Here is a 1,100,292-nt window from a genome sequence, read left to right as displayed (position 1 = left end):
GGCAGGCATAAGCAGCACCACTGATTCTTAAAAGATTCTACCCCCTTCCACCGCAGCAAAGCATTCCACCCCAAGGCCAGCCCAACCATTACAGCCCTCAGGCCCAAACATCCCCAATCTCCCACAGCGAGGCGGGGTCTGATGGAACCCCGCCCCGCAGCCGCTCCTCGGCACGCTGCACGGAGTCCCGGCTGCACACACGCGGCAGCTGCAAGCGTGGACAAGAAGGGTAACCGGGGGAAGGGTGATTGACCCGGCTCTTCTTTTTCTCTCCCCATGAAAAAGAAATCTCACGAGCAGCACGCAAGCATCGCTGCAGTTTCTTACAGTACACGCGAGAGCTGACCCGGAAAAGGAAACGCCTCTCTGCTCTGCGGCCTGTCCTGCAGGCGCATGTGCCCGCACAGCGCCCTGGTTGGTGGTGGGGACTCGGGGTAGGATTGCGCATGCGCCCCGCTACGGCCGTGTTCAGCAGGTGTTCCGAGTGCGCATGTGCGGGTGGTGATGGGCTGTTGTGGGATGTGGCTGGGCGCGGTGGTTGCGCAGCTGCGTGTGGATCTTGTCTGTTCTGTGTCTGCGGAATAATTTGAGATTAGGGTCAGGACCTGTAATTTTCGGAGCTTTGTGTGCATTGTTGTCTGCGTTTATACTGCTTTGAATATTTTCCAGCACTGCTCAGCTTAGAATTTCCGAGTGGTGACGGGAGCTGCTGGCGTGCTGTGTGCTCACAGTAACGGTGAATTAAAGAAGTTTTGTTCTCCGCAACGCTTTTAACCAATTGTCGAGTGTTGCGGTGTCTTCTTCCATTTTCCTTTTCTAGGGGTATGCTTGGTGATTAGTACAACAGTGTAAGTAAGTCACAATGGCAGAACCACATGACTGATATGGGTTAGAAGGGACCTTAGAGATACCTGGTCCCAGCCCCTTGCCGTGGGCAGGTTTGCTACCCATCAGATCAGGCTGCAGGCTGGCCAGGGCTCCATCCAGCCTGACCCCGAACCTGTAGGGATAGAGTATCTCTGGGCAATCTGTTCCAGTGCCACACTACCCTCTGAATAAATTTCCACCTAATAGTTCATTTAGACTTGTTCTTCCATTTTAAAGATACCGGTCCTGTCCGTTCACCATGCTCCTTGATAAAGAATCTCTCCAGAACTTTCTTGTTAGTCCCCTTTAGGTACTGGAAGGCCGCTGTAAGCTATCCTGGAGCCTTCTCTATGCTGAATAGCCCCATCTCTATTAGCCTGTCTTTGTAGAAGAGGTGCTTCAGCCCTCTGATCATCCTTGTGGCCCTCCTTTGAATTTGCTCCAATGGTTATTTGCTGTTACCCCAAAAAGTGAACACTTAAAAGATATTTCCAGAAAGCTAATGTTCCTAAAAAGCCAAAGATAATCACCTAGGTGTGAGAAAATGGAAACATTCAAGGAGTTCCAAAAGTAATTCCTTGCTCAGTGCAAAGAATGGATGTAATTTAAAATAGCTATACATTAGACACAGCTTTTGCCATCAGTATCATGTTCTGCTTAGATCATGGAATCAGTTAGCTTGGAAAAGACCTTCTGTATCAAGTCCAACCATCAACCTGAGCTACCCAGCTGCATCACTAAACTGTGTCCCTCAGTGTCATCCCTGTATGTTTCTTAAATGTCTTGAAGGATGGAGAAGCCACCACATTGCCTTGGGCAGCTCATTCCGACATTTGATCACCCTATCTTTTAAAAACGTTCTTTCTAAGTTCAATCTAAACCTTCCTTTGTGCAACTAAAGCCATTTCCTTATGTTCTATCACATACCACCTGGGAAATGAGACCAACATCTTTCTCTCTGCATCCACCTTTCAGACAAAGAGAGATGAGTTCTACCCTCAGACTTCTCCTCTCCAGACTAAATCTCAGTTTCCTCAGCAGCTTATCTGTCTTGTTTTCTAATTCCTTCTCCATTGTAGTGTATTGTAATGTTGTCCTGTATAGAATAAAGTAGAAGAAGGTAAGTACACTGTAACCACATAAATATATTTTATGAATGTGGGCTCAATCTTGTATTGAGATCAGAATTTATCACAGTTGAAACTTGTGCATGTCAGATAAAAAAAAATGTTGTGAACACCTGTGGAGCCAACAAAAATGAAAAAAGAAAATGGATTTAATTTTGGAGTCATTAAAATTTATGGAGAATCGCAATTAGTGTCAGTAACAAAAGGAGCTGGATTAGAAGTTATTGTTTACATACAGTGGAATATTAGAATAAAATGTCATTGGTCATAGTCATAACTGAAACACTGGCATTTTGAATTTTTGAGCTATAAAGTATTTGTCTTTTCATTTTGAAGGAATTTGCAGTTATCGTAATTGAAAAAATAAAATACATGCTCCACCTGTTGGTAGGAATGTGGGATTTCAAATCTCATTTGTTACTTCACCCAAGAAGTAGAAGAAAATAATAATACTGATGATTTTTCTACTTAAAATGTGAAGAAATTTGAAGAAATGAGGACCAGAAGAACAACTGTGAAAATAGCATGTAATTAATCTGTTTTATGATCATTGAATAATCCAGGCGGTTTTATCTCTAAAGCAAAAAATTGCCTGTCTAATAATTTTTCTCAGTACATGAAAATTTTTTATGTCAGAATGTTTTTTTTAATAATGCTTTTCATACTTGTTTGTCACCTAGGCTGAGCACTTTCATCTTGCAAATTCAGGTCTAACTAATCTTTCTATTGGAAAATAGTTCTATCATTGCTTAAGTAAAGGCTCTTTACTCATTATATGCATGTACAGAATTTTCTGGATATTTTGTGTGGCCACAACTCTTACTATAATAATAACAAGACGTAATAGTTTTATATTTAAGTAATTTATAGGAATATAACAATCTATGTCAATTGTAATTACAGGAAAAAAAAAAAAAAAATAGTAGGAAGGGTAGAAAAGTCATTCCTTGCCTTGGAGACATAGATCCACAGTTCCACCTTCCACAGTTTTGCACAGATGCCAGGGAAAGGTAAACCAGGCATCTGAAGAAACTCGCATTCAGGTTGTGAGATCAGTTGTGTGAAAACACTCTTGGGGGATCACTTGGAATTGTTTATCTGAACTGTGGCTTCAATTCAGGTTCATTTGCCAGCATTACAAGCATTGGAACCAACGTTGCAGCCATGATACAAAACACTGTACTGCTGAAAAGTCTTCACTGTAATTGAGAATTTCACTGGCAATTTCAGTTTTTGGGTTTATAGACTTGCTGTGTTTCTTTATAAGTACTGTGACTTATGTACTGGTTCTGTGTTCAAGTTGTTACAACTTAAATAATCCTTCCTCTGTAAAAGGAAGCACGATATCAGTGGCTTAAAATGATTGTTCTTTGGGGATTATTATTACCAGTTATACATTATGGCATCTTGTTCTAGAAAACTGGCTTCACACCGTACTCCCATAATTGCCACACTCTATTAGAATTCTTAGACAGAAACACCTATTTGGCAATTATCTTTCATCAGCTTGAGGTAAATAGAATAACAAATTATGAACGGCAATTATGAGAATTGAACAATGTTACAAAAATGTAACACGCAGAAGTTAGAGACAGAAAATCTTTTAGTTTTCCTTCCCATTCTATGGAAAAACAAACAAGCAAACAAACAAACAAAAAAAAACACCTGGATTTCGATACTACAAGACCTCTATTCTTCAACTAGTTTTCATAGTACAGTGTTTCCTACTGTTAAAATGAAATGTTTATTATTTCTATTGCACCACCTCATAAGGATCGTAAATAGACTTCAGGAGCCCATTGCACCAGGCACTGTACAAACAACATGATGACTGCCTTCCCTCTGAAGAAGCAGATGAAATGCTGAAGAAAGTAAATCACAAATGGTGAAAGGTTTTGGTGAGATAACTGAAGAGAGAGATACATTTTCGTACATAGTTATGGTAATTTTAGAAGCCACTGGCTGAAAAAAAAAAAAAACGTTCAAAAATGCCATGGAACACCTTCTGTATTAACTGTGAAGAAGATCCATAAAATGGTCTCTTGCTCTTTCTTGCTCTTTGATTGTGAAGGCAATGCCATTTAGAGTAACTTTTCTTGAACTAAATAGTTCTGTTAGATGCAATGGTTATGAAGTACAACAGAATTACTACATCCATTCTTTGCTCTAGCAAAGCAATCCAGTTATGAGTAAAATCTTCCTCCTTGTGTACCACTGAGGAATCATCAAGCCACAGTATGATCAAGAACAGTATTTTCTCTGTTACCACTTCAGTAATGTTGTGTGGAAAAAACTAAACACTGAAGGAACAAAGAATTCCCATTAGCAAAAAATCTGGCAGAAAATGCTATCCAGCCTGCTGAGTCCTTTTCTAACATAACTCAGGAAATAGAAAAATTCATGGCTTTCATCATTGCCACAGCAGATGTCTAAAAAACATTATGTTTACTTTAAAACATTTGGATTTCTTTTGATGCTTATTCTTCTGATGTGCCATTTCATTTCTGAGCCCCTTAATCTGGTTGTGTCACACTGTCGACTGCTAGCTATATCCCTTCATGTTAAAAAAGTTTATTTTTACTATACAGTTTTGATTTCCACATGCTTATACCATTCTAGACTCTAGGACGAGCAGAAATCAGTTAATGCAAAGCTTGTGGTACCATTTTAGGAATGCCAGGAGTTACAGTGAGCACTGAGACAATTTTCACCTATGTGACAGCCTCTGGGGAACTGGGAATTTTCACACTGCAAGGTGGGCCTGAAGACATAAGAACAGACTCAGCACTGTAAACCACACCCACTTAAATAGAACTCTCTGACAGAGAATTTTCAAATTTCATGTTTCTTTTTTAAGCAGTAAGTCACACAAGTTAAAGAAAAATGATGGAGAGTAATGGCTTCCTCACTACTAGCAGTAGCTCCCCCAAGGAATTTCATTAAAAGTATAGCATACCACATCAACAAAATTTTTTAAACTCTGAGGATTGTGAAAAATGAATAAAAAATTACACGGTCCTCTGAGAAGCATATGAAATTTGTAGTAGCACACACTTGTTAAAGTTAACAGTGTTCATGGCCACTCTGTATAATGATCTATTGTATTGTCTTATTACATGCAGCCATGGGCTGGGAGCAGCACAGAACCTGTGTGTTCCCCACAGGGGCAGATCACAAAACAAGCATGTCCCTGGGTTTTTCTTTCCAGTTGTAGTGTTTCTTTGAAGTGTCTGCCAGGCAGTTTCTGTATGTAAACTTACCTCATATGGCAGGCATCACTGTACAATTTGTGGGAGTTGGATAAGGTCCTCTTTTTTCTGCACTCACTTCAAGCGAGTCAGCCTCTGCCTGATCCCTGATAAGTATTAACCTGTCTACGTGTGTCATACCCGTGGTTGGTTATTTATGCTCTAAGAAAAAGTGATATTCAGAGAAAATACAGAAGAGAGATGTTTTAGCTTCAGTTCTCTGCCTTTTTTCTTTCAGATAGGTGGGAGAGGAAGTAGTGCTCTGCGAGTTTGAGCAGGGAAGCATTTCTGTCTTCAAAATGCTGGAAAGGCATTTATAAAATGCAGAGAGAAATTTCAGGGTATGAGAATTTGGACCAAACACTCTGGCCACTGGGTGCCACTCTTGTTTCACGATGAGCGAGCTACAATCTACCAATGAACGAAAAGTTTCCTGACTGCTGTACATCCTCATGTCAAGTCAGGCTGCTGGAATATGAGCACCGTATATTCTGCATAGCAGAAATAAAAAGCAGAAGTTAAATGATACAGGATTACAGTAAACAAGAAAGGAAGATTTAGCTAGCAAAACCCAAGCTACAAAACCTGGAGGTTCAGGTTTGCTAAATACACCACAGGAAAGAGTAGGTTGTTAATCACAGTGGCTCTGCTCTTTGGAAGCTCCTAAGTAGGTTAGGTCAGAATTCATATTTTGCTAAGAAAACGGTAAGAAGACTGATTGTTACATCAGCTTTTTTTTCCTGATGAACAAATACAGTATTTTCCAGTAATGTACAATGTGTACAATAGAACATAGCACCTCTGTTTGAACCTTAACTTGCTTATATCCTTTAGGTGTTGTAGCTACCACACTGCATTCTGATCACAACCATTACCGTAGTGATGGGTAGTGAAAAGTAAAGCTAACTGGAATGACTTTCTGTAAAGAAAAGGAAAGCGCTATGCTGAAATTAAGAGTTAAACACAAGAAATTTCTCTCCTAATCAACAGTGTGAGTCTTCTCAAAATATATTGTGCTCAGACTTTACCTATGGTAAATTACTACATTTTTGTTAAAGCCATGGTGACAGGGTTGATTTTCACCAGGTGAGAATACTTTATTATTTTATGTCTTGTTGGTTTGATTTGGCTTTAATATATTCTAATACATTTTAAAATATAGCAGTGATTTGCTCACTTCTAGATACATTCTGTCATGCTGTAATTGGGAAATGGAGGAATGTGTGGTAAACTGATTTCTTTCTTCACTTCAGTAACTTATTTGAAGTTAATTTGGAGCCACAAATCCATTCAGACTGCTAATGAATGTGTCTATTCAGCCTTGTGTATTAAGTAGACATTATTCAATGTTGTATTCAAAGCTTAGAACGGATTTTTTTTATATTGTAGTTACACTCACCTGACCCTAGAAGGACTGGCATGTCAGAAATTGCACTGGCACAGCAGAAGATATGACCTCTGTCTGGAAAACCTTGCCTTGTACATATAGTATTGAAAATACTAGTAGTGTATAAGTAGTGAAAATACAGACACTGACAAATGAAGAGAGTGAGGAGGCACTGAGTTAGTAATGGTCAGTGTGGCAAGCTGCGGTCTCAGAAAGGCAGCATTTTTCTTATAGCATCACAGAAGAAGGATCTGAAGGGCATGATCTTTGTGGATGTTTACAGGAGGCAGAAAGGAGAAAGCAAGGTGCTTCTTTGAAACATAGGCTGTTCTCAAGAAACAGATGACCCCTCAGCATTAAATAGGTTTTTGGGAAGCAGACTTAGAAAGCTTTGTAAAGGGCTGAGTGAATGTGAGAATGCATGGCATATGTTGCAATATAAGAGGAGTGGCAGGGGAAGATATAAGGAGAAGAGGCATCTAGTCAAAGTGAGAGGTAGACGATGAAGTGCATGTGATTTTTGATAATTTTGACAAGTGGAGCAAGGAAGGGTGAAGGCCAGAAATCAATACAAAGGAGATATTACTATCTAGAACAATTAGGACTTTTCAAAGATGCTTAAATTGACTATTTTCTGTAACTATTTCTTGATTGTCTTTGAAACCACTTTCCTTCACACTGAGAGTATTTCAGATAACATTTTCACTTCTGATCCTTGTTTGTTTGTTTTAACATTTCCTGGTGCTACCATACATATAGAATATAATGGTAAAGGGGAAAAATCCATAGATGACTGAAACTTGCTAAATTCCAAACATGTAATACAGCAGCATCTTTACAGAATTACAGAACTGTGAAAAAGAGCTCTTTAGATAACTTAGTTCAACCCTTCTGCTTAAACAGATCCAACTAGAGCAGGTTGCTTGGGACTACGTCGAATCAGTTTTTAAATGTATCTGCTGATGAAAGCTCTTTGGCCACATGTCAGGGTCCACAGCTGCATCTCATAAACTTATATTGGGCTTGTTATTCAGGTCTGGGAGTTTGGAGTTGTCTGCTACCCATGTCCCTCCCATTGTAGTTCTAGAAAGTTTCCAACAACTTTGGAGATGCAACTAAAGGCAAACAACATGAGGGAACCATAGACATAAGATTTCTGACTTCTTAGCTGTGAAATAAATTAAGGACCTCTCTTTTCCACTAAGGTGCTTACCTCTCCTCATTCTCTTTTCATATCAACTGTGACTCCTGGGTTCAATGTGGACACAAAAAGCTAGATACAGCTCAAAGCAAGATCCAGTTTAGGAGTTCAGGAGGAGTTGGCAAACTTAAGAGTTTAAGATCTTAGAATTTTGGCTCTTTTGGTTATCTAAAGCCCAAGTCAAAATTCCAAGAATTGTTCTGTATGTTATTTCATTTCCTCAGGGCTAGAGATATTTCTGGAAGCAAGTTTTTTTTTTTTTAATATGTTGCCAGATAGAAGCTAATACAAACTCATTGCTTCATCAGAGAAACATGCTTGTGGATGAGCTGCACAAATTCCTGAGCTGCAGTGATACTGTCCTGAATATGAGCCTGAAAAGAATATTTCCTGCTTAAACTGTTATTAGTAGGCTTCTTCACTACACTGCTACAGTCATGGATGGCAGTGCTATGCCCTGTGCCATTCACCGTGTCAATCACGCAGAGAGCATATATGCTCGTGGCATTTATGTTCGTCATAAATCACTTTGAATCATCATCATTACACTTCCTCTGCCCCTCCTTTGCTTAAGGCCCTTGGCTTTTTGTCAGCTCCAGTGATGTGAAAGGTTTCATACTTTTGACATGGGTTAATATTGAAAATACTGATCTATATATGTCACATATTTGTGTCACCTAGATGCCTGTACTGAAACTCAATGTGATTTAGTCTCCTAACTCAATTCCTTATGAAATGCTACCTTTGGTGATCTCCTGTATTTGATAAAAAATGCAGTTATAAACATAATTTTGAGTTAGTTGATAACCCAGGTGAGCAAATGTTATGCTTTTAAGCAGCTGTAGAGAAATTAGCAGATGTGGTTTTATAGCCATATACATCTGATCATTGTCTCCCAGCATAAACACACACTGAAACCTCATTCTTGTCTAGTACAAACAAGGGCAAATAGAGGTGCATATAAGCTGGAAGACCATGAAAGCATGGTCATGGAGAATGTCCTACATTAAAGTTGTTTTGCAAATATTCCAGATCTATGTCCTTTCTAAGAATGATCTCTGCTATTTCCCATTCCCAAGATACAGAGATCTGTTTGATCTACATTTGGCTTTTATTTTCTCATTTTTCCAGATGTCTGTGTTGTTAAAAAAAATATGCACAGTTCATGCTGCCATCTTCACTGTCATGCTTTATTAGGAAATTTAACTTCTTTACTGAAGCACTATGTAAAAGTGAGCTGACAAAAGTGTTTTTCTAGAGCTTCCAAACAGATCTCTGCAAGGAGTAACTGTGCAGATAATTAAAGAATGCTTTTTGTAGAAAGCGTTTTCCAAGTCATTCTGTATTTAAATACCTTAGGTCAGCTTTGTTTTTTAGGAGATTTGAATTGTTCTTCCCTTCCAAAGAACAATTTAATCATGTGCTCAATCCTTTTAAAGTGACTAGGTGGAATTTTAAGTGTCAGAATACTGAAAAAGTAATTCAGCTATGGAGCTGGTATCATTCTGTTGGTTTGAGTTCAACCCTACATGAGAACATTAATTAGCTTCAGTTCATGAAGCAAGCTCTCAATGAATGGATTTCTTGATTGACATTGTCCTTTAAAGTGATTTTCATTCCTTTTTTTTTAACAGTGTCCCAGTACTTTGTGGAATTGAACTTATCTAGTAAGTTATTAGCCCTTTCTCCTCAAATTAGACACAGAATTTTGAAAATTCTTAGATCTCTTTCCTCAGACAAGCTTTGGATTTTTGTACAGTAGTTAACACCAGTCAGAAAAAAAAAATAGGATAAAAGCAGCATAATAAAATGCCTTCTGTTTCTCCTATCACAATTGCAAATGTTCATAAATGTTTTCTGATTACTTCTGCGGGAGGTGAAGTGTACTAAATCCTTCCTCCCCTAGCATTAGTTTAATAGAAAATATTAGTGAATGGAATGAGAAGGAATGGATTTACTCTTGTAAATAGTATTATTGCAGACGCAGCTTTAATGTACCTTTAAGCAGGGCAATAACCAAATACCATTATCTTGGATTACTATAGAGCCAATAATGCAGAGGTGATAAAGAGTCAGGATGAAGACTTCATATCTGGTTCTGCTAGAATTTATTTTAAGCTATTAATGGAGGATAGACATAAGAAATAAACAGATCCACCTTTGCAATCAGAAAATTCTCCAAGTACGAGCAAGGTTGCTGATATCAGAAAGCAAATAAATGCAGTGTAGCCTCAAATGGTCATAAAGGGGATAAGTGCATCCCAGGAAACTGAAGCAGAATGTTATTTATTTGCCTGGCTTTATTCTTTGTTACTATATATTCTTCACATGAAATATTTAAAGAGGAGGTTTAAAATTTTCTGATCTATCCTACTTTAAAATTAAGTCTTAGCTTTCCTGGCTGCCCATTTCTCTGCTGTGCTGCATAGTATTGAGCTGAACCCTGTTACTGTTTGAGGTAACAAACGTTTTCCTGTGTTCTTTACTTAAAGTAGGATTGGACTAGAGTCCAGCATCAAAATCTGTGCTTGGATATTTGGATACTTTCTCTTAATTGAAAACCTCAAATCTTGTTTCTTTTCTGATACTGTTTTTTATATATTTTTTAAACCTCCTCCCATCTGATCACAGAGGGCCTACTTCTCATGTAAATTCTTTATATCTTACATTCAATTCTAAGAGTGAGTAAGCATGTATCATGCAAGTCGTGGGAATCAAAATATTTGCCTTTGAAGTCGTGGTGCTTAATAACAATGTTAATGATTGCCATTAGTAAGAAAATTATTCAATTCTGTTTCATGTTCATTCAGAAAGCTTACTCTCTGATATTTTTAAGGACCATGTCAAATACACTTAATATAGTTTATAACAGGAAGATCAAACAATAATCTTGGTCCTGAAAGGCTGCAATTTACTCATTGTTCTGCCATTCTTTTGAGACCTTGAGGCAAACTGCTTAGCATTTCTATGTCTCAGTTCCTCATCTAAAAACTGAAGTTCCGAATTTGTGAACTGACAAGGATATTGTGAAAAACTATATGTTTTGAACACCAAATGAATGACCGCACCTTTTTCCATTGAAGCGTAAATAGCAGCAGCCAGTAATTTTCACCTGGCTACTCAACTGCAGCAATAACTTCCACTGAACTGAGCCTGTCTGGTAACTGGGTAGTATGGATCTACCCAGGTTGCCCTCAGTCTTGATTGGATGACAGCAAGTTTTACTAATTCCTGCAGCAGTGGCTGTCCAGTAAATACTTTTCTCTGTTAAAAGCAACTGCCTGTTTTCTGTATTGAATTGTTTGTTGTGCTTTAATCTGTGAGATTGAAGAGCTTGCTGGTGCCTAGATTTTCTCCACATGAAGGTGCTTGTACATTATTATAGAGTCATCTCTTAATCTAAATTTTCATATGCTAAGCTGATGGAGCCCTTTAATTGCGGCGTTCTCTGAAGTCCTTGAGTATGTTTGTTTCTCTACCCTAATTTATTAAAATTCTAAGGTGTATGACAGAACAGTTTGTAGTATACCGCTATTAGCCTCATCCTTCCTGTTTATATAGGAACAATTATCTCTTTTTGGTGCAGCATTTTACTGAATGAATGAGACAAGATATTTGCCTACTAAAGTCTCAATTTCAGTCACTAATTTACAAGGTTCAGCACTATATTTTAAGCTTGGCATGCTTTCCATATTGAGATGTACAGTTTCGCAGTTGGGTGTGTATGGACACAGTTTCAGTGACTGTTCAGTGGCATAGGTCATGTGCTATACTTTAGTGGTGTTCATACAATTTTGGTGATATGGTGATATAAGAGTTAAGATTATACATACATTGTATCTTGGTTGAAATTGTTTGTCAAATTAAATAATATTTGCTGAGGAAGAGAATGGCTGGAAAGAGGACCAGAAGACAGAGAGACATGAATGTAGCACAAGGTATTATGGGAAATACAAATATTAAAATTTAGATTGGTCTTACCTGGCTCCCCTGAAAAGGGGACAACCAATTTCGTGCCTCTACTTAAAGATATGATCTATCTGGGGAGCAAAGCCAAGGAGATTCCTAGTTCCTTCATTAAGTCTGTGAGAAGAGTCCCTCTTATTTAGGTAGCATTTCTGGTGAAAGCATTTGGAGTCTCACTTGAGAAAAGCTTTCAACTTCTAGACCAAGCCTCGATCATGTGCCAGCTCCCCTGTAACAAAGAATCCACCTTGTATGCCTTTAATTAAGCATAAGCACTTTGCTAGAGTTGTAACATTAATGTCTGGATATAAAAGCATCCTTCCCCACAGAGATGTCTTCCTACTTAACACTCTTCAATATTGATGGTTATCTATACCTCTAGTATTAGGACAGTCAGCGTGTAGTAAAGCACTAGCTATTTTGCTATAAACAAATCTGGCCATCTGAAGGGAATTCTTTTTTTTTTCTTCTTTTTTTCCTGTAAAGTTTAGCATTTCAATAATTATAATATATAATTCTGCACTGAGATTGACTATCTGAGCCAAATTTTGCTGTCCTCTTTCTGGCAAAACTCCAGGTAATTTCATTGACTAGACTCCAAAGGTCTGGTTCTGCAGAATGCCAAGCAGCTACAGTTTCTTTTGGTTTCACTAAAAGCTCTTGCAAATCAGTACCTCCCAGCATCAGGCTATTTTTAAAATGTTTCAGGCTCCTTTATGAATGCACAGTGTTATAGAAGAATGACGTACTTGCTGTAATATGCCTTAGGTGGCCAGCATTTGTGATTGTGCTTAATGTTTTGTATTAGAGATACATATTTGTAATGACAACCACAGCTTCCATTAAATAATAAAATAGGTGATGTATATTCCTGTCAGATAAATTGTACTCAGGCATGTTTATGTTACCAAAAGTCCAGTTCACTCAAATCTTGCTATTCTCCACATGGTTTCTATTTAAAGTAACTTCTGTGTTGACCAGTATCACAGCATACATTTGTTTGTTTCATCCTCAGACCTTTGATATTACATTCAAAGTTGTCCAGCTGTGCCTCTTAACTGTATTCCTCTTGCTTGCATGGTAAGGAATAGAAAAAAGAGTGATTTTATATGGCTAACTCGTCATTGATATGCTTTTTGCATAGCCCTGTGAATTTTCTTAGCAGCACACAAACTCAGAAAATTGCATGACTGTTTTATTAATATTACTGTGCAGATGATAGGCATTCCTCAATCTAAACATTTTTATCTAAATATAATGACATTATATAGTAATGTACAAATAATGAGTGTTCAGTTTTGCAGGTTGATCAAGTTCCTGTGACCAGTATAATTGATTATAATTGGTGCTATGAGACCACCAAAACTCAGGCCTTTTGCTGAAGTGCATCAATGAAATCTTATCCATGTGCCTTAAGGTGAATATGATTGTAAATTATCTTTCATATTCAGAATTACTGTACCAGAGAAACAGTCTACACAAAAATGAAGGCAGTCCAGTAGTTTAATGGAATAGAATAGAATAAGATAGATTGGCCTTCCAGACCCACCCTTCAACTTGATGTTAGTCTTCTATGCGTGCTCATCAAAGGGAACCATATTTAATCCTCTAGGACAGTAAAAGTGTTGTTTGAAGTAAGTTTGAGGCACATGTGTAAGGACTGGCAGGCTCAGGGCTTTTATCCTCAGTGAATAAAAATGTCTTACCACGTTAGAAATCATTATTGTTTAGAAATAATAGTTGCAACTACTTGAAGCAGCTGGCCTTTGAAATATGCTAGTTTGAGTGCTTCATTATACTGTAAAACTTTTGTTTGTTTCTATGTATTCTGAAAGGTTATTAATATATATCTTTTAATGAGCCTAAGCTTTTTAGTCCTTTCTTGCTTTTGATAGGAGAAAAAGTGTGTTTCCATGTCAACTGACACATTTGTTCACTTATATTAAAACCGTTGTGTGAATGAAATTTATTTCACTGTATGAGATGATTTGTTGAAGGTCAAGAAGACTAATGTTAAACAGACTCATTTGGCTATGTTTTTAAAATGCAGATAATCAGTTCACCCTCATTTGAACATGTTCAAATGCAAGAACTGTGTAAGTAGGCATTCCTGGAAAATGTTTCTGTTCATGACTGCAGCTTAAATGCAATGGACATTCAGTTTTATTCCATAGACAATGAAGTACAGAATTTCTCAGACAATTAAATGATCAGACATAAGGAGATGGAGTTACTGCTACAGAACGGATAACCTGACTTGTAGGAGAATGCCTAGCTAAGCACTCAGGAGATTTAGGCTATAGGCTATCCAGTCCCTGGTACAGCCCTCAACCTTGTAAGTGCTCTTGTTTCTGAAGACCAAGGCAGATTCATGCCTGGCATTGGAATGCTTGAGAAGTGTCAGGAGAGGAGACAGCAGATTGGGGACAGTTAATTTCTACTGCACACAGTCACAGACCTCCAGAGCCACCTCCTGCTATGCTGCTTAGATCACCACGAATTTGCATTTTTTGAATGCATGCTTTATTTATCCTTTTCATATTCATAGGTCAAGCTGGGTTGAAGCAGTGTCACATTTTTCTTTTCCTTTTCATTGTTCCTGAATAAAATGCAATTGATTTCCCCCCCCCCCCCTTAGAAAAAAAGAAAAGAAAAACAACCAGCAATTGACCAAAAAAGACAACAAAGCCACCATGTCACTTAGTTTATTACTCCTCCAGAGTGGCTGAGCTACCTTTAAGGCAGATCTTGTAGAATTTCCTGCTAATCAGGAATATTCAAACATTTGAAATTTGCATTTTTGTTGCAGTTAACATTTCCTCTTAGCCCTTTTATTATATCCAAAAGCAGGAAAGAAGCACATCTTTGTAATGATATGATATATGTCCCATATGATGGACATAGTGTGGAAAGTGGTAGCTCCTGTTTTATCTTCCATTGTAAACTAAGGCACAAACTTGCTTAATTTCGACTACATGTATAACCTGGGGGAAGGAAGAAAGGAGGGAAACCCAAAACATGTAAAATCATATATTTCAACTTAGACTTCCTAATAAATAAGCATAAATTATCATAACACAACTCTTACTATTGTAATACCATTATTTCTACTGTGAGAGCCAAAGTAATTAATCTACGTATTTATGATCCTTGTCTATGATTAGTTTTCTGTCACAGGATGTGATAAACGTGTGCTGTTATGACTATGTTTTATTTACTAATATTGTCCTAAGAAGTGCTGAACACTTCCTGCTGAAGAAGCTGAACAGAGAAATCCATGAAGATATCTTTCATTTTCCATGACAGTGAATGATGTTTCCATATATAAACATAATAATAGAGTCATTACACATGCACTCACATTATCATCACTGCTGTGCGTTCAGTGCTATTCAAAACAAGGCAGGAAGCCAAATTTTCCTAGTTTCCATTTTGATTTAAATTGTATTTGTAATAAAGAGATTTTCACTCAATCTAAATGCAGTATCATCCTGGTTCAACAAATCTCCCCATTTCTTTTTTTTTATTATTACTATTTTTCTTTTATTCTAGGTCACTCGGTCCTGATACAAGTGAAATTTTCCTCTGGTGGTGATAACAGCAGTACTACTCAATGAACTATAACAAGGGCTCTAAATGCATCTCCTGTAGCATGCCACAGTGATTTGCAAAAGTGAGAATAAATCAAAGCAGTGAAGAGATGCCATGTTGAGCCAGAAGCTAAATGTTGCATCTTGTTGCATGAGGCTAGGGGTAGAACAGATCCTGTTTTTCTGGCAGCACAATATCTTTGTGCTTGTTACCTCCAATCCAACCCCATTAAAACAATCATTCAGAATCTGCAGGAAATTGTCACCTCTTTCTTTCATGCAATGGCAGCTGGTATTGGTGCCTACACACATTTCTCATTTCCTTCAAGATTTTCAACACACACAAAAAAAGAAACTTAATTTATATTAAAAAATGTGTCAGCTTACCCTGAGGCTCAGCATGGGCACCAGGGAAAAAAATGAAAGATAAATGCCTCTAGGTGAACTGGCAGAGGCTCTAATTCTCCACTCACTTTACTGCTACACAGTATGCATCGCATTAATCATTTCACATAGGCAGGCATTTAAGAAAACTTCAGCAATTTAAAATAAAGATGCCTTACCCTAAACTTAATAATAATAAGACTGTATCAAGCTCAGTTCACACATACTGTATATCCTAATGGAAGAGATGTAGAATAATACTGTAATTCTCTGTGACACAATTTTTATTGTTGTTTCTTTTGCCTATACAGCCATGTCCCCTCTTGTGGGCATTTCCCGTGTGTGTATGTGTACATATATAATGTTGTCATTTGTCTTATTCAACTGCTGACATACATAGGATGTTTTCTACCTTCCACTTTTCTTGTGTGGCTGGAGAAATGCATTACATGATCCTTGTGAACTCCATTATGCCTCATTCCAACTTGAGTATAGATTTCTCTAACTTCTGTGCTGGGGGAGTGAGGTAAGGAAATACATTTCTTGTTTTTCTAGCTTACGTAATTCATTAATTTTTTAATATTGTCTCCTCCCTAGTTCTAAAATAATTTGGTGCTCTACATGCTTAACTGTGCTGAATTGTAGAGCCATAGAATTACCAAGGTTGAAAAAGACTTCCAAGATCATCCAGAACAACTGTTTACCTGTCACAAATACTTCCCCACTAAACCACGTCCCTTAGTACCACATCTACACATTTCTTGGACACCTCCAGGGATCGTGTCTCCACCATCTCCCTAGGCAGCCTGTGAGGAGAGTTTTGAAATGGGAACAGCAGGTGAGAGCAGCTGACCAATAGCCAAGTGAGGAATCGCAGACAACAAGCAAAGTGTGTGAGACAGTGTTAACAGGTACAAAACATGGCAGAAGCAAACCTATCCCAAATGTATGCACGTGAACAAGTGACTTCTGACAGGATAGCATGACAAAAGAAGTTCTCATCCCTTTCTGTAAAACCCATGTGGCAAGATACCCCTCTGAAGTGCTGCCTACTAGCTCTCATGGTATAGGAAGGACACAGGAAGAATTAGGGGCTTCCATGTTGTTGAATGGCTATGATCTCCCTGGGAGCATAGTATGATAGTACATATGACTGTATAGCTGCAATGGATGGCTGCAGGCTTTTTGGGAAAGACAGGCTGTTGTGGTGAGGTGGGCAGTTGCCCTTTATGAGTGAGAATGGCAGGAATACATGTAGCCCTGCATAGGGGTAGATGGGTGGATGAGAAGCCAGCTGTGAGCTGATCAAGATTAGTAGGTAAAAGTGTTTAAAGGTCAATTAAGACAGGCACTCTGCAGGACTTCACACTTATGAACCAGGAATGACACACACACAAAAAAGAAAACACCACAAAAACAAAGTGCACAAGAAGTGAAAGAAAGGACACATGACCCAGGACCGCATGACCTCCAGAGATCCCTTTCCATGCCAGCAAATCTGTGATACCCGTGATTCTATAACTTTCTGCAGTCCATTCTTCAGTGCTCATGAAGCAGCGTAGCATTTAAAGGACGCACAAAACTTTTTCCCACAGTTCCAGTTACCTCTCTCAGGACATGCATTTGCTGAGTGCCAAAATTTCTACAGTCTCCTTAACCTTCAGAAAATATTAGCTTATGGTATGCTCTGCCAGTACCTCTGCAGAAACAGCATGCTTAAATGTTGCCTGCTTTGGTAGGTCAAAAGGAATTCATTGAAAAGTGTATATTTAAACAGTATTGCTATGACACAAAAGGTGATGTGGATGTGTGCGCAGTTGGAGGCTAGAAGTGCAAGATCAGAACACCAGGAAGGAAAATGCTTTGAATGGCTGGGCATGATTTAAACAGCAGGAATGATAGTATTGCCTGCAGTAGTAGTTTGATCACACATAACAGTGAGGTGCAGTTCTTCATTTCCTTTTCTCTCTTGCCTTTTTCTTCAAAGTTTAGTGATTTGTATGTGTTTTCAAACAGATGTGGCTGGATTCACTGCATCACTAACTGAGCAATTAGAAATTGGTCCTTCAGTTCTTTGAAGGAAATGCTAAGGATTGGATTCAATTCTTTAGTTGGCATAGGATGGTATTTTTCCACTAAAGTCAGTGTTGCTGCTTCAGTTTACAGCTTGAATGCCACGGAATGGATAGAGTACAGGAGAATGTGAAGAAAAAAGTATAACTTGGTAATATCTATTAGAGAGTTGAGAAGTACAGTCTAGAAACTTTCTTCGTTGTAGTGAAATTGAACTCCTCTTGGATCAACTGTTGAATATGAGTTGCACATCTTTTGAAGGGTCTTAGAGAGATTCTTGGGTCCGCAGAAGAATACTCCAATGCTATTGCTGTAATCACAGTAACAACAACAAAAAAAAACATAAAAGCAGTAAAATGGATAAATTGCAACTTTTGACAGCCTCGAGCTTTGTATCAGTTGAAATAAAGCTTTTGAATTGATTTTTTTAAGAAATACACTTGAAAAAAAATTGTATTAATATCACAAAGTACTATAGTATAATTATTGTAACACTGCAGTGTTTATTATGTCATATTGATTTATTTATTTGGATAGTTGCATTGGAGGTCACAAATTATTTTAAATCATGGTTCTTTGGTTTTGATTGTCATACTCTTTTGATTGAGAAAAGCAAACATCTGTTTGGGCTGGAAATTTAGAATGCTTTTTCTCCATACGCATTAATACTCTCTTTCCCTAAAAATGCATAAATCGCTCAGCTATTTCTGAGTCATTGTTTTGCTGTTGTTGCATGTTTCTTTGGTTGGGTGTTTCTCTTTTGTTTCTTTATAGTTTTTATTTATTCACTTATTTATTTTAATGCTTTACTGTCTGTGGACAATTTTTTAAGTGGCAGATTTAAACAAAAATTGTAAACAGTTCTCATAAAACAACAAGAACTTGACAACAAATGTTTTGTCGGTAAGTGCACAAGCATGTTAGAAAGAACTGGAAACATGATTCCTTGCTGGAGAGTGCTTTAAAGAACTGGCTTATAAGTATACAGCACATATTATTTTGAAACATATATATGTGGACACAGATATGCACACATGCTGTGCTACTGGGGGAAGCTGAATCTACTTAGACACAATGTAAGTGGTAAGTGAATGTGATTTTCAAAAGGTTTTTGCTCCCTTAAAGGAGTGGCTGTAGATCTGATTTTGGAGCCGTAGCCGTAGTCCTCAAAAGTAGTGCCCATATAGCTCTGGTTCTCGACTACATTAGGTTCAACTTGCAGTGGTATACTCCCATTAATATGCAAAAGACTCTGTTGCACAATGGGAAACTTGGTGGACTTAGATGTAGGAACTCAAAATATAGTTTGTTCATACAAGCTAATTGTTCTATTACACAGTATAAATTCTTGAGCCTCCTGTAAGTCAGAGCAAGGAAAGGTAGGATATTTTTTGTGATTCAGTGTACACAAGGAGTGCAGTGTTTTCTTTAAGAGGTCAAAATTGACAAATAATGCATACATCTATGTTCAGAAGCAAATACAGATTTTTCTGCCACTTAGCACTGGCTTTCTAAGGAAATATCACAAGATCCAGTGTGGAAAGTTAATACCTATCTCCTTCCCCGAGCATCAGAAAAACAGACTTTTCTCAGCTGTACTTAAAAAAGTAACAAAATGATTATGTTTCAACTATAACTTTAAAAGCTCTGTTTTTACAGCAGAACCTGTATAAAAGGTCTTTCAAAAATCATGTTTTCTACCCTTGGCCTCTTTCTATTTTTAATCTTTCCTTATTTCCTGATTGTATTTATTTTGACCTCTATCAAATAGTTTTTCTATTACTGTTATTTTTGCAATTTTATGGTATTCTTGTAGCTTACTGTATTCTCTTTGATCTCCTCCCTTTCAGCTTTTTCTTGAGTCTTTTTCATCTTTAAAAAAAAGTTTTCTTTCTTCTTTTTCTTTTTGTATCTCTGTCTCTCAAGTGCAAGCCTTTATTTTGCTTTAGCAGGTAAATGTTTGGAAATCATAAAGAGTCCCAAGGATTCTGGAATCTTCTACCACCGAACACAAAATATTTCAAATTCTTGCTTCAAAGGCTTTCAGGAACAAAGAAGCTTTTCTCAGGCCACTAGTGAATCCACCAAGTTCAAATGAACTGTCTTTGCCAGCAGAGATGAACTAATAACAGAACAGCATAGTCTTGCAAGAGTAGCCAAATATGTTCAGTGAACAAACATATCCTTGACATCATAAGAAAAAAATCACAGTTTATCTCTTTAATAACCATCTTCAAGGGAAATTAATGCTACTTTGTCCTTTGTGCAGAACAGTAATTGGATTGTGTGTTTCAATTATATCTGGACAAAGGCCAGGATATTGAAATACTTCTAAATATTAGATTTTCTTGTCCAAAAATTAGATTTTATTGGCATTCTCTTTCCGAGATTTCTTCATTAAAAGCTTCATTAAGCATAAATCTTCTTTCCACACAGCAAAAAAACTAAATTATTTTAAAAGGGTCATTTAGAAAGGTTTGCCCTCCCCTCCTCCCACTGTTTATGCTGAGAGACGAGTTACCTAACAAGGTTAGAAGCCAACCTGCCTTACCTAGGATGGTTTTCAGCTAGCTGCTTGAACTCATTGTCCCAGTTTGGCCTTCCATAGAAGGTCTTCTGCCTCAAACCGGTAATTACATCCACCTTCTCATCATAATGCAGGCCTATGTGAGTAGCCTAAAGACAAATTTGCAATGTAATAATTTTAAAATCAATAACGTGTACTCAAAGTAATAGGAGAAAGCAATAACACTGCTTCTCAGTGAAAGACAGGAGTATTAATAAAGAAAAGTATAATTATCAAAAGACAGTGAGGAAAGGAGATAGTAGTGCAGAAATACAAAAAAAGTCAAAAACTGCCTGTGACCTCAAAGGAATTCATCTTCTTGCGACTAAATGTTTGATATGAGTAGGGATCAAATACCTGGTTTTAGTACCTGGGCCTAATTTGATCTGAGAAGAAGCCACTGAAAAACAGTGCTCTCCCTCCACAGTCCTGAGGTGCTCCAGGAGCAGGAACAGCACCAGTGTAGGTGGGTAAGCAGCACAGCTCTAAGATTTCTCCTGAATCACATAAGGAACAGCACGGGGTAATAAGGCAGTGCTGACAGGACAAAAGGGTGTGAAGGGAAGGAGGTAACGTGACGGAGCACATGAGTGAAGAGACTCAGCCGTCTCAGCAAGAATAGTTGTCTGCCTAATTGACTTTTGGTCTGATATTTGCTCAAGGGGGAGGCAAAATGTTGACAGCTGGAAGGTGAGGGCAGGTTTGTGCTTTATTAAGATCATGAATAGCTTCTTTCAGAACTTGTTTTAGGTAATACCCTGTGATATTGCTGATCTAATAAACAGACTATTATGACTGCTATATACTTTACAATAAGAGATTTTTCTGAATTTTGTGTACATACCTCATTCCTTGACAGGAACCCTAATTTTTAATATCTACTACACAATCCTTACATTCAGTGGAGACAGCAAGAAATAAAATAGTAGAGTAAAGAGATACCTGTGAGAGTTTTTGACAGATGCCTAACTTTGATCACAGTGTGATCTGAGTTTGGTTTGAAAAAAAAAGAATCAGAGAGAAATAATCAATTCATTTAGGTCTAGGTAAGGACTAAATAAGCTGAATTAAAGCTACCTACTCTAAAGATTAAGTGCCACTAGGTAAGATGATCCAGTGAAATTATAGGATGGTGAATTTAAGGACAATCAGAGAAAATATCTTCTCAAACAGTATTAATTGGTCAATGGTTTTTTTTTGCAAAAAATGTTTTGAATGCAACAGTGTTCAAAATTATGCTGGATGCATACACAAAAAACATAAAATATAATATAGTAAAAATAATAAAATTATCTGATGCTTTATAGTTCAGTGCAAAAAAATGCTAGAATCTGTTTAAAGAAAGTTCCAAAGACACATGGAAAAAATGGCCTTTCGCAAGATTCCAGAGGCTCTCTGCACTTTTGTTTGTTTGGAACACCTGCTAGCCAGGGCTACACAAGACAACATACTGTACTGGAAGGATCACCAGCTTGTTTTCTCTGTTCCTGTTTTTCTAAATGTGAGAGGGAAACAACCTGGTGTCTTTATATTTACAGTTCTTTGTCTCTCTGCTTCATCCATCATTCATTCAGCTGTTCCTGTTCCTTATGTCACCATACTGGAAGAGCAAGGTACATTAACTCAGACTCATAAGAGTTTCATTATTACCTGACTTTCGTCCCAGCCAGTAAGAAATATGTGATAACTTAGGAAATCATTTTTCCCATTTTCAATCATTTTTGTTTCCAAAAGGAACAGAAGATCAGCAAACCACTCAAATGTGGATGGGTCTCGGCAAATCCAGTAAAAATAAACCTGTGAGATAAAAATAAAGAGATTTAGTAAGAAGAAAACTTTCAATGAAACTTCCTAATGATTAGCACGAGTTATTAAACACATTATGTACAACTCTCCACTATGAATTTAAACATAATAACACATTTTTTCAGAGATGTAGACGTTCTATCATTTACAAAATTTTATTTTCATCTTCAAGATTGAGCATTCATGTGTTAGCAAAGATAGGCAGTGTACAAGTTTCCTATTTTCCCCTGCCAGTATTTCTTAATTTAACATAGAATACCTAGTCCTGCATTTCTTGTAAATAACTTTATTATCCTTTGGAACTTTATATTGATTTTCAGTTATAATATAAGGGGAATTTCAATTTCATTCAGCACTGAAGCAAGGAATTCTTGTTTCTCAAGATGCCACAGGTTAACAGTAGATGTAGTCAAAAGGTATTAGTTACGTAATTCAAGTCAAAAACTGTACAAAAAAGCCGAGAGAACATACCTAGTTGCTTTTTTAAAGAATGTCTGGTTTAAATTGGAGCTCATAACTTCTAGAAAAAACATTAAACTGTAATTTTAAAGTTGCCAAGGAGGTCTAATGAACTACTGTCCCAGGATGTAGTTTTGTATTGGTTAAAGACCTATGAAAAATTCAAATAGTTTTTCTCATCCACACTTCTCTAGCTTCATCTTCCACGTGGTGGATATTTTTTTAATGTTGTATGTTGGAGTGGAGAATCTATTATTAAAGCTTTGCTCCCCAGCCAGAAATTAGAAGCTAGAATCAAGTTGTCCTATAATCTTCTCTTTGGCAAACCAAACATTCCTGGAATCTGTTACTAAGAGGCTAGTTTTTCCATTTCTTAGTAATTTCTGTGGCTTTTTTTTCTATATATTCCTTCATTGCACTAACAGTCACAAACAAACCAGAGTGTTTCTTATTTATTGGGAACCTGGTAAAGGGAAATGTTTGCATGGAAAATCATATCTTTCAAACCAGATGGTCAGTTGCCATTCATATGAGTATGAGTCTTTCTATTTCAAGAATCCTTGCCATGTCATCTTCAGGTGGATCAGATAAGACTCCCCTAAACCCATATTCTGCTCAGTACTTACATTCAAGTGGTCCAGGGACATTTATGACCTCTCCAGAAAATGTGTAATCTATTGTGGTCAATTATCTTAACTGCATATAAAGTATCTTTTAATTAATTAACAATGTATGGTGTCTGGAGTCTGCTAGGCACTATTGTGATGCTCAGATGCACCACAATTATAAGAAAAATTTGATTATCATTCTTATTACTCAGGTTCTATAGCTTTTGCTATGCAATCCATCATTCTTTTTATTTGATCAGAGGGTACCAGACATCCAAACATCCAGTATCCTAAGCACAGATGCACACAGGGAAAAACATCTGGAAGCAATGTGAGTTCTCCAATTCAAGAGTCTTCTGCATATATCTCCAAGGTTATTATGTCCTTCTAACAAATCTGAGGTCCAATCTTTTGAAAAAACATGGTTTGCATATACTGAGTGGAGAATTTGTGAAGCCTAACTTGAAGACCTAAAAGTTCTTCCCTGTCACGTACACTTCCATTATGTGCTTAAGGACAACAAAGCTAATGTAAATTTTCTCTTTGGGGAAATGAATGCTTCTCCATCTGGAGGCTAAGCAGCATGACTGAATGTAAGATGTTGTTTGCATCTTTATGTTATCATGGAAAAAGGAAAAGGCAAAAACAACGTGGAAAATTGCTAAACAAGGATATGTAGCATAGAGAAATTTGGGAAGAAGGATCAGTGTTGGAAAAAGCTCTTGTTTCTCTGTCTGTTTCTTTGCTAAGGACACAATGATTGACTACTGTCAGTCATCTTGTCAGCTCATAGAAAATGAGCCTCTGTGGGCAATGTAATTTTGAGTGTAATTATTTAAGTAGTGCCTCTAAAGGGATACTTCACAAGCATGAGGAAAGCTTAAAAATACACAGTTCTAGGTGATAAAGGAATGACATGGAGGTCAGCTATAAAACTATAATGAAGAGATGATTGACACTATTTTTATTATAACCATGATTTTTATATTGTTGCAAAATCCTTTAACTTCCTTCAACTCTTCTCTATTTGTGCTCACCAGGCTTCTCTGCCTTTTATTATAGTTCAGTATAAAAGGTAATCTTTAAGGTCTGTCCTCAATCATTCTGGGGAACTGTGAAAATTTGGAAATTGTAGCCCATTTCCATAGGACCAATGAAACAAAGATTCATATTAAATGCTTCAGAAGTGCAAAAATTGGAAAAGAAACCAGAAAGTTATAAGGATATTTCCCAAACTTTCTATAAACCAAATTGCCAGACTTTTGGTAAGATGCTGGAAGAAAAATGTGGTAAAACTATGCTTCACTGGAGATTTGGTGAGAGAGCATAACAGTGATTTGAGATGTTTCTTAGATCTGAATATGCTATATGAGTCCATCTGTCGTTTCTGTAGGAAATATAAACAAAGTACAAACCTAGGAGGAAAAGATACAGCATTCACGGTTAAGCAGGATACCTACAGTCCAGAAATAGGATTGTCTACAGAACTTTAGTATGAATCATCTTGGTTGTTTGCTTTTTCCCATTCTATTTCAATGTTTTACTTAAAAAATTGCTTTGCAGGGGGATTGCTCCTGATTTGCAATGGCATAGGTTAAGATGAAAAAGCAAGCCTGCTGACTTCATAGCATTTCATTTTTGTAATCAACAACAGCGTTATTTAAATTAGCAGAAATACATAATTTGTAGCCTTAACATTTATTTAGTTTTTTATATTCAAATCCTAAAGTCCCTGCTTGTTGGACATCCCTAGCACCTTGAAAATGATGCCACTGAGTGCTGTCAGTCTGTATCACACTGTGGCTGTAGATTTGTAGTGAGAAACATTTTCCCCCAACCTCTACTTGATCGTCTTATTTCTGAAGTATTTTTAGCAGTTCATTCTAAATAAATAAGTATTTAGTACTTGTGTATGGAAAGGAGGCATGTGCTCCTAAAGGAATAATTAATTGTGTTCAGGGTAGCAACTGGGAGCACGTAGGCAGAGCTGAGCACCAAGCACATTCAGGGAAGGGGAAAGAAAAGCTAGCTGATGAGCTGAGGTAGCATGGTCCTGAAAATGGAGAACTATTTTCTAACATAGATTATGGAGCTTGAAGGAGTGATTTTAGCTGATTACAAACCTAACTATCACCGTAGCAGCCAGTTCGACTGAACTAGGTCAAGCTGCCTCTAGCAAAGTCCCCTTGAGAAAGAATATCACTTTCTGAAGCAGCAGAAATTCCTTAAATTCATCACTGGTGCAGTTCTGCTGAAGCTGTATCCATTGCACTGCCTCTAAGGTTTTCATGTTAGCAGTAGAGAGCATTAGCTAATGAAGAAAGATTGTCATTCTAAGAAGTATTTTTGACCATGATTATAATCTTAGAAAGAAAAGAGAGTGAATTAGGCTGGCCTATGGATAAAAGGTCTTCTCTTATCTTAGATCAATAAGGACTTCTAGTATAATAAGCTAAAATAAATGCTGTTTATGAAGGAGTCTTCCTTTCTTTACACTGAGTACCTATGGCAAAGCACGGCATATAACATGTATAATTAAGATACAATAAACACGCAATAAAATTCATCCTCATTAAAATTGTAGAATAAAGCTAGCATCAGTGCATTTCTACAATTAAACAATTATTCTGAATCTAGTATTTTTTTATTGTATGCCCAATAATATTAACTGACTGTGCATTTATTTAGAACACTTAAAAATCTGCTTCAGATTTATGTTTCATTAGTCTCTACCCACCCTACCTGCATCAACTACATTCATCAGCTTGATGGCTTACCCAAGTAAACTGTCTTAAATTTTCCAAGTGCTCTTTTCACAAATTGAGTTAGATGCAGTATTGCTATTAATCAGATCTGTAATGCAGGCGCTTGAATTGTTGCTTATTTCTACAGTACTTTACTCCCTTGCAATATGTACATATTTATAATTTATTTTCCCCTATTCTGAATTTTGTACAGCAGACAAGAGCTCTCATACTTCTTTCCTGTAAGGTGGAAGAATATATTTTGTAAATCATTTTCTACATTGCCGAAAGTCATTAGTAATTACTTGCTGATGATCATCTGTCTGTTTCCCTGTGCTCTGAAGATGGAAGGAAGCTGTGACTCTGAACAAAGCCATCTTTTCACAAGTGAGGTGTAAAAGGTGATGAGGTCAGGGCCACCCAGAGAGGCACCCTCATCTCTAGCTCTTGTTGCTGTCCCTTAGACGTAAGACACTCAACAGCAAAACCCTCCTGCACTTGCAGCTGGACACCTCCCTGCAAAACCTCTCCTGCTCCTAAATATGCCATGCTGCTCATGGGCTGTAGCAAACCAAAAAAGTTCAGAAATCTCGCTCAGCCATGTGAATTCATCCAGAGGGCCATTACAGCTAAAGCACAGCAGTGACAGCAGAGGCACATACAACATGGCATAGGATTTGGAGTTACAGTGGCAGCTTGTGGCCTTTCACATAAATATAGGAAAAGGCTCAAATTCATACTCCTAAATTTGAAGCAAGAAACTTAAACTGCTTAAAGATATCTCAGGTTGCTTTTAACAGCTAAGATAGACCAGCTTTTCAGGCCTTTAATCCAAAATGTTTTGCTGAGAAACTGATGATCCGGGGTGGACCTCAAAGTGGAAGGTTACCTCAGACAGGGATGGTTGGTCTAAAGAAAATGGAAGAGATTAAGTAGTTGGACAGTTGTTGAACTCACTGCCAAAATATGCCGTGGTTGCCAAAGATCTACATGGGTTTAAAAAGCAACTAGGCGAGGTCATGGAAGAAAAATCTATTAAGGATTATTAAACAGAACAAGGCAGCTCTTGTATCAAGACATTACTGAACTTGCTCAAAGGCAGTGTGCATTAAAGAAGTATCGCTATATGATTTTTCTGTCTGATGTCTCTCATGATTTTTCTCTTGGTGCTCATAAACAGACAATATTGAATAAAGGATATGGGGCTAGGTAGGCCTTTGGTGAGACTCTTTGTAATGTCTTTATTTTCAGTAAAATAGGAAGTGCACATTTGCTAATAATCGCATCTGATGAATCAGTACAATTTTATTGATTTCAACAGCAATTGGTACAAAAAACCATATCAGTAATATGAAGAACAGATCATTTTGTGCATAACTAAAGGCAGAAGAAACTTTCTAGCAGCAGTTCCCTTCTTAATCACTAAAAAAAAGATAGAGAAATGAAGGCTCTAAGGCTATTTAATTGGGAAGAATCAATTAGATAAATGTGCACTCCTTTCAGTTTGCTGTTTTTGTTGATGTTTTTTTTTTAATTATACAGCTACAGACGTTATAGAAGCTATGAGCATTTATAACACAACTGTATGTAGGCAACACTAAGAAATATTAGTTCAATAAGCGTAATGATAACTGTACTCAAATCAAAACTAAGTTGTTAAAAAAAAAACCAAAACACAAACTTTTATTTATTTCCTTAATAGACATTTCTATGGTACTCGGCAGAAAGAGAGCACTGAATGCTTTGTGGAAGATTAAATTATTTGTAATTATACCACAAGTGGAAGATTTTAACCAATGGGGAAAAAAATGTTGAGCAACCATGAGATTAATTGCTCTCACTAAGATGACCACTAAATTTTTTAAGGAATGCTGTGAACTTCCCCAGTACCTTTCATCTAGGCTTTCAAAATACTTTACAAACACTAATGTAGCTAAGCCTCATAACACCTCTGAAAAATAAGCATCACTATTCCCACCACACCAATAAGGAAACCAAGATATAGATAAAGGATATACAGAAATCATTATACTTTTGCATTTCACATGAATTCAAGAAAACCAAACTCTATAGCAGAAAGCTCTGGAAGAATGCACCATGCTTTTGCCTTGTAGGCACACTTGCCCAAGGTTCTCTCACAGCTATATATCCTGAGGTATACTATACACTCAGTGTGTAGTTAAATTCACATCTTTTCCCCTTAAAATAACAACAGCGATGATAATAATAATGTTTTTACATGCATGCATATACAATATATATAATACACATATATGACACACATATGTTCATAGACAGAACTCCTTCCAGTAGAAGTGATCATTCTGATACAATGCAAACATTCGCAAGTAGACTTCTTTTTACATCTAGCTCGTATTTTCATTTTTATTTCCCTCATTTCCCTTCTTTCTCAGTGTTTTTTTCTGCCTCAAAGATCCCCCCGGCAATCTGAACCTGTCCTCATCTCCTCAGTTACTGAAATCCCAGATGCTTTCATAGTGGCAGCTTGTCATTAAGAAGCCAATTTTAACACTTTTTTATTTAAAAAGATCAGCCCCTTGGTCCTGCAATCAGCTCCATATGTACTGACCCTCTCGGATATCTGTCCTTAAATGTGTGATGCTGAGCAATTTCTGATTCAGCTTTAATGTTGGAAAACCAACTAAAGGAAGCTGAAAGAAAAGTCAGCAAGATATCAGTAGCCATGATGGATAGAGAAGAACATGCTTAAAGCTTATTTTTTTTTCCTCTGTTATCTTCTTATCCCTCACCCTGCCTCACTGAGTATCTCTCCTTCACCTGTCCTCTCTCAGTAGTGCCTCATCCATCCTTAGCAGAAGGTGTATAACAGGTGAGTACATCAAGAGTATGTTAGCTTCATTGGTGCCATCCATTCCTTACAGCCTCCAATATATTCTTTTCAAGAAAATAATTAAAGTTGTTTGCAAGCAGAAACATACATCTTGATATATGCATCTCATTCAGATCTCAAATACCTTTTTTCATTCCTTCTGCAGGGTGAGAAAAGCAGCTGATGGGTGCTGAAAGCAGCATTTTTGTCAAGACTGGCATCCCAAGGGCCTGCATGAGACCTGCACCTGGGCATAGAGCGGGCATTGCCTTCAGTGCTCTCTGAGATGACCTCACAGGATTCATTTTGTAGGAGAGGGGACAGTTTGTCTTTGAGCTCTGTTTATGTGTCTACCTATGGGAGTTACTATGTATTTGTCTCCAAGTACAATTACGATTCTTCAGCTTTTACTAAAACCAGTGCTTGGGCTGCCTTATTCCTCAGGAAATAACAGGGAAATTGGGAAAACCTACCACAGAACAGTTCCTGAGGCAGCTGGAGAGTGAATGAGTGCATCTGATGGCAAGATAAAGCACTCAAGTGAGTCTCCAACTCTGAATTGCCTCTGCAACCTGGAAAATAGATTTATTTGTGGAACTCTTTAATAGAGTGATAAACTTTCCCACTTACCTTCTGCAGCACCAATACTGTGTGAGGATTGCAGCACTTGTACCAAATGGATTTTAAAATAGAGGCAAATGGTGTGACTCCTATCCCGGCTGCAATGCACACACTCACTCTGTAGCGAAAAACATCTGTGGTTGCAGATCCATATGGTCCATCCACAACCAATCTACAGCAACGAAACAGTCAAGAATCAGCAACATATAAAGCAGTAGAAAGGTTAAAAATTTGTTGGGCTACATGTTTTGAAAACAGAACTTCTGTTAAAATAAAAGAACTCTATGACTAAGCTGGCGCATGAATAATCCGTGCAAACACATTTAATTTTCATTGGGTGTCACTTAATAGCAAAGCAACTGTTTTTCTCTGAAACAAGAGAACAAGAGCACCCATGTGGGTCTGGGGCCTGGCCATCTATTTAAGCATGCAATTGCAATTTTCTGGCTTTCTGAAATGTGATTAGTCATATAATTGCATGTCCAAATTTAGCTGTGGAATTTGCATATTTAATTACAAATCACTGAAAAGCATCCTGTTTTAGAGCTTTATTTTCTGCATTGTATATATCAAAGTAAAGACAAACTGATTATATTAATTATTTTGAAAACTTCTCCATGTGTATTAAAGTAATAAAAGAGACAGTAAGAAAAAGGTAGGCATATGCAAGGAAACTAGTACTTTCTCAGCTCTTTCAGAACAATCAGTATTTCAGAAATACATTTTTGGCAGTAATACTGTACTTAGTATCTGACACAGAGGAGAAATTGTAAAGGAAAACATTTGTTTATATTGCTAGCCTTTATAATCAATATTACTGATGCTAAAGCATTCATTTTGAACAACATTGGAGATGAAAAAGATCATTAAATAATCAGATTAATTCCATTACCAACGTGGAATATAAATACATGCTGTGTTTTGAAGTGCTCTGTCCAGTCTATCTTTAGATAGTATAAGTGCTTCAGAAGATTGTTTTGGAATCCAACAGCAAGTGCAGGAAAAAAAGTATTTTTCTCCTTTCAGATTTCTGTTGTTTTATGCTTTTCCTTTTTTGCACCAATCATCTTAAAAGTCCAATTTTGATAGTATGAAAAAATATCCAGACATAGAAACAATTAAGTGTTTTATCAGGAAAGGAAAGCAAAATCACTAAACAATGATATAAACAAATATATGGACACAATGGATCTGAAAACCAATTGTTGCTTTCCCAAAGTGTACCTGAAATCCTAGCAAACATTTTCTCTTTCATTTGTATTTGCCAAATGGCTCATTTGAATTTCTGCAAGTGTGATGTAGCAAATGAAACAACAACTCAGAAATAACTTTTGAACATCTGGTCTCAGACAAAAACAAAATAAACTATTTTTAGAATATATCCTTAGCAAAATTATTGTCCAGCCCTGTGCTTTTTGTGCACTCAGAATTAAGAGCATACATGTAAAGAGTCTAAGAACTACTTTAAAATAAATGTTCTACATAGATCAGTGTGGTCTTTGTAGCAATTCACATTGTTAGTTGACTGAGAAGAAATAGATCTTGGAGGAATTTCAAGAGATTATTTAATCTCTCTGCATGCTATAAAACAAGATCAACTACATTTAATTAATTCCTTACAAATATTTGTCTAGTCCATCTGTTCATAAATCATCAGATGACAGAGATCCCATCATTGGTTTGGATGCATTTGTGTGCCCCAGCTATAGAAATTAGCCTAATGCAAAGACTCAGAGAAAGCAAGGAAAGAGAAACAAAGCTATACAACCCAGTCATTTGATCTAGAAAGGGTGCAGGAATGTAGGAAGGTAATTAAATAGTGACAAAAAAAAAAAACAACACTGCATTTTCATATGCCAAAAGAGGATTCAAAAATAGAGATATAGACTATTCCTAGATATGCTTTGGATTACCTGTCTATTTAAAATAGATGTATATTTTATTTTGATCTTCCTTTATTAATTACAATTTGCATATTTTATTTTTAGAACCTTACCTTATCATTTAGTTGCTATATAACTTCCATCTTTTGCTTGGTTTCTGCTAAATTAAATTTAATTTAATTCTGCTAAGTTATTTTTTAATTATAGCCACCAGTTTGTTGTTTATCTTTAGATACTCAAAGCTGTGAAAAAGATTTGTTTTTTCATTATTGCTAGCTTAACTATTGAAAGATTCTTTTATTATGTTGCAAGAAAGCAATTCAATGATGGCATTAGGCAAGCTAACAAAATTACAGAAAGGAGTCTTTATGTATAACATTGCTGTTTATTTCAGTTTTGCATTATGGCCAGCAACATTTGATGATGTTTTCCTCTTTCTCTCTCTTTACACTGGATGTCAGTCACTGTGGGTCATTTCTGCTCCTGTTCTACTGAAACAGCAAAATTCTCTTTCCAGCTGCCTTTTACAAAGGCACAGCTTTTATTTCTAATTCATATTAACTGACATAAAGCAAGAACTACGCATTTTCTTCTCTGTCTCCGCAGTCTGGTATGCCTCTGTAGCTTGATGGTGTTCATAAGCTTTTTAGAGGAATGTTCTTTAGCATCCAAGTACCACTAAATTACATAAAATAGTTTTACCTTTTGCTATTTGGTTTCACTAGAACCACCTCATCAAAAGCAATTTTCTGAAGTAGAAATAACTCCTTCAGTGTTAAGTCCTAAGCATTCCACTGTAATAGAAATGGTCCTGTACTGGACTGTTTCCTGTGCTGAAAATCCCCTCTATGACCACAAATTTCTAAATGGTTTGAATCCATCTGGTTTAGAGCCAGATACTTAGCAGATGTAAGTCTGAATGGCTGTATTAACTTCAGCTGAGCCCTGCTGACTTTCAACAATGAAAGATCAACATTTTGCTTGGATTAAGATGCCACAAGATAGAACTTGAGTGCTGATAACCTTTATATATTAGGACAGAGACTGAGTTGAGGGAGACTGATGAAAAGAAGCAAGGCTCATTTCTGTAGCCACAAATTATTTGAGTAACCTGAAGGGACAAATTGAACATTTGGGTGGTACATGATTGGTGCTGCCAGAAAGGAAACATTCAGAAAAATAGCTAGCAAGTAGCTTTTAGTGTTGTTTTAATTCAGTTTGCAATTCAGTTTAATTCAGTTTGCAATGTCTATAGATACAGATGGCAGAGATGTAAATAATAGCAATATATATGTGCATACATATATATAGACTTGGACTTGGATTATTCATTGGGCTTTCATGATTGCCACTGACCTAAGTTCATGACTGATTTTATTTGTAGGGGTTTTGTTTTCATATTAGCATAATAGCGTATTTCTGAACCTCGGACTATGATCTATGATCTGTGCCACAAAGAACAAACACAGAATTAATTAAAATGTTAACATTTATTTTTAAATGTAAAATTAACTCTTTAAAATGTATTGTTTGATATTCAAACCTTGGTAACATCCACAACTCCTTGAAAGTTTTTTCCTCTGCTCCAAAAGCCTTGAAGAGGGCTGCAGTCCAGTCCCCAGCTACCCTGATGTGAACACTGAAGAAGTCTTCCTCAGGAGCTGAGGTGAGGGTGAAGGGGTGCCACTCCAATGGTGAGATCGATGAGCACTGCAGAAAGATATACTGACCCGCTTCCATTTTAAAGCCATGCTTCTTCATGTGAAGCTCTAGGACTCCAGAGGAATGTGTCACCACCTGAAGAATAGTAAAAAAGTTTTACTTAATTTTCTGTGAGAAGAATAACCATTTTCATTGAACTACAGATGACTTATTAATCATCTGTACTTGAGCTCAAGTTAATTAAAATTGGAATGCACAGTCATGTTTAAGTATCTATAGATAACTGTCTAAATTTTATACTGTAGTGCTGTTGCTGTCCAATAATTTGAGAGTGTATACATTGTATAATACCTGGCAGCTCTCATTATGAGTCATAAGATGCAGAGTAAAGTCTTTAGCAGATCAATGTTTTGTTAACTTTTTCCTAACATGGAAGCTTTTGCAAAAGCCTTTGCAGGGATCTCCTGGAAAGAGTCTAGCAGAAGGCCATGAAAATAATAAATGGCCTGGAGCACCCTTCTTATGAGGAAAGGCTGAGCATCCTCGGTCTGTTCAGCCTTGAGAAAAGAAGACTAAGAGGTGATCTTATTAATGTTTATAAATATCTTAAGTGTGGGAGTCAAGGGGACATAGTTGACCTCTTTTCAGCAGTCTGTGGGGACAGGACAAGGGGATGGCCATAAAATTGAGCATAGGAAGTTCTGTACTGATATGTGAAGGAACTTCTTCACAGTGAGGGTGACAGAGAACTGGAACTATTGATTTGGCAAGAAGAAACAGGGTTGGTGGAGTTCAATCCTAGCATACTTTTATTAAGATGTAATCTCAGTTTAGCAGTTAGTTTTGTGTCGCGCATGGCATACTGAGATGCAAAGATCACAGTCACCCTGTGAAATCAGCAGCATGATTTATCCTGCATGCTTTTCCCTCACACAAGATAAGCCTCCTTCTGATCACTGGCTTGATACACATGGACTTTGCTGCTCCAATTTACTCTGCTGTGAATTAAACAGATCCTTAGCACACAAAGATGTTTGCAACTGGGACAAATTGGCACAGTTGTGCTGGTATCAATGACATTTTGACTATTTGTGCTGCCTGATAATAAAGCCCTTAATCTCCTTGGAAGCCTTCTGATTTGACAGTAAAAACCATATCCTGATGAAGTTGAGGGCCTCTATGCCATTTACTCCAGTGTAAGTTGCATTTAAGTTCTGCGGAAAGAAATGGTGTCTGTGCAGAAGTGCGTGATGGTGGAGCTTTGTGAGTCTGGTAGTTCATTAATCAAATTTGGTCCCATATGGAATAGTCTTATGGACTTGCTATTGGAATAAATGCAAAACTAAAATCAATACCTGGCTGAAACCATAGTAATGATGGAAGAACAGTTGAGTCTGGAGGTGAAAAATAAGATCATAATGTGGAGTAGATGTCTATAAAAGGGAAAAAGTAACACAGTGGAATCACTTTTCTTTTCACACAAACGTGCAACTGTGCTACATACCTTAGTAATGACTACCTCCTGTTGAAATCTCCAGAATCTAACAATTCTTTCACAGATATACAGCACCACAGGACTCACAACCCATTTCCAAGCCTGTAGAAAGTTTAATATTAAAAAACAATATTTTTTTCAACTTCAATAAAATTATGTTGTGTTCACTGTTTAAATCTGAAGTTAGCCTAAAATGTAAGTATTTGCTTTCTCTTCTGTGATTTTTCTTTTTTTTCATTTGCCTTTCTCACAGGAGTATTTCAGTTGCTACCGTAGCAATTCTAATGTTCTCATGGAATGGACATATGGGACTCTGTCACAGACACAGTCCAAAAGCATTGCTAATATCCATCTGTATTCCAGCCAAGAAGAGTCTTTTAATATCCATTCCTACTACGAAGCAAAAGGATTAATCTGTTTAGGAGTTAAATATAAACATAATTGGACCTAAAGACATATAGATGCATATAATATCACCCATCATAGGCTTACTCTTTTTTTCTCTTCAAAATCTAAAATAATCCAGATGGATCAGATCATATATGGGTACATCATATTGTCAGCTGTGTGTTTTTTGCAACTACATGCGAAGACATTAAATATCAAATATTCAATTAGAGAAATGGGATGTAATTCCATTTAATCCATTAGCTAGCTCTTACTTAAGGTGTTGCAGAGGATCGTTCTACTTTTTGTTGTGGACCACCAATGCAAAGTCCTTGGCTATTCAGGCTATTCAAGAATATTAGCATAGTACAGGTATGTGCTATGACAATAGCTTAGATAATTAGATGTAATGGAATCTTTGGAATAATAAATAAACGAAGTACATGTTTTTTATGTGTTTTGTTTTTCCCTCATGTTTTTTTTTTTTCCCCTAGGAGATACAGCTTTATTGCAGTTCAGTTACTCATACAATGCATTTTAGCCATCTGAGGACTCTTCAATGATATGACTATCAAGAGTAACTTTACTTATTGAAACATTGACTTTTCCCCATAAGCTGAGTAACAGGGAATATAAAGTATCTTTTATGAGAAGCAAGCTGTAAAATTATGTGGCTTTCTTAGGAAGTGATAAGAAAATGGAGCAGCAATTTCCCAAGTTTAAATTTTGAAAATTAAATTTTAAAAAATGATTTAATAGTAGGAAGAAACTAGTATAAGCCAGGAGATTCTGAGCTAAAGCAGAAACTCAACGCATCGGTTGCCCCTAAATACTACAGGTGTCTCTGCACAGTGGTTAATCTCAAATGTCTTGAATATATTAGCATACATCAAGGCACAATAATGATGAAACCTGTTTTTCCTTCCTTCCATTTGTGTTACCTGTAAATAAAAGCATGTGACAGGAATGTTAATGCTGCAGTCTCTCTAATGTGACAGCTAAGCTAAGATTTCAAATGTGACCCTTCTTCTCTGCAACAGAGCTTTCAATCCAAAATATCTCATGGCTGGTTTGAGACAATGAGGCATCTACCAGGAGGGCTGTGCCGCTAGACAATGCAGACTCCTGGCCATTTAATCAGAGCATCTGTATTCCTGCCCAGGTGGTGTTTCCTCCTCTGATGAGAATGAACTAAGCACGGTGATTGTATGGTAGACACTGTGAGGACAGAAGTTCAGATACACTGGGTGTAAAAGAAATGTTTAAAACACCCTCAGTAGGAGGAGATGGGCAGAGACATGTAGCCAGGAAGCAGGCGTAGATGGCTGAGGGGGGGGCTCATCTGCCTCAGCATACCTGAGGCCAGGGGAGTGTGTGCTCCAGTACCGCGCTGCACAATCCCAGCTGCACGTGCACAAGGCTGTCCCTTTGTCCCAGTTCTAAATCCCTGCCTTGCTGGTGCTGCCACATCTTCTGAGCCTCTGAATGGATTTTTGCCCATTGAGGCTTGCGGGCTGACACCATTGCACAGCACTCATCCAGCAAAGCCCAGTTCTAACAGACAATTGATGTACCATGCGGTATCATCACAATTCATTTGAAGTAATGTGACTTTGCAAGCACAGCCTTGGGTATGCAGGAAAGTGTGGCAAAGTAGGTTTAAGATAGAGAAATGGAAGTTCTCTCCAGTTAGCTTTATGATAATGAATGTCAAGACATGCAGTTGGAAGCAAGTTTGTGTCTGTATTCACAGTGTGAAGCCACCTATTGATTTTTATGGCGACACTGTAGCTGAAATTTTTAGAGAGGCATTCATTTTCTCATTAATATTCAGTTTGAGTAGTGGCTAACAATAGTTTAGTTTAAGAAAAATCTATGTCAGCCATTAACAGAGCTGCAAGATACTGAATGCTAATTTTTTCTCCTTTACATTAAGATTTCCTTTCATACGCTTTCTCTTTCTGGAAGAAACAACAAAAACTTGCATATGAGCAAGCTAAATCTTGAACTGTAAATGTTAAATGATCTTGTTTAGATGCTAGACATCTGACACACTGTACAAATCTGCTACTTAATTACCCCCTGTGGATTTGCAATCTTGTTGCAGTGAAACCACCCTTCTGTGGGACATTTTTCCTGCCTTTCATAATTTATTGTTTCAAATTCTCTCCGTTTTACCTAACTTAAGACATCAAGGCTGGATGATAGGAGGTATGTGCCCCAAAGCAAGGACATAATCTTATCTTCAGTTTAGTCTCCCTTGGTAATTAAGCTATTAATATTAAAGCACTATTAGTTAAAATAATAATAATAATTTGCATCTCTATCTCTCCTGTTTCACTGCATTTTCTGTATCTCTACTCCTAAAAGATTTTTACCTAGAGACCATATTTGTGCAATGAGATGAGCACATCAAGGCTATTGCTGATGCTAAATAAAAACAAAATGTAATAAAAAAATACAAACCTACCACTGCCAACAAAACACAAAACCCACAAAAAAAAAAAAAGGAAAAAAAGCAACAAAACTCAACTAACCAACCAAAACACAAATAGAGGCCAATTTGAAATAAAAAGGAGTGCTGACTTACTAAAGAATCTTCCAGAAGTATTAATTATTATTACTAACACCAAACTTTTACAAATATCTCTCCATCTGTACCTGTCTGTACAGATTATGTAGGAGGTAGGGATCACTGTCTTTTCAGTGCACGAGGGGAGGTCACAGAACACAAATGGGCAATTACTCTCAAAACATGACACTGAGTGCCAGTCACTAGCATCATACACTGCAGCCCCCTCATTCCTTATGACAGACACATGGCCTCTCACAGAAGGATATTAAGCTAAAAGCAGAAGACAAACAATACTCTTACCACAGGTTTGTTACCAGAAAACTGCGGCAAAGGGCACTGAGTGGTTTTCTCCCATTCCAAGTAGTGTTCTTTACAGTAAGTGATGTTGTGAAGCAGCAGACTGTGAGGTGTCTGAGCCCGGACTAGCTGACTTAAAACAAAAATATTTGTCAACACACCTCTTCGTAATGTCTCTGGACATGTGTATGTTTCATACTAGTACTTGGATGCAGACATGGAGACAACTGACAATCAAAAACAGGTCATTTCAAGACTATTGTACTCTCTTCATGTTTCCTTTATGTTTGCCATGACTTTTCAACCAAGTGCAAGAAATTTGTTATAATATTGGTATACACCAGTGCAAATGAAGAGCACAAATGAAGCTGTTTCAAAGAAAATGTACGTTCTATTTTCTGTGTCAAAATCAGAATGATTTCCAAATTCTTTGGAGCAGACACACTGACCTCCTCTATATATGACCATCTGGTACTGTTTAGAAAAACAATAAAATTTAATGGAGACAGACCTTCTCTTTCCTTTGCTGCTTTCTAAATGCATTTTTAAAAGCTGCAAATAAAGTTGGAGGACCGCAATTAGATGTGTGCTTTCTAAACATATTAAATTGTAAGTTCTTTACTTCTGAGATTGCTAAGGATGTGATTTTTCCAAACATATCAGTCTCAACTGCTCAGTTTTAATGTGTTTCAGCTGGTGTTTACTGTGGGTAGAGAAGTAAGATTTTTATGAGAAACGCTGTTTGTTTCACATGGTTTCTCTAAATTTTCCCTTCCATTCTCACTTTGACTCCACAACATAAGCCTGTCCTGCCTATTTGTCTTACAAGAGACAAGTGCTGCCTTCTTTTATGTGACAGTATCACCAGCTGCCACCAGTTTAGACAGAAGACAGAAAAGAAGGCTTGAGAGAACTGTTGCTTTTGTGCAGTCACCTGAGAAGGAGGAAGCACACAAAACCAATGACTTCCGAAGGGTTCTTCAAAGGTTGCTTGAAATTGGATCCTTACAGATTTAAAGGGGAGAATTAAGGAATGCTTTTTAATTAGACCAGGATAGAGTTTACAGCATTTATTTGAAGCTGTGCCTCTGAATCTTGGGACTAATCAATTGGGCCAATTCCAGGAGCCCTTCGAGGTTAAACTAAATGTAGCAGATCTCAAATAACAAGAAAGGAGGTGAGGAAAGTAACAGCACAAAGCATGGTGCCAGCCTGTTACCTGTCTCGTGATAACTCCATGCTCCCTGAAGGAATGGGTGTGAACACATTGCAGTGGGCTAAGAAGTTCCCACGTGTCAAAGAACAAGGGTCTGTACGTACTTCAGAGGCAGTCAACACTATGTGAATGTTTTATAAAACAGATGTAAAAAAGATATTGTGACATGTGAAAAGTATTAGTATAGCTTCAGGCCATATATACACCAGGTAGTTGGCAGGAAAAGAGCAAAGCACGTTTTGTTGAGAGCCTAACCCTCTGTGCACATTTGGGAGTTACCAAAGACTTAGGACTAGATCTACGTTGGTCTCATGAACACAGAGACAAAACTGTTGGTATTGTTTCATCTTCAATCACTCTACGTTGTACAGTCTAATGTTGTGCAATAATATGAATCAAAACATAGGGAGAAGGACTGCAAGATTTGCCTCAAAACTACACACCTTATCTGAATAAAAATGAGCATGTATATGGACTACTAGAGGTTCACAGTAACACTATTGAAGAGGGAAGATAAAGGAAAATTAGGGGAAGTGCAGAAATGCAGAAAGCTTAGCAAGCTTGTACAAGCTCTCTTGAAAAAATGCCTTACAAGAGCTATGAAGTTAAGGAGTATTCCTATTAATTGGAGCCAATAGAAAGTTGATCTGTAACACCCCCAGTTCTCAGAGATGGAAGTTCCTTCAGTCTGAATGTGTTGATTCTGCAAATCACATGACAGGGAAATAGCCAAAGAGTGTTTGAAAGAAAAACACAGAAAACACAGAAAAGTCCTTGGAGAAGTGGTGTGTACTAATCTCAGAAGGTTTTCATTTTGCATCCTGTCTCCAAGCAAAGATCTCAACAGTTTGTTATTAGAAAGTCACAGAGTGAAAGATTTGGATTGTGTTCATCTCAGACTTTTACACATATCTCATGTAGTTCATGCAGGTACTTACCCTGTACCATGGATTATTAAACCAATAAAGAAAACCACAAAGAGGTGGTGGGTATACCAGAACACCTCATAGCACAGCCTTCTGATGAGCTCTGTGGATGAAGTCACGATCAGAACAAAAGCCACAGTTATCATAACTCCTGTTACTCCAGCTATGGTGGTCAGTACCTCTCCTGTTATGTTCTAGAGTAAACATACATTATTACTATTACTAATATTGTTGTTCGTAGTAGCATTTTTACTTTGTTAATAATGTCACTGTTCTTACTATTATATATTATATCAAATTTTATGTTACATATTCAGAATAGGAACAAATTCAGAACAAGACTTTCAGGCAAGGCAAACCTCAATTTCATTTCAGAAAAGCATGGAAAATCATCCACCTGTTCTATTTCTGATTGGGCTTATCCCATACAGATTTATAAATGCTCACTGCCACTTATTTGTTTGAGGAATTGAAAGGAGGGAAATCAGGCAGTCCCAGTAGTACTTTTACCTGTTTATCTTATGCAAAAGCATCTCAGAAGAAAAAAGGAAACAGATGAGAAAGAAGATTAAGCTTAGAAATGTAATAACCAAAACAACTCTACCAATTGTGTTATTCATGGGAGGATGATAAAGTGAGGTGCTAAGTCACTTGGAATGTGTGGGTCTGTTTTGTGCTTATTTTACTTCAAAGATTTTCGCAGTCTTTTAGTGGTGTATAAAAATGGCATACTCTCATCTAAATAGCATATCTAATTCGCATGTTCTTTACATTTACCTGTACATCACAGGATAATATGTAGTATCTGAAATATATGTTTATATTCACATCTTTACATTAATATTCTGGGCCAAAGCATGTTCCTTCTTATTCGTGACTCACAGACATCAGCGAAGGTCTGTTACATCTGTCTAAACCCACTAAAATAAACTGAAGTGAGAATGAAGACATATTTTGAACACAACAGTCAGATGCTGATCTCATTTGTAAAGTGAATCATGAAGAACAGCAGTAAGAATTTCACATGCAAGATGAGACTGAAGCTAAATATGGCAGCAGAGTATAAATAAAGCCTCTGCTTGGCCTGCAAAGTATATATCTCTTTTTCTAGGGCTGGTGTTCAGGAAGGAGGAAACTGAATATGCCTGCTGGATCATGAGTTGATTCTACAGCTACTAGTACAGTAGAAGTAAAATCCACATGGTATTTGTGAATTCAACTCATCTGATATTGAAATGCTAGAGGTGATAAAATTCCACAATGTCATTTTTACTGTCACTTTTTACAGTAAAATCATCCTTTCAAATATTCACACTCGACTGCACACAGCACATTTTCAAATTGGTGCCTGTGAAGAGTGTGCTCAGACCCTTCTACATATTAACAGGATTGATCTAGGTGATATTTTGAACACTTCCACTACACTGTCTATTTGAATGTTGAGATGAAACAAGGAAAAACATCAAAAACTCTTAGTACATTTCTACTCCAGGGTTACAATGGAATTGGAAAGGAAATCTGAGCTGTTGCACTCAGAATTTTCCTCTCTGAAGTTAGAAGCAATCTTCACTTTGCTTTCCTTCATAATTTATTAATTCTGAGTGTAGCTACTGAAATACAAGTGGGAGATAAATATAAATATTAGAGGTTAGAGTATAATCGAGGCTATAAATTAGCAAGTAATTGTGGGGCATATTACTGTGAGAAATCTGGATAAAATCTCTGAAAATGCTAGCTTTCTTTTTCAAGGATATTTAGGATCTTAATGTTAATTAGAAGCCTACCTCTCAATTATATCACTCTGAGAAGGCTTAGCAGAGAAAAAAAATACGTACTGGAAGGCAGTGGGTTGCCATTCAGTACTGTGAGTTCTGCTCTGTTCTGGAGAAACATTTCACATGCATGTGGTGAGTGTAGGCACCAGCTATTCAGAGGTGACACAGCTTAGTCCTTCCTCACTGTTCTGCTCTGGCTACTTTGTCAATGCTAACATCAAAGCTTCTGTACTCATAATTTTGAGACCATTAATTTGCTTGTTTTTCTTGAAACTTGATAACTGTTTATTTGTTTGTTTAGAAAGATGCAAAAGTCACATTTAAGCTGGAGAAGAACAGAGAAAAAAAAAAGGGACAAAATGCCTTATAATTGAAAAGTACTATGAAAGACTACTGTTGATTGTCCAGCCATCATCTCACTTAGTTTCTGATTGAAAGGGCCCACTCCATGGTCTTTAAGAAGCATTCACCACAAGCTGGGTGTGTGGGAATTTCCTCAAATGTAGAAACATTACATGTGCGAGTCTTACTAGGGGCTTGTGTAGCCTGAGAATACACAACAGTATACAAGACTATACACAAAAAGTAATATAGTGTCTGATGAATAGTGTAAGGGATAAAGCTGAGAAACTTTTGTGTGTTTTACATGCATGCATTGCAGAATTGATGTGTTTTTCTGTATCTTGTGAGTATTGCAAAGCAGATCTCTAGCAATGCTGTTACAAGGTACCCAAGTAAGTAAGAGGGATGTGCAGTATCATTATTTCCCCAAGGAAAACCGAGTCATTCATTTGCAGGACAGAGTTATGCATAGTCCTGCACACACTATGCCAGGCTTCCCCATACACTGCAGCCCCTAGATAGCAAGCCTCTGGGTGCTGTTGGACGTGTCTTCCTTGGGCAGTCCCACTCTGTAACAGGGCAGAAGCAATCTTCAAACTGGAAAGATATCCCATGGGGAGAGACAAATAGCAAAGTGGAAGCAATGTCGTGTGTTACTGCTGTTCAATTGTTGTTTCTTGCTAGAAAGAAGTTGTGTTTGCTCCATATATTTACAGTTTATTTTAGTTTTTAAAATTCCTTGCAGGTTTATCTCACTGTCTACAATTTATGAGTTCCCTTAGCCTTCCCCCTACTTGTCTCCTGGCAAACTAATTAAAATACAATAGGCGTTTCTTTGAGCTAAATAACCTGAAAATGCAGTTCTGACTAAGTGTTTTCAGCTGAAATTGAGGTTAACCTCTGGCAGCACCTTATTGCTTTGCTTAAAAGGCTTTGAAATATAGTTTTCGTGACAGTAGGATCCACAGAGGAAAACTTTTTACATGAAGAAAACCAGAAAGTGACAGCTTACTGTTTCGTAGGTCCTGATTGGGTTCAAGTAGCTTTCATTTGGCCTCTTGCCAAGGCCAGAAAGCTTATTCCGCAGCCCCCCTGCTTCCTTTGACTGGCTGTTGTGATACCGCTCTATATTGATCAAGTGGGCAACAATGTGGATGGCTGCATGAGAGAAGAGAGGCACAAGACTATAGACATGTTCGTATGTATCCTCAGTGACAGAAGCAGTTCTGTTAAGCACGCACTGCTTGACTATTTGAAAAGCTTGGGCATAAATTGAGAGCTTTGAATAGAGTAAACTGACAGCAAAAGGAAAATTTTATCTGAACAACTGGTTCAAACTGGAGACAACAGCTGCAGGGTTGCACGTTTAGAATTGAGTGTCCTGCAGGCTTCAGTGTTATCCCAGGCAACCACTTGAGAAATGAGATAAAGCTGTTTACCGTGGGATTTAAAGTGTTAAAAGAAAATTTATAAAAATCCACTTTCGTTTGTGGTTGTTGTTTTCTTTTTTTTTTTTTTCCTTTTTTTTTTTTTTTCATGAATATTCTAATATATGCCAAGGTCTAATATTGCTACATAGGACACTATCTTGTCCATTTTAGGCATAGATTTGCACTGGAGAGATTTAAGAGACGCTTTCAAAATCCTCCCCTGTCCACAACTGGGTATAGCATCACAATATGCTGGTGGAGCTTGGGCATCACACAGGAATTCTGATTTTAAGGAAAAGGTCTGAATCACAGGGTTAGCTCTGATTTGTCCTCAGCAGCATTCATTACTTCTATTTCTAGCATGATTCCCAAAGGGATAGGAAGTGACTAGTCTAAAAAAATGCATAAGCGAACTTCCTCATAATCCTTTTTCTAAGCGGAAAGTTGATCAAAGAGGGAACAAAACCCTTGTTTTATGACAGATTAACACAGATAAAATCGTAATCAAACTAGGAGCACATTTTCACAGTTTTCGGTAGGACAGATTTTAAAATCCATTATGGAAAAGGTGCAATTAATGCGAAACATTAAATACTGAAGGATGAAAACCAACAATGAAAAACAATTAGATGTTTACAAAAGCACTATTACCATACACTATTTCAAGATTTTGTAATTACTGTTTTTGTAATTGTAATTGTAATTGTATATTGTAATTATTAATTGTTGTCCTTTAGATCCATAATAAGCTCTCTTATTGCCTGTGTGGTTCCTAAACAACATGTGGAGAGGGCTGTGGTCATGGGAGTACAAGTCAAGGAAGAATGCAGAACATGAAAGTACTTAAAAGTAGCCTGTGCAAAAAAAGTGAAAGATCGCACTCTGTCCTCCAACGGCAGCTTAGCCCATCTGTCCAGGCTGGAGAGAGGTTATTTCCACTCAGTTCTGATATGATCCTTCTAGAGCAGCAGATGCACTTTTGTTGACTGTCAAGTTACACTTCACACAAAGCACAATGTTAGCTTTAGGGACTCTTCCCACCATTTCTTTTTGCCTGCTCTATCTCATTGCCCCATGCTTAGGCACTCAGTGGGTGAGTCATTTTTGAATGAAAGGCATTTTTTTAAATACTTATTATATGTAACTTAAAGTAGGAACTTAAACCAAAGCATCTGTCCTGGTCACTAGGCTGAATGGTTATTCTCTGGTGAACCATTTCCTGATGAAACCTTTAATTACAATAATCAGTTGTTTATTGGCATGGACATTTGAAGTGAATAAACTGAGCACGCACAGTACAGAATTTTTTTACACAATTTTTTCTGAATTTTTGGACCAATGAATAATAAATTTATGCAAATCAGAATAGCTTAATCAGGATGGAGATTGAATTCAAATGTGTTTAAAGTGCTTTATAACCCATCTCTGTCCAGAGAAGCTGTGGATATCCCATCTCCAGAGGTAGTCAAGGCCAGTTTGGATGGGGCTCTGGGTAGCCTGATATAATGAGTGGCAAACCTGCCCATGACAGGAGATTGGAACTGGATGGGCTTTAAGGTGTCGTCCAGTCCAAACCGTTCTGTCATTCTCTAACTCTGACATGGTATAAATATTCACCACATCTTCAGGATCAAATGTATTTTATGCAGTTGGAATCCTTAGCTTTATTTTACCAACACAGTTCCCTGAAACGCATAAACTGTAAGTTTTGGACTACACTCGCTCATTTAGAGTAGCAACACTGACTAGATTTGGAGATTTCAATCTGTATTCATAGCATAACTTACTTTATTTCACCTTTGAAATATATAGATTTGTAAAAAATGGATATGGCACACTGTGAAATTTTCATACAAAATGAAGACATTTCTGTTGTTTGGAATGCTATGAAATCTTGCACTTTCCTCAAAGTGTGGGATTGCACATGGTTTGTACAAATTCTAGTTGTGTCAGCAGTGACAGGAAACTGAGTGCTACCTGCTACATGCTGAGTGCTGAAAGTGAGATGAGATGGTAGTTTCTTCCATATTCCTTGGCAAAGTATTTGCGACCCTGAGCAAAAAAATAATTGTATTGGTTGAACAGACTTCATTTCACAAGAAAACCTCTAGCCTAAGATTTACCGAAGGCAATCATATTGCCAGATTTCCCTGGAAGAAGGAATCTGTTTTCTTCAACTTAACCCAGTGAGGTTTTTTTTTCTGTAAGCTATTAAAATACATTCTTTCGTCCAACTGTATATTGTTCTGCTTTACTGTAAATGTTATTGTCAATGGAAACAGCATCCCACAATCTTCTTTGGAAATCTTTCCTTCTGGGTAATATTCTCTCCAGCTTTCATCTAGCAGATGGAAGGTATTACAAGAGTGGAAGACTCCTAGAATGAACAGGATAGGTCTTGCTTTCAAGCTATTCTGTGGTAACTATTAACATATACAATATAATGATACATTGAAAAATATTAACATTCAAGCCAACGTACTGAATATGTCTGTTTACCCCAATATTCCATGATCTTAAATTTTGCCTTGAGTGTCATTAGCGTAATACTTCTGATGTTGTTTTTCTGTGCTGCCAGGAAAAAATGATGCAGTCTAAAACTGAATTATAGCTGGATGGTAAGAGTAATGCAAAGATCTAATTCCATTTTCAATGTGGTTCATTTTTTCAATAATTGTAGCGGACTAAAAAGTCTGGCACTGGATATGCTCCCATTAGCTAAAATATTTTACATTCCTAAAGTACATTTTCTGAAGGTTCTTTGCATCTACAGTGCATAGAATTTACCAAGTAATTTCAAAATTTATGTACAAATTGCTGAAATCTGCATTTACAGTTGCTGAAGTGGTCTTTTGTTTTGTTTTGTTTTTCCCCTGCACTGCTTAGATAAGGTAAGTGTGAGAGCAAAGTTTCAGGTATTCAGTATTGAATCTTCAGTTCAATATTTTCCTCATTCTACATGACTAAATATAAAATACAAAATAAATCATGCAATCACTTAAAGAGTTTTCTTTTTATACCTGAGCATGAAGACTGAAGGATTTCAACTATTGTTTTTAACAACATCTGGAACCTCTGAAGCACTTAATATGCATTAATTTGTATTTGACCCTGAGATGTTTAATGTGGTCCACCTCTGAGATCAAATAAAAGGTTTTATTGGAAGGAGTGGAGGAGGAAAAGAGCTGCTATCAGAGCAGGGTGTTTACTGTACATATTCTTAAAAACAAAGAGATGTAATTAAATTATCTTGAAAGTCTGGTCAATTTAGCTCATCTTATTCAGCCAATTGTGCCATCAGTGAAGCATGCACAACTCTCATTGAACCAAACAACAATTGGATGTGTTTATCTGAGAACAAGATTTCTCTCTCTTTTTCTGCATGCCTGTACAGGATAATAATCAAATTGAAGCTTGCAGCTAGCAGTCAAGCATTTTGGTTAACCAGCATATCATGGTAAAATTAAAGGGTCAAATCTAGACCATTCAGCTCATGGTGAGGAGAGCAGCTTTATGGGAACTTAAGCTGAGAACAGATGAGTCTGCCCCTGACCAAACCTGTATTCTTTTGCACCCCACTGCCTTATGTCTGGTTACATAGATCCCTCAGTTCAGCTCTGTGCTTTCTCTGTGGATTAAAAATGCACAGGTTATGTGAAAATTACAAGAGTGAGAAACAAACCGTGAGATTTAAAAAAAAAAAAAAATTCCTGAAAACTCAATATTATGCAAAGAAGTTACTCAGATCACCAACAGCCTTCACCTACAAACACTGTTCAAATACTTTGAAAGTGGAAAGTTTTCTTGATTTTTTTTTTTTTTTTCAGTTATAGATTTTTCAGTGCTTGTCACAAGGCAAACAAACCTGGCACCTCCATATTTCTGTCTGCATTTTGTGTATTTTTAAAGAAAATCACACTATTGGAATTTCTAAGGAGCAGAAAGCACCATTCCAAGCAGACTAATTACAAAGAAACCCACTGTCCTTCTCCTACTATCCCTTAACTTCTTAAGTTTTATTCACATCATAATTCAACCACTGTTGCAGGAGTGGATCTGTATAACTTTTCTGCAAGAATCAAAACAATACAACAAATAAGTTGTTCTTCAAAACATGCACTGTATGCCAAAGTAAAAAAGTACCACCAGCACTGCCCACTTTATAATAGGTACAAACGTACTTTTTTATGACAGTAAAGGCAGTGTAGTAAGAAAATGGAATTGTAGAAAATGTTATTTTCTATCTCTTGTAGATATCTTTAGGCACCAGCTCTCAACTGCAAAGCCTCTTTAGAAATTAGAAAATACAAAATGATTTGCACTGATCAGACTGGGAGTGCGTGAAACAGTGGTTTTATTCCAGCAGAATTACAGATCCATAAGGAAGATTTATTAGTGGGTGAATAACTCCCAGACAGCTCTTATCACAGACAGGCATGCAGAATGCAGGAAAACAAACTAAGCAGAATTCCCTTTACTGAATTTTCAATGATGCCCTTGATTATAGATAGCATTGTTTACCCTCTCTTCTCTCTCCAACTTCCCTCTTCCACTAGTCTCTAATTATATCCCTTTACGACCTGACCAATTAAAGCCTGCTCTTGGATTTGTATTAGAGTTGATGAAAAATTAAAGACACAGATGTACTTTTTCCAAGGCCACGCGCACCTCAGCTGAGCAGGCTGACTGCAAGAAGTCAGACAATACTAGTGTCACACTGACTATTTTTAGCATGCTATTAAATAAATATGCTGGAATAACACCACCTGGCAAGCTGAGATGAATGCATGTTACTTTAATAATAAAAGAGTCTACAATTTTATATTGTGAGGATAAGATTACTGATCTGATCTGCAAATTGGTTTAACTTCTTGCTGCCACATTTAGGCTATTGATCATGCAGGGGAGAACATTCACTTAAATAACAATTACTAAATTGCAATAGTCTAATAAGAGTTGACTATGCTTCTGTGTAACAAAAGGAAATAGTACTTGGATAAATGTGTCACTTGATAGAAAAATGGCATCTATTTACACATCATTTTAACAGTCAGGCTTTTTAAAAAGGGACTCAATATATCTGTGGGCACTTATTTTTTAATCTGAAAAGAGAGAATATTAGTTTTATTCACTGTATGTGCTATAGATTGATCTATTCTATTCTATTCTATTCTATTCTATTCTATTCTATTCTATTCTATTATTTGCATTTGAAATTTAATTCTAGACAATCGTGTTTCTGGCCGTTCTTTACCCAAGACTGACTACACAATGATGTACCATTTTCCCAAAATCTATATTTTCTTTTCATTTTTCTGTTAGGGAAGTGCTGTTTTTTGTTGGCTTAAATTGCCAAACAAGCAAAAAAAAAAGCCCCAACCCCATATTTTCTCCCTAGAAAGTTATAGAATTAAACAGCGATGCTTTCTGTCATTACATATCAGGTCTATGTGTTTGTCTTCTTGGAAATACTGAGGCCATAAAGCAATCACTTTTCTAATAGAATTGTTCTTCCCAAATTGTCCATCTTAATGCAGCAGGAAACATTTCATATGAATGTAAAACCAAAAAACATAAAAGCTTTTTGCAGTTTTGCTTTCTTTTTGTAGCATTAGAAATTATACACCAAGTAGAAGCTGGTTAGTTTACATTCCTGGGTTGATTTGTTAATTACAGAAGCAATGTTCCGTTCTATAGGAATCTGCTATATGCTGAAACTGAACTCTGATAAATGAATGAATATGACAGATAAGTAAATCATCATAATATACTATAGGATGCACATTTTCATCTGCCCGCCTTCTGCTCTGAATTCTTTAATGCTAATACAAGGAACAAATTTTACTTGTTGGTTCCTGACAGTGATCCTAACTCCATATGTTTGTCCTCAATATATGGGGACACTGACTGCCCATACACACAAAGGAAAGCAGCTCCTACACACAGACTGCAAAGTATTTTGGGACTGAGATCCACCCTCACAGCCAGCCTAGGGGAAATACTTTTACCCTACAATGTATTTTGCTTATAAATAACCCTGATTACCTCCTGCATCTCCATCACTTTTTGTAAGAGAACAATGCCACCTTTCCCAGATACCTCCCCATCTCTATGCACTTATGTCTTTCGTATCACCTTTTATTCCTCCTTCTCTGTACACTGCTCTTCCCTACGCTATCCCTGTTCCCCATGTGTCTTCTAAATTCCCCAAGCTCCATTCTTCCCCCAGATCCTTTAACCATCTGGGGAACAGGAGAGTGTTGTCTTTGTCCCAGCCTGGCAAATTATCAGTATTCGAAGGGATCAACAGAAAACTTGAGATCTCAAGATGCAGGTTTACCCTGTACCTGTATTCCACTTTTTAAAAATATGTAGGAATTTAATGATTTTGAGATAGCTACTTGCTTCAAAGTCAGATGAAATTTATTACCTGACTGAAAATTTATTGAAGAAGATTTAACAGTGGACAGATGAACAGTGTAGCTCATAAGTATCATTTCCTTAGGAAATCAGTCTATAACGCTATTTCATCTCTCCAGACATCTGCTCTAACGGGTACAATGAAAGTTATTGAAACCAAATCAGCTAACGGGCAACCATTAGTTATTATCCAAGTTGAAAGGATTACAAATGGTTAATGAAATGAGACTTCCTGACTTATTTAAAGATGCAGTTATCAAATGCTAGTACTAAAATAGCACATGTCAGAGCTGATGACATTATGCAGAATCACTGTGAAATTCAAAATAGTTCAAAGGCAAAGAACAACAACAACAACAAAAAAGCTTACTTGCATTTACAGCTATTCCATAGGCAACCACCTTGTGAAATGTGATGTTTTTGTCAAGCTGCCTCCTTGGTGCTCCTCCACAGCACTTGGTAAAAAAGCAAAAGTTGTTTTATATCATTCGTATTACTACTTGCAACTTCCATTTTGGAAAGGAGGTTAGAGGAATTCAGTATATCTAAAAATGAAGTTCTGGTTCCAACTTAACTTTGGGGCTCAAGTAAGTGTTTTTGGTTTAACAACACTCTAAGATTTCTTAAAACAACTCAGCTTATGAAGGGGCTCAAATTCAGGTTGGGCAAAACTGCTTTCCTCTATGACACTTGAGGAGCTTATCTGAGCTGACAACTGATTTGCTGGAATAAGAGCACAAGAGATGGCTGTGTTTACAATCAGACTGGGCCATTGCTGCTTGCAAGCTCGGCCAACAGTCTCTGCAGGAACCTCAGAAGCACCTGCAGGCCCATGTCAGCCCCTGAAATATGTGCTGGCTGGTTGGATTGCTTGCTTGTCCTGACACAGTGCCGTGCCAAAGATCCTGGCGTGTAACCATGTTGCTTCCCAAGTAATAAACTTTTCAAAAATCTGGAGCACTGCAGGGTGCCATGATGGGCCTCTGATGGGCACTGATTCGTCTTGTTCTGGCCATGCTGGAACCAGAACCCTGCCTAGTGCAGAATATTGTTTAGAAAATCGAAATATTGATAAACTGTGAGAAGAGTAGCGCTTCTCCAAGTTCTTACTCAGTATTTAAATGGGCATGCAAATATTTTATATAAATTCACAAACTAGTTCAGAAATTCAGGACTTTTTTTTTTTTTTTTAATTCTCAGATCCATTGGACTCAAATAGTCAAAAAACATTGATGATTACTGGCCTGAAGACTAGATGAAATGTTACAGTGCTTTAAAGGACAAAAAAAACCCGCCACCAGAACTGAAAATAAGAATCATCTGACAATAAAATAAATTAATGCTGTGATTTATAAATTCCAGTTGTTCTCAGAGTTGTGAAATCATCAGTGATAATCCAAACAAATGATACTGGAATTCTAATAGTTCTTATTCTCATAACTCACTGCAAGCTGAAGCTATAGCTAGTAGAGATAAAGCCGTAAGTACTTCCTATGTGTGATGCCAAGGTTAATGTAAATGCCTCTGAGCAGACAACCCCTCAAAAACAGAGAACACATGCTTACAAGAAGGGAAGAACTAAATGGTCTCCACTCAGACAAAAGGGCTTAGGCATGTTCCTTATTATACTTGTGACATGTTTATATGTACATTTCCTCTCACTTATTTTCTCTTTACAGCCACGTAGGATACTCATGATATTTGAATATTCTCTTCATTTGGCTGAGTTGCATTCTTACAACCCCTTTTTGTCGCTCCTCACTTTTCACTTCATGACACTGTGCTATGTGGCTGCCAAAATCAGTGTTGCATTGAGTGTTGCGTTAAACAAGTAATTTGTTTCTCCTCAGTCATAAGTACTGACAATTTAAATGGTAATAGCTAGGCAATAGTCTACAGAGTTCTCTATCAAAACCTAAGGTTCCTTGGAAAATGTTTGATATGGACAATGTTGTGGAACTACAGAAATGAAAAGGAGAGGATAATATGGCTATTTGAGAGATGGTACTTACAGTGCTTGCTCCTCTTAAGAATGAAATAAGATTTCTACTGACTGGTAACAGGATTAGCATGCAGTTAAAATTAAGGCACGTTGCAGAAGCTCTCGCCCAAGCCAAGGTTGACTGTGCATATAACAGTATAAAGAAATTAGATCACAAGTTTGGAACAGAAGATTAAAAAAAAAAAGGAAGACAACACTACAGTAACACAATACTTTTATATGAGAAAATTACTGCTAAGCATAAAAAAAATATATAACATAAAAAGATGTGAATAAAATCAGATTACACATTCATTCTTCTTGTGGAGCCTTTTAACAATCAAATTCATACTTACTCCCAGCATAATCCGTGTATAAATGTAAGCATCTTCATCTTCATACCAGCAGAAGGTATCAATAAACAGATATAAATTCAAGCCCAGCCACACCAACTACAAAGCAGATAGGCTGCAGATCAGTGAAACTAAGAATATTTTTTAATGCGTATAAAGCTAGGTATGGTTATAGTTTTGAAAAGTATCTGAGAAATACTTCAAAATAAGCATGCAATGCATCTCTTGATCACAGATGATAGAAATCACAAATGCCTGCTGGAATGAGGCTATCTGTTAGCAAATGCAGGATTATAGCCCTATCCCCACGTCCCCAACAGAGGATACAGATGACATTTACAGTGTGGTGGTAAACTTGATCTTAAACACAAGGCTTAGCCTGGTGTCTAAAAAGGCAATAAAACTTAAAATTAAAGAATTCCAGAAACAGAGTGAGTTAGACACTGAGGAAATTCCTTTCTCTACTCTTCATACCCATCTGACCAAAACCTCTGAAAATGATACGTAATATAATTTGAATTACAATGCCAATCCTCTCTTCCCTTTATCTGAGGTCTAATGTATACAGACTTAGAAATAATTAAAAATAAAACAGTAAGACTTTAAATTGTTTTTAAGACTAGTTGTAAAAAGGTTGCTGAATATTTTATAGCAAGCTTTACATTTAGCTCGGGAGTATTACTCTAAGCAAACCATAAAATGCCTTTAACAAGCTTGAAATATTTATATATATCCAATTAGGATTTTAGCTCTAAATATACTCACTAATAATAGGACTGAGAGTTTTTCATTCAAAATCCAGCATGCCATTCTGAGTGTCTCTTCTATGCTAGCAGCAGCTAAGTCTTGCCTTCCAGTGTAACCTGAGTTCTCTGTCCATTCCTCAGGCTTTTCTAGTAACTCCTTTTGTCTTTAGATGTTAATAAGCACGTAGTGGGAGCAGGAGCCCTCCAGGAATTTTCTAATTAAAATCTTCCTGACAGGAACAGATCACCCAAGTGACATGTCTCATGACCTGTGTAAATAAAATGCTGGTCATTGTCCAGTACTTCCTCTCCACAAAATTATTGTTCAGTAAATGAGAGATGCTGTCATTACATTGCTCTCTTTTTTTTACTGGCATTTATTTGTTGGTGGTGTTGGGTTTTTTTTTCGGTATTAAGTGATGGGATTTTTTGTTTGTTTCTTTGCTTTTCTTTCACTTTTCTGTTTGAGCAGTATATAATGATTCTTCATTATACATCTATTAATTTTTTAGCAAAAGTGAGCATCCCTTATTTGTATATAAGAGAGAAGAATTGCTAAAAAGCCTTTTGGAATTGTAAGAGTCGCTCAGTCAGGACTCACAAATGTCAAAATAAAGTGTGACTCTATAACATTCTTCTAAATTTCTTGCAACTGATAATGTGGAAATGCATGACTGTTTTTCATTCAGGTGACTGAGGGGATAAAATAAGCAGTTAATGTTCTGCTTAGAGAGTTTGGTGCAACTGTGCATATAGCATTCTTTCTCTCACTACTAGGAGGAGAGAGGGAACAAGTAATTTCCTTCTGGTCTTCCCTATCAAGCTTCACAAACAACAGCTGCATCCATCCATTTTCAGTGAGGTGGGAATGTCTGTTTCAGAGGTCTTAGCACAGAAGGGTTAGGGAGAAGCCAGGTCTGTTTCCTGCACACACAGCTAGAGCAGCCTTCCTCTTGGCTCTCGTTTGCTCCTGACCCTGCTCCCACTTTTTGTCTGCAAAGTGATGGCTTTGGCTACTCTTAAGGTACTCAGGAAATAAAATGCTCTTCCAAATGCAAAACACAAACACTTTCCAGGGTTAAAGCTTATGATGTTTTCCAGGATTTGTTTTTATTTACAAAACCAGATGTTCCTATTCATCCAAGTTTGTCTAGAGGATGTTCAACATCCTTCTCCTCAGAGGTTTGCTCCAGTGAGGATTTAGTGAGCCACCTGCAAATGCGAGTCAGCAGGACTCAGTACCTCTCAGCAAGATCAAAACCTTTTGACAGGTTTATCAGAGAATGAGGTTGGTCTATCCAGGACTCTTTTTGTAAGTGGTTATTTGAATGTCCAGCACCATAATTATAATCAATGTGAAGAACACATTTTCTGATTTTCCTTTACTAATAGAGAAGAATAATTCATTTCCTTTCCTGCACATGTCAAGAGGGAAATCCCTTTCCTTTGGTACATCATGTAACTGACAGTAGTTGATCCTCTTGGGGAAAGGAAGCCGATGCTGCTCAGGCAGGCTGCTCTTAGATGTGATCAGCAGCTTCTGAAGAAAGGTCCTGAACAGGTCTTAGCTCCTATCTTGCCCTGCCATGATGGACGCTCTGCATTTTCCCGCAGATCCATTTGTACCGGCACAGGCTGCCCAGAGAAGATGTGGATACCCATTCCTGGATGCACTCAAGGTCAGGTTGGAAGGGGCACTGAGTAGCCTGAGCTAGTGGGGAGCAGCCCTGTCCATGGTAGTGGCTTGGGACAGGGTGGTCTTTGAGGTCCCTTCCAACCTAAGCCATTCTGTCATACTGTGACTCTTTGATAACTGTGCAAACTCTGCCTGTGGTGATCTTCATCCTCCCCAGTAAAACCCATTCCATCCGGCCTTCCTGACTTGGCACCAAAGACTTTTAGTTACAAAACAGCTTAACATTTCATTTTTTAAAGGTCAGTTGTTATTAATCTCAGCTTCTTTTTATTCCAGTACTAATGGCCATTAACAAAGAGTTACTGTAGAAACATGATTATGAATATTCTGAATGCAAATATTTACAAGAGATTTGTTTTGAGCACTATTTTTCTTAGATGGCACAATCCAGAATTATTTATTAACAAACTTTATGACAAGCCATGTGCAATGTTCGGTTACTGTCTATTACATGACTTGATAGAGGTTATTCCCAAAACCACCTTATTTATAGTAGCTCTGATAATGCAGGAGCTATAAAGATAGCAATTATTGCTGTATTTTTCAGAGGGCAAAGGAAAAAAAAAATAAGGAAGAGGGGAAGAGTACACAGAAGATGAGGAGAAATACTGGTAAGGTCAGATGCCAATTTTAACTACTTTAAACGAAAGGGAGGGAGAAAGCCCACTATCAGGATTAGCTGCACTTCAAAGGGAAATGCTACACTGCGATGCTCTGCTTTGAAGTACAGCCGATCCAGACAGCAATTTTCTAAAATGAGTCAAAACTGGCATCTGAAATAGATTTTTTTTTTTCTGAGTACAGCAGATTCATATGCTGGTTTAGGCTCCAAAATTTGTCTAGATCAGCAGCTGTACTTCAAAGCAGCACATCTCAGTACAGCATTAGACTTTGAAGTGCTTGTGGTCCAGATGCCAGTGCTCTTAAAGGAGCCGATGAATCAACTGCACTTTGTTTTTTGTCTGCTGAAACAGCTATGCTTTTTCTCATATACTATGATAATGTGTGTGGTCTTCTGTATGGTATCTATCAATAAAAGCATAATGCTAACACAAAAGCTCTTTATTGCTACATTTTCTAAAAAGGAACAGATCATCACCATTTTATTATACTGATCTGCAGTGATCTCAGTCAATTTCTACTGCAAACTATTCAGACAAGACTCAAGGAAGGATATTTTGCTGAACCATGTTTCTTTTTTTTTTTTTTCCATTGTACTATTGTTATCGTGAGATGAAACTGTCCTAAAAAGACAAGGATGAAATGTTTTTGTTCTGGCAGATGAGGAAAAAGCAGTGTTGGGCATGCTGAGTTTCCATGCAAGAGGCAGGCATGTCTGTCATTAATCTGAAAGGTCAGTTTTTGCATGGAAAGAGGTTTATGAGGTGCTGAATTCCTTCATGTAAGTAACTCAGCTTTAATGCTCATGTTTCTATCAATTACTGCTACAGATCTCTATTGCAGCTAGTTCTGTTTGACAGCTATCTCTGTCTGAGGTTGTTAGCAATTTTGTGAAGTACTTTGAACATTGCTTGCCCTTTACAAAACAAATTAATTATTAACGTGATACTATGTGTACCTATATGTATTTTATTTTGCTTGGCTATCCTAATTTTACTATTAGCTATGCATGCCTTGTTTCTCAAATCAAAACCATTTCAATTGACTCTGAACTCTGCCCTATGCCATTCATAGTTTTTCTGTGTGCCTGAATTTACTTCTGTAACCTCAATTAATTCAGTAAACTTCACTATTCTACATCAAGAAGTGGATGCAGGTGAACAAGTAACCCAGAAGTTCAGGATACTTCAGTTTTTCAGGCTGTCTGAAAGCCATTCTTATGCTGGCTGTATCAGAATGTACACTTTGTATTAGACTATATCAAATGGAGGAGTTATCTAATTTTTACATTATTTTTATAAAAATATTCCTTATGATGTCTAAGAAATTAGAGGGATATTTGTCTGGAATGGATGAAAGATTCACACAATCTAATTGATGAACTGTTCAGTTTTTGTGGAGAGAGAAAAGCTGCTGATGCTAAATACAGTGGAGCTTTTTTCCTTTTTTCTTTTTTCTTTTGAAGACAGTTTTGATGAACACAGGCCAAGGTTCAGCTTTGGTTCTTCTTCAACACCCTAATTCCAGTTTTATAAAGAAACTTATTGAATATCTATAAACAGTGGCTGAGTAGCTGGTAGCAGAAAAAAAGCTAAGTCATTTTTAGAGATTTTCTTATAGTTTTTTTAAGTGCCTCATTAATGTTAATGGATTTTTATTTAACGAACTGTACTCACATTACAGATGAGGGAACTGTTTTGCAGTCTGAGAACATTCAAGAAATCTCTAAAGCTCTAAAAGACTGAAGTAATATTATTTTCATCAGTGTCAAAGATTCAAAAATCATCAGGTTGTTCTAAAACTCATGAAATTAAAAAAAAAAGTGTGAGGACTTTGGGGACAGTATTGACTGAATATGAAAACTTCAAGGGCATCTGGCCGCTTATTTACAGCATTTTTCAGTAACCACATGCTCATTTTTAACCTATATGAATCCTATTAAAAATATTGGCTGCGTAAGTAGACTTGAACAAAAACTATTGTGCAATTATCAAAATGCTTGTGATACAGGTGCCAGAATTAGCAATAATATAGCAGGTATTGACTACTGGTTGCCTCTGTACTCTGCTTGTGATCAATTGCTGGGGTGAGGGCCCCAGTTCTTTCTCAATTTCCTGAACTTGCTTTTGTGGACAAAAACTATATGCAAGCACTGTATCTATAATTGTAGTGAAGAATGAAGAAGATGGAGAGACGGACTTCTGTGTCTGTGTAGAAAACAGGAATTAAGCTTCAGAAGTCCTTCGAAAGTATAAACCTCTTTTCACAGAATCACAGAATCACAGAATTGTAGGGGTTGGAAGGGACCTCCAGAGATCATCGAGTCCAACCCCCCTGCCAAAGCAGGTTCCCTACACCAGGTCACACAAGGAGGCATCCAGGCAGGATTTTTGTTGCTATGTCTAACTCCTCTTGAACTCCACAGACCAGTGGAATCAAACACACACACGGGTTAGATTCCTCTCCCTATGTCTGCAGTGGTGTTAAGGCTACCTCAGTTATAAACAGTTCAAGGGCTGGGAACTGCAGCTGATGCTATCTATACCTAACACAGTCAAGCAAAGGAAACGAAGCATCAGCCAAACATATGCGGTCTGTGAAAAAATCAAAGATCTTGTTGGAGACTGAAAGGGAGATAGATTGCCACTGATCACTGTGGGATCTGCTATTTTTCTGCCTGAAACAGGACTCCTTACCCCATTGCACACACTCCTTCTCAGAATCTATCTGCAAGCTGGTAGGAAGGGTTTATCAATGAGAAAGTGTTTCAGAGGTTCAGCTTGGGAGATAATCAGCTCACAGCATAGCAGCATTAATACTTGAGACCAAATCTTTTCTCTCACAAAAGACTCCTTTATTACCATGCTCACATGGTAATCAAAATATATTCAAGGAGCAATTTCAGATGTTCAAAAGCTATTTGTTTCAATAAGTGCCAAAATCTCCCTGCTTTTGATGATGCATCTCCAGAAGCAGAGCAGCATACCTTCCTAATTACATGCACAAAGTGCTGGTTTTCCCACACGAGATGTTTTTCAGCTAAATAAAGCAAAACAAACCCCCCAAAGCAGCAGAAATCTTGTAAAAACAAACAAAACAACAGTAAAATCAACCACGAGATGTGTGCACAAGTTATCCAGATGGATTTGTCTTTTACTGGTTTAGTAGATAGCAGGCTGTGCGACACAAATTAAGGTGAAGCAAGACTTGGGAAGAACAAGAAGCAGGAGAAACAAGGGGATGCCAGTACAGTCCATGTTTTGTCAGACCTGAAAAATCCCACCATAGAAGATATATTTTTCATACGGCTCTGTTCTCAATAGAACACATGTTGGCTCTGCATCCTCCAGCATCCTGTTCTTCATCTCCTGTACCAGGCACAGCTACTAAGTTGGTTGATTTGCAGTTTGTGATAATTTTGCAGGAACATACAGCATTTTCTCTTACAAAAGCAGTCTCTGCCAGGCTGGGGATAATCCAAGGTAGGAACAAGGTCTCTGCTGTGGCATGTGGATAGACAGAGGGGGAAGATGGTTGTCCTCCCAAACACACACACATTTCCCTCTTGAGTGACCACATGTGCAGCATATTCTACTCCATGTGATGGTGACTGGAGGGAGAGTGGGACAGAAAATAATGTGATATCATCAGAGCATGACACGAGGGTGTTTCTCCCATGATTAAAAAGCAGAATAGAGACATTTATGCTCACCGCAGCTCAGGTTAGCTGTAAGGAGATTATAGAATGATAGAATCGTTTGCATTGGATGGGACCTTTAAGATCATCTAGTTCCAATCCCCCTGCTTTGGCTAGGACACCTCCCTCTAGACCAGGTTACTCGAAGCCCCATCCCTCCCAGCTTCTTGCCATTCTTCATTCATGAAAAATGCTTCTTCATGCTCTGCACTGCTGACCAGAATGCTTAGGCTGCAGCACACAGTCACTTCTCATGCATGTATTTTCCTCTCACATGCCTCATATCACCACAGCAATAATGCTAACCCTAATTTATACCTTTCTTCTACATCCAAATTCGCATTCCAGCTAAAATGGCAAAATATACATATATTCTTGCTTCTAACAGGCAAAAGTGAAGAGATTTGTCTGTCAAAGGTGATTATGAGAAGTCAGCATGGGGAAACTGTGGTTAACTATCCTGATAGCATTCTGTGATAGCAAGTTTGGTGCCTAGCAGGTGGAGAAAAACAAACTGACAAGAATCTGAGAAGTTCAAAAAGGGGAAATGTCAAGTTCTGTATCTAGGAAGTAACAACTTCATGCATCAGGACGATCTGGGGGCCAGCAGACTTACACAGATGGTCCTTCCTCTGCTCAGCCTCGATGAGGTCATTTCTGGAGTGATGGGTCCAGTGCTGCACTGCCCAGTAAAAGAAAAATACGGATTTATTGGACAAAGTCCAGCCATGAGCCACAAAGATGTTCTAGAAACTGAAGAATCATTAATGAGGGAACAGTCTGGGAGAGGTAGGACTGTTCAGCCTGGAGAAGAATGTGTTCAGGAGTGTGTTATATATGTGTAAAATATATGAGAAGGGAGGATGCAGATAAGATGAAGCCAGGCTATTCTCAGTGGTACCCAAACAAGACAAGAGGCAATGGGGACAAATGAAACACAGAAGGTCCCCTCTGAACATCAGGAGACACTTCTTTACCTTGTGGGTGACTAAGCACTGTCACAGGCTGGCCAGAAAGTTTCCATCCTTGAAGATACACAAGACACAGCCCTGAGCAGCCTGCTGTAGGTGACCCAGCTCTGCATAGTGGGGGTGAACTGGACAGTCTCAGAGGGGCCATGCCACCTCATCCATTTTGTGGTCACTGTGATCTCTTAGTGTACCAGAACAAAGTGACTGGAGTATTCTGAAGTTTCTTATCCTAAACCATAAGCCCACTTACTTTAACTAAATTAATTTTTCTTTAGTTAAAATTTTCATGAAGTAGCTGTTAGATTAGTCTGATTTTATTTTTGACTCTTACTCAGAACTTTGTGATCCATTAGCAGTCAGTTTTTATTAGGATGAAATGTTTTCAAGTGCAGGATTGAATATTTTCAGTGAAATTTTCAGCTTTTGATTTGGCAGTCAGAGTCTTTCAATGGATACACAGAACGCACTGATAAGGAGGAAACCTAGATCCTTGAGTGACTTCATATACCCTTAAAATGAGTACCAATTACATTAATAAAGACTCTCATTAAATTAATATAAAGACTTCCTTATAGGTATGTTTTAAGGCTGTTTGCCATAAATCATAATTTTTCAAGAAAAAAAAATGAAACAAAAAACAAACAAAAAAACCCACAACACATCAGCATGCAAATTTCTCATTTGCATAGCGTTAAAATTTCCAGAGTTGATAATCTGTATTCTATCTGAATGATTTTAAGACTGTGAATGACTTCTCATTTGGGCTTTATATTCCTTTCCAAATTAATTCTGAGTCTAGTATTAAATCCTATTCCATATTAAATTAAAAATAAAATACAGTTTGCCCAACACAGGAACATTAAAAGGCCATTCATATGTACTCCTTGGTGTCAGCTGTCATGCACTCTTGCAGAAGGAATAGGAATACAGTTCCAGATGGCTATTCACTACTTCTCAGGAGAACAGAGGTCAAGGGCTAAGAGTTCACATAGCATACAGTATTTTCTAGCCTGTTCAAAGTGGAAGTTGTATTTTAAAGTAATTTCAGGACATCATTTTTAACACTGCAGTATAGCGATATATAAAATAGGCTGTAAGTATTCTGGACTCATTTCTCAGCCACTAAAATGTTATTTGCTTCCATTACCTTAAATTCAAATAAGCCAGTGGCACTGTCTATAAAGTATCTCTCTGTTGTGAGAGCAAGACATGAAATGGCATAGGTACTGAAGAAAATAAAGAATGAATACACCGAGGAGAAGAAACAACATATAAGGTTGAAGAAACAAAGTGTGAAGGTTATGCAGACCTTTAAAAAATATTTTCATGGTCTAAGCAATAATATACTTATGTGCAAGATTCCAAGCAATGCCTGATTCTAGCTATTTCTTCTTTCAACATTTTCTCCTCATATCTATATCACCACCATCAAATTCCATTCTTTTTCTAAAAGCTCTGAAATTTTTAGCAACTTCAGACTTCTCCAACATCTCATGGCAACAGTGTGCACAAAGGCAAAAAGTCATTCACTTTTACAGTCAGTGATCATTGTGTGCATGCTGTTCTCCTACCATGGTTCTTTCTCAGAAATGCAGTGCAAGCAGCATGAGCAGTTCCCCTTTGCTCCAGCCAGGCAATGACCACCAATGTACTTTCTGACCTACCACCATTCTGCCACCCCATCCCCACAAACACAGACCAGCTTTGCCTTTTTTCTACGCTATTACCCCACTACACTGGGAAGTCAGCTCCTACATCACTTCTCTCCAATCTTGTATGAGCACTGTGTGTGTTTTCAACATTTGAGTTGCCTGCAGTTTCTGTGGAGCTGTAAATTCTCCTCATTCTCAGTGTGAACGCAAAGGTAACTGCAAGGATGGGGTGATTAAAGTCTGTAATGTATGCCTGTTTATATTGTAGTTACAGCTTAATCTAATGAATTCAATTTTATTAAAGGTTTTCCCAATATAATGTTTTAAAACAGAAGAGATTAAAGTAAGTTTATATTCAAATATTGCTCATTTCAGTTCTCGTAAAAATTCTGAGAACAGACTATGAATTGAGAATAGAGAAATTAAAAGACACTTAAAGGACTATCAGTTAAATGCTATTAATTTAAAAGTGGAATAACTTTTTTTTTTTTTTAAGATATAAAACCTTGAGGGAAACCTGTTTACAAGTTGTGCCAATTTTTAAATTGTTTTGACAGAAATTCAGTTACAATTCTGTTTCCTTTGCGTCATAACTCAATTGATATGTGGGAAATAATGTATTTTTCATACAAAAAAAACATGGTCAATTTTTTTGGTAGCTCTTGTCATATGTAAAGTATTGTATAAACATTTCCTTTTAGTTTTTACATCAGACTGTGAATAACAAAGATACAGTATCACTAAAAGAAAAATCAGAATGGGAAGATGGCATCACTTGCCAAAGGAGACACGGCGATTACTCGTAAGACATGATTAAAACTGAGAATTTTCAGACACCTGTCTCATAAGCAGTTCACAATAAATTTGCTATTGTTTCTACAATGTAAAATAAGCATTGTTAATTGTTATTCTTGTGGAGAAAACTATGATGTTTGTTTACTGTGATTTGATAGACCACTTGTAAGTGGCAGTGAGAAACTGAAAGAAACATGAGAACAAACTTATTGCATAATTCATTATGTGTCTTCTAATACCTCTGTCCCCACCACCCATCAGCTCTTATTGATAATTGCTAAATGGGAAACTGCTGCCATACTTTGTGGTAAGACCTGCTCCAGCATCACTGACATCATGGCTGGTGCTGTTCTGGCACTGGGCTGGTTTGCCCTGCAGCCTTGGTCTTGGCAAACAAAATAGACTGTATGCCAAGCTATGTAGTTAACAATAAAGTTCTATGTTCAGAGTGGAGGTTTGTTTTCTGAAAAGCAGTGACTTCAGAAAGGTTCACGGTTTTGAGCAGAAATTTGATTCATTCTGAATTCCTATTACCATGAGTTGGCAGAGTGGGACATTGGCTGTATTGCTATGGCTGGAAGTAGGAATATAGCATGCTTTATAGCCTTGTTATAACCAATTTAAGAAAATGTATCCGGAGACTGTAGTCAAATGATGTGCAAAAATTGGGAATGATAAAGAAAATGGCCACAGAGATCAAGAATGAAAATAACGCCGTCCTTTGACAAACCTTTGTGTGCAGTCAGTCTCTAAATATTTTTTATCCCTTGCACCAGAGCAGTGCTCAAGAGTCTCAGTTTACAAATAAATAAACAATATGTTGTGGTGATAGCCCTGAAAACATAAATCAATTTTAAACTGATCTAGTGATGCTTCCCAGACCTTAAAGGCATCATGGGATGATTGCTGAGGAACATGAAGTGTTCTACACATATTAATGAACTGCTAATTCAAACCTAAAAATGACAGCTTGTGGCATATTTGATACTGAAGCAGCCCAGGCAGTATGAAATAAGTGCAATATCAGATACACTATATAAATTATGCTGCACACAACAGTATACATTTTTGTATTTCATCAAATGAAATAATCCTTAAATATTTACTGCCATAAAATTTCCTCTGCAGCATCACAAAATGTAAGGAGCTTGACTCAGATCATGCTTCTAAGGCAGATAAATCCGGGCTGCAGTGAGTGAACGAATTTTCCATCAAAGCTGCCCTAACTTTAGCAACATCATAAAGAGTGACAAGCTGCAGAATGAGCCTGTCAGAGGACGGCTGTATTTATTAAAACATGTAATTTATCCCTGAATTTAGATGCGCACAAAACTGGTGTAGTTTGAATGCAGTGGGGCAGAAGTGCCTGTAAGAGAAAAACCGTGATGAGGGTGGCTAATTAAAGTTCTAAGAGAACAGATTTTGACTTACACTATCCCGTAATTTGCTTTTCCTTTAATGACTCCCCTCTGTCTCCTATACATGTAAATTACACTTTCTGAACATCCACTGAATGTCAATTTTTCTGGTTTTTTTTGGTTATTTCCATTCTCTTTCATCCATTTTCTTATCCTCAAAGCCATTGGAAAATTTGTTGATCTTCATTTTTCTGTTACATAATACTGTTTGACCCAAATCATATTGATAAAAAATCTGATATTAAATCAGGTAGTAGCAGTTTCTATTTGTATTTTGTACTTAAAACATGTTAAAATATGTATTATATATTTAAAATTCTTGATTTTAATTTTGAAAAGAAAATTAATCAAGGCCTAAATAAAACAAATGAGACAGCTTAACTCTCCTGAGCGCTTTTTCTTTTTTATATTTTTATCACTGTTTCCTCATCCAAATTTGAAAAGAAAACAATTCATAATCTTATTTTTTAACTGTATAGTGAAGTTTGGCAAATGGGACATCTCTCTACAACTGTGCATGCACCTGCGGTAAGCTGCCTAGTAAATATCCCATAGTTGTTACTGTGTGTTTGCTTATGAGTTTACAAAAACTTTATTTTTCCTTATTATGTGAAGAGAAGGAGTGAGAATTCAAGATAAAATGTTATCTGCAAATAGGGTTAATCACTTTCTTCTTGAAAATGAAGTACCCTTTGAATTTCTTCTTAGAATATTCTTGTTTTGAAAGATTCTGTAACTTTCCAAGTATCTCATACATTTGATGTGAACAATTTTAGATAAACACTTCTAGCTAAATACATGCTGAAAAAATATAAAATGAAGGGATTTTATTATTGCTAGAGAAGGACTGAGGGTGACGTATTTTGTACCTTATCTATCCTTCACCTAATGGCCTGTGAGTCTGCCCTCATCCTGACCTGTCAGTGGTTGGCTGGGATAATGATTCAAGGAACTTATTAAGATGGTTTAAAAGCTAAGGCTTTTTCACTTTTTAATGTATTTTTTTCTTTATCACTTCTGCTCTTTGGAAAAAAATTATTGCCTTAGATTCAAATGGCCTTTCAAATTGTCTTTGAACAAAAGAGTATGCATCCAATAGTCTTAAAGTTACTGTGCAAATGAATACCCAAATCTTTGTATCTACTACAAACTGGGAGTGCTCGATCATGTCTTAGGTATAGCTGGGTACATTGTATTGGCTTCCTGCAATGGAAAAAAAACAAACAGCAGTGCTTTTGCATCTGATCTGCAGAAAGGTCCATCAAAAGGACTGAAAAACAGGACTAAGTGCAGTAGAAATAGAAATAGAAATTGAAAAATTGTCTCTGGCTGGAAGGAGAAGGAGGTTGTAGAAAAACAGTAGAAGAACAAGTCATTCAAGAGGAGTTTGACCTTTTTTTTTGTGGATTAAGCTACAAGTATTTTCAAAGGCAAAGCAGATAAACCAGGATCTTTTTGTATCCTTAGCCATAAATGCTAAACTGAGAAGGCTAGAACAGCCTGAACAACACTGTTTTCTGGAAGTCTGTTTTTGGGTGACTTAGCACCTTCATTTTTCTGAGTAAGTATGCAAGCAAATCTGATGTATTATGGCAGTCTATGGTACATTTGTATCTACCTCTAACTTCATTTCCCTATTCACTACACATTTACCGTATGCCTTCCAGAGAGTCGAAGTAGAAACCAGACAACTCTGAGGTTTGACAGTAATAATCGGAAAGGACAAATCTGTATTGCAGTGAAAGAGCGATAAAGAACAGTGAGGTGATAAGAACAAGATTGGAAGGCAAAGTGTCTCTGGAGAGGAAACTCGATGGAAGAACCTAGCGAGTACAAAGGCATCCTGTGGGTGAGCCTGAAGCAGTGCTTGGGCTCTCTTGAAGCTCTTGATGTTTTCAGTTTTGGGGTGATGTTGCAGCTGCTCTTACTGACAGTAACCTGCTAACTAGATGACAAGGAGTGCTCAGCAAAGGCTCTCATGGAGGCATTTTCAGTGTCAATGCTGAAAGAGTTCATGTGTTTAATTAATGTGAACTACTTCCAGAGCTGACAGCGTATGTATCCTTAAATACTTATTTTCTATGCCTTTCATAAGTGCACTGTGAAAAGTTTGCCATACTTTTTTTTTCCTGATTAGGGATGGCATTTGTAACTTACTTTTTAAAGCTACCATCTTCTCACGGGAAATTCCGAGAACATTTTGCGTAGATATAATTCTGTTTCTAGTGCCTATATGTTTTTTTATCGCTTTTCCCTATTGATTACTAGATATATTTGCACTGAAATACACACATAGGAACCTAGCTGTGACTGCTGCTTTTTCCTGACTTGAAATCAAAATCCCTGTGGAAAAAAATGTACTCCTAAGCAATAGAAATTTTCATATGAGTATTTTTTTAAATAAAAACATCCAGAGAAAGAAAAACCTGAAAATATTGCTTTTGGAATAGACTTTTCACTAATGGCTTCCATAAGTTCTTAATACAATAAACATGCTTTTAAAGCTCTCTCCTAATTTGGTTGCAACCGATGCAGTTTCATCAGTACTGTTGTGGTCTGTTCTGGAAGTCTTGCTCTACTTGCCAAGATGCTCATGAAATTAAATTTTTCTACTACATTTAAAGCTGATCAAAAGAATTATTTCAAAAAACTGCCCATGCTGTGTGCATAAATGGAGCTATGTTTCATGAGTATTTCCCATGATATATCTTTAGTACTCTCCTGTAACCCATAAAAGAATGCCATTAAATTGATGTACAATCATTTTCTTGTTTGAGTGTCCTAGATTTTTAGTTGTTTTGCACTTGTTTCTTTAATAATCACTAGGAAACTCCTAACTATCCAAGGATTATCAGATCTTTTTGCCTTATCCTTCTCACCAGGTTTTTTTGTTTGTTGTTTTTCTTACCCTAAACTGCAACATTCTTTTTCATGGTCCTGTGTACAAAAGGAGGGGAAAAAATCTCCATCCTGAAGGCAACTAAGGCTCTAAAAAGAGGGTCAGACAATTTATTATTTCATTTGCCTTTCATTTGCCTCTCATTTTACACATGCAGAGATGAATTTAAGAAGCTGTTCCTCCTCCTCTACTCAAGCTTTTGTATGATCTCTCTGTCAGTCCATCCTCAGGGCTGTCTCCCAGGCACAATTAGAGGACAAAATGCAAACGTTGCCTTCTGACAGTGTGCATGATGGGGGAATTAGCACTGGGTCGGTGCAAGATCTCCAGTGAACTTCTATTGATTAGAAATGAAAGCTGAATCACTGTAACACTCAGTAAATATCACTGACACTGAGACTACTGAGTTCTAATCTCAGCAGATACCTCAGGTGTATTGGAAAAAAGCAAGAGGAGTGATAATTACAGTTAAGCCCACTTTGAATTTATTTCTAGAAATATGAAGTAAGAGCTATTGGAAATCATCTAGCTGCTAATGTCAGGTGACATCTTAAACTGATAATCAGAGTGATATTGATAGGGAATATCAGTATTTTTTTCTAAGCTATTTACACAAAGATTCAGCCCACCCACCAATATGCAGCTAATGAAATTAATCTATGTCAGCCTCTTGAACTGCTAAAAATGGCCGTTGCACATCCACTTTTCACCCTAAATTCTATGATGGCCCATGGACTCTTCTGTGTGTGCCTCAGCTGTTAACAGCAACTGAGGATGAAACTGTCACCTTGCAAAGAGCCTCCTGTCAACCAGAAAATGGAAAAGTATCTAAGTTTTCTTCCAATCAGTATTCTGATGCAACTGCTCTAAAGCCATCTTAAGACAATTAAATGAAATTTTCTACTCCAGGACAATATTCTGGCATACCTAACACTTGAGAAAGCTTCTGGAACTCTTCTTTCCAACGAATTCTAACAGGAACATTGATTATTTTAGTTCTGCTTACTATCAAGTAATCCAGACCGCTTTAACATGATTATTCATTCTACCTGAATCAAAGTGTACTTACGTTTTTCAATTGGATATAGTGATAAGGAAATCTTAATTTCATGATTCTCTCTAAGAATACAATATGTTATCTTTGTCCATTCAGGTGAGTAATAATAGGCATTTCTGTATCTTATTCTTTAGATTATGGCCAATTGTCACTATTTATAGATAATATGTACTCATTTTATTCAGAACAGAATTTCCACATTTTATGTTTGGTAGCTTAGTAAACTCATTAGCAATTTCACCAATTCATCCAAGATTTTACGAGCTGCAAGTAGAATATGTAGTTCTCAATGTTAGGCAAATATGAGATAACCTTGATGTGCATCTTGTGCTCCACTGCCTCTAAAAACATAAAACCTACAGTACTGAAATTTTTCAAAGGTTCTTACAAAATTTATTTTCTATCGCACACAGACATCCACAACAGTTGCACAAGGAAGATGTCCAGAAGAGATCTTTTCAGTAAAAGTTTTGTTCATAGCTTGCAAGTCTATTCTACACAAGCCACAGGGCTCATTTTGCCAGAATTTAATCTCCTAAAGTGATTTTTAATCACTGTAAGCACTAATCTAAATTCAGAAGTTGAGATATACAAAGATACTTTTCTCTATTCATGAAAGAAATACATTAATCCTTTGATGGTTGGTATCAGATGGGAAAGAACAAGCATATGATTTCTGCCACTAAATGTAATTTGGAGAATTTTTTGTCCAATGATATCATCTAGTTTTGTAGTCGTAGAAGGATCTCTCATTCTCGTACATTATGATTATGAGCACATAATAAAATATTCATTCTCTGATTGTATAACAATATGCAAGATTCAAAATGAAATTGGAAGTACACACTACTGATGTTGATTTCTGGTACCATCTGAGTGCTAATATAGAGAAGTATAAGTCCACTAAACATAATAAAAAGCAAAATTATGAAAGCAATTTAGATTGTGTTTGTTAATCAATACAGCATAGATCCGATAGAATCAGAATTATCCACTTTTCATCTTGTAGGCAAAAAATGATATAATTTCTGAATTATGAGGGAAAAGCAAAAACAAAAACAAAGTAGCGATAAAAACTGCCAGATCAAACTTAAAATTCTTACACAGTTTAGCATCCTGTCACATCACTTTATCTAGTTTGGGTGCTGAATTATTAAGAAGTGATTTCATTAAGATAGCTTTAAACTTGGGACTTTTCAAATTACTTTTTCATTTGCATTTTAACTACATTGTGAAGTGGTTAGGGAGAGATCTGTTGTTAAAGGTGGGCCAACTGCTGGAATTAAATTATTAGGTTAAAACTGCAAATCTGTGTACAAGACCAGTTCCCCAAGAGATCAGAAATAGCTGCCAGTCAATAAAATTTTCCTTAGGATTAAAGAGCAGCTGAGGCTGGAATGGATCTCTGAAGGTTTTCTGGTGCAACCTTCTTGCTCATGCAGGGCCACCTACAGCAAGCCACCCAGGTATTTCTTTCTATTTAGTTTTAATACCAAGAGTTTTTATGAGGTATCTCATATTTGAAAGAGAAAGGGTTTTACTCTAATCTGGAATTAAGAAGTTATTTCTGTCAGCATAAATGATCATAAACAAGTCTCATAAACTTTCAGTTGTTTAATTGTGTAGGTGGGCCTTCAAGACTCACTCTGCGTTGACATGTTGTATTGCATCGTGGTCACTGACTTATATCCCATCAGTAAGCCAGCTTATTGGTTCTGCTAATTACTAAGTATAAACATAGAATTCAGAAATGCGCTCCTACAGTGTTATGACTGAAATTCTGGAAACTTTATCCTTGACTTAAGAAGAGCATAGTTATTGTCTGGTGACTTTCAACTTGCTGTGAAGGCTTTTCTACTTTAAGAAGAAATAGAATTACATGAAGCGATGAAGAACTGGCATATAGAACATCAAATATGTCACTATCCATTATAAAAAAATAACAGTAAAGTAAAGGCAAAATATAAGACACGACGTTCTATGCCTCTTAATTGCCGAATCGTTAATACTTTCAAGGACATGGGTAGTCTTAGTAAGATTAAAAGCTACTTGACAACATTTCTTGAAATGAGGTAGTTAAGTGCACTCTGTTTCACAGTTCAAGTGCACTCTGTTTCACAGAATAAATCTGGTGAATAAGGCTATGCCTATCATTGTCTTTTCATACTATGTGCAAGATGCTATGTTTTGTCTCTGGCATTTCCGATATTCCAAAATGTAATATATCTTTAGATTAGATGATGTTGTTCTGAGATAAAAGAAAATATTAGGTTAGAAAGCCCTCTCAAACAAAACATCTATCTAGCTATAATATTTCCTTTCAACTTCCCTTAATGCAACATGGAGACTTATTTGAACCACTATTGAATTTATTGCTTGGTATTTGTGCATTTTGTATGCTTTCTGTTTGTTTGTTTGTTTTTACCTCATCTTAGTATTATAGTGAAGTTAATCTGTACAAACATCTAACTGATGTTAATCAGGATAGCATTCAGATACTTAGTTTGAAATTAGTTCTTCATATGTTATTTGACTAAATGTACAGGCCTCCTATCTTGTCAGTTTACATGAACTGAGCAGTAGTAAGTCAAATTTATCCAAGCACACATTTTCCTCCTAGAATGCAATTTTTTTTCTAGTAATAACAGAAGTACTTTGAGTGTTCAACATATACACTGTTTTGTCTAGAGAAATAGTCAAGTTGTGCACTGCTTGAGAAAGGCTCCAAAAGCAGATTGTTTTGCCTGAAAATTTGAGGGTGCTAAAAAGATTCAGGGATTCAGGATTCCATTTTTGTGAAAGAAAAAGAGAAGAGAGGAAAAGAGAGGAAGTTTAAGTCTGACGTTAACAGAACAGTATTCACCAATTTGAGATGGAAAAGTTTTCAGGCTGGAGCTTTGCTGTAAAACCAGTGTTCCACTGACCTCAGTCCTCGGGTATGATGCCACGATATCGCCGAGATCTGTAAATAAATGTTTTATGTGGAACCCTCCAAGATCTTTTCCCTCATGAAAGTAAATCCATTGAAAACAAAAGCCACATACCAGCAGAAGATACAAAACTTTTGCTTTTCATGAGCCACACCTCTTTTATCTGTTCACTTATGGGAGTACACCTCCTTTACCCGTTCACTTATGTGAGTAATATCAGTACATTTCAGAAATTAGCAGCAGACTCTAGGTTGTCCTCAAGACATTGTTAGTAAAGAGTACAAACTTTCAGTACTTTGCAGGTAGTCTCATTGACTTGTAAAACTCAGGATGTATTAAGCACCTCTTTGCCTTGCTTGGGCTTCCTCTGAATTGCATCTCATAGTTGATGAAGGAAACATATGCCTGTTACAGCTTGTCCAGAGAAGGAGAAATCACTTGTTGGGGAATGCACACTGCTACTAACTCAGAATTTGATATTCATTATAATAAGCTGCCCCTAAGAGTAAATCTAAGTGAGGTGGAATTAAGTGCTTGATTTTACTCATAATGTGTCTGCCATAAACTTTAAGTCTATTTGTTTAAAGGGCAACTTATTGCAAAAGTACGCCTATGGCTTGTATCACATGCTTCAAATTAAATATAAGATCAACGTCAAATAAAATGAGAAAGGATTTTGAATTTCCATATCATTAATATCTAGGAAAAGAGACAACTGTGGTATATGCAGTTTAACTTCTGTGGTAAAGAGCTCTTCTGTGAATAATCTTGAGACATCTTGCTGCCTGAAAAAAATATCTGACTTTAGGGCTCTATATTTATACATGCAGTACTTTAGAAATAAACATTTTAACTCTCAAGTGTCTTCAGAACAAAAGATCAAGAGGATAGGCTCTATGTAGAGGGTTTCAGAAGACAGAAGATATTTCATCTGCTTTTCCCACTTCAGAAGTGGGTCTTCTGAAACATCAGGTTATGACTGAGAAATGTGCAGAGTTTTGCAGAAAGCTCTATTACAGCTTTTACTTTTTTTCAAGTAGTTCCAGGCAGTAATTTCAATAGGTGAGCGGGCATTAAAAAATCCTTAGTACCTGCAAGTTGAGTCATAGTCTTTACCTCCTCTGCCTCTAACTTTATTCCCCTTAGGGAACATATATATGAACCACCCCATATCAGAACAGATTCACTATTTCTACTAATAGCTAAGCAAGAGTTGACACTTTTGTCTCCTTCTAAACCACTCTCCACTCAAAAAAAAAAAAAAAAGTATATGGACTGGAAGCATATCTCACACTGATGATCTACAGCTATTGCACTATTTAAATCACTCGTCTTGGCTTCTACGAGGTGGCTTCTGCCTCAGTAACTGTCAGTCTACATCCCATGGATTTGTGAACAACTACAATCACAGACTCTTGTAAATAACAACTTATGTACTTAAACTGGAGGTAAAATGCACCTTTAAAACTTTTGCTGATTTTAAAAAATCCCATAAATTTCTTTAGAGGCTGAAAGGTGTGTTTTTTCTTTGCTAGTATTTAATGTCAGTAAGAACAAATTACATATAATGCCTTACCAAGTAATCCAATCTGTAAAAACATTATAAATTCCACTGGCAAAATTTCATATTCACAGAACAGATTTCAGACCATATGTCTGTTGGTGATGCAACTGAGAATTCATCCCTAGCTCTCAGATAAGATAAGTTTAAAATTACTGTGTTAAATGGCTTCATACGTTAGGCATTTCCATAACAACATTGTCATGCTATCATTTCAGATTTGTCATAAGTCAAATCCATGTACTGACCATGCATTCACAGCAAGGCTGTGTTCAAAGCAAACTGTAAAATTTGTAAGCTGGAATCCTCCGTGTCTGTAAATTTTCTGCATGGAAAGATGTGAGAGAAAAGAGGGAGAGAAAAAAAAAACAACAATTCTATCAAAGCTCTTGGTGCTTCTAAATAAGGATTGCACAGAGAAGTGGACAGAGGGATGTTTCTGTCCTTAAGAAACACTTGAACTCAGTGAAGACCCATAGTATATTTATCTCTGTTTCATTGTTTCACTGGGGAAAATAATTTCAGTACTTAAGTAACGTAATAATAGGTTATATTAGCAAATAGTGAATTACTAAGCCAGTCTACTGTTGATAAGCAGAACAAAGTCTTTTTATGGGCAGAAAGTCTACACTGGGTCACTACTTTAGTGTCTTTAAGGAAAGAAATGCTCTTGAGAAACCTTTGAAATAATGAAATGTGTATTTTGCAGTGGGGAGTTGTTCAGATTTCACTGAAAGCTAGTGCTAAATGCTTTAATGTTGCTTTATTGGTGAAGAGGATGTGCATCTTTCCCATAGTTTCTATATTCTTTGTGTTTCATGGAAGATGAAGTATGGTAGTAAAGTCTTCTGCTCCTAAGTAGTCTCATCTGTTTAGATTTTCAGAGCTCCCACATTTGTCCAGTTATTACTTCCTATCTCTGCTTTTAAAAGAAGAAATTTTCCTTGAGACTTGGGAGATGATCCTATGCTTTGAACCAAGTTTTCTGCACCTGTCTGCAGAGACTGTGCATGATTAGGGCTTGCTCTATGCAAATGTTGGCCAGTCTGGATGAGGCTTTAAACCTTAATTTTCCTGGCAGCTGGAAGAAATCTTATTCTGCTGGCTAGCAGCCTGATTTTGTTCCTTTTAAAGCTGCTAGTGATGTTGCTGTCAGTTTCATTTAATGCAGATCATATACTAGAATTTAAATCGTTACCCATCATCTTGTGGCACTTAATTCTTTATATTCTTTTATGCAGTACATTGTAAAATGTTTAATGTGAAAACAAATTCCTCTGTTGGTCCAATGAAAAAGTGAAGGGATTCATCTTTCTGGTTCTCAGTGTCTGTCTATAATCTTATTTGTCTAACATTTGCTTGAGTTTTTTAATAATAAACATATGTATTCAGAATATAAGAAAAACTAGCTATCTTCAGCTTGCTATCAAAGGTAAAAGATTACTTATATGTTTTTCCTGTTAATTATTAGCAATTCAGAGTCACTTTACTAGCATGCATTTTAACTTAAATAGTACAGTTATTACTGGGTAAGTGTGCTCAAAATAACCACATTTTAAAACTAGTAATTTCTTTGCACTTAATAACTGCTTTGCTTGATTGCTGAAAAGGAGCTAAAAGTAAAATGTTCTAAGCTCTATTTATAGATACATATTCATAATTTTTTTATTTATTCTCTAAATATTTTTCCCAGTAGTTTTTGAAATATGGCATTTCGTCTTGGTGTTCAGCTTGGCATGCTGTTCTGGTGCTGATCAAGAGGAAAAGACATCTGGTACCTCAGAGTAAGGCAGTTCCATGCAAGTAGCTGCAGTACACAGTAAAGTGTAAAAACATTTGTTACATCTATTGGTGAGCTGATTATGACTGGACTTTTGGCCTATCTAGAATGTATGCACAGGTCTATTGGTTATTTCATTTTAGAGTTATCATGACATCTCCACACAGAACACGCTGGAGGTGGTAGAATATAATTTCTGTGCTTTGTATAAAAATAGATTGATTACTCCGATTTTTTTTTTCTTTTTAGCTGAGAATTTCTTTCAGAACAAAACACTGGTAAAATGTGGTTCTACTGACTTGTAAAATGACTTTACTGACTCTTGATGGGCTGCTCATTAAGAAACCACGTTAATTCCCTGTTCTGGGAATATTAATTTTAAGAAAGAAAGGCTGAGACATCAACAACTTCATGTCTTCTGCATAAACTAAAAACCTCCTTGTGACACCTTGTGACAAGGAGATGTACAATGTATCTAGATTTAGTTCTGCAGAAAAGCTCCAGTGTTAACTTCCTGCAGTGACACTCCTCCGCTGTCCAATTTGGACAAGGGATGCCCTTCTTTCAGGGTTCCTTCTCCATTGCTTTTCCAAGAGATTTTACACTCAGTACTCACATTTTTAGTTGCATTACACACTAATAGTCTCTTTCTCATAAGGAATGGAGACTTTTGTCACATGAGGACAAAAGAAAAACATGAACCCTCTCTAATCACGTCTTCAAAGCTATTTATGCCACTGAAGATACTTGGATTCAACAGAGGTTCAGGAGCTTGAAGATCTGCAGATCACATAATACCTGGATGTGCTTGAACTACAAATTTCTATATGTATTCCAGCATTTGTAGAGACATAACTGAATATAAGTAAAAACTTCTGTGGCTTTAAAGGCAAATGGTATGAGAGTTTCCTGGCTCCACCTTATTTAAAGAAAGACATTGCTGTGTGTTTCAACACACCTCCAGGATATATAGTGGGTTAATTTCTGATGTCAGTACTCCGGTAGCTCTTCATTTGATTGAATTTAATAGACACAAGAATTTAAGCAGGATATTTCAATCTTTTCTTTTCTCAAATTTAAATTAAACACATTTAGTAAAAATATACATTTATATATCATGATTCATTTCCAAATCATTGAGGTCAAACAGTAAGAGAATTTTTGCAGGTAAACTGGGTGGCAAGTCAATATGTAGACGAATTTAGCAATCAAGAACAACTGGAAAGTCTACCAAAAAACAAACACTGTCTAAGAATAGTTTCAGTGCTTGAATAAACATGTTCTGTCCTGCAGGTGCTCATCCAAAGGTTGGCAGACATACAGTTCAGTACCAGAGGAAGTCTGGGAAGGAAAAAAAATATCAAGATCTCCACCCACCCACCAAACACTGAATGGTTTTTACTACGTAACTAGCTCAGACTAAAAGCTGTTTGATGCAGAGAACATTCTCAGGGCTTGGGACAAGAACAATGGGTCCCCCTTGCCATTTTGGAGCAGTTTGTTTTCTCTAAGTAAAAGATATTTGCTTTTAGCAATATTTCATTGAAAGCATTACATAGCTAGCAGAGATCCCGAAGTCTTACTTTCCTACATTTATATCTGCAATATTTACCTATGCCATTTTTGCATGTTGTATCACATTACTCACATTCAAGATAGATGCAGACATTGTAGATTTGCATTCTCTGACATGGTTAAGAAGCGGTCGGTTCCAGAGTGGAGCAGGTGGGATGCAAATATCCATTTCCTGCTGTGCCTACAGTCCTGAAACAAACATTGCTTCATTCAGCAGCATAGCTTACTCCTGGAAACGTCCATTGCAGTGGCCTTCAAAAGCATTCCTTGCAGTCATTGGCTACAGCTGGCTGCTTTTTGTAAAAGCAGAGCAAGCAGCTGGGAAACTACCAGAAACAGCTTCACAAAGCCCAATTTCTGATCCGTAAATTAAATGCACTTAATATGACCTAGTCCCCTCAGGTATAAATTGCAAATTATTTTCAGAATCTCTGGTCCATTTTCAGCCATCCCCAGAAAATGAAAAGCTTTTTGTCTACACAGAGGCAACCTTGAGCTGTGAAAGTGTCCTGAATACAAATTTCATCAGAAATATAACATCAAGGATCTTCATTCATCTTAGAAGATATGACTTATGAAGCTTAATTTGAACTCCCTGTAAACCAAGAAAAAAAAAAAAAAGGAAAAAAGGTTAAATTGTTGTATGATTAGTGCAACAATAGAAAACCTGAGCTGCTCTTGTTAATGTTTTTATAGCAGGGAAACAACTTATTCTGTGGAAATAATAACATATAACAAATAGATGAACCGTTTCTTCACTTGAAATCTTTCATGAACTGCTTCCAAATAAACTCGCTGTGCTTTTACATTAAAATCCATATTCTAACATGTGCTAAATCTTTTTTTATTCTGCAGCAATACTGAAAGCTCAACATTCAAGATGAAACTGGTAATCCTGGTAAATCCACATTAACCAAGATCACATTAACTAAGATTAGCAATAGACAACGTGCAGTTATTGTGTCTGCAGAGTACTACCTTTGTATTCTTTTCCACATTTCAAAGACCTTTCACTCTTTTCTATTTACTTAAATAGTGAATTTAGATAGGATTACAATCATAAGACAATGAGAAGTAGTTAGAGATATAAAATAAGTCTTAAATAAGTGAAATAGACAACACTATTCTAAAATGAGTTTTAAATTCTGGTATTGAACTCTGTAAGAGCCAGGATAATTTGGGTGGAACAAAAATACTGGCAGATCACTTTCTTTGGGTATTAAGAATTGCAAATTACAATTTGTACATTATATTCTTCCAGAATAATTGAAAAATCAGAATTGTTGTCATACGTGTTTTTATAATTTTCTTCCATGATGAATTTTGTGCTTTTTGAGGTACTAAGAAAGAAAATTTATTCAGCATTCAAAAAAAAAACCCCAATGTTACTCTTGTTCAAAAACATCTGTTTTTCATATTTGTGAACAATATCCGTGTGCATTTCTATACATTCTGGCTTGCAGAATAAAATAGAGATGACACTGTGAAATAACATTAAGCTTCGGGAAGTACAAGAGTTTCTTGGAGAAAAATTAATTCTTATCAAAACAGGTATTTCTGTTTTATAATTTCTCAACATGTAGTATTTTATTATAATGTCTATGACTTTAGAACTCATTTAAGCCTCAGTAACAGTTGATGAAAATTTTTGCTGTCACTAATCTTTTTATTCAAGTGAAAATTACAAATTAGCTAACATTTTGAAGATTCTGTAACACACTCCTGACTAAAATGGGATGGTAGTGAGTCAGAGAATTCAAATCTATGTTTCTATGCATTTTAAAATCATTCAGTTTACCAATTACTCAAACACCTTTCTCTTACATCTCATGTATAAGAAGTTTTACAACTGAAACAGTGCTTTCTGCTTGGCTTTCAGACACAGGCTCTGCAAATACTTTGTAAAGAAACATAAAAGAAATCACTTTAAAAAAAGTTGGTTGAAGAATATCCACGATGGCTTAACTACACAAGGGACTACTTAGTTTGCAGTGGGGTGTTTTTAAATCTGGAATTAGAATTTGTTTATGTAGAGGGGGGCTGTCTGACAACAAAAAGTCTTGTACAGAAAAATATTGTCAAGACAGATGAAACACTCAAGCATGCTTGTGTTTTGAACGCTGTAAGTTTCCATTGTTTCATAACTGAGACATTAAACCAGCATTGGATGAGCTTAAATAACAACAATCTTTCAATTTCCTCATTGTTTTGCACTCCTTTGTAAGAGCTGAGTTTGTTTTGTGCTAAAAGCAACTCTTGCTAGCTTACTGTTCCTCAGAACTCTTATATATTTCAGTATTAGTGAAATAAGAAAGCATTTATCACCAGTAGAAAAATACTTGAGCATCTCCTAACTTTGATGTAGTTTTCTTGCATATAACTCATACTTCATGCAGAAAATGGTGCTAAGGGAAAGATATTTCCGAAAACACTGTGTATTCAAAAATTAGCAAATACAGCTTTGGTCATGTGGTTGTATTCAAATCCTTTTTTATCTGCATTGTAATAGCCATCACATATGCAGCCTGTGACAGAACTACAGGTACATCCATCTTTCCTCGGCTTTCATCCTGTGTTGAAACAGAAGGTGCTTTTTTGCCTACTGTAAAACATTCTTCCTTTAATCACAGTACATTCTGCACATTTAATGAGTTAGGGATATGTTATCATGCCATTAAAGGCTGTATCATGATATGTAATAAATGGGAGCTGATTTAAGACTGTGTCACCTTTGATGCATTTGAATTTGCAACTGTAATTTTCTTCCTTTTGTATGTTATTTGCAGTCATTATGAAAACAAATTCTATTATATGCAACTGTACTGAAGCCCATAGACCACTATCCAATTTACTCAGGCCATCTATATTCATGGATCTTCAGGGTCTTAGGAATTTCATAGGTATTTCAGTTTACTAAATTACTATTAGCTGTTACTAATAGCTTCTTGCAGGTATCACCCAAAAAATCCAGTCTGTTACTTGAATAGTATCTCCATCCTGAATTTCAACTCTGTACTCAGAAGCACATACATTTTATTGCTCATAAAGTAAATAATAGTTATGAAGTCTTTAGTGTTAACTGACTATTGAAAGGCCACAGACAGAGGGTAGTCATCAATGGTTCTACATCCAGGTGGAGGCTGGTAATGAGCGGCATCCCCCAGGGTCTGTCTTGGGACCAGTACTCTTCAATGACATCAATGTCGGAATCGAGTGCACCCTCAGCAAGTTTGCTGACAACATCAAACTGAGTGGTGCAGTTGACGCGGTGAAGGAAGGGATGCCATTCAGAGGGACCTCGACAAGCTAGAAAGGTGGCCCCAAGTGAACCTGATGAGGTTCAACACAGCAAAGTGCAAGGTTTTGCACTTGGACCGGAGGAATCCCAGGCATCCATACAGACTGGAAGGAGCAGTCCTTGAGAGCAGCCCTGTGGAGAAGGACCTGGGGGTCTTAATGGATGAAAGAATTAACATGAGCCAGCAGTGTGCCCTTGCGGCTCAGAAGGCAAATGATATCCTGGGCTCCATCGGAAGAGGGGTGGCCAGCAGGGATAGGGAGGTGATTGTCCCTCTCTACTCTGCTCTTGTGAGGCCCCATCTGGAATACTGCGTCCAGATCTGGAGCCCCCAGTACAAGAAAGACAGAGAGCTGTTGGAGAGGGTCCAGAGGAGAGCCACAAAGATGATCAGGGGACTGGAGCACCTCCCCTATGAAGACAGGCTGAGGGAGCTGGGCTTGTTCAGCCTGGAGAAAAGAAGGCTGCGGGGTGACCTCATTGCAGCCTTTCAGTACCTAAAGGGAGCCTACAAACAGGAGGGGATTCAGCTCTTTGAAAGGGTTGATAACTGCAGGACAAGGGGAAATGGTATTAAACTTAGGGAGGGAAGATTTAGGTTGGATGTCAGGGGGAAATTCTTTACAGAGAGAGTGGTGAGGTGCTGGAACAGGCTGCCCAGGGAGGTTGTGGATGCCCCGTCCCTGGAGGTATTCAAGGCCAGATTGGATGGGGCCCTGGGCAGCCTGGTCTAGTATTAAATGGGGAGGTTGGTGGCCCTGCATGTGGTAGGGGGGTTGGAGATTCATCATCCTTGAGGTGCCTTCCAACCTAGCCATTCTGTGATTCTCTGGTTCTGTGATATTCTTATTATTAATCTTTATTCACCTTATTGCCTTCCCTCCTACTGCCTAGGAGGCAGTAGCTCATAAATGAAAACAACGAAAAGGAAGGGAAATGACATTTGTGTAGCAGGTCAAAGTGATTCCATGCTGTTTGCATGTGAATCATGATTTCTCTCTTCCACTGTCAAAATAAATACTTGCACAACTTAAAGAACTTCCCAGACAACTGAAAAGCAGCTCAGAGTATAAGAAGGGAGAATACTCTCTTAGAGCGTGGCAAAAAGTTATAATTAAGAATAATGGATTATTCAGATGCCAAACAGCTGAACAGAATATTTGACATAGAGGAACGAAGAAAACTATAGGTAAAATATAAAAGGTAGAAATTGACCTCTCAAAACCTTGCTTTCCTTACATCTAACTAGTACATTTTATATTTCTCAGGAATGGAAGCCAGTTACTAAAGCAATATCATCATTGTACTTTTACCACTTTCATTATCTTTTAAACCACTCTTTTGTTCTACAGTATTGTTTTTGTCTCTGTACTGATAAAGGATGCACTAAATATATTAACCATTTTGTATTTTATCCTATCTTCCACTATCAGACTTGCACTTATATTGTTTCTAGTAATATCCATCTTCCACCTTGTCTGTAGTATAGATTTGAGCCCCATACTTAATTGTTTTATATCTTCATTTCTGAGTCCATGCAGTCAAAAATGAATGCTTGTGCACAGTTAACCTTTTGATCAGGCTATCAAAGACACATTGACAGTCATTACTTTTTAGCACTGAACTGCTTATCAAAAATGGGCAGTCATTTTAGGTACAAGCTTAAGGTGAATTCTCCAGTCATAGAACTTTCATTCCTGTATTTGTGGTAAATGACTTTATCTCACAAATACATGTCTCCTCCTTAGAGCTGGCTTCATGATATTTCCCTCCCATACACTGACAGGCACAGCTGTAGCCCATCTGTCTCCAGAAATAGCTCTGCAAACACAACCAAGGCTTACACCTATAGCTGTATCCACTGTCTCTATTGCCTGAAGCACATCAGTGATCACTGGTACCTATCCTCCAGGTTTGCAGGAGGGGTGCATCCTGGGGGAAACACCTGTGTCCCCTCATCCTCCTGCTCATGGGCACAGAGATCAAGTGGATGCTCAGAAAGAGCTGCTTCATCTTTAAAATCTCCAGGATTAATTGTCTGGTGAGTTTTAGGACACAATAAACTGAGATGATCCTTTGAAGTTTTTTTTTTTTTTTTTTTTGGTATTGTACTGGAAAGCAGTTTCTCTGGAATAGGCAGAAAGAGTCTGGAAAAAATCTTTTTTAAACAGAGAAGCATTATTCTGAAGTTAAATTTATCACTGAGAATGTTGTCATCACTTTATGGATGACTTTGAAAATCTCTCTCAGTGTTTTGCACCACGGCACTTTAAGAAATAGTTTTAAGCAAGGCTAATTAACTTCAAAGAAGGAAGGAGTAAAAAGGGTTCTCTTTCTTATTTATTTTTAAGCTAAGTGCTGTCTTAAATTAAATGAATCATGAAAAATTAATATTGTTACAGTGCCACCCCTGTAATTTGATCACTGTTTAATTTGATTTTTTGTTTTATTTAATCAGAGCCACAGGAACCTGCTCATTTGTATTGTAAATTACACAACTTCTGCCCTTTATTTCATATACAGTTGATCACTTTTGTCAGGTAAGATTGGATTATCTAATCATTGGCCTTACGAAATTGCCGTTTAATCAATAGGGAAGGTCAAAATTTCTAAATGTGATCCAGAAACAAAGTATCTAAGGAAATGGGAGGCTGGTGAAATCCAACTAAACTTTTATATGTTTGAAACATTATTATTGACTATTGGGTCATTATTACTGTAACATATGGCTGCTTTTATCTTCTCTTGCCACTTACAATTTGAGAGCCGGCCCTATAGCTCTGGTTATTGATCATAGCTACTGATGACTTGATGGAGTTAGCTTTTTTGCTCATCAGTGTCTTTGAATGTTGTTTGAGTCAAGAGATAATGATTTTCACACTGTCCTGCAAATACGCAGTTAGCTGATAGACAACTGAATATGTCACTTTGAATACAAAGTTAATTTCTTACTGTTTAAAAAACATATCCACACATGTTATTTGATAGTCTGCAGATAGAGACGAACTGGCAGAACATGTTTCATCCTTACTGTCCCATCAGCTGTCATATAAGTCATGCAATAAATCAGCGCTCTGTGCTCTATCTTTTGAGTTGTGGATTTCTTAGGATGGTGCTTTTGCTCCTTTCTACTCTGCAGATATGTTCAACTTCTATTCTGTCACACTGTTACTGCTGTCAGGTTGCACTGTCGTTCATGACCACATTAATGACTTCCTCTAGCTGCTACCACACATCAGCCGCTTGGCCACATATTTAAAATATATGATGTGATGGCTAGTTTGAATAGCTTCTGCTCTGTGCTTCTCTCAATATGATGACATTTATTTTACACCCTTTTCATCAACACAAATGCAAATATATTCCCAGCTAAGTAAGTCTTGGTAGGCCATTCTTTGTGCTATTCTTAAGTCTCAAGCTATTCACTTAAATAGTTTCCTTATTTTACACTTTTTTTTAAGAAAAAATAATGTTCATTAATATCACATTGACACAGAGAGTTGAATAGATGGTTGCAAGCTTAATTACTGTAACAAACACATCTGGAAACAGGAAAGGCTACTGCTGATTTTCTATGCAGAGAATTTTGCTGGCTTATGATGACAGAGCAGGAAGATCACTGGCAACCTGTAGGAACTGTGTTGGTTGGTGAAGAGTTTCTTAGTGGCACAGACCATATTCAGCAGGTGAATGATTAGGAATAGATACTGATAGTGTTCTTTTGATAGATATTGTAGGAGATACAGGGTAAAGAATTTCTTGAATATTTGCACTTGAATGATAACAGAAGTTCCTCATGCATCCTACAACTTTCTGAGGATGTATTTAGGAAAGGAACTGAAAAGGATCGTAGAGACAATGCTGAGTTTTACATGTGCAGTTCTTGCTGAGATTTCAAATGCCTTATTTGGAATTTTCTATGTAAACTGATATTCTGAAAGCAGAACATTAAATGAGAGAGAGAAACAGGATTACCCTGTGGTAAAGAGAGATGACAACAGGCCGCTGATAAGAGTGCACAGCAACAACTGGTGTATCATGGCAAGTACGTGCTCTTTTTTGTGACTATCCTTCTGACAACTCCATGTTAGAATCTCCAAAGTGCTTAAGTACACAAATGATTGCCTGCTGATCTTAAATACAATCAGACATCTTCTGTGATCATTCTGAAGCAAATTCACTCATGAAGCAATAGTGCCTTTTTGACCCTAAATAAACTAACATTTCCTGTTTTTCTAGTCATTTTTAATTCATCCAGCTTTCCTAGTATGAATTTTGTTTTATTTATTTCTGTAGGACTGTCTTCAGAATACGTGCCTGGACAAAAATGAACAAAATAATCTGTTTTAAAAACGCTCTTATTTAAAAATATGCAACATTACTAAGATCACCTTTCAAAATCTATGTCTCATTTTTACTTCAGTGACAATTTTACTGGATTCTGATCAGCAGGACTATAAGACTAAAAATAAACAAAATAAATAAAAATATACAATTAAATTCTCCCAGTCTTTGAGTAACACAAACAGAGTGGGGCAAAAAGAGAGAGGGAAACAAAAAGAAAAAAAAATTAGGTATGTATCTTGCAGCAAAGTTTAAGAGATGAAACAACAGGTCAAGATCAACTTGCAAACCTCTCAAGAATAACAAGACAGTGAACTTGACGTTCCATGATATTTGACATACAGCAAATCACTATTTACATTTTATCCCAAAACATTTACCTGAGCAAAGGTCATGGTGTTAAATTTGGAGACATTTACAGCAATTGCCAAATGTTTGCTATCTACATGAATGTCATGCTTCTTAGTCAAAAGAAGGTTGAAGCGCTAAATGTCAATTATTTTAAGTTGTTCGATGGCAGCACAGATTGCCAAGCAATATAAAAAAGAGGTTTAATAAATATTATATACACTGTTAACCATTACTCTTGCCTAGCAGAGGTCAGAGTTTCACACAGAGAGGACTTATGACAAGCAACAGTGCAGGACATTGAAACTCAATTATTGCTGCCCTGTATTAAGGCATTACGATTAAGTTGTGGAAATAGTATACTGTTTCTTCTGCTGCTGCTGTCAAACTTGGGAAAGATCAGAGATAATGATTAAATTACTTTAAGAAAGCATGCCATTATGCTTCTCCTTGCAATATTTTGTCCTTTTTAGGAAAAGCAGTGGTAGGGCTAGTCTTTCTTTACAAGAAATCTAGAAGTTCAAACAGCTTGTTCTCGTGAACTGTAAGCAAATTTGTTTTCCTGGAACCTCAGGTTCTTGCAGCTAACTTAAAAGTTAAGCCTAAAGTTACAAAAGTTCATAGCATCATAACTTTGTATCTATTAAGTAAATCAGCTATGCACATATAACAACTTATACATTTACCTATGACAGAACAGTGTCAAAACTCATCACTCAGAAGGGAGCATTTAGCCAAGTTAGTACTGGAAACTCCTTGAAAAGAATTGCAGAATCATTAGGGTGCACACTAAGTAATGGGGACTTCCACTTTAGAGTCTGATTGCTGTACACAGGGTAAAGGTGAGAAAATTTGATTTATGTGCTGCAGAAGGCTGAAGGCCTAGGTGTTTCGTGGTGGAGTTAAGAAAAGCTTGTTCCAGAAAGACCAAGAAAAGTATTTAAAATATATATTTGGAAAAATATGGGACCCTTTATTTAAAAAGTCGTGTGGTGAATGCTAATGTAACTGTTGAAGTAGTAGGTTTGGTATTCATGTCTTTTAGCCATGTTTCTTCACTTTTTCCTCTATCTCAGCAGAATTTGGTTTCTAATGGATGTGAGAACCATAAACTACTTAAAGACATTTCAGACGAACTGACTTCAATCATTCAAGCATTCTTGCTGGACCTTACACAAATAATAATGTTTCTCTATGCATATCTGAACTTTCAGCTGCCAAAACTATCTCTTAAATGCATGCATGTTGCTGGTCTGAATAAAAACTGCAGGTGTGAAATGATGACTTCTCAGTTTTAGCATTCTCTTGCTTTATATAAATGTATGAACTGTATTTCTGTAGATAATTTTTAGTTCATCAGTTTTCTTTTGAGCATCCAAAACTTCTTTTCTTCAAAACTGTACAATGGTTGTTCCTTCAAATCCTCGGTCTAATTATTGCGTCTTACCTTTCATACAGTTTCACTAGAAATTTAATCCAGTCATAAATAACTGAGCAGAATGCTGAGCACCAGTGCTCTGAGATTAATTAGCAATTTTCTGTAAGATACAATTGACAGTGCCAAGGGCAAAAGATTTCTTACTGCTCACTGCAAAATTTCTGACCTTCTTTCTGCATTATTGAAGACACCCTAGATCCACAATCACGAGTGCTCCCATTTTTAGTGTCCCTGAAAACAGTACTTCTCCTCTGCTAAAACAGAATAACCATCAGAAAATAGTCTTGACTTCTTCACTGTCACTGCAGGTAAAGATGTCACTGTGATCTTAGCAGTAAAGCTAAACAAATTCAGGGTAGCAATGTTTACACAAAAATTTATATTCTTTTATCATTGAATAATTGAGCAGGTATCAAATAGCAATGTTTCAATTATTCATTAAGTTTCTTCACCTACTAGAGAGATTGCTGTAGGCAGATAAGTGTCACTTGCATTAAACTGTGAACATCTTCATGGGGTTTGCTAATCAGATCTTCAGTTCTTAGACCACAGAGAATCTTTATTCATGTATGGAAACACAATAAGATTACTCAGTAGAGGCCACAGTACAGTTCTGATATTTCTGAAAATGTAAGTCAAGATGCTCCATTCAGTCTTAAATCTACTGTCTTTTTTATATTCATGAACACATGCTATTGTTTCTGAAGCATGTATTTCTTGAGTGGGATTCATTTCTGTGTGAAGGTTTTGGTTTTAGCAGTTTTATTAAGGTTAGTAAGAGAAGAATGGACTTCAGATTGGCTAAGACGTTATTTTTAAAGACAATTTAAAATCTATGGGATAAACAAGCACTATAAGATAAAATAGAATAAAGACGACACACATAAAGGCCACCTTCTCTTATTAATCAGTTTTATGATGTGTTAATTTGTTAGGTAGGACTGGAGTGTGTTTGGACAAAATCAAGAAAAATACTGCTTTGACAGTGACAAAATATGAAGTATACCTTTGAATCTAATATGTCTGATAGAGAAGCATGGTGTTCAACAAAGTTAATACTATGATTTTAATGATATCATGTTAAATATGCAAAATGAAGCTGAGCCTTACCAAGGCAACTTGGTAACACAGTTTGTTACGGAGTCATGCACAAGATATGTATTTAACTAATGAGTACAGAATTTAGCTGATTTGAAGGTAAAATTAATAGTTCATTGGAAGTATTTCCAAAATCAGCATGTTAATTCCTGAACTCCACCCATATTTTTCTAAAGAAATTTAAACGACATGCAAAGTGTAGAAAAGGCATTTTAAAAAGAAAAATGTTAGTTAACAGTATTTGACATTAAAATCAAAATAAGAGTATTGAGTTAGTCAGATGTTATTCACAATATTGACAGCAGGAACAAGATGTTTTTTATGTATCAGTACTATAAAAAAATATTAAAACTTCAGTAAATTATTAAATATGCTACTGTGTTGATCTAATTTTGAGGAGATCCTCTAAACTTCTTTTATAGACAATAAACAGAAACACTTTTAATATATGACTGTTCTTGGGCAGACATCCAAATTTGGTCAAATGAAATGATATTTAACAGTACTCACTATAAAGAGTGTGGAGGATGATGAGCTAATGATGCTGAAAACTCATAAACGCGGTGACACAAGTTTGCCTTCAGTTTAAAGATTCAGTAGTAAGTGGAAAATAACTGTTCCATATTTATTATTTCCCCTGTACTCTTGCAGTTAAACAAAAGATGCTGCTGTATAAGTAAGGAAGCTTCTGCACTGAGTAAGGAAGCTTCTTTTCTGTGTGCCCTCAAGGAAAGAGGGAAAATGCTGTACCTATGAATGTGTGTAGATACCTAGACACCACCTTGCATTCTTCTGAAGCATCATACTAGTGATGTTTCTAGGAATTCTACAACCATTTCATCAGAAATTCATAAATAAAATAAATAAAAAATTAAAAAATAAAATAAATAAAATAAATTCCAGGAGAATCTTCACATAAATCAAAGAAGCCAAAACACTCTTTGAAAAATAATGTTACTTCCTCTTGCTTAATGTTTAAACAAAAAGCCTGTTTGTACTATTTCTATTATCTTTTATATATGTTTTCTTCTTTCTTTTCACTCCTTCATGTATAGAATGATGTGTTAAAGAAGAAAATTTTTAATTCATAGTTGTTAAAAAAACGATACGCCTTATGTTACTCCTTTTCAAGAGCACAGAAGCAGGATGAAGGGGAAAGAGCCATTCTCTGGAAGGTATTCATGTGTTGTGTTGTGTTTTGGCATGTTTGCTATTTCCTGTTTTGTTGGGTTTTTGTTTTGTTTTGAATTTTAAATAGCTGTCATACTTTGATCTTCCCTTTTCCAAGCATAGAAAGTATTGAAATGATATCCCATTGCAATAATTCTATCTAATCTGTTAATGTTGGACTGAAAATCTACAGTGATAACTATATTTGCTCTGAAAATATACTTTATGAAACTGAGAATAGGGATGTTCAAACTATGACAAGGCTGGACCTTCATTACAGCAACAAGCAAGTCCCACATTCTAATATTCAACATCTCTGTAATAATCTTTTCCATGGCCTTCCAAGTGATGTCTTCTAACGATGAAGATTTTCCTGTTGATAGCAGTTATTTTGTCTCACATTCCATGATATGTTTAGAAATAGATAAATAAGACCAAACCCACATACACTTCTGAATTGTATCAGCTGTACAAATCTGTCAGTAGGCTTTCTAGAAGTATCATTATTTTGAGTTACAATGTTACTTTTGCATAATACACCCCGACAGGGTTTTTCTTAGAGGGTGTTCGCACTTCAAAAATCTTCTCTCCAAGAGATGTCTAATGCTGCCTCCTACTCTCCGATGAAAGTGATGTTAATGATAAGATATGAACATGTGGCATAAAAGTTTGTCTTTTCTCTCAGATGTCACTTAATGGCATTACCTGAAAGATAGATTTTGTGGAGTTTTATTCTGGTTTTCTTTCAAATTCAAGCAATTAGGAATTTTCAAATATCTGTATTACAATAGTAATTTTATATATTTATTTTCAGTTTTGTTCAATTAAAGACAAACCTATCTGTCCACTTGTCTTTGAAATCACTCTTTTTTGTTTCCAAGTCTTCCAACCATTCTCATGATTAGCACATTCTCTAGGTGGGTTCCTGATTTATCACACACAAATTCAATTTCATAGAGGGATTTACTCAGAAAACAGTGGGCTCAGCTATCTCAAATAGCCTGTGAGGATTTCTTTCTCATCTGTAACAATCTGCAAATATCAGGCCAGAAAAGAGAGATATTAGAAATGAAAACCCAGAAGGGCTTCAGATCAGCCTTCTGCCAAAGATTTGGAAAATAACAGTTTCATTAGCATTTGCCTTTTTGTTCTTGATGATTCAATTCAAACTCCATGGGCAGTAAGTTATTTCCATTGCTATTCTGATATTATGTTTAAATTACCCACGTGAAAGGAGGAACACTCAAGACAGGGCAAATGAGACAGGTCTTTCATTTATAAGACTACTCAAAATTAATCTTCAGTCTCAGCCATGCAGTGCCGTATGTGTACAGGCACACATTCATGCAAAGTAGTAACATCCAGAAGTCATTTCCTGTGCATCTGTTAAGGTATGATGCTTCAATTATCTAACTTGCCTGTGCTTAATAGAACAATTACAACATTTCATTCAGTAGAAGGGGAATCTTCATGAAGTTGAATTTGTATATGCATGCTTGAGGATTCCAGTGAAAATCTTATTAGTAATCTGAAAGATTTAATATCTCAATTTTATAAATTTTCAAACACAGAAACATATACTGTAATTTGTGTTAAAGACTGATTCTGAAGGTCTATCTATTCTCCTATAGTAAGACTTAACTCTCTTCAAGTAAAATATGTCAAACTTCCTTTTAAATGCAAAGTATGGTCTGTTGGTTTTGTTAAGATACTGTTTAGGGCTTTGTGGTTTCCATGAAAGTTTGACTGTTTGAACTCCACTTAAATCCACTGGTAAACACTGGTATAACAACCTTTCTGTTTTGTGTTAATACGTAAATCTGAGTCATCCTCCAAAGCAGATAAAATATGTCTTGGAAACTGGTCTCCAAATGTAAACCTGAAATCCTAATATTATGAGGAGTAGACAAATGTCACAACAAAACCAATGCTGTTTTTGTTTATCTAATAGTTACATACTCTATGTACTCTTTGGAAAATTGTTTTAGAGAAAGAAGTGACAGAGAAGGCTGAATTACCTTTTAAGTCCCTAGATTTGAATCGTATTTGTCATGTTTTTTTCTGTGTCAACATGTAATTCCCATTGTTACTAATTAAGATGCATACTTCATAGTGCATTTCATGCAGGTCTCTTAAAAACACTACATTACTCCCTTCTACAAGAGCTGTACAACAAGCTGCTGTTAATCAATTGTTATTTCTTGGGCCATGGTATTTAAGTAAAGTTTGCACAAGTATCCTTCTAAGATGGAGTTTTTAGTTAGATAATCAGTGAAATTCAAATGCAAGCAATTAATATATCTTACAGTTAAGCTCATAGCACCAAGGTAGTATATTTCACCCCCGTAAGCTAAATTGCTGGAAAAGATGATAAGTATTCCATTCCAAATAAAGCAATCAATCAATATTTCTTTTCTGTTTATTCTCCAATCTTTAGAACTGATGGTTATGCTAGCTAGATGGATTTACTTAGAAGAGTGAAAGACATTCAGAAAGACCATCCAATTTCTTGATTTATTTCCTATTGATGCATAAAATAAGCTTGTCTGTGAAATAGCCATGTTGAAATTGCTGTTCTCATGCATTTTTCATTGTTATTATTCAGCAAGACTGACTTTTGAGGGTCAGATTAAAATTCATTCATCTAAAGCTGCACTGGTGACAGTAGATAGCCTTAAATTAGCTCTTCTAGTTAATATCTGTATCACTATTTGTAAAACCATTAGTACTGAGAATATTCTGATTACACAATGCATGTTTTAACAGAAATTCTTTTAACCTTCTGTGCAATGAAAACTTAGAAAGTGCTGCTTGATATTCTTGACATTTCATTCAGCCTATTCCAGTACAACATTGTGGTCTTCATAAAGTCTTTTATTGCTTGTGATGAGAGGTCACTGCTTATTAGATAATCACATCCCTTCTCTGCAATACTGGGCATACACATTTAATACAATTATAATGCTTAACACTTATATAGTGCTTTTCTTTCAATTGCTTTACAGACATTATGTAATTAAATTCTCAGCATTCTTGGGAAATAAGCTAACTCCTTATTACAAACATAGTTATTGGGCCAGAGGCAATTTTCAAATATAGTCTTCAATTTTTAAGCTGGAAATTGGAGCTGAACATGTCTTAAGATCGGGCTGTGTGGCACCAAAATTACCAGTTGTTTTGAAGGCTGTGGTATAAAATGTGCTACTTTAGGTCACTGAACTAGCTGGGTTGAGAAATAAGACTGAAAATCCATTGTTGATTCTTCAGACTTAGAGTGAGATGCTGAAATCTTTCTTTCATGTAGATGGAGTCTGCAACTGTACTGAGGTAAACTTCTGGCTGCCTTTGACTGAATGTACAAGGACCTGCACTGAAAAGCACATCCATCGCTCCTTGTCTTTAGATGGCAAGAGAAGTTTTCTGATAAATAATCTTAGTATAATATCATGCTTGAACTATAAGTCAACTTATTCAGAACCTCACTGAATCTTTTACCTCACAGGTGCACAAAGGAAGGCAGAAGGAGAGGAAACTGATGGGCTGTATCTTGAGCAAGGCTGCTCTGTAAAAAGCAAGAGGAAGCAGTGGGTCTCAGAAAGCCTCATCTCTACCCTCAATCTCTGTACATCAGCACCATCAGTTGTGGCAGAAGCAGGTCAAGGAGGAGGCGTTGCTTTTCTGCAAGTATGAGCATGGGTGCCATGAACTGGATTGAAACATTGCATGTGCCATATTGATCCTACTGGCTGCCAGATGAGCTGCAAGTTATCCTTTCATCTTTCTCACCCTATTCCCCTTTCCAATGTCTCTCCCTTGTTTTTCCATCTTTTTCTCATGTCAGCCATCATTTCTCAATACATGCTAACTTCATTTACACTCTTGTTCCCAACCCTCTACTCAACAATCAGCTCAACACCTACCTCTCTCTAAGCTTTTGTTGCCCTTTGTTCTTCCCTTACTTCTTTGGAGACCTTCATCAGAGATCTTTTTCATAATGCTAACACTGGTCATACTTAGGTAACTAATGCCATTCTTGTAATCAGTTGTCATCTTCATTCTCCTTGACTTCTCCTTGGATTTTAGCACTTAGTTACTGCCTTGAAATATGACTTTCCCTTCGTTTTCAGTGTTCAGGCCTCTGCTGTCTCATCTCCTACCTCTCAATATTTATTTAGGACTTTATTCACAAAACTGTGATTAAATGTATTTCTGTTCAGTGCAACAATGAACTGTATGCTCATATGCTTAAATAATGGATAGAGTAATGATGCCTTTCTGAACCCAGGCAGCCCTGGTTTGGAGGTTTCTCTTTAGCATTCTTACCTTCGGGATCAATATTCCACCACTCTCTACAATACCTCTCAGTATTTCATCTTTTAAGATATCTCTGTCTCCGCTCCTATCCTGTTTCCTTCTACTCATTGCAAGTGTCAGAAATAGATTTACTCATACATCACTGTGAGTTCCTATTGTTAGTCTGATTTTCTAATGGCCAAAATTGAATGAAGTCTTCCTTCGTATGATCCCATTTTGTCCTCTTTGTTTTTGTCTGTGAAGAGCGTTTTCATTTTCCTAAGTCACACTATAGGTGCATTCTCAATCTGAAGATATTACGCACTGTACTTGAGGTTGTAAATAAAACAGACATGATTCTGTCCACCAGTGTTGACCATTGCAAGAATGCATATTATGTTCTAGTGTTTCTGTATCTTATTGCTGGTTTCTTCGCAGAACTGTATCGTAGGTATGTTTTAGGCAAAAAAAGCAAGCACATGTATTACCTCGCCTAAGACTGTATACTCAAAACTGAAACATGTCATTAAATAAACTGACATGTAACACTCTTGCTGAGGAATGTGAAGTAGTTCTGGTTGCAGAGTAAAGAGTCTGTTTTTACAGTCATTTTTGCTCTGATGTTTCATTTTTTATTTTTATTTTGTGTTTTAATTTGCATCTATAGATTTATTAATCATGGTGGTTGAAGAGTGAATTGGAGGTAATGGAATAGGGAGGAAACTAAATGTCAGAAACACTGATCAATTTCAAATTCTGCTGAAAGCTGGTAGCTGTTCTGCTCAGGAGGCTTTAGATCATGACTCAGAGAGTGAGGCAAGTACTTTGGGACAGAAATTCTTATAACCAGCTGAGCCAGTACGTTGGCAGGAATTGTAAAGGACATGGATGTAAACTGCCAGAAGCATTGGAATTGTGTACTGGAAGGAGTGGAAGAGCTAAAGGACATGGTGCAGGGTACCAGGACAAGCTCTGGGCACCTGAAAATACATTATATGCCATCACAGAAGATCTACCAGGTATTTCCCGGCTTTACATTTTGCAAGGCAGCCAGTTTGTGTCTATCCAACATAAAGAGTGAGGTGCAGATACGTTTGGCAGGACCACCTGGGTTGCAAAGTCTATCTACATGACAAAGCATAGTGCCAAGCAGACTAGCTTGTAGTAGCTCAGATGTAGTCCACAGTGGGCAAATTGTGACCCTTGAGTTCACTGTGTCTCACAATGAGACAACCGTTGTGTCTCTGCATTCACTGTGCCACTATGACTTCCTTTGGCTTGGGAAAGGTGATGGACAGAAGTGATTGAATGGCTTCCAAAATGTGACTCACTGTGTGGTGGTGTCAAAGCCACCGCTAAATATTTAGGCGTATCACTGGAGATCCATAGAAACCTCTCAGGAGAGAAATTTTAATCATTTTTATTTAGCATAAACCTAACTGCACTTTATATAAGAGAACATAATCTAAGCGTTAATAAAAAATGTAAGCACCATTGCCATCTTGTGGCTTAAAGTCGCTTCAACAGACTTTTACAGATCCCTCTGATGTTCTGTAAACATAACGCATTTTCAATTAAATAGGCAAATCAAAGTGGCACAACACAGAAACAATGTCCAGACCTGCACATCAGAATCAATTACAGGAGCAGAGAAACAATCCTGTTTGTCTGGAAGAACTAATCACATGGCCAGCTGTTGAGGGCTGAGCATACACAGATCATTATTGAATGAAATAGCAGTAGATGTATTTTGCTCCACAGAAATAAAACCACGTTCTGTAAGAATAAAACTTCTGGAAGACTCTCCTTCCTTACTCATGTATAAAGTATGAGTTTTCTGCTGCTTAAATCAAATACGACTTAGACTGCAATAGGAAAAAAATGTATTTTTTAATAATAAAAAAATATTTTTATGTTACATATTAGTGAAATAAACACAGAGCGGTATAGGTACACATATGTCTGTGGTAATTTTTTGTTTGTTTGTTTCTTGTTTTTTTTTTTTTCACTTTTATAGCTGCCTCTGCTGCTGCTAGAAATAGGATGCAGTATTAAATGCTCCCCTAGATCAGATCAGCAGTCCACGTGTGTTACACATGAAATTCATTGGGAACTTAATCTTGAAAGATTATTTTGCAAATAATTTAGTTTTTGTAAATCATCTAGCTAAATAATTTGTAGCAAATCATGTCAAAGCATCAGATTTCATTTTCTTTTTCTGTATCCAGCGACCAACAGCTAATGAATAGAATCAGGCAGGAAAATGTTTTTGTGCCATTGAATTGTGATTTTTTTCAAGATTTCTTCTGCTTCTCTATGCTTGTCAAACACCAAAATCACAAATGTTTTCTTCAGGCTACTAGGGGGGAGGCATAGTCAGTATTTGTGGTACTTCCTCAAGATGCTGACAGACAAGAAGATCCTCAATTGCTTTTCTCATACTTCCTTAGTCAATAAAACATTGTTCCTTGTTACATTGTTCTCTCAATGGGATTTTTATCTCAATCTGCTCTTGACCAGGAAGTCCAGCCACAAAAGCTTCTGCCAGCAAGGCATTCTCTGTTTGTTCCCATGCAAATTTTGGCATGGTTTGGGTTTTTCACTGATTGTTTTTTTAATATCTTTTTTTTACTATTATTATTTAGGAAAGCTTCTCACTCTTCACAGAAATGTTATCACAACATGTGGACAATATAAATCTGATACAAAAAACTGATGACCAATGACCAAAAAGATCAGCATGAGGCCTTTTGATTGATCTGCTTAGTAATTTCATTTCTGCACTCTTTTAGTTTGGGAAAACATTAAGGTCCTGGTCCAGAATTAATTTAAATTTATTCACATTCTGAACTCTCTCATTGTATGCCAGGAAGAACTTTATTGAGGAAAAATTTCTTTACAGAAAGGGCTGTTAAACATTGGAATAGGTTTCCCAGGGAGGTGGTTGGGTCACCATCCCTGAATGTGTTTAAAAACAGTTTGGATGTGGTGCTCAGGGACATGATTTAGTGGACAGTTGTTAGACTTAGGGCAGTATGGTTAGGCTGCAGTTGGACTTGATGACCTTTAAGTTCTTTTCCAACATGAGCAATTCCATGATTGTTCTATGATTGATTGATTTTATATGTACATAAATCCTATATTTCTGTGTGTGTTTTTTTAGAACCTATTGAAGCCCAAAACTTTTAGATCATGCTCATTTAAGTAACAAGTACGGTGAATCTACCTTACTCTTGTGAGATGAACACTATAGGTATAAAGGGAAGTAATAGCATCTAAGAAGTGTAATTTGAACCAATAAAATTGTGTCTAATACTACAGCACCTACTGTCCCTTTTGTGACACATAAACATGAGGTATAAAGATGTCAGACCTTTGATAAGGGGCCATTCAAACCAGCTGCTAGGAAATGTCAAGGACACTGCCCTCCTGGCAAACAGCAGCTGCTGCCTCCATGTCAGGCTCATTGCTGTCATTCTTGTTATTTTGGCTAGAGAAAAGCAAAAATAACTTAGTTGATGGAGTGTACACTTTTTTTGAAGTTCCAGGTCCTGTTGTGGTACATCTGTGTCTCATACAGAGGAGAAAAAAAAAAAAAAAAAAAAAGAATGCCATTTTGAGTAGAGCAGCTTTCATTGGAAAATTTGGTAGTGATCATTTCATAGCATGTGTGAAGGCAGTGGTCAGAATGTTAAAAGTTAGATTTTATAAATTAATATAGGAAAGGACATAAACCATTGGAGAATTTCTAGAGCCAGGCAAACATAGATAGCAGGTTTGGAGAATGTTATTTTTTTCTTCATTTATCTGTTAGCTCCTTAGCAGACCATCTTTATCTAAGCAAGTATGCAGTTTTGTAAAAGGTGCATTTTCTAGAATTTTACCAATCTCCATTGTGACATTTCAAATATTTTAACCTGTCTCAGATCACATAAACTGCATGTACAGTTTTCCCATGTACACAGGAGAAAATTTACCAAAATTCATAATGAAATTATGAATATGAAACTTCAGTGCATTTTTCTTGACATTCGAATCCATATTGCTAACAGATATTACACATATGAATCCAAAAGTGGGTGAAAAAAGTTGCACCTTATGGACTTGGCTGCTACACCGAAAACATAAGATCTAGACTATAGCCTACAGTACGTTTTTTTGGTCCAATTTTGCAAGTAGCACATAGCTATAACATCTCATGAGCAGATCAGAGTGCAATTCACAGCCAGGCTTACACTTCAGTTGTCTCTAATCGATTTTTTTGGAAGAGGTGGTAGGGAAGAAGGGAAACCATTGAGTCATCATTCCTGAAGGTATTTAAAAGATGTGTACATGTGGTACTTAGAAATATGATTTAATGGTAGAGTCAGCAGTTGTAGGTTAACAGCTGGTCTTGATGACTTAGAGATCTTTTCCAACCTAAATGATTCTATGATTTTACAACTGCATGAATAGCAGCCCTGTCCCTGGTCACTTTAGTGGTGCTCTGAACCTTTGGAGAGCCCAGGGACAAGACAGCATAGCTAGTAATAAGTTGCTTGGTGCAAGTTGAAAGGTGCTGGTTTATTTCTAAGGTATGCTGCCAGGACTGGTAAGTTTTCAGATTTCTCCCATTGCTATACTGCATTCATTCAGAGATTTATTAACTATGATACATGTTGCCATAAATCTAACCCTGGGAATCTGATTCCAGGTTTGCACCCTGTGCGTATTTAACAAGCAATTACCACATGTCTTCAGATAATGTTGCTAGGAAAAAAAAGCCTTCTTTGAGAATTGTGCTTTTTTTTTTTTTTTGCCTGAAGTGCTGCCCAGTTTGCTAAGGGAAGATCCGTAAAAGACACAGAGTTATGTAAACAAATTTATAATATGTACACATCTATTCAGCAACTTAATAATTCAGAATGTATTTCCCTTTAATGTTCTTTTTTTTCTTCAGAACTACTGTCATGCTCTGCATTTATTGGTTTAAATTCAATTCTGTTGCTCATCCAGTTCCAGAAAGAGTGCTTTTGATTGTTTCCTTGAGAAAATAGCTACTTAACTTGGTGTATTCAAGACAATAAGGATTTTGATCCCATTTTACAGCAACTAATAGTCCATATTATTGAATATAAAATATAGAGAATATGAAATTTCCTCTATTAACATGCAGGTGAGAGAAAGAGAAACATGGTTGGTTGTTCACAATTTAATTTGTATCATTTATCTACAGAAAAAAAAAAAAAAAGAACCTACAACAAAGCAGCAACCCAAGTCCACCTTTTAATGATAAGAAGCCACTGATTCACCGCTGGTATATGTGGAAAAAAGTGGCTTCAGTTTTAAAAGCAAGTTGAGTGGGCCATTTTAGCTACTGGCAATTCAGCACACATGAAATATGTTAATTGATTTTTTAAATTATTTTTATTTTTTTTAGTTCAGTAGGTGCTATCTTGCACTGGTGGAACAAAATTCAAACTGAAACTGTAATGACATTTTAATCTTTTTGCCAATTACAACACTACTGGAGAATAAGGATGTATTTCTTGTTGTTTTAGCTTAAAAATAATGGGATAATTTAAAAATGAAACTGTTCTATCTATTAAATACTGATTCCCATAGCTGTAACACTGGCCTTGTAATTTGTTACTGTCTTGAGGACTTCAAGTAACTGTGTACCTAATGCTCATGAGAATTACAGTAGCATGCACTTTTGTAGGAAAGTGGCTAAATATTGAATTATTAAAAATCTAATTGAATCTGGTCTGTACAGGGGTAAAGATTTGTAAGAATATGTGCATTAGTTACTTTAGAAAAAGGGATTTACATGCATTAAAATCGAAATAAATCATCTAGTGATATCTGAATCAGATTAGAAAGGTGTCAGGACTTTGCTTCAGATGACACATTCAGGTCCAGTTAATAAATGCTACTATTCATGCTAATATAACAGGAGTTCTTCCAAACTGTAGAGAAAAATATCTCAATAACAACGCTGACAGAATTTACAACTTCCATTGTGCATTTTAGAAACCACAGAATTTATTTCTCTAAAGATAACAGATTTTTCATCAGGTTCCTGGAAAGGTGCCATTTTGGAGTCCACATGCCTTTTCTTCCTTCTTTATATCAGAAAAATAATTAAATATTTCTCTTCCCTCCCCCATTCTACTCAAGATAGTTCACAATTTTGTTGAGTTAAATACGGTCACTTCTGTGCCAATTTGAAAAAAAATCCAGTTTTGACATAACCAGTATTATTATTTCTTTTTTTTTTTTTTTCTTTTTGGTCTCATCTGGGCCTGCCATAAAATTTGGAAATGTGTGAACTTGTCTTTCCAATTAAAAATTTTTTTCTTTTCCTAATTGAGACATCAATGTGAGTATGGCTACCACTTAAAGAGTGAGCAGGTCCATCAGTAGCTTCTTTATAGTTTTCTGAACCAGATGGTGGCAAATACTCTCACTTCACTCAGTCTTCAAGAACGAACCTGTTTCATAAGCCTTGGGATGCATTTTTCAGTGAATAGAAGATGATTTAGTGGGGGATTTTTAGAGTTAGGGCAGTGTGGTTAGGTCATGGTTAAACGCTGTAAGGATGTGGATGATCTGTAAGGTCTTTTCCAACCTGAGTGATTCTATGATTCTTTGATTCTGTGTTCATAACATGATCGAAAAGAGGTGAAAATACCTGACTGAATAGAAGAGCTATTTTTTAATATTTCCAGACTTTCCTCACCAGAAAGCAATACAAATGGGTACCTGGACAGATACAATTCTTAGAACAAACTCCCTCTCACATGTGCGTTATTTCTTATTTCACTGGGTTAAAGCAGACTTTCACTAGCAGTTTAAAGGGAGCTGCTATTGCTTCATAAGAATACCTGCTACTAGCATCTCCAAAACTACAAAAATAAAAGTGGACCATTTTTAAAATGGGACAGTTATTAGGAGTAGAAATGCATGGAGAACTCTATTCCTGAAAGCAAGGAAGATGTCCAGCAGTATTCAGAAATTGTATTTTCTCAGACTTTCATGCACTCAAAATTTCTTACATTACAAAGATTAGGTCTAAATGAAACTGTCTTCCTGTTTGTTTTTCCAGGTACACAAGGCACTGCAGGATGCTGAATACATACAAATCTATACAAATTACCAAAAATCTTGAGTAATCTGAAAGATTTAGAAATTGCCACAAAATTCCTCTTCTGTAAACAGTCTGGGATTAAAAATGATACAAACAAAGCCTACCACCTCACTTAGAAAAAAAGTCCATTCATAGCCAATGAAAAATTTATTTTATTGAAATGATTCAGCTACTGTTGCAGAATAGAAAATGAATTAATTAGATAATTTACAGATGTAGACCTTCTGAAAGTTTGTTACAAAGAAGTCTCCTTCTTCATTAATGTGTGCAAGAAATTAAATCTCAGAATAGATGAAGAACTTCTAGAAATAGTTGATACAAATGTTTTTAATTTGAAATTCAAGAATCAACTAGTATTTTTTTATAAATAGTTTTTGCCTTAAAATCCATATTGATTTACTGCTGTGACCATTTACTTGCAGCGCGCGTTAAGAATTCTGAAAGCAAATATATAATATTCCTAGGCAGATTTGTAATGGAACAGGAAATGGCCTTCTTGGCCAAGCTTTGGATGAAGTATATCACTGTGGTAGGCTTGTGACAGCAAAGTTAAATTCCTAGTCAGAATATAAAAGAAAAAAAAAAAGAAAGAAAGAGAAATATAATTTACAGGACTCATTTTCATGATGCTTTTCTCTTTGAATGAGTAATCTGTGAGATTTCAAAATCAACTTCCTTGCTATCAACTTGCTATTAGAAGGTTATGTTTAACAGCGTTTGCATGTCTTGCTCACCCACAACTCTTGCTAAAGTATATGAATACAATGGTATCAGGTCTTCATCTGACCAGAGGTCTCAAAGAATTACTCATTAACATTTTTAGACCCATTTTGATCCCATTCTGCTTAAAATGTTAACCTCTGGTAATTTCTCTTAGTTAAAGATATAAATTAGGATATTGGCAGTGGTTTATTCTGCCCACAGAAAGATGCTTTGCACCTTTTATTCAATAAAAATAATATATTTAGCCATAAAACAAATAACTTTTATTTGGTTCTGATAAAAAAAAAAATCTATCAGAAAGATAGATTTAAGTGTTTCAACTTCATTGCTATCTCTGTGTTGGTTCACTTGAAGAATGAACACTGATTTCATCACCATTGGGGATATAAGCTTGAATACTTGAGTAAGAGCTAAGCCAAAACACTTTAATAGCCATATGAAGCTGTTTAACAATGCTTATTAGAAAGACTTATTTTTGTCTCTTTATCTAAGTAGCTCTAGTGAGGAAGAAATACATCATGGCTTGGCAAGTATGTCGCATATGATTTTAGGGAAATAAGTTACTCTCACTGTGCTGAACCCATGAGAAAATGTTGCAGCCATTCCCAAGAGACTGCCAATAAGCCATTAAGCTATGTTATACTATCATTCATTCTATGTATGATACTGAATTTATTTCTCTCTAAATACATTTCAAAGGCAGAAAATGTAGCTCACAGCTTTGTGTTTCTTAAAGACATTGGCTTGTTTCTTTTTTTGATACAATTCTGTTATAAGATCTTAGGGCAGTCATTTAGAATGTGTGGTTTGATTTTCCATCTATAACAGGTCCTGAGTGTCAAGAGTGATGAAAGACATTTACATTTATATGTTTATAAATCAGGCAGGGGCATTTTTATCCTTTTTATCAACTTGTGATTATAAGATTATGTTTAATACTGTTTGCATGTCTTGCTCAGCCACCTTATCTTGTAAACCTTAGCTTGGCCCTTAAACTAGCACTGGAGTTATATACTTAAAAACTTAAAATGTCAACATGCTCTTCTCCTCCTTCTACTCCTTTAGATGCTCTGTATAATGGCCAATCTTCATACTAACAAAGTAGCAAGAAAAATAAGAAATATTTCTTTCTTTTTTGTCCAGTTGCTTATAAACTGAAACACTCAGGAAAACTTTTTTGTCAAAGGGATAAAAAATTGTAACTGATATATTGAAAATGCTTCTAAACCTGTTCTATTCATGAGAGTGGCTTAAATCAAACTCCAGTATTATCAGACCTTGAAAAAAAGAAACTGGTGCATCTCACCAGTATCCTCTTTCTTCTGACAAAAATGTCTTATTTCCAAATCAACAAGACTGGAATGCAACAAAAGGGGGAACATTTTTATTGCAGTTTGGCTTTTATAGAAGTGAGAGCAGTTACTTGCACAAAGGAACAGAAGAAATTAAAAAAGAGATGAGTAATAAGGCAGGGTGCAGGATGCAGCATATGTGTAGTTTTCTTTGTTTTTATAATGGTAATTGAATATTAATATCAGTTTTATATTTGTCTATTGTTGTGAAATACTTGCAATGGAAGAAAGAACTGCATTGCCTGTTACGTGGATATCACAGAAGCATACATTTATTAGCATGTAGGAATTGTAGGGGTTGTTTACTAAGATACATTTTGATTGTTTTTAATTATGTTATCCAGATTAATAAGTAGCTTACCACTCGTACTTTTAAACTAATAGATTTAATAAGGGTTGTATATTAAGCATTGCCACTCTGATCTTAATGCAATTTTTCTATATACACTTCTCAAATTTTCAGTTCAGAGTTTGTCAAGAGAAACTTTGATAACATTTCTTCTGAATCTGCTTCTGAAATACAGTAGTGTGAAAAAGAGGGGGCAGCAGATTAATTAGTGTGTAAGTGAGCCAGTTAATTAATATTACAATTAAATCTGCCTGAGGTATGCTTGTAGCATTCTTGGCAGTTCTCAAGTAATAAAAAAAGTGTTTGCTCTCTCCCTTCTTGTCAAAGTACCACTGAAAATGCGGCTTGTCTGAAACAATGCTCATGTGAAGTTCATCAGAACGAGGCAGACGAGTGAGTTACCTTAATGTCAGGATTGTTTTGTGTCCTGCGATAGGGCTATTCTTCTACTGTTCACAGAACTCAAGTAGAATAGAAAATTTGTAATTATACACAATATGCTGCCAAGAGATCAACTTTGTTGCTTTTGGCAATCACTAATGATTTTTTATTTTGCAAGAGCAGCATAATATTTTATTTCTGCCCCCATTTTTCATAAAAAGTTAATTTGCATACATTTCTGCAAGAGTGAACCATGTTACTATGGGAAAAAAAGCTCTGAGAGTGTTCTGAAAGAGAGAGAATTTACCATAAATGAAAAAAAAAAAAAAAAAGAAGAAAAATGAAATATGAAAATAAAGGTTAAGTACAATCATATAATACATTTTAAATTCAAGCCTTTATACTGAAAAAAAGAATTGTCTTTCCTCTGATAATAAACAAGAGTCCTATTTTGAGTGCCTGGTCATCATAAAAGTGTCTGGGGGCTAAACGCAAACAGTGAGCTCAACTCATTACTGCGCTGAGTGCATTTCTCCTTTTGCCTGGTGATGTCCCCAGTGCAGTCCCCAGGCTCCCTGTCCAGCACAGCCTGGCCTGTAGATTTACTGAGATCAGACAAGCAATGCAGCAGCAAATACTGAAAAGAAATAGCTTGGAAAAACAGCTTTGGAAGATTCCTCCCCTCCAAATCTAGCTCTGGGCTGGAGTCAGCTGCCTTCCTTGCCCTGAAGCTTGTCACCTCAGTCAGACACATTTGCTACCACACAAGCCCTGTGATGCAGCAGCAAGGCATCCTCATGCCATACTGACAGCATTACAGCAGACAGCAGAGATCCACCACCACACCCTACATCTCCTGGCAGGGTTAGAACTGTGATTTCATTTCTGGGCATTCAGAAGGATAGAGCCTGGGCTTGGTTTGCTTTTAGTCTGAAGGTGGATGCAGTGAGTTGCAGTAAAAATCCCTGAAGAAAGAAAGGGAGAGATCAGCCTGGCAGCCTGAGGAAAGTTACAGCATTTCACGTAAGTGGCACTGGTTTTTAAAAAGCAGATGAAAATACCCACTTCATTGGAGAAATGGGGCAAAAAGGAAGTATATCCTGGCAGCTATAATGCTACCATACCATGACTGCTCCTACATCCATGTGGCATTCATTGCTTGGCATAAGGGGTGAGGGATCTGTGAAATCTGCTTCATCCTTAGACATGCACCAGTGGCAGGAAGTAGCTTGGCCAGGGATTTATGGCTGAAGAGCCTGAGCCCCTGATATCCAAGCAGGAAAAAGATCCTGCTCATAAAATGTATTTCCAAATTTGCCCTTCTTTCTTGTATTCCTTATAAAGCTTTGTAAAAAGAAAATGCATTACTGCAGGTATTAAACTATTGCATACTATAATTGTGATTACTTGTGATGTTTTTGTCAGAGCTGATCCTTGTACTCCAGACAAACTAATAAAATATACATAGGAACAATTGGGTAGAGCCTGCACTTTGCTTTTTGCACTAATCTCCCTTCCACTGCATCTAGCTGGCTGCTGCTGTTGCCAGAATCATGCATAGGTCACAGGAGAACAAGAGGCACATGCACAGGAAGAGATTATAAAGACCAAAACACAAATATTTAAAGGGAATTTCAAAAGCAAATAAAAAGAAAGAATTTTTTATTTTCTTCACTTTCATCATTTAGAACAAAATTTTAATTGCTTTTTTTACAGTTTAAATGAGACTGGAAGACCCACAGAGCCCATTGTTTAATTCTGTGAAGGGAATCACTTCTCTCTTGAGTGGCAAGCCAAGCAGTGAAATACGATGCCCATTATTTCAGCAAACATTTCCACCCCAAACTCCCCTTTTATTGGCATCCCAGGGTGTGAAAGAGCCTGCCAGCAGGAGGAGCAGTCCTGCAGAAAGTGCTCCTTCCCACATTCCCTCCCCCGCTCCCCAGCTGGGCATTGGTGTGCAGGAGCAGGCCGCGCAGCCCCCCAGCCCGTATGGCACAGCCACCCCACTGCAAACATGGGAAGGATGCACGAGGCTCCTGTTCCATTGCCCGTTCTGCCACACTCTTTTTTAATCTGAAATCATTGTTGTCTGCACTCATAAATCTGATTTTCAGATTATTTTTTTTCTAGTTCAATACAAACAAAATGGATTTATCCTTTTCCTTAGCTATCAGACTAAGCAGAAACTGTCCTTCTGAAAACTGAATTATTACTGCTTCTATTCTGTTCATTATGTTTCATGTATTCCCACTACTTGGTTATTGTTGTTTGCACTTTAACACTGTCTAAAAAGGAGATGGTCGATTTATGGCAAATAAAAGGTGTAAATGACTGAATCAAGGCTGTCATTGATTTCACTGAAAGCAAAATCAAAAGCTGAATCAAACTGAACAACTTTGAACTTAATCTTACAGACTATTCAGATTAAATCTTCACTGAAAACACTGGGGAACTTGGCATAAACCTATCATTATCAGAAACCCAGATTTCCATTGCAAAAAAGCATTGCAAGACTGCTACTGGCAATTAAATCTGCTCTTCACCTGAGAAGAGTTCATACAAATTGTTTAAACAAACCTTTTAAGAACACTTCATTTTAAATATATATTTGGAGGGATAGGAACAGTGAAGATGAGTTTTTCTGCTATTTTATTGTGCTATATCAACTAAATAGTACAATTAAATTTTGTGCAAAATATAATTCACAACTAAGCATTTTGTGAGTCAGTGTAGCCATGTTCGATTTTCATATCCAGCAGCTCATGAGACAAGACATTAATGATTAACTTAATGTATCTGGTAAACTATAAACCGGATCTTTTCTTCATCTATGTTCCATAGGAGGTTTTTTGTATATTCAGGGTACTTTTTGTTACTTATTCATTTGTGTCTTTGAAAGAGTAATTACATTACAAATTTATGAGATGGCTATTAATCTTATTTGATTTAGGTAAGGCGAAAACTGCTATTCCATTGAATATAGGTTTTACTTAGGCAGTATTTTGCAAAGAAAAACAACAAAAAACAAATACTACAAATCAATCCAAATATCAGTCCTATATTTCAAACCATACACTATTGCAACTACCTACAGAAATACAAACACACTGTTAGTGTATGCACACTAATGAGAAGCATTTTTGCAAGAAATACACTTTGCATATGACATTTAAAGCAGTTGATTAAGGGAAAGAGATAATTAAAAGTTGATAGAAGTGTTGGATTTCAATTTATGCACTTTCTGTATTTTGTAATTGCATTAGTGTCATACAAATATATTCCACCATTTCAGAAAGTGTTAGGATTGGCTCACTGGATTACTTGCAATGAAAATATTTTAAACTATCTCTTGTAGCATATTTCTTAATATGTGCTGGTAGTTTTGTTTGTTAGTGTAGTGCACTTAGCAGCATAGAGTTTGAACATGACTAAAGGGTATCTATGAAAAAGACATGGTCAGGTGTGTCCTGGTGCAGTGAATGCTAATATGCCTTCAGTAGAAGCATGCTATGCTTTTATTTCTGACTGTACGCTGAATTATTTACACCTTCAAGGCAGCTGATTGAACTGCAGCATCAGTCAATTAGCAAATCAAAAATTTATATGATTCCAATTTAGCATGGAGTCCTTCTTCCTTTTTTTTTTCTTTTTAGATTTTCACCCTGACAGTGACAAATTACTCCTCTGCTGGCTGAGATTGGAAATTAAAAGCATTTAGAGTTGCTCATGCATTTATGCTAATGAGAAGTTCTGATATGATTTGCATGCAAAAGAGGACAATCTGAAAGCTCATCAGTTTTTCATGCTTCTGCATTTTGATGTAGTAGGATTTTTTCTGTTTTCTGCAGAGCAGAAAATTTTTTCTTGAGGAAACAATACTCTATGTGAACAAAAAGAGTTTTTCTTTCAAGTGAGAAAGTTCCTTTTTTTTTTTCCCTTTCCCCTCCAGATTCTTGTCAAATCGTTTGCTTTGCTGTTTCAGAACTGCAGCCCACATTCATTAGCATTTTAGATGTTTATCAAAGGAACGATCCAGTATCTGCCATGCAAGATTATAGCTCAAGCTTCATTTTAAATTCAGCAGGAAAAAAAGACCCGAGGACAGATGAGAAGAGGGACGTGCACTCTGACAATCTTCTTCACAGATACAGCCGAATTAATCCTATTTAGAGCAAAATTTGATTAATCACCAGAGGTGGCAGATTTAAGTTTAGTGAAATAGTTAACTCTGACAAATTTTGGGGACCTCTTTGGCACAGCCTTTCTGGAATGCAAATAAAGAAGCGAGACATTAAAAATGAGAGAGCAGATAACTTTAAAATGGATTTTAAAAAAAGAAGAATGAAGAAGTCTTCTGCTTAGTGAGGAGATTGCTGCTACTTTTAGGCATTTAAATTTGTTCACCAACTTACAGCAATAAAAGACAAGGTGGCGAAGAAAGGTCTAGATGTAACTGCATTTAATTTGCTTTTGTAGTATATGATTTTCTATGATTCTAAGATTTTCAGTGCAGGTAGCACAGTTAGAATAATTTGCTAAACAAAGAAAAGAACTCTTTTCTCTTTGAACTGCTTTTCTTGATAAGGTTGATAGGGTTACAGCTGTGTATGTTTGAATTTTTTGTGAATATACATTTTTTGTTTTGAAGATGATCTTTATGACAATAGTGATTTGAAAGACCCTAAGCATGGTTCTGCATTTATAGAAAGTTCTGGTGCTATAATACTTGCTGAATATTAGCATAATCCAGTAATTCTTTCAGACCCCAAAACCTACTGTTTAGAATTTGAATGTTAACTATTCCTCCTATCTTATCGTTCAGCTGTTCACTGGAACAGTGCAGTTCCAATGCACTCTTTGTTTAATAAAGCAAAGAAAAAATGTGACTTTTTTTACATCTGAGTTACAGTTAAGAAATTAAATTCAGTTTGTAACATATTCAGACCATCCTCAAGAATACATTTTACATCTTGGATCATTTTTCCCCCTCAGGTACATGCAGCAGCACTGAAAATTTGCAGGATTTCAACAGCGTAACAGGAAATTTCACCCATTCATTTCACTGGCAATGCTGCAAGATACTTCACAACCAGCACCTCTTGTGCTCAAATACCACTAACAACAGGTGTGTGTATATTATGTTTTAGTAGCATCTCCTGTCTTAAGACATTATTCTTTCGGTATGTACATTACAAAAAAAATCCACTCTTTCTATAGCTACAGCAGCTCCCCTTTCTCATTGTGTTTTCTCTTTTTTTCCTTTTGCTGAGTTGATCCCTGGTTCATGCAGTAGATGTCTGACTTCATCTCTTGATGAGACAGAGAAGAGTGTTGTAGAAGAATCAGAAAAAGGAAGCAGAATGAAGAGTCATGAAGGGAGCCAACAAGAGAAAGGACCATACAAGATCATAACTCACCTCTGGCTGTCCTCTTTGGCACAGTAGAAGTTATGGTTCAGTGTTAGAAAAAGGAGCTACCTAAAATCTCCTTGATCTTTGATGATGAGTTTGCCTGCTACTGTTAAATCAGTTAAATGGCTACTTGTCCTTGCATTAGAACAGCATATTGGTATCAACATTCAGTCCTGCTTCTTTCAGTAGCCAGCTAGACGGCTCTCTCAAGTTGTGCCTCTGAGGGTGTGTGGTCAAGATCTCTCATTGGAATTTCTTCCTTCAAGTCAGGCACTTTGCAGCTGCAGCTACCGATATTAACTCACTGAGGTTTTGAACTTTTCTAACAGTAGACCTGCCTCACCATGGACTGAAGTGTGGCTTTCTCCTCCTTCATCTGTTTATAGAAGTGACAAGCCTTTGGCATGATTAAGTCTCAACAGTGACTGTCTTTCACTTTCCTTCCACATCTGTAGGAAGCCCTTGGGGTATCTGAATGTTTCTCTCTTACATTAAGTGCACATACATGGCACAGAGGCAAAATCAGCAGGGAACTAAAAATATCTCCACTTGCCAATATCTTGAGAGGGAACCTTGAAAACTCCAGAAAACTCCATGAATGTAATGTAAATCTTCAATGAAGTTCTTCCTCCATAAATTTCACCATAGTCTTCATTTACCACAGGTTAAAAGAAAGAGCCAGGAGAATGATGTTTTTTTCCTTTCCTTCTCTCACAAGTAAACATCATTTGCCAGGCTGATGTTACTTTTTTCTGAATGTCTCTTGCATTGCACACTTGATTGTGTATCTCTCTGCTATCCTTCCTGAAAATCTCTTTTTTGATAACATAAGAAAATACTAAAATAAGCACATGATTTTCCTGACTTGACAACTAATGCATGGAGAATTGTCTCCAGAGTCTTGTCTAATTTCTGCTGAAGTGCCTTTTTTCTGCACATAGAATGAGATCTCCTGAATCAAAAAGATAATTTTCATGTTCCTAGAATTTATATGCCCATGATTTTCTTTTGTCCTTGCAAAGATAGACTTCCTTTTCATTCTGAATGCATTTCTCTTCAGTAAGAGGACTTTCAAACAAGATCTTCCATTTGAAGACAATCTCAAGATGTAGTTGCTCTCATAGTGAGAGTGCTTTCTCATTTTCAATGACCATGTTAAGGAGGATATTTTCCCTTGAGATTTCTCTTCTAAATTGCTGCTTTTTGTTCTGATTGAATATCTGAAATCTGTGAAACCAAAGATTACAATAAACAAAAGTAATCACGTTGGAATAATACAGATACTACCTCAGTCTCTCAACATAGTAGTTAGTTTCTTGTAAATGGTAAGAAACATTCAAACTTTCTCACTCATTGTTCATACTACTTGAGCTCTGTCTCTCTCATTTTATTGGCAAAAGATCATTTTCACGGGCTCCTTATGGCTTATTTTGGGAGCTAGTCAATACTTCTTCATCCTTCAACAGATACCTTGTAAAATACATTTTTGTTCTTCAAGGAAAACAGGGAATCAAAAAGTATAGTAAGAGAATTCAGAAGCCTCTGATCTAGAGGTTTCATTCATTTTGCATTATTTTGGAAGTAATCTTCTATCTTTCTCCTGATCCCATCTTTATCAGTACAGGCTCTAACTTGCCAGGCAGATGAGTTCAGCTGGGATATCTGCTGAGCCCTGAAGTTGATTCTCTTCAGGATTTGTACATTTATATGCTGGTAGATAGCCTGCATTGAAGCTAGTTTGGTGATCTAACATATCTGTTCCCAAATGCAGCAAATGAACAAAATGAACAATAATTATCTTTTCTACAGATAGTGTCTCAACAGTCAAAATGGTTGTCTGGTGCTATGATTTCACTCATCTTCCTGTGTTCAGAAGGGAAATGAGCATATTTTGCTATAAATTTACCTATTTGCAGTACCAGAAAGATTGCTTTGCAATTTCCCTTCTGATGGACGGTTTCTTATCAACTACCATTTTCGTTCTGTGGACTACTTCAGGCCAGTTATTGCAGAATTTCTTGTGTACCAGATTTTTTTTTTAATTAGTCTACTTCTGTAATGGCCTTAACTGGCAAATTGTTTGCTTTCTTCCACAGTGTTGCAAGTTCCTATTGTCTTCATAGCAGGCACTAGAGTAGAGTACGACAAAAGGAATTACTGGGAATAATTTTCCATTCTTCATTTTACATCTTAAAGCCAATGTAGACAAAGTCATGAATAGTTATAGGAAGTACTTCAGAAGTGTTGCATTATATTGCCATGTTCTCTGTGTGAAACTCCCCTTGAAGTCAATAAGAGTTGTGTATGCTATTCAGTGGCATAATCAGGCAATAAATTATGAGAGCTCTGCAAACACCAAACATAACAAGCCAGAAACAAACAGCATTAAGAAGTGACAAAAATACCCACTGTTATTCTGGTAAAGGATTAAAAGTTAATAGTTTCGAAAGCGATAAAATTCATATGTCTGGTAGGATTTGGTAATCTCTAGCAAATGGGTTAGAGGTAGAAGTTCACCTTAATATACCACCATCACTTGCTGAGTTTCCAGCTTCATCCTCCAATATAATAAAACTTAAATGCAGATAAGATGAGATACTGGGCTGAGAGACTTGCATGCTCTGGTGTTGCAGCCTCTTCTGTTCCAGGTCTTTTAATAGGTGGCATTGCTGGGGCTCAAATGTCATTGTCAGATGTGTCTAAAAGTGATTAAACATAACATTTTAAGTCAGTAGTAAAATTACATGCTTGAAATCTCCTACCAGAAACTTTGCTTCAGGAAAACTTGACTACAAAAAATGCCCTTGCAAATATACTTTTTTTTCACAGCATATTTAAAATAAAATATTGAAAAAGAATTTTCCAAGATGACCACTTTTAAATTGGCAGTCCAAGATGTAATTTACTTAAAAATTCAAAGATCCTGATGCTTCCAGCAGGAGTTCAGAAATGTGAGCCTCATGTTGACTAAACACGACATTCTGAAATTGCTCTTTCTGAACTTAAAAGCCAATTAAGAATAAAGAAAGGATCCCAGAAGTCTGAGATTGCTGTAGGCGCTAGAGCTGAGTCTAACTTACAAGTAACAAAATCTCAGAACATAGCCCTGCATCTCCTCTGAGTATGTGTAATCACAAGATGAATGTGTACTCAGTTGCTCTAGCTGTTGTCAGAAGCCAGCAGTTTATCACAGTGCAGTGGGAAAAGTGGCTGTGGCTGTAATGGTTCTTCCACCTTCCCATTCAGGGGATGCACTCCTGTAGGCTCTTGAACAGAAAATGTTTCTCACTCTTCTATCAAAGTGTTCTTTGCTGCTTGCAGAGTAATTCTGAATCCTAGGCTATGAGAAGGGATGTAGTGTTCTAGGCTGCTCTGCTTTCAAAGTAGTGGCAAACTGACCAAAAATCAATTGGGCTGATGTAGCCTCTTCTGACACTTACTATTTCCTTTTTTTTTTTTTTTTTTTTTAAACCTTGGATTACCTGAGGCTACATTTCCAAGTTGTTTTATTAGAACAAAGACTCATGCCCCATTTCTGCTCAATTTTCCCTATTGTAAAAAAAAAAAAAAAGAAGAAGAAGAAAAAAATATCATTGCAGAACAGATTTCCCAAGATCCTCCAAACCTTCTCCAATGGCAGCAGCTGAACAAGTGTGCTACATTCCCTTGACAGACTTAAAGATGGCAGACAAGTTGTTTCACCACTAGTTCCTCCTATAGCTCAGACAGTGAAGTTTTTTTTGTAGGTTTGGATAGCACATGGATAGGAAAAGCGCTCAACAAAAACAGGGAAGGAAATGGGATGTTACCACAGGCTGATGAGTTGATTGTCTTTCTTCCTGCCAGGCTTTAATTCTTCCCTTCCTCCAGAGAATCAAGTGCAATAAGATCAGGAGGAGGTTACTTTGTTAAGTGGAGAGCAGGGGAGAGACTAATGGGATCTCAGAGGAGGGTGACCACCATACAGAGGTTGTAGAAGTCTTTCTACACAACTGAAATTCCTCTCTTTCCCTCACTCCCAGGCCTCATTGTTGGAAGACTGCACCAGAGCCCTCTGACTGCAGGAGCTGTGTTACTATCTTAATATTTTGGTTTCCCCTTAATAATGTAATTTTGTAATAATGTAATGTAAGCAGGTGATAGGTATTTTTAATTTCTGGCAAAATCAAGGTCTCTTATGTAGAGAAAGCACCGCAACAAATACTGCTTTCTGATCTTTTATTTTTTGCATGCAGAAAGAGACACAGAAGTGTGTGTGTTCTTAATTGATATAAAGAAGGTAGAGGGAGAGGAGAGATATATTGTATAGCTTCCACAAAGTATTTCATAGGTCTCTATTTTTTTTCCACAATCCAATGGTGCAGTCAGCAAGGAAAGTCTGTTACTGCATTAGCAATTACACAAGCACTCTTCTTCACTCTACAGTTCCAAAAAGACAGCGTACGTTTCTCATGTCTGAAGAAAATTATTGTGGACATTTAGTCAGCAATAGACTAAGACTTCTAAGCACGTTATACATCTACTTGAATTACTTCTATGTGTGCCAAGATAAATAGGGCTTACCTTTATATTTCTGTTTACCATTTACTGGTTTATACTGTCACAGTAGTTGTTTTTATGCGGACAAGAACATGGGGTATTTTTTCCTGTTCTGCATGTCTGTGCATAGCTGGTCACAGCTCTAATGCTTATTCTTCACAGGCACTCCTGAGCAGGCTGAAAGGCCTGAATTGTAACTAGAACTGGGTATGTGTGTGACTTTTTATAATCCTATATCCAGGATAGTTGTATTCAGCCTTTAAGGATAGATGCTCTGTGCCCAAGTTAGCCAGAAATAAGAACTGTATTTTGTGAAAAACTCCAAGCTTTCAATACCTGTTTTGTTTCATTTTTAGATAAAAATGAGATGTTTAAAAATGTCTTAAAAAAAAACATTAAAACCCATATATATGTACATACCATATACACATATTCTCAGACAAACAAGGTAGTCTCTCATGGAAATTTTGAAGAAAGTTTCCCATAAGTCCTTCTATACAGTGTCTTGTATTTACTTAATGTGGTTTAGATTTTATGCTTGCTCAACCATTTTCTAAATCTTAGTGTAGAATAATCTTTTCAAGGCATGGTCAGATCATAATTTGTCATTTGTTTTCTAAACTCCAACCAGGCCCTCTTGTTTATTTATTCATTTTAATTTAATGAGTCATTTTGTGCATGTTCTTGATCTACATGAGACACAAATCTGAATCTAGCTTATTGTCCCCAGTCAAGAGATAAAGCTAATCATTTTTTATATTCCCTTCTTTACTTTGTGTAACTGTATAGTTGAATACTAGATGTTGGTTGGTTTGTAATGATCATTTAATGAGTAAATAGAATACCTTTGAGAGAGAGGTGCTCCATCTATATTTTCTGACATAACTGACAGCTAGACCGATATCTTTTCCTCCTATATTCTTTTGTTACAGCAGTACTAATCATGCCACACAGAAACACATTAGTCATTATATGTAATTATGTGCAATATGTTTACATTACAATATTTTATATTGGAGAGGCATAGGCTTCATAATATTTTTACTCCCAGTACCTCCCTGCTACAGATTATTTCAGTTTATACATATTTATAAATTATCTTTAAAAGTAAAATAGCACATTAATTGTAATAAAATGCTGATTTGGAAATAGAAGCAACTGGAGAAATGATCTAGATGATTACATAACTTCTGACAGAGGGGCAGCATATTTTTGGTGCATGCGAATATTTATTTTGGCTATTTTAAAGTGCAAAGGGCAACCACAACTTATTAGGAAGTACTGCAATTTTTTATGTGATTAAAACAGGTCTGAACAATCCTTGATCTTTCAGAAACCTTTTAAAAGACTTATTCCTCTGTGAACTTGTTACTAATTCTGATAGCAATGTGTTTTCACCCCCTCTCATCACTACCCCCCTTTTCTTCCACTTCCTCCCCTTTTCTCCAACCCAATTAGCAGATTAGCCAGCAGGCTGTGAAGCCTGAAGAAGTAGAAATTAAATCAACTTTTATCACACTCCAAAATAACTGGAGTTATCCAGGAGCACAGCCATATCTCAGAGAGTCCCTTGCTTAAGGACTACAAAGGGTGGGTAAGGAAATCAAAAGTGTCACCAAAAAATCCTTTCAGCTTATGGAACTATCCTCTCTAAAATACTGCCCTGATGAGGCCCTGAAGGTGTGGTTAGGTGACATACTGTGAGACCAACTGATCCCTAGCAAGAGTGTGATAGGGCAGAACGAGCCAGATGAGAGGCAGAAGATAGCCACAAGTAAGCACAGCTCCTACCTGCTTGACCATCAACAGAAGGAGAAGGATATCTGTGGTGTTGTTTACGTTTGTTTATGTATGTATTTATTTATTTTTAAATTGTGTGGTTACAAATGCTTGTATGGTAACAATGCTGATCAGGAGATGCAGGTGATAGATTTTAGCAGGGTGAAGCAAACTCATTATAAGGGCAATAAAGGTATGCTCAGACCAGAAGGATTTTTTTCGATGTTTGTATGTTACCACACATTAATTACCAATTACTTAATGGCACATTATGATAAATATTTTATCTGCATGTGAAATCATCTGCTGATTTTATTTCTGTGCAATACAGGCAACTTGGAGGCAACATGGGAAGGTGAAAGACCTATATCTCCCGAGTGAGATCTTGGTAGCTGTTTCAGATCTTATTTTTAATAAAGTAGATTAAATGATTATTGAAAGGGTAGTGAAATGGTGGTCTGGACTGATATGTGCTATATGAGCTACTCTTGCAAGAAACGAATAGCTCCTAAGGTTGCTATGCACTGTGAAATTTATCTTTGGTTTTGGCTAAAAAAATCAAAAATAGATTGTCAAATGTATTTGCAGACAGGGAATTATGCTAATGTTTCTGCATGTACAATACCTGAAAATGTTGTTCTTTCTCATTTCCTCTGGTTGTTAGCTCTGCAGCTTAAAATAAATAAGTATATAAGTAAATTGTAGCACAAATGCTTCACTAATGAATTTTATTACTAATCCAATAATTCTGAAAAAGAACATTTAGTGTGAGTATCTTAGCAAGGTAATTGAGGTTTGAGGTTTCTTTTTCCTTATCCTCATGAAATTAGAGGGAAAGAGAAGATTCAAGAGTTAAAAAGATATTCCATGAACAGGAAAGAGAAGCTGAATCGTGAAAAGGAAAGACAACCAAAAAACATTTCAGATGAGCAGAAAAGTACAGGAGACATTTAACAATAATTTTCATAGTAGGTAAGAGAGAATTTTAAAATGCAGTTATTCATATTTATAGTTCACTACACATTTTTCTGTTTTGGTTTTGCATGAATTTTCTTTAAAATTATTGTACATATTTTGACTACATGTTTTCCAAGTAAGTTTGAAGAGCATGTGGGAAAATTCTGCTAAGTAACAACATCCTGCAAATTTTCTTGCGGTCCAAGTTACAACACAGAGAAGGTCAAGTTAAACACATATAGAAACATGGAATAATTTGCCATAAATAGTAATAATGAAATGTAATCCCATTCCAGCTATGGGGAATATGCCAGTTCCCAGACCTTGGTGGCTTATTTTTATGCTTAAGGGGAAAGTCCATTTTTACAAATCTACCCAGCTACATAATCTGACATCTTGTAGTTCTTCTGCTTCAGATAGCCTGCTGTGGCAAATTATTTCATGTCAGACAGAGAAACTTTATTTTTAAACATATTTATAAGTTATAAAAATTAACTTTTAATGGGACACTGATGTTAATCGTCTCTAAATTTATAAACAGTTCTGTTGTACAAAGAAAATATAAAGGAAAAGGAGTACAGGGGATGATTGAATTTGTACCATTCTTCTGCTATATTCCACTTGTTCTTTTCATTTCCTTACACAATTATTTAGTAGCAGCCTCTGGTAAAATCTTACACCTAAAGCGCTGTCATAAAATATTCAGAAGTTACTATGTTTTAATACTGCTGAGTAAGTACTTTGTTTTTATTCTCTGGTGATTATAGCATGAGCCATATTCCTCTACAACAGGCTAAACAACAGTACAAAAATACAGACTTTATACTTAAAGTTTGAGAACAACATGCACGCACAGTTCTGAGGGCATGTAAATCTTGAAAGGCCTTAGTGTCAGCAGGTACTCTGGCAGGTTGAAGTCTCCAGGGAATGGCCCACTGTGAAGCAGGGAGAGAGGAGAAATGCAGAGCTCTGGCACTTTATAGCAAAAAGTACTGTACATGTCTTTTTGGCAGAGAGCTGCTCTTGTTGATTACTCTCCCAGAATCTTCGCCCTGGCAGACTTCAGCTGTGCTTTCAGTCCGTTCCATGTGCTTATGACACAGCTTAGGCAGAAGGATGACACACTTAATATTTGTATAGGCACATTTAAACGCTAATTCTTGGGAGCTCTCTATCTCTCCCCTGCAAATGGGCAGCCAGGTAGGAACTGCCTGCTAATTTTCAGAAGTGCACAGTTCCCAGAGAGTTGTTTCTCTTTCTTTACTTGCCTCTTCCTAGAGGCAGTTTCCAGACTCTTCTTTTATTTATGATGGCAAATACTTTTCTGACCATAAACAAAGAATTCCTCGTTATACACCAAATACTAGCCAGAGTTTTTGCAGCACATTGCATCAATCAGACATTTAGGACTCCTACCTCCACGTTCAGAGTATTGAAAACACAAAATTTTGCATGCCTCTTGAGTACAGTGCTTGAGCTCATATGATGGTAGACTGAGATCTGATTTGATTAAAAAGTCTTGTATGGAAAGAAATACAGGGGTTTATTTCAGGCTCTTAGTGGCACATGAATTTGTATGTGGGAAATATTCCATCTTTCAGCACAAATCTTGAAAACAGACTGCTTCTAACCCATACTCTACTGTTATCTCTTCTGCATGGGAACAGGGAAATTTCCCAAATGTTTTGGGCAGAGAGGCCTGCTCTGAACTGCCATGGGAGAACTGAGGCTTGCAGATATGATTCAGACTGTAGACACTAGGAAGGAGAAGTATAACAAAGCTTATTGTGAGAAAAAGGAAGCATGTGGTCCACACTTCTCTAGCTACTTCTATACATGCCAGTTCTGAGATGTTAACAGGGGCTTTGAGAAGTAAGTGATTACATGACCTCTTTCACCCAGCTCCCTTTCAGTTCTCATGGCTGATATTGAGCTTCTGAGGCTTTACAGCTGCTATTGTTTCCAGAAAATTTTAAATGACAATTAAACATTAGGGATGGAGAGATAAACGAAATACTTCAGGGTTTGCTGTGTTCCTTAAGAGTATTGATTAAGTCTAGACCAGCTTTAAGCAGAACAATTTTTCTGGAAGGCTTAATAAGGCGTAAGTCAGTTTAATACTGACTGACTTATGGAGATATGCCAAAATCTGTAAAGTTCCTCCATTCCTGAGATCCTAGGAAAGAAGGAAAGAAGCTATGTACTGAGGAGCAATCAGGTCTAGGAAAAGACATTCTGCCAACTATTTAGTGTTTTGTTCTTCTATTACTCTGACATGAAGGGAACAGTCATCTGCAGTCCTATCTTCTATGTCTCATTGTGCTGACTGCAGTACCTGCCAGCAATATATGGGCCTTTCATTTCCAGCAGATGCTGGACACAAACATCCTTTGGATCCTAACCTACCACAATAAGTAAAAACCTAAACATTAACATCAGCGAAGTTAAAGCAGAATAGCTTCTGAAGGAAGCTATGATATTCAGATGTGCTGACACCTTGAAATAGTTATGAAAGAGCACATCAACTCATTAACCAGCTGCATCCTGATTGCTATTATCTGTGGTTATTATTATGCTTTTTCAGTGAGAAAAGATTTTACAGTGGCAAAGACACCTTTCCCAAATCATATTTTGATTGCATGTCATTAGAAACTTAGGTAATCACAGTTATTTGAATGAAACTGTATATTTTTCAATACATTTTGTTTTCATCCTCACCTCCCAGCCCATCATTCTGCAGACTTCTGGAGCACAAATTCTACAATGTTTTTTTCATAGCCCTTTAAGGCTTTCTGCTTTATCTCATCAGCACCTTTCAGAGAAGTGCATAAAGGTGTTGTAACTGTAGTGTTTTGGCACTGTAAGTTAAATATTAAAAAAAAGGAAGAAATGAGTTATCAAGCAATACAATCTTTCTTTTACTTGGATTTTAAAATATTATTAAAAAGGAACAGCTTTTCACATGACATAAACCAAGAGCTTTACTTTCGGAAGCAAATTATAAAATAAAATATCTGTCAATACTGTAAATACGAAGTGATCTTTGTTTTGAATGGAGTTTTTACAAGAACAGTGTAAATAATTAAATTTGCATTTTATGTCTACTATGAAGAAACATCTTCTTAAGTGGCAGTACAATTTGCAGATTTTTTTTTTTTTTCATTCTTTCAGTCTTATAATTGCCTCAGGAATTGGTGCTCTCAGTTTTCATCCTGATGTACCACTATTGACTGTAAAGGAGTTACTCTAGAATTACAGAAGCATAAATAAAATGAATGATGCTCCTTCGACTCTGACCTTGTTGCTCAAGGAAAGGAGAGGAAAATGGAAACTCTCTCAGCCCTGGAAAGGCAATGTTTACATGCTGTGTGTCTACTCAAACCTTGGAAAGAGTGATGCTTTTGTATATACAACACACTGATGGCCAAAGCAGCCAGCAAGGAGGCAAGCAGCTTAACCACTACGTTTTGATAATTCTGCTTCTCCTTGCAGGGAACTCCACACAGGTTGCTTGAAGGAGCTCAGTGGGAACCACTTTCCCTTTGCGTTCCTGCAGGCATTACAAAGCAGCAGGATCCAGGTCTGCTCCTCGCCTGGCCTGCTCCAGGGCCCATTGCACCCTGCTGAGCTCAGCAGCCTGCCTGCTACCAGCCAAGCCTCTGTCCCTCAGCCATAGCAAGGTTATGGTGCGAGCTGTCACCCAGCAACCTTTGCCCATCATCAGAGAGAAAATCCAGCTCCATTTGCAAGCCAGAGCCTCTCAGGTGGGATTTATATCTCTGCAGAGGCAGCAACTCCTGGCTGCTTGTCTCTGCTGAGTTCAGCAGGAACCTAGCACCTCTGGCCAAAACAGATCGCAGCTGCTTCCACCTTCTGGCAAGTACTCTGCTATACAGAAGAAAGCACTGGTATTTAACTGAAGAAAAAATAAACAAACAAATAAATAATAATTTTTTTTCTCAAATAAACACAATTTAAAAATTAATTATGTTTCACTTACCTTTTGCAAATGAGGCTCTCAAATGCAAAAACAGAATAAAATATTTCCACAATGGAAGACAGCTGGCATGTCTGAGATCACATTTATGTGACTGGCAGAATTAGATCTGTTAAATCTCATCTTCTGAAGTTAAAGAAGCCATCCTCCTTATGGAGGTATGTATTCAATATTTAATGACCACTAAGGCATCTTTCATAGAATCATAGAATCCTCAGAGTTCGAAGGGACCTTTAAAGGTCGTCCCTTGCAATGAACAGGGATACCACAGCTACATCAGGTTGCCCAGAGCCTGATCCAACCTTGCCTTGAAAGTCTCCAGGGATGGGGCATCTTTGTTGAATGCGAATTTTAAAAATGTGTCATGGAATGGAATGTGTCAAAATGAAATGTTAGTACTTAGAAGAAAGTAAATGAAGAAAATTCTGTTCAAGTACGGAAGATCCTTATTACTGATAACTCCTTTAACTCCTGAAATTCATTTTTATAGTGTGTGTAAAAACTTGTGCATAGACATTTGTGTGTGATTGTAAGCAAGGCATGTGCCATAAAGGGATTCACTTAGTTTTATTGTACAAATTTTGACTCATTAGCTCAGATCTTATTTTCCAGTTTCTTTAAGATCTGAAATCTATGAAAGAAACATCAACAGTAGTTTAGGAGACAGTTTTCATAACAACGGAAGATTCAGGGATGATTCTCAGAAAATCCTGCTGTACAGTTCTGTGCCTATCCTAGCATCACATGGCCAAGTAAATATAATTGAGCTTTTTCATCATTCCAGAGTCCTTATTGTGCCTTCCGATAACTGCATCTGCATGTGTATCTTTTACACATAAAATATTTGAGATTGGTAGTTTAACTGTGCTAAATACTATTGAATAAAATAACTGTTTAACATGATCTTACACATCAGTCAAAACCAGGATGGGTGGCTTTCTGTGGGTATCTAGCTATTGCTTTTCAACTTAACTTGTTGCTTTCAACTAGTAAAAATAATGATCAGACTGGTGATACTGTATTTTAAAATATTTTAAGGTATCACAGAATCACAGAATCACAGAATTGTAGGGGTTGGAAGGGACCTCCAGAGATCATCGAGTCCAACCCCCCTGCCAAAGCAGGTTCCCTACAGCAGGTCGCACAGGTAGGCATCCAGGCAGGTCTTGAACATCTCCAGAGAAGGAGACTCCACCACCTCCCTGGGCAGCCTGTTCCAGTGCTCCGTCACCTCACTGTAAAGAAGTTCTTGCGCATGTTTGTGCGGAACTTCCTATGCTGCAGTTTCCGGCCGTTTCCCCTTGTCCTGTCTCCACTCACCACTGAAAAGAGTCCGGCCTCGCCATTCTGCCCCCCACACCTTAGATATTTATAGACCTGGATCAGGTCCCCTCTCAGTCTTCTTTTCTCAAGGCTGAACAGACCCAGTTCACTCAGCCTTTCCTCATAGGAGAGATGCTCCAGGCCCTTCACCATCTTCGTGGCCCTCCGCTGGACTCTTTCCAAGAGTATCCTTGTATATTAAATAGTAGATGAAAAGATTCTCCAGGGACACACAAAATGTTTTTGTAGACATATACATGAGATTGTGTTTATTCATTTTGTGGAAAGCTCTGATCTGAATTACTACCCTATGATGTTCAGCAATAGAGAAATTAGAAAAGGTAAAAATTAAATAGATAATTTCAGAAGAATTCTTAATGAGCACATGCTCGCAAAGTACACCGGATTAGTATAAGATAATGTGTCTTCTTAGAAAACTGGAGGCAATTTATGAAATCTAAGATAATGCAACAGCAAATACAAACCACAGATTTAACTGAAGGTAAAACAATACTGAGAATTGCCTCTTGGCATCACAGAGAAATAGATCATAAATATACTGGACAAAAAGATTTGAGACAGGTTCCAGACAAATGTGTGGCAACCATAGTTATAACAGAAGACTGCCTGATGCTTCAGAAATTGTGCATAAACTAAGTTTAAAATGTTCACATATAGATGAAGCAGGACTTCTTCCTCAAGCTATTCTTGGCGATGAAGTGGGCTTTCTAAAATACAGCCAGTATATTCATAGAGGGCTTCATACAGACTGGTGTAAGGGAGCCCTTCTGTTAATTCCTCAGCAAGGATGTCCACTTGAAGGGGCAGATAGTTTAGCAGTTTGTTTTGTGTTAGATCTGCCACCATCAGTAGCACCAATGAGCAAAAGCCATTCAACACCTACTTTTTTGGTTCTCTGCTCGAGAGTGATGAGATAGAGCTCTGGTTTAAGAATAAGGCCAATTTAACAGCTTGAGAGGATTACTGTGCATTTTCACAGGAAGGTGAAAGGTTGGGGCCTTCCTTGCTGATTGAACTTTGTGATACTTTCTGCAAATAGTTTTTCATGAACATGTTATTTCAAAATTGATTAGTTTTTCTTAAATCACTCTATATCCTTCTTCTAAGCTCAATTTTTCAAACACATTGTCTAGAATTTGCTACCCTGCTCTTAATTATCCATCAGCCAGCTTTCCCCTTATTAATTAATGCTCAAGTTTTAGCAGCAGCTTGAACCGGGTCACTGTTCACATGTTGATGCACAGATGCAAAGGGGTTTGTGAGTGACAGGATGAAAATTAGGCACCATCTTGGCATGGAGTTTCAGAAAGATGTTAAGAAACCTCTCTGCATTTCATATTGGAATCTATTCCACATCTCTGAGTACTGTATATACTGTACAAATGCTTCATTTTAAGTCTGCCAACATTGCTGCTCCAATTTGTCAATCCTGGAATTCTTTTTAGTAAGTGCTACAAATGTACGACTCATCATTGTTATTATGTTCCATTAGAACATTTGCTGGTTTTGAGTTCTGTCAGATATGTATGATAGCATTTGATCAATCACTGCTGAAATGATTCACTACAAACAACATCCAATTTCTTGAAGTGCTTTCTACTGGTATTGATAAGTATCAGGAGTTTAAATGCAGTGCTGCCTCTATGCACTCAGTCATATTGCTTGTTGCAAACATTTGGAACGAGATTGGTATAAACTACTTAATTAATCATTTTGGATTGTAATTTTTCCTGTCACTCAGGGATTCGCCAGTTTAATTTCACAATGATATTTTGTTAGAAAAGGCATGGTATCCTCTGTTGCATGGTTGATTTGGTGACTTGTTTCCTACACGACAGTGCTTCAACTGTATCAAACCTCAATTTGTATTTGAGGCTTGCATTTCCTTCACTTGTACGGTATGTTCTGCACTTGAGTTGTAGCAACAGGCAGGATATGGCTTCGTAAATATGCATACAAACTCTCTTGTGCAAGTCATTGATCCATAAAGTGTCCTGTAGAGCAAAATCTGAAAAACAGAATGCTTCACCTTGTAAATATAGCTCCTCATAGATTATCTCTGGTAAGTACTGAGGAAGGGAAAGAAGCAAAAAATTAAAAACAAAAAGAAGAGGTGAAGATAGAACTTTGGGAAAACTCTGAGATATTTTTGCATTCCGCATTTTGTTAGAGCTGTAAGTGCTTCAGCTGAAAGATAACAGGATTTCTTAATGATTTCTATAAATCACACTATCTTCTTTATCATAAAAAATTAATTGAGTATCAGTTAGAGCCTTCTAAGGTCTATATAAAGATGAAGTCAATAAAGAATTATATTCTACAATATATTCTGAAGGCACTACTTTTGCCATGTTCTACTTGCAGTTACACAGTAATACATTTTTTGTCACTTCCCTGTTACTGTGGAGTGTTATCTTATTTTCAGCTGATCATTTATATTCATTTACCCTCACAGTGGACAGGAAAAGACCTTAGACTTAAGATTTTTATTAATCCATTGCATTACTAAATCACCTAGGAAATCCAGTGGAGGACAAATTTGATTTGATTGAGGCCCTGCTCAAGCACAGATCCAAAAGACTTACAATCTGAATTTAAGGGAGAATTGGAGCCAAGACACAAAAAGATTAAGCAAGGGAATTATTTTTGTTTTCTTTAACAGAAAAGGAAAAACCAATCAAGGGATGAATAAGAATTCCTTTTGGCAACTCTCTGGGAGACAGATTTTAGAGAGGTAGCAGAGCAACCATGACAGGTTCAAGAGATCAAGGAAAATGATATTTTAAGAGGATGATCAGCTGTCCTGTGAATACCTCAGCTCATAAAGAATAGAGACAGGCTGAAGAAAAAATAAAATATAGAGGCTAAAATTTCACCATTTTGAGTTAGTTTGTTAATTCAGTATTCTGTGAGGCATTGCTTAAGATTGCAAAAGGATAACATGATACCAGACACATCCAACAGTCTCAGATTTTTCCTTAATATTGATTATGAAAGCATTTTGTAACTGCTTGTTTTAAATTCCAATTACTTTATTTGGGCAGCTGAAAATCCAGCACAATGAAAAGTAAATAGATATTTATAAAACAGTAAATAGCCTTCTATCTTTTCCTTACCTACAAAAAAAATTAAAAAATAAAAAAAAATCAAAACTTTAGAGAGTTCTCTCTGACATCTCTCTGCAGTCATATATTACTTTTTCTGTCATTAGTTCTTCCTGCCACTCATTGTAATGTGTAACAAGGCTCCCATTAGCAATGCCACTTCTTCCACCATTCTCCTCTCTGAAAACAAAACTAAGTGATTTTCTGCATTACACACACACACACACACACACAAAAAAAACTACCCTACTTCTGTATTAAGGATCTTAAAGTGACTTATAAATAAATGTGCCAAATGTCTGTGGTGAAATTCAGATCAGAAACCAGAACTCCTCTTCTAAAAATCCTTTTTTTTCTTTTTTTTTCTTTTCTTCCCCAGGTTACAGCTTTTACCTCATAAGCTTTCTTTGCAACTCTAACAAAGAAGAGCTCACAATACTTTTCAAGTCCTGTCCAGCAAAGAATATGAAATAGAAATGCAGGGTGCAAAGGAAATGTCTCCAAAGAAGCAATAAAACATCTTATACAGCTACTTTAGACCACTAAAATGTACCACAGGCTTCTCCAAACAGTTCTAGCAGACTTTAAAGTTACTACTTCCTGCAATTCAGCTTTGAGAAATTTCCCTTCAGCAATCAAATTGTACCTCCTTTCTGGCACAAGTAGTGATAATTTACACTTCCATGCCTTGATATAATTTAGTCATGCTGTGCTCTCATCCAAATTGTGGCTTGTTGAAACAGGACAGAAAACTAGGAGTTCTTGCAAACTGGTACACTGTTTCAAGACAGTCTGGAGTCCTCCAGCCTTGGTTTCCCCTTTCCTCAAGCCTCTTGCTGGCTACAGTTATTAACAAGTGATATGTTTAAAACAGGGACGGTCACCTAGCAACACAGCTAACTAGAGTCCCGTTCAGTTGGTATTTCATTGTTTTTCAGCTGAATCCTGGGTTTTCTTGCAGTTTTTGCATCTTTTGGTTTTATCATTCTTTGTGTCATCTATTACTCCTTTCCATTTTTACCCAGTCATTTCCTCTTAGCTTCCAGTCTGCTGCCCAACAGCCTGCTGCTCGTTCCTTCACCATTTGGGGAAGGCAGTGGTACAACAATAAATCAGAAAGTCTGTTGCAATCAGCAAGGTTAGGAATAGAAGTAGCCGTGGAAATTGGAGCAGTTGGGCCCTTGGCCACTGAGGAAGATGATCAACTACATCCCTAACCTTCTTCTTCACTCAAGACAATGTACAGTCCTTCCCAGTGATATGGACTATAGCCAAGAGTTTATTGATATTTTGAAAAGGGAGGGGTGGAAAAAAAAGAAACAGCATTTTTCCGGATTTTAACTCAGGACAATCCTGACTGTGTGCAGGCCTGATCTAATCCAAGATGATGGGACATTCCCTGGGACCTTCTGTCAGCCAGAGATATCCAACTGTCAGATTTGATTTGGGGCACTTTCACTCAGCATGTACTCTTCTCTCTTTCTTGCTTTAGCTTTTTCTCTGTGTTAAGTAAGACAGACAGTGTTGTTTCAAATCCACAGAGGCAAATGCACTTTCCATCTGCTTATCATTATGGTGAAGAAAAGAGGAGCTAAATTAGAGGCAACAAGTGCAATAGTAAGCAGCAAAACAATGGGAAAGGTGTAGTGAAGAGTCAGTCATTTTCAGGTAAATGGAGCAGTATCATCAACTCTGTATAAAGTCCAAAGTTTATGGAACATCACGATCTATATCTCTGAAAAATCAATATTTACATCTAACGTACCCTTTTCCCATGTCTGGCGTAGCCTGTCAGCTCTGTAAAACTTTGATGTAGCAACTCATATTAGTTTCTGAAAGTGCTCTTAATATGCAGCTAACTGAGATATTGGACCTGCCTGCTTACCCATTTAGCAGTTGCAAGAAAACCTCACAATATGGAAAACACCTTACAGTTGCAAAAAGACACTCATGCCATTCTGTGACAATATAACACACAGAAATCTTCCTCTAAAATGTGAAAAATCATATGCTTCACTGTTACAAGGGCTTCAAAACTTTCAAGCACAGATGAAAGTGCAAAAAAAAAAAAAAAAAAAAATCACTCTTTGAGCTGGGTGAAGGAATGATCAAAGTTCTCTGCATATAGAAATGTTTCTGTCATAACCTCAATCTCAGACTGAAAAGATCTGAAGGTAACAATCAGGTATATCTACACATAGATTTACATGGTATGTTCCATACAAATGCACAACCTTCAAAGAACATTGAGAAACAAGACAGAGCATTTAAGAATCAGAAAATGTCAATACAGTTGAATTATTATTGTAAATCAACAGAAGATATAGCTTCTATTAAATAATTCATGCAATAATGAAATTAGTTGAAGGAGGAAAATTGTCTCCGGTAGCTTATTAAATAGACTGCAATCAAGTAATCTTATCTTGCCAAAATGTGATCACAATTTAAAATTCAGCCAAAGGTAATATCTAGAAGATGCCAACTGATTACCACTAGGTTAATAACTGTTACTCTTTTTCATACTGTTTTGAAGATCAGCCATAGAAGAGTAGGAGTACAACTGTGCATGAAAGATTTCAGTTGGAAGAAGCTTTGGATACAATCTTCCAGAAGGAACCAACACCTTGTAAGGATAAAATTAGAGATGAGACGTTAATTTTTGAAATCCAAATCTGTTGCTAAAATGTGAATAAACAAAATGATCTGCCAATTTTATGACCCAAATGAAAGCAAACAAAAAAAATAAGAAAAAAAGAGGAAAAAAGAATTTGAAAAGTGAAGGTGAAATACAACTAATAATTAATTAGCTGATTGACAGTTTCTGAATATGCCATATATTTAAGCTACTGCCTCACTGAAAATGTGCTTTATAAAAAATAAAGACCAGTTTGCAATTAAAAAATGTATGTTTACTTCTTTGTTCTCACAGATCCATGTTTAAAAGCATTGGTTTTTCAATGTAATTAAGTATTTTGCAGGAAAAAAAGAAGTCTCAGGTAGAAAACGGATGCTTCTATGCACAGTGCTTGACTTGGATTAATATTCATTGAGTTTTAACACTTATACAACCTTCACAGAATCACAGAATCACAGAATTGTAGGGGTTGGAAGGGACCTCCAGAGATCATCGAGTCCAACCCCCTGCCAAAGCAGGTTCCCTACAGCAGGTCGCACAGGTAGGCATCCAGGCAGGTCTTGAACATCTCCAGAGGAGGAGACTCCACCACCTCCCTGGGCAGCCTGTTCCAGTGCTCCGTCACCTCACTGTAAAGAAGTTCTTGCGCACATTTGTGCGGAACTTCCTATGCTGCAGAACAACCTTGGTTGTTCATGCAGCATTAAGCTGGACTACTGACATTTCAAAGGATTTGCCAGGTTTTTATAAAGTGACTAGAAGTTAAAGGAAGCTGGATATTTCCCAATTGAAACCTGATCAAAATATATTCTCTTCTACCCCACTTGCATTTTCAAACTATAATAATCTTCTTTAAACAATATAATTCTTGTAGTGACCACCTGTCTTTAGCAGTCAGGAAACAGGGAGCAGACCATCTCTATTTCAAGAAAGACAAACCTAGGAAGAATGAACTGTATTTGACTGAATCCTAATATTAGCCAGGTTATCTTAGAAAAGATATTGGCAATTAGCAACCTGTAAGATACAAATAGAAGAGGGTCATTTATTCATATTTTGGATAAAGGAATGTATCCATTTTTTGGGTCTGAGCCACATACAAATATGAGTCATATTTAACTAATAATTTTTAGCAAAAGAAAACAAGAAACCACATTCCAGTGTCAGAACAGTTCATCCTGACATTTCTTAAATTTTAAAACCTTTGGATTCAAGGGCTAAGAAACTGATGTGTATTTTGGTGCCAAGAAGGAAGCCAAAAAGATGTTTTCTTTTCACTCCCATTAAACAAAAGCACACATTGCTACAGGAACATGGCTACCTCAACTCTCTCAGAGTGCTTTTGTCCAGAAATTTTAAAGCTATCCTTTTACTGTCTTTCTGATTATTTCACAAGATTCACACAGTAGGGAACATTTGGACCTATCTGCAGTGAGGATGATCTTAGCACTGATTTAATGAATCTCACCCCTGAGGGCTCGGTTGTCCAAGCTCAAAGTAATAATCCCTTCCATCTCACAGATAGCATTTACTTAAACTATTTGGTGCTACAAAATTTTAATTTTTCTAACAGGTAGCAAAAGCCACCTAATAATTATGAAATATTTTATTTGATCTGATAACACGTTTATTTTTCTTCAGTTTGCTTAAATTTGTTAAAAATTAAAAGTTTTTTGAAGGACTGTCAAAGAATTGTTATAATTCTAATTGTAAGTGACTTGCACTGAAGCTTTAAACCTCTTCAGTACTCAGTGAAGCATAAGTTTTTTGCATTGTGTTGTCTTTCCCCTAAAAAGAAAGATTCAGGTCTGTGTGGGAACAAGAATTTGGCTTTCTCTATTGTCTGCTGGTGAAACAATGCAGTACCAGGCTGATACATCAATTTCCAGCTGGCCAAAAGAGCTTTCTTCCAACATCTATGGATGCGCACTGTTTATGAATATGTGAAATATGCTAAAGCTTGTACTCAAGTGTTTAATTTTGGTTTGCTATTATTAAGTAGAACAAATAACTTTTGGCAGTCTTCTTAAAGCTGCAGTGAGACCAGTAGACTAAACAAAAAACCAGAGAAATACAGATGAGTAAAAGTCTAGAAAAGTGTGGATACAAGCAAGATTCATTTATTCATTAAATATTCCACCTTACTGTACAACATTTCTATTGCTGGAGAACTGCTCTCATATTGATGTAGTTGATAAAATGCTGTCTTAAATTCAAGCATTTATTTTTAAAACAGATTCTGTGATTTCAAATTTCTATTTAAAGAAGAATTGCTTTCTGGGGACTTCTTCTACCTGAGAAAGTTAAATGCATATCATTACATTCTTTACATTTAATGTAAGGGTAATTTATTTTTATTGATAAAACATATTTCTTCAGCCACAACTGTTACTTGTTAAATCAGTGTTTCTCAAACAAATTTAGAAGTTTTATTAATCAAGAATAACATTCTCTATTGAGTTCACTCCTGCTTTTATGCACAATTAATGAACACAATTTCTTCAGTGATAAAATAAATGTTTATTATCTTCAAATGCAAGGAAGAGAATGGGCCTAACCTGTCAGACCCTTTACAAGAAAACAACTCACAACTTGTATTCTTTACCATCCAAAGTGAAAATGTCTTTGCAATATATTTTACCATGGTAGCTAATGGCATTAAAATATCCTGCAAGTTATGCAGAACAGAAATGCTAGCTGCCTGCTTTAAAAAACTATTGCCTGAAATTAGTTGAAGTATATTTTAGGCAACCTCTTGTGCATTTCAAAATATTAAAAAATCATTGTTTATTCCCAGTTACTTCAGACTGAACGGTCTGAAAATCAACTACATTTAGAGTTCATTAATTCAAATAGTGGAGTGTTAACTCAATTATATTTGCCTGATTAAGATAATTGTAAATTGAGTCTTCTAAAATTATTTCTCTCTGTTGTAATTTGAGCTGAGTTTGACTAAAATAAGATCTTATTGTGAAAAAATGGTTGCCTTACTTATCTTGTATTTTAGCTTCAGACTTCCATTTTTCTTTTTAGCAAACTGATGCCAAAACCCATTTGTTTCCCAACACACTCTTATCTATCTTATCTTATTATTATTCATTCTCCACATTCATTTTCATAAGCTATTTTCTGTTTTTTTCATGCCTGATTTATATTTTAGATATTGCTACAACTCCGCAAAAACAAGAGCCTGGGAAGCCACTGTTCACTGAGGTAGTACATGCTATGAACATCCTCAGGAAAAAGCCTGGTACAGCTCTACCTTCCCTTTTCCATTGCAGATTAAAAGGAATTATTTGGAAGAATCTTACACCTTCACATAACAAAGCTGATGTGATTCTTTTCAGTTTCACACTTGTATGAAGCAGTGGAAGTGGAACAAACAATATCCTCGCTCCCCAAGCAGCATCACCATGAAAAGGGCCACTGAGCTAGCCCTAAGCAATGTGTTGTCCAGGTCTTCCTTAGAAATGCAGTGCCAGATATCTGTGCTAGTGCTTTCAAGTTTCTTCTTTGCTGAGAGAGGTCCTTATGCAAATAGTTCTATTTATTTGTCTTTTTTTCTTTTAAATGCCTAGTCAGGTCAATCACAGTATTTTGATACTTACGCCATCCATCCAAGCTTAACATCGAGCGGTTCTGTAGGAAGAGGAATATAGAAAGGTTTTCAGAATGCTCTTCAGCCTCTCGGAGGAGTTTCGTGGTAGGCTGAGTTGATTGCAATTTTTTCCTTGTCTAATCATGTTTCTTTATGCCTGAAGTACTTCTAACAGAGAAGATTATGTTTAAGCTAGAGTACATGGAAAAATGCTTGGAAAGCCCCACAGAAACATAAAAGAAGATTGTTCAACGAGCAAGAGGGGAGGGCATGAAAAAGCTTTGTAGAGACATGAATTCCTGACCAAATGAGTCTACGCATCTGGTATGTCTGGAATGCTTAATATCCAATACATTGGGCAACTGCTGCTTGGGGAAACATCTGAAACCATAACTATATTACAATAAGCGATCTTTGTACCGATTCTAGTAGAATGGTGTGTATTGAAAATAGGGTTCAGTGGATGTGTACTTATATACCTAACATTGTTACAGTGAGTGCGTTTAGAAGATATTCTTGGAAGTTCTTACATTTATTCAAAAGAGCAGAGATTTCATGCTGTCCGTATCCAACGTTGAGAGTATTTTCTTTAGATTTATGGGGAACTTCAGCATTATTGTTTTATCATATTCAATGTCTACACAGTAGAAATGCATTCAGCTACTCGATATTATGTAAAATACATTGTTGGCTCATATGCTCTTGCTCTTTTTAAGCATCAATAATACAGGCATGCACTACAGGTTTAATATGGGTGCTTTAATAATAGGTTTAAATCTGAGACAGGAATGCTCAAATTAGTACTTAAATCCATGGAGTGGACATTTACACATATAAATGTCCATGTAAGTAGTAACCAAATGTGCAATTTGAATGTCCTATTAAGGTGCCCATATTTGAAAAGATGACTTCTTGGCATTTTTGGCAAAATCCAGCAACAATGCAGGATTTTAATTCAACAGTACTGTGAAGACTTTGATTGTTTGCTTGTAAATAAATAAATAAATACATACATACATACATACATAAATGTGGATTTTGTTCTACATTTACTTTCAACATTTGACATGGTCTTGCAATTACTGAGACAGCACCTTAACGTTGTTACCTAACATCTAATACCTAACAAAAGCATCTCATGAAAAAAAATGTTCTAATATCTCAGGGTATATATGGAAGTTTTCCATATTTCACTGTGAAGAATTACAAAATGCAGTATCACAGAGTGATGCAAGTTCAGTACCCACTGAAGCAAAGGAGTTAAATAAGCTTTCTGTTTTATGGACCCTTAAATTGTAAGTGATGTTCTGCATTGCACATTACGAGTACAGCAATGAAACAATGTATGTAACATTTTTCTAATTCTCTACAGAATCTGAGCAGGAACCTGAAAGCCTAGTAACCTCAAAGGAATGAGAGCATCTGACACACAACCATAGTCAGGGTAGATACATTAAGATTATCCATCTCTTTGGAATATTTACAGAAACGACCACAAAAGTAACATGAGCCATTTTAAAAAGGTCTCCCAATTTTATTATTTCATAAGGAAATAAAATATTTTTTGGCCATGAAGTCTAATGCATTTCCTCTTTCTTAAAAAAAGTAAAATGATTCAAAATAAAATAATCCTAAACCAATGAAGAAAGCATAAGGAAAAGAGTCTGCCAGTTCATAATGGAAAGTATTTTGTTGCTTTTATTTTATTTATAAAAGCAGCACAGCAGTACCTGTTCTACGATGAACCATGTCAAGGTTTAGCACGATTTCAACAACTTCAAAAGCAAGCTTGAGCCAACAAGCCTTTTCAGGGATTAACACTTCTAACACAAACCACTCATTTGTCACTGAAAGCTCTTGTTTTAAGCTTGTATTTCATTCCTGACTTAAGTACTTAAGTATTTGAGAGGTTTGTACAGCGTTTGTCTACTGTTTGACTTTCAAAACTTCCTGTCTTATCTCAGTTTCACTTGTTCTCATCCCAGTGAAGACTGTGAGCCATACTGTGAGCCATGCCAATTTTGCTTTCTTCAGCATTTGTAAAGTTTTAACTAGATTTACAATAGGATGCAAACTAATATAAAAATTGTAATAAAGGGAATACTGACATAGGCGTGAATGTTTTCTGGAGTCAGACTGATAGTCAAGTTTCAGTGTGCTAAAGAACAGTGTTTCTATGTCACCTGCACTGCAGTCTGTTGGTGTTAATTTTTTTTAAGTCTCATTCAAACAAATTACAAGTCATCTTTTTTGTTATAATGCTAAACAGGTAAAATAATAAAATCAACAGGAAAATTAAAACTTAGTTTTCTGGACCTTTGTTGCTCTGGTCATAAATCTGGATACGCCATCCAATGCTTAAACAGATTTTTTCTATATTAGTAATGAAGTAACATTAATAAATGAGAAACAACTCAGGAAAATGCTGGATTTTTTTTCTGAAGTTGGCAGAAGTTTGCTTTCAAGACCTATTTTCATCTCTCTTATTTAATTTTATTTATAGGATGATACAAATCATTGTTACAAATCTCCATTATTTATTTTGTATGTTTACTTTTAACTCTTGAATTAGATCAAGAAGAACTTTATTTCAGCAGGATCACATGACATTTCCTAGGAAGCTCCAACAGATTCCATCCCAGAGTGTGGACACTTCGTTTCAGTGCACTACATTTCATTTTGAGACAGTTGCGTGCTTTCAGGTACAATAAAGATGCAATTTAAAATACTTGCTGAGCAACAACCAGTGAGTAACAGCTCTGCTATGTAAAGCAGAATAATGTACTGCAGAAAGAGACAGTGAAACTGGTGAACATTTGACCTGAAGAAAAGCACAAGTCCTGTTTCAGGTCACTGCAAAATGTCCTCAAATCCTTCACAGGATCCTCTTTCCAGTCAAATTAATAGGGGCATAAATAATCTTGAATGACTTCAGTTAATTACAGTTATGATGAATATGCTCCATTATGAAGACAGAATTAGTAAATGAAAATTCTTCTTCCTAAAACCCACCTTTCCTGTAAAAAGATAATTGAATACTTTTTCACAAATACTGTTGAACAGCAGACAGCCACAACCATTTCCAGAGATAAATGCATTTTTGTTTTCTGGATTTCAGCTACACAGGAACTGCTGTTGGGTACAGGTATCTTTATTTGTATGTATGCATGTGTGTATATTTTGACCTGTAAGATCAGAATAAACATCTGCAGACTTTTGTCTTTAACCCCTTTTGTGTAAACTCTTCAGAAACAAACTGGCCAAGTACATCTTCTGTTTAAGTTTGACCTCTATCTATATTCAAAATGTTTCCTATGCAGGTCAATAGTTCTTCCTACTGGACTGTCTGGAATTTTGTCAAAAAATCTTGCAGTATGTAAAGCAATTTTCACTCGATGGAATCCCATATTCTACTTTTCTTGTATAATATGGAATCTTCTGCTGTGGGAATGCTAGAGGTGACCAAATAACTTTTCTCTCTGATACTTCTCCTATGCATAGCATCGTAACTATGGTAATTCCTAAATTCTACATCATAACTAATTTGATTAATTCACTTAAATTTTCACTGCACAGTGCCATTTAAGAAATACATTTGCAGATACTTACATTATTTAGCCAAACATACTTCACGTAAGTTTTATTCTCCAATGTACATAATCTTAATTGTAGTGACACTACTTTGTGTCTTTTCGTAACTTGACATATAACTAACACATAACTAACTAGTTGGCACATAATCCTTTTCTGCTATCTGATAACTTACAGATAAAATCATTTATTCTTATTGTGATCAGAGGTGAGCAAATAAGCTTTTTTCATTTACTTCCAATTACATACTTTTAGAAATGCACTCAGTCATAGTCAAACTATTCTGTTTTCCTGTGCACTGAGAGATTTCTGAGCTACTTCTGAACACTGGGAAAGTATTTTAAAACAATTCTTGCACAATATTGACAGAGACTCTGATGTAGCAGGAATACATGAATAAGCTACAGGTAAATTCTGTGAATAGCATGCAGTTTAAACAGATGATTTTGTCTTCACAAAATAAAGACTCAAATATCTATATTAAATTCATAAAATTTAATATTCCCATAGGTATATTTAAAACTTATGTGGATCAGTGAAAGTTCAGCATCCATCCTCTGTGGCCTCAAACTTATAAATGATGTACTGTCAGATATAGGGAATGCACTCTCACAGTAAGCTGAGTGCAACATATTGAAGTACCACAAGAACAAAATCACATAGGTGTCCATCAATTGCATCTAGTCCTTGCTTCAGACTCACTGAAATCTTCAAAATGAAACTCAGGAATATCTACATGAGTAACTGTGAACTGTCACAAGAAATACAGCAGTAAGAAGAAAACTGAGCATTCCTTAGCATGTTAAAGCCCAGTATAGAATTGGACAAAATCATTTGATAATTCAAAGACAATTTAACTGTAGTCCCATATCTATCATTTACAAGCTCTAATTTTCCTTCTTATTGTCATGCCCTTTCCTGTACATTCACAACAGAGAAGAAATTCACTACAGCATGTCACAACTGAGAAGAAAAAATTAAGAAAAGCAACATTTAAGAAATAGAAGCTGTTTCTAACATTTTGGAAATTTTTACTTATGTGCAAAATAATTCAGTATTTATTACATTTTCTGTACCATAATGTTGGATTAGCTGCATTGAATATCATAAAGAACCAGAAAATTATCTTCTCCTTAAACTAAAGCTACAACTTGCACCTCCTTCTGTGGCCCATACATCCTTTTCCCTCCTTGCTGTCCATTCCTTTTTCCCTCCTCTACTTCACCATCTGCAAAAATTGAGAATAGGAGAAAAATACATTTTTCAGGGCAGAAGATTATAAGCTGGATTCCCAATGCTTACAGCAGTATCTGCAAAACTATCTTTGTTTCCTTAATGTTTACCTCCTGAAATAATCTGTAATTTTTCCCCTAAAAGATATATTTTTTCCCCATTGCTCCAAATACAGCTATAGTTTGAATACTTTCTATGAATATGACTCTTACACTTGTAAAGTCTTTGCAGGCATATATTAAATGGCTGCTAGTAAAAAATAAAAAAATTAACTTTTGTTTCTGTATTCCTTAAAATGTAGCAATGGATGGAAATGGGGAAATAGAGCAGAAAAGCAGGCTAGAATACACAGGCTAGAAGCACAGAGCAGAGTAATTGGGTAAAGTGCCATGGGAAACAAAAAAGAAACTCTAACTTGTGTAAAAGGAAGCAAAGCATAAGGATGGTGAGAATAAGTTAAGAAACAAAAAATTGGGAGCAAGAGTTGAAAACTGGAATGTAGGAGGATGAGAGAGGAATACAATGCCAACTCATAGATCTGTTGAGGAGAGTAGCTGATGGGTGGAATGAATTTTATTTTTTGGTGGGTTGTTTTGTCTGGGTTTTTTTTTTGACTGTCGTTCAACTTTTAAGCCAATTTAAGACCATGTTAATGTTGCTGGGAAAGGAGATTTAGAAAGGCCAAGTAACATCAAAGAGCAAGACTAACACTTGTTTTATACACAAAGCTAATGGTAAAGAAAATTGGGAAGTACAAGATATTTAGATGTAACAATACAGTAAAATCAATATTAAGATTAAGTAATTTTTGTATGAAACACAGGCTGAAGAATCAATTTTGGAACTTTAAACTTCAAAATAATTAAATATTGCCATTGAATGGAAGAATACTCCCAACCAAACAAGGAGGTGTGAAATACCTTCTTGCTCTATATAAAAAGATACAGTATTGCAATAACTGAGAAATACTATATTAACTAACATTAAGAAGACAACATCATCTCTAGAAACATTACAGAAACGAGTAAATAGGTGCTTAGAGAGTGTTCTGTGAAATATCTGCAGGAGAAAGATAAACCAAATTGCCCAAAATGGGAAAAAAAAACACCTATATACTTTATTAACTAACTGTAGACAAATTGTGAAATACAGTACTATACATGCAGAAACACACTGAACTAAAAGACATACAGAACCTAATCCTGCCTGAATTTATGCTGAAGTGGTGCTTCAGCTGAAAGGAGTTCTTGTAAATTCACTCAGTGGTAAGCAAAAGAAAAAAAATTCCCATAGAATATATATTATTTAATCTTAGAGAAACAATAAAAATTGTTTTGGAATCTAAAAATACCTGCTAAGCATACAATAGATTTCACTTTTGAAATATTAAATTTTAATGGTCTCCCTATGAATCTTCCTCTGACAGCTATATAAACATTTGTGGAGATGCTGAACAAATTCCAAACAGCACTTGTTTTTCTTAAGCAAAAGTTACTACTGTAGACCAAGTATAGTCATGGAGACTGCTTTGTGTATTCTTAACAATAAATAACAAAGTGTTGTATTTTGCAAATATGGAAGTGCAAATGAAAGAGATAATAAGTCATATTCTTTTAGTAATATTAACTTAGGAAAGAAGTCATACATTGAAAAGGGACAAATTGTGACTATTCTATATGCTGGTTTTGAACTCTGGGTGCTCTTCTATCAGGACAGAAACCTGCAGTGGGAAAAATAATGGTGATTTGGAGGCTGCATTGTCATTCTTGATTTTTATTGAGAGCTCTGTGCTATGTGATAGCTTTTCTAGATCTCAGCTTCTGAATTTAAGAGATTATGTTAAAATTTTTCTTTCTCTCTTTTTTCTTAAACAAATGCCTTATCTTCATTGATAGGCAAAATGCCTTAAGCTCAAATCATTACATACAAAAATAGGCTAATACAAAGAAATACAAATACATTGTTCTCAAGTATTTGGGGGGAAATGATAAAGAGTCCTGACTGATTTCTCTCGACATTACCTTTTATTTCCCTCAGCAGGACATAAAACTCTTAGTAGGATGACTTCTTACAGATAATAATTGGACTCAAACCATAAGAAACACTTTCAGGGAGGTGAAGTTGCACTAGTTTCTGTAACACACTATTTCTCATTAAACATAGGTCTTGCTGCTTGCACTCCTTGGCAAAACTGTGCAGTGTTACAGCCTATTTTTAGACAGTCTGATGTATTCTCTAGTTATATGGTTTACTACTTACTGTGTTTTGTGGGCCTAACATGGAGAAAAGCTTATAAAAGAACAAGTAGAAAAAGACCTAGCTCACGACACAGTGCCTAGTTAGGCATAATTTTAGACAAGTATATTTGACCTTCAAAAAAGGCAAAATTCTGCTTTAGGTGCACTTTCCATACCCCTATCTCCAAATTACTGTGATGAGAAATTTTGTGTTACAATTCAGTTCACATTACACCAAAGGATAGCAGAGACTGCAAAGGTAGCAACATTTATTTAAATACATGCTAGATTTAACACAATTCAAAAAATTCAACTGTATTTGAAAAGACTTTTTTAAGTCTTTTTTTTTTTTTTTTTTTTTCCTGAAGTTACGAGACCTCTTCAGAACAGAAAGAAGCAGCAGTGATCTGGACAAAAGGAAAAAGATTTTCCAAAGAGAGAAGCGTTATCAGTACATTATGAGAGAAAATAGATTTTTCAGGAGCTAAAGGAAGAAACAAAACAAAGAAAGGTTTTTTAATGAAGAGAGCTGTGAATGGAATGCAGGAAATACCTAAATTAAAATGCATCAAATCTAGAATTACTTTACACAAGCTTCCCAACGTTGATGCCCACTAAAGAACTGAGCTGTTTTAGGAGCACTCAAAAGCGTATTTCTTATACTGAGAGCAGTATAATCCAAGGGAATAAAACAGCTTTCAGAAAGAAATATTTCCTTTATTGTATAAGTTCCAAGTTTATTTATTACCAGAACTATTTCCTTTCAGTCATGGTAACACAATGCATCCAGGTTTCTCAGAGAACATGCTTCACGTTACAGCTTAGGAGTAAAGGACTATTTGTTAACCAGATCCTGGAAAATATGTTGAAGGTTAGCAATGTATGCAAAATTCCAGTCTGAATTTCTTCAGTAGGGAGGGAGAAAGAAGATGAAATGGAAACCGTTGGGTCCATCTTGGTCATAGAACTTGGTCAGAACTCCTGCTCTGGGGGCAAACAAATGCACAAGTCCTTATTTATCTGCCTCCCTTGCTGGAGCTTCTCCCTGTAAAGCAGGTCAGCAGCCAGTGTGCCATCACTGCGACACTGCTGTATATCACAGTATAGAAGTCACCAGGAGCATGGAAGACCAAGGCTCAGGTTTCTGTTATTTGCAGGTTAAGTGGCATAAAAATGGCCACCACCCCTGTAGCAGAGAGAGACTCCTCCTGAGGAAAGTCAGTATCCAATAGCCATGGCATAAGAGAAACATGCAGAACGAAAAGACTGAGTCTCCTGCCTGAATCAGGAAAAGTGTTATGCTAAGCTCCTTGTCTATGGCACTGTTGACTAGCTTCCTGACTTTTGTCATTATTCCTATTCTAAGCCTGCAAAATCTTTCTCTGAAAGGTAGGATAAAAGAGAAAGTTTCCGCTGAAAGTTTTAGGTTTGATGAATCATTTTCTATGATGAAAAGCCATTTGTCACAAAATTCCTGACAAGTTCTTCTGGAGATACTATTGTCTAGCATATCTGTCAGACAGCCCTTCTAATTAAGCTATTTTTATACAAGATTCTGGGTATAGTTTGTGAATCACAAAGCTTATGACTCTAGTTCCTTATCGCTAGAGGGAAATTCACCCAGAGGAAAATTATAATGCTGTGCTTAACAGCCCAAAATTATTATATAAAGCGTCTACTCTTCCATTTTGGAACAGCCTCTCCTGCTATCCTAGCCGCCTTTCAATTTCCTCAAAACACAGCACAAAAAAGAGAGGTATTTGTATGAATAGAGGCATTTGATCAAAGCTTTTCATGTGTTGATGGGCCTAGTATTTTACAACATGGTTAGACATATTCATGTCAAATTTTGGTAAAAGAAAAGGTAAAATAAAATGTAAGGAATCCGATATTGGTTTCAAGTGCACACAACAGACTAAAACCGTGTCAAACCATAAAGTCAGTACTGCCCGGGGAGTGGGAAGACTTCTACACCATTTCTGCTCCATTAACAAAACTTAATTGGGTAATAAAATAGGTTAAATGGTTTTAGTCAAAACTGAAATGCAATTCTGTTAGAAAAGCCATCTAAAACACAAGCAGTAATTTATAAAAAATGCACTGACAGCAGCAACATCCATGCATTCTTAGAGACTCTTGGATTTCATCGTACTATAAAGCAAAAATTTCCACCATCAAAGTAGAAGAAAAACCTTGGATGAATCTAATGGTACACTCCAGCTCTGGCACACATGAACAGGATCAAGGGCTGCTTTGCCACAATACCACCCTCTCCACATTTTATTCTTACTCCAACACTTTTTCTGCTCTCAAAGTAGTTGCCAACAATAACTTCATGTCATTACAATTTTTGCCATTAGCATTACTGCCTTTCCCTTCTCAACTCATTTCCAGGGTCATCATCTGTCACCGCTAAGGTCACCCATCTATTTTCTCACATTTTATGAAATCACCACTCTTCATCACTCTGTTTTTTTTTTTCTCTGTTGTTTCTTCTGTTTTAAAAGATAACATGCTTCTGAAAACTAAATAGTTAAAACTCACTTAAACAGACTTCTGGATGTATGTCTGTACTGGTTTTTCACTAAATATTGTTGAGATTATTTATCTATGTAGCCATATTGGTACCAGGAACGTAGTCAACAGCACAGCAGAAGCAGGTGTATCGTAACAAGAAGTCATTTTATATGTTGTATCTGAAGTCAGCTCAAGAATCAATAAAAATCAAGGAAATCACTTGACTAGTACTCATTCTTTTCTCTTTTTACTAACTCTTTCAGATGCTATTCTGCAGGACAGTACCATTTAAAGCTAATATTGTGAGGTGCCAAAATTGTCAGGCAGAAAATCATTCCTTGAAGATACTTAATCAACATGTAGCTTCTACCACATCCATTACTTTCTCTTCCACACAGATCTACCAGGTCAGAGAGAAGTGATGAGAGCAAACTGTTAAAAAAGGAACACATAACATCTGACAACCTACAATGTGCAGTGAACTTAATGTTCACCCAATAAGAAGAGAAAAATGTCTATATATTTTCTTGAAATCGTTAGCAAGAAAAGAATGATACTATGATTATTAGTTTCCATTTACAGTGCATGAAATCTATAAAACCTGAACTTTTAAACAGAAAATCAAGCGTGGCAGCCTGAAGTTACAAACCGAGCAGACCTTCCAGTGTTCAGCACTTCCTCCAGTGAAAAGGCTAACAGAGTGTATTGAGGATACCATTGAGGACTCTAATCAAGCACTCTGGATCCTGCTGTGGTGTTTGTACCTGTAAAAATAATGTCATTTCTACTCTATAGTTGAAAGGGAAAAAAAGCATATTTGTTGAAAACTATTTGTGAATAAAAGCTGTCCTAGGCGGTCTGCTTTGGTAATATACACAATATATTAAATTATATCAGTATAGCTTTTCTTTAATACGGTATCAGATATTTGTGATGAGAACAGCAGGTATTGTTCCACGGTGCATCAAAACTTATACTGAATTTTAAGGGTTTGCTGTCACTGTAAGGAAGGACATATTTTCTGCCACACTTGCTATTGGTATGCAATCAATGAAACTGTAATAAGAATACAGCAAATACTGTAAAATGTTAGGAATGGAAGAAGCACTTCAGACTAGAGCTGGAGTTTAAAACTCCTTAAAGCTAGAACTAAATCCTCAATGTTCAGAATAATTTTTAAAGTCAAAAGTAAATCTTAGCTCTAGGTCACTTTCAGAATACTGACTTCTCCCATGTACAGGCTCCTTTAGAGCTGAGTCCATATGTAGGAAATAACACTAATAACATCACCATCCACTTACCTTTTTGATACTATACAAATTTCACTTCTAAACACCTTTTAAAGAAACATGATTTTACACTTCACATTTAATAACTTAAGTATAACTTAAGTATCAGATTGCAATTTCTACTTTCAGATTTTACCTTTAAAATTAACAACCTTATTTTGAAACAAAATATAAGACTAATGCAATCAGGCATTATTTCAAGGCTCTGAAATTCTCTTGCAAATGCAGTTTTTTCACAATTTCAGGCATTCTTCCATAAATATTTCTTAATTATCTTTTGCCTCCATTTCACTCACCTGAAATGAAAAACAAACAAACAAACGACAAAATAAAAACATAGACAAAAATGTGGCTGCTTTCAGATGACACTATCATGAAATTCAGGGTCTCTGTGCTTTTAGAGAATCATTAGAGGAGAAAAAACTTAAAGGTTATTTTGAGCCTCTTTTTTTTCTTTGTACAGAACTGATGTACCTAATCAATGCCACTGTAGTACTACCTGGAGAATTTTGACTGCTTAGACAGGGTTTTTTGTTTCTTTTTTTCAGATTTGGTGCTCACTCCTCAGTGAATCTCAGGGAAAGGGTGAGATGTAGATTCTCACAGATTGTAGATAGTATATACTTGTACCTGCAACTGTAAAATCAGAGTTTTGGATAAACACGTGTAAAGCTTACTTCACAGGTTTCCCTAATGTATGGTCTGATGTAAATTCTGGCTGCTACAGAATACAAACCAATCAAGTTCTTTCTTTAATACAATCATCACAATTTAATACCATACAGGGCACTATACTTTTTCCACATCATCTTTCTTCCTGAAGCATTTTGCTTCTTTCAACTTAGTAGTGCTGGATCTTTTTAGCTGTAATTTTCTAATTTGTTTATGTACTCCTTCACTCTGTACTGCATATCTTCTGCAGTAAAGCTCTTTAAGCAACACTTTGTAGGCTTGCATCCCACAGCTGATGCCACTTAGCCTCTTGCAAATTAATGTGGATGTCTCCTTTGCTCTGGAGACTGAACATTTTCACCTTCACAATACACTCAGGTTTCAATGGCCTGGGGCTTAGGAACCTGAGCTACATTCTTAACTAGGAAATTCCACTTTAAATTGCAACACGCTATAATCATACCAGTGGAGTAAAATTTCAGGTATTCTAGAAAATTCCACCTTGTCACTCTTTGAAAGGGCAAGGATTTCAAGAATTAGCACATTTCTCTCATCTTCTCTTTGTATGAAGCTAAGTACAGATTCCAGTTCAAACAACAAAATTCAAACAAATAAAATTCAGGTGTGGGTTGTGCATGTTTTCTGTTATATAAATTATATGCATAGTAATGCAGTATTTTCACACACTCCTTTTGTGTTACTGAATGCTTACTAAAATTAAAATCGTGCCAAAAATGACAAAAGCAGGGATTTCAATGGCAGAAGTGAGTCTTCGCCTTCTTCTTGAGCTACTGTGAAGAAAAGCACAGCCTCTCACCCATCACATTTTCAACATCTTAGATTGTGCCGTTTGATGTTACAGTATTCTAAGCAATGTTTTAATCTTTCTATCCCTGTGAATTTTATCTTACAGACAATCTTTGGAAAACATTTTTTGGTGAAAAGATTACACATTTAATGCTTTGAGATGCAAGAACAAGATGATCAGACACCATGATTGTCTGTTTGCTACCCTGAGGTGCTTTATGACCTTCTTGCAAAAAAATGTGTATTTATCATTAACTTAAGGTCAGATACTGACCCCTTCAGCTACAAGTGTTGCTGTGAACACAGCTCACATCAGTGCAGTACAAATTACTGAAATCTGTCTCCAGAGGATTCGTAAGTGGTATTATTCCTTTGAATGCCTGGCTGCCAGTTACCAGGGGGAAATTCATAAAAGAGTTAAAAAACATGAGGTTAATTGAAATTACAATCTAACTTAAAAAAAGATGAATCTTGAATCTCTGTCTGACATACATTTAACAATGGAAATATTATTTATTCTGATGTAGAAGGCAAAAAGTAATCTGTAGTAAATCATTGTGGTTACATTCCTGTTTTTCACCTCCTTTTCTGCCCTCGTTTTCCTTCAACACCTTCATCGCATTTTGGAAATAATTCCTGCAAAGTTTTCTAACATGTTTCTTTTTTCAACTTCTTTAAGAGTAGACCATTGTCCCCTGAGGAAGACTTTTGTTCTGATCTGTTCTTTCAGTTCCATGGATCAAGATCCATGACAGCTAATAGACAGTGATATAAAATGTCAATGATTGTAAGTTTGTGAGGAGGACGTTTACCTCTTGAAGCGTAGGAATCGGTATTAGTGTGAATTCTGCCACCAGCTTCACTTATGAAATAAAATCCCATTTCCTCAGGGAGCTGCATGTCCAAGACAGCACATTTCCCTTTACAGTGCTCACTCCTGGATGTTGGCTCCCAGAATGATTCCTGTAAATCACAGGCAATACAAGCTGCTTGCCATCAGGATGGCTGCAAATCACGTGAGTTTGCTTTCTTCTTTCTATTGTTAAATTACAATAGATGACAAGAGAAAAAAAAAATATATCAAATCCTTAGCATTGTTTCCATATGGTCAGCCGCTGCAAATAGCACTGAGATTGAAAAAAAAAAAAAAAAGAAAAAAAAAAGAGAGGAAAGGGAAGGGAAGGGAAGGGAAGGGAAGGGAAGGGAAGGGAAGGGAAGGGAAGGGAAGGGAAGGGAAGGGAAGGGAAGGGAAGGGAAGGGAAGGGAAGGGAAGGGAAGGGAAGGGAAGGGAAGGGAAGGGAAGGGAAGGGAAGGGAAGGGAAGGGAAGGGAAGGGAAGGGAAGGGAAAGACTCCATGAAATCTTTCTTTTAACATACCATCCAAGCAATCAAAACATTGAAAACATGTTTCAGGAACAGAAGTAACAGGTGCTCACTGGAGGCAGCAGGTTTTCACAGGCCCTTGGGTATCAGGCTAACAGGCATCTCTCATCCATACAGTGGAACAAGTGATCTGCTACATCACTACAAATCTTGATTCTCTGTAATTAAATTTAACTCACGCATGCTGCCATGTAATATTTTAACATAAACTAAAGTTAGTGTTTTATATTATGGTTCTTTCTGCAACATAATGAAACTTAACTAAAAACTTAATTCATTGCTTACACATCTTGCAAGACAAGCTGGAAGAAGATGTAATCATAATTGGGAGATGTATTTAGTTGGAGAACAGCAAAAAAGATGTGTTGTAGATAATATATGATTGAGGTGGACCCTGCAATGTTAAAAACAAGGATAGCAGAAACATCAGTAATGTATAGATGCATTCTAGACAGAACCTTTGAATAGCGTGTCTCTTGAATTTTGGATGGGAAGGAAGCTACAAATTCAGGTCAAAGAAAACTATACTGATGTGCTCTAAACTATCTTTACATTTTTTAAAGTACCTTAGTTCATACAAGAGGAGTGGCTTAATGGAGATTAACACTGATTGGTAGAACTAGCTTCCCTTTTAATTACAACATTGCTTTTTTCTCCTCTGCTCCATACTGTGTTGTCAATTCTCTGTTCACCCTTTTATGTCATCCTTTCTATCTCTCACTATATATTCATCCTGACTTGTTTCCTGCTCAAAAACCTACATCTTTGTTTCCATTTTTTATTCCATTTATCTTTCTGATGGTTGACATGATAGAAATTGACAAGACTGACAGTGGAATTCACCTTAATATTATAAAAAAAAATCAACTGAAAATTATGCTCTCAGAATATTTTAATCACAATATTTAAAAAAATATTTTACTCTGAAGGCATAAAATTTAAGGCTGTGAAAGTTCATGTGTTTGGTATTAAATTACCTTTACAATTAGTACCATAAACAGTCAAGAATGTATCACAAACATGAATAATTGGTTTACGTTGCAAATAATCTCTCTCTTCATCACAAACAGATAGGCCAGCTGACTTCAATTTCTCATGTGGGATGGCTTCTCTGTTTTGCTATTGGTTTTCATCTTCCAGTCAGAGTCAACCAGCTCTGGTTCTGTAACGTTCTGTGCCTTCATCTGTACACTAAGGCACACAATATCTTACCTGTATTTGTATGACTGACCTACCATCCTGTGGTCTCAAAACAAAATTTTCTGATGTCTGAAAACAAAAACATTGGAAATATTTTATATTCAGCAGTATTTCTGAATGAAGGGGAAGTATAAAATTTATGCCATTTTAAGATATATAAGACTGGTTTATTTAGCTTATAGCTTTTGAGTCTGGGCTTATGAAGTTGTGCCAGGTTCGGATCAAAGAATGATACTGAGTTGGATAAAAGGATTCTGGGAGAGAACATAACTGGATGGCTATGGAACAAGAACTATGGGCTGCATGACAGTATTAAGAGAAATGCTTTTGTGGCTACAGTTATTTGTCTTGTTTTGTAGGGAGTTGACCTTGCCAGTTCATCTTGTTTTGTATGCAGCTGAGCTCATTTGCAGGCAGATGTTCCACTTGGACACTGTATCATGCACTGACTATGCAGGTACAACATGCAAGTGGAAAAAATTCTGCAGGCCCTGGGAGAGAGTAAAAGCAGGAGGGAAGCTGTGGTGGATTAGAGAGGAAATGTGCACGTAGAAGCAGGGGACGCCCTGCTAACATTACCTGTTGAATCCACTGCTGGCATGTTTGTCCCCCACCTGCTAGACATTTTGTCTGTCTCCCAAGAGTCAGTAAACAATATTGCACTTGCTTAGAGAGTTTCTGCCTGCTGCTTACAAGGGCAAGTGTATGCCTGTGTTGCGCGCGTGTGTGTGCGTGTGTGTGTGTGCACACCAAATAAAACTTATAACTCTCTGAGCTGCCTTGAGCACATACTTGATTGTCTCTGCTCCTGAGATATCCCATCTCTTGGATCCAAAAGTACCTTGAAACAGAAGCCTTCAAAAGTGAGCTCTTCAACGTGTTTTCCTCTGTCGGGAATGTCAGGAAACGTGAAATTTGTGAGAACATTTTGGTAATACCAATATGGACATATCAAGTTGCCAAGGCTATTTTAGTAGTTTGCAGGAAAAGAAATGCTGAACGGAAAGATCTCAGTCCAAGAAAAATATTTGTAAGACGTAGAAAATGTATTTATTTTTTACTTTTGCACCTCCTGACTGCTCAAGGATCAGTTGTGAAAACAAGCAAAATTGAAAACGTAAGCTGTAAGTTGCTGTGAGAGGGCTTTGCTGGGCTTTGAAATCACAAAATTATGAGTCATCTTTTCTAAAAGGATGCATTCCTGAGACCATAGTTACAAGAACAGTGTGGATTTAAAAAAAAAAAAAAAAGAAAAAAAAAAAAAAGAGCCCTCTAATAGGATACATACTGTCAGAAATACAAATGCATCATTAGTCTCTATCAAATCCCATTGAATCTGTTGGTAAACAAGGTTATGGCTACCTCTTCTGAGGAATGAAATCTGGCTTTGTGCTAAAGGTCTGTAATAGTTGTTGCCATAAAGCCATTGTGTGTTACACTCATCTTACCTAAATGTGATTGATATGTCTAAATGTGATATTTTGTGGCAGATCTCAATATTCTGCAAGAAAAACTATAATTAGATCAAAAAAGAGAGTTATTGAAAATGCTTAAATGTATTTGTCTATGAAAAAGAATAAGAAAAATGTAGATTTGTTCTTTTTTAATTAGAAGTGGCCTGTTTAATTAATGTGCTCTAGATTTTCTAATATTCATGATTTTTCAAGCATCTGATATTTTCAGTATTGTCTCTGGTTCCTGAGAAATTTTTGTATAGGCACAACAGACTTACATCACTTGAAAAGAAAAATTACCATCAAGTCAGTAAAAAAGATTTTAGATTTCTGGCTCCTGGGCATTATCCAACACGCAACTGTGAATGTAACTATCTAGTCAGAATAATTTGATGACAATGGCTGCTTTTATCATTATTCTTCTCACAAAGATCTGACCTGTAACTCAATTCGCAAAATCCTATCTTTAATCAGTAGGATTTAAATGTTAAGAGAGGTTGCAAACAATGGATATGTGCTATAATCCTTCAGCAAAGTAGAGGGGGTTAGGTAGAACCATTTTAGTCATGCCCAAGGTCTGTGATTTGTGAGTTTACGTAAAACCTTTTAAGAATATTTGAATATAGCCATGTTCTGTTGTTTCCTTTTATTGTTGTTGTTTTCCAGTTAAATTGCTAACAAACTTGCTGAATCTCAAATTGCTCCCATTTTCACAGGAACCATGCCAGGATATTACAGACAAAATGGCTAAATTGGTTCTGGAGGGGACCATAAGCTGTTTAAAATAAGATTACATTTATTTTTTAAACATCTTGTTTGTATGTATGTATGCATGACTTAGAGTGTTGGTATGCTGTAATTTAACTGTATGATTTTATGCCTGCTGAACTTCAGGATGCTCACAAAATTTAGGTGCCTGTTTCTCTTTTCCTCTGATGAATGAAATTTCTATCAGTACTGTCTTAGCCCCTTTTTGCCTGACTTGTGCTTTTGTGCTAGCCATTTTCAATCATGGCCTGCTATCTTATTCTTTCCTGTTAGATTCTCCTATTTGCATGCATCTTTATACCCTTTCTTGCAACACTCAATCTCTTAATCTCCACATTATGCCACTATTTCTCTTCCCCTAATAATTTTCTGTATAATACTTGTTAGAATACTCTTAACCTTTATCCTTTTTGTATCAGCATCTCCACAAACTGCTGTAATGCACATTCAAAAATTGCAAAGGAAAGCATAATTCCCAGAGAACAGAGGGCAGGTATCTGTGAGAATCCAGGAAGGATTGGATAACAGCCACCCTGCTGTGGCACTGGTTTATCTCTAGAAAGAACTTGCTGGTGAAGATTCATTTGTTTTTTTAAATCATTGTGCATGTTTGAGGGAAAGCAGAATCAATCCTCCTGCCTTTGTAGCCATAAAGACAGGCAAGATTGGGTAACACCTCTTAAAGCACAAACACAATAGCACCTGCCAGAATTATACTGCACCACATCTGTGTTTAACTTGGAAGCAGCATTTATCTACAGATATTTTCGGACAGATAAGACATGGAACAGGAAACAGTGAAATCAGAGAAGATAACTGGTAATCTTGTGCTTCCTGTCTAGCATTACAATGTTGAAAATATTGTGGTTACAGACAGCAAAACAGCAAGGTAGCAAATAGCCCCTCTCTTTGAAATTCTTCTTAGCTTTCTGATCTTGACAAACAAATGGAAGGTATACTCTATTTGATCTTTACAATGAAATTGGGAGAAAAATACATTTCTCAAACAATTGGAAAATTCCTTTACTTGTGGTGATAGATAATCAGTTATTTGACTTGCATTCAGATTTTTCCTTCAACAATTATGTCTTTTAAATATATAATTAATCAGTTTGTAAACAGATGTCTCAACTGAAGATCACACTCGCTGAATTCATATTCTTGCTTTGATACACAGTTAAAACAAGGACCCTTATATATGTTGTACTGATTCCAAATGCATGCATTTATTTTTGAAGTATTTTATTTTAGAATTAAGAATTGTAAATTCGTTACCCTGAGTAATTAAAGACTGAGTAAATAAAGACAGTGTGCTACATAAGTTTATGTGAATCGGCTTACCTGTCACAAGGAATTAATTCTGCCAGGCTATAGCAAACAAACCTATAATCGTTGATAAATAAGAAAACACAAATAAATTAAAGCAAAACAAAAACAACCATAAAACTCCATTTAACTGCATACAGTCTCTGTTCACTGATTCACTCTATATTGACACTTACTTTCTAATGAAAATACTGAATTCAGCTACAGTTCAATCATACATTTTCTTGATGAAATATTTTTCAGTAGGAAATTCTCTCATCATTGAAATTCAGGAGGAGCCACTCATGAGGCTGTAATGAAAGTAGGATTTTCCCCCTTAGTAAAGTCTGGCTTTTTTTTTTTTTTTTTTTTTTTTTTTTTTTTAAGGTAAGTAGAATAATCAAAGCACTGAGCATCTGAAGTATCAATCCAACAAAATTCCCATGATAACTTCAGTAGTTCTTTTGTATCAGAACTTCCAGAGATGTAAGTGGTCATTTGTTCAGTATCTTAATGCTATCAGTTGAATTCATATCAAAGTTCAACAGGAAAAAATGTAGGCATCACTTTCAGCTACTGGTCATTAGAAAATCCCACTGGGTTTGAAGATAGTGTTAAACTAGATCTCAGAGTATCCATTAAAATATGTGTTATCCCCATCTACGAATGAGTAACATGAAGCAGAGGCATTGCTAGAGATGAGTTCCAGCTCTGCCAGGACTGTCTCTGTGATGGAACCAAAATCCAGAGGTCTTTATCATGTCCTTTATCCTTATGGTCACATTTCAAGCTTATTGAAGGAAATCAAAGTTGTGTCTGAATGAAACAGTCAACAAGTCTACCATTCTTCCTTACTAGAATGCTGAAGAAATGTGTTAAGATGAAGAGCATTAAATAAAACAGCAAAATGAGGTAGTTGTTGTTTTTCCCTGAGACAACTCCACATCTATGTGTTTTCTTTAGTTCCTGATCTGGGGCACACCTCAAAAGATGAAGAGATGCAGAAATGTCTGGGAAGACTGTGAGTGATGAGGCTAGTTAGGGTCAGTAGTTACTGGATGACCCACGAAGCATACACATAATATTCTCCCAACACATGATTGCCACAGATTATAATTCTTTTGTGTCTCAGCAAAAAAATGTACATCTACGTAAGGTGATCTCATACTCAAAAAACAGGTTTTTTTCCCCTGACTCAAGGATATTTTGAAAACTATGCCAGTATCCAGAAGAAATAGAAAATTATTTTGAATTGGGCGCATAACAAAATGCCTAGATTTCTGTTTACCAATACATTACCAATTTACATTCTAAATCCCAGTTTTCTTAGGAAAGATGTTTCTTAATCACAGCTATCACTAGCTATTCTACTTCCTCTCATGGTTTCTACATTGCCCAATCACAGTTTTTCATGAATGTATTGATATCTGTAGTAATGAATGTGTCCCAAAGCACTTGCTATCTCTCACATGTGTCAGAAAACCCAAGCCTCCTTCACTTAGTCCTCATCTATACATATAAATATCAACAAATACCTACAGGGGAAATCAATTAATAGAACAGTATCTGGAGAGTAAAGGATATTTATTAAACCTAAATTGCATACCAATTCCCAGTTTTTTTAATCAAAACTAGTAATATTATAATAACAGTAAGACTTGAGTGTAAGCCCCCTAACTCACCAGCTGGCAGAGTATGAAGAGGCTCAGTCCTACTCACTTAACTCACTTTCTCAGTACTGTTATTATAGTCTTATTTCAGCCTCATTTTCATATCATCTTCCCATCCAGGTTCCACGTAACCTATGAACCAAGTCAGCATTTCACAGTCTGGCTGTAAATCAAGACCTTCATATCCCATCTGCGTGCACCTTACAGCATTAACAAGACTAAATCTTGTTACTTTCAGAAGTCACTTGAGAAGCATCATACACCATGATGTCAGTAGATTCTTTGATCTCTGACTGAGAAGTCAATAACTCTGTCGCTACTTCTCCACCACCCCAGGAGGCAGCTCAGAGGGAGCAGCAGATGCATACTTAGACAGTTGTTTGGACATAAATCTGGGGAAAAGATTTCTCAGCCTCCCCGTGGCCAGTATGTCATGTTTGCATCGGCTCTATCCTTCTGGCCATCTCTCAGGCACTCATTTTTATTTTCTCTATACTGGTGTATTGCTGCAGATAGGCATTTCAGGAAGCATTTTAAATTAGATCAAAGTGGAGCACACTATGAAACTGCATATGTACACTATGTATATGAAGTGTGCTCCTCCCTCAGCTAAGAGAGTAAGCTAACTTTGGCCTCCTCAACAAATTCCAAGCTAGGGAAAAACTGTGCCTCACATTCCCTTCCTCTCTCAGAAATATTTCTTTGCTTATTGGTGCTTTAAATCTTCTCTGACAGACCATGTATCACACCAAGAACAAAAATATCCAAATGATTGTATTAAGACTTAGATGTTCATGCTCAGCTCTCCAACTATTTTATGAATCAAGAAAAAAAGCAGGAATTGTCAGAGTCATTTATTAAGACTGGAAAACAAAAACCATTTGACCATTTTTCATTCAGTGACCATTTTTTTAGGCTGATTTTTTGTTCTTGTTTGTCCAGCATATATGTGTTCTTACCTAGTATCTTTCTTTTTGCTGTGTGTAATCCTATATTTTACACACTTTCTGCTGATCGCCATTCACATAGCTTACTCAATAGCAATCTTCCTACATACCATAAAGGATTTCCAGTTTTCTTACTGCAATTGCCTTACTGTTCATTGCTCAGTTTTGGGTCATGATTTGTTCAAAGAATAGCAGATCTTTACCCGTTGACAGTATAGCAAATCCTTTATTCTCAAATTACTCAGCAGGTGTGGTCTTCCTAACATTTTCCATCTGGTGCTCCACAACACACTGGATAGATGTGAGAAGCATCTTCATTTCTAATATGGTCTCTTAGTCCAGTTTTTGTATATTTGATAGCAAACAACTTGTAATTTCCCTAAGCTTCTCAGTGAACTTCAAAATGAAAAAAACTCAGGCATACTTTATATAACACTGAATCTTGTAGGTCTGATCAGTATTTGCAACAGAACTTTATAGGCAACTGATCCCAAAACCTTTAAAGGGTCTAAGAAAAATTGTGAAACATCACTGGAATGATAACTCCATGCGTAACTTATCAACAGAAAGTGAGAAAATCAGGAATGCTTGTGTGAACTAAAATCAGTTTTTCACAGCTCAAACAGTCCACAAACTTTCCTCTTCAATATTTTAAGAACTTATCACCCCTTCAGCAAAATAAAAGCTCAAAATGGAAGAAATTGAATTGCTTCTCTTTTTATTTTCATATTTTTGCACCTATGTGCTCTGCCAAAACATTTTTGCATTAAGGGGTATAATCCTGAACTCTCTCACATTCTGCCCACCTCCTAACTCTGCTTACGTTTCCATCTTGTCTTCTTCCTACAGTCAACACAGCAGATCAAGAGAGCAATTCCTTTATCCAGAACTGTCTAAAAATACACCTTTATTTCACCAGGTTTTACTACAATATTAGTTTACGTGAGTGTGTGCACTACATGTATGTGTACAAGTTCTGCATATAAGTGTATGTAGACATGTATGTGGCAATGCACGTGCTTTGTGCGCACTCTTTCCTTCCCTATGAAACTGCCAGCACATTCACAGCACAGTTCAGTGATTCAGAAATATGTTAGCGTTGACCTCCTTCTGATATAACAAGTCAACCACTATTCTTCCTTGTTTTGGTTGTTTTGTCTCCCTCTCACAGTGCCTCTGAACTAAAGCAGGAACATCTAGAAAGATAACAAAAATGAGTGGATAGCACCACTACCTAAAAGTCATCCCTTAACTCACAGGGAGCTACTAAAAAACTCTGCCAACAAGGTATGCTTTTGTTCGTCTATTTTTATCATTTTCATTATAAGCATTGTAACGGGACAGCTGATAACTATTTCTTCACCAACGGAGTGAGAGCTGCAGTTCTCAGCCTGTTTCCAGGCACATAGTAGGATCCACCCAGGCTGACCCTTCTAATCATGGGGCTGACAGAGGAACTAGGGCAGAGGTGGAAAGAGAGGAGACAGACAGCATGATTCCTGAGCCATGTATTCAGAACCAAACTGGGGAGAGATTCAGAAAGTCAGAGGAGGCAGAAGTTGTCATGGCCCTACCCCTGGATGGTAACAGGAAATATGCCAAAATGGAAAGATTTAGACCTGTACACATTGCATTTCTTAAAGTGTCGAAGGATAACCTGTTAATCTTAATAAACTAGTCTGTGACTGTCATTCTGCATTAAGTTTTGACCTCTCTAATTTGTTTGCCCCTCACTGCCTTTCTCCAGCTGTTTGCTGTATGTTGTTGGGATTTAGCTGAAGCTGTGGGATCCTTGAGTCAGAATCCTGTCTGCTGATCATTGCCTTGCAGAAAACAATAAATGGCAGGATAGCAATACTCAACTGACCAGGCTCTTTGGGCAATAGAGGGCAACAAGGTCAGTTTCAGCAACATTAAGTGACTGTTATTAATTTCATTTTAAAACAAATGGCACAGGATAGTGACAAGGGATATGAACACATTAAGAAAAGCAAAAATGAAATTAAAATGAGGTTTACAAAATAATGGCATGTGATGCAATTAGGTCAAGATTGACTTACTCAGGGTTTTTTTCTGTTGCATTTTTCCTCCATTTTTTTTTCTGTCACATTTTTCTTTCATTTATTTTAAGAGTAAATCTTTATTCAGTGAAAAAAAAAAAAGAAAAAAAAAAAAAGAGAGAGAGAGAGAGGGAGAAAGAATTGTAAACATGTACACATAACTTGGTCTATTTCGGTATCTGACAGACAAGTTTTCCTGTTATAATGAAGGCTGTTTGGTGCTTTCCAGTCTCAAATAGAATGCAAAAGCACCTTTTACTTCTGAGCAGCACAGGATAACCTATCTGGTTGTACAGACCCTAATTTCTATCTAATACTCTGTCCTTATTACTCCATGGGGCAGCTCTGAATTGTTCCTCAGCTTCTGACAGATCTCATTTACAAAAAATACATTGCTGGGAATTATGGGAGTTTTCTTATTATGCCAGACAACTTGTTTCACTGTAAATGATTTCCTGAATGTTCCTTCAGGAACATGTTTTCAGTGCTAAAGGCTATGAAAGAATTTACAGGATTTGGATTCGTCCTGATCCGTATTTAGTTGACCCATCTCAGCAGGGAAGTCTAGGCCTCAAAGCTGATGGGTAAAAATGTGACAAGGAATATTTTCCTGGAGACTATGGAACAAGAGAAGCCAAGAACTGCAGACAGAGCCAGATTCAAGGATTATGTCTTGGGGAGCCATCTAAGAGGTCCCAGTTCTTGCCATCAGAATCACAGACTGAAAGACCCAGCCTCCAAATGTATCATATTCTGCCTACAGTAGCTCTGCAATCCCCTTTCAAAACCAGCAGGATTCAGGGCATCCAAAATGAACTCTTGTATCCTGTGGCACATAACAGTTATGATGTACCTCTTTATTGCATCCTAAGTTCCCTATAAAAAAAGTATTGATTGAAGAAAAACCTCATAAGGATCAATGGCTTATGTTCCAGCTGTGCCTTATGTTACAATAACAGCTCTTTCAAGAGTCAGTGCTGAGAGAGTGCAAAGTAATACCAGTAATTTCCCCCTACTTGAACTATTTCATCCAATCTCAAATTCTTCCCCATTCTCACCATTTGCACATTGACTGTTGGGTAGAAATATCTATTGTGGTGCCAAAGGATAGCATAAATAGAAGGGGGATGCAGCAGTGCTGAATGCAGAATAAGAAAAAGAAATCTGCTCCAAAGAACATATGCTCCAGGACAAAGTGCCAGGCCATGCTGAAAGAGGCACTGCCCTCTGTCTCCAGGATGCTCAAATCTGAAGTGCAGCAGCTGGTAGTTACAGCACTGCTCACCTCACTCACCATTTCAAGATGGGTGTTGCAGGGTGGCATGTGCTAAGGTGGCACTGGGAATCAAGATCACCCGTGCTATGAGCATGATATGCTCGGGAAAAGAACATCTCTGTTATACCTCTGTGGATGTTTTAATAATAGCAGCAACTTCCTCCATTGTGTGAGAATGCAGAGCTAGTAATGAGTTGTTTGCAGAAGGATTTAATTTGTATGTCTTCACTATTAAACATTATCCGTATGAAAGACACTCTGTCTTTTCTACCGAGGGAACAAGAGAACTTTTTTTCTGCTCAACCAGAAAGTCTTCACTTCAAAATGTGTTTCTGTTGCCAAACACCTATCCCAGCCTCTGTCCCTGCTCATTCCCTTTCAAACACTTGTCCTTATCCATGTAGGTTTTCTTCTCCATGCCCATTCCTTTTCAGACCAGCTTTCATTCCCCCAGACATCCTCTCCCACCTCTGCCTGCTCTCTACAGCCTGCTGGAAGCAAACCCAGTGTGAGTGTTCTCTTAGAATCATAGAATCTTTAAGGTTGGAGAGATCGCTAATATTATCCAGTCCAACCACTAATCTATCCCCACCACATCCACTAACCACGTCCCTCAGTATCACATCCACACATTTCTTAAACACCTCCAGGAATAGTGACTCCATCACCTCCCTAGGCAGCTTGTTCCAGTGCCACACCATGTTCTCATCTGCTATGCAATAGGGGCCCTACATTGACATAGCTCCCACCAGCATTTCCTGTGAGCTAGATCTATTTCTGATGATCACACCAAACCTCTTCTTTACCATACCCTTTCCACCTCATTTGGGCCTAGAGACTCACACAAGATAACCAGGCACAAAAGGGTTAAAGAAATCCTTGCTATGCCTTGTTTAGCAAGCCCAAAGCTTTAAAGAAAGGTACCACCTTTAAAGAAAGGTACCACCTTTTAGATCAGGGTAATGGGAGGACTTTTCTCTGCTGTATCCGTTGGTGAAGATGATTGTGACTCTGACACTGAAAGCATTCACACAAAAGACAATTTGAGCACGTTTTCAAAATGTGTCAAGGATTTATAGATTTGCTAAGATAACTTCAAACTGGGGAAAAGGACTATTTTAATGTAAAGCCATTGCTACCTAGTAAGAAAACTCTTTTGTATTCATATAAAGTATTTATTAGGTGTGAGGTTTTATAAATTGTTTAGTCCTGCAGCCTTTAAAAAGAAAAATCAAAACCAAAACAAGTTACTTTGAATGCATTACCAAGCATCCTGTGGAATATTTCACATAAAAGGAAACAGAAGATGTATAAATGTAAACAGGCTAATTGTATGCAGATATAAATTATGCATGTTGGTCTTATGAAAAAGCGTCCCTGATTTGCAGGGGTCTTACTCAGCAGCTTTGTGTCTTGTCTAAGGGGATATTTAGTATGGCTGTGATGTGCAGAATTTAAAACAAAACTTTGAATTCTGCAGAAGAAAAATATAGCCCAACTGCGATAAGACTGCACTGTTGGGAGCAGGAGGGTTTCATTTTATTTTATTTTATTCTATTTTATTTTATTTTATTGACTGTTCTGCTCATTAGCCCTGTTAACGTATGGGTATGTCTGCCCACAGATACCATGCCAAGTAAAAGATTGTGTTAAGACTTAACGTTTGCAAAGGGATTAGAGTTATTTTGATGTTTCTTAACAGGGATATGTAAAATATTCTCAAAGTCACAAACCTTTTCACGGTTGAAGCATTTCTGATTAGTCCCAGACACAAGCTGCCTGGCCTGCAAAGGTGCCGAGCAGCTGTGATTTCCACCAGCTGCCCTGGGGACTGCATGGGGCCAGAACCTCTGAGGAGCCAGGCAAATGGGGACAAATTCTAGAGTAGCTGAAATGGTTGCTACCCAGGCACAGCTGTCTCCCTATACATAATACCCCCAGCAAGTCCTGCAGTCCAAATAATGCAAATAATGCAAGTCCTTTTCTCCAGATAATAGCAGAAGCATATTCAAATCCAACTTGTATATTCATGCTGAGGGCTTCTTTATAGTGGGGACAGGATTATTGATAACCACCTGTGGAAACAAGTCTGTGGAAACACAAAGTAAGTCCCTTGAGGTGGAACCAAAGATCTAATTGCACTGAAGTCAGAGTGGCATGATAAACTTCAACACTGATTTCTGAACTGGCACATGTAATCAAAAGGCCTGGATCTGTGACATTCAGTGAATCGTTCAAGTCAGAGGTGATACTCCCCAAGGAGTTGGGCTTGTTTAGCTTGGAGAAGAGAATCTTGGAGAGACCTCACTGTGACTTTCTAGTACTTAAAGAGAGATTATAAACAAGAGAGGGAGCTACTTTTACGTGATCTGATAGTGATAGGGCAATGGGGAATGGCTGTAATCTAAAAGAGCTGAAATGTAGGTTAGGTATTGGGAAGAAATCCTTTGCTTAGGGGAGTGGTGAAGCACTGGCACAGGCTGCCCAGAGAACCTGTGGATGCCCCACGTTGGAGGCATACAAGGCTAGTTGGGATCCTATGCAGCCTGGGGGGGTAGGTGGCAGCCCTGCCCATGGCAGAGGGGCTAGAGCTTGATGATCTTCGGAGTCCCAATCAGAGCCATTCTATGGTTCTATTATGCTGTATAACTGGAGAACCGTAACTGTGGAGGGAGAAAACAGGATTGCCCCATTCAATTGGCCAGTCCAGCTTGGGATATATCTATTAAATACAACTGATAAATGTTCTTCACTGTTAAGTGATAGTACAAAGCATCAAAACAAGGTATAAACACAGGTAAAGGAATTCTTTCTTCGGGAAAAAATGTTATAAAATGAAATGTACTTTTCATTACCACTTCTGACAAAATACATGCAAAGAGAATGGTACAGTAAGAAAGTACCAGCAGCTTCTGACTGTGTGTGTTAGCACACAGGTCCATTAAGAGGAGCTACTGTATCTACGTATTCCAGCCATGCAGACATACGATGTTGCCATTTCAGAAAGCTGAGTGGAAAAAAAGAGAAAGAGTGAGCTATTTCTGACTTGTTGTCTGTTGCTGCTTCTGCTACATTGTGCGATGGGGCAAGAGCTTGCATATTCACCTGCCATGATAAATTACATCAATTTGAATCCCTGAAGACGGAGCTACTGGTGCAGACATCCACTAAACACTACCAGTTGCTTTATGACACTACAGACATTAGACAGAAGAAGGCATGCTGCACAACTGAAACATAACCCTCTACCCTGGGACAGGCTGGACACAAATGTGAAAATGGGATATTTCTTTCCTTCATTGTAAATGCATTCTCATCCTGTTGCCTCCTTCATAAAGAATCTGCACTGCATTAGCTCAAATTAGAATAAGTCTTAAAGACAGCCACTGCCATCTCTGACCCCAGCAACTTATCTGTCTCCAGCAATGGCCAGTACCAGCTGCTCTCAAAGAAAATGAAAAAGCCTACAGCCAGCAACTATTCAATAACAGGCCCTGAGGGGAAGTTTCTTCCTAAGCCTCATTAAATGTTGGCTTCATTCTCAAATTCCTTCAAAACTTCTCAGATTCTTTTCTGGCCTCCTCATCTGGTGTCTACATTGTGGACTGGGCTTTACAGCAAGGGTTTTTCTTGGCTGGCCCCACATCTTCCAGTGCCTGCTCTCATGGATGGGTCTGGCATAGAGCAGAGGCTGTGCTCTTGGCTTGCTCTGAGTAACTGCTGGGAAGAGTCACCACAGCACAGATCCTTGCTCTGCTGCTTAAACACAAGAAAAAGATGGTTTCCTTATCTGTTTCCCCTTGGCTGCTGCCACCATCTCTCTCTTTTTCTTTGAGATAAGATCTGTGGGTTTTTTTCTTTTCTTTTATTGGAGAGCATTTATATTCAAAGCCCTCCTTGAAACCTACCTAAAGCAATTTGTTGTGTAGCAGATAGAGTGAGCGCATGTCAGCAAGTATCAGTTTACTTTACCTTTTAAAGCAGAGTGGACCTGGGTATTCAGGAGACAGAAATGGCACACACATGTAGCACGGACCATAAATTGTTAGCGAATTAAGGCCCTAAGGGTTGTTTAAATATTGCAGTAATCATCTTGTCAGGCCAAGTCTCACATTCTGCTAAGATTAATGCGACATTCATCAGGAATGGCACAATAGAAGGTTATTTAATTTGGATCACACTGGATTGAAACACTGGCAGGAGGACAGAAATGATCCAAGTTGGAAACATTCCGCAGAGAGTGAGCCAGTCAACAGCAAGAAAAGAGCAAAGGAGCGTGTGTTTATTGGACACAGATACATGAATTACAATATATATACGTGCATAAACTTACAGGTGCACAGGGAGGTGGAAATTTCAGTAGCATTCAGAATTGGTCCGACCTTCTTTAAGTATCAGAGTTTTTGGGATTCAGCTTCAGAGTTGGATGGAGTGGGAATGCTGGAGAGTACTTTCAAAACACCTAATATCTTCTCCCCATTTTTTGCCTCCCACTCTCTCATTATAGCAAAGAAAAACAACCCCAAACCTTTATGTATCACCTGGAGTGAAGATTGGCTATTAGGTGTAATACTCTCAGCACGGAAGTGCTCTCTTGATAGCACTTTTTTAATCACTGAACATTTAAGTAGTGCAAGAAATGTATCTCCCCTTTTGGCAACTTCACACATAAATCCTCTTTACAGCTTTCTCAGCTATTACAGAGTTTTTTCATATTGCTGTAGTCTTTTCATATGTTCAAAACAATAACAGATCTGGTAACATTAATGCCCTTCAACCCCAGGAAAACAAACAAACAAACAAAAAAAACACTGCTGTTTCTTACCGAATCAGTTACTTAGCCTATTAAACTTGCTGAACGGAACATACGAATAAAATGAGGGTTTATCTTACTGGTTATTCAGCCACTGCACACTGGTGTGGGTAAGCATGTGACTGAAACATTCATCACTGCTCAGGAGATGTCTGCGCCCTGCTCTCCCTTTTTGCTTTACCATAACCAGAGAATGCAGTACACTCTCTGCCCCCCATGAAGAAGCTGGAGTTCTTGAAGAAGGCAAGAACTAAAACAAGTGTAAAATATTAATTGTGCAGCACTGGGCACATTTACAAAGGGTTTCATATTCCCTAACAGCTATCTGCTGTATTTGTAAGCTAGCAAACAGCGAAGATAATTCGGGGCTTTGAATACCAGCGCTGAGTATAATCAATGTGAATCAGACGCACATTACCAAACAGAAGACATTTTATCTATGTATTATGTCAGATGATGAATCAGATTTCTGTAAACTGAAACGCTGGAATACAAAACCACTTGCAAATTCAACTCCAGCCCCACCAGTATTTTATTATATTACATATCAGACAGAGATACAATGGAGCAAGCTATCGTGCTGAAAGACCTATGCAGCTTTCAGGACATCTATGAAGCCACTTTTATATGGCACATTACTGCCAGTTCATCTATACCCAGCTGAGTAAATCGGTTGGCAGAGAGGGGCAGATTACCACTAATGGCTCTATTATGGAAAGAAGCTGCAACCATTAGCTATTTTACATATGGACAAAAGAGAATTTAATTGATGGCCCATCGCCCAGCAGACAGAGAGAAATGATGATTTTCACCTTAATGCCAGACATTAAAAATTCACAGAGCTGTGGAAGAAAGAAACGTTCATCCAGTCTGGCTGTGCTTGTGAGGCATTTTCAGTATAACTTGAGCAGAGAAAAGCAGCACAAGTGGAGGTCTTCTGCTTTGAGAAAGCTGGAGTCCTCTGGGGAAAAAAAAAATAAAAAATCAGAAGTTGCAGTTTTAAGATGTTAAAAAGCCAAGACTGTGACCCTCTTATTTTCCTTAGCTACAATTTTATTTTTCCCAGATAGTATCCAAGCATTCAGCAAAACATATTTTGTTTGTGTTTCTATCTGCAAATGAGGGGGAAAAGGAGTGTTTTTTTTTTGGTTGGTTGGTTGTTTTTTTGAGACATAAGATATCACAGTAGCAATACCATTTATTATCACTATTTAAGTATAAATGTGTATATGCATATATACATATCCAAGTATGTGTATTTAAGTATAAATAACATATACTTATTTAAGTATTAATCATGCGTTCATGTATTTATATGTAAAGATTATTTCACTTAACATAGATGAGAAGCTTGTGCGTATATTTATTTGTCTTCAGTCTTTCAGTTACATAATTCTGCATTTTCAGTGAAGAAACCATTGCACTGCTCTGTTATGTCCACTACTTGCATTATGATCACAGGGCCAGATTTGTCTTCCTTCAGCTGAGAACACAGAAACTGTTTGTCCTCTCTCCTTCTTAAGGACCTCCCCAAATTTTGCTGTCTTCAAAATACCTGCAGCTTTCATTTTATGACCTATGAAATGTTAAGGCATGAAGTTAAAGAGAGCTTCAAACAGGAGATCACAAAAGACACTTGCCCTGGGGATGTCCTGGAGTTTGGCACTAGTGCTTCCATACTTCCTGCCTCTCATTGCTCCAAAAGGGGACTTTCCTATAGAGAAACAGACTGCCTTATCTACCTTACCTAATTTCTAAAACCTTCAAAGATTGTCTTCTCACCCTGAAAGTGCTGCAGGTTATTTAATAAAAAATGTGATTATTGTGGAAATATGGTAGTAACTAAGGACTACAGTGGCATAGCAAACTAAATACTTTGCTCGGCAGAATATCCAAATGGTAAACAGAGCTGCTGTGTTGGAGAAAGGGACAAATATACAAGTCATGTGTACAGCAAGAGGAACATTTTACATCCCCAATTGACATAACAAGGTAACATTAATCTGTCATGTCTGTAGTTTATATTTTATATGAGCAGAGAGGGAACTGTAAGAATATATGAGGCTTGTCTCTTTTATGCTCAAATAGCTAGAGTCAGGCTGAAAATCTCCAACCAGGTTGGTCTGCATGCAAAAACCAACTTGTCAGGCCAAAACAAAGAGCAGATGGCTTCTGAAATTGGAGATGCAAGAAAAGAAATAAGATCTGAAGTGATGATAGAAGACAACTTACTGATGTAAAAATTGGACAAAAATAAGGAGGGGAAATTGTGTGTGTGTGCAATACTGGATATAATATTGGATGGACTTTTTGACTCATGTAGAGCATGCATGTAATTAGGCATCGAAATATCCTTGGAAGAGAAGATACGGGGTAAGCAGAGGGATAGCAAGCAATTCAAAGCAATTTCAGAAAGCCTAGTTCATGGACACTGCAAAAAAGGGAGGGGAAGTGCAGAGAAGGAGAAAAGAAAGCTAACAGCAAACTCTTCCAATTGGTTCCCTGTTTTTTTTCCAGTGTTTTGGCACAGCAGGTTGTTCTCATCTGCACTGTTTTGAACCACAACACTCACTCCAAAAGCAGGTAACCATGACTATCAGACCACTTTGTACCCGCCAAATTCCCAGCTCCTCCAAGGACATGGAATAACCTCTAGCACTGCTTAGGCAATGGTGGTGATCCTGAATCAATCTGCAGTAAATACGGCACTTGGAGCAATGTCACTTGAGGGGGATTCAGTGCTTTCCAAACTCCGTTCCTAATATGTTTGCAAACTAATCCTCTGCAGAGAGTTTACGGGATGTTAGTGCCAGTTAGTGCCAGAGGCAGAAATTAAAGTTTTCTTACTTCCTTATAGTTCATCTCGTTCTTTGCCAATAAAAGAGGATTTAGATCCAGATTTTTGATTGAAAAATTGTGTTTATTCCTTTCAGGTGGACAGATACTGCTCACCTTGTTAGCCGCAGTAGAGAATGAGATCATGGGCAACATTAACAATTTCTTTTGTCTGAACTAATCTCTCCATTCAAATTCATGTGCACTTTCACACACATAACAGGTGGGAAGATATTTGCAGGGCAGGATCAAACATCTAGCCGTCATCTCAATTTTCTGGTAAAGAGGGTCACACCTACATTGAGTCCAGCAAAAATGAGGTACAAATGGAAGGAGGGAATTTGTTCCTCTCTAAAGAACCAAAGAAAAGGAAAAGTGAATCTGTGTATTCATTTTAAAAACACTGAGGTCTCTAGAGATTTTTTTTCCAGCATCAGAAACAGGAAGGCTGGAGAGAACAGCCAGCAGTAACAAGGAGCAGTAAATATGTGGCCTTCTCCTTCTACTCTTCCTTTCTTTTCATAAATGAGAAATCTGATCAAAGGCTCTTGCAGAAATGCTAATGAAGCCTCATTTTGTTATTTCAGTTGAATCCAACACCCAGGGGAGGGATAGATGGGCAAGAAGAGTAAATCTGTACTTGCAAGATAATGTAGGAAGTGGAGCTTGCTGTGAGAGCAGCACCAGGAAAGCATCCGCCGCGAGTCAATACACCATGACTTTTTTCAGACACTCAAATTTTAAGTTTCAAAATTTTTCTTTTGCACATTTTCTCAAGGCATTATTTCTTTAGGAGCTAAATATGAACCATATACTTATGCGTTATTTGTGCAGGGCTCTGTGAAAGATCAGTCAAGGAATGCCTACAATAAGTGAACATTTGTTCCCTATGCAAGATGCTGACCACCCCTAAAATAATTGTAAGGATCAGGAAACTGAAATAGTATAAAGTCACCCTTGTCAAAGGGAGAATATTCTCATGAAACTTAGTAACTATTATGCTATATTCCTACTGTCAGCAAGACAGATACAGATTCACTTGTGTGATTTAACATTTTTATCCTTGGCCTTGGATATTGCAGTAAAGAAGCTTGGAAATCACTCATGTTCTTCATAGAAACGCTAATGGACAAGGATTTCCATTACAGTTCCCAAGGCAGCGGTACTCCAAATATGCAGAAATTACTCCTAATTTTTTATATGTTTGAGAATATGCTCATAAAAAGGCCTCCTGAGCTGGATGAGACAGTATAGATACAGAACAGGAGGTGTTAACATCAGGATTTCTGCATTCACAGGAAAATAAGAAACGTTCCAGGGTATGTGAAATTACAGTGATTAAAATACTCTGTTTTCTCGTTTATTTGTTTTTGGTGTTTTTTTTTTTCCCTAATAAAGGTAGAATTAAAGAAATTGAATTAACTATTTCTGTCTTGATATCAAGTTTACTCACATTGAACTGAAAAATATTAGTGCATTCTAATATGCAGTTTACAGATGACTTATGCAACCACTGCTTGACATGAAACTGTAGCCTTTCTCCTTCTCCCACATTTTAGCTTGAATTTTACTAATATCAGTTGATTAAATCTATCTGAGTAAAATAAATCAGTTGTTTACTCCCTCCTACAGAAAATGCATTCATATGATATTTTGTCCAAAATCAAATTTTTTTCACCCTGACTTTTAAGTGTTACAACAGCTGCAATGAAAAGTACTTAAAATTATATTAGCATGAAGATCGTTTAAGTCAATATTGGTTTTAGATTAAAATTTCATGTGTGCCCAGCACTGAATTATACAAGATCACATAATGTTTCAAAGTGTACATTACAGGTTTCTCAAAAGTAGATAGAGATATCCAGTGATTAAAGGCTTTTTTTTCAAGTCTCCTACAGGTTTAGTAAATCATGAAAAAAGAAGCATTTTGAAAATATATTGTATGATTAATCAAAGAACGCAATATGACAAGAAGCAAAATATATCCTTTTTATTTTATTCTGTTTTATTTGGGTCACGTGCAGATATACTAATACCAATTATATGAGTTTTTGAATGGGAAGCTTCATACTCTACAGCGTCAGCCAAACTCTAGTGATGAAGTCAGAATGAAATTTCCATACCAGTAGATCACTTCACATGTTTCAGATATGTTTTCCTTTCCTTCAGAAAGCTGCCATGTGCTGGACAGACCAAGGCCAAGCCAAGTGCCTCAGAGTGGAACTGGAACAGTCAAGCTCAGTTTCACTTCAGAAATAATGCAGAAGACTAATTTCTTAATTTCTTAATCTCTTAATTTCTAATTTCTTAAAGACTAAAAAAAAAAATAAAAAATAAAATGAAATAAAATAAAACAAAGGCAAAATTCAAGGAGTTCTGTTTAGGAAAACCTGAGTTCAAAGGGAATAAGACCCCCTTTAACAATCTTCACTTCTAGACCTTCCTATGGACATGCCTGAGAGGCAAGAGCTGGAAGTAAATATAAGCTATCAACATTATTTTTAACCACTGTTCAGCTGAGCTGTGAGCGCAGGAATATGTGGCTCCTTATTCCACAGTATCTCCTGACACTGCAGGTACCTTTCAAGGCTCCAGGTAACACCTGACAGAGCATATTTATCCCCTACATTCTGACAGCTGATAGTAACAGCTCTTCAATTGCTACTTGCAGACAGGGACACCCCAGTTTGCCTGCATCTTAAAAAGTGAAAGTCTTTGTCTGCAACACTGCCTTATGTGAACCCCTTAACTCTTGGGAAATTAAAAAGCACAGCACTCTGTCAGGTCTGTTGAATTAATTTGTTAAAAACAAACATCATTACAACATGAGAAAGACAAGAGAACATTGTTGGTCAGCACCCCTAACACAAGTCTGATGTTCTTGTTAGCTCCTAGGACCTGCAGTGAAAAAGTTCTCATTTACGGGTCTCCAGAGCTGGGCTTTTCTGGTTATTCTTGAAAATAAAAGAATGTTTTTACTGTCATGGTTTCTAAACCCACGCAACTCTCCAGTGATCAGAGTTTCACTGTGGTGTACTTTGACTTAGCTACTCTGTGTCTGTGTCAGTATCAAACAAGGCACTCTTAAACATCTTTGACGCTGCTTCCTTTTACACAAAGAAGAGATATTGGAAGAATCTACTTCCCTACATGTATGTAGGTCACTGCAAAAGTAATGCCTTCCTATTTATTTCCGTGGAGACAACAACAGACACAAAGAGCACAATAGTGCTGTTTGACAGAGCAAATCCTCAGCTACAAAACATTGTTTTTCAACAGAGTTACTACCATTAGCTCTGCATTTTTGCCACCAATGAAGAAGAGCCTGCATGCTGTGCTCATAAGCATCTGCATGGCCACCCAGAACTTGCCTTGTCTTCAGCGTGTTGAAACACACCACTCACATCCTCACTGTGCTCACATCCACTGTTTAGTCTCCATAAACGTTCAGCAAGCATCCATGAATGTCAATGGGCTCCATTTCTTCTGCATGAAGGAAATTAATTACACACCTCTATTTCATACACTTGCAATTTTTTCTCAGATTAGTTTTTTTTTTCTTTCCCCTAGTATAAAAAAGATTCATCAGTTTACTAGTGTTTTATGTAGATCATGCGCAACGTTTTAAAACCAACTCTTTGAGGTTTACTCACACCTAACTGGACCTAATGTCAAGGTTCCTAATCTACTGCTAATATGTAGAGGTTTACCTGCTTGCCCATTTTTCACGGTGAAAAGCATCCAAAACAAAACAAGAAGTTAGAGACAAAGCATCCTTTGTACTGTCTCCTAGTACCCAAAGAACGCCGGACTACTTAGGCAAATTGATTGCAACTCAACTGCTGATAAAAAAAAAATTACAGAACATGTGCTTGCATGAACGGTGTTTCAGGGTTTGGAGTATGAATTGGACACATATTAATTACATATAAACAGTTGTGGTGTGTTTTCATCGCACTGATACTACAGCTATAAAGAGTAATTCTCTTTACAGTTGCAAGTTGTCCATAGGCAAAGGAAAGAGAAAAGAGAAATCAATCAATTTGGCAAACATTTCAATTCCATTGAATATAGACCAGCATTGCAAGATGAACATGGCACCACACTAATCAGTTTTAAAGTCTCTGACTACTGTTTAAAATATAAAGTAGAACAAGAAAATCTAATACACCTCTCCACTAGATTCTTAAACTGAGAGAAAGTAAAACATCTCCCCCCATATTTAGCTATAAAAGTTGAGTCTCCCTTGTCTTCCATGCTTTTATTTTCCTGAGAAATCAACAGCAGCTGTGCACACAGGGCCAGGGAATTTGCCTTACTGATTTTATGGATCATCTTTTCCTTACAGATGAAAAGATACTTACACTTCCATGCAAGTAGTGTCTTTTTAAACTGTCATAGATGCTTGATTAATCCTTATTCAGTGAAAAAACCTTCATGCTCTCCTCCTCATTTCTGTGGATGCTGGCTTTCTGCTTCAGCTCCTCTTTTATTAACCCTGATCTTACCATGCAAATTATGCAAGTTTTTGCACTTCTGGAACTTTAAAATTACATTCTATATTTGCGTTCTGTGAGAAAGCTTTCATGCATGATTGAGCCTGTTTACATTTTCCCTATCTGACTTGAATGGTTCCAATGTTATAGGTGTCTCTGACTCAGCTGAACGAGATAGCTTGTCTCCGCACAATTAAGGCTTTCAAGGTAGCCAGAAGTACAAAGAGAACAAAAAGGAAAACAAAGCTCCAAAGAATAGATTTCTACATAAACAATTGAATTAAACTTCTTTCAAAGGTGCCATGCAAATGAAAAACAACAACAACAAAAAAATATAAAAGAACCGTATTTGTATTTTTTATTACATAGAGGTCTCTGAATATTTGCTATTTTTTATGATTATTATTCCACTCAATTGGGTTTTGGCATTTATTTTTTATTTTGAGGATTTACAGTTGAAATTCCCATTTCTTCTAATAGTTGTTTTTTTCTTCCTAAGGAGACTTAGAATAGGAGAACTGATTTTTGTTACGGCAGCAAAAAATTGAAAATATAATGAAAACTGTTTGATTGAAGCATTCAAACCTGTCTAAATATACTGTGTAAAATATTAAATTTTTTTGAAGCTAAAGGAAAATAAAGTATATTTTCCATGTATTATCGACATCTACAGAGAAATTTCACTAATGTACACAAAATATTTGAAAAGCTGTTTAGACACAACTGCAGAAATATTTATACAAAATGTATTTTAATTATAAACAGTGAGGCACTGAATGTTTCTCAGGTTAACCAACATCACATGAGACAAGCCAAAACATTTTCTGTCCACACTGATGAAATGGCAAAAGAATTTTGTTTCTCCTTCTTAAATCAAACACACTGATTCAACAGTTTTACCTAAAAACCCTTGTGAGAAAACATGCCTTTGTTTAAGATTTAAAATCCACAGAGCTTTTAAGGGCAAATAAAGATTGTGCCAGATGCTGTACAAATCACAAGTGCATGGTGCAGCACTGATTTTTGCTCAGTTATACCTCAGTACAAATAAATAATATGTGGAGATGAAGCCTCCAATGAGTTCCTTAGCAAAACCAGGAAATGCCTGATGTTATATTCCTGATGTTTCTAAGTACACTGCTTAACAAAATAAACTCAGACTCAAAAGTTGAAAGTTTTCTAGCCTTTCTTCCACATCATGAAGAAGGAGAAAGGGCAAAATTCCAGTTTTCCATCTCACTGTTAGTCACCTTTAACTCTATTTCATTTAATTAAGAATGACAGATGCTCTACATCTGGAGAAAGTAAGATCTGATTTACTAGCCAAGTTATACTAGTGGAAACTTTAGACTGTAGGTTTGAAGTTACAGAAAGCTTGAAGTAGATATTTTAGCCAGTTGAGCTGCTGAAAAAAATTAAAGGAAGAGATACCTAAAGGAACACATGAGAAGTAGCCTTGCTTTCATTTCAATGGTATATTTCTATTTTTCATAGCAGTATGCAGCCAGCCAGTCTGATCATTCCGGCCCTGTGTTATATATTGAGCAAAACATAATTAATTCATTAACTGACATTTTGCCATTGCTCACTTGATACTACTCACCAAAATAACAAAAAAAAACCCTCACATATTCCAAGAGAGTAAATGAAATAAAGAAGAAGAATACTGACAAAAAGTGGAGTTGTTGCTTCTTAGATGTAATACTGGGAAATGCTGTAGTAAGTTGGATACCCTGATATCTTATGCAGTTGTGTGGCCTTCAGACCACCCCTGTAGCTTTCTCTTCCTTGCACTTAGGAGGCAGCTCACCACTACCTACCCTCACATAGGCTTCCAATCCACCAATTCAACAGCAAGCACAGAAACTGTGGGAATGAGATACACCTGTACTCCTCTCAACATTATGACCACAACATTCTTTATAAATTGAGATGAATATGATTAGCCCAGAGGAAACTAAAACATCTTTACACTTTTGGAACAGATCTTGCTGCAAAATTAAGACAAACATAATTGGCATAAATTTGCTTGTCATTGTATTAAAGCCATGGATTTTAACAGACATCCTTATGGATCTGAGTTTTTACTCTTTCTGATATTAAAAAACTGTTCTTCATAAACATGAAAATTGTGGGGTAATATGTCTTATTTGACAGGCATAGAGACTTCATCTGGTTTATTGTCTATTCTATTTTGGACTTCCAATCATATATACATGGTTATGACACTGTATTTTGTAAGATCTGTAAAAACCTGTCGAACCAATGCCAGAAAGGACCAGCATTTGTCATCCTAACATAGACGTATGTAGTTGCAGTACTGATGCCAATCAGGTTTGGGATTGTATCAACAAACATCAGAATAAGACACATCTGTTACAGACTGTTTTTTGTTGCTTTACTGGTTCCCAGGTACCACATTGCCAGCTATGTTTATGTGATTCTCCTACTTAGGAAAGGCTGCTCCTTTGGTGTAATTATGTGTCATCTGTTTTACATCCTCACAAAGTGTTCCATTAGTTAGAATTCATTCTGTCTTATAGTTGTATCAATTTCTGATTCACGTGTCTCTATATTATATTCCTTTCCAACATTTTTGAGTTGGGTTTAGGCATCAGAACAGTGCTTGTTCTAGGTCATCTTATTGTACGATTTACTTTTTTCTATTGACAAAGCTCAAATCAGATAAACATTTAAGCAGAAATATTGTAGCCATGCTTTTTTTGTTCATTAAAATCATGAAGGAAGGAAAGTTTTGCCTTTCTTCTCTTCAGCTTAGCTTTCAAAAAGCACACATTTCAGCACACTGAAATAATTCAGAATTTCTTTATTCTCCTTAATGACACCCCATTAAAGTATGTTATCTGCAAATGTGTTCATGTCACTGTTGGTTTGTGTGGATGCACAGTAAAATAGTTTTCTTCAGACAGTGGTGATTTACTGACTGTATCCACTCTGCTTACAGGTCTTGGTTACACAGGACAGAACCCAAATGTGGGTCATCAAACCAATCAGGACTGTGCCCATGCAAAGAGCTAACAGAAGAGACCCCAACACTCAGGCAGATTTTATTTAAAAAAACAGATGAATTCAAAAACTTTCAACTGAAATTTTTCAGCAAACAGAGATCATTTGCCCTTTAAAACAAAGTGTATGATATAAATGGAACATCTCCATTCCCACAATATCTCCACTCCCACAATGAGGGTATTTCTTTTTTTTTTAAATAAGATCATTTGTAAGAGAATCTTGCCCAGTCATTTATAAATAGTCACCTTTGTAAACTAAGAAATAACCTTGTTTAAAAAACTACCAACATTGTTGTTCTGTTGTCACCCACTGGTAATTGAAAATGTGTTTCTGTCAGTTCCCCCTAAGAAGAATGCAATTCTTTCTAAGATCTTGATCTTAAATTGGCAAAAAAAGTCAGTGATAAAGCAGCTAGAAGTTGCAACTTGTTCTTTGCACTGGTGATATTGCTACTGCCCTTTCTTATAATCTAAGACATTATTCTTACTGGCTCCTGGAAGGCAGCAATGTAGTCCTGTTTTTTCATTATTTTCTTCCCCTGAATTTGTACTGAACACTGCTTTGTACAGAAATGAGAGGACTTGCATTACAATAAATGAGAACTATAATAACCTGAAATCAAATGAGGCCAAATCTTGAAGTCTTAACTTTTAGTTTAGCCATTACTCATATAAATTCAAAAAGGTTTTTACCTAAGCAGATTTTACCAGGAATTAAGTAAATCCTTGTGATTAAGGCTTTACAGTTAGAGTAACCCCTGTCCCTCAGATTCTGCTCTACAGAGTTAATTTGATGTTTCTTCATCTGGTCTTGTGCAATTAAAAATGTGCAATTAAAAAGGTATATTGACCACATTGTTTGACTGATCTACTGATGTGAGGAAGTAAACAAGCTTGCAAAATTAGAACTGGAGATGGGTTATTCTGGTGCTGAGAAACACTGCTTTTTATCTATTGGACTTGAGATGTCTCATGCCTAATGAGTCAGAGGAAAGGTGGCATTGTAGATGTGGCCATAAGAAGCCTATAAGTTTATTTTGAACCACTATTGATCAGCTGAGCTAACAGGAAAGAAGGCAGTTTATTCCCAGAACAACCCCATAGATCCCAAACAGCTATATAGCAACTTCTAGAAATAACCATTTCTCCTTCTTGAGTAAATATGGGCACTTTCTTCCAGGCACATTCCTCTTGAGCTGCTATGTCTAACAGGAAACCACATAGTTCAGTTCAACAGAAGAGAAGGGAAGCCTACTGCAGGACTACGCCAAATTGCTTCAGTTAGAGAAGCAGAGATTTGTCACTATATCAGTCCTGGATAATTTGTGTTATGCTGTACATTAGCCAGTTCTTGGCTAATATTTCCATTATTTCAGTTCTTTTTTGTTTCTTTCTGACAGTTACCTCTTCCTTTGTATCATCCTACTCCTCTTCAGTCCTCACACACATTATTTTTTTTTTTTAGGATCCTTCAATCTTTACTAAAAGTTTTTCTTGACTAAAGAAGGTTAGAGAACCACTCCCAAAGCACTTCAACTCCTTTGGAAAGTTTAACACTCAAAAAATGTGTGATATCAGCTGATTTGGAACTTTGGTTTGCTATCTATCTGCAAAGAGCATCACTCAGGCAATAAAAGTTTCTTCATATCTCTACCAGTATATCTCACTTATGTGAAAAGGCTGACTCTGGGTCATGGGGGTAATGCAATTCATTCACTATCACCCATTTCACCCTGGTCAACTCTCTGCTGGGAGAGTAAAAGGGCTAACTACAATCCGAAGAAAGATTTTTGATGTGGACACAGGTCTTTTATGCTCTAGACTAGGACCAATGGTTCATATCCATTAGGCCAGCAAAAGAAAGCAATCAGATGGCAATGATTTTCAATCACTGCTGGTTCAGGGTTAGATTCAAACAAGTGACCTGGAGGTGAAATGTTCCACATCCTATTACTGATCCTCTAAATTATTCTTCCCCCACAGATGAGACTTGACACACATAAAAGAGTAGCTTGTGAAAAACTGCAATAAAAAATGGAGACGGCAGTTCATAATAGATGTGGATTTTGTTTAGCCCTTTATTCCTAGGCAGTATTACTATGATACAGTGATAGAATTATTGATCGTATATTGTAACTCATAATCAAGCAACCACACATAGCACCCAGTTTATGAACTAACTCAACTGCTTTACAATGTATATTTCTTTACATAAAAAGGATACTAGGAAGTCTATATTTTAGAACTATTTAGAAACAAAGAATGCCCAATGAAACCTGATTCCTCAGAGGAGAATTTATTCAGAAGTTTCTCTTCTGTCTTTATTATCTTCCTCCAATAACTTACCAATAGCTAGAAGGATTTTTCAGAAAATTCACTTCTGGGGTATGACTAAATTTGAAGGAGAGAAGAAATGTTTTATCACATGGAGGATTTTGTAGGAGTAAAAGAAATGAAGAAAAAAAATGGAATTTCAAAATAAAATCTGTTACATTAAAATTTGAAAATAAAATCTGATCAGATATTTTAGGGGACTGGATTTAGTAAAGAGATAGGAATAAACTTCACTTAAACTGTTTCCCTTGCTCACTAGAGTCATTTTCCTCATTAGAGAGAAATATAAACATTAAATTGAGAGCTGAGGAAGAATAAACACTTCAGGAGAATTGCATTGTTCTCCCTCTTCCATTCCTCTTTGCCTTTCTGATGCATGCAGGAGCTCCCTTGGTGGCTCACACCCTCCAACCCAGCAGCCCCAACTCACACTCATGGACACATACACCAAGGGTACCACCAGCACAGGGCAATGACAGACTGCTCTTGTTTCAAACAAGAGTCCAACAGCTTTGTGTTTCTCCAAGGTTAAAATAGTTTGAATCTCCAGGGGACTGAGTGGAGTATCTTTTTGCAGATTTAAATGTTTTATGCTTGCCTAACAGCCAAACATGAACTTTTTAAGTGCAGATTTTTTTTCTTTTTTTTCTTTTTATTTCTTTTATCCCAGGGAGTGGGTAATCACAAGGCCAAGAAGGGAAGATCTGGCAAAGGGCATTTTCTCTACAGTTCCCATCTGTCAAATACCTTGGTGAAGCAAAGAGATGGCATACAACAGGGCTAAAGGAGCAAAAGTACTCTGCTCTAAAAATACATGACTGTGAGCAATGCAAAACAGTGTAGTCAGGGAAGTGAGAGCAAGAAACACCTTCGAGGATCAATCAAGTGCTTGTCTTTTTGCTATCACTTGAACCGTGGTGCCACTCTTACAGGACTTCAGACAATTGTTTGCAGAAGCACTTAGAAAATCCTGCAGCTCTGTTCTAGAAGGATATTTTACCATACTCCATGTAAGAAAATCTGGCTAAACCTAGCATTAAACAGACCCTTCTGTAGATCAATGTAGGATTTCTAGTGTGTGGAAAACCAGATGGGCTGTCAGAATTTAGATACAGACTAACTTCAAAGTGTATTGGGACCCTAAGTCAGAGGGAGCAGACTCCTTCACAGTATTAACCATCCCATAGGCAGATATCCTACAAATTTTTTCACTAACACAGATCTGGGATGGGGTAAAACTCTCTTTCTCTGGAGAAAGAACATGCACAGATAACTTGGAATAGAAATCAATTTTTAGATAGCTCCCTTCGGAATAGACAAAATCAACCAGTAGTATCTTTCATATAACTGGTATCCTACTAAAATTAATTCTACAGAAATAAAATTAAAAAGCAGAGAAGAATTTTATGAGAAGGGTTTATAAGTAGATGAGCATTTAGCAAGACAGACAAAAAATTCTCTTCCAGGCTGAAGATTACCCAAGGTAGAAGGTTTGCATTCAACAGCCAAGAGATTGTATTCTGAAGGAGAAATGCAGAATTTTAGAAGTTATATTAATAGTAGAAAATATGTCAGGAAGAAAAAAAAACAACCAACCAACTAAAGAAACAAAAAAACAGAAATCCACCAACAAAAATAAAACCCTACCACTTCAGGTTGGATGTTAGGAAATACTTCTATGAAAGAGTGGTCAGGTGTTGGAATGGGCTGCCCAGGGAGGTGGTGAGTCACAGACCCTGTAGGTATTAAAAAAACATTTATACATTGTACTGAGGGACATGGGTTAGTGGGAAATACTGGTGGTAGGTGGATGGTTGGACTGGATGGTCTTAGAGGCTTTTTCCAACCTTGGTAATTGTGTGAATCTTCAATTCTATTGTAACTGTGTTATTTACAGTATCTTCATTTAAGAACCAGTTTCTGAGTGAGGGGAAAATGTTAACAGAATGTAGAGATGGAGCGTTACTGTGGACAGGAAATACTTTATCCTATATGGCTGGGTTCTCCAGCACACTAAGTGAGGGAGTGGGGATTTTTTAAGCCCAACTTGCAAATATTCAACTTCTTGGACAGGTTCACAGGAAGGGTTGCCATCTATCATCTCTAAGCTGAGCTAAAGGCTAATGTAAACAGAACTGTATTTGTTGCTCATGCGCTGCCACTAGCAGTGCTTCTCCTACTAGTACAGGGTATTTGGTGTTATTCAGCATCATGATTTATGAAGAACAATATGAGAATAATTAAAGGAAAGGGAAAGAGTGGAAGAAAAACACTATTTAATGTACCAGTTACTCAGTGTCTAAAAGGCAGCTATATTGCACCATTACTTTTAACTGGCCTAGGTATTCAGAGTAGGGCTGAGGGGACCTTATCACTCTCCACAACTCCCCAAGAAGGGTTTGTAGCAAGGTGGATGTTGGCCTCTTTTCCCACATAACAGCAATAGAACAAGAGGCTTTAAGTTGCTCCAAGGGAGGTTCAAGTTGAATATTAGGAAAAATTTCTTCTCAGAAAGAGTGGCAATGCATTGGAACAGACTGCTCAGGGAGGTAGTGGTGGAATTACCGTCTCTGGAGCTGTTTAAGAAAATACAGATGTAGCACTGAGAGACATCGTTTGTGGGCATGGTGGAGATGGGTTAATGGTTGACTAGATGAACTTAGAGATCTTTTCCAACTTCAACAATTCTGTCATTCTGCAATCTGTAAATGGTCATTTACTCAGCATGGGAATGTTTACATGGCAGAAACAGGCTATGTCTTGGAGTGATGGTATGAAGAAAGAAGGATCTGAGAATGAGCTGCAGGAAAGCAGACTGAAATTGAGAAAAAAATAAGCATTTGCAACCCAGAGACTGTCAGCCAGCTACAGGGCACCATTGCCCCGAGGCAGCCCTAAGCTTGAAAAATCCTTGTTTCCTGCAGACACAAACATTACTCCATGCTACAAGCAGGAAGGAAAATACACTAGCAGATATCCATCTGCTATATGTAGGGCTCATGACATGATTTAGCTGCTGCAGTCCTGTGTCCCTGCCGAGGCCTTGCAGTATTGGCTGGGGGGGATTTTACGAATAACTGTTGAATAGCTCCACCTTTTCCCTCAGTACTGAAGAATCTAATAGAGATCTTGACAATTCCACGTGTATTTAGAGTGATTTATGGAGGGGGGAAGGAGTCAAGTTTGACAACTTACAAACTTCATTCAGTTAGAAGATTAAACTGATTAAACCATGTGCAATTACACCAGTGCTATGGCTGAGTCTGGCTGAGTGAATATCACAGAATCACAGAATTGTAGGGGTTGGAAGGGACCTCTAGAGATCATTGAGACCAACTCCCCTGCCAAAGCAGGTTTCCTACACCAGGTCGCACAGGTAGGCGTCCAGGCGAGACGTATGTGATACTCTTGTTCATAGTCAGTCAGATGCAGAACAGCCTATTCAAATTCCCATGAGGAACTTGCTCAAGAAATACTTCTAAAGAAGGGAAAATCTCTAAATACACGAAATCAAACTCAGTTTCCTCCTTGAGGTGTGGTTACCTGGATGGCACTGTCCAGTTTTGTTGGCCTTGGACACTGTCATACCATTTCTTCCAGTGCCTACAAATGAATGGATGAAATATGCAGAAACAGGGAAATTAAAAAGTATATTAAAGATGTTGTAAGTCATATACTTGCCATTGACAGCTTTAATTTCTGTCTGTGAATTTTGTGATCTTGTTCACCATCGGCAACATAAAGATGTGTGAAGAGGGGACAAAGGTATGTTTATTTTCAACTGGTGTACTATAGCTGAATTAATATAAGTCAACACCAAAAATCATCATTAGACCATCAAATCATATGCAAGTATTACATGAAATGAGTAAGAAGGAGCACAGACAAGCATTGTGTGATCCTGCATGGGGATATACTCCATTAGCTCCTTTGTTTGTCCATGGGAACTGGTTGGGCCGCTGGAATACAAGCAGTGCAAGCAACTGACGGGCATTTTTTAAGGCCCGCAGCTGAGATATAATACAAGATCCTGTATTTGCTGCAATTCTGGCTCACAGAACTAGCACAGTATTTGCCAAGATCATGCCCAGAACTTAACAGATTAGAAGTTCCTAAGTACAACCTCCCCTCTTTCTCTGCCATGCTCCTCGCTGTGAAAAGAAAAATATTGGATGGTTTTGAGAGGCTCCCCAGATTGACGTCTGCTGTTCGATACTCACCTAATGAGCTGCTTAACAACTGTTACCAAAATTAATGAGTCAAGTCACAGTTGTAATTACCATATTGCAGATCCCAGTATTGTATTAGATTACCATGGACTTCTATTTAGGAATATTTACACCATGACAACTGTTTAAAATGTGCACCAATGTTTCAGCAGATTGCATTGCCTCATAGTCCATATTTATTAGGCTAGGCAGGAGTTACAGGAGTCTTATCATGAATTCTTTGGTTCCAGCTCATGGGGATCGATGAAGAGTCAATCTAAATGTAAGGATATCCAAGTATTGAAAAATGAACAAGCCTTAAAAAAGTCTTAATCATGGATGTAAGCAGTGTCACCAGAGGAATGAGAATCTAGTGATGGAAATAGTAATCCGGAGCCAAAAGCAGATGCTTCACTATCAACATGCACTGTCGTAACTGCATAAATGATTCTGATTTGAACCTAAGAGAAAAGTAAAACGTTCAGAATACAGTGCTCCAGCATATTTGGATAACCAAACATAGATTCTTTATTTAGAGCCATGTTTCTTTCCTGTGTAGAAAGAAATAAGAAGTAGAATTATACACAACAGTTTCCTGCATTGTCTTCAAAATCTTGTAATTCTGCCTTCCACTTATTCCAGTCTCTCTGGTAATGAACAAATCTTCTCTGCCTCATGAAATCAGATGAAGTGGAAACAGTCGGGTTTTCTGCTTTTGAGCTCAGCTCCTTTTTGTTTATTTGAAGCTAATTATGCTTCAGTAGACAGTGATATACATATATCTATACACAAATATTCTTGTACATATTCATATGCATACACATATATATAAAGGAAAAGCACCTGAACAAGCTGTTGGAGAGCTGCTGCTTTTCTCATTGCAAGACACTGTATCAGGAGGCAATGACTGGTGCGTCTCCTCCACTTGATCTCTTTCACTTGCCTTCCCACAGCCCCAGCACTTCAATACACTTGTAGAATAGGGCTTTTCTGTGCTCTACCCCTGCTCCCAAACAGGTCATGGGCAAAGTACCCAAACTAGGGTGTGCATACTTTAGCCATCAGAAGATTGAGTGTTTGGAGCATTTATGTTTGAATTTTGAAATGGCACTTTCAGAACAGTTTGCCTCACTACCCCCATTTCCCTCTCCAAAGACAGCCTGTAAGTACAGACAAATGAGGCAAGTCAATAACATCCACCCGGACAGGATATATTGAGCCAATTCAAGGGTAGGTGGATAGCAGCTGTGGTCCTGCCTGTGAAATACTATAGTTGTTGCCACTGTGCAGTGAGTCATCAAGTCCCTTTTATTTACACTTTCATGTAAGTGCTGGTGAGCACTGATTTATGCACTGAAAACTGGGTAGAGGGTTAGGGCATGTTAAAGAAGGAATCACATATGCAGACCAGCAACCTATTTTCAGTTCATCCAGGAGGATTTTAAGCTACTCAAACCTGAAACAGAATGACCTTTTATTACTTCTGAATTGAGGACAGATTCTCCCTTTAAAGGTTCAATTATATTGCTGGCTTGTTTGCTTTTTATGATTTCAGAAGATGTCATGGTAACTTGGGCAACGAATCCTAGCTTAGGCTGTTTCATGTGCTGAATTTCAAGCTCTGAACTGTACATTGCAATTTTAATCAATCTGGTGTCTGCAAAATTACTACATTGTACTTAGCCTTGAACAGCATTTATAGCAGACAAGTTATAAGGACCAATATTTGACAACATGGTTCAAATTAATGCCTGGTTTCACCCATTGGAGAAAATTGAGTTATTCTGGGAAATATTTGATTCCTGGCCTTTTTGGAGATCTTGATAGATTAATAGTATGTGAAGTTAAGCTATAAAGAACTGCTATTCTGTCAAATTGATTCTATCAAGGATTCTTAATGGGGATATAATCTCTGATTTTTCTAGGAGAAATTTAATTATTTGGGGACCTATATGGAGCCTTTTATTCCTTTTCTCTTTAGCTTCAATGTTTTCATTGTCAAACATTTTAATAAACTATCGACCTGCTCAGGAAATATGTATCTGGGTGCTAAAGATCTTTCTCAGTGCAATTAGAAGTCCTGAAACAGATGTTTGAAGTGAAGCCACAGTGCTGTGCCAGCTTTTGTGACAGGATCAATGCTTACCTCTTTGTATGTGCTTCAGAAATGTAGGAAAGCGTGAGTAAACATTTGAAACTATGGCGTCCTAGGTAATAAGCTTTACCTAACCGAGGAGCTTTCAGGACACCAGTTAACATATGGTACCTTTGACCTGTGGCTCAGAGATTTATTTCAAAATATTGTTTAGTAGATACTTCAGAAGGAAGGAAGGGAGGAAAGAAAGAAGGGAAAGGGGAAAGGGAATGAAGAAGGTGAGGGAGGAGAGAAAGGAAGAAGGGAGGAAGCAGATAAGCAAGCAACCAGAGGTGCACATAACCCACAAGTTAATGTGTGTTTTAATACATTTGCACTAGATTCTCCATGATCGCAATACATAAGATGGGACTTCTATAATTTTCATATTAGCATATTAATCTATTGAGTGAATCGAAGAAAACTGCTGTTTCCTTATGTGACAGCAATTGCACACTGAGTTTTAAGTAGCAGATGCTCCAAAATAAATTGTCTGTTCAGACTTTACAAGACTGCCTCTCTTTCTCTAGTTTAGAGAATGTTAAAAGAAAAAAAAAACAAAAACAAAAACAACACAATTTTTTCTTATTTAGGGAGAAGAGGTTAACAATTATCTGACCAGTCATTCTGTGTCAGTGAGCACAAGCAAATCTGGCATGTGAATCCTTATCCTTAATTTTATTTTTAGGCACCTAATTTGTTTTCCCATTTGATGATATCTTCAGCTAAAATTGTAGGCTGCTGATCTCTTTCTTGTTTTTTTCTCCTGCAGTGAATGTAATTGGACACTCTTAACCATGGCACAACTGTTCTAAATGACACAGAAAGTAAACGAAGGCTGCTAGATTAAAGAGAAGTCTCTCAATAGATTTGTGATTAACTTGTAACTATAATAAGAAATTACATGAAAATAGAAATGAGTAGGAAAGGTTAACCAGCTAAGACAGGAAATTATTTCAACAGCAGGGGGAAAAAGAAAGAAAGGAAAGATAGTCTCTTTACAGATACACTTCTGACATCAGCTGTTTCTCAAGAGCAATAGACTACTGCTAAACAGAAGAGGCCTGTAGGGCTAAAAGATACAGTTCAGATTAGAGATCAGGATTTGAGACCTTGTTCTCATCACTAGCTTTCTGCGTAGCTCTGAGCAAACCCAATGCTTTAGTTTCTCTTCCTTTCTCATTAAGAGTTTCATCAGCCTGATAGTTACAAATCTAACTGGACAACAGATAAAATTTTCCATTCTCACACATTTCAGCCACGTGCCCACTTTACCATTAATTGTTCAGGATGGCAAAATGAGCCAAAGATGAAGTCTATGTACAGCTGTTATGAGCAGAAGGCTATATGTGACTCTTTTAATTAAAAGTAAAGTCAACCAGATGCCCACAGATAGTTCAGAGTAATTCAGTTTTTCAGTAGGGAGATCCCATGTGAAAAGGAAGGAGAGATAAGTGAAACAAATAATTCTTTGAGTAGCAGAATTAATCAACTACATCTCCTTCTTGGATAGATTGTCTGCTCTTCTAATAAAAGTCAGACTATTGTTCTGGTGAATGCACTAAGAAATCTTCTATCAATTTTCACAAACTCCTAAAAATAAATAAATTCCTTCAATCTCTATTTATTTTTTGAATTTGCTTGAGACTAGCCAATGGATTCAAAATTTATCAGGAAATGATCTTGTTTGAAAAAACCACGCAGACACAGGGTTTGTGCACAAGGCTTATTTTCCTGAGAATTCAGGTTTTATAAAACAACAATAACAAACAAACAAACAAATAAACAAACAAGAAGCCCACTCATTTCCCTTAACTTAGGTTGCACCATTTGTAGCATACATTCCCAGATGAGCCAATAAGAACAATACATGAGCAGCTCCTGCTCCACATAGCCAACAGCTCCAAATAGAAAAACAATTTCTATTAAGGCATTGGACATCTCTCTTTTATCGCAAGTGCCCCATATAGGTCAAATTTATACCCACTGTAACTCTTCTAAAGGAAGAGGAATTGTTTCAGAGATGACTTGGCCCTGTAAGCCATCTCATGTGCTCACCTCAGTTTAGGTCAGCTATTTTCTTTACCCTGAGTGGTTCTGGTTTCTTAAATCTTATCAGAATGTTCTCTTCTAGCAGCTTAATTATTATTTTCCTTTCTTGTACTGTTCTCTCATTAGAACATTGGCAGATTAGTGTTCTCCCTTCCTTGGCTGAATATAGTGTAGCCAGTAATATGAATTACAAAATATAGTCACTGCCCCACAAGTTTATGTGTTCTATTTCAGACAGTTATATGAAGGCAGATGGCTAATTTTTACCCCTTGCAGCCCCTGTGAACTCTAGGAGGTCACAAAGGGATAACAAAGAAGAACTTGGCCTGCACTATTTTATAATTTACTTTAGCGAGTACAATAATGTTGGGCTGCAGCCTGCAGGGGTGTTGCTATTACACTCTATTCTCTGTGCTTAAAATTAAAAATATATAAATATTTTAAGAGAGCATATGATCTTATCTAAAAAAAATGAAAAAATGAAGTGAAAGTAAATGAGACACGGTTACTGCCTGTGCAGTCACTTTCTATATACTTCAGTTTTACATCCTGCCAAGGAGATCAATATGAGCATCACTTTGTTTAAGAAAAAATGGATTTCAATTATTTGTATTAGAGCAAATTAGACACCAGATTTCCCTCATGCATTGCAGAGAAGAAGGACCATAATGTAAAGGTCAGATCAAGGTGGGAGACAAATGTTTCATAAATCCCTCCAGTTAGCAGTAGGGGTTTTCTTACTGTTCTACCTACTAATCTTTACCTTGTAATCACCACTTCATCTAATGCCTGCATGAGGTCCTTCTTATGAAAAATCACAAATCTTTTGCCAAAAAAGCTCTTGCAGTGCACCAGAGTATTATCAAAGTGGGTGTCTCTGAGGTTCAGCTCAGACAAGAGGTCCAATATGAAACACATGTGAAGACTGAACTCATCATATAACAGACCCTATAGTCAGACTGGAATCAACACAATCATCTCTCTACATGTCAAGGAAGGTACAATATAAGTTCTGAACATTTCAGTCTATTGGTCAGGCTGTGAGGACCCATCACTCTCACCAGTGCTTCAGCAGGGCTGAGAAGTGAGAAGGACATTTTGCTCAATGTTGACAATATTTTTCCTAATGCAGTCCAGAATAGCATTGGCCTCTTTACCACAAGGACACATATCTGTCTGATAGTCAGGTAGTTGTTCACCAGATCCCTCAGGTTGTCCTCTGCAGAGTTGCTCTCTAGCCAATCAACTCCCAGCCTGTGCTGGTGCATGAGGTTATTCTGCCCAAAAGCAGGACTTTGCAATTCCCTTTATTAAACTTCATGAGTTTCTTCTGTGCTCATTTCTCCAAACTCTTAAGATCACTCTGAATGGCAACAAAGTCATTTACTCTATCAATCACTCTTCTCAGTTTGATATCATCAACAAGCTTGTTGAAGTGCACCCATATTATTAATAAAGATATGAAATAGTAAGCCCAGTATTAACCCCTGGGATGTACCACCAATGACTTGCTTCCTTCAGCAAGTCTTGGGCTATCACTACAGCCAGAAATGTCACTGCTACATGCAGGAAATGTATTTAGAAAAACAAACAAAACAAGCTTCTGAAGTATCTGAATCTGCCGTCTAGACCTCAAGAATGCATCCTGAAGTTGCATCCTGTAGTTGTTCTATAAACCAGACCCCGGGTGAATGGAAGATCAGGAGAAAGCTAATAATCAGGATGTTATGACAGTGCAGCATGGACATCAGTCTAAAACAAAAGTAGATGTGAAGCCCAAATTTTGCTTTAACAAGTGGAACCATTCCTTACTCCGGCATGTTCATGCAGGAGAGAAAACAACTTTTGAATCATCACCAAGCTTCTGGAGTTTTTTGCAGCCCCTCAGTCATCTTCAGGCATCTTTCTGTCTGTAGCCTGAAAGCCCGAAGCCTCCTCAAATGTTGCTCCTCAGAGACGCTTGCCTGGCTGTTGGCAAGCACATCTCTGCATTGATAATGAGAAGAATTCCTTCTGTACAAGGCAATGCACTCTCGTCTGATCCTATTTCCGATCGTGCATCCATTCAATCATATCCTGCTTTGAACTTTTGCCCTCTTTAACTCTCTACGCAGGATTACAAACCATAGACATAAAAATACATAGATATACTTACATTTATCTACCGCAGCCAGAGCTGCCTCAGGGATTCTGATCTAATGGCTCCTGCTCTGTGGATAAAGTTGTTTATAAATATGGATGTAACTGGGCATACCAGTGGGAAGCAACTACACATTATCCCCAGGTGTCTCGCCAGGAGATCCAATTCATTTAGTAAAGCATCCTTCTAAATGCATACACACACACACAACTGCTGTTTAGATGGGCACAAAACACAGATCTTTATCACTGATATGAACAAAAAAGTTAGAATGGTGTAACAGCCATAGATTCTCATCCATTTCATTTGTGCTGCTACATTCCTCCCATAGGAATATAAACAAACACAAAGAGAGAACTGTTTACTCCCCGCAGATTATTCCTAGTGGAATGAGAGAACTCAGCCTTTGAAGAAGGCTGCCTGGACTGAATTTCTTCTGCCGTATGCTGTAGAATCTGGTATAGTGGAACACCTTGGGATTTCAGCCAGGTGAACCACCGAGTCTAGCAAATAGAAACTACAGGACAGTGCAAGAGCAGTGTTTCTTACATAGATGTCTTTTTCTTTCAGAGACTGCAGTTAGCATTTTCTGCTAATGGCACAGCATTCCTGGATGTGTGTCAGGAAAAGAATTGCTTCTTTGCTCTAAACCCATTAGACAGTGGGCAGAATTCATGTTGGCTGCTTCCGAGGGCGGTCTGGTCAGGTTTCAGGCAGCAGGAACAGCGACTGTTGCAAAATGCACACCTTAGCCTATAACTCTTTACAGACTATTGTAGGACACTTTGCTGGTGCACTAAAGAACTTTGAGTATGCCTTCAGTTCCTCATTGTGCATTCTGCTGAGTAGTTTAAAAGTGATTTAAAAAAATAACACTATAAAAACTGTTTCTTCAAAGATAACCAGTGGATAAGAAATCAGCTAGTGACATGACCTTTCAAATGATCTAAATAACCGATCAAGAGCAGAGAGGAATAACCTTTAAAAATCATTAGATTTTGTAAGCATATGTACAGATAATTAACTTTAAATTATGTAGCCAAGGAATAAAGAAGATTGTAGATTTCAAAGTCAGAACAATTGCAATTACAGAGGTAAGAAAATGTTGCTTAGAGAAGGCAGGCATCTTCTATTGATTTTCAGGTAAGCCTGTCAGAGCCAGGCCAGCATGCACTATTCCTTGTAACAATAGGAAACTGAAAACCACCAAGAATGGTATTCTGCTTTTCTCACTACGTTCTGAAAATGCTCCTCCTCTGAGCTTCTGAATCACTAGCTTTATTGCTATTTATATATAGCAGGTCCCAAGATGATGGAAGGTAGTTTGCAGGCACTGGAAGTCAAGTCCCAATCATCTTAGCGTTTTATTTGCATTTATAAAGGGCAATGTTAAAATGCTCCTAGAGACAAAGAGGAAAATTGATGAGAAGTCATTTTATTTTCCTTTGCAAAGGGCAGTAGGCACATACAGACACAAGGGAAAGGAGGCAAACTAAAAAGATTTCTCAAATAAAATGAGAGTGCTGACATTGTATGTGAGGGGAAGGGGGTGGGAATAATCACATCTTTTATGCAAAACACTGGTACATGGACAAACCACTGCGTTTCTTTTCAGTAGGGGAATACGTAAGAAAGACAGTTAAAGATGATAAGGAGAAAAAGGGCATGAAAAAGGGCTGGGTGGAGAAGTTTAATGAAGATAAAACCTACAGATCATGGAGATGACTAATGAGCAGCAGTAGGAAAAACTGGAGCCCAAAATGACCTTTAACAACAAAGAAGCAAACTGCAAAGTATTTTTCTTAGTTTTGCTTATAGGCTGACACCATGGAAATGTTTCCATTCCTGGTTCAGCTGAGAAGACCTCTACCCAGCCAATGTAAAAATTTAGTAACTCCACTGTCTCACCTGTCTTGCAGAGTGAGAAGGATGAAGACTCCATATGAGATTTCAGGTCCTTCTACGCTACTAAAAAGCAGTTAAACACTTAACATAAAAGAAAAGAAAGGCAGAGGAATTCCTCAATTACCTCCTCTCACTTGCCCTGGTATTAAAATTATTTTTTAGACTGTGTGCCCAAAATCATTTTGTGGGGCTATAGGGAGGTAATCTTCACCTGTGAGTACAAATTAGTGTTAGTACAAAGAGAACAACCCCTTAAAGATTTGCTGTACCCCAAGGACTTGGTTAGCTGTGGCAATTTGTTCCATTATTACTAGTTTCTGTATCATCATAATGTGCTGATGGATGTGCCTTAAAGATTAAAATCTGCTGTTACATCAGTGTAAAGCCAACAGAAGGCAGATACAAAGATTTAGTCTCAGTATCTTGTCTTCAAAAATGCTTCTGCATTTAAAAAATTTCTTTCAGTATATCACTATCTCTTTACATTATTTATATTTACATGGAGAGGTTAACCTGCTCTGAAATTTCAGAAAAGTTCTTAAAAAAAAACATGTGGGTACATGGCAAGCTTTTCAGTTTACTTAAAACCCGAGTACAATGCCTGAAACCTAGCACACCTTGTTAGATAGGACAGGAATTGAATGCAAAGCCATGGCTTTCCAAAGCATCCTGTCTGGATGGTATCAGGCCTGAGTTAAGATCTAGTCTCCCCTGAATGTCAGCTCTGAAAGCAAAAGCTTATTGCACTGCTGTACCTGTCCTTCTGCTTACTTTGCCTAACCCTGTGTATGATACAGAAACAGACTCCTAGAAGCTGTCTAGTGCTGGTTTGATTTGTCTCCAGTCTTTCTCCCCAGAAGCAGGCAGGGACAGTAAACTTGGCACTCTCTCTGAACCCAAGGCAGGGAGAGGATATCTGCCAAATGGTAATATCCTATAGCACCTTTGTCCACACTCTATAATATTGTTGTGAACATTATTATTATTTTTTTTAAAAGAAGACATTTTAAAAAAATCTTCATTGCTTTTAAAAGATCATTAGGAAGGCTTGTCTGTATTTACCATGAATATTAGAGGGAGGGGAAATGAGGGTGCTTATCACCTGGAGACATTCACTGTACAAAAAGATAGAAATTTCAGGTGAAAATTTTTAAGGTTTGATTCCCTGCCAAGCAGAGTTTGAGCTTATTTTCTCAAAGTGCTGCCCAAGCTAACAACCCAATTGCTAGAATATGAACTGGAAACAAAAGCAGAGCCTTTAAGATGAGACCAAACAGGGTGGTGAGGAGGTAGTTCTCTTTGAAAGGCGAATAAAAAAAGAAGCAGCCAGAACCTATACAAAGAGCTGTTTCCCAAGAAATTGGCCTCGAGGTCACATATGAAAGTTATACCTTAGTTCAGTAAGCAAGAAGCTATTTAAAAATAAACCAAGAGGAGGATGATAAGCACTTCTGATTGATTGTGGTTCTTCTTAGACTTCTGATTTCATGTTTGGATTTCATCAGCATTTCTGAAGATGGAAAAACAACAGTAATAAATTAATGCTGCCATGCTTATTTTCAGATGCTGTGATGTTGCATGAATGTTCCCTACTTGACTAACATTTCAGGTAAAACCTAAGCTGCAATTCCAAAGTACCATGGAATTAACTCATTTGTAATAAATTTTTGGTGTTGATATCTATTGACATTCACTCTCCTGAGTCCTTCTACATAACATATTCTTTTTATTCACTTATTGCGTAAAGAGCTCATCAGAATGTGCTCAGATCTATTTCTAGATAGACTCTCTAAGACTGTGATAATGAAAAAAAGATGGTCAGCTGGTTTACCAGTACAATGTTAGCTATTACTTGCAAATAACAAAAACATCATTCAGGCATGTATATTTACCATATTTGTATTTCTTTTCAGAAGGAAAAAATACATTTGTATTCCTTTACCTCTCAGGATTCTTGTTAAACAAAGAAATACAGCTTCAAGCTGAGCTCCTCAGTCTTATATAAGTCACTTCTGAGAATTAGAACTGAGGTACCAAGCTGAAGTACCATTAAACACATTTAGCCTGCTATGAAGATAAAGTGCAACTCAGGAAGAAAGGATTGATAACAAGAATAGCTTTTCCTCAAAAGGTTGTTCTGCAATACAGAAGCACAGCTGAAATAAACATAATAACAAATACAGGAACATTCAACTCAGAAAACAGAGAAAGGAACAACTCAGTGCCAACACTGGATAATCAGGTGATACTCACTGGCAACTCTGAAATTTGTATAGAAGATCTTCTCAAAATAACCATAATCTAAAAATTATAAAATAATTGCTAGGAAGATAAAAAATAGGTATATAGTAAGCTCCCTGACTCTCACTGAGCAATACTCATGGTGGAATTCATCCCTGTAAAACTGATATTACTGATTCTGTCATTACAGTTCTTTAGCACATACAAGTCTGACTAGGGCCTTATTTTAGCAAGTATTAGGTGCTAAAAAAAATCTTTCTTGAAGAATACATAATTTGAAGACAACATGAATATCAAAGTTTTGTTTTTCCACAGAAAGAATATCCAAAATGGTAATATTTCTGTCTCGATTGAGATAGATGGATAATGTTGCATTGCCTCCTACGCTACTGACCTTAACCAGGCCAGGACCAAATAACTGCACATACACACCAATATGATGAACAGCAAAATGGCCTTTATTACACGTGAACTCTAGCTTATATAACCTATGTGCTTCGTCTACGCCCCTAAGGGCATGTGCCACACATCAATCATAGAGCAGGGAGAGGGCCTATCGCGTCACATCCCGTGGGGAGGTCTTGCAGTCGCCTACAACAGGTTAAAATCTATTGCCCAATACATTTTATGCCCCCACTTTTTGTTCAGTCTGAAAGTACTTATCTGAAATCAAGTATTTATGTATTGGCCGAACACTTCATATGTAAAAAGTCCCAGCATTATGTTAGTAGTAATGGTTTCAAAAATCAAACCAGAACAACAGCGACAAAAAAAATCATCATGCCCTGTGGAAGAGGCTGAGAAAAACAAATTTTAAGCGTATTTTTGACTTTTACTTTCAGCCTTCTTTGCAATTCTTATATTTATCTACCTTTTCTTGTTCCATTCCTAATTGCAAGAAATGGCTCAAAAATTAGTGCAGATTAGTGTCTGAAAGGTTGTATTGTACACATGACTGCCAATAAAGAAATCTAGGCTTTGAGGGAAAGGGTGCAAGAGTGTAACACATATGTTCTATTTATATTTCTAAGAAAGGTAAGAAACAAATGTTGTTTGAACTTGCCTGCAGAGCCTTTATGTTGATGACACAGGAGTCTCCTATGTAATTTCAAGACTGCCCCAGTCCCTTTATCTCCATGGACTATATCCTAGTGAACCTTATGGTGATTTTTGCCATTTCTTATATTTGTAGACGAGCCCTTTCTTCAATCAAAGATGATGAAGTGAAATGAAATTATGAAAGGCAGAAAACATAAAGCCCAAAGTGTGACCTAGGAATCTTAATTTTCCTCAATCATTGCTGTAACGGAATGCAAGTCTGCAGCAGCAGGGGTGAAATTATAGTACAAATTACCATGCTATGCCAGATAAATTATTCTCTGCAGCATGGTTATTAAGTGATAGATAAATAACTAACACTGTAGGACTGATTGACAAAATATAAGTGACCTGGAGCTAAGCAGGGCATCATGGAAATAACATTGCAGAACCACTAATATTTTAACACTGAAATGAGATTTACCAAAGCATAAAAGTCTCAAAATAGCACACAACTGAAATAGGTACAAGTTAAGCAGGTATTAAAAACTCTTCAGCTGAGCACATGGAACTGTAGAATAGAATCGCAGAATCACCAAGGTTGGAAAAGACCTCTAAGGTCACCCAGTCTAACAGTCCACCTATCTCCAATATTTCCCACTAAACCACGTTCCTTAGTACAACTAAATGTTTCTTGGGCACCTCCAGGGATGGTGCAGGTGACCACATCCCTGTGCAGCCTGTTTCAGTGTCTGACAACTCTCTCGGATAAGTATTTCCTAACATCCAACCTGAATCTTCCCTGACACAGCTCGAGGCCGTTCCCTCTAGACCTATCACTAGTTACACAGGAGAAGAGGCTGACCCCCATCTCACCACAGCAGCTGTAGAGAGTGATAAGCTCTCCCCTGAGCCTCCCCTTTTCCAGACTAAAGAATCCCACTTCCCACGGCTGCTCCTCATAAGACTTGTGCTCCAGGCCCAGCACCAGCTTTGTTGCCCTTCTCTGAACATGCTCCAGGGTCTCAATGTCTTGCTTGTAGTAAAGAGCTCTAAACTGAACACAGAACTTGACGTGCAGCCTCACTAGGGCTGAGTATAGAGGGAAGATCACTTCCCCGCTCCTGCTGGTAACACTATTTCTGATACAAGCCAGGATGCCAATGGACTGCTGGCTTGTGTTCAGCTGACTGCTGACCAATATCCCAGGTGTTTCCTCTACACCATCTTCCAGCCACTCTGCCCCAAGCCTGTAGCACTGCCTGGGGTTTTGTGACCAAAGTACAAGACCCGGCACTTGGTCTTGTTGAACTTCATCCCATTTGCCTCAGCCCAGTGATCCAGCCTGTCCAAATCCCTCTGAAAGGCTTTCTGACCCCCAGGCAGATCAACACTTTCTGTCAGCTTGGTGTCATCTGCAAATTTACTGAGGGTACACTCAATACCCTTATACAGGTCATCAATAAAGATATTGAACAGGAAAGGCTCCAATACCAACGACTGGGGAGCACCAATTGTGACTGATCGCCAGCTGGATTAAACTCCATTCTTCATGACATGTCCCAGATGAACATTTCTTACATGCAGAATTAAGTACTGGTATATTTTCTCTGTCACTGGAGGATACAAAACTAAGCTTTAGATTCTGGCTAAAGGGAGAGACTGAGAGAGAACCTTTCCCTTCAAATAGACATCAATAGATGGTTACCTACTTTAAAACAATTTCAAAGGGAATATGGGAAGTGGGCTCTGAGGTTATTTGATGGCATAGTGTCCTAGATGCTTAGAAGCAGAGCTAATAGAGAGATGGTTCAGACCATTGTCAGAACGAACCCAAGAAATCACAAACTACATGGATTCTCTGGAGAATTCTCTCCATTATTTCAACAGCTGGGACCTGCTAGAGTTGGAATATTTCTGTATAAAACAGCAACTTGTTTCTTACTCTTTGTGATTTCTGAGATTCACTCCGTGTTTTCTGCCAGAACTTATGACCTGTTTATGCAGTGAATTATGCTCACCTTGAAAGAAGATGGTTCTTCTCAGGTCGTGCCTTGGAAAGAAAATTCCTATACAAGTGAACATAAGAACCCCGTCTCAGGATTTTAGAAAAATAAAGGAAGCAGGGCCAATATGGAGGATAAGAATATCAGCTTTTTAGATATACACCTGATATTGGGTAAAGAAAACTGATTGGGAAATAGTCAACATCCACCAGGTTTCAAAGGGAAAGTCACTGAGCACAATCCTGGAAATGTATTACATAAGAAAAAAAAGTCATGAAATAAAGTGGTGGAAAGTACGAATTTTCTTAACCAAGCTTTTAATATTTTTTCTGCTTGGCTAGAATTTTTTTTTTCTGAAACCTTTGTGTTAGATCCTTCAATTACCACATGCTGCAGAACATGCAAGGTGTTATCTGAGTTGCTGCAAAGCTGGAATATGGGAAAACAGAGAGAATCAACACAGCTTTCAGGCCAATGGGATTTGAATAGAGGCCTCTGGCCTAATGAATTCATGCTACACATAGGATCTGATACCCAGATACATGTTCCATGTAGCATTCTGAGGAAAAGTGGCTAGTGCGTAGCTGCAATAGGTGAAGAAATAAGCCATTATTTTGATACTGCTCTTTATTTCAGTGAAACGCCTACTGTCTGAAGATCTCAAAACACTTCAGAAAAAAACACTAGCATGATGCTTAGAAGGACACAGAAATATCCTTCGCCTCTTTGTATGTCACTACTCACTGTACAAAAGATAGAGGGGAGGCTGAACAAGGCTAAATAGTAATTGCTAAAGTCTTATGGATATTTAAATTTAAGTCAGTCAAATTAAGTACCCCTGTAATTTAAAATAGAATTATGAGAAAAAAGATGTTGCCGCTGTAGAGTCTGGGTATCTCAGTAGAGAAGGATCCTGTTTGGTGCCCCACTCACAGTCACAGTCTTTACGTTTCATAAACACAGAGAAAGAAAATAGAGAAATGGCAAAAGAAAAATACAGCTAACTAAAGAGACCAACTCATGAAATACTGTGAATGCTCTGGATATAGACAGGTAATCAGAGCAATCAGTAAGGATCAGGCCAGATTCAGATACATCAGTAGGAAGTTGGCCTGTGGGTAGAGGCAGCCTCAAAAAGGAAGCAGCATAGCTAACTTACTGTCTCCTTAACACAGAACAAAATGCTGGCAGGTGACAGTAAATACAAAGAGATTGAAGAAGATTGCTCTCTAGAGAAAGGCCCTTGTCAGAACTTTTAGAACACAGGAAAAAGAAAGGCAGATTTTTGTTTTCTTGTTTTCAAGTCAATTTTGAAACTGAGCGTAGCTCTGTTGGGAAGAGAATTGTTCCCTGGGGGAAATCGTAGAGTTCAAACAGAATGAAGAACAGGGGGGGAAATCAATATTTTTTCTCTAGAGAACTGTCTCAGTAGTTGGTGCTCCTTAAAAATTAAGGCAGAAGTTAACTAAACAAAAATTAAAACAATAAAGGAACCTCCAAGTTCTTAAATATTGCAAAAAAAAAACCTCAGAAAACAAGGCCCAGTCATTTGAAAATGAGGTGTGTTTTGGACTAAATTTGCTGCCAAAAATTTCATGACAAATCTGGAGAAGATATTGGAATAGGAGATCCTTGAGGGGATACTCGTTTTTTCCTTACATCTTCCCTCATCATCTATCAGTTCGCTTATTTGGTCTCTGAATATTTCCCATGCCAATAGAAAAAAATACTGCAAACTCATGTCATCAGCTGATATCTTGATATTTGCTTGTTGTGCCTAGTGTAACAGCTGATTTAAGGCTAGATAGCATTTCCTGACCTTGAGAATGGAAGATGCTTTCATACTAACCAGTGAGACTATGATACCAAAAACCCAGCCAGATATTAAAACTCAACCATTTAATACTTTCCCTTCAGACCTCCTTCAGAAGCTGCATTTTCCTGCATCAGTCTAGGTGGTATTCTCCTGTCCCTATAGAACACCACAAAAAATAGAGCTTATAGCTTTGCCCTTAATTGGTAGTGGCATGTTGAGAAATGGTGATGGTTCTGTAAAGCCTTGCATGCATAAGAAGATCATTGCTGTCTTTAATGTTCAGGTCTCCTGAAAAGGCAGGCATTCGATCTTGATTCTCCCCCTCCTCCATTGTTCATCTCCCCCTCCCCAAATAAAATCTTCTCAAGAAAAAAATCTGCTGGGAGCAGGTGGTTTTAAGCAAAGCAAATTATGTTTTCTGCTTCAGTGGGCTGTCTGCTGCCCTGCAGTATGGGAGAAATCCCAGATCATGAGTGCCAACACCAGTGAGCTTTCACCAAACAGGGATATTTCTGAGGAAGAGCAAGTTGCTAGTAGTACCAAGATGAAAGCTTAGTAAGCTCACTTGAATTTGATGAGATATATTGCCCCCTCAACCATCGCCATGTTGGCTTAGCTGCTGTTCCAGGCAGATAGCTCCAAAATCTCATTGAAACGGTTTCTGCCATGACAGTTATTCATAGTTACTTTTTTTTTTTTTTTTTTACACCAAAGGAAGAAATGAAACTGGACTAAGAAAATGGTATTACTCTTCAAGCTTCCCTCAATTTGTTTTGCAACAAATCTGTGTAGACAATTCACCAGATCAATTTATACAGGCAGTCATTGAAAGGAACTGCAAGCAGACTGCCAGAGTTGCTCTAATGGAAATGCTACTTCTGAAGTGCCTGCTGAACTGTATTCATCTTCAGTGATTTATACATCCTTCATGGTACACAGGCTTTGTCTGAGCTGCCATACAGACTCAGCATAGCCACAGTATCCCATTTGTATATCACAGGACAGCACCCATACCAAGTGGAAACTGTACACAGCAGCTGAGTCTCTTGGGAAAGTACTGATCCCCTTTTCTCTCCCATGCAGCATCAGCTCTTGGTTACCTCAGTGATGAGGAGGAGAGCTGCATGACAGACCTTCTAATACTATTCTCACAGACATGTTCCCTGCAGATTCAACCTCGGAAAGACCCAGAAGCATAGCCATGGCTATCCCATTGCTGATGCCATGATGCACTAATAATAATGGCAGGAGGGAAAGGCAAGGCAAAATTTGAAATGGTTGTTCTACTCTGGGACAGAGGATTATACTACATGACCAGAAGATTTACACACTGACAGTTTCTGCATAACAAAATGATTTATGATGTTGGAGCCACAGATATTTCTATTATCTCACTCCTTTTGGTGTCTATTGCAAACTGGCTCAAGACTAATCCTCACACCAGTTTCTAAGGGTAGATCCTGTGTCCAAATGCACAGAGACCAGGAGGACTGGAGACAGCCAGTGCCCAGGCCCCAGCCTGGAAATAGGTCATCTTCATCCCCTGAGGAAACAGGTACACCCTGTGCAATCCAATTGAATGCCTCACAACTCCAGGGCTTGACATCTGTGTTCCGGCTTCTTTCCCCAAATTCTGCTTGGTTTAGAAGGTGTGCTGTTGGGGAGGAGGGAAAGGAGCCATAAGAAACAAATGACTAACTGCAAGGAGCAGCAATTGGACTCAGCATGTTCTGCTAATACACACCTGATAAAAAGCATTTTTTTTCTCCTCACTGCAAGCAACCAGTTTTATTAACATTGAACGATAATTTAGAATGACTGTGGGGGGAAAAATGTTTAAAATAATAAAAAGAAACCCTGCAGGTGAGCAAGATTGATTTTAATAAAAGCAACAGAAGAAATATATCTCTGGGACATTTTCTCCCCCCTCTTCTTTGCAGGGTGAGATGTGCTGAGTCTGGCATTGTCAGTCTTACCAGCAGGAGGCCAGTGACAGTTTGAACAGTGTGGCTGACAGGACAAGAGTCAAATCTCACAGAGAAGTAGTGCAGTGTAGAATAGCCAGTACTACAGATTATGTATGGGAGAAAAGTATCAAGACACAGCAAAAATAAACCCCAAAACAGCAACAACCCACAAAAAAAAATCACAATGACAACTCAAAAAAAAAAAAAAAAAAAAAAAAAAAAAAAAAAAAGGAGAAGAACAAAACTCCATCATATTCAGGTCAAACTGAATTAGAATGGCAAAGAAAACGATCACTAGAAATAGATACGTATTACATCTGACACTCTAACAGTCCTTGAAAGGAGCAGGTAGATTTGCAAAGGGCATGTATTCTTGCAAAAATGAAAGACTTAGTGTCTTAAGACTAGACGTGGATGGAAATTATTGGATGCAGTCCAAAGTAATGTCTTCTTGGCATTGCTTTCTGCAGTGGCCGCTGATATCCTGCTCAGTGTTTAACTGTCCAAGTCTTGTCAGGTAACAGCAATGTCACTCCCACAATAATTACTCACTCAAGTAACAGCTACATGGATGTGTAGCACATGAGGCTTTCACAGTATGTGACAGTTATGCTGGTATGGTGAAAAATCAGCATTTGTGCTTATAAATTTGAAGTTGTTTCTCTGCAACATGTTGTGCTAAGCTTTTTTTTCCCTCCACTTTTCTTCAGAAGCCATCTCCTCATGCTACTCACACTTCAGGATGGCAGGATGGCAGTGAGCAGCCTGCTGAGTTATGAAGTCCTCTTATTCAGAGAAATTCTTGCTGGAGTTTTTATCAGTGTTCTGCAGCAGTTCATTTTATCTGGCACACTACTTGTCAGGAAAAGAGAGCTTGAAGGCTTTCTCAACTGCATCTTACAGCTTTTGCCTACCCTCTTAGGTTTTAAAGATCTTTTGGACTCTTGAACACTCTGCACCAATGAGGTGCTTTATCACAATCCCTATCATATAAGAACAAACCTGGGAAGCTTCATTTCTCAAAAGAGAGAAAGTGGGAAAAGGATTCTTTGATATCGCTTCCTGTGAACATCCTATTTTTGACAAATAAACAAGAAGTGTCAGCATGGATTCCCATTCCAGGAAGCAGCTACATTTTGTCTATTCCATCTGTTAGGCTGGCCGTTGGGATAATGGGACCTCAAGGCAGAGCTGGATAAAAAGTGTTCAGTGTTAATTTACACACTGCAAAAAGAAAGGAAAGGAAAGGAGAGAAAAACAGGAGAGAGTGACAGACAGAGACTGAGAAGAAGCAACAACAGATTTGGGACAGAAGATGGACATAAGTCCTATTTGCAAATGTTGATCACATTTGGTGATTAATCTCAGCCAAGAAAAATGAAGCAGGGTTTTTTTGGTAGCATTTCAAAACAAATCTGAATTTCTGTTCTCAAATATGATTTTTCTTTGGAAAAAAAATAGAGCTAAATAAAAAGGCAGTGAGAAAGGTCTAGACTCAAATAACAAATGGAAGCACTTGGAGTCAAGATGAATGCAATGTTCCAGTTCAACATCTCCTCCCTCCTTGCACCCCCATTACTTTAAATGTCACAGATACAATGTTCTGTTTTATTTTAAAACACATTTCTCCTGTTCAATTGTACAAATAAATAAATAATAAACAGAGCTGTTATTCACTAAGCTGCAAAACACTGCTTAAGGGAGCTACAGCTGTGTCTGACAGAATTGTTTCAAATGTACACCAAATATCATGGCTTAGTGCTCTAATCCAGGAGTGAACTTAACCAGGGAAGAGAGATGAAGAAAAGTGGGAGAGGTTGAGGGGAGAAAGATTACCCATCCTGGTCTTGCCTTGCATGAGTGGCTGCCCAAGCCAGGTAATCTACTGACCTGCAGCAGATCATGTTCAGAAAGACAACTTTGTGAACTCCCACATACCTCACATGTAAGATTTCAGTATTGTGAGCTGTGTGGTGAGAGCAGTTTCAGCACTGCTATTTTATAGTTTTCCCTCTCAGCAGTAACTTTGAATTTATCAGAACAGGCTGTTCTACATATATGGCTGACACTGCAATTTATTGTATCCCACATATTATATTCAAGCATATGCCCCTTTGTGAAATGCTGTTTTACTCGTTCAGCATTCATGCGTGGATGATTTCTTGTGCCTAAAGTATTTAATCTAATGGGCACTTTTAGTATACACAACTACAGGCACTAAGATTAAGGATTTAAAATACTAGACCAATATATTATATAAATGAAAATCTCTTTGGCACCCACAGATATAATATAGTATTTAGGCTTTCTGACCTTGAGTACAATTTCCATACACTCATAAAAAATTGATAGCGCTTCTCATTACCCATTCCCCTCTTCTCAGCCCTCCCGTTCTCCTCTCCCACATCACAGCCGCCACCTCCAATTCCTCCATTCTGCATATCAGTCTTATGGTCACTTCCAGAGGTCTCTAGGGGCAGCTCTTCCAGGCTCTGTGAGGAAGCTGCTGAGTTCTGTAATCCTCAGGAGTGTATCAGGGTGCACACAATTTCACTCTCTGTCAAGAAATCACCATGCGCTTATTCCCAAACATGAGATGCAAAGACAGCTTTCCACAGCTACATGTGTCTTTAAGTTGTGTGCAGCACAGCACTGGGTTTCCCAGAAACATGCTTCTGTGACACACAGTCAAGCAACAGCTCAGGTTCTAGTCATTCAGTGGTAGAGGCATCAACACAACAGTTAATTTCTAGTATCTTGGGGATTTCATTATTTGTATTTTAAAAAAAGGCTTATCCATTCTATGATTGAATTAATAAGAAAAAAATCTTTAATGGCAAATAATGTGTATCTAATTATTAATGTACAATAGAATCTAGCTTTTATATTGCAATTTATATTGCAATTACCTTCTTTGTGATATAAAGCAGAACAATACAGAGGAAGAGCTTCTTTATTAATGCCTAATAGCATGGTAATTTAAAATATTCTAGTTTCTTTAATAAGGTGCTGTATGAAATGTTACCTAATTTGACAAGATTAATTATACAATTAATTTGAGACTGCTCTCAATTAAATTAGTAAAAATTCTTAGGAATACAGGAACCTAACATGAAGTGAGATACTTATTAAACAGGATATTAATTAGACAGAGATGAAATAATGCATGCTTTGTTAATATACAGGGCATTGAGGAGTTAGTAAAGATGTATTATTTCATTACTTTAATAAAATAAAGGTAGTCCAGGCACAAAACAATCTCAGAGAATCTTTCAGAATGTTGTGTAATAGAATTCAGCGTTAATTTTGCTACAAGGACTGAAGGGCCTGATTCTTACTTCATACCAGGTTTGTTTCAAGTCATTTGACTCAGTAGAACTGCCCCAGTGTTACTGAAGTGAAATTTCACATACAATGCTAATGGAACAGTGGGAATGGGAAATGGAGTCCTGCAGTAGGAAATATTCTCCAGCTACATTTGTGTAAAAACATTAAAAAACAAAACACAGCATAGCTTGTAAATTCATAAAATGAGGTGGATTGAAGTTCAGGATTCTCTTAGGGAACAAAGCAAATGTCAGTGTAACAACTCTAGACTGCAAGGAGCAGACTTAGTGACCTACTTGGAAGCATCTTATGATATACAGTCCTGGAGAAAAGACTGACCCAGAAGAGTTGGTTGGTTTTCAAGGACTGCATTCTCCAGGATCAAGAATGATGACAAAGAAAGGAAAGCTGGTATGAAGCCAGCTTGGATGAACTAAACTTCAGTGTGAAAAAGGAAATGTACATGAGGTGAAAAAGGGGGTCACGCTACCCAGGAGAAACACTGAGGCACTGTTCAAGTGTGACAAGATGAGTTTAAGAATGTCAAAACCCACTTAGTATTGAATAGGACATGAAGCGCAAGAAGAAGAACTGCTATAGGTAAGACAAAAAGGCTAAATAAAATGTACAATAGCTGCTGAATGGGAATGGAGTTGCTGATAAAGGCCACACTATGCTTTCTGAACTTCAGTTTTTACTGGTAAGACCAACATTCAGTGTCTCAGGTAGACAGGAAGACAGTCTCTAGCAAGAAAAGCTTACTCTTTGTGGGTGAAGATCAGACTAGGGAACACTTTAACAAACATAACACAAAACAAACAAAATCCTACACAGGTCTGTAGGATCTGAAGGGTTTCATCCACAGTTGCTGAGGGAGTGTGCCATTGTAATAGTGCAGCCACCCATAACTGTCTTTGAAAGACCATAGTGTGGTGGTTTCCATTTAAAGTTAGGGACAACAGTGCATGTTATTCCAAAAGGTGGACCACTTTTCATCTCTTTCTTCTGAGATGTCACACACAGCACATCTCAGACTTAAGGTTTCATGAATTTTTTCAGTCAGAAATTCTTTTCTGATCATCCAACTCCATAGCAGAGATGTGTAAGCCTAGTTCATCATGTCATCTGTAAAGCAAAGATCTCACACTAGCTGATGATTCTTCCCATTATCATACCAATTTTGAGACAAAGTTCTTTTTATTGTATGAATAGTTGTGGTAAAATATTCTCCTCAAATGAATTTTTCTTTTTAACTCAGATAGTGATAAGTTCCCCTCAAAGACAGCCTACTTCATTTTTTATTGTGAAAGTAAATTTTAACTTTGTCAGTATCTGTGAATTTTACAAACAAATCTGCTCTCAGTCATGTTCATAGAAATTTAGATTAAACAGGTCCCTCAATCTGTTCTGTTAATCATAACAAAGATCTTGTGAGACAGATCTGCTAAAGATTTCTTCCTTTTAGGAAAACTAACTTCACATGGCTTATTTGAGGTCAGAAAAGTCTGTATCTTTACTTGAATTCTGTCCTTCTGAATGCTAGCCTTTCACCCATCACAAGAGAGTTGCTCCTCTGTTAACCTCCAGACCACATTTCCATTGTGTTTAGATCTTAAGAACAATAAAGTTTCTGGCAAAATAATTTCGTAGCACTCCATAATGAGAGCGATAATGGAAATTTTTACCCATCAAGAGTGGAATTGCTCTCAGATAGCTTCAAACTTCCATAACTTGGACATCAGCATCCAAGTTAGTCACTTTGGGATCCCTTTGTAGCCAGTGGAGAAAAGCAAACTCAGCTGGATGTGAATCACCTGACTTACTTTAGATATCTGTTTTAAGAGCTCACGTTGTACAATTGTCTCTATCTGTGTAGAAAGAAATCCTAGCATGACTAGTTCTGATGAATTTCTTCCAAAGTATCTCAGATAAAGTTTGTTAGTTCATTTCATGTGAGAAACAGAATACACAATATTGCTGATATGATCAGTGAGAACAAAACCTCTAGTTGTAAATGTCAAATATTTGGATGTTATCCACAGAGTGAGCTTTAATCAGATATTTTTCAAATAAATTGTGAGGGCAAATGAAATCAACACTCGCATTTGAAGAACAGGGAAAATCTTAATTATAAGGTGGCTTTCTTCTCTGAACTCCTATTTCTCTCTATTTCAAGCCCAGTCAGACAACACAAGTTTAGGTATTCAAATCCACCTAAAACAGTATTAATTTGGACTAATACTATTATAAGTACCACACATATATTTGTACCTACTATTGTCACAAACTGTTCTCTGCTATGAAAAGATAGTCATCATTGCTTTGAAGATATTTTATAGAATTGCTGTTTATGTGCTGAATGGTTTAAGTTTATGAATACACTTCTGCTAAACTACAAAATTAGACATAATGTAAAAACCCAAATTAGGGGGTTTTGAATTTCTCAGGGTTCCAGGTTTACTTTGACTTTCTCATTTGTGGCAACATGAGCTTAAAGTGCCCTTTCTAAAGCTTTTTAACAAGCAGAAATACACAAAGTTTTGTGAGAGGCAGGTTTTGTCTTAGGAGACAAAACCAGTCCCTTCTACTGTCCAAATGGCGTCCTTATGACACATAAGATTTGTTTGGACTATTGTATTTCAATATTAAAAACAATGAGATTTTATTTTTGAAAATGAGAATTGTTCCAAAGCAGTTTTGTTGCTACATGATTTGCTGGTAGTGATTTGATGGATTGTCCATCACTACAGCTATAGCCTTTCTAATATGACACCCAAAAAATACAGAGAAGATATGGGGATGGCACCCATTTCTTTACATGCCAGATATTCCTATTCCTATTAGTGTCTGTTGGGAGCCCAGATATAAATGTCAGTCAAGCACAATGCTCTTAAGAAGTGTCTTCAAAACTGTAAAAGGTATTTTGCAAAGTTCCATCTCTTTGATCTGACTGCATGAAACCTTGAGTAAATGATTGAAGAGAGCGTGGCTAGAGGCAAGCATTCAAACCAATTGTTCTTCTGTGTCAGAACAAGGGCAGAAGGGATGACACATCCGAAGGATCCATTTTTAAATGGAATAGTTCACATTTAAACAATAGAGAGTAAGAATCCACGTTTTTCTAGCTTCATAAAGCAGTAATACCTGTACAAGCCAATCCAACAGAGAACCACTAAAGTGTAAGCAAAGAAATGATGCATTTATTACACTCCACAACTTCTCCGTGACTTGAGCTCTTCCATCACTTGGATCCTATTCTGTAGGCCAAAGACTTTGCATGAAAACATTTTTATTGTATTTTGACTTGAAATGTCAAATCAATGGCTGTCACAAATCTGCTACATACCAATGAAAGCTGCAGCCTCTGCTTATTCCTCTCTTGTGTGAAAGACTTAACTAGACCTCTCTGTTCACTAGACTAGACTAGAAGATGTGGGGAGAAGCAGAACACTGGTGTGTCCAGACCCACATCAGCAAAGCAACACATTGATGTGACATATTTTTCCTACATTTCTACAAGTGATCACTAATCCTAAATTTGCCCCAAACAACTGTGATTTCAGAGAAATGAGTGAAAGTAGCTAGACAGTGTCTCTGACTACAGAATTTAAGGAGGATAGCAGATATCACAGTAGAACATATCTTCTTCCTCTGACATGTAGTTAATGAAGTGCAGGCCAAAGCATGCTGCTTTATAAATATCCTGGGCTACTTTATTTCAAAACAGAGATTTCCACTGCCGGGAAAATTTCCACTTGGGAATGTGTTGCGAGGCAGCCCAGCACTACATGCCCCTCAATTTGAAGCATGTGCTGGTCTCCAAAGGCAGCACTTTAGGGCTATCTGTCAAAGCAGAATCATCCCATTCAACATATAGTCTTAAGGTGGTCTCATGGCTTTTACAAAGTTACATTCAAGCTAAGACTTTCCTTTAATGAAGCTTGATCATCAAGGTTATCAAGTCAGGTAGTCAATAGCACTGAACACTTTTATCAGCTCTTCTTGATAATTAGAAATTATTCTCCATTATTCAGTATGCTAATTTTTATGCTCCTACAACGAGTTTAATCAATTGAGTGGATTTTATTATTTTCTAGTCTAAACATCATAGACTCATCATATAAAGTATCCAATAACACAAAATTATTCTAGATAGTTAAACTGATGTTAAACCAATCAGAAATTTTATTTGAATTTATTGGGCTTCCTGCATTATTTAGCCAGCGCAATGAGAACAACAGAAACAAAATAGACCCAGGAGGTGAAGTGCAAACTGAGTAAAGAATGAGGCTCTGGAACTGGTGTATAGAAGAAATGAAAAAAAAAGATGTGATTAGCTTTCATCAGGGAGAAGGCAGGAAGGGTCCGAAGGATCTGCGCTGTACATTCTGTTGAACTAGAACAGCACAGGCACATTCACCCTGTGGCATGAAAAACACTTCTGTGTATGAGATTGGTTTATCCGCATCCATATCAACGATCCTTCTGGTTTTTGTCTCGCAGTTTCAGAAATAGAGGTACCTTAACTATGTCCAAAGGCAGACACTTGAATTCAGGCTGAAAATGTTGTCCAACTTCCACCTAATCCCAGAGATGTCTAAGCTTTATCAACATCTATTTTTGCTTTTGAAATTCTCCAAGCTTTCCAGAAGACAGCCCTCTTCTTTCCTGTTCACTCTCCTCCTCCTGCAGATGTCCTAATGGACCCTTTTGCCTTCTGTGGTTCAGCCTCAGCACTACGCAGTCATTTGCTCGATCCTTCCCTTCCTAATGGGAAGGGGGAGAATCTAGAAAACAAAAAAAAAAGAGTAGAACTAGTACTTTGATATAAAACTATTTACTAATAAAAAAGGAAAAAAAAGGAAAAGGATAATTTGTATGATTCTCTCTCTCTACATTTATATGAATTTACATAACAAGTGATACACAAACAATTGTTTACCACTTCCAACTGATGCCCAGCTAGCTCCCTTTCAAAACTCCTTTCATTTGATGTTATATGGTATGGGATATCCCTTTGGCCAGTTTAAGTCAGCTGCCCTAATTCTGTTCCCTCCCTGATCCTTTTGTCCTTTGCTGCAAATAGCTTTGGCTCTGTACAACACCACTTAGCAGCAACTATAAACACTGATGTGTTACCAACATTATTTTTTCTCCTGGAACCAAAACATAGCCTCATACCAGACACTTTGAAGCAAACATCCCCACCGAAAATAAAACATTGCCTCAAAATATCCATCAAAAAAAAAAAACACCTTTATTTCAGCTGGCTGATACCTACCTGAACATTTTTTACATTTTCTTACAGATGTGGTAACCCACATCTTTAAGCTATCTGTGCTTAGTATGACTGGCACAAAGCACCTGGGCAGATTCTCATTGGAACCATGCATGCAAGCAGATGATGAGTGTTATTATGAACCACAGATGAGAGCATTTTTCACAACCCTGGCCATCCTCTGAAACCCTTGCACCATGATAAAAAAAATATCATGTTAAATTCCCTCCAGAGATTTATTATCCTCCTGTCAAAAGCCAAATCAGTTTTATGCAATGGAAAAGAAAAGAAAAGAAAAAAGAAAACAAACAAAAAACCCTCTGTACAAGAAAACAAACAAACAAACAAACAAACCATATTTGTTTAAATAGCAGCCAGAGATGTGTAATACTTCACCTTTTCCTTTTCACCTGCATTACAAGTAGGAACCATTTTGGCATAAGTAGATACGGCTTTAAAAAAAGAAACTCCTACACAGGAAAAGACTCTGGGAAAGCATGGCCTTTAATTTAAACTGAGGCTACATTTAGCTGCTGTATGTGTAATTTAAGACTGCATTTGCTTTTAAGTGAGTTGCAACATGTTCTTTTAAATGGGCAATGGATCAGGCAATGGACACCTTCGCTGCTGAGATGTGGCTCTAAATAAAGCTGAAAGAACTGCCCTCTGGGGTCAGAACAGAGGTTTGTTTAACTTAGCAGCCTGTCTTCAGTACACATCAGAAACAGCCACCAGGTAAAAGAATCTAAAAGCCACAGCAGAAAGGACTGAATGCTTCTCTCCTCTGAAGATTGTACTAACTTCTGGCAATCAGCATCTTAAATGTCCTGCTGAAATTAACCAACAAAATCAACTCTGACACTTAGATTTTGTGTCTGGGAATCTTTTCCAAAGTTGTTCTCTCTTACAACAATCATCAAGGAGCAGATTAACTCCTCCAGCCTCATCACTGACTTACAGAAGGGGCAAGTGAAAGAAAAATGGCACTGTCTAACATTCCAGAAAGGCTGTCCAATACAGAAGTAGATGCAAAGTGTTAAAAGCAGGCCAGATAAATCTAAATGTTGAATAATAATAAAAGAAAATACCCATAACTCACAAGAAATACCTATAAAATATATTGCAAATATTCTGCTTACCTGTTAATTATTTGATTCTTTGCATATTCTTAGTTTGGTAGAATTTTTTTCCAATTAATGCATTTGACCAGCTTATTTCTTGCTACTTTGAATGCATGCAAGCATGCTTGTATCGTTAGAGCTTTCATCGTTATTCTATTTGAAAATGGACTGAAGTTATTGAAGAACTCTTTTTGAGGTATTGGCAAAACAGTAAACACAAATGGTTCCAGATTTGCTAAGAAATTCCTGTCTAAAGCTGTTTCAGTTTGCCTTCTCTACTAGCAAAATGTAAACAGCACTGTAAGAATCAATCCTGCACACCCTTGTCACACATCTGACTGAACAATCCGTGTTGGCCACAGTTCCTCAAGAGGAGTTTCTTCACTCTCTGTACAGACACACATAATGCAGCCAGCCAAAGTCTCCCTGTGCAGACACTAACGTACCATATCATCACCATTATTTTTATTTACTTTCAGAACACCAAGTTTAACACAACAAAGCAGACATGGTCCTGCCCCAAGGAGTTTCTACACTGTCAGATCTACCAATTCCAGTGCCACAAAGCAGTTTAAAACTCTATGCCACCCTTGAATTTTCTGTTTCTATTTCTGAAGTTGACAAGTTCATGCAGAAATGCCTCTGCCAATGTGAGACGATATTATGTTATAGCTGTCTGTTGCCCTTTTTTTTCTGGCACAGGCTGGTTAAGTGTTTCTCATCCAATTCAGTGTGGAAGACAGCTGTAAATCTACCCTGGGAAGCTGGCCAGACATAGGTAGTGAAGGTAAGAGATAGGCCAATTTTATAGGTCTATCTTAGCTCACATGGTTTCCACAGTGTGAAAAAAAACAATTGACATTCAACTGGATGAAGACATGAGCTACTCTTTCTAAAACCAGTGCACTGTAATTGCCAGCAAATGGATTCCACACAGGCTTAAAAAATAAACTCTTCAGAAATCAAGTTGATTTTTAGAAGAGAACTAGGGAGTGTATTACAAACTAGAAGAAGCTAGCAAGCTGGAGCAGATATCTACTCAGTGTCAGCTAGAAGACAGAGATATACTGCTACATCCCCTCCACATGGTGGGTGTCCAGAGGAGCAGAGCTAGCCATGAGGACAAGACCCAAACTCCAAGAAAGCCTTGTATTCTCCCCCTCTGTCTTTGATATGCAACCCAGGAACTCAGAGATAATCCACTGCATTGCTCTGGGAAAACATGCATTGGCAATGCCAGGAAAGGGAAGCATGCGTCAAGGAATAAAGAAAATTTGGTACTGTTCTCTATAAATCTGCATCTTCCAACAGGGAATCTAGCTGCAGACAGTGTGCAGGTAAGGGACCAGGCAGGCTGCAAAGCACACATCACAAAATCAATGTACTGCATTGTGCATAAGCTTCACCACCTAGCAGGTGAACATGACTACCTTCAAAGTAAGTAAATAAAGAAATAAATTAAAGATATAAAGAACAGTGGGCCTTCTTTGGCTATAGTTTGGCAATAGAAAATGTAAATTAGCACCTAGTTTCAATGTTTAGAAAGCAAATGTCAAGCAATGCAAGGTCTACATTTTTGTTAATAAAAGGCTGCTATACATCAGCTCATTCTTCCTCTCCTACCGTAGGTTTTACTTCTTAGGCGCCATTTAGTTGCCATGAATAAGATTTAGATAAGAGAGGAACTCTCTACATGAAGTTAGTGAATATAGAGTAGGGTGTGCATCATAAGTTGTCAGTAAGATTTCATGAAAGTCTTGCAGATCCCCCTTGCGGATCAGGCTCATCAGCTTTGCTATCCATATTTACAGGTTGTTGCTAAGTTTTCCCAAGCTGTGGGATGCTGTTTATGCAGAGGTATGATGGATAGACATTTTGTGCTATAATGAAGTTTTGGTTAATGCAGTAGGATGGGCAAAGCACAAAAGGTACACTCTTGATGATAGATTCTCCTCTCACTGGTCAAATTCATGATGGATATCAAACCAAGTGAAGTATTATGAAGAATAATGACATTCCTACTAGGGATGATAGCAGTGGAGATATTTTTTTCCTAATAATAAAGATAAAATCCTGTAAAATCCTGTTGATATCGCTGGAATGCTGGATACCAGCTCTTCCTTCCCTAATGCAGAATGATGTAACCATCATTTTCTTATGATTATGGCAATCTAACCTAATGTGTATTGAGAAGGGAGACTGGCTGCAAAAATTCAGAAAACTGGCCGTATGCTCTGGCACTGACTGAAAAAATTCCATTCTGCTATGACGGCACTTTGTCCTTTGTATAGTTACAGACACTTGTTTAGTCTGGTTTTAGCCTGCTTACAGTGGTTTGCATTACCAACAAAATATGAACACACCTGTTCTGCTCACCATCTTCACACACTACTGGGAACTGGAGCATCATTAATGTCCTCATTTCTGAAAAAGAGAAAAAATAGTTTGAATGCAGGAAAATGAATTACATAATTCTTAGCTCTTCATCCCATGTTTATGCTTGTAGGCCATAACATAATTTTGTTTTTACATACAATGGTGATCTTTCTTTTTTTCTGGTTATTCATGATTTGGAGAACGCTGGTTTAGGCAGTCAATAGCAATTACACTTGGTGAAAAGAACATACAATACAAATTAGAGCAATATAGATTTTTCTCCCTGTTACTTTAATGTTTAGTTACCCTGTTAGATTTAAACTGAGTACATAATGTTTAATAAATTGCTTTCACTAAAACCCATTAACTGACACTTAGAAATAGCATTTTAATCCAAAGGAGTGCAGCAAAACATTACTGCAATTAATAGGTGTGTTGGAGCAGTGAAAAATCCACTCAAACAAAGTATATTCATGGTGGCAGGTTGTTTATATCTGTTGCTTAAAAGCATCTTGAAAACTGATGGCAAGCTCCAACAAATGCCATGGAGTTACTCACATTTACATTCAATGAGTAGTTAGTCCTATGATACAAAACTAAATGTCACGGCCTAGGACAAAGAAGAGTTTGAGGGCAAAGACTGTAGAACATTATGCTAGCCAGCAAAGGGCAGAAGAAGCTGGGCCATGGCTTGTGCCCCCAGTTAATCCTACCCTTCCTCTCCCTCTTTGTTTCCATACATCTTTCTGGTAAGGAAGTCTCATCTTCCATTAGCTTGTTTCTTCCCTCTGTCTCCATTGGGCAATAGCAGAAGGGACAACACTGTATGTGCTCTATTGAGGTTGGGCACTTGAGGCACGACTTTTTGAAGCAGGTTAGTCCTAGAAAGCAGGCTTATCCAAGAGGACATTCCCCAAACCAGTACTTGAGCTAACTTTCAGAGTGGACAGGAGAGATTCTCAAAAACTCTGGTAGGAGAGATCAGAGCAACTCCAGTGTCTCCATATACTGTGATTTCCATGAGAAGTTCAGAGTCAAGTCAGCCTTCTATCTAAGTTGCCTGCTAACTTTTCTCTGTCGGGCAATAAAATTCCTTTCCCCTAGTTTATAATGAAGCATCTCCATATCCACATGCATGTGCTTCCTTGGCTACAGCTGAGGAAATTCTTTTTTAAAACAGTAACAGAGATTTTCTAATTGTCATTTCTATATATAGTACATGCAATGCCAATGACTAGAATTTGAGAAAACTTTTCTGCTGAGAGGATTTGTTAAAATAATAGCTGAACACCTCTTGCCAAGAAACATGGATAAATATATTTTATATTTAAAACACAATTATCAGGTTTAATACTATCAATCTTTACCTGAAATTTAAACTCAGTAGTTTAGCAGAATCACATTTTATGTATAGAATTATTTATGGCACTGGTAAAGACATTTTATCAATGTAAAGATTAAACCATCATTACATCTTTCTTGATAAAATTCCTTATGAATGTTCTGGAAGTAATAACAAAATATTAAACAGTCTCATTGCAATAAGGTGGAAGAAGAAAGATAATACAGTACATTTCAATGCACAAAAAGATCTTGACCTTTTTTCCTTTGAAATGGGGTCAGACATAAAATGGTTCTTGTCAGGCTATTTTGTGAAGCTTTGGTGGTACTGTAAGCATTCTGATGTCTGATGGACACTCTGTTTGTGCAGGTGATTGTATGAGTGTTTGCGTTAATGAAAAAGTAGTGATTTTCCCAAAAGCAGTGATGAACAGCTTTGTGATTTTCTGATGGAGAACATGCTTCCATGTGTTCAGATTGAAAAGCTCAACAGTTATGAGCAGATCGGTATATACTTATATCTGGCCACCCTGACATCAATTGAAGGATTTTATATTAGCTATGCTTGGACAGTTTTTATGAACTGCTTTTAAAGGATGGTGAAGATACTTACCCAGAACAATGTTTCTTTTACCTCCAGGAGGCAGCCCGCCTCTACTGAAAGTTTATCCTTCCTCTAAAAATAAAGTTTCATCTCATGAGTAATTTCACATTTGTACCACTAGCCATTTAATTTAAGGCATGTAACTTTATATAGTAACTAATCTCCGTGTGGCCTGGCAGAGTTGGTTGATTGTCACAGATAATTGGTTGATTTGGACGGTATTCAAGCTAGTGGCCTTCTGTATCCAAGACAATCTCTTTTCAGAATATACTGTGCACTCTTTCAAAAGTAGCATGGAAAGACCATCATCATTAGCAATTTTGCTGAAGAGCAATATTTAATAACTGACTAACAGCCCATTACCTGAATTGCCTACCTCTGTCATTTCAGTGCAGCTAAAACAGGAATTCCCTCTCCGTCTTTCAGAACAAAAAGGTTTGCAGTCAACTATTTGTGTAAATCTGGGGACATGTAGTTATTCATGAATTGTCTACTTTCCGAAGAAAGAAAATGTTTAGTTAGTGTCAATAAGTTTCTAGTATAAACAAATATTCTCCCTGGCTACATCTGTACTAGATTGAACTCCTTTTAATCCAGACAGACCTAAATGGCATGTGCTTATCCAGCTTCCGACATTCAAGACATACACACTATCTGTGGGCAAATACTATATTTGATGACTTGCCTTTATTTCTGCTCATGCATTTCTCCAGAACAGATAATGTAATACTTGATCCCTGTCCAAAAGAGTGTTCAAATAATCTTTTTATTCTGGTATTGAATGGCAGCTCACCCAGCAGAGTACAGCCCATAATTAAGGTTCCTAGGCACAGTTGCATGCGCTACTAATAACAACGGCAGTAACCCCATTATTCTTGTACTTATTTGTAAATGTCTGAAATGTTCTGGAGCATAGGAAGTTCTGCACAAATGTGCACAAAAACTTCTTTACAGTGAGGGTGACGGAGCACTGGAACAGGCTGCCCAGGGAGGTGGTGGAGTCTCCTTCTCTGGAGATGTTCAAGACCTGCCTGGATGCCTACCTGTGCGACCTGCTGTAGGGAACCTGCTTTGGCAGGGGGGTTGGACTCGATGATCTCTGGAGGTCCCTTCCAACCCCTACAATTCTGTGATTCTGTGATTCTGTGAAAATAACTCCTGATCTCTAGAGGGTTTGCCAACACTTTAGATAAGTTTGCAGCTTTATCCAGTGTAAAAGCTACAAGGACGTTCTTGTAGAGTAAGGGGATAAAAATTACTGTGGCAGTTTTGGTATTAAGAATGCAGTTTTATAGCACTGGAACATATCTCGAGCCACTATAAATCCATAAACCTCCAATGAACTATTTTATATTATACCAGATGAAGGCCCAGCCTAGAGCCATTTAGTTAAATTTTACACAGGTCTGCAAGAAAATTTTACTGAGGTCTCCAATTTTTATTGATATCGGCTGGGTAATTTTGTTGAGATCTGTTAAAAGGAATGGTGAGTAAATGCCAGTTCTGCCAGGTCCTTTATGTTGAATCTATAGCTGCAAAGTGAGAGGTTACATGTCACAGAATCGCTAGCAGACCCACAGAGAGGTCCATATTATATTCTCACTCAAAAAATGCAGAAGAACCTACATATCTTAAAGTTTGGAGAGTACCATGCAAAATCTGTCTCCAAGCTGCAACCTGTCACTGAGGCCAGTAATCAGAGAGATAAGGAGGGAAAGCCTGTCAGCGTTGAGCTCACCAATTGCTGTTTGAATTCCCTCCAAGGCACTAACTGTTTCATATTTTCAGATTTTTTAGTACTGAATGATCATCAATCCTCCTCTCCTAACCAGTACAGACTGTAACTTTTAGGCGCAGAGTTTAGAAGTTTTGGTAAATGCAGTTGTCTGAGTGTTATTTTAGAATCACATTTATCAGTTATAGAAATATGCATCTTGCATGCCCCACCTTTGCTAGACCTGTCATTGATCTAGGAGTCAACAGTCCATCATTTGATATTTTCCATGTATACAGATCACTGATTTCAGACAACAGCTTCAGCTTGTTCAATGTGCTCATGCTTTATACAAAAGTGATATCAAAAACATAGAGTCAAAATGCTCAGCTAAAAAGGTTCCTTAAGAATGTAGCATAATCAGTGCAGATTTCTACAGGCCCAAAGGCATTATCTGACATTCAGCCAAATTACAGCTAACTATTAGACCGCTCCTCGGTTTACTGGGCTCATTTCAAACCAAGTTAAACATGGAGTGACTGACAACAATACAAGTCCCACAGTATCAGTGCAACTGCTCTCATGCTGCATTAGGGAGAAACAGACACAGCTCCTGCTGGCATCACTGCATCCACTTGCAGCTTTGAGGAAGGTCAGGAAGGAGGAGATTGAAGTGGCAGTAGAGGTAGTATAGGCCAAGGGAATTCTTAATGGCACTGGAGTGATCTTATGACATTTCCATTTGCTATACGGGATTTTGATAATTCAGTGATGTCAATATGATTCAAAATTGAATAATAATTTCAATTTTCTCATTCTTTTTCAGTGTTGTGGGTTAACCTGAGAAAACAGCAACTGTAGATCATCTTGACCATCCAGCATTCTGCAAAAACATTTACCATTTTACTTTGCAAAAAGGAAAAGGAAAAACCTCAGAGAATGTAATGCTTGGTCAAATCAGATAGGAAAGGGGAAGTTCTGTTATAAAGCACATATAGTTTTGTAATTTTAAAGCTTTTTTTTTTTTTTCCCACTGACCTTTGCTTATAAGGTTTTGTCTGTCAGTCATATATCAGGAATAAAAAAAATACAAAATAGGTGAAAACGTAAGCAAAATCTGTTGATAGATTTTAAATCTTTCAGTTGGTGCTCAAGTAGGGCTTCACTCTAGTTCTCTAGTGTCTTACACAACTGTACTAGCCACAGGAAATATAACGTTATTTTCCTGAAATGTTTGAATGTTTAACAATTTAATAGTTTCAACTGCTAATCAAACATAGCTTCAACTCTTACCATTAACAGTAGTATCCTTCTGATATTCACATGAAATGTGAAAAAAAAAAATAATCAGATTCGGGTTTTTGTTCAGAAGGCTGGGAGCAAACAGACAGATCAACTGGAAGTGGATGGGAAGTGAAAAGAAAAAACATAAATTTGTGTAACCTGGCTAAAATGTCAGAAAAAAGACACCCTGGATGTGAGAAGAACTCTGCATCTTACTCTTGTCCTGGTGATGCTTCCTCCACAGCTTCCATTATTTTTTATTCTTTTTTAAAACATTTTCTGTCCTGCTGTAAGCTACACTTGTTAGCCTTTAGTGAAAGAGCTTATCTCTGGATCATAAACATAGAATACCAGAGTTCTTAAAATACCACAAGGTTCTTAAAATACCACATCCCTTTTCAATCAGAAAGATGCAGAACGAGTTTCTACACTGTTTTCAATAGATGGCACCATGTAGAGTCTGAAAGCTCATGAAAAATGGCAATTCTCATTCATTCTGAAAATCAAAACAGTATCTTGAACCAAAGCCTTTGTGGAAGCAAGGACGATTTAACCAGGAGGGTGTTAAAATCCGTCCAGACATATAAGGGTTAACATATCCTGCCAGCACAATGGTAATGGCATCTGAATGTGTATCTGGGATTAAGCTGTGAGCTGGCAGTGCAAGAAGCCCAATTTTATTCTGTGATCTAACTCTTTTTCATGCCACCTCCCAAAATTTCTTGTGGGCTCAAAATGCACACATAATTGCAGAGCCCAAATTTCTTTTTCATCTTTCCAGACAGTGAATTCCTGCTTACTTTCTTCTCCTTTTGTCACCACCCTTGTGGTCTTTTCTTCTGAGCACTTCTCTCATTAGTTTGCACACAAAAATGTTTATATTGATCCACTTTGTAAGAACAAACATCCATCCCTCAGCTGTATCCAGTTTGAGACCTTCTCCTTGTGGAGGGTTCTAGTAGCCACTTTTCAGGGACATCTGAAAGAAACTGGCAACAGATTAGTACACATGAGAAAGTGATGTGGCTGTGAAGTTGAAAGTTCATCAGCCACCTGCCACTACAAGTGTTAGAACACGTGTCCCTCTGCTTTCTCCGCTCTGACAAAAACTAACATGGGGCAGAGTGCCACTCCCCACTCAGCTTTATTACCCTCCGATGTGCCATGAAAACAAATGTTTGTCTTTTAAGCAGCAAGAAAAAATTAAGCATGGGAGAAAGTTCATTTATCTATAAAATGGTTTTAGAACAAGCAGGCAGATAAAGTTGGTCGAAACTCGGAGATTTTTAAAGTATCAGAAATTCTGCCTTTTGGAAGTTCATTTTTACTCCAAATTCAAATGGAAGAATGATTTTCCTTCTGTCATAAAATTAACAGTAAAAGAAAAATCACAATTTCAGTTAAATCACAAAAATTGTGTTTTTTTTTAAATTAAAATAATGGGTTACGATTTTTATTCTTTCAGTTCCACCTTACAGAAACATAAGAGAAAACTGTACAATAGCACTGCCTGGTGCTATTGTAAATGATACACTGAATGAAATTAGATAAATTTCACAAACCAGTAAAATTGTTTGTCCTCAGAAGGTCAGCATCTGATACTAAACCTTAGTTGCTCTTTAATATAAAAAGCAATCATAACTGACATTTTTCACACAGAAAATCTGGATTCTAGAGAAACAGCATGTTCAAGCTAGAAAACAAGTTATTGGATTCTTTTTTTCTTTTTTTAGCAATTTTTAACACACACAAGAGTATTTTAATGTTGGGGTTAAAACCAGCAGGAATGACTCCAAGCCCCAACGAATCAATGGGCAGAGAGGTACTGATCACCTGGTGACCGTGCTGTTACCAATGGTAACCCTGTTGGAAACCAGGTCATTCCAGTGATTAAACTCATTTACAATACTTCGAACAGGAGAGTTGTTCCGAAAGGATCACAGCAATATTGACTAAAAAGTCAATGAGATGCTGTGGAAATTAACGTTGCACACTTGATACACTTAGAAATGCCATTAGCTGGAAACTCAGCTAATCCTACATGTATGGAGACAGTGTGAGTTAGGAGAAAAGGCACTATTCAAGGTTGGGTGAGCACCTCCTGCCACCACTGTATCTGAGGTGATGCACAGAAGCTCAGAGCCATGAGCCCCAGTTCTGCGATTTCTGTGAATGGAACAAACTGCACAGCCAGAATACTCAGTGTTTAAAAATAAATTATTGCTCTCAGGTTTACTCAGCAATATTTTTTCTCATCTCTGACTTCCTGATATCTTTCGTAGGAGATGCGTACCTGGATAGCAGCCCCATTATAACAAACCTAAGAACCCATCCTCAGTTCTTTTTTTCCTTTTATTCTTTTTTTTCCATTCTTTTTTTTATTATTATTCCTTTTTTCTTTTTTAATTGAAAGATAAAGAAATTTTTAAAAAGTTATTTCATAGCTGTATAATGTCTTTCAGGGGAGTTTATGACAGATATCAGATGTGTGGGATCTGGTTTATCTGCAGATCAGAAAAAAGCTATAACCAAGTAATACAATAACAATTCATTCACCATCAGAAGAAAGACTCTCAAGACAAAGAAAAATCATTTCACTCATTTTAAACATGGCTCAGTGATGGAGGCAAAACAAAAGAAGCAGGGCTTACCATGAATACCTCAGATCTAGCTGCCACTGTATGAAGGATGCTGCTTTCATGCACTGACTGTGCGTGCATATCAAATGATTTTTCTTTAGCACTGTAATATAGGGAGTCTGGGCCAAGGTGGATCCCTGTCATTTTATTTATAGATCAGTTGTCAATATTTTGTCTTTGGAACAACTCCTCTCACCTTGTGCTTTTTCCAGCCTTCTCTCTTTCATCTATAGCACAATTATTCGTGTGTCAGGGCAGTCAACAGGCTGAGCTACTGTGATTTTTTTCTGAGACTCTCTTTTCTCTCAGTTCCTGACATTCCTAGCATGAATAGGTGCACTAAGATAATTACACTAATCCATCTAGCAAAACACCCAACTTATACATTTGAAGCTAATTAGACAAACTTCAAAATGGGTCATTTTTCAGCCCCTCAGCCTCCCCCTGCTTATGAGCATTACCCCTGAGGGGACTCTTTCTCAATCAGGTAGACATTTCTGGGAATGAGATCTAATGAATCCCTTTACCTCCTGAACTGAAAACCTCTTTTGATTGAAACTTTTAGCAACTGTGGGACAAATTCAAGCATGGCAGAAGCAGAAGCTCTCCCAAGGTAGCAGTGCTGCTTCTTGCTCCATAAATTAGGTTTGACCCAGTGTATTGACAGAAGGCCAAACGTATTGCGGTATCCTTTCATCTCTGGTAAAGAAAGTCAAGGTAAGACTATAAGAATCACTTTCATTACTGATATTAGGGCTACAGGCAAATAAGATATTTGAAATAAAGTGTAAAATGCCTTGCCAGAAATGGGTCTACTCTCTCTATTCTGAAAATGGATTGAATTGCAGGAGTATAAGGGCCTTTTTTCCCCCAGATTTTTCAAAATGTTTCATCCCAATGTAGTAAAACACTTTGTGCTCTTTCAAAACAAAATAGTATTTTGCATTTTTAAAAGGTATGAAAAAATTACTATATATGTATATACATATATATACCTTTCCTTTTTTAATTAAGGGGATTGAGCACAGGATTGTTTTGATTTATTGCCAATGGGACTTGCATTCCCATAAACACTTGCCAAGTGCCCATAAGAAACAATTCTGACCTGTCCAGAGCATGCTGCTCAACTAAGAGAGAGGCAACAAGAGGCAGCAGGGAAGCAGAAACACTGAGTTTAAGCGGGTTGAAAGAAATCAAACAGCTACTCAATTTGGGATTCAGTCAAAATATTTAAGTGACTCAGAGTCATGCTTCTCTTTCTACATCAGCAAAATTACATGATAAATGAATACCGCAGTAGACTTTCAGCCTTCTTGATATATAAAAAAGTGCCTGAGTACACTGCCTTTTTGGACATCATTGGAAAAGTGAAAAAGATTTTTTGCAGGGACAGCAGAAAGGATGAAACACGCAGAAGTGTGAAGCACTGCTCATAATAAATAGAACTGGTGGAACAGAGTCTGTGCTAGTTTTTGTGACCTCTGTCAATTAAAATACAATGAGAACATACTCTATGAATTTTGATTTTTTTTAATGCCAGTGTAGAGAAAAAATTTCCAGAGTGCTAAATATGATTCTAATCAGCAATAGTCTTATTTTCTTAGATAAGATCTGAATGGCAATAGATCTGATCCAAGCAATCCTCAGCTAGATCAGATTTGATTTTTTTTCTTTCATACTTGCCTACACCTTCAAAGCAGAAGTGAGGAGATTCTGCCTCTGAACTGCACCACACTATGCTCTGATGTGCAGCACTGCAACACAGCAAGGATGCTGAGCAGGCTTACTGGAGCCAGGCCTGCTGCTGTTGAAGGGACCACGGGAAAGGATTTACCACAAAGCTGGGTGCTTGAGGCAAAAATCGTCAAACTGGGAGAATTAACACACATCTTTTCTTTTCTCTTTCTTTATAAGAAAAGGGTAACACATGCCAGCTGTGAAGTTCAATTACTCCCTGAGACAAGAACACAGGAGAGCTTCCCATCTTCCTGTCTTGATTCCCACCCAACCCCTATCTCTTTTTCTTTTCTGCTACTGTAATTTTAGAGGTGATAAAAAATGAAAATGGTTTTCCCATTGTAGCACAAGGTCTTTTCTTCTATTGCCTGCCACAAGTATAATACCTTGTTATTTTCTGATCTTTTTGCTTCCACAATGAAGTCTGATGGAGCTCCTTAATGATAACAAACCATCACTGCAGTAATATTGATACCTGTTGTAATCACTGGCATTCTGGCTTTTCAATTTTCACTATTTGCCTTGGATCAAGTAGCTCTGTGCTAATGCAATAGAAGGTCACCAGATGAAGGGGCTGATAACAGAGAGGGACTGTTCTACTTAACATGCATGGGGGAATATGCTTTTCAGTCGTCCTCAAGCTAATCTTTCAAGTTGTCCTTTTTTGACTTTCTCAGTTTAATCAGTTTAATCTCATCTTCCCTCTTTTCTGATTACAAGGATTTTCTGTAGAAACCTTGTCTCCACAATAAGGACCATGTGGCAATTTATTCTTATATTGATTTCAACATCTCTTCCTCTACCAGGGCTCTGACACAAGGGGGGAGGGTGGAAGTCAGAGGGGAAGGAAAGGGTCCCTTTAATGTCTTCTCCTGAGTAAATGCGGCTACTGTTGTTATAAAGGAATCTGAATACTCCTTTAATATACTTGAAGTCAGAAATGGCAGCCAGATGGGAAATACTCCGCTGTGATTAAAAGCTAATGGAGACAGTAAGAAATAAAAAAAAAGTAGAATTGATTAAATATGGAGCATTGGTGATCAAATGGTTCAGGCTGTTTTCCAGGGCACTTTTTCATGGCTGTTATCACAATTGCTTACGCAGAAGGACAGACCATTTCTTGCCCCACAGGAAACCAGATGCAAGGTCCAGGGACTTACGCAGAGAAGCCAGTCTACACAGGTGGGCATGCATACATTTGCATATGCAGTTACGCATGCAGATGTGACTGCACAGGCAAGCACCAAACCTCTCCTCTGTTTTTGTAAATCTCTCCTGAATAGCAGAAATTCCTGTAAGAATTGATTTTTCCAGATAGAAAGGATGAGGACTGCTTAGCTCTGGATTGATATTTTGCCTGCTTATATCTATGATGGATAGAAAGAAGAAAGAAAAGCATTAGGCAAGCTGTTTTCCCACTGGTCCTTTCAGAAAGAATGTTCATGCAGACATGAAGAGTAGCCAATAGTCAGTCCTACTCCATGAGTAGGAGGAGGGCCTTACCAAAAAATCAAGTAAGAAGTCAGAGACAATTCTAACCTTGCTGTTGCACCAAGTAAATAAGACTGGAATTGTCCCAGCCTCCCACCCATTTGGTTGCTTCACTTTTAGACAGTACCTGTACATCACATGTTCACAGCCTTTCTTTTCACGGGCATCTGAAATGTTCATCAGTAGTCTCCACCTCCCCCAGACACACGCTTCTCAGCCTGTGAGTAACAAAACACCAGTGAGATGAGATCTGATGGAGTTAACTGGTGTAGCTGTAGAGCCGTGTAAGCTTGCTCTATTTTTCCTAGATGTAATGAACAATTTTACTTTCTTTTCGGGGTTCCTGCAGATAACGATATACTATAGCCAGTGGAGATGAACATCTGTTTTAAGAACTGTGAACTTACAGAGACCATTTCTCTATCTGATCTTCTTTTCTTGTTCTTCACTGTGCTCTAGTCATTTCTCTGTTATTTAAATAGATGTGAAACCGCTAAGCCACTAGGTCGAAGTAACAGTTAAACAACAACTGAAATTAAAAAAAAAGAAGGGAGGAGGCTCTCTTCTTTTTTTTTCTCAGATGATTCTTGGTAGAAATTCCTACTTTTGAGTGAGCTTTCTTTTCCTTTCACAGTGAGAAGACTTGGATTCATGAGGGTATATTTACTTAATGGAAATATGGTAAAGTTATGCCTAGAGAACAATATATCCTTTAATCTACTCATGCTAATTTGGTAAGTATAGTATGGAGCTGGCACTTCAAATGCAGGCTGTAAATGTATTTGAATTGGTTGCTGTTTAATTTATGCAACTGGCATACACAAGCATGAACCATTAAAAAAAAAAAAAGAGAAAGAAAATAATTTATTATGAGTCATCTCTTCCTTTTTAATATTGCAAGTGACAGTTACAGGCCACAAAAAATGCAACAAAACTAAGCATAAAGCTACTGTCATCAAAGTCTGCATATGAAGGACATGGTAGAGCAGGCAGTCACCATTACAGCACTGAGCTTGCCTTGCTTCCTCCTTTTCAGTTTAGCAGAGAAGAGGGAAGCCTCTGACCCAGCTGGTACCCTGTCTGTACTAGTGCCTCTATTCTCTTATTGGAGGATGAGCAGCAGACACAGCAGGGCAGCCCTGCACCCATAGCTTTCCTAGGAATGGCAGCAAGGAGCAAGGATGGAGAGCACAGAGTCTGACTAAGCGAAGTCAGACACAAGGAAGGAGTGTTGAAGGAGACACTAGTCTATAAAGAGGGTTATGTACCAGGTTTGCTTTCCAGAAGGGTGGAGGGCAAGTAACACATTTTTGTTTCATTACTTGTATTCAACTATAAAAAAATACTGGAAGAATTGAGATGTCTTTGCAGGAAGTAACAAATTACCCTTCATAAAGCAGAGCTTAACTTCCCTACAGGCAAGAGAAAAGGGAAGAAGCCTGCTTGAATACAAGTTGTCTGGCAACACAGTAGAGTCATGTATGACTACACTACCGCCTGTATAAAACAGCTTCCCACAAGACAGTAAACTACTTTGCTAAAAAGTAAAGTCCCACACTGTTAACATGACAGTCATGAAGGCAAAGTGAAATGCTAATCTTCTTTCTCTTGTGCCCTACCCTACTCTCACAACTTCCACAATCACTACAAAAGCCTGCAAACATAAACGTTAGCTTTAGCCTTCCAGAAACCTCTTAACTAGTTTTTCCCTGTAAATATGACAGATTCATTCTTGAGTCTCCTGGTTGAATTATTTTTCTCAACCCAGTGCTATCCATTGTGTGGATGCTGCAGTCACAGTCCATGAATTGAATAGTATTTGTTACAGTTCATATAAATAATCTTATCACATGAATATAACATAAATTTCCCCAGTTGAAAATACAGCTCATGAGACAAAATCCTTGCAAAATAGCATCTCCCTAAGAAAAGGTTTCAGCAGTGTGGAAAGAAAATAGCAAACAAGCAAATGGAAAATGACACAGCCCTACAATTCCTTGTGCTTGCATTTTCCTGTTGGATGGAAGAAGGCTGTAGCAATCTTTGCTTATTTATATCCACAGCCCATCTGGTCTGTCTCTTACCTGGAAAAGTGTCTCTGTGTCTATGAACCAAAGAGCCATTTTTTTATGCACCTGAATCTTGGCCAAGAGGGAGGGGAGGGTGAATGAAACACAGGATGTACCTCTCCATCCACAGGACACTGATGTACAGATGATACTTGGGAGGAGGGGAGAGGAGGAAAAAAAGCTGGAGCACAAATGACCCATGTCTTTTTTTTTTTTTTTTTTTCAGATTGTAATTGTCACATCCTCAACTATCTGGCAGATGTCCTCTCTATTCGAGCACTAAGATTTGGACCTACAAATTTTCCTAATCAAGTCTGTGTCTTTTCTTGAGGTCTCCCCCTCTACTAAGCTGAAGAAGTTAGGAGAAGGTATCCATGCATCTACAGCAGCCAGGAACCAGAAGATCCTGACAGGACAGCAGTGCCAGCAGCACCAGGAGAAGCAATATAAGGGCTGTGTATCAGTACAAGAGTTTGAGAAGGGAAGAGATCAGGGAACTTTTAAGTTGCTGAGCACAAACTTGTTCTTTCCAGAAAACTGGATTACAAATAATCCTGTCTGTAAGTTACTAGGCAAAAAAACCCGTAACAACAACAAAAAAATAGCTGACCTCAGTTCATCATTCCCTTTTGGGAAGAAAAAGAATTTGGAACAATTCTAAGACATGCATTTCTATTCACAAAAAGTCCTGATGTAACATCTGCAGCAAGATACAATCTGGATTTTCAAGTGAAATCAGCTTTGTAGGTCAGCTGGTGCACTCACAGTACTGTAAAATCAGGGTGATACCATGTAACACAAAGCCATATTTTTCTTTAGTTGCCCTGATTGCATTGTGCTGTTTAAAGATCATCATGCAAATGCAGAAAGGGGAAGAACTTGCATGGTAATGGAAAATCTCTCTGTTCCAGTAATGTATTTATTGAGGGTTTTCCAATTAGTTTTATTTATTAAAAAAAAAAAAAAAGAAAGAAAAAGAAAAAAGAAAAAAAGAAAAAAGAATTATGAGTACAAAGAAATTACAGAGAAAAGGCATTTGTGATTGAATTAGTGAATCCAGAACAAAATTATTAATAGATGTATATTATTAAAGTAGAGTAATAATTTTGTCTGAATGATTAGCTAGAGTTTCAAAGCTTAGCAAAATTATTTTTATTAGCATAAGAAGTCAGCAGCTTAAGTCAATTGTACTCTTGGCATAATTTTAAAATAATCTTGTTTACTTACCTCCCCCAAAAAAGAAAGGAAAAATTTCACCCAAGGCCCATTTTCCTGTATTCAATAAAAGTGAAACCATTAGCAAAGACTATTATTTTCATTCAGGAATTCCCAGATCTGCCAATTGAGAAAGCTTAATGTCCTACCTTTGTTGGTGGGCTGCTCCCTCTCTGCAGCATATGGACAACACTTCTTGCAAGATTTCTGCTCTGTCACTAGCAGGCCTCAGTGAAAAACCCTTGTGTTTTTATCAGCATGTTGTTCACGTCATTGTCCTAGCTGTGATACAGCAGGGCTCATCATGGCATCAAAGGAACTCCATAAATACTGAAGAAGTCAGTGGGGAATGTGTGTGCAGTCTGGGGAAGATAGAGGACCAGGTACCAAGACATTTTATCTGGAGAAGGATACAAGACTATGAAGAGCAAAGCTAATTCATTGCAGGTTTTGCTTGGGTACTCTCAAGCTCTTTTCTCCATGACAGAAATGTTTCAAGTTCTGCTTGTTCCATAGTTAGCCTTGACATGAAGCCAAGTATTTAATCTAGGACCTGGGAATCTCCCCATATTCATAGCAGATTTACTACTTCACACATTAAAACGTCCAGTCAGCTGGTGCCGTCCCTCTCTTTTTCAAGGATCCTTTTCCTTATAACTTGCATAGATTCTAATAAAATGGATAGGACATAAGATTTTATAGGCTCTTTCTCCTACTCTGCTCCTTCCTATTCATTTATTTTTTCTTTCTTTTTCCTGAAATAAGATTACCATATAATATTCCTTCTAATGCAGCACAGCAGTTGGGTATGACCTTTTATTCTGATTTGTCATTTCATTCCCATATTAACTGTGTTGTGGAGACCTGTCAATTCCATTTATTGGACATCTTTAAAATCTGTGCTTCATTAGTGACTGAGGCAAGTAAAACTCTGGTGCATGTCTTGGTTCTTTCTCAGCCTGAATATTTAAATGTGTTTCTTGCTGGTCTTCATGCATTTATTCTATCTAAATTGCAATCTGTGCAGTCATTTGCCTGGCCTGATTCCTTTTTTTTTTTTTTTTTTTGTGCTTCACATTCTCTTATGAAACTCTGTTAGCTGGGTCACCATTTTTTCTTTTTCTTTCATATTCCATTAAATATTTTGACACAGGCTCTGCTTTATTTAAAAACCATCTTCTCATATGGTCTTGGAAGGAGCCTAGTTTATGAGAGCAGAGATGGTCTGACACCACAAGACCTTTGTTTGTATTGTATTTTGTTACAGAAGAACCAGAGTTTTGATGATTACATGAAAAATGCATCAATGGTGATGAAACAGAAGTTCAGTACGATTAACTTCATTCTAGTGTCAATATTCCTTTTACAACTTTTTGTGTATTGCAGCTTATAATCCTTGTAAAATTAAAACAATGAACAGTAAGAACTAGATTAATTCTAAAACTCTTCAGGATTCACCTGCCATTTCAGGTCTTTCTCTTGTGTCTATAAAACCTAGCTTTTCTCGACTCAGACTTTCCAACCTATGATCAAGCTCCAAATTAAAAACGTTATTAAATTAACACAGACTGAGTTGGAGGTAATGCACTCCTTGTTGCTTCAGCTTTTTCTAATAACTTTTTCAGTGATTTACCACACAGCTGTGGCATCTTTTTTGGGAATGAGAGGGTATGAAAGCCCATGCTGAGCATATAATGTTACAGAACTTGTAAGAAAAATCAGACAAATGACATGACTTATTCCAGCATTAGTCTTGAAATCACAGTGGATAAAGCAATGCTTTCTAGTCAAGACCTTGGTTTCATCTGAGTTCTGTCAATTCAGTTTAATACCTCTATATGTGACAGCCTTCTATTTGCTAATTCTAAAAGCAGTGCTTTTCTTCCACAATTCCCTTATTTTCTCTTTCTCTCTATTTTAAAATATTTGTGCTGCTGAGTCCTCACTGTCAGGAAAAAAAAAAAGACCTCGTGTTCTTTCTGTTCACTAAATTCTTATTTTTTTTATTTGCTTATGAGTGATGTATAGTTCATCCTTATAACTTCCAGCAGGTTCATCCATTTATAGATCTTATACATTACAATGCAAATTAATATAAACTGCAGAAGTCAGACACAACATACATGTATTTCTTCCTTTTCCTCTACTCATTCTAAGGATGGACATCTCACATAAAAAGACAGCTCTTGACTCTTGAAATAATCTGATGCTTTTCCACAGTGAAGCTGATCCACTCCAGTGATGACTCTAGGCCCCTTCCTTCTCACTTTTTTACCCCTATGAAATAAACCAATTTAGGGTTTGTCACTTTTCATGCTGTCATGATAGTTATTCAAAGATTTCATCCAAGAACAGATATCCAGAATTTGGAGAGCTAAGCCCACGTGCACAATCTATCCCTCATGACAAGGTATAACCTGACAATCCATGGAAATGTAGCTTAAGTTTTCAGATGTGCCCAGAGGTCACAGTCATTTTGCATCTGGTACTACCAAGTACCTGAAGAACATTGTAGAATATGTACTGGGAGATCCTATTGCTGGCACAAATCTAGTGTATCTTGATTTCCTGCTCCATTCTTTTTACAAAGACATTCTTTTTGAGAGATATATTAAACTATATCTCCCCATTACAACAGCAGTACTCTTCCATCACCTTTACTTATGTCAGATGTAGCATGTGGCTCAAGCTTACCTCCATTTACCTGATGCATTACCATCGTTTTGAAGGGCAGATGTTCTCACATCCCATGCTTCAACGGGCTCTGCTCTCTTCTATTGCTTTACAGAGACGTGGTTCCAATGAGCAATATCACTTTTGTGTCACACCCTGACAGATCTGCACACCATATCACCATGCGCACAGATGCATTCCTTAAACTGCTGCTATTTGTCACCATTTCTGTTCCAAAACATCCACTGTACATTGGTTTTACTGCTCTGCTTGGGATTGCTATTGCAATATTCGAAGTATTTATCTGTTTTTTGTCTGAGGAAAATGCTCATCATGTACTGCTATCTCAAGAACAGCAATTCCAGTTCATAAGCTTTCAAACTTGTTTTCATTCTGTAATGGAGTGAAAGCCTATCCATTGGAAGGCTTCACAAGCTGATATTTTGGCAAAAGAATAAAGCAACCCTGAGATTTTGACTTGAAAAATGGCAGATTTTGACACCCTTGAGAAAAGAAGTCCTGGCCCTCAGAAGTGCTCTTCTGTGCACCTTCCTTCAAGTTGATACCCCTCTGTGAAGCACTTCTGGGAGAAAAATAAAAAAATATCTAGCCAGCTTTTCTCACACACTTAATGCTGAAGGTCCATAACCTAGCCCTTCACAATGCCCTTCAAAATGTGCTTGCTATCTTGGGTGTCTTTCAGTCTCCTTGTTTGCTCTCAGCCATGATAACTGATCAAGCAGGCAATAGCAGAAGGCAAGGAAGCATCATAAATGTTTAAGAAACCTGATAAAACTTTCAAGGCAGCTCCTGCCTCCCCAACCAGAGGAAAGGATTAGGCCCCAGGTGTGGTTGCTGTGGTTACGCTGCACCACCCTATAGCACTGTAGTTGCAAGGAGTCAACATCACATGCCTCAGTGGTCTCAGCATTTACAGGTGCAGAGAGTATTACCTTAAGTAATTCTCACTTTGTCTTGTGGAAGGATTCTCTGAGGGTGTGTATGGCTTGAGGGCTGGCCTTTCACTTCATGCTGCCAGAGCAACCCTTTTTTCTCAGACCTCTAACGTTTACACCTTTATTTCTGAAACAGCAAGGGAGGAAGGCTTTAAATAATGCATTTCCACACAAATGTCAGGGATGGATGAACTCATTTGAACCAAAGAGCAGTTGGAAAAGTGGTATTCAAACAGCACACCTGAAGTCAGCTGTGAAATCACTCTTCACTACAAAGCATCACCAAAGAGCAGGAGAGGTGCCTAAAGAAGGGAACCACCACCACTACCACCGCCACCACCACTACTCAATGATTGTGCTATAGCTCCAATGCCACGTCTCCTGGCAGAGGGCGAAGGGTAACAGCTTTATTTTCCTCTCCCCTTCCTGAAAAGGAAGAAAAAAATTGTAGTTTGTTTAAAAGTAACTAGGGCACAGCAACCCTTTAACCAATTATTGCCAAGCAATTCATGAGTTATACTGAATGTATTTTACTGAATTAGAAAAGAAAGGGATTAGGACAGAAAGCTGAGAAGAGTTATCAATTTTGCAATAGAAGTATGAGATATGTATATGTCAGCTGTAAGGACCTGAAGAAGACTATCCACAATAGTTTTCAGTATTTATGAGTATAATCATAGATGGAGAAGAAAGATGAGAGGTTAGTGAAGTTAGTGTTATACCCTGCTTATAGGTGGGAAGCTAAAAGACCTTCTCACATAACCAAATGGAGAGAAACAAGATCACTTGTGATACATGCTCCGAGGCTAGACCCTGGAGCTTAAATTTTTATAAGTCCTTGGGACTTCATAACCTGTTCAAACATCACAGAAGACAATTAAATGAGCAAACACAGGTTTTTGTTGCTCTCAGTGGGAATTCTTGGCGCTAACCATTATGAAATGATAGCCTTAATATGCTGATTTCAGAGGATTTACACTCTGCAGGAGTTTTGTCCTCTGACTGTGTCAACTATAACAATAGCGGATGGAAAACTGAATGAGTTGTAATTGGTTTTATCAACTGGACAGCAGCAACAGATGGATGAAAAGAAATCACAGATGATCTTCATCAAAAGTGTCATGCTCTACAGCACTCTCAGACTATACGGACTTCTCTGGTACCATATGTGATTTTCCAGACCCACAGGGCAATGCACTCACAGTGTGCTCAAATGTTTGAGGTTGATCTCATACATATATTTAAGTCCGACTAAAAAAATTCAATTGCCTTTCAGAATCTGATTGGATATACTAAAGTGTCTGCAACTTACTTATTGCAGTACCAACAAAACCCAACAAATCTGTTTCTCTTCTCTGAACAATTAATCTGTTGCTACACTGAAGGTTACTACCATAGAGGGAAAATTCTGACTTTTCTACATAGTGAGATGTCTCTATCATTTTCAGAAGAACACCCAGCCAATATGATCAAATGACCTTCTGTTGAGGTTGAGATTATTAACACTCTGTTGAAGTTTATATTCTGCTTTGATTAAAGCGATTAAATTAACATCATTATATCAGAAGGTATTTTATATCTTCCCCACTTCAAAATCCAACTCATCTTTGTAGTACTGTAGATGATAATTATTCAGATATTCTGGCAAAAACCCTAGGCCTTGGTCTTGTGAATCTTTAAAAGTTAAAAAGTCCAGTTTCATATTTCTAGCAGTTGGTTTCTGCTTCTGCCCATTGTACACTTTTCGTAGGTGAGTAACACAACTTGCTTATGTATGTCTTTAAAAAAAGCAATGTTTAAGAGCTTTATTAGAAATAACAGAATTCATTTTTAAAGATGTGATAGTAAGGCAGAAAAATTGTCATTAGTATCTGAAAAACACTCAGAAAATGTTTATTGTCAATTCTGTAGGTAAAATAATGAGACTGTTTGGGTTTTTTTGTTTTACATTTGTTACGCTTGCCACATTTAAAGCTATGTTTAATAATTTTTAAACAGAGTATATTTCATGTTTTCTTCAAAGCCAAAAATATACATTACATAGATGATGCTTTTATGATCATTGCTACCATTTGAAAAGCAATAGTTTCCCACTTCTATTTTTTTTTTTTTTTTTTGAAGCAACAATTTCCTCTTAATTCTGTTACAACTACTTTCCATGAAGTTTGTCCCAGCTAATAATAACCAAGAACTTGGCTAAGCTTTGCAATCATTTAAAAATTTGGAGTCTCTTCCTCTCATAACATACTCTTTAAATCAGTGTTGTCCTATTTTCACTATGACTACATATCAAGAGAATGATTAGAAACCTGGGAATTTCACCATTCTTACCACAGATTTCTCAACACAATTTTAACAGAAAAATGCTCATTTTGCACTATTGTTTCACAGCAGTTTTTCAGACAGGATACAAGACATAATCAGAACTGAAAACCAGTGTATTATAGAAAATTAATGGTGTTACATTCCAACTGGCATTAGTCAGAATCCATCCTTTTCCTTTATTTAAAATTATTTTTAGAAAGAGTGAAAAATATTCCATTTCTTGTGTTACAAGCGTAAGAAAAATATTGGTGTAGCAGAACTTTGGGGAATGCCAAGCTTGTCACATGACCACAAAACATGAGCAGGTCTCAGCTAATCTCTTCCACATCCAAAGAAAAGTTTTATCTTTAATTGAAACACATGATAGAATGGAAAAGAAAGGCTGAATGTTAACATGAGCTTTTGATGGGAAAGAGAATTAAAATATGCACGCGTTCACACTGAAATGTTACATTCTCTTGTTTTTTTCCACCTGAGAAAAAACTGAAAAGGCAGGTCTTCTTGGTGCACTCTTCTTTTCTTAAGGGAAATCACTGGCAGCCATGAGGAGCATATAGAAGCTGTTCTTGCTCAATGTAGTAGAGATCAGGACTGATTCACTGGCTTTCAGAATCGGCAATGAGTTTTTGAAAGCTGTCAGTGCTGGGGAAGGCCTATGGAAACATTTCACAAGTACATTTTCAGGTCCAAGGTAAGAAATTAATTTTAATAAAGTCGAGTAAAAAAGACTTAAATAGGACTCCAGAAATGCATATGACTTCAGCAGTCCTCTGCCCAAGGGTGTATTTCTCTCTATAAGTAGTACCCTGTCACCAGGCTCATTTTTAATTACACAAACCAAGGGCAAAACTAAATCTGCTTTCTACTATCATTTTGATGTGATATTCCCTATATCTAGGAAATTAAGGTCCCTGCTATTCCCATTCATTCTCTCTTGGGCATTAAAAGGCAAGTGTCATTGTCAACGACAAGAGGTATTCTATACCAGAAGGGGGAAAAAAGGTGACTTTTTACCCCCAGCAAAGGATTTAAATCCTCTACACATCTTCAGGAACTCTCAAAGGCAAAAGCAACCACATGTGCCATCACAATGAAAAGGCATTAACCCCAGGACACACCAGACACCAATTGCCAAATGCCTTTCTATTAATTAGTGCAGTTCTTAGTTCAGTTTCTTACTACCTTTCTGGAGTGTAAAACCTGCAAAGCCACAGCACAGTTTGAATTTGCTGCTGCAGCTGCAATACTCAAGTCTGCCATGAACTTTCTGCCTCCTAGCTCAGAGAGCACGCATCTGCTGTCACACTACCGCAGCTCTCTGAAATGACCAGATATAATTGGGTTCAGGGGAGTTCAAAGCTGTGCTCCAGCTTCCTCATATCAAAGTTCATTGATTCAGTGGCAGCTGAAGCACATTGAAATGCTGAAAGGGTGTGAAGGAAGTTATGTGCAGAGTACATTCACAGAATCGCAGAATCATTAAGGCTGGAAAAGACAACTAAGACCGTCTAGTCCAACTATCTCTATGCTATTTAGTAGTTCTACATTTCAGATCAGTCCTGTTAGGTATCAGGATACAGAACACAACTGGCTCCTTGTTGAGCTTTCAGGAGTTGAATGTGGTCCCCTGGAGAAGACTATATCTAGTCCTCTAATTGCTGCAAAACATAGCTCATTTTTGCTAATTTTCTTTGCTTACTTCACGACTTGATACTTCTGAGACTCATTTACTTTTTTTTTTTTTTTTTTTTTTTTTTTTTTAAATGTCAAGTCTCTCTCCTGAGATTGTTCATTCATTATATTTATTTTCTTGGACATGATTTAACAAACCATCCCTGAAGAATTTGCAGCTATTAACTTTGTTGAACAGTAACTCAAGTGAGAGTTAAAGGCAAATGGTCTAAAAGAATGTAATGGTCCAAAGCACCTCCAGGGTATTCATCTGCCCCAAAACTCATTTCAATGATTCATTCCCACAAAGACTTAAAAAAAAAAAAAAAAAAAAAAAAAAAAAAAAGAGGAAATGTAAAGAAAGTGCTGTTGTTGTTGGTACGAGACTATAAATAGTAAATAAGCATAGCATGCTTAGGGTTCTTTTGTTTAGTTAGTTATTATACTCAAATCTTCACTTTTGTTTCTAGATGACCATTATGCATTGTCCATGCTTACCTCAAATTCACTCCTGTAAGCTCTAAGCCAGTAAGAGAGTATTTGCTCAGCTATAAGTCATAACACAACCATTTGGCTCACATTGCTCTCAATAGCAACTCTTAGCCAGTAGAGATCTGGACGGGTGTTTACTAGTGACCTTATTGTGGGAGGATGACTTACTAGCACTAATAAAAATGAGGCAACTGTATGTGGCAGCATAGCTGAATCACCCTGTATGGTCTTCAGAGATGGATATGAAGAATATATTTTACATAGGTTGCTCAAAAAGTAATGTCTTCTATTTATTTCCATGGAAACTACTACAGATACAAAGAGCACAATAAGACGATTTGAGAGAGCAGACTTTCAGCTGAAAGCTGAAATAACTCCACAGGTTACAGAGACAGACATTTTGTGTGATCGTCTATGATAGGACTTCTGGTTCTCAAATTGATTAGTCCAGAGTTCATTGCTGCATGTTTAATAGTTCAGTGTGGACCTATCTTTTTCCTACCTTTCTTTCAGAAAAAAAAGATTTTGTTGTTGTTGTTGTTTTTGTTGTTGTTTTTTAACATTTGATAAGAATGAAGATAACTCTTCTATCACTTGTAGCTTGTGGGAATTTCATGTGCTTTTTTGTGAGTCAAAAGCACCTTTCCTTAGTTATACATTTCTTCTAGGATATTTGTAAGGCTCCCTAAAGAAATCTTTTTGTATCAGGCATGCAACAAGAAACACAGGGCTAAAACCCACTGAAATCTGATGGAGCATCTTCATTAATACCTATTAGTTTTGAATCAGGTCACCTGCCAAGAGCTATTAGGGCTGCCCCATACCAATACAGATAGGCTATCTTTATAGGTTTTTCTGCAGTAAATTCATTTAAAAAAGGAATAATAATCTATCCTCAGTCAGCCTGAAACAATTTGTGAGCAGTATAGCTGGAAAGAAATTGGAATTCTGACCAAGTAAAGCACTAGGAGACTGGCATTGCCATCTTAGCAGAGGTCCAAGTTCATGTCCAAGTCCTTCCCTCTTACATACAGTGTTAAGAAAGTTATTCACTGCAGGTCTCCTAGGAGAATGTGCTAACCAACCAGAAGTGCAATGAAGATAATTTAGACCTACTTGGTAAAAAAGGAGTGAAAACATTTTGTGTCAAAGGAAATATTTCTTCTGGTTCAAAATTATCTCTTCCTTTTTTAGATTTATTTTATTTTGATGAAGTTAAAGAATTCTTAAAGAGGAATGTAAAATATATATATATTTCTATTATTTGCTCAGTAGCCCAGCCAAAAAAAAAATCTATTATTCCCACTGTGCTACTTCTAACCTTTCTATTTCATTCAAAGTAGGTTTACACAATTTGCTTTCTAAAGAGCCATGGCATCAGGATCTGCAGAACAGCCAGGGTCAAAATTTTACTATTTTTGAATACACCTACAATACACACAGATTTGCATAATAGGCCCTAATGCCTTCTTCAGAATCATTATGGTCTATTGAGTAAATAATGTGTCTATTGAAAATGGTTGAAATACCCATTTAGCTGATAGACGCTATTGACTCCTAATAAGAAGCTATTAGAGTTGAATAAATATTATGCATTTTAAAACTTGTCTAAATATATTCAATTTCCACATATTTTCATATTTACACAATGGACTGTAAAGAACATGTTGTATCTGCCCACAGACAGCTCCTTTTTTGCAGGGTTTTTCATAACCTTGTGGTGTGGGAGTAGGTTATATTTGGGTGGTTGTTTTGTTTTTGATGAGGTTGGCATGGGGGAACAAACTAAAACAAGAGAGAAAATTAAACTAAATGAGTTAGTACTTAAATAAAACTAAGCTTTATGTTTCCAAAGAGTTAACGTGGGATTCAGATATGCTCTCTTGGACTTATATGAGGGATAGCACAACACATTCTTTACAGTCAATTGTTTAAATATGTAAATACATGGAAGAAGAATGAGGGTAGTTAGGCAATGTGCAAAATGCATATTTGTATTTATTCAGCCTTAAATGTTTCCTTGAGAGCTGATAGACTCTCTCAAACTAAAGCATACTTGGATAATTATCCATATATAATTTTTTTTGCTAATCCATAGCAATTTTGAAGCAACGGTAATTAACTGTGTCTGTTCAGCATCAAGATTTCAACTCCAGATGTATCTTAGACGACTTTCTTGTTTCTCATCTCATAGATTCAGATCTTGGATCTTGGATCCCAAGTGCAAGCACTCTGTTTGCTGCTACAGGGACATAAAAGCAGCCATGACATAGTTGGAACTGAAGCATCTCCTATATAGGCTGAGTTCACAAGAAATCAAGCCAGGGAAGTGGCTGCTGCTGTTCTGTTTCTCACAGCAGACAGATTATCTGCTCGTAAAGAGCGAGTGCCTCCCTCTACACCCTCCTTAAGGCCTGAGCAAGTACAGGCAGTGATAGAAGAGGTCACCTTCACACACTTTCATGCCAGCTGATTCCATGTTCACCAGCAATCATGTATTCTATTTTTGCCATGCTCAAATGGTTCATGTACTTACATATATTGTGGGTTTTCATCAGCTTCTAGAAGATCATCAGAAAAATTTACCAGCAGTTTGCAGCAGAGGTCAGAGGAGGAGGCAGGTATTCACAGGAGATTTTCAGCACCCATACATGCCATTCAGGAGTCAGACAACAGCACATAAAGGGCTGTGCACAAAACTGTGGAGCTTGTTTCCACATGTCAAGCTCAGCCACTAGCAGGCCTGACCACATAGTCATTGCCTGTGTCTGCTCTCCTCCACCTCCTCAGAAGATCAGTTCTCCAAAAGGTTGCCTCAGCTGTATATAGCTGTGACAGTGTCATGCAAATTGTTTTCTCAGTTTATTTAATTTGATGTTGGCAAGAATAGAGGGTTAATGGCCTTGGCACAAACACATCTTGCTGCTATTTTCCAGTCGGTTCCCTGAATGTCTGAACACTATAATGTTTTCCTTGGTCTGAAAATGGCAAGGAAACAAAGAAAGGTCTAATTCAGGCATTAGTCCTATCCAATTGTGAGCTCTGTGTTTCACAACTTAGTCATTCTGCTCATATGGCTGTAAACACAGTCAATAGGAGAACGCTTTCTCCTTTTCCCCTTCCCTCCAGCCTCCTCATCGTGGTAGCTCCTCAGAGAAGACCAAAGCATCTACAGGAAACAGGGATCTTTCAAAGCACTACATTGTCAACAAATCATGATGCAGAGATTTTTACGTATTCACATCCCATATTTTTAGATAATTCTCCTCTCTGTGCTTGAGGGGTTCTGAACTACCAGTGACAATTACTCTGATAGACTAGAAGTCTCTACAGATGCCCGTTCAGCACTGGGGGTGCAACATGGTCCCACATCTCACCTTCACCTCTACATGACTTGTCTTGCTGCTTGTCAGCCATTTGTCCCCTAGCTGCCAGAAAGGCAGAGAAAAGAACTGCATCCCATGTCCTGCCAGAGGTAGTTGTCTTTTCTCAAGGGTTATGTTCAAATGTGTCACAAACAGGACAACAAATTCCCTCCCTTCTGATATCTCTGACAGGTGAGAAGGAGAATTTAAAGGATTTGAGAAAAAAATGTCAAGCTGGGAGGTATAATAGCTAATTCATTTATCACCTTTATTTATTCTTTATTTATTTATCAATTCAAAACAACATATATGTTTTCAGTGGTTTGCAGAAGTCCTCTTAACTTTGCCTTTCATCATCCCTGAATAAACTTCAAGGCACTATCTGATCACTTTTTCTGAGAGCTTATGATTTGACTAAAAGGCAATGACGTTTTTAGTTCAAGGTTCAATTCATTTCCTCCCTTTCCTCTCTATCCCACAAAAAAAAGTTGAAGTGGAAATCTTTCTATACCTCTGTCTCTCAAGCAGCATTTGCAAGAGTAGGAGCTTTGGAAAGCGTAGAAGCCAAATAATGCTAATGGGGCAAATGCAATGTAATCGCTTATGTGTGCTGGTTATATCCTGAAACAAATTGTTTCTTAATGCTGAGGTCAGACAAGGTTTAATTAGGAGAAATACAATTGGTATAAAATTTTGCAGCAGGCTGCTTGTTTGGTATCATGCCAACTCAACATCAAGCCTTTCCAAATGGAAATTTTCATTAGAAGCCATTGGCAGCCTGGTTAGGCTGAGTTTCAACTTTTTCAAGTCTCCTGGTAACATGAACCTGAAACTCAGCATATCTGCTTCCTAATAACAGGTTGTCCCTATTGCAACTGTTCTCACAGACACACTCAGCTTCTACATATGTAGTAACATGTGTGCTCAAGATCTACAGTGCCTCCATTCTTCTGACATGAAGATGTTGAAATCTTCATACAGATAGGTGTAAACTTCATCTTGAAGAGCACAAGCAAATGAAATTCTGTATTTTTTTCATACCATATAGAGAAAAATCTTTGAACCTCAGAAGAGGAAGGAAATTTCTAAGCTTTTTTTGTTGAGTTATGACCCTTCTTTGTTCTGTTTATATGACTCTTTGCAACATTCTCTAGTTGTTTTTTTTATTGATGCTTAAAGCACTGATACTGCTCTTTATATTGATTATCACAATAGTGCTCATGTTGCTGAGGTTAAGGCTATATCAGCATTTCTTTTATAAGCCCTGCTGATCAAGAGAAAAATGTTTAAACTGACTAAGAAAGCTTGCCCTAGGATAGAATGTTTCTTTCCTTTCCTTAATTTTGTGAGTTAAGCTGATGTTCATAAAACTAAGGGATGGGTATTCTAACTTGCAGTGTTGAAGGCTTCTTCCACTCCTTAGCATTCCTCAATCTCAGCTTGTGCCTTTTCTTACATGAAGAACATCCTCACATGGAGAACACTGATGAATGGCATACAAATGAAGTAACCTGTTGCATGCCACAGCCTGGCAGGTTTAAAATATAGCTACCAGAGATGCTTAATACAGAAAGTGCTGTCAGCAAAAGGCAAGAGCAGTGGAGGATTTGTGAGTACTTCAAGAGCTGGCTGGGATATCAGATGAGTTGGCATAGCAGAAAGGAGGACTTGTGAGCCAAACTGCCACTGGAAATAAGACAAGTCAGGTTATAGGAGGAACAAACTGCTGGGAAGAAAATGGCAGAGACCCAAGGAGGTAGTCATGGTATTGCAATTTGCCAAGGTAAACAGGAACCTTTTCATTTCAGCTCCTCTGCCTTGGTTCAAATCATACCTGAATCAGCATTTACAGAGCCACCTCCTCCCTGAAGGTGACTTATTCTCTTCCTTCTGTTCCCACGTACTCAGTCCCCTATTTTGTCTCTCTGTTCTTCTCCCACTGGCTTTTGGTGCGTGTTGTGCATCCTTTCCTTTCTACTGCCTAGCTGCAGGCCAGAGGAAGTGCACTGCTACCTGTGTACTCCTTCTGCCCTGCACCAATCCTTCTGCATTTGGCTGTTGGATGAATCCTTATTCCCGGTCTGTTGTTTCTGGCTCTCTACTGTTTACTTGCACAGCTCATAACATAAGTGATAACTACCTCTATTCTCTGTGGATAAGTGTGTGCTGGGAGATACGAAAACAGAAAACCAGACATGTTGCTGTTCCTTATCTCTGTCCACATGCTCTAGCTAAGGTTCTGTCTTTACAACAGAAGAAAAAAATGGCTATTCAAGTTTGGCAAGAATATAAACGCAAAAATCTGCTGCGCACACATGATCTTCCACACAACCTTGAAATATCTGTGCTGTGAAATTACCAAAATCTCTGGATAGTGATTTGGAGATTTAAAAAGATTGTATGGGTTTTATGGAGGAAAACAATTTTTGATGTAAAATAATGGATTCTTCCAAGCTACAGGTAGCTCTCAATAGTTGTTAGTAGCTGCTTTTTGACAACTGTTCTCCCTTTATAGTTAAAATTTTGGGGTTGAAAGGAGAGGAAAATCCCTTGCTTTGTATGAAAAAGACTCTCAGCGTTACTCAGTGGTGCCAGCTACTTGTATTGCCTGTGTTGATGGTTCATGCTGTTTCGTTCATCTGATCCTGAAGCAGTTTACAAAGGAAGCAACAAAGCAAAAAGATGATTTGTTTGTAGCTTTTCCTCCAATTAATGCAGACAAGGGACTGTGTTTGCCATCCCTATCAAATTCTGACAGAGTCCAGACTTCTACATCACACATTTAATCTCCTTCCAGTCTGGATTCAGTTTTAAAATAAAGATCAGTAAATGTATGTGGAGAAATCAGAAAAGAATTTTAGTATGACTAAGTGATATTTGAATAATGATTCAAATGAACTCTGCAAAATTCCTCATTATGACTGTTTTTTCTTCTGTAGCACAAGTATAGGTCATGCTTCAAGGTACCGGCTGGCTATGTTACTTTCCACACTATGGCACTGATGTCTGATATGGAAATGGATCTTGCATTTTCAGATATCTGTCTTCTGGGGACGCAAAGAGAGATCAAAAATGAGATGCTCGTGGTGCTCCATACTTAGGCTGCTCTGAGCTGCCCCATGACCCTGGGAAAACCACTGCACATCTCAACTCTAAGATTACCTTCATGACTGTCCTGATAGCCCATCTGACTCCCCAGTCCTGCAGAGTCCATTCCCCTTTAGCTCTTCTGGTATTCACTACCTACTGGTTTTCCCTTGGCACAACACATGGCACAACAGATAGCACTTTTTCCTTCACCAAAGAAAAGAATAGACAACAAGGTGGAATAGATGAGCACATTGATTACCTTTGTTTGAAGTTCTGTTATTTTGCAGTTTAGAGATTCTTGCTCTTATTAAACACATTTTTGTACACGTCTGACCATAAATCTATGTCATTGGCTCTGGTTCTGGCACCAAAGCAAAGGATCAAGTTGTGAGGTGTAAATATAGTTTCTGCCTTGTGACCATCTCTTCTCCAGCTTTTTCCTGAATTATCCTGTAGGCATCTTAGTAACAGATATGATGGCCCTTTCTTCAGCTCGCTTAAAAAAAACAGCAACAGCAACAAGAAAATACACTGTCATTTTAGAAACAAAGAAACAAAACTAATGAGCTGAAGGTATTGTCAAACAAAACTAATGAGCTGAAGGTGTTGTCGTGGAAGTGTTACTTACAAGCGTGGAAGGGGTAGCTGCCCTTCACTGAGCTGTGCTGAACAGCCAGAGCACAAAGCAGCACTCCCTGGCACGTACAGCCAGGGCCACGGGCTCTCTGAACGCTGTTTGTACAGATGATGAGTCCCCCGCCGAAGCAGGTGATCAGCAGACCAGGGTCACAGATATTAACAAACTCAAAGACACACTGCTGGATGATCACTTGTACTGGCCATTGCCATGCAGAAGGCACATTGCAGGGAGACCTGGCAGAGCCATGGAGCACTGTCTCTTTCCATTTGCATGCAGTACAGGAAAGCAGGAGTGCTTGTCTCCTGCTTAAAGCCAGCTACTGCTGCTTCACTGGGAGCTTTGGCCTCTTCAGTGGGAAACCCAGGAGACAAGCTGTCAAAACAGAAGTCTCTTGTTCAAACTAGTGAGCTTAGGAAGTGAAGGTAGTAAAGAAAATAATATAAAAAAATTTAAAAGACTCAGATCAGTCAAACCAAAGGGAGTTGTTGTTTCTTGGTTTTCTTTTTTTCTTTTTTTCTTTTTTTTTCCTTTCTTTCTTTCTTATGTTATTTATTTTTGCAGTTGGTAGGATGCAGAAGTAAGAAGTGTGAAGTTCACTCAAGGCCTTGAAGATAAATTCATAATTCAGTCTTGTAAACAGACAAACAAATAAAAGTTGACTTGCATGGTGGGGGATTTATATTTTCTCACTGTATTTTCCCTTCTCTGTACAAACCTTCCTGGAAATCTCTGTGGTAATTCTCAGTAACTGCTGTGATGCCTACTGTGCAGGGCAGAGCTGATCAACTGCAAGGAATCCTTCTATTTTTCATCTTTTTTTTTTATTATTATTTTAATCGTGTCAAATTCCTTCTCCCTAGTAATCCCCCTTACTCCCTCAGGAGCTGAGAGAAGATTTAATTGTTAAATTTGCATAGTAACTCAGCAAACAAACTCTCCCGTTTCGTGTAGACCTTTAGCCATTGCAAGCTTCATTTCAGCTATAAATCAGTTCTCCGTGCTTAGCCATACTGGCATTTCATCCTCAGGAGGCCAGTGCAGAGAAATGATTGAGGGACAGTTCTTGCGGGAGGCTTTTGATTTTAGGGCTGTTCTTTCATAGTGTAGCTTATTGGAAAATTATGTTGAGAATATGACTTCGTGGGTGGATTGTATTTGCCCTTTTTCCACAAATATCCATGTGATAAAATGATCCTGCCATAAAGGGCTTCTCACTGGTAGGCCCTTTTTAAATGTAGTAATTATGAATAAGATAAATAACTGAAAACTTATTTAGTGCAATAAAAACACTTTCACTGTTGCTGTTGGCCTGAACAGAAAAGTGTAGTTACTCCAAATTCCCAAAAGTAGTCCACATTCTAACATCCAGAGACTTTTAAAAACATGACATGGAGTAAACAATGACAGAATAGACAACAAACTACCTTACATTACTCTCATAATTGGATTATTAGCCTTGGCTGTCCAGAGGTGTGGTGACACAATTCAGTTTGAGTAGTGCAGCTTTAGTATTTAAGATATTGATGTTAAAACTGTCTACAGTTCCCTCTACCCTGCTCTCCCAAATCTCTGTTTCTTATGACAAACTGGCTTGACAAGCTACAATCTCATTAATTAAAAGGAAACTTCACAGACAGCAGGGAAAACTGTTATACCAGAGAGGCAGCAGCCTGACTGAAGGTGTGGGGAGCTCCAGCCTTTGATGGTGGCAAACTAAACAATTACAAGTGTCATTTATTGATGACATTAGAATCTGTGCAAGGTTTTTAAGACTCAACAAGATGAACCCCTGAGCAGCCTGGTCCATGCTCATTGCAATCTCCATTTGGCTTTAGGGTGGCAGGAATAACATACAAACAGTTCATTCACCGATGCTCTGTTTCAGAAGGGCGTTTTAAAGAATGCATTTCACTTAGGAGGAAGCCCCCAGTGTTTCTTATTAAGATCTCATTCTTGAGTTTTGCAAGATGGCAGCCAAGCAGAGAAGTCTCTGGGCAACATGCACAGATCCACTTGCTTGGAAATATGTGCACAGAAATTCATAAAAGTTACATAGCCTCTTCCATTAGTTCTGCTTACACAACCAAGATAATCATGATAAGATCTGTTTGCATTACTCTGCTCCACCTAGACTGGGAATCTGTCTTGAAGCACTGATCAGGTCTATTCTCCATCTTTAATTCAATCAAAACTTAAAATAAACAACAGGTAAATGCCTCTATAAGGGATCTGTGCCTATCACTACTGAAGAGAGTCGTAATTAAGTATATCCCACAGAAGATGCTTTCTGACTTCCGTTTTGAAAAGATGAATAACATTTACATAAATTGTTTGCAGCAAATAATGTATCACAGGGATGGAGTCCCCTCTTGCTCTTAGTATTATATACCACTAAATATCCAAATGAATTAATTATTATTATGGAATGAGATACAAACCTCATGGATCACTTCTAGAACATGCTTTGTGTGCATTAAATCCAACTGACATAAAAGCTATGATAGGTACAAGTGACTCGTGTGGCATTGTTCACTTTCAGTCCCAAGGTTGCTGAACAATTTTTGCCAAGAACATTTGAACATTTCAAGCTGTTTCAGAAAAATGTGTGCTTGTGATTCTGAAACTTATGCTCCACAAACATGAGTGTCTTTAACTTGGGTTAAAGGAAAGGTTGCAGAAATAAGTTTGCATAATGGAAAACAACTACTGCTTAATATCCATAAAATGTTCTAGGGAAATTCTTTTGAAGGGAGGACATTAGGCTCAAATGTTCCTCAACTCTTCACACCAAAATCTAGGATCTGATGTTGCTACTTGTGATGTAGTTTTTTGTATCTGATTCACGTTTAATCTCATTCCCCTAAAATTAGCATCTCCAGGTAGCCCTGTTATACTGAAATGATGTTGGGTAGTCACAGTGATTTACCTGGTATCTCTCCTAAAGATAGCTATGTTTTCAGAGGCATTATTGAAATTCAACTGCACTCGTAACATAAAAATAACTCCTGATACCTATATATCAGGGTAGTTGTGGGAATCCTGGGAGAGTCTTGTAGAGTTTTGGACTGTGACAACTATCCCAGCATTACTTCAGTCTTACCTCTATATATCCATATGTGTTGCTGTTGTTGGGATAGGGGATTGAGTTCTGTATTGGCTTCCTCCTAGAACTCCCCACAATATCTCATGCTACCTCAGTTTTCTCAGTGTCAACTGTCTGCATTGAATTCATCATACTGAACCAGGTAGCTACATTTATGCATTAAACAGCCGTCAAGAGAGATGTGAGGCCCCATTTAGCCTTGGATATATTGATATTATCTGTAAGGTAAGTCATTCCCCAAGAGCTGAGAAAACAAATAGGGAATTTAACTGCTGATTGATTGGTTTTCTCAGATTCTTGCTCCCACAGAAAGGAAAATGGGAAGTTTTCCTTGGGATACAAGTCTACATGAGCTTAACAAGGCTGTTGTAAATGAGAGTAATCTGCCAGCATTTTTTTCCCGGTAGAGAACTGTTCTTAGGACTGTGAGGAAATATGACCTTGACTTCTTTGGATGCATGAGCAAGTATTTGCATGCACCATAACTTAAGAATAGATGAAAACTTCCAAGTGATACAATGCAAAAATATCACATATTTTTTTTTAATCACATAAAAGCCACTTAAGTTATCAGCCATGCTTTCCCCACATATAGTTTCATAGCATATAGTCTCATAGATCTTGAAAGGACGCACTGGTGTTCTCTGGGTGATAATCAGCGATGAGATTCCAGAGCAGCATGAAGAAATCTGAGAGCTATAAGAACCTTCAGCTAAAATTCCTTTATACAGATAATTTTGCTTCCACTGGTCTTTTGAACTCCAAAAGAAGCATAAGCCTTGACTCAGGCAACACAAAGTGTTTGCTCTGGCACCCAAGCCAGCAGATGTGACTACTTGGCATTCTTTCCTGAGGCTTGAACTTCGTAGTATGTCTATGCCAAATGTATCCACATTATGCAAGAGTAATGGAAATTTGCCAGGCAGAGCAATGCTATGTTTTCTCAGATAAATATTGCTCAGTTTAATTTTGAGGCACTGACTGATAAAAGCCTTAGTGATTACCTTGTTTGCCTGTATACATTCCATGAGATCCAGCACTTTTGCTGGCAAAGAAAATATAAGAAAAACATGAGGGCGTGAGTGCATCAGGGAGAGAAAAATAGGACAAGCAAGCCTCCTGATGAAAGGTGACGCACACACCTGAGAAGTAGGGTTTACTTTATCTTCAGAGCACTAGTTGGCTGCACAGGAGGACCACTAAGAGTACAGTTTGCCATCTGACATGATTCAAGCAACTTGAGTTGCATGATCACACTGTTCATAACAGTTTTTTTTTTTCTTTTTTCTATTCCCTGTCATGGTCCACATGAGAAAATGCTGGTAATGAAAGTCATTTGACTTTGGCAGCACCTGGAAGGTGAGATAGAAGTGTAGAAGCTTGTGCACACATATCTACAGAGTATAGGGAAGTGGAAAATGAAACATATTTTGGACAAAAAGTGCATAGGATTAGCCAGCTGAAAGACATGCATTAAAATGAAAAATAATCTTGATTGTCTGCCCTTGCTTTGTGCTTACTATAGTTGCCTACAGCTTTTGTATTAGGGAAGACTATTGATTTCACATTTGCATAGTTTACATAGCAATACGCTCCCAGTTCTGGCTGTGGTCTCTAATCATCTCAAGTCCTAAAAACAGTAAGTATGGTTTGTTATCTTCAATAGCTGAAGGCACTTACCATAACCTGATTCAACTGTATTCAACACTCTTGTGACATTCACACACAGGGCAGCTCAAGTCAAGCAGTGTGTGCAGAGAAACATGCAGAGAACTGGGACAGACCTGAAGTTGAATAAGGCTGTAAATATCTCACAGAGCCTGACTAAAGTGTAAAAAAGCCCCAAAACACCTTGATAAAATGTCTGGATCATATGATGTCTTCTGTTGCTGGATCCTTCATTCTGCAGGGTGGGAATTTTACTGAAATAAGAGAACGTCCTAAAGCAGTAGCAGGGAAATGCTTCTATATGGTTAAAGTAATTGATTATTTCACCAAACAGCCAGAAGTAAGCATTACTTCCCCCAGGTTGCATCCACTACAGTAATCGAGTCCTTGTTAACAACTTTCAGCCATGAAGGAAATCTAAGAGAAACACTCTTCTAACCCTGGACTTCAAATTGAGGAGAACTGAGGGAGAACTGTGGTGGAGTTCAGGGCTCCTTGTACTCATTATTCAGGGGCCAATGGGAAAGGGAACAATTTTTATGGCATTTTGAAAGGCTGTTTACAAACTGTTGGCCTAAAAGAAAAATGTTGGAAAACTTTCACTGTCAATATCTTACACAACCACTGGTCTGACATGCAACAAGCCAGATGTATCCTGCAGCAATACTCATGCGGAAGGAGCATGAAAGACAAGTTAGGTGCTAATGTTCTCCAAAATCCCATATGAGCAAGTTATTGCACAGTTATGGCTGGCTGAATAACAGTGAATAACTTACTAAATCAAAATGTTCTTTTTTTTTTTTCTTTTTTTTTTTTTCTGCACAGGCATTGTCATGAGCTTCCCAGTTATTCAGTTGAAATTATTTTCTCAGTTTTTCTTTGTCCACAGCAATTCACTGCGAGATTAGACAAAATTATGTTGAAATTCAGAATATCAGACAAAGATCAGATATTTTTTTCCTTTATTAGATAATGAGACATTTTGAATTGAGTTTCTGCTTCAATACTTAGGCTTTTGAAACAGAAAATGGCCTTGTGAAAACACTGCTTATTATTTACTTAAATGTTACTATTTCAACAGCTAGTAGTAAATTAATTCAATAGACTATTTTGTGAAAGTCAGCAGAAAGAAAAACAACAACACCAAAAACATGAATAATCAAAGAATTTAAATCATTTAAACACAGAATTATCTGAAGTCTAAGTAAGTCTAAGTCCATGCAGTTCCATGCAGCAAACTGTACAAGATATACTTTCAAATGCAAGCTAAAAGAGAGTGGTTTATGATAAAAGGTAAAACAACTTCTTTCACACAAATTAATGAAACTGGAATTTTGAACTCAGAACAACTTCAGTTACCTAATTCATTTTAGGATGTGAAACACAGTGGCCCAGCTACACATGTAAATCAGCAGTAGTGAAATACAGGATGCCATACACCTTGACTCCGCTCATCAGGAAGAAAAGATCAGTGCTCCCAGTTCTCCAGATAGACCAAGTTGTTTGTTTATTCTCTCTAAATGTTCCCTAGAAAAACTTGTGCCAAGCTATTAAGTACAGTGCCGGCATGTAACAATAGCAAAAAAATCTTACGTGTGATAAAAGAATATTGAAAACACATGTTCTGTATTGCTCAATGGTGCACTTGGTCCATTACAATGTATTTTAAGGCATTATTTTGGTTAAATACAATCTCTACTTGACACTTACAATTCAAGAGAATTAAGGTATTTTGTGTACCACTTGTTACTCTCTCTGCCAAAGGGGAGAATGAATTCCACAGAAATGAAATTACAGAGATAAAAGTTACCCAGGGTGATGGGAATATGGAGTTAGGCAACATTTAAGTTTCATTTTGCTAATGGATTACAATACTTCTCTTTCGTTAGAAGCTAATGGATAAAGTAGAAACGTAGAGGGCTTGCTTTTTTAGTGTAGATGCATTGTAAGTTATTCTCACTGAGTGTCAAAATGAGCCCAAGTGGCAGATTATGTATTTGCTTACCTACATTTAACACTGGCATCTCTCCATTCACTCACACTAGGGTAAATAAACTGAGGCTCAGGCTCTGGCTCTGTATTCACTCTTGTTTGATCTCACTCTAGGTCAGCGATGCCAAACCACTAGCACTGGCAAATGGAAATCTGGGCTGGCATCACTGACAGTGAACAAACAACACTTTCCAAACACTTTCCAGACACCAAACAGCACCCTCCCTGCTCACGGAGCTCAGAAAGGCTTTCTGCTCTGAACTCCACTGTTGCCTCCTGTGTTGGTCCAAAGAGCCAACTTGACATTTCTCTTCTGCTGTCTCCAACAAAGAAATCCACTGTGTTTATCCTAAACAGCAACACATAAGTGATTAACTGCTGATCCAACTAATCCAGCAGTGTGAACAGCTCAGTAATACACAAGCAGACACAGGCCGAGCAAAATTTTCAACAACCCTGTTTCAAACCACTGAGCTACTACTGGATTTATTTATTTATTGTTTGTAGGACACTACAAGAAAAAAGCAGAAAACTACCCACAAAAGGCAGATGGGAGAAATAGAAAGAGAGAACTGAAGGTCTCTCACAAAAGTGAACTCAGCGTTTCAATTAATGAACCGCCTGCTAATAGGGGTTCCTGGACATTGGTAGCACCAGTGCCTGGTTCACCTGGACCGTAGGGTTCGAGGGTCGTGTCATCTCCCAAAGGGGAGAGCCCCAGCTCGATGCCTTGCAGGGGCTGTGCTCTTACTGCATGCAGCCTCAGCCAACCTCACGCCAGTCGCTGCCTTTTAGATAGCATCACCCCCCACATCCTCCACCCCAAACGTCCTCAAAAGAGGCAACGGGACCACTGCTCCTACAGGGACAGAGAATGCAAGGACTGCCTTGACTCCCGACCAGATTACGAGCACCCGCGCCAACCCTGTAGCCGCAGCGCTGCCCCCACACCCGCACCGCCCCATGGCCCGCAGTGACCGCCGCCCTCCACCAGAGGGCGTCACGACCCCGCGTTCGGGCGGCGCTTCTTTTCCTCCACCGCCCCAGGTCGGGAGCTCCCGGGGCCTCACCCCGGCCACCCCGCGAAGCCCACGCTGCTGTCCCGGGTCGCCGAGTACACAGCGGAGACAGATGTTGATCTCGGAAGCGTGTCCTTCTGTGCATTGACGCTGTTCGTAGGGTTGATGTGAAGCCCACGTTTTGGGGCCGCGTGTGTCTGCATTACGTGTGCCTCTCCGTGCGCACACATCCAAGCCAAGCCTTCTCCTACCCCAGTCCCTCACCGCCAGCAGCTCATCGTGGTTCAGCTTCTTGCTGCATTCTCCCCAGTGCTGACCCAGCTTCTTGCTGCTTTCTGCCCAGTCTCTATCAGAAGGCAGTGGTCCTCAGTATCCGTTCCTCCTGTGGCTCAGGGAGATGTTCTCAGCTGAATATGTCTCCCTGATTGAGTGCTTGTAGGAGGAAGACTGGTCACCGGGAAGTGACCTCCAGAGGAAACTCAGAAGAACTGCGTAGCTTTCCTCCAGACTACAGCCCACCCTCTGCTTTTTGTGCAGCACTGTCTCCTTTCATTTTTTGTAAGTGGAACTGACTGGTATGGTGGGGCACTGCTGAAAAACAAAATGAACAACAACAACAAAAAAAAGCAGTCATAAACGTGGATAATCTGAGCTGACTCCTTCAAAGTTCACACCCCACGAAGCTGCAGAGCAAAGCCAAGCGGATGGGAGAGGGATGTTTCATAAGAATCAACTGCCTGTTACAGAACAAGAGCAGGGAAAAGTGATCCCCTCAAGACAGATATCACTGCCAGACCATATTGGTAAGATGGCAAGTTACAAATACAACTGAAGCCAGAGAATTTGCCAAAGGAAAAGAAAAATGACAGAAAACAGATGCAAAACAAAAAGATGCCAGAATAAAATGTGTCCTAGGCCAGAGCTGGAACACACCACAATCCCTCACCATTCAGGATGATTTAAATGGATGGAAAAGGGATTAAGGTCTAATCCAGCAGTTGCTCTGTTTGAAATAATCTCATAGGAGTCCTTCAGGATACATATATTGAGAAAGAAGGAGAAAGAAGGAAAGAAAGAAAACAGTTGAAGGACTGGGCCCTAAATATAATCTGAGGAGACTTGAAATAGATCCTTGAGCTACACTGTTTTTTAAATACTGATTATCTGATCTAAACCCTCCTGGATATTTCAGACAGAAAAGTGGGCATTGCTAATATGAAGTTCTTTCTAAAATACCGGACCCCAAACCTAGTTTTTGGCTGTAGCAGAGGCAGTAGCCATTTTGTTCACACTCACTGAGATCCTCTTCAGCACTGCAGATCTTTCCCTGGCTGTAATCTTGCTTTCAAATGCCACTGAGTTTCTGGGACAGTCTCAACTATGAGGAGACTGTCCCACTGGGTCTTGGGTTTCCTGAGAGCCTGAGTGATTAAAGAGATTCTTCTTCCTTTTGAACTCAAACATTTTCCAGAGCTGCCTTCTCCCCGAGAAACACTATCAATCTGAGGCAGGGCTCTGAAATATCTACACCAGTACTGCCAAAACAGCCTTACATATTTCCGAGCAGTTATGCAGCCTTTAGTAAATCACCTAAGCATGAGCAAACTGTGCTTCAGGAAGAGAAAAAAAATATATAATCAGAATGCTGGGGATGAGTTGTGCCTTGCAAAGTTTAAGTAGACACACTGGAAAGGAAGGCAAAGTAAAGTACTAGTCCCAGCTTCTAATATGCAAGATCAGCATCTTGTATCTGTACATGTTGGTCCCCTTTATGTGGAAGGTGGTGCATCCATGGCAGGAGCCATCACTCAAAAATGGAGCTCTAGAAATTGCAGCCAAATGCTGCAGTCCAAGAACTATGTACTTATTTCAGCAATACTGACTATAAACAGTGTAGGGTTTGTAGTTCTCCAGCAGCCTTCAGCCTCCCTGGAGGGTTCAGATGTTCCTTGCAAAACAGAAAGCACTCTAAAGGATATTGTAATATTAAAAAATCATCTACCAACACAGATCTTAGAGAGCTGTGCTTGTCCTGCATCTTTTCCTGAGTAAGACCATTACAGTGGTGCATCATGTAGAAAGCACACTAGGCCACAAACTCAAAGAAGAAAGGAGTTTTTTGAGGAGTTGGGGTTCAGATTAAAGGATTTACCAGTTTGCAGAGAAGTGGAGGGAGCAACTGCATAAGTTCACGTGATAATAAGGAAAAATTACAACATGGGAATGTCTGGGAATATGAGTTCTCCTTTCCCATTTCAGAAGCAAATCAACAACGATGTGATTCTGCCTCTGTGGAGGAAAAGAAAGAGATGAACCGTGAATGGCACAACATTTTGGCACAGGTGAGATGAGTGAAAAATTCCAATGGCAACCAGAACTAAATACTTACCTTTGAGTTGCCTGTGCTGGGCACATGTGAGTTACTCACCAGCAATATGAAGGAGATACTGGCAGCTTGTGATGCAGACAGCTGGGAAACAGAAGTGAGGACATGGGCAATGCCTGCCACTTGGCAGGAAACAAGGGTCACAGCTGGGATATCAAACCTACAGCGGTAGCAAACATGGATTTGCGCTTCAGTGCTGTTTTGAGCATAACACACATCTACCTTCAAACATCACTGTCTGTATTCTCATTTTTCCAGGAAAATATTGGCAATTGTATTACCCTACCAATATCAACTGTGCATTTGTGTCTGTTTCTGTACAGCCTGTGCACTGGAAATGTGTTTTGGCTTCAGTTCAAAACTACTTCAGTGCCCCCAAAGAGATCTTCATTGTTATAAAGGCTTGCTGAGATTATTTCCAGTTTATACACAACTGTTTCTAAACCGTGGGACCTATGCTTTTGGTTGTCTATTGGGGAAGAGTGGCAAAGATTAAAGAAATGCATGCCTTTGGCTGCATACTTTAGAATAAAACAGCCATGGTTTTCAGGAACCTCTTTTAAGGTGTAGTAAATCCAACTTTCTAAATGCCCAAGGCTGTGTTTATCTAAAAGTATCTTGGGGGAGATTGCTATGTCTATTAATCTGTTTTCCTATTTCCTTACCTCAGGGCTTAAAGGCTACATAAACCAACCAGCTAGAAGACTGGTAGGAAAAGTCTCCACAGACAAGCATCTCCCTCTGCTTTCTGTGCTTAAGTAACACACTCCAGGTACAGGGAAATCATTAAAGGCTGTTATAAAGCAGGAGCAATAGATGAGGGTGACATGATAGCGGCAAACCAGCATGATTTCTGTCTTAGAAGAAACTGTGTCTCAGACCAGTTAGAGGTCTTTGAAAGAGTTAACAAAACAGCAGATAAAGGGCAACCAATGGCTATATTTTATTTAGGCTTTCAAAAGGCTTTTGATAAAGTTCCTGAGAAGAGGCTATAAAGGAAACTTAATAACCACAAGGTGAGAGGTAAAGTCCTGCATGGATAGTGGGAGAAAAAAGCCTATGGTTGTGAGAGTGGAAACAAAGAGTAGGAACAAATGCTCCATCTCAGCATGGAAAGGGTAGGGTGCACTGGGGATTAAAAATAAGATCTGTACTTGGGACATTTATTAAGGATTTGAAGACCACGGTGAAGAGCAAAGGTGACAAAGTTTGTGTCACATAAAATTAGGTAGGTGAGTCAAATGGATAGGGATGAGAAGCTGCAGAGATTGACAGAATGAAGAAAACAGAGAATGAATGGCATTAAACGAAGGCAAAAGAAAAAATAGTATGTATAGAACACTGCAAACTCCACATGCATGTGACAGGGATTTGAATTACTTTTAAGCATCTCAAAACACATCAGTAGATACAGCTCAAGGCAAGCATCTGCTGACTGTGCAGAGGTGGTTTAAAAAAAAAAAAAAAAGGCAGACATCAGACTTTGTGAGAAAGAGTTTAATAAACAATAAAGAAAATACTATAATCCTGTGGCATCATTTTGCAGACAGCATGATCTATCCTTACCTTGGACATTACATTCAGTCCCAGCCCCTCTTGTCACAAAGGAGGAACAAGGAAATGGGCTGGTGAAGGACTCATTGAGACTGGGTTGCCTCAGGTTCTACTCCTCACACTCAGGTTCACAGGAGGCTCAAAAAATGCAGCCTCCAGCGGGAGTATTTTCTGAGGTGAGGGTAGTCAGCACAGCTCTCCTTCATGTGGATTCAGCTGTTATTTGAAAGGTATGAGCTCACATCATAGTGTTTCCTGTCAGCTGGCCCAGAACAGTTGCCTGGTTTGATTAAACTTTGGGGAAGTTGGCATATTTGAGACATCTTTGCTTCCAGACAGGTTAGAAATAGCCAACTAGTTCAAAGGTCATTGGCCACAGTGAAGGAAGTAAGACTAACGTACGCACCTGTAGAGACAGTATTTACTAAGCCTAGGTGAATAAAAGCAATACTAAAAGTTCATTAAAAACAGCCAGAAAAGAGTGAAGTAGATGATGGCAGAAATACAATAGACTTGGCTATATTGTTACAATATATATCAGATAAATTTAATAAATATCCCTCTAGATATATTGTACCAAGAAGCCAGGTGGTTCTTTGTCTTTCCAGTTACACTATAAAAGCATTGGCACACATTTAAACTAGAGTTATGAAATACATTTTATAGAACTGTAATTGGGTTTGTTGGGCTTTGACATCTATCTTTACTAAAAATTGACACTTAAAATCAATATTTATTTGAGTCTGACAGTTATCACAAGTTAAAGTTTTTGCTCAGTCTTTCAGTCATTTTTAACAGTAGGCAGAACTGTGCTCTGCATCTGAGAAGGTAGGATTCACAGACAGGAAGCATCCAAAATCAAGGCATACTGAGGGAAAATGTGCATTACTAGGACAAAATGTATATTACTAACCTCTGGGACTCGGTGCTGAGAAGAATTATGGTAAAGGAAGATTTTAAATGTCGTTTACTATGTTAAAACATAAAATGATAAGCTACATCAAACCTCTTATGGAACAGATAATGTCCATGTTGGTAGGTATAACATAATAACCGATACAAAGAGAACAGGAGGAAGACTCAGTGTTGATCACTAAGGAATGAGTTTCGTCTCAATTATTTTCAGCTATCTAAAAGCTAGGTATCAAAAGCCTCTTCAGTGAACCAGAAACAGATGTGTGCATACAAGGTGCTGTCCTCCTTCAGCATTCACAATATTATCCAGTCTATCAGTCTGCTGTGTCAGAGACTAACTGTTCTTGTGATGGGTAGACTCCACAGTCTCTCTGGGCAGCTTGCTCCAGTGCTCTGTCACTCTCAAAGTAAAGTTCTTTCTCATGTCCACATGAAACTTTCTGTGTTTGTTTTTTGCCCCTTGCCCCTAGTCCTGTCACTACACACCACTGAGAAAAGCCTGGTCTCATCCACTTGACACCCATCCTTTAGATATTTACAAGAGATCCCCTCTCAGACTTCTCCATGCTGAACAGTCTCAGGCTTTTCCTCATAAGGAAGAAGCTCCAGGCTCTCTCTTTGTGGTCCTTACAATCTTCTCTAAAAAAGGGTACCTTAAATGAAGTACTTGTACTGGTCTGGCTGAGATGGAATTAACTTTCTCCATACTAGACTGTATGAGGCTGTTTTTTTGGATCTGTGACTTAAGTTTTGAAACCACACCAGTGTTTTGGTTACTGTTGAGCAGTGCTTGCACAATGTGAAATCTTTTACTTTCTCTCACTTTATCCTGTCTCCCTGCAGGGAATAGGCTGGAGGTGGACAGGAGACTGGGACAAAACACAGTTGGGACAGCTGATCTGAATTCTCCAAAGGGACATTTTATGCCATATAACATCATGCTCAGCAATGACACATGAAGTAGAGGAAGAAGGAGATAGGGAACTTCCAAGGTAGATAGTGTTCAGAGATTGGATGAGTATTGTTCTACTTGTGAGAGATGGTGACTGATTATGTATGGATTTTTTATTACTCTTTATTTCCATTAAATGAGTTTTCTTACCTTTGTTCTTCATATTTTGTGCCCCATCCTGCTGTCAGGGCAGGGATGAGTGAGTGACTGTGTGTGTACTTGCCTGCTGGAGCAATTGCACAATAGCAGTTATTCTATGTTCATAAATGAAACAAATACACATATGAAAAGAGAACCAAGTCAAATTTAAGTCTCATAAAGTGGGAGTAAAGCAACACCAGAATGTTAACGTTTGAGTAAATCATACAGAAATGAGTGACATTGATTGGAGATTCCTGCAGAGCGCCTCAGTAATATTTTGCTGATTCTCATGACCTCTGTCATGATAGGCTTTGCCTATCCATTCCACATGCAAAGAGGAGATTCCTGTCCAAAGTTATATCTATGAAGCAGTATCTAATGTGCTCCTGAGCAATCCATCTGAGTGCTACGCCTGTGGCAATATCACAGGAAATGCCAATGCACAGCACAGAAAATGTCAGCTTCCTACGAGACAAGCAAAGAAACACTATTTCTTTATGCTATAATGTGATGCTTCATGCAGTTTCCTTGAAGATAGGTATTTCTAGGTTTATGTTTGGCTAACTGAAGTTTTTGAAGCTGGAGGATATGCTAACCTGCTCCACAGGACCGTGGCAGTAGTGGGATCATTGTAGCGAGGGACGCTAGTGTCTCAGCTTTGATTTGCTGTGTGGCCACAAGTAAGTCATCCCACATCTCTTTATTTTCTGTTCCTTTCCTTCATATTTCTGAATTATTAATTTGGATATGCACCTTCAGACAGAGTCTGTCTCAGCTTTTTTAGACACACTGGCAGAGATGGATGATCCCTTGAATAGCAGTGACTGCTTGCAGAGACACATCCTGACAATGCAGTGCAGTGTGCTATGGTGCCTGGACCTCTGAGAGCTGTTGGCTTCCCCATGGTCCTCTCCATCACTGGAAGAATCTGACATGGTATGCAGTTGAGTCCCATGGCAAACCACTGAGGCTGGTATCCACAAATGCTGCTAGTTTTGCTTTCTTCCACAGATTACCCAGAACCTTAATATAACCTTAGCTTTGTTACTGAGGCATTTTCCACAAGCCACCTAAATCTCAGGGGAGGCAAACTGGCCACTGTCAGCCAATAGAGGAGCTCTCAGCCTCTTCAGGTGGATCACATAATTGTTACTAATCTCTAATGGAGGTGACTATCACAGGAGCAATTTCCATTTCTGAAGTGAAAGGTTCTGCAAAATCAGGAGAGAAACAGGGAGGAGGGCCTCTGAACTAGCAAGCAGCTCTTAGCAAAGTGCCTTCAACAAATGTGAAAAAAAACTTCTGTTGATTTCAGGCCTAAAGCCCAAAGAGAGCAGGGATGAGGAAGAGGATTCCAGGCCATGGGAGCAGCCAAGCAGAGCAATGTGTCCCTGGCACAGGCAGAGTGGAGGACATGCGTTCCTCAGGGATTACACATAGCTGCTGGAAGTGAAGCCTGAAAACCAACAGAATGGAAGCTCGGAAACCAAACCCTGGGCTGGAGTTGGTCATTTACCTTATTTGAAATAAAAACAGCTTAAGCTGGAGCTAGCCGGAAATTCAACTGACTTGAAGCTGCGAGCAAAATTAGCATAACACTCTGCAGGTTGGAACATGGGGGAAGCAGAGTGAGGGACTGAGCCTTGATAGCTGCCAGAGGAACGCAACTGCTGCTGCTTCTGCACTCCTATTCAAAATTATCCCTTGGAGCCAAAATCATTTCGAGACCAGGCTAGAAGACCATAATAGTGCCTGTTGGCCTTAACAGCAACAAGCAAAAAAAAAAAAAAAAAAAAAAAAAGACTGCAGCAGCAGAATTATCATTAAAAGGAATAAGAGTATGACCAGCCCCCTAGATGGGTAGAGTATGGTAAGTACTAATGACAGACTGAAACATCTCGGCCAGGAGTCTGTCAATGTAAATCAATGCAGCAATGCTTCTGTGAAGCTAGGCCAGTTTATTCCATTAAGAACCCTAATCTGGAATGCAAGTATGTATAGCCTATGTGTGTAAAGTGCACTGTGCTGGGGGGAATGGGGGATGAGAGAGCCACAGAATGCCATATCATGTTGAAAGATCCAGGATGTCTCTCATGACTTAGATTGGGTATCAGAAGCCATCTAATCATAGCGGTAGCCAGACAGGCTAACTCAGCCATGCGAGCTAATGTATCCTGTTGCTGCTTTTAGACTAATTCCAGTCCCCAAGCTAATTCTTGCAAAGCTAGCTTGTAGAGTTAGCCTATATAATTCAGCACTACATTCCATTGGCAAACCCTTAAGGAGTTTGACTGTGTATGTGTGCAAGCGAGAGAGTACAGTTCAGTAATGCTGTATTCACAGGGTTATGTCTGGTGCAGGTTTTTGCCCATATACTCCTGATGAAAGATCCATTTTTTCTCCTAATGTTCACAAACTAGCCCATGTTGTCACTAAGTCACTTAATTAGAAAGACATAGTGATTAATGTAACCACCTATAATATGACACAACAGATTCTATTTCTGAGTATTTTCCCTGCACTTACACTGGCAGCAATAATGGCAGCAATAGCAATAACCTCTCTTTTCTGTTTAAAACAAGCTCTTTCTCAAGCATCAAGATTTTCCATCAGTGTGCAGATGCAATTCATTGTTACTGCATGAAGAGTAAAATCATGTTGTGTCTGAACAACATAAGGCTCTTACAATAAGGTAATATTTTTCCTAAGCCTGAAGTGACTTTCCTAGACAATGAATACCACAGAATACTTACAGAAATGATCCATTTAAAAAGGACTCTGAATGTGTATTTTCATAAAGAACATGCAGAGCGGTCACTGTGTCAATGGTGTACCATCTCCCCACCATTTTACTGATTTGGTTTACATTTTGATACTATCCCTATATCTCAAGATCTCTGCAGCAGATTCCAGCAGACTGGAATGAGTGATCAGCAAGTTCTCCAGTATCTGCAGCAAAACATAAACATGAATGAGCCTAGAGATGCTTAGAAGACCAAGAAAGTATTAATAACACTTTCTCGGTGTTTTTAATGAACTTGTTTGGAGCAGTGAGAGTGTAGAAACTGTTTCCCACTTGAGAAATAAACACACATCCATGTTGGGTCAGCTGAGGAGAGCAGTAACAGCAAACACACATTTCCTAAGTGAAGCATTCTGTGCGAATATCTTCTGGCTTTAAAACGCAGGCCCCAGCTGAAATTTTGAAATGAGTTATCTTCTATATGTCCAGGATTCTACACACATAAAAAGAGGAAAAAACACACAGAGGGCTTTTTAAAAAATGTTTTTCCAGGGAGAAATACTGTTGGAAACATAAAAGTTTTTCCAGGCTTGCCCTGGGCACTCCTTGAAAAACACCATATAGACAATATGCAGTGAAACCTCTGACTGTCTCCAGGAGGTATTCATCCTGCCTCCCCTTGGCACGCGGGGTTTCCTGTCCAGCCTCACTGGATTTATTGCCTCATTGTGGTAGGAAAAAAAGCAAGGCTAGGGACAGGCCTTATATGGGCATGGAACAACCAAGAATAACTATAACAGAAAAAGAAAATAAAAGCAGGTATAATTACAAGTCAATTAAATATAAATCACTGCAGGGATAAGGGGAAAGGAACAGCATGCAGAAATCTCCAAGATATACAGGTGTTCTCCAATTTTCTCCCTCTGTCTGTGCATTAACAGGGCTGAGAAGCAACGTCTGTATGGGCATTGTGAATAATCTTCACATATACTGGGTGGGATTTCCAGCCACTGACAAGCATAAGGGAGATTAATGATGAAACAGCAGCATTAAAGAAAGCAATGACAGGAGGCTGAGATCTTTTGGCCGGGTTGGTTTGTGCTTCCATTACTGCCTGGTAACACATAACTCTTTATGAGGGCATAAAATTGCTCTTTACAAATGTTTTTCTCTTTCAAAGGTCAGCAAAACCACAGTGAAAGTTAAAGAGGAGTGCATAGCTCTAATGGGACTGCTGAAAGCAGGCAGACGCCTTGAGAGAAGGAGGCTTAATCTGACATCTCATAAGGGATGACCATGACCCTGCTCCTCCATCTGCAGGGTCGTGGTCACCGCCACAGATTGCTAGCACTTGTGGCAGCCAGGAGGGCACCTGGTGGCTGCTGCTTTTACCATGGTGCAGATTTAGCAACCTCACTCATGGACTGTAAAACAGCACAAACCCTTCTTTATTCAGATCAGAGTACAGGCCAAAAAACAAGAAGGTAAAGTCGCATCAGATCTGGCCAAGATAGTCTAGTCCCGTTTGCATTGGAAAATGGCCTTAGCTCATAGAAGAGAGCCACAAGCCCAAAGAGTGATTTTTTCAGAGAATTATTCCAGTTCTGAATCAAAGGCACAGTGCTCAGTCTCAGACGGTTCACACCAAATCAACCAGTCAGTTAAAAAGTCCCTGAATTGTTAGTCAGTCTGTGCTTCATTACTTGATTCTCATACATTTCCAGTGATTCTATCCCCAACTCCAAGAGGTGACAATACCATTGAGAATCTGCTGATTCAAATCCCTCCCTCCCCACCATAAAGCCAGTGGGAAGAGGGAAAAAAGAAACACAACTCTACATTCTATTTTTCCCCCTTCAAATAAACCCTAAATTGCTTCTTTCATGCACTCGAGGTTTCGAGCAGGGTAGGAAGCTCTGATATAAAATGGGGTTACAATTTTGTTAAAGACAAGCTCTGCAGCAAGCCTGTGAACTCCAATAAATTTGTAACTCTCTTCCCAGTCAGAAAGAGAACAATAGCCTCTCCTATTTAATTGTGGATTGCAGCGAGTGGTTTCATGCTCAAACCCTCTTGTAATGTAGTCCTCTCCTTTTAATCATCAAAGGTGATCTCTGCCAAAGCAGCTGACAGTTGCATTTGATCAAGTGTAATAGGAACAGTCAGATCTTCCAGGATCCTTGTAGTTACCCATTTTCCATGTGTAATTCCAGTCTATTTCATACAACTTTAATATGACAACTGTATTACAAAATTAGAGGGAGGATTTGGGGTGAGATGACTCACTGCTTTTTTTGTTATAGAATCCAATCTCGAGACAAAAGCCATTTTCTACCTCCAGCCCTGCTGCTGACCCCCTGCATGACCTTGAACAACCTTTGATGTCTAGATCCCTACTTCCACTTTGCCTTTCCTATTTAGACTGTGAACTGAGGAAAGCAGAGACTGCCTGTTGTTGGGTCTCTGTAACAGCTAGCACAGAGGAACATTCACGCAGAGTTGGTGTCTCTGGCCATTAACACCAGCACATCTGTATTAATAAGTATGTAAATATTTATATTTATCAAAGTTCATTTGACACAAACATGATCCATAGCATTTTAGATTTGAGGACAACTCCTTCAGGTGTGAAGGATACCAGTTTTAAAAGCCATCCTCCACCCTTCAAAACAATTGAACTTCAAATAGGTGTGCCAGGAGAACTTCTGGACTTTGCCCTGCAAGTTTTGCAGTTTGGTTTATGCTGGCTCTGACAAAGCTTAGCAAAATATCTATTGTGTGCCAGCTGCTAGCTAGACCCACCAAGAATGCCCAGTGGTGGCCACCACTTGGGTGTAGATCACATCCGCTATGCAAAGCATCCATCCTTCATTTTATTATGCCGCGGGTCAGAAGGAGCATCAAATCACTTGCACTCGTGTCAGATGTCAGCATTTGGGAAGGCGGTTGGTGGTGGGGAGGGGAGGGCGGAAGACAGTAAAAATGAAAATGGTTCGGTTAATTAATTGCAAGCACTGCTTGAAGGACCGGCACGTATATTTAATCAGTTGCCTAGTAACAAACGGTGTATGATGTGAATGCTATCAGCCCGCGGCGTGAGCAAAGGATGGTCCCTTTCTGTTTTTATCAGCTGCCAGCATGCATTCTCTGGGCGTTGCATGCCCTTGTGTTCAGAAAGGCTGCTTTGCCACCTCACAAAAGCCACATGGTGGCAAGAAGTACCCCCCATTCTGGCTCTGCCATTTCTGCTCCTCCTGTAGACATCTCAGAGGGAAGACTGTCTCTTCTTACAGGGAGTGACCTTTTCAATGGTGAATCAAATGACAAGAAAAATTATCCAGATCTCCCCTCCCCTCCACCCACCCTTTTTTCTTTATGAAGTTATCTACTCACTGGGAATAGAGCACAGGCATTGCTGCTGTTCACGTTCTGTTACTGACACCAATGTCACCATTAACGGTATATATCCTCCATAAAAACCTGTGTAGGGAAAACCAGAGATTCGTTGGCACTGGGGCAGAGGCAGAATTAATAAGATAACAGGGTTTTGTGGTAGGTCTTTTTGTGTGTTTTATTCTCTTTTTTTTTTTTTTTTCTTTTTTTTTTTTTTTTTTTCAGTGACCTTAAAGAAAGAAGTACAATGGATGGATAGATGCTGGATTGCAGCACATAAAACCAGCCCAAGACAAACTGTACAGATCTGTCTCCTGTAGGTGAAAAAATAACTCATGACATGACAGGCAACTGAACGTTGAGTACTCCTCTGGTGCTAGTTTTAGGAAGGAATTTGACAACAAGAATTTGCTTGTAGTTTTCCACCACCCGTATGCCGTTATGTTAGCTGGGCCTGATAATGCAAGGACACAGAAATCACTCACACCACCTATCCATACTCTGAAAGAGAAATATAAAGAGAACATCCATAAAATAAAAGCTCCCATTTATGTTTTAACATGCCATGACAATGTTTGTGTGCCCTTATCAGGGCTTCCCTCTTCTCCCTCCCCCCTCTCAATTTGTAAATCCCGCTGGATAAAAGACTACGTCTTCCGTAAAGAATTCCCACCAGAAATCTTTATAAATCCTCCATCAGTGAAATACTCTGCTGTCATGCTGAGCAGAAGCTAATCTAATTAAGACGGAATCTGCTAAATTTAATAGCCTGCTATGAATTTTTACGGACATCTGGTAACTGGAAGGTTGGAATGACTCTGACACATCAAATACACATTGTCCAAATGACCAGTATTGGGCCGATTATTTTCCCTTTTTCGGTCACTTGTAGCCAATTCAGGATGCAATCACCCCCTTAGGATATGCCTGTGTGACTCAATCTCAAATTAATGGAAAGCAGAACTGAGCCCTTTCCTCTAATGTTGTTTTTTCCTGATTAATGAAGGATCAGGATATACATGCATTATATTTCATTGCTTACTAATACTGTTGTAAAGGACCAATGAAAAACACTTTCTGACTTTCTGCAGTATGTTTGGTCACCCCTTCCCTCCTCTTACAGGTGGGACGTGACAACCGTAAGTGATACAGCATGAGTTGGGGCATCTCTTGACATATTTGTCTTCAGTAGGTGCAGGAGATGAACCCAGACTGGCAGCTTTCCTTAGTCAAAATCCTACATTGTGTCCTCTGCCTATGCACAGTGGGGCCCAGAGAAGTTCGGCTGTTTTAGACACTTCCCCTCTACCCAACAGTGAGCAGTTAGCAGGATAAGGCACAGGATGAAGGTTAGGACTGCAGGCTTTTTTATCCCTCAGTTTTCCCTCAGTGTTAAAAACAGTTGAAAACTTCTAGTGCTCTCCAAGAAATGGTAAACTGAAACATTAGGAGGCTGTTTGTATTCTATGAGCCATTAATTTGGGAAGGGACATGTTTTCAGATGCACGTCCTCCCCAACTCAGCTAACCACAGCCTGAAAACATCATGTTGATGAGGTCCTGGTGCTTTTGTGGCTCACTAACTTCTCTAAAAGAAAGCACACTAAGGCAGATTCCACTGGTGTTCTGCTCTCCTAGGCGGCACTCTGAGATGGTAGTAATAAAACCACAAATACATACACATGCATCCACACATACATAGTTTACACTCATAGTTGTGTCATTTTCAGACAGGGCAGAAAGCATGCAAGGCACAATGCCAAACTTTTCAAAGTAGACAGTTTACAGTTTAAAACACGTATTTCCTTATTAGCTGTCTTGATAAACAAACCGTTTTCCTCAAACTCTCCTCAACTATCATACCCCACACTCATAATAAAGAACTAATGTAAATTCAGCAACAGTATAATCTGATGAGTTGGCACAACAAAATTTGATCTCCTTACCATCAACCAGTATTAAATCTGAGTAGTGCAACTTTTAAACATGCCAAAGTGCCAGGAAGTTACATTTCTAGCTTCTGGAATCCTCAGACGCTGGCTTCATTAAAAGGGAACAAACACATCTGGGGCCAAGTGCATAATACTGGGCTCCTTGTAAACAAAACGCCTCAGCAAAGTAACATGAATGCTGCTGTAGCTAAGTTGGAACATTTGTTCTCTGAGAAGGAAATCCAATGGAAAAGTTTGGGTTTACAGCTGATACATGCACAGTCTTGTGCACAGGAGAGCCTGTTTGACAGTTAGCACAAATTAATGTTGTACCAATGGCAACATGTTGACTTACTTCAGGCTGGGCTTTTGCAGTTAGGTCCTGAAACTGCTTTTCTTGGAGCAGTGATGATCCTCCTCAGTCACAGGTAGCAAACCCTGTGTCCCCAGACAGCCAGATGGTACTCTGCTGCACTCTGTGAGGAAAGGAGCACAATAATGCTATTCCCATCCCAAAGATTATGAGAGTGGCCACCTTTTTTCAGCCATCGCTAGACCCTCATTCCTCAATGGTATAAGAGCTGGGGAATCTTGCACTCACTGCAAGCCTCCCTTCTTCCCACTGCATTTCACAGCTTCCTTCCAAGTGCGTACCTCTGCTCTCACAGGGGAGTAGCCTCACCCCCCACTTAAAACATTACATACATTCTTGGTAAGACACATACTTGACCTGCTATGGATTAATTACCTGAACAGAAACAGATACAGTCTGCAGAAGGATGTCTGTGACTTTGTTACAGAGTGACACTGAATCAATTGTGTGGACCAGACTAATACCGGTTATTCTTTTCAGGGAAAATGTGAAATTAACCTATAATAATGTAATGTGATTCTAGAAATGAGATCTACATCTTGTCTATAATAGCTTTTTATTATCAATATCCATGTTTGTTGTTATTCTCCATTTGGAAAGAAATGAGAATGTATGAAGGGCAGTAAAGTTGCACAAACGTTCATTTCATCGATGATAAGTAAAATGGAATTTTGAGTAACATACATGATCAAAATATTAGCTACAAAGTGTTTGAAGTTATTATGTTTCAAGTTAACTTATACACATTCTAAAAACATCTTAAACGACCAGAAAAACACATAATCTTAGAAGTGAAGAAGTCATGTTTGTGGCATGTAGTTTATTCTTTATCATAAAATTTGTAACAGAAGATTTCTCCTTTGTCAATACAACCTATACAGTAGCAGATTTTTGTTGCCTTTTAAAAAGTCAAAATTAAATTTATATTTGCAGACCTTTTATGAGGTACTTTTGTTCACCTTTAAGAGAAAAAAGCAGTGTCATAGTGCTCTTGGATTTTAAACCCTTCCAAAACCTTTATCTAGTGATCAATTTTCTGAGAACCTGAAATTTCTTCTGTAGTTATACACTTCAATCTTTTTCTGCTCAGGGGCCATCCAGGAGCTGTTCTTACCAGCCACAATCAGCCAAGCTTCTCATGCCTGAATCTCACCAGCACAAGCCCTTCCTCCACACTCAGGAAAAGCTCAGAATAATCTGTTATAAAAACATACACAGCATTTATATGTGTCCTCTGCAAGAAAGACAAGATCATGCCATGGTGTTCACTGGCAAAGTTCTATTGACTACAAAAATATAAACTAATTAGCATTGCTCATTTAATTACACAGTGGCCAACTCCTTTAATAAGTATGACTAGAAAAGCTAACCTCTAGACATGATGCTTTCAAAAACTGCATCTGGGTGTACTAAAACTTTAAATAGCACTTCTCACTGAGGATGATTAAAGCAGCCTAGAATATAAACTATCTTGGCTATAGCTGTTAATCTAGATTATGCCTGTGCAGGCATGTCCAGGATACCAATTTGCTGCTGTAGCACTAGCAATAAAGTGATTTTCTTTGACCTGAGAGCTGCAGCTCATGCAGGCATTTATTCTGACAACATATAACTGGGACACTTTTGCCCAGTATCTCCATAAGGTTGCACCTTCCAGCCTCCCAGTGGCTTAGAAAAGTATAGTGAGCAAAGGAAGGGCTAAAATTCTTCATGGGGGAGCTCTGCCTTCTGCTAACAACAAGGGAGCCTTTTCTCTCCAATGCATAGGAGTTCACTTCATGACAAAAAACAATTGTGTCAAAATTCTAACCCTACCCCATCTATGGGTAAGGAAAAATACAAAGTTTGTCAAGAGGCATGACACAGCAAGAGATAGAGCTCAAAAATCAACATGTTCTCCTACTTTTTTTCAGATGCTTTAACCAGAATTCCCTCCAGATCATGAATTCATCATGCAGACCCAGGAAGCCACAGATCAGCAGCCCTTTCCATCCACCCAGCTGCTCACATGGATTATGAAAGGAAGCATCCATCCCTTCCTCATGCAAGTGCCTAGGGGAAAATGGGAACTTGGGAAGAGCAAAAGACAAGATGGGAAAGCCCCAGATATCCAAAGCTCCTTCCCTTCCTCACCTTCCTGCCACCAGGTCTTTCTGTTATCTGAAGTGACACCTCATTCCATGTGCAGAGGCTGTTGCCCATGTTCATTCTCCTTTCTGATTTTTCTGTGTTTGAACCCTGCTCTGGGTTAGCTCTGTTCTCAGATGTTCAGACCTTCATTCTCATCTGGAAATTAGATGAAGGAAAATTTAAGCTGAGGTGAGTACATTGTTTCAGTAGTCAGGCATCGCACTATATTAGCTCAGCTAATGAAGGCAAATTTCAAGGATCATCTTTTACAGTGGACTTGCTCTTAAGACAGCAGGCTGGAACAGCCTGCCTTATCAGCTTGATTCTGGAAATCCTGAAGTTGCCACTGTGGTGCCAGGGTGACGAGCAACCTGTAGGCACTGTTAGAGGAATGGTGTCACTGAGAGACAGGTCTAAGCTCAGAAATAATCATGAATCCTCATTAAGAAATGTACAATACAGACAGTCCAGTGTGAAATGCTCCAGCCAGCATTAACACTTGCACACCGATTAGGGCAGTAGTGTACATTAAACACTCACTTTCATATCCATAGGAGCTTGCAGATGTGTTGGCTCAAGTGTCCTTGAACGGAGTCAAAATGATTTGAAGCTCCTCTGTTTTGAAGAACAGTTGCAGCAAAGCAGAGCTTAAAGCCCAAGCCCTCCTAAACTATTCAGGGCTTATATCCAGCAATGGCAGAGCCACGTGACTCACAGCGGGGACTTAGGGTTTTACTCTGCTTGCACAAGAAGGAAGGTGGTGGAGCCAGCACTTGATATACATGCCAGATACAGCAATATAACTAACTCACCATGAACAATTCAAATTTTAAAAAACAACTGAAGACCTAAAGATATGGTAGATCTTACTGCAAAGGTGCTAAGCAGTGTGGTCAACACGGCTTAAAGACTTTGGATCTGCTTTGTTACAGGTGGAATTCCCCAGTTCAGTATTGAGCATGTATTTGTGGCCCACAATAAAAAAAAAAAAGAAAGCCTTCCATCACATCAGTAAGGACAATACCAGAATGATGGAAAGAGAATGAGGTCAGGACTTCTCAATACATGTGGTCACAGCCATGGAGGGGAGATAAAGGGCAATTGCAAACAGCTAAATTCAAAGAAGAAAGGAGATATTGCTCCCTAGTGCAAAACAGTCCAAAACTAGGTCAGGAAGAGCCACCCTCAGCCCAATATCGATCCTGTCCCCTAATCTAGACGAACCTCTGAGTGTTTCCTTTCAAGTTATCTGCTTCACTCCCTCAGGACTCAGGGTATGGTTTTATAGCTGCTGTTTTCTACATCAGATATAAAATGCAAATGCATGGGAAGGCACAATGAAGTTTGAAACTGGCCCAGAAGGAGGCTAGAAAAATGGAGAATTCCATGTCCCTGCCTGATGAAAGGGAAGGAATCAGTAATGCTAAATGTGTAAATTCAGGAGATAAACACTCTATTAAACAAGCGTATCCATTCTGAGCCCCTAAGCTAGCAGAGGGTGGAAGCACATGCAAAATCAGAAACGTTTGAGTAGTCCTGTTTATTTCAATGGAATTACTCCCATGCTTAAAGTTATGCACGTGTCTAAGTGCTCTGCTGTATTTCAGTCTTAAAGACCAATTACTTTTTCATGTCTTGTGATTTGTCCATAATTTTAGCATCCAAGGAAATTTTGAGGTTAAGAATTAATTTTTTTATTGTTATTGCAAAGGAATAGATGGATTACTCATTGCATGAAATAACTGCAATGACATTTTTGTTCCTAATACATGCTGAAACTTTGAGTTTACTCTTCTTGGTTAACATAAATACTCCTTTCTATTCATAAGGTAAACAAGTAATTTCACCATGAATAACTTTGTTTGGATTACATTTAAATACTTCTACCAATAACTGATAATTAAACCACCATAGCAGTTCTTACAAGCCCTTAGGAAACGGGATCCACATTCTTGTCATACAGGCTGTTTAGGTTACCACACTACTGCTGTCTACATTTCAAATGTGCATAATTTTTATCCAAAGCCTTGCCAGCCCTTTATATATATGATCATTTACTGATCCACACCAAAGCAATGAAACTTTGGCAGTTATAAGTTCTTCTTCTGCATGGTGTGCAGGACTTACCGTTCTTTCACAGGTATATTTGTTGAGCTGTGCTGAAACAATTAAATGTTAAATTAGCTGAGATTTTGGAGCAGAGAATATACAAGATTTAATGACTCAGACATATGTATTTATAAAGCATTTATATCCTGGGTTGAAGGAACCCAGAAAGCTGACAAGAGGAATCCATCAGTTTGCTATGGCCTGAACAGAGGTCTCGAAGATCAATATGACAAGAAAACTGGAAATGTATAATGGACTGCTGTAAACTAAAGCAGTGAAAACACTAAAGAAGTGTTTTCTAGCTGCTGTACTTGAAAACTCCTTAACACACTGAGCATAAAGAGCCAAACCTCCTTTCCTCTTTGGAGGTTGCTCTCCAGGATTTACTCTGACACTTTGTGAACAGACTGCATGAAAGAGATGTCTTGTCTTGTTCCACTGGTTATCATTCTTGCTTTCCCACCCCCTACCCCCCAGCCCCTGAATGATTTCAGCAAAGACCGTAAGCTTATGACAGAGTGAATTTCTGATCTTATCCAATCATCTGGGCTGTTTGCAAAACTTCAGTAGGTGGCAGCGTTTTGTTGATAAATGTTTTGTTATCCAAGTGATCTCATTTAGTGCAACTGTTGCAATATTAATAAACTGAACTTATGATTGCATTTGCCAGGCCTGAAAATATTGCCATCCTATCTGGCATTTGCTCTTATCTGAACTGACAACAACATCCATTGTACTTATAAAAAGGGAAAGTCTCTGTGTTTATATGTGTTAGGGGCAGAGGGGAAAGGGAAAATGAGGGGAGAAGCAAAGACAGATTAAGATTAAAACAATGATGTTGCTGGATGTGTAATTTGTTATTGTAAAAGATGAGCTTGCTGGCAGTTCTGTTAAATTGTCACTGTTGGGGAGCGGATGCCTCAAAAGAATGGTTAATGAGTTATTCCCTCACCTCTGGCTCACCAGTTCGAATCAAGCCAACACTGACGTAATCTGGAAGTTGTTGCCACTTGATAATTGTTTGGTAATCTGAATTCAATTGTTACTAGATAGATAAACGTAATAGAAAAAATGAATAATCCCATTACATCTGATATTTAAGAAGCCCATATTTTAAGAGACATCGAGGCTCAGTAAAAGGAAGACTTTAGTAGAGATGAAGAGGGTAAGTGCCTCTTAACTGTCAAGTTAGAAAAAAAAAAAATTGAACTTAAATTATTAAAATAGACCCTACATATGTGTACATTTATATACATATATGTGATTAGTGGGACTTTGTATAAATAGATAACTTTTTTTCTATTTAGATTTCCATTCAACATAACTTCAGTATTACTTCTTACAGAAAATTCATTTTCAGTACAAACTCCAAAGCACTATTCCAAATGTAAAGAACAACTTGTACTGAAGAGGACTAGCTTCATAATCACTTAACGTGAAGTTTCTTGAGATTTAGAAAGAAAAATGAAAATCTGTGACTCGGTTGTACTCCCACAAAAAATAAAATAAAATAAAATAAAATAAAATAAAATAAAATAAAATAAAATAAAATAAAATAAAATAAAATAAAATAAAATAAAATAAAAATCAAAGTCATTGGTTTTATTGCATACCCTTCAGCTTAGAACTCATTTAAATACACCAGGCTTTGGGCTAACTCCCAGAACCATTGAGATCTATAACAAAAGAAGAGAAAGAAATTGGATCAGGCCTCTGAAGAATTCATTTGGACTAACATAAATCCTCTAGAAATTACATATGATAAATAGAGCAAAGGCTCTGAAGGAGGCCTTGTGAACATTTTTGCATATATGGACATAATTTTTATTATTCAGGAAATTCCCTAAAATTGAGCAATCAAGAAGAGGAAGACAGAATCAATGTTGCCAAATATCAAGGTGATTTAGACCTTGCAAAGGAAGTTGCATAGAGATTAAAAGGTCTTTCAGCCATATGAATGAAAGAGAATTGGAAAGAAAAAAAGAGACATCTATGCTGTGATATTGACACTGAGATCAAACACCATTTAGGTATGGCTCAAAGCCTAAATAAATACCTGTTCTCATCTTTCAATACAGATTCTAGTGTTGATTCTAGGGGCAAAAGTTCAAATGACAAATTTGGGCAAAGACGTCAGAATAAAATTATGCATAAAATGTAGAAGGAACACTCTGATGGCATTAACAGCAGATGGTTGTGATGGCTTTGCTTCCCACCATGGGCAGTGTCCAAGAAGTCTTGATTTGTCTCATCCCAAATTGTATCCGTCAGACACATCCTACAACCAGGACACAAGTGGCACTCAAAAGTTTACCAAGGCTTTAAATTCTTATGCCAGCTTTGAAGTGATAGTGAATGGCAGTATGTTTATAAAATGAAAATGTAATTTGGGCAACTGAAAGACTGCAGGGATGTTAACATTTGTGTTCAATAGATGCTAAGTGACCAGTCTGAAATCAAACAGACTCATCTTTTGCACCTGCAAGGGAAGGGAAATGCCAGACTGACTCTAGGAGGTGGGATGGTCACCCAGGTGAAAAAGTGAAGATGTTTCCAACTGAATTGTTGGACCTTGATGTCAATGAATACAGATACAAAACAGTGGCTTACAGGGGAGTCAGGATTTCACACTAGATGTTTCACTGCAAGAGGATGAGTTTGTTACTTTCAAAAGGCTCCTGAGAAAGGATGCCATTGTGAACTTGTGTTTATACCAGTCCAGATTAACCCTAAGAAAAGCAGAGCTTTCCAAGAGACAACTGACAGCACCTAATCGAAGGAGAGTTGGAACCATGCCTAAGATGTAGGCACAATCTCTTATGGCTGCTTCTTATTCTGCCTCAGATAGCTGTGGCAGTGCCAGCCTCCATCAACCACTCATTACACTTCTCAACGTCAATCTCTGTGATTTCACTTATGCTCCCTGTCACGGTCACAAAACTACATTCTTCCCTCTCGTCGAATCTGACCTTAAAAACACTTCCCTTCAAATGAAGACTGGCAGCCCTCTGGCACCGCCACTTGAAGGCTCATGCCCATTGTCCCTATGCACAGGACATTCATATTGCACAATTTTAGGCATCTGAGTTTAAGTCACCATATTAGCAATTTGATTTATCCATTTAACCTTCAAAGAGAGGCAGGATATTTTGAGGGACAATTACAATGCCTCTGAACTGCCTCTGTAAGAGATGGACTGAAGGTCTGTCAGTGAAACTGTGCTCATCACATTGGCACACAAATTTTTTCCCTAATGTGAAAGACAATCAATGCCTCTCCCCTCCCCCCCAAAACCTCATCTGACAATATTTCCTGGTTATCTTTTCAAATTAAAGTTCTTTAGTAAAGGTAAGATATTTTAATCTTGTTTTCTAGCATTTGGTCCTACTGGACCCTCACCACCATGTTAAGAGGTGAGGAGGTGTGTGCCAGATTCCATCCTACCTCACTCACACTTTGTCCTGAGCATGTACCCTCTCACCTGGCACTAGAGGATGTAAGGACACCACCACCAATAACTGAGTTGTTTTGTCACTCAGCCTGTCCTGGACTGTCAGAATTGTGACATCACAAAGGACAGTAATCTAAAATAGAAGTAGACTTTTTAACTGATGGAAAAAAACACATTTTGTGGCCAGGTTAATATGTTCCAGCATTTTGCTTCTGTGGAATTCTTGGTCTATGGAGAAAGATTTTGTAGCTGCAGCAAGTGTAAAGGAAAACATACAGGGCAAAACTATAACCTGTGATAAGAGGACACTATAGCTGCTGAGTTTGAATAAATGATGGAATGCAAAGAAACTACAGACATGTCAGAATAAAGTCAGGAAAGCAAAAAGATGCAGAAATGAAGGTCAGGTTAAATGAATTGATAGAGATTATGTAAGTATACACGGTATTCAAAGGAATACAAATCCAGAGAAATTCCTAAAGACATCAAGCAGACTAGTGATAGAAAAGGAGCAGCCATGTTTGTAATGACATAAAGCACAGTGACAGATTAGAATTCCCAGTCTTCAAGGTACTTAGGTCTGAGGTTCTTCCTGCTGAATTGTTTTTGCTCAAATGCTTTGTTTCTATGAAAAGGAGACACCTACAGAAGATGATCAATCAAAGCTGAAGTGGAGAAGGTAGATTGTAAAACGCCAAGCTAGTTCAACAGATCCTTGTTGCAAAGACAAATTCTAGTGGTTTTGAAAAGAGATATCTACTTCATAAAGGTGTTTGGATGGCCATTGATATTTATTTGATTCCATTATTTGGAGAGTTAATATTCAGCATGAGTATTTTGAGACTGAAATCCTTTCTATCCACACCACGAAGGTCATTTGTAAGTACGTTGTGTGTGAATACAGATATTAGTGTGAACACAGGCTTTAGAGAATAACACAGGACCTAAATGGGAAAATAATGTTCTGAATGAGAAAGGACAGGGTATCCACAGGTTGTATCCAAAGTATATGCAGACTTGTTCAAGGTAGAGGAAGATGAACCACTTGCTCTTCTTCAGAACAAAGGTAAGGTACCTCTAGCCTTCTGTGATTGAATGGTTTTGCTGATGACACTGATGAATCCAGTGGTGAATCCAGTGATAAATTGTCACTGGATGAGGAAGACTAATGCTTACATCACATGTAACTCCAGCTCATGCAGTCTGAGCAGAGGGCAGTGCATTGGCCACCCATGTTTCCTAAGATCTTCCTGAGAGTTTTGGAGATTACCCACTGGCTTGTTTGCACAAGGGAAAAAAAAAATGTTGCCTATGCTTTATTTCTTCTGCTTCTGTAACTGTAAGAAGAGCCTAGGACAGTTAAAGCTAAGATAGTTTCTAGCTAGCCTATTCAGTATACAAAGGCAGCCACTTGGAAGAAGCTAGCACAGTCTTTTGAAATAGAGGGTTAGACCTCAGCTACAGTAGCATAAAATCAGATTAGCTTCACAGAAGCTTCAGCTATCACTATGTTGCAGAGGTTGTGCAGTTCTGAATCTGGCCCCTGATGCTGTAAGTACCAAAGGTAAGTTCTGTCTCTGTATCATAGTGTATGAATACTGAAAAGATTTTACAAAGCTTCAAAATAACAGAAGGGTAAAGAGTGCTGTGTAGATAAGCAGAAAAAATAAGAGTTTGCCACTTATTCTGCATTCTGAAATGTCTAATCCAGGTCATGAAAGACCACACTAAAACTCACACGCATGTTAAGTATTCAGTGCCCTAAGGTGTGTGTCAACAATACATAAGTGCTTACTGACTAATCTCTTGAAAAGGAATGGAGGTTCAGGAGAGCTGTGTGGCTCAGAGACAGAAATGCAAATGCAGATCGACCCCATAATGAAAAACCTTCTTATTAAACTGTGTTTTATCTTAGAGCAGTCCTTCTTTTCAGAACACATCCAAGCAGAGATAAAGGCATCTTACCATACTCATTAAACTGTGCATGGTTTGATGCAATCAGACGCAGATCATTTGCATAAGGATCAGTTTAATCTAGTTCTTCCTGTCTCACACCTATTGTTAATCATGCCCAGACTCCCTCCCCCCTTCCTAATACTCATTCCCCCTCCTCCTCCATTCCTTTGATTCAAGTAGATAAATGAATAGGCATAAGGACATCAACATCTTTCTGAGTGATCATCTGCCTTGTGTGCTCAGAATGTCCCATGTTTTCCTGATTATGTCCTGGTTGGCATCCCATATGCTCTTAATAGTCTCTGCCTTTGCTGATGTAGGAAAACTGAGGGTGGCAGAGGAAGAATATTGACTGAGACTGTGAAGACAAGCTTAAGTTTATCTCCACATACAAAGTAAGCAAGATTTGTATTTTTCACTTATTCAGCATAATTAGAAAATAACCCTCTGAGTTGCATGTTATGCTGGACACAGTGATTCCTCTCAGGAGCTGAATATTATTTCTGTATTTAATCAGCAGTGGTGATAGCTGCTTTTACATACATATCTAAAATGATAGTGTAACCTGGTTGAGCAAGGAGATATTTTTACATATTAGGGGCAATACTTTTGGGGTCTCTTTCTGCAGCAAGAATACTATGTCCTTTGCAAAGTGAAGCTTAGGCTCCCAGGAGAAACTTCCTTTCAGTACCATCGTTTCTTCCGTGGCTTAAATCCAACAGAGACATAAGCACAGTTGGATCCAGCATGCACCCAACCAATATCAGGCAGAGTGAGCCTTCTGTAGAAATTTCCCCCAGTCTGGAAGGGCGTTTGCAGCAGACAGAAAGTTACTGTAAACAGTGCAAGGCTGAGGGTGTAGGTGGAGACCACCCAGGTTCAGCATTCTCCCCACTAGCTGGGTGTGTTTTGTGATTAAGATTACTTTGACCTCAGCAGTATATCCCTAATGGTTCATTCTGTGGTAAAGGTGAAAGCATGGACCAGTAGGTACAGGATGGCTGTGGACAGCTAATGGAGATGAGTATACATATCCCAGGCATTAATATTCAGATTCATTTCTGCTGATTATATTTCAGTTTAGAACAATGCATTCTTTGTATCAGAAGTCTGTTCATTGTACCTTGCGAGCACAGTCACAGCTCATGGGGCAGAGAAGGCCAGGTCTGCTGGATCTTCATAGGAGTTAGCTTGGTGAGCTCTGAGTTTATTGCACATCCTCAGACACCGCTGTAATTCCAGACAATATGAGAAACAAGACTTAATCTCTGATAGCTTTTTCCACAGGACATGGAAAACTTTGTCCCTCCTCTTCATTGGCTCTGCCTGCTTTGCTGGGAACAGGAAGGAATTAAAATTTGCGCTAAAAATATTAACTGAACAATTTTAAATCTCTAGGGGGGAAAAGAAAAGGTTATATACAATTTTATTTTCCAGGAAGAACAAAGGGACTGGCCAGCAGGATTTTAGATAAATTCAATGTTGTTCCCCTAGTAAAAATGTGTGCTTGAAATGACAACAGACTAAGGTTTTTTCCTTGGTTTACATACAAGAAAGGTTCTTTTTACAGAATTTGGAGATTTCAGCTAGCTGAATCCAGTGATTCAATTGCAGCAAGAATGGCTATGGTTCCATTAAGCCCCTTTCTGCTGCTAAAGTGGCAGTTTTAGATCCCTTGTCATGACATAATTGAAGACAACACTGTAAGGCATGCATTGAAAGAGGGTGATCTAAGAGTCAATAGCCTTCCGAACTGTATTTTCTGATTTGGAGTAATGGGAAGGGAAGGGAAGGGAAGGGAAGGGAAGGGAAGGGAAGGGAAGGGAAGGGAAGGGAAGGGAAGGGAAGGGAAGGGAAGGGAAGGGAAGGGAAGGGAAGGGAAGGGAAGGGAAGGGAAGGGAAGGGAAGGGAAGGGAAGGGAAGGGAAGGGAAGGGAAGGGAAGGGAAGGGAAGGGAAGGGAAGGGAAGGGAAGGGAAGGGAAGGGAAGGGAAGGGAAGGGAAGGGAAGGGAAGGGACAAAATTTTCCATCCTCTAGTATGGTATTAGTGAAGCAGTATCACTAGTCCTATCTCTGTCCCTGGAGATAACCCTGAAAGAACTATCCTCTTTTGAGGCAGGTTCTGAACAGAAAAGAAGCACATAAGAGTGCCAGTGAGATTCACAGGTATTTTCTTATAAGAGCAAGACTAAGATTGAAGTACTTTCAGCTTGCCTCAGATTTTTTGGAAGTATATGACCATGGGTGCAGGTTCTTTTGTGTCTCATTCTCTTGTAGTCTGTCACAAACCTGCTCTCTTGTACCTGAGCCCTGTTCGTCTACTTCCCATGCAGCTGAAGTTCCATACATCTTCATTAAACAGTGGCTATTTCTCCATCTCACTTGATACCAGGGCAGTAGCAATGGGCATAGCAATGTAATTGCTCTTTGTGCTTGGTCCCTGTGTGCTGGACTAGGCAAACTTGGAGGTTCTGAGATACAGCCTGCTCAGAGCAAATGGCATTGCTGGCAAACATTGCACACTGTGAATAAAGCAAAGTAGTTTAGTCATATTGAACCATATTTTTACAAGAATATAAAAAGAAAACACCTCTGGAACCCCTTTATATTCCAGCAAATTCATAACTTTTTTTTTCAGAAAGCAGAGGAGCATAGAAAAAGAATAGCAGAGAAAAAGCACAGACTAAAGGAGAGTAAGTGATTGGAGTTGGAGCTGGGAAAAGTGAAGCAATATTAACATCATCTCTATATCTAACAACTGTCATCTGCACATGAATACTAGCCATCAGCATGTAGTACTCTCAATCACCTTTGCTTTTGTGCATGTTAAATTCATCTTTCATACGTGCAAGGAGAGAAAAAGAAAGCATAAGGATTCAGGCTGCAAATTAGCAAGGATTACATAAGAAACTGTTGTGTTATTCTTGTTTGTGGTAGTTTTTTTTTTTCCTACCACAGGCTTTGTGTTCTTAGAAAGTCTGAGAATTCATTCTTCCTAATGAACTTCATGCTAGAACTAAAATATGGCAAGTTGCTTTTGTTTTTTTCCTGTTAGGGAAGTACCATGAGATCACAGCATTGAGACATGCTGTGATATGAGGTTTACAGTATTAGAAGACTCCATCACTTCCAAAAAACTGCTAAGCCCAGTTTCTTCTCCCACTGAAAACTTACAAGCAAATTCAAACAAATTTTTTTTTACAGCCTATGGAAGCTCAGGGAAACTTTTAACTTAGAACAACTGTAGTATCAGGTGGAGCTGAACTGAAAAAGATTTCTTTCAGTGTTCTCTGTCATATATCAATTAACTAAGGGAGTCTGAATCTCATTACTCAATGGGCAGCTTTTCTAATCATTCCCTAAATACATGTTAAATTATCTCCCGATACTAATCATCCTTCCCACTCCTACCCTTTTACTCACCATGATTTGCACTTAACATAAGTCCCACATAACACCCACTATTCAAGGACAGTTATCTATTTGGCCTGTTTTAATTCTAAGGTCAGGGACGTTACATGAAATCCTTCACAAATTGTACCACTGAAGAAGCAGCTGAGTTCCTCTTTTAAACCAGATTTTATAAACTCCAGTCATCCTAGTAAATGTGCACTACTTCCATTCTAGGTTAATCTTCCTGAAAAGCAACTGGAATTTATTAGATATCCCATACCTCTTATTTAAAAGGAAAACCATTATGATGTCTTTAGTGAGGAAGATTAGCCCATCCTGTCTAGGAGCAGACATCACTTTTCAAGTCAGTTAAATAAAGAGCCATGGTGTTTGCATGTAAGTCTCAACTGTAACATTTTTTCTTTGTTTCTGCCAGTGTCTTCATGTGCAGAGCTCCTGAAGGAAACAGGAGAGTGGCCACAGCACATAAGCAAAATCTTGTAAACTTCCAAGTGTCTTCTTGTCCCAAAGCTATAAAATGAATGTGCATATGCATGTGCATAAATGTGCTGGGAATAAATAAATGAAGCACTCTGGACTGTGCAGGGTACATTTCACTGGCCATTGATTTCTACTGTGTGTATCTGAAATTACAGGGAATGAACGGTTTGTCCTAAGAGTGTCCACACTTTCTTCTCAGGATCTTTGAAGAATACGTTTGTGTTTGAAAGTCATAGACAAAGATCTGTGCCCTTGTGCAACTTGATGATTCCGCTTGCAAACAGATATTTTTGCAGATTACATCTGTAAGTGTACTATGCTGTAGGCATGTAACATAATGGGGAAAAAGAAAAAAAAGCAAAACACTTTTTATAGAAACAAAATTAATAACATACTCCCACCATCCACTAACTTCGCTATACAATCATTAACAAAGTGGTTTGAAATCTGAAGGAATTATTTCAAATGATGAGAGTCATGAAGACATTTTGTTTAACGCAGACAGAAAATACCGCACAGCTTGTTATGAGTTTTTTCCAACCATGGAAACAGTATCTTGCTGCAGTTTTTTCATCAGAAACACACAAATGCTCTCCAGTCATGGAGCACCTAGCAAATGATATATTTAAAGAGCGTTCTGCCTCCACTATAAGCAAAGTCTTATTGCTTTTTTTTTTCCCTATTCCATGCTTTTCTTCTACAAGCTAACTAGTAAGTACAATATCAAATCAGGAGCTATCTGCATGTCTGGACTGGAATTTGTGTGTAGAAGTTGTAAGTAGCTACTGAAAAGATGTGTTCTAATGAGTTTTGTGGGCAGTTTTTTGCAGTTGTACAACTAGCATAAGCTAACTTAGGTCAGACAAGGTCAACTGTTGGGGAAAAAGCTTTTAAGGTAAACCTGTCTGATACGGAAAGCAATACTGACAATTCTAGATGTGATAGATGTTTATTGAATTGGTATTGATAAATCAAGTGAGCCAGGGCAATCTGAAAGATCATCATACTGCTAGAAGATCCAGTAGTTAGCTTTGGAATACAAAGGGTTTCTTGACTGCTTGTGGTAATAAAAAAAGTCCTGAGCATGTAGAAGGCAGTGATGATTTAACGTGAGCAGTCACATTCTTCCTGCCCAGTGATCCTAGCAGTGCTGCACAGCTCATCACCACTTGTGAGTCACTACCTCCATTCAAGTTCATCTGCTTTTCCAGGAAAGGTCTCTCTCCTGGGTATATCCCGAAATTGCTGTGTGGCAATGCAGAGCACTATGAGAACAGTTGCAGTGCTATACTGCATTTCCAGGCACGCCCCAGCAATGGATAGCGTGGTCTATGCATGTTCCTGTCAGTCTGACAATGCTCGATCATAATTCAGACAGGGATGGGTTGGAAAACACAAAATGGGCTACAGTATGAGAAATTCATTTGCCCTTTTATATTGAAAGTCCAATAAAATATGTATTTTAAATTATAAAACCACCCCATCATATACACCGATTCACTCTCTCTACTTTTTCCTGCTGCTATTTGCTTTAGTTTAAACCATGAAAATCTGAAATCACATTCTTGTTTACTGCCTTATTCTTCTCCATCCAAATCCCCTCCTCACTCTTCTTTCTAAGCTGCTTGAAAACCTTCAGTTACCCAACCCTGGAGGTGAACCTACTCAGAGAACTTCAAGGTTATGAAACGCGAAAGCTTGGCTTTTATTTGTTTCACAGTCAGAGAAAGGAGCGCCCAGGATGAAAACCTCTGTTGTGCTGCTGTTAACACATAAAGGCAGCTTTAATTGAATGTTAAAAGCAAGGGTATTTCTGCATAATTAGGGAAAACAAAATCCTTCATAATAATGTTGAACAAATGAAAGCGTTGTTTATATCAAAATAGTTGAAAAGTAAAAAAAATAATAATAATTTAAAAAATAATAATAATAAAAGGTAACCAGTGGCCAAAGCAGATAAACAATATTCAGGGTCCTACTGCCACATCTGCTAGAAAAGCAAAACCAGTGGTGAAAATTAAGTACTCACTGCAGAGAGGGAGAAGCATTTGAAGTTATCAAAGAGAGAAGTTTTGATGTCAAAAAGAAAGAAGATTTTTGGTTTAAAGGACGGTTAGAGATTTTACTTTGGAATGATCTGAATTTTGAAAAGTCACCCAAAAGATGTCAAGAACAAACCAGGGAGTTCAAGAGCTAATAGTAGGGGGAAAAAAATGAAAGAAAAAGGAATAATTGGTGGAATCTGAGCAATAGGTAGGAATGTTTTAGAGAACTGAACTCAGAGATCTGAGATCTTTGTCTTGAGATGCTGGTTAAGAGATTAGGACTTCCACTTTTCTTTGTCTTGTAAGTGTTTACTCAGACATTGCAAAAGAAATTGAAATAAAAACCCCAGTTTTCTCTTTGCCTGGGTGGTACCTGAAAAACAATACATATTTATGTGTGCACAGTTGTCAACATGTTACACAGCATTTGTTAGCGCTATCCATATTCAGTGATATGGATGCACAATTATAAAGCACAGGGGCTTGCATCTCTCTTGAAGACATACAATAGGAAGTCATCTGACATACTGGCATAGCTATTGCACCCAAGTGCATTTTTTATGCAGCCCTTTTTTCCAGAAATTTGTCCTTGTGCTCCAATAGTGACAACAATTAGATGTGCTGAGATGTGCCAGAAATCATACCCTGTTAAAACACGCACAAACTGGAGATGGAGTCAGAGCCATCGGTCCCAGTTCCCACAGTGCACCTCTTGTAAGCTGACCTTGACTCCTGGGGCACTTAGCCCTCTGAGGGCTGCAAAACGCAGCTCCAATGCCCACAGGCAATCTTGTTGCAAACTTATTACTGGTAATTGCCACTTTCCACCCCAAACTCCCCCAGCGCTGCTCCCCAGGCATGGGCTGCCTTTGCTTCGCTGAGCAAGCTGCTGGCAGCATAGAGCGCTCACTGGGAGCACAGCCCTCCTTGGGAGGCTGCTGCTATGTCCCCCACAACACATGCATTAAATGGTAATGACCCACGAGGGGCAGATGTGAAAACTGCTGTGCTCAGATCTCGGTGCAGACCCCCAACAGCTCCCAGGTAGCAGGTTTGGATCAGGGTGTAATAAAAACAAATGTGCAAAGCACTACTGCAGTGTAACTTGTGACAGGGGAGATGCTAAAATGGCTGCCAGTAACAGCAGGGGACTGTGCTGGATCCAGAATGGATTAAAACGTTTGTGGTAGCCACAGAAAGCAACCAAACAGACTTCCAGAGGATGCAAAAGGGCTGTGTATCTGTGTGTGCGTGTTACAACATATGTGTCTGTTCATTTTTAGTGAAATCATGTACTTCCATCATTTCCTTGCTGGCTTGATTTTGGGAGGATTTCCTGATAATTTGTGCCAAATGAAACTTCCCTTAGTTATCTCCCTGCTGCATCTTCTGATAACTTGCCCTGTTTTCTAGCTCCAGTCATCGCTGATGAAACTAGATTAAGATTCCAAAATTACACTGCAGTGAATCAAAACTAGAGAAAATAGCAAGCAAGAATTGAATATTGTCCCTGTGCTGCACTTCAAACAAGATGAATCCAAATCACTGAGGAAGCAGAGCTTTCAAAATTGTTCTTAAAGTAAGTGGGAGATGCCATTTTCCCCACACGTAATGGTTTCAGTCAGACTGGAAAGTGGAAGTCTCAGTCTATTTTGAGACAGTCTGTTTTCCTTATATTCCCAACCAGCTGGAAGAGGTAAGATTTGCAAAGCACATGAAAGTCTTTTTGCGTGACTGCCAGCCCAGAGAGACCTGGATGAAGAACCACACTTGGTATGTTGTATGGGAAATACAGGAAAGTGCTATGGAGGTGAAGAAAAGAGATCAGACTTCACCTCGTTAATTCTAACCAGATTTGGGTTGTGTTTATGTCTAGCAAGGAAATGAAGTTCCTTGCATTGCTGATTCAGAAAACACATTACTAAAAAACTCTGCTCACATGGTCCTACACAGTGCCTTCTAGAGATGCATTAGTGAGATCTAGGGGAATTAGTTCAATCACCAGAAGCAATATGCCCACCTGAGGAAGACTCTCAGAGTAGCTAACCTTTCTGGCAAATAAAGTATTTCTCCTGTGCACCTAATATACCTAAGATACCTAAGACATCCCAGAATCATTCCCTTTGAGGTACAATGCAGTCTAAATCTTACTGTTATGAACTGCTGTGAGGAAACCACTGTTCCTATTTGTGTTCTTATGCAAGAAGATTCTAGGAACATGTGGGAGTTAGGAAAGCTTTACTTCTTCTGGAAAGCCATGGCATAATTTTGCCTATAGGTTGCTGCTTTCACTCTCCTGGTATGGGTCCAATCTGATGTGATCACCAAACTGTTGTATTCAGACAATTCAGAGCTTAAGGTTTCTGAACTGGTATTAACACCCATTGTCAGTTCTATTTTTGGATTCTCTCCATGCAGCTATTATTGGCTTAAGGATTTAGATTAAGCATTTTAAAATACCTCAGGGAACTGGTGGAGAGAGGTTAGCAAAAAAAATCTACTGCTGAAGGGGATGTGAATCACAGAGTCACAAAATAGTGGGGGTTGAAAGGGATCTCTGGAGATGATCAAGTTTTACCCCCCTGCTAAATCAGGTACTCTATACTAGATTGCACAGAAAGGCATCCAGGCAGGTTTTGAATATCTCCAGAGAAGAAGACTCCACAGCCTCTCTAGGCAGCTTGTTCCAATGCTCTGCCACCCACAGAGTAAAGAAATTCTTTCTCATGTTCAGGTGAAACTTGCTATGTTCCAGTTTATGCCACTGCCCTTTGTCCCATTGCTAGGAACTGCCAAAAAAAGGCCGGCCCAATACACTTGACGCCTGTCTTTAAATATTTATAAGCATTGATAAGATGTCCCCTTAGTCTTCTCTAGGCTGAACTGTTCCAGGTCTCTGAGCCTTTCCTTGTTAGTGTGATGCTCCAGGCCACTAATCATCTTTGTGGCCCTCCACTAGACTGTCTCCAGTATTTCCCTGTTTTTCTTGAACTGAGGAGCCCAGAACTGGACGCAGTATTCCAGATGTCCCTTCACCAGGGCAGAGAGTAGAGGGGAAGAATCACTTCCGTCAACCTGCTGGCCTTGCTCTTTTTAGTGCACTCCAGGATGCTATTGGACTTCTTTGCCACAAGGGCACACTGCTGGCTCATGGCCAACCTGTGGTCCACCAGGACCTGCTGGTCCGTCTCCGCAGAGCTCCTCTCCAACAGGTCAGTCCCTAATCTGTACTGATGCATGTGGTTATTCCTTCCCAGATTTTGCTCTTTCCCTTGTAAAAACTCCTCATGTTCTTCTCTGTCCAACTCTCCAATCTGTCCAGATCCTGTAAAATGGCAGCACAGCCTTCTGGTTTGTCAGCCACTACTCTCAGCTTTGTATCATCAGCAAACTAGCTGAGGGTTCCCTCTATCACTTCATCCAGGTCACTGATAAAGATGTTAAACAAGACCAGACCTAGTACTGATCACTTGGGAACACTGCTAGCTACAGGCTTCCAACTGGACTCTGCATCACAGATCACAACACTCTGAGCTCTGTCAGTCAGCCAGTTCTCAGTCCACCTCACCATCCATTCACCTATTCCACTCTTCCTAAGCTTACCTACAGGGATGTTATGGAAGACAGAGTCAAAAGCCTTGCTGAAGCCAAGGTAAAATTCCACTGTTCTTTCCACATGTACCTAGTCAGTCACAACGCTACAGTAGGCTACCAGATTGATCTGTATTTCTTCTGGCTTTCCAACAGACTGCACAAATGTCTTGCAACAGTAAATAACCATAATCACCTGACGTCTTTCAAGGGAAGCTTAGCTGGCCCTGTCTAGATGATCTCTTGAAATTCCATAGTGGTAATCAGTATCCAAAGCTCACTGTGTTTGTACATATATGAGCATAACTCAGCAGTTTAGTCACAGCATCAGTGAATAAATTTCTTTGGAAGAACAGCAGCTTTCTTGGGCCAAGCTAATTCACACAGTCTGGTGCCTAAGCAGTGATGAGCTGGTTGCCTCTGACAATATAAAAAGATCATCATGCCTACTTGGAGGGGCTATGAGGCATTCTTGCCTGTTTATGGCAAGCCACCTATCCTGAGGGCACAGAGGTGAGAATGAGGAAATAGCACAGTCATGGTCTCTGGGAGGATTATTCCATTTTTCCTTCAGTACCCCAGACAGTTTTGGCAAAAAGGGAATACCAGAATACCTGTCAGGTATTCTGAAAGGTTTAAAAATTGACTTTATCATTCTGATGAAAGTCACTGCTGTGCAGTTGTACGATATGAGGAAGATGTGGGGAAAGTCTGCCTGTCCAGGCTGTCTTTGGGATGTGGGTAAGTTTAGAGTAACAGTGATATCTAACAACTAAAGTCTTAAACTCCATTTTCTCTAAATTTTGTTCTCCTATCAGGAAATAAATCCCTCTTAGATTGGGGGTAGAAGTGAAAAATGGCAGGTCACTGTCTTCATTGCTGTGCCTGAGATACAAATTCACTCAGTTACTTCACAGTTGTGAGTGACACAGAGGGCATCACAGACCAGAGCCCAGCTCAGAAGTAAGAGAATCATATAAAACTTGGTGAGAGAGACAATAGGTATGATCATACTACTGACACGCTCAGGGAAGATAAAGGGACAGAAGTTCAGTGGCAAGCAGTTCCTCTACTTTGGTCACAATACTGATTAGGTCTTTTTATAGCTCCTTCCATATGTAACTGCACTATTACACTTAACGTTGATCACCATTTTCATCACACCATTTTAATTCTATTATTTTTAGCGAAGGAAAGCATTTTTGCCATCATTATGTTATGTCCAGCACAGTTAACAAGACCCTTAGGCCACAGCAATTCTTCTTTCTGTTTTGTGGGGCATCTAGCTCAGCTTTTGGCAGACAGAAAGAGTAATGCTTTTCCATATGGCCAAGCCTTTCCTGCCACCTGTACTCCAGGAACACATTTGTCTGACACAGTGTCCTGGTGAGATTTCAATAAAAACACAAGCACGTCACACAGTTAAACCCACAGTGCCCAGGTGTGGTTTGGCTCACTAACATCCAGCTGTTTCCAAACAATTCCTATGCATTCAGAGCCATTCTGGACTTTCTAACGGAGATCTTTATAAAAGCAAGTTAAAAATGCATAGGATAATATTTTGTATCAATTCCATCTTCTCCAGATTAACTACTAGGAATGAATAAGGTACTTGGAAATACTCGATTACAGCTTCCTACTGAATAATAACAGGAACACTGCTCACTACAGATGTTTTATGTGTATTTCTTTCATTGGGTGATTTTGATATATTTCAAGAAAAGAAGAGGTAACAAAGTCTTGATTCAGATTTGAGTCTTCCTTCACTTAGAAATTACTCACAATTGGGATTCTGGTCTATACTTATCTCAAGGCTTTTCAACTATAAAATGTACTTAGATCAGTTGCACACCTTAGCAATTGTTAATCATTAATTTCTTCTTTTCCAGTTCATTCCATTGTATTGAGACAATTCCTACTGTGGTATATTTATAATAACTTCACAAGTGAAAAAATGCCCATGAACAAGCTCACAGCTTGTTCCAAAGATGAGAGCAAAGGGGGACAGTCAGTAAGGTAGCAGGGTAGTCGCATGGGATGGTTGGAACGAGATAGTTGGAAAGACAACTTTATACAGGAACAGTTCTTTGTAGTCACATTAGGAAATGAAATTGTATTTGTTTTAAAGGACTTGTGAAGAACATTATGACAGACATGCAGTAAGGAAAGGAGTGAGTTTTAGGACCGAAGAGACGTCAAAAGGACAAGGAAAATGAAGAACAGTAGTGCCATTGGTGACCGTATATGTATGGTCCCCTTTCTACATGACAGCACATCCTGTTGGACCATGGCACTTCAGAAGATTAAAATGCCAAGGAATTTTAGAGATTTTCCACAATGTAGCTTCCAGTGGATTGAAAACTAATGTTACATTTGCAAACTCATTACAGTGCGGTTTAGCAGTATGAAACACTATTACAGACAAAAGTGACAGTTGGTGAAGTGTAACAGCTGCTCAGATTTTCAGCTTGAAGATCCATGATTAACTCTTCTTCATTAAGGTTTGGTGAGTTGTGTATTTTTATTACTGTATTTCTTGCATCTTTTCAAATCCAGCAAGTGGGGTGAAAAATATGTGAGTTTGAAGAATGCAGTATGTTTCCACAAAATTCTCCTCTGGGTTTTCACTACTTAAATTTTTGTCATGTTCTGCTTCATCAAAAGCAGTGGGACAGTGACCATTAATCAGTACATTCTAGTCAAACCTTGTCAATGCTGGATTGCAATTCAGAATTTAGTGATAAGGAACTCCTGTAAAATCCCTTAAAACCTTCTTTTTTTATTCAGATTAAAAACTAAAGAGGAATCAACTCAATCAAATAGACCAAATGATGGACAATTCTCATGCCTGTTTTGCCCGACATGTAGATAAGGGGAGGAACATCTGCAGGAATTTGGATTTCTTTATTCCATTTGTTTGGTTTTGATAATCCACATATTTTCCTCCTTTGACTTGGTGTAGAAGTTATCTCAGAAAATCTCTTATGAAAGGGAAATCTCAGAAAATCTCTCACTCAAAATATTCTGTATTCTTCTAAGATCACAGTGCAGAGAGCTTAATCACACAAAAATTCTGAACCTCTAAATTCCTCCTTACTTCTTATATGAAAGAAATTGCTTCTCTTCTACTCAGTTAGACACTCAACATTTGTTATTCCCAGTACTTTCAAGCTTTTATTGTCATTCTTGTCTGTCTGACATAGTACACATATTTACTCCAGCTTGGTAGCATATCTGTTGGGTTGAGAAAGGTCTGACAGTACCTCCGTTTTTCCTAATTGAGCTTAAGAAACCCAGCACACCATGCACTCTTCAGCGCAGAGGATTTTCACTACTTCCAAGATCTATCCTCACCAATCTCAAACAGCATCTGCAATTGGTATGTATAAATCTATCATGGAAAGCTGCATGTTGGAACAATTTGTGTCTCTGTGTGCCTCATGTTTAAGTGAAAGTATGTGACAATCACAGCAGCACACTGTCCAGAAGTCATAAACAGTTAACAAAATGCAACATGATTGTTGGTAGGCCTGCTGGTAGGGGTCATTCAGCCTAAGCTGAATTTATAAAACAGGGTAAATAAGGGATGAGAAAGGGAAAAGGCAACTGGCATTTGAAACCCTGTAAGAACCTGATTGGAATAGTCATTGACTGCCTCTCAGTTTTGCATTTCCATTTCTTTCTGCCTGATTGGGCCCAATGGGGCTACTATCTATCTGCCTTTCTTGAAGACTAAGAAAGGTTTAAATAGAATCATAGAATGGTCTGGGTTGAAAAGGACCACAATGATCATCTAGTTTCAATCTCCCTGCTATATGCAGGGTCACCAACTACTAGGCCAGGCTGCCCAGAGCCACATCCATCCTGGCCTTGAATGCCTCCAGGGATGAAGCATTCAGAACCTTCTTGGGCAACCTGTTCCAGTATATCACCACCCTCTGTGCAAAAAACTTCTTCCTAGTATCTAACCTAAACCTCCTTTGTCACTGTTTAGAACCATTCCCTCTTGTCCTATCATTATCCACCCTTGTAAACATCCATACCCATTGGGTACACCAATGATTTACTCAGAAGACCCCAAGAACAGGAGATTTCTAGGCTGTTACAGTTAGACTTCCATGCCAGAGGCAGCTTCTACCTTCTACAGAAGAGATAAAAAGGGATTCACAGGTAAAGTGTAGCTCTTTTCCAATAGGGAGTCCTGGGACACATATTCATGTGACTGACAAATTGTGGCACAGCCACAGAGGTGTGAAGTCACCCATCCAGTCCACACCAAGATATAGATATAGAAAATAGGGCCCATCTTTCTACACTGGGCAAAAAGTGCATTTGATGCGTCTCTGACCTCTGCCAAAGAAAGGAGCAAATGGAGTGTTTTATGCAAGGGGGAGGGAGATGTTTGTGCTCAGGCAGCAATTATACCCTGAAATCCAGAGCTTGACGGTTGCTGCTCCAGGGCAGCCGACTCTGCTTCCTGCAGCTGGCTGCTTAATACTGCAAAGGTGATGAAACCTGAAGGGAGCCACTGAACAGGTGGTAATTATGACTGACACAATGACGGCTTGTGCAGACATGCAACTGTGGAACAAAACACAGCAGTTAGCTAACAAGAGATTGGTATAAGGTTTTTCACTGGCACTATGTCTCCTGTCTGACACTTCTGAAATTGGAGGAAAAAAAGCATTGTAAGCTTCAGCATTCAGATGTATAATAGGCCAGACGAGCTCAGGGTGGAACACCAACATCTGTCCCCTTCAGAATGATTATAGCAGGTTCTGTTTCCATGTTGATTTCTGAAAAACTTCTTTTCTTACTTGCAGCTTTTCCTTCATAAATATCTCTTCTAGGTTGCCTTCCTGTGATGCAGTTGACTACACTAAACCTCCATCTCTCTCCAGCACACAATTTTCTGAACAGATTCACAAAACCATGGGGAATCCTGTGTGTTCCCAGACCCGTGATATTAAATGATTTGCTTTCCCTTCCTTTATCTTGGAGGACAAGAAAGGCTTTCTTGGGTGATTATGCTTTTAATCAGAGGGCTTAGGAAAGAACACTGGGACATCCTGTTCAGTCAATGCATCTTTGGAAGTTCTTCAAGCATAAATGGACAAAATATATGGTTTTCCTGCCTGGTGAAAATATCTGAAATAAGCTAGAAATCTTCTAGGTTTCTATAATAATAATAGTAGCTAGGAAACAGGAGAAAAAGGAATCAAAATCATCACTAACTGTACAGGCACTGATCTTTAGTCCTTCTTTCTTTTTGAAGTGTAACATGGAACTATTCTAGCAGAAGACTGGCACCTATAAAACAGGAGAATGAAAGTGAGATCTGAGGTAGGACTTAGGAAGAGTGGTACCTGAAGAAAATGAGAGCTCTAACAGCACCCTGCTGAAGAAGGCAGGAGAAATGACTTCTGTCATCCTAGTGTGAAAAAGAGAAAAGCATTTCTACTCTTTTTTTTTGGCAGAAATATTGCACAACAGAAATTTTGTCAAAGCTGATCCAATTCTATACAAGGTGTCCATTTCAATTCATTGATATATTTTAATGAGAAACATTTTTATCAGAAATTTTCCCACCACTTGCTGATGCTGCCAACAGTGCTTTTGTTTTCCATGGAAAGAAACTCCATGGATACTTTTCCCCAATTCCTCTGCTAGAATTACTTAACTTATACATGTTACAGATCTTTGCAATTTTTTTCACAAACTAGAAAATCTTCGATTTGCACAGCAGCCAACTGTAGAGCTCAGTGACCATACTTTTTAACCCCTTCATAAGGGGTTATGGACCAAAGTCCATATCAGTCCATATCAGTTATCAGGACCAAAGTGAGAATGATAAAACTTTTTAAAAGGTGGAGGACAAAAACTTAATTTTTATCCAACTAGAGACTACTGTTCTGTGGTTAGTGCTTTTGTGATTTCATTCAGAAAATGCACATATGTTCTGGATCTAGGATTAATAATTTAGTGAGATATTGTTTCAGAGAAATAAAGTAATCTAATTCATATTTTTTCAATTATTTCACTGTGTTGAAAGAATATGATTCATCCATCTTTGGTTCTGAGGCCAGAGAGTGGCCAGCGGAAAGCACTTACTTATAGACATATAGAGCTGTGTTTGCAACCCTCTGCGGTACATACAAGCATTGGTTACTTGTCCTTTATTTCTTCTGCTGTGTAAGACATTGAACTCTGAGAATTAACTAAAAGCAGATTTTCCTTGTCTGAATTTTAATAGAGACAAAACAGCAATTGTGCCTTTAGGGCTGCTTTCTAAATTCTATTTTAGATTCAGTTCTTACCTAGGTATTGTTTAAATGCATTAGGCTGTCACTCCATCCAGTCTAGCATCCTGTCCTGGGAAGTGGCCAAGGCTTCCAAAAGGAGTTTTAGGTAACTATCAGAGAAAGGGTAGTAGGAAATGACAGGTTTATGATCAGGAACAGTAAGGGACACGCTGCTGAAGTTACTTTTTGTTACTCAGAGATCTCCTTACATCACTTGGAGCAGGCAATATAATAGCAGGTGCATATAATGTGAAGTCTTGACATGCAGGCCACTGGAAATGCAATGCCATGACAGAGACTGCACAGTACGTCCATAGAATATTATCATAAATGCAATGTAAACCTATGCATATGAAAGGACAACAAAATCTGCTCTGACAATCTTAGAGGGACCAAAAAGGGTCAACATGGAACACCTTGCAAAACACAGTGATAGGCATTTCATGCGCTGACAGATATCATAGATTGGACATAGATGTGAGAAGCTTCACGAGCTTGGCTCTCAGTCACAGTGGCACTATTTTTCCAAGTGAGAAGGACAGCAGGCACAGCTCTTCACAGAAGCTGAGCAGACGACATTACATGTAGTGCACCGTTAATAATAAAGACTGATTCTGCTCTTTTTTTTATTACATCGGATGAATTCAAGTTCTTCATTGTAATCATGGGGGCTTGAATTTTTCTTCTCCTCTTTTTTAGTAAATATAAGTCATCATTGTTACATAATCCTATAATTCCAGAGTAGGGGGTTTATAGTGCATGCATACAGTGCATATATAATGTATCAGAGCTCATAGATTAATCACTAGAAGTTAGTGATAGCTGAACGTGGGCAGGGAATCCTAACAGGTCCCCAAGAGAGTGTCTAAGGGGATACTTTGGCAGAAAACTGTGCTGACTTCCTGCAAAAGAGTGCAGTGTAGTTAATTCTAACCACATATTATGCCTAATTAACTCATTATGCAAATATGTACATAATAAGTCACTACTATCCAAGGGCCCCAAAATCCAACAGCACATTCTGAAATGTCACATCCTAAACCTATAATACAGAGTGAGAGAAAGGAAATAAAAGAGTCAGGAGAATGGAAAAAATACAACTGAACATCTCAAATAAAAGGCTTTACTGTTGGAAAGAAAAACAGCAGGGTCCTTTCAAAACACAACCACTTACCTTTTTAAAGAAAGTAAACATGTAGTCTGTTCTGACTCTGCAACTCTGATGTTCTGTCTCTTTTTCCCACACCTACTCATCACCTTTCATTTCTCTCCACTACCCCTCTCTTTCAATGTTTTCATTATTTTTTCCCCTTTCTCTCTGGGCCAGCTGAAGTACCAAAGACCTTGAAAGAAGGATAACAGGTATGTTGACTGAAGACAGATCAGGGAGCTGCAGAAGGCAGAAGTGGGCAGCTAGCACAGAGAGTAGAATCAGACTGGGAATGGGTAAGTCTTATTTGGGGTTTTCACCAGGCAACAACTCATGAAAAAATAATAATAACAAAAGATGCTGAGTTTTGCTTCATTTGTCCTAGCAAGAAAAATGCTAGAGCACTAAAAGATTTGATTGCAATAATGTTAGATAATCAGTTTAGTGAATAGACTGGAAAACCAAATCCAGCAAACACAGATTGTTTTCCTCAGCATACATACAAGCACATCCCCCACTCACCCTTGACAAAGAGACTCTCACCTTTTTTGCAAGAGCCTGGACTACCTGCTAGCAACATACAACCTTTCTGCTTCTCTTCCTCTTTCTTTGTGCAGTGAGAACCAGGGGAATCAGCTCAGGTGTGTCATGCCCACATACTCTCCAGTGGACAAGTAACTCTGCCGCTAGCTTTCTTCTTCTTCCACTGGATATGGTGAACGCCCCAAGTTCTTCAGCATGCAGGCCACACAACTTTGGCATTGCTCAGTAGGATGGTTTTCTGTGCAATAATTCCAGTTACCTTATATATTTTGCACCTAACTTCTCAAGCCTATTATTTATGTTGACTATCCTACTTACTCTGCAGTCTTACCAGAATAATGGAGATAATGTTTTATGTTTCCAATGAAGCTTGTCTGGCATCATATACCACCCAGACCACATTTTGAATTGTATTTCCATTGGAGATGATACGATCACACTTTTGACCTACTTATAGATACAGGCCCAAGTCTTATCTGCCAGATCCATCTGCGATTCCCGCTCCTGTTTCTCTGTATATTTATGTTCATGTGCTCCCTCTGCATTCCTCGGAGCACAATAAATCCTGCCCGCCAACCCCTTCGTCACCTCTGCCTCAAAAAGGATTGCTTCAAGGTCAAGCAGTTCCCTTGTAATGTTCAGTTTAACCTGATTTGTGGAGGCAAAGCTTTGAAATTTTTAAAATAAGACTAAGGCAAAGTAAAGCTTGCAAATGAAACTCTGACGGTAAGCTGGAGTATTTCCCTCTCCAAAGAGTTCGAGCAGAGGGCACTGTGCCATCTGAAGCCATAAGAGCCAGAATTGTGTTATTTATTGCTCTAAACATAAGATGTGCCTCAAGTAGAAAAGAAAACAAATGCAGACAACAGAAGCGATCAAACCTCCATCCATGTAAATCAGCAGGAGGGTTGGAGGGACAAACTCTCCCAGTCTGTCCGCAAATTCACACCAGTGAACACAGGTGGAAGTCCAGGCAGACTTAGAATCCTTCACTGAAAAAGTTTAATGTACAAATGTAGGGTGAAAACCTTAAAAGTATAAAGATGCTAATAATAATTACAAGATATAAAAATATTCAATAATATTTTGCCAATATTTACCTTCATTTGACTGCCATATAAGCTTTGTTCCACTGCTGAAGTGCTGGCAATTGTTTTGAGGCAGCATCAATGAAAATCCCTGACCAAATATTTATGTGAAGATTGAAGATGTGGACAGAAAACACAAATGCTAACATGCAGGTGCCCCTCACACGCTGACCTTGTGTACTCTCATTGGTAAGAGTGGGTGGTTTGGGCTTAAAACAAAAGTATGGTAAACATACTGAAGCAATGTAGCTGCTTTGTAGCCCCTATCATAAACAACTAATAATATGTGATGCTGTGGCATAGGTCAGTACAAGTTCAGAAGCATTGGAGATGTTAAAAAAATAGTGTATTATAAAAATTATTACAAAGTCTAAATATTCTTTCACCAGGTCCTCCCCATTCATGAAAATAGGTTAAAAGTCATGTTTTCTTGGGAAAAAAAAATGAAATAATACTTTTTATATTCTTTGATTTACACTCTTTTGGATCCTTTAGAGAATCACATTTTCAGCTTTCTTCTCTACAATGAAAAACATTTTTATCATTTTAGCCAATCTATAAAACAAACATATTTCCAAAGATCATGAGAAAGAGCATAAGAGCAGATCAGGACTAAGCTGAAAAGACCCCTCAGAAAAGTTGTCTTTCCAGCAAGTTCCATTTAACATTAGCTAAATGGATTAAAGATTGTCAGTCAGCTGAAGATCTAGGAACAGATGCCCATACTGTATATATATTTTTTTTATTTTAATGAATAGTTCCAGTGATAAATAACAGATTTCCCTATTTATAGAAAACTGGTGCTACAGGAATATCAGATTGTGCTATTACACCCCCACACGCATACCAGCCTTCTATATGGAAATTTGATAATTACAAGAATTGTTGCTTTTAGAGATTTGGAAACAACAAAAAGAAATGGATTTCTGTTGTTGGTAAAAAGAAAAAAAAAAAAAAAAGAAGAAGAAGAAAAAAAACCTACCAATCTACTTGATATTTTTTAATTAATCTGGAACGTGAGGATATTTGTTTAACCAGAGGCAGAATTAAAAGATTAAGGAGAGATCGTGGGAAAAAAAAAAAAAAAAAAAGAAAAGAAAAGAAAAAAAAACACACTTGAAGGCTGCACTAAATTTATTTTTTTTTTACTTTGGTGCTTTTAATTTCTACTTTCTAAGGAAAAGAAAAAAAGACACCAGAAAGTTTTCAGGGGTAAAAAAGACACCAACTAAATATCTCTGTAATTTTCAGATTTTCAGGTTTGTTAGCCTTCCTCACGTAGTTCACAAAATGCGCCACGGTATTTACCAATACGATAAAAAAGCACCTGAAAACTCACAGCTCGCTGTGTTAGGAAAGCTGCCCCAAAGAACTGGTATTGAAATATCATGTAAAATTCATGCGCTAAGAAAAATTCCATTCAGACTGGGTCACAGAGCCTCATGCTGTATTTGTAAAATTCTCAAACATGATATGAGAGCATTATTGCCTTCAGGCTTGTTATTTCATCCCCTGGACACACACAGAAGCATATCATCCTTTCATAGGATTGATCAGCAAATATCCTCCAGAGCAGTTAGATAAGAAGGCATTCCCTTCTGCTGGCTGTAGGTTTTTGCTGTGTTGCATTTATTACTGTGGTGTGAAAATCTCCCGCTGAGTGCAATACCTTTAAACACGTCTTTGGGTTTTTTGTTGTTGTTAGGCACTTTGCCAGGCGGTGTGGTGTGCTATTTACCTTGGAAAAGAATTGTTGCAGCATAATTTATTTTGGTCTGGGCAGAAATTAGCTATGGAAGAAGTTCTGAGACCCGCTTTCTCATTAACAGCAGGTCTTCCATCTGCTTAATTAGGAGTGCAAATATTTGGAAATCTGAAATCCTGCAGCAATGTCTCAGATAACATTTCTTTGTTGCGAGATCTGAAAAGTGATCGCTGATAATTGTTGATTGTGCTCTGTGTGACTGTAATTACGGGACATTGATCTGATGTTCAGACACCACTGCCATGAGCTTAATAGAAGAATCTAAGGAGACCAGATACAATTAGACCAATAATTGCTGAGAAGAGCTACTTTAAAGGGGCAGAAGGAAATCACAAATTCACAAACAAATGTGAATGACTGAAAGGAAGGGGAAAAAAAGCTGAATATTTTATCCAGCAAAGTCTATTCAGCCGTTTAAGTCGCTGATCAAATAACAAATGCTTACCTTATTTTGCGATCAAAACCCTAACTATACAACTGTAATTCCTTGCCCGCCTGTAAAAACAAAGAGAACTCGGCAAACCTGCTCTGAACCAAGCAGGTAAATCACCAAGCTCTCAGTCTGGGCAGCCGTCCAAGAGCCGAAAGGATTGTCCCTAATACCAAGGGACGCTCTGATCTGCGGGCAAGGAGGTGAGAAAGCAAGAGGCGAATGTGAGAAGGGAGAGCTCATTTCCACAGGAATGTCTGCTTGGCAGTGGATAAAGTATTTTCACATTAGTATTTAGCACACCAGCCACACAGCTGTAAAAGAGTAGAAATCTGAGAAGGAGGTGAGATAAAAGGGGAATATTGCTTCTTAAGTGGGCTGTGAACTTTCTTGCTCTAATTGATCTCTTACCATCCTACGCAAAGGAAAGCAACTGGCACGTTCTGCAGACAGATCGTTAATAGCGTGTATGCGGGAGAAGCTTTCTACCTCTCGCTGCAATTGCTGAAAATTGGATTCGCCCCTGGGCCGGCATGGGCACAACTGTTCTTGTTGTAAAGGGAAGGGGACTCAGACGCCAATGGCACGGTGACAAAATAGCCACCTGGCACGTGGGCTAGCCACATGGCTGAAGCCTCCGCCAACAGCCTCTTCTCCTTGTACTGCACCAGAAGGGAAGGAACGACTTCAGCTCAGTTGACAGGGAGGGAAAACTTTTTATTCAAATGCTTTCTCCACGATCATCGAGCCAGCACGTTCCTTAACTTCTACATCTAGCTCAATCCAGCTTCTGGTCCCCAAGGTCTCAGAAAACTTTTCCCCAAATTTATCTTCGATAACAGTGAAATAAGGGGAGGCTGAGGAAGAGCAGAGCAACTGGGGGTGGGGCGGCTGTGCCTGGGAAGGCAAGCCCTTGGGAAAGCAGAGGCTGGGTAAAGTTGGGGTTACATTTCTTGCAGAACAGATGAAATGGCTGGAAAAATAAACAAGCTTTAAGGTAGGAGGCTTTTGGGGTCAATCTCTTGAAATGTTAAAAGAGGGGTTTTTTTCTTCCTCGGTTGGCAAAACATTAAGAAACAACATGGTCAGGAATTTGGATGTGGTGCCAAAAATGCTGATTTAGCTCCTTTCTGGTAAGCTGCCCCATTGGAGAAGGACCCAAACCTGTGTAGCGCATGATGGAGGCAGACCAGATCCAAGGAAGGAGGCATCCCTCCAGCAGCTCAGCAGAGCACGCTCAGTGGAACCTTTTAGTCAAATGAAAAGCATGCCAACTTTCTACAGTTTGAATTCACAAACAACTTAAAAGAATTGTTCAGTAAATAATTTCACATAACAAGCAAATTTGAGAAAACAGCAATCTGTTTTAGAATAATTTGTGAAGAGATAAGAGGAAAAGTTTGTTGAATAAATTATCCATTTTAAATTATTCTCCCACCTGCACTTCCAACTATCTTGCTTCAGTTTCTGCTGTTACTTTCTCCCTGTTCCAAAGTACAAGGAATATTCAACTTTCATGTGCTCAGCAGTAGGCTGAACATAAAACTGTATAAATAATACAAACTCAGCTCACATTTTGCTCAGTGGCTTTTTACTTTTTCTTCCAATGTTTTTCTACTTTGTGTCTTTTTTCTTGTCAGGTTGAAATTCATGACCTCTGTCTCAGCACATGTGGCGCATTGCAAGGAGAAGAATGATAACAAAGAGGAAAAATTAAAGATACTCCAACACTGACATTAGGCAGCATTTTTCACTTTTTTTAAGTGAATTTTAAGTGGATTTTAAGTGATTTACAAAGGAAGATGTGTTTTTCATTGTATCCAGTTTCACAGACAAAGAATCTAAGGCACTGTATTTATGTTTGTATATATATATAATAAAATCTTCTACTCACTTCAAAAGAATCACAGAATCACGGAATCATTAAGGTTGAAAAAGAGCTCTAAGATCACCCAGTCCAACCACTAGTCCACCCCCTCCATGCCTACTGACCACGTATCTCAGTTCCACATCCACATGGTTCTTGAACACCTCCAGAGGTGGTGACTCTACCACCTCCCTGGGCAGCCTGTGCCAATGCACTGCCGCTTTTTCTGAGAAAAATTTTTTCCTAAGATCCAACTCAAACATGCCCTGGCACAAATTGAGGCCATTACTTCTCATCATATCAAAAAGGAACCAAGTTTTGCTCACAGCAGCCAGTGTGAGAGAAGGCAGAACTCTGTCATGCCACAGAATTCTGGGCAGAGTAGCCAGGCTTGCTCTGCGCTGGAAGCACAAGAGCCACGTTAACCTGCTACTAAACCTGCGCTCATTAGAAGCATTGCAATTAGCTTGACACAGCAACAGACACCATCGTAGCTATATTGTTTCCAGGACCCAATTAGCATCTCTGCAAGGGGCAACACTAGATGATGTAGACAACGCAGCCTGTTCTGAGACGGACAGATACTGCCTGCTGAGGTCCATGGCCAGGTGTGCCCAAGATAGGCCACATCAATCCTAAACCTTCCAGCATTTGCTCTTGCATTAGAGACCCTGGATTATGACATTTTCCCTGCCCCAAAGGCAGGATACAGCAGATACATGAGCACTTTCCTTTGAACTCAAACAATAATCATATTCTCTACAAATATACCCACAAGGCAATGTGCTTGCTGCAGACTGGTTTACACTCTTCACTTCAGTCCCTTAATTTATCCCAAGTGTACCTTAGGAATCTGCAGTGATACAGAGGCATGTCAGCTGAAGCCAGAACAGATATTCAGTCTGAAGAAGAGAAGGCTCAGGGGAGACCTTATCACTCTCTAGCTCTCCACAATCCCCTGAAAAGAGGATGTGGGGAGGTGAAGTTGGCCTCTTCTCTCAGATAACAGCGATAGGAAAAGAGGTGATGGCCTTAAGTTGCTCCAGGGGAGGTTCAGGTTGGATATTAGGAAACATTTCTTCTTCAAAAGACTGGTAATGCATTGGAACAGGCTGCCCAAGGAGGTGGTAGAGTCACTGTCCTTGGAGGTGTTCAAGAAAAATGTAGATATGGCACTGAGGGATATGGCTTAGTTGCACGATGGGGATGGGTTGGTGGTTGGGCTGAATGATCTATGAAGACTTTTCCAACCTTAATGATTCTATGATTCTACATAAAATCCCTTTCTCCTGCCACCTTTTCATTATGCAATGAAATAATGGGTTTCTAGGTGAGCCTGAGAGAAAGGATTCTGCAAGGTGTACCTGGGTGAGTAATACCAATCAGCTGTCTCATTAGAAGTGTCTCTGTTGCACCAACACTAGCTGAAAATCCAAGTTTGGGGTGAAATCATGGGAGTTGATTGAAGTATCATCCAGAGAAGGGTTTGGGTCTTTGTTGTTATAGATTACCTGCTTTTCTCTCTTGCCTTCTGTGTGGGGACCCTGTAAAAACAGTTCTCATGAACTATATTAGTGGGAGCTTTCACAAGACAACACTGTAGTCACTCTGACCTCTTAGGTGGTTGTATTAAAATTGTGTGGAAATGGTGATTCACCAGCTTTCAAATCTGTAAAGCTGGCTTTTGTTTCAGGGCAGACACTCCATGCAGATCCCAGGGACCTCACTGTAGCCACTTTTTAGAAGTGAAATTGACCAGGGCAGTCATGGAATCTTATTTTCTGTGTTTTTGTTGTTGTTTTGGATAGTTTGTCTTCTATTGTTTCCCCAGTTGATATGCAGACAAATATGTGAATTGGCTTTTGATTCTCCAAGCTACTGATCTCTGGAACAAACCAGAACGGGTTGGCAAGAACAACCCAGAGCACACTGGACAGGTCTGGTTCTGTTGCATCCCAGAGGACAGTGGGAATTTTGGCATCAGTTTTCCCCACGGTCTGTTTTCTTCAGTTCGGAAGTACCATTGCCCCTTCCTATCTGTGTAGCGTAGTCCAATGCAAGACCAGCTGCTGAACTGCCTGGGAGTTGCAGATTTTCCCCACCTCTCTTCATTAACTCTACATTTGGACCTCCAAGGCAGACTTGTGATCTGGATGGCTGTTGTCAAAGTGCCTACATATGTAATCTTTAAATGCAAATACAACTATCAGAATCTTAGATATCTTTCCTTGGAATTGAATTGAAGCTAGCAGTTAAAAGAGAGTTCAGGGATCAGTAGGTGTTCCAGCCTTGCCATTGCTCATATTCAATCACTGAAATCAGTGGGGAAATGCACACGTGGAGCTAGCTAGACACATCTGCAAGTGTTGGCTGGATCCAGCCACTCTAGGGCCGAGAGATCATCTCAATTTTCTCATAGTGAGTGTGGAATCTTACATTCCACTTCTGAGAGAGCAGCAAAAGGGAAAGAAATTTTCAAGTAATGAGATTTAAAACGCACTTCTCTCTCATTTTCTGTCTAAAAATTACAAGTGAACTTGCAGCAACATTGTTTTGTCAATTTGGCTTCTTAACGTGTGTTTTTACTATTTACAAAAGCCTTTTCAGTTCACCTTTTAGAAATCTTCTCTTGATTCCATTTCCTTTTCTAATTACAAACCCATTTCCTTAGTAAGCCCTTGAAAAATCTTCCCCTATGCCTCTAATCATCTCTCCAGTTATAATCTTCAAAATTGTGTTCCATCCAGTTTTCAATTTGGCAATGCCCAAAGACAGATCTCCATGTGGTTAACAACCTTTTATTTGCTGCCAGTTAGGGCTGAGGTTTTGCTTCTTCTCTTTTTGGGCTTTACTGATTTCCTTGTTGCTATTTAATACATCCTTCTTCAGTATACTTTCACTATGCAGGTGTTCACTTCATCTTGGACTCTTGGATTTTCTTTATTTTTCTTTATTTTTTTCTTTCTTTTTCTTTTTTTAAACTTGGTGAAGTGTTATCCATTGCAGAGTTCTATAATCCAGCCATTTCTCTCCATTTCCTCCATATTTTTTCAAGGCCTAATATGAGATGCGAAGAAAATTTTATTTCGACCTTGATCTATGTGAAAGAAAATAGTTTTCAAGACTAAAATTCCCTACGAAAATTAGGATAACAGCATTGAAGTTAACTAAACTATGCTGATTTAGGTAGTCACAGTCTTCTGGTCCCTGTTAGTGTCAAACGGATACACTGCTGCAGTTAAAGAGAAAGTTCCTGTCCAGTCACCTCAGTTTGTGCTGGGCCTATTATTACACCACTGTTCCTATTGGTAGACCTTTCTTCAAATACAAGAGCAGAACCAGAAGCCTGAGGCAGATCCCTGCATTCCCCATGGCAGCATGTACCTTCCAGGTAGGTGTGACGCGCTGGCATTGTGACAAGCAAGTCCTTACCTAGAGCTTGTCTGGAGCTTTAGGAAGAAATGTTGGACCATAATGGAACTAGGGAGGGGCAGAACTTTTTCCAAATACCTAGGAGCAGTATTTCTTCCTTTCTTCTAAACCACTAAATTGCAATTTAAGTAATGATTCTTTGCCCAGCCAGTTTCCAAGCACAGGGAGCATAAGCAAGTTATGTCAGATTCAGAGAAATAAAAAAAATGAAACAACAAACAGAAAATTAATTGTTTTCTTTTTCTGATCACTTGGAAGAAAAAGTAAAGATATTTTTTTACACTTATTTTCCCTGGAAAGGCAGGCACTGCCATGCCAGCTTTCTAAGAGCCACTCACAGAAGCCAGAGCTGAGTGCAGCTCTTCCCTAAATGCCTCTAACATCTGTAGAGAAGTTTAGCTCTCTGGCTGCCAGCCATGAAGCAATGGCTCTGTCCAAAGCTGTTCTGTGGCACTGCTGAGGTCCAGCAATCCAAATGCTCTTGATGCTGTCACGTAATGCTCATGCCTATACAGGTGCCTAAAGCCCCATTGGCAATTTCTGAACAGTCTTGTCCCAGGGGAGAAAAGGCATTATCACACATTTGGTATTTTATATGTATAGATACGTTTGGTAACTATAGAACTGTGTGATCAAGTAAGTGACTGAAGTAGAGGGCAAATTCATAGCAATTTTCTCTCCTTGAGTATCTTCTCATGGGAGAGTACTTTTCAAGAGGCTGTGTTCATTTTCCTGCAACTGTGGAGAACAAAGGAAACCAGAATGATCTTTACAGTACCCCCACCTCCTTCACAGCATTAGTTGGCATGCAAAGTGCTGCACTGTGGACAAGAGAAAGACACAATGACTCCAACAGACAGCTCCTGATTTTCTTCTTCAAAATTACCCTTTAGAATCTGTAAGATACACTTAAGTGGGCAGGAGGTTGCTAAATACAGCCTTCTGAGATATTTTTTCAACAGTAAGGGTACAGGTGTTCTTCTGCTCTTTTCCGTCAGTGGATTATGCTTTTTGAATTTTCACAAGTTGGCTGAAATATTTCATTCTTGAATTGTAGGTGTAAGATATAATGTTTGTGTGCCACATCCAAAAGGAAAGAGATGACTTTTTCCTGACTGGAGATGTATGCTGCCCTGTTATCATGGCAGTATATCCCTTTATATTCTACTTGGGCTCACAGATTACCCATTTTAACACTGCAAATTTTACAGTGAGAATCGCTTTTCAGTGATCCCAGTATTGGAGTGAGAAATATGAGCATTTTTGTGTGTGAGGAATAGAAGTGCCCACTCCCATCTTCTGGAAAAATGTATGCAAAGTATTTATGATAAGGAGATCCACTTCAGTCAATGGAAGAAACTGAGAAGTCTGACAGAAAGAAGTGGAAATTAACCCATATCTTGCAATAAAACAGACCTAAAACTTGCCCTGAAATTTGCATTTTTTTGGGATTTGTCTACATTGTTTTTAATCATTATCAGTAAATATCACCTTGAATGTCGTGCTTCCATTTAATTCTACAAAATTCAAAATAGAATAGCAAATTAAGGAAAAAAAATAAGTACACATACACATACATGTATGTATAAATGAATATATACACATACACACATGCTCTAAATTCCTCATACAGAAGGTTCCATGCAAACAGCCTGGAAGTTCTGTGGAATTGCTGAATATATCACTGCTGTATCGTCTCCATATGAAAAGTTCACTGAAATCCTACAAGTGTCTCATAATAACTTCACTTATTTTTCCTTTCTCTGATCAGAAATTAAAAAATAACCACAAGGCATATAAAAAATAAAAATAAAAAAGTGTGCAATACCTATGTGACAAGCTGTGACCATTCTTATTTGCCATAATTTATAGAAAAAACAATATTACTAAAAAATTCTTTTCTTGTTTGGTAGCTCTGATATAGAGTGCTTTTTTATATTATCAATCAGGAGCGAGTCAGGAAGGTGCCTCCTCTGTCTTCTTACATCTCTGTAAATCAGAAGCCATGCCTCTCAAATTGGGAGGTTACAACTTGCCTGACGAAAGAGCAAAACCCATAGATTTGAAGGAAAAACACCAACGACTGCACACACTTTATGGCTAAAAGAGGCTTTTGAAGACACAGAAAATTCTTTGCTTTCTCCCACCCACAAAATGCAGACAGTTTCTGGGTTTATTTTCCCCCATTATTTTACCTAAGCTGTCATTTCTGTTAACTGTTCATTGCGAAAGTTAAGTTGTCTCTAGAGATCCACCCAGACTGCTGCCTTCTACAAGTTTCCCAGAGATAAAAAGAAAGCTATGGCACAGATTACTAATGTCTTCCCACCTCACAACAGTTTCTGCAAAGCACAAAGGGCCACTGGAGTTCCTTTTTCTTATGTCCTTGCCATTTCTCAAGGACCTGGAGCTTAGCTTCTCTGGATTTCAGCTCAGCACAGATTGACATATAAGTCCCCAATATTTCCCTCAAAATTTCCCTCAGAACTGCACTTTCTTGAAGTCTATTTTAATTTCTTTGTTCCGTCCCCTCCTTCTTCTCTCAGAATGCCAATCCACTTGTTCAAGTCTGTTTGCTCCAGATTTCCTGTTTTCAAGTCAGCTGAAGTCCCAAAAAGTTCTTTACTTTCTGCCATGAAGAAGATCAGTGTCATTTGGACACCATTATGCCTGGTGAAATACTGAAATAGACATTACAGGTGTTGGTTCTTCCTCCTATTAGAAACCTCGTTGCATATCAACATACATTATTGTGTCTGCACAGTGTGTGCACATCCACCTGGGTCAGAACTTTCCAAGTGATGAATCTTTTCAAACTGTACTCAAATGAGTTTGTCTCTGCCTCTTTCTCTTTCAAGCTCCCAGGAAGACAACAACTGCTACTCCCTTTCAGTTGATGCTTTCTGGTTTGTGGGTTCCTTGGAAGCTACACCTTTCTACCCATTTTTGAAATTTGACATCTGTGTTTTATCTCCTTGGGATGATCCAGTGCCTCCTCTTGTTCAGCAAATCTATGCTGTCTCAGTAATAACCTCATTAGAGAGAGAGGAAAAACTCATCATGGCAGCTGTCTTTTGGGCCATTACATATTTTGCTATTATGTGCAGCCTAGTTTTCCTGGATTGCAAAGATTTCATTCCTGTAATTTGTTAATACAACACAACACATTCTCTATTTAATTCTTTTTCACAGCAGTTAGACATCCCTCACTTTAACGTCACTAACTACACTTAGACAGCAGCAATCTAAGTTTGCTGCTGAACATTTTTTAGCATTCAGAGCGCTGCTCTGTAATTAAACAATTCCAAAATGGGATATTAGTGGAAATCACCAGATTGTTTAAGTGATAGTCCCACAAGGCTGTGGATATCCCTAAGAAATGTGTTTAAAATTATTTTTAAGAAATATTTCAGTGCCTAGTAATCAAATTTTGGTTCTTTGCCTGTCATAAACATGGTTTGTGTACTATGGCAGACAAATATTATCTTTATATGTGAGATCACACATTCAACAGTTGATTCCTGCAGCAATGTTATTTCTGGATACCACAGAATCACAGAATCACAGAATGGCCAGGGTTGGAAGGAATCTCGAGGGTCATGAATCTGTTTTGTGTTTTTTTTTCCCAACATTTCTGAAATTAACTTTTTGCTTTGGCTATTTTGTCTGCACTGCATTTGCAAATAGAGTTTAATATATTTTCCATTTTCTTCATGTACAGATATCATGCGTGCATTCTGCTTTCAAGCATCTGATTCAAAGTTTTGGGAATTAGCTGAGAATGCTCAGAAAATATACACCCTATATTCTATAAAAGCACTTTTTCAGTACAGTTTCAGTAAGCTCTGTCCAGTTACTCAGACACATAGCTTGTTTCACCTTCTGCAATGTTTTATCTAGTATTTTAGCTTTCTGAAGTGAGAAGTCTAAACAATTACATCCTGTCTGAGAAGATAAACAGTTCTTAATTTCTGCATGCACATCAGACTCCGTATCTGTACTGCCTCGGTTCCATTGAAAACTCTGGACAGAATGTCTGCTCTGTGTAAGTCTTTTCCAGATTTGCATTTGAGCTGTAAATCAGACCAGACCTTACAATCTAGGAGATCTCCCTGCAAAACTCTTTTTAGCAATTGCCACCAATGGCTTGAGGTTCCTGCTTGCACTGGTCTTCCATTCTTTTTTTGCATGCATACACTGAAGACAGGGCATCCAACTCTTTTTCTGCATGCTGACATGCTGTTTCAGTGAGGTATCCAGAAGCATATGTCATGGGTCTCCAGTGATCACCATTCCTTGTTAAAACTGTTGCCCCAAGGCCTTGCTTAGAAGCATCAACTGCCAGCTTTGTTTTGTGCTTATTATCATACGCTCTGAGGACAGGTTCCTTCTTTATCAACTATTTGAGATTCAGAAAGTCCCTGTTGTGATTACCAGTCCATGCCCATCATGCATTTTTATACACTAAAGACCTTCAGATAGCAGTTTAAATGGTTTAGAAGTGTTTGAACATAAACTCGCCAACAAAGCATGCCACTTCTCTAAGTTTCTGTGTGCCCTCTTTATGTATGTATGGGGATGCATTAGTAACCAGACTTGTTTGCATCCTCTGCTTTTTTTCTTTTTCCGAGATTTGTTATTTCTGTAACCTTGAACTCATATTCTTGTCTTTTGCATTTCCACCCCTTGATTTGTGTCCCTCCTAAGAACTTACCGAATCTCTCAATGCAACATTTTTTCTATTATTTTATCCTCATCTTCTCTTCATAGTTTCCTGTCACTTATTGTATGTTTGTGGAAAATACTTCAGATAAAAAATACGCTTTCCAAATCATGTGGTAAACTGAAGCATTCTAAACAGTGCATTAGAATTGCACAGATGTGAACCCTTTCTTCTTAGAAAACACTGTCAGAACACAGTTCAGGCATCCAAGGGTCCCAAAAATCATTCCCTGGCCAGGGATTTTTTTCCCCATTTTACATGCTTTGCTAGCTGCTCAGACTGCCAGCCACAGGAAAGTACTCATCTTTGTCTTTTGTAATTATTATGGAATAAGCCAATTTTGGAAGCTCTCTGGTAGTTTCCATTGTGTCTAACTTAGCCAAAATAACTCTTCCAAGTTTTCATTTCAGCTCCAGAGAGAGATTTCTAGGAACATCTATGATGGGACAACTGTTTCAGTCATTCTTACTTTATGCTTTTGTTGGCTTTCTCTACCATTAAAAACATCTGGAAAACTCTCCAAGCTTACAAACTGCTGTCCTTCCAACAGTCAGTAGAACTGAGTTGTTTGCAGCGCTCAAGCAGGTACTCCGTTTGTGACAGCACTTATAAAGTGTATCTGCTAAAGCTGTAGTTTACGTCAAGTCCACAGTGCAAAGGAACTGCTTAGCACTTAGTTTATGAGGTTTTGGTCTCCCTAATTTAAAAGTAGTAAGAAGTCAATAACTGATCAAGATGATTATCCCACATAAGGAGCTGGCTCTCTCTTGTACAAATCATTGAAAGTGATTATTTCTCATTTTCATTCTCATTATTTAGGCATAGGTTATCCTTTACAAAAATACTCTGTTCTAAAGAAATGCTCTGTTTTACACAAGAAAAACAAACAAACAAACAAACAAACAAAAACCCAACAGCATATACAATCAAGTTTTCTTTCACATCATTCCTGTTTATTTGTATGTCTTCTCGCAAAGTCACATCATCAGAATTTTATTGAGTATTTTTCTGTGTTTTCATTTTTCTCCACATCTGCTCTTACCTAGGGACTCATGGTTTGCAAAAACATTTTGTTCATTTTCATATTCTGAAGTGTAGTGGTGTTCTTTTTAGCTTTTAGGTAAAATACGAACAATTTGTCTATCTTCATATTTAGAGCTTCTAGTTTGAGGCCTCTAATTACTGACTGCAGTCTTGTCTCAAAACAAAGATAAGGCAGGCCTCCAAAACACAATTTCCAACTCAATCTCAGCTGCTGTGAATACTTCAGAAGTATCACTCTTTCTACATACAGCTGATCTCCCAGAAGTCTTGTGCTTCTTGGGATCAATCTTCTTCAGCTGGTTCCTCCTATTCCTAGATCAATCATGGATTATTAAAGAAATCTCAGCACTCTCAGTTTGCTGTCTTAAACACATGGCAACCTTTTGCCTTTGCACCTTTCTCTTCTGCCTGCCATCACCACAGATATGTCTTTGGGCTGCTATTTGTGTGTTGTGCTTATGAGAGCTTATGCTGTTTCAGAGCTCTTACATCCATCTTAACCTTTTGATACCTGGTCTCCTTTTTCTTCTCCCCCTTCTTTTCAGTCTCTTTCTCCTCTTCATATCTCTTGTGCCAAATTTTAATCTGAGATGGTGAATAACAAGGACTTACACAGCTCTTAGTATGGTAGGCAAGCAAACACTATATGTAAGGACTTGACAAGGAAGAAAAACTAGCTCTGTATCTTTCTTTGGCTTCTAAACTAACAATAAATGTGACATTTCATCCTGACACGCAGAAGCAGCTTCAAGGTTTGCTTTTTTAACAAAATAGTTGCCTAGAAATTATTTTATACTACCCTGAATTTCTGAGAAGACACAGCTATTTGTAGTAATTTTTATCTTCTGCTTCTTCATTTGCATGTGAGTGTTGTCCCATTAGTGAATACAGGGGAGGCAGTGTTTCTGGAGATGAAGAGGCAGAGTTTTGCCAGTTTATTTCAAGCCCACGATATTCACATGCATAATAGTTTGAGGAAAATTAATTTTAAGATTGAGATAGATCATGAGGTTTGTAATTGTAATATAACTCCAGAACTATTTGTTGATTTAAGGAGCAACTCTATTAATAATTGAATGAATTGTGCTCTTTTTCAGGGTTACAACCTTTTTTGATTGCTCCTCTATAGAGAAACATAACCTTATTGATTTGGAATTTGTAAAACACCTCTGTAACTGTACTATGACTCATGAGGGACCATGAAATCACTCTGTGACCTTCCAAGCCTCTTGCAAGTTCAAGGAACAATCATTTCTAGTAGCCAGTATTTCAAAATAGGGTAAGAATTTTAAAGTACTAACGTGCAACATCTGGAATGAAAGGCTGTGGGTGAAAATAGAGATTCAAAAGGCTTTGGATGCTAGAAAGCTAAAGAGAAAATCTGTCAGCTTATGTTGCTGAATGATGAATTATTCTTATGCCTGTGCCTGTCATTCCCTTCTGGTTTTTCTTCCGCCCTGTTACTTTACATGCTACGCGTTCATTTTATTTTGCACTTGAAGTGTATGTTACAGGGCAGTAAACAATAAACTGCAAGTGCATATATTTTCTTTTTTATTTTGAGACTTAGCTGGTCAAGAATTTTGGGACAAAAATCATTTCCTGTATAGAATGAGGCTTCGTCAGAAAATGTTTTTTCATGGTCAAACATAACAATTACTTTTCATTTTTCAGTGGCAAAATCTGAGAGGAAAGTAAGTGAAGTTTCAATCCATTTCTTGTTTTGCTTCAGCTTGAAATTTGGACCACATTTGTTTACTTTAAAAAGTTCATGAAAAAAATAATCTGATAACATATTTAAACCATCCGTACCTAAATAGCAAAAGGTTTAGTGAGGAGTGCAGTGGCAGTGTTTAGCTCCACTCAGACTACTCTCACTGAGTGGTGGTTTTAATCTAGAATCCATGAAATAGGATAGATGGGTGCTGCATGCCCAGGAGAAGGCACTGGTTGTTAGAAGTAGGCAGACAGAAATCCTCAAATAGACAAAATCCCTCTAACAGCAGTATAGCTGTAAGCCATGCTCATGGCTCAGAGCTGCTACAGGTGCTCCCTGGCACCCAGGCCAGCTCTCCAGGAAGTTCTGCTGGCTTTGTGGGACTACAGAAGGCCTGCTGAATGCATCAGTTTGTACAAGTCAGCTAAACTGTTATACTTAATGCAGAGAAAACAATCAAGATTTTGAAACTTGGACTGTAACTCTGTTAACAGCATACATTCATCCCTGCTTCTTCAAGGTAAAGCTGGAGTCCAAGTGTCCCTGCTTTTACTCTTTCTAATGACAAATTTACCTGTGCAAAGTGATAGTATACTTCCTCTGGCCAGAGATGCTTTCTTCCTTCCCCCCATCTTGCTAGAATACACATGCCACACCAGCCACAGTTCATCCCATGGCATTTCATTCTCGAGTGTCTGGAGAGCAATTAGATGGTTCTTTTACTACTAGACACATATTTACAATTCCCATTTGGTCATTTTCTGCTCCTCTCCCTCTATGAGGCATAGCTCTCATCCACATTAGCATGAGCCACACTCCAATGCTAATTAAAGAGAGCATTAACCAGTGTCTATATTTGACAGTGCTAATCACATCCATCATGTACACATGTGACAGTACTATCAGTATTGGGAATCAGACACTCTCTTTAGTATACCTTTTACATCTTTTTAGAAAAAAAAGATTCTTTTCACTGACAGCTTCCAGCTCTGATACTATACTCTCAGATCCTTGAAAAGGAGTTATCACTTCTATTCCAACTTTTATTACCCACAATTTTGGCTATTAATAAGACATATTGTATTTCTAATTATACTTTAGAAACTATGCTGCAACACAATGAAGTCATTGCTTTACTTGTTCTATTACTTACTAGTCCTTTAAGCAACTTATCTTTTTTAATACAAAACACCAGCAGTTACCAGATATGTTGGGGCCACTGACAAGTCTCAATGAAAATACAAATGCCCATTCACTGAGGAAACAGAACATGATTCAGGCTGAGAATCAAGGCCTTGTCTAGTGGCTTTATAAATTATTTTTTTTTTATAAATTGTAAACAAATTTTTATAAATAGAAAGATTTTATTTAGACAAGATAATTCCAAAAGAAAAATACCAAAAATAAGGAGTAGGGGAAGAAATAAAGACTCTTGAACACTTCAGAAACACAACACTGAGTCCTCCGTGGCATGATCAGGATTCCCAGACTGTCAAAAACACTAGTAAGATATCTTAAATAACTGTAGGAGAAAGAAGTGATGCTCTTATGTAGTCCATAGTCTATGGCAGTTCAGAGCATATAGGCCTAAACAATCATGATGTCTCTTTTTAGCTATCTGCCAACCTTCCCGTGAGAAACACGAAAGGAAGTGCCTGATTTTAGCAAAATTTGAATATATATATATATATAATATTATATTTATATTATATTATATTTATATATTTATATATAAATTATATTACATATATATATATATATTTATATATTTATATTATTTATTGTGTATGTATATAACATTCTTACAACTTTGGGGAAATTTTAAAGCCGAAAAGATAAAAGAGGTCATAGAGCTTGTCCATTATTTGTCTTCTATGGCAATAAGTTTGTCCAACTTCACCTTCCAGCAGAGATCCATCCCCACACACCCTGCTGCAGTCCAGTCACTGGAGATGCATTGAGGGCCCAAAGCATTGTTTGCAGCAACAGTAGCAGAAGGGACATGAGAAGGACAGCTAGAGCTGTTGCAAAAACGGAGGAAGCATGAGTAGTTAGGCACAAATCCACAAGGGTCCCCTTCTTTATTAGCACCACAATCACGGAACCAATTGTTCTAACGTGATAAGGAAAAGAGGTGAGATAGGTGGTTACATGTTCCCAAATGATGGCTCAGGGAGAGCTCCCTTATCAAGAAAATGCCCAGAAGAACATAATTAGATTAATTCAGCCTGACTTACGGGCAAATCATAAGCCTTTGCTGGCTGGAACCAAGAATGTCTACTTCCCTGCTACAGGCAGAAAATCAAACAGAAATGCAAAAATCCATGAAGGAATGAAGAAGAGCATTCATGCCAAGGAAACAGTAATATGCTGGCCAGAGGTGAATGAGGAATACAGGAAAGCTCTGGAGCTTTAGCACCCTTCAACCCCACAGTGCATTAATGCTCTCTGAAGGTCTGGTACTCAGTACCCACTAGATAGCTTTCCCTTCAGGGCTTGACTTTGTGTAGGAACAAAAAACACTTTGAAAATCTGTACTCAAGGGATGATCATTTCCATTTTCTTCCAGCCCCAAGGTTGAAGCCTACCTAGTTGCTGGGGAAATCAGCAGATACAGTGCTCCAGAGAGCACTTCCCCTTTGGTATGGGCTGGCACAATCAGTAACACTATCAGAAAACTACTGCCAGAAGTGAATGCAGTGCTCCAGGATGCCACATTGGACAACTGTGATTCAGCTATGGGAATATTTAATATACTACTGCCCTATGGCTCCTGCCCTCAGTGATCTGCCTCTCTCTTAGACTTCCATTACAGGTGAAGCTCCTATGCTCACAGAACAGTACCTCGGGTAGAGCGGCATAGATGGCAGCAGGTTTGTCTTTTCACTAAACACTCCATTGTAATGCGCAGGAGTTCGGTTGTTGCTACTGGAGCAGCTGAACCATCCCTGCAAGAGGGAGAAGGTAGACATATGGAAATGAAAACAGCTGTGGTATCCTGAGGTTAACTATTTCTTGCATCTATTTTAAACCAGACTCTTGCAAGTTACACTGTTATTTCCCAGACATCTGGTCAACTTCTCCTCTTTTTAAATCATCTCTGAATTTTGCCTCCAGCACAGAGGTCTGAGTTTCCATTAGGCAGTAGTTGCCATCCCAGGCCGGCCAAGCATCTGTAGGCAAAGTCTACTGTATTTACTTAGAGTGCAGTATTCTCTCCAGAAAGGAAACTGCATAGAAGAAGACACAACTTAAAGACTCAGCAAAGATATTTCCTTCCATCTTGACTCATCAGCTGACATATTCCATATGCTGTTTTGGTTATTATTAATTTAACTAACAATAGAAAATGTAGTTAATGAATTATGATCCTGTGACAACAAATTAGCTAGACTAGTATGTATAAAGGTCTCTCTTTAAACTTTAATTAGTTTAACAGTGATGTGCCTGCTGCCTGTTTTTTCATTTCAAGAAAACATGTAGCAGCTTAGAAGCAGGATGTTTTGTATTTAACATGAAAAGCGTCTCTCAGGCCAAGCTTATTTAAAGCAATTTTCTAATATTGACCTAGATTCAGTGGAGTTCAATCCAGGATGGAGTTACCCTGACGTATATAAAATGAATATTAAACAGCCTACCAACATCTATTTGTAACAGCACAGATAAATGTAAAGAATGGAGGGAAAGGAGAAAGGAGATGAAGAGAGGTGACTTACTTGTAGAGTCCTTTCTCCTGAAAACTCCCCTCTCTGTGTCATGCCCAAAGCTAGGGCAGGTGATAGATTGCACCACTACAACACTGGCTTGCATGTAGCACTCCTGGGGCTGAACACTTTGCTGCTTACAAGGGTCTGACTGCAGAAGACGCTACTCATCGTGCATCATGCAACAGCGTACCAGCTGGTCCCCCTCCCCTCTCTTTCTTGATTTCAAGATTCCCCACATGTCCTCCATCTTCTCTTTCAGCACAGCAGCTGTGTGTAGCTCCCCATCCCTTCAGCGCATGTACAGTTTACCCCCATAGCAGATTTCCTCCCTCAAGGCCAGAAGTTTCAGTAACTCAGTTTTACCCATGGTCTAAGAACCTTGTTTTCCTGAAAACCACAAGCTGGCCCTTCAGTGCTACCCGTAACCTAAAAGCTGGTGCATTAAATATTGTTTTATATTACCACATGATATTTGTTGGAATGGACCAGTGAAGTCCACGGAGTCAAAATCCTGCCCCCCCCCCCCCCCCCCCCCCCGAAAGCAGGACTGTTGTCACTAATTTGAAGCAAGGCTTTGAAAGGTTTCTGCAAGATGCAGACAAGAAGAAGATGGTGCAGTATCTGTCAGAAGAACAGCCCATATTCTCTCTCCTTCGCAGCTATTGCTCATGCTTCATGTCACCTCTTCACAAAGACGGAACTTCTTTTACACTGTAAATTATCTTAAACAATTTTTGTTTACTTTACGTTCTTTGATTATGGCCCAACGTTTCAGTCATCAAAGCTTTTATTTTATTAATCTTCTAGCACTGCAAAAAAGAACCAGCTGCTGTTTAATTAACCACACACCAAATCAATAATTTTCTTGCCACCATTTTAAAAGTCTCACACATTTTTCAGGTCTTAAAGGGTGTGATTGAACTGACTGAAATAGATGGATGGTACTGTTTCAGATGTACAGTGTTTGGCAATCAGCTTTTTCATCTACTTCTCTTTTCTCCTCACACAGAACATCAAAAGCTTGAGCAGCTTCTTTGCTCACCAGGCAACAGCATTTTGGATGCCCAGTCACAGGAAGATATCTATATTGCCCCTCATTCATCTGTATGGTAAAGGCCATTTATTTAGGACTTTTTTAATTTGTGTCATGTTGCTAGCTCCATTTTCAGCACCTCCACACCAGGACCAGGACTGCCATTGCTGCCAGCTCACACCACAGCAGAGCATGAGCCATGCCTTGGCATCCTTAAGATGGGCAGTGGCACATGTGCTACTTTTGGACATATGCTGTCTGCTCCACACACCAGAATTGATCAACACATGGTGTTGTGCACAAAGCATGGTTTGTGGGAAGTGAGGTATCACTTGTCCTGAGGGAAGAATGGGGAGCAATAGCATACGAGGTAGAGAAGTCTTGAAGCAGGAGCTGACCAATGGCCACAGCAGCGACTACAAGAGACATCATAAGTGGCAGCAATGGGACAACCTGCAGTACCTCAGTTCAGCCAGTGCAGCAAGTCTAATGCAAGTTCTCCCAGCCAAGAGGGACCCAGCATCCCAAAGGACAGTAATCAAGGGAAAGAATACAGAGGGAGTAGACAAGTTGAAATAAAAGGTGATTTTGCTGCATGACACCTTAGAAGGAGGACAGCCACCTCAGAATGATGTATGGGTGGATTTATTTCTGAATTTTCAAGCCATTTTAGGTGTGTCGTGGCTCACTGCCTGCCCCTCATTCCATTTTTTTTTCCCAGAGAAAGAAGAGGAAATGCAGGCAACTATTGTCTACAAGGCATCTAATGTAATTGTGGCCCCAGTGAATCTCAGCCAGAATCTCTAGATAAATTTCCGAAGTCTTAAGACCTGGCAACACAAGAATATTACATCAGGATGTTTTATAGATGCTCAGTGGCCCCTAAAAGCATGCAGAAGTGTGGTTTTGTTTGGCTTAGGTGGCTGGGAGTTTATACGAAGGCTGGGAGCTCAGTTTAAATGCTAATTGACTCAGAAACAAGATTGAGTAAAATAAAAGAATCAACTAGCATCAGCTAAGCTAGATCAGTTTAGAAATGAGGTCTTTTGTTAATCAAACAGAGTTTGTACTGGGGTAGGCCAGGCCTCACTCCAAAAGCAGCATCAGATTAAACCTCCTGCTAGAAAAACACTCATTAAAAAGCAGTTTTCATTGAAAAAGATCCCACATGTCGCTAGCAGTCATTGTTAGGTAGTGAAACAGTGACAGATATTTTTGAAGACTATTATGGAGAAATAAATATTTATTTAGCTGTCTAAAGTAATTAATCCCTGCTGTTTGCTTTTTATGTAAGCACATACAAGGCAAGACTGTCTTTGTACTTGAATTTTAGGAGACAAGTCTGCATAGAGGCTCCCAGGGTTTTTGAAGGCAATAACAAATTCATTCCTAATACTTTCTGTGCGACTCAAGAATACCAGCCACTGAGCAATAATAGACTTTTCCTATCCTCATTCACTTGCAACAGAAAGGAGATATGAAGGGGAAAGAACAGAGAGGAGAAAGGTGAGAAACTAGAGACTGCAAGGGATGTGGAAGGCTGCAAGAAGCTGACACACTGCTGGCGTGGGACATGCTGAAGGAAATCACTTTCACAGAGTATCAGCTTGAGAATCAGAAGAAAAAAAAAAAGAAAAAAGAATGAAAGGGGATTAAGCTGTAAAAGCACAAGAAAAAGAATCAATAACCATCTTGGATGTATTTTCTGGGAATCTGGCAAGGATAGCACAAAGATGTTACTTAGCGAATATGTTGGCATCCCTCCCATTTACAACTTAGACAGCCAGAGTGCAATTAGCACATTTGGTGAAACAATAATTAAACAATACCAAACAGGCAGTCCATAGACTGGTTAAAGCATATGTCAAAAATAGAGATATAGACCCTAGCTCAGTTCTCCTGTGAGAGCCTCTCTGCCCTAAGAAGCATTTGAATGAGGTACACATGCAGTGTAGCATATGAGCTACAGATGATAACTACATATGAGCTTGATAACATGCAGATTGTTTTTGCTTTTTAAATTTTAGCAGGTAAATGTCATTGCTACATGTTTAAAATCAGAAGCAATTTTTAAAAAAGTAGCTCAAGTGCTAAGTTTCATATTTCTTTTTCCCCAGAAGTATTTTATTCCAGAGTAAAATGACAGATGCAATTAGATAATGTTGAGCAGATTACAGTTTGAAAATGTTATGCTGTGTTACATATTCACGAGTGAACAATAGCAAGAAAGGAAGAAAAAAAAAAAAAAGAAGAGACAGTTATCTTCTCTTAGTTCCTATTTTAAAAGTTGGACTAAGATATGTGTCTTTTCTAGGTAGGCAAATATTATGGGTTTCTATGAATTCAGTTGTGGTATGGTATTTTTTTTTCTTATCTCTTGTCAGTTGTATGAGAAATCTTTTCTGACAATTTAGCTTTAAAAATTATTCTGACATAACTGGAAAAAAATATTGGAAATGACCAAGATCTGGATTCATAGCAACATGACAGTTCATGTTGCTCAGAATTATGAGCTTGTTTTCCATTGAAACCAAACAGCATTTGTAAACCTACACATTTTGTTGACCTATATCTCAACTCACCTACTAAACCATGAAGTCATAAGTCTGTGGACAAGGTACTCATCAATGAAAATACAGTGTGGGTTAGGAAATATTATTCATGAAGCCAAGGCCTCCTGGAGATTCCATTTCTCATAATATTTAAGCACAAAAGCTGGTCTTTATGTCTGGTATACATTTCATCTAACTTGTATGCTTAAAAGTTAGTTATCTAATGGATGCAACTTCCCAGGGTGCTTTGTTTTGCCCACGTTAGACCACCTGGTAAGATGACATGTTGTATTTGGAGGAGAAAAACACCATTTAATTTGTCTCCACTGACTATAAAAAGAAAAACTTATTCAATCTGAGTAGATTCACTTTGAGATACATAAGTAAGATGTGATAAGTCTAATTCTGTGGGAAGAACACAGAGAAAGCACATAATGCCTTCTCTCCTCATTTTGTACCCACACAAGAAACAGGCACAATCAGACTCCTTGTTTGAAAATTATTTTAACCAGAAGTGTGGTTTTACTTGATTTTATCCACAGAAGGCTACATGATCATACAACGATAAAGTTTCTTCCCCATCTTTTGTTAAGGAAAGCATGGACTATCACCAAGGTCAAATTTTGCTGGCTTCCAATATGATTAAGCAAAAAAAGGAATGCTTTACGTTCACCATTTCCAGGAAATTTATGTATTTTCCTTCTCAAAGTATCCACTGTGCCATCACATTGTGACAGAACTGCCTTGGCAAAAAAAATGAGAGGGAGACTGCATTGATGGCACTCGAGGGCAGAGTCGAGGATAAGTTTCTCTTGGAAGAATTCAAATCGAATCAGTCACAACTCTGGATGGTATCTTTGCCGCATAACTTTGTTTACCTTTATCAGGGCAGGTGAACCACTCTGCTCTGGACCAGGCCAGGTAGCACAGGGAGGGAATTTCTCCCCCCTTGTTCCATGTGGCCACCATGGAGAGAGAACAGGAAAGAGAAGACTGACCAAGGGGAAGGGTTTATTGCATTCAGTGCGTGGATTCTGACCAGATTCTGTTGGAAAAAAATATCCTTCACCAATGCCTCCCTCTCAGGAAGCAACTGGCTATCTGGTGATATGGGAGGGTAGTCGACAAATAGTGATTCATTGTGAAATGCTTTGACAGAAGTGGAATACCTGTAATTTCTACCAAAATATGATACTCGTTTGCACTATTCTACCTCAACAAGGCCTCTGTTGTGGATGACATTTTCATGGACTGACAGCCAAGTGCTGATATCTGCCCACATCCCTGCCCCACAAGTTCTGTCTGTGTATATATACTCTACCAGTGCTCATTCTCTGTTCTCGTCTATCATTTTCCCTTGAAAGATGAGTATTCATAACCTTACCATGCCATTGCTCCTTTTGCCACATTTTGCCAAGCTCCCTTTGCTTTTATCTCTGCCCTCTGGCAGCTTAGATCTTCGCATCAAGTTCCCCAGGCTCCGAGTCCAACCTTAGACAGATGGCAGAAATCTACTCCTTACTTCTCAGCATGGGCTACAGCCTGGGTCATCACAGAGCACTGGCGGCTTGCAAGGGCTGAAGAAAGGGCTATATCCCAAAATTTCATATTAGTTAGGATATCTTGTTGCCCCTATGACTGACAAAAATGATAGATGTTTTAAACATTTCATTATGGAGAAGTTCTCTGGTTATATATTAGGCCTTGCAAGGCAGCAGAATCCAAGGTCTGCAGCCCTACTAACAATGCACAACTGTAAGCAAGGGCATGAAACTCTCTTGCCCAGGAAACAAATAGAAGGGGCTTCACTAATTAAATATGATATACCTTCTTTGCACAGATCTAAAGCAAATCTCTTTACCTAAGCACTCAAAAACCAAGCCTCTGAGTCATTGGCCAAGCACATGAATACATTTCAACATTTTCCCTTTCTCTAGGTTCACTGTTTCACTGCTTGAATAACATGCATTATAAGCAGCCAGTTCCCCTCACTTGCTGACATCCCATTTTCTTTTGCCTGTAAACCCATGTTATTTTCATCAGCTGACCAATCAGTCATACTGCCACCTGATGCGATATAACAGCCACTCCAACCTGTCGCATTCTCTGGAGTCACTGAATGTTGCTTTCAGGTTAGTAAACAGATGTTATCAATACCTCATAACAGGCAGAGAGTGTGCAATCCATCTCATTTAGAAGAAAGAAGGATTTAAATAGATTTTTCAGAAATTGTAAGGAATACTGTGAATATGCTCAATATTGAATTCTCTTCAGTGTGGGAACTGAGTAGTTTGAAATGTCTGAAGAAAAATTACCTGCTATAGTTACAGTGGATTTTATTCCTTATTTAACAGAATTTGACTTTAAAATGACAACCAAGAAGAATTTCATCTTCATCCACAGATTTTAAATAATCACTTTATAAGCTCCATTGCACTTGGCATCTATAGTCTTCAAGGAAAAAATTCCAGTTCTGTTTCGGTCTTTATGACAGACCTGTGAAAAATCTCTTTTTCCTTTTTAAATTTTGGTGTCCCCATCTGCAAAATGCCTACTACATTCATTCTTTATTGTTTATTTTCATCCTTTAATTAATTTGATCAAAATCCTCTAAATAAGTAAAATTGTTTTGGAATAGCACAGCCTTTATTTTGATCTCTTTCAGCAGGCAATACTTGAAAATGGTATAGAAGGTTTCATTTAATAACAAAAGACAAAAATTCTAAAAGGGAGAGACAGGAGGAACCTACTGGAAGACTGGAGCAATAATAAAAGATGACTGCAACCCAAAGTTGCATTACTTAGAGATTATTACTGATATTGCAAGAACTACCATATGCTTTGCAAGCTGTGATAGTCACCCTCATAAGTCACATGGATGAAATGATCAACTGTTTTTTGCATTCAAAGTGATAGGAACTAACTTGATCCCAGTGAGAAAAGCTATCGTGTACCAGTCAGCAGAGGAGCATCATAAGACTCAATTACTGCAGGGGGCAGGTGACCTGCTTTGGTGTAGTCTGCACCCTCATCCGAAGGTCTGCATGCAGTAAGTGTAACATTTCTGTATTAATGTATTAAAGAAGGAGCCAAGTGAGTGCAGGTGTTGTTTCATTATTTCATGCAGTCATGCTTCTGTATATCGTGTCACACACTCAACACCATTAATGCCAGTGCTGGACTGTCATGCTCTCAGCACAGAAATGATGACCCTGGTCAGAGTGGCAGATAGGACTAGAGTAAATTGTGCAGGCTTTCCCAGTGACATTTAGGTTAGAGATTCAATGCTTGTACAAAAGTCTTGTATTCTTGTTGCCCGATAAAATTTCTGTGCTGCATCCTTTGCAACCTGTATAATTTTAGGGACTGGGTGGCAGGACTTTTTCCAAGATGGGATATTTAATAGCATCACAGTGATCCTTCCTCTGCAATGGCACTTCAGGAGGCACTAGAGTGCATCAAGCCTCAGCACACCTGACTGCACCCTCACCAGACCTTGAAGCATGGATCGAAGGGTATGCTTCAGAAATCTCCTACTGACCTCATTTTGGATTCAGACCTGACAGGATTTTAATCCCCCTGCAATCATGATGACTGTGTATTCAGCAGAAGTAATACCCACTCATTATAGGTAGACATTCAGCTTCACAGACCATAACAGCATCGATCTTTTCACTTCATGTGTAGAAAGTCTGTGCTGGAGAATCTCTGCATGGATGGTAAAACCTTATGCTTACCGTCACTCCCAGGGAATCATGAGACAAATACTATTTGCTGTGGGATTCTAATATTTTTTGCCCTTGTCCAGCATCTTGGCTCTAAAAGGAGGAATTATTTTGGGATGGACTTGGGGAGAGGAGATAAAAAGTGGAGATGTGCAGAACTCTATAGTATGACCCCAGAATTATTTCACATGTAGCATGTATGGAGTTGTTGGATTGGGTCCAGAGGAGGGCCACAAAGATGGGCTAGAGCACCTGCCTTATAAGGATAGGCAGAGTGAGCTGGGGCTCTTTTGCCTGGAGAATGCTCCAAGGAGACCTTATAGCAACCTTCCAGTATATGAAGGGAACATACAGGAAAGCTGAGGAGGGACTTTTTACAAGGGCAAGTAGCAAAAGGACAAGGGAAAACAGCTTTAAACCAGAAAAGGGTAGATTTAGACTAGATACTAGGAAGAAATTATTTTCTGTGAGGGTAGAGAAACTCTGGAACAGGTTGCCCAGCAAGGTTGTAGATGCCCCCTGCCTGGAAGCATTCAAGGCCAGACTGGATGGGCCTTTGCAAGTTGGAACTAGATGACCTTAAAGGTCCCTTCCAACCCAAACCATTCTATGATTCTATGAAACTTGCTGCTGACAGCAGATGAAGTGTTGGGCTTCACTCATTCCTCATTCACTAGACCTTGTCATAGGTGAATGTGGGGGAAGCTCAGATAGATTCCGCATTCTGTCTTCATCTCAAAGCTCAGAACCTCGGGTAACAGGATGCTTCTTCACTAAACGTGATTTCACACATGCAAGAGGAATGGGCTGGCTACCTTCAAAACAACATATCGTATCTATTTCAGGAACGTAAAGTGAAGGAGACTCTATTTAACAGTGCGACACATACCGATGTGTCTTCTATTTACTCCTTTTTTTTTTTTTCTTTCATTTTATTTACTCCTACATGATGTCATTGAAAATAACAAGAGATTAACAAAACATTTCACTTTTCACTGTTGCTTATTAATCATTAAATAAGAGAGCTGGCACTTCATGTATATAGACCTACTTATCAACTGTAGCCTTAAATGGGATTACATCAATACTGTAGAAGTAGAGAAATACTTATTTAATTCCCCTCACTTTAGTCAGGGAAAGCAGCATTGATAGTTTTGTCCTGTTTCTTTTAGGTTTTCCTACACATTTCCTATGCACCAACGCTGTTTTGCAGCACAGGAAAGGAGTAGCATCTGAAGTATTTCCACTTAAGCTTTCTTCTTTTTATTAAATCACAGAAACTTTCACTGATTATAGAGGGTTTTTTTCTAAGTGTTTTGTTTACTTTTAAATGTAATGTGAATCTAGGGGCAAAGAGGACCTGACAGAGTCCCTTTAGATCACCTACATTTTCAAAAAAGCAACTAGAGAACTGAGACAAAAAGTAGGCCAACATTTTTCTTAAGGTATAACTGTTCTTTTTTATCGAGTTTGATCCAGTGCAAAAGTTTTCATTTTAATGTGACCTGCAAAGCAAAAATGAAAGCAAGGTAAGCAAAAACTTCTGCACCAAAGATCTCCAAGCGGTGGAATGCAAGAAAATCCAGTATGGAAACCACTATAATATTTTAGTGCATGGGCTTCTGAAGGAGATTCCCAGCATAAAACCCCCCCAGGTCATTGCAGAGAGCCCAGATTTCATCATATATTAACTCCAGATTGACTGTCTCAGTTGAAATGAGCATTTGTGGAGTCACTAACTGAATTGAATGTCCACAGTGTTATATGCTGGGATTTCTTCGGTGAATCATGCACAAAAGAAAATTCCATCAAGGAAAAGAGATTCAAGGTTCTTTAAAAATCATCTGTTCTGAATGGCTTTTCTGTTTAGTCTAACATTTGACCTGGAGAACCATGGGAGATCATGGGCTGTATGTTAAAGGTCTGTAAGGGACAAGTTAGTAAAACAAGATGACTGCCATTCAGTACCCAAAGTCTGCATCTTGACCAGAAAATGTATAAGGGTTTTTCAGGAGAAAAAAAAAAGGTAATAAAAGCCCTGGCCCAATATTCCTGATGGAATATTGGCAGCAGTCAACAGCACTGAAGCTGGAGCAGAGATTTTTATCAGTATCAGTGTAGAACAACTTCTTCAGTTCCTGTGGAAATATATATTATATATATATATATATACATACATATATATATGTATATATATATAAAGCAGAGTTGATAGCTTTAGGTAACAGAAGATAAATGTGTAGATATTGACAGGTACTGACTGTTCCAAAGAAGGTAAGGGAACTGGTAAAAAGCTAAAAGAAAAGAATCTACTCATGTATGTTTTTGAGGCAGTGTTTCACAACATTTGAGGCAATACCAGCAAAGTTAGGTAATGCAGATTTAGCTATTTGATTGTTGAATAGGTAAATGAACTCTGTTATGCCTTCCAGGGCTTAAGAGGGGAACACAGTCACATGTAATGTAGAGTAGGGGACTAACATGTCTTTGGGAGCATTAAAGGAAGGGTTTATATGAAGAGCAATCCCTCCCTTTCCCCATTGAAACTTGGCTCTCCCATCCTCCATCCCAAAATCATAAATGTGTAATGCTACCTCCACTAAGCATGCTTGTAGTATTCCCCTTCGTGTCATTTGCTGACACTTACTCAAAACAGGGACCTTGACAAAACAGACTACATTGAGAGAAAAAACAGTAGTGTCATTGTGATGCTAATAAAGGATGCTATAGTTAGGAGCTATGCGTGCACCTCTTTTGATTTATCCATCATACCTTGGTATATTTCTCATTTGTAGAAGGGAATAAATGGCCTTTCTTTTTTCAAATTATCTTGATAATGCCAAAAAAGAAGAATCAGATACATGTTCAAATGTTTCAGGCTATCTACAGTTAAAAGAAAGCTGAATTAAACTAAGAAAAAGTGCAGGTTTCTTTGTTTCTCTCTGTCCTTGAATCATTCTTTTAAAACACCATCTCATTATAGTCAAAGGTCCTAATTTCAAGAACGTCGGACTCCATGGGGGTTTCATCTTCTTTTTGCTATTCACTTCATGAATGGTCTGGACCTTCTTTTTGATCAGTCAGGGACTTTTGGGAATGAACCATAAGATAAAGGTGGAAATATATTTTCTTCCTGCGCTCTAGTTAGAGTCAAAGCTGTCATAGCATATAAGAGGCAATTCCCGGAACAAACTGCCTCCATATCCATAGGGAATACACGTATGTGATTAACCCAACTGGCCACTGGGTGTGACCATTGCACCACACAAAAGCATCTGAGACTTTTTCAAAGATAAGTCTGGAAATACAGGAGATTTAAAAAAAAAAAAAAAAAAAAAATCAACAACAACAACAAACCCACAACCTTTTGAGGTATGAATTGACTACTGTAATTCCAAACAACTTTCTGTGCAGTGTTCATGTTTTCTGCATAATGTGGAAGTCCTCTCAAAAACAGTGCATAAATAATTTAAAATCTTAGTGTTAAAAAAAAAAAAAAAAAAAAAAAAGGTGAAAAATCACATTATCAGAGCCCCTTTTCCCTTCTCCAAAGGACAAGTAAGTCTCTTAAAACTGCAGGTGTTTGGTTCTCTGTTTGTTGAAGCCACATTAATGGAGTAAGTACATTCATAGGCAGAATGGCTTAACTAGGCAATATCCTAATACTAGCTCCTAGCTAACTATCTTGCAGTCCTATCTATTAAAAGAAGAGTAAAAATAAAGTATATAACAAATTATTTCAGGACACACTGATAAGTATTTTTCTTCTGATCTGTTTTATCATTTGCTTTTTTTTTTTTTTAATTATAGGAAAAGGACTTTGTCCAGAGTTACCCAGCCAGATTTGTGGCATTATTTAGCTCATATCGCCACACTTCTAAATGCTTCCCAATTTTAGGTTTTTTTTAATAACACTTCAAACAGTAAGAAGTTCCCAAATTTATCTTTTAAATCACATTTATTCCCTTATATTCTCAGTACAGTTACATACATACACACCAATTTGCAAGATCTGTTTTCCTGACCATTCAGGTTGCATAGCGAAACGTTTGCATATTCCCTTGAGTCAGGCTGAAGTTCAGTAGTATCAGACCCTGATCAAAGAGTCAGTGGTAGAATAATGCCACCTTGATCTCCAAAAAACCTGTCAGTCCTGAGATTGCTCAAACTTACATCGGTTACAACTAAATTCAACAGGCGATAAATGATTAAAAAAATCACCAAAAGCATCCCTGTACTTCTTTCATCTTTGGGTTCATACCCAGTGCCCTGGTCAGTGGGCATCAACCACTTGGATATTACATGATCGGTTTTTCCAAAATATGAGTTTTCCTATGCAAGAGAGATCTGAACGTATACCTGTGGAAAATTTAATTGCATTCAAAGCAAGGGCCTGAATTCAGACCTGTCTTTCAAATGGAACAGAAGTGCATGGCATATCACTACCTTCTAGAGATGTCTGAAAATCTGTGTGTGTTGTTTATAAAGGGAGAGATATCTAGCAAAGGAAGATAGCTACAATTTCAAGAGTTTTCTCCATACATTTATTTCTGATTATTTGAAGGTATACTACAGTAAAAAATAAAGCACAACCAAAATATGTATCAAAATATATCAAAAATATAATAATAATTAATAATAATAATAAAATATCTCAGTATTTAAAAGCTCATGCTGGAAACATACTATATTTCTCAGACTCACTGTATTTTCACAACAAATGGGACATCTGGTATCTTCCTGAATTTGTGATGTGCTGCCAATGTTTTAACAAGGGGCATTTGGCAAATACCACTTTTCCTATACGTTTGTGATAAACCTTACACTGCATTTCTGTAAGTTAAAGGCTATGGAAACCATTCATTTGTTTCTCCATTTAAACAAAAATGTTTTCTCATAACCCCAGGGGAGGAAGGAGCAATTCCACTTGACAAATAAACAGAGTATTTGTGCTAAAAAGCCACGCTTCCTACCCAAAAGCAAAATTCACTGTCTATATAGCTAGCATAGTGTACAGTGCAACCCAGGTGCAATCTGAATGTAAAAAAAAAAAAAAAAGTGGTCTTCAGAAAATTCTCATCCTTAGTGAAATATATTGCATTTGAAAAGGAGAGAAAGCATTCTCTTCTGGTGTCTTTATGATTTCCAGGGAAAACTTTATAAGACAGTAAGATTTAGTGAAAGTCAGAAGGGAGAGCAAACAACCTTAGAAGTACAGAAAACACCTTCCCACCCTACAGTTTGCCTGCAAAGGGTTTCTGACATCCTCACAGCTGTTTCCTCAAGCACCTTCTTACTGAAGAGCCTGCATTTGTACCCATGTGTGTGCGCCAAATATATCCCAGACTTTTCTTCTTCATGGAAAACAAGCCACGGCAGCTCCCTTTGTCAACCTGTAACGCTTCATGTACAGGGCTGTCTCAGGGTGGAGAACAGCTGCTTTATCTCTGGTAGCACTGCACCTACACAAGGGCATCCCCGTGGGGGCAGGCAGCTGCCTAGCAGCAGGTTTCTGTCTGCACTGATTGCAGCTTCACAACAGAGGGATACAGCAAATGGGAAATACCCACCTTCATGTATCTGTCTGGCAGAAGAATCTAGAACCTAGAGTGGCTCCTTAGGCACATTCTGTTCTCTGGTGACTTCGCCGTCCTTCCCCTGACCATGCCATGCCTAGGTTCTTTAGGAGTAGGGTGCAAAAGGCTATTCTCTTCATCCAGGGGCTAGTTTAGCAGTTTTCAAGGAAATTACATGCTTGAATCTTGCTAAATAAAGTTTGTACCTTTTGCATATGACTACTCATTTGATAGCTTATAATTAAAAATTGTACAATTGGATTTTAACTGAAAGTAAGAGGATGTGTGTCTCACCACCAGTCCTCAGGAGGTGTTCAGAATCTTGATTTCCTTCACCTGTAAGTTTCAATCATTTCGGCTTAACTCATATGATATGAGGGTCAAGAGCTTGGAAAACAGATGCAAAAAATTGTGCTCGGTGTATTTTCTCCACTTGGAGTTTCCATGGTACAATAAGTAACAGGCATTTGGTAGAATTAATGTGTTAGTGATAAAGCAATACCCCAGATACACAAAGATACTATAGCTGCACCTATCAGGCACAAAATCAGGCTGTATACAAAAATATCCTCTACCAGACAACTATTTTTATGAATTGTGCAGTATGTCTGGTGCACAAGCCATTCTATTAGTGCATGAGCCATTTGACTACCTTTGATAAAGTTACTAAATATATGCCCAGAAAGAAAAGAAACAGAAAAAGGAAAAAGTGAATGAGAAAAAAATAAAACACTGCACACATGCTGGCCTTCCCTTCTTTTGTATCTGTCCCAGCTTGAATTGAGTCATTTTATTCCCTTCCAGCAGGATCTGATGGTTTTGAATGTTTTAAAGGCGAGGGATGTAAGAGAGAACAATAATTCCAAAACAAATCTTACAAAGAATTTTGCACCTCTGAACAATTACTCCTAATAAAGATTGAATTCCTGCTAGGTAGAAGCTATTTGTTACATGGCCTAAATCTTGGGAGATAAACTTTCATGTCACTAGTCTTGAATCCTTGGGAGACATCTTTCAAATACAGAAGTTTCATATTTCATGATGGAAATTTTTAAATATTCCCAGCTGCACTGCTCTGTCAGGCCCTTGGAGCAAGAATCTGTAACTCCAGGCAGGAGTAATGGCTATGGAAAATTCCACACCTCAGTTCTACTTCTTATTAGTATCTGTTTTTACCCATGAATTAACATTTCAATGCTTGAGAAGATATTGTCTCATTCATAAGAGCTTGGAGATGCTTAAGCAAGTGCAGATATGTTAGCTGTGTGGCTGGATAAGAGCACAAACCATTATAGTTAATTTCTGTACAGAAAGGGAATGAGTTACCAAATGTGAGTCTAAATAGCACATAAAAATCTTTCAGCCCTTTGCTATTAGAAAGAAAAAGAGAGACAAACAATAGGCTAATGAATTCACAGATCTGGAGTCAAATTTTCTACTAGTAGAACTCCCATACAATTCTTTAAAGTTCTGTCATTAGAGAATTTCATATTGATGGAAAAGTTTTGTTCAACAGACAGAATTTATTCCTATTTCAGTCATTTGCAAGTACATAACTGCAATCAGTTGGAGTGGGATCAAGTCCAAGTGTAAGTGGAGGGAAACAAAATTCTGCTATTATTCTCTATAATCATGGCTGGATATTTCAGTTCCTGGTTTTCTTGATGTCATGGGAGGTGGGAGAGTGGGAGCTTGATGGGAAATGTTCGTTGGATTTTCATCAGTCAGAATGGGAAAGAGCATGTCTTGCTGAGGTTGTGTCCCGGCATCCAGCAAGTTGAATGTTACAGCATTTTAGGAGAACTGTCTCTTGTGAAACACTGCAGAGCACTTCGGGGAAAACAGCAAGTGAATTATATTTGCAGTTGAGTTCCCTTATTCTTTGTTGCCTTCATTTGTTTTGAAAGGAAGAAGCAGAGCATTCATCAATATCTGAGGACTGCTAACAGTCCTCACATTCCCACTTGACAAAGCATTTAGACATTCAATTGCTCCAGTTTTGCAACTGCTGCTATTGTCAGCTGGCTGATTAGCTGTTTGGTTTTCTTTTAATACACATTTCATCCCATAAGTACCACTGCATGGTATAATTTCAAAGATTTGTGTTCCTTTAAAGCATTGTTATAATCTTGTTTTTTTCTGTTCATTTGTTATATTTTTGTAAATTTGCTTTGCCTATATTTCATGTCTCTGAGCCTCTTCTGTTACCTGTCTCAGATGGGATGACAAGAAATGAAGTACAGCTGAAAATATGCCACTGATGTGTACAATGGTTTTACATTTTCGGTGTTACTCTAATGTTTTATCTGTATTTTCAGCTATCAAATCACACTTAGCAGATGTTTCACTGGGCTGTCTACAATGATTCCCTGCTCTTTTTTCTGTGTGATGATTGTGAATTAAGCACTGTCTGGGAGCATTTGAGTGTGCACTATCTGGTATTTATCAACTCTGAAATTCAGCTGTTTCTCTTCTCATTATCTGTGTATTTGTAAGGTTTAATACAAACAGACATTAATGTTTGCGGCATCTCTCAATTTGATCACCTCACCGTTGTTTCATGTCAATTGTTTCAATCATGTTTCTGAAAAATGAAAAAGGCTTGGTATTTTTGTATGTAATTGCTCTTTTTGTTCTTTTATCCTTTAGGTTTTTGTTTTTGTTTTTTTTCTTTCCTCTTTACCTTCCATTCACCTTTGCTCTTTTATGCTTAAAAATGCTTTACCAAATGTTTCATAGCTCTCCTGGAGAAGACCCAAGGAAAAGAAGACTTAGGATCTCGGAATGGGTAACACAGTCTCTCAGCTGTTTGTAAAGCATTTGAATTCAGTGTGTATAAAAGAACCTCTACATTTTTCAATGATTTAAATATGCTTACCCTTTCAGCTTATAAGTCTGCAGTATTTGTGATTTTGCAGCAATGCTACGAGCTCAGAAGGCGCTGAGTACTTTGAACCCGATCCAAAAAAATTAATCATATGCTTAAATTTACATAAAATAATGTCCAGTTAGATTCCAATCCCTACTTATTTGCAATTGAAAAAATGATTGAAGACTTACAGCAGTCTTCCCTCTTGTTTGGATTTAAAAGTGTGTTATTTAATTGTGATAAAAGAAGTTATATGCTACATTTATGACTTAATTTTGTAATCAATTACCTGTGAGAAACATTCACAGAAATGACTTAATTTTGTTTTCTATAATTATGCAAATTTGAGAGCTTAAAAATCACCTGTTCTTGAGCTATTGCAGTAACATTTGGTTATATAGACCTTTGCAGTAAGTGAATAAAATACAAGCATAAACATGCCTCAATTTAACTGAAAATTCCTCAAGTATTTTAGTAAAAATTATTGAAGCAAATGAATTTCTGTCCTGTTGAAAATAAGAATTCTCCATAAACATGCAGAACATAACTTAAATCCTTGGTCTTAAGAGGTGGAAAAACCTGCATTGACCCTTCTGTATCACTGAACCTTGTTCCTACAAAATAGTTTTTCAAGCATCCCTTCTTTCAGTAAAACAAAGGATAGTTGCATAATTTCAGCCATAACTGTGCCCTGATTTCTGTGTCAGTAGACAAAATAAATTTACCAAACTGGATAAAAATGAATATTCTCCTCAACAATATTTTAAAAAATTACAACATATTCATTTTCAGATCTTTTTTTTTTATATGATTCATTTAACAGTAGTTTAGTGCAGGCATCTCCTGAGGTGGAGACTGAGAGCTAAAAACCTAAGACACGTTTCCTTCTGCCTTTGCTATTATCTTCTGCTTTTCTTGTTACAAGCTGTTCAAGACATATTTTGTTGATCCAATCACACACTTGGGTAAAAGAAACTGGATTCATAGGAAGCTGGAAACTCAGATATTTTCTCTGATGATACCTGAGCAGTCCAGAAAGCACTAAGTACTCCAAGCACTTAGAGGCAGTTTGGCATTGAAGAGACACTTTCTCTAGGCAAACACCTGCATATCCTGATTACAATGCTATTCTATTGATGTGTGCTCTAATATAAATCTCCAATACTAGACAGTAATAAATGGACTAAATTCTTAAACAAGAAAAATTTTTTATTTGCTTGTTTTGAAGAAAATACGGGGATTTATCAAAGTAGAGCAAAAGAAAGGAAAAATGTAAATTTTAAGATAACATGAGGAAGCTCAGATACTATAAACTCTGAAAGAATTACATTGTTTTCTAAGATTCACCAGCCTTTCACGGGCATCATGTTTCATAAAACTCATTACTTCACCATGCACTTTTAAATGCATTAGGCAAACTGTCACTTCTGTTTAAAATCCACGTGTCTACATGAATCTTCTGATCCTTCCCAATACGAGTAACAGGCTAAAGATGTCACATGAATTGCTACATGCAGGGAAACAACGTGGTTGAGTAAGGACTACTGGTTAAACTGAAGCATAAGAAGGAAATGTGAAGACAGCAGAAGCAGGAACATGCCTGGGAAGAATACAGGAACACCACCTGAATGTATAGGGATAGGATCAGGAAAGCCAATGCACAGATGGAACTGAACTTGACGAGGGATGCAAAGAATAAAAAAGGATTCTATTAGCCAGAAAAGCAAAGTAATGAGAGTGTATACCTTCTGATAAACAAGATGGGAGAACTAAGTTTGCAGGTGATACCAAACCAAGTGGTGCAGTTGACATTATAAACGAATGGATTCCATCCAAAGGGACTTGGAAAGTCTTGAAAAGTGGGCACATATGCACCTCATGAAGTTCTACAAGGCCAAGGGCAAGGTGCATGGCAATACCAAACAGTGCCGACTGGTGGATGAATGGATGTAAAGTAGCCCTGTTGAGAAGGACTTATGGGCACTGATGGATTAAAAATTGGATGTTAGTTGGCTATGCATACTTGCAGCCCAGAAAGAAAAGTATATCCCAGGCTGTATCAAGAGAGACTTGGCCAGCAGGGCAAGCAAGGTGATTCTCCCCCCTCTACTCTGCTCTTGTGAGACCCCACCAGGATTCTAGTAAACTCAACACAAGACAGACGTGGACCTGTGAAAGTGAGTCCAGAGAATGACCACAAACATGATCAGAGCACTGGAGAACTTCCTCTATGAAGGCTGATGGAGCTTAGATTGTATCCTGGATAAGAGAAGGAAGCCCTTCAATCCTGAAAGGGAGCTTATGAAAAATACTGGGAGAGACTTTTACAAGAACGTGTAGTACTAGAGTAAGGGGTAATGGTTTTAAACTAAAAGAAGGTAGAATAGGATTAAAGGAATTCTTTCCTCTTAAGTGGTGAGGCACTGGCACAGGCTGCCCAGAGAAGCTGTGAAGACCCAATCTCTGGAAGTGTTCAAGGTCACATTAAATGGAGATTTGGGCCACCTGATCTAACAGATGGCAGCCCTGCCCACAGTAGAGGGTTTGGACTAGTTGATCTTTAAAGGCTCCTTTCAATCCATTCTATTCCATGATTCTATGATATTTCTATGATTCTAGAAATGTTTTCAATGAAGGACGAATATAGAAGATATTGCACATGTTTAATAAACTTCTCTGTAGATGAGATTCCTAAAGTACTGATGGTACTGAGTTCTGGTGTCTTGCTTTGTCAAAGAAGGCTGGAAAGGACTAACACAGAAAAGAACTGTGTAAAAAACAAAGTGATGTCCTCAATGTTTGTTTGAGGTTTCCTGGTTTTGTTTTTGTTGCTTTTTTTTTTTTTCCTGTAAAAAAATAAAGTTTGTTTTAGTCTTCTTATTGTGATCAATGCAATGAAATATCACAAAAATATAAGACTGGAGGGATATAATGGCTGAAAACAATGTTCACTCTAGTAAACTTGCTAACTTCCATGCAATGATTTGTATTTACATTATCACTAATTCCAAAGAAACTTAGGGGCTTAGTTGCCCCCAGTAGGACAGAGTCCAAACAACCTAGGCTTTATCTCAAAGTGTACACATCAAACCACATGGCACTCAATTCATTTACAGCTCCTTGCATTTCTTGTTCAAATGCCATTGTATTTTATCCAAATGAAAATAGGGTTCAATTTATAATAATAATGATGATCATTCATGCAACATTTTTCAAGTAAGGATGGCAGATCACAAGATAAACTTAGAAATATTTATATAGAGATTGCTTTGCCAGTATGTAAGCCCACCAAAATGAAATGTGATAGTTTTCAAACAACAGCTGGACAAATATTATCCAACTTACACATTATCTTAATTAATTTTTACCTTTCTTCTCAAATCATTTCTTAGAGTAATTTTTTGTAGTAGTAGTAATCAAACAGCTGTATAGCTCTGCAAATACTGCTCATGGAATAAATCATTTGATGGATAATGACAATTTTCAAAGAAACATTTACTTGGCAAATATTTTTTTCTGATAATTGAGGAGCTCTGTTTTAAAAATCATGCAATAACATTGTGCAGCCATTCTAGACAGGCATAAAAAGTACCTTTAAGTAAAATTATAGGAAGAATTTTACACAGCAGGAAGTAATTAACCAAATGGAAATATGGCCATAATAGTGAGATTAACACTTTTAACTTGTAAAAAGTGGTCCACGTTCTTTAATTGTTAGATATGCTCTAAGATCTTGCCTCATATATCATCAAAAGAATCTTTAACCGGGTCTATCTGTACTTCTAAAGAAATTCACTCTTTTGAAAAAGGCTTGGCTTACACAAGACTTTAGCTGAACAAATCCCATTAACAGCCACGAGAGTCACTTGGCTAAATCCCCCATGCCCAGAACGAAAACAACAGTGTATAAGTGATGTGCAAGTCTGTATTCCTCTGAAAAAGTAATGATGAGAAACAGAAGGGAAACATCATCTTCTGTCACAGATGCAGGATCATCTTTAAAGTACCACACACACTCCTGGAGAGAAAGGAAGGAAGGAGACAAAAAAAAAATGGTAGGAAGGGGAAGGAGAGTAGGTAGAGTAGGTAGGTAGGAGAGAGTGAGAAGATGGAAGAAAACAGGAGAAAAGAAGGAAGATGGATATGCATGAGAAGTGAAATTATAACAAAACAGCTGTCATCACCAACTCCTTGTACCATATATACCCGCATTTTGTGTCCCAAAGGAATTCTCTGGGCTGCCTGGTCTCATCTGTTTCTTTTGAAGTTCTTTCTGGAGTTGTCTCTTATCTAAGGAGTTCACGCATTCCTATTGAAATGCTTGAAAATGGAGCAAGGTGTGAAGAGGAATAGAAGATTAAGCAAGGCTGCAGAAAATACCCATTTATTCATCTTTCAAAGGCAGTAGAAAGGGAGTCGAGCACATCTTTATTCTTCTGTGAGAGGATGCTATTGTTCATCTTGTTCTAATTATGAAATTTGAACTTAAAAGGAAGAAAAAGAACACTCTTCTGACAGTGCACTGTACATATTTTCTGGAAATAATTCTTACAGAGATATATGTCAACCCTGTGTATTCAAGAATGACCCAACAGTCACAAAGCAACATACAGAAGCATTTGATACAATCTACAGAGCTGCAATTCTTGATCTATTTGTGTTCCAGACAGGTTAGAAAACTGTATGGCAGAAGAAGAAAACACAGCTAATCTTTCGTGACTGCTAGACACTGCTGCATAAATGTAATTGCAGAACCAGAAACTCCATGAAAAGAATGCCATGCCATTTACCACAATTCAAAATGAATCCAATTATTCCTTAATCACACTAAAGGGCATGTTCTTCAAGCACAAATAAAAAGAAAATTGTAGGAATTGGGTCTCCAGTAAAAATCCATGCAATTTGTAGAGTAAATCTTTTCTAAAAAAAAAACCAAACATATATATATGTCAAGAAAATACCGTAATTATTTCCACTCCCACAGGTCATAGGTCTACTAGGATTGTCACTTTTTCCCTTCCTCTTCATCCAACAACAGCAACAGAAAGAAAAACACAGAAAAGTTTCCAGAAAATGTATTTGTATTAGCATGAGGAGTGAAGGATAGGGAAAGATCATCTTGATGTAAATTTGAGTTCATTGCTTTCCAAAAGACTCTTAGATTCATACATAAGTGGCACTTTCATCTCTATGTAAAGTGCTTCAGACAAGGTACAAAGAGGCTAAGGACATTAGTTCATAGTACGTCTCTCTTCTGTCTAGTAATCAAGCATGACACTGACAGTTCTGAAAATATTTCTTGTACGTGTGTGGAAGAAACAACACCTGTAGTTCTTAATAAGACATGAAATTAAGTTTTCATTAGCAATTGCACACCCAACAACAATTTAGGACAATGTGCTCAGGTATTTCCGAAGTTTCTACAGACTTTAGAGAGGCAGGGATTTTTTCTTCCTCTTTCTTCTTTCCTAAAACAGACTGAGCTAAGGATTATAACACCAGCTGGGCTACATCTTGAGGATACAGATATCATTTGCAACTGAATGAAAATGAGTTTCTTATTTCTGTTGCCCGATTCCCATCAGATTCTTAATCATGTACTCTTGTGAAGACTTGGCTTGTTTCAGCACTGGGCTGAAACACTGTTTACTCCTTTACTCTCAGCTAGTATGTCTTATACGCAAAGTGTGAGTCACACACAGCTGAATCCTACCTCACAGTGAGGCTGTGTACCTTGCACTTGACAGCACTGCACCTTCTTTTCCACAATGATCCAGTGTGCATCCACGGGGAAGGATACAATTCTTTCTCTTGATTTCACACTGTCAAAAGAGCCATGGAGGACAAATCTTCTCTATTCATTCTTCATCTGAAGAATGGCAACATTTACTGCCTTCCGTTGCCTGTGCTTTCATTAGAGAAACAGTGGATAGTGAACATATCAGGTTTTTTTCTAATTCTGTTTGCATCTGAACATTCTCCTTCAAAACATTTGAATTGTAAGGAATGAGATTGTTCTATTTGCCTTAATTTAAAGTCAGTTCATCCTCTGCTGGATACATGTATTCTACGTACCCATCTTCCGTAATCATTGTCTTCAATCCCATTAAATCTTGATGATGGAATTGAGTGCACCCTCAGCAAGTTTGCTAATGACACCACGCCAAGTGGTGCAGTTGACAGGGTAGAAGGAAGGGATGCCATTCAGATGGATCTCGACAGGCTTGAAAGGTGGGCTTGGGTGAACCTGATGAGGTTCAACAGAGCAAAGTGCAGAGTTTTGCACTTGGGCCGGAGGAATCCAGGCATCCATACAGACTGGAAGGAGCGGTCCTTGAGAGCAGCCCTGTGGAGAAGGACCTGGGGGTCTTAATGGATGAAAGAATTAACATGAGCCAGCAGTGTGCCCTTGCGGCTCAGAAGGCAAATGATATCCTGGGCTCCATCGGAAGAGGGGTGGCCAGCAGGGATAGGGAGGTGATTGTCCCTCTCTACTCTGCTCTTGTGAGGCCCCATCTGGAATACTGCGTCCAGATCTGGAGCCCCCAGTACAAGAAAGACAGAGAGCTGTTGGAGAGGGTCCAGAGGAGAGCCACGAAGATGGGTCTGGAGCAACTCCTCTATAAAGACAGGCTGAGGGAGCTGGGCTTGTTCAGCCTGGAGAAAAGAAGGCTGCGGGGTGACCTCATTGCAGCCTTTCAGTACCTAAAGGGAGCCTACAAACAGGAGGGGAATCAACTCTTTGAAAGGGTTGACAACTGCAGGACAAGGGGAAATGGTTATAAGTTGAGGGAGGGGAGATTTAGGTTGGATGTCAGGGCGAAATTCTTCACAGAGAGAGTGGTGAGGTGCTGAAACAGGCTGCCCAGAGAGGTTGTGGATGCCCCGTCCCTGGAGGTGTTCAAGACCAGATTGGATGGGGCCCTGGGCAGCCTGGTCTAGTACTGAATGTGAAGGTTGGTGGCCCTGCATGTAGCAGGGGGGATGGAGATTCATGATCCTTGAGGTCCCTTCCAACCCTGGCCATTCTGTGATTATGTGATTCTGTGATCTGGACTTTGCCAGTCAACTTCCAGGAGAACAATTCGTGCTTCCACAGAATAAGTTGACTCAAGTTAACTTAGTTTTCAGATTTGAGAGAGTCTATTATAAAAGCTTTAGACTAAAGGTGCTTGGTAGCACTGGAGTCACTCTGCAGTAGGAACAGTTTATATTTTTTTTTTTAAATGAACTATATCACTGTAAATCTAAGACTGATGTTCTGAATTCATTTAGGAGAATCCAAACATGGAAGACTTCATCTACGTGTAAGTAGACAATGGTGCAACATAACTGACTTCTTTCTGTGATATGTGGGTGAAAAATCTTGTGTTTCTATTATTGTGTAACTGTTCTCTACCCGTATTTGTCTGTGCAAGAGTGTAATCCTCTTCACAGTTGATAATTTAGTTTTAAAAGTTACTTTCCCCTGCACAGAACATGTTGTCATTTCCGGGCCCGTTTAGAAAGGCCTTCAGGTCTGTTACAGCTATCAACTAAGACAGATTTAGCAACAGTAAAACCCACCTTAGCCAGTTTCCTAAGTATTTGGTCCATCTCAGGTCACTTACAATACTTACAAAAGGTACACTATTAATCCTGTCCTATTAGAACAATCACAAGCTGCTGATATTTGGATGAGCTTCTACCTGTTAATAACAGCTCTTTGTATTCTTACAGGTATGATCCACCCCAGTGGAGAAAGATGAGAAATCACTGCAATCCTTTCTGAAGTTCAAGTTCCATTTTACCCTAGAGTAGAAGTTTTGATAAGAAGATCACTTCCTGATATCACTCATCTGTAATAAGCATTAGTGGACTTTCAGTTACTTTCCTGCCCAGGCAGCATAGCTGATCTAATACCAAAATCTCCTATCTTAAAATGGAGCTTTTCTATTTACTTTCTGGATCACTCTTCTTTAAGATTCTCATATGAGTTAATAAGAAACAACTTAATGAGTTCTGTAATACCAATGTAAACCCCTGATTCTGTAGGAATCATACCAAGTATAATTATAAGTAATTATTATCCCACACACAGACTGAATTCAGAATGAAGTCCTTCAACACAAAATTTGATTGGAAACAATTTAAAAACATGAGGTATATTTAATTATCTATATTATGATAGTGCCTAGGGGCCTTAACTGAGATAGGGATCTTGTGATGTACTTTGTAGAAATGCACGGTAAGAGAGTTGCCTCATTTTGCAGCCTACCTGAGCAAGGTGGCAGCAAATGTGAAGGGAAACAGATTAAATGACTTGCCGCTTTTCAGTACCTCTGTGATATGAGGTCTCTTGATTTCTCTTTCATCTGCTCCTTTTGGCCTTCATTGCCTTTCTACTGCGAGAAGGGACAGACTGTCAGGATGGATGGGTCCCCAAGCCTCTATATATGACTAGGTCACTGATTAATATGTCACATGAATAATGTGTATACACTTACAGTTTTGAAATGTATGTTTACAATCTTAGAAATATTTGGTCAGGCTATAGAGGAATTCAACAATTATTTTAAATGTCTAGCCAAATATCTTAAAAGGTAGAGGCTAATCAGGGTGTAATTAAACTGAAGGGAGCATAATGAAAATCACACACAAATACAGAACTTGACATAAACGTGGAAAATGAACATTTTCAAATTTCACCCCACATTTCCTACCAAAGCAAAAATCTCTAGCCAGCTGAACCTTTCTGTTCTCAAACACATGATAAATCCTGAATTCTAACAGCAAGTTTGTCCCCAAATGATATAAATAAAGCAATACAGCATTTACTGGCCCACACATCAGCTGGACCAGATGGCATCTCTATACATTTTTAAACAATACAACATAATATTGTATTAACACATGCTTGCATAAGTGTGTGTAGAGATACAAGACAGTAACAATACTTGACACTAATCCTGAGGAAGTCAGCATGGAAAATAGCTTGCCTATTTGAGGCTAGCAAAAGCCCTCAATAGCAATAGCAAAATACTGCCATTTATTTGTGATAAAAGTGTTCTCTTTTCCTGACATTTTCTCATTGACTTGCTAAGTACTGCTTACCAGTGCACCACCAACATCAATATTAAGGAGTTGTTAAATATTCTACATTATTTATAGTCAGAAAATATGAATAGCTTCACAGTCTTGAATCCACTAAGCTCTGTAGAGTCTGCACAAAGTATTTACATTCCCCTTCAGAAGTGTTAAGGCTTCAGTTTGGAGGCTGAACACAACTAAAACTGTTGCCTCTAACCCTTTACCTCCCCACCTCTGATATGCCAGAGGGACATGTCCAACAGTTCTCCCTGTCATGATGTTGTCTTTGGAAAAACCTGCACAGACCCCTCTCCTGTGGCCACTCTCTTGTGGTTCTTACCTTGGGTAATATTTTCAGACACTTCCTTCCTCTTCTGCAGGACAAACTAACAGGTGTCTGCCTTGCATCAAGGGCATGCAGGTGTCCCTTCAGCATGCTGTATTTTGGAAAAAATTAAGGAAGCAAACCAAGGGAGGGAAGTAGGAAACTACACCATTTCCTTGCCTTTCTAAAGCAAGTAGAAAATAATCAGCTTTCATCCACTATAACAGCCCAGTCAAACCAACTATAGAAAGCATTTTTTTCCTAATGTATGTCAGTATCCAGACAAACTCATAAAACTCTGTTTTTTCTAATGAAGATTTCTGATATGTCAAACAGCTGCAGGCTCAAGATATCTTGCAAGAAAATCAAATCCCGTAAATTTCAAACAGAAAAGAATATATATAAGAACTCCTCCACGAACTGTCTTGACTTCCTTCTGAGAGCTTGCCCTCTCTTACCCTTGTTATCCACTACTCTACCCTGACACTGAAGCATAGGACTTGCAAAACTTGTTTAGTGGCCATAATCCAGTTGTATAACCAAGTTCTTAAACATTTTTGAGTATCTAAAAAGAACATAAATATGCTAAAAACTGGAAATGTCAAAAGCTTTTCCGTTTTCCAGATTTAAGTGTCTTGCTGTGCCATTTGACTTTCCTTCACGACATGTTTCTGGAGAAGGGGAATACCACTCATACCCACACTAAAAAAAAAAAAGATGGGAAAATAAACAAAATTCATTTTTCAAGACCTCCAAAAACTGTAGTTCTTAGTTCAAGATTTTGTTTGTTTGCTTGCTTAAATTATAAGAAAATCAGAGTGAAATGTGATGAGTTACAGGTTATTTCTTTTTTTCTTTTTTTTTCCAAAATCCCCTCGTTGAAGAGAAATTCTCTTTGTCAGCCAGTCCTGTCTGCCAACTAGGTGTGTCATCAATTCAATGGCAAATTTGTGACAGACCATCTTGTTGAAATTTTGGCAGCACATTTCTACATGTGAGAGTTCGCAGAACACCAGTGTTTTCTAGGCTCATTGCCAAATGCAGGCTTGGAAGGATGTATGTATATACTGTACTCAGCAGCCTTCAAAGGATTAACCTGAATTGTTTTGAGTTTGAGACATCATTAGGTTATATTAAATTACAAAATATGTAAAAATAAGAGCCTGCACTTGCTTGAACGAGCAACTCTGCCATTTTTTACCTTTGTGACTTTATGATGACGTTTGCTTTTCTCTGCTCTTCTATTTAACAGTTCTTCCAGGAGCTGCTTTTCTTTTTTCTTGCACTTGATTTTCAGCTCCACTGTTTTGCATTTTTTTTGACTGCATAAAAGGTGGGTACACCATTTACAGACATTGCGAATGGGATTTTTTTCCCAAACATTATTTATTTGGGGTTTTCCCAAGATTATTTTTAAGGTATTTTCATTTGCTTCTTTTTTAACCCAATCCATTTACTCTCACCCTTGGATGTGATATCAAGCCTTTTCCTCCTCTCCCATCCATTTTTATCCTCTCCATTTTTTGCCTCCATTTCCCCATTTATATTGTAACCACCTATCTTTAACACCAGCTTCTTAGAGCAACATATTACTTTTACTTACAGGAAATTGAAATAAAACTAAAAATAAATTGTTTTGAATATTTAATTTTTCTTGAGAAGGAGCTGAACCTACGTAACTATTCTGAAATGTTTTTGAGCTCAAAGCAATGCCAAGCTAGAATGGTTTCTCTTGTCACTAAATCTAAACTGAAACCAAAGGATGCACTGGTTTCATGTCCTGCCTACAATGCTTGCCTACCTTCACTCCCTACTCTCACATACCACCGCTGCTATTTTTCGCTGTTCTATGATCCCTCATCTCACATCCGTTGCTGCTCTCTCCCCTCACCCTTAGTCACTGTTTCTCCAGAGTTAATCTCTATCTTACCTTCTACATCTCTACAATTCAGTCCCTTCAGATCACGGCTTTCACATAGACAAGGATGTCTCTGTGTATAACTTGCTATTCTCACCAACAGCCTCTTCTACTTCAGTCTGCACTCTCTTTTTCCATTTCTAGCTGTTTATCTTTTTCCAATCTTCCTCCCTTGAACAGGTCCACCAATGAGTTAATATTGTGCCTCTCCCTCTGTGTTTCCATTTGCTACTTCAGTTTTCATTCTTCATCCAAGATAACCCAGGCTCTTGCTATCATCTGTGGGTCTCTTTCCACATCATCTACCAGTAGCTCAGAAATGTACACTGTCATCCACTTTTTCTAGGACTTTAAATTCCTTTTCAGCCAATAGGGAAAACTGCCAGTTGTGATAGCGTCTCTGAGCTCTTTTTCTCTTTCTTTCATCTGGACAGGACATTAACTCTGTATTGTATAACTATGAGGCAATCATCTTCTCTGCTTTCCATTCTCAGTAAAAAACAGAGAAGCTTCATGATCTGAATCAGTTATGTCAGAAGAAACACTGGGCTGCTCAGGTGGCATCTGCTGTCTGTGCACCCAACAGACCCCTATGACCTCTGTTCTGTCACCTGTAGGTCATACAACATCCCGCTTTGCCTTGCTTTCCTTTCATATGCTTTCCCTTTTCCTTCCTTTTCTTGCAGTATTCCCAAAGAGCCCTCATGCATAGCCTTTTCTTCACTTATTTATTTAAGGTTATTTATTTTGCCTTTTAGAAGAAGGTCCTTCACGGATTATCCTCCACTCTCTTACTCTGCACAAAGAGTAAGTCTCTTACAAGACTCCCACACATGACAGTCTCCCTTTGGCCATTTGCATGGTTCTTGGACTGAATTTTTAAATTGATTCATTGCTTTCCACTATCCCAGATGCTCAGGAGCCACTCTCTATAAATAACTACAAAACAGTTTGTTACCTTTCTTTAAAATTCTCTTGAAAGCCCTCCTTTTCTGTGATGCCTACAAAAGATTTGACAACATTTAGACTTCTGGTATGCTGAGGTCACTGCCTATGATGCTGACTAATATTTTCTGTGTTTCCTGGTGTTCTTCCATCTGTCTATCCCCATCTGTTGTTTCTTTGCTTATCCTTGTAAGCTGCTCAGAGGAGGGACTGCTTTGCTGCTCCCTGATTGTGCAGCTGCTGCAGGCCAGGGTCCCCAGCCAAGGTTCATGCCTGTAGGTGCTTTGCTCCCACCACAATAACCCAGCCTGTGCCTTGCTGAGAATCTTCCTACCTGCTGTATTGAGAGGGTTTTGGTCAGCCTGCTGTCAAGCCAACTGCTGGCTCAGGCAATCTATTACCTCTGTGCCTTATGTTCAAGCACTGCTTATAGTCACCAGTGGAAGTTATTTCAATGACCTCACTTAGTCAATATCACAAAACACTGAACTATTTGGCAGAATAAGATTCCCTCTGTGGGATAGCTTCCCTACAGCATATATCTGTCTCAAGGCCAGCTTTGCTAGCCCATCCATTTAATTCACTCAGAAAATTACAGTGAGAAGATAGGACATAAAGTGACCCATTTGCCCGTTGCACTAATCTAAGCCTTTTTATTTGCTGCAGTATAAGTAGGGACCAGTGAAGAAAGATGATTTAGCATAAAAACCTGCACAGCATGCCAATATGAATACTATGAATAGATCAGTGTTAGACACGCAGGACAGGTCATGATAGTGTAATGGCTGTCAGAGAGAAGGTTGCAAACGCCTTTGCTGAACTAAATGAATTCTCTCCAGGTTTCTCTATGGACAGTTAAAGACACAAAGTGGAATTCTAGCAATAAATACTGGAGTGGGTTGTGCTGGATGATGGCAGGGATGCAATTGAGAAGAGCACTACGATTGCAGATGGAAGGCTAGAACAGAACAGGGACAGAAGAACACAGCTGGTGTCTTTTCTTCATGAGATGGCAAAGGCTGACAGTATTTGACATCCTAAATTGAATTACCAGAAATCTAAACATGAGCATATTGTATTAGATTTCTAGATTCTATTGTCTTCAATGAAGGGGAAAAAGTGATTTAATTTTTTTAGACTACTGGATTCTAGAAATCCCAGATTCCCAGAGATGTGATGATCAGTAAGCTGGATGAAATAATGTCCCAGGTTACAAGAAAACTGTGCAAATACCAGTTAACGAGCAAACATTTGTTGTGGTGAAAAGGGGCTGTAGTCTCACCTGAGTTTAGCAGCACTCAGGAGCTTTCACAAGTGCACTCCCTGTCACACAGTACAGTGGCAAAAATACAGCTGTACAGCACTCCATCCTGTTCTGACTGAGGCTGCATGCATCCTGGGACACTTACAATATTTTTTATTACCACCTCATATGGTAGAATGTTTAATTTGCAGCTCAGAACACATAATCTCTTCAACCTTATGATTCTGAGCATTATTCCATTCTTACTTGAATCCTCCTTATCAGTTAACTGAGGCTCATACAGGTAAAAAATTACAAGAAAGAGAAAACGGAATGTCTAACTGAACTCCTTTCTCTGAGTTTCTTGCTGCATGTCACCAAATTCCAAATAACAGGATTGTCAGGACCCTTGAGAGAACAAGTCCTCTTATTCAGTTCAGCTTGTATCTAACTTTCTTCCCTAAACCTCCCCATTACATCTAGGATAACAGAAAAATAGTTTCTTGTTATCAAGGTTAGGGCTTTCTCCATTTTTACAGAGTGTAGAGTATAATATCAGACCACAGAAATATACCTATCACAGTAGATTCTGTAGGTAATTGTGCTTTCCAAGTACTTCCTTTCCATCAGAAGGAAATACATGCTTTGATTTCATGATGATTTTTCTCCTACATTAACTAATGCATTTTCTCAGGTATATACTACACTTTTATCTCCTGAACATGTTTAGACATCCCTACATTCAAGTTAGCTAGCATACAAAAGTTTTCCAAATTTAGAACCATTTGGAAATGTAATTAATGCTGTTAGTGCTTACCACTAAACAGAGAAGATAGATGTTGAATAAGACATAGATTTGGTAGAACCTATACTCCTCAGTTAACCAGTACATAGTTCATAAATACTTGAAAGCTATTGTTCAAGATTTTCCAAGTAGTGAGAGGCTTTAAAACATTCTTATTCTTAAGCTTCTTACTACATAATTTTTACAAGAGCTCCTAGCCCATCTATCAAGCTTCTTCTAAGCGTTTCAGGTTAGATGTCCCAAAATGGGGATATCAAAAAACTGTGATCATTACTATGTTTTTAGGAGTTTATTTTATCTTCAAATTAAATTAATATATCTTTATGTCTTATTATTTAGTCTTCACCCAAACCTTCATCTACAAGGCAACGATTCTGTCCATTTAGGAATTATGTCCCAGTGTTTCTAAGTCTTTCAGGAAGGAACCATTCAGGAGCTAAGAACAGGTGCAAACAAATTCAAGAGTGGAAAATAAAATGTTCAGCTGAAATCTAGGTATTTCACACAGTTGACAAAAATAAGAGCATGTATTGAGAGGAAAGCTAGTTCATTGGTAGCCTAGAAGCTGCAGGACACAGGCAAGTTGATTTGATGTATTGCAGAAGCATGGTCATGATCAGGACACAAAATTGAATTCCTGATCATTACATAGTTGTTTTTTGGTTTTTCATGTCTGTTCATTTTACTTACTTTACATTATCTTACAATGTAGATATTTTTTGAACATTATGAAGGCTGATTGCTAACATGTACGGTTTCTGAGGAAAGAGCCTCCACACTGTGGAGAGCAATTCATCCAAACTCAGCCTGAGACCTGCTGTGGGCACAAGAACCTCTAGGGTCCTGAGGACCACAGTCCCAGCAATTTCCTTCTTAGCTTTTCAATTTTCTGTTCCTATACATCTTCTGGCTCTTTCTGATGGTCAGCAGAACATGAACTCTTCAAACCAATGAAATGGCAACAATAGTTTCGAGTCTTGAATATGTCCTCATACGCCATAGCCCTTTCAGTAAATGTGTAGTGAACTAAACTGAATCCAATTAGATACAATTTTATCTTGTTTTGTATCTTTCAGTGGAATATAGGGATGGGGAGGAGGTGGACTTTTTGGTTTCTTCTTTTTTGTCCATTAAATCCATGAATACTGTTTTGAAAGATGTTGCATTTTGAAGAAACAAATGAATAATCAACAGCAAAATTGATGTGAGGTATGCGCTTGCACAGCTCAGAGAAAACTTATGAAAACAGATGCCTCAGCTCCTCTTCCAGGTTTGCCAAGCTGGTTGGTGACCTAAGCATCAGTTCTTCTAGTACCTTCTGTCATTAAGCACAGGGAGATTCAAGTGCTCTTACAATTAGCTGGAAAAGAAAGCAAGAAGCACACTGTTCAGACACTGACCAACAAGCAAAACACATGCTCCCTGGAAGCCTCCATCCTCCACTTTCTGCAGAGCTATTCCAAGAAGAGCAATGTCAGAGTCATTCCTCTCAGATCCAGAGTCCAAACTATATCAAATTAAGCAACGTTATTGTGGGAAGCATATTCCAACTACATTTGGAAAAGCTGGTGAGTAGCAAAAACCTCCCAGAAAGTCTTCAGAGAATTCTGGCTCAATGAGAGGGTCAAAAAACAAAACCTTGTATAACAGTTCGCCATTTGTTCTGCACTTCAAAATTCTGCCTTAGCACAGAGAGGGGAGTGACACAAAGAAATGAGAGTTTGAACTCACAGCCTCAGAGTACACCAGCATTTTTTTCTTGCTTGATTGTGTACTAAAACTGCCTGTAAAGTCAATAACTTCCTATGGCTTCACAGCAAAGCAGAAAGATTAAAAAAGAGCCATGGTCCTTTGAAGATGCAGAAGGCAGTAAGTGAGCAGGCTGAATCCTCTTTGGATTTGAAAGTCTATGTGGTGCTAACAGTTCTGCTTTAAGGTGTCAAAATTGCCTTAAATCTTTACCTTTGTTATATCCTGCTGTTACAGATGTATAATAGAATAGGTCTGACTATTCCAAACCATTTAGACAGCATCATTTTTCTTTTGACTTCTTCAAAAAATATAGCTGGTTAGCACTATTTTTGTTTGTTTGTTTAATGTGCAAGCAATTTAATTACTTCAATAAGAAGAATATGGCAATGTAAAGTAAAGGAGGTAACCACTGTGTGGATTTTACTGTGTTTGGTGATAATTCACAAAGTTTCAAACCAAGCAAAACACTGAGGCCCCTGTTTCTTTGTGACTCTATGAACTTGCCATTAAACTCAGTGCAAAGTCAGGAGCCCAGAAAAGGGCTTAAGAACAGAAATGTTTTCGTGCTCTGTTTTTGGAAAACCAGACTAGTGTATTTTAAAGGAAAGAGCAGGAAGCATCAAGTGGTTTAAGAAGCCCTTCCTTAATACCTCCATGCTGAGAAGAGCACTGCCTACTCCTGGACCAGAGACCAGCCAAGTCAGGCAAGTTGATCTCTAGACTTGGCTTTCGAAAATGTGGAAGGCAGTAAGTGAGTAGGCTGAATCCTCCTTGGATTTGAAATTCTGTTCCATCAGATAGGCTTTTGTCTCCTTGAGTTTCATTTTTGGAGGGACAGCATTACCACCTTTCTTTCCCTCATCAATTTTTTCTAAAAGTTTTCCACAGAACTGATGAGAGAGCTTTTGAACTACAGTGATATAGTAGTAATAAGAATGATTGCTATACAGTCACTCATTACATTCAAAAAGCACAAGGTCCCTGTCAGTAAGGCAGTTTCCTCCCATCACCGACATCGTTTCAGCTGGTTCTATGAATTTTCCAGCTTCGTGCTATGGAATCATGAAGAGCTATTATGGGACTGCATAGGCACGTTCTTGGCATCAGGTCTCTTCCTTAATAAATCCCCTCTGTCTTGTTGGGATTGTTGTCTTAGTTTGAGGTATAGCTCGAGTGTTATCCCTGAGCAGACTCCCATAAGTTTCTATCAGAGATTAAACTGTGCTTTAAGCTCCAGGCAGCTAACTTAATGGAGGGCAGGGGATGGTAGATTGAAGCTCAAGTGTAGCTGACCTAGCTCATAAAGCAGTAAAGACTCAGCTATCCCTTCCTGCTAATACAAACTCCTGTGCTGATAGCACACAACCGGAGTGGATGGCATACAAAGCAGAGGCAGGCTTGAACTGAGGTGCAGGGATGTCTTGGCTTGGAATGCTGGCAGGGTCCCTGTACCTGGCTGACCTTCCCCACTGAATTTCCGAAGCAGCTGAGTCGCATGGGAGCCAGCTACTGAGCTATCCACACATTAAGGTAGTGCATTTTCTGGAGTAAATCATCACCAACATCAGCTTGTCTTAAAATTTGGAGTAATAAATTATTTAAATTAAGTCATTCTCATTCCGCAGTCTGAGTTTTGTGCTAAACTGTCACAAAATGGTAGAGCTTCAGTGGGGATACTCACTGAAGTCGAACGTATGACAGAACTTGAAATGTTTTGCATGGCAACAGAATGTAACAGCTCTCATATAAATCTAACTATGCAACATTTACAATATAAATTCTTCTTTGTAACTTTTTATGGATTTCTTAAAGAAATGAGATGCAAAACTCACTCTGTCTTCAGCCTCCTGTCTCTTGTCAGTGTGTTTCCTTCCACCAGTAACTTTTAAAAATACTGAGTAACTTCGAAAAAATCCGAAGATTGCATAAATGTCTTAGGGACTTGGCAGGCAAGTTGAGAAAGATCTTCTTGAAGTCCTAACCAAGAAAGGGACGGAAATAGGAGTTCAACTTTTTAATAGAAATCAGCAGATCCAAGTGAAAAACAAAAATCATTAGGAATTTGAACTTCATAACTTCCACTTTTTATGGAATTATTTGCAAAAATGACAACACACTCTGGAATATGGGAGGAAAGATGAACAAGAGTTAAGCATCTTGTTAAGCACATGAAGTCTGACAAAGCTGGGGGCAAGATGTGGTAACTTCATGAAAGTGTCTAATGCATTCAGATAACAGCACAGGTGAGAAATCATCATCTCTGTAGTTCATGGTAAGTACAAACTCTTAACTGCAATCAGAGTGAACTCTCACTACTTTGTGAAGCTGTCAGTCTAAACAGAGAAACACCAAAGTGCAGGAGAGGAGTCCACAGTAACAGCTGATGCTAGCATTAAAATTCAAAATTGAAAGGTTCATAATGACAGGAAACTTCATGGTCAGGTCTAAAATCACTCATTCCTTGAGACATTCCCCCTTCACCCCAAAAATCTCAGCCATAAAAAAAAATTGTTTTGGCTCCTGAACTGAGAGGAAAATCAAGATAAGCAGTCAAATGCCACAAATAGATGTGGTACAGAACCTGGAGAGCACAGACAGTGACAGCTACAGCTTTGTAGTGCACAGTGCCACTTCCCTTCAGCTCTGTGTCTGACTCCTGAAATGTAGAACTGAGCACCCCAGCCCTGAGCAACCCTGAGCATTCACTTTGTTCTGCAGCACTGCTTCCATCCTAAAAGCCAGCAAAATCATGCACACAATTTTCTCACCCACTCCCACACCTCACCAGATGTATTCTTGTTAAGAAGTTATGTCTGAATTGCACTCCAGGCATTTCCATGCTACTGTTGTTTTGCCTGTCTGAACTTAACTTTCTTAGCATCCCCTAGTCTTTATCAGCTCAGGAAAATAACCTACAAAGGTTTCAGGACCCCTTGGCACTAGTTGCATTTCTAGTTTGTGACTGTGGAAAAAATATTGATGTGAGTTCCTTGAAACCCTTTCCCTAAGAGGTGTCAATAATTACCATCTTGGCATACAGAAAAGAGACTTTGGCAGGTTGCCCAGTAACATCAAACAGATCAGGAACAGCCACAAGAGCTCAGTTTTCTGTAACGTTACCTGACAAGACTGTAAGAAATCACGTAACTGATTTATAGGAAGTTGAAGAAATGAAATATTCCTTGCTTAATTTTGATCAGTGGTATAAGACCTATTCTTTTGATATGGCGTTACAAGAATCCAAACATAAACTGCAAGTACTTTCACTATCTATTTAACTGTTATTTCAGTGATGAAAGTACTTTTTTCCAATGCCTTGTGTTCACAAAGATGCCCTGAACAGAGCATTCCTGGTTTAACACTACAGTTCTACGAGCTATAAGTTAAAATGAAGCTACAAAAAAAAGAGCAAAAAAAAAAAAAAAACCAACCTCTCCAAACTCAGAGACTTTCCCTGATTTTTTTTCTTATTTTGAGTTTCACAAAAACCCTAAAAGCATAATTTTCTAAACTTTTTTTAAACTTTTTAAATTTTTTTCCCAGAAATGTGAGTTATCAGAATGAAAAGTGGTTTTAACTCACAGAAACCTTTTGGTTTTGAATCAAAATCTAATATACGTCTATATCTAATATACAATCTATAATATACGTCAGTGAACACTGTTTGGCCCAAAGTGTCTTTGAAATGCGTAGGAACTTGAGTTAACCTGACTTGGTTTGAAGGGCTGAACAGATGAATGTTCAGCACACCTCGGTTCTTATCTGTGTATCCACTGGGGCCTGAACTGCATCCTTTTTAAAAGTTCTATAAACATCACTGTATTTCCTATTCAAAAGAAATCAGTTGATCCCATTTACTTCAGCACCCATTTGGAGTTATTAAAAAATCCTATGCTGAATCAATCCATGCTCAAATCAAACAACTAAATGTATCCCATAAAATATCTCTCATTCATCAGTGTAAGAATGGTTCTTCCTTTAAAATTTGCCTTTGATAACATTTCTAAGATCATAATGTAAAATTATTCAAAACTCCATTACATCTTTGCAGTTTGACCAACATGCTAGGTGGGAGACCATATAAAATGCCAGAAACAAAATACAAATAGGAGATGAAAAGGAGAAGCTGATGTTCACGAGTAGAGACCCCCTCTAACACTTGTGTAGCACTGAAATACCAAATGAGAAAATTGTGGCCACAACCTACTGGTCAACTGCAAGGAGATTTTTCCACCTTAGTATATTTCTATCAGCAGCTAGAGCAACTGACAAAAAACTAAATCCTTTTTTTTTTTTTTTTTACTGACCTGTACTGTTTTCAACTCTACTGAGTACATTATTTATGGCACTTCTTAATGAATGTTTTAATAATTCTGCACCAGAGCTCAAGATTCATTCAAACTCTACAAGCACACAAAAATTCCTGTTGTTAGCGCTTAATCAGTCCTAAAATAGACATTAAAATCCTACAGCTCAACTAGAGAAACCAGCAAGAAAGCAAAGAATTGCAAAAGGATGCTGTGAGAAAAAGCAACCAAAGCTGCAAACTGCTCTGTGACTCTCTGTGATGCACCCTCCCAAGGCCATTATCAAGTGATTTCTATTCTTTGCCCAGTTTAAATATCCTCCCATACGTATGATTCAGGAAACACACAAAAGCCAAATATGTAAATGCACAATCTCAAAATAAAGGACTACCAGGAAGTAAGAAATCCTCAGTTGGCACAAATTACTATTGCTTGACTGAAGTCACTTTACAGTAGTGGATGAGCCAACTTGATATTTCTACTCCAGCAGTCAAGTGATTCTGGAATCCCACAGCACTCTTTTCTATTTCTACTCTCTCTGTTGCTATCGCATGTTCTCCAAACCTTCCATAAAAAGCTATGCTATTGTAACACACTTCTTGATAAAAATAGCTTAATGAAAGTATCTTAATAAAAAAGCACCTGGGATATGGATATTCTCGTTGTCACCAATTACACCAGTCTGGGATGATAGGGTGGATATGCACATTACATTCTGAATGTCACTCTTATAAGACCACCATGAATGCTGTGCTGCACTGTTCACACAGTCATAAGGTAAACCGCTGACAGTGAATCCCAAAAATCAGAACAGAAGATGCAAGATAAAAATCTGTTTATATTAGCAAACTAGGGATCACACACAGGACATTATGAGAAAACTGGTTTCTATCTAGCAGAGAGAGATTTGAACTTGAATTTATTTGTGTTACAAAAGAGCTACAGAGATCTAAGGGAAGTATCACAGCATTTACCATAACTACCAACATTACCAAACAATTCTTGTCTTTAAAATGTTGTACTCTTCTCTTTAAATTGTTTTTATATTGTTAATATCTTGTTCCTCCCTTTCCTTATTTTCTCCTTCAGCTTTTTCAAGAAAGACTCCTCTCCAGCCAACAGGGAAAAATGTGGCTGTGATTAGATATTTTCCCCTAAAGCGGTCAGCACAGTTGATACTTCATATCAGTATTACTCAGCAGGAAGCTAAATTCTAAAAGCTTTCTGGTCAGAAGTAGGTCTCACAGCCTTCAATCTTTGGCATTTCCCAGTATGTCTGAGTCAAATTGTACAACATGAACACGCACACTAACAGAGATGTGCCAAATGCCAGATTAAGAATCAGAGACAAAGGAAATGTATATGGATGAAGCCTCTGCATTTCTCCAGCTGCTATCCAGAAATTGAACAAGACTTGCAATGCGTGGTACAGAAAATGCTCATCCTTTCTGAGCTGTGGTTCCTCATGTGGTTCCTAGAGACTCTTGTTTTCAGGCTCTGCAGTCACAGAGATTATTTCTGTCTTAAAAATACATTTCTAGTTATGTCAAGGACTAAAAGGGATCTCAGAACTTGCAGAAAAAACAACCTGTCTGATTCCTGACATGAAAGTATTATCTCTCAGGGTAAAGAAATTTTTCTGAACATACTCATTCCCCATTTCTGTCACTCTGTTGAGGGTACCTGCAATAAAGGAAATGTAAGTGGCCTGTTCATAAACCCAGAAGCATCCTTTAAGAATTACCACTGATAATGCTCATTCAAATTAAAACCTGCTAATTAACTGGGGATTTGACGGTGGAAGTGGGGGCACTCAGACCATGTCAGTCCAAACAGAGAAGCAACAAAACAAGAACAGTCCAAGAGGCAGACTGGCCATCAAATCCTTGCCTACCAAAAAGTAAGCTCCAGCAAGGCTCCCTGGACCAATTTCCTCCCAGAAGTCTTATTTTATGTAGCTAACATGAGTGGTTCCTTACTGTTACAAGTAGATTTTTTTTAGATTTTTTTTTTTTCCCAGATTCCTTTTTTTTTTTTTAATATCTTCATTTATACCAACTTCAGGTCATCTCCATTCATCCAGTGCTAACTCCATTTAAGTCCATCACCTTAAAAAAAAAAGGATTTTAACATAAGAAATATTCATAGTGTCATTTTATGACCCACCAAGTGCTTATTCAGATAAAGCACTGATTTCAAAATCACAGCAAGTAACTAAGACATAATTAAACTGTTATCCCTGCAGATTTTTATATAAACAGATGTTTCCTAGACTCCTCTAGAGGGATGTTTTAGTTTCATTTTATGTGAGAGCATGAAGAATACTTTCTAACAGGTACTATACAGGAGAGATAATAAACAATTAAGAGGACAAACAACATTTGTGCTAAGATTTTTACAGTAAAGATTTTATTTTGCATAAAAACTTAAAAATTTTCAAGCATTGATTTGCTTTCTCTCTTGATACCTTACAAACCCTCAAATACAGAACACTTGCAGACAAGGTCAGTGGTGATCTCTGCAAGTCCAAGCAACACTGAAAGCAATACAAACAGGATTTTGAAGCATTAACAAAATGCTAGTGTCCAGCAGAAACTAACCATGCTCAGAGCACGCTTAGCCAGCCCTCAACCCTGACAAACTGCAGTAAGCTCACTTGTATGAATACATGACAGCTCAGAACTCAAATTCAGTGCTTGAGCCCTCGCACTGAAGGAATTATGTGTGAGAATACAAGGACAGTGTTCTGGCAGTGCATATTCTGCTTCTGTAGCAGATAAAAAGAACCAGGACTGGACTCTCAAGCAGTACAATCCCTTGATCAAGGTCTTTCATGTGAAAGGCATACATATACCTGCATGCTGCAGTTTTGCTCCCCATGAACATGAAGCTAACTTATTTGCAAGAAGCATAAGGCCTTTTTCTCCTTAAGCTCAGGACCACCCTGGACAGTTGGCTAATGGCTTACAATCAGCACAGTTTAATTCCATCCACTCAAATGATGGTCAGATTTATGCATGTACATTCTAGCTTAGCTACTTTCAAAAGACTATTGAGAAGTCTCCTCAAGGACTGTCTGCAGAGGTGGAGCACAAATAAAAAAATGAGGTCAACCCAAAGTCATCACCTGCCATGCAGACTGCTGAACACCCAGTGAGATGTAAGGCTTGGATGAAAACCAGTACAATTGATGTCAGGGTCCAAGCTCTATCCTTTACAGTATTTCCAGGCAGAGTCTGCCACTAAGAAGTAAATCAAATCCAAACCAGCTTGCGTTTATTCTCTTTCTTCCTAAAATTTTATGTACTGTTGCATCTCATCCCTTCCCTCTTTCTCTACACAACCTGTCCTATTGTTCTTCTTTGTCAAGTTATCTAATTAGTTGGGGACCAGATCAACAGAATACTCATGATAGCAGGCTAAGCAAATCACTCAGAAATAAGTGTTTACTGGATCAAGCCCTTAGCCTGTCAGCTCCTCAGAGCAGAGACTGTGCTTTATTGTTCACATGCAGAGTAGTCTGTACACCAAATGTGTTATATACATAATTCATTTAAAAATAATAATGGTACACTAAGAATGAAAAACATGCCAGCAGGAAAGTTCACTGGCTGCGCTACCATCAGTAACTCAGAACTGCTCTCACACAATTCAGTCCTGAAAAATCAAAAGGATGATATTTTGCTTAAGGCAAGGAACCAAGAGCCAGAATTGCTGCAGTACCATCCCAGCCCTGCCACAGAAAATAAATAAATAAATAAATAAAAATCATCAGGACAAATCTTCAGAACTTTCTGTGCCCTATCTTCCTTCAAAATAAAAATAAATAAATAAACAACAAAACAACAACCATAAAGTAAGTGTTCTTGTACTTCATATACTCACAGGTAAACCAGGGCTTGGACAGTATCTTGAATAGCACTGTATACTGAATTTAAATAATTGCACCATAGCATATTTTTTCAGTGTAAAACACTGACACCATATCAGCTGTATTATTTATGGATGATCTCTAAAAATGTATGATATAACATGCAATTATAGAAAACAGGTACTTCTGCACACCAGCACACACGTGTGTAAGTGCCTTATGAGAGACATATTTAGAAAAGGTTTTATGAGAAAGTATAAACTCATGGCATTGGCCTGGCTGCTGCACTACTTAATCCTGCCTTGACCCTCCAGCAACTAAATATTCCTGACTGACACAATCTCCAGGCTCTCCTCTTACACTGAGTTCTACCTAAGAGAATTAACACTTTGGCATGACAGAGTTTCTGGGGGAGGGGCTGTACCTTCCTCTTGCTATTGTCCCAGTGTCTTTTTTTTTTTCATACTTTGCCATCTACAATAGCCTGGCTATTCTTCTTTCATATTTAAAAACCTTTATGCAAATCAGACTGGTAGCACAGCAACCTAAAGTTCTTGCATTAATGCAGAGTATTATTCACATATAAAAATTCCATTTAAATCCCATTAAGGTTATGACATAAATCCAAACAAACCAGAAAATGTACAGTTAAGGTGCAAGAGTGACATATGTCTTCCAATCTCTTAGCAGGAGCAGAATAAAAAAACTATTAGAGCGTCACCGGCTGGGGCAAGGCAGAGAAGTAATATGTTACATTTCTGCCTATTACCAGTTCATTCCAGAATATCTGAGAGTGTTTTGTTTTATTTTTCCTTAATGCCTGTGTCTCAGTGTGAGTGGTCCTGAAAAACAGTATTTATCTGTAAATACTTCCTAACAGTACCCATGCTGAGGGACAAGAAAGGCAGCCTCCTGAAAAACAGCTGTAAGCTAGGAAAATCAGATTAGCATTTTATATCTTTCTAGAGGTGCTCCTAGTGGATGGTCAATAGCGAAAACAAATGCGACAGTGCTTTGCTGGTGTCCCAGTTAGCAGCACTGCTGTAACAGTCTGAAGGCACCTACCTGTGCTCTCACATATTCCTCCCTCTGAATTCTTGACACTTCATAGTAATGCAGTACATAGCAAAGCCTTAAAAAAGAGGCTGTAAAAAGCTAGAGGTATGTTCCTGGAGCATTACTGAATGTTTTGGGTTGATTTTTTGGTTTGTTTTTTTTGGGGGGGAGGGGGGTGGGGGGAGAAGGGAGGAAGGGTGAAGACCACACTGCCTGTTGGGTAACCCATTACTACAGCTAGTGAGAATATAGAGTACAATGGCATTCCTAGGCCCCTATAACAAGTGTTGCAGATTACTTTATAAGCAGGTGGATATCACTAGCTATTATGTATAAATAAAATGTGACCATATTGCTTTGTAATAAGGAAAAGGGGGAGGGGTTGATCTGGTTTTTACTTACATTATTTGAGCTGTACATTCTATAGTTATCTGTGGAATTTCACGGAGAGTAAGACCCAGAGTATAAGTTTCTGTGTATGTTTGTCATATAGGCAACGACTGCATAGTACGCTGTTACTGGAAAGCATGAATTTTATTATTTTTTCTGTGGAGCTGAATGAAACTTGATTGCAGTTCTCTTTTTCTTTGGTAATGAGTACAGAAACAAGCTGGTTCAGGCAGTGAAGCTGTCGTCTTGATTAGAATCCCAAGTTTGATTTGAACTAGCCATTTGTAAGATAGACATACATATGCACAAACATACACACAAAGCTATGAAAGCAGTTCCATCTGTTTTTTGGTAAGGATGGGTCATAATCAACAAGAGTGCAGATATTTCTTGTTCTGCATTTGTGACCTGACATGTCTTCCTTTTTGCTGTCATTAAACACTGCTGTCCTAAACTTAGCTGGTATCAACAAAGGATTTGGTAGAGAGAGGAATGACAGTTTAGAGGGAGGTTGTTGTTTTTTTTAATTCATTTTTTTCATTCTGCGTTGAAGAATTTATTTTTCCCTTCCTCTGTTCTAAGTAAACATAGTACAAATTATACTTTGAATAAAACACATCACAGACTTCCATGGAAACTGCAATCTGCATGAGGAAAGAACGGAAAGTGGTCAAGGTGATAAGAATACCTTCTGTAGCTCCATGACAAGATACAAGCAGAACCCTAGCAAGTGCAGAAGAAGCCAACATGACAATACAAAGCTAAGTGAAATCACAGTGTTTGAGAGAGGGAGGGAGGAAAGGGATTGGACATATGTGCCCAAAGCCATTCTTTCCTGCCAATTATCAAATCCTTGACAAGTTACAAACATTCAGGATCTCTTTTGGGTGGACCTTCAGGGAAAGTTGAGAGAACAGATTAAAGTGAGGATGTCTTGTTTTCTCTTGGACACCCTGCACATATGACTACTTAATGTGTTGAATTAGACAAACATCTGCTCTGCATGTGAAACATGACAGGTGCCCGCAGGTATATACTATGCTGATGTTTACTGGAGACACTCTTGGCTTATATCTTCACAGGGCTGTTTCAAGTTGAAACTGCTGCAAAAGTCTGGAATGTGATGAAAAATAGTTTATATGGCAGATTCTGAAAAACATGGAGATGAATACATAGCTACCAACTCTTTGATCAGGTATATTTTTAAGAATCCTTTCTTGAAAAACTTTTTTTTTTTTTTTTGTCCTTATTCTTACTCTCCTAAACATGCAAATACTCAAGGACTCTCTCTCTCCTTCTTCTATTTCTAAATGTTTATGTCTTCCTACCCAGAGACTTGTCCAGAGTGCTGACACTACAGTTTGGTCTTCCACTCAGAAACCCTGGCAACACTTCTCTTCTACTCCATCACAGATCAGCTGCTGCAGTCACTTGTCTTGCTCCATGATCCACATCTTCCATCACACATTTCCCTTTTCCTCATCAACTTTCAGATTTTATTCCACTACTGTCACTTCCCTGCTGCTCATTCTAGGTGAACTTTCAGTTCTCAAAGCAAATCATTCCATAAGTTTCCAGCTCTTCCTTCTATACCCATTTCTCTGCTCCTTACCTCTACACAAATATCCTCCTTTCTTTTGATAACTTTTAATGAAAACATAGTGATGACTGCACTATGCTAGTTTGTACCTTTCTTCTGAAATAGTATCTGTAAATGTTTAAAGATCTGTATTTATGTTACAGATGTAAGAACCAGCATCCCTTATTTTTTTATCCAATTTTTTCATCCATGTTGCTCAAATTCAAGAAATAAAATGATGAGGGCAGTATATTCATGATCTCTCCATGTACAAATATATTGCTTTCAAAGGTTTGCATCCATGTCACGTGATCAAGCTTTCCACTCTGTCAGATCTCCTAATTGAAATGTTCATGCTTCCTTCCAAATATGAATCAGCTGAAAGAAACTAGGTTGCTTAAATATCAGGGGTCAGGAGCAGAGATATTTATAACTTTGCTCATTTTTATTTAAATGGACCAGTAGCTCTTACCCAATGAGCTCAGACAGAACATGTAACAAAGTATGAAGGAGCATGAAGCCCTTCAAGAAGAGGATGTTGCATGCACAGCCTAAGGTTTCATTCCTATGCAATTCTCTACATGAATGAATGGTTCTACTGACTTTTTCTTAATGTTGAAGTGCAGGAATAATTTTTTTTAACCAGCAAAAAGACTAAGTTGTTTGATCAGGGCCACAGATCAGTATGACAGAGACTACTATAATATTCTAGTAAGCCAGTCAGATTGAAAGCTTAAATTCTGGAAATAGGAGTCACCTTTTATCATATATTTGAACTGTGCTCAGCAACTGAACTCAATCCTTGCTGAGGTTTCTGAGTACTGGTTTAATACAGACAGTAAATGTCAAGTAGACCAATGTGCATGGGGCTTTACATAGCCTTTTTACTCTTAGGATCATAAAAACTTAAAACCTTCAACAGAATAAGGTAGGTCTTCTTTTAAATGCCTCAAGCTACTTTCCTGGATTCTTTAAAATAAAAACATACTCTACTTAAGAATGGTTTCCCATATGGAAATTTTCCTTTGGGGTTGTTCTGTTCCCTTTATAACTGCTGGTGACAGCATAGCATTTGAGGCATAAGGAGGAAGTTATGCCGAATAGCTATTAAGAGAGGAAATAAAACAAGAGTGGGCAGAAGATGAAGAAAATATCATGAGTAAGCTTAAAAAGTATATTAAATCTCTTCATCTGCATTGACCTTAGAATGGTACTAATCATGAGGATTAGCATGTTTCCTGTGCATAACAATAGGTTGTGCCGGCTGCTGGAGAGAGATGGTCTGGTATACCCACTCAGATACTGAAGTGCAGCCTACAGATTGCTTATACACGTAGTCATGAAACAAATGCTGGCATCTTAACATGCACTGCAAAAATCTACCAGGAGGGCAGAAGAAAGAGGCATTATCCTATATCTAAAAATGTACCCAAAAGCTAAAATATATATTCTCAGTAAGTTATAAGAGCAGCTTCAATTCTGCCATATCAGATTGTCTTCAAAAAGAGCATCAGTTGACATTATTAGTTTCCAGATCAGCACTTCCAATCTTCTCTACCATTTACTCACGGATAGAAGAGTTTTGTGGAAAATTTGTATGGAGTTAGTTCCCTCCAATCTACTTTCTCCACTGAGTATCTTGGTGATGGATTGATTGAATGACAAAGGGTCACGTAACTACACATACTTTGCCTGACAACAAACCTTCATAAATAGGTGGGAAAACCTTGTGTAGCCTTATCCAGTTGCCATCTATCCAAATATAACTTCAGTTCTAAGGGACCACGACTCTGTTTTGTTTGCTGAAACTTAACACCAAATATATCAGAAAAAGTCTCAGTAAATGAAATTCAGCACACATTCTCCTGCTCTGATATTCTTTTAAGTAACACTGCCTCAGGATACATTAGTTTCATTATCTCTGTATCTATAATAAGATCCTACTGTATGACAGCCAAAGATTGCCATTTATCCTTCTCACACTGACATGTTTCATTTTGGTTGGTGGAAAGGATACGTTATGTGAACTACAGCCCTGTAATTCCTACTCGGCATTGTATCATGGACATGACATTTGGCCCTGAATCCTTCCCATGAGAGAAAGGATGTTGTACTGACTCAGAATAAATATTACTGGCTCCTTCAGCAAATGTAAAGTTTCAGTTTCAGCTGAAATGATCTACACAAACTTTCTTGTGGAAAAAAGAAAAAAAAAAACTATTTGGAAGTAGACAGTATTTTTTTTTCATTTGAGGAGCATGTTTAATACAGAAACATTGTGTTGGAAAATTCCCAGTAAGCGTTTCTTAGTTGTCAGACATATTTTGCAATAGGAACAAATTATTAAGTAGCAGCTTATTGCTGTGCACTATTTCTAGCTTGGCTGAAATCCTAATGTTTACAATTAACACAGAAAAATCTAGACTGAATTTCCCCATCCTTGATTTCCATAATGGTTAGGAAAAGCACTAAACATGGAACAGCAGAGAACCTACTCTGGACATGTGAGTTAACATTACAGCACTTACAGACACTTCCTAGCTCATGTGTGATGACCTAAAAATTGCATCTCTGTTTCCTCAGCCAAGGGACTTTGGCATAATATCTGCCAGTTGACTCAGCTTGACAGAACTGATCAAAAAATGATTTCTTTTCCCTTGGGGGAGATGTAAGATAGTTGGCCATGCTTCTCATTGTGGAAATGAGGAAACCTTCTTTTATAAGCTTATTTCTAAAGTTTTAGTACCAAAACATCTTGTGATGCCATAGCTGACATAAAATACAGCAAACAAAATGTTAAAATCTGGGCTGTACAAGATTAGGATTATTCTACCTAAAAACCAGCGTATGATCATTTCTATTGATGAGATTAATAACCCAGTCACAAATTGTATTACCCTAAAGAAGATACCCAAAACAGTCAAAATAATCTGTCCCTAAAGATGCGTATTTATCTCTACTGAGTATAAAGGGATCCTGCGGTGGTGACTGTAATCACTAAATTCTTGCCACATAAATGTTTAAAACTAGATGAAAAGAAACTTACCTTGATGTCTTAGTCAGGTCAGCTAACCAGAATTGCAAATATCACTTTAACTCCCATATAGGATGACTTCACACAACTCTGCTCTCTTTCCACCACTATTTGAGTGTCTGCAGAAGTTACCTTTTGGCAAGGCAAAAAAGAGCCTCTTTACAGCTCTAGATGATTCCATCTTTTCTTCACAATTCATCACGAGGTAACATAAAGTATCATGTCATGTTTGCTTTACCATACACCAAATCGTTAAAAAACACAGCTGTGCCAGTACTTCATTATACTATTCCTCAGGAGCAGAGTTAGTGCTATCTCATATAGAAAACCTTCTTTATGTGCTACTGCCAATCACAAAATGGATGAGGTAGGAGCCATGATCATTTAACATTCAGGCTATTTCAACTTAAAGATTTATGCTTCATATCAGCTTAACATATCATTGTAATGCATTAGGTAAGAAGCTATATAATAACAAACACTTTGTTCCAGCTATCTTGATTAAAATTTGTTTGATCATATTGATTACATTCCTAGTAAAAACCGTCAGCATTATTCTGTGCAACATGTTGCAGCAGAATACCTGTTACAGTTACCTGTGCAATGGAAACTACAGGGGGAAAAATTAGATGATTTGCATTTTTCACATGTAGTTTCTTAAATTTTTGATTGATGTTTATATGTATTTCCCGTAGATTATTGTACCTCACAACCCTTAAATAAATGTAACAAATTGATTTACTTTTCCTCACTTTTTGAAACGTAGGAAAGTAAAGTGTGCAAGCCAGAACAAGAACTTACTCAACAATGTGACAGAAGTTTGTGGCTGAGCCTGGCTGCTTTGTACTTAGCTTCTGCCACATCTTAGGAAAATCCTAGCTGGTATGTGATGATTTCAGAGAATCAGAGTCACTGAGCTGGGAAGGGACCTCTGGAGATCACTTAGATCAACACCTCTGCCCAAAGCAGGATCAAAGCAGGGATCTAACAGACCAGAGATCAGGGCCAGCTGTTCTGCTCCTGAGATGCTGGAAGCAGCATCCACCCCTCAGAAGGCTGACAGCCCCATGCCCTCTTTTTTATGGCCACCATGAATAAAATTCATGCCACTTTCTCTATGGCCCCCACTGAGGTCACTAGCTATAAGCTGAGCACTGGCCATATACTGGCACTGAGGCTATGTTGCCAATCTCCCAGCCTCACAGCTATCCCTTTTCTTATATAAGCTCTGTATTTTATACATATGTATATAGTTATATATAATGCAAAAGACCATTTTGTAGCTAAATGCAGCTCCAGTACTTCTTGTTCTCTAGAACCTCACTGCTTTCTTGTTCCAGTCACCCTCAGCTCCTGTCACCCCCAGTCTCCCAGTCCTCAACCTGTGCATCCCCTCACTATTGCCAGTTTCATCCAGCCAGTAGAAAACATGACAGCTCTATTTGTCCAGCAAGAATGAACTCTGCTTTTCCTGGACAAGAAGATTTTTCCCATCTTGCTCTTGTTTCCAGATATAGTCAATATTTACATAATATATTAAGTATGTGGGGAAACCTCAAAGGATTTGGTTCATTGGTTTTTGGATAAGCACCTGAAAAACTTGGCTGTTTGTGCAAACCTAATCCAAACAATCTGATTCTTGAGTTAATGGGCTGGAAATCTTCTGAGAACAGGTTGTCTCACAGTACAAGATTTCTTGTAATTTTAGCTTCTGCTGTTGGAAAGGGTGTACAATGAAAATAACCTCTTGTACTGTTTGGACACTTCCTTTCAAGGACTCAGGATAAGCAAGGAAGAAAGTTACCCAAACTTTTCCTGCAATTAAAAAAGATTAGTCAGCTTATAAGCATAAGTAAGCTTATATTTCAGGTGAGAACATAGGAGATTGTGCCATCCCAGCCAATTCAGCTGTTCTCTTAAGGCAGTGTTCACACACTTTATTGATATGCATCAGGTATTGGTAAAATAATACACTACATGCTCAGACTGACTGGCTAATAGGAATCTGTCAAACTAGGAATGCTCTAACAGTCACATAATAATAACACAGCACTACTGAAGGTAATCAATTATATACTTGCCACCATTCCTCATGTATTCTATATGGATCATGGAGTTATGGTTATTGGTTGCAGTGTGTATTAGCAGGTCCCAGGGTCAGCAGAACAGAGTTAAATGATGTAAGGGAGTAAGAAAATGATGATCTATGTTCAAAAACAGCACTAGCCTTGATACCTATTTACCTCATGGAGTATGTTTATATACTGAGTATGAATAATCAGGTTCCCTGAAAAAGGAGAGAAAATTGACAGTGCCAGGGGCAAAACGGTGCTTTCCATTTATCAAGAATTTGGGATTGAAAGGTTATTTATTTTTGGAGGTGCTGCATGTTGGGAGGTATCACTCAGAGATGGCAAAGTTTCTCTCACCAATCTATAAGGCTCTGTACACAGTAGGATATTTATTTTTCTTGCCAAAGTTCAGCTGAGACCATCATGTGAAAAGAAAGTATTCCAGTGCCTGCTGTGTGCCACTCTCCGATAACAACTGAACCTAAGACCAAAGGCCACAGAAATCCTAGCCTATTGTTATTGCCACTGCTCCTACTTGACAAAAAGGAGTGATTTCTTTTCATTTAAGCAGTGTGGTATTTGTGCTTTAGTTTGAAGTATCCACTTACATTTTATTCATGAATCCTTTCAGCTTCATTCCATCTTCACTCTTCAGTGTATTGCATATCTACAGATTCAGTAGACCTCAAAGATAATGCTGATATATCATAACTTATACTCAAGGGAAGCATGAAGGTGGAATAAATAGTGGCTCTGTACTATCACAGACTGTTCCCAGATTCACCAGCAAAGTGGGATCAAGATAGGGAAAAATAAAAAAATAAAAAAATAATTACACTAAATTCTATCTCTAAGAATTCCCAATTACATAAATCAGTGATATTTTACCCTCTATATGGATTTATAGATTATTTAGGATTCACTGATATAGCTGTCAGCCATACACTGTCAGCAAGTTCTATACCTCGTTTTCAGCAGAAACAGACAATCAAACAAACAAACAAATAAAAACAAGGAGAGTGTTACTTTTATATCTGAGATGAAATCATATTGTATTTTCAAAGTAGATGTCACCTCAAGAAAAATTATGCTCAGGCAGGAGTTTTCATGTAAATAATTTTCTGCTGGGCAATCTAAGAGTTTGGGGATTTTTTTAAAGTATCTGTATAAACTCAAAGATTTTTAAGAGAAGGTGTAACGGTGAATGAGAAGACAGGAAAGTAGAAGCAGCCTAGAGCCCAAGACCCTCAGGCTGAATGCTTGCTTAATCCAGAACTCTTTTGCTCATTTACCTCTTTAGGTAATAACGTTACCTCTCCAGTGCACCTCTCCTGGCTCCTGCCCAGCGTATACATTATGTCTGCTTATGCCTCTGGAAACTATTAACAAAGCCAGGTGAGGTTATTTGGACTGAGAAATAGCATCCATTCTCTTATTAAGCATACTGTTTGTTGCTTCTTTACTACAGAGTGTTCTTTTAACCCCTTCTCTTTCTGCATAACACTGAACATAGAACTGTACAAAATGTTGACCTGGCTTGTTTGTGCCCTCCTCCTGAAAGCAATGAGGTTGCTTCACTGTAATTGAACAAAATTTGAACAATAACCCTGGCTTTCTCCTGAAAATGAACAATAGTGCATGAAAGGTAATATAGTCCTGTTTTGCTGAGTGTAGTGCTCTGAAAGGTCACACTGGGATAGAGATTGTGAATTGTTTGGAAAATAGCCAATTTGATTACAATGGGCAATTCTGAGCTTACTCTTTGCTTGTGTCTATCCTGCCTGAAGTGGCACATTTATAATAACAGAAGAACCATGGAAGAGATCACAAGCCCGATTTCTATTCTGTTGAAAATCAGAAAGGGGTCTTAAATATCAAAACCAAGATATGACCTATTCAACATTGTCTGTAATACAGTTATGTGAACACAAATGAAGAAGCATTAAATTAATACTAAGATATACCTACTAAACAGTAAAAATAAACAGTCATTTGAGGGAGAAAATAATATGAAAAGCTACTATCAAGTATCAAAGGATCATTTTCATTTTTACAAATTAAAAAAAAAAAAATCAGAACAGAATCTCAAGCATTTTCTCTCACTATCCAAGTACAAGTTATGTCACTGCCCTGGAATTTGCTGTGCACTTTGCTGTTAACTGAGGTGATTGCCACCAGTGGCTAATGTGACTGATTCAGATTCACACAGTGCCCAAGGTAATTCACATGTGCTCCTTGTCTGGCAAGAAATGTTAACACCCCAAAATTGCAGTTTTTCATGGATACAACCAGTCTCATATGCAGAATAGAAATCCATATATTTCTCATAGCAGTGCTATTTTTTTTGTCTATATAATTCTCTGATGTGAAGCATTGTTGTGAAGGCCATTACAGAGAAATGGGTTTTCCGATATGCTGTCTGTTCTAGACATATTTCAAGATATTTTTTTAATATATTTATCTAGGGTTTGCAGTCATCTAGTAAGTCTAACACACATCCACCTAGGGTATAAATGATCAGCAGGTCTGATGTCTTTCAGAAAAATGGTACTACAGGCTCTTGCAAAAGGGTTGCTTACAAATTGAAGTTCCCATGACATTTCTTGCATATTTATAAGTATCTGATTAATGAATAACCATAGATAGTGGACAGCAATGGGAACAGCAATGGAGTTGCAAATGACCTGAGTAATTTTAGAGAAGGCCACATCAACCTGTTTGTAAATTCCCTTGTTTCATTTTGTCATACAGGCAAGATAAACTGAAATCAGTCATTCTCTCTAGCGACCTGGTGTGATGACAGCATAATTCACTAATGAAGTATTAGCACATCATTCTCTGATGGAAATCAACTGTGCTGTTTCTAGCTAAAAATAGGGTTTAAAGTACAGTCTTAATAAAGAAGCTTCTACTATCTCTAGAAGCTTCTTTAGGTTTCTGCTTCCTGATGAGTTTTATTGAAGTTTTGGAGATGGTTGTGAACCAGATGTCCAGTACTAGCAGAAACAGTAAAAGTCTCTTTACTCAACCTGGTAAAGTGTCAAGGAGTAACTAGAGACTCCACATTTGTTGACACAATCTGTTCTTCCAGAGCATTTTTTTTCTTTCTGTGTTCCTGAACTGTACAGGGACTCTCATCCAAATGCTGGATCTTGGTGAAGAATGATCATCGCTCTGGGTTTCTGGAATCCATACATCTTTTCTTAGTTTCATTCTTTTCTGCTATGGGTGTCTGTGATGCTTTTAATGAAATACTCTTCTGTCTTAATTTCCAAAGAATAATATGAAGAATTCACACCCAATATTAAGGATTAATGGTCTTGTTTTCAGTTTTTAGGTCATTGAGTACACCTTTCAAAATCATCTATTTTGAGATGGTCTGAAATATCTGGTTTAATAAAAGGCTTAAGGTTAAAAGGTTTGAGAAAGATTTCTCATGTGAGGCGTTTTAAAGCCATCATAAATAGACAGTCTCAAATGGAAAGCAGACTGGACTGTAATTTTTTTTCAGACATTTTCAACTACAATTGAGAGATTTAATGTATATTTCCAGCATCTTTGCTGTTCACTGCTGCTTCTAACCGAAAGTCAAAAATCACGACAGTGTTCTTGGCAAAGGAGCTAAGGGGAAACAAAGACCAAACAAATTATATACTTTTATTCAGGTTACCAAGTTTCTCTCCGACAGAAGAAAATGCAAAGAAATTTGCTTATTTGTAAGCTTTCTGAGGGAGTTATCAAGACATTATTAGAAAGCAGGGTTTAGGCAGCGCACACAAAAAGATCTGATATTCCTATTACTTTCCCAGCCTCAAAAAATGAAATTTCATAGATTCATGGAATAATATAGATTGGAAAGAACCTCTTTTTGCAAAATGAAACAGACAAAAAGTGGGGTTTGTTCAATTGAAATGTATCCTATGACCTAGTTTCTTTTTTTTTTTTTTTCCAGTACAAATTAGATTAAATTCTGAAAGAAAAATTTAGTTCTGACTGAAAAAAAAAATTAATTTTGTAAATAGCAAAGTAGATATTTCTTATTGAAAATGTGATTTATTAACAATTAATTCACTGAAATAAAACAGCTCATTTCCTGAAACTCTTTTAACAAATCAGAATTTTTCATTGAAGTGTATGATGAAAAATTCTTAACTGTACAGGAGAGTCTCTCTCTGTAGATAAGCTGTATCACCTAAAATTTCTGTTTCTGCTTACGTAGTTTCTATGTTTTCTTTTCACCTGTATTGGAGGTCATGGATTTTTTCTTGAATTCTTTTGAAATACTTTAGAGCAATCTAAACACATCAAGAGAGTAGTACTTCCCACAAATCACCTTTTTGAAACACTGCAAAAAGTAGTGGCATTCTTCTAATTGCAGAAGTGGCAACTTACGCTAAGAATGTGTGAACTGATGCTGCACTTGTGCAGACAAAATAAAGCAGCCCGAATCACCCTGCACCCATCAACTAAACTAAAACTACTAGCCCTGCAGAACTGCTCCTGTATAAATGTCAAGTGGTGTCACAGTTCATCTCTTCTCTCACTCAATCACAGTACATAGCATTTCTAATGCAGAAAATACTGTATTTTCTATTTAAAATTAAAAAAAAAAAAAAAAAAAAAAGGAGGGCAGGAGAACAGACTCAGCTTCTTTAACTCCTTCTTTGTAAGTAACCTTGAATGAGAAGTGTACAGCTTACACCTGTGCATCTCATAAAGAATATATGTCATTTTACTAAATAAGTATCATAAATCTCAATAGTAGGGTCAATTCTGCCCCTGCCCCCTCACAGTAGCTGATCTGTCAAGTTAAATCATAGATTTTTTGATATGAGTGTCAATGTAGATCTGACATTAAAAAAAATAAGCCGTGGTTGGGAAGAAAAGCAGTGAAAAATACAGTAAAAAAATTAACTCCTTATGCTCTCAATTCCCTAAAATCTAGAGAGGACAGTGTACAGTTTATGCTCAGAGGATATTTTAATTCAAGTACTTTTAATACATGGGCAGTTTTCCATGAACCCATCATCTCTTTCTTTTTTTCTGCATTCCTAAACTACATGTCTTCTTTCATTCATTTTTTGCTCTTGCAAAAACTTTGTGCCTCCAGTTTCCACGTTCTTTCTTTATCTATGCCTATTACCATGGGGGACTGCATTCACACTCTCTCCTGAAGTTTTTTTGTGTGGCAGGCCTGCTCACAGCAGGGGATTGGAAGCAGGTGATCTCTAAGGTCCCTTCCAACACAAAACGTTCTATGATTCTGTGATTCTCTAAATTGAACAAGCTTAAAATACATTGTTCCCAGAGGGCTCTAAAGACTCAAACATCTGCTAAAACAGAGAAAGCCAGTTGAATTAATAAGAGTCAAACTAATATTTTACTGGATCAAGAGTTTTCCTCGTAGAATATTTTTCCACAAACTCAATGTCAAAATTTTTAATAAGAATAAATATACAAGGTTCAAGAGGCATGGGATTTTTAAGAAAGAGAGAAGAGCAAGGCTTCCTTCCCAAAAGAGGCACCAGTCCAGTATTAGGGAAGTCCTGCCTGTGCAAATAACACAGCTCACAGCACTGCTCCAACAGCTCAGGACTCCTACAGGCACAATACCTCAAGTGGAAGAGGCTGAAATGCAGAAAAACGAGCAGGAGGGCCTAGCTCCTTGGGCACTTCCCAGTGCCTCTTAGCAGCACATTGTCTTGTGTTTGCTGGTGCTTGGCTTCTTCTTCCCTCTAGGTTTTATACAGCCTCATCCACACTGCCTAAGTGTGCAGATCCTCACCTGTGCCATCCTGCAGACCTTGTCTGGGCATACTGTGGGAGCTGATGCAGGTTGCAACAGGGCTTACGATTTGACTGTTTGGATGACCATGCACCAATATCCCAGCTCAGGTCCTAGCCTTTTTTTCTCAGCCTTTGGGGCTGAAGCCCTTGTTCCAGTCCAAGCAACCTAGGTAGATCACCCTAAACAGGATGACTCTGATCTCCCTTGTGTGCATTTATGTTGTCCTTTGCAGGCAGGTCCCGCTCCCCCTCTGCATTACTGCATGTTGATGCCGACTTGGCACTGCCTGGTCATGCATGACCAGTGGCCTTGAAGGGGGGCAGGGGAGGATCTGAATGCTGTTTCCAAAGACTGTGTATATCTGCAGCATCTCTGATTTCTGTTTTGAAAGATTCTGACTTCATTCCAGTACAGAAGAAAGTGCGGGAAAGTACACAACCTTGAAAAATTTGGATAAATATTTTCCTGATCATAATCACTCTGAAACTTCTTATGCAGTTAAATTCCAGTCTGACTTCCTTCAAAGTCAGCACTTGCTCACTGACAGCAACCAGTGAAGACCACTACACTGCAGAACTGTTTCAAGCAGCAGTCCTACATCCATAAATGATATATAAAATGCTACTAGCTTGACAATTAAGAGGTATTGCTGTACTCAGTTCATATCTTCCTGCTCAGAAAGGTGACAAAAGTTGTGTACATATAAAATGTACTCGAATAGAACTAAAACCAAGATTCTCATTTATTTCAGCCTGAAAAAATCAAGCCTGGAACACTGCTTTTCCCCAAAAAACCTTGAGTTCACAGCTCTCACAGTGAAACCTCTATACCATGAGCTCCAGTTCAGCTCTGCAGGAGGGGTTTGTTTTATCCATCAGTCTGCAAATAAACTGGGATGTGATAGGCAGTGCAACAGAGTCCTGCAGCAGGGGAACATGGAAAGGAAAGGACACAAAGGTCGTGAAGAGTCACACGTTAGCCCTCCTTAACATATTCCTTTAGATACACAGCAAATGTTATTCTGTTCTTAAGATTGCATGTTAGTTTCTGTACAAATAATGCAGAGTTACAAGAGGAAATGCTTTAGCTTTACAGTAGATACCAGGATTTCAACAGACATTGGGTTTTCCAGCCAGCGTTGAGGGTTTGAGAGTCTGCAAATACTGACTTTGAGAAGATCCTGCAGGTCTCACAGTGCTGCTCACCTCTCTGCAGACTCCTCCAATTCTGCAAGGTGCTTTAGGGGAAACAGACGTTCATACCGTGCTCATATCCAATGTATTAATTAGAACTAAGTAACTGGACAAAAATGCAATATGTGTATAGACATACACAAATAAAATAAGAGTGGAAGAGACAAATTCATCTAATGACCAGGTTGATCAAATTACTTCACATAAACCAACAATTCCTTACAAGCTCTGTGTAATAATTTAGGGAGGCTGCAGTCTTGTTTTGCTCTTAGACCAGAAAATAACAGGGCTTTTATCAGCTCTCGCTGCCAAGTGACATATTTAAGTTTCCAGCCAAATAGCTGGTACAGGGAGTGTCAATCTCTCTCAGGCTGAAACTAGTGTTATGACTGTGGCTCTGCTGCCAGTTCCAAGAGTTTGTGCAGATTATTGGTTATCTAACGGTACCCAACCTTTCACTGCTTTTTCCCCTGCAGCTCCCAACAATGGATTACAGTGGATTACATTGGAGATATTTCAATATTTCAACATGACACAGCTACGTACATTTAATATTTGGAAGATAAATTCAATGAAATATCATGATTTATCATGATTCAGCTGTAGCTAGTTATTTCAAAAATCATTCTTTACTCGCTGTGCTATAATACACTCTGGGGATTCTTGCTCCATATGTACACCAGCAGCTTGCATCAAAGAATGCAAGAGCACTGAAGTAGAGGTGATCCTTAATGGATAAATATGGGAAAATAAAGAGGTGCAAAAATAGAGACATAAAATTTGTGAAGAGGGTTAAGCCTATAACATGCTGAAAAAAGTCTACAAACTTCTTCACTCAAAGAATTGCATTTTGGGCTCTTACTTCTTGCTTGCAGGAACACCTGCCTTGTGAGAGAAATGAACTGTGAGATATTTGCTTGTATCTGGGTTCTTTGCTGTTGGCATGTTTTCAAATTAGTAGCACTTTGTTATTATGAAAATCTCTCCCTTGCTGACACTGGGATCTCAACCACCATGCAGGATGAAATTTCTGTGAGTGTACATCACACAGAACACTGAACATAATCATTCATTAGGCAGTAAAATTGAGTGCTATTCTCTCTATTCTCCCAAGAACTGTATTTTAGTTCCCTCAAACTCCCTAATAGCTTAAAGATGAGTTTATATGATAGAATTAGTGATATCTCATTTAACAAGACAGTTGTAGACTCTTGGCAAATCAAAACGGATTAAGGTATTTGAACCCATGTCCAAAATGTTCACATCAATGTCTTTGGGCTCTTGGTGGGCAGCTTTTACCCCTTCAGACTGGCAGAGGCCATAGTACGTGCCATTCATCATTTCAAGGCAGAAGAATTAGGCTTTGACTAATTGGAACATTTGCCTGTTATTTAAATGAAATTTCTTTGCAGTTTCATCAGCTGTGTGGAATCCAGAAAGGCATCAGACTATCCCATCAATTTAGTTAAAAAAGAATAAATGAATAAATAGGCTGACAATTTTCTCCCCTGGGACTCAGACTGTCACTACATTGTTCCTCTATTATTAATTACCTATGTAAAAAAAATTCACTGTATGGCAGTATATATTCTGTGTTGTGAACAACAGGATTAGGTTCCTTTCTGTTTGTCTTCTTGTGTGCATTTAAATCATTTGGCATCAGCAAGTGATGCCCAATAGCGTGTTCACTCTGAAGGAAAAGGAGGAAGTCAACTCATAAACATAAAAGGGTTACAGCCTACTTTTTTGGATGTGCACAATAATGGGGTTAGTTCTTTTATATTTGGTATGAAAGACTAATTTACAACTGCAGCTCTGCTTGTGAGGTTTGAATTTAGGGTGTCTTGCAAGCAGTTAGTGTGTAGGACTGAGATGCAATATGCTAGCAGATGTCACTGACAGGTCAAGGAGTCCTTCGGATACTGGAAGTCCACTAAGCCCTTAATGAAAAGAGGCAGAACAGAAGCCAAACACATTTCTTTGAATTGGAGCTTTTTACAAGTGTTTGCCTTGCATACAAAATTCTTGACACAATTTAGTAGAGAAAAAAGTTAAGAATCTGTTTATACTCAGTAAAGCAATACCTTGTAGATTTATTTCACTTAACTCATGGGAGAGTGAAGGAAGCAAATGAGAGGTGGAGGCAGTCAGAAGTTTCCTCTTATTAAACTTCAGACTTTCATCTACCTCCCTTCCAAGTGCCAGAGAGACAGGTATATTCATTTCCACATTGCACCAGCAGGTCTATCCCCAATAAATATTTTTCTTGTATGCCATCTGAATAATTTTTTTAGTCTCATTCAAATAGTGACACATTTCATTTGTGTCTTACAGACTTTGCCATATGCCTTTTATCTCCACTGCTGCAGTATTATTAATCCTTTAAAACTTGTAAAAACTGTGTCAAAGCAGAAATACAGTCTTCTCAGTCCTACATCCCAAAGGGGTCTCACAATTTCAGAACCAGTGCTGTGTAATTTCAAAGCTACTTCACTGATTCTTCCAGGAAACAATTCCTTCAGAGCTGAAATTTTCACAAGGTTTCAGACATCCAGTCTTTCCGAAAATGCTACCAATAATCCAAGAGAAACACTTTGAGTATTCTCATGAGGATGAGATAGGTTATTTTTTCTTATGGCCCTCTCCTGTATTCTGTAGAAGAATGGTGCTGTCTTTAAAGCACTCTTCAGACAAAGATGTGGCTTTGGGAGATATAGCAGTAAAAATTTGTGTTCCCATTGGGCTTTCTGTATAGTACAGAGTACTTTTCAGCATCTTGTATATTATCTGCTCCCTGCACAAAGGAATTCTAAACTAAATTCCTTGCAGAAACTCCCCCTATATAATGCAAAATTTTAATTTGTGCCTTCTTCTTTTTCAAGATGACACAAATTCAGATTGTCTGGTGTCAATAGTTCTTCCTATTCCCCCAAGAACTTCACAGAGCAAAATGATCTCACCTCACAGTCTTCTCTTTCACAGAGTGCAGCCCTAATTTCTTTGGTTTATCTGGTACAACCAGTATCTCCAAATCCCTCTATTATTCTGCTTGCTCTTGATGCATCTTTACCCATCTCTATAATAATTCCTTATAATCAGGTGATCAGAAAGGAGGATGATGGTACAAATAAGGTCTCTGCAGTTCTAAAGGAGGGTAATTTCTTAATACTTAAATCCACTATTTACTTACAATTTGCAAAGGTTTCTGTAAATTTCTGTGTGCGTATGCACCAATTTTAATCCTTCTGCCTCAAATTTGTTCTCACTGTTATCCATGAAATACATTTTCCTGAACTGCATTTTTGTACAGTATGATCTTTCAGAATCTGGTCCTCTGTTTTGTCCAGCTCCTCATTACTCTATCTAGGTCATTCATCTTCCCATATACACATGTAGCTTCTTTACTTTGGCAGCGATCCCTTTTTCTGCATTATCTGCAAATATTTTTGCTCTACAGCATTTTTATGGCCTCAGACTAATAGTATGAATAAGAGGAACAAATCTAGACTCAGTTCTCATCTTTGCAATTCTCTGCTCCTCCCTTCAGCTTACACCCAAAATATTACCATCTCTATGCTGAAGCCATTTCTTAATTCAGTCAGATCTGTCACCCCTTAACCATACTGCCAATACCATACAAGCCTTTTATGTGTTTGTTGCTGCCACAAAAGCATCATGAAACCTGTGTAACTTACATCCCCAGCTTCCTCTTGCCAGGTCTTTGTGCCTATGTCTAAAAATAAAAACATCATATTATTAAGACAGGATCATCTCTCTGTTAATCCATGTGCATCCCAAATGACAAAATAATATCTCAGTAAGCACCCGTTTGTCCTCTTTCTGATGAGTTTTAATAGCATTCTCCACCAGTGCTGGTCATATTGCTGTCTGCTTCAGTCTGCCACCTCTGACACTGCAAAGCAATGGCTCAGCACTAAGAGATCTGTGGTACGTGAATACCTCTTCTCAAAACAACACAGCATGATGATTTCAGAAATACTGAGAACAGTGGTTTGACACTAAGAGATTCAGAGTACATGCTACATGAATACCAGTTCTCAAAATGGCACAGCAGGAAGATGTCAGAAACACTTAGCTCCTCCTGCTCATTGAGAATGTACAGTATATACTCTCTTGACTGAGTAAGTCAGCCAGGAAGAACTTCATTCAAAGGAATTCCCAATTTTGGACAGATTCTTTCGCACATGCATACCACAGCAACTTCCAGCCTGGTATGTATAAATCTCTTATTTTAAAACCCAATCACAAACCATTTTAGGAATCATTTTCTTCTTCATGCCAGGACCATGATCTCAACATGCTTGTTACACAAGAAGACATCAAAATAGTGAGAAATGTGAACAAAAATCCCTCCAATTTTCATTCTGAAGAAGAACTGAGGTGACAAACAAAAGCTCTGGCAGTACTCTCCCGGGTTTGTGAAAGTGCTCATCCACCACTTCAGCAACTTTTTCCAGTCCTGGGCAAAGCAGTTTGTCAAGAGCTGCCACAGGGAGAGTAGAACCACCAGTGGTCTCTACTGGTGCATTCCTGCCCCAAGCAAACAGGACAGTTTTTCAAATCTCAGGACGGGTTTGGCTGCCGTCTGCATACACGAGGCATCATGAGTCACTCTCTGTTGTGGTGTAGATCTTTTAGGGCAGTAGGTTTGTCAGCTGAGTAAGTTCAGCCTGCTAACTTAGCCCCTCAGGAAGAGATTTTGGAGCCATCTGTAAAGCACAAAAAGGGCTGGATTTGTTGGAAGAAGCATTAGTGATGGGGATTTTCTACTCTCATTCAAATTATCTACATTTTCTTTGCATGGTCAATATTTTCCTTCAGCGATGAGAACTGGTCCTCCAATCTGCTGAAAAATGTATGTGGTTTGCAGTAGTTTACAGTCAACATCCTTTAAGCATGCCTCTTGTTCAGCCCAATACAGCCTTGATTGGCCCACTCTAGCTATGTCTCTGCTCTTTTTTTACTGTACTAATCTCCAGGAGACAAAAGAAAAAAAAAAAAAAAGAAAAAAAAAAGACGAAAATATAGATCAGGGTAACAAATCCCCAGGCTAAATACATTCAGGATGAGCCACTGCACAACATGGTCTGATTAAAAGTCCCCTAAGAATACTGTGTGAAGTGACTAATTCAGAGAGCTTTGCAATGTTTACAAGGCCAGGGTCCCATATCTGAAACGTATTGCTACTTTTATCTATTACAAGCTTTTTTGGCTCTGACTATTCCTCTCGCTATGTAAGTTTTATATTTTCCTAGCACTAATAGTGGCAATGTCTGCACAGCTGCATTTAAAGTTGTATCAAAGACATCCAATAATGAGAGCACACTTACAGGGAATTTCAAAGTCATCTGTAAAATATAATTTGGGGATGAAACTCAGCAAGAAAATCTCATCCCAGAAGCAAATTCTTTTGTAACATTAAGGGGACTGGGGGCAGGAGGGGAGAGAAGAGAGAAAATTACTGCAAAGGTGAACAAAAAAGTGCTTTGCGGGGAAGTGAAGAGACTACCTTCAAAGAGCTTGGAATCCCAAATATTGAAGAGAATATGTGTGTAGACTTAAATGTGACAGACATATTTCTCTTTGAAAGTCAGTTCCTGCTTAAGTTCACGTTGAGTGTCAAGTGTTTGCCCTTCAAATGATGCCAAATTCTTATTTTAGAAGGCCTACTCTTTACCCCAAGCACTGATTTTTTCTCGATTAGTTAATTGTGTGCAAGCTCCCAAATATTAAATAAATCTGTAAGCGGGCTGAGAATTATATCTTGGATTTCTCACTTCCCACCTTTTTTGAGTGCCCCCGTTCAAGGCTGGAATATCTGATTTATTGAGAATTTCTGATCAAGAAATTCATGTTAGATCAGTGTGGACAATTAAGAACATTGACTCTCTTACTACTGTCTGTTCTAAGGCATTGGGAGAGAAAAAAGAAAAAAAAAAGGGCATTGCAGCTTTCCTGAATACCTTCTGATTTTTCGAAGCAAGACTGATGACACAGTACTCAAGTGCACCCAAATATAACCTTTAGAAAACTATGGCAATTATACTGATCTTCTAGGTCTCTTCCATTACTTTTAAGACATGGTTTGTCTGAGAGAAACAAACCAAAAAGCATTAGCCAGAATAACAATAAACAACAATAAAAATGTTTTGCATGCACAGGAGCACCTAGCAAAGCTGCACCAGAGCACAGATGAGCAGGAAGCTACTGAGGACTTTCACATTTTCTGTGATGGACTGACTGGAAACAGTTAGCAGCAATGCTGGATCAGCCAAGAAGAACAGCAGATGGCTACATGGTGTTGGCCAAAAAGTCAACAAGAACACACAGAGCAGCCTGTGGAGGCAGGTCTTCAACAGAAGGTGCTCTGCCAGCAGAGGCATGGGCAGCAATGATTTCTTCACCTTTGTTCACTGGAAGTTCTAGGCATCTTATTACAGATGTTCCGCATACAAAGGCAAAACAGGGCAAAACAGGCTTTCCTGATGAGGATCTTTTACACCCATTCCTAAACAAAACAAAACAAAACAAAAACAATTGGGTGGATTTTCCATCCATATTTGCAAATGGAGACTAAATTGCTGGATAGGAGCATCCAAGCCAGCTTGGTACTCACATGCCCTTTGTAATTTAGAGTCAGTGCAAGATAGCATCACTGTGAGGGACAGCAGCACCTATGACTCCTGGTGGTGAGCACTCTGTGAGCCACTGACTCAGGCAGAAGGCAGGCCCTGCCCCATCCCTGCAGAGCTGCACTCCCCAGCAGCTGCCAAAACGCTTTCCGCATGCAGGGAATTAAGTTTCACAGATGCCTGTGAGTTCAGTATTGCATCTATTCTGAGAAATTGATTATATCCAGTCTGAAGAAAGCAAAGCAAAAAACATGCCAGGAGATCTGCCCAAGGTCACATTGCTAATCTATTGGAGAGCCTGAAATGGAGGCGAGATAGAGCTGCTGGCTCTTTCTCCTTTGATTAATCACCAAACTGACATGTCCTCTCTTACGCCCTCTTCTAAATCCAAGTTAATTAAACCAGCTTTGGGTGTGAACATTATTAAATCAGTTGAAACCTGGCTAATATCAGATTAACTTGCACCTGCAGATGTTGAGCCACCAGTTCAACTGCCACAACCTGTTTTTAAAACAAAAATATATGAATCCCCACCATGGTCCCACCAGCCAGGCTGGTTTGGTGTAGAATCACACCTCCATAGACTAACACTTCAGTGGTGCTAGGAAAAGCTGTGTGTGGCAGACAGGAGGGGAACAGAACAACAGATAAGTCAGCCTATGCCTTATGACAGAGTACTAATACAAGAAGATGTAACTGGCAGCTTCTAAATTTTTAGTTGAAAGAGTTATCTCTGCAAAATATATAATATTGCAGCTGTAATTATTAGGAATTGGGATTATCTATTTAAATAGTTGAGTAGCCTTGGGAAGTAAGCTGTAGAGAGAGATGCAGCGTCTCTAATTAAACCCGCTGACCTAGTTGGTAAAAACAGACAAACTATGGCTCTCATAAGCCCTTCTTCAGGTCTGAAATGAAAGCCATGGATTTCAAGCTAAGAGCAGGCTGGGAACAATTGCTCTGAGTGTTCAGCCTTCCACAAAGCTATTCAGCAGTCATGCTTTGCATGTGATACTGAGTGTGTAAGTACAGTTATCTGATTCTTGCAGTTCCTCTGTGTTTCTTTCGTTTTACATTCCATAAAGCACACATACACACACACACTCAAAAAAAAAATAAAAATAAAAATAAAAAAAAAAGTGCAACAAAGCCCCTTCTTATTTGTCTTCCAATGCTGACATGTCATGGTAGCTGCTCAGTCTTGACCATCACCACTTAAACCTATTAGATCAATGTTTCTTGGCTATGCAGCTGTGTCTTGTGGGCTAATTAGTGAGGAAGCAGTGACTGCTTTAAAGAGAGGCTTCTGCAAGGAATCCGGTAGTGAAAGGAGACTGGCTCATATAGAAGCACTTGAAAGGAAATACCAGATGCCAATTGCTTTGGTCTAGAGGCTCTATTTTCCTGACAGTGGGCAAAACACAGGAGTGAAGCCAAGTGGAGAGTTGCATCAATACTGAGCTTCATTCTTTTCTCACTCTTGTACTCTGAAAATCCTTGTGGGTAGAAATTAGGTTCCCATCAGAGATAGATATTGCCAGAATTAGCAGCAAAAAAAAAGTCTGGTCTTGCCATCAGAGGTTCATTAGCATACAAAATGTCTCTATAAGAAAGAATTGTGTCAATCGCTGATGCTGTGCTCCATTGTCTTCAGTGCTGCTGAGCTCAGGCAGAACAGTTCACCCACCCTTACTCTGAGATAATTCACACTCCGATCACTGCAATGTTATGGAGGGAGGGAATGGAGAGCGAGAGGTTGTGTAGGAAGAAAGTGCTAAAACTTTATTCAAATTATACTTTACAAGCATGAAAAACAACTAGATGGAAGCAGAAATCAAGATAAATAGGGGGAGGAGAATGGTTAATTATACTTGCACTTTGCAGGGACTGTGTTAGCTTCAGATAGGCTCCCTCAGTGTGGGATAGATAATTCCCAACAATATCACCACAGTCCTCTCAGAAAGATAATGCTGAAAAGGGAAACCAATTTTAAGGAAAACAATGTTATTTTAAAAGACACTGATTTCACTGTATGGTCATTTTGAAGTGGGCAAATTAACAATTAAAAAGGCTCTCATGTACCATAATCTCTGATTGTTCTATTTTAATAGCTATCTCAGTACAGAAGATTCTCTTCAGTAGCTAGAGATCTAATTTCTGTTAATTTTGTGCAACTCTAGCAGAGACACTGACATTCATTTGCAATGTGCCCCACACCCCCTCCCCTGCCACTGCTTCTTCTAGGAATATATCTCTTGAAAGCACACTGATTATCAGCAGATTTTCTCCGCTAACTACAAGCTTTTGCAGTCCAAACCAAAACTGCTGATGGGTTAGGAAGTGGCCAAGAGAATGCATAACAAATGTCACACTAGGAAACTAACCCTCTTTTCCCAACTCACTCCATACTGTTTCACCATATGGAAGTACTGCAAAAGGTGAAAATGCTCACTCCAGGCTGCACCCTGACTTCAGAGCTCAGGCGGAGAAGTCTCAAGTACCTCACTCCCCAGTGCAACACTATCCAAAGGGTTGTGCTGTCCATAACACATACATTTTAATAGAAATCCTTCAATTGTTTGTATTCTGCTTAGCTTAACAGGGTCTGGGAGAAGAAGAAAGTCTTTTACATGTGTTTGCTGCTTCAGTAGACTTCTACAAGTCCTGACCAAAGTGGTCACAAACGACATCTGTTGTGGAATGAGTAATGGAATATGTCTTACCATAAGTGGAAGTTGTTACATTAACATTAAAACATCTTTCTTTTCTAATGCTGATAATGATTAACACATACTTTCTGCCAGGGAAGAGCATGAGAATATTACAGCAGCAGAGAGACTCCAAGAACAAGCCCATTTTGTAGCAAAAGCAAGCCCATTTGAAAAGATACGTGTTTCTTAAGAGTTAAAAAGGAAAATAAAAGTATCATAAAATAAATACAGAAATCTACACTTACATATACGCAGAGTACAGACTCTTCATATATGTCTGCTTGACCATTAGTGACAGATCTGATACAGTGTTTGGAAACCAGTGGGAACAGACAAGGTTACATTCTGTTACATTCTGTTACATTCTGTTCAGAAATGGCGTCTTTATCTCTGCACTGTGCTAAATACATCTATCAGTAAAGGGTTAAAAGAATAACAGAACTGTATGGCTTGCCAGGCTGGTTGCAGCTAACCCATATACACAATTTCAGGGGCCTACCCTTGCTTCCCACTTTGAAACCTGACCTCACTGCTCTGGCTTCTGTTATGCAGAATGCTAATTATCCTGCAGAAATGATACTGCAGGGCTCTGTGCTGTGACTTGGGGGGATGGGTTTCAGTGCTTTAGGCATTGTTAGAGCAAGTCAAAGTTTTATGTAAAACTTTTTAGCATGAAAAATTACTCTGTCCCCGGAAATAAATTATTTCTTGTACATTTTTCATTTTACAATCTTTTGGATTTGTCAAGTAAAACGATTTTTCACTTTTCCAGCATTTGGGCTTCTCTGTTCCCCCTTGAATCCATTGAAGTAAGGAAAACAGACTGATAAAACTGACAAGAAAAAATTCTTAATAGGTGTTGAGATAAATAATTAATGAATGTCCAAAACCTTAAAAAAAGAAAAAAAAAAAAAAAAAAAAAAAAAAGAGTTTAAATTCCCTTTGTATTAAACTTTAGAAAACTGACATATTTTTTAATATATTTGTAATGCACATGATCTCTCTTTCGGCAACTCTGATCATAGCATGTATTCTCCAGAATAGAAAAGCAAGAAAAGCATTAAGCCAGAGTTTCACGACAGTACCTGTAACTGAGGACAGAGTGCAATGTGTGTGTCTCTTAGCAATTTGATTGAGGGAATTATTTTTCTCCACTTTGAACAAAAGGATGAAGTCCATATGTCAACTGAAAGTGCATAATAAACCTTTGCACAGTTAAGGAAAACAAATTCATATATTATTTTCTTGTTTAATTTCCATCTCATAGTTTGTGCCAGAGGATTAGGAACAGCAGGAAAATAACTACATAAACATATAAAATGTAGCTAAGGTTCTCAAAGTACAGAAGTCAATCAGAATAATCAGTCTTCTTCTGCAAGTGAAGCTGTTAAAGCACAGAGGAAGAAAAGCAGTGCACTACTCAGTCATTTTCCCTAGCTCTTCAGGTATGACAAGAAGTTATGTCTTCTGGAAACAGTTTCCACTGCAAATAGCCTTTCCAAACTCGAAAGTTACCAGAAGAGAAATATGATTGGGAATTTCAGCCAGAACAAAAATAATCAACAACCTAACACTGTTCCAGTCTCAGGTAACACTTTGTTCGCACTTGAGGTACATAATATTTGGCTACCAAAATTTCAGCACTGGTCTATGATCCAAAATTATTTTCCAGGGTGTGTTAAGGTGAGTTTGGCATGTCAATTCATATCTTGCAGTTTCAGTTCCACATAAAAATCTGGGAATAATAATTCCCTTGTTAGTGAGAAATACTTTACAATCTCCTCAGACTGAATCCAGATGAGAGCCAGGTAATACTAGCATTACCTGGCAGACTACATTTCTGTGTCTGCAAGTTCAAGAGCAAGCATTGAAGTCAATAAATTGTGTGGCCCTGCAACTCTGCCTAGAGGGAAATAACCCCAAAGAAATGTCTTTTGGCAAGCTGAGAGTAGGGTTGAGCACATCCTAATTCATTATATTCTATTTCATCAACTTCAAGTATCTAAGACCATTCCTGATAACTAGTCTATTTATGTGGTCTTCTGATACCTCAGTTCCCAGTGTATCAGAATCATCTGCTTGCAAGTGACATATACCATTACCCTCAATAGAAAAAGGCAGATTTTTGAGTCAGATCATATGAAGGATTTAAAGCACTTTTTCCACCTCATTCAGAAATCCAGATATAAAAGCCGTCTCTCCAAGATAACTTGGCTTTGTGATTTGCCCTGAAGGGCTACAGTAGGTCCAGAAATCAATGACTAGATTGAACCGCATCATAAACTTGCTGTAGGCTTTTTTCACTTGGGACTGCTATATTGATGATAATTTCAAATTATTATGTGCTTCAGACATTCATGTGTGAGAGAATGCAATAATGAGATAACTGTTTATTAAAAAAAAAAAAAAACAAGGAGCAGATTTCAGCATTATAGGATATGTCGCAGGGTTTTCTCTTTGCAGTTGAGTAACACTGCAAGCCAAGCAAAGCTGCAAACCTTACAGCTGTATTGTATACGTATGCATCAAGCAAATGGCACTGCTGGGAATGATTGCAGCAATGTGAGCAATCCCCCCTTGCGTGGGGAAGCAGGTGACTTTGTGTCATTCAGAAGAGAGGAGAAAAATGGAAGAGAGTAAAGAGCAGAGCTAGAGAGATGGGCTTCACCTTCCTCTTGTCCTTCCACCTCTCAAATCAAGCACGGATTTTCCCCCTCCCCATTTGTGGGGGACTACAGAATAGCAGTACTTCAGGGATAGCCTGTGAAAAGCTTTGGCCTCCTTGGAAAAACAAGCACAATATGATTAAATGAGCCAGAAGGGTTGAAGTGTCTGTATCACCTGCCTAACCTTGCTTTTGGATTGTCTCCTACACTCACCTGTCAGTGGAAAATCACCCTTGCTGCTGCAGAAAAGAAATTTCACTCTATTTTGTGATGTGTACAACTTATAGCACTGTGATCTTTCCTCAGACATTAATGTAAACTCTCCTGAACAATATTGCTATGTAGGATCTATACAATATGGTGGTGGAAGCACATGTATGTCTATGAAGTCTGATAGGAAGATATATTTGTTTTTATATCTATGGGATCTATGAGGCAATTTGAGAGGCATTTGTTTCTGCCCCTTGCTACCACCAAGTTCCTAAACACATACAAAGTAAAAGCTGAGCAGAATTCCAGTAGGGCTAGCAGCCCACGCAAGGAATAGATTTGTAAAGAATATAATATCAGATTTTACTTCAAATTTTCCATTCATTTCTATTTATAAGAAAATACACTGTCACTTTTAGATCATGTTCAAAGGTTTTGGAGTTTGTAAGTGACAGAGAGAATGAAAAGGTACTGATATCTGGCAAACCTTTCCTCCCCTTAAACTGATTCTGTGGCCAAAAGCTGCATCCAGCCACTTCTCAATTCAACATCACACACTAACCTGACAAATACATGGTGCTCACAGCAGTCATTTTGTGCTCAATTTTATTTCCTTGTGGTTGCTGGTTAACTATATTCAAAAAACACTACCCCTGCTAACTCACAATAAGTAGCAAAGCAAATTCTCCCTGTTATATCTTGTTTTACAGGCAAACGCCTTCATCTTCACACAAAATAGCCACTCACAAGACACTTTGATCCCCAGCATGCACTCCCAACATGTGCTGAATAATGTCAATTCTTTTTCCCACAAACAAATCCTAACAAGTGCCACTGCACTATCTTCTCTCACTTCTGGCAGCAGTCAGTCCAGGCAGAAGCTGAGAGTTATTTCATTTCACACGCAGCTCCCAGAGATTGCCACCGTCTGCTTTAGGTGGTTAAACGATCCCTGCCTTGGGTCTGAAAATTCCCGTCTTATCCTGCAGCTTCTGACACTGAATAATTTCAGCTTTCTGCTATGCTGCCTTTGTGGACTGTGATGGACTACCTTAGCTGTATACAAGTGGAAGAGGGAAGAGTTTGATCCACTGCAGTTTCCTTTAGGAGGGCTCAGTGGACCTTCTGTGCTCCTGTTGCAATGCCCAAGCCCCCATCCCATAAACTGCTCTGACAGCATGAGGGAGCACATGGTGAATGGGAATGATGAACATACCCAATTTTGGGGAAAAAAAAAAAAAAAAGCAAGGAACAAGGTACAACATATTTTTAACTTAGAGCAGTTTTCTCACCTATTTCTGTCTATGGCCTTAAAGCTTCATTCAGCCCACAGAGAAACTCATACAGAACAGAAAAAAAAAATATGACTTCATGAGATTCATAGTACTGATTTGTCCTTACTCTCCCAAGAGTCATGCATAGATGTGGCCTTGGTCACCTCCTTGGATTCATCCCCACCAAACCATTACGTAGGACAGAGTGAGTAGCAGGCACACATCTGGTGGCTTTCTTGCTGCAGGGCAGTGGTAAACTGCCCTCAGGACATGCCACTCAAAGAGTGTCCAGCACAGAGGAGATGTGAGTAATTCACCATCCTTGAATCAGCCTGTATCTCAACACTAATATTATTATACCTGTCTATTAATTAACTGATATTTCTTAATTTCTGATATATCCACAAACCAGCACTGATGACAAGTGGTTATCATACACAAGAGCAAGGAGTGGTACATACATAGTATCTCTAATGTCATTTTCCACGAAGTGCAAGAATGGATAGTAAACAATCTGTTCAAAAATTATTATTCTCCATGTGAAGAAACTTCATTTGTCCAAAACTAAGTTATTGCAGTAATCCTTAAGCTTTTCAGACCAGACTGTCATTCAAAATATGCTTTGCTTTTTTTTTTTTTTTTTTTTTTTTTTTTTTGCTACAGACAGGTGACAGCATTTGTGTGATGATGGTTTTATACCAGATGTGTTTGCTTGCAGTACTTTTCAACAGATGCAAGGGATAGTTAGAGGCATCAGCTTCACTCCAGTTGAACTGCTGAAATTAGGACTGGCTTCTCTACAGGAATGTAGGGGGTGTAAATATCCAGAGGCAACAGGTATTTATTTCTATGCCTGCAGGTAAAAGCAAGTAGTAATAGTAATTACAAAGCAATACATTTCTAATTGCAATAGATCACACCCTCGAAGGCTAGACTTTCAGATTAGTTTCTCAGTCCTTCAGCATACTAAGCAGTTCATCTAGCAAGATACTGTATGCTTTCAACAGCATTAAGGAAAGAATACCTGGTCAAATCTTTGCAAATTAGATGGGGAGATATTCCCCTGTACATACACATGCATACACACACCAAGTCCTGAATTCCAATAAAACTATCAAAGACTGTAAAAGAAAATGAGCTTAGAACTCCCACGTTCAAACCAAGTACACAAGTTCTCTTGGAACTGATGAAAGAAAAAGGTGTTATTTGCACAGAACATTGTTCACTGTGAGGCACTGATCACAGTAGGTATTGATCACTGTACGTTTATTTCACAACCAAGATCAGACGTGACAGATCTGGCCTCCTGACACCATGGTACAAAACAAGCAGTCACCACAGCAGCGTTGCAGAAGCCAGTCACCATCAGCAGGTTCAAGTGAGTGTACTTCACTTACAGCTGCATGGGAACAAGAGCCCAAGAAACTGCTGCCATCCAGAGAGGTCAGATGAGACTTGCTAAATGAAGGTGACACACAATCTCCATTTACATTCAGAAAAAGAAAAAAAGAAAAGAAATTAAAAAAAAAATATACAAGAGACTTGGAGCTATAACTAATAATAGTTATTAAATTGTACTAGCTACTTCGGTGTTTTCATAAGGTTTACAATATTAGTAGGCCTTTTTTGAAATCCCCAAAGGAAAGACTCTTTGAGAAGCTGCTTACTTCTTCAGTTTTATCCTACAGCAGTACGCCTTATTCACCTTACCTAGACTCTCATGGAGGATATCATTTAAGACTTTCATTGAAGTACCTTTCTGCATTGGAAACTGAAATTCTCCTTCTTGAGAGTTTCCATTGTCCCAGTTTGCCCTTCATAACACTGTTTTTTTAACCAGCTTAGCTGAGATACTTTTATTCCCTTTTATTTTTTCTTGTACATCTTCTATCATTTTTCCTAAATAATCTATAGTCTAGAAAAATTGGTTCTTGTAGCAACATTGGATCATGGTAGAAATGATCCAAACCTAGACCCAGAGTACCACACTCTCTTCTTTTGTAAATTGAGCTCTCTTCTTAGATTATAGCTCACATAACCCTAATGTACTGGGCTTTTTTGGGGAGAATGGATAGTGACTCATAGCAGTCTTAGGCAGTCAGGAAACAGCTTGGTTTACAGGCCTGTTGGAGAACAGAGACATCAACTGATCTGCACCTCCCAAGAAGCAATGTCAGATTTTAGGGGGAAGAAAGAGGCAGAGATGTATCAGAGTCTAAAGGATCTTTGTACTCCTGGCTGCTGCCCTTGCCCTCTCCTGCCTGTCCTACATGCTCTACCCTCATGCTGACATCCATACCTGTCATTGTTACAGCCCCCTTCTGGCTCCTCCAGCACTAAAGAGAGGTTGAGCAGTATACAACAGCTCTGCAAAACATGTCAGTGTGCACATGTCCACAGTGTATACACGTAACTGCCTGACATGCCAAATCTTCCCACCTTTGATGCCACCTCCTGTTGCATGAGTCCAGGCAAAAAAAAACCCATGTCCCAGCACAGAAGAGCAAGCAATGTTAATCTGTCATCTTCAGTTATGGGTACATATTTCCCCAAACAGACCAAAATGTCTCCACCAAAAATGTTTCCATATCCAAGCATATGCTTCTTCAAGAAACCATTGGAATTTCCTTAGAAAGCACGTATACATTGCAAAAATAAATAAATAAAGGGATACTAACAAAAAATAGAGTTTTTCATTCAGACCTACTCAATTTGTTGATGGATTTCAGGAACCAGACTACTGCTTTGGACAAATTCTTACAGACTACATGTGCAAGGACTCTGTTTACCCTCCAGAATCAAAGAGTGGCAGTGAAACACCACACCTACCACACTGATTTGCTCTGGCACCGGCCCTAAATGTGCCCTCCAGCAATGTTGCAGGCAGCTGTAGCTTCTAGACAACCTAAAGGGTCTAGACCTGTGATGGGGAAACACATCCTCTTCACCTCACAAGAGCCATCCAGAGAGATGAAGAAGGAAATATTGGAGAAAACAGAATAATGGGCTGACCCAGGCAAACAGCTGATGCATCGAAGTTGTTTCTACACCCCTTGGGTAGCCCTCTTCCTTCTTAGGATCCCCACAGCAAGTGGCAGCAATCCCCAGCATGAGCAGCATCTATCACTGCCATAGGGCAGGCACCTCCTGTTTTTCCACCTCCTTCTCCTGGACAGTGACCATTACTCTTTTCTTACACACCATGGCAATTCTCACTTGCTATATTAAACCCAAGAGGGCCTATCGAATGCAAAAGAAGCCAAATACAAATTATAGCTCAGAAATTTATATTAAAAAAGGAGAATTAAAAAAATGATGAAGCATACAAACAAAAACAGCTATAAAAGCTCTGGAATTAAAACAGTGTCCTTTCCCAAGCTCACAGCTCACACTGAGATCGAGGTGCATGCAACATTTCATGCAAATCAGATGTAATTTACTGTGTGATTTGTTTCTTCAATAAAAAAGTGAGAATATGGGAAGAATAATTTTCCTGCATTTTAGCTACACGTTTCTCCATAAATAGAACAACTATTATAATGACTTCTTGCATGTGCTGGCAGAGTGATTGCCTCTGTGCAAAACACAGGAGATCATTTCTGTATTATGTCCTGTATTATTAGGATGTTTCACCAAGTTCAGTCATCCACATATGTGTTTATGTACAGATATATATATGCACATACACACATGTATGATGCTAATGCAAAGTACTATATACATCTCTGTATATAATATAAAATGTATGCTATGCAACCCATATATGTGTTTGTAAGTGTGGACATGCACACATCTGTGTGCATGTTTATATCAACCACCCATGACCTGGATGAAGACATTGTGTGCACCCTCAGCAAGTTTGCAGGTGACACCAAGTTGGCAGGAAATGTTGATCTGCTTGGGGCTAGGAAGGCCCTGCAGAGGGATTCAGACAGACTAGATAGCTGGGCTGAGGCCAGTGGGATGAATTTCAACACGACCAAGTGCCGGGTCCTGCACTTTGGCCACAAAGCCCCAGGCAACGCTACAGGCTTCGGGCAGAGTGGCCGGAAGACTGTGTAGAGCAAACAGACCTGGGGGTGTTGATCAGCGCTTGGCTGAACATGAGCCAGCAGTGCACTCAGGTATCATGCCAACGGTATCCTGGCTTGTATCAGAAATAGTGCTGCCAGCAGAAGCAGGGAAGTGATTGTCCCTCTGTACACAGTTCTGGTGAGACTGCGCTTTGAGTACTGTGTTCAGTTTTGGGCCTCTCACTACAAGAAAGACCATCCCTGGAGGTGTTCAAGAAATGTTTAGATGTAGTATGACTATGACTGTACAATTTAATTACAAAAAATAATAATCATTAAATTGCGGGTTGGGATAGGACAATTGCTGAGAATAAGCATTTTAATGAATATTTTATGGAAGAAAAATTTATCTATAATGTTGGGGAAACATGTATAAAAACGGACAAGGTGCTAGGTTATGAAGCACAGAAGATACTTATTCCATCTGTAAATTGTACCTGTAAGTTTAGACATGCACACACATATACAATGTATGTGTGGTATGAAATTTTAGAACAAGCGTACCTGGAATGTGAAAGTAAAAAAAAAAGAAGAGGTAAATAAATTACAGTGAACTTCTGGTATTATTACATATTGACGTATTTTATCACAAATAACTCCACAGCACTTACCAAGAAAATCCAGACTGTGTGTGAGGTATAGGAGGGGGGAAGTTATTCAGGTAAAGTAGAGCAGCTATTTTCCCAACTGAATAGTAATGGAAGAATAATAAATTCTTGATTGCATTTTCTTGCTTTTTGACATTGTGTTTTAGATTTGTCATTTGTATATATTAATACATAATCAGCTTTGCAATAAATTCTGTTTGGAAAACCATTTCTTGATGGTCTTGATAGATTTGTATATAGAAATACAAAGGTAGATATCAATATGAGATGCTTATTCAAGATGTAAAATGAAGAACTTAACCAAAAATACTGTTTATTTTTAAGTTTAGCAAAAAATATTTTTTAAAGGGATTTGATAATAAGCAGGGGATATAAAACATGTATTTCATTAAAATTCACAACTACCATTTGCTGTGAAACCACTATTTCTATTTATTAAAAAAGACTGTGCTCAGGCAGTGCAGAAATATTGATAATTATATTTTTCATCAAGGAGTGGGAAAATAAAGGAGTGTTGTACTAGATGTGGAAAAAGGGAATCTCCAGTTGTATGAATGAAAGACCCTGTTTATGTCCCTCTCGGTTCCTATGGTAAGACTACTTTAATGGTCATTTCCCCATCTTTTACCCTCCCCTCTCTAGTAATGGGACCTCCCAGACAGAGACATAAGAGCTGCCTTGGATCTTTCCAGCTGCCTCCATACCGGCTGCACACCACATCTGCTGCCAAAACCTGACCCACCCTACTCACAGGCATGACACACAACAAAACAGCACTTGTCTTCTTTCAGTGATGAGCATTACTTTTCTACTCTTTCATCCATTTTAGCTTCAACAAGTGCTGCAAAAATGCCCCCCTTCCCCAAGGGTGTGCATGAAGGCTAAAACTAGAAACACTTGCAGAAATCTGGTCTTCGCCACAACCCCACAGAATCACACTCCTTGAGTGGGCTCCTGAGAAAACCCATCCAAACAAGTTCAAGGCTTCAAGTCAAGGCATAAAAAGTTGCTGTCTGTAGGAAGACTGAATGAGTAGATTCAAATAGACACAAAACTTTTAGATGACTAAAAACTGAATCTCATCCCAAGGACAAGAGGTAATGGCTTTAAGTTCTGCCAGGCAAGGTTCAGGTTGGATCTTAGGAAAAATTTCTTCTCAGAAGGAGTGGTGATGCATTGGCACAGGCTGCCCAGGGAGGCGGTGGAGGTCCACTGTCCCTGGAGGTGTTCAAGAAACGTGTAGATGTGGCACTGAGGGACATGGTTTACTGGGGATGGTACAGACAGGTCAGTGGTTGGACTAGATAATCTTACCGGTCTTTTCCAACCTTGATGATTCTAAGTGCCCTATCTCATTAGAGAAGGGAGATCTTGTAATCTTCCAGGAGGTCCACAAATCCTTGTCACTTCAGGAGCTCACAATTGCGAGGAAGTGATGCAAGAATGGGAAACCTGTCTGGCATGCCTCTGCTCCAAGTAGTTCAGCACTCCTCTTTCCTGCCTTTTTACACCCCGAGGCCATCTTGAGTTCAAGAGCAGGTGAGTGGATATCACTTTGTTTTGTTTCTGGAGCAAAACCCCAGAGTGTAAGGCACCTCCCACTTATAGCATTTCTCTGCCAACCATGAGGATGAGAAATATCAGTCATAGTTGGGCAAGCCAGCCACAGCCAGGAGCTGAGTCAACTTTTCTCCTGTTCACAGCTCTTGCAAACAGACAAAGATTTTCTTTGTTATTTGAATTATTTCAGTAAATCATTCTATATACACAGTGGCTGTACTAATATACTGTTGCATGGGAGTTTCAGCTCCTGTAATAGTGTGTAATGCAGACTGTATTTTCAAAGCTTGATTGGAGAAGTATGACTGAATTGAATTAACCTTGGAAAGGGCCAAGCCAAAATTTGCTGCCTGCCAATAATCGGCAGTGTGAGCTGAAAATTCACCCCTTTCCTGGAGCATTTATGCCAGCAAATTGGTTTTCAGGTGTATTGCTGGTTTTCAAATGCTTTGGTAATGAGGAACATATTAAACATTTGACTGATTTATAGGAAATGCACTCAGAACAGGTGCTGCTACCTCGTCTAAGCTTATTTGCTAACTGAATATGAATAACAATGTTTTATACCAAACTTGAACAGACCTTGGTGTATGTGACAGGATACCTTAGTCCATGAAGAAATTTCTAGGTCTCAGGTTTAAGTCTTTGTTTTCTGGAAAGAAAAAATATCAATTTGGAGGCTCCAGTAGCTTGTAGACATTTTTATGATAGCTACAATGCAAGAGTGTATTCAGAGGAAATTTTTCAGCACTCCTGGAGAAGTAGTAAACAACTTCTTTACTGCCTGATAATGCAAAGATACTTACTTTCATCAAAATAAATCTTGAACAGGTTCCAGTACTCCTCTGAAATGAGAGGTTCAGGGACTGGGACAGGAAGACCTTGGAAGAGAATGATACTTTATTGATTTACTTGGGTAACTATTTTCTTGGCAGTACTTAGCATGGGTGCAAAATACCTATTATGTGCTGACTGTAATTTTTTATTGCACTCATTTAAAATGATGGAGTGGTTATTCCATGGTTGGTAGGGCTTTGTATGTTTTGTTAGACATAAGCTCTGCTTCCAAAGGCTGTAGAAGCCCAGTAAGCATTCAGCCACAGATTTTCTGCTGCCTTTCAGACTGTTTGGGGTTTTGTCTCAGCACACCTGAAAATGCACACCATCCCCACTTGTGTCCTCATGATAAGATGTTCCCGTTCCACTCATTATATCTCTGCAATAGGTAGCAATAATATATCTCGTATATAATATCAACTACAGAACATATTCCTTCATTTTTCTTCCCAAAGTGGATACAGATCCCATTTACTCTCCTTATGAATCACAATTCTGAAGACATTTGGGAAGCAGCCTATTTATAGCAACCACCAAAAAGCACTCTCCACCTTCTGTTTTCTAAAGGAATTATCCAAAAGTAAACACTGGTATGAATGCGAGCCAAAAAAAAAAAAAAAAAAAAAAAAAAAGTCTTGAAAGTCATCAATTCCAATCCTGTGGAAAAGCTGTCAAAGCTTATTTAAAAACTAATCTCTGTTCCAAATGCTGGTGTAACTGTCATTAACCAAAGGAGTGAATGCATGTAGACAAATCTGAGACAGGCATCCCTCTCTAGGTTGTCCACTTGCCTCCCCATGCTTGGAAAGGAACAAAGTCATCAAGGGAATAAATTTTTAATCTGTAGTTGATTTAACAACCCAACTCATATTCACGATAAACTGACTACCTCCTATAAGCCCTTACAATTCACACAAAAGAAGCATCCTGTGACAGAATCATGCCACTGTCACCTCCTGCAGACCATACTACAGGAACAGGAGGTAAGCAACAGGTGCTTTTTTAGCCCCTTGAGTTGTGAAATCTTCCTCCATCTGCATCAGAAGGATGATGCTGTGTAGGGATAGGAAACAAATCACAAAGGAGACAAATATTCCTGCCTAATAATAAAGGGCCCATCACCCCCACTTCTGGTATGTATCTGAAGTTCAGATTCAACATGTAAAGCTTAAAAACACCCCCCCTTAGCACCAGCTGACAATGTATAATTGTTCATCATCATAAAGACACCGTCCTTGTTCCCTCCCCAGCAGTAACAGCTATCCCTAGCTGGCATCAGTTGTTCAGGTTTGGAGCTTTCCTGTCGCATCTGACCATGTTCAGCTAAACATCAGTCTGGACTGGGATCATTTTTCTCTCCCTCTCTTTCTGGCTTTGTCCTGAAATTCCACTATGAAAAAGAGAAATCTTCTGAACAAGCCTGATGCATCTCTACTTAAGAAGTTCTTGAAAAGGTTATGGATTGACTCTAACCATTTGTCATTGTTGGCTGTATGAGCAAATACATTTCTCTGTTTTCTTTCTTGAAAACAGAAGAAAATAAGCTGAATAAAAAACAACAACAACAACAACAGCAGCAACACATGGTTAAACATTTGGATGGAAAACAGAGTAAGATTTTGCCATGCAGTTTGCCCTATACCTGACCAAAGTCCACTTATGGTGAGATCAGTGAAAATACAAGCACCTATTATTGGGTCAAGTGAGATGTTACTCAGAATGTGTTTTACATTGCAAATGTTATACAGAAATATAAAACATTTGATTAACTGATTCTGGCAGCCTGGCACACTACAAAAGAAAAATTAACATATATCCTACAATCCTCAGCAATTACAGTGTACTTAATCTGGATTTTTTATAATGTAACTGTAAGAAACAATTTGAGAATTGAATCATTAGCAATAAGAAGACAGAATTACTGGCAAGCCAAGGGAAAGAGGATTAGATGGTAGATATTACCACTACCCATGCAAATACAAGTAGTATCTCCTTGAAATTACAGCTGGTGACACTAAGTTGGAGACATTGCTGTGGATAAACGTAAGTACTAATGCATAGAGAAATTTTTCTATATAATAATTTCATATTTCTGTTAAACTATGCCTGTCTGCTTACTGAAAGTGCCCAATTTTGAGACAGAGTGAGCTGCCCCGTAAGATGGCCTCAATTAAGCTTCTCCAGTACTGTTGCTCTGTGGAAATTTAGGATGCATTCTGTGCTGTTGCATTCACCTACAACACTGTGACACTGCCATATAATAGCCAGACATACACAAAGCACAAGTTTGGGGCTTAATCATCCTCTCCTCCTGCTCATCTGAGGCTATCCAAAACCTTGTCCTTCTGCTCATTTGTGAGGGTAGAAGGACAATCAAACCCCCACCACTCTTTGAGGGTGACAGGATGTTTTGTGATGCTTCCAGACTCTTCCATCCCTCCTGCAGAGATGATGTGTCGTCATGTAATTAAGGAGTTAATACTAACCACAGGGTTGATTACAGCAATTATTACAAACACAATGTCTAATGAAGGCAAAAGTATGGTAAAATAATTAGACAGAATTATGACATCCACATTTAAATCATTTTTCACATATCTTACAAGAAAGAAAAATTCATCCTGAAATGGAGCAAGTTTAAACATCATCTTTATTCCCCAATGGGAGCTGTTTGAGGAAGGGATGAATGTGTTCAGGAGTCCCAGAAGGGGAGACAACCTAAAGCACCCAGGTGGTTTGATTTGCCTATCCATGGGCTTTTCATTTTGCAGATATTTCCCATTCCAGGCTAGCAGCTACTGTGCTCTCACAACTGATCTGGAAATCTCTTAGGAGTCAGAAAGGCAACGTGGAAAAGTTCCCCTGCTCCTTCATTCTCGCTGTTATTTCACACCATTCCTCAAAACAGCATCACTCAGAATGTCTCTTTGGGCTCCCTTGTAAAATGAGCATGACCCAGAGCATCAAAGAGCAGTCCCATCTTCCACTACTCGAAGAATTCCTCCTTCTCTTTTGCTTCCCTAAGCATATCCATCTGGCCCAAGTCAATTTTAATTTACAAACAGCAGTGTCATTTTAGAAGTTTGTAACACACACTTGCACATAAAATATTGGCTGCAATGGGAAAGGGGAGTTTCAGTATGGTACATTTGTCACAGTGCTGAAAATTCCAGCTATATCGATTTGTTCAATTCATTTTACAGTGCTATTTTCATTAGCTAATCCTGAGGAGGTTGCTGCACTGCATCTATTAAGTACACACACACACACACACACATACATTCAGAGCAGGAGAGGACAAATTTCATTAAAGTGCACCACAGATGGGAAGGTATCCAAGTCACTTACAATCCATTATATTAGCTCAGCCGAAGGTTTTCCTACAGTTCACACAGTTCATGGTTAAAGTTTTTCTTTTGATGATCTGAATCACATACTCAAGTATATGCTTCACGGTCACTGCCTGCTAGCTGGGAAACATTTGTGCTTGAACTTGGGCATGAAAATTATTTTGACAAAATACACACTAAGAAACTTGGCCCTCTCTGTTTCATGTCAATATGAAAGTGCTTCTATGTGGCCTCTTGCTTCATTTCCCTGTTACAACTCAGTGGGAAACTACAGGGTTAATAATGAAACCTGTGTATGAATGGATACTCTTTCATATAACCCGGAGCCGTTTCTTCTACATAAAGGCACTGATGATGCCTTAATAGAATGGCAAAGGTTTTGTCATCCCCAGGAACATGTACAAGCACACAGTACATCGTAGGAAGGAAAATAACCTCCTGTAAAAACAAAATTGCTTGGTACATACCATGCACTCCAAGATGCCTTCCAGGCTCCAGAGCCCATTACTGGGGTGTGTACTCAGTGCTGTGTATTATCAAAAGCCACATGACAGCTTGCAAAGAGTCTGTTCTACAGCAGCAGAACTGAACTGTGAGCAGCCACCTTCAGCATCTAAGGCCTCCCTGGTCAGCAGCAGCCTCACTGCCTCCTGCTCCTGCGATCCTATTTGCCTGCTGAGCCCAGACAACAAGGTACAGCCAATGCACCTCTCTAGTGCTCCCACCTGCTAACGTTCACTGGGGAAGCAAGCACTTGGTGCAGGCGGAATCTGAAATTGCAGCAATATACATAAGCAGATGGCAGCCACCCTCCCTTGCAAAGTGAATTTCAGCCAGCAGTCAGGACTACCAGTGCCTGAATAGTGTAATGATAGCATCCAGAGGAATACCTGCCATGTCACTAGATGTTCTATACAATAAAGTTTGTCTCTCTGAAGTCCCATGAGCACCACAGGAGGGCACCCCACAGAATGGATGTCAGTCACTCAGTGCTCCACACAAATATTTTTCTTTTTTGACACCCTCAGTGTCATTTCCTGGTTCCTTCTGCATGGGCCCTTCTCCAGAAGAGGCTCCCAGTGTAAGCACAGCAGGAAAGCAGTGTTGGAACCCCAAGGAACCCCAAGCTACTCCCAGATTTGTAGGTGAGGGATTCCACCTCACCATTACATATCTCATATGGGGAAACCGCTCATGCCATTCTGCCTAGATACACGCTGCCCTCCAAATCCATGTGCTGAGAGGGACTGGCAGCAGTAGGTGCCACCAGGTGTCCTGCTTGAGGACAGGAGCAGGGAGGGAGAGCAGGATGGGAGAGCCTTCGAGCAAGCATGTTCCTACCAAAATTTAAGTGCTTCTCTTTCAAAATGACCTCAGGTGGGCAAGAAAGGTACGACCACTAACCCATGGGATTTCCAAATGGTGCTCAGGCACAAGAAACAAAGAAACACCTGTATCTGTTTACAGGATCTGTATTGTAGTGAATGGGGACAGTGCACATAGTTGTCACTGTAAAACAGCAGTATTTGCTAGCAGCTCACAGACAGTAGTTTTTGAGATTTATGTTTACCCTACATGCAGAAAAAGGAAAAAAAAAAAAGCACAGTAGACTCATAACACACTAGAAAATGCAGACTTTTTTACTCATTCAGTATTTTGAAAGACTCTTCATTCTTATAAATCAGCATTCTCCTAGGGCAGTTTTGAAACCATTCACAGTTATCTGAGGTTGGAGCCTTAGAAAATTGCTACAGGGCAGAGAAGGAACGAAGATGCATCAGCTCCCTAACAGCCTGGCTTCTGAATTACATCACTGCTCCATAAATATATTCATTTTATTCATGTTCATTCCTGAAAGAATTTACTGCACCGAGGATGTCATCTTGACTATGCATCTTAGAATTGATCATTTCCCCAATTAAGCTGTTCGGGCCTCAGACTTAAAGAGCTGTCACAGCTGCTGCAAGCTGATTTATCTCCTGATGACGGGCAGAGCTCCTGACCAAAAATTATTAATGACAGAGCTTCTTTTTTTGAAATAACCTTAACCTGAGCATATATCTTTTTAGTCACATTAATATCTGAACACATACCCCCAGTTCCTAGCCAGGTGTAAAATGGATGTAAAATCCTAAACCTTAGTCTTTTAATGCATGGCCTTTCAAATGAAGAATAAGAGATTAATCCAGCCCCGTTCTGTGCTAGGCTGAGCAACAACTGCTGCTGTTTGATGAGAAGCAAGGGCTCCAAAAGAGCTTTGCTTGCCTTACAGGCAGGCAGCTCCTGTCCAGTAGCGCCCTGCAGCTCCTCTTTGCAAAACTTGATTTCTACAGCTTGGTCAAGGGGAAGGACTTCACACAACAGAAGAAGGCATAGAGATGAAATGCAGAAAATGTCCATTAATCAGTTTGTGCCAGTTATTTCTTTTCAAGTGTCATTTGTGACTTAACACCACTCCCACTGCAGTCAGTGAGGAGCTCTACCATCAACATTAATGAGACAAGAGCAGGCTGCCCAAGGAAGCTGTAGAGTCCCCATCCCTCGAGGTATTTAAGAGATGTGTGAATATGGCACTAAGGGACATGGTTGAGTGATGGGACTTGGTAGATCAGGTTGAGGGTTGGAGTTGATGATCTTTGAAGGTTTTTTCCAGCCAGAGATTCTGTGATTCTAAGGAGCAGGCCCTTCAGCAGCATGGCTTTGTCATCATTGCTACAGCAACTGGGGTCCATTGCACTGCCCTTGCCAAGGACTTTATTACATTTAATTGCTAAGCAAATTTTAGTACTGAAGGGGCATCACTTATCAGAGTTGTTGTATATGCAAAAACAGGTTGGGACTATACAAAGCCTTAAATGGTTTGTTCCTGACCTGGTTGAGATGTTCTGTCAAAGCACAAAAGAATACAAACTCAAATCCATTTTCTTTTCATTTGAATGGCCCTAAAATCATTTGCATCACCAAAATCCCCCTCACAAATGCCAGTGAGTGTGAAATAATTCATACATTCAGCTGAGCAGTTCTACTCTGTTCCAGATATATGTCAAATCTTCCATTTAAACTTTTTTTAATTAGTTTAAAAATTTACCCAAATGTTTAAAAGTTTCAAACAGCTAAGTGTATTTCTTACTATTCAGTCCTCTTATTATTCATTTTCAAAAGGCCCTCTGACACCTATCAAGTCTGATAGACTGAGCAGTGATTTCTCTCAGGCGAGTGTAAATCTTATACCACTTCCCACATGATATTACTTTCCACATGTCTGATGGCTCTGGAAACAAGTAATCAAATTAATAGGACTATTTAACTTTCATTCATATCTTAGCTGCCACCATAAATTTCAGCCGTCAGAAGATGGTAAAATGTTAGTTTTGCTTTATTTGGAGGAGATATTCATTTTCACAACTTTTGCCTTATTAAATCCAGCAGTTTTTTTTCTTGGTTAAGACTGTATGATTCACATTGAAAGCAATTTCAAAAACCACTCCAAACCTTCACTATTTACATTTGGTTTTGTGAACAGGTCATATTCCTACCATTAAAAGTTTATGATTATTTAATAGGAAGATTGTAAATATGTTCTTCCTGGATTTGAAAACTTCAGTGGTTAAAAAGTACAGCTGGAACGATCTGCAACAATACAGTTCTGCAGCTGTTCCTCTGAGCTCCTTCTCAGCAATACTGGGACCACACCAGAACAGTCCACTCCTTCCACTCCTTATTTTGCTGGCTTCTGATTGCCTGTTGCATCAGGTTCATTGTGAGATTATTTACCAGCAAAACAATAGTCCCAGCCTATGATTACTAAAGAGATCGTGTGACTTTTCAGGAGTAAGTGTTGCTGTCTTCTTTTCTGCTGTGACTTAACGGAAACTGCAACAGGGCAGAGAAGGAACTGCTGATCCAGGGCTGAAAAACAGGGTATGATCATCCAGTGCAAAAGTTACTGTGAGATTTCATTCTTCAGCCAAGGGAGCCTGCGTGTGTGCCCTGAGTTAATCTCAATTGCAGACTAATTTAAACAACTGAGAATCTGTGTCCCTACTGTTCCCTGCTGCTCATTCCAGTTGAAGGGCAGATTTTCAATCTACCTTTCACAAGTAGCAGCCTTTTGAATATTTAATTAAAACATTGTGCAAGGAACTTCCCCTTCAGCCTCCATCCACACATATACCATGAGCAAAAAAGAAGGATTTGGTGGTTGCTATCAACATTGCTTCTCACAGCTTTGTGGACAGCAGTTGAGCACCATGGTGGTGTGCGCGATACACACAGTAGAATCTTGAATTCTATCAAAATTTGAAAGAATCAAAAACAAAATAGAATCTCACCAATTTTAGGTAAGTGCCATGAAAGACATAAAGTCAGTTTTGGTTGCAGTGAGGACCCTGCACAGTGACTAAATCAGGAAATGCTACTCAGAGCTGCAAACTGTTAAAGACATTCTGCATTCACTCATAATAAACTGTTTGCAGAGAAGATTATCAGTCTTGTGACATGATAGTTTGGCATTTGCAACTTAAAATTACATTGGACATTTTACAGCTTTATGATATTGCAAATTCAGGCTTGGTTGGCTATCCATTATTATCTTACTTCTTTCAGAATTACTGCTTCCCAGGTTTCTTCTTCCTCTTGAAGATGTGTTTCAGATTATTTTCTCACAGATTTATTATCCTGCAGTTTTCTGGGATGAATCTCTGTTTCTATAAAAACCCCTGCCTAGCTTTATAATCTTTTTAGGTCTCTTTTTATTATCTCATTTTCTCTCTAGTCCTCCTAATTCAATATCCTCTGAATTTTGTAATCACACTCTTCGCACTTTTTTCTTAGACCATTAATGATGATATTTAATGCAACCACACTTTACACCACTCCTAAAGTACAGCATGAGCATAATAATGTCAAGCTTTTAGAAAGCACAATCTATCCACAACTCACAAAGCATTTCATACATCAGGTAAATGTTTTTCCCCCATATTAAAACAGAAGATGCATATGGTGCAGACTGGCTTCCTCTTCCTGTGCAATATCCATAGTCAAGGGAGAGAGATATACAGACTTCTCCAAACTGTGTTTTGGAGTGGCTAAATGAGCTTCCCACTTTGAACGGCCCTTTCTGGGACCCCAGCTCCTCTGGCAGGAGATAAGAAGGGTGCCAAATAGCTCTGGGGAGGCACCCTTGACAAAAAAAGAGCTGGGAGCTTGGTTGACCCCTTTTTAAGAGGAGTGTATTGCAAGAGTCTTTCCAGCTTAAAGCCTGGGCAATTTTCTATGTTGAGAGACTTATGAATGGATGAGAAGGAATTAATTCTCCAGCAAGTTTTGATTAATTCTTGGTATTTTTCCCACGTGGAAGATATGACATGCCATGAATGAAGACTGGATAGTTAGGAGGAAAAAGGCACCAACCAGGGGCTGCTTAGCCTTCCCAGGGAAGTACTACCACACACCCATCAGGATCAGAACATCAAAAGCCAATTTTGAGGAAGAGAGGTAAAAATCAAATAAGAAATGAATGTACGTAGATCACAGTTGCTGGGCTTGTCTCCCACATACCCATTATCTTCTTACTTGACCATCTATTTTATCGCCCAGAGACTAAATTCCATCTATTGAGTTCTATGAAATTTACAGGCCAGTGCAACTGGATGCCTTCAGCCCACTCACAAATCTGGATGATGCTATAGCACTGGAGAATTGTCTGGCAGCAACCACGTGAATGTGAGCTGCAACCCCCTAGCTGCTATTCAGTCCAGCTGGATATATGGAAAGACCCATCTGTCTCTGCCTTCTAACCAAGTGCTTTTGCATACCCCACTGCTATGCTTTCCAGGCACAGGAGCACAGCTGCCTGTCTCTCCTCATGAAACTTCTGTTGGCTGGGACAAAGGGCTGTGCAGTCCCATCCTGCTCTGTCCTTCAAGTTTGTTTTCTATCTCAGAACATATGTCACCATTTCAAAAAAATATTTCATTTTGAGTAACCTTGTTTTCAGAGGTGCCGTGTGCTTGCAGCTCCCACTAAAACTTCAGCCTAGCTAACAGCTCCCAAAAGCACACTGAGGGGCAACTGGAGCTGAAGAAAGGAAAAATAAGAAAACCTTTCTTAAAAGCCACAGCCTGAAAGTACCTTTTAATGCTGTTTCACTCGTAGTTTTGGGGACACCGTCTCAGACAGAAAAACAAAAATACATGGAAAGATGCATGATTTGTATCAAAAGTATCCTTTGCTGTCCAATGCCTATTTGATATCTTCTTCACATAAGATGGAAAATAGTAGGACTATATTTTTGACTGCTTTCTGGTTTACAGAATAAAAATAAAACATAATAAAAATTCAACAATTGCTATTATTTTCTGGTGCTATTCCACAGTTTGGACATATCCTTTGGATTTATATTGATCTTTTGTTGGCTGCATGGTGTTATGGGCATTCTGGTTAGCAGCAGTTATACATTACAGGCAGTTTTCAAAAATGGAAGAAGGCGTGCCTCACTTTTTTGGTGAAACTTCACTCCAAATAACTACATTCTGAATGCCTAAAGTCTCAAAGATTTTATTTGGGTAAAATATTAGCTTCTTACCATAATACTACAATGTAATGGTTCTTCGCATCGTTAAACAGCTGTCATTATTCATATGAAAGTTATTTCTATGATGCTGATTGATGAAATGTATTATTCCTCATACCCCCCTCATCACATTTATGGAGTCAGTGTCCACACTACTGATACCAAAACCATTTACTCCATTTAACATGGACCAGACCTTCAGTCCCCTATAAAGAAGTCATTCTAATATCCCAAGCCTACAAGCAGCTGCAAACATGCATGAACTCCTGTGCATTCAGCAGAACACATTAGTACTAGCTGAAAAAGTTTTAATTCTCCACAATATTTTAATTAGGTAAAAGTCTGTAGGAACAAAGCTGACCAGAAACCTCTTGCAGGAGAGCATGGGCAGTATATACTCCTTTCCTTCTACAAAATCTAGGCAACCAGCCTAGGCAAGAGCGTAACATGGGACTAGAGGATTATCCGTCACCATTCAAATGCAATTCTCTGATAATGGTAATAGTATTCCAGTGTTAGAAGTGATAGACTTATATAATTAGCTGCAAGTGCTATTTCTGTGTGTGTAAAATCTTTTAATTGTTTCCTTTTTAATTATTTTAAATTACCTAATAACTCTTTGGCAAAGAAGGATGTATGGGAGGGAGGTAGAACGAGCCCACCATCGTTATGAAAGCTCTTTAAGAGCTCCATTATGTACTGTGAGCATCTGACTCTTTGTAGCATGAGTCACCCACAAAGTCTTGAGCCATCAAGTAATTAAGGTTCCTTAATACAGAGTGGGAGGGGAGGAAGTAATATCATTTGTCGTTATGATCACATTCCTACAAGTATATATCATAACTGTTTTATAAATGGATTATTAGCAAATCTGATTACAGCACTAATTATTTCTCCCAGCATTTCCCTTCCCCATGTGCTACAGAGTCATTTGCTCCCCAGTAGTACTATACTTCTCTTCCGCCTATTTTCTTCCCTCTTTGCTATCTCACATACATACACAAACAATTATGTAAACTCATCCAGGACAGGAACAACTGAACAATAGTTGTTATCAAACTTGAAAGTGAAAAACATTTCTGGTTGTCTTTCTGAATGGATGGCAGCGTGGCAACTTAGGTAAAATATGGTGATCATAACCCAGTTCTGAGCTGAACTGTGAAAAAAGAATTCACAACATAATGCCATCTCCACGTGAGCTAGCAATCTCACAAGAAAGGACAAGAATTTACAGGCCTGAAAAGAAAATCACATTTCTCACCTTTACTGGAAAAAGCAGGTCTGTTAGGTAAGACACATTAGGTAACTTTTTTCCTTTCTAACAAAGTTTGAGACAACAAAAGATGTACTATTCCAACAAAAACTCAAGGGCAAGACAAAGTTAAGCGAGAGTTGATGGAATGGGCAGCAAGAAGAAAGGAGAAAAGCGGAGGGACAGGATTTCAAATAAACTGAAGGAAAACAGGGAGAATCACAGGTCAAATTTACCATAAGCAGACAATGAAATCTGTTACAATTTTCAAGAGCACCCACAGGATTTAGCAGCCCTGAGGAAGTGTAATCATTGTGCCTGTTGTAACTTCACAAAGGAACAGAGATTGAGATGCTCCTGTTCTATATGCATAGGCTGTTTTGGAAACATCCTTTAAAATTCATTAAAATCAGCAAGCCAAAGCCTGAAATGGTATACAACATGAAAGCTAAGGCCAAACAGCTCTCCTTCCCAACAATGTAAAACAGAATGTTTCTCACAGATTTGAAAAAAAAAAAAAAAAAAAATTAAGGAAAGGTTTTGGGCTAAGAAATAATATGTTGAAAGGTCAAAGTTCTATTCTTCCAGTTTTTCTTTTGTCATTTCCAAAAGGAAAAACCATCAATAATGTGGCATAGTCTTTGCACAAATTTCCTTTGTCAGCTAGTAAGGTAGGACTGTATCACTCCAAGCATTTGGTAGGGAAGAATTGAGAGTATTGCCAGATTAAGCAATACTGAAGAATTTGCAAGGAACTCTTCCTGTTTAATCTCAACTCTGCATCTAACCCTCCTTCAGGATACGCATGACAAATCCGTAAGATGAATCTGTCACCTGACTGACATCTCCCATCCTCACTGAATACTGGTTTGGATCTCCCTCCTCTTGGCTCTCTTCTGTTCTGTCCCCATCTCAACTACATAAAGGACACACCAAGGCGATATATTCATAAACAGAGTTTCTGCATTCATTTCAAGATACAGTGATATACTGGGGGGAAAGAAAAAAAAACAAAGAAAAAAAAAAGAGAGAGAAAGCGTGACACCAAAGCAAACACCAATGTACAAGAACTTCCAGGATTCCTGGTTTAAATTTAATTATTTTTTTTTTTGTGAGAACTATTGGTGATAGGATTGGTGATAGGATGGTTGGACTGGATGATCTTGAAGGTCTTTTTCAACCTTGGTGATTCTGCGATTCATCCACATGTTCCTGCAGTTGGTCAAAGTTCTCCAGTGTCTACTTCTGCCACTAACATTGCAAGCGAGATGAATGAAAGCCCAAACCAGCCTGACACACTTAGCCCAGACAGCAGGAAAGACCTGCAGATCCCACCAGGCCAGAATTTCTACAGCGTTTGGCCCAGCATCTCCTAGGATCGACATGAGAGGCAGGCAGGAGGGCACTCAGCAGGGCTCAGTATCAGGACATTTGTCTTCACAAACTTCGTGTATGTGTTTTTGAGGAGGTTAGTTTCTGCCTAGATGAGTGATTCCCAAGTGTCAGTAGCCCACATTTACCTTTGAGGGAGAATGAGAGTAAAAACATAATTGCCATTCCTGTTCTTCCATCCCAGTTAACCTGAAGGTCTTTGCTGAATTTCTGTTAGCTGAAAAGCATGCATTTTCTACAAGCACTTCCCACAACAGTGACTCTATCTCTGTAGACCAGGCTTGATTCTCCTTAAATATTGCTATGGTGCTATTCTAATCAGTAATTACACACCAAGCAGAGTCATTAACCCCATCTAAAATGAGCCCCCTCTTGCTGGTACTGAAACAATAGCATATGCCATTGTATGGACAAATGTTTCAACTCTACTCTCTCTAAGGTGCTACTTCACAATGTTAAACCTATAAAACTCAATAATACTCTAGCCTGGGAGAAAATTCTGAGAAAACTCTGGAGAAGTCAATTTATTTGAAAGTTAACCAGACATATTTCAATCTCAATTGGACATCTTGAAACACAACATAAATTTTTATATAGGTTATTTGATTCTCACACCTCATAAATTAAATAGAATGATCTCTGATATATCTAATGCCTGGTGGTAAAAACTGTGGAAGGATGGATTTCTGGTACATTTGCTTCCAGTGCCCTGCAGTTAGGTCCTGCTGGGCATCAGTTAAGGTTAACAGGAAATGAGGGGTAGTGACAGGAGACAGTTTCAAGATCTGAGTAATTTGCAAAGGAAAGTCAGCTTGCTGAGTCCACTTCACTGGCTGTTCTGCATGTGATACAGGTATCAGGGAGGTAGGTGCTGTTGCTCAATATCGCTCCAAATTGTAGAAAACTAGAGCATTGCTGAACAAGTCAAAAGCAAATATTCCAGCAAAAAAAAACTACCATAACAAAGCTAGATGAGAAATTATTTTGGTTAATTTATCCCATCTGAAGTTGATCAAAACTGTTCATCTATTTGCCATGTTAGTGAACCAACAACAAAGTTTGATTTCTAAGCTACAGATAGGATGAAAAAAAAAAATCAGTGAAATTGTATCTTGCAAATATCTTGACTGAATATAGAGTAGTATAGTCATCAAAATCTTCTTATGAGTTTTTATGTCTTTGACTAACACAGAAACAAAGGAATATAATGTTATGAATTTGACCCATATTAACTACCTACAAAATCCAGCTAGTCAAGAAGATAAATAATGACACTACGTCCATGGACACAACCTGCACGTGACAGTGCAAACCCATTGTTTGTGTCTCTAAATGTACACATGAGACCTACTTTTAGGAAAACTCAAGATGAACACCACTTTTTGTACTTCCACAAATAATACTCACATGTTCCCATGTTGTTCAAATGAAACAACTTTTCTTTATCATGTAATTTGACTGCAAAAATAGGCATTAATAAGGAGATGAATTTAACTCTGAAGCAGAAATTTATGACCCTGAACTATTTTAAGTGTATAATAGTAGTGATATCTGTTATAAAATAGTAGGGATATCATGGAGGATATAATGCTATAATTAGAACTGGCATATATCTCATACATAATAATAAAGTTCATACCTGTCATCAGAGATTGTTAAGTCATTAACAATTGCACAGCTAGAACACTGTCACGATTGGTAACACCAGAGAGCTGTTTTTTTATTTTATGTCTAGGAGGTCCCCTCCAGTTTTGTATTTCTTTCTTGCCTAATTTGTTTGACAAAAACTAGCCCTTTTGACAGAGATGTGTATCATCACTAGGCTTCAGAGTGAACACTGCAGTGCAGCACAGCAATGCAAAGGAGGAAAAAGGAGGAAGGAATTCATTTTTCCCAGAGCCATCATTCCCCAAAAGGAAAGGGAGTTATTATTCGTTCCAATTATCTTGCTTTCAAGGGCTGGCTTTGTAGACAGGTGGGTGAGCAGCATTTTAAAGTAAGCATGTTTTCAAGCTCCTTGTGCCATATGGCCCACAAAGAAGTAAAACTCCAGCCTGTGAGCAGGGTGCTCAAGACCTCTGCTCTAGGCAGCTGTGTGCCGTTCTGAACTCGCAGTATGTTTATAGGAAATGTGTTAATTTTTGTGCATTCTAATTTGATTAAGTTCCTTCTCTTGGCAACTGGTTATTATAAGTGCCTTTCTGATCAGCAGGGGACTAATACGACATGGGAGCTACAGCCCAGGCAATGGAAAACATTATAGGCACAGTGGAGGACATATTTGCAAAGGATATCTCCTGCACCTGGACTCCATTTATTAAGTTTGTAGAAAGGACAGCTCCTGCTAAGCAGCCAGACACTCTGACCTTGTTTGAACCTGCCTGCAGAGTGGGATCTGTAGCAGGCAGGAGCGAAGGAGGGGCACTGAGCACGCTGTTGCTCCGCAGAGACTCACTGCAATATATAAGGAGTTTATGTTCACAAAGTGTTTTACTTTTAAAGCCTGTATTCTTTCATCTAGTCACAGGCTGTAACTTTGCTATTGAACTATATTGCTGTGTCTAGTCTGGGTGTGTGTATGCTGGTGTCAATCATTTCCTTTTGTACCCTTCACTGGCTGCAGCTCGCAGTGCGGCAGGTGGCTCTTGCTCTCACTCTGTTGATGCTGCTTGTTTTTATTACATCATTTTTCCCCCTCCTCAAGTTTTATAACCTATCAACATCTAAAGTCTGTAATAAACAGTCAAAAGAAAAAAGAGCACATGAAGTTAAATATAGTTTGGATTCAGTGCCAAGCCTATCTTCAGCAAAGTTCTACTTTTTCCACTATGACATGAAATTGAACTTATCCCATCATTTAGTCCTCACTTCAAATTTAGAGATGTTAGCATTCCACATAAGCCTTAACAATCATGCTTGGCTCTCAGATACTGCAGAGATAAGTGTCCTGCAAATAGCTAGGCTGAATTGATATACTCTTCCCTAATAGTAATAATAATAATAAAAAAACCCTTAAAAAAAACAAATTACCTAACCAAAGAGCATTATCTTTCCAAATAACAAATTACTAAAACAAACAAACAAACAAACAAAACACCTCACACTAAAATTCCCTTCCCCACGTAACTGAGATGTCTATGAGATGTCTACTACTTAAAACTGCTCCTCTCAGTCTGAAAACAGCATAGGACTAACAAGTGAGCTTAATTTGTTGTCTGTTGGATGTCTTTATTTAAAACCAGACATACCCTTAAGGACTTCAGATTCATCTTAGTGGCTTGAGATTTTACCTAGTGCATTAACATTCTGGTGCAGCACAGTGTGACTCCTCAGAAGGTTACTGCTGGGGCTAAAGCTCATGCAGGTAAAGCTTCTCCTAATACTGGGGCTCAGCTCTGGGACTACAGGACAGAGATCAACCCAGGACAGAGGAGAAGAGAGGAGCTGCCATCCTTCACAGCCTCAGCATTGCAGAGGGAGCCAGAAGGTACTGGTGATGATGGTGGGGGTGTTTGCATGATTTGTCCATTAGAGGGATGGGGACAAGGAACAGCCCACTAATTTTACACTCCACAAAATTGGCAGGTTGCCATCCCAGGCTCTTTGTTACCACTGATCTGGGCAAGATTTGAATAGGTTAAATGGAAGTGAAATGCTGTGTCCTATAATTAGTCCAAAGAGGCTCACAGATCCTAATTACATTTAGTTTAGTCATTAAGTATTAACCTGTAAAATTTGTACACAGTTCTCCCTTTGTCTGTAAAAGAAAAAGGAAAAGGAAAAATTAACACATCATTCAGACTTACAAAGGTAAAAGATAACACTAGGTTTATTTATAAAAGGCTTGTGGCAGCTTAAACACATCATTAAGAGTCTAAGTAGCTGAACACTCAGGCTGTTCATGGTCTAAACAGAGAGATGTGGTGGGGAAAAAGCCCTGAGACAGGGCAGTGGCTGGCGCCCTGGCAGAGCATCGGGTCTGGGACAGCCCCATACAGACCTCCTCACCAGAGCCACCGATGTGCAGCTGGATTACCCTTACCAGGGCAAAGACAGAGCTGTGGACAAAGGGCAGAAAAATAGAGAAGGGCATCTATCAGAAGCCTGGGAGTGCATGGTTAGCAAGTGAGTTGCTGAACAAGCGTAAAAGAGGCAGGAGGATATGCTGAAGTAGAAAGAGAAGATTGGAGATCCCACACGTGGTGTGTGCTTTCCCATGTTTGTACTGCTACAGAAGTTCAGTTAGTAAAACCAGCCTCAAAAAATCCACTGATATTCCAGTAAGTTAAAACAATGGCAAGAGATACCCTTGTACATACACTTTGACATTTGTTTGTTATGACAATGTTTGCTAGCAGACATAGGGCAGTTTGTTTGGAGTGGGATATTTGTCATTCTGCTCACTACTGCTGCTGGAAAGAAGGAGGTGAGGGGAAAGACTGTCCTATGAAGCAATGAAACTGCTTATGACCAGTTCTTTGCAAGACCAGGCAAAGTGTTGTTAGGAATACTAACAGTCATATACAGAAAGAAAAAGCTTGATTGACTCAAGCAGCTGGTGATGAGGTTCTCTGTCTATTGAACACTCCTTCTAAGGAAGCAGCCTTCATCCAGGACGTGTTATCCCTTCAGAGGCTAGCTCTTAAATGAGTTCAAGGAAGGGGTGGACTCAGGGTCCACTCCTGGTCATCTGAGAAGCGCAGGTAAATTGCTTGCATCTGTGCTTCCTGGGCTAGCCACTACCCTTTCACTAGGTGCTCAATCATCATCAGTTCAGGCTATGATGTAACACTTCCCCTACAAATGTGGTCACAGTCTGGCTTTTCATTTGTACTACTTCCAAGTAAGCAAGGCCAAGTCTGGCCGGCTCTTTATATTTATTTTGCCCAGAACATCATTTGATAAAATTAAAAAATAACCCAAGTCTTGCTTACAAAATTCAGTTTGTGTTCTTGAACTGTATTTCAGCAACCAAAAGATAAAAAGATATGCCAAACTACTGCATATTTCACAAAGAAAAAAAACTTGTCAGAACAGCCCAACAGAACTATTCACACAATAGATGATCTGCTCATTTGAAGGCATTCACTTAGTGAAAGAAAGTACATCTGATTTTACTGGACTTTCTAGATATTTAAATAGATTAAAATGTTGCTCTGTTGCAACACAGAAATTGCTTTTCTGAGCTCCAACAATTATTAGCATAAGTAAGAAAGGGCTATTGTTACTTGGTTAAGGGGAATTACGAATAGAATTTCAAAAATATGGAAATAATTTTTCCCAAGCGAACTTGAAAGAAAATGAAAAAATGTTCTTGTAAAATGAAATATTAGCAATCCTTGTTCTCTGAAAATATGCAAACAAGAAAAAGCCTTCCATTTCTTGCTAAAAACAATTTTTGAGGGGGGAAATAACAGCAAAAAGTCAATACTCACTACTTCTTAACTTGGAATCATTCATTCATTGATTTCTTCCTGATACTCTGTGATTACTCTGGCTGAACATTACAAATACTTACCATATCTGTGTGCAGAAAATATACTTCAAAATAGTAGTGGTTTTCACTCATAAACACTATTTCTTCCTAAAGTTATAGGAAACACCTCATCTTAGCTTCATTGTGCTTCTTTGATTTCTAGTACTTCTCCTAAGAGGTGTGCTCTGATATCACGACAAGAAAACAAAAGCACCTTTTAAAAACTTCCCCCCCACCCTACAAATAAAGCTATTAGCATGTTATATTGGTGTTCCCCCAGATTGGTGCATCTTAGAGATGTGATAGGATAAGATGGAATGACAGTGATAGAGTCAGTGATGGAAAGAAAAATCTTTCACACAAGTTGCAATAACATTGTTAACACTGCAAATGATTTCTTCCTTCTTTGAAAATAACTGCCAAATTATAATAAATAATTCTGAGTGTCCTGAACAATGTAGAGATGACTGCATGTAAAAGACAGAATGCTCATTTATACTGCATGTGAAGTACAGAACTACCACCAAAGTTCAGAGGCCAGTTCTATAGCACAAACATACATCATCAAGAAACCCATCATAGCAACCAATTAATTTTAATGTTTTATTTATGCCCACAAAAATCTTCACAAATCTAAACAACTCACAAAGCCACTTGTGAATAAATTGTAAGAAAAAGAAAAGTTCATCAAACAAAGCCCGGCCTGGCAACTAGTTCGGGCAGTTCTAGCAAGGTCAGACTGAGGTCCATCCTAGGACAGCACACCAATCCCTTTACAGCACCAGTGATTCTTACGCAGTCCCTTGTCTTACCCTCCAATAGTTTCCTACCTACTTCTGTATCAATTTTCCCTGAAAGAAGGGAATGGTTTTCTTCTGACTTCATCCTCATGATCTATTTTTTTCTTTAAGCCTAGACAGAGGTTCTTACATCATGTTTGTTCACACTGGCTTTGAACCAGTTTTACTTATTAGACTGGTATTTGTTTAGTTTTGGGTAACTGAAATAATAACTTTCTGAAATTTATCTTTCTTTGATGTCATTTTCCTTGTTAATGAGGGGCATCTTACCCCTCAGTTACTATGACACTGGACAGATTTTAAAAACTGTTGAGCATTTAAATGATCTGTAATTATCTACAGGAGGCTCTGCTGAAATCTGAAGGAAAGTTCAGAATTAATTTTCCTTTTTCTTGAGCTGTTCCTTGTATCGCAGTAAATGCACAGGACAAGGACAATCTGAACATTTGTTTCAAAAGAACTCAAAAACATTAAAAAAAAAAAAACTTGGGGGAAAATAAAGAAGTGAAACAAAGACAGAAAGGACAATAATTTCTGGCAAGTCCTCAGATGTGTTTTGTCCCTACTCTAGCCCTAGGTTCAGAAGGTGAACTTAAAATTCTGCACAAAACTCAGTGCCAATACTCAGAAGTAATCATCCAAGTCAATGTGTATTTCTGTACTGTTACAGTCTGGCAGTGTAGAAAAGATTTCAAACCTGCAGGTCAAACAGGTGTTAGCCAGAGTTCTTCTCAACATATGTCTGCACAGTTTTAGAAAAAAAAAAAAACAAAACCCAGCTCTGAAAAAAAAAAAAAAAAAAAAAAAGACAATAGATAATAGATAAGAGTTAGAAAAAAAATAGCATTTGCAAATCTAGAAGACAGGCTAAGTTTGTATTTATCATCTTGGCAAACAGGCATGTTATTGATTAATAATAGCTTTAAATGAAAGGACTGGCTAATATGAGAATTAGCAAATTAGCAAAGTCCCAATAAAAGCAGAGAAACTGATCACATTGCCCTTCAAATCAGGTATAGCTGTGGGTGTTCACTCTAAGGACTCATGGCAGAGGACAGCACTGAAATGTGAATTCACCTTTCTAGTATAAAACAGTAAGTTTCAGGTGCTGCCTCATTAATACCAGTCCACATATTTTCTTCAGCTATTGTGGGTTCAGCCCAGAGGGCACTAAGAGAAGAGACCAAGCTCTAGCAGAGCACTTCTCTTTCTGTCAAGGAGGAGGGAAGACTCCCAAGCCCAGAGGCAGCGGAGTGCCTCCACTACACCAGCAAGCCACATGTACAGGCCATCACCTGGCATGGGGTGCCACATACACAGTGCTCAGCTCCAGGTTAAGAAGCCTAAATTTGGGTAGGCTGTGTCTGGCTCTGGCTGTCCTGAAGGATTCAAGATACCCATGCAGGGCTGGTATAGGGTCCGGTGTGCAGACAGCCTGTAGTACTACTCACCTGTAGGGCAAGTATGCCTTGCCCATTTGCGGCTGTGACTGGAAAACACCAACCACTTCCAGAGCTAAAATAAGCTATAGACAATTAAGTGAGTCTGAGATGCATTTCAGAAGCTATTGAGTAGAAAGCTATGCTACTAAAAAATTTAAAGAGCTGACTTAATTCCCCTAAGGCAACAATTTCAGCTTTGAAATAATATAACTTTTTAGTCAATAGGTTCCAAAATACACCTCAAAGTTGCTTAATTAATCAGTTATGGCTGAATTTAGCTTGAAAAGGGGGCTAAGGGGATAGTTATTGAACATCTACAATAGGCATAACTATGCAGAAGTGATGCTATGATGTTGCCATGGGAGGGCCTCCGGCTAGTTTGTGTGTTAATTCTCTGAGGGTGCCTGTAAAGAGCTAGATATTCTCAGGCAACAAAGAAAAACTCAGGTTATATTTGCACCTAGGTACTTAATAAAAGCATTATGTTGTATCTCCTAAAAATCTCGATTCCAAAAAGCTGTCAAATGCTACATACCAAATTCTCATGCAGTGTAAACTGTAGCTCCTTAACTTGCCATGCGGATTTCCCAATTTACATCACTTGAAAGACCTGGCCAAGTGCCAATACAGTTAGAAAAGCAGATCCTTTTCTTCCTTGGTTTCATTTTCATCATTTTCATGTCTTTGCACTTCCCTTGCTCAGTTATAGACCAGAAGCAAAGTGCTCAGAATTAAAATGTGCACTTGATCTATATTCTCCGCAGCAAAGTAGCGGAAATTTTGTGAACTAGCCAGTCTTTTGAGATTTTCAACCTATTCTGGCAAATTCTTGAGGTTTGGATAATAAAATTATGAGACAATTCCCACAGGTATATTTTTCACCTTTTTAATATCTTTTATATGCTGCAGTACTTTCATGTGATGTTTCCCACAGCTCTGCTCTGATGAAACGTAGCAAATTCATTGAGTAACAGTCTTCTTACAATAGCCAGCACTGGCACAGAACACATCTGCTGATGATGAATCTGAGATCGTCTTTCATTTAGTACAGCACAGTGCAGAAACAAGGTGTCATTCTTGGACTCTGTGATCTAAAATTTTGAAAGCCAACACCTTGCCTGCAGGATATAACTCCACTGTGGTCTGTCTTGCAAATAAACCTTGAAAATCCCCAGACCCCTTTCACCAGATATTTACATCAGTACACAATGGGAACAGCTCAGATGTATCCCCTGATTCCAGATGTGGACTCAGGAGAAGGCTGCATCTGAAAAGCCTGATGTTTCCAAAAAAGCTCAATGACTGGTACAAATTCATCTGTCCCTTTCAGAAGTGATAGACTATCATAAATAAAGAAGACACAGATTTATTTCTCAAAACACCTACACACCTCTTCTCCTGGCAGGCTGTGCTCTGCGAGGTGCCCCGTTCAGGAGGCAGTCTGCTAGCAGGCATTGGTGTAGGCTACGAACAAGGACATGGGGTACAAGTTTGCACTGTTTTAAAACTAGACAGAAACATGAGAAAAGATGTAGCTGGCAAGCTGAAAAGTGAAAAACTATAGTTCTTTCCATTCTTCCGTGGCCTTTCAAAGCAGCTCTTTCTACCCCAGGCACCCTTGGAAAATAAAAGAAAAAGGAAGTAAAGTTTAGTTTTTATCCTCTAAAGAAAGCTGGGAGATTTCTGATCTCACATATCCTCTCCTCTTTTTTGCATGAGCAAACCTTGATACATCAGCCTCCACAGCTACCAGAGAAGGAACAGGACAAGTAAGGCAAGACAGTGTAAGTCATTCCTGGAGGTCATGCAGTGAGGTTGCCTAGTGTAGAGACAATAGAGGAACCACAGAAGTCTTAGAGACATTTAAAGGAATGGCATGTTTCTGAGAATCAGGACAGTGAAGAAGCAATTGCACTTTAAAGAAAACCTATGTACTGGTAAGTGAGCTAAAAATCAAAAGAAGGTCAATCCAGATATGCTAGATTTTCTGCACCTGCTCATAACTCATATATCCAAATGTGTGTAATGCCACATTACAATGCACCTGACCAATCCATATTCGATTTTTCATGTGCAAATTCTCGTTTCTTCTTTCTCAAAGCGTTGTTACACAGTTAAGCAAAAACATTTTCCAACCTCTAGTGTGCAACTTTTTGCATTAAATTATACTGCCATCAATTATTAAATGAAGATTGTCATTAAATATTACAGTGAAGAATATTATCAATATTGTATCTGTCACAGATGAAAAACTTACATATATGGATGAATGTAACCTGTTCATTGGTTTATGAACCCAGAGTTCCCTCGATAGTACTGCTGATGACACAACACCCTCAAATGTTGGATTTTGTATACGATACATCTGAAAGATGAGCAAAAACAGATGTAGCCAGACAGCTCACTTTGGTTATATAGATGAGGAAGCTTTACAGAGCAAGTTCATTTAGCTAAGGCTGGCAATAATTTATGCTGAATAAATTGCCTCTATGTCTGTTTCAGACAGCAGCAACATAGAAAAATGTGAACTTTTTTGTTACATCAACTCGTTTTGAGCCAAATTATACTGCTTTTTAAGTACCCACTACTGCAAACATAGAAGACACGTGGATTTAGATATTAGCACCTTCTAAATCTTGGCTCAATAAAAGCTGTTTAGCAGTTAAACATGGAAGCTGTTATCAGCTTCACAGAAGAGTAATCCTTCCAAATTTTGGAAATGGGAGTTCTGATCTGATGTATACTTCAGTCTTATTAAGAAACTATATTTGCTAGGCCACAATTCAATCAACTCCAGCTCCAACACTATCACAATCCATACATGATTGCGGAAGCCATAAAATAGGAACTTTGCATGAGTTCTTCAGCTGTAAGTGGAGAAAAGTATCCCTTCCAGGCCATATTCTTAACTCCAGGAAAATACAGATAAAAGAGAATACCTAATCACACTGCATTACCTTGGAAATATAGTTAAAAAGAAAGATGTTAGACTTCATCCTATGAAGTATCTTTCTTTTTTTTTTCCCAGTAATGTCATCAAAAACTGTAATAGACACTGTTGCATTTATTGATTCTGTATTTTTCTCTGTCCACTAGATTTTAAAATGGAAATAGTAAGACTGAAAAAAAAAAAACCAAAACAAACAAACAAAAAAAAACCTAAATGGACATAGTTTAAATCTGATTTGAGATACTTTTTCCTAGGGTATTAAATTTGTAAGTTTTAAATATATCTTATTTTCAATCTTTTTCTTGCCTCTTGAAAATAATGTCAGTTCAATTTCTCCCTCTATTACTGCTATCAGTCCAAAACTCACTTCTCTGTTTTTTCACATTGTCATCGCTATAGACACAATGCTTTCTTAGTCTGACTGTCTAGAACAGCCTGTTTCTCTGCTTTCAAACTTATGTCTCTTGAAATCTCATTTGCACAAATATCTCTGCTGTTAATTTTTCTTAGCTTAACTCTACCACTGCTGCTTATTTTCAATTTGAGCTTAACACAGTCTTAATGAAGTCAATGAGAAGTCTTCCCTTTGACTTGAACTGGAGCATGTAAATCCACGTCAAAAACTTGGGGAATCATTTGCGCCTTCAAACACACTGAGTTAATGAGTGAAAGTCAGTAACTTCACAGCTGAGATGCCAGCTTAGAGATTTCTTGTCCTCAGCAAGTCATCATTTTAGGGTCCCAGTCTTCATCACCATTAGGCAACATACTAGTTTATCACTGCTATAAAAAGGCAGAGTGAGTAAAATTATTTTAGATATACCTAAGCAGCTGTCTGCAAATCTAAGGCACTTTAGTAACAGAGTGCTAATAAGAGCGTTTTTCATGCAATCAATAATTTATTAACAGTTGGCTGCCAGTCTCACACTTGTTCTACTAATTTGCTCCAATCCATGCACATTTTGTGGATCAGGGCCAGGACTGAAAAAAAAAAAAAAAAAAAAAAAAAAGAAAATCAGCAACAACAAAAACACAACGCACCAATGCTCATCTCTCTTGTATCCTCTCCTCTGTCCACTCTGACTGATCAAGCTCTTCTCTTTGCTGAGAACCAGTGCTCACAGTGTGGCTAAGAAAATGATTCAGTCCTGAAAGTCACCATGTGATTAAATGAAACAAAGGGCTGACCTCTCCAGCAGCGGCAGCAGCAACACCATCCACTCTTGAAATGTCTAAAAGGCAAATGCATTAGTATGTTCAGCCACCATGCTTGCTAATGACTAGACATTTTCGAACATATGGGATCATTATTCCAGCATATCATCAGTGAACTTTCCAGAAAAGCTAATTAAAGGGCCCTTTAAATGCTTACCACAAAGTTGGGTTTTATCATAGCTCCTCACTTGCATTTGAAGAATTAGCAGTTTTCATCTCCCCTGCTCTCACCACCTTTCTGTTCCCAGTGATCACTAAAGATGAGCAAAGCTAATTAAACAGATCTTTAATTTTTTCATCATAACTTACTTTTGCTTTTATTTCCTACATATAAAGATCTCATTTCCCACTGACACAAAAAGGATTTAGAATGCACTGTGGTCAGTAGAAGATGGCTCATCTTCTAAGATACCTTCTTTCCTATATGTCCCTTTTATAACTGCTTCTATTCTTTAATGGTTATGGCAAATGACATTAAAAGGTAATTTATAGATCACAGGAAATAAAGGCCAATCCAATATCTCCTAACAAGGGGTAAATTCTCCGGGCAACTTTTCATGCAGATCAGAATAACTTGCTAAGAAATGCATGGAAGACCAAAAACTCCTGCAAGACTGAACACGGAGGCAAACTTCTTCACTTCTTTGGGAAGCAATTTTGCTTTTAGGGATGTATCTTCTCAAGTAAAAAAGAAAGAGCTAGCAAACATGAGGCAGGTGAAAAACTATTATCTCCTTCACAAATCTGGTACAACTCAGAAGAGAAAAAAAAAAAAACCTCAGGATTTAAAACATGAATGAATGTTCAATGAATGAATAGCCAGTGCTGTGATATCCAAGTCCATAGAAAATCTTACAATGCAACCCTGGGCTATTGAAATAAATGAACCCATCGATGGTAACTTGTGTCTTCACTGTTGGGTGTATAATGCCTGATAACTTCAACAGAAGCACATACATGGTTCTCCAGATTATTGGATGCACAGAAAGACATAGGGATGGGCTACACAGTAAAGCAAGTGCACCTTCCTGAAGATGCTCTCAGGGGAAACGACTACCAGGGTATGTGATAAATAAAAATTCTTCTTTGGAAGTCAAAAAGCCAGCTGCATTATTCTGAAAGTTCTGTAAGCATGTTTTGATGGGCATTTTATATGCCACTGAGCACTTTCTGTAACGTGCACGACTTCACATGGCTATTCAGTGTCATATAGCAAACCCCAAATTAAGATCTGAACTTCATTGTACAAAGAAGAGATTTTAAGCATTGGATTTCCCACAGCGTCAATGCCAACTATTATTTGTAAAAGACTTATTAGTTGGGGCACATGAAGAAAAAAGAAAAAAGACAAAACAATGGCTGAATCAGAGGGCAAAGGGTCTCAGTGGAATCTTCCTTCCTCAAAGGGTTGCTGGACAAGCCCAGTGCAAGCTCTGCGGTAGAAAGCATTTGGATATAGCACAGGTACCAGTATGTGACTGGAGAAGTCATGAGGGTAGCAAACAATATGTTGGGTTTTTTTTATTTTATTTTGTCTTATCATCTTCCCCTCCCCCATCTAAAACACAGAAAGAAATAGCATCCACAGGTCCTTTAGCCCAGCTCAGCCCTTCAGATCACTCCTCATGCTGCAGTTAGAAGGACCACCTCCATGTCCCTGGCATCATGCATAGGCCCACCTGGCCATTCACACCAAAAAAATGCCTCTAATGATGATGTACATGGTTAAGTACATTAATACCTGCATCCTGTGACACAAACCACACAGTGACACAGTACATGGAGCTGGGGAGGGAGAGCAGCTCAGGCAGAGCAACACGCAGTGTCACCTCAAACTGGAACCAGCACCACCTGTGGGGCTGTGCTAATGAGCGAGCACTGCTGTGAAGCAGCTTCTCAACAGCGGAGAAAGAGAAAACAACAGGAACACTGCCTCTCAGGGTGCTGAGCAGTGTATGTAATGCTCGTCCTCATCCTTCAGCTATCAGGAGAGAGATGGCTCAGATGTATTGCAGCTGGATCATCATCATCAGGTTTTAAAGTGGTAATAGCTTTGAATGGGTATCTTGAAAAATAAATAACCATTAAAATATAAAAATCTAAACATTTGAGGAAATAAAACAATGACAACCCAGCTGGTCATTTAACCAGTACAATCTCTCTAGATTTTGACTTTTTATAAAAGCACTATAAAAGTCTGGGACCTCAATCCTCCTGACAATACGTATTTAAAGCCAGAGGAGAAGCACTCTTTTCTGTAGTAACACAATTTCTACGAGCAGTCCTATGCACATGATGAAATGTTTGTGGAATTGGAGACTAAACTTGTTAAAAAGAATCTGAAATGACAGCACACGTGCACCAGAAGATTCCATACGTATTGCAACCCATGGAATAAACATCCCTGTGTGGAGCTGCAATGCAGAAAGCTGTGCCTGGCAGATGGCAAGGAGATGGAACGCAGCTCCCCCCACCCCCTGAATGCACCGCCTGCTGAAACAACAGCTCCTGTGTCCTCTTTGCTTCCACTTCCAGCAAGCACCATCGCCAGAGAGAAATGTCAGCGTCCTCCCCCTCAGAAAAAGTCCTAGCTGCAGGTCAGAAGATGTTCTGGAAGGAAGTCAGGATGAGTTTTGTGCTGGCAGAAAGCAAACGCAAGGGAGCAAAAGCCCTTCCTCCTTTGCCTGATTTGTGTCCTTTTCCTACCTCAGTCCCATCTGCTTTGGCTTGCTCTGTCTCCTTCTCCCACCAGGCTCATGGCAGAAAAAGTGCAGAAGGTCTTCAGGTGAGATGGCGCTGCTGTGTGCCTGCCCAGTGCCCTTCAGGTCCCTGCAATGTAAGCCATGTATACGCGTGTGGCACTAGAGATGTACAGCAGGTCAAAATATTCTGTTGTCCCTAAGTATCAAAGTACTACCTATTTGTAATGGGTCATCTAATGAATAAACCAGAGCAACACTGTAGAGTGTCCTTACAGATATCATGACAGAAAAAGGCATATAGAAAAATACAGAATTTCTCAACTCCACATCTGGATAAACGGAATAAATTCACAGACTCAGCAGTCAGAAAAGACATAATCAAGTAAAATTATTTTCTTTGTGGATTGTTATACATTTCTCTGACCTGTCAAACATCAAATACCTGCTGTTTTCTGAAAAGTAATAAGTGTGGATCCCGATAGGGAGGGATATTAAAACCTCTATTACTTTACAACGATTTGTGTATAATATGACTTTGCCTCCCAGACCAGAGGATTTCTTTCCCCAGGAAATGGAAGCATGGTGTTTTGTAATTACCCAGCCCATATCAACATTGGTTTGGGTAGCTCAATGTTTTTGTAGCTTTCAGAGCAGACTTTATCCAAACTCAAAGTTTCTTCAACTTCCTTGACCAAATGTTGCCTAAAGTACATACCCAGCTGTACCTCTTCACCAAGGCAGTGAGACTTCTGGCATGCAGCTGCTCCACCTCTCTGTGTCACTCAGCCCAGAGGACACAGGAACGAAGCAGCCCCAAGCAGTCAGGCAGCACACACACTGCCCTCCAAACCACAGCAAGCAAAGACTTGAGTAAATTTTACACAAAGGAATTGCAGTAACAAAGTCTGAAAGGTAAACAAACATAAGGAGAAATAAATGAAATAAATACTGGCAAATAGCCTGATAGCTCAGCTCACAGGTCAGGTGAGTAACAGCGTGCCCTCATGGAGTTAGCCCTATGCACGATCCACACGAAGCTTCTCACGTCACTGAGCACACACTAGCCAATTAAATATTCATTTGAAAATTTAATGACGGCTTAAAGTATTGGAGCTAATCCAACTCACTCCACCTGAGGACCGTGCTCACTAACTGCCTGGAAAAGCGGAGACAATTTCAAATAACAGGAAACACTGGTCCATCACTTGATTGTGAGCGCTGGGGAGAACGCAATGTCTGCAACCTCACAGAGACCAGGACATCTTTCTTTAGTTGCTTTTTTATCTGAAAGCTCAAGATTGAGACGCTCACATTTCAGTGCTTATAGGAGCACTGCCACAGGCATGCCTCAGGGCTCAGCTGAGATCCTCAAGGAGAGGCACTTGGTTCCTTTTGGGATGCTCAGCAATAGGAGGGCTCCAATAGGGGCTGCTCTCTGTGGAGGGCTCAGGTCCCAGAGCATTCCTGTCAGGCCACTTCAACCTCCAGACTGTGAGGAGTGTCATTACCCCTTCACATGCATCATACCATACACTTGCCTGCCAGGGTCTACTCCGAAAAGCAGCTTAAAAACAGAAATATCATTGTGCTCTCAGGAGTAGGTTTGGTGAAAGAGATATTAAAACAGTAGCAGTAAAGAATGAAATCCACACTGTTAATGTTGTGAGTTTTCCTGGCAAAATTATCAAGCAGTCACAAGAACTTGTGAACCGTGAGCCCTCCTACCCCTTTGGGATTGCATACGAGGAAGAAATTGAGAAGGTGAGAAAAGCCTTGAGGAGTTCTACAATGTGAGAGGCTAGATGTTGTAATCAGGATGCTGTTTTTTAAAATCTATCTAGTAAACTAAAAATACGAGCACATGAACTTACAGAAAAATACTTGGCTCAACTTAAATTCTACTTATTTTGAAAAGAAAAATTCTTTCTCCTAAGTAACCTTAACACTTACAAAAAATATTGTATTTTGCATAGATATTTTTACATCATGGCAGGACAGAAAAGAGATACAGACTCTCACTAGGATTTATATGCTGCTTGGAGCCCAGTATGTTCTGGGCTGGCAGATAGGGCACACACTGTAAGAAACAGGGCAATTAGGATTACATTAATTAGATGTGAAGACTTGGTTATAATGAATTCAGTGACTCCTGGTCATAATTTCACCAAAAGGGCCTTAAATTATCACAATTACCATGAACGATGAGATCTCTCCTCTTTCTGGCTAGCCATCATTTCTGTCATCCTTATTCCTCTTACAAGCAAAACTAAAAATCTTTTTCATAATTTTTCCTGAGTCTTCCAGCAAGGATCTCAAGCAGCTAAGGACAGAAATTGCATTCAAAGAGCATTAGCACTGCCATCACTGCCCACTGATGCTCTGGAAACTGCCATGGAGAAACAAAGGTATGTGAAAACAGGGGTCTTGATGTCCCATGCCTCCCAAGAACTGTGCAATTACTCTGTGTATGCATATCTGTATGTTCATATACTGATTTAGATAACACCTAGTCCAGCAAGTACGTTGGTGGGATGTTTTGATCACCAGCAATTCCAATATCTGTTCACAGTCCACCATGCCCCTAAATCCACATCATGAGAGAGAATGGACAATCAGAAAGGAAAATACGTATCAAAGACCTTGCTCTACCTCAGACCCTACTGTGGCTAAATAAAGCTGCTCTCTATATGTGGAAGTGTGAGAGTCAGGGAGTTACATATGAGAAGCAGATATTGGCAGGAACAGAGCTATTCCATAAGGTTGCTGATGGAGGCTTTCAATTGTTCACTTTTTGGGTGTAGTTTTCTTTTGTTGTTGGTTTTTTGTTGTGTTTTTTTTTCCCCCCCATTAAAGTGAGTTCCAAGGAGTTCATTCAAAGGAAAAAAACGAGGAACAGTGATTCTCAAAATTGAGTACACAGTGAACACATACATATTTTCAAAAGCACAAGTGAAAGACTGAATGCAATCAAGTAGAGGTGGAGGCGCTGCTTTGATGAACCATGGCACTGATTGAGTTCTCAGTTTAACATCACTTCCATAAGGATTTCATGGAGAAATTACGCTCACAAGTACATCCAAAACAAATATCTCATTCATCTGCCCATCTTCTGATCAATTCCCCTTCTTTCAAGTGAGGCCTTTTTTTTTTTTCTTGATTTGTTCAATAGAGAATGACCTACATAGCCAACAGTAAAATCAAATGGAGATTAAACTTATTGTTAATGATGCAAAGGCCAAATTATTATTTAACTTTTAAATGTGAACAATACTTGGTTCCAAATCTCATTTAATCTTCATGGATATCAATTATGTTTTGTCATTTCTAGACTTGTGAAAATTTCATTCCTCCAAATGAGTTCAATAACTAACCCTCTTAAAAAGAAAAACACCAAATCTATTCAGATTTTTTCAGTATAGATTATGAAAACATTAGTTCAATGGGATTTATATGGCCTATTTGACGTTCTATTCTCTTTAGTTGGATTTGAGATATTATTCAAAGCTGGGGCTCTTTCCAAATGCTAAAATATTTGTCCCTTAAATAAATCACCACATATGTGAAAAGATCAGACATGGGTACATCTTTTATATAGTAGCTGTTCATTTACAACACTCTTAGTTATGCATTATATTATCATTTTCCACAGCATGCAGTTCATTGCTGTGGATGACACTGCAATGTTACAATGCAAAGACACCCCTAGGAAAAAAATACAAATGTTTATCACCAAGTACTCAGGTATGAGAAGAGTGAATCCATCAAAATAAGGAAATAGCAGAGAAGAATGAATGGATCCAAGTCTTGGAGAGACAGCTTGTCTCTTGAAGAAGGCACTCCATGAGAGCTCCTTACCATCCAGGCCCCATTTGCAAGGTACAAGGAGGATCAGATTGTTTTAGATGACTGTGTTCCCACCTAACAGCTGGCACAGTGCCTCAACGTGGTGGTAGGCAAGAATCATAAAATCACCAAGGTTGGGAAAGACCTCCAAGATCATCCAGTCCAACTGCTCACCTATCACCACCATTTCCCCACTAAACCAAATACGAATACATATGGGGTGAGGTTTACACTCTGCCCAGACTGATGCTGCCTCTCACTCTCTCTGTCCTTACAAGGGCAGAAAGCCTGTAGCCCTACCAGACCCAGGGCCAGTCCCTGCCAGCACTGCTGTGCCTGAATTACTCATTGAACACTGCACAATCACACCAGCTTCTGCAGCCTCCATCCTCACTTGTTCCTGGTTCTGGATTTGCCTCCCAGCCTTTGGCTGGGATTGACTCCCCAGCACAGCTGTGGAGCTGAATTCCCATCCCTGACACACAGCCTGTTTTTAGGACTGCACCATGGCCCCAGCTGGTGCAGTGGGGTGATGACTGCTTTTTTCCATCCACAGCTTCAACGAGCAGCCCCGAGCAAATAGCCTGTGCAGCAGCTGTGCAGCCTGAACCCTTCTCAGGGGATAGGTTTTAATTTCCCTAGTCCCTCTTCATTCCAGCCTCTTGGGTTTTATTTGGGTGGAGTTTTATTTCAGCCTAAATGTCTAAATTTGTTGCCTGAGACATAGGTGCAACCTGAGCCCCTTCCTGTATTATGTATTTGGTCTGCTGACCACAAACACAATAGATTTCGCGGTCTTAAGGGCCACCTGTTGAAAGTGTCTAAATTTGCTCCCCCTGTGTGCAGTGCCTCCCACCTGCCTTCCAGCCTGTGACTCTCCCAGCCACTCACCCAGTGTGCTGGCCTGCAATCATCGCCGCGCTGAACCAATTCAGCATCTTGAAAAGCTAATTAACTTCATAAAAAATTCATATAGGCATGCAAATACTGTGGCCCAGATAAATAATTAACTAAACTCTTCCACACCAGCACTAGCGTGCTCCAAGGCTGCCCTCTCTTGCCAGGCCTGATCAACAATTATGCAAGGCACGTGATGTGGACTGCATTTGATGATTCTCTTCAAGGTGTAAACCTACACGGCAGCTTAATAAACAACATACATTGCACAGTCAACATTGATTTACACATCTTCTGAAGAGATGATGCATGAAATGATCAGAAAAGTCAATAATGCAGGCAAAATGTATGGGCTCGAGATAAGTAACAGAAAACAAAATCAATGCCTTCCAGCTATTACCATCACGAAGTAGAGTTCATAATAGATAACATTAAGTTTGAACAAGTTGCATCATTCCAATACCTGCAATCAGCTGTCACTTCTGACAATAATTGCCAAAATGGTATTCATATACATACATGTTAGCTCTAGCTCTGATGTTAAATGCATTTAGAGGAGCAATCAGAGGAAACAATCTGACGAGCCAGATTTTTTTTCTATTCTGACATTTAAAAAAAAAAAAGAAGACTGTAGAGCCTGTTGATCATGACCTGCATTACCACATACACACAAATAGGGCACTGAAGAAAGCCCATTTTTTTCCTGCAGACATACTGAAAGAAGTGGCAGAGAAGGATCTGAGGCAGTTGATGTCATTGGCCTACTAGCCCAGAGGGATGAAATTCAGCAGAACAAGGCAGCTGCACTATCAGAGCACCTGAACAACAATGACTTAGTCACACAATGTGGGCAGTGATACACCTTGGCTTTGTGTCCAGAGCTCTACGTGGCACCTATCATATGACTCCACAGCAAGGATTCGGATAGCCCCAGGATGCAATCAATGAGAAGGCAACATAAGAGAGCTCTGGCCACTGAGGGCTTGTCAGCACAGGGAAGCTATTGTGAAACATGTGAGGGTGTGAGTGTGGAGCACAATGTGGAAGCTGATAGTCTGAGATAGAGCAAATTCACATAAGGACGTTTGAGTGGATGATACAATTTCTATATGGAGAGCTGGAGTTTAACATCTATATCACAATAGCCTTCAAACCTCCTTTTGAAAGTCTTTTTCATGGTATTACAGCAATGGTGCACGTAACTCATGCTGCTAAGCAAAATCAGGAGGAGTTGCCTCTGGAGCACAGGAGAGGCTGCCAAGCACTGCTTGGGCTGTTTGCAGAGCAGCCACCCTGTATGTTGCACAAAGTCTGGCAGTGGCAAACACAGCTCCTTCCCTCCAGCCAGCAGGATGAATATGGCTTTGGCTGTTCATGATCTGGCTTTGGCCAATTGATAACTATTCAATGGCTGTGAAAAATACATTGGTGCTATCAATCCAGCTTCTAACAGAGCCCAAAAAACACAGAAAAATACAACAGACGGAAGTGATGGTGCCCCTTTTGTGAACAGCAAGGCATGGAGATAGAGGTGCGTTCCTCCTTCCTGCAAGGCAGAGCAAAGGTAGTGCCTCACCAGGAGGTGGTGGTGTGGGAATTAAATCACCACACCGCATCCATGCTCCTTCCCCTAGCCCGGGGAAACACCCTGAGCTGCAGAGTCGCAGCTGGATGGCCATCCCAACAAAGCCATTTTCTAATGGCTTGGATCTGACCCGCAGATGAAAAGATGGTTTCAGCTGAGCTCTGCTTTGATTTTCAGGGACCCATTCATCTCCCAGAACTAAAATTCAAGATCATAAAGCACAAACCCACACAAGCCAAAACCAATCAGTACTTCCCCAAATCCCTGCAAAGCCGAACCATTCAGAGCTGCCCTGCTTTGCCAATAATAGTAACAAGTAACACTATGCTCAGACTGTAATTTTTCATATCCAGTGTGCTGTTGTCATATGATTTACTGTGCTAGCACTGAGAGCCATTGCCCAAGCCCCCTGTCTGCACTCCTCCTGATTTACTTAAATCTTTCTACTTTTATCAGCCACAGGGAATGGGGACACTTACATGTAACAACTGACAATTTGAACAGAAAATACAGAGAAAAGCTGTGTAAAGCAAGTGGCTGAGATTATAGCTGTTGACTTCTAATATTATTTGACAGATGAGACTGCTGCAATTATCCTCTGCTCATGGGTTCCATTACTGGAACAAGAAGCGCACAAAATAAGGGCAATTTCCCAAACAATATATAGGGCCACTTAACTTTGTCAAGAGCCATTTCTGCAAGTGAAGTCCTCCCTGGTTAAAGATACAACGATAATGTGCTGGCAACTTCATATGAGCATTTAGTGCATTCCACGTTAACTGCCTTTTCAGTTGCTCTTTTCCTGCTCTGTTTGAACCAAATAGGATATTATTTCTAAAGGTATTTGTTTAAAGAATAACATTGTGCTTACTGCTGTTCCCCCTCTCAGGAGCCTTTCTTTCTCTCTCAAGGCATTTCAGAGAGTTTGTGGCACAAGAGATCAGTCTCAGTTTCTGCCCAGTTCTGTAATCCCCCACATCATCCCCACCCCATGACCCATCTCCACCCACTGGCAGGAAAGGCACCAGCCCCATAGCAAACTTTTTGCTTCTTCCTCCTTGTCCTCCATTTTTCTTTGCTTGCTGTATTCCAGAGAGTTTCTCCAAGTCCCCCCTGTCCCCATCCTTCTGCCACCTTCCTCTCCTGGCCACTTTGTGATAGAGAAAGTCCCCACAGTACTGGCAGACAGAAGCAGCCAGAAGGCCAAGCTGTTCTTCAGCTGCAAAGAAGATACTTTAGTCATGGAAAAAGCAATTCTCTCATAAAGGCCATTTTGTATGCCCAAAAGCAAACAAGTAATATCCAGCAGATGTATGTCAGCACGTAAATGGTTCTCAGAAAACAGGTGCAGATTCAGATTTCCTTAAAGTAATACAAAGCAAAGGCAATTGTCCTATAAAGACATTCTGTGCCAAATTCAGCCACTATATCCAGTCACGGGAGCATGAAAGAAGGAACATCAGTCCTGCTTGAAGTTCACACCTCAACACAAACTTAGCAACACAATCACTAGTGACACCTCTATAATATATTTTTAAGGTTGCCCCATTATTTTGACTTAAGGAGCTATTTATAGATCAGAAGGAGCTTACTTCTCCAGGAGGAAAAAAAAAAAAGAAAGAAAAAAAGCAATGAAAACAATGAATTTTCCAAAAGCAAATGTGAAAAGAAAAGAAAAAAAAAAAAAAAAAAGAAAACAGAAAAAAAAAAACAAGGAATAACCTGTGGCCTAGGGAGCAGTTCTTAATTCTTCCCTCCAATGTGACATGCATAGAACTAGAGTGTAGAAGAGAATTTTTTTCAGTACCATTCACCAACCTCTCATCAGCACTGCAACACCTTCTCTCAAATGTGGCTGAAACCTGCTGCTGCAGACCCAAGCATGAGAAGCCCCATAGGAGATCACTCACAAATGCAGGTGCTTTGGGTTCAGCTCAAGTTTCTGCTTGAGCTCAGCTGGTGCTGATTCCCCACCTTGGAAGACATTGATTGTTTAAGGGAGGGGTTTTTTGTCCCCTTCAATGGAACTCTGAAAGCTCTCATCCAGGAAACAGATATGGCTTTTTTTTTTTTTTTTTGTCTGTAGTATTTCTGAACACTTGGTTTCGTCACTACCCTGTTGCACTGTGTTTTCTAGTTTAGCAGAGAGCTGGCAACATGAAGAAGGACAAATCTTGATCACAAACAGTAGTGTGAAGTTTCTCTCCATATCTAGCAGCATAACATCATAGGGAAGAGAGATGGTGAGGGAAAAAACGCAACCACCTTCTAAGCCAGCAATAGGGAAAGAGTCAGATCCACCTTTCCCAAAACAAAATCCCCCTTTTTTTTTTTGCCAGGATGCTCTGACTGAAAACATCTTTGAAGTTGTGTATGCAAAATGCCTTCACATGTCTGGAATAGGGACACAGTAATTTCTGACACGTGTCGATGAAGTGAATAAGATTTATATCTATATCAAAGGACAGAAAATGAATGCCCAAAGTCAACACAAGAGAGAAAAGATGAGATCATTCAAATGTCAAAGTTATAGACCGTAATATCCTCCAGATTACACCCTTTTCCTATTGTTAGAATTACTAATTCATGGTATTCCTTACTTAGCACAGCTAGGTGCTCATCAGGATGCAGAGACCTATATATATCTGTTCTGTTATTTCTGAGATTTTCATCCTTGATTTTCCTCCCTTCACCACAGCAATATATTTTTCCAAGAGATGAGGTGGCTTTTTCCTGGAAAGCGACCTTTGCTGGAGGGCAGGCAGATGGTGGCAGCCATGCACAAGCCCAGTTCTCCTCCTTGACCATGTGTCATTCAAAATTCTTGAAGATCTCTGTGCTGGAGATCCCAAGTCTCCTTCTGAATCTAGGGCACTGGTAACACGAAGCCCTGCTGAAGGCACCTGTGTGTGACGTGGGCCTGCCAAGGACCCTGCCTCATCCCGGGGACACAGCCGTAGCTGAGTCTTTCTATGTAACTGCAAAAATTTGGGCATCAGGGTTTTTTTGTTTGTGTTTTGTTGTTTGTTTTTTTTTTAAATTATTATCATTATTATTATTTCTTGTTCTGAAATCTTGTGGTTTTTTTAATCAAGGATCTCCTGACAAAGGCAATTCCAGTACTGCAAAACCTACCCTCTGCTCTTCCATAGGCAGTGATTAGATGTCTTTTTGCTTTTTCTCTTCAAAAAAAGGAAAAAGAAAAAAAATCAAAAAAGAAAAGGGACATGATTTAAAACTAAAATAGAACCAAGCGTATTGTACAAAGGATTATTTCAAGTAATTCTCCTTGAAACTGTAACAAAGGAATGTTTCCTGGGGATTAAATGGACTGTCAGGTAATCAGAAAAGTTGTTTTAGGTTTTCCTCAGGAAGAAAAGAAGCATTTTGGATGGATTTTGTTTCTGGTGCTTTGTGACACTTTACAGCTTATTCCCTCATGTCACACCAGTTTATTTCATTATTCATAAACATGCTGAATGCCAAAATGATCTGAGAAGCTATGGGGCTCTTACACGCTCAGCCAATAAGCCCTTTTTCTCCCCTTCCTATTGCAAATGCAAGGACCCAGCTCTCCTGCTATTCTTCCATGGGGATTTTTTTTAACCATTGCTCATCCTTCCACCTCTCTTTATTATGGGGGTCAATTCCTGATATATTACACAATATGCAGGACTCTAAGATTGCTTTGGAGCAGATAGCACATTTGAGAGGGAATTAATTTGTCCTCAGAGTCAAAGTGCAGGGACCCAGCATTCAATGAACCCTTGTGAGTGCCCTTGTGTGCAGTCTGGGTGCAGTCTTTATTGCTGTACCAGGTACCTGGGGGCTGACACTAAAACCTGTTCTCATCACCAGTTCAAGGAGCCCCCCCAGCCAATGTCTGGGCCTGCTTTCCTCTCTTCAGCTTTGCTTGTTGCTACAGGGGACAGGCTGCCCTTCAGCACCAAACTATTTCCAACCTAGGGGCTCCTCATCAACCTGACTCATCATGCTCCAGGTGCCATAAAATGAAGAGAAGTTGGTGGCTTCTCTGTGGCACCGAGGGCATCTGGTCCCTGTCACTGCATTGGCCAGCAGCTCCAACATCCTTCTGGACTATTCTCTGCTATGAGTGCCTAAGCAGCAAATGGCACCCACACCCATCTGCACCTAAGCAGCCAGTTTCTCCTGCAGCAGACAATCCTTGCTGCTGAAGATGTGTGGGAGATTGGTGTTTAAATAACACTATGACTGTGTAGAATGGAGGGAAGGATGGCTTCAGGTACCATGCTGCCTGGTACAACAAATCTCATTTTGTGGTGCCAGCCCAGGAACCCTATTGTTGGTCTCCATGCTACAAACCACCTCCACCTCCTGCAGGCTCACAAGATGAAGCTCTCCACAATGCACATTTTGCTGGGCCTGCTTCAATCTGGAACGGTCATACCTTCTGATGTGTCTTAATTTTATTTCTAAGAAATGGAAAGATTTGACTCTGCTAATGGCCCTGGAAAACGATTTCTTCTTTTTTTTTCTTTTACTATTTTAATCTTAGAAAAGGGTTTTCTTTTCCATGAACTGCTTCTTTCTAAAAGAATTTTGTTTCCAATTATTCAGACACCTGCTGCTGTCCTAGCAGCCTTGCTGACAGCAGCTAACCCTCTCGGGCTAAGAAGCCGAAGGAAACAAAGCACAGAACAATGTTGTACAGGAAAAACAGTACACACACCAGAAAGCGAGAGAGCACAGCAGCAACTGTGTTATTAGTCTGACATCACAAGGGCCCGCTTGTTTGTTTGCTTTCTGCTTTTACATCCTGATGCTCTCTCTTGTGGTGCCACATGTTAAATTTTTCTTGATTAAGTTGAGACTTTTATTATGCAGTGCCCCCAGCAGAATTACAGAGGGGAAGGAGAAAACCCAACCACATATGGCAAAGGCAGTGACACAGATACTGAATTCCTCCAGCTTGCAATGACAGGCAGTACAAATAAAACTCTTTTGTACCTGCTCTAAGACATAGCATGTGCCTGCCCATCTCAGCAAATATACCTTGGAAAAAATGGAAAGCTGGATCAGAGATGCACAGAGAAGGAAATTTTAGCACTGTCAATGCAAGTTTCTTCAGACAAGATGTGTGAGTTCCAAAGCTGTGAGATGATGATTGTGTGTAGGAAAAATAATAATAATTTTTGATTGTTATAAATTATTATTTTTATGACAGCACCTCATAGACCTCTCCAAGTCTGTACTTTTAAAAACAATAGTGGTCATCCAGGCTCCCCTTCGTTCACTGAATGGAATTGACCCTTCTGGCCAGAGCACAGGACTACATTTTTCAGGCCCATTTCCCTCCTCACAATGAAGGCCACATTTTGGCCAGGTCAGAACAACCTCTTGACAGCATCAAATCCATGATGGCAGGATTTTCTTACTCAGAAATAGCCTTCAAGCAGACCTGTAAACTCTGTTCAAGTTTGCTTTATGTTGCTGGAGTAGCACAAAACAGCTCTAGCATCTGGCCTCAGGGGTTCAATCAGTTCTGTATGAATACTCATATAATGCAGTTATCATCTGCAAAGCTCATAGCTAAGCGCCTTGCTACCAAGTCTCATGGCTTTGATTTAAGGAGCTCCCAGTAATCTGGGACACTACAATTAACATATTTAATAGAGCGACTAATGGGAAAGAAAGAAGGGGGAAAAATCTGTATACTACAGCTTATGCTGATGCTAGGGTAGGAAAGGAACAAAACCTAGAAGTTTCAAACAACAAAAAAGACATGTAAACTTGCTAGTTTTTCCCTTTATTGTTCACAGTGCAAGAGGAAAAAAAAAAAAAACCACAAAAATAATTCACAGCTATTAGACTCATTAATCCATATTTTCAAAGTTAACAAAAGAGATTTAAACATTCACAAGCCTACTCATCAAAAGGCAGGTGATCCACACTGTCTGGACACCAAAGTCTTCCAAAATGGCTCATGTGGTAGCACACAAATGTTGCATGTTTTTACATCCCTCTATTCCCTACCCACAGAAGACCACAAACTCTTCAGATGGCTTATTGATAGAGCTTAGCAACAACTAAGGATTTGATAAAAGTATGTGTGGTTATTCCATGTAAGAATATAATAATGAAATGGATCCAGTTTATAAACAGAACATAAAGAAAAGTAGAAGCAATCCCTTAGTTATGAACAAACAACTTTATTGTAATAATAATAAATCAAACACAGCTCTTCTGGTCAGTCAGGCATGTATGCACTGATTTCACTGGGAAAGCACAGCCAGCTTCAGGTGGCTTGGAGAAGCAGCCAACAGTTCATCTGATCAATGGCCAGATAATAACAACTTATTGCATACCATAATGCTGACTTACAGCATTTACAGTGCTGTAACAATCACCAGAAAAAAGCTGTAGCAAGACAGCCTTATGACTAAGTACATATTTATCTCTTAGAGTGTCTTTTACATGGTTGTTCAATTATCTCCAAAGCAAGTATTCTAAACCTAAGAAATAGTTTCAAATGATATACAAATCTGTACCTAGATAACCTTGATTCTAATTGAGTTTGCTGTATACTGTATAGTACATAACACATTAATTGCCTATGGTTATTACATCCAGTAAACATAAAACAATGATAAAGCCACTGCAGTAATTTTGGTACCAGATTAGATAAAATGACTCTTTGGGTAAGGTGTCCCAGCAATTTAATCTCATGGGTTTGGTTCATCCCTTTCTGGAGAATGAAAAGCAAGCTGTCCTTAGAGAAGAGGTTAAGCTATGTTCAAATGACAAAGGGAAGCAGTGGTCATTTTTGCTTAAAGCACTTTGGAGTTTTATTCCTTCTAGAAACAATAGAAGAGAGAAGTGATGTTGAGAGATGGCAAGCCTTTAAGGAATTTCCTGCAGTAGAACATGATTTTTCAGTGTTGGCAAGAAACGACATTTGGCAAAGAATTACACAAAATGGAAGGTGATCATATTTCTTTAGCAATGTAATCTACAGAGTTTTTTCCATCAACATAGATCCAATTTTTGGTGCTTATAGAATCTGTTCATAATCAAACTAGTTAATGGATTTATTTGTAAATTCAGACAATAACCTAATTGAACAGTAAGAGTAGCATTCATCTGAGCTCACTTTAGCTAAGAGCTAAGCACTTGGGTCAGCTGAGCATCTGGACTCCTTCACAAAGGATAGAAAGAGCAACTCAGCAGTCAGAAGCTGATTTATTCACATGGCATAGGATACTCACTCTAAAGTTGTGCCTGGTGCCCGTATGCACATTTGGTTTTTAGACAAGTTAGATGAATCCCATCCCAATTAATTAAGTGTGGATGATAATGTTTCGAATCCTTTGGTAGCAGCATTGGTTGAGTTTTCTCCCCTGCCCTCACAATTCACCCTCATTCCTGCCATTTCCTGTCCCCAGGAAGAGCTGATTATTCCTTTCATTCGCACTAGCTTATCTAAGCCAGAGCTATAAAATGATTTGGTCCTGAAGAAACATTGTTTTCCTATTGCCCATCTATTTTCCTATGCACTTCTTGCTGTATTTTTTGCTATTTTTTTTTTTAGATAGCTCATTTTCACCACTCCTGGACACACCATGCATGGGAGCAGAGGCAGCAGCCCCCTGCATAGAGCAGGGACAAGTGGCAGACAGGGTTAGGATCCCCTGTTGAAGGATCCATAACATGAAGCTGCATCCTCATTCTTAAGAGGACACTGCACTGTTGTGTTCATTTACACAGCAAAAAGCTGCATGCCCTACCCAGCACTGCTGGATTAGATCTACAGAATCCTTTTCAGGATAAGGTGCCTCAGTCCTCTGAGCCCCTGCACTATTCCTGTCCTTCCACTGCTCTTCAATCTTTTACAAGTCGTATTATCACTGGGCCAGAGCCACAGACTTTCCTCCATGCTCCAAGTCCCCTTTCTGATTGAGAGCAGCAGCCCTGGCAGCAGCATGTGGTCTTGTCAGATATTACAGAAGGTCTCATCCCAAAACTGTAGAAAAAAGAGCAAAATACCTCCTTGATACCTCACTGGTAACTTCAATAGGCTGATTCCAGGGATGAACTGAGTACAAAGGAAGAGGAAAAAATTAAGCAAAGTAGCAACTATATAAATAATTTCTGTACATATACTTAGATATACACATAAACATACGATGAGATTTTACAACTTAATTTGTTTTTGAATGGCACTGGCCTAGTTCACTGTGGTTGCTATAGTATGAACGTCTCCTGAACAGTAACTGTGCACAGAGAAAATTATGTTCCTTCATGCATCAACATTTTTGAGTTAAGATTCCTCTTTATTCCTAAGACTGTTGATTAGACTCCTTTCAAACTTAGTATCCACTGCCTGTGTATTATATGAATAGTGTTCAGCACAGGGCATTGCTGAATATCTGTCACAAACAACCTAGGAATAAAAGATCAGCATTTCAGTTTATTTTTCCTGCATTTTGTTAAAAAACACAGTAGGAATTTTTGAAGAAACCTAATGCATAAATACATATTTTGTCTGATTCAATAACATATACAATTCAAATAACACTGAATTATGAAACCAAGGGGCTGCTGTTTTTCACCAACACTGTAAATAGGAGTAATTTATTTCTTTACCTTGACATTATCCAGAGGGCCAAATCAGACAATGTGATGTAACAGCACTGAGCTTCCTGTCCCACCTTCCACACAGCAAGCACCCAGACATAACTGACCCAACAGGCACAAAATGCTGTTTCTTTAATCTTAACACCACACCTCTTCTGAGCAGTGAGGACAAGAACAGATTGGTATTAGTGATCTCAGCCCTTCTCAGACGGTTGGAAGCCTGGATATCTGAGCTGATGTGCCTAATTAGATACAGCAGTGATTCAGCCGTCAGCTGCGGGTCTGTGGTTTTGCTTCCAGTGTGCATCAGCGTGCTTCGCATCATCCTGTGACTGAGGTGTTTATTCTTCATCACAATTGCTGTTATCTGTCAGAAGTGATACCAGACTGGTTTCCAAAGAAAAGCGTTCCTTCATTTATTTATTTGGAAGTACTTTCATCGGTGGGCACAAGGTATCTTGGACTGAATGTTATTCTGGTGGAAGGTAATAGTCTGTAAATCTCAATGTATTCCAGCCCTGGAAATTTTTGCCCAGCTTTCCAGAAGTGTCACAGTGGAGTGTTTATGCATGTCACTCGGCTGCCATGCCCACTCACTCTGCTCAGTGACAGAAAAAGCTCCGTTGCAGCAGTTGCAGACTTGTGAATGCTTACCTGCCAGGAATTGGATGAGATCTTTTTTTTTTGTTAGGTGAAATGACTTTCTGTAGCTAGCAGCATGAACTAGAGATGAACTGCTACTCTAGAGAGGAAAGTTTCTGTATGTCATTAACCTTGTCACCCTCTGTTGACACAGCAGAGAATGTAAGCAAAAAAAGGTCTCCCGACACGAGAAAAAACTCAATGCACAGTGTTTTCTCAGGCTTTATTGTTAGTAGATTACAACAGCAAGAATATCCTTTCTCCATCAAGTTTCAAAAGTTTGAAAGTGATTATGTTTCTAGGTTTGAAATTACAACAGTCCATAGCTAAGAATCTAGGAGCGAGACCTTCAGATGGGGAGAAAAAGCACAGCTCTGCTGAAGCCTGAGAATAGCACCTATTTCTGTCAGCTGAAGATATTGCTCTCAATATCAAAGCATATTATCACTACTGCTTACCTGCCAATTGCTACATTTAGTAATCTGTTTTCCATTGCAGTAGTAAATCCTTACGAGGAGATAGAAAATGCAACCCTTTACTGTTGATGTTTTCAACTCCAATAGGAAATGTATATGGCCCAGAACTCAGCTCTTTGTGAATAAAAAGACTTTTAATTCATCTTTAAGGAAACAATTAGAGATCATCCAAAGCATATAAATTAACCAGATTTTCCTTTCCCTCTAGCAAAGCTATTACATATCTCTTTTCTTTTTCTTCCAGGTTGGCTTCTATTTTCTCTCAGGTGCAACTGCAGTTTCCTGAGGCAATGAACTGATAAAGAATCAGCAACATCTGGAGTTATCAGCACTTCTGCCAAATAAAATGAACACATCTGAAGAGGGCAGTTTCTCGGAATGAAAGGAGATGTGATGACTAATAAGGAAATGCAATTTACCAAAAATACCTCATTTAATCTTTTCTTAAATGTATCAGCCTTGCAAGTCTCCTCTATCCCCCAAAAGTCTACTCAGATTATGCAGAAACAAAATTTGTTGAGAAAATTCTTGTTTATCAGTTTAGTTAGCTATTGGGAGGTGAATGCATGTTTACAGATTGCTTGCTAGCATCTGATAAACTGTAGATTCCCCATCTGAGTTAACAGCCCTCACTTTATTTTCATCAACAGAAAGAAACAGGTAAGGTAGGAGTCATTTCACTCCTAAACAAACACTAAATAGCTCAGCTGAACTGCTAAGCATTTCCTTAAAAGCAGTAGTTTCTCTCCTTTAACTCAAAAGCATAGGTTAGCAGGGGACCATCATCTATGTACTAGAGAAGTTATTTCTTTCCCTAAAACAACTTTTCTTTGAGGTCCTTAATGAAGAGGTGCTGTGACCATTAGCATTTACTAATATGTCAGGTATATTCAGCTTAACTTTCTCGTCCCTATTTCCAAGACCTTAGTCTTATTATTCTTTCCCGCACTGTTTCTTTTTGTCCCCACTAAAATCCCACTCTCTAGGATTCCCTCCAAAAAATCATTCCTATTTGGTTGGCTACATTGCTCCTGACTTCATGTGCTCACAGCTCTAGCAAACACAGTTACCGGAACCATTCAAGTGCACACCTTTCTTAAATAGAAATTAAAGGATTTTATCATTTACAGGTTGTCCTGTCCTAACTTTCATAATAATCTCAGTGAATATGGACTAGGCTCATCCCCCCTAACCATGAGCACTTGGACGAGAGACCTACATTAGGTTTGTAGACACGCAAGTCACTGAGAAAACAGGTCCCTTCACCAGGGCTTTCATACCTTTCAGTTTTAATTTCCCATGAAAATATCCGTTTAGTTCACTAGCTACATAAAAGAAAGCCTAAGTGGCAGTATATCTTATTTTGGGATATCCATTATGCATCAAAGGATAGACAGAGTGAAGCTGAGCTTGTATCTTTTCCTTCCATATGAATACATCTTAAAATTATCTGAATACTTGGAAATAATAAATACAGACAATGATAGAGGCATGTAATTTTTATTTCCTTCAGGGCAATTTATCTTCTCTGAGGCCTACTCTGAGGCATTAAGTTTGATTATTCTTCAGCCTCTATTGATGTTAAGGAGAGTGCAGCATTTGACAACATCAGGCCTGTTGCCAGTACTGATGAACCTCCCAATTTCAATGCAAAGAAGGAAAATAGATATGTATATATGATAAGGGGTTTGAAAAGAAAAATAAAACTGGGCTTTATTCAATTAATAAAAGCCTCCACTATCACACTTCTATTAATACAGAAGTCAAGAGATGTTGCAAATCTGGATATTTGCACTGAAGTGCTACTTTCTTAGTTGCTGTTGTTTCTCCTCAAAAGTAATGAAACCATGGCACTTTCCTCTCCTGTCCTTTCCTAATAGAAGAAGGGGACAGCCCAGCATGAAAACATGAGCAGTGCCAGGAGTTTCCTCTCTCCTGGTCTCCCGTCATCCTGGCTGCAGGATGACGGATGCCAAGACCAAGGCAGGTTATCCCTCAAGGCAGAAGGGATTCATAGCAAGATAGCTGGTCTTTAGATGGCTTCCACAGGGAGTAAGCTTGACACCACCTGCTTAGGAGAATAACACAAAGCAACATCAGTAGTCAAGCCATCTTGGAGCAAATTTCTAATTGGAAGACAAACCATTAACTGTTTTCCTCTTCATATTTTTGTCAGTTGAGGGATACATGAGGAAATCACGTGAGCCATTTTGTGTGATTTGCATAAACATAGAGAAGCATGTGGCTAGAGTCTTACAGTCTTCTCGTATCATTAGAATTTTCTGTTTAACTTCAGCATTTTGCTAGGCTCATGGAACAAGTGAGAGGCCTGTCCTGTCACTAATTTGAGGTCTGCCTGTTCCCTGTGACTGCAAACAAATCTGTAGCTTACTGGATAAAGTGTCACTTTTGTATTTCAAAAATAGTCAGCACAAATCCAATTAAAGATGTTTCTTTTCTTTCAAATATTATATTGTTCTGAGTGTTTCTGTGTAAGCAGGCAACCCTGGATTACATTTCTCTCCAGGGGATCCTAAATGTTTATTCAAATCACAGTAGGCAGCATTACAACACTTCCAACTTTTGCCACATGCACTTTGTCTCAACTTGAACTTGGTCAGAAATCTGTCAGACCACAAACTGTAAAAAATAAAAATAAAAAAAAAAATGAAAGGAAACTGTCTTATTTTTGTTCCTTTTGAGGACATAATTCTATTAACAGTTCTGTATGTCTCATCAATTTAATTACAGATTAATTAATTCTTAGCAATTTTCTAAAGCCCAGCAAAATATCATCTGACCCAAAATATTTCACAGCAGGGAAAAAAGCCAAGTTAGATAAAGAGAAAATCCGTTCTTTGGAAAAAATGGTGTTTAGAAGAACAGGCAAGAGAGGAAAAAGATCAGCTCTCTCTTTTCCTCAGCAAACACATCTCTGCATGTCTCACTCAGTAGTTTTCACTTTACATTTCTGTACATCATGTCCCAGACTGATTTTAGCCACAAACTGGTAACAGATATTACATCCATGGATCTGCCATTTGGGGCTTTTCCCTGCTATAAGACATCAGCATCAAAACAGTCAGATATAGCCATATCCACAGCTTGAAATGCCATATCTAGCTGGATGGTGCTTTGCCATCAGTTTCATGCCACAGTCATGGACTCCTTTCTGAACAGGCACAGAATGCCTGACGCAACTTGAAGCTGCAGCTGAGACAATTTAGTTTGGTTCCAAGGCTGATGGAAGTTGATCAGAAATAGAGAGGTCTACATTAGAAAGAAACCAAACAAGCAAGCTTTGGCAAAGTGTACATTTGTTGTTGCCCAAGACAACAATAGAGTTTGCACCCTTTTCTGTGAAATCATGTGTTGCTTCTAACAGGCAGGTTGGGACTGCCATCTGCTTACGTTTATATTTTTATAGGGTCTTTTATCACAAGGCTCCAAAACGCTTTACACACTAACACCTTGATTCTCTGTTGCAACAGGAGGCAGGTTTAAATTAAAATAATGTGCTGCTTGTAATCTAGGAATTGAGCTCTTTCATCTCTTGAGTGGAGTTGTTCTAAAGAAGGTACAATAAACCAGAGCCTCAGTATGAAAAATAAATTCCTGACAGAGGGGAAAACAGATAGACTTATAAAAAAGAAGCTACATTTTGTGCGCAGAGCAGAAAATGTTCACAATGTAAAAGAGAAGCGCATCGGTGTCTTTGGTCGTTGATGTGCAGTGGCAGCTCTCTTTTATGAAGAAAAAGAAGCACAGCACTAGCAAGCACCCAGTGCCTTGTACAGCAGGCAATGACTGAGTATCAAAGGGAAGTCCGAAGGAAGAGGTTTCCACACAGCAAGCAGCTGTCCTGTGTCAGTGAGGGGGAGCCAGGCAGGATGACAGGCCAGGAGATGCACAAGATGTGACAAGTCCCTCCTGTGCTCCTGAATGCAGGAAGCGGGCATGCAAGGGACAGAAGTTCATCTCTCAGAGCACTTCCACAGGGTGAATGCACTAATTAGTCACACGGCACAGGCCCATGCACTCTGCCACAGATACTTTTGTATTGAATCTGCTGATTTCCGGACGTGGCTGTGCCAACCAGGGACAGCATGGTGTTCTCTTGGGCACAGGTACCATACGGTCTTCAAAATACACAGCCACAAACATGCTAAGCCCTAGGAAGTGTAAGAAGGTGATTTGCACCCTAGACTACCAATTTGGCTTCCCAGATCAAAGCATCTGGTCAAGAGGAAAGGCTAAGAAGCTAAAAAAGGAGTGGGAATAAGAGATGAGAAGGCAAGGAGCGAAGGATAGGGAAAGGCAGGGAGATCACTGGAAAAATAGTATCAAGGAGAAAAAAAAAAGCAAAAGGTACAACAGAGGAAACCCAGTTCATTACCAACACCTCTCCCCAATTTAAGTTAAATATTTCCCTTGTCCTCCCTGGCCCTCGCTCCTGCTCCCTGCAGGCCTCCTGCTCCAGTGCCTCAATGTCTTTCTTGCAGTGAGGGGCCCAAAACTGGACACAATACTCGAGGTGCGGCCTCACCAGAGCTGAGTACAGGGGACAATCACCTCTCTGCTCCTGCTGGCAACAAAGTTCCTGGTGCAATCCAGGATGCCATTGTCCTTCTTGGCCACCCGCGCACACTGCTGGCTCATGTTCAGCCGAGCATCAGTCAATACTCCCAGGTCCATTTCCTCTACGCAGTCCTCCAGCCACTCTGCCCCAAGCCTGTAGTGTCGCCTGGGGTTGTTGTGGCCAAAGTACAGGACCCGGCATTTGGCCTTGTTGAAACTCATCCCATTGGCTTCAGCCCAGCTCTCCAGCCTGTCCAGATCCCTCTGCAGGGCCTCGCTACCCCCAGGCAGATCCACACTTCCAGCCAACTTGGTGTCATCTGCAAACTTACTGAGGGTACACTCAATGCCCTCATCCAGGTCATCAATAAAGATATAGGACAGGCCCCAGCATTGACCTCTGGGGAACACCACTTGTGACAAGTTGCCAGCTGGATTTAGCTCTATTCACTACCACTATCTGGGTCTGTCCTTCCAGCCAGTTCTTTATCCAGCCAAGAGTGTACCTGTCCCAGCCATGGGCTGCCAGCTTCTGCAGGAAAATACTGCGGGAGACAGTGTCAAAGGCCTTGCTGAAGTCTGGGTAGACCACATCAACAGCCTTTCCCTTGTGTACCAGACGGGTCACTAGATCATAGAAGGAGATCAGGTTGGTCAAGCAGGACCTGTCCTTAGTGAACCCATGCTGGCTAGACCTGATCCCCTGGTTATCCCATACATGCCACGTGATCTCCCTCAAGACAATCTGCTCCAAAACCTTCCCTGGCACCGAGGTCAGGCTAACAGGCCTGCAGTTCCCCAGATTCTCCTTACAACCCTTCTTGTAGATGGGAGTCACGCTGGAAAGCCTCCAGTCTTCTGGGACCTCACCAGTCAACAAGGAGCATTGATAGATAATGGCAAGTGACTCGGCTATCACCTCCACAAGTTCCCTCAGCACTGTTGGGTGAATCCCATCTGGCCCCAAACAAAATGGCTTGTTTCAGGGCAAATGACACAATTGTACTAACTGGCACGATTTGTTTGTTTGCTTTGTCCCAGCAGGGGAGAAGGAGGAAAGGAATGTATATTTGATCCAATCCAAAACCCTTTTTTTGTTTTGTTTTTGTTATTTCTGATAAAATAATAATTTTTTAAAAATCTTTAAATCAATGACTTAAAATGTCCTACACAAAAGAAGTTGAAGAGGGAAAGAAAGAAGCAAGACCCTGTTTATCTCTCAAGACTCATCTGACCCTCTAACATCCTCTCCATGAGCCAGGAAACCCCATGTTCAGAAGGAAATTAGAACTGCCTCACATTTGGGAGACAAGCAGACTGCTTCCCTTGTCTCCTCCCTTTGCACCCAGGTGCCAGTACTCACTGACCCCATTCCCCAGGACGCGGAGCTGTGCTGCCTGCTGGGGACTGCCCTATGCCACTCTGCTATCTCACCCTTTCTGCTGCCAACACTATGCCTAGGTGGGTACATCTCAGGCCACCAGAGTGTGCTCGAAGTGGATAGCCAGCCAAGTGTGTACTAATTAAACTTAAAAGTTCTATTTATTGCCAAACACAGGGGGATTACGCACACAACAAGCGGCAGAAAGTACTCCAAAATGTTCTCACCCCTTTAATTACTGTGCTATAGTTAGCCTGGCATACTGGTGTATAATCAACACGGCTGCACGTACTGTTTACAGCAAGCACTCAGGAGAAGCAAACTTCTGACTTGACAGCCTCTCCAAGCAGCTGCAATGTTTGGACGTGCAGGAGGATTCCAGAAGGCACTGAAGTGCCCTTTTATTCACTCCCTCCTGGAAGCCATTGGCCCCAAGGGCCCACTACCAGTCCATGTGCCCCCAGCAGCGCTTCCAGCCCCTCACATCAAAGCCCTTGTAGAGTCCAACATGAACTGAAATGAGAAAGCCTGCCCTCCTGCAAGTTAATTATCATTACTCCACATTTTGCTGCTGGCAGATTTTAAAGCTGGTCACCTTACGAGCTAGAATTTATTTCACACTCTGGTATTCGGTGTGCTCGCAGTGTGTTTCACAAGCAAGCTGAGTGGCAAAGCAGAGAAGCCAGGAATCTGTCCCACCAAAAGGCTGACCCTGAGTCAGTGAGTCTGTTCGTGGGACCACTCCCTTGAATTCAGCAAGATCCATGCTAGATCCAGTGGTGTGATGATACTTGGTTCCTCTTAGAGCTATCCTTCACCAAAGGTGAATCCTCCTTATTAAAAATGAAGATGTAAAAAATCAGCAAAATACTGTAAAAATTTAATTGCTGGGTTTGAAATGGCCCTGCTCTCACTCACATATACAACACACACAGTTAATAACCCTGACCTCCATGCTCCTTGGTTCCCTGACGTCCCAGCAGTGCATGGCAAGCAGCAGCACGTTGCAATCCCCTGCTACACAACCTGGCTGCCTTCAGCACAGGCAGCTCATTTTCCTTTCCCAAATCCTCAAACCCACAATTAATTTCCAGGTGTTTTCATTAAAATAGCATGAAGAAGATGAGACATATTCACCCATCAACAAGTGAGCAAAAAGAAATCCTTTAATTCTCTTTCATTTTCATAATTGATCACAACCTAAACAACGTGCATTTTCCACAAGATCCTGGGCCTCAGTTTCTTGAGTCCTACCTCTTCACATGTAGACAGATTTCCTGATCTGGACTGACCAAACTATACAGCAAAGTGAGGGTAAATGAAATGGTAAGCATGGGAAATATTTTGGTAAGTCACACCACAGCACCACAAAGACTCTCACATCTACTGCCTTTGTTGCGAGTAGCATGAGGCATCTGATATGTTCAGTATCTCCCCATTCATACACCTAGCAGCTCTTGTATTTTAACTATCGCTAAAAAAGGCTGACCCTGTCTTCCAGGACCTCAGAGTCTCCCTCAGAAGGCCTAACAAGCAGCTCTTCTGCCACGCAGACTGCAGTGGTGGCACAAATAACACCAGCTTCATGCTGTGGGTTTATTTCTAAGCAAGATTATGTCTCTGCCTGGCTACAAACATCACTTGAGGAATCATCTGCAATAGAACTGACAGAGTAAATTGTATTTTGGCCACTGTTTCAAATCAACAAAACCGCCTCCAAATACTCTGGTGCTCAAACAGAGATCAGAATATCTGAGAACTTCAAGGAATTCAAGAAACAGGGATTTAGCAGCTTTCCCAGCCGACAGCAAAAACAGAACAATGTCCAAGTCTTCTGAAGTAAAGCTACTCAAAAGTTTTGTTACCAAAAAATACGAATTCATTCCTAGGTTGCTTTCCCAAACCTAGTTCCACCTCAGCTCTCCAGAAACCTCACTCCACTTTTGGAGATGAGCCTGGGGACTTGGGACATGAGTTCAGCTCTCAGGGTTTCCTCTCATACAACACTGTCCTGGAGCTCTTAGCCTCAGACAGTTCACTGATGAGTTATATCTCACATTTCTCTGTGTCCCACTGAGCAGTGGTAGAGCCAATGGAGCTGCCAGGAATTTTTTTTCTCCTTCTTTTGGTTTACTTGCCTTAATACACATTCCAGGAAAAATCAATAGCATTTTCTTCCAACCAGACTCCCACTTTTTAGCCAGCTTTATATTCTGTGCCTATATTGATATTCTCTGGGCCAAGAGTCAAAATTTGTAAGCCTCCAAATTAGTTTGAGACTTATTAAAAATACCCTGAAAGGAATAGCTGACAGATCAGCAAACCGAACAACTCCAAGTTATACCCGTGTTCTTGCATATGCGTGCATGTGCATGTACCTCTTCACAAACTGACAGCAAATGTTCCCTGTCATAGGACCAACGTTGCGTAAGTGGTATTAGCATGCAGAATTACTTTGCATCTGCATCTGGCACAGCCTTTACTGGACAGATGACTCATATTTATTTTGCTCTTAATTGCTGAGTCCTTTGAAGCAAATTCTTAATTCCATGGGTAAAATATTAATTTATTTGTATATGGCAGCATACCTTCTGCCAGGTGTTCCTGTGAACCAGGTGACAGTCCATCCTGCTTTAAATCCTGACTGTGTTTCATATGTTTGCTAAGAGTGTATCGAAGACACTTTGAGACACATGAAAAAAAGGCCACTTGCCTTTTCCCTAGAGACCTGCAAACACAATTGCTGCCCAAAGAGTTGCTGTGTGTGTGAATGTTAATGTACAAAATGAACCCACTTGTCTCAGGGTTGTCTGCAATAATGGTGGCGGTAATGGTGGATGTTATCAGCCTCAGGGTGTGAAGATTCAGATAGTCCCAGAAGACCTTCTTTAGACATTTAGAAAGAGGTTTTGCTCCCTTGGCACTAAACATGGCCAACATGGTAAAGACACAGTATGGCTTGTGCAAGCCTTCTCCTAGAGCCACAACTTGCAGGCCCCCTCAGCCATTCTGTCCATTGCTGTGGACTGCAGAATTCCTCAGGCACATGAACATGGTCTTTAGGTTCACAGTCTTCCTGCTTCCTCAGAAATCCCTGCTCCTTCTGACCTCTGGTTCCTTGACACATTCTCCACCTTTTGCTTCATCTTTTGCATTGCTGCATCACCTAAGGCAGAGCACTGCTCCATGTAGAATCCCCAGCTCCTGGGTGTACTGCCTGTCCCTGCTCTCAATTACAGAGGTGTCAACAACTGTGCAGGACTACAAGTGAGTCACATGGCACCCAATGGTGACCCAGCAGTTCCTGTAAAATTGGCAGGCACGCTGCAATCCAAATGAATAAAAGGTCTTGTATAAGCACAACAGAGAGTAAGGTTGTCACCGATCTGCAGGTAAAATAGCAGAAGTGCAGCTCACCTTGTTTCTTAAGACTGAGGGTTGGTTTGAGATACCAATAAGTTGTTGTTTCATACCCGCCTTCACCCCTAAGACCAGTGCTCCCTGATATTTAAAGAAGTGCTTCCTTCAGCTCGGCTACAATCCAGGGTGGTTTTTATATTTTTTTTTGCTGGATTCAGACAAGCTGTGGGTGTCTGGGTGGGTGGGTTGAGTGACATATTAGCGAGGAAACTTCCTCCCCTTTCAGAGCTTCTTGGAGAAGTCAGAAAGGCATCATTTGAAAAAAAGTGACAGGCAGATCATGTTGGACTATTGCTGATGAAAAAAGGGTTTAAATCCATCAAGAATCCTGAATTTGGAACTGCACTGCTACAGAGAATGGAGTGAAATGAACTTCATAATAGATGAATATTATAAATAATATAAATATATAAATATTATCTCTTTTAATTTCAGATTTGCTCCTAGAAAAGCCTTTTAAATGCACACTCCCTCCTTTCAGCTCCTGGCATCCAATCAAACTAGAAAACTAACAACAAGGAGCAGAGGATGTCTGTCCTTAGTCTCCATTTAGAAGTGAAAGATTCCCCCTTTCCTCCCACCCCCATCCCGTGACTCTGAAGGTCTTCCAATTATCTCCTTTACCTGCTGCATTAAAACATAAAGCATATGAGTTGCCAGAGATACAGAGTCTGAGGACGAGCCACTGTGGCAAAGCCATGACATTAGAACAGATGGAAAACTTCTCGGGAACAAAATGTGCACAAAAAAATGGGTTCTGGCTTTGAAGTGTATATTCACGTTGGTTGCTTTCATGTCTTTTGAAAAGCCCTAGCTCAAATCTGACCTACTTAGGCAACATTCTTATTTATGTCTCCGACTAAGGAGCTGTATATTTAGCAAATGAGAGGAAATCATCCCCCTGTCATGTTTATAGATTGGAGCAAACTTTGCTGTTTAATTCTTCAACAGATTTGTCTCCATAAAAGTGGATGTAATTTAAACACTGTTAAAAAAATCAATAAGTTCCAGAAACTTAGGATAAATGGAATCATAATTTCAAATATATAGAGAGAGATATTATATATGTATAGACATACATACAGAGAAAGGAAGAGAGAACATTTATTCAGTAGACTGCAGTTAAACCATATTTATTTAACTGGTTCAAGAGTAATGGATAAGGCTGAGCAAAGGTGGAGAGTGAATTGCAAGGTTTTGCCATTTTAATTGATGCTAAATGCTAAGTATTCTGTAAGATACTGAGGAACAAAGGAAATCTTAACTCTTCGTAAATTGGGAAGGTTTACCTGGACTAAAATGAAAATACATTAAAATGAAATGAATAAAAATGAAATTAAAAGATGCTTAAGTTGAAGAAATTGAAGCTGAAAGGCACCTCAGGAGGTCATCCAGTCCATCTCCATCTCCAAAAAGGCAAGATGAATTAGATCCATGTTATCCTGGACTGATGTCCATCTAACCTCCATTTGGTAAGCTTCCAAGCAGCCTATTTCTGCATTTTGCCATTATCTCTAGTAGAAGGATCTTGCTGGCATCTAAGCTATGTCTCTTTCACTTCAATAAAAGACCAATATCCCTTGTCCCAGTAGACAAAGATGACAGATTTCTTTCTTCTTTCCATTTGTCCTTCAAAACTTATCATGTTCCTTCCCTTCTCTTGAGGCAACCTCAGTTTGTTCTCTCTTCTCTCAAGGATCATCTTTCTAGTTGATTGCATCAAGTGATCCTATTCAATCATATTTCATGTGTAACCCATTTCATGTGAAACCTATTCTAAGATGATCCACCCAGAGACCCAGGTACTTCTCTCCAGTACGGATGCTTAGAATGCTTTCCTGTTCTTGCACTGATGGTGTTGAGTATTCCTACCTCAATAGAGAGCTTTGCATTTGTCCTCACTATCTCACATTGGTCTGTTCAGGACACTCTTCTGATTTGTCCAGATTCTTTCTAATTCTGAATCCATTCTCCTCCCTGCCTGCAGCTCATCCTAGCTCACAAACCAAGCAAGAAACCTCTGTCCCACCACCCTGGCTGTTAAAAAAATATGACACTAACCCAACACAGAACCCAAAGAACCCCACTCAAAATCCCCTTTCAGTTTCATGGTTAATCATTGGCAATCACTGCTCTTTGACCACAGCTTGCCGCCCAGTCCTGCACTGTAGTAAAATGACAGATTCTTCTTGTCGTTCTCTCCAGGTTGCTTATGACAACGTCTCGTAAAACAGAATCAAAAGCCTCATTAAAATCAGGACATGTGATATACAGTGTCTTTTTTCTACTCAAAAGGTTTGTCGCCTTGTCACAGAAGGAAGAGACTGGTGCCAGCTGTTCCACTCAAAACCTTGTAACATTTTCAAGGTGCTTGCAGATCAATCCTACGGGCAGGTAGTTGACTTATTACGAATCTCTAGATTTGGCTTTTTCTCCTTGTTATGGATAGATATTACCTCTGCCCCTTCTCCATGTCCCAGAACCTGACTGTCCTCCATGACTTCTGGGGATAAATACTGAACACCCTGGGATTGTTTTCAGCCAGTTCTCTGAGCATCTTGGCCGGAATTTCATAAGGCCCAATAAATTAAAAAACTCTTAGTCTATCTCAATATTCTCTATTCTCTATTGTAGCCTAAAATATTATATATATTCAGTGGCTGTTAAGCCTCCAATCGTATTTGAGTTTTTCAATGAATGTTGATTCAGAAGATGCATTCAGATAAGGCTTCTTACTCTGGGGGGATAATCTAGTCTTTCACAACCTTTTCATGCTAAAGATTGCAGTTCTCAGGTTGCATCACTTCTCAGCTACTCAAAGAATCTCTTAATCTCCCAAATGGAAAGGAGAACTTGGCATCTTAGAAAATCAAGCCTCCAACTGAGGTTGCTTTGACAGAAATGGGGTACTTCAAAAGAATTGTGATTCGTCCTGACCAAAGCTGAGCTGAAAACACCAGAAGAGTACTTATCTTGCAGCCAGACTTAGAAGGTCTGCAGTGTGCAGAAATGGAAGCACATCCTCAAAACCTTGCTAAATTCTGTTCACATCTTCAGTGAGATATACAAGTATTTCTCTGGCATCCAACAACTTGGCTCACCTCAAACTGTGCTTAATTTTCCCACCTTATCCTCTAAGTCATAACATTATATTTAGATTTGTCTCCTTAATATGTGTTTAGAGAACAGCTACAAATCCAAAGATAATATTTAAGAAAACAAACAAACAAACAAAAAAAGTCAAACAGTGTTATCTTAAAATTGTGTCAGTTCCCTTGAAGTTAATGAATGAATAATATTCCTTAGAGCTGTTTTTATGCCTTCTGATATCTTAAATGATGCTGAAGCAGAAAGAGAGAAGTAACTGAAATCCAGATATCTTCGTTTCTGCTCCATTAGGAAAAGGAAAAATCAATTTGCCCAAACATAAAAGAAGAAAATCAATAGGAAAAGAAATTTTGTTTTCAGCTGAAGAGTAAGAATATATTACAAACAATGGTGGGTGAAAATTATTCATTGATTTGTATAACACCTTTTACAAGCCCAAAAAGCACTCCAAAGAATTATAGATTATTTAAATCTAAGGATCACTTACCAACAAAATGCACCTATCTCTGGGGTGGAGTGCAGCTGCTATGAAACTCCACTGGCAAACACTATGCAACAGTTTTAGAGCTTGAATGCTTTATCTGAAGATATGTCAAGGGAAGTTGAAAATACAGAATGGAATTAACCTGGCTGGAATATGGCCATGGTGCAACTATATTGATTTCAGTTTAAACTTAAACTCATAGAAGAGAGCTACATCAGCCCATTTAACAGGGTTTGGCTCACAAGGTTCCTAAAATGCTCTTTGTCAGAAGCTGGGATAATGCGCCAGAGTATGAGTCATTTTGTGTTTGCCCTATTCCTTCTGTTCTTTCCCAGCTCGTCAGAAACACGATGACTGTGAGCGAGATGAACCTTTGGTCTGACCCAGCACAGCTGCTCATAAGTCCTGAGCTGATGTGCTGGGCTGTGAGGTGCAGCAGCTCTGAATCTGGCACACCCTTGCATGTGTTGACTTGGTGGCAGGGCAGAAGCCTCTGGCAGAAGGGCAGGTGGAGCAGCCGACAAGGCAGTCTTTTGTATTCTCCAGCATGAATCATCATGCTCATCCGGAGGCACGTGTTAAGCACACATTAAGTTGTTGCAGGATATGGGCCACGTTTAGAGCACTGTCATTAGTAGTAAGGGCTTGCACTGCATAAAATTACACAAAGTACCTTTTGTACCTCAAGATGTACTTAGCAAGCAAACTCCTAGGAGCAGGGAATGTACAATCTTCTGTTTCTCTAAAGCACCTTATTCAATTACGGCAATATAAAAATGATTTATAACAATCTATTAAAAATACAACTCAAATGACTTATCACTCCGGGGGTCCTGGGAATATACTGTAGGATTTGCCATTTAATTGTAAATCAAATCTAGTGGCCAGTATCTCATGTTCTAGAGGAAGATGAGAACTAACGATATACCTCACTGATTGCATGCGCAGCATGCCCTGGTTGATATGATCTTGGGTGATAACCCAAGATAAGACTCAAGGGAAGAGGAAACAGAGAAAAAGTGGTAGACAGTTCTGCTCCTTACAGTCTGCAGTCTGAGGGAGCTGGACTGACATACTAAGGGAGCTGGGCTTGTTCAGCCTGGAGAAAAGAAGGCTGCAGGGTGACCTCATTGCAGCCTTTCAATACCTAAAGGGAGCCTACAAACAGGAGGGGAATCAACTCTTTGAAAGGGTAGATAGCTGCAAGACAAGAAGAAATGGTTATAAGTTGAGGGAGGGGAGATTTAGGTTGGATGTCAGGGCGAAACTCTTTACAGAGAGAGTGGTGAGGTGCTGGAACAGGCTGCCTAGAGAGGTTGTGGATGCCCCATCCCTGGAGGTGTTCAAGGCCAGATTGGATGGGGCCCTGGGCAGCCTGGTCTAGTATTGAATGTGGAGGTTGGTGGCTCTGCATGTGGCAGGGGGTTGCAGATTCGTGATCCTTGAGGTCCCTTCCAACCCTGGCCATTCTGTGATTCTATGATTCTGTGATTCTGCAGTCCAATCTGTTCTTCCACTGATCCATGTCCACTGCTCCAGAGGCTGCTGCAGAGCAATTGGGCAGGCACACCAATAACATTCACAGTCACTGCCATTATGTCTCTCTCAGCTTTCTGTGGGAAGGTTTATTGGGAAGATCAATGTTCAAAACAGCAGCAAAACAGAAAAAGCAGATTGACTAAAGTGCCACAAAATGGCCTGGAAAGAGATTCACGGAGCACCCTGCACATGTAGCCCAGAGCAGATCATTCAGAGCCATCGGGGACAGCTGAGCCTTTGCAAAGGGCAGAACATCTCATCCAGTTCAACAACCTAAATCACAGATAGTCCCTGTACTGAGAAAGACCAAGAAAAAATAATAAGAAAATCTCCAGCTAAGCAATCAAATTAGAAATCTAGCCTCTCTCTTATTATTATCAGAACAGTGAAGAGCAGGTATAGAAGTCTTTGTCTAGAATTCAAAAAGATGTTCATGTATGAGGATCATACGAGAACTAATGCCTTATTTATTTCCATGAAAACTACAAGAAATACAAAGAGCACAGTAACACTATTTGGTAGACCAAAGACTTGGCTACAAAACACTGTTTTTCAACAGTCACCACCACTAGCCAATTCACGTTGATGAGCTGATGGAGATGCTCATTTTGTGATGTGGCAGTTGTGCATGGCTATCTGGAACGTGGCTTGTCTTTCATGTCACTGCCGCCACTGCTAAAGCACACCACTAACAACCTGCAGTGTTTGGTCTCCACCAACGTTCAGTGTCAGTGAATGCCAACAGGTGCCATTCTTCCCTCATGGAGAAATTCAGTAATACACCTTTTCTCCACATGCACCTCCATGTCAGGCGCCATTTTGTCAAACTGCACCTCTGCTGCCATGTCACACAGCAACAAAATGTAAGGGAATATTGGTGGGTAGGTTCAACCTCTACTGCAATACATACCATCAACATCTGCCTCTGATACTGTGGGCCAAGAGAATAAAATAGGATGAATTACTTTCAGAGCAGCTTGTGTACATCAGCTACATGCTCCATATCTGATATAGATACTCCTAGTTCTTAGCACCATAAAGCATAAACCCAGTTTGCACCCTGGGTCTGCCTGTTGTTGATAAAGCTGTATTCATAGGAACACCCAGTCCAGGACCAGACTGAGAAATAATTCTCTCTCTACTTCTGACAATCATATCTACCAGTTCTCATAACCTGATACTGCATCTTCGAAACAATCTCAGAGCAGAGGAGAAGAGTTTTCTCCTCTCTACAAGGTCACTGGGGGGCTATAACAGCAGGCAGAAATTTACAGTGCACTGCTAATCGGAGGTCCCCTCAAAAGCTAAGACTAGCCAAGAACATAATATCTAAGAAAAAAAGTGTTAATTGAAACACAATATTTACTGGAAGATATAGATACTTCCACACATGGAAAATGGTGGAGGCTTGTAGGAATATTAAATTCCTCTTTGTTTTCACATTTTCATTCTGTCGGTCCTCAGCTTCACCTCTTGTTTCTGTCTTCCTTCCGCTTTGTCCGCACAGCCTAGATCCTCCCTCACTTTTTGAGAACTCTTCCAATCTTCCCTTCATAAGGAAAATTCAAAGATAAAGACCACTACAGCATAAAATAAATTTTTTCCTCTGCAGTGATACTGGCAAAACATTGCTTCTTATGGGTCTCCCAGCCCAGTTCCCTAGGGAACTTAGCACAACACCACTGACAGCTGATGTTCTCTCCACGATTTGATTTCCCCATAAGAGTCCTGTGCAGATCCTCTGGCATCTTATACTGCTTTGCACTTCCTGCATGCTCTTACCTAAATAGCAGCCTTTTCTTATGAGAACTTTCTCTTGAGATCACATGCCCTCTAGCTACATTTGGCTAGAGTTGGCCAACCAGTTCAAAAGTCGCTGAGAGGACAGCTATTCACCTCGACTCACCCACACTCAGAGCAACACACAATCCTCATTTTCTAGGGAAATGAGGCTAAAAAACAAACAGTGAAACCAGGATCTTTCAGTCTCTCACTCTCTATGAATCTAACATTCATCTATGCAACAACCTCCTTCTGACAAGAATTGCCTTTATCTGTATTCTGTAAAGCTTTGAGCATATTGCCAGGACTTTAGTAATAAAATATCATAGGGAACTATATATTTGAATACTATTATGAAGAAAATATGTGCATGTTCACACAGACATTTTCAAAACTATTGAATATGTTATTTAAAGTTGTATTTGTGCAAAAGTTTGTAGGTCAAACATAGGGCAAATCTTTTATTTTATGCTCAAAACGTACAACCTTACTGAACTGACAGAAAGTATATAAACTCTTTTAATTTTGGATGCTAAAAGGTGCAAGTTCTAACCAGTGTTTGGATGGGTGATTTCCCCAGGGAACCCCAGGTGTCCTGGGCACAAGCCAAGCAGTTATTGCTGAACACTGGGGCTGAGGTTCACCTCATCTAACCTTAGCCATCTGTCTCCCTGTGGAGACTCGGGCACTTCTAGAGGGTGATACCTGGAGGATGAAATGAATCACCTTGCCCGAGTCTCACACCCTGACTACAGAGGTGGCCCAGACTACTCAGATAACCATGTAATTTTTGAATAACTGCAATTAGGTGAGATGAATGCCAAACGTGGTGAATGTTAGCCCACAAAAACCAAGTGAGTGGGAAGACTTCACATGATGGCTGGATGGGAATAAGAAAGAGCAAACCATGAACTCAAAATTCTCAGCTCCTGTGTAGAAGCAAGAACTGGCTTATCACACTTGGAAATTTCTGCAATTCCATGAAGGGCTCTTTGTAATAACCAAATATGCATTGCTAAAGCAGTCATGGTTAGTTTAAAATATACTTGATGGCAGTGAAAGTTAGAAGTACTTTCCCTTCTTTCCCTATAGCATTCATTCAGTTGCTGACAAAAAGGTGATTATAGCAAAAAAAAAAAAAAAAAGTAAAAAAAAAAGACAAAAGAGTAATTCTTACTTCAGTGCTGATTTGAATAACTCACTTAGACACAACAAAAATTAGAATAAAGACCTACAGAAGAAAATAGATAGATAGATAGATAGATAGATAGATAGACAGATTAAAAAACAATTTAAAAAATCCACACAACTTGAGATGGACACTACAGGTGAAGATTTTAATTGCCTTACCTCCCTCATGTTTCAGGCACAAAGGATAGCACACATGACACACTGGGCAGTCACACTGGGCAGTAGGTAAAGAATTTCTCCTCATACTTTCATTTCTGCAGGTGGATTTGTTGGGTTTGAGCAATTCTATTGGCTTCAAAGTTCTGCTTCCCATTAGTGCTATCGACCATGAGACATTGTTAGGGTTTTTTTGTGTGCTTTTTTTTTTTTTTTTTTTTTACTTTCACTGGCTGAAACACAGCTTATCCCCATGTCCATTAAATATACATTTGAACAGCATTTCCACCTGCACTTTGTCACCTTGGGTTCTCCAGGGGTATACCTCCACTTGGCTCTGAGCTCAAGGGCGCCCTTGATATCAGCCTGAGAGTGCCAACAGGCATGCTAATGCCCATTTGAAACAGCTTTTCCTTTGCCTCAGATGTTCCCATGCACTCAATGAATAAAAAGTCTCTGCTTTGCTCCGTCTGCAGTGTTGTAGGACAACCTCACCTCATTCTGTCAGTGAGCTACAGTTGCTTTCAGGCACCTCCTAGACTTTGCTTCCCTTCCTGGAGTTCCACCCTCCTCTTACTTTTAGATCCAAGCTAGCAAGAGGCCATGCTTGTATTGATCTAATCTTACCTTTTTGTAGATGCTTACCCCACAGCTGTCAAGCCTGTATTCCTTTTCAAAATGTCTATGCTCCCTGGAAAATTAGAAACATCCCATAGTTATGACTTGCTCCTGAACAACAAAGAATATAAATTGCAAAGAGGGAACAAAAAGCTGAATTTTCTGGAAAAGAAACCTTGGCATTAAAGACAATTTGTTTCTCTGCTGTCAATAAGAGGTGCCTATATGGGTCACTGTAGAGGTTTTTTACTGGGAATAAGTTAAAATCAGCAACTACCATCTTGTCCTGTGGGTGAAGCATGCTATCTCAAATACGTAATACAAGCCAAACTAGGTGTCATTTTTTTAACTTTCTTTTTTTATGAATCACTTCCAAGTCTCGGGGGAAGGACATCACGACAGACAGTTTCTCAACAAAGAACTGACATGAGAACAAAAGCTATTCCTGAAGAGCTCCCAAAATAAAAGTGAGACAGATGAGTGAGAAAAAGTTGCATGGGTTTTTCTTCAAACAGGAACATGGTCAGAAAAGAGACATCGGAAAATGTAGATTCATTAAAACTGAAATGTCTTACAAAACTGTCAGTTTTGCGGAAATATGTTTGGGAAAAAAAATACAAGAAAGCTTCGGCACTGTGAGTATGTCAGGTTTGGACACCTTTAGAGCTAACAGTGTCAGTGTTTCCTCTTAAAATGACTTCTCATTATATGTATGCATTATATTTCACATTCTAATACACATTTGATATCAGCACCAGCACAGCTGAGTCAGAGTGAATCCTTCCTAAATTTTCTGTCAGAAGGAATCTGAAAATTTGCAAGTTTCATTCCCAGTTGAATCTGAAGTAAATTTTAAAAGCCTGGAAATCCTTTGCAAAATGGAATTTCCATTCTTTGCCCAACGCTTATTTAAACCCCAGTCCTCTGTTAACAGTGAAGTCAAGCTTTGGGAAATGCATCCTCCCAAAAAACTGTTCCTTCATCTTCCCTTTTAAATGGCATCTGGTAAGAACTACATTGCTGGAGATCTAGGCAAAAGCTGCTAGGTAAATGTCCTGAAAAACCACAAACAGTTAAGTACTTGACCATATTCTGCACCCTGGGTAATAGCTTTCCTTATAATTATTTCTGCTGTTGTCATTAGCTCCAGCACTCTCACTATTTATTACCATAGGTATTTTGAGACTCATAAAAATGTGATCTTACTCAAGGCTCAAGCAACACATGAAATAAATCAGCAGCACTGAGCATTGGCTGACACTGGATGAAACCTGGCTGGGAACAGCTGGAATGCTCTCTTGACTAAATATTTACAAAAGCCATGATTATATCACTGAGTGACACCGTGTGAATATAACAATTTATCAATCACCATGTTTAACTCAAATCCCTACAGGAGGGGATGGCATTCTCACTTAACAGTAAGTATCTACTGTATGCTAATTAAGTGAGTTATTTTTCAGCTAAGGTTACTTCAGGGATATGTGGGCTTTTTAATCACCCATTTCCTAAGAGCTGCTACACCTTCCAGAGGTGTAGAAAACACAGAGTTCAGCTCTGCTGTCACTTTCTCAAGCATCCATCCCATAACACCACTGGAGTTATTTGGAGTTATTTGAAGAAAGGGCAAGTACAAACCAATGCACAGTATTTATTTTGTTTTCCAAGTTTCCCTTCATGTTCACTTGCCCCTGCACAGTGCCCACAGGTGGCAATTACCACAGCAGCCACTCCTTAGTCCTTCCCACTGCCACATGTTGTTCTTCCTTCCCGATGCAGCCAATTTGGTTTTCTGCCCTTGCACGTTCTTTCCCAAGTAGCTGACAGTGCTCACAGCACTGGTTGGGAGCAATGCATCCAAGATGAAATGCCCATGTCCCTTAGGAAAGACTTCTTGAATTTCCTCACCCCACGCTCATCAGGTTGGGCACAGCTGGGTGTGCAAGTGTCCTGAAATGCCTCAGATTCCTATCATCATCAGAGCCTATACAGCAGCAAGATCAACCTCACTTCTTGCATCCAGACAAGTGTAATGAACTGCTGTCCTGCTGACAGTGAATTTAGTATTGTTTTCATTTGAGGCAGTTAGTTCTGACCAGTAACTCTAAACCTGCAGCTCCCCAGAAGGTCAGTGGCTGCTACATGTATGCATACTGCTGCCAGGAGAGAAGGCAGGGACCTGAGGAAGTGAGCTTTGCCAAACTGTGGCATTACCATGAATACAAGAATTGGCTTTGTAGAGATCAAAGCAGCAAGCAGACCTGATCAAAGCATCAGGAGGAGAACACTTCTTGATGATAAAGCAAGCACATCTTACCAAAAGGAGATTCACTTTGTGAGCACCACAAAGCTCTATAGGACATGAGCATTTTATAAAACCTTCCACCTTCTGCTTCATGTCAGATTAACTTGCTTGCACCAGCAACAGTACAAACAGTTCAGATACCCTTCTGTCTCCTTCAGATTACAGGCATTAGCACAATGCAAGAGAGAACACCAATCTCCAATCCACCAGCCCCACAGCACACTTTAAAAAGTCTTCCTTCAAAATGCCATACAGGTGTGTGGATAGCGCTGCAGGTTTGTGTGGATCCAGGCTACCATTCAAAATGAACCAATGGCATCTGTGGCTCCCCTCCAGAACTACTTTTAAACTTCATCTTTCTTTCCAGGGACCATTATTTTAAAAGAAGAAAGAGGTTGGGGTGATGAAATCTGCAGTTCCTTGAGAACTTGAATAAAAGTTTGGTTCATATGTATCTTGGAGGAAGATTTTTTTTTCTCGTTTTTTACATGTTGAAAGTCTGCATAATTGCATTTTAGCCTCTGGAGCCTATCTGCCACCAAAAAGGAAATTTCACATTCTTCTTGCTACCTACAGAGAGGTTTATAAATCAGCAAGCACGTAGACATGGAAGCCAGGACTTGGTTGCCCTTCCTGGAGCCCTTAATGGCTCAGACATTCACAGCAAGTGCTCTTTTCAGAAACACAGGGAAGGGGGGAGAAGTTATGATAAATTTAGTTTTCTTTTGAAGTTAATAACCTCCAACAAAGGCTTTTGGTAAAACACAGACACCTTAACATTTTTTTCCCTTTCAAACATTTTTTTCCTCTATTTTTCCCTCAGATGGTAAAATCTGAGGAAACCTGTCTCTTCAGAAGTAACTGCTTTGTGCGAATGACATCAGCAGACCATGAGGTTACCACTGGTAAGTCGGCACCCTGAGGGGGATGAAATGAAATCTCTTATCAGCCTACTTGCTCCTCTTCTTTACTACATTTTGTGCCTTTTGTAATATGCAAAGCAAAGGAAATGTTTTGCTCTCCTTTTTTTTTTTTTTTTTTTTTTTTTCCTCCCTCCACAATTTTTTCCTAGGGAAAAAAAAAGACCATACATTTGACTGGTTTCTCCAAAGTCTCAGCTGCTGCTTCAGGGCTGTTTGGTCCCTCATTTGGAGGTGAATGATTCAGAAAATGCAGTTCAACTCCCCCCCCTCTCTTTCTCCCTCACCCCAGACCTTATCTCACCCACCTTCAGACAGCTTGAAAACTCAAGGACACTTCACCCGATCCCTTCCCAGGGGAAGAGGTCCTCCATAACTGCGGCTAATGTTACCTGTAACAAACTCCTTCCACCACAGAAAAGGCACTGATGTCTTGGCTTCAAAGCTGTGGTAGATAAAAGTTCTTAGCAGTTTCACAGCATGGATATCCTGTTGAAATTTGTTTCCTTCTGGCCTCTCTGAAGTTTAAAAAAAAAAAAAAAATTCAGAGGCAGAAACTGATGGTGTGGAAGGGAGAGGATGTGGAGGAGACAGTGGGTAAACATAAGGAAAAATGGCCTAAAGGACGAGGAGATTCTCTTTCCAGCATATGGGTTATCCAACAGGTGGAGTCAGTTTGGCTACTACTTGCAAAAATAGGGGAAAACTCCAAGGGAAGGCAGCAAGAGAGATGGTTTGTTGCAGGACAGTATCTGAAATGATGAACCTACTGTGACTCAGTTTGCCATGAAGTTGTCTCGCAGCTTACCTGCCATCAATCCTTAGGTGTGAAGATGGGAGAGACTTTCTACATAATGCTCGTAGTGCCTCATGCATTCAGCAAGCATATATTTTTCTGCTAAAAAGCAAACAGGAAGAGCTAAACATTAATAAACATGAGAGTTCCTGGGGAGAAAAAAAACAAAAAACAAAAAACCAACAAGCAAAAGCCTTCATTGTAGATTGACTGTCCTAATGTTGTGCTCCTGTACCTTGCACTCATTCCCTGCACTGTCACCATTAGCACAGTGCCACCGACTGTAAGTACACACAGTGACACATAGGGACATGCGATGACAGCTGTACAGGGCTGCAGATGCAGCATGTCCTCCAGGTACTCATCTTCAGTCATGGACCACTTGCCCACCCAAAGGGTGAAATGTGCATGGCCCAGATGAAGCCAGGGAAGAGACGGACAAAGCTGGATGTGTGGTTGGCATCCTTCATCCAGACACACATTTACTTAGTCAGCTCTTATCATCAGCCATTGGGACCCATGTCACTATTGTCATTGTGTCACCATTGTCATTGCATCACCAGGAGATTACGGAGAGATTACGAGAGTTTGTGATCTAGAGGTGGAAGGGTGTGGCAAAAAGCAGAGTCGGGACCCTGAACTTCAAAAGAACAAAATTCAGTCTTTTCAAAGATGAGATCTTCTGGGAAACTATTTTTAGGGACATAGGGATAGAACAGAGCTGGCATCTCTTTAAGGACACCTTTCTGAGAGCACGTGAGCTCTCCATCCTCCAGTAGAGGAAAACAAGCAGAGGAGGCAGGAAACCAGCATGGCTGAACAAAGATCTGCTGAGTAAACTTATGGATAAGAAGGATATGTACAGGCAGCAGAAGCAGGGATGTGTGGCTTGGGAAGAATACAGGGATGCTGTCTTTACACGCAGATATGGGATCAGGAAACCGAAGGTGCAGATGGAACTGCAGTTGGTGAGACATATAAAAAACAAGAAAGGATCCTATAGGTGTATTTGTCAACAGAATCAGGCAAAGGAGAGTGTACCCTCTCTGATAAATGAGAAGGGAGAACTGGCTTCAGCAGAGGAACTCAGCAAGTTCTTTGCCTCAGTCTCCATTGGTAGCCAGGCTTTTTGTGTTTCTTACAACCCTGAACCTCACATCTCTGAAACTCCAGGTGGGGGCTGGGAAGCAAAATCGTTCCCACTTTAAGAGCAAAGTCCAAGACTATCTCTTGAGACTGAATGTGTATAATCTATGGGGCCCAGTGACATAGATCACAGTGATCGTGAAGTAGATCCTCCTGGAACACATGAGAAATAAGCAGGTGATCTAAGGCAGCCTGCACAGCTTCACCAAGGGCAGATCATGCCTGACCATTCTGGAGGCCTACTGCAATGAAGTGATGGCATCAATGGTTCAAGGAAGAGCAACTGATGTTGTCTGCCTGTTGCAAATGCCCTATCTCTGGAGGCATTCAAGGCCAGGTTGGGTGGGGGCCTGGGTGGCTTCGTCTGGTTGTTGGGAATCCTGCTTGTGGCAGAGGGGTTGGAACTAGATGATCTTTGAGGTCCCTTCCAACTCAAGCCATTCTATGATCCTATGATCCTTCCCAAGGTAAGCTTACAAATAAACATGTTAAATCACTGCAGGATCCTGAGTCTGGACTACAGCAGGGCAGACAGGATGTCATCGCAAGGACTGCACATTTACTACCACATACGGTTCCTCAGCCGGTGAGGAAATGTGTGGAAGCACAGAGCACACTAGTTGGAGGTGGAAATGAGAACTTCCAAAAACCTGCAAGGGAAAATTAAAGGTTAAGGAAAGGAAACACACACACACAGATCTCTCCTGCTTTTACAAACAGCTTTTATAAATGATGTAAAAAATGTGTATTTTCCTTACTTTAGTAAAATAATAAGAACAATGGACATTTCCTTTTGAAGAAGCTGTTTCTGAGTCACTACACCTACCTGACACTCATCAACATTTGCAAAGCAGAAGACACGTGTGTCTCCACATATGCTCCAAGAACACATTGCAGTTTGCCACAGGGTGAGAAGCAGAAAGCCAGGCCTGGTTCTGGAGCTGTGGATCAGTGAAGGACAAGGTGTCAGCCACCTTGCAGGCATGACAAGGGAAATATAGGGGATTGAGGCTAATGGAGAAATTCAACAGATCACAGTGGATGACAGAAAAGCATGAGGGATGAGACAGTGAAGACACTGATTTTTTTTAAAGGCTGGCACATCTTAAGCAGAACAATTTTGGTCAAGTGCTTATCATAGTCTCTGCAGAAACCTTCACTGTTGCCATTTATTAATTTTAATGGGATGGTATGTGCAGCTCCCAGTCAGAGTCAAGGATCCTCTGACACATGTGCAAGAGGATGGGGCCCCACCATGCACAGCATATATAAGCAGGAAGATAAATAGCACACTAAGACTAGAGCAGGGAGATAAAGCTACCTACATGAGTTTTGGAGCCTTTGAGAGTCCCATTTTTTTTTCTGCATGAAATTCTTCTATTAAAAAAAAACCTGCCATCATTCTAAAACAAACAAACAAACAAACAAACAAAACATCATATTTGAAATTTACTAAGCAGAAAAAATATAAAACCTATAATGGTCATTAAAAAAAAGTAACATTATACCAAGTTCATCTTCAATTGCACTCTGAAAAATCTAGATTTTGATTAAGACATACATTCTGATTAATCTGGGTAATTCCATGTATATACACATGTACATATATATCTCCCATTTTAAAAAATATAAATAGGCATCTCCACCTGTCTCTCCATTTTGCTGTAACTGTGCCATATTTATGTCTCCCAAGAAATAACTGACAGAGAGAAAATTCCTCCAACTAGTAGCCTGCCTTGAAATTTGTAAAGACACCCACAGACGCAACAGGGTTGAAAACAGCATCCCAAAGACACTGAGGAAAGAGATGTAGGACCTGTTCCTGAAATCTGGAGTGCACAACAGTCACAAGCACAGACTGACAGCCTGCCACTGTCAGGTTTTACCATTTCTGATGGCAAAATGAAGAAGAACACGAAGAGGTAGGATTGATCTCCCCTGGTATAACTCCCTGGAAGTCCAGGCAGCGAGCAGAGAGCTCTAGTCATCTAGACTCCCTTTATACTCAGCAGATAGAGAGTGATCCCTCCACAGAGAGATTCATCCCTTCCAAAGATGGATGCCCAAGGCAGACAGGATGAATCGCCCTCTGAAGGGGTTTCTCTTTCTCTTTCCACAGAGTCCTCCCATAACTACAGAAGGGCCTCAGACCTTGAGGTTCAATTCAGTGCCTGTTAGAGGGGAGATGAGATGAATCCCTCCTGAAGTGACACTTTCAGTTCCAGTGTTATCCATGCAGCATTTAAAGATGACCCAGCTCAGTCCTCTATTCCATGTGCTGTGTCTTCCTGCTTGCTCCAGGCAAGGAATGGGTTAGTTTGTACTGATGGCAAATGCAGTGCTTCTGTTGAAAATCATGCCAAAACTGCATACCATTTTTGCAAAATTAATTATTGAGCTTTTTATTCTGGCTGCTGTATCACCAAGAAGTCATATTCTGCTCCAAAATACCTCTCTGCTGTTTAAACCTACAAGAGAACTTCCTAGATTTAATTCTGAACTTGTGCCCACCCTGGTGAGGTCGAAGTGTAGTTTCACCATTTATTACTATATATCAAACACTGGCAGTTCCTTGTGGTAAGAAATAACATCATTCCCATTTTTCTCCTGTCCTTCACTGTAAGTCTGTCACACATTAGGAAATGCTGACAAGGGAGCCAGGGTTACTGTATTGCTTTTCAGAGGTACAAGCTGCCACAAATGCATTACATAAAGCAACTTAATTTTACAAGTGCAAGTCATGTTCTTTGATATTTTTCACTTTAAGGACAGTCTGGTTTCCTCAATCCAGTAAAGTCATTTTTTAAATCTTTGTGAATGCCACAGGATTAAAAGATGAATTCAGATATTTAAAGGCAGGCAGTGGTGGTGAGCGCAGTGTCAGAAAGCTGGCTCTGTGGTGAGCCCTCCAGTGAGCTGCTCTGTGGCCTTGAACAAATTCACACTTCACCTTTCTGCGCTTCCGTTCACTTGTCAATATTTTTGCTTGCTTAAATATGTGGTTTCTGGGGCAACTCCTCTGCAATTCCTTGTGAAGTGTCTTTCAATATGGGACTGCAGTACCAAGCAGGGCGACATCATTGTAAAATAATTAACAGCTGAAAAAAAATTGGGAAGTGGAGGGATTTGACAGAAATTTTCTGCAATTTTTTTAAACCAGTGATGTTATCGGGGCCTTCAGGTCTCTAGACTCTGGACGTGTTGCAGTTTGTTTGAGGAATAAGTGCCTGTCTTAGAACATAATGGAGGGAGATTAAGCCATTTTTATGGCCAGCTGCTCTTCAGCTTGGATTGCCTGTTTAATATCTGTAGAGCAGGCAATTTTAATAAACAAAGAAGAGATAGGAAGAAAGTGTCAACCTATGTTTGGGAATGGAGTTATTGAGAACAGAAGTGTAAATGTGTCAAGGAAATCCCCAGTGATCCAAGAGGGAATGCAAGGAGCTTTACAAGCAGCAGAAACAAGCGCAATACTGGTACAGGGGTCTTAGGTATGGAGAAAAAATTTCATTTCTCAAACTACAGATCAAACCAAATTAAATCAAGTCTACATTTTCTGTGGCAACTTTCCGACTGGGCTCCCAAGGCACTTTACACAGAAGGTGTATGTTTATAAATGTAGCAGGCCAAAAAAGCCACATGCCCAGCAGCACCAGTAGACAGCACAAGCCAAGCAATTCTTGTGCCACAGAGCCTCACCTCAGCCATACTCAGCAGAACCAGAAAGGAAGGGTCCCACACAGCTCCTCCTCTGCTGAGGAACACTCCTGACATGGAGAGCTCATGGCCACAGACAGCAAGCACGTGCTGTTCTCAACGCACTGAACTTGCACATCTCTATGGAGAAGAAAGCACCAGCCACCTTTGTCATGAAAAGGTCGTGTGGCTCTTGCTCTAAAATCTCCCTCTTGAATGAAAGCATGGGTAGTCACAGCCTAGTCTCTGCTAGAGAATCACAGATATAACAAGTAGCTGAGGTGCGAAAGCCCCTCAGGAGATCATCCAGCACAAGCCACCTGTCCAGAACCAAGTCACACACAGCAGGCTGCCCAGGGCTGCAACCCATCCAGTTCTGAGCATCTCCAAGGACTTCACACCTTCCTTGGCCAACTGCTTCAATGTTTTTCCACCACAGCCTTCTCTTCTCCAGACTGAGCAGCCCCAGTTTTCTTAACCTTTCCTCTTACCAAGGAAAGGTCCACCAGTCTCTCAACATGTGTTGCCCTTCTCTGCACTCACTGCAGCATGCCCACACCTCTCTTGTTCTGGGGAGGCCATAACTGGATGTAGTATTCCAGATGTGTCTCAGTAGAGCTAAATAAAGGGGGAAGATCATCTCCCTTGACTTGCTGGCAGCGCTCTTCATAATGCTGCCCAGGAGGTCATAAGCTTCCTTTGCTGCAAAGATACACTGCTGGCTCAGGCTACTAGGAAAGGCTGTAGGAACGCAGCCCCAGCTATCAACTGGAATCAACACTCCCATGTCAAGGCAGGAGAGAAAGAAGTGAAAGAAATGGAACAAATTGAATCCAAAGTCAGGTAAGAAAAAGCCTATTGTGGAACATCAAGGTAGCCCTCTCATTTGGAGGCCATTTGGAAGAAAGACAGTCTTTGTATCAAAATAAGGTGTAAAAACTACAAAAACTGTAAGAACCATTCACCAGCGACTCTAGGCAGGCTTAACTTTCTAAGGTAAATTTCATCTCTGCTAATCCTATTGGTTAATATTGAAATCAAATACAATACAGTATTTGATATGACAGTCTCCTGCTTATGAAGTCAGCCAAAGCAATTCTTTATTTGTACATGATTTAATTACATTTTCATTCCAGATCTCCCATTTTCTGTATTGTGGGCAAAAGTGTATGAACACTGTATGACAGCAGGAGTGAGAGATACTATAAAATTTTCAGTAATGCTGCAGTGTTAAGAAATAAGGAAGAGAAGTATCGCTGTTTTAAAAACAAGCCTTCAAGATGATTGGTAAAGTGAATAATCAGCATGATCCCATTATTAAAGAAACAGATTGACACTTCTGTTGCCCATATCATTTTTAAGATAGCCAGAGCATTTGTCCATAAGATACTGCGCCTTGTTTACAGGCTTGATCTAACTTGAAGAGAAAACAGTCAAAAAGAGCACAACAGAAGGTCACCTCAGTTACAGGCAGCATGCAACTATAACACTGTGAGACTTAATCTCTGTTTCCAGGAGGTGGCAAGTGGATGTGAAAGTATCTCCACACAAGGTTCGCCAACCTGCATGTCTTCTCCCAGATTAATAAGGTGCACTGGAAATTGCAAATATGCTCTGCATAATCTGTATGGAAAAGATTCATAATAGATAAAAACAACTGAGCAAATGGTTGATTCAGTGCATCAGTGACCATTATTTATGGCCACTGGCATTAAGGCATTAAGACCTCTCAGTGTCTAACACTTGCTTATTAGCTGATAGTTACATGCAACATCCAACCAAAATAGTATTTTAAGCCTCTTGTAAATAGGAGCATATAATGTAGAATAACTTCACTCTTTGTCACAGCAATTATAGCTATCAAGTGAAACAGTAAAGCTGAGAGCTTGATGGAACGGCTGCAAGAAAGTGGTGATAAGGAGAAACCCCCAGCTGTTTTGCATGCAGGGAAAAGGTTTTGTTAAGACCTGGGATAAAGAATAGATTCCCACACCCAGTCACCTATATCCTCAAATGTTCACATCAAGAGTTGCTACTCAACGATATTATTTATTTATTTATTTATTAAAAAGGAAGTCTGAACTTGTTTTATTACACATATGTTATTCATTTGTCTCCCACATCAGAAACTGCTAAGGAAAGGAAAACACTGCATCCTTATATATTCAAATAATACCACAGAATGAGCAATGGGAAATATCTTTTCAGCGCAGCAGATTTTGTCTTGTTCCTAGCTGAACTGATGATTTGCTGGTGCTTACTGTCTTAGTTACCCACCAGTAGGCTGGATATAAGAATAGCACTTCTTAATTCAGAGTTTATGTTTTCACAGTAAGTTGAGACCAACATAAAGTGCTTTACAAACATATTGATTCCCCCCCCATTTCCTCCAGTTTGCACAAAGTCTAGAACATCATATAGTACATAACATGCTTCTTGAACATGTTAACTTCTTTTCTGTAGGAAAAGGACATTCAAAAAACAAAGCCAAGTCAAGCATGGCTACCTGCCTAAAAAGACTGGGGATGAAAAGCCAATCTTCAGTTGTTCAATTCAGTTATTTTAGCATTTAACATTTCAGTCGTGGCATCCTTTGATTTTCTGGTCATTGCTCTATATTGGTTAGATAGCATGGCAGAATTAAGTTCTTTGCATTTTTAAATTTTAAAGAGAGCATTGTATCTCATTTTCCTTCAGGATCACAAGAGATGTTTGTCTTTAGTCTATTTAACAAGAAGGTAAATTCCTAATATAAATTTATCCTTGAACTTTTTTTTAATGCCAGAGCTTAAAATTATTTGAATTCAATGCTCAACTGTGCAAAGCTTTCAGTGTTAATGTTTCACCAGTGCTAAAGGCATTTCTTTAAATGCTGAAATTCAGAATACAAGGAACCAGAAAAACAGACAACTGTTTTCTCTGGATTAGCCATTTTGGTGATGCACACAAAGGCTGTGAAAAGTTCAGAATCAAATTTGGGAAATTGTTATTTTGTCTGAGGAGAAGAATTATAGAAAAACTGATTGAGACATAAATATGGAACAATTCCAATTAACAATGTAGTTGAAAGATGTGAATAACAGATCTCTATGTGGAAAGTGGTTTTCTTCCAAAGAAGAAAACTTCTGGTCTTGTATTTTTTCACTGTCAGTTCAGTAGTTCTTGCCATCTTGAACATTTTACTTTACTTTTCCAAAGCTGTAATTTTAGCCTTCCATGGAGGCAATACCAATAAACTCTTTTCGTGTATGTGAGCATTTCAACTGAAAATATATTAGCAAATGTATGCTAAACATAGGCAAGCAGCAAAACCCTCTACTACAACCACATACATGCATAACTATTCCAATACAAAAAGTGAAAGAAATACTGATTTTACACAATAAGTTGAGCAGCTCATGCAAGTTCAAGCTCATTAATACTTGTGAGGCATTCTTGCACCATACTGGGAGGCAGGACTGTAGCAAAGGGAGAAGTAATTACTTCAGCTACTGAGAGAAGTGACTCTCCAACAGCATGAGGGGGTTGTGCTGCTGGAGCACACCAATGACTTCATTTACATATTTGCAGGAGCCCATGCTCTTAGGAGGCTTCACAGCTCTTGGTACCCAAACTGGCCAGAGAAACAATACAAATATTCTAGATAAAGATATATAAAGTCTCACATATGTAGACAACAAGATCAGCAAGCCCAGTATTTGTGTTTCATGAGTAAACCACTGTAAATAATACGATGTCCACTATGTAAATTATCTCAGCCTCATTCTCCATGCAAGCATTCTGCCAGATGAAAGTCAGTCAGAGGAACTGGATTTTCCCATAGATGTTTCGATCTTATAGCAAGGAATGATTGGTCCCATCTTTCTCTTTCCCTGTTTCTCACACCCCAGGACAGCTCTGCTTTTTACTGTAATGTTGGCAGAGGGTGTGAGTAGTTCTAGTAATTCAATCATCAAGCTTTAAGACTGCTTCCCAAGACTAAATGGAAGCCAAATCTCAAAGCTGCATGCATCCTGTGGCCCACTGGGATCTAAATGCAACTAATTTCTGCTGGCTGAACTGTAATAATGAACGTTGTGAGTGCTCAGTGATAAAAGTGGGGAGGCCTTATTTAAGGCAATGGAAGTTATACCATGTGCAAAATCCTATTCCCCAGGCTGAGGTGGAAATGCTGTTGTTGAATGTTGCAAGGATAAGACAGAAAAAGAGTATAATTTATGCATTCTAATTGAAATCAAGGAAGCATTTCCTGCTAATGCTGTCATGCCTGCTTTGCAAAGCTAACCCTAATGACCAACAATTGTACTTTTTAATACTATTTCCAAAGCAAGTGATGACTAGGGAATAGTCCCATTGGAACACACACTACACATGCCTCCCTCCTACATTTCTTCATGTACAATTTACAGAAGATTGCTTTGCAAGACTGCGGATGCACAACTTACGCGCTCTGGAAGAGCAAAGCATTTACTAATACAATCTCTGGCAGAAAAATCCACCTCAGAGCTGTTCCAAGCCACTATAACTTTATTTTAATCACCTCATGAACACTCTTTTCTTTTCACTGTTAGGGATGGACAGGCAGGTTTAGAAAAAAATAAGAACCAATTCAAATGCACCATCCACAAATGTGGATGAAGTTTTTGCAGTAAATAAATAAATAAACACTGTATGTCCTTTTAGTTTAAACAGGAGGGAGAGAAGAGAGAATTATTTCTTTGTATTTCTGAACCAACAAAAATTCACAAAAAGAAATGCCCTAGGAGGACCATGTTGCCAAGACTATTGGATCAAAGTTTACTAGCCCTTTAGCTCAAGGCTGAAGATGCTCAAGTTTCATGCTTGCTTTTGGGGGTAATCACATGAAACACCAAAAAAATCATTATTTGCTGAAGAGATAAGAATTCTTACAAGTACTAGATGGGGTAGCTTTAAGAAACAAGATTATTCAGCTATAACCAGAACAAACACAAATCATACAGATGAGAGAAAAAAAATCATGCAGAAGAGCCTGAATCTTCCCACTCACCTTTCTAATTCTTCCAGGATACAAATAACAAGATGTTTTATCTACCAGGTGATGCTGGCCTCACTTTCCAGTGCTCAGACAAGCTCTCCTTTATAGTTCTAGGGACAATCTAAGGAGATTCGTTTAGGCACAAGGACTGTCATTGCTAAGAGTCGGGTCCTTGCAGTTCTTTCTTATCACTTTGACTAAGCCCTTACTTGTTTCTACAGCATAGCTACTAAAAGCAAGAATATTAGCAAATGATGTAGCAAATCAGTGATTAAAAGACACTGGCCATTAAAAAGGGGAAGTATCCTGGGTTTGGGTACTAATAAGAGGGTATTAACACTATAATTACTGTCACATTAGATCACACTAATGCCACATCCATATCTTTACCAGCCAACTCTTGGAAATCTTTTTTGTTAATGATGTTTTCATGACGCTTTTTTCTCTTGTGATTCTCCTGACTATGAGCCTGGCTAGTCAGGCTTTCCCCTTGCTCAGAGATCTCACGGGAAAAGTGTGTTGGTTCCCAGCAACGTGAAAGAACTGAACATCAAAAAAATACTAAATCTTCCCTAGTTCTTAACTGCTGAAAAACACACAGCGTATGGATTCATCCATGCTGGTGTTGACATATCACAGAAAGCAATTGAACAGCTAAATTAGGTTTTATGTAGCTGTGTCTGCCAAGACTAAAATCTATCCCACCACCAGTCACTAAGGGTCTTTCCAGAGTAAAATCCTTTTTGGATCTTAAACTAGACTGCCTTTCATTTTATTCAGTCTGGTAGATCTTCCTTGTTCCTGAATGTAAAGATACAGGATCAATAATTTCATCAGAGCAATAATTTCTACTCTGTGTCAGATAGGAATTGTTGACAGATGATGCTCCATCTGTCACAGTATTTTACAGTAACAAGCCAAAACATGACAAAAAAAAAAAATACTGCAAACCATATCGTTAGGGACCATCGCAACAAAGCATTTTGTTGTTTTGGTAACTGAAACTTATTAAAATGAAAAGGCCCCTGTTCAAAGCTGAGATCTTGGGATAGGTTATTAGCACCTTTCCCAAAGAGCTTAAAATCTTCTTCCACATACAAATTTAAGGCTCTATTTAAAGTAGATTTACACGGACGTGTGCAGACATGCCTGCTCTTCTCACGCTTGGAATGGAGCAGGGCAACTAGATCCCTTACAGAAGCCGTGCCACCATTCTCACATGGTACCAAGACACAGCTAACACTCTAAGTCTGTATTCCTCATCTGCTGGATCAATGCTTAAGTGGAGTAGTCATGTAAAGGTCTCTGTCTACTTACTCCAGCATATGCAAGGCCACATGTTCAATAGGGTAAGTCAACAACTAAGGGATGGCAGATGGTGGGGAATCAGAGTAAACTTTGGGAAGGCCAGAGATGTATAGTCACTGCTGGAACGTATTCACACTTGGTGACAAGAAGAGCAGACAATTCCAACCTTGTTCCATTACGGATGTGTTCAGCATCTGATTCTTCCCCAAGTGTGCACCCTTTAAAGTGAATGTCTCCTTCCAACCTTAAAGTGTGTCCCATCCTTTAATTTCACCCTTATGCAAATTTTTAATACCCATGTGCTTCCCCTTCCCCCTTCTGTCTGAGAACCTCAGAAAGGTTCAAGTCAGGGAAGCTGAATAATCCTGCACTCGAAACACCATTCACAGTCCAGGTCAGCTTTCTTATCATGAGCTCACTGCCAGTGTTGTTTCCCACTGAAATACATGGATGTGTATACAAATAAAACAAAGTGCCTGATCCTATTCAGCATACTGGAACATAATGCACAAATCAATGATCATTTTGAATTTAAATCTTCATGCAAGTCACACAGATGCAAACCTTTCAGCTCTACACCATTCAGTCCCAGATGCAGCTCTCAGTTAAAACAAACAAACAAACAAACAAATAAATAGGAAAAAAAAAAAAAGAAGAAGAAGAAAAAGAAGAAGCAGAGTAAGATGGGGAAAAAATAACTGCAGAGAAAATTAATTAAAAAATGACACCAAACTTGATTTATTTTCTGTAGTTGCCAGTATATTCTGGGCTTAATTCTTCATGTATCACAGCTGTTTTCCTCTTTACCACCAAGCCTAGTCTGCATGGCACAGATTCCTCAATGTTTTCTCTGTGTTTGCTGGGTGAGCAAAGACTTTTCATTTCACACATCATTTACAGCTTGCTGCTGTGATTTCAGAAAGTCAGTGGGCTTTTACCAAGCTAACAAGTGAGATAAACATTTTGTATGTCTGCTAATTCTAAACGTTCTGCAGATTTTATGAAGTCAGTACCCTAAGCAGTCATGGAAATTCAGTGGTTTCATTTTGATTTGCACCACATGGCAAACAACTTTGTCCAGAAGTCAGTAAATAAATCAGGAAGAAAGGGAGGGAAATAAAGAACAGACTCTTCAATGTCATATACTATTCCAATAACGGAAATCTAATTTTTCTCAAATTTCAGTGCATTTTGTATTCCTCAGCGTATTTATTCATTAGGTCCTGACTTGAACCAATGGAGGAAAGGTAGAAATTTCTTTCTCTCTTTGCTACCCATGAGCCAGATCTAGAGATCTCCTACTGATACAAGGTAATGACTGTTCACTCAAGGACCGATGCTGGATAATGCATCCAGCCACCCAGTGTGCCTAAACTGAGCTTATATTTTCAAGGTCACTAGACAGTGAAACTAGGTGTCTAATAGTTACATATAGTTCTCCATCTCATGCACGCCAAATTCAATGGTAAAAAGTACTGTTTGTTTTAAAGATGCAGAATTGAGCGTGCAAATAAAGGTAAAATATGGATGCAAGTTAGGTGTGGGTCTTAGGTTTGTCTGTTTATATCCAAGACTTCAGAAAGGGTGGTTCTCTCTGAAGAAAGAGAAACAAGGAGAAGAAAAGCAAAACAAAACAGTAAAAGTGTGAATTTTCTAGAAAGATTTTTTCATGTGAGAAGATCCAAGTCCATTCTTCATATCACTAGTAGCGCCTTCCTACACACAATGAGCTTTGGCACTGCAAAAAATTCTGTTTAGATTCTTAAAATGTCACCATTAAACCTCCTCATCAAAACTACTATACAAAAAAATTACATCTTATTAATGAGCAAGAGAAGAAAGGGAAGGGGGAAACATTTCACACCCTAGGCCAGCGATAGGAAAGCAAGGGGCCTGATTCTGCTGCTTTCATTTAACTTAATCTGGCAGCATAAACAGGCAGGATCACAGCTAGAAGAACTGGCGATAAAATGGCTATTCAAAATTAATCACTCTAGAAGAATAAGGACTCAAAACAGGATGAGGAAAAAATGGATGTATGCCTTCTATCTGGCATCGCAGTCCGGAGAGACTGGGAAGTGATGACTGTCTCACGTTCCCTGTTTCACACAGCAATATGTTGTACAGAGGATGGAACCAGTCACATATGTTCTGGGCCTGGCTAGGATGCGTCTGCTTTTTACCAGTATGAAAAGAATGTTTCTCCACATTAATAATGACTTAAGGAAATACATAATTACATCTTCCAAAGCAAACAACAGAAAGCCAGTCAAGAACATGCAACCTTCTGAGCTAAAGTTAGGCTTAAGGCAAAACCTCAAGGAACTAAATCTCCCCCCTATAAACTAGCCTCACATCCCCTTTGCCCTAACAGTGCACAGAGAAGTAGCTCAATCGCTGAAGGGAAAGTCCTCCATCTATCTCCCCAGGAAGCTAAAGCTCTAAATTAGGAAAATATTGTGTGTGCTCAAATGTAAGCATGTGCTAAAAGGTCTTCCTGAAAGAAGCTCTAGTTCCTTAACCAATTTACTCCACTATCATCAATCCTGACTAGCTAAAATCTGAACAATCAGCATTTTAGTTGTATTATGTTAGAGCTAATTTTTAACTTTGTATTTTGAAGGATGTCTACTGCTCTATCTAAAACATTCAAGCCTTTTTCTTTTCGAGAGAGATGTAGCAGATCAGGCAGAAATGCACAAGGGCCCCTGAATATTTTGCTGCATATTTTGGTTACAATCAATTATTTCATAAATTTAAAAAAATGTAAAGCAGGACATTTCAAACAGGAAACAAAAATAAGTAGCACTGTTTTTGAGATAAATAATCATATTGTGGAACACTAAGCCCAGTTAGCTTTTCTATATTCCAAAATACTGTTTTATACATGCCATTTTGTATTCTTTTTGGTGTGTCTTTTAATAGGACACAACATTTAGGAATTGAACTATCAGACCTCTGCAAGGCTGTTATCTCAGGAAAAGAAGGACTCATTGCATGTGCTTGAGAAAAACAACAAAACAGTAAAGTGAAAAATGCCTCCAGTGCCAGAGATATTTTCAAGATATCATTGAACAATGTTAGCAAAATTAACACTTGTAAGAAAGCAGAAAAAGAGAGAGAAGCAGGGCAGAGGCAAATGCTAATTGGTGAGTTTTTCAAATTCCTTTTCAGAGATACAGAGCAGTTTCTGAGTAGAGCTCCCCTGGGATTCTGTAGCCATCGTCCTGACTCACCAGGTGACCCTTTGCATTCAAAGCCAAGGCATTCTCGTATTTAACTTCACAGAGCATGTGGAGATTTGCCATTGCAAAATACTGTGTAAGGAGAAGGAATTCCAAAATCTGTAATTAGTTACATGCATGGGTAAGGCATAAAGCAGGAGCAGACATTTTTACCACCAATTTTTTTTTTTTTTTAATCTGTTTAAAATTTAAGAGTACAATTGTAAGATGCCTGAGCCTTGTTTCCATTACAGCCTGGAACCAGCAGGAAGCCCTAACAGTGAATTTCTGCTTTCAACTTCTGTCTGTGTATACTACAATCCCCATACTTCAGTTGTTCTGAACATCAATATATTATTTTTTAAATGGCACTTATACTTTCTCTGGTATTCACAGCTCACACCTCCTTACACCACTGGGAGGCAAATAACTATGATGCCCATTAAAAGGAGGTGCACAAAGCAAAGAAATATGGCTTGCCTGTATTCCCAAAATGGTGGCATAGGCAGAAATGGTTTCCAAATCTCTGAAACTTCCACGCAGAGTAGTTGTGCAATGCAACCTGAAAAAGATCCGTGTTTTATGTTGTCATTTTTGTTTGTTTGTTTGTTTTAAAGTAATTGTAGGTAAATTTGGGGTTTGCAGCTGTTAATAGTAGATAAGAAATAAATTATGTAGGCCTTCATTTGCACTGTGCAGCTGCAGTTCAGATCAGTGGGAGCATTTGGATACCTCAAGGACATACTGATGCAAAACATTGCACCTACAAAACAGAAGCTGTTACTGGGCCTCTGTAACAGCTGGGCACTCCTGAAAATGCTACCCATAACAATATGCATGCTGATGTAATTCCTATCTGACCATTTTTTGTTTTTTTTTTTTTTTAAAGAAGGTACCTCATATTTCACTATAAACGCACCTGATAATTTTCCTTCCTTTCCTGTTCTTCTCAATGGTGGTAAGTGAGTAATTACTGGTGAGTAATTTCCAAGAGTTTATAGTGGGATAGAGAAAGAAAAATGTTAACATTAAAGAGCAGAAGAAAAATGAACCTTATTTTTAATATGAATGTAGCCGTACTGTTGAGTCTTTGTTTTAGTAGAAAAGGTATTTTAAAACTTGCCTCCAAAAACACTCTGCCTTCTTCCCCATGGTCATCTCTACCTCCCTTACGTCCTCCCAGCTACACTGAAGTTATGCGTATTAGAACAAAGGTACCACTTATTTCTGGATTTAAAATTAATATGGTCTCTCTCTTACATATTAATTGCCAGGAACAGGATCAGATAGAAATATCGAGGTGAAGCCTAGATGTAATGGTGCTAACAATAAATATTCCTCAACTCTTTTGGCCCCAGACATAAGATTAAATTTTCCTATAACTCTTGGCCAAATATCTCAGTCAAACCTACAGCGTTCTCATAGGCTGATAGTATAAGCAGGCCTCTTTTTTTACTTTCTACTCTTTTTCACCAGTCATTACACTTTGGGAATCTAAAATGGCCTTCGTTCCTGCCAGCGATGTTCTCTCTCCTTTCATCCAGATTAAGGATTCATGCACCTCCTTTACTGAAATGTGACTTTTATATCCAGTATAATCTTGTGACATTTGTGCACACTTGCTGTAAAGCAGGAGAGACATTATCCGATGTCTCAGTTCAATTACTGGTGTCATTTGTAATGAACTATTCTGGTTTAATTGCAAAATTTGTCTTTGTTGCACTACGGACAAAATAAAACACAATAGAACATTAATTTCAAAAGCAAAACTAATGTTCACAGAAATAATAAATATTACAAAACACAGAGTATGTTTTCAATTTGCACCATTCAATGAGGTGGTTCTCTGGGGAAGACAGACTCAAAAACATGGAGCACATAGGGTTTGATGAATGAATGCACAAGTTCTTGCATTCATGAAAGAACGGCGCACTTCAGAACTGCAATACAGCAAGTAGCTCCACATTACAGGAAAATGTTCTAGAGAGATCATTAGATGTTCAGCCTTGGACAGATCAATGTTTGAATCAAGTGATTTAGCAAAATCAAAAGTGGTGTCTGTCTCGGAGATTGTACTATTTACATCTAAGGTAGCATTGTGGAGAGGCTAAAACTGCTTCACTGTGATTGAGGAGCATTCATTTTTCACCTTGAAGTGAAAAAGGTATCATTCATGTATTTTTTTTCTAAATTCAATTGCCGCATTTGGGGACTAAATTTAGTGTGACTTCAGCCTGATTTTTTCAGCTTTAGTCCATGCAAGTCTCCCACATCTTCAACAGTCGCTATACAATAGTAAAGTTTGGCTTCTGCAGAAAAGGGTTAAGCACATGGTGCTAGCAGCAGATCCCATATTGACCCATGTTGCTGATGCATTTGGTGGATAGTCTGGACAATATTTTACTTTCAATGCACACACATGCTCATTTTCCAGTTCTCTCCAAATAACAAAACATTAAGATTAAGGAGGGCCCTAAACTAAGCAGTCAGAAAGGCTTTTGAAAACACTGCCTTAACTCTTCAGTGCACCTTTTGTTAGGAAAACGGCCGTAATCCTTACACCATATTATCTAATTTTACCTAATGCCTCTATCTACAATATCCTGCAAGACTCAGCGATGACAGGACCTATAAAACTGCATTGTTACCCATTTTTCCTACTAATGGAGCTCCACTTCTTGAGTTTGTTTCCCGTCAGGAACCCTGCTGTACAGTGTCATGTATAATGCATTTCTATAGCATACTGCTGAGCAGCTTGCTTCCACTGGCTCAGCCTCGCACTGGAAGGAACAACTTGCCAGAAACTGCTAAGACCCTTCATACAAACAACCAGAAATTAAGGCTCTGCAGGGGGGCACATAGTTGCTTTACAGCAAGGAAATAAGAAGGAAGGCGATGGCTGCCCATCTTTTATCTTAGTTTAGTCAGGCATCCTCACAGCAGCTTTTATACATTTCCTATTCTTTCATTTCTATCCAGTAAAAGGGCTTCCAAGGCTGAGGTACAAGGTCCTTGACGCTCATTTTCACATCCTGTTACCCTCGTATCACAGAATTTTAGCAGCACCACTGAACGTCTTATTTCACCATCACCAGTAGTGGTGTTTCCCTCACATGCTTAATCAGCTATGGTTAAGTGTCATGCCAGTTTAATTTCTCATGTGCTATTCAGAACTCTCCTCTGGTGTCAGGGGGATGAACTAACTACTCACTTGTGTCTCCAATGTGTGTAAATTAGCATTTACATGATATAATTCCCCATCTGCACACACATTAAAGAGATACGTATTTCAAAGCAGCTCTTTCAGGACATATATTGATTCACACCACACAAAGTCATCTCCTCTCAGGGCAGGAGGATTTGATTTACACATTACCCCTCAGTGCACAAGGAGAGGTCAAACTGCCATGAGCTATAACCCTGCCTGAAGTCTCCACGGATCTGGAGGAATGGTGCTGGCCTCTTCCTCCAAGCTCCGCACCCTCAGCCTGCTGCAAGGGAGGAGTGCAGTCAAGGTCATAGCAACACTGTCAGGGCAACATGCATCCTTGTCATTGCTTTAAGGGAAACATCTCTCTGCTCCTCTGACTACAGAGCCTACCCCTTCCTGTAGGACAAGGAGTACCCTGAACTTCACTCTTCCAACACAACAACACAAGTGCTGCGTAGGTCACTCATCACATGTCCCTCTCTGTGCTGAGGTTTAATAGTCCTCTCCTGACATCTTCTTTAATAAGCAGCCTGACAGGTAAAGCAGCTTCCAGTCGTTTTACTGCCACGAGCTGGGTAAAAGCTAGTGGAAGATGATGGGTGTAACACTTCATCCTTTCATTCAGAATAAATTCAGAGAAGCCATTAAGGTTCTTTATGACGCCAGATGTTTGAAACAATAATGATCTCCACCCCAAACATAACTACATGCCATCTCCCAAAACAAAGACACATGTGGACAGAGAGGTTTCACAGGCAATTATCCTGTGAGGGATTGTGCGTGACAGAAACAGCAAGACTAGAAAAGCTGAGGAGGAAGACAAAAAAAGACCAAATAGCAACTCTGACAAAATAGGAAAGAAGCAGCATCTGGATGAGCGCTGGCTAGGGCAGAGAGACCCGACCTCATGTGTAAAGAGATTACTTCCTGCCTGATTCCCCACGGGTTCAAGGGAGCAGTTCCTTCTGTGTTCTTTGTTGTAATACAAGATTTCATCAAGACCGCCCGATCTCATTGATCTCTTATCCTAACACAGAAGCACAGCAGTACTCTCAACTTTGGCTAACTTCTCCCATCAGATATACATACTGGTCCAAGCTACAGCACTTCAGTATCTGGGCTCACGCACCATCCACTGAGTAAATTAAAAATCAGATTCTGAGTAGAGGCATTTTGTGGCTTGAATTTCTTTTTCAGGTGCTACACAAACAGTGTACATTTCCACCATCTCTCCTGCTCTATGCATACAGTTCAGACCCAAAACACCCAGCTCTAAGGGCACTGAAGCCCAAAATTGTTTAGTGTTTGTTGATCCCAGTTAACTTGCAGTCACAGTAAATTTTTTTTTTGTCCACAAAAAAACAGAACACACCTTACGGCTGCTCATGTTTAATGACCTTATTCCCTATCGAGTAATAAGCAAAGGACTAGCATTTATTTAACAGATATTCCTAATGGTCAAATAGAAGATTTTAAGGAAAAAAAAGTGGAGGAGAGGAGAAAGTGGGACAGCCGTTTCACAAGTATATGCCGTATACTCCACATAAATGAGTTTATTTCATTGGCAGTATACTTCTAGTCACTGGATGGATCTCTTGCTATTCAAAGCCATCAGATCAGTGATTTTATTCTTCCTCTTCTTACTCCTCACAAGAATGCTATCTCAGGACAGTACTGCTTTGAACCATCTAGACAAGTAACAAGGAGGAGAGTACATCCTCTTGAGCAAACCATGCACCACAACTCTTGACCCTTCCCTTCATCACTGAGAGCAGCCAGTTTACAAAATTCCTATTTTGGATACCCCAGAGCACTATGTCTTTCCCAGCCTCCTTCCCATGTTAGCTATTACATGCCTCTCTGCACGTCCTCAGTCATCTCCAGATCACTCTTAGGAAAAGAAAGAAGACTTCACTCTCCTCCATTCACCATGCGAGTAGCATTTTCGATCTCTGACTTCAACCAAGAATAAACCTACAAACTTTCATTTCTTTCTTCATACCTTAATTTCTAAAATCTCCCCATTCCAAGCACTGTACCCTCCTACACACTGCAGTTGTGTGCGTGAATCTCCTCACTCTACTTACTGGCTCCCTTCCCTGGCTTCCCCAGCTGCAGCCTGTTAGAAGGAAGTGAAAGGTTTTGTCTCCAATTGATTTTAATTCTTTCCCTCACGCTGCCCCTGCAGGCACTGGTTTGCCAGCCCAGCTGTGGCACTGTGCTAAATCCATTCTCCCTCACGCACAGCATTCCCTCAACAAGCTGTGACTGATCAGGGAGGGACAAGTACACACGTATATTCATATTCATTTCTTTGCACGCTTGGATGTTTTCTTACAGTATGACACCTATCAGAAGAAAACATTTGCTTTGTTTTTCAAGGCAATAGTTTCCTCTGCAGCACTGGAAATGCAAACACCGCAGCATTTGGCCTACTAAGGAGAGCCAGACAGGGGCTGCAAACTGAAAGTGAAATGAGAAAGGGGAGCTTACGTGTCCGAGCAAACAGAAATACAAAAAGATTAGGGAAACAAAAAGCAATGTTAAAGGGATAGCTGATAGATAGGGCTTTTTTTGCTACAAAGCCCTAACATGTTTTTTTTTTGAAAGAGCCAAGTGGGAGGAAGAAATGTAAAACCTTCCTTCCAACCAACAACTTTGTAGAAAAGTCATGAAAAGGCAGGGTGAACTTGTTTAGGACAGGCCTGTTAGCTTTCTTCCCAATGGAAAATGCTCCCCAAACCTTCTCACATACCAAGTAATGTACCAAGTCACCTACTGACTGGGAAGACCACATGGCTAGACCACGACTGACAAAACATCTAACGTGCCTTGTGGCCCACAAAATCAGCCCCAGTCACTCGCTGTTTATTCTTGTAGCCTCTCATCTGTCTGGCACCAGGTGTTGTGAACTGGAAATCCTTTCATCTGCTGACAGCTGCCTGCCAGCATCAGGAGGCAGCTTACATGCTTTGCACCACTTCAGGAGGGAGTAAGATACAGGGGACACAGCACAAAATACTTGATACATTACATTTTACAGTAATAACTGAAATTATAACAGCTAGGTCTTCTCCTAGCTAGATTTCAGTAACAGTGAAACTGTACTGAGATCAGAAAAGTAAGTAAGCCTGGGATAAACACACTCACCACTTCCAATTAAAAAAAAAAAAAAAAAAAAAAAAAAAAAGTGTTGATTATAGGAGCATTTCCCATCACCAAAAGAAACAGAGACTAATGCAGGGAGAGGACTGTATTCCTGACTTCTGCTATGTCCCACAAGGAGTGTAAGTAGAGCCCTGGAGGACTTGCCCATCAGGGACTAACCTGCGAGAGAGCAAGGACCAGAAGAGGTGCTCAGGAAGGTTCTCTTGGAAGCCTGGACTGGGAAGAATGAAGAGCAGGACAAAGCTTGCACAACAAAATTATGTGAGAGCAGTAGGACGATGCCATTAAAAACTGCGGATGCATGGATGCCCAGAACCACCCACATATCCTGAAACCTGATGCATAGAGCAAAAGTAACTAAGAGGCCAGTTGATCTTGAAGAGGGGAGGTCAGAAAAGTGAATGTAATACCACAGTATTTGTTTTTCCAAACACAGATTAGATTTGTGGAGTAATGCTGAACACATTTTGTAAAACCTCAGCAATCAGATGGCATAAATGTAATGAAACCCTGTGCTCTGGAAATGATAAATAACCCTGTGCAACTGGTAATGATAGAAAAAATGCTGGTATGACAATCAGACCAGTCCAAGACCAGGTATTTAGGATGCAAACCATGGGCATGGTTTTAGAATGGCTCTTACACTCATCACACCTAACTTCACATGTGCTAAATGTTCTTATTTATTGTGGAAACGAGGGGAGAGCATAGGACTTCATGTTGTTCAGTGTGTGACATAACAGGTTACACGCATTTTTCAGCACAAACTGTGATGTCTCCAAATAAAAACAATCAAGTGAATAATTGTGCTACTTCATCTATTGATATTCTCCTAGAAAGGGGATCCTATCGAAGGATCCTGCTGGACACCGCAAGATCACCATTATGAATGTGATGTAGCTTTTCCAGCAATTCACCCAAAAACTCTCAAGGAACATTAAGAACTTGAAAAAAGGAAACAGATTGTAAAGTTTTGCTATCTATGTGCCAACTGTGGTTGTCTTGCTGCACTTCTTAGATCTTATTATTTGAGAAGACACTCTGTGGAAGGGACAGCAGAAATAACAACTTGCAAATCTTGCTGAAATATATTTAGATCACAAATGCTGACATTTTACTGAAACTAAACTTCACCAGCAGAGGGAATGTAAAAGAATAGAGGGCTGACCCCTTCTGTCTTAGATGATAAATATTAAATCTACTTGAACTCTAGTAATTTGCATAAGTTGAAGCAACAAACAGAAAAGGGCTGGCTGAAACTAAAAGAATGGAAACATTCCTTGGTGCTCTGGGAGCCCTTTCTCATCCAAATGTGGTTTGTCGTCCTTGACTGCATTTTCCAGCTTCCCAAAGATGAAATATTGAAGCAATTCAGCATTTCGCTGCTTTTGCAGACAACCATGGGAAGTAGGCAGTGAAATTACAAGAGCAGAGATGCTTTATTCTATTATGCTTATGTTCTACCATCATTTGCTCCAATTTTCAAGAATGGCATTTGTAGTAAAAAGGAAAGCTCACTCCAGCATTTAAAACCAATTAGAAGTAAACAGAGGACCATCTGGGGGGAAATACACAATCTTTGCCTGAGGAGCAATTGCCAGCCTTATCCGTGAATGGCAAAGACTGATAGGTGACCCCTCAAATAAATGACCACCAACCCTTCATCTACCAGGATCACTAATGACTTCCTGAATACAAATTAATTCTATTGCATGACATTGAAGTTTCTGTTTACCACTGCCCGAGAATGAAAAGAGAAGGCGTGTATTATTAATGTATTATTAATATCTATGAAGAAACTCTTCTATGAAGAACCACACAGCAAGATCATAATTATTAAAGTGAAGGACTCAGTGAGATGTAGAGCAGTTGTCATTCCCACAGCAGTAATTTACCACAGGGCACTTCAAAGGGTCAGCGTGTCCCTCAGGATTGGTCTCAAAACTGGGACACGTAACATCCTGACATTTGCTGCTGAATGGTTCCCAGGCAATGAGAGCATGGGGATGTATGTTAGGGAGGATCAGCTTGGTATTCTCCAGCCATGCACTGGAAGGACTGGTAGAGCAGTTGGTGGCTTGCAGAGTAAATGAAGGAGTGAGTGTTTATCCCATCCCTATCTGAACTCTTTGTTATCATTCTACACAGTGTGCCATTCAGCTCCTGCCTGCTGCAGTCACCAAGCTTATTTATGACACGGCACACAGCCCCTGCAGAAAGAGAGGCACTCTGGTCCTTATACAGTGTTTCATAAAACACTGCCATGCGCTGCATTAGCATGCAAAATGAATGAGGTGGGAGCCCTCCTCCAGCACCTCCCCAAAATATTATGCGACAATCTAATTAAATTTAATTGTAATTATACAAGCCAGGAAAGAAAATTAAGACTGGGTAGGCAAGCTCAAATTTGTCATTTCCTCAGCTTTTCGGTGTTTTCAATTCAATAGAATTGTCGTGCTGGGTTTTTAATAGAATTTCTTGCATTTTTAGAAATCAAATTAAATGATGAACTTAGACACCGATCAGCTTCTGCTGGGCCAGCACACTAGTCCAGCACAAAAGCTTGTGCAAACCGTTGGGCAGATCCACTGCTTCCTTTGACTCTGACTTTCCTAATGCAACTGCCTAATGCAGGAGCTTGCCCTTCTTCCCAGTTATCTTACAGATAGAGACTTCCTAAGCTACAAATGCAAGCTTGGTACCAGCATACCTAGATATGTATGTATCTAGAAAACACCCTGTGACCATTAGCTAATAGCAATAAACCATACCAGAACAGCAAAGAAATACCTCAAAGAGCAGTCCAACTCACATCCACTATATGGATCACTAATCTATGAGAACTGTTAAAATTACATAGGCCGTGTCATTTTTAAAGAAATCTGTGTTCTTGTACCTATGTCAGCTTTCCAATTAAAAAATTGCTTCTGGGCTTGATATCAAACACTCAAAACTGTAGCCAGAAACATAAGCAACTCAAAATAACCCCCTTATAATGGAAACTCTTGTACATCCTTTGTACCGCTATGCTTGGAGTACTCTGCCAATAAGATGCCTAAAAAGAGGGAGAGAAAATCAGGATGTGAGTGAAGGGAACAGGAATTAGACCGAAAAGGAACGAAAGGGAATCCCACAGAGAGCCAGCAGAAAAGCTCCAGACATTCTGGCGGTTCTAACAGTTAGTTCCGGGTGGCAAAATAGACACTCAAGCAAGGGGGATTTTTGATGAAAAAGTACCGGGGACTTCAGGGCATGGGCCTTAGGAGACCTGCAGTAACTGAATTTCTGCTGCATTGTCTGCTACAGCATATGATTAGTTTCCTGTACTGCAGTGCATTGTAAAGCACTTTATAAAGCAATGAATTACACATGAAGTGGAATAACCACATGCAAGCAAATACGACAACCATTATGCTCTCAGCAACATCCCCCACACAGCCACGAACATTTGCATTAGTGCCAATTAATCTGAGGTGGTACAAACGCAGTGAGGCATAGGATTTGTTCTTTGGTGTGAAGGAGGAAGGGAGAGGAGAAAAATATCCTTTTGTCTTCAGAGAGGAAACATCTGTAGGAGTTTTCAAGGGCTTCAGTGACTTTGTTTAGCTTCGAGCGGGGGAGCGTGCTATTGAGTGCTTTGATCTCACCAGCAGGTGACACTGCAGCAAGTGGGAGCAGCTATAAAAAGTTTGAAGTGTTCCAGGGACAAGTCGCACAACCGGAGCGCAAAGGTTTTACACGTGTGATTCACGGTTGCTGGTTGCCGAGAAGTGGGGACGTGCAGCACGGGCTGCTCTTTGGGTTTTAGCATCTCACTGTGTACCAGCGTCTTACTTTTCCCCTCAATGCCCACCACCATCACCTTCAAACACAGTGTTGAAGTGCAGAATTGGGAAGTTCGTTGCGTCTTTTAACCTCGCTGCACATGGAAACACATATGGTTAAAGCAACACTAGGGAAAACTGTTTAAACAGCCCTACCTCTTGCTGAAGTCAGCAGGAAAGCCATATCCTTTCACGTCAGTGCATAATTTCAAGAGGAGCCTACCAAGCACAATATGGGGGGGGGCCGTGCTTTTCCAGCCCCACATTCTGACCAGACTTTCTGCACAAGAAAATGGTGGCATTTATGAAACATGAGTTCTGCTATGAGGTTGTGTTTTTTTTTAACTGTGATTAATGCAGAGGAAAGTAGACTAAATATTGAGAATTAATAATGGATTTACTACTCCATCAGGACTGCAGGTATCAGGAGGACTGACCCAAAGTAACCTTGCACACAGGGACCTGTGCCACAGGGGACTGGGGAAGATCAACCTATTTCTATGTGAAGCTTCAGTTCCACTAAAGAAAAACCTCCTACAGCTGAACAGCCTATACACAAAAATGCCCAGGCACTATCTTAGCAGGCAAGACTTGCTCTGAAGATCCTGGTGAGGGTCTATGGCTACTGCATAATGCCAAAGCAGAGTGAAGAGCTCTGATCTTTTCAGTAACACCCCAGTGCAAAGGGGATACAGGCAGAGGTGCCAAGGTTTGTTCAGCTCCCTGTTTGATACACTGATTTTGTAAGTGGGCTAATGAACTAATTTACCACTTTCTATCTAATTTGCATGAAGCCTCTGGTTGAATTTCCAGTCAGGACATCCTGCTCCAAACAGCAGCAAGGAGTAGGGAATAAGTCTGTGCTTCTGAGCATAGAAGACACAGATCCTTCTACAAGAGTCTAAAAACTATTTGTAAGGGATGATGGGAGGCTGCAGGGCACTGGCAGGCATAGGTGGGTGCACACGTAGGGTTTAATGGTGTAAGAATAAGTAACAGGTTGTGCTGTCAGACTTGCATGGGTACTCTATGCCAGCATGAATGGTACAGCGAAAGTGGGTAGCTGGGTACTGGTACATGGAACTGTGCAGCCAAAGTGAGAACTTATTGCTTTCCTGAAGCTTATGTCGATGAAACAGGTCAGCCCAGGACAGAGGTATCACAGCCAGGGCACTGGGCAAGAAGCACAGTCACAGGCAGTCCCATGCAGGGTGAGAACTCCAAATGGCTCCACAGAGGACTGAGAGAATTCAAGGCTCAAAAATTGTTTCTAAAGTGCTTCTACTTAAGCCAGTATACTGAGCAATCTGAATAGCCCTTCCACAAGACTTTACATGCATCTTTGGAATTATTTTTTTTTTACTATTATCTGATCTAGAGTGCTGTAGAGCATCAAAAGGAATCTCTCTTGGGAAAGTCAGCAGCAGTTTTAAATCTAATCACTTAAAAAGAATACATTTGCAGCACTATACCTCCTCCTGTGTCCACTGCAAGTGCCTATGGTTTTACATTCACGCCTTCCCATCTATGTAAAGAGTCATACAGACAGGACAGGATGAAGAAACTCAAAACTGCTTTTGCAATGAAAGAAAACACTTAGCATAAACCAGTTGAGTACCCTTGCTTTTTCATTGATTTCTTTGACTGGGAGCCCTTGGAGACATCACATTTATGATTACCATAGGTAAAAAGCCACACTTTGCCTAAAGTGTGACACTTCTATTGAAGGTGTTCCCCCATTGACTATGAGATACAATGATGTACTGCAGAGTGCTCAGCGCCCACGGTGAAGGCCTGCTTTGCAGTGTCTCCTGCACACTGCAGTAGGCAGGTGGGTTTATATGTGCCTGAAATACTTTGTCTACTTTAAATTATCAGAATTACAAAACTGCAGCGTTGATTGATTACCTTTCAACATTCAGAAAGAGAAAGAAAGGGGCAAACAGAAAAATGGCCAGGCAGCTTTTCTCTTCATCATTCTCACTTCCAACATGAAAGGCTCACTGGCAAAATTTGCTCCTAAATTGCATTTTTTTGGAACAACACTCTCTAGTCGCATAAACAACACTTTATTTTTCCAAGTGTCGTTATTTAGTTTCTTCACATTTGAATTTTTATGTCACTTCTCTTCCTCTCTGTAGTTTTTGCTTTTTTAAACAGTGCGAACACATTCTGTAATTATTGCTGACAGCCCGATGTTTAATGGTGTCGAGTGTCTTTTATGGCACAGTCAGACATTCGCTTGGGAGACAGCTGCCTCTACTTACAGAGTGGCTGCCCCATAACCATTTCTCACTGCCCCCACAGCTCAGATGTGGCAACCAGCCCTCCCCTCCCTACCTGCTCGCAGCTGAAGCAAGCCCGCTTTCCTCCACACTGCAACAGCCAGGGAGAGCCCACGGCTTCAGTTACTGCACCCAGCAGAGGGGAGCAGCACCAAATAGCTGATCAAGCAGTAACTTGCTAAACCGCTGCAGCTGTTTCTCAAGGAAACATCTGACTGTGCCCTGAGAGGCAGCGCCGAGCACGCGGAGCTGGAACGGAAGAGATTCCCAAGGCTGCGAGATGTTGTGGGAACAGTCCCACATTCCTCCCCTGCCTCAGCTGAAAGCCAACCGCTGTGCTGCGACCGCTGCTTTTCATGCTCACCACCTCGGTCTCCAAGCTTCCTCATGGCATTCAATTCATTTTTTTTTCATTTTCTTTCCCAGTAAGTGCCAGAAGTAGCACCGTGCCCTCAAAGGGCAGCTAAACGTTTCCAGCCGCTTTTATCCACCGTTCCCCAGGAACACATTGGGTATGGCACAGGTCCCAGCTGTTCTCACAGAAGACCGGCCCGGGCAGGCACCGCCTGATAGCCTGGGTGTGCCCGAGTACCTGGCACAGCAGCCAGGCGTTGGCTGGACCGCTGCCAGTCCCACGTAATGTGAAGTAACACAAAGCCCATCCATCACCACGTGCTGCCTACCAGGAGAACCTACATGACGAAAACTTGCCTGACCTGATAACGCAGCATTATCCCCAATAATTGCAGGAGTTAACACAAGCCCTGGTTACCCACCAAGGAAGGGGAGGGGGAAGGCAACTGCAACCATCTGTGTTTGTTTGCCTGCATGTTCCCATAAAAATGTTCTCAGCGTACAGCCGGCTCATAAGCTGCAATCTTCAAAGGCCATCAGGAAACTGTTCTGTGGGGCAGCACAGTGCCACTCTGAGCGCTGTCAAACTGTGCTGTGGATGCCGCCAAATTGTTTTGAATATCTTGAACTACAGACATGTGAACGGCAGAAAAACTAAGTCTATTCCTTTGCTGAACAGAAAAACCTAATCCCTTGCCACAGTCCTTTATACTGCAAGGCAACTAATACATTTCTGTGTTATCTGCTCTCTGCTCTGCACTTCAGTGAGGTTAGTTTAGAGCAATTAGCAACTTTCCTGCACTGTCTGAAAGAGCAGGCACTTCCTAGCCCTCTTTCAGTTTACTTATCAGAATTATTTTTAAAATTAATTCTTTCATTGTACCAGAACAGTAGAATGTGGGCCGAATACTTTGGCCATTTTTAACTCTCTATGGTTTTATACAATTGATACAGTATCCTAAGAAATGAAAGCACACGTAATGACAGTATCCTATGCAAATGCTGTTTAGGATTTTCCATATCAGTCAAAAGTCAAAACGACCCCTGCAAGCATCTTACCCAACCTCACCTGCCATGCAGTGCAGGCCACAGATCTCAACCTACATCTATTTCTGCTCCATTAGGAATGGCTGATAAAGAGCAAGCCTTGATCTAAGCACTAATAGCTTAGGCAACACTGCAGCCACTGTCCTTCCTTAATACTAGAAAAGCATTTCTTACACCTGGGAACTACATTCTCCATCCTGGAAATGGTTTATGCAAGATTGTCCTTCCTGTGTGTGATATAGCAGATAGATACAGCTTAGCAACACATCTGCCACCTCCCTCCACCTTCTCTAGACACCTATCTCCAATTGGATCTGGGAAGGATCAAATCCAAAAATATCATAATAGTTTTCTTTGACTCAACACTGATGTAAGTTTCATGGTAAAGACAATATTCATCTTTTCAAAAATTGCTCCTAAAAGACTGAAGTGTAAAATTTTGTCAATCTCTTCTTTGAATGATCCCACAAAGCCAGGTGGTAGAGATGGTACTTTGTTTCTAAATCTGCAAGATTTTTCCATTCAGTTCTTCCTAAGTGTCATGTAAGTTTGCTACTGCTATAACCAAACTACACAGCTCTCTCCCCTCCCAAAGTAGAAAATAAATACTTTCATTTAATAAAATCACCAGAGGAGATGCTGGGAAATCCTCTCGAAAGATAGTAAAATACCCTAAATAGCACATACATTTAAAACTGATTTGTTGTGAAAATTAACATTTGGAAATAAGATCATTTTAGAAACAGAAACCAGCAAGTAGAACTCTGCATGTGAAGTGCTGAGTGCAGGGACCTGCTTTCTGCTGCAACAATTCTGCGGACAGCAAGTGGTGTATATTAGTATAATTCTCAGCTGTGCCTAGGCATTTAGGGACATTATCACAACAAAAATCACCAGCACCACCACAGACTTTTCTAAAAGCCACAGGTTTCACAAAGAAAAAACTAAAAAGTTCCGTGTGTATTCAGTTTATTCAGCAGAACAGCTGATAACTGATCCTGCAGTCCTTACTCAAGAAAGAATCTAATTCCTAAGGGGCATTCAAGTGAGCTCCATTAGCTCAAATGCTCTCCACAAAATAACCAGTAGCCCCAGAAGACCGGAGGGAGATAAAAAACGTTCCTTCCTAAACCTGGCTGCTAAATGGAGTCAGCTGAACATTTTCAAATGGAATTTCTACTAGGGCTTAAAATTAAAGGTATTTCTGTCTGAGTAGGGTAGCAAAGTCAGATCTTTAACAAGGCAAAGAGGCATCGCCAGTTTAAAAGTAGTATTATTAACTTTGTCTGAAGACTTCAGTATTGTTCAAGCAGTGTTTCAGCAGTGTGGGACTGCATTTTCAGAAACTGTGTTTTGCTGACCTCAGTGTCTGGTCCAGGAACTATATACCACACTAGAAGTAAGTTACAGACATTTCCTACTGTGTTATAGACTGTATATTTCTGCAGCGTACAGAAAGATGATAGCAACAGTGTTGCAGGGCATTTGGTTCATTAGTATGGTAGGCAAGCAGATAAAAGGAGGCTAGAGTTCAAGTATTAGGATGTGGTTAAAGCAGCATGCTTCCCACTTTACTGAGTTCCCAGTCCTGGAATTTTCAGCCGTGCAGCAGACTGCTAAATTCCATTGGCACTAGCTGAATGGGCGAAGAGCAGTCTTTTCCAAAGAGTTGTGGGATTTTGTCACACAGCTGATCTTCAGAGACCAAATGAACAATTTCTTTTTTTTTCACAGTGCATCATCTTCAAAGAGCAAAGCAGTAGTGATGTAGGCCAGAGATGGGAAAAATTCTTCAGACCTTACAAGAATGTTAAGAGCAGTTCACAGAGAGCAAAATTAATGCCACTAGAGACAGCCAAAGTTCACCTATGAGCAATTCTCTGATGGGTGATTGCTTCTTCCATTTTGCTTTTACAAGCTTTAAGGTGCATAGGTAAAAGAAGATCACAAAGTGACTGAGATTTTTTTTAAGTGTGGACAAAGAAGGCAATTTTAAATCTTTTCTGGGGTGTGTATAATTACAAGTGCATTTCAAATGCTGTTAATATGCCTAGGTGCTCAGGGAAAGCAATCTTATATGAAAGATAACCTTTTAATAGATCACTTCATTACCACAGCACTCAGCTTCTCCACTATATTCAGGGCTGAGTTAGTGTCCCATGTTTTCTAGGGGTTTATAACTTAGCTGTAAAAAAATTAATTAATTAATTAATTAATAATTAAAAAAACATTTTAGTTGAATATTTATGCCAGCTCATAAAATTTCTATACTAATTGGCAGGAACACAAAAATGGTTGATCTTTTACATTTATGAATACCTGCTGGCTGAGGAATTAAAGAAGCTTTTTTTTTTACTTTTATTCTTTCTTTTTTGGCAGTTACCTAATTTCACAACCACTTCCTTGTAAGAAATATATTTGGCAAATGATTAGCATATATTGATTAGTTATTACACAGGAGAAATGTTATTGCAGAGATGTTTTTTAAAACTTCATCAAAGCCTGCATTAGACATCAGATTGCAAAAGCTCCAGAGGAACCATTAATAAAAGCTTTTTAAAAAAATTAAGTGAATTTAGTACTTATGAAAGCACGAGATCAGTGGAGCTGGCCAGGGTCAGGGATGAACAGGCTCCCTACAAATCTTTGCCAATACATTACACGGACTAAGACTTTCTTACTATTTTAGCCACGAATCCCCTTTGAGGAGGCACTACTCTGTGCCACAAACACAAGGCACATTCGTGACACAGGAGAAACAGTTTCTAGAATTACATCCCTGATCTGGGAACCAACCCTGCTTACCTTAACTGTGCAGTAGTCCTGCCTAATGCCAGCAGGCTAACTCATGTGAGAAAGATTTGGCTCCATCCTGTCAGCTATGACTTCAGCTATAGCTTGAAGCCAGCTTCTCAGGATACCTTGGCAAGCATGCTCACAGTACATCAAGTGGATTTTCAGTGGTGCAGCTAAAATTCTTGATAATTCAGTTCTGCAGAAACATCCTGCTCACCTCTCTCCAGGAGCAGTCTGTTTAAAATCAGTTGTGCTGTTGGCGCAGGTAGAGTAAGCAGGATTTCCGTCTCAAATCCCCTGCTTTTTCATGGCACAGCCAGTCTTCCATACTATGCAAGAGAAATAAAATTCTCAGGACTTTCATTGGAGCTCTTTAAAGCTCCTTGGAGTTTTACTTCCTCTTTTCTATTTGCTTTGTGCATCAGGTATTTTAAGAAGTAAGTCCCTGCTCGTGATCTCCATGTTTGCACTTGTGTTTTGAAGAAGATAGTGAAGACCACCAAAGTACTACCATTTCAACACTTTCTCCTGAATATACACATGCTTCCCTTAGGATAATACCCCAGGTTTCGATATAAGCAGCATTACTATCTGCCTACACTTATGTAAATTAAGGACAGTCTTCTGCTTAACAGCAATAGTGTAGAATGGGTGAGATCTTGATGCTTCTGTTGCACACACATGCCCTGTGCATGGTCTATTTCATTTTTTTCCCCTCTTATAATGCTGATACTGATGTTCCTCTACTTTTCAGAGCTGTTACCATAACTGATGCTGTAAAACACTATTTTGTGATGCTCAGATATAACTATGGATATTGAGTGAGTGCATATGCACATTACGTAAACTTTTTTTTATAGCACCTATTCAGCCAGGAAGGAAGAAAGCAGGTATAGCCCTTGGGGCTTGTCTTTTCTGTTCATTGCAAGTGTCCAAAAGAAGCAGTGCTGAGCAGTTTCTTCGCTTCTTTGCCTCAAGTGTCAAAGCACAGACCTACCACACAGGAGGTCACACCAGAAATTTGAATATGGAACATGAGCAACATTGTGAAGTTTTCATATGAGTGGTGTAATATGTTAAACGGTACTCCAACGATCCATTACACTCCGCCAGTACAAATTCACTTTTTACACAAAGGCTTGGCATGATTAATGAACTGTTATGGTCTATTGATTAAATATTACCTGTTACAGAATTGCTTAAATACATATTTACAAGATAAACTGGAACAGCTCACAGTCATTACAATCTTTGTGGTAATTAATAAGAATGTTATGTAAATACACATTTAAGTGATTTATATAATATGGGCTCCAAATAAGCTGTTATAATCTATCTTGCTGTAATGAAGTAGGTCCTTTACAGCAGGTAGGTATCTGACCTCTACTGGAGTATGAAAGACCTGCTTGTAAGTCTCACTGCTCTGTTGTGGCTTCAAAAGAAACCTATGCCTGAAAAAGTTCCTCAAAGAGCAAAAAAAGGGAACATGATGTGGTGGAAGTAGTAAAATAGGTCCTATTAAGCCCTGTAGTCAGCTTGTCTAGTAAATGAATGAACAATGCATTGATTACTGATCTTCATCAGCAAAAGACCCAGGAAGACTTTATGAAAGATCACAGTCACAGACAAAGCAGTGCAATGGCAGAGGCCACTCCTCCCTTACGTGCAGGGAACCTCATCTACCTGAAAGCACAGTGGTCACTCTGCAGCACAAAGATGCAAGACTGAACTTTGCTTAGATCTTCTAAGGAATATGAGGAACATTGCAATGGACTGGATCTGGGCACTGGTCTGGACCTGAGAGAAGCAAGTTGCAATCCTGATGCTCACAAAGCCAAAGTGTGGGATATCTCACACATTACTTCTCATGAATAGTAATGGAGAAACCATGTTTTGTGCAGAACTAAATATGGGGATTTTCAGTCATCTGCTAAAAAAGAAATTTGAGCAAAGTGTTAGACATCACAGAGTAGATGCTGGAGTTCATTTTTAGCTATAGCACTTGCCTTCAGCAATCCCTATAGTTCATTATCACTCTCCAGATTTTCGGTTTGCCAGCATAATATTAAGTGACTTTTACTAATACTGGAGCGTTTACTTCAGTTTGGTTTTGGGGCAGCCAAACTTACAAGACAACTAAACCAGGCTTTCAGTTACCTTCTTGGGTTCTTAAGACAGTCTTTTCTGCGTTTTGTTCAAGGAAAGAATAAAGTAGTTGTCTATTTTAAGAATTCACCTCATTGCTTTTCATGCTGTCACTTTCAAAGTGTTGTCCCACACACAACTCAAACAAAGAAGTCAAGTTTTCTCTGACCTCACAGAGTGCAAAGGCCTGATTCAGCTGTTATTTACCTTGAAGATGCCTTCTTTCAAATGTTTTTTGACTTACCAGGCAGTGACTGGAACAAAATCGTGAACATTATTTCCTAATGGAAATTGGACTTGGAGGATCATTAGACACTCTACACAGCTATAGGATTCAGAGGCATAGGAAATTAAGCATAAGCATGTTTCAGCATAACAGAACCATCCCCCTCACCTCACGCAATTCAGCTGCATGGTAACGTGGAAGAAGCCACTCAGAAAGCCCACACATCTTTGGGCGTGTAGTGGAACCCTGGAGCCATTCCTACTTAACAAGAACAAAGGAAAGGCAAGTGGACATATGACCACAAGAACATGTCAGGCACTGCCCACGATGGGCTGCAGGTGCTGGTGCAACGAAGCAGCCTGTTCATGTCCCAGGGCAGCAGATGCAGTTCCTGGAAAGCTCTGATGGAGATGAGGGTTGTCCTCCGCTTCTACACTCAGCTGAGCTAACCCTGGTGGGGGCAGGTTTGAGCCCTCAGCCAGTAGGCAGGCACTAATGAAATCCATTAAACTGTCAACATTTAGGGAACACTCTTTTACAAAACCACTTAAACATACCATGCAATAGACAGCTGAATTAGGCCTGTCTGCCTTTGTGGAGTCAGAAAGAGCCATGTTGCTCTTCAGGGGATTGGAAACTACTTTGCTGAGCAGAGCCCTGATTTTTTCATTTTATTTTTAGCAATTATTCAAATGTACATCTTTGCTTCCTTTGTGGTATAAATAAATAAATAAATAAATAAATAAATAAATAAATTCTTCTATCAAAGACAACCAGCATCTCCAAAAAAAAAGAAAAACTGAACTCACTGCTACCAAATGGAATTTGAAAAGGTGGCTTGAAAGGGTGGAAGGATACCAGCAAACTGAGTGAAGACATGCATGCCACTGAAGCTAAGCAACAGTCTTTTAGGATGCACTGAAAGAGGTCAGAGACTGTTGCACGTAAAAGCCATCAACGTACAAGCTGGTGTGCCAGAGAAGCAAGCTTAGAAAAAAAAACAAAAAAACAGAGGATTCTAAGGCTCCAGGCTAGTGGCAGCTGCTGTGTGTGTACATGTCAGACTGACAGAAATGACAAACCAAGTCATAGGAGAAGAGCAGAGCAGCCTGAATCACCTCACAGGATGGCCCTGCGGGGTGCACAGCAGTGTGTGACCAGCATGGGCTGCAAAAGGAGCAGTCCCGCTGTCTTCCTTGCTGCAGGTGAGGGACTGACACTCGACCAAGAGGTCACTTTCAGAGGGAGGTTGCTGTGGTGTGGAAAATGAGTTGGAGCATAAAGGACAAAAGGTGAAGGAATACTCATCTTCTTTCCAGCTTCTGCCCAGCAAGGTCTGGATTGAGGAGATCCAATTTCTAAATGTGTTAAGGGAAGTTGGTTTCACGAAAGCTGTCTGTCTTGTGATCCATCTTGTTCTGGAAAAGACAAGGCGTTTTTAAAGAGTACCTGAAAATTCCAGGAAAATATGCTGTATTTAGGTAGATCTTTTCATCTTGTGTTTCTGTCACTTCACATTTACATAAACCTATATATCAAATGTGGGGTTTTTTTTCCTGTATGGTTAATGTGATTGCTGTTCGTTCCTTTACCTAAAGCCACTGTCTCCCACCCTCCCCAAATTAGATTAGTGGAACTTCACTTTCCTGGAAAGTTTTGGATTTAGTTTTGGAGTTTTGGACACCAATGGTGTCCTCATCCCCAAATAAATCTATGGCCTGACTAAGGATGAGGAGGAACACTTGGTTATCTGCTGTGAAGTTTTCTGTAGATTGATCAGTTATACTGTTCTACATACGTGTGCACTAACCATCAGATACTGGCTTTAGGCTCTCATTCTCTTTGTACAGAAGAATAACAGACACCAACTAGCTACAGCTGATGGCCCAAAAGAAAGTCAGACTTTATTTTCATGCATGGACTCAAAAAGCCTTTAGTCTTTCAAATCATAACTTCACACCAACGTCACTCTTGTCTGCACAGCAATGAGCAGTAATGTCACAAGACATGCGTTAAAACTGCAGAAATAAAATGAATAGTTGAAGCAAGTAAACATTGCAAAAAAAAAAAAACCACCCAATTTTCATACAAATTTCCCTAGTTATAGTAAATGAATGAAGGGGGAAAGTAGAAAAATAAATGATACATCTTCACAATTGGTTCTCAATAGAATCTTTTTCAAAGCTCACGAAGAGGCATCACCAGCTCTTTAGCGTTTGCTTTCCCACTAATTTATATCCTGTCAATTTACAAGCTATTTCAAACACCACCTCTATTGAATAAAAATGCAAAGCACAATGGAAAACTTATGGAAATAAAGTTGGCAAAATATCTTTGTAGGACATTCCAGAAGGAGTCAGGAATGAATGAATTACTGAATGAATTTTATAGTAGTTTTGCTACTACAGCAGTGTAGCTGGGATATAACCTATCTGAAATAGAAGGCCTGACATTCACTTACCATATAAATATCCATAGAAGTAGACTTCAACACAGTAAAACAGTCCCAAATAGATTCACTGGTGGGAAGCCACAGGCATCCCAGGCCTTTAAGAAAATCTGTTACAATGGCAATATGAATTATTATTAAACAGTAACATTATAAACAAAATACTTTTCACTCAGATAAAGAAATTAATTAAAAGTATGGATCATTATTCTCTGGATATGAGTGGAAGATTAAAGTCTAGATTTTGAAAAGCATCTACTAATTTAAAATGTCTTAGGCAAGTTAACGTGTAAAGCTAAAATGACCTAACTGGTCACGAGCCTTCTTGGAGTACAATAGAGAAAGAAGGAAAATTGGATTTTCTCCATGATGGATGAGCCTAGGAAAGCCCCATGGGAATTATTGCCTTGTGTTTTTCAAAAGATTTGCTTTTTGATTTCATGATGGTGGACAAAGGAACGCTATTCAAAGAACCTGCTTTCGTTCTCCAGCTGGTTAAGCTGTCCACAAGACTACAGTGCCCCATTATTTGTGTCCCCAAACCGATTCTTGTGCTGGATTGAAGTCAGACCCAGCTGACTTCAGTCAGCAGCCATTTAAGCCAAAGAATCCCTTCTACAAATACATCATGGCCACACATGATGTTCTGGAGATATAAAATTGACAAGGAAACAATACTTTTATGTTATAGAGGTCAAAGGAACACCAAAAGTACATGAATGGGGGCATTATAGACCATTTTAAGCATTAATAAAAAGAAAGAAAACAACCTTCCTGGATACTGTAGCAACTGATCAGTCATTAATAGAAATGGTTACTAGTAATTTACTAACCCTTTAGTAACTTTCTATATGTGAAGTCCTAAAATAATCTGTAACCATTATGCAGCCTTAAATTTCAAAAAATGAACAGCAAAAAATTCTGTTCTCAGCTCCATATTTAATAAGCAAAAGGTCTTGTTTTCCAGATTGCTGAGTAGTCTGTAATTCACTTCACTTCACTGGGAGCTGTTGTAGACTCAGCATTTTCCAAAGCAGGCTAATTATTTAGTTGTCCAAACATGATAGAAGAAAACTTACTCACAGCTAACTACAAAAAAGTAACCATCTTGCACAAAAGCAGCCAATTTCTGATTTTTCACAGGACAAGGGGGGGGGGGGGGGCAATAGGTATGTTTTCAAGGCAATAGGATGTTATTAAGACATACAAGTTGGGATGGCAAATTAATTAGCAAGAGTTACTGAGCTCTGCATTGCCGCCACCAGACTACTCCCTGTACCTGAGCTAACTGCTTTAAAGCCACTTCAGGTCTCTTCCTATTCTGTAGCTACCTGCCAGTTCAGCATACTCAGTAAGAAAGCACTAGCACTGCTGAAAAGGCTGTCATCTCAAAGGGAACAGAAACAAGACCATTTTACTCCATCTCATTTCAATTGGCGTTACACAAGGGTGTACATGACTTAACTTTTTTAAGACCTCAGGGCACAGTCTCAGTTTGCTTAATCCGTCATATCTGTAAGCTGCCTTTTTCCTTCACAGGCAAAAAAAACTTCATTTGTAACCTCTATCATGAGTTTGCATGCCACTGATATCAGGAGGAAGAATTTGGGAAGAACACATTTCTGAGGGAGAATTTTCATAGAAAAATTCATGACAGTCATGAAAAAGCATAAGAATGCAAGACTTAGTGCCCTTCAGGTTACTCATGAGACAGATTCTTAAAAGAGCTCAAATCTCAGATACTAAAATAAGAGGTGGGTTTCTATTGATACTCAGCATGTGGCACCCATTTGAAAAAATCCTAATTTAATTCATTGCATAAATTAGAGTCCAGCTCTTTTGGAGAGACAATACCTACCAACCAAGACATTCAACAAGTTAACTGCATTACAAGATTTTCCAGAAATCTGCTTTCCTTCCCTTGCGCCACCATTACTTCTGGCTTTAATGACAGACAGGTCATCAACTAAAATTCCTCAGAAGAACCAAAGGACTTCTACCAAAATGGAAATTCCACAATAAATAAAGGTAGAAGACATCCCAAGAAGTATATGGATCATCTATCACACTCTACTGAAAATCGAAAGCAGAACAGAAAAAAAACCAACCAGCCAGGATATACTGAGTGGATGAGGGAGACCCACTCCTCATTTAGGGGCAAGGGGGAGGAGTTCAGTCTGAGGGAAATAAACGATCATCTTGCTTTACCTTACATCCAAAATATCTGCTGCTTAGGAAAATTACAATTCTACCTAAAGCACACATAGAGTCAGTTTTAAATCACCCTTTACAAGGGGAAGCCCATCTTTTACAGTCTTAAAGAAAACAAATTACAGCAAAGTTCTGGAAGCTTTTCACAGACATAGGTATTTTATTTCCTCATTTAGTGTCCACTTTAGCAGTGAGAGGGCTGCTTTAAGTGAGAAACAGTACATTTCCAAAGACAACTTCTGTGATAACCAGTTTCCTTTCAATGTGTGAGACATTGCAGAGCACTTTGTTACTTAGAGCTACTGGTCTCTACCATGCTATCTCACAAAAGGAGTGCACAGAACAGAGCAGCTCAGATGACTGATATTTTAGATACCTGTCAATGTGGAGTATGGTTGATTGAGACTGCTCAGGAGTATGGACAGCTGGCACACAGTGTATCAGACTTTGAACATAGATGCCCAGAAGTGAGCATCACACAAGGCAAGTTCCACCTGCATCTACCTACATTTTCACCTGTAAATGCATAAACCCTGACATTACCACTGACTCAGAGCCATCCTCCATTACTGTCAAGACCAACTCACATTCAACCATTACCTACAGAGTAGACATACATTCTTCTACAGCCATTGGTTCCCAAGTAAACATTAATTTATTTGGCATTCTACTTGACTTTCTTTAACTTTTTTTTTTTTTTTTTTTATCAAAGTGAACTGTGATAGTTTTACCACAGTTTAAGCTAATGGTTAACCAGACAGATGAAATCTCATAAAAGTTTGTTGTTAGACTGGCTCAGTAAGACATGAGCAAGTTCAGTGAAAGCACTGAGCCTTGAAGAAGACAAAGAAATGCCTTACTGCCTAATTCTGACTATAGAGAGCCTTCCTTCCATGCTTTCCTGCCACTAAATCCATGCTTGCTTTGTAAAGTTGACAAACGATGACTGAGTATTAATAGAAAATCTCAGGAACCACTTCATGTGTGTCCAAAGTCATAAAGTAAATCTAATTCCTCATATAGGACAAAACAGCAGCAAGTCCTGTATTCAGACCTAGACAGCTAGACTAGCTAGATGCACTAAACAAACAAGCATTTAGCTAGGCTCAGTGTAATTATGCCTTTAACTGCTTTCCCATTTGTTAAACTATTTGAAGATCTCATTATTCTTTTTTTTTTCCCTTTTTGAGAGGGAACTCCTTCAAGGAGGTTTGAAGTCTGATTCCTTCAGCTTTAATGCTTTCATGCCAGTGTAAAATGGGAATGTGTAAGTAGTACATCAGACTTAAGATGCTTGAGGGTTTCTGAAAAACTGGGCTGAAGATTGCTATTAAATGACTGGACTAGGATTTCCATGATAAGCCTATGACTAGCATGTCATTTGCAGTATAAATCCAATATTGCATTTTATACACAATCCACACACACACACAAAAAAAAATAAATAAATGAATTTGAAGAAGTCCTCTGGAATCTGACCCACAATTAAAACTGTAGCTAGATGTACAAAGCTTGAACCCCAATGCATTAAAAAGAAATTTCAGATACATTTCTGAGTACTTGAGTTGGTCAGTTAAATTGACAAGGGAGGAGAAACAAAGAAGCTTCAAAGGCAGATTTGTTCTGTAGCCCTGAATAAAAGAGGATAAAGCTCAATTCATCCTCAGCTATAGCCTCAGTTTGAATAAGTGAGAAAGATGCCACATGGGAAAACAGGATATCACCTGATTCCATTCCAGCTCCACTGCTCTAACTGAATATAGATCCCAAGGTGGTCCACTCTTTGCCCACATTCACTTTGAATTACTTAACGGAAAAGTATTTTAACAGATGCTTAGAGAATTAGGTTGGACCTTGGAAATTCATACCTTAGCACATGGAAATCATTCTTCAAGACAAGTCAGATTCTAACCCTGGATAAGTCACTTGGTCAATAAATCCAAGCTTCCCATCCACAAAATTGGGAAAAGAGAATAATTTTTTTCCACAGATGTGTACTGCTTTAGTTTCAAGCACTCTGAGGCAGAAACCATTCTTCTGCACCATCTTGGCAAAGTGGTGGATGTTCCAGCTACTACCGCACAAATGATCACAGATATGAGTTTGAAAGAACTCACTTATGTTTGTGATTAAGAGTTACCTGAATAGATAACTTGAGGGGAATGCCCTTATGTCCCTAACTATCAATTTGGAAAACCAAGTTTATATGATCCCACCTGTTCAAAACCAAACTTACTACTTTTGATAATCTGAGTTTTTTGTATCCTCACTGCCCTCTGCAGGGTTCCAAATATATTTTGGAATGTTTTTTACTCTGTTTGACTTTGTCTTTTTTTTCTTAATGTACTTCACCAGTTTCCCAATCACCATGTTGATCCTACACAACTGTTCACAACAAACTGTGGTGTCAAAACAGCTGTTGGGGTCTACTTGTTGGATTGAAGTAGCCCTTGGGCTTTGGCTGAGCAAAACATGCATGAGACCCTGAGAGTGCTATCAAATAGGAACCTTGGAATGAAGGCTTTTACAAGTTGCCTGCCCTTGCTCAAGTCCTATGTCTCTGTAAGTACACATAATTGGAAATATGGAGGCTGCCACCTTCTTCCCTCAGGCAATCACCTGTACAATCAGAAGGAACATTGCCTTTACTGTTAGAGTGCTGACACCCACCATATAACTCCAGAGGGAAAAAAAGAGAGAGAGAGAGAGAGAAGGAAAAAAATCCTACTCACAAACAGCACTAAAGCTTTAAGTTATGACCTCAGAATCTGAGATCTGCTAAGCCATTTAATCCAAAACGTCTTTGCCTTAAAAAAACAAACAAACAAAAAAAACACTGTACATTATATATTACACAAACATAAGCAAAATATTTCTTGTAAGTTCTCAAGAAAGGATTCCCTTTTACAGTACTTCAGCATGGTTGCTTTTGTAAAAGCTATGATGCAACCTGAATTAAATAAATAAATAAATAAATAAATAAATAAATAAAAGAATGGCATTTCATTAGTTCAAAAAAATACATAAGCAGTTGTTAGCAAGAGAAAAAAACGTTTGCATTCTTGACCTTTACAGAGGTAAGGCAAAAAACAACTATTTTTTTATATTAATAGCGTTCTGTGCCCGTCCCTTGTATATTTTCTTTTAAACTTGCCATTTTGCTGTTGCAGCTGGGCTTGTCAGTTTTCAGCACTAATGGGTTGTGATATGGTGTCAGGGGAAGTCAACAATCAATGTTGGAAAAAAGGGCTATCACTGCTGACACAGCCAAGCAAGGAAACACAATGGCCTTAGTTTGGAGAGAAACAGAAGAAAAATCCTGAGTTGTATCTTGCTTTGAAGATTAGTAGAGACTTAAGCCCTTACTGACCAAGCTATCACTTTCACCCCTTCCTGCCTCACCCTATCCTCCCATTGGCCTCTAACAATATTGCACATCTCACCCACAAGACAGGCTTTCAGTTTAATGGGGAAAAAATAAAAAGAAAAAAAAAGCATTTTATAACAAACATTTTAGAGGACCATAGTTCACATTTATGTTTATAGTTATTATAGCCATTATCTCTTACGAAGATGAAAAAAGACTGTGTTGAACAGTGAATGTTGTGTTGAACAGAGTGTTGAACAGTCTACAGTCTACAGAGCAGCACAGCAGAAAAAAGATTTGTTTTGGATACCTTTTCTACCACGTTGGCATGAATTAGAACAGGGCTGAGCCCTCAGCTCCAGCTGAACTTGATGCAAGCAATGGACACTCAGCAGCTGTTACATCAGAAAGTATTATGAAAGATAAACAGTGTGCAAAGGCATTCAATGACTAAGAATCCTAGAGTCCTAGAAAGACAAGGAGAGAGTATGATTATTTTTGTTTCCAGATGAGGAAACTCTGATGAGTATCATCTTTAAGATCACACCAGGGTCCTATACCCAGACAAGAGCAGAAATGAGCAGTCATCACCATAAATACATTACTGGGCTTCATAGCTTCCTTCCCTAAAAACTGTACCTATGCAGTATCATTACTGATCTTTTTATAACAGTAGATATAAAGGTCAGCCACAGATTCTCCTCTTCTTTTAGTGAAAGAGACAGAGATTGATTTCATAAAACTCAACACTTTCAGAGTAGTAAAAATCTACCTGAATCTTCCCTCTTCTGGGCTTAGAAATTAGATTCTCAAAGTTATCTATGTGCGCCTAGGACCACTGATATCTCCAGAACACCTCTACTGAATACAGTGTCTTTTTCTAACAAGTCACAGCCCTAAATGTTGGCTCATGTTTACTTTTCCATTAACTCAATACGCAATTCTGTGTCACACCCTACCCTCATCAACAACCAGTTGCACAGCGAGGTTTCTTCAGCAATGAGGATACTGTATAGTCATGGCAATAAAAGTAAAGAGAAGGGAAAGAGTGCCTGAGGTCAGAAATGGAAGGAACATAGCAGCAGTGAGAAACCTGGGTTGATAGTGGAAGGAATCAGAAAAAATCTCTTTAGATACTGGGGCTTTTAGGGTGACTTGTCCCTAAATGCCTCCTGGATGACATTTTTCTCTGCAGCATTATTTGCTCCATCACTCATCAGAAAGAAAAGACTAAAAGTAGAGCTCGGAAAAGGAACAAGAAGAAAAGCATTTTCCACAGTTTCTTCTCTTTTTGGTCTCTTCCACTGTCCTCCACATCTCTTGCTATCAAAATCAGCTAACCATAAATGTTTTGGTTTTGTTTTGGTTTTTTTTTTGCAGGCTATCACTATGTGCTAAATTTATAATGGTACTACTAACTCACGTAACCCTAAGAACATCCTTATCACTGCACAATTTTGAACACTAGACCTTAAATAACAGCAGGAAGCTGCTTTTCAAAATATTGTAAGCAACAGTACTTTTGGTCAGCTGCTCTGCTGAAATACAGAGCAGCACCTGAGAATCAGACTATCACAAGAGACCCTGCATGATATGGTAAACGTGGAAAACACCTCTGATTTAGTTTTGAAGTTTCTTCTCTTATACTGACAGAGCCTCTCTCCCCACTCCAGCAGGCCGAAAGGTTGTGCTGCTCCAAGGAGAGGGGAACAGAAAATGACTTTGGAGGTAGGTTCAAGAACACTCTCTGTACTACTTGATTTTTAATGATATAAATACAGAAAATAAACATTCATTGAGTTTATCTACATGGTTGTCTCGTCAAAAACAAGGAAAGAAGACATGGCCAATCTCCAACGTTCAAAGTTGGCTGAGGTCTGCAGAGTAAAGAGAAGGACATCATCATAAAACAAAGTGATTAATAAATAATCACTGAAAATATAGGAAATAAAGAGTGGTGTTTGCAAACATGAGCATGAGAGAAGCAACAAAGCCTCATTAGTCAGGACACAAAGGAAAGAAAAAATATGACAACTCTGAAGTATATAATAAAAAAATAAAGATGAAGACTAGAGATCATTTTGCATTCCAGGTTTCTTGGCCAAAAGCAGTCATTTCTCTCTTCATGCTGTTGTTTAATTAATTATTGCTATTACAGAATGAAAGAGCATTGCTCACATCTGTGCTATGAAGAGAAAGGAGGAAAGGTTATGGAGCTAAATCCTATAAAGAACCATAAAAACTGAAATGACTCTCTTACAAAAATCTAGTTGAAATTGACTTGACGTTGAGTCCTATGACCTGGGTGGAAAAGGTTGCTGAATGACTGTAAGCAGCAGGTAATGATGGGAGGTGATGTATTGAGCTGGGTTGCTGTAGGAGTATGTTTTCAGTTCGCTCTTATTTAATATCTCAATTAATGATGTGGAAAAGGAGGTAAATAGCACATTAATGAAATTCACAAATAACAATAAACCAGGAGGCTCGCAAACGTCAGAGAGGACAGCAATAATATAAATGGAAACTAACAAGATTAGATATGTAGGCAGGCAATAAAATGAGATTTCAACTTGGAAAAACATAGACTAATACACTGAGGAAAAATAAAGAGAAACATGGATAGTTCGTGAGAAGGCAAAACCTGGAAAGCATCTGGACAGAGAGATACGTAAGGGTGATAGCAAAGAACAAACTGAATATGAGTTCACAAGAATATGTATCAGTTCAAAAGACCAATGCAATTTTAGCCTGCGTACGCAGGGGAGTAATGTAAGAACAATAAAATGATTGTCTACAAATATGGGAAGACTTCTGTTGAATAAGGCATCCACTTCTACACATCTCCACAAAGGAAGGATGCCAGCATACTGTACAGGACTTCAGAGAAGAGCAGGAAGACTGACTAGACGAGGAAAGGGGATTGATTTATTAATCTAGGTGACAAGGGCAAAGTGACAAATACCTAGAAATACATAAAAGATGAAGAGAGAGAATGGAGAGAAATTTCTTCAGTTAGTAACACATGCAGTGGTACAGCTCAAGTAATGGGATGAACTAAGGAAAATTTGGACAAAGTACTCAGTAGTTTCCCAAAAGCTGTGTGATTCACCTAGAAGAAAATTTTCAAAAGGAAACATGAGGATTGCTGTCAAATACAGTATTTAAAACCTGAGAGAGTAAAGCATCCCAAAGCAAAATGCAGCAAACTATTGTGCACTTGCAGGAAGTTGAGCTACCTCACCTAAGGAGCCATTTCCATGCTTTAATTCTTTGATTCTATGTTTATGCTGATTCACAGCTCTATTGCTGAATTTGCTCTATTAATGGGTTTGTAAATACACTAATATTATTCAAATGAATGCATTTCACATGCTTCAGTCCTAGTCCAAATTTTTATTGTATAGTAAAAGACAACTGACTGCATGAACTGACTACTTCAAGTATTCAGAGACAACTAGATGTATGGCCTGCTATCATACAAAAAAATACAGCATTTTCTGCAGACATGGTTCTTTAGTGACATGATTCTTTTGTGTAAATGTATTTTGCTTAAGAAAAACATGATTATATTATCTATTTGCTTATTTATGCCTATTACCTTTTCTTTTTCACATTTTCTATACTTTAACATCTTTATTCACTTACTTGTAATACACTGGAACTTGCCTTGTTACAGCAGAGGTGCATTCACAGTGAAAAAGGAAGCCTTTAACGCTGTGGTGCATTGTGTTATGTCAGGATCATGGTGTTAAAAGTAACAGGGAGGAAAAAAAAGGTTGAAACTGGTATACCAGCTAAGAAATGCACAGGTATAATTTTCCTTTCAAAGAAAAATGTGATTTTATCAATATGGTGCTCTGTGTGAGTGTCTATTTCTGCATACATACTTTACCAACTGCCCCATTTTTATGCCATCCAGGTAAGACGCCTTTCATGAAAGTCTACCTCACTCCTTACAAAAAACTGCTCCCATATTCTTCCAAGGGGAACAAAGAAGTGAAAGGTTTTTCAAAGTTCTCCTGTCCTTCTCACTTCTCCTGGGGGTGGTTGAAAAGCTGAGGAAGGAGGAAAGCTTATTTGAGAAGAAAGCTCCCGATTTTTTACTGTAATAAAAGGTGGCAATCTTATCATGTATAGATGCTCAAATGATGTATAGACAAAGGATGTTTGCAGTGAGGATTGCCATAGGCAAAACAGCAGATCTAATCAAAAGCTCTACACGCATGGATGTAGCCAGCCTCTGGGAAAGGAAAGCACTTGCAGCACAGAATCTGGAATTGCTGTTCTGTCTCTCTGTGGCTTCCTCGCCAGAGCACAGGAGAAACTAGGAGCCTTAGTATTTTGGTCAGAATGCACCCAAACACCACAATAACTCTGCTACTGTGTCACATCACAGAAAGCTATTAATGTAATTGTGGTTTTACTACCTTTTTTTTTCTCTTTTTTTTAATGGAAGCACATGCTGGTAGCTACCTCGTGCCAATAAAGTCTGTGGAATGAGGTAGTGTTTGTATGAGGAGTGCTGTAAAAACAGCTCTATTGTACAAAATAAATTACAGACCAAACAAATATGTAAAAAAATATAATTAACCTTTAGAACACTGGCATTTTCAAAACTGTTAGACAAATGAACGTATGTACGTCCTCAGGCTCTCAGAGATTACCGGAAATCAGGACACAAACGAATACTAAAAGTCAAGCACTCACAGCTAAAGCTATTGTAGAGTTCCTCCTGCACCCCGCTATGAGTAATGCGCTCACCTAAGTGTCCCAGAATAGTCAGAGGTGTTACACAACCTGTGCACTACATAATCTGAGAACAATGGCTGAGAACCACAAAGCAAAGCTGAGTGTCTTAAGGTACTGTGGCAGACACACCTCGGAATTTTTTTCTGTTAATTTTTGTTAATTTCCCCAGGGGAGGAAGGTGTTTTTATCTAACTGCACAGCATGTTACCATGTACTCTTTTCTGGAACTGTCAGGGAACACCATTTATAAGTCATTGCAAGGTTGGGTTTTTTTGCTTTGCGTTTGCCTTGTTTGTTGTTGTTTTTTTGGGGGGGGAGTTTCATTTTGTTTCATATGCCTCTACCTCATGTCCTTACTTGTCTGTTTAGACTGTAAGTTCATCAGATGGCAGGAACTACACAGTGCCACAGCTAGCACGGTGCCAAGCACAGAGGGATACAATTTTTACTGGGCTGTGTGAACTGCAATGAAGCAACAAGTAAACAATAATAACAACTTACCACATTTCACTGTTGCAGAGTCCCATAGAAACCTCAGGCCAGAAACTGCAATGGGATAAGCTGGCAGGAAGAAGCCTGCTCTGCACCCCTCTGCCTGACAAGTGACAGTGTGTCATTGCAGACACCACTCTTCTCCTGCCAGTGCCCTCATTCTGAACACGTAACATAAAATGCATCCACAAGCACAGGTAGCAGAAGAAGCCCCCACCAGCTCCCTCAGCTCACCACAGCTGTAACTCCAGCCTGGAGCAAGGCAGGCAACAGGGTGTTTGATAACCGATGCTGCTGTCCAAGCCAGTCACATGAGCTGAAAGTGTCTCTCTGCACGCAACTTGGATAGCTGGCGAGTCTCAGAAAGACACATTTTCCTTTTGGCCTCCCCTCTTCACTTCTGGGTTTGCCATTCATATTTAAGGGTGCAGAAAAAGGGAGCAGGGGGAACTAAGAAAAGAGAGGCAGCCTGCAGAAGTCTAAGGAAACCAACAGGAAAGGAGGATACATTGTCAGAAAATGTAAAACCTGAGGAAACGTGCTTGGCTGCAGCATAAAAACAGATTTGGAAGGGATGACAGGCTGACTACCATTCAGCGTCACGTTGTCAGAGGAAGGGAAGAGACATTAGGCAGGGGGCTGGGAGGGAGCAACCAGCTGCCCCATATGGTCAGCTCTTGGTAGGCAATTTGATTTTCATTTTCTCCACTGATTGTGCACATCCCTATGGTATCTGAATGGAAAAACAATGGTGGAGATAATAGAGCAGGATTGCCCAGGGCATTCTGAAGGGCTTGAGAGCCATTCATTCATAGATCAAATCTAGGCCAGCATGGAAGCAGGTAATCTGCTGACTGTTTGCTGGCTTATATAAAGTGTTCCAGGGATATTTCACAAGTATCCAACATAAAAAATTGAATAATTCACAACTTTCTCAGCATTCTCAGCAGATAGCTCTGCCTCCATGGCCTCTGATGATTCCACAGCCTCTTAGTACTAATGACTTAGCTCTACAAATACATTTAAGCATACAAGTCCATGCAGGCTCCAGGTGTAATTGTGGTTTATCCCAAAAAATGGTTCGAGGCAGTGAAGAATAAGGTAAGGTGTGGGAAAGATCCCATGATTGTAGCTGCTCTGAGAATAAAAGAAGTCCTTCATTCTCTTCAGCTGTTAATCTGGTACCTTCCGTGAGCACAGACATAGAAGAATTAATTTAGATACTCAACCTTTCATTGTCTTCCATGTGTTTGCAGGATAATAAGTGACAATGGCAGCTTACTATATCCCATATTCTGTTGCAATATGTCTTTATTTATTTATTAGATTATTTATTTATTATTGTTGTCATCATCATTTTAAAATAAATGAATTACATTTAATAGTGGAAAAAAGCATCATGCTATTATGAAATAGTCATCCTCAACTTGTCATGTTATCTAACAATGCCTTTCCACCAGTTTTACCCAAAGGCCACCAAACTAAAGGTTAACAAATAGAGGTCTGAACATGTAAGTAAAAATCCGAACAACAACAAAAAAAATCTAGCCACTAAAGCTGTGTTGGTGAACATTTTTGGTGTCTCCTGCCAGATGCAAAAGAAAAGATGTTATAAAACCTCACTGGCATCACCCAAGAATCTATCAGTGCCAAACATGGCCCTCATGCCTATGGTTCCACATCATTTATCTAGAGAAAAAGTCTTCTTAGAATGACCAGATTTCGCAGTGGGGTTACAAGCATTTGCCTTTTGGAACTCTCCAAGATATGCCATTATGTTCATATAAGCATTAGGTAAAAACTACAAAGACAGAAAAAGTGTTTCCCATGTCTTATTCACAGTGGAAATCCTCACTGGTATTGTAGCTCACTGAGGGATTTCTGAACAACACCTGGTGAGACAACATGGATGAGGAGTGGCCTTAAAGATCCATGCTGACCATTTTTCTTCCAGCTCTGTAGCTGGCACCCTGGTTCCTGCCCTGATATAGGTCTGGTAGATATTCCTGCACTGCAGTTAACTGCAACAGTTCTGAATTATGCTGGAAAAGGCTTTCACAGCAGTGGGAGAGCCATGCAAGATGGTGACAATGGGAGAAACAGCAACTGAACATGATGTTTGAAGGAACAGAAGGAAGGGTTCTCGGAATAGTGCTCAGATCCTCAGTGGTCACTTGCTGATGCTTGGGGGAACAGGCTGCCCAGGGAGGTTGTGGAGTTACCGTCCCTGGAGGTGTTCAAGAACCATGTCAATGTGGCACTGAGGGACGTGGTTAAAGGGCATGGCGGGGATGGGCTGATGATTGGACTAGATGATCTTGCAGGTCTTTTCCAATCCTAATGAATCTGCCATTCTGTGATTTCCCGTTTGGATAAAACACGACCTTGCACTTGCAAAGCCCTCCTTCTACAAGGTCAGGCAGCATCCCCTCTCGCCAGCACGGCTCTCCCTGCAGGGTGGCAGCTGTGCTCCCTCCCTGTCGGTGCGTGTGTGCAGGAGCACGAGGCTGGAAGAGAGGCCAGCTCTTGTTAACGTGCAGGGCGGGCGATTCAAGTCTTTGTGTAGGAAGTTGACTCACCTCCTGAACAAAAAAATGTTCTTCAACACAATTGTAATTCCCTCTTTTTCACACAGAGTCAGGCAATGTATACAGAACCCTCCAGCTCGGTATTTCCTAAATAGTGGAAACGTGCTTGGAAAGTTTAGCTGCAAGAACCCGAGACTGCAACAAAACAGAGGGTTTGCCCTTTCGCTCCGGGTATCACGGATCCCTGCGGCTCAGCAGCGGGGAGGAAAAGGGGGGGAAAGAGAGAAAAGCAAGTTAGCTCTGGGGAGGGGGGGCCGCGTGTTTGGGTTTTATTTAATAACGCCCCAGTAAGCAGCCGGGCACGGAACGCAGCGCGCTGCGCGTCCCCGCGCCCTTCGGAGCCGAGTGTTCCGCACATGCACGCGCCGCAGCTGGAAGCGTTGCATAAACTCCGCGTGTGCTGAGCGCCTCGCTGGAACAAACACGCGGGCGATTGGGAAAGCTGCTTGACAGCTCGTCCTCTCCCGCTCCTGCCGGCGGGCTTGGGCCGTTTATTTATTTTTAAGGAAAAAACAAAACAAAAACAAAAAAACAAAAAACCCAAAACGCCCAAACCCGACACATAGCATTTTTAAATCACCGCCCCTTTCCTGCCAGGACCCTGTGACCCTCCATCGATTGCCATTAAAATGCTTTTCTTTCCCTTTGCCCCCTCTGCCGATCGGGTTTCAGAGCAGGCAGGATGTGCGCCAACCTTCCGGCACCAATGACTCACCCGGATCAAAGGGCCCGCGCCTTCCTTACGGCACAGCGCGGCCCGGGCAGGATCCTCAGCGCAACATCCCCCCGTACACGGCCATTAGCGTGGGGAAGAGGAATCCTTATTAGTTTTTATTTCTTTTTTTTTTTCAAATGTTCACGCTTTTTAATTTCGAGGGGGGGAGCGGTGGGAGGGAAGGAGAACAAAAGAGGGATCTTTTTACCCGGGGATGACGTCAGGTTGATGTTACCCACAACTATTCACGCACCACGGCTGCAGGCAGCCCAACCCCCCCAGCTGCTCCGCGTACCGCGCAGCGCCGCGCACGCCGGGGCCGAGCAGGGAGCGCTGCCGGCTGCGAGTCACCTCGCCCGGGGCCCGCGGAGGGAGGGGGCACAATGGGGAGAAGGCGGCGTCCCAAGAGAGCCGCTCGTTCCCCCGCCCGCCAGAGGACGCGGCAGGAAAACGCTCCCCTAGTCTCCTCAGTCCCCACCGGGGCCGCGCGTCCTCTTGCGAGGGGCGGGGCGGCGACCGTTGGGCCCCCGCCCCCGCGCCTCTGAGCGCCGCTTCCCGCGACCGCTCCGGCCTGCGGCGGCGAGAGAGCCGCTCCGCCAGGGGAGCGGACGGGCTGCGCGCAAATCCCGGCCTGGAGCCGACTGGTGCGCGGAGCGCCGCGCCCCCGCGCCAGCCTGCAACTTCCCCGAGTCGCCGCGCGGTCTGGCTGAGGGTCCCGCGGCTGCCCCGCTCCAGGCGGTAGCGTGGAGGTGCGGGCAGGCGGCGTGGCGGCCGCCCTGCGTCGAGCGCCTCACCCGTCTGCAAAGTCGCCCGGTTAGAAGAGCTTTATAGGTACAGAACTAAGTTGTAGTGATTCTACATGTAGTGATTCTGGAGTATGGCAAGCTGAAGGGATCCACAAGGATCACCAAATCCAACCCTTGGCTCCACACAGGACCACCCAGAATCCAAACCCGAAATCTTAGAACGCTATCCACATGCTCCTTGAACTCCGGTACTTGGGGCTATGACCGCTACCCTGGGCAGAGTGTTCGATACCCACCGCCCTCTGGTGAAGAATTCCCTAACCCCAAACGTGACTTTCCCCTGACACAGGTACAGGGCGGTCTAGATGAAGACAGTTGGTGTTTGTTCTGCACCAGGAGTCCAGCTGCCCCTCAGAACCCTGGGGCTTCAGGTGAGCAGAGTGCCTGGCTACCCCCTAACCCTCCCTCAGGCATTGTGGAAACCACTGCTGTCCGGGCTTACTTCACTGTCAAACCTCGAGCCTCGAGCTCCTCCCTGAAAATGTATGCAGACCTTCTACATGCCATTAAACTCGCCTGAGCCTGCCGAGGCATGGGTCCTGCTCAAGCGAGCTGGTAGGTTTGACAGAGCTAGGGGCCTGTCTGTATTTTGCTTGCGTGATTTCACATGAGCCAGCCAGAAGCTGTCCATCTGGTGGTCACCAGTATAGCTTGCCATTACCTTTCCTGGGATTTCAATGAAACATGAAAGATGTTTTACTGAGAGCCATATTCTCTGCAATATGTATCTTCTCTTACATATTAAATTTAATCCACTAATTGACAAGTACACATCTTGTTTGGAGTCCTGCCCATTTCTGACATTGAGCATGTGGCTTATTTTGAACAAGGTGTAGCTGTGCTTTAGGCCAGTGTGCAGTTTTTATTCATTTAATAGCTGAACCTTTTGTAACACAATATTCTCAGTTCTTGAGATTTTATTGCAATGCTGATTTTACCTGGTAGGAATTCTGTAACACTCCCATTCCACAAGTCAGGTAAGAATTTTGGTTTTTGTCTGAGAGGTAAAAAAATCTGTTTCTGGTCCGCTTACTTGCAGCAAAAACTTACAGTGTGTCCTGTAGTGGCTCCGGAATCATAAGGAAAAGAACATAAATGTATTACTACAGTCATCAGTGGTATTATTTTCTTTTAGCTCTCTTAATACTTCTGTCCCTATAGTTCTGTCTTTATAACTAAGCAATACTTAATATAAGATGGGGGTAAATAGACTTATGCAGCTCCTTGTTTGTCTCCATGGTTGTCTCCAGTATATTTTCAGGTGAGACAAATAAGGATTATTGCTTATTACACTTACAACTGTGACACATACGGAGTCACGGTGTTTTTCTCCACAAAATCAGGGCGTGTTTCTGTTCTTCCATTGTCTTGAGGGAGTGCAGTTCTGGTAGCTGAGTATAAGGTTGTATCTGAATGATTACATTTCTTTAAAAATAAGTCATTTATGAATTTTACAGGTTAGTATTTCAGCAGAAGGCTGAGAGAGAAGGCTGTTGTATTAGGAGAGGTGCCTTTTTCTCTGACTGTAGTTTGCAGTAGTTTTTCAGTTTGCTGTGGGTGAGCTCTTTAGCAGTTTTTCAGCCCCTCTTTTTCTCAGACGCTTCCATACAGAATCTGTAAGTGGTTTGTACTGGTTGACTTGGTCGTATTTTAGTTCTCCACCATCAGCAGATAGGCTGTTATATCTCACCATCAGCAGATAGGCTGTTACATCTTTCCATAGCTATTAAGCAAATCTTCCTGTGTTTTTTTTTATCAAGAGAACATTTGCCTGTCCCTTAATCATTTTGACTCCTCACCTTGTCACAGCCAGGCTGACATTCCCCACCTACCCACACACCCATACACATACTGTTCATCTTTGAGAAAATACTTGTCATGCAGTTTGAGAGGAGTGGCTGTTCTTTATCAAGGGTCTGCACAGCCGCCATCACAGCCCAGAGCACTATTCTATTGAGTGCCTGAGCTTCTCTGCAGTTCTGTTCCCATTTCCCACTTCTCTATGCCCCCTTGTTCGGCTGCCTGCAACATGCACCTCACACAGGCTCCAAGTTTTATGGCAGAACTGGAGGAAAGGGTAAGTTCACTCCATTGCTGCCATAGTAACACTTTCCATAGATGCAGCCTACAATCCTTGCAAGTCTTCCAATTTTCCATGGCAGCCTTGTTTTTCAGAGGCTTCGTCTAACCCAGGAATAAGCACATTGCAAAATACGTAAATTGCTATTCAGTAAAATATGCCCTTATCATGTACAAAAACGGCTGTGCTTTCAATGAGCAGAAGGCTACATGTAAGTGCTGTGAAGTTCATTTAAGAGCTGAACAAAAGGAAGAGGTGGAGAGGGTTCATTTAGTTTCTGCTTAAAGAAGGCTCTGTCCTATTATATCAGCCAAAATACTTATAAAGCAAAAATCTCGTTTGAGTTCTCATGTACTGTTAAAGCAGAACAGAAAAAATTATCCTTTGGTCTTTCTGCTGCCTGTTTCCTGAAGATATATGATTCCTCTGAGGCCCCATACTTGGACACCTGTGAAAGTAGGGAGTATGAAAGAAAACATTTTGGTTTGCTGACCCACTGTACCAAGACAAATTATCAAATTTAGTGAGATCTTGAATTTTGAGAATGTTCAGGTGTTACTTGTCTTTGTTTGCTTTAATAGAGCTTACTAAGTCATACATTCATATGAGAAATGTCAAGAGTTTGAAATAAGGCACACAGAAGGGGGGGACTAAAACATCATGAGCCAAAAATGGTTTTATGGAAGAGGAAGATGGAGAAGGAAAAAGAAATTCTCATGGAGCCATATACGCTATACTATCAAAGTCAATAGAGCATCTCCTGTTGCCTGAAGCGGCGCCGGATTTAGGCACTGACACTGCTGTCAATCTGTAGCCTCAGACAGTACTGCATTCAGCAGTAGTGTGTGCTTTATAATGCCGATGTAGATATTCAGTTCCCAGATTCAATTTCATGACCCTTATTTCTGTTCTGATTTTCCTTCAAGTTGAGCAATGCAAAGAGAGTAGATAGTTCCTCCTTTCTCTAATCTGCATCACACTTGGCTTGTGCGGAAGCCACAGCTTTGTTCCACGGGTACAGCTGAAGTTTATCTGTCTTTTAACCAAAGTTGCTTCCACTGGAACATTTCTTAATGGAAGCACTTCTATCACAGTTAAGTTGGTAACAAGTTATTTGACAGCTTAAATTTTGAGCTAAGCATAGTAGGAACATTTTCAACATACTTTATCTTACCTGTTTCTAGCCCTTCAGCATGAGAGATTTCTTTTTCTCTCGCTCAGACCTTCTAGATCAGTGGTTTGCTCAAGAGCAGGAGGCATCACTCCAGCTGGAGAATCCAGTGCCATTGCAGTCAACTTAACTGGGAGTTGTTCTGCATCCTCACACCACTTGTATGTGGGATGTCTAATGAAACTGGGTGCTACTGTAAATGATAAAGGAGCTTTGTTTTTTAGTGTCCAGATTCAACTCATTCATCAAATGTGATGCATTTTATTATCCTCATCAGCTCGTGCTTTTCCTGAGGAGAAAAAAATGCCAAATCTCATTTTATAGAAGTCAGAATTCCTTCTAAATAGCAGTTCTTATATTATCCAGTGCTGTGAAAGATTTTCACTATACATTTATGCGCTGAGGAACACATCGGCCACACCAGTATATTTTTCAGTAGCATCTTTTTGTCTGAGATTTAAAAGGATCCACCTGTAAGTCCTGGACTGACAGACATGCTCCTGAAGGAGGTATTACTCTCTCAAGTTATCCCCAAGAGCTGTATCCAACCACAGCATACTGTAGATGGTACATTTTCTTGTGCATTGCAGCTTTGCCAGTATTTGAATACAAGCCATAATTCAGCGGGAGCATAAATAACTTCCATTCAGAGAGATAGATGCTGTGGTAGCAGGCCAAATTGTAAGCCTTGTCAGTGCTTGCATTTTCACTTTATCAGCCATGCAGCATAATATGATGCTCCTTATTTAAATCTTCCATGCAGATGTCATACTGGGTTAATTGACAAGGCACTGGATTCGATCGTATGTATAACAGTGTAGCATCCATTGATTCTTGGGATAGCATGGATGTGGATGTACTGATCAGGGGGTTGTGATTTTCAGCAGTAAGAGATTAAAGAGTCTGTGGGTCAAAATGTAAATTCAAGCTCTGAGGGGTAAGAGTTAGTTTACATGCCAGCTTAGATTGATACAACAATTCTTTGCAGGAATGAAGCACAACTGGCTGTAAAACACTTGTCCTTTTACCTGAATTGTTTTAGAATAGCACATTTTTATGCTGAGTGAGCAGCATGCTGTTAAGGATCTGCACCAATGTAAACACAGAGAATGGCAGCTTTGTGTTGGTCGTTGTCATGCAGTATTTCACACTTGTTGAAATCATTTCGTGTTCAACCAGGTTGCTTTGGCTTTCTCAGTCTATTAGCAAAGACTAAGAGAAGGGCAGCACCAAGAAGGAGATGAAACTCCCAGCTCTCCAGATACCATCTCAGGGATGGCAGTCCTGTTGAACCAGAATTGTATATCAGTGTTTCGTAATTTCAGCTAATTAATGCAAATTCATTTGCTGTTTCACTTTTTTTCTCTGAAGTTCATAGTTATGTTGCTGAACTTTTATATGAACTTTTGCCTCACTCAGTCAGAGTAAGCAAGGAAAGAAAAGAGAAAAACCGAGGGAAGTTTTTATAAAAGAGAACATGGGGAAAGACTATAATGAGATGAGAATTAGGAAGGAGAAATAGGAGACGTCAAGAGCAAATGATTAAGGAAGAAAGGGAACAGTATATCACAGGCTACACAAGATCAAAACGAGGCAAATATAACCAGTATAAAGTAGAATAGGGAAAATTAATACAGAAGATGGAAAAAATAAGAAACGCTTTTCATTTCTCGCTGGAATATTTTAGGTTCATCTGCAGCAATCATACTTGCTGCAATTCCCTGTGTTTGGCTCATACCTCAGAATTGCACCTCTACATAATGACTTTCCCCCTTTCGTTTTGGCACCTGGCTTGTTCTCATATAGGACCAAGCCTCTTGAGGTCACTGAGGAGAATTGCTTTCTAATAAAGCTCCTCCATACCAGAGTTCAAAAGCTCTCCCGCATTATAGTGCACAATGAAAACTGACACCATCAAATGGCTTTACTTACCCTCTATTTTTTTTATGTTACACACTTTTTTAGCATCTCCATATCTGACTTTCTGCTGAATATTGAACATATGGCGTGAAAAAGTAAGCTATAACCAAACATATGTGTATATAAACCAAATATACAGCAAAGAGTTTTGTAAGATTTTGTTGTTGTTGTTGTTGGTTGTTTTTTTTCTAATTGTGTGAGAATAAGCAGATGTGAGAGCTCCCTCTATTATGAACATTTATATGAGCTGTGTGGTCAGAGGTGCTTAGCAGTGAATTTGGCTCAGGGCAAGGGAACAACAGCAGCAATGCGAGGGGTGATTTACTCCTGTTAACACTTTTCAGAATTGGCAATAAAATCAGTTCAGTGCTCTTAAGACGGGAAGGGCTGTATTTTAAGCAAAATATGGAAGATATGTTACCAATCTGAAATGCAAGTGAGTGAAAAACTGTTTATTATTAATACTTTTAAAATTCCATATTATATTTCCAGCAAGTGAATGGTAATGAAAAGGCTGCTCCCTGTTCCTAGAAACGATTACATTTCTTTGCCCTTCTGGTTTGGCTGCTTTTAGGCTATTGCGTATGTAAAACAGAACATCTCCTAAACCGTCATTTACTAAACAGAATCTCTGGATTCCGATCTCATGCTACACAAGGAGGTAAATTGTATTCTGTGTAAGCTTTAAATGTGAACATAATGGAAGGAGGATGTGCACCAAGACAAAGTCACACCTCCAGAAATAACAGAATTGGGAAGTTTGAGATCGCTTAAATTTGAATTTTCATAGGTGAAATGTAGAATTCCAACATCAAAAAAATCAACTTTCATTAGCCCCACAGGTATATATTTTTGCTATCTGAATGTTGCTCTTCTTTCTTAGTAAACCCATGTGCCAGAGTTTGTTGAACAAGAAGGACAGCTCAGCCCTGAAATGCAGGCAGTGATGAAGTCATGACCACATCCAGCTGTGCTATCAGTAAGATAGGTTGGGTCAGATGCATGACTGTAACTCTGACATATGAGCACGTAGGGTGTGTAGGATAAGCCTTAAGGAGGCTTACAGGAACATAGGTAAATCTGTGCTCTCGTGAGAGTTGTATCTTTGGGCTGTAGACTGACTCCATGCAAAAAGCATGCTTTATTAGGTGGTGATAGTCAACTGTTGATGTATCACAAAGTACGCACAAGCCATAGCATTTGTATACTGCATATTATTTATGGACAGAAGCAGTCTTCTATGATAGCCAGTAGCTTAGAGGAGTAACCAGTTTAGGCACAGGAAATACACCAAAATTTGTAAGTGCAGTTCTTGCTCCTGTGGGCACAGATACTTCATCTTTTCAGTTATATTAGAGCTGCTGAGAATAGCTACAGTTGTTGCAGTACAGGAATGACTGCAAGGAGTCACTGCAGTGAAGTTTGACCCTTGGTGATGCATTAGAGGTAGAAATGCAAGACCAAGCAAGAGAAAATCCACGGACAGTAGTAGCATGTGAGGATGGGTACAACATTAAACTCTTGGACAAGGTTATTTGAATTATGGTAGATTATTCCAAATGAAGGGAAGAAGGGGAAGTTTGCTTTACATCCTGTGCTCTGGGAGTCAGTAAAGGTCCCAACTCATTCCAACCTAATACATACAGGGTCCTCACTGGGAGGAGAATCACTGTGTGTTTGCCCAGCTGCAAGATGTGTAGAGCTCTGCCTGCTAATTGAGGGTGCAGGGACAGCAATAACTTGCTCCAGAGAACTTGTAATAGCATCCCTCTGTTCACAAGTCGCGATGGCTGTAGCACGTACTCTGAGGCTACACTCCTGGCACTGCTTGATGGCCATGTGGAAAGCTGTAGCATGCAAGCTCTGAATGTCATAGCAGAGAACTTCCTCCTTCAAGAAGTTGTTTCTTTTCTGAAATTCACCATGGGGATGCGCGTGAAAAAGCCAGGAGGACTGGGTAGGAGCAAAGGAGTAACTTTTCTCAGAAATTATGAGGTAATTGTCTTTTCTCTCTGGAACCAGACATGGAAGTCCCTAGCAGACAGAAAGCCTTGGTGTGAAAGAGTAATTCTTACAGGGGAAAAAAAAATCAGCTGAAAAAAATGGAACCAGTAAAAGATGCTTCTTCTGAGGAACTCTGTGCAAATGTGCTTAGCTGCTAAGCACTCGGAAACCAACCACACACTTGTCCAAATCCTGTTGTGAGAGGGACAGCAGGCTGCCCAGCCTGTCTGTGGAAGAGGTTGGAAGGGGTGGAGCTGGGGTTTTCCCGTGAGTGATTTGCAAAATCCGAAGGGAGCCCTATTTATATGCTGGGGGCTAGATGCCCAGTTAGGTAGAATTTAGATAGAATGCAGTGTTTTGTGCGGTGCCATGTCACACGGAATATATCCTTCCTAGAGATCTGCGCCTGGTACCTGCATTGTTTTCCTCATTCATCATACACCAGGCCTGCATTAGTGACAGCACCATAGGAAATGTATTCTTCATGCTAAATTGCATATATCTACCTGTCAGAAGCCCACATGTTGCCCCAATAAAGGCCAAGGCTTAACTGCCTCTCAGTAGTCTGGTGCAGAATCACATATTACACAACTACCTTCTGTGTTCAAATGAGCCAATACCTCAGATAGTAGCTGTTGCAAACCAGGATGGCAGCTGTCTGTGAATATAATCACTACTGAAGACATACTGCCAGGGCTCCCGTGTCCTGCTTGCACAGCTAGGGGCAGAGCACTCAAATATTTCTAAAGCTAGATATGCAAATGCATCTGGAATGAAGCCTTTTACAGTTCTGCTCTCATTAACCTGATTTGCATATGTAAATGACCTCTTGCCACATGATAATGAGGTCTGCTCATGCAGAGATGTTCAGCATATAAGGAGAAGGTTTTCAGTGACAATCACAGCATTTAGGCCAAAGCAGCTGGAACAGGGACAGGACCAAGAAAAAGGTAAAGGCAGGCTTCAGGGATAATAAGGTAGAGAAGTAGGAAGAGAAGAAAATCAAACGTTGCAGATGTCTCCTCTAAATGCCAAAAGCATCGGCAGTTCTAGTGCCTTGGCTTTTATTGGAGCCATTTCATAGAGGTGCCTGGGAAATGAGAGCAGCTGGAGGACGTTGACAATTAGGCAGTGACCTGTGGCATGGAGCTACCCAGAAGATTGCTGTTTGGCTGTCCTGGGCCAGCCTGTGGTCTAGCATTTACTGCATGGTTTAAGGATGCAATCACTTCCAGCTACTCCTGAGAGCACCAGCACAGAGAATGGAGAGCTGGGCACGTGGTGGTGGGTCATTCCTTATTATGATAACACTGCTCAGATTCTCACCATAACTGTGCCTCACTTGATGCATTTGGTAGCAAGACGAAACTTCTCCTCAGTTACTCTCCATAAATACTCTGCCACTTTTAGAGAAGTGACTGTTCGTCTCCCGAGTGCCTTTTTATTTGCCATGTTTAAGCCTTGGTTCCTAGTTCTGTTACAGGATACAGCTGTTGACAATTGCTGACTTAAAGCTTTCCAAAACCAATCTGACTACACACGGTGCTCACCCAGCTCAGAAAAAAAGTACTGATCAGTTCCACCTGCTCACCCAATTTGTCAGGTAGGAATACAGCTGTAGTTTCAAAGGAGAAATGGCTGTGGAGACCAGGTCTCCTGAAAGTCCGCTGGAAGCCCATAGGGTTGATGGTCAGTATCTGCTGTTGCCTAAAACAAAAACTGTGGGCTACTTCAGGATTTGCTTGTGTAACAGCTTTCATATGTCTGGTCAATCAACTGACAGTTCTTGATATTTGTACTATGGAAAGTGGATGTGGTTGGTTCCTTTTTGTCACTGGAAAATAAGAAAAAATAGTAGCTGGGATCAAATGAACAGTGACCTGTTCATAGTTGGGAAGTAACCAAACTGAGGTTAAAACAAGTCTAGCGTGGATGCTCATCACAGTCAGTAAACAAGAAGCTGTGTTCCCACCTTGGTAAACAAGCTGAAATTAACATTAAGTTAAAATAAGAGTGATCGTAAGGCAACTAGGATATTAAATTAATTTAGGAAGTGAATTCAAGTTTGTAGAGGAAAGTAGTTCATTTCACAGCTACTTCTGGTTCTCTCCTACTATTGTCAAAAGGAAGATAATGTGTTTGAGAGGCAGAGAAACCTGACATTTCATTACTTGTCCACTGTTGGCAGAACATATGCAGTATGAGTACAAGTAATGGTTAACTTAAAAGCACTAAAAGCTGATTGTCAAACATGCCCCATACTTTCTGCGTATCAGTAGGCAGTTCCTGGAGTGGTCACTGGCCCAAGCCCAACTCATCTGTGTTCCACCAGTCACAGAGCAATAATTATAAAGGGAATAGATGGTGTAATCTCTCCCCATCGTGTCCACCAGCTTAAACATGAGGCAAAATCCTTCTGTGTTCACAAAGTCAGTATTGTATTTCCCAGTCAATAACACCATCCAGACTCATGTATGTCCATTCCTAAAAAGCCTCCAGGTCTGGTTGCTAATTTTCTAATGTTACATCCCAAAGCCCTCTCAACATTGTTCAGATTTTAACAAAAGCAACAGTATTGCCTATCTATGCTAATATTAATTTGCTTGGTGATTGCGAGGAGAGATTAATGTTCAGAATGACCTACAAATGAGAAGTGTCTGAACAGCATAGTCTGGACCTGGTGGCTTATTCGTATAAATAAATCAGAAGGATCTGGCAGAGCACACAGGGTCCTTTGAGTGTTTCTATATAGCCTGTCTGAGAAGCAAGCCCTTAACCACACACTCAAACAACCTCTGGGAGCACTCAGTCAATTTGGGCAACTAACAACCTGTCCTAAAACTGAGCCTTCAAGCATTTGCCATTCAAAAAAGGCTGCCAGCCAACTATGCCAGGAGTTCATGGAAATTCTTACTTACAAGGTGGCATCTTTAGAACACTTTTTCTTTATTTCAGTTATTTAGCAGTCAAAGTGTTTTTGTTTTTGGTTTTTTTTTCCTTGCTTGTAGGGACTTTAATCAGACAAGTTTTATGGGGCTATTTCAAGAGAAGGCATTTAATTAATTCCAGACCTTCCTCCTGCTCTGCTTTTGTTCATCTACATACCTGTCTGTAACAACTGAGGTAAAAATCCTACGAGACTTCTAAGAAGCTTGGTTCATCTTTCATTAGATCAAGGCAGAACTGAACCATATTCTCACATTGCTAGACATTTTCTGAACTAGGCTTTTCCCAGTCTCACTGGGGTATGCATGTGAGCTGAAAGCTTCAGAACGCATTAAGATTTCATGAGGGCCTAATTCTGTTCTCTCATACACTTCCTTGAATCTCCAGTGCTCAGTGCCTCTGTTTCATCATCACTTCAGTGAGAATGCTTCTCAGAAGGGCTACAAGAAGCCAAGCTCCATTGAATGGACCATCCAAAAATTGATGTTCTAGACGTGAAGTTTGTGATTTTTATCTTCAACAGACAAAAGGTTAGTGTCATGACTTCACTCCTATTAGATAAGTGTTTTGGACACAGGAAAGACATTTTGGCTTATACTAAAAACTTCTCATCCAAATGTGCACTTCTCTCTGTTTTAGGGAAAAAAAAAAAAAACAAAAAACAAAAAACTGAAGAAAGCATTTGAGGGATCTTACTTTGTATTAAATAGTCAATGTCTCTTCATGATTTTGGCAGGACTAGGTTTCATCTGGTACTTCTGTCCGAGCTCATGCAAGAAGGCACAGAATTCTTACCTTCTTCATCTGTCCTATGTTAGAATACAATTGCAAACTTCATACCAGCTCAGAACAGGACCTGAGCATCTTGCAGCCCAGGGCTCATCTTGGATTTGTGTTCAACATGTTACTGGAAGAGCACACAAGACAAAATATACGTATATATGTCATAGAATCGGTGCCCTGCCCCCACAAAGAGCTGTAGGCACCTCAGTTTCTCCTTTTCTTGTCAGAAGCAAACAACAGTTTCATCACCAGAGAAATAAATGCTGTGGTTTTAAGTAAAATAGCTGATGAGAAACCAAGTAGATGGAAGAAATCTTAATTAAGTAATTAAACAAATAAGGGTAGATGATTGCATGATGCAAGACGATGAACAGAACAGAAAAAGTAGGTCAGGAATTTCTGTTGTCCCTATATCATGACTAAAGAAAAAATGACGTGCAGTGAAGCTCACAGGTGAGGAATTCAAAGCTAATGAGGAAATGGTGTCAGATAACCGGTAATTAGCTTGTAAAGACTTTCACTCCTGGACACCCCCAATGCCAAGAATTTATCAAGTTTAGCATCAAGACTAAACTATCCAGAATTTTCATATGTAGAGATAATAACAAAGAGAATTAAACTTTGATTCTGGCTTTAATCCAGTTTTAACTATGAAGGTGAACTTCTTTAGCTTTTTCATCCTCCTTCAAGCTATTTGGTAACAGCCTGAGACAGGTCATTGAATCAGATAGATAGGGTCCACTGTGGTGATTCTTGTACTCTTACACTCCCAGAAAAATTTTCTTTATATTCATTTTGGGGTGCAGGACAGCATTCTATCCTAGAGACATTTGCAGTCCAGGTTTGCTCTAAGGGCTACAGCCCCTTGTAAATGAACAAAGCAATAAATAGAGTTTCTCAGCAGCCATAGGAGATACCCAGCTGGAGTAGGATTTGCCCACTATAACAAATATCAGTTATCAGATTTTCAGAGGCATCCTTATTACCTGTCGTGGAAAATGGGCCATCTGTCTGTTGATCTCTAAGCCCCTGGGATCCTCCTCATGTCACCAGGAGCTCAAAGATCTGAGATCTCATTATTGCTGCTGTTCCATCAGAGTAGATTTGCTGCAAATGCACATTTTTTCTACACGTTACATATTATTCCAGACATTCAAAACCAACTCTCTCAAGCTGGCCCAAGTGTATTATGATGCATTTAAATCTGATGTAAATCATAAATTTACCAAGGACAAGCTGCTTTATATTTTCAATAAACTTTTGGTTCACGTTCTTCAAGTGTGCTTTACAGCTTTACACACCTTCATCAAAACCAGATGATTTGATTCTTTTCCATATTCACAGTACAGTTAGGTTTTCCTGCATGTTTACAGCAGCTATTAAAACAGATGAAAGTCACCACGGCCTTCAGAAGGATCAAGGTAATCACATCCACCAGTAAAACACATTAATTTTCAGCCCCTTCTAGCAAGATACACAATAAGAGAATTGTCAAGAATCAAAACCATTGGATACGGTTGTATAACCCAGAGTGTGGGGATGGAGGGCTCTAACAGCTTGGTGGCATTTTTTGTGACAGAGGTGATGACAGAGACTGACTTCTTGTCACAGTAGAACGAGAGCTACCTGGTGAAACTGACAGTACCAATGGCAGTTCAACTGGCTGTTAAATCCAGATATTATTTTTCTGTTCCTAAATAAATACATTTTCTTTTCTCCTTCCAGGCTTTGCAGCTCTGGGATTTACTCACATGCATCCTACCTGACATGAGATGCTGAAATGCAGTCACACAGTAAAGGAATCTTCATTCAGCATTAATATGAAAGGGTATATCTCAACCAAAACCAATGCAGTCTGCTTACGGCAAACCAGGTTTGGATTTTACTTGAAGATTTTGAAAACATCAGCATCTATCAAAGAAGGTACAGATCTCAGATTCTCTGTTGTAAGAACACAGTGTTGTTATGTACTGAAAATATAAACTCCCAAGTGATGGAGATTACAGTCTGGAGTCTACCAATGCTTTTAAGCCTCTTCCAGCAAGAAATAAAAGAAGGCAATTGTCAAGAATCCAAACTACTGGATACGATTATATCACCTGGAGCATAGAGACGTGAAGTTTTGATGATCTCATCACCTATTGGTATCCATTTGGAGTTATTCGCAGTAATACCTCACCATGACAACTTCCTTTGTTGGCAGAAATGAAAGTTTGGAGGAAATTTCATTTGAATATTAATTATTTCTTAAACAAATTCACTTAAGAATAAGAGATCTTGCTCATACTGAACGGAACCATTTGTAGTGCCTGTAGCTCTGGTGAAAACTGAGACATTTAAGCTCTGTCTCTACTGAGAAGAGTGCTTCACATGACATGCCTTAAAGTCCTGTGTGTGCTAGCATCCAGACCAAAGACCTAGCTGAAGCATTCAGGCATGTGTTCCTTGGAAACACAAGCATCAAAGCGACAGGAAGAGGAAGCACCTGGTTCTTACCCTGATATGGAGTCAGGATACGGTTGTAGTGCGCACCTGGCCCCAGCAAGAGGTATGCCACTTTTGGTATAGCTACTGTTAGAAACCTGGCAGTCTTTTTGATGGTAGAAATCATAGTCCTGTACCCCATCTCCTCATCCCCTTTTCTGGAATATGACTGTATCCTCTCCTCTGCACTAGCGCTTCCAGTCATCTGACTGCTAACTCAATTGCTCAGGTCACTACATTCTATTTTTCCTTCTGGGTAAGCTCTCTGCCACTTTTGTGAGCTGGATGACTTGCTGACAGCAAAGATGAGCACAGCAGGGGCAACAGAGAGAGAGGACAGAGCAGGGAGCAGGAGGAAAGATGAATGGAGCAGGATTTTCCCTGTTGGCAGCTGCAAACTGCACATCAGCTCAGCCAAAATATGAAACCTCACTCTCCTGCAGCTTATCGTCTGGGCATGCCCAGTAGATGTGCTTCCTAGTTTTACTTACAACTACATACCTTTAGTCTTTTCACCTTATGTACTTTTATAGAATGTTGTAACACAGTCACTTTATTTAAATCTAAAGGTGTTTCCCCTTCCTGAGCATGGTAGAGGCTTTGGAAAAACTTGTTCACAGAAGGGGAGGAAGAAATATAAAAGAGCAAGAGAAGACATTGGCCCATAAAGAACCAAATTAAAGACGGTCTCCTTTTCCAACATTTTGGAAAAATCAGGTTTACTTAATAAAAAAAAATTTAAAAAAAAAAAAAAGGGTTTAAACAGCCCCTAAGCATCCATTAACCTAAGTAATCAACACTTCCACAGCAGGTCCCCGGAGGTCTTGCTGACCTTGGCAGCATTACAGGAGGGGGAGGGCACATTTTTTTTCGCACACCTCACTGTTCTTCTGCAGTTTCTCTAGTATGAGGGAAACTGAACAGGTCTTTCATTAACAGAAGACAAGCATGTCTTTCCCTGGTCCTTTTTTCTTTTTTTTTTTTTTAAGTAAAGGTAATTTCTTGGGTTTTGTAATGCTTTCCAACGGAAAGAGTCCCAAATAACTTTGCAAGATATTTACAGGAATCTTATCACCCACCAGTGAAATACGGCTAGCTCTTCAGGTGAGTGTTAGTACTGTCTTCTGCAGCTTTACAGTGGTGTTACAATAAAATTAAGGACAGAAAGAGAGAATCTTATAGCTATTTGAAGCTGCTGTGGATTTACAATAGCTGAGTTATACAAAGTGATCTACCCCAGAAATTTGATAGAACACTGCAGAAAATGCTCCAAGCTGACATCAGGAACCTGCTGAATTTGAAGAAACAGGAGAAAGGGTAGCTACCATCAAGGAATCTCTGTTACATATTCCCATGAGTTGGTTTCTTTCCCTAGTTATCACCAGTTTGGGGACTTTTAACTCTTTTTTCCTTTTAAATCTTGCACTTCCATGTTGACCACTTTAAAAATTCAAAGCTCAAATTCTCCTTTGTTTTAATTGGAATTAAACTTCTGGTTTTAAAGAATCAAAACTCTTTACATAATCTCAAAGACAGTATCAAACATTTTAATAACATCATTTTACATATGGGTAGCTTGTCCTAAGTATACACTAATTCAAGAAGATTGTCACTGGTTGTGCAGCTGTTTCATAGAAGGTAGATGTGAGTTCCTAATTCACTAGCATGTAGTTGAAAAAGTTGACTTTTAGTTTCTTTCATGCTGTTTCCTGCCATTACTCAAGTTGCTCAGGAAATATCTGTTACTCAAGTAACACTGTGGATGAAAATGATGGAATTTCTCCAACTGTGTTGCCTAAAATAAATGGTAGTTCAACCGTGGGCACCCGAGCCATAGCATATGACAGTCTTTTTTTTATTTTGTCTTTGATGCTTTCAATAAGCTTTACCAATTCAGTAGGACCCAATGTGATCAACACGGGGTTGTTCTCTAAGTTGTTGTCTATGTTGGCCAGTTCTTGAGATACTTATTGTACCATACTATACCAACATGTCGATCTTGTTCAGTAGAAGACAGTGCTGAAAAAAGTTTGAAGAAAGACAACTCAAATTAAGCTACATCTCAGTAAATACATAAGCACTGTTAAAACACAACGGCCAACAGGGAACCGAACAGAAGCACAAGACTGCAGAAAGACTGCAGGAGTTTCAAGAGAGACTTGCTAGAACAGCAGTCATTGGGGCTCTTCAACCTGACACAAGCAGCCACAGGCTCTTCTAGAGATGTTAGTTTAGCGTGCAGTGTGTCTTGTGATTAAACGAAAGTATTCATTGCTGACCATGAAGCCATGTTTTTTATGTCCAGCAATGTTATAGAGCGGCTCAAACACTGCCTATGTCATCTAGTTTTGCTCTCCACTGTGACTTCTCTTCCAAACTCCTTGACCATGCAGTTTCCAAACTCCTCAACCATGGAGTCCATTACAGTTTGTGTAAGAAGTTTGCCAAAGATTTGTTTTATTTGTATAGTTAAATTTAACTTTGTCAGTGTTATGTGATATCCTAAGTAAAATCCAGCCTGCTCTAGAAAAGTAATCTGCGCTTTCTTAGAGTTTATGGCAGTAAACTGGCAAGGGAGAGGTCAATACAGCACAGTGACCATCTTCTATAACTCTAAGGTGAATTTGTGCCTTTCTGTATCCTCCTGAATGCATCTTTGAAGACAAGAGTTCTGTAAAATACTAGTAAAGTCTTTGCTTTAGGCATCACCAATGTCATGCATATAAACAGCGATCTGTACCTCTTGCTTCACACAAGGCTTAAAAAAGATGGAGCCTCAGTTGTGAGCTGCAGTACTGATCAGCAGAAGACTTCTCTCCAGAACTCCTATTTGCATTCCTAGGCCATGCAGGATTCATTCATGCTTCCAGTAAAACTTAGGACCATGCATAGCCCCAGTTTCAGAAAATAGTTGCTTAACTCTATCTCTGTCACAGAACAGAAAACAATTAGTGTGGATCAGTGATATGGAAAAGCTCCACTAGTTACTTTGAAGTTTTCTTAGATACTTTGCAGAACAAGAAATATACATGCACCTCAAAAAAAACTTTGAATTGAAAGACTTCACTAAAACATCCTATTTCAGCTGCTTTCTTTTGATGTGGGCAGAAAAATACAAACAGCCATGCACATACAGGGGAAGGAAGAGACAACACTACAATTTGGGGGGGTTCAATTCACAATTTTATCATACAGTAATGCAATTTTGTAGACTTTGATTCCTTACCAGTGTTACAATGTGTTCGTTGCAAGACCATCTTTCTAGTTTCATGGCATGCTTCAGGTGGAGTTTTGTAAGTGTAAAAGGGGAGAATGTATTTTTCTCTTGTTCACATGTAAGTGCAAAATCAGCTTTTCTCTCAAGCACCACAGATAATCATGAACAGCTCAAAATCTCATAACTACACATGGGTTGTACAGTTCAAGAAAAGCTAAAGTGAGGGAGAGATAAATGAGTGAGAGAGAAATGTTTTATGTTGCTTGTTTTTTATTTCATTGCTAGAAACTGCTGTCTCTTTACATTTGCTTCTCCTGGAAAAGAGGTTGCACTCAGTGGCTAAATCTGTCCTCTCAAGGGAGCACACATTACTACTGCAGCAGCAGAGGTGGAGGCAGCCCAGTCTCAGAGTAAGTCTCAGCCAGTAATCACTGGCCCTTTTCTTAATGATAAGAATGCAGTTCCAATGTATTCTTGGTTTACTGCTATCCCATAACAAGAGAAAGGGAAAAAAATAAGTGAAGTTACAAGAACTGAATGACAAACTATGATTTAGCATATAAAGCCAAGATTGAAATTAACTACCTGCTAAAAGATTTGCTCAGATCTATGCAGCAGTGCTCATGCTAACTTCTTGCACTGTTTTTAACCTTCTTTGCTCTGCTTTAGTACTGATTCCAGGCCTGTAGCTCTGCAGTTTCCATAGTATTTCAGAATATAGCATTAGAATTTGGAGACAGCACACTTTTTTTGCTAGTACAGAAACTTCCATTTGCCTCAGTACTTTAATTTTGATGTACTGTTTTTTTCTATTCACCTTTCCTACCATGATAGTTGTTTGACATAGAGGAGAAGCAGGACACCGAGTAAGTAATTTATAGATGGCTTTGGATCCTTCCAGCTCCCTTTATTATACACAGCAATATATTTAATTAGTTCATCATAAGAGGCCTTAGTACAGCCTTCATTATTGTTTGTCAGCTGTCCACATGTGGAAGAGAACCTTCATGGGTCTTCCAGGGTCTATCAGCCCACAGGCCACAACCTGTTATTTAGAGGCCTATGTGTATGAAATGGTTCTCCTCTCTCTCTTCCCTGGAAACTAGAATGTAAAGGCATTTGTGTTTTCCCCAGAACTTCCTTCAAATGAGTATTTCCCAATTGAGAAAAGCCCCAAAAGCATTATAGACAGAGCTACATTATATCCATGGAGCTCAACTGCAGAGACAAAGAAAGGAATACAGTTCTGAAAAGTACAGAATCTGAGCAGCTGCCCCAAAATGAAAAAGAAAATTTTAAGGTGACTTGCAGAGACAGATTCTACTGAAAGCATCCAAATAATTTAATTTAGCTACAAATGCTGTGGCAATTAATCAGAATATGACGTAAATAAGAGACTAGCCTTTGTCCAGTCATGAATAAATATTGTCATTAGTTTAGTGTCAGATGTGTGCCGAGGGACACATAATACACCTGAACATCGCCCCAGATTTGGAGACAAAATTCTAATAAGGTTTTGAAACTTTGGTTCAGATGTTTATGTGGATTACTTTCATTTACAAGTCTTTCAGCCTTGTTTTGTTTTGTGCAGGAGTGATCAAAAATGCCTTGCAATTGGCTATTCTCATCGTGTTTTAGTAGTTGAGCTCCCATTATTAGGTAGAACTGGAGAGTGACTAAAATAATAATACAAAATCTGGATTAAACAAAAATACCTCTGAGGACAGTGGGTAGAATAGGTGGGCAGGTCTAACAAATACCGATTGTTAGAACTCAGTATGCTGTCTCTTCCTCTATCTATTTTCATCACTCTCTTGCAATGAGCCTAGCTAGCTGTAACAGTAGTTGGGCAGCACATCCCACAAGTATAGAAGTCATTGCTATTTAACATGTATGTTTTCCAGGAGTTGGGACAGGATTTGTATGGGTAAAGTGCAATCTATATCACACACTCCAGCTAATGACCTAAAGGACTGTGCTCTCAGAGCAGAAGAAGGGAAAATTAATCTTCACTACAGTTGTTCCATTTCTCAAACTTCTTTTCAGCAAAGATACAAATTGTGCCAAATATCTATCAGTTTTATGATGACAAGACCATCAAACTTGTTTCATTAAACACCCTCCCCCCCTCTTACAACTGTCTAAACAAGATTTTTCCATTTAGTACCCTATCAATCCAGAGTTATGATTATTCAGGAACTGAGGGGATCTCTTGTATTTAAATATTAATGTTTGTGTAGTTATTAAAGTATTTGATGATTTGTCCAGGGGCACTGTAAAATTAAATATAGCATGTCATTTATGGTAATACAGAAGAGAATAATAAAAAATCTTTTTCATTCTGGTTTTGTGTCTGGCTCTGCATGTTACTTTTACTGCTTATTTGGTGTCTTAGGGTATTGTGTGTTTTTAAACCCCTTTTAAGTGTAGGATTTCAGAGCATGTTGTTAGGAGCGTATAAAAGATTATCTCCCAAGTTATGACTTTGTGTTGTCGTGTGTGAGCTGCTGTCTGACAGTTATACTGCTACAGGGGAAGACAGTTTTCCAAAAAATACTTACCATGTATTGTGTGTAGCAGTACAGTAAGCCCAGAAATATTTTGAGAAATACTTTGGTCCATGTCGTATTTGCTTTCAGAGATCACTTCAGCTTGCCAGAACAGAAATGTGTGTATGTAACTAGGTTTTTCAAGCTATGTATATGTAAAGAACGTGTTTTAGGCACTCTGCTGTGACTGCCTCATGCTATAAAGAACAAAAAAAAAGGGCAAGAGGGAGAGAGAAGAGCCACTTACTTGACTGGCATTTGTATGTGCACAGGTGTGTAGCGTCTTCATGGGGACATTTTTTTGAGGTGAGATAATGGAAAAAAAAAAAACCTATCTATGTTTGGCCCATTCTGCTGGGAAACATCTTTTAGCCCATTTAAAAACAATAGTAGATAAAAATGACTCTCCTAAGGTCACCCAGAGACAGAGCCAGGAATAGAAAGCAGGTCAGATAAATCCAAGTCAAAGCACTTTCTGTGAGACCAGAGCGGTATTTCCTGCTGAAAAAAATAAAATCTTGAACGACTGCTTTTGCCACACAACAGAGGGGTGTTGATTGAGGTGTCCTTCAGCTTTTTCATACAGGTCGGCGCAAAAAGATTCTGTGGCTAATGATGGGCAGCTGTCACAGGATGCACCTCTTCCTGGTAAAAATGTGTAGCAAACTGTAATACATTCATAAAAATATGCCTGGCAAACAGAATGAATATAATTACAGCAGAAGCACTTGCTATATTTAAGCCTGATATATTATTTTCATTCTAAGCCTATTTTTAAAGCCAATCATAACTTTGAGTGTATATTTATCTGTATGTGTGTAAGGTGGTACAATTATGGTACACCAGCTTTGTTTATAAATTGCATGCAAGCGAAAGTCAGGACATTCACTTAGTGTTTTTGATATACCTATAATTCATCTATCTTTTTAATATGCAATAGGGGAAATTGCTGTAGTTCATGTTAACTGTGATGGTAAGATACTGGGTGCTTTTTTTTTTTTTTCACTGGCTTAACTGGAAGCACTTCACAGAAGGTTTGGGATCCTCATTATGTAACAGCAATTTAGAAAAATTTAATTAAGGATGTGTTTGCATGTGAGACGTCCGGATTATGGTTCCAGTCCAAAGCCCACTGCAGGCGATGGAAGGGCTCCCATCAAGCACGTGAATTACTTGATCAAAGCCCAAATGCTTACACTGGAAATAGCACACAAATTAGGGTTACTACCTTTTTCAAAGGATAGATTGTGCTACCACAGTGAGGCTGCTTCCCATTTAAAGTGGGCTTGTATATGTTTACATTACACCTTGGTATGCAGTGTGGCTATGCGCTACCACCATGCCCGGGCTGTCTGGAAGGGCTAGAATGGCATTATGGCAAAGTACCTATAGCCTTGGGCTGGAGAGGGCTTTACTGTGAGCATGGAAGAATGGAGACCACATTGATCACAGATGAATGTGGTATGCAAATCTTCGCTCCGTGTTGCAACTGGGCCTTAAGGAACCTATGCAAACACAGTGAGTGTTTTAGCTCAATTCCAAGCAAGAGTGAAAGCTGCCATCTTGATAAAACAGTTGCAAAATAAAGAACTGGGGTCCATGTGGTGAAAGCCACAGAAAGTCAGCTGTTAGGGGACTGTACTTGCAATTTCCTGTAGGATAGCAAAGAAACATGAGCCTTTTGTCAAAAATTTTGAAAACCATGTTCTTACAGCCTCAGAACTGTGATAACTTGTACCAAACAGCTCTATCAAAACACACCTTTCGTCTTCTGTCTTGGCCTTCCAATCCTGCCACCTCACTTCACTGTCTGTGCATACCTACTTTTTCGCAATCCAAATCCAAATTCACTCTACCCTGTCTCACCCACCATTTCATACTGTAAATTAGAATCCTTAGCTCTTACCTCACTGTTGCTGAATGTGAAAATATTGTTCATCCCTCTTTCTTATACGGGCATTTTCTCATGCCTATGCAACCCAGATGCAAAGAAGTCCTTACAAAAGTCTGCCTGTTTGCTTCATCAGCACTCTGCAAATCATTCTTTTCTTCTCACTCTTGTGATGACTAAAATACTATATGAGAATGGTTCAACAGCTGGCGTGCTATGGCCGCCACTTCTTAGAGTAATTGTAATCCTCTCACTGTAACCTCGTGATGTCCCTGTCTCAGTGTTGCATCCATCTGTTGTCTCTTACCAGATACTTGGACTGCAAAGGATCTGGAATAGGAACCAGCAGTTTTTACTTACACAAAAGTGTGCACACAATAACATGCAGGCACGCATGCACGCAAAGGCAAGCACAAATCAGCTTAGGGTTTTACACTCCAATATCCCCACCACCATCACTGCTGTATCCCCTGACTGCATGAGAAAATGGATTGGAAAAGAATTGTACACAAGGAAAAGAGGTATTTATTCTGGTTTCATATAAGAAATTAATGGTTTTATGTTCAGTTATCAGTGTCTGATTCTCTAGATACACAGATGTATAGGTCATGCATCAGACCTTAAACCATCATTAAAAAGTTAGTGGAAATTGCTGCCCTGTGCACAATTACACTTCTCTAATATTTGAATAGTAATTGCCCACCTCACAAAGGTATTGCCAAGATGAGTTAACTAACTAGTATTTATAAAGCACTGTGAATATGAAAAGAGCTGTATAACTTGTGTTCTTTCCTTTATTTGCTGCTTTGAGAACTCCTTGGAATGGAGAGCAATTGTCATTGCAGATCCCACACGGAGCAGCCATGACAGGCAGCCTCGGCACTAACACCAGCTTTAACCATGGCATGCACCAGCACTGCAGTGTGCGTTATTCTCAGCTGAGGGGAGGTGACACTAAACGAAACAGTACAAGAAGACAAAACCAAAACAATTTAAAGTGAAGCGTGCCCCAGCCCAGAAGGAACTGTCCCCTTCTGAGCCCTTTTCAGCCTCCTGCACTCGCTGTGGCCTTATAGCTCAGCTCCCATGACAGTAATAGTAAGGCTGGGACAGATTTGCCCCCAAAAGAGTAATACCCCAAACAAGCTGCCCCTCTGCCCCCCTCATTCTGGGGCACTTTCTGTAGTGTACATGCAGCCCTCACCAGCTGCATTAAAGCTCTAAACATGGTGACCTGGTAAGTACCCTTTGTGCTTCTGAAACAGTGCATTTGGGCCTGGTATATTCCTATGTAGCTGGGCATCAGTTGGAATAATTATGTTGGCTTGACTAAAGCTCAGTGGTGAAATAAGCTAATGAAAATAAAATATATTGATTAAAATGACATGTTTTGCCCTAGCACCATATTATCATGACAGGAGCACTGCCATAATTTCCAGTCACAGACAGGACACACACATGTACAGAGCCATTGAGGAAGTTACTACACACACATTGGGTAGGGAGAAATGACTTGATCAAAACAAATGCTGGAGTGAGGACAGATCAAATGATGCCACATGGAAAATTATGGTTTGGAATGAAAAAGTTGTCCATTTAACAGTACATAAAGTCTCTGTAATATGCATAAAATCAGCAGCTAGCAGATGTTTTCTGACACAGTGCATCTGCATGAAGCTGAAGCACAGTCAATTCAGCAATACGCAGAGCAGATATAACAGCAGGCTCTCCAGACACAGGAAGGCAGTCCTTTCCTTCTCTAATAATAACAGTAAATAATAACTTATATTAATTAGCAATCGGGAATTTAATGATGGACTCGGATGCAATTCTGGGAGGTATCATACAGAAGATGAAAAGAAAACCTAATATCTTTTGCTAACAGAATGAGAAAAAAACTTTGGTGACAGCTCCCTGTTTAATGAGATCTTACTCAAAATATCACCTTGTGGTTAAAGTTCTTCATTAACCCTTTCTGCCCAGAGGTATTTTCTTCTTTTAAATCTTATGAAGATTTCTTTAGCCATTTTAACTCTGCAGAAATGCAAAGGAAAGTATTTTTCTTCATTTTAAAATCATTTTGCACGTTTGATTTCATAGAGGCAGATAAGTTTTGAGACAGTTTTTGTTCTCAGTGTGATGGTTGATTTAAATAATTTACATATCAATGACATTTTTCTTTTTTTCAGCTGGGAGCAAGTGGAGGAAAACGTTGTATGGTTCTGTCTCTAGTATCCTAAATAACCATTCATGCCTATCTGTGACACAATGTAGGCCACACACACAGACAATGCAGGTCTTCATCATTTGATCTCAGCTCTTCTGTTATAAAACTTAGTGACTGATAGACTTAACGTGTCAGAATTTATGCTTAAATGGTCATGATTATCATAACTGATAGAGATGCAGAAGTTCTCAACACTTTGAAATATTATTTCACGTCCCCTGCATGTTCAAGCAACAGCCAGCATACAGGAGGATGGTGATTATCCTAGAGTCCACTGGCACTTGTGACAAACTAATTTTTTCCATGTCAACAGGACTGAAGCCAATTGAACGAAGAACCTCAGTAGCAGCCTGACTTGACCAAACCTTGTCAAGAAGCATTGAATCTTGGGCACAATGACATTCTGCCTTGGATGTATAGCTATGTTTTTGTGGATTTCAAAAGTCATATGCATCAGGGAAGGAAACTTTACAAACTTAAATCTTGCAAAATTCAGTTCTTATACTACAGAATACAGATCACGTATCTTCTAAAGCCACTCTTTAACGATTTTTAAGATTCTCATCAACTTTCAAAGCCTTTTGTCAGGAAGCTTTTCAGCTGACAGTATCATGGCTTCTCAAGGCATCTCTCTGAAACACTGTCTGCAACAAGAATAAGAGATGTCAGCAAAGGAAGCAGAGGGCTGGATGTAGAACTAACTCCCTTTTGAAAGCATCAGAATACTTACAGATCTTCCTGCCATGAGACCACTTTTTGTCCAACAGACACAAGAGAAATAGAATACTATAAATATGATAGACAAATTCAGTGCTAACAGGAAGATATAAATGTAGGGGGAAAAAGGAAGATGTACCTTTGTGCATAAGTTCTGAAGTATATTAGATACCATAGAGGCCAGTTGGATATAGCTGCCATTAGAGAGACCATGGATTAAGTTTTACCTGACAGTTTTAGAGCAGTGAGGAGAAAGAAGCTTTAAAACAGGACACGCACACCTCGGAAAAGATTGTCAGAGCCAACAGTGAAAAATGAGTGTATGCAGAAAGCTTGGTTAAACTAAGCTCACTACAAACTTTTTCAGACAACAGTGCTTCACTTCTTCAGGAGCATCTGCAGTATTGCCATCGTTACCACTGGTTACCAATTGCCCAGGAGTTTGTTAGTAGAAAAAGGAATTATTTTTGCTCAGAACACTTTATTCTTATTGAGTGTGAATTACTGAAGTGTTGCTGAGAGGGTCTCATCATCATCTGATTGTACCTTTTCACAACCAATGAGATTACCATCAGAAACAAAGCTGCTCAGTCCAAGTAATATTTGGTAATAAATTGATTACAGACTTAACACTAATATTTTACAGAAAAAGAAATCAATGAAGTATCTACCATTGCTCAAAGTCTCACATTAGAAAGGCATGCAAAATAATCACTAAATGATTACAAATGGCAACTGGGCAGGACTGTGTGAAATCAACTTTGTCACACATAGGAATTACAAAGTGCTTTACACACACCTTGAAAGTCACAGCTTGAAAAACAATGACTGCAGACAACCATGTGTGGTAACTGGGTTGTGAAGGTCTTGCTTGCAGAGTAATTGCTATTTATAACAGTCACTAATGAGCTTAAATCTCCCACCCCCATATTTCACATTTAGTATTCCTTTTCAGATCTACCATTGCTCTGTCTTCACAAATTCTGAAGGCTCCTGAGAGACTCCTTCCTCGCTCTGTGCCCATACCTGCTGCTGCTCCTCCCATGGCACTTGCACCAAAGACATACACATAGAAGCGCACCAGGGTAAGCACTCCACAGTGAGGGAAATAATGCCAGTGTGATAAGAGGCTCAGGTTGCAGATCTCTTCCCTGCCTCTCTTTGTATGCTATGGAGATCTTCACCATAGGATGGTAAAACAGGCTGGGAGCCTGCCTGATATCCCCCAGACCATGGGGCTTTGTGAAAGATTCCCCAGTGAATTGTCCAGGCACAGATCCTGCTGGCTGTCCTGTATCAGGACAAAAAGGGAAGACCCATTCACATTTTTTCCCTTCCTGAAAGAAAGCAGAAAAATTCCTTCCCTCTTCCTTCTTCTGTTCCTTTTACTCAGGAACTAGATTGAGAATTCAGGTCTGGCTTGTGCGGGTAGAGGCTTCCTGGTCCCCTGTCACTCCACAAGAACCAATTATACAAAAGCAAAAAAAAAAGCCAGGCATATTGTGGGTGTCATATCATCCAGAAGAGGTGATTGCTGAATGAGCCATATTCACCATTGCTAGTACGGCCTCAGAACAGGTTCCATTCTGCATTCTTATTTTCAAGTTATTACAATTAATGTCCTACCCTTTTTTCTCATAATGAAATGCAAAGTATGTTTATATTTTCAAAAAGTGCCAGTGCTTACTACTTGAGAACAACGAGGTGCATTAATTTCCCCCAGTTCTCAGGCAAAATCCATGATGACTTGAGCTCCAGTCATTCTCTGAATTTCCATCCCCCAGTTTTAATAAAACAGTGTAATTGTCTTGAAATTTTAAAAACTATCTGGAAAAATTAGCTGACTAACAGCAATTCAGTTGAACAGGGGAGGTAATAGACATCCAGAGAGGCCATTGGTGAAAGGCATAAGGCAGAGTGCTTGGGGAGTGAGGTGCAGGAGAGGAGGCAGGAGTACCTGTGGCTGGTAACGGTGGTGGTGTGGACAGAGAGGCAGGGAACTCAGAGAGGTACGCCAAGCAGCCACTTGCAGTGTTAGCAGGAGAGGATGGATGAGAAGGGTCAGAGTGGCAGTGAGCTCTCAGATACTGGAATGGGTCCTAGGAAAGCATCTGTAGATTCAGGGTACCCTCAACTTGTATACACAGCTGTTTCTAACATGGCTCTGAGAAGAGGCAGGGCAAGGTCAAAAGGTTTATCAGCTTTGCATGCAATACAACCATTTATTTTAGGTCCATTTTGCAGCAGTGATTTAACACCGTGTGTTAGTTTTTAAACTTTAGATGGAGACATACTACTCTCCAGGAAGAGAAATATCAACAAGCACGGAACTCTAGCACAAGCTCTGATTAGCAAGAACAAGCAAGTAGACAAGGGCAATGAGTCCAGCTAAAAACCATCTGTTAAAACAGTTCTGCAATGACAGAGCTGAAAGTATTCACAAAGAAGACAGAAATAGGGGTAAGGAGTGAGAATCAGTCCAAGAAGCATTCTTGGAGAAATCTGGAATAATCTTTAAAGGAGGGATCATTAAGTGAGTTCTGAGAAGACAACTACACTTGTAACAGTAATTGTAATTGTAATAATACCATTCCTTTCTTCCAGGCTTCCTTCTGACAAATTTCCAAATTGCATGTTATCCTGACATACTTGTAGAAACACGGCATAAAGATGCCAAGTGGTTAATCTTGCATTGAATAAGCCAGCAATGGACCCAGATTTTGATCCCCGTATGCAGGATTCCCTGTGACACTACTGCACTACTGATGTTCTTCTATCAAGAAGAAAAGGTCCAGCAAGTCTTTACTTCAATTAGTAAAGAACTCCTTAAAAGTAGTAATGAAACATTCCTTAAAAGTATCTGCCCTGAATCTAGGAAGTGCTGAAGCAGAAGGTAGTATTTTTCTCAGAAGGAGCTGAAAGTGCTGCACGGGTCTCAGTGGCTCCAGATGAAGTACAGCGATACAAAAAGCATGTGGCACCTCCAACTGCTTGATGACAGATACTCTCTTGTGTTTGGCCATACACTTAGAATACATTTATTCTTGGGATTATGTCATTGAGCATGAGCTGCTTTCAGGCATTAGATCATATACCTGGTCCTTCCCCAAATGCTGTTGTAACCATTTGCTGATGGCACCAGTTGAAAGAATGATTTGGCTAAGTGACTAATTTGACTGAATGCCTATAACACTTGTAAACTACTTTTAAGCCATTTAAAGGGCTTTCTCAGATACATTTGTGCAAAAGCTGCATAAATTATGAGTCAATACAAAGCAGCAATTCACAGATGGGCCTCTGTAAAAATAAAAATAATAAAATAAAAGTCAGTTTTTTGAGGTATTTGCTCCTGTACCAACTCCAGCTAGTACTATACCCTTTGCTTTCATGCATAGAATAGGCAACACTTTCAGAAGAAAATACATCAGGAAATTAGGTTCGAATGGGAGGTTTGCAAAGATACAAAGGAGAGTTATGCCTTTATGGGGAATTTAATACTTATATTATCTCCTTTTTTAACCATTATGTAAAGAATACACATAGTAACCTGGATAAAAATGTTTGAATGGTTCTAAGTAACAGTTATTCCTGTGCAGCCACTCATTACTGCTTTCCTTTGCCTGAAATAAATGTCACCCCATTTTTAACTTGGAGTAGTCATATTCTGCTGGTGCCACTATCCGTTTAGCATCCACATTGATTACACAGATGCTAATACCTGACAGCCATGTTCCATTGATTCTGTGGGGTTTATATAACAAAGTACGTGGCACCCAGGGGATCAGGCCCAGCCAGCATGGGTTCATGAAAGGCAGGTCACGCTTGACCAACCTCATCTCCTTCTACGACTGGGTGACCAGTGTGGTAAACAAGGGGAAGGATGGATCGCTGGGCTGAAGTGAATGGGATGAGGTTCAACAAAGCCAAGTGCAGGATTCTGCACTTTGGCCACAACAACCCCATGCAGCGCTACAGGCTTGGGGACAAGTGGCTGGATGAATGTGAAGAGGAAAGGGACAGAGGGCATTGATTGATGTTCAGCTTAACATGAGCTGACAGTGTGCCCAGGTGGCCAAGAGGGCCAACGGCATCCTGGCCTGCATTAGAAATAGTGTGGCCAGCAGGAGCAGGGAGGTGATCAGCCCTCTGTACTCAGCACTGGTGAGGCCGCACCTCGAGTACTGTGCTCAGTTTTGGGCCCCTCACTACAAAAAAGACATTGAGGCCCTGGAGCGTGTCCAGAGAAGGGCAACGAAACTGGTGAGGGGTCTGGAGCACAAGTCTTATGAGGAGCGGCTGAAGGAGCTGGGATTGTTCAGTCTGGAGAAGAGGAGGCTCAGGGGAGACCTCACTGCACTCTACAACTTCCTGAAGGGAGGTTGTGGTGTAAAAGGGTTTGGCCTCTTCTCCCAGGCAACGAGCAGGACCCAGGGAAATGGCCGCAAGTTGTGCCAGAGGAGGTTTAGGTTAGACATAAGGAAGAACGTTTTCTCTCAGAGAGTGGTCAGGCTCTGCCCAGGTAGGTGGCGGATTCACCGTCCCTGGCAGCATTCAGGAGGTGTCTGGATGAAGAGCTATGAGACATGGTTTAGTGCTTGTGGTAGCAATGGTAATGAGAAGACGGTTGGACTAGATGATCTTGTCATTTTCAAGCTTGTGATTCTATGATTCTGTAAGGAAGACACGGAGCAACAAACAACCAGTTGCTTTAAAAACAGGTACTTGATTTCTAGCAGTGGGCAGGATAGCAAGAAAGCCTTTCATTTGAGCCTTTGAATATATCCATGAGACTTAAAGTACCAGCCCGAGAGGAATGTGCTGACAGTTCTGCATTATCTTTAACAGCCCTGAGATGCCACAAGAAAGAAAATCTAAGCACATGTCCATTTTAATGGAGAACCTTCCCATTACATCCACTGAAGCTGCCCTTCTGGATGCTGGTCCAGGGAAACCTTTCTGAATGGCCAGTTTCCACAGTAAGAGAGAACCTGTACTACCTACACTGTGTGTTATTTATGCAGTTTTGCACAAAGAAATTCAGAATGGTTTTACATGCTTGTGTAAGCAGAATGACAAGTGACTGAAATGCAGAAACTGATTGTATTACAGAAACATCACCAAGTAAAATGCAAAGTGTCTGTCTTTAGGGATCTGACATGGAACAAGTTACAAACAGTCAAATGACATGGATTGTGAAGTGATTGCAGGAAATTTCTAGAAATTGATTAATACCATCTCTAGATATAAAATAAAGAAATAGAAATAAACTAGAAATAAACTTTCCAGACCAAACTGTGCAGAGAAGAACAAGCACATGCATTCAGCTGAGAGCTTATTCTTTTTGAGGAATTCTGTATTTTCAAGAGGTAGGGGATGCACCTTACATACCACAGAAGCAGCTATGGGGCAATTGCAGCTCTATATTTATGTTCACTGGAATGCAAAATACAGGGAGCTTTTATTTTTCCATTATTTCTCATTTTCAGAAGCAATCTAGAATGAAAACGGCAGATTTTATTCTTCATGCAGGGGACACTTGGGGAAATCCCGGTCTAAGCAGACAGCTTAAACAGCTGTGTTAGTTTCTGAAGTGACTGTTACTCCCAAGCAAGACACAAGAGAGAAAAAATTAGGTCCCGACAATACATGAAGTAGATTTCTAAAAGGTTTTTCCTTCCAGCTCAAATATTTTATGGAACTGAAGAAATATCAGACTCAACTTGTAAAAAGAATAAAATAGGAGGATAATGTGAGGAACAGTGAGAAAGACTACAATGAGACCATGTCAGAAGAAAGATCTGAAAGAAGGAGAAGCGTCCCAGATTAACCCATCCATTATCTTCAAGATTCCACAAGCCCCGAGGTTAGGCAGTTACCCTCTACCAACAGTAAGCAGCAATATTAATTTACCAGCTTTATTGCTCACTCAAACTATTAATCACTACAAATAGGCTTCAAAAATATGGAGGACATTGAGACTCATGAAAGGGCACAGATCGTCTCAATATACAAGTGACTGCTTTTTGTTTACCTGGCACCCTAGGTCCTTGTTTTATCAGCTGCTTCAGAGAGTAAGTGGGCTTAGATTCTTGATGTAGTTGTACAAATCAGATTTTGTTTGGGTATTGTTTCCAGATGAAAGCCTCTTCTTTATTCCAGTGGTAGGAGACTTTCTTCCTATTAAATGCTTCAATGGCGGATTTAAATATTTAGAGGATCCACATTACAGGAGGACTGTCTGAGAGCATCACAAAGAAACCATTAGTTAAATCCATTAAGGATCTACTTAAGTGGAATTCCCTGCTGTTATCTACATGATAGCCACATAAAAAGATACTGTGCAGAGAAAATGTTGGGGAAAATATTCCTCCTCTTACATTTTATCTCTGAAAAATCCAATCCAACTGAAGGATCCTTTTTTGATTCTCTCAAGATTTCAGCTGGGAACTGACATTCTTTCAGCTGAATTAGAGTAGGGGGAACAATATGGCTTGGTTTCAGTTGTGCTTTTGCCCCTCTCCTTTTCAAGTACACTCAGTTCAGACAAATTCTTTTGTTGGAGCAGAACGTATGGGAACTCTTTGTTTTGGACGCTGCATAAACGATCAAAGTTGTATTCACTGTGCAAGACACATAAGGAATACACAGAGTCTTTGTGTTGTCTATTTTTAAATACACGTAAGTGGTAGCGGTATGGATAAGATGTTCTTTCCTCCAACTCCTGGAGAAAGGCACATGAGCTATTTACGTTTTAAAACTTACACTGTCTTTCAGGATGCTCTCGTTTTTACAAAGCAGAAAAACTTGAACTCCATGAACTTGTTTTTCCATTCCCTACAATCATGGGTTTGAAACACGCCCAAGAAGGCAGTTATATTCTTCAGAATCTTTCTGTTCTTCATCAGTTATGTAACATTTCCTATTTTAAAATGCTCGGGAATCTCTGATGTGATTTAGGCTTATGGATAAGATGAAGGCACTAAAGACAGTACATACAATGCATAAACATCCATATTGGTTGTAATATTTATATCCCTAATCTATCTGTAAATCAGCATATAGTGTCTCTGATCATTGATTTTCTCTCTGGCCCCCATTCTGAGTACATTTTATAAAACCCAAGAGAGAAAGCCCTGTTCTTTAGTCAGAATAACATAGAGCTATTCTATAGACATAGGAAATTTGTTTCTAAGTCCTTTAAGTATTTTGTATTGGAGGATAAGATGCTCAGAAGTCGTGCTCCATGCATAAATGTAGATGCACAGAGAATCATGCAGTAACCCCACTTTGTCCTCTCACTTTGTCTGTACCTCATAGGTACATTCTAAGAAGAACCACCTCAGCAGATCGCTCACTACAGAGTCAGTAACCTACAGAAGGGTGGAAACATCACACAGGCTGCTCACGACTGGCACAAAGAGAGGACAGCAGTGTGAGCCACAATGATTTGAGAAAGATGACCATGACAGGTTCCTGGCATCAGAAGCCTGGACACTGGAAGAGCAGTGCGTTGTCACTCACACTACGTGTCTGTCCACACAAAGTTAGTAAATCAAGACATACTCCAGTGTTAGGTAGTACTGTCAAACAAATGGCATAACCAGGAATCACATCCCTTCCTAAGTCCAATATGGAAACAGTAAATGTAAGCGCCTCCTGACACTCCAGCCATTGAAAAGTGTACTTCAGCAATTTCATATCTACAAACACAGAAATTTCTTAATAATTTTTTTTCTTTTTTTCCCCAAGACTGCAGAACAGTGGGTTGCTATGAAGCATCACCCATGTAGACTGTTGTTGTAACTTTACCAGTAGTCATACAACACTGGCAACACAAGACAAGGCTGCCCTGTGGAGCTGTGGGATCACAGCTTCTTCCTCATCTCTCCCAGGAGAAACATCAGGAAATAATCTCTATCAGGTGGGGAGGAGAGCAGTGAGACACCACAACCCTTTGAGGTCTTGGGACAAAGTTGTTTCATTGCCACAGGGCCACACATTGTTCTGAGAATGCTGGTTAGCAAGGGTCCTGCTATATACTTACAAACTTTGCATTCGAGATGTGATGAAACCAACACTCTTGTTTAATATCTCTATTGATTTTGCACTGGGGTTTACAACCCTTTGAAAATTTCACTTCTGTGCTCTTTATACCCTATGGAAAATAATTCTTTTGCTGTTTTCTCCTTTTATATTCCTTCAGAGTAACTGGGTGATGTATAATAACTCCTACAGGTGTTTCCCTGCTGACATTAGATTTGCTAAGCTTGCTGGGTCCCATTACACAGAACTCAAATGGCAAATCTGTTATAAAAACATTTACTTTTCAGATGAATAAGAGGTGCAGGCACAGGTGAGGAGGAAGATGTTATGAAAATAAAAATTAAAAAACCTGGAGGGCAGTGTTACCAGGTGAGCAGGTGGCACAAGGCACTGCACATCCATCCACTAGCAGTAACCTGGGACACCAGATACTCTGAATAGAGAAAGAGGGCAATCATGTAACATGTGTGAAGTGTTTCATCTCTGGTCCAGCGCGATTACCACAGGACAGGCACGCGTACAGAGACTTAGCGCCGAGCCCCCATAAGCGGGACGAGGCGGCAGCACGCACCACCTGGCCCGGCCCGCACCCTGCGGTGCGCGACATGGCTGCCGCTCCCGGCAGGCACCGCGGCGCTCCTCCGCGAGGCACGGGCTGCCACCACGAGGCGGGCGGCCACAAGATGGCGCTCGGCAGAGCTGCTCCGGGGCCTGTGGGTGTCTGGCGCTGGCGCGGCGTTTTCCTCGGTTAATTTATTGTTGTGTGTAAAGTGCGCTGGGCTCGGAGTAAACAGCACCAGATCCGGGGCAGCCGTGTCGCGGCGGATTGAATTAGTTTAAAGATGCACGCTTATTTGCCCACTAAACTCAGGACTGCTGCACATACTATGTGTATTATGATAGTCTGGGATCTATGTTGTTCACACTCCCCAAACCTTTGTGTTAAAATGACGTTTTTTGTAGAGGAAATTTACAACACAAGGGTCTATGTGATACTTGAATTCACTGTTTCAGCTTGTGGCTTGTTTTATTAATCATGTTCTCATATTGCAGTGAAAGCAAACACAGCTCCAGCAGAGCAGCACTTTGGCTTCTGACAGAGATCCTTGCAAATGCCCAGAAACCCATTCCCAGCCCAGGTGTCCCAATGTAGCCGCGTGGAGCTGGCAGCCTGAGCCTGAAGCTGCTCACCCACGGAGCCACCCAGCACAGCCCTGCCAGGGTCTGCTCCCTCACCTTCAGGATTTGGCTATGCTGGGTCTCCGGGCTGCCTCCAGTCAGAGCTGTGGGGCTGGGAACAGGGAGAAGTGAACCACTGTGATGGGTGAGTGCTGCTCTGCAAGGTGCTGAGGGGTCAGCAGCAAAGGAGTGAGATGCAAGAAGCAGTGAGAGCAGCAAGGGTGCTGTGTTTCCCCCATGCCATCACACCTAGCTCTATACATGTGTTCCCCAGCTTGAAAATGCATCCCCAGGCTTGAAAACACATTCCTAATCATTCCATGATCATCTCTGAATTGTTTCTGGATCCCCTGAGGTCTGGCCTTTGAGTCTTGTTCCTTCCTGAGAAGTGCTGAGGAAGGAGAACGAAACTCCAGAGGTTAGGGTGACAGCTCTAGGCAGCCAGGCACTGTTTTGGCCAGAGGAAACACCGCTACAAGCTCTAGAAGCAGTGAAGGAGAAAAGCTGTGTCAGAGAACCAGGAGGCTTAAAGAAGTTTATTGAGAAGAAAAAAAAAAAAAAAGGTAAGAACATGGAATGTTGTAAAATGCTGTTAATATAGAGTAAAGGTTGATTAGTGGTCATGCCCTTCCAAAATAAGCACTGCCTAGACATGAACTGTGAAAAGCAAGAACTGCGCTTACGCATGCCAGCTCCATACACTGCATCTGCCAGGCTGGTGCCAGAGCTGCATGCCATATCCTGGGGGCCCTCTGGAAGTGGAGCCCACGAGCACAGCTGAGTGAAGAGCAGCACCTGTGCAAACAAGGCTTGTGAGCAGGTCATACAGTCTGACCAGGACCAGTTCATCTGGTCTACACAAAAAGACCAAAGTTTTTACATTCCTTCTTCATCCCCTGTGCCTGGATAGTGTGCTGTTGACACCCTTCACCTTTTCCCCTTGGGTCTCTTCTGAGAGCTAATTTACACCACAAGAGATTTTCTATATACATATAGCTGTAATTACTGAAACTATGAAGGCAGTGCAATTTATTCTATTGTCATTTTTGCTGGTATTGACAAACCTGTGCTCCAAATGACAGAATCTATTATAGAAAAATAACTTTTTCATTACACATTGTTTCTTCTGCCTATATTCAGTCTGATCTTTTCACAGTACTCCATGACATAACTTTTTGGCAAACAGATTTAGCCCGGTCTTCTCCTGAAACTCTCTCTGCATTCTCCCCGTATGTAATGCTTTCACATGTGGTACCTCAAAGCTGACAGTAACCAGGGCCAGTTTCATGCCCTGTCTCTAACAATACCAACAAAATTGATTGGTTTAGGAATTGCTGAAGGGAGTGCTTTGCTGTGAATAATAAAATCCTAGGCAGTTTAGTGTGGATACTTCTATTAGTAGCGAAACAATATTTTCTGCTAGTAGAATAAAACTATCTCCCACCGCTGGCATAAAATATTATTGGTAAAAATATAGTTTTACTGGCACAACTGTGTCTATACCAGAGGCTTCTGTTGAACAGCTATGCCTGTCAGGGCTGGCATATCTTTACAGATATGCTAGATGTCAGGCCTGTAAACATGGTCTTGGTTTCTCAGAACCCACGTTCACCTCTTCTCAGCTCAGTGACAACCCTGTCCCACAACTGTGTTCAGTACAGTTACTTGTAAAACAGTAAATGCAAATAAAGATGCAAATGCATGTTGTAATTCAAATTAGTGAGACAACATTCTATTCTGTCATTCCTTCCTTACAGCTACTTAATGTAGATTGTAGATTCATCAAATTTAAGGTCAGAAGATACCTTTAGGTCATACAAATGGAGGTATGACACAGGTCAGGCAATTTTATGCAATTAACCTTAATGATTCATAGATGAGCAAGCATCTTCCAGAAACCATTTTTAAGTCAAAGATACCAAGTGAAGAAATCAGCATTTTCCTTACTAGCCTATTAACTTTTGCCTCACATTACCAAATCCAGGGTCATAATAAGACATTTTGACACCTGTGATGCCCTCTTCTGTGAGCGTACCTCTCCTTGGAGCTCCTCCTCTCTCTGATCCTTTCCTTGATCATTCTTACACTCTTTCTAGCTGCAGTCCTCTAGGTAACATTGCATTATCTTTTCCAGCAGCAAACCTGCAATACCCCCCCACCCCAGAGCAGCAAAAAAACAGCCAGTTGAAGCACAGACAGACAACTAATCCAACACTTTCTTTTATCTTCTGCAGTGAGTGGGTGAACTCCCTAGTGAAAGAATCATTCTCAGTGGGTACCATCAGCTCTGTGAGGAAGGTTGGAATACCATCAGTTGGGTGGTGCTTATTTCTATTTTATATTTTCTGGTGGCCAAGTATGCATACTGCACTGATTTCTGTGCTCTGTAAAGGTAATAAGCATGCCTGGGCAATAATATTTGTTAGGGCTGGGGGTATTTCACAGATATAAATCTTAATAAGTTTATTTTAAAATAGAGAGTTAGGGTTTTGACTGATGTGTATTTGTAGGTACAAACGTACACTTCATATTAAATTCATATTATTAAAGCACTTACAAGAGAATCAGCCAAGCAGAAGATGACAAGCTTAAAAGAGATACCATTGCTATGACAGAAACAAGAAAAACAAACAAAATTCCCCCTTTACTTTCATTCTTTCTATCCCATAAAGTGTTTATGAGCGTCTCAGTTTAACTATTCCTATCTTCTCTGAAGTAATCAATAAAGGAATACCTTGTGTAGAGAAGCATGCACTTTTGCATTTCCAGCTAAACAGTACAGATCTGAACAAATTCCTCAGGATACACTTTTATTACTAGAGAAGAGGCTGAATTTTTTTGCTTTGCGAATTACCAGCTGAATAGCCTGTAACTCGATTTTTATTAACATCCAGTTGTCTGTCACATACCTCAATGTCCAAGTGCCCCTCTGTATAGTGTTCATGAGTACTTGACATCAGACAGCTGGTAATTTTCTCAATATGATGTATAACAAGAGACTTTATTGTGATAATTTAGGACAGACCCTTTAGAACATGTAAAAGAGTTCTTGGCTGGGAGCTGTTTCTCCAAATCTATCTGAGAAATGGCTTGCAATCTTACTCATCTTCACAGGTGTTTGATGCTATTGATTTACAATTTTATATTGCAATTCTAGCAGGTTTGCTGAAATAGAACATACACGTACAAAGGACATTAAAGAGTCCAATATCTCCAGCTCAAGAGAATGAGATAGTTCCCTTTCCCATTTAATCATAAATGTTTCTTTAGTGGGCAATAAAGAAAAAGCAATGGCTTTATACAATCACCCTACAATGTTCAGAGATTCGTTGCGAAGGAATAAGATTTGTTCAGATAAAAAGGATTCTCTAATACAAGTGAGTTTAACGTCAGGCTGAATAAAGGAACTCCTGAACTGGAAGTAAAGAAACAAAAAGAGAAGTCTAGCATGTTACACCTCAGTTGTATGTCTAAGTGAAACGTGAATTTGTTTTTAATGAATAATTGAGATAAATATTTCAAAACACTGAAATCAGTTGGTTTTGTGGTCTTCAAAGAAAATAGGCACAAAATGTATGCAAACACACATACAAGCACACATACAAAGGAAAAAAAAGCAGGTTACTTTTAAGCTGGTACAGTCGTCACCCTATGAACAGAGATCTTGGATTCAGGTCCGTTCCATAAGAACAGAAGTTTCACACCAGCCAGCTCATGATTCCTCTGCTTTCAAAATTTAGAAAATCATTTCCCTTAGCTAAGTAGTAAGCTGGATTTATAATTTGTAATAGAATCGACTGTACTCAAGAGGTTGCATAGTGCTTTTAATGATTCCCTTTCCTGCCCAAGTAAAGTTAGTAATAAGTCTTTTAAGCAGGATGAAGCACTGAATGGGGTGAAGATCACAATAGTGAACTTCAAAACAGACATAAAATAGAGATGACCTAATTCATTCATACTGATCCAACCCAATTAATCAGGAGTGCTTTTCAAATACATGGCTCAACAGAGCTGTGCAAATAGGATCCCTGTATAAAAACGATACATATTAAAATTAAATCAGGAAAGTGTTTAGTATTGGCCTCACTTCACTCCTGCTGAACTCTAATTCTGCTGTCACGAGGTACTTTGAAAATGCCTGTTCAGTAGGACCAGCCTCTCAGGGAAAAGCAAAAAGAAAACAATTTTGATGATTTTACGTATTGTGTCCTTTTCTGAGAATGAGTGCAGTCCCTGATTTCTATCTGGTGAGAATCACCACGGATAGCACTTCCCAAATTAGGCTCCTTTCTTCTTGGACATATGCACAGTAAGTTTACACCCAGCGTAGAATGGTGTGGCAATTTAAATTTAAATGTAGTTAAATGAAAACCACGTTTGTCCAATCCTCTGGGTGAGAAGAAAAACAGCTGTAACATGGCAAAAAGATCTGCACACATTTCATTTTTTATGAAGTCCGCTGAAAAGACAAAATTGAGATTAGAAAAATCTTAATAAAATTTGTCTATTACTTTTTAAAGAGAGAAGCTGGTATTTTGTCGTTCACCTACAATGTCCCTAACATCCACCAAGAGAGATAAAATGATAGGGATGGCCTATTTGGAATGAAAAACAAATAGCAGAAAATTAATTAGTATACAAAGCAAGCTTTATGTCAGTCCCTGAGTCTTTGCTGCCTCTGACTATAGCATCTGGATTTGTTAATGCAGATGACTCATGTTGTTAAGCCTTTGTTAAATAAGTAGTTGATATTTTGGATTAATGAAATGGTCGTTCTAATTTTAATAACATTGCTTTTTAAATTTACACAAGAAGAAACAGATGTTTTAAACAGACCAGTCCTCACCACATGATTTGGTCACTAAATGTTATAGTTTAACAGGAGCAAGGACTCCAGGAATCACTAAGCATTGGGGATCAGACCCTGCACAGGTAACGCGCTGAGATTTTATAGAGATGTGTATCTTGAAGTGGTTTACATCCACTCTTCTCTTAGCACAGTTCATCTCTCAGCTGGAGCAGGGAGCCAACCATGGGAGTTGCTCTCATAGCAAGGACTTGGCTGTGGCTTTGGCAGTCAGATGTGTTGTGGCAGAGAGGATGTGAAAGCAAAGCACTCGGATGGCAGTTGGTGGTGACGTCCTGTCTGCTGGGACAGGAGGCCTTGGGGAGGGTCTGTATAACTGACAACAGGTATTTTAGCTGCCGCCTGACGGTCCAGCAGGATGCCTTACGTGCACCCTACTCTGCATCACCATGGTCAACATTTGAAGCCTAGAGGGATGCACTCTCCATAAACATTGTGCTTATTGCCACATATCAGCCATTTTTTGTCCCTCTGCCAGAGTCAGCTGTCTCCTCAGATCTGCTGGTTGACTTATCCTAATCTTATTTGGGCAAATGGGGCTGAGGTAATGCAGAGTAAGTCCAGTAACCTGGCTCGTTTAATCTGAGATGTGCTTGGGAACACACATAATAGCACCTGCACTGCCAGATGTGAGGAGCATTCGTATTTGGTTGGGGTAATGCTGGCAAAAAAAAAAAAAAAAAAAAAAAAAAAGGGGGGGGACAGTAATTTTTACTGGCTCTGCTGGGCTTTGGAAGTGAGTGGCTTTTAATAATATTAGGACATCACATATCCTTTGGCCATATTGCTGGTTGGACAGGCCCTATTTATCTCTCCCTGCCTCCAGGCCTCCTCACAGTGCCAGGCAGAAAGAAACAGGTAACGTCATGTGTGTTTGGTCCCATCTCGTCCCCCTTCCTGTTATGCCAAAGCTGAGCCATTGGGTGAGTCAGTGCAAGGATCTGGATAAAAATAAATTATTTCTACCTCCTTGAGTAACTGGCACAGGTGCAGCTGCATCACGGTTGCTCCAGCAGCCCAAAAGTCCATGCCAGAAGGGTACAGCAGTCACTTGGAGCTGCTGGAGCTGAGAGAAATGTTGGTGCACCCAGCCTTCCTCCCACCTGGTCTCAGTTCCTCAGTGGTGAAGTAGGGACAACTGGAATTATCAGTATGATGGCGTGCTTAAAGCATAAATGTGTCAAAGCCGGAACTCTCAAGCCAGGATGTGGTTCACTTGGGAAATCAAGGGGTGGCTGGGATGGAGAAGTCTTGAGGAAGCTTTATCTGGGCTTTCCCTCCTCCTCTTCCAGCCTTTGCAGTGCCTCCCTCTCTTAATTTGGTGTCTCCTGTGTATAGAGGCCACAGGAAAATGGCACCAGGAGTAGCTTCGCTGGAACTCGGAAGGTAGGACTCATTCAGAGAGAAAGCAACAGCATGAGTAACTTGTCTACCAATTAAGGGAGGTTGGGACAATCAAAAATCAGCCTTCTGGAATATGGGGTTATCCAGAGTGTGAATGTGCATGTACATGCAAAAGAGTGAGGACTGAAGATAGGTGTGGGAAGGAGGGAATTAATAACCATTGCAAAAGGGGAAGGTGGGGCTCCAACTAAAGGACTTAGAGCTGTTGGAATAGAGATTGTGAATGGTCAACTACTACAGAAATGGGTTAGAAATACAGTACATCAGGCAAAAATTTTAATTTTTACTCCATTCCTCCTCAGAATTGCATATCAGCTATGAAACATAGGAAAGGAAATTCAGTTTGCAAAGGAAAAAAAAAGTGCTATCTCCTACTGAAATCCATGCATTTCCAACTGTACATACAAATATTCTACAAAAACTTATTTTTCTTGGTGAAGACATAGAAGCCACTGTAATCTGGTCCTAGAAACAGCAGTTGATAAATATTATAGACTATAGATAATGCTTGCATTGTGCCATATAAAAAATGCTCCAGAAAAAGGTTAGGAAAAGACTACTTCTTTAGTCCTGGAAGATGCAACTTATTTACAACTAAGTTACTAATCTTGTTTATTTTATGCATCTGAAAACTGTGTGTTAAGAGTCTGACTGTTTCTTCTATGCATCAGCCAGGCCAGCCCGCTACAGCTGGCAAAAGAAACAATCTCTGACCAATGTGCAGCTAATGGCAAATATTTTTTTTTGCTTTCCCAAAGGGTTAGTTCTGTCTCTTGCACATCAGCAAAGAAAAGATTCATAAAAGACAGAAAAATTAGAAAAAAAAAAATAGCAGAGAACTCTGTGATAACCACTGCACTGAATCTTGCTTAAGATTTCCCCTTTAAACTTGAACAAGACCATCCATTTTTCATTTAAAGGAAGGCTGCCCTTTTCCTAGGCTTCCCCAGAATTCACTGCTATTCTCAGACAATGACAAAAGATCCAGAAATGTTGATGAAATTCAGTTTAAAGGCTCAAATTTCAGCAGTGGGTAAAGGCAGAAATCAACACCACCTCCTCTCTCACTGCCAAGTAGATTTTGGTTTGATTTAGAAAAGCACTTGGGCTGCTATCTCACCAAAGTAGACTCTGGAGCTGTTGTTCCTGGAGGCCTTGGTCTGCAGAAGCACTTAATCAGGGCTTAACTTTAAGGAAGTGAGTGATCTTATTGACTTCAATGGATGATGTGCATTTGTAAAACTGCAGGATTTAAACATTCTGTTCAAGTGGTCCAAATCCTGCAAGGTGAAAAATGGCTAATGTTGCATTTCCTTAATAAAATCATGTGTGACATTCTTGAGATGGAGATGGTGGTGTTTTGAAGTCCTTTTGTTTTCACATTGACAGAAGAAAAAAAATTAATTAAATTGCCTGGGATTAGTGGCTGCTAAAGAATGGATTTTAATTAAATGGTAGAATGTGTCACTCTGTACACGTTTTAGGCCACAATCTGTTGGCATAAACTGTGTTTTTTCCAAGTGCATTATGACCAGCCGAAATAAAATGATTACACTTCACAAGCAGCCTTTACACCTAACAGATTCTTGCTTATCAGCTGGGTATCAACTGCAATAGTTTACATATTCCATTTGCGACTGAAATGTAAATATTACATAATAAAGAAAATACTGCTATGTTACATTTATGTGTGTGTCGACCACATAAAGGTTCTCTTAAGGGGAAAATCCCATTACTGGAGCTCAAATACCGAGCTAAAGCATAAAGTTAGAGCTCAGAGCTGGCTGCTTACTTTTCTGTGATCTGATTTATGGGTTATTGAAATCAATTAAAAGATTTGCACTGACTTCGGAACAATTTGAATTGGGTGCTTAACTAGTAAAAGAAGCGATAGTTTAATAAAAGCCCACATATTTCTTTCTTTTTTGCTCATTAACTCTAATGCCAGTCTAAAGGAGGAAATTGAGAATTACAGTGAATTTGACAACTGTTTCATCTAACCGCACAGTGGATTTAAACAGAAAGCAAAACAAGAACCAAACAATAAGGGATAAAGGGATTTTTAAGGCTCTTGTAGATACTCAGATCAGATGCAACAGGCTCCTAAACCTCTGCCTGTGTTCTCACATGACACATATATGTATGCACAACACATAAATATAAATTAAGCAGCTCAACACTGCTGTTTCTTCTAGTGTCTCCAAAATAACACCTCGGAGCTCTTAAACCACTGGTTTGCATTCTGTATCTCTTTGCTGTCACAATGTGTGACTTAAAAGCTACTGCAATGACCCAACAGGGACACTGTGCTAACTTTCACCAGGGCTCAGGGGCCTGTGCAGACATGACAGCCAATGTTGCACACCAATGGCCAACAACACGTTCAGAAAATTTTACTGTTTATCCTGGAAAATGATCCCAGAGCACAGGAGTTTGTAATTCATCAGGGAAGAAATTGAGAAAGGAATCCATGCCTGGACAACGTTGGTGTATAGAAAATAATTACATTGAAGAAACAATGAAAACGGAATGAAAGTTGAAACTGCTTGTGGTATCAAATATCAACGCAATCATTTTGCAGCAGATAATATGCATGGCAATTAGAGCTTTCTTACATTATAATAAATTCATAATTCATGCATACAACGAGAGCTTTTGGAAAGGAGGCTTTGAATTTAACAAACACTACCACTCATCATCTGAGCAAAGATGGCAAAAGGAATTTCAACATTATTTGTGATCTACAAAATTGAACCATCGCTGCTTTGTGTTGTGCTTCCCGTGCACAGACTGCAGTGCCTTCTGTCTGCTTGAGGGTGTGGCATCTGCCATTGGGGAGGAAAACTGGCATGTGTTGCCTTTTATAGCAGCCTGATTGCTTTGTGCTGGGGGCCTCTATTTCAGAGGCTCTTCGTTCCAATCCTGCAGCCGAGTTGCTGAAACACATGGAAGGAACAGGAGTGGTACCAACTCCTTGGTTTAAAGCATCTTTTCTTATTTAATTTTATTTTTTTTTACTGGAGAGAACATTTCAAAGTAAATCTCTGTTAAACTTTGTGGGTTATTTTCCTGATTGTGAGTTGGGGAGCACATTGGGAAGTTCTGAGCCACTGCCGAGGTGCTATCAGTAGATGTTATCAGGGCTTAAATGTATATATTTTTGCTCAGATAAAATTGTGTATAAATGTGTAGTCCATTTAAAATTTTATTTTAGAGCACACATGTAAATAAATGCACACAAGTAGACATCTATATTTGTATTTGCATATGAAAGGCTACAAAAAATCAGTGTATGCGATTTAATGTGTATAATTAGCGAGCATTTGAATGTAAAAAAGAAGAAAATCCAGGAGAAAATGTCAAAAAGGCTCACTAACAAAGATGTAGTATTCTCCTGGCAAAAGCTGATGAATGATTTGGCATGAATTCACCATACAGTTCTGTTATTCTCTCTCCTACAAAGATGATATACCCCTTTCGAGCAGTTTGCATAGAACTGCAATTTGTTGTCGTTACTGGCCATAATGACCCCTGGGTACACACCTGATTCCCCCCGCTACAGTCACTCACCATTTTTTCGCCACTCTCTTTTCTAGTAGCTGTATAACGTCTTGGCACTTGCAAACTTGCTTTCTTTGCAAAAGCAAGCAAAAAATACGGTTCTAACAGATGTGTGAGTGCAATGTGCTTGATGAACATTGAGACTTTTCAAACCTGGCTCCATAACGGAGTATTTCTGAGTACTTCTGATTTTTCAGACAGAACTGAAATTAATAAGAGATTGGAACTGCACTGTTCGTACTGGATCAATAATCACAGCATGTTACTCAATGTCAGGGCATGATGCTTCTGTTCTTTAATGCTTTCACAATGGGAATGATAAAGTCCACCTGCAGTCCACCTGCTCGTGACAGCATCTTCCATGACATGCTGCATTTCTCTACCAGTATCACTGAGTTTCCTATTTATCTATTCTGAAATTTGAAAATGTGATGATCATTAACAGTATGCATAGAAATATTCATTTAAAACAGTGCTCTTAGGCCCTAGCTACACTGAAAACACTGCTAACATCTCAGTTTGTTAGGTGCTTCCTTAGTAGAGTATTTGACCTCGAGATGCTTTCATTAGTTTAATGTAGTGTGTAACATTTTCTTATGCTGGGGTACTTTTTGTATCAGAATAGTTATAAAAAATCCCCCAAACCATTCTGAAGGATGCTTTAAAAATGTAGGTCATCTGCAACAACTTTTCATGTGCTATTTGGATGACATATTTGGATTTTTGTTCTGGTACTGCTGTGTTTTCATGAGTGTCCTGTGCATACGGGAAATTACATTGTTTGGGGAAACAATTACGAGACTATATGCCTCTCTCTTCTTGATCAGCTCCCATTATCTGCAAATAAGTACAGAGAACATATTGAGAACAGCCCTATATATAAAAGCATCATCAGCGCAAATGACCATTAGAATTTGGAGACAGCTGGGCAATGTGGACAATGGCACCAATGGTACAGCTGCAGAATTTAAGTTACATTTTATAGATGTCAGCACTGAAAATTTCGGGGGGGGGGGGGGGGGGAAGAAAAAAAAAGGCGGGGGGTTGGGAGGGGAAGGGAAAAATAAAATAAGAAAAAGAGAGAAGAGAAAGCAGAGCTTTTCTGCGAAACAGCATTTCTCTGCCAGAGGAACGGAACGGAGCTCCTTTCCAGACCTCCGAACTCTGACCGCCGCCTGAGGAGCCCCGAGGCCGGGCGCGGGGCAGCGCGCTAGGGGCCGCCAGCTCCTTTCCTCCCTTCCCTCGAGACAGCGCCCGCGGGCGGCCACGGCCCGGCCGCTCCGCCGCCGGACCCGTCTCTGCAGCGCCGAGCGGCCGCGGGGCAGCGCGATCCGCGGCCCCGCGTCGCTCCAGGTGCCGGCGCGGAGAGCGGGCGCCGGGGCCGGCAGAGTCCAGTCCGCGTTTTGCGAGTGCGCGGGGCGCGGAGCGCGGAGGGGGCGATGTGGCTGCCGGGGCTCGCCTACCCGCCCGCCGCTGCCATGCTGGGCCAGCGCGGCTCAGCCAGACGTGCGCGTACCCATATCCGGGTTAGGGAGGAAAGGAGGGAAAAAAAAAAAAAAAAAAAAAAAAGAAAAAAAAGTTTCATTTAAACCCGAACAAAAAACTTCCAACATGAAGTCACACAGCGGGAGCGGGCGCGCAGCGTAAGGCGCTCTTACCATTTCTCGGCCACGGACTCGAGGAGGGGATTTCTGCGGAGCGGAGCGGCCCGCAGGGACGCCCCGGCCCGGCCGAGCCCTCTCGCCCCGCTCGTCTCCCCCCTCCCCCCGGCTCTCCCCCCTCTCTGAGCGCGGGGGCCGAACTCCGTCTGTTTTTTTGCCCGATTTTTGGTCTTTTCGGTCCCAACGCCAGTCCCTCCAACCTCGCGATGTGGCGGTGATCATGGCCGCGCAAGTGGCGGCGGCTCCGGCGGGGGCGAACAACAACCAGGGCAAGGCGCCGGGCCCGCCGGAGCGCGGCCCGGGGGGGGGGGCCCTCCGCCGAGCAGCAGCACCCCGCGCCGGCCCGGCGGCAGCACGGCGAGCCGGCCATGGCCCACCGCGCCGCTCCCAACGGCGGCAGCACGGCCGGCGGCCCCTCCTCGGAGCCGGCGCTGAAGGAGGCCGGCGGCGGCTCCGCGGCGCGCTCCTCGTCGTCCTCGCCGCCTTCCTCCTCCTCCTCCTCCTCCTCCTCCTCCTCCTCCACCCCGAGCTCGGCCATGGAGACGGGGCTGCTCCCCAACCACAAGCTGAAGAGCGTCGGAGGCGATCGCCCCGCCGCGCCGCCCCACCACCACCGTGCCCACCACCCGCACCACCATGCCCACCACCACCATGCCCACCGCCCGCACCACCGCCACCACGCTCCGCCGCAGCCGCTGAACCCCTTCCCGCCGCCGCCGCCGCAGCAGCCGCCGCCTCAGCACCATCCCGCGCAGAATAGCAGCGGCAGCCTCGGCGGCGGCGGCGGCGGCAACAACAACGGCGGCGGCGGTGGCGGCGCTGCGCAGCCCGGCGCAGACATGGAGCAGCAGCAACATGGAGGAAAAGACGGCGTCCTGGGCGCTCCGGCCGAGCCGCCGCAGCAGCCGCCGCAGCAGATGCTGAATAAAGGCGCCGACGAGGAGGAGATGCCCGGCAAAATGGGCGAGCCCATCGGCGGCCGCTACGAGCACCCCGGCTTGGGACCCCTGGGCGGACAGCAGCAGCCCCAGCAGCCGCCCCCGAGCGCCGGGAGCGGCGGCGGCCTCGGCGGCGGCGGCGGCGGGGGAGGCGGTGGCGGCGGCCCCTCCGCGGTGGGTGTCTCGGAGTTCAACAGCTATTATGGCAACGCTGCCCCTGCCGCTGCCAGCAGCGCTACGGCGAGCCGCGCCGGGCCTTGCTTTGATCAACATGGCGGACAACAAAGCCCCGGGATGGGGATAATGCACCCCGCGGCGGCCCCCAACAGCATGGACCCCCTGCAGAACTCGCACGAAGGGTACCCCAACAGCCAGTACAACCACTACCCGCCCTACGGCCGCGGGCCCGGCGGCGGCGGCGGCGGCGCGGGCGGCGGCGGCGCGGGAGCCGTGGCGGCGGCGGCGGCGGGAGCCGTGGCGGGCGGCGGCGGCGGCTACGGGGGCTCGGCGGCGGGCTACGGGGTACTGGGCTCGCCCCGGCAGCCGGGCGGCGGCATGATGATGGGCCCCGGCGGCGGGGGCCGGCCTCGGCAAGGCTGCCTCCGGCGCGGCGGCGGCGGCCGGCGGCTTCGCGCGGTTCTCGGGGCAGAACCAGCACCCGTCCGGGGCCACCCCGACCCTCAACCAGCTGCTCACGTCGCCCAGCCCCATGATGCGGAGCTACGGCGGCGGATACCCCGACTACGGCGGCCCCGGCGCCCCGCCGCAGCCCCAGCCCCAGCCCCAGGCGGCGCCGGCCGCTCCGGGCAGCCAGCAGGCAGCGGGCATGGGCATGGGCAAGGACATGGGCGCGCAGTACGGGGCGGCCAGCCCGGCCTGGGCAGCGGCGCAACAAAGGAACCATCCGGCGATGAGCCCCGGCAGCACCGCGCAGCCCATCGGCAGGACGCAGGTAAGCCCCGCGGCGCCCGCTTCGGGGCCCGCGCACCGCTCGAGGGTCCCCACGCCGCTTTTTGCTTTCTTTATTTTTATTTGGATTTTATTTCTCCCCTCTCTCCTCCCCCCCACCCCCCTCCCCGCGGGTCGCTCCCGCTGCTCGCTGCCCCCCTCCCGGCACCCGCCGTGCTGCGGGAACGGGCTCCAGCCGGGCCTCACCGCGCCGCGAGGCTCTGTGGCCGCGTTGCTCCTCGGAGCGGCGGCGGAGGGCCCGGCAGGAGCGGCCCGGCCGAGCGGGCGCCGCGCGGCCGCGTTGTGAGGGGTCAGTGCGTTCCCTTGGGGCTTTCCGTTGCGCTTCTCTCTCTCTTTGTAACAGCCCGGGGTTTATTTTTATTTCCGAACAGAGCGAGTTGTCCGCAAATTAGTTTGTCATTAATGCGGAGTTACCGCAGTGCACACCGCTCAGCGCAGCTCGGGTGTGTGTGTGTGCTGGTTTTTTTTCCCCCCTTTTTTTTTTCCTTTTTTTTTTTTTTTTTTTTTTTTTTTTTTTTTCCTCTCTCTCTCTGTGGGAAGAGCGCGTGTGTGCGCGCCGCTGTGCGCCTGACTCACGGCGCTGCCCCGGCCCCAGCGCCGCGCTTCGCCCCTCGCACCCTCAGGGCGCTGGGCCCGTCCCGGCGGGTCGGGGCCTGGGGGGGGGCGTTAAGGCGCGGGGCGCTGCTGAGAGCCGCCCCTCCGCCCTCGTTCCGGTGGGGAACCGCCGAGCGTCGCCGCCGGGGCCGAAGCTCGTTGGCGAGGAGCGGCTCCGCTTCTCCTCCGCAAGGTTTGGAATTTGAATTGTGGAGGTAAACGGGCTGCAACAGTCTCCAGACAGCTGCCTCCGAGTTGACATCTAATCTGCCATCTGATTGGCTCCCCGCTCGCCATTGGGCACTTCGCGCCGCTGATGTAAATAGCAGCGCCGAGCAGCGATGCCGGCACCCACGGCCCCGCCGCCACGGAGCGGCCGCGCGGGCGGGGTGGGGGGGTGCGGCTGCGCGGGAGCGAGCGAGGAGGGGGGGAAACTGCGCCGCGCGGGACCGGGGGCGTGGAGGGCCCTCCCGCCCTCCGTCGTCCTTCCCGTTGCCGGCCTTACGTGGGTTTCGGTGGTCTTTGGGCTCCGCGCTAACGGGACGTGCTGGGGAGGCGGCCCCTGAGAGCCGCTTTCGAGTTGCGCGCGTGGAAGCTTTGTGCTCCTGAAGCGCTTCGCAGCGCTGCGGGTGTTATGCAAGGGGTGAGGGCTGTGCGAAAACAGAATACGTACTTTGTTTTTATACGTCTAGGTGGGTATTAAAACCCTACCGTAAACTTGACGCCGTCGGTGTGGGCTCTTGCCCGGCTCAGGCTCCCGTTGCACCCCTCGCTGTGCGCAGCGGTGCCGTGAGGGGACGGCGGGCGCCGTACAAAGGAGCGAGCGGCGCCGTGCCTCCGCGCGGCATGAGCGGGGCCGGAGTGCTGCGGGAACGGCAGGAGGAGCCCCTCGTGCTGCTCCGCTGGGAGGCCACGCTCCAGTTCCCTACAGGACGGCGAATGGTGTTAGGTGGAGCAGTGCGCTAGGACGTCGTGGCTTGCTTTTCCCTTCAGAGAGACCTTGCAGTTAAAAGAGCTGTTAAATCCGGTAATAGCTTTTAGCAGAGAGCACCGGCGAGAGCGAACGCGGGCGTACATGTTTGGGCGCTCCGACGGCGGGGCGTGCCCGTACAGGGCGTTCTTCAAGCAACAGAACACGGAGAAAAGACGGGGTGATACTGTGGGAGAGGCGTGGAGCATAAAAAATAGTAGCAGAAGCCCGGACTGCGTCTGCCTGCTGCCTCCTGAGCGCTCTTTTCTGTCTGCAGGTCTCATTCCACCTCCTTTTATTTTTTCCGCAGAAATGAGATGCCTTTTGAAGCGTCGATTCTTACCTGATTTTTGCACTGATAAAAGGGTCCCTGGGAGCCACAGGGGAATGAGGCTCCTTGTGCATACTCTTTTGTAATTTGTGTAAGGACACCGCGTTGTTTGCTTGCTTTTAAACACAGGCAGTTTGGAATCCATGGCTTTTAAAGCTGGGAAAATCGTGATCTGAGAGGCACAGCGCATGGTTCTTCAGAGTGCTATTTCTTATGGCACGAATTGTTAAAAGTATTTTATTTTTATTGGCATGAGAGTAAATTCATTATGTCCTCAGTATGACCCTTAGAAATACTTCCTTATATTTATGGGTTTATGTCCCCTTTCACAGATTTTTTTTTTCCCCTAGTACCGTAGGAAATAAGATGCAGCTCACAAAGAGCTGCCTGCCAAGGATGCTATTCTTTAATCTTTCTATTTTTATTTTTTTTCTCAAAATAATAGTAATAAAGGCAGCTTGTCAGTTCTTCGTACTGAGATTTTTTTCCATCTAAGCATTCCAGTTGAAATAAGAATTTTTCTTAGCTTTTAGATGAATATTTTTAACATAGAAAATGGGTTGTATCAAATATTAAAAAAAAAAAAGAAGAAAATACTTGTCGTTAGCTTACAGAACACAGTTATTTCTGTCGTTACCTTTTACTGTTAATTCCCAAGCGTCCATCTCCAGGTGCACTTGATCAGTAGACAGAGAAATGGAGGCTTTTTAAAAGAGCAGAAGGTAAGATCCAGTCCAGCAGTTGAACATGAGGCTTCTCTTATTTTTTAATAGTCACCTGTGCGTAAGCTGTGTGCATGTACTCATGCATTAGAAAACACTCAGTTGTCATGTGTCTTTGCAAAGCAGGCGGTGATTGGCCCCCACACCTATAGGAACTGCTGTGCCTTGAGCAGAGAGCTGGGCTGCCAGGGGCACCTAGCACCGAGATGCTCATGCAGGGGGTTCCTGCCTCAGTGAGCAGCTTGGTGGCTGTGGAGCCCCATTCTGCACTGAGTTCTGTGTTTGTACAGCCTATTAAATTATTTAAGGAAATTTTGCTTCAGTTTCATTTAATCTCCATACCCAATAGTGAGAGAAAATGTCAGCTGGAAGAAGAGGCCTCCTGTTTCTGAAGAAACGCATGCTTCCAAAGCAGATTGTTGCTGCTGCGTGCTGCAGCTGTGGAGGGGTTTTGTGGTGCCAGCACAAAGCCTGGTGACCCCGCTATTTGGGTGGCTAGTGGACTAGTCAGCAGTGCACAAATAGTACCATCCTGAGGCTCCTGTCATTCTCCTGCTCCGATGTGTGCTGCAGCAGCTGAGCTCATCGGGCTGTCTGTGCCGTATGTACCTCTTCTCCTTTGTGCATGTGTGTGGTGTTCACGCACACCTCCGCTCACACAGAACGTGGGTCTCTCTGGGAATGCCTGCGGGGCATGGGATGCTGACCGGTGTTGGAGAAAATCTGCCGAGCTGCTCTGAGTTGGTGTGCACATGGCTCAGCCGTCTGTTTTGCAACAGGGAAACTGAGTATGCCCCATCATTCTGTAGCTCTCTTTGTGCCAAACTGGCGGCCTGTGCTGGGAGCTCTGGTTAAGGGCTGTGGAGCCCCGACCTGTGTGTATCTGAAGGCCGTTAGCAGCTGTTGGTGTGGCAAATAGATTCTTGATGTCTCGGTGGGAGAATAAAATTTTTTTTTCCTGTGTGTTTTTGAATAAACAGCTTACTACTCACATAGCCTCCATTTAGAAGCAAATAGTTTTCTCAGTCAGTAGCATATATATATATATACATATATATAACGACTGTGTTTGACATGTTGCGGTTTGGTGCTCAGTCCTGGGTTTCTGTAGTAGCACTTGTGCCTACATGTCAAACAGCAGGACCCTGTCTGAAAGGTACGGTGAGGGAAGGGAGATGCAGGCTTGCCTGCTGTCCTGCCAGCTCTGCCATGGAACAGTTCTGCCACCAAGTTGTCGGCAAAAGGCTTTTGGCATTCTGATCCAAATCCACAGGGAGAAAAACTAACTTGCTTGATCTGCTGCTATCTCTTTCAGTTGCACATATAAAATTTTCAAAATTACTCAGCATGCTCTATTAGGTGATTGTGTTTCATTCTGAAATACTGTCTTACCTAAAACTAGATGAAATTCATGCAATGAAAACAAGTTACAGCTGCTGTTAGATCTTTTTCTTTCTTACATTTGTGCCTCAAACATTTTATCATAGGTATTTGAGATTCCCATTGCCTGTGTGAGGATGGCAGTCGTTTATTTATCGTTGTGTCCTTAGGATTGTACCTGTGTCCTAGCAAGTTACATTTCATTACTTCTTCAAAACGTGCCATTTATCAGGAGGCTTGGAGGATTCTCTGTGGATATGTAAAGCAATGTTGCCACACTCGCTGTGCATGCATGCTCAAGGCTTTACAATCTCAGCAGCATGTGTTTGTGGTAGGCTTGCTTGCTGGAATGTATTTTAGAATTGTGATTATTAAGGTACTTGGGAAAAAAAACCTTTTTTTTTCTTTCAATTTTGGGGCTATTTACACAGTGCTAAATACATGTTTTGGTAGGATTGAATGAGGACTTTAATTAAACTTAAATTAGAAGTATACCTTAGTGGTTTTCGAATTTGTTTTGAAAACCAGTTGTAGAGAAGTGGTATCGAGCAGCAATTGTTTTTATATTGCAGAGAGAGGCAAATACATTTAATACATGAAAATCTTGTGGAGACAATCATATCCGGATAAAAATTATTTTACAGAAGCCTCACCTGTAAGTGTAAATGTTTTTCTGTAGAACTGGAAAGTTTCTGTCCATCAGATTTGTATTTTGGTGTTCTGATTGTAAGGTTACCCTCTGAATTCCTGTAATGTGTTCCTGCTGCCTAATGGTGCACATCTTCATTCAGCATTACATGGCAGGGCTGGCACAGTGCTGCGATGCAGGAGGTGCAGGTGGGCTGGGGGTTGATTTCCTTTTCCCTCCAGTTCTGAAGCTGTGACCCAGTGGGAGCAGGTTGGCTCCAAAAGATCCCACCTGCCTGAGATGGTGTTCCCCTGTTGCCAGTTCCTCAGGAACTGGGTTGTGTCGGGATACTTATGCAGTGCTGGACACAGGAGACCGCTGGTGCTTACAGAACTCGGCTGACTTTGGTTCCTCAGTAACAGCAGAGATCTCGCCTGACCCACTGAGCATGGCAGCACAGCACGGTGCTCCATGTGCAGGGCGGGACATGGGGCCTTGCAAGATGTGCTTTCAGGTGGGCGGACGCACCTTGGTGCAGCTGCAGGCTGGGGTAAACAGGGCTTTGGCGCTGTGAGCGTTAGCTTTGAGTACATGCAGTCTTGCTGCAGTCGCGTTCTGTTCTGGGGGGATGTCAGCATTACAGGCATTCATGTAGTTTCTTTGTACAGATGGCTGAAAAGGCTGAGTGCAGCTGAGGATTGGCCTGTAGTGTCAGTGCAGGCTCCCCTGCAACCAGGCACTGGCACCTGAAATACTGGCATTCCTTGTGTTCAGAAGAACCCTACAGCAGCGCAGTGTCATCTCTGTAAAGCCACTGGATTTCTCACAGAATTAATCTCTAAGCAAAAGGGGGTTGAACACGTGCTGGGTGTGGGGTAGGTTCTGCAGAGAGTGGCTCCGATGAGCGATGAGAGCAGTATGAGAACGCCCTGTGCATGGGGTTTCCCCTGCCATCAGGGCTGCCTGCTTTACTCACAGGCAGTCTGCCGTCCTTAAAGGGAGCAGTCCCTGGTCAGAGTGTTTGGGATGTGATGAATGCACAGCACAAGAACGTGATGAGCAACTTCTCAAAGCAAAGCTGCACTTTATCAGAGGTGCTACTAATCTTCTGACTGGGAAATTACGAGAAGGTGTCCTCCTGTGCTGTGTTGCGTGTATGGCCTTTTTAAAGAGAAATTCTGCTGACTGTGCCTGTGGAAAAAGCTCAAAGGGACCTTGTGTTTTCAACCCTGTCATGTAGGGGACAACACCGAGTGTCTGCTAGTCCCCCTCCAGTTCTGATCTTTCAGAAGAGGCAGGGTTTTTGTTCATAGATGAGTTTCTTTGTCTTACCTAAGGATTGTTTTTCACCTGTGAATTGTCCTTACTGTGATGATAGAGTACCTTTTAGCTTCATCTGGAGGGCCCCTGCAACTATTTGGAAAATAGTGTAGTAAAGGATCATTATCCTGATGCTGGTATCAAAACGTTTCATTTATGTGTTTATTAAAACAGATACGGAATCTGTGTTCAGCAAATGTGGTTTGGAAGAGTATTGATACACGGTGCTCCTAGTCTGGTGGAAATATTTGTTCTCTGACAGCTACTGTGCCACATCGTGGGGCCGCAGTTTCTGAATGGCAGCAGCCCATCTGGGGGTGTGCAGTGGAGCTGGATGGCTCTGCAGGGCATGCAAGATGCTGCTTTCAGTACGGAGCTATCAGGGTTTGATCTACTTTCATATTGCTTCTTGCATTTGAGTCATGGTGGGTTTGGTAGCCGTGTCAAAGGGGTGGAGCATGCATAGAGGTGTGTAATCTATTCCTGTCCTTTTTGCAATTTCGAGAGCTATCAGTCAGTTGTCTTTTGCACCTGGACTTGCAGAACTGCCCAATGGTGCTCTGCCTTTAAGAGCTCGATGTTGCCTTGGGCACGTGCCTGCCTTGGGGCCTCCTCAGGCTCAGAGGCACTGCGTGTGGGTTGGTGATGTTGTGGCTGTGTGAGACACTGCTGTAAGCCACAGCCCCTCTGAGCCCATTGCTCTCCCTGCCATCCCAGCGGCCCTCTCTCTGACCTGTGGAGCCACTGTTGAGCTGGGGGGAAGAAATCTCTCGTTTTTTTTCTGCCCTTTTTTTTTTTTTTTTTTTTTTTTTCTTTTTAAATAGATCAGATAGCTGTGGGATTTTTGTTTGTTACTTGTATCCTTCAGAGTGTTTGCTTAGAGGGGGGGAAAAAAAAGCAAACCAACAACAGCAAGAAAACAAACCTGGGGAAAACTCTCAATGTAAAACTACAGATAGGGTCTTGTAAACTACTGCTCCAAACTGTTACACAAAGAATTTTTTCCTTGAGAACTTTGTTTGGAATTTATTTTAGTTATCTGCTTACTCAGAAGCCATTCTGTGGCAGGTTATTGTTGAATGACATTGGGTTTTTTTTTTGCCTGCGTTAGTTACAAAACCGTGTTGCTTATGCAAGGTTGTTGTATAGGGTTACTTGCCTGTTGAAGGCCATGTGGCCCAGTTGCACTGCTGCACTTGGGCTTAGGGCACTGAGGGCACCCTTGGCTGCCAGCACAGCCCTTTCATTTTGGGGTGCTGGCTCTGCCCTGGGTAATGTTTGCCTTCCGTAATAGCTAGGAGTCAGTGTGCTGAAATGATCAGTGCCACGTGGGATAGCGAAGTGCCCGAATGCTGCATGTGGGGCTGTGGGTGTCCCACTGCCTTCCCACTGTCTGGTTGGATCTGGGCAGCGCTTGGATGCGCCTGCTGGTGGGCGGGCACTGAGGCATCAGCTCTGAGCATCTCCTTGGGGAGCAAACGGACAGGATTCATGGTTCTTACGTTTTATTCTTTTAAAGTTAAAAATGAAGATTGGGAGGTTTGTTTTGACAGCCTGAAAGGCACAGGCTGCTTTATTTGCAGCCTTTGATTTAGACAGAATTTAAATTCTGTATTTATTTATTTCTTCTGTGTAGCAATTTGTGTTGTGAATATCTTGGACATTCTGTTTATGTGAAATACTGATGTTGATACCTTGCTTTCAGGTATCATTTACGGGAAAATAACTACCTTTGCGATATGTATATAAATTCACCATGCCGCAGTTACTTGAAATTTCTCTGTCAAGAAGAAGGAGCTGCTCCCGCGTTGGGACTCTTGCAGGTGGCGGCGGGCACCGCTGACCAGAAGGCGCACCCGGACAAACGCGGGGGGCGGGGCGGGGCGCGGCGCTCTGCAGCGGGCGGGGGTGGGGACGAGAGTCGGCGCGGCCGCTGCGGTTCCGCTCGGTCCGCGCCCTTCGCCCCGCGGGTTGCGCTGCTCCGCCGCAGGAGATGAGGCCGCTCTGAGAAGCCGGGTATAAACGCGATATTTGTAGCGTCTGTAAAAGTTTCCCACGTGCGGCAAACTAGTCCGTTTGTGTCGCGTCACATGATCAAAATATTCCACCCTTCCCCCCCTCCCCCCCGGCCGTTACCAGCAGCGTTCTATCGCTGCTCCACCATCGCGCTGCCGGGCGGCTCGCCAGGACGCGGGCACGGCTCCGAACCGCGCCGTTCCCCGGCCGCGCTGCGGGACAGCGCTGCGCCCAGGTGCCTGCGGCAGGTGCTGCGGGCCGGAGGCGCTGCCCGTTGTCTGCGAGGGGCGCCGCTTCCATGCTTGCACTGTGCTTCTGTTACGGTGTGTATATTTTCTGCAGTCAGGAGCCTATCGTGTATCACTTGCCGTCCCCCTCCCGGCGCAGAGGCAGTTTTCCTGCGAGGGAACCCTCAGAGCTGCTATTTCCGTGATAGCTCTGGAATTTTGACTTTCTGTGAAATGCTGTTTGTTGTTGTTGTTGAACATGTGGTATGCAAATACAGGGAAAGAGCAACTGCAAAGTATTTTGTTGTGGTTCTTTTAAGTATTAAAAACACATTTTGCTTTTCTAATAAACCCCATAACCAGACCTTTTAATGTTTTGATATAAATAGCAATTACACTAACTGAGATCCAACCACAAAGAGAAAGAAGACATTTAAAATCATTCAGAAGAAGAATTCCTGCCTTAATTGAGCTCTTCCTTTGATGAGGAGGGACTGATGGCACATCTGTAGCGAGCTCTCTGGTGTTTTGGAGCAGCGTCTCGCAAGTTCTCAACGTGTTGCTGTGCTCTCCAACATTTGAGTGGAAAAAAGCTATTCCACAGGTTAGGAAGGGCTCCGAGTGTGCTGCAGCCTGAGCTGTCAGGAGTTCTGTGTGCAAGGACCGCTGACAGACAGAGCTTCCTGAGGCCCTCTGCAAGGTTGAGGTTTAGATGCATGGGTTGGTTGGCTCATAGGTTGGGGATTGGGTTGTATGTGAGGGACTGCCTGCCCCATGGAAATCTTGCATTGGCCCCGTTCCTACGTTCAGTTCTTCAGAGCTCATTTCTCATAATGGAGGGGGGAAGGGCCACAGGAGGCTGTGGGCGGCAGCAGGGCCCTGGGTGCCTGTTCTTCCCTTTTGCTGAGGATGCCATGCTGCTTTATGTCAGCTGCACTATGGAATACAGTTGCTCAGGGCTTTTCCTGCTTTGTGTTCTGCAAGGAGAGTGAAGTGTGTTTGTCAAGTACTTTCTTCGATCTCATTTCGTTCCTTACCAAAGATTTCTTTTGTCCGAACGTTGTGATTGTTGTTGTTGTTCCTTTGTTTTGTTTGATACGCCTTTTAAAATGTAATGTTACCTTTGAATTCATCTTTCTCACTTTCTAACCCATTGGGGTGATGGAGAAGCCATCCCATTGGAAGTCTTCTCCCATTTTATAGTTGTGTGCTCACACTTCTTGCTCTCGCACATCTCAGTGGAGATGGCTTTTGAGCCATCCTGATACCCGTCGCCACCTGTGACTTGTGTTGCTTCTCTCTTCTCGAGGGGATCTCTCACAGAAGTTGTTAGGGGAAGGATGGCAGCAGGGAAGGTGTTGGCCAGCCAGTTCCCCATGTAGGCTGCTTTCCTTGCGGGTTATGTGGTGTTTGTGGAAAAAAAACAAACCCTAATAGGATTAGGAGGAATCAAACATCTGAAGGTTAGGGCGTAGAAAGAAGCAAGCTGCCAGTGATGTTTGCCTGTTATTCCCCCATGCCGTATTTTCTCAGGGGATGCAGCTCATTAAGATGGTGAATAAAGCTGCTCTTCTAGGAAGATACCTTAACAATTCAAATAGGAGCAGAGGCCAATTCCTCCTTGTGTGGTGATTTCTAAGTTCTGCTTTGCCCCTAAAGTACTGAGATATAAGTTCACAACACTTGTTTGTTAGAAAAATCTCAGGTTTGCCTGTGGTAGTTACTGGTCTTTTGACTTTGAAAAAGCTGAGCTTGACTCATCCTGTTTGCTCCTGCTCTATGCTCTTGCTTTGGTTTGACTTTTTTCTTTGCTTTGGGTCAATGCATTCTCTTGAAGTGATGGAGAAAGAAAGTAGATACTTCTCTTCTGTTTAAGACTACAGCTGGTCATGGCATCGTAACAGAAGATCTAAACAATTCAGATTTCAGGTGGTGTATTTCCTTTTTAGAAGTCCTTGAACTCACATGTTCTTGCTCTACTATAGCAAGTTGCCTCAGACAGGGTGCCAGGAGTAGGCAGAACTATAATTATTCTTGAAAATAGAAGAGTTATGTCTAACTTTTTCGATGGTGGGAGACAATATACTGTTTGTTTGTTTGTTTTATTTTTCCCCTCCAAGTCCACATCTGATCTAGAGCGTTCAGTGGCATGATTTGCCTGTCACTTTAGATTCATGCTTGGAAATAAGCAAGGAATTTTTCTTTTTAATAGAGTTCAATCTTTAGATACTTATCAGAAGATCCAGTGGATATTCCTCAAAAAGAAGGCTTTTTGTTCCTTTTGACTTTCAAGGATTAGGGGCTGAAAGTAAGAGCAAATAAGCAGATGAAAGACTGATGCACATAAGTGTATTGAACAAAGCAGGCATGTGCCTTTTGTGTGGATATCAAGCCAGAATTTTATTTTATTTTTTCTTTCCCCAAAGATGGTAATTGGAGAGAATGTATTGACTGTAGTGGCTGAATGAGCATTCAGAATCTTTGAAAAAGCCAGCTTCGAAGGTTGGGACTCATCTGACTGTATGTATTGCAGGCATTTATATCTGATCTTATTGTGAGGGCTTGCCTTGTCTTAGGTGCAGGGAAACAGTCATTTCTGGGTAAGAATTGTCTCATCTTAAAGCAGATGTGGCGTGCGGGTCTGATGAGTTGCACCTCTAATTTCCACCTTATCCCACTCACTGTAAAGAAAGTATTGAGCAGACAGGCTTAAGTGTTGGTGTTAAAGGGCAGGTGAAATTAATTCCTTCTGCTGTTTGTAGTGTTTTCAAATCATACAGGCAAGTGAACCCAGCTTTCTGTTTGGAGTTCTGGACTAACCTTTCTCATCATCGTCCTGGTAAAACTAATGTTTTAATAGTAATTTCTTGCTAAGCTTGTTAAGATACATTTCTTCTTGTTCTTCTTATAATACCTGGTCAGGGTTTTTACTGTTGCTTTTCTTATGTTATGTTACATTTTTTCATGTAAGAACTGTCAACGCTTCTTTTGAAGCGCATCTGTAGACAGGAGTCATACTGGCAGATTTGAAAACAGTAGAATGAATTTTCAGAGTAGTTGACCTGAACGCTTAGGGATGCTACTCCTGTGCACAGGTGCCAGCTTTGGAAAAAGGATCTTGTCAGGCAGGTGTTGCTTCATGATCCATTGCAAAGCTCTGTGTGGTTGCAACTAGACGGCTCCTTCTCTGCAGGCGCTGCCCACATTGGTGCTCCTGCTCTCCAGCCCTTCCAACAGAGCTCCATTTTTAAGAGATCTTTCTGATAAAGAGACAATTTATTTGTTTTAAACTTGAGTTTTTTGAGCTCTGTATACTCCGAAAAGTTGAATATTTTTCAAAAGAGGCTTTTACAGTTTGAAGTTCAACTGGTGGCACACTTTTTTTAGATGTACTTTCTTCTTTCCCCCATGAATGAGGGTAGGAGGAAGCATGGCCTCCTCAGGGTTGGCTGAAATGCTTTAACTTCTACAGCAAGGAAGGTGAGAATGGAATTGTCAAAAGAATGGGACTAAATTACTGAAACACTGACTGTTTAAAGTAGCTTCAGTGTGCTATAAAAGGCATGATTCTTAACAGTTAGATGTATAAACAGCACCACGTTCTCTCCTTGAACCTGATTTCTCACCACTCGCTTTATGTTATGGGAGCCTGAATCAGTATGGGAGAGATCACAGCCATTCTCAAAGTGTTAGTTTACGATGCCTCTGCCAGAAGAATAATCTGTCACCATATAGGATAGTAGAGAGAGAGGCACTTACAGGGAAGATTAATTGAAGTAATTCATCACTTTAAAATGAAGAAGGTTCATCACACAAAAATAAAAGCTAAGTATTTCATGTGCCTCTATTGGAATTTGATAACCATTTGTTTTGCTACGAAATCTATGTGAACTGGGCACCTAATGCTTGTCTGCAGAAGGAAATTTACCAGTACAACTACATGCTATAATTATATGCTATAATTATACCAGTATAACTCCCTACGGAGACCCTCTTACTCCAGAATAAGAGTTTTTGTGGTTTATCTCATTCTGCTTCCAAAGCACGTAGGCTTCAGTGGAGAAGGGTACTCTTACACCGGAGTAAGTTTCCACTCTGAGTTAGTTATATTGGTATAATTATGCATTTTCTTCCTTCAGTGTAGACAAGCCCCTAGTGTCTTTTCAGCTTTGAACTTTAGTTAAGAATTTCTTGGTCATGATAAGTGTCTAAGCATTTACTTAGTACATTTTTGTGATGGAGCTTGGGTTTTTAACCAATTACTTAGGCCAATTAACAGGTTCCTGGGTCGTGGATAACAATAGGATATAAAAAGGGATCAAAATTCATGTTCCTTGCTGCTTGGATATATCTGCAGTTTTTCCCCTTCTGTGGTTTTACAGGTACTTGGCGTACAGCACAACAGGTGGAGTTGTCTGTGGCTGAATAATGAGTTCTGCGTTGGACACTTTTTGTCTCCTGTTCCTCATTATTCCTTGAGCTCTGTTGTGCTGCGCCTCTAATTGCGTGCATCTCTGTGGATCTCTGAAAGTGGCTTCCTTGATGAAGTTGAAAAAAACGCTCCCAAAAATGTTAATTGTTTGGAGAATTAGTGACATTTACTGATCTTCACACAAGGCAGATAGGACCATAATTGATGTGCTAGGCACAAGCTGTGCAAGGACCCCTCAAACTGGATGCAGAGGGAAGGCAGGGTGTAGGTACTCTTCTGGATGTGATGCGCTCCAAGGAAGGGTGGAGATGTGCAGAAGGTGTCTGATAGGGTTGGTCTCTCTCTAGAAGCGGGTACCTAGAGCTGGGCATTGATGTGGATACCGCTTTGATGTTAGCTGTGTGCTCTGGCTCTCTTCTGCCAGTGTCATCATTACTGCCTAGAATACACCTCACTCATCTTCATCTGCACGCCTCCCTCAGAGTAGAATAATGAACTCTTCTTATTTAAGCAGTTTCTGCAAACAGCAACATCAGTGTTTTAGAAGTGTCTTTTTAATCTTTTTTACTTCTTATGAAATAACTAGTTTGAAAACATACTTTTTTTTCATCCCCTTAACTTTCTTTTATCAATATTTCTAGTATGCTGGTAGCGTTATAAATTCCATGTTGTCTCATTATGCCAGAAGTTGAAGTTTATGACTTCAGATGAAAAGCAAATTGCAGAAGCAGGAGAAGCCTTAAAATAAAGATGATGTAATAATCACCAAATCATAGAATAGCATGACTGGAAGGGACATCAAGAGGTCATTTAATCCATCCCTCCGCTCTGAGGCAGAATGAGGCAGACATAAACCGCTCATGACAGATGTTGCTGTATCCTGTTGTCATGTAGTAGTAAAACACTGATCAAAAAGGAATGCTGAAAATTATTTATACGTATGCTTTTACCCCCTCGAAGCTCAGTGTGAGATGAACTTGCCATAGAATTAGTGTGAGAGGATATGGAGATTCATGCAGGATTATTTTAAGTATACGAGTTGTTTTTCTGGTTTTTTGGAAACAATTCTTTCTGTCAGAATAGTCTAATTATGTTTGTGTCCTGTTGAATGTAATACCCATTTCTAAAAATAAGCAGCGCTCTGCTTTTCAGGTGTATTTCTTGCTGAAATTGCTCTTGTTCTGTGTTGGCTTTAACTGATGTCTCATCTTCTTGGGCACTAGGAGATTTACTTTAAAAATGCGTAACATTTTCTTTTCATATTTGACAGTACTTCTGGTGTATAATTAGTTTTGGTTTTCCTTCTTTATTCATTTTCTTGTGTGAAAGAGATGAGCAAAAAAACCCCAACAACTCAGGGTAGGAGTGTAATGGGAGAAGAGCAAGTGCTGGGCTTAGCTAGAATGCCAGGTTAGATATGAAGTGGATAATGTGGCTTTAAGAAACAATTTTTTTTTTCCTTGAAGAAAAAATAGAATGTACGTTTCAGGATTTTACACATGGTATCTGTATCCCTTTAATCCCAAATTGAAGTTTGCAAATGAGTGTCAGATGAATAATATCTTTCTAAATTGAACAATACGTAAAATTGGAATTGCAGATACCCTGTTGATAAAATGAGTCTTCGGGCTTGTTTGCTCTGTGTTTCCTTCCAGTTATATCGGCTGAGAAACATCTGTCTCTGCTGCTAAATGACCTGCTCTGACTAGGCCAAGTGGTTCTGACAGGATGAGCCATCTCCAGCCCTCATCAGCTGCAGGAGGAGATGGCTGTACGTTGCAGCCTTGGAGAAGGGAGAAAGATTAGATGTAAATGCACTCAAATTGCCGTTTCCCTCAGAAATTGCTTACTCAAACACACAGGAGAGATTCCCTGCACGTGTGCTGCCTCGGTGTTTTGAAAGCAGTCATTTCTTTATGTTTAATTTGGTTGTTGATTGCTAGCTTCATTTGGGATTTGGTAATTTTTAAGAAGCTGTGAATACATTATGTTGGGTTGTGGCCGAACGGGACTCGTTAGCTCTGGGTATCCTCTCTGGCAAGAAAAGGACTTTCTCTGAAGTGCCTGTAGGAAATCTGCATTGGTATTTTCACACTATGGCTGCTGTGGGCTCTCGTAAAGACTGGGAAATAAGAGATGGGCATAGAGGTGGACAGAAGCCAAGAGTTTTCAGGCAGACAAAATCTGTAAATAATGGTTTCTACTGTGGGACAGAGAAGGAAATCCTATCAATATGGCTTATTCAGATTTCCTTTTAAGGTGTTTTTTTTTAATGACAAATACTGGCAAACTGGATCAGCTGTTCTGTCTTTACACTTCTCAAAGCATATATGACTTGCATGTTGATTTCTCAAGTAATGTGGTGTGATAGTAAAAGTGGATTATGTTTTTGGAAAATACATCATTTTTGTACATACGTGAATTTTTTTGATTGTAGGTACACTAAAACCACATTTAATTTGGATCATCTGGGATGACTTACTGCAGAGTTGTTCATATCTGTGATGAGTTCCACTTCCCTGTTTCTACTCTTATCCATATGTATGTGCTGTATGTATGTGCTTCCTTGTGCTGAAGTGCTCTAAATGATTTCGTAGTCTGCTCGTGGTTATGAAGGAATCATCTGTCCCTTCTGGAGAGATGGCAGAAAGCACTGAGGACCTGCTGAGCAGCCTGTGAAGTCACCAGGGTTAAAGGAGAGTGGTCTCTTTTAAACCCAGCTCAGAATTTTTTCCAAAGTAAGCCATAGGGAACTTTGTGTTAATATGCAAATAAGTTTTTGGAGGTCTTTTCTGTACAGTTCTCTGGAAGTGCTTCTCAAGCCTCTGAGAATTTTTTTTAAGTTCAGAACCTGTGAGTTTTGGAGCTGGTAATCTTTTAAACCAGCAAAGCTTTATTTATTTTTTTTTCAAGTTATTTATTTTGCTTACAGAGTATGTTTCAACAAATACATCTACACTGATCTAGAGATCTGTATTGTTGGTTTTTGTTTTGTTTTGTTTTTTCTTCCCCTTGAGGAATTCAAAGTTTGAGTCTGTGAACAGAATGTCTGCATTTGCGACTTGCTGTGTGCATCTTGGTAAGGCTGCCGCATGGTGAGGTGCGCTCCTCTTTCTGTTCAGATTTACAGTGCTGCAGGCAGTTCTCCCACCACCACCTTTAAAGGGAAATTTATAACTCCTGTAATATCTGTCCTTTTAATTCTAAAATCCAGATGAAGCATAATCCCAGGAGTGCCGTTTCCCTGTTGCAGTGTAATCTTTTTCAGATGATACATGATTTACTCAGGAACAAATTAGCAGCTATGCATGCCTAAAGAAAGCAATTTAATAAACAAGATTTTTGTAAGACCTAATCAGAATTGTAAAATGATACTTGGGAATCAGTTACATTATACAAAAGAGCTGGTGTGAATTCATGGTTTCCAATCACATTGTTCTCTCAAGTAGTACAGAGGCTTTGACCTTCATTCTGCTGTTTCGTCTGATTTATTACTTAACTATTAAATGTTTTCAATCAATGATGAAAACTTCCGCTCATAACTGTGGTTTGTTCTGGTGATTGATTTTTTTTTTTTTTTTTTTTTTTTGTAAGCTACTGAAAAGAGCTATTTCCTTTTCTAATGATTTAAATCACCTGCTGCTGTTGAATGTGTTTGTTCTGCTTCTTCACAGAAAGTTAGTTCCGTGCTCCTGACAGTGCCTGTGTTGATGAGGACGATCATTATAAATGCAAAATAGTCCCAGGCAGAACTGAGCAGAATGGCATTGCTGCAGCTCCACAGTTAGGGTGCCGGGCCCCAGGCTTGCTGCCTCTCTCTGGCTGACCCTTGGACTGAGCTGCTGGCATGTTTCTGCCTAGGACGGGGATTTTGTGGCATTCCACCAGTGTGATACAGATCCATTGTGGCACAAAAGATATTTTAAAAAACAGAACCGGTTAGTTTCCAGATAATTATTAATGTTTTGTGCTATTTACAACAAGTTTTTCCAGTCTCTGCAGGAAGCAGTTTTAACATAGAAAATATGTTACAGGAGCAACAGTTTCTTGGCAGTTGGAGAAGTGACAGGGCTTCTGTTATAGATCCGAATTTGCCTTCTAATTATCCCCATCCTAAATATATCCTTCAAGAATTTTGTGTGTATTGGCTCTGGCTAGGGGCTTTCCCCTGATTTCTTACTTAATTAAAACAATTTCTTACATAATGGAGGAAAAAAAAAAAGCCTTGAAAAGAGGAAAAGCTGGTTTAATATTTAAGCTACCTGCTAAGAGGCTAGAAACAAGTGAATACATGAAGCCAATGCTTTACGCTTCTTTTTAACATCCCAGTCTATCAATGCAAGCTGGGCAGCTGATTTTTCTTTTTCTGATCTTCTCTTCCTGGTGTGTCAGAGGAATGTAACTCTCTGGTAACCATTTCTCAGTGGGGGCAGAACTTTCTGAACTTCCTCCAGCTGCAATCTTACCTTACTGTTGTGAACAAGCAGTGCAACTTACTGCTGTGTTTGCCTGATAGAGTTTTACTTTCTGTTATCCTGTGATGCCTCTTTATCTCAATATCCTTTCTATTTTGCAAATTTGATACTGTTTTTGTTTGTTCTTTTTTTTTTTTTCTTTCTGATTTCATTCATCATGTACTCAGAGACCTGCAAAAAGAGATGGGAATTGCATCATTCTGTTTGTATCAAAGCAACCTGCACTGTGTGCGTGGCAGGGCACTGCAGAGAACTGTGCCAGGTGATCTTTGCCAGCAGTCAGGGATAAGAGTAGGAGCTTGGGGGTGTGGGTTGTGTTTTCTGGAATATCCCCTAGATTCCAGTGTTATCTAGTCTGTCAGTTATCCTGGTGAAGTCCACTGCAAAAGCCAACAGTATGTACAATTCACTTTGGAAGAGCTGTCATTTGCTTTTTTCTAATACTGTAGTCTCAGAGCATGGCTTTCTTATATTTTACATTTGTTTCATTGAGGAATACTTGAAGCAGTCTAATACATATGGTTGAATCTGAGAAGTTGAGGAGCTTATTTTTGGAGTTATCTCAGAAATGGCTTTGTCTCTCAAAGGCATTAATAGCGTTCTAGCTGAAGCTTAAACTTTGTTTAATACAAGTAGAGACCTTTTTCCTTTTGGAGGTACTTTTCCGAAAGTCTGGAGCATGTTATTAGAGCCCATGGTGTGATTTCTCCTTTTAAAACCTTTCAGAGGTATTTTTCTCCCATAGCCTACCCATTCCTGACTCCTAAGCCTGTTTCTTGTTGACGATAACTGACATCAGCCTCCTCAAAATCTTAAAAATCTTCACATCTTGTTCCTTGTTCAGAGCGCATATAGTACTTGCTATAACGAGAGTGCAAACCCAGTCACAGAAAGGTGAAGTTGTGCCTGTGTTTGCATAGCAGGTCAGCTGCTGAGCCAGGAATAGCAGCCCAGTCTCATGACTCAGTGCCCCAGCCGCTGGCCCGTACGGCTGCCCTGCAGCAGCAGCCTTCTCCAGGAATGCGGCCCTATGGGCGAAGAGGCGGCTGTGGTGAGGGCAGGAGCTGTGCTTCCAGATCCTGCGGGGCTTCAGGCCTCCTGCATGAACTAAAATACTGAGGAAGGGAAAAAAAACAAACAATGAAACACTGTACTGGAGGCCCTAGATAAGAAGCTCTGTGAAGGTATGGTTTGTTTTGCTCCGTTCAGAAGCACAACAATATCTAGCTGAAAATAACTTTCCAGAAGGTTGTGGATGGGGAAGAAGTTCCATACGTTTCAAAGTCAAACTCTGTTCCATAAACAACCTTGGAATGGCATGTGATTAAATCTCGTGTATATTCAACAACAAACTCATTTTATGCAACCACTGATAAAATTGAATTAAATGGACGTGCTTCTAAGAAAAGAGGCTGAATAGCTGAGTGCTGCATTATTCAATGAATGGAAAACGAGGAGGCTGTCTGAAACTCATAGGAAATGGTTTTAACATTCTATCAGGCTAGAGAGCAATTCGGTGAAATCACTGTATTTGTTTTCTCCCCCCCCCCCCCCCCCCCCACCTCCCCGCCCTCAATTTTTAAATAGCAGTGCTCTTCATACTGTCAGAATTCTGTGTTGTGACACCCCTACTCAAAAGTTATGACAGCAGTGTAATGACAGCTACTGCCTCTTGAGAATCAATCAGGCAATTAATTTTGTAAATGAAATGCTGATTATACAAAGCTTCACATGAGAGGCCCAGTGATTAAAATCAATTTAACAAATTGTTTCAGGTGGGACTTGATTAATAATTTGCCATAAATGCTGAGGATATATGACCAGCATACCTTTTTTGTGTGTGTGCTAATGTAGAACTATATATAATGCTCAGAACAGAAAAAACAACCTGTGCCTATCTGCAGTAAGTACTTCTGCCTTCTGACCTGCTTGTTACGGGCTGCACATTTTTGGGAGTCCACTGTTTCCCCCAGTGTTGGTAATGTTACTTTCTCAGCTAGTGCTCACCCCAGCAATTAGATGCGTCTAACCTGTAATTATTATTATTATTTTTATTGAAAAGACCAAGTAACTGAGAAAGTCTATTCAAATCCATTTGAATATTTGTTAGGCATAGGAAGATTTTTCCTTAAAATCTGAAGTTGATGTGGATTTATTTTATTTTCTATTTTTTGTCACTTACTGGACTTTGCTTTTTCCCCTCCTACTTCAGGACATCTCTGCAGGGAGCCTTCCATTCGAGGCTGCTTGCTGTTCCTTGCCTGACAGACACTATTTTTAGTACATCCTTTTCTGTCCATCTAACCCTGTGTTTGTGTAAGAGCTGTACAAAGTAGGTAAGGGAATTTTTTTTTTTTTTTTTTTTTGAGTTCCAGATGGCAGCCGTGCACAGAGAGTGAAGGTGTTTACTTGTCTAGGAAGCTGAGAACCTCATTGCCAGACAAAATAGAAGTAACTGGTATTCTGGGTGGAGTTCTGCTTTTTTTTAACCTACAATTTTCTGGGTTTATGAATGGATTTCCTCTTCCCTGTTGAGCTGCAACATTGGCTGCTGAGGAGGCCTTAGGGCTGTGATGCCTTCTCTGATGAATCTAGCCTGAAAACTTCAAGATACCATTTCTCCTGGCTATCTGCCTTGCTTTCCTGCCAAGGGTTGCAATTTCAGTAGTAGGAATGTTAGAATGAGTAGTAGAAATGTTAGCAGTAGAAATGTTAGTACCCGTGTCTCACGCACAAAGCTGTGCCAAAGCTGTTGATTTGGTGCAAACCCACCCTGTGATGCTGATTTTCAATTCAGATGCTGGACTGTGAATGGAAGTGGCTAACACCTGGCTGTGATCTGGCAGCAGATGGGACAGGCAGTTGGAAGTGATGGCGTGTTGGGTGGTTGCAGATGGCTTCTCTGAAAGACATCTGTGAAGCCTCATAAGTTCTGCTGCAGTAGAAATTACCAATATGTTGTTATAGAGTGCTTTTACAGCAGGAAATGAGAACTTCTGCATGCCTAAAGGAAGGTGGTCTCCATTTAGGAACATTTCAGGGGATGGGATGGGGGTGGGGAGGTGGGAAAATAGTTCCCAAATCCTTCTGGAAGAAGTTTGGAATTGGGAAAGTAGGTTATAGAAGAGGATGAGGCTGTGGGTGTAGTGGGGAAGGACGATGCATCTTGAGTTGACCTGTATGTCAGCAGTTGGCAATGGCAAAAATGAGTTGAAGGGCAGCACTACTGAGTTGTATAACCATGTGAACTTGTCAGTGACATGGGATTGTTTTGGTCTTCAGGTGTGATAAATGTGTATAATGACTTTTTGATGTTGTCTTAACCTTTTTTTGCACTCATAGTGGCAACATGAAGAGATTACTTGTGCGTTGTTCATTAAAAACAGATTTATTTGCCTTGCTTTTGTTCTTTCAGTCGTCGTTTTAGGTTTATCTGTCCACAAAACAATAACCAGAGGATGGTTGTCTCTTTGACCTTTCAGTTTTTAAGCTAAAGGGAGCCAGGAGGAAAACTGGGTAGTAAGCATACATATGTCCTTCTTCCTGGTCACGCAGAGACGCTTGTGTGTATTAATTTTTTTGTGAAAGTTGTAGTGGAGAAGTAGCTGATTTTTGGTGGGGCACAGCTTTGGTTTTCTCCTTTACCTCTTTTTAATTATATACTTTCTGTTCTGAGTGGAAATTCTTTCTGTTGTCTCCTTGCATCTGAAATAATATGCAGCACCTTCGAGACAATGGCAAAATTTCTGTTAAATCTCCGCTAGTAAATGCTTCTTCATTCACTGGATTTTCCTTGTTCCTTGCTGTATTTGTGCAACTGACTTCTTCTGAAGTTTTTCTGAATCACAGGTAGTACGTTTCCTGTTTGAAAAAGAAACAGGAAGCGTATTTGCCAGTCACCTCTCAGATTTTAATGCTAACATAAGGAAGATTTTAATAGTGCGCATACATCTTGTTGTTTGCATCTTTTTTTAAAAATAGTTACTTGAAATATGTAGCAAGAGTTGTGTTTTGATACTCATGCTTTTGCTGTGTAAAAATGTTGGCTGAGGAGCCCTTGTACGTGTTCATACAAACGATGGCATTATCTAGGAATGGATTATCTTTTCCCCAGTTGCGACCTCATGCCAGCTGTGTCATTGTGTTATGGTGAATACTCGTGATTATCTCCAGTGATAAATTTGTAACTTGGTACCTGACCTGGAGCTGCGAGCTCCATGCCCATCTTTCTTGGAATGTTGGTAGCTGATTGTCAGCTGTCTTTATTAAGAGGTTTCAAAGCTTCAGTATTTAAAAAAAAAATAATAATAAAAAAAAAGCTTCTTTATTATTTATTTATTTTGTAACACAGAGACAGAAGCTTTGGCTGTAGATCAATGAATAAACAAAGAGTTATTGTATTCGGTAGCCCTAGGAGTTTGAGGGCAAGCTTATTTGAGAGTGTTGAGTTCACGTCAGACACAAATGAAGTAGCACTAGTTGTTGGGATGTGGTGTGGCTTATAGGTGCTTTATGTTGCCGCATGTGCTGCTGTCAGCCAAACTGGTGCTTCTTTCACTTATTTTATTTGTTTAAACAAAAAATAAAGCACACCTTCTTTCTGCAGAGTAGTTGTAGCTCGTGTGAATACTCTCGTCTTGCAGTGAATTGCTGTATCTTCTGAATATGACCTTTGTAATGTCTCCTGCTCTTCCCTGCCCTAAGACTTCACTGGCGGGGTTCTTTGTGACATCTTTAAATAATTAAGTTCTATTTTGGGACTGTGACCAATGTTGTTCATATTTGTAAATGTCTTTCAAATAAAAACTGTGGCATTCGAAGTGAAACACACAGTGGTGACTCAGTAGTATATTTAATGCTTAATGTAAAAGAAAGAGCCAATGTATCTTGATCAGCCAGCTGCTGAAGTTACTCTAGTATGCACTGTACTTTAGAGCTGAGATGAGATATCCGGGAAAACACTGGTTAAATGGCAAAGAGAACGGTAACTTTTTCTCTTACTGTAGAAGAGGTAAAACTGAATCCCCAGATACTTTGTGGAGAAGGAGATTTATTTGATATGTTTTGCCTAGGAGGTGAGTGGAAGTGGTGGTAATACTGAGTTTACAACTGTAGATACTAATTTTTCCACTTGTGCTTACAGCAGTGATGCAGAGTTGATGCTTTCCTTTGTGCAAAACACTGAAGGAAGGAACATGTAACAGAACAGGTTTGTTGGTTACTATCTGTAGGCAGTGTAAGCTTTTCTTTTTGTCTTAGTGGTGACACTGTCAATCCGAAGAGTAGGAATGAAACCTTGGCCCTGTTGAAATCATTAGCAAAGCTTCTTTTCAGTGTTTTAATGTGCTCACGAGGAGCACAATGGGCAAGGTCTTTTATGAAGCACTCTGTTTTCACAAAGCCTGGTAGTACGTGTGCAAATGAATCCGATAGTGATATAAGATAGGCACTGCAATAAAGAAGATACGAATTGTATTACTGCAGACCAAAGCAAAGAGCAAAACTGAGGTATTTTGAGGAACTACAGATCTGTGCAAAGTTTAAATGAAATGCAGCAAGTTGAAAAGGAGGTGCAGAGTCAGAATGAAAATGCCAAGTCTGCTCAGGCTTGTGTGGCAGAATATGGCAGTAGAAATTAGGGTGAGCAAACTAAATTGGCCACAAGTTAGTGTCAGGGAAAGAGATGGATACTGATAGTTGCAATGAAACTAAAATAATTATATTAAATGCTATATTTTAGTTTTATTTACTTATCAATTTTAAGTAAATGCGTAGATGGTGTGGAAAAAATAAACAACATCCATTCAGGATAATATAAGTCCACTGGGGTGTAGGAAAATTCACTGAATGTCAGCAGCAGTCGTTTTGAAAAGCATTTGTGTGCGGGTGTGGGGTGGTTGGTTGTTGATCCCTAGAACCTGCAGATTGACACTTTCATCGTGATTCTCTTGCCCTAAAGTTGTCTTTGAAAACTTTCAAAACTAATGCGAAAAAGAAAATATTCAAACTTAACAGATGTGAAAGGAACCTTCGTGTAGGAAGATGTAAGATGTATTTCTGAAATAAGAACTTCAACTTTTCAAAACATTGTGAGTGAGAAAAACTCCTTCTCTAAAGAAGAAACTTTAAAAGAATGCTGAAGCTGAAAACTGTGCACATGATAAAGTTAGAAAAAGTTATAATTAAATTTCTAACTCCACTGTACAGTACACTCGATACTCAGTGAGCACCGTTTCTTTTGTTAAGCGTATGGCTCCAGGTCTTTCTTACCATACGATGTTCTGAAGACAAAATCTGCTCTTTATTGAGAGAGTTTTGTATGGTATTGATCACTGTCATATTAAATTTTAAAATCACCTCTCTAGTGAAGATGTAATGATTTTATTTTTTTTCCCCGCTTTTGCAGTTAGGAAACTGAGGCATTACAGTAGGAAGTTTGAGTAGCTTGTCTGTGATCTGTCTGTGATGGCTGTAGGTCCAATTTTCTGCAATGCATAACTTCTCAAAAGGTCTCCAAATCATATCTCATCAAGTTCAAAAGTAGTTCAGTTGGTAAATAGGAAGCATTTCTACATGTAAAATCCTATGACTTCAAGTCAGGGAATGAGGGATGCCTTAAACTGATATATGTTGAAAACTCATTGTTTTAGTAAGTTTATTCAGCTTTAAGTAAAAACCATGGTAGATGGAGGGTAGGATGCTTCCTCCATGGGGACCAGCCAGCACAAAGGGTGACTTGTGTCTTCATTGGGTTACATGTTGCAGTTCTCTGATGCTAGAAGATTCCTGGGATTTTGCTTACACTTAGGTTTCATTTCAGGCTATGGTTTTTTGTGTGGTATTTCCAGTAGTGTGTTCCCCACCTGTGGGAGAGGCATCCCTGTCTATACCTGAGCGTGCTCAAGTGTACACAGTGCTGAGTTGGTCTTAGTATCTCCTTTATGACCGTTTGCCTCCTCATGCTTCTCAGGACAAGAAATCAAGATGGCTAAGATGGACCATCCTTCTCTTCCATGGCTTTGAATACTTAATACCAGAGTCTTACTTCTCCACCTAATGATGATCCAGAGGACTTTATTGTACTATTTCTTACCATTTCCCCGAGGCTATGAAGGGAACAAGCAGCATTAACACCACGGGCAGGTGTCTCTGGCTTGTCCTGCCCTTTGATTCTGGTGTATCACTGGCAGGGTCCAGTGTAAGCTCTGAGTATGCCCAGGTCCCTCTTCACCCGTGCCGTTGTTACTTGTGTCTGGTGATCACAGCATGGCATAGGTCACTTGTAGGCCCCAGTGACTGGAGCTCTTTCTCAGTCTTTATCTCACCAGAGGGAAGGAGAGTAGGGTCTCCAGGGTAGGACAGGGAGAAGTGAGAGCTAAAGGGAGACAGTGGGCTGGGGAGAGGAAAGGAGAGAAGAATGGAATGTCAGGGAAGGTCACTCCCAAACCACCTAATGAACAAGCAGAAAACCTCCACTGCTTGGAGGTCACTGGTTCCAGTGGATGAAGACTATTTAGCCTGTATTAATTTAACCTCCTGACCTTTTATTTCTCCTCCTCCTTCTACCTCTTCTGCCCCAGTTCTGTCTCCACTGCTTTTTTTAACCTGTTGTCCTTTCTTGGTCTGGTAAATTTCAGGCCACCTCTTTACACCTCATAACTCCTTTGATCCGGTCTCGCTGTGCTCTGCAGCTTGCACTCTCTGTTTCTCCTCCACTCCTAGGAAGCCATGAAGTTCAGGGATTCTTAGGGCTACATGTCTTGTATTTCTCTGAAATCCATTGTCACTCTGGCAAATTAAAATCCTCCACCCCAAAGCTTGGTATTCAAGCAGTATTTTTAAGTATTTTATGTAAGAACATAAATGATGTATTCTTCTGTGACCTCATTCTAAGACATAGCTGAACTGCTTCAGTTGAATTTTCCAGAGAATTTCAGCCTCAGGCATACATATGGCCTGGAAAATTTCAGCCTAAATGCTTGAAGTTTGGCAAGGTTTATATACACCTGAAAATAGTCTTCCTAATGGAAAGTATCAAACTGTTTTAGATGTAATTATCCACATTGTTTTGTAGTTCTATTTAAGTATTGGATGGGGAGCAGAAAATATTACGCTCAAAATTAATGAGAATTTGAGTAAATGTTGTTATAGGAAGTGAGACTGAGAAACAGTGCTCTGGATCAGAAGATGGTGCAATAAGCAGTGCTGTTAGGCTTCATGAGCATCTCATGAAGGAAACCCAAAACTTTCATTAAGCAAGGATTTATATTTGAGGAGAGGAATACAACAGGTGGTATGCAAGAATGAACATTAAAACACAGAAATAAACACAGAGAAAGTATCTTGGCCTGCAGAAAGGGAATTTAACTTGTCCCCTGTGAGCCTATAATAAGGCGTCTCTGGTTCATCTTCTGAGCCCTTACATGGGTCTGTTTTCAGTTAAGAGTGTGATGACAGTGCTTGATGGTCGAAGAAAAACTGAGTGTGTTGCTAGGGATCAGGTGGCCTAACGTGGTTTGGGAACCATCGATTTTTAAAAGTGTGAAATATAAATAGTAAATTACCCAGGGATGTTTAGTGGTGAAAAAAATAGAAACTTAAAATCCGGCCACGAAAAAAGCCAAATAATAAAGAGAAAATTGCTGAGTAATAGTTAGCCAAAATTAGAATTGAATGTGCAGTTTGCTGCGGTGGCAAAAAAAAAAAAAAAAAAGAGAGAGAAAAAAAAAAAAAGAAGGGAAAAAGGGCAGCCCACTGAGATGAATGGAGCTGTCATATGAGAATGAGGTTACGGTTTCCACCAACGCATTGACTGCATTTGGAAAACTGTGCTCTTTTTGGTCACATTGCTCACAAATAGGTATTGGTAGAGATGGGGGAAATGAATGGAAAAAATAAGAAGCTTTGAGTTCTTCACTTTCAAGGAAGAAATAGTAAGAACAACATATTGTTTGTTGAGCATGACTAGAGGGGGACACATCTGTCTGTACTGGCAGGAAGAATAGTGTTTTAGGAGTACAAGCTAACAACAAAAGAAATATGGACGGGGAGAGAAAGTTCTCACAAGAGCTGTTATGTCAGAATATAGTATCCAAAAAGGCCTTGTAGAAGTGTGCTACATAGGAGACTTAAAAATGAAGTTTTCTGTAGGAAAAAAGTACCAAGTATTCCATGAGAAAGACTACTGGAGTGGGGGTAGGTGAGGTTCTTTTGGGAGGAGGAATATCTCATTCAGATGAGATTCTGATAGACTCCTTAAATTTTCTTGTTTGAATATAACTGTTTGTCAGTCAGGAGTTAAGAAATGGTTGCCATATAAGCAATACAGTACTTCTGCTATTGGAGTAGTATGGTATTTTTTTCTAGTTCAGTTCTCAGTAATAAAACGGGAGAGTAATGGCACACCATGGTTGACACCCATCTTGAAACTGTTAAGGTGCTTGGTAAGTCCTGCCAAAAAGTCTAAAAAACTTCCCCTCCCCCCTGCATAAGTGATTTCAGTTTGGATTTTCTGAAGTCTGTTAAAAAGGCAAATAGCTGTCCATGTAAATTGTGAGTTATGACTTACCTTATGATCTGGAAGCTTATTAAAGCACGTGCTCGCGATATGAGAGCACTGAAATACAGCATTCTGTAAGCACTGCACTTGTTGGGAAGTTCCTTTTCTTCACGTTTTCCTGATTTTTATTTATTTATTTATTTATTTTCTCCTGAAGGAAAGCAAACAGACACTTTCTCAAGTTTGAATTACTTGCCCATTAGTTATATCTCTCTTGGCAGACATTCTTCTGTGCATGTTTACACACTGAAGGCAGTGTACAACAGTCTATTCAATTGTTTTGTAAGCTGGAATTTGCTGGGAAATTACTATACCTGTCTTTTTGTACGTGACAGATATAGTCTAAATTTGACTGTGTAGTTCATTTTACTTATTTCTAAATGTAGCGGAAGTCTCAAACTTACCATTCAGAAACTCATCCAATTAATGGAAGCCATAATATGGTACTGTGCCTGTTTTTATGTCAGATCTATTTTTGATGTGTTTGTAAAAATGATGTAAAAGCATTGAGAGGATACCTGCATGCTTTGCTCGCGATGAGTGTGACTGTTCTGACCTATTTCTTCCAGCATTTCTTAACGAGTTCTTTGTTTGTGTTCATTAACAGGGCAGCCCAATGGATCCAATGGTCATGAAGAGACCCCAGCTATATGGCATGGGCAATAACCCTCACTCCCAGGCGCAGCAGAGCAGCCCCTACCCTGGGCAGTCCTACGGCCCTCCCGGCCCCCAGCGCTACCCAGTGGGGATGCAGGGACGAGCCCCAGCAGCCATGGGAGGAATGCAGTATCCACAGCAACAGGTTTGTGGAGGGCTTTTCTCTGTTCCTTTCGGTTCTCTGCTTTCAGACATTGTGGTAGTGCCGAGGGGTGCAAGAACAAAATTCATAGATAAGCATGCCTCCTCTACAAAGAGGGTGAGAGACTGTTTTAAAAGTAAATATCTTGTGTTGACAGCGTAAATGTTTTCTGAAACTCCATACAGTCACAAAAGAGCTTAGTGTCTTGCTAGTATCTTTTTGGAGAGAGAAATGTGTCAAACACCATCCATTTTCTTTTTTCTCAATTGACGTCACTTAGCCTTGTGTATTTACTTCATATATTTTTAATTCTCTCTGGTTCAGGTTTACTTATCTGTAAGATGAAAACCTAAAGCTGCCATTAGCACAGTAAGACTAGTGTTGTCCAGAGCATACGCATCTATATAAACATATTTGCATATTGATATCAACAGTTTTTTCCTTTTTTTTCCCTTTCTCCTTTTGATAGAAGTTTTCTTTAATTTTTCCTATTTTTTTTCCCCTGATCAACTCTCAAAGGTCAGCCTGGTTTTTGGCTATCAGAGGACATGAGAATGTCCTCCAATTCCAATGGGAATCTCTGTTAATCTAGTTGGACTTCGTTGTTGATGACAGTCTTGTCCGCATTTTTTCCAGCCCTTTTAAAACAAAGTCAGTTACAGTGTTCATAATGTGTATACAAAGTAAGACACAGTATCTTTCTAGAAAGGAAAGAAATTTCTCCAGGAATGATGTTGTCAAATTTCTACTATATTTTTTATTTAGAGTTGTGAGTGTTGGCAGTGGGAGTTGCAGACTTTGTTGTGAGCATTGCAAGCTAGTAACTTGATGGTGGATGGAAAGCAGAGTTTTGTTTTGTGCTACAGAATAACTGCAGATCAGTTTCTTTTTATGTCATTTATTGTCAAATTTAGAGAAGAAAAGAAAGTTATGAAGTCCCAGACAGATAGGTGCTTGGCTAATTACTACTCACCCTCCAGTACAGGATCTTCATCAAGTGATCAGTTAACTAACAGTTTCAGATAGTGGAGCAAATAGTACCTTTATTAACAGTTTCCAGTTTTGATCTTTTCTGTTGTTAAATATTTTCTTGCAAGGAAGAGGCCGTTTTTGTTAAGAAGTATAAAATGATAGATCTGGTTGCTATCTGAAGACAGCAGAGCATTTTATCAGTCATGTATGGGAGGAAAAACTGGAAGAAGATGGCTGTCTGTGTGGCTGTTTGGCTGTGTGGCCAAATAAAGTTATTAAAACATATTTTTAATTTTAAAATGAGTTATTCTATGCTCTGTGGAGATGAGTGTTGAATTTTCACTTCATTGGCTAATTGCTTGATAATTGTAAATTATCCATCAGCAGGCAGTGACCTGGCATAGTGATTGGCTGCCGGCCCTATCTGTCTTCTAACAGCATTAATGTAATTGGCTGAGCAGTGGCACAGTTCTGAGCACTAATGCTCTTTGGGGAAAAAGTGAGAGGATAATTATGACATTGAATTTTTATTGAACGGACATCACCACCTAGGCATGATTTTGTTTTGGACTGCCTCCAAAGACTCGCGTGTTCAGTTTGTGAACCTCTAATGATCTGAATCCAGTTCTTTTCATACTGCTCATACATTACCACCTTTCTACAAAGGATTAAAATGCAGGAATGCAGGTTTGTAAATTGAATTGCCAACTTACCAGCTGAGTGGTAAGTTGTCTTTGGCACACGATGCCACAGTTTGATTCCTGGCTGGATTTTTACTCCTGTGACATGAATATTAAATAAGGAGAGCCTAGCTATGCTTGTTAAAATCAGCTGCATAGCATGTGCCTACTTCTAGGTGTAATATATACAAAATAAATAATATTGCAAAAGTTTCAAAAGATGAATCTCAGCACATTTTGAAAATTGTAGTCTTTTACAGAGTCACATTGAGTTAATGAAAACCACAAGGGACTTCTGAAGATGTGATTGGTTAATAAAAATACTAGGCCTGCTTAAAATATCTTTTTTATTTTTTTTTTTTAAACTGAAGTATCGTGCAGAAAGGGCACTGGGTAGGTGGATTATGAGAGTGGAAGTGCCACACTGTAGGAAGGCAGGGAAACATTTACGAGGGAGGTTATTATTTTAAGCTGTAGTTTGCTGTTGCCCAAAGACAGCTGGGATTGTCAGTTCTGTTTCCTTGGATGAAACTAGCAGGCTTTGTTAGGTTGTGAAGATATCTGCATTTTGAAGACTTTAAAATGTTAAGTCTGGCTCTTTGTCAGTCAGTTCCACTGCTTGAGGTTAGTACTATGGGACTTGACAGATTTTAACTTGCAGGTTCTGCTGCAGGACAATGCAAATGGGGAAGCAGATGAAAAACAACACCCTAGTGATCCATCTAAAATTAAGGAAATATTGAAAATGAAGTTAATTGCTTAGATGAAGGTAGCTGGTGTATGTCATGCTGCAAGAGGGAATAGTGTATTCCTGTTGGAAGCCCAGTGCTGCAGCCCAGAGGTGCAGGAGAGACTCATGAAGAAGGGAGGCCTCTGGCATGAGAACAATTAAATAGACATGGAAAAGACGAAGTGTTGTCAGGTGCAGTCATCCTGTCTGCCTGCAGTATGAGTGTTAGAATAGCCTGCTAACCTGTTGAGAAAGCCATCTCCATGTAGTGCTGCTGTAAGCATTCTCCTAGAACTTCTTCTATGTCTCCTAATCATAGAATCATACAATCATTAAGGTTGGAAAAGGCCACTAAGGTCATCTAGTCCAACTGTCACCCCGTCATCACCATACCACTAAAGTATGTTCTAGGCATGCTTGGTGCCAAACAGGAAGGTGCAAATAAGACGCAAATTTCCTTAGAATTCTGTGTCAAGGTGTTGAAGAAAGTGTGGTAAGTATGTATGGGATATATTCTATGTAGTAGTTACAAACAGTGCTATGAAGAGAAAAAGCAGAGCTTCGAAAGGATTTGAACTTGGAACGTGCCTCTCGGGAGTTAATCAATACAAGCCACAATAACAAAACACTAAACTGTATTTGAAATGTGGACAATTTTTTTTTTTTTTGCATTACTAACATAACTAAGGATAAAAGGCTGGTGTGTGTGTGTATGTGTGTATATACATATATACACACATACGCATGTAGGAAAGAGAAGTAAAGCTGTAACAATAACTTGGTTATCTCTTTCTTCCTAATGCTTGACAGCAGGGATCCATAATGAGCATGTGAAGATGCATGGTAGCCTGTTGCAACACAGTGCTTAGCAATTTGGAGAATGCCACAGCATTTTGTCAGATGTTAAGGGAACATCCAGTTAATTCAGTATCAGTAAATATGTAAAGCATTTGGACTGATTTCTGTAAGACTGTCTCAATGGCTAAGGAGATTAAAAATCAAATGATTTTCTAAGAGTGTGTGCGTAAGAAGGCAAGTATAAGAAGGGAGGATATTACTGGAAGAATCATGTATTTTATTTATAGGATACAGACTTGACAGCGTGTCTCTCCTTTGGCAGTAGGCAATACTTGTGGTCAATGAATTACTTAACAAATATGACTTCTTGATGTTATTTGGAAGCTTAGTTTTTCTTCCCTCTATATTCAATGGGCGGAGAAGGAAAAGGGGAGGCAAGGAAGAGCTGGCAGCAAGTTCATCTGTGTCTATGTTGTCAGTTTTCAACATGATAGAAGCACAAGTCGCAACAAGGCCAGCATTGGTATCTCAGGGTTTTAAAATGCTGGTTTTGCATTTAAATCTCAGTGTTGCTAACTCATGTACTCTTTCTCCTGTTTTGCATAGGAGGAATGTGGTTTTCAGGATTCATAGCACTCCTTTCCCCGAACATCAGAGAGATAATAGTACATACATAAAAACAGAACACAAAAGCATCCTTTCAGGTTTAACTTTCTAAACTTTCAGATGTTTCTTGGTATTATAAAGGGGTGATGTGAAAATTAAGAAGCTTAGTGTGTAGGAATACTTAGCATCAGCATACTGTGCAATGTGTTTTGTTCCAGAGTGATAATAAGACTTAATAAGATTTAAGTATAAAGATAGTAATTTCCTTTTTATTTATATTCCCCACCTTTTGTACTTTAGCTGAGCCAGCTGTGATGCCCTGATCATTCAGCTCTCCGTTTTTAAAATTCTGATGCCCTTTGAAAGTGTTTCTGTGCTCCTGTGCTGTGTGTTTTGGGAAGTTTTCTGATATTTCATAAAAACGTTTGTGAGAAGAATAAAAACTCCTAAGTCTATCTTCAAAAAGAAAAGTTTTCAGCTGTTGTCTGAGATGTTGGTGTTTCATGTTAATAGCATGTAACATTTCAGTTTGTGCAGAATTTCATTAAGGTTAAAAATCAGCTCCTTGAAATATGAGTGGATAGGTTTTGGATGTTTGCAGCAAAGTCTGAAGGCTTCGATTTATGAATATGCTTGGAAGAATTGAGTAGCACGATGTGTCTGTTTAATCAGATGATCGATGCCTAATTGATCTTTTTTTTTTTTGGATGCATTAAAAATTCTTGTATGCTTGATGGACTGGAACAACAGATCATTGTGTAAATAGGATTGTGTTGCTATGACACATAATAAATTCCTTTATGAAGGATAGTTGCATGGATTTGTACAATAGCCATTCCTAATAGCTATTTTAAATGCAATATATCAATACTTTTCCAATACTGATTATGTGCTAGTCTGAGAGGTTTGAGCCTGACTGTACTAAGGTTTGAGCATCAGTCTTTTTTTTCTTTTTCGCTGTATAAATATGTAGAGTCAAAGTGTGCTACTTGTCCTTTCACATTTCTTGTATTCTTGATCTGCAGAATGTAAACTTGTACAAGTTTTTTTGAGGATTAAGTATGGAAAACTTGCTGCTTCTTTTTTTTGCTTTTAGTCTTATATGACAGGTTTCAACTTGGAGTAACTTTTTTTTGAAGGTGCAAGAAAGTTTTATAAAACCTCCGGGAATGTGCTGCAAAGATTTATTGTAATGGAAACTGCAAGTCAACCAGAACTATAGCAGCACCAATGTGATTACCTCATTTAGGAATGGGTTTACAGTCCTCATATTGGGTAATGTCCCAGATTGGAAATGTCGACTTTACGCCAAGGCAATCAATTGACTGTTGGCTTGGCAGGTAGTTTTAAAGCTAGCAAGTACGCATGTGTTTACTGTTTGGTGGCTGGTTGTATGTGGTCCTTTCTGAAATTGTTTTTATTCTAGAAGATTGAAATATGCCAAGAAAATGAGGCCGACTGTTTCGCGGTGAACTATTAACGTCAGTGTAGTGCATGTGTACAGTGAGCGCTAGTCAAGTGATACATTTGTTGTCTTGTGCGTGTAATTGCCCTCACATGCTAAAGCTAAAGAATACTGAATAGATTGCAGTTTTTTGTGCTCCTCAGTAGCTTTCAGCACAGACAATGTTGCTATTGGTTAAGGGAGCAGATACACAAAATAAGCAGGATTTTTATTTTTTAGCCTATTTATTTTGCAAAGATGGAGAATGAATCTCAAGAACAACCAGCAGAGGACAAAATAGTAAGATGTGTTGCCTTCTACAAACTGATAGCTGCATTTCATACGTGTACACAAAAAATGATTGTAAACCTTTGATCATCATACACTTCAGAATATTCCCCTCTTTCCCCCTTCCCCTCCCCCCGGATTTTTGTTTGATTTGCTGTAGGTGTGGTTTTATTGTTTGTTTATTTTGTTTTGCTTTTTTTCTTGGTATTTAGTTGAGGCTCCCATTAGGAGCTTAAGAGCCTTCTTAGAATTTCCTGAGAAGCAGAGGCTGAAACTCTTAACAGTGAATCTTGTTCCAGTTTCTTCATCTATTAAAAACATGTAAATATTTTGAATTAAAGATAATTTCTCGTATTTTCTTTAATGATGTATCTGCTGTTCTGTCAGATAAACTTGCTGCAAAAAAAGCTGTAGATAAAGTGAATCCTTCCTTTTATGAATGAGAGAAAGGGACAAGAAGTCACGGCTATTTGTTTTCCTTGTAAGGTCATCTTTAAGAACGGGTCTTGTGATGATCAGGTGTTAATAATGGCAAAGAACAGTTGGTTCTCTTTGTCATGTAATGAAACGGGGTTTTAAAATAATAGATTTCAGAAAATACTAAATACTATGCCTGTGCAGACTGTAGGAAGATGTTTAGTGTGGTTCTTTCTTTTGGATATACTAAGCCTCATTGAGTAAATTGAAAAAAGGAGGCAGCTGCTTTAGTTTGTGGCAGCATAGGGCTTTATGTTGTATTGTCTCCATTAGAATTATCCCTTCCATTGAGTGTGATTCACTCTATAGAGGGAGGTGAGCACAGATTACAGATAATCACAGAATCAAATTTGACATAAGTTTCGGGTCTTTATGGTAGCTTAGCTCTTCATCTTAATGCTGGTCATCTGAGATTGTTTACTGAAGAAAATCCCTGAAGTAGCGGAATTGCATTATTATGGTAAATAGAAACATTTCAGTAGCTTCTATCATTTCTTTGAAATGGTTCTGGAAAAACATAGGTTGAAAAGGAAAAAAGAACTGATCCTTCGTCTGCTGATAGACTGCCTGGAAATGAGACGGGGTCAACATTTTTGTCTCTTCACTTACTGATGTTCAGTAAATGCTAATTTTTACATCTGTCCTGGAGTAAATGGCTATGTTTGGTCTACGTTTATATAGAAAGCGTGTCACAATCATCGACGCATTACAGCAAATAGAAATTCATTTTTGTTACTGCTAAATGATTGTACTTCACGTTGAATACTTAATAGCTGTAATCACATCTGCTGTTCTGCTTGGAAGTGGGGCCATGAGAGAGGAAAAGCAAAGCCTGTGGGTTGGTCCTTTGAAAATAGTTGCTGTTACGGAAGCACTGGTTGTTCTGTTATTGAGAAATTTGTTTACTGAAAGTATTAGCTGTCAGCCTAAATTGGATTTGGAGAGGAAATAAATTTTGGTCATCAGAAGTGAGAGAACAGAGAGGGTATTTGCATTTGCACCAGCAAGATACAAAATCATTTACTTGTGAACAGTTCGTTTTACATGGCAGCACGAGACATGAGTTTATTTACATTTGAAATAAAATAAGCATTATGCTTTAAGAAGAGTCTGCTGCATTACTCTATTCAACAGCTGCCATGCAGTGACTGTGCCAGGAGGAATAATTAACTGTTTCTCTTGATAGTATATTCATAGCAGTTTTCTGTTAATAATATTCATCAAATAATACACTCATAATGAAATAATAATTTGCACCCCGAACTACCAAAATTACATCCAAAACCCATCGTGCACACATTAGGATTTTTGTAACCATACTTTCTGTAGCATCCTTGGGGGGCAACTCAGCATTTCTTGGGAAGTCCTGATATAAGTTTCTCAGAAGATAATATCAGTTGCCCATGAATTTGATCTTGCTTAGAGGATGCAAGGGAGGCAGTAGAATTTCCCTTTTAAAAATAGGGAGTATGTTTCCCACTGCTGAAAATAGGGCTGAAGATAAGGTGAAACTCAACTGAAGTCAGTGAGAAATTTCCTGTGACTTCAGCGGAGCCATGATTTCCTCAGTTTCTGCATAGTTGGGGTTATTAGGTGAGCAGTCTTTGGTTGATAGCAGCATAGGCAGAGTCGGCCCCTTAAGTGTAGCACTTAACACTGTTTCACAATGGAACACAGGTCAGCATCCTTCACTTGGTGACTGTGGGATGGAACCAGGTAACTTTCTTCTTGGGAGAACTGACCTTTCAGGAATACCTGATGTTTCAGGAGTTCAAAATAAGACTCTCAGTGCTTCCACCAATTTTTTTGTTGTTTTTTTTTTTTTAAATAAACTGAAATTTGTTACATTTACCTTCAGATAAAACTATGTAAAATGCTACTCTAAGTGTACCATTTATTTAAGTGTCCCGAAAAATGGAAAGCATTTTCCATGCCTTTTTTTGTGTGTCCATTTTAAATAACATGGATCTCATGTTAGTATAATCAAAGCTTGCTCATTAACATGTTTCAGTGTTTTATTTTTTATCAAAAATAAACATTATTTTTATTAATATTATTAAAACATTAAGCTTTTTAGAGGACAGATGAACTATAAAATTTATTATTATTAAAAAAAAAACAAACAAACTTCAATATGTTTAAACTGCTAACATACTCCTTAGATCACTGTTTTTAAAACCAATTGTATTGCTTCTTTTGACAATACTATCTAGATGCATATAAAGATCCTAGGGTAAATACTTTAATCTTTTGGTCTTTTACTGTTTTTCAAGAACAGTGAAAGAAGACTTGAAGAACTTAAGGAATAACTTAAAGCTACAGATCATTCCATTTCTGTAGGCTTTTATTCTTCTTTTACCTTGTGTGACCCCATTTTTAGGTGCTTCTCTAGTACTTGGGCTTTTTATTCCTTGCTTTGCTTGGAATAGAAAAACGTGTTAAATGTTCACATTGTTAAATGCTGGCATTCTAGCTGGTAAGTGATCTCTGAAGCTTATAATGCATTTTGGAGGTGTGGAAAAAGAGTGAGGAGGAAATCAGTGTCTGTTCTATTTTTTGTGAGCTTGATCCTTTTCCTCTTCTGAATATTGTTACCTAATGCCTTTTGCATTCATGTGTTAAGAGCAAATGCATAACATAGTAATTTAGTGAGCGAGCAATATTAAAAAGCATATTTGCATCTTATATTCAAACATGCCTTTGGGAAAGTGTGAATTTGGCTTTGTTGTGTATGTCAAAGGGACAAATTACACTTGGTATTAGTATGTTTCACAAAGCAATGATGAAGAGATTTCTGCTTATTTCTTGGCAAACTGTAATATAGCTTGTCTTTTGAGACACAAATCCAATCAAAATAAACAAGGTTTATATAGCCACTAAGGAAGATGTTGTTTTAATTACAGAAGAGACATTACTTATCTTGAGTCTACGTACATGTTTGTTTTACAGGCCTGATTTGGCAAATGCGGGCTTTACAGGACAGGTTAACAAAACTGCCTTGTTCTTTGCAGTGGGTCACCTCTATCTCTAAACTCTGTTAATTCTGTGCAAGTGGTGTTCAGTGAAAAATAAGGAGGTGAGAATTTATGCCAAGAACACATTGAATCTGTGCCTGGAGGAAGAAGAATGGAGTTCCTTGGGAAGCAGCTGTGCTGCTTGGAGCAGTTTGTAGAATCACAGAATCATAGAAGTTGAAGCCTAGGTTGAAAAGGACCGGAATGCTCATCTAGTTTCAACTCCTGCTATGTGCAGGGTCACCAACCACCAGAGTAGGCTGCCCAGAGCCACATCCAGCCTGGCCATGAATGCCTCCAGGGATGGGGCATCCACAGCCTCCTTGGGCAACCTGTTCCAGTGTGTCACCACCCTCTGTTTGAAAATCGTCATCCTAATATCTAACTTAAACCTCCCCTGTCTCAGTTTAAAACCATTCCCCCTTTTTACTATCCCTATCCTCCCCCATAAACAGCGGTTCTCCTTCCTGTTTATGTTCAGTTCAGGGATGCCACTGCATGTCTCTGCTCCTGCTCCTAACTTTCTCATCTGGCAGAACTGAATTTGATGTTTTCTAACTCTTCCAACTTACTAGAGAGTATTTAAATGACGTGTATTGACTGGCTGATATTTTTTTTCATTCATTTTGTTTTATTACTGGTTGGCAAAACTGAAGAGTATCAGAGGCCAACGTATCCCTCCACAGATTTGAGAAGTGTGTATTTAATAGATTTATGGTCTTTTTATGTTTGAAAAGTTGTCCTAGAGAGGAAACTATCATTTTTAAAACCAACCTTCAGTTTTGCAGGAAAGTATACTTCAGACTTTGTGGAAAACGTTCCTGATGTTAGAGAGCATGCAAGTGGTTTTTCAGTCCTTTGGGGTGATGCTGGGAGAAATCCCATGTATCCTTCTCGAACGGAAGATTGTTTTATGACCTGAGTAAATGGTGAAGAGTAGATTCAGTAAATGCCAAGTCTGTGTGGATACTTGGCCTTCCTTTTTCACATTACAGGAAAAGTAATGTTTTCTAACGTCACTTTAGGCCTATAACTCAGGAGTTACAAGCGGAATATAACCGCAAAAAGTAATTTAAGAATAACCGGGAAAAGATTATATATTCTTCGGGTGTAGGCTTTTCTTTGTTCTTTCTCTTTCTGGTTCTGTCATCTCGTTTTTATCTTTCATATATATATAAGTGTCTATAAATATGCCCTTTGCCTTGGCATGCATTCTGATTCATGATCAAAATAAAAACCTGACTAAATATCACAGCCCTGTGTACGTATGAGTTGCTTTAGATTTGTCTGCAGGAACTCTGAAACTTCTGCGCTCTGTCAAACTGGTTTAAAAAAAAAAATAGCCCAGAGGATAAAAATTAGTTATTGTTACGAAACCTGGTTGTAAGGCTGTTGTTTATAAGAACATGGGAAGATGCACACACTGTGCAGTGTTTTGCTTAGTGAGGAAAACATGTTTTTACTTGAGAAGTATTTCTTAAATGTGGGCTTGATCTTGTGTATTCAGCTTGCCGTCATAGGCAGAAGTGGTTGTGCCCTAAATCTTTGCGTGTAATAAAGTTGTGTCCTCAAGATTTATAAAATATTTGCTGAAAGAAAGGATGAAACATTTTGACATTTGTTAATCCTGTAGTAATAAAATGCTATCGATAGCTTTTTACTGCATCGTCTTGCTGAGCACTCTTTATTGTCTCCAAGAGGCAAAATTTCACTGGATGGTACTGGAAGTCTCTGAAGTAGGGGGTGCTGTGTCTTAAACAGCAGGTTTGGGAGAAAATCAAAAGGGGAAAGGGGCCAGTGGGTGAGCGGTGTCAGCAGCGCTAGCACCGATTATGTAAGGAATGATCACCTGCTCTGTGCGTGCGTGTCAATAAAAATGCAGGAGAGCACCTTTCTTGACACAGAGGTTGCTGAAACATCACTGCTGTCTCTTTTTGTAATACTCCTGTGGATGTTTTTGCACAAAGTGGTATCTGTCAGAGCTTGAAACCTTGTGCAGCTCCCTTTGAACAGGTAGCGCGGGACAAGTTCCAGCACATCATTACCTGACAGTTGGGCCGCCTACTGTGGGCAGGGAGTGCCTTGTGAGCCTACGTCTGAGCTGGTGTGCTGAGAGCTTTGCCTGACACTTTGCTGTGCAAATATTGGCCTGCTAATAATTACTGAACTTCCATTTTGAATCATGGTTTTCTTCTTTTTTTCCTCCTCTGTTAAAGGGAGACAGTAGTAGTGGGAAACACTGAGGGTACAGGAAGAGTCTGTGATTAGCCTGGAGACATTTTTGCACTGAATAATGAGATAAATCTGTATGTTTTCATTGCCATGCTGTCTTTGTTTTTGAAACATGCTATTTGTTGTTTCCAGTAGTAAGTACTGTTAATCTAGTAATGCACGTGGTGTGGAGTATGTCAAATTACAGATGAAAACAGATGTTGGGAGTGACTCACCTAAAGGATGCAGTAGGAGTATTATGACTGAGTATTTTTCATCAGAGATAACTTTTATTTGTTATGTTCGTGCACCGGGTGAGAGATTGTGGCTGGTATTTGAGCAGTGGCTGAATAAAGCTTGGTCTTGTTTTAGCTCATTTGTGGAGTTCTTTATCTCTGCTTTACCATCTTTTGCAAATTGAGATATTCAGACTCTGGAATGGGATATTCTGTGGAGATCCCAGTTGTGCTGAAAAAGGAAGAATGAATTGGGTGACAGAGGCCTCCAAAAGAACATCCCGTAATTTTTCCTACAACCGAAGTCAGCATAACTGCTTATTGGAACAAGGCACGATGGTGTATTTGCGTGCCATTACCTTGATGGACTTTTCACATCTTTTTTTTTTTCCTTTTCAAGTTACTCTGACTTGGGGCAACTTTCTCCATTTAGTTGCAGGTGGAATTAGCCTTGCAAATCTGTTTATCAGCTGAGGCAGAGGTTTACTTATTTACCCTTACTGCAATGTTAATATTGTTAGTTACACTCTGTTTACTTGTGGAGGAAAATGTAAGCGAATCCTGAACGTCTGCAACCACCTTCTGCACAGAGTTGTGGGCACTTTGTCAGTGCTGTGTTTGCTCTCCCCTCTGCGTGAGGAATGGTGATTGCTGGGGGCAGGGGGGAATAACCCTGTGAAGCCCTCATTGTGCTGGGGAATGCCACCCCTCAGCCCTTGGTTTCCATGGCTTCCAGTGAAATTTGCCTAAGGTTGTGTGATTCCTGTCGGTTTTGTCTTTGTGACTTCAGTTCAACCAGTTGCACTGGAGGCTTTCTGTGTTCACAGGCAATGGGGGAGAGGCTGCCATTGCCTACACTTCCTGTGGCAATCTGCTTTTGGGCTTACTCAGTTAAAGTGCTGTGCTTGTTGTCAGCTGATGCATCCCAAAGGGCTGCGCATCCCCTTCTGCGTGTGGCAGTCTAGGTAACACGGTGACAGTAGGATGTGGGAAAAACAGAAACCTGCATTACAAGAAATGCATCTCCATGCAGACATAGAACGGCAGTCATTCTGATGGAGCTGGAGTTTGATAGCTATTCAGAAAAAAGACTACTGTGTGAAGATAAGTATGGGAATCTAGATCTTAGAGAAAAGATTAGTGATAATCCTCCTGAATGAAGCTGGTGTCAGCATATGGCTGTCTGGACACTGAAGTTCATTCTCTTCATCTGGATTTGACTCTGTGTCCCATCTTCAGATACAATGCTGTACTGCTGATGCGGAGTATTAAATCTCCTGACACCATGTGATATATCGAGGCAGTGACTTCTTATTCCTGGTACAGAAAAAGGGTGGAGTACTTCAGGCAATTTTCAAGGCAGAAGAAATAAGTGGATGAAATCCATGTTGAGGGATTACAGGGCTTTGTAGGAGTGAACTGCTTTCAAATTGCCCCATTGAGCAGAAAATACACCTAGCCAGGCTTTTTCTGACTTAAGGAAAGTACGGCTCACACTCTGGAGAACTGGTGGGATTTCCAGAAGATTATGTTCAAGGGACATTCCCAAGTCTCAGAATGTCACATGAAATGGAAGAAAATCAACTTCTCCCCGTAGGTGGAAGAAACTTAAGCAACAACCCTAATCCCCATCTTCAGAAGCAGCTTTTGATGGCCTAGTCTGTCAGCTCTTTGGATGAATTCACATCAGGAAGGTAGGTTTGTGGTGCTGGTTGTCTGGAAGCAGAAGGTTTTTTTAAGAGAATTTATCCAACTGTGCTTGAAAAACCTTTTAAATAGAGTAGAAACCAAGATGAAAGATTCTGGAGTTGACCCACTGCTAGGGTAAACCATGCAGCTAAGAAACCGTGGAGGGTTTGAAGAAGCTAGTTACCATCTGTAAGGAGAAGGGAGTGTGCTGGTCTGGGACCCTTCTGTAGGTGGAAGGGCCTTTGCAGAGGCCTCAGCAGGTGGAAGAACTCCAGACTGGAGCAGTAAGAGTGGAGGGTAAAACTAAAGCAGAGGTAGAAAAGCACACATTGAAATCTACGTCATGGCTTTGTGAGCAAAAGTGATCAAGGTACTCAGACGTGACAGGGAGGGAAAAAACCTATTTAATTGCTTATACTCTAATGCTAGCAGCCAGGGTAATAAACAAGGGGAGCTGAAATTTCTCATTCGCGATTATAAATTTCATCTACTTGGTATTACTTGAAATCTAGTGGGAAGGTTCACAGGATTGGAATGTTAAAATAAATGGTTATAACCTATTTAGAGAGAATTGAATGTGTAGAAGTGGAGGGAAAGTGGTACTCTATATCCAGAGTGATATTATGTATTTCTGAATCACTGAGTACTCAAAAGCAAATGATCTTAAATGTGTCTGAGTTATTGTCCTGGCAAAGAAGGCATGAGATCAGAGTGCTAGCTACTAGCAGCAGAAGCAGGATGACCAGACTTGTGTTGGGGAGGGCAGGGGAAGCAGGGACTGAACCCCTTGTGATGCCGCTATTGAAGCCTTAACTGATTTTTTATAAAAATGGTGTGTGTAAAGGCAGGTGACAGCTTACTTTAAAATACTGCTTTCAGTGCTGAAAGGCTTAAAGTCAAATGAAGAACTTGTTACAGAGCTTCCTTAATTAAGGACCACAGATTGATTCAGCTGTGTTGTATGCAGAAAGAATTGAGCTTAAAAAAGCAAAAAATAAATAAATTAAAAGAAAATAAAGATCATTGATGCATGTAGATTGGTAGATACATTCTGTACACATGCCAACATGTCTATTAGTTTCAGAGCAACAGCTACACAAAGATGAGAAATATAAGCTGTTTATAAGCTAAATCAGTTGGGAGGAAGTTTTCTGTTCAAATTCTATAGGCATCGCTTGGAAATGGCTTAAAAGTATTTTAGTAAAAAGAATAATTGAGGAAAAACTTAATTTTTTCCCGCTGTTTCTGTCTTCAGTGTTTGGCAGAATTTTAAAACTAGTAGGAAAAAATACTGTCAGTCCTTGAAGCTATTTCTTGTTTTGTTTAACGATATTTTGAATGTGGATCAAGTTTATTTTAAAGTGGTTTCTTTAGTAATGAAGATCCGTTTTTAAAGAGAGTCAAATTGCTTCAACTGAATGAGCAATAATTGTGAATGAAAAAAATGACCTGCTAAGAAATGTTATGTTTACCATTTTTCTAATGTAATAAGTGTGTTAAGCTTAAGATCTGAATAAATATTTGTCTTAGTGCATAATTGCTTAAATAAGTGTGTGTGGACACTTGAATGTGTTTTTCTGGTTAGCAAAAAAGCCTGCTGAGCATAGTGGGAAAGCTATAGCTAATAATAAAACAAAATCCAATATTTATCAACCAGCACTACTAAACCTTTCTTTAAAAGGGTAACCAAAAAAAATTAATGCAAAACAAGATTAGAATATATGACTCATGCCAGATTTTGCTGCTTGCCAATTTAAATAAGACTGGACGAATACCCAATACCTTGATTTGAATCAGCCCTCTGTGATCTAGGAACTGAACCACAGGTCTCGCTTACCTCAGGATATCTCTTTCCTCAGGAAAGCAGTGACAGAGAAAGCTTTGAAGGTCATGGTAGATAATCCATTGAATGCAGGTTTCTTCTTGCACAATCCTGCAGTTTAAAAGCATTAATATGAGATATTTGGCTGAGTAAAAAGAAAGTGATACCAGAAAACTGAATCTAGTTTTGGATCCTTCATAGTTGCTGTTGGAGATGGAACGTAGACAAAAAGCTACAATGGCTTCAGTGGACGGGGCAACATTGTCCATCATTTAGAGATTCCAAGAATCATTAAGAGACATCCTTTTAGATTGGGAAATGGGTGATTCGGATCTGTTGGCCCAAATTTTTGTATGTCTAAATCTGTGGAACAGAAATTATTACGAAGAATTATTCAGTCCAACTTTCAAGTATGCAGCATGCATACTGTACTTCCACAGGTAAGGAAAGCACATTGATTGGAGAACTGTGGTCACATGCAGGAGCTGCATGAGGCATGCTGTCTTCATCAAATATTACAGGATATCTCCATGTGATCAAAAATAACTCCAGAAGATCTGAAAATTAGCTTGGCCTTCAAAGTGTTAAGTGATGTATATGTGAAATCACTTTCTTTCTACATTATTGCAGTCAGAGTGTGTGAATCTCACATTCCAGTAGTGTGGTCAGTTTATTAAATGTGTAACACGTTGTTATGCCTTGAGAAACCAGGAACTTTAATTACTGAAAATAACGTAAAGTGGTTGTTAATTTTGCAGAGGAAAAGGGAGTACTTTTTATGCAGTCTGCTTCTCTGTGCTTGAGATGTTTGCCATCAGACAAGGATTTTATTTTAAAATGCATTTAGACGGTATGAAAATCCTGGGGATTTAATACATTTTTCCTTCTTTTAAAATACTCTATGTACATTAGAGGAATTCAGAAGGCATAGGAATGCTGTTTTGTGGCTCGCTTGAAATCATGAGCAGATTAATATCTGCATCACTTAGGAGAAAAAACAGCTTGATTCTCCATGCTTGGTAAGCTAGGAAGAGAAGCACACACACACACACACACAAAAGGACAAACACAAGCTTACTTTACCAAGGGTGTATGTAAGAATGTAGGCGAATGTGTGCATGCTGAGTATTCTCTGTACCTGTTCTTATCTGTTGTCACATACACTGGAGTAGTTCACTTAATACTGTTTGAGCGACAATTTGCTTTCCAAAGCTGACCACAAGGAAGCAAGTTAAACAAATTCATGGAACTGTACAGTAGATTAAACTATGATTTAATCATATCAGTTTAGTCTGGTTCTGTTAATAGCTAATAAATTGTTTTATATTTTTTTAATGCCTGGGAGCCATGTTACAAGATACTCAAGTTATTATTTCAGATAATGACGTCTAGTTCTAGTAGGCAGTGAATAGGCAGTTATTACTGTTTTTTTTTTTTTTAATATTAAAAGTAATTCTTCATTTTGAACTTTTTCCCCCAGTATTTTAGAGAATAAATTAAGTGTAATATGCAATTTATTACAAATTTACATGTAAGTTTTGTTCTTAGCAGTTCAGTTTCCTTTCAAATGTCTGTAAATCCAATAAAAATGTAACTGTAGTTATATATTTATGATAATTTCATTTGCTTGTGCTTTTAGAGATGCATGTATACTAAATACTAATGAGCAAATGAGATAACACATTAGAGATGGAATATAGAAAGAATCCTGGTAATTAGGGTGCTTGGGTACAAATTTTGACTCTGCTGCTGAACTGTTATGCTAATTTATTATAAAATGCATGATACTTGCAAATAAATGATGAAATAGCTACCTGGTGCTGCATATTCAGTAACATTTTATTCAAATAATGTTTACTGAGCAAAAATCATGTTCTCGCCAACTATGGAACTGAAATACAACTTCAAAACACGCTGGAATTCTACCACACTTTGGAAAAGTGTGCTTTTATATATTAGGTGGAAACTTGTGTTGTAGATGGAAGAAAAAAATTTAATTGCTTTTATCACAGCAGTTAATTTGGGGAGTGTGTGTGTGTGTGTGTGTGTGTGCATGCAGTCTTGCTTTGAACTCTTCTCAGTCTCAGCTGACATGATGGGCAAAAATATGCCTAGTTCCTATCAAGAGGAACTGCCCCTGTCCAGCACCAGGGTTCTGCATTGGCTTTCAGAGCAGCTTGGTTTTGTTGTGCTGCATACAAGTTCATCCTTAACCTCATAGTGGTAAAGGAGGGCATCTGGAGATGAGCTGAGGAGACCTTTTAAGATGCGTGCATGTGCTTGTAATGTGTTAGAGCAGTTTGTGTAAAAAGAAGTTTTACAAGTTATGTTTAGTTAAGTAGTGTTGATTGTTTTTATGGCTGTTTAAGGAAGAAAGAAACCACAAAACACTCTGAGAAGCGAAAGGGTGGCTTAAGCATAAAATTTCAAGCAGGTTCCAATTAGTTGTCAGCAGGTAAGTTACTTGTGCACCTTTTGAATAGGTAGTAATCCTAAAAGCTGACAAGCAGAAAGCCATCTTGGAAAGAAGGATAGATAGGAAAAGGTTGGGATGAGGGGGAAGGCATCTCCTTCAAGCAGTACTGTTGATCAGTAGTTCCCTAAGAACAATTTATCGTGTATTTCTATCTTATCAACTGGTCCCAGTTTTGCTACATTTTGTCTTTAATGTTACATTACAGCACTGGCTGTTCTTGGCTCCGCAGCAGGCTGGGTGATGCTTTAAATCAGGGATTTGCTGTCACAATTAAATACAGACCATGTACAGCTCACAAATCCACCTCTTCCGTAACCCCAGATATTGATTTATTTGATGGGACAGTTGGGGAATGATTCAGCATTTTCTGTGGAGCCAGCAGCATTTTGAAATCAGTCATTATTAGCGTTGAAATGATTTATTGCTTCTTATCTTCAAAATCGTTTGGAGTTTGAGGGTTCCTCTGACATTGCATAAATCTCTAGGTAGCGGTGGGTGTTTAAACAAATTTTATGCAGTCTGCTTATTCATTTTAAATTTTCAAAACAAGTGTTCAGAAGCCGCTTCATTCGAAAGGACAGAGCGGAGTTTTCACAGCTTACCAGGCTACAGATTTAATACCAATGAGCTTCAGAGAGGCTTTTGCCAGGACAGGCGCTTGCATCTTTGCATTCTTACACAATTCGGTGGTTTAGCTTAGGAATAAATTGTAAATGTCAGATCTGAAGAAGGGTTTGTGTGGCTGTACATTTGTATGTGGTTTTTTTCCCAGCGTTAGCCTAGTAAGACATCTCTCCCTACACACGCTTTGCTTTATTTATTCCATGTGAGCTGTTATTTGTTTATTTATGTATTTATTTTTAAGTATCGTTTATATTCCGGTCTAAATGTGCTTGAAAATTACCATCTGCTCCCCTGCTATTTAGATAGGGCATACTACAACCGAGGTGAAGAGCTGTCACATCAAATATTTTCACTTTAGCTTTCACACCTTTGATATCTGGTTACGCGTCTGCAGAGCAGGACGGTTTCCAGGGATTCCTTCTTTCTTTTTTAACCCTCCCCTGACTCCCCCTAGTCTTCAGTGAGTTTTGTTGCCTTTTTCCAGTGAGGATGCAAGTCTTCCTGCAAGTCTTGGGGTGGCAGATGCTGGGACTCTGTATACAGCCCTGCTGCTTCTGGTGACATGCTGAAACTCAGCAGAATAAGCAGGAATAGAAGAACAGAATATGCCTGTTGACGGTACAAGAAGTTTATATGCAAATAAACATAAAACATTCTAGATTGGAGTGGAATGATGTATGTGGCATTTTTGTTTGTTAGCTTGTTGGTTTTCTCCCCTCCCCCCCCTTAATTCTTCGTCCTAAAGTAACATAAAGCAGTTCCATTAAACGCCATGTGCTGGATGCATTGTCTAATGCCAAGGTGAGGCTGCTCATGTTTCTTCCAGTTCTGAGTTTTGTTAGTCTTCTGAGTTCAAATAGGAGGGGAGGTGGGAACTACTGCCAGCAGTAGATTATTATAAAAACGAACAGATCATCTGTATTCACACTGACAGTCGCTTTGGGTGGAATTGGAATAAGCTGACAGAAGATGGTGTTTGGAAATGAAACATGATGGAGAGCAGTTAGCGTAAGCTGCCCAATAATTTCTCATGGTCAGGAAAGGAACGCCGTTAGGAAGTGGGGCTTGTGCCAATAAAAAGGCAGTAAGGTAAATTAATGGCCATACAGTATGGAGCAATAATGTCGGAGCGCGTCATCGGTTGTCCTCCTTCCCTCCCACCCTGACTGACTCTGCAGTACCATACCGTGGTTGTAACCATTTAATAGGCACAGACCTGGGAGAAAGTAAGCAGCCGGTGTGTGAGCTCCAACTTGTAGGTGTTTTTCTCCTGGATGTGGGAGTTTATTTTTCCAGTGTTTAAGCATTCTGTTTTCCAGATGCTGCATATCTATCTTGTTGGGCCTGCTGGCACTCTGTCAGTCGGCATTATTCTGTAGGAGCATAGTGGCCATCCAGTACCATAGCCCCGTGTCCTGAGGCTGCTGTGTCAATGCCACGTGCAGTTGTGTTCAAGGCATTGCTGAAATCTGTGCCCAGAGCAGTTATATATTTGCAGTACTACCTTGAGATTGGTCTTTCACTGGAAAACAAAAGCATTATTCAGCCTCTCTCCGCTGATTAATTCTCTTTTTCTCCAAGAGGAATTGAGCGTGGGGAAAACATGTGCCTAACCACTAGGAGCTAGGTCTGTTCCCTTAAATCTAATCCTCCTCCTTCTAGCAAGGACTGCGCTTGTGGTAATGGAATGGGCTGCAGGGTACATCGGGAGTTGTAGTCTTTCAGTGTTCAGTGCTCTGAAGATTAATAATCTTGCAGCCCTCTGAGGGAGACAAAGAGAAGATGTTCTCTGACAAATTGTTATCTTGTATTTCAGAAATGTGCTTTGAGCACAGAGCGTACCTTCAATTCATCCCTTCAGTTTTTACCTTGATATCCTTAGCAATGGCAATATATTAAACATCCAAGCTTGTCTTCCTCCTTCATTCCTCCTTGTTTTCTGCCACTGCTGTGGATTGTTTTGGAGACGTTTCACCTACGAGACAGTTGCATCTTTCACAAAACTGCTCTTGAAACGGGAAAATGTTAAGCATGCTGCTGAGTTTTGTAACCGTGTAGACACACAAGGCTCTGATTGGATAAATTACATGCCAGCCTTTTATTTCTGAAGGGCAATATCTCAGTTGAAGGGTTTCAAAGAACAGTTTCTCTCTGACTTTCAGATCATTTTTGGCTTTCCTCTGCCAGTGGTTTTGGCAGGCTTTTGTTACGAAGTTTTTGGGTTTGTTAAATTTTTGGGTTTGGTTCAGTTGCTGGAATAAGCTGTTGCTGAATAGCTGGTGCCAACCGAATGCCGAGTTCAGGGAGCAGCCAGGTGGTGACCATTGGGCTTCCTTGGCTGCAGAGGGCTGCAGAGATTTGCAGGGCTTACAGAAAAGCTACAAATTCTGTATTGTTTCTGTTCTTCAAATGCATACTTAAAAGTGTCTAGGAATGCATGCAAGTACTTGGTACAATGTAACTTCTGGCTGGTAGGCTGAACCAAAAGCTCTTAAAGCCTTATTTGTTTTTCTTAGCACCTTTCTATATCCGGTAAGGTATTTCGTGACTTTGGATTATATATGTGCATTTACTACTTAAGTGTGTCAAAAACGACTGAGTGCTACGTATGCTGCAGTGTATGTGGAAGAAAGGAAATGGGGAAAAATATTTAGTCAACTGTATCATTAGAAAATGAACAGGAAAAATGTAATTCTGTATAGGAGTTGGCTGTTCTTTAGGCTTGTTCTTTAACACTTGGAGTAAGGGTCAAGTTTTATAGCTCTGCCACAGGTTTCAAGGCAAAATCTATTATGTTGTCTTCTGAAGTGCTAACACTGGCTTCACCAGTATGTTTTGTGGTTTGTTATGCATTACTGAAGATTTTACAGAAGAAAGACTAATCACTAAGAAAACAACATGATGTCTGTGTTAAGCATACGTGTGTGTGTATATAATATGTAATATATTTTGGATATTGGAGTATTTTTTTGTTTCTGAGATTTTCTTATGCGCCTTGTCCTTTGCATGATGCAAAGTACAGCATGCTCCAGTCACGTTGCTGTTGCATGGCATTTTGATGGCGTTACTAATCTGACTCAGAGTCTGGGTGCTATGGGAAGCAGCCTCCTATATTTTGGACAGTTTTCTCTTCTGTACTGAACACGTTGATTGAGTTTGGATCTCTTGCCTTCCGTGTGGATGATGCATAGAGGTATAGTGCCTAATATGAGTAAAGTTTAGCAGTGCTTTGCTGAACTGACAGGAGACTTGGCTTTTTTGGTGGGGAAGGAAGGGAGGAGGTTCAGTTTTCTGCTAGTTATGCATGCTGAAATGGCTCAGGCTGGTGCCAGGGTGGCACAGAAAGATGAAGAGGGAGGTGAGCCTGTGGCACCTGGCAGTCAGATCAGCGTGCTTTGCTGCATTACCACAGTCAGAACAATTTGAAAGAAGCAGTAATTTGCTAGTTAGAGTTCAAGTCCTTGTGTAAAGCTGTGGGTGGGTCTGCCAAAGCTGTACGGTGATGCCATGTGTTCTTCTGTCCAGAAATTCCATTCAGGACCTAATGAATGTTTAAAAGAAATTGATGTTTTTCTGTTATTTTTTTAAATGTTCTTACAGAACAGCATTTTGTAAAGATGCTTTGTCCGACTGTTCTCAGACCAGATGTATTCAGAGGGATGACTGACTGATAGCTATTATAAAATACATTAGCATAGGACTTCTGTTTGACAGTCCCGTTTCAGAAGCAGTGAGGTCACTGCAGAGTTTTGGCTATAATTTGGCATGTTTTGGCAGGCTGCTATAGAAGCATTCTTTAGATAGGCATTCCTTGCAGTTAAACTAGTAGATTTCCTTTGTGTCATCTGTGCACTCTCACATTTCAGTAACACTCAGCTTGCAAACCTGTCTCTGTACAGGGGATACACTTAAAAGTTTTCTGCCCCGTCTGCCTATTCGAAATGTTTTTCTCTCCTTAATTTTGAGAAGAATCTGTGCAACGTTTATCACAGAGGTAAAATAACGAGGGTAAAAATCCTAGTAGTTGGCTCTCCTGCTGCAGTCTTTGTAGACAAGAGTGGCTATCCTACACCAAGAGGAAAAATTGTTGACCGTGTGCTAACTGATAGGTCCTGCATCAGCAGACGGTCTGGTGTCTGTAACAAAAACAGGCAAATAAAGTTCTTAAAAATCATGTATGTGTTCATTTTCTCATAATGTGCAACATGCGTTAGCATATTAAGTTCCTCAAGAGTGTTTGGAAAACTTGATTTCTTTTTATTGCATTTCCTAAATAATAATTATGAATCTAAACATCAAGCAGACTGTTACTTGACGTAAATTTGTTGTCATATTCCATATCTGCTTTGGATTGCAGAAGAATCGACTTCATGAAAGCTCTTCATACTTCTCATTTCTCTCTTTTTAAATGGCACTCCATCAAATGTTGTCCAAAATCTGACTCACTGCTGAAGAAAGTCGTAAAAAAAAGACAGATGGAGAAAGCAAATGTTGTTAAAAATGTTGTCTGCAGTATTATAGCTGTGCTAATAGTCACTTTTTTGTCATAATTGGTGCACAGTTTTTTAAAAATCTGCTTCTCATTCCTCACTGTTTCTTGGGGGAGAGGTAGCATATAGCTCTACAGTACTACTGTTATGGCCATGCAATAGCCAATACATTGCTGTGGGATTTCTTAGTTAACCAGTATAAAATGAGAGATTCTGCATCGCAGGAGAACAGATGTAAAACATTTCTTCAAAGAGAGATTGCAGTTTGCCTCCTAGAGTTTTTACTGTTCTTCTTTTTAAACTGCCAGCCTGTAATGAAATTTGTGGATAACCTTAAACATCTAAAAATTCTTAATTAGAGTATCTCATAGATGTACACAGTGTGATTGCTTATTAAATTCACAGTACTGTGGGGAAATGTATGATTGAGATTTAAAGTGTGTGTGTGTGGGGGGGCAATTGGTAACACTATTCTGTTGCAGTTAGTTTATTAGTTGTTACAGATCCTGCACATCTGTCTTACTCTATTGATTTTTAAAAGAACAGCAGTAGGATCTTTCTTTTATTCACACGGATAGTGTTTTCAGTCAGGAATATTTCTCGACTGTGATGTTCTTTTCAATTATAAAATAGTATTCTACTTTTATAGCTGAGCATTAAATAAATTTAAAAATAGAATCACCGTGACTGAAATAAGATCTTTTTGTCAAGATTTATGTGTGTGCATACAGAAATACTGCATTTCTGAATATGGAAAATATTTCAAATCCGAGCCACAAAATCAGAATGTAGATGGATCCCTGCAGTGCATGTATTTCATTGTTACTTTCCCAGTGATTTCTCTTTCACATAGATTGACATAAAGACAAATATGTACTTTGCTATAGATATCAAACCCGCTATCTCACCTGCAAGGGACTGTAAAATTATATCTCTTTAAAAGAGGAGACATCAATCTACAAAAAAATTGCATTTTCAAGACAAAGTCTTCCTTATTTCTCTGTTCTTAAGCATATTCAGAAACAAAGAGAAAGATAAAGATTTAAGTCAGTCTGAAGATGGCATCAAATACCAGGAGCCCTTCAGTTTTGCTGTGCAGTCGTGTAGTATATTCCCTTTTTTCCACTCTTCTTTGGCCCATAAAGCAAAGAGACATTTGTTTTGTGAGTATCTATTCAACTAGTGTGAGTTTTTTGTTTTTCTTTCTTAAAGGACCTACATCACTGGTTTTTAGCACAAACTTAAAAAGATGTGAAGCTTTCTGCGATACCGCATTTTATTAAATAACGAGTAGAAGAAGCAGCTTCTAGCATTGGGTCTTTTTGGTGGGGAAAAATGCTTAACTTGAAGATGTAGCTAGTAGTTCTTAACGGTAATTTACAACTATTCTAGTAAGGGTTTACACAGGGTGTTAATTGAAGTAACTCAGCGCAGACTTTGCAGTAATAGGCAGTGACTGCCATCTATTCATGGGGGTTTTTGTGTGTGTGTGTTTTTGTTTGTTTTTTTCTTTTTTTTTTTTTTTTTTTAAACAAATTAAGTCTATCGTTAATTCACCGCCTAGCATACATTTGCAGAACATCCTAAAACCTGAAACATTCCTTGTGGTAGCTGAATGCCTAGGACTGGCTCAGTTTTTCAGTGATACCCTTAATCTAGAAACAGTTTTATGGCTTAATATTACAGTTTTCTATAAATGAAATAACTTTTTTGAGTTGCAAGCGCTGTAGCCTTGTCACTGACTCCATTCTCCCACACCATTGGAGCCATTGCCCTTCTGTCATACCATTAATGAAAGCAAGTTCATAGCATGGAAGGCAGTGACTCCAGCGTGGCTCAGCTGGGTTAGGTACACACTGAGGACAGCCATTCCCTTCTACCGCTGCTCGCTGCAGTGGAGCTCTTAGTAGCCCAGCCCATTGCACAGATTAGGTTAGGGGAGGGTACAGGGTCGGGAGCTTCTGGATATTGTCCTTACAGCTTGAAATCCTTCCGTGTGCAGGCATGTGTGGATTAGAAGCACCATGTCTGGGTATTGTAACACCTGATTGGCCAGGTGTTCAGGGGATATTCCAGAGGCAGTTTTGTGGCTGTGGGATGGGAGAAACAGTGGCTTTTGAGGCTTTGTTCTGCTCAGTGCTCACAGTTCAGCAGAAATCTCCTCTGTGAAAAACCCATCAGCTCTGCTGCCCAAATATCGAGTGTCAGGCTGCATGATTTCTGATCTAAAAACAGTTTTCACCAGTGCCACTCGAGGCTTGCCTTTGATTTCAGAGTTTTTTTGGGCAGATCTGTGCCAGATCTGTAGTGTAATCATAACTTGGTTTCCATTAACTTTGTGAGAACGATTCCTTCAATTAATATTACTGATGTCTAAGCGCCTGAAATGGAAAGAAATGGTGTTAGAACAGGCCTATGAACGTGGAGCTGCTGCAGACAGGAAATGTGTTTTCCCATGTTACGATTGTAACGTCAAAGAAAGTCACGTTCCACTCGGACACAGTTCATTGTCTGTCTGCAGGTTTACAGAGACACCTTTAAACTACTGTGAGGTCTGTAAATTTAAGTCAGCGTGCTTAGTTTTGTGCTGCTTGCTGTATATCATCAGCCTGTATTAATTTTATCTGTATTAAGTGCTTATTCATTTTGAATATAGCTGAATTTTACTTAAGTAGGATGGTGCACAGTGGTACATCAAATGGAATGCTTGTAAACTGCGGTAAAAATGTAGACAGTTCATTTTCTGTCAGACAGCAATTTTTTGTCAAATGACCTTTTAAAGAAAATTTATTTTCAGAAGAAATATTTGGAGTGGAAGGAAGTTGAAAAGTCTCTGTTTTTTGTTTTTTCTCCAGAACATATTTTTGGTGATTCTTTTCAGTCATAATGTATAAGTTGTTCTTGACAATTGTGGTCGAATCTAAATATTCATTTTTTTCTAACTTCTTCAGAATTTTTTTGGCAGACTTTATGGGTTGTTGTTTTTTTTTTTTATATATACCTAGAATTTGCGTTCATTTCTGTTTGAAATCTTCCCAAAACTCCATTAGTAATTTCTGCCATGTTTTCATAGTGCACATTAAAAAAAACAAAAAACAAAAACAAACAACCCTCAGGAGTTCTCATATCTGCATATCGCACACTGAAATCTGCATCCATGCAACTTAAAATTTTAACTTCTAGGAAAAGTGTTATTTGTGTTTTTTTTTTTAATTTTGACATGTCAAGGTATCTTTTCCTGTACCCCCATCCCCAACTTGTCATGTACTTTGCATTGCTCTGAAGGTATTACTCCTTTTCAGTGGTGTTTTTCACATTTCCTAAGCCTCTGTGAAAGCTCCTGCATTTTTGAATTGGGATTCCTATCTCTTTTTGCCAACTTTCTTTAATGTGGTCAAGTGGGGAGAGAGAATGGCAAAAGGAGAGTGGCTCTGTCTACGGCTCACAGGGATTCTCTCCAGTAGCTGCACTGCGTTCCCCTCCCTGTCTGAGGCAAGGCAGGATGTGATAGATCTGCTAATATGAGCATCATCTTCCAACACAGAGCATGGGAATGGATTAGCCTAGAGGGTACAAGAGTAATTCTCTAAGACAGCATTTTAAGGAGGACATTGCTCAATTTCTCCTTCAGATTCAGTTCTCTTGTGTTTTGCCACTACTGTTCTGTATATGTATTTGGATCTTTTAAACAATTTCCTACTGTTAGACGTTGAAATAACTTAAGAATACATTTATTCATTTGCTCTTAATCTAATCCTTTCAGATGACGTACTGCCTGCTTATATGAAAAACAATTAGGGAACAATTTAAATGGATTTGTTTGGGTTTTTTCCCTGAGTCAGAGGAGCTTTCTTCTGGTATTTTGGTGTCCATAGTTCTGAAATAAATTCTTAGTAATTAACCACAAAAAGAAGGCAGGAGGATAGTAATTGTGTGTCTTCAACTGGAAGTTGTGCTGGAATATGAAGTTCTCAGGCAAAACAAAATCAGAAGTAAAAATATGCCTCTGGAGCAGAGCTTAGTCTGTAGTACAGCTTACAGAAGTCTTGCATCTGAAGTGCTTGGAGACACTGAAAAGAAGTAAAGGGTGGGAGATTGTAATGTGCTGGAATTCTTAAGGAAAAAAATGGTTTGTTGCTTTTTTTCTGAAAATTCTTCATTGCCATAAAAAATATCCAATTTTTTTTTTTTAAAGAAAGAAAAACAAAGCAACTTTTAGTTAGTGAAATGCAAATTCTGTTACGTTAAAACATAAATTAGGTGTCATTAAATAAATCTTTACAAGCAAAGCATATTATGAATTGCTGCTCTGGCTGGTAGTTATTTCTCAGTGGGGAAGAAATTGTCACTGACTGAGCTGCAGTGTCTGATCAGGACCCTTGACCTAGCAGCTATTTTGAATGGCTGCCTAATGATAATCTCCCCTTCTTGTTGAGTCTATTGTTGCAGAAGGCTGCAGATCATAGGGAGGTCTTATAAGTTTTTTTCGTTTTTTTTTTTAATTAATAAACATGTAAATGGAAGAGTAAAACAAACGAGAAGAGGAGAATACGATACCGGAGAAGCTGTGGATACCCATCCCTGGAAGTGCTCAAAGCTGGATTGGATGGGGCTCTGGGCAGCTTGAGCTGGTGGAGGGCAGAGCATTGGAACTGGATGGTCTTTTAAGGTCCCTTCCAACCCAAGCTGTTCTGTGACTACAAAATAAATTGAAGGAGACCATGTCCGGAGACCTGCAGAATGACAACAGAGAACAGAGAGATGAGTAGAGGAGCTGCCTTAAAGTCAGCAGTGGGCACCTTCTGTCCCAGCAGTGCCCTACACTGATGGGCTGCAGCTGGATGGTGGCACGCAGCATGCTGGGTCAGGCCAGCACTCCTCAGCAGGGAGCTTCTGTCTGGGCACTGATCAGCTGAAGCCTGCAAGAGGAAGCTAGACTTCCTTGGCTCCATGTTAGCTTGTGGCTGTGCCTGCTGCACTGCCAGACTGCACTGGGCAGGCCAAGCAGCCCTGCTGTGGCCATAGGTGAGCTGCCTGTGGAGTGGGGCCCATGCCCTCTGCATGCGCTCCCCCAGTGCTCTCCAGTATTCTTAGTTCTTCTTTTTGGGATATAGGTCACCGTTGTTCTGTGTAACTCCTTTCCCCTTCAAGAAGCGCAATAAAAGCACTGCTTTTATTAATATTTCTGAGGTGTTTTAGTGCACTGGTGGCAGCGGTTACAAGACTACTGTGTTTTGACCAACAAATGCAATAAATGTGATGAAAATTCCCCCGTGTTTTACATTTCACTGCATAACGTGTTTATAGAACGTGTTAAACACTTCTGCCTAAAGAATGGCTTTCTGCAAAGGTAAAACGTATTTTCCATGGTGCCTTTTAGAATTACTGTGGGAAGCGGTAATTCCTCCTTGCTTCCCTTTCTCTCCGCGTATCTAAATCTCCATTTTCCAGTATGTGAAAATACACGTTTCCTTATTCTGCCGTCTCCCTTTGAAGTTGGATGTTTCAGCGTCTCTGGGTTTTACGAGGTGTGAGGCCGCTGCCCAGAGGATACGGCATTGGCGGCACCGGGCGATTGCAAACACGCCGTGCCGAGCGCGCCGCGTGCGGTTGTGCGAGTGCTAATTTGGCTTTTTGTATTCTTGTCCTGTCCTGTTTGTGGTATTTAATGCTCTAACATCTCTCTGGTTGGGTGAGCCCATATGTCATTCAGATGGGAACCTGTGCGCCGCCATTGGCCTGACAGCCAGTCAGCCATGGAGTACAATGATAAAATTATGAAAACTGTGTCTCTGTTCATTGGACCAGGGGAATTTACAAGCGTTTTTTCCTAGATGTGCCTAAACACTGTATTGCCATGCCTTGGCTCACGTGGCAATTTTTTCTGGATTATAAGCCTTGCTAATAGTATGAAAGCTCACTTGTGTCTTCCCCAGCCTCCCCCTTCTTCTTCCTCTTTATTTATAGATTCGTGCTCCTTATGGATGAAATCAGAAGTCAGCTGCCAGAATTCTTTGATGGTTACAAAAATAGCAATTTTGTTTATATATTTAAAATAAAAGCAGGGATATTTTTACGATAAGCAGCATTTTGCTGCTGCTTGGTTCTGTCAGTGTATTTAACAGTCAATATGAGAAATGTTATTTATACACTGTTTACTTCAGCATTATTTATAAAGCGGTTCTGTGTGATGGTAAAGGCATGTCTGTAAGGTCATGTTTTGCTTCGTGTCTTCCTTCTTGTTGTATGGTACACATTACACATACGTAATTCAAACATAAATGTTATTTGACATAAGGGAATAAAACTATTTTCAGCTCATGAAAAAAAATCCCTTTACTATGAACTTGAAAAGCTGTTTCTCAAAATCACCGCCATCAAACTCATAGAAAATTTCTGCTGTAGTGTGGCTTTGCTTTCTCGCTTGTGGTTAAAATGTCATGTTAATAATCAATTCAGCTTCTAAAAGTTGCTGATATGCTTGCTAATACGTGCCAGTCAATCCAAACTCTACAATCCTCACGTATTAGCAAGGTATAAATTTTGTTGAAAGTGCTTTGATTTTTGCTTCCGTGTACCTTGCTTGCTTTGTGTACCTCATTATTGGTTCAGTTCAGAAATCTGTGGCCAGAGTGCCAATAATTACAATTATCAAGACAGAATTTGCTGTGCTCTCTGTAAATGAGGAACAAACTTACTCAAGACTGGAAATGGTCTTGAATGTCTACTGCAGTATATATGCTGAAATTTCAGAAAAAAAAAACCCAAGATTGCTTTATTACTTTTTTCCTGGATAGTGCCTTTGTTTTTTCCCCTCTTTATATTAAATGAATAAGCCTGAAAGTAGGAAAAATGTAAGCAAAGAATAGTTAGTGTTGTTGTCTTTTTTTTTTTAGTAGTAGTATAGTTGCTTTTATGTTACTGGAATCACCTTGCTTTCAGCAAAAGCAGGAAAAAACTTGAGAATGGCTAGCAGGGAAAAAAATGGTTCCTGCTTCATCTTCCAAATAATTGCAAATGTCTTGTATTGTAGCTCATGTAGTACCATTCCTGACTTCCTCATCATCACAGGAAATAATTGTGAAGATTCTTGTAACCTGATTCATGACAGAGCTTATTCTGGGCTTTCTCATATACCTCTTGGGCTCACTGATAGGAGTGTATTGGTGGCTTTCTTTCGCATCCATGATGTGTGAATATTTTAAAACTGAAATCTTTGTTTATGTGCTCTTTGCTGACAGAATCATGTGTGCTTCTTTGTGAAATGTAAACAACTCCGTATTCCTTGCCCCAAGGATATTGCAGCATAAATCCTCGGTTCATACATTTGTGTGTGCATCACCAGTTGTGCTATAGTATTATGGGCACCATTGAGCTCCGTGGCACCATTAGTACGATTAAAATTTTAAAATGTATAGCAGTTTATTGAATAATGTGTAAGGAAAATAAATAAGGATGTGGGTGTCAGAGATGTATAGGAAAGGTTTTAGATTGCACTGAGTTTGTAGGACTTCTTTGGAAACGTATGCATTTCAACTGGGATTTGCTTGATGGTTTTCCTTATATTATAAACTTTAATAAATTATAAGACCTACATAGCGACTGCTTTGAGTTCATTCGTTTCGTGAATCCAGCCGTAATGTGCTCTGTGCGGTTCTGCAAAGCACTGCTCTACGTTGTGTTCCTGCCCTGTTGATGTACTGAATTTCTTTCCTGCTCCTTTTATATTACTGCACTTGAGAGAGTTTTCACTTGCTTGTTGGAACAGAAGCTGAAGGCGATCTTTAGGAAAGCACAGTCAAGCAGACATAATAAATTTTGAAAGGCATAAAAACCTGCCTCCCAATTGAGGGAGGTAAAGATTTACAGTACATTATAGAAGTAGGTTTTTTTGGTGGAGCAAAAATTTCTGACTTTGCCAAGCTTTTCTCCTAGAAAGACACTGGAAGAGCCACTCACAATGTTGCAAGTTGCTTTCTTTTTTGACTTGACAATGAAATTTATTTTCAGATCATGAGCAACAAAGTGCTTTTAAGTTGGTGCCCCTCTTATATGCAGAACAGTTGGATTGGGTGCTAATTATTTGGTTATATTCCTTTTCTTCTGAAAAGATGCTGCACTAAAACAAACTGTCTTTTCTCAAGTGAGCAGACCCACAATGAAGTGCTCCTCAGGAAGAAGAAAAACACTGAACCAACTAAACTCCTAAACTCACACACGTTTTAAGATGGCATCTAATATCACTTCTCTTGTGCTGTGAGACTGTAAATTTGAGTTGTGTTAAGAGTCCTAGTTAATAGCTTCCTTAAAAAGAATAAACAAACAAACAAAGCTCCCCCAAAACCTACCTCAAAATATTGAGAATGCTTTTTCTTAATACTTCCGAATTTCTAATCTTAACAGAACACACACATTTTAAGTTTGAAGTCAGCTTCTTTTTGTAGGTTTATAACTTAAGGGCATTCATCAATCACTAATCAGAACTGTTGAGAGAACTGAATTATAAAGATGTGTAGATCACTTTTAACAACTTAGACTATGAATTTATTTTACCTTTTTAACATTCCTGTTCATTTTAAAGAGCTATTATATTTTATCATAAAGCATTCCTGCTTTCTCTGCAAAAGTATATTTATTACTGCTTCTCTGTGGTGACATCATCTTTTCCCGTCAATTTGAGCTGTAGTAGAACAGATTCATTTTGCAAGCACGCTGCTGCTGTATGTGAAGAGATGAAAAAAAAAAAAAGGTTGTCATAAAAATAAATGAATAGTTTTGTAGTAGTTTCTTATGCAATAGAGACTTCCTTTACTGTCCTTACTGTAATGTAGCAAGAAATGTACTTGTCTCATCTAAGTAAAAAAAAAGTCCCAATTTTAAATCCTCAGTTAAAATTCTTCTAAAATTCTTCTGAAGTTATTCCTCGGTACTAGTATTTGTATTAACCACTGAGGGTGTCTGTGTTCATTGTCTTTGTGGGTTGGTTCGGTTATTACTGTTTTGAATGTTGATCTTGGTTTTAAATCACAATTGTTTTACACATTTCTTAGCTTAGTAAATCTCCTCAGACATCATGACCTTGGTGAGTAAATAGTATCACACGTCATAGATTTTTACTTTTATCTGTTCTTTGTAAAATTGCAGCATTTGAAAGACTCTTGATAATTTTAAACTGAGGAGATTTCGTTTTGCCTTTTTTTTAACCTATTGAGAAGACAAAAGCTGAAGAGAAGTTGAAAAACGAGACTGTGAAAAAGCATAGGCTTTGTTGTGTATTTGTTGATCTTTGTTGTTGTTTATTTGTCTTTAAATTTCCAGTGCTCCTATTCCTCTCCCTTTTGTTTCACTGCTCAGTCCTTGCCTCCCCCCAGCTCCTGTGCTGAATATTTAAACTGGAGGTCAGTTTGGCTCCGTGCGTTGTTTAAAATACACTGCAACTGAACTGTTAAATGAAACGATGGTATCAGCATAAAATGCGCAGAGTGTATTCGGTCTGAGAAGACGGCAGTGAGCATAGGTTATCAACAAATACTGAAATCAAAGTAAGCTTTCTCTATAGATGTATTTTTTCATAGTGAAATAACAGTGGTTTTGAGCTCCAGTCCCCTTCTCATCACAGAGTAATGATCCCAGTTTACGCTGCTCGTGTTTTCTCCTTTTCTTTCTTCCAACTCCCATAGCACAGCTTTTTCAATCCAGCATTCACTGCACATGTTCCAGTCATGAGGTTACAAAGCTGACATTGCAGTCTCAGCAGAGGTTATCTCTTTAAAATTCCCTAAAATTCCCCTTTGGCACATCCAGTTTGGCAGCTGGGTTTCTGTAGGAAACTGATGGAGCCACCCCCTCCCCTTATGTCCTTTATAAAAATAGAAATCTATTAAATCTCTGGCCAGAAGGGCAGATGGGTAAGTACTCCCTCCAAAACAGACAGTGCTTCTTCCTCAGCTTTTCTCCCCAGTTTTATACTCTCAAAAATCAGCTTTACATATTTCAGAGCCAGCAAAGTCATGAAAATACCTGCTTTTAAATGCAACTTGCCTCTTATCGTTTGGAGCATGTGAACTCTCTGCTCTGAAGCTATGTACAGCCACTGAGAAATATTGGCCTGTTGTTTGAAATATTTTGAGTAGGTACGCAGTGTCAAAATCAGAAGCTTGATTTAAACTTACAAACTCATTCCTGAACAGTGTTGCAGCCAGCAAGAAAACGTTGCTGAACCAAATAATATCTACATCTCTAACTGCCAACTTGCAGTTGTGATCACTATACAAAAACTAATTAAAACGGGTATTATATACTCACATTTTTAAAGTGGCTTTACTGTCATGATAAAAATGTCCCTGAAATGCATTAATTATTTGTTTCTTCTTTCTGCAAGGCAGGAGAGAAGAGTTATGTGTGCGTGTCCCTCCCCTTGGGTGCCATCCTTGGTGAGAGCTGCAATGACTGCTCTGCTGCATAAAATGGGCTGTATTTTATTGCAGAATGGCTGTGTGTGAGTTTGAGGAGACCTGAAAAGCCAATGTCCTTCCTGAAAGCCAAGGAGAGAGGCTTCTCCTGCAGCTTAGCTTTGGATTGCAATGTTCTTGTGGCACAGTATCTCTCTTCTGGTGCTGGGAGATGTTATGTTGTGCTTTTTTTGGAAAGTGAAAGTTGTGGATTTGGATGCGCAGGATCAGGAGAGCCCAGGAAAACCAAAACTAAGGACTCTGCAGTTTAGTAGCAACCAAAACCAACCCACCTGGTAGCTGCAGCGCCACTTCTCCTGTGTCACCTCTGGGTTCGGCAGACCATGTTGAGTTGTCTCTGTGCTCTAAGCCAGCAAAGCAGAAGGCTGTCCATAACTTTTCAGCTCAAAGCTGTAAGTGTGATACAGTGACTTGGTAGGAGAAATGGACAAATTCTAGGGCCAGCCATGGGAGACTGATGGGCTGGGGGAAAAAAAGAAGGCAGCAGGCCCTCTGGAGCTACAGTTGGGTTAGTCTACTGCTGTAGGCCAGGTGTCTCAGTGTTCCAGTCTCTGATGTGCTGTACAAAAGGTGGACAACCCTTGCTGCATCTTCTTGTGTTTTCAGAAGAGGCGTCCTGCATTTTGTGGTGCCATCTTGCCTGTCAGGCATCACCTTTCTGCCTTGGGCCACCATGCGTTTTGGTGGGCAGGAGGTATTCCTGAGGTGGGAACTCATGCTGTGGGGCGGATGTAGAGCTCAGGGGCATTTCTGCATCCAGCTGCTGCTTGTGCTGTGGCTTTGAATGGCTCTCTCCTGAGAATGTGTGCTTTTTTAACTACTTCTGGAAGAGTTTACCACCCAGACCCTGAGAAGAAATGCAAGAGCAACTTCTGTATTTTGGCTGGTGCTTGGGACTGTGGCTCTACTGTAGGCTCTCCTCATCTCTTTGGTGATGCTTCTCCCATGTGATTTGTGCAGAGCACCAATTTTTTTCTCTGTAGTTGCCACGTGCATTTTCTTCTTTCCACTGAGGAAAGTGTTTGCTAATGTGGCTCAACCACATCATCATCCCCAAACCTCTATGTGGGGACCAAGGAGGTAAATCCCTCCCCACTGTAAGGGCAGAGCAAGTCCGAGAGTGCCTCCTTAGACTGAATGAATACAAGTCTATGGGGCCGGATGGTGTGCATCCCAGGGTCCTGAAGGAGCTGGCCGAGGTGGTTGCCGAGCCGCTCTCCATCATATTTGAGAAGTCGTGGCTGTCAGGTGAGGTCCCGGACAACTGGAGGAAGGGTCACGTCACTCCCATATACAAGAAGGGGAGCAGGGAGGACCCAGGGAACTACAGGCCGGTGAGTCTCACCTCCGTGCCTGGGAAGATCATGGAACAGATCCTCCTGGACAACGTGCTCGGTCACATAAAGAATGAGCATGTGATCCGAGACAGCCAGCACGGCTTCACCAAAGGAAGGTCATGCCTAACTAATCTTGTGGCCTTCTATGATGGAGTGACGGCATTGGTGGACGAAGGGAAGGCGACCGATGTCATTTACCTGGACCTGAGCAAGGCCTTTGACATGGTCCCCCACCACATCCTCATCTCCAAATTGGAGGGAAGTGGATTTGATGGGTGGACGACCCGATGGATAAGCAATTGGTTGAAAGGCCGCAGACAGAGGGTGGTGGTCAATGGCTCTATGTCCAGGTGGAGGCCGGTAACAAGTGGTGTCCCCCAAGGGTCTGTCTTGGGACCGGTGCTCTTTAACATCTTTATTAATGACATCGATGAGGGAATTGAGTGCACCCTCAGCAAGTTTGCTGACGACACCAAGCTGAGTGGTGCGGTTGATACGGTGGAAGGAAGGGATGCCATTCAGAGGGACCTCGACAGGCTGGAGGGCTGGGCTCGGGTGAACCTGATGAGGTTCAACACGGCAAAGTGCAGGGTTTTGCATTTGGGCCGGAAGAACCCCAGGCACCTGTACAGGCTGGGAGGAGTGGTCCTTGAGAGCAGCTCGGCAGAGAAGGACCTGGGGGTCCTGATGGACGAGAGACTGAATATGAGCCAGCAGTGCGCTCTGGCAGCTCGAAAGGCAAATGGGATCCTGGGCTCCATCAGGAGAGGGGTGGCCAGCAGGGACAGGGAGGTGATTGTCCCTCTCTACTCGGCTCTTGTGAGGCCCCACCTGGAGTACTGTGTCCAGGTGTGGAGCCCTCAGTACAAGAAAGACATTGAGATTTTGGAAAGGGTCCAGAGGAGGGCGACTAAGATGATCAGGGGGCTGGAGCACCTCCCCTATGAGGACAGGCTGAGGGAGTTGGGCTTGTTCAGCCTGGAGAAGAGAAGGCTGCGGGGTGACCTCATTGCAGCCTATCAATACCTGAAGGGAACCTACACCCAGGAGGGGAGTAAACTCTTCAAAAGGGCTGACGACAGCAGGACTAGGGGAAATGGTTTTAAGTTGAGGGAGGGAAGATTTAGGTTGGATGTTAGGGGGAAGTTCTTTACTAGGAGAGTGGTTAGGCCCTGGAACGGGCTGCCCAGGGAGGTTGTGGATGCCCCGTCCTTGGACGTGTTTAAGGCCAGGTTGGACGGGGTCCTGGGCAACCTGATCTGAATGTGTGTTTGGTGGCCCTGCTAGGCAGGGGGGTTGGAACTACATGATCCTTGGGGTCCCTTCCAACCCGGGTGATTCTGTGATTCTGTGATTCTGTGATCATCTTCGTATCGTCCTGAAGCTCTTTTCTTTGTATTTTGCTCCTTAATGCAATGAAGTGTCTACTTTATAGTTATGTTTGCAATTTTTGTAGTTCCAACTTTCCCAACCTCTTACTTCTTAAGAACTTGATATTATGTTTATCATAAGAAACAACTAAAATCATGTTGTCTCTATCTGCCTCTCTGTTCCTGGGAGTTTGTATTTAAAAACAAATAAATAAACTAGAATTCATAGAGTAAACTAAACAGTGCAGGAATTTGCACATTTAAATCGATCTGGATGAAAAAGCATGGCACATCATGTCAGCACTTGCAGTGCACATCTGTACGAAGTCATATGGGTTTTGTTTCCTTTGTTTACCACATACGCAGAGAAATGTGTTTATGCAACAAACAAACAAAAAGTCACCTCATACAGCCTTATTTTTGTTTTTTCTTAATAAGCTTCTTTTAACACACTCAAAGAATACGTGGGGGGGTTAAGATCATTTTGGGAGTGAAGTGAGGAAGATGTGGAGTCCTTGCTGGAATGGCACAGACATCCTTAAGCACTTTACTGAACCAGCTTAGTGTGGGTCCCTTTTGTAGTTAGCAGTGTAAGACAGAGCTACCCAGGACACCTTTATTATACAAAAGTAAAATGAACTTCTTGTTTTCCTGCTTAGCTGTTACTCCTGGTGAAGTGCACTGCACCAGACGGCTTCCACTGTTCCTTACAATCTGGATGTTTTGGAATAAAAAGCCAAAGTTGATGTAGTTTTTTCATTTTTAAGTGAAAAATTTCCCCTTAATGCAGCAGTTTTGACAGAAGATGCTCTTTCAGACTTTGTAGTTTGGAGATATTGACTGCTCCTAATAAATCCGTTAAAATGTTTTAAAGTGCATAATTGGGGCACTTGAGCATAAAACTACAATTATACACTTGTGTATTAATCTTGTTTATGGATAGGTACGACTTCAGCCTGGCCATAAATGAGAAGGAAGCATTTTACTTTTCATGTAAGAATTTGTTTTGTGAACGCTCAAAAACAAAAACAGGTGTTCAGATAGCAGCACGAAATGACCAGACTTGCTTGGGTTTTTTTTAAGCTTCCATGAAAGGGAAGGAGCATGTGAAGGTACACTGGAGTTGCTTAAATGTCTAGAAAGAATAGTAGATATTATAAAGATTGACTGATAAAATGTAACATTTGAGTTGAGGTTGATCAAGAAAAAAACAAGAAAAGAATTTAAGTAGCTTGGCACGAGGAATGAACTGGATGGTTGATTCTTAAGTGGGCAGTTTCCAGTCTGTCAGAACTCGTCCTTTGGTGAGTGATGTTGCAGTTACAAAGTTTCTTGTTTGTTTTTCTGTTCCATTTTGAGGACAATGTTACATGAATTGGATTATCTGTAATCAGATACTTATATTTAGCAGATGTTTCTAAGACTTACTTGTGGTAACAGATAGGAGGAATAATTTACAATAATCATCTTATTCTGAGTATAATAAAAATGTAATTATTTAAGGAATTATTATGTGCTATATGGTTTCAACTGTGAATTTATAAGATTGATGTCTTTGATGTTTCTGTCAGGGTTCTTTTGATGTTTTCCAGTGCTAAGTAATAGGTCAAATTAAATAATAGAAGTAGAATAATTCAAATATCTGAACTCTTTGAGCACAGGGAAGAGGCTGAAAATTTTCTTTTAAAAATACTTCCAGCAATATTTGAAGTCATAGCTGTATTATAATTTTAAGATGTAGCGTTCAGGCCATTATGTAAGTGATCTTATTTAAGAGACTGACTTGTTTTTTATCTGTTCCCAATAGAAAGGGGAAAAAAAAAAAAAAGCAGCACAAAGATTTACATCTTTGAATCTTCCTCTGCATATGAAGGTTTTGGGATAGAGGCTTTTTTTTTCCTTTCTTTCCTTTTTTTTTTTCTTTTTTTTTTTTCTTTCTTCTTCCAAGAAAGCATTAGTACTTCAGAGTTTTTGCCAATATTGGTAGGAATATCGGTGTTAAGGGATAGTACTGTAGGAATAAAATCCTGATCTTAGGCAGTTAATTTATCATCATTCCGCAGAGCATTATACCAGGCTGGTAGAGACATAATCAAATTTTCTTTTCCAGTTGGTTCAGCCAATCGTTCTGTTTGCCTCAGAATTCCTTGCTGTGGGGAATTTGTAGCGTCCACATGACAAATATGATTTTGATCTTGCTTTAGTGAAGGAACTAGCAGAACTTGGACTGTACAAATAACTGCGTTAGTCACAGAAATTGCTAAAACTAAATTATAGCTTTGGGAGGTTATGTCTTCCGTGTTGACCTCCTATGCTGTGGACACTATTTGGGGATTGATATCCATAATGAGAACAAAAAAGGTTGTAAATCTTTTCTCCTGCTGCATGGACATAGCAAGTTTTTCATGTTTAGAAGGCTGATATCCTGTAGAAAAGTGAACTGGCAATGACTTGCATAACAACAACCTGCTGCTCCAGAGGCTGGCCCAGGAGACAGAGCTAGCCCAAACATGTCAATCTCATTAAAAGAAACTGGGCCCAAACCAGAGGAATTCTCTATTCAACACCAAAAACTGGATGTCTCTTTTGGAATTTCATACCAGTACACTAAATTGAGGTATATTAAGGGCAGCTTCACACCATTAAATCAGAATCTTAGGATGGTTGAGGTAGGAGGGGATCTCTGGAGGTCATCTGCTCCAGCAGTCCTGCAGGGTCACTTAGAACAGGATGGAGATTCGACAAAGTTTCTGATATTCAGAGAGAACCTCCTGTGTTTCAGTTTGTGTCAACTCCACTTGTCCTGGCACTGGCCATCACTGAAAAGAGCCTTAGCGTGTTGTCTTTGCACCTTTCCGATACTTGCATTGATGAGCTTCTCTCTGAGACTTCTCCAGGCTGAACAGTCTCAACTGCAGTCTCTTCATAATCCTTATGGCTCTTTGTTGATCTTTTTCTAGTAGCTTTGTGTTTCTTATCCTGAGGAGCCCAGAACTGATGTGACATCACTTGTGCTGAATAGATAGAACACAGAATCACAGACTGGTTGAGGTGGAAAGAGACTTCTGTGTCCATTTGGTCCCATCTCTGCTCAAACAGGGCTACTCAGAGCAGGGTGCCCAGAACCATATCCAGTTGACTTCTGATATCTGCAAGGATGAAGATTCTATAATATCTCTGGACAACTTGTACCAGTGATCTATCATCCACACAGTATAGAAGTGTTTCTTGATGTTAAGATGGAATCTCCCTTGTGTTCCAATTCATTCCCATTGCTTCTTGTCCTGGGATGGGGCTTAGTTGAAAGTAGCCTAGCTCATTTGTCTTTGCATCCTCTGTTGCATCTCTCATGGTCCCCAAGGCTACCTTCAATCTTCACATCATCAGCAAGCCCCTTATCATTCTTGAGCATGAGATCTAGCAGAGGACCTCTACTTTTTGTCAAGATGTTGTCACTAATGCTGTCACCCATACTGGTCTGATATGCAGTCTTTGCCCCTCATTATCCATTTTTGGGCAGAGCTCCATACTTTTTTCAGCTGTTCTCTAAAATAAAGGTCAGCTTTCTCTCCTCACCTTCCCACCCTGCCCTTCCTAAAAAGTCTGTGTCCTTCCTTTGCAATCATTGGAGCCATATCCCCACTTTTCCATGATGTCAACACATGCAGCTGCACCAACATCTCTTATCTGATCATATTTTTTTCCACGTGCTGCATGCATTTGTGTGCAGGCACTTGAGAGAGGCACCCTGGCATGATGATTTCCCAGAACTGATCTGTGGATTTTTAATGTTACATTCAACTTACTTTTCAAGGAACTTGGAGCCCCAGGAGGATGGAAACTGAAGTTCTGGAACATCAAAAGTGAGATATTAGAATAAGCAAACACATCCATCACCACAGATCTACTCAAACGGACCAGAGTGGAATAGGGGAGTAGAGAGACAGAGGAATAAATAAAGGAGATAATAAGCAGCTGTAGGAGAGCGAGTGCATGCACTGTGAAGGTCCATGACACCCCATAGTGTAGTGAAACTCAACAATTTTGGGTAGGAAGAGAAGAAGGGCATGAGTTGCTAAAGATTCACTGTATCACTCCCCGTGGAAAACATTTTATATGCTTCTCTTGCTGTTTTTAAGAGGTACGGTGAAGGGCTCTAAATGATTTCAGATGATTTAGCTCTGATAGCCATTGAACTTCGATATGGCGAGGACAATATTCATCAAGATGGAGAAGCACGTAAGTGAATTAGAAAGCACTCTCCTTCAATCTTGAAAGAGACGGGAAGAAAGAAGGGAAACTCGAGGGTGTGCAAGGTGCTGGGGAAGCAGTGGTAAACAAGGCGTGTGCGTTTCTCCTTTTTTCACTGCTGCAATTAAGTAATAATATTTGCATTTCTTCCAGCTACCAAGATTGTGTATGAGAAGAAATGTAGAAAGAAAGAGATTTTTCAGTTTCCAATACCTGTGTCGGGCCTCTGTATAAATGTATAAAAATGGAAAATTACTCATGCAGTTAGATTACCTGCTATTCAGATTCAACCCATACCTCTCATTTGTGTTCTTTGCTTTAGAAGATTTGAATGGCACTGCACAGCTTGTCTGAAGAAAAAATTTCGATGCGTGTGTATTTTTTTAAACTCATTTATTTAACCATCAGTTATGAAATAGTGGTCTAGCTGTTGCTGCATTCTGTCCTGCAAAATAAATGGCAAATAGTGGATTTGGGAACCAAAGATTGCTGGTTAGTTTGTAGATGTGCAAGAAGTTCCATAAAATATTCTGTATATGATTAAAAATTAGGTTGAACACAAGCTTTTGTGTTTTTCTTTAGCTAATGGCCGACACTTCATAGGTGAGTTTCACGCTATTAATGCTGTGAGGAATAAGGTTTCTTTACGCTTATTAATGAAGCACCGTTGGAGACACTGTAGAGATCAGGAAGGCTGGCACTGGTTGCAGCAGTTCTGATGTGCTTTTTTAATGTTGATTTGTAAAATGGAAACTTAAGCAGATTACATGATCCCATTTGTTTTTATCATTAAAAAAAAAAAAAAAAAGGAAAAAAAGGAAAGCAGAGTTATAAGAATAGATATGTGACTCATTTAACTGTGTGTGTGTGTGTGTGTATATAGATGCTATGATTTCGCTGTACTTATAAATACAACACACCAAAATAGCTCTTCTGAAAAAAAAATACTGCCAAGTTTTAATATTCTCTGTGGTATTGGTCTGAAGGGATGGATATAATGATATGGAATTCTGTTGCTAGAGATCATCATATTTTCATCTCTTCCTTTACAAAAAGGATCAAATGTTGTATTAGTACCAACTAAATCAGTGTACAAATCAGCAATACCAATCTCTTAAGTAAGAAAAAAATCTTCCTATTGTTTTTAGATTCAGCTGTTTACTTCTCCCTTGAAACTAATTTTAGCTCATCTAAAACATGCAGACTTTTTTTTTTTGCTTTTGTTTGTTTGCTGTTTTTAGGGGAAGGTAGGGGCAGGAGGTGGTTCTGATAGTGGCATAGATTTAGCATTTACAGCAGAGGTAGTTTTCATCAATTTCTGACAAGGGAATCAAAGTGTTCTTTTTTGGAAGGCGAGATATTGCTTTTCCTTATAAATGATTGAGTATTTTGTGGTGGTAGTCTTTATTTATTTGGCTCTCATCGTGAAGAATAGCAAACTTATTCAAAACCTCAGTACATCAAAAATATGTCAATACATAAAACATAAGTACTATTCCATACTAGAGTCTATGCAAAAAGCTATGTTAATAAGATGTGAAGGTTGCACAGCTAAGAAGTCAGAAAACATAAATGATAAGATTCCAGCGGCCACATTAACTGAGCCACATTTCACATCCTCTATATTTTATGAAATGTCTTTGACAACATAAATCAGAAATAGAAGGTGCTATATACGTGCAGCATGGCTCAGTTAATGTTGCTTTTGGAACCGTAACTTCTGTATTTTCTGACTGGAGAATTTTTTAATCATGTAATCTTAGTAGTTTTTTACATTCTGGTTGTTTTTTTTTTTATAGTTTCTCTTTTTTTGATAGAGAGGAAAATTGCCTGTACTAATAAGGATTAGCTCACGTTGCTTTTATTTAAACTACATATAAGATGGTATATAGAGAGCACCTCGTGACAGGTGTGTATTTGATGGCGTGTACACTGCTCTGACAGCTGGTGTAATCGCATGCTGCTGGGCACCTTTTGAAGAAAAGGGAACTATAGACACGTGTTTGAAGTCCTGTCCTTTCCGTCCTGCACGTTACAGTAGTACAGGCTGTGACTGCATTGCAGACTGCAGCGCAGTGTGAAGACACTCGAGCTGCCTTTTTAAACTAAGTGGCTTGTGTACAGGAAGCATCCTGTCTGCAAGAGCGTGATCCTCCTCATGACCTATTTCACCCTTCAGCAGAGGAAGGTGAATTAACGTAGCGTGGATTTTGGTATAGGCTTCTTCCTGTATCTGAGCTGGTTTGCAGATCGGCGTACTGCACTGCAGTCTTCGACATAGACTTACATTTAATGACTCAGCAAAATCTGCTCCCTTGCGCGTTCTGGAGTCAGGATTATTGTGCTGTGACATAAATGTGATTTCTACCCCTTTGTTTTCTGCTTCTGGGTCAGGGTAGGCTCCTTTCAGACCTGATGTTAATATTTTAAAGTCTCTAATAAGATCTTTAAGTTCACACAGAAATGTGAAGGCAGGTAGTCTAGGAAAGGCAGTAACGTGAGTGAGTGTTGTAACCAATATCTTGTCAGAAGGTCAAAGATATAAGTGATAAGTAGTAATAGAATGTGCAGACTGTAGAATAAAATGCCTTAGCATCAGGGTTTCTTACATACTTCTCATTAATAATCCTGACATTAACACAGCTTTTTGCTTGATTTCCTTGTAGATTTTTTTTTGCCGTTGTGAGAAAAATTTGTACGTGCACAAGCACACTGGGCTTGGATGCAGTTGTACAGTGTACTAACTGTGCTAGAGTCTTCACTGCCACTGAATGTGTGCCAGAGGATTTTCCTGTGCTGCAAGCGTGTTCTATTCTCCTCTTACTGTAATGCAGCTAAAGGCACTATTCAGCCTTGTGCTTATGTGAACTTGAAAGTTCTAGATAGGAACTGTATTTGTATAAATGCGTGAAAGGGTAATTTTCCCTATGACTATTCCTATTCAAATGTAAGGAGAAATGCCTGGTTTAAATGTATGGGGGAAAATTCTGACATTTTGGTGGATGCTCGACTTTGGACTTCTAAGATTGAAGGGGCAGATATTTCAGAAGGTGACCAGAGTTTTATTTGATGTTTTAATGGGAACTGTGTAACAACTGCTTTATAGTTAGTACTGAAGTCACCCCTGTAAAATTAAGATAATTAAAAATAAATTTGGATATGACATTTTCTTGGCTGTACAAATGTACTACTTCAGTTCTTAGAGTGAATTATAAGGTGTACCTCCCTGTGAATCCCAATTACTAACCATTTTGTATTTTACCTTCTACGTGATTACAGTGTTACAGTTAATAGGAAAGTGGAATGTTACTGATGATTGCTTCTGAAAACAGTACTTATTTCACAGTGTTGGAGTTTGTTTCACTGTTTCTCAGCAAAGCACGTTGTTGCATCAAGTGCAGTCACTACAGTCGCCCTTTCCTCTATCTCCTCTCCTATTGGAGTTTAATGCCACCCTTTGTTCACATTTTTATATTATGAATGTACACTTCAAGTCTAATGAGCTGTGCTGATGCCTGCTACTGAAGTTGAGCAGGGCCTGCCTTCCTATTTTGAGCACCAGAGAGACTGCAGGTAGAAGCATTGCAATGGCCAGTGCTGCCAGGGCTGTTTCCTTGGTACGTGCATTTCATGTTCATGTTCATGTTCAGGTGAGACCCAAAGTGGCTTGGTGGAGCTGTTTGTCATAGGGAACATATGTAGTCCCTTCCATCATTGACTGGACCTAGCCATTAGGATGGCTTAGAAGTGCAGTAGCTGCGTATTGCTGGTATTATGAGTGTACTTGTGCTAACACACTAATTCTGTTACATTTTAATTTTAAAAATTATGAGGACTGTAATGTCATCTAACGGTCCTTCTCCTATGACATTAGCTATGGATTATGCATGCAAAAATTGCTTAAAACTTCCATTACTATGAAGGCATTTCCTGGACAAAGAATATCTGCCACAAGATGCCTTTTTCAAGCAGGAGTTAAAGATAATGGGATAAGTTGTAGGTTTAATTGGGTTTCACTCACCTCCTCATTCTGTCTGCCATTTTTATTCTTCCTTTCTTCTACTCCTTTCTTTCTTGGCCACCAGACTAGCTTAATCACAGTGGTCAGTCATACTTCTCCCAGAATAACGCTACTTGTACTCTGCAAGTCCAATAGGACACAAAACAATTATTACAGTTTCTGTGCTTGCATAGAGATATATTCAAACTCATTCTCACTGTACCGTCCCAAGAACTATGTCTTACCACAGGTATGCTGAAGTTTCCCAAATCCTGGTGTGCTGTACTGTGTACATCATAACAAATGTGGGTGTAAGGCAGAAAGGGAGGGAACTATTACCTTAAGAAGAAAGATGATGCTTGGGTCATTCACTCCAGGCATTGTAAGTAATTGGCTTCAGATTTGTTTTGTTCTGGGGAGATTTTAATTAAGCTTCTTTATATGCTGTTTAATAAACATTTGTCCATAAGCGGTATCTTGTGATCCACATCAATAAAGCAGGAGGATTAATTTGCATGTTGTTGTTCGTTATTTATTTAAATAGCCACAGAAATTATACTGAGTGTTCTACTATGGCATTAGTGATGGGTCGCTGCACTGTCTGTATGACATCCAAAAGTATCAGGATTGTTGTGTGTGAGGTTTTTTGTTGTTGTTATATTGTTGTTGTTTTTTTTCTTAAAAACAAAACAAAAACCAAAAAGCAAAACATAAACAAAAACTTAGATTGAAAGAACATGGAGGAAAAATTTAATGTAAGTAAGTGATACCTAAGGTCAGAAGGAGAATCCAGTACCGTCTTTTATATCACTGTCTGGAAGCAGAATGCTAGAGAAAATATTTATAAAGTTGGAGCGGTCCCCCAGCTGTTGGCAGTGAAGGTGTTATTTCCCCTTCAGGTTACTTAATTTATTACTGAGGTATCCTGCAGGTCAACGTTCCCTTGCTTTTTTCCCCTTGCAGGAGAGAAACGCGCTTTGCAAAGAGACGGGTAGAACATGGGGATGGCTGCACTGGGTCAGATCAAGGTTTCATGTAGCCTGTATCCCATCTCCAGCAGACGCTCTAATTGGATGCCCGGAGAAGAGTTGGAACAAAGCAAGCATATGATACTTCCCCCAGCACTTTTCAAGCCTCCAGCTCTTTTCAGCTCAGAGTCTTCCTGAGCCAGATGTGGCTCTGTATATTTGGTAACCCTCCGAGGATGTATCTTCTCTGAAATTGTCCAGTCTTTGCTGCAGTCCGCGTAAACTTTGATCTTTCAAAACATTGTTTGGCAAGAAGTTTAAAACATCAACTACCCCTGTGATTAGAGAACCTTCCTGTATCTCATTCTGAAGTTTGCTTTTTCTAGCTTTATCTAATACCTTCTAGCTGTGGTGGATGCAATGATTTTGTAACTTTCCATTATATTCTCATTTCCTGCTGTCTTTTCTAGTCTTGAAGGGTTCTAGCTTTGTACCCCCTGTTCCACGTCTTTGATCATTCTCGTTGCACTTCTTGGAACCCTTGCATTTGATCCTTTCTAATAAATCTAAGGAGTCTGAAGACAGAGATTCTTCCTTTGGAAAGTCGTGTTTGTTAATTCGCATCTTCTTTCTTGCTTGTACTGGATAAATGAGTGCAAGCCATCAGTTCTTTGCAGTCTTAATTTTCTTTTTAAACTGTTCTTCATTTCTTGCACCTCTGAATTGGAGGTTACATACCACCATTTATAATTCAGATATTTCGTTCTGGAGTCCATTTAGATCTATGGAGTGCGTCATCTTTAGCAGTACTTACTGTTCATTTGTCAGTTTGCTCCATGATTAGTTCCATCATAGTCAGACTCATTTTTTGAGTCACTCATGAAGAGGGATTCCAGCGACTCCCAAGGTTTTTCCACAGTGCATGCTAATGCAAAGCAAAAATAAATAAATTAAAAAAAAAAAAATCATTAAGCTTTTCTGTGATATCCCTGTTTTCTCTGATCTCCTTGTATACCTTGACCATCACTTGGCACTTCAGACTCTCTGGCAGACCTTCTGCTCCTGACTTGTTTGAAGAAATGACTCACTGCTCCTTTATTTCCCTTTTCTAGCTGTTCTTCCAATTCCTTCTGTCCTGCCTTATTACATTTGAAGTGCCAGAGTTTACAGTCTTTTTTGTTTTCTACATTTGGGCTTGGTGTTGACTTACCAAAGGATGCCTTTTGATTGTGGAAACCAGCTATGAGCCATGCTGATGTCCGTTTGCTCTTCTCAGGTCTTTAATAGGTTGTGAATATTGGTTCTCTGCTTTCCATGTGGTTATTGTTAAGCAGCTTTGATGCTGCCAGTCAGATTTTAGTTCTCCTAGCTGTCTGTTCGAGCTTCCTTTTAACAAGCTTTCTCCTTTTTATGTGTAGGTAGACTCTTTGAAGTTAAGAACAACAACAGGAGACTCCTGAGTTTTCATTGCTCCTGTAGGGATGCTCAATTTAGCTGTGTTGTGGTCACTGATACCTTGTGGTTCTGCAGCTGTAGACTTGGAACAAGATGATTCCTGCAGCTCAGGACTCAGCCAAAAGCATTGGCTCTTTGTGCGGCCTTTCTTAGCCGCAGCTCTGTGGAACAGCCTTCAGCACTGATCTCATACTTCGGGCTCTGCGCTGTATTCCGCTTGTTCAGTTTACAGGCAAGAAATTGAAATCCATCTTCCATTTGCCTGTGATCCTTCATAGCACAATGTTGTCAGTGTAGCCATAGTCTGTCCACACCTGGCAGTCCCAACACTTGTTCTTCCTGATGAGAACAAACTCCAGGCCCCTGCTACTTCAAGAGGTGGAGTTCTGTTTTCCTTAAAGTCTGACTTTGTCATCAGCTGTCTTTCATTTGTATTTGTTTCCTGGGATGATGCAAAAGTGTCCTGCTAATTGACTTCATTTTGGGGATTTGCCATAGGACTTTGGTTGGTGCTTTAGTCTGAGGCTTAATATTCCAGTGATCCAGTTTCTCTACCACTTTCACCCTTTGTGTAGAAGGGTTTATTGTTGGGTTTACTACTCGTCACCGTGATCAATCTACATCCTGTGTGCCTGTTTTCATTATTTCATTCTTCTCACCAGCTTCGCTCAATAACCCTGAATCTTCATGTCTTCATTTGCAGTAGCATGGTTCATGCTTTTGAACCACATAGTCTTCTTAAGTCATCCCTTCAGTTTAAAAATATTCATTGAAAGGTTTAACGTGGTAACACAAACATTTTGGTGAAGTAGTGCCAAAGGAACTGATGTGCAAGGAGAAAAAGTTGGGTTCAAGTGTTGAGTTTAGAAGCTACCAAGATGTAGGACTACCAGCTCCTGGCAAAAGTTGTAAAAACAGATGAAGTTGTGATAGTTTAAATAAACCAAACAGCTAAACATGTGTTTAAAATTGACTTTATATTATTATTATTATTGCCCAGTAAATATCACTGTATTGTTGAGTGAATATAGTAAGCTAACTTTAGGTAGAATAGGTATGTGTTTGTGTGTTGAGTAAACAGATTTATCAGAGTATCAGAGACTCAGTGGGAACAATTAAAAGATCAAAGCATTTCACAGGCACTCAGGTATTCGAGATATTTGCTTAAGGCAGAGATGTGCAGGACCAATTGGAGATCTATTTCAGGTAGGAGAAATCCTGTGTTGCATATAGCATTAATGTAAAATAATATAAATAATACTATTGTCTGTGGGAGAGAACAAATACCTAAAATGGGCAATACAGACAGAATTGGGCTTGTTGCATGTCTGCTCTTTTAAATATCTCAAGAAATGTCAATATCTATTGATAGAAAGCTTACCACCTAAACTGCTATAGAAAATTCATATAACAAAATGTAATTGACTTCATTTTGTTTATAACTTTAATTCTCTGTGTGGGGAGGATTTCTCAATGTATAATACATGCACATGTTTGTCCATTCATAGGACTTTTAATGGTTTACTTTATGCTGTGCTCTTTTTGGGTTTGTTTGTTGTTTAAAATGATTTATCGTAGTAGGTATAGGAGAAAGAGATCGAACTTTCTAAAAACTAAGTCTCTCCAAACCCTAAGTTTTTCCTGTCAAGCTTAAATGCTCTCGTACATCTGAAAGCTAAAAACCTGAGGGTTATAGACAAAAAAAAAAAATTCACAAAGATGAGTACTTTCTTGCTCTGGAGAAGATTGGTATTTCTCTTTCAGTGTCTGTTTTAGAGTTGTGCTGCTACATCCAGTTCTGCTTTTGGGTCATTGCAGCAGAATGATTCTTCTGTAGATGTGCCTCAATAGTGTGCCTATGGAGAGCAAACATTTAAAATAACTGCCTGTGTGTTTTAAGCTTGGACATTATGGGATTGTGATGTTCAGAAGGATGGCGTTTTCCTTAGAAGTCCTCCCTGAAATGGGAGACTAGAGAGAGTGCTCTAGCTTGCTTCTCTTGCTCAGGCAGGAGGATCTAAGAGCTGATGTTGACTGTTGAGTATGAGATTGGTACGGGGGGTGAGGGCTGTAGCTGAGGATTATGCCTCCGGGCTGGTTAGCCTACAGATACAACTGAACTCAGCGCTGTGTCTTGACTCACCATTTGCTCTGCTTGGCTCTCCTAACAGATACCGCCGCAGTATGGTCAGCAAGGCGTGAGTGGCTACTGCCAGCAGGGCCAGCAGCCGTACTACAACCAGCAGCCGCAGCACCTGCCGCCCCAGGCACAGTATCTGTCACAGGCCCAGCAGAGATACCAGGCCCAGCAGGTAAGCCCTGTCCTGGAGCATGAAACGTTCTGTGCGTGGCGAGCAGAGCCTGCCTGACCTCTTTTCAGGATTATGCTGGTGCAAACAAAATGAAATACATGGAGTCACTCGACATCCTTCCAAAAAGTCTTGGAGGATATGCACATGGATGCACACTTCTGGGGTTTTCTAGTATCAGCTTTTTTGAGCGTGGCTGGTATTCATACCCCAGAAACTACTAATTCAAAAACAAGTATGGATCAGATGATGGTGGAGCTTGAGGGGGTTTTGTTTTGTTTTGTTTTGTTTTCCCTCACAAAACAGATGTCCTGCACCTAATATGGTCAGTGTTGTTTTGTTCTTAGTGTTGGTTCATTTTTTAGGACAGATGATTTGAGGGCATTTTGCAGCTGCATTATCATTGGGAGTTTTCTAAGAGATATTTTTATAATTGATATTATAGCTTTTACTTCGATTATTTACTTTGCCCAACAGGTTAGTAAAAACCCATAATTCAATATGCATTTCAGTTCTTGAATTGTATCTTATGTGCTAGCTATTAGAATTCATTTTAAATGATTCTGTTCTTAACTAAGATCAGAAGTGGCAGTGTCCTAGAGCTTGAGAAATACTTGGATTTAGATACTGAACAAAATGGACATTTGTAGCCAATAAAGCTGCATGTGTAAGCTGAGTTCTGTCTGCAGCCTCTGCTCTGTTAATCACAGAGAGCTGGTCTGGAAAGGAAGGATGAAGCTAAAGCTTGCTTGCCATTCTGGGAAATATAAGAAAAGTGAGTTGTGCTCAAGACTGGTATTAGTGAAAGCATCAGCACTTGCTTCAGATCACTAGGAGAAATTCGGTCAGGTGTGGCTGATTAATTTTTTGAATAATGCTGGTACAATGTAGAAATCTCAGTTTGGAATAAAAATATTATGCAAAGTAAACTTAACAAAAGATGTTGTAAGTAGCAGCGATGCAGGAGACTCTTCTCCTTTGATTTTAAAATTAAACTGAGGTGATTTCACTCTGTAATTACATGTTAATTTTGCTTCATCTACTTTTTAAAATTCCATTGAGAGTGTTAACTTGTTTTTCATTAAAATGCTAGATCATTTATTAAATAGAATTTTTAATTGTATTTGTGATAGTCTTGTAAATGTTATATCTTTTCATCTCTTGTTGTAGGAGTCAGCTCTAGGTAACTGACTTCAAGTTATAATGGACTCAGTTATACGCAACTGACTTCAAATACTGTACTTGACTTCAATTTTCTCCATTCTTTGGCATTAAATGCTTGAATTGTCTCTAACTTGAAAGTAATGTTCATAGGTATCTTGGTAAAATCTTAGTAGGTGAATTCTTAGTAATACAGCCTATGAGAGAGAAGAAGAACAGCTCTTCTGGTCTACATGTCACAGTTTGTGAAATTGAAGTAGGTTTGCTGCCTTGGACACTTCTTCATATTTTAAATACTGTCAGTTGAATGGATTGAGTATTTTAGTTTAGAGGTATAGAAGACATGCTGACTATACAGGACTTATGAAATAACAAGATACTGATAAATCTGCTGATATTCATCCCAACTTTTGTTGTTGCTGTTATCCTAGCCTGTGAAGTGAGAGTTTGTGAAGTGGAGAGTATTGTAGAAGAGCAGGGATCATAGAAGAGGGTAAAGGCAAAATGGGAATAAAACCTCCCATATAGTGCAGACTTCAGGGATATTAGATGAAGAAGAAAGCAGGGAGAGATTCACAGGTAGAAGATAGCAGCCTTGTTGTATCCAAACTACTACTCTGAGGATCTGGTTGTCTAAATCCAGGCACCAAGCATGAAACTGTGGTCTCTGCATTTTTGCCTGAATCTGCAAATGCAGATTGTTGGTAAGGAGTAATGACACAGCATTGCATTTGGTAATCTTCAGTCTGGGAATGACACCTGAAATTTTTCATGGCAGTTTTTATGTGTAGATGCAACTATTTCATATAAAAGTAAAAATCTAATGTAGTTATTTCACAGAATCACAGAATGGCCAAGGTTGGAAGGGACCTCAAGGATCATGAATCTCCAACCCCCCTGCCACATGCAGGGCCACCAACCTCCCCATTTAATACTAGACCAGGCTGCCCAGGGCCCCATCCAATCTGGCCTTGAACACCTCTAGGAATGGGGCATCCACAACCTCTCTGGGCAGCCTGTCTCCAGTTCCTTGTTGTTGAGCCTCATTAGAGATAAAAGCAGTAGTTTGTAACACCTTTGGTCTTGCTTCTTTTCTTTTCCCTATCTCCAGATTGGCTTCATGGCTGTTTTAATATTAGTTTCATATATTCTAATTTAAAAATAAACTATAAAACCATACAATGTCAGTTGCACCAGTTAGCGTATTTTGATTTCTCTCCCTGCTCTTAAAACACCATTTCCTATTTATCTAATACTGTCAATTAGAAAATGCGAGGCAATCTCAATCTTACAAGGACTAATTATTAGTTCTTAACATTAGGTCTTAACATCCTTAGTTCTGTTCTTCTTTTTGGCTTGCAAATGAATTTAATTCCTGTCTTCTGTACTCTGCTAACCGCTTTTAAAAAAATCTTGGTTCTTGTTGCTTATTGTGATCAAAATTGGCATTAGCAAGTCCTACTACTGAATTGCACCAATTCTGAGGAATGTACAAGTTGATACTTTCAGCATGTTGGCCTTGAGAAGGGAACGTGGCCTCTGAAGACATTTTTGCTACATACTGGCTAGTTGGAATCATAGGTAAGCTGTAAACTACAAGTATTCATCCTAGAGAGTATGACCAATAATAAAGAAGTAGCTCCTGGGAGCCTCATCTGTGGCTTAGTACGTTATTATCCAAAGTGTTCTACACAACAACAGAAAAGGTTGTCTTTGCCTCCAGAACGTTTACAGCTTAAATATTAAATGTGGCAACAGATGAAGTTATATCAGTAAGGAGGTATGAATAAAAGGACAGTGCTGCTCAAGGTAGCTAGTAACATGAAAGGCATTCATTTAGTTGACTGTCATATTAGGATATTCCTTTCATTCTGTTGCTACAGTGGAAAACTGAATTTGAAGACCATTTACGTGGTTCATGATCTATTCCTTGAATGATGCCCAAATGCTCATTAACTTTAAAATGAGGTATTCTTTTATTTGCCAGTCTTGGAAAATGCTTACTATGATTGCCTGCCTTCTTGACAAGGAAAATTTTGAAGAGAAAAAAAAAAAAAAAGTATTAATTTAGGAAAAAGAATACAATTATTGTGAACGATTATTGAAGTCTGGGTGGCACAAAGTCTCCCAGTTAGAAACAGGTAAACAGAAATTATTTTTCACTCCACTTTATGGTCAGGGAGAAACACGATTTGTTTACTTGTAGGTACTGAGGTAGGAGAAAATGCCCAAGAGGATCCTTCTCATTCACTTGCTGTCAGAAAAAAAAGTTGCACACTCTACTCTCCTCAAGACATATAGATTGACTGAGCTGATTAGAAAATTCAATTACGAAACTTTTAATAAGTCTTAACTGATATTGAAGTATTCTCAAATGCAAATAAGAGTATGCCCTGTGCAATTTGATCAGCTTTCCTGACTCAGTGTGTGTAGGCATCTGTGAATCCTATTCAGTTCCTTACAGACTGAAAGTTGAACTTGCTTGTAACAGGAGCAGTTGTGAGTTGCAGAAGTTTAATGTCCTATTTCAGGGTAAATAAGCCATCCCCGTGACTACATACTTTGTGATGGAAGTGTAATTCAACAGGTTTTACTTCCAGATAACAGAGTCCAGACTAGAGAAAGGGGACTGCTCAGTAATTTGCCTTCTTTTTCCTACTGTATTTTCTGTTTCCCTTGTAGGCTTATGCCAGTGTGTTTGTTTTGGAGACTATCAGACTGGAAGTAGGGTTTATTCTGGGCTGATGGTGGGCTTTTATGTGCCACCAGTTTCATTTTATGTGAAATCCTGCAGTGTGTTGAACTGACTATTTTATTATGTGAAGAAAACTGATACCAAGTTTCATACAGATAATGTTGTATTTTTGCACTATTAGAATGTGAGTGAGCTGCTGCAGTCAGGTATAATTCTTTGTGTTGTGCCTTTGAATTGGTTCTCATCTCCATTTCTCACGTATTGTGGATGTATGAGGCTATTGCTCCTTTTCTTTGACTCACTTGGATGCAATATGCAATCTTGTCAATAAAAGTAAACGGATAAAATAATTTCTGGGTCTGCTCCAGCGACTAGTGGCTTCTCATTCTTGAAATAAATATAGAGAGGAAGAAGGAGAATGGAATTTATTTGAATGTTTAAACTATAAGTTGTTCAGATCTTTGTAAAATGGATCGCTTGGTGGCAGAAAGGAAGTTTCTTAAGGGGTGATTTGATACTAATACTGGCATAGTTTATTACACAGCTGTATTGTAAGCCAGACTCAGTCATCTCCTCTTCAAATCAGGACCTGCTGTGTAAAACACATTAAAGGAAGAGCTTTATTTTTAAGCATATTTATTGAAGGAGCATCAGATTCATTGATCATTAGATATTGCCAGTAGATGTAGGTATTTCCGTGCTTTTTAACACTTTTTTTTTTAACCTTTAGTGCTCTTTAAAAGAAAAAAAAAAGAGAAGGATGTGTTATACTACTAGAGTGTTGCCCTTGGCAGGGTTTTTCATCTTGAAATAGCATATAAATGAATAAACGCTTCAGCTGTTTTTGCAGTTTTAAATCTTTTGCCATAACTAGTAGTGCTGTTTTTTTCTCCAGGATGTAATGTAATCGCAAGCTTAAACTGTCATCATTAAACATTATTTTGTTAAGATAGTTTGATGTATATTTTGGGTTATTATACTTTCCAAGTAGCTTTGAAATAGCTGTGTTATATATTGTTTTATGTAGCATGTATTTGTATGTATTGAGAAAGGATCATACCTTACAGATTTAATATGTTGTTCTATGAGTTGGGACCCTATCATTTTTTTTTTTTTTTTTGACAGAAAAAGCAGAACTGAAAAAATAATTATGATCTCAACCTTGTTAGAACAAAAATGGTGATTTTATTCTACATCCATTACTGTTATCCTGAAGTCATCTTTTGTTTGAAGCATTCCTGGAAGCTTTCTTCTCACTGATTTTCAGGTTGGAGCAAAAATTATGCTGATCCTTGTTCTCAAAGGCAAGTATCAGACTGAAAGGAGAAAAAGGTGTGGCAGATCCTTAACGTGGATCAGGTGCTTGAACCTTTATGCAGCATTGCTCTTCCTGGTTAAGTGTGCACAAAGAGCTATGTGTGTGTCATTTTAAACCATTCCTTTGTGGTTACTGTGACTTTTTAAGAAATGCCTTAAAGGAACAGTCACGTCCTTCAGGCTCATTTTAAATAAAAGGATAAAATGTTTTATAAACAAGCAAACAAACAAGATGCCCTTGCTAACACATTTTATTTAAATAAGTTCTAAAAGCTGACCCAAACCCTAGAGCTTACAGTGGAGAGCCGTCTTTCCCATCTGTGTTAACTCAATGCTCATGTCCACTGGGCAAAGGGAAGAGAGATCATAGAATTGCAGAATGATTTAGGCTGCAAGGGACCTTAAAGTCCGCCCAGTCCCAACCGCACTGCCATGGGCAGGGCTGCCCCCCACCAGCTCAGGCTGCCCATCCAACCTGACCCTGAGCACCTTCAGGGGTGGGGCACCACAGTTTCTCTGAACAGCCTGTGCTGGTGCCTCACTGCCCTCTGAGTAAAGAATTTGCCCTTAACAGCTAACTTAAATCTCCTCTCTCTTAGTTTAAAGCCATTTTCCCATGCCCTATCACTGTTTGCCCGTGTAAATGCATTAAGACACACGTGCCTCGCTTGGGCACTACCCCAAAGACTCTCCAGAAGGAAGCTCTATCCTGTGGGGCCGCAGATATTCTGTGATGTGGTATCCTGTGTGGATCAGCACATTCTTCCAGTGCCCTACGGACAGCTTTCTGCACATAGAAAGCAGGAGTCAGAGCAGGATGGGGGGGACTGCTTTCTTCTGCTGAGGCCTGCACGCGACAGACCTGTGTGCCCTTCAGGAGTAACCCTGTGCAGAGAGCCCAGGCTTAGGGCCACAGGGGTGGGAAAACAGCGATGGGGTGCTGCTCTGAAGGCTGCTACGAGAGGCCATACATTGGACAGATCTCTTGTAGGAGCCATGTTGTTCTTCATAAAATGTTTGTTTCAGTACTAATGACTGGAATAAATTGACTTGGTTCTGTTCAGGGGGCTCTGAGAGCCATAAATCTCAGGTCTGTTTCTGAACTGGCAGCATGGTTTGAGCTGGTCTCAGTCGGCAGCCTGAGACTGTTGTGGAAATGTTCCCTGCGGACATCTGTTTGTAGCGCTGAGTCAGTGCAAGGTGGGACAGAGACAGCATTACCCCCGTTTGAAGCAGTCTTTGAAAATGTGAACAAAATGTGAAACTAATTAATCTGTTTTCATGTCCAAGCTGTATGACTGTCATGAAAACAGAACAAACTGTATTGTGGCAAAATGCGTCAAATTATTGAAGTGATTTTGGTACCATGAGGATGAAGTTTTGTTTTCCAATTTCACACGAGCTGCTAAAGTTCCTTTAACAGTGAAATAAGCAGCACAGTAATTAATGCTGGCAAGCTGTTTTGGGGTGTAATAGTACAAAAAATGCCATTGTTGTAAGTTAGGAATAATAGTGTAGCATGCAAATATCAAAATACATTAGTATTTTTAATATATAGTAAGAACACAGATAGTTCTCAGCGAGTACAAATTAAAGCTTTATACCTAAACTCAATTATTCTTATTAATAAAATCCCCACTCTTTTATTAGAAACTGACACAAAATTAGCATTCGACTGCACCATAGTTCAGTCTGACCTCCTGCAGAATTTAGATGTGGGGCTTACATGTAACGTGCAGCTGCCCAAGGCTTAAAGTTATAATAAGGATTGTTTGTCCTTCTGTCCTCTAACTCTTGTGTTGTACTCATCCACCACTAGATGAGTGGCTGCTCTTAGCATTTGTTGTGTTATGAACCACAGGAAATCTGGAAAAGATCACGCCTGTGTGTTAAATTGACGTTTGCTGCCAACCATGTAGGAAAGCATTCTTTGTGAATGTTGGCTATTATAGTTATATGAGAACCCATAAGCAAGTTTAATGTTCAGAAGAGATTGGTGCCTGCCATCATGAACAGCAAGTGGCAACTGCTTCTTGTGCACCATAAATCCTTCATGGCTTCCGTTCTCTTCACGGCAGAGGTGTCTAGTGCCTCTTTGCATGCTGTTCTGAAACGCTGGGCTTATTTTCTGTTTAAAAGTAATAATTTTCTTGCCAAGGTAGAAAAAAAAATACAAGGAAGTTATTCCTTTAAACTATTCAACCCCAAATCTGTAGCTTTAAGAACTCTTATTTCTGTTGGATCTTTGTTGGTTGGCTTGTACAAGATAGATCTGAGAGTGCATAGCAAGCAGAGAAATCTTGGACAAGCAAGTGGCTGGGTCGAAGTCATCATACATTACTATTCTATAACTACTTCTCCTTTCTTTTCCAGCTTCCTCTCCATGGGGCCTGAATTTAGAGTCAGGGAAAAAAAAACAGTATAAGTTCTTTTTTTTTAATAAAGACATCTGCCTTGGTACACTGAGCACTTTGTTGCTAATCTGCTTTAGGGATATCAGACAGATATCAAAAATCGGGATACAGCTTTGATTTTTGTATCTGTAATGAAACTTGGATAGACCTGTGAGGAGGAAGGAGTGGGGAAGCAGGATTTCAGCGATAGGCTTCCAAACTCACACACCAGCATTCAAATCTTGACTTCTAGGCAAGCTAGCAATGGCCAAACCTCCAAAAAAAAGTAGCCTCTTTACCTTGCTAAACAGTGCTGTGATTTAAAAAAAAAAAAAAAGGAAAAAGAGAGAAAAGTTTAGGAACAGTATTTGTACATAAAGTTAATTTTTACCTTTTTATTTTTTTCCTTTCTTAAGTGTGTAATGTTTTTGGGAACAGCAAATGACGTTTGAACTGGTATGCATTCAATGAATGCTTAACTGATATCTTTGCCAGCTAGTCTAATTTTTGCTTTTATAAAGTCTTATCTTGTAAGCATGATGCTATAGTAACACCAAGTTAGTGCTGAGCCTGTGACTGTTTATCTCTGGCTGAGCTTACTTAATCAGCCCAGGAGTTTGGTGAAACTGTGACTCCTGCTGAGCTACATCTTCTCCCATTGGTGGGAATAGCTGCTTCTTGTCCATCTGGGGAAGGTGCTGTTTGTTCTGTGCAGTTTGTCTCATACCAGGAAGAGTGTCAAAGCCCTCTCTTTTTTTCCCTCGTGGTTTGTATCTCGATTTATAATTGGTGTTAATTTTTCAGACTTGGAGAATTTTTTTATTTTTTGTAGTTCTGAACTTGGTAAGCATGTATCACAGCTCATTGGCTTTTAAGATGAATGATACAGAGGCCCTAGTCCTGATCAGGGAATTTTTTTGTTCTTGTACTGAAATGAAGTTAGTGCACAGTATCGTCAGGAACCACAGGCAATATGAGCCTCCTCTTTGCTAAACTGGGAAAAGAGCAAATTAGTCTGGGGGAAGAGGAAAGTCTTAACTCCTGTTCTCTACTTCTTTGTAAGCAGCCAATTGCTTGCATGCAACGAGTTTGTAGGTTCAGTGAACAGTAACAAAAAATCTCTGCAGCTCAAAAGCAGCTCCTATTTTTTACCAACTCCAGAAAATAGTATTTATAAGTAAATAATCCTGAATGGAAAGACTTCTCACCTCAGCTACAAAAACTTATGTGAAACCTGTCAGGGATTTGGTATGTTCTGTGTAGAAAAGTGTGTTCTGTCTTTTTCAAGGTTACAAATACAGTGAGATGCACATGCGTAAATGTGCTTTTCAGTGCTCTCAAATCAGTTAGTGGTTTGGCTTTGATCCACAGAATGGTAGTATTGTTGTTGTTACAGTGGTATTGTTTAAAGTTTCTAAATTCTGATTTCTTTCAGTATTTAAATCACAGAAGGTTAATTAAAGCAGTTCTTTATTCTACAACTGCTTGGGAATATTAACCTCACAAAGCCTGCATTAAATCATTGAAGTGATAGAATTGCATTTGCTTTATAAAATAACCTTACAAGAGCAAAGACAAAGCCATTTATAGTTCAATGCCATTAACTGCTTGGCATTTAGATATTAGCGTAGGAGTCTATTAATTAACTTGATAGTAAAACTCTTGGAATGCAGACTGATAAAAAAACTATTTTGTTTTAGGAGATGAGTGATCATGACTAGTGTTGTTCCTCTTACAACTCTCCTTGTTATTAAATGAGTATTTTACTGTTATTCTGAAATCAAAATTAATATCCCAGAAATAATTTTGTCTGTACCTTTGAAACTTGGTTGTAAGTTAACCAGAATAGTACGTTTTTCAAAAGTTACCTGATCACATAATAACCATTTACTTTATGATCCATTAATCTAATGGGTGTTCATAGACAAGTGTGCATATGCAAATATTTTATAATGTAAGTGCGCAAACCCTGTTCTAAGAAAAAAACTGAAATATAATTGAGACAGTACAGCGAATTAAGTAATGAAGTTATGAAGTCCGAAAATCTAGATGATTTGTTTTTCTATAAGAGCAATGTATATTCCAAATTTTAGTGGTCTTGTAAATTATACCTTACGGTCAGTTGCAATGCAGCAGTGTTCTTTTATGGTCTTTAAATTAACACATATTATTTTCCTCAGAGGTGGGGAAAATAAGTGTGTTAATATTTCCTGGCATAAAACTTACTACCGTATTTCTTCACTGCTCATATTTTCTCTAGTATGCAAATATGTTTGCAGTACATACATTTGGTTTATTTTTTGCATTTTGAGTTGGGATTCTGTTGCTAAGACGATGTTATCTGAATATAGGTCAGCATTTATGTTATGTACAGACACAGGGAAGGAAGTCCATTCCAGTACTTCCCTTTTACTGCATTTCTATTACAGTGCAATTTAGAACAGCTTTTGGAATACTGTTCCTCAGTAATCAGGCGACGGAAAAGTCCAGCCTCATCCTCACACTTCTCCCTGATGGCTGAGTACCCATCTACAACCTGTCTTTTGCATACATATTTTTAGATAAAAAATGAAATGTAGGTATAAAGGGTTTATGTTTTTTGGCTCTCTGCCTACGGAGTTCACAAAGGTCTTGCTTTGTCATTTTCACAAAGAGAGATTCTTGTTCTTATATTTCCTAGAAATCCTTTGCCAGCATTTAGTGAATGTCACAGTTTTGGTTTGATTTTTTTTGCTTTGTTTTTCATTGATGTGTTAAAGACCAGTGGTCTGGTCACAGAAGAGGTTTAAGTTTTCACAATTTGCTCTCCACATCCTCCCATTCTTGGCTACTCCCAACAGCAGCCCACTTGGGAATACTCTGTCTTGAAAACACTGTGGTTGTGGTGATGGTGTTGAAGGCTTTTCTATCATAAAGATGAAATAAATAGTTTGCTTGTGCTGGCCTATACTGTTGTGTTGTGCAGTCCATTGAATTGCTTCTGTTGCTAGATGCTTCCACCTTTAAACTGTTGTTCTCTTTCTGTAAGTTTCTGCACACTTTCTACTCCTTGGAGTAGAACTGTTCCATGTGGTGGCTGGATTTAAGCGTTCTTGTGTTCGTATGGTCCTCTTTTTCCACAGCCTGAAGAGCTAGAGAGGACAGTAATGTAGTTAATACTCTGCTTCCAGCAGCCCCAAATGTGCCATGCAAACCCTCTTACATTTCAACAATTTCAGTCAACCCAGATAGTAGGTTTGGGCTGAGAAAACCCTCCATGCCAAAATTACTACAGGCTTTTCTTCATCTTAATTTCGGTTCCGTTTCTTAGGATTCTTCTGTTGTTGAACAGTAGTCAAACCTCACGCCTGTCATTTCTTTTAAGAGGCTCTGTGGTGGAGTACTAGGGAAAAACCCGATGCACTAACTAGTGTTAGACAGGTGTTGCCTGTGACATAATATAGGCGTATATTTAGGGAAGGAAAACAAACAAAAGAACAGATAAACAACCAGAGCTCTTCATCATTCCCTGTTTGATGTGACCACAGTGCAATGTTGTCAGAGCAGCTCGCAACTCTTCCTTACAGAGTCGCAGGTTTTCATGAGCCTTCGGGTAAAGTCTTGGTTCATAAAGATAGGCCCCAAAGAAATTGCTGCAAAGATGTTTCTCAGCCTGAAGCACGGAAGTCCTTTCTCTGGGTCCCTCGCTCTGTTCGCCTGGAGGTAGCAGCTGCTCTCAGTGCAGCTTTTCTCTTTATTCCGTAAGCTGGCTGCAGGATTTCAGCTTGCGGTAAGCTGCGGGCAGTCCCCTGACCTGGTTTCTGCCAGCCAGCCGTATGCTCCCAGAGCCTCCTCCACCCCAACAGGCGTCTGGGGATGACTCTTGCCCACTTCAGCCCTCCATTTGCTCCACTTGCTGCTCCACTTCAGCCCTCTATTGCTTTCAGCTCAGTCTTGGGTTCACAGCGCTCCTCTGGGGCTGGCAACCCCCTTCAGTGCCTTGGGCCTGCTGAAGAGCTCAGAGCATTAGGAAGGGCAGGGCAGGACACCGAGTGGCACGAGACCTCGTGTGGTGGTTCATCCTGAAAGAAAGAATAGGACACATGAAAGTTGCCAGCACTCTTTTCTTTGTTCATTCTTCTTTTAAGTATAGCTTTGTCACTTAAAGGATGGGCAGGGAAAGGAAATAGTGGGTGTAGAAAATGAAAGCGTGATTGCATGGTCTGGTCTTGTATGGTTTTTTAGGAAAAGTTCAAAAAGCTCTGTAAACATGAGAAAATTCGTGGAAATAAAATACTTGCTTTACCCAAGTTATATTTGTATTTCCCAGATTACATCTTCAGGTTTGCTATCATCTCTTTATTCACACTTGAATTTTACGTCTGTAGAAAAAGGAGAAGCTCTACTGTTGAGTTTTTTTTGCCTGTAAATTAAAAATTGAAAGCCATTTATCAGGCTATGCAATGTGAAAGTCACATTCTAATACAAACATCAAACTTGGGGTGTTTTTTTTTCATGTGGAATGTTACAAGTATGAGAGAAGAAAGCTAGAAGAAATGTCTTGTTTCTGATTAAATCCACTACTGATATGCTCTGTGATCCATGGAATGCAGCAGTGGGGGAAGGAGAATAGCAAGATAAGGGTTTCAGAGAATGATTTCATCTTCGAGCTCTTCCTGCATCACTAGCTTAATGTGGCTCCTGGAGGCCATATAGACAAGACGTATGTAAAAATGGACTAGAATGTTTAGGAAGAGGGACTCATCTTTCATGTTAGTTGTCTCAGATTACCTGATATGTGACTTAAACTAATCTGTCCAAACAAATAACTTCCTTCCTCTAGGATGAGGGACGCTATTTTTGACCCTGTGTGTGTTTGGTGCATTTTCAGTGTATTCTACTGGGAAACAACCTTCCATAGTTAAATAGTCTGAGTTTCTAATAGCTTCTTGAGTAGATGGCATATGGACTTAGCCTTAATCATGTATTTGCTTAATTAAGGTAACTATAATTTGTAACAGTTGAGGCAAGAAGTACTTTTTTTTTTTCTTTTTCCCTCCTGTGTCTTGAGGCTTAGCTTGGTTGTCATTCTGTGGTAACGGGGATCATGAAGGGAAAAAAATGATGTTCCCATTGTAGGTTATATTTGAATTAGCTTAAAAAAGTGATCTAGGAAACAGTAAGTTGTCAGAATGCAAGTGAAGATATCCTAGAAGAGATGGCATTAAGTACATTGGGGAAGATTGGGAAGCTGTCTTTCTGATGATGGCTGGTCTGCATCTCAAGTATCCAAACTAGCAGGTTTTCCAAATTTCTTCAGGTACTCAGTGTACCTCAGGACAACTGTCTTCATTCTGGTGGTAGCGGTTTGGCTTGAAAAGATCTAGGTATTCTGATAATGAGCAGAGTTTATTTCAGCACCTAAATATGCACTGTTATGCTGAAGGAGATTACTGTTTTGCACTTGTAATCAACCTACAGTGTGGCACCTACCAAGCCTTTCTTTCCTGGCATCACCTGTTTTCTCTGTGCAGTTAAGAGACTTGATTGCTGACTTGAACACAGTGCTCTTCAGCTGCAAGATACCAGTTTCCTTTTCTCTAAGGCTTTAGTTGTTTTCTATTTTTCCCCCCTTTCTGACTCATTAACTTCAAAGTTCAAGGCACATGGATGTATTTCTTCTTGACCCAGGATCTTCTGCAGGAATCCATCTATGCCCCATAGGACCTCTGCAGACCATCTGCCTGGCATTCAGGTGAAGTTCTCTACTTCTTTGTCCTTTGTGGACCATTTCCCACAGGGCTGCATTCTGTTGCCTGCTTCCATGAACTTCAGTGTTGCATGTGCCCCAGGCATAACATTTTTTCCTGAGTGCAGTGCAGCCTTACCTACAATATTCCTCTAACAGGTTGGCTGTCCTTTGCTGCTTTTCTTGTGCTGTCAAACAGTGAGCAACTTGGGAGTTGATGTTTTAGGTGTTAGGATTGAGCTCAAGGTTGGTTGTATAGGGATATAGTACCATTTAGGTGAGGAATATTTTTTTTATTGTAGCTTTTTGCATGAGGATGAAAATAAAGAGAAATGTCTTAATCTTTATTTAATGACACAGCACACAAAGATACTTTGGTAAGTGATAACAAGGTACGTCTTTCTATAGCCATTAACATATCACTTGCCTTTTTTTCTATTCCATAGTATCCCATCAGATATGAGTAAAATAATCTTATATGGTAGAGCTGTATATTTATCTTGAGTGTTTAACTGAGCCCTGAGCTCCATTCTCAGGTGGTGTGGGGGAAAAAAAAAACACATTTGGTTTCAATTTTGCTGTTGTCACATTGCTGTAGAATTCAGTGCTCTCATAGTTGAAGTCTTCTACGGATAAACTAACTAAAACAAGAATACAAGCACTAGCATAGTTTTTAATGAGCTTTTGAAATGTAAAGAGTACTATATATATTCCATAAATTATTTTGCTTCAATTTAACCGTCGTGGTACGTACCTTCTGGAGTGGCCATGTTATTCCTCTGCAGTTTGCTGCAATAGAAGTGCATGAAGCCTGAGTGATATTTCTCACTCAGCCTTTCTTTAAATGTGGTTTCCCTAAAACGTTAATGATTTTACTATGTTTTCATTACCCATTTAAAAAAAATTCAAACTGTATCATAATTAGATCTTATCTCTTTATCAGAACTTAAAACAAGTGTGTGTTTCATCTACATGGCTTTGCATATTCCTAGTGCTACATTCATTCAGTTTTGTAGAGAAAACATAGATGTGTACAGATTCAGTTTTTTTAAACTAGGTCCAGCTAGAGATCAAAAGCATTACACTAATTTTGCTCATCACAAAGGGAAAGGTTGTCTATCTGTGGCTGTCTCCAGAAGGTTGCTGTGCAGTTGACTTGAGCTGCAATTTGGTGACTGGTAGAAACACCCAACTTTCCCAGGCCAGTCCTGCTCAATGAACAAAGCTGGGAGGCAGGGAGTTTATCTTCGGCAAGCTTTAAGTTGCGCCTTTTCACAGAGTGACCGTGTGAAGACCCAGCACAGTAAGATGTTGGTACCCAGCTACAAGACTGGGGAAAGTAAGAACAGGAGTCTTTGACGTCCCTGCAACCCAGTTTTTTCACTTGAAACCTCTGGCTTAGTGACACTCCATACCAGAACTAAAGACAGAAAGTTGAAAAAATAAATACAATATCAGAGAGCAAGAGCTAAGAAAATACCTTTCTCTTTCTTCCTCATCATGAGGATACACATCATGAGCTCCATACACCACTGCAATATGTAGCCCAAGCTAAAAATACATGTGAGCAAGAGGTAAATAACTGGCTCTGTGGATGATAAGCAGTTGGTTATTGTTATTGTCCATAATCATACAATGATTATCAATGATTGATATCTGGACAACTTAACCAATATGTAGGTTTTAGGCTGTGTATACACAGGCATATTCATTTTTTTCCTTCTTCCTTTTTTTGGCTTACCTATTTCACAGTATAAAGATTTTTTTAAACACAGGTTATACTTCAGATATTGTAGAGTACATGTTTATGACTTGCTGATTATTTCTCCCAGCGCCTTTTATAAAATCTGATGGGGGAAACCCTGCTTTTAGTTATTTTACAACTCTGTTGACAGTTTGTGCTATACCAGCTATGATATGATTGGATTGGTGCCAGTTTGGGAAGTTCTGAGTGGAAACTTGTAGCCTTCTGTTTATGAAAGCTTGGATTCCTCTGTGTTGTACTCATACATACTTGTCTTCCATGGGCAGAAGGATTTTCTGTGATTGATAAAAAAAAAATCACAGCTTTGAAAGATGGTATCACTGATGGATAAAATACTGGAAGTCAGAGGAAAAAATCAGGGATCTTGGGAAAAGATGAGTTCTGATATCAGTAGGGGACTTTTAGCCATGTCTGTGGCACACATAGCATTATGTTCCCTCTTCCCTTAATTTCCCTCCCGTCATTTCCTGATAAATCCATCCCTAGATGCTAGAAAGAAAAATGACCTTTCTAAACTGAAAGAGAGAATGTGCGTTTCTTCAGTGATGGACAGTTTACCCTAACACCTCTGTCCTTATGTTTTATTTCTTTCTCAAAATCCATTTTATCTATTCAGTAATATGCTGCATGTTAACGTTTTCCAACATGAAGAACTGAAGGAAAACACTAGGGATTTTCTCTCTCCTGTTTTTCAGAGGGGATGAAACTAAACACTACATTGGTTATGAAACCAACCTCTTAGTGTAACGCGCTACGATTTAACTGTCATCATGTTTATTATGTAAGTTGACTGTTTTTATTGGACAGCACATATGTATAAACACAGAAAGCTGTACACACAATCCCATGCACATTTCCTCAGGAAGATTCCTGTGCCTCAAGCTTAGAGAGCAAACCAGTTTTTCATTTCTCAAGAGCCACTTCCCAAGTTTGCAGTCATCAAAGCATCTAGTGGCGTTACAGTGAGTGTGGGCAGCAGTTGTGTGGTCTCAGTCTCGTTTGGAGCGCGCAGGTATCCTCATCATAACAACCACTGCAGTATTTGCTTCCAAACCTAATCTAGAACTGAGCAAATCAATTTGATTTTTTGACAGTCAGAAAGAAAGGCATTATGGAAGTTGTGCAATTAAAAAGACAAAGGCTGTAATGTTCACATTCTTTTATGTGCACTTCAGTATGTGGAAAGACATCTCAAAGCATTCAGTACTCAGGTAAAAGTAAATTCCATTCAACGTGTGATATTTCTTATGAAAAATTGTGCTCTTTACTCTCCTCTTCCTCTCCCGTGGAAATTTAAGTAGGGAGCGAGGTTTCAAGTAAAATTTAGCAAATGGGAAATCCATGCTTGGTACTTGGTGAGGAATTAAAGGCTCCTGGCTTTTCTTTTCGTTCTCAGAAAAACTGTCCTAAGCCTGTAGTGTCTCTTTAGAAAAAGGAGTAATTGTGTTTCCAGAATGATGTCTCCCAAGCAAATATTACATTTATGTTTTTTTGTTAACCGCTTCTGTTGTTTCTGGATAATTTTTGCTTTTGTTTCTGTTGCTGTTCCAACAAATGGTTCTTGTTCGGTGTTTTTTCATCTGTAAAGAATTAGAGAAGCGCACAGAAAGGTGACCTGGAAGCCTGGATCTCCGTGGCGGGGTTTGTTACAGGCATCTGCACAGGGACAACAGCCGTGCGCGTGTGCGCGAGTGCGCGCGTGTGTTTTGAAATGAGGGGGAAAGCAGAGGTTTGCTCATTTGTTTGCCTATTGTGAAGCTGTCCTGCACCTTTCTCCTCCTTTGTGGCAGGGTGAAGGCTGCTGAATGGCGGCCTTGTGCCGTTTGTTGGTTTTAAACCTCGCCACTAATCCACAGGAACCTGCTGGTGCGCGCAGCAGGAGAGCTGTGTGACAAGTGGCGGTCTGGGCGGAGGGCATGCGGGGGGTCACAGGGGATAATCATCATTCAGCCATCAGCCTTTGTCACCCCTAAGCCTAATTGTTACCCTCTGCTGGTAACCACATTGAAGTGCTGGCCTTTTAAGTGCTTCTTGATTTGGCTTGGCACAGGCTTGCGGATCGGATCTCTCGTTGTTGGGTTTACATCCGACCAGCTTTGCTGGGTTTTGTTTTATGAGCCTCGCTGAGTTTTCTGCATCCCTTGAAGTAACTCAGGAGAGCTCAAAGCAATGGAAGGAGCTGAATGGAAGCAGTGTGGCTGTTAACAAATGTCTCTGTCAGCAGCGGGGCTCAGAAAGAGACAGAACGCTTTCCTGCTCTGCAAGGCGACTGGTCTGTGCAGGCTGTGTGCGAGCAATGACTTGTGTGGATGCGGACACTTGACTGCAAGAGCAGCCTCTGCAAGCAGCAGCAGTGTGATCGCATGGTGCAGGTGGGGGTGGCACAGAGAAAGCTCCTTGTCCCTTCCTGTTCTCCCCTGCCCGGCCTCTTGCGGGTGTCAGTAGAAGCATTAGATGCAAGGGGATGACTGGAGCAAATTAACCTCCAGTGTGCTTGGGAAGGGGAAAAGAGAATCGAAAAACTTAGAAACAACAAAGAAAAACCTTTAAGGTGTGATATCTTTTTCTAGCAGTCAAGAACTGGTTTTTCAGCTTTCCCTGCCAGTTACCCATGCTGAAGGAGGTACTGTGCTTTCAGTTGTTTTCCTTGCTCAGTTAGTGTAGAAGCTGCCAATGTGAAATATAGCAGCTACAATGAAGCCTGAATCTAGGGCTTTGTAATAGGCAAGTATCTTGCATGTCAAGTAAGTTTGTGCTGTGGGATATGGGGTGGGAGAGGGTTTTTTGGCCCCCACTTGCCCCTTTGCAGCAAGGCTGGTGCCAGACCATTACCTAAGACTGCTTGGGCTTGCACTGGGAGGAAAATCCCTCAGTTGCTGGTACAGGCTTTGGAGCGGCTTTCAATTAAATATTTCCTTCTAAGCCATTGGATGCAACACATCTCCAGCAGATGTGATCTTTACCACCACTTGATAGGCAGCTTTTGAAAGCCATCTCAGTCATAGTGTTGGTAAATCCAGGATTGTTACAGGCATCTGATGACGCAGCAGGGTTACAACTTTATTTGCAGTCTAGTCCTTCTACCTGGCTCAGTATTTCATCAGAAGGCTTGGTAACTCATCTAAGAGTAGGATGAAAGTTTTGACTACTTTGTGCTCATGCCTCTTTTGCAGTATAGCGGGTCATTGGTTGAGAAGGTTTGTTGTTTTTTTGGCATGTGTTAGTCTGCCTACCAGTGGTCTGATTCCACGCCACCTGTAGGCACATCTGTCTGCCACTCTATCAGTTTTCTTCAAAAACTGTGTTAGTTATACTGGTACCTATGGATATTTTCCAAGGAGATTTAACTACCAAAAACTTGGTGTTTATTTTTTGATTTTTTCATTGCAGCATTATATTTTCACCCTTATGTGAAGTGAATTTAATTGTAATTACTGAATCAAGTTAATAATTCTGTTACAACTATTTTTGCAGGACATGTCTCAGGAAGGCTATGGAACCAGATCTCAACCCCCTATGGCCCCAGGAAAGCCTAACCATGAAGACTTGAACCTAATCCAGCAAGAACGACCATCGAGCTTACCAGTAAGAAATTAATGTTTTTCTTTGAGTTCAGTATTTTTAAATTATAAACAAGGTTGTTCACAAGCTGATGAGAACCTGTATATGAGTGGTGGACTTAGCTTAGGGGTTGTACTGATTCAAAATGTCACTATCCACATCCATGTTTTGTATTTGTGCACATTTATATCTGCACAGAGGAAATAGATCAATATTTCTTTTGGGCTTTAGGAATTCTGTACTTGCACGAAACAATCTGATGAGGAAGAGGCTTTTTTTCTGTGCAGTTTTCCAAGGATTTCAGTATATTTTGATTTAGAATGCTGACACCATGAGTTATTTGTTCCAAACCTTAAGCATAAATAATGAGTTTGACATGTTAATTCTGCAGTGGTCTACTACTACAGACAGAAGTGTAGTAGTGGGTATGGTAGTGATACTTGGGCAAGGTTGATTGTTTGGTTGGGGGATTATTGTGGAATAACCTTTCTTTGTTTTCTGAGCTCTCTGCATTCTGCTGTGGGGGAAAACAGCGCACATTAGTACACTTTACAGAGATACTGCAGCTACTTGTGTTATTGAAGGTCTTATTTTACGGTAATTGCCAAAGTGCTCTGGCTCTGGCTCTGTATTCTGTTGCTGGTTTGGAGATTTTCTTGTTTGTTGTTAGAACAGCAGCCTGAATTTCAACCAACAAGAAGACATTGCATTCAGCTTAAAAGGTGGAAACTGTTTATATGCTCTGTGACATTTAGCTTGGAATAATGTACTGCAAACCTACAGAATGTTTTCGCAGGTTTACTGGGTATTAATTTCCAGTTAGCAGAGAGATTCTTCTGAAGAGTTTACCTATCAAAACACCAAATGTATGTGTGAAGTCTGGCAGTTTGTTGTGTATTTTTCCTCTGACACATGGCGCTATTGTCAGTTCTTAAAAGTAGGGTAATAAACATCTTCACAGCATTTAAAGTTATATCTTAGGCACCCAGGAGAGTACATATGCCACAAATTCTTTACATGATGTTTGAGACATGCCTGCTTCAGGAGAACTATGAAAACTGGTGTGAGAAGAGCTATCTGCTTACTTTGAACCAGTGTTAATTTGACAGGAAAACTTTTTTTAAGAAGACCAGTTTCTCTGAACTCGTCTCAAAAATGAGTGCTGGCAATTACTTTAAAAATAGGAGGCAACTGCTATTTAAACTCTTTAGGCAACGGCTATTTAAAAACAGTTAAATTAAAATGAAGTTCTTACCTCAATTTTTCATGAACAGTGTTTATTAGGATAGATAGAACTAGTTATTTATTAAATAATGTTCTAATTTGCCAGCAATTTTTCTTAAACAATCGTCCTACTTTTAATCCATGCTCTGTCCTACCTCTGTCACCACAGTATCTAAGCAGACTGTTGGGTATTATCTGTGTCCCTAAGTGTTCGGTATATTTAGTAGCTCATTATTATTCTAGGTATGAGTAAGCTGGTGGTATTAACAATGAATGTTAACCATTGTGGCAGTGTAGCTTATACTGTAGGTTTGTTGTAAATGCTGTTGTTCAGAGCCTTCGCTTCCGGAAAGCTTACATACTGAACACCCCAACCTCCATTTGGATAGGGAGGAGAATGTGAGGCAGTAGAGTTTGCCACATTTAAGACCATCTGGAACCTTTCATATATTGTGACATTGTCTTTTCGGTACTGTGAGCAAACTCACCTACTTCCAAAGGAAATGCCTTAGAATTGAGGAATGGCCCATGCATTCAAAGTACGGTGAGCGTGATGAAGATCTGAATGCTTAGTACTGGGGGTAAGGACGGCTTGACCATTTAAACAATTTTTTCCCCTTGAGCAAGAGGCCTGCATTCAATTTTCAGCTGGTTATGAAATTCAGTGATCACTATTTCTCATTTAGTATTCCTAGTTATAGTGTCATTTTGGGATGCTAAATGTGGCTTCCTAAGCTTGTTTTCAAGATAATGCTGTTCTCGAGGGTAGTCAGTAAGTCTTTGTATATTAAAGCTTGAAATGAGAGCAGTGGTTTTACGCTTTTAATAAAATTTGGGTATGTTTTGTTTCATGGTATTCTGATATTTGTACAGTTTGCCCGTTATCTTTTTATTTCTTAAGGGCATTGTGTAAAATCACAGCAGCTACATAGCAAGCTTATACGAATCTCTAAAAACAACAAAAGAGATGTAATACTAAATGCTGAATGGTGTTCTCTGATGTGGCTTTGAAAAAAAGAGTTTCCCTTTGATGGATTTGAAGAGGAGCTGGCCACTTTTTGCAGCACTGAATGCTGACTTGTGTCATCCTTTTAGAGAGTTTTTTCAGCAGGTTTGTGTCACAGTAAGCACAGCTAAACAGCTCAATGGTTGTTCCGTTTCCTTCACACGTTGTATATAAAAGTCCTGGCATGAATGTTCCCATAAAGTTCAAAGCAGACAAATTTGTAATGTGGGTTGGTAACAAATGGCTACAAACAAAATATGGCTTTATTAGCTACTTCTAATGGCCTGTCAGATTCTATACAATGCTTCCTTTCCTTCTCCTAAATGCTCTGATATCTGAAGGGTTTGACCCGGAGGTCTTTTACCATGTGGAGTCACTGAGAGCCCAAATGAAAAGTTGCATAGAATAGTGCTCCGAGCACTTTTGTTGGGGTCACAATTAGAAGGAAATCTCAAGCTTTTGAGAAAACATGGGAGTTAGGTACTCTGTGAAGGAAAGGAAGTAATAAACAGAAACTGTTCCCTATTAGAGTGGAAGAATAAAGGGGGAGAAGCCTGAATGCAATTGTCTGGAGAACAGCTTCTACAGAATATATTTACTGAGGTTTAAGGGATAATACAAAATACACACTTCTGCTATTGTGGGAAAGATAGAGCAGACTTGCAGGAAAAATCTTCTGAACGGTGTATCTGCAAGTTTGCTCTCGCAAGAAAGGAGCTTATGTCAGCACTGGTTGTGTGTGTGTGCCTGCAAAGACAAATACTTTGTTTTGCCATAATGAGTAATTCGGTCCATGTTCATGTTGGATTGTGGTGGTAGAATGAAGGGCAGAAGACATGGATGAATTTATTTATTTTTTACTGGTATCACTACGAAAGTCATTTCAGATAGATGTTGGATTTTTTTTAGTTTGTTCTGTTTTAATATAGTCCTTTTTTTTTCTTTTTTTTTTTTTTTTTTTTTCTCTCTTTGCTCAGTGCTAGTTGTGCTTGTTGTTTGATGTGTGAGGTCAAATGGCCTACCCAAGATTGCCAAGTTTCTGAAACCAGTGTTTCTGCTGATTTCTTCTGGTTGCTGCCTATAGGTGAGGTCCTGCAGCTGCTTGGCTTTGCTGTAAGTTAGGTTGGTTGCAGCCCTGCCATGTGCCCACAGCGTGCCATCTGCGCCTTCTCACATCCTCCGCTGTCAGCGCTGTGACTCAGGGAGTCGACCTAGCTAAGAAATAATTCTTTTTATTTCTGGGTTAGTTTGGGGCTGAATCACTGCGTAATTGCTCATGTGATACTGAAGGCAGAAAGTTGTATCTGAAGTGGAGGGAACTGGTGCCTTGGTAGGTCGCTCACACTTGGAGCACTTACACATTAATTCTACGACGTCACTTTTTCACTGCGTCTTCACATGGAGGCACAAGAATTTTCATGTGAAGCAAAACAATAGCTGGCACAGAGGTAGAACACTCTTTGTATCATGTGCAGTACTATGACTTGTCAAGTTTCACTCTAGCTGGCTCTGGTTTGGTGTATGAGCTTCAAAGTAAGGAGGGCCTCAAATAGTACGTACTGTTGTTTGAAACCTTAAAGATGTGTTGTTTCGTTATGCTTGGCACTGTGGGAAGCGGTACTTCAGCAATTCCTACCCAACTTCATTAGCCACTTCACAGTTGTGTTTCACATCATTTTTAGAGAGCCTTTGTAGGATGTATGGAGTGCTGGATGTTCATTCTTCCGTGCAGCATGCTTTTCTCATTGTAGATTTCAGAAGGCCTCTGTTGAGAACTAGTGATGAGCTATAAATACAAGACTAGATATACTTGGCTCATGGATCAACATCATTTTGGATGTATCTTAATAGTTGCTGGCTGTGAGGAAAAGCATGGAATGGTTTGACAATTCACATTCCTTGTGTAACTTCTAGAATGCAAAGTAGCTTGGAAAATCATCTCCAGCCAGGGGAGTTCTCCCTGAACAAGTGTTGTTTATGGTTGAAGTCTTAAGCCAGGAAAAGAATTCCCAGCATAGTTTGAGAAACTGTAGCTGACAGTTAGGAAATACCTCCTCTTTTCCTGGGACAAGGGACTCTGGTGACATTCATGTGAAAAGCTTAGCTCAGAATCCTTGATGGTTGAGGATGTGGGCACAACCACAGTGTAAATATTAATGAGGACTGTAACCCTTTCGGTAAGGAAAAACGAGTATTAAAGGAGAGATGGTGCAGCAGCCCTCTCATTTTATAGACAGTGTTGGATTGTTTGCAGATAAGCAAATTAGAAAATTCAAACTGAAGTGGTGTTTTAAAATTCAGGATGTTGTTTCCAGTTTAAGAAAAAAGGAGGTTTGTTTGGACATGGAAACCTGTAAATGAATTCCTGGTAATTCTTGGGAGATAAAAGCAGTGGGCAGTTCATAGATGTATGTGTAAGTTCTGTCCTGTGGTTACTTGTTTCTGTGCATGTCTCCATCTGCAAATAACTGGGAGTAGGTTAAATATGAACAAAAAGGAAATGTAAGTAATACTTGTGAATTAAATTTTCCATTGTTTTTCCATCAAGTAGAATAAGACTAGTATGCCTCTTTCCCACTTACTTTTCTTCTTCTGCCGTGTTGTAAAATAACTGAATGATCTTGTTTTCCTTTGTTTGGGTCAAGAAATTTTAGCTGAAAATTGTTACTCTCTGAAAGAAGATTATTGACTCAACAAGCCTTCAATTTTCAGTGAATAACACTCCCACCCTCTAGCTTCAGGAACATGTGGTGCATGCATTCTATTTTAAAGTACAGACTGTAATTTAAGACTGAGGCAGTTTGATGCCCCACTGAACTTTGTTTAAGCCTGGAATAAAAGGAAAAAAGCTTCAAGTTGCAAAGAAGTGACTAAGCTTTCTCAAATGCTTTTCTTAGCCATTATGCATAGAGTTGGAAAAAGTTGCTGTTCTCTCCAAGTCATTTTAATTCTGGATCAAGTGCAGTTGCTAGCTTGTTTCTTTTTTGGTCTTGTCATTCCATGTAATAAACCTGTAGCGCAAATAAGTTTCATGCAACTCATATGTATAGAGGTATTGAGTGTATGTATTTCTGAGGTGCAAAGCATTGGTTGGTACTTGTGTTCATACAGATTCTGTATCTAACAATCTGTTTATGGCCCGGAGTAGGTCTGCATAGTGAGACAGATCCTTTATGAGCCACTGAAGCTCCTCCGAAATAATATCCCTTCTATGATATCATTGGAGGAATGACTTTACATGTAATGTTGTGGTATTGAAGATCCTGGCCCACTCAACATCCATGTATTTTTACATTTGATTTCAGTGGGGCCAAGTTTTCACATAGGTGATCAGATGGATTCCCTGAGAGAGTCAACTTTTACATTCACTTTTGAGCAGAAGTGTGATTAAAGTAGTGCTGTGCTGCCCTGAGCACGTGCTGTGCGTGTAGGGATGAACTGATGCAGTGAATCAAAGTTGTTGATTCTTGAATTGACTATCTTGCTATTAAAATTAAACTTTGTAATGTGAAAAGAAAGTCCTGTTGTTAATCACTTGTGTTTTGAGCTTTACAGAATTGCTTGGTTTTCCTTGCTGGAATGATGATATTTATATTAAAAATGGTGTTGAGGCTGCTACTGATGTATTAAAACTGATTTTATTAGATACTGTTAAAAAAGAAAAAAAAAAGATGCTTGGTTATTCCATAAAGTTTTCCATTTTCAAAATACTTCAGAGTGTATTTAGTATGCTTGTAATAACAAAATCACTCATTTAGGATCTAGAAAAATTTAGAAATGTGAAAAGAAATACTTAGCTTGACCTCTATGTGAAATTTACTTGGGAAACCTGATAAGGGATTATAGATCCCAGTAGTGGATAACCTTGCAAAAACTTGTGTTTAAATAGGCCAATATTGTCTTGGGTGGAATATTAAGGTCTTAGTAGTTTTTTCCTGCAGCGTCTTTTGAAGTCATGAGCAATTGCCTCAATGTACTTTGCAGCTCCAAATGCCAGAACAGCATTGGTGTTGACTTGAGAATTGAAGAAACAAGGTTGAATTTGGGTGGTTGAAGCATTTTTCCCCTCTAGCTGTTGCCCCTCTGGAGGCTGCTGTCCCCTCAGAAGGGGCAACCAACTGTGCTTGAAGGGGCACTAGCTGTCCTTGTAGTCTGCCTCCACTTCCAAGTCAGCACTTCTAGGTTACGCATTTGAGAACTAATTCTAAACTGGTTCAGACTTTTGAATTCCTGGAGGGTGGTTGAGTTGGTTTTTTTTTTTGGATTTGGGGAATATTTTATTTTTATTTTTTTGAACATTTTGCGCACCATGTGTAGATACATACAGCATTTAAAAAGGCGCGTAAGCCTCAAAATGGGTTTGGCTGTTTGTAAAGTTTGAGTTGATAGCATACTATAAATTGCAAAATGTGATATATTCACTGGTCCCTATCTTTGTTCATATCTCTTGGAACCTTGGGGTCCTTTGTGTCCTTTGGCACACAAAATAAGACAAAAGACTGTTTGTTGTTTAGTCGGATACCATTTCAGGAAGTACTTGAGACACTGTAAATGTTTTTTCTTTCCTTTATTTTTACCTGAAGTATTCCTGTAAGATAGGATATTATTTTTTCCCAGAATGGCTCCTTTACATGGGTACACCAGCCATCCTGAAAGGTGACCTTGGCTTCGTAATCTTGACTAAACACAGCACCTCCCTACAGCCAGCAACATCTGAAGCCTAGCAGTAGATCCCTTCTTTTTTCTTCTAGCGTCCATTCCTGCTTGCTTGGGAATGTGCTGGCTTCTGGTGCTATTAATACAACTTTCCTTTTTTAAAAGAAAAAACAAAACAAAACAAAAAACCAACCAAACAAGACCATGATTAGTCTTTATTAGAAACTGGCTTCTAGTGGTCCTGTTGCTGTGTAAGCAGATGTCCATGCGGTCACTGCTCACAGCATTAAGCTTAGGCCAGGTTTCACAATGCTTTGTCTGATTGTTTATGGTCCATCCGTTATTGCTGGGGATTCTGCACCATTGTAGCACAAGTGCTAAGCGTCTGTTGTGTGTTGCTTGTTTTTAGTGCTATGCTGGAATCCCAGTGAAGTCAGGCCTGTAGTGTGGGAGGCTATTCTGGTTTTCCTTTCCTGAAGTTTGAAACAGTTTCAAAAATTTCTCTCAGATATTAGATTGCAAGAAAACATCTTCTGTAATGCTTAATTCTCTGAAACCTTCCTTCCCTGGCTGGAGCTGTGTGTTAGATTCACTGTGAAGTCTTCCCTTGAAGAAGACAAATCATGATGGCTTTTGTAGAATTTGTGCATATGAAAAGTGCTTCTGATGTGTGTTTGCTACATGTACATAAGCTACTGCTATCAATTTACCTTGAACATATATAGACAGATAAAAATACCGAGTGAAGGCCTTTTTCTTCATTTGTCTTTGTTAACGCTGTAACTCGCTGCATTGGTTTTCCTGAACACCATGCAAATCAATATGTGCCATTTCCTCCATAATGCCAAATACGGTTCCAGTCTCACAGGACTTGGTACAAGAGGGTCTTGTTTGAATTGGCAATGTAATTTCAGGGGGTGAAGCATCGTAGAGGGTTGAAATCAAGATAGAAAAGCTGGTAACATCAGGAAAAGGCTACTTGCAGAGCCCCAGTGTTTAGGCTTTTGATCTCTTTCCTTCCAGGCAAACAATTGCAGCTGACCCTCTTAATCATCTCGACCTATGAAATGAGACCTACTGTGCTAAATTAGAACTAGGGCCTGAATTTTGAGGCACGTTTGAAGAACTGCATTAGTATAGGAAAATATGTCATTCTGGATCATTTATTTCACATCTTAGTTAAGTGGCATGAATTTATAAATGAACATGCTATTTTTTTTCCCCTCGACAGAGAAATTCACTTCATAGTGCGTCTTCCGCCATGTTATTTAAGCTAACATTTGGGGAAGTAATATAAAGATAAGCAAACATGAGAGTATAAGTTTATGTGTTTGCTTGTAGTAATACTTTATGCATCCGTAAGCTTTAGTACGGTTTGCTGAATGCACAGTTGTGGACCTAGTTAGGAGAACAAAGCTTGTTTCATGTCATAGCACTGGAAAGGGGGAGCTTGCATTTACATTTATAGTATCATAGATGACAAATTTTGCCAACGCACGTTGCGCTAAAAGTAATGAAAGAAGTTTAAAACATTCTTACTGTTATTTAACTGCAAATAGACTCTGGCCAGCACTAGTTTTCAGGAAATAAAGGAATTGCAAACATAGATTTACTTGTAAAATCACAGTAACTTCACAAGATTATATAGGTAAACGGTGTATGGATTACGTGCAGACAGCAGCCTTATTCAACTAATTCATTATGATATGGAAGGTAGCTTAATTCCAAATGTTACCCTTCCATTTTGACTTTTATAATTAACTGAAAGCCTTACCAGTTTTTCATAGAGTACTGCAGTGGAGACAGAAGAAAAACTCCAGATCTCTCTTTCCCTTGTTTAATTTACAGACCGTGTCAGGATTTTAATAATAGTGCTTAATGAAAACTTCATAAAAGCTTTTTTTTTCCCTCATCCTCTTTGTTTATTGTATCATTAGATACCTACATGAAAGCAGGGAAAAAAAAGGAAAGTTGTTCAGTGCAATTTTCAGCACAGTTCTTCAAGATTTATTGAAACAGGGCTATAAAATTTTAGGATCTGTGTTTTGGGTTTTTTTTAATAACGTCTCATAGTTGTTGCTTCATTTGGATCGTCTTATAGTCCATTTTTCCTCTGTCTTCACTCTTCCTTTGTTTTGCTTGTGCTTTTAAAGAAGGTTTAGGAAGGCTGCATGCACACCATACTGTTGTTTTTAAATGACTGCTGATTCTTCCAGCATGGCTCGTTAGACATTTTGTCTTGCTGAAAATCACAGTAACAGCCTTTTTGTTCATATTCTGAGGTATGACAAAGTAGAGAATATTTTTGGCTCTAAGTCTTCCTCTGCCTCTGGCGAGAGGGCTCTTTAGTGCTCTGTCAGCAGCTTGGAGTGCAAGTGGCCATTTGGGCTGCCATGGAGGGATCTTCCTCAGCTGCAAAGAGGCAGAGGTCGCATACCAGATCCCATGAAAGGCACTTCTTATATACACTTTAGCTCTTCTGTTTTTACTGGTTAGTTTACAGAAGAACCTGTCACAAAAACAAAACAAACAAAACAAAAACCCAATAAGTGCCTGCTTTTTAATGCCTATTTTCACAGCAGTACAGGCCAGACTGAAGTAAATCCTGCAGAACCTTTACCTTATTTTTGCCAGAAAAACGACGAACTTTCACCTCTTGTATAATAATGTTGATTGCTTGACCTCCATTTCCATGGAGATGTGGTCAGAGGGCTGCAGTCAGCTAGCCACGCAGAGTGAGCGCTGTCTTCTGTCACTTACAGTCTGCAGTGACACTATGGGTTTGAAGAGTAATTAAGAGCACCTATAGACTGACACTTTTTTTTTCTCACCACCCACATCCATGTAAAGTGTAATTTGGAAACAAAACACCATCAGCTATATGTTCAAGTTTAAAAAAAAAACAAAAACAAACAGAATCCCAACCCTGTTTATATTTAGTCTTTTAAAAGAATTGTTTTCCTAGCAGTCTAAGACATTTTGCGTACCTTTTGTGTGTATCTGAATGTCTCACTGGCTCTACATTCCAGCATACTCTGGTATAGACTCCATGGGCTCAGTTTTGTCAAAAGCTGGATTTTTTGTAGCCCACAACCCATATACACTTGTGATCAACCAAGAGCAGATCAGGGGCTGCTGCTGCCCCTCCAAACTCAGTTGGGTACTTGCTTAGTCTCGAGCACTGGACTCAGCTCAAGCATGTGTGTGTGACAGCCTTAAAGGGGTAGGTGGCAAAAGCTAACAGCAAGCGCTGCCTTGGATTGTACCTTAGCTGGGAAGAGTTGCGTGGTTCAACCACGCAGTGTGCTGTGCTCCAGTGGCAAAAAGGAGCAGGTGTGCTCCTTATGGTGCTGTTAGGGATGTGGATGACCGAACAGGGCCCTGTCAGAGGGAATCTGCCTTTCTGGTGAGGGCAGGAACGTCAGGGTGGTGGAGAAGGACGCGAAGGGGCTGACTCCTGCACTCCCTGGTTGAGATGAGCAGCAGCGGTTCCAAGGGAAGCAGGCCAAGGGACAAGAGCTGCACCACCCCATGGAGGGCAGGCAAGGCGGGCTGGCAGCAGCCATAACCAAGCTGGTGGCTGCCAGGCAGCGTGCCCTCCTGCTGCTGGGTTGCAGGGCCGCTCCACACGTTGATTTCTAAGTGTGTAGTGATGTCGTGCTTGGTAAGAGCATGTTGATGAGGCAAGAGTGCATGAGCTGAGGCAATCTCTCTCTATTACTGTTTGTCTTTAGTGCTGGGATCTGCACAGCGGCAAAATCTGAAAGCCAGCTTCCTCCTTCCCTGCGACAGTTTTCTCCTAATCAGTATTGCTCTTTGAATCTGGAACAAAAAAGTGAAGACTACTTTCCCTCTCCTTTGCTGACTCGCCGCTAGCCCGCAGGACGGCGGAACTGCCCGGAGAGCCGTCCGTGTATTTTTGTCGCTGGGGCCGCCCGGGCAGGTCCCCTTACCGCTCCCTCTGGCTGCTGGCAGGCTGACATTACAGCCGTGCCTTTGAAGTCGGGCTCACTGTTAGCGTCGCCATGACGACGGGGCGGGTAATGGCCTCCGCTGAGCCGGGCTGGTATGTAGCGCCCGGCAGCAGCGCGGCTCGGGGGCCGCGGGGCCGACACCGGGCGGGCAGCGCTCCGGGCCGCGCTGCTGCGAGGTGTCGCGGATTGATAGCCACGGCGTGTTTCGTTCGAACTGCGGGGATAAAGCGCCATGCCATTAAACGAGGAGCTCCCCCCCCCTCTTCCCCCCTTTGGTTTATGCATTATTAACACAAGCTTTCCTGTTTTGCTTGTAACATTTTATAGGCTTTTTCAAACGTGTAGTCAGATTTGCTGTTGCTCTTTTATTTTTTGGGATTAACCCTTTCTCTGCTCGATCTTCAAAAAACTTGGAGGGAAACCTTGAGCACTTCCCACAGCTCCCATTTAAAATTTTAAGAACTGAAATTTTTCAAGGCTTTCTTTTTTCTTCTTTTTAACTGTTGTTTGTTTGTTTGTTTGTTTTTTTCTTTAAGAATTCGTGTTTTTGAAGCATTCTAGAATGCAGCACAGCTTGCTGTGGTGCCATCATGTCACTGAAGCAAATACCAAAGTCAGCACGTGAGCTGTAGTACAGCTGCAAAGGTTTTGAGTCAAGGACGCTTTCTGGGATTGTGTTTTAATGTGCTTGCCCATTTTATCTTCTCCTCTCAGTGGTGTTGTCCCATTCTCTGCATACATGGAGTTTTGTTAGCAGCCTTAAAACGAGATGCACCTCCAGGACAAATAAATCTGGAACAATCCTGAGGATACGGAGTTTACCTTCCTCTTTAATGCAGAACTGGTGAAGTACATCTAGATAGGTAGAAATATTATTATAAACACAAGCTGTGGGCTTTGTTTTGCTTTTCCAGAACTGTAAAATATAGCTTTCATTTTAGCTTCTAGTAGGAGGCATATATCCAAGTGCCGTCAAGTGCTGTGTCTGCATTTGTCCCTGCAGACACAGTCTCTGTATAAAAACTTAAAGGCTAATAAGTAAACACAGCACTGATAATTCCCCCTAACGCCCTTGGTTTCAGGTTTTGGAGTTGTGGATTTGTTGTTCTGAGAGGTACTTACGAATATTTAAGGACCTTACTTTGTTCCTCTGAATCTAGCACAAATCCTGCTTGCTCAAGCACTTCCAAGCACTTCTCAGGAAAAGGAAGTCCTCAGTTTTTGTCCCTTTTCAATGATATTTTGTAATAATTTTGGTGTAAACGATACTTTCACCTTCAATGCTCACTGTCTCAAAGAATGGTGTTGGTTGCTGCATTTGTTCCCATTCGGCTGTGTGAAGCCAGCAGGCATCTTCAGTAAATGCCAGCTGGAAAAACTCAAGCAAAATACATTTCCTAGCTCAGGGGAGCAGTGGGAGAGATGAAGGATGGATGGTCAGCCTGACTCCTGGTCGCCTGCAACCAGCACAAAGCCTGTCCCCACTCTTGGCCTATAGCAGCTGTGGGCTGTGTTGTGGCGCAGCTTGGAGTTAATGTTATGTAGTGTTGAAGAATGTGGCGATGACATGTTTTCAAAAGCTTTTCTTTTATATACCTGGGTTTGTTTTGTTTTTAAAAAAAGTTTTAAATCCACTCCATGTGGTTATTGTACAACTGCATGTGTTAAGTAGGCTGGACTAGATTTGTACTCTCATTTCCAGGTATTGTGGAGATACATTTCATCCTTTGAGTTACATTCCCCTTGAATGTGTGAATTTTAGGAAAATTGGAGAAAACAGTTTACATTCCATTAAGAAGAAATTACTAATTGCTTATAAAACAGGTGTATCTTTATCTGCACAGGGCTTTTCAAAGTTGCTGCTTAATCTTTTTTCTATTTTAATCACTAAACAAACATGTCTCAGCAGTTGCTGCATGTGAAACCAAAACCTAGACGTGGACAAAAAGCAAACACACTACACTCATTTTCATTAGCATGTCCTATCTCCTAGAGCATTTATTTTTTCATCTCCTTGTAAATTGATTTTTCACATGCTTGTGACTGATATTTGAACCGTGTGTTTGTAGTAACTGCTAGGTCCTGGTCTCCCAACATGCATATATTATGGAAGTGACCTGGCGAATCCACAGTTAAGGTTGCGTAGAGATTTCACTTACAGCAATGTTTAAATCCCTTAATTAAACATTAAGACTCGCACAAATTCTCAAACATGGACTGTTTCAATAAAGAGGATAAACTTTAATTATTTAGGTACTCCATGTTCTTCTTAGTGCTGTGTTTGCAGAATTCAGAACAACTTAAAATTATTCTTGCCTCAGATTTTTCCAGAATTCCTAGTATTTTCATTTTCTTTGTTCTCTTAACTGTTTTGGCTAAGACTCTGATTGATACAAGTTTTCATATCTTTGCTGACTTCATGGAACTGTAACAGTTTACCTAAAATTACTTGAATAAAACTGGATTGTTTTTAATTATAGTAATTCATAGTACAGAAGAATGTGTAGAAGATATGAGAACAGCATATTGGTTATTTGTAACCGATACTAGTCTTTGAGACCTAGTGATTTGGAGTCAAAAGAACAGACTGGGGAGCCTATTTAAAAGAGAAATACCACATGGAGTCAAGATCCAGACTTGTACTTAAAATAATTATTTCTAAATCAGCCAACAAACAACTATAGTAGTACCAATCTGGTGTATGCTTCCCTCTGCTTTCCTCTATCTATTTATTCCTTGATGTCCCAGTTCAAACTTCATTGAAATCAGCCTTTTCCTTGAGTTCTGGATTAGGCCCATTAATTCTTATGTTCATGCTGCCCAGTTCTTACCTTGCTCCTCTGCATTAACATCTGTTCTGGGCCTTTTTCTTTGGACAGGGTCTTGTAAACCTGGTTTCCTGCTGCACGTGTTATACCTGTAGTGACCAGCAAGTGCAGCTCCCATTTGTTCTTAACACTTGAGCCTTCTGGCTGAGCTATAATCGCACTCCTCAGCACAGGTGGAAGTCCTGCTGCAAACAGTATATTTTCAAACCATTCATAAATGAAGAATTCCTTTAGAAACCAGTATTACCTATATAAGTAGTGTCTGTATTCAGACTCCTTAGCCTCCAGCAGTTTTTCTAACTAGCTGGAAGTACAGACAAAATGGAGAGGAAAAAACTCTCCTCATTAGCTTGCAGTCTGTGGGAAGTTTTTTGTTTAAGTCTTTTAGGCCAAGATGTCTGTTTTCCCATCATTTTTAGCTCACTGCCACTGTGGTCACACATGCTTATTAGTTCAGGTCTCCTGTCCATTAAAACGCTGCAGCTAGTACTTATTTTTTGAACAAATTCTTGCCCTCTTACCAGCAGCAAATATCGTCTGCAAAAATACTTACTTGAGAAAAAATTGTTTCAGAGAGTATGCTAGTTCTTGAATTTTGGAAAATGCAAGTGCTGTATTGTGAGATTTCTCACCAATAGCATAAAAAATTCAAAATTATGGACTGACTTGAGGAATTGCTTATTACTTCAGGCACTAGATGAAGAGTGAAATTCACTGGAAGTGCTTGTTGTCTTCAGCATATGAGTAGATTCTCAAGTTCCTCCAGAGTGGGGATTGAAGTGTTGGAAGTGAAGAGGGCTGCGCATTGCAAGGTTTGTGTAGAAAGGCAAGTGAAAGAAGGTGCTGGGCCTGAAATGTTCCTGCTTTTAACTGACTATTCTATGTGTGGGTAGCCTGAAACAAAGCATGTAGAAGGATATATGAGGGCACCTACAACTGAAATAATGTGGATAGTTATAATTTTCATGGGTTAAAATTTTTGGCAATGTTTCCATATCAGCTCTGTTAGCCTGTGCATGTTCTTCTCATCGTTTTGTGGTAGGGGATGTTTAAAAACTGGATCCGAGCACAGTGTATGCTTTGTGAGAGTAAGGGGTTAAAGAGATGTAATTATGCATTCTTCAGGAAGTGCTGTGCAGTCAGCAATACAGCAAGGATTTTATAGAAGCTTTAAAAAAAAATAAAAAGAAAAGAGATGACGGAGGGAGAATGTGGAGAGAAGGTCAGATCCAAGGATTCTCCTAGGGTTTTCTCATGTTTGCTCTTCCTTTGCGCCTCATTATGCTCTCTCCTGGTAGAAGCAGAAGAAAGCATTATGGCCTGTTGGTTCCTCCTACTGATAATGTACATTTGATCTTTTTGCTTTGTGATAGTGGTGGAGGTGAATTTATGGATTTAGTTTTTGAAGGAGTTCTGAGCCATCCTGGTGCCTGCCATGATCCTTTGTATATTCCTCAGCTCTTTTTTGTTGTAAGAAGAGCATTGCAGTCCTGTGAACACCAAATTATTTCTTGGCTGTGATTTCCCCATTTTTAGAGGATTTGAATTTTCAGCAAATCTATCTACTGGAAACAGTTTGTTTTGCACTCTTTGGGGGTGATTCAGCTGGGTGAATGGAAGTTCTTGCAGTCAGTATTTCACACTGACCTGACTAGTGAAGGTAAGCTTTCATTACCGATGACTAAGCCTTTGAGGTACGTGGTTAAGACTTTTTTTTTCCCTACAGCCCACAACCCTGCTGTTATTCTTCCAGGTGGAATAGGAGGTTGTGGGTTGCTCTGGAATGGTTGAAGCAGCAAAGCTGCACAGCACTCAGAGCATACAGGACAGGGTGCTTGGGACGTGGGCTGCCTCGCACTTTGTCCTGGGAGCCAGCCCGAGCTCTGGCATGCTGAGTCACTCAGTGCACCAGATCCTTCCTTAATATTGAACTGACTTGATTTGCAGTTGGATTTCAACATAGCAGGAAGGCCTTTCTGTGTGATATTTGTGTGTTTGGTTAAACGGTTGTCTGACAGACTTTCCTTTTTTTCTTTCTTTTCCTTTTTTTTTTTTTCCTGCTTTTACTTAATGCATTTTTTCCTTTGTGTACTACTTTTCCCATTTAATTTTATGGGGAGAACTGCAAGCAGTTAAATGAACAGATTTTCTTGCTTCATCCTTCCCTGAGAAAAAAGAAAAACGTAGCAATCCCCTCCCCTCCCCCCCCCCCCCCCACAGTTGCTCTTCCGGGTTAAGGAGCCACAGACTTGCCATTGACCTTACTGGGATGGGCCCTCCTTGGGTCCTCCTTAGTGAGGGCAGGGAGAGTTTGTAAGGGTGTGGAGTGCCTGGCAGTGAGAGCTGCTAGGTTAAGTTAGTTGCAAGGATCTTCTGCAACCTAGCATTAGCAGTCGACCCTTAATGACAAAGGAAACTTTTCTTCCCACCCTTGTTAAATGCTGGTTTGAAGCCATCGATTTCTTTCCCCTAGAAAAAATAAAAGTTAACTCTCATCTCATGCTTTTCCTCTCCTGTGTCTTTATCATTTTAACACTTCAAAATTCTGAAAAGATTGCTGTGAGGAGGAAGGATAGCCTGATAAGTGTATTTTCTAAAGCTTTTGGTCTTTCAAGGCTTCTCTTACGGTAAGGTTGAACCGTGCCTACATCTTGGATTGAGACGACAGGGGAGTAGTGTGTAATACTTTCTGCTTCCGATAGCTCTTTGTTGATCTAAGAGGGAGCACTTAGAGAGTGGTAGGTCATTTATGTGATTATGAAGAGCACTTGGTTCTCTCTTATTCAAGATGGAAAAATAATAGTTTTCGAATAAGAGGTCGCTGTCAAGATGACATTGAATGTGACTTCCCTTCCCTCTTCATTCCCTCCCCCATTAAAAGAAAAGCAGTGCTGAGCAGTGCTGAGGGTAGCGCCCTGATTTTTCTAACTCTTTGTGACTTTTTGCTTTTCTTATGTTCTTTTTTTTTCATTTTATTCCTTACCATTTCCTCTATTTGTACTTTTTGGTGCCTGGATATTTATGGGATCTAGAAATATACAAATAAATGTAACGCATGTAAGATTTTATGTGTTGTTATAAGTCCTGTATTTCCACATGCGGAATTAAGCTGTGAATGTGTGATGTGGTATCTGCTCGGGTGACAGATGTCCATTCCTGAATGATGCTGTGCTCCCTTTGTGCTTTATTTATGGAGTAATTTGCTTCTAAAATAATCTCTTAATCTTTTCCAAACTACATTTCTGTATATGCTCTTTTTACATATGCCATCATTTAGGATAACAGGCTGAAAACTGAAATTACTTCTAAATGCTTCATTTCTAAAGCTAATAATAGTGATATAACATTGTCATTTTGGTTTGATGTGTCCTTTCAGAAGTAGGTTAAGTGTGTAGTTTGGTTTTGCTTTGGTGTTTTTTGTGCATTTGTTTGCTCTAGCGCTGCCATAATGAAATTGTATTTTAATTTCACTCAGTTACCAAATGAAAAGACAACGCTAATTTGTCTCTTTTTCATGTTAGTTTTGCTTTTATACCTCAGAAAAGAAGCTGTAACCCCAAATTAGGATGAAATTGCTCAGAGTACAGAACAAAATAGATATTTTATGAAACTGATTAACAGTTACTCAAGGGTTCATTTACTTAAGCAGGTGTTGAACATCTGTAAATGTTCCATTTCAACACAGATTTCCTTTTAGTAAAATTCATGAAACATGATTTAAGCTTGGAGGAGGGCTTCGCATGAAAGACCTTTTTACTTTCTCTTATTTGCAGCCTAAAATCAGTCTGCATACAGTGTGTTGAGATGTTTATCTGTTGACACAACAAAAAGAACTCAGCTGTATTTTTGAAATTCTGTGATTTGGAAAACCGAAACAGTTTTAGAACCAATCTGGTGAAAGACAACACTGGGTGCTTCCTTATGTTTTCTTGCTGAACGAATACTTTTGCATTGCATATTTTTGAACAAATGCAGGCATTAGAAATGAAACACAATTTGAATTTCTGATCAAGACGTGTCAGTTAAATGAGAAGTGTTGAGAACATCAGTCAAAAACCAAAAAATGGCAGGAAATTGTGTGAGAGCCTGAAGAAGAAGAAGAGTGGTGCCATTGGTGCTGGGTTCAGATGGTTGGTATTGAGCTACGGGCACCGAACAGGCTGCAGCACATCACTTCTTTCTGGACTGCTGGCTATGCTGTGGAGGCTGAAATGAACCATCTTGTTGGCAGTATTTCTGGAAATCTGTTTGGCTCCTTGAAGACCTTCCTTCCCAAAAGCTGGCCTTACCCTGTCACTGGCGGCTGGATCTGTTTGATTTGTGTCGGTGTTGGAGTGCAGCTGGATGAACCTCTCACTTGTATCAGAGCAGGCTTTTGAAGAGGCTCTCTCAGTTGAGCCCCGCTACCAGGTGTCAATCCGTCTAAGCCGGCGGCCCGCTGCACACCCAGTTCCTTCTGGATGAAACGAAACTACAAGAACGTGCCCCGGAGTCTTCCTAGCTTGCTATGGGTGCTCGGTCTCTGGACCTGTGCCAGGGCTCTGGGATGGTGTGAGTAGCAGCCCCTCCGTGGCCAGCGTGGCACGGCCTTCCCTCTGCACCAGAGATGCCGTCAGGCTGCCGCTCAGCATTTCACCTCGCGTCTGGATCCAAGTCCTTTGAAGTCTTTGAGTGACTTGCATTGACTTTAATAGGTTTTGTGGCAGGCCCTAATGATTTGGTTGTGATCTGAAAAGGGATGTGTGGAGGCTTTCATAGAATGAGAAAATGTTACTTCTAAAGAGCCAGGTTCAAACAGGCTGATCGGTTCTCGAGTGGAAGTGAGCTCCTTCCTGTCTCCTGGAATCCTTTTGTCCCTTTCAAAAAAGCGTCAGAAAATTAGTACTCATTTTGCAAGTAAGGTCCAGGGTTGGAATTAGTGGAGGAGGTTTAAGTCGTGGGTTGAACAGCGCTGACAAGCAGTGGAGGGATTTGCACAGTACAGCTGTGTGCAGCTCTCAGAATTGTGCGCTAAGCCCCTCGATCTCGTGAGCGGTCGCTTTGTTGGTGGTTTTGAAGTAAAAAAGGCAGGAGAGAGGAAGGAATTAACCGTGCTGAACGTTCATTTGCACTGATGCTGTTCTAAGTGATGCCATAGGACTAAACATCGTGACTAATTAAAAATCACAAGTTTGTCTTTAGAGGAAAGGATGAAGCGGAAGACGTTTCTCTGTCCTACCAACACTGTAACAAGAATACCACTTCTTTCCATTCCCTGCATCTCGCAGATTCATCCGTTAATTCTTTTCAAGAAAAGTTTCTCAAATTATTTTGTGTAGTTACATTTTTTTTTAATGTCAGGTATTCTGTTTGATCAATATCCAGGAAAGCTTTCCATTCAGCTTCCTCAGAATCCTTTCATGTGAGCTAGGAAATCAATGTATGGCTCTAATGAATGTGGGCAGCTTGGATCTGTTGAACTTCTGTTTCTTTATTTACTGTGTTTTGTTTATGAAATCTTTGTCTCCTCTAAATTAAAAGATCTGTTCCTTTTTTTTCTCCTTTCTGTTGTAATCACATTTAAACAATCTAATAGTAAATGATCGGGAACAAAGCATGGCTCCATTTGGTCACTGGGCACAGAGATCTAGTGGAATATGTATTTACAATTATATGCAATTGTGTGTGTCTTCCTATAATTTCTGTCTTAATATTTTTATTTGTACGTGTTTTGAGGCATGGAAGAGTTCCTCTGGATTTGCACCGGGACTGATTTATTGCAGTGATCATCCTTGTTTTACATCTGTGTAATTGCTTTGAAATCACTGAACTTACGCTGATACAAAATTGCAGGAGTGGTGAATTAGGGTGGCTCTTTTGATGGTGCCTTTTATTCTGGTTGAAATGTTTTACGGATCCAGGTGAGGATGAAACGTTGTACTGAGCTGCAAGACATTTTCCTGATTGGATTCATGCTGCTTATCTGTCAGCACTTCCGTTCTTAGAAGCTGTATTTAATGCGGTTGTTGCTGCGTGCCTTGGAAATGCAAAGGGGGAGGGAAGTTAAATCAAGATCCCTTGGTTTTCTACCATGTATGCCCTAGCTGTAGCTGAGCTAGGTGGTCCTACCCTGTGTTTTTTGGTAGTGGTACTCTTCCATCCTGCGTCTGGAATACAGTGGTGAGTTAACTGTAATAAAATAAAAAGCCAGAGACCTTTGTTAAACTCCTTTCATTTTTCGCATGTCTTGAAGCCATGAATTAGCTTGTTAATAGCAAGGTATCAGCCGGCATTATCAGAAGGTGGAGAGGGGCACTCAGAATGAATAAATGCTCTGTGTGCCCAGGAAATGGGGCATCTGAGCCGTTTCGGTGCTCCTCTCTCGTCCTTGAACCTTGATGGAAGGAGGCTGGCTGCCAGCCCTCAGCCAGCCCTGCCGCCCACCCCGGTCCGCTCCCCAGCTCCCTGTGTTGCACATGGCCGCGCAGGCCTGGGCTGCATTGCTGGGTGCTGTGGCCTGGTGCTGTGGAGGCCTGTAGCAGTGCTGTCAGATCCAGGTGGGACCTCTGGCTGCTGGGCCCCAGGGGGTTGCTGGGCCAGCCTTCCCTGTTCCGCCAGGCCCAGGAAAGCTGGTGCTGAGTCTCATTGGCAGAATTTATTGTTGGCTCTTGCTGGCGCTTTAGAGACCACTCTGCTTACCCACCTAATAGCCAAATGCGAGCTAATAGTCTGTACAGGCCATTGAAGCCTAAAATCCTGCTAATTCCTTCCTCTAATGAATAATCCTTGATCTCGGTGTGTGCCTCGACTGCAGAAGGGCTGATTATGAAATTCATTGTAAGGAAAACTTGGAACTCATGCTTTCCGTGACTGGGATTTATAAAGTAAATCATGTCTGCGTGTGTACGGTGTACAAAGTATAGCATTTGCATGAAAAATTAGATATCCCCCAAAATACTCAATGAAAATAAGTGGGATTGTGTTGCTCTTCGCTGTTTACTGAATGAATCGTTCCTAGTTTAGGGAACAGGCTGTCAGTTCTGTCTGGAAAGGTCACCTGTCCTAATCCTGAGGAGAGACATTGGACCTGCTGCTTCTGAGCAAATGTATGGATCACTGTGGAGAGCAAAGCTGGTGAGCAGGAGGATTCTGAGTGGGACCTGGGAAGTCCCTTCTCTGGTTTCGGAGGGCTTTTGCTCTCCCCTGCAGATTATTCAGAACAGATGTTACCGTGGCATGTTTGGAAGCCTGGGAGGATGGTAAATCTGGTTCTTTGGGTTTAAGGAATGCTTCTAAGAAACAGTGATTTTCATTTGAGTGTTAGAAATGGGAGGAAAATATCTAAGCAACGAAAGTACTGGGGTAGAGTTTGTTGCATAAATTATAATGAGCACCAGAAGACACAGGATGTGCTCATTCCCAAGCTGCATGATTATTTCGTGTTGCGAAGGGTTAGCTTTTCAATTGCAAAGCTTAATCACTTTTCAGATGAATATTTCATAACAGTTATTTTTTCATCAAATATACAACGACATGCTTATTTTGTGCCTCATGTGGTAGACATTAGGTTTCTGCATCTTTAAATTCCTTTTATTTTCCCTTTCTTGTTTCCAGCCATGGATGGACTGAAAACTGTTCTTTAGTATGTCCTGACGAGTGGCCAATCTTATGTCTAGTAGATAGGAAAAGCCCAGAAAACAAATATCTTAAGAATTCTAATGTAATTGGTGCTGAGAGCAGCCTTTGTGACTTATGTAAAATATTTTAAACTTAATTTACAATGAAAACACAACTATTGCAGACCTCTGCTTCTACTGGTAAATGCTGTTCAGTGATACATCACAGCTGTAGTACTCATTAGCTTTTGTTCCTGCACAATGAAAGTTATCATAAAAAGGCAAATGGCTGATTACTCTTAGTACAGCTTCTTCTTTCTTGAGGAGCTGCATGAAGTATGTGTAATGGTCTGTATGGGTATTTGAGAATTGTGCTGGTTTAGGGCATATTTTGGATAGCAAAGCAGCAATGTGCTTGCTCTACTACATTTCTGTTATATACAGACCGGAGGGAGTTTCTGTAGCGGTGTTATGTTGTCTCGTGGCTGCTTTCTAGACTTCCTGGGTGCTTTGGCAGATAGGTGAAAATTACATAATCTTGGAAGTTTTAAATTACAGTAATGGGCCGAGCTGGCTCAGAAATCAGAGATACGCAAAGCTGACCTAAGGCACCCTCACTGCTTTTTCTATTCCTGTATTCAAGAATTCTTTGGTACTCACCTGTCCAGCCTGCTGCTGAAAATGAAAATGTGTTTTTCTTTGAAGTACGCAATAAAAGAAATATTTATAAAAATATCAAGTGTTGTTTTGACTAGACGGAATACTTATTCTTTTTGTCTAGCTATTTTATTCGCATGCCTTACAATGTATTTCATTGTGCACTTTGAAGCGTGGAAAACAAAGTATTTCTGGTTCTTCCTTCAAAACAGAAAGAATAAAACAGACTTATTGTATCATTTATATAAGGGACAAGATAGCCTGGAATGAAGAGTAGTGAAGTGCACTGCATCTGCACCCGTGTATACTGAAACCAGTGGCCTGAATGTAAGACCGAAGCCCTCAAAGCTACATTCAGTTGATGTTCTTTATGGAAAGGGGATTTTCAGCTGGTCTGGATGGAGCAGTTATGTTTGAAATTGAAGTGCATTCAAGCCTTTCAGATCTTGGATGGTCTATTCGATGGCTGTCAGATCAAAGAGTTGTCTTCCTGCACTTCCTTGTGTTCTGCCTCCTTCCCCTGCACACATAGTGGAGCCGTGTTTGCCTGCATGGCCTGCATTAGTCTTCTTTAGGTGAGTGCAGGACCTATAAACTCATGGTGAAGTCACTCTCTTCTGTGTTCCTGTAAGCAGGAGGCATTTCCTTCGGTCCATGGGGCTGAAGTTGGCAGTGGGACCATCTTAAAAAGCAATCGTTTTTTTTCCTGTTCAATTCTCAGTTAATACAGAAACCTGTGAAAAATTGGCTACTTTTTTGATCGGTTTACAGCCCCATACTGTTAAACTTTGTTGCTATAGGCCTGCTTTAGAAGAACTTCTCTTTAACTTTGACTTACAGATTATTGTAGCAGCCACTTCCCTTGTCTTTCAGTGAATGTAGGCAAATATCTTGTATGCTAAGTCCATTTGTGATCTCCATTTTTTTTTCCGTATGTTACGCTGTCTAGTTCTCTAAATTCTTTCTCTTCTCTGTTAGTTTTGAATTTTGTGCAATTTTTGGTTGTGTATATACTTAAACATTTTCTGCGTGTGAAATAAGTATCTTATAGATGCCACAGGTGCAAATGCTTTTCTAGTCAAGCACACAGATATCTGATAAAGGCTTAGGAATTACTGGTGCTTTCAGCTTTGCATTATGTGGGATGGTCATAAGCTCAAGTACGTAATGTACCCTTACTGTACTTTGTCATGCAATTAATTCAGGTTTCTTTAGAATTTCAGGTTCTTCAGTGTGTAAAACAATCTGTAAAATAGCTGCCCTGCTATTTAGGAATTAGTGTCATTAGTGCTCTGGAATTGTAAAAAAGTAGACAGTGATCTGTATGGCCTATGAGGTGGGGAGCTGGCCTCACAAGCACTAGTGAATTTCTTCTCACAACAGTTCTGGGAGGTAGGAACTTGTATTATTATGTCTGTTATTACCATCCCTGCTGAGTATCTGTGGCACAAAAAGATGAATTGATTTGCCCAAGGTCAAAGAGGAAGCCTGAGGCAGAGGTGGAATTGTATCGAGATACTCCCCATCCCGGTCAGACGCCTGAATCACATGCCTGTGACTGTGCTTGTTTGGCTGCCTGTCTTATAGTGGTTCTGAAAGCCTCATTCTGCCTCAGTGCAATCCTTACCTGGTATGTGCTTTGTCCTGAATGGAGACACAGTAAAAAATGGTTTTTAGGGACCCTAGGTTTAAGTGCTGTCTATTCTTTTATATATATGGCTTTTAAAATTATAGGTAGCCACGCTTTGTTCCATTGAGTAAGTCAGACTGCTGAACATGCAATATAAGCAAAACAGATATTTTTTTAAATTAATATATTTCCTCCCCTGTGTTTCTGTGGGAGAGAATTCATCATAATAAATGATTAAACTGTCAAAAGAATATTAGCTGGTAGTAGCCAGCTGATCCATTATGTGCCTTCATGTGCTCGGCGTCATTGTGCTCCGCGGCAAGCAGGGGATGCGGCTGTCCGAGGGGAGCACCACAGTGACCATTAGCAGCTGATTAAAAGGGAAGCGTATGCAGCGAGGAGCTGCTCGTAAATTGTTGTTCCAGCTGGAGTTTATCTGTGTAACAGGGCTGCCAGCATCCTTATTTGTTCATTTGGCACCTGAAAATGTGTATGTAGTGCAAAGCAGTCGGTCATGCTCTGTAATAAATGGCTGCATGCATGCTCACCTTGCATATACTGAGCGTACATGCGCTGCTTATGAGGAGCCCTGTCCCTCGGTGAGTCCTTGGAGACCAGCACGCAGAGCAGCTGCATGCGAGCACATATCTTGGCTTGCCCCAAGCTCTAACTGTTCGTGGGCTCAAAGAAGAGGCTTGGTCTTTCCTATCCAGGCCGTGAGTGATTTGGCTGTGGGGAAATCTGCATGAAGGCTTTGCAGCTCGTGGTCAAAGTAGGTTTTCAATCACTAGCCCAAGGCACGCGCTTAATATATGAAGGGCCTTGATGTGGTGCCCTGCTTTGCCACAGATGCTTTTGAACCTCAAAGAAATCTCCTAACGCTATAGATGTTAGAGAACAATAATGTTGAATGATTTTTTTTTCCTTCATTCAGTATTTATATTCAGTTTCCCTTTAGACTAAAAAGAAAGGACTGAAAAGTTACATGAAGTGAATTCCAGTCAAAGGTGCTTAACGTATGTGAAGGAAATGAAGCTTAGATTTCAAGCAGTGATCAATGAAGTATAGTATTGTATGATCATTACCAAGCAATAAAGCAGGGAAGGAATTATCACAAGGATGTATGTGCCATTCATCATACCTTTTTAATACCTCTTCTTCTTGCTTGCTTTCTTTTTATTGTCTCCTGTGTTTCATATTCTTTGATCCTATATTTGGTACCAAGTTCCCTCCTCCTTTCTGACATTTTCACCTACTGTTACACAATGCAAGCTCAGAAAGGTACTTAGGGATAGAAAGTCTATATGCTATGTGCTTTAAAACTTAGGGTAGAATTAAAATACCTTATGCTTCAGGTTTTGCAAATTTTATGAGAAATACTGCTGTGCTGCCTTTATTCTGTGTGCTGTCAGAAAGTTAGTGGCTTTGCTGAAGAACAAACGTATTGAAAACAATAAAATGTCAGCATCATATGGTTGCTCTAGATTTGCTGTAAGTGAAAAATTACACGGTGTCAAAACATGTTGTACCTTATTTGCTATGGAAGGACAATGGAGGAATGCATCGGGGTTTCTTTTATTCTGTTTTCCAGCTTTTTCACTGCAGTTCTTAGTGCCAAGATAGCCTAATGTTTATCACTGTATGTCATGTGAAAGTTGTTTTGAGCCGTGTGTATAAAGAGGCTTGAGAGCTTGAGATGAAAAAACGGATGCTATAATGTCTTCCTACGGCCTCGTAGGCCAGTTTTCCCCAAAGATTTATTTTGGCACGCTTCTCTCAGATCTGATGCTGGTATCGTCCATCATCGGTCAGTATCATGGCAACCCTTCTGCAGAGGCTGTGTAGCTAACAGTCATCAATTTAGGGCTTGCAGCATAATCTTACGTAGTGCAAACTATAAGAAACGTAAATTATTCAACTTTATTTGACAATGAGCAAATGCACAGAGCTGTTCTGAGAAGGAGTGGTGACTCAGCCATATTCCTGAATTGATGTATCAGACTTCAGTGACATCCTCAAATTTGACAGCAGGTGTATTAAGGAGAAAAAACAGTGATTTCTCATTTCTGAGATAAATTAGTAGTTAGCATTATACCCTAGAAGTTTTTCCTTCTGGTAAATAACATTTAAAAGATACTTACAGCATCATTTCAAATGAACAGAACTTGGAAGAATCTGTCTTGAAATGTTCTTAATTAAGATGCTGAGAAATTTATCGCAGTGCACTGTGTAGATATTAATCAGCGTAGGTGGAAAATGGGAGCATACGTGATTAGTGATAGTATTTTACCTTTAAACCTTGAAAACTGCTTAAAACGAAACTGTATTAAATCCCTTGTCACTCCCAAACAATATAACACACCATTTTGACTCTCTAATTAACAAGCCTAATTTGTTAATTTCAAAGGGGAACACAGCAACCTATAAAGGCTCGCAGTACTCTTTTGAAAAGAGCAGCGTGGTATAATTAAAATGATCAAGTGGATCTAATTCTGTTTGGGGGGGAGATGTCTTCCCTCGTAAGGTTACTTCAAATTGAATTGGAGTTGGCATATATAGCCTTTAATGAGGTAACATCCCCAGATAAAACATCTGACTTGCTGTTTATTTTAGTCCACGTTTATTTGCAGGCTTTTATAAGTAAGAGGGCTCTGGCTAATGGTCCTACCAACCTGAGTGCAGTTTCCAGTTCAGCAGTCGGTCTGCCACGTGGCTTTGGGAGAGCATTACGTTCTCGATTGTAAAATTGGTTTATGTACATTTCAGATGCATCCATCACTGTGGCAGTTATGCTCAAATAAAAAGCGAAATGCTGAAGGAATGCTCCTGATGTCCCATTTTTTGGGCAGTGAAAGCTTTGAGCAGGACGCATCCTTCTCCTGTTGACTTCACTGGTGTGCTGCCTTGTAACCGGAGTTAAGCTTCAGTCAGATTTGGAACAGGATTTTCATAGTAAATATTTTCCAGCCATATTTTTGGGGGCTAATGTAAATTTGATTTCTGGTGAACAGCCATCTGACAAAACGTTGCTGTTCATTTAGGAGCTGATACTACCTGGCTGGGGGTGGGCTTTGGGGGCCGGTCTGTTGGCTCCGTTGTTTGTTGGCTTAAATATTTGTTGGCTTAATCCTCTGCTGGCTTGGATTAATGAGTAAATATCATTCTGGGCTTTCAAATTCTATGAATATGGTTCTGTCTGTTGTATTTTAAAAAGAAAAACCCCATAATCTGGATAGCTCCCTAATAAATGCACTATAGATTGACTACAGTAGGAAGTTTCTTGTTTTGCCTTAGCTCTTCTGGGTGTTTTATCTTACAAAACCCTCTAATAATAAATCTGTATGAATCCTCAACTTATTATTCATTTTCCTTAGTGTGTCACAAAGGAGGCATTAAAGAGACTAGCATTTTAAAGTAAACCATTACGTGTAAAGCTTGAAGTTTCTCTTGTAAGAAGTCCTGCAGGCTGGCAGGAAGAGGGAGATTGGGATGAATAGCAGAGTCCCTTTTGTTCCCAAGTAGGGCTTCATGCCTTCCAACCTGTCCACATACAGGCATCATACTGGTCTGTATGCTGGTGGAGCAGGTGGGTTGGAACTAACGGAGATGAGTCCTGAAGAGGCAGCAGTGAGGGAGTGACAGTGCCTGCCTTTCTAGCTCAGTGGTTGTTTTGTACGGAGAGGCAGCGCTAATGTTGCGACTGGTTGGTATCAGCTGGGAGAGCAGAGGTTAATGTTTCAAAGGAGGAGGAAAAGCTGTTTGTATGCAAGTGACATTGAAAGGAGATATGAATATTTTAATACCCGTGGTCAAGGCCAGCGGGTTACACTAGGTGTACATGTTCCATTTTGCTGGACCCCTTCTGAGCTGCAGTTGTCTGAATGGTGGAGACGTAGCAGAGGCCTACTTTAACACGCACACCATAATGCTCCTTGCTTTCTTTCCACATGTGCACAGTAAAACTTCCACAAGAGAAGGGGCAAGAAAAAATTTTATAAAGATGTATGGCCTTTTACCATAATCATCTTAGTGAGAGATTGTTGCCTGTGATGTCTGAAGGAGTGGTAAACCAACACTGTGCTGCTGAGATGGGCTGGCAAATGCTTGTCGTCGGAATTGCCAGCATCTGTAAAGGCTTCAGGGTTGTTCCTAATATTTTTGTTTCTGTTGATCTTAAACAACGTTAGTAGCATTTATGACAGGAAACAAATCAAGAGTAAGTATGAAAAGGAACACTCCTGCTTTTGCATTATTTTTCTTTTGAGGGTTGGACTCGACGATCTCTGGAGGTCCCTTCCAACCCCTACAATTCTGTGTTTCTGTCATTCTGTGATTCTTCCCTAGCTTGCTTTTATTGTATTGCACTCAAGAAAGACACATTTAACAAAGCAAGGATTCTGTCTACAGCATTCTGAAATAATTACTTTCCCACTGCTCAATAAAAAGCTGAAATAGGTTGCTCCATTAAAACAAAAATAAGTTGGGAGAATATTAGTAAACATATCTAATATGCCAGCCTGCATCCATCAGCCACTTACTTGAAGCCTTTGATGTCCAGCATTTTCCAAATTATTTATGTAAAATGTTTGAAAGGAAGAGGACTACAGTTGAACGGAGATGGAAAGTGTAAATTATAAGACAGAAATATATTTTAAAAAAGCATATAAATTAGAGATAATGTTTAGTGGATTTATAATACAGTTGTAGATGTGTAATTTAGTGTAATGTAATTAGTTGTGCATTCTGTATTTTTTTCATTTCTTGCGTGCAAATGGATGTGGATAATAACAAGAGTAACGTTCCGAACTGTGCTACTTAACAGCGTAAAGCTTCGTTTGTTGGTAGGAAAAATGTGGTGTAAAAAAGTGGATTACGCAAATGTTGGAAATCTTTTCTTGTTTCTTTAACATGTCTAGCAACTACTGAGCCAAATATGTAGAAGCCTTTACCCTCCTAGGTCAGATTCCAGCAATGTCTTGTTGCTTTTATAGAATAATGCCATACGGCAAACTGACTCAGCTTTAAGCGCTGCATATGGTCCCGAGGGGAGAAATTACCCATCCAAATGACGGGTGGATGGCAGGCAGGCAAGTCGGGATGTAGCTGCAGCGTGCTCATATTCTGTTTCACTAGGGTTGCAAACATTCAGAACAGCTACTCAGTGTGTTTGAATTTCATCCTCATAACAGTAAGGAGCGTAAGGGGACTAGAAATAAAATAAGAACAATAGCTATTTATCTTTACACTGCTTCTGTGGAGTACTTTTGATACGTTGAAGAGAATTAATGTATTTTGGCATGGTTTATTTCATTTTCCAAAGTGAATCTGGTGAGTGAATGAGAATCAAATGCAATTATAATAACCTAGTTCTCTTTCCCGAATAAAGTTTGGTTTTCTCATATTAACTCATATGTCAGTAGTTGCGTAGCTCACATGAGTCAAAGTCGGTCTACAGCAGTTACGAATTGGACTTTATTTTCTCATACTCAAGTTTTTCTTGGGAATCTACACAGCTGTGAAGAATTACAGTTGAATTTTAGTCTACATTAAATGAGTAGGCTAGCAGAAAGTGAATGTACATCTTCTGTGCTTTTAAAAGAGACAAGATGTAAACCATGAGCATTATAAGATGTGTTCCAAAACAGAAGATGTTTGGGGGGAAGAATCTGTTGATTTCACATTTCTGTAATATAGTTTATAGCTGCTGTGAAATCTGAGTCAAGCCTGTAGTGTCGTTCGATTAGTTTGTTAGCTGAAGCACATGCATGGTATCTGCTCTGCAGTCTCAAAGTTTTCAAACACTATTGTGCCTGTCCTTCCTCTTGGTTTATTTTAAAATAACTGTTGGACCTTCTATCAGTATGCTTACAATTTGGGTGAGTAAACAAGGACATTATTGGTCTCAGGGCTACTAGGCTTCAGCCAGCGGCAGTCAGTGCAGGACTAGTGTGAGAGACAGAGCTGAGACCTTAGTTGATTCATCACCAAGTGATGGAGCTGTTCCATGAGGGCTGCCATTTGCCTTCTGTCTAATTGGGATGGCCTTTCCCTCTCTCTTTTATCCTCCGTAGCCTTGGACTCAAGTCTCATTCCCTGTGGTAAACCTTTGTGAGGCTGTGAAATGGACTGGCTGGTTTCCTCCTGTCACAGCCACAGCCACATCTTTCAACTGATCTCAGCTTTGAGGAGCAGTATATTGAAGAACCAATAGGTTGCTCTGTTTTACTTGCTGCGTTTTGATTTCCTGCTCGTCCAGTTTTGATTTTTATAGCCAGGCATACTGACAAGTGAAATCCTTGATTTTAGTTGCACAGATAGCAACGTTGACTCCTCCCAAAATCTTGGAAAGCATAAAAGCTGCAGAGTACTGTCTATACTGTTTCAGGTTTCTAAGAATTTCTCTGCATATGATAGTAGTGCTGAAATACTAGAGTTTGCATCATCCGAATCTACTGCAGGATGATAGATAATGTGCTAATTATATTACCTTGGTTTTTAGCTAGAGAAAGGCTTTTTGTGTTTTATGTGTGACATGGACTACTGGTATTGGCAAATCCTAGAACTAACTGAGAATGAAGATATTTCAGTTTGCAAAGATTTGTACAGAAATGGGATATTTGGAGGTATTGTAGGGAGTAGCACAGGTTTTAGTGCAACCTGAGCTGTTATCATATTCATATTCGTAGTCTTGATTTAGTAGCTGAAGCATGCTGGGAACTTTGTGAATAAATAGATCTAACTGGGAAAAAAAAAAAAAAGATTGTACCTCTGGACAAACTTTCTGTTTTCACTGTTTATAAAGCTAACAAATTTTTCCCAAATTTCATATGCTATGTTTCCTGTGAAATGAGCAAATTTATGAAATAATTTCATTGTACGCAAAATAGATTTTAAGTGATTCTGTTCAGGCTGTGATAATCATTTAATACCCTTTTTTCCACCAAGTTGATTGCTATGTAGTTCTTGCAAGTCCTAATGGTATTTGTTACTGCAACTGCAAAGTTTTCAGATTCTTCCACATCTGTTCTTGAATAGACCTCCTGTATCATCTGTGCTTCTTCTTCCTTTGAGGAAAAAAATACTCAGTTCTCCAATTTCAGTCTACCACTAGCTTGAAGTAGTGTATTTGCTGCTTACTGAAGTAAGGCTAAAAGCTGATAAGAGAAGTCTTTAAAATCCTATTTTAGACAGAGTACTAGATTATATGCTTGAAAGGAAGTGAATAGGTATCTTTTACTGATGACAACCAGGACAGATGGAATTCACTTTCTGGGCTAACCTAGTTTTTCAGGTTGCATTCAAAAAACATTGCACTTGCAGTCATTTGGATATCCCTGACCAAATCCATCCAAGGGAAAATAACTTGTATAAATGTCACAATAAGAAGTTACTGTTTAAAACAAAACAAAAAAACCCAACACATTATTGGGTATTTATTTTTATTTTATTTTATTTTTTCTTTAATTTGATTTCATCTACTGCTTCAACTTGAGTCACTGGGACCTGAGAACATTCTATGTGGGCTATTGATTATTCCATTTAAATTTAAACTGATGGTGGGGGGAGAGGAGCGAGGCAGTCTGTATAAACTGCAGAATGAGATAGAGGAATTTGGTAGTTCTGGTGTAAGATCTGCATTGAATATCTGCATGTTTTAACTTCCAAGCACCTTAGAGTTCTGTTAGCTTACTGGATTGCTAGTACCAATGCTTTTGTGCATTCAGAGAGTACTTAATGCATTTGTCCGATGGTCACCATGACTGCTTCTAACTGCTTCCTCTCCCACCCTGAGAGCAGACTGGTAGTGTCAGAGCTTTTGGTCTGCATCTTCATATTTCCAGTCATGACAAGCTGTGAGATAAAAGCCAGTTGTAGCTGGATTCAACAGCAGCTGAGAGAGAGAGGAGTGAGAAATGTAAGAGAAAGCTGTGCAGACACAGAGTTCAGTGCAGAAGGAGGGCAGGCAGGAGGTGCTCCAAACACTCCCTGCAGCCCAGGAGAGGCCCACAGAGGAGAAGGCTGCCCCTCTGCAGCCCATGGGGACTGCACAGAGATCTCCACGTGCAGCCATGGAGGAGCCCGTGGCACAGCAGTGGATGAGGCCTGAAGGAGGTACAGCCCTTGGATACCCCGCAGGAACAGTTTGGGCTGAAGCTGCAGCCCACAGAGAGGGCTTACAGTAGCGCAGGGCTGGGGGGAGCTGCTGCCCATGGCAGGCTGTGCTGGAGCACTGCCTGAAGGGTGGGCTGTGTACAGGGTACAGAGCCGTGTAGGAACAGTATGGAGAGCTGCGGCCTGTGGTAAGCCCTCATAGGATCAACTGGGGAAAGACCACGTCCTGTGAGAGGGACCCCATGTGGAGCAAGGGGCTGGAGTGACCATGTAGGAGCAGCAGAGATGAAGTGTTCTGGACCGACCGCAGTCTGCATTCCCCTGCGCTTCTTGGGAGGAGGAGCTGAGGTAGAGGAAGGTTGACAGAAGGAAGGTGCTTTTAGTTTGCTTTTGATTCGCACTGCTTTAGTCTGTGATCAGTAGACAAAAACTTATTTGAATCTCCCTATGACGAGTCTGTTTTGCCCATGACAGTGTTCAGTGTGTGATCTCCGACTGTACCTCAACCCACAAACTTTAATTCAGATTTTTTCGCCACATCCTTCTAAGGTGGGGAATGTGAGAGCAGTATGGTGGTACATAGCTGCCCATCACTTGCCCACCACAACACCTAATCAAGAACTTCATTTGTCTAAACTTTCCCACATTTCTGAATGTGGGAATATGTTCTGAATTCACAAAATGCATTTCCTTTATTTATTTATTTATTAAGAGGCATTATCATTTCTTATTCTGAAAAGGGCTGGAGACTAAACTTCGAGCAAGTTATATTGAGTTTCCGTCTTCTCCTTCCTCGTTATTGGGAGCTGAAAGAAGGCTACTAGTATACTCTCTTTGTCCTCTTCCTATACTGGTAATATTCTTCCCAAATCTTGCAGAGCAGGTCTTTTTCTTGGAAACTTGAAATGATAAAAGTCCTTTTTGAAGTGTCAGGCAGAAGCAATACATATCAGCTCTTGTGTGTTTTCAGGAAGGCCAGTCCCCGAAACATACATCTCTGTCATCCTCTGATGTCTTTTGGTGGGTAGTGGGTCTACCCTGTTTCTGTTCTACCCTAACTACTATGTAGTCCTTATTTTCAAGGTGTTTACACAAATGCTGAGCAGATCTCCGTCAGATGACTTCTAATTTGCATTTACATAAAGGACTCAGTGTTGAACAGCTTGCTTTTGTGGTTGAGAGAACTAGGAACCTGATTGTCTGGGTCTGGTGGTGAATTCACAGGGAATTTCTTTTGTTTCCTGTTAGTAGAAAGCTCGTTTATTACCAGTACTGGTGTTTGCCTTTTGTACATTGCATTATGACTGTTGACTAAATTGCGGACGTGGTGTTCTAGTCCCTTACTCATGAGTTTTCTGAGTTGGTGCTTCATGTGAAAACTTGGTACCTTTGACCCAGTGTTACTATGGAATGTGAAATAGTTCTGCTGACTTCAGGAAGTGAAGTCTTTGCAACAGTTATGGTTCTTGAGCTAGGAATATGTTTTCATGTAAAATTACTTCCTAGCAATAGAATACCTTTAAAGATGTTCTTGTGCATATGGCTTATGTTCAGCTGGCCAAAATTTCAGTTTGAGGGGCTGAAGAGTTATGCATTGTATACATATACATGTATATGTATTTTAAGAGTTATCTTAAAAAAAAGTGTTTTTTTAAGAATATCAGGAATCCCTGCCTTGACATTTGCAAGCTCAGTGCTACTCGAAGGGTGTTCCTCACCTTGAAGTACGGATTGCATAAACATCCTGCCTTGCTCTGTGGGGTAACAGTGTCTATACAAGTATGCCAAGCAGGAGTCTGAGAACATCTTTCCTAAACTAGGTTGCTTCTCTGACTGTGTTAGACAAATTTGAACCTTCCTGTTCCAAGAAAGGAATCAATAAAATCAAATTAGGTAATGATCTGTTTAAAAATATACTTGTTGAGGTGTTTGGAAGAGCCAAGAAAAAAACAACCTCACTCCTCTACCCCCTAAGTGGGAAAGAGTCGTGGTCTTAAGCGCTGTCCATACTTCCACTGGCACAGTAAGTAACTTGGCTCTTGAACTTGTTTATGGATGCAGAAAGGTGAAGGGCCAGGACTGACAGTAAAGTCATTTTCTTTATTTTGACACGTGGAAAGAAAGGAGTTGTGAACACTGTTACATTTCAATGAAAAGACCATCCTTTGGTGCTGTGTTGTCTTCTTAAAGAAGAGCTCTGACACCATCCTATGTGGATAGGCCCCATGAGGCCAATTTAGCTAGAATAGCTGGATGTAGTTCACTTCCCTTAGGCTGGAAAAAGAAAGGCAGTATTAGTATGAAAATTAGAAAAGCAAAACAAAAAAAAACAACACCTAAATCCACCTGTCTCTGCAGATTGGTCCCTGTGTATATTGTATGAACACTTGTTAGCGTTGACATTTTGCCATGTGAATATTTTATGTGAACATTGTGCAGTGGCCAGCAATTGACTTTCATGTCCTGTAGTTTGGTACATTTTACCTGTTCTCTTCAAATTTAAATTTTTGAAGACAGGAGAAGGAACTTTATTGTCTGTGGGTGTTCTGGCCATTGTTTTTTGTGTGTGGCTAAGAAGGCTTGTAAGAGTTGAAATCCACGTATCTTCTTGGTCATCCTCAGGCTCTGTATTTTTAGACCACGGCTGTCTGTGAATTCCATTCAGTAAGCATCATTGAGAGGTAGGGCACCAAAGGAAACCTTCTTACCAATTACTTTTTGCTTCAGACTTCCATCTGTGGGAGGACCTTTTGTATTGCCAGCAAAACATGGTGAATGTGCACTACCAGTCATTTCAAATGTTTCAAGATTTTAAGCTGTAGAGTATTTTTGGAGTGAAGAGCTTTAGGCAAGAGATTGTCTCCCATTCAGCATATGGTTTCATTAGATTACAGATTCATTCATTAGATTACAGTTTTACCATAAGAAAAGGTAGGACTGTTGGATCACTGCTAGTATTTTCCAGTTTGGAAATAAAAATGACAACAAGGAGAAAGAAATCTGAAATTTCTGAGTTGCGACAATGCATGTAACAAAATTTAAGCTTAAGGAATGTAAGGAAACACATGGTTTTGCGAGGACAATATAAACCTTAGAAGCAGCAGAAATAAATCTTTGAAGTGTAATTGCAAGGCAGTCTTATCCCATTTAATTGATATTTAAACATTGGGTAACGTGGATCTTTGCCATTTAACTGACATTAATGACCTCGGTTAACTTTTGGTTTTGAGCTTTTTATTTTATTGCACTGGTTTATTTGTTTTATGTTAATTTCACTTTAGTGCTTGGATCCTTGTAAAATAGGTTTTTTCGCTCTCTAAAAACAAACATCAAACATCCCGAATATCTGTTTTGTTTTAATATTTAAACATTTACACACATCTTGGGCATAATTTTACATGCATTTTATAGCATGAAAAGGCGAACCATACTGATTGTAAATCTTAAACATCTGCATTGCAAACTAAAACCGTACTTTTTTTCTGCACCTTGCTTTTTCTGAGTTTTTCTTCTCATCGTAATTTAAATACTCAATTTCTGTTAAATAATTGCTGGTGTTCCTTTTGGCTATCACATGCCTTTTTTATTATCTTATTCCTTCAAACCTTTTCTCTCCATCTGTTCCTCGGCATTGATCCCTTGTTTGGAATAAACAAACCTTAAAACAGAATTTTCTGAACACAGTTCTATTGCTGGTGGACTCATGCAATTGCAGAGAGCAGATTGCAGCAGCTGAGGATGCTTCTGGTTGGGCTGAGTGGCCTGTTAGGCATCTGGGCACTTCCCTGCTCCCACGTAGAGACACACTGAGTTTCCATGAGGCAACTGAGGGCAGGAACTTGCGACTGATTCCCCATCTGTTGTCCCAGTGGTGCATCACACTGTTAGCAGTGCTACTCTCGGTCCTCAGCAGAGAAGGGCCAATGGCTCTTCTTGCACTGCAACTTACTCGTGAGTCCATGCTTTCCTTTCTAGGGCTGGACATTGGAATTTCATTAGGTGGCTTCTAAACACGATTGTGTTTCAGTGAGCAGAGAGAAGTGCTTTCTGCACTGAATACAGTATACCACCTTATTGCGTTGATATCACTGAGATGTAAATGTTAGTGACGGCTGTATTTCAGATGCATTAGGAGACCACTGACAAAAGATTAACCCTCTAACATGAGTTTGTATTTTAATTTTTCTGTAAAGCAATCCAGATGTTTACTACTTCTGGTTTCAGCAAGCTTTGGGATTGCCACAGTATTTTAAGTAGCTGAGAAAGTGTTCATTACAAAGGAAATGGCTGCACATAAAGCTTGTTCACATCAGGTTAACTGCCTCAAAACAGCAGTAACATCCTGCTGCCTTGTGCTGTTCAAGGAAGGTGTTGGTCCAAAATTTGCTGGGAACTAAACACACCCTCATTTGTTCTGTATTTATCCAGTCATCATCTTCTCCGTTGGTTGAGTTGATCCATCAGTGATAGCAATTGTGGTTGAATTTCTGGTGATACAATTGCATTTTCATATTATCTGTTTTTCACCTATGGTTTTAGGGGCTTTGCTTCTGCTGATAATATGTATAGATTTTTGTATGTAGCTGTAACTGTCAGCCATAGTGACCTACAGCAGGAGAGAGGACATCAGAGCGCTGCCACTGCTCATTTCACATATGGGTCAGGTTATGATGGAATATCTCATGAAGTTGCCACACAACAGAACAGCTTTAGTACTGCCTAAAGAGATTTCATTATCTGTCATTTCTCCTTTCCTCATGATCTTCTGCAAGCTTATTCTATTACTTAAAATGACATAAAAGCCTGTTTTGAACCACTTAGACACGCAGGCATGAGGACATCATGTTCAGACATGCTGCACTTGCTGTTGCAGTGGAAGAGTGAGAAACCAGGGACCACTGTAGGCAGCTAGTTCACGTAGGCCTCTTCACAAACTGGTTGAGCTCCATCTTAAGTCTGATTGCCTTCTTGCACCTGCTCTGCTCTGTTTGGATAGCTGCTCCAATATTTGCCCAAACTGTCTTCTCTTTTTTTGCTTTTCTTTCCCTGCATTTGTCTTTGAAGTAGACTCGACTGAGCTATCTGCAGCCTTCACTGTGAGCTATTGTCTGTCAGTGCTAATTAGGCCTCTGTAACAAGAATTAGAGAGCATCTGGACTTGGAACATTATAAGTGATGCAACTGTGTGGGTCAATTCTGGATGTTTGATGTGTCAGTGGCAGAGAACTACTATCTTTTATGTTGTTGCTTAGTTCTTTCGTCATGAAAGCTGTGTGTCCCTCCTCTGCTGCATTTTTTGGCTGTGTTTCTTAGTGTTGCTGTCAAACGTAACTAGGTCAGTGTACTACAAACAAACATTAGGGGGCATGAAATGTGGATAGACAGCAGTCTCCAGCACTTACAATCACTTGCTCCCCAGAAGAAAAAGGGGGAAGAAAAAGAAAACAACAAACCAAAGGAGAACCCACACCAAACTCTTCAATTTGAAGTTCTTTGCTTAGCAGTATTCATAAATTCCACAGCGTTGCAAAATTAAAAAAAGAGAGAGAATGGCCAACAACTACAGATAATGTGTCTTGAAAGCACCCATGTCTTTGGATACTTTGTATCAGGAAATATATATGCAAAGCAATGAGGTGATGAGAAGTTTGGGGAGAACACCCTAGTTCAAATCTGAAGCTTTTGTTTTTAGGTGATGAACTCTTTATTCTGTTCAAAACAACTTTGGAAAGACTTTGTAAGTGCCACATTTTCAAATGTTGTTTACATATGCTTTACATGTCTCCCAGTGCATTTGTGCCCACACTGGCTTTCATGGCTGTGAGAAATATTCAAATGTTGATTTGAACTTAGCAGTATTTAAGCACAATAATGCACAGTTTTAAGTAGATAATAAATACACATTTTTGCATGGGAATGTAACAGATGTATTAAAATCTCCCTTCAAGTGTTCCCTTTGATTGTGAATGTACCATAAAGAATTATGTAGTTTCTGGCCTGAGATGTCAAGTTGCTGTAAATTCCTTTTTCTTCTTTACTCCGACTTTTTTCATTGAGCAATAGGTTTTATTTTTCAGGAGATACTTTGTAAGATTCTGTATAAATGTTTCTGTAATTTGCTGAAGCAGTGTTGATCTGTCTTCAGAACGAAGTTGTTGTTGGTTCTTTTTAAGGAGTTGGTTGCTCAATTGCCTAAGTAAATCCATAGTCTTGTTTCCTTTATATTGAAGACAGTTAATTTAATTTTTGGAGAACGCATCATAAGAAAACTGCCCTCAACATGTGGTAACATTAAAATGCAACAATCATTGTCTTTAAATGTTAAAAAAAAAAAAAAAAAAAAAGAAGTGAGATTTGAGTAGAATTAATGATTTATAAATATTTGTAGATATCTTGGCTCAGTGGAAATTCCAGCAGGTTCCACTGCAGTACTTCTTAGTAGTTCTCTGTTTTCTTTTTTTTTTTTTAATGCACTGGTTTGACTTTTTTAATGCAGTAAATGTTTCCAAGGTATAAGTAGGTTAAAATTAGTTTGACTATGCATTATCTGATTGGGAACTATATTTTAGAGATCTCTGTGGGCAGAAATGGAGTGCTGATGTAGAGAATCCTTGATTGTTAGAAGGCTGATTTTGAGTTCTAACAGAAATTCATGTATGGAAGTAAAAATTAAAGTTGAAAACTTCCCACAGTGCAAGTGTAACTTGGGTAAACAGTATCTTAGATCCTTTGTTTGCTTAAAGGTAGACAGCTTTTTTAAGTTGCAAGACTTTTTCTTAGGTGAAGCAGCTTTGGTTAGGTTGGAACATGCCTTTCTGTGATGCTCATTCACAGAGCGAGATAGAGAAAACTTTTACATACCAGGCTGGCAAACTGCAGCATTTTTTTTCTGAATATTGTTCACCTTTCTGCTTGTGGCAAACAGAAGTTAACTGTGTTGGCTCACATGACGTACTATGAGAGAAACTATATATATATGAATCTCTAATGCCTGGTTTGTTACAGCATCCCTACAAATACATGCAAAGGCTGCTGTTGTCCCCACTGAGCTTTTACCTGGCTACATGGCAATCTGTTGAGAGTTTTATAAGTAATTGTGATGTGATTTCCCTGTTTTGTACTGCTGTGCATAAGTGTAGCAGGTACTTCAATGTGGCATAGCCACCAGGAAGGTTATTTTTTTCTGACAGTTAATAGGTATTTTCCCTTTAGTCTGTTTTCTGTTTCTGATATTTGAAAGGATTTTTAAGTTTCATGAATACAAATAGCAACAATAGAGTCAGAGTTTTTTGGACACGCTGCAACACTTTGTCTCAGGTATACTACCAAATAACTAAGTGTGTATTTAATGGTATCTGCTTCATAGAGAAGTGCCAATTTCTGCTGGGTAGAGCTGAGGTACTCAATTTTAAAACACCTGTAACTTTCATATTTATAGCTACGCCAGGAGAAAATAAATCCACGTGAGCTCATCTCCATAGTTCCTTTGCCACAGCACAAGGCCCTTCACACAGCAGGCCAGCACAGGGCCTCCACAGTGGATGCCCATTTGTTGGGACTGGCAGCAGCTGGCTTGGAGGGCTGCTAATCCATTTGTCCTAGCAGTGGGCCCACAACAACTTTGGGGCTCAGGGACTATGGGGCTTGTCTGTGCGCCTGCGGCCTTTTTATTACACAATAATACACCACAAAGAAGCATCACGTCAGGATGCATGCAGTCCAGTCAAGAGGCTGGTGCAGCAGCCCCACAGTGCTGTGCCGACACAGAGCCAATGTCTCCCATTGTAATTGGCCTTTTGTGCCTTCCCTGACAACTGTTTTCACAGTTGAAGTGATTGCTGCAGACAGGAAAAATTACTGTGTTGCTTGGAAAGGAATTGTAAAGCCCAGAGATATTTTGCTCATACAACATCTCATAATTAGCTGCTGGAACATCGTGGTGGCACTGGCAACCATGAGAGACCGTGGCTCTAAGTGGTGTCTTCCCTAATGCTTTTTGGTGTAGGCACACTGTGGCTGGAACGAAGAATTCATGAGTGCAGTGGTTATTTAAAACCACGAAGTTGGTTGTATTTCCCTTTCCTATCAAGGCAGCATGACTTGTTAACTAAAAAAGTAGTGATACGACTCATGCCCTAAAAATTTACTGTCTTCTGTGCTTAAAATCTGTTGTTGAACATGGAACGTTGGAGAGGAGTATTGCTGAGAGCAGGCAGATGTGGCATAAGATAAAAAGCTCAGAAGAAGAAATGAATAGGAAGATGAGTGTGGAACATACATGTGGCTGAGCAGCATTAGGAGCCCACTGAGGGCTATTAGCTTTTTAGAAGAGATAGGCAAGGTATGAGGGGTGGGAGAGGTGCCCTCTATGTTGAAAAGTGGATAGGCTACGAGGAGCTTCCTCTGAGAAACAGTTGGGAACAAGTTGAGAGCCTATGGGTTAAGATCAGGGATAGGACCAATAAAGGACAGCTGGTGGTCAGGTTCTACTACAGGCCACCCTGATCAAGGGGAGCCTTTTAATGAGGCTTTCTTCCTTCAGCTGCAAGAGGTATAGCATTTGCAGACTCTTATCCTACTGGGGGATTTCAATCAACCAGATCAGACATCTCATCTGACGGTGAGATGCAAGCAATCCAGGAGACTCCTGGAGACCATCAGCAATGACTTTCTGGTTCAGGTATCAGACAGATCAGCCAGAGGTGAAGCACTGCTGGACCTGATGCTCACCAGTGTGGAGGAAGTCGTTAAAGACATTAAGATCAGAGGCAGCACGAGCTGCAGCGGCCATGCCCTGGTTGAGTTCATGATCTGAAGGAACGTGGGCCTGGCAAAGAGCGGAGTCAGGACTGTGAACTGGGAGAGCAAACTTCAGGCTGTTTAAGGAATTACTGGATGAGATCTTCTTAGAAGCTGTACTCAGAGACAAAGGAGTGGAGGAAACTGGTTACTCAAGGATGCCTTCCTGAGGACACAGGAGCCGTCTGTCAGGAAATCACCATGGCTCAAGAAGGAGACCTGCTGATCAAACAGGGAAAAGAAGGGCAGTTACTGGCAGTGGAAATAAGGACATGCCACATGGGAAGAATGCAGGGATGCTGTCTGGACGTGCAGAGATGGGTTAGGAATACCAAGACATAGATAGAACTGAACCTGGTGAGGGATGTTAAAAATGAGAAGGGGTTCTGTAGGTACATTGATCAGAAGAGACAGGCCAAAGAGAGCATATCTCCTCTGATAAATGAGAAAGGAGAACTGGCTACAACTGATATGGAAAAGGCTGAGGTACTCAATGAGTTCTTTGCTTCAGTTTTCACTGGCAGCTAGGGTTGTATATCTCACATCCCTGGATGTCTTGGTGGGGTACTGGGGAAGTGCTTTTGAGTTTATCAGAGTCTCAGTCTGATGATTGGCCTAAGTTGCAACAAACACCTTCAGGGTAGTCCAGAAGCAAACTGGACACACTGCTGCTGCTTGATTTGATTCCCCAGTTGATGCCTGACATGACATTCAGTGCTTATGACATGTTAGAAGATGCAGGACACAGCAATTTAAACTGACAAAGAAGATGCAGCATGAACAAAATCAAACAAAAACTGCTCAAAGCTGCGTCGTAAGTTTTATACACCGAAGTTTTGTGGCAGAAAGTTGTAGGGGCTACCAGAAAAGCAATATCATGTTCAAAACCATCTTCATTTGAACTGAGAGGTAGCTCATCTTCACAGATGAATTGCTTTAAAACTGTTTTTAGATGAATATATATACAAAGACAAAGAATAAATGGATTTTGTTCTCTCTTTGTGGTGAGATCATTCTTGAGAAAGTATATTTTAAATTAATCATTGTATTGAAGTCATCAGAAAGGAAGATTCAGCTGCACAAAAAACATAAATGGATCAAGCAATTCAAAATCTGAGAGCACGAGCTAGGTAAAGAAAATCATGTTCACTGAACTCCATTTTTTTAATAGCACTACAATGAGCCCAGCTCTGATTTGTTTGAAATGCGGAAATCTACCTGAAGTAGCTACACTGAAGTCAAGACTTATATGAACAGTTACACTCTCAGTACCTTAAGTACACTGTGGAAATACAGATAGATGAAAGTGAATGTTAGATAAAATTGGATTTGGCATAGTAAATTTATATAGACTTTTTAGGTCTGTGCTATTTCTGTGGGATGCTGTTCTGTTTTGAATCTAATTTTAGTGTGGAGAACTCATTTGATTTCCTTTTTCACATCCATATGTGCTCATATGGTGAATTTATAGTCTTTTTACTAGGTTTTCATTATGTTAACTCTAATTATTATAGCACTGTTGAAGCAATGCTGTAGTTCATATTGAGATATAAGTTCTTCTGTTTAGTCAGTGAAAGTATTTTTATTTTTATTTAAACATTACATTATCAGAAATGGTGAGTTGAAAACGGTGTTGTTGTTTTTTATTAATGTAAATGGATGCCGGAGGAAGGCATGATAAAGTCTGGAAATAACATTTTTTTTCCTAAATGAATCAAATAATTAAGGATGTACTAAAATTTACTGAAATTTAAACCTGGCACTTAAATAAAATCGACATGCTCTGCAGAGACACTGTTGAGAGACACTATTTAAGCGAAACAATTTAAAAACAACTGAAAATAGTATGTGGCCCTCAAAGTATGTGGCCCTCTCTTCTCTTTTAGTGGTGTGATGGCTCATATTACAACTTTTCATATAGGTGTATGAGACCTTCCTACTTGGGTCTTTCTGTTGTGCACGTCCGTATTCTTTCTTGTTGTCCTCTTCTATTGTTAGGGTGAGGCTGGAGTGAGAGCTGCAGCTCAGACAGTGGTTTTGACTTAGATCTCAGAGCTAAGGATTACATTTCAAGTGCTCTTTGAAATGTGGCGTTCTGCGGAGAGTCTGTTATGAAAAGTGCAGAATGTATACAAATGCACACACTTATATGTCTCCCTGACAAAACTGGCTACTTTCTCTCTACTTCTGTGATCTTCCTGAGGTGGTGGTGTTACCCTCCCAGAGATGTCAGGTCTCACTGTGCAAAACGCCACATCCAAGCTTCACAGATTTCTGTCCAAGAGACAACAAAATGGGAAGCAGGCCTTGCAGAAGCACGCCAGAGGTGTTGCAGGAGGTGGGATCAGCATGGAGGAAGGCTGGGCACCTGTGTGTGGAGCGGACCAGGGAGGATGGCAGTGTCTGGGGCTTTGAGGGAGGAACTTCAGCGAAGAGGTTGAGTTGAGATCAAACGGCAGAAAAAAGCTTGTATAGAACAAAAGAAGGGTGAAAATGGCGGTGTTCTCACAACATGGGAAGTCGTTTTGAAAGCGTGCTTGCTGATGAATGAGAGCTGTGAAGTGAGGTGCTAGCTGATGAAGTTGCCTGGTAATTTTATTTGTTCTTCATGTTTCGGGAGAATATATCGCCTGTCTGTTGTGAGGACTCCTGTACAATTTCTTTCTAATATTGGATAATTCTTCTTTGTGGTCTCTGGCCTCACAGATATATCTGTGAAATCTCTCCCAGCTGTATTGCTGCTGGTGCTTGCATTCTGGCGTTTTTATTGAATCGTTTTGTGACTTGCCGTAAACAGGCCACGTGGTATGATGGTAATAATGTCCGAGTGCTGCCTGTGCCAGAACTCCTGTCACACAGAGCATAATGAAGGCAGGTTTTAATAAGGAAATGGCAATGCGCTGGCAGACTGTGTCAAGATAGTGCGTGTCACATATTTTATAGTGGTGTTTTGATACCCCAATGGTCTGTGTGTTTGTACAGGTCATTTTTATAGCTAAACACTGGGATAAGCAATAGATGAGCCTATACCTATTTAGGGTACTTCTGGGCCACCATAGCAATCTTTTTTGGCCTTGTAGTTGCTTCTTCCTCAGCAATATGTGGGGAAAAAAAAGTCTTTATCATCAGCTTTTCCTTTGCAGTGAAGAAGTAGGTGCAGGAAAATATAATTGCATAATTTGCTGGACAGGCTTTGACCTGAGCTTGAAGGTTTAAATGACTAGAAAAAAAACCTACCTATTGGCTGTGCGTGTTTGTTTTTTAATTAAAAACACGTGAATGGAACATATATCCTCTACTGCTGCATAATCAACAAAATATGCTTAGCCTGAAGTGTAATAGAACATTAATGGATGAACAGAAAGAGAAACATCAGCTCTTGCAAAGAAGTCACTGAGGGCTCCTGTTGTTTCTTGTGTAAAAGGAAACTGGTGTAGTAGAAATAGATTAGCTTTTATTCTGAGGCTGATCTTTTTACCATTCAGAACTTTTTAAGAGGATCCTCAGTGTGCCTTTGAGGAAGGACAAACAGAATAAAGTTGGATGCATCATTTTTACATTAATTAAAAAATAAAATTTGTCTGTAGAAGTATGGGCAACCATACTCTATTCTTGAAATAATACATGTAATTCAGGTTGTATGATGTCAAGTTTGCTTGAGATATTTTCTTAGTTTATTTCCCCATACTCTTTTCTCACCCACCTCCTTAACCTTCTACCTCCTCTCCCACCCCCTGCAACAAGGGGAAAAAAAAGAGAGATGAGGAGAAAGAAACAGAAAATAAATTTCTGCAGTGTCAGACATGCTCCCTGTCCATGTGGGACAAATGGAGAACTTTAAGCTGGATTCAAGTAAGGCCAGAGAAGATCCTTTCACTTGGGTCTGCACATAGCACACTGGCTATCTCATGCAGAACATGGAGCTTCTTGAGTTCATTACTATGACTGGAAGATGGCTCCTTTACTTAGGAAGTTTTTGCTCACTTCCAGCTTAAATGCAGTTCTGATTGGGAGTTGATTCTCATTTCTGCTTGTGCTTTTCTCTTCCTTAACTATCTTCCCTGTTGTATTTATCTCCTGATGCATTTGCCAGGCATGATTTTAATTTAGGTAGTTCATTTCACTGTAAGTTTTTTTAACGGTATGCTTCATTTGTAACAAGCGAGGTACATAAAAAATAGCAGCCTAATTTTTCTGTGGATTAGAAGTAGCTCTCTGTACAGTAATAGTTTCGGAAACCATTCGTAACACAACATCCATTATTTCAGAGCCGCTCAACTTCTGACATCCTTTTTGCTGTCCATGGTTATTATGTTGTTATTTATAGCATCTGAATTCCAAACTGTTAAAATTTATTATACCTTGAGAAGTCGTGTGGATTAAATGTGAAGAAATATATTTTTATATATAATCTTTTCTCTTCCCCTGCAGTGATACTGTGTAGTAAGTGCACACCAATTACATCAGCAGAGACCCAAGTTTTTGCCTCTTACATTTTTAGAGTATATGCAATGTCAGATACATGGGTCTGGCACACCATTATCAAAAGTAACTACGTTTTGAACCCTCCAAACTCCTTTTTTTCTTTTTAATTTTTCACCTCCTTTTGGTTGTTTCATTACAGTGTCTTCACACAAATAGAAAATACTTTGCTGATGTTAAGTTGCTTTATAGATAATTTTCATACACCATGCAGTATATGAGTTACCTAAAACAGATATTTCATTGACCTGAAGAGGAATAGCATTTAGAACAACTAAGCACTGCAATTCAGAAGTTCAAGCTCAGGATACTGACACTTGACTGCTCTGATTCTCGGCCTTTGAGGTAAAAGGCTGGTTTATGTCTTCTGATCTTGTGGTTTCTTGTTTCATACAGCTGTGAGAGCATCCCACAGATGTTTTTTTTTTTTTGTCTTAAGGTGGGCAAGACCATTTCTAATTCCAAATTGTCTCTTTGTCTGCTACAGTGAGCTGCTTAACTAAGCTGTCCTTATCTTGGGAATTCAGTCTTCCTCACTTTATGTGAGCAAATGCTTGATGAAAGACTCTTCCAGCCTTCCTATAATAGTGTTTTATATCTTAACAGTTGGAAGTATGGAGATGAGTGCAAACAACCAACAGCTTAACTTCCACCCAGGCTTTAAAGGTCACTGTAGAGGCAGGATTCAGTGGCTCAAAGGTCTTTGTGTGGCAGGATAGATTTTAGGCTATGTTTTGTTTGTCTTGGCTTCCTGACTTTTTTTCCTGCTGATACAGTTCTGCTAAGTCCTTCTGAGCCATGTAGCTTCATAAATGGACCTGGAACCTAAAATCCTGGATTTACGCTCTTTTGTGCTTTGTGAGGAATGGTTCCCTTGGTATGTGGAGACAGCTCATGGACAACTGGTCCATCTCTCAATAAAGAAGTCTTTTCCTCAGGATTGGACAGCCCTAACGTTGGAAACAGTTCCTCTCTGCCTGGCTAAGGTCTGTTGTGACAGATACTGCATTTGTAACTAAGGAACACATTTTGGCTCTGAGCATGTGAGGCTGAGGGAGTGGAATTTCTTACTCCTGTCCTTGATGGCAAGATCATGTGAAATGAACAGGCATTTCTAGCTCATTTTAAAAAGGATCTTGTTTGTGTGGTGATAGATAAAACCACCCCTCTGTGCTTTCTGTCAGTTCTTTTGGCCTACCTTGCAAGCCACAAGAATGTTTCTTCTCACGTAACTGTGAAGGTGACCTTCCTTATGCAGGTACCTTCTCCAGGGAGGTGGAAGAAATCCTAGCAGCTGCTGCAGATTGTTCCAGGCAATGTCCTTGCTGGGCAGTGTGGTTCTGTGCCCTCTTTGGAATTTCTACACAGTGTGTTTTTGAATTCTGCTTAACTCCTGCTGTGTAACGTGGAGCCAGGCTGTTTGCTTCTGCTGCCAAGGCCCCTCCTCATATCCACCATGTCTGAAGGTGCTTTTGCACTTAGTGGCAGAAGCATATCAGTCCATAGGGATACTGGTAGCAAATAATGAGATCATGCCCATGTACAAACAGTTGGATGTTTTAAAGTCTCTTACAAGATCGCCAGGGTGAATCCCCTGCTGTCTTGACAGTGAACTTGAGCTACTTCTGTGGCCCCACTGAACCATGCAACCATTCCTGATCTCTTACTAGTTCCCCTTGGACCACTCTGTCCCAAACTTCATGGATCTCAGCTGTGTCTCAGGCTTCACAGGCTTAAATGGTATGCTGGGAGGGAAGGCCACAGTAGGTCTCTACCTGAAAATCTCATTGACCGCTGCTGACTGTGTGAACATGCACGGGTATTTCTCCTGGACCTCTCCACTTATACCCTATGTACATGTAACGATGGGCTTGAAAACAGATAAGCTTCTGTTAACTGGAGTTCTTCACTGCACATTGCCCACATGAGCATTCATTTTTTGCATTCCTTTTCCCTTCCCTTCCCTCTGCTACCTGACAGTTCTTTGGAAATTCCTGCATTGCAGTGGGATCAGAAGCCACAGTGGCATGGAGCATGCCCTGTCCCATAGGGAATAATCATGGGGGATGACGTATTGATGGGCCAGACAGGAACAGTGACAGGGTGCATCTGGACCTGCTGTGGGAGAGTTCCTATGAGTTGTGCATATCAAAGGACTGAAATTGCTATATATAACCTTTCTTTTTCTCCTGAAATCTCTCTTCGTTGTTTCCAGTTATCTTCAGGGAAGTTTTGCTGTGCTCTAGTTTTAAGTTCGGGCAAATCTGTCAATAATGGTTAAAAAGTTGGATTGATTTTAAAACAAGGTTCCCTCTTGTTCAGAAACACACTGTCCCATTTACTCTTAACATGCCTAGCCATGTTTCATAAGCTTTGCTCATGTTCTTCTAAATGAAAATGTCACACTTCCTTTTCCAGAGAACTTGTGAAACTGGTCAAACTAGCCTGACACAGCAGCATAATACTGCACTCACTTCTTCAGCTTTGTAGACAAAATGCAACCCTAACAATGCCTGTGTCTGGCTCGGGTAGATTAAAGCGTGTGCTTTCTTGTAGGATAAATGATGTGGAAATCTAACTCACCTTGATGTGTCCTTTCTGCTTTTTTCTTTCTCTATTTTCCTCTCTCCCTCTCTTTTTTCACTGCCCCTATCTCTTTTGAAAATAGTGGAGAGAAGTTCAAAGAGATGAGGCTCGCTGTTCCGCCTTGTGGAGTGAATACGGAGTGATAGCTGGGGGAATGGGGAGAGACAAACATGGCTGAAGTGCTGACATTGAGATGGCGGCTCTCTCTACCCCAGGCTTTTGGAGCCTGCAAAAGATGGAGGAGATAGCCCGTTTGAAGGGGGGGGAAATCTAGCACGGGTCACTTGAGAGCCAGCGTACTGTGAAGTAGTTTGGGATGTTCAGATTTGTTGCATTCTTGCAAATGCTATTTACACAATTTTCCTTTTTGACTGCATAGCCCAGGAAGGTGAAGGTCAGAGGAGTGATTACCATCTGCAGCCCCCTCATTTCCCATTTATATGAAAGAACAGCTTCTGGGTTTCAGAAGCTGACTCCAAACCACTTCCAACCATATATAATGAATTTCTTTATAACTTGCCCGTTGTCTTCCATTCTCTCCAGCATACTTTCTCAGTGCGCCCTTATGTTCCCCTTTGTCCTCACCTGCCCAGCAATACGTACCTGTGCTCATCTGTAACGCAGCAGTAAGCTGGAAACAAGTGTTAATGATGCAATAATAAAATGAGCTGAGATGTCACTTCTAATTACAAATATCTTACGTAAATTTAAATGTTTAAGAATGTTAGAAATTGCTTACTTAGCTATGGTGCATAGGAGTATAGGCATCAATGTTAACCATGTTATAGAAATGGAGGCAGGGAGGAAGTAAAAATAAATCTGCAGTTCTGAGGACAGAATCTAGAACAAGTTTCACGAAACAGCAGCATCTTCTTACATGTGGTGGTCAAAATGGCGATTGCAGGGACATTTTTAATTGCCCAATTTATAAACTGAAGAGTGACTATGACAAATAGCTTCTAGGATTATGAAGCTTACTGTAGAATATCTTTTCTTGTAGATAAAAACAAAAAAGGCAGTCTTCTGTCTAGTTCCAGGCTATTAAAAAAAAAAAAAAAAAAAGTGGGTAGATACAAAGGGTATTGAATTGCAAATATGCTACATTCATGTATTTGAAGTTTATGCAAAAAATAATGCTATATTCTCCCCTTTATTTTCACTTCAGGGTAATAGTAAATAAGAAATCAGGCTTTTGGTCCTATGTTGTAGTTTATTAAAATTTATAAAAGCTAAATACTGTTTCTTGCTGTTTGTTTCATGTTCCCAGAGCTGGTTTGTTTATCCCCAGGAAGAGGTGGGAGTGTCTCTAGGGATGCTGGCCTCACAGCCTGAGTCTGGGAACAAATTCATCTAACACAGCACTCTGAAATTAAAAGAAGAGTTACTGGTTGGTGGTTATGGAAATCTGTTTTGGTAAAGTTACACCACGAGATCCAAATGTAATTTAGAAATAATATGAGCAGGTGCAGTAGCGCTAATATTCAGGGTATCTGACATTTCCTATTGTAAGAGCTTGGTTTAAGGTGCTTACAGAGATATTTTCTTTAAGCATAAAATATTTCACAAAAATAGCTTTTCTTAAAAATGACTTTAAAGAAAAATCTATTTAGAGCTTGTATTTTTAAAAAGCCAAACATAACAACAAAACCCACAACCCCATCTCTTCAAGCCAATTCTTCAAATGCCATTGTTTTTAGCAAAAATGTAAAACAAAACCAAACAGACCCACCGCTTTGCCTGTGGTCCAGTGTGCGGGATGGAGCACTTACCATTGCCATGAATTTGCGTGGAAGTTGTGTTGGTTCATGCCAGCGCTACTGCTGAATTCCTCAGGTTCTGGGCACAGCCCTTCTGTGCCAGCAGCCACGGGCCTGCGGACAGGGAGAGCTCCCACAGTTGCTCTGAGGGGCAAGGCCTGAGCTGAGGATGAGGCACGGAGCTGCAGGGAGGGCAGGAAGAGCGATAGCTGGCAGGAGGAAGGGGCAGAGGTAGGAGGAAGAAAGCCAAGATCTGACAAGCAGCTGAGGACATGAGCAAATAGGAGGCAGTGGGGAAATAAGAGCATATCTGAGTTGATATCAGCAACATTGACTTTCATGTCTTAACTTCTGATCCTGTTCTGGTGACCTAATGCATTGTTCTAACAGACTCTGTGTATGTGTGGGCATTAAAATACAGTATCCTTACAGTAAGAGCATCTGTAAAAATGCAGCCTGATTTCATGAAGTACATACTGGGCATCCATGGCCTCCAGTCGTTGTATTCTGAACAGTTGTGATGCATCTAGAGATTTGTGATTTTGTTTTTTTAAGGAGAGTTCAGAGAAATAAGCTGACTTATGTATCTGAAATTTTCCTCACGAGAGCTGCACGGCATCTTTCTATTGCAGAACTTCAGGTTTGGTTGGCTGTATCTATGATGTTGCTTGTGAAGCAGTGAACGTGGCATTGAGATGCTTTTTGGAGATGGGAAAGCTATGTTAAATGTGATGATTAGACTTACTGGTACCGCTTCCCAAGCTAGTTATGAATCCTACTTTATACCATGCTCCCCCAGCTTTTAGTAGGACTTTGGCACATAAGGAAACCTTTTGTAAAAAAGGGTAGGATTTCATACTGGCTTTTTTCCTTTCTTCCAAATGTTAATACAGTTCCTTTCACCTCTTAATAAAAGATTTAAATATCTTAACCATTCTGCTGATAGTCTGTTATTCACACTGGGAGCCAAAATAATCTGCGCTCCTGAAAGCTCACTGAAGCAAATAAATACTTTTATCAGGAATGAGTTTGGACTCGAGAGTTAACTGCTGTCTCTGCTAACACCTGTTATATCGTGCAAAGGGAGAAAACCTGATCAGTTTTGACTACAGCCTTTTACGCAGCAAAAAATGTTCTGCCTTTTTACAGAGGTTTTTTTCTCTTTTACTCTTAAAGTACCTGAGTTTAAAGGGGATATCTGAATGTCTCTCTGTGGAGACTTAAAACAGCCTTTGTGCAGGTATGTTGAGCAGTGTTAATAACAATGGTTTCTGGCAATTGCGAAGTGGGATCTGACCAATTTTAGTAAAATAGTGGCACTGAACCCACAGAGCTTGCTTTTGAAATAGTGTTTCAGTTGGAAGTGAATTGAAGTGATGTTTTATGAACAGTTTCACACCTTGCTGTAAATGACAGACAGCTGCTAGAGGAGGTAATAATGTGTCTTCATGTTTGATGCCTTCTTTTATCAGGCTCAGGCTTCTCACTGAGTCAAATCTATTGATTAGCATTAGTTTACTTCCCAGGCAGCCTGCTTTGCATGGAAATGTCATGGGCTGGGGATACTAAATGCATGCCAAGCAAGAGCTTGAACTCTGTCTAATGCTGCCTGGCAAATTACATGTTTGCAGAATGTTTAGTGAGGGTAATAGCTTTGCAACCCCAAAAATGTTAAATGGGGTCATTTTTATCTCCTGCGAACAAATATTGGGGAAGAAAATAACGGGGTCACATGGAAGTTATCCTGTGCTTCTCTTTGCTTTATGGAGTATAAGTTATATGGAATGGCAGTGTGACTGGAACTCAGAAAGTCTGGGCTGAAATCAGCTTCACAGCAACAGTCGTGTGTATGGTCAAAAGAATGAAAATAGAAGAGTGGGAGGAGGAAGGGGATCTGCATCATTACTAGTAATGAAATTAAGTTGCCTCTTCAGGAAAGAAAAAAAAAGAAAAAAAAAGTTGTAAATGAAAGAATGAAAGAACACAGAAACAACTTGGAGAGACAAGAATTTGGTTGAATGCGATGTTAATCTAAAATACTGGGGGGCTTGTTTTGATTTTCCTGTTGTGCTTGCAGGGTTCCAGGTGCAACACTGTAAACATATATGGTCACTTTGAAAGCAGAAGCTTAAATCTATTGCTGCTCAGTAATTATATTAACTGCATTGATGGAAGTTAGCAGAATGCTAATTGTAACCTTGGGGAAGAGGAAAATACTCTGGATATATTTAGCAAAACTTTTACCAATGCATTATTTTACATTAATTGTAACATTTTGAAATATATGTATTAAAATTATATACAATAGATTAAAAAAAAAAAAGCAAACAAAACCCCCCGAACTTTCTGGATACTTACTGTCAGAAAGGCTGCAGTGTTAAGGTTAATAGTCAGTGATTTGATCTGATGCTCTTTTACTTTGTTGTAATTCTTGTGTATTTTTCAGGCAGCTCCCCCCACACGCTGTTCTCCCTTCATGTGCTTTCATGTGTTTCTCTAGCTTCTGTTTCCATACAAGGTTAATACTTCTCCATACCATTCTGAAACTTCATAGATCGAATCAATACCTAATGCATGCTTTTTCTGCTACTTGCAGATAAAACTAACATTTCTTTTAACATTTTAATTTCTTTCATGCTATAGAAAATATGCTTTGTTTAGCTGGTCATTAGAAAAGACTTACTTAGGATGCACAGTAGGTGATAATAATTTCTTGAAGTTTCTGGTATTCATATTCCACGTACACCCCTTTAAATACCAGCATTACTATTAGAAACAATTCAGAATATAATTCAAGTTCCAAAGGAAAAGAAAAAAAAGGGATGGGGGAGGGGAGGGCAATTTAATCTAAAGATAATGTTTATTTTAAAGTCTCAGCATCCTGTGAGTGTGTGGTTTTTCTGTGTTTGTGCAATGTTTGTAGCCATTTCTGAGAACAATGCTGTATGTTGTACAAACATGCAGTGATTGCTTGTAAAAGAATTTGCTTTATTTCATACTTAATTTTAAGCAATGAAGGACATAGTGTTATTTAATTCACAGATAACATCATCCGAGAAAGGTGGCTATTAATTTCAAAGACAGAATGTGATCAAAATAGAGGAGGAAAAGGGGGGGGGGGGGAGCATCTCGTGATGGTTCTTGAAAGAAGATGAAACCCAGCCTGTATATCTTTGGAGAAAACAATCTGTAAATGCTGAAATTTGCTAACAGTTTTAAAGTAGAGCTAATGTGTGGCATGCTTTGGCAAGCTCTATCTTGCCAATTTTTCTTCATCCCCTCAAGCATATGCCTTGCTTGCATAACCGGTTTGTAGCCACATGGATTCAGCGTTCCATGCTGCACGGAGGCTGTGCAAATTTATCAGTAATACTAAAAGAACATTCATGTGAGGTTGTTTTGAACAGCAAATGAGATCTAAAAATTCTCAGATATTACTTCTTAAAGTGAAAAAGATGACCTGATGAGAGGTGCAGATGCTCCGCTGTGTATGTCACACGGCTCTGCACACCCCAGTTCAGCGCTGCATCGGGGGAGGGGAGATGTCTCTAAACTACTGCTAAATGGTCTTCAGCTTGGCCAGAATGTAGAAGGCCATATGGCCCCATAACGTCCTGTTAATACTTTTCCAGATCTTAGTAAAAGCCTTTCTTCCTAGCAATGCTAGTATCTTGACTGAATAAAATTGAATTTTAGTTCCATGAAAGAAAATGTTATCAGCCTTCCTAGCAGCTGTGAGAATTGCGCTACGCTGATTAGATGTGACACGTAGAAGAAAAACTGCTCTAGCAAGTACAGCTGCCTCTGGCCCCGTCCTTCAGAGGAGATACAAAACTGAAGTCGAGCCACCTGTAGTCAGGATGAGTTCCATAGCAAAGTAGCAGCGGAAGAGAGGAGGCTGTCCCAGCACGCAGGTGTGATTTCTGGAGGGATGCAGGCTGGCAGGTGTGGGCACAGCCCTGTGCCTGCCCCAGGCCTGCTGTGCGGCCGCTTCCCAGGCTCGGCCTGCAGACCAGAGGTTCCCCCGCACCTGGCAGGACAAAAACTATTCTGAAAGTCCTTTTTCATTGTTTTACAAATGACAGTAGAATGCATAAACTGAAGAATTTTCAGAGTTTTGTGTGAAGTGCCGTTAGACTCTGTTTTGTTTGTGCTTTGTTTGTTTTGATTTTGTTTTCTGGCTGGAAAATGCGAAGTGTCAGCGAGCTGCTAGTTGTGAGATGCTCAGATGTGCACTGAAGTGCAGTTGGTAGCTATTGCAGAACAGCAAAGGAAGCTGAAGTATGTATTTTATAGGAAGCTATTAATCTTCCTCCAGAATACACTACGCAATCAGGAATTTTTCTGAAAGTCGAGTAAAATGTGCTTACTGTATGGTCAAGAAGGAAAGGCTAGTATGAGTTCAAAAGGCATATATAATAGCAAGGGGATTCAGTATTCTTACAGAAGATTATACTGTCACATATTACAGCACTTGAGTATCTCGAAGATTAAAGCTTATTTTGTTACATTCAATACAGAGTATATGTGACTTACCAGGAGTCTGTAAAAGACTTTTTAGAAATGCAGCTCAGCAGTGCTGCAAAGAAAGCATCAGGCTTGTACTTGAATTTTCAAGGATATTCCTCCTTCCTCTCCCCAGACTTGATGCCACTGAACTGCTCCTGGCAGTGGAGGATGGGTGGATTCTATCCCATCATTGTTTTTTGAGCTAGGCTTAAATCTGGCAGGCAGTGCAAAAAAGCACTGTGCTGGGAATGATTTTTTTTTTTTTATAATTTATTATTGCAGAAACTTAGCTGCATTTTAACACTTAGCATTTTATTATTTACTATAGTCAGTAATGGTGAGTGATCTTCTGAGCTCTGGTTCCATGGACATGGAGATTTTTCAGACAGATTTCATACATAACTTCTAAAAAATGTTGTAATAAAATGTTCATTTTTTGCTAATGTGACTAAAACCAAGGCATGGAAAGAGGTAACAAGTGAAGGGAGAGGGGGGATGAAGGAAAAGAGATGAACGATGCTCTCTTGTGAACCAAAACATAGTTAAATGGATGTACTCCTGTGTAAATTAAGTCGTGTTTATTAAAATCTAGGATAGGAAAATGGTGCACAGAGTCAAAGCATCCTTTTTCTGCTCCCACTTGCACGCATGCTTGCATCCTGGTTTATTTCCATAGCCACAGTGTTGTTTCCTAGCAGAAGACCAAATAGAGTCATGGTCGCTCTTCACAGATGAGTCTGAAGTCCTAAACTGCTGTCCAGTTCTGCACACCATGCATGCCGTACCCACCGTCCTGTCCATGTGAATAACCATGTATTTCAGATGCAGCCCAGCTTCCCATCAGTTTAGTTAAAGCAGCTTGTGCAAATTTATCTAAAGTAAGCATGTGTATAAGCGTGTGCATGTGTGAAAATGAAAAATCTTGTCTCTGTGCAGCTAATCCTCAGTGGTGGGGGACTGAGCACGATTTCTGTTCTTTTTTCTATGAAAAATAATCAGTAGTGTTTCCCTATAGGCCATTTTCCAAATGCTGGGGAAGAAAGGAAACATCATATTCCTTTCCCCACTGTCTCTTCTTTTCTAGCATATTGTTATTGCTGCTGCTGCTGCTAACAAGTACAAATAACAGTGTTACATTATTTGACTGCTTTGGCTTTTTAGGAAATCTACAAGTGATGAATAATCTCTGTTCTTTGGTATTAAAAAATAACCAACAAGAAAAATCCAAACCCCAAAGAAGCAAACAAAGCATTCAGCCTGGTTACCTGCTAATTGCTCTCTGTTTTTTCCACAGCCTGAAGAAGGCCCCAAGGCTAACATGCCTCTTACAAGAGCTGGCTTTCAACTTGCAATATGTCTTACAAGCCTGTCTTCCTATTCCCTTTTCATTTTCCCTCTTTGCTGATGCAACACAACTGTTGAGCTAGCTTCTTTGGGGGCTGTGGTGTGGGAGATACCAATATGAGATTTTTATTTCTTTTTTAAGGTAGACTGTTCTGTTGTTGTTTTTTTTTCATTAGAGTTACCAGAGTAAGGAATTAAATCTGACAGAGAGCAAGTAGGATTTTATCCCTGTAATTTTGGAATATGGAATCTCTGAAAGCCAAGGCATAGCAAGAGTTCTGATTTACATCAGCTCCTTCATATAGAGCAGGCTGAATGGGAAATCTGGAGAGGAGCACTGAAAGTAAGCCCTGCTGAGTGTACGTTGCAGCACTGGGCCCCACAGTGCAGGGCTGCTGCAGGCAGAAGTAAATACCTGCACCGTTTGGCCCTATTCAGTCATACTGCAGAACAGAATGTGTAAGTGGGAGGTCAGGCATAGAGGTTGTGATTATACTGAACTATTCAGAAAACATTTCTTTGGGACTTTGGGATGAGTATTTAAAGAAATCCAGAATGGTTACTGCCAGCAAATTTTCATTTATTAATTACATACACTTACAGCTTAGATAACATGGCTATTTTGGTAATTCCAAAGACAAACAGCTGTCCAACAGCCTGTCATTCTGCATGAAAACATAAATACGTTGTGCTCTTCTGAGTGGAATTAAGTATATAACTTCTAATATATTACTGCTTCTGGGAATATATTTTCTCTACCAAATGCTTTTGAAAAGTGAATGTGAGTAAGCTGCAATCTTCCGTTAACCCTGTCTGTCTGTTTTCCTTCTTTCATTCATGGACTGTTGAGTTAGGTGCTGTGTGCTGGTCACTGAAGTGCACCAGCTGCGGAGTGTGTGTGAAATGAGAACTGAGATGTTGATGTTGTTGATGTCCAGAAACAAAACTGTATCATTAGCAGACCCTTCCCTTCTTTTGCTCTTCTGGATGTTTGTGTAAAATGGAAATGGGAGCAAAAGGAATTTTCATCAGGCTTGATTTACTAAAACCTTATAACTGTGCAAGTACCATCCGTCAGGAGAAGAGACTCTGTGTGTGTGTGCAGAAAACTGGAGGACATGGAAAACTCTGAGTGCATCTTGCAAAACTGTATTCTATTACTTTCATATATACCAAAGCAAAAAAAAAAAAAAAAAAAAAAAAAAAAAAGTGCAGGTATGAAGAGATTTAGTTACATTCATGTTTTGCATCTCATTCTGAGTTATTTTAAACATAACTGCTTTTGTAAATTGGACAATTTATTTTTCTTGTATTTACAACCAAAACAGGACTGAATTAGATGGAGTCTTTCTTATTAGTTGGATATGCATTTTTTTTCCTGTGTTATGCAAACAAAAACTGTTTTTACACAAGTTAACTTTAAACTGCAACACACACTCTCTATAAAAAAGTAGTGTTTACTGCTGATATTTGTAAAATGCAGGAGATGCAAGACAGCCATCCCAGTGTTTGACCCTATGGAAGTGTAGTGTGGAGCCCTGTGTGCTGAAACATGCACACACTGCAAGCTACAGCTCTTTATTAAATCTGATGCTGTCTACACTGTAAAACTGTGGATCTCAATTTGCTTGCTCATGGTTTTGAGATTTTGCTTTTGTGACACAGAAGCCTGGATAGTTTTTCAGTAAGGTAACGGGACTTACACAATTATTATTAAGAGAGAACAAAAGTTATAGTTCCACAAAAGCAAAGGTTTGTACATCATGTTAACTGAGACCTGTGGAAGAGAACTACATCTAGAAGTATGTAATATATATACGTAAAGCTATTTTACCACGAACGTAATGTTTTCTGTTCTTTGTGTTCTGACTGATGTCAGAATTTGCATTGAAGCATGGATGCAACAAGGCTAGGGAGCCAAATCTAATCAGGCCAAATGCAGATTATTCCCATAAAACTGAGACTCTAAAAGGCTTTATTTGTAATGTTAGTGTCAGCTGCCTCTTGTGAAGACAAGTAAATTACGTGCCCAATACAACAGAAATGATTTTCCACTGAAAAGTAGTTTATAAGATCCAAAGCCTAAATCTATGTAAATCTGCTTCACCTTTGCAGTAGTCATCCTTCTGTGCCTAAAATAACTTCCAACTCATGTAGTGCTTTGAACAGTAGCTTCTGTTAAAGAATTGCATTAAGAAATTATTTTTACACCCATATATATATAGATACATAGTTGCTAATGCTGTGGAGGTGAGAAGACATCTGCCTGATAGCTCTGAGCTGTCATAGCCGGCTTTGAATTAACAGTTTCAGTAGTAGAAGTTGCCATGTATTTTACTCCTATTTTGAAGAGTTTGTCTTCATTATTATCCCAAGAAGTCTGACCACATCGTGCAGTAGTTACTTGACCAGTCTAAAATGGGATTAGACTCATTAGTCTTCAAGCAACAAAAGAAGAAGCCAGAGCAAGTTGTCCTTTCCTGCTACTTAACATGAGCTACCAACTTAAAAAGTTATTGTAGTTACTCTTGATAAAACTATAACATGAGGGAGGAGGGACTCAAGATGGAAAAAAAAAAGATCCCTGTTAACTTTATAACAACTTGCTCACAACTACAGCCTATCTCAATTGATAGAACGATAAACCTTATTTTTTTTTCTTTTAAGGTGATCTTAATGGCTTTGATTTGTCTGAATTTACTTTTTCTTCAAAATAAAAATAAAAAGGTGTATCTTGAAAAGGAGTGAAATATTGGCAGTCATTTCAAAATTTTTGCTGATACCTTAACAGTTATTTATCTCACTTTACAAATAATGCTGACTACATGTTTTCAGAATTAGGTATATAAGTATATAAACACAGTAAATTGTATTCTGCATTTAGTCAGTTAGTACATGTTTCACCAAGATATTCCACCATTCCTCCTCCAGTAACGTAAGCGCAAATTAGAGAATATAGCAAGTTAAAATAATTATTCACTCCTTCTCTTAAGGCAAAGGGTAAGAAAATGTTGTTTTATCTCAAATACCAAAGTGATTTAACCTTTCAAAGCGTACTTTCCAATTTGGATAGCCTGGCTTTCCAGGAAGAGGCTTCCTGTACACAGATTCTGTCCAGCGGTGCCTTTTAGGACAACATAATGTTGACTCCCCACCCCCTCCACCCCAGCTACTTTTTGGCATGTGTTTTGGGCGCTCAGCTTGTAATAGCAACATCAAAGTGTCGTGGCATCAGTTTCGATGTTTGCAGTTTGTTGCTCTGGCCCGTCTTAGTAACAAAAATAAGTGACAGGAGCAGGAACTGTGCAGCACTGGGAAACCTCTGATTCCCACTTGACATCTTCACAGGAACATGTACCCTGCTTTTATTTTTTTATATATACACACACATGTATTGTGTGTTGCATCTGTATTTGGGTGACTGGTTGTAGGGGATTTTTCTGAAGGATGTCTATTGCTTTGGGATTCACATTTGCATTCTGAGATTAAATGTGCACGTGCAAAAATGGTATGCTGAGGTGCCATTTCAGAAACACTTGCAAATTCCAGATACCTTCTAAAGCAACGTAGCATACTGAAAGTAAATCTCCAGTTAAGCTGTATATGTCTGCTGCAGGATGTTGCAGATGATGAAAAAAAGTATATGGGTTCAAAATAAATGGGACAAATTGGTGGAAGAAAACTTTCATCAAATACTAATGCAAAAGTGTGACCTCTGGTTCAGAAAGTCTTAAGTTAAAAGTCACCAAAGATAGGAAATATATCTTAAATGAATGAATATAGCCAAATAAACCACAGTTCAAGCTTGGTGGGTGGCTAAAGTTGTGAGTGAACCCATATGCACGCAAAGAAAGCCAGAAAAATGTATTTCCTCAGCAGTATCTGCAGCGGAACAAAACAAACATGACCCCTGGTTTAGGTTGCTCTGCCCAGTATTGCGGATTTCTTGCTTGAGCTGAGGAGAAGAGGGGCTCTGTTAATTAAGTTTGCTCAGGCTGTGCGTGCTCTCCTGCTCTGCCTGGAACTCCCAAGTAGTGATTTCTTGGTGCTAACTCATCCCACCCTGTGGAGATCTCTGAAGGACCTGTACTCAGGCTGAGGAGCAGTTCCTTCAGTGAAATGTCAGTATCATCCTTACGTTCTGGATTACTCATCAGATACAGCCAGTGTCCACCTACCCTATCTGCTATTTTTTACAAAGAAGCCGATGGTCTTCATCGTGTCTATATCATTTTGGCCAAAAATGAGAGTAGAGATCAGGGCCTCACAGGGAACCATTACTTACTTTTTAGGACAATGTAAATTCTAGGACATGAGCTCAGTTTTTTTCCCTGAGGCAGTGTCACAACTCCATTTGAGTCCCAGGGGTTTCCGTGTTCATGTTTTCATCCTAGGGTGCAAGGCTTCCTTTTATGTCTTACACATTGTGTAATCAAGTAAAAAAATATATGTATATTAAGAGCACTCCTGCAGCTTTCTGGATCTGTGACTAGAATATCTTAGTGTCTGGCGTTCTGAACTCAGAGGCTGTCACTAGTTAGATGATGTGGTAAGGATAAGGGCAGTTACAAAAGGTGCATGACGACCTACGTGTGTTTCACCATACCTCAGGCAACGCCAACAGATTTTCTCAAGTTGTAGAGATATCACCCAGAATTTTTTCATATATTTACCAAGCACTACATGTTGTTGGAGCCTCAGCAATTGATGCCAGTTTTGTGAGAGCTACCATTTCTCATGGCCTTTGGAACCTTCCATTAGGTTAATGGTATTTGATGAGAACTGCAACTTGGAACTTCTAAGGAGAGGCATTTAAAAGAAGAGTTGTTTACTGTTCTGTTACTGAGCCATTATGTTACTGAGCCATGTTACTGTCACAAACCATCCTGTTACCTCTCTCCTAGGAATCCCTTAGAAAAAAAAATACTGGATTAGGAATCAAAGAGGAGGAGCACCCACCATTGATGTCGTAGCAGTATGCAGGGCACATGGAGGGGGTCATGTTTGTCTTCCTCCTCTGCAGATGCTTCTGAGATTATAAAATTCTTGGGCTTTCTGTGCTTGCACATGGTTTCACTCACAATGAGAATGTACACATAGACAGTATGTATACAAGAACAGTTACCTGTACTGTAAAAAAAAGCAGTTAAGAAGAATTACTGAAGAATTTTATGCTTGAGCATTTTCAAACAAAAGCCATGTTTGTGAAAGGTTGTGGGGAACCTAATGAAAGATATTTCATTCTAATGGGATGAATTAGCTTTGTTACAGGTTTCTAGTTTCAGAAATTGGTCCCACTGCACTATGGAGCATGTAGAGCTCTGTTTGTAAATCTCTTGATGCGTGGTGAAAGATGAGAACTTCAGTAGGTTGTTGAATCACCAAGCTGAAGCTTCTTCAGCTTTCTTCATATCCATTTGGGTGCCTAGTTTTTGTACAGAACTAAGACAGTCGCAGTTTTCCAGCTTCTAGACAACTTTCTCCAGTGATCATGAATTCTCACTGTTGTCCACATCTGCTACAACAGATTCCTTTTCAGAAAAAACCCTTTTAAGGAATCTTTGTAGTCCATATGAAGATTTTTCTTGCATACGGCAGATTGCTGTGATCTGCAACTAAACGGCTTGTTTGTGTTTTGGAGATTTTTTCCCCCCTCATGCGAACACTGTTGATGACATTAGTTCAAGGGGGGGAGAGAGGAAGAAGATAACCAGAACCAGTGGCAGTTCATCTTAAAGTTAGTCTTAAAATTTAAGAGTACAATGTTGTAGTCTCCTAACCTATCTACTTCTTTTCAGCAGATAATTCATTACTGAAGAACTCTGAGATGCTTAAACTGAGTTATAAATAATGCATTTCATGTTTCTTCTTTACCACTGCCTTCATGAGATGCAGATTTTCAGTGTTCTGTATGGTGAAGCAAATATCTTCGCTATTTTATTTTCCTTCAAGAATTGTTGCCTGGTAGTTACCTAGGTTTCCCTTCCTCTAGAAGATGCGCAACAGCTTTCAAACATTTTTCTTCTGATGAGGGTTGCATTTGGAGGACTGCATTAACTGGCTTAGTCTTCTGTTTCAATCTTGCTTTATCAAGTTGATGATATTGGGACTGACGCTTTGCTAATGACAATTTCATTTAGTGGTAAAAGGAAGGGGATGGAAGGCAGCGCTCATCTAATCATGCAGGCATTCGTCTGCATTGGCTCCTTTCACATGTTCTGTATTTTCCTATGTTTTAAGAGGACTGGACCAGAATGTCAAATATTTATTACATATCTACCTTATTTTCTCTCTCAAGTGTTCATTCCACAGCATGGAGAAAGATGTCAATAATTCCTAGGAGGCAACAGAGACCTTCTTAGAACTTCTGTTTAAAAGGAATTCTTTTTTTCAGAGCTTTGTGATTGTATGTTAAATGTTGCTATTGGATTTTGGAAGATCTAGTTGCCAGCAAGGGAATTTTCTTGCTTTTCTAGAGCTTTGGAAAGCTGCTTGCAAGGAATGTGGGGTCACTTTCTGTTTAACAGGCACTGAGGATGGGATGACATTTATTTCTTCATTGGTTATTTTTTATTGTTGAGTTTTTTTGTGCTTTCTATCTTGTAATGGTCTTGCTGACAGTTACAGATAGTCATACATACAAAGAATTAGTGTTTTCATTTGAAAGGGTTGTAAGCCAATACAGTCTATGTAATAGGTGTCTGATTTTTCTGGTATAAACAGTCCATTTGCTTTCTGTGAGCTGTAGTGCATGATTTTTAGTTGTTGTTACTGACTTGTTTCAGTACAAAACTGAAAAAGAAGCATATTCTGTCCTATTTAAAAGTCATATCTGCTGCTTACAAGTTACTGTGGCTGAGTTTATTCTTGTCCATATTAAAGTACTGATGAAGTGTAGGTGTTTTTTGCAAGAGGTGGTGGACGTTCTTTTGTGATCTTTCTCCTACATCAGAGTATGAGATTTTTTTTTTTTACTTTTCATATTCTTCTGTACCTGAAATTTTACTGTTTTTTTGTTTTGTATTTCCCCAAACCTCAACACTGGCCATTAGTTCAGATAGTCTAAGAGAGCCTGCGGAAACACATAAAGTGATAGATCATCATTCTTGCAGGGTTTCCCACAGCTGTTGGGGGTAAAGCAAGTAGGGTGGATGGGATTGGCCAGCATGCCTGCAAGGGCTGGCCATCAAAGAGCAGCATTCTAAGCAAGACAAGCGTGAGATACTTAATTTGGGTTTTTCAAGCAATTTGGAAGGTCAAGGTAACCCTTAGGTTTCTCGAAGGAATTTCATCTTTGTTAAATGATTTAAAGACTACACGGTGGTGGCTAGTTCTACCTTGTGTTGGCCATCCTGAATGGAAGCACGGAACTGGCCTTTGCTAGCCACCATCCCTGGCTGCAGTAGTGCTGGGTCAGCATTCCCAGAGGGAAACTGCAAAACTGTCTCCTGCAGTCTGCGTGCCCAAAGGCCTTCTAACAAGGAGCTCTAGCACTCTTCAGCCTCTGCAGCATATTTCTCCCTGCACAGATAACCTAGAGGAAGCTAGATAATACCTATGGATCCCATCAGGGGACAGGTTCCCGTTTTCTGGTGAGCATGGCAGCAGGCATGGCCGCCGGCAACATCCCAGATGGGCTGAGGCAGAAGCCTGCCTCCTCTGGGAGACCTCGGCTGCCTGCTCCCTGTGCCTCTTGGCTTGGGAAGCTGCTTAAGGGTTTTCATTTCAGGGCAGAGGGGAACAGATGAGGATAGAACAGGGACTGGATTTTTCTTTCTTTGACAATTTGAAAACAAAAACAACAGAAAAAAAAAAAAAAGAAAAAAAAAAAAAAAAAAAAAGCCCTTCAAGCCTCAGCATTCCAGTGCTTGTAGGGGGGCATTTTTTAGCTCTTGTAAAATGAGGGGGGAGGGATGTGAAAATAATCATGTAAGTACCGATTTACAGGTTCAGGAGCTGTATAAAAGAGAATTTGAACTCATTTCCAAAAAGCTCCAGGTTTTGTAAAGCTTTTCATTTTCCTTGTTTAGAGCCTGAACTCAGGATTTTTGAGTGCTTCCACTTGGTGGTAAAATTGACTCCGGTTTTGGCAGAAGGCAAGAAACATGATTATTTTGGGCATTTCTCAAGAATCTTTTTTTCCGCTATTTCTAATACAAGTCTTCAGAGCCACCCCTGTGCCTTCCCCGAGCTCACAGAAAAGTTCATTTCAAATGGTGGGAAAACAGCCCTAGTGCAGCTACAAGTAACAACTGCATTCGATTACTGCAGCAAGATATACGCTCAGTCCTTAACCAGTTTGCCTTTCCTCCTCTTTAAAGCAGAGGAGGTATTCTTTTCTTGAATTCCTTTGTGGGAAAATGTGCATTAAGTGTGATTAATATGGCCAAAGGTTTTGGGTCAGTCCCGACAATTTGTAAATGGGGGCTTTGTTTTCTGTGGGGTGGGGGTTGTTTATATTAACCTTTTCCACAGCAATAACTGGAACGAGTCTAAGAAACAAATTCAAGTGGAGCTTTGAGTATTTTTTTTTCATGTAATTGTCATGTGGTTTCTGTGGCGTTAGATACTGTCACCCAATAAATACATCCCTTCCCTTTCTAATCACCCCATATTGAACGTTGAGTAATTATGGCAGTATTTGGATGTGTCATAGTTTGAAGACTTTTATTTCTGCTTCAGAGGTAGAGACAGAATCTTCAAACGCAGGTCAATTGTGGATGCATGGTAGCCTGATTTTCAGAGAAGTGAAATTAATAGAAAATGTGAGCGCCGATCATTTTTGAAAATTAGGCCAATTATTTCAGTGACTACATATGAGTGTAGGTATCTGATAGCAGGCAATCCAGTTTGAGCATCAGTAACGTTAGCTGTTGTATGTGGGAATCAATGCTGTCCTTGTCTACGCGATCTCAAGTGCCAAACATCGGTGAAATTAATTTGTTACGGTGCGCGCACAGGAAAACGTTTGGACACTTTAATCTCCTGTAGCTGTTTAGTTTTAAAGTTTTATCTGACACTTTTAGTATCAGAACAAAGAGCAGCAAGCATTACTTTCATCTCCCACCTTCGCCTATTAGAGTCAATTAATACTTTATTTACTGAACTTAGCAGAAGCCTTCCTGTGCGCACGTTATCTGGCCTTCGTTCTCCCGTCCTCGTCGGAACGGAGCTGCTTCCCTCTTTTTAGCGGGTGTTTATGAGGGGGACCGGAGGGCAGCTCTCAAGTTCCTGACGCCGAGCACCTGACCCAGGCGCGGCGCGGTGGCTGCGCCGCGAGCCCAAGCAGGACGCAGCCGGCGGAGCCTCCCCGCCCCGCCGCGCGCTCGCTCCCCCTTCTCTTTCCGCGCCGGCCCGCGCGTCAGCCCAGAGTTTATCGCTCGGCAGCACGAGGATTTATCTATTTTTACGGGTTGCCAGGCCCGGGTTCCGCGCAAGAGCTCGGGAACTGGGAGGGAGAAAGGCCGGCCCCCGCCCGCCGCGCTCATCCCGTCCCATCGCTATCGCGCTGGAGATCTGCCGGCTGCGCGCGGCCGGAATGCCTGGCGTTAACCGTTTGCCTCTCAGCGCGCTGAGCGGCGGGGACGTTTTTCGAGGGGAAAACCGAAGAGCGAGAAGGCTCGGTGAAGCGGGGTGCTTCCCGTGCGTTGGCAGGATTAGAAGGGACTTTTGGTCGAGGCGGGAGCGCGACGGCGCTGGGCCGCGCGGTACAAAGGCCGCCTTTAAACGACGCCCGCCGCAGCGCGGACGGTGATTGCGACACGCCAGGCAGCGCCGGGCCGGGCCCTTCCCGGCAGCCCCCGCGCCGCCCCTCCCCTCCCCCGCGCCCCCCGAGGCTCTGCTGTGGCGCGGCCTCTCCTCCCCCCGCCGCTGCGCTCCCCTCCCCCGCACGTAGGCGCTTGGAAAGGGAAGGGAAAAAAAAAAATCCTTCCCTCTCCTCTCCCGGCCCGACTAGAAAATCAGCCTTGTTTCCTCAGAAACCGCAGCTGCTGCGAGCGGCGAACACGTCAGGCGGCCCTCCGGCACGCACAGATGTGCCTTTGTGCAGCCGGCCCGGGGCCGCCCGCCCGCCCCTCGCGGCGCTGCGCCGCGCCGAGGCAGTGCCGGGCCGCTCCCCGCCCTGCGCCGCTCTCGGGGGCTGCGGGCCGGTGGAAGCCTGGGGCGGACTAGCGCCGGCAACTTGGAAACTTGAACGGGGGCTGCCCGGCGCTCGGGCCCGCCGTGCGCTCCGAGGGGCCGGGGGCACCGCTGCCCTTGAGGCGCTCCTGCCTACCCCGGGAAAGCTTCAAATAAAGCTCTGCGTTAACACTGAGGCCGACTCCGGCTTCGCCCCCGCTCTCCCCGCTTTCCCTCTGCCCCTTCCCCGCGCTCCCGCTCGCTCCTTTAGCACGACTTTGGGGCTGGATGCGTTGCGACTCGCTCCGCGTAATTAAAACGAGCGGGTGATGGCTGCGCGGGATGGAAACCAGGCCGGGGGGGTATGGGGGGGGGGAGGGAGGAAGCGGCGCGGCCGCGCTGCTGAGGCAGACAAAAACAGGTCTGGTCGCGCCGCGCGGGGGAGGGGCGAGCGGGCCGCCATTGGCGCGAGGCGAGAGCGGGCACAGCTGCGGGAGCGGGCGCGGGGCGGCAGTTGTGCGCGGCGCGGCCATTGCTCTCTCGGGCGGCCGCGCGGGAAGGCGTGCTCGAGGCCTTCGTGCTTCTCCCCCAACCCCCCCCCCCACACACACACCCTTTCAGTAACACAAACGAGGCTCGCAAAGCAACTCCCCCTCACCCTTCCCCCCCAAGCCCGTGTTGTTTACTTCCCTCTCTTAACAATGGCTTTACAGAACTGTTGTACGTTATTTTGGTACTTCCTGCAAATCTGCCCGTGATGGCTCACTCGGAAAAATATTTCTTCCTTTTAATGAAATCTGGCATATCCCGGAAAGTGCAAATCGTGCACGGAAAGCCCAAGCCTGGTTGCATGCGTTGTTTTTGACAGTTTAGTTGTGAGGTGGCACAAGTGACCTTTTTTTTTTTTTTTCTTAAAGAAAAAATTAAGTCCGGTTTTTCCTTTTCCGGAGTCTGTCAGGAACAAGCTCTACCATCCCTACAGCCACAGCCAGTGGTTTCTCACCCAGCTAACGTGGCTGGCGTCCCTTCATGGCGTTGGTGAGAGGACTTGTGCTGTCACCTGGCGTGCTGTCACCTCCCTGCCCTCGGCACGGCAGGGCACCCCGCTCCCAACTGGAGGTGCCTGCCCGTGCATCTCATTAGGCCCTGCACTGCCTCTGGGTGTTTGTTTTCATTGCGAGTGGAAACGAGTGGAAATAAAGGATCTCTGCATTTTGGACACCGGCACAGCTCTTGCTTTCAGGAAGCCATTGCTTGCTGGTACGGAAATAAGTTTTCAAATCGAGCTCTGCCGCATAGGCAGCTTCTTTTTTCCTCCACTAAATCTGAACACAACTGGGGTCTCTCCTTTTCTTACCTCCCCATGTGCTTCCCTGCCCCCACCCATGCAATGCGTAGGAGGGACACAAGCAGCGACGGGGCAGGTACTGATTAGCTGCTGTCAGTCTGCACAGATTAACGCCTATTTTTAGGTTTTTGAACCTCTTGAGTAATAGTAGTTAAATTGGCACAGGTTAATAAGTTGGGGTCCGCAGAGCCTCTTAACTGTTTGCTGTGAAATGTGAATTAAAGAGACAGTCCCACTTTCTTGGAGCAAGGAGAGAGGTTTACGTGCCTGACATGTACTGCCTGTCTGCGTTTGTGTGCATGTGTTCGTACACAGCACGCATAGGTCTGGAAAACAAAAACTGAAATCGGACACTTTGGGCATGCAGACACAAACATGCACAGAGTTAGAGGCTCCCCACAGAATACGCCACTGGTGAAACATATTCTTTGTTCTTCTTTACATATATGTGGCATTTAAAAATAAAGCTTAATCTACATTTCTTCTTGATTTTTCTCCCCTTCCTCCCCCCCTTATATCATTATACTGTAACACTGACACCCACTGGTAAAAGTTGATCTGAGATCATGAGTGTAAACTGAGCTTCGTGATGAAAGGACAGCTATTATTCCTGAACGAAAAATAAGGACGGAAGAATTGCTCCTTTCCTTCTCCCACTGAAAAAAGCTGTGGAATTAAGGCCATTTATTTTTATTTGATTTTATTTTGTGAGGAGTAGGTGTGTGGGTACCGCACATGTAAGAGAGGAGGCCTCAGTGTTTTTTTTTCTAAAAATGCAAGAGACAGAAATAAGTGCACCATCTAGAAGCAGTTTTCCTATATGTGGACAACAGGGTGGCATAGAAGAGAGAAGGAAAAAATTAATAATATGTTAGTAGCTGTGTTTAGCACCATTTCCCAGGTAAAACAACTTGAAGAAAAACAGAAATAATGGCCACACAAGCAATATGTTTGTGCAGGCACTGACCTGATTGTATCAAAGCAGAGATGAATGCCAGTGCTGTGCAAGTCTTATTTCGTCTGTTAACTATTTAATTCAAAGTCGTCAGTGGTCTTGAAAGCCACTTGTGTTGAAGAAACAAGGCTCATTTTATTGAAATCCACCACTGCACCAAAATCTGTTCTGCAGTTCCATAGCCCTGCCTAGCACAAGAACAATACCGTGCAATTACACTGTTCCAGGCTCTGAAATAGGCTTTCTTCCAAAACGCCCTCCCCTTATATTATGAGATGTGTTCCTGTTAATGCAGTGATTGATTGAAAATCTTCCCATGTTTACGTCGTTTGAGCAGCAGTAGCTTGGATTTCCCCTCTGGTCTAAAATTGTATCCAGTGGAGATGGGGGACAGCTGTTTGTAAACTCTGAGTGGGACATCAGAAATGAGCTAGGACAGAAGCTGTCAATGACTGGCTTTCTTGTAAATGCAGTGGTAGGTTCTTTGTTCAGGGGGGAAGGGGAACCTCAGCAGAAACACATACAGAAAGAAACAAAATGGACTCCACAGAGCTCGAATGTTAGAAAAGACCTGCCAGGGCTGTGCAGTTCAGAAATTAGAACTCCAGCCTTTCACCTTTGAGATTACAGTTCATGCGTTTCTTTACGTTCTGAGCAAAATGAGCATAAATAAATATAAAAACCAGCCTCTGGGGTTGCAAACTGTTAACAATTGGTGCACATACTGTAATTGGAAAACAGTTCTTTGGGAGAAATTATGGGAAGAATTGTTGGTCAGATTCTTGCTGTATCTTAGTCTGCTCAATTAACCTGCACAAGAAGAAACCTTCACAAGAATGACTGTCCAAGTTTAAGATTAATGCAAGGTTCTCGTGCCTGAACATGTACCAGTGCATGGGATATTGCCTTATATGCACACTGTCATGCAGAAATGCTAAGTTTAGAAAGCTGCACGGGGCTGTTAGCAATTGATTTGTTTTGCTGCTTTACCTTGAATAATAATACAAGTGTGAACAGGGGGGGTGCTTAGAAATTGAGGCAGGCTGGAAAAAAAAAAGCCTGTATCCTGTAATTATCCAGAAACACCCTTGTAGACCCAGAACAAAACTCACCAACAGGCTTGGAGCACAATGAAGAATCAGAGTTTGTGAGGAGGTGGAGTGTCAGTGGCCTGCCACATCCTCTCATCTCCTCTGTCCCTCAGCGTCACGCCTGTTCTGCCTGCATGAAGGAACGGCAGCAATCAAATGAGAGAGAAGGGAGGTGGGAGCAGGAAAAACAGCATTTTTAGTTCCTATTGCAGTATTCAAATAAAACATTGAAAATGCTATAAACAGTTTTATAGTCATTGTTTATGGACTCGAGAATTTTTAATATTTGAATGTAACTGAATTTTGAAGCCAAGGTTCTGCAATTAATCAGGCTTTTATAAGTGAGCTGCCGTTTGCTGGAGGTAACTTTAAGAAGAATTTAATTTTTTTGTTTTGTGGGCATATCGAAAACGTTAAATGCTGAAGTGTTCTGCAGAACTGTACGTTGTGCGCTCACTCGCTTGGCTGAGTAAAAGTCCCCATTTGTGCAAGTAGTTCAGGCATTTGGGAAACCTAATTGTTTGATTCATGTATGCAAATTCAGGCTTTGTGTATGTGAATTGTGGAACGTGTGTTTTTGGAGGACGTGTTTTCAGTGCCGTATTCAGTTTTCCCTACTACAATGCATAGAGAACTTGAGTAAAATGGAGTAAGAACACAAACAATTTGTCCGTTTATCTGGGCTCTTATTATGCTGGGCCCTGTTTAGGGCTGAAGTGACTCCTAGGAATGTTTTTATTTTTGCCTGCCCCATTGAAATGTTCAGCGCAGGGTTGGGCTGGAGCTGTGAGCTTTTTTTCCCTTCGTTTCTGAGGCAGTGTTTTGCTGTTCTGAGCACAGAGGAGTTATGGCAGTGACTTGCTTTCCTTCCCAGTAAACTCCTAAATCCTGATACCAGAAGGGTCAAAAACTGGCCAGCTGTGACATCTGAATAATTTTCAAAGCAGTTAATCCAGACAGAGTATTTATCAATCTTTGTACCTTGTGGGGAGGCGACGAGGGTGCAGCTTAAAACAACTGAAGAAAAAAGTTCAGATCACTGGCAGAAATAATTCAGTTCCTCTGAGTCCCGCTGCGTGGATTTACCCTTTCAAGTTAGAGTGTGAAATACGGAACGTCGCCCAGGGGATGCCTCCTGTGTGATTCTCTGGCAGGTGTGTTGATACTTTGTTGTGGAAACCATCCCTTCCAAACCTGCACCCTCGGTCTGACGATGCCCAGATGATGCCCGAGTGAATTTCCCAGATGCTGTCGGCATTAGCCACCCTCTATATATGGTCAGATATTGATACGGCAGGAGCGGGCGTTGGGAAGAACTTGCTGACGGGTGGTGAGGTTGGGATCGCGTTCTCAGGGCTGGTGGCATCGCTGCTGGCAGTTGCATGGGCCACGTTCCCTGCAGTTTACAGTGGCGCGGCCGCCTTGGTTCTCTTCTTGGTCACATCGCACTCCTATATCAGGCATCTTTTTTAGGGTGTTTCAATGATCTTCAAAGGAATATATTTCAGCCTTTTTTGTACGAAGGTGGAGGCTTCTGTTGCTTTTAATTGCTATTCGTCTCCCTTCTTATCTGTTCCAATTTTTTTTTTTTTTTTTCAGATGAAATGAAAAGGGTCATTTTTGTGTTAACCAGTTTTCTCAGAATCACACTTTGGAAAGTTCTGATTTATCGGTCCTACGAGAGAAAGTGGAGATGGGGCATAGGGGCGTAATGAAGAATCAGGTTTTTTTCCTGACTCAGAATTAGGTTGTGAGCGAGTAGAACCACATATGATCTAGAAAGAAAATTAATAAGAACGTAAGCTTTATTTAGGGTAGGTCCTCTGGTGACAAGTTTTGCCTCAGTGTGATTTTTTGCATATTCGTTTTATTCTCAAAAAGTACCTTTTTTTTTTTTTCCTTCCAGATAAAGCAAAGGAAAAAACGAGGCAGTCCTTGTAGGGCAGGAGTTGAAAGTACTGCGGAGATTGCGCTAAATTACAAAAAGATGCTTAAGAAGGTGTTCTTTTCCTGTTATTTTTGGGATTCGGCTGGGTTGTGTAAGTCACCCATTGCATTAGAAGCAGGAATAAAGAATTTAATTTACGGTTGGAATCGGTTGTGAGACGCAGCGAAGGTTTTGAAGTTAAAGCCACGTTTCTGAAGCAGCGCTCTCTACATTGTGTTACCTCCTCGGCTAAAAAAATCTTTTTAACCCACGTACCCAAAATAATGTTGTCTAAGGTGCAGGGAAGCTTTTTCTCCTGAGCACAATAGGAACGTGTTGAATCTTTTGAAAACAGTTTCTGTTTTTCAAACACCTTTTCTTTTTCAGCATAGATAATTAACGCCTTCTTCACAGTGCTCGGTGCCCTTGATACATCTGTTACCTTTGACAGATCCTTTCTGTTTGCCACCTCTTCCTAACATGCTTCCAATATTTTCAGCACAAAATAGCTTAGTATCTTTGATGTTGGGTGTATACTGGCTCAATTAAATAAGAAAGCTGCTGACAGAATGGTGTAGAGTGGAAACTTAAAGCTTTGTTTCTGTGAAGATTTTGTCCTTGGTCACTTATCTCCAGTTTTGCCGTGAACAGTTAGGCTTCGCCCAGGCGAGGTTGTTGTTTCAGACGTGCGGTTTTACCCAGGACTTGTATTTGCCCTCACGTTTCCAGGCGGTACGTACGGATGTCCAGAGAGGCAAGCAGGGCAGCAAGGGGTGCAGCCCTTGCAGCCTTACAAAGCAGAGGCCCTCCCTGATGGCAAGGGTGGCACTGAAATTCCCCCCAGTGCCCCGGGGGAACTGTCTGGAATTCCTAAAAAGATGTCAGCGCTGCAGCTGATCATCACCACCGCTTAGGTGCTGGTGAAGGGCATCTCCTGTTTGCAGCAAGCAACCTGTGTCTGAAAAGGATTATTGGGGCGTGTTTGGGTGGGGAGAGGAGCCTCCAGCCCTGCGAGGAGAGGCAGTTACGCTTTAACCATTTCTGGTGCTTTCTGTAGCTTGTCGCTCTGCAGGCTGACGGTGTCATGGTGCGTGTACCGGCTGCTCGTACGTGCCTGTGCAGTGCGCTTTGGGAGGCAAGGTTTTTTCGTTCACAATTTTAGAACTGCTGAATTAAAAAGAAGTAACAGGATTCAACAAAGAGTAAGAAATATAAATGGGTTAGAAAAGATGCAGATGCAGTACCTAAATAAAGGCTTAACGCTTGCAGTAATTGATACCCCTTATGTCATATGGCACGATGACAGCTTTTCAGGATTTTCCACATATTAGAATGCTTTCAGGTGAAAGGTTGGATTTTATGTTTAATAATATCTACCACCCTTTCTTAAGATCATTTAAATAGTGACTGCTCCTAGATTTCAGCGTCGGTACAGAAATCATTTTGATCTCTACACTGTCAAACAAATAAATATCAAAAGGTAATGTTCAGTGCAGTTACACTGTTTCATGCAGCATTCTGCTCTGTGAGAACTAATTGCATGTTATTTATCTTTGCATATATATGAAAAACAGTGTCTGGCCAAAAAAAATAGAAAAGATTTGAACTGTAACTATGCTAATAATAGATTCCATGTGCGTGGGTATGGCTGCGAATGTACCTTGCCTCTTTCATCTTCTAACAGCAAGCGCAAGGTAGATGTGTTACTGCTGTGAATTTGCTGCTCATCAGTTGTCTGTGGTAAGTGTGGAGGAACAAGTGACCTCAGGACTGGGAGGGAGAGGAGCACACTCAGATAGTCCTCGTAGGTCCCCTGCAGCCACTCAGGAGTGTACACAAATTGTACATGTACACAATCTCTGATGTCAATCCAGCATTCGTAGTGGCTGTTACCCGGTGCTGATCTCCGTCTGTCTCTGGCTTTTTGAGGTTACAGGTATTGTCCCATTCCCCTGTGACCCACATTTGCTTCTCCCCATTTGCTTCTAATATATACAGTGCTATGGTAAATATTGCATCCCACAAGGGTGATGGCTATTGCTTTTAGTTAGCTCATACCTAGAGTCTGTTTTTTTGCTTCTTAGGGGTTGGCCTTGTTCCCAGGATTTTGCAAAATATTTGCACTGGGAGACTAAAACAGCAGGTTGGTCAATATCATGGCCAAGAAAGTGGATTAGACGCAATGTTGAAGATGTGAATGATCTTGATTTTAGTTTTGGTTGGTTTTTTTTTTTTTTTTTTTTTTTAATTATACACCAGCTTCCACGAAAACCTTGACATTAAAAAAGAAAAAAAAAAAAAAAAAAGAGAGAAGGTTTAAAAATAGGAGGAGGGCAGATCTGCTCCACTATACAGCTTTGAAGAACATGAGGCATCATTGTGCTTTATCTCTAACGCTGGCTGACCAAGCACAGAGCTGCTTCAGCGAGCTGTGTCCTTGAGCCACTGTGTTGTCTGTACATGCTAATAAGGAGAATGAGGAGAATTAATAAGCAAGTTTAAAATGCAGCATACTTTCTGAAAAACCTTTCAAACCTTTTTAGCACAAAATAGCACACAGTTACTCAGTCGTTTATAAAGAGATCATTTTGTTGTTCAATGTGCATTTCTGGAGCTAGAAGTTGCGGGTGCAGAAATTTGAACACTGATCTTCATTTTTTTAGGCTCGGTGAACCAAGAGATAAATGATTGATACCACAAATAACAGGCAAAAGAGAAAGGGAAAGCTTAGGAAAAAGTAGGTGCTAGATTAAAAGAACAATTTTCCTGAACTGGGTCACATAACATCCAATTTTTGCACAGGTCAGACTGTAAGGACATGGCATTTACTTAACCAAAGGGCCTTGACTAAGTAGTTCTGATGGATTTTGTATGAAAAGTGAGGAAATGTCATCTCTCCTTAATTCATGGGGTTGATACCGTGCAACTGTCCTGCTTTGTTTCAGACACAGATTCAGGGTTATAGCAAAGGTGTGTCTTTGTACGTTTGTTTCAGGGATTGCTCAGGGAACACGCCCATCCTCCCTTGCTACAGGAGCCTGTCTTAAAGTACATGCATGATAACCATTAAAAATAAACTTGTGGCAGTTAGCAGAGGAAAGGGGAAGGAAAGGTTGTCTCAGTTACCAGCGTTTATTCCTGCATAGTCCTGCATACGTTTGAAGCAGTGTACGCCTCAGTGAGTCCTTGAAGAATTGCCAAAAACTAGTGTGGGTCATGCAGGTTTGTCCCTGCTCCCATGAGAAGCGTGGCGACCATGTTCTACAACTGTTGAATCCTAAATTGCTTTAAAAGGCAGGCAACGAATGCAGATGTTACAGCTATGCAGGCTGGATTTCTCAAAGATACAGACAACTATAGCAATAGTCATCTTTGAGAGAAACTTTCTAATGACTTTCAGAAATGAAAGCAGGATTGTCTGTGTGTCCCTCTTGTTTAAAAAAAGGAGAGATCAGGAGGGGATTCCACAGTAATTCAGGAGACAACCCTGCATCTCCTCCTTCTGTTATGATTTTGTTGTCGAAGGGAAGAGTCCTTGCTGATCTGCTTGATCTTTACAGTGAATACAGAAGTATTACAAAATGTGCATTTACATGCACATGTATTTTGTTTTGAACATATTTTAGAAGTGCCAGAGGCATGCCTTTATAGTGAGCAGGCACTTGGCAAAACCCCTCTAGGTATCAGAAAGGCCACGAGCTATAATTTTTCTAGAGTAATAGTGTCAGAAAAATGACAGTAGAAAGCAGTGAAATTTGCAGCCAGCTGGGCAATTCTCATATGAGCCCAGCAGAAACTGCAGGCGCGTTCTGCGTATTTTGGCGGGCTCAGTGTTGCACCAGCCTGCGTGTTCCTTGCTGTAGCGAGTAGTGACGTGGTTGGGCTCGGGCTCTTCAGAGAGGCTGGAAACAGCTCTAAGTGTGCCTTGGACCAGCAGGTTTTGCTTGGCGGATAAATGCAGGTTGAAGATCCTTTGCAGCAGTAATGTTAACAAGATACTGTATGGGAGTCCATATATGCCTGAAATGTTTGTTAGTGCTCATTTTCAGGTTTTAGAAGAAAAAAAAATACAGAGAAATACATTCTGTGACCCACATTTTCTGTGAGTTAGTTATTTTGTCCGCGAGTACTTGCCACTTCACATTCTCTTGTTTGGATAACAGTGAGTACTAAGCATAGCTGTCATTCATTCTTTTTTTTATTAATGCCATTCCACTTCCTGTGGCTCTTGCTCAGTTTCTGCTAATCCTAACTCAAATACAGCCTTGATGGGCCGGAAAGGAGTTGGAGAGAATCAAGGTGCAAATCACTGCTGAGTTTGGCTTTGGAGATGGCCACTTTATTGTAATTCCTTGTGTCATCTAATCGTAAGGCTGTATAACTCTTTCAGAGAGGTGTTGTTTAGCATTGCTCCTCATGGTTTTGGTGTGTTACAAATCCTTTTTTCTGTGCATGATTTATTTTAAATCTTACGGTTGTGATGCAGTGTGGTTTCTCAGACTAGGGACTCTGAGTCCTGTAAGACAAAAATACTTCATGTCATTTATTTGAATAAGAAGAGACTCAAGGCTTCTCCCAACTTGCTTTAGGGTACTCCAAACATTCTAGAGGATCTCTTGCAGCTTATCAAGTTCTTCCATCTTGTAATTAATTAGCAAGTATTAAATGCTACTGTTTTCTGCTCTGAACACCTAGAATGTTATGTAAGTATTAGTGGCGATGGCCACGGCTGCCCAAGTCACCCATTGCAGAGACTGGGTGGACTGTGAAGGTGGAATGCTGGTCATGTATGGGGGTTGGGCTGCTCTGAAAGTTATGTCTCCTGTTTTATGATGTTGGCCCACAACATCAGAGGTGAATGTTGATGGATGTGACAGTGAAGGATGAACTTTTACACCAGTATTCTGCTACATCTTGTTGCCATGTGACAGCTGGCAGCAGAGGGGCAGTCCGACAAAATGACATGTGTCAAGGAAGTACGTATGAAGTAAAGATATGCTACTGAATTCCTCCATGCAGAAAAGGTGGCACCCATTGGCATTCATTGGCACATGCTGAACACATATGGAGACCAAACAGTGAATGTGAGCACAGTGAGGCAGCGGGTGCATTTCAGCAGTGGAGTCAGTGACAGCGGGTCGCCTCCGCTCGTGCAGATTTTTACAAGCACAGTGTGCAGGCTCTTGGTCAGCGCTGGTGAAAATGATGGTGACTGTTGAAAAATTGTGTTATGTCGCTAAGAATTTGCTCTTTCAAATAGCGTTATTGTGCTCTTTGCATCTGTTGCAGTTCCCATAAGAGGAGGTATTACTTTGGAGCAATCTACTGAAATACATGCATGTCTACATATATTTTTACAAAACATCTACAAAATATACATTTTTAATATTTATATAATTATAAATATTGCAGAAATACACACACATTATATGTAAATATAAAAGTGATGAGAGGCTGCTCTTATTAGGTGCTGGAAGGGCTGTGGTGCTACCTGGCCCCATCCTGCTCAGCCCATGGCTGCCCAGAACAGCTCCCTGCTTCCTGGAGTTGGGTGTGGAAGGAGTGGGAAACCAAGGCAGGGCAGGGATGGTCCAGTAGTGAGATGCTCCTGCTTCAACACGAGGCAGGCTAGCAGACATGTGACTGTAACACTGAGAGAAGTGGACCATGTGGATGTGATGGAGGGTGTTCAGCAAAGGTACAGAGCAGCACCAGGTGAAGTATTTTGGTATGTTGTGGTGCAGGCACATGGAAAGAGCAGTGTGTCATCTGAGAACCAAGCCCTCTTTTTTAACAATGCAGTGAAATATACAAGGAAAATAACCCCTCTCCCAGGCTTGTGTATTTACATATTTACAGTCAGGCAGTTTAAATGGAAAATGTTTAACTGCCACAAATAAGTATATAATCAGAAGTTCTTAATTAATGTCTGATTATCTTGAAACAGTAATGAATCTGTTTTTGTTTTTGTTTTTTGAATGAAAGTGATGTATTTTGGAGAAGATTAAGAGAAAAGATGGTACTTGCCTGATTCTTAAGGGCACATTTTCTGTTCCTTCTGGGTAATGTGGGTGTTACTTGAAGTACACTCCGATTCCCACTAGAGGGGGGTCCTCTCAGGCTAGCTTGTAATGCATTTTGTGGGTTGTTTTTTTTTTGGTTTTTTTTTTTTTTTTGAAGTTCAGCATGAGAAAAACATTGCAGTGTTGCACAGCTTGTTTCAATACTTTATGTCGTGTATCTTACAGTGTCAGCAGTTACTTGTCTCTTACTGCATTTTATACGGAGGTGAAGACCAAAATGAATGGATCAATATGGTAATGCAGGAGTAAACACAGTAGTAACTAAGCATACAGAGTGTGTTTTATTGCACCATCCTCAACATGAGATTTTATCGCAGAAATGGTGTGATTGCTCTTGGAAAAACAGAAGTGGTATTATCAGACTGTTCAATAACATTTTTTGTTAGAATTACCATCTATACCAGTAGCAGCAATCTGAACCATTTTATTGTCTCTGTGAGCCTTACATTTCTAAGCATTAAACAAAAAAAAAAATCCTACCTATAAAAGAGAGCACAGAAACACAAACTTCTGTTGTGCTGTCAGATGTCACAGTCTGTTCCTCTTCACAACATCCTGGTGAAAGAAAAGAGACCTGACTTTGGTAAACATGCTGTGTTAATTTTTGCATTTTGAACTATTTGTTCATCACTGAGTGACCAGGAGCTTAATTAGCACAGCCCACGTGCTGACAGTGCCACTTCCCTGCGTGGTGACGTCCCAGTGAAGTGAGGTGGCCTCCCCACAGGTTGGACAAAGGATGGATACCCAACAAAGACCACTTTGGGTTCATCTTTGCAGGAGTTTTGTGCCATCTGTGCTGTGTTCCAACACCGGGAGCGCCGAATGTGGAGCAGTGCAGAGAGGAGCAACTCTGGGGAGGTTCTGTGAGCCAATAGCCCGGCTGGGGCCACAGGGAGAGCAGAGGATGAGGAAGGGACCGCAGGGCAAAGCAGACAGGGTGAGCTGTGGTCATCAGCATAGCTGGATCCAAGGAGGGACCAAAGAAGGAGCCAGTGGCACAAGGAAGGTTCTACTTTCATTAGTGAGTCTCATGATAACCAGTGACCAGCTCCATTTGGAACCAGTGCAGTAGGATGGCATCTAAGATAGACGAACAGCACAGTATGGGGTAGAGATAACAGGGTAAAGATAACTGAGTAGATTTTGAACAAGGTTGTTAGAGTTTTGCTGTGTATGTAGTTGCTGAAGCAAGATGTTATACCAAAGCAGCCTGGTGACACTGAACACTCAGTTTAGATAGGTATCATGTTAACCCTAGGTGGACTGCTTCTGACACTGCAATTAGCTTTCTTCAGAAGCAACTTGAGGGACTGAATTGGGGACGGTATACTAACAGGTCATTCTTCTACTTCCAATCCAGTGTCTGATTATTCTTTTTGGCCCTGGGCAAGTCACTTAACCCTCTGTCTGTTTCTTCATCTGTAAAATATATTATGGATATTTATCAGTCTCACCAGGACTGATTGTTTAATATTTATAAAGTGCCTAAAGGATTAGAAGCTTAATCTAAGTAGCTATTACATATCATCTCAGATTGGTTTTATTTACTTGGATATTTTTTTTTCTGCCTCCTATTCAGTGAGATGTTGTTTTGTAGCCTCTTTACTGCCTTTCCTAATCAGTTGGACAGGTCACAATTAGGTAACTTCAGGTTCGTTTTCTTCTTTTTACTCTTAGTTCCTATAAAAGCTTCTTCTCTTCTCCCCCCCCCTCCACCCTTTTCTTCCCTTTTTTAATTTAGAGATGAAGAGATACCATATGTTACTAGATCATGACATAAATATATTTAAGTGCTGCCATCATTGTTAGTTTATCAGCCTTTCCATTATAAACCCTCTTGTTCAGGGGTTTATAACTCTGGCATTATAATGTGCTTCGGGCTGAAACTTGACATTCATTTTTTCTGTCTCGATTTGCTTTAAATCCTTCACTCTTCTTAAGTTAAACTGGAGATTAGATACATTAGTTATAGTTATACTAGTTATATAAATTATAATGTAGCAGTAGGCATTTTAAATAGGATGTAAATCAGAGAAATAGAGAATTTCCTAGTTGTTAAACTATGAGCCTGGGAGTAGAAATCTGGGATTCTTTTCCTGAGTCACGTCCCCTGTTTGGCACATGACTGCTAAGAAATTACTTAACCTCTTTCTGCCTCACTCTGTTTTCTTTACATTGGGATGATGACATTTTCCTACCTCACTAGTGTATTGGGAAGCTTAATTAATTAGAATTCATAAAAGCACTGAGGTTCTCAGGTGAAAGGTGCTGAAGTGTGAAGTATTTTTAAGGAGACTAATGAAAAATCGGTGTGCCTGTTTTTCTGTGTCTGTTGTCTCAGATTAATGCGTATCAGCTCTTGGAACAGTGGCTACATGGCAACCAGCAAGGTGTGCTGGATTTGGGGCATCGCTAGGTCACTTCACAGCTTGCAGTCCTCAAGCTTTCAGACGCTTGCTGTATTGTGCTTCTGGATAGTCTTGGCCTCTGGGCAGTTCATCTTCCCTCAGCGCTACGATTCTTAAAGAATTTGCTTTGCTGAAGGCAGGAGAGGGGCCTGTGAGTGAAACTTGGGCCAAGGAGCTTCCAACTGGTGCTGATGCAGGCTTCATCAGGTGGTAATGCAGAGGGAAGAGCTCAGCTGTTGCCAGTCTTCAATTTTACACGATGTTGTCACAGCAGGTGATGCAGGTTGTGCTCAGGGAGTTTTTTGGTGTAACCAGAAGTCACCTGAAGAGCAGTGTTCCAGTTGTGCTCCATTATATGTTGGGGTACTGACAGATAGATACTTTCCACACCATTTAAGCTGAGCTTCTGCTTCCTTTCTTTTGAGATTTTGTTGGCAGATAATAGTTCAGCACGTCCCATTCTACGTAGACTTTCCTTGGGCTGGTCCAAGCTGATGTCCTTTGTGGAAAACTGCTCTGCCTGGACTGTGGTGCTATGCTCAGGAGAGGTTGCTGGTAGTGGCTATGTTTGAAATGATCTTTCTCCTTATAATTGCAGGTTGAAGTCTTGGCCTCCGAGGATGCTACATTTGGACACAAGGTCTGTAGTTTAATGCAGTTTTGCTCTGTAGGTCCCATCTGTTCAAATTGCTGGATGTGGTGTCACAAAAGATGGTAATTGTCAGCCTAAGAGTTGAGCATCCTGTGACTTACATCCACCAATTTGAAAAGCTTCCCCTAGGTGTGGTGTTCTGAAGTGGGCATGTGGGCTCTGTTACTCTGTATGGAGCACTTGAGCAGATATTACTTGGGGAAGGCCATGTGGAAACAGGAAACTTCTGCTTCGTAGTCACTTTTAAGCTGTCTCATTGTTGAGTTTGTTGGTGTTTTGTAGATTTACACTTAAAAATCCCACTTCTTACCTGCTTTGAAGTCTGTTGAGTAAGCTACTTTGTTCTCAGTCCTTTTTCACAGTGCATCACAAATAGAAAGTAGTATGTTGAGCAGCCGCTTCACCCTGTGTGCAGTTGTAGATCAGTGTATGGTATACGGCACGCGTGTTGGAGAGAACACTTGAAACCTGCTCTGCAAAGTGGGTAGGCAGTACCCTAGTTATTGCCTGAATTTCTTTGGCCAGTGCGCCTTACAGCAGTGAGTGTGCTTTTAATTGAACATTATTAGCAGATGATTTTAGGAAAAGGCAGATTGTGTGTAGGCTACATCTATTTAACTAGGAAGAGAGTGGGTATGGGAGGGGAAGGAGGAGATTAGAGGAACAGTAGGCTAAAGCATGACAACGAAGAGTTTCCTGCTGCTGAATGTCCCCATGCTGTGATACTACAGCAAGTGAGAAAATAACAGTGCTATTACTTAATGCCAAAGTGAAAAAAAATCAAGAAAAGATGAAATGAGTTTTCCAAGTTTATGCAAGAATACCCTAAGCAAAATTAACCCACAGGAAAAAAAACCCAAACCTTTAAAAGCATCTAAATATTCATGATGCCAGAATTTACAGTTGCGTCTATATTGTATATTTTTATGTTGATATGTGATGAAGTGATTTAAAAGAATTATTATGAACTGTGCTACTCTGGTATTATTTGAAATATTTAATGTATAATATTCTGCAGCATTTTCTGGTTTTTGTTTTGTTTTTTATTATTATTTAATACCCAGCATGTGTACAGAATATTTGTTGAATATTTAATAAACCTCAAGAGTCAGCTTTTGTGCAGTTATCTCCATAATCCTTCAGACTAGATGGGTAAACAGCAATATTACTGAAGCTGGTTGATATAGCTAGTGATTCTTACAACTGAAACACTGTGGAGGAGGCTTCTTGCTGGTTTTTTATGGTTAAACTTGCAGGGTGTTTTTCAGTCTTCCAGTTGTCTTCGTCATTTGAAGCTCCTTCCTATTACCAAAGGCTTTAAGAGTGTTCTGTTGGTAAGCTTTAGTTTTTCAAAACTAAATCAATACTACTGCTAACTCTTTACATCATATTCTGGAGTCCCAAGGAAATTGTCTGTGAGATTCAGTTTCAGAATGACCTGGGTCATTTTACTCTCATAAAGAAGTATTCTTATGCTGTGTAACAAACTAGATATATCTAGGAACTTTGTATGTCTTTTTTTCCTCAATTAAGAAAAAGGTAAGCGTTTCATTCCAAATTCATTAATCTCAGAATGTATCTTAGTTGTCTACTTAGGCATTCTGTGAAAGCCTCCTCTCCCTTAAGAAACACTTCGTCTCCCGTCTGTCGCGATGAGACGTAAGCATTAGTAACTCTGTTCTATTGGTATGCCCATGGAGAATGCATGCAAACACAATTTTTAGAAAGAAAAATGTTTTTTATTTTTTAAGTTGGAAAACAAGTTTGTATGGAAAATGTCATACAGCATAGTTGAGGAATATGTAAGGTCATAGTTTTCATGAAACAGCACTTTCCTCGATACAAGCTTTTAGCCTGAATTTCTTCTCCAGGTTTAACGTAGGCAGTTGGGGGCCTTATCTTGACAGTTTTGGGTTGAGATCTGGCTCAGCAGCTAATATTTCAAGTCCAGTCTGTATGCACATGCGGAAACATAATTTGTGGCAGAGGGTGTCTGGTCTCTTGACTATACCCATTCCACCAATCCGTGAACACTTATAACTTAGTTTTAGGCTGTGTTTCCTGTAGATGATGGAATACTGTTTTTGAAAAGGAGTATTTCTAGAAAGCAGAAAGAGCTTACCATTTCTTATTTATCTCTTAGTCTTAAATTCTCCTTCACTGCTTACTGGTAGTGAATGGGGCCATTTCCCAGGAACACGTGCTGAATGAGACAGCATAATGTTCACCCTCACCATAGTTGTTGGCTGTGAAGGGAAGATCTGGATGATGTAGTCTTTTGAGTCAGTGATGATCAGGACGATAAGCGCACACAGAAATCAGCTACAGGGTGTATTTGATGTAGGATGTGCATTTGGATTGGACAAAATAGGCTTTTATTTTAGCAAAGAAAGTTGAAACAAAAGCTATTGTTTCTCACTGTAAATAAGCCCAGGGAAGAGGTACCTTGAAGTGCCAAGTCTTGTTTTCACTCTGTAAACACAGAACAGGTGCAAACTGCAGACTGTTAGTAATTGTCCTTCAGAATGTTCCCTCCATCTCACTATTTTAATAAGAAAGCAATCTTTCCAAAACAAAGGTAGAATATAAGGCAAAATGGAGTAAAAAAGGTATTTTTAATACAGACCCCCTTCCCCCCCCTTTGTGTGTGTGTGTGCGCGCACGCATATGTAAGATCAGGACTCTTTTATGGCTCACAGAAGTTTAAGCCATGGAAATAAGAAATTATGTTTGATAAGTATGAATATGCGCAAATTTGATATTGTTACTGTCCTTTGGCTGAATCATAGAGAGGCAAAGGCACTCTGTTTGTTTGTTTATTGCAATTAGTCTTGCTAATTTTGTCAGCTTGCCCTAGTAGCATTTTTGAAGGTGGTACATGGGGCATTCAGTTTTACTTACGTATGCATTTTTGTGTGCGTATGTATGTATCATAAAGAAAAAAATACCCAGTTTTTGGCTGATCTTTTGGTACTTAAAATGGTTGCGATGTGCGTGGTTGTTGATGGAGAGATGTGGGTGAAATGACCACCTAGCAAATCATGGGCAGTTGATGGGTGATGTGAGACAGACTTGCCAGTTGTGCACACTGCATTCAATTCTGCCGAGTATTAGCTTATACATGCATTGTGTCTTTGGAAATGTACTTGTGGAGAACCTCACATAGTGTGACTGGATAGAGCAATGTCTGCCTGAGTCTGCAGTCAGCACACAAGAATGTATTTAAAAGTTGGAAGTTCTTTCAGCCTAATGATGATGTGTAAAATACAAACAGTGCCAATTTACTTTGTGTTGATTTTAGCTGGAATAGGAAGGTAGATTTTGGCAGATAGAACCAGCGCTGCCAGGTGGTAAAGAAAATTAGGAGGGATATGAAGATGTGAAAAAGAAGAAGGAGTAAGGTGTGCAGAGCAGTAATGGGAGGTGAAAGGCTTGACTGTTTTGAGTGATACCGATTTAAACACCAAGGCAGTAAACAAATAAAAATAATGGTGTCTGTCTGAGGTTTTTAAATCCTAGGAAATTCAGATGCTCAATTATAGTTAGAATTGAACTTATTAGTCTGAAAGGTTGGTTATCGTGTAAAGATTTAACCAGCGTTGCTATGGGAGTCTGATGTTGGTGTTGGTCGGCGTTACGGTGCGGAAAGCAGTGGTAAATATTTCAGACGGGTTGAAAACTCTGGCCCTATGGAGAGAATGAGACGCTCGGCTTCTTTCCTCTTTGTGCTCCGTTTTCTATCCCTTCTTCCCCTTCCTTCCCCAGGCAGGGCCCGTGCTGCCAGCACCAACCTGACCCACATACCGTGGCGGAGGTGGCTTTACCCGGCAGGACAGACCGGGATCTGCTCTCCCACGCGGCCGTCTGGCTGCAGCCATGTCGGTGCCGTGCACTCGGGGCCGGCCGCGTGGTGCTCGCACAGACCCGTGCTCGTGGCAACCGGCGGCTGCGTGTCGGCGGGAAAAGAGACGCTGGTGTCCCCGCAGTGGGAGAGCTCGCAGAGAGCACGGCTCTCCTGCTCGGGAGCCGGCTTTAATCCTCCCATTGTGTGTACTTTTAAGCTGTGTTGTGATGTAATTGGCTTAATCATTACTATTATGTCGCTTTGCACAAGTAAAGATTGTAATTTGACATATGGAAATAAACGGCAACTGGATTAGTGATGTGCAGGTGTCACTTGGAAACGGGGCAGGCGAGAGCCCCGCGGTGTTTGGCAGGGGTGCTGGTAGCGCATCGAGGCACGTTCCCGCAGCGCTGTGCTCGGGCATAAGACCAGCCGCACCTGGGGGCCGTGCTGCTGGTGCTGCGGGACCGCTGCTTGAGCCCCGCGGTATGTGCTTGCTGCTGGGTGACCTTACGTTTCCTCGGGGAGGAGAAGTACAGGAGGAAGATTTCTCTTCGGTGGGGGTGCAGCTCTGGTAAACAAGTGCCTTGGAGGTGGCATTTCTGGTGCGGCTCCGTCAGCCTGGTGGAGCTTCTGGTGGTGTTGGTGGAAGTGGCCGCAGTGTTGTTCTGTGGCACAGCGTGAAGCGGTGACCTCATCGCCGTCACTTAATAATTCTGCAGGTTATCGACAGAGTCTATTCCTAAGACTTTTAAATGTCTGCTGCTGGGTTGTGTTTTTTTAATGCTCTTTCTTTGACACAGGATATACAGTTTTAAGAATCGTGCTCAGGACTAAAATCTCTTTTCCCCTCCTACCCCATACTGCTTTTGCACAAGCTTACTAAGATTTTGTTTTGCTTTTGTCCGCCTTGCAAATGCTGCTTTATTCCAGTACTCAGAGCATTACAGTGCATTTCTGCAGCCTGCTTGCTTCCACACTCCAGGTACCAGAAGTTCAGATCCCGAGGGAAAGCACAGCTGCACGGTGTAAGTGTGTGCCTGCTCCATGATTTGAAGTGAAGGACACCAAAGAGGATACATTTGGTGACTGATTGTGAGTTATAACTGTGCAAATCCAGAAGGAAACCGTTGTTCTGGCAGTATCCATAGTACAGAAGCCCTGAGCTGCGAGATGGAGTAGAGATGCCATTTGAGAAAACGTCTTCTCAGGAGACTGTTGTGTTGGTTAATTGTATTTTTTTTTTGGAGGAGTTTATTAGATTGATTGGCACAAAATAGTACTTCTTGGAAAGCAGGAAGAGGGAAACCACATGAGAAGAAAAGTAAGCATAAAGATTGTTTTCTTCTAACGTATACCTTTTTAAAACAGCTTTCTTTTGTTGGAGACTCTCATTGCCTCTGCTTCTGCCATCTGGTGGTTGCTTACAGCAGTTGCATCTTGAAAGGCAAAATTGTTCTGAATTAATCCTTTTCAGAAGAGGATGTTTTGAAGTGTCTGAATTAGCTCTGTCTTGATATGTTGACATTTGGAATGTCTATGTGTGTTTTTAGTATGTAAGAATGTATAGAGAAATGAGCCCTGATTTAGATCTGTGCACTGTTGACTTAGGAATCTTGAGGGCTATAAATAAGTGCTTGGACTTATTGCAGCTTAAAAAGAATAGATATTCATATTAGCCTCCAGTAGCTTCTGTTTCGCTGCTCAGAGCAGAATTAGGATTACATGTTTCACCAGCTCTGTTCTTGCTGTTTTCTTTGTGGAGTTGTTTTATCTGAGGTGTTCAGAAACGATTAAAAGGATTTTGCAGTCTTCTTTCTTTGAGTCGTTTTGAAAGCAATGTTTTAGGATTGCTGAAGTCTTCTGAGTGCTGCGTGTTTGCTGAGAGGAGGGAAGAAGGTATTCTTTTGGTGTGCTCTTCTAGGGCTCTCAGTAGGAGCATTTTGCACTAGTGAGTAGCAGTGACTAGCATGTTTTGCCTGGGCCTATTCAGATCACTGCTGGGTATTCAGGACAAGTAAACACAGAACTGAACAGCTATGATAATGTTTTAGGAAAATTTCACCTACATAAGCAGTAGTTCTTTACATTGGGTAATTTCAGTCTCAGTAAATCTAATTTTCTGATTAGTTTTATAGAAATTAAGAGGTAATACCAACAGATGAGATGGGTGGAGAGGAACTTGGAGCTCTCGTACTCCAGCTCTGTCCTGAGGGCTGCAGAGCAGTGTATCTGACCACCTGGAGTCTGGAGGATGTTGTCAGACTAGGAGTGCGGTGCCCCATCAAAACCCACTCCCCAAGCGCCTGCTTGTCGCAGTGCCCTGCTCCTTCCAGCTCCTTCCTACTTCTAATGCTAGACTTCCTCCAGTGACTGAAGTGCTGGTAAATAGTGTGAAGCAGCTTGTGGTGTTTGACAAGTAAATGCTGCAGGCCTCAGGATTAGGCTTGGGGACCAGGACTGGGAAGCAGTTGTTTCCAAACTTGCAGAGCATTGTGGAGGGCTAGTGTGAGCAAAGTGGGAATGTCGTGCCTGCCCCCCAGCACTTGAAACTTGCACGCTCGTGGTTTGTGATCAGATGGAATCGGAAAAGTGCAGCCTTTAATGATGGTTTTGTGATGGCAATATGCATCAGCTCAAGGATCTGATGGAACTCTCAATTTTCATACCAATTGCTACAATGCAGTATGAATTACCACACACACACACACACACACACACACAAAAAAAAAAAAAGTATTATTTTCTCGGTCTGTCTTCTGTTACTCTACAGTTGTAGTTGGTGGCGGTGCTGAGGCTTTGCAGCCCTGCCTTTCTGCGTGGGTTTGCCAGAATTGGGTTCAGCCTTCTGTTAATGGTTGTCTTCAGCTGAATTTCAGACTGTTAAAATGTAACCAGTACGCTGTTCTGCAGTGCTGCAGGTCCTCCACGGTTCTGTGTGGCCCGTTTGATTTATGCAGTTGTTTTGAACTTGGAGGGAATATCAGATTTGCTGAGAACTCATTTGACAACTGGAACGCAGCGCCTGCTTGTAAATACCTGCACATTTTAAGTGTTTAGGCAGGTGGTCTCTTTGTTTGGGGGTGGGAAGAGGGCAAGACCGAGGGTTTGCAAATAGTTTGCTGTTCTTTCTTGATTGGGAGAGCAGGTTAGACCTGCTTTCTTTTTCTTCTGCAAGTTGTACCTGGCTGCGCAACTGGTGCGACCAGAACCGCCGCCTGGGGCCAGAGCCCCACCTAGTGCGGGAAGCAGGTGCCCATTCACACTGCGCCTCAAAGCAACAAGGAACAAAACAACAAAGGAACCGCAGCTTTGAAAATTTCCCTCCTGTTTATTCCTTTGCTTTTTTGGATATTATTTCTTTCTAACAACACAAACCAGGAATGCACGCATGGAACGAGATTGAGCTTTTTGCAGTGTGGCTGTTTAAACCGATTGCATGGTCAGCTTGTTAGAACTAATGCTGGTTTGAAGAATAGAAATTGCTGGGGAACATGAGGAAGTTGTTGGGTGTGAGGGAGGACCTTAGTTCTCTTTTTTCTGAAACAGGCTCAGGTGTGTATCATGCATGCTTCAGAGTGTACTTTGCAAGAAAAAGTGGATTTCAAGGGGAAAAAACAATGCCAGTAGCCTAGAAGCTTGGGATTTACTGAATGCACATGTCTTTTGCAGAAGAATCATCTTGTAACTTGAAATCTTCAATTATTCAGTTCTTTTTTTTTTTTTTTTTTTTTTTTTTTTTAAGGAAATTCTTCATATGAGATGGGTTTTCTATTGAATTGGAGATTTTGATGGATAATTGTGTTGGGTTAGAATGACACTGGAAAATTTTGTTTTTCAAGGTCATTTCTTTGATTTTTCTCAGTGAACAGTACAATATTCTGTATCTTAGTAACGTATTTTAGTAGGAAGATCAAAATTACACATGGTTTTGGTGTAATTTCTGTACTATCCCAATGCTTTTAATTGCTTAACATGATGTGCACACAAATTTCTAGTGCGGTGATCTTGCAATTCTATTACAGAGTCCCTGGTACTACCTGGAATAGAAAGCAGGCAGATTTATAATCTCTGTAGTAAAATTTGCCTTCACGTTGTAATCTGGAACAGAATAAGCATCAGCACCACTGCTCAGCATCAATGTAACGTGTCTGTTTTCATTCCACCAGCTGATTCCTTTCCACCTCCCCCCCTCCTTTTTCAAGATCTATTTGAATCTTCCTGAGCCTTCTGTGATACGTTCTCACAGCGCTATTCCTTGTGTCAGAACAGATGTACTGATTACCTCGTAAATGTAACCTATATCTGGGGCGGTTTTACAGCTCTAATCCTTGTGCAAGGGCTGTGCGCTGGTGGAGGGAGGCACGCCCTCCAAGTGCTTGTGAGAACAACACGGAATACATACTAATTTAAAAATTAATAAAGATATTGTGAGCTGCTGTTTATGAAGGAGAGCAATGATGGGAATCGTGTGGAACTGGCTTTTGTAGCATCTAAGTAACTTAATATCATTATAACACATATGATTGCATGCAGAAGCTTTACAGTAGTGTAACTGTGGGTGTTTATATGGTTATTAACTCCTAGTTTTTAGCTCTGGTGTGTGCAGAATGCTGCCAAGGTCAGAGTTGTTAAGCTGCCCCAAATAGTGCTGAGGAAAGAGTTATGTTAGCTGAAGCTTCATCTGTTTTGTTTTAAGCAATTCTATTTTACATACATATATATATATATATTTTTTAACCAGAGCATTATGGAAGAGAATCTTGAAGGAGAAATTTGGGATTGCTGGGCTTAGAGACGGCATGAAATTAAGGAAATTAAATAGCGTTAGAATTGGTTTCTATGGTGGAACAAATGTTGCAAGCATTGATGATACTCTTTGGATCCTGGGTGCTACCAGGCTTAGTTATACAAAGGTTTGAAAGTGAGAAGTAGTAGTTTAAACTTGATACAGTGAGCGAGGGAAAGCTAATGGAGCACATTAAAAATGCAAGCTGACCTAGATATACAGCTGAATGGTGCCATGTGGTGTGCAGCTCTGTCTGGAAGGCTGCAGTATCTTGTTGACCAGAGAAAAGGTAAAAATAAAATAAATAAATAAAAGCTGAAAAATACGGTAAGGCAAATACAAAGGCGAGGTTTAAGAATTGGGCCATTCCATTCTGGTTTACACGTGATGTTAAGGGGAAAAAAAAAACCAAAAAAACCATCATTAGGGCTTTTCACTGTGAAAGCTGCTATTGATTTCTGTTAAGTGTATGCAACGCGTGTTTAAAAAATAATCTACAGAAATTATTTCCAGGGAATGATTGATGTGCATGCCCCATTGCCACAAGTGTTTGTACTTTCTGCTCTCTTCTATCTAGACTGTGTGTATGCAGAGCCCTGAAAGATGCAAGAAAAACAAGTATTATGTTAGGGGTTGGTTGATCAGAACTGAGTGCTGAAATTCTTTCTTTCTGGAATACAGTGATGTTCAGTATGTGAAAGTCTAGCAGAATCTGGCCACTACTTTTGCAGTACTTTTAATTTCATATTAACTTTGGAGAACTATCTAAGAGATGTCAAAGTATCAGAAAATGTTAATATGATTTTTTTTTTTTATAATGAATATTAAAATAGCTTTTAGCTGCTGTTTGAAATTTGATGGGAAGTCATTCTTTTGGTATTTAGACAGCTTCAACTGCAAATGATTATCTTAGCTTATTGATAAATAGCAAGAAAGGTTACAGAGAAAAGGTTGACCTTCCCTTCCCACTCCCCTTTGCATCTGTCTTCCTCAGCCTCTGCTGCAACTGCATGAATGCCAGCATGAATGATTGGGATAGTATGTATTTTTGTAAGACTAGGAGGTTTAAAGCAGGTATATTTTTTTCCAAGTCTGTTAGTTATAACGTGTTTTCATTTGGAACAATAATAATAAAAAAGGCTTGCGTGTACCTGTGATGCATTTGATTCCTCCCTGCAGTGACTCATTGTGGATCTCTCTTACAGCTAAGTGCTTGTTCCTTGTGATCAGAGGAAAATGCTACACACCTTCTGCTTCGTGCCTATTAAATTCAAGTTGCTATTGTAGGCAGCATTACACAGCTATCCTGGAGAATTAAAGGGGGGGGGAAATCAAGAACATAGCTGAATTGGAAATTTCAAAAGCCACTTTGCTCCCCTTCAGCCTTAATATTGATTTCTACTGCATTTCTGTGTATGTGCTTGCTTCTTCCAAATTTACAAAATTTTCTTCCTTCTTGTCCAGAAAAACCGTTTTTGGTAGCTTGTTGAAATTAGTGAATGTGATGGTGATTGTCTTTCTTCTCTCCAGTAGAACTTGAATGATGGATACCAGCCATTTTAATCTCATTGTATTAAACAGAGCATATAGTTCCTTTATGCAGACCAGTATTTCGAGCTGAAGAGAGGACTGTTTTCTCCTTTCTGTTACCTTTTTCCCCCTCGACTCTTTCATTCCCTTGGGGAATGGTCTGGAGAACAAAGTGTCCGTGTTCCTTGAAACAGAAATAGAACGATCCATTCATTATTTAGTGATCTATTTCTGCTTGGCAAAGTTAAGCACATGCTTAACTTCAGGTCTGTGATTAAATCTCACTGACTTCAGTATGACTTAAATGCTTTGCAAAACTGTGGCTTTTATTCCCATCTCCCCATCACACCACTGCTCTTTTTTTTTTTTTTTTTTTTTCCTCCTTTGCAACATTGCAAGTTGACTATGCTTAGTGTCAGCAGTTTATGTTCTGCATGTTTAATGAAGGCCACGGCTCAGCTCAGCATAGCCCTTCCCCTTACGCTAACAGAATTTTGATAAATGAGATTTCCTTGCGTGGAGAGCAGAGAATGGGCTCTGACAGGAAAAGGCAGGGCATGAAATCAGCAGGTGTCAGGGTGTGCAAATTATGGCTGTTTTAAAACAAAAACAAAATAAAGAGCTTGCTATGACCAACCATCTTCAAAACGTATATTGTGCTATGAAGCACCAAAAAAAAGATTTAAGTAATATACTAGCAAAGCAAAAGCAAATTTGGTAAGTGGTAATCTGAATCAACGCATTTCTGCCTTCGTTTTTGCTCCATATTCCCATGCCTGCTACCTTAATAGTCAGAGTATGCTATACAAGCAAGTGGATGGCAGTAATCATTGCTGAATTTAGCACGTGGAAATCCATTTTGTGTTTTATATCCTGTGTTGATCTAAGTCATTAAAAATTTTCTGTTTTGTACCTATTCAGATTGTTGATTTGTGGTAGGTTAACTAGTAGTACCGGTAAAAAACTGCCAGCAGATATTGCTAGAAACCTTTTCAACAAAGCTAAATTCCTGTGGTCCTCCCTTCTTCGATTCTGCTTTCGTTTTCCTGATACTGCGTACTGCATCCCACCCCCTCCTCCCCCCAGCTCATTTGGTCTTTCTCCTTCATGCAGATTTAGCTTGTGCTGTGACTGATCTCTGATAGTCAGTGTCTATTGCTGCGTAATTTGAAAAAAATAGAAAAATCTGGTGGTGTGCTTGCGTGTGCCAGTGAGGTACTGGATTGTTTGCATAATGCAGTGCTCTTTCCTGGAGATTATAATCTGACACAAATGATTGAGGGCCAGAACTGGATACTACAGATCTAAAGCTGGAGCTATTTTATGACCTTATGTAACGTTTCATAAAAGTTTCTGCAGCTGGAGTGGATTAGGAATGAATTGTTTTTATTGGAGAGATGAAGGGAAGGGACAGTTGGTTTGCTTATAATAATTAATAAATAGCACAGTTAATTACTGTGCAGGCTCGCCAGTATGCTCAGAGGTTAATTTAAATCAATTTGTGCTCATTTCTATTAAAACCCTCGAAATTGTATTTTTACACAAATACACAAACATATATATACAGAACTGTGTATTTCTGTACACATATCTGTATATAATTTTAATTCCTATGCATTTATATTTAAATTTATAGTCTCATTTTTTTGGCAGGATTTTAGAATGGACTGAAAGCAGGGATAATTGCCGATCTCACCATGTTTTCCTAGGCTGGTTTATGCCCATTGGACCCTCCCATAAGATACACAGGGAGTTTCTCAGGGTCTTGTGCTTGCTACCCCCGTTCTGATGGGGACCTACACAGATGCAGGCCCCCAGCATGGCACAGGCACCATGGGTGTCCTGCTCACAGCAAAGCCCCGCAGGTTTGAACCACTGCAGCACCTTGGTGCACTTTGCTTTGTGTCACAGTTATGAAGCTGAAATGGAGGGGTGCAGAGCAGTATGAGTGGCATTATCATTAAGGCCTGTGCATACAGATGTGCTCGGTGTGTCAGACCTGTCCAGGTGTGCTGAGCTGTGTGGTCTATGAACAGCTGACTCCACTGGCTTCACCAGGGAGTCAGCATCATTTGAAGTAACTCCTGGATCTGTTGTAGTTGTACTTTGCCCTGGCAGTGTGCATTGGGCTGATGGGACCACTGGAAGAAGAAAGCACCACTCACTTGGCACATGGGGCAAGGAGCCCACCAGCCCTCTGTCTGCAGGGCCTGTGCTCACTGGAGCTAGTGCTAGAAACAGCTTTCGTAGGTCATATTTCTTTTGTCATGCAATGTTGGGAGAAGAGAGATTTCTTTTAAAAAAACAAAAACATAACACAGTCTCCCTCCTGACTAACCCCCAGTAGCTGAGGCCGAGGCAGACTCCCTTCCCCTGAGTGCCACAGGTTTCCTGCAAGCTGCCAGGCAGAACCGCATCTTCAGTCCAGGAGAGAGACGTTTCACAAGTCTGCAGTGCGTTCTTTTTGCAGGGATTCCTGGAGTATCAGATTACCTTGTGATATAATTGCAAGTAATTAAGAACAATATTATGTGCTGTCATCTGGTGCCTTTTCTCGTTTTTTTTTTTCAGCTGCAGCTATTGCTCACTGTTTCTTTACTAAGCACGGGGCCTGTGGGACACTCCCCAGGCACTGCCCAGCTCCAAAGTGCTCAGAGCACTGTGTGGGCAGCATTCGGTCACTGTGAGGAGGCAGGGATTTTTCTCACACTGTGCTGTAGTTGGGTCAGTCAGATGCTTTTGTTACTACTTTGCAGAGCTTGCTGTTCTGACTTTTTTTTTTTTTTTTTTTTAAGAGGATTTCTGTCTTGTTGGTTTCTTACATCCTTTGCTGCCCTTTTATTCCTCTTTGTAGGCTTGTGTGGTTTTTATCTGATGAGTAGCTAGCATATCTAGCTCATGTCGTGCTTTGGGTCTTCATTTTCCCCTTCAAACAGCCTCAAAGCAGTGTGCTCCTACTTAGCCGAAAGGCAGCAGCTCTCAGTTGGAGGTATTTTTCAAATGCTGAAAGTTATGGGGAACCTGAAGTTTTCCTAAACTTGGGGGCCACGGTATGCTGAATTTGAAACAGACCTTTGGTGAGGCCCATTGCTGTGCTTACAAGAAGAGAAAAATTAGTGTTCTGGTTTTTCCTACTGGCTCATATTTAAGGTAACACAAAAAGCCTCTGTGATCTGCACAGACTTCCAGATCTTTCTCCTGGTTAAAATTGTCTCTTCTTATTTTAGTCTTGCATTTCCAGTTTTACCCTGCAAAGTTATTTGAGTTCAGTGTGTTCTAATTTAAAAGTGAAAGATGGTTTTTTGCTACACTGAAATACATGTGATCAAATGAGTGCAGTCTCCTTGCATACCTCCACAGGCTTGGTCAGTCTCACTCAGGGTTTGTTTCCCTTAAGGCTCCTCTCTTCTCCAGGTTTTGGTAAGGAGATGAGAGGTACAGAGAAGGGCTGATGTTTGATGCAAGTTTGTTGTCTTGATCTTTGATTTATGCCCTTATCCAGGTGTAGTATTTTTTATGCAGAAATCTTTTACTGATTTAAAGGAAAGAGCTGTGAAATAATATGTTTTCCTAAATTTAATTTTTCAAATGCCAACAAGCTTTGTACATTCTGGGACATGCAACCTCAATCACAGAGAGTTTGAGTGAGCCACTTGCCTATGTAAATTGATCAAACTCCAGTCAGTGGATTGAAGTGTACGTATTTGCATATGTACACTTGTATATGACACTTGGACTAAAAGAGAGAGTGGATTTGCTTTGCTGGAAGGATATTCAGTGAAAGTGAATGTGACTGTTTTGACATCAGGACTAATCAATTTAAGAGCAGGTTGCCTTGTTTTTGTAATTGTTCTTGCCCCCTTGTCGTTTTATTGTCAAAAACCGTATTAAAAAAAAAGGAGGAGGCACCTCCAAATAATGAGAAAAGCAGTTTCAAATAGTTTTGTCTGTTAGAGTTTCAAAATTGTAGCTCTGCACTATATACTGTAGAACATGGAAAATCTGAGTTGGTTTTTGTCAATTTCCTAAACTTCATTATACATATATTCTAAATTTTCATGCTTTCATTAAGAAGATCTTAGGAGAGGCTTAGGTGTACAAAGTTCTTCTCAGTATCTGTAGAGCTGTGTGTGTGCAACCTGAAGTAACACGATCAGAAATTTTTGTATACTTTGGGTCTATTTTGTACCTACCGGTACTGTGGATGGCAATAGTCTAAATTCTAAAGTGAAAATAAAGAAGCTCCTGAGATTGTCAGTGTAGATAGCCTACAGCATTGCTGGTTGCTGATGTGTGATTGCTGAGCTCAAACGAAGAGCATAATCAATTTAGGAGGATTATTTTGCATGCCTGCTGAGAGTTTTAGAAGGGCTGCTCAATGTTTTGGTGCTTGTCTTCATCTCAGAGCTGGCACTTGTCATAGAGGGGCAGAAAAGAAAAGCTCTCCGTTTTGAGGCATTGTGAAACAACAGAAAGATAGCTTCCTTTAAGTGCAGTTTGAATGCAAGTTTGATATTTGGAGTATATTCAAAATCACATAGTATTTCTGGGTTTCAAAATGCATTACCTTATAATTATTAATATAAATATCTCTAACACATTCCCATCAAGGAAGTACTATTAAAGGGATTACAGATGGTTTATGTTCTTAAATGAATGTGATCTTGTAAATCAGAAAGCAACCAATATTTTAAGAAGTGGTTTTAAAAGGGGCCTACGTTACTATTTATTCCATAGCTTGTGTATCATCTTCACTAACTCAAAAATATTTGATTACACCTGGAACCAGCCTGTGAGGAAGTTATAAGGTAACCCGTGTGAGGAGCAGGCATCTAATTCCAAAATGTTATCCCAACATCATCGGAGCCTTGGGATATTTTTCAAAGAAGAGTTCATGAGCAGTTTTTAGCAGTTCCATCCAGGGAAAGCATTTGTTGTGACCATTCCCTGAATTCAGTTATCTTATCGATTTTCCTATTTCTTTAATATTGTTACAGAAGAAAACAATAGTAATTTTGCTAACCTTTCTTTAAGGTTATACAAGTTATTTAATAATATGAATTTTGAAAGCTCTGGATAGCCGAAGATTATATCATTTCCTTGGTAATGAAATAACCACGTGTCTGCTTTCCCATTTCATTCATGCACATGTGGAAAGGGGACGAGACGAGCTATGTGTGGAATTGATTGCTCAGCATGTATTTAGAGCAATTCTTGTGATAAGGGGAACTCTAATCCTGTTTTGGTGGCCATCAGAGGTTTTCTTAAAATCTTCCAAGCTGTAACTAAAACATGGAGTATTTCATTCTTCAGTAAGACCTCAAAACAACTTTATTTTGTCTTGGATGGAAAATGCTGTTACTTTTGAGGCATTGGTATCCCCATGTCATAGGTGTGGTTGTGCTGAAAGAGCTATGGAAAAAATGAGGCATCTTTCCTGGTAATGGTAGAATACAGCTAGCACAAAAGTTCTTCTAAATAGCAGGAGGATCCTGTTGTTTCCAACCTTCTCATATTTGAGGATTTGGGGGCTGGAAGAGAAATGCATATTTTGCCTGCTCTGCCCCTCTCTCCTCCCAGAGAAAGGAGAAGGAACGTTTGTTTAATTCACAGTGGGAAAACAAAATTCTTGCAAAGGAATTTATACTCCAAGCTTTGCCTCGCTGATTCTGTTTCACTCCAGGAAAGTAGTAGCTGAGTGTTGCGACGACATTACATCTATGCAATTTATCAAAGCTTATGGGAATTTTACTTGGGTTACAGAAGGCTCATTAGTTGTCAAGTCAATTGAACATAGGTCATAATTATTACACTATTAGAGCATTCTTGAAAAAGATAAATAAGCGTCAGGGTTGTAAAATCTGTTAGAATAAAAGGAAGAAAAGTATTTTAATAAAAATGTCAGTATTTTAACATTTCTCAAGTCTATGAAACAAATGCAAACCTGACTTTCAAATAAATTATAGCTCTACAACGATCATAAAAGTTCAGTGATAAAGAGATACTGCTGCCTCACTTGTTATACATAAGCCGGTGCAGTTGTGAAGCAGGGAGCGTGTTTCTTTGTTTCTCTAAGACCATCCATGGTGAGGACGTGAAGAGTGCACCTGGAAAGGAATTGCTCTGTTATTAGACACCTTTGCAAATCCATACTAGTCTTCAAGTTCTATTGTGAATCACAGGTTGTGGTTCTTTACTAAGCACTTCAAAGAATGCATCTTCCCATCAGCTCTTGGATTCATCTTGCTTGCCTTCTCTGCAGACCAGTCTTTGGCACTCGAACACCACAGTGATGGTTATTACCAGAGCAGTGTTCTGAGAAGCAAAGACTCATATACAGAATTCCTTGGTGTTGCTGCAGAGCTGAGATCAGTGATAGGCTCTTTTTTTCCCCCCAAGCTTGCTACTCTGACTACAGTGCTACATAGCTTATGTCTCTGTTTTCATAGTCTGGCAGACAGGCATTGTCCAAAAGGACACGAATGTATCTCATAATGTGCAAAGCAGCTGCAACATGTCACATTTGCACTTTCTAAATCTCAACACAGAAATTCCCTTGCATCTTGAAGGCATTAAAATGCTGCGTCTCTAGGAAATGGAGGTGGAATTTGATCTATTTGTTGCTTACAGAATCACGGTCTTGGATGAAAGGAAATGTTCCTTCCAAAGTTCAGTTGTTGGTTGTCCAAATAACAGAGCTTTGGAAACGTATTTTTAAGCAGTTTTACATTACAGGTGGCATTGGAAGGATTTCTATAGCATGTTCACTGTCCATCCGAAGTTATGGGATCTTGTCTTAGAAGATGCCATTTCCAGAGCCTTTATTATTGCAGAGCCTTTATTCGCCCGTGGTTTTAGAAGTTGTTGGGAGATGAATTACTCCTTTCTCAGAAATAAGACGTACGATCATGCCATTAAGGAGGTGACGCGCAGAGCTTAGGCTAACACTGTGATGACACTGTGCAATGAGCCTCCTTTTGTGTGCTTCTTACAATGAGCCAACATCAGTCAGTGTAACGCAGTGCTGGTGAGTGCGAGCTCTGTGGTTTTGAGGATCTTTGCATGTTTTAGATCAGGTACCTACCGGGAGGTGTTTTGACAAACGTTATGGCACATGTGCAGGGCGTTACCACACCCAGCTACTGACTGCAGAGGCTGCCAAACTTAAGACAGATGGAGATAAGCTGCAGTAGTCCAGAGAATCACAAATCATAGCTTGAAACATGGATTCAGTTTGGGTTTAAGGGGCACATATTCATTCTCTTGTAATGATTTTTCTGTAAAAGCAGCAAAGTGATGAGGTAGATAGCTGGAACTGCTCAGAACTGTCCCAGCTAGATCTGTTGTAATTTCTGTGAGGCACAGGAACAGGGCTGCTTGCACCTCAAACCTCGTCTGCTCATGGAAGAACTTCCTGTCGTGAGCTACCAAATCCCACGCTTTTTGTTTTTTTCCACATACATGTATTTAGAAATTCTTCTGATGCACTTCTGCAAAATTATTTGGTCACTTAGTGGATTTCTTCACAGAGAAGTTGTTGATTTCATAAAACGACATGGTGATCTTCAGGATAACAGAAAGATGAAAGGAAAAAGAAGAACAGAGAAGGTGCCTTTCTTTGCACAGAGAGATGTGAAGGGCAGCATTGGTAAAGCTTGTTGAGTGATGCTATGCTTTTCTTACATGAGAGAAATGAAGAGGCCTCTTCTCAGTAGCAATTGAACACATTTTATGAGCAGTAAATGCACTGTAGAAATAAAAAGCAGTGTCTGTGGGCCTTTATAAAGGTTCTGTAACAGCATCTAACTTAGGTGGGTTGGTTGTTTTTTTTTTGACATAACTTGTTATGAACTAGTTCACTGGGTTTTGTACACAAGAGGAGTGAAGTCGGCGATCAGAGGAGTGGGAAAAAAAAAAGTAAGTTTTCTATCAGTTCAAAGCCAAGATTCAAAGCCAGTTTTTAATGGCTTTTTTTCTTTCTTTTTTTTCTTTTTTTTTTTTTTGATTGGCTTCTCCCCAGGTCTCATCATTTTCCGTGAATCTTTTGAGGGTAGCATAGTGCCTGACATAAGGGGTAGTAAGTTGGAGTCTGGAAGAATCATCTCCCTGTTTGTATAGAGTGAGCAGACTTGGAGATGTAACAGAGTAACACTGGGACTTAAAAAAACACAGTGAAAATTGCATTTGTATAGCTACTCTGTGCTTATTTTTAAGCAAAAATGAGAATGAGAAAAACTTGAGATGATAGGAGTTGGAATGGTACAGCTTGTATGCCTTTTGCTCTTCAGCACTTAGCGGAAGAGACAGGCTTTGGCCCTGGGAGGCTCCTCAGTAGCACAAAAGAAAGAAGCAGTTCTGAAAGCTGAGTAATTGCCTCATCTTCATGGACACTCATCTCCATCGAGGGGGAGGAATCTGAGAATCCTCCACTAGCATTTCCATAATGTCAGACAGCTGCAAACCTCTTCCCCCCTCTTGCTGTGCTCTGTAGCAGCAGCAGGCTGTGCATGGCAAGGTGTTGCTCTGTAGGTTGGGCTTTATGGAAGGTGTGTGTGTGTATTAAGGAGGTCTTTGTACTATGAAATACACAAGCTTTTGTTCTTCGCTCTCTGACATTGCTGCAGTGGTTCAGTACCAAACTGTTTGCCTGGCTTCACTGTATGGCAGTGCTGGCACACAGAGCTGTATGATGAGACACTGTACAAGATGAGATGTTCTTTTTTTAAAAAATAAAAAAAAAATAAAAAGCCCTTGTCTTGTTCAGCTCTATTTTGGGAAGCAGCAATGGGACTGTCACCACAATCAAATGTATTTGATGCAGTTCTGTTGGTTACAAAGAAGTTGCAACAAGGTACTGGGAATGTTATTTTTAACCTCTTCTCCCCCCATAACTAGGGGAAGAAAATGAAGCAGTGAAAGCTGTGTTCATGTTACAGTGTTGTGCTCTAGCTGAACCATTTAGTAGAAGCAGGTGGAAGCAACCCCCTCCGTTTAGACTGAAACAACCCTGGGCAGCCTGATGTAGTGGGTGGCAGCCCTGCCCACAGCAGTGGGTTGGGGCTGTATGATTTTTAAGGTCTCTTCCATCTCAAACCATTCTGTGATATTATCAAACACATACGTGACTTTCCTAAACCTTGCTTCCGGAAAGTCTTCTCCTTGTTAGCACGACTTAACCTTGTAGTGAGTAGAACTGGTGGTTACGCATAATCGTGAACAGGCAGCAGGAGATGGCTGCACTGATGGCTGTAAGTCTCACTGACCTTTTTTTTTTCTTTTTTTTTTTTTTTTTTTTCCAGTAGCATTTCCTTCTGTCTTTGGCAAATGACAGATAAGTCATGTAAATATGCACAATCAAAACAATCAAAATGTGCTACCACTGATGCCAACAGTGTGCATTTAATAAATCTCACTTAGAATTTCAAAGAAGAGAATTTGGCCATCGGATTCCAGACGGCTTTCCCCATCTTTGTAACACATTTGAAAATTTCAGCCATCCTGAGGAAGTGTTATCAAAGACTTTTCTGTATGCATGCCCTGGTTTTCCCTGAGATGTTTATGTGCTTTAAGCTTTCTTCCACCCAGGGGACCCTGGGCCGTATGGGGCTGGCAGTGAGCAGTGCCAAGGAGCACGCATGGGGCTTGGGCAGTGCCACCCCACCGCCATGAGTGTTGATGCACCCATTGGCTCACACTGAGCACAAGAGACAGCAATTTGATGTTAATTTGCTCATGTTTGTTTGTTTAACAAATGAAGCATTTGTTTTATGTTCAAATGTATGTATGCTGTATTGGAAGCTAGATGTTTTAAACAGGCAACAAATAAAAATGATGCTTTGTGGGCATCTTGCTAGCACAGGAAAACAGGAGGCTACTGTCTGCAGTAAGCATTCCCATCTAAAGCAGCGTCTAACTGTGTTAGATCTACTAAAACCTTTATACTTAAAGGAAAAGAAAGGCTGCTTGCTCTAACATGAAATGTAAAAGTTTCCACCTCAAGCTACAAACCCATCTGTCAAAGCTAGTCTGTAAAGCGGAGCCCGCCTGGATGATCTGAAGGGCAGAAAATAGACGCTCTGCGTTACGAGCTTGCATTTTGCTGTTAGCAAACAGCGTTTTGGTAATTTTTATCAACCTGCGTGGCTCTCCTTTAAGGGAAACCAAATGAGTTGTGCGTGGATGCACTGTGAAGTTTAGCCCTGAAAAATAAGTTTTTAAAAGGCAGAAAGAAATGGAGACCTGCCAAGCTTGTTGGCTGGAGTCATGGACAAGAGCAAGGCCTGTCTGAACTGCCACTCAGTTTTTATTCTGCGAGTTTGCAGGGTTGGTGATTAGAGTGGCTTTCGCCCAATTATGCTGTGATTATTCCGCTGCACTGTAATTGACTGGGGAGATATGCTAATACCTGTCATTTGGGATGATAAAAGATGAGCGGAGGACGCAATGCATTATTTAGCTGGCTGTGTGATAGATGAGGGATGCGCAGAGTGCTTTAATTGCTGAGAAGAGAGGTTAAGCTGAACGAACGGATGAATTAGAAATGAGGTTTTTTATGGCTTGTGGAAAAGTGAAATAAAGGAAAATGTGCTTTAAAACTGTAGCAGCAGATAGAAGGAAACACAACAAGACAAGATCTTCCACTCAGCTTACTCCCTTCATTTAAATATATAAGACAAAGCACAGTTACTGTTCAGTAAATAATATTAGTAATAATGATTAGAAATGCTCTGTGAGTTCATATCCTTGGGAAAAAAAAAAAAAAAGAAAGAAAGAAAGAAAAAAAAGTTATTAAAAGAGCTGTTTTTATCTGAGGTGATTTTTTTGTAATTTGGAGCCATTTCAATTTCTCTTGCAGCTCCTTATTTCTGAGGACTGCCATACCACTGCTGGATACTGTGTTTCGTGCGCACAGGCCTGATGCAGATTTACATAAATAAATAACATCATGCACAGATATATGTATGTGCACATGTAAAATCTCTTGAGGATATGTGTTATGTGGTTAATAAGTGCACACACAGAGGAGTGAGATAAAATGAATATTCATAATGATTGGAGGAGTACAGCAATACAATTAGCAAGAGTATACAAATAACTCATGAGTGATAAAGCTCTTACCCTTTGGGTGGGAAGGTCATTAGGAACTGAATCTTCCTCTAAAAAAAATTACCTTGTGAAATACAGTGAAGGGAACTGTAGCAATTTTTTGTTTGTGGCATTCTTTCCATGTATAAGGCTGGGACTCAGGCTCATGATTGAGGAAAACATTTGTAGTCCAACCTGTGAACGCATGTGGTGCGGCACAGGGTTTTGAGAAGGGCTTCAAGTTTGCAGCTTTGTGTGTGCATCCTGTTAGAGACACTTTGTCATCATCATCCAACACGCAGTCAAAAGAACGACCTCCTAAGTTCCATGAAGATGGATGCATAAATAAATGAAGGTTCTATAGAAGCAGAAGCAGTGAGGCTTCCAATACTATTACTGGGGAAAAAAAAAAAAAAAACAAACAAAACTAAAATGGAGTATGCAAGTCCATGATTAACCCACTGTATTTCAGTAGTGATGTTGTAGGAAAAATAAGGCATATGAAACTTCATAAAATGGAGCCAGTGGAACAGAGTGAAGCTGCTGCTTGCCCACTGTAGAACATTTTTTCAGAAAATGACCTCTCTTAAACCTTTGATACTGAATGATAATGGATTTGAGTGGAGTATCGTGCCAATGTTAGATGGACTTATTGCTCTGCTGCTAAGGTAGACTACAGGGTCTGGTCACCCCTCCCTTCCTCCAGATGCAATCATCACCTTGTCTTCTACTTTCTACAATTCACCGAAATTCCTTTATGGCTGCTTTTCATCATCTTAGGGATTGGCAACTTATTTTACAGCTGTGCAGCCTATTGTTAACTTAATTTTTTTTTTTGTTAAGTTGGTTTTAAAAGAGCAGTTTATAAGGCACTACGCTGCTTTTATGGAGCGATTTATATTGCTATGTGCTGCTTAATATAATTTTTGTAAAATGACCACTCGGATTTCGAAATGCGAGTGCTTCTGGTTGCGCCTTGGCTCCTTTCCATTAGTTGAATGGATGCAGCTCTCAGGAAAGCTGTGTATCTTTGAAGAAAGAAGTAGTAAAACGTTCTAATGTTATTGTTTTATGGAGTGTTATATAGAAAAATCTAACTTTTTAAAATCCCTTATTAGCCATTTTTAAAGATGTTATAAGAGAAAGTTTATTCTACATGACTTGGTTTGTAATAGCATGTGTAATGTAAGCAGGGCCTTTTTCATCCAGAAAGCGTTGCCTGAGGCGCAGTGCCCAGCCGTTGGGAGTGCGGCAGCAGAGCTGTCTGAATACGGGGCCTGCTCGGGATCTGGCAGCTTCTAATGCAGCAAATAACGCTTTGGGAGTGGGGGAGGCTGAATCCTTCTGCCTTTTTTGTGGGTTTGTGATCTTTCACGTTGGCTATAGCGGCCTGGGTAACTGCCCCCCTGGAATAGGAGGAGTGGGGCCCCATCCTGCAGCCCTGTCAGTTGTGCCTGCAGCCCCTGAAGTCACCTTGTCCGTGTGTGTGCAGTAGAGGTTTGTGTGCTTCCTCATCAGTGTGTGAAGATACAGCCAGGCAGGACTTTTAACTTTCTTTGTCCATCTAGCCCGAATTCAGTGGGAAGCATCATTTTCACTTGCTGCATTGTGCTGCGTTCAGAGCGCTGGAGGACTTGCAGCATGTTATAACTATGAAGTCAGCATGTGCTATAAAGGATTTTCATACCGATTGAACAATAACTTTGAACTTACCAAATAAAACAAAAATATGGTACAGTAGCAAAGCTGCAAAAGACACATTTTTCAGTACCCACCTCTGCCAATTACAAGATTTGTCATTGTTACATATGCAGGCTGCTCTGAAAGTAATGCCTCTTACGTTATTATGTTGGCCCATAATGTCAGAGACAGGTGTTGGTGATATGGCGGTAGGGTCTTCCCACCAATATCTCATTACAGTTTGTTGCCGTGTGACAGATGGCAGCAGAAGGGTAGTCTGGCAAATGGCATCTGACATGGAAATGCGTATGAAGTAAAGGTGTGGAACGGAATTTCTCCTTGCAGAAAAAATGGCATTTGTTGATACTTGCTGAACACTGATGGAGATCAAATAGTGGATGTGAGCACAGTGAGGCAGTGGGTGATGCATTTCAGTGGTGGCTGCAGGCGACATGAAAGACAAGCCATGTTCCAAGATTTTTGAGTGTAGCATGCAGGCTCTTGTTCGTCAGGGGCAAAAATGCACAGCTAATGGTGATGACTGTTAGACAAATAGCATTTTGTAGCTGAAATTTGCTATATCAAGTAGTGCTATTGTGAGGTACCTACCACAGGTACAGATGGGAAGATAAACTTGAAACAAAGAACAGAATACTTGAACTAAACACCTTGCTTGTGATCAGCTGAAATTAATTTTAGGAAGGAACACTATGTTAATTCATAATAGTCTCTGTTGTTTTGATTTTACAGTACATTATTAGGTCAATTGGAAAACATTATTCCTCAGTTATTGTTTGGCATAGTGTTATTTCTCTACATTTAAGTATCTATAATTTAGATTCCATGGCAAAAATAACTTTGTTTCTGATAGAAGATGAAACATGTTTGACTGACGTTGGAAGTAAGCAATAAGAAACTTTTAACAGTTCTATCAATCAAAACAATGGTTTTATTTCTTGTGTTATTAGCTCCCAGGGCTTTGCAGCAGTGCATGGGAGATAATTCCTTACTGTACACTTTTCTTACTGTGCACTAGATATACTTCTGGGGTGGGCGGTGAAAGCTGTACATTTTATTTTGTTTTCAGTGTTTCAGTCATAAGGTTTTGATGATCTCAGCTTGTTCCTTTAGTAGTTATGTCTGGGTATGATCTAAGGAATCTTCAAAACCCACTAAGGCAATAAGAAACAGAGGTCATGAGAGAACTGAGTAATTTTTTTGGCTTGAAAACATTGGGGGAATGGGGAGGGAGCAGGACTGATCTTATAATACTTTATAAAAGCAAACCAACACCAAGTCTTGAGAATTTCAAAGCATCCTTTCCTTTTCATCGTTTTCTGTCAGGGCTCTATATACACTTTATGGCACGGCTGTAGGCTCCATTTGTGAAGTTCATTCCGAATTATGAGAGTTAGACTTCTGTTGGTTTTTGATCCTTAGATCAATCCCGGTTGTGGGAGTTTATTGAAGCCTCTAGTGGGTGAAATGCAGGATGAGGAAGCTGAAGCTGCTTTGATTATGCCTAGGTTGCTAATTAGAAGAGGTAGCAGTTCATCCAGAAGAAGTTATGTGGGAACCACTGGGCACGGGACTGGGGAAAGCACTTTCCTTGAGTCATCTAACGAACATGGAGCTTGTGTAGGTTTTTCTTTTGAGAGACAGAGGGAATTCCTCACCCACCGTTTTTTTTTTAATAATTCTGAAAAGCTTTGGCTCAGATCCCTTTTATTTTTAATTTGAAATTATTTCGCTACATTAAAATGGACAGTGCTGTGTCTAAATCCGGAGTCATGATTCCAAATCCCTGCTTTGCAGAAAAACAGGAGCTCTGCGTTCTGGAGCCCTTCTCCTGTGTGGATCTGTTGATTCTTTCAGATAGTTCCAACCATGTTTACCATTAACATATATTATAAACTGTAATGAAAGTAATTTCAGTAGATGAAGGTTTTTCTATGGATTTTAAAGCATATAATGTGAAAGTTTAGATTTTAAGCACAATATTACTTTCTCATGTCAGTGTCCAGCTGTTTTTTCATTCTTAATTTCTTGTTAAAGTGAACTTGAATTTTACTGGACTTTAGAAGCCAGTGTTTGCCTCTTCTCATTACTAACCAAAGCTAACCAAATGATAGTATGACATTATACTAGAACTTACGGTGTTGTTAATATGGTGGAAAGTATGCAAGTGAAAACTGAAGAATTTCCACATCTGCAATGGAAAAAGGCTTTTGTGTTTACAGAAAGAAAAAACTAGTATACAGTATAGGACACTAAATCCAAGGTTTGGGGCAGATATGTTATTCTGAATTGATGAGAACAACTATGAATTAGGAATTGATGTACAGGGAGAGTGAAAAATTGCCGTTTGTCTCTGGCAAACAGTACCTATTTAAAATTCTGAACGCAGAGAACAACGTAAAATCTTCCACTCCAATGAGTGTTACATTAGCTGGCTTTACTTCATACTTAAAAAAAAGAAAAAAAAAGTGTTAAACAAACTTCAGAGGTTACTCAGTGATTTGGTATGTACTGAATAATGTTTCTCAGAAGCAGTTGCTGAGTCATGGTACAAAGTTGGTATTTTGGTGGGAGACTGAAGGGGAGTATGAACATGCTGTGTCTGTGGCTTGGAAAAAAATGTTCCTGCAGTTCTCACCAGACAGCCTCTGGAGCTGGTGAGCAGAAAATGCTATTGTTTGGAGGTCTGAAATTCTGAGTTCTCATTTATTTTCAATGTTTCATTGGTAATAAAACACTTTCTAGGAGTCTAAATGAGATGTAATGAATTTGATTTTAGGGGGAAGGGAATTTATTTCTGTGGTTGTTGCTTAATCAACATCTATTCTGCCACTTCACATCAGCTTCTGTTCTTTCCAAGTGAATTAGTTCTTTGGGCAGCACGTTAAAAGGAAGTGTATTGTTCTTGGCAGGGCGCTTGAATTTCTAATTACCAGATTCCTGCCTTAATTGCAATTACCTGGACACCCAGGCAGGGTGAACTTTTGGAAAAGAATGTAATTAGAGCAGAAGAAACCTTGCTGCCAACTGTTTGTCCGGATGTCTACACTAAGGAGAGCTCTGATAAGTTCACATCTCCACAGACAAGCTGTCAATCCACACAGAAGATGCCCAAATGCTGTACAAGCCTGTTGTAACACGTATGATTGCTGCATGGCCTCAGACCTGCTATGGAGAAAAAAGAAACAGTTTGCTATTCTCTTCCCATCCTAACTGAGGGATCAAGGGGAACTTGCACGAGGGCAAGGTCTTTGGTTTCTCTGTTGTGTGTGCTCAACAATACGGTTCATCAGGTGCACAATTTGTTTAAATGAATGGCTATAGTAAATTGTCGTCTGCGTGAGATAAACAAGGTGCACAGAGAGTAATTTAATTCCAGTAAAAACAAACAAATTAGGTCATTTCTTTCGATAATGCTTGTAGCGTGCCATTCTTTGCATGCAACTACAAAAGCAAAACGTTACCAGGCCCCAAGAAATAACACAAAACCTCACTTAAGAGTAGAAATGATAGTAAGGGTGTTTCTGAATACAGGTTGTATCCTGATTGTAAGCTGCAGTCGCTTGGCTTAATAGCCTACAGAAAAGTATTGTATCAGGCTGCTATTCTTAGATACCTTGTGTTGACCCTCAGGGAAAATAAATAATGGAAAAAAAATTGAAGTGTTACTATTTTAAAATACATAAATTACTGAAAACTTGTCTTTCTCTAATTATGTCTTTCTACTAATTCAGCTTTCAAATAATGTCACTGACATGGATATTTAAAAAAAAAATTAAAAATTGCATCAGGGCTTGAGTGGTTTAGGGAGGTGATTATTGATCTTCATTAATCTAAAAATAAAGAAAAAAAAAACCATAAAAATATTAATGTGTTTGATTCCTGTGAGATCAGGGTTGGACCGACTCCGGAGGTTGTAGCATGCTAGTGTCACTTATTGTTGGACTGAAAATAAGAGAAGGCATGGTGTGTGCCTTCTGTTTTTATTGAGAAGAGTTGTAAAGCTGCTTTGTTCTTTCAGAGAAGTAGTTAAGAGCACTTCAAATGAGTTGTTCAAATGCTAGGCTCCCCAAGCTCATGTAATGTGAAAAGATTGTAATGGGAAGAGTGGTGGTGTAAAACTATTTCAACTGCTTTTTAACAGTGTAGGGGTGGAGGAGATGGAGGAGGTAGGTTGATAGAGCAAAATATGTAGTTACCTGGTTTAAGTTCAATCACCGTGTTCAAATCGTTAACAAGCACATCAGTGTGGCTTTTATTAACAGAAGGTTTCCTGCCACATATGGAATGGTTGGCAGCAAGGCCTTATTCTCAGCCAGCCCAGTCACATATACAAAACCCATTCAATTAGATTCCAGGGTTTGTTGCCCATTCCTCAGTTTTGCCAAAACAAGAGTGAAAATGCTAAACGATTAAGGAGATAATTCGTGAGATTCAAGGTCAGCAAGCCTGATGGGCAGGCTCAATACCAGGGGTTTTATGTAACTTTTACGTTTTTTATATGTAAACAGAAGGTGCTTTGGAAAGTTGAGATGCTGCATTGTTTTCATTATCTCTCTGCTCCCAGTCTGAATTTAGCATTTACTCTTACTGATCTTCTTTTTTCCAGATGTAGTGTTGGGGAGAGGCACGTTAGAAAGGTGTTGTTTTCTTTTTTTTTTCTCTCTCTCTGTTTTAGTCACAAATTTACGTGCTTCTTGTGCTAGAAGATAATAGGCAGATAATGGTATTGGGCAAAATAGTGGAGAGAGTAATACTTGTGCAAAAATGTTCAAAAACAAATTTTGGTTTTCAGCTGCTGATGCTGAAACTCTATGGATAAGTCCTTGCTTTTCAGGTTTCTTGTACTCTTGGGAAGTCAAAGGTTTCTTACGGGATCTCAATCACCATTCTGTTTGAGAAGTCTTAGCAAGAAGCACAGCTAACAAGCACTTAATCTTGAACCCTGGGTAAACTGTTCTTCCAGTTCTTAAAATAGACAAGGAAGGAAAATGTGAATATGTTGAAAGACTGGTATATAAAAAAAGAAGATATCGTGTCACTATGGAGTTTCTTCCGTGTCTATATTTTAGTTCTTATAACTGTAGTACTGAAAGAGTTGTATGTGTGGCTACAGCTACCCTTTCTTATTGTTACATGTGATCTGCATTTACTAGATAAAAGCTCAGTGCACACAAGCCATGGCCATAGCTTCTAAATATTGGTATCAACTAAGCTGTTACTGTGGCCTTGCCTGATTGCTTCATGCAGGCTTTTGGATAGTGAGGATCTTCCTAAGAGTCATTTTTATCATTCTTTTATTTTAGCTTGCATGTTTGGTGGTAGGAAGAGGCCTAATTCTCTTTGCTTCTCCATCTTCATTAGGAGCAAACACATGTTATCTTTGATATTCTTTAGTGTTCATATTTCTGTGCCTTTTTTGCATCTCCTCTTGTACTGATAAATCTATTTCCTCATGCATTTATTTTATATGTGAATATATATGTGTGTGTGTGTGCATATAACCCACATTTTAAATTCCACTGTTGAGGACCACTGGAAAAAAATATTTGTAATGTGCATCTGTTCTAATATCTGCCAGAAAATGGATGGATAAAGCAGCAGTACTTGTAAGTGATAATTTTGTTCTTTCCTATAAAGGTAAATTAGGGCACAGATTCAAAACAGTAAAAGTGGAATGACATCTGGATGATCTTCTTAGTGTAGGAAGCCTTAATATTTCCAGCTAGAGTCACCAGGTATTGAAGTATTGAAGTTCTGAGATGCAGCAGAAGCTTTTTAGAAATCAAGTAGTGAATCCTTTTCACTTTCCAGTTGCTGAAAGTGATAGAAAGGCCATCTCATCTGAGAATGAGCTGGGATTGTTTGTTCTGGGATGATTGCTGGTTCTGCACCTAGGCTAAAATAAATCTCTAGCGTTTGTATCTGTGCTGCTGAAGTGAGCAGGGTAGACATTATGATTTGCACTTTGCTTCTTTTTGTTTTGAATTCAAAGGCCACCCCTAATTGATGGAGGTTTCCTTTACGATGCACTTATTCTCAAATCCATCACGCGGTGCTTGTGCTGCCCCTTGTCTTCATGGATGAGCTGGTCTTTGACCCAGAACTGGTAAATGAACCCTGCAGGAAAATCATTAGAGAATTGGAATGGTTGTAGTGGAGGGACCAAGGGTCAAACCATTACCTCCCTGCAGGACCGTCAACTTAAATTGGACTTCTTGCTTTTCTGAAGCAGGTCAAGTGTCAGGGACAGCTGAAGTGGTCAGGTACAAACCAATACAGATCATAGATATAGCTCAGGCTTTTCTTTTTTTTTTTTTTTTTTTTTTTTTTTTTTTGTTAAGCTTAAAAAATTAAGGTAGGTGAGACAGACCTCAGCTTCTCTGCTCTCTCTGCCCTTTAAAAAGTAAAATTAAATTCCTGAGAAGTCAACAGGAGCCCACGCTGTGACACTAATGTGCTCTTTGTGATCTTTTGGCACATTCATAATTTCTTAGAGTGGTTAGTTCACCTTTTTAGTCTGTCCTTGTAGTTTTCTTTGATGGAAAAGTAACAAACGATATTTGGTAACAAGAAAATACCTCCATAATTTCTGTGAGAAATATACCTCTGTTCTTTTTTCATTTTCTCAATTGTTCTTTGCATAATTTTTTCACTCTTAAACTCAACAGGAATGTAAAATGACCTTTTTCAGAGTGTATGTAACAAATATTTCCTGCTTCTAGAGAAAAAACTCCTCCGTAGAACATATATGGCAATGAAATATAACATTTAACATGAGAAAGTATTTAATGATTTCATTTATAAATCTGTAGCCCTTAAAATGTTTGGGGTTTGTTGTTTTTTTTTTTTCTAACGGGAAAATTCAAAGCATGGTAAACTTAAAAGTAAAATAAAAATAAGCATAAAATACCAAAAAGCTGCAAGTGTCATACTACTGAAAGATGACCACAAACACTGAACAACAAAACAGTTTGTACTGGGGATAAAAAAAAAAAAAGATTAATGTGTAAGACCTGAATTTCTTTTCACTGACTTCAAAGCACTCATTCTGCAGCCACGAGCTGCTGTGCAGGATGATTCAGAGCCCGCACTGGGTTCCTGCCTTCAATAGCTCCTGCAGAGGGGAAATTTCCCTCTGCTGATTAGAAACTGGCCCCTGTGTGCCTGCAATTACCGGGTGGAGAGATCCTGTGCTTATGCTCCAGACTTAGGAGGCTGAAGCTGCTCCTGTACTTCTTGTGTGCGGGGTTGTTCCCTTCTGGAATTCTGTATGAGGCAGGAAAGAATTAGCACTACCGCGCATTTGAGTTAGTGGGCCAAAAGCTAGCTCTTGTGTTGAAATCAGTGGCAGACTGATTTCTAGAGGAGTAAACATGTCTTGATCAGAGGAGATGAATTACTTGCAGCGTGACTGACAGGTAAATGCTTTAAAATATTAATGAGGAAAAAATAAAGGGGAAAACATATAGGTGCTTTTTGATTAGGGTATCCCACCCTGTCCTGAGCTGCTTGAGACCTGCAAGCCAGAGAGATGCAGAGCTCTGCTGTGGCCATGCCACTCCTGGCCATGAGTTCATGCTGTGTGCCTTCACAGCAGGGCTGTCCTCTCAGCGAGGCCTCCTTGTTAAGGCTAGTGCCTTTGAATATTATGGGCTTTTTTTTCCCTTAGATTACACATTAATCTTTCGTTACGTGGAGGGTTCTTGTAGTTATGGCTAATCATTAAGAAAGTAAAGAGAAAATCTGAGTGACTATGGGAGACTGAGCTCCCAGCCCCAGCTAGTGCAGGCCTGCAGCCAAAGGTGCTGCGGGCACGGCCATGCAAGAGCTGCCTCGGGGAGCTGTGCCCTGAGAGCAGGGCGGTGCCGGAGGGCCTGGGGCAGGGCGCTGGGCAGTCAGGGAACCTGGGAGAGGCTTTGAAAAGACAGTGGGAATAAAAACAAGTCTCTGTTTCTGTGCTTGCAGAGAGGATTACAGTGCATCTTGTGCTCTGGCTGCACCTTGTCTGGTGATAGAGGGAGGCTGAGAAATAACCAGCTGGAATCAATTATCTTTTATTCCAGCTTCTTTCACTTCCAGCAGCTCTCTCCTCTCCAGCAGACTAGAGCCGAGAGTACACAATTGCCGGTGCGCAGAAAGAAATCTGCTGTTGTAACACCTCCGGTATTGTGTCTGGTAGAAGCCAGCTTTAAAGGGTAAGCAATCTGGAAAATAGCTCCTCGCGCCACAGCATGCGGGAGGGCGAGGCCTGCCCCGCTCGGGTGGGCTGGAGCGGCTGCTGGGGGAGCACCGAGCTGCTTGGAGCACCAGTGGGAGGAGGACAGCCCGCCGACAGGCTGCAAAAGTAAATATGGAGAATTTCCACTCGCAGGAGCTGCTCTGGCTTTTGATGTTTATGATGATGAATGATGTGTAATGAACAGCCACACAGCTGAGAGGAGCAGCTCTTTGAACACAGCTTTTCCGTTGTAACGCATCAGTACTAACAGCCCGGCTTCCTTTGATAGGAGATGGTGGGGCAGGAAGCAAGCTGGAAGGAAAATCATTTTCCTCGGCTCCTCTATGGAGCATCAGGCCTTTATCTTGTCAGTTGTGCAATTTATTTTGAAAGGTGAGGATTTTAGATCTCACAGGTGGTAGGAACAGTCACGTTGGTCAAATTTTAGCCTGCTGGTATGATAGTTGTGGCTGTTTCATTATGTCCAGGGAAGCTGAAGCACACATTAGTGTTTGGTACCATGCACAGAGGAAGCAGTGCTTTGGTTTCCCCAGCAGGTGGGTAATTATGTCCTCTACCACTTCCTGTGCTGGAAGGGACTGTGACACAGCAGAGCTCTGCCTATAGTCAGGCATCCTGAGCTACCTGCTCCATAATACTTGAGCAGACATGCTGTACGTATGGCCTGTTGTTTTACATAGTGGTGCTATTTTCAAAGTTGTGAACCTTTGGGCTTTCTTCAAGTCTTTACAATTATATCCCAGCATAATAAATAGAAAATAAATATTCTCAAGACAGCATTGCTGACATCCACGTTTAACATCATATTCTGAAAAGTTCAAATATGCATCTTGAAATCAGTATGCATTATGTTAAAGCGTTAATTTATTTAAATTATATCTAGTTTTTACACACATCTCACTGTTCAGCCTTGTAAGTGTGTATATATACAGACAGGTATGTATATATATATATGGAAGAGGTAAGATGCTTTCAGTTGCCTTCTGACAGAAGATAAAGAACTAGCATTTGAAACATTAAGAACTTTTAGCTTCCCTCTTTGCCTGTTCGTAAACCCTAGAATTACAGATGCTGTCCTCTCTCTGCTTTAAAATTGAGCAACAAAAGAAAGTTAACACTAAATGTCATTTTATAATTGCAGTAATGATCACACAGCTGTGCTTCCCTCATTTTATAATGCACGTCAGGATCAGTTTAGGAGCTCAGACTCATTTCCTCTCCAGACATAATTCTAGTGACCATTATTACAGTAAGTAAGTTCTTCTCGTTCATTATGGCTGAAGTCAGACGGATGCCTGGGCAGTGTATGGAAGGCCAGTCTGAAAGGATGCTGCACTTCTGGGCTGACTGTGTTAGTTTTCAGTCAGTTCAGGAAGCACGTGTGGAGGTGTATGGACAGAGTGGCTACAGGAAGCTAAGGCATTTGTACCTCTATGCATCAGAAAAACAGTGAAAGAAAAAAAACCAAGTTGGTTGTGTTATTCTTTCATGAGTTAAGAAATGTTTTCGTTATTTATGAGTATGTGAAATTCTGAGGAGGAGCTATTACACTTAAATGAACCTGTGAGCAGCCCATAGAAAAGCAAGTGCCTGCAGCGCTAATAATGAGAACTGACAAGGCAATCCTGCTGTGTTTATTTATGACCTTCTGCCTTTGTTAGCTCTTGTGAGAAATTCCTTTCTAACCATAACAATATTGCTGGAGTTTGGCACTGTGCTGAGAAATCCTACGGAGCCCTGAGGCCCACTAACTGGCAGTGGTACAGCTCCTAACAGATTGGCACGATGGTTGAAATGTTTATACTTATTTATTTATTTACTTACTTACTTACTTAATTCATAAAATTGTTTTTTCCTTTAGAACATTCATTTATTCTGACAAGCCCATTCAGAATTATTTCGGGACTTTGTGAAGATCTCAAATTACTGATGTGGGTTTTTTTCCCCATTTTTGGTGGTCTGTCTGCTGAATTGCTCAGAAGATGAAAAAGTTCTTTGGGTAGTTCATCAGTTAGATCTCGGAAGTCATGAGGTAGATGTTGTTGTGTTTTGTTTTTACAGAACGACAACAGTGTAGAAATGATGCCTCTATCTGTAATATTTACTGTGTGGAAGAACATGAATGCAGACTGGAGTGAGTGCTGCAAGTAAGCACCATTGACTTCACAAGTCACATGGAAAACTAAGAACCGTACTCTTTTCAGACCATGATGTGATGCACTTGGCTCTTTCCCCATCTTCCTGTCACACACATGCCCCTGTAGACCACTCGGCCCTGCTCCCTAAGCTGTGTTACAGTGCTTAAACAGATTTGATAGTTAGAGCTTCAGCAAGAGATAGGGCAGCAGTACCTGAAGTTCTTGTAGGGCTGAATGAAGTCTCTCGTTGCTTCATCTTGCAACAACTCATGTGGTTGTGGACAAGAACAGTGGTTCAGCAGTTTGCTGTATGCAACATGCAGGCGTCCGAGTGGAAACTCCAGCAGAGGAAGGGAAATGACCGCTGCCTTACAAGGTCCTGTTAGGCCATTTTTCAGAAGAGTTTCCAAAGCAGCCTGCCCATTTCCATTTTGACACGTTAGCTGTCATGTTATTTCCTGTGCATGAACACCTTCAAAATTGAGGATGGCTAGAATAGAGATCGGATGGGAAAACATTCTCTGTTACTCCATTTGAAAATATGTCATACTAGTAACTTCCAGATGTGGGCTTTGTGGTACTACAGTGGTACTTGCTGGAGGAAACCACAGTAGGTCTGCAGCCTGGCAGATGTGTTGGGGAAGGAGAACTGGCACATCAGGTCAAGGGCTAGGTAACACGCAGTACCCACTCATGGCAGTCCGTGGAGCAGCAGCCACATTTTGGCTGATGCAATACAATGCACATCCTACTGTTGCTTTCTTGGAGTGTTTTCATAGCATGTTTATTAGAACTGCCATGCTCCTCCCTCATGCCAACAAAAACTCTGGAGGAGCAATCTAATTGAAAGCTTTATCTAGAAAATCTGGGCCCCTCTGTATTTCCTCTGAGGAAAACAGGCTGCAACTTTCAAACATGCTGAGACAATCAAAAACTCACAAAAACCTGTCTTCCACAATTCACTGTGGAAGTCTTTTCTTTTTGTAATCTACTAATTAAGAAACAGTAGCAATTGGTATATGGCTTCTTCTGTAGACTGCAGTCTATATGGTTTAAGGCATCCGTAGGGACTTGTCATTTTTCTCCTCAACTGTTGGAATTTACAGACCTGCTGGATAAGGTTTAGCTTAATGCACTCAAAGATCAGGACAATTATTGTGTTATCTTAGCCTCAAGAAAAACCTTTCCACTGCAAAAACAAAATTTGTATACCATGGCTTGGACAGCATGCTTAACAGGAGTCAGAGGGGGCATTGGCATTTGAGATTTTTTTCTTGAAGCTTAATTGAAGGAAGCATGACAAGCTATCCTTCCTACTAGTGTAATCAGGATACTATTTCAAAAGAAATCTGAGGCTGAGACACCTTTCTTAGATTTCAAAAGCCTTTTGAAATTTATACAGAGGTTTCTGAAACAGAAGTTTTACCCAAGTCTGTTAAAACCATATCATCTCAAAATATCACGTTCTCTTGCAGCTCAATTATTTTGCACAATAGTGTGCCCAGCCAGTACTGAATTACTGTGAGGAGATGTGAACTCTGGAATTTGGGGTGATTAGGGAATCTGGTTCTAGCTAGTGTATGTGAGAAAAGAACTGAAAGTTTATTTTCTGCTTTATTACTGCCTTGGATTTCATTTCCCATCCTTTTCCCAGGTTACTCGGAAATGAAAAGGTAGGAGGGGTGAGTGAACAGCTCTTGAAGCATAATCATTTGATTTTGCTGCTATGGCCCATAAACCTCAGAAAGGAGAAAGCAGTTTGTGTACATATGGATGTGGGCGAAGCAAAGCAGTCAGAATAATCACAGCCTTGTTTGTTTGCGCTTTACTGGATGTTGAACTATGCACTGCTGGAGTCGTGCTAGGTTCAAAAAAATGAAAGAAAACCCAGGAGGGAGGAGGATGAGAGAGTCCTGCGTGATTCTGGAGTAGCAAATGTAGCTGAATTTATTGCAGCAAACATTGTGGCACTCGTTCCTGCCTGATCCCCGAGTATAACAGCATATCTGGGTTTCTTAAATAAAGCTTTGTAAATACTGCTCTCTGGGGCAAGTCTCCTTATTCCATCTCTTCTGAAACAGGAATTTCTAACTTATGCCACTATTGCGGGCATATACGTTTTTCTCTTACTTTCAGCATGTGATTATAGAGGAAGAGAGGGAAAGTTACTGGGGCACCTGTGTTTTTGAAGTTTAAGATGTGTCTGTGGCTTGTTTACCATCTCATGTAATTGTGGTATTTGGTTACACAGATTTGTGGGGGAGAGAGAGAAGCAGCACAATATGATGCATGCACAATCCCTGAGCTAATGAAAAACTGTGTTTTGTAGGTCTTTATTCTCACGCTAACCTGCTGGGACATCTCCTTTATCAAACTATGCCTGCTACAGAGGGTGTTAATATGCCAAACAGAAGACAAGCACTGTAGAACAAGAGCTTTGAAACCTTATGTGTACTGATTCATTGGTTGGTTTGCCCTTTATTGTGGTCCACGTATAGCTTTGGGCTATCAGAACGACTAGTTATCAACTTGCCTAATTTACTAATCTACTGTGGGAAGAAAAGAGCTGTTTTCAGTGATGAGAAGGCGATTGGTTGTTGGACCAGCACTTCTTCTGTTTTCTCAACTCCAGTCTCCAAATGAAATAGTGTTGTAAATGTAAACTTTTTTTAGCAGCCCGGCTGATGCCTTCTGAATGCAGTAAGGGGTAATCTGAGAAGCACATATGGAAAGCCATTAGCTTTTAATTGCAAGATGGGTGTGTTGAGACTCAGTAGGAAACAGTAGTAGTAAACAGTAAGGTATGCTGAACTGTGTGAGATTGTGTGGCTATAATTAAAGAGCTTCTCCTACATGAGCTACTCTTCATAGACCAGTTGAGAACCTCTGCATTGCAATCAAGTGTAGACATACTGCATCATAGGCATATTGTGAATTTTATCACGTTTTATTTTACGGTATCCTGAAGAGATGTTTGCTTCTTGCTTGAGCTGCACCTGTGAAATCTCAGGTTTTTGAATGTGTACCTCAGGATAGATGACTTGTTTCTGACTGCATGTGCAATGCATTTCCACAAGTATGGAAGCCAAAGTAAATGTAAAGGGAGTAAGCAGTAATTACTGGTTCATACTGCTGCTGCTCCTGCTGAAGTTTTAGATGTTTTTCAAATCTACTGACCCACACATTCTTTTTGGAATGTCTTATTCTTCTCTTACCCTTTTGTCCAAACTCGTATTTGTCTGTCTTGTGATTGAGTATTTATCTTGTGTACTTGCTCAGAATTCTTTCAAACCCAGTTACAAAAACAGATGAGGAAGAAGGGGGTGTGCTGTGTTTTCCTTGCGGCTTTGTGGTGGTCAGTTCAGTGTAAACTGTTGCAGTCAGAAACACACCTAGAGGAGCAGATTGGACTGACCGGCAGTGAGTTGTCTGATGGCTGTGCAAATTCCAAGCACACTGAAGAAAGCAAGAAGGATGGTGGTCTCCAAAATAGAAAGCTCCTGAGAGCTTGAAAGATTCTAGACTAATGCATATTTACCTTCAATCTTCTTCCTTTCTGCTTTGTGTTACTGATTTAGTCTATCTTTTCCCCAGGGAAGTAGTACGTGGTCTGGAAAATGATTGTATTCCAAAGAGGTTCAATAAAAGGAGGTTCTTTTGTCTTATTTAATTGCTCTCTAAACGAGAAAACTTAGCTTTAGTGGAAGGGATTTCACATTTATGTTATTGACACTGAAGAAACTGAATGAGTAGTAGTATGGGTATGACTAGATTTTCTTTGGTTGCTGTTAGGCAAATGTAACTTTTCTTTCCTAGGCTTGGGGGCAATTTGTTGTGTTTTCCATTGATTTGATTGTTTTAAATGTTGATAATTTATTTGCTATAGCTGCAAGAGTTGTTGGCAGAGAATTTTTCTTTGATACAATACTGAGGAAACAAATGGCTCCTAAGGGTTCCTGGCTTTCTGTTTTTTAAATTTTATTCCCAGAAATTCTACGTGCTAAGCATTCTGCTTCAGAGGTAAACAGTGGAGTTTGTATCCTGAGAGATGCAATGTTACTGTTTTCCTGTTCCGGAGATTTACTATTTACTTCTGACATAAAAAAGTATTACTGCCAGACGAGCTCTGTGTCTTACCTGTTTACAGTCTTTGCTAGACTTTGTCAATTTGCTCTGATAGCACATGGGTCATTAGTATTTATTGCTTTATGCATGGGAGTCGATGTTTGTGAAGTATCAACTTTTTTATGCCGTTAGGAGATTTCTTGATGCAGCAAGAGACCCGGGACTCCCCTTCCCATTACCTGTCAGGGAATTGCAGACCTCATAATGACTGGCGCTCAACTCTGTCAGCGAGGAGCAAAGCTGTTGGTGTTTTCACGTGTTTTTTGAGGCTACTGTGTCAGTTTTGAATTTCTAATTCTTCTAAGTTGTTTCTGCTGTAGAGCTCTTGTCTGGATGAGCAAGGAAGATCCCGTTGTGGAGTGAGTGCAAGCACAGAAGAAGTATGGCTGTATCTGTCTTAGCAACTTCTAATCTTGTGTCTGACAGATATAGATCTATCTGATTAGATTGCTGTTGTGTGGTACTTGATCGATTTGAATGGGTTTGGATATGCTGGAACCACAGGGATATGAACCAGTCATATGTCATCTGAAAAAAATTGAGAGAAATTATCAACATTTTAAAATAGCTTAAAATACACAAATGTAATCTTTGTCCTGAATATACACAATGCTATGCTAGGATTAATTCATAGAAAAATAATGGACTTTTTGAAATCTTTATGCTTTTCCTAAAAACTGTGTTTTCTGTACAGCTTTAATCAGAGAGATTTTTTTTAAGGCTGGGAATTAATTTCATACCCAAATGAAAAGTAAGAACTGTTCAAGGCAGTCCTTTGCTCAGTGATTAACGAAGTGATTAGTGAGCTGTGACTTGAATCTGGTTTTTCAGGTTGTCTTTTTGTGGATAATTTCTTGAATACTGATGTGATTCCAGAACCACACTGGTTGAGAAGACACAAGGCAGAGCACTGGCACTGCATTATTTGCTTATACTTTTACTCAGTTGCTTAAGTGACTATTGGGCTTTTGGGAAAGGTTTTGCATTCTTGTGGGACTTCCCAGTGTCACTTCTCAGAGGAGTTATTGGGTGCTGATAGGAGCCCTTTCCACAAAGGTCAGTATCTGGGGTGTTTTGAAGAGGCACGTGAGGTTCCTTCCTTACTCATGTCTCAGTAAACATGAACGTTTGAGGATGTGCATGAAGCAGGACTGCCGTGCCTAGCTGAGGTCTGCAGTATCTCAGTGTAGGAGGAGTAGCGGGGTCTGCTGGGCATGAGGGGGGTTTCCCTGGCACTCCCCATGGCCCCGGTGCCTGCGCCTTCTCCCAGTGGTGTGGGAAATGGAGGCTGTTAGCTCAGTGTCCTCTAGACAATGTGAGCAGCAGGGCCTTTGGAAGGCTTCTTGAAACGTGCTATTATAGGGCGCTTTGTGATGAAAAGAGGTCTTACAAATATCTTCAAATTTAAGCGGCGGCATTGTGGGATTTTTCTTTGTGTGCGGGTGTGTGTTTGTCAGCCAAATCATTTGTTCAAAGTTAATCTCAATTACAGAGTGTATTGTTCATAATCCCCCACGGTCCCAAAACAATAGCAGAGTGGATGTCTACTTGAATGTATATTTACATACTTAAATGTAAAATATGTTGGTCTGTATATATAATTTCACGTTCAAAGTGGTGATCCGTTTTGAAGAGATGGATATTTCCTGCGGGATTCTGCCTTGTAAGCAGTACCGTCCTCCATCCCAACAATCCCGGAGGCCTGAGCCAGGTGACAACAGCTCTGACCTCTCAGGCAGCCCTCCAGTACAGCCTTGTGCTGGGATCTGTGCTGCTACAAAGCTGAGGGCCAGCGGGCCGTGGTCCTTAGCTTATTTGAGACCACGGGTGCTGTGCGTCTTTGCTTGTAGACCTTGGCTTTCCTTCTGCTCTTTGAGCAAAAAGAGACTGATAGGCAATAGCCTGGAAGTTGAAGTAATTCCCAGGCTGTACACACTATGTAGAAGCCCCCAGACCGTAGCAATCTGTCAGTGAATTTAGCTAACATTTAGCAACGTAGGACTTAATGAGGTCCTGGATGTCTGCTGGATCTGTTGTACACTTCTCTGTTTTGCTGACCTCACAGAAGGTTCTCATCATTTTTCAGCTGTAGGTATCAAGCAGGGGATTCCTTTAGTAAAGTCTCATTTATGTTTTATGGCTGCTGGGACACTCTTGAGCAAAACCAGCAGCTGCACAAGGTGTTCACAGTGTACACTTTTGCTTCACAGTGAGTGCTCTTTTCCTGTTGCACTGTGTAAAATCATGGTGTTGTTAGCAAGTTACTGTCGTCTCCTTTTTGCCGTTTATTGAATCTACGCCTATTTCTTGGGTAGGTTACTGTATTGTATTACTGCATGGAAGTTTCTGTGTTTTCCTTGTCCTTTGCTTGTCAGCAACTTTGGGTTTCGTGACTCTGTGCAGTTAACTTCCTTCTACTCCTTACTGGCTGCACTGCCAGTAAGTAAATTGGTGTGCTGTTGTGAGTGGCTCTCTTGTCAGGCTGATAAGATCACACCACCAGGAAAGCATAACATTATAATCCTGTGCACAATGTGATCCTGTTCATTTTAGCTCTTGTACTTGTCAGAAAGACAAGAATAAAGATTGTGTATGGGTGAAAAGTGAAGCTAGAAGTGAAGATAGTGGAAGATAAAACATTTAGCTGAACAAGAGAAATCCTGTGCTGGGACATTCTCATTTCTAATCAAAGTATTGCCTAGAAATGAACTTGGAAAGCTGATTGGGGTGTCCTGAATAATACAGAACATAACACTGACTGAGAATACAGAATGTTGATAAGGATTCGTGACAGGGTGGGGGAAAAAATACGTCCTCTATTTTTCCTTAGATTTGGTATCACATTTGAAAATACAGTCATAACAACAGGCAGAAGTACTAAGATTATTCTGCAAGAAATAGGTCTGTATAGCAAGGTTTCTGGTAATTCCAGACTTGCTATATTTTACTCAAAAAAATGAGTGCTTTCCAGATAGGACCTCTGAAAAGAGGCAAAATTTAAGACGTGCCTTAGGGTAAGGGGACTTCAGCCCCTTAAAAGAATCCCTGCAATTACCTAACCTGCCAACTTTCCAACAAGATAAATGGAGGCACTGTAGCTTGAAGGTGCCTTGGTTTGAATGAGATGCAATAAGTAAGGTCTCCCTGTTCTTACAGGAATCATAGATCTGATAGTACTTATAAAAGAAGAATAGAGTTGGTGCCCTGCTGACTAAATTGTCCTCTAGAGGAGTATTAGTTACAGAGCTTCTTTGTTAACTAGGCTGTATGCTTAAACCACTGTGAATTTCTCTTATTAGCAGGATTTTTAATAGCTTCACATACGGATATACTAAGTAAATGCAGGTATATTTATATAATTTATGCATATGATGTGTACACGTACAGTATTTTCTATATTAATAAAAGTTTGTGAAGTAGAAATTGCACGATTTCATTACTGTTGTGCTACACTAAAGAAAAACACAGGCATTAGAATACTGATATTAGGAGAACGATAAGCCAACTTCTGCTCTTTCAGTCTGGGAGCTTCCCATAAGGTCTTTCTTCCTCTTCACTTTAATTTCCCAATTAGCTCTCGTGGATAACAGAGGTGTTTCTAAAGCTTTTTTATGCTAGAAATTTCCCAGTTGCTCACCTACTGATACTTTTACCTTGAAAGATGAAGTAAGTCCATGAAGTGCATGTTTGTAAAGAGTACACAGTAATGGTTTGCAAACCACCCTGGACAGAATGGCTGATAATGCTCATTTACCCCATGGCAACACAAAGTAAATGTTGTATAGTATAGCCCAGGTGCCTAAATGGACAGCAGACCTTTCATACAGTCCTGGGAGCAACCTTATTATCAGCTGTCACAGTTGATGTGATCAATACCGTTGCTATGATAACCTCCTCGGCAGAGGATCTGGATGGATGGCCGTGTCGATGTTCTCTCCCCAGCCTCAGAAGGACATCCTGCTGCACGCATGCGTGCAGCACAATAGGGCCTGTGCTCATTGCAGGAGGGTGGCACAGCCCCGTGCTGGCGTCCTGTGAGCTTCCTTCTTTCTTTTCTGCTTTTATGAATGAGTTGCATCAGGTTTGCGAGGAAATCCCTTGAAGGCATGCACTTGAGGAAATGCCTGGGACATGTCAGTCACTCCACCCCCACGGGAGATTAGCAAAATGAGAAGTCATAATGCGACCTGATGGAAAAATGAACTTAGTTCTTGTCCCTGCGTTCTTGCACACACACGCTCAGCATGTCAGGGAGGTGCTGGGGGGGAACAGTCAAGTTGTGCCTTGATCCCTGAACGACGGATAATTTTCATCACGGACGCTGCTAACTGCTTCATGGTTTTTTTTCGTTTTGGTTTGTTTGTTTTTCATGCACTTTGTGGCTTACCGAAGCAAATGAAAGCTTTAGTCCAAACACCACTTAAAAAACTTAGCTATTCTAAATGCAAAGCCGTGTGTTTTCTGTATCTTTTATCAGCTGGGTGCCTATCTACTTTTTTACACAGAATTCGTATTCATTTTGAATAGGCCCTTTTCTGCTGCATTCGGGTTTTGGAGTTTGATTATATGCTTTTCAGCAGCATTTGTTTTATCAGCACTTCCTGCAGTATTCGTTACACATTACGACAGCAGAGATTTGATTCCATTTAAGAGTACCATATGATGTATGGAAAAGCAGTAATTGCTTACCTGTTTGTCAGTTGCATTCTACTGTGAACACTTCCAGCGTTACTCTACGTAGTATCAAGCAGTGTTATTTCTTGTTTACATTTTCTACAGCAAACAGTTTCAAAAAAGAAACAATGAAAATAGTTTATTGCCAGCACCACATCACAATTAAATTTCCATTTATAGGGACTTGGAACTGTTCTCTGGTGAACGCTGAGTTCACACATAAATTAAGTTTGAAAACTTCAATCTTTGTTTTCCATACGCCTAATGAAATGCAAATACAATTTTGTGCTTGTCAGAAAAAGGAAAATTAACCTGTAGTGAGAGTTGTGCCTGGAGTATTGTGTTCAATGCACGTTTGGGAGTAGGGGCTGTGAGGTGTCCTGTAGAGAGCTAAGTTGGGCAAGTTGTATTTATGTACACCTTTATGTATGAGGAGGAATAACACATAACATTCTAGGTGGCTTTTTATGAATGTTACTGGTGCCTGAAGTGCTAATCCTACCATTTCCGTGCCTTGGAAGACTGACTGTCTATTAGGGGAGGCTAGCTGTGAGCCTCTTGTGATGGAGATCAGGCAGCATTCTTACTCTGAATACACCACTTTGAATTTTGTCCAAGTTCTGTAATTTCTAAAAATAACTTTATTTTTGTTATGAAAATTAGACAGCAGTTAGTCCTTGCTTCTTGAGCTCTTTGCCCAAGCAGAGCCCAGCTGTCTTTGTGTTCCTCGGATGCCTGGCCCCTTGTCTCCAGAGGAACTGCTGGCATGAGTCAGACAAATGAAATCACTGTCAACTAGAGTAGCATGCTCTGTGTCATCCCAATTATTTGAAGCCCCAAAGGTCAATTCATGACTTGTTTTATATGTGAAATAGCTCTCTGCCTTAATTCACTAATAGAAATAGCAGTATGCTCCTTGGCTTGTGTCTTGCCAAATACTGACGGAAGCACAGCTACCTGCGATCTTCTCGTCATGCTTAGGAATTAATATTTTTTTCCTGAAAGTTAGAGGGCGCATCACAACATTCCTATTTTTTCACATCTGATTTTACAGTGATTTAAAACTACTCCCACAGATCCAAAGATAGATGTAACTAGCTTTATGAGATATGCCCAGCAACTTGTAGTTAGAATTTGGAAGTGCGTTGACCAGTGAAGGAGATTCCTCATTGAAAACATTGAAAATTGGAGCATTTTTGAAGTGAAATGGAGCAGCTGTTTTGAGGTATACTCAGATGAAATTGAAGAGAAACTGTGAACTGGATGCTGGTCAAACTGGTGTTGGATGGAAATAAAGAAGCAGCCTTCCTTACTCTCAGGTGGCCAATGGGTTCTGGATTGCTGGTGAGGGCAGGGCGTTGTTGTTTTCCCTCTGCTGGAAGGTGAAGGAGCTGAATGCGAATATTATGAGGGCTGTGTATTTTACACTTTCCTTCTGTCATTTTGATGATGGTTTAAAGAGTGAAGTATATAAGCTGTGATTCTAACGGGAACAATCCCAAACATGAAATACTGTGTTGAAGTGAAATTGATAACTCATTTTTATTAGCTTTCATATGCTCAGGTAGAATTTGTGGGATTAATTCTGAAAGCTTAATCCAGATGGAAAAGGTTAAATTCAATGCTGAGGGAATTTGATACCAATTCATTTGTTACTGTTGCTGGTTCTTTTTCTCAGAAGAATTAGAGATTAAGTGGAGAATTGTGCATACTATCCTAATTTACTGACATCGTTTAACTACATGAACCAGCATTAAAGAAAACCTCTTAGTTAGCTACTATAGTAAGTAAACAAGGAGATGTGGTCACCGTGCCAGTTTTTATGTCTTGTGGCTCGTGTATTAGTTCTTGCAACTAATGCACCTTTTCCTTTTTCTTCAGGATTTGTCTGGATCCATTGACGATTTGCCGACTGGAACTGAAGCAACGCTGAGCTCAGCTGTTAGCGCATCAGGCTCTACAAGCAGCCAAGGGGAGCAGAGCAACCCTGCACAGTCTCCATTCTCCCCTCATGCTTCACCACATCTCTCTGGCATCCCCGGGGGCCCATCGCCTTCCCCTGTAGGCTCTCCTGTTGGAAGCAACCAGTCTAGGTCTGGTCCCATTTCTCCAGCAAGTATTCCAGGTAAGCTTGTTGCAACAAATGCAATTAATAGATTTATAATTGTATATTAAAATTACTTCTAGATTGATAATTCTTAATTCTAGGAGAATTCTGCATTTTTAGTGTCTTCTTCTCTTAAGAAATGCATAAATAAAGCAGGGATAATTTCAGCTTTCAAGTCCTCATAGCTCTCAAAATTCTGAACTTGACTCCACGAGTATATTTCTTAAATGTCTTTTTCATGGCCCAGTTCATGCAACTAATGCTATTTTTATGTGTTTGGTTCATGATCATCTATCTATCACATATTTGCAGGATCCCTTTTCTATTTTTACGTTGTGTTTTTGTTGTCTTTGTCTCTTGGAGTTCTGTGGTGACTTGTGACCCTTAGTTTGAGGCATACTTTTTTCAACTTTGTCTTTTAAAAATGGAGTTCAGGAAATGAATGTGAAATTTCTTATGAGATCTTATTTAATACTTGCAAAGATCAACACATGACTAGGAATCCAGATCCAATAGTATTTTAAACAACAGTATTATGTTTGCCACTTGCACTTCTTTGGCAGTGTTGGTACAATATCATCCATGTATATTCAGAAATTTGTGAAAACCTTCCAACGTACTCAGAAGAAAAAGAAAAAAAAAAATTTAGTATTTTACATGAGTTTGTTCTCTTTTAGATGCTCAATTCTTGTATTGTTTTCTGACATTTTGAATGCTAGAGAAACTCGAAGTAGTTGGACAATACTGGCATTACTCTGAGGTGACATCAGTTGCTGACAAAAGCACAACAAATCAGAGTGAAGCTCTGTTGAAAGAAAGAGAAATTGCAACTTTTTATCGTTAGATGTGTTGTGGACCAAATGCAAGTTAAGATGCAGTGAGCAGTATGTTTTTTGGTATTCCATATAAAGGTTAAACCGGGGAAATGTACATGCCTATCTGTACACAGAGGTCGAACTAGATAAGCAAAGGTGAGTAAGCTCAGTGCACTCATGCTGGTTGCATCTGAAATGAGTGTGTCAAGCCCTGATGCAGCATGTATGCCCCATAGTCATTTCTTCTTCCCTCCAGCCTCTCTAGCTGGCAGCATGTGCTCAGGTGGGGCAGGAACAGCAGGAAAAGTGACAAGACAGAAGCCTCTGTATTACAGGCAGGATGGTGACCTTGTATTTGCTGTGCATCTCAAACTGCGCAGTGTAGAAACCCTTCCCTGTTATTGAGTGAAGTCAAAGAGTCCACCCAGCTGGAAAGGTAGCTGTTCCCACAGTCTAAGCCAATCCTTGCACTTTGCAATCAGGACCCAATTCGGTGGCTTTATGGGAAATCTTGACTTCCTTCCTGTATTGCCTTAGGTTGTAAACTGAGGTTGTGATTTCTTGGAAAGCTCTCAGCTTGGTTCAATTTTGACTATCTCTAAACAGTCAGATTTGGACAAACAAATTGATTGATATTTTAGCTGCCTGGTTGCTGAGTAGAGGAGGAGTGTTGTGAAGGTGAAAATAGTTTTATTGTAGCCATGACAGAAAAGGGTGTGAGCAGGTTGATTTGTAGGAAGAAGTAATAACTTTTATCAAATTAATTTCTTTGGGGTAAAAAGAGGTGTGGGCTGAAAGGTCAGAATCAAAGTCACTTCTCTTCAGCTGAGCCCAAACTTTTGTTTCTGTTGCTGACCTAATGAAAAGTGTTAGCTCTTCATAGAAAATGTGTCAGTTTGAATGCAAATTTTCTAGTCTGTTGTGGTAACACGAAAGACATATTAGGAAGTCTTTTTATGAATGGCAATAAATCAGAATTGCCTGCCACTGATTTCCCTGGTTTGGGCAACCTTCTTATCTACCTGTTTTGATAAAGGTGAGCTCTCAGTTATGAACTAGTGCACTGCCATCTTCTGAGGAAAACCGGGCAGCTTCATTAGCTCTGCTGCTGCTGTTGCGTTTCTCAAGCTACAAAATGGAATGAGTAAAACTGCTATTTAAAACCCAGTGACTAGTGGGACACTGTTGGATGCTCGGGTTTCCAGGCCATGTGAACTCCACTGTGTTCATCATTTCTCCCCATTCACCTGCTTTCCCACCATTGTGCTTAATTACTAGGATTTTATAGGCTTCTTCATCTGCTGTAGTCACAGGACACTGGCAAAAAGTAATAGAGCTTGTTTGCATTTCTCTGGGCTGCTTGCAGTGTTCAGGTTGTGGCTGTTTTTTGCACATATACTGAGTAGTCTGGCGTCTCTCCTTTAACAATTTTGTTCCACTCCTATTTTCCTCTTTCTTCTTACCCTACCCTTGTTTGTTCTGACCTCATTCCTCTCCTATTACCTCCTGCAATGTTGTGCCACAGCTTCTCCATGTGACATAGATTGGCTCTTTCAATCATTCTCTCTCCAGCAAGTCATTGTAAAATGAGCAGCTGTTGTGTTGCTGATAGCTACAGCTAGGGAAAGCCAAAATGTTGCAGGGGGTTCTTGGTGGGAAGGCCTTTAAAATAAAGGTGTTGCTTTCCCAGGGTTCACTGGAAGAGAAGCATCCTTTTCCTCATGCCTCCTTCATTGCAACAAAATTGACGACTAATTTAACATCAAAAGGGCAGGAAAACAGACAACCCCCTATTAAACCTCCCAAATGGCTGATTCAGTTCCATTGCCTGTTTAAGCTGCTTCCTCACCCCACTGCAAGTCTGCCTTGCCGTATTGCTTTCTGTCACACGTTGTGAATTTCATGGGAATGGACTGGTGCTGGCAGCACTGACATTGGCACATCCCAAGCTCAGTGGGCATTTCCTTTCTGTACTCTGAAATACTGAACGGATATTTTGTGCAGTAAGTGGCACACGTATACAGCCTTTGTCTCCATTTATATAACTAGAATAGATCAGGGAAATTAATCTCTAAGAGTAGAAAAAGCAACTTGGGCATGTTTTGTTTTGAGAGGGTTTTATCTCAAAAGGGTTAACACTTCTCTTTCTGACACACTTTTGTTACAGGACTGAAATCTTACTCTTTTACAATTTTTAATGATGTAAAATGATATTCTGATGTCCTAATAAGTGATTCACTATTCTACTTTGCCAGAATTCCTGATCTCTTTATTTTGTAGCCATCTTCATAATTAGGGTTCATGTTCTTCCAGAAGATGAGATGCGATGCCCTGCACTGCTTTAGGTCTTTAGCCGTGCCTGATTCAATCCTAAACCATTAGTGGAAGCTGACACAGCACATCATCAAAATGCACTGCTGTTGCCAGAAGACCAAGTGGATGTTAATTTCACCTTTTTTTTTTTTTTTTTTTTTTTTTAAGCTTCCTGCCCAACCATTCCGGTTTACCAACAAAGCAAAAATGTAAATACACTAAACTCCACTTTCTCCCCCTCCCACATCTCCAGTTTTGATCTCAGTGGCCAAAGGCTTTTGTCAGCTCTTTCTCCCTTGTGGTGTAAGCAGCAAAAATTTTTAATATTAAGAGTTGTGTTGAAGATTGCTGATAAGCCAGGGTTCGCTTAACATGTGATGGATGAGCAGATTTTGTGTGAGTTAATAGATTATATTATTTTAAAACCCCTGCAGTAATTTGTATTTGTATAGAAAATAAGAGTATGTTATACTAATAATTAACAGCAAATGCTGCCTTCAGAAATTATGGTGTACAAGTATCTTTTTACGTACATCAGTATTTTTTACATACACTTTCAATGTATTTTAGGTTACCCTCTGAACGAACAAGCTTATTTTCAGTCTGTAAAGCATAAGCTGCACTGCAGTTTTTACTGTTACAATTATATCAATGTCTTCTTTTATAAAGGAGTCTTCTTTTTCATAAAGGAGTTAGAATATTCAGGAAGAAATCCATGTGTGGATACTCATACCTAGGAATGCCGTTGTCAGTCTTCTCGATTTATTCTGCCCAGTGGTCAGCACCCCCCTCTGATTAAAATTACCCCCAGACACTTAATGCTTGTAATTATATGAGGCAGTGGGTGTGTTCCATTCTGTGATCAGCTCTGCTCTCTTCAGACCGGGGATCTTTCCTTCCTAAAGTGGTCAGAATTACAATAGCACTAGAGGAAAAAATGGAGGAGGAAGAGGGAAATGGGGGTGCTCAGAAAGTGCTGTAATAAGAATTCTTCCCCTAGTGTACATGAAAGTCAGTGTGTGGGCTGACTAATGGTGTAAACAGTGACAGAAAAGAAAAAAAAAAAAAGAATAGTGGTTAGTCTATCATAGTCTTAAAGTTATTACTAGAATCTGAGTAGGGCAGTGGTTTATTTTGTGCTATATAAAAGGAGAAATCATAGATTTGTACTGTTTGCAGAAGTGGCTGCAGCAAGACAAGCTGATGACACTGGTTGTGCTTTAAACAAGAATTGGAAAAAATTTTCTTGGCATGGAGCTATTCCACATGCTTGCTCTGTTGACCTCCACTACTGGTATATTATAGAGCATGGACTCTTCTCAAACATTGAGGGAGAGAAGAGTACCATACAAAAGTGAATTTATAATGCTGTATTCTTTGCTGAAGTTTTACAGATACCTCTCCATAATTGCAAAACAAGAAAGAGGATTATATCCTTTTGAAATGGACGTGGTCCCCCTGTCTAGAAAGATTATTTTAACACATACATCAATATTTTCCCCCTCGGCTTCTCCGGAGGCAAAAACCTTGCAACAAGCTGTTGCAAGGAAGATGCATGCTGTTTATTGGCATCCACACCAGAAAAAATACAAAACACAAAATGCCATTGACGTAGCTGTGTTCTTAATCACTGCTACTGCACAAAATATCTATTCAGCAGTTTTGCAATTCTAAAATGCTTACAAATGAAATACATGAATGTTTCATGTAACGATCTCTTAAACCTCTTTCTTTGAAAGTTTGAACATTTCTAATTTTTCTTTTTTTTTTTAAGAGGAGGTAAAATAGGTAAATTGCAGACCCTCTTTCTGGAGGAAATTTTGACTCTGGGATATGAAGCAGCCGATCTATGTTTTCTATTACAATTCAGCCTGGGTCACCACTGATTAACAATCTGTTGTCCCAAGGCATCATGAAAAAGGCAAACAGTCTCAGTTGAATTTCCTGAGAAGAACCCGTGCTCCAGAAGGTGCTGTGAGAGCTGCTCTTCTGCTCCAGCCTGGCCAGAGAGATCAGGGAGGGCGGGGGGCCTCTCTGCAGAGGTGTTCTTCCCAGAACAGGTGCAGGAAATGAAATGAGACACAGACATGCTGTTCAAGTTCCTCCTGTTGTATTTTCTTTACGACAGAGGGTTTTGTATTCCAGAACCACCAGCCTGCTGTTTTTCATCATCTCGGAGTTAAGCTTCAGGTAAAAAAGCAACAAAAAGATCGCCAAACTCAGTGTGCCCTGGGTGGTGGTTTTTAGGGATAGTTTTTATTTTTCAGTTTGCGATGTTTTCATTTGCTTAATACCTGATCTACCAGCTTTTGTATTTCATAGTCAGACATTTCAGTGATTTCCGTGTTGGGTTGTAATTGCTGTCCAAGAGAGTGATGAAGAACCAAAGCCCAATCGACAGATCATCCTGCAGGCTCACAGAGCACAGCATCCAGCACCCTACAAACCGTTCATATGAGTGTGACCCAGAGGGACGCACATCCCGTGGCTGTGCTTTGTCCCTTGCACTGTTTGTCTCCTTTTGCCCCTGCTGGAGCTGTTTCCATCACCCTGGCCATATGCCCTGGCAGCATGCACGGGGCAGGCCACCTCCTGCTGCCCCACTTGCCCTGCGCTTATGCACATTCACCTGGAGAAAGGAGGCTGTTGAAATCCAATTAAAATCTTTGCATAATTATGCATGTGCTCTGGTTCACACATTAAAATTCAACCGTACTTAGCAGAGCTGACAGGATTTAACAGGTTTATTTAGTTTTAGCTTTAGATGTGTGCTTTAAGGCCATCATTGTTTTATTGTTGTTTACATTTAATGTACTTTTTTTTATTATTATTTTCTACTTAGATTTTTTGCAAGAAATTTAAGATAACGTGTATTTGTTTCTTGAAGTATGACTTTTTTCTTTTTCTGTGGTTGTTATTTGGCCATACATAGTACTACTTTTCCTGCAAACAGTTGCAAATAGTGCATTCAGTACTATCATAAGTGAACAAGTTGTCTTTCGCTCCCTTACCCATTGCGATATTAGGCAGTGATGAATGAATGGGAAAAGCCTCTCACATGCTGTTCACATTCACAGGTAGTTGTTATGCCCAGGCAAAATGCGGCATAAATGCAGCCTGCCCCATGGTGAGGTGGGTTTTTAGGGCTTTTGGTGTTGGTGGGGACTGTGTATCTCTGCCCTCAGGCATATGAATAGCAACCTTTGTACCTTAGAGTCATGGTCAGAACTGCCTGGACAGGAACATGGCACAGCTCTCCTTAGAGAAGGAACCTCAGCAACTGCAAAGGCAGCTTGAGTTACATTCAGCTACAAAAGAGACATTTAACTTCAAAAAGAGAACATTTCCAATACTTCCAGGTAATATTTTTAAAAGATTAATGAAAAGCAAGGCATTCTCTTTAGGGACAGAGTTTATGCAAGTTGAGCTATGGAGAGCTTCAAACAGCTCTGTAACAGCTCCATTCTGCAGGTGGATACAAAGCTCGAGATGCCAAATGGGCCTTCATAAAGTAAGCAGAGAACATCAGTGGTCCACGACTGCTAACGTTCCTGTTTGCTCCCTGTCTCCAGATAGCAGTGGACTCAAATTATTGTGATGTGTTGATTGATTACAGCCGTTAAGTTTCTTAGTAATCAGTTTCATCACTTATTCTCAATTCACACTTGCACCTTTGATTTCTCTTCCACAACAGGGTGATGTGGGTTGTCGTTGACTAATGAAGAACAGAATTGGTTTCGGCATGAGACAAACGGAATGCCGACACCAATCCCAAAATGCATTAATCTTTAATAATCCACATCTGCATGTTTATAAATGATAGAACCAGGGGTTGCTAATGCTGATCGTCCTCCTTCCAAACAGAAAGTGACACAGCAGCGGTGGCTGTGGGCTGGGTGCTCAGCTGCCAGCCACCCGCCTGACCTTCAGAACCACAGGGAAGTTGTGAGCTGTTGAAATGCATGAGGAGTCGCTTCCACACTGGTGTTCAGAGCTCCTTGCTGCTGGGCAGGCCAAAGTGTGGCAGAATGGATCTTGTCTGTGGGGAGAGCAGCCCCAGAGTTGGTGGAGGCAGGTTGCCTCCAGGTGCCTTCAGCCTTTGTGCTTGCACGTCGCCATTTTCTTCCTCAAGAGCAGCACTGGCTGTGCTGTGTGCATTTTAATTCAGAACGAAGTGCAGATCAGCTGAAAAGAGTTTGATCCTTTTGAGGATAGCATTAATGAGAGCACATGCATTTTACTACTAAAATGCCTATTAATCACAGGTGATGGCGTAGTACAAGAGGTAGCAGGCAGGCCGAGCAAAATAGCTCATTGCCACATACAGCTCTGCTCCACTTTCCACCTACCTGCCTGAACTTGAGAGGCTGGGGAGCAGGGAGGAGTGAAACGCACCAGATCCAACACCACCAGATGATTAATATTGATCTTGAACAACTCTTACACGGAGCAGGGTCAAGGAAAAAGAAAAACAGATAAGAAACAGCGCTTTCATTTCCTATTTACCTTTTCTTTGGTATCTTGCATGATTTTACTGTAGAAATACTATAAATGAAAAGTTGAGAAACAGTTTTGTTAAAATTTGGCAATGCTGAAATGAGGACTGAAGGTTTCTATCAGATGGCAGATACTGGAAGTGTATTTCTGCTACATTTCTCATGCTTCTCAGGCTCCACAAGAAGCAGACAACATGAGGAATGGTTTGGAGAAAAATTCTATTTGTAGTTACGACTGCAGTGCAGAGAATGAACACTGATAATGGAAAATTATTTCTTTGGGAACTTGGATTTATTTCCTAAATTGAATTATTATGTTTTTAATTTCAGGTGCGTGACAAGATAGGTTTCATTTCTGGAAGAAATGAGCAAAATATAGTGAGGAAATGTACCTAGTCCTTTGTTGAGAGCTTTGGGTTTTTTAGTACTTGTATCAATAACAATTTAACATTCTGGTTAATTGACATTTTATAAAAAAATTGAGAATGTTTTTTCTCTAGCTGAAGCATATGCTTTTTGTATTAACAAACATGTAATGTCACGTCCTGAGTAATTACGGATGACTAAATCTAAGCAGTCGTTCAGTCTAAATGCAAGCTATGCTATCATTTTTGTGAAAGGCTTAAAGGGACAGCGTAAAAAATACAGTATGTTTACAGGATTGGGATCATTCACTGAAGAACATAAGCACTTTTTCTTGATGTTTTACACAAATTTCAGAGAACAGGACCCCAGAAAAAGTCTGGGGTCTACAGAGATGGGAGAGAATGCACTGAGCGAGTTGCTGCCTTGGCCCCTGCGGTCCCTCCTGGCCCAATTTGCTCTGTGCTTTGGAGGGAGGTGGTGGCACAAAGTGCAAAACATGTTGGGGGGGTGGTTGAATGAGACTTGGGGAAAAAATGAAGTCGGAGGCTGAGCTTTGAAGAGGTTTCTCTAGTGAGGAGCAGCGAGTGAGTGGGGAAGAAAGGAGCGAGCGCCTCATCTAATCTTTCTCATGGGTACCCAGGTGGACAAATTGGCAACCCTGTTCACAACCCTCCCCCTCTCTCCTTTGTACCGTAAGAACTGCTAATCGGATCCATGCTGCTGCAACTGTGGTTAGTTATTAGCAGAATAAAAGCAGATTTCTTCAAAAGAACGGGTTGGGGAAAACGGCTATACAAAATTGCAAGGTTGTTAGAATCTTAAATGCACAGCGGTCGATTTTTTCCTATTCTGAATTATACGCTGAATACAGTCTTTCATCTGTCACTGTGCCCGTTTCTTCAGAAGGCAGCCAAACATTAAGCTTCTCAAACAAAAAAAGTGTTTGAAAGAGGAAAAATATTGGGGAGGTGGAAGAATAGGGAAACGAGGAGGAGAATTCAGGTTTTGTTTTTATTAATTTGGCCTAGTGAGAGAAATAGGAGTTTGCTGCTTCTATTCAGCTGCTGCGCCCCAGCCTCCATCAGCCACCATTTCTGAATGCGGGGATTAGGGAAGACTTAACTGGTTGCTATCCTGGGCTGCGTGGTTCTGGATTGGCCTCCAGCAGAAACATCGTGTGCTGCGAGCTCTCCTGAGCTTAATGGAAATAACGCATCAAATGAATGTGGAGTTAGGCAGAGAGGTGAGAGCCGAAAGAATTTGATCCCCCGAAATGAAACTTCTCATAACTGTAAAGTGAAATTAAAGGGCGAGGGTGGGTGTTATTGAGGATGGAGAAGCCGTGATCCCTGGCTTTAAGCTGACTTATGCCTTCACTTATAAAAATAAATGTGGTGTCCTTAATTCTGTGGGGCTCCAGTGCCTTCCCGGTTTGCAGCAGGATTTTGAAATTTGTTGGAGAGGATCCTTTTTGTTGGGCAGACAGGTGCTCTCTGTGGACTTTGAAAATCCGCTTGTGTTTGGATGAATCGCGCTCTTCTGAAAATTTCCATTGACAGCCAACTTTGGGCTTCTTGCCAAAATCTCAGGGAAGGAGAATCTGTGATGCGGGAGCGCGATGCTCCGGTCCAAACGCTGAGGTGGCTCCTGGATGGGACACGGATAAAACGGGGCCTCCTGCTGCCACCACTGCTGCTCCCTTCCCTCCCTCCAAAGATGCCTTTGCTTTCAGGGCAGTACTTGCTTTCCTGCAACTCAGCCCACTCAGCCTACTCAGGTCGTGCTAGCAATTATTTCAGTTTATACTAGGGTGTTTCTTGCAAGTCTCCATGCCTTACTCAGGGGTTACACAGCCTGGGAATAGAATTTGTATGTCCAATTTGCCAGATTCCATTTCTCCTTTCTTTTTTTCCTTCTTTCTCTAATAAAACACAAAAACACAAAGATCCATAATACAATGACTTATTCTGTAGTGAGGGTGACATTTGGATGGTGTTCCGTAAGTAATACCTTGGGACCACACACTGAATAATGAGGATGAAACAAGATATCAGATAGCTACCTCATCCTGTCAGTGTCATCTTTGTTTTAGAATTGAATGTTATATCATGTCAAACAAGTAGCTTCTGCTATTGAAATAAAGATGTTTATCCTGTTGCATATATGCAAAGAAAAATTGGATCAGAGGTCCTGCAGGCCCCCTTAACTCAGTGTTGCACATTTTTTAATGCAGATTTTAGAAGAATTTAGCACTTCGGTTACGGTGACCTTGTGGAACTTGTTCAGAACCTAGTTCTTGGTATGTTGAATGTAATACAAATTAGCAAAATAATGTAGAGTGTGAATTCTAAGGATAGCTGTCAGAAAATTGTACACTTGAAGAACAGGACTTTTTGGTGATTTTATTGTGGCTTGTATGTGATACTGGTATATGTTAGCTAATCCTGTGTCTTTGGAGAATAATGCATTTGTTAAGAGACACTATGGCAAATCAGGACCTGGTCTAACAATATCTCCAATAACTTTGCAGTGCAGAGCATCCATGGATTTAGCTAGACAATCCTCACACTGAAAGAGCATCTTTGCATCGCTGCAGAAGAACAAAGCAACTGCTTATGGTCTCATTTCTAGAAAGCAATGCATTCTGTGGCCAAACTACCCCAAGGCTGAAGGGCCATGGGCTTGTCTGAACTCCCAGGTCTCAGAAAATGCCTTAGTGAGAAGGCAGCAGAGAATTGCCAGAGCTGCTGTTGCTTGCAAGGGCTGTTAGCTGCAGTGTGGTACTGAGCGGGGCCAGGAGGCCTGGTTCAGGCACAGGTGCCTGCATTGCTCTCTGAGGTGGTCAGCAATGCCCCAGCTGTTTGGGTAGCCAGAGTATGGGCCTGGAAATCTGAATGGTTTCCTGTGCTGCTGGCTTTCTGAAGTATCTCTTACCATATGAAAACGAGGAGAGTATTAATGTTTTGTGAATCTTAATTTGAGGGATATTCAGACAACCGTTGTTTATTATTCAGATGAGTAAGTTGCTTTAAAAATACTACTGGTACAACAGAAAGCTTGGTTACAATGTATAAATTAAGGAAGAAAATAATCTTTCTTTTTTAGGGGTCATAGGCTTTGTAAGATGAAAGAGATAACACAAACCACATGACCAGCCTGCCTTTATGCTGCCCATAGAAGAACTTCTTTCCTTTGGGGTCATTTGCACCTCACTTCCAATTTCCTGAAAAGCCCATTTAAAACAATCCCATACAGAAGCCTATTTATGATCTGATGTAGGGATCTGAAACCAAGTGTCCTTTCCGGCCTGTGGGCCTCTACTGTCACATTAACTGTGATATAATCCCATTATTTTATCAGATTTCATCTTAGTACTCACTAGGTTTCCTGGACCTCATTATTCCTAAGAGGAAGTTGTTTCAAATTCCAATAATGGTCTGATTATCATCCTAAACACTGTGCTCTTTTTCCTCCTTGATATTTGGCCACAGATATATTTTTAAAACAAAGTCACAAAATTGGAGCTTTACTTTTTGTCATGCTAAATAATATGCATGCCTTTGGTCTCCTGTCATGCACATAGACATTCTCAGTTCCCATTCCAGTTAGCGTTGGGCCTTTTTGGTTTTCATAGAATCACCAGAGTTGGAAAAGGCCTCCAAGGTCCTCTAGTCCAAGTTTTATGTGCTTGAAGGCTCATTAGTAGCACATCAGTTTCCTTACCTTTGCTAGAAATAATTCCCTTAATTCATCCTAGTAATATATTTGTTTGATTCAGGGTCACAGTAAGTGTTTAGCTGTAATCAGCAACAAATATGCTCAGTTTTTTCCGGTTTGCCTTTCCCAATTTCTAATTGATAATCCTCTTTCTTATCTGTAAGTACAGATTTTTGCGTTTTTGTCACTCCAACTTTAAACTTGTTCCAGTTTCCTAGGTAATATTTTGACCATCTGTTGTATTGACCGTACTTGCCTATTTTGTAGTTAACCAATGTCATTAATACAGTTCTAGGGCTTAATTCCTAAATTAGATTGAGAATTGGCCCAAAGACAGCCCACAAGACCTTTAACTACTGACTTTCGTGCAGCCCGAGCCTGTTGTTCCCCTTTCAGCACAGTCTGTTTCTGTGATCTGTCCCCCTGATCCCCATTTCCTCATGCATCTTGAAATTCCTGTACTGATATCCATCCTTTCCTCCTTAACCAGTAATTTCCCAGGGGGAACCTGTTATCACTGAAGTGCTTTCTTGATTCAATTGTTCAGGCGCAATTCCGTGAGGTATTGTCCAGAGCAGTGCAGAGTACTGCTGCTGAGCATCCTCCAGTGTCATTACATTGATGGAAGCAGAGAGCCCTCAGCATGTTTCAAAACGTTACTGATTTGGGCAGTAATTCATCACAAGGACCCCTCCTCAGCAGGATATCAAAGGTCTGCTCTTTCTTGCTATGTTGGCTCTAAGGAATTTACTTTTTACACTTTAACTGCAGATTTCATGGCTATAGTCATAATGCAATCACCATTTAGTACTTTTCATAGATCACCTTTCTCCAGAAGCACAATGAAGTCTCTTCTATTTCAAGCATAGATTTTAAAAGTCTCATACAAAATGTTTAAAGGCATTTCTAATGTAATTTCAAGAATAGAAATAAAGCTTATAGCTAAGTTATTTAGTAGTTTAGATTCTCTCACTTCTTTAACTGACTTTGTTTAAAAAAAAAAAAAATCTGTTTTAATAACTAATTTTAAGATAACTCTATACATTCTGAAATAATTTAGCTTGTATGTTAAATCTAGGTAAATAAACAAGTATGGCATTACGTATCGTTTTAACATGCATTTGCTGTGATCTTGCATAATGGAAATACTATGAAATATCTGTGGTGCTTGCTTTGTGTAAGCCTTAGCAGGTACATTATCTCACCAGTGTGCCAACAATACTATACAAAAAATGGGAAAAGGTCATTCCTGTTTAAACTTCCATCTGTGTGTCATGGGGTCAAAGGAGGCAGTAGTCTGTTGGTGGAAAAAAATGTATTGTTTTTTAATTCTCTTAAAAAGCTGTAGCATTCATGTCTAAAAAGAAAAGAGGTTGTTTTTTTGTTGGGTTTTTTTTTTTTTCTTTTGTAGAAGTTTTCCTTCCCAAATAAAATACAGAAGTCTGTTCATGTATTATTTAAAGCAACTTCCAAGGATACCAACTACAATACTGGTGGAAAGGGAGGAGGATTAATATCATTTAAAGGAAAGAAATGAAAAATCTTTAAGGTCATTTCTTTTCTTGACAAAGAAACTTAAAAAGCGTGGCGGACAGGATCTTCAAAGTCCTGTCATCTTCTTCCAATCAATAGGAGTTAGATACCCAAATTAAGAGTTCAGTTCAAGCCTTCAAAGGTATTTAGGTGCTTAACATCCTTTTACCTTTCACATCGCTTCTAAGGATAAAACGACAGGTTTTCTGAAAATATTTTTGTGCAATACTTGGCATGTCCAGAGTCTGGATAATTTGTAGCACCCCGTGATCATTAGCATAATGGCCACTTGTGTTGCATGTTAATTCCTTCTTAGAGTATATGTGGAGGTGATTGTCTTGTTTATGAAATTGTTTTCTTTTGTGAAATAAAATCTTAGGCCTCCGGTTTCTTTCAATTAAAAAAAAAAACAAACAAACCACCAAGATCAGAATGCAAGCTTTAAAAAGTGAACTGAAAAAGAGCATGAATATTTACAGAGGCTGTAGAGAATTCCACTGAATTTGTAGAGTGTGTATTTCCAAGATTGCAGATGGAGATGATTTCTCTGTAACGTGTTTTATGTGCTCAGCTCTAGAGCTTGACTTTCCCTGTCTGTGCTTGCACGTCTGCATGTGTAGGATAGGGCTCCTGTCAGGTAATTGAACTTAATACCAATGTAAAAAATTGAACACCTGCTATAAATGTATTTGGAGTATGTTGCCTAGTATATATCATCTGCATTATATAAATGCCTCCTAAGCTTGGCCAAGCCACCATCAGACAGGATCCCATTGGGAGTTGTGGGGTGCAGTCAGGAGTACCTCTGCATCTACCAATAGCATTAAGTATTTTAAAAGTCTTCAATGGTTCTTGGGAAAAATGATGACAAAAGCAGTTGAGATTTTCTTGTAGCATGCTGCCTGGTAGTGGTGCCGCAGGCAGGGCCGCAGTCGTGCATTTGTCGGTGCACGGACACATCAGCTGGCACTGGTTACACAGTCACATTTCATGGGTTTTCCTTTTGTTCATTACGCTTCTCTCTTTCTTTTTTTGGTGTCAGTGTGCAGGCTGGCCATAGGTGGTGGCCATGACTCTGGGAAGCAAGTGGGGTAGGGCAGGCACTGCCCCTTTCCTCAGTTCACTTCCAGCTTCGGGCCTTCTTAGCTCTAAAGAAAGAGCAACCCCTGCTGGCTCTTCTTGAGCTGGGCTTCCAGCTCCAGAAATAACCACAGGAACCTCGCCTCAGCCATTAAAAAAGGGTGGCTGCTAAGCACGAGGAAATGATTCTCAGCAGGCACAAATCTATTTCATGTGTTTTTATTCTTTCCATTTCTTTTAAACGGAAAACAATCTGAGCAGTTTCTGAGGATGAGGGATATAAATCTGTCTGCTGCTATTTATAACATGCTCGTCACTGCAGTGGCTAAGTGCTTAAAATATATATTTGTTGCCTAACCTGAGGTGGTCTTCAAGTGCCTTTGGCTATTGAAAGCAGCCACATCTCAAAGCAGGAGTCCAGAAGCCGTCCTGCCCCAGTCCTCCCCCTGCCCAGGCTGCAGCAGGCTGGATGCTGGGCATGGTAGCACTGTTAGGGTGGAAGGACAGATGCAGGGTTGGATGGAGACCCAGAGATGTGACTCTGTGATCTCTTTAACCAGTGCAATGAGCAGCAGCATTAAGCATCACGTAGCCTATTGAAAGGGGAGATTTAGTGTCCTACACCTCACAGACAGCATTGTGGGTGCCATTTTTCCTCTGTGGGTGAATGGACATGTGTGTCTCTTCTGAACAAGGCCGTAGAAATGAGTCTGTCTGTTCTGGGTGGATATTTCAGCAAGCTAATATCTCTCTTTTGCCTTTACTTGAATAATAAGACACCCCTTTTCTGTCTGATCCCTTTCAAATATGCTTCACGTTTACCATATACATCTGCGCATTACTCTTTATTCCCAAGTTCTACATGGACAGTCAAATAATATTAAAACCACTGATTCATTGAAATACTTTTTAAACTGTTGTTGTTAGTCATTTCTGTATTGACTGAATTTTTGGTTGGTAATATTGTTGGCGGCAGGCCATGTCTGCCTGGCAGGAGGCCAGTTTAAGCTCGGCAGGATGGGCCCTATTGTTCAGCAGACTTGAATTTTCTTAAACTCTCTAACAGAAATAAGTGTCAGGAGATTTGCAGCTATAAATTGGATCGTGTCAGTGAGGTTGGGAACTTGCTCAATGCAAAATCGTACATTTCACCATGCCTGTTGCTAAATATGTTTATGCGTGTTTCCTCCTTGGGTTTCTGAAGTATCCTGAAAAAAGCCAGACCTGTAGGACTCTGTCTTTGACTTATACAGCTGGTACTTTCTTTGTTGTTGAGTGGTTCAAAAATGCAGCAAGGCTTCGTTTTGTGCACTGTAATGTTAAAAGCAAGTCTGTTTTCCCTTTTTTTTTCTCTGTGTGTTACAGGCAGTCAGATGCCACCACAGCCTCCTGGCAGCCAGTCAGAATCCAGCTCCCACCCTGCTTTGAGCCAGTCACCAATGCCACAGGACCGAGGTTTGTTAGGTGTTCGGGTCTTTTTATGCTGGTGTCAAATGTAGCCTTCATTTCAAGTTGTGCATTAACAATGTGAGATTTGCTGGTATTTATGTTCCTTTTTCCAAAGAAAATAATGACAATCCTTATTGCCTGAGTGTTTTCTTTTATGTGCAAAGAGCAATTGAATATCAGGTTTTACCAAAACATAATTGGAAACGGGGCTTTCTTAAAATACAGTAAATTCTTACAAGTATAAAAACAGTTTGCTGTAGATGCTTGATTTATGTTCTAGAAAATTCACCTTTTTGTTGTCTGTCTTGGAATTGAGATCTATGGAAAGTATTGTAGAAATAGTAATAGCTGCAAGCACTGTGGTTTGATCCTGTTCTTACAATTCTCTAACGTCTTTGCATGGACATGATAGCTTGTCCTCTAGGCCAGTTCTGGAAATAAAAATATCTTTAAGTGTAAAGGGAAATCAGCTATTTAGGTCAAATGGCTCAAAGATTTGGAATTTCCAAAGAAAAACCTTGCAGGCAACAGCACTGTTCTGAAACATAACTTCCTAGCAAGTGCTCACCAAAATAAACAGAGGGTTATTTTCTCTTAATATTACTGTTTATAAACTTCAAACTTTTTTCCTTTCACCTCCTTCCTTCCTAGCTCATGAAAAGAGAATTATCACAGTTTTTTCACATGGCCATATGATTAACTGCTGTAAACTGGGCACCCCGTCCTTGCAGTGGTTAACATGTGCCAGCAGCAAGCTTGCAAAACAGACACATGATAACTGTGATAAACATGGAGTTATTTATGAAATGCCCCTCCTAAAATGTCTTGCTACCAGAAATATTCCAAGTAGCACCATATGGGGATACCATAAATACTGGAAGTTTTCTCACAGTGAAACAAGTTGAACTCACAGAATGACAAATTTCTGGGACAGCATCCAGAAAGAACTAAGAGGATTCACAAAGAGGAGGAAAGAGTCCTGATTTCTGCTGTTTTTCTGTGCTGGATGTTACCTCCTCCAGGAATGCTGATAAATGAGAACATTAAATAGAAAATTCCACACTCAATTTGTTTGTTCTATTTCATTTTCAGGTCATTCTCCATACACAGTTATTAGTGCAGGAACCGATTTTCCCTTTAAAATTGTTTTAGAGTAACGTGTATGCTTTGTGGAAATAGAATGACCTCAGTACTCGATGCAAATGTGTTATGTTTTGTAGGACAGAATGTCACAAGACAGTGGGAGTGGATCAGCTTGAGGCTTTGAAGACCCAAACACTTCAGAAAGATGCGCGCATTTCTTGGCATGATTGGGTCTTGGCACAAAATGTGATGCTGCTCAGTAATAGTGAGGAACAGTGTTGTGTTCTTCACCTGGCTTTGGGGGAATGAGCTAGGTGTATCTTACAAAGCTGTAAAGTTTGGCTAAACCTTTTGATTGCTGTTACAGAACAAAACTGGGTGTTGGTTACACGGTTAGAGAAGACAGAGAAGATAGCTACCATAACTGGGAAGTCAATCAAGTAAATAACAGTGAGGGAAAATAAAATTTACAAGCTGGTACAGTCTTGTATCAATCATCTTTTGAGGGGAAGGATTCTGGGTGTGTTCTTAGATGAAATTATTTAGGAATGTTAATACAATTTTTGCACCTTTCATATTAAAATCTGGTGTAATACACGCAATCCTTGTGACCCAGCTTGTACAAGAAATCTATTTGTTTCATGTAAAAGATATGAAATTTGTAACTAGCTAGGTCATATTGATTTTGCAGAACGTGTTCCCCAAAGCTTCTTTCTCTAAGTCTGTGCTGCACGCGCATAAACATGCGTGCATTCCCTTTTGCGCCCTGTCATTGATTAGAGGCTCCTTTGAAATGGAAAACTTCACCTTTTAAAAAGGCTGTTACATTAGTTGATTCCTTTGCTTGCTTGAACTGGTTTCCACTGAACGTGAAGAAAGGAAGGAGGGGGAGTGATGGAGACTCAAAGGAAAGGTGCTTGTCATTTACTGATAAAAACCTGAGCAGAAAATCGTTTCTGCTAAGGACATCTGATCCATAGGCATCTGTTACAGTAATTTAAACTCGTGGCTTACTGATACACTTTCTACCAAAAAAAGAAAAAAAAAAAAAGAAAAGAAAATGAAAACAAAAAGCCTAGAGACCCTCCATATGATAAGGTAAAGTCATTTGGTTTAGTACTTTGTGTAACATTTCTTTCCTTATTTAGAGAGATAACTGAATGAGCAGGCTGCTAATCGTTTCCTGAATAGAATCCTTTGCTCTCAATACTTATCTTATTTATCGGCTATTGTGAAATTTGATTATCAGGTGGAGTCTGAGCTGTAGCACTTCTGGATGTTAAACCACTACTTTGAACCATTAGGTTTACACACCTTTATTTTATTATTTAAGTATTTGATTATATTTTGTCCTACTTTCCATGGTTACTCAGCACCTAGCTGGGATCTTTTATGTTTGCCTGCCTAAGGCTATACATCCATGTCATACAGTGCAGTATGAATCAGTGAATGTATTTTTACCTGTGCATTCTGTGTGAGAGGAGGAGGAAGAGCGGTAACATCCATATGTATGTATAGTAATAGGAATTTCTTGGGACTCTGGACTGGATTTTCTGTTCTCTTTCATTTATTTCTTATACAGCTTGCATGCTTTTCATAATGATATCATAAAAATACTTGCATATAATTTTTTTTAATTATTAATTTTTCAGTTTTTTTCATGTTTGTCTAGTACATTTCAATCTGGAACGTGCTGCTATAGGAATCCCACTTCTCGTGACAATAGCAGTTTCCAGTCACTGATATTTGATGTCCAGTAAACAAAACTTTTTCAGTTCTACCAACATGCCTTATCTATGTAGGCAGTATGAAATTCTTCGTATTTTTTGGTGTAACTTATGTCTCAGCTCACAAGTCTTTTAATGGACTGATAGTTGAAGTAAGTCCCGTATAACTTAACTGTTGGGAATTGGAGAGCTGTGGAGATAGAGGGAGCAAGATGTGCTGGATGGGAGTCAGATGTCTCTTGGAGAAGCTGGTGAGCCATGCCAGCTTACCTACTTGTGCATTTCACTGCTTCTGAATCCTAACAGTGACCATTGCTCAGGCATAACACATGAAAATCTGATCAAAAGCAGAGTTTTTATTTTTTGAATTTCTTGAAGTCACAGTTACAGACCCTACAGGTAAGGAAGCAGTGATACTTCAGCTGTCATCCACTTGGAGAATTCTTGAAGTATGTGGGCCACTCCAAAAGTAATGCCTCCTATTTATTTCCATGGAAACGACAACAGATGCAAAGAGCACAGGGACACTATTTGATATAGCAGATTCTCAGTTACAAAACACTATTTTTCAACATAGTCACTATCATTATCCATGCATTTTTGCCAGCAATAAACAAGAGCTTGCATGCTGCATTTGTAATAATCTGCACTAGCAGAGGTGATCTACTGTTTCACAGCTGCTGTAGTGGCATTGTTGCTAAGAAAATGTTGCCCACACAGTTTATCTTGCATCAGCCTAAACAGATGGAAGTCAAAAGGTGCCGTATCTGGACTACGTGGTGGGTGTGGTAGGATAGTCCAGCCAATATTGCCAGTGTGCTCCACAGCCTTCAAACTAGCATGAGGATCTGGTGTTACTGCGTCACAAGAGAAAGGTTATCTCCTCTGTCCTGACTCAGGAAGTTTGAGCCTTCAGCTTAGTTGGCCTCATGATTTAGCACTGAGAGTTGATTGTTTGTCCACGTTCTAAGAAATCCAGAATAGTCACCCTTTTCCTATCCCAAAAAGCAGCACTCATCACTTTACCCACTGAAAGCTACTTCTTGAACTTTTACTTTGATGTGGAATTCATGTCACCACTCCATGGAATGCTGTTTATACTCTGGCTTATAGTGGTGACACCATCGTCAGCAGTAATGATGCAATCCAGGAAACTGCCATCTGTCACACAGCAACAAAATGTGATGGAATATTGGTGGGAAGGTTGAATCTTTACTGCCACATCACCCACATCCACTTCTGACATCCTGGGCCAACAAAAGAAAATGGGAGGCTTTACTTTTGGAGCAACCCTCATGAGTAGTCTCTTGAGTTCCTTGTTGTTGACTGTACCAACCTATGTCATCTGTTTGAGTTTTGGAAGCTGCAGTTTGACAGTGTGCTCAGTAGCCAAAACTGCTTTCTGGGCCAAAAAAATATCTCTGTGGATAAAGTAGAAACTAGCATTTCTAAATTACACCATGGAACTAGTTTTTTTTTCTTGAAGCTCTTAGCTGAAAAAGAATTCTTCTATCCTGACCATTAGCTTATAGTCCTACTCCTATGTTTGCAGGCCAATGGAGATGCATATTGGTAGTCATATATGTAAACACTAACAGAAGAAAACATGTCACTACAGTGTTGAAACAGACTCACTCCTGGAGAACTGAGTAGTTCCATATCTAGTTTAGAAAAAGCTTCCAAAATGTACCAGTTTAAAGTAACATTTTTCATACTTGCATATGCACGCATTATGTTTCAGTCTTATATTAAAATAGTGAATTGGGAGCTCCCGAAAACCATTGAATTTAATGGAAACAGTTAATGACTTCATGTTATTACTCTGGCAAGCACTCTCATAATGGGGATACTTAAAGAAGCCTTATTTATTAGTGCAAATGTATATGGGTCAGAATTAATTTTTAAAAAATCTTTAATTGTTTTCCCCTTATAATTTTCACAGCGGTATGTAGTTAAATATTCATGATAATGCTGATGATATGCTAAAGGTTTGAAATAGATCTGGAGCCTCAAAATCAACACAGGTTATTTAACCCTTTTCATCTAATGCACCATTGGGGACTTGCTCAGTGAAATCCCAGAGCACTGGAATAATTAGAAGATAGTAATGAGGATTTAATTAGTCCTTGAGATATGCTGAAATAGGACCACTGAGAACTTTTCTGTTTGGACATGGATTGCAAGCAGAATTGATGCAGCTGCTGTGATGTGCTGGAAAATGTATTCCATTGCTGGAGGCAGTTTCATGGCACCATTCTGTGCTTGTCAGATCTGTGTGGAAAGTGCCCGGAGTAAGCACCTCCAAAATTGTTGAATAGTAGCCTTCCTCCACTCCATCACCTCCTCCTCACGGTACCTTTTTGTTTTTTTTTTTCCTTCCTTTTTTTTTTTTTTAAATCATTTTTTGCATTCTGGCTTTCCTTCTTTTTGTTGCTGACATGATGCAGCTTATGAGGATTGTTGTACAGTTATATGCTCTATTAAAAATGTATCACAAACATGGACAGGGAGTAAGAAACTACAGGCTTGTAGAAGCACAAGTGTTACACTAAGCAAAACTAGAATCTTTTTGATACAGGTACTTGTAAGCTTTATCATTAGATCTAGACTTTACTTAGTATTGGATCTTCACAGAAGTGATATTTATCAGTAGTTACAATGTAGTAAATTTAAATAGCTTTTTTGGCAGCTAAGATGTTATCCAGGAAGAGGTAGTAACAGATGGGATGCGATCAGGCATTTTGATGTTCTCTTTCTGCTTCCCTATAAAGGCTAAGTAGCAACTGAATTTCTGCAACTACAGTTTCCTATTTTGCCCATTAGATTTCATATAGGTATTTTTATCCCTTTGAACAGTTTTGCGGGCACACTTTTTTGTACATGGTTATCACATGAATTCCACCACCATATATTTTCTTCTAACAAAATATAAATGTTTCTGCTTGCATGAAGGACACAATGCCAATCTGGTATTTCGCCCCCAATTCCTGATCATATTTACATTTTAATACTGACATTTGAATTAGAAATTCTTTGCCCTGAAATCTGTTTTCTTCTATAAAAAAAGAAACCAGAAGGAAGAAAATAGATCAAACTGTTATTATTACAACAGAAAAGTTACTACAAGTTGCTTTTAGATCTTAAGAAGACTTTTTCCCTGAGAATACATTTTTTGCTCTCATCTGGGGATTTGGGATCTATTCAGAGCACTGAGGAGCTAGAGAATAAAATGATTCATGTCATTAAAATTCTTCTGCTTGCAGTGTTAACGATGACACCACTTAAGGTTAAATCAGACTTAGTAATAAGTTTACTTGATGTAGACTGAAGTATTTCAGGCTCTTAAAGAAAGGTGCTTGAGACATGCACTGAGTGCAAAGCCACAGGTATGTTTGAGTGCCTCTTTTGCACTCCAAGTGGGTCAGTGCAGGGAAGCTGAGTTCAGCTGGTACGTAGAAACATCATGGCAGGTTGGGAGAAAATCTCATGCCCATAAAACTAGAACTGGGTGAATTGTGCCCTGAACAGCTAGAAGAGTGCTTCCTGTAAGGAGGAGAAGCAGTCTGCAGTTGAAGCTGTCACTCATCTTTAGAAGGAATTATTTCATTACAAGGTTAGCTGTGTAAAGCATCTCTTTAATCGCAAGTGACGTGGCAGACCGAATCAGCACTCCCATCCCCGCTTCTGCTAAAGGATGCACAGGAACTGCAGAGTAGATGTGTCTGTGAAGGCAGAGCCATGCACTGAACCATGAGCTTCAGTGTCTCAAAAAGTTATGTTCTCAATTCAGTGAGCACTAAATTTATCAACAGTCTTTAAAAGGATCTGGCCATCATAGTTTTTTTTATTGCTGCTTTTTATTTTTTAATTTGATTGTAAGCGTCTTGATGCCTTAAGTTGGATATAAAAAAGTCATTTAATTTTCCTTTGATTCAAAAAGTTGTGTTGGTCTGATGAGCAGTATTGTGATTTTATTTTATTTTATTTTTTATTTTTTTGCTGTAAACACACTACTCTTCTTTGCTATTTTTGTTGTAGTAGCACCCAGGAGCCCTATTTTTGTACCTATTTTAATGTACTACACCATGTACCAGTGTGCAGCAGAAAGCTTACATCTCCCTTATGATGAGTAATGGAGATCTTTCAAATAAAAGGTTACTGATTCTCACACTGAGCTGTGGGAGAGAATAGTATAGTGCCAGTTTGTCTAGTGTGCACTGAAGAAAAGCATGCATTTCTTGCTTTGAAAGTATTTGAAATTATACAGATTATATATATGTGCCAAACTAGGTTAATTCTTAAAGGAATCACTTGCCATTTGAGGACGTTGGCTGTAGTCTGTACTTGGATTTCAGACATACACCAGCCAGAGTCAGCTGGGGGTTGATCTGATTAGTTGTGGCGTGCACTAAATATACAGCAGTGTTGGCCATCTGCACGAAGAGCTGCAAGAGGACGGGTATGATTTACATGTGATAAGCCACTCTGGGAGAAAGCAAAACTGCAGAAATAGTATTCGAAGGAGATAATATCTGTACAATCAAAATCCGGAGTCAGGTCTCCAAAGTAAATTTTGTATACTAGCAGCTGGTCATTGCTTTCTTCTTGCTGATGCTAAATCTTGTTATACTTGGGGATGATCTTTATTTCATTTTTTAAACTAAATTGGAGATTCTCTTTTTGAGTTTAGGAAGTAGAATTGAATCATTCTGAGAGAGTTTATACAGTTGCTGGCGCAGAGACTTCTCAAAAGTTTCCACTGACTTCATTTGATAGAGTTCAGATTCCCTGCCTCTGGGCTCAGGGACTGAAATAAGCTGTAAGCAGTCATTGATGGAGGACTTGACAAAGTGTCACTCAATGTTCCTGTCACCAGGTTCAGTCTAAAGTTGTGAGTGCAGTCCCTGTCCCAGGTGCAGCTTCCCATCACAGCGTATAAACTCCAAGCTCAGCCTGCTCAATGGTGTCATCACTTCAAGGACGCTCTGCTCTCTCAGCACCTAAGTTAACCTTTTTATGAAGCTTCTCTAAAAATAAAGAATTTCTTGTCTAAGGTCCTTTATGCCTTTTAAAGTTCACATGTAGGGCAGTGAGCTGAAATCTATATAATAATGTGTGTATTAATAGCTAGCACCAGATAGTTCTTTCCATCCCAAAGGATCCCAAAAGGCTGCAGAATAAACACTCGTCAGGGAACAGCTGCAAATCAAGGCAGGGAAGAATCAGTCGAATCATAATTCATGGTAAAATGAAACCGAGACAAAGACATTTGTGATTGAGGACAACGTGCTGATTTTGTATTTTTGAAAAATATTATGATTTATTTTACTAGCATCCAAGACAGAAATGAGATATTGTGTATATTTTAGTTCTGTCCACAACATCCATATCCCATGGTATTCAGTGTATTTACTTCATGAAAAGGAAGATCTGAGTTGAGCTGTGGAATCTTTGAACAGGAGTCTCAGGGGAGGTTAAATTTTTCAAACCTGAAATTTAGACCATTAAGCCTGCAGGCCTTGTGCATTACACACTGAAAAATGCTGTTCCTTCTTTTGCTCTCCTCCATGATTTTCATAAGTATGCATGTTATTAGGGAAACTTAGACAAATGTTGATTGTACAAAGCAGGCAGGCTCCTCAGGTTTTTCATGTTGCTACTCAGATTAAATCCAGCAGCCCAAGCTACCCAGTGAAATTGAGGATTTGCTTCAAGTTCAGATGGGGTGGAGGGGGAGCTGTAAGGATGCTTTTGTACTGCAGTTCACCATTACCCTGATTTTCCAAACACCATAGTAAAAGCATTTTGTTTAAGACATACTACAGTAATAAATTATGTGTAAGATAGTAGACAAGCAATGTGTCTTTGCTCTGTTTATCAACTTCTCCACAAATGTCTTTCCTTCTTTGCACTTAAAATTTACATCAGAGAACATTAGGTAAGGTTTGCATTACGAAAGGTTAGATATTTCTTCTGTAGCTACCATATGGGTAGTCTGTCTGATTCTTCCCCAGATTCTAATTTATCAGTGATAGATTATATGAATTTCAAGGGTAGGCAGTAGCTGAGGGAAGTTTAGGGGTGGGAAAAATTTAAACATTATTGCATGCTATACATAGAGAGGGTTTTGTAGTATCAGAGAGAGAGGGGAGAGATTCAGCCAGTTAACCTAATAGCACAGCTGGTAAAACACTAGGGGGTCTGGGTTAAAACCTTAGCTAGGTCATTAGTTTCCATCTTCCCCAAAGCTATTCACATTGTGAAGAGAAGCAGTCGGACAAATAAACAGTAGACTGTGAAATAGATAGTATAGCATAATAAGAGAGTGTTTTAAAATAAGTAAAGCCAAGCCAGTGCTTTTTCTTAAATAGAGTATTGGTCCTTTTGTGAAAAGGAGAAATAACCTCAGTAGTCTTTGCGGGAAGCACTGATTTTGCTAAAGTGATGCTTTCCATAATATGTACGCAAAAAAAGATCTTTGTGGAATAGTTGGGAAAAACGTGACAATCAACAGCAGGTACTGGCTGATGCCAATGTGTCCAAGTACAGTAGAGAATCCACGTAGCTGTACACTAGTTCAGAGAACTTGAGATGTTTTTATGAGAAGGAAAGGCGTTACGTTTCCTGAATAAATTGCTCAGTGTGGAAATCAAGATTTTTTTCACAGTAAATCATAAAAATTACAATGAAAAGATGTTTGGGATTCTTTATAAAATAGATGTGATTGGAGAAAGATGTGAGGACTTAAAAATCTCTTCTAGCTTTTTTGAAAGTTAAAAAAAAAATCAAGAAGATTGTTAGCCTTATGATTACAGGCTAAAGGATAAGTATTTAAATTTCTCCTGTGTCAGTCATCTCCATGCATTCTTCAATACCGTTGCTCTTCAGTTGAATGAGTTCTTCTCACTCAGTAGCTGGGGCACTAGCAGAGGGTTAGTGTAGTCATTACCTGTATATTACCCGTGTCAGTGTTGCTGCTTGAAACTTGGCTAACAGTCCCATACTGGAGCCATCCAAAGATATTTTACTGGCAGAGTGCTGTAGCTTAGCTGTGCTAAATGGAGTCGAAGTCTTGTTTGCCATCTGTTTGTGAAGGTGTTTTGTTGTTGTTGTTGTTTTTTTTTAACCAGCCTATAAACTGGACAGAAATACTGAGAATTAGTATTTGTATCATCTAAATGAGGTTTCCACTTCACAAGCTAATCTGTTCATGCCATCATTCTGTTGTGCATATTACTGAGCTGTAGGTTCCAGGCATGACAAGTGTGGGTTTCATATGTGGTGTTGCCAGTTACTTGTTTTAATAAGGCTATCTTCAAAAAAGTAAGAGCTGAGAAAAGTACATCCTCTTTAACGTGAAGAAATTTTTTGCCTGCTTGCTGTGGAGGCCACCCACATGATTACACTTGGGATTTACTTGAATTCTGGTACATTGGTCAAACCTTTCCCAGTTTTTTCATTGCTGTTATTTGTTTAGACTTGCATACAACTTTTGGCTCCTTGGATTTTTTTTCCGATATCTAAGCATCCCTCACTGTCTCTTTTCCAATGACCACACACTCATTGCAGTGCCATTGTCCATTTGTGCAGACAACTGGTTTCATACTCAGAGTCCTGATATCTCTGTAACAAATTCTTCTTGTTACTGAAACTCTTTGTTAGTGTTTGAAACTTACACTATTGGATGGTTCCTCATGGTGCTCTCAGGTATGGACCTGTTTGGCTGAGTGCTAACCCAGATGTGGTTCACCAGTCCAAAGACCTCTTCAGCTGGGATGCCATCTGAGATGGGCACATTAGGGAGAGTTTCAAGCTAGGTGCGTATTCCTGAACATCCTGCTGTGCTGACAGCTTGTTGCATTTTATTATATTCATTGCACAGAGTAGTCTTTTTCATTTGCTCAGCTCTGTCCTGCTACTTCCAACACAGAGTTGTTTACCTATGAGCAGTCTGCAGTTAGGAGTTTTAGAATCTGCTTTAGATCATCTCAATTCTGTTGTAGTCTCTGATGGAAATCCTGAGATAGTGAATACAACCCATATGGTTGCCTGAGGAAGGAATGTCTGCCAGAAACTGTGTCATGAGTGTGCAAACATTTAATATCTTTTTCTCCAGGGTACTGGAATATACCTTGCTAATATGTCAAGAATTGGAAATTTGTGTGACTTCCTCCCTACGCTTCCTGAAAGTTTTTCCTTATAGATAGCAAAAAAACAGCTCTATTTTTATTAGTTCTTTTGAGCTGTCTTGTAGGAATTTTGATGAATGGAAAATATATACAATATGTTTCTTCTTTTCTCACTCCATGATTTCCAGAGCGATAACCAGGTCTAGCTCCTTCTTTAGTGTCTGCCCTTGAACAAGAGGAGCTTTCCTGTTTCCTATCCTGAAGAAGTGCTGAGTTTTTTTGGTCCAGTACTCTTCCACGAGCCATTCCTTTCTAAAAATGGCATTTTCCTGACATAATTTTTCCTCACATAAGCTCTTTTTTTGCAAAGTACCATGGCAAGTTTTATCTGTCCTTATTTTTTATTTATAAAATGTGTAATTTAATTATGATCTCCTATTGCTGTAAACGTCAAAGTTTCCTTGAGCTTAAAATGGGTAAGTGTTCTGTGTGTTTTCAGGTTTGATTCATTCATAAAAATCAATGAAGTACTCCTGGCTAAATCAAAAGGTCTCTCATTGACTGTGGGTTAAGTATGCCAGTAGATAGTTACTGTCTATCAGCTGATACGCAATAACTCCTTAGTTTGCAGTCACTCCTTTTGTATTTGAACTCCTGCTTTCCTGGAAGGGCTTTTTCATATTCAAACCAAGATGAAAATATCAGGAGAATCCATTTCAGACTTTACAGCAACAGCCAGTTGTATGGGGTTTTATTGTGGTTAAAGAGATAGTATTCAGCAAATTATTTTGTATTGGTCATTGTGCAGATGGAATTGAAAGCCTTGGTGCATAATTCTCTTTTAAGTACGTATAGGCATAAGGAAAAAAAACAAGATTTTAGGTGTTTTACAAAGGCATCATACATTATATGAGCTGTATGTATGCTACAAGATCTTAGTAATATAAATTACAATGGGAAGTTCATGTTTGTATTTTTATCGAAGGAGAAGAAACACTTCCATCATAGATAGAATAATTGTTGCTTATTTTGTATTATATCCCTGTGTTTTGCTAAAAAAGAAAGAAAAATGTGATGCTGCCTGACTTTTTTGAAAATTTGCATGTATGTTCTGTTTGAATGTGGGAGCACATGGTCGTCGTAGCAGTGAGCTAATTGTTAATAATACGCTACTGTCATACTGTCACTAAAAAAAAAACAAAGATGACTACAGTTTCAATTGGGTTTCAATAAAAGAGATCATTCTTTAGCTGTGTAAATATAGTATAAAAATAGCTCAAACACAAGAGTAATTTTGGAAGGCTCAGTATATTCATCTATTCCTGAAATAGCTTAGTTTGCTGAATTCTGCTCAAGTTTTTTCTCAGTAAGTAATCTCTTGTTGTGATGGCAAGTAAAGCATCATCTGTACCTCTTTTATCTCTAATATTAGAGGAAGGGTGTAGGTTTGTTCTGTGATGAGCATGTTGTCATTGCAATTTTTAAAGTCTTAACTCATGGCTGTTTCCTAGCAATTTATTTCGAAAAAAGCAACAACAAAAAACCACCCCGTTGTCATAGGGGCTGACATGTCAGATGTAGACTGGCTGTTTAATCATTCCACTGCCTTTACTCCAGTGCATTTCTAATGCAATCCTAGTTCCCTTTTTTACAAAAGCAAGCTTTATCTTACATCTAATTTTCTGGAAAGAAAATTTATTTCTGTTTGTATCGGTTATAAAATGAAGTTGAACACTGGGGAAAATGTGTGTAAATAAAGAAAAATGAATGTATGCCAGCTGCTCCCTTTCGTTTCTGATCAAATTTATAGAATTGATGTTGTTTTCTCTTTCTGATGAAAGCATGTTAATGTCTTGACCACGAATCCTCTTCCTCTCTAAGAGGTCTGAGCGTTCCGCAAATGCTTGAAGCACTTCAGACTTATGCACTGATCTCTGGAGATGCAAGCTGCTCTCACTGAGCTAGATAAGGACAGACGCATCTTTGTTTTAAGGGAATTTTGATTGTATTAAGACCTGATTTCACCTTCTTCTCCATATCTTCAGTTACATCTGTAACTGAAATGACTCCTTTCCTTTCTGGGAAGAAGTTGGAACATATCCTATTTTAAGGCTACGTTTCAACATACCATACAGACAATAATAGAGGATAGTATGGCACAGATACTCTTCCTGCATATTGGGCTTCATTTTTCCTTAGTTCTTTCCTTGTTCATGCTCCGAAGATGGCAGAGTCAACATTATTTGAGAGTGATCTCACATTCTTTGGGGTGGTGGCACAAGCTTTTAAGGAGTCTGTTCTGTTCTTGTGTTAATCCAATTCCCGAGCTCACCTGCTGCATGTCTGCTGCAGCATCTTTATAAACTGAAGTCAGAGAATGAGTTCAGGTACTGTCGCACAGTTATCTTTGCTGTGTAATTTCTGGCATGATCCAGGGCATGGTTTTATCCAATGCTGATGAGCACTCCATGAGACACAGCCCAGACATGGATGAGGCAGCATGAGGGAATGCTACAAGAGATGTGGATGAGACTGCCAGGACTGAGTGGGAAGGGTTAGCTGGACGGACACACGTATCCCACACCACTCTCTATGCCAGGGAGTGGTCCTGGCATGTTTTATTCATGACTGTACACGTGGCCAGACAGTTCATTCCACAGCATCAGAAGCAGATTAGAAGTTTCCTGAAGAAGAGTTCATTTGAGTGGAAATATTTATTTCACTTATTGCTCCAGTCCCCTTAGGAGCTGCTCTGACCACAGGAGATCTGGCCAAAACTGTTGTCCGTGCTCCCTACTAGACTCAATAACCAGCAATTCCTCAGCATCACAACTGGAAATCATTACAACTCATGCAAGCAGCAGCTTGTTAACGTGTCATCTACTCTTGTGGTGTTAAGGGAAGTACTGCCTCTGATAACTACTTGTCTGAAAACCCTTTGTGTCCAGAACAACGTTTGTAGAGTTATCTCATTTAGATTAGAAGGCCCATGGTGAGCAGAAAACCCTCACTTCTTACTAGATACAGGACTAAATTTGCCATCTTTACGATAAAAAATTTAGTGTGACCGGTACAAAATGTTTCATTTAAATGGATCCCATGAGTGTGATATATATGGGTGTATGTGTGTGTGTCTGGAATGCAAGCATTTATTTCACATAGACGTACGATTGTATTAGGTTTTTAAATTAGTTACAGTACTGTCAGAAGCAGACATAGACTTTGTAATAAGATTTGTGTGAGAGTGGAACTAGTTTAAAAATAGAGGGGTCTGTCTCAAAATCAAGCTAAGTGGAGAATTTCTTATGAGCTTTTCTTGCAGAAGGCTGGAGCTTCCCAGCTGATATTTGTTAGCTCCCAAGCCACCATTCCTCATTCATTTATTTGGCTCGCTGCATCCCAGTGCACATGGTTGGGCTTCCTCCAGAGCAGGTGTTGAGCTTTGACTTCACAGTTCAAGTGTGATCAAGTCAGCTGTCTTAGGGCCCCACAGGGGTCAGGAAACCTCTACGTATTCTGCTAAAACTTAAAGTTGTTTGAGTTTTAGCATGTTATGAGTTGAACTGTTCATAGTTCGAAAGAACTGGGCACAAGGGAGTGTGAGACCATCTTAGTTGCTTGTGTTTTTCTTTACAACCTGCAGCATTGAGCTTATTGTCTTTGTTATGGAATAAAGATTTATGGAGGGCTCAAAAGCTTTTTATATGTCTTTGGACTCAAAACCTAATTCCTAGTCATGCACTCACCGCTTTTCATTTGTACAACCTGGAGATACTGTCTGTCCCCTTCCGCAAAGCACTTTGTCGCCGGTTTGCAAACAGGGAAGAGGCGATGTGGAGAAATCAGGGAAAATACATTTCAGCCCTCCACAGTCGCAAAGCAGCATGCCTGGGCCAGCCAAGAGGCTGCCAAAAGGCAGATTTGCTCCTGCATGTTTTCCTGCCTGGCAGCAGCACATCGTATCTCACGCAGCCCCAGGCAGGGGTGAGCTGCTGGCCGCTGCACCCCCTCTCAGGAGGCTGTTGTGGAGCCACCTGCAGCCTCAGTGTTGTCCCTCAGTACAACCATGTTTTGCTCTACAGAAATAGATGGAATTTAACATGTAGAGAACAGAACAGAAAGCAGTTTTCCTCAAATCAGGAAATAATTTGCTGTCTTTTTAGTACATCTTCTGCAACATTGAAAGCTGTACTAAAACATTTCAGAGCAAAATATTACAAAACCAGCATCCTCCCATACATGGTTAGTGGGCAGGATTTTGCTGCATTTTTCTCATTTTATGAAATCTTAAAAAACAAACGAACAAAAAAAAAAAAACAAAACACAAAGCCTTTATTTTACCTCCCATTTAATAGGCATAGTTCTGTTTCTTTATATGAAGCTTCGAGGTTTTGTAGCATTTTACTAGGTTTCTTGCTGCAGTTTTTGAAACATAAGTTAAATTGAGATTAATTAATACATTTATGAAAGGGGAAAAAGAGAGAAGTCAGTACAGACATAGTGGTAACAGAGTGGTAGAAGGACCTAGAGCACAGATACAGTCCAAAGTGACCTTTTTTTCCGGCTTGTTTGGCTGGTCTGAACATAAAGGGAAATTTTAGCTCCCGAGAGTGTGCAGACTATAGGACTGTTTACAGTGGACTTTTATATGTCAAATGTGTATACTTTGGTAGCAACCTATAATTTTGGAATTTACAGTACTCCTACCATCAATCATCAGGCAAATTCATTACTATTTTTTAGTTAGTCCAGATGATTGCCATTAACGTTTTTTTCTAAAGATCATTTTAGTTTTAAAATCAGCAGCCATTTGTAACTAAGCATGACTCTCCCTCTTTCTTTTACAAATAAAAGCCTGTGAACATTCTGTACAGGTTGTGGATTTTGAGGCAGCTTTGCTAACTTTAGAGTGCCTTTACTTCTTTTATGGGAATCCAGTTTTCTGGGTATCTTTAGTCAGCAAAAAGCTAAGGCAGGTTTAAGGTTGGCGTGTTTTTTTGGTGTTTTTTTGGAATGTCAGAGATTTCTTAAATAAAGAACAGTCATCTGAATATAAATCTTACTTTGGTGCTTTTTCCCTTTAGGTTTTATGGCAGGCATACAGAGGAACCCCCAGATGTCACAGTATGGACCTCAACAAACTGGACCTTCCATGTCACCACACCCCTCACCTGGTGGCCAAGTGCATCCTGGAATTGGTAGCTTTCAGCAGAGTAATTCAAGTGGTACTTATGGGCCTCAGATGAGCCAGTATGGACCACAAGGTAAAATTCTTGTTAATACATACATCTATGTATATACACACCCACACACACATATATATACATATATGTAAATTTAAAAAAATATATGTATTACATATGTAAATAGGCAAATATACAGGTGTGTGACTTCTTGAAATAAAAAAGACATAAAAAAACCACACACGAACACTCCCATGTCCTCCTCTAAAAAAAAAGTCACAGGTGAAACTAATTCAGAGGTGGAGCTACACCTTGTGGAAGAGGTTGCTTTTATTATTGGCACTTTTGTGTAAAAATAGTGATCATAAATTGGGCAAGGAAATTACAAATCTGTTGGATTGCCATTTGTTCAGGAGGCCGAGGATGTCATATCTGCAATGAGGATGAGTTTGGCCAAGCATGGAAGAAGGGTCACAGCACTGATCTCAAAATAGGACTTACATTCTTAGATGGAATCCCAAAGCCAGTGTGAGATTGCATAGCGACTGCGAGGGTTAAAGTCTCCTAACAAGCATAATAATACAGTGGCTACTATGGGAATATAATATTGAGCACTCATGCATACGGTTTGTGAATTTTAACCAACCTTTCAGACTGAGAAAGACAGTTCCTTTCATTATGCTGTTTGACAGAATTGTTGGAGAACTAAGACAAAAATAGAAGTAACAGTCCCTGCCCCTGGACATTCAATGCTTACAACCTTGAACTTGTCTATTGTTTTGTCTTTAAAGGATAACCTTTATAAAGCGTGCATGTGTTTAGGGGTTTAATGAACTTAGAGGCAGAGTATATGAGGGACAGTGTTTCTTTAAACATACATCAATAAGCTCTTCTATTTCAGCACTTCCTACTAATGCTTTCTTACTTAAAATCCTCAAAAAGGATTGGAGCCAGCTGTGGGAAATTCTGTAAGGGCTCATTGGCTTGCACACGCTAGCAAGGATGGTTATTTTAGTCTCCAGGGTTTCTGAGAACTAGTTCTGTTGTTTGTTTGAAGGGAGTCTTGCTGCCCTATGCAGTGTTCCTTTCTTTTTCATCTCTGGGTCACATTTGTTTTAGTTGTCTGAGCACAGGGCTAGAAGCCAAGATCTCCTGCTTAGTAATTTTGGCTCTGCCTTTTACTCCATCTTTCAGCTTAGGCAAGTAGATTCGTTTCTCTGCTTTGCTTTCTTTAACTGTAAGATGGAGCTAGTAATGCCTTATAGCCATGTGTGAAGATTAATTACCTAACTCCAGTTGACTGGCGCTTTCCTTTTATTTGAAAAGCATTTTGTGGCCATAAAATGCTGTCCAAGTACTTATTTTTATCTGCACAGAGAGCAACTAGCTTAACTGGTAAAAATCCAGTGGATTTATGATGTGCTATTCTGACTTCCAGCTGTACTGCTGAGATTCCAAACCATGGGAATAGTGGGTGTCAAGTGCAGTAAAACATTAGCCATCCACGCTGATTGAGTGGAGAAGTTTTTGTACTAAATCAATGCATTTAAGTAACACGCCGAATACTACTTTATTTTTTGTTTTAGTTCAGCAGTTCTTTCCCTCTCACTGTAGATGAAAGTGCCTATGTAATGATTTTATGGGTCGCGGTCAGGAAGAAACTGCTATTAAAAAGTGAACTTGAGGGGCAGGAAGAAAATGAGCATCATTGTCATTAAGAGGCCATTTCAGAGGGGTCTGCTGAATAGTGTGATGGATGAAAAGCATGTTCTTCTGCCAGCTCTCAGACAGTAGTGTTGATCCCATGCACTGGTCATGATAAAATTAGCGCCCTGCAGTATTTAAGCACCACAGGTAACAAATAGAGCAGAAGGATACTGCTTTTTCACTGGGCTAATGTGACCATTAATAATACACTGGGATGAATATGGTGATATTTCAAAGTCATGTATTTACTTGGATTTAAGATTTTAATAGCGTTTTTCATTTTTTATGAAGGTAATCTGTAATTGCATCTCTTAACATACCGTCTTACGAAGCACAATTACATGCCAGCAATGATGAATATATAATAATGTTACTCCATTTGCTTTTTATTGCCGAAATAACAAATATATTAAAAATCACCTGGGATGCAAACTAGTTCTTACATTATTAAACTACAGTAATTGTCAAGGATTCGTTTGCGTTCCTCATTTTGTTCATATAAGCCTTCCTCTAGAATATTGCTAAGCAGAGGCTACAGTGGACAGGACCACTTGCATTTTTATATTTGTTGAATTATTCTGTGACGTTAAGCTTGCATGATGAGTTTAAACGTAACCTAAATATTCTGTTTCACTGCATGCTCAGTGTAAGCCTGTAAGCCTTTGCTCAATGCTGGTGGTGTCTTTCTCTGCAATAGAACTGCTCACTGTGGTAAAGATTACACCAGTAAGTTTGGGCTGGTTTAGCCTGCAGTTTTCAGGAGCAGAATGATCCATCAAATGCATATAGTTGATCTGTATTTCATGTGTTTACGTGACACTTACAGATCTGTAAGAGTAAAATGTATTTGTCCAGGAAACAATTCCATACTGGGGACCTGGGGCAATGCTGTGAAAGCATTTCCCAGAAATATAAAAAATGATGTTGGCTGCGCATTTCTGTATGTCTCTGATATAAACCAGGAGCATACAGTACAGAACGTTAATTTTAGTTTTTTGTTAACCCCTGGCATTTTCCTGTCCATAAGAATAAAGAGACACAGAGTGAGCTTGGAAGTTGTTTTTGAAGCAGTCTTTCTGTTTGGTATTTGGGAAACATCTAGCTGGTGAGCTAACAAAGAAACTCTGGTCTGTGACCCCAAGCATCGAACTGCAGAATGGCCCTTAAGCGCTCTCTCAGGAGAGCAGTCAAACACTGCAGTCAGTTGGATCTTTTAAGACTGATGCAGAAAAAAACTCACTGCAAATCAATAAAGGGTGTCAGAAACACATCCTAACTCCCTAACTTCTCCTACTGAATTCAGCAGTAACACTTCTGTTTGAGTGTAACAGAGAGATGAACTGTTACAGAATACATTTGAGCCTCAACCCCAAAACTTCACAGAAAATTAAACCCCCTCATGTTTGCAGTAGAGATGAGTATCTGTGCTTTATAACCCTTAACGTTGGAATTAAAGTTGTTTCACAGAAGCACTTTGGTATCTTGCTCCCCTGATTTCAGGAGCCTAGGTTTTAAATGGTAGCACCTTACTGATGAGCTCCCCTAGGTGTCCTGAGAGTCTGGGCCTCAGAGTCCAGTCCCACCTGTGCTATGGTATGTGGGGTGAAAACGTGAAGACTTAAATATTAACCACGCCTATTGAGTGAGTTTCAGAGGAATTCAGTACAACGTATTTAAATTGCCTGTATCCCTAAGGAGTGGAGGGGGAATGACTTAACGGTTAAGTGAACATGTAAACAATTTTAAAATGTCTTTAAGATACTATTTTTAATACCACAAATCTGACCTATGTCCCTAAAGCAGAGAGTAAAACTAGCAGGCAGCTCTCACATTTCCTTCTTTTTGGCTTGCCTAGAAATGGCAAGGCATCAGAGCACTTGTTCAGAAAACCTGGACAAAGTGGATTGAAGTTCAGCAGTAAGCATGAACATCTGTCTTTGGCAGGTTGTTAGTAGGCTTTTTTATATTATATCCTTGCTACAGTTCTTTTTTTTTTCCTGATTCCAGTTACCACATTGTTTCTTTTCTGGTGAATTTGAGACGCTGTGTCTGTGGGCACAATTCTGCTCCGGCTGGGGGGAGCTGGAATCAAAAATCCCTTGGATACGGAGGGGAGGAGCTGTTAGACAGTATTGTGCAGCCGCTGCTGCCAGGCCTGTACCCACTTGAAAAGTGTGGGCTCTTGGACTTGGCTGGCTGACACGTCCAGCTGATGTGGGCTGGCCTAGCATCTGCTGCATTCATTGTGTTTAATGCTGCATCCATCTGTTTTCTGTCAAAGCCAGTGCCAACAAATTACTAATCTATTAGAGAAACACGGAAATAAGATTGCACTCCTCATTCCTGGCAATTCCTCTTGTATTTCACTTGGCTTTTATTTTGCCTTTTTTTGTGATCTAGGAAAGGTATATGAATAGCTAGTACTTGAGGTATATTGAGGAAACGCTTAGGAAAAAAGTACGTGGATACGTGGACACATGGAAAAACATTGGAACTTGTTTTCCATACTGAGAAAATAGCACTTCCCTGTGCTCTTAGACATGTATCCCTGGAGATGAATGATTAGGAGCTATTTTAACTCAGCCACATATTTCTGTGGAGAAGATTCCACTGCTTTTTTTTTCTGTGTTGTGCTTACACTGGAGAAGCCAAACATGAAAGAAGAGATTTTTTTGTCCCAGTTCAAAATAGCATCAAAACAGCAATAGTATTTAGCATTGGTGTTTGCTCCTCCAAGTGTGCTGCTGAACTGTACTTTGTAGAGGCAAACTGACAAAACAAATTGGCTTAATGTAAATCGGACTGACAGTAGCTCCCAGTGATTATGGATATCAGCTCTGCTAGTGCAGGGAGTGAATTTGCTTCACTTTGGAAGCAGTGTTTCTACTAGCATGTACATAAACGGGCTAACAGTCCTTGAGCCCACATACACTCCATCTTACTGTATTGCCCTTTTCTTGCAGATAGAATAGGGAAATGAGCAACATCTGAGTTCTGTGTTGAACACTGGTTGAATGCAGGTCGAACACTGAGCAGAACAATATGAAACCAATGAGCCCTTCAGTTTGTGGGCACAGCTGTTGGGTTGGAGGTGTGGCTAGAGTAGGTCTCAACAGACAAAACCGGCTGCGAGCAGTGGCTCGCTGAATGGAAAATGGTCAGTAAGCAGCAGCCTCTGAGCCTGGAGGAGGAGGAGGAGAAATGACAGGGCGGTCTGACGGCAGCAAACAGCTGAGTCTGAAGCCTTTCATCTCTGCTAAACCACATATCGGGGATCCTTCTGTGAAAAAGCCGCACGCACAATTTGGGTTTCTAAAACAGAAATGAAGCATTGTTCCATTTCCTTGGAAAGCATAGGTCACACATGTTTTTGCTGAAGAGAACTTGTACCAGAGTGAGTCAGTTGCTGGGTGGGGAGGAGGGGAGAATTCGCCAAAGCACAGCAGCAGGAGCGTATGAATTAATTATGCGTGTGTTCAAATGCCAAATGCATATATTAACTTTAAATATAAACAGGAGTTGCATGCCAGCAACTCCTCTGCCTGGTAGCTCAGGCCTGAGGAGAGAGGAGGCTGATTTCCACGCTCAGGAAGTCTGTTGCCTGCTGCCTTCACATGAGCGTGGGAATAGCTGGGAGCACTCAGGAAACTGCTCAGCGGCATCCCGCAGGGGGGGAATGGGTCGTGTTTCCACTAAGCTGGATGAGATGGAAATAAAGACAAGCCAGAACGGATGACTGAAGCAGTGTAATACAATCCATTTCTTAAAATACTTTTCTGTCATATCTTTGCTTTTTTTTTTCCTTTCTCATGCTGTTTGAGTTTGTTTCTAAAACAGAATACCAAACACTTGCTTTTTCTTAGCTTTCAATATGATAAGAAAGTCAGTACTCACATTATTTAAGCTGCTGCTGTGAGTGGTGCAGTTTGTTCCTGTCACAACAGAGATTGGGCTCAGGCAGGTTTTCAAGCCATCCTCTATAGTGAAGCACCTGTTTATATTATCAGCTTTGGGGTATTGATGATTACTTTTTTAACACCAGCTTTCCCACAAGAGGTGCGCAGTGAGCTAACCCACCTCCTGCTGGCAGAGACAGGCTTTGCACTGAAGGGGAAGGGAGGGAGAGGGACTATTCCTAGGGGCCTGGCAAGTGGTCAATCTGAAGCATCTCTGGCAGAAATGGAGAGAATGACTAGGTGCAAGGATCCAGTGAGTATAACCCATTGCAGAAATGGCAGGAAGATGAAGAATGAGAACATGAAATTACAAAAATAAGGTTCTCTCTTGAGCTTTTGTAATGGGTTCTTACAAGCCACACATCTCTGCTGCACAAAGCATTTTTTACTGTGTGCTGTGTTGTTAAACCTCTGGAGGCTGTGGTTTTCTGTATTTGCTGTTATCCCATGACATTTATTAGGCAGAAATTGCTTCAGGGTACGTGAAAGTCAGGTCATGGGATAATTCAGATTGAAAGGGTGCTCAGATTTTCTAGGCCAACCTTTTATTGAAATTAGGGTCAGGCATAAGACCAGAGCAGGTTACTCAGGCTTTATCCTGCTCTTGAAAACCATCAAGGAGGAAGTCTGAACAACCTCTTTGAGTTGCCTCTTCCATTGTGTGCCTGTCCTCACAGTGAAAAAGCTGTACTGTATGGTTCACTTCAATTCATGTGTGTAACTTTTACAGCTACTAACTCCCTAAACAGAAATAGTTGCTCAAAAATTTAATGCTGTTCTCTGTACTTTTTATCATTTTGTTCAGGAAACTACTCCAGACCACCAACATACAGTGGTGTGCCCAACACAAGCTACAGTGGCCCTGGACCCGGCATGGGTATAAATGCCAACAGCCAGATGCATGGACAGGGGCCAAGCCAGCCCTGTGGTACCATGCCCCTTGGACGGATGCCATCAACTGGGATGCAGAGCAGACCATTTCCTGGAAACATGAGCAGTATGACCCCCAACTCTCCTGGCATGTCTCAGCAGGGAGGCCCCGGGATGGGCCCACCCATGCCAACTGTGAACCGTAAGGCACAGGAGGCGGCTGCTGCAGTGATGCAGGCTGCTGCAAACTCCGCTCAGAGCAGGTATGCAACCAGGTGAAAGGAGCTGAAATGAATGGCAACGTTTTTCTCACCATTTCTGAAGTAACTGCTGTAGAGGTGCATGCATATGCATTTAAAGATGTTTTGTCTGTGCCCATCTCTGGGAGAAGTAGGTGTATGGGAGGAATACTTTTCTTTAAATGCAAGGGGAAAGCATACTATTGTGCAGTTGAATTTTCAAAAAACAGCTGTGACAATGAAGATGACAACTACTTTCATGTTGATTCTTGGCACAGTAGACTTAAAGAAAACCCACAAGGTTGTGGTGACATTAGGAGCTGAAAACAAGTTGTATACAACCTGAAACCGATGAGCTGTGTATTTGTGTTTGATCTATGGCAGGAAGAGGTCAGCATGTCCTCTGTAGTTATCTGGAGTTGGTCACTGCCACTTATGCATCCATAAAAGAGAACCTGTACTTTTAGACTTACGGAGAAGGGAGCCACTGTCTGGCTTCTTGTCTCCCCTTCTCACAGCATAAGCTCCGTGTTGCCACTTGTGCATGGATTTTGGCAACGGCATTTTTCTGTTCATGGCTATTCTTAAGATGACTGAATACTGAATACTTGTGAAATCATATTTCCTGGGAAATTTTTCAGATGAAGTAATTTCCGCATTTCACTGGAATTAAATAATTCCTGGTGTATTTATTATCTTTTTTTTTTTCTTTTTCTTTTTTTCCTGTTGAGAGAAGTTCGATTACATTTGAGGTTACACAGAGCTGGTTCCATTGTTCTGGTAAACAAGTCCATGTGTGTATACTGAGCATCTTGCATTTATTTATGCGTACACATACACTTATATGGATACAGGTATAGGGAGTCTACAGGAAAGCTGGGGAGGGACTTTTTATAAGGTTCTTTATAATTTTGGAAGTAGCAGCAGGATGAAGGGAAATGGTTTTAAAATAATAGAGGCAGATTTAGACTAGATATTTGGAAGAAATTATTTACTGTGAGGGTGGTAAGACACTGGAACAGGTTGCGCAGAGAAGTTGTGGGTGCCCCCTGCCTGGAAGCATTCAAGGTCAGGCTAGATGGGGCTTTGAGCAACCTGGTCTGGTTGCCAAATAGCAGGGGGTTTGAACTAGATGATCTTAAAGGTCCCTTCCGACTCAAAGCATTCTATGTGATTTATCAATCAAGGCCATTGTTCCTGGACACAAGAGTTTATGAGATTCCAGGACACAGTATAGAAATAAAAATAGGAAGCGAATGCATCCCTCTCTCTGTTGCTTTCTTGTTTATAAGTTTGGAAGGCAGGTGGCTTCCACTGATAAGCAATAGGAAACTTCTGAAGCGCTAACAGTAAATTTAGCATACCTCGTATTCTTCTTCAGTGAGCATCACACTCCCTTAAAACCGACACTGTGCCTGTAGATACCTGTGAAGCAAAAGTTATCTCTAGTTTGTTGGCTTTCAGTGAATCTGTCTAGTCGAGTTTACAGAACTCTGTTTCTGGACTGCCTGTTAGGCTGCAAACTGATAGGTCAGGCTGGAAGGAATAAATGGGCCATTGCTTTAGCTGCAGGTTTAGATGTGTAATCACATAATGAGGAAAAGGACACATCTTTACAAGACTTGGTTTGTTCTTAGTGTAAGGTGTTCAGTTGTGATTCAGCTTACACTGAGCATAGTGTGTGTTATTCGATCAAAAACTAAATTAAGAGATCACCACACCTATCTCACATCTTCATTTCAAGTCAGTTTTGTAAAGATACTTTCGGATTCTAGCTTTGTGTGGGCAAAAGTGCACCATTTCAGAGACATGTCATCACATAATACCCGTTCCAGTGATCTAGCACTTGTTAATGGACTGCAGTCATCAAATATCTATTGGAAATACTGGCAAAAGGGTTATTATTAAACTGCAAATTTCGTGAAGCCCCTCTAATGCCACAAGTACACTGTTTTCCCGTTGATCTCTAGTCAAATGCAGGGGAGAAAGCAATAAAGGCTTTCAGCTGTTCCTGCAAGTCCTCCTTCCATTGTTTATGGAAGGAATGTACTTGACAGCAGTTCGTATTTCTGATACAGAGCAAATCTGAAGAGGATGTTTTTTGTTCTGCTTTAGGCCACCATACATTAAGTTCCTGGCTTACCCCAGTCAGTCTGGGGCTGGCAGATGCCCCGTGTTTTTTTCACAGCATGCCAACATTGGCTATGCTCAGATTCCCTTGAGGCACCAGCCTGACCAGTACAGGCTCATGTTTACAGGTCATGTAAACTGGACTTGCTTCGTGACCCTGGCAATGTTTTTAATATTCATGAGCATGCAGTCTGTCAGCTGAAGAAATATAAAAATCGTATGATTCACAGATACTTGCATTATAGAAGGGATTTTCATTTTTCGTTTTCTTTTTACTAAATTCACTTATTCACATGTTGTATGTAGTTTTCAGCATTTGTCTTTATTTCTTGCCTGAGAAGGAAATGAAGACGCTTGTCACTGAGAAAGAATGGGGTGTCCTTCTCTCTTCATCCTCCCCTCCATCCAACATCTCTCTCCCCTTGTTGTTGATGTTTTCTCCTCGCAGCTGTACTGCACAATGTCATTCTTCTGACTTCTTCCAGCTGTTGTCACTGGGGCCTCAGTGATCCACTCCCCCAAAGTGTGATGCCTTTCTGACTGGTGATTTACTGCCAAAGTGATTACAGGATTTCTTAATGGGATTTTCAGAGAAGTTTTATTATGCTGTAATTGAGCATACTTGTGTTTGAAATATTTGTTAGTCACTAGAAGGATTTTAAGAAGCACCAAGTATTCAGTCCAAAAAATTCCCTGAAACATAGCTACTTTTTTGTTCAGCAGTGTCCTTCCCACTGTTGTATCTGTAGCAGTATTATGAGTTAAATGACTAGGAAAATATAACTGTAGTGGCCTATTGCTTGCTTATGACCTAGTCTAGCTTCAACTGAGATTTGGTTTTCATGGACTTGACCATCGTCATGTTACTTCAGTTACTGCTTCCCTAGGAAATGTCTAATATCCGACCTACTGCTGCCTTCATAGTTAGCAACAAGTTTTAATCACCAGTGTTTTATTGCTGCTTTTGTTTGTGTCACATTTTTTTCATTAATAACATTATTCAGGTATGTGTACATGATAAAGTGAAAAGCAAAACAAAAAATTAGAACAGAAGTCTACTGGCTCTTTGGTTTAAAAAGCAAAAGTCAGTGAAATGGGAGAAGACTTACACCGTACTATTTTCTGTTAATGGAAAGATGTCTTCTTTTATATGCCAAAACACATTAATAGCATCCAACCTTTTTTATTCCTAAGTTGATAAGTTGATAAGATTCAGCTTTGAGGTTCACAAACTTGGGGTGTTACTACCATAAAACACACCCCTCTGTGTACACTTGAAGGGAAGACGAAGTGGTTGTGTTTGAGTCATGGTTACACAGCAGCATTTCTGTACAAGATGGTTGTGATCCCCTTCAGGGTCAAGTTGTTGAATCAGTAGCCAAGTATCAATAAGGGAAAGTAGTTTATCTTCAGCTGCTAATCCACAAATCTATCCTTTACCAGCACAGGATTCTCATGTAGACACAGAAGGCTGTTTTGCCTCTGCATTGCCAAGCCACATTAAGTAGCTGTGTAGAATGAATTTAAATGGCATGCATCAGAACGAAATCGCTTTCACTGGGGCTGAAAATCACTGTCATTTAACCAGGGCTAAATGATCAAAATGTGTGTCAACTGGTTATACCTAGGGTATCATTCTCTGCAGGCTGCCACCAATTTAATTAGGAAAGATAAAAACATGAAAATAGAAGCAGTGGCTGTGGAAGATAGTAGGTTTACACCATTTGAGTTAGCCTTTGACCTCATCAGGAGATCAGTTCTACGTTAAGCTTGGATTACTTCCTACAGCTACAGAATACTTTTCCTGTAACCTAAAATCTTACAGTGTACTAATATACACAGGGCAGCATTTCCAAATGAGATTTCACTTATCAGGCTAAAAGAATGAGAAGTCTTTCTTTCAGAAATCTCTTTGTTGAACCAGTAGTATCTGTGGCATCACGAAGATGTATGCTTAGTCTGGCTAACATTTTATATTAGGAAAGCAAAATAACTAATACACTGTGTTTAAATTCTCATTTACAAGAAGGCAGTCTAGAAGAGCTGCAAGATAGTGTTTTTCATATTGTATCTGTCTTAGTCACAATACATCCGTTTACTGATAAGGACTGTATCCACTGAACTTGGAGGAGAGACTTTTGTTAGCTTATGTGAGCACTGCCCAGGGTACCAGGGCTGGTTCTGCTGGTGGACGTTACAGCTCAGTGGAGATCTCTGAAGTCTAGATGGTATCAAAATACCGTCTGTTAGCACATTATAGTTCTTACAACAATAGATGTATTTATAGTGATAGATAAGTATTTTTGTATGTACAGATCTGCAACACAGTGAGTCTTCTGTAAAAGTAAGCAATTTTTAGCAAACAAGATAGCATTTTCTCTGCTAATGGGGATGTGAAAGGCAACAAAATTAGTCTATATCTTCACAAAATTCTAGTCAGTTTTGAGTTCCTCAGTATGTCCATCTTGAAACTTTTGGGGACTTTGTGTTCACTGTCTGCAAGCTTTTGCTTTTGCTACAACAGTGCAGACCTCAGAGAATGATTAGGTTGACACTTGAAGTCAATAGACGTTTTTGGAGCTGTATGCTTGTCACCATCATTTTCACTATCTCTCACCAGCAAGGAGTTCGTTCAGAGCATGTTTTCTAAGCAGTTGGAGATGGGACTCTTTGAATGCCATGCCTGTGAACTCAGTGTACCCTGCCTTAATATGCTTCTTGGGATTGCATATTCCAATTTTGTAAATTAAAGCAATTTTTTTTTAAAGATTGAATTTAGAATTCAATTTCATTGATTTTAGAGGATACAATTTAGACAGAATAGTTTATTAAACAGAGGAATTGGGACCCAGCTTAGATAGTTGCAATCTCTGGCCATTTTAAATCCTGGTCTCCAAGCTGCTAAATCTAAGGTACATATTTACATGATTGTTTGCTGCTTCCTGTGCCACCTGGGAAATGGTGTTCAGTTTCTGTAGTAATGTACAGTGTAGCATTGCTTTGACGTATTTTTCGGCGCTTTAAAATGTGGCTCTGTCTCAACTGCTCAGCAGTTGTTTCAGCATAATGTGAGCAAAGTGGGTTGCAAAGGGGTGGGTAATCATAGGCGTGCCACGTACATGTGTGTGCTTTCTGTGATTCTTAAACACAAAAACTCTGAAGTTTCAGGGTAGCTGGAAGGAAGCAAAATTCATAATTCTCAGATTTTTAGCTCACCTGTTGCTTTCCCAGACAAATCCTTAGGAATGTAGAGGCCTGGGGAGTCTGCTACTTTAAGGCTTCCCAGAGCCACACGACTGACTCTGACTTGAGCTATTCTCCCGAATTCAGGAAGAACAAAAGCTTTAGGATTGTACTAGATATGGTGAGTAGAGAGCTCACATCGTAAGGGAAGAGGTATTTGGGGCTTACTTACAAAGTGTGTGTGCAGCTGTGTATGAATAGGTTTTACATCCATCTTTTTATAAAATGATATCTTAAAATATTTAAGTTAGAGGTAAATATACAGATGAAGTATATTAAGTTACTAATATTTTTTCTCCAGTGAAAAGGTACACTGTTTTGTCCACTGTTAATGGATAGTTGAGCCCATAGTGTCTACATTTGCTGGTGAATGACTGGTTCCCAGTACATGTTCAGTTCAGTGAGAGTAGCTACTACAGCCTCGTCGTGGTGAACTCAAAAGAATATGGATTAGTTTGCATTCTGTCCCCAGACTGATCTGAAACAGCTACAGTGATATTAGAGGATTTCTGTTGTACTGAGAAACGTTTAAAATTAGCATAAATGAGATAAAACATATATTTTATGTCTTCTTTTTGGCCTGTGCGTGTAAATATGCGCATTCACACTTGTGCGCATATATAGACTAACCTTCCCTCAGCATTTCTCTACTGCTCTGTATGTATAATTCATACTCCGTGTTGCTGGTGCCAGCAAAGCACTTTTTCTGTATTATGTTCTCCAACAGCAGGGTAATGCAGCACTTCTGATGGACTAGAAGGTACTGGTGAGGAAATATAGTAATGGACATGGTGCATTAAAATGTCAGAAGGAAAAAGAATGAGGCAGAAATTGTGAATAAATTTTTTAAAAAGAATAATAATATAAATAAAAGACCAAACTCTTCCAGGTATTTTACATCCTAGATCCTGTCAACTCCTATGCAGCATTTTCCAGTCTAGCCTTTTTGATCTTGATACTTTGGGTTTAAAATTCTAATTGTGATTTTAAAAAGCTGTAGTTAAGTAGCAGGAAGACTTCAAGTGCTACTGTAAAACTTCGTGTCTTTAATCCCTGGAGAGAGCATATATTTTCTATTGTTTTCTCTCCTTCCCTTAAACTCTGAGGTGCTGTTCTCTGCTGGGAAGTGCAGTGGAGTGCAGGAAGGTTAAGTACTCATTCAGGTCTCTTTGCTTATTCAAAGCAGGCTACTTCTAGATGAAGGGCTGCCAACTGTGAAATCCCCAAAGTAAACGAGGCTAAGATTAGGACTAGGAGGCATAATTGGAGCCAATGCTGGGGTGCATTATCTGTTGCCTTTGAAATTGGCCAGTAGCAGAAAGGCTCTTTCTGCCCAGTCTTTTATTTAACATTCTGTATACAGTTACCGAGAAGGAATCACTCCTGTCCAAATTCAGCCCATTCCCAATTCTTAAGTCTCAAAACATGGGTTATTTCTCCCCAACACCTCACTCTTCCAAAGAGCTGTGATTTCTTTTAGGGATCCTGACAGATCGCAATGAAATGAGCCCCACCTTGCTTTCTGGTAGCGCTTTTTGAATTTCAGTTGGTGAAACTCCATTGTGGCCTCTAAATTAAAAAAAAATAAATAAGGCTCCGTATAGTTTCAGCTGGACGAAGCAGTATTGCTTCTTGGCCAAAGTGACTGCATGGTGATGCTTTGAGCTCTGAGGAGCTGCTGCACTCACACCACCTGAAGCTGGCTACATTTCTGCAATCAGTGGAATATTTTCTTCCTATGCCAAGTTAGTGAGATCTGAGAGGTTAAAGTCCAAATATCAGCGATTCTTTTAACTGTAATTTCTAATGGGGTTATTAACCAGTATTGACTTTTTTCTTCAAAAGGTCCCATGCCTCTTCCCTCAGAATGAGAAATAGTCATTTGTATCAAGCTGGTTTTTTTATTTGTTCTTTTTTTCTTTCTTTTTTTTTTTTTTTTAAAGGGGGGGGACTTCTCCTCAGGTTTTACTTTTTAGAGCAGACCCATATTTGGATTTTTTCTGAAATGTATTAGGAGGAGTGAAGTGTAACTTAGCTTGTATGCACTTGCTGTATTAAAGGGAGAGCTGAAAATCACTCTTTCACTATTATGTTTTTTTTTTAATGGAGATGCATTTTGTGGATCAGCTCAAAATTGCTGATAAAATTCTGTAAGGATAGGAAGAATCTTTACATGCTGAGCTCACCAAAGCCATTTCTTGTGGGAGACTGAGAGAAATATGTTTTTATCTGGAATTTTGTTTCACTAAAAGGTAAATCCATCATTTTGGAGCCCTGGATGTCACCATGCTGCAGAGCTCATGCAGGCAACCACTGATTTGGGGATATGTTTTTTTTCTTTTTTGGTTACTCATCAATCAAGTAGACTGCTGAATGCTGTTCATGCCATTAGAGATTAACCAGAGACCTCAAGTCCTACTCCTTTCCTCCCTTGGAAAGTAACAATTAGTTTGTGGAAGTGTATTGGGAAGGAGGGCTGATTTCCAGAATCACAGAATTTTTCGTCATCTAAAGCCTATTCTAATTTGATTATTATTGTGTCATGATTGTTTTTGGCTTTATTTGGTTATCTAGGAGAGCTGTAGAAGAAGTATTTTGTAACAAAATTGTGCTGTAGTTCATTAACATTCTGCCTTAGAATCAGATGCTACATAGGAATTCTGAACTTCAAAATGTGATCTTTAAGGTGTATTGATGTTTTTTTCAACACAAAAATAAAGAACAAAGGAGAATTTTAGATTGAGTGCTCGTTTTAGTCTGGCAAGAAATATTTAAGGTTAAAAAGCCAGATTTTCACTTTTGTCTATTTGCCAGAAGATCTACTAGTTTAAATTGCTGAAGTAGTCGGAAGAAAACAGGAGAATAGCCATCTGTTTAATGGGATTCATGAAGAAAACCAGTGCCACGACCGCCGTGTGTGATTTGGCGCGTATATTGTGCAAGTACAAGACTGTGACTGAACAGACATGGATTTTTGTGAAAGTGAGAGACATAAAAAATGTTAGGCAGATTTCGGGTTTTAGAGCAGTTTTAAGCTTTTTACAATGGTGATGGTTGAGAGAAAATTAAATAATTTTTAGCAGTGTTGCGTGGGGAAATGTGAATGGAAAGAGCCCTTAACTATAGTAATGGAGCTCAAAATGGAGCATCTGTTCTAACTGGCCATACAAGTAACATTGTAAGAGTCATTTTAAACAGTAACAGCAGTAGGGTGTTGTTGTTTTTTTTTCTAATGAGAGCCGCCACTGCCTCTAACACATTAATTAAATACCTGTTGCAGTTGTCACGGTAGGTTTCAGGCATCTCCTGAGCCAAAAATGAAGAAAAGAGCCAGCTGAAACTATACTGACATATGCACCACTCTGCTGCTATGAAACTGTCTGGAGTGCCAAAATGCCGAGACTGACGGTAATAGTGGTAGTAATAATATTGATAAACATGTAATAGCTCCAGGCTATTGGGCAAAGATAGGTAAGTGAAAATGTGTCTACTGGGAAATCCCTTTGGAGAACTTCCTCTCCATGCTGCTGCACATGCACAGTTGCGTTCAGCATGCTGTCAGCCAGATGACATTTACTATGAAAAGATACATTGAGGAGCTGCCATGAAATGATCAGGATTTTATTAGATTTTCAGCTGATTGCCAGCACAGTGAGCTCAGTGGAGCTGAGTGGTGCTCAAAAGCAGTGCGAGAGTGTGACTGAGCATTGCAAGGAGGGAGGTGAGAGGCAGCGAGAGAATTGCATCCCCAGATGAAAGAGCAGGGAGCACTGGAGTCAGGCTACGCCCAAGGAAATTGGAGCGATGAGATACACACTGTGTCCTTAGCTTCCTGCAGCTTTTTAGCACCACACTTTGGTGACCTCTGGGCTATGAGTGTACTGGGAACATACTTACCCACTTTCAAGTCATCATTCTGGGAGAGAGTTCATAGGGCCTTCCGACTTTTTAATAAAGCTATTTATAACGTGCACAAAAATAGAAGGTACATAGTGAGAGAGTCATATGAGTCATTCCTAACTTTGGTATCAAGTCACACAGGGCTAAAGCACCCTTTGCAATGCTGTCATTGATCTTGGCTGCATTATGTTGTACAGGACTATTATTATTATTATTATTTTCTAGAAACCCAGTTCATGCATGCTTTTGCTTGCTGTACACATCCCTCTTTTACCCAGCACACACTCCTCTTGGACTCAGAAACAGGTCTCCTTTTAGTGCTGAGATATTCTATCTGATGGGGACAGCATGCCAGCTGCTGCCCTGAGAGCCGCTGTTTAAATCTGCATTGTCAGGCAGGTAGGCAGGGGTCACTAAGGGCAGCGCTTCAGCGGGATTACAAGCCATTTCACTTGGCCCGCTTTGCAGTAGTCCTGTGTTTTCTGTCACACAGGATTATATTGCATTTATCTAGCACAGGTTGCAGTGACTACAGAGGACTTAATTTGTTCTTATACAAATAAATTCAAGTGTGAAGGTCTGGCTGCAATTGTAAGAATACTGTTTAATAAGGGCATTTCAGGTAGTCCCTCTGGGTTTAAAGACTAGTGACCAAGTGCTGTGGTCACTGTGAAATTTGGACCACCAAGATTTTAATTAATGCAGAAGGAGCTTTATAAAATAAAGGGAAATAGTTGTTACATTAAAAATTAAAAAAAAAAAAAAAAAGAATACTGAAGCATTTCACTTAATATCCTTCGTGACTTTCAGGCACACAACAATATGGGGTATGGGATCATATCACAGGATCACAGAATTGCAGGGGTTGGAAGGGACTTCAAGAGATCATCAAATCCAGCCCCCCTACTAAAGCAGGTTCCCTGCAAAAGGTTGCACAGAGAGACAGGTCTTGAATGTCTCCATAGAAGGAGACTCCACAACCTCTCTGAGAACCTGTTCCTGTGCTCTGTCACTCTTACTGTAAAGAAGTTCCTCCACATATTATTACAGAACTTCCTATGTTCAAGTTTGTCCTATAGCTACACACCACCAAGAAGAGCATGGCCTCATCCATTTGCCTCCCACCTCCCTGTAAATATTTATATTCATTTATCAGATCCCTACTCAGTCTTCTCCTCCCCAGGTTGAACAGACTCAGGTTTCTCATCCTTTCCTCATATGGGAGATGCTCTAGACCCTTTATCATCCTTGTGGCCCTCCAGTGGACTCCTTCTAGGAGATTCCTGGCTTTTTTTGAACTGGGGAGCCCAGAACTGGGCACAGGAGTCTAAATGTGGCCTCACCAGTGTAGAGCAGAGGGAGAGGATCACATTCCTTGACCTGCTGAATGAAGTTAAGAGTTTATTTTTGCAGGCTTGTGCTGTTTACCTCCTTGTATTCAACTGTTTTGTTATTCGTTTTGCCTTATTTTGAAGATCACTACTGATCTTGGATTTCTTCCTCAGTTTTTGTTATCTATAAAATAGGATAGAGACATTTATTATGATTTCAACCCGCATTCAGCAGTACAGATGTTGCGTGGCCATCTTGCATTAGCACCAGCATTCATGAATTACATATGCCTCTGGTGTTCCTCTTCCCATGTTTGGTGTCGGGCGTATGTTTACATTGCAGAAATGTTTAACGTCATGATAATAGCATAAGGCTTTGTGCCTGCTTTTCTAGGGGGCTGAGCAGGTCCGATTGGAGCAATTTTTTTTTAGTTTCCCCTTCTCCTTGGTAGTTTTTTAGTAAGATATATGTAATGGTGATGATGCTAAAGGCAGAAGTATTTACGTAATCGGAAGAAAAATGAGTATATTTAGAAAAGCAATCTCTGTTATTCTTCCCAAAAAGTATGCCATATAATAATCTTTAGATCAGCCAGACTAACAGAACAGGCAGTGTACTTGGTCAGATTGCAGTGGATTGCAAGGTGATGTGCACTATCATGTAATAATGATGCTAGAAAATGATTCCCCATTTTAGCATTGCCTCTTAGGCCTGGTTGATGCACAGAACAGTCCAGTGCTTAATCTGTGTGTTGAACGTCAGCAGACACACACACACAGACCGCAAATCTGGATGATTTTTCATTTTTGTTTCATGGTTTTTTTTCAGCATCGTATGCATTGCAAAGCCTTGGCCTCTCTTGTCATACATGCACACACATAGGCGTAACATTCTCTTTCTCCTTCTGAAAAATGAATTTCATCAAAGCCTTCATGGCAGAGCTAACACCTGCCACATCACCATGGTTGCTTGTCTAAAACTTGTTACTGTGATGGTGAGCTTCCCTGCCCAACAAAGGGAGGAAATGGAAATTCCGGTTAGCACATCTATAGCAGCAGCTAACATGTGAGAGAGATACTTTGATTTCATACATAGTGATTTTGAATTTGTGTTATTTGCATGGGAATTGCCTTTAATGCCTTTTTATAGTTTTTCGAGCCAGTATTTGGATTTTGTGTGTACTGGCCTTTGCTAACAGCGATGACTCACTGATGAATTTCCCATCAGAGCAAAACAAGTGATGTTACTGTGTACTTTCCCTTGCTTTCTTCTCCCTCCTCCAGTTCTCCCATGTCCCCTGATGACAGAAACAATTTCTCCAGGGAAGCTCGTGGTGTTATATCACTAAGGAAAACCCATAACAAAAGAGCATATGTATCTGCATGCACATGTTTATGTGTGAATTCTCCAGGGAAAAGGCATTTGCCGGTCTCACTCCTGAATTACTCTCATTATAATAATCCGTTTGGTGTCAAAGTATGACAGATTATAAGTGCTTTAAGGCTAGTCCCAGCTCAAGACAGATTTAAATGAAGTACTTCTGGTTATTGTGCAGGTCAGTGTGTTTAAATAACAACCCCCCAAATCATAGTCTGACATTTAAAAGAGAGAGGAAATGCTGTCATGCTGCATACCTGGCACAGATAAGCACAGGGCAATTTGGTCAGTATGCTGTGATTTGTGAGTGCAGGCTAACAGTCATTTTCACAGTTTGCAATCAGGTAGCCACCTTAGCAGCATGTCAGCATTAAAAAAAAAAAAAAAAAAAAAAGTTCCTTTTAAAATGTTTACACAAATTGCTCCCCAGAGACAGTGTGTTTGCTGCAAAACTGATGTAGGATAAAGACCTGGAGTGAGAATGGCAAACTTCCATGAGCTCATGTTGTGGACCTTTTTTTAATTTCCTCCACCATCCAGTCGCTCCAGTGGCCAGGCAAGCTTGTGGCTACCAGGATATGTGTGACTTGGTGACAGTTCTTCCTGACCTGAGCTCACACCTGCAGATCTGCCTGGTGTTGTCCCCTGCCTGCCCATCATAGAGGCTGGGACAAGAACTACCCATCCCCATTTTCTCCAGCCATTCCCTGTTGCCAGAGCACTGTCAGCTTCACAGAGACCACAGCTATATCTTTCCAACCCCCATGGCTGCAGAGGCAATTCTGGCTCCCATGTTCCTCCAGCACCTTTCTTTCGCTGTCACCTCACTGTCACATTCTGCCAGCCTCGGTCTTGCTGTGCTGGGGACCCGAGCTGTGGAGCTGCAGGAAGGCACATGTCATAGCACCCTGCTTTTGAGATTCCCCTCTGAACCCCTCCTGTCCTGTCTGAAGCAGGGCAGACCTGTCTGAGAGGCCCTACATCTGCTGGAGGGCCCTCCCCTGCATTTGCTCTGGGAATAACAGTTCTCTGTCAGAGAATGTTCCTCTTTCTATGATTCCATTTCTTCTTCCTCTGATGCACCCACCACCCTCCCCTCCGTTAACACCCTTTAGACACCTCATAACAATACTCCCAATCCTTGTGGTTTGTTCTTCTTTTTCCACCTACTCTATTTCCATCTTCTCTGTCCCAAACTCCTCACCTCCAGCCCACCTAGACCCTCTGCTTCTTAAGCCTTCAGCTGTACACTGCAGGTCTTAGTGCTTGACATCCAATGTTCTGGCTGCCACAGGGCTCATTTCAGGAACTGGATCAGTTTTTCTGACTATGTGAAGTGCTTTGCTCCAGTCTTACAGGTCTAGATTGAGAGGAGAGTGCAGAGATCCTAATTCATGCCAGAAAATTTACATTAAGTCAGAGGACTTGATCCCTCTGCTCACAGCAAAAGCTTGGGCTTAGATGTGTTTCCATGTAAAAAGTTGTGTCTTCATTTCTTCTTCTGAGAAGCTTAGCCCACTTTCATTGTTGTCCACAACTATAGTGGACTCACCTCTGAATTTCATTTTGTAGTCAATTGTCTGTTCAAATCTGAGGAAGACAGCAATAAAAACTTTAATCAGATGGCAGCCCTGAGGGGGACCTAAATCACATACCAGCAAGTACATAACGTGAGGTCTCAGTGCTGCAGAGTGACTTCTTTGTAGCAGTCATAGACAGCACAGTAACCTACTGGTGACTTCAGATCCAATTAAAGAAAGACATCTCCATATAGGAGACACTGCTTAGCAGCTGTGATCACTTGTGTGCTTCTTTGTACTGTCAGTGCTCTTTTCTCTCATTATTTCTTTGTTCTGCTTTTTAATGATGACCAGATCTTGCATGTCATCCCCTCTTTTCAAATATGTGGACTTCTGCATTAGCTCAGAAGATACAATTAGATCTGCTGCTACTTATTTTACAGAGAAAAGAGATTAAGTGCAAATTAAGCTTTGTGTAGATTGCAGACGAAGGAAAACAAAAGTGCAGAGCATGACCTTCTTAAAAGGGAATGTTTTGAATTTGACCAGTTTTATTTTGGACCTGATAGTGTATATCAGACCATCGACAGCACAGCGAAGGTGTAGTTTAGGATCACAGGGTCATTCATGCTGGAACGGACTTCAGTACATCTCTGTTCTGACCTCTTCTTCACTGCAGGCTCACCTGAGAGTTCAGTGCTTTATCCATTTGGGTCTTGAAAACATCTAAGAACGGAGAGACCCTGTCAAATCATTGTTTTCACTGGAAAAAATGGCTTCCTTATTTCCAGTCTTCTCATATTTTAACTATTGTCTGTTGTCTTGTGTCTTCCCACCCTGCCCCACTGTGAAGAACACACCTCTGTCTTCTTGCTGACCTTCTTGTAGGTGCTGGGGAACTGCTCTTACATCTCCCAAAGCTGCGTCTTCTTCAGGCTGAACCAGCCCTGGTAGCTTAGCCCCTTAGCCCCCTTAGCAAGTATTACAGCCTTCCTAAGGACTCTCTGTGAACGTTACTCCAGTTTATCATTCTTTCCCTTACTGGGGGTCCTAAACAGAACGTGATACCCTAGATGCCATCTGATGAATGCTGACTAAAGGAGATGATCATTTTGCTCAATCTCTGGTTCTTTAAAATCTCCAGGTCACACAGCCCAAGATGTTGTTTGTTCTCTTCGCTGCCAGGGCATGCGGCTGGCTCCTGCTCAGCTCCCGGTTTGCCAGCACCCCTAGAGCCTTTTCAGCAAAGCTGCTCCACTCAGTCAAGCGCTAGCCACACAGCTGCAGGGGGCTCACTCTTCCCTGCATGGTGTACCTGTCGTTGAATTTCATGAGGTTCCCATCAGCACATTCCTCTAGCCTTCCTGGGTCTCCCTGGGTGGTAGGCCTTTCCTCGAGCATATCAACTGGCTCTGACATTATGCAAGTGCTGTAAATTAGTACATTCTCAACAGAGTAGTAATCAGATTCCTCCCTTTCCCATTTTTAATCTCTTCCGTTTGCAGAATACTTGGAGGTGTACTTGTAACAGTAGAGCAGAAAGAAGAAACATGTATGCTTAAGTGTGGTGTTTAAACTGATAGCATAATCCTAAATTTATATTAGCTAGATATTTTTTCTTCTAAATGCAGAAAAATGTATGATCTGGAATCACTGTATAAGACAAGTTACACCTGGAAAATATCTGACAGATCATCTGGTACATATGTAATGCAGGATTTCTCTGACCAGTGCATTTTCTGATGTGGTATGTGTGTGTGTGTGTGCATGTCAGGTACTGGGATTTCATTCACTCCCTCAGAAGGCAACTGCATCTCACCATTCAGATGTTTTTAATTATACTCAACATAAATGTTTCTTTTCTTAATTTCTAGCTGTAGGTGTTCCAATTCATTGTAGGGAAGTTCTACTAGATGACCTTTAAAGATCCCTTCCAACTCAGATGATTGTATGAGTCTGTGATACTGTGGAATCATATACTTAACTGGGTTTGTTAAGCCGTAGAATTCATAGGCAGTCACTTGAATTTTTGCCATTAGATGTCACTACATGTACAGCAAACAGTTTTTGAAAGTATTTATTTTTGTTTAGCCTCCCAGAAAAATGGAGGAGGGAATTGGAAGATGTAGAAGAGAATATAGTAGTATATTTTTGAGATAACTACTTCTTAAATAGTACATTGGATATTCCTTTACTTAAAAGCAGCACAGAAGGAAACATAAGATTTTTGACTTAACTCCAACAACCAACAGATGATGCTGTGACCTTAAGCATATATAAATATGTTTAGCAGCTGCTATGTAACATATTTATAAGTGTTTAGTGACCTGGAGGTTAATCAGAATGAATTTGGTGATCTCAGCTCAGTTCTTAATGGACTCCACTTCATATTACAGCACTGATGCAGCACAATTTGTCACAGTCGGCAGTCTTTACTCAAAGGAGGCTCACTGTGGAATGAGAATTAAAGGCTGAAGTAATACCTGATTATTTCTCCCTTAAGAAACTTTCCATTCCAGGCCATCACAGAGCAGAATAATATGTGTAGAAGCTCCGTTCTGCACACTGTACCCAATCTCAGAATAAAATAACTTTTACAGGATGTCACCTTTCGAAGTTGCTGAGTTAGCTCCTGCATACTCTATGGGGAGGGGGGAAGAGCAGGGTTGTGCAAGGATGGTGCTGAGTCCATCACTTGCAGAGCTCTTTCCAGAGACAGAGTGGTATCCCTTCTAAGTGTGACATTACATGGGAGTATGACAAGGAAAGGCATTGCCTATCTAGATAAAATTTTAAAACGAGGTTCTGCCGTTCAGATCTTTCAGGGTACAGAAGCAATTTTGTAGACTTTGGTTGTTTTCTCCCTGTCCTGGCCAAAGCTACTATATTCCTTATATTTAATTTACACTCTGTCTCAACTGGAAATAGTTTCCTACTTTTTGATTTAAAGCTGTTGTGCAGCAGGGTGCTTTCATGAACTACAATTGAGATTGGTATCCAAAGTGGGTAACATGAAATAGGTTGTACTTCAGTTTGAGACAAAGAACAGACCCACAGCTTAGAAGATGTACATGTTATAGGAAGTAATAGTGTTGAAATATTAGTAGATCGAGACCAATTTCAGCTTACCTGCGAGGTACAATACTCCTGTGTATTTTTTTAAGCAAATTAAGGACATTGGAGAGGCAGATACCTGTGGAGACATCTGTCTTTTCCAGAATCCCATCTGCAGTCCATAAAAGAACCTTTCAAGATCTATTATTCCTTTTTTAAAATGTAAAAATGCACATATACACTTTCTTCATCTTCGTTCGTATCTTTGCCCAGTAATGGGAAGAATTTCACTTATCCAGCATGGAAAGAACTTTTCAATTCACAGCATTTATTGAGATATAGAATTTTTTTACTAAATTAAAAGGGGGAGGAGGGTGTTAAGATACAATATTTACATAATAAAAGCTTGCTTGTATGACTGAAATCTCTTAAAGCTGTTGCCAAATGGTCCTGCTCTTCTCTTTTCCCTTTGTAACTTTCCCTTGGAGCATTGTACCACTGTGCATTTTAAATCTTTTCCCTCCGCTATGCATTACCAGCTTCATCAGGGAAATGACATTGTATGGCAGTTGTCTCCTTCATATCAAAAGAGAGCCTTTGCCTCTTCGCAAGAGTGAAGAAAAGTTTGTCTTTAGAGAGCAGAGGACAAAACTGACTTGGAAAAATATGCTTTATTTAGATAACACACTCTCTCTTCCTTTGAAGAAATTCACAGTGTGTCAAGAAAAATTAGGCCAAATATTGCTTTAATGGTCTTCCTCCTCTACCTCATAAAAAAAAAAAAAAAATATTTCAGCCAATTGTGTTAAGAATCTGCCATGAGTTTGAGGATGACAAGAAGCCATTGAAGTTACTCTGGATTGTTGGCTTGGGGTTTTTTCTGCTTTGATTGAAATAACTGTAATAATAAAAAGCAGGATTTATAGAAAAACTGCATCTTGATACAAGGACATGCAATTTGCACCATCTATGTAGTAAAATTAAATGCTCTCTTTTTCTTGGAGGAAGACAAAAAGCAGACAGGTACCGAAGCTATGGAAGACAAAATGTGGCTGCTTCCTTTTTTATCTTATGTATTTGAAAAACAGCATAATTTCACAAGGGCACAGTGAAGAAAGAGGTCTGATTTTTTTTATTTTCCTATGCATGCTATCGATATTCAAATAAGTATATTTGTGCTTTTATTTACAGATACAATTTTGTATGTGTAGCCATATGCCCATATACATGTCATATAATGTGCAGTCTTTAATGATGCCAAGAAAAGGTAGATAAATGAATAGCGGATTAAAAGAATAAAAGGCTATTCTTGAAGTTGGATTAAGCATTACAAGTACTGAACAGCATCTGAAGTTATGTCTTTAAAAATATTTTGGAGAATTCTTCCAGTTTTCCAGACAGAGATGACTCTCAATTATGGAAGTATTTTATAGACACACAATTAAGTTTCAAAACCGGAATAGTTTTGTTGAGGCTTCTTCTTTTGACAGTGTATAGTATGTACAGAGCTTTTTGAAAGATTGGACCTGAACAGCACGTACAATGAAATGGACGTTTTGTTCAATGCTGCAGTCACGTCTTTGGTCACTTTAATGGTATTTGCTAAATAACTATGACTTTGGGCCCTAAATCAATACTGGAAACAGGAACATCTGTTGTGTGATTAAAAAAAGAAACACAAAACAAAAACATCCACACACAAAATCTGTTTTGAAGGAAAAACGAAGCAGGAAGTTACATTTTTATGATTTCATTGGGACTTCTGTGAACGCCACTTTTGGTCATGAATCACATTCAAGGCAGACATGCAGTTGGTTTTCTCTTTTGAAACCTGAGTCTGGAAGCGTTTACAGGAAACAAGGTGTGTTTGATAACATCAGACAAACAAATCTGTAACAGATTCCATGGCACCCATTTTTCTCCTGGTCATTTCACTGTGTTCTGAGCTGTGGCAGGTGAGGACTTGTATTATATGGTCAAAATTTTCATTCACTCCAAAATTTTTTTATGCCTAGGCTGTAATTTTGACTCACATTGTTGTCTACTTACAGAATAAATAATATGACCTATATTTTTTGTGTTGATAGATTGTGACTATAAGCACCCCACATACTGTGTATTTCAGTGTCTTGAAATTTGTGTTCTGTCCAGTTCTTAAATGTACAGTAACTGATTCAAGACTAATAGCTCCCAATGTAGGTAAGGTGAACTAATCGTGTGCCTTCTCCTTTGCAATTTGCGAACATTAGGAGATGTACTTTTTGACAAACCACAGCACCTTCTTCAGTGAGATTCGTAATGAAACATTGTGTGTGTGTTTTTTTTCTTGTAGGCAAGGCAATTTTCCTGCCATGAATCAGAGTGGTATTATGGGTTCCAGCTCCCCCTACACTCAGCCAATGAACAACAGCTCAGGCTTGATGAACCCACAGGCTCCTCCATACAGCATGGCGCCTAACATGGTGAACAGTTCAACAGGTAATGGTGGGTAACCTTTCAGGAGTGGCCTTTCTCCAAAAAATCTGTTTAAAGTTACCAGCTCTGAGCTGATGGCAGAGGATAACGTTCTTCATTTGATTCACCCCCTGCTGGGGTAGTTTGGAGTGATTTGAAACTAGGCTGAGATAGTCATGTTTTTTGTACAGTAACACATTTTTCATGAAGTCCTTCGCACAGCACGTAGGTGAGGACAGTGTTTTGAAAGTTACAGTGGCACTCGGACCCAGTTTGACATAGGTGTTGACTCACAAGTAGATGTGTATTTTTGTGCGTGCCTGCAAGAGAGGGAAAGAGAAGAAAAACCTCTTCTTTGAAGAGGCTGCTATTTGCTTTTCAGTGTCTTTCTTCCTAAGGTTGCAATTTCAGATATTTAATGTGATGCTGGTTTAAAGAAACAGTGTGCACCTGCTCTGACTTGAAGATGTTGTAAGTTGGACACTTACAATAATTACTCTGTTCTGAAAATATAGGCCATATTTACTGGGTTTCCAGAATTTGTATAACCATCTATAGGGTTTCTTCATTTACTTATTTAAATATCAGTGTTGAAATTTAATCATAGCTTCCTTCTGCAAACAAAGCATATTTAGCATAGCTGTTGGGTTTATCTTTCTCACTGTGACTTGTGAATTTAGAGTTCTTTGCAGATTTGTGTGCAAGTTCAAAGACAGCAAATATGCTTTATAATCCATATTCAGCTTGGCTTCCTAACAATTACCTTTCTGGTCTTCAGTAAAGACCAGTTCTTTCACTGGGAGGGTTCAGATGGAGTTTCAGTACTCTACAGTGGTTCTTTCAAAATACTTACTGCAGTCACGGAGGTTTTGTGCATGCTTTACTGATTGCATTAGACCTTTTTGAAAGCTGTTTTTTTAGATTTTTTTTTTGAAGTTGAATTTCTACTTTTTGCTTTTATTTAGTTAATTTCTTTCTTTAAAGATACCTTACTATTTAAATCGTATCTTACCAAGAGTGTGTGTTTCAGTATCTTACTGCTTAGCCTGTTTCATTCCTTCATCCTTTGCCTTCTTTCCAGCTTTCCCTTCTTGTCAATTTTATGTTCCCCTGCTTCTCAGACAGAAAATGATCATATGAAATTCTGGTGTCCAGTGTGATCAGAGCATTTCTTTGCTGTGTATAGGAGCTCCTGAAATACTTAAGAGTTGTCTTATCTTTCAAGAATACTGTTACATTTTTGTTAGCTGAAGAAACTGAATAGAAGTTGTTAATCAGCAAGCTTTAAAAAGGAAAAAAAAAAGGAAAAAAAAAAAAAGGCCTTTTCCAGTCTGTCTTGAAAGCTCTTGGTTAGTCCAGACAACACACTTCTACCATCTGAACGAAGAGGGAAAAGGTATTGAAAAGACCATTAGATAATAGCTGGCTCTTCCCCCACCAGAGCTGTCCCAGGTAATATTATGTTTTGTTTGTGTAGTTATGTGTTTTGTCTGGCTTGCTGAAATAAAATTACTTCTGAGCATTGAAACTGTGCTATAAATTCTGTTTTGCTATTAGCAGAAGTAATTTTTCCCCCTTTTCCTTCGGCCCCCAGAGCTGCAAAAATAACCAACAGCAAACAGATGGCAGAGTGCCCTGCCTAAGAAGATTTATGTATTCCTAAGGAATAACCAGTTTAAAGGAAGATTCACAGAGGTTTTTTTGTTCAGATAATTCAGCCATTCGTTATTTCATACAGTGGAAATCTGTTCAATGCAAGGCCATTTATCCTAGCAGTCTTTTGTATGGGGTAGTCATACTCTTTTTATTGTGTTATGCATTCTGAAATATTGGATTTTTAATAATTTAAACATTTATCAGGGTTTTTTTTTTCTGCCAGTGCATTTGTGAGGTTTCCTTTTGTTCCACTTTTATTAATTCAAAGGTTACCCAATAGAAAATAAGCACAAGATGAACTGGAGGAGCTCAGCGCACCTCTTCTCCTCTGTGTGTGAGCAGACATGCATCTAGATTATACTGTGTCACTTTTGCAGACTCCATCAGCACACAGAGTGTGTTGGTACAGGGGGGAAAAGAGAAAATGGGGCATGAGTACACCATTGGGGTACATGCAGTGGGAGTGCTGCCATTCCCTGTGTGCTGACTTGTTCTGCCTGGGCCAAAGAAACGAAGGGCTGAGTTTAAGAGAAGTGTCACTACTGCACTTCAAATGATATTGGCTTGTGCAGGGTGGGCACTGCAGGGTCTGCTCTCATCCAGGCGCTGCATGCTATGAGGTAGAGAACGTGCAGATGGTGCCTGCATATAGGTTAAAAATGGTGTTACCTGTGACACAAAGAGCAACTCCATTGCCTGGCTCCTGAGCCCTCCACTAGTATAAAGCCATGTCAATCAGAAAAAAACAGGGTTCAGTCAGTGTGTAGGGCCAAAAAAAAGCAATTGAGTAGCTGCTGGTGGAGTCAAGTGAGAGGGTTAACTTGCTGGCAAGCACTGAGCATGCATACCTGTTGTTTCAATCACAGGTCAATGCAAAAATAAGGTAAGCAACAGGGAATGATTGCTTTCTTGTTGGTTTTCTGGGTTTTTGAGAGTGCAGTTGCCTGTTTTGAAGGTGAAAGGTGGAAAGTAGGTTTTGGTTTATTTGTAATGAAATGCAATTGTAGGTTTTGCTTTATGAAGTAGAAGAAGATACAGATACTGTTTGGAATTGTTTTTACACGGTTGCAGAGCTTCTGTACAACTGCATATAATGCTTCTTGCCACCTGTTTTTATTATTGTTTATAACTCCTTAATACCAGTTAATTTTTTTATTATTATTTTGCTGTCTTTTTTTTTTTTTAATTGATGTAACAATCAAAAGGAATATGATGTTGCAGTTCTGCATCCTGATATTTCAGGAGCCGCTGTTGGTCAAACAGCACATCAGCAGCTTTTGCTGAGATAGAGCAGTTTTGGAGCACAGAAATTATGAGGTTAATGTAGTTGAGTCCTTCTAATAGAGTATCCCACCCATAATACTGAAAGTTTCAAGCCAGGATCCCTTCACAATTACGGAACAAACTGCCACACAGAAAAACAGTAAAAACCTCCGCTGTCTTTGTGTTACATGAGGGTTCACATTCCCATATTTATTTTATATCCTTTTTCCCTCCGTTTTTCTAATTCAGGCTTTAAAAAATATAATTAAAAGGAACTTACAAATCCAACATCAATTAAAAGAAATATATTCATGTGAACCTTGGAAATTCAAGTGAAAACTAGCTTGAAAGACAAGTAATATGGAGTCTACATCTTGTGGATTTCCATATTGTACTCATACCCCTTTCTACCTCTGAAGGTGAACAAAACAGTCAAAAGACATTCATCTCCTTACTGCTGCCACCTCTGCTGTACTAAAACCTTTCATTTTTCTGAGTTTTGTTATTCCCAATAAATCTCTTGTAGGATTCTTGTAGGATGTAGGAATACTTAACATAAAATGTGAAGTTCTAGGAAAAGTTATTTGTGCTGAAGAAATTAAAAGGATTCTCTTAAAAGTAGAACACTTACATTTTCATTTATAATATGTTTTTGACTTTGTATTTATTTGGCTGGACCTCTGAGAGAGAAAGTGATTATATTTATAAATGTGAAGCATTTTTTACAAGTGTAAATTGTTGTTCTCTGTTTTGTAGCTTGGTTGGTTTTCATTTTTCAGACTAATGAAGACCTCCATTTATTTTCCTTTTTCTTTCTTTTTTGCCCTAATATATGCCTTCATATGAGCAATTATTTAAAGTCCGTTTAAATAAAACTTTCAGAGGGCACCAGCAGTTGTAACACCTGAAGTAACACATCCCTTAGACTTTAAATGGGCGATGACTGTAACCTGATGGTCAGTGTGACCACAAATCAGTCAGCTCTTGGAGTTCACTTGCCCACATCCCCAGCCACGTGCCTGGGTCACCCCTCAGGCAAAAGGTTGGATAGGCATGTGGAGAGCACAGTGCTGACATCCTGGCTGCCCAAGTGCCTGTCTCAGAAACAGAGGCCAAGTGTCCCAGGCTGTGCTTTGACCCACAGGGGAATGGCCGTTCATGGGAGGATATGAGGCAATGCTGTTGTCCCTGTTCTGGCTTTTTTGTGGGTATTAAAGCAGTGGGGATTCTTTTGCCAGCTTCACGAGTCATAAATTTTCTGCTTTTCTTTTTTCTTGTTCTTTTTTTTTTTTTTTTTTTTTTCCTTTTTGGAGGGAGAGTGCTAGGGGCAGGAGGGAGGGAGAAATGTCTTACAAAGGATGCAATATTCTGTTTTGTAGAGTGTGATTTGTTATTGCGCTAGCAATAAAGAGAAAAACAATGTTTGTGTATTGCTGCTCTTACAGTATTTCATCATCTTCTGAGACTGATAGCACAGCCTTTAGCAAAAAAGAATACTTTGCTGCAGTTTCACTCATGTCGATATATACCTTTGAGTACATTAAATTCAGTGTGGAATAGTTAATTCAGGACCTTGACCCATACTTGCTTTTTTGAAACCATTCTAGCTCTTAAATTCTTATAATAAGCCAGAGGCTAGTACTTGAAACCTATTCACAGTGCACTACAGCACTTTCTGAGTCAAGGTTTTCCTGTTACCCTCTTCTCTAAAATGTTTTCTCTTTCGGTTTGCACTTCACACGCAGAATTATCATTGCCTGTGTAGAAAGAGAGCATGTCTTAATTTAGCAGTTTCGTGACAATAACAGTATTCTGCTGCTCAGAAAGGGTCAAAACAATGTTCTGGCTGTACTGCTCTGCTGAAAAGTGAAGGAGTGTCTGTTTGCAAATCACTGGAGAGTACATTTGCAAGAAGTTATGAAACAGCATTTCAGCAGTGGATGGAAAGTAGCTGTGGAAATGTGTTGGATAAAAGCTATAGGGAGACCTTACCATTTGGTAGTCAAACCCCTGCAGTTCTCCTCTTTAGGATAGAAGCAAATTACGTATGTGAAGCAAATAGTTTAGAACACAAAGTGAAAAAGAATTTGGAAAGCTTCATTTGTCTTTTGTTTGTAATTTTCTCCAACTCCTGATAGTTGGAGACCAAATTATATATGCATATGCACAAAACAAGAAATCTGCAGTACACAAAATGAGTTGGTGTTTTTGTATTCCCAAATATAATTAATGCAGTCAGGGTGTGTTTTGTTGCAGCCTAGAGTTCTTGCCCTTTACATGAGATCTTAGTGGAAACCTCATTGAAAAAGAGATTTTGTAAAGGAGCTCTGGTGTAAATAGGGCTGCCAGGAATAGGCAGAAATATTTTGTTCTTTGTAACAGAAAAGTCGTGTGCCAGCGTCGTAACAGGGAGAGACCAGCAGAGGATTTGGCCATGCTGAATTCCAGTGAAGAAACATGATTTTTAACGTTACTTTGTTTGACCTTTCTAAAATTGCTTTAGAGGGGAAGGGTCACTTTTGGTTTGCTTTTAACTAAAACTGAGATGTCTTCTTCAGTGTTTTCACAGCATGAAATGTGTTAAAAAGGATTTTGTGTAGCAGTTTTGCATCCCAGTTTGAAACCAGACTGTGGCATACATTTGACCATTTTGTATTTAAAAAACGTATCTGAAAGAAAAGTAACTTTTTTTTTTTAAACTCTAGATCTCAAAGCTAAAACGTGTTAAGCTGACATCTTTCACTTCATAATACCCCAGTTCTTCAAGCACTGTAAGGGCAAAATGCATACAAATCACACGCTTAGTGGATGCTGGCTTCCCAGTATAATACTGCTTGGCTGTTTTGTTGAGGTTTCACACACATACATAAAAATAACAGCATTTTTAGCTGATCCCAATAGATTTTCTCTGCAGCTGCATCACTTGAAAAAAACTCTTTGTTCCAATTCTTGAAATCTTAAGTGTTGCAAGTATATTTTTTTTAAATATCAATTATGATTTATGTGCAGTGAAGACTTCAAGGGTTTGATTGGGCTACAAATGTACTGTGAAAAAAAAACAAGAAAATGTGCCCATGAAAAACACTGGCCGTTCAAAGCTGAATATTGAGCATACAGTTGTAAACTCACATGGCACATGGCTGGGTAGGTTTTTTTGGCAGACCCATAGTCTCAACCTGCAGTGATGCTAAAGATATTAGCAAATTAGCACTGCAAAGCTTGCCAGCGTATTCACCAGAGTCCTGCTCATGCTCTCACTGCTGTAATTAAAACTAATTATTTTCTAAAACATAGTAATACATGAATATGTGCAATAATCATTTTGTAGTGGGCAATCTGTGAAGCATTTTTAAGCTTCTTTTCCCCCTCCTCTCTTTGGCTTGCTATGCAGCATGCCTGCTGCCTTGTGTGAGCCAGCATTGTCATTTTGCAGAGGCACACTAGTCTGGTAATGATCACATTTCTGTGTTGTTTTTTTTTTAAGAAATGTTTCTTTGCTGATTCTTAGAATCTGTGAGTTTGGGATATGTATTTTTTCTTTTTTCATTGCCCTGTAGGTTATTCTAGCCTATGTTTTTATTTCTCTCTGATCTTTCTTTGAAAGCAGGGCATGAGGGGAGTAAAAAAAGAGGGAGAGGGAGGGAAGATAATCCAGTCTTTCACAAATGCTGAGCACATGTTTTTTTTTGCAGAAAAGAAGTGCCTGGTGTCTTGCTCTTGTTCTTTGGTCATTTGCATTGATTCAGTGTCATGGCACCTCCTAGCACCTGCACTGACCAGTATTTTCTGTGTGTTTATCTGAATGTTTCTTGTATCTTTCTAGAAGTCCATGAAGCCAGCAGCGATAACACTACACTTAGCACTTGAAATGAAGAAAAAATTTTAAAAAAACCCTTAAACCCCTCACGGCTCTGAGAAGTTAACTGCATTGCACTATCAGAGCAAGATATTTGTGTGTTCATTACAGTCCTACCTCATTTTGGCACAAGAGGAAAAGTTGACTGCCACTTCTCTAACAGAGCAGAGTTTGCAGCTCGTAATTCTGTAGTTCAGGCTCACAAGGCTGAACAACGTACCGTGAAGATAGGGACAGTGATCATCTCCTGGACACCAGTTATAATACAGAAGAATTTCAGCCTTTTCCTCAGATTCAAAATTGCAAGCAAAGTCTGCATTGTTTTCATCTAGCTTAGTCTATTACTAAAAGAAAAGTGGAGTAGTTAGTAGGGTAGATTCTTGGCCTGGTAAAATGTAGTGGTCAGATCCATAGACAGCTGTAGACCACCAGTGGTGTGAAAAATGATTTTCTGCATAAAGTGTTTTTTATTGTTGTTGTGTGGCGCTTGCATTCTTCCCGTATTCATTTCTTTTGTTTCCTCGCTTCAACTGAAGAGGTGTGCAGATTTCTGGATGCCAAAATGAAAGGACAGAGGTGGGATAACCTCTGCTTCACGTGTCACCACAGTCTGGCAGCAGGAAGCCTTTTTTTCCTAGCAAACCGAACACAGTCGTGCTTAACTGTTTCTCCTGTTTTCGATTAGCACCTATGGGTCTTGCAGATATGATGACACCTGGTGAGTCCAAACTACCCCTTCCTCTCAAAGCAGATGGCAAAGAAGAAGGAGCCCCTCAACCTGAGAGCAAATCAAAGGTATTTACCACTCCGCACGTGGTGTTGGTTCAGCCCGCAGGACTCTGCTGTGTTGTCGTCCATCTTCTGGTTTTGGCCTACCCACTTCTGTTCTTTCCTGCATGCGTTTCCATTCACGTGCAATTTCTTTGTTTGTTTCTTCTTTTTTTTTTTCCTTTTTTCCTTCATTGTGTGGATCTGAAAGTTACTAGTTCTTACGGCATTTTAACTTGCGGGGGCAAAGCTACCCAAGCCAAAAGTTGCGTGGGGATTCAGCTGTGCCAGGTGGGTGGGGAAGAAGGGTCTTGCCTGATTTCAATACTTGCAGCCATTTTTCTCTGCCTTCAGTTATGGCTTCCTGTTTTGGCTGGCTCAGCAGCAGCAACATACTTTAATATTTTGCTTTCTTGCCTTATTTGATAAAATAAGGTGAACAGCTTGTTGTTTTTCTTTCTTTCATAAGGGGAAACCCATGCTTAGCATTCCATGTGAGCTTGAAATAAGCATGGTGGCTTAGTGACTTTAGCCAAGCATCCAGCAAACTTTCCAAATTATACTAATTAACAATGTTGTTTTAATACTTTATATATATATAAATATATTTATATATGTGTGTGTTTTCTGTATGTGTCTCTCTGTTTATATATATTTTATATATAAAAAATTGGTCACTCTGTTAAACTGGATGTATTTTTTTTGTTTTTAATAAAGTTTTCCCTGCTTTGTCATATTATTTTTTTTTTATTCCTCTACCACAGGATAGCTACAGCTCTCAGGGTATTTCTCAGCCCCCAACCCCAGGCAACCTGCCAGTCCCTTCCCCAATGTCCCCAAGCTCTGCTAGCATCTCCTCATTTCATGGAGATGAAAGTGATAGCATTAGCAGCCCAGGCTGGCCAAAGACTCCATCAAGCCCTGTAAGTGGCTCTGATTTTTTTGGTTTTTGTTTATTTTTTTTGTAATTAATTCTATTTTAATGCTTGCTTGTTTGTTTTATAAATTCCTTTTCTTCATTATTTATCCACTAAACAGTTATCTTTCTTTGTAACACTGGGTACAAATTCTGCTCTTGGACACATGGCTGTAAGTTCCACTGCCTGGCTTCAGTGGGGCCTGAGCATGCTTTTCCAAGGGCAAAATTTGTCCCAACAGTACTTTAAAATAAGAAAGAGTAAAATCGTGTGCATCATGCAAATGTGCTGTCTGGTAATACAGCAGTTGTTGTGAAGAAAACATCCTGTAATGCATCAGCTTCCAAGCATGCCGACTGTGTTGTTAAGGACAATTCCATTTCTGTTCCTGGGCCCAAACTCCTTCACACAACTGATTTCACTCTGGTTGCTGCACTTGTCTTTGCTAGTGTTATTTAGGAAAAATAAAAAATGAAAAAAAAATCCCACACAACAAAAACTAAGATCCAGCAACACTTGAATTGTAGCCTTAGTGCCACAAAAAAAGCTGCCGTGTGTATTTTTGAAGCATTTTTAATTTTGAATTGTGTATTTGGAAATATGATTATTGAGTTCTCAGGGCACAATCTAAAACAAAATTGTTTCTGATTTGCTTCATTCAGTTGTTTTGAAATAACCCAGCTTGTGGGTAGAAAAAAAAAAATGATATGTGTAAGTTTTTAGAAAGCTGTTTTTAGGTGAATCATGTTTAATTATTCTCTTCCAGGAAAAACCTGAGAGAGATGCATGGAGCTAAAATATAAATGGCATATATTTATACATGCACACAGAAAAATCTGTGTACATGTATATACATACAGAAAAAAAGAGAATGCAGAATATGTGGCTTCTGCAGAGCAAGTGTCCACTTAGCCATTTTTGCTTTTTTTCTTTTTTATAATCAGGAAAATGTATGTAGTTCCTATTCTTTCTACTAAAAATAATGATCATATTTTCTCACTTGAGAAAAATATTGCAACAGATTTTTGTGAGGAATATCAAGTTTTTTCTTCCTGTGCTAACATGCACGTAAAATACCAACAATTTGTTGGTAATTTTCACAAAGTTTTATGTTGAAGAGTGTGTCTTGGAAAATAGAGGAAGGCCAATTGGAGGAAAAAAGGTCTTCCCTTCAGAAAGCCAGACATTAACGAATGCCCTGAGCAGAGAAGCAGCATGGCAGGAAGTGCACCACCTGGATGTTTTGATGTTTATTTGGCAGCAACTTTGAGTCTCAGAAGGCAGCTGGTGTTACTTGTTCTCACAAAATCTTATTTGTTCTTAACAGCATTTATAAGGGGGGTGGGACACAAAAATATGGGGTTAGTTTTGTTTGTAGTAATGTTTTGACTGTTGCTTCTCTGGGAGGAAAGCAAGGCGACTGCATAGGTTATCTAACCCATCAAATTCTTTTACAGCGCGTTCCTGAGCTCATTGTATGAACTACATAATAAATCCTAGAGCCACCATGGAATATTTTCCATGTAAATATAGCAAGTATAGTGTTGGAAAAAACAAATGGGCAAAGTTTGTGCTTTCAGTGTAAAAAGCTTCTCTTCTGAATGCCCTTCTGTTCAAATGCTGCTGCATTTTTAGCTTCACTTAGCTTCTTGGTGCACAGGTTGGGATAAATACAGTGCTTTAGAATGATGGAAAAATAAGTGCTGTAAATTAGCCGATCTCTTTTTACCTATGAAAGCCAGTGTATTGGATAACTTCATCGACCTTAACAGCAGCCTGACATAGACTGGAAGATTGATTGCAGTCGTTTTGTTACACTTGGAAACAGACCAGATTTGTTCATTAAATCCCAAAGCAGCTTTCTTGTGCTACAACTTCTCCATTTCAGCAGAGGGTAAAAGCAAGGGTGAATGGTCTCACAATGTACCTGTGATCCTACAAAGTGAGTCCTCTCTTTGAGTAGTTCTATATGGAATTGAGGCATAAGAAAATGTAGAGAAGGAATTGTTCACCATTACGTTGTGAAGGCTCTTAAGTGTTAAGATAAAAGTTGGCTTTTGCTGTGTGAATTTTATACTTAGCCTGTGTCCCTTACAGTGGCTAAGCGTCTTTAAAATTCTTTAAAAGAGAATTTGAAAATGAGTATGCACTGTGCGTAGTCACTGCAACATGAGTAAAACACCAGGTTATGAAAATCCCATAAAATGTTGTCTGTTGTTTGTAATTACATGTGCACATGACAGTAGAGACGCCTGAGTAGCACTGTCCCTGTGGTGCTAGCTTTGAGGGGAGTTGCAGAGTCCTTCAGGATGTATCTTGGCAGAGGATTGTGTCCTGTAACAGCCTCTGTCTGAGATTGGCCTGCAGCTGTTTTGCTGTATTTGCAGCTGTATTGCTGCCTGTGTATGCATACTGTTCTGTAGTGAAAGAGCGCTGTGTAATAAGTGTAGTGTTGGCAAATCCTTTACTGAAGTGGGGAAAGTGAACAGTAGATAGTTCTATAAATACAGGTAGCTAGGGAGATGTGCAGCAATAACTACCACTGCCCTAATGTGAAAATTTCACATTAAGTTTTTGTTGCTCTGAAGGATTAGGTAGCTTCACCATGCCACAGTCTGTATTAAAGCTGCACAACTTCAATAGGGGATAGGTATATTGAAAATAAAGTATGGGGTTAAGCAAATTTAATAGGGGAATTGGCTTTGGCATCTGTATTCTTCGTTGGGTTTTTGTTGTTGTTGTTTGGTTTTTTTATCATCCATTTAAAGACGGATAGTAACATCTGTAGAATAGCTGGGAATTGAGGGCAGAGTAGGATACAGCTAAGTTAATGAAGGTCTATGCAACAGGATTGCACCGGTATTTTTTACTAGAATTATCAACAAATCAAAGAAAAGCTCATCATCTGTTTTCTTTCAGCATTGTCTTGCTTTCACTCACTTCAGTTAAGGATCTGTTAATGATGTCATCTCGTAATAAACCTGTATTTTCTTGTAGTTAACATTGACCTACAGGCAGATTTAGGCTTCCAGCTGAATGCACCCTTGTGGATCTGAAGTTTGTGTGTAGACTAGTTTGCACACATCTGTCATTTTTACATGTTTACATTTATAAAAACAGAGAAGAGAAAAAGATCTTTACTCTTGAGGAATAGCATTTTTCCCACCAGTGCATTCTTCTAAAGTTAACATTTCATTTTAGAAGAAAATTGTGCCCATTTTACAAAGCCTGACAACCTGAAAGCTAACACAGTAAGAAACACTTCTTACCTTCCGTAAGCTGTGAAAAGTTTTCGGATTATACTGTCATTTTAGAGCCTGCTGCCGCATTGCTGGAAAGCAGCATTATTTGAGACCTACAGTAGGAGAGCACGGAATGAAAAATTCTTTACTGGCTTCCATTCTGCTGAGTCTGATTTGAAAAAGAGAATCTTACCATATAAAAACCAAGGCATAAAACTGGTAAATCTGAGCATTCTTAATGCTGAACTACCGTAAATTTGAAATAGAAACTTCTTTGTTGCCTTACATGTTAAAATACGAGGGCATACAATATTTACTGGGTAAAAGGTGAAATTTCCTACCCTTGTTTTTACTGGAGTTCCTTGGCTTCCTAAGTGCAAATTAAAATTAATGGTAATGCTGATGAACAGTAATGTAGCTTTGTTACTATTACTGCAGTTGGTAGAGTAGCATCAATTTACTCTGCTGTTTGAATCTAAAATCATCTATCTGCTTACATTACAAAATCATATTAGTAGCAAGATGACTTGTCTACAGCCCTCACTGCACCCTCCACCAAAAAATCTGTATTGAAAAAAATTCTCTTGAACACTTAAATACACTTAAATGCAAGTGATGTTTTGAGTAAAGTGTTTGCCATTGCAGAATCAGTTTGTGCTTCCATTGCATAATCAAAATCTGCAGGACATATCAGAATACTTTCTTACCAGCCACTTAATATTAGTAAAACAAATTCAGCCTTGACTTTACTATGATTTTTAACGCAAGTGAATCTGACCCAAGTAAATTAAAGGCAGTATCTTGTTGCTAAGTTAAGAAGGTAATATTATCCGTCTGTAGGAAGGACTACTGCAAGGGAGTTGCAGGAAGTAAAGCAGAAAACTTTATGGGAGGCTATTTATTTAATTAAAATGAATATCCATTCACTGGAAAGAACAGCAGTGGCTCATGGAACTGTTGGATCACACTCTCTTGGCTTCGGGTTTCTTTTCTCCTGGCGCTCCTCCAGTATTGCCAAGTTTCAGCTGGAGGGAGATACAGAGCCTGTCATATTTTCCAGGCTAATGTGCAAGATAAATGGTGGCAATGCTTTTAAAATCATTGGCAGTTGGATGCTACTATGCTGCATCTTTCCTGGTGTCAGGTGCCAGCACTCACCATCACAGTGTGGGGGCATGCACAAGTGGCTGGTGCTGTAGCACCCATGGTACACTTCTAGAGTCTTGTTTAGAAGTGTTCAACTAGAATTAAGGTATTCTTAAGAGCAGTACTGTCTCCTCTTCAAAGTAAGGAAAGGCAAAGGAGGGAAAGAGTGGTTGACTAGATGATTTTGATGTGTCTTCTGCAGTCAACAAGCAAGTTTAGGATTTTACTGTATAGAGAGTATGTTTCCCTTCATATACTTGGCTCCTTTCCCAAAGCTTTATATCAGTCTTTCTCTCTTGTGTTTAGTTCTAAGCCACTCCATCTTCCAGTGCAGGGCAAATCACTTCACCCTGTGCAAGTGGGAGGGTCTGCCATCAGTGGTAACAGCTCCACTCTGCTGTCCGATCAGAGGCCTTAGACGGTGTGTGGTCCATCCACACATGGCACAGAGCCCAGCTTACAGATGCAAGAAGAGGATATGATGAGAAGTTATGTGTTCTAGCTTGTGTAGCAGCCTCAGTGCTTTCACTGTCCCTAGAAAAAAAAAGAAAAGGATGTCGAGATAGCGTGAGCTTTTGTTAGCTGTCAAGTCAGAGTAGCAGCAAGAGAAAGGGTTCAGGCATGCAATTCTGCTTTTTCCACTTCTTTCACTTTTCCTGATAGTGCTCAGCAATCAGCTCTGATTGCTGTGAATCCTGTTTTTCCCCAGGTCATAATACACATTCTCTTCCCAAGGCAGGACATGTGAAATGACCATCTTCTGTTGTCCTTTTAAGAGAGGAGAGTATTACCTACTCCTGAGCATTATTGGCTCAGACAGCTGATTCACAGTTCTCAAAGAGTATTGCCACCAATCTCCTCGTAATGTGGGCACTCTTAATTATCTTTCTCTTGGCCAACAGTAGTGCAAACAGACAGTAAAGCAATACCATTTATGACTCTCTAAATTGGGTACCACTCCCCAGGGTACTAGATTTTTGTAATCCATGCGTTAGGCTATCTTCGTGGAATTCCTGTTCTGTTGAAACACTTCTAGGTCTTCTAGCCCTTTTTAAGGTGGAAAGGGAGAATGTTCATTAGTTTGTTTTTAGTATAAGCTGTGTGGGACAAACGTGTTTTCAATTTTGCCAAAATTACTGCTTGCAAAGCACTTTGAGATAAGTGGATGAGAAGCACTATGTGAGAGATATTTGTTATTAAAATGAAATGAGGCAACATCAGAAACTTGCCTTCTGGGATCCAAAGTTCAAATTGGTGAAAGAAACACGAGAATGGGGAGTTTGGGCCCTTTTAATTAAAAAGCTGAATTTTCAGTATATGGACAGAATGTACTGTTTGTGCCTGAACTAGTAGCCTTCATTCCTGACTGTTGTGTGATAGCTTTAGTTTGTTTGACATCTTCTCTTTATCAGTGTTGTGAGTTTCTTACTTTCTTTTCCCTCCCCTTCCCACCCTTCCCCCAACTCTTGTTTCTTTTTGCCATTCAGAAATCAAGTTCCTCTACCACAACTGGAGAGAAGATCACGAAAGTCTATGAACTTGGCAATGAACCAGAGCGCAAGATGTGGGTAGACCGGTATCTCACCTTCATGGAGGAGAGGGGCACCCCTGTGGCCAGTCTGCCAGCTGTGGGCAAGAAGCCCTTGGACCTGTTCAGGCTGTATGTCTGCGTCAAAGAGATTGGAGGTTTAGCGCAGGTGAGAGGTGCCTCACAGCAAATCTTTGGAGAAGTCAGCACACCATTTTCTAGAATATTTCCTGCTGGTTACACAATTGCATTTACAGTCCTGAAAACAGAATTAAGTAGAGTTTGATCATATTTATGCTTTTATGTTTGTCTGGAAGTCATCTTGGGCTACGTGACTGCTCTAAAAGTCTACAGTTTGAAAGAAAATTGATCATTGCTGTAGACAGTTCATTGTTGCTGCATATTCACAGTATTCCAGTAATGCTGCTAAGAGAAGGGGAGAGGAAAAGGCCATTGCATCAAATTCACCTGTAAAAGCAGATGATAGAACTGAAAGGAAATATCTGAAAGAAAAGAGATTTGGAAATCCACCCTTCCCAGACAGATGTACTGCCTCTGGGACAAATCAGTTCATTTCTCCAGAAAAGTGGTAGATTTATTCTTAAAAACAGTCTCCTTCATCTCCAATTCTCCTTGTTTTCCAATTGTCTCTATACAGTGCACTTGTGTCTTAGACTTGTGTCACAGACTGTGCTTTTCCTGTCTTTGGAAAACGTTTACAGGATATTTTGGTTTGCAATGCAAACATAATCATTACAAAGAAAAGATGAATTTCTTAGTTGTGAAGAAGGGAAATGAAAGTAGGAAGAGCTGAGAATAAAAAAGTGCTATATTAGAATAGAGAATGTGCAATATCTGTGGCCTTATTCTTCCTGAGTATATTTGTTATGCCACAGATGGAAGAAGCTTTCATTTTTGTATTCACAGTCAGCTGGAACTTTAGCAAAGGAGTGCATGGAAATAACATACATAGGGTTCTGTATGACTGACCTCCACAGAACAAAACTACGTGTTCCTTTGTCTACCAATATCAAAAGTTAGTAAATCGTCAGTATTTGCAAAGTTAGATTTTGTATTTGACATTAGTTCTCCTTTCCTAATGCTTACAAAGCATCCTTTTCATCTACAGGGTCAGTCTGGCCAGGTGCTAGAAGCTACTGTGAAACGCTGAGATCCTTATTTTCTGTGAATTCAGGAGCATTTGTGCATATTTGCAAGACAAGGGCTTAAAGATAGGGGTATAGATAGATGTTTATGCAGTATTTAATATTTAAATACATATCGTATTACAATAATTAGAAAATATTATCTCAAAAATGTAGTAAGTCAAATTAGCTCCTTAGAAAATGAGCACATTTTAATGATCTATCTGGTTAGCTCAAGAAAGAAACTTCCAACATTAATTAATACCATTATCACTGCTGTTATTAATAGTACGCTTCACAACACAGGACTTGACTGCTGAATTAAATCACTGACCCAAGTCCAGAAATGTTAGCTATTCCTGTTATTAGAGGAAGGCAGAGAAACCTAATACACTTCACCTTGCCTGTTGTTAAATGCTATATATGGGCAAGAGATGGTATCCTGACATTTTTAGTGATCAGCTCATGCCCCCCAGCATCATAAAGATTTGATTACTTTTAGCCGAGAAACTTTATTACAGGTAAATCGTATCATGCAGCTGCTCTGCCTCATACACCATGATTGTGCCCACAGCATGACTCTTAGAATGAAAAATAAAGCAGGGGGGACAAATGGGATGTTCTAGAGTGTTGTTGGTGTTTGCTTATCACATGGAAATTTATTTTATTTGGGGGCACTCGGTGTTAATTTGCAATGGCAGACATTATGCGTTGCCGAAGAGTAGACGCTGTTCACTTACACTGATTTTTGAAGGATCTTGAGTTACAAAATTGTGTGCTACAGAACTGATAAGAATTGACACTGAAAGTAAGGGCTCTTGGTTTTGCTGTATGCCCACATGAATGATCACCATGTTTATCTGTTTGGGCCTACTGTGAGGGAAAGTGCTTTGCTTGATGAGATTTATTTAAATGCATCTGAGTGACACTCTCCTAAAAAGTTGTTACTCCAGCTGCTACACTGCACATCTCCTGATTCTGCCCAGAGAGTGACAGGGAATGTCGCTGTGCAGCAGCAGTACGTGCTCTCCGAATACGTGCTTTTGATGGGATCCCAATATGAGCAGACCAGCTGTTGGCAGCCTTCTTTTAAATGCCACTATAGTGGGCATTTAGGCATGAATATTTCTGTTTGCATTATGCAATGTGTTCATTATGTACCACTTAGCTGTACGTCAGTAGGCACAAAGGGCTGTGTAGCTGGGTTTCAAGCCTCGGCAGGGGCAATTTATGGAAAATATCTTCTTTAACTCTTGGGTTCTTGGGGGATCTACCAGAGAAATAAAAACACTTTGCATAGCCATGCAAATCTGCCTGCTATCCCCAGAAGTCTGGCAGCAGTATTGATGTTATTAAACACAGAGAGAAATCTAAAAAATATTTCTTTTGCTGTCAGAAGGGCGTAGGAACAGTATGGCTAATGATAACCTTTATGGCTAGTGAAATTGAGTTGGAATCATAGAATCTCAGGCCTCAGGACAAGTACAAAGCATCATGGCCTGCAAGAATCAGGATTTTTCCTCAACAAAGGCCCAGATGCTCAAAGCCCATTTATGTCATGCTCCCTCCCATCCTTGGACCATACCTAACAATTGCACAACTGGTTGAATGAACTTTAGGGCATCAGATTATACAGCAAAAACAATACTCTGTTTGATATAGGTGCGTGAGCCAGTGGCATCATCCAAGATGACAAATGAACTAAGCTGGTACTACAGATCAGCTGTGTGTTTGAGGAATTCAGGAAGAGAATCTTTGGATATTCTCAGCCTTGCATTGCAAACAGGACTCACAGCAGAGTTGTGCAGTCAGCACTGCAGTACAGGGTGTTGCTGGACTAGCCCTGTGTGTTTGAAGTCTGCCATAATTAATTAAAGGGCCTCACTCCACTCTGCATCTCATCTAGCCAAAGGATCATTGATCTGTCCCTGCAAGATGCTGTGAAGTGAAAGGACTCAAACCAGGAATTATAGGCTAAACTGTCTGACAGCTGGTGGCTATTCTGGAGAAAAAAATATTTTTCATATCAGTGCTCAAACGCTTAAATTGCAGAATAATGCTGTTATTGCTTTTTAAATTAGTTTTCAGAAGCTGCTTTTTAATTAGAATGGGGTGGGTGTGGGTGGGTGTCAGAGTGAGAGTGAGTGTGCATTTGCTTGGAGATAAATTGCTAACTGAAGAGCAGAGGCCCTGGAAGAGTGCAAGGCATTTAAAAGATGCACCATGCAGAAGACTTTGAACAAAGCTTTTTATGTAGCTATCAGCAGGTTCCTTAATGGTTTTATAACTGTAAATGCTGTCTATGCATTACTGCGTGTGGGCGTAATGAGCATTAGTTAGAAGAGAAAAATAAAAAAAGTAAACCAAGACGTTAAGTACTTTATTTTTTTAACTTTTTTTTTTTCTCCTGACTTTTAAACAAACCACTTTGCTGCAAACCAATGATTCTGTCATTTATTTTGCTAGGTTAATAAAAACAAGAAGTGGCGCGAGCTTGCAACAACATTGAACGTTGGCACTTCGAGCAGTGCAGCCAGCTCCCTGAAAAAACAGTACATTCAGTACCTGTTTGCCTTCGAGTGCAAGATAGAGCGAGGGGAGGAGCCCCCTCCAGAAGTCTTCAGCACTGGAGATACTAAGAAACAACCTAAGATTCAGCCGCCATCTCCTGGTAAGCAAAAAAAAATGCAGCCTCTTACACAACCATTTTTTAAACGCAGAAGATACTCACTGGGTTGCCGTTTATATCTTTAGAAAAATGTCTTGCTAATATTAGACAAACCGTGAGAATAAGTACATTGTTTTTAAACTTGATCTGGTTCCTGAATTGAGTCAGATTAGATATGTGACCCAGTTATATCGCTGCTCAAGATGTTTCTGCCAGCATACCCTTAAGATTCAGAGTTACATTGTTTTAGACAAAATGAAAGAATTGTGCAAGGATGTGCTTGTGCTGTGTGACGTGAGGCAGCCAACGCTAGGATTGTCCATTTGTCTAAAGATCAGATCCTCTTGCCTGCACACTGATTACCACGACTCTGAAGCTGCGTTTTCAGCATGGCTGTTGTTCAGTACAACTTCAGTTGGAGGCAGGATGGCAGGTGCTGGGCTAATGAGTGGATCTCAGATGGTTGCTCTGATGTGGCTCATGTTGAATGTATGGCAGATGGAGAGAGCTGAGAGCATGGTGTATCCCCACCGCCAGACATTGTAGTCTGGAGGCACACACGCTCTTTATTCTATTGTTGTTAATCCTGTATGCCAGATAAGTTGTTAGCATTACCATTTTCATCTTCTCTGAAAAATCAAAACTGGAAATGATTAATTTTGGCTGATCTTTATGTGTACAGTGTGGTGTTTGGAACCACACAGTTTTCTTCCTAAATTAATTTAATTTAAGACTCAAAAGATTTGATAGTCATGACTGATATTCAAGGGAAAATCTTTAGCAGTGACAAATTTAAGCACTTACGAAAAGGTGTAGTAGGTATTATTCTATTACATTGACATCTAGACTGCCCGTGGAAGAGGAAAATTTTCCTTTGATTTGCTGGTTATTAGACTTTTCTGAGCATCAGAATAATTCTGCTAATACTTACCTTCACAAGTACTGTTAGGCAGATCACCTTGTGTTAATGCCAAGAGAACGTAATTCCTGGAATGTTTACAGCAGTTCCCTGTGAAAGGCAATAACAGAAAAGTATTTAATAACTTCTGTTATTTCACTTCACTGGCAGAAAATAGGAAGTTGAGAGTCAGGGACCCAGCAACCTCTCCAGGGATTTGCAGGCTGTATTGTACTACTTTGAGATTTCCTATTGTGGATTCCAGAAAATTCAAAAACCCTTATCAGGTAAAAAAGCTTTGGCCATTTCGTATGATAGTGCTTTGTCCTTTACAGAAGACAAATGTGATAACGCTTAGATCTTTTTGTTATTTTTCAGCATGAGGATTTGGGAAAGTGTTAAAATCTTCCTAGCTACATTTCCTTGTGTAAATCCTTAAATAATTCCTCTCCCCCATTGGCATTTAGACTTATCAGGTACCCCAGTGCTGATTGCCTAACACATAAGATAAGTAGATGACTTTGTAAGGCGAGTTCAGAAGATGGAGAAATACACTCAGCACAAAAAGTGAAACCTGTAGTCCGAATGTTTATTGATCTGAAATGAGCATGTATGTCTAGAATATTTCCCAGTGCAAAAATTAAAAGGTGTTGTGTTTACCTGTCATTCCTGACAAGACAGTTAAGGGGCAAGAAACTGTTCAGGCTTACAAAGGAGGGTGATGAGGAAGTTCATCTCTTTCTAAAACAGCAGTTTTAGAAGCAGCAGCAGTACTGAAAATGAAAGGATGTTGTGCTTTGTGGTATCCTCCCTTGCCCATCCCCCTCCAGCACTGCTCTCAGCAGTTTGTTCAGGGACAATCGCTGTGAATCAGCTGAAGTTTGAGCTAAAGAATCCTTATTTAAATACATAGGCAGGAAACAAAGAAATACCAGATGTACCATTTTACTGAGTCCTTTGTATCAGGGCACTGCAGATGAAAATGACAAAGTCCAAGTTTAAATTTATCATAACATTCAAGGAAGCCATCTATGAGGGGAACTGAAACTATTTTTCTAAAATAAAAACACAGCAGGACATAGAGACTAGTAGAGGAGGAAGCAAGCAAAGATCTCAAGATTTGTTTTGTTGGCTAGAAAAGAACTCGTGTCACTGAATGGACTGCACTTCTCTACAGAGAAAGGCTTTCCCAGTGTGTTTCAGCTTCAGTACATGAAATCCCGCTGAGGTATAGACGCTGCAGAGAGTACAGGCCTGTTCTCTCTAATACTCAGCTTTTTTTCTTGCTCCTTTTTCTTCGGTGTATGCCAACATTAGCTGCACAAAAGAAGTAGAGTTGTGGACGTATTTTAGATAATCTGTTACTCTTGGGCATTCAGAGGAAACAGGAGCCCAATACAACAAGAAACAGTAGCCTCAGAGGGTCCTCGCTTTAACCATTCACCTCTGTTGCGCAGCTAGCTCAGCATAGGCAAAACAGCTTTGAAGCCAAATCCTTGTGCAGAGACCTAATGGCAGTGTTACTGCTTTGGGAATTTTGGTAAAAAAAAAAAAAAAAAAAAGCAGGGAGGATTGTCTCAGAGAGGGGCTGTAGTATTTTGTCCAGTTCTACAGCTGATGCTACAAGATCTGGGTCACAAGAGTTTAAAAACCAGCTGATCTTCATAAAATTTCTGAAAATAAATATTTCAACTGCTCTGTGCCAACCTTCTTGGTATGGAGGAGAATCGAGTTCCTGTTTAGTGTAGATGCTCAGGAAGGTACAAGCAGAAGCACAGGGTCAGAGCAAGTTGGTTCTTGTGGATGTCCCTCATCCAAAGGGTGGCTGTGTGGCTGCCTCAAAGGTGACTCTTGGGGCATCGTAGTGCGCACGCTAGAAATATAGTGTGACAATTGGAGCAGGCAGGTGCCAGCAGGAGGACCCACCCCTCAAGGGAAAGATGTGATGTGCAAGTTGAACTTAGGGGACTGTGATGCAGTGGTCTGGGTTCATGTGTTAGTCCATTTTCTTGTAATACGATGGTTGGGATTTCCCATCACTACTATCAGCAGCAAATGCACTGTGAATTTTTGGCTGCATTGTGCAGTTTGTGTGACTCTGAAAAATGCAGACTGAGGTATTTACCCTGTGCCAAAGGAGTGGGATAGGTTCTGAGGCACAGCTGGGAGGGGGGATGCTCCTGAGTAACACAGAGCTGCTGGCCCCGGTATCAGCAGAGGCTGAGTCACAATAGACCTGGAGAACATGTGCATGTTCTGGGAGGAGAGCAAGGGAGCGTTTACTTGGCAGCAGAGAAACAAGACTTGGGGAGGGGACAGCGAGGACGAGGCACTCCACAGCCTTTTGATGGGTGCCTCTGTAACCAAACCCGTCTGTCTTGGCTGACTGACTGAAGTGCTATTCTTAGCAGACAGGTGATGTCATGCGAGCGGTGAGGCCAGCCAGGGAATCCCCACGGAAGATGGATGGGTGAGGGCTTGGAGGAGGGGGGCAGGCAGAGACACCCCGCTCCCACCAGGAGGGACTCTGCCATAGCCGATGCCCCCACCCGGCCAGAGTGGGGCACTGGGTTTGTGCCGTGTAAATTACCCTCCCAGCGTGGCAGCTGGCTGCTGGGCTGGAGTGTGTGAATGTGCTTAACCCTCAGTAACCTTTCCATTGTTTACTTTAGAGTATACATTTGTAGCTTCTGGCAAAAGGTAGGCATATCCTAGAGAGCATGTCAGGCCTCATATTAATGGCGTTTCAAGAGGTTCCTGGGTTTTTTCTTTTTTTTTCCTAGAGGGAAAAAATTGCTGGCAAGAAAATGCTTCTATTAATGTTTGGGTTTGTTTTTTTTTTAATCTGCGTGTTTCTGTTCTGGTAAATAAAGGGTCTTTCCTGAAAGCAGCCCGCACTGCCATGTAGGCTTTGCAAGGAAAAAAACAAGCAGTGCTGTGATTCTGTCCCTGAGTGAACGGCGTGTAGGGCTTCAGTTCTCACTGATGACCTACCTCTATTTGTGCCACTGTCTTCAATCAGACTCAAACAGAGAACTATAACTTCACTCCTTGTTTTTTTCTCTTGGTCTTCATTACAACTGCATATGAAGTCTATAAAATAATTAATCAGCCTTTGCAGTAGCAACTGAAGAGAAAAAGGAGTGTGATTCCCATTCTATAGATAAGAAAAACCAAGAAAAACCACCAAGACATTTAGGTCATGAATATCATTCTGAGTGACAGTTTTCTAAGTTTTGCCATGTATTGCCCTTTGTATGATCTCTCCTGTTCTGCCCAGACACAAATCAGCATTTCAGACTCTCTGAAAAAAGACCACACATCTAAGAACTCTTGTAAAAAGTTTGATTTCACTCATATGCCCGGTATTGTGTAGAATTTTTTTAGAGGACCAAGAAAAAAAAAAAAAGCTTGAGAAGATCCATCTGGTTAACTTCCTTGTGATTGGCTGAAACACTGCAAAGCTTTAAGTAACTGAAAATGACATCCTACAAGGAAAAGAGTTATGTTACTTAAAAATTATATCTGCTCTACCAGTAGTAAACATTTCAAGTATGCACTTAGATTATTCTTCCTCAAGGATGTGCTTTTTCCACTGACACTAATATTGGAATTAACTACTCAGTGAGCTATGAGCATATGACATGGATAGATATATATATCCACACTTGAGCTCTTCTTGGTGGCTAATGACCTAATCCAGAGGTTGACACGTTTGCAGTCCCTTCTCTATAGGAGTGTGCCTCACCCAGCAAAGGCCTAGAGCAAAGCTCATTAAGTAAACAGTACCAGAAACTTTGCACTTTTTATGAATAGTATTTGCCTTTGATTTTCCATATGTTTGTTAGCAGTCATTTAGAAAAGTGTCAGGGTGGTGGGGAACAACTATAACTACCACCAAGCAGATAGAAATGTAGCTTGCAGGTTCTCAGTTGGATATCTTCTTTTCGTTCTTAAAACTTTCCTTGTAAAAAAGGCATCTAAAAATAATGTTATGTGTAAGAAAGATTCTGAATATTTACGCAGCCCATTAATAGTGAAAAGTATTTTACTTGTTTTATTTAGATTTACTTTAGATATGAATTAATTTCTTTGCTCAGGTAGAATAGGGAAGAACTTAATTGCTGCTTAAAAGCCAATCATCAGAGAAATGTGCAGGGTGATGCAATATCATTTTTTACTGTAAGTATATGGGTAAAGTAAGGTGTTTGCTTACATGGTTCTGATATAACAAGATGATGGCGTGTGACAACTCAGAAATGCTTTCAAGCTTTTTAGAAGTAATCTAGCATTGTGTTTAAAGTGCAGCAGACCTTAGAATACAAAAAGGCAGGAAAATGATCCTGGGGTCTTATATATAAAAGGCTCATTTTACATGAACATGATGATTTTCTTTATTATTTTACATATATATTTTATTACGGCACTAAAGCCCTCAGTCAGCTGTAGCATTAACTGTTGCACGTTGTGGTAACTGTATTAATGCTATCAGAGAGCTTTTCTTGACGTTTTTTTTGAACCTCATTGCAAGGTGAATATAATCCAAACACACCTTAGAAAGGTGAGGACAGGAGCAACATGGTCTACAAAATGTGCATTTTACGTATGCTCTTGCTACTGAGACTGATTTCCAATAGTGGAACATGTGTTACAGATATAAATGAAACACATAAAAAGGGTGTTCTTCAGTTAAAAACAAGCTCTGCCTGTCAGGGTGATGTGTGTTCTAGGATTCTGAGTCAATTATAAACTACTCTCTCTTTCACATAGAGAAGAACAGCATATGCTGCTGCTTCCAGTTTTTCCTCTAACAGTAATTTATAAAGTTTTGTTAATTAGTTGTTGGATGACAATAGTCAGGCACTTAAAAATGCTCGCATGAAGGTTTGTAGAATCAAAAACACCTCTCAAGCCATTGCCATGTCTTTCTAGGTTTATTAGGTTTGTGATTTTTTCTGTTTGAAAATAGCATCCAAAGACTTGATCCTACACTTCCTTGGGAAGAATTCCTGCTTCAAACACCAAAGTAGACATTGCAGTCTGATACGAAGCTTAGGCACTGTTACTGATGCCCATCTATCACCTTCTAAATCAGAAAAAATGCCACATCATATGTTGGAGGAGGACTTTCTCAGTATTTGTATGAAAATAGAAACTGCACTGTCTACTTTAAAAGACTGTTCTGAATGTAATTTATCATTAGCTTATGTGATGTATTCATTTAATGTCCTTATTACTGCTCAGTCTCTTTAGAGTAGAACATTACATGCTTCTCTCCATTTATCGTCACATCAAAAATGTAGCTATTTCCAGCTTGGGATATTCTGTGATGCTGTTCGCCATGGTTAAGGAGGCCAGTAGTGCATGTGCTCTACTGCTGTCTGAGATCTCAGCATAAAAATTTTTGCAGAATTGACCTGATCTTGTTACACCTGCTCTACGGTGATCCTAGCTGCGTTTTGTTAAGTTGTCCATTGCTATTTTTACAATGTTACGCTTTCTTCTTACCCCCTAATGGCCCTCTAAATTTCTTGAATTCAGTCTTTTGCCACATTGTCTCAAAGATGGCATAGGGTTGCAGTGTGCCCCTAACTATTAGCCATGTTTCATCTCAGAAATGCCTGCCTTTTAGTAGTAAAATAGATTATGTTCTTATATTAATACAGTGGTTTAAATTTGTAGAAGAAGCTTCTGGTTGAAATTTGCTTTATAAATATCTGTATTGTGGTAGTGATCATATATATAAAGAAGCTGTGCCGAAGAACAGCTTTCATCTACTCTGTTGTAAACTATAGACAATTAACTTTGTACCTCTGACCTCTGATTTAAATGATCCTTCATCTAGATGATTTCTATTCATGTTGCTTCAGGCAGCGATTTAAATTTGTGGTTCTAGGAAAGATGATGGCTATTACCTCATAGCATATCCTGGTCTCAGAGGATTTTATGGAAGTTACAAAGTAGAGATGCATGGTATAAGCAGGCCGATGGGGGAAACAACCAGTTTCTCTCACTGATTATTATTATTTCTGCAATAATTTGGTTACTACCTTCTAATATTTCCTTTTTCTTTAATCTTCCAGCTAATTCTGGTTCCTTGCAAGGCCCACAGACTCCACAGTCTACTGGCAGTAATTCCATGACAGAAGTGCCAGGCGATTTGAAGCCTCCAACACCAGCATCAACACCTCATGGACAGATGACACCTATGCAGGGTGGCAGGTATGAAGTAGGCTTTGCTTCATTTTCTCTTATGCTGTTATTCTATAGCAGTTAAAGTTAGTTTTTCTCAACTATACAGGCACACATCTGATTCTGTGTTGAGCCAACCCAACCTTAGGAGTGGCAAAAAACCATCTCATTCTGGAGGGAAGAGAAGGAAAGGGAGGAAGGATTAGGATCTGCATTATCAGAGAAGGATCAAACAAGCAGTAGTGCAAGCTAGAGCGTGTGAATATGTGAAGATTGGGGTGGGAGGTTGAAACCAGTAGCATCATCTTAGAACCTTATATATGTAGCTTTCTTTCCTGGGTGCACAGATTCAGAGTATTATCAAAAAAGTATTATAGTAACAGTGAGATAACAGAGAATTCAGCTGGATGGACCAAGAGATCCCTTTCAGAAATGATATTAGGAAGGTAAATCAAGTAGCTGTTTAGTCTTTAGGAGGAATATATGAAACAGATAAAAAATAATACTAATTTGACGCAGCATATAAAGCTTGTGTGTTTGTGAGGAACACAGCTTTGTGAAATTTCAGAAGAGTTTAGACTTCTACATGGCTAATAGGAACATGCACAGTTAGGTGAAAAACCCCTGTCATTCAGGTAAGTATCCAGATAAGCTTGGAGAAAAAAAAGTTAGATTTTAATGATTGTGAAAGTTGTTTGCTTCTTCCTCAGATGAATCCTGTGGTGATCACTGACAAACACAGCAGTGTTTTGTAGGCTGGTCTGTTTTCACATTTCTTATGAATACACGATGATGTTAATGCCTCCTTCTTCTCATCCACTAGAAACAGCGCAGTTAGTGTGCATGATCCCTTTTCTGATGTAAGTGATTCAGCATTCCCGAAGCGAAACTCCATGACGCCAAATGCACCGTACCAGCAGGGAATAAACATGCCAGATATGATGGGAAGGATGCCATATGAGCCGAATAAAGATCCTTTTGGTGGAATGAGAAAAGGTATTTTCTTTGTGGCGTCTTCTTCCCTACTCACATAAATGTTATCAGGGCACTCTAGTGATCAGAATGAGCTGCATGTCCAGCTGATTCTGCTGTTGGCAAAACAGTGGAATTCTTGCTGCAAAAACAGCTACATTCTTGTAGCAAAAAGGCAGATCCAGTGCAATTGTTCAATTCTGGTCATATTTTCCCTTCTCAGGGTCATGCTGTGTATTTTAGACTTAACTGTTTCCTAAACCTGCTTATAGGAACAAATTTCAGGAATGATGGCATAAATTCCTAGGGATGGATTTTATGCAGTGCAGTATGAATGTGGGTAGCAACTCTGCCTATCAGATGCTGGACTTCGATGCTAGAAGAAGAAGCTGTGAAGAAATAGACCTGATTGTGGTACAGCAGGACACTGTGTGCAACTGAGCAAATCTCCTAATGCTGTCATAATTTACATATTTTTCAGCATAGGAAAACTAACTGTTCTCATTTGGACAACCCCTGACAAAAGGTGATAAACACGCTATGTTTAGAAAGCAAAAACCAAAACTGATGTCAAAGCCTGACTCTTGTCCCTTGGGGCAATTAACTTACAGATGTTTGTGTGGATATTGTAAAATGTGCTTAAAGTGAATCCGTCTTGTATACCATGTACGTAGGAAAGTGGGAAGTCAGAATATAAGTAGGACTCACACTGGCTGCAAAGAGAAGAGCAGATGAAGGAGGTGGAATTAAGAAGTGGAAATTGAAGGAGAGCAAAAGGGAGAAACAGGAAGAAGAGGTCCAGAAATCAAAGAAAGAGGGAACCAGACCAGACCAAACTAGACTAGACTAGACTATAACAGTTCAGTTGGAAGGGACTTACCAAGATCAAGGTGCCTCATATATGTTGCAGTGAGGAGATAGCTAGCTATCCTGATACAATTTTTTCAAACCTTTCCTTTAAATTTTGTTACCTGAACTGTAGTCACTAGTAAAACACATTTGGAATAAGAGGAAGGTCTCTCTGTCTTAGATTAATTTTAATTATTGTATCCACATGAGATTAAGTGGGTTTATTGCACTTTGTCATACGTATCATATTTACCTTTAGTCAAAACAGAAATGTCTGTCTGTTTAGTATCTACAAGAAAGGACTAAAGGATAGAGTCACTTCCTCTGTCTGTTTTGGGGATTTATATGAAATATAGTACTACATGTGCCTTTTCTTGGACCTTTAGAATATGCCCATCCTGCTCAAGAAGCTACTTTAGGATACAATAGCCTTTCTGTAAGCAAGTCTATATATATATATATATGAGTGCTTTATAGGAAAAAAGAAGAGCCTGATTCCTGCAGCTTTATAATCCAAACTATGAGATTTATCTGTTCGGTAAGGTTTATGTTTGAATTCATATTTAGCATTCTTGGGGGTGAAAAGAGCAAGAGCAAGTTCATCTTCAGCTATAAAGACCTCAGGGAAGAAGCTGCCTCAGTGCCTGATGAGCTTGGTTTGGTATGATAAGATTATTCTCTTCACTTGCAGCTCCTATATATTATTATAACCATCATCTTAGTAGTGGTAGTACTTCATGAGTTTTCATCAGGCCCTGGAGAGCTTGTCAGACACCAGCTAATTCTCCTTGGCAGTGTTAGAAATCTGAACATTATTTTAAAATATATCATTTAATAGAAAGATATCTTCAAACCCCCAGAATAATATATTTAATTTCCTTTACTGTTGTAGTGCCTGGAAGCAACGAGCCTTTCATGACCCCTGGACAAATGCCTAACAGTGGAATACAGGAAATGTATAACCAGAACCCATCTGGAGCCATGTCCAACATGAGCATGAGCCAGCGACAGCAGTTCTCTTATGGAAGTGGCTATGACAGGAGGTGAGTTTTTCTTCAGGAAAAAGCAAAGACCGTTAGTGAAAGCCATCATCTCCCCTCTCATTTTCCCATCTCACATTGCAGAGAACGTGGCAGCCTGTATTTCCTACAGCATTGTACTAAGTCACTGGAAGTTAAACCGTTGGTAATGACTGCATCTAGCTGTTCACAGGAATTAATGAGGAGGAATTGTTAAACTTTCTAAATCACTCAAGCTGCAGCAGATCAGCAAGTGGATATGTTTGACAGCTGCCTTCAGCTGGCTGTTGTGTTGGGCTGTGATGGCAGAAAGTAGCACTTGAGTATTCTTGCCATGTTTTCACCTAAACAGTTGTTGGTGGGCTTTTTCTGAAAAACAAAATGCACAGCCTGTGTTTGGTTTGTGGTCTGTTAGTGAATTGTCTTTAGAGATTCTGGAGTCTGTTGTCTGAGGGGCAGTAGTATTTCAGTGTATCTGTCAGGACCCTCATAAGTTTGCTTTCAGTGAAGTAAGCAAAAATAAATTTGGTTCTCTTTGTTTATCCCAGGAAAGCCTTTGGAATAATAAAAAAAAAAAAAAAAAGAAAGAATGAAACATCGGACAACTGAACACTGTTATAGCAAGCAGAGATGTTGGAGAATGTTTGGATTATATTAAGTATTAGAGTAGCTTTTGCAGCTCTGGCAATGTTCCCACTTTTACTTTCATTAGCTTGTGTACCCTAGCTTCCCTTTTTGTTTCCTTGTGGCAGCCAAAGTTACGCAGTGTGAGTCTTCAAGTGCAGCAGAGGAACAAAGTTTTTTCTCATAGTTTGAAGTAGTAGGTGTGTGGAGTAACACAACTGTAATGCTGCTCAACAGGTCATGTGCTGGGAAGTCTGATTAAAGTGGAAGATGATAAGTCAAGAGAATATTTTCTTTAAGGGATATGATTTTGGAGAATAAGTACTTTTTACAGAATGGGGTTTCCTTTGTCATTTTTTAGGTCGGATCATGGGCTGGGTCCTGAAGGCAGTATGGGACCACCTGGTCAAAGCAACATGGTGCCTTCAAACAGTGACCCAAGCATGTACTCTCCTAATCGTTACCCTGGCCAGCAAAGGTGAACATTGATTTCTCTGTTTGTAATATCTTCAATAACCAGCTAATGAGTGCTAGCAGACTCTATGAGGGCACATAGAATATGCAACTTCTTGGTGTTGCTTATGCTTTGCCTGCTCTGATTTAGGTTTTTACCATCGGTTCAGTTTCTGGAGTGTAACAGAGGATTGGGAAAATTGGTTGACTTTGTGTAGCTATAGAATCAGAGATGTTAAAAAAGGAGCATGCATACTGCCTTGTGTATCTCCTTGCCATCACTGAACTGAATGTACAGGCCAAAGTTCTTCAGGGCAGCATTAAATGACACGTATTCTGAAGCTTCCACAGTTTCTTTTGGATTGTGGTTATCCTGTACCTAACCAAACTAACATTCAGAAAGTTTCCTTGTATGTATATATAGTACATGTACCTTAGCCCAGTTTCATCTAATTATACATCCAATCTTGGATGAGTGTAAGCATTTCCTTTCGGTTATATGGTTCGTTTAACTGGTATTTTCATCTGCATCAACGTTTTAGGAGATACTGAAAAACTATTGCTTTACTCTCATCAAGGCATAAAAATACATGTATCTTCTCTGCTTTTGAAAAAGCCATGTCTCATCAGTTCATTTAACACATCGGGTTCTCTAATCCTGTTTTGTTTCTCAGACTGTCTGTGATATATTATTCCCATTCTTATACTCAAATAGGTAAGTTCTTACTGGTTATGTACAGAGTGTAATTACTCATGTACTGGTCTGCAAGACAGTGTTAATGTTTTAGTCTTAATACTTCCAAATAGTTCATTTCCACAAACAAAATTTCATTCAGATGTGCTAAAAATACTGCAGTTGCACTGCAGTGCCCCTCAGAGGTCATAAGAGGCCACAGGTAAGTTTCCAAGTGCAGCTCAGCTCTGCCTCTTGTGTATGTGACATTATGTAGCTTTAGTTAAAAATTACATGACTGTACATGATTGATTACAAAATTGTAAGAGCACTGTTTTTACTCAGTAAAGATGTGTTTAAATGCTACATACCGTAGCACATATCACCATTTAGAATCTTAGAATTTCTCTTCAAATTAGCAGTTAGGTATTGATTGAGTACTTAACCTATATACCTATATATTTATTACATTCTTAATCCAGAAAGTAGTCTTCTTGGAAACCTGTGCTGTAAAAAACAAGAATCTTGACATGCTCAGCCTTTGAGCTGTATACATCAGGACTTTATCCTGCTATGACTGGTTCCTAGTGTCACTGCAGCTGCCTTTCTTACCTCTTTGCTGACCGTACACTATTCCCATTTCTAACGCTACTCCTAAATCTCTCCCCTGCATCTTCATTGCTTCTTTCCTTCTACCTGCTTTGCTTTCCTCCTTCCACTGCTCCAGCAGAGCTTACTGTATTAGTCTCTGGACCATCCCACACCATGTCTTCACCAGGATTCCAAATGACAAGTGTCTTCAAGGTGCAAGATCATGAGAGCAGTGTCCTTTCTCTGGTATCTTAAAAACTCCAGCAGCTCTAAGTGTTGATTTGAATGCTTCGTTTTAGGCATGAACCATATGGGCAGCAGTATCCAGGACAAGGACCTCCCTCAGGACAGCCACCGTATGGAGGACATCAACCTGGAATGTATCCACAGCAGCAGGTAGGAGAAGGGAAAACAGCTACATTCATAATATTTTTTTAATAAATGCCGCTCAAAAATTCTGTATACACTCAAAACTTTGTTGATGGAATGTATGTCTTTTGGCACAGAGGAGCACTGTAGTTCAGGTCAGAATCACAGCCCATAAGGATAAGCAGCACATATACAGCTATAGGAGATTATTTCTTTACACCTGGAAGGGCATAAATTTTAACAGAAGTTCTAGAAGTTTTGTGGCTTTGAATGTGTATCAAGTGAATGTCCCAAGCTAATGATCAGCAGAGTGGGAAAGTATAATTAATAGGCTAGTGGAGTGATGCTGCCTCACTTTCAGAGGCAAATTGGAAAGTACTACTTGACTGGCAGATTGACTCAAATTATGTCAAGTAGCCAAGTGAACCAACAGAAAACTAGAACAGAGTAAAACATGCAGTACTGCCAGTTACTTAGAATGCTGTGGTGGGTCACCTGAGTTACGTATCTTTAATATATAGCAGATGGCATTTTCCCTGTATCTTGTCTCTAGTAATATGTTACAAATACACAAGAAAAATGTTTTAGTGTTAATAGTTTAAACACTTGTACATTTCAATCTCTGTTTATAAAATCTTTGTAAATACAAATGATACTAATAATTAAGGTTTTTGTAAGATGTATCATTACTGCTTTGTGGGCAAAATAATATCTTGTAAGTTAATGACAAAACTCTGATGACTTCAACAAGGTTTTAGTTTCATTCTGCATGTTATGAAGTCAGTTCTAGTCACAGAATAATTACAGCTAGCTTCCAAAATAGAAAGCATTTCCTTGTGATACAGTTATCAAAATGCACTTGTTTTCAGCTACTTACAGGTAGTCCTTTTCTGTCTGGGTTAGTGTTTCACTTCTCTGAGCCAGTGGTCAGCTGCTGGAATGGACTGCCCGGGGAGCTGGTGGAATCACCACCCCTGGAGGTGTTCAAGAAATGTTTAGATGTTGTACTGAGGGGTGTGGTTTAGTGGAAAATATTGGTGACAAGGAGGATGGTTGGACTGTGGATGATCTTAGGGGCCTTTTCCAAGCTTGGTGATACTATGATTCACTAGGAAATTCAGACTTAAAAAAATAAAAAAGAAAAAAAATGGAGCTCTTAGGTTACATTGTACTAAAAATGTTTACAAAGTTTGACTTCTTGCCTCTGTAGTTCATAGGGTCTCTGAAATAGTGTAATCAAAAGACTTTTGTTGTTCTTTATTGTGAACATATATGAGCAGCCAAGGTGATTTAGTGGGGAAATTGCAAAGATGCATAATAGAAGAGTTAGTGATACTCCATGCTAAAATATGTAGGTTGTATGTGAACTAATTTGTTAAAGCAAAAATTCAACCAGAATTTGTGAAAGGATACATTGAGCCCTGTCTCTGTTGCTGTTTATATGCTTTGTATAATGGCTCTTGAATGCATAATGCATTCAAGCACGAATGCAAAAAAACATAGAAGAGTGAAGGGTGAGAATCCTGACCTTGCCCCCCCCCCCCCCCAGAGGGGGCTCCCACACCCGGAGCATTCCCCTTTTTGACCTAGCTAAAGACCAGGTTGCTCCCACAATATTCTTTCAATTTCCTAGGTTTCACACTGTAGTGGTTCAAGAAGAATGTGAAAAATAACCCTTTCAGAGTTTTATCCATAGCCTGAAGGCTAGGGAATGGCAGGGAAGAAGGTGCTTTGTGCATGAACCCCTGGGGCTAGCAAAGTACTTTGAGCCAGTTTTTCAGTTCTTGTATGAATGCTTACAGGCTGAGAGTTGTTACACGGCAGGTTACCAGTGTTAGTGTATTTTTTTCTTCTGCGAGGTCTCACAACTCCCCTTTCCCAGTGGAGAGACACACATTGTGCAGCCTTGGTCACCTGCTGAACCCTCACACAGGAGTAGGAATTGAGGTGCATCACTGTCCTCAGCACTTGGTTGCCATTAAGCATCTTGCCACTGCATAGACACAGCTCTGATCTGCCTTTAAAAAGGCACTTGCTTCATTCCCGGGTGTCTGCTTTAAGCATGTGGAATCACTGTAGCAAAAAAAAGCACCTTCTTTTTAGGTGTGGCAACTACTGAGTCAGTTCTTAATGTATAAATTGGCCCAAAGCATGAGATTTACCACAGCAAGTTGTTTATGTAAGACTGAAAATAGGTTTTTCTTAGGTAGCCAGGCAGCTCTATAGCAAGTTAAAAATACATATACTTTCAAGCAATTCAGCAGTTGCAGTTTTATGTGCACCAAATTTGGAAGATGAGTTTATGAATCCCAGAGCTGTTTTAACTGACCCATATAGAATACATACAGAATTTTATCTATATGTAGATATAGATACCATGGGAACCATAACTTTGAATTTACCACACATCATATATTCAGAAATTGCCAATTTAATTCAAACGTTTTTTGCTTGAGAGCATTTGAGGTAGTTTGAACTGTGCATCAGACTCCCTGAAGATCTAAGGACCCCTGCAAACTTTACCACTTACTTTCTCCTCAAAACACAACCCATCTTTTTTGTCTTGCTGTCTTAAATGCCGACAAGTTGTATGATTTATAAACAGCCCAACTCCCCTGACTATATAACAGCTTACCTCACACAGCATTCCCCAATTGAGAGGGTGAAAAACAAGAGGGAAATGTTGCTTCATTCATTACTGATCAGCAGTGTAAGAACCTGCATAAGTCAGAATAGAACATTTCGATGTGAGCAGTTGCTACAATAATCTCGCAATAAATTCAGTGTGTTTAGGATGATTTCGGAAGGAGGGCTGGTTGCCCAAGCAGGTGTGTTTCAGAGGATTATGTGGAGTAACAAAGGCAGGGGAATGTTTTCTCCCATTGGTAAATATATTGTGTGTCTACTATGCACTGTCATAATATCCAGCATTCAGACATGCATGCTTGCAATGTATCTTGTTATTTTAAGAGTTCACTCAGTGTTTGTCCCTTTAAGAGATAAAGTCATTGAGTAGTTTTGACTTTTTTTTAAATCTGTCTTCTTAGCAGACTGAGCATAAAAAAGGAATGAAAGTATCTTGTTGGTGAGGACTGTTGCCTTTTCATGCATGTCTTAAGTGGCCAATGGAATTTCTTCTGACAGACAGAATAGGAAAGGGAAAGGAGGGAACACAAGAGCAAGCATAAAAAAATTTAGCCCAAGGATAAGTTTCCTTTTCAAATTAAGTTATAAATGCAGCACAACAGAGGCTAAAATAGAAAGCCTCGATCACAGCAATGTGTGCCTGACTGGAATCAGCACAAGCCCTCCAGAGCTAGGAGCCTTCAGCTTTTTAAATGAGCTTGCAGCCAATCGCTATTACTGTGTATGTAGTAAAAGTGACAAATTTTATTTCTGATTTTTCTTTTCAGAACTACAAGCGACACATGGACGGCATGTATGGGCCTCCAGCCAAGCGCCATGAAGGGGATATGTATAACATGCAGTATGGCAACCAGCAACAAGAAATGTATAACCAGTACAGCAATGCTTACTCTGGGCCTGATAGGAGGCCTATGCAGGGACAGTATCCGTATCCGTATAACAGGGAGAGGATGCAGGGCCCAGGACAAATGCAGCAGCATGGAATACCTCCCCAAATGATTGGTGGCCCCATGCAGTCATCATCCTCCACTGAAGGTCCTCAGCAGAACATGTGGCCAACACGAAACGATATGCCTTACCCTTACCAGAATAGGCAAGGTCCAGGAGGCCCTGCACAGGCCCCACCGTATCCAGGGATGAATCGCACTGATGATATGATGGTACCTGACCAGAGGATAAACCACGAGAGTCAGTGGCCTTCTCATGTCAACCAACGTCAGCCTTCTTATATGTCATCCTCAGCCTCCATGCAGCCTATCACTCGGCCTCCTCAGTCATCCTACCAGACACCACCCTCTATGCCAAATCACATCTCTAGAGCTCCGAGTCCAGCATCCTTCCAGCGCTCTTTGGAAAACCGTATGTCTCCAAGCAAGTCTCCTTTCCTACCCTCCATGAAGATGCAAAAGGTTATACCCACAGTTCCAGTGTCACAGGTCACAGGACCTCCACCCCAACCACCACCGATTAGGCGAGAAATCACCTTCCCCCCAGGCTCCGTAGAAGCATCGCAACCAGTCTTAAAACCAAGACGAAAGATTACCTCAAAAGATATTGGTAAGTATAAAAACAAATGCCAAAACAAGTTGGGAGAAAGGAACTTTGGTTTCTGTTTTCTTTTACATGTTAAGACTGCTTTGACAAGTAATTAACTTTGGTAACTATTATGTGTTCACTAAAAATGTAGTAGCAAATGTATCAGTGTGGGTGGCAAATCTTATACGAGCAAGTTCAACATTATATGAAATCAGTTTTCTATATGGAGACCTGAGTTCTCAAAAAGTATAACATTACATTAAAAATAAAGTTTGTCTCGGGCTTCCAAATGCTATTTGTTGAAAGATCCATCAGAATATCTGTTAAATCACCAGTGCAACATTTAGGTGAGCAAAGATTTCCACATTCTCATTCCATGGAAGCTCACAACAGAGTTATTGGCTCTGTGTCCTTACAGCGTCTGCCTTACTCGAGTAGCCCATTTTTTCGGGCCACATTATTTGTCACTTTTGTTTCTCTCCAAATTCTTTCCTAAGTATCTTCTTATCTTGAATTCCCGTTACATTTCACACATTCAAGTTCCCATACCTCAGGTTCCCATATTCATGGCTTGTACTACATTCTACTTGTATTCATGTACTGTTTGTTATAGCCAGCTTCTCAGAAGTTTGTAAGATAATTTCTTCTGCAAGGTCAGGAAGAATGGCCCATTAAAATGCTCTCCAGAATTAGTACTAAGTAAGAGTTACAGAAAAGCATAACAGGACTAAACGGTGAAACCATGGTCTTAAGCAGTGTTTCAGTAACTATTCAGTAACTATTTCCTATATATTTTGCATCCTCAGAGTGTCGCAGTTTATTCTTTCAAAACTTACCGAGTTTTCAACGCTCAAAGGTTGCACTAATGCTGTTTTATGCTTAACCTTTCTTTCTCCAGTAACTCCTGAGGCCTGGAGAGTGATGATGTCTCTTAAATCTGGTCTTTTGGCTGAAAGTACCTGGGCGCTAGACACTATTAATATTCTTCTATATGATGATAGCACTGTCGCTACGTTCAACCTCTCTCAGGTAGGTGGGAAAGCATTACAGCTCTAAACTTTCCAAGGAAAGAAAATGCTAATAAGATAGATATGAAAATGCTGAAGTCTCTTAAAATATAGTAACATAAGTCAGAATACAGCAAAACTTCAATTTATAATGATCAATAACAGTGAGTAGCAAAATGTACTTGAGGGTGGAATTGGGGAAATAGTAAGCTTAAAAGGAGAGCATCGTTTGTGGAAAGGGATACATGGGAATGTAAGAATTTTAACACTGGCAAAAGACTAATGTGTAAATTCAGATTTGTTGTTGAATGAGGATAATCCCAGAAAATAGCAGCATGTTAGTAATTTTGTCTAAAAGAAGATTTAGAAAAAATTATTGCAGAATGATGTTAGATTTGAGACTGTCTTTCCGTTGCTATCTGTCTTATTCATTAGTCCTGTGCTAGGCTGTGAGATACTTTGTTGGGTTTTTTGTTCCTTTTTCCCACAAAGTAAGCTTGTACAAAAATACTAGGTTTATTGAACAGTTAAAAGGCTAAAATCCACTGTCTGTCCACAGGTTAGTTACATACGATTTAACAGTGTATGCTTTTGCCTCTCTTCCTCCCAGCATTTTTCAACTCTGCTCTACCTATCAGCCTGTTAGGTGGTTGTTATAGATGGTGTGTTGGTAATGCACATAATCTAAAATTTGTGCAGTTTCTTTGCTCCACTCATTCCCTGGCTACTAACAGTATAACTCATCTGTTTTAAAATATAATGACCTTTTTTAAAAAAAATACAGACACAGATGATGCATTTCATCCCACCTAACTTTAGAACTAGGGATATCTGTAGCATAATTCATCTCATCCTACAATAGAGATCTAAAGTAGGTCAGATGAATCATAGCCCAGAAATGGCCTCTAAAAGATCGTTGATTATAAAAAGAATCTAGACAATTAGGTTTGTAACTGTTGCAGGTGTTTGGAGTTAAGGGAGATGAGTCTCCTCTGAATTCTGTTAGAGTCTGCACTAATACACCTTGTGCAAATTGCACAGAATATCAGATTATTTTAGATTTTGGAGGTTGCTTTTGCCTTGAACTTGATTTCCAGTGTCAGTCAGGACTCCATATGATGATTGATAATTCCTGCAGTTTATAAGCGCCTGTTTGTTCTCATTTCTTTGGGATTTTTGGCAATGGTAAGAATACAGAATGGGCGAAAGGATACGTTTTGCTAAACACCTATTAACCCAAAATTAAAACAACTATTAAAAGGCAGGCAATTGGGCTGAATGTATCATAGCAGTAAAGAATTTTTAATAATAAAGCCACTGAGAGTAAATTAGTACCGAGTCAAATACTGCCTTTCCATGAGAAAGTGATAACAAGTTAATTAAGAGGATTAAAGCTAAATGAAAACTGTTTCTGAAGGATAACTTGCACCACCAGGCTCCAGTGACAATTGTTAAATATTGCCAGGCAAAAAGAGAGCCATGCCAATAGAGATGGGTTATTAATCTGGAGTATCAGTGCCTTGAACCCGAACTGCAGATTCTAACGGAACAGTTGATTTTAGAGACTGAGAGACAAAGGAAGAGTTGAAGAATTCTCAACTTCCGGAATGTAATAAATACACAATTCAGAAAAGCAAAGAGGGTTAGAAACTCTGAAGAGACAATAAATTATATTAGGCATTTCCCAGGATGGAGCAACTAGGCTAAGTGGTAGCTAAGGTGCTAGTGCATATGAATAAAAGTACTGTGCTTTTCATACCTGTTACAACTTAAACAAATGGAATCATGATGTTCTGGTGTTACATACTGGTTGGACAGAAACTAGAAAAATTTCATTTGATTAACTTCTGTCATACAGGACCTAGCCACAAGTCCACAGCAAAAGGAAGGAAGTTGTACATTTCCATATGAAATTCTACGCAGTCAAAAATATTTGGTTTTTTATGTTGTTGTTTGTTTGTTTGTTTTTTTCTCCCCTTAGTTGTCTGGATTTCTTGAGCTTTTAGTAGAATATTTTAGAAAATGCCTGATTGACATTTTTGGAATCCTTATGGAATATGAAGTGGGAGATCCAGGTCACAAAGCACTTGATCACAAATCAGCCAAGAAAGATGATAGCCAGTCCTTGGCAGAGGCTACTGGAAAAGAGGAGAACGACGAATGTATTGACTGTTTTGATGAAGAGGAGGAGGAGGGGGATGATGAAAACGTAGAAGGAGAAGAAAAGAGCATTGTTTTTTCCACTCCTGGTGCCATTGCTGATCCAAGCGAAAGGCCAAAACAAGCCAGTAAATTTGACAAGCTGCCAATAAAGATTGTAAAGAAAAATAATCTATTTGTTGTTGATCGATCTGACAAACTTGGACGTGTGCAGGAATTTGATAGTGGACTTCTCCACTGGCAGCTTGGTGGTGGTGACACAACTGAGCATATCCAGACTCACTTTGAAAGCAAGATGGAGATTCCTCCACGCAGGAAAGCCCCTCCTCCCTCAAACTCTCCAAGCAAAAAGAAAGACCTCGAGGGGAAAGGTGAATTTGAGGAACAACAAGAAAAAAGTATAACGGCAACCATTGATGATGTCCTCTCAGCTCGGCCAGGAGCATTGCCAGAAGACTCAAACTCTGGTTCCCAAACAGAGAGCAGTAAATTTCCCTTTGGGATCCATCAAGCCAAAAGCCACCGGAATATTAAACTGCTAGAGGATGAGCCAAGGAGCAGGGATGAGACTCCTCTATGCACCATAACTCACTGGCAAGACTCCTTGGCCAAACGTTGCATCTGTGTGTCAAACATCGTCCGTAGCTTGTCTTTTGTGCCTGGCAACGACACCGAAATGTCCAAACATCCAGGCTTGGTGCTGATCCTGGGAAAGCTGATCCTTCTTCACCATGAGCATCCAGAAAGAAAGCGAGCGCCGCAGACTTATGAGAAGGAGGAAGAGGAGGACAAAGGGGTGGCCTGCAGCAAGGATGAGTGGTGGTGGGACTGCCTCGAGGTCTTGAGGGATAATACATTGGTCACATTAGCCAACATTTCTGGGCAGCTAGACTTGTCTGCTTACACAGAAAGCATCTGTTTGCCAATTTTGGATGGCTTGCTGCACTGGATGGTGTGCCCATCTGCAGAGGCACAGGATCCTTTTCCAACCGTGGGGCCCAACTCAGTTCTTTCGCCTCAGAGACTTGTGCTGGAGACCCTGTGTAAGCTCAGTATCCAGGACAATAATGTGGACCTTATCTTGGCCACCCCCCCATTCAGTCGTCAGGAGAAACTCTACGCTACTTTAGTTAGGTACGTTGGAGACCGCAAAAACCCGGTCTGCCGAGAAATGTCCATGGCGCTCTTATCGAACCTTGCCCAGGGGGACACATTAGCAGCAAGGGCAATAGCTGTGCAGAAGGGAAGCATCGGAAACTTGATAAGCTTCCTGGAGGATGGGGTCACTATGGCCCAGTACCAGCAGAGCCAGCATAACCTCATGCACATGCAGCCTCCGCCTCTGGAGCCACCTAGCGTAGACATGATGTGCAGGGCAGCCAAGGCCTTGCTGGCCATGGCTAGAGTGGACGAGAACCGCTCAGAGTTCCTTTTGCACGAGGGTCGTTTGCTGGATATCTCAATATCTGCTGTCCTGAACTCTCTGGTTGCATCTGTCATCTGTGATGTACTTTTTCAGATTGGGCAGTTATGACATAAGTGAGAAGCCAAGCATGTGTGAGTGGAGATTAGAGGGTCACATATAACTGGCTGTTTTCTGTTCTTGTTTATCCAACGTAGGAAGAAGGTTAAAAAAAAAAAAAAAAAGAATCTTTGCTCCTCTGCCCCATTCACTATTTACCAATTGGGATTTAAAGAAATTATTAATTTGAACAGTTACGAAATTAATATTTGCTGTCTATGTGTATAAGTACATCTTTTTATTTTATTTTTTTTTTAACCAAAGTTGCTGTCTAGTACATTCAAAGGTCACACTTTTTTTTTTTTTTTTTTTTTTCCATAGATTATCCTTTTCAATGTTCTTTTCCATGTTTGTATTGCATATTTTTTGGGAAGCGAACTAGTGACTTTTTTAAAAAAAATGTTACAGCAAACCATTGTATGATGGAAAGAATCTCACCACTTTGAAACAAAAAGGTGAAAAGTAACCAACGTACCAAGTTCCTGTGTGTTTTATTTTTTCAAATAAGGAAAAAAATTAAAAAAACTTGTGTACCATCACCCAAAGCTCTGTGCAATAGAAGATTCTAGTGATGTAGGTGTAGGGGATCAAGGAGGGTGTCAGTCAGTAGTCAGAATACAAAACGATACTGGTTTCTCCTCTGGAGAAATGGTAACATTAGGCTAGGAGCAAAACAAAACAAAAAGTTCAAGTTGAAAGATTTTGAAACAAAACCTAATGATAAACATCAATTGCTTCCTCACCAGAACTGTCTTGTCTACATCTGGTTTTTTTTTTTTGACCTTCCGCAATGACAGTTCTTCACAATTCCTTTAATCATTTTTTTAAATATTTTTTTATTGCCTAAGGGCCGTGATGTATATAGAAGTTGTACATTAAACATACCCTCTTTTTTTTTTTTTTTTTTTTTTTTTTTTTTTAAGTACGAAGTTTTTTGTTTCTTTTTCATGATGTGGTATCTACAAAGTGATAGTAGAATTATTTTTCTTTCATTTGGGCCATATCTCCAAAAAATAATTAAAAAAAAAAAAAAGAAAAAAAGAAAAACCCAACACAGAAAATCAACAACTGAGGGTAATGTACAAGTTTCTGTATGTATAAAGTCATGCTCTATTTCGGGAGAGCAGCCGATCACAATTTGCTTTATAAATCAAGGTGTGGAAATGGTTACGTATGGATTGATTTAAGAAAATGGTTACCAGTCTACAGACAAAAAAATATATACAGGAAAAAAAGGAAGAAACACAACTTCAAAGATTTTTCAGTGACAAGAATCTGCATTTGTATTTCAAGATAATGTAGTTAAAAAAGAAAAAACTTGATGTAAATTCCTCCTTTTCCTCTGGCTTAATGAATTTCATTTATTCAGTATAAAATCTTTATATGTTCCACATGTTAAGAATAAATGTACATTAAATCTTGTTAAGCACTGTGATGGGTGTTCTTGAATAATGTTCTAGTTGCAATGTGGGATATCAGAAAGCAAACTAATTACAAGAAAGAGCAGTAATGATTATTCTCTTTCCCCTACTTTATTATTATGACCTTCAAAAATATTACTCTATTGTTCAAGTATTGCAGCAACTTGTTCTCCTTTTAGAAGAACCTTCTCACAGCACAGAGAAGCGTTTTTAATTATTATTTATAAAACCACAGAGCCTCAGAGGGGAAGACATGGCTGGCAAACGATAGTTCTGACTATGCAGATATCCAGTCTCATTGCTGTGTCTGGGGGGGGCTAAAGATGGATGTTAGAAAAAGTGACAGAAGATTTTGTTAAAGCAATAACCAACTTGAAGAAACTGATCTGTATTCACTACCTGTAATTCTCTCTGTTGGTTAAAGGTGCAAATACCCCCGTGATGTGGGTATTTAGAATAAACACCCACCCGCTTCTCCATACTGTATGTGTCATTGCATACTTACATGGCCTCTCATCCTGGGATTCCCCCATTAAAGTGGATCAGGCTTTAACAGAGCACATCCATCGCTGTAATTGGTGGGAGATGGCCGTTGCAGTTTCAGGAACTATGTGGTTTCAGATACATCCACTCTCACCTGGTGATACCTTGTTGCTGAATGCTGTTCAAGCACTAATTTTTGCTGTTTCATCTTGGATCATTAACTTTGTTATTGTGATCATAGAAAGCTAACAATAATCAGCTTCCCTGGAATTGCCATATAATTACACTGTTAGTGGACATCCTCCTCCCCTCTCCAATTGAGTGCAGAGGTGCTTGAAAATTACAACCCCATTGGCACACTGCCCATCCTGTTCATATGATTGCTATAACATTCATATATGTGTGAGAGTTTCCAAGACAGCTGAAGCACATACAGTTATCAGGCAAGTTAGAAACGTGACTCCCTGGTGTCACAAGGAGTAATTTCGCTTTCTAGCATTCCTTACTCAGTAATCTCTCTCCTCCCACACTGCTGCTGCAGCAGTCTTTCTTCCCTTGCATAACAATGTACCCAGAAATACATGGCAAATTATAACTCACTTGTAAGTCTTCATCACAGAAGGAGTCATATTTCAGGGATGATTTTTACTGCTGAATATGGGGCAGTGTAGAAGTAGTATCCCGTACTAAGCTTATTTCTTACTAACATTTTACTACTTGATAGTACCCCATGGATACAGGCAAGCTGTTGGATAAACCCTCTGCAGGGCGGTACTGCCCTCTCTTAAGGACATCTCGCACCTCGTCTTCTTCATTCAGACCCAGAGTCCTCCAGGGGAAGCTACACCTGTGGCAAAGCACTCAGTTGTCACAGCCAGAGCTTCAGTGGTATTCAGAGCTGCTCTGAGCCCAGTTTAACAGTGTGGTGGGAAAGAAAAAAAAGACACCAGCCAGCCGTATGAATGTCCATGTGTATGTAACCTCGCTGCTGCTTTTCCAGGTGGACCAAGTAATAGAACTAGCTGGGGAACTGGAAAAGCAGAGAGGAAAGGTTACTGACACAGATACTACCTGAACATGATTTATAATAGTAACAGTAATTATCAAAATCACTGGTTAATAATATTACAACACATTTGTTGGAAGAAAAGTGAAGCATGAGAACTCCAGTTCACTCTGTTGTCTGTGTATGGTTTCACCTCTCCCACTAATGTTTTCTCAAGCCTTTGGAGAAGACCTGCTCATGGAACTTGTGAACTTACTGTGTTCTGGCTGAAACCTGAGCAAGTTGAGCTGCTGTCGGTACTGTTCCTGCAAGAGGGATTTAGTGTTTCCAGTTTTCAAAAATCTGTATTGTGCTGGTGCAATCATGTGCAGTGTATAGCGAAACTCAGAAGTTTAAGAACTAATGAGAGGGTGCAATATTTGAAATTCTGAACCCACAAGTTACAGAGGGGAAAGCAGCCTGTTAGTATTTTAGGCAATAATCAAGCCCCCAGATATTTAATTGTATCAATCAGCTACATGTTGTTGGACAGGACCAAGCAACAGATTGCTTACAGATTAAAATAGCAGCAATGAGATAAATGGAATCCCTGTATCTTCCTGACCTTTAGTGTCACATTGGGAACTAAGAGACGACTGTCCCTTTTGGCAGGAAAACAGATTTTCATTTAGCAGGGGTCAGGTCGATGGATAGACTTGTTGATCTGGAAGGTCTTTTCCCAACCTAAATGATTTCTATGATTCTGTAATTCCCTACAATATCCTTAAAAAATAAGTAAAAAATAAAAACCTGCTCAGAATCGCCACGTTTTGAACTGCCCAAAAGGAAGGATGCAGAAGAAAAATCAATCCACATTTAAAAGCCATTATTGTAACCGTTTGTGCTTTACTCAGCTATTTCATTGTGCTGTTCATTGTTAATTGGTACCAAGGAAGAAATTGCTCACTGTCTCCTCCTTCTTCCATGTGAAAGAGAAGGAGCTGTAGATATCCATAGTGCCAATGTCTGAGGCAACTTGGAAATGAACAGGAACTCGGCGCTGAAGTGAGGTGGCACACAGGGCCTGTTCAGCCTTACAAGAAGCTGTACTGTGTGCTGGTTTATTACTTTGCAAATAGTAGTATGGGTGTATTCAAAGAACCAATGCACACCTACTGCCCAAATTCTGTAATAGCACGATTATAATCACAGAGTTCAGTTCTCTGTATTTTAAACAGGAGATCAATCTCAAATTTTGAAACAAGAATTCTCCAGAGAGGGATGATGACTGCTATTTTTATCACCACTAATGTGGTGTTACCACGCTGGGGAAACATGGGGAAACCACACACAGCAGCACACAGCAGTCCCTGCTCCAAACAGTTTGTGTTCCAAGTCATGAATAAGTAACTGCAAGTGGACACACGGGGGAAAATGGAAAGAAAAAACAAAACAAAACAAAACAGTAAACTTAAAATATGAGAACCACATATAGAGTGAAATTATGAAGATCTAGAATTAAAGTCCCATACCACTCTCGAGATTTGTTTTCCCAGGATAACTTGTAACATTTCTGAGGGCTCCCCAACTTGCTTTTTCTCATCTTGAAATCTAACACTTCCTGTGCCCAATTCCTTTCCTCCTATCCATTGCAAGGATATTTTTAAGGACAGTTTAATCTGAAGGGAGAGAGGAACACGAAGCCATTTGGAAAAAGGCAGAGTATGAAAACAAAGCTGAAAGAAAAGCATTCCTGTGTCCCAGCTGCATTGCTTAGCTTTCACATTTGGGTCATTCCAAAGAAACAAATGAACCAAGCTAGAGGAATTTGGCATTTCACTGGTGGTTGGTACAAAGAAAAACAAAGTTAAAAGAGATTTTAAAAGGTAGAAGGAGTAGGGAAAGGGAAAGAGAAGGAAAATAGAAGCTTCCACGGGCTGGTAAATTTAACTTTTCTTTAATTACATCACATCTAACTTTAAATTACATTTAATTTTCAAATCCCCAGTACAGCATGAATGGGGAAGGATTAATATTGACTTTGTTGTTGAGTTCACATTCATGTATTTATTCGTGCACCATCAGAAAAGTGCTTTCAAAGTTTGTCCTTCCTTTCTGTAACTGTAGCTGCAGACATTTTGGACTGCATGTGAGATTTAGCTAGCTCCATGTCTGAGTGGCTTGGTTTCTGCTTCCAGCTATTTATTGTAACAGACATCTGGAATGTATTTCATTTCAGCACTGTTGTACAGCATAAAAACTGTGTTTTTTTACTTAACGTTGTTTTTTTAGCTGACCTAAACTAATGAGATGAAGGGGGAAGATCTTCACCAAATGCCTTCAGCGGAGCTACAACATCTTGCCCTGACTTTGTTAATTTGCTCAGTCTATCATTACTTCTAGTATATATTGCATCTCCATTAATTAAGGATAGTTATTTACATTGAAAGGTGATGGGGTGGAATTGCCTTGCTGGCAGAGTGAATCCCAAATGGCTCAGGCATCTCCGTATTGTTTATCCATGTCTGCAGAGAGACTCCTGAAGGACAAACATTCTGACTTCTGCTCCCCTGCATAGTATTTTAAGAAGGCTAGTCTATATATAATCATGCCAGGACAAAGAGAAATTATCTAACACAGAAAACTGTTGACATGTTAGAAAATGCTTACTCTGTGATGCAGTTCTTCTCCACTTGTAGCAAATTGCTTCTCAGTTTTATGTATACGTTTGCAACTGAGAAGAACGAAGAAAAATAACTGAATCTAGTACATTTTGTGTTCGTTCTCGCATAAAACTATGAAGTCAACTACTATATCTCTCCTTGTCTAAGAGAATTTGCAAAGAAATAGTGTTCCATTGGTTTATCACCGCTACTAAAGCTTACAGTGAATTCTTCACCAAAGGTTCTTTTAGGTTTTTGGTTTTTATATAAAACGCGAAGCTCTGTAAGGAAGAAACAGTGAGCAAGAAATATCAAGACTTATGTACAGCGTGGCTTCTTTAGCAGAACTGGCTTTGTACGTTGTGTACACTGCTAAGGAAGACTGAGTTGTGTTAACAGCCTATTTGTTATTGATATCTTGTAGCCATCCACAAAAGTCTACATATTTCCATCTGAGTGCTTTGTATAGTCATGCATTTTTCACTGGCACACCTAACTGAGCACTGCAGGAAAAGTGCTTCCTTTTCATTCCTTTTCTTGCCTAACATTTACTCCCTAAGCCATTCATGTAGCTTCCTTCCCTTCCCCTATGCATTAGTGTCAAATGCTGCTCTTTTAAGTAACTGAATTGCCCGGAGTTTGTCTGTTATTGATACCTTTTGTTCATTGTGCTGAATTTTATAACCAATTCCTGAGACAGCAACATCTCCTGAGGGTTCTCATCCTGCAGGAAAAAGTGACTACAGTCATTCCCCAACCCTAGCAGTGTGGAGGTGGTTGAGATCTGTCAAGGAGATAAAGAAGAAACGGCTTTGTCATACACTCCTACATGCTTCAAAACACAGGCCTGTTACTTATTTGCGGTGAGCAGGAATAACCAACCTTTCCAGTGAGAAGTTATACTCCCCTCAGCTTTTCTGTTATACAGGGTCTTCTGAGTAAATAGTTGTCTTTGAATTTCAATAAAACTGCCAGTTTAGAAGCACTTAAATGCTTGACTGTCGTACACCATGAAAATAACATTATGGCTCCTGTGTCAACTCTGCCATTGTTCTGTGCCCCATATGGCTCATCCATATCTATCAGCCCAGCACATTCCTGCCTTTCTCCATATGTATCCCTTTCCTGGACAAGGCAGCCCACACAGCAAGGCACTAACTGGTGGGCCATCAGTGGAGAGATATTTTTTGTGTAGGGCACGAAGAGGAAAATATACCCACATGTAACACATACACAAAGATCAATTCCATTAAATACCTTCTTCTATACTGAAAACCATAAAGTCCAAATATGCCCTGAGCCACTGTGGTCGTCTCTACCAGTAGGTAAAAAGGCGGTCCATAGTAAAGCACAGGTGTTGCTGGTGGCATCGTTTTGACACAAAGGAGGCCACAGCTAGAGGCACTGCCTGAATAGCTGGAATCAGGTTTAGTGTTCCTAGCCACATGACATGCCACTCATCCCCCGTAGAAGCCTGGGGACATGTGCTGACCTACACCAGCAGAGCTTGCCCTACATGTGGAGGGGGAAAGCTCATCTGCTTGCTTATACTGGGCCCCCACCCACATGATTTGCTTCACTCCACAGGAGAGGCTCGTGATGCCTTGCAGTAACTGCAAACAGAGCACGGGTGCTCACACTGAAGATGTTCTCCTGTGTCCTGCTTTCCTTGATCTGCAGTTAGAACCTTTCTGTGGTTCTGAGATAAATCTCCGAATGTATCACTTTCCCTACGTTTGAACCCAGAAGTTACATAGCATAATGGAATTGAGCATTAGCATTTATTCACATAAAAATAGCAGGCATTCTCTTCTATAAGTTTGTTTTCTCTTGCTGCAGTCAGAATGATCTCCTGGCTGAGACTGTACCTGAGTGAGAGAGTGGCTGTCCTCAGCCCACTCCTGCAAACACGACAGCTGCTGCTCATGGTGCTGTTTCTAAACCCAGTTAGGGCAGAATGAGTTAAGTGCTGGGTACATTTAGGTGTTGGGTTTGCTTGGTTTTGTCACCCACGACAATTTGACAGCTGCCATGATTGTACACTCTGACAGTTGCTCTCAGGGCTGGCAGCAGGGGCAGCCGTGTGGTACCAGGGCAGTGTGTGACCTGAAGGACTCTCTGGGGAGCCCCAGTGTTGTGCAGTGTGCATTTTCCCCTTAAGACTGTGTTTCAGCTGTGCTCAATAATTCATATTCATAATTCAATTACTGTAAGCTTAAATTCATTGTTTGAAGTAGTACTTGGGTTTAACACTATTTCAATACATCTTTGTTATTTGAAATCAATTCATAAAACTCTTTTACATCTACTATTTACATTAACCTTAATTCAAAGTCTTAGCTGAATCAATATTTAGTAGGTTTCAGCAATCTGTCCAAGTCTATTTACATAGGGAAAATACTGCTTGCACCACTGTGTTTGAAGCATGAGCACCAGCAGAGCCTGTGAGAGCTGCCAGGACAGGGGTGACAGGCTCTGGGAGTGACAGGCCCCAGGTCAGCACTGTGCAGCTGCTGGGCTCTGTCAGCACACACACCCGCAATGCACCTCCTAGCTGCTTACTGTACAGCTCTGATCCACCTTTTTAATCAAATTTCATCTGTTGAATAACATCTGTGATTTCCTGAAAAGTCAATACTATTTTATTTTATGCAGAACAGAAGCAAGTTAAGGGGAATGTTTGTTCGCAGCAACTCATAATGGGGAGGTGAGTATAAAAGCATATGTGTATCTTGGAATGATTGTTTTTCCTTTCACACGAGACCTCTATTTATGAACAAAGCTTTTTTCATTGGCCTTTGTTAACACTGCAATTAATGCACTATGTCAAACTTACGCACACAGAAAATCAGGTTGTTCTAATTTTGAAGAATTCCTTTATATCATAACAAAAGAAATATGAGAAGTCTTTGTCTGAAAGAACCACTTAAGAACCATCCTTAAACCATTAAAAATTGGATATCTTACCTCATGTTTCTAAGTATCTGATAATACTTAATGCTTTACAACCTTTTCAGTGGCACAATGATACATTATAGACAAACCTTTTCATTTTAATGGACTCAAATGTCGACAGAAACATCTCCTGTTGTTCCAAAGCTCTTTAGCTGGTAAGGGAAAAGCAACAGGTAACATTCATTGTGCAACACCCAAGATCGAACAGGGATTTTGCCACACTTAATTACGAAGAATGTAAACAGAACAATCAACACAAGCTATCATTCCTAATTAGCTGTTAGGCTGGGGGATTTACCACAGCCACTATTGGTGTTATCACTTTGTTGTAGAAATGCCAAGTCATGGCCTGAAATAGTGATTGAACACCTGGTGGGAAGGTAGGGCCAACACAGGGAAGCTCAGATGCATGTAATGCCCCTGAATGACTAGATGGGATGAAGCAAAGATCCACCCCTTCCCATACCTCATTTAGGGCTGGCAGTGGAGGCCAAAGTATCTCATTGTGGTTCTCTATGTGTTTGAGGTCTTCTGATGGTAAGTAGCCTCTTTTGTATTTTATTTTTTTTTAGTGTTTATTGATGTTGTATTTGAGCAAGTAGCCTTGCTGTAGCCTGAGTTCTTGTTGTTCTGTAGTTATTACTGTGCTTTCCTTTGTGTTATGTACCTGTAGTTAAGTCAAAGTTTAAAAACAAATGGTATTACTATATCTTCATTGTTTTGTACACTTTTTTCAATTTCAGTGCTGTTTCAAAAGTTAGTTAGTAATGACTACTTCACCCTTTGACTGTATGGTAATAAACAAAGTGGTGTTGTATTTTGGTATTCTGACAGCTTGAGGCGTTGGTGGTCTCAGGGTAAGATATTGAGCATATCTTTATTTTGTTTACTAGAAATAAAATGACTTGCAGCAACATTTACCATCAAAAATGGTAGAAATTGACTAAGTAAATATTTAAAAACTGGCTGGAATAACAAAGGTCTCTAGATGGGAAAAGTAGGCTGGCTGCTTTCTATCTAAACTTTCTCCTCAGCAATGTAATCTAAGAAAGCATAAACAGGCACTGATCAGTCTTCACATACTGCGTGGAAACTGCAGAGCTGGATGCTTTTAGCTGTAGGACTCTGTATGGACTGGCTATCCACATTACTTTCTTAAGGAGCAGTCAAAAGATGTGTAGTGCTGTGAGCCCCTCTCTTTCCTTCTTCAGCCTGAAGAAAGGTTGATAAGAGTTTAAAGGGCCCCAGGGCCTATGCTGGGCTGTGACCTGCTGACTGCTCATAAGTGTGCCTGTGTATGCTTGTACAGTGCTACTGCCATTGTTAAATTAAATGTGTTAAGTGAAACCAGCCGGCATGGCACTCACCCTGGAGGCTGTGGGTACTTTGGACTTGAGTCAGATAATGTATCTGTCACATTAAGGAAACCTTCTGTATTTCATTAGTTTGTCATGAAGTAAGAGAAAGCTGGATCTAACAAACTTGGGCCAAGCAACAGTAAGCAGAAACAGTGACCAAGCTTCCAGCACAGAGACTTTGGTAAATGAGGTTTTTATAACTAGAAGAAAAAATGGTCTGATTCTGCCTTCTCGTATTCCAGAGCTTTTTCAAATTCTGATCCAACTCTTGAACAAGGTAGAAAGTTGTTCTATTAAAGCAGAGGTTGCAACGTTTCCTAAGGTCTCTCCTTTCTGTACACCCCCAAAAAATGATAGCTGCTAATTCAAGCAAATGAACGTTGCAGTGGGCTGGATAAAGTGAAGTGTGCTATCAGCAAGGCATTGCTATTTTTCTAGGAGATTCCTATCAGCTGTGTGAGCAATTCTGGTCACACTGGCAGAGCAGCTGGTAACCAGCTGTCCTTTTGCTTCACCTGGAGCAGTGTTAGGGAGCTCAGAGCTCTACAGCACCTTGCTGGCAGGGACCCTCTGTCTCACTGGCACAGTAACTCAGGTCTGGCTTGCCATATATTTCAATCTAGCTGACATATGGCAGTAAAATTAATCAATAGCTAATGACTCCACTGAAGTGATGTTAAAATGTGCAATGTGCCGTTATAGAGCACCTGATTTGCTGCTGCCCTTTAGGTAGGGCCATAAGAACTCGCTTTCACCATCGCTGTTTACATGGAGACCACTGCATGTGCATCGCTGGGCTGGGCTGGGAGCTGTGGGGAGGCAGCCACGTGCTGACCAAAAAGTGATGCTGTGGTATGTTGGGGCAAACTCATGTCAGTGTCGAGCACATCCTACAGTCACGTATCTGTGGGCTGAATTCAATCTTATTTCTGGAATCCAGTATTTACTTTAAGAACTTAATGAATTTGACTAATATGCAGAAAGCTTTAAAGATGCCCAGTGTTTCTTCTCCATCCTTCTGCCCACAGGTAATAGCTGCGGCAGCTGAACACCTTTAGGCATCCTGACCTTAGGAAGTATTTCCCCATTTATGTCATTTTCAAATGATTTGGCATAATAAAACAGCAAGTCATGTCCATTTTGTTTTTTACTTTTTTGGACTTGTTCTTTCAGCAGGCTTTTTTAGGGTGTGTATTAAGTACTCTTGCTTCTGCCTTCTTACTTTACTTATTACTCTTTGTCCCTGAATTTCAAATGTGATCTTTGATAGTATCGAAATAGTATCGTAATAAAGGGAAAAAACCTTTGAACCTCAGCCAGCAGGTGAGAACTTATGATTATTGTTGTTTCCTTTTTGAAAAAAAAAGTCTCCAAAAAGAAAAAGGAATATAAAAAGAGACATTAAGTCCAAAAGACTTTTTTTTTTTTTTTTTTTTTTTTTTTTTTTGCAGTGTAGATATAGTTTTCAAACGCTTTGTTCTCAGCTAAGTAATACATGGCATTTAAGTAACTAAAAATATAAATAATAAACGTTTTGTAATTCTGATTCTGAAATAGCAATGCTGAAGGAAACTCTTTGAAGTGTGGATAGTCTTTCCCTTTCCCCCCCCCAACCATGGCCTCTTCCCCCTGAATCTTCATCAGGTCTCACAGAACACTTTGCTGATTCCCCAGAGACACTTTTGGTTCAGTGAAGATTCCAGCTAGAGTAAATAAAGATGTTTTTAGCTGAGTTTCTGGGATAGTGCTATATTGAAATTGTGCGTGGTTCAGTTTTCCAGTTTTTCACTGCTCTGTTATTTAAGCTTCAAAGTTCAGTACACTGAAGATCTATTCATAATTTATAGCTCAACTGAGTATCTCTTTCCCTTATTTAAGTTCTCAGGCAAGTAGAAGAGACAGATGCTTTGAGTAGCGTGTACATATAGGTAGTGCTTGTGAAAACAACCTCAGGCATGGTATCCAAGCCTGACCAGTAGGTTAGCGGTCTTCTCTTCTGGAAAGCCCATCTGGAAGGAGCTGGGCCCTTTAGAAGATCAGCTGCAATGAAACAGTTGGCACCTAAAAGGTTTTAGGTTGGCACCTAAAACCTTTCCTGGAGGTGGTTCTCCAGTATTTATCTACAGACCAAGTCACCTCCTGGGAGTTACTGTACTAACCAGTAAGTGTGCTTCAGGTTGTGATAGTGAAAAGTCAGTCTGTAGACTAAAAGGGAGTTCTTGCATCTATTTTTCCTATATTTTCAGAGTCTGTCAACTGTGTGACAACATGGGAATGGAGCACACAGGAGGGAGGAGGTTATGAGATGTGAACTCCCGTTGTTCAGGAGTGAGGTTCCAATCATAAAGTTCTTGATTCTTGCTAGTAGGGCAGATGCCTGTGTAAAGCCCCATTTGAGATAATGGGATTCTGTGTCGGTCGATGAACCTGCATTTGTACATCAATATCGTGAGATCAGAGTCTGACATTTCTCCTTGGAAAAAGGTACTCTGGGCTATTAAACACCCTCAGCCACCCAGGCCCAATGACCTGTACTTTTCAGTACCCATGCAAATACCAGCAAGCTGACCTTTATTATTTGCTGGATTAGAAATAATTCAGAAGAGCAAGATTTTTTTTATTTGAAAGTGTCAGGATAGAAAGGCTTTTAGGAGAAGTGTTATAAGAAAGAAATCCATAGAATATTAACATTACCGATTAGTTTAAAACATCAAGTAGAATAATCCATTATTTTAATTAGTTTTCCAGATTGCTGGCAAAAATAACAGAGGTACTATCTGTGGAGAAGTAAATGCTTCCTTGTAATTGTTTTGGATTTTGCTCTAACCTTTAATGAATTTGTTCTTGTAATGAGAAGAACATCATTTTTATTCCTGCACTTATGTTAAGGAAGTTCACATCAAAGAATGAGGCATCTGGGAACTCAGCAGAGTTTTGCTTTGACAAATGACCTCATTGACTACGTTGACAAACACTGACTGTACTGACAAATGGCCAGAGCACAGCTGTTCTCCTAGCTGGCAGTGCTGATTCCAGCCATCACTGCCTCTATCTACTGTTGCTGCCCCTTTCCTGCTGCCCCACTGGAGAAATGTGTGTGAGCTCTCTCATCTGCAGCAGACAAAACAAGAAAGGAAAAATTGTACTGCGTATTTCAACTGCTTACTGATTTCATTTTATTTTATTTTTTACCTCAACTAAGGTATCTCGCCCTTACAGGCCCCAGGGCCCTCCTGTGTGTGTCCTGGGAGGGATGAGGAGGGAGATAGAACGTGTAGAAGTGAGTGACAGAGGGAAGTCAAACCCAAAGGTGGCCTTTTTGTAAAAATACAGTTGTCATTGTGAAGGTGTCCACGTGCAAGGAGTACTTTGCTCCAGAAGTGAACGAATGCTGGAATTGCCTTCTGTTACACAAAATAACAGTGTGACTAACATTGGTCTTGACGCAATTCAATTGCTTAGTTTCCCAGTGGCTGCTTCATGATAAAGAAAATGATGTAGGGAAAAGTCTTTTGGTATGCATTTGTGCATTCACATAAGCACCAAATAGAAAGCCAGCTATTCCATGGATTCTCTCTGTTTAAATATAGCATTGTAATTTCAGGATTTGGATTTTTTTTTTTTTTAACTCAAAAATTGCAAAATTTCATTGGCAAATGGCTCTCTCATATTATGAAAGCATTGGTTTGGATGTAGATGTTACCCTGTGGGTTTCAGAGAGATGGGGAGGGGAGAGAGGGTGAAAGAATTGCTGTCTGGGGGAAGAGAAAAGCAGATTTAAGATACCGAGGATGGCATGCATATATAATATAGCCAGGGAGAAGGAGATAGAGGAGTAAAAGTATGCATGAGAGGGAAGCTCGTTTAATGTTGGTCCTGTTGATTTTTGCCCTGTATTTAATCTGAGCAGCACTGGCTTTTTCCTTTGGTGTTTAGTGCAAGGTCAATGATTTTTAAAATGCTGTCTGTGGAACTTCTCTCAGTTGCCATCCTCCTCTCAGCTTCTGCACTCTGAACTCTGGTCTGCTTCAGCCTCCTGCCAACCCTGTTCATCCATTTCATATTTTAGTGCCTATTGGTGATTTTTGCCCTTGACAGGTGGCATGTAGACAGTAAAATCTGTTTTTTCCCATTCTTGCTTACTCATGTCTTTGTTCGGGCTGTCTGACAATGCTTCAGAACAAATAGTAATAGTATAGATCATTACAAATCTTGAAAACAAAGCATGTCAGAAATTAAATCAATGCAAATAGTCTTTCTGTGGGAATAACTCTCCTCACCCCAAAGCAATTTTCAGCCTTTCTTTCTATTTATCGATCTCTTCCTTACGCCATTAATTTGCACTGTCATAATGTCCTGTTACTCTTGTGCTGTATTTTTAATCTGATTTAGGATAATATTCAGAGCCTCTGAATACAGATAACAGGATCTATATACATGTGGGTGCCACACTGGGGTATGTTACCAGAGAGTAAAACTTATTCCTGAAGCTACTCACTGTGATCTGAGTAGCAGAGTGTAGTGCATGGTCATAAATCTTGCTTCACTTCTTGCAAACTTTGTCAGTATTAGGGGTTTTCAATGCTACAATTACTTCAGTGCAGTGTGAATTTACCTTGTGTTCCAGGCCCTGTAGGATCAAGGGGCAAGTATCCACATCTTTTTTTCTGGACAGCGAAGTACCATGCACATCTTGGGCAGGTTTAAACGATAAATGGCAGCCTTCCCTGTTTCCTTCTCCCAAAGCGTAACAGACCTGCATCTATAGTCACATGTATCTTCCAATGTGTTCTACCCTCATGGTGACAAAAGTACTCATCTTTTTGGTTCACTAACCTTAATAATATGCAAGGTGATATTTAGAGACATAAGTGTTTTTATAAACATACATAGCACATCATTACTCTGAAACTGATTTCACAGCATTCATAACGTGTGGTATCACAAAAGCTCCACTGAGATAGTGTTAGAAGAGAGGTTTTGTGTTGGCATCAATTTGAGTAGAAATGGGAGTCATAGGAATAGAAAAGCAATAAGGAAACAAGAGGCTGAGCTTAGAGACTGCAGATAGATTAGCCTTGTAAATGGCTGGATGGAGAGTACTGTGCTCTTCTCATGTGAAAGAATAATCTGAAAACAGCCTTTAGACTTCCAATGATATAAAATGTACAGGGAGTCGACAATAGGAAATGGGAATTTGCTGGTCAGTATTACACAAATACACTACTTTCTGTTTAGCTCTGATGGCAAAACATGATCTTGGGTCGCTTATCAAGGGAGGGACATGCTGATTCCAAACAGTTCCTGATACAGTACTTGTGAATATGAGGAAATGAAATACTGTCTGTAAGAATGTGTGGCTTATGTTGTTCATTTGCACCCTACTCAGGTCTCAAATCTATTAACGCATCTCCAGGAAATCTCTAATTTCAAATGTCTGACTGCATTGAGCTTTGCACTTGACTAATCAAGTCAAATATTGTCTGCTAATCAGATTTACAGATGTGAAACTGTCAGCATGTAGGAATAGGCCACATAAACGTGGAGAGAGATTCAGATAGTTGCCCAGCAGTATCCGGAATTACAACCTGACTGAGAGAGTGACTGCAGGATTCTCCTAGGTTTCAAGCACACTGATACAGGAATTAAGAGAATTACCCACGTTTCCTTCCACATACTATTCTTCAGCTAACTAGTACTTTAAAAGCCTGTTCACTGGGGAGGGGGGGGGGGGGGAATCTTCATGGAGTTCATATACTTGGATGCTCTGTACTTCCAAATACGTTCAGAATTAGAAGAAAAAAAAAAAGGAACTGTTAATAAAGGAAGAAAAGGTTATGGAGAAGCTGTGAAGGAGGTGACCCTCCAGGATAAACTTCCTCTTGTAGTATTTGCACACAGATACTGACTGGGATCTGAATTTTTTACAGGTAACCTGGGAGTTATATACGTGACAGTATGATAACTGAATCCCATCTAGATACTTCCATGCTTCTCTTCCTAACTGCATCTCATAAAAAACAAGTGATTTTCTGCAAACAGAATTCATTTTGGTTAGGTACTTCAGATGCTTAATCAGAATTTGACCTACAGATGATGCAGTCATACAAAAAATGTGTTAATACTTTTTGAAAGCAGATGAAGACATATCTACCTTTAAAATATTTACAGAAACATCCATAAATAGTTTAGGGCAAAGTATGCTGATTCAAGCTCCACTTATAGTTACCTTTGATCGCACTACTGTGTGATCAAACAAATGTTTTAATAGCTACACATTACAAATCACATATGTAGTGGAGGGGAGCAACGTTGCCTTCCTACTCCATGTGCATCACAAGGTGATCACAAAGATGCTGATCTAGAAGGAGAGCAAATGTCATGGATTCTGTGAGGCATTGAGAAGTGCCCCCCTCAGTGAGCAGAATGATTAGGTTTGGTTCTGTGTAAAACATTTCTAGAAAATGTTCCTGGGCTTAGACATGGTTCTGTTGTGTGGACAAAGCTTACAGGTGGGATAGAATTAAAGACACGTCCTCTGTGTTTTTCAAAGGCTTGAAGGGTTTAATTATTCTGTGGCTGCCCCCCCCCCCCCCCCCCCCCCCCCCCCCAGTACTGCACATAGTGTTGTTTCTCTTTCACTATAAAGTTGGTTTTTCCTGAGTGAGAGAGAGCCCATGCTTTTATGACTGCTGTCGGTATTTTAAAAGCGAATTCTTCCAACACGTGTTGTCAGCAGCCCAGGAAGCTAATGGTGCACAGGGGTGAGGGCCTGCTATTGCAGAGAGGTCAAAACACATTTCCTTTGCACTCCATCTTCAAGGCTAGCTTATCCCTGGCAGGGCATACAGTAGAACAGCCCCATTATGGGCTGAAAGTTTGTTCTGTTGCAAACTCCAGAATTTGAGCAGTTTTTCTTTTTCCCTAGAGCAGCTCAAACAGAACCTGTGCTTTGCTCTGTAACAACCTTTTATGGAGTGTTGGCTTTTTTTATCATACAGAATTTAATCTACTGAGATCTGAGACATTTCAGCATCTCCTCCAGGAAATGTATAAATTGCAAGTTTAATTGAGAAAGACTGATCCCTAGAATTATTATGACTAATTACATTTCTCCTTTCATAATTACCAGACTCTGATATATTTTACACATTAGGTGTTTGCCCTCAGTTCCAATGTGTATTAAAAAAAAAAAATCTGGGGGACAAAAATAAGAATTAAGACTGCATTTGATGTCTCTCATGGTATAATTATTTGCTCGGCATTTATAACTATAGTTTTGTTTAAAGTTTGGGGAAATCTAGCTAGGGATGATATTGCCTATGTCATATTTCTCCACAGCATTACTGGACCAATAATTTTGCAAACCATATGTTTTCCCTTGCACAGTTTCCCAGCATTTAGAAAGGTATGTTAACAAAGATTGTTTATGCTTTAAGGAAAAAAAGCAAAAAACACTGTTCTGCATTTAAAAAGTTGCAGTTGTACAACACCAAAATTGAAGATGTAACCTTGGCCCAATAGTGATGAACTTAGACCTGAGTAAATGTATAAGACCACCACAGCTTTGCGCAGTGTTTGTCTCAGTGCTCTGAACTGCACAGCCTGACAACCTGATGATTTGTTTTAAGTTCACACCTTGAGTTCTCCCTTTTCCTTCTGTAGATCTACAGCCTAGAGAAGAAACACCTACTATTTATTTATTAATTTGAACATTAAGTGGGTCAGCTATTCTGTAACAAGCACTGATTCTGCAGCCTTTTCCTTTAACCAGCTGTAATTGGAATGGAGAACTGTTCAGGTGGAGGTAATCTTGTTAATTTAGTGAATTTAACCCAGTGGGCCAAGCCTCTGTGGGGAGATTTTACCTCTTTGCTGAAAGGCTGGAGAGGAGCTGTGGACACCTGAACATAGTTCAGAGTAAATGCTTGGAGCTGAGGGGATGTGGGCAGCAGGTGTATGTGTGCTGTGCATGGTGCTGTGGGGTTGATGACTATCCCTTGAGCTAGGCAGGGTGCCAACATTGTGGGCTATTATGAACCCAGTGGTGGAGCAGGAGAAAGTGTGCTGCCTCACCTCCCGGAGTGAGGAAAATGACAGGAGGTAACTTCCAAATGAGAAACTGCTAAATCAGGTTAATTTAGTCTAGGGCAGTAATGCCTAAAACTGGTGCTAATCCAGATCAATGAACTTGTGTCAGATGCAAAGAAGTGGATGGGGAGTTGCTCCTTTTCTAATCTGAGGAGCAGGTGCTGCTGCTAGAGCTAGCAAATGGCTGATTGAAAACAAGATGTGATGCTTTTTCACTTAGTGTTACAGCCTAGACCTCCTTGGCCTCATGTAGCAGTCAGAAGTTTCTGTGAGTTCAAAAAGCAATTAGCCAGATTCCTGCAAGAGGTGTTTGTGATGCTACCTCTGGCTTTCCAAGTACCTGTGTTGTTACATTCTGCCCTAGGCAACTGCCATTAACTGATAGTATTGTATGCTAGACAGATTTCTCTGATGTTCTCTCAGTGCTGCTTCTCTTAAGGTGCAATTGTAGCCTGCAGTTCAGATACACGATTGCAGTGTGATAGTAACTACAACCTCACAGGGTTTGACATAGGCTGCTGGGCCCATCAGGGGTCCTACATGATATCTGGCAACAGAAAGCTCCTACCTGCAGGGGCTGCAGTTAAGCCTATGCAGTGCAGTGTGCCTGAGTGAGTTCAGCGGGCAGAGCCAGCCTAGGTCATGTCCTGCCATCATGGCATGGGCCTCCAGTGGTGGTGCTGAGCTGATGTGGGAGTGTGAGATGTTCTTTGGTAATTCCTGACAAAAAGCTGCATCCAGACATGCTTTAAAACAAAACAAAACTAACAAACAAAAAAAAAAAGGCATGCCAAGCTGCTATGGCTGGCTTTTTTTGATCTGTCAGCTCCTGTGAACGTGAATGGTCTACATGAGTGCTCCTTTCGGGAAATTGCTTCTGCAATACCTTGTAAGATTTTGATTGCTCCAGAAAAAGGGCTAACTCTTAAGATTATGTAGGCTCGTTTTTATTGTTTTTCATGGGATGCTGACTTGAAGTAACATACCTAGTTTCTTTGTGTGTTACAGTGTTCCACAGGGGGGAAAATGAGTCAGCTCTTTCCTAAACCTAGATGTGTCTTAACTATCTGCTGACCCTTCTGTGCTTGCAGATCTGCCATTGTTTGTTGTGGGTTTTTTTGCCATGAGATACTGGGGAACAGGCTGATACTGACTACAGATTGACCAGAAGCGGTTCTCGTGCTTTCACTTCTCTTGCATGTTATCAGTTTTCATCTGATTCTTTTGAGAATCTGTAATGTGAAAATTTGCTTGGTTGACTTTAACCTCCTGAGCTGATATACCATTTAAGAGATAAACTGTGCCTCAGTAGCTACTATATATCTTTTTCTGCAGAATGATACCAATTTGCTGTAGTGGATTTCAGAAGAGTCAGTTAATAAACCATTTAGATACATCTTAGTAGTAATCTCACAGGCTCAAAATCTGAGAGAAGACAAGCTCTTAAGGGAAATATTTACCTGGCCAAGAATAAGCACATTGTTAAATGTACAATACAAAAAGATTTTCCAAGAAAGACAGTAATTGCTGAGCTGATCATATTTGTGATTCTGCGACACTTGTATATAGGGGAAAAATACGTGGCCATCACCACACAAAGCCAAGCATCCCCATTTCCCTTGTCACTTTCCCTGATGCTGGGCCCAAGCCATCATTCAGGCATATCACCTTGGTCACCTCCTTCAATCCAATTTTCCTGCATCTGAAATAACAGTAACCTATCCACGGGATACTTGGCTGATCCATACAAATGTGTTATTACTTGCTCAGTATTTATTTTCTTATTGTAAAAGAGGTGACATTAAATTTATGGTGTTTGGTGATAATTTGTGCAACTAATTAAAAACTGGGGTAGGTTATATGGCTTTTTGAAATGCTTAATCAGTCACCCAAACGCTACCTCCATTCATGAAAACAAATAGCTTCTGATAATTTATGTTTGAAAAGAATAAAAAGCCCAAAGAAGTTAAGTGTCAACCTAATGTTAACTTTCAGTACAAAACAGTTTGCTGAAACCAGGATGCAATTAAAACATACTGTTTTATGGAGTCCTTTATAGCACGATAGTTTTTATAGGTCTATGTCTGTGCTTTTTGGGAGGGTGAGCCACAGTTCAGCTTTGCCCAGGAAATAACAAATGGTATTAAAAACACATCAAAGTGTAGATGTTTTCAAGAGAAAAGTGGGGGGATGGGGAAGGGGAGGGGAGGGGGCTGTTAACTGGGGAATGGTGAGGTGAACAAATTCAGCAAGCAAAGATTCCAAATTGATTAAGGAGGGGATTTCTTCCCCTTTGGGGCCTCCAGAGTACTCCACTGTGTTCATATCTCACATGTCCTGGCTCATCCAAGGTGTCCTTGCACTGAGGGCATGGTTTTGCAGTACACCTATGTCCCAGAGTTAGGCTCTTGCCCTTTTTACCTGCTGCCTTTACTTTAAAAAAAATATACATATCAACTCTACTTCTCAAGAGATGCATAAGAATAAACATAAATCTGATAATGCTAATAAATATGAAAATCACACAAGCCGCATGCCAGATATAATTCCTTTTTATTTTTCCCCTTTAACACATCTCTTACTCATGCAGGGAGCCAGTGTTTTCTATGAATTTATACTTCTGGTATATGCTTTTCTTGATAGGACCCCTACAGGAACAAAAGGGCTTTGAAATGAAATCATACATGGTATTGTAGCTGGATATGGTACAGCTGTGTTGGAAAGTGTCAGTGACTGCTGTCAAGCAAGCTGGAGCTGTAAAGCAAGGCTGTGATCTCTAGGCCATGACAGCTTTAGATAAAGGTGTACTGAAAAACTGTAATTCTAGCTAAGGGGAAGGTTCTATAAACCCCATCACATAAATGAAATATTTGGAAAGAATAGAATTCCCTTTGCTAGCAAAAGGCTCCATGTTAGGACCTGATTCACATTTAGGCTGTATTCTATGAGGATTTCTCTGACAATAGGTAGATGTACTAGGTGCTTGCTTGGCCTTAATGGGGAGCAGAAGGAAGGAGGAGACTTGGTGGGGCACAGGACAGGCTGGGAGGATGGATTTCACAATTGAGAGTGTATGTATGGCTTATGTGTGTTTTATGTTTGGAATAGAGATTTGCATGTTTTCTAAATAGCAAAGCATTAGAAAATGTAACTGATTGTACCACTCCTCTCTCCTTTTATCAGAAGGGGTTTTTTGATTTCCCTTAGCTGCCAGCACTAACGTGTCCCTTGGGCCAGGCACTATGTGCAAATACAAGTGATTGTGTAAACTTTCAGAGTATATTGAAATAATTTGTGTTGAAATTAATTGGAAACATGTTTGCTGCTAGTAAATAATCTCTCAGTGTGAGATTCAGGGAAAGCCCATAATCTTTGTACAGAATACGGAGGCTTTCCAAACTTGCCCTGCAATTGAAGCATGCTGGGTACAGTACATTGCTTCAATTTGAGACCCTTTGCAGTGGAGAAATGAAAGGAAAAGGAGTAGTTCTGAAGGAGAGCATTTTGTTCCACATTTGAGGTAATTAAAGCTAGCTTAAACAATTATATGATGACACTCCTTTTCACTTCAATTTCTAAATTGGAGCACAGGTGTAATTGTTGTCAGGACCTTAAGAATAAATAAGTAAAAAATCCAATTTCAGAATTCCACTTTATATAAAATATATGTAATATATGTATATAAAATAGTAGAACAATCAGTGAGGTGATCAAACCTGTAAGGAGACTTGCTCCTTTTAATTTCCTTCATTCATAGCGTATGGTAACCTAACATTACTATGCTAATAGCAGGGACTACTCTGCGACATACAGCAATAGGAAGGCAGAGAACATCAAGAGCAGAGCACATTGAAGCCAATTTGCAAAAGACCACTGAGACAGAGCTGGTGTCAGCATTTCTTAAAGCTCTCTTTTTGTAGCAAATTTGCTCTCTTCAGACTTTTCACTTGAATTTTGTTCTTTATTTTTATCTGAAAGTGTGTTGCAGAGAAAAGAACCAACATGAAAAAGACAATGCATGTGAATTAAAGCAGGTGCAATAGAATATTGCAACAGCATAACGGTGAGCTCGTTAACCATGACCAATGAAAGATTTCCTATTTTGAATTATTCTTAATGTTTCAAATTTTACACATCTTGATGAGCTGAAGGCCTTCTTCAAACACTGAGGAGAAGAATGGCATGTAACAACACATTGGCATAGCAGTGCTAGTGGCTGGCTTGGCCTGGAAGTGTGTGCCGTTTGTTTTAATGAGACTGCTCAGATGAAAACGTACATAACAATGCATACAGATTAACATATCTAAGAGTCAAATTAAAAAAGAATGATGAGACAAACAATGAAGAACTGTGCATTACAAAATATTTGAAGTTGGCACCTTTTTCTAATCTCATATTTTAAGGGTAAGGATGGAGTTGTCTGCTCCACGGGAAGTTTCACATATCCTTTTCTTAAAACGTCAGATCTGATGCTGTTAAAGACTTATTTTACAAGCCTGAAGATTCAGTGACCCATTCTTATCAAGGATTTGGAACATACTTGTTTGCTTTAGGATTTTGTATTGATGTTTCAATTATCTATCTTCTCCGGTGCCTAATCTAGATAAATAAAAAAATTAAAATGTTTGTGTATATTTTAATAATGGCTAAGAAACATTCTTGGAGGAAAATACCATCATTGACATTATTTTCATAGGAACGAACAGCAAGGGAGAAATTGCAACAACTGTAGATCAGTTTTGTGTTTTTGATAATTTATTGCATTTTTCATGGATCACTCTCTCTGGCATCCTCATAACAACTCACTTGGCATGCAGCTTTGCAATCAATCTCATCTCTCTTCTTCCTGACATCATACACTTAAAAAGGGGTTTAGTTTCCAAGAAGTGCTTTGCCAGGTGTACAATCCAAAGGCTCATCTTTAAAATTGCTAACACTCGTGATCCCTTTTGGGCAGGTTAACAGTTATTTCACTTTTATATTATATGGACAGAACATTGGAAATTATCGTAGGGTTAACAACTGTGTGTGGTTATGCTGATGAGCTAATTTAATCCCTTGGAAGGGGGATAATGGGGTAATAAAGCACTAAGGGATAATCTTAATCATGTCTTTCTGGTAGTCTGACAATTGCATCCTCTTTTGCAGTTTCCTGCAAAGCCACCGAAGTAAAAATGCCTGTAGTTGTCAACTGCACGGATGAAGGAAGCGTCCATGGCTGTGTCAGTCACTTTAATGAGTCACAGGAGGAGGGAAAGTGGAGGAACAAATTAAAAACAACAGTATTTTTCTCTCTTCCCCCTCCCGACAGAAGAAAGTGAGAATAGTTGCAATTTCATTTGCTTTTAAAGCACAGCACTTGGGTAATAAACGTCCCCTGCAAATGTGCTGAGCAAACACCTCCACATTCATCAATATGCGGGAGCTGTTTATTGCCTCATAAACTTGGAAGCAAGTGATATTGTCTCTTAAATCAATGGCTGCATGGACATACTAGGCACTGTAGGAGAACAGTACATCCAGACGCTGCTGATACTTAAATTAATGGCTCTAGTAATGACTGAAATGTGCTTCGTCACTATGAAAAAAGTTAAACATAGATTAAAAGTATGCCACAGTCACAATGTATGTATGTTGTGGTAGGGATGTGTGTTTGTGTGCCTCATTACAGTTTTTATTACTTTGGCATAAAAGCAAGATATTCTGTGTTGCTTTGATTTTTAACTGTGGGTTGGGCTGCCAATTCCAGCTAGACTTGGTTTAAGCAGAGCTTGCATACAAACTCATCTTCTGCATCTGTAGGGAAGATGGCTTGGCCTGTGAAACAGATAACTTTACCAACTTCAAACCAGATTAAAGAGCCAATAAGAAGCTGATTTCTATGGTGTATCTGATCTGAAAATGATTTAGAAAAACTAAGGAATTAAATGTTGCACTGCAGGTTTCTCATCTACAGAGCGCCTCAATGTGATTGTGTCATCTTTATCTGAAAGGAAGAGAATGGTGCAGCTGAAAGGCATAACTTCTGGTCTGCAACTGCTAGTATTCAAAGTTGAAAGTCAGTGTAGGAAAAGATGTGGCAAGGATCACAGAAGGACTGGCTGATCAAGCACTGTTTCTGTGTGCTGACAGTGTCTATACTGCAACAATGATGAGCAACTGTAACTTTTACAGTGATGAAATGCAGTGGAAGGTGAGTTAGACTTCATGCAAACAAGCCACCTGACTGCATACCATGGGTCCCAGGTAATGTGAATAGCTGAATAGCTGGCAGTGTTGCCCATGTTGTTGGGGGAAGCTAATTTAGCAGCAGCATCACTACGTTTATATGATTTTTCAAGGCAACTGTGCGTGCTGCTAAAGCATCCTCCTTTTTGGAGAGGAATAGTACGAAGATACTGAAGGAAGAAACATTCCTTCTTCACCCCTCCTCATCTTTTACCTCCAATGGCATATAAAAACTATTGAAGCAGTTTGTATTATAGTGGATGTTTCCCATCTGTAAGTTGTTCTGGCCATGTCCTGTTTTCTACATCTAAAGGTAGAATAGTATAAAGCGCTGTGGCTGTAAGAATAGGACTGCATTTGAAGCCAACTATACATACTTATTTCTGGAGGATTTTTTTCCTCTATAAACTGTTTCAAAAGACCAATCTGTTTACTCTAAGAACTTTTAATTTTGTATGCAACAATATACTGCTAATAATGTGCCAGGAGAGTGCTGTATGAAGTCTTCACAAAGCCTATGTACGATCCCAATTTTAATCTTTTAATCTCAAATTCTTTTTGAATTAGCCTGCTCCGTTGGAACATCAGGATTGTTTACTAATTAGTAAAAAAAAAAAAAAAAAAGTGTTTCTTTTGTTCAGGTAGCTTAAGATCTGAGCAGGCTTTTTTTAAGCTGTGTGAAGTGAAAACTTGATTTCCATTAGCTCCAAAAGGTAAATATTTTGCTAAATTTCAGATCTCTCGTAATATAATGGCATTAAAAAAAAAAAAAAAGAACAAATGATTGTATTTTCTGGGTGAAGTCCTCAGTAGCCCAATTCAGATTTCAGAATTTTTTTAATGACATCATTACCAGCATTCAAGCGGTGCTCAGGAAAGGGTGTAAATCAGCTGAACAGCTTTATACCACCATCTTCCATATTGTTAAGATGTACTAGTGAACAGAAAATTAAGCATGCATATGTAACATAACACAGTAGCAATGAAGTGTAGCATAATTTCAGGCTGCATCTGCAAAAGTTGTGCATCACTGAGCACTGGCTTAATAGCTCTCTGTGTGTGGTTCTGTTGTAGCCTGGCTGGAGGACGAGGTATGTGTTCATTCAGCATGTTGCTGGAGTACAATCAATAAACTAAGGGAAATCCTGAGAAAGAACAACAGGAAGACAAAGCAGCCTGGATGTATTAACAGAACAGTGTCTAGGCAGCTTTGTGAAAGAGTAACTGAGATGACATCTAAGTTGTGGATGTTTAAAGAATGTAAACACTAAAGAATTGTCTTACTGTAAAGCAAAGACATCAGGAGTAAGGGAATGTACTCCTGGGAGTAGCAGGTGACCTGTCCACTGGCAGTTTAAACTGGCTTTGACAGGCAATAAGAAATGAACATCAAACACACTCCTCTGTTATTGAGATTTGGTTTTGAAGGTGCAACAGTTTTTCCTCTTGCTACCTCTCAGGGAGTGAAATTAGTGCTGTATTAGCACTTTCCCATTACAGAGAAGAAAGTAATATAATAGGTTACTATTACCTAGTGAAGTAGCAACTTAATATTTGTATTTCTGCTTGGAGAAGCACCACAAGGTTTCAAAGAGGTGAAATGTGGCTTTTCGCACAGCAGTTACTGCTGGTGTCACCTGCTTAACCTGGAGAAGACAGTCTAGAGATAGACCTCTCGTGTGGCTCCTTTCTCGTGCAGGAGAAGAGCCACAAATGCTAAATGTTTAAGATGTACAGAAACTTCACAATTTGGTGGTGGGGGAGGGCAGGTGTTACAGGAAGCAGACAGATTTTAAAGTTAACAAAGTGAGCTTTGACGATATCGTGTCAGACGTCCAGCACAAGTGCAGGATGCTTCTCCTTTCACAGACATACCAAGTTTGGCTGCCTCTGTCAGGGCCTTCAGTTCAGCCCACTTGATGGAAACAGAATCTGGTTTGTTTAGAGTGGCTCAGAGCTGTTACCTATCTCTTTCTATCAAATCTGTAGCCCATGACAATTCTGATTCTCTTCTATTCCTTTCCCGTTCCTGTCTGGATTCTTTCTCCCCTGCTCTCCTGTTTCTGGTCCTTCCATGATCTTGCTGTGCCTGTAGTTTCTCCATCATTCCTACCCTAATATTCATTAGTTTTGAGGCTTTTTCCTCTGGTGTTTTAACCCATGTAAATCAGGTGCAATCACAAAGACTGCATTCAGCCAGCTCCCTTTAGGTTAGAAACCAGCTTTTGTTAGCACTGCAGCAGCTAAATGGAAGTACTGCCTTTGACTTTGGTGGGGCCAGGATTTCAAGCTCGCACTTCTCACATTTAACTGTCTTGAAAGCAAGAAATTATTGGATCCACAAATGAAAGAGATACTCTGATTTGTACCATGTAAACATCTTGCGTGGTTATAAGACTACTACTTGCCTGGCTGTTCACAACTATCCAAATACTTTGGCAGGCTTTCTGTAAGGTTAGTGGAAGTTAGATAACTAAGGAGTTGGTATGTCCCCAAATAATGTGTCTTACGATATCTGTGTATTCAGCCAGAAATAAGCTGGTCACGTTTCTGTCTAATTTCTAAATGCTGGCATGCTCAGTATAATCAAGGTGTTCCTTTTAACAGGATTGATTTCATGGAGCTGAATAGAGCTCCATATTCCTTGCAGCCTCAGGGTCCTTCAAGAATGAAGGAGCATTGAAATGGGGAGTGAAAATAGTAGCGATATCATTTACCCCTGGGTTTTCTGTTCTTCTCCCATGTTCTTCATGGGAATCTTCTCTCCCTTCTCTTCCTTTCATAACTGATATTACCTCATCCTTCCTCATGCTTGAAGGTTCTGTGCTTTGCAAAGAAATTCGTAAATAAATTGTGTAATGTAATGCAAGGCCCTGGTTACCTCCTGGTCACCTAACATCCATTTTGATGCCTGTATAAATTGAAGATCACTCTGCTTTCTATATCTCTTTCCTGTTCCCAAGTGGAACGGAGGTGTCAATTTTCCCCACTGGTCAGTAGGTGACTGCCTAGACAATCTGTATTCTTGGTCCTTCTACAGATCAGAAGATTTCACTTTCAGTCGAGCAGAAGGGAAGTTTTTCTATGGGCAACAAAAGAGATAAGGAATTTTCTAACAAAGATTTCATTTCTCACTGAAATAAACATCCACGAAGTCAGGAAGCAGGTTGAAGGTATACAGTCAGCAGATAAATTCTCCAGCTCTACTTTCCTTATCCATCTCTGCAGCACAATGCATTGAGTTGTCATCTGCCATTTGTGTATTCATTCTAATTCTTTCTGCCTTGTTATTCTGTCAATTTCTTAATCTATTTACACTGACTTTATTTTCAGTGTCTATTGTGACAGCAAATCCTAGAATTGCCTTGGGTGTTGTCTGAAAATGGCCATTATCAAATCATAATGCCTACCCAGATGAGGAACTGTAAAGGCCTCAGGCATCAGTAGGAGTCTTTAGCAGCTGCCTGCAGTTTAGACCTGCATATCAATTTCCACCTTAGAGGATCTGCTGCTGTATTATAAGGTGAATAGGAACTGGGGGTATTAAAATTTGGATTAGTGGTTCAGCCAAAATGTTCACCTTTCCTTCTCTTTCTTTCTCATTCTCTTTTTCATTTTAATAAACTTGCTATCTCCATCTTTTGTTGGTAAACTATATAAAAATGCAAATGATCCAGAATCCAATTAATTTCTGGAAGGTTGCAGCTGTTTTGGGCCCTATTCACAAAGACATGTGGTGTGCGTGCATTTGTGTGTGTATATGCATGTGTATGCATCTGATTGCTAAGAAAATCAGGACTTATTATTGAAGCCTTGACTCTCAAAATTTGAACTATTGTTTATTGCCAGCACTGATGCAAACAGATAATTTCCAAATTGTACTTCACGTTTATTAAAGTGGTAGAAAATGTGGCTAATTTCAGACAAAGCTAAGAGAAAGTGGAGCTTGAGAGCTGAAATAGGAGATCTGGGAAATCTGTTTCTATTACAACAAATAAAAGTTTATCTAATATCTCAAAAAGCATTAATTACTGTGAGGCACAGGTGAACACACTGTGGATTTCTTCATTGGTTTTGTCATTCTTCATTGCTTTGTTCTAATGCTGTGACTTGTTTGGCTTCATTTCATGTTTTGTTGGTTTGGTGTCAGTTTTTGTTGTTGTTGTTGTTTGTTCTTTGTTTTGCTCATGTCTGATGTGTAGTTGTGAAACTGAGACCATTCTGAGAATATCTTTCATTATCCCAGCTCATGCTTGGAACAAGAAATTTATCTAGATCAGGCAGTTTGAAGAAATGTATGTAATTCTCCTGTTGCTGCTTGAACTTGAGCAACATATTCAGGACTGATTATTAATCCATATTATATTAAAAGCCTATGTTCATGGCTGCATTTGGAACAAATATCACAGCACACAAAACTACCAACACTGTGACCAGTGTGTCTTGGTCTCCTGTGTGTCTGCCCCCCATAACAATATTATCCATGAGCAACAAAAGCAGTCGTGTCTGATTTTCTGTGATTCGTCTTCCTATGCTCCTTTTTGTCTTCTCTACTATTTAATATGGGTCAAACGTGTATCTGCCAGTGGGATATTAATAATCTCTCTCCTACCTAGTGGAACTCAAAGTAGCTTAATATCTATGAGAACACTCCCCCTGTGTCTTTCTTCCTATTAATTTAAGTTGACCAATTGTACAAAGTTTTTTGCAAAGGAACAGAGCCATGGTTGACAACAGCATGATTGTACATCAGACAGAAATGAGGATGGCTTCTTTAGTTGTAAGTGACCCGGGAATCCTAATTCATTTCTTCTCAAAATAAGCTATTTTTCTTCTAGATTTGTTAGAGAAGCACAGGTATTTCTGAGAGCTGATCTTGCAAATGCTGTTTGTCTTTTTTTATTGTGCTACACGCATTCAGGGAAACTTTAGCCATTATGGAAATCCATGGAACATTTAAGGTACGTACTACAGATGTACATACAACAAGTCCTCCTCGATTCATTATAGTCAGCAATTTCAGCAGCAAGTCCATACAAGGCTAAATTTAACCTCGTGCTGAAAACTTGTGTCAGGTCAAAGCACTATTTAAACACCCCTTGGACTCCAAAAATAGGATTCCGAAGTGGAATTGAAAGCCTTGAGATGGCTTCTAGTACAAGGAAGTATTTTATAAGGAGGAGATGGTTTTTGCCAAGGCTGTGATACTTTTTCTAAATAGTCTAGGAAGTGTTGATCCATAAAGGCAGCAACTAGCTCAGTTTCACTGAGCATGGCAATTCACTGAATAATGTGCTGAGGTGCCTTGATTAATAAGAACAGGCTTCTCTATGGGCAATAAACCCAAGGCTGCTCTCTCCCTGGGAAATAGCCAAAGCTTTTGATCAGATAAGCTAGGTTTTTAAGTTCACTATTTTATAGTGGGAGCTTTTCTTCATTTGGCTTTGTTGTAAATGATAATGCAGAGATAACGTGTATTGGGAGCACTGATAACAGAAAGAATAAGCAGATCTATAGCAAGAAAAATGGGAGAGAGTCTCCCATCTCAAGCACTGTTCTGGAAAGACTGGGCAGAGAGATATCTTGATAAGGTTATGTGTGGCTCAGCAACAACTGCATGTCTTGCTGCCAAAGCAGCACTGTACATTAGAGCTTTGCAGGTGATCTCATCATTACAGAATAAAATCAGCGTGGCAGGCCCTGGGTATAGTCCTTTTGCAGGATGCTTTATTTCCACTGTACTCGTAGTCTCTTTCTACAAAGAGTAGTCAGGGTTCAGGCAATTTCTTCATTCAGAAGCTGTGAGAAAAATCAGTTCTCAGATTAGCAGGTCTGTATAACAGAGGGAGAACTGCCTTGCTGCTTGCCACAGTCTAGTGTACAAAAATTATTTTGTGAATGTATGCAGCATATTACAGAATGGCCAGGGTTGGAAGGGATCTCAAGGATCATGAATCTCCAACTCCCTCGCTGCAAGCAGAGCCACCAACCTCCACGTTTAATACTAGACCAGGCTGCCCAGGGCCCCATCCAGTCTGGCCTTGAACACCTCCAGGGATGGGGCATCCACAACCTCTCTGGGCAGCCTGTTCCAGCCCTTCATCACTCTTATGGTAAAGAACGTCCCCCTGACATCCAACTTAAATCTTTCCTCCCTCAACTTAAAACCATTTCCCCTTGTCCTGCAGTTATCAACCCTTTACAAAGAGTTGATTCCCCTCCTGTTTGTAGGCTCCCTTTAGGTACTGAAAGGCTGCAATGAGGTCACCCCACAGCCTTCTTTTCTCCAGGCTGAACAAGTCCAGCTCCCTCAGCCTGTCTTCATAGGGCAGGTGCTCCAGGTCCCTGATCATCTTCGTGGCTCTCCTCTGGACCCTCTCCAACAGCTCCCTGTCCTTGTACTGGGGGCTCCAAACCTGGACACAGTACTCCAGATGGGGCCTCACAAGAGCAGAGTAGAGGGGAACAATCACCTCCCTGTCCCTGCTGGTTCCTCCTCTTCTGATGGAGTCCAGGATATCATATAGGGTCTTAAAGTTGAGAGGGTCCTGAATGTAATGAATAATAATTTAGAAAAGTATAAATATCAGTTCTATCCAGTGGTGTCATAGAATCACAGAATCATTAAGGTTGGAAAGACCGCTAAGATCACTTAGTCCAACCATAAACAGCAATGTATTTGAATCTTTTATATAGCCCCTCCTAGCTCAGTCTCCTTTCAAATTGAGATCCTTTCTTCTTTCCCAGCTGGATCCATTATCTAAAGTCATTTGGATTTCATTATGGTGAATGCAGTATAAATATTTGTTTAAGAAGAAGACAGCACTAGAACATTTTGGGACAGCCTGAGAAATTGTCATAGATTACTAGAAGGAAATGATCTCTGTTGTAACTCCCTGGAAGGTAGAGGGTGGGAAAGTAACTCTCAGGTATAAGAAATGGCTTGTTAAGGTAATCAAAGAAAATAAGAGATTGATTGATGTGAGCTAAGGAGCTTCATGTATTTCTTAAAGGACCTACTTCTGCTGTTCATTGACTTCTGCCAGCTATCAGTTATCCTCAATCTGTATTGATAAAAGGTTAGAGAAACCTACCACCTCTGAGTCGCACAGCATGCGTTTCTCACTCCCTCTTCTTAGTCAGCCAATCATATTTTGAATAATGCAGATGGGGCAATCTGATAGAAGATAAGATCACACTAAGACCAAAGACCCATCTAGTCCAGCATCTGTTTCTACGTGATGCTTCCTCTTGCTGCTCTTTTACAAGTAGGGACACCTCCCTCTAGAGCAGGTTGCACAGAACCCCACCCAGCCTGGCCTTGAATGCTTCCAGGAAGGGGACATTTGCAACCTCACTGGGCAACCTGTTCCATTGTCTTACCACGCTTGCAGTAAAGAATTTCTTCCTAATATCTAATCGAAATCTACCCTCTTCCAGTTTAAAACCATTTACCCTCACTCTGTCAGTACATATCCTCTCAAAAATTCCTCCCCAGATTTCCTGTAGACTCCCTTCATGTACTGGAAAGCCACTATAAGGTCTCTTCAGAGCTTTGTCTTCTGCAGGTTGCAGAGCCCTCAGCTCAGCCTGTCCTCATAGGGCAGGTGCTCCAGCTTTGCCCTGGTCCAAAAACAGATGCATGTTAAGTGTAGAATGGCTTGAGAGCAGACCTGAGGAGAAGAATTTGTTCTTACAGACCACCTGAGACCACCTGTTTTCCAGGAATAAGTGTATCAACATCCTCTGAGGTAGTTGCTGAGTAGATTTTCTTGAAAGTTCTGAGCTTCAGTTGTCACTCTTTTTGCTTTCCTCTGAAACATCTTATTTTACCTGCATTCTTTTGAAAGATGGAGGTGTTCAGCACAAAAAGAGGCTGAATGATGCTTTCCTGCTGCAACACAATCATTTTCTCTGTTTTGTTCTCAATATGTATCCAAAACATTTCTAACATCTGGTTTTCCTTCTTGACTGCTATTAAGCATTGGCTTGATATCTTCATAGGACTATCTAGCATGAGCCTAGATCTGCCTCCTAAGTGGTAATGATCAATTCCATCATACTAGTATGTGGAGTTGAAGCTGCTCTGTGTGCACTGTTCTCCATTTCTCTATGTTGAATTTCACTTGAATTTTGCCTGCCACTTGATTGCTTAGCCACTTGGTTTCATAAGGCTCATTTATACAATTTTTTTGGTCACTGCTTGTCCTTGCTATCTTGCTATCATCATCAAACTTCTGCGACTCACTACTCACCCACTTTCCCAAGTGATTTATGAATACATTAAGCACCTCAGGTACCAGCTCAGATCTCGCAGGAATTTGAAGGGTGGAACACACAACGTTGTAAAGACTGTCCATTTGGTGTTTGTCTCTGCCTTATCTTTTAACTATTTATTTATCCACGCAGCTGTCTTTCCCTTTTTCCATCACCACTTAGCTTTCTTTAAAAACTTTAGTGAATGATTTTGTCCAAGTCCCTTGGAAGTCCATGTAGATTATGACAGCTGAATTAACATCAGCCATTTATGGGTTTATCTCTAGAGACCTCTTGTAAATTTGAAGGATAGAACTCTTCATTATAAAAGCAATGCTGACTTTTTTTCCCAAGTGAATTCAAGTTATTACTAGTCCTTCCTTAGGCTAATACTGATTTTTCTCAGTAGGTAAACATGATGTCTTCAAAGCTATTCCAACAAACGTTGCTTTAACCTTTATCCAAGAAGGACAGTAATATGTTAGCTGATATATATGTTTTCTCCGTATTGAACCCAGTACTATTTACTGTGTTACAAACCCCACAAGGAAGAATAGATGAGGCAGATGTTGGTTGTATAGCAGTAGAGGTTGAACCTTCCCACCAGTATTCCCTTATGTTATGTTGCCATGTGACAGATGGTAGTAGAGTGGAAGTTTGACAAAACAATATCTTACATGGAAATATGCATGAAGCAAGGTCATTAAATTTTTCCATGAGGAAGAAATGGAATCCACTGACATTCAATGACATTTGCTGAGAGTTGGTAGAGACCAAACAGTAGATGTGAGCACAGTGAGGTGATGAGTGGTGTGTTTCAGCAGTGGCAACATGGAAGACAAGCCACATTCTGGATGGTCATGTAGGTTTTTGAATGTGGCATGTGGGCTCTTGTTTATCACTGATGAATATGCATAGCTAATAGTGGTGATTGTCAAAAAAGAGTGCCTTGTAGTTGAGAATTTGTTCTAGCAAGTAGTATACTTCATATGCTATGGGCTTGGGACAGAGTAGCTGGGAGATGGTACAGAGGAAATGGACTTAGGTATATTGGTCAATGCTTGGCCAAACGTGAGTCAGCAGTGTGCCCAGGTGGCATTCTGGCTTGCATCAGAAATAGTGTTGTCAGCAGGAGCAGGGAAGTGATCATCCCACTGTTCTTGAAGGTACACTGCACTAGTGAGGCTGCACCTCCAGTACTCTGCTCAGTTTAGTACAGTCCCTCACTAGAAGAAAGACTTTGAGGCCCTGGAGTGTGTTCAGAGGAGAGCAACAAAGCTGTGAGGGGTCTGGAGCACAAGTCTTATGAGGAGTGGCTGAGGGAACTGGGATTGTTTAGTCTTGACTAGAGGAGGTTCAGGGGTGACCTTTTTGCTCTCTACAACTGCCTGAAGGGAGGCTGTGCTGAGGTGGGAGTTGGCACCTTCTCCTATGTAACTAGCAATAGGACTAGAGTGAGTGGCCTCAAGTTGTGCTGGGGAGATTCAGGTAGGACAGTGGGAAGTACTACTTATCCAAAAGAGTGGTCAGGCACTGAAACAGGCTGCTGAGGGATGGGGTGGTGTCACTATCCCTGGAGATGTTCCAGAAACATTCAGTTGTAGTACTGAGGGATGTGGTTTACTGGGAGATGTTGGTGACATACGGACAGTTGGACTGGATAATCTTAGAGGTCTTTTCCAACGTTGATGATTCTATGAGTCTGTTACTGTGCTCTTAGTATCTGTTGTAGTTTAAATGGAGATAAATAAGAGGAGTTACTTCTGCTGTGATCCATGTATGAGTACGAGTGAATGAAGTGAAGATATTTAGTATAGTAATGACAGCTTGTTGTCATGTGCTTTGGTGATTCCATGTCAGAGCTGCAGTCCAGAAAAATGGTCATCTTGAAAGTTCAAGTGACTTCTGTTATCACTTACTTTAACAATAAGGCAGTGGTAGAACAGGTGAGGTAAAAATCTACCTAAAATGGTCACTTGCAATCTGTGCACTCTGTTACGCTAAGTATTTGAACTTTACAAGCGCTGTCACTTTATTTATTTACTTCATTTACTTTGCACATAATATGATGCACATAATAGAAATAACCTATTGATTTGCTATGATACAAAGTTTAGCATTAGTTAAATCTACTATCATTGTATTCAGCCTGGCAGGAAAGACATAGGAATACTGGTGAAAAACAACAAAAACAGAAGGGCAGAAGGTTAGTTTTTATTCTGTGTATGTGTGTCACCTTATTAACGTGTCACCTGCTTCTAGGACATAGATTAATTTGCTATTTCAGTGTTCTAACATGCTTACTTTTTTTCCCCTCCTCAAAAGTCACAAAGGAACTAAACATAGATTTACTTAAAATTCTAGGGAAAGAGGCGGTCCTTGCCCTAGACAAAATTGTTCTCTTGATTTTGATAGCATTACCACTAGCATTAAATATAATTTACTTTATCTGATGACAGTTTGCTGAACAAGATCTCAAGTTTTAATAGGATCAGGACATAGATAGTAAGCAGAGAGAAGAGAAAAGCATTGCGGGTGGAATTCATCCCACCCCATTACCCCTTTCTTAACTAAGAACAAATTGAGCACAAATAAGAGATAACGTGGTCTCCAGGAGGTGGGCTGAGTTAGAGGGCAGCAGCGCATCCAGTTTCCAGGCTGGAACAGAGTTTGACACCCTGCTGTATTTCTCCTGGTGCTTTGTTGCCCTGTTGTAGTACAGTTGTGAACTCATTACTCAGATATATGCTTCTCTCTATTCACCATTGCACTCTTAATTACCCTCTAGTTTATGATAGCTAGTGCAGGCTCACGCAGTTCTGAGATTACCTATTCCATAAGCCATCCACTCTTTGCACAGCAGAACCTTTTTTTTTTTATGTATCTCATACTATCATGGGCAAATTTCATAGTACGATAAAGCCCTTCACCAATCAAAACATCTAGTGTTAGAGGAGAAATTGGTTTCTCATTCAGAGTTATGGGACTATTATGACCTCCCACATTACTGCTGGTTCATTTGCAATCAGCTTTTTCATTATCTTTCAGCTACACAGGACCAGAATTATGTTAATTGCCCATTAACTACAGTTGGGTGATTCATTTATTCTTCTAATTTAGAGTATCGAAAATGGATCTAACCTCTATTTTGCTTTTAAAACTTTCTGATACAATGTGTGCCATTGCAAAGGTGAAAGTAAAAAAAAACAAGATACCAAGAAAGCCTTATCCTTCACAGTGCATGGTGTCTCCATGGACAGCGTAAGATGTATTTCTTGCTTCTCTCCACAAGGTGTTCTGCAAGCAATGACAAATAAGTTTATCAGAAGAGTTTATTTCTTCTTACCTCCTTCTCTACTGGAGTAGATTTTCCTCTGTGTGTACTGAAGTTCCTTAATTTTGTTTTTCCCTTTGTAATTTCTGACTATTAAGGAGGGTTGTGCTTCAACGCTTATATCATCCTCTACCTAGAAAAAAAATCAGATAAGATTTCTGTATTGCAATCTTATTGAACATCTGTGGAGTTTGCTGCAGGTGGGTTGTACAGCAAGTATCATCCACAGTACAATTCCAACTTTTTTTTCCTACTGTTGGGATTCTTGAGGTTTGTATTCATTTGTGGGGAAAAAGGGGATAACTGAATATTTTTATTTCAAATGTTTCTTCCTTGAATGTTTCAGGACTGTGGACTTGGGAGTGTTTTCATCTCTATTTTCTATAACAGATTGTAATTTAATTTCAGTTTTCTCCTGTAGCAGAACGTAGGTGTTTGTGATAATTGTTGAAGGCAGAGTTCTCTGTGGAAGCGTAGCATCAGTCCTTCAAATACTTAAGTATAACTTTACTCAAGTGAATTAGCCTAATTGATATGACTCTAGCACTTACATGAATGAATGTATCGTTTAGAAGGATGAACGTATTCATCCTTAACTAATTGCAGACTTGGAAAGAATAACTTTCTACACTTTCCCAATAGACTATTTGTACGATCATAGCAATGCCTAGGAAATTTAGCCAAGGATCCAGGCATGACTTTGTTCAATACTGTACGGGTAAGTAAGAAAGAATGCATGCGGACACTCTGAAGGCTCGTACTCCAAATGTGTTAGGGCAAAGAAATGTGATAGAACAGGCAAAGGGTTTTGGGGACAGGAGGGGCACAAAGTGAAAGTGGGCATTTTTGCCCTTGTGCACTGGAAAGTAGCTGAGAGGGCCCTCAGGTGAGGAACCCCAGAGTGCCTAAAAAGAAGGATAAAAAACAGACTGAAAGTGGGTTTGGGGGAAGCCAGTTGTCCATGTGGGGATGGAGTCATTAAGGCAACTGGAAGGCTTGGGGAATGAAACTTTGAATTACAACAGGAGGAAAAAATGAAGGTCTCTGATATTTTATTGTAGGCAGGGCAAGATTTCTTGACTGAATTGTTATCTTTCATTGGACCAGTTGGAACTGGAAGAATTGGCTGAGATTCTGGGGGCAAGAGTGCACCAGAAGAATTGAACAAAAAAGTTGACAACTGAGCATGACAATTTCTTTCTTCTTTTTTGGAGTTCTTGTGGAAGTAAAAGTAGGAAGTAGTGCTGGAGTATGAAAGAAACAAATAAGTAGTATTTTCATTTATCATGTTGGAGTGATTTAAAACTACTTCTGTGACTATTAGATTACAAATACTAAACACTTTAAATAGAGAAATGAAATAACACTTTTTGTGTTGCAGTGACAGTCTTTTTTAGCTGATAGACAAATGTATTTATGAAACACATCTAAATTCCCCAAATTATACCAAATTCTGTCTTTTGTTTTCACCCTTTTTTTCCTCCCTTTTTTAGTAATTTGGCTTACCTTCTTTTGCTTTTTGCATGCTTTTGTTGTCAATCTTTCTCTGACATCTTTTTTTCAATTAACTCCTAATTTTCCTTCACTATCCACTCTTAAGCTTTGATTTTGTAAGCCCTTGTACAAGACTGTTCACCCTGAAATCAACAGTGATTTTGATATATGGGCAAATTAAGTGCTGCAGGTTTAGGAATAAAATATCACTGACCTGGATATTAAACCTTAGTGTTTCAACAGATCTTTTTCTGTCTTAGAAACACCAGAAGTGCGTAAACCTTTATTATTCTGAATGCTGAAGGGGAGCATACACAGCCAATTGAATTTTTGAGGGTTTTTCAAATCAATATCTTATCAGAAAGACACAGAGCAGAAATCCATTTCATGCTGTATTCTCATCTCCACAGGTTGCACTGTGATTCATGTTTTATCATGATTTTGCAGTATGGCAAAAACCACAAGATCAGTGAATTTGATAGTCAGTGTCGCAAAACCATACATAAAATTCACTGATTTGTTCTCTACTCAGTCAGTCAGATTCTACCCATTACCATGAATTCCATCTATGGAAAGCAGGTGTGACAGAGTGAAAAATCTCACACAGTTATGGGTGCGCTCCTGAAGCCCGGAGGTTAATTCAGCATCTTAAAACATGGCTGCTGATTTCAGCATCCCTTTGACTTCTGTTTATGTAGTAGCCCTTCCCCAAACCCGTTTTTTTTCATCTCCTAATCACAGATGTCATCTTGGAGAGGGTGGCAGCCTTGTAGATCAGTCGTCCGTGTGCTGTGACTGGAACATTCAAACTGTCTGCCTGCCTTCTAGTATCTTTGTATTGCGTGGCACTCAGCTGTTTGTAAAGTTAAGCACTATCACATTGGAAAAACAAATTTAGACAAATGAACAGCTAGAAGAAAGGCTACACAGGCAAGCAGAGTAGCTCCAGCACAGCTCAGCCTCTATACGTAGGCTGCTTTCTTCCAGGTACCATATACTAATGCAACCAGATAAAATGACTGAAAGGATGAAACTGCGAAGATGAATTGTGGTAGAAGAATTGGTTTCAGGAATCATAATAATTGAGTTATCTTCCTGCTCCCCTTTCCTAAAAAACAGGAGCCTCAGGCACGTGTCTGCTGGAACACGCATTGTCTCATTGATTTTACACACACACATATACACACAGTGTTCAACACCTTCCTATTTGAGGTCCCCTTCTCTGATTGGGATTGATTTAGAAGCTCCTAATTTGTCTGTATTTAATCAATATCTTAATACTCCTTGCATTCTAAAATATGCAGAATGCAAGATACAGATGGAGTTCATGTCAACTTTGCTTCTGGAATATTAATTATTTCATTGCTGATAATTTTTATTTAAATATGTAATCTTAAATCTTGACTTAACTTTTTAATATGGTACTTTTCCATATTTTTTAAAATATTCAGAGTTGAACGATTGGATGATGAGTTCATCTACCTTTGAACTAATTAGAAGGGAGAAGTCTGAGATTCCTAGCTTTTGTAAAAGATGCAGTAGAAAGTATTTTTTTTTTTTTTTTTTTTTAGAGATGCAATCACTTTTTTTTTTTTTTTTTTTTTTTCCACATACGAATGCTACCCTCTGCTGGAAAGCTGATACATTACAGCTTAATATTCAGCATTACTCTCTGAATGACCTCCCGGTCTGACTGCAGGTGACAATGGCATAGGTTTACCATCCCGCTGCCCAGCTTTCCTTGCTCTGAATGCCAGCTGCAACGGTTCCCCAAGCTGCCCTACCTGCAAAGATATGGCATTTGAGAAGTACCTCTGGCTTCTTTGCAAGGCAAACAAAGCATGAGGTGGTTATCTCTCATGGGGGTTGCTAAATTTGATTCTGTGTCTGGCAGGTAGCATGGCTGCCTGCATTTTTCTTCTGAGAAGCAAGTCTTTGCTGTGCCAAGGGAGAGTGGTTCTGGGAGAAGAATGGAGGTGACACTGCATGTGGCCCTTCATCTCAGCCCTGCACTGTCAGAACAAGCTGATCCAGATGCTTGCTTTCCTGCATCTGATGTTTACTTGCATTGAAGGGACATACTTGGATCTGAATTCACTTCTAGTTTTCGTTCTTCTCCCTTAGAATATTTCCAGTCTGTCCTCATGGCAGCCTACTATTTTGAGGGTGACTGACTAGTCTGGAAGAAAGGAGATGAGTGGACTTAGATGTAAGATTAACCAGCCATTGGAATATCTGTCTGACACACAAAGGTTTCACTGTTCCCAATTTAAGTCTAAAACGACATTTCAGTTATGGTGTAGAGGGTAAGAATAGAGTACAGCCATGAGAGAATGTAATGCAACGTAACCAACATACCAGAAAGCCAGAAGAAAGTGTAATTTACGCCAAGTTGTGCTACCTTGATGGATTAGACCAGCAGAATATATTAACAAACGACGCTTCTATAAGTTCCTGGTGGCATCTGCTATAATTTAATGTGTAATTATGCCTTTAGTATTGAATAATAAAGGATGGTTTAAAAAGCTGAAGAATGTATCTCAGAATTAGTTATCTCTATTGATCCCAATTATGTTTCAGGAGAGTCCTGTTGGTTTGGGTTTTTTTTTTCTCCTTTTAATAAAGGAGTATTTCAATCTGGTTTACAGACTTTGTAAGCAGAAAGGCTCTAGTGCCATCAGCCATATTAACCACCCTGCTGCAATATGAATTTCTCATATTGGGCAGAAATAAGGCAGGATATTTACTATGTAAGGACTCATAACATGAAAAGGTACAAAATTCTTGTTTGTATTTTCAGATGAAAATTCAGTTTCTGTTTTTGCTGTAACCACAGAGCAGTCCGCTTTGTTGCAGGATTCAGATCTGATATTGAATCAGCCTGAGTTGTTTTGTTTACCACAAAGCCTATGTGACATTTGTCATCATAAAATGCACAAAATATGGCAGTTGCTAGTTTGTAAATAAAAATTGATGGGGATTAAGCCACAGGAAGAAATATGCTCTATAATTAGTAGGAAAAAGTAGAAATAATTCTACTTTAGAGCAGAGAAAATTTGCTCCCCTTATAGCTTTGTTATTAGTAAAAAAGCAAGTGCTCCTGTTATTGCTGTCAAAGTTTTTGTTATCCTTTGATTTATCAAAGTATTGAAACATGACTACTTACACCACTCAAGACTGACTAACACTTGCAAAGAATCAGTAGATTCAAAAACTGAGGGATTACTTCTATGGTACGAAAGATGCTTTTCAGGCCTTTTAAGTGTAACTTAAATTACTGTGAACATTTCATAGTGTTTTAAGCTGTGGTGAATCTTGAGCCTTATTTGTTTATCTTCAAATAAAGATAAGACTGCATTATAGTGTTTTGTTGCCAATTGTATAAGGGTATTCTGGAACCTCAAGTACACATCAGGTAAAGAAGTATATTTCACAACACCCTCAAAATTTAGTAATGCACAGATGATTGATGAAAATAATAAAAAGTAATAGACATACTACATTAATGCAGGATTATAATGGGATCAAGAATGAAGAAGCGTTTTTAATAAAATATTAGAGGAAGTTAGAATAGGAAACCTATTTTTTGTTTAGTGTTCAGTTTTTCCGGGGGGAAAAATTGGATTAATTTTATTTGAGAGTGTAGTTTCGTGTGTGTTTGCTATGGATATATTCATAGCCTTTTAGCACAGACATTTGATTTCACACCTAGCCTGAAAATAAGCACATTATTATTATTATTATTTTAATTCCGAGGCAAAATACATATTAGTATTAAAGCCAGACCAGCTTATACAAGTACAGGATCTCATCACAATTATAATATTCTATTGTTTCACTCCCATTTTGTTAAAATATCTCTTGAAGCAGTGTTGTGGTTTTTTGTGTGTGAAAGAAAGATAAATGCACTGATTTAATAAAAAAAAAAAAAACAAAAAAAAAACATCAGATTTCAGTACAAATGGGCAGAAGTTAGCTATGAATACACTGAGGCTGGAAATCAGAAGACAAATTCCAGTTAGGAGGGAAGCCTATTGGAACAGCTTTCCCAAAGGAGTGAGAGTAGTGAAAATAGAGGCAAAAAAATCCCTGATTTAGGAAATATGGAATATAATGTGGCCCTTGCTAACACAGGGTCTTGAGAACCCAGGAGGTTTCTTCTACTGCTGTGTTCCTAGAAATAGCGTGTAGTTGTAGTTGACTGTAAATTGCCCTGAAAACTCTCTGAAAGAAAGATAGTTCTAACATTTAATCTTGGCACCATGTTTCGTAAAGTTTCCATCTGCATCACTTTCTATATGTAGCCACTTCTCTTAGAACGATATTAGAACAGCTTTCTGGCATCCGTGGATCTTGGTATCTACCCTTAGAACCACAGCTTAGACCACTGAGTTATATAGACCATAGCATCTGACAGTACATATGTATATCCTCATTACAGAAGTTTTCTCTAAAATGACTTGAGGTATTTGCTCCTAATGGTCACTATTTCAATATCAGAAGAGAGCGGATTTCTTAGATCTGTATGGAATGGTGTCCTGTGACTGAGTTGACCATACTTCTTCCCTTGGATTTCCTGATCGACTTTGAATCCCATTAGCACCATTGGAACCCAGCTATGGAACCTTATCTATCAGTGATCCTTTTTCATCGTGTAAAGTACAAAATGATGAATGAGCTGCCTTTTTGGTTCTGGAAGGTACTGGCAGAAGCACCCCTGGGAATGATACAGAATAATCTCTTGCTCTGAAACTGCATCAGCTATAAAACCTTGATCTGGATATTCGTTTCCTCCTGTGGCCCATTTTGTGGTGGTTGCAAGATAGATAGTAAGATGGAGCCTATCTTTATATCGTCTTTCTTCTTCCCATCTGCATTCTAACAGATTTGAGCAGGCCTAAAGGTCACTCTGCATGTAGCCACAGTAGCTTTTTAAAAATCTTTGAGTGTTAATCCAGCTCTGTACTGCTTTACATTTGCATATTTGCTTAATCAGAAGTGTGTAAGGTCAGCACGGGAGCTTCATTAAGATATTCATGGCTAAAATTGCTCTCCTCATCACTTCCCTTACAACTCTCAGCCAAGCTCTGCACAGGTTGCAGACCTCCCTTGTGCCCCTGCTGGGAGTGGCAGCAGGGATAAAAACAGATGCATAAATAAGTGGGGTGGCTGGAATGTTCCAGCAAGCAGGGGGTCTGAGAAGCTTGTATTGTGCTAGCCATGTTTTAATTTGTGCTCTGTTTTCTTGAGAAAGCACCATGAAATCTATTAAAGAAAGTAAAAGAACAAATCTGCAAAGCTAAGGCATGCAGGTTTGGGGGAGCAAATTGTGTCGTAGGAATTTTAACTGTTAGACTGTAATGATGCAAGAATTCAGTGATCACTGTTCTGGGGAGTTTGTTCCATGCTCATCATCCTCTGGTGAAGAACCTCTTCCTAACACCCAGCCTGACCTTCCCCTGACACAGCCCCATGCCATTCCCTCATGTCCTGCTGCTGTGACAAAAAAGCAGAGCTCAGCACTCCCCCTCTGCTGCAGGAGCTGCAGCCAACAGAGGGCTCCCCCTCAGCCTCCTCTGGGCTGGATGAACAAACCCAGGGACCTTGGCCTCTCCTCATACATCTTGCCATACAGGCCTTTCATCACCTCTGTAGCACTTCTTCAGACACTGGAAAGGATGCAGATGGTGGCCTTTCTAAAGACGTTGGTCTTACTGGGGCCTTCTGTTCTTCCATGTTCTTCACCCACTGCAAACACCCATTTCTTCTTTCTTCTGCTGTTTCTACCCTTGTTTCTGCTACCAGCCACAGGTGCAGAGCCTAATTGCCTAAATATTTTACTTCAAAAACAAGAGAATTTAGATTTGGGGTTAATAAAACGGTAAAAGATATATTAATGGAGACAACTGCCTGCCTATTTTAGGAAGATTAAAACTTATTAATGTCAGGAAGCATTCTGCTGCAGTGTATGTTTGACCTCCTTTACCTCTACCTATCATATGGGAGGCACGCACCCCATATGTTCTATTTGGCTGGCAGGACAACAAATAGCATTCTGAAATACTTCCCTTACTTGTTATACTGTTAACGCACGTTGACTTCTATCACAAGATACAAAATAGCAGAAAAACTATTTCAGGGCAAGTGCAAGTAGTATTGTATATATATTTCATACTCAAATTTTTCCTTACCACATTATAACCAACCCATTTCTTTTGTGGCAGCTTGGAGCTATTAAAGCTAGCTAAGGCTTTCAACTTTATATTTCAAAATGAATAGGTGCTCCAGGGGTTACAGCTACTGCCCATTAGGGATACTGCAGAGGCTATTTTGCAAGGGTGTTTAAATACTATTTTGTCAAAGTAGGAAAACGCCAGTAGAAGCTTTCAATTCCAATTTTAAGAGGATGCTACAGGCACTGTGGAGGTAATGTAAGAAAACTTGTAATTCCCATTAGTAGAGTTAAGAGGAATTACAGAACATACATGTAGAAAGCTGAACATCTGCTACGGATGAGAAGGCTTTTTAAATGGAAAGTGTAATAATGCTAACAGATTGCCAGCAGGATGATAAAAATAAAAAGTAAAAGTTAATTCCAGGCATTGTATTATAAGATGAGACTGTAGTGCTCATCCCATAATACTTTGGTCAGATTTATTTTTCAAAATGACTTTCTGAAAATTAATTATTGTGTCTCTGCCACTGTCATGTCTTTCTCCCCTCCTTACCACTCACTCTTGCTCAGTTCAGCCTTATGTTCCAGCATATCAAGCTTTCCTTTCATTGAGGCTTCACTGACTACAGAAGTTTTCGTAAAAGTGATTAAAGCCTGCAGAATTTTGCTCAATGTAAACACGCAGAACTGTAATGAGTTTTCCTGTTTATTAGGGTCATGATTTTTACAGTTAAAGGCTCCATCCAGGTCTGTCTTCACTAAAGTTATTGTTTGTCTAGCATTTCATTGCTGCTCAAAAACAGACTCCATCTGTGCCCTACCATGTATTCTGTGCCAGCTCAGGGAACTGGGATGCTCTTGGTCAGGGAAACAGAGCAGCTGTGAAATAAAACTCTGGGGGGAAATAGTCTTTCAGTTTGAATCTTCTCTGATTGGCTCTCAGCACAACTGCTGCTGCTAGCTCAGCAGAGGCAGTGGCGAGGTGTATGCAGCTTCATGAAGAGGAGGCTTGGGGGCTGCTTTTCCCTACAGCTACATCCCCTTCAACTAATGTCCTTTTAAAACTAGTAGGAATTTTAATAAGCATTAAGCAAATGATTCAAGATTGGCACATCACTAGAGCGGTCATGAGTACGCTTTGACCCAAACCAACTCATTTGTTAGAACCTAACTTGGAAGTGGTCTATTTTCTTTGGATTTAAAGCAACATGTAATAGGAAAAATCATTGCTCTGGAAGGATTTTTTCTTTGAAAACATTTGGGCTGAAGCTCTTGCAAACAATTGCTGTGTTCATCATTATTGCACTCAATCTCTTTTTGTAATTTAGTCTTGAATTTGAGCAGACAAAGACTACCTGTGAATGTTACCCACTGGTGATCCAAGCACTGCCTCCCCTACCTTTGAGCTGATGCAAGTTCTCTGCATCTGACTAATGAGGCAGATTGGATGAGTTGTGCCTATAGCAGGATCTAGATTTATAAACCTTGATTTTTTTTGCTAAAGAGTTACTTTATAATGATGAGTTATCAACAAATAAAAGTTTTTAAAAATCTGAATAATATACTTTGCCCCTCAATTTCTTTGGTTACAACAGTATTCTTATTGTGCATTTCAGGGATCTCTGGTGATCAACAAGGCACCATGAAATACAGCCAAAAATATTTTTTAAAGGATAAATAGGTAAAAATGGAAATTCTATTGTTGGATACTTTGTAAATTTCTTTTATAGTGGCTCTAGTATACAACACCAGTATCCCTCATACAAGAGGCTCCCCAATTTTTTTTTTGTTTTTGTTTTTTAGAGGGAGCATGGGCTTCTCTATTAAAAAACACAGGCAATAGTGCAATAAGCTGCTTGTGTAAGAAGGGATTTTCAGGAATGTGTCTGTCTTTAGTTTAACGGCAATGGAGCTTACAACAGCTAAGGTTCTGGCAACTCACAAAATTTTCTGTCTGTCTACAGCTCAGCAAGGAAGACAGTTCTGAAATAGAAATCTTTTGATCTCCAAATGACAAGATCTGAATAGTAAAACCCCTCTCGTAAGAAACACAGGCTGTAATTATGGCACATCTATTATTCAAAATGTTCTTGAAAATTCACGTAAAATCTGTTCAAAACAAACTGCAGCATTAGGTCAGGAAGTGGTCTGTAACACAGAGAGTATTTTTTTAATGCATTTCAGGCTTTACTCAAGCAAGCATTTGCTTGCAATAATTTCCGTTGAATACGTAGAGTGTTTGGTCCAAATGGGTCGATCCTTTCCCTGTAAAAATAGATTCTAATTTATTCTGTTTTACTTTATAGAAGATCCCATATGCGTGCAAATTTTCTGAAGAGGCTCAGGTCCTTCTTTTCCTAATCCCTCTCCTCCATGTACAGCTGAGCTATGTTTGTGCCTGACAGTGAGCAAATCTGGCAACACAAATAGCTGTGTTAGCCACAGCTATTATAAAGAAAATTTTGCAATGTAACCATCTTGCAGCCAACATCAAATAACTGAGGAAAACAAGTGAGCTGGAGCTTAGTCATATTTGTTAATTAATGCGTGATGATTTCCAACTAAAATTAATTTAGTGATGGAGTAAAGCATATGGAGTAATGCTTAAGCTTACATCAAAGGCAAATATTGAATACATTAAGATACATTATCTCTACTCTTTCTGGAGTACATTATGTTCTATTAAGACGTGATGTTCTGAATTTCTGCCTGGGCTTCTCTGAGAATTTGTGCAATGGTTCACAAATGCGTTCCCCAGTGCCCTCCTCTGTAGCACTCTTCCAATTCAGCTACCATTTTTTTGTTTCAGAGGAAGCATTAGCACTCATTATCTGTCAGCAGAATAAAAAAGAAAACAAAACAAAACCAAAAAGACCCAATAACACTTTTTTTTTTTTTTTTTAAGATGACACATCTTTCTTGGGTGATGCTTCTGATGTTATCAGTAGGAAAAGCCTTCAAAGAAAATGAGTATCAAGCCTGAAACATTACATAATGCTGAGTTGAAAGACAAAGTGTTTTCTGGAATTCTAAATTTTTTTAAGCAGCTGCCTTTAAGTGAACACAGCCATCACTGTTATAAAATATTCAAAGCCTCATACATATCAAACAGACAGAGTTACTAGGGCAAACAATCTCATGTATCAGTTAAACAAACATTTGGAATTTTTCCTAAGCCCGCTCTAGGTCCTTAAGACGCTTCTAGTTTTAATAGATTTTATCTAGTGTCCATTTGTTTTCTGTTTTTTGTCTTTTTTTAAGACAATTTCCAACTTTGCAGAACCCTGCTGGCTTTCTGGCAGAGCAGATTGGCATGCAGTTCTGGAAGCCTGAGATTAAAGGACTTCTCTGTGTTAGGTCATTAGCCATTCCACTCACTGTAGTGTAGCTCGTTTTCCCATTCCTAATTGATCACTTCATTGATCAGACATTATGGAGATGGCTTAGTAACCTAAGCTTTAGCTTTGAAATGCAGTAGAGATTGCAATTACCTGAAAGTCTTCAAGGGTGCCTGCAATTTTCAGACAGTTGGAGGCTCAGCTAATCAAAGATTCTGGCTAATGGAAAGGAGAGAGAAGAGCTGTTTCAGCTGGGCTCCCTAAGGCCAAGAGAGATCCAGAGAGAGCACACAAATGTGCCTATAAAATTTTTCCATGCCAAAGCAGGATGCCAGTGCATGTGTGGAGGACGTGCTGTTCTGAAGTTCCCCTGTTCTGAAGATGGGTCAGTGTAACTCAGCACTTGCTGAGCTGTCCCAAGGTTACAGTCATCAGGAGTTTGAAATGGGGCTCAGAGGGCTGTTCTGCCTCTTGGAATCAAATGTTCTGCTTTGTCCCCACATGTACTGTTGGTCTTGCAGGGTCTTGAAATGTAGAGGGGTATGGGGACGTTTGCAGTGTGGAAAGCTGAGGAACGTAGGTGCTCGTGTGTAGAAACTGTCTGGATCCTGTGTCTTTTCCTCTTGGAATATTTTCCAGGGCAAAAACTTTAAGGCAGTCTCAAACAAACTGAATATAATGGCCAATTGGGACTGAGGGAGTGACTGGGACTGAGGTGACAGTGCAGACATGCTGCCCTTGTAGTTAGTATGAATCTCTCTCAGATGCCTTTCTTTTCAGTTTAGGTAAATGTGCCATTAAAAACTGAGGTCTTTTCTCTGGTGTTATAACTCCTACCAAGTAATATATTCTTCACTATCTGCTAATTATTCTCCTACTGCTTGTTAATATACATTATGCTACGGGTCATCATCTACTCTGAAGGCTGGTTTTCAGTGGTGTGCACGTTGTGATATAGAGGATAAGAGATTTCTCTTTGAAGGCAGTTTATAAATCTTATTGGTCTCCTTCATGATGAAAGGCACTATAGATATATAAGAGATCAAAGCTGTATAAAGATCAGTCGTGTTTGTTTGCATGAGCTTTCTTTTTCTGTTCCTTCTGAGGATTTTGAGCTTCAAAGTTTCAGCTTTAAAGAAACTGAAAAGAACCCCACAAAAGAACCCCTAACAACCCACCACACTGCAGCTGGTTTGAGGTCAGGCCAGCCAACTGCTATACAATTTTGACCCAGACTCACACCCTCTTTTTCAACGTTCTTCTATCTACCAGTGATAGCTGGCTCAGAGAAAACCTGTGGTGTTTTTAATGACAGTGATGGCCCAGAGCAGTAAGTTTTGGAGAGGAGGAATGTTGCTTAGCAATAAAGGGGGAAAAGAAGTTTAACTCAAAACATAAGTGTTTCTATTGTGACTTTTCAGTCTGCTAGCAATATGATTATTCATTTGTGAGTATACATTAGCAATTGGCCTAAAAACATATGCAGTTAATTATACTGTTTCTGGTGCTTTTTTTTTTCTTGCTTTTTTTTTTTGGTATGCTTTACATTGAAATTCCGAATTCTTAAACATTTGATTTAAGTGCAAAGTATGCTTCTTTCAATGTCTGTAGGAATTGGTAGCATAAATTTAGTGCATTCATTGAAAAGAAGTGGCTGCATGCCATGTCCTGTGATATTAGGGTACTGTTTAGCATAAAGTGGTCTGTGATATGTGAGCTTTTATTTTTCAGCTGAACAAGTGCAAATTATTTTTTTTCAACATAGAGTGTTCTCATAAATGACATCAAAATAAACTTGTGACCCACAAAAATACCTTTTAAATGAGAAGCATACTGTGGTCACATACAGATAGACATATTACATCATGTAATAAGCCAAAATTAAAAATAAATTTTAAAAAAATAAACAACAAGAAGGGAAAGTGACCCTGCCTGCTCAGTCCAAAAATCCTTCTCCTTTAAAGTGCTGCAAAAGGAGTGAGTCAATATTATTTGGTTAACTGGCAGTACAAGGATCCAAAATCCACACATCTAAAGTCACTTATCCTTTTTTCCCCATTCTATTTAAAGCAAAAATAATCTAAATTAAAGGAGAAGTACTAAGAACTGGTATGGATCTATGTAGGTCTCTGTAGAGTAATTTAGTATGAAAGCGATGAGCCAGATCTAGATATATGAGTGAATCCCAGACTTTCTGCATATTATCCACACGCTACTCCAGAGATAAGTCATAGCAAACAATAAAGAAGTTGTGTAGCCAAGCAGAGTAGAGAACAATAACCTGTCTGGTACACTTTATCAATATAAAGTCATAGTACAACAGCCAAGGGAAAGTATAGGAATTGGGAACTGGGTTAAATAAGTTTCTACGGCTTGCAAGACCTCCAGGGGCCATATGGACAAGAAGAATGTAAATAAAGTCCAGTGGTACAGGATTAAAAAAATTCAGTCTTCAATGGAAAAATGTTTCTTTTTAAGGATAGCAGAGGAAATGTTTCCATACTAGAAGAATCCAGCCAACCATGAAAGCAAATGTTTCCAATCTCTGTTATTTGCTCTACTTCTATATGTATACATTTAAGGAAAAAGCACAAAATAAGAGCAAAGCAGGAAACATTAAGTCCCAGTTTAGGACAGTAGGCATTGGTTATCAACTTAAACAGAAAAGAAACAAACAGCATGTATGTATCTGTTGTGCTTGGCCTAACAACTGTACAAACCAGTAACAGCTGCCTCCCTATCAGGAGAGAGAAGCCTTGCACCCCTGCATGGGTGCAAGCACAGAGGTGGGTCCTGGGGACAAGAAGGATGCATAAGGCTGCTGCAGAAAGGTTTTCATCCCCTCCTTGCTCTATCAGTGTGTCTGCAGGTGCCAGCAGCCTTTCCTGAGACCAAACCTCTCAGGGCATTAAGAAACTCTCACATCTCTGGAGTTGTAGATTTTATAGCCATATGATGCCATTGTGAGCTTCCACAAAACACATCCCTGAAAAGAGATTTCAGTTCCCGCTCTATGCAATCCATACGAGTCCTCTCGCTTCACTGCCATCTCTCCCCTATCCACACTGAATCCAATCTGGAGGAATTGGAGAAATAGCAGAGGGCTGTGGGACCATCACCACTTTTGTAATGGGCAAATTCAGGTGGCAAGATTCAACTTTGATTTAGTTTCCTCGTCCAATCCGTAGAGAGAAGGGTTAAAATACCAGAGGTAAATTGTGAGAGGCCTTATTCTGTTGTCCATATTTCTGTGTGTCAAAAAAAAAATGTTCTCGTGGTTTTACCTTATTCTCTGGTGTCACTTTCTCAGTGGTTAAGTACTGGTACAAGGCACTGTAATCAATGCTGACATTCAAAAAGTAAATGCTTGTCTTATCATACATAACCTGCTGAAGGCAGTTCTGCCTTCTCACAGTTGTTATTTTGCAGTTTCGGGCTAGAACTGTTCCCAGACCCAAAGTGTTAATTGTTAATTGTTAGCTTTGCTGACAATCAGGAACACACATCAAACTGGAAGGAAAGCAGGATTCTCAGCTGCCAGACTGATGAATAACTGAACCGTTCTCATGAGTATCCAATAATAGCAAAACTGCTTTCATATAAATGTGTTCAACCACACATAAAAGGATGATTTTTGGACGTGGAGGATTAAAACTTTCTCTTACACTTTCAGTATTACAGTCTACAAAAGCCGATTTCTCTGCTTCTTTCCAGAATTCCAGGATTAATCTGTGAGTATGCTTGACTAAAGTCTCTTCAAAAAGCTTTATTTAGATGTGAAAGGAAAAACAACTTGTCTCATTTGCTCTGGTCTAAGCTTCTATTGCTCAGCGCCCATGAATTGCATTGCGTATAGGGAAATAATGTCAATTTTGTGCCTTCAACATTTGTGAAAAATGTCACCCTGCTTAATAGGTTGATTAAAACTCTATATGCTCCAGAAAATAAATATGGTTGTTTATCATACTTGCCCAAGATAATGACAGTAAAGAAGGTTGAAATGCTGTATGATTTCCTCTCTTCTGCATCCAGGGACATTCAGCACACAGATGGTGTTCCACATAAAGGATTGAGTTAACTGTTAAACATTTTTTCTTCCCATTAGCTCAATTAACAATATGCCCCTGCTATTAACAAAATAGACAAATCACAGAAAACTTGTCAGCTTAATCCTGACTGCTAAAACAGACCATTAGCCCAGATGGGATTGTTTCCTGGCCTATCAGGCTCAAAACATCTAGAAATTTTGCAGCCACCAGCCCAGACTCCGGCAGTGTTGATTCAGCTCTTCAGCCTTAATTGATTTTCAGACACTTAACTCTCCAGAGATTTTTGAATGGCAGCTTAAATATTGAAAGCTACTCTTCTCTGCGTGTATGCTAGGTCACCTGAATTTTCAGAAGTGATGAGCTCTGAGGAGCCTTAAGTCAGCAGATGCCATCAGTGACAAAAATCACGGCAAAAAACCCCTGAGACACTTTTGCCAGAGGGGGCAGTGTAGCAAATAAAGCAAGCATTTCCAGCTTGTTTTCATTTGTCGCCTTCTGCAGCAAAAGCACTCTTGCAGACCTTGGGGCTGGTGGCGTTGTGGAGGCTTCCATCCTAACCATGAGAAGGGAGCTCTGCCTGCACATCACTGCTTCCTGCATAGCTGTGCCTATTCTGCTCTCTTCATCTCCATTTTCCCACATCTCCTTTTGCTTCTATGAAATACAGTAAGAAGGGAGCTTATTAATAGTATCAGCCTATAGGCTAATTTTAGCAACACACGTGACCTCTGCTATTCTTATAACTAATTGTGATCAGAAAGTTGGTGAAAAACACTGTAAATGAAACACAGCAGCCTGCTCAAACTCGTTACGCTGCGAAGGCTGCTCTGAAAGAAGTGCCTCCTATTTTATAATGTTGGCCTAGGCTTCAAAGGCAGATGTCGATGCTATGGCAATAGAGGTTGAAACTTCCTGTCAATATTCCATCACTTTTTTTTGCTGCGTGACAGATGGTGCCTGACACGGAAGAGTGTATAAAGCTAAACTGTATCACTGGATTCCTCTCTGTGGAAAAAATAGCACCCACTGATGTTCATCAGCACTTGCTGAATGTTCATGGAGATTAACAGTGAATGCGAGCACAGTGAGGCAGTGGGTGGTGTGTTTCAGCTGTGGTGACAGTAGCAGTGGGTCATCTCCACTGGTTCAAATTGTTACGAGAGTAGCATGCAGGCTCTTGCTCATTGCTGGCAAAAATACATGGCTAATGGTGGTGACTGTTGACAAATAGTGTTTCGTAGCTGAGAAACTGCTCTATCAAATAGTGTTATTATGCTCTTTGTATCTGTTGTAGTTTCCATGGAAATAAACAAGGAATCATTATTTTTAGAGTAACTCATGTACATTACCCAGTTTTAATTGCAGGGCTGCAAGCATCTCATTATTTAGCATAACTCTTTGCACAGGAAAAGCTGATAATGAACCTCCTCTTCCATTGTTTTATTCTCGTACTCCCTTGATGAGGAAAGAAAGTAAAAGGTAAGATTTTTTTTTAAATAAATGAGCCATTGAGTAGTCGCTAGACCCATCGACTTTTTGCTTCAATGTCTACTTGCAGAATTTAAGTCTTGAAACCTGATTCATTTATTTATTTATTTTTGTCTGTTGCTGTTTGCTCAGTTGCATTAACTACACACATTAAGGTATCTAGCTACTACTGATATACTATGTGCTTTTTCCTTCTATCTGTACAGAGAATGGCACATTTTCTAATGTTTTGTTGCGGTTTAGGGTAACTGTGCTAAAAGTTTTCATAAAAAGAGCAGTATTCATAGCTGACAAAATTTTCACCTAGTGAAGAAGAGTTGCACAGTGCAAAGATTAAAATTCTTGTGGATTTCAGCATGAGACTTGATTTACTTTTAAATTATGACTGTACTCTTTTATATGAGACTTTATCTAGAGAAAACCCATTTATAGCCAAAATCACACAATAGAGCTTGGAATAATATGATGATCTATGAATTTCTCATTCTTTGGAAGATGTCTTATGCAAAGCCTTTTATCTTAGCACTGGTTTACTACATCATTCTGTATGTGTACTGTATATGTGATTCTGTTTTAAAGGTTTGTTTGCAAATTTCACTAGTTTCTATTTTTTTTGAAAAAAAATAATCTGATAAGGCTGTACAACTTGGGGCACTACCAGATTTAATTCATACTGTGTGCTGTATGGGAAATTTTTTATTATATAGTCAAACCAATATAGTGGTTAACTGTTACCAGAAGTGACAGCTCTCTTCTGCCAGGGCTAATACTCATTCAGCCTTTAGAACTTGAAAGTGCTAGAAAACTACTCATTTTTCTTAAGGATTGCTTCCGAACTGTGTTCTCACACAGGCACTGTGCTGATGGGAGGCAAGCAAGAGTGACACTTTTCACAGGCAGCTGTCACGGTTCAGATGATTTGTTAAATTCCAGGACTGGTCATTCACTGTAGCACAAAGTAAGTCACTCTCTGACCACTCCTGTCTTTCTCCACTGATGGTACAGAGAGCTTGGATGACTAATTCAGATGAGATTTTACTGAAAGTTAATTTAACAGATAAATCCAAGTCACTCGAGTTCCACCTTAAAAACTAAAATTGGTCAACTTTAAGAGCATAATAAGACTTGTATTTATTGAATTTAATTCAGTACCTGATCAGTTTTAATGGCACGGACCCATGTTAAACTTGATGACTTAGCACTAATATGCATAAGCATAGGCACTACAGGCAATCCCCATGCACACCAACAGAAATATGGAAATAGTACCATTGCTCATGTGCATAGGATAGAAATATTCACCACAATGTATTTAATACTGGATTACAATAATCAAACTATGGAAAAGATGTCATCATCTTTATTATACTTCAATTGTGTTAAAGATATTATTATAGTGCTGTCATGTTTCATAGGAAAACCACACTTCTCTATTATTCATCTGACATTTAAAGGTTTTTTTTTTTTTAACATTCTTTCCGAGAAATATAAAGATTTAATCACAAAAGACAGGTTCTAGGCGGACTTTATTAAATCTGGCAGCTGTCTTAATTGGACTGTGTGCAACTGATAAAAAAATCCCTGATAACTGGGCATTCACTCAACAAAGAATTGTTCATTGATACTAATTTATTTTTTTATTTCTGCAATTTTACAGATCTACAGTTCTGCAAATACAGTGTTTGAGTGCAACATATTATTCTTCCTAGTTATGCCTACGCCTCATGAGATTACTGCAGTGTGGGAAAACGACACATTGCTTCTCCTGATAGAAGAGCCACAGGAACCACTAAATAACACCCCCCAGAAAACACACACTTTGTTTGCTGAAAATATCTGTTGCGTAGGACAGGCTGGACATAACACTATTGTATATATTTTTCACTTACGTTGTTCATACAAATATAGTAGAAGATTTTATACAACCGGTCAGATTCACAATTGTGGGATCCAATAAAAAATCTACTACTGAAAAAAGAGTGACTTCACTGAGGTCTCTACTGCTGCTCTGTAGAGGAGCTCAGCAAGTCATTACCTCTGTATTTGATGTTTTAAACTTTCCGATCAGACAAAAACAGCTTGGTTTAGACACTTTCTTTGATACAACTTTAAATATCTCCTTTATTTTTAGAAGAGTGCACTGTAACCTTTATCTCCAGGCTCACTGATGGACCTTTTATAATTATCTTGATATTTACATTCCTAATGATGCATGTAAATGGCACTGAAAGCACTGTTCTTTGTTTCCTAGAGAAATAACCTAAAATTAGTCTTTAAAGGCAGGATGGGGTAAACGTTTATTGAGGTTCTGTCCTTATACATTAACAATTAAAGTTGGTTTTTTTTTTAAGTCCTCATAATGCACAGCCTTTTTTCAAGTTGGAACCAACTTACCTTGGAAGGTTCATTTTCTCACAAATCAACCATACCAAACACGCTGAAGAAATACAGTATAAATTATTATTTTAATTATCTTGCCACTGAGATGTTAACTGGCATCCCCAGGTTCAGTGAACTCAGTTGGTAACTTGCTCAGTCTGATTTATTTTCTCTTTCATTCAGATGAGACGCTTCTGATGCTTCTGCTCCTTTTCTTGCTGAAAAAGCCATCTCCAAATGCTTCTGATTCTTTCACTTTGATTTAAGTAAGTCTTCCCATTCAACGGTGGACTCACTATTTTTAGGTATTGCTGGAAACAGTGACTGCATTTTAGTTCGGAATTCTTTCATCTATAAAAGAGGTTAAGAAATAAAAGTAGTCAACTATTAATAAGAGGCTCATTCCACAAAATATAGTTGTTTGAGGTAAAGAAGATGGAAAAAGGCCTTAAAAATAACAGCAAAGTAAGATATTCTCTTTAATTATACTGGTTCAATTAATTAAGTGGGAAAAAAAAGTATGAAAGAGACAAACTACAATCCCCACATCTAAAGAATCACACTGGGTGTCTAACTTGGAACCACTTGTCAGAATGATTCACAACTATTATATGAGCTATTGTGTGAATATATATATATAAATATTAATATTTTTTTGTTTGATGTAAAATTACTTCAATAGAATTCAGCCATATTTTCAATGCAGTGCCTTATTCTGCACTTTCTCTAGGTTGAAGATCTGTTATAATAGCTCTGTTTGAGGATTTTAGAACAAGATTAAAGAAAATGTTCAGCTCTGACAGTTTTAGTTTATCCAACAACATAGATATAGGTGATTAAACAAAATCTTATTCAAATTTATTTATTAATAGACAGGAAAAGAAAATTCGTTATTATCCATAGGACCATGCTTTTCTTTCTTTATTGATAAATCAAAGTGTGTGCTTTGAAAAAGAAAGATTGCTGTCTTTATATTCTATGTATTAATGCATTAAAACCAAACACCAAATCTATATTTATGGTAATCATTTTAAGACCAATGGCTGATTCTATTGTCTTGACAGACCAGAACTGAGAATTAATTTCATTAAAAACCACTTCTTTTTAAAGTTGCTGTTTACATTTAATGGGTTCTTTTCTTCCAATATTTTTATATACAAGGGCTGCTCCAATTATCTCCTATTTTATTATGTTGGTCCACAATGCACAAAGCAAGCTTGACTAGAAAATAAAATATTACAAGTCTATTATGAAAGAAAAAAAGTTTCTAGAAAGCACCAAAACATTGCTATCAACTGTAGATTTAAGAATACTCAGACTTCTCTCAGAATGCTAACTTATGTCCTGCAGGTAAAAGCAACTCATTTTCTGGAAAAGCAATTTTCCTTTAGCACATAGATAAAATTTGAAATATTTAATGCCTTTTTTTTTGTTCATTTTTAAGACCCTGTGATAAATTTCTTCAGCCCTATCTTCTTAGATTCCAATGCTTTTTTGTAAAACCATTTTGCAAGCGATGCCAGACTTAATGCCATTACTTTGCTCTTGCAAGCATCCACATCTTTTTCCATGACCCGTCTCTATACAAAACATTTTTAATTGCAGTTCACAGGCTTGACTGTTCTACATTTTCTCCAGACTTTCTTCTTTTGTGATTCCCATGCTGAACAGTGAACTACTTTAATAAATCATAACACTAAGTTGATCACCAGCGTGGACTGACTTTTCAACATAATGCATTATGTTGTCAGCTATTTAGGAAAAGCGTTCTCTACAGTGTCTGCCCAGTGGGCCTAAGGAGTACCTGATATCTTCTTGGTGCGTCTAACCAGGGTGAATTTGTTCACAATACAAACATCATAGCTACTATTACTTGACATTTTCATTTCTGTGCAACTTAAAAATCCTATATCCTACTATTTCTCTCCACAATAGTTTTTGAGTAATACGTTAAGCAATGTAACTGGTACTACGCACAGACTTTTATTCTTTTTTCTCTCTCTTCCCAGTAAGAAAGTGCAGTAGGGTTTCACTAAAGCTTTGAATAGATTTCTAAGGTATTTCCTTCTCATCAGCACCACTAATGCCCTCAGCTTTTGAGTTTCTTCCTCCATTTCCAAGTTGTGCTAGTTACACAAACTCAATACATTTTCAAATCCTGGCCACTGTCCTCCCAGTACTCAAAGCTCCTTTACAGCTCCCTAGCCACACTGCCAAAAAGCATGGAGAAGGCTTCAAAAAAACCTTTCTCTGATGGAGTGGGACCAGTGTACATAGACATAAATCACGATGGAAACTGCAATGTGGTTCCTTCCCTCCCGGTGTCAACGTCTGCTGCTTGTGAATCCTTCTAGTATCAAATTTTAGGCTCTGACTTCTCTCAGTCATTGACCATGCGCGTTGTACCTTGGCTGTTGAATGACCAACCTGTATTTAGTATAAATTTGGCCTCCAAACTAACTCATGCTGGCCTCACACTTGTTCTTGTTTTCATTTGGTTGGTAACATCATCCCAGGCCTACTGCAACCTCAGAGGATCCCTGTTTTTCAGCAAAGATACAAATGAGCTATCCTTCCATGAACTGGATTTCCTGGTATCCAGTCAGCCTCATGCACTGGAGTGAGCTTCTTGTGAAGATGACTAACCTGGCTTTATATTATTTGAATACTGCACCCTGATTAATGAGGGAAACCTTGCAATTCAGAACCCATGTCGTGCCTTGCTTTTTTTTCAGAGATAAATTGCTTGGAAGGTCTCTTCTCTCTCCAACCCAGAAACCTCCTGTATTTCTTCCAGATTCTGTAATACACACGACAGTAGTCTCAAATCAACAAGCATTAATTTAATTAGAAAAGGTAATATGCCTACGTACCAAACACTGGAACGCTTAGAAATAATTTATTGTAGTAGCTGCTTTTTTATGGTTGTCAGACACACTGACCTTGGGGCAGTCAGCTCAACTGTGATGTCTCCAATTAATACTGTAGTAAACTGCATGCTAAAAGCTGAATGTATTCTATCTCTTTTGGCTGCCTTCCTGATCACAGACCACTCTTTCAAACCCTGCTTCTGAACCCAGTGGCACATGAATGATTTGTAGCACATTTCTTGCTTTAACATTCCTGCATCCTCTGTTCCTGGAGGCGACTCTCAAAAGCGAATTTCACTCAAGTGATTTTTTTATTTTTAATCACAGACATTGCAAAGCTTGATACTGTTTTTCTTGCCAAATAAATTCCAGTAACTGCTCCACCGTGACTGTCAGGCTTCTTTCTAAAAGGGTATCATCTACCTTGCTGCATTAAATAATCCGTAATAGCTACAGATCACTGTTATTTTCCTATCTTAACCTAATGATCCTGCCTCAGGTGGCAAAAATATAGGGACCTAAAAGCATCTTGCAGTTAATAATGTCTTTTTAATGTACATCGTTGACAGAATGTCACACAAAAATTGGGATAGCGCTATTACTGAGAGCACTTATGTGGCCGTTCATATTAAAATGAATGGAAGAGAGACTAAAAAAAGTCTGTTTGAATCCTAGAATGAAAGTTTTGCAAAGAAATGTTCTCTTTAACGTCTGACATTCATAATAGGCCAACCCAAATTCTAGGAATTATTAGTTTCCTATTTTAGTACTTGTACCAGTAAGAACTGCTTACATTATCTTCCAAGTGAAATGAGGTTAGATCCCCTGAACTGGAATACTGACTGAGAGCACAACACAGCATGTCCACGTCTTATATTCTCATCAGTCACCTTTCACCTCACAAGGAACCAAGATGAGACAGGCTGCCTTGGATTTAAGAACATCAGAGAGGATTGTTCTTGCTACCTTTTCCCAAATCTCAAAGTGATTACTGTTGCTCTTGTCAGCTAGAGCTTACCAAGGTCTGCATACAGAAATAGCAGGTTATTTGTGGAAAGCAGCATGCACTGAACCTTTACAGCACTCCAAGAGCAGAGCAGACAGCCCGCTGGCTGAAGGCAATTCTCTGACTGCCACGGTAAAATGGAGTGATTGTTGCAGGTCACCTTGTACCAGCTTGCACACTGACCTCTACAGTAAGCACAGAAAGTAGCGCTCTGGTTCATATTCTTAGATCTTATACTCCATTGGCAAAGGTGTTCAGGTTACCCAGAGTCCATGCATCTCTCACTGGTAAGGCACCTGCCCTACATCACGAGCACGTTGCAGTAGCTTCACTTCAGTCTAATTTCTGAGCGAATGGCACTTAGCTTTCAATATTGGGATTGTTAACTGGTAGCTTGGAAGTCTGTTTCTACACCTCTCTAGTAAAAGAAAAAAGATGCCAGACCAGTAGAAAAGCCTAAAAAAAAAAAAAGAAAGCTGCTGTGATTACTCTGAATTAAATAATAATAATAATAATAATAATAATAATAATAATAATATTTTTTTTTTTAAAGGAGAGTTACTTCCTTATACTTAGAGCTCTATGAGTATGCCTTAAAATTATATGAATGACTAATATCATTTTTCCGAAATAGAAGGCCAAGAGCTTAAGTTGTTCTAGTGGATGATATCTCAAAGCAGACAATGTTAGTGTTTCACCCTCAAGCCTGCACCTATGATGGTTGGACTGGATGATCTTGAAGGTCTTTTCCAACCTTCGTGATTCTGTGATTCTGTGATTCTATTGATTTCACCAGGTGCTGGTGGAGATCTGGATGCTGCACGAGACTGCCAAACAAAAACAACAGTACAATACAGTAGTGTTTGGGCTACACTGTCTTGTTGCAAAAGGCTTTCATGTGATGCAGAATAATTGAGTGATTTTTCTTTAAACCATTGGAGAACATTCCATTTCTTTCTGCGGAGTCTTACTTTCAAATCTGGGTGCCTGAAAAGGACATCCACATGATTAGTCTTCTATGGTGTATTACTCATTTCTCCTTAATCATCTTGCACAATTTGAAAAATTAATGTAATCTACAATTTAAAACAGCTATATAGATAAATGTATGAAGCATGCTAGTTAATGGATCCAAAGCATCAGGATGAGCATTCCCACTGCACAAGCTCTTGTGCGCTGTAATTTGGATTTCTGAACTGAATGGAAAACATGAATTGTCTGCAAGTTCGCAGTTCTTTCAAAAGGTAAACAGAGTAATTCTTTCCTCCGTATTACCAGGAATTCCCAGTATGCGTTATCAGAAATGAGGGCCATGGCTGAGAAAACCAGACAGTACAAATCAAAGCCTCAGCCTTAAGCCATTCACAAGCCTTGATGCCCGGAATGGGACTGAATTGCGCGCAGGCCACACATTGGAGCTCTTGCTGCACACAGAGCCAGAATGCAGACAACCATGTATTTTCAGTCAAGCAGAGCAACCTGCATGAAAACAGGAGCACAGGACGAGGATGACCATGCTGCCACACTTGAAGATGTCATGGTACTGAGATGCAACATAAAAACACGAATCAGGTAAGCTTTTATTCAGATTTTTGTTATACATTTGTAGTTTGCATCACACAGAGACAAGGAGTATGCTGACCCACTTGCCCCCTTCCAGAAACCCACAATGCTCCTGAAGCAACATCCAATCAAAGACTGAGTATTGTTTTATTCCATCATGGAATCACAGAATGGCTTAGGTTGAAAGGCACCTTAAAGCCCACCCAGTTCCAACCCTCTGCCACAGGCAGGGCTGCTCCCCATCAGCTCAGGCTGCTCAGGGCCCATCCAACCTGGCCTTGAGCTCCTCCAGAAATAGGACACCCCAGCTTCTCTGGGCAGCCTGTGTTAATGCCTCACTGCCCTCTGAGTGAAGAATTTCTGCCTAAGATCTAACTTAAACTTCCTCTCTTTTAGTTTAAAGTAATTTTCCCTTGTCCTACCATTATTACATTGTGTAAAAAGTCAGTCTCCCTCCTGTTTATAAGCTCCCTTCAAGAACTGAAACACCTATCGAACTTCCCATCAGTTTGCTGTCAGCTGACATTGACGAGTCTCTACCAAGACAGTGAAACAATTCCTCAAGAGAGCTACAGTTACTGTTTTCCTATGTTCTTCAAACGCTTTCTTACAGCTGTTCTATAGACGATGCAGATGTAGCAGCTTTCCACTGAGATGATCTTATTCCTTGAATAAGCACTCTGCGTTATCAAGTACGAGCAAAGTTCACAGGTTCCTTGTTTATATCTTCTAGTCCTTGTGCAAAATAAAGGCAGTACATATGTGTGGAGGCGATTCTTCTCCACACCAAACTAATTAGGTAATACAAGCAGTACAGACAATATGTGTATAAACAAAAGGCGGAAGTGCTAATTTGTATTGGTGCTAAATCTTCCTTGAATTTAAATAAGTACTGAGGAAGTAAAACAACGTTAAATGCTGAGTAGACTTGAATTATTTTGAATTCTATGACAATGAAGTAAGAAAGAAAAGATGATTTTATTATGCAGTCAAGTATGCATAATAAATCAAACATGATAAGGAACAGAAACAACATGAATAGGTGAGGATTAAATAAAACTAAAATTTAAAATAATAGCAATAAAAACATCTAGGAATGACTTTAGGATGATCCTGGAATGATTTTAGAAGATACACTGCTTTCAAGCAGCATTTGGACATCTACAAAACAGTATAAAAATTTAAGCTTCTGCAAAATGTCAGCATTTGATTGAGATCTGTACATCTTAGTATTACTTATGTATGCTAAAAATTTGTGAAGACTATGTCTCCATACTTGCATTTTATTTTTTTTAAACCATCTATCCTTAGACTCAATACTGATTTGTATTTATAATGTACTTGTGACTTTAGTCTCAAAAATATTATCGAATATCTCCCAAAATAGATGGGATGATGTTAGTACTGTTTTGCTTAAAATGAGTACTCAGAAGTTCGATTTCCTCTAGATAAAAGCACCTTGTGTAGGAATCGTCCTTACCAACAAAACCATAGTAAGTATATAATCTCTGTACTGTTTTTAATTGCTTTAGATGTCTCTAAACAGCTGTGCAATCCTGTTAGGTTGTTAATATTTTAAAGGTTAAGATCAATGAAAAAGGATATTTCATTAGGAGTCACTATAAAAATGATAACTAATATTTTGTATCTATATTAGTCACAAATTACTAGTTCTCAGTATTTTTCAGCTTTCCATAGAACAGATATATAAGCAACAAACCTACATATGAATCACACTGGCCCTCTTCCCTTGGGAGGACAAATGCTTTCATTTCTGAGGAAATTTATTGAGGGCATGAAGAGCAAAAGGGCTCTTAAAGCACAATTTACCTCGCTTATTAATTGTTCCGTGGCTCAAGGTGCCAGTATTGAAACACTGTTCTGCTTTTAAAATAAGGTTCATAATCCTTGTTATTAAAAAAAAATAATAATAATTCAAAAGGAACAACAAGCTTTCATAGATATGTTCTAGTATCTGTCAAGTATTCTATTGCTTCAAATTTTTAATTTAAAGAAAAGCTGCTTATCTAAAGTGAGGATTTACAACTTAAGTGTGACTTCTAGAAAACTGAAATATTTTCAAAGGATTTGGTCCTGTTGACAAATGGCAATCAAATTGTAAGCAAACTGGAATTCCGCTTAATAGGATTATCGACATCAGTTATTCCTGTAAAATAAGCACACTGAATGCAAAACAAGTTTAAACAATGTACTGCTGACAGTCAGCTATGTGAGAATCAGACTCTGCAACTCTACACAGTCAGCAGGTTGAGGATTAAGAAGAACGAAACACTTGGGGATAGAGGGATAGGTCAGGAAGACCTTTTCAAAAAACAAGGAATAATTTATATCACAAAGTTAGACCCTATGCATTTTACTCATTAAATAAAGCAAGGGGTCACCATGGTGTGTATCTTGCTTGTACAGACAGGCTATGTTTCTGCCTTTCAAAAAACATCAGTTTAAGCAGCAAAGGAAAAGGCAGGAGACCAGATAAATCACTCCAACTGCAACTCTGCTTTGCTTTAAGCTTTTAATTTATTGTTTTACAATAACTTTAGCTTAATTAAAGATCAAAATGAAGGAATATTACAGAAATAAAACAACAGAATTTGGGCCTTGTTCAGAGACAAAATAATGTATTTTTCCTCCATTTCCAGGACTATGCTGTAACCATAAATTTCTTCAAGTACTGTAACTGCAGGTCCCCTTTAATCCTCGCAGACACAGCTCTCTCATCACTGCAAATGGCAGAGCTCTATGTGCTTTCAAGGACATACCTGAGACTAGAACTGCCTAAGTGCCACTAAGTTTGGACAATTTATCATCAGAAAATAATTTATGAAGGACTACGTGTCCTTTAATTTCTGATTAGTTCCCTCTTACTTCTGATAACGTTATGCTTATAAATACATTGTCTGGGCAGCTAGTAATGCAGGAGGAGGAATCACAATTTTATCAGGTGTGACCACTGGTCTGAACATGAAACCACTGCTACAGTATGTTACAATATTTATTAAATCATACATTCATATCATAGAATCACAGGCTCATTTGAGTTGGAAGGAACCTTTAAAGGTCATCTAGTTCAACTCCCCTGCAATGAACAGGGACACTCACAGCCCCTCCAGCCTGACCTTGAATGTCTCCGGGGATGGGGGATCCACCACCTCTCTGGACAACCAGTTCCAGTGCCTTGCCATTCTTACTGTAAAAAAATATTTCTTACATTCAGACTAAATTTCCCCTCTTTCAGTTGAAAGTATTTCCCCTTGTACTCTCACTACTGATCCTATTGAAGAGTCTGTTCCCTTTCTTTCTTATAGCCCCTCTTTTAACATATGCCTAAGTTTAAGCACATACCTTAAAACTTTTGTTGGATCAAGGCTAGCCTCTACTGCTCTACTGCCTAATGATTCAAATTAAGATATAATGTTGGTCAAACTAAATTACATTACACCATCTGAACTCATTTTAATACAGACTCTGAACTGTGACTTACAAACAACAAAAAGGTATGGCAGATCATAGCATCTGTAAAACAGAGACACAAAATCAGAAAGGTTTCATTTTTTAATAAAAACTTCTCATTCAAATTGATTGAAATAACAAGGTTTTAAGATTTTTTTTTTCTTTTCTTACAAAAGATTTTATTTAGTGAAACATAATTTATTCTTAAACTAAAGATTTCAAACTTCATGAAGTATTTTGTATAGAGAGTAATAAAATAAGATGCCTCAACTATGACTTCTTAGATATCATGAAATGAAAAACATGCCAAACCCATTATTTTCTACAAAATTATTTTCAACACCTTTGTGTAATCCCTCAGGATACAGTCAGCTCACTGTACCAGGAGTCTAAAAGATAATGCCATGATATGAAAGTTATTAGATAGCAAATATACTTGTTCAAAGTTATATGTCAACTGTTAGGCACGTGTTTAATATTACATACGTTCTTATGTTCTATGAAGTGCCTCATAGTGGGAGGCTGCAGGCATGTTTGAGTGAACAGTAGAGTTCAGACCAGGAACGTACTTTGGTTTGAATCTACCAGTTGTCCATACAGGGCATGAGCTGAACAGACTCACAACACCCCAGATGGATGTCTTTAGGGTGAAACAATACTGGAGGTATGTGCTAGGAGCACATCTAGTGTACTCCAGCTGCAAACAGATATTCACATCGTGGGACAGGGCTAGAGTCAGCTCAAATTTAAAATATCCCCTGGAATGGTTGTAGATATTAGAGCCCCAGGCCCAAACTGCTTCATTGGCCCAGTGCTGCTGGCCACTTGCTTACACCGACAGAAGTGCTGGACCTTAACATCATCAAAGATGGACTGCTTTCTTAAGAGTTCACTGGAAGTTAGTTAAAGAGTCATGCTAATGACATATTAATGACATCTTAACAACATCTGGATAATGTCTCCATGAGGCCCAATGTACATGAAAATAGAAAACCATCAGTTCCTAGGTTCTGAAAATGAAGATTTCTCTTTCACATTAATGAAAAATAGAATTTAAACTATTATCAAACCAAGTCCTCACTGACCCATCACTTCTCATTTTAGGGATAGGAGCTCACTGAAATTTAGTAGGGTTTATTACTTAGTAGCCTATTAGAAGATGACAACAGCAACAACTGCAGTCAGGGGATATTAACAACCTATCCTGAGACTGCATAAAATTTTTTGTATCCCTTACCAAGGCATAAAGATCAGTTTCTTACCATCATTCCTGAGTTTTCATGCTAGCATAAAAATCGGTAGGCTAACCACCCTTACCAATAAAGCCATTTAAGAGCTGGAAGGAGGCCTTGTGACAGCAATGTTTTAAGAACATATTGAATATAGTGGCTTTCTCTTCTGCTACCAGCAGATGTAGCTGCAGTGCAGAACAAACTACAAACACAACCTCAAGCCTTTTGGCCCTGTGTACGAGGGTCACATCCCCTGCCCCTCTCGCACCAAGTCTGCCTTGCCCTGGCAGGTGTAGCAGATAGATGTCTGATAATATAGACTTTTTTTCTTAAAAAGAAAACACAACAACTACACATCGCATTGTAACAGTCCCATCACTGGGTTTAGTTTTGTCCTTTGCTCACCACCTCTTCCTATGTGGCAGCTATGAAAGGTCTCACAGCAGGCACACTGATTAGCGTCCATTCACACCAGTTCAGCAGTGCACGGTTTCAAACCAGAGCGTAGCTAAAGTGAGCAGGGTTCAAAGGGCACAGAACACATTGTTGGCTGCACTTCTCCAAATTTACTGCCCAGCTTTGCCCTTCTTCTCCTTTAGAGTCAAAGCAAGCTGTGGTATGCATGACCTTCAGCAGTTCACATGGGTTGATCAGTCAGAGGTGGAACTGCTCAGTAGGCCAGCTGGCTAGCCAGCCGCTCCTATGAGATCTCCGACCCATCACATCTGATTTTCCACTGTGGCTTCTTGTCATGATTTACTCCCTAAGAGTATTAGGCAGTAAACAACACAGCAGCTTAGTTTCACTAGACTCAAAGCTCTCCTCCAGACTGTACGTGAAAGCAGACCTCTGCTCACTGGGAACATGCCAAGCCATCCACAAGGACAGAGCATGGCAATGGATTAGAGAACACACTGGAATTAATGTACTTTTATGTGTGACAGATGAAACATTTTTGTTTGCTAAATGAAACATCTGTGGTGTTTACAATTAAAATTTTATTATGCCTAACAATATTGAAACACCATATGAGCTGTTGATAATGTTGTTATCATTATTACCAGAAGCTCTTAAACAACTGAAGTCAGTGCCCAGCTGAGAGAGGACAGCATCAGGGGCAGACCACTAATTAACACATCCCAAAGGCAGTTGGTTACTGTTGAAGGCAGTAAGGTGAAGGAACAGGGCAGCAAGCTCTTCTCGTTCAGCTGCCAAAAGTTTAGTTACTAAGATCACAAAAGTTCCAGGCATCAAGATGAACTGAAGTTTCTCTAAGGTCATGTACAAAACAGCACTTTCAGAGACTAACATTTGCTTTAACATCAGAGCTTTCAAATGTACATACAGTGTGCTTAGCTTGGAATTGTAACTTCAAATTCTTCACAGCTGTGGTATGGGGAACCTGCAATTGTTACTGAGTAATGGAGTTCACAGAATTCAACTGGGCTGAAGAATCAAAATATTTATATTCAGGTGAACCTATAACAGATTTTTCTCAAGTTGTTCAACTGAAATTAAACTGTTCATTTGAAAATGTTGAGACGAACATAAAACCTGCAGTAGCTTTTGTCTAAAAGTTAATGTTTGAAGAAATTTTATTTTACCATAACTCCAGTAAATATTTTCACACAAAATTAAACTTATTTTTGTGACTATGTAACAATTATTACTTTTAACAAATATATTTTGTATGTCCCTAAAAGTTAGCATTGGAATTGACTGATTGCTAGCATATTATTGCTGTCACAGAAGCAGAGATAAAGAACTTTCAAAACTATTGTGCTTCTCTGAAATGGCAAAAACCCTTTCTCAGAATTAAAATATACCTAGGAATCCAGAACTAATGATGTGCCAGCCAGCTTGTAACACTTACTTAACCTCAGGTGCTCATGAATATGATACTTAATGCACAAAAGTAACATCTTCCATGACATATAGTATTTCCTCCTGAGTGTTATTTTAAAGCAGCATGCAAAGTGTCAAAAACAATCAAAAATCACTTGTTCTTTAGAATTACATTTCTAGAGTCCCTTTTCTCAGGTCAGAATATTTCATCTTTAACATACTTCTGCTTTTGTACTTCTAACAATTTTAAACATATATTTAACACATACAGTAAAACAGGATGAAGAAATGCATGGCAGAAACTTACAAATGTAAATTTGCATTTATGCTGTAATGAGTAGTGCTATCATATGATTTTCCTTCTTCCAACTGGAACTTAAATCCATAGCAAAAGCAATAAATATGTCAGTGAAAAGCAGAGGAAGAGGGCGGTTCAAAATTATTTGTAGCCTCAGCCTCTTGACAAAAAACCACTTCCTTCAGTGTCTCCAGTTCTAACCATGCCATGCTGTTAAACAAAAGCACTCTACATAAAGAAACCAATACCAAAAGGTGTTTGCAAGAGCCTCTTAAGTTTGCCCTATCTTCTTTCAACACTAAGGCAACACAGAATATAACAAAGAATGACTTTCTGATGATAAATGGTTAGGTACTTGCTAAAATGCCATGTACTGCTGCTGTGCCCTTATGACATGAGATCCTGCTGTGAGACTGTGACATTTCCTGTACTTAGCTACCTCAAGCATGTGTTCTTCTTCCCTGTCATACAGTCTTGATGAAAGCAGCCTCACAACAAAACCAAGCAGCTGTGTGTCCAGGTCAGCATTTTCTAAGGAAATAAAAATTAAGCTTACTGACAAACTGTTGAAGTAAGTTGCTGACTAGCATCATAGTGTCCTTCAGCAGGACCAGAAGTACTCTGAGTGAAAACAAGAATCAGCAGCATGGTGTGAAGTGAATCCTTTTGGCTGATGATGTAAGTGAGTAAATTCAGCAGACTACTAGATTGCTGTAGCTCAGCACACAGAGAGTATAAATTGACATGCCTGCTCTTCTTTCTTTATTATTCCTCTACTGCCTAACAAGCAGGACTTGAGTATAAACAAAATACATTGTAGCTGCATCTTACATCCTGCTTTCCTTTGTTGGTTCCTACTGAGAATCAACATTAGAAACTAAAAAATTGGTGCATGCTGGGATCAGTATGGTAACTATTGAGTCAGGGCCCAAACCACTGATTGAGCACCTGGGGAAAGGACCTGCTCAACTCTGTGAGCACAGATGAAGGCAATTTAGCTATGTGACTGGAACGGGTGGAGCCTGGCTGCACCTCTCTTAGACCTCATTTAAGGGCTGACCGCCACTGGGGAAGGGTCTCTAGTTGGAGATCCCTTCCTTGTGGAGTTTCTGTTGTGAGCCTAGATCTTCAGAGATGGGTAAGCTCTTTTTCTTTTTTAACACCTTTCTATTGCACAAGTCCCTTTATCATCATATCTCTTGTATTACTATTCCGTTGTGTTGATGTTTCTGATTGTCACAGGAAACAAATGGCTAACTCACAGGATTCACTAGCAGAGTGGATAGGAAGTGTGAACTTGAATTAAGGTATTAATGAGAATAGTATTAGGGTGGAACAATATATTGCTGCTTTTAGTGTTGGGAGATCACAAAATGTTCTGCTGGAGATAGAAGTAATTTTTCACAGAAAGTAAGGGAAGTCTATTCATTCCTACTCTTTAAAAGGAAGTGGAGTTCTGCTAGCTGCAGGGTCTCTCTTCAGTCACAGCTCATTACTGGGGAAAAGCCAAAACGCTTACATGAACTCCAGTGTTCACACTCAACACAGTGAGATAGTGGAACATGAGAACTTTATTCAAGACAGCCTTTGTGCCTTGCAGCATGCAGATGCTTCCCAAGTTTCTTTGCCTTGATGTGGCGCATCATGGAACACCGCTCTGTTACGCTCAAATCCTCTAACTTCTGCCCCTTTGCTCCTTACAGAAATGCACTAGGGGCAGAAAGCTATCTTCACCCCAATTTTTCTTACATCCTCAATGTCCTGATGTAGAAAATAGGACTTAAACAAATAGACATCTATAAAAAGGATTTGGGGGTAGCCTTCAATTTAATAAGAGAAGAATGCAGGATTTGCAGCCACTATTTTAATATCTAATGTAGAACACTGACTCTTGAAGAATTTGAAATGTGTGTAAATAAACACAAGCAGGACAGAACTGTTCTTCCCCCTAAACTGTCTCCTCCACAATATCACACTTACAAAAGATGCAAAAATGACTTTTCAGTCTGCACAAGCCTCTGGTTAGTCACTGTACGTGTTGAGAACCAAGGGTACTGCCAGTTGAAGTGGTACAGAATATGATGAATTCTGGAAGAAAAAAAAACAAACAAAACCAAACAGTATTTGGAGAATCATATTTGCTACTCACACTGTGAACACCCAGAGCCTTCCAGATGGCAAAACTTAGTAATCCAACTCCACACCATGCATACAGAGAGCCCCATCCTAGGGCACGTAAGGCCAGTGATGAGCCGCTTTCAGGTAGTGCAGCTGTAGCAGTAATACCCTAGGGGGGAAAAAAAAAGACTGATCAAGACAAAGTGAACAATAACTGGAAAAAAGAAAAATAGAAATGAAAGAAGTTAACTTTTACTCTAGAAATTTTCTTCCCTTGCCAGTTTATGTGATGTCATAGAAACTCTTGCTATGGATGCCAGCAGGCCCAAAGTGCCAAGCACGTGGGTATATAAGCTGCTTTCTCACCAGGAACAACTTTCAAGTCTGCCAGTAGCATTTGGGGATTTTTAATATCTGAAGATGCTGAAATAAACTGTTCAATAGGCACAAGAATCTGATAGTTATCCTGCCACTCAAAAGCCGCAAGTGGCTCAAAAACAAGACAGCTGCACTGGAACACAATCCTTCTATAGAATTGATTTTGGTATGATTTTTTCAGGAGTGGTGTGAGTGGGGCATGACCATTAGCCTATAAGCCTTCATCCAAGCTCCTGTAAAAGTAGATTGGGAAACTAGAGGAACTTATGCATCTTTCAGCTTGATGTAGGATATAACAGTGACTGGGAGACCAATTTTGAGATGCTGCAACTCTGAAGGAATTCTAGAAGCTGTTTAGGAAAATTTTGAAAATAACAAATAGCAGCACTAAGCCTCATTTCCCTGCAGAGTTCACTAAGAGGCAACAAAGATAGCTCTATTCCATTTTCACACTTCCCATTTTCGTCAGAAATAACAGTGGGTGTTTTTTGAGATTCTGCTGCTTGAGTCTTCCATTAGAAGTGTTGCAAAAATACAAAACACTTGGGAAAGTCATCTCAGGCCAAGAGGAGTGGAGTCTCAACCATGACAGACTCCCAGCCACAATGGAAACTCTTTTGTCACAGCACATCAGTATAGGGTGCAGCTATGAAGGGCTCAAACACATGGTGGTTCACATCAGTCAGTTCACACCAAGTGTTTGCTGCGAGCCAGCCATTCTTGGACAGCAATGCCCCCTGCACTGTATTTAGCTGCTGCAGGGCAGCTTCAGTCCCTTTCATTTTCTTTCTTCTTCGATGTAACTAAACACATGTACAGCGTCTATCAGAATGGTATGTGGCCAGTGAAAAAGCATCAGTAGTGCTTGTTTTTTTTTTGGTTTTTTTTTTTTCCTCTTGGCTTTGTATTCATCAAAATGTTAAAATGATCTTCGGACAGTGCCCAGTATTAACACTTGTCCTTTGGATATAGTTCTGGGCAGTTACCCAAGGACAAACACCAATGTACGAAGGACACAACTAAAATCCATCTTATTCCTCATAGGTTCTGATTTGGACATCCCAAAGTGGAAGCTGTTAAGTGTTCACTATGTGTATATACACATAGATACGCAGACACAAAGCACAGCTCTCTAACCACACTATTAAACAGAGTTCTACTATTTCCTTCCTGCAGCTAATGAACTTTCCTAACTCTTTCAGTAGAGATTGTATTGAGTAGATTTAAAGATGCTGATGATTTCTGACATTTTCCTGCTTCAATAGTCTACACATATACAGCATGTAGAATTTCCATTTGGAAGATGGAAAAAGAATGGATGAAAATATCCTCTACATAGAATCTTTAAATAGGAGTCATTATCTGTGAAAACTGCTGGCAAAAATAACTCGGCCACTATTTAAATGCTAGATTGTCTCAAGAAAAAAAAAAGTGCTATGTGGAAGCGGTTGATTTGGTTTCACTGACAGCAGTCAAAAAGTGTTCTGTTCCAAGCTGACTGCTGAGGGATGTTAAGTATAAAGATAGGGATTTCTGTAAACACCAGTTTGTCATAAGATTATCCGATATGCTGTTCAGAGCATCAAGAAAGCTGATTAAGAAATGCCAAAAAAATAAGAGGACAACAGTAGAATACTATGACAGCATGGGGGTTAAAGGGTGTAACTACGAAAAGAACATTTTTAGGAGAACAGAATTTCAATCACGAGCCTGTTATTGTATACGTTGTTTCCTCCCTGTTACTGTTCTAATACTGGGGGGGCGAAGGGGAGAACCTCTCTGATTTGAAAAAATAAGCTATTGAACAATGCTCAAATCTTCTTACAAAAAAAACAAAAACAAAAAGGCGAGGAGAATACAGGGCAGGATTTACTGGTTTGTTTCCCAAAATACATGCTTCACACTTAATTTATTTTATTTCTGGAGGACATAGGAGAAATGATAAAGGCCTCAATTTTCTGACTATCTCCTTGTGGACAAGAATGTGTCTGAAAGGAAACTGTGCCTAAAATAAATACGTTCCACTTCATCAGTTTATTGTATTGAGTGCATTCACATGGCCTAAACTATTCTAAAACTAAACACCTGGAAAAATTCTGATAAAACTGAACATTTCTCACAAGAAGGCTGCTGCATCTGAGCACTTCAAATTTAATATACATTTCCCCCTTCTCAAAAGATGGTTTAAGTGAAAGTCTCTGCAGTGGTTCATCACAAAACAGGATTATGTAATCTCAGTTCTAAGTAAATTTGGGCTCTGGTTCTATAAATGCTTACTTAATTTCAATAACATGGAAGAAGTTCATTTTCAGCTTTATCTCTCTCCAGTAACACTGATGCTGTTCTGTAAGACAAGTCTTGTTGTAATGGTCTGAAAACAATAATGAAGCAAAGATGATGTGATGCTACATCTTCCCTCTTAAATTGCTATTTACTTTTTTTCTCTGATTCATCTATTTTAATTGGTCACAGACTGCATTGTGTTTGTTTCTTATTTCTACTCTGACTCTCATGCTGCAGTTTCACTGACACAAAAGCTGGCACAAGCCAGCAAAGATAGTGAATGAAGGGGTCTTGCATTTCTTCCCAGCATTAATTCTGGGGTAGCTGGACTACTTCTTTGATCAGCAGTGCTGGCTTATGTTTGCTTGAAGTATCTGTCAAGCTATGGCCTCATCCTAAATGGAAGATGTATTATTTTGGGGTCGAATGTCTAATATGGATGTGATTACCCTTAGTTATTTATAGTTACAATTCTGTTACTGAAATAATGTGTTATTTTTAATAACAGGCAATGACCTGTACTAACTATAAATTTAAGTATCTTTACCTCTTTGGTGGCAAAACCTCAGAGATCCCCTATAGGCAGTTACATAATTTGCAAAGTTTAGCCTTCCCTTCTGAAATTACTCACCTATCACACCTTCACAAAAAAGTATCATATCCTTTCTACACTTAGCAGTATTTAAGTTGAGCAAAGTAGAAATCATACACTATTCCTAGCAAACGTTTAACCTACTCTTACTGACTTGAAGTCTAGTGCTCTGGCCATCAGCTTTGCACAGCCAAACTGTACCTATATCATTATTACTACAAAGCACTTTATGCGTTGTTTTTTCCTGTGTATCACAACTGGAAAACAGTTTAAATGAACAAACCTTATTGAACCAGTTTGGGTTCTTCTTTTTTGCCATGGCAAGCGTGGTGCCAAAACCTGCTATCATTCCTGCTGTAGCAACCGTACCTAGAAAAATTCCACCTGCCAAGAAAAGTTTAAGACATAAAAATTAAACTGATAATAATCACTGCAAGTGATATCAACATGTCACATTCTGGGACTGCTGTATATATCTCCCATCTTATTGAGGTGTGCACGCCTTTTTATAGAGAATACAATTATCTGTGGTTCTGTGAAATTAAGATCTTGTCTCCTAGAAGGAGAAAAAACAAAAAGCAATCTGTTTTGAAAGCAGCACCTGAAAAAGAAAGGTCTGTCAACATATGCTGAGGGAAAAGGAACAGTTTTCCAAATTATTTATATTAATTACCTATGGTAAGGAGGAAAGAATATCTTGAAATGGAGCCTTGCGAAAACAAATAGCAAACATCTATTTGCAAGCTGCATGAGGCAGAAGTCATCCACAACCCAGGATGCCTTTTCACAGCACTTCCAAATTTTCATGCTCCCTCTGCAGCCTCACTCCAGAATCAGGATGTTAAAATCAGCCCTGTGTTACAAGATGATGTGCTTCTCCTGCTGCACCACTGGTGATTTCAAATAGCCATCTGAAAACCTACCTCAGAACACCATTCTGTAAGTAACACATTCTCTTAGGCATTGTCAGCTTTATGTTCTAATGATCTATTTAAAAAACAAACAAACAAAAAACCAACAAAACCAGTGAGCTTCCTTGAGATACAAAGCACTCCTTGCTGCCAGCTCTTCTGCAGCCACTTGGGATCTGCTTCTTGCATCAGAAAGGGATCTGTAGCCATATCAGACCACTTGTAAGAAAAGGCCTCCTATGGACCCTGAGTGCACTATTCAGCACCTGGCTCACACCAAAATGCCCTCAGTAGAGGCAACAAGCTCTGCCTTTGCACCTGTTGGGTAAAAAAGTTTAAGTATATATATATCATTTGAATAGGAAGCAAGAATCAAAATCCCCTTATGTCAGGTCTCACTTTCTAAAACTTGGTTATGATATTACTGTGATGGATAAGTTTGCTGTAGCCGTGTCAGTGAGATGTGTGGAGGACACGCAGCCTGGGAACGGGAGGACCTCCAACATCCTGACAGAACACAGGGTGCCCCTGCATTTTACACTTCAAGGTCTACTCAGTAGCAACGTTTTCCCGATTTCAGAAATAGCAACTGGTTTTTAATTAATGTCTGCCAAAAGAAGAGTTTAATGCACAGCCTCCAGCCATGGGACTTGGGCAGGCAAGCACTACAACGTGGAGAAGCACCCTGAGGCAGTGACTGTGCACCCTCCGCCCGGGACGCGTCTCCCGGCTCCCGCAGCCCGCGCGTTCACAGCGCTCCAGGGCTCGGCCACGCACGCCCCACGTGCTGCCGCCCGCCTGTGACCCGAGTGGGGAGGGGAGGAGAAGGGAGGCGCTTCCAGCACCTTTAATGAGGAAGAGCTTGTCCTGGGAGTCCGCAGTGCTCCCGCGGCCCCGGGGAAGAGGCCTCCCCAGCGCGGGGTCCAGCGGAGCCGCAGTTTGCGGGGAATCCCCCATGGCCGGGCAGCGGGTGGACGCGGCGGCAGCAGCAGCTAACCCGGAAGGAAAAGGAGCGGAGCAGGCGGCGCGGCCGCCCTTCCTCTTCCATCTCCTCCACCTCCTCCTCCTTCTTCTGGGCTGCGCAGCCGCTGTGGGTGCCGGTATGTGTGGGGTAACTTAGGGGTGAATGGGCAGAAGTCACAGCCTCTCGCAGAACGCGGTTATACTAGCGCACTCGGAAGGGATTTCTATGTAAATCTCAGTGACAACGTGATGGACTTCACTAAACGAAACTGAAATCTTTGCTCCCAATGAATTTCACTGAGCTGTCTTGACGGATGTCGTTGCTTTCAAATACGTTTTGAGGTTCCAGATTGCATCTCCCGTTTTAAACACCGTGGCAGAATCACTGTGTCGGTGTGCGCTGCTTCCCACAGCAGTGTGGGTGACTGACGTATGGCTCGGATCTGGCACCACGTTGAGAGAAAAAACACCCATCTAAACAGAGCACAAGTGTTTCTTCCTCACTTTCTTTCTTTGAACCTCTTCGTCATCATTTATAGTGCGTATCTAGGGGTCTGATTGCAGGGGATTGGGTTGCTAGGCAAAAATTCAGTATTTTGGGAAACTTCCTGGTCGTGGTACTTCTGCAAACCAATCGGAAGCCTCTAATGCATGTGCATTACACACATCTCACACAGCAAAGCAGCAGTGGTTGTGGAATACAGTTGTTACTGTCATACAGCTGACTCATCAGCCCCAGCTCCGCTTTTCAGAGCACCTCACTAACTACCAGTCTTCCTCCATTGGGAGAAAGCACCCCAGGTTCCCATATGTGAAAGGGACCTGGGTGAACTGATGGGCAGTTGACTGAATATGAGCCAGCAGTGTGCCCAGGTTGCCAAGAAGGCCAACGGCATCCTGGCTTGTATCAGGAATGCTGTGGTGAGCAGGACTAGGGAAGTAATCCTGCCCCTGTACTTGGTACTGGTGAGACCTCACATTGAGTACTGTGTTCAGTTTTGGGCACTTCAGTACAGAAAGGACACTGAGGTGCTGGAGCAGGTCCAAAGGAGGGTGACAAGGCTTGTGAAGGGCTTGGAGAATTTGCCCTAGGAGGGGAGACTGAAGGAACTGGGGCTGTTTAGTCTGGGAAAAGGAGGCTGAGGGGAGACCTTATTCTTCTCTTCCAATATCTAAAAGGTGCTTACAGCGAGAGTGGGGTTGGTCTCTTCTCAGTGGTGACGGGTGACAGGATGAGGGGAAATGGCCTCAAGTTGCATTGGGGTAAGTTTAGGTTGGATATCAGAAACACTTCTTTACAGAAAGGGTTGTTAAGCACTGGAATAGGCTCCCTAGGGAGCTGGTTGGGTCACCATCCCTGGACGTGTTTAAAATCCATTTGGATGTGGTGCTCAGGGACATGATTTAGCGGAGTGTTGTTAGAGTTAGGGTAGTATGCTTAAGTTGTGGTTGGACTTGGTGATTTTTAAGGTCTTTTCCAATCTGAGCAATTCTATCGCTCTGTGATTCTGTGTGTTTTGGAGTAGCATTAGGACTGTAGTTCTTTCTGATTCCAGCGCAAATAATAAAACCTCTTGGAAAAAGTGGTCTTGGAATTTTAAACAGCACGGTGACAACACTAAGGGGAGATATACCAGTTTTTGTTTTATCTGAAGGCTGCAGCAAATAGGATATAAATATGGGGCCCCGGGCAGCCTGATCTAGTGGGTAGCAATACTGCCCACAGCAGGAGGGTTGGAGCTCAGTGGTCTTTAAGGTGGCTTCCAGCCTATTAATCTGTTCTGTGATTCTAAATACTATGTATTAATATTTAGATGTTGTTAGTAAGCATAAAGCTGAAACAATGGCATGCATACATTTTGACTATAAATTGGGCCAAGACCACCACTGTTTCTGCAAGAGGAATCATTGAACTGTGAGAGATAATAACTTGCTTTTTATCTTTGATGATAAAATCCTAGATTTTCTTCTTCTTAGGATAGTTTTTTGAGTTCACATCAATCAATAAGTCACTTTCTTTCAAATCTCCAGGACTAGGAAGAAGGAGATGAGAAAAAGGAATAATAACGTTATTTAATCTTGATTTGAACAGTGCCAAGAATCTACATTTAAGATAGTCAGATAAGATCTGTCTCTATTAATCATTCACAAAGACTTAAAGTAGGGCATAAAACCTATGAAATCCACTGTGTCTTTCTGAGGAACTTAAAATTCTCAGTGTTATAAAACAAATTGTTGTGCTTTAAAAAAGAGAGAGATGTTCAGCAAAATTATGTCCATTGAAATTGTTATATAACTTAATGTAATTCTTTCAAGTACAATTTACACAAGAGCTTTGCATTATCTCTTCTTCTTCCTTCTCTGTCACTGTTACAGTACACAAGCAAACAGAGCAATCTACATATAGCTACCAGCTATGTTTTCTAAAATTCAGTTATCTCTTCCTGAAATTAGACACATTTTTGTTCGAAAGACCAATTTTAATGATTCTGGTATCAAATATTCAAAGGTTCTTAAAATGAGGCCATGAAAATATACATGCAAGTAAGTAAACATGCATTGCTTGTACTAATTTAATTTGACTACAGATAAAAGTTTGGACAGAATTATTAAATTGTGAGTGCTGAGTTCAGGCACTATTTACTTTGTGTTGAGGTTTGCAATGGCCAGGATGCAGAATTTCACAGCAAAGCAATTGTAGCTGGTAGACTTCCTTCAGTGGGCCTCTTTTATTGTTTAAAAGAAAATAAATTTAAGAAAAATACAAAAGAAACAAGTTTGCATAAACACATTCCCTAAGCTTGTTTGTTTGTTTGTTTTAATAATCCTCATGAATACGTGGCATTCCTTCCCATAAGCAGCTCAAGAAATACAATCACCATGTGCAGACTTCTTAATATAATGCTGATCTGTGTTTCTCCTGCTCCTGTCGTCTTATGAGCAGACAACTAACTGCAGGACTGCAGAGAATGCTGGCAATTCACAGTCAAGGCTGGTTTCACTTCAGGACTAAGATTGAAATCAGGTCTTCAGTAGAGAAAGGGTTAGTTTGTAAGTGCACTGTGGCATAATAAATATGTTTACTGAGTTATTGAGGTGTCTAATAGAATGTATCCAGAGCAGTCTTCAGTGCCACTGCAGAGACAGTTGGCAGATAAAGCACAGCATCGGTTCTGGAGATAGAAAATCCAATTCAAAACATGCAGGAGGTTGATTTGAATACTTGTTAAAATGACATATTCAGTTAACAGAATTTGATTATGTAAAAGAATTTGGGAGAGCCAAATGCTGGTTTTGGAAGGAGAGAAGATAAAGCATTTGAGCTGTTCTTCCGCTCTTGGGAGAACTGGGTTTTACTCTTTGATTGAGTTGGATCATCTCCTGTACTTCTGAAGGCTTTGATATTTGAAAGTACGGGGCACCTTACACCCTCTGTGTACATGAGGAAGCTGTGTAAGTATTTCAGAACAAATTTCTGGTCTGCTGGACAAGAAATTGAAGCATTCTGAGTCTATGATTTTGTTTCTAACAGTACTGTCTGTCTTTATGATAAGAAACTGCTTACTGTTGTGCCTCTCTTAAGAATCAGGTGTATGAAATTCCCACACTGGGAGTAAATTCTCAGATCTTTTCTAGAAAAAGTCTGGTCACTGAATAATGATTTATAGCATTTAGCCACAAATACTGACAAGATCAGTGATCATCTATCAGACACAAGAACAATTATAGTAAGAGCTTTGCATCTGAAAAAGAGAAGACATTTTAAAAATATTGATTGAGCTATCTTCAAAGATTTATGTGAGGGGTATTTTTCCATTTAGAGAAGAGGAAATGAAGAAATCAATCAGTTTGTGCAGTTCTGCTTTAGTATTTTTTGGCGTAGGCACAGGCTTGGAGGATGGATCTCTGGATGCCCAGTCATCTCCTTCAGCACAGGCCCACCTTTCTGTTTTAACAGTAACTTCTTTTTTTTTTATTTCACTTTTCCATTTGTTTATTCAGTAGGTAATGCTTGACCTAGGACAAGACTAGCTGTGTGTGAATGTTACACTGACACCAGAGCTCTGTATGGCCAGAGCCTGGCCACAGTTCAGTAGATGGCAGAAGTTCCAATGGCAGCGTGACCGGAGTTCCAGTTGTAAATCCCAAATTAGCACTCATACATGATGACATTAGGGCTAGTCAGAGGCGAGTTTCAGAGATGTTATTGTGCATCAAGGCTGCCCGGTGCCCTGCACTATATTCATGTGACTCTGCAGAGATGGGGATGCTTGGGGAGCTCCTGAGGAAAACTGACTGATGTTTGTGGGGAAGCTGCAGGAGATGGCATGTTTCTGTGGGATGCTTCTCAGAATGTTGGAGGGGTTTCCTGCACATATGTGTATCTACTTATTTTATAATCTTAGCTCATACTAAATTTCATGTTTTATTACCTTCTCAGTGGTTGAAGTATTCTCTCTGTGTAAGTGAAATATATTTGCATCTCTTTGTCTGTGCCCACATTCCTTCCTTAACTAGAGAGGCAAATGCTAGATCTCTTCCCAATGCCTGTGATATTACCACTGCTTTAGAATCTTAGTAAATACGTTTATGAAGTTGATTTGTTTTGTTTTGTTTTTTACTGGATATTGTGTCCGTAAGGATTTCAGTATGTATTTCATTGTAGAATAGTACTCTATCACCTTTTAGTAGTTATTTTGCTGTACTACAAACACCTTTATCATGATCCAGAGAAAATTTATTTCTGACAAAATTCAAAAAACTTAACAGCAAAGAAAAAAAAAAATGGTTGTACCAGGGTGCCTTTAAATTATGGCCTGGGACTTCAGAGTCAGCCAGTCTGCCTGGACGTCTGACCTGAGATAGCAGAGGTGGTCTTGAACCACCAGTTAGGTTATGACCTATTACCAACCTGTTCTTCATGTCTCAGATGGGCAGAATTGGAAACTTCCAAATTTACAGTTGGCAAGACGGAGGCCTCTTGGTGGCAGCTCAGTACATGGATTTGTCTACCCCATGTGTCTCCTGCTGTGGGCTTCACGAGATACTTCGTAGCCTGTAGCTCAAACATCTCCCCAAAACTGTCCTCCCAGAGTACAGCTGGGCTCAGATCAGGTTGCACACAGAGGCTGTGCCATCTCATTTCTGCGTTTTGCAGAGCTGTCTGTTTAAAGCTGTTCAGACCTAGCTGAACTCATGGCTGACTCTGTTTGAAGAGGAGGTTGGTCTGGGGACCTCCTGAATTTTTCCTCAGCCTGACTGATGTGGTATGGGTGGGCAGATTCCCCCACAAATCCAGTGTGAATTAATCAGAAGGTCTGGGTAAGCGTGAAGTCAAACATGGTTTGCTTTTGATTGACTCAGATCGAACTCGCCAAGTTATGATGGCTCTCAGAGGCGGAGAGAAACATTACTAGCATCTTCAGCATCATTTTTAGAAGCTGCCTGAATGGACCAGGAGGAGAGCTGCGGTGCCCAGCCCTTGCCACTTGGTGTCCTCATGAGGCCAACTACACTGGTCTGGGGAGCTTTAGCAATGGCATATGTTGCAAAACACTGGGAAAAGAAATGGGACTAGTATTTTATTTATCGTTGGGAGTTGGCCAATATAAAATCGGTTCAAATATAATACGTCACCTACTTGAGAAATCCAGCCACGGAATTAATTGGCATGAATATGAAGTGTATACTTATCTTTATCAGCTCCAGAGACGATTGTATCCAAAGGCCCTTCTTGCGGTCATTCACAGAGCTTAATTGCTATGGTTAATGTTACAATTAAAAAAGACCTGGAAGGAGAGCTGAATATTATCATCACGATAAATGATAATTATCACTTTGTGCAGATGGATGATAAACATTTCTAATTAAATTACTCTAGTAACATAAATTAATTGTATGATCTGGATAAAGTACTTCTGATTTCACATTTAGGATGTTTCTAAGGGCAACGAGTTTGTGCCAGAATTTCAGTCTGCAGGTCAATCTGTCTTTTAAAAATATCCAACCATTCAATTAACATAGCTGCTTACTGCAGTTTTTTGCAGTGAAGAAGTTCTGCAATAAATGAATAGTTCAAACATGGTACATGGGAGAATAAAATAAACTATGCACCTGACATAATATCTTAGTTCTTTTTGCTGGGTAATTCATCAGCTATCGTGTTTTACTCCTATATTATTTTCTTCTCTGAGGATTTTTGCAAGACACAAACCATTAAGCTAATACTCTACAAACAGGAAAGCTCATTAAGAGCTCTATGTAAGGGGGTGAGTGAGATGGGTGATGTAGGTGCCAGTCATTAAGGTTTGAGAGAGAAGGAACTGTGAAATTTGTTAGGAATAATTACATGCAGTCTGTCTGTGCTATGTAAAGATCCAGTTGATTTTGTATACCTCACATTCCTTTCTAATCAGTGAGAGGTGCAGTGAGTAATGCAAACTGCACTTCAGGCAGTGAATTACAGTCGATGACTCTCAGATGACCAGTAGCTTCATGGCTTATTATATACATGTTGACAGCAGCAGTCCTTTCTACCAGGCCCTGTTAGACATTCACTTAGAGTTTCAAAAGCAACAGACCTTGACTGCAACAGGCAATTTTTGAAGGTTGTAAGCGGGAGACAGATGGCCACTTTCTGTCAAGAGATAATGGGAATTTTGTGCCAAAACTCTCTCTGTGCCTATGGAAGAACTAACCCTGAGATTTTCTGCATGCATGCCTTCGTGTGTAGGCACTACATTAGTGCTTACTGTATATATCAAAATTTGGCACTGCCATCTCTCTCTAAACATCACATTAATCCATCTGTCTGTCACCATAGTAACAAGGCTCCCTATTGATGACCAAAGAAGAGCTGAACCATTATACCTAAATGTGCCTGGTTAAAAAAAAAAAAAAAAGAGTAAACCCACTTTGTGTGAACTACAGAGACACCATGGGCAATGTGTGGTAGAAAATGGGCAACTTACTATTTCCTACGTAGTATTTTTATTCGTGCATGAACATCTGAAATAAACTACTGCAAAAACAATCCTCAAATCTGATCTTTGCTTGCTCGCATCTTCTTATTCCATTTTTTTAAGAACTCAATTTTTAAAATGTGTATTTTCTTCAGGAGAAGTTACATGTTCTGTGGAACATATTTGTCCCCAGGGGTGGAAAGATGAAATGAATAACTTAAAGATTCTAAGTACAAAGCATACCAGGGATGTTTCTCAGTATTTCGCTGCACATATTCTCTTCCTCTCTCACTTCCACACTTGTAACATTGCCAAAGTGGAATGCACGTATTCATTAAAGGATCAATGTCTAACTGAGCGCTGTTAGTTGGACCTGGGATTTTTTGAGAACCACAATGTCGTGGAAACTCTGACATGAATTACTGAACTTCATAAATCATTCTTAGACAATGAATTTCCATTTTTTTTTTTATTACAGTGGCGCCATGCATGCTATTAATGGTAGACTCAAGTCTATAATTCTATTAGACTATAAAGAGGTCTTTGGTTTTAGACCAGAAATAAAGCTTAAAACTAACCATTGGCTTCTCTTCTCCTTCTGCGTTCACTGGGCAGTGCTTTTTATTCTCCAGAATATATTTTTGTCCTGCTGCAGCTTTTCTTTTCTAAGCCGCTCTGCTTTGGTCACAAAGTTAACACTAATAAGAGCTACAAAGTAGATAAAATGAGGGAGTGGAGGAAGAAACAGGGATATTTAATTTTAGAAGTGCTTTGCCGTGTTCACAGAGCTGAAAGTACAATTAATTTTTTTACAGCTCTTTGCTATCTGGTTTATGCTATGGCCCTGATCTTCCAACAGGCTGCAAATATGTGGTGGAAATGTGCTGCGTGCACATGCACACATACTGGATGTATGCATATCAGGCAGATTTTATGATATCTGGTGTCATCTGGGCAGACAGAGGCATTTTGCTCTGCCAGAGGGTATCTGAACCCCTGGAAGGTCAGCTGGATTTATTTGGCAAAACAGAGACACAGATGTTACCAACCTGCCAAGGGTTTCTGATTCACAGCTGACATTTAAAATGATTTCAGCTGAGTAAAAAGGAGAAAACAAATATATAAACCTCTTAAGGTGAAGAAAGGTGACCCCTTGAACTGACAGAAAGGAATATTGCAAAAAAAGAAGATTCATTTTGGAGTTTATAATATCAGGGCTGTGGCATTCATTGCTCTGGGTGACAGAGATGTGACAAAAATGATCAAATGCCTTAAATGGGGCACTTGATATATATCCCCTCAACTGTGGGTATTAAAGCAGCACCTGGCCATGCAGATGATGACCACCTGTGATGCACACTATAACCTCATTTGCCTTTGTTCCTGATGGTACTCCACCTCCATCACCATCACCAAGTGCAGCAGGCCTTCCAAGACAGCAAAGAGCAGCAGCCACAAAAAAAGGATTTCTCAGAGCTCCTGTACTTAGCATAGCTTTCTAAAATTTGAAGAAGTTCGTTATCAATACAATGCACTCTGTTTTCCCACATGGTAAAACAGCAGTATAATACTTTTCTCTCACAAAATGAATTTGAGTTTAGTTTACAGAGAATTTTACAGTGCAATCAAACGCATTTCCTAAGGATGGGAAGAGCTTTGATTTTTAATTACAAATTATATATTTTAGTAACCTTTTAACTAAAACATAAAATTCAAAACATAAAAGGCTAACCTGCTAAAAAAATATTCTCTAATTAATATTGAAAATAGCATTTTTTAAAAAGCATTAATTTTTTTAATGATTTGTAGAAATTAAAATTTCTCTTTTTCTTTTCTAAGCTAAATTCTGCACGGTCTGGGTTTTCTCTCCAATTAATTCCTTTCCCTCTTGAAAACTTATGAATTCTAAAAACGTCCTTCAAAAAATAAAAAAGTGTGATTGCAATAAAAACTTGGTTCAAGTCTGGACCTAGCACAAGAGTTATGTCCTTGCCAGCTGTATTTCTGTCTTCAAGGTTTGCAGTAACTATGCCCTCTCAGTAGATATGAGAGAAATCCCAGTGTCTATAGAGGACATGCTTCTACCCTGCCCATATGTCTGTCTGGCTGCTATTCATATAGGATAGAGCACGTTCAACCCCATTTCAATTCTCAGCCACTCAGCAGAAACAAAGCATTTCATGATCAAAGATTTTATCAGTGACACAGTGCCGCTCTTTTTATACTTGGTTTTTGGCCAGCTGGCATTCTTGATGTAGCATTCCTATGTTCTCAGCTGTCACATGTTGATGCCCTTCCCAAAAATTTAATTTCATCCACATGCTATATGAATTATACTCCAAAAACACATGGAAGCATCTCTGGCTCATTTCAGGTAAATGTTCAGCATGAGAGTTTGTGATCTCTTCCAGGCATGTGCTAGACTTCAGGACCCACACCATCTCTTCCCACCTGAAAGAGAAGCCTCTGCTTTAACAGTGTCTACCAGGGCTGCAAGCAACATGTTCTAGGTAGGTACCAGGTGAGGCCTTGGAGGATTCTCTGTGTTTCCTCCCCTGATCTCAGTTCCAGGTCTGGTGTCCTTGAGTGAGATGGTAATGTTCTGCCTCCTTCTGGAGGGGATATGGACAGGCAACCAAGCACTGAGATACAGTCCGCCTGCTTGAGAGAGCATGGGTTTTGTTTGTGTATGAGCCGTTGGCACTGCCCTGTGCAAAGAGCACTCCTGAACCAGCCACCTGCTCAGAGAGAGGAGTGGAGTTCAGTTCTTAAGGAGATGGAGTACAATTGCAGTAGATTGGTAAAAAGGAGCAAAACTAGTGCTCTTCTTGACTTTGGAAGGAGGTGGGAAAATGAAGTGGGAGGGCTGAGGATGGAGATGGTCCTTTTGTGTAAAGAGGAACAGAAAAGTCTTGCTTTTGTCTTCTGAGATGTGAAGGAAGGAAATCAGAGGAAATCAGTGCTTTTTTTGGCTATGCATAGAGAAAAATTCTGTTCTATGAGCGCTGGTGTGAATGGACATTAATTAAAGCAGCATCTTTCTGACCCTACAAACCCAAGTGCTGCCTGTGAGGACGTGCCCTTACTGACACCCACTTGCCTGCTGTCCTAGTGCTCTGGATTGCTTGGAGCAGCAGTGCTGAGAGGGATACAGACACACTGAAAACCATAATCTTGTAGGAATAATCCACACTTAAGGGCTCACCACCTCCTTAATACAGAGAGAGGTGCATCAGGTCATAGGATTTTTGCAGAACATAGGAATTAGCATCCTCTGTATCTTAGCAGGCTTCACGGGCAGCAAGCTGAGAGCGTGGTCCCTTGCAGCACTGCACATGTGAAGCTTGGCTGGGCAGGGGCACTTCATTTGAGATAAAAAGCTCCAGAGTCTAAAATAAACATAGGCTCCCTAGCCTTGCAGAAGCCCAGGTTCTGCAAAGGGAGAGAGAGTGCCAGCTACCCACTTTGGATGAGTGAAGAGCTGAAAATTACAGTGATAGCTTCTCTCTAAGTGTAATTATAAGAACTGTATAGAGATAGCCTTTGGGAACATGAATCTCATATTTTGCTTCCTGCAATGGGGAAATCCACACAGGGAAAAGAGCTGACAGTATTTTCACTGTTGCTGGAGAAGATTATAGGGGTATACAGGCTTTGGAGAATGGCTTTGAAGATCTTGACTGCAAACAGCCCCACCTCAGATTTGTCAAAGCTGAACTGCACCAGCTGCCTCCTGAATATGCATGGGAGCCCAGATTGCCAGCACTGAACGGCAGGTGCTAACTCATACAGACAGGCATCTTGCTTGTGGTTTCCTGTAGCCAAGAATTCCTGATTATCTGCTGCTCATCTCAGATGCAGAGCAGAGTGTGGTGCCACAGGGAAAGTTGGTCTCCACGATGCAAAACCTCTTAAGTCATAAAGTATTGGTTGTTGTCTTTGAAATAATAAATAAATATACAGATAAATTCAACTTCATGCAAATCTAGACGTTTCGGCAACATGTTGAGGGATGACATCTAGAGATGGCTTAACCTGGCCCTTGCAGCCTGGAAGAGGCCTGGTGGGCCTGTTACAATTTCCTGAGCTGTTGCACGAGCAGCAGTTGCAGTGGCTCTTACAGCAAGCAAAACAACAGCAGGTAGGAACTGTTCACAGAGTATGCTGTGCAAAGGTTACCAGTGTGTGTTAGTCTTATTCTGAGCATCGTGTTGTGGTTAGGTATTGTGGTTAGAGGCAGACAATCGATGAGCGTTTTGCACAGTGCCTAATAAGGCTGTGGTATGCAGACAAAAAATGTAGGTGACTTTTGCACTGAAATATGCTTTCCTCCATGTGAAAAAGGATAAAGATGAAGCTGGTCTGCTCAGGGAAGCCCTAGCTTTGATCTGTGTGCTGAAATAGCCTGCACCAGTTGGCCTGCATGAGAATCACCAAAAAAATAAAAAGAGGCCAAAGTAGGTTCTCATAAATCCCATCTCATAAATCTTCGTGCTACTGGCAATTTTCCTCTTGTTAGCATTCCTCTGTGGAGAAATTGGTTGCGCTTACCTTGAAAGTGGAGAAATGCAGGCTTTTACAGATGATTTCCCTTGACAGGATGCTATTTTGAGTAAGGTAATCCTAAAAATCCACCTGCAGTTTATGTCATGAACAGCAGGTACTTAATTTTTCCCCTCCATATGTCACCATCCTCAGCTCTGAGCATCCATTTGAAGCTTCAGCCATCGATTTTATTGAGTATCCATCATCTTGCAGGGACCTAGGGTTGATGCTGTTTGCTTGAAGGTCTCAGGCTTCTCACTATATTTATTTGGATGCTTCCTTCTTCTATGCATACACAGTTTATAAATTTCTTCATGTAAATACCTATCAAATTATCACAAAATTATATTAAAGTTAAGAGCAGATCTTATTTACTAGTAACTGAAGTTCTTCAAGCTCAGATATTCACACAAGCATTCCTCTTCCATTGTTTTCCTGTCTAGTATTGCTGGTTCTGTGGCTGAAGGGGCACACAGAGTGTCCCACTTCATGCTCATGGAGCAGGATAGAAGGCAGGTCTGCATGTACTCTGCTATGGGTTACAGAATCACAGAATAGTTTGGGTTGAAAGGGACCTTAAATATCATCTAGTTAGAGATTGGTTACCGGTAAGCACTTCAATTGCCTTTCTATCGAGCCTGAGTTTAAAATTTTACCCCAAGCTTTTTTTTTTTCTTTTTTTTTTGCTGAAGCTAAGATGTATATTTTTTCCTGTTATATTCCTGTTAGTATTCTATACCTACAGTCCTGCAAATAAAACAGACAAATTCATAAAGCTCCAATGACTAATCTTTGCATATTATTTATGGCATGAATAATTTCCTGCAGAATTCTGAATGAATTTCTTGGATTTTCTGGTTACAGCTTTATTGGTTTAATATGTGATTATGCTACAGGCTGCGATTTGCTCATCAGAAGTCATTTATATGAATGCTATTAGATTAGTATATGGTAATTCTACAAAAATTCAGATTTATGAACTCATTCTTCTATTTTGGTGTTGAAAGCATATGTTCTAAAGCCTTTGCAAGTCACTCTGAGAATCTTGGTCAAAACCTTGTATTAACCATGCAAATAATCACAGATTTACCTTTCCTACCATTCCTTATTATTATTATTATTTTTATCATTTATTTATTTATTTTTATTCTTACTGGAAAAAATAGAAATATGTCTTATGAAGCCCACTTGGGTATATTTGAAGAATGCCAACTTCTGAGAACATTTACAAGTGAGCCACCACATTAATTGTGGTATGGAAAAAAACTTTATGAATTTAAAAGGTCACCTGTGCGACCTACTGTAGGGAACCTGCTTTGGCAGGGGGGTTGGACTCGATGATCTCTGGAGGTCCCTTCCAACCCCTACAATTCTGTGATTCTGTGAAAAGCACATTTCCATCTGAAGATGTTGCACCCACAACCAGAACAAGTAATTGTTTGTACTCTGATGCCATAAATGTGTGCCAAGCTTTTGAGAAGAGCAAAGCTCATCCACCTAAGTATTCACAGAAATATGGGTACAATTACTACAGTAAGCAAATGAACATAGAGGGAAAAATATGTCTGTTTTATGTCTCTGACCACACTTGTATATCATCAGTGACACACTTCTGTTCTCTACCGCAGTGTTGTCAGCCATATGATTTGTGAGTCATATCTAGTCCTTTGTTTACAGGACTCACTGAATATTCAGATTCTAGAGTATACATTATCAAGTAAATGAAATAAGTTTCCTATCTTTTTTGCAGGCAAGAGGGAAGGAACCTACGCCTTCCAAATTGGACATTAATTCTGTCCTTGATGAGCTGCAAACCTGAGTCTGTCAGGACTTATTGTCTGGAAACAATAGCTCAAAGGTGTAACACGACCTGCTCTTCCTTACTGGTTTTGCTCACTGTTTTATGGCCCAAAAAGAAGTGAGTATGAAAACAGAGACTTTGCTATTTTCTGGAGGAAAGTATATGCAGCAGGAGAGGAGGACGTGGGAGGGACAAAAAAACAAGCTGTAGGCAGGAAAAGGAGTATGGGAAAGAAAAAAAGGGAGCAAGAGAGAGGCAATGATATAATGTTAAATCTTCCCAGTTAATGATGTCGAATAGTGACAATGAAGCATTAAAGAGATTTTCAAAAGCAGTTAGCTCTGTTTTCAGATGGCCTAGTTAAGTGTGCAATGATGCAGATAGCCTCCCACCGGGATTTTCAGAAGTCTCTAATGGCCTAATTCCTACAGGAAAACTATTATGTACTTTATGTTTCTCCACATAAACACATTGTGGATGTGTTCCTCTGCCAGCAATGGCTGCTTGAAGTATGTAGTCCAAAACAGTGTAGCAGCCCACGACTGTAATTATAATGAAGTCTTCTCACAAAACGAGTGTCACGCTCCTGCGTGAGCTGGGTGACAGCCTTTTCTCGTGCTCTACTGCAGAAAATGAGCTCCTGCTTTTCCATAGTGCTGCAAGAGGCTGTTTGCTATGAAAGCAGAGAAGAGAAAGAAAGCCACAGTCAGGAAATATGCAGAGGTGAGGGGAAAAGGTTGTATATGAGATAAACTTGAGCATATTTCAGGCTAAAGGAGCTGGGCTTGTTCAGCCTGGAAAAGAGAAGGCTCTAGGGAGACCTCATTGTGGCCTGACAACACTTAAAGTGAGCTTATAATCAGAAAGGAGACAGACTTTTTACATGTTGTGATAGTGATAGGACAAGGAGAGGCAATTTTAAGCTGAAAAGCGGGAGATTTAGATTAGATGTGCAGGAGAATTGGAAGCTGATGATCTTTAAGGCCTCTTCCAGCCCAGGCTATTCTATGATTCATTGTTTGCAGTTATTCTTTCATCTACTAAGAGTCTGATCCCTTCCTCAGCTCACAGTAAGACAGCAAAAAAAAGATCCATAAAAGCTATATTATTTTAAGTGGGAGATATTATTTAAAGAACTCTAACTCAAGGCATTTTTAGTATTTTAATAAGTTAATTAAAATAATTGCCACTAACAGCATCCTTTTAATTACATGAGCATTTGCAGGTGTGTAATACATTGTTGGGGTTTCTTTTGTTTGTTTTGTTTCCTATAAGGACTTGCACAATGGTTTAAAGTGTCAGTGAGACTTCCCTTCCACTTCTAAAGAAAGGCTTTGGAAATTGCTTGGCTAAATAGGAAAGATGGTAGCAATTTCAAGTAGAATTAAATTCTTAAATGTTTCTTGAAAAATCAATGAAAGAGGGAAAAAAAAAAAAGCTTAATGCCAACACTGTGGGAAGAACTCGGTCACTATATATTGCTCTCCCCAGGAAGTCTTAATAAGAAAGCTTGAGCTTATTTAACAGTTCATCACTACCCAACAGGAGAACGTTTTGCTCCCAATTCCTTTTCTGCCTTCAAGCTGCTTGTTTGTCTCCTCTCACTTTCTGCCAGCTCTTGCACTTAGCTGATGCCTCTGTGAGCAGATGTGGTTGAGCCTGAAGTTCAGTGGCAGCTTATCCAAATCTAACTGCTGGCTGCAGGCATGCAGCCTGTCCCTTTGTTTTTCTCTCTCCTCTTTCACTTTCCTTTTGCTGGCCAACGCGTTCCTCCTGCCCCTCCCTTGTAATGCTTCGTCATGTCCTCTGCTGAATTGTTCTAGCATAATAACATTGCAGAAAATGAACTGGTGTGCACTGAATATTAAAATGGGAGGAGCTGTTGACTTCTTTGGGGATAGAAAGTCCTTACAGGGAGATGTTGATAAACTAGATGACTGGGCAATCACCAACCAGATGAAGTTTAAAAAGAGCAAGTGCCGGATTCTGCACCTGGGATGGAGCAGTCCTGGATACATATACTGACTGGGGGATGAGAGCCTGGAGCAGCCTCATGGAAAGGGATATTGGGGGTTCTGGCTGACAACAAGTTGAATGCGTAGTCAGAGGAGTGCCCTGGCAGCCAGAAGAAAGCAGATGTGCCATACAGATGGGTATGACCTGTGATCACATGCTTATTTCTCTGAAACACTAAGCTCATTTCCTGTATGTATTGTGGGGAAAAAAAAGAAGAAAAAAAAAAAAAAAGTGGCTTTGAAGAGGAAGTTCACTGTGTGAAAAGAACGGTTTGGTGAACTGGGATTAGGATAAAGCTCTATGAACCACTTTAACCAAGAACTGGTAATATATAGCCATATTACAGACCTTTGCTGTATAGAAATTTCTGTACAGGACCAGACAATAACCAGACAATGCTGCTCTGCATCAAGTGATGAAGAATGCAAAGCTCTTCAGGTGCAAGCAAAACAGCAAACAAACTGTAATCCACTGCACTGTTCAGACACTGTACGATACTACAGCAGGTTTTAAGACTGAGGAAAGTTGTTTCTTGGCTCCCATGAGGGAATGTTTTACGTGCTCCAAGACTGACAACATTGGAAATTTTTTTTTTTCCTCAATTAACTGTACTTTTTTGGCCCTTTCTTTTGGTTTGCTCGTGATCTACAAGAACTTTCCAGAATTAACAATTTTTTATTCTTTCCTTTGCTCAAATTAGAGCAAGCAGGAGTGTTAAGTAGGTTAAAATACCACAGTGACGATCTCCTACAATACTTGTGTATGGGGTTTTTTCCATTTTCTTTTTAATTGAAATTGTAAAATTTTGTGGCCATATCTCCTAAACTTTGGAAGTAGTCACTGAACATGGGAAACATACCCAATTCTGAAAACTTCTGGATTTCAACTGCACTCTCAAGTACAGTTATGGTCTGGAATAAATCAAAATATCCATAGATTCTGACTTTTACCCAAAGCAGTGAATTTATACGTTAAGAAGCCAAAGTTGTGTTTAGAGAGTGCTTCTGATATGCTTCCACTTTTTCTTTATTTTCTCCCTTTTTTACAGTTCATATGGATAATATTATCTAGTCTTTTAGGACTTACTGCGCTGACAATTTAAAGGTCAACAGTCTGAAGCTGGACAATTTTCTCTGAACAACAAATCTGTCATTTCAAAGGAGGTCATTGATGCTAGTGCTTAAGTAATACGTAATTTCAGTTCTCTTGGCAAAACCCACAGAAAAGTTATTTTATATTTTGCAAAATATGTACATTTCTAGAGACATGTAATGATTTAAACAACACTAAACAAAACTAAGCTGTTTAAAATAAATGAAATGACAATAAAATTAGAAAACTGAAATGTTTAACTTGTTGGAGGAGTAATGAGCAAAAGCAAAACCCTTCAAAGCTATTTTGAGCTATTGATTGTTAATTTTTCCAAAATCACTTGCGAAAGATTTGGAAAATGTGCCCAGAAAACATGACTGTGGCACTCCATTTTATTCCACCTCTGAGTGGAAAGGTGGATTGCTTTCCACCTCTGAGAATATTAGATCTTTCAGTTCAATACCTGTTACTTCTTCCTTTTTTTCATTAGAAGCAATTGATTTGGCAAAGTAGAGTGCATGCAGTACAGATATGTTCAAAATGATACAATTTTCTAGTTTATGTTTATTTAATCACTTAAGTAAATTGATAATGCTTATACCATAGTCAAGCTGATCCTGTAATCAAGTATGGTAACAGATGTTCTACATATGTGAGGTGACGTGTCGTCTCAGCAAATGAGCTTCCCTGTTGTTTTAAGACTTGCCCTTTTGATGCCTCCAGACAGAGTCAGAGATAGTAACTCTCAGGGGTAACAGCTCATTTGTTAGTACTCTCCTAACAAAAAAGATAATATTCGAAAAAAATATATGTAAATATGATGTAAATATTGCTGCAACATATTCTCCCATTGCATGAGATCAATCTGAGTCACAGGTAAGAAATCACACAAGTACACACCAGGACACATGATGATACAAAGTTTTATGAAGAGACAATTGATTCATCTTAGGTATTGTGTTTATGGTGTAATCTGTTTGGTGTTCCAAAGCAATTTCCATTAATATTGTGTGTGAATTCTAACAGGTGCTTTCAATACTATTGACAAGAGTCAAATAGTGTGAAATATTAAATGCATAAGGTATTTTTGTATGGCATTTTCAAAAGGTTCTAAAGGCAGCTTTAAGAAGGTGCTGATAACATTTGCAAAACAACACCAATAATATCTTGAATTCCAGTGCAGGACTGATAGTGATTAGGCACTAGAGCTGTGTGAAAAGTACCATGTGCAGTGCTGGGTGATCCCGATACAGTCAAAGTACGTTGGCTATCGAAAGTAAAAGTTTGACTTTCACTCTGAGTTTTTTAGTATTATTTGTTCGGGCACTATGATTTTTTAATTTTATTTCTTTCTGCTAACATGACTGACAATCACTTTACAATCACAATGTCTCGGAAAAAAAGAACCAGGATACCGTGGAGTAAAACAGCAGCTTGAATGAGGTGCTGGCATTGTTTAACAAATGCTTTGTTTCTGAAGAGTTTTTCTGAAATTAGCCTGTGTTCTACCAGTGAAGATAAGCTGACAATGACATTTTCCCATAAACTGTTCTGTTTTCTGAATGTCTAAAATATTTCATAATCTCAGGAGAGAACCTTTACACATCTTACAATCATTAATATTGTCAGAGTGCAGGCAGTGTGCTAATAAAAACCTGATAAAGATTAAAAACGCATGTTGGTGAACCACAACATTTGTCAGCAGCCTTCTGCTGCCACGTATTGATGCTGTATTCATGAAGATAGAACGAAAGAACGTTTCAAAGAATAAAACTGCTGTGACAACAAGTGCTGGGGGGGGGGGAGGAGAAGGGCGATATGGGAAGAATAATGCAGCAGCACCATTACATGTGAGGGAAAAATAAAAAGATTTGCATTTGCACAGGAGATGGTATCAGCAACTGGTTTTACATTTTGCTGCCTGCTGACTCCTGGCAGAGGGTGAGACCCTTCCATGCTTTCCCTGTGTGGCATTAGCATTTCCCAGGTAACAGCAATAGGACAAGAAGTAATGGCTTTTATTCATGCTGGGGAGGTTCAGGTTGGATATTAGGAAATATTTATTCTCAGAAAAAGTGATGAGGCATTGACACGGGCTGCCCAGGGACGTGGTGGACTTACCATCCATGGAGATGTTCAAGAGCTGTGTGGATGTGGCACTGAGGGACATGGTTAGTGGGCACGGTGGGAATGGGTTGGACTTGATGATCTTAGAGGTCTTTCCAACCTCCATGATTCACTGATTTCTAAAATAATTCTTTTATATCAACAAATAACCACTCAGCATGAGGGTACCAGGCCACTATTGAGATATCAAAGTAATTATCTCCTCCAAGGAAGAGGAAATATCCATTAGTGGTCAGTCTATTCCAGAGTTCCTTTGGTATCAGTCAGCGTTTATGGAGAAATAATTAGTTTGTTGTAGTACACAGAAGGGATGAATATGTCACTGTAAAACTAGAAATGAAGTTAAGAAGACAGAAAACATACCACCTACATATTAGAATTCAGCTGCATCCTCACGTACCTATTTCTCTGGTGCCTTCCGCCAGGACAGCATCCAACCACAAAAGACGCAAGCTGACTGCAATGTGTTGTCATTCATCTAGAAATCCGACCAGCACGGGAGCGGCAGGGCTGATTCCGACCACATCTCCCAAGCTGGTCCATTCTCCTTTTGCGAGTTGCAGAACTCTGTAAACGATACGGCCGTTAAATTTGCTTGCGCCGCGCACAGCGGGAGGATCCGAGGACAGCCCCCGCGCTCTCACCACAGATCGCCGACCGCTCCGCGGCTCTGCCAACACTCCCGCGGTCCGGTGGGCCGCCCTGCCCCCTGCCTCGGGGAGCGCTCGCACGGCATCCTGGGATTTGTAGTCCCTTCCCCGCCCTTAACTTGCACGGAGCAGCTCGGCGGAGGGGGGCGGCAAAACTACAACTCCCAGCGGCAGGAGGGGCGCGCCCTGAGCCCGCCCGGCGAAGGAGGGAGGTCCCGTTGGGTCGTGCCGCGTGGGCAGGGCTTCTCGCTGCCTATCGCTCCCCCGCAGAAGTCGTTTGCCTTCGGCCCGGGAGCTCGGGCCGGTAGGACGAGCCCGAGGCGGACGGGAGGCATCGCTTGGGGCTCGGCGGCGCGAGCCCGTGGCGCTCGCGTGGGCAGGGGGAGGCGAGGGCTGAACGGGCCGCCGGAAACGGGCCCGCAGCGCGGGCGCTCGGCGTCCCTGCGAGCGCTCGGAGCGGGAGCCGCCTGCCCCCTGGCCGGGGAGGGGCGGCCTGAGGGCGGCGGGGTGCGCGCCGTGCGGTCCCTGCTCGCCGCTTCCCGCTGGAGATGAGGAGGCGGCCGCTGCTGCCTCCGGGTCTGGCTGCGGGGGATAAGCCTGGGTAAAGGCTCCACCGATATCTTTTAACGGAGGCGGGGGTGAAGCGAGGTCCCGGCGTGCGGAGGGGCTCTGGGCAGAGCGAGGGCCGGGGGCCGGGAGGATGGTAAGGGGCCGGCGGGGTCCCGGCACAGCTCTCGCCCTTCGCCCCTCTGCCGCTCAGCCCCGCCGCCTCCCCGCGTGCGCGGGACCGAGGCGGCGGCGGGGACCTGTTGTGCCGGGGGAGGCGGGGGCTGCGGCGGCCGGCGCCGCCCGGGGCGCGGGGCGGGGACGCGGTTCCGCTCGGCGCCGCGGCGGAGAGGGGGGGATGAGGCGCTGCCGCCCGGCTGCCCGCCGGCCGTCCGCCCGGCCCCGGCCCTGAGCCAGCGGCCGCCGCTCCTCCCCGGCCGGAGGGGAGAGCCGGGAGGGAGCTGCAGCTGGAGCCGCGCCGCGCGCGCTGCTTGCTTTTTCTTTCTTTAATGATTTGTTACGCGTGTCTCTTGGGGGAGCGTTTTAGCAATGGTCATTTTTAGCAGTGAAATCTGCTGCGCGAAGGAGGATTATACCAAATCGCTATGAATGATAGACTCGATTGCTAAACCTTGCCTTGGCCAACCTCCTGACCCGCGGAGAGAGCTCTCGGGGTGTGCGTGGGAAGGAAGAAGCACCCTCCCCTTCGAAAATAAACTCGGAGAAGAAAAAGACTGATTTTTTTTTTTTTTTTTTTTTTTTAATTTTATTTTTGGACAGCTGAGCTGCTTTATAATTTTTTTTTTTTTCTTTTTGGTCTCGTTTTGTCAAAATTTGCTTTACAAAGGATTCCCCTACATGATGGTTTTGTAACTGGTGGAGGAAGGAAGGACCCCTTGGAAGCGTTTGTGATATGACATCTTTGGTAACTGAAGAATTAACCCGTGTGTGCATAGTGCCCCTATTGCTGCTGTGGTAGCAGAACTCATTTTTTTCAAGTGGGACTGGAGGAGAGCGCTGCCTCCGTCAGCAGGAGCTTTGCACAGATTTATATCGCGTGTACTTCTTGGTGGGGTTCTCCCCACACAGTACTCTCTCTTGATGACACCTGGAGGTGGCAGTGGGCCCATGAAAGACTGCGAATACAGCCAGATCAGCACACACAGCTCTTCGTCTCCCATGGAGTCTCCCCATAAGAAAAAGAAGACAGCTCCCAAGAGAAAATGGGAGGTTTTTCCTGGAAGGAACAAATTCTTCTGCAATGGGAGGATCATGATGGCTCGGCAGACCGGAGTCTTCTACCTGACTCTCGTGCTTATCCTGGTCACCAGCGGGCTGTTCTTTGCATTTGAGTAAGTGACATTAAAGTCTTCATATCTTCACACTTTGCCTGTTACTATTTATCTGCTGTCTGAAAGCAGTAAGAGGGTGTTTATCCAGATGTCATAGAGGGTGCTGGCTGACATTGGCTAACGTTGATTTATGTAACTGAAAATATCACCCGGTAAGATGTTGAGTGTTATGCGCTGCTGTTCTGCTCTGTGCAAAACTGAGGTTTGAGGCTGAGCGTGGTAGGGCTTTTGTGCTGCAAGTTTCCAGCTCCTGTTGCAGAAGGAGTGTACAACAGGTTTGGGACATTGAGACAAGAGATAGCTGCTTGTCCCTCACTTGTTCTTCTGAGAATCAAAGCTGACTGATGTAAAAATACCGGCCCATTGTCACAGAGCCAGGCACAAGAGAAGCAGTATCTTTTCGCTAGTTCATAAATGAGCCAGTTTTTATTTTTCCCTCTTGAAATCATTTAACAACGTGGGGACAAGATTTCCAGATTAGTAGGAAAGAGGCAGAGCTGTACAATTCTATACCTATATAGCTGTCTGCCAGTGATAGTGTTACTTTCAGTGTATGATGGTAACAGCGGGCTATGAGTTTGATCTTATTGAAACTTACATTTGCTTTAGATTTTTAGATTTATTTTGTAAGCAAACTTCTAGTGTCCTCTTAAGGCCTTTTTCTGTGAATCTTTAGGAATCTTTCCTGTCACTGTCGAGTGGACATGCAGCTATAGCAAATCCAAAATGCTGATTTTTTTTTTGTACTTATGTTGGGATGGCATAATTAAGGATGCACGATGATAAAGAATTAGGTACTTGATATAAGAAATGCCATTCATCTTTTTTTATTCTAAAGCTCAGAATGCAAAGGTTCTCCACCTGCTAAAATACTTTACTACAAGAATTACTGAATTCCTTTTGAAGCGCTACTCCTACTGCAACTTAAAACAACTGTAGCTTGTTTTGTGGTTTGTGGCTAATAGAGGTAGGCTTGAACAGCCTAGATTGCTATGTGGTGTCTTTTAAAGAAGATAGTGATGCTAGTGAACTCTAAATTGTTCTGGTTAAACAGACATCCTCTAAATGAACTAGTAACGTTTGAGAAGATAAAAATTCTCAGCATGTGACCAGGGGCTAAATATATATACATGAGCTTCACAGATGAATTGTCTTCTGTGGGCTCCGGATGACTTTAGAGGGATTTGTTCATTGTGAATCTTCTGTAGACATTGTGGAACTTCTTGAGTATCCTCTGAGTAGTTGGAATAACATGGTTGATGTTGTGTCTGCTTATTGCAAGTGTGCTTTCCTGTTTTTAAGGAGGTATCAAATGTACCTGCTGATGGAACTGCATCAGGAGTGGGTACTGCTCTCTCCTGTTTGGTGTGGTTGGGCCTCGTTTTGGAAACAAGGGCTGACACCTGCCTCTGTATGCAGTCTCATCATCATCAGTGAACCCTCTGAGGGGAAGTTCTGGACTTTGGCAAATACCAGAATGTAAATGTAGGATCAGAACTGTAATGCTTTATGTCATGGTTGTAAAACTTATTTGTTAAGCAACAAAATACATTTAAAAAAAACTGTAAGCTAAGAGTTGAATCTTTTAGAGATAAAGGTTCTCTGCAGTTGCATGACTCAGAACTGTTAATGCAGGAACAGCTGGTAGCTGATTTAATTACTGCTGCTGGTTATGCACTGTGCCAGAGTCAAACACCACCACTGTGTTTAGATTATGGCATTTTGGTATAAAATTGCTAGAAGTCTTGAAGCAAAGACAAATCTTTGGCTTCTTATAATTACGTAAAATTCTGTGCATGTATACTACTCTTTGGTCACTCTTGCATTACTTGCATTCTCATTTTAAGGAAAAGAGTAAAATGAAGAGAGTATGGCAATGATACTTAAAGACCAAGCCTACTTTATTATGACAAAAATTAAGTGGTACTTAGACTGAAATTATACCTGTCTTCTGAAGACTGAATCAAAAGCAACCACACCTACCACCACTCCAGCCTTAAGACTGAGAAGTGTTCAGCATGCTTGTGGTTTTTGAACTAAGACAGGTTGATAACCTCATAGAAGAAAAAGGGAACTTCTTGTTTAGGCAGTTATTGTTAGTGTTATTCTGAAGCAGTTTATAACTGTATCATTTGTTAGAGGTCTGAAGTTGCTGTTTAGTGATAGGTTGAGAACATCTTGAGTTAAATGTCACTTCTGTTACTTGACTGATTGATTGGATTAGGAAGCTGCTACAGAATGGGATGGAAATGTTTCACTCCTTTGTGTACATATGGACCCAAGTGATTTCTAAACAGATGTATGCCTTGTTTATCTGAACTGTTAGGTGAAGCTGTCACTGAAGAGAAAAATACGGTGTATGTTTTTGTGATTGATCTTCTTGCTAATGATGGAGAAATGGTTTTGCTCACTTAGATTGTAGAAACTGGAAAATGCATACTAACTTCCAAAGTCATTCCCCATTTGCAGATAGAACAGGGGGAGGAGGAAGGAGATGAATATGACAGCTTAGTTCTGAGAAAGTGTTGTGCTGACACAAACACTTGATCCCTTATCCTTTTGGTTTCATTTGTTCCCCTAACATCGTTTTCTCATACCTCTTGTTTTACTCTGACACCCATTCATCCTGAGCTGTCTCATGCTTTTGACTCATCGCCAGGATAGAAATGCGTTTCTCTGAATCAACAAATTGTAGCTCTCCAAAAGCAAACATACATAATACATTTTGACCTGTATAGCTTTTGACATGTAACCATGCCTTTGAAATCTTCACGTTTCTTCACATTTGTGCTTCTGTGCTTTTTCCTGCTTGCTTTTTTTCCAAGCTCCTGCTTTGTTGTTTTTATTCCTTTTTCTCAGTTGGTATTTCTCTCAAATATTCCAAGTATGTCACAACTTCTTCCTTTTATCATTTCACTCTTTCTCATTTTCAAAGAGGTAAGCCAGAATATGCTTTAAAAAACAAAACAAAACAAAAACAAAAAACCAACAAATAAATAGAAATCTTCCAACACAATAAGCTTTCCATCTGCAAAAAATATAATTGCTGCCCCTGGCCCCTTTCGAAATAAGAGAATGCAAATAAGCAGTTTCATCTGTGTAATCTGTCTATTAAATGTAACATGGTATACTGCAAGTACTTCTGGGACTCAACAGAGATGCTGTGCTTGAGGTACTCCTACAATTTACATGTTCCAAAATCCATAAGATTAAAAGACTAGGCATCACAATTTACTTGTCTTTAAATTTTGAGTATGTTATTTTATCTTGGAATTAAATTCCTGACTCTATCAGCATGGTGTGGTTTTTTTTTTTATCATTTTGGCTTTTTGTTGTACTTTCCCTTGCCTTGTGCCATTATACAGAGGCACATTTTTATAGGAAACTAATTGGTGCTCATGTGGAAGTATCTGCATGACCAGCTTGGAAAACAAATTCATTTCCCTAGAGCAAAGGCAGCATCAGTAACCAAAGGGCAGATACTACTGCTGTGCCAGGCCCATCCAACCACTGTATTTACACTCATGTAAAGTCCTTTATTGGTGCCATAAAAGCAGGTGAAATTAAGGCACTTCATATTTACTGCTTTTATTCAGGTAAGTATGCATACTTGCAGCAAGAGGGAAGAAACCATCATGCTTGGGGTCATTCAGGTTACTGATTTTTTTATTTTTGTTAGAATAAAGCAAAATGGAGGCTGAATGGTTTACTTAAGACAGTAGGGTGTATAAAACAGACATCTTATTGAATGGCAAATATCATATAGATGCAGAAACTTCAAGAATTTGGAGCTGCAGTAGATGGGCTTTGCTGCCGGGAGCCACCCTTGGCTGCCAGCACAGCTCCTTCATGGAGCAGGCATGGGAGGGAACATGCCTGTACCCAGGCTGCTTCATTTGAAGTTTCCAGTTGCAGGTGGATGTAAGTGAAGATGCTGTTCAGGCACAGTCAGGTTTTCTCCTGTCAGCTCGGTTGCGGGGTCAGTAGCTCCGGGAGGAGGTTGGAGCAGATGGCTGGGTGCCGGCAGGGTTGAGGCAGTGCCGCGCTCTTCTCTGTAAATGTGAGCCAGAGCCCCATCACTTCTGATATAATGTGACACTTGCACTGATCCAACCAACTAGAGATTTTCTGAGCTAGTTAAAACTTGATTTTTGTAAGCATTTGTGTAATTGCACTGTTTTCCCAAAGACAGATGCTGGAAAATTATTTAAACTGAGATTGAGCATGTGCATATGTGTGTACTAATCATTGCTTCCTATCTGCTCGTATGGTTGCTGGCAGCTCCTCCCAGGCCTCCCACTTTGAAAGCCAGCGCGACTGGAGGACATCCATGAGTCACGCTTTCTGATGTGCTCTAGATGGTTCAATATTGGATTTCTATAGCGTGCGTTATGGTAAAGCAGTGCCACTTGCTGCTGCTCTCTGTGATGAGCCTCAGTGTGTAAACACTGATGTTAGCAAGCTGAGTGCTTTCACCAGGGTATCGATGAGCATCTTATGACAGGATTTCTGCTCTTGTGAGGTGAATTCTTAGTATGAGGTTGTATCCAAGGATGTGGAATGTCCTTCATCTCATAACCCCCCTTTATTTCTCTTCCTCTGCTTCTAAGATGAGCAGGTTACTTGCATCTTACAATGACCACGTCCTTCAGCTGCGTGTTGCTGCGTGCTACTGGTTGTGACTTCAGCTGTTAAGGCAACTATAAGCCTGCAGAGCACTTCCTGATGAAGGTGTCAAGATGGCTTTTAAAGTAAAAACTGATGTAAACTAAAATGTCTGTGCAGCGGAAAACTCCATCCTTTCCTCTATGGAAGGCAGTGGGTGCTTGATAGTGCATACTGGCAAGTTTTCCCCTAGTTTTTTTGCTCAAAAAACATTGTTAAAAAGTAAACGGCAGTATTTGTTTGTCCCTTTGCTGTGTTAGTGAAGAAGATTTGCAATACAATAAACCCAATCTTTTGGGTTAATTTCTTTTACTTAGTTTATATTATCTGCTGAATGATACAGCACGTTCATAATGCATTCTGACCAGATGTTGTTTATTCTTTATGCTTAATTTACCATGAAAACGTTATCTGTCAGAATCAAATATCTTTCAGAGTCAAGATGTATTTCATACTTGTTTTCCTTGACAAGTGACTTTCCTTCCCTTGGTCACGAACAGCTTCCTTAGTTTATCTGTTTCTCATGGATCTGTGCAGGTATATTCCCTGTAGTGAACGGTTCTGTTCTAGTCTGTTTTATAGCAGCACTTCACTGGGTGGGTACATTTGTTTAAGCTTTTAAATTTGCTTTGAATGAATTAAATGATATAAACCAAAATCCTTTTACTCAGAAGAGCACTAATAGCGTTTGATATTAGGTCATGCACTTCTGTGTTTCAAGGCTTGGTCTTTTTATCTGCAAGTGGATAATTATTCAATTATTCTTATAATTATTCTTCATTTTTCAGAGTAAACTTTGAGGATAACCAAAGTCTAACCTCTCCTATATTTTGAAAGTTGTACCTTTAATTCCTCTGAAACTGCAGAGGCATTTTATGGTTTTGTAACCATAAGTGAAGTGGTACATGTTGTTTTTTTTTGTTTGTTTGTTTGTTTTTGGTTTTTTTTTGCATGCTTTGGATGGCCTCATACTGCTCCATGGAGAAATCAAATTTTAAAAGACCAAAAATTATGTTTAAGGTACTTCTTTCTCACATACAGTTCTACTTGCATCTCAGCTTCATCTTCTCCACTTTCTTCCCCACCCCACACTTTGTGGGAGTGGAAGGATATGAAAATAGAAAGTATAACTGTGTGTAGGAAGTAATGTTGGCTTTGAAGATGGAATGTCCCCTAAAGACCCTGAGGAACTCTCTGTACGGCTTGGGATTGTTCATGTATGTGCTTCTGTGGAGTAAAATGGGAAGGTTTGTGGTCCTTTTTTGCCTGATGCCAGTCTTCCTCCACAGCGGTCTGATGGGGAATAGTGCACTGCTCTTGTTGTAGCTCAGTTTGATTGCTGTAGAGAGTTGTAAATTCTCACCTTTGATACTTGCTATCCCTTTCAGAATGATAAGCAGGTGACTTCAAAAGTTTAGTTAATTTTCTTACCTTTATGTAGTGGAAATGCTGTCACAGCCTGAAGCAGTGATTGAGCACCTGCTGGGAAGGTAATATTTTTAGTGTTCTTTTACTCATTTTTAAATTTGGACTCATTGTGGGAAAAATCTGTGGTGCTATATGATTTATTTTCTGTAATAAATGTGTTGCATTACTATTTTGTGATTATACTTTGTTTTGTAAGAAATGCTATATGTGATTAGCTTGCCTTTGGTTGAATACAAAGTTATCTTTTCGAATGAGAAGGTATTAGGACTAGAACAAAACTGTTGCTTTCACTCCTTTTTTGAGCAGGAAAAGAAATTGTTAATGTCTGGACTTGTTTGTAGATTCCATAGAAACTGACATGAAGTTCGAACTGGATGCTTTAAAATATAAATACCCTTCTAATGACTAAGTTAAACCTTTTAGGTATCTAGCATCAAAGCAAAGCCTTTTAATGTTCCCTTTTGTATGGTAAGGGTCTATATGGTAGCACAACTTCAAGCAGTTAGCCTGAGCATCCAAATATGAGCAAGTAATAATGAAAAACGGAAGATGACTTCGGTAGAAAACTGAGAATATTTTTAACTTTCAAAGCTACGTGATTGTTTGAAAATAGCCCAGTTAAGAAGTAATGAACAGCAACAAAACAGAAAACAAACAAACAAAAAAAACCCACAGCCATCAAACACTGGCTTGAAATACTGGGATATTTTAAAAATGCTTAAAATGTAATCATCTAGGAAATTTCTGTCACTGTGGTTGATGATTATTTAAGTGAGGCAGTGGTACTTGATGCTCACTTGAGTTCTAGGCTGCCTATAAGGATTTGTGCACGACAGTGCTGCTCATCTTTCTTTTAGTGAAGCTGATGGAAAAATGCCCTGAAGTCAGATAGAATGGATAAAGTTTTATTAAACTTTGAAAAGATGGGCTGTAATTATATAGAGCTTAATAAAAAAAAAAAAAAAAGGTGCTGTAAAGTGATTGAACTCTTTACAAATCAAGGAGATGAAGATGGAGCCAACATGTAATGGACAAAAAGAATTTTCTTTGTATTTTTCATGTTGTTGAAGTATTAAAGGTTATTAGCATAAAAATTCAGAGCACTTCTTAGGCCAAATAATCAGATGGAAACCAAAGCATTTTGCAGTTTCAGTTTTGTTCTAGGTAACCTTTTCCTTATTCATATTACTATATGAGTTTATTATGTGTTTTCTGTACGTATTTCTTCTGGAAGAGAGGCTATGATCACCTGGAGATCCTGTCTGTATTGCTGTCATTAGGCAAAGGGTGTTCTGTGCTTAGATGTCTGGCCATGGCATTTCAACAGTGTGCAGGGCTGTGTTTTGCCCAGTTTGATTGCGTTACTCTAACTGCTGGGGTGATGGTGAGCTGTAGGGCAATATGAATATTTGGCTTCTGGGTTTGTGATTGCTTCCTTTTCATTAGTGTCTACAGGGTTTATTCACATTATTGTGGGATGGTGGCTAATGAGGTCTTACATAATGAGCTTGGCTAATGAGATCACAGCTGTTTTTGTTTTCCACTCCTGCCCTCCTCTTAAGTTGGTTACTGCAATGAACACCAGCAGCACACATTTGTTGTGATGAATACGCAGCCACCTTCTCTTCTAATTTAAGTTATAATACTTTGCAATAGGAATACTTTGCAAAGCAGGAAATTCAACAGAATATTGAGGATTAAGTTGAAAACGGAGAAGTTAAGACAAGCAAAATCTGTAGCTTGTGAGCTTTATGTTAAATGCAGTTAACAGTTACGTTGTCTGCACTGAGTTTATATATTCACTTAAAGTTATGGATGTGGGTTTTTTTAAATATATTCTTGTTACTTAAAACAATAACATATATTTATAAATAAATATATATACACACACACACACACACATATATATGGATCCATTCCTAAGAATGGAGAAGCAGGAAAAAGATGTACCAGAGCTTGTTATTTTGGCATAATCACTCAGTATATTACTAGGTTTTATGAATGTACATTAAATAACATTGGCAGAGGGCTGAACTTTGTAGTTTTGTTTTCATGTTCCATTAGAAAAGTAAGAGACACGAGACCATATAAAACTTTAATTTCTGATTGCAATAAATTTTACACACCCTCCTCCCTGCTGAGATTCAGTCAGCTCAGAGAATATCAGTCCTGCTTGTGTATGTTCAGTATGCTTGTAAGCTAGCCCACTGGTTGTGAATGGCACTATCTGAGGACAGAAGCAAGTGTAAGACTGTACTTCAGGTGTGCTGGTGTGCTTATTTGTGCTCATGATGCAAGTTTTCATGATGTGGCTGTTTATGCATGCATTTCTTACTAAATATGTCTTGCTGGCAAAGAGGGCTTTCTAGTGTGGAAGAGTTGAATTTTTTCCTTAAATGAAACTACATGAAGCAGTTAAAAGCACAAAAAAAAAAGTAGTAAAAGCTACAGAGTAGTGATGACTTGCATCAGTATCGAAGCTATAATTTTCTTGTGTGAGTTATTCAGGACTGCTGCTCATAATACATCTATATAGTGACAAAATACAACTTCTAAGATACTTCAGCACTGGATAGGATTTGAACTCTCTCCTGCACCCAGTATGCACTGTGTGTGGCCATTGCTGCTGGTACATAAAATGTATGCTGTAAGGATTGGTGTGTGCTGTGTGAAGAGTTCTGTATTCACTTCTGGTTTTATTGTTGAATTACTTTGGAGAGAAGGGGGTCAGGGCTATTGGTGTGTAAGTACCTGACTGTAGCAGGGGGAGTTAAATAAAAAAAATCCACCAAACAATAAAAAAACATGAGTAGTTTTTTGTTTGGTGGGTGAGTTTTGTGTTTTTTTTATCACAGAATCACAGAATTGTAGGGGTTGGAAGGGACCTCCAGAGATCATCGAGTCCAACCCCCCATATTATATTACTGTTTTTATGTTTGTACACTCTGAGCATAGAAGGGTTGTGGAGTTGCTTAAACCTATGTGGTACAGCCCTGAGGAGCTTCCACCATGCTTTGAGCAGAGGGTTTGGAGTGGGTAATCTCCTGGGGTTGGTACCATTTTGTCATCTGTGATAATTCTGAGCATGCCTTCCTATAAGACAGCAGAAGATATACGTAGGAAGATAACCTTAATCTTGTTTTAGTGGCCCACTTATTACATGCTTGCTTCAAGGGAACTTACTTCAGCATTATATAGTCTTAAGATTTAAACTTGAAGCTTCAGTCCGCTAGCATTTAGAAATTTAGGAGGGAAATAGGCAGTATAGATGAAGGTTAAATACAGTGTTTTTTTCCTTTGTCTTGAGAGGGGGGGATATGTACACTTCTTTTCCCCATGAGTAACTGTGATTTATATTGCATTTGCCTAACATTATGAATTATTGTGCAGCTGTGTAAAATGGAGTCATCTTTCTCCTTGTGCTTGGGCCAGGTCGAAAAGTTGTTCCCGTCCTTGTTTGGGGAATGGGAAACCTTTCTCTTGTTCTCCATCAAGGGAGAAGCAGGTTGCTGCTGAACTGCTCCAGCTTCAGATTGTCTTGCACCTTAATAGACGCCATATTCCAGCTTCTGTAGTCGTAGACAGAAAAGGTCAAATGGTTTGTCTGAAAAGCTGTGAGCACTGGTTTTGTTATCATTGGATACTACCTTGCATGCCAGGTTATTCCAAACTCCCTTTAAACACTGATTTGCTTAAAAAAGAATAAATAATTGCAGTAAGGCAGGTATGCATTTCTGGATTATAAAGTGGGAACAATTATAAGAGGAGTAAGTGTAAATGAAGCAGAGCATATTTTATTTTGGTGAAATACATCTGAACCTCTGCATCCTTTGGCAGAAGCCAAAGCCATATCTCTCTGTACCACATTGAAAGTATGTTTTTTTGTTTTTGTTTTTTTTGAAGTGAACTTCATGCTTGTAGACACGTCTGCTTTTTTTTTTGTTGTTGTTGTTGGGTCAGGGTTGCATCCACTTGTAAATTCAAGCAAAATTTTAGAGCACATCTTAGGAACATCCTTCCTGTTTAACTGGTTCACTTGCAGTGAGACCAATCTAATGGTCACAGGTGGCTGAGAAAAAGGATGGAGCTGCCTCTTCCTTTTTCCCAGACTTTAGTTGTTTCTTGTGCCTGATTCTGCTCTTTACCCCGCCCAACAGTGAACCAGTTCAGGGAGTTCCCTTATTGCGGAAAGCTGATCCATCTCTTCTGCCTACACAAAGAAAAGCTGTCTGCTGGTTTATGACCCTGAGTTGACGCCCTGAAAAGCCAGAAGCACGTTATTCCTAGTGCAAGGAACTGGGGAAGTGAGGAGGAGGAGATTGCCAAATCACCATAGCTGTGGTTTGCAACTATACCCTGTCCTGAGGAACCTTGTTGTGTAGTCCTATTTTATTTGGCATCTGTGAGAGTGCCAACAGCACCTCTATAGGCTGTTGGTTGTTTATAGACTCTGTTAGAGACTGCAAGAATTTTGACATCTTAACCGCATTTTACTTCTGAATCACAGTTAACAAAACTTGAATTGCACTGTCTTTTAAATAACACGTTAAGGGTTTTTTAGTTGTTCATCTTTTTTCTATTTTTTTTTCTAAAACAGCCGTTATACCCAATTCTGTAGCGCAGCGCAGAGGCAGTAACTGATGCTATTGTTCTTGCATCCCTGCCTGTGTAGCCTTTCATCCCTTTCTGTGTTGCCTTCAGCTGGACTGTGGAGCCGATGTATTGCCTTGGTTCAATAAGAGAACCTAAGGAAAGAGCTCCTAGAGTGCTTCACCTGTTTTTGTGTGAGAACAGCTGACTTAGCTACAAATGTACTGAACAAGGAAAAGGAATATTCTCAAAATCCTTGCAATTTTTGCCACGCTTCAGCTGAGATGGCAATTTCCCCAGGTTATTTGCTTGTTTCTTTGTAGTCTCATTCAGCTGCATACTTGGATGTTTTGTTTTCTTTGGTATTGTAAATGTTGAAAGTTTCAGTGTGGTAGGATGCAGGAGGAATCATAAAGCAGTTACTGGAAAATTGAATGGTTTGCACGCAAGAGACAGTTGGAGTGGATGTCTCTATTCAACATATGGTAAAAGGTTTGGCCTTTAAAATGATATGGTTAGATAAGGCACCTAAAACTAATCAGAGCAGAAGGAATTGTCTTCCTTCAGAGCTGAAGACAAGGAAGGAGCTGTGTACTGAAATGTGACAGAGATGAATCTAATTCAATATAAGACCTTGAGAGGATAATCATTCTTCTACAAGGCATGACACTAAGAAGGCTCTCTTTTCTTTAGCTTAGATTGGAGAGGCTGAAGTGTTCCAGTCACCACTGTGAATGTTCACCTTCAAAGTAAAACTTGTTTTTGCTCTGACATAGCAAAACATAGACTCTTCTAAGGACAGAATACATTGCATATTGGTTTTTAATGCCATTTGTTGGAAGCTGGAATGTTGTTTCCAGTACTTGAGTAAACCAAACAAGTGTGCTGGGGCAGAAAGGCATTTCAGAGGAAAGTGTATAGAGATTGAGTGGGATAGGAATTTTGCTTTTCTATTCAGCTCACACTCAAGGAGTTTGGGAAGCAGGCAGTTGGCTGTGAATGAGAAAAACAGTCTGATATAAGAGAGGCAGCTGACGGGTTTGGATCTCGGTAGGTGAAACTGTTGTGTGCCAACATCCAACTTGACTGAAAGATAAACATGCCCTTCCCAATACACATACCTTTCTGTTATTACCTCCTAGAAAACTTTAACCAACAGTTTGAGTTGCTAAATGATAAACTGGAGGTGCAGTATTACCTCGTGGTTGCTTATTCTTGGCAAAAGTAAATTTAGTTTCTATTCTGAAAGCTCTTTTCTAAACAGTTTTTGGTACTAATCCTTATTACAGCAAAGGAATGATATTTGTGGAAGGAAAACATGGGTTCATCACTTCTTAAGACTATGCAAAGAAATTAATTGAAGTGACATCTGTTGCAAAGGTAATTCATTGTCAAAATAAGCTGTTAAGAATACTTGTAATCAAGTTCATCTTTGACTACAAAATAAAGGTCAAGGCCTTAAGGAGCATGGAAATTTGCAACCAAGGTTGATCTCTACTGATAAGTGTTATGTTATGCTTCCAGAATGAGTGCGTCTAGTTCAGCTGTGCTTGCCTTCATATTCTGAATGAGAAGTGTGGCACTAGGAATTTCTGAAGATATTTCAGTGCATAGAGAAAACTTTGAAGGGAAAAAACAAGGAGTGGGCAGAAACTGAAGTGTCTGCTGCTGTATTTGCTTCTGGAAATTCATTTCAGTTACTCTAAGCATGTCTATAAGGAAACTCATAATAACTTTTGGCATACATATGGACTTTTCTAGTTATTATCAATGTAACCAGTGGTGTTGGACTACACAGGAGGATAATTCAATTGTACAGCACCCTGACATGCTAATATATATTGTATTCTACCAACACTTTATTAGGTAGAGGCTGAAAATGAAAAATCAATATGTGGGTAATAGACTTGTGCATAAGAAAGAAGACGCCATAAGATATAAATGCGGTATCAGTGAAAAACTACTATATTAATGCAGAAAACAAACAAAATGTTTTCTCTGGTACTCATTACAGTGTAGAAAGTACCTCAGTAAAGGAGTATAGGCTGATAGTTGGTAAGATTAAGTGAAAGATTTTTCCTTACTTTTGTGATATGGTTTTTAATGACTAAAATGCAAATACTGCCTAGTTTTAAAAGTTGTATGTTAGTGAGTTATGTAATACATACTGCATGTGTACAATATTGTATACATGATGCATTACATATTAAAGTAAAGGATGAAATAACTGTTTGAAGGAAAAATCCAGTCAAATAAAATGAGATGGTAGAAAACGTTCTAAAGACATGATATTACAGAAAAGCAGAAGTGCCAGATCAGATTTGGTTTCCCAAATGTGTGCTGTGTTTGTCGGGAGTAGTTTTCTTGTGTAAGAATTCTCTGTGGTATAAGCCTTGTAGAATTGTTTTTAGCACATGGAAGCTGAATGCAGTTGACATATTTTCATTGCCAGTTAAGTTGAAGCATGAGGAATTGATTAAAATGGAGATGATCTTAAAAATTTATAACTTGTCTTAGTGTTTTCTAGCACTACTGGCTTTCTGGATAGGGAGAAGAACATATGTCTGATGGAGATCCTGCCAAGAAAAGGTTAAATAGATCCTTTTAACTCCTTGCTGTGGGCTATGGGCATAAATTATGAGATGCTGATGCAGTTCATGGGGATACACTGACAGTCCTAGTTTATCAGCACAGATTTAAGAATGCAAGGAGTAACAGCATAATACATAGATCTTAATTACTTTTCTCTTCCTGGAGTCTAGTTTTATTCATGCGTGTGTATATGTGTATATATGTAAAAAATGAGTATTATCTTAAGAGTAGGTCAGAAATGACAGCTGTTAGGGATGGTAATACCAGTAGTGCCTTAAAGTTTCAAAATGTTTGTGGTGTTTTTCAGTCCAGAAATACTTTTTCGTTTTCTTACTGTTTGTAATTTCTCTTGTGCTCATGTTTCATAACAGTGAAGCTCTGTGGCTCTGGCCAAAGATGTCCTGATAAGGGGCAGGCCCAGAAGACAGGCTTGTGGATTACATACTGATGAGGTAGTGAGTTATTCTGCATCTTTAGTATACGCAGGCAGGAGTATGCAGACCTTTGTCTTTCACTCTTAATTGAGAGTGCATTTCTTTGACCTTGTGTTCCTTAAGATGCAGCAGTATGCACGCTTTCTGTGCAACTCACCAGATGGGATGTGACTGTTCAGTGCTCTATCTCATGATGGGATAAAAGCATAAAGGCAAAATAAATATAATTGGAGTACTTTGACTTCTGGCAGTTTACAGTTTATAGAACAAACATGGTAGTATTTGCAGAACAATAGACAAGCCTGACTTCAAGTTAAATAACACTTTCTGTTAGAAAATCCAGTATTAGCTTAGTTAGAGTTTACTAAATTTACTGAAGAAAGATATGGCTGAAATAAAGTTCAAAACCCTGACAGAGGATGAAAAAGTCAACCTAAATAGTTAAACTGTTTTTATGAATGAAATGATGAACATTATTAGTGTGTTTGTTGGTGGATGACAGAGAGGTCTTGTATTTTAAACTGGTAGAGGCTTCTTTCGAAGGTGAGGGCAACTTGTTTCTGTCGTATGTTATGGTTCTAAATTTTTCTCTTGGTAAGATGACTCCACCTTCTGTTGGCTGAAATGGAGTAAAGTTCATTTGCTGGTGGAGGCAATGAAGGAGGTCAGCTTAGTTCTCCAGTGACAGCATTGATCTAGCATGTGTGGGGGGGAAAAAAACTATAAACAACTCCAAGTAATGTTTAACAGTATGTGGTAGTTATAAAAAGACCAGGTGCTGATGATGCATCTCAGAGGTCTGTGGTCAAGCATATACACCACAGACATGCTGTGTGATTATTTTTGCTTCAGAAAAGATTTTCTTCAGCTGTGCTAAGTCCCAAGAACTAGTTTTTACTAAACAGCTGGCAGGATGGAGAAGATGTCTTTACAACTTTAGCTTTGCTGTTTGTTATTATGCATTGCATTATTGCAGTATGACTTAGAGTAACGTTGGGGTTTTTTGGTGTGTTCTTTAGTTTTATGTGGAGCTTTTTTTGATTTGTTATTCAGTAAAATTGGCACAGGCTTATTCCTTAGCTAGTTATCAAGGCTGCTTGTAATGTGTAGCTTATTTTTCTTGGGGCAGAAAAAAAACCTGTGCTCTGAAGGTTATGATGTCCACACTTCCTTTTGACCAGTGGGAGTGAAAGTGTTTCAAAACTTCTGACCTTTCATATATAATATTGTGCTACTGCCTGCCCTCATTTAAAGCAGGGACCCTCAGGATGCTGAGGAGGTTTCAGCAGCAGTGGAAATGAAAGAGGAGCACAGACAAAGGTAGCGGAATGCATCTTGTGCTGGCAGGTTCCACCAAAACTTTTTTTGCAGCAAAAACATTGAGAAACAAACCTTTCTCTCTATTTAACAACAGTTTTGAAGGGGCTGTCTTGTTCTTATGGTGAGATATCAATGAAATTTAATCAGTATCTGTGACTTGCTTTGAAATGGAAGATGGCTTCTAGGAGGGCTTGCGTCCAATCTTCATCCCTTTCTTGAGATCTCATGTTATGTTTATGTGTACAGTTATGTCACCACTTTATTAAAGGAATACCCGTAGACTGGAATTTGATATGAGTGAATCTTTTCAAAGAAGGTAAGGACCACTGAAAGCACAGCCCCGGTAATATGTGTATATTTTCTTCTGCAGGGCTGAGAAGTACATCCTTTATCTGTTTATTATTTGAATCTGTTAGAGATGACTGGACTTCACTTTCAGTATTGCTGTTATGATCAATGTGGCATTAAGAACATATGCAGAGACCATATTAGATAAAATTATGCTTTTCAGACTTGAGTGCAGTTCTCTTAAACAACTGAACTGAAATCTTAATGTATTTTAAAGAGATCGCAGGCCATGTTTATGATGTATACAAACAAAGTTAAATGTTGTTAGCGTCAGTGTAAAATGTTGTTGTAGATCAGAACTGGCATGTACTTAATTACATGAACATGTGCTTGTTTCTGTTTCTTTTGCAGGAGAATTGCCTCATTCTTTACAGTTCTTATGCTTGGGGTGATTTGTAAGGGCCATGTAGTGAAGGATGATGCCTTCCCTTGAGTATTGCTTCCCTTCAGTAGGTGATAAATTAGCTTGTTAAACTGAGAAATGACATGAACTTCTGAATTTAAATTTTCTGAACCTCTTCCCTTCTACATATCTTAAAATTAGAGAAATTGTCAAAGAAACTGCCAGTTTTCCTTGTAAGAATTTCTTCCTTCTCTTCCCCTTCCTTCCTGCCACCCCATGAACCTCAGAGAAGTCATGACTCTTGAAAACTTGGAATTTCTTTTATGAACAGTGCTGGAAGAATCATGATCTCCTCTCCCCCTCACAGTGTGGAAGGAAGGAATGCCATTCAGTGGGACCTCAACAGACTTGAGAGGTGCGCCTGGGTGAACCTGATGAGGCTCAACATAACAAAGTGCAGTGTTTTGCACTTGGGCCGGAGGAATCCAAGGCACTTAAACAGACTGGAAGGAGTGGTCCTTGAGAGCAGCCCTGCAGAGAGGGACCTGGGGGTCCTGATTAAAAAACTTAACATGAGCCAGCGGTGTGTTCTTGCAGCATGGAAGGCAAGTGGTATCCTGGGCTCCATCAGAAGAAGGGTGGCCAGTAGGGACAGGGAGGTGATTGTCCCCCTCTACTCTGCTCTTGTGAGGCCCCATCTGGAGTACTGTGTCCAGGTTTGGAGCCCCCAGTACAAGAAAGACAGGGAGCTGTTGGAGAGGGGCCAGAGGAGAGCCACAAAGATGATCAGGGACCTGGAGCACCACCCCTGCGAAGACAGGCTGAGGGAGCTGGGCTTGTTCAGCCTGGAGAAAAGAAGGCTGCGGGGTGACCTCATTGCAGGCATTGCAGTACCTCAAGGGAGCCTACAAACAGGAGGGGAATGAACTCTTTGAAAGGGTTGATAGCTGCAGGACAAGGGGAAATGGTTTTAAGTTGAGGGAGGAGAGATTTAGGTTGGATGTCAGGGGAAATTCTTTTCAGAGTGAGTGGTGAGGTGCTGGAACAGGCTGCCTAGAGAGGTTGTGGATGCCCCATCCCTGGAGGTGTTCAAGGCCGGATTGGATGGGGCCCTGGGCAGCCTTGTGTAGTATTAAATGGGGAGGTTGGTGGCCCTGCATGTGGCAGGGGAGTTGGAGATTCACAGTCCTTGAGGTCCCTTCCAACCATTCTGTGATTCATTGGGTATGTAGAAGAGTGATGATAAATATATCACGTTGCTCAAGATGTGGCAGGAAGTTCTGACTTGCAGAAGTTGTAGCAGGGAAATATTCAGGTTAGAGGTTTGAGGCTAGAGAGAAAGAACCCTTTCTATGCGTAAGGATGGATAAAAACTGAAATTTCCTCAGAGACTGTGGAGTTTTCAACATTAAACTTCCATAAAGCAAGCTAGACAAAGCTGCGTGAGGTGGTTCTGAGGTAGTTATTTTCTTTGAGATGGGTGACTTCAAAGGCTGTTGTTAGTATTACTCAAGACTTCATCTATAAAACGCTAGGAGGCTATTAGCTTGTTCTTTATTGTGTCTTAATTAATAATGCAGCATTTTTGAATGTAGGGAGACAGGAATCTATTTGGGGTTTTGAGGAAAATGTAATATGTCAATTCCTGCATTTGTTCCAACTGTTAAGATGCACATGAAGTGTTACAGAGGACTTTTTAACTCCCTCAAGGGAGGGGGAGGACTACTGGGTACTCTAAAATATTTTGAAAAGGATGCTAAAACCTTGAGCTCAGAGTTGTCATAAACGATTTATATGGGAATAAATTAACTTGAAAATAGTCACTGCCTTCAGAAAGGTAATTAATGAAGAGTGATGTGAAAAATTTACAAGGTTATTAAAATGACCAGATGATGTTTTCCAGTTCTGCTGCATGCAAAAAACTCTTTGTTTTCATATAAGTTAACTAGTTAATTTTTCTTTCTAGTAGGAAAAAAACATACTACAGTAGCAAACGGATAACTTATTGCCTACTAAGATAATACATCAATCCATTTTCTGCAAATCCTGAGGAATTTTTATAAATGAATGGTACTGAACTTTTGGGCTTCATTTTTACCGGAGGAAAGATGTTAGCTGTGAAATACCTAGTCATAATACGGAATGATTGAACCTGCACATTTGCCCTTCAAGAAGAATGGCAGATGGGAACAGTTTGCTAGTACTTGCAGTTTCTTTAGTGGATGGGGGTAGATTGGACTAAGTAAATGGAGACTGGTGTTTAGTTTCTGCCTACCTGATTTCTCAGGTAGTGCACGCATAGTTCCAGAGTTGCTGTTTATGAGCATACCAATTATTTTGACACATAGCAGGAAACACGTGGCTATTAGTTGCAGCTGTTGTCTGCCACGGGAGAAGCACATCGCTTCTGCTGAAGTGCCTGAATGATCCAGCACCTTAAATAATTGAACCAAAATAAAAGATGGGACTTGACACCTGAAAAACTTGGAAAACACTTTACGTGGTTCATGGGATACACTGAGCTTGAAATGTGGACTTCTTAATTGCAGTATGTATTATGATCATGCGTACATAAGTTTCAGTAGCGTTGCTGAGGGAGAGATCAAAACCGAAGTGTGTAAAGCCATAAATGTTTATTTTGGCTTACATCAAACAGTCTTGGAGTCCAGTCTTCTAATGGTTGTTTGAAGTACTGAACATCTGAATTATGATGAACTGTTACTTAGGATTTTTTTTTAACATGTCTGAGCGGGTTTACCAATCTGATGTTAACGTTGGAATGAGAATAAATAATGGTAACCTCAATTTTACAAGGCACCTGTGAGTTAGAGGAGTACAAGCAATGAAAGCATTTGCAAAAAAAAAAAGGAAAAAAGGCCAGAATGGGCCACTGACTGGGAAGATAGTAGGCTGGTTCTTAACAGCAGAAGGAGAGCTAGCTTCTCTCTTAAACTGCTGAAGTATATTTGAGACAAGTTGCTGGAGTAACTACGTCCCTGGTAGTGTTCAAGAGGCGCCTGGATGAGGAGCTACGAGATGTGGTTTAGTGCTTGTGGTACTAATAGGAATGGGAGGGTGGTTGGACTGGATGATCTTGCAGGTCGTTTCCAACCTTGTGATTCCGTGATTCTGAGTTTTTATGGGAAATAACCTCTTAAACTGCTGTTAGAGCAAGTGAGCAGTGAGAGGACACTGGATCTCGTGGCATGAATAATTATTATACGCAATTTTCACAGTCTAATAGCAATTTGGACAGTTGAGCTATCACCTCTGGATCTCTTATTTTGCAGAGATCTTTGAGATCTCCGGTTTCTCCTGTGCAGTTGAGCTTCTGCATTCAGTACTGTTGACAGGCTCTTCAGTGCTTAATAAGCAAACAGCTGACTCCTTCCATTTAATTGGAGTTAACTTGGGAGTTGTTTTCCAGCATGTGGAGTCCTGCTCCTCAGACATACTTTTTTTTTCTGTTCCTTTGTTAGCAAAGGAGAAAGCTGAGCTTCAGAATACATTGAGAACAGGCAAGTTCACAAAGGCCAGTCTTGAAAGAGAGTTCTAATCCTTCATGTGGAGAATGGGGTTGGTGAGTCTCACCAGGACTGCTAATGGTTTCAGGTCCTGCGTCTCTACCCTTAGACCCCAGCAAAGGCTGTAAATCACAATGGGGAGAGAAGTGGACTTTTTGATTGGAGGAGGTGTGTGTGCTGAATTATTTAAATCTGTATGTTAGTGTTACATTGTGGATGTTACGTGTAGTTTTATGCTGTGGAAAAAGAATAGTGTTTCACGTTAAGGGAACTGTATGGGAGTTGTGTGGAGCTGAAACTTCAAACTTCAAATCTTTCATAATTGAATGCTAAAAATCTGCAAGATAGGGATGGGTTATAGCTGCCTGGTCTTTGCCCTGCTATACTCTTTGTGGTAAAGACCAGAAATGCATGGTAACTACTGTTACCTTTTTTTCTGTTTTCAGTTTTGGCAGTGTAATTGATTGTAGGTTTTGCAGAGGTAACGTGCAGAAACAAAAATTCTGTGATGCTAAAGGAATTGAACTGTCTGTTGTTACCATGACCACCTTCTGTTGAGTCTTTCCAAAAGTTTATAACTTTTATGTGAAAATGTGATGCAAAACTTATACTGTAATTATCACGTGAATGTATTTAACGGTTAGCAAGAAGGGATGTTGCTGTTGTCTGGAGAACATCTTCCTTCAGCTGTAGTTTGCTTACAAATGTACGTTTTTTACATCTTTGTTACTGACAAAGAAAGATTGTTGCCACAAATATCAGAAAACAACAGAATCACAGAATCACCCGGGTTGGAAGGGACCCCAAGGATCATGTAGTTCCAACCCCCCTGCCTAGCAGGGCCACCAAACATACACATTCAGATCAGGTTGCCCAGGACCCCGTCCAACCTGGCCTTAAACACGTCCAAGGACGGGGCATCCACAACCTCCCTGGGCAGCCCGTTCCAGGGCCTAACCACTCTCCTAGTAAAGAACTTCCCCCTAACATCCAACCTAAATCTTCCCTCCTTCAACTTAAAACCATTTCCCCTAGTCCATACAGAAGAAAAATATAAAACACTTTAAATTACTCATAGTTTATTTTTAAATTCATGATTAGCTTTGCATTGAGTCTGTGTGCTTTACTGTGAGAATGTTGTATGTATTCAGTGTTCTATTTTTACTTCTATTAATGATTTGAAACCCTTACTGTTCAAATGCATGGTAGAAGATGCTTCAGATTTTCTGAGACTCTATGAATATTTTGTCACAAATTTCCAAAACTAGAAATATTTGTTACTGTAAAGTCTACATTAAAAAAAAAAAAAAAAAAAATGAAGTAGATTAAAAAAAAAAAAACTGTAACATTTCCTTTTGATGGAAAGAAAATTGTGGTACTTTTTTTTTGTACAGAGATGTTCTGAAATATATTATCTCAAGTCTTATATAACTTCAGGGATGAAAACTCACTGTATTTTTAAGATATTTTGGTCTACTTTAAATCATTAGGGGGTTGTTTGTTAAAACCTATTTCCTTTTATACTCTGCTTTTTTAATGCAAGAATTAAATAACCACCATAAATCTGACTGGCATGTGATTTAGAGCATGTTATGGTTCGTTGCAAGTCAGCTTTATTTATTCTGCTTTATTAACTGTATTTCTACATTGCTTTATTTTAACTGTCGTTCCTGTTTTAGGAGTGAATAATGTGGTTGGTAAAATTCATGGAGAATCTTCTGTGTTGTTTCATAGTGGTAGAATTGTGTCTTCATTATTTCAGATAGAAAATTTGGTCACCAGTATGGCTATTTAATCTTCTTCTTTTGACAGCCTTTGGGTGTTATGTGTGAGGTTTACCAGTAGTGCATAGTTTCAATTCTGGAGGGTGAGTAACAGCACTAGGCTGGTTTGGAGATGACATGCCGTTTGTTCTCCTTTGGTTATCATTAAATGCTTTCTGAAACATTTATTTAAAAAACCACCATTCTCTTTCACAGTAATATAGAAGTTATAAAGTATAGTGTCACTTGAACGTTACCCAGTTTCATTTTCATGGAAAACCACAAAGATTTCCTTGAGTCCTCAGATATTTGCAAAAAGAGGGATTTGTGTCCTTTGTAGGACAGGAGGTTATGAAACCAACAACATGTGGTGGTTATTTTTATTATAATCTGTCATTGCGAAACTGAAGTTGTTGGTTAGGTTTATAATGGGTAAGCACTGACACATCCAAGGCAGAACCACGGACCTTTTGGTGAGGACATGGATGCTGTTTGTTCTTGCCGCCTTCTGAAATCCTGTATCAATCTTGCCTAACTTTAATTGTTTTGCCTTAAATAACTTTTTGTATGTTGCCAAAATGAGATATATTTGGATGTGGAAGCTTTGATACTCAGTCTATGATAGAGTCCTTGCTGAATACCTGGGGAGTGGACAATAAAATACTAAAAAATGCTGCTGGATTTTTTTTTTTCCACACAAGTACAAAGTTAAACTTTCCTCCAGGTTTATCTTTGGGATTTGTTTTACACTAATTTGGTTGTGACTTCATGAGAGCTGCAGCACAATGTGAGGCAGTTGAATTCAAGGAGTTCTCTTGTATAAATCTGTGGTTTCTTGTTGTTGGTACTTCAGCATGATCTGAAATGAAGTGGTACAGGTACCTGCAGAACATTTGGGTAATCCGATCAGTGTTTGCTTTTAGTATTTTTTCAAAATGGGCTTTCAAAGGCCTGAACTGTATGTAGATTGTCCTGTTGCTTTTGTAATAGGTCTTTGAGGAGATTTTGTACTTTGGATCTTGGCTGGCTGAGCAAGTTCTATTGTGTGGATATTTGATTTGAGTCTTCCTTTCTAGCAGATAATGAGCATTATATTAAATCAGCTCTGAAATCTTCTTTGCAAATGCCCAAATATCTTACTTCCTTACCAGTGGAGGGATAAATTGATATCTCATTATAAGTTTTATTTTTTGATGCTAGTTAATTAGTAGCATGTTTGCTATTTGTATTCTAATGTGCCTCTTCTAAAAGGTTTCCAGGAAGAGGTTCCTAAAACAAGGCAAATTCTTGCAGCTGTTTTGTTTATTTTGTCCTGCCAGCAGCTTTTCATGTCACAGTCCATACTGCTTTCAATTCTTTGTCATGGATGAAATAATCAAAAGATAAAATACAGGGAACAAAATAGAGGATGAGAATGGTTCCCTTCAAAACCTCAACAGGTGCCTTAATGAGTTAGAACTGGAAGTAAATGAAGTCATGGAAAAATGCAAAATACCATGAAGCCTGCTGCTGCTATTCTTGTGGTGACAGCAGTTCATATACATCTGCCAGTGCAGCCCCTAACCTCAGGTGCCTAAACTGATGGCTGGGGCTCTCTTTTTCTTATGGTTCTGTAACTGTCAGTTCAGGCTTAGCTTGACTAAACAAAGCACCATCTCATCTCAGCACTTCCTCTTTGAACACTACTTAACAGTAAATGTACTTCCTGCAGGTTTCTAGTTTGCTGGTATTGAGTGATGGTCACTGTAAATCAGCTGTCACAAATGCAGTTCTCCAATTTGTTTTCTCATATGTGATGGCAGTAACAGCAGGAGGGTTTGATTTTTGCATACATGCAAAGAGGAATACTCAGGTAATTGAGTGCTTTGTTTCTGTGGCCCATAGCTGTCTTGTTGTTTGCATGGTAGTTTCCTTTGGGTGCCTGTCAGAAGCCTGCTGGGATTTAGACATCTATAGATGAAGGGTTTGTAAAATGCCTGCTGTAAACTCATGGAAAGGTATACAGGAAATGTCTTTGTAGAAGGCATTCTCTATATTTTGCAGAATAGTGCTTCTTTGAACACTTGAGTGTACAGATACATGTTTGGACATAAAAGAAAACTCAGCTTTTGGCTGCTTTGACTGCTCTTTGCAGGACTTGTTGTCTGGTTGCAGGTTCTTGTGCAGTCCTGAGTTAATCAGTAGTGCCTAGTCAGGACTGAAGGATGCTAAAGCAAACCTAGTTAAATATCAAGTGGATAATACAATCTTGTGGAGCAGCTGTAATATTTCCAGGTTTTCTTGAAAGACTTCCAGGTACCTTGAGTGTGAAAAGTCTAGATCCTTGAGTTCTTCTGAGTACTGTAATTATAAAAATCTGCTCTTGGGTACTTGCTTATGTGAAAAAGCAAATGCTTTACGTTGTTACAGTCAGTAGAGATGTGAATGGCTCCTGCTGAATTAGAAATCACTCCAATTTATTTTTGGGGGAATGTCAGTCATTTCTAGAGAGTAAGTGAAGAATGGTTTCCTTAGTTCTTCAGAAATGTTAAGCCTCGTCATCAATTCCTTGCAGTGCAAGGAGTTACCTAAAATAAACTTCACAAATTCAGCAGAAATTGTAACTGTATTTCCTAAATTTCACAATAAATGAAATCACAGTAGGTTTTACATATCTAATCAACTTATTTTTTAATTATTAACAGGACTTCCATTGTTTTATAATACATATGCTCTGAAGAAACATTTCTTCCAAAAGTTTTGGAAAAGTCTTTATTTTTAAGCAAAGATGAGTTTTGTCTTTGGCCTGTTGGAGGGAATACTAATTAATACATATATTGCATAGACTATTAATGTAAATTATTTGTAGAAGAGCTTAGATAGTCCTGATAGTTAAGAGAGTCTATGTGGATTATAGTCACATTAAGAGCTCATTTAATACAAATACTGGAAACAGCATATAAACAGAAGTTTGCTTTCCTTTTTTGTTTTCTTTTTATTTCCTTTTTCATAGACTCACAGAATGGTTTGGGTTGGAAGGGACTTTTAAGATCACCTAGTTCCAAACCCTTGCTTTAGGCAGGGACACCTACCTCTAGACCAGGTTGCTCAGAAGCCCCATCCACCCTGGCCTTGAATGCTTCCAGGGAGGGGACGTTGACAACCTCACCTCACAGGGTAACCTGTTCTAAGGTCTCACCACCCTCACAGTAAAGAATTTCTTCCTAATATCTAGTCTAAATCTACCCTCTTCCAGTTTAAAGCCATTTCCCCTTGTCCTGTTGCTACATGCCCTTCTAAAAAAATCCCTCCCCAGCTTTCCTGTTGGCCCTCTTTAAGTACTGGAAGGCTGCTATAAGGTCTCCTCACAGCCTTCCCTTCTCCAGGCTGAAGAGCCCCAGCTCCCAGCCTGTCCTCATAATGGAGGTGCTCCAGTCTTCTTGTCGTCTTTGTGGCCCTCCTGGACCTGCTCCAGTGGAAAGGTAAGATGAAAATCAACTGAGAATGGTAAAATTAAAACAAATGCTGGGAGAGGTGGCAGATTAAATACTCAGTGTTAGGCTACGTGAAATAAACTTTCCTCCTTTTCACAAAAACTGTATTTGCTTTTGAATGTTTCTTTATATAAAGTCTAAATTAATCTAAACTAACATTTGTGTCTGAGACCTTGATAATTGCACAGCTGACTAGACACAGAATCCTATGGTTGTTGCAAAGACTGTATTGGTGATCTTAGTAACTACTGTAGCTGACTGGCACAGTATTTTTTTGGAATTTATAATTGCCTTTTTTGATAGGAATTGTGCAGTGTCAGTCCTTTTCAGATTATTCTTTCCTGTGTTTGACTGAAGCACTTAATCTCCAGACTGCCACAAGAATGTTCAAAGCTTGCATGTATGTATAATATACAGTTAATATGCAGCTAAACAATGTTATGCAGATTCTTGTTGGTTGTTTTTTTTTTTTTTTACACTACAGTTCACTGGCATTGAGCTCTGTGGAGGACAGAGGAATTGACAAGTTTGTTTTCAGCAAATGTACGTCATCTACTTAACCCAAACAGGATTCTCATACTTTTTTTTTTTTTTTTTTTTTTTTTTTTTTACAGGCACAGTTGCCTGTACTTTTGGTGTCTTCAGATATGTAAGTTCCTGGCTGTGGAGCACTGAGATTTCTCTTGGAAAGAAAAGATCTCTCAAGTCATACTACTTCTACAGAGTAACAAAACTAGCTGTTTTGTTTTGTAATAAAATTGATTTGTGAGATTCAAGTACAAGTAGGCTCTGCACAAAGGCATTCAGATATCTGGCATCCTGCTGGAATCAGATACCAAGTTTAAAAAGGTATTTAAAATAACAAGTACTCTAAATCACTTCTAGGCCCAATGATTGCTTTTTTTTCTGAAGAAACTTAAGTTTTGACAGAGACATTTATATGCTACTTTATATCACAGAGAACACCATGGAAATTGTTTCAAAACTATTATCTAGCTTTGAATACGGTTGTCTTTACTTGCAGACAGCATGGATGCTGTTATAGCATAGATGTTCTCTAGGGATAGCTTGACTTGCTTTAGGAGCTGAGGCAATCACTGTTTTGATGAATAGATGTGGTTTGCCTATTACAGTAGTGTATCAGAGAATCATTTAGGTTTGAAAAGAGCTAAGGAGACTATCAGGTACAACCACCAGCTATCATCACTACCACCAAATTCACCACTAAACCATGTTCCTAAGTGTCATGTCTGCGTGTAAGTTGGCTGTTAACAGAGAATATTCTAATTGGGAAAGTAAAGAAAAAAAAACAACCAAAAACAATTTATCCTTAATGTTTTTGTTTTTTAAAGAAGAGCTGTGTGCATGAGAGTTGAAGTTGAAGGGAGCAAGTTCAAGTACATTCATTTGAAAGTGAGGAGTAAAGAAGGAGGGCATAGGCTGTTAATCCAGCTATTCTGTCATGTGATAATGCCTCGAGAGAAGAGTGAAGAAGAGGGTTGAGGGTCACTTAGATTAGTGAGTGCAATCATGGTTTAATTTATGATAATGTGTTTATTGTATGGCTTCCTTTGAGACAATTCTTGATAATGTTTGAGTCCAGAAGAGACTATTAAGCCATCTGGTCTGCCCTCCTTTACATACTGCAGGTCTTTATTTTATCCAGCTGTAACAATGACCCTTTTGACTTAATTGACTAAAATGTATTCGTGCTGAGCTAAGGATATTTATCCTTCATTTAAATATATTAAGGGATGAAAAAAGTGCCAGTTTCTGTCAGTTTTTTTCTGATGACTGTTTGATTTCCTTGTTTAAAATAAAAGTCCTGAATTATGACATTAAAATTGATCCTTCATTGATTCTTGGGCGGGTAACAATTTTGCAGCTGTATTTGTCATTAAAACGTGTATGTCTAAAAGCAGCTGAATATTCTTAGTTTTAATTCCACTTAATGTATTTTTGTTTCACATAGTCTCTTATGTCCTTTGACATATATGTGATATGCAGATACAGGAAAATCCCGAACTGATTGAAATATTTTGTTGTAGTTTTATTTAATGCAAGCTTTCTACAAAATTCTAGAGATTAATAAGATGATGCATTCGGACTTTCCTCTTAAATGCCTTTGTCTCTAAAACAAAGTTGATGAAAGATTCAACGTGAGCTGGCAGTGTGCTCCTGCTGCCCAGAATGCTGTACCTGAAGGAGGCCTACAGGAAAGCTGGGGAGCGATTTTTTAGAAGGGCATGTAGTGACAGGACAAGGGGAAATAGTTTTAAGCTGTAAGAGAGTAGATTTAGACTAGATATTAGGAAGAAATTCTTTACTGTGAGGGTGGTGAGACACTGTAACAGGTTGCCCAGCAAGATTGTGGATGCCTTTCTTCCTGGAAGTATTCAAGGCCAGGCTGCCTGGAGCTCCGAGCAACCTGGTCTAGTGGGGGGCACCCTTCCTGTAGTAGAGCGTTGGAACTAGATGATCATCAGTGTCCCTCCCAGCCCAGTTCATTCTGTGACCTGAAACCTCTCTAGCTTATGTTTTCCATATTCTTTTACGAAAGTGGTTGGTTTTTTTTAGTCTGCATTTCTGCTGAGTGGAATTATATGGTAGTTAGCATTTCCCACGCTATATATGTACTGAAAAAGAAGTCATGTTAACTGGCATGCCTTGCTGCTGCTTTGCATCTTCCTGTGACATTTGATAGTTTTTGTGTTCTTTAAACGTGCCTAGCATGGTAGTAATACAGCTTCAGATTTGGTGTATTTTCCATCCTTCATAGAAAAGGACCAGAATGATCATCTAGTTTCAACCCCCCCCTGCTATGTGCAGGGTCACCAACCACCAGACCAGGCTGCCCAGAGCCACATCTAGCCTGGCCTTGAATGCTTCCAGGGATGGGGCATCCACAGCCTCCTTGGGCCAATGCGTCACCAACCTCTGTTTAAACAACTTCCTCCTAATATCTAACCTAAACCTCCCCCGTCTCAGTTTAAAACCATTTCTTTCCTTGTCCCATCAGTATCCATACTTGTAAACAGCCATTCTCCCTCCTGTTTGTATGTTCCCTTAAGTATTGGAAGTCTGCAATGAGGTCTCCGTGGAGCCTTCTTTTCTCCAAGCTAAACAAGTCCAGTTCCCTGAACCTTTCCTCATAGGAGAGGTGCTCCAGCCCTCTGATCATCTTAGTGGCCCTCATCTGGATTTGCTCCAAGAGCTCCACATCCTTCCTGTTCTGGGGCCCCAGGCCTGGACGCAGTACTCCAGATAGGGCCTCACAAAAGCTGATTAGTGGGGGGCAAGGGGGGCAACCACCTGCCTCTCCCTGCTGGCCAAACCTTTTTTTTTTTTTCTAATGCAGCCCAGAACACAGTTGGCTGCAAGCACACACGGCTGGTTCATGTCCATCTTCTTGTCCACCAGGCCCCCTTCTCTGCAGGGCTGCTCTCAAGGAGATCTTCCCCAGTTTGTATAAATACCTGGGATTGCCCTGACCTAAGTACTGCACTGTGCACTTGGCCTTATTGAACCTCATTAGATTTTCATGGGCCTGCTTTTCCAGCTTGTCCAGGTCCCTCTTGATGGTTTCCTTTCAATGTATTGACTGCACCACGCAACTTGGTGATTCATTAGGTTGCTATTTGACATATGATTGCACTGAAATGCAAAACTGCTTTTAGGGTGTAGGTTTTGATACACAGGACTCTAGTTTTGTGTGCTGTCTTCCCCCCTCAGACTCTGGTTAGAAAATTTCAGCCTTTCTTACATGAGCTTCTTATTTTTAGTTTGGTGACCTACATTTTTTTTTTTTTTTTGTCCAAGTATTTATTTGAGGAGCTTGGAACTACCAGCTATATCATTGACTTGACTTTAGAATTTAATTATAGAGTAACGCTTAGTGTTATGTTGAGAGCTGGACTGCATTCCTACCCTTTCCAGTTTTCTTACAGTGAATCGCTTCAAAATCAGAGTTTCTGTCGATGGTTGCTAATTATTTTTATTTTGGTTCAGTTGAAGAACATGGAATTTAGACTTGCAAAGGTGCTATTTTCTCTCAGGTGACATTGAATTCATGGTAATTTTTTGTTGATTTAAAAAGAAAAAGGCACACAAAAGAACTTCTATATTTAGTGAAAATACTGTGTGAGGCTTTTTAGTCTGGGAAATATTCTGCTAGATGCTTCAGTTTGTCATCCACAACTCTTGAATATTTTTTGCCTTTCTTTGCCTGAATTTTTCCATGTCAGATCTTGGAGCGCGCTTTATAGATTTCATGAATGTCCTTTGAGGACAGTGTTTTGCAAGATGCTAATTTAAAATAATATGGTACATCGTGGAGACCGTACCAGGAAGGAGAGGATTCCACCTTCACAGAAATGACTGAATAGTGTTCAGTAAATAAGGCCTTGGGCTGTACTTTGAATGCCCAGAGGAAAATAAAATATTGAGTAGTTGCTCAACAAATGTATTGAGGCTTTGTTGTTGTTTGCTTTTTTGTTTGTTTTTCAAATGAATCAGTTAATTTAAGTCATAATGTGTGTGCACAGGGCAAGCTAAGGTTCCCAGACATTTTGCACGTTGTTTCTGGCAATGCATTTGACATTTGTTGATTTCGGAGAGCTTGATCTTGAAATGTAATGTTCTTTGGGCCTAGCTTTATTCATACTTGTGTAACTCTGGTAATAGCTGACGAAACCTTTAACATTGCTGAAACGTGGTGCAGGCCAGGCTTTAAGGCTTTATTTCGACAAGGTATTTTGTTGGTTTGAAAAGGAATGGGTCATACCAGGAAAAAAAGGATCAATGTTTGTACACGATGGTAAATCTTTGCTGTGGACAATCCATAACTTACATGCCAGTGCGGAAAAGGAACATGAAATTTCCTTGGAATGAACAGGGTAGTGTGGGAGCTGTTCATTGGAGTCCGAGTGTCGGAAGGTCATGGGAAGAGATTTGTAAAATTTTCATAATTCCAGAAATAACTCCTTCGGCATCTCAAAAGAAACTTGAGCGTTTAGAAAGGGCCCGCCATCCATCTGATGCCATCCTGTGGGCTGCTCGCTGTGGTGGAGGCTGCACCCAGCTGGGCCCTGGGCTGCTGCGTCCCGCTTCCTGCTGGGGGGTGGGATGTGTGCGTTCTGTGCATGGCAGGCAGGGCTTCTTCCCTCTGCTGCTACTCTCTCTCCTTTTGATTGTGCTACTTGCTATGCAGACTGCCACTGTACTTCAGAGGCTCTGTATTAATCCTGCTGTTAATTAAGTTCTGAGAAATTTTTCCCAGCAGGAGCTTTTTTAGCTGGGGAGATGCAAAGTGGCATTCTCACATAGAGCATCCTACTGTTACTGTGCTTTTGGGCAAACCCAGCATATCTAAGATGTCAGAAAAGCAAGATATTCAGGAGCCTTTTAATTAATATTTTCCCCCTTTGGTAGATAGGCATGTTGTCGTAAAATAATTGTTTTGTTGCTCCAATTATCTTCTGTCTCTGTTCAATATACTCCTGGCCCCTTCTTGTCCCTACTTCTAACCCCATGGTCTTTTCCCAAGTTGTTTTCCCAGTATCTTTTTTCAAGTCGCTATTCTTAAGCTATAATCATTCTATTATTAAAGATAAGAAAATGAAGTAGATTCCAGAGTTTTTTCTTGGATTAAGTGCGTCGAGATGGGGAATACTCAGCTACTTGTTACAAATTTATGAACTGCCTTTGAAAAATTGAGCTTTAGAAGAGATTAGTATGTGGGGATCAATGTTCTATTTTACTCAGACTTTTCTCCTCCCCTCGGAGTTGAACCAGTTGTTGTTATCAGCATTAATTCAAGTGATAGCAAAGAATAAGTCTTTGTCCTAAAATAATAGTAGTAGGAATAATTTAGTTTCTTTTATTTAAAGTGAAGTATATGGTATTTTAATATGGGAAAAGATACAGCAAAATTTCTGATTTCAAGTCGAAAGCTTTATGCACAAGATTCACTGCACTTGCAAGAAGCTGCTTGCAAAAATTGCCTGTATTTTTTTTTCTTTTTATGGCTGTGCTTATACAAGTCCATAGAGTAATGTGTGTGCAGTGTCAGATAAATGAACCCTTGCTATGTAATTTGTAGGTCAATATAAATCTTTCAGGGAAGGATTTGATTGCAGTAGGCAACACTACCATAAATAAATCCTCTAACAAGTTCCAGATCAGCACTGTGTTGGTCCCTTCCTGCCAGATTTTTTAACTGGCTTTTTGGATAAGACCTTATTGTTTGTTGTTGTAACAAGGTGGGCAGATGCTGGAGTTAATTCAAGAGCGTCTTCAGGTCTTTCCTTGCTGTTTTCATAGTTGGAAAAGAACCAGTGTATAACAAGTTTTAAAAATACACTTTTCTCCATCATTAGAAGCTGTTGTATAATGTGTACAAAAAATAAGAATTTTTAAGAAAAGGTGTAAGAGTTAGAAATTTAGTTTAAAATGGAAAGCCAGCAAGGCTACATTTCACCAAGATATCTCAAAGGCTTTTAGTGAAGTCATTTGAAAATAAAGATCACAGCAAAGAAAAGCTTCACTTTTCAGTAAGGGTTAAAATGCGCGTGTGTATATGGGGAGGTTGGTTGTTCTGGATAATAATACATAGTATTACACTTATGTTTTGAATTATGCCTGCATTGGCAGACCTTTCATCCGTCTGCATCCGGTTTCATCTTCTACTTGATGCAGTGTGCCATGTTTACCCTTCTGTTTTCATAATACAGGGTTTAGCTTGGCAATTTTTGTCTTGTTTAGTGCATTGTTTCTGGTATTTGATGCTTCTCAGGAAAAGATTGGCACAAATTTAGTAATGCCTTATCTGAAGGACTGCTTTATAGAGGAGGTGTAAAATTACAGGCAGATGTTAATGCTGGATATGTTTACATAGATGGCAGCTTTAGTTGTAATGATATCTTGATATCCCTAGACTACGGAAAAAGAGGAAAATGGCAATTCTGCGTCTGAATTAGCAGACCCCAGGAAGTGCTGTGTAATGGTATTCTTGATGATTCACAGTGCATTTATTTTTAGCCAAAAAAAAAAAAAAAAAAAAAGAAAAGATAGCACAACCTGGGGGTGTTTTGTTCTGGAATTCGTAACTTCTTATTCCAAAGTAAATATGATTTTAAGTTCTCATTAGTGGATGTAGTTTCTTTTAGGTCTTGATCTTTGTAGTATTCATCTTCTACACTTCCATCCTGCATGAAGATGAATGTTATTATGGGATAAGTGTTGAGTGGACTTTTTAAAGCCCAAAGAATATGACTTATGTGACTTGTAATGTCACGCTGTCAGTTCTGCTTCCTTTTATTTGCATTGAAGCTGTTATGTAGCGTACTTACTGTTTTCAAGGGACCTCTGGAGATCAAGTCCCACACCCCTGCTAAAGAGGTTCCCCACAGCAGGTAGCATAGGAAAGTGTCCAAGTAGGTTTTGAATATCTGCAGAGAAGGAGACTCTCTGGGAAGCTCATTCCATTGTTCCGTCACCCTCATAGTAAAGACCTTTGTATGGAACTTCCTGCGTTCCAGTTCGTTCAGTCATTGTATGCTGCTGAAAAGAGCCTGGCCCCATCCACTTGATTCCTGCCCTTTAGATATTTAGAAGTGTTGATACAATCCCAACACAGCCTTCTCTTCAGCAGGCTGCACAGTCCCAGATCTTTCAGCCTTTCCTTATAATGGAGGTTCTCCAGGCCCCTAAGCACCTTTGTGCTTCTCTGCTGGACTCTCTCCCATCTTTCTTGAGCTAAGAAGCCCAGAATTGGACCAAGTAGTTGCATGTGGCCTCACCAGGGCAGAGTACAGGGGAAGGGGGGTGATTCTGGCCATTTCCTTGGAGCTAAGATTTACATATGCAACCATTTCAGAAGAGTTCAGAGATGTGATTTTAATTCACACTTTGCACAGGGTGATGGTTCTTGTTGCAAAAAGTCTGTTTTCATTGCCTGTCTTGCCAAGGCAGCTGGCCTGTTATGGGGATCACTGAATATGGTTGTCGGGAGTTGGAAGTTCTGTAATCTTGGCCATCACCTGTGGAAGATTCATCTTAATTAACACTTACATAGCTGAGAAGCTCTTCAAGATTTGATGATGTTTCAGTTCACATACTATGCTGTGCTGTATTTGGTGTACGTTTTTTTTAATCTGGTGTGTGGTTGTTAGCTTTTCTAATTGTGTTGCTTTTACTATGATGTAATGCAGTGTTGAGAGTGAAAGTATTATTTACATTTAATGTGTTTTTCTGAGCTGTCTCTAGGAATACCAGGAGCAAGAATACCATTTTGAAGTGGTTTTGATGAAACAAAAGAATTGAAGAAAAATATTACTTAATTTCATATTGCTTTAAAATGGTGATAGCTGCTACAGCTAGATCTCCTTAATTACAAGTGAGATAACATCTCACTTTTACATTTTGGGGGAAAAAAAGGCTTAAAATGCTGTTAGTATTTTACTGTGATTGTTTGGGGTGAATTTCATGCTCAGTGAGAGAATATAAAAATGAGTGACTGTAAAGAAGTCATACAAAGCCTTGGCAAAGATTAAGTATGAAAATAAAAGTTGAAAGAAGCAGGATGGAGAGAAAAGAGTAGTTAACCAACCAAGTAGAAAGCATAATATCTTGCTTTGAAAAAGTAAGGCTGCAGTTTATTCAATGGAAGAAACTGTCTACTATTAGATGACTTTTAGCAGAAGACCTTTCTAATCCAATCCTGCTCCTGTGGACGTGGTACTGTTCTCTCCTGTTACTCCAGTTGTGATGCTTTGGGACCAGTCCCTGGTTTGTCCCAATTCACTAAGTGGCAGGAAGTGACCTTCCTGTCTGGTTGAGGGGTGATAGGGAGCTCCTTGGGAGCACTGACACAAACACACATTGGGCCTTGCATAGTGTATGAGTGAGATTGTACAGCTGCAGAGCGTGTGGGCAGAGTGGAACAAGCTGATTCCTTCCATCACAGAGTCAGACCTTGTCTGTAACAGGCTTCCATATATTTGTCTGTACTTCTATCCATAAAGCAGTCATTTTCTAAATGCAGCCTACATTCAAGTTCTTATTTTGCCCATATTGATACTATATTGCTGGGCATAGCATCATAGAACAACCCAGATTAGAAAGGATGCCAAAAGACCTTATGGTCTGCCTTTTCATATAGAGAGGTAGCCTAGATGACATTATCTAGATGAGATTAGGTAGGAGCCTTAAGTTACTCCATGGATATTAGGAAAAATTTATTCTCAGAAGCATTGATAATGCATTGGAGTAGGCTGCTCGGGGAAGTGGTGTACAAGAAACCCTTGATGTTTCTTGTCCTTGGAGGTATGCAATAAATGTATAGCATGACACTGAGAGACTTGGTTAGTGAGCATATTTAGGATGGGTTGATGGTTGGACTTAATGGTCTTAGAGGTCTTTTCCAACCTTAATGACTCTGACTTAGCACCTTGCCCAATCATTTCTTGAAAAGTTGCATTGGTGGTGATTCTGCTATGTCCTTGAAGATGTTATTAAAGTAATTGGTTGTTCTCAATGGAAAAAGAAAAAATCTTCTATCAGTAAAAGCTCTCCAGATTCAGCTTGTGCCTATTGCACTGTCTTCTTCCTTGTGACTCCTTGTAAACAGAGAACCTCTGTCCCCTTTCTTGTCCTTTAAGTACTGGAATACTCTGAGATCCCTCCAGAGCGTTGTCTTCTCCAGGGTGGAAAGACCATGCTCCATCAGTATTGCCCCACAGTGAAGGTTCTTCAACCCACTGATAATCTTTGTGTCCATCCTTTGGACACTTTGTACCTTTTTTCAGTTGTGGGGATCAGAACTAGACACAGTACTGCTGTGTGTGGGACCTGGCTTTCTAGCCTTCATGTTTTGCATAATACCTACTGGTATGCTTATTGTATTGAATGGGATTGTAACAAAGTGTGGAAATCCTTTCTCAAAAAGCTTTCCCTTTTAAGATGTTAACATAACATTCTGTCAGAGCTCCTTGTTGAACATGACTCTAAGTCATGTCCTTCTGTTAGTCTATATATTAATATTGATTTTCTATAAATTAAGTAATTTGGGTGAGGGTATTTCTTTTGGTTAAACTAAAGGTATGTAAATGTACAGTTTTAACATCATGCTTGCGTGTTTCTTAGAGGCAACATTTTTCTCTTTTTGTACAATTTAATCATTGTTAAGATTGCTATTTCGTATCACTTTTTTTTCAGTTCATCAAGATATACTTTTATGATTGCAAAATGTAATTCTAAATATCTGTAATCAAGTTGAGCATCTTCCTAACTCCTTACTTTATGTACTGTGTATCAGAAATACTGACATTTTTAACTGTCAGTTTTGAGGTACTTTACAAGATACATTGTTTTTCATAGTTTTTGGCCTGCTTTACATTATGTATAAATCTTTCTTGTCTGTAATTACTTAGTAATGAGAAAATATTATTCTTCACAATTTTTCTTCTGTATGAAAATGGATTTAAACAGCTCTTTCTAGCGATGTTCATTTCTGTTCATTTAAATCAACTTTATCTTATAACAGACTTGCAAAGCAGTAATCTAGGATTAGTAATCTGCTGTAAAAAAAAAAAAAAAAAAAAAGAAAAAAAAAAGGTGCTAATTTAAGACAAGATTGTTGAAGCAGAGTGTCAAGTATATGATTGTGAAGATTTCTACACGGAATTTTTTCATGCCTTGTGTGGAAAACTGAAATTGCAAAAGCAACTGTAGTTAAAATGTGATTGTATGCAATAATAAATGGTGTTCTTTTTCCTGCTAATCTCCTCTAATTGGTAAGCTCATGGCAGTGTCTTTTAATGTGTAATTCTCCTGATGTGAGCATCTATTACGATTTAGGAGAGGTACCGATTTCCGGCAAGTTTGAGCAGCATGAAGTTTTGAGATAGTGTGTAGGTCTTGGAAAGGAGGTGTGATTTGGAGCTACCTGTGAGTAGTTTCTGCAGTGTGAGTGGTAAATCTGCATAGAACAAGGAATTTCTTTGTTAGTTTTAATGGTGACCAATCCTCATTAATGGAAGTCAATGAGTGTGTTGACTTCATTGTCATTGCTTCAACTCAGCTGAGGAGGAAATGGAATGGTAATGGTGTGAGATAGGACTCTTGTCCCATTTCTATTTCGGGTGTGTTACACGATGGTCAGTACCATTTTGAATATTTGTCCTTTTTTCAGCTCTCCGTAAGTCCTTGTTCTGTACCCAGAGAGCATCTGAATGTTTAAATTAAGTCTTGTAGATAGAAAGAAAACAAGAGCCCCTTGGTTTACAGCCATGTATATTTTTATTTCTCCAATTGAATGTTTATAGGCATGTCTCTGTATTCTGTGTAGGAATACTAAAACCTGCAGTTACTTCAGTGGTTTGGTGCAATTCTGTTTATCTGAAATGCTTTTGAAGTTCATTACTGAAAGGTTCACCCAGAGATAAGTGGTTAGCTGTTTGTTAGGTGTCAACTGAATGGTCTGACTGTATCACAGCAAAGAAGGAAGGAAAACATCATTTCTGCTATTGGGTTATTTGAACTGAGAATGATTTATTCCTTCCTATTTCCTCAAATACACCATCTGCAGTTTCATATCTCACTATCTGTTATTGCGCTTCGTGAACTCAACAATTTAAAATATGTGAATAGCAAATCTCCTTCTCTTCCAAGTAGTGTGAACAACAGTAAGTGTTCTTTTCAGAGTAGCACATGACCATGGTGTTATGCTAGCCTGATGCTAGCTCAGCAATGTGAACAGTTACACGTGGGGGCGAACACAGACACCTGAGAGCACAGATGGGGCACACTGAAAGTAACTGTAGCAGACGTATTTGTAAGTTGTCTATTTTTTAGTTCTATTTTTTTTTTGGTCTAGTCTCAGTGAGTACTTTTTATAACCTGTGCTAGAGCCTTGGTGTCATCTTTCTCAGGCTTTTGGGAAATTGGCTGTATTTATGAAAAGATTTTTCATATCTGCTGTAGCAAGGGATTAACTTCTAAGAAGCTACAAATTAGATACAGTATGCACTAAAAGTTGGTATGCCTATGTTGGAAAAACGAGGATCTGATATGTGAAACTATAGAAGTTAAATTTCTTTTTCTGGCTTCACTGTCATACAAATACCACTCTAAGGCTTAATAAAACTCTGTGTAGTGCTGCCTCCTTCCAACTATGTGAAACTGAATACAAAATTATGTTAGAAGAAACATTGAATATAAAGAGGGAAGTCCTGTTTTCAGGATAACAGAAATGAGCAGCTTTTAGGAGATCACTAAAACTCACTTGAAGTTGGATTCTGAAGTGCAAAAAATCGCTTTTGCAGAGTTATACACTGCCAGTTAATAAATCTTCACTCTTAAATGAAGCGGGACTTCTGCTTCATTGTAATTGCCCCACTTCCTGTATGGTGTTTATTATGCCGCATGACAGCTGCCATTGCTTCTACCAGTTGGTGGATTTTAGAGTTCAGAGTGAAAAAGGCAAATTAGAGGAAAGATGCTTAACTAGTGATCTCTGTCCATCAGAGCTTTTAACAGCAGTTGTATCGCAACCCATCCTGTGAGCTCTAAGAGAGGAAATGTCTGTTCATAGTCCTTTTTTCCTGACTGTCCCAAGGGACTTTCTGATGATATGAATTCATCTGAACTGTAGATGCCCAAATTCATTGCAGTATTCCAGTATCACCAGTGCCACGCATAGGTCTTCGTGCCATTTCCCTGCTCGTCTGCCATCACATTTGCTGCCTTCATGGCTACATTGTCATTGATGGCCCAGAGGCATCTTGTACTCTCAGTCACTGCCATTTCTAGTTCATGAGTCACTGCAGCACGGCAGAATTATTTTCATTGCTCTCTGTGTGAATTACCCCAACCTTTGTGCTGTAAAAATTAATTTCCCTGTGCTTAATATCTGGTCCTCTGGAGTGTTCTGTGCACTATAAACACTTAGCTTACATGTTCCAATTTTATTATATCAATGAAGCTGTTCCTGTGCTCTACAAGTATCCTTGCTCAGACTTAATGATTCACCTTATGGTGTCACCATTATTCTCTCCCTATCAAGTTTTTCACCCCTTTTCTCTCCCCTCCCTCCACTGTTGTACTTTTCTTTCAAGTGATGTTATATCATACTCTTTTTATAAACTGAAGTCCAGAAAGACTAACTGGGACTGCATTTGCTTCATCTAGATGTTTTTTCTCATCAGAGGTAAATGTTGAGTACAATGTTGTAGTCTATCATCATTTACTTTCTATTTTTTGCATTATTTTGTTAAAAATGCATCTTAAAGCTTTTTAATAGAATTTAAAGCAAATTTAGTGCTTTATATTTGTCTAAATTATTTTCATAAGTTCAATTATTTGCTACTTCTAGTCATATGATAGCATACAGCTAACATCATAGTTTTAAGATCTTCCTATGTTATTTCTGCTTTAATACGCTGCTTTTTCAGCATTTGCGTTTTATATTGTTACCTCCTTCCTACTGTCTAGAACCAGATCTAAATTAACTTTGCTTCTTTGCTAGAGCAGTGCTTTTTCATTGAGGAAGTCTTTGGCTGTCAGAAGTGCTGTGGTTGATACTAATCTTTGTTCTAATCTGTTTGTGAAGGTGGTCTTTCCTAGATGATATTTTAGTTCTAATAATCTCTTAGCCCAATTATTGTGAGCCCTCAGCAGTACTCTATGTACAGGATTTTAAACTATCATTTCCCTGAATGACTCTGAGCAAAACTAATTCTGCCTTACCCAAGGAATTGTTATTTCTACTTAATAGCGTATTACTAATAACTTCATTGTCTGACTGTCCTCTTCCCCCTGCTTTCCTGAATACCATATACACTTCAGCTTTGACTTAGATATTCTAGCATTTTTCTCCAGTCTTTTAATCGCTGTGGATTTAATGTCCTAACCCAATATTTTTAATTTTTCACTTTGCATCTTTTTGAGTTTTTGCGTTCAAGTCAGTCTGTCTCCTGAATGAACCGGTTCAGGTTCAGCTTTTTCATGAACTGCTGCTGTGACTACAGCTCCCATCAGCATCAGGACAACTTCTTGTGCTCTCCTTGCAGAATTCTTCAGCCCTCTATTGTATTCCTGCCATATCTTGGGTGTGGAACCCAAAAATCCCTTGGGACTCTTAGAATCTAAAATTCCAAAAATCTTCCAAGCTACTGACTTCATGTGAAAACAGATTTATGTTTCAACTTGCATACATAGGGTGTTTCTGTACTTAATACCTAATTGCTGTTTAAAAACATTTTTGCTTTGGTCTAGCAAATTACACAAATTAGCTTTTGCTGAAAAGAACTACATCTTATTTGAAAGAACTTCTGAGTGGATTGGTTATTTACCTATAGGGTATAAAACTGCTTCAACTTGCTTAAAATCCTGCATTTAATTAAGATGATGCAACTCTAAGTACAGATGAGACCTCATTAAAATCTGTAGTGCAATTGATGATATATTTCCATTCTCTATTGTAAAAACAAGAAAAAAAAGAGTGACTGAAAAGTTATTACTGAAGTTGAAATAATTTACAAAGCTTGCCTGAGCATCGTCTGTATAGCATACAAAATTCATAATCAGAAACTTTACTTTTTTTATGAAGTATATTTTTTATACTTGATCAACAGGACAGTACCTGCTGATCATATTCATTGTGCTGACCCAATTCAATTAATATCATGTCACTTAATAAAACAGTAGTGGTGGTATGCAGATAGCCAGGGAATCTTGACAAAGGATTGTCTCTCTTGAATGTTTGCATTTGTTCAGGGATCTTTTCTTGTTTTGAAGCTCGAGGCTGTATGAGGACATATATTTTTGTATGGCATTCATCACTCTGCAATATCACTTTTTTCTCTTTTTTCTTTTCCATTTAAGACTTTGTCATTGATTGCACAGTCACAGAGTGAGCTTCAGGGCAGAGAGGGAAATGTACTTTTCTGTCGCTCAGAATTTGCTTTTGTTGGAGACGGAAGTGGTGCTGAAAGGAACAAAAATGAAGCATTCAGAGCTGCATTGAAAATGTCTTCAAAAAAAAAAACCCACCTGATTTTTCTCTTCTCATTATAGGTTTATAACGCTGGCATATAGTTCTTCCCTGCCAGATCGGGATCATTAAAACTGTAGAATTATGACATCTTCATCTATAAAGAGCCTCTGAAGTGTAGTCATCTCTTCAGCTGTTTCTCTGTTGAGCGGAAAGAATGGCCCCCTGGTTGGAGACTGCACTGTTGGAGTGCAGAAGTATTTGTCAGGTGCTGAGGTAGGCTAACTAGGAAGGGAAAAAAAAGTTTGAATTTTTCTTTGTAAGAATTGATTTTTCAGGATGCTTCCCTAGAGAGAACTGTCTTGTAATCTCCTGACAACTTATTTCAACATGAACAAGGCAGTTTTTAAAGGCTGCTATCCATGCGCTATAGCTGATGCGCAGAGGGGATAGAAGGGCATCACTTGGGATTCTCATATGCTAGTTGGGAGGACTGATCTCTTCACAGACAGTGAAGTCCAGTTTGTGCAACGGGCTGTGAAGTAAGATTTGGATAATTTCCATAGTAATTCAAATCTTAGTGTACAGAAAGTACTGCTTTATAAATAATTTTAATAGGCTTTATTAATATCTGCTTTTTTTCCTTCAGACACTTTGGATTATTTGATTCTTCCAGGTACAGTGTTTATGTGAAAGTGCTTCAGGGAAATTGTAGCTGTGCCTTACAGTGTTGCTGCACAGTATGTAATGCATTGTGTAGTAAGGTTGTAGTCAGTCCTGTATCTCAAATTGGAGTTGCCTCAGTATTTCAGTTTCTTTGCTTATAGGTATGTTTACAGTTTTCATGAAAATAAATTCAGATCTTTGAAGAGCGGTGATCATTCTAAAATAAGAAACAGACAAAACTAAAAGAACAAAAGCCAACATTTTTTCAAAAAGCCACGTAACTTCTTGCTCCAGTGCATTTTCTGCTCTTCATTTTTTCCTTGCGAGGGTATCAGTCAGGACTGTTTCCTACTGTTCACCATGTAGCCGTAAAAACATACGTGTCAGCACAAGGGAGGGGTGGAAATGACTGGGCTGAATGAGAGGAAAAGGAGCTTAAGCTGGCACTGTCAACAGAATTCCTCACTGTCAGCGTGCGGGTGGAGGAAATTGCTTTGGTCTGTAGGGACCGCATTTGCTCTTCGTGGCGGCAAACAGTTAATACTTGATTGCTTCAAGGCTTAGATACTGTAATTCAGGAATTTCTGGGTGTTTTCTTATGCAGATAACATCTTGGAATATGTATATTTCTCAAGATCATTCATTTCATGCAAAAAAAAAGAAATAATTATAGTATCTCAAGAAACATTTTTGGACATTGTGTTGAGGGATATGGTTTAGTGAGAATTATTGGTGATAGGTGGATAGTTGGAAAGGATCATCTTGGAGGTCTTTTCCAACCTTGGTGTTTCTGTGATTCTGTGATTTTTTTTTTTTTTTTTAAATTTATTTTTTCCCTCCCCATTCCCTCCTTCTCTCCTCCTGAACTTACATGACTTCTGTAGAACTTGTCTAAAATGTTTGACAGACATATGCTGACTGTATTTGGAAATAAACTATTGTTAACATAGCTGTCAACATCAGACTTCTATTTATTGCATTTGCAAACTTTCTGAGGTTTTTGAGCTTCTTGTTAGAAGGGGCTGAAACACTTCTGATTTCATGTATTTTCCTTTTATCTTGTAAGCACAGTATTTTTTTTTAAGACAGTTAATAATCAGCATAGTAACATATGGAATTACTCATTTAAGTTATCTTTTTTTTTGTTTTGTTTCTATTGTGTAAGCCAAGCTGTATATCCTGCAAGCAATTATTTGTATTTCACTATTGCCTGGAGATTCCATCTGATCTGCTTGTTGCTCAGTGTTTTTATACAACAGAGTCCAAAACAGTGATCAGGATGAATTGACTGCAAAAGAAATGGAAAAAAAAAAAAAAACACCAAAAAAAAAACACCAAAAAAAAAAACACCACAACTATAGTGGTATGGAGTTCAACACATAATTATCCTGTCTCACTTGTCTTGGGTAGGTATACACTGTATAAAAGTGAAGGGAATATATCTGGATTGACACACGACAGCTTCCTGGCTGATCAGAGAAGAGAACTAGATTCCTGGTCCTGTTCTGTCCTCTGAACTGCTTCTGACCTTTCTCGTAATGGGCTTCTCTTAAGTTAATCCATCTCTCTTTTGAGAGAAAATAAATATTACTTCATCAACCAAAATTGAAGTCCAAAGCCTACATTCTCCACCCTTCAAGAGAGACAAAAGAAGCAAAAATGGATATTGTATTTAGCAACAGTTAGAGGACACAGTATTGTTTGTGCAATACTTTTGGGGTCTCCAGAGATTCTTTTCTATGAACAGAAAGGCAAGGAAGTGGACTTGTTGGCGTGGTGTTGAAGCAGCTGTAGGGGATTGGCTGAACTACAAGTGTCTGAGTACAGAGTAGGTCAAAAAATAAGGAATGCTTCTTTGTTGTTTTGAAATATATAGCTTTAGCTATTTTTAGCCTAAGTGGTATAATGTGATACACAAAGTAGCAGTGATTGCAGTGTAGGATGTGCGCAGGAAGCATGCAAACAACTGGTGTTAAAGCCATACACTTGCAATACTTTTTAAAACTTATTTCTGTAATGTAGGCAGTTTCTTGTAGCAATTTGACTGCATCAGACCATCTCTGGCCAGCTGTGCTTCCAAGGCCTTGGTATACAGTTTGCTTACTCTTGTTGGCTTTCCTTAGCATGGAGAATTTTCTTTTACTTGGTTCTAAGAGCATGTCCACAATTTGATGTTCCACTTCTGAGTATTCCTATTATCAGTTGTGTGTATGCATGTTTCCAGAAAATGGAGAGAAGTGAGCTAGTAAAGAATGAATTAATAAATCTCTTTCAAATATTAGATTTAAATTGGCATCTAGGCCCCATTGCAGTCAGTAGTAATTATGTGCCTAGACTCTGTTTTTCTGAAACTGGGACCTTATCCCACTTTAGGGCAGGCTTGGAGAATAAATATTTACATCTCTTAGATTGCTGATCCAAATGCAGCTGAAGATGCTGTGAATAATTATAACTGCTAGGGAGAAACAGCACAGTGCGTTGGCTATGAAGAGTGAGATTTGTGCTGTCCTGGGGATGTTCAGAGAGTTGTTCATACCCTTCTGTGCATTCATGAGCCTGAAACACAGGCCTGGAACTCATGGTTAGCAGATGTGGACCTATTATTTCATAACTACTGTTATAACAGATTTGAAAAATTGTGGAGAGCTAGTTTCTTGGTATTTCTCAGTGCAGGTGAGTATTTGGACACCAGTAACAGGCCTCGTATGCATTAATGTCTATGAATTTTAGTTCCAAGATGGTTATATTGGAATTCTTGTTGGGAACAGGACATAAAGTTGAGTTCTACCAACAGTTTGGCGTTTAGCATGCTGCTTGCAACTCTTAGACTTGGAGCTTTTCTGAATAGAGAACTGCACTCTGTGTTCTTGCATACTTCAGTTCCCCCCTCCGTCCTCAATAGTTTCTGCATGTTTTAGGCAGTTTAATAAATGGCTAGTATATAGTTCAACGTAGATGGTATTCATGCTGTTTTGCAATCCAGAATAAAATGCAGTGTTTAGAATTGTGATTAGCATATGTTTGAAATATTAATTTCTCACCAGATCAGCGTGTGGTTTAGGATCATGTCTGTTATTTTTAAGCCATGTAATCTTTAGTCCTTTTTTCATCCTTTCAACAAAATCTTATTAGAATCTTTTGTCCTCTAGTAAGAAGCTTTGACTCAGTAGGCAGAATGGAAATGTATCTGACACAGTGTCAAACAGGAGAAATGCATGGAAGTGGTCCAGGACTGAGGAATAGTTTGGTTTATTACTTTAAGATGTGAAATTAGAAAACAAAACAAAAAACAAGAATTCAGTACTCAATTCATCACATAAGAAGTTCACTTGCCTGGCGTTGCCTCTGGATTTTGATTTGTGAGTGTATTGATAGTGATAATTTTTCAGTGTGTTCATCATACCAGTGAACCTTTTGAGTGTTTGATACGCTTTAGGATAATGACACTGGGTAACATCGTATTATTTAATATGAAGAATGATTTTTTTGTTTTCAAGTGTAAGAGGACAGACTATTGCTCTTGGAGGAATAAGTGCACATAATATTATTTAAACTTATAATGTGAAGTTCAATGGGCCTGAAATTAGATTTCCAGCTGTGTTTTGATTTAAAATCACTTGTGTGCCACTCCTCACTCTTCTTTCTTTTTGGTTCAGTTTTTTTCCTCTTCAGACAAAGCAGAGTATTGGAATAAAGAATATAGCACTTCAGTTGCAAAGCAGAATATTTACCTGTGCTTTGAGAGGAAAAGGATTTTTTTTATACTTGCGAAAAAATAGAATGTGCTCATGGTTTTTTATTTGTAAATAGGAAATACTTCTGCTGCTCCCTGTTGTACGTGTCTTTTGTACACTTCGCTTAATCACATACTTGAGAGAATTTGCTTAATGCTTGTAAGCACTAAAAATTATATATCCTGTCACTTTTGACATACAACATCTACTGTGTTTTACAAAACTTTTATTTATGCATTAGTGGCCTCAATCTTTCTGTGGGTTTTGCTTTCAAATGACAGCCCTTAATGACTACTGTGTAGATCTTATTTTTAAAAAATGAAATTGAATAAAAATTTGTAAGTTTTGATGGGCACTATTTTTGGAAGGCACAAAGTGAATATGAAGTTATCCTAAGACTTTTAGTTCCAAGTGTTTCTTTGAAAAACAACAACAATAAATGACCTCGACTCTCGCAGTATTTGACATACAGACTCCAAGAATATTTTCAGGTGTGAAATTTAATGTGTGTCTGCTGCTGACTTTTGTCTGTGTAAAGCTTTCCTTCATATATTGAGACGCCCTGTAACCAGGAGCGTGACGCACCAAGGTATCCGCTTTCTGAAAATGGATAGACAGAATGCTATAAATCCCTATTATGAAAGGCTTCTACCTTGGGAATCTGTCAAAATATGAGGTGCAGTGCCTGACCTCACCTGACCTTTGTAGTCATACTTGTGGGGGTGCAAGAAGGTGCAGGAACTTGCTGGGTGATTACCGTGAATTATTAAATTAATGAAATAACAATGTTAATATCAATTAACTGTATAATTCTTTAATGATTAGTCATTAATGTTTGTTAATAATTAATTTTATTGAATTACCATCACATTTATGTTTACATGTAAGTCATATCTTTGTGGTATTTTCTTCTCCAAACTTACCATGGAGAATGGACTTATCAGAAGCCAGACTAAAGGAAAACAGTAAAGATTGCAGAAAATTCCCGAGCTGTGGCACTTCTGGTTAGGATCAGTGACTGCTTTGAGTCTGGGAGAGGCTGGAGTAAAGGAAGGTATGGCAAGCCTGGATGAAGGCAGACCACGGGTAAAAGAGAGGGCTTGTGAGGCCAGTACTTGTAAGACTCAATGTTTTATGCTGTCAGAAGATGTCCATTTCTATCTGACTGCGTGCTCTGAGGGTTTCTTGTGCTTATGAATGTGTTGCAGTGGAGCCTGAGCATTATAGTTGTGTTTGTGTAGTTGAGGGTGTTTGGAAGAACTGTTCGCACGGGATCAGCATCAAATACTGGGTGGGCAACAGAATGTGGTGGTCAATGGCAAGCCAGAGAGCAAATTTGTGTTCCCAAGTATGTTCTAGAAACAGTGTTGCAGCTGAGCTTCGCTGTTTTTCAAAGCTGGCTTTCCTTACGAATAGAGATTGTTCTGTCACTTAAAAAATTGTCTACTATATGTCAGTATTGAGTACAGGCAAAATAAATTGCCTTTCAGTGGGGTTTGGGGTTGTAATGTATGGTCAATAACAGATTATGCAATTAAAATGTTGAAAAGGTTGAAATTTCCAGTCGCAATAGATGTGATAGCACAGACCTTTCTCACTTTGCATCACCTTTTTGATAGTTTGACGAAAGTGCATGTTAAGTTGAAGAAGTAACTTATGCTTCAGAGAAGGTGTAGTAGTTTGTTATTATTATGTTCCTTGTTTGCTTGACATGAGAATTTGGGTTTTGTAACTACTGAACAGAATTGCAGTAATAACTAGGAAAAATTTAATATTAGAAAGTTTAAAAAAAAAAAAAAAAAACATCCATAGGAAATGATTTAGACTTGAGAGCATGAGAATTTTAAATGTAAAGTTGAGAAATGGTGCAGAAGCTGGGCATCTCTTCAGTGTTAGTCTTTGGGTCCTGTGTATGCATCATCAGTAAAAATATTTAGCTTCTGTGCTCAACTGCCTGTAAAGCACTTGTGGTTCCTAAGCGACTGATGTTTTTATGAAGAAAATTATTCTTCCAAATGTGGCTTTTTTTTTTTTTTTTTTTGCTGTTGAGCTTTCCACAGAATCTTCTGTGATGTCAGTGATTTTGATTCCATATCTACTCTTAAAAACATTTCTTTTATAACTTAGATGTATTTTTCCATTGTATGTTTTTCTTGATTTACTGGGCTTATGAGAAAATGTTTCCTATATTTAAACTTCATAACCTGTGATGAATTATACTAGTGTCCAGGAAGGGAATATGAATGAAAGATTTCAGTCAGCGCCTTTGTCAGGAACAGCCTGTTTTTTATTTAGTTTTGGAACTATAGAGAAAAGTGTGATGTGATAAAGCCACTGATTTTAAATTTGAGTGTGCTTATTTAGGGTTTCTAAGAGCATATTTGACATGAAAGTCTTTGCAGAGCATTTTATGTCTTCAAGCAACAATCTTTAAACAAACAAAGCTGAAAAATTCAGATAAATATTTCTGTACTCAGTTTAATCTTTCTTTTCTCCATGCTTTTCTGGAGATAATGAAATGCAATGAGATTGCTAACACTGGTGACTTAGAAGCAATTTTGCAAAGTACAGTATTTCTTAGTTTTAATGCCTGGACTCACATGACCCAAATCTCAATTGTAATTCAAAACAAAAGTACTGTTACTGGTTTAAATTACGTTGCTAACCAAGCTAATTGCAGCTTTATGTGTAGGTGGAGCACTGCATGCATTACTTGTTCCATAAAAGAAAAGACTTACCTTAAACTGATTTTGCATCTTATATCCAAATTGATTCATTTTTTTGATACGGAGAGCTGGCACTGCTTTGCCATAATGTGCCGATTAAGGGGATTTTTTCCTCTAGATTTGAAGTAGCTTGCAGTATACTAGCGTGTTTGTCCACTGAACACTTAGTCTGAAGTAAGAGAATAGCAGTGATGCTTTGAGCATGCAGTGGGGACAAGAAGAGAATGCCATTTCAGATAAAACTGAATGCCTGTGGAAACTCATGTCTCTGAAGTACTGCAAATTCCAAGCTGGTGGAGTTGGTACAAATATGCCTCTAAAGACTGTTAGACTCACAGAGCAGTAACTACTTAACCCTGCTTCTTTTGGGAGAAGTTGAGGTTAAAACTCTTCTGCTTATTGTGCTCCTCCTTGTTCTGGCTCTCAGTTGCTTTATTTGTAACAATACTTTGGATACTTCTGATATGGAATATGGGCAGGATTGTCAGTCCTCTATTTTTTATTTTAACTTTGTGAATAAAGGAGCCCCAGGAAGTGCTGTATCTTAGCTCTGTTTTCCATTGAAGTGCCAAAACTTATATTTTTGTGCATTTCACTGAATAATTGAAGTTTTAATCCATTTTTCCCTGTGTTTTAGACTGCAGTTATTTTTTGTGTTTTATGCAGAAGACTCACAATATGCGGAACTGAGAGGAAAAAGACACAGATAAATAAAATAAAAATCCCTGTAGGATACTGGATCTGATGTTAGTGGGCTTTTATGAATTTGTCTGGGATTGCATTTTATGGCTAACTCACCAAGTACTTGAATGTATCTGAAAATGGAAGTTCAACTCATCCTGCATTTTGTGTTTCTACCTGCTGACTGGCACTCATTTCATCATGTGGTAATGCTGGAAAAATGGCAGGAAATAATGTGGCGGTTTTTGTTTTAGGGTGTTTTTTTTTTTTTTTTCAGGAAGAGGAAGGAGCTGAGAGCAATTCCTTTGTTCAAAATAACCTTTCTTGGCCTTTTCAGTCTTCATTGAAGGGAAGTGATAGAGTGCAGCCACAGGATTGCACTGAAAGGTCTTTGCCCTCTAGCAAGAGTTAAGCTTTATATCTCTGTCTTCTAGACATCACAAATTGTGCTAGGCGAACACCAAGTGCTACTTATTGACAGCTCAGTGCCTGCTGTCTGGTAGCAGCTTCCTTGCAAAAGTTTTCATTTCCAGAGAATCCAGTGGAAAACCACCTGGCAGTTTGTTTTCCTTCAGGGGCCTGTGTCTGTGGCACAAGGCGCTTCCCTTTGCTGTAGCCCAGCTTTTGTTTCTTTTCGGATGTATTTAGGATTAACCAGATGGTTTAATTAAGAAATGACGTAACAGGAAATAATAAGAAATAATAAGGAAGTTAATATGGAGCATAACAGGAAAAAGAGTTCTATATGAGCTGTTTGAAACCATTGTGAGCTTGTGTGTGTAGTAGAATTTGTTAATCAGTACTCTTACTATGGAAACTAGACCTTTTGCAGCATGCAAAAACAGAATTGAAGTACAAACATATTTCTGTCTTTTTAAGCAAATCTCTTAGTGAGTAGAAATTGCAGTAACGAAAGTCTCTTTTAACTTTGTTTGCCTCCCTACTTTCTATCCTCCCTATCCTACTTTCTAGGATATTTCATTTGCATTGGCTTTCTATAAAGAAACTGATTATTTGATAAGACACAGGCTCTAGATGTTGCAGTTTGTTAGCTATTTCCCATTTTCTAGCTATTTCACTTGGGAATTTCTGTCCAACAGTTGATGCAGTCTTTCTTTTAAAAAATTGAGTTCAGTAAAACAAAAGAGACTCCTTCCCTGTATAACAAAGTAAAATGTAATTGCCTTTGTAGGAGCTTCAGTAAGCACATCTGTTTTGCAGACAGGCTTTTTTTGTTTTATGTTATGTATTTTATCTATCCCAGCTCTGAAGCTGAGATAGTACAGTGAATCCTTAGGGGTGATTCATGGAGCAGTGAAAACTGGGAGATCGCACAGGCTATCACCTTGACTGTTGCGTATCTGCTATGATAGATGCTGTGACAGACCCATAAGACCTTTACTTATAGAGGGAGCTTATATTTGTCTTATACAGTGTCATAAGCTGCACTGTGTGCTTAGCTTTATCCAAACTCCTCTATTGAAATTCAGCCAGAGTAAGTCTGATTTAATTGGTGGTGTGCTGTAATTAAATGGAATCAGTGCTGTTCACTGTTCCAGTGAAGAGTTGGTGGTTTGAGCAAGGGGCAGTGAGGTGCCTGCAGCCTTTCACTCTGAGAGATTGCTTAAGTTTTGACATTGGTATTAAAGATCAAATTGTCAGGTTTTTATACGGACTTTGAAGACTGGCTGTTGAGCTTTTGCTATTCAAGATAACATTAATCTTATTTTTTCTCAGTAGATTTGAGAGAACTTCTAAAATACTTAATTTATAAGGGTTAAGTTCATGCTGTTATGTAATCTGCATGATTTCACCATATTGATCTTTATTAAGTAATTTATAGGCACTTTAGAAGCTGTGATGCTTATATACACCATATAATTACTGTTCTTCTGTGTGTTCCCACTTAAAAATAATTTTGAATTAGAATTAAGTGGAATAACCCTTGAGCAATATAATGAATAGAGAATCTAAGGTATATTCAGTATCTTAGCATATAGAACAAACAGCAGTACATTCAAGCTAGGTTAAATGCTTCTTGTTTGAAACCATTCAATAGATTTCTGCATTTATGATTGGGGTAAAATGTATTTTACCCTTAAGATAACTTCTTTAATCGTAATTCCTTCCTTTCCTGATGAAATTCTATTTTTTTGCTTGTTTGCTAACTGTTATATTTTCTGTAGCATTTACATGATTGCAGCATTCCAAATGCTAGGAGTGATATTTGTTGTGTATTTTATCAAATAAAGTTTTTGACTGATTGATCCTTCTGAAATGAAGGAATATATGGTAAATTTACCAGAGAACCTGTGGAGTCTCCTCCCTGGGGATCTTCAAAAGCCACCTGGATATGGTCCTGGGCAGCATGCTCTGGGTGCCCCTACTTGGGCAGGGGTTGAGCTCCATACCCTTCTGACCTCAACCAATCTGTGATTCTGTGATTTTATAAAACAGTTTAAAATGCAAAGACGAAGAATGAAATAATTTTAGGCATATTTCAAATCCCACTGAGCCTAGGCCCTGGCTTCCCTTAATCTTTTGAAGATTCAAATAGGAATTGTAAAGGTTGTGCAAAAGTATCAGACAAATGGAAGAAACCAATGCGGAACTTTGCTAGCTAATCTTGTTATATATTTCATGTAACACTGCTTGGACTTAACCTGTACTCTATTTATATCACATATTCTGTATGCTAAGAGCATGCTTGAGAAGAATAAAGCATAAACTGGTTGATGCACAGCAAGTTGTTTCCCACTACTGCTTTCTTGTTGTGCCTCTGAAGAGTTTGTTCACCTTAACATTAAAATAAGGTCTTTAAAAAAGCTGGAGGTGAAAATATGAGCATCCCAGAAAATACAAACTGAAGATGTCATACCTTCAAACTTCATGATAGATCTTGAATTTCCAATCTGTGTAGAAAAACTTTCTTGTTCTTCATCACTTCTAGAAATAACAATGGGGAGAGATGCAATAAAAGTTAGAACTACCTCATCTAAAGAAGAGTTATGTATTTAATGTTTTAAGACAGCTTTGGCATTTTCTGTAGTAAATTATTTTGGCAATCTTCTTACATCTATTTGCATTTGATTTTACTTACCATCTTGACTGTTAGCAACAATGTCTGTGTCAGAATGATTTTTTTTACAGAAATATGCTGTTCTTGTTGCATAGGTTAAACTTGGGGGGCAGAGAAAAAAGGGAGGGAGGAGAGGAAAGATGGGCTTCTCAACACTTATCAGACAGTGTGTTAGCATAAATGCAGCCTTCATAGCACAGGTGTGAAACTTCTTGTGTGATGTCACCCAGTCATCTCATGCAGAGCCTTTCTACAGACGGATTCCTGGGTTCTGTCAGAGCCCTGAGAACACCAACAGGCCCTAATAATAAGCCTCACCTTGGGTCTCTCTTTCATCTCCATGGTCTCAAGAGCTTTACTTAAGCACAGACTGGGGACTTTAGTCCTGCTGTGCTGTTTGTCGGAGAAGTATTGGTCTCCAGCTCAGCCACAGTCATGCTTGTGCCTGGCCATGAAGCCCAGTTGATCCAGACCTCAGCTCACCACCTGGCCTGATTGCAGCTCAGCTTCATTGCTGTGATCCTTCTGATAGCTACTGGATCTCATCAAAACTGGTGAAAAGCAAGGCAAAAGAAATAAGCATCCAAACCATAAAGCAGTGAAACTTCTTCACAATGATCATTCTTTATATCCCCATTTGTCTTCCTATAGTCTTTGTCAGGGGACAGCCTTCAAGGTTCTTTCTGTACCCTCATATTTTGCCCATCCTCAAATCTTCTGCTGTCTGTGTCGTGGTCTGCATGCACATCTTCAGCTACTTTGAACTTGTCATTAGAAAATTAGATAATAAGTCATTTTTGTTCTCCTAATCCAGAGCCTGGATGTGCTTTTTTGATCTAACTATGTGTTCTGTTGCCATCTGTAAATTGAAAGAGATGAATATTTTGAAAGAGGCAGCAGTCTGAATGAAAACCTCACTGACTGCTGAGATTGAAGTTTCTTCTCTCTATTGCAGCTTCCCTTTCCTGGTGTATTTTTCACCTGCCTGATGCTAACAGCCCATGCATGTGAGACCCTTCCAGGAGCATATGTGATTTATCAGAGACAGATTTCAACAAGATGGTATAGTTTTCTTACATCTTAGTAAACTAACTTGTCTCACAAAAGAAGGTGACAGAAATTTGTGTTGGCATCCAGTCAGAAGTTTAGGACCAGGTGGCTTTGAGCAGTGATGCTGTGGATGTGAAAGGGAGGTGAAGTTGAGAGAAGCTATGAATAAAAGTGGAAGGACAAGAAAACGTTTTGGGTTAATTTAAAGAAAACAGCATGGTCTCAGCTTGTAACATATCAAACGGAACTCAGTGCAAATTTTTTTCTCTTAGTATTGGACAGCACCCACACAATAACAGTTAACTAAATAGGCAACACTCGCTGAAACAATTTCAATTTATGCATAAAATTGGTCAGTTAGTAATTTGTTTTCATGGTGCACTGCTGGTTCTACTATACTTACTACATTATGCTGTTCCTGGAGTGTGTATTTTTTTTTTTTTTTAATATTGGCTCCATAGAGTTTGGTGTCAGTGAAAAACTTGACATATAGCATTGCTGGTCTCACCAGTTGAGCTATGGATTTCTTTTATTTTTTAATTACTGTAATTGTGATAGCTATATCTTTGTGTAATACCTCTATTTTTATTGATCTGCCAGCTTAGCAAATGGTGTGCAAGACCTCTCATTTCTTAGATATAAATCCCACCAGTGAGTAATGATGGCTACCTGTGAACTGTTCAGGAAAGTCTTTGTTTCAGTACAGACCAGGAGTAGGCCTCTTTTGTTTTTCCGTTTTCTAGTTAAAGAGCTTGAAGATGATAGGATTTTCAGTGTACACTCACTTCAATACTGTTACAAGTATTTATCTGCTCATCTTGGTAGCCATAGGCAGTGTGGTTATCCAGTTAAGAGAGCTGCTGGCTGATGAAAATTGCTTTTGTTGCTCTTCTGTATCCTTCAGTCATAGGCATGATAATTATCCCTTAAATGCCAGTATGTTTTTATTTTTATCTAGCTGTGACAGACGAGTCTTCCAGCAGATTTTATTTCCCTCCTACGCTTGCACAAACTTTCACATGATGCTTCAAAAAAGGATCTGAGATGCCAGGCAAAACCCAGAGCTGATTTGTTTAAAGCCTTAATTAAAAACCTTATTAAATAAATTGAAAGTTATATTACTGGTGTGCAAACCAAACATTGTTCTCTAAGGAAGCTATTTACACAATGGGATTTTTAGTGGGATCTTTTGTCGCATAATGTGTCCTAAAAATGTATTTTCTGAAATAGCCTAAGTACTTGTTTTGTGCTATCACTACAGATACTGTTAAGGCCAGTTATTTTCCTGCGTCTAAGAGAGAAAGTGATGTCTAAGATATAAAGTTCACATGTATTAAGGACAAAGAGATGACGAAATGTGTGACCAGCAGGTCGAGGGAGGGGATTCTGCCACTCTGCTCTGCTCTCATGTGACCCTACCTGCAGTATTGTGTCCAGTTCTGGAACCCCCAATGCAAGGACATGGCGTTGTTGGAGCGGGTCCAGGGGAGGGCCACAAAGGTAATGACAGAAAGCTGAAGCACCTCCCCTATGAGGACAGGCTGAGAGCTGGGGTTCTTCAGCCTGGAGAAGAGAAGGCTTGAAAGAGATCTTATAAGGCCTTCCAGTATATGAAGGGAACCTACAGGAAAGCTGGGGAGGGATTTTTGTAAGGGTATGTATGCAACAGGACAAGGGGAAATGGTTTTAAACAGGTAGAGAGTAGATTTAGACTAGATATTAGGAAGAAATTCCTTACTGTGAGGGTGGTGAGATACTGGAACAGGTTGCCCAGCGAGGTTGTGGATGCTCCCTCCCTGGCAACATTCAAGGCCAGGCTGGGGCTTCTGAGCACTGTGGTTTGGAGGGAGATGTCCCTGCCTATAGCAGGGAAGTTTGGAACTGTATGATCTTAAAGGCCCCTTCCAACCCAAACCATTCTATGAATCAATGATGTAAAAAAGTTGGTTGCTACTTGCTATGCAGATGTGTGTGTAACAACTATGGAGCTCCATGTGGTTCTGTGAGTGATGGTGCTGTTCGTGAACTTGTGTTTCCAGAGTAATCTATCATAGAATAATTAAAGTTGGAGAACACTTCTAAGGTCATCTAGTCCAACCATCAACCTGTCCCCTAACTGTGTCCTTCAGTGCTACATCCATGCATTTCTTGAACAGCTCCCTGGGCAGGCTGTGCCAACGCCTCACAACACTCTCTGTGAAGAAATTTTTCCTAACCTCCAATCCGAACCTTCCCTGTCACAACTTGAGGCCTTTCCCCCTTATCCTGTCTTTGTTTCTTTCACTACAGCCTGCTTTCAGGCAGTTGCAGAGAGCAATAAGGTTTCCCCTGAGCCTTTTCTTCTCCATACTGAGCAATCCCAGTTCCCTTATCCTCTCCCTGCAAGACAGACTCCAGACCCTTCACAGCTTTGTTGTCCTTCTCTGGACGTGTTGTTGTATACTTTTCTTATAGTGAGGAGCTCACAGCTGAGCACAGTTCTTGAAGAGTGACCTCAACAGAGCTGGAGACTGAGGGACGATCACTTTTCTGCTACTGCTAGCATTACTATTTCTGATACAAGCCAGGATGCCATTGGCCTTCTGTAGGGCCTCCCTACCATTAGGCAGAGAAGCACTCTCTCCCAACTTGGTATCATCTCTAAACTTACTGAGGGTGCACTCAATCCCCTTGTCCAGATCATCATTAAAGATATTAAACAGAATGAGCCCCAGTACTGGCCCTTGGGGGGAATATCACTCATGACTGGTCTCCAGCTGGATTTAACTCCATTCACCACCATTCTCTGCATCTGGCTGTCTCGCTAGTTTTTTTTTTCCACCCAGTGAAGAGTACACATGTCCAAACACTGGGCTGCTAACTTCTTCAGGAGAATGCTGTGTGAGACAGTCAGGAACCTTACTGTAGTCTAGGTAAGCTATAGCCGCAGACTCCCCCTCATCCACAAGGCAGGTCACCTGGTCAAAGAAGGAGATCAGTTTGGTCAAGCAGGACCTGAATTTTGTGAACCCATGCTGGCTACATCCGATCCCCTAGTTATCCTGCACATTACCTCTCACCATCTGTCTGTGCACTTATTCGCAGATGGTTATTATCGCCAAAGGTCACATCTTTTGTCTTTTTTATAGACATAATCTGCTGAAGTGATTCCAAGTCAAGCTTGTAAAATTCAGGGCGTTCACACTCTGAAAACACACTTAAGGGAAGCAGGTTATCTTACCATTTGGTGAAAAGTGCACAGAGCTTTGGGAGTGTTTTGTCATTGCTGATGGATTGTAGTTTTAGCAAGACATAGACATCACCTGCTGTAGTAAAGTCATCCCTTTACAGCAGTGCAGGGCTTTTACAGTATTTCAGCATAGGAATTGGTTCTAGGAATTGGCTCCTTCACCAATTCTGTATGATGTAATGGGTGAAACAAAGCACTCTACTGTTGTGATAGCTTTTCGGTTTCTGTTCTTTGTACATCACTGAGATGTTTAAATGTAAGTTGCTTAGGTGGAATATACTGCTGTTCTTAGGTCAGTATCTAAATTGTATTGTACCTACCGTGCTACCCCATGATTACCTCCTGGTGCCTTTCATATACTTACAGCTCTTGTTGTTTGGTCAACAGACTTCAGCACAGTTGCAGTTCCTTTGGTATGTGTTGTGAATAGTGCAATAGAGGAATAATAACACTGCTATATTTAGTTTTCATTAACATATGAGGTCCCTCTAATCCTTTTAAAGATATGCTGCAAGAGCATATTTGTACTCTTGTCTGAGCATATTACAGTAGTTTTGATTTCAGTGATCCTTTGTGACAAGAAATAAATTGAGCAGTACAGTGTTTGTGTACTGTGAAAGCTTCTGTTTGGTTGTTCCTTCTGACTGGCTTCTCTGACATTAAGGAAATGAGACCTACAGATACCAGCTGTATTGCTGCTTCCTTTAGATCTGATTTCAGGGATCTAGCTCTTGAAAATGGGTTTCTGAAAAGTGTGCATTTTGAAGTATATCCAATCATTTAAACTCTTTTTCTGTCTGTGAAATGGCTCCACCCTCTTATTTTTTTTTCTTCAGAGCCGGTAGGCTTGTTAATTTTTTTGTGAAGTGTTGTGCCTATAGTAGTACATTCATGTAGGTTAAAAGGATGATCCATCACAGGGGTGACGTGATGTGCTTTGTAATGCATTTTGACTTGCTGCCTCCATTAAATGCACTGTGTTCAATGAAATAACCAAGTGCGTTGAACAGCATTGTGCCGGGTGATCAATGCTTGGTATGCTGTAGCTGGTCTATTCCATCCCCATCCTGTCAGCTGAAGTGGTAGCAGTAGAGTTGATGTTGTCATCGCTTCCTCAGAGTTAACAGTGAGGATAACACATGGTGTAAAAGCTGGCACATCTGAATCATCATTTAAGGCAGCCTGCAGAAATAAGACTACGTTAATTAAACTTGATTGATACCTAGAAACTGTAGACAAAGCCCTAAGGCCTAGAACTTATTGGTTTTAGGCTTATGTTTTGACTTCTCATGCAAGTATCAGAAATACATGAAGCAATCTGTGTGTTGCCCACTCTGCCTACTGGAAGACCTGTGAAGAGAGTTTTCAGTCTGTGTTTTCTGAGATGACTCCACAGAGCTTATTACAATGATTCAGATTCACCAGTAGCGTGCTGTGTAACATCTGAGCATTCATATAACCTTTTACACAGCCATGAAGATGTATTTATATTTTGTGTTGCTTAGATTCAAGTGTTTGTGTCCTTTCTGGTTTTATTGCATGTGAAATATAGAGGCGAATCACTAACTGTTGTAAACCTAAAGCCTGCAATTATATTGTAAATCTGGTTTCTATAGAGCCAGTGGTAAAGGGCTGTCAATGCTGCCCAAAACCAGCAGTGTGCTATCATTATAATTACTTCACTTTGTGAGTAAGTTTATTCAGCTGCAAGAAATGGATTTAGAGAATCAGTAGGCTTTGAGATACCATCTACTCTATTATATAATATTGATATATAGTAGAGCTATTAGAGGATTGTGCCACAGATGTAAGTTTTTAAGCACTTTCTTTATGATGAACTATATTTTCACTTTATAGATTGATGTCTTTAGCATAAATTATTTCCTCATTTTAACAGCTTTAGTTTTCATTACAGAATGCTTTTAGGTTATTTCTTCCCCTCCATATTTCCTTCATGTAAGTGGGCAATAGATGAATAAGTATGTGAGCTCAAAATATCCCGTATGAAAAATATTTTCTTATGTAAATGCACGTATTACACATTAGTGAAATCACTGTTGTGGTGTTTGGAGCTTTATATTACTACACGGATTGAGAAATTTCAGAAGTGTAATGAACACATAAAGAAGAAATTTCAGCTTTCATAAATATTCCAAGAAATTTATCTGCTTGAGAAAGTGAGTTCTTGATACACATTTATAATGACGAACAGTTTTTGAGAACAATTTGAATTGTTTGATGATTGATTGCTGAATATATTTTTTTCCTTTTCCAGCTGTCCATATTTATCAGAGAAGATTACACCTGCTATACCTGCAATTGGTGGGATACTTTTCTTTTTCGTGATGGGGACCCTGCTGCGTACTAGTTTCAGTGATCCTGGTGTCCTCCCCCGTGCAACACCAGATGAAGCAGCAGATCTAGAGAGACAAATAGGTAACACTGAAGGTCTGTTTTCTCCTCGCTTTCCTCCCGAGGGTTTATGTGCTATATGAAGGCGATGTGCTGCTCTGTTCCTGGGAGAAGTTACTCCTGTTTTTCCGCAGTAATTGTTCTGGAGTTGCTGTGTCCACTGACACTGCAGTTGAGTGATTCCTGTGGAAAGGCGGTTGATCAACTCTTCAAAAAGACAGTAAACAAAATGCTGGTCCTGGAGAGTGATAGTTATTACTGTGAATACTTTTCAGCAGGCATTGTAGAACTCTGACTGTAGTGTGCAAGAGAATTTTTGAAGTGTTTTTGACAAGAAAGCTGATGTTGCAAAGGTTATTGAGTTGTACATCTTTTAAAGTAATGTATCCTCACAGTTTGAAGGAATTTAATTAGATTATGAATTATGTTGTGAAAGGATCAGATAAGCCTATATTAATGTACAGTGTTGCAATTTGATACAGTCTGGGAAAAGCTGTACTTCAGTTACTAATTGTATGTATTTTTTATCTGTTTAGAGCTGGCACAAGTAAAGGAGAGTGAGCTAGCTTTTAATCACTTGTCAAGTGATTAAAGTGTCAAGTTCTAATTGTGGAATTTCTAAAGCTACAGATGAACTAAATAGCATTTGCTGTCTAGATAAGAAAACACGGGATAAATTTGCAGTGCTACTTCATAAACAGTATTTGCTTATTTTTGTACTAAGCAAGTTTAGTAACAGCTACTTCAAAATGATACCCTAGGAATTCATTTGTTCTGAAGTTGTTTCAGAGAGATTCTCACTCATATAATTGAAAAAATATGTAACAGGTGTATATTAGTGAAACTGACTGAAGGGCAAAGTAATTTGTTTGATTATATTATGGAGTAGGGTTGATTTGGTATATATATGGAGCAGGAGTTCTGGTTTAGTTTCCTCAGAAAGCATTGGTATGAATATGGCACTGAACCATGCCAGTGAGTGGAAATGATAAAGAGTTTTAGTCAAAACACTAAAATGTCACATCAACATTACATTTGTTTGCTTAAATTTGAATGCAGACGTGATGTAGACATCCTGAAGCTATGCCTTCCACATATAGAAATCTGTTGGACAAAGGAACGTTCTTAAGGGAAAACAAAAAAGCTGATGACTTGAAATTGAGACCTTTTTGAATCTTGAACTCAGAGGAAGGGTAACAAATTCGTTTTTAACAGCTTCCATATTTTAGTGGTTGTTTGAATCTCATGGGTTCATTGTTTAAAAAATATATCCTGAAGACTCAGTTTCAGAAAATTGCTCTTGGAGGAACAAGAGTGATGGTTGAGTGCCTTCTGGAAAGGCACATGTTGTTTTTGTTATGGATTATTTTAAGAAGTAGGGTTTCAAAATAGTGATGAGTTTATTGGTTTTCACTACAGCAAGATCATTTTATTTTGCCAGGTTTGGAGTGTTCCGAGCACAGCTGTTACAGTATGCTAAGTCATAAAGTATAAAGGTGTCTGCATAAACAGCATTTAGTATGCTTCAGTGAAGCGAAGTTAATGCATTTGATACATACTACGTTCAGCAGCTATTTTTACTTGTTCCATGTATCCTTTGCATAGATTTGAGATCTTTGGAGCTGTGTAATCACATAGGATCTGGAAAAGCTTTCAGTACCAACAGAGCAGTCACACTGGCAGTCACATTTCTGTAAGAAAAGCTGTATTGCTTTTTTTCTACACTTGGACTAATTGTGCATAGTCTGGAGCCATCTGATATGGCCACAAGGGAAGAAGGTTGCATTTGGTCAGTCATGACTTAGCTTTGGCCGAGGACCATACTGTACATAGACACACAGAAGTGCATTGTTAGATTTTAGATGATCCAGGTAGCTCAGTGCTAATGGGTGAATTGGGATATGGCACTTGGCATTATTTCAAAACAATCTTTGGTCAACCTGGTCTTTATGTTCATAAGGAAGTAAAATCAGAAATGGAAGAAGCATACTGTATTGTCACTGTAGTGGAATGTGTTTCTATTGAGAAACTGAGTTGTGTTCAGATACAATGATTCCAGTTCTCTTTTGTGTAATAGAAGAATTCCTAATTTTTGCAGAATCCAGATATGTGGACAATGAATGATAAAGTTCAAATTCACATTGGGAAATGTTAACAAATATCTGAGGAAGACTGACTTCAGAGCTTATTTTTTTCAGCTTTTAGTACTGCTATCACTGTAGAATCAAATAATGACTACATAATGTGCTGCACAGAAGTATGTGCAAGTTGCTACAACAGATAATGGCATTAGATTCAGAGATGGGAAGGAAAGAATCGAGAGCGACGAAAAAAACATCTCAGAACTATTTGTGATCACGTGGAGGAAAATGATAATTTCCTTCTTCGTTCTCCTTTCCCCCATCAGATTTTTCTCAATAAAGTTATTCTATGTAGGAATTTTTGGAAAGAGGATGGAATTCAAACATATATGTTTCTTCCTCTTTGTATAATGAAACTATTGCAATTTTTAAGATGTAGAGTTTTGTTTTTTAAAAAAGGCATTTTAAAATTGCATTTCCTGTGTAACTTCTATAATTTCTGTGACCACTGTATAGTTTTTTTGTTTTATTAATGCAATGTTAGTAATGCAATATTTGGAGAGCAGAGGACATTCTTCACTAAAAATTTATGATTGGAAGGTAAATATTTTTATTAGATACCTGAAATTATAATGTCTTTCTAATTGAATAACCTTCCTTAAGAAGGAACGTGTTCCCCTGGAGAACCTTTTTAAATCTGCCAGAACAGTTTCTCCTGACTGTTTCATAGTGACAATTCTTTCCAGAAGTCCTGGTTTTTCTCTCCTTGCAGTGAAGTGCAAGTAGCCTTTGTTTGCCAGTCATCATCCTGGTCTCTGCTTTTCTGATGATAAGTTCTGATGATAACATCTGAGCTGTTTCCAAAGAATGAGAGTAGATGTTCATAATACCTGATATATCTGTCATAAAGGAAACAGTGCTGCTTTTGAAATTAAAAAAAAAAAAAAAAAAATTAAAAAAATTAAAAAAAAGATGAATGGTTATTTCAAAATTAAAAAGAACAAAAGTTGTATATTACAGTTAAATTCAAACTTTATCAAATTTGAGATACAGAGGTATTTTTAAAATGAAATTGTAGCGAATTTTAAGTGATGGTTTAGAAAGGAATTTAGTCTTCATCTGTTTCTCCTAACTTACGCAAATGCATTGGTTGTACACGTGGAAGTTGGCCTTTTACCTTTTCAGAAAGGCAACTTTACTGGGACACTGCATTGCCTCATCAGAAAAGATTCTCAGTAGGTCTCACCCTCCACTCTGGAGGATGCTGAGTAGAAGCCTGCACTTTGCAAAACATGTTTTAAAACAGTACTAGGAGAAGGGAAGTTGACCAACTGTTGACCAACTGTTTTTCTTTCATTTGTTATATTAACAAATCTAGAATAATTTGCAGGAGTCTGTGTTTATACAGCGAAATGGAAAATTACTACTGTATTGACTCTAAGGTAGAACGTTTTTAAAAGGAAGGAGCAACTTTGTGTTTTCATTGTGTCAAAACGCTATTATTTCCCAAACTAATAAAGTAAAGGCAATAAAGCGTCAGAGAAAAAATGCAATTTTATTAATTTTTCTTTCCATAATCCCCGATTAAGTGAATGATCAAGTCTTGTGGGGTAGAGTATCTGAAGGCTCTCCACAAATGTCTACATTTCTTTAAATACATTTCTTGGCTAAAGATAGGACCTTGTGGTTGGTTAGAAGCCACCTGCAATCACGTCATGGCACTTCTTTCTGCTGGTCTTCGGTTTTGTTTTTTTTCTTCTTTGATGAAAAGTACTGAGAATAATTTAGTCCTGTTATAATGTGAGATCCTTGTAAGGAACTTATGTGATGCATTAGATGAGGGAAACCATTTTAATTCTGATTAAAGTAAGAATAACCGTATCATTGCTTCCTCTGCTGAAAAACGAGTGTGCTGTATGAAAGCAAGCGGTCCTCAGTTTAGAACGGAAAGTCAGGTCTGGTCCTTTGAAGTTGGACCACCTACACTGATGGCTGACAGTTTAACTATAGAAAAATATTACCTATAATTTCTTAAGCTGTTTCAGAAGTAATAAAATCCTCCTGAAGAATGGGAGACTTTCACACCTGCATTTGAGAGGAACAGAGAGGAGGGTAAGAAAAGCTGGAAAGAATAGTAGTATTTAGGTGCTGTCCTATGTTACCTGCCATCTCTGTAGGTGCTTTTTAATTTGTCATCCTTCGAATTTCTTCAGACCCTAAAGGAAACTGAAATTAAAATCCATTAATGAAGGTGCTGCTGGAATTTACTAGCTGATATCATTGGAAATAATAATGATGGTGCAGTTGAGAGGGGGTAAACTTCAGAACAAAACCTTGTATAATCTGTTCTTTTTATGTAAAGCAGCTCAGCTTTTTAATGGAAATGCACCTTTTCAATAATTGCATATAAAGATAATGGTGGTGGTCTGCAAAAAGAGATTGCAAACCAGTTGTTGAAGTGTAGCTATTAGGATTTAGCTATCTTGCTGTGACAGGTGTTCTTTAGAACTATATCCAGCTACTTTGTGAAATGCATGAGCATTTTGTAGACCATGTTTTAAATATGCTTTTGTTAAGGGATTTCCCCAATTTAATCACAGCAAATGAATACTTCAGCGTTTATATCCAGTATCCATATATGCAGTTCTTATTTGTATCTATGATTTTTGAATTGCCTTTGGTGTAATAGTCACTTTAGAGATTTTATGATGTGCAGTATAATTATTTATTCCTGTAGTGTGGCAGAAATATAAACAGGCTATGAATATTATCTGGATATGTTTTGGTCCCTATTTAAAGGATGAAGCATTTTGATTGCTTTGTAGTTGGCATGAAAAATGGCTTAGATGTGTTATTTTCATAATCCTGCTCATTTGAGCTTCAGAAAGCTTATAAAGATGCAAAAAGAATCCAAAAGGAGAAGATAAATTTTCCATGAATAATAAAAACCTAGACAGATAAGGTTCTCCTGGATGACTGGAGGAAGGGTCACATCACTCCCATTTACAAGAAAGGGAGCAAGGAGGACCCTGGGAACTACAGGCTGGTGAGTTTCACCTCTGTGCCTGGGAAGATCATGGAACAGATCATCCTGGATAACATGCTTGATCACATGAGGAGTGGGTGTGTGATTCGAGACAGCTAGCACGGCTTCACCAGAGGAAGGTCATGCTTGACCAATCTGGTGGCCTTCTGTGATGGAGTGATGGCATCGGTGGACAAGGGAAAGGCAACTGATGTCATTTACCTGGACTTGAGCAAGGCCTTTGACATGGTTCCCCACCACATCCTTATCTCCAAATTGGAGGGATGTGGATTTGATGGGTGGACCACTCGATGGATAAGAAACTGGTTGAAAGGCTGCAGACAGAGGGTGGTTATCAATGGTTCTGTGTCCAGGTGGAGGCTGGTATCGAGTGGCGTCCCCCAAGGGTCTGTCTTGGGATCAGTGCTCTTTATCAGTGACATCAACAACGGAATCAAGTGCACCCTCAGCAAGTTTGCTGACGACACCAAGCTGAGTGGTGCAGTTGACACGGTAGAAGGAAGGGATGCCATTCAGAGGGACCTTGACAGGCTGGAAAGGTGGACCTGGGTGAACCTGATGAGGTTCAACATGGCAAAGTGCAGAGTTTTGCACTTGGGCCGGAGGAATACCAGGCATCCATACAGACTGGAAGGAGTGGTCCTTGAGAGCAGCCCTGTGGAGAGGGACCTGGGGGTCTTGATAGATGAAAAACTTAACATAAGCCAGCAGTGTGCCCTTGCACCTCAGAAAAGAAATGGTATCCTGGGCTCCATCAGAAGAGAGGTGGCCAGCAGGGACAGGGAGGTGATTGTCCCCCTCTACTCCGCTTTTTTGAGGCCCCATCTGGAGTACTGTGCCCAGGTCTGGAGCCCCCAGTACAAGAAGGACAGGGAGCTGTTGGAGAGGGTGCAGGGAAGAGCCACGAAGATGATCAGAGGACTGGAGCACCTCCCCTACGAAGACAGGCTGAGGGAGCTGGGCTTGTTCAGCCTGGAGAAAAGAAGGCTGCGGGGTGACCTCATTGCAGGCATTGCAGTACCTCAAGGGAGCCTACAAACAGAAGGGGAATCAACTCTTTAAAGGGTTGATAGCTGCAGGACAAGGGGAAATGGTTTTAAGTTGAGGGAGGGGAGACTTAGGTTGGATGTCAGTGGGAAATTCTTTACAGAGAGAGTGGTGAGGTGCTGGAACAGGCTGCCCAGAGGGGTTGTGGATGCCCCGTCCCAGGAGGTGTTCAAGGCCAGATTGGATGAGGCCCTGGGCAGCCTTGTGTAGTATTAAATGTGGAGGTTGGTGGCCCTGCATGTGGCAGGGGGGTTGGAGACTCATGATCCTTGAGGTCCCTTCCAACCCTGGCCATTCTGTGATTCTGTGATAAGGCAGATGACAGCACTCTAACAGTGCACTTCTTGTTATGGGGCCTTGACGCAGAAACAAGTCCCCATGGGTTGTTCTAAGAAGTTCTTTTGCTTGATGGTGTCCCTCTGTTTCAGTAACGGGAAGGTGGTGGTCGTGTTCAGGATTTGCTATTCAGACGCTGTACAAACAAGACTTCGGGTTTTCTGACCTACAGACAAATAAAACAGCCAGTGGCTTCTGCTCCAGACATTTTTCAAACTCAGAAGATTCCTGGAGTTCTCCATTGCTTCAGGATTCGATTTAAATTTGGATCCTTATAGTGCTTGCTTCTAGCTGTCGATAGCTTTTGATTCCTTTGGGCTTTATTCACATATTTTTTACTGGTTTCTGTTTATGTAGTTCCCTCAGGCATGGGACCGGAATTGTTTCCCAGATGATTATTAAAGTTTAATTCATTACCTTTATTCTCAAGGGCAGTGAGGGAAAGCATTCTTCGCCTTTGACAGGTTGAGAGAGCTGGGGCTGTTCAGCCTCAAGAAGAGAAAGCTCTGTGGTGGTCTGATAGCAGCCTATCAATATCTAAAGGGGAGCTACAGAAAGTAAGGGGACAGACTCTTTACCAAGGTCTGTGGTGATAGAACAGAAGAAATGGCATCAAGATTAAAGAGGGTAGCTTTAGGTTAGATGTAAGGAGAACTTTTACAGTGAGGGTGGTGAGGCACTGGAACAGATTGCCCAGAGAAGTGGTGGATGCCCCATCCCTGGAGACTTTCAAAGTGTGACTGGATAAAACCCTGGGCAACCTGATGTAGCTGTGATGTCTTTGTTCATTGCAGGGGAGTTGGACTGGATGACCGTTAAAGGTCACTTCCAAATCTGAGGATTCTGTTTCCTCTGGTCTAGATTGCTGGCATCTACCCATCCTAAACTGTTTCCTGTGTTGCTGACAACTTTAATAGTTTCAGAAATTCAGAAATTCAGAAATAATGATTTCTTTTATTTAATGAAAAGGCTTCTATGTGAATTTAATATGAAAGCAAAACTACTGTAAAGCACATTAGCTGCCTACAGTAACAGCAGTACATTTAAAGTTTAGAAAGCATTAGCACAATTTTAAGAAGCACTCTAACTTACTTGGATGCAACATCCAACATTGAGATGGGCTGTTTTTCTAAGGGAGCATGAAAACCAGGAGCAGCCTTATGTGACCAGATCAGTAGTCCATCTATCCTGATGTCTAATCCGTGATCAGCAGTGGATGTGCACAGAAAGAATACAAATGCCTTGCTGTACCCTTATTGCTTTCCCTAACCTACAGCTTAGGGACTTCTAAGTTAAAGTCTATGCATAATTTTTATAAATGTTTTTTAATGTCTTCTTTTTACTGAAGCTGATAAAACTTCGAATACTGCTGTATGTTCTGAGTTTAACTACATTTGAGTTCTTAGATGCTGTTCCATTGTAGTGGCCACAGTAGTTCTGACTTTTTGAAAGACTGTTTTGCAGGCTGTTTATAGTAAAATAACCAGGCTTATTTAGTCCTGTATTAATGACGTTGCATTGTCAACACTGAATTTTTCTAGTCTTTGTCACTTGGAATTTTGAAACCTCTTTGCAGTTATGATTTTTGTCTCCTTTAGCTCATTTAGCAGAGGGTAGTCTTCAAAAACTGGAAAACATTTTTAGATTTCATTAGGGTCTATGAAGTTAAATCTCTGTGGCCAGCGCAACATAGGTGTTTCATGGAATTGTTCAATGGTATTAAGAAATACCGCTCACAGATGCAACTTAGGTATGCTTTTCTTCCTGTCCAAAGGTGGGATATGAGATTGATGATCATACCTGGTATTTCATGCTTTAAACAATATTCTTAAAATCTAGTAGAAATATGTTTTTGTATGCCAGCTAAGTCTTTCAGAAAGCTCTTGTGCCATATGCTTTTTTCTTTCAACAAATCACTGACAATTACATCTGTGTCTGGAAGTGAGGTTACATTTCACACAAAGCCCTAGACTTAAGGATGGTGATGCAGTTCTTCTCTTAAGAAAATAGTGTGCAACATTTTCCGAAATCAAGGCACTTTTCTCTAAAGTATGAGCAATACTTGGTCAGTATTTCTTGTCAGCTTTCAGATAAAGAGTTATGTGTGGAATGCAGTTAGCTGCTACTGGTTGTCCAAGCTAGGTTCCCAGTATTGTTTGTCCCTGAAATTACTGTTTGGAAACAGAGAAATGTTACTTAAGTTCTTATCACTTAAAAAAAAAAAAATAAAAAAAAAAGAAAAAAACCCTTTTCTTCTTGTATCCCCCTATTGTTAAGTATATAGCTTCAATTTAAGTAGTTAAACACTGAGAATGCTTTTCTTAGAGGAAGCTTATGTTCTTATGGGGTTTCTGTTATTGTTCTTCAGATGTTATAGGTCATACTTGAAGATTTTTCATTGCATTATCTGTTTCTTTCAGCAGGAAACATTGGAAGTACTCATAGTTATTAATTTTGCTAATCGTATTGTTTGAAGGTGGAAATTGCATCACAGTGGCAAACCTTGCATGATATGGTCTTGATATGTTTGTGTAGTGATGATATGGAGAGACCTTCTAGAGGGGGTTTGTTCCTAGTATTGTAGGAAAATTGACCAAAAAGGCAAATGCTTGAGTGGAAGGATCCTGGTGATATGTATACAAAATTCCAGGCTTTGTCTCATACAAACATCGCCCCCAATTAATAATGAATGGAATAATTTGAGCAAAGTGGAATATGTTATTGTATTAGAAAAAGATTGTGCTGTTTCTCCATTAAATATGTGAAGCAAGTTTTCTTGAAGTCAAATACCTTGGTCCTACAAGGGTATGGATTGTATCTTTGGTGGCTTTTGTTTAGTTTCTTCTAAAATAAAAATGCTGGAGCCCCGTCTAGTGCATGAACACTTAATGCTGCAATAGAGAAGTTGTAAAATGTGTCACAGCAAAGTACCAGAAAAGGATTGGTGGCAACTCCATTAGTGGGAGAATTCTATGCTTATTTTATAAAATAGCTTGCCTTGCTATATCATTAATGGGTTGGAAAAGAAAAATGTAGAAAAGCAATGGTCAAACAGATTTATCTGTGGAGGGTAGTTCTGTAAAGGTTAATCTTATTATGCCTTAAAGGAAGGAACTGCATATATTTAAAGATTGGCCTGCATTTGAACACAAGTATGAGCAGTCCAATTGAAGCCAACTACAGTCCGAAAATTAGTGAGACCAGGACAAGGCAGGTACAAGGCATGTTTAGCACATTCAAGATAGGTAAGTTTGATTAAATCCAGCACTTTTGGTTTTACTCTCTTGATAGCTCCCAGAAGGACCAATAAATAAATAAATAAATAAATAGCTAATAAACAATGACTAAGATCGGATTTAATTATTCAGTTAAAGACTGTGGATGAAATTCTGACTCTGTTGCGAGTCAGCAAGACAGTTTTCATTTCGTTTAGTTTGCATCAGCTTTTGCCCATGGATTTTGAGATAAATTTTCTTCAGTTAGAGAGCTGGGATTGGCTGTGCCTGTGAACTTGAACTTCACTGCACTGGTTTGGAAGGAAATCTTCTTAGAAAAAACAGTGTTGTAAATGGAACAGGATGGCCAGTAGTCTCCCTTTTGCACCAGAGGCAAGGAAAGTTGCCTTTGAGATTCTGCTAAAGCATGTAAAAATAAAAAGACAAAGCAGGGCACTTCTTAGTGCTTAAGAAGTAATGTTTTTTGTGTTTTTTTTTTCAGTTGCTGTGCATTTTCTATGAATAAATATTTCATTAAGGAAAAAAAAAAATCTAAATGGTCTTGGTTGTGATTTGAAAGTCATTTTCTTTTGATGGTTGTACATATTCAATACCTGGAACTTTCTATGAGGAGAAGCTTTTAAATGTTAGTGTTATTTAATTCAATGCACTGGCATTTCTAAGCAGTGTTGAAAGCTACAATTACATAAACATAAATATGAAATGGGAATCATTGGTTTATTAATGAACTAGTAGTCATAAACATGTTTGAATGAAGAGTTAATTGGGGCTAATGACCTACATTTGTGTTCAGAACTTAATAGTCTTTCTTAACTCTTAGGTCAAAAATGGATATAACGCTGTGTTTTGTAAGGTCTATGAACTTATATAAAGACTAACAGTATTACAAGCCTGCTAGTGATTATGTCACTGAAAGTATAATCTGTTGAAGCATATTTGCCTTTTTCAATGATAGCAACTAACATCAGCAATAGAGGATTTTCATAACCACAACTTTGTACTGTTTTCTCCCCTGAATTTTCTTCCCTAACAGTACTGTATTGCATTATGTGGGTCGGTGCTAGTAAGATGTTATTTCACTGTTTCCCAGTACTTACTAACTTGTAATGTAGAGGGGAAAAAAACACTGTGTATATGAGAATTGGCCCCAGAATTGTATGAAACTCTTTCCTGTTTGGATCTAGGAATTGGCCGTAACTCTGTTAAGTGTTGAACAGCATAAGCACAGTTGTGCTCCACCCTCAGAAAAGCGTATTTTCAGCTTACTTCTGAAAAAGAAAGCACATAAGAATAGGTTCTCTGTATAACCTGGAGAAATTAAGTCATTCTTTTTGACCTCGTCAATTTTCATACCTGCTAGAATGCTTCAAAATCCATCGTTTAAGTAGTTAAGTTTCTTTTAACCACCATAAACATAAAAATGAATAAATATGAAACTTAAGATAGTGTCTCTATCACATCTTCAGCAACTTTTATTGTGTAGTTACGCTTCAGCATGTAAATAAATACAGTAGTAACTTATGTGCAGCACTTGTTTAGTCATAAATATGATGGTAAGTACTACTGGCCTTGAGGTCAAAATCAGTATTATTGATTGGTATGAGAGCCACACAGTAACCTCTGCTTCCATGGTCGTAGGACTTGGCTGAGCATTCCAGGAACAGTGCAGGGTCTGGTTGCAATTCAATACAACCAAACACCTGACAGGGTCTAACAAGCTGCTTCTGAGCAACTGTTTCTTTAGTACTCACCACTTCTTTCCCGTATGGGATGCTTAGGAGCCTCATGTTTTGATTCTCTCATTTGCATCTATTGCACCTTCTTCCACTTCCTTTCCCAGGAGATTCAGAGGCCAACTTGTTTCAGTCCTCAAGTTTGCAGTGGTGTTCCATAGATACTTCTACTGATGCATGCTTCTGGAGTGAGTGAGGAGGTTGCACATGAGAACTTCCTAAACTGGATTTGCTAATTCTGTTATTGCACCTTTACTATCAGGTCTACAATTACACTAATTTGAATGCCTTTCTAAGTAGGAGGCATTCTGGTTCCCACCTCCCCCAGACTGACAATGTGTAGATTGTAGGCTGTGCAGATATCCCTGCAGGCTTCACAAAAATGGCACCTGGAGTGATATTTGTAATAATTTGACCTCAAACACCAGTTATGGATCTTGGAGTCATCCGGCCGTGCTTGCCCAGCGTTAAAGTGATAGAGATAACTTAAACATAGTTGTGAAGGTGACCCTGACTTCAAAATGCAGTTGCATTCATGTATGGGGGAAAAAAAATTGGTTTCATTTCCCTATTGATTTTCCTGTTCTGTGTATCTGAAAGTAATAAAAAATATATATTTTTTGTCACTTCTGTGACCTGATTTGATTGTGATTTCAGAAGAGCAGATAAACTGACAAAGAGGTACTGCTTGTATATGTTCACCTTTTAGAGTATAGCTCAGTTTGGGAGAATTTGAGGGATGAAATTGAACTTCAGTGATGTAATCTTATCAGTCCTTTAGCAACTGATGGTTGCTGATGTCCATAGATCAAACAAACAAGAAGCCCAAACCCCACCACTTTTTCCAAATGCAATTGTTGGAAATGATTTTTATGCAAAAAAACAAACTTCAAGATTTGTAAAAGTAACACTGGCTGTTAGATTTAAAATTTCCAAAAAGCAAAATCTGTGAATGTACTCCATTATATCACAGCCTTTAAGAGGTCTTAGAACAACTGATTTTACTTGTACTATATGCCAAGCTCTAATGATAGTGCTGCTGAGGTAAACATGTAGGTTTTATACTAGATTGAGCCTACACCCTCTGTTATTTCTGCTTTCAAGACTAAAATGTTAGCTTCTTTTATTTTAAGTGATTTCCTGTTTAAAAGGTAGCTTTTCTTAGTTTCTCTTGACAAGTGCTGTAGAAGTTCTACAAACTTCTTGCTATTACAGAGTTTTAAAAAAAGAAAAAAAAATAAGGAATTTCCTAAGATGACTTGTCCAGATGGAGGCTTTTGAAATAGTCATCTGAAATGTTTTCCCTTTTTAAATGAGCTGATGATCAGTCTGCTTTCATGTTCAGAGATGAACATCTTCCTTAGATCAAACTTGTATTTCAAGGTTGAACTGAATAAACTCTGTTGAAAACATTTGTTTATGTTTTCACCATACTGTGCTACTAGCTGTCATTGTTTGTAATGTATTCTCAACAAACTGCTCAGGGATATGAGATTGTAAGATTTTGGGGCTCAAGGTAGCTGTCAGCATCTGAAACTTTATTTTGGGCATTGCTTTGTCATGTTTTTTTTTTTTTTTTTTTAATTCAAATTAGTTGGTTGTGGATGCTATTTGTAATTATGTTTCTTCCTATCTTTAAGAGCACTTATTCCAGGAGAATGAGAAGGGTAGAAGCCAGTTCAAGTATATGAAGTCGATACAAACTTGTAACTGTAGGTCCCCGTCAAGGATGGTTGAGTGCGTGCAGCATGGCTCATGTGCAGAGCCTAATGTATTGTGTTTCCCTGTTTAGATATTGCAAATGGCTCCAGTTCAGGAGGATACCGCCCCCCTCCCAGAACAAAAGAAGTGATCATCAATGGACAGACAGTGAAACTAAAATACTGTTTTACTTGCAAGATTTTCCGCCCACCTCGTGCCTCACATTGCAGCCTTTGCGATAACTGCGTAGGTGAGTAAAAAAATATATATATGGCATATGTTTAGCTTGGTAACGCTATGTATGTATGTATGTTATGAATGCTTCAGAAATCAGAGGGAAAAGAAACGATCAGAGTTAATGGCAGGGTTACTCATGAGAACACTTGCTGTGTTCATCCTTTTTCCTACAAACTGTGTTCAACGTTAAGAATTTTAGAAGGCAGAATATGAGTAGTTTTGACCTAATGCATAAGTTGTGTCTAAGACAGAAAAGAGAAACCTCTCCTATGCATGTGCCTTTCCTATCCTGCTCTGCTAAACAAAGAAGCACCCAAACCAAGTGAGACCATGCGGTATCTGCGATGAAATTTCTAGTGCAGAGGGACCAATCTTTAAAGGAGTCTCAGCATTGTTTCCTTTCCCAAACTAAATTGCAGCCAAGGAGCTGCTTCTCTTGTTAATTTTGTACCAGCTTTGAAAGGCATACTTCTAACAGCTAGAGTTACACAGGGGAATGCACACTGTAGGTAACTCCTGCCTTTGAACAGTTTTAAGGCTAGAAACTTCTGAAGTCAGAATCAGTAAGAAATTACTGAGAAATATTATTTGGAAAGGAAGTAGATGATGTCAGGGCCTATGGTTATTTTGTGATTATAGGGTTGGTTTTTTTCCCTCTGAGCATCTTGTCTTTTTTGTGATTGTTTTGTTTGGAGGGCAGGCAAGGTGATTAAGATGCGCTTGGATTTTAAAACAAACTAAAAAGCTCACCAATCAAATCTGAGTAGTTTTATAGTTAATTAAATCCCATTTAGAGTTCAGTGCAGCTGATTAGCACACTGTTGAGCCTGGATCTTATGCATTCAAGAAAATAATGTAGCAAGATGTCTCCAGCTGAGAAATGTAATTGCAGCATTCAGTACTGATATTTTTAGATATAAAGCAGTCACTGGAAGTATCATAATTTCATATGTAGATGATACTCGTATAATGAGCACGCTTACATGACAGTGAGAAGTGTAGCCTTTTGGCTCCGTGCCATTAGTTGGTAGCTGTACATGGTTCCCTGGGTAAATAAGCATTCCTGACGTATTAGGGTTGCGTAAATCTTGTTAAAGCTGTTGAATATGGCAAGGATGTTACAGTTGATTCATCTTCACAAAACTATCTTATCAAATTTATAACTTGGATGTTACAGTGTGATGCTATTGTCACAAATCCGACAGCTTGAAAATGCAGTTGTTGACCAGTACATAAAAAAAGTAAATATTGAAAAGGTAAATAAAACATGGGGGTTGTTATCCTCATCAAGAGAGTGCATAAATGAGAGCAACCCTTTCAGATACATCTTGAAATCTATTTAAAAATACTGTTTTGGCTTTTTAAAGTAAACTGCAATGAGGAATTTATTTACAGTTTGTACGTACGCTGATTGTGTCCTTTTAACACTAAATTTGTGAAGCCTACAGTGAGAAGAATTAGTGATGGGAGAGGGAACTTAAAAAAAATCTCTGTCTTCTGATTATGTCTGTATTGAAGCAACAGTTGTTAATTTGTCTGAATATATACATATATATATTAGAAAAGGGACAGTGAGTGTTTTGTACAAGCAGTAATTGTTTCCTATTTTTTTTAGGTGAGATGATTGTGATTTGTTATTACACAGTTGTGATTTAAAGTTACTTGTTTTCAAATAATTCATTTGTTGGAATGAATTTGCTGCAGTTTTCCCCATCAGCCTTTGTAATGGGAATTGTAATGGCTGCTCCAAAAGTAATGCTTCCTAGTTATTCTGTTGGCCCATGATGTCAGGAGCAGATGTTGGTGCTATGGCAGTAGAAGTTGAACCTGCACACCAATATTCCACTATGTTTTGTTGCTGTGAGACAGGCGGCAGCAGAGAGGCAGTCTGACAGAATGGTGTTTGACATGGAATTGTGTATGAAGCAAAGGTGTTGAACTGAATTTATCCATGCGGGAAAAAATGGTGCCCACTGATGTTCATTAATGCTTGCTGGAAGCTGATGGAGACCAAACAGTGGATGTGAGCAGAGTGAGGCAGTGGGTGGTGCATTTCATCAGTGGCAACAGTGATGTAAAAGACAAGCCAGATTCTGGACAGCCATGCTGCTGTCATATCACAAAATAAAGAGCATCTCAGTCAGTTTATCCATATGAATTGGCAGATTATGACCAGGGAACTGTGTCAGATTCAGTGCATTGAGAATAGTAGAGGTAACACTGGAATATCACCGAGTTGGTGTCAGGTGGGTCCCCACAGATGCTCACACAGGAATCAGAAGATGCTATATGGAAGTTTGTCGGGACCTATTGAACCAATATGAGGCTGAAGATGACAGTTTTCTGGATCACATTATTACCAGTGATGAGATGTGGGGTCATCAGTACGAGGCAGAGTCAAAACAATAATTCATGGAGTGGCAATGTGTGAACTTCCCATTGAAGGAAAAGTTCAAAACTCAGCCCTCAGTGGGTAAAGTGATGTCTTTGGGCATGGAAAGGGGTGATCCTTCTGAATTTCCAGGAACCTGGGCAAACCATCAACTCTGACTGTTACATCGGGAGTAAACTAACTGAGCTTGAAGGCTCAAACTTCCAGAGTCATGCCAGAGTAGAAGACAGCCGTTCTTTTGCAACATGGTAACACCAGGACCTGTACCAGTTTGAAGACTGTGGAGCGTATTGCCAGTGGTGGCTGGACTGTTCTACCACACCTGCCGAGTAGCCTCGATTAGCGCCTTCTAACTTCGTCTGTTCAGGACAGTGTTGAGGACTGCATGGGCAACATTTTCCTAGCAACAGTGCTGTCATAGTGGCTGTGAAACAGTGGATCACCTCCACTGGTGCATAATTTTACAAGCGTAGCATGCAGGCTTTTGTTCATCACTGGTGAAAATGCATAGCTAATGATGGTGACTTGAAATTGAAAAGTGTTTTGTAGCTAAGAAATAACTCTATCAAATAGTGTTACTGTGCTCTGTGCATCTGTTGTTTCTGTGGAAATAAATAGGAGGCATTACTTTTGGAGTGACCTATGTACAATTAACTATGACTTTTCAGAGTACATTACTTTTGTTTTTAGTTAAAGCATTTTCATATATGTGTTCGTGTGCTTTTATTTCAATAAGGGAAAACCTGTAAGTATTTGTAACTAATTTTCTGGGCAGACTACGTGTCAGGAGAGTTGGATTGCTAATGTACTCTGAAAAACTAATGATGCAAGAGTGTACAGTTAATCAGAATGTTATGCACTTAACTCCTACAAGTTAGTGTTGTCTATATGATGATGCTTTCGGTTAGTGAATAAATCGTACGATAGCTTTGAATGTTCTTGTGTCACTATTTTGCGGTTCCTTACTATAACTAAAGCAATGCAAAAATACTCATGTTTCACACACATCTGGATGTTTAAATAACTCATGATTGTGACCTACTTACCAATAAGGTTAATGCATTGTTTTTTACCTTGTGCATTTCTTGCATACCTATAAGCTAAGTACAGAGACTGTGGGATAAAAGAATGGAGTTTTTCTTCAAGTCAGCACTCACTATACAGAAGAAACCACTCAGTAATTTTGCCTAAAGGTGTTATGATACTGGGCCAGTGAATGCAGTGTGATAGACAAGCTCTTTCATTTGGTATTTTCTGTTGGTTCTTTTCATCTTGTAAGGAATCTTCAGTGGTATTGTTAATATTTGAGTACTTCTAAAACTTATTCCCATTTTCCCCTTACATTTAGTTAATACTAAGCATATATGTTAATTTTTGATCTTGTTTCTGATTTTCATTTCATGACTTTTCCATAGATAGCTATGTAGCTTAAACAAAAGCATGAATTTCCAAAGCTACCTAATTACCGTTCTATATATAGTATCAATTTCAAACTGCTTTAGCTCTACATTGTTTTCATAATAGTATCCAGAAGAATCTGGATTTTCATATAAATGCAGTTTGTTACATCTTTGTGGAATGCTTTTGGAAATTCTGTGAAATGTTTTCCCACAGATAAACATATTGAATGTATTTCTTTCTTGCTTTCTTTAACTGTCTTGGTGAATGGCAACTAGAAGTTAGCCCCTCAAGGGCTTTCTGTGTACCATATGTTGCTTTAAAATGTAAACAAATTTAAACTAATGTACATATAAACACAATAGCTAAAGATAGGAATTACCACAGGATTCTCAGCTTGGGCTAGTTATTGTTGAGTTTTGTGAACAGGTTTTTAATGCATTATGTGGTGCTATACTATTGATGTTATGAAGCCAGTAGTCAGATTTGATTCTGAATTGACTTTTAAAATATATATTTAGTCATTTGAACACTAAATCTCTACTTTCTTGGTGAATAATTAGAAATTTCTATAATAAAAGATGAATAAGAGGCAATTCACTATTTCCAAACAATTTCCCTAATTATTGTATAGAATGGCTAAAAGAAAACAGTGAATAATGATTAGCAAGCAGTAAATCAACTTAGTCCAGTGAATTAAATGTCTAAAGTCTTCCTTGTATTTACATGTCACAGTTCCGCCTATCAACTAAAGTAACTTGCTTAGACCAAGACAAAAAAGCAGCATGGATGGAAAAGGACGGCCACTGTTTTTATTCCTCAAAGAGAATTTGGCCGTTTTTATTTTTAAAAAATATATTAAAAGTTCTTATGTGATTCTTATGTGATTGATGGATAAAGATAACTTTTCTTGTCAGATTCTTTCAACTCAAAGGATTGAAAGCTCAAATTTTTGAATATGCTTTGATTTTGAAATGTTTTCATTAGGATTACTAGGAAAGCAGCTTGTTGGGTCTTTTTGTTTGTTGGATTGTTTTTTGTTGTTGTTTGTTTTTGTGTTCTGTTGCGTGTTTTGTTGTGTTTGTTTTTTTTTTTTTTAAATGATGAGCATGAGAATGGCATGCTAAGCTGTATAGACCTTTCAGTTGGTGCAGCAGCCTGTTTCCTGCCATGGCCAGAGTGGATCCCCTGGGAAGAAGGGAAGAAGAGGGCAAGCATGCAGATACTTCCTGTAGAATGTTCTCACGCTCTCAGAAATTTTCAGTGTAGTTCTTCCTGAACCCTGGAGGGTTAACACTTTGTTTTCCATAACTTTTGATGGATCCTAGGCAGCCATGTTCATCAATCCTATAGGTGCTTTTCTGTAGATCCTGAACACGAGGCCAAGTGTCAAGATTTTATTAGGTTGGCAGGGGTTTGTTTTTCCAGTTGTTGTTCTTGTGAACAGGTTGCGTGTTACATGAAGATACAGATCTAGAAAATTGAAAGATTGTGTTTTAGTTTTTGAGCTTAGTTTATTTTCTTATGACTTTTTAAACTATATATTACACCGTTAGCATAGAGTATTAATTCTTTTATATCCAACTGTAAAACCATGTTGCTTTTTGAGAGTGTTGATGAAAGGGCATTCTGATTTTAGATCTTCATTAGCTTGTGTTTCTTTTAGTGACTAGCCATTGCAGTGGGAGCGTCTTCGGGGGGAAGAGGGAAAAGAGAAAGATCCTTGGGAGCACAGAGAAACAAAAGCAAGCTTTTTTACTTGACATCAAAACATAATAAAAACTACTAGTCCTTCAGTAATCAAAACCACATTTGAATATGTTACATCAATGCTAATTAAATTATCAATAAATTATCAATACAAGGACCACATAGATGGTGAAGGGCCTGGAGCATCTCCTTTATGAAGAAAGGCTAAGTGAACTGGGTCTGTTCAGCCTTGAGAAAAGAAGACTGAGAGGGGACCTGATCCAGGTCTATAAATATCTAAGGTGTGGGGGGCAGAATGGCAAGGCCAGACTGTTTTCAGCAGTGTGTGGAGACAGGACAAGGGGAAATGGCCAGAAACTGCAGCATAGGAAGTTCTGCACAAACATGCGCAAGAACTTCTTTACAGTGAGGTGACGGAGCACTGGAACAGGCTGCCCAGGGAGGTGGTGGAGTCTCCTTCTCTGGAGATGTTCAAGAGCTGCCTGGATGCCTACCTGTGCTACCTGCTGTAGGGAACCTGCTTTGGCAGGGGGGTTGGACTCGATGATCTCTGGAGGTCCCTTCCAACCCCTACAATTCTGTGATTCTGTGAAAATGTGAATAGTTATCATTTTTTAATCTAATATTGGAAAGCTAAGAGTGCATTTTGTAAACTCCTTGAACACATATGAAGAAGTCTTTGATAAAAATTAGTCAAATTAGTCAAATACAGGTTGGCCTAAGACATTGAGGGTATTTCAGTGGTTTTTATGGTTAGGATCAATAAGCATCTAAGGAAGACAAAGCAGTGCATTTGGGATAAGCAAGAAAAGTGGGTCCTGTTTAAAACCAACCCAGAAAATATGCTATATTAGAAGTGAATAGACACTACTGTTCCGGTTAAATGATTGCTTCTTTTAAGCATTCTACCTGGGCAAGATATAGTCTTGTGTCTAATCCTGACTGCATTGCATTGATGTATTGTTTTGAAAATACACTGTGTCATGTACCCAGCAGTATTCCAAACAGCAGATTTTTGATAAAAATCACTGTTAGAGAAAGTAGTTTCCCTTATTAAGCACCAGCGTTGTAAATCTGTTTTCTTCCAATGGGGAATTATTGATTGAAACGCAAATGAAATCTAACACACATAAAACAAGACAAAAAGAGCATTACCAGTGAAGTGTGGGAGTACCTCTTCCCTGTACTCATTCCAGACCTCACCATCTTCTCCCTGGAAAACAGTTTTTTTCAGAAACAGAGTGGGAACTGGCATTGTCTGTTTGGTTTTAGCAACACTCATGCTGTGTCAGAGTCATTTGCCCATGACTTCCAGGTTCTTTCTAACCAGTGTGCATTTATGTGATGTCAGGACTTCAGGACTTCATTTTGCTTGTGTTCTGTACCAATCTTCCTTTGTTACCTCACTATCTCCCCTTTTGCCTTTACATCCTTTCTTCATCTTTACCTATTTCTTTTCTTATGCTTTCTGGGTTTAGAAAAGCTATGAGATGCTACTCATAGCAGTAAATTATAGAGCAATAAAAGAGTAAATTTTCACTTTATCTGGGTGATTGAACTAGTAAAACCCTAGCTCTAGATCTCTTGGAAAGTGACTCTTCTTAACTTCTAACAGTTGAAACTACAAGGCTAGCTGCTTTTTTTCCTTTTCTTTTTCTTTTTCCTTTTTTCCTTTTCCTTCTTTTCCTTTTCCTTCTTTTCCTTTTCCTTCTTTTCCTTCTTTTCCTTTTCCTTTTCTCTCTAGTTTTCATATGTGAGTCACCATCCCTGGAAGTATTCATGAAACATTTAGATTGGATACCAGGGGACATGGTTTGGTGGTGAAATATTGGTGGTAGGTGGACTAAATGATCTTGAAGGTCTTTTTGAATCTTGATGATTCTATGTGAGAATTGGCTTTGGCTCTTTTTGTAGAAGGTGTGCTACTTTCTCAGAGTACCTGAGAGGAGACAGATGGAGCATACTTCCAAATATTAAGTATTATTTGTTTATTGATTGTTCCATCTGTACACCAGATGTACTTTAGAAGATCAGGGAGCATGGTATGTATGCCGGAGGTGGATGGATTTTAGTTTTTGTGATTTCTTCTTTTTTTTCCCCTTTCATGCTTAGGCCAAAGCACTGGGAAATAAGGCAAGTCTTTTAAAAAGAGGCAATTATATTATAGGTTACTTCAGAGAAAAGTTGTAGTTTGTGTTTATCCGCATATGGTTGAAAGAGCAGAGGTGATCAAAATACCAAATCTACAAATGATGTAAGTCTCAGAAGACAGAATAAAATTAAAGAGAGAAATTACTAGGAGAAAATACAAAGGACTATCATTAGAAACCTAAATAAATGACCAAATATTTACACTTGGCATGATAACATTTCAAAAGGTAATGAAGAATGGTGGGTGATTTGAGCTTTCCTCCTTTATGATTGAGTGTGTCTGGCAGTTGTGTGGTTCCTAATATTTTTATATATGTATTTATAAATATATATATACACATACACATGCATAGTATGCATAATATACTTTTTCTTGTATGCTCCTACTGCCTACCAGAGAACAGCCATTCTGAACAGCTGCTGCAGCCTTTGAAAATGTCGCTATTATCGTGCATGTTGTCGATGGGATTTATTGTTCATTAGTCAACATTGATTACTGGAGGAAGCAGTGAAGTGAGCTATGTAACAATAGTTCAATTACTGTGAGCTATCTTAGGGCAATGATTGGATGTTTTCCTAATAAATCTTTTATTAACAAAATTAAGTATGTTCATTTTCTTTTTGAGAACATTAGTATGTCACTACCTAAGTTGACTGACATGGAAGAAGTTGACATTACAACTGATTTTCTTAAAAATGCAGCCAAACAGCAAAACTTGATAGGATAGTACTTACATGATTGTGAGAATAAAATGTCAAGTATGCCTTGCATTTGCATGTCTGAACATTTGGTATAGATGTGCATGCGCATTATTATTTTGTTAATGGAGGCTGTTTTTTCACAGCATTATATTGCTGCTTCGCTTTGTGTCGTCTTGTAAAGATTAGCTCAATATCTAGAGTGCAATCTGGTATAAATCATTGGTAGGTGTTTCCTGAATGTAAACTTAAGGCTAGAAGGCTCATTCTGGATTTCATGGGGGGGAGGTTGGGGGGTTGAAGGCGTTTTATTTTGGGTTTAAAGTATAAAAGTACTAGAGCTTGATAGTTGAAGGAATCCATTGTGTATTGTCCCTAGCAGATGTTCTTAAATAACATCAGCATGCATATAAATGTAAATTGCAATAAGCCCTTTGTTATTCACCCTTTTTGTTTTTTTAAATCATAAATGTATCTTCTGATTTCAAATTAATTGTAAAGACATTGTACAGGGAATTACTGTCTCACAGGTAAATGTTATGTACATTAAGTGATGCAAATAGATCCATGTTCGTGATTGCTATTACCAGTTGATGGCAAGTCTCATCAGTTTATTTTTTTAGTACTAATGATTTTCTTAGGAATGATAACATTTAAGTTAGTGGAACCAAACATCTGAGCTAAGGATAAATTTTTAAGAATAAGCTATGAAGGACAAACACAAGATTTTTTTTTTATTAGTTACATTAAATTGTGAGGAATTCTGAACTGACTGTAAAGGATTTAATGCTGTGGTGATATTTGCTTTTTCCATGCATACATGGTTCAGGCTGTGGGACCAAGCCGTTGTCTTAGAAAAAAAATACTTTTTGTAATTAAAAAAAAAAAATCCTTATAGGAATTTTTAAAAACTAACTTTGTTTTCCTTAGCATTTCAAGGGAAAACAAATTCTGAAAATACCCTTTTGTCTTACAAAATGCCAAGTCGAGAAGCCTGAATAGATGTGGTCATATCATGGCATCATAGTCCTACAAAGAGCTTTAATTGTTATTATGGCAAATATATGCTGCAGATGTGTTAGTATCTCCACATAATTGCTCAGTGTGCATCCAGAACAATGGACCAGTGGTCCAATCTTGTCCCTCTACTATAAAAAAGAATTTCAATTAATGCTGGCCCAGTTACTTGAGATGGAATATGTGTATGATTGAACAGTGGGCTGATGGGTATTTGCCATCTTGGTCTCTGTGTTTTTAAGTGTTAAATATTTAGAAGCACAGTAAGTATTCTGTGAATGCCCTAGATTTGTGCATTTTCCATGTAGTGCTTTTAGTTGAATGAGTTGAGGGAATTAGAAAGTGAATTCTGACTTGAGCTCTGACTGACTGAAATATGCAATTAATGTGACCTAGATGATTTCGTACCTGTAGATCTGCTGTCATGTTAAGCTTTAGAAAATATGTTGGTATGCAGTGATTCAACTGAGCAATTGCAAAAGGAAGCAGCTCATAAATGTGAGGGCTGTTCCAGAAGTAATGTTTCCTATTTTATTCTGTTGGCCCATGATATCAAGGCAGATGGAGGTGGTACAGCAGTAGATGTTGAACCTTCCTTCAGTACCCTATTATATATTGTTCCCATGCAACAGGTGGCAGTAGAGGGGCAGTCTGACAAATGGTGTCCAATGTAGAAGTGCTCGAGAAGCAAAGGTGCTGAACTGAATTCCTCCATGCAGAAAAAATGGCACCCACTGAGTGCCATTCACCTGACATTCATCAGCACTTGCTAGATGTTGGTGGAGACCAAGCAGTGGATGTGAGCATAGTGAGACAATGGGTGTGCATTTCAGCAGTGGCAACCATGACATAAAAGACAAATCATATGCTGAATGGCCATGCATGTAAGTGCAGCACACAAGCTGTTGTTCATACTGACAGAAATGCATAGTTAATAGTGGTGACTGTTGAAGGATAGCTGAGAAGTTACTTTGTCAGTGTTATTGTGCTCTTTGTATCTGCAGTATCACAGAATCACAGAATTCTAGGGGTTGGAAGGGACCTCCAGAGATCATCGAGTCCAACCCCCCTGCCAAAGCAGGTTCCCTACAGTAGTTTCTATGGAAATAAAAAGGAGGCAGTACTTTTGGAGTGACTTACTTAATATGTATTTCTGAAATCACTGTGCATACACAAAATGGAAGCTGCAAGCTGAAGGACCAGGCTGGCCTATAAATATTTTTTAATGCTTTTTGTTGTTGTTATTGTTCTTGTTAAGCTAGAAAGCTTTTATTGAGTGTTTTGAAAGAGAAACTTTCAAAGAGAAAGCTTTAGGTCAATTTGTATGTGTTTTCCTGGAGTACAGGGATTGAAAGATAGAAGCTAAACATTTAAGGAGACCGCGTGCTGTGCTGCAGTAAAGTAAAGGTTTGGCTCTTTGAGCAGCAAGTAATGTGCTTCCAGGTGGCTTTTAAAGCAAACACTCTGCATCTGTACAGCCCCAACAGACAACTGATTTTTAAATCGGAAATGTTGTCATTTGTGTTTTTGTCTGTGATATCCAGCAGTTACTGCTTCTTAAGCAAGTTATGAGATCTAAATGTTCTAGAGAAAGGAACTGAGAGATGTGTCTGACGTAGGATGTAATTTGCGTGTTCTATGACACCCATGTCGCATATATTACTGGGTGAGTTTTAATGAGACAGCTGGGTTGTGCCAACAGCTCCCTGCTTCTAAAGTGTCTGAGCTTCCTCTGTTTTTTTTCCCCTACTTGTGTGGTTCTTTGTGCTCATTCACACATACCTTACCTGCTGGAAAGCCATTTTTACTCACTGAGCAACCAGTAAAGTAACTCCTTTTTGCCTTTTCTGCCAGTTCAGTCAGCTGACCTGGTTCAGCAACGGTTCGACACGGAAAGAAGGATGCAGGATGAGATGGGTGGAAGGTCTGCATCTGCCCACCTCTTCCATTATGGCTAAGCTGTAAGTTGGCTCAGGATTTCGTTATGGAAGTACTGGTCAACCTCAGCAATTACTACCCGAATTTCAAGTTACAGATCACTTGGGATAAATTGGTAATGTTGGAGGTTTGCTGACATCTCTTGAGGTTTGTTACATCTTTGATTTTTTTAATTTTCTTTGCAGCAGCACTTTTAGTCTTCATTTACTTGTCTCCTTTCTTCATTGATAACATCACTTTATAAATCTCATGTGGTTTTTTGAGTCCTTTTTGTTTGTATCAGCTTTTGTTCTCAGATTCTGAAAAATATATTGAAACTTTTCTTAAACAGAAAATTATCCTGTTTGAAGTCAGCCTGACTTTATGAACCAGCATTATTTCCCTCTCCCGCCCCGGTTTGGCCTACAGTGGTCTGGATCTGTGGAAGGAAAGCCATGAACACACAGGCAAGGGGTTGTTTTTCAGCAGTAGTTCTGTGTTGTAGGCTGTTACGGCAGAGACACCATCCTACATGCTGAAGCAGATACTTGGCTTATTTTGCTTAAAATTGAGTGCAGGAGGATGATCTGTTACCTCATTGTACCTAGGTTACATTCATAGACAAACTCCATAGCTTTTAGCTTCCTCCCTTGTTGACAGTCCTGATATACTTTATATTAACAAGAGTTTGTAGTCACAATATTTTAATTCCTTTCATTTGCTGCAAATGTTTTTATATTAACCTTGGTGTGAGTGTAGGCTAAATATTAGCTGTACATATTAGCTGTCTAGATACCCTGTAAAATCAAACCAAAACCATAGCCATCACCTTCAAACAGTCTGTGATTCTTCTCAACGCTTACTGGTTGCATTTATGTTTGTTCTATATTTCAAGTTCACAAGGGCCAGAATTTTTAGTTTCTCTCAGCATCAGAATTCTTTAATTTCTCAGTGAAGGTGAATATTGATTTTGCTGCCAACATTGCCCAGACCAAGTGAAGACATTGGACGAAGCTTCCTTTTCCAGGTTGTTGATCGTTCAGTTTGCAGGCATCAGGATGAGATCTTTGATATCTTGTTATTTCTTCATTAAAACTTATTCAATTAGGACTTTTTGCAAGGAAGAGGAAACAGCTCTGGTCCGAAGAGAGTTTATACTTCAGTCAACAGCGCTAGGAGTTTCAGCTTAGTATGTGACTGTTTTTGCTGGAACTGACTGTTTTCTAATCCCTTGCTATTTAAGATGCTGCTTTGTGGCATTATAGCATAAATGTCACAACCTCTTTTTTTATGACTGTCTGGGAAAAATGAGGCCCAGTTTATTCATAACTCACATAAACCCTCTAAAACTTATCTTGTTGGGTTGGTTTTTTTTTTTTGTTTTGGTTTTTGTTTTTTTTTTTTAGACTAGCTTTAAATTTGACACTGTAGTGGGTTTTTCCAACTAGTCTTTTCAGTCTGTTTCTGCTTTTTAAATGTGCCGGGTAGTTACTTGGCTTCACAATGGTTGGTACGGTATTTCCCAAGAAAGCATATCCTTTCAGCTTACACAGAAATTCTGAAGACAGAAAGGGAGAGGAGGAGCAAGTAACAGTCAGTCTCTATTAGGGAATGGGCTGATGTTTGTATGTATTTGTGCGTGCCTGTAGATAAGTGCGTTTATTTGTATTTGTGCCTGCATTTATCTGAATTTACCAAATACGTGTCTACATTGATCTAAATAGTGTTTTTAAGCTTTGAAAATGAGCTTAATATTGGTAGAATTTGATTCCTGCTTTGCGAGCATAGAATAGAATGAATGTGTTTGCATGGAATTCACTTTCCAAAGACATGTCATGATTTTACATTTTTTTATTTCTCAAGCACTGGGGTACAAAAGTACCCTAGTTATGCTTTTTAGAAGTCTGTATAACTGTATTATTCTTTGTGGTATTATTTGCTATGTGTTATGTTAGGTACCCATAAAATGATAATAAAATGGTATTTTTCAGACCATAAGGACTCATTCACAAGCACAAATGTGAAAATCAGCATTGTTCAAATGCTGATGCTACTTATTCAGACAAGTAGCTACTTGTTCTGGGAGGTAATATTGCGCACTCTTTTAGATACTGGAAGTATTTCACTCTTGGTATACTTAGTAATCTCTCTAAATCAAAGCGTTCCTGAAATTTTATCATAAGGAATTCAATAACCTCACCTTTAATAGCTCCACTTGAAACAGATTTATGGCAGAAACATGTGGTCCAAACAGCTGTCACGCAAAAGCATTAAAGCAAACAAACAAACAAAAAAACCCTGCAAGTCTGGTGAACTCAGAAATCTGTTTTGCATGATGCTTTGATTATTTTTTTATCTTCCCCTTTAATGGAGATAATCCGAAATACATCCTTCAAGGAAAACCTCTCATGTAGATATTCAACATAAAGACATAGTTAAAATAAACAGGTATGTTTGAACAGATGTGCCTTTTTAACATAGAGCTTAAGGACTTCAAATTTATAGTTTAACTTCCCAGGGCAATTCCAATTAGTTTATCATATGTCAGCAGAGCCACGAAAGTCACAGAGAACAAAACAGGATTTTGATGAAAATTGCAGACCAAGTCAGTCGATGTGAGAGCATCTGCCTTGTGTTATGAGCTTGGATTTTATTAGAAATTCAAAATTCTATCGTTATGTTGGCATAATCTCTCCAGTTCCAAAAGGCCATTTAGTTTTCTGACAGTTGCTCTGTTTCCATTACCCGTGTTTTGGGACAAGGAGGCTCCTTGCTGCGCGGGGCTGCAGAGCTCACTGATTCACTGCCGTTTTCCATCATGGGGTTTTTCTTTGGGACTCTGGTTACTGAACTGCTCTGGATTCTTCCTGTCCCATTAATGCTCTAATTTCTCAGGGAAATAAAGGGAGTGAGGTTGGTTTAGTGAAGTATAAGCAAATTTTACAACGTTGTTTAAATCTTAATGCCTGGAAAATGGTTTGTGTGAATGATTTTACTGTTTTGAGTGGTTTTTCATGGCAGTATTTCCCACAGTTGTAAGTGGGAAAATAAGTGGTCTGGAATGGAAAATACATTGAGTAAAGTGATAAAAGAAAACAAGATTGTGAATATTTCGTTTTGCCTAATAGATGAGATGGCACTGGGCATAAAAGTCAGATGTGTGATCACGAGAGATGTAAATACAAAAACTCTGATTCTGAGTGGAAACGTCACTGGAAGAAAATCTTGTTTTGGAAAAAGTGGAATTAATGTGGTACTGCTCCATCTAACAGTGGATAAATAAATGCAAGCTTATTGGTCTGACTGTGCAATTCACCAAACAATGCTGCAAGTTTAACAGGGGCTTTCCTCAGCCATGCTTGAATTTCTTTAAAAGCTGTAAGATTTCATTTTAAAGTTCTTTTTTCTTTTCTATTTTTTTCCCTCCTAAATAAGAGTTTCTCTGGGGATACTTAGCAAATGCCAGTTAAATCTTGAGTTTTAATGCAGTGTTCAGAGAGCTTTTTTCCAAGTAAACAGCATTTTATTAATTGTTTTCCATTTTTTTCTTCTGCCTCTCATTTCAGAACGGTTTGATCACCACTGTCCCTGGGTAGGCAACTGTGTGGGGAAAAGAAACTACAGATTTTTTTATATGTTTATTTTATCTCTGTCCTTTCTGACAGTCTTTATATTTGCATTCGTTATCACCCACGTCATTCTTCGTAAGTATGCTGGTGAAATCAGATTACGTATGTAGCCATTTGCTTGAGTTTTTTACTTTTAATTTAATCTTTTAATCATTCAGGGTTTATTTATTTGTTTATTTGCCTTTTCTCTAAAGCTTCACAACCCTCAGCAACTCCCATTCTGGTCTCCAGCAGACCCTGGTCATGGTAGTCATTGACTTAACATTGATTTTTCCTTAATACGCTGTTAATTTTCTTGATTTTAATCATTTTGTAGACAGTTTATTGGAAAAGCAGCACACATGACCAAGTTAGCATCATTTTCCCAAAGAGCTTTTGTTCTTAGATCTGAGCTATTTTACACTTTTTTTTGTTGGTTTCATCTTTCTTGACCCTATTTTTAACATGTTACTTTCATTTGCATAGACATTCTGCGAATGACTACTTTGTAATGTAGTGAATCAGATGAGATACAGGAACGTGAATATTCATAAGTTTGATTTTTATTTGTGTTCTAGATTGGGTTTAAAGATAGGATATTTTCAAGACTTCTGGGTGATGGGTGTTATTTTTGTTGTTTTTTGTTCCTCTGTGCATACAACAAATTGAGTTAACTCTTATGTGACAATAACCCAATTTGCATTGATAAGTTATGAGTTATCTTTAAAGAATTTCTGTATATTTTGGGAGTTCTAGATCCATTCTCATTAGGAAACTTAAAAGTTTTGCTAATTACATAGGATAGTGCTTTGAGCAGTACTTCTTCAGTCATTTTGAAATGTTTGGGTTTTTAAAATTTCTTTATATTCTTTATTGCAAAGGAAGCCTGATAGAAATAATTGTAGTTTATAGTTCTTTTATAAAGCTAATTTGATAATGGTGATATTTAGAGAATGTTTTACTGGAAAATATGCCAGATTGATTTCAGTTTCCTTACTTACATTGTGCTGAGATGAAAGTTTGAAAAACAAACTCCTGCTCTTATTCCTGATTCATTAAAGAGTGGTAAAAGTACTGAGTGGCTGTCTGAGATGTAGCATTAGATCCAGAGGCACTGACTTTGGGGAGTCTGGATCAAGTTGTTCTCACTGCCAGACAAAGCATTTTTAATATCAGTTGAAAGAGCAGAGAAAAGACATCCATGTTGGTTTAAAAGGGAAAAGTTACTACTGGAAAGAAAACATTTTCCTCTAATATTCAAATCCTGGCATACGTGAGCATATACATGCGCAGAAGACAGCAGCTCATTTTCTGCCATCTCAGTCTGTTAGAATTCAGTAGTTAAAAATGTGATTGGTCTGACAATGTAAAGCTACTTTTGAAGCTAACCTATCTTTATTTCCCAAAGACAGCAAAGCTTTTTTGCAGATTTCAGTGTGCGAATTACCAGTATTATGCTAGTATTTCAACATTTGTGTCAAGTGGATTTATCCAGTAGATTTTAACTTCACAGTGTCCATATCTAATTCTGTGTGAATTAGACAAGGATCAGAGAAATTATTTGTGCCTCCATGTGGCTGAGAAACACTACAGCTTTGTGTAGGTGTTACAGATAATGTACAGTAAAATTCTAAATGCTGACTTGCCTAAGTGAATCAGCTGTAAAACATTTTCTCACCGTGAAGTTTTATCTGCCTTGGATGAGATAGGAAAAACCTCCATAATTCTAAAGACTGATCCTCAAAGGCAATGGAAGTAGGTATGAGCTGTGAGTAGTTACTTGATGCTTTACTATATTTAAGCTTCAAGCTCAGCTTTCAAATTTAAGATTTTCTTTACTGTATCCAGAAAGAAGTTCTTCACAAATGTAGCCCCTGAACTCTTTGCCTACCATGCTTCAGAAACTCACCTGTTCGTCTTCCTAATAGCAATCAACCGTGTGCTGTCTAGCAGTTATGGTCCTTGAGCTGATGCACAACATTAAGCAGGAGGCTCAGTTGCTTAATCTGAATCTCTGCAGTTTGCACAAAGTGATTTGGTAACACACTGTTAACTTAACTCACATTCGGTTGGCTTGGATAAAGTCTTGAAACCTGGGGCTGCTTTTTTCTGCAGTGTTTCAAAGGTCATTCATAGATATTTCCACATGTCCTGGCCAAATCCTGGATTCCAGAGAAAATCGTGCTGACTTTAGTCAAATCCTGTTCTTAGCCTCTTCCAAAGATGATCCTTGCAGGATTACTGTCCCATCAGCAACACTTCATTTTATATATCCTGAATTATTTTGAGTACCTTCTGACAATAATCTTTTAAGAAGGAACCGAGATGTTTATTAGCAACTTGGAGGCATTTATGTTTTTTTTAATAAGTAAATATGCATTTAATAGTTCATCCTGATAGGAATGGGGAAGTTCCTTCTCTAACCTTGTTGATTACATAGGAAACAATTTTATTCTAAAATCACTTTATACAAATTCATTTTTAATGTATCTTACAAGCTGCCATTTTTCTAATTTTTGGTGAACCTAAGTGATGATTAGAAATGAGATGCAGCAAACTTCTTATTTTCTTACGGCCTTATTTTTGAGACCTCCCTTTCAAATGTTTCCCTTCCAGGATTAGGAATCTTTGCACAGAGTATTAAATACGATAAACTGACTTTATCAGTCAGATACTTGAAAGATATATCCTGCAAGGTTTTCTTCCATCTCCCCAAGCGTTTCAGTACTAGTATCCATCTACAGATTTTTTTCCTCTGTTTGAGTTAATACTGTTTCAGGTGTATATTGCAGTAAGTAACCTTTCTCTTCTGATACACTGGGAACAGCTTGGAAGAGTGTGAGCAGCAGTAGGGAATAGAGATCACATTTACCTGCTGCCATTGCCATTAAGGATCTTAAAAACAGTAAGAACATAGTGGGATGTTCCAATAGTCTCGTGCCTTAAGGTTAAGGCTAAGGCTATGAGCCTGAAAAGGCTCAGAGACACAAGGTAAGTAACTTTGCCTTTTTAATGGTGAACAGTAAAATTGGCCACACAGATCTCGAGAGGCAGTTGTGTGTGTATAAATATCCACACACTGACATTTCTCATTTGTTGAAAAGTTATCTTAATCAGGATTTTTCTGTTTTCAGACCTGCAGATGGATTTAGCTGAAAGGAAAATTTCAATCTGATGCTTTTAAAAAATTTAAATTGCACAGTAAAATGCAAAAACAATGTGTCTTATGTGATGCTGTTTCTACAGACTAATTCATTTTTGTGTATTTAGTTTCGTATATATCAGCCAGTTGTCAAATTGCCCTATTTGGTGAATATCTAATGATTATAGAGCTGAAGTGGATGCCTCTCCATCTGTAGTTCATTTGTGTGTTCAGTTCCGGAGCTCCTTTGGCTGGTAGATATTCTCTTGTTTTCCCAGAGGCGATTAGCATCTATTAGAAAAACCTTCTATGCAGGTGCAGTAGGAAGAGGATTAAAGTCTGGACAACTTTGTTTCCAGAATAAAGTGAGAACTGGTGTTTATGATGTAAATTTTCCAAGTCAAGAAGTTGCTTTTTGAAAACAGTAATTCGAAAGAAAGAAGTAGGTTACAATTTATTTTTTTTTTAACATATTAGGTCTGAAAAGAACAGTGAGAAATCTTCTTCAAGGGAAAGTATGCATGCATCAATTTGGTATTACTGAGAAAATATCCTGCAGATGTTATCCTGATAATATAACCCGAGGTTTTTTTTCTGATGTTGCTGCTAAGTAACATAATCTCAGATTCATATTAGTAAGCTTTATCCTATGATTATTTGATTGCTCTTCAAATACTGTGTGCACCATGGTGAAAACAGCCTTTAGTCCGCTTTCTTATTGAATTGATAATTTGGGTTCTGTTCCTACAGGTTCTCAACAAGCAGGGTTCCTCAATGCCCTGAAGGACAGTCCTGCAAGATATCCTTTCACTGAAAAAAGTTTTAGATCTTACAGTAACATCTGAGATGTGTATCTGTGTTCTTGTTTTTGTTGGTTATGCATAGTTGGGATTTTATCAGCTAATCATTTCATCACTTCCTGCACTACAGGATTTCTCGCCGCATATTGGAGGTAGGAAAGGAACTAGCCAATTTGGTTTGTATGGTTTTTGATTAATCATCTTTTGCAAGTAGTTCTCTTACCAAAGCTCTGTAGTTCTCATGTGTGACAGAAATTCACTCAATTTATATGTGATGTAATTCGTGATTACACCTTGCACTGTTCCCGTGCTGTGGTTTCATTTAAAATATTGAACAATCTTCTGCTCTCGCAATAGCAATGATGTGAAATGGCCAATTTTTGTCAGGATTGAAAAAACACATTGTGAAACAACTGAAGTCATAATCTGTCCCTGAAGAGTTCAGTTCCTAGAAATATTCTTACATCAACTTACTCTTTTTTTAGATAAGTATTTTCAAGTGTCAACTTCAGTTAGGATATATAAAAATATACATATGAATACAGGGGGGTCTGCTATTCTATAAACATTCTTTTTACCACTTCAGGTAAGCTTTCTGTATATTTTCTACTCAGTGAGAATGGAAAAAGCTTTCTGATCCTACCTCAAAAGCAGCTAATGGGGTAAAGTGGGAAGCTGGCAAAAGTTCTCTAGTTTCTTTCTTATATTTCTGTATAGACTCTTAAGTTTCTCACTTGTTATGTATACATTTTGATTGATTCATGTCAGGATAAGCAGTTTGTACCTCTGACAAAGGTACTGTGAAAATAATTATTTCCCATACTTGTGTCAAGGAAACCTCTTCTGGCCATTGTGCATCATACAGTTTGTTCTTTTTTGACAGTAGATTAAAAAGCAAAAACTCCCTTCCTGTGTGCTCAGCAGTTATTCATAACTATATACAAGGCAGACTACTCTTTCCTGGTCGTTTTTCCAAGTGTTAAATTATCCATACTCTGCAAATACAGTTGTTTGTACTGTATGCTAATCACATAGAGCCACTGAGCTGCAAACTCTTTTTTAAGCAAAACCACTTTTTTTTCAGATTTTCTTTTTATACAAATAATTTTACAAATCACAAACAAACTATTCTGAATAGCACAATAGTAGTTTCCAAACAAAACTATTATAATTACTCCTCACAAAACATTATTTGAATTTATTTTTTTTCAAACTGAGAACAGTTTTCAATTGTCCTTAAATTAGAATCTAATTGACTAAGCATTTGAGAATCCCTGTACAGGAACAATGGGCTTCTCATTCATAATTTGCAGTAAGACTAGTGCCAATTTGAGGGGTTCTGTCATGGGAATACCCTGGTTTGATAGTGACATGTTGGACAATTTGAAAGCTTGGTTACAATTCACAATAAAGAATGTCTGAATAGCTGGGTGTTGCATTGTGTAGGCCGGTCTGTTCAGGCACAGGCAACATTGCTTTGTTATTGCTATGTCTATACTGCTAACGAATGTATGTGAGATACCTGATTATGCTAGTATGTTATACTTTACTGAAAAAAGATTTTTTTTTTTGTATGTTTTGTATTCAACCTAGCATAATTCCAGCTGCTCTAGAGAACTTTTTGGATCTCGATTTGGGGAACTGAAGGAAGCTTTTTTTGCATTTTCACTCTGGGGAGTGTAATCATAGCAAGAAACATCCTGTTACTGATGTGCTCAGTTATCTGATGAGGTTGCAGAGAGCTTCCCTTTGTTTCAGGCCTTTACTCACCTGGTGGTTCTTCCTCTTGATGCGCAGAATTCACCGAGCAGTGCTCATCATCTGTACAATCTTTAGTACTTCAGGCCTCTCAAAGCCCAGTTACGTTCACATGGGTTGTGCCTAATGTTTTCAGCTTGTTTTACACCTTCTGACCCCCCTGTTAACAACAGTCTACTTTCATATTCATTCTTACATATTCTTCTTGCGTTAGCTATGGCTGTTACACAACCAGTTGAGACTAATATTCTATCTTGTGTTGGTGTGACTCTCCCCATGGCTTGAGGAGACAACAGCAGTTAGAACATGCTGCTCAGCAATGCACTTTGGAATTTGTCTGCTGTTGAAGCAGATTGAGTCATGAAGCTGGCTTTTTAGCCACTTTAAAGTTATACAGGCAATTTATGTTTCTCAGTTGATTTTGTCAGAGCAGACCTGCAAAATCCTGTTAACTGATGTTAGAATATTTCATTGCAATTACTTATGTCTATCCATGCTTTTTCAAGCCCATGTCTCTGTGTAATGGGGAGCTGTCATTTTTCTCTTTTATTGATAGGTTCAATGATAAGGGTGTTGTTTGTATCTTTGAAGGCTGTGTCCTTGTTCTGGAATATTTTGAGTTACTGTTGTCTTGGAAACTGACTTCTCTAAAGGTTAGCATACAGTTAGTATACAGATTATTTTTATCCTGTTCTTTTCCAATTGTTGTCTTCCTGATTTATTCTATTTTTCTAGGATCCAAAGCCTTTTCTGCTTTTGATTCATGCACCCTAAAAAAAATTACAGTTGAGATGTTGCAGAAAATAGCCTTCTATGGCTATTCTATGTAAATGAAACTAAATATAAATTAAAAAAACTGTAAACAGGAAGTCGTCTATAGAAAGCTGCATTTTTTTACTTGAGTGTATAGACTTTAGAAGCAGCTTTGTTGTCTTATTGTTGAGATGGTAACTCCTTTAGAATTAAAGGAATTACATAAACTGCAGTAACTGTGTGACACTGGATGCTGGCTGACTTTCCTAGAGACCAACCTCCAGTAGTTTGAAATCAAATAAAGAAAAGGAGTAAGATATATATGATTAGAAATTAGTCTAATAATGTAGCCTGTATTTTAATGTTTATGCTAAACTTAGCAAATTCTATGCTTCTTGTCTACACTGCTTCTGCTGCAAGAAATTGAAAACATGACGGTTACTCTTGCACTGAAAAAAACACTCAGTTTATGCAGTGTAAACTAAATCAAGGTTGAGACAATTCATTAATGACGTTAATTAGCCAGCAATCAATGAACTATATTCAGGATCAGTGCCAGTAATAGAAAGGATGAACACCAACATCTAACGTTTAAGAAATGTTGTGTGGATGCTCTACCAGTTCTTGGCAGTTGCTTGCAGAGTGACTTCTGCCTGCATCAAACCAAGCTTTGCTGCTCTTACTTCTTCAAGAACTTTTCTGCCATTTTTTGCAATTCTCATGTATTCAGACTGATGTTTCCTTCAAACAGTTCCTCAGCTACTGTTTAATAGCAGCACAGTCATTTGGGGGTTGATAATATTTCCTCTTTAACATGATTAGTTTGGGGCTAATACTATACAGATCTGAGAACTTAAGTATCCCCCAGCTATCCAAGCCTAGCCTAACTAAGGATGGGAGAGTTGGAGTTCTTTATGCTGCAGAAGAGAGGCTCTTACTGTGCTCGTTCAGTACCTAAAGGGAATCTGTATCAAAGATGAAGGGAGGAGAACAGATACCTATATTAGAGACACCTGTAGTAACATGACATGGGGTAATGGTTTTAAGTTAGAGGAGGGTAGATTTATCATAAGATGGCTTGGGTTGAAAAGGATCAGAACCCCCCTGCTGTGCTGTCCAGAGCCACATCCAGCTTGGCCTTGAATGCCTCCAGGGATAGGGCATCCACACCCTCCTTAGGCAACCTGTTCCAGTGCATCACCAACCTCTGTGTGAAAAACTTCCTCTTAATATCTAGCCTAAAACTCCCCTGTCTTAGTTTTAAACCGTTCCCCCTTGTCCTATCACTGTCCACCCTCATAAACAGTTGTTCTCCCTCCTGTTTATACACTCCTTTCAAATATTGGAAAGCTATAATGAGGTCTTTCTGTGATTCTGTTTTTGCTCAGGCATAACAGGAACTGTTTTCCAGGCTATTTTCCAAGGCTGGGTCATTTAGGCACCCTCACGGTAATGAAGTAGAATATATCACAGAATCACCCGGGTTGGAAGGGACCCCAAGGATCATGTAGTTCCAACCCCCCTGCCTAGCAGGGCCACCAAACATACACATTCAGATCAGGTTGCCCAGGACCCCGTCCAACCTGGCCTTAAACACGTCCAAGGATGGGGCATCCACAACCTCCCTTGGCAGCCCGTTCCAGGGCCTAACCACTCTCCTTGTAAAGAACTTCCCCCTAACATCCAACCTAAATCTTCCCTCCTTCAACTTGGATCCATTTCCCCTAGTCCTGCTGTTGTCAGCCCTTTTGAAGAGTTTACTCCCCTCCTGGGTGTAGGTTCCCTTCAGGTATTGATAGGCTGCAATGAGGTCACCCCGCAGCCTTCTCTTCTCCAGGCTGAACAAGCCCAACTCCCTCAGCCTGTCCTCATAGGGGAGGTGCTCCTGCCCTCTGATCATCTTTGTGGCTCTCCTCTGGCCCCTCTCCAACAGCTCCCTGTCTTTCTTGTACTGGGGGCTCCAGACCTGGACACAGTACTCCAGGTGGGGCCTCACAAGAGCCGAGTAGAGAGGGACAATCACCTCCCTGTCCCTGCTGACCACCCCTCTCCTGATGGAGCCCAGGATCCCATTTGCCTTTCGAGCTGCCAGAGCGCACTGCTGGCTCATGTTCAGTCTCTCGTCCATCAGGACCCCCAGTTATTATATATCCAGAGAGATATATTTGAGAAGGCAAGTGGATTTGTATTTCAATTTGGATTAATGCTCTTTGGTGCCAGCTTTGGGATCCCTTTCTGCATCTTAGCTTCAGTAACAGAAGACAGATAGGACAATCCAACAGTTAACGCACATAACTGAGAGGCAGTTTTCTAGTTAGTTGTGTGAGCACAGATCTAGATCCGTTCCCCTTTGCTCAAGACACCTGTTGTACACTAAATATTTTTACAGATGTCTATTCAGTCTTTGTTATTCAACTAGCCTTAGATAACCAATTTTGTGTTTCCCCAGACCCTTAGAACTGTTACTGTTATTTGTCACTGTACCTATCTTAATAGAAGTGGCAGCGTTTTCAGAGTGAACATGTAAATTCTAATTTCAGCAGTTGAGATCAGAGCCACTCAATAATTTTTGGCCTTTTTCAGTGCATAGACTCTGAAATATTTTCTTGTCTTGATGATGTTACATAAACCATACAGCAAAGCATATGGACGGTAAGTTTAGTGTTTGTTGGGCCCTTTGAAGTAGCCTGAAGATCTCAATAGAGTCGTGGACTATAAGTTGACTACCCAGAATTTTGTAATTTTAACTATCTATTATTAGATATGTTATCTGTTTGAGTTCTTTTTTTCATTTGCATGTATTTCCTTGACATTCAATTACTGTGCTGGAAGCTGTGGTGTGCTTTTTCTCCGTATGGTCCATTGTGGGCCTCTCAGGTTTTCACACGTATTTGATCAGCTCCAATCAAACAACAAATGAAGATGTAAGTTCATAGTTTCTACATACATGTTTTTATATGGTAGTGAGATGATTAAAATTCATTGTGTGTTCTTTTCTGTAATTCTTAGACCAATCACAGGTGCATAGTTTTGTAAATGCCAAAGTAGGAAAAAAGGAATAAAATCGGTCACATTTGATTTGAAATATCAGAAGAGCTCTTTTGGACTGTAGCTGTGGCTTGAAGATGTTCTGCTTATACAATGTGTCCATTATGACTTACACCCACAGGATCTGTATATTGAAAAAGGAAAATACAGAAGAGAGAATGCAAAGAAACAAGTATAATCATACCTTTTAATTCAGTAGAAAATTTACCTGGAGTCCTAAACACCATTTGACTCAAAATATTATATACTCCAAAATAAAAATTTTGGAGTATGATGAATTCTCAAAATAATTTTTTCACCTTTTATCATATTTTTTCTGGTTTCCTTGCCATTCTGAGATCTAGGACCTCTAGTGAAGAGTATGTCATTAACTCAAAAGTCAACTTTCTCATTTCTGCACGTGTTTTTTTGTTGTTTTGGTGTAAAACTATATTTAACTGTGTAAAGACTTTTTGTGTCTTTTGCTAACTAACAAGTGAGAGATAGGAAATGAATGAAAGGAGAAAATAAAGCTAGTTAGCTAATGTTAGAAAACATGTTGGAGTTTAGCAGATACTCTAACAAATTACTGCAATATTAAAATTATTGTGATTTTCTGTTGTACCTTTTTAATAGGTATTTTTTAATATAAAAGTAGTATCTTAGAGACTGTCAAATAAATGTTTGGTCATTACTTAAGGCAGCAGTTACAATTATAAACTGGGAAAACTACATACAGAACAGGAAAAACTGCTTGGGCTTGGAATATATGTCTGTAAGTGTTCAAACAAGAAGGCCTCACATCTCTTTTGGATTGTTGAAAGTCAAACTGCAGGGAATTGCAGCAGTATAACACAAATTAAAGCACACATTTTCAGCTGAATACAGTAAGGCATTTATTTAGTCAGGCTCTCAAGCACCTCACAAGCAGCAAAATAAGGTCGCCTAAAAAAAACCCCATAGAATGGGATAAAAGACAATAATGACTGCAATTGCTTTAATGACTACAATTGCTTCATAATATTTCAGAACCATTTGTGGGCTTTAAGGGAAAATAGTGCTGTGTGGACAGCTTGGAAGTTGCCCAAGAGTATGGGAAACAAGTGCTTTATTGCTGGCTATAATGGTATGTTGCAATTGAACCTCTTCTATGGAACAGGCTGTAATACCTGTAAAATTTAGCTTTGACCATCATGCAAAAAAATGTTTAGAGCTCATATTCCTACTGTGATTATATTTGTCCTTTGAGATTTTTGACTGTCTAAATTTATGGAGGCAGAGCTTGTGCTTACATGTAACAGTTTCCAGCTTTCATAATAGCCCAACGCTGTTAGGGAAGTGCAGTCTTGGGATTTCTCTGGTCTGCTTCTGTGAGCAGCATGCTGCTGTTTTGGGAACCCTTAATTTGCCTCAGTCATTTTCTGTATTGTATTACATCTGATGCAACTTGTTCCTATCTCTTCAGATTAAAGGATCATGGTCAAATAAAAGAGGTAAAGAAAACTATAATCCATACAGTTATGGCAACATCTTTACTAATTGCTGTGCTGCACTCTGTGGGCCCCTCTCTCCAAGGTAAGAGCATCAAAAGTATTGTTAGTGCAAGCGAAGGCACAATGATGATTGATTGGAAAAATATTCTTTCAGATTTCTTGAGTTTACTCAACAAATAATGTTTCTTTTTGCTGTCCTTTAAAAGCATTAATTGAATAGCAAGTTGGTAAACTGTGGTTAAACTGAGTTAATGATTGTGTATAGTGATTGGATCCTATAAAATATGTGGATTTAAGGTTGATTTCTGAAATTAAAATAGAATTATTATTTGTTCTTTGTTAAAAACTGCTGGCAGTTAATAATTCTTTGTAATTAAATGTTGCATGATGAGCTATTGGAAGTTAAATAAACTCTTACAAATCTAACGCATGTGACATGAGTCTCTGAGAGAGATGTATCTGGGTCTTAGACTCTGTAGCTAGTTTGATAATTATTTATTTTGTCTCTGAACTCTTTTATTTAAATGGATAATAACTTTTCTTAGCTTATGCTACTTTTAGCATATACAAGATCAGGACAATCTTGGTTCCCTTACACCGAAGTAATCCTAGAAAATCTTTGTGGTTTAATTTCCGACACATATTTCATTTTACAATTCTGCAATATTCTTACTGTCAGAGTTAGATAAAGTTCTTTATCTTGATTTAATATGAGACAGAGCTAAGACTAGAGAACGAATAACTGGCAGCAAGAAGGTCACCATTCTCATCTAACTTCAGTGCCCGGTGATCAGATAGCTGGTCTAATGCGTGTACAGTAGAGGCCCATTTCCCCAGTATGAGATGACTTTCATCTTGTAGATTAATTTTGTGGCGATACTTTTTGGTTGTAGCTTGTTTGCTTTGCCTGAAATGAAGTAAGACCTGAATCTGAACTACTGAGAGAAGAGGAAATGAGTTGATAGTTCAGTGGCTAAGGTGCATCTTTGAACGTGACGTCTCTGTCTTTGCTCTTATGAATACCAGAAAGTCTTCCTCAGAATGTTAGGAGGTCAGCAGGAGAGGCTGGCATCTTTTCCAATGAATGAGATAACTGAGTTATGATTTCTTTGTTCTAGGTTAACACTGTAATTCCTGTGTGGGAAAGAGTAATCCTGCATTTGCTTCTTGACTCTGGTGATCGTGCCTTAGGCCATCCCTTTAATCCTGCTGTTCTGTTTGACATAGAAAAATTTGATGCCTTGCTTCCAAATCTTTTGTTTGACCCTATGTGGAAATAAGTACTAAAGCCATACAAATATCTCTTACTATTTGAAATAACTACTTAGATGGATACAATTAGACTCACGTGATAGATCAAACTGGCGTTGACTCTTGTGTTTTCACAGAGTTTGTACATTTTTTCCCTGAATTCCATGCACTAATGTAATTTATTTAGATGCTGAAGTACATGCAGAGTTTCTGCAGGGAGGTAGTTTGTGACTGATCAAAAATTTCACTCACTTCACAATGTAACTTACGGCATTGCATTTTTTGTACTTTCTTCCTGGTCTGAAATCAAACAAAGAGTCTAACATACTGTTTCAGAACAAAATTTCTCTGAAATATTTAATCTCAGCTACAACCCAAGTCACTAGATATTCAGATGTAATTTTCCTTAAATTCCAGTAAAGATGCCTTACTAGCAATTGCAACTTAAAATTCAAAATGGAATGTAGATTAAGATAATAATTTAAACTTTTCCACTGCCATTAAAGATAGTGTTTCTCATTTAAAACTCAGACAATTCAGAATACACTTCACATATCCTCAGCAGTAACTTTCAAACCTTAATTTGAATCATAGCTGTCAGCGTAGGTCTAACTAGAGTTCTGACATAGTAAGTCATACGCTATTTTGAAGCAGCTGATTTTTGAAGGAGTGCTTTCCACAAGGCAGATTTTAATTTCAGATGGATTTCTAAGTGTTGTGAGTGTACTTTAAAAATCTGTTCTGCAGAGCTTTGTGAGATCTTAAACTGTTTTATGAGTGGTGGAAGCATCATTGACGTTTGAGAGGGGAAATGCCTTAGCTATTTCTATGCATGTGCTTATCTTTCAAAATTCAGGCTATCTTGACTTAGAGATGATTTGGAAGTTCTATAAGTCAGCAAATAGAACTAGCTCCATGCTGACTTTAGCTCTTAGGTTTTTTAACGCATTCCTGTCTTCTAGCAGCAGGATCTAAAATACCTATGGTTAAAATTTGTAATCCTGTGGGATTGTTTTGTTGTTGTTGTTTTCTGGTGGAGGCCAGGAGGAAATTAATTTTATTTAGCATTCTTGACCGATCAAACTTGTAGCTTTCCAGATGGGAAGCAACGCTGTTGATGTCACAGAAAAATAACATTTTCATCTAAGACTTTAAAAGAAAAACAGTGAAAATGTAATTGAAAATGTAATTGAAACTAATTTAAAAACAAACAACAGCAAAAAAGAATGAATTGAAGCATAAGCTGTTGAAAAGTTCTTGTTTTGTATGGAAGTAATGAGCTAATGTTCATGTAGATTACTATATTACAGTCTTTATATTCACCTTTTTGTATGATTATTAAGCAGCAGAACTGAAGTAGGGAATGAGTTCTCCAACTGGGGGTAAAATTAAATATGGAATTTCAGCAAAATCTTTAACTGCATCAGGTGATTCCAGTTATTGTTCTTTAAAGTCTTATGTATGATTTTATTTATTTCTATAATTTCCCACAAAACATTTTTTCTTAACGTGTTTTTGTAAATACATCACTTTGATAAGAATAGTAGAACACTGAGCAGTTAACAGGTAGCTGTCATGAAGCAGCTGGGAAGTAAGTTGTCTAAACAAAAGCTTATCTTTCTAAATTTTATTATTAGCTTTTAGGAAATGAGTATTTCTGGAGTCTAACTTTTAATTGAAAGGTGTAAAAACAAAAGAACAAAAGATCCTTTGAAATAGACTCTGATTCAGAGTTTGCTGGTTAGTTTGTAATTTGTTTTCACACCTGTAGTTTAATATGCATATTTTCGAAGTACAGCTTCTAAGTCTTTTGTCCCTGTTAAGCCTCCAGAGAAGTAGCCATACAAATAACTGTTCGGAAGGTATTACAAGGAAGCAGTAACTTTGCAGATAGTTAGAAATGAAGTCTTGCACTTATTCAGTTGATTAAAAGGTGACATTTGAAGATATTGGTAATATATTAATGTCTGTGGACTGCTGTAAGATTTCTCTTTTGTTTAGAGGAGGTAATTAGTGAGCAAGAGTTGTTCTAACTCTCTTTTTCTTTATTTTGATTATTCCATAGCTTAATCGACAGAAGAGGATTTATACAACCAGATACGCCACAATTAGCAGGACCATCAAATGGCATTACTATGTATGGGGCCACACAATCTCAGAGCAACATGGTAGGAATCATCCCATAGTGTTGTTCATCAAGATTCCTGTGAATGTTTTCCTTCTCCACTTTCATGTGAACTAATCAAGTAATAACTAACAGGATACAGCTGACATTGGGTGGAATGACTTCTTTATTAACAGTAAAGAAAGAAGAACATTGTAATGTATCTTTTGCATAGTGTGATAGTTAATGCTCCCGGATTTTGAAAAAGAGAGGCTTTTCTTGCTGTTGCTTTATTGAGTATACTGGTGTTTTGACTTGTGCTCTTGATATGTGCTATGTTTTGAACTGGAATATTCAAGTATTGTAGACTTGCTCTGGTTCATTGGTTTCCAGCTGACTGTTATGTGGTGTAGCACTTTCTGTGTATTTGTTTCCTTCTTTGCTTGTATGCTGCGGTTTTGCATAGACTAATATGTTTTAAAAAGCAAAGATGAACAAAGGAGTTTCTAAGGGACAAGTATAATGAAGGAAGAGCAGGAGGACAGTGAGCTTTCAATGAACAAAATATGGCGACTGGATTGTTGCAACAAAACTTTAAAACATTTTGAAACTGTGCCAATAGTTTTTGCTTTTTTTTTTTTTTTTTTTTGCTGGTAGCAATTACTATCGTAATGGAAGATAAGATTTCCAGTGCCAAGAAGAAGAGAATAACTCAGAGATCTTTTTCCAAAGGCAAGCATCTTACCTATGTGCCTGTTTTTGAGTTGTTTTCCACATATCTTGAATTTTAAGATTTTGTCAAAGAAGCCGTGAGTTATGTACTCTGCCAACAAAGAGAAGGCCACAAAGCCTTCCAATGTAACTCTTTCCAAACAAATTAGTTCCAGCATTGCTAATAAACTGATATAAAATTGTTGCTCCAGTTCCTATGCTTTTTCTACTTATTAAGTGAAGGATTCATTGTTTTCCTTTATGAAGAAGTGTATTAGAATCATAGTCTGAATTCTTTGTGAGATTCAGTTGTACAGAACAAGGTAGTGCTCTGTGGAAATTTTACTCAAAAAAATTTAACCCTGAAAAGGAGTTGTTGTCACAGGAGGGTAAAGAAAGCAAAACTCAAGATAGCCCAAGTTCTTTCAGGGACTGCCTGAACTTTCTGACTTTGTGAAGGTGTTTCTTATTTATGATCATAAGCCCTGAATAGGTTCTTTGCATTAAACTTTGTTAACCTTATAGGAATTGAAGTCACATTGTAAGAAGGCATTGTATGAGTTATTAATGAGCAAATCTTGTACCAGTTTGATTGAAGATTGGCCAAATTTGTCTGCAGAAATGGAGATACCTGTTATACTATTACTTTAAGTCAAGCAGGTAGCTGTTATGATTTTAGAGTGTAATACTTGTAAATACACAAGTGCATTTCTTCAAGGATTTGAACTCCTTACGTCCTAGGACATCGCATTATCTGGGCCAGGACAGGTTTAGGTTCTTCAACAGTTATCAAAGTCACTTTGAAATGTACAGCTTTCATTCCTGAAAATGATCTCACAGAAGAAGTTTTAAATATGTATTGGGGTCATATTGTATACGGAGGAATCTCTTTGAGACACTGATGCCATTTTATCTCAGGGTATTATTCCTGGTCTGTATCCAAGACCGGTTGGATTCTAGTGGCAGCTGGCTGTTAGCATTACAATTCCTCTAGTGTGCTGCTGCAAGCTTTTAAAGATCTGCTTAGTTTCCTTGTCTCTCTAGCACTGTTTTCTCTTCCCTATTCATAATCTTCTTTCCTGAATTGTTTGGGGTATAGGAAATTATAAACTCATTTCCTACCTGCAGCAGTGCAGTGAGATACAACTTCTTAATTGTTCTTGTTTAATGTTTTGCTTTTACTGCGTTCTAAGGTAGTAGACCTTGAACCTATCTTTGTTCTTCTCTCTCCTATTTCTTATCTCACAAAGCATCAAACAACAAAACTAATTTTCCTAATTCAAAGATCTCATCCACATATCGGACTCCTTAAAATAAGTTCTGATTCACCTTACTACTTGCTTAGTTGCCTTCAGCCATTCTACTTGGCTTCAAGATTTCCCATTGCTACTTAAATATGACTGGATTAATCAAGTAAAATGTCATCATTCTGTTTAAAACTTTCCCCATGAAGTGACTTGTAATGCTTTTCCCAGCTTTCCATAACCAGTCTCTCTCATCCCAGTATACAATCTTAGTTTCTTCAGAAGTTTGGGGGCAGCAGTGATGGGAGTGCCAACCATTCACTTGGTCTCCCAAAAAAGACTGCTGTAGTTTTTTTGAATGAAAGGCAGTGTATTTCACTTTATAGTAGAGGATAAACAAGGTACATGACATTCAATTTATTTTAGAGAAGAACGCTACAAAATTCTCTAGAATTCCTTTTTCTCAGAGTTCAGAAGTGGATGTCAGAATTTCCTTTGGAGATTGAAGTTTTCAGTAGTTGACTGGCTCAAGCCCAACACTGCAGTGGATGTGGAACTGGAGGAGGAAAATCTTTGTGGAAGAAAAGTTTTTCTTTGTAACACTTGCTGACAAAGATTAGGCAATACATGGAATATTATTCTGCCTTCCCTTCTGGAATGTTGCATATCTCTTGGCAGTAAAGGCAGAGACCTACAGTGAAAAATGTGTTCTTAGAGCTGAGGCTGGAAGGTCTCAAAGAAGTGTTTTGAAGGGTGTATATCTGAAACTTCAGCTTGTATTAGTATACATTCTGAAAAGGAGAAATAAAGTGATATTCCTTGACTTAAAATTTAAATCACCAGGGGTAATTACGCTATGTTAGCAAGTTGACTGACTGTAGGAAATCAGTTATCAGAAGTCTGAAGTGTATTCTAGTACAGTTTTATAGCAAGACTCCTTTAATTTTTTTCAAGAATACATTACCTCTTATGTCTATATTGAATCTCAAGTTCTAGATATTATCCACAATATAACAATATTATCCGCAATATACAATCCGCAGAATGTGCTAAAATGTCTCTTGCCAATTGATATTAAAGAAAAAATTTAATGAGTGTTTTCTGTCACGCTTTTACTCTCTTTTCCCTCATTCCATTCTCTCCCTCAAATCTTTTACCCATTGACTTTTGGCCCTTTGTAAATAGAACTATTTTGCCTCATCCAAATAGCATCTGGTCATTTTAAAAATCTTTTTGATACTTCATGTTCTATTTTGCTTGCATTCATTCTAATGTATCTCCTAGCAGCGGTCATTGTTTCTGCATTTAAGTTTAAAAAAAAAAAAAAAAACAACAACAAATATCAATCTACATTTAAGCTTGCCAGACACTAGTTTTCAATGCAGTACCTTATCTCTTATTCAGGATACCATCTGTGGGGTGCTGTTTTTGTATTTACATTTTTTTTTTGTGATAATTTTTGCCTTTAAGACATGGAATATTTCATATAAGATCTGTTCTGGTTTTTTTATTGACTTTATTTGGCACGATGTCAGAAAGTTGGGGTTTGTTAAAAAAGTTTGTTGTTATCAGTGCTTCAAAGGCCCGTACTACTATTTCTTTTAATTTTATTTTTTAGGTCTTTATATAAAATAGATTTTTCTCCTGTTCTGTCCTTACTGCTTGCCTTATGTTAGTAAGATTTGAAGCTATAATCACTTTTCTGAAGGTCAGTACCACATATAATTTTATTTTCTGAAACATTCCTAGTGCTTTTGATCTCTTTTTCAATATAATTTTAAATTCATTAGCCAACTTCTTAATATTCTTATCCACATGACAGGCATGATTGCTTGGAGCTAATGATGTGTAGATCTAATATTTCCATAGTATTTCCCTATTAGCATTTTATTGCTAATTATTTTTACAAGATCTTCATTAGTTTCATTGCCCAAGTATTTCTCTTCTCATTCTAAAGAAGTGGAGGTTGTGTGAAATGCAGCATCTCAACCATTATGAAATCATTTCTTTGTAAGGTTTGCTTTCTTGTTACTATGGAAAAGTTCTTAATTCTTAAACCCATCAGCTACTATTACCTGAATCTGCTCTTCTGCAGTATTTAGCTTTATCATAAAAGCCTGAGTTGATTCTTGGGTTTTAATTCAGGGTCTTTTCCTTTTTAGTAGTCCATTGTAAAGAAATACAGAATCCATCTCACTCTATGCACTTTTTTTTTTTTCCTTAAAGAGGAACTTGCTGTGTTTATTTTTACTGTATGTCTTCAGAAATTCTCTAGTGCCTTATTGAAGTGCTACATTTTACTTCTGTCTGCCTTTGTATCAGGACAGGCTCATTTTATAAAGAAATTCACTTATTATCCAGCATTATAGGTATCTCTATCAGTGCTCAGGTTATCCAGTGCTTATTATGCAGACTCCCTTATATTCCATTCCCCATTTCCTCAGTGCAAGTTCAGTAGTTAAAGCGTTTATTTACTCTTTTATTCTATTACAGTGCATGTGCAACTTAAGATTATGAAACGTGCAGCAAGTTCCCTCTTGAATGTTCACAGCAGTATTTCTACTACTGTTTTGCAAAAAGGATTCCAGCTGATCCAGGGAATGTTTACTCTGACTTGTCCCATTGTTCTTTCCCCTTTGATTTTCATATTCTTATTATTAGAGGTAAATATTTCTACAATGACAATACGAAGATCAGCAAGGATTGGGGCCCCACTTTGCTCAGAGTTTTACAGATGTTCCCTGTAGTGCAGTGATTTTTCATGGCCTCAGACAGAACTTGGGGATCTTACCTAGTCAGCATTTACTGCAGCCAAGCAGAGCAGTATCAGAGTGCACAGACAAGACTTCTTTCAGAGGTTTTGCTCCTGGACTTCCCCCACTATGTTCTAAGCATTCCTGAGCATTCAGTCCACAAGAAGAAGCTGTTAACTAGTCTTGAAGTAAAATCCCTGGAAGACTGGAGTAGCCGACCCTTTACGTCTGAGCTGTTTCTCTCCACTGACCACTCTGTTGCACTGCACTTCTTGTTAGTCAAGCTGTCCATTGTGTGCTGTGCTCATGGCTCGGCTGCTGGACATACCATGGTGCTGGCTGTGGAATCCTACAGCCCTTGTGAACAGTTACACAGCTCCATCTCTCCACTTTTGCTCATCTGTTATATCTATTTAGTATGATATTTCAGCATCTTTTCTGTTACTGCCTAGCACTGTCATTCAGCGTTGCCAGATGTGTCTGAACTTTCTGTTTGTACTTCATTCAGAGATGCTCAGATAATTCAACCTATTTTTCCTTCATCTTTGAGGACTGAAAAATTCTTTAATGTTACCAGCATTAGAACAATTTCAACCCAGTTAATTTTAAATTCAAAGTAATTTATCTCCACATTGGCATTAGAAATGCAAAAACAACACTGCCATGTACAAGAGCTTCGTTAACATGTGTTTTACGTAGCTTAGGGAAAAGGCTGATTTTCTAGAGAAAATTAAGACTATTGTTTCAGGCAAAGTTGTTTGTATTTATTTGTGAAATAAACTCACTTATAGATTGCGTCTAATTTGCTTTGGTTAGTGCTTTTAATGTAAAAAATAAAGTGATGGCTGAAATTTTCATGGGTATATATATTGAAATTCTGTACTTGTAGAATTTATTAAACGTCTTACCTTTGGAATATGCTGTTCCTCTGACACAGTGGAAATCTCAAGTAGAAAATAAAATCAGTAGATCTGAAGTAAGAAGGTACTGGTGGAATAATTTCTACAGTAGTTTTTAACTATTTAGATTTCAGAGCTTGGCTTCTTTTTTTCTTTGGACTTAACAGCTGGTAGACCTTTGCCCATAGATTTCATTTAGTTAAGAATCGTATCCTAAATCTGGGGGGGGGAAACATGCCAGCCCTATAAACAAATCTTTGTTATTTTTTTATTTTTTCTGATTTCTTTGTTTCTGATTTCTTTGTTTAGTTTACTATTAGTCTACTGGTATAGTATGTGCTGCTTCTATCATATGTTTTTGAGAGCTTCATTTAACCCATCTACCTAGTTGCTTTTGAAAGTTGATCACAGCCTTTTGTTGCACATGAGGTATTTCGTGATAATAGCTGATTAAAAAAAAATAGAGAGGGGAAAAAAATAAAGCCTGAAATTGTGTGTCTGAGTAAGATAAGAGGCTTTATGGAAGTCACAGGTGCATGGAAAATGAAGAGATGGACTGTGCCTGAAAAAGTTCTACAGCATTCTGTTTAATGCTGCTTTGTCTTTCTGGTGTTGATTCAGTTGAGATGTGGTAGAGTTCAGTAAAAAGAACATTAATTCAGACTGTACAAAGAGTTCAAGTAAATTACCTCCAGCTATTTTAAGACTGTGAGCTTGTATTGCCTCAACATATTAAATAATGATTTGCTTTTGAAGAACTGTGCTGAAGCTTCACTAAAGCAGTAAGTCAGTTGCTAAAATTGTTTGTTTTCAATGTATGCAGTAGTTATAGGTGTTCCTTTATTTAACATGCTTTTTAGTTACTGTTTTTCAGATAGGATTTTCCAGGGATTTTGTTTGTCTTTTCTGAAGTTTGAAGAGCTGGGTAACAGATTTTTAAGGTCTGTGTAGGAAGGTTGGTTCAAGGGCTGTAGTTTCATTTAAACGAGCAGAATTGCATAACAGCATATTGATCAAGAATAAGTTTTCACGGTGAATTAGTAATTGAAAGCATGACTTCAAAAAGTGCTGAACAATTTTCTCCTTAGGAAGGTACTTAGACAAGTTTTGGCTTTAAGCCTATGAATAATTCCCCTGAAATTATTTGGGACTACTTGAATTGTTCAGCTGGAGCAGTTCAGTATTATGTAGGGAAAAAAAATTGTCTGTAATTTGTACAAACTCAGTTTATATAACAGCCAGTTAATTTGTTTTTCTGAAAGATGAAGTATTGGATAGTGTAAGGATCAGACTTCTGCCTGTCAAAAAGTGTTTGGTCTCAGGGTCCTGAAACACTTAGCTGTGTTTAAAATATGTGCTTATCTACTGAGACTAAGTAGTCAGCTTGCAAGCTTTTGGAATATGATGGCATGTGCATCCATCATCAGGTAGCATCAGAAGACCTGAAAATATCAGAGGAGCCACTCATAGTAATGGTTTTCATCATGTACTAAAGGAAGCAGAAGACTTTCTGTGAGTTTGCATCACAGTGCAAACATGAATGGGAATTTTCTGTGAATTGCTGTGTCAGTAACACTTAGGTTAGGACTGGAAATATCTTGAACCGATGTTGGATTTGTAATGTCTTTCAGTAATTTGACATAGATGGAAGGAGTTAGTCAGAAAGCAAAATATCTTTCTTTAACAGATTCTTTTAGTTAAGAATAAACGTGTGTGTGTGCTCTGTGTGTGTGTGTGTATACATAATATCTTGCTTCCAAATTTTCTTTACTGCATTGAATTTATAGTGGTATTATCTTTTGTCTTGCACAACAGAACAGTAGTGGTGCAAATGAATCAAGCAGGATTTTGAAAATCTACAGATGTTATAATTGATGAATTAATACATTTTGACTTTAGAAGCTCTCAAAATCATTCCAGTTAATGTTAAAGAAACCTAATTTGGCAGTAGATGTGCTGGCCCCTTAGTGAGCTGAAACCCCCGCCTGTATTGTCATCTCCGGGAATGAATGACAATTTTATATCAACAGTGTTTGGGAATGATGCAGTGCCAAAAGTGTTCCTGGTAATATTCACTGAACTTAATTGGATTTATATAACGCTGAATTTGTCTTGCTACTGTGGAACTGCTTGCCAGAAAACTTGTAGGCTGACTTGATTCATTATATTATCAAAATTAAGTTGATCAAGAAGCAGCCTAATAACTGTGCAGGTTGTTTTTTTCTATCAATTAATATATAGACAGTGCTGCCTTATTTGCATACATCTTCTAGAGTAAGAATATATTTATTAAATTGGAAAATAAAGTGGGATCACAGAGGTAATGCTGATGCCTGTATTTACATAAAATAATCATCAGCATCCAAAAACTCTGTAGTGCTTTAGTTCTTACTCATAAAGACCAGTAAAATAAAAGACACTTGCCTACTGTTTATGAACATGGGATAAAGTTTGAATTTTGCCTTTGGGCTTCTCTGAACTGCCATGCACTGCCAGCTGCACAAGGATGAAACAAGTAGAGAGGAAGTGATGTACCTGCCTGCTTCTGTCGCCTCCAATCAGGCAGGTTTTGCGTGTCCTGTGCAGTGAGCTATGCAAGGACTGTTCAGCTTGGTTTTCCAAGTGGCTTCAAACAAGTCTAAAAAAGTATCTGTATTACAATATGTACAAAATACTACTTCGGAGGTAACAAAAAAACCCTTATGTGATCAGTGGAAATAATTTACTTTGATAATAATGCAAAGCCCTGACTTAGCTATGCATGCAGTGGGATTTTTGGATGGCTAACCGTAGAATGATACTAATGTCTCTCCTTTTTTCTCTTCACATCCCATCCTTTCCCATACCGTTTGTCCATATTCTTTCTTTTTTTTTTCTGTTTTGTTTGCTTTATGATTTTTACACCTTTCCGTTCTACAGTGTGACCAAGATCAGTGCATTCAGAGCACTAAATTCGTTTTGCAGGCTGCTGCCACCCCACTACTACAGAGTGAACCCAGCATAACTAGTGAAGAGCTACCTTTACCAGGAAAGACTTCTATCAGTGGGCCTTGTGCAACTCTAACTCTAGGGCAACCAACACCACCATCTTCCATGCCAAATCTCACATCAGACACGGGTTTGACAGACATGATACCCTTGAAAGAGGAACACGAAGGTCATCAGTTTCTTACTCCTGAAGAAGCTCCTTCACCCCCTGGGATGCTGCCAAGCGGAAGTCCTATTACACACAGCCATACAATGCACGTCCTGAGTCTAGCCAGCCAGGATTCTTTGCATGAAGACTCAGTACGTGGTCTTGTGAAGCTTAGCTCAGTTTGAACAGCTTCTTTGAACACTGCACCTTTTCTTGGTGTCTATACAAATCTTTACTTAACAGGAATGACACCGCAGTACCACTGTAAGACTTTGTAACATGGCTATAATGGAAACTTTATTGCATAATGGAGTCTACTAAAAAAAAACAGCTTCTTTTTTTCAGTGGAGCTATGGCATTTTTTTGACCAGGCTGTTAATGGCTATGCTTTGATAGTGACCACATCTCCTTTTTAAGAAAAAACAGAAATGGTCAATATTCTTGTTTCCTGCAGTTTGGGTACAGCAAGTTGGAATTCAGCCTGTAACAAAGACCATGTTGAGTACAAAAGAGAGATTCTTGGATGTAAGTGTCATGCTCTGTGTTCTATGCTCTTGTAATACACACTTGTTAAGGCTTACCACACTTGTGGCCAGAATGATCTGCACTTACATGTTATGCTACTAATATTTGAGATAGAAAAATTACCATTCCGTTTGTTAATACAAAAAAAAAAAAAAAACAAGACTACGGATACGGATTTGCATGCCACGCTACGGTATGTGTTACAGTGGTGTTGGTATTAAGAGAAAGTGCTGCTTTTTTATTTGTGACTTTCAAAGTGCTGTTTCATTTAAAGACAGTGCAAATTAATGGACTATATATTTTTTTCAATTTATTAAAGTTTATTTTAATTTTTTCAGTGGTGCCTGGAAGATGGAGACTTACTGATTTGACCATGTTGCATATCATTTAACCTTCTGTTTTAAGTGTTTAGAATGAGATATTGTGTTGTGCCATACTACAAGATTCTTCCACTCCCTAATGTGATACAATTACCTGTGGACCTCCAATAAAATGACATCCTCTATTTCTTGGGCACGTGTACAGTTATCCTTGTACAATTCTTCTGGGGAAAGATGGGAAGATTATGATTTATTGACATAGTTTGTGAAGGATATAACTGGAATATGTTAATGAAACCAGAGCTGCAGAGGAAAAGCTGCTTATGATAAGTTTTGCTTTGGCATCTCTCATGGCGTTGTTTGAGATGTGTATTTGTTCCCATCACGAGTCTGTATTCGGAAATGGAAGAGTTTGTGTCTGCTTGAACTGTAATTCTATGTTCCGTGTGTCTAAAGGGTGAGGGGCTTTTGATTAAAGACAAAGAGACAGCTTAGTGAAGTAACCATATCTGTAGCTACCTCCTGGCCATGGTGCTTCAATTATTCGTTTTCTAGTATTTTAAATGGAAATGTGGATTTCGAGCCAGTATTTTCTTTGTTTTGTGTTTTGTTTAAGTAAAGAGCAATTAAAAGGTTAAGAAGATTATTGGTTTTGATGATAGCTGATTGGCTTTTATACTGTATTTACCATACTTTTCAGGATATGGGACCTGGATTCTTCTTCTTCCATGACAAACTGATTTCAGAATGTAGTTTATCTTACAAGGTTTACGACATTATAATGTGCAGTAGTTCAGAAATGTAGCAGCTTTATATTGTTCACTCGTGGTCATTCTCTGACACCAAGCTAAAAATTTGTTTTTCGTTGTTGGTAATGTGGATAATGAGCCTGCAGAAAACCAACCACCCATGCTATTGAAGTATCAAACGAAGATAATGACAGAAACTCTATTCCTTTAAAAATTCACAAGCAATCTGTTTGTATAATTAATTGTGCTAACTTTGCATAGTTCAGCAAGTGGAACATATCAACACCTTCTGACTGTACTGCAGTAGGAGGTCCACCAGCGGACCTCTAGCAGAGAAGTGTGAGCCAGCTATTTTAGCCAACTTCCCACCACATTTCTGAAGCAGGACAGTCTCAAGTTCTTTCTACAAGCCAAACTACAGTGGCTGACTTGTTTCTGTTGATTGGTCTTCGAGTAATCCTCAAGTATCTACACTTATTTCTGTGTATGCTCTTGAAAATGAGTCATGATGCTCATTGTCTTGATTTCACCTTTCGCTGATGTGGCTTCTCATGTATGAAGCCATGAGCATCTGAATTAAAGGAGATGATGGATTGAGTGTTGGAGATGCTTGACTTGTCGGCCTGTCTAAAGAATCCCAGCTTTGAGTTTGTAGAACAGTACTTGACTGAATCATCATCTCATAGCGTCTGTCAACTATGGATGCCCATAATACAGAAGGACAAGTCAAATATTCATCACGTTATATTTAATTTCCACTTTCCACTCATCAATGATGATGATCTCTGTTTCTAGCAAATTATTCTTTTCAATGTTTCCAAGAATACCAGCTTTGTGACAACATTTGTATGTCATTGCCACCGGGGAATAGTGCAGAAAGCAGCTCATCAGCTCTGAGTACACAACAAAGTCTGTGTTGGTTTTAACATGAAACAACAGGAAAAAGAGCAGTAGTATTAGCATATTTATGCTGCTTTTCCTGTGAAACTTTTCACCATGTTTTTCACCATGTTTTTCAAACGTTATTTCTTTGGTTATAACTGAGGAATAAGAACAAGCTAACAACACTGGAACAGAAGTTCTAGTGATGTTTTTGCTCACGACTGTTTAGTTTCTAAGATGACAGCCTTATGTTTGTAGCATTTTCTTTTTGTTTCTTTGGTTTTTTTTTTGTTTGGTACTTCAGAGTAATTTAAATACTGATTTGTCTGTCTAGGTACGTTTATTCACCCTATTACAACTTTTGTCTTCCTACTCCTCTTGGTCTTTTTGAATGGCAACGTCTCTAACCTCTCTGACACAATTGCCTTGTGAGGACATCTGCTGGAAGATTTTGGAATTAAGTCTATTAACCCAAGTGGCGTGGTACTTGCAGTCTTTGATTGACAGCAGCCAATGATTTAGCAGCAGGTTGATCGAAGAGGTGCCTCTGAAAGGATTTTGGGGCCATTCTCCTCACCTCTGTCTCAGCGCGTATCAGCTGTGGGAGCTCCCATACTTGGAACGTGAGTGTACATCAGGAGTGAGTCAGCAAAGTAACTATTCATCTACTCATCATTCTACAGATTTTTTTGTTGTTTTATTTTTTATGAACTCTGATTACTGAACGTTCACACTAGATATTCAAAATAATAGTCCTAGTCAATATCACAGCGGGATTCTTCATTTCTGTTTTTGTTTGTTTGACAATTGCTATAATAATATTAAATAGTTCTAATGTTCACATGAGTTATAAATGTGACCTCAGTGAAAGTCAATATTTTCAAAAAGTATTCATTTTTCCATAAATCTGAAATCTTTGAATGTGTAGAAACTGGTTGGTTTATCTGATAAAAACTATTTATTCTAATTTGTTTTTCTTTAAATAACATTTTTTTTTCCTCCTAGATAGCTATGGAGCATATGGAGAATGAAGCTGTGCTTCATAAAGTGTTCTTAAAGGCTCTTTATTCTTGTGATTTCTCAAAGACATTTCTGTTTTAAGAAGGAGTTTTATATATTCATACCAGTTTGCCAGTAATGTAATAAATGTCATTTTTTATTGTATTTTTGTACGTCAGTGCATCCCTTAATCAGCTTTTCATCTCTTGTTGTAAATAGAAGGTGCAGGCAGATGTATTTGCATATGAAGTTATTGATGCAGGTTTATGTCTATATAAAGTGGTTAATGCACCAAGTGACATTAGTTTTCTAGATGGAAGATCAGCTGCTTTGCTTTTAATTTAGTGAATGTTCCTAGAAAAAAAAAACTGATCTCATAAACTGAAGACCTGTGTGGGAGCATATGCTACAAGGAAGAATACCAACTTCTTATGCTGTGGAGACTTCTTATTTGTTTAAATATACATAGGTCATTTTGAATCAACCCTAGCAAAAAGGACTTGGGGGTACTGATGGATGGCAGGCTGGATATGATCCAGCAATGTACCCTCACAGGCCAGAAAGCCAGCTGTATCCTAAGCCATGGAAAAAAAGCATGGCCATCAAGGCCAGGGAGCTGATCCTGCTCTTCTTGCTGGTGAGACCTGACCTAGAATACTTCATCCAGATTTGTAGTCCTTAGTACAGAGGAAACATGGACCTGTGGGAGCGCATCCAGAGGAATGGCACAGAGAGAATCCATGGGATGGAACACCTTCCCTGCAAGGACAGGCTAAGAGAGCTGGAGTTGTTTAGCCTGAAGAAGAGAAGATTCTGGGAAGACGTGACAGCAGCCTTCGGTATCTAAAGGGAGGCATTAAGAAAGAAAGAAAAAGACTCTTCAGTAGGGTCTGTTGTGATAGGACAGGGAAAATGGTTTCAAACTAAAAGAGGAGATTGAGATTGGACATCAGGGAGAAGTTTTTTACACTGAGGGTCATGAAGCGCTGGAACAGGTTGCCACAGATGCTCAGTGCCTGGAGACATTCAAGGTCAGGCTGGAGAGGTTCTGAGCAACCTGATCTAGCTGTGGGTATCCCTGTTCATTGCAGGGGAGTTGAACTAGATGACATTTAAAGGTCCCTTCCAACTCAAATGATTCTGTGGTTCTATGAAACTAATGCCTCCTCTTAATTTTGTGGAAACTACAACAGATACAAAGAGTTCAATAACAATTTTTATAGAGCAAATTCTTAGCTACAAAGCTATTCTTGAACACCGCCATGAGCTATGCATTTTTGCCAGGGATGACCAAGAGGCTGTTATGAGCGTGGCATGCAATCTGCACCAATGTTTGTGACCCACTGTCACCACTGCTGAAATGCACCACACTACTCACCACCTCACTGCTTACATCCCACTGTTTGGTCTCCATCAAGGTTTAGGAAGCATCAATGAATATCAATGGGTGCCATTTTTACCACGCGGAGGAATTCAGTGACACACCTTTGCTTCATCTGCACTTCCATGTCAGACATTATCTGTCAAACTGCCTCTCTGCTACCATCCTTCATATAACAACAGCATGTAATGGGACATTGGTGGAAAGGTTCAAACTCTACTGCCATATCTCCAACATCTGCTTCTGAAGTCTTAGGCTGATATAATGAAACAGCATGCATTACTTTTGGAGCAGCCCTCATACATATTGGGTATAGTATTTCTTGGTAAGTAAATCATTGTCTAATGTTCAAAATACAAAATGAACGAAACTGAGCTTCTGTTTGTCTTTTAGTTCCCAAGATCAGTACAGCTTGAAGAATTCAGCAATGTATGGAGGGATCTGACCCTTCCTTTGGTTCTTTTCTGGTGTAAACTTTTTGCATGACATATCACTATGTATTTGTTGTTCCTCATCCCCTTGTTATCAGTGGTTCTCAGAGGAGCATGAGCGTAGCATGTTCAGCCTGACTCTTTGTTTTAAAGTTCAGTTGCTGCCCAAATGACGTTTTTCTCAGCCAAAGTGAAATGAAGCAGCGTATGTTTTCAGATGTGTTCAGAATAAGCCACAAGTATGAATGGAGCATGTTTCAGTTTGTTTAGGTTATAGGTGTAGTTTGTTTAAACTGGTGTTGTCTTATTTTTCAAGATCCATCAGGGTCAGTGCATACCAGCTGTGATTGCCTGCCTGCAAGGACCTTGCAGTTTGACATCTGGCTAAGCACACTGCCTGGAATTTCCAAAGATGGGTTTAGAGCTATTTAAACCTGTGCAAATCTCCATTCAGTCCAAGTTGATGCAGCAGTTCAGCTCTGTCAACAGGAGGCTACTGTCTGTTAACACTGAACTATATAATTTGAGCTCACCACTAACAATGCAGGGTGAAGTGTAGAAAAAATTTTGGATGCTACGAAGAGAAAATAAAAGCTGCTTCTGAGGTAGGTCAGAGGGTGCAGGAATAAGAAGATGAAAGGGAGATGGCTGAGGGAAAGCAGAACAGAGAAGATTAGCAGGTGACAGAGGGAAAAGGGAATTATCTGTAAGCATGGAAAAAAAAAAACAAAAGGGAGAAGAGAAAATGGGGGAAAAAAGGGCAATTTCCTCAATGTTATCTGAACAAAATTTAAAAAATGCTCACTGATATTAAAATGTTTTTATTAGAAATGCCTTTAAAAACATTCTGGAAAGAAAAATGTGAGAGAATTAAGGTCAGACTTTGAGAGAAAGAAACTGTAGGAAGGCAACGTGAAAAAAGTTGAATAATTGATCTGCTCTCAATCTCTTCCCTGCTACTGTATTTTCCCTATTTCTGTTTTGAAAACGTAAGAAATTTGTACACATTTGTAAACATAAGAACTGTGGTCCATTCATAATTGCTGGGAAGCTTAAAGCACTGGACATATTTAAAGATAGGAAATCTCATTAGTATTTTGCATTTCCCCACTGATAATTGTTATTAGATTCTGTATTTCCATACTAGAAGTGCCATCACGCTGGAAAACTTGATGGGTATGGTATGATTTTGGAACTCTTTGTGAGTCCTTCATCAAATTTGTTCACTTTTGAATGAAAATGTTGTCCTTAGTAGCAATATAGCCCATTGGACTTAAAACCTGGATTTCAGTCTGTTGCTGTGACTTGTGAAAATATAGATTAAGATCACAATCTAGGTTAACTTTTTATGGTTTACAAACCAAATAGTTCTGTTGCATGGAGATATTTTGCATTGCGGGACATACTCAGGTCAGTTCCACTGGCTAAAAATATGAATGCCAGTACCACTTGGTGTATCGTATGCCTTTCCAGAGTTGAGAATCATTACTTCTTCTGAAAATTAGGGAAAACTAAGTTTATTCTCACTGTAGTTTAGATCTCCTCAAACCTGAAGCTGGTAACTACTGCTGGCAGTTACCTGCGTGGGAGTTACGTGTTAGAAATACAAAAGGGCACAAAGGGACTGATTTAAAAACAGCTTGGCCAGGTGATCTGTGATGTGAGAAGTGTTAGAGCCTGTCTTTAGCTCATTTCAAAAGTACCAAATACTCTCCCAGACCATACACAATTGGGAAAAGGGTGTGAATTCAACAAGTTAAAAATATTGTTTGGCAACAAGAATATTAGGTCATAGGATCATAGAATGGTTGGTTTGGAAGGGACCTCAGATCATCAAGCTCCAGCCCCTCTGCCACGGGCAGGGCCACCAACCTCCATGTCTAACACTAGACCAAGCCCAGGGCCCCATCCAACGTGGCCTTGAGCATGTCCATGGATGGGACATCCATAACTTCTCTGGGCAGCCTGTTCCAGCACCTCGCCACTCCCTCGGTAAACAACTTCCCCCTGACATCTAATCTAAGTCTCCTTTCCTTTAGCCTAAAACCATTCCCTCTTCTCCTATTACTTTCTACCCATGTAGAAAGTTGATTTACTTCATGTTTATAAACTCTCTACCAAAGTGAATAGCGGTTTTATTCTTACATGCTCTTTATTCTGTATCTCAGATTCCTATGTTCCTATGGTCATTTTCATATTGATAATGTCAGTCTTTATTATAGTTACCCTTTAAGAAGGAAACAAGGCTAAATGCTGATTTTCCGTAGCTCCTTGACAAGCAGCTGTTTCTAACATTCTGACTTTTGAATAATTTTTCTCATATCAAAGATTAGAATCCTCTTCCATTCCTAAGTAGATATTTTGTAACATATCATACCATGTTTTCTTGGTTATTTAATTGTCCTAAATCCAATTTATAATATTAAATTGGTGGGAGGGGGAAAAAAAAAATACTTGCATCACAAGTCATTACTGCACGATAGCAATAGAATGAGTGCAGATGTTAGGAGAGGACCTGCTCCAGATTCCAGATTTTACTATTTAAAAGGCTTTGTAAAAAAAATTGTATTTTTAAATGGTAATGGTAAATGCCTCTGCAGAGATTAAAGCATATATTATTCTAATAGTCCATATGTTATGTCTAACCTATGGCAAGTTTATTCCTCTCTTATCCACTCCCATTTACTTAATAGTCAGTTGCTATGATCTTGTGTTCTTGACATAAAAATTGGTAACCTGATGTCTGAGAACTGCATCCAGACATTGAGTCTAATTGCATTTGCTTCCTACGTGTTTCCACTGGCTGCAGTGATGGTAGCATCCTGCAGAATTTTACAAAAGTATGTTTTGACATAACAAAGGCACAAGATGCTGACGAGAATAGGTACAGAAAATGTCTTAAGGATACGCATTTCTCTCATTGACTGTAGGGAAATAACATTAGATTACACTCAGGAAAACAGAATCATTCCATATCTTGGATTTGATTTGATTTCACACAAGCACTGTCATATTCATTCATCTGATACTTGTTTGTGGTTACTACTGTTAGTGGGCATGCAAAACAACGTAAGTTTAAGGAAATAGCATGCAAGCCTTTACTATCATTTTATCGAGATACCCAGCAAATGGTGAGTAGCACCAGTGCATGACAGACACATCGCATGTATGTTATAGGGAAAAGAAGAGAAGTTGCTGTGTGGAGCCCGTTTTATGATTCACAATGACTGTGCAAACTAAGCAGGCATATAGCCCTCAAAAATTCTGTCTTGTTAGCACTTTATCTTTTGCTCCTGGTTAGCTGTTGACCCAGCATGCTGTTCACATTATTAGTTATCAGTGCATGCACATTCGCATTACAGACGCTTGTTCATATTCAGAATGTTGTACTGAAATAAGTAACCAGTCTCAAAACATAAGGGAACTTCTCTTGCTTTTTCTGAAGCTGGCTTTTCCCAGATTACCTTACACAATGAAAATATGAAAGAAACCAAAGGCATTGCCACGCTGTAGGTCTGAGGTACTGTCCTGTCCTCACAGAGTCAGGCAGTGTTTTTCTTCATTAATTTCAATGATAAATCTTTATCTTTAAAGATCTTTATCTTAATCTTTATCTTTAAATCAGTATGATCAGTCAGTTCTGCACTAGAGGAGCGGGAAATGTTTTCAGGTTTCTTCTGCATCACCTGAGTTGCACAGTTAGCTCTATGAGTTGTCATGCATTTTCTTCTAGGTGGCAGTGACCATCTCCCAATGTTTCTCTGTCCTGCTTTGCTTCTTGATGTCAATGGGAGCAGGTGCTCTACTAGGAAGCTTCTTCTAAGCAACGTTTAGACAAGTTCCTCTTTTGATTTCTAATTGCATCTCTAGAGGAGGAATCAGTTCTAAGTGTGGTTTTAGAGTCAGAGAGTATGACATCTGTAGCCTTCAGCTGGGGTGGAGATGTCACGTTTCCTATTTCACAGGAATGTACATGCTTGCATTGTATGCTTTTTTTTTCCCCCAGCACTTGTAGGTCTTTGTTACAATTTCCTTAGCAAACAGAAGAATTTATAGATATAGCAAAGATACAGTTACATTTAGGACTACGTGAGCAGATAAATTTTAACTTTCTTGTAATGCATGAACCAAACAAAGGTTTCCCACAATTGTAGGAATTTCAAAGAAATTCAGGTGGGAAAAGAGCTGCTATACATTTATGTGTTATTTTAAATAGTCATTTTCTCTGGCCAGGCTCACCTTTGTCACTTGTCACAACACTTCAGTTAGTGTTTGTAATTGCTTCCTAAACTGAAAACACACCCATCTTGAGTCTGAGCTTGCTGATGGGGAGAATATTTGTCCTCACTTCAAGGCCTATCCGTTTCTCAACAGAGAAATGGATATTTTTAATGATTCTTCTCCATCAGCAGTGTGGCAGCCTCCCACAGCCTTCTGATGCTGCTTCCTATGTAACGGCTGGGGGTTGTTGTATTCTGGGTACCAGGCTCTACACTTTTGGCTTTCAGGATCCACAAGGTTATTACTACAACGCTGCACTCTCACACACATACACGACTTCAGCATGATTGTGTAAGTTGATTTTTCCTTAGAAAAACGTCTGAGCAATCAGTTTTGCTTTATGCTTTCCTTTCCATGCAGTAGTGTGGTATTTCAGCCATGTGCAGCTAATGCTGATACCTACCTTTCTTTTCTGCTCTTAAGAAAATTTTCCATGAAAAGGAGCTGCTCTTGTACTTCTGCAGCTGTCCAATCTGCCTCAGCTTGAACTTGAATGATTCCTTGCATTGACTGGAAAGTCCGCTGAAAGCTTCAAGATAGCAGCTTAGTTTCTGTAAGTGGTTTGGTGGACGACTCATCCTATGAATGATTCAGTACCTGTCTTTCCAAAAGGGATGAATTCAGGTTGTGTGTTCTATAATTCAGTGAATTCTTAATGCTTGAGTGAACACATACACAAAAAGAAATTATTCATCCAGTCTTATAGCAAATCTATCACTTGTAAGTTTTTCCTTCTATCACTGGTTATATGTTCAATAATACCTGGAGTAGAGCACCAAGAACTAGAAGAGGAGAACAGTGTTTATACCGTTATGCTCAAGCATGTAAAGCTTACTGGATAGGAAAAAAAAGAAACGTGAGGTTTTTATCTTCTAGAATAACTGCTGCTTTCAATGAAGTGCTGGTTCAGTATTGGAGAAGATGTGTTGGTTCTTTTCCTGTAAAAAATATGTTGAAAATATCTTTGCTACAAGCCAATGTGTGTTTATTGTGTCACCCAGGAGGCCTGGTACTCCATTTGCTTATGTAGATGTTTATTTACTGGTTTATAGTTAATAGCTGCCATCACCTTTAAAAGGAGTGTTCCCAGGCAGTTAATACGCCCACCTGTAGCGATACAGGAAGTCTCTACTACAGTTTTTAGTCAGGCTGTTCAGTGGAAAACCACTCTGTGAAGTGGGTTCACACGTTGCTTGTGCGTGCCTGTAGTCTCTATCTCTGTATGACTCAGAGACCTTGTTCTCCAAATGGGTGCTTCACAGAGAATTCAATATATTTGCCATTCAAAGGCAAATAATCAACTTTGTCAGCATCTGACCTAAGCAGTTCTGCAAAATGTACTCTAGGCAAATTGAGAAGTAAGAGACCATAGAAAACTCACTGCTACTATTCATAACTGTTTTTACAACAGTAGGGCATTAAAAATGAGCTACAGTCCCTTCCAGAGCAGGGTTGTTTTTTGTTTGTTTGTTTTTGTTTTTGTTTTTTTTCCAGGAGGAAAGTATTTTATCTTCTCTTGGCAAGTGTTACAACCCCAAAAGCATGTCTTGACTAAATTACAATAGCAGAGGAATTATTGTTCTTGTTTAAAAAACAAAATGAAATAAGAAGAATTGTTTTTGAGTTGCTAGCATATGGCAGCTATTCAGTGAATAGGAAGGAGTTTGTAATCATTCATAAGGCTTTAAAAAAATAATAATAGCACTTCAGAAAGATTAAATTTTGTCTGGTGCCAAGGTGTTCTGAAAGTCTTTTGGTTTTTCTTTTACACTGCAAAATTGGTTAGGCAATTTAGTTTTACCCATTGTATGTAAGAGATATTGGAAACTAACATATTTAGTTCCAGTGACTTAATCAGACAAGATTTAGGTAAGATTAGCAATTAGAAACTTCACATGACCTCTCCACCTTGGCTGTATCTGCCAAGATTTGAATCATAGTTGCCTCAGGTTAAGGTTTTACAACAACAGTTGGAATACGTTTACATTGATGCCAAGTTAAATTCTTAAAAGGTAGAATCTGTACCCTGCTACAAGTGTTAGATGGATGCACGCATGAGCTGGTAAGCAGATTACATTTTGATATCTTCTCTTATTTCTTGTTTTAGTGTTGCCTTCAGTAAAATGAGATTTGGAGTTCTGATTTGTCTTTCGTTATTTCCAAAAAAGTGAGAAGCTTTTGTGTCTTTGGGGGAATTACCTGATTTTCCTGCTTGAAGCTTCCCAGTCTCAAAATTGGGTCCATTTGTTATAATTCAACCCACATCGCAGGCTCTGGGTTTAGCTCTACAAAGAAATGTGTTATGTAAGGGTGGTTTTTGTTGTTCTGTCACTCTGATTTTCACTGTGAGAAAGTAAATCAGAGATGTGTGGCCTGGTAAAGAAATTAAACCAACATTAGTTTTGCAGTAGGTTATAGCAGTTCTGCAGTAAGATGTTGCCTGAAAGTGTTAATTCAGGGAAAGGTCTTTAAGTAGTATTGCTAGAAGGGACCTTGAAATAATCTAGACAGTCTTCACCTTTCAACAGATACAAATACCTGTTTCTGTAATACCTGATTTAGTTTATACTGTGTGTAATGACTTCTCCAGTCCATACAGCAGAGGCCTATGTCACTCCTTGCCCATTAGAACACTCCCTGTTTTCATAACTACTTGAAGGCCTATTTTCCTTGCTGAAGAACTTGTGCCTAGCAAGTTTGAACTGTTTTCTTCTCTCGTACCATGAGACACTTCAGGCTGCTCTGTAAAAAAGGAATTACTGTACTTGCTGTTCAAGGGAAGATGATGGGGCTTGGGAAATTCCTTCACAGAACATATTCAAGAAGAATCGGAACATCTTAATGAATTTTATTTCCAATGTTTCCAAACAGCTTTTGAAGTGAAGAAAAGGTGAACAAGTAATTAGGTCACACTGTGCTGACCAAAAGCACTGGTGAGGTGATGGAAATTTTTAATGACTTAATTTCAGTGCCTGGCATTGTGATACTGTCGGTGGCGGCTACCAACTCTATCAAAATTCATACGATAACTGGCATGATTCTTCAGAAAGAAATCTCATTATCGTCATCATGCAGTTGCAATGAACTCACAGTACAATACTCCTTGCTCTGGTGCAGGTATTGTGGAGGACTTGTCTCCAACACTCTTGAGAGTCTGTTGGCAGTGGTTGGATAGGTCTTGCCTTAGGTAGTACTGCACGGTGACAGAAGAGATGTTACATTGGCACAGATCTGTCAGATAACCTCAGTTCTTAGAAAGGCTTCAGAGTTGGATATGTTGTATTGTGTTCCTGATAGTTCCTGTGCTTTGGAGAAGGGATACTTCTGTGAGGCATTTTGTGTGACAGTCTGACCACTCATTCAGTGTCAGTAACATGAATTTCAATCCTCATTTCACAAAGAAATGGAAATCTGTAGGAGGGATGATGGGGAACAAGAAGAGGAGAGGAGGGACATGAGAAAAGGAGAAATGTATTTCTTCCGGGATTCACTAACAGCTGTTCTAAATGTGGGTAAGGAGGTTATTTGTACACAGTTCTGCATTTGAGGATGTTTGTGCAAAAACTGTTTGGATCCACAGAGTCTGCTTCAATTTTAGACATGAATTCTGCTTACACAGCGCACAGAGTAAACAGGATTTACCCTACGTTTCCATCAGTTCAGTGTTTTCCAAAATAATTTCAATTATTATTTTCAAATGAATTGACGGGATTAGAAATGGTTGCAGAGGAAGAAAGAAGTGTGAAAGTTAAGACCAACCTAGAGTACAAGTCAGACTTTGGTTCAGCTTGGCATTTGGCAGAAAAGTGCTTCTAAAACAGTGGAATCTCAGCAGAGATGGAGGTGAAGGTCAGAAATTCAATATAACTTAATCTTAGAAGAGCAGATCTCTGGACCAGCCACTTGGCTGAAGCTATAGACTGCACAGGAAAGAATATGTGAAGTATGAAACATGAAAGGAATAAAGGCCATTTCTGTGGAAATGTGATGCTTCATGTACACCCTGCCCTTCGTGATTTTAGGTTGTTTCTTTGTATGATTGGAAAGAAGTGAAAGCCTGCATGTGAAACCAGAACAGTAGAACTAAGGACTTGTTTGTTTTATAAGTGTGGACATTTTAAGGTGCATCAGCACAGTAATCGTTGCTGAACTGATCTTGGTGCTCAGTCAGTAGAGCCAGTCATCTGGGGTAAGTGTGCCATGTATGCTTTACCCATGGTGACTAAGTCGTGGGATTTCGGAAGCTGAATCAGGGACTTGGTGCGTGATCTCAAGCAAGTTGTTTATAGTCATCATGTTTACTGTACCAGATGCTCAACAAACTGCCTGGGTTCATTCTGGGAAATAACACTGTGTTACAAAACAGACACAGTTCCCAGACAGGAAAGTAATTTAGCTTAATCTTCTCTTTCCTCATACATGAAATGTGGCTTCTTGCTTTCCTCCTCTCCCTGGTGAAGGGTTGAGTATTTTCACTAAAATTGCTTACTGCAGTGAAAATCACTACCAGCAGTTTAAAAGTTGTGTATTCTAGGGTTCAGGTTTATCATATTCTACAGTTCCCAGGTGCCCCAGGTTGACGGAATAATATGTGCTGTACTGTGGTTTATGTGTACTCATAATATATATAGAATTAGAGTCATCGCAGATCAATTGTTTTTCACTGAATTATAGTCAGGCATTAAGGTGCCTTCATTCCAGGAGAGGTTTACTCTTGTGCCATCCCATAAGGAGGGAAAATAAGAGGATGATGCACTTCAGTCTGTATTTATTTTATTAATGCAAAGTGGCATTATATTGCCTAAGTACAGTGCATTTCCAATGGTGCACTGTTGAAGGAAACTTTGTGGTGACTTAAGCCATGATATGTTAGAAGCTATACAGAGATCTAATGGTATTATCAGGAGAATAACGTCTAATGGTTCACAAATTCTAGTTCTCAGATCCTCTGTAATTCTTGGACTTTGTGTTGATAGTCCATAAAAGATCAATCACTTGCAGGAGGGAGAATAGTCAGCTTCACAGTCTAGGAACAGAACTGAGAACCTCTGGCTCTCACAGACTTTTCCAGGCAGTGCTTTTTGGTGCTTCTGGCATGAGCATCTGCCAAGTCACCTGATTTTACACTCGACTCTACCAGAATTTGCAGACACACATGCTGTCCAGGTTCAAAAGACCTTGGAGTAAATCTGCAGGTCTATTGGCTTCAGTCTCTGTCTTTCAAATTGCTGAGAGCTGCGCAGGGATGCAAACATGCCAAGATGTTGAAATGCTGAGGCATGTCTGTCTCCCAGCTGCCTTTCGAAGACATAAGAGGCATATAGCTTTCTGAGGAATGTTGCTACCACTGTCCATATCTTGGAACAGTTCTATGGAGTCCTTATTGCTCACTCTAGAAAGCAAGAGATGGACGATGCAGATCTAGGGGGGAAATTGTGCGAAAGTGACTTCAGACTCTGTGATACCCCACCCAGAGACAGCTGCACACTGCTGCTCTGTGAAAAAATTAGGTGCCATTTGTATTTCTGCTGCCCAGGCTTAGCTTCAGAAATCCAGTGCAGCAGAAAAGAGCTGGCCAAGTGCAAGGATCCAGGCATCCTCATCCAAGGGGAACACAGTGCAGATACCACGTGGTGACAGTGTTATTGGAAATTTGTTTTCCAGTGTAGAAACCTTGCAATGACACTAGCCTTAGAGCCTTGCAGCATTGCTGGGGTAGTCCAAAGCACTTACTGTGCAAGCCAAAATCCAGACCAGTCCTTTTTAAGTAGCACATAGGGTGGAAGAGAAGAGGGAATATTCTGGCTTTCCATATCTGGGTTGTGGCCCAAGTATATCTCATTGTTGGCACATTTGCTACTGTCTGGCAAACTTGAGTGCTGAGGGACCTGAGAAGCAGTGATAAAGTGGTATTGTCCTAGTGCTAGGGCTGTCCTTACCAGATAGGAAAGGGAAGAAAGGCAAATGTACTTCCACAACAACTTCACAGTTATCCAGAGCTGAATGTTTGCCTGTGCTGGAGCTACCCTTGTTATAAGCCTTCTAGATCTTTTCTTTGACCTCCCAAGAGTGTACATACCAGTAGGTTTCCATGTTTCTGCATAGTACACAGGTCTATATCCTTAAATAGTCTTATTTTTGCACATCTTCTGTCACACGTGCAAACCACATTTCAAGATGATTCAGATATCTTCTTGTTGGCTAAAATTGCAACACTTTTCAGGGGAAGGCTGTCAAGTTGTAAATTTGTTTTTTTTTTCAGTCCATCATACACATTTTGAAACCCAAACGCTGATTTTCTACGTTGCCACTTTCAGTTTCATCTCTAGTCTTTTGTGGAGAAAAGGTGGGTTTTTTTATTGTTTTGTTTTCCCTTAAGTGAATTTGTTATGCAAAGAAACTGGATGACAGCAGTAGATGCCTGCAATAGACAGAGGGAATGAGGACCAGCTGTAGCTGCTTGGCTTGCAGCCGTTCTCCCAGTGCCCACACCAACAAGAAAAGATGTTGACAGTTCAGTAAATTTTATTTCATTTTGAAGTATTGGCTGTTCACAAATTAGCTTACTAATATATACGTCTATTTTCTCTTCAAGCAAAAAGGATAAGAAAGAGCAAAGAACTATTCTAAGTTAAGCACTCACAGAAAAGCTTTTATTTATCTCTTTCACTAGTATGAGTGCAAGAGCTGTTCAGTAGTTTTGATGGAGAGCAGTTTTCTTCCCCTAAGCAATAGCTAATAGATCAATTCTGCTCAAAATAAACTTAATTTACATATTTATTTCCTCTGATTTAAACCTCCCTGAGAATAGGAGTGGTGGCATCTGTAGAGTCCTAATAAATGACTTAGATTAAGTCAATCAGGTCTGGTTTTACATAAGAAGGCTCCCGGAACTGGTTAATTTCTTTATTTGCTTATTAAAGTAATAAGGATACTTGTAATCAGACTGAGTTGTCTCTCTGCAATTAATAAAATAGGAAGTCAGACCAAGTTCCAGCAGTTGGCTGAATTACACATTACAAAAAGAGAACCACAGCGATTATCAGGTCATCGATCTGTTTAGGTCAGTGACATCAGTTTGCAATGGCCGGAGGGAAAATGCATGATATCCTGCCACAAGGCAGAGAAGAAATGTGCTCTGCTGGGAAGAATAGGCCTAAGATGTGAAGCCTGACTCTTTTCAGCCATTCTGTAACATCCAGGATGGTTGTAATAAAAGTCTTCAGGTGTTTCTGTTGTTTCTTAGAAACATCTGATGCTTTCACTTCCTGCTAAGATCTTGGCATCTGCGATGTGTGTGGTAGTGGGCTTCCCTGTCCAATTACTCATTATACGCCTTTTGATCTCCATATCAAACCTGGTTTTTGTTTTATTTTCCCTGTTGTTTTCTGAGGAAAAGCAAATAGGTGCATTGCCAGACCAGGGATTGTTTATAGCAGTAGCTCTACCACTGGCTTTAGGCTCCCATGTGATTTGCTTAGTTGCAGAGATGCAAGCAGCACTTGTAGACCACGCACAGGTTCCTCAGCTCTTCCCCTTCTCAAGCACAGCCCAGGATCTCCTGGGCTGCCTTCAGAATCAGCGTTCTTTGGCATTCAGGTAAGTCCTTGAAAAAACAAATGTTTTCAGCTGCCAATCTTCATTCTTGAGATTTGCCGCAGGCAAACCCCATAAAAATTCCCAGGCTTCGGAGGATGACTTGAAATATGAAATCAACCAGAGTAATTCCACCCCTAGCCCAGTCAACCAAATAGTTCTGTCAGAACGAATAATGTTTAGTGAATAAAAGCAGAAGAAATGAGTACCCCCAGCATACTCTTTTTAGATTACAGAACTGCACTTTTTAGATTATGGACTGCACTAACAGCACTTACTATACCTTTATTGCCCAACTGAGGTAGTTTGAGGCTTGATCAAGTGTCTGTGCAGAAGTTTTTCCCAAATCGGAGCGCCCAAAAGACCTGTGCTCTGAAACAGCTTTCCTTTAACTTTCCTTTAAGATTGAACGGTGACCTCCTCCTTATCACTTTGCCATGAGCAGTAAAGGAGTGTTTGTCATTTATGTTTTAGTAATTGTTCTAAAACTTCTCTGGGTTCTTACATAAGGCAGTAGAGAAAGCCATGCTTTCTTATCTTACAAGACAAGACTTTTGGATTTCACCTCATCTAGGTTACAAAGTGTAGACAATAAAATTAGTTTGATCATGCCATATGTTGTACCTTCTCAAGGTGCAGTCAGTGTATGTTGTGTCCTTTCTCTTCAGGATGTACTTACCAGATAGAACCTTAGAAGGCAGGACCGAAGTTATACCCTGTTTTTACCTTTATGCCTGGTGTTTTGATTTCTGCCAAACTTGTTTCTGTCCTTTCCTGCTTCAGTCTGACCATGTGCGTTACTGCCTTCCCAAATGTTAAATTCAGTTGAGTAACTACTGCGTCAGTGCCAGCCTGAGCCCTAACAGATTGCAAACCCGCTGTGAGGCAGAATGTCTTTCCGCATGAGGCTTTCATATTCCAGATTGCAGAATTTTTCACATAACGATTCCTGTATTTGGTATGAGTATATGAATTCATGGGGCAGCGTATAGCAGGATTTGTCACGTAAAATTCACGTGATTTAATGCACATAGCCAATTACTGTGGACACGGTATTAATTAAATCCTTTCCCTGCAGTATAGGCTCTGTGAAGAACAGCTTGTCCCAAACCATACTTCTGAAGCAGAAAGTGAGTTATCTCTCCATGTGACATATTAGTCATCACAAATTCTTTTAATGAGACTTTTAATCAGCATGCTTTGGCTTTTCTTCACCAAAATGTGAGATCTGAAATGTTACCTAAGATCAAATTATTTCTTCTGCAAAAAAAGTCCTAGGGGAAACTGAAGGAAAAATGTTCTCTGCCCACAGATTGTAGTATGTTCCAGGGCTGGGTCAGGACCTGAGGTGCTGCCACATCCCTAAGCAGGAGAAAAGCTCCTCAGACCTCATAAAGGACTCTCTGCTACTCTATAAGAGCTGCCTCCCCATTTTGATTCCCAGAGCTGCAGTTGCTTTGGAATATTTAGATGTTGCTGTGAGGATGTTACTCTGTTGGAGGCACTTGCTGAAATTTACCTGCTGAGTTCCTGTGAAGCATTTGACTTAGGGCAGCGTTGGGGCAGGGAGTTGAGGTAGGCCTTTTAAAGCTGATGTGCTACTTATTGGGCTGGCATTTCTTCTGACCTCTCCTAGAGATGAAAAACAGAGCTAGATATTGTGTTCCTCGCCCAACCCCACTGCACTTGCCTCCCCAAAGCAAGTCCCCAGCACAGCTCTCTGTCTTGTGGGTGAAAGCATGTAATTAGACCTGCCTATAAATGATGCCCTGAAAGAATGGGATGCGTAGGTCACACGTGTCAGACTTCCTCCTGATTTCCACCTTTGCTGGGCACTTGTCCCTTACTGTGTCCCTCTGAGAATGATAGGAATTATACTCAGCCAGCAACAGAACAGCTGTGTTGGCCAGAACTGCTTGGTTCCCTGTCCTATCTTCAGCAAGGCTGAATAGATGTAGAAAAGCACCCCTTAGTTAAAGAGCATTTAGGTTCCTTCACTGGTGCTTTGAAATATTTTCCCATCTCTCTATCTGTTAATATTGGCAAGGGCCTGTGTTGGCAGGTTCTTATGCTGCCAGCTTTCATGCTTTTGTCAAAAGCTATTGAGTTGCTCTGCTAAGCTTCAGCTCCTGCTGCCAAATGATAAATGACAACCTCTAGCCTTGTTTTTTGTGGCTGAGGGGGAAATGTCACCGTATCTGAATTTAAAAATCTAGAAACTAGAAAGGAAAATAACTGTTTGTTTATAGTTGTTACAGTGGTAATACTGTGCTGTTGTACTTCTATATGCATACGGTATATACGTGTGGAGTATTGCCTCCTCAAAATTATTATAAACTATTAAACTGGTTTAGTTCTCTTCAAAAGCTCCTTGCTGAAGATTATAGACTCTAAATTTTATCACAAGACTTTGCAGGGAGGAATTCTTCACCACACACTGATCCACATCTTCACTCTGCTTTGGTTTGGGTACTTGGATAGAACTTCTCTGTCTGTCATGCTGTAGGTTTGTTGGTGTGACCATGGGTATCCACACGGCCCCTTTTTGGGGTATTTTCTGAGGCAGAGAACTTCCCTTTCTTCAGGTGATTCTCAGGCAGGGCAGAGGTGGGCCTGTCCTTCCTGCTGCCCTTTCTGCCACCCTCTCCTCCCATAGCAGAACAGCCAACCGGCTGCCCTTCTGAGCTGGCAGGATCGCACCACAGCTTCACTTCTACTTGGTGGCAGCTCTGGGGAGCTGTGCTATTGATACCAGGAAAATCATTTCCAGAGGTTCAATATTAGTAATGGTTTACTGCAGGTCACAGCCTGGCTCTGGACTTTGCACCACCTCTGCTGTGGATGCTGTCCTGTAGGGAGAGTTGCTGCTGCTATGCACAGCAGTCTCCAGTTTATTTCCTTTGGGAGAGCTCTCTTGCCGAGTCAAATCCAGCTTTTGTGTGCTTTTCTTCATGAAGGAACTAAAAGCAGAGAAGGTGATGTGAATAAGTAAGGCCAAATCATGAGTCAAAGTGAAACCCAGAAGGCCTTGGCTTCTGTGGCTGTTTTCCCTCCTGCTTGAAGGAAGCTGTGAGACGGGTGCCTGTAAGAGGTACTGTGTGCCGAGGGCTGAATAAATGCTGCTTGTGTGCGAGTGAACACAACCTCATCTGTCTGTGATTGATCCACTGAGAACAAGTTCCATGGATGTTCCTGCGGTTAATTACAGAGCCGGCTTCTCTCCTGCTCTGCAGCTGTGTGGAGCAGGGCGGTCCCACAGCTGGCACAGCAGACGGAGGAAGCCTGTCCAGGGCTCACAGTGCTGTGGCGACCTTGTAGGGACCACTGGAGGGCTCATGCCAGGGGAGAAAGAGAGAGGGCTTGTTTGCATCTGCAGAAGCTGTGGGGAGTGAGCTGTGCCACTCCTCTGGGCTCTTTGAGGGATTTGAGGTCTGAGAGACTCGTAAGGACAAGAAGAAAACGTGTTGCAGTATTAACTGAACAGATGAGGAGTTGTTGGGTTGTTTGCATTCTTGGCCCTGCCCATACAAGGCTATTTCTTTATCCTCCTTCAGATGCTATTTCTTTATCCTCTGCCTTTTTTTTTATTCCAAGATGCTTTTGCCTGTTTCCTGGTTTTGTTAAGTAGCAGCATCCAGTCCCGTCGCTGAGCGCACAGTCACGAAGGGTGCTGTGCTATATTTGTGCTTTACGCAATATTTGTGTCAAAAAGCCTCTGTCTAAATAGACCTAATGTCAGTAAAGGATGACCCCGAAACAAATGGTCTGAAGCCCCATATAGCTGCTCTTTTCCTAAAGTGAGTAATGTGAAGCAAATGGAAAAGACCGGTCTTAAATAAGTCAGATCCAGCTCATAAATCTGATTTAAAACATCAATAGCTGAAAATCTAAACCAAATAGAACATTAAACATGTTGATTAAGAGCACACCACACACACACACACACACACAAAAAATCCGGAAACTGGTTCTGTCTTCCATATGGCTTTATTGGAATCTATTATCTGGTATACTGATGTTTTCAGCATCTACATAAAAGGACTACAGTGCTCAGACAACATGTGATGAAGCTTCTATCCAAAATTACTTTTGTGTCCTTTAATCCAAGCTGGAAATTCCTATCCCTCCTGACCGTCCATCTCAAGATCAAGCACAGCTGTTTTCCCTGCAACTCTGTCTCCCCTTTCCAGCTGGACTTCTGTACTGCTGATTTTTTTCAGACTTTTTATAGGTCTATCTGTAGTGCTTGGACTGTAAGCTGCACTCTACTTAATCACAGGAAAATAATACTCCAAAACTTTGTATGTGCAGAGTACAAACTGAGGAAGTCTGAAAATACAGCTAGAAGATAAAAAGTCAAGAGAAGGTCATTTCACCCCCCAGAAATATGCTCATTGGTATTCCTTAATTCAAATAAATTCATGTTAGCTTGGACATGCAATTCTGAAAAGAGCTGAGACGTTTCCTGTACTTAGTTCAGGAAACAGTACAGTTCTTCTCTGGGCTTAAGATAGCCTTATTTTGGTATCTTAAGTATCTGTGTGCCATCTACCAGTCTGTGTGTGCTACTCAGTCTTACACTGCTAATCAAAATGCATACTAGATTCCTCTGAAAAGGAAATCTGGCTCTTAAGGTGTATGCTGCAATTTCTTAACGTATCAATAATTTATTATAATCTGCTTCTAAAGATAAATGGATGAATTCTAGCCAAGCTATTGGGTAGAATGTGTGACACCAGCCTAGCAAGAATTATTTTAGAAAAAAATGTAATGTTTCTTTCACAAATAACACAAGGGGCAATCTTGGTGGCACATCTTCAGAAAACCAAGCAGCTTACACTACTTTGATTTGCTTTGATTTGAGGTTCAGGCAGGTGGCCTGACATAGGATTCTCTCAATCATGAAGGAGGCCAATGCTCTTTCTAGCCGTGATATATTGTGTCAAGATAAAAGTTCTGATTTAGGAGCTGATTTTCAGGAAATTCAATCTCTGTGAGCAGCTCAGGATACAGAGCGGAAGAGTTCAGCAAATCAAAGCTGTATAAAATGTTATATATTAATGCCCATGTCTGGGTTTTAATAATTTACATTAAAAGCATTAGTGGGGCCGCAAAGGGAATTTGCTGCTGGATCCAAGATGATTTCACAACTCTCCTAATGAAAGAATAGGAACTACTTCAGTTCAATAGCCCTCACTTCTGCCCAGTAATTTAGGAGGAAGCAGTGAGGCAGCCCATCACGCAAAGTACGAAAGAATGTATATCCTTGGCTTTTCAGAGGATAGTAAAATAAACTGTAAAAAATAAAGAAGTTGCCTCAGACCATATCCATCTGTACTTACTGTCTCCATAGTATGGTTAACCATCTCTCCAGCAGTGATAACAGTTAGGTCCTGATCCCACTGGTATATTTATCCCAAGGCAATGAAATTAAGCTTAACGTGATATTGTTTAAAAAATAATTCCACCTCCCCCTTTTTCCTAGGCAAGAAATATAATTCTGACAAGTGGAGAAGGGTAGGAAAGGGAAATGCACTGTTAATCGCGGTCTCTAAATCACAGGATACCATCCATCTTCCCTGGATGTGTCTAACACTGAATTTCCTGTACTGACCCGCGAACAAGAAATACCTTATCAGACATCCTGAATGTTGCTCCTCTTTGGATCTAATTATGTAATTTGCTAGTCAGAGTGTTTCTATGATACTAACATGTGCAGAGGTTGTAGCAGTTGTGAAACTCACTGAAGATCTCTTTCAAAATTAGTTTGTAATTATGCAAAAAAATAGTTTGAAACAGATGCATGCAGATACAGCGGTGAGGGTTGATTAAAGGTATGGAAGTCATCAGGGTGACATTCGACATTTGTTGGAGACTGTAGAGTTGTGTGACCTTGCTAGCTGCTTTTCAGAAGAAAAATGTTGACTCTTTCCTAAGAAAATGTTAAACTATTCTTCCTGATGTAAATCTAATTAAAATATAAATTATATAGTTTTCTGTTTTGTACAATGATAACTCCTGCTTCCTCCAAAGTACTTGACAGCAGCTGTCAAGCAGTGGTTTTTCTAAGATTCCCGTGCACCATATGCAAAATTATTTTGAAACCTTTCATTTAGTGTCTACATAAAGGCTGAGCTCATCTGAAAATCTGCCTTTGTGTTTATTTAGGGAATTGATGCTGTGCTAGGACCAGTCAAATATTTCACATAGATAATCCTCACGGAGTCTCTGTGGGTCATCATCTTCAGCAAGAGGCTACAAGGAACAGGGAACAGCTGATGCGTTCTGTAGATGGAGATCAGCACCAAAAACCGAAGAGACACTAGACCTGCATATTTCTCAGAGGTAGGATCTTTCACTATGCTTTTGAGGCTCCTCCTGGCTTTTTTATCACGTTGTCATCATTAGTGACTAGAGTTAATAATTTGTATTGTCTGAGAGTGCTGGAGGAAAGATTTGGCAGAGCAGTGTGATTCACTCTAAGGAGAAATTTGGCCAGCAAGTCATTAAAACACACACACCCCACAGCAAAACATGTGATGAACCCAGAGCCAAGTATCTCTAGAGGATGTGTAAATAACAAGTAATGGAGAATCAATTAAATGACAGCTGGCCCGTCAGAGTTAAACAACTGAGAAAAGGAAGTTGCCTACAATTCACAGCAAAGCACATGATGAAACAGCAGCACACTCATGACTTCTGGAATCACTGAGCGGGTAATTCAGCCTTTTCAAGCTGCAGTGGTGAATCACCAAGTGTTTTTCTGGGTGTGAGCCTTCAGGGACAACATTGGCTGGAATGGAAGAGACCTCGACAACAAGCACAGATGTGGGGCATTCCTAAAGCAGAAAGGCAGCAGGTCAAAGGACACAGCTAGGATTTACTTGTGGCTGTAATTAAAGAACCATTCGTCAGGCCTCAAGAATGCAGATCCATGACATGTCTCAGACTAGATAGGTGCTGTTAGCAAATGATAATTACATATGCTACCTTCAATAGAAAAATAATTCAAACTGGAATGTAACCAAGTTGTAAAGGCAGCAGTGACTGGTAAGAACAACCAGTTGATTTTAATTTCTTTGCTATTCCTATAGGTGAGACATTCAGTTTTTGTTTTGAAGGCCTACGATCAAGATTAGTTTTGTTGCAGTATCATTAAAATCAAAGGAGCAGCATTCAGGATAGACTTGGTTGTCTGTGTGATCACAGAATGGTGATCAAAGAATTATTAAAACTATAATATTTGAACAAAATGCTAAGAAATTGTAACATGCTCCAGCATCTCTGAAGTGAATACAAGCTTGTGACCGCCCAGTAAGTGCGCATATCTGTGTATCTTTGTATTCATTAACTCTCCATGCTAATTCCTATTCCTAAATAATTCCTATTCCTAAAACCTATAGAATAGGTTACCCTGTAATGTTTTAAGGACCTTCAAAATTAAGTTGTTGAAAAAGCAAATGAACAGAGCCAAGCTGAACAGCTGGTACATCAACAGTGCTCCTGAGCTCCAGAAGAACAGGCATCCCTATAGAAAGCAGGCAGAGGAATTGCTCCCTGACTGATTCTTTGTTTCCTGCTGAAGTTTGATTTATTTAGGAGTCTTCAGAGCACCAAGGCATGAGTGCACTCCTTGGACACATCTCTTTGCTGTAGTACTCCGTAATTGTGATGGCAGCCAGTGCCTGGTAGGCTTCATTGCTGTAAAGGAGGGCTCGATTGTCATGAATTTCCATGAGTTTGCAGCTGACAGAAGCTCCTGTTGTCTGGGCAGAGCTGCCATCCATGCAGCATGCCAGGTCTATCACGAGGGACGTCCAAGTTTGAAGGACAGTGAAGGGAAACTGTGTTCAAGCTTCACAAATCACTGCTGCCATTTACTGTTACAGTAACTATAAGAAGTCAGAAAATACAGAATTTATCCCTACATACCTCCCAAGCAACCGTGTACGAGGGGCCACAGACAGCAGCCAGTCTAACTCTTGAAGCCTTCTGCAAAACTGATTGTTTTAAAGGGCAATCAATTTAAACTGTGTAAAAAAGATCTCTCTCTCTGCCTTTTGACGGGCAATGGCTACCTGCTCATTGTACTGAAACCTGTTCCCACCACTGAAGAGAATCCATTGGCCCAGCAACATACAAAGCTTGATCCAAAGCTTCTCCATGGTCAGTAAAGGCCTGCGTGTCGGGAAGACCACAATCATTTTTAATGATGACATGTTGTAATTAAGTAGTACATTATCCTCCACCTTGTGAAATTCTCTTTAAATATTTTCTTCTTGTGCCCAAGGTGTCATTTACATTAATTAACACTTTTCTCTTGGTGAAATTACACAGTGCAGCGTAGCCCCTGTATGTGAACCAAGATGTTCTGGGATAAAATTAATGAGATTTTCCAGTGTAAGTATAAATCATGCAAGATATTTTTGGCTGCAAAAAGGTCCACATAATGTTTAGGCTTTAGAAATCAAGATGTAGAGTGTAGACCTGGGTATGGTTTAGGAGTACTCGAGCAGTGTCAGTATAGCAACTGAACAGAGTCAGCTCAAGGATTCCTTTCCTCACCAGCCTCTAACCAGTGTAACATAACAAGCCCCAAACAACTCTATTTATGAAATTATAAAAAAAAGGAAAATGAGACAAAAAAGAAAATGCAAAGAGGCAGCGTGCAACTTCCTGAAGCTTGAGAAAACTTAAGAAGTGTTATTTAGTCTTGACCAGCTATTTAAGCATAAGAAGAGATTTTCTGCAGTCAGAAATTCTCCCAGGTTTTGTAAATCTCAACATATACATTCCATCAGCTCAGGCAAAGCCAGAAGTGTTTGCAGTGTGGCAGAAGGTTTTCCTGATGAACAAGTAGCATTTATTTCACAAATATAATATTGCTTTGTTTTAGTCTTGTATAGAACAAAAATGGGGAGGCTGACTCTGCCCTCATGTGATTCTCCCTCTCTTAGATGACCCAAGATCAAAAAGTACTGCCTCCTACCCTGGTACCTGCCCTAGCATTTTCAGTGACAAGAGAGGACCTGGGAGTGTATTCTGTGTGGAGACAAGCTATTTGTCAAAAGAGGTGGCTGGAAGGGTGGAGCTGATACAGGGCTCGTTATGCATGTGCTACAGTTCCATGGTTAAGCCACTCTTCATCTTGTAGCACTTGGAATTTAACAGTCACTTTCACAATATTTTTTGCCCATTTTGAAATTCTGCAGTCCTCAATAATATGATTTTTTCTTGTTTGGAAAGTGAATCAATCCATCAGCATCATAAAATATTACGTGATTCCTACCGTGCGTTAGAGTATGTTTCCTTCAAAGACCTGGCTAATGATTTTCCTAGGTCAGAACTAGAGACTCTGACTCAGAGGTAGACTCCCTGCACCCCTATTTCCATGTGTTCAATCCAAGCATTCTAGTCCACTGACATCTGTACTGACATCTGGACGCTGGATAGCAAGAAGTGGTATGTGGGACCAGCTCCTCCACCCAATGGAACTACAAATGCCACAGAGAAAAGACTGCACAGACTGAATTTTGGTTCCCTACATGGAATCTGCAATTTTGGGTGATGCTTAAGGTAGTTCTCCTTTTTTTTTTTTTTTTTTTTTTTTTTTGCCTGCTCTCTCATTTTTACTCTTCTTTTCACAACTAGATTTTACCTCCAGGAGATGATTTGATATTTTAATGTCATTGGTCTTTTGCTTATTTGATCTGCAGAGGTGCTGAAATCAGCAGGCTACTGCTGGCTTTTCCACATAGGTCTCATATTACCCTGTGTGCCAAGCATCTGGGCTGGGCAGTATTATCCTTATTCATGTTGATGAGTAATTACAACACTGACACAAGTGGAGTAAACACCAACCTTAGCAAAGGTTGAAAAATCTCATGCGTACCTCTGCACTTGTGTTAGCTATCAGGAAATTGTTCTCTAACCTCCTAGCTGAGTGGAGTAAGCTAAAACACCTATCAGCCACTGTGGAAGGGTAGTGGACTGACAGCATGAGGTTGTTAGATTCCTTGTGTTGTGTTGCGATGTCCTGTAGCCTCAGGAGAACGCTCTCCAAAGCCCAAAACAAGAGACTTCCTCTCAGATGTGAAAAATACTGTGTCAAGGCCAAGTGACTTCTTTCTCATCTACCCTCCTGCAGAGCTTGTCCCTTAGATGAAAATTTGCTTCCACATTTTTAAAACTCATTAATTTTTTTTCCTTGGAATATGTTATCAAAGAGGTGGATGCATTCAGAATGGATTTCAATCAATTTCTCGTTTGCCTGATAGAGTATTTGTTTTTATTTGTTAGTTTCCCCCTGAAAGAAAAGAAAAAAACAAGCAACAACAGCAACAAACAGGAAAAGAAAACACCAATCTCAAAACTGCAACAACAAAAGGCATTTTTTTTCTCTGCCCAGTTTAGGAAAACAGATAATGTTTAAAAAGATGTGAGCAAATCTGTTCTTAACACCCCCACCCCAAACAAATTAATCATACATGCTGGCTTAAAACAGGTTTAACATATCTCTGAGATTAGGATCAGTCTTTGTCTCTTCCCTAGCTGGCTTGCTTTTAGATGTGACCTCCTTTTCTCATCCAGACACATGCTCTTTGTCTGCTGGGACCGCTCTGCTTTAAATGCATCCTGACAGTTACCTTGCTTCTCAGTCACTCCCAAAGGACCAAGACTATTCCAAGTGGTTTCCTCAGACTATAATTAGCTGCTTCTCTCTTTTCCTTCAGTTTATAATTGACGTTATGCAGCTTTTCTCCCTATTTTCTGCAGTCTCATCCCCCATCCTGTCCTGCTTTGGAATATATGTAAAAGGAAACACTACACTACGGGACTAAAAGCACATTGTTTAATGAAGACAAAAATACCAAATTTTATAGCAAAGAATCAATATTTTCTTCCTTTCCCATTAGGCTGCAATGTATCCTCTTGTTACCCAAAATACACACTGCCTGCTTGTTACTGAAATACAACATCCTTTTCATTTTTCTAGTCAATATTATTTCCTTGTTTATTTTTGTAGACAGCACATTGTGTTTTCCTTCCTTGCTCCATTATAGTCCTCTCCCCTATGGCAAAGTAAATGTATATTAAGTTTTCATCTCTGTTTCTGTCAGTAAAACAGCTTCTGAAAATGTAAATCCAGAAGCAGTTCTCCCACATTCAAAGATTTAACCTAAGATGTGACCTCTTGGCCTATAATGGATTTGAAGCCAAGAAGTCCCCAAAATCTTACAAGCAGAAAAGTTTTCTTACCAAATTTCCATGTCAACATCAGAGATATTACTGTTTGTTTAGTGGAGTTTAGTGTCAGTACTTAGTTTTAAGCTTCCCCCAAAAGAAAATAATCTTCTAACAACCAGCTCTGCAAATTTAAGAAACCCATCTTAGTTAAAACAAATTATGCATCAGCTTTTCAGCTCTTCTCTGCTCAATTATGCAGGTCTCAACACTTGGTTCACAAAAAAAAAGAAAAAAAGACTGAAAGGCTATTTTAAGGAATTTCATGTGTTAGTTTATCCAAGCTTTGAAATCAAAATGTGGTGATTATTAGCATTCCTTTGTGATTTAACACAAATGTATTCCTGTCTTTTTAGAAAAGTATTCCTTGGAAATTACTACAAAGGAGAACATTTTACAAAATAATTTTCTAGCCTTTTTCATAGGCTTTGGCAAGTATACTGTTATCTATGGAACTGCATTCCATGGATATGCAATATAAACAAACATTCAGTTTGTTAAGCAATTCAAACAGCAATTTGGAATTAGTATGGAAGCATAGCAACCAGTTCTTTTGATGATTTTTTTTAAAATCTTTTTAGCTTATGACATTTTGTAGCTCACCTGTTCACTCTGCTAATGAAAGCAAAAGGCCAAGTGGAATATAGCAGTTCGGTATTTCAAAATAGGAAGGAGGTGAAAGCAGGAAAAAAGAAACAGTGAAATTCCAGACCTTCCAACAGAACAGAGAGAATGATTTCCAAAATTCCTATGAACTAGATATTTGCAAAAGCTCTGAATAATTGAAGACAAGAGGATAGAATTTTCCTCAGAAGAGAATGTTTCCTCTTCAGTAAGTTGTAAGATGCTGACTTTTTTTTTTTTTAATTAGAGAATCTGAGTGTGTACATTTCACAGAAAGCAGATGTAAAAGAAATTAAGATATTGTTCATTCAAAAAAACAAACAAAAAAAAAAAAAAAACAGTTCTTTCATTTAAAAACTCAGGGTCCCATTGTCAAAATCCTAAAGCCTACATAACTGCAGTCACATCTGAGTGATTTGGGCCTCACACTGCACGTTCAGAATGACTGCAGATCATTCAGCCTTCAATGCAGGTACCCAAAGCAGTGTGCCAAACATAGGACTTACACCGTCCCAAGTCTTAGTCTTAAGACTTAGTCTTGAGAAACCCAAAACCATTTCCATGCTTCCTTCTTGTTGTCTGTATCAGTTGGACTGTAGGTCTGAAGTCTTTCATGCGCTGAATCCAGCTTCTCCACCCAGTCCAAGGGGTTATAAACTGCATGTTTATATACACCAATTTCCAATTTAATTGCCCTAGCAGAACAGCATAAACACGCACTTAAGTTCTCTGAAGCTACAAATTACAGGCTACACAAATCTTACTTATTTCCTCTCTACTGCACTATAGGAAATCTGGTTCCTTCTTTTCTGCTAAGATTTTGCCCTGACTCAGACTTCAGCCAAACAAGAACTGGCCCAAGTAGCCAGAGATAGAGAAGATGAATTTAAGATACAAGAAGATGGAATGCATGAGGAATACAATGGTGAGTAAGCAGTGACTGTTATAACTCTAGATAACTCAAGGATGGCTTTATCTGCCTATTGACTACACTTACATTGTTCCAGGCAGCACCTTAGAAAGCTGGGAGCAGTACAGAGAACAGCAATCGAGCAATCAAGGACTGACATATAAAGGCAAGGAATGTTTTCTTCAACAGATGAGGTGTTGGGTAAATGGGGAGCTGATGTATGTGGTGAAATAGAAGCTCCCTATATGAGAATCCCCAAAACAAAGTGAATATCTGCTGAAATTCAGAGCCAGTATATACAAAATCAATGAAAAAAAATATCTGAATTTCTACATTTGAAGAACTCAAAGATTGCTCTCCTTTGAGAAGAATTAGTTTTGTACAACTGCAAAGAACAGCCATCTGCCTGGTGAAAGAAAGGAAGTGATGACAAACAAGCAGTACGGCTTCCCAAATACAAATAGCAAAGAGGAAAATAAGGAAAAAGTCTTTATTAATTAGCATTATCTAGAGGAATTTCTGGTAGGTAGATTGCAGTTAGCTGAACAGGAAACCAATTAGGATATGAGCACACATCATTTCTTAGTTGAAGAAACTTTCTATGGAAGATTTGTATTAAGAGTGTCCAAATTGTGGTACAGGAACACAAAGCTGGAATCAACGTGCAGAAAAGACACACCACTTTCTACTTTTATTTTTAGGTGACCTTCAGCCCCTAATACATCAGGGCACTTCCCGATGCACTGCTGCCACAGCCAGCTGAGGACAAGCCTTAGGGAGCAAAGTGCAGCAGCAGTAGAACGCTGCCAGGCCCCGGCACTGTGCTGGCTCAGGCCATCTCTGTGTCAGCACAGTGTCATCACACAGCCATTAATCTACTGTTGCTTTAAAACACAACTGCATCTCCCCTCCTCACTTGCATGGCTCACTGAAAGCCCACAGCAGAACCTGCTAGTTCAGCTTTCCCAGTGAACAGAACAATCAGCTTACTCTGATACTGCAAAACCTAGCTTGTGCTAAGAAGGGAGGGAAAATAATAGATGCTCTTAGCTTACCCTGAGCTGCCTGTTGGTGTTCACGTTGCAGAAGCCAACTCGTAAGGACGGCAAATATGCAAGGTCAGTTATTTTTTGAAACTAAATCTGCTGGTTATTGAAGATACCTGAAGAAGGCCTGCTGCCAGGGAAGCTAAGGGAGCAGGCCTCTGAATGAAGGAAGCACGTCTTCCTATCACATGCAGGGAACAGCTTTGGATCCCGGAGGAACAGCCCTTCAGCTGAAGTTCCTCTCTGCCTGTTCATCATCCTCTCCCAGATCACGTGACTGAGAGTCTGGAGAGTTCAATCCTATAAATCATCTGACCTTGAGGATAAGCCTGCCATTACAGCTGCTGTTGTACAAGGATGCTTCAAAGCAGCTGCAGCCTGAAAAAAGCCCCAAACGGTTGCTGCCAGCTAGGTCAGAGCCGCTGTTCAGCAGGGATCACTGGGGACTGCAGGCACAGGGTCAGCACTGGGAGAGGTGGCCTGAAGGTGAGGCCATGGGTGGGCTTCCACATGCTGGATAAAGCAGCTCAACAGATTGGAAATCCAGAAACACTAGGATGAAGGAGAGCCTTGATTTTGGTCAGGGTTGCAGCTGGAGCACCAACATGGGGCAGTGTTGGTAACAAGGGCTTGACTGGCATGCACAGCAACATGCAACCAATTCAACAACTAAAGTAATATTATGGGGAAAACTCCTGCTATCTGGAAATGAAATGAGCAAATACATTTCTTCAGCCTGAAGTCCCCAGCATGCCTTGATAAGGGCAAAAAGAAGTGATACATTTAGTTTTGAAAGGGGGGCAGCCAGGCAGAGAGCTTGCAGTTGTACTGCTCACAAGTATCTGTTCAGACTGTAGGGGGAAAAAGGGGTGAATGCTGCAGGCTTATGCTGGGAAACAAAGCTTGGAAACAGAAGATTTGCAAACCAAAACTGCAAATATTAGCAGGTTTTCTGCCTCACTGCACTGTGATCAAGGGTTAATTTTTTGTGTGTTTTTCATTCTTTTGAATGTCAGATTCCAGTCCCATTTCCTATTTCATTTGTTATGATAACTTTAAAAGAGTATCCTTTCAATTTAATTCTTCTACATCGTTGTCTATAGCAGCAGTATTTTAAATCTTGGACTGATGTAGCAATGACTGGCAAAAGGCAGCAAGCTCACTCTGAAGAGCCCCTTTAGGATAAACCCTTCACTGCAGACAAACCAAATGATGTCATGTGGTGGAAAAAAAGGGACATCTCACAGGTAATCACATTGCTGTGAGGTAATTAAAGTTCATCTGCTAGTTGGATGAGATAGGGCTTTTTTATATCTTCACTGACTATTGCTTGTGTCAAGACCAGCTGTGTTCAGTCTTCCTTTTTCCAAACAACAAAAAGGAGTAGAGCTCAGAATAATAAAAAAAAAGGCTTTGTGTGGCTAACCACAAACAAGACACATGACTGAGTGCTGTATCTGTTACATCTCTCTCAACTTGGAAAACTTTGGACAAGGCTATTCTGTAAACTTAAAGGGGAAGTCTCAATTCACAGAATGCATTTCTTGCTCCCTACTGAATTAAGTTTTAGATTTTACTACTTGTCCCCCAGATTCAGAAAATCTGCACTTTGGAAAGGAAGCTGCAGAATTTTTCTCTGTCTGCTTTCTTTAACCTCTGTGCAAAAGTCAGATTTCCTGGAAATTTTTGCAGATTTTTGGACAGCTGCCCTTGCAGGAGAAATAAAACCACCCCTAAGGCTGCTTTTGGTAATTCAATGAAGAGAACTATCAGCTAGTGTGAACGAAGATATGAAATGCTTACATCCCAAAGGTATCTTTTTTTTTTAGCTCTGGTAATGAATGAAATGCTTGCGTAGACTTGGTAGTAATAGCGGATTGTCAAAAGGATTTTACAACTCCTGTAAAGAGTCTTGGAACTGTTAAATATAAGTTCAACACTCCTCCTAATGAACTGTCCAAAGTGAAATGCTTTCTATTTTTTTTTAAATCCAGATTTGAGTCAGTACTTATAAACAATTTCTTAGATACTTAAAATTTTCTGACCAGCCCACAGTCGCATAATTCCTCAGTAGCAATGCAAGGTATGCAGACTACAAAGCCTGCTTTGTAGACGATCATCTTGCCAGAGGCTTTGCTTTTTTCTTCTGTTGTACAGTATTATCTCCTTACTAGGATAGCATGGCTTTTATTGGCTATGACTTTAAGATATAAAGTATGGTAAAAAGGAACCTCAGGATTCCAAGTTCATTTTTCAAGATAGGAAAAACTATATAAAAGGAGTACGTCTAGTTACACAATAATGAAATTCTTGAAAGCTACTACTTTTTTCTTTATTCCTTTTTGAGTTTGTCTGGGCTAGATTATGAATTGGAGAACTAACATGGGTTGACATGAGAGAGAAACTTACATGGACTGGAAAGAGGCTTCACAACTCTTTCTCTAGAGAGACAAATAGTCACAGATTCTAGACATTTTTCCCTGCTAAAGAAAGCACAGATGAACAATAGCTCCTAGAAATTGTTACTTTGCATTTGCTTTGTTCTTGGCCTATGTGCATTTAATGTGCATGTGGATCCTGGGAGGTCGATTGCTCTAGAATTTCTTTCTATGCAGTACTTTAATTGTCTAGTATTTCTAAAGGAAATAGCAGTCACGGAGCGATTTAAGGGGTAATGGACAATAGGGCCTGGTTCAATCTTTTGGTCATCTTACCATAAAAATGCCACAGTACTGCATGTGCTGTGCGTGGGAACATAGCCAGCCAGTGTGCCACACAATCACAGGTGCCACTGCTCCCCACCGTGATAGCTCAAATCCCAGAAGAAGAGGGCTCAAATCCCTAATGTTAGCCCTGTAACCCTCTGCAGCTTTCTTCTCTATCTGTATCTTCAAGACAATTAGCAATCAGACGGAAATTTGGGTTCTATCCTCAGCTTTTTAAAGGATCTCGTGTATGTGCACAGTCAGCTGGAGAACAAAGAGCAACTCCATCATTCTCCAGAACTCTTGCACCACAGCAGGAGAAAATGGAAATAAGCCACAGGCATTCAGCACTCCTGACAGACAGAGCCAGCAGTGGTGAGAATCAATAGTGCTGATGGTGCCTCACTTCTGCTGAAGTCAGAAAACAGCATATTTGGAAATAGCGTACTTGTACTTCTTGAATATTCTCTCAACTAAAGCATATTCAAGTTTTCAAAAAAGATGAGTTCAAAACCTATTGAGCATGGCAGTCATTGCATTGAGACCCAAATGAATACAAAATATTAAGAAAAATCCAAATGCAGGCCAATAGAAGTGTACAAAATGCACATACAGCAGTATATATATACATGGTATGCTAACAATCAGTGGACAGGCCTAAAAGGAACATAAAAATTCAGAATGATACTTGCGTCAGGTGGTTCACGTTATCTGTTCCATTCCTTAAACAAAAAAGCCTGGGTTTTTAAATATCATTTATTTCAAATCCTATTCTATGTAACCAGCTTTAATAAAATAAAACAAAAACAGCTCTCAGTGTCCAACAGCATATTGCAAAACCATTTTGTTTCCCATCCTTTTAATTTCTTTCTTTTTTTTTTCTTTTTTTCAGGGTATCCTTCTTTACCTCTTTAGCAGTCACCGATTGTTTTCATGGGTTTGAAAAAGAAAACTGAATCCAGGAAGTCCAGCACCAGCATGATTTAAAACTGTTGACTTTTACAAAAATGTGTTAAAAAAACCCCACATCCCTCAGAGCACAGAATTTTAGCTTAGCACAGCACTTTCCCCCAGTGTAAAGAAAACAATGCATTCATACGCAACACAAAGCCAATTTTAGCTGTGTATTTATTAAAAATATCATGATGTCAAATCAGGACTTATTAGAAAAATAACAACATAGTATGTCAGGGTTCAGATAATAGCAGTGTTTCATTGCCAGCTCTAAGGATACCAAACCCTGAAGTCCAAAGCAAATGTACAAAGTACAGGTTTTCTCAGAACTGCTTATTCAGGGACGATTTCTGAGAATGAAAAACTGAAAGGAATTTTGGTGCAATTCTGGGTACATTTTTCTATAGCAGCTTTTCAAGCTGGGGAAGTCTTACCCTAACATTCTACCGTATTTCAAGATAGGCTAGTTTCATAGTGACCTTCCAGCCCCAGGTGCAGAGTACTGTTTAAAAGGATCTGCTACAGAGAGTTCCAACTAAATGAGTTTGGGACCTTTATGGTCAAAGACTCAGACCATAATATAAAGGAAAATAATAACATTTTTCCTTGGAATGTTTCAATAGGTATTTTTTTCATATGAAATTTTCAGATGATGGCACATTGTACAGAGGTATGCATACTGTTTCCAGCTGCTCTCCTGTTGCCTGCGCTCTCTGTGCAGCTAACCTTAGGTTTCATGTATAAGGCTACTCCTATTATTTTCTGTCCAATTTTGGAGAGGGAAGGACAGAGGAAATAGGACAAAGCAATATTTAATTCATATTGCTATCTGGCAAACATCAAAGAAATTGTGTTAACTCCTGTTTAAAGAAACTCTGGTCAGCTGGGAGGAAACACGATGCCTGAAGAACCTGTTGGGGAGTTACGTGAAAACATGCATGCATGGCTTCTGAAGATAAAGAATACCCTACTGTCATTTTTTATCTCCAAGTTAAGCCGTTACTTAAACACTTCATTTGAAGGCTTCAGAAAATGGAATTCTGTGCCCATTTTTATTTAAACATGAAGCATATCAGGTGATAAAGTTACACACGATGATTAAAAAAGGAGCAGAAGAAGTATGAAATATCTTTGTAATTAATCAACCCCTTGTCATTGTTAGGTTTTCATGATCAATTAGTAGTTATAATTGGTTTTCATTCCGTAGCTAACAGCACAGAACATGGAGCTAACCTTGTTCACATCTCATCGATAGCCTCTCAACAAGGAAGGAAGAAAAATCACTGCTCACTTCATGAAATACCTCTGAAAATGAAGGCCTGGGACAACATGCTCTCAGTACGTCTCTTACTGAGATTTTGACACTTATGTGTTTGACATTCTGCTGTTCCATTTGCAAAGTTGATGCCACTTAGTTGATGAAAGGTAATTAAATTGTTCAATGAAATGAATACTGAAAAATTCAGTAAGAATAGCCTTTATTGCTAACTCATCAATGCACAGGGATGACCCAGGAAAGATGGGTGATACTGAAAAATGGGTAAATTCCCATGCATTGTCTGAGTAGTGCTAAGAGCAGAACCTGCTAGCAGGGAGAAATCCAAGGTGCTCCAACTCAAGGCATGCCTGAGGACAGCAGCTTAGAGACATGCAAGTCATAGTTCTTTCCCTGGATGGTTTTCTGCATGAAGGTTATCTAAATAACACTGTTCTGTTGTTTTTTTTTTATCGTTCCCCTCCAGGCTTGCTGAAGTCAGCACAGCCTTGTATGACAAGGACTGACTTTCAGTTGATGGTGAAACTACAGGCAGGCCTTGCCCAGCAGAGAACAGTTTTTGGCAAATATCCTTTCCCAGAGTTCATCTTTAATTTTAAAAATTGCATAGCACTTGGTGGGAGCTTTTCACTTGATTATGGTCTACAACAGATCTCTTCTCAACGAACTCTGTAGCAGCAATTGTTCTTGGAAAATGATGCAGACAGGTTAACAACAAACACACATAGTTGTAATCTATAGAGAACATATTTGAAAAAAAAAAAAAAAGTAACTTATGTGCTCAGTAAAAGATTTTATTTTGTTGTTGATTATTTTTGTTTTTCTGAGGTTGAGATATTTAACTATTAAAGCATTTGTTGGGGCTTTGTTATAAAGTGAATAATGAGCCAATTGTGTTTCAAAGCTGATAAGCTCCATGCGGAGCCCTCTGTTTCCAGCCTACAGAAATGCCACTAAGACTTCTTGTACGTCTAGAGCTAAGCAAACATCCAGTCTTAATTAATTAGGACTCAGCTTGGTAGCAGAAAATTAACAAATTTGGAAAATTGGAAATACTAGGTGACTATTAGTGGCTATTCATTGTTATTTGACCCCTTGTATTAAGCAACAATAAAGCTTGCAGTAGGAAGAGATGCATTTATTTGTAATCCAAAGTGATTCCTAAGAATGTCTTTGTTAATGCAAGAATCAATGGCAATTAATTGTGAACAATACTGGAAAGAACACATCAAAATAATAGTTCCAGAACATTCTTTCACCTGGAAAGAAATGCTAGCATTTCCTTCATCCCTAAAACTTGTCAAGCAAGAATTATTTTTATGAGTAGTTCACAGTGGAAAACTATAAACTGGAGATTTTAGGCATATAGAGAGGCTGAATAAATTGTGGCTTTGTTCCTTACTCCCCAGGTGGCCAAGCAGTGTTTGTTAAAGCACACCGGTTAGCAGCTGTAAATGAAGCTCTTCTGGCAGTTGTCCTGACCACAGGTAAAGAATAACAGGCTCCAAGTGATGTGAAAGCCCCAGGTTTATTATAGATCACATAGAAAAACATAACATCAGGTAAATGGAGAAAGGGTGCTTCACATACCTACCTGCTGGCCGGCTCTAAATAAGACAATGGTTGGTCTCTTGATTTCAGACCTCCGTCATTTTTATAAAATCCAAGGTTTCCTTAACTATGCATTGTCCTACAAAATGTGGCCACACTTTAGCCCCTGTCTATATCAGGTCTAGTCCATCAGCAGGGCCAAGGAGTTTCCTTGAGCAGGGAATACCTATACGTGCACATTGCTTAACCATTAGCTACCTGGCTAATTCACTTTTAAACCACTCCAACAGTCTGCTGACCAGAAAAATCTGCTGTTCTGGGAGCTAATCTAATCCTAAACAGGTGGGCTTACTCCAATCAGCAATCAGTCCAGGCCCTTTTTCCTTGCTAGCACTGTGGACACAACTATGCCACCTTTAAACTGTAGCAAACTTAGATGGCGCTTCTGCATAGAATCTCTATCCAAACAGCTTATTATGTGAAGAAGGAGTTCATACAAACAAACATTAATATGTTTTGCTCTGTCAGCTAAAGGTTTCCATTTTCTGGCTCTAAAAATACCAGAGACAAAATATTTCTATAGAATCTTAGAATGGTTTGGGTTGGAAGGGACCTTTAAGATCATCTAGTTCCAACCCCCCTGCTATAGGTAGGGCCACCTCCTTCTAGACCAGTTTGCTCAGAGCCCCATCCAGCCAGGCCTTGAATGCTTCCAGGGAGAGGGTATCCACAACCTCATTGGGTAAGCTGTTACAGTGTCTCACCACCCTCACAGTAAAGAACTTCTTCCTAATATCTAACTTAAATGGGTAAGTCCCAATTTCATCCAGGAAGCAATTGGGCTTGTTTTCTACCCTGGCTTGGAAGCCCCTTCTCCCAGCCTTCTTCCCACTGCTCAGCCAGACTTCTGCTGGGTTGTTCTCTGCACGGTACGGGGTTGGAGTGGAGACTATCTCCCCACTCCTTGTACCAAAGTCTGCAAAAATCCTCACTAGGTCACCTCTAAGACCAAATTTCAGTTTGCTGCATTGAAAATATTATTATCAAGAAAGTTAAGGACCAGGGACCCTAAGCATAAAAAGGAAGCAGGGCTTCAGAGAGGTTTGCTCATGAAGGGCGACTGAAATAGATGAAATACCAAGCTGGGAGCAACCATGCAGCAGCAAAACTGGGCCTCAAATTAAAGGCAGTGTTGCAAAAGCGTGCTGTGGGTTGCATGCACTGCTGTTGTGAGGAATAAAAACTTGGAATCACTGTACACGTTCAGTGAATTATGGAGAAGTTAAAACCTGAGGTAATGACATTTGAAAACTTCTCTAATTAATCATCTGAACCATCTGAAAAATAGTGGTGACTGCTCCAGGTTCCTCTCAGTTCCTCACCCACACTCTCCATAGAAACTATTTCACTTGTCCTATTTATATGGAATTTCTTTTTCCTAC

General features: G+C 39.5%; 4 protein-coding genes and 4 long non-coding RNA genes across 15 annotated transcripts; 4 read left to right on the top strand and 4 right to left on the bottom strand.

The window, feature by feature from the left end:
• Nucleotides 1-14,404: 14,404 nt before the first annotated feature.
• NOX3 (NADPH oxidase 3) lies at nucleotides 14,405-53,050 on the bottom strand. Its single transcript, XM_048936559.1, has 13 exons — nucleotides 53,006-53,050; nucleotides 52,244-52,339; nucleotides 51,919-52,029; nucleotides 50,277-50,361; nucleotides 43,069-43,214; nucleotides 39,952-40,133; nucleotides 37,801-37,930; nucleotides 34,548-34,640; nucleotides 32,925-33,178; nucleotides 29,508-29,670; nucleotides 22,060-22,206; nucleotides 20,395-20,519; nucleotides 14,405-18,153 (listed from the first exon to the last, which is right to left on the bottom strand). Exons 1-13 carry the CDS (start codon nucleotides 53,048-53,050, stop codon nucleotides 18,027-18,029), a joined length of 1,704 nt encoding a protein of 567 aa, XP_048792516.1. The 3' UTR covers nucleotides 14,405-18,026.
• A 348,107-nt stretch (nucleotides 53,051-401,157) lies between these two features.
• Nucleotides 401,158-413,961, bottom strand: LOC125689257 (uncharacterized). Its single transcript, XR_007375142.1, has 5 exons — nucleotides 413,862-413,961; nucleotides 406,434-406,623; nucleotides 405,723-405,845; nucleotides 402,843-403,033; nucleotides 401,158-401,216 (listed from the first exon to the last, which is right to left on the bottom strand). It is a non-coding gene; the product is annotated as an uncharacterized LOC125689257 (long non-coding RNA).
• An 81,122-nt stretch (nucleotides 413,962-495,083) lies between these two features.
• LOC125689050 (uncharacterized) lies at nucleotides 495,084-509,023 on the top strand. Its single transcript, XR_007375002.1, has 3 exons — nucleotides 495,084-495,250; nucleotides 505,388-505,530; nucleotides 507,509-509,023. It is a non-coding gene; the product is annotated as an uncharacterized LOC125689050 (long non-coding RNA).
• A 30,909-nt stretch (nucleotides 509,024-539,932) lies between these two features.
• Nucleotides 539,933-858,679, top strand: ARID1B (AT-rich interaction domain 1B). The gene is given in 22 exon segments (XM_048935631.1): nucleotides 539,933-541,102; nucleotides 541,104-541,473; nucleotides 568,752-568,946; nucleotides 617,525-617,665; nucleotides 636,196-636,306; nucleotides 715,971-716,012; nucleotides 760,031-760,274; nucleotides 775,942-776,031; nucleotides 792,049-792,228; nucleotides 798,616-798,943; nucleotides 817,808-817,953; nucleotides 825,390-825,499; nucleotides 826,237-826,395; nucleotides 832,265-832,474; nucleotides 835,917-836,121; nucleotides 843,100-843,238; nucleotides 844,032-844,204; nucleotides 845,922-846,072; nucleotides 848,689-848,785; nucleotides 852,172-852,961; nucleotides 853,839-853,969; nucleotides 855,929-858,679. Coding segments are annotated over 22 exon segments (6,876 nt in total). The 5' UTR covers nucleotides 539,933-539,951; the 3' UTR covers nucleotides 857,642-858,679.
• On the top strand, nucleotides 547,851-1,062,867 carry ZDHHC14 (zinc finger DHHC-type palmitoyltransferase 14). Of its 7 annotated transcripts, none has more exons than XR_007374980.1 (10): nucleotides 951,942-952,947; nucleotides 1,009,860-1,010,032; nucleotides 1,023,268-1,023,426; nucleotides 1,038,264-1,038,401; nucleotides 1,042,198-1,042,246; nucleotides 1,047,580-1,047,682; nucleotides 1,049,251-1,049,360; nucleotides 1,052,595-1,052,697; nucleotides 1,053,291-1,053,365; nucleotides 1,061,160-1,061,261. XR_007374980.1 is itself a non-coding variant. In XM_048935637.1 (9 exons), the coding sequence occupies exons 2-9, from the start codon at nucleotides 1,009,930-1,009,932 to the stop codon at nucleotides 1,061,559-1,061,561; spliced, it is 1,167 nt and encodes a 388-aa protein (XP_048791594.1). In that variant the 5' UTR covers nucleotides 547,851-547,854; nucleotides 1,009,860-1,009,929; the 3' UTR covers nucleotides 1,061,562-1,062,867. The 7 variants fall into 7 exon arrangements, 5 of the variants coding, with proteins under 5 accessions (XP_048791594.1, XP_048791592.1, XP_048791590.1 ...); XR_007374981.1 differs by having other exon boundaries at nucleotides 1,061,205-1,061,234; XM_048935637.1 differs by lacking the exons at nucleotides 951,942-952,947; nucleotides 1,053,291-1,053,365 and adding an exon at nucleotides 547,851-547,854 and having other exon boundaries at nucleotides 1,061,160-1,062,867.
• Nucleotides 911,559-931,983, bottom strand: TMEM242 (transmembrane protein 242). The gene is made up of 4 exons (XM_048935638.1): nucleotides 931,739-931,983; nucleotides 930,266-930,366; nucleotides 926,761-926,898; nucleotides 911,559-912,677 (listed from the first exon to the last, which is right to left on the bottom strand). The coding sequence occupies exons 1-4, from the start codon at nucleotides 931,848-931,850 to the stop codon at nucleotides 912,579-912,581; spliced, it is 450 nt and encodes a 149-aa protein (XP_048791595.1). The 5' UTR covers nucleotides 931,851-931,983; the 3' UTR covers nucleotides 911,559-912,578.
• LOC125688967 (uncharacterized) lies at nucleotides 933,126-951,123 on the bottom strand. Its single transcript, XR_007374984.1, has 4 exons — nucleotides 951,044-951,123; nucleotides 950,800-950,966; nucleotides 943,370-943,687; nucleotides 933,126-941,269 (listed from the first exon to the last, which is right to left on the bottom strand). It is a non-coding gene; the product is annotated as an uncharacterized LOC125688967 (long non-coding RNA).
• A 19,629-nt stretch (nucleotides 1,062,868-1,082,496) lies between the features above and the next one.
• LOC125688966 (uncharacterized) lies at nucleotides 1,082,497-1,097,474 on the top strand. Of its 2 annotated transcripts, XR_007374983.1 has the most exons (5): nucleotides 1,082,497-1,084,885; nucleotides 1,086,878-1,088,116; nucleotides 1,091,198-1,091,333; nucleotides 1,091,416-1,094,176; nucleotides 1,095,962-1,097,474. It is a non-coding gene; the product is annotated as an uncharacterized LOC125688966 (long non-coding RNA). The 2 variants fall into 2 exon arrangements; XR_007374982.1 differs by lacking the exon at nucleotides 1,082,497-1,084,885 and having other exon boundaries at nucleotides 1,085,941-1,088,116.
• Nucleotides 1,097,475-1,100,292: the final 2,818 nt, after the last annotated feature.

Source organism: Lagopus muta, chromosome 2 (assembly GCF_023343835.1).
Source record: "Lagopus muta isolate bLagMut1 chromosome 2, bLagMut1 primary, whole genome shotgun sequence".
NCBI classification, from domain to species: domain Eukaryota; kingdom Metazoa; phylum Chordata; class Aves; order Galliformes; family Phasianidae; genus Lagopus; species Lagopus muta.
Note: the sequence above shows the minus strand (reverse complement) of the source record. Positions and strands in the feature narration are given on the sequence as shown.

What these genes read in the sequence shown, in the direction of transcription:
- NOX3 (XM_048936559.1), bottom strand. Translation starts at nt 53,050, where the DNA reads ATGGCATGCTGGATTTTGAATGAAAAACTCTCAGTCCTATTATTA. An exon ending in GAGTTGTGGATGTTACCAAG is followed by an intron (nt 29,671 to 32,924) that starts GTTTGAATATCA and finishes TCGTTGCTGTAG; the next exon opens with ATTGGTTGTGGATGGACCAT. An exon ending in CTAGCTGAAAACCATCCTAG is followed by an intron (nt 18,154 to 20,394) that starts GTAAGGCAGGTT and finishes CTGTGATTACAG; the next exon opens with CAATAGCATTGGAGTATTCT.
- TMEM242 (XM_048935638.1), bottom strand. Translation starts at nt 931,850, where the DNA reads ATGGGGGATTCCCCGCAAACTGCGGCTCCGCTGGACCCCGCGCTGGGG. An exon ending in CAAGCTCTTCCTCATTAAAG is followed by an intron (nt 930,367 to 931,738) that starts GTGCTGGAAGCG and finishes TTTTCTTGGCAG; the next exon opens with GTGGAATTTTTCTAGGTACG. An exon ending in AGGCTCTGGGTGTTCACAGT is followed by an intron (nt 912,678 to 926,760) that starts GTGAGTAGCAAA and finishes CCTCTTTTATAG; the next exon opens with ATGAAAGAATTCCGAACTAA.
- ZDHHC14 (XM_048935632.1), top strand. Translation starts at nt 952,697, where the DNA reads ATGACACCTGGAGGTGGCAGTGGGCCCATGAAAGACTGCGAATACAGC. An exon ending in GGGCTGTTCTTTGCATTTGA is followed by an intron (nt 952,948 to 1,009,859) that starts GTAAGTGACATT and finishes TTCCTTTTCCAG; the next exon opens with CTGTCCATATTTATCAGAGA. An exon ending in CACAATCTCAGAGCAACATG is followed by an intron (nt 1,052,698 to 1,061,159) that starts GTAGGAATCATC and finishes TCCGTTCTACAG; the next exon opens with TGTGACCAAGATCAGTGCAT.